Source organism: Oncorhynchus kisutch, linkage group LG12, assembly GCF_002021735.2.
Source record: "Oncorhynchus kisutch isolate 150728-3 linkage group LG12, Okis_V2, whole genome shotgun sequence".
NCBI classification, from domain to species: domain Eukaryota; kingdom Metazoa; phylum Chordata; class Actinopteri; order Salmoniformes; family Salmonidae; genus Oncorhynchus; species Oncorhynchus kisutch.
This window is the reverse complement of record NC_034185.2, coordinates 40,784,834-41,716,484: the sequence shown is the minus strand read 5'-3', so window position 1 is coordinate 41,716,484 and position 931,651 is coordinate 40,784,834. Positions and strand designations below refer to the sequence as shown.

The 931,651-nt window shown below is 43.1% G+C and overlaps 6 protein-coding genes and 2 long non-coding RNA genes across 14 annotated transcripts in view; 2 read left to right on the top strand and 6 right to left on the bottom strand.

The window, feature by feature from the left end:
• LOC109900323 (methyltransferase-like protein 24) overlaps nucleotides 1-11,346 on the bottom strand; it is a 77,972-nt gene extending 66,626 nt beyond the window's left edge. The window contains exon 1 of the mRNA XM_020496014.2: nucleotides 10,601-11,346. Coding sequence (XP_020351603.1) covers nucleotides 10,601-10,957 — 357 coding nt within the window. The 5' untranslated portion in view covers nucleotides 10,958-11,346. The remainder of the gene's footprint in view (nucleotides 1-10,600) is intronic.
• Nucleotides 11,347-31,749: 20,403 nt separating this feature from the next.
• LOC109900322 (uncharacterized) lies at nucleotides 31,750-32,113 on the top strand. Its single transcript, XR_002256579.2, has 2 exons — nucleotides 31,750-31,792; nucleotides 31,884-32,113. It is a non-coding gene; the product is annotated as an uncharacterized LOC109900322 (long non-coding RNA).
• Nucleotides 32,114-34,677: 2,564 nt separating this feature from the next.
• On the top strand, nucleotides 34,678-99,753 carry slc22a16 (solute carrier family 22 member 16). The gene is made up of 8 exons (XM_020496965.2): nucleotides 34,678-34,804; nucleotides 37,157-37,639; nucleotides 67,203-67,320; nucleotides 69,128-69,686; nucleotides 77,155-77,282; nucleotides 98,052-98,161; nucleotides 98,295-98,394; nucleotides 98,537-99,753. The coding sequence occupies exons 1-8, from the start codon at nucleotides 34,761-34,763 to the stop codon at nucleotides 98,702-98,704; spliced, it is 1,710 nt and encodes a 569-aa protein (XP_020352554.1). The 5' UTR covers nucleotides 34,678-34,760; the 3' UTR covers nucleotides 98,705-99,753.
• A 5,818-nt stretch (nucleotides 99,754-105,571) lies between these two features.
• Nucleotides 105,572-243,875, bottom strand: usta (uronyl 2-sulfotransferase a). Its single transcript, XM_020496964.2, has 8 exons — nucleotides 243,303-243,875; nucleotides 146,908-146,951; nucleotides 129,452-129,607; nucleotides 123,586-123,665; nucleotides 123,124-123,277; nucleotides 114,998-115,095; nucleotides 114,625-114,782; nucleotides 105,572-107,177 (listed from the first exon to the last, which is right to left on the bottom strand). The coding sequence occupies exons 1-8, from the start codon at nucleotides 243,526-243,528 to the stop codon at nucleotides 106,885-106,887; spliced, it is 1,209 nt and encodes a 402-aa protein (XP_020352553.1). The 5' UTR covers nucleotides 243,529-243,875; the 3' UTR covers nucleotides 105,572-106,884.
• An 8,402-nt stretch (nucleotides 243,876-252,277) lies between these two features.
• Nucleotides 252,278-551,879, bottom strand: LOC109901001 (SAM and SH3 domain-containing protein 1). Of its 5 annotated transcripts, none has more exons than XM_020496961.2 (20): nucleotides 550,433-551,877; nucleotides 325,233-325,361; nucleotides 306,696-306,746; nucleotides 306,398-306,447; nucleotides 297,361-297,395; nucleotides 295,469-295,558; nucleotides 295,188-295,300; nucleotides 292,629-292,730; nucleotides 281,051-281,186; nucleotides 280,471-280,889; nucleotides 278,029-278,103; nucleotides 277,729-277,872; nucleotides 276,663-276,795; nucleotides 271,635-271,804; nucleotides 271,306-271,515; nucleotides 268,293-268,443; nucleotides 267,955-268,083; nucleotides 260,541-261,643; nucleotides 255,534-255,665; nucleotides 252,278-255,337 (listed from the first exon to the last, which is right to left on the bottom strand). In XM_020496961.2, exons 1-20 carry the CDS (start codon nucleotides 550,937-550,939, stop codon nucleotides 255,077-255,079), a joined length of 4,140 nt encoding a protein of 1,379 aa, XP_020352550.1. In that variant the 5' UTR covers nucleotides 550,940-551,877; the 3' UTR covers nucleotides 252,278-255,076. The 5 variants fall into 5 exon arrangements, with proteins under 5 accessions (XP_020352550.1, XP_020352552.1, XP_020352551.1 ...); XM_020496963.2 differs by lacking the exon at nucleotides 550,433-551,877 and adding an exon at nucleotides 385,815-386,221; XM_020496962.2 differs by lacking the exon at nucleotides 550,433-551,877 and adding an exon at nucleotides 346,609-347,428.
• A 191,110-nt stretch (nucleotides 551,880-742,989) lies between these two features.
• On the bottom strand, nucleotides 742,990-743,734 carry LOC109900400 (sterile alpha motif domain-containing protein 5). The gene has a single exon (XM_031836683.1). The coding sequence runs from the start codon at nucleotides 743,515-743,517 to the stop codon at nucleotides 742,990-742,992; it is 528 nt and encodes a 175-aa protein (XP_031692543.1). The 5' UTR covers nucleotides 743,518-743,734.
• Nucleotides 743,735-760,830: 17,096 nt separating this feature from the next.
• Nucleotides 760,831-914,494, bottom strand: stxbp5a (syntaxin binding protein 5a (tomosyn)). 3 transcript variants are annotated; one of them, XM_020496957.2, is made up of 27 exons: nucleotides 914,034-914,494; nucleotides 909,616-909,713; nucleotides 867,898-867,979; nucleotides 867,438-867,538; nucleotides 840,829-840,963; nucleotides 819,538-819,601; nucleotides 817,768-817,851; nucleotides 793,073-793,196; nucleotides 791,750-791,828; nucleotides 791,328-791,482; nucleotides 788,602-788,674; nucleotides 788,130-788,277; nucleotides 784,916-784,983; nucleotides 783,840-783,880; nucleotides 783,443-783,666; nucleotides 782,072-782,262; nucleotides 781,763-781,888; nucleotides 781,132-781,283; nucleotides 779,941-780,000; nucleotides 777,812-777,862; nucleotides 776,659-776,709; nucleotides 771,002-771,283; nucleotides 765,380-765,752; nucleotides 765,007-765,172; nucleotides 764,720-764,831; nucleotides 764,219-764,439; nucleotides 760,831-764,047 (listed from the first exon to the last, which is right to left on the bottom strand). In XM_020496957.2, exons 1-27 carry the CDS (start codon nucleotides 914,172-914,174, stop codon nucleotides 764,006-764,008), a joined length of 3,444 nt encoding a protein of 1,147 aa, XP_020352546.1. In that variant the 5' UTR covers nucleotides 914,175-914,494; the 3' UTR covers nucleotides 760,831-764,005. The 3 variants fall into 3 exon arrangements, with proteins under 3 accessions (XP_020352546.1, XP_020352547.1, XP_020352549.1); XM_020496958.2 differs by lacking the exon at nucleotides 777,812-777,862 and having other exon boundaries at nucleotides 914,034-914,493; XM_020496960.2 differs by lacking the exons at nucleotides 776,659-776,709; nucleotides 777,812-777,862 and having other exon boundaries at nucleotides 771,002-771,241; nucleotides 914,034-914,493.
• On the bottom strand, nucleotides 851,122-851,972 carry LOC116376530 (uncharacterized). Its single transcript, XR_004211956.1, has 2 exons — nucleotides 851,824-851,972; nucleotides 851,122-851,723 (listed from the first exon to the last, which is right to left on the bottom strand). It is a non-coding gene; the product is annotated as an uncharacterized LOC116376530 (long non-coding RNA).
• Nucleotides 914,495-931,651: the final 17,157 nt, after the last annotated feature.

The following is a 931,651-nucleotide window of genomic DNA, read 5'->3' as shown; positions in this document are numbered from 1 at the left end:
CTCTCTCTCGCTCTGTCTATGTCTCTCTCGCTCGCTCTCTCTCTCTGTTAGCTGTTGTTTATCTTGACCATGTTTGTAAGTGGTTTAATGCATTCTGGTCCTCTATCATTTGCAATACTGCCTCATTCCCTCTACCACCTACCACTTCCCTCCATCCTTCCATCCCTTTACTTAGAGCTCAAAAAGGCAAGCAGAAGAAAGAAATGAAGCCTTTGAAAAAGTAAATTATTAAATAAAATATAGGATGTTTGTGCTAGCAGGGGATTTGACAGCTGAGAGATGGATCTCGTTTGGTTTGTTATCCAAACAAACCCTCAGGATGTCTTACACACACAGGATTTTGTTTAGCAACTTCAGAGGAGGATGATGAGTCGAGCAACAATTGTGCTAACGGCCTTTAACCTTTATTGCAGAGCTATGGAAAATATTTTCTCTTTAGAGTTGAGTTTTCTACAGCTGTTTTGCCCAATCAAAGGCTCTCATTGAACTCATTCTGAAGCTTAATAACATAAGTGAGTTACAGAGAGGAACCTGATTTTTAGAGAACAGTGTTTTAACTTCTTCCATAGGGGATGAGGAGTAACAATTATAACAATAAACTAACAGGCAACTACCAGAACTCCTCACTACTGTTTGAACAAATCGGAGGCCCCAATGTTCCAATCCACAGAAGTACGACATAGAACAGACAGAATAGACATGATTCATAGATTGTCGTTACATTGGACACATGCTATGGTCTGCTATGTGTTTTTCTACACAGCTTTAGGTTTCCCACATCACATTCCCTGCCTCTTTTAGCAGCATATACTGAAGTGTGCCACGACAGCACAGTGTGTTCCTGTGTACTTCTAACTGCTCATGAAGTTCATATGTTTCCCATTTGCCTCATCTTCTCAGTCAGAAACACTGCGCCTTCCCATGCCTTCCAGACCCATGTCTGGAAGGCATAAACACATGCATAAACACATCTCCATGAGGGAGAGCGAGAGAGAGTAGTGGGGAAATAAGAGAGAGTGAACGAATGTGAACTATAATGAAGGCTAGTGATGAAGATGCGTCTGCGGCTTGTCGGCGCCAAGGCCCAGTGTGATGTTTCGATCACTGTTTATGGCTTTGTCCAGGAGTGAAACCCACCAACGCAGTGTCATTCTCCGTGGCTGGGCATTCCCATGGAGCTCTGACTTTGTCGGAGGTGTGAAGGCTGTTGAAATTTAAAGTTACTAAATTAATGTTACCGTGTGATTTACACTGTCATGTTTATATTGTTTCAAGAGCTCATTAAGAGCTGAACATTTGTATATGTCTTATTGTACTGTACTGGTTATGGATATAATTTTACAGGGAGCTAAAACTGTTCGTCAGGTGGTGGTCATTTCTAAGTGAGGGGCAGCTCAGATGCGCTCCTATTATTGTGTTGATTAGATTCGAGAATGTGTGTGGAAGTGTTATTCGGCGTTACTCTGGACCCTGATCTCTCTTTTGAAGAACATATCAAGACCATTTCGAGGACAGCTTTTTTCCATGTACGTAACATTGCAAAAATCAGAAACTTTCTGTCCAAAAATGATGCAGAAAAATTTATCCATGCTTTTGTCACTTCTAGGTTAGACTACTGCAATGCTCTATTTTCCGGCTACCCGGATAAAGCACTAAATAAACTTCAGTTAGTGCTAAATACGGCTGCTAGAATCCTGACTAGAACCAAACAATTTGATCATATTACTCCAGTGCTAGCCTCTCTACACTGGCTTCCTGTCAAAGCAAGGGCTGATTTCAAGGTTTTACTGCTAACCTACAAAGCATTACATGGGCTTGCTCCTACCTATCTCTCTGATTTGGTCCTGCCGTACATACCTACACGTACGCTACGGTCACAAGACGCAGGCCTCCTAATTGTCCCTAGCAAACAGCTGGAGGCAGGGCTTTCTCCTATAGAGCTCCATTTTTATGGAACGGTCTGCCTACCCATGTCAGAGACGCAAACTCGGTCTCAACCTTTAAGTCTTTACTGAAGACTCATCTCTTCAGTGGGTCATATGATTGAGTGTAGTCTGGCCCAGGAGTGGGAAGGTGAACGGAAAGGCTCTGGAGCAACGAACCGCCCTTGCTGTCTCTGCCTGGCTGGTTCCCCTCTTTCCACTGGGATTCTCTGCCTCTAACCCTATTACAGGGGCTGAGTCACTGGCTTGCTGGGGCTCTCTCATGCCGTCCCTGGAGGGGGTGCGTCACCTGAGTGGGTTGATTCACTGTTGTGGTCATCCTGTCTGGGTTGGCGCCCCCCCCTTGGGTTGTGCCGTGGCGGAGATCTTTGTGGGCTATACTCAGCCTTGTCTCAGGATGGTAAGTTGGTGGTTGAAGATATCCCTCTAGTGGTGTGGGGGCTGTGCTTTGGCAAAGTGGGTGGGGTTATATACTTCCTGTTTGGCCCTGTCTGGGGGTGTCCTCGGATGGGGCCACAGTGTCTCCTGACCCCTCCTGTCTCAGCCTCCAGTATTTATGCTGCAGTAGTTTATGTGTCGGGGGGCTGGGGTCAGTTTGTTTTATCTGGAGTACTTCTCCTGTCCTATTCGGTGTCCTGTGTGAATCTAAGTGTGCGTTCTCTAATTCTCTCCTTCTCTCTTTCTTTCTCTCTCTCGGAGGACCTGAGCCCTAGGACCATGCCCCAGGACTACCTGACATGATGACTCCTTGCTGTCCCCAGTCCACCTGGCCATGCTGCTGTTCCAGTTTCAACTGACCTGAGCCCTAGGACCATGCCCCAGGACTACCTGACATGATGACTCCTTGCTGTCCCCAGTCCACCTGGCCATGCTGCTGCTCCAGTTTCAACTTCCACCTGACTGTGCTGCTGCTCCAGTTTCAACTGTTCTGCCTTATTATTATTCGACCATGCTGGTCATTTATGAACATTTGAACATCTTGGCCATGTTCTGTTATAATCTCCACCCGGCACAGCCAGAAGAGGACTGGCCACCCCACATAGCCTGGTTCCTCTCTAGGTTTCTTCCTAGGTATTGGCCTTTCTAGGGAGTTTTTCCTAGCCACCGTGCTTCTACACCTGCATTGCTTGCTGTTTGGGGTTTTAGGCTGGGTTTCTGTACAGCGCTTTGAGATATCAGCTGATGTACGAAGGGCTATATAAATAAATTTGATTTGATTTATTATTTTGTTTCGGTGTTTGGGCCAAGCAGAGTGATTCTGTTAAATGATGGGTGTTGTTCAAATTTGGATCCACCCTGGGAAGGATAAAAGTTAGAGGGAATTTTTAGTTCAGGTAGTCATTTTTAACCAATCTCCAGACATATGCTATAGTGGTGTTTATTTTATTTTAAGCTTATAGACAGATCATTTTGTAACTTTTTACATTGAAGACTTCTGTTATGTACTCTTTGATTATGGTATTGTTATTGTATAACTGTAATAAGCCTGATTACTTTTAAATGGATATGAATTGTAGTCATCATATTTCAGAGTAATATTCCTTGAATTATTCTTTGATGTAATGGTCTAATGGTAAATGTTATTACACTACACATAACATATGTTTGGGTCCTAACTTTGTATATTGTGGCAAAGAAGGGGGTCGAGTGATAAATGGCAGATATGTGAGAGCAGAACTAATAAACGGGCTCTGCCCGATCACTAAAATGGCCACCCCGATCAGACCTACAGAACACAAAATGGCCGACTGGCCGAAGTCCCAGAAGCAAGGGGAACCCTCATAAGGTGGAGCCGACCCGCAGATAGGGTCAAGAAAAAACAGGAAGAGAGAGAGAGGGCTGGAAGGATCTATGAACCGTAGAGAAAGAGACAATAGATATTGGCTGGATTTACCATGTATGAGCTGGACTGTTTTGGACTTACCTGTTGGCGTTTGGACCGACAACCTGATTCGTGTACCGAACCCTGCTATCCTTGACCTTGCCTATGGCCTGTGTAGGCCGAGTGGACCAGGACGGAGAAACAAACACACAGGTACTGTCCTGTTCGAAATAACTCTCATTCTGGGGTTATTTGGTGACAGTTTCCCACTTAATTTGTGACAAACGCTCATAACCTTGAAGAGGCATGCCACACGTGGTGGAGAATGCGGGCAATGGACTAACCATACCGCTGGTTAGGTAGAAAAATAAAGAAATGTTCAGTTAGCACTCCAAAGGGGAGTCGGGTTTCTTTTGTGGCTTTGTTTGGTTAGGACCGTTTCTCAGGAAAATGAGTATGGAGGGAGCCATACAGGCCCTGTTACAAGCGGCGGTCACCCAACAAGAGGCAACTAGAGCTCAACAAATAGCTCATCAGGATGCAATGCGAATGTACCAGGACACTTTACAGGTCCAGCACCGCACCAACCAGCTGCTCAGAGAAGAGCAAAAGAGAAACACCCGGGAGTTAAGAGAAGGCCTAAAGGAGCTAGTGGACCAAATTGGGGCTCAGTTACCAGCTGCAACTACCCAGAGGTGGGCCAATCATTTTCTTCAAAAAATGACAGCACAGGATGATGTTGAATCATATCTTACCACCTTCGAAAGGACGGCAGAGATGGAGAAGTGAAAGAAGAATGGGCAGGGCTTCTGGCACCATACCTGGCAGGGGACGCTCATAAAGCGTATTTTGACCTGGAGTTGAAAGATGCACAGGATTACGATAAACTAAAGGGAGAGATTCTGAATAAACTGGGAGTGACCGATACCGTGAGGGCACACCGCTTCCACCAGTGGTCCTACCGACCTGGACAACCTCCCCGAACACAGATGTTCGACTTGATTCACCTGGCACGGAAATGGTTGCGACCGGAGACCCGTTCCTCCGCCGAGATAATCGAGACCATCGTACTCAACCAGTTTCAGCGAGGTCTACCCCAAGAAGTGAGACGATGGGTTGGCCAGAACGAGGTACTTTCTGCCGACCATCTCGTGGGCCTGGTTGAACGGTATTATACGGCAGGAACAGCCGAGCAGGCACAGGAGGAAAGATTCCCATTCCCCAGGAATGGGCAAACCAGCGGACAGGGTAAAACTGTCCCAACATGTGGAGGGGGAAGAGGGCAGCGGTGGGCCATGAGGAAAGAATCCGTATCGGGCCAAGACACTAAGGAAAAAAACGGAAACCGGGACCGGGGATTGAGGGGGTCTCCCCCCGAACCCCTATTATTTGAGAACAATTGTAATCGACCAGGACATATTGCAGCCTACTGCCCTATTAAAGAAGAGCCAATGCAATGAAAAAAGAACATGGTATATGGTATGCATGTCCTGTTGTAACCAATGTACTTGAAAGATCAAGAAACAAACATATGTGCGGGGTGAAGGTTGAAGGGAAAGAGGTTCGAAGCACTGCTGGGTTCCGGCAGTATGCTAACCCTGGTCGTTGCAAACCTAGTGTAAACTGGATACAAGTCAGGATATCAGTGTTAAATGCATTCATGGGGATACCCATCTGTACCCCACAGCCTTAGTGAGCATACAAACAGAGGACGGTCTGCTGGATTATGAGGTCGGTGTGGTCCCAAAGATGCCATATGATGTAATATTGGGTAGATACTTTCCTATCTTTGCGAAGTTAGGCCAAAAGAATGGTATATTTGAGAAGCCAACAACCCTGACCAAGCAGGAAGAAGCATGGGGTCTTCAACCAAAGCCAAGAAAAGAGGTATCCCAGGGGCCAACCTCACAGGTAAATGCTGGTCATTTATGAACATTTGAACATCTTGGCCATGTTCTGTTATAATCTCCACCCGGCACAGCCAGAAGAGGACTGGCCACCCCACATAGCCTGGTTCCTCTCTAGGTTTCTTCCTAGGTTTTGGCCTTTCTAGGGAGTTTTTCCTAGCCACCGTGCTTCTACACCTGCATTGCTTGCTGTTTGGGGTTTTAGGCTGGGTTTCTGTACAGCACTTTGAGATATCAGCTGATGTACGAAGGGCTATATAAATAAATTTGATTTGATTTGATCTAAATAAGCTGCGGTGTATGCTTGGTGCGGTTTTAGGACCTTGTTCATGAGCCATTGAAAGTTGTCTAGGGCCCCGTGAAAGCCGAATGGCATGACGGTGTATTGAAACAAACCATCAGGGGTTGCAAAGGCTGTCTTTTCTTTGGCCCTGGGGGTCAGAGGAATTTGCCAGTACACTTTTATCAGGTCCAGGGTCGTAATGTACCGAGCTTTAGCAATTTTCTCCAGTAGTTCGTCTACTCGGGGCATGGGGTAGGCATCAAACTTGGAGATTTCATTTACCTTCTGAAAGTCGTTACAGAACCGCAAAGACCCATCGGGCTTGGACCAGGCTGCACCAGGCTGGGAAGACTGCATCTGCAATAGGTAAGCAGCTTGGTTTGAAGAAATCAACTGTGGGAGCAATTATTAGGAAATGGAAGACATACAAGACCACTGATAATCTCCCTCGATCTGGGGATCCACACTAGATCTCACCCCGTGGGGTCAAAATTATCACAAGAACGGTGAGCAAGAATTCCAGAACCACCCGGGGGGACCTAGTGAATGACCTGCAGAGAGCTGGGACCAAAGTAACAAAGCCTACCATCAGTAACACACTACGCCGCCAGGGACTCAAATCCTGCAGTGCCAGACGAGTCCCCCTGCTTAATAACTTCTTGTGACTCTCAAACCCAGATCCGGGAGCGTAATCATAGCCTCAAACGAATTAGCATAACGCAGCGGACATAAATACCCCTAGAAAATGTTCCTATTCATGAAAATCACAAATGAAATATATTGAGACACAGCTTAGCCTTTTGTTAATCAAACTGTCATCTCAGATATTCAAAATATGCTTTACAGCCAACGCTAGACAAGCATTTGTGTAAGTTTATCATGGCATAATGCTCTGCTAGGCTCTGCTGACAGCAGGCAACATTTTTACGAAAATAAGAAAAGCAATCAAATTTAAATCATTTACCTTTTTGAAGAACTTCGGATGTTTTCACTCAGGAGACTCTCAGTTAGATAGCAAATGTTCCTTTTTTCCCAAAATATTATTTTTGTAGGCGAAATAGTTCGTCACATTTGGCTGAGAAATCGACCGGAAAATGCGGACACTACAACACCAAACTTTTTTCCAAATTAGCTCCGTAATATTGACAGAAACATGGCAAATGTTGTTTAGAATCAATGCTCAAGGTGTTTTTAACATATCTATTCGATAATATATCCGTCGAGACAATTGGTTTCTCATAAGAAGCGATTGGAAAAATGGCTACCTCAGTACTTTACGCAAGATTTTCTTGCTAAATGTGGTCCCTTACGGCTATTCTTCAACATAAATGCGTAAAAAGATGTCACAATGCTGTAGACACCTTGGGGAATACGTAGAAAACGTAAGCTCATTCGTAGCTCATTCACAGCCATATAAGGAGTCATTGGCATGAGTCGGTTTAAAAAAATGTGGCACCTCCTGATTGGATTTTTATCTGGGTTTCGCCTGTAACATCAGTTCTGTTGCACTCACAGACAATATCTTTGCAGTTTTGGAAACGTCAGTGTTTTCTATCCAAAGGTTTCAATTATATGCATAGTCGAACATCTTTTCGTGACAAAATATCCCAAAATTAAAATACTGCCCCCTAGTTGTAAAAGGCTAAGCCAGTACATGTCCAGGCCCGTCTGAAGTTTGCTAGAGAGCATTTAGATGATCCAGAAGAAGATTGGGAGAATGTCATATAGTCAGATGAAACCAAAATATAGCTTTTTGGTAAAAACTCAACTCGTCGTGTTTGGAGGACAAAGAATGCTGAGTTGCATCCAAAGAACACCATACCTACTGTGAAGCATGGGGGTGGAAACATCATGCTTTGGGGCTGTTTTTCTGCAAAGGGACCAGGACGACTGATCCGTGTAAAGGAAAGAATGAATGGGGCCATGTATCAATGAGGTTTTGAGTAAAAACCTTTGAAGATGAAACGTGGCTGGGTCTTTCAGCATGACAATGATCCCAAACACACCGCCCGGGCAACGAAGGAGTGGCTTCGTAAGAAGCATTTCAAGGTCCTGGAGTGGCCTAGCCAGTCTCCAGATCTCAACCCCATAGAAAATCTTTGGAGAGAGTTGAAAGTCCATGTTGCCCAGAACATCACTGCTCTAGAGGAGATCTGCATGGAGGAATGGGCCAAAATACCAGCAACAGTGTGTGAAAGCCTGGTGAAGACTTACAGAAAACATTTGACCTCTGTCATTGCCAACAAAGGGTATATAACAAAGTATTGAGAAACTTTTGTTATTGACCAAATACTTATTTTCCACCATAATTTGCAAATAAATTCATTAAAAATCCTACAATGTGATTTTCTGGATTTCTTTTTCTCATTTTGTCTGTCATAGTTGAAGTGTACCTATGATGTTACAGACTTCTCATCTTTTTAAGTGGGAGAACTTGCACAATTGGTGGCTGACAAAATACTTTTTTGCCCCACTGTAAATGTTGAGTTATGTTACCTGAAATGGACAAGGTCCTCTACTCTGACAATTAATCCACACATAAAACTGTCAATCAAATCATTTCTAGTTCTCTCCTCCTTCCAGGCGTTTTCTTCTTTGGACATTATATGGTGATTGGCATCTAACTTTCATAGTTACCACGACGACCGACCAAACTCAGATAGTCTTTCAATCACCCACATCGGTATAATGAGGTAATGGCACGTGGGTATCTGCCTCTATAAACCAATGAGGAGATGGGAGAGGCAAGACTTGCACCGCATTCACAAATAGAACTGACTTCTATTTTAGCGCTTGGCAACGCAGACGCTCGTTGGCGGGTGCGAGCAGTGTGGGTGCAATAATTGAATAACATGTATGTTTAAATGTATTTTGCAACCCTCGTGCACGCGACGCGAGCAGTGTGGTCAGCATGTTATGCTCGGGCTGGCCCAACACGAATCAACCTTGAAAACTTTGATAGCCTTATACATTGCAAAAAGTGACAATTATTTTTCATGCCATGAGAGGTACCGGTCCCAGAACTGAACAGTCCAAATTAAGCACTGGTTCTGCTCCCGTAGTGCAGTTTGTGACAATTGTGTTTTAAAATCAGAGAGCTCCAGGCAGCATATGGTGCTATGTATTATTGATATCACAGCAGTGGCCAGCTAACTCTCAGTGCTCAGGGTGATGAGGCATAATGTGTGCACATTTTTTTGGGGGCCTGCAGTGATCTTCAAGCAGCCTCCTTTGAGAGGTGGCTGAGGAGATTGGCGTTTTGTGTCTCTTTAAAGATTCAGACCTAATGAGCAGCATGGCTTGCTGAGGAGTGAGACAGAAAGGAGAGGTGTAACGCTCCGTCGGGAGAAGTGGCCCAAGATGCAGCGTGTTGAGTGTTCATACTTTATTTCAACTGAACACGAAACAAAACAACAAAGGGACCAACGAACATCACATTCAGCCGGCTACACAGAGCTAACATAAAACAACATCTCACAACCTAAGGTGGCAAAACAGGCTGCCTAAGTATGATACCCAATCAGCGACAACGATATACGGCTGTCGCTGATTGAGAACCATACCCGCCCGGTCAAAACGTAGAAACACAAAACCTAGAAATAAAGAACATACCAAAATCGAGACAGAAAAAGCTCTCTACGGAAGGGAAAGAGATTGAGGGGTGAAGAGAGGGAAGGAGGGAGAAAGGAGTGAGATGAAGACAACAGGGAAAAGAGAGGGATAGAACGTTGGGGGAAGAAGAGAGAGCCAAAGTGATAAATGGTAGACAGATAAACAAAGAAAGAGAATGAATTTGGAGTCAACAGGTAGTGTGGTGCATGGTCAGAGGTTGTGTGTGTGTTTGTTAGTCTCTGAAAGTTTGTTTGTTAGGACTGGATCCTCTATTGACATTCAGCTTCAGAAACAGCCAGAGGAGACTCAATAGTGGTGTGTGTGTGTTTATAGGTGTGGCAGCAAGGAGTGTCTTTGTCTCTGTGTGGGACTCCCACCCCAAGTAACTTAGTAGAAAATCTCTAAACCCCTAGTTAAAACTCTTTTGCCCACCCACTTTCATACGTAAACATCTCTCACAGCATATATTTAGCATGTTTCACAAGCACTCTCACTCCAAGCACATTTCAGGATTCTAAAGTTGAAAATTTTTCTTCCAAGTTAGAAGTAGAGTCTGGTTCTTTCAGTTTGAGAGTGTCTATCAGAGTAATTCTCCTCAACTCTCTCCATTGTCTGTAGTTCAGTGCAACAGCTCAGCTTATCATCGACCACTTAAGAGTCCTTTCCTCTCTGTAATCTAACAACAGTCAGCCTCTCTCTCCTCTTCAGCCTACAGCCTACCCATTGATCTCTCATTGATCCCACTGCCCTTCTCCTCCCCTCCTCTTAGTTTGAACTCTTATCTGTCAGCCCCTAAGGATTAAGCAGCTTTGTGCCAACAGCACAGTGACTGAACAAGTGCTCCCGAACATCCCCTTATTGAGTCACACTCTCCAGGTGGGCATTGTCCACTAAGCTCTGCTCTAGGATCAGATAACACTTCTATAGTTCCACAGTTCTAATCCTCAATCATTAAACAGCAGAATTGACTTCAGATCAGATAAGTGTTTAGTGGTCACATCACCCTACTGCAGGTATAATCGCTCTCACTCACCTTTCTCTTTGGTCGCAAAGGTGGGCAGCACGTGGAGGGGTTGTCCCCTCCCCCTGTCTTCCCTGCTACAGAGTCATTCTTCAGCATGCGTACGTAGGACACCATTCTCTTCATGGCTCTGTCCTCAGTCCCGAAGTTGGGCTCCATGGGGTCCTTTGTCCCCCGTGTCCTCGCACCCTTGTCTGGTAGCACCTGGTTGGTCTGTGTGGGACATCCTAAAATGAAGTGCGAAGGTGCCCCCCTCCTGCTCCCCAGCTCCAGGTAAATGTGAACACAGACACAGAGAGCGGTGAGGAGAAGACACAGGCGCAGAACCAGTCCTCTAGTCAGTCTGTCTCTCCCCATGCCTGGCCACATCTCTCTCTGTATCTCTCCCTTTTTCCTGTTCCTCTCTTTCTAGCCTCGGTCCATGTTCTGAACAGTGAGATTGTTGTTCTCTGTCTCTATCCCATTCTTCCTCTCCTCCTCCTTGGAGTGGTTAGTCTTTCTCCTGTACTCCTTCTTTCCCTCCTTCCCTCCACTTGGAAGTCCACAGTTTGATCAAGATAGGCAGGAGCAGCGCTGAAGGTTTGTGAGACAGGAGGACACCTGCTCTTTGCAAAACAACTACCTCAGTCTGTGAGTGTGTGTGTGTGTGTGTATATGTCTCTCTTTCTCGACTCCTTCCTGTGTATGTGTGTGTCAGTGTATGTGAGCCTCTGCACACAACTCGCGGAAAAGAGCGTGTGGCTTTCATTGAAAAGTTTGGAACTTCCCCTTCTCTCTCCTAGCCCTCACACCTCTTTCTCGCACACACCCCTCTCACTCCATCTGTCCCCTCCCTCTCTATGTTCCCCTGTGTCTAGGGTTACTGTAACTCCACACTGGGCAGGGCCAACACATCCACAGCTTGCTGTTACCAAGGCCTCACATTCTCTCTCTACTTAAACTCTGTTTCATGCATAGAGGTCATATAGAGAGGGAGATGGAGTGGGAATTAGAGAAAGCGAAGGACAGGGAGACAATGAAGTGCAGCCTTGGAGGGTGGAGCATTGTAATAATGGTATGTGTGTGTGCTTTTAAATCAAAGGTGTGTTTTGCAGTCTGTCACAGAAAGAGAGGAACGAGGGAAAAGAAAACAAATGGGAAGAATGGAGAGGAAAGGGATACAGAGGTTGATTAGAAAAGGTTTCGGGGTGTATTAAATGAAAGAATGAGAGAGCTTCATCTACTTTAGAGCTCTCATTCTCCCTTTCTCTGTCACACTGTGGGTATAAACATGATTATTCTAAACGGTTGGGTCCTATGAAATCACTTTGAATCACTCTACACTCTTAGAAAAAAATAGTTTCAAAAGGGTTCTCCGGTTCTCCCTATAGAAGAACCCTTTTTGGTTCCAGATAAAAAACATTTTGGGTTCCATGCAGAACTATCTTTGGAAAGGGTCCAAGATGAAACCCAAAAGGGTTCAACCAAAAATGGTTCTTCAAAGGGTTCTCCTATGGGGACAGCCAAAATGTACACTTACTCCCACCTCCCAGAAGCAGCCCAATTACTCCTTTCTTCATGAAAAAAAGTATTCCAATCCCCCTACTGCAGCTCCCATCTATTAAGTCTGACATTGCAAATGGTAAAAAGAGTTTACAGTATGCCTGGCTGATTGAAATAAATGGATTTTTAGCACACCTGGAAAAGGTTTTGGGGACTTTATTAGTTGATGCCAGTGAAGTTGTGGGGGTAATGAATAAGGATCCACACAGGCTTTATGAAAGGAGGGGAATGGGAGGCACCCAGACAGTGTACTCTTTATTTATGAAAACAGACTTGTGGTATTGACCAGAGACACACAGTGCTCTGTTGCCACCTGTATGTAGAGAGAAGTATCACACACACACACACACACACACACACAATTAAACACCTTCTTTGCCCGCTTCGAGAATAATACAGTGCCACTGTCGTGGCCCGCTAAGGGATGTACCCCCCCCTTCCTTCTCCGTGGCCTGATGTGAGTAAAACATTTGAATGTGTTAACCCTCGCAAGGCTGCTGGCCAGATGGCATCCTTAGCAGTGTCCTCAGAGCATGCGCAGACCAGCTGGCTAGTGTGTTTACGGACATATTCAATCACTCCCTATTCCAGTATGTTGTCCCCACATGCTTCGAGATGGCTACCATTGTTCCTGTACCCAAGAAGGCAAAGATAACTGAACTAAATGACTACCGCCCCATAGCACTCACTTCTGTCATCATGAAGTGCTTTGAGAGACTTGTCAAGGACCATATCACCTCCACCTTACCGGCCACTTTGAATACCGCCCAAACAGGTCCACGGACGACGCACTCACACTGCACACTGCCCTATCCCATCTGGACAAGAGGAATACCTACGTAAGAATGCTGTTCATTGACTACAGCTCAGCATTCAACACCATAGTACCCTCCAAGCTCATCAAGCTGGAGGCCCTGTGTCTCAACCCCGCCCTGTGCAATTGGGTCCTGGACTTTCTGACAGGCCGCCCCCAGGTGGTGAAGGTAGGAAACAACATCTCCAATTCGCTGACCCTCAACACTGGGGCCGGGCCCCACAAGGGTGCGTGCTCAGCCCCCTCCTGTACTCCCTGTTCACCCATGACTGCGTGGCCATGAACACCTCCAACTCAATCCTCAAGTTTGCAAACTACACAACAGTAGTGGGCTTGATTACCAACAACGACGAGACGGCCTACAGGGATGAGGTGAGGGCACTCGAGTGTGGTGTCAGGAAAATAACCTCTCACTCAACGTCAACAAAACAAAGGATATGATCTTGGACTTCAGGAAACAGCAGAGGGAGCACCCATCATCCACATCGAAGGGACAGCAGTGGAAAAGCTGGAAAACTTTAAGTTCCTCAGCGTACACATCACAGATAAATTGAAATGGTCCACCCACCCAGACAGTGTGGTGAAGAAGGTGCAACAGTGCCTCTTCAACCTCAGGAGGCTGAAGAAATTTGGCTTGTCACCCAAATCCTGACAAACTTTTACAGATGCACAATCAAGAGCATCCTGTCGGGCTGTATCACCGCCCTTAACCGTAAAGCTCTCCAGAGGGTAGTGAGGTCTGTACAACGCATCACCGGGTGTAAACTACCTGCCCTCCATGACACCTACAGCACCCGATGTTACAGGAAGGCCAAAAAGATCATCAAGGACAATAACCAACTGAGCCACTGCCTGTTCACACCGCTACCATCCAGAAAGCGAGGTCAGTACAGGTGCATCAAAGCTTGGACCGAGAGACTGGAAAAACAACTTCTATCTCAAGACTGCTAAACAGCAATCACTAACTCAGAGAGGCTGCTGCTTACATTGAGACCCAATCACTGGCCACTTTAATAAATGGATCACTAGCCACTTTAAACAATGCCACTTTAAATAATGTTTACATATCTTACATTACTCATATCACATGTATATACTGTGTTTTATACCACCTATTGCACCTTGTCTATGCTGCTCGGCCATCGCTCATCAATATACTTTTATGTACGTATTCTCATTCACCCCTTTAGATGTGTGTATTAGGTAGTTGTTGGAGAATTGTTAGATTACTTGTTAGATATTACTGCACTGTCGGAACTAGAAGCATTTCGCTACACTGCATTAACATCATACATGTGTATGTGACCAATACTATATGTTTCCAATCGATACATGATATCGATACATTAAGTATGTGGTGAATTTGAAAAATTCTTAGTACAAAACTACAAACTGGTAACATGTAATGCAATAATGCAGCAAGCCTTATTTTCAAAACCTTTTATTGTGCATTGATTTTGTTTGGAGACATCTTTCACCCCACAACCATTGACTCAAAATATAAGTTTACTGTGAAATACCATGAGAACACTGACTGAATCACCAATTTAGTTGTTTTACCAACCAGTTAATCCAATAGCAAAAAATGCTAAATACATGTTTCAAAATTGCCCTTTGATTGTTATATGCTACAGTACTGTAAGTTACTTTTCACATAGACAATGCACTTGCACTCCCAATCATTTCTAACCCATGTGATCAAAGGTGTTCATTGAAGACGTCTTTTATAATCATTTATGCATCAAAAATAAATAAATTGTTCATATATAAAACATAGGTGTACTGTGTACTCAAATGACAAATACAATTATTGAAAGAAACATAAACGTTTAGCAGGCACTAGTTTGCATCAAGCCTGTCTTGAGCATGCCCACATAAGAATACTACAATTTACTATAGTACTTACTATAGAATACTGTAGTATACTATAAAATACTATACTACACACTGTAGTATCCCTCAATCATGTCTAGTACTTAGTATAGAATTGTGTAGTACACTGTGGAATACAATAGTACACTGAACAAAAAGCAACAAATTCAAACAAGGAAATCAGTAAATTTGAAGAAATTCATTAGGACCTAATCTATGGATTTCACATGGGAATACAGATATGCATCTGGTGGTCACAGATACCTTAAAAAACAGAAAGATCAGAAAACCAGTCAGTATCTAGCTTGACCACCATTTGCTTCACGCAGCGGGACACATCTCCTTTGCATAGAGTTGATCAGGCTGTTGATTGTGACATGTGGAATGTGGTCCCACTCCTCTTCAATGGCTGTGCGAAATTGCTGGATATTGGCGGGAACTGTTGTACACGTTGATCCAGCACATCCCAAACATCCTCAGTGGGTGACATGTCTGGTGAGTATGCAGGCCATGGAGGAACTGGGACATTTTCAGCTTCCATAAATTGTGTTCAGATCCTTGCGACATGGGGCTGTGTATTATCATGCTGAAACATGAGGTGATGGCTGTGGATGAATGGCATGACAATGGGCCTCAGGGTCTCATTACGGTATCTCTGTGCATTCAAATTTCCATCGATAAAATGCAAATGTATTCATTGTCCATAGCTCATGCCTGCCCATACCATAGCCTCAACCCCACCGTGGGGCACTCTGTTCACAATGTTGACATCAGCAAACCGCTCACCCACACAACATCTGTCTGCCATCTGCCCTTTACAGTTGAAACCGAGATTAGTCCGTGAAGTGCACACATCTCCAGCTTGCCAGTGGCCATCCAAAGGTAACCATTTTCCCACTGAAGTCGGTTACGACACCGAACTGCAGTCAGGTCAAGACCCTAGTGAGGACAACGAGCATGCAGATGAGCTTACCTGGGACTATTTCTGACAGTTTGAGCAGTTGTGCAAACCCACAGTTTCATCAGCTTTCCGTCTGGTGGGTCTCAGACGATCCCGCAGGTGAAGAAGCCGGATGTCGAAGGTCCTAGTCTGGCGTAGTTATACGTGGTCTGCGATAGTGAGGCCGGTTGGACGTACTGCCAAATTCTCTAAAACAACGTTGGCCTCCAACGGCTTATGGTAGAGAAATGTACATTAAATTCTCTGGCAACAGCTCCAGTGGACATTCCTGCAATCGATACATATTCAATAGTCAGTCCTCTGGATCCTGTAGAGAGAGATACATTTTGGCCCCTCAGAGGGGAAATGGCATACTGGTACTTGAAGCATTGTCCTTTGTGTTTTGTTGGGCGATTTTACTTTGTAGCTCCAGGTGACAGAGAGCACATTGTTTAGGGCCGAGCCTACATGGCCTGGATGTAAGGGAAATAACGGCTGTGAGTGGCCATCGGTCTGAGAGCTGACTTAAGTGTTATTGGCAGCCTAACATAGAGAACAGAAAACGCTGGAGTGCCAATTCAGCTGGCAACAATGGGAGTGGGACGTCCCATGCGCCGCCAAAGAAGAGGCAAGCACTGGCTATCACCAACCAGCGCCAGAAACATGGACAAGTCTTCAACTCGTGTGCCATCAACAGACACGTCACTATTAACATCACCAACTAGCTCGGTTATCTCGGACTCGCCAACCATAGGCCTAATAGTTCTTACCTATTTAGGCCTATTGTTGTCACGAGAATTTTCAATCCCAATGATGATAACTGACAATCAATAGCTCTGACCAATCCCCGAGATCTGTAAGACCATGGGTTTAATAATAATTAGTCAAAGACTCTACTAGCTTATGCAAAAAGATAGTACAGTTTATTCAGAGAACATTCTAAAGTCCATTGTACAAAGACATCAATTTTATAGCTGGCACATACTTCCACAAAAACAGCAGGTGAGTTTTTATCTCTATAGTTCTCACCACTGTGGATCACTGCCCAGCCGGCAGTTCCATTCCCCCGAGATGAGGTAAACCTTGAAGTACTATGCTCTCATGGGTTCCTCCGAGGCCTAGCCAGGTCGGTTCAAACACAGTTTTAATTGTTCTTCGGGATTTTCCTAGGCCCCCACATACAAGTTCAAATCCTAAGCTACGCCTTGCTCAGACAGTCTTTTTTCCACTATACAGATACATTGTTTAACCTAATTCTGACTAAAACTACACACACCATCCGATTTATGAATCGAATCAATTTCATACAGTTATACGGTTTCAGAGTGGAATTATTTTATCATTATCTTTCAACATATACATTATTTTATCAATTGTACATTTATTAAATCATTATTTATGGAAGTTCTTGTCCCTCATCATCATTAAATCCTGCTAGCATACAGTCACTGCTCTGCCTGTCCCGTCCTTTCCAGCCACCTCGCTCTGCTTAATCCACCCACGTGTTTCTTAGTTTTAGTTTAGTTTATTTTTATTTTTACAGGGACAGTGCACATTAATCAACATTTCAGTAAAAGTGCCGGTTTTAGCCAACCGGCTAATTTTCAACCGCAGTCCCTGGGCAGGTTATTAAAAACAATTACAATATAGACAATAGCAACATAGAACAAGCAAGACATAGCATACAGACAGAGCAACATAGGACAAGCAAGACGTAGCATACAGACAGAGCAGCATAAAACAAAAAGAAGCAAGACAAAATTCATAAAAGCAACAAAGTGTTTCCACACCTCACAAGCTACAGACAACAGACAACATGGAGTGGCAACACACAGCTAGGGACCATGTTCACAAATCTGATTGACCTTTAGCCATGTCTTCAAGCATTTTGTGAAAGTGTGATATGTGGTGCAGTTATGTGTGTCTGATGGCAGTGTATTCCAGACATGGGAAGCTCTCACAGAGAATGCAGATTTACTAAAGGTGCTTTTCCTTAGGGGAACTATACAGTCACCTCTCATGGCAGACCTTGTGGATCTGCTGCCATATGTCTGGGTTTTCTGTTTAACAAAAATATTGAGTGGAGGGGGAGCCAGGCCATTGAGGATCTTGAATACAAGACATGCGTCGGTGTATTGCACAAGATTTTCCCAACTCAAGAGCTCATGCTTTCTAAGGATGTGACAATGATGATGGCTATTGGGCTTCCTATCAAGCACTTTGAGAGCCTGTTTGTAGACAGACTGAATAGGTTTTAATGTTGTACAGCAAGCTTGGGCCCAACTAGTCAAGCAGTATGTTAAGTGGGGGAGTATCATTGATTTGAAGTACAGTTTTGCTACCTCTGTAGTCAAACAATTTCGTATAAATCGGAAATTAGCTAGGTTGAATTTGGTTATTTGAATTACCTTTTTCACATGCTTTTTAAAAGAGAGGTTGGAATCAAGTATGATGCCATGGTACTTAAAATCGGATACCACCTGGAGCTTCTCCCCTGACACATAGACATCTGGCTCAGTAGCATCTGTTGCCCTCTTTGTGAAGAACATGCAAACAGTTTTTTTCACATTGAGATGCAAACACGAGTCACTGAGCCACTTTGTAACCTGGACCATTACAGTAGTGAGTTCTTGTGCAGCTTGTTGTTTGCTCTTTGCATGCACATATATCACTGTATCATCTGCATACATTTGAACTTCAGACCCAGTACAGACAGAAGGCAGATCATTAATGTACAGGCTGAACAGGAGGGGCCCCAGTATTGACCCTTGGGGCACGCCCACATCATAGCTACGAGTGGGCGACAGCTCATTGCTCACTCCATTGACACACTGAGTTCTGCCTTCAAGGTATGATTTCATCCATCTCAAGGCATCAGGGGAAAAGTTGAACTTGGACAATTTTGTGATGAGAATCTCATGGTTAACAGTATCAAAAGCCTTCCTTAGGTCCAGAAACACAGCCCCAACAGCACCCCCTTTGTCCATCTTGGACTTCACATTTTCCAGAAGAAAGCAGTTGGCCGTTTCTGTGGAGTGTTTCGCTCTGAAGCCAAACTGCATGGAGTGTAATGTGAAGGGGCTGTTGTTGAGGTGGGCAATCAGTTGTTCTGCTACACACTTTTCAACAACCTTTGACACCACAGGTAATATACTAATGGGCCTGTAGTTACTCACGTTAGCAGGGTCTCCTGATTTAAAGATGGCCGTTATTATGGCCGACTTCCATACCCTTGGAAACACACAGAGACCAATAGATGTGTTGGTGACCTTAGTAATGGGGCCAATGAGTGACTCTTTGTAGTTTTTAAGAAAGGTAGAGTCCATCCCAAACACATCTTTGGCTTTAGAGTTCTTTAGTGAGCTAATCACCTTGTTCACCTTTGACTCAGAAACCTCCCTTATGATGAAGACAGGTTGAGTGTCATTCACTAGCACTGAGCCCAAGAAACAAGTGGAGGGGTTCTGTGTCAGTACCCTGACAGAGTCAATAAAGTAGGAATTGAAGGCTATTGCTATTTCGACTGCATCCTGTGTTAGATTGTTATTCACCATGATTTCTAGTCTTTTTGCAGTGTTACTATGGTCTTTCCCTGTTAACTTTTTTAGATTCTCCCATATCAATTTAGAATTTCCCTTTGCTTCACCAATTATGTTAATAAAAAAGTTTGCCTTGGCCTGTCTGATTTCTTTCATCACCTTATTTCTCAACATGGTAAACCTACGTCTGTCATGCTCTAATTTAGATTTTAGGGCTATTTTTAGAGCATAATCTCGTTCTTTCATCAATTTCCAGATTTCTCCATTTAGCCAAGGAAGAGTGCTCTTTTGGCCAGGTTTGGATTTGATTTTCTTTAGGAAGCCATTTATTGTAGTCTGGATTGTGGATAGAAAAACCTGACTATCAGCTTCCACGTCTGTATAGGACAAGAGATCATTCCAGTTTATTCCCTTAATTGCTTTTTCAAAATTATTTAATTCACTCTTAGGTATTCTGAGTTGATCCGGCTTTCTAACAGTAGAGAGGTTAAACCTGCTCTTAGACAGCTTTCTGGCTATAAGTGTCAGATTATGATCAGACAGCCCAGTAACCATATTGAATGATTTAGTCACTCTCTCTGGTTTATTACTGAACACCAAATCAATCTGTGTTTTAGAGCAACAAGTCACCCTGGTTGGCCCTTTAACTAGCTGTGTAAGGTCAAAGGTATTAGTGATCCGTTTGAGGGTTTTCCTACAACACTTGTCTTCATAATTAATGTTAAAATCTCCCATTAAGATGACCTCTTTCCCAAAATCACATTCCCTAAGCATGGTATTAAACTGATCAAAAAACACACTTTTGGTGGAAGGTGGCCTATACATTCCAATGAGGGTAAAAGACATTTGGGGAGACAGTGTAACGTTCAGGCCGATACATTCTAGTTCATTATCACATGACCACTCAATTTGTTTACATCGGATATGTTCTTTAATGTAAATCATCACACCCCCTCCTCTTCCCTCAATCCTGTCTCTCCTGAAAACATTGTAGCCAGGCACAACCAAAGCAGCACATGGAGAGTGTTTATGAAGCCATGTCTCTGAGAGGCAGAGAAAGTCAAGGTTGGAGTCTGTGAGTAGATGTTGAATTTGATCACTTTTTGGAATGACACTACGAATGTTCAAGTGCCCCCCTAGTAGTCCCTTGGGCTTAGCTCGTGGGTCCCAGATGACTCGAGAGTGATTGACACATTGAAAAAAGTTACATTTTCTGTGTTTTCTGACGGCTGGGTTTAGGCCGTTTTGTTTCGTTTTGATTAGGGGCAGTTCGGTAGCGCAATTAACAATCCCTCCCGCCTGCACTGGATGCGGGGAACTCATTAAAATAGCTTGCGTACCAGAAGCAGAGTCAGGGATCGCATATAGCGACTCTGGTATGTTTGAAGAGTCAAAATCTATCCTGGAACCGGGTGAGTCGAGAGAAACCATAGGACCATAGCACTCACCCACCTCCACTGCGGCGACGACCAGTGGACGAGGCCATCCACCGCTCTCCACTCCGGTGCGTATCACTGGCTCGGTGATATTGGGCCCAGGATTGAGTTGTACATCCCCGGAGAGCAGGAGGGTAGCGAACAGGTAGTTTAACAGTTTCCGATAAATGTTGGACTTGTGTTTGTTACGCCTAAGCGGTTCAGTAGAATAAGGAGCGAGGTAGACTTGGCCATTATTCAGAACATTATGGTATGCTGTGTACTGTCCGCTCCCGTGGAACGGTGAACCAATGTGTTTGGTGTTGATATTCTCTGGTAGTAGACTGATTGTGTCATCCCAGCAAGGACGCACTGAGATTATCAGTAGAGCAGCTACATAACTGACAATCATGGCAGAGTACTGGAGATAAAACACATAATTGCGCTTTAACTCTTTGCATGAGTTACTTAGCTGGGATCGGCGTACACCTGATGGTTTAGATAAAATTACAGCATTCGAATGAGAAGCGGCACCTGCCGCACCACCCTATCTTCCGTCCGCCATTTTGTTGGTCCCGCCGTGTTTTCCCGCAGTGTTTTCCAAAAGAAACACGAGACAAATCTTGTCTGTGAGGTGGTTTGCTGTTCTGGTGAATTATTATTATTTACATTCCCACCCCCCCCCCCCTTTTCCGTGATTACGATCTTGTCTCATCACTGCAACTCCTCAACGGGCTCGGGAAAGGCGAAGGTCGAGTCTTGAGTCCTTCAAAACATGACCCACCAAGCCTCACTTTTCGATATGCACTCGCTTAACCCGGAAGCTTGCATCGGAGGAAACACCATTTAAACTAATGACCGTAGTCAACCTACAGGCGCCCGGCCGCCACAAGGAGTCGCTAGAGCGTGATGAGCCAAGTGAAGGCCCCCCGGCAAACCCTCCCCTAATCCCGACGATGATGGGCCGCCCTATCAAGACTCCAGGTCATGGCCGGTTGTGACACAGCTGTAGTGACGCTGCAATACTGAGATGAAGTGCCTTAGACCACTGCGCCACTCGGGAGGCCCAGTTCTTTGCTTAATAGACAATTGTATTTATACAAATGAGAATACAATCATATCAAAAGTAATGTGAGCATTGCATTGTGAAAAGCAATTCATTTATATGAACATGTATTGCAATGTGAAACGTATTTCTAAATGGTGAAAAAGTCACTATGATTTTGTGTGTTGTACTTAGAGTTTTGCAACAACTGCCTTTTTGATTATGTTTTGAGTTTTGTACTAAGCATTGTGAAAATGTACCATATACTTGTGAAAATTGCACAAAGCGATTGAAAAAAATCTGTAAAAATAAAAGTACTTTCAATGAATCAGATTTGATTAGGTCTGTTTCTGCCGTGTTTTTATTAGACTGTTTCACTTCTCTTCAGTGTGGTTTTTAGGGAAAGGCTGATACAGTGCATTTGGAAAGTATTCAGACCCCTTCACTTTTTCCACATTTTGTCAAGTTACAGCCATATTCTAAAATGGATTAAATAAAATTCCTCATCTACACACAATATTCCATAAAGACAAAGCAAAAACAGGTTTTTAGACATTTTTGCTAAAAATGTATTGAAAATAAAGAAATGCCTGAAATGTCTTATTTACAGAAGTATTCAGCTATGAGACTGGTTGGACATGATTTGGAAAGGCACATACCTGTCTATATAAGGTCCAACAGTTGACAGTGCAAAAACCAAGCCATATGAGGTTAAAGGAATTAAAGGAGCTCCGAGACCTTTATTTAACCAGGTAAGTTGACTGAGAACACATGATCATTTACAGCAACAACCCGGGGAATAGTTACAGGGGATAGGAGGGGGATGAATGAGCCAATTGTACGCTGGGGATGATTAGGTGATCATGATGGTAGGAGGGCCAGATACAGAATGTAGCCAGGACTCTGGAGTTAACATCCCTACTCTTATGATAAGTGCCATGGGCTCTTTAGTGACCACAGTCAGGACACCCGTTTAACATCCAATACGAAAGACAGCCCCCTACATAGGGCAATGTCCCTAATAACTGCTGTCAGGTATTGGGATATTTTTTTAGACCAGAGGAAAGAGTGTCTCCTACTGGCCCTACAACACCACTTCCAGCAGCATCTGGTCTCCCGTCTAGGGACCAACTAGGACCAATCCTGCTTAGCTTCAGAAGCAAGCAAGCAAGCAGTGGGATGCAGGGTGGTATGCTGCTGTTTATGCAGCGTTGAAGGTCACCAAGAACACAGTGGCCTCCATCATTCTTAAATGGAAGTAGTTAAGAACCACCAAGACTCTTCTTAGAGCTGGCCACCCAGCCAAACTGAGCAATCGGGGAAGAAGGGCTTTGGTCAGGGAGGTGACCAAGAACCCGATGGTCACTTTGACAGAGCTCCAGAGTTCCTCTGTGGAAATTTGGAGAACCTTCCAGAAGAACAATCATCTCTGCAGCCACCAAACAGGTCTTTATGGAAGAGTGGTCAGACAGAAGCCACTCCTCAGTAAAAGGCACATGGAGTTTAACAAAAGGCACATAAAGGACTGTCAGATCATGAGAAACAAGATTTTCTGGTCTGATGAAACCAAGATTGAACTCTTTGGCCTGAATGCCAAGCGTCACGTCTAGAGTAAACTTGGCATCATCCCTATAGTGAAGCATGGTGGTGGCAGCATCATGCTGTAGGGATGTTTTTCAGCAGAAGGGACTGGTAGACTAGTCAGAATCGAGGGAAACATAAACGGAGCAAAGTACAGAGAGATCCTTGATGAAAACCTGCTCCAGAGTGCTCAGGACCTCAGACTGGTGTGACGTTTCACCTTCCAACAGGACATTGACCGTAAGCACCATCTCAACACAAAGCAGGAGTGGATTCGGGACGAGTCTTTGAATGTCCTTGAGTGGCCCAGCCAGAGCCTGGACTAGAACCCAATCGAACATATCTGGAGAGACCTGAAAATAGCTGTGTAGCAACGCTCCCCATCCAACCTGACAGGACTTGAGAGCATCTGCAGAGAATGGTAGAAACTCCCCAAATACAGGTGTGCCAAGCTTGTAGCATCAAACCCAAGAAGACTCAATGCTGTAATCGCTGCCAAAGGTGCTTCAACAAAGTACTGAGTAAAGGGTCTGAATACTTATGTAAATGTAATATTTCAGTTTTTAGTTTCTTTTAAAATTAGCAAAAAATTCTAAAAATCTTTTTTCTTTGTCTTTATGGGGTAGTGTGTGTAGATTAATGAGGAAAAACAATATTTAATACATTTTAGAATAAGGGTGTAACGTAACAAAATGTGATAAAAGTCAAGGGGTGTGAATTCTTTCCGAAGGCACTGTTTCTCCCTGGCATATTGCATAATTTATGCAGCAGCATACAATACATTTTTGGACTCACCTTGTTGTGCTCTGCTCCCTTGAACAGGAAGGTAGCACGGCGGTCCTTCGTGGGCAAATTTTGTCGTCAAACGTTGTCATCAGAGTCTGGCATTCTCTTGATTTATGGTGATTTGGAACTGACGTCAGGTCGGAGCTCTAGAAAGAGGCTGGATGACCTTTCCAAATGTATTTTCCCAGTCGGAGCTCGTTTTTGCTTTGTCATTATGAGGTATTGTATGTAGATTGAAGGAACAACATTTGTTTCCCCCTCCAGTTATGCAAGTGTGTAATGGGAGAAGACAGCACAGAGCCATAAAGGGACATGATGGACTAACACTCACAACAACCAGCTAAACTCTAACAGATGTAACACTCTCTGGTGCCACCATGTGGTCAGTCAGGGATACTGCACCCAGAATACAGCCTAATATGGTGAGGAGTGGGGATGCGACTAGAACAAGACATGGGGTGAAGAAATGTACCCATGAGGCGGACCCTGTGAAGCAAGTCATGTCGGACTGAACAATTTAGATTTACAGCCAGGAACCTTGGCAGTCGACTTGGATGGAGCAACTGTGTGTGTGTATGTGTGAGTGAGAGAGAGAGAGAGAGAGAGCAATCAGATGTAGTCAGATGTAGGGGTCATTGACCCTTTGATTGACCCTGGGTTCTGCGAAATCCACTCCAGTTGGCCATGCAAAGCAGAAGTCAACACCAACCAATAACGAGAGGCCACCGAGTGCTTCGGAGAGATTGACAGTGTCAAACGACTACGCTACAATAATCCCAATGACGATTTAGTCACAGACAGCTATTCATTTGACACTCTCATGTAGAGGCCTTAATCGTTTTTATTTTTGTTGAGAAAATAAGTAAGTAAGAACCCATCGGGCACAGAAATCAGTTCAACAATTTTTATTTACATTTGGTTGAGTTGTCAACTAGAGTGAATTCAATGTGAAATCATTAAAAAAATTGATGAGGTGCCGGATGGTCTCCTGAGGCATCTCCTCCCAGACCTGGACTAAAGCATCCGGATGGAGCGAGACATGATGTCCCAGATGTGCTCAATTGGATTCAGGTCTGGGGAACGGGCAGGCCAGTCCATAGCATCAATGCCTTCCTCTTGCAGGAACTGCTGACACACTCCAGCCACATGAGGTCTAGCATTGTCTTGCATTAGGAGGAACCCAGGGCCAACCGCACCAGCATATGGTCTCACAAGGGGTCTGAGGATCTCATCTCGGTACCTAATGGCAGTCAGGCTACCTCTGGCGAGCACATGGAAAAAAAATGCAACCCCACACTGACCCACCGTCATGCTGGAGGATGTTGCAGGCAGCAGAACATTCTCCACGGCGTCTCAGGACTCTGTCACAAGTGCTCAGTGTGAACCTGCTTTCATCTGTGAAGACCACAGGGCGCCAGTGGCGAATTTGCCAATCTTGGTGTTCTCTGGCAAATGAAAAATGTCCTGCACGGTGTTGGGCTGTAAGCACAACCCCCACCTGTGGACGTCGGGCCATCATACAACCCTCATGGAGTCTGTTTCTGACCGTTTGAGCAGACACATGCACATTTGTGGCCTGCTGGAGGTCATTTTGCAGGGCTCTGGCAGTGCTCCTCCTGCTCCTCCTTGCACAAAGGCGAAGGTAGCGGTCCTGCTGCTGGGTTGTTGCCCTCCTACGGCCTCCTCCACGTCTCCTGATGTACTGGCCTGTCTCCTGGTTTTGCCTCCATGCTCTGGACACTACGCTGACAGAAGCAGCAAACCTTCTTGCCACAGCTCGCATTGATGTGCCATCCTGGATGAGCTGCACTACCTGAGCCACTTGTGTGGGTTGTAGACTCCGTCTCATGCTACCACTAGAGTGAAAGCACCGTCAGCATTCAAAAGTGACCAAAACATCAGCCAGGAAGCATAGGAACTGAGAAGTGGTCTGTGGTTATCACCTGCAGAACCACTCCTTTATTGGGGGTGTCTTGCTAATTGCCTATAATTTCCACCTGTTGTCTATTCCATTTGCACAACAGCATGTGAAATGTATTGTCAATCAGTGTTGCTTCCTAAGTGGACAGTTTGATTTCACAGAAGTGTGATTGACTTGGAGTTACATTGTGTTGTTTAAGTGTTCCCTTTATTTTTTGAGCAGTGTACTTCTGCTGCCTTTCTTCAGCCTTTTGGGTGTTGATGGTGCTGCAGTGTTCTCTTTGTTTTCACCTGGATGTTGCTCCAGCATTTTCTGTTTGTCAGTGAGGGACTCCAGTAGCTATGGAGCGAACTTTCGCACCGATGCCCACTCACTGACATAATCTCCCTCTAAACCAGCATTGGCCAGTTTCTGGACTGTCGTGGTCCTGATGCTGTAATTTGTATATGTAGTTGTTCCTACGGCCCTGCAGGTCTTGGGTAGAAGTGCTGCCAGAGAGTTCACACCCATCGGCTCTGACGTGAACCAGATCGTTTGATGTTTCCCAGAAATACATGATTTGAGGTGGTAAATTCAGTGTCCTTCATAAGGCACCAGCTGCGACTGATGGGGGGTTAATTAAGAAACCAGTTGAGCCACTCCGGGGTGACAGGTTGCCCCCCCTTCCCATTTCCTACATTTCCATAAAACTGTCGAAGGATGTTAAACTCTTCATTAGTGTCAGTTTTGAAGTCTCTGCTAGCCAGCCCTCGAAGCACCGCACAGCCCAGTTTGTATTCTGAACTTTTCTTCATTGCTGCTTTTCTCTAGGTCATTCAATGCAGTATCCCCAAAATTCATTATCCCCCATCTCTTTTTCCCATTCATCCATAGTCATGCTGCCGAAAAGATCAAATGAAATGTTCCACTCATCCATTTTCAAAAAAGTATTGATTTAGCCAGTCAACTGAAAAAAGTTGGGTAATGTTGCACAATTGGCTGTATCTCATTCGGACACGTTCACTTCATATGGGACGGTGGAGATCGCAATTCATACAAATCTCTGCTGTTGAAAACCAAATGCTCATCTAAAAGAACTTGGAGATAAAGTCTAGATACTTTTTATAGTGGAGATCAAGGTCATACATTTCCTGGCAGGGTTTGATGAGACAGTGGATTGCACCGTGAGATGGAACAGAGTAAATAGGCATTTCAACGACATTGATTTAGCCGGTGGCAACCCTGAAATAGCTACCGGCTGGAATGCGGTTTTAACCAATCAGCATTCAGGATTAGACTCACCGTTGTATGTTAAATAATGAAACTCTACTCATCTTGTGTCCGTGAAGAAATAAAGACGAGAATAAGAAAGGGGGAGACGGATTGAAAAGGACTGGGCTGGGAAAGCTATGGTGAAAAATGCAAAAGAAAGAAAAATGGAGCAAGTGAGTGTGTGAGAGAACTGTACAGAGAGAAGGAAACGGTAAAGGGGAGATGGCAAATGGAAAAGAAAGGAAGAGAGGAAAGAGGAAAAGATGGGAGGGTTGCCCCAACAATGAGTGTCTGCGCTGGAAACAGGGGCAGTAATGGAGCAAAACAGCAATTGGCCCACCCTAAGGGTGTGTGTGTGTGTGTGTGTGGTTAGATCGGTGTTTTGAGGCTTTGGGAGTGTGTGAATGTAGATGTGTTAGCAGAGTGGGAATTGCTCTGTCTGTATGTGATTGGACATGTACTGTAAAAAAGGCATCTTAAATCAGCATTATTCTGTTGAGTGGACTTGAAAAGGACAATAATTTTAGCTAATACTTTAAAAGAGTATTACTCAACAATCTCTACTTGAAGTCAGCTGAATTTGAACAAGGTTGTTGAGTAAAAGTACAAATTCATGTTTGCTCAAACAACTCAAAACCATGCCCATCATTATCATATTTCCCAAAATGCTCTCTTGCAGGTTGATTTTCAATTATTATTATTTTTATTCCCATCCCGGAGTCGCCTCTTTATTGTTGATGTTGAGACTGGTGTTTTGTGGGTACTATTTAATGAAGCTGCCTTTTGAGGCATCTGTTTCACAAACTAGACACTCTAATGTACTGGTCCTCTTGCTCAGTTGTGCACCGGGGCCTCCCACTACACTTTATATTCTGGTTAGGGCCAGTTTGTGCTGTTCTGTGACGGGAATAGTACACAGCGTGCTACCAGATCTTCAGTTGCTTGGCAATTTCTCACATGGAATAGCCTTCATTTCTCAGAACAAGAATACACTGATGAGTTTCAGAAGAAAGTCTGTGTTTCTGGCCATTGAAAGCCTGTAATCGAACCCACAAATGCTGATGCTTCAGATACTCAACTAGTCTAAAGAAGGCCAGCTTTAATGCTTCTTTAATCAAGACAACAGTATTCAGTTGTGCCAATATAATTGCAAAAGGGTTTTCTAATGATCAATTAGCCTTTTAAAATTATAAACTTGGATTAGCTAACACAACGTGCCATTGGAACACAGGAGTGATGGTTGCTGGTAATAGGCCTCTGTATGCCTATGTAGATATTCCATAAAAAATCTGCCATTTCCAGCTACAATAGTCATTTACAACATTACAATGTCTACACTGTATTTTTTATCAATTTGATGTTATTTTAATGGACAAACAATGTGCTTTTCTTTGAAAAACAAGGACATTTCTAAGTGACCCCAAACGTTTGAAAGTTAGTGCATGTTAACCTAACTAGGAAAACTCTGGACCCTATAAGGTATGACAGTGATTAATCAGTTGTAAAAAAGGTTTCATTTGGGCTATGATGGGACCAGTTTTTCCTAAGCAGGTTACATGGTTTTAAAAAACTCCTGAAAAAATCTCCTGGGGATGAAAATACTGTCAAAATGCAGCTACCTTACATTTGTTCATATAAATTATATTTAGACTAGATTAGGGGGGGGTTTTCCTCTACCCATACACATAGACAACAACTGATAGACAATAGAACTCACAGGGCTGAGCTTGCTTTATGCATGTTTGCATCATGCAGGCCTATGCAACTGTAGGCTTTAAAACATGTACTCACATCTTTCATCACTATTATGCCGATTGATTACTTCCACTTAATAATGTTAGGCAGTTTAGTCAGCCCAATTTATAAAATAAACTACATTTGATCACATTCACATTTTCTCCTGACACACATATGAACTAAAAATAGATAACATTACCAATTAGTTTACCCTGACCAGATGGAAAGGGTGCATATTCTGTATGCAGCTGCTCTTATTAGTAGCCTAGTTGATCAGGCTGAAAAATAGTATTGTTTTCATCCCATAGAGCATGTCAGATATCTAGCATTTAGGTGTAGCCTAGGCTACAGCAACATTTATGTGATGAGTTTTTGCTTGTGTCTGTCGGGAATTATCATGTGTTATCATCTTTGCTAAATATATACCGGAGGAAATTTGAAAGCCTACTTGAGCACACGCCAAAAAAAAGCGCTTCGTTAACCTCTCTCTTTAATCTAACTTTTAATGGATGATGCTAAGGAAGATATCAAATCATTGGGAATTGTTTTCTACATCCCAGGAAAGACAGTCGAAAGTTTGATGTTCAGCAAGTAAAGCATCGATGCCCTTGTTGGCGAAACTTTCCCTCTCGTCGTGTCCTCTAAAAGTACAATTTTGCATGCCCAAAAACGCAGTGGTGTTGATAATCCGCTTGAGAACATTCATGTTTCTTCTTACCTTCTCATTGTTGCACAGTTTGAAAACGCAGACCGTAGTCATAATGGGTACAGCTTTTTCCAAGAAGTTTGAATCTGTTGTCTGCATTTATATGGGGCGGCAGGTAGCCTAGTGGTTAGTTAGAGCGTTGGGCCAGTAAACGAAAGGTTGCTGGATCGAATCCCTGAGATGACGAAGTAAAAATATGTTGTTCTGCCCCTGACAAGGCAGTTAAGGTTGTCATTGTAAATACGAATTTGTTCTTAACTGACTTGCCTAGTTAAATAAAAAATATGCTCCCTGCTTTTGTTTAGCTGAACCATCAATGTTCTTCAGGTCACCGTACCCACCTTTCAACCATGGCTCAGATGTTCCAAAATAAATTGCACTAATGGACACACAAAGTTCTAAAACCAAGGAAACAAGTAATAAAGTTGAAGTTGAAAGTTTAAATACACTAAGGTAGGAGTCATTAAAACTTGTTTTTCAAACACCACAAATTTCTTGTTTTAACAAACTATAGATTTGGCAAGTCGGTTAAGACATCTACTTTGTGCATGACACAAGTAAGTTTTCCATCTATTGTTTACAGACAGATTATTTCACTTATAATTCACTGTATCACAATTCCAGTGGGTCAGAAGTTTACATACACTAAGTTGACTGTGCCTTTAAATAGTTTGGAAAATTCATGAGGGAGGGAGGAAAATCATGTGAATATATTAAAGCAAGAACTCAAGACATCAGTTAGGAAGTTAAAGCTTGGTCGCAAATGGGTCTTCCAAATGGACAATGACCACAAGCATACTTCCAAAGTTGTGGCAAAATGGCTTAAGGACAACAAAGTCAAGGTATTGGAGTGGTCATCACAAAGCCCTGACCTCAATCCCATAGAACATTTTTGGGCAGAACTGAAAAGCGTGGGAGATCAAGGAGGCCTACAAACCTGACTCAGTTACACCAGCTCTGTCAGGAGGAATGGGACAAAATTCACCCAACTTATTGTGGGAAGCTTGCGGAAGGGTACCCGAAATGTTTGACCCAAGTTAAACAATTTAAAGGCAATGCTACCAAATACTAATTGAGTCAATGTAGACTTCTGACCCACTAGGAATGTGATGAAAGAAATAAAAGCTGAAATAAATCACTCTCTACCATTATTCTGACATTTCACATTCTTAAAATAAAGTGGTGATCCTAACTGACCTAAGACAGGGAATTTTTACTAAGATTAAATGTCAGGAATTGTGGAAAAACTCAGTTTAAATGTATTTGGCTATGGTGTATGTAAACTTTGACTTCAACTACATATACTCTGAAAAAACTATCTAGAGCTTATGTTGGAGACAGACAGAGTGGAGAATGAGGTGAGCCCTTCACCTTCTTATAAGGAGCCACTCCCCTGCCCTCTTGTCATTCTCGAGCATGATTCTCTTCCTCACTCTCTTAACAGCAGGGAAATGCGGTGATACATCTCACTCATATTATCAAAGAAATGGGGTTACGAAAGTCAACTTGAGTTCTCTTTCATATACTTGTTTCGATGTATCACATATGGGGATTTGGCCAAATCCTGTATCACAAACATGCTCTCCGAAGCCAGGGTAGTCCCAACATCAGTAACTAGGTCCGGTCGGATACCGTAGAAGGGCCCACTCTCTTAGTTCAATCCAAGTAAATTGCCTAAACTCTTGTTCAATCCAAGTAAACGCACAATCGTGCTGTCACGCCTTGATCTGTTTCACCTGTCTTTGTGATTGTCTCCTCCAACCTCCAGGTGTCACTCGTTTTCCAGGCCCTGGTCAACAATGTGCTCAGGGACATGTTGAATCGTTTTGTTTTTGTCTACCTCAACAACTCTGCTTGACCTGCAGCCATTCCCCCAGTACACACACTCTCTCTCTCTCTCCCCCTCCCTTTCTGTTTGTGTGTGATTGTGTGGTTGGAGACAGGTGTGCTGGAGTCAGAGCAGATCCCTACCAGCTGCAACTTGCTCCATTATCAAGACCTCTACAAATACTCAGTTCTGCCACTTCCACTCTGCCAGATCATAATCTCTGCTCAGTCAGTTTATGCCATTATTATTATTGTTCAAGATCCCTTTACCCTGTTGTACCTGTTTCCCATCTTGACGCTGTTTATCCTCTCACTGCAGTTTTGCCACCCTGACTCTGTCTACTGTTCCACATCTCACCACCCTGCTACCCTGTTCTGGACTCACCACACCACCACTCCCTTGGATTCCCCTCCGGACCTGTTTACCCTGTCCCAACCCTGCACACGCCAACTTCAGCCTCCACATCTGGTTTCCTACAACTCATCCAAGCTTCACCGGATCTGCGCTCCATATCTCCCTGTGTTACAATAAATACCTTGGTTCATTCATCTCTGTTTCCTCGTCTGAGTCTACTCTTGGGTTCCCCTGTGCTAGACGCTAATCTACATGTCCTCTTGCTCAGTTGTGCACCGGGGCCTCCCACTCCACTTTCTATTATCGTTAGTGTCAGTTTGCTCTTTTCTGTGAAAGGAGTAGTACACAGCATTGTACGAGATCTTCAGTTTCTTGGCAATTTCTCGCATGGAATAGCCTTCATTTCTAAGAACAAGATTAGGCTGACGAGTTTCAGAAGAAAGGTCTTTGTTTCTGGCCATTTTGAGCCTGTAATTGAACCCACAAATGCTGATGCTCCAGATACTGAACTAGTCTAAAGAAGGACAGTTTTATTGCTTCTTTAATCAGAACAACAGTTTTCAGCTGTGCTAACATAATTGCAAAAGGGTTTTCTAATGATCAATTAGCCTTCTAAAATGATAAACTTGGATTAGCTAACACAACGTGCCATTGGAACACAGGAATGATGGTTGCTGATAATGGGCCTCTGTACGCCTCTGTACACCATGTAGATATTCCATAAAAAATCTGCGGTTTCCAGGAAACAATAGTCATTTACAACATTAACAATATCTACACTGTATTTCTGATCAATTTGATGTTAATTTAATGGACAATAAATCTGCTTTTCTTTTGAAAAACAAGGACATTTCAATGTGACCCCAAACTTTTGAACGGTACTGTACATAGTCACTTAGAAACTCAGTGTAGGCTACAGTACTGAAAACCATTGAATACAACAATCATGTCTCTGTCGCTAACAAATACAGTAATGGTTGGCAACTATAATTCACTCGAAAGGCAAGGCACTATATGCAAATAAAGTAGAATAAATTGTCAATTTGAATTGTATGTTCAATCATCCTAAAATTCATAACCGAGTGAATATACAATTCAACTTGAGAATGTATGTTGGTTCAGCTATAGGCCCAAATGTTGAGCAAACTCACAATCCTATTGCCGATGGTTGGCTTACTATTTATTGTACATTAAATCAACATATTTTTTTACAGTGCTTTTATGCCTCTATTACAAGGCTCAAAATCTATCCTTCCTAAAAAAATAAGAGCACAGGTTGTGAGATCAAAGGTTGAGAGACTGAACACGGAAACCCGCAATTGTAAGAGGTCTCAATATAGGAAGTAGATGCTAGCAGATGAACAGGAAGTTGGATGTATGTCAGCATGAAGAACTTGTTAACTGTATGCTGCAAACCAATTTCCTGTCTTGGACAATAACAGTACTACTAGTACTACTACTGCTTATTCTAGTACTACTTCTAGTAATACTACTTCTACTATTACTGCTACTTTAACTGTTGATTGTTGAGTCTGAAACATACTTGGCCGCTCATGGACAGTAGATAGACATAACTTTGATCATCAAATAATATTTCAGCCATTTCCATCATAAAGCAGTAGCACAGTAGGCTATAGTACATATGTGTGCCAGCCAGGATATTAGGAGGGGGGCATGCAGAGATATTTCAATTTTAAATTCATATGGAGTCCAAATTATTGCCTCAGTGCTGTGTTAAGTGCATATTAGAAAGGCTAAGTCCAAGTTTAGTTTCACTCTTAATACAAACAGAGGGTACCTGTTGTAGCCAACCAGGGTAGGGTGGAGAGATACAGTAAGTCAATAGAACCACCCGTTCCTCTGCTCCTCACCTGCTGCCCTATGCCAGATAGAGTCAGCAGAGGCACGTTCTGCCTAACAATCATTCATTAATATGAGCTATGGATTATTTTATAACATATTATAGTCTGAAAGTGCCACAAAAATGCAGCAGACACGCACATGCAAGCACAGTACACACACACACGATGTTCTAGTCACTTTTACCCCTACCTACATGTACATATTACCTCAATCACCTCAACTACCTCGTACTCCCAGCACATTGACTTGGTACCATTTAATTTAGCCTCATTATTGTTATTTTATTGTGTTATTATTTATTTTATAATGTTTTACTTTTTAACTCTCCCAAAAATGCAAAGGGCTCATAAGCAAGCATTTCACGGTAAAGTCTACAATTCTTGTATTCGGCACGTCACAAATAAAACGTGATTAATTGACACACACGGGACCGCCAGTGTGTGTCAGGCACAAGAAGCATAAAACACAAGCCTGGAAAAAGCGCAGTTGTGTGTCTGTGAGAGACAGAGAGAGACAGTTGGCGTCTATGAATGATTTAATGTAGTAGGATAATTGATTGAGTGAATGTGATGTGATATCTTTCATCAAAGAAAACAGAAGGACACTGTATTATTTTGGAGTGCTAGAATGATGAATCACTGGATCTCCGAAAGCAGTGAATTGACGAGGTGTTAGGCCTAAGTGCTTATCCGACGGATCAAAGGAAACATCATGGCTAGGCCAAATGTGTAACATTTTATCCATATAGCAGTGATAAAAAATATATATCATGGAGGAAAAAATATGAAAAAAATCCCAGCCTACGGGACTGTCAAATTCACCCTTGGCCACACTCTTGACCATAGTTGCGAAAAAAATGTTTCCTGTTAGCCGCACTGAGTGGAAATGTCCCCTATTCGCGCGCCCCTCCTACTCCGTGTTCAAGTGAAAGCCAACATTTACAAATTGTCAGTGGCGAGCCAGACCTGTCAACGAGTTATGAGCGTGGAGCGTATATTCGATGAGTTTGGACACTTCAAAAGGTAGGTTACCCGGAACAATACATGTTTATTGCATTGAATCAGTATATCCTTGCTATCGTAAACTATAAGAATGTGTCCTGTTCAGTCGACCACCCTCCATAGGGATATGATGACCGTATACCCTCTTGTAGTCAAGAGTTTTGTTTTTTTTTTAAATAGCTCTATGGGGATTATGGTTATATTTATGGTTAGCTTACATAGTAGCCCTAAATATGGCAGACCTTAAAGTAGATGTTTCTTTCTCTCTGCACATAAAATGCAGCAGCTTTCTTCCTTTTTAGAGAGACGGATGTGTAGTGCCTTGCATCATTGACGCGTTAAAATTGTATAGACATTCTCTTTTAGAATATATTTATTTTTTTCATTCTCACTATGCAACCATAACACTTAATATACACCTATTGTATAGTTAATGTTTGGATTTTTTGCATATGAAGAATTTTTTTGTTTGTTGTTAGGCTACTTTATTATAAGAACGCAGGTATCAATTACGTTGGATAGTAACGGTTTCATTTCTTTGATGCACACTAAGACTTTCCTGTAATTTCAATGGGAAAACACTGTAGAATGCGTGGTAAAATACACTGCTCAAAAAAATAAAGGGAACACTTAAACAACACAATGTAACTCCAAGTCAATCACACTTCTGTGAAATCAAACTGTTCACTTAGGAAGCAACACTGATTGACAATAAATTTCACATGCTGTTGTGCAAATGGAATAGACAACAGGTGGAAATTATAGGTAATTAGCAAGACACCCCCAATAAAGGAGTGGCTCTGCAGGTGGTGACCACAGACCACTTCTCAGTTCCTATGCTTCCTGGCTGATGTTTTGGTCACTTTTGAATGGCGGCGGTGCTTTCACTCTAGTGGTAGCATGAGACGGAGTCTGCAACCCACACAAGTGTAACAAGTTCAAACAGATGCCAGACGGGCTGCAGACCGGGAACCTCCTACGACAGGCCGCAGACCGGAACCTACCACGACGGGTCGCAGTCCTGAACCTACCACGACGGGTCGCAGTCCTGAACCTACCACGACGGGTCGCAGTCCGGAACCTACCACGACGGGTCGCAGTCCGGGAACCTACCACGACGGGTCGCGGTCCAGAACCTACCACGACTGGTCGCAGGCCGGAACCAGAGCCGCTCCTCAGTCCAGAGGCGTCTTTCCGTCCAGTGGCGCCCTCTACGATGATCTTCAGTCCGGGGCCCGCTGCGAGGGTCCCCGCTCCAGAGGCGCCACCTAAGTGGGCCAAGACTGAGGTAGAGCGGGGTCCACATCCCGCACCTGAGCCGCCGCCGTGAAAAAGGCCCACCAGGACCCTCCCCTTTTGATTAGGTTTTTGCGGCCGGAGTCCGCACCTTTGTGGGGGGGTACTGTCACGCCCTGACCTGAGTATTCTTTGTTTTCTTTATATATTTTGGTAGGTCAGGGTGTGACATGGGTGATGTATGTGTTTTTTTTACTGTCTAGGGGTTTTGTAGGTTTATGGGGTTGTTTACCATTTAAGTGTTTATGTATGTCTATGGTTGCCTAGATTGGTTCTCAATTAGAGGCAGCTGTTTATCGTTGTCTCTGATTGGGAACCATATTTAGGCAGCCATCTTCTTTGGGTATTTCGTGGGTTATTGTCTATGTATGCCTGTGTCTGCACTTTTGTATGATAGCTTCACATTCGTTTTGTTATTTTGTATAGTTTGTTTAGTGTCCGTCTATTAAAAGTATAATGTATTCACATCACGCTGCGCTTTGGTCTCCTCACTTCGACAAACATGACACACCATAGCTCCATGTTACAGTGCTTGTTTACAGAAGACAGACAGAGGACATAGGCGGCCACCTGTGCTAATTAGCTATCTAGCATGCTCCGAACACCTGTGTGTAAGCATAACTGGGGAGGAAGTGTAGTTTGTCAGCTGGAGGCACACAGCATATGGATCTGTGCAAAACCCCTACATTAAGTGTATATTTGATTTGATTTTACATTTTTATTTGAACAATTCTTTCTCGCTGATATGAAAGATAAAGGTATATAAGCATATGTTTCGAAAACCATTTTGCAAGTGATGATTATTGGCATTTATGAATGTTAAAACAGCCTCGGAATTGTAGTTCACACTTGTAGTACACAAGCAATGCCCTGAAAACCCTTCTTATCCATAGGGTTAATTAAGCATCCCTTCTGTAAAGCTAAATTACAGTATTTAACTGGCAACTCTTCTGCCAGTATAATGCTGTACATTTACAGGGCAAAGTTTTACAATGCAACTTCCTCATGTTATCCTTTTATTGAACCCCCTATATTATACTCACCTCTCTCACTCTCATCCTCCTCTCCACCTCCTAGGTTCCAGGCATGTCTGTACTTTGCTGCTGTCTTCCAGGCCATAGCCTGTGGAATCCACTACCTGGCCTCCGTGTTCCTCGTGGAGAGGCCAAACTTTGTCTGTGCTCCGCCAGGTAACATCACTGACGTCCTGTATGGGAACCACACTGGTGCTTCCCTGGAGGAGGTGCTACCATTCTTCAAACCGGCGAACGGGCCCATGGTGGTCCGAACGACTGTGGGCCAACAGTGGGAGCTTAGCACCTGCCAGCGCACTCAGCGGATGAACCCCACAGACTTTACCTACGAGCAGGTCGTCAACAGGACGACGGAAAAGTGTGACTGGAACTACCATTATGTGTACGACCACAGTGAGGTGTATCAGAGCATTGTGACGGACTGGGACCTGGTGTGTGACAGGGAATGGCTGGCCAAGCTGTGTCAGCCCACGTTTATGATGGGGGTGCTGGTCGGAGCACTGGTGTTCGGGGACATCGCTGATAGGTAAGAGTAGCTCTCCCCACCTACTTAATCCCAAATATGGGGATCATGTCTGTCCCCTGCGGTGTCCCTGTGCCCTGGAGAACCTTGATAACTGGAAGGGTGTCGATGACAAAACATGGACGTCGTCATCAGTGGTGTAGGGCTATTTGTTTTATGTGGAGGGAGAGCAAAATAAATAAGTAAATGACATCATAATTTCCTCAATCAATTGGTATGCGTTATAAAATATGCATACCAATTGCAATGTCTGCCTATGCCCACACATATTGTCTCAAGAAAAATGCACATTTTTAATACCCTCAAACACCAAGTTTAGGCATAGGCTACCAAATAGGCCATCATCACTGTCAATTGTTTATTTTATTTTTTTATTTAACCTTTATTTAACCAGGTAGGCTAGTTGAGAACAAGTTCTCATTTGCAACTGCGACCTGGCCAAGATAAAGCATAGCAGTGTGAGCAGACAACAAAGAGTTACACATGGAGTAAACAATTAACAAGTCAATAACACAGTAGAAAACAAAGGGGGAGTCTATATACAATGTGTGCAAAAGGCATGAGGAGGTAGGCAAATAATTACAATTTTGCAGATTAACACTGGAGTGATGAATGATCAGATGGTCATGTACAGGTAGAGATATTGGTGTGCAAAAGAGCAGAAAAGTAAATAAATAAAAACAGTATGGGGATGAGGTAGGTGAAGAAGGGTGGGCTATTTACCAATAGACTATGTACAGCTGCAGCGATCGGTTAGCTGCTCAGATAGCTGATGTTTGAAGTTGGTGAGGGAGATAAAAGTCTCCAACTTCAGCGATTTTTGCAATTCGTTCCAGTCACAGGCAGCAGAGTACTGGAACGAAAGGCGGCCGAATGAGGTGTTGGCTTTAGGGATGATCAGTGAGATACACCTGCTGGAGCGCGTGCTACGGATGGGTGTTGCCATCGTGACCAGTGAGCTGAGATAAGGCAGAGCTTTACCTAGCATGGACTTGTAGATGACCTGGAGCCAGTGGGTCTGGCGACGAATATGTAGCGAAGGCCAGCCGACTAGAGCATACAAGTCGCAGTGGTGGGTGGTATAAGGTGCTTTAGTGACAAAACGGATGGCACTGTGATAAACTGCATCCAGTTTGCTGAGTAGAGTGTTGGAAGCCATTTTGTAGATGACATCGCCGAAGTCGAGGATCGGTAGGATAGTCAGTTTTACTAGGGTAAGCTTGGCGGCGTGAGTGAAGGAGGCTTTGTTGCGGAATAGAAAGCCGACTCTTGATTTGATTTTCGATTGGAGATGTTTGATATGAGTCTGGAAGGAGAGTTTGCAGTCTAGCCAGACACCTAGGTACTTATAGACGTCCACATATTCTAAGTCGGAACCATCCAGGGTGGTGATGCTAGTCGGGCATGCGGGTGCAGGCAGCGACCGGTTGAAAAGCATGCATTTGGTTTTACTAGCGTTTAAGAGCAGTTTGAGGCCACGGAAGGAGTGTTGTATGGCATTGAAGCTTGTTTGGAGGTTAGATAGCACAGTGTCCAAAGACGGGCCGAAAGTATATAGAATGGTGTCGTCTGCGTAGAGGTGGATCAGGGAATCGCCCGCAGCAAGAGCAACATCATTGATATACACAGAGAAAAGAGTCGGCCCGAGAATTGAACCCTGTGGCACCCCCATAGAGACTGCCAGAGGACCAGACAGCATGCCCTCCGATTTGACGCACTGAACTCTGTCTGCAAGTAATTGGTGAACCAGGCAAGGCAGTCATCCGAAAAACCGAGGCTCCTGAGTCTGCCGATAAGAATATGGTGATTGACAGAGTCGAAAGCCTTGACAAGGTCGATGAAGACGGCTGCACAGTACTCTCTTTTATCGATGGTGGTTATGATATCGTTGAGTACCTTGAGTGTGGCTGAGGTGCACCCATGACCGGCTCGGAAACCAGATTGCACAGCGGAGAAGGTACGGTGGGATTCGAGATGGTCAGTGACCTGTTTGTTGACTTGGCTTTCGAAGACCTTAGATAGGCAGGGCAGGATGGATATAGGTCTGTAACAGTTTGGGTCCAGGGTGTCTCCCCCTTTGAAGAGGGGGATGACTGCGGCAGCTTTCCAATCCTTGGGGATCTCAGACGATATGAAAGAGAGGTTGAACAGGCTGGTAATAGGGGTTGCGACAATGGTGGCAGATAGTTTCAGAAATAGAGGGTCCAGATTGTCAAGCCCAGCTGATTTGTACGGGTCCAGGTTTTGCAGCTCTTTCAGAACATCTGCTATCTGGATTTGGTTAAAGGAGAACCTGGAGAGGCTTGGGCGAGGAGCTGCGGGGGGGGCGGAGCTGTTGGCCGAGGTTGAAGTAGCCAGGCGGAAGGCATGGCCAGCCGTTGAGAAATGCTTATTGAAGTTTTCGATAATCATGGATTTATCAGTGGTGACCGTGTTACCTAGCCTCAGTGCAGTGGGCAGCTGGGAGGAGGTGCTCTTGTTCTCCATGGACTTCACAGTGTCCCAGAACTTTTTGGAGTTGGAGCTACAGGATGCAAACTTCTGCCTGAAGAAGCTGGCCTTAGCTTTCCTGACTGACTGCGTGTATTGGTTCCGGACTTCCCTGAACAGTTGCATATCACGGGGACTATTCGATGCTATTGCAGTCCGCCACAGGATGTTTTTGTGCTGGTCGAGGGCAGTCAGGTCTGGGGTGAACCAAGGGCTGTATCTGTTCTTAGTTCTGCATTTTTTGAACGGAGCATGCTTATCTAAAATGGTGAGGAAGTTACTTTTAAAGAATGACCAGGCATCCTCAACTGACGGGATGAGGTCAATGTCCTTCCAGGATACCCGGGCCAGGTCGATTAGAAAGGCCTGCTCACAGAAGTGTTTTAGGGAGCGTTTGACAGTGATGAGGGGTGGTCGTTTGACTGGTGGTCGGCTCCGTAGCGGATACAGGCAATGAGGCAGTGATCGCTGAGATCCTGGTTGAAGACAGCGGAGGTGTATTTGGAGGGCCAGTTGGTCTGGATGACGTCTATGAGGGTGCCCTTGTTTACTGACCTAGGGTTGTACCTGGTGGGTTCCTTGATGTTTTGTGTGAGATTGAGGGCATCTAGCTTAGATTGTAGGACTGGCGGGGTGTTAAGCATATCCCAGTTTAGGTCAACTAACAGAACAAACTCTGAAGCTAGGGGGGCGATCAATTCACAAATAGTGTCCAGGGCACAGCTGGGAGCTGAGGGGGGTCGGTAGCAGGCGGCAACCGTGAGAGACTTATTTCTGGAGAGAGTAATTTTCAAAATTAGTAGTTCGAACTGTTTGGGTATGGACCTGGAAAGTATGACATTACTTTGCAGGCTATCTCTGCAGTAAACTGCAACTCCTCCCCGCTCCATTGTGAACTAAAACAATGATAACTAACCTGAACAACAGTATACAAGGCATATTGACATTTGAGAGAAACATACAGCGAGGCATGCAGTAATCACAGGTGTTGAATTGGGAAAGCTAGCTAAAACAGTAGGTGAGACAACAGCTAATCAGCTAGCACAACAACAGCAGGTAAAATGGCGTAGACTAGGCAAAGGGGCCAACAGATAAAACAAACAAGCAGAATGGAGTACCGTGATTAATGGACAGTCCAGCGTGCATCAGCTATGTAGCCAAGAGATCAGTGTCCAGGGGGCAGCGGTGGATGGGGCAGGGAAGCTGGACTGGCGAGTGTTATCCAGGTAAAAAAAAACTAACAATGACTAAGTAGCTTGTAGCTAGTTAGCTGGTTAGCTTCTGGAGGTTCTTGAGTGTGTTCTAAAAATAAAAAAATAATAGCGATTCCTTATCACATTGGGTGAGGCAGGTTTCCGGAAGGTATAAAAAATTAAAAGTCAAAAGAGATAGAAAGTAAATATGGGTCCGGTAAGCGTTTGGGACGCGGCGATTCAGGCGGTTAGCAGGCCTGTGCTAACAAGCTAACAGTTTGTAGGCCCGGGCTAGACAAGGTAGCAGTTAGCGGACCGGAGCTGGACAAGCTAGCAGTTAGCAGGCCGAATTAGCAAGCAGGGAGATAGTGAGGGCTAGAGAGTTAGCCTTTGGGGGACGTCGCGATGGGGTGAGTCTGTTTATTCCTCTTCATGCGATGACATCGATAGACCGGTCGTGGGCCCGGGTATTGTAGCTCAGGAGTATGCTACGGTGGTAGCACAGGTGCTACGGCCGGGCTAGCTTCAAGCTAAGTGGGTGGAAACGCTAGCCAGGAGTAACCCGGGGTTGCGGTTTAGCTAGATAGCTAGTTGCTGAAAAATCCAGCTGAAAGATGTTCCGTTTGCGGTGGGAATCCGGGGATGAATCCGGGGATGAAAAATAAATAGGTCCGTTATGCTCTGGTTAGAGTCGCGTTGTACGAACAGGCGAGAGCTTTCCGAACTACAGGTTAGCTGATGACCGGTTAGCTGAAGACCGCTAGCATACCCGCTGGTTAGCTGGCTAGCTTCAGTTGAGGGGTCCCGAAGTAAATATAAATACTTTAGGAATTTAGTGAATTTAGTGAATTGAATTGTGAATGATAATTCTTCACGTTTTACCAGTGAAACATCCAAATTGCATTTCCATACCAATCATTTGATTGATCTCATTCATGGGAATATGCATTCTTTAAATTACTGTTTCGTTAGAGAATTAGAGCAGATGGTGTGAGCAGACTATTAGCGTTTCTTGTCTTATGTTTCAATCGAAGCATATATCCAGCCTAGTGGCACACTGTTGAGTTTTGGCGCATGAGAAAATATTCAACTATTCAGCTTCAGCTAGCCATCCTAAAATCTCATTAGAAATGATTAGGTGTTTATGGCGTAACTAACGTTATAGGCCTACTCTGCTATGGTATTATATTCGGTTCTGTTATGTAAATGCAAATGAATCATTATGTGATCTTGCGAGACATTGATTCTGCTTTGATTTAGCTTCACTAAACAAGCACCATTGTGAGAAGTGATCATCTTCTATGTATTATAATAATAACACGTGATGAATAGGACTATTGGGCGTAGGCAACAGATCTTGATGAGATGTTATTTTAAACAATTGACGCGCCCTTCGTGGTGCTGAAAGGACCGCGCAAGGGTCATGCAATGATGTTAAAGAAGTTGAACCAACTTTTGGAGTTGAAGGACAGATGGAGGAACAAGTTCAGGAACAAACAACAATAATTTGCAGTAGGCCTATAGCCCACTACGTGGCATAGCAATTTGTAGGCTATAGACTAATGTAAATACTGTCACCCTGATCTGTTTCACCTGTCTTTGTGCTTGTCTCCACCCCCCTCCAGGTGTCTCCCATCTACCCCATTATCCCCAGTGTATTTATACCTGTGCTCTCTGTTTGTCTGTTGCCAGTTTGTTTTGTTCGTCAAGCCTACCAGCAGTTTTCCCCTTGCGCCCGTCTGTTTCTAGTTCCTGTTTTTCAAGTTTTGACCATTCTGCCGGCCCTGGGCCTGCCTGCCCGTTCTGTACCTTGTCACACCACACTAGATTATTGACCTCTGCCTGTCCTGACCCTGAGACTGCCTGCTGTTCTGTACCTTTTTGACACTGATCTGGATTACTGACCTCCTCTTGCCCATGACCTGTCGTTTTGCCGGCCTCCTGTGCTAGTAATAAACTTTGACACTGTCGTAAACATCCCTAAATATAATAAATACAAATACATGCAGCTTAAAGTGAAACTTCACCGCAAGACACTATTTGGGGTGGTTTTCCAGTCTCCCTAATCATTATGAGCGATGAGAAAGTGTTTCAAACATATTTATGCCCAATAGCTGTGTTTTCTTTCATTGGTTGATTGAGCCTGCTGATCAAAACATTTATGGAGTCATGTTTTGTAGAATTTTTGTGGCCTTTGTGTTTCGCCGACTGCATGATCACGCGAGAAGATATAGTTGTCCTTGTTCAGTAGAGTCATTGGACTTGTCTCAACGTTGTTCCTATCTGCCAGAACGTTGCAGGATATCTACACTGAACAAATATATAAAATGCAACATGTAAAGTGTTGATCCCATGTTTCACGAGTTAAATAAAAGTTCCCAGAAATTGTCCACATGCACACAAAAGCTAAAGTTTGTTTACGTCCCGGTTAGTGAGCATTTCTCCTTTGACAAGATAATCAATCCACCTAACAGGTGTGGCACATCAAGAAGATGATTAAACAGAATCATAATTACACAGTTGCACCTTGTGCTGGGGCCAATAAAAGGCCACTCTAAAGTGTGCAGCTTTGTCACAAACACAGATTGAGACACTGATGTCTCGAGTTTGGAGAGAGCATGCAATTGGCATGCTGACTGCAGGAATGTCCACCAGAGCCTCACAACCACAAACCATGTGTAACCACACCGGCCCAGAACCTCCACATCTGTCTTCTTCACCTGTGAGATGCTCTTAGACAGCTGATGAAACTGTAGGTTACTACACAACCAAATAATTTATGCACAAACTGTCAGAAAACGTCTTAGGGAAGCTCATCTGCATGTTCGTCGTTCTCACCAGGGTCTTGACCTGACTGCAGTTCGGTGTACCTACAAATGTTCAACTTCGATGGACACTGGCACGCTGGAGAAGTGTGCTCTTCACGGATGAATCGCAGTTTAAACTGTACTGGGCAGATGGCAGACAGTGTGTGTGGCGTCGTGTGGGCGAGCAGTTTGCTGATTTCAACAGTTGTGAACAAAGTGCCCCATAGTGGCGGTTGGGTTATGGTATGGGCAGGCATAAGCTACGGACAACGATCCGCAATTTCAAACACAGAAATAAACACAGAAATACCATGACAAGATACTGAGGCCCATTGCCGTGGCATTCATCTGCCACAACCACCTCATGTTTCAGCATGGTAATGCACGGCTCCATGTCGCAAGGATCTGTGCACAATTCCTGGAAGCTGAAAATGTCCCAGTTCTTCCACGGCCTGCGTACTCACCAGACATGTCACCCATTGAGCATGTGTTGGATCCTCTGGATCGACGTGTACGACAGCATGTTCCAGTTCCCGCCAATATCCAGCAACTTCACACAGCTATTGAAGAGGAGTGGAACAACATTCCACAACTCTATGCAAAGATTCTGACTGGGTTTCTGACCAACGCCCCTACCTTTTTTTTTAAAGGTCTCTGTGACTAACAGATTCATGTCCCAGTTATGTGAAATCCATAGATTAGGTCATAAGGAATTTATTTAAGGTGACAGATTTTGTCATTGGAACTGTAAAACTGTGAAATTGTTGCATGTTGCATTTTATATTTTTGTTCAGTGTAGGTTGACTCATTTTCTCTAATATTAAAATTTTCATGACTCATTTTCGCTTTGTAAAAACAAGTTTACAGGAGCTATTGTACCGTCTATAGATGACAATGTACCGCACACTGTCTATTGAATGAATAGCCACAATGGCTGCTTCTAATGATTCCTCTTTGCAAGAAGAGCTCACACATCCACAGGGCGGTCCTCCACCTCATGAATTAGCTATTTATTGTAAAACAAACAATAAATAAGAAAAGAAACAGACAACTTGAGCGTGCCACTATTCACCCCCCCCCCCTAAAGGCAATACTTTGTATAGCCACCTTTTGCAGCAATTACAGCTGCAAGTCTCTTGAGGTATGTCTCTATAAGCTTGGCACATCTAGCCAATGGGATTTTTGGCCATCCTTCAATGCAAAACTGGTCCAGCTCCTTCAAGTTGGTTGGGTTCCGCTGGTGTAGAGCAATCTGTAAGTCATACCACAGATTCTCAGTTGGATTGAGGTCTGGGCTTTGACTAGGCCATTTCAAGACATTTAAATGTTTCCCCTTAAACCACTTGAGTGTTGCTTTAGCAGTATGCTTAGGTTCATTGTCCTGCTGGAAGGTGAACCTCCTCCCAGTCTCAAATCGCTGGAAGACTGAAACAGGTTTCCCTCAAGAATTTCCCAGTATTTAGCGTTATCCATCATTACTTCCATTCTGACCAGTTTCCCAGTCCCTGCCGATGGAAAAACATCCCCACAGCATGATGCTTCCACCACCATGCTTCACTGTGGGGATGGTATTCTCGGGGTGATGAGAGGTGTTTGGTTCGCGCCAGACATAGCGTTTTCCTTGATGGTCAAAAAGCTCAATTTTAGTCTCATCTGACCAGAGTACTTTTTTTCTCCATATGTTTGGGGAGTCTCCCACATGTGGAGTGTACTGCTTAAAGTGGTCCTATGGACAGATACTCCAATCTCCACTGTGGAGCTTTGCAGCTCCTTCAGGGTTATCTTTGGTCTCTTTGTTGCCTCTCTGATTAATGCCCTCCTTGCCTAGTCCATGTGTTTTGCTGGGCTCTCTTGGCAGGTTTGTTGTGGTGCCATATTCTTTGCATTTTTTAAATAATGGATTTAATGGTGCTCTGACCTGTCCCTGACCTGTTTGGAGAGCTCCTTGGTCTTCATGGTGCCGCTTGCTTGGTGGTGCCCCTTGCTTAGTGGTGTTGCAGACGCTGGGGCCTTTCAGAACAGGTGTATATACAGTGGGGAGAACAAGTATTTGATACACTGCCGATTTTGCAGGTTTTCCTACTTGCAAAGCATGTAGAGGTCTGTATTTTTTTTCATAGGTACACTTCAACTGTGAGAGACGAAATCTAAAACAAAAATCCAGAAAATCACATTGTATGGTTTTTAAGTAATTAATTTGCATTTTATTGCATGAAATAAATATTTGATCACCTACCAACCAGTAAGAATTCCGGCTCTCACAGACCTGTTAGTTTTGCTTTAAGAATCCCTCCTGTTCTCCACTCATCACCTGTATTAACTGCACCTGTTTGAACTCGTTACCTGTATAAAAGACACCTGTCCACACACTCAATCAAACTCCAACCTCTCCACAATGGCCAAGACTAGAGAGCTGTGTAAGGACATCAGGGATACAATTGTAGACCTGCACAAGGCTGGGATGGGCTACAGGACAATAATTATTAGAAAATGGAAGTTCAAGATGACGGTCAATCACCCTCGGTTTGGGGCTCCATGCAAGATCTCACCTCGTGGGGCATCAATGATCATGAGGAAGGTGAGGGATCAGCTCAGACCTACAAGGCAGGACCTGGTCAATGAGCTGGGACCACAGTCTCAAAGAAAACCATTAGTAACACACTACGCCGTCATGGATTCAAATCCTACAGTGCACGCAAGGTCCCCCTGCTCAAGCCAGCGCATGTCCAGGCCCGTCTGAAGTTTGCCAATGACCATCTGGATGATCCAGAGGAGGAATGGGAGAAGGTCATGTGGTCTGATGAGACAAAAATAGAGCTTTTTTTTCTTCCACTTGCCGTGTTTGGAGGAAGAAGAAGGATGAGTACAACCCCAAGAACATCCCAACCGTGAAGCATGGAGGTGGAAACATCATTCTTTGGGGATACCTTTCTGCGAAGGGGACAGGACGACTGCACCGTATTGAGGGGAGGATGGATGGGGCCATGTATCACGAGATCTTGGCCAACAACTTCCTTCCCTCAGTAAGAGCATTGAAGATGGGTCGTGGCTGGGTCTTCCAGCATGACAACGACCCGAAACACACAGCCAGGGCAACTGAGGAGTGGCTCCGTAAGAAGCATCTCAAGGTCCTGGAGTGGCCTAGCCAGTCTCCAGACCTGAACCCAATAGAAAATCTTTGGAGGGAGCTGAAAATCCGTATTGCCCAGCGACAGCCCCGAAACCTGAAGGATCTGGAGAAGGTCTGTATGGAGGAGTGGGCCAAAATCCCTGCTGCAGTGTGTGCAAACCTGGTCATGAACTACAGGAAACGTATGATCTCTGTAATTGCAAACAAAGGTTTCTGTACCAAATATTAAGGTCTGCTTTTCTGATGTATCAAATACTCATGTCATACAATAAAATGCAAATTAATTACTTAAAAATCATACAATGTGATTTTCTGGATTTCTGTTTTAGATTCCGTCCCTCACAGTTGAAATGTACCTATGATTAAAATTACAGACCTTTACATGCTTATTAAGTAGGAAAAACCTGCAAAATCAGCAGTGTATCAAATACATGTTCTCCCCACTGTATATACTGAGATCATGTGAAAGATCATGTGACACTTAGATTGCACACAGGTGGACTTCATTTAACTAATTCTGTGACTTTTGAAGGTTGCACCATAACTTATTTAGGGGCTTCATAGCAAAGGGGGTGAGTACATCTGCATGCACCACTTTTCCATTTGTTTTTTATTGTAATTTTTTGAAACAAGTATTTTTTTCTTCATTCCCCTTCACCAATTTGGACTATTTTGTGTATGTCCATTACATGTAATAAAAATACATTTAAATTACAGGTTGTAATGCAACAAAATAGGAAAAACGCAAAGGGAGATTAATTATTTTGCAAGGCGCTGTACAGTACCCATCAAAAGTTTGGACACACCTACTCAATCAAGGGTTTTCTTTATTTTGTACTATTTTCTACATTGTAGAATAATAGTGAAGACATCAAAACTATGAAATAACACATGGAATCATGTAGTAACAGTGTTAAACAAATCAAATTATATTTTAGATTTTAGATTCTTCAATGTAGCCACCCTTTTACTTGATGACAGCTTTTCACACTCTTGGCATTCTCTCAACCAGCTTCATGAGGTAGTCACCTGGAATGCATTTCAATTAACAGGTGTGCCTTGTTAAAAGTTCATTTGTGGATTTATTTCCTTCTTAATGCAGTTGAGCCAATCAGTTGTGTTCTGATAAAGTATGGGTGGTATACAGAAGATAGCCCTATTTTGTAAAAGACCAAGTCCCTATTATGGCAAGAAAAGCTCAAATAAGCAAAGCGAAACGGCAGTCCACCATTACCTTAACTCAATAAGGAGAATTTCAAGAACTTTCAAAGTTTCTGCAAATGCAGTAGCAAAAAACATCAAGCGCTACGATGAAACTGTCTCTCATGAGGACCGCCACAGGAAAGGAATACCCAGAGTTACCTCTGCTGTAGAGGACAAGTTCATTAAAGTTACCAGACTCTAGAGTTACCCAAATGAATGCTTCAAAGTTCAAGTAACAGACACATTTCAACATCAACTGTTCAGAGGAGACTGCGTGAATCAGGCCTTCATGGTCGAATTGCTGCAAAGAAACCACTACTAAAGGACACCTATAAGAAGAAGAGACTTGCTTGGGCCAAGAAACACGAGCAATGGACATTTTAAACCGGTGGAAATCTGTCCTTTGGGCTGATGAGTCCAAATTTGAGATTTTTGCTTCCAACCGCCATGTCTTTGTGAGATGCAGAGTAGGTGAACGGATGATCTCCGCATTTGTGGTTCCCGCCATGAAGCATGGAGGAAGAGGTGTGTGGGTGGTTTGCTGGTGACAGTGTCTGTGTCTGTGATTTATTTAAATTTGAGGCACACTTAACTAGCATGGCTACCACAGCATTCTGCAGCGATACGTCATCCCATCTGTTTTGCGCTTAGTGGGACTATCATTTGTTTTTTTTAACAGGACAATGACCCAACACACCTCCAGGCTGTGTAAGGGCTATTTGACCAAGAAGGAGAGTGATGGAGTGCTGCATCAGATGTTCTGGCCTCCACAATCACCCGACCTCAACCCAATTGAGATGGTTTGGGATGAGTTGGACCACAGAGTGATGGAAAAGCAGCCAACAAGTGCTCAGCATATGTGGGAACTCCTTCAAAACTTGGAAAAGCATTCCAGGGGAAGCTACGTTTCACAAGGCACACCTGTTAACTGAAATGCAGTTCAGGTGACTACCTCATGAAGCTGGTTGAAAGAATGCAAAGAGTATGCAAAGCTGTCATCAAGGCAAAGGGTGGCTACTTTGAAGAATCTAAAATATATTTAGATTTGTTTAACACATTTTTGGTTACTACATGATTCCATATGTGTTATTTCTTAGTTTTGATGTTTTTACTATTATTCTACAATGTAGAAAATAGTAAAAATAAAGAAAACCTTGAATGAGTAGGTGTGTCCAAACTTTTCACTAGAGCAGCTGTGAAATTTCCCTTTAATATCATTGCACTGTTTGCGAGGAGAGTTTTATTGTTAGGAGGTATTTCAATGTATTGTGTAGCTCACTCACTGTATCACAAATGGCATTTGATTAGCTTGAAGACAGTGTTACAATATACCATATTACAGAATACAAGACAACAGAAGTGAACTATCAATTCATCAAATTTATTTGCATGGATTTATTAACATGCTATCAAATCAATTGTCTAAGTAAGTGAACATAAATCATTACTACGTCTAAATGCATTGTTACCTCCAACTTGGCCCAAGTTGGCACACCAACTTGGTGACACACCAAGCTAGAACGGGCCCTTTGTCTCAACCAATTGCCAATGTAGGCTAAATATCCCAAGCAGGGCTATAGCAAATTCCAAAGAGGGTCAGGCTCCTTGGACTTTGCGATGGCCACTCTAGTTGTGTTGTCCTCAGCAAAACGGTGACGCCGTAAACAGGTGGTCACATGTCAATCTGGATTCCACTACACAAGAGAAGGGTCCGTGGAATTTTATGAACATCAAGGATTTATTTTTTATTGGCCAAAGTGGTCAAGCCTCCAACGGGCCTCTACAGTGCACACACGTAACCTATAATTTGTCATCATTCTTGCCACTGCCAGGTAAGAAACACCCATTTACCATACATCTAGGCTGCTATACATATTTATTTGGTTTGCCATTCTATAATTTTTCATGGAATTTTTGTGGTAATTAAAAATGATTTATTTAGAATTAATCAGAAATACTTTTACCAGCTCCGGCAGCACTGCACCCCTTGTCGTCACTTTACTTTTGGAGTTACTAACAATACTGTAACATGCTGACTAGACCGGGCACCCGCGTGCACCATCTCACACATGTTGATTTTGTCCATCCACACCAGACGCGATCAGGACAAGCAGTTTGAAATATCAAAACAAACTCTGAACTATATTTATTTGGGGACTGGTCGAAACGCGTGAAATATTCAATAGCAATTTAGCCAACTTGCTTGCTGTTGCTAGCTGATTTGTCCTGGGATATGAATATTGGGTTGTTATTTTACCTGAAATGCATCTGTGGATTAATTGTCCTTTACTCTGACAATTACTCCACAGATAAAAGGGTAAACCTCGTTAGTTTCTAGTAATCGCTCCTCCTTCCGTCTTCTTCTTCTTTAGACTTTATATTGCGCTTGGCAACCAACTTTAAGGTGCATTACCACCACCACCAACTGGACTGGAGTGTGGACCTCAGTTCGTCTTTCAATCACACACGAGGGTATATGCTACTAAAAACCACTGAGGAGATGGGAGAGGTGGGACTTGCAGCGCGTCAAACATCAAAAATAGAACCAAGTTCTATTTTAGAACAAAGTTCTATTTTAGCGCCTGGCTTCGCAGACACTTGTTGAAGCGCGTGAGCAGTTTGGATGAAATTAATGAATAACGTGTACATTTATAACATGTGTACATTTATTTTGCAATGCTCAAGCACGTAACGCAAACAGTGTGGTCAGCATGTAAGATACAACGGTCGGTCACTTGGTCGGACAGTCTGTGTAATGCAGAAGAAGGGTACACTATCAGTGGCGTAGTGTAGTTTCGCAGGCCCCCCATGAGGTCTGAGCAAAGCACCCCCTTTTGCCATGGGGCAGAGAGAAAAGTGTTTTGTGTTTTGTTTTGTTTTAAAGCACTATCAAATGCTCCAGGGCTAATTTCGTTAGCATTTTTACATGTTTTTCTAGATTTAGAACATAAAACAACATTTATAAAGCAAACATTATCCATTAGGTCTAGCACAGCAAATACTTCAATTATTTAAGCATACAGTACCTTCGGAAAGTATTCGAACCCCTTGACTTTTTCCACATTTTGTTACTTTACAGCCTTATTCTAAAATGGATTAAATAAATAATTTCCACATAAATCTACACACAATACCCCATAATGACAAAGTGAAAACCGTTTTTAGAAAGGTTTAGAAATGTATGAATAAATAAAAAAACATAAGTATTCAGACCCTTTGCTATGAGACTTGAAATTGAGCTCATATGCATCCTGTTTCCATTGATTATCCTTGAGATGGTTCTACAACTTGATTGGAGTCCACCTGTGGTAAATTCTATTGATTGGACATTATTTGGAAAGGCACACGCATGTCTATATAAGGTCACACAGAAGACAGTGCATCTCAGAGCAAAAACCAAGCCATGAGGTCAAAGGAATTGTCTGTTGAGCTCCGAGACAGGATTGTGTTACGGCACATATCTTGGGAAGGGTGCCAAAACATTTCTGCAGCATTGAAGGTCCCCAAGAACACAGTGGCCTCCATCATTCTTAAATGGCAGAAGTTTGGAACCACCAAGACTCTTCCTAGAGCTGGCTGGCCGCCCGGCCAAACTAAGCAATCTGGGGAGAAGGGCCTTGGTCAGGGAGGTGACAAAGAACCCGATGGTCACTCTGACAGAGCTCTAGAGTTCCTTTGTGGAGATGGGAGAACCTTCCAGAAGGACAACCATCTCTGTAGCATCCACCAATCAAGCCTTTATGGTAGAGTGGCCAGACGGAAGCCACTCCAAAGTAAAAGGCACATGACAGCCCGCTTGGAGTTTGCCAAAGGTTAACTAAAGACTCTCAGACCATGAGAAACAAGATTCTTTGGTCTGATGAAACCAATAGTTAACTCTTTGGCCTAAATGCCAAGCGTCACTTCTAGGGCTTTGGCGGTCACGAAATTTAGCCAGCCAGGGGAAATGACTGTCAGTCTCACGGTAATTGACCGTTAATTAACATTTAGCATCTCCTGGCTTCCACACAAGCTGCTGATGCAGACCTTTGGAACATATACATTTTAAAAAGTCTAAGAAATCCATGTAGTATAGCCTGCACCTTCACAATAAATCCATGTAGTATAGCCTGCACCTTCACAATAAATCCATGTAGTATAGCCTGCACCTTCACAATAAATCCATGTAGTATAGCCTGCACCTTCACAATAAATCCATGTAGTATAGCCTGCACCTTCACAATAAATCCATGTAGTATAGCCTGCACCTTCACAATAAATCCATGTAGTATAGCCTGCACCTTCACAATAAATCCATGTAGTATAGCCTGCACCTTCACAATAAATCCATGTAGTATAGCCTGCACCTTCACAATAAATCCATGATTTATGTTAGACAGGTCTAAAGAGGCATGATATAAAGAAAATGTGGTCTATGTAAGAAGAACAGAATAGCATACTCTGAGTTCTCCTTATGTTAGGCCCTGATACAGTATGGCTGTGGACCGCACTAGTTCATTTAGCAGACCAGATTTGCTTAGAATTACTAGCAGACAAGATTTGGAATATTAGTGCTTATAGCCTACTACCATGTTGTTACGGTTTTCTAGTGGTGATGAAGGAGAGTCGGACCAAACTGCAGCGTGTCGATTGCGATCCATATTTATTAAACAAAACGTAAACACGACTAAACACTAAACACTACAAAACAATAAACGTAATGAAAACCGAAAACAGCTATCTAGTGCAAACTAACAGAGTACAAGTAAGACACTAAGGACAATCACACACGACAAACTCAAAGAATATGGCTGCCTAAATATGGTTCCCAATCAGAGACAACGATAAGCACCTGCCTCTGATTAAGAACCACTCCAGACAGCCATAGACTTAGCTAGATAACCCACTAAGCAACAATCCCAATACCACCACCAAAACCCCAAGACAAACACACCACAATTACAAAAACCCCATGCCACACCCTGGCCTGACCAAATACATAAAGATAAACACAAAATACTTTGACCAGGGCGTGACACATGTGCACATTGCTGCGCTTATATTGTGAAGAAATAGCCTAATAGTTTATCAACATTTTAAGCTAAGCATTCTGATCTGTTTAGCTTAAAGTGGTTGTATTAATTTGGCATCCCACAACTGTCCCAGACCATGTTGGGAATATTTATTTCTCACACAGAATAGAATAGACTGACTTTTGTACTATGGAGGATAGTAGATTGAATTAGGCTAGTGCTTTGGCTGTTCGTTAGGCCTACTACTTGAGTAGGCCTAATGAGAAGCACTCAGGGAGAAGGGCATAACGGCCACTGGCCGCAAAAGGCATGGATTTGTTTAGAGTGCAGTGAAATTCTAGGCATTATCAAGTGCTTGTCAAATTGTGAATGAGTGACTGATGTAGTGTGTACAGCCTGCACAAAAAAAACAAAGCAGAGCTCATGCATTTCAAGTTACTTTTTTCAAATCATCATTAGTCACATCATACAGCTTCACAATGAATTAAAAACCAAAACACATAGCCCAACGTTTGTAGAACATCTAAAGCTACATTAATAACTCCAAATTAAGCATATAGGAGGACCTATTTCTTTGTTAACCGCTCAACACAGAATATCCATGCAATTATGCATGTAATGCTTTTATTAGAAAGGTGCATTTTTATGGTGAAAATGATCTTCCCCAAACTTGAAACTCACTCACCACCTACAGTGCCTTGCGAAAGTATTCGGCCCCCTTGAACTTTGCGACCTTTTGCCACATTTCAGGCTTCAAACATAAAGATATAAAACTGTATTTTTTTGTGAAGAATCAACAACAAGTGGAACAAAATCATGAAGTGGAATGACATTTATTGGATATTTCAAACTTTTTTAACAAATCAAAAACTGAAAAATTGGGCGTGCAAAATTATTCAGCCCCCTTAAGTTAATACTTTGTAGCGCCACCTTTTGCTGCGATTACAACTGTAAGTCGCTTGGGGTATGTCTCTATCAGTTTTGCACATCGAGAGACTGACATTTTTTCCCATTCCTCCTTGCAAAACAGCTCGAGCTCAGCAAGGTTGGATGGAGAGCATTTGTGAACAGCAGTTTTCAGTTCTTTCCACAGATTCTCGATTGGATTCAGGTCTGGACTTTGACTTGGCCATTCTAACACCTGGATATGTTTATTTTTGAACCATTCCATTGTAGATTTTGCTTTATGTTTTGGATCATTGTCTTGTTGGAAGACAAATCTCCGTCCCAGTCTCAGGTCTTTTGCAGACTCCATCAGGTTTTCTTCCAGAATGGTCCTGTATTTGGCTCCATCCATCTTCCCATCAATTTTAACCATCTTCCCTGTCCCTGCTGAAGAAAAGCAGGCCCAAACCATGATGCTGCCACCGCCATGTTTGACAGTGGGGATGTCGTGTTCAGGGTGATGAGCTGTGTTGCTTTTACGCCAAACATAACGTTTTGCATTGTTGCCAAAAAGTTCACCTTCTTCCACATGTTTGGTGTGTCTCCCAGGTGGCTTGTGGCAAACTTTAAACAACACTTTTTATGGATATCTTTAAGAAATGGCTTTCTTCTTGCCACTCTTCCATAAAGGCCAGATTTGTGCAATATACGACTGATTGTTGTCCTATGGACAGAGTCTCCCACCTCAGCTGTAGATCTCTGCAGTTCATCCAGAGTGATCATGGGCCTCTTGGCTGCATCTCTGATCAGTCTTCTCCTTGTATGAGCTGGAAGTTTAGAGGGGACGGCCAGGTCTTGTTAGATTTGCAGTGGTCTGATACTCCTTCCATTTCAATATTATCGCTTGCACAGTGCTCCTTGGGATGTTTAAAGCTTGGGAAATCTTTTTGTATCCAAATCCGGCTTTAAACTTCTTCATAACAGTATCTCGGACCTGCCTGGTGTGTTCCTTGTTCTTCATGATGCTCTCTGCGCTTTCAACGGACCTCTGAGACTATCACAGTGCAGGTGCATTTATACGGAGACTTGATTACACACAGGTGGATTGTATTTATCATCATTAGTCATTTAGGTCAACATTGGATCATTCAGAGATCCTCACTGAACTTCTGGAGAGAGTTTGCTGCACTGAAAGTAAAGAGGCTGAATAATTTTGCATGCCCAATTTTTCAGTTTTTGATTTGTTAAAAAAGTTTGAAATATCCAATAAATGTCGTTCCACTTCATTCTTCACAAAAAAATACAGTTTTATATCTTTATGTTTGAAGCCTGAAATGTGGCAAAAGGTCGCAAAGTTCAAGGGGGCCGAATACTTTCGCAAGGCACTTGTATGTATGCCAGTTAGGCTCTACACCCATTGTAAAGCGTATTAGTGTGCTTAATTCTATGAAGTTATTTGGCCAATTCAGTTGTGATACAAACTGTATTATAACATGTAGGGCCTATGGGCTATGCTACGTCAGGTGTGCGACTGTGATTCGAAAAAGTTGCAAAAAAAAAGGCATTGTTTCTTATGCTGGGCATCATTCACAAGTGACAATATATAATTCACAAGGGATAGGCTGATATTGTCACCCATCGGACGATTCTTGATTTAATCTTGTCTTTACATATACTCAATAATATATGTGTGACATCTGTTTTGATTGGACCATTATCATGGACCTGTATCGAAACACGGGCAGTGGGAAAAAAATACATGTCATGGGGCTCCCGAGTGGCGCAACTGTCTAAGACACTGCATCTTAGTGCTAGAGGCATCACTACGAACACCCTGGTTCGATCCATGGCTGTATCACAACCGGCTGGGATTGGGCGGCGCACAATTGGCCCAGGGCCATCGGGGTTTGGCTGGTGTAGGCCGTCATTGTAAATAAGAATTTGTTCTTAACTGACTTGCCTGGTTAAATGAAGGTTACATTTATAAATAAATAAATAAAATCTTGAATAATGAATGGAGGACGCTTTTCCCTGTGGTTTATTTTCATGACAGCCAGGTAGGCTATACTCCTGTTGTGAAGAGAAACAATGTGCTTAATGTTGAGAAATAAATATAGTAGGCCTAGCCTGTAGAAAGCTGATGGGATCCTCGTATTTTTATTAGTGGCCATCATTCCCGCAATTGCATAGCCTATAGAAATGTTGTGCAACATGAGCTCCTTGGCTCTCATGAAGTGTTTGATCAGAATTTCGAATATATTTGCATTGATATCAGTCATTAGTGCTGAGTACCAGGCAGTTAGCAAGTTTGGTAGGCTTCTAATGACCATCAGCAGCATCAGAGCTGGGAGAAGCCTAAATACCGTGATTTAAAAATAAATAATATTTTACCTTTATTTAACTAGGCAAGTCAGTTAAGAACAAATTCTTATTTTCAATGACAGCCTAGGAACAGTGGGTTAACTGCCTGTTCAGGGGCAGAACGACAGATTTGTACCTTGTCAGCTCGTGGGTTTGAACTTGCAACCTTCCGGTTACTAGTCCACCGCTCTAACCACTAGGCTACCCTGCCTAGTGGGATTTGACTACCTTAATGACTCGTGACCACCGGTTTGGAGGTAATATGGTCACCGCAATAGCCCTAGTCATGTCTGGAGGAAACCTGGCACCATCCCTACGGTGAAGCATGGTGGTGGCAGCAGCATAGCTGTGCAGCAAAATAGCTGTGCAGCAACGCTCCCCATACAATCTGACAGAGCTTGAGAGGATCTGCAGAGAAGAATGTGAGAAACACCCCAAATACAGGCATGCTAAGTTTGTAGCGTCATACCCAAGAAGACTTAAGGCTGTAATCGCTGCCAAAGTACTGAGTAAAGGATCTGAATACTTATGTAAATGTTATATTTCCGGTTATGTTTAATAAATTAGCAAAAATATATAAAAATATAAAAATGTTTTTGCTTGGTCATTATGGGGTATAGTGTGTACATTGACGAGAGGAAATATATTTATACATTTTAGAATAAGGCTGTAACCTAACAACATGTGGAAGAGGTCAAGGGTCTGAATACTTTCCGAAGGCACTGTATTTTGCAGAACAGTGATTACATATTTTTTGAGAATATTGAAAAGGGTCTTGAGGGTTAGCCATCAGATACTTAGTTGACAAGCCACTGACAGAGTTGACAATAGATACTCAAAACAGACATTTTTGCCTCTAAAGATAAAAGTTAAATAGAAACATTTATAAAATATAGACAATTATTCATTTGAAAATCCCTAATAAAAACAACCATTCTATCAGATCTTTCAGCGCTCTGTCAGTTGATGTTTTATGGAGTTTCTTCTTTGCTCAAATGATATACATAGTAGCAATTTAGTTTTTCTTCAGTTTCTTTAGGACTCCAAAACCTAATTAAATGTAACATACTTGAACCAAAATTAATATTCTATTTTAAATTATCAGGCAGTGTAACGATATTCGTCTGGAGAAGGAGAAGAGGACCAAAACGCAGCGTGGTAAGTGTTCGTCATGTAAAAAAAAAAGAACACTACACAAAATGAAAACGAAACAGTTCTGTCCGGAAAACACAAGACACAGAAAACAATCACCCACAACCAAAATGGGTTGTATGATTCTCAATCAGAGACAACGATCGACAGCTGCCTCTGATTGAGAACCATACCAAGCCAAACAGAAATACAACATAGAAAAAAGATCATAGACTACCCACCCCAACTCACACCCTGACCAAACTAACACAAAGACATAAAAAAGGAACTAAGGTCAGAACGTGACAGGCAGATAGTTGACAGTTTATGGTTGTGACCATGGTGATTCCAATATTGTTTGTTAAAATATTTTAAAAGTAGAGAATTTACAGACCATGAGGAATGTTGTTGCATTAATGAATTAATGAATAAGTCCTTATGGTATCCCTGACCCTGCTCATTCCTGATTCATTTTGGATTTTAGACAAATCTGATGGAATCAACCAAATTACCGGACATATTTTAGGAATCAACATTTTGAGAGAAATATAATTTTAAGTCTTAGAGGCCTATTGCAAGAAACTACATACAATAATTTTTCACAACCCTACCAGGCCGCACTGCTTCTTCTAACTGCTCGCTTAACCAGGAAGCCAGCCGCACCAATGTGTTGGAGGAAACACTGTACAACTGGTGATCGAAGTCAGCGTGCATGCGCCCGGCCCACCACAAGGAGTCGCTAGAGCGTGATGGGACAAGGACAGCCCAGCCGGCGAAACCCTCCCCTAACCCGGACGATGCTGCGCCGCCTGTCTCCAGGTCTGAAATTAATAATATTGAAAGTACTTTGAAAATTCCCAAAACAAAATGTTTTCCCTCATAAAATTCTCTTAAATGACATTTTAAGCTTGAATAATGCAACAAAATCCATTAATTTCAACTATAAACAAACTTTCCCTGCCGGACAAGAAGCATGAGATGGAGTGAGCGGTGATGAGTGAGGGGAAGAGGGATAAATGGATGAGACGGAGGTCAGCTGCAAGCCACAATTCTACAATCTAATCTAGATGCCCTTAATCTCACAAATGATCATGGAACCTACCAGGTACAACGCTAAATATGTAAACACGGGCACCCTCATAGATATCATCCTGACCAACCTGCCCTCTAAATATACCTCTGCTGTCTTCAATCAGGATCTCAGTGACCACTGCCTCATTGCCTGCATCCGTAATGGGTCCACGGTCAAACGACCACCCCTCATCACTGTCAAACGCTCCCTAAAACACTTCAATGAGCAGGCCTTTCTAATCGACCTTGCCCAGGTATCCTGGAAGGATATTGACCTCATTCCGCCAGTAGAGGATGCCTGATTATTCTTTAAAAGTGCTTTCCTCACCATCTTAAATAAACATGCCCCATTCAAAAAATGTAGAACTAAGAACAGATATAGCCCTTGGTTCACTCCAGACTTGACTGTCTTTGACCAGCACAAAAACATCCTGTGGCGTTCTGCATTAGGATCGAATATCCCCTGCGATATGCAACTTTTCAGGGAAGTTAGGAATCAGGCAGTTAGGAAATCAAAGGATAGCTTTTTCAAACAGAAATATGCATCCTGTAGCACAAACTCCCAAAAGTCCATGGAGAATAAGAGCACCTCCTCCCAGCTGCCCACTGCACTGAGGCTAGGAAACACTGTCACCACTGATAAATCCACTATAATTGAGAATTTAAATAAGCATTTTTCTAAGGCTGGCTCTCACCTGGCTACCCCTACCCCGTCAACAGCTCTTCATCCCCCACAGCAACTTGCCCAAGCCTCCCCATTTCTCCTTCACCCAAATCCAGATAGTTGATGTTCTGAAAGAGCTGCAAAATCTGGACCCCTACAAATCAGCTGGGCTAGACAATCTGGACACACTTTCTTAAATTATCCGTCGCAATTGTTGCAACCCTTATTACTAGTATCTTCAACCTCTCTTTCAGAACGTCTGAGATCCCTAAAGATTGGAAAGCTGCAGCGGCCATCTCCCTCTTCAAAGGGGAAGACACTCTAGACCCAAACAGTTACAGACCTATATCTATCCTACCCTGCCTTTCTAAAGTCTTTGAAAGCCAAGTTAACAAACAGATCACCTTGGTTTCTCAAATGACTGCCTTGCTTGGTTCAACAACTACTTCTCAGATAGAGTTCAGTGTGTCAAATCGGAGGGCCTGTTTTCCAGACCTCTGGCAGACTCTATGGGGGTGCCACAGGGTTCAATTCTTGGGCCGACTCTTTGCTCTCTATACATCAATGATGTTGCTCTTGCCTCTGGTGATGCTCTGATCCACCTCTATGCAGACAACACCATTCTGTAAACATCTGACCCTTCTTTGAACACTGTGTTACCAAACCTCCAGACAAGCTTCAATGCCATACAACACTCCTTCCGTGGTCTCTAACTGATCTTTAAATGCAAGTAAAACTAAATGCATGCTCTTCAACCAATCGCTGCCCACACCTGCCCACCCGTTTAGCATCACTACTCTGGACTGTTCTGACTTAGAATATGTGGACAACTACAAATACCTAGGTGTCTGGTTAGACTAGACTGTAAACTCTCCTTCCAGACTCACATTAAGCATCTCCAATCCAAAATTAAATCTAGAACTGGCATCCTATTTTGCAACAAAGCATCCTGCCAAACATACCCTCGTAAAACTGACTATCATACCGATCCTTGACTTCGGTGATGTCATTTACAAAATAGCCCCCAACACTCTACTCAGCAAGCTGGGTGTAGTCTATCACAGTGCCATCTGGCTCCAGGTCATCTATAAGTCTTTGCCAGGTAAAGCCCCGCCTTATCTCAGCTCACCTTAGCAGCACCCACCCGTAGCACACGCTCCAGCAGGTATATTTCACTGGTCATCCCCAAAGTCAACTCCTCCTTTGGTCACCTTTCCTTCCAGTTCACTGCTGCCAATGACTGGAACGAATTGCAAAAAACACTGAAGCTTTTATCTCCCTCAATAACTTTAAGCATCAGCTGTCAGAGCAGCTTACTGATCATTGCACCTGTACACAGCCCATCTGTAAATAGCCCACCCAACTACCTCATCCCCATATTGTTATTTAGTCTTTGCTCCTTTGCACCCCAGTATCTTGCACATTCATCTTCTGCACATCTATCACTCCAGTGTTTAATTAATAATTGTAATTATTTTGCCACGATGACCTATTTATTGCCTTACTACATTTGCACAACACTGTATATATATTTTTCTATTGTGTTATTGACTGTATGTTTGTTTATCCCATGTGTAACTCTGTGTTGTTTGTGTTGCACTGCCTTGCTTTATCTTGGCCAAGTCGCAGTTGTAAATGAGAACTTGTTCTCAGCTGGCCTATCTGGTTAAATAAAGGTGAAATAAAAAATATATATGTTTTTAAAAAGCTATGAGTCTGTAGCAAGCTATGATTGGTTTATGAGGAGTGCCAAGGTTATGACTGAGGTGAGAGGTGAGCATTGAGTAAGGAGGGGTGATGAGGGTATAGGTGAGGGTTAGGGGTGAGGGTTTATTCTCAGCAGGTCCTTAGAACATCCTTGTTTCTCAAACACGAAACAGGCAAACAGAGTGTGAAAGTGTGTGTTTGGATAGCATTGTGTGCCAGTTCAGAGAGGTATTTAAGTCATCTGACACTACACGGTGACAGCCAGTCCACAGCCACAGAGAAAGATTAAGACTCTTGGTACAGTGGGGACATATCAAGTCAACTGGTAGGCTATTATCCAGTTGTCCAGCAAGGACAGGGAAGAAGATGCCTGCCAAGGCCAGTAGTCCCTTGGTCTAGCTAGGGTCTAGGTGTCCACTGTGCAGAGAATAGGGTACTCAGTTGAACGCCTCATGTTCACAAACCCAAGACGTGAGCTGGGTTTTATAATTTTTTATGTAGTTCTGAGCACCTGCTAGATCTATGATACCTATTAATGGTCTAGTTATTTGAGGCAGAAACATAAGTAAGTTGGTTGGTCAGGGAGGATGGGTTGGCGTAATCCGCGACAGTCTAGCAATTCAAAGGTTGCATGTTCGAGTCTGGGACAACTGTAGCATTTTAGCTAACCATTCCCCTAACACTTATTCGAAACTTAACCCAATTCACCTAAACTGCTCCGTAAATTTAGCTAACCTTTGTATTTTTGGTTTTCCTACATTTTGAAGTAACTGCCAACATAAATTCTCCCCGTAATTCTCCTTTTGTTACGGAGCAAAAAGCAACCTGGTCTCAAATAACGACATACTATACAGCCTCCAAGATGTATGATAAGGTAAGTCATCCAATTAGTATACTATTGTATGACCGGGTAAGCCGTCTGATACTAGACATCCTCTAGCCAAATACATTTAAACTTAGTTTTTCACAATTCCTGACATTTAATCCTAATAAAAATTCCCTGTCTTAGATCAATTAGGATCTAGGACCACTTTATTTTAAGAATGTGCAATGTCAGAATAATAGTAGAGAGAATAATTTATTTCAGCTGTTATTCCTTTCATCCCATTCCCAGTGGGTCAGAAGTTTACATACACTCAATTAGTATTTGGTAGCATTGCCTTTAAATTGTCTAACTTGGGTCAAACGTCTCCTTGCTCGCACACACAGTTCTGCCCACAATTTGTTTATAGGATTAAGGTCAGGGCTTTGTGATGGCCACTCCAATACCTTGACTCTGTTGTCCTTAAGACATTTTGCCACAACTTTGGAAGTATGCTTGGGGTCATTGTCCATTTGGAAGACCCGTTTGCGACCAAGCTTGAACTGACTGACTGATGTCTTTAGATGTTGCTTCAATATGTCCACATAATTTTCCTTCTCATGATGCCATCTATTTTGTGAAGTGCACCAGTCGCTCCTGCAGCAAAGCACCCCCACAACATGATGCTACCACCACCGTGTTCACGGTTGGGATATTGTTCTTCGGCTTGCAAGCTTCCCCCTTTTTCCTCCAAACATAACGATGGTCATTATGGCCAAACAGTTATATTTTTGTTTCATCAGACAAGAGGAGATCTTTGTACCCATATGCAGTTGCAAACCTTAGTCTGGCATTTTTTATGGTGGTTTTGGAGCAGTGGCTTCTTCCTTGCTGAGCGGCCTTTCAAGTTATGTCGATATAGGACTAGTTTTACTGTGGATATAGATACTTTTGTACCTGTTTCTTCCAGCATCTCCACAAGATCCAATGCTGTTGTTCTGGGATTGATTTGCACTTTTTTAAAGTACGTTCATCTCTAGGAGACAGAGCTCATCTCTTTTCTGAGCGGTATGATGGCTGCGTTGTCCCATGGTGTTTATACTTGCGTACTATTGTTTGTACAGATGAACATGGTACCTTCAGGCGTTTGGAATTTTCTCCCAAGGATGAACCAGACTTGTGGAGGTCTACACATTTTTTCCTGAGGTCTTGGCTGATTTCTTTTGATTTTCCCATGATGTCAAGCAAAGAGGCACTGAGTTTGAAGGTAGGCCTTGAAATACATTCACAGGTACACCTCCAATTGACTCAAATTATGTCAATTAGCCTATCAGAAGTTTCTAAAGCCATGACAGAATTTTCTGGAATTTTCCAAGCTGTTTAAAGGCACAGTCAACTTAGTGTATGTACACTTCTGACCCATTGGAATTGTGATACAGTGAATTATAAGTGAAATAATCTGTCTGTAAACAATTGTTGGAAAAATGACTAGATGTCCTAACCGACTTGCCAAAACTATAGTTTGTTAACATGAAATTTGTGGAGTGTTTGAAAAACAAGTTTTAATGACTCCAACCTAAGTGTATGTAAACTTCCGACTTCAACTGTATATACAGTATAGTATAGCATTATAATATTGCATTATTTGTATTCAGTGGGGGGGAAGAGGATGATTGTTTCTTACATACTGCTAATTCCAGACTCATACACTAGGACCGTATGCATGTATCAGCCAAATTGTTCATTGATTTGTTCTGTCTGGTCTGGAGGCCTCGAGGCACATGCAAATCCCATACTCACTCACTCAAACACCTATAAACTCAGCAACTCCTGTTGTATAGTGATACTAGCGATGTGCAATTTCAACCCAAACTGCTCCTAGGGCTGTTGCCCCTCTGCTGCTCCCAGCTTGTGTCGACCAGTATTTATATTTAAAATCTTTTTGTTGTTGTTGTGGTATTTAAAAAAAAAAATGTGTGGTTGTTGTGGTATTTTTTTCTCCCCAATTTCGATCTTGTCTCATCGCTGCAACTCTCCAACAGGGTCAGGAGGCGACGGTCGAGTCCTCTGAAACATGACCTGCCAAAGCGTGCTTCTTAACACCCTTCAGCTTAACCCAGAAGCCAGCCGCACCAATGTGACGGAGGAAACACAGTTCAACTGATGACCGAGGTCAGCCTGCGGGCACCTGGCCCACCACACGGATTCGCTAGAGCGCAATGAGCCAAGTAAATCCGCCCCGGGCGAACCCTCCCCTAACTCGGACGACGCTGGGCCAATTGTGCGCCGCTCTATGGGACTCCCGGTCATGGCCGGGTGTGACACACTCTGGGAACCAACCCGGGTCTATAGTGACGCCTCTAGCACAGCGATGGAGAGACTTAGACTGCTGCGCCACTCAGTAGGCCATGTCTACCAGTATTTCAACCAATATTTGGTCTGGATCAATGCCATGAGTCACAAACCTTCTATGTGGCAATGTGCAATTCCCAGTCAACAATACAATGCTTCTTATTTACATTTGAGTCATTTAGCAGAGGAGCAATTATGGTTAAGTGCCTTGGTCAAGGGCACATCACCAGATTTTTCACATGGTTTGCTCAGGGATTCAATCCAGTGACCTTTCGTTTACTGGCCCAACGCTCTTAACTACCAGGCTAACTGCCACCCCATGTATTATTTCACACATAAGCTTGTGTGACATTCAACATTTTTTATCTCAACTCTTCCCATGTTGTCAGCTACAGTAAATAGCAGAGGTCCTTCTGAAAATACAGGAAGTATATAATTCATGGCTCCCCACATTAAAAAATACTATAGCATACTATGGTAGGAATACTATAATATTCACTGTGGTGTTTTGTGGCAAAAATACTACAGTGAATATTGTAGTACACTGTAACATTTCATTGTATTGTGTAGCTTACATGCTGTATCATAAATAAACTTTGATTTGCTTAAAACTTGTTGGGGATAGGGGGCAGTATTTTCACTTTGGATGAATTGCGTGCCCATAGTGAACTGCATCCTACTCTGCATATATATGCATATTATTATTAGATTGGATGGAAAACACTCTGAAGTTTCTAAAACTGTTTGAATTATGTCTGTGAGTATGCCTGCCCTATGAGTTCTGTTAATCTTCCAAACAGGAAGTGAAATTCTGAATGCGTCTCTAATTTTAAGCCATCGCCTCTTCCCTTCCAAATAAGATATGGATCTGTTAGCACTTCCTACGCCTTCCACTAGATGTCCTCATTCAGTAGAATGTGGAATGGAGCTTCTGGTGTGAACTTTGACCGAATGGGAGGGGAATGAGTCACTGTCCTGGCAGAATGCAAATTTCCCTGTGGCGCATTTGTCTGTGGATGTCACCATCGTTCCATTTGGCTGCAGATGAAAACGTATGCTCCGGTTGGAACGTTATTGGATATATATGAAAATAACATCCTGAAGATTGATTCTCTACTTAGTTTGACCAGTTTATTCGACCTGGAATATATCTTTTTGACGTTTTCGTCCGAGTTCTCCTAGACCAGCGTCAGCTTTTGGGCACGCGAGCTGAAAGTGCTTAGCAAATGCAGCTAATTGGACACTAGTATTGGACATTATGGAGCAAAACAACAATTTATTGTGGAACTAGGACTCCTTGCACTGCATTCTGATGAAAGATCATCAAAGGTAAGGGAATATTTATGATGTAATTTCGTATTTCTGTTGACTCCAACATGGCGGAGAAATATATTTACGTCTGAGTACCGTCTCAGATCATGGTAGGCTTTTTTCGTAACATAAAAAAAAAAAATCTGACACAGCGGTTGCATTAAGAACCAGTGTATCTTTAATTATATGTAGAACATGTATCTTTCGTCAACGTTTATGATGAGTATTTCTGTTATCTGGCGAATCTCTCTGTTATTCCTCCGGATATTTTGGAGGCATTTCTGAACATGGCGTCAATGTAAACCGAGATTTGTGGATATAAATATGCATATTTTCGAACAAAACATAAATGTATTGTGTAACATGTCATATGATTGTCATCTGATGAAGATTATCAAAAGGTTAGTGATTCATTTTATCTCTAATTCTGCTTTTGTGACTCTATCTTTGGCTGGGAAAATGGCTGTTTTTTGGGGGGGATTTGGTGGTGGTCTAACATAAATATATGTTGTGTTTTCGCTGTAAAACATTTTAAAAATCGGACATGATGGGTAGATTAACAAGATGTTTATCTTTCATTTGCTGTGTTGGACTTGTTACTGTGTGAAAGGGGGGGGGGGGAAGTTCCCCTAGGGGAGCGCCTTGCCATAACAGGTTTTAACACATGGTTACAATATACCCTATTCTAGAATAAAAGAAAACTGAGAGGTGAACTATCAAGTCATATAATTTATTTGCATAGATTCAACTTGCTATCAAATCAGTTGACATAAATCAGTACTACGTTGAATTTCAGGAAATTTGTTTAAAAATTACCATAATGACCATAAAAATCAAGCTTTTGGTGTGATGTATTCATGTGCTGTAGTATTTACCATAGTGCTTTTGTGGACATGATATTACATTATACTGTAGTGTTTACTGTAGTGTTTTTAGAGACATTGTTTTATCTTTGACATCGAAGTTGGGGGTTTTCTTGTTGAGGAAACATACTGGAAATACTCAAATATAGCTTTTCCTATAACCAGTAGGTAACAGCCAGTTCAGAACCCAATATATGCTCTATTCTTGGCATGTAGGTTTCTCATTTATTGGTGGCGGGGAATGGGCAGGGTATATGCAAATGAAATACTGTCGTATTTTACTATAGTATAAAAAGTAGTGTTTTTGTCGACTAATGTTTTTGCAGACATTTCTGTAGTATTTACTAGTGTTTTATGTGTGGAGAATACTGTAGTATTTACTATGGTATACTACAATATACTACACAATTACAATTACTACACAATTAAGGGATACTACTGTGTATAGTATTCTACAGTATACTATAGTTTACCACATAATTCTATACTAAGCACTTTAATATTCTATAGTAAACTGTAGTATCCTTTTAGTTCAACTATAGTCTCTCTCTCTCTCTCTCTCTCTCTCTCTCTCTCTCTCTCAGGGTTGGCAGACGGAGGATCCTAATGATCACCAGCCTCTGCCAGTTTGTGTTTGGTGTAAGCGTGGCATTCATGGGAAACTACTACCTATTTATGGTCATCCGCTTCCTGCTCGCCATGGTAAGTGTGCGCGTGTAGGAGTTGTAAGAAAAGCCTAATTATCAACACATGTGGAGTGTAAGGAATGCAGGATGACGTTTTATGGGCAAATCCTATCTTGAGACATGCACTTTACTTTAAATTTCAGAATAATCTCCCACAAAATACTATAATATTTTGCTGTATGCAAAAGTTGTGGGTTATTTATGCATATCTCAAGTTGGTAGCAGTTATATACATTAGTTTGTATTCATCCAGTATTTGTATTTGTTAGTATTAGATTATTTGCCTGAAAGGAATGCCAGGTCATACTAGAGGCTATAAACTGTAAACTGCTTCCATAGTAAGCTATGTGTGCCTCTCTCTCTCTCTCTTTACATCTTACATTTCTCTGTCCTGAGCAGAAGTCTTACAGTTGTTCCTTTTCACTAAGGTCAAATGTACGATGCCCTCTAAGTATTGGGACAGTGAGCATTTTTTCTTCTTTTAGCTCTAAACTTCAATATTTGGATGTTAAATCAACAATGACTATGAGGTTAATGATGGTTGGCAAACTCTCACCATTACAATAACAGGTGGGTGCCCAAAAAATTTACTCAGTATTGAAGGTCCCCAAGAACATAGCGGCCTCCATCATTCTTAAATGGAAGAAGTTTGGAAACACCAAGACTCTTCCTAGAGCTGGATGCCTGGCCAAACTGAGCAATCAGGGCAGAAGGGCATTGGTCAGGGAGGTGACAAAGAACCCAATGGTCACTCTGACATGGCTCCAGAGTTAGTCTGTGGAGATGGTAGAATCTTCCAGAAGGACAACCATCTCTGCAGCACTCCACCAATCAGGCCTTTATGGTAGAGTGGCTAGACGGAAGCCACTCCTCAGTAAAAGACACATGACAGCCCACTTGGAGTTCTGAATACTTTCCAAATGCACTTTACATAAGGTTGCAGCTTCTAAGGTGCAGGGTTGAGTAACCGGGTGGTATCCGGCTAGTGACAGTGACTAAGTTCAGGGCAGGGTACTGGGTGGAGGCCGGCTAGTGAAGGCTATTTAACCATCTGCATAGTTTCCCAGGAACGCGAAGCGAGGCGTCCATCTCTGTCGGCGCTGGAAGTCCTTGACCTTGAGATAAAGCTGTATTTCAGTCTTTCTGTCCCAGCTTTGATGCACCTGTACTGACCTTGCGTTCTGGATGATATCAGGGTGAACAGGCTGTGGAGCGGGTGGTTGATGTCCTTAATGATATTTTCGGCCTTCCTGTGAACTGCCTCTCTGTGGACCAGCCCTGTCAGTAGAGGGTGTGGCTTATGTTTAAAGAATAGCTGAGGAAGAGGTGACCATCGGCAGGATAGCTCATGGAAGTGCTACATGTAAGATGGTTTAAAGTACCTTCCTTGAAAACAAAAATCATAACCAAAATAAAATGTCCTGGCTATGTGAGGACACAAAATGTCCTGGCTATGTGAGGACTGGCTATATGACTGTCTGTGAACTGTATGAGTGTCTTCCTCTCTCCATCTGGATGCAAAGCGGTCAGCTTTAGAGAATGTTGATATGGCTAGCCTAGTATCTGGGTAATTCTCTGAAGATAAGGTTTGATCTACAGTATATTCTAACCACAGTCTGCTCTCACGGTCCATTTACTAAATCCAGGATAAGTAGATAAGATACATGAGACTTGTTTTCAGGCCTTAGATTAACTTTCTGCATCAACAGTAATGCGAGGTGTGTGTATGTGTGTGTGTGTGATCAGCATTTGAAGCTCTGTGGCCTTGCGTTGTGTCCCCTTTTTTGATCTAATTGTAATGTTCCCTCCCTCTCTCTCGGTAGGTTTCCAGCGGCTACCTTGTGGTGGTGTTTGTGTACGTGACCGAGTTCACCGGCAACAAGGTACGCACGTGGACCTCCATGCATGTGCACGCCGCCTTTGCCGCAGGCGTCATGATGGTGGCGATCACGGGCTACCTAGTGCGTACCTGGTGGATCTACCAGATCATCCTCTCCACCTGCACCTCGCCCTTTCTCTTCTTCTGCTGGAAGTTTCCAGAGACACCCTTCTACCTGATGGCTAAGGGGAGGCTCCAGGAGACCCAGGTCCTGTTGGATTCCATAGCCCGCTTCAACGGCCTGGAGCCTGGCCGCCTGAGGGCCGAGGACCTCCTGGAACCCAATGAGGCTCTGCTGGAGAAGGAGGTGGTACCGGGAAGAGCCCAGCTAGTGGAGCCCGAGAGAAAGCTGAGCATCCTGGACCTGTTTGGGACATGGAGGATGACCTGGAGGACAGTGACAGTGTGGGCAGTGTGGTTCATTGGCAGCCTGGGCTACTACGTCTTCTCCCTGGGCTCCGTCAACCTGGGTGGCAACCAGTACATCAACCTCTTCCTGGCTGGTGAGAGGGGGATGGGGGTTGGTTTGTGTGTGCATGTGTACTGTATTTACTATGGGTATGTGTGCTTATTATAGAAAATTGGTCTCAGAGCATTTAGCATTATTCTGACACTCCATTTAGTATGATACATTTGTGTATATAGTGTATGTGGACACACCTTCGAATTAGTGGATTTGGCTATTTCAGCAACACCCATTGCTGACAGGTGTATAAAATCGAGCACACCGCCATGCAATCTCCATAGACAAACACTGGCAGTAGTATGGCCTTACTGAAGAGCTCAGTGACTTTCAACGTCGCACCTTCATAGGATGCCTAGGCCCCTCAGTTTCAGTGAAAGGAAATCTTAACGCTACAGCAGACATCTGCTAAATATGTGTACGTCACCAATAAAAGATTTGAATTTAGATTTTAGATTTGAATTTATTTTACGATGACATTCTAGACGATTCTGTGCTTCCAACAGTGTGAGTACAGTTTGGGGAAAGCCCTTTCCTGGTTAAACATGAGAATGCCCCCATGCACAAAGCAAGGTCCATACAGAAATGGTTTGTTGAGATGGAAGAACTTGACTGCCCTGCACAGAGCCCTACCCTCAACCCCACCGAGGGGGTAGCTTTAATAGGGCAGATTGTAGCTTCCATCAATGCAATTGTTTGCATAATTTTCGATCCCCTGTAGGGTGTGTGTGTAATATTTTTTCCCCCTTACCCTACCTCCCCTAATTGAAGTCATGCATCCTCTGAAACATGACCTGCCAAAAAGTGCTTTTTAACACAGAAGCCAGCTGCACCAATGTATCGGAGGAAACACCATTCAACTGATGACCAAGGTCAGCCTGCAGACCCCCGGGCCGCCACAAGGAGTCGCTAGAGTGAGGTGAGCCAAGCATCACTGAGTCACCTCTTCACTGTTGACATTGAGACACCCGCCCGCTTAACCCGGAAACCAGCTGCACGAAACACCATTCAACTGGCGACCAAGGTCAGCCTGCAGGAACCCAGCCCACCACAAGAGAGCGATAAGCCAAGTAAAGCCCCCCCCCCCGGCCAAACCAAACAACACTGGGAAAATTGTGCACCACCCTATGGTACTCCCGGTCAGAGCGGGTGTGACACAGCCTGCAATGCAGTGCCTTAGACCGCTGCGCTACTCAAGGGGCCCCTTAAATGTGACTTTCATATGACTGATGACTTTAGTGAGAGGTCTAATGATTTAATAATTTCGGCCATCAGTCAAACACCTTTGGAATGAATTGGAACGCCGACTGCAAGCCAGGACTATCGCACAATAGTAGTGCCCGATCTCACTAATGCTCTTGTTGGAACCAAATCCCCCGGGTTACAGGTTACTGGTTACAATTTGAACAGGTAACTAGTAACTAATGGATTACATTTAGAAAGTAACCTACCCAAACCTAAGGCAAAAACAAAAGGACAGTGGTTGGTCGGGGAAGATGGATTGGCATATAATGGGAACATCTAGCACACCAAAAGTTTTGAGTTCTAATGTCATCACGGACAACTTTACCATATTAGCTACTTTTCAACAACTTTTTTGGATGATCTAATTTATCATATGTCTTGGAGGACGTATACAGGGTTCGAAAGGTTACTTTCTAAATGTAATCCGTTAGTTACTAGTTACCTTCCTTGGGCTAGGGGGCAGTTTTCGGAAGTTTGGATGAATGAGGTGTCCAAATAAACTGCCTGTTAGGCCCAGAAGCTAGGGTATGCATAACTTTAGATTGGATTTAAAACACTCTAAAGTTTCCAAAACTGTTAAAATAATGTCTGTGAGTATAACAGAACTGATATGGCAGGCGAAAACCCGAGGACAATCCATCCAGAACTTTTTATTTTCAGCTCACCTCTGATTACAATGGCTGGGAATGGGAATATAAAAGGAAGACTGCCCAGATTGCAGATACTCGGGTTTCCACTAGATGTCAACAGTCTTTAGAAAGAGTTTCAGGCATGTTTTTTGAAAAATGAGCTAGAATTTGTAGTTTTTCTAAGTGGCTCCCATTTTGGCTGTAGTGTTTATAGCGCATTCTGGAGAGGGCACGCACTTCGTTATTTCTCTCCGGTATTCTCCGTCTTAATTGTTATGGTTTATTTACATAATAGGGTACCTGAGTATTGATTAGGAACGTTGTTTGACTTGTTTAGAAGAAGTTTATTGGTAACTTATGGGATTCATTTTGTATGCATTTTAAACGAGGGAAACTGGTGGATTACTGAGTCAAGCGCGCCATTGAAACTTACATTTTGGAATATAAAGAAGGACTTTATCAAACAAAAGGAACATTTGTTATGTAGCTGGGACCCTTGTGATTGCAACCAGATGAAGATCTTCAAAGGTAAGTGATTTATTTCATCGCTATTTCTGACTTTCGTGATGCATCTGCTTGGTTGGAAAATGTATGTAATGCTTTTGTGTGCTGGGCGCTGTCCTCAGATAATCGCATGGTGTGCTTTCGCCGTAAAGCCTTTTTGAAATTTGACAATGTAGCTGGATTAACAAGAAGTTAAGCTTTTAAATGATGTATGACAATTGTATTTTCATGAATGTTTAATATTACGATTTCTGTCATTTGAAGGTATTACCTGTCAAATTGTAGTCGGTAATGTAATTTCGATTACCCAAACTCAGAAACGTAATCTGATTACTTTCTTTAACTTTTAGATTACTTTTCCCTTGAGGCATTAGAAGAAGACAAAAATTAATATTACCAATTGAACAACATCTATTGCAGACTAAATCAATGTTAGAGTTTACATAGCTGGCCATAAATGGATGATGCATTTTACTTTATAGGTTGGTTATGTAGGCATCTTCTAACCCATATGATAGCTTGGGTGTTTAAGTCTATCAAAAGTGTGTTGGGTTTGAGCATGTCCGTTAGGCCTATGGAAAAATTTGATTGAGCAATAAAAGCCCCACTCGTGGTCTTAAATTAAAACTTGTTTTTAACAGTAGGGAGCACAATACCACAGAGGAGTTTAGAAGGGAGGAACTCCATCAAAATGGTACATGGGCTACTAACAGCTTACTACACAACATACACTTAGTATTACTTTCTTAGCTACAGTATACATATCTCCCTGGCATATTACATCATTTACGGTGCAGCATGCAAGACATTTTTGGACTCACCTTGTTGTGCTGTGCTCACTTGAACAGGAAGGTTGGCGGGGGTCCTTCTTGTAGGCTCTAGAAAGAGGCCCGAAATCCTGACCTGGAATTCCGAGTTGGATCACCGTTCAAATTGATTTTCCATAATTTACCAGTCGGAGTTAGTTTTATCCGAGTTCCCAGTTGCCTTGAACCCACTGACGTCTGTGATTTCCCAGTTCAGAGTTTCCAGTTGTTTTGAACGTGGCAGAAGTCATGCTGGATTGACAGCAGGGCCAATGTATTCAAATGCGTTACTCCCATTTGCGTGATATCCAATTGGTAGTTACGATCTTGTTTCATCATTGGAACTACCCTACGGACTCGGCGAAGGTCGAGAACCAAGCCGCACTGCTTCTTGACACACTGCTCGCTTAACCCGGAAGCCAGCCACACCAATGTGTCAGAGGAAACACTGTTGAACTGACGACCGTAGTCGATCGACCAGCCCGTCACAAGGAGTCGCTAGAGCACATGGACATCCCGGCTGGCCAAACCCTCCCCTAACTCAGACGACGCTGGGCCAATTGTGCGCCATCCCATGGGTCTCCCGGTCACGGCCGGCTGTGACAGCCTGGGATCGAAGCCTGGGCTGCATTGGCGCTTTAGCACTCATTGTTGAATTTCCAACTTGTTGTGTAATGTTTATGTTCAATGGCCGATGAGCACTGATACGTTTTATCTATAATTTCTCTTCATATGATAAGGATTTGCCAGTAAATTACCGACTTAATGCGTGATGATGACTGCTTGTCTAGATTGCTAGCTAAGATTTTGAAAGTATGATGTTGACATGATCAGTCCAATCAAAGCTAGGGTAGATATAACATGATTTGATGTCATTTTATATTTTGGCCAATGACCTTGAGACTTCATGTACGGGCACTTCTAATGTAAGTCTATGGCAGCACCCAAGGGGTTTGAATTTTCAAGCTCTACCCATAGACTTTGCGGTGACGTAGTGTCCCCATGACCGACAGAAAACTGAGCCAATCACGGCACAACTAGGGAACATTACCAACCCCTACGCTTCGTATTTTCCACTGGCTGTCCCACCACCACAGAAAGCATTGAGCTAGGCTGTAACACCTACATTTTGGAGCTGCCTTACTCAAGAAAGCGAAAAAGAGACCATGTTTGTATGCTGCTTTATTAACTCAATTATTTATTTTTTTACATTGTTTGCAAACTGATATGTGACATGTATTAATGCCAAAATAACAAGCAAAACAGGAATACTTTTTTGAGAGTTGCCTGGATGTGACAACCATCCCTTTTTTTAGCGACGGTCCCTGCACACAGTAGAAGCAACATGGTAATTTTTTACCTCTTTTGTACTGACATTTTCAGGAAGGGGTTTACAAGAGGAACCTGGAAAAACTTTGAAGCCAGTCAGGGCAAAGGTGGCACATTGAAGAGGAGGGCCGACTTGTCAGCCAAGGAGTTGATATCCCCATGGCATTGTCCCTGTATCAAGCTCTGAGTGAGGGACAATCAAAGGTGAAATTGTTTTACATTCAGGAGCAAGCTATGGAGGATGCAGTGAAAGAAATGCTAGCTGACCTTCCAGCCGTACCGTCCACAATGAGGCTCCACCTGGGAAAATTCTCTACCGCGACGTTTGCTGCATGCGTTCTGCAACAGAGAATCTGGAGTGTGATTGCCAAAAAACAAAGGGCTTCAACTTTAATCCCACAGATGACCACACAGAAGACCCCATACACAGCACACCAGAACAAGTGTAGTGGGGATATGGTGTGCCCTGGTGTGCGACCACACCATCTACCCAGGGATCAAACCAAGAGGTGAAAAAGACCCACTGCCAGGTGAAATGTATACATAGAGTGGGTGAACCGTCCTTCAACGGCCGGAAAAAAACGATCTCCTTTGGTATCACTTTGACGATGTGCCGACCCTCATTCCTGACCCCACATGGCCATCGCAAGTGAGGAATGGGATACTCTGGCCAGCGACTAAAAATCTGAACATTATAATGTCAGCTTTCTATAATATTGATCAGTTCATGACTATTTTTGATATGCTCTTTCATTTTAATGCCAGGTTGTCGGACTACTGTAATATGACTATTTTTTATGTTTGTCCATTGAATATTTGATCAGATCCAGCTTGTGGTCTTGTTGACATGTTTATTTTTTTATCATTCCTACTCATCCTGTTGATCCTTCTTTGAAAAGATATATAAAATATTATTAAACAACATTCCTGTGGTCCTGTAAATTTGTCACATTTTATTTGATGGTTTATGATGGTTTATTACCTGTTTTTCTTAAATACATAACAGAAAACGATAAAGGGTTCATTTTTCAAAAGTGTTGATGCCTAAATTCTGGTATGACCCACTTACCAACAATGCAGTTTTGAGAAAAATATAATACAAATAAAACAAATAATTAAAGAGCAGCAATAAAATAACAATAGTGAGGCTATATACAGGGGGTACCTGTACAGAGTCAATGTAGGGTTAGTTGAGGTAATTGAGGTAGTACGTAGAGTTATTAAAGTGACTCATTGATAATTGATAACAAACAGAGTAGGAGCACCGTAAAAGACGGGGGGGGGGGGGGGGGGGGGTGCAATGCAAATTGTCCGGGTAGCCATTTGATTAGATGTTCAGGAGTCTTATGGCTTGGGGTTAGAAGCTGTTTAGAAGCCTCTTGGACCTAGACCTGGCGCTCCGGTACCGCTTGCCGTGCGGTAGCAGGGAGAGCGGTCTTTGACTAGGGTGGCTAGGGTCTTTGCCAATTTTTAGGGCTTTCCTCTGACACCACCTGGTATAGAGGTCCTGGATGGCAGGAAGCTTGGCCCCAGCGATGTACTGAGCAGTACACACTACCCTCTGTAGTGCCTTGTGTAACAGTATAACTTTAGACCGTCCCCTCGCCCATACCCGGGCGCGAACCAGGGACCCTCTGCACACATCAACAACAGTCACCCACGAAGCGTCGTTACCCATCGCTCCACAAAAGGTTCTACAGCTGCAACATCGAGAGCATGTAACGAATGTGAAATGGCTAGCTAGTTAGCGGTGTTCGCGCTAAATAGCGTTTCAATCGGTGACGTCACTTGCTCTGAGACCTTGAAGTAGTAGCAGAGCAGAGCAAGGGGAACTACTACTTCAAGGTCTCAGAGCAAGTGACGTCACCGATTGAAACGCTATTTAGCGCGAACACCGCTAACTAGCTAGCCATTTCACATTCGTTACATGCTCTCGATGTTGCAGCTGTAGAACCTTTTGAGGATCTCAGGACCCATGCCAAATCTTTTTAGTTTCCGGAGGGAGAATAGGCTTTGTTGTGCCCTCTTCACAACTGTCTTGGTGTGTTTGGACCATTCTAGTTTGTTGTTGATGTGGACACCAAGGAATTTGAAGCTCTCAACCTGCTCCACTACAGCCCCGTCGATGAGAATGGGGGCGTGCTCGGTCCTCCTTTTCCTGTAGTCCACAATCATCTCCTTATTCTTGGTTACGCCACCCGGCCAGGTCTCTGACCTCCTCCCTATAGACTGTCTCGTCATTGTCGGTGATCAGGCCTACCACTGTTGTGTCGTCTGCAAACTTAATGATGGTGTTGGAGTCGTGCCTGGCCATGCAGTCGTGGGTGAACAGGGAATACAGGAGGGGACTGAGCACGCACCCCTGTGGAGCTCCAGCATTGAAGATCAGCGTGTCAGATGTGTTGCTACCTACCCTCACCACCTGGGGTGGCTCGTCAGGAAGTCCAGGATCCAGTTGCAGAGGGAGGTGTTTAGTCCCAGGATCCTTAGCTTGGTGATGAGCTTTGAGGGTACTATGGTGTTGAACGCTGAGCTGTAGTCAATGAATAGCATTCTCACATAAGTGTTCCTTATTTACTTTTCTGCTCTTTTGCACACCAGTATCTCTACCTGCACATGACCATCTGATCATTTATCACTCCAGTGTTAATCTGCTAAATTTTAATTATTTGCCTACCTCCTCATGCCTTTTGCACACAATGTATATAGACTCTTTAAAAAAAATGGTGTTATTGACTTGTTTATTGTTTACTCGATTTGTAACTGTGTCGCTGTCTGTTCACACTGCTATGCTTTATCTTGGCCAGGTCACAGTTGTAAATGAGAACTTGTTCTCAACTAGCCTACCTGGTTAAATAAAGGTGAAATAAAGATTACAACAAAAAAAAATAACAGACACAGCTGGCCCAGTACCAGATGTCACCACACATAATGTCCCTATGCCAGCAATGCCTGCTGCCTTGCCCTGACATCTTCTGTGATTGGCTGTTTCTAGGTGCAGTGGAGTTCCCTTCCTACCTGATTGGCTGTTATGCGATGGACCGGGTGGGCAGGAAGAGGACATGTGCCCCAGCTCTGCTGCTGGCTGGAACGGCCTGCATGCTCATCATTGTGGTGCCAAATGTATGTACAAACAGTCACGTATGTTTGTGTGTGAGCTAGAACGAAATCAAAGGATATGATCCACCCAGAAAACATGATCCCATTGGCCCAATGTGGGCAAGATGTACAGGGGATAGCCAACACACAACCTACACTAAGCCCACAGCAGCCTAACACAGGGTAGCCTACACCAGTCCAACATAGGCTAGCTGACACCAGCCCAAAATGGGCCAGGCCACACCAAGCCCTGCACAGGCTAACCCACACTAAGCCCAGCTACTTCATAATGTAGAGGCAGAGGCTCATTACAATATTTTGGGCAGTGGTTTGCATATACACCAATTCATGTTGTTAAAAAGATTACAATATAAATTGCTGACATCATTCAAACCATTGAGAGTTCGGAACTTTAAAGCCAAATATCTGAATAATATTTTTTCAGATAGAACCTTGTAGTTCAAAGTTCACAAGAGTATATTTGTTCAACCATCACTGAGAGTGTTGTTCCAGTTAAAATGTTCTGTTGTGTGGAATCACAATCTTTTTGTTATGCATATTACCAATGATAATGTCTGTAAAATTACTTAGATAACTGCATGTGACATATGAGAAACATTTAAGTTTCTCTGGCTTCTAATATGTACTGGATATTTTATTTCTGATGCTCCGTACCCATGACTGCGTAGATTCTCTAAGTATCTCACAGGGAATTTGTGACATCGCATGTCAAAATCTTTTTAGATACATACCTGTAGTTAAATGCCAAAATATGATATATTCCAATGTCACTGAGCAAGAAAGAAACAACCAAAAAAATAGCCACTACAATATTGAAACATGATTTTGTCATGAGTTCATTACCATTTGCTTGATTTTTGCAGACCCACGAATATGGTGTATCAAATTTAGCTAGCTAATGTTAGCATGCTAGCAACTAGTCAGCATAGGCTGCTACATGATAATCAGCTCACGTTAGCTAGCTAGCATTAGCTAGCCCACCTAGCTAGCTGCAGTCCAATGGGAACCGATGCAACCTTGCTGGCTACGTCGCTAGCTAGATGACCATTGGTGAAAGTGAGGTCCCTATGAGATTCAAGCCTTTAATAAGTGCCGTGTAGGAATAGCAAAGAAAATACTGGTTGATGATCTAGCTAAGTTAGCTATGACAGTTACCAGTGTGCATGCACAAATGCATGACAACACATTGTATCAAAGACAAGAAGGCATGCAGAATGGACTGCGTCTTTGGGACTGGACTGCCCCGTCTAGCTAGCTAACAAAGGGTTACAAAACACTGGTACACAGATGCATAGCTCATATAATTATATTTTTTATAGTCCATGACCATATGTGTTGCAAAGAAAATACCTGCATCAAATATATCTCATTGCTTTGTATGTTAGTGCAAAATAATCTCTAGGTGTGTTTTTTTTTGCATAGAAAAGGTGAATGGAGACACATTTATGATAGCTTGTGTGACCGACAATGAAAACCCCAGTGACTGCAAGATGTCCTCGTATACCCATATGTAACCGACCAGCTCGATCCGGTCTTATGTAGCAACATTTGAAACTGTGTTTTTTAGATTGGATAAAAGTAGAGACTCAGAGATAGAAAATGTTATATCATACACTGCAGTTGCGGAACAATGGGAAAGTAATTCTGCTTTGAAAGTTGATTACCTTGGAACCTCACCTTTGAGAAAATGGCGTTTGAATTTTTGGTACACCTACTGGAGAGCTCTTCTTTGTCTACACCCTTTCAGCATCGTTCATAACCTCTTAAGCTTTAGGTCTACAGTAGCCTAAACAGCACTCTATAGGGTAGCACCATGGTGTAGCCGGAGGACAGCTGGCTTCCGTACTCTTCTGGGTACATTGACTTCAATACAAAACCTAGGAGGCTCATGGTTCTCACCCCCTTCTATAGACATACACAGCAATTATGACAACTTCCGGAGGACGTCCTCCAGCCTATCAGAGCTCCTGCAGCATGAACTGACATGTTGTCCACCCAATCAAAGGATCAGAGAATAAATCTAGAACTGAAAGCATAAGCTACAGCTAGCTATCATTGCAGTGTATAGCATGTGGTGAGTTGTTGACTCAAAGAGAGAGAAAGACAATATTTGAACAGTTTTGAACAAATTAATGTCTTCCAAAATGGAGACGCAGGAGAAATAGTGTCATTTTTTCAGTTTCACTTTCTTAGCTAGCAAATGCAGCTAGCTGGTTTAGCCTACTGAAACACCCTGCTCTAACAGACGGATGCTATGTTAAATAGCTGACTATGACTTTCCAACACAACACTGGAACTCTTCCAAGTCAAGGTAAGCTTTTGGTATTACTAAGTTATTGCCACCTGGGCCCGCCAGTGTAAATGTTTACTCACTACACACTAACGTTACTGTATGATTGTAACGGGTTTACTAACGTGTTAGTTTGAGTTAGCTACACTGACTATGGCGTTACTTTAGCTAATATGGTGACAACGATGTAGGCTGTTTGTAGAGGTTTGGCTTGGAAAGGTTTTTTTCGCCTGGTCACATGCAGCGGATTTTTTCCACAAGTGAAGGGAAGAGAAGGAATGCAAAGTGGCTGTTATGAGAGAGAACTCTGTTTACACCTGATCATAGGTGTATTCATGCCGCCGATTCTGTTGAAAAACGTTTCTTAAACAGAAGGAAACGGAACAAAACGTGGATTTACCTGAATTTGTCCAATATAAATTCTCATTTGCAACTGTTAGATGCAGGCAAGAGTGTAATATGAATGAGTCATCTAATATTCTGTAATAGAAAAAAGGCCATCCTCATGAAAAAAATTATCGTCCTCCCTCATCTTAAACACACTTCGTAAATTGAATCTGGAGTGCCAGAGTGTGCTCTGGGCATTTGTAAACTCAGAGCGTTGTCAGATTGTCTGTTGGTAAATTCAGAGTGTTTCGCTCTCAGAGCATTCAAAGCACAAACTGGACGCCCTGGCCGAGGAGTAGGGTTCATCCGAGCGTTCTGTCCTCACAGCAATCACAACCCAAGCTAACTACCTAACGTTGGCTAGCTTACTATCTCCTTCCAGACACAAATGAGAGAACAGAGCTGGTTAGGCTGCTTTTATGCTATCCAGAGCATTGGTGACTGGAACTGTGATGCTGACAACAATTTAATTACGCTTTTTTTGCCAACGTTTTCTGACACTGGCCATATTCAATGGGTGTTGAGCGTTTGTAAATTCGTCAGTAATTCAGTGCCTTGCAAAAGTATTCATCCCCCTTGGCGTTTTTCCTATTTTGTTGCATTACAACCTGTAATTTAAATTGATTTTTTTTCGGATTTCATGTAATGGACATGCACAAAATAGTCAGAATTGGTGAAGTGAAATGAATAAAATTACAAACAAAAAAACTGAAAAGTGGTGCATGCACATATATTCACCCCCTTTGCGATGAAGCCCCTAAATAAGATCTGGTGCCACCAATTACCTTCAGAAGTCACATAATTAGTTAAATGTACATAATTATTTTGCAAATGTATAAAATAAAAAAATGGAAATATCACATTTACAGATCCTCTCAAGCAATGTTGGATGGGGAGCATCACTGCACAGCTATTTTCAGGTCTCTCCAGAGATGTTCGATCGGGTTCAAATCCGGACTCTGGCTGGGCCACTCAAGGCATGTCCCGAAGCTATTCCTGCATTGTCTTAGCTGTGTGATTTGATGACACTCTGGAGTAGGTCTCTCTGAACAGTACTTTGCGCCTTTCATCTGGATGGTGCCAGGTTTCCTCCAGACGTGACTCTTGGCATTCAGGCCAAAGAGTTCAATCTTGGTTTCATCAGTCCAGAGAATCTTTTTTATCACAGTCTGAGAGTCCTTTAGGTGCCTACTTTAGGTGCCTTTGGTAAACTCCAAGCAGGCTGTCATGTGCCTTTTACTGAAGAGTGGCTGCCATCTGGCCAATCTACCACAAAGGCCTGATTGGTGGAGTGCTGCAGAGATGTTGTCCTTCTGGAAGTTTCTCTCCATAGAGGAACTCTGGAGCTCTGTCAGAGTGACCATCGAGTTCTTGGTCACCTCCCTGACCAAGGCCCTTCTCCCCCGATTGCTCAGTTTGGCCGGGCTGCCAGCTCTAGGAAGAGTCTTGGTGGTTCCAAACTTCTTCCATTTAAGAATGGAGGCCACTGTGGTCTTGGGGACCTTCAATGTTTCACACATGTTTTGATACGCTTCCCCAGATCTGTGCCTTGACACAATCCTTGGTTTTTGTTCTAACATACACTGTCAACTGAGGGAACTTATATAGAAAATGTGGTGCCTTTCCAAATCATGTCCAATCAATTGAATTTACCACAGGTGGACTCTAATCATGTTGTAGAATCATCTCAAGGATGATCAATGGAAATCGGATTCAACTGAGCTCAATTTCGAGTCTCATAACAAAGGGTCTGAAAACAATTTTTATACTTTTGCAAACAATTCTAAAAACCTGTTTTCGCTTTGTCTTTATAGGGTATTGTGTGTAGATTGATGAGGATTTTTTTTCTTTAATCCATTTTAGAGTAAACCTGTAACGTAACAAAATGTGGAAAAGGGGAAGGGGTCCGAATACTTTCCACATGCACTATATACAGTTGGCTGTGCTTTCCATGCATCGGCAAGACCAAACAATTACCTCCGGTATGACGAAGGGAGGTGGTGTGTGTCGATTTGTTAAATAACATCTGGTGCGCAAAGTAATATCAAGGAAGTCTCGAGGTATTGTTCGCCTGAGGTAGAGTACCTCATGATAAGCTGTAGTCCACACTATCTACCAAGAGTTTTCATCTATATTTTTCGTAGCTGTCTATTTACCACCACAAACCGATGCTGGCACTAAGACCGCTCTCAACAAGTTGTGTAAGACCATAAACAAACATGTAAATGCTCATCCAGAAGGTGCGCTCCTAGTGGCCGGGGACTTTTACTTAATTTCACATGTGCAACCAGTGGAAAAAAACCTCTAGACCACCTTTACTCAACACACAGAGACACGTACAAAGCTCTTCCTCACCCTCCATTTGCCAAATCTGACTCTAAATCTATCCTCCTGATTTCTGCTTACAAGCAAAGACTAAAGAAGGGAGTACCAGTGACTCGCTCAATACGAAGTGGTCAAATGACGCAGATGCTACGCTACAGGACTGGAATATGTTCCGGGATTCATCCAATGGCATTGAGGAGTATATCACCTAAGTCACCGGCTTCATCAATAAGTGCATCGATGACGTTGTCTCCATAGTGACCGTAGGTACATATCCCAAACAAAATCAATGGATTACAGGCAACATTTGCACCAAGCACCAAGCTAGAGCTTCCGCTTTCAAGGTGCGGGGCACATTTTTATTTTTTATTTAAAAAGTATTATTACTTTATTTCACCTTTTTATTTAACCAGGTAAGCTAGTTGAGAACAAGTTCTCATTTACAACTGCGACCTGACCAAGATAAAGCAAAGCAGTGTGACAGAAACAACAACACAGAGTTACACATGGAATAAACAAACGTACAGTCAATAACATAATAGAAAAAAAAGTCTATATACAGTGTGTGCAAATGACATGAGGTAAGGCAATAAATAGGCCATAGTAGCAAAGTAATTACAGTTTAGCAGATTAACACTGGAGTGATAGATGAGCAGATGATGATGAGCAGATGATGGTGTGTAAGTAGTGATACTGGTGTGCAAAAGAGCAGCAAAGTAAATAAATACAATATGGGGATGAGGTAGGTAGATTGACAGATGGACTATGTACAGATGGACTATGTACAGCTGCAGCGATTGGTTAGCTGCTCAGATAGCTGATGTTTAAAGTTAGTGAGGGAAATGTAAGTCTCCAGCTTCAGCGATTTTTGCAATTTGTTCCAGTCACTGGCAGCAGAGAACTGGAAGGATAGGCGGCCAAAAAAGGTGTTGGCTTTGGGGGTGACCAGTGAGATATACCTCCTGTAGAGCGTGCACCGGGTGGGTATTGTTATCGTGACCAGTGAACTGAGATAAGGTGGAGCTTTACCTAGCATAGCCTTATAGATGACCTGGAGCCAGTAGGTCTGGCGACGAATATGTAGCGAGGGCCAGCCGACTAGAACATACAGCTCGCAGTGGTGGGTGGCGCTTTGGTAACAAAACAAATGGCACTGTGATAGACTGCATCCAATTTGCCGAGTAGACTATTGGAAGCCAAAGTCGAGGATCGGTAGTATAGTCAGTTTTACTAGGGTAAGATTGGCGCCGTGAGTGAAGGAGGCTTTGTTGCGAAATAGAAAACCGATTCTAGATTTGATTTTGGATTGGTGATGTTTGATATTAGTGCGGAAGGAGAGTTTACAGTCTAGCCAGACACCTAGGTATTTGTAGTTGTCCATGTATTCTAGGTAAGAACCGTCCAGAGTAGTGATGCTTGTCGGGCGGACGGGTGCGGGCAGCGAATGGTTGAAAAGCATGCATTTGGTTTTGCTATCGTTTAAGAGTAGTTGGAGGCCACAGAAGGAGTGTTGTATGGCATTGAAGCTCGTTTGGAGGTTTGTTAACACAGTGTCCAGATGTATACAGAATGGTGTCGTCTGCGTAGAGGTGGATCAGGGAATCACCCGCAGCAAGAGCGACATCGTTGATATATACAGAGAAATTGAACGCTGTGGTACCTTCATAGAGACTGCCAGAGGTCTGGACAACAGGCCCTCTGATTTTACACACTGAACTCTAGCTGTGAAGTAGTTGGTGAACCAGGCGAGGCAGTCATTTGAGAAACCAAGGCTATTGAGTCTGCCGATAAGAATACAGTGATTGACAGAGTCGAAAGCCTTGGCCAGGTCGATGAAGACGGCTGCACAGTACTGTCTTTTATCGATGGCGGTTATGATATCGTTAAGGACCTTGAGCGTGTCTGAGGTGCACCCATGACCAGCTCGGAAACAGGATTGCACAGCGGAGAAGGTACGGTGGGAATCGAAATGGTCAGTGATCTGTTTATTAACTCAGCTTTCAAAGACTTTAGAAAGGCAGGGCAGGATGGATATAGGTCTATAACAGTTTGGGTCTAGAGTGTCACCCCCTTTGAAGAGGGGGATGACCGCGGCAGCTTTCCAATCTTCAGGGATCTCGGACGAAATGAAAGAGAGGTTGAACAGACTGTTAATAGGGGTTGCAACAATGGCGGCAGATAATTGTAGAAAGAGAGGTTCCAGATTGTCTAGCCCATCTGATTTGTACGGGCCCAGGTTTTGCAGCTCTTTCAGAACATCTGCGATCTGGATTTGGGTGAAGGAGAAGCTGGGGAGGCTCGGGCAAGTAGCTGCGAGGGGTCCGGAGCTGTTGGCCAGGGTTGGGGTAGCCAGGAGGAAAGCATGGCCGGTCGTAGAGACATGCTTATCGGTGGTGACCGTGTCGACTAGCCTCAGTGCAGTGGGCAGCTGGGAGGAGGGTCTCTTGTTCTCCATGGACTTGACAGTGTCCCAAAACATTTTGGAGTTACAGCTACACGATGCACATTTCTGTTTGAAAAATCTAGCCTTTAGTTTCCTGACTTCCCTGAACAGTTGCATATCGCAAGGACTATTCAATGCTATTGCAGTCTGCCACAGGATGTTTTTGTGCTGGTCAAGGGCAGTCAGGTCTGGAGTGAACCAAGGGCTATATCTGTTCTTAGTTCTACATTTTTTTAATGGAGCATGCTTATTTACGATGGTGAAGAAATTACTTTTAAAGAACGACCAGGCATCCTCGACTGACAGGATGAGGTCAATATCCTTCCAGGATACCTGGTCCAGGTCGATTAGAAAGGCCTGCTCGCAAAAGTGTTTTAGGGAGCGTTTGACAGTGATGAGGGGTGGTCGTTTGACCGCAGACCCATAGCGGATGCAGTCAATGAGGCAGTGATCGCTGAGATCCTGATTGAAAACAGCAGAGGTGTATTTGGAGGGCAAGTTGGTCAGTGCCCATGTTTACGGATTTAGGGTTGTACCTGGTGGTTTCCTTGATCATTTGTGTGAGATTGAGGGCATCTAGCTTAGATTGTAGGACTGCTGGGGTGTTAAGCATATCCCAGTTTAGATCACCTAACAGAACAAACTCTGAAGATAGATGGGGGGCAATCAATTCACATATGGTGTCCAGGGCACAGCTGGAAGCTGAGGGGAGTCTATAACAGGCAGCAGTGGTGAGAGACTTATTTCTGGAGAGATTAATTCTTAAAATTAGAAACTCGAACCGTTTGGGCATAGACCTGGAAAGTTTGACACAACTTTGGAAGCTATCTCTGCAGTAGATTGCAACTCCTTCCCCTGTGCCATTTCTATCTTGACGGAAAATGTTGTAGTTGCGTATGGAAATTTCAAGGATTCAGACACGGCAAGGACATCAAGGTTGGAGGAGTATGCTAGGGCAGTGAATAAAACAAACTTAGGCAGGAGGCTTATAATGTTAACATGCATGAAACCAAGGCTTTTACGGTTTCAGAAGTCAACAAATGAGAGCGCATGGGGAATGGGAGTAGAGATAGGCACTGCAAGGCCTGGATTAACCTCCACATCACCAGAGGAACAGAGGAGGAGTAGGATAAGGGTACAGCTAAAGGCTAAAAGAACTGGACGTCTAGTACGTTCAGAACAGAGAGTAAAAGGAGCAGATTTCTGGGCACAGTGGAATAGATTCAAGGCATAATATACAGACAAGGGTATGGTAGGATGTGAATACAGTGGGGGTAAACCTGTGCATAGAGTGACGATGAAAGAGATATATAATTTGAACCAGGTGATGTCACCGCATGTGTGGGAGGTGGAACTAAAGTGTTAACTAAGGCGCATTGAGCAGGGCTAGAGGCTCAACTGTGAAATAAGGCAATAATTACTATCCATAACAGCAATGGACAAGGCATATTGACGTTAGGTAGAGGCATGCATAGCCGAGTGATCATAGGAGTCCAGTGAGTGGCTTCAGGCAGCTAGCGGACCGGGGATAGCAAGCTAGCAAAAGGGCCTTTGAGGGACGTCGCAATGGAAGAAAGTCTGTTGTCGTGCAGTTAAGTTGGCAAACGGATCAGCAGGGCTCCGTGTGGTAAACCAGGCCAATTGGCAAAATATGTATAGTGGCCAAAGAATTTGTCCGATGGGTCTCTTAAGCTAACAGTCCGATGTGCTCTAGACAGCTAGCGGGCCGCGGCTAGCAGGCTAGCGGATGGGCATTCAGGGGACGTCGCAATGGAGGCGCCAGTTGAGATACCCCCTCGGGCAATTCACGTCGGTAGTCCATTCGTGATGGGTCGGCCCAAGGAGTGGCTGATGGGCCTCTTCAGCTAGCCGGGAGATGGGCCTAGTAGATGGGCCTAGCAATGGCTAACTGACTACTAGCTAGTAGCCAGTTAGCTGGCTAGCTTTTGATGGGGGTCCTGGTTTTTAAGTATAAAAAATAGCGGATCCGTACCACGTTGGGTGAGACGGGTTGCAGGAGAGTATGTTCAGTGCGTAGATGGAAAGTGATATTAAAATATATACAATGTATATACGAAAAAACAAGGGGAAAAAATATATTTACACGGGACAAGACAAAACACACGTCCGACTGCTACGCCATTTTGGAAACATAAAGGGGACTCTGAAACAATGATTCAACATACTGATACTTTTAGAGCCAAGATTTCTCACCAACTCAGCTGTTCACTGTAGCAATGACATCTCAACATTTCAAGCAAATACAATACCAAAGCATTTCAAGTTAACTTTTCAATAGCAATGTCCGGCTGTAACTCTTTTAGGGCAGCGACCCGCCTACACCCTTTGACATTTTACAGGTCTAGGACAGCTCTACAGCATGACCTCTCTTCCTGACCATGTGTGGTATGAAGCTGAGCACGCTTCTGTGTCAGTCAACATTTCTTGTGGTGTTGCAGGTAAGTATGGTGTATGTTGTGCTGTGTGTGTGTTTAGTCCATCACGTTCTCTTTCAGAGAAACAGTGCATCTGGTCAGTGTGTTGTTCTTTTGTGTTCAGTAGGTGAGGCCGATTGCAGCGGTACACCGCTCCTTCTGCAGTGCGGACATGATATGAACTTCAGTGTCAGCTGGCTGGATGATCACTGCTGGTAGCCATGCTCCTGGATCCTAACTGACTCTCTGTCGTTCAGTGTTGGCAGTGGTCTAGCTGACCTATCGTAGTATCTCTTTTGGTGTTGTCTCTGTGCACGCTTCGCATGGATTTCCTTGTAGCTGACGACCTCAGGTTGAAACTCAGGTCAGCAAGGCCATTACTTTGAAGGTAATGCGGACTTGTGATGACGTGTGAAATCCCATGCTTTTATGAAGGATTCAAACTCCTTTGACTGTCAGATATTATAGTCTCTACGATGCCATGCCTGGCAAAGGCTGCTTTCAGCTGCAGATGTGGTGATGTAACATTGGCTCTTTGGCGTTTGAGGGGTGTAGGTCAAGACAGGTCGGGCATTTACCAACAATGTCCTCTATTTGTTTGCACATTCCGTGCAGAAACAACATGTCCCATGCTCTCTGCTTGCACTTTTCCATCTCCATGTGTCCAGCATTGATCTTCTGAGACTGGTAGGAATGATGATTTTTCTCTCCTTTGAAAATGATTCTGTTGATCTGTGATATCTGCTGTGATAGCTGAATTTGGGAGTTAGGTTAATTAACACTGCGAGCTCGCGCTAGCTGTGACGTCATCAGTCACTCTTAAAGGAACATGCTTTCTTGCAGGTGAATAAAACAGAAATGAATATAGAACTGTTGTTTCAGATCAACAAAAATGTTATTAATGTTGTACTGTACTGGAACTAATGACAACAAACTATACTGAACAAAATATAAATGCAACATGCAACAACAATTTCAACAATTTTACTAAGTTACAGTAAATTGAAATAAATTCTATGGATTCTATAAATCTATGGATTTCACATGACTGGGCAGGGGCACAGCCATGGGTGAGCCTGGGAGGGCATAGGCCCACACACTTGGGAACCGGCCCACCCACTGGGGAGCCAGCCCAGCCAATCAGAATGAGTTTTTCCCCACAAAAGGGCTATCTCCTCAGGTTCATCAGCTGTTCAGGTGGCTGGTCTCTAACGATCCCGCAGGTAAAGAAATCAAATCAAATCAAATCGTATTTGTCACATACACATGGTTAGCAGATGTTAATGCGAGTGTTGCGAAATGCTTGTGCTTCTAGTTCCGACAATGCAGTAATAACCAACAAGTAATCTAACTAACAATTCCAAAACTACTGTCTTATACACAGTGTAAGGGGATAAAGAATATGTACATAAGGATATATGAATGAGTGATGGTACAGAGCAGCATAGGCAAGATACAGTAGATGGTATCGAGTACAGTATATACATATGAGATGAGTATGTAAAAAAAGTGGCATAGTTAAAGTGGCTAGTGATACATGTATTACATAAGGATACAGTCGATGATATAGAGTACAGTATATACGTATGCATATGAGATGAATAATGTAGGGTAAGTAACATTATATAAGGTAGCATTGTTTAAAGTGGCTAGTGATATATTTACATCATTTCCCATCAATTCCCATTATTAAAGTGGCTGGAGTTGAGTCAGTGTGTTGGCAGCAGCCACTCAATGTTAGTGGTGGCTGTTTAACAGTCTGATGGCCTTGAGATAGAAGCTGTTTTTCAGTCTCTCGGTCCCAGCTTGGATGCACCTGTACTGACCTCGCCTTCTGGATGATAGCGGGGTGAACAGGCAGTGGCTCGGGTGGTTGATGTCCTTGATGATCTTTGGCCTTCCTGTAACATCAGGTGGTGTAGGTGTCCTGGAGGGCGGGTAGTTTGCCCCCGGTGATGCGTTGTGCAGACCTCACTACCCTCTGGAGAGCCTTACGGTTGAGGGTGGAGCAGTTGCCGTACCAGGCGGTGATACAGCCCACCAGGATGCTCTCGATTGTGCATCTGTAGAAGTTTGTGAGTGCTTTTGGTGACAAGCCGAATTTCTTCAGCCTCCTGAGGTTGAAGAGGCGCTGCTGCGCCTTCTTCACAATGCTGTCTGTGTGAGTGGACCAATTCAGTTTGTCTGTGATGTGTATGCCGAGGAACTTAAAACTTGCTACCCTCTCCACTACTGTTCCATCGATGTGGATAGGGGGGTGTTCCCTCTGCTGTTTCCTGAAGTCCACAATCATCTCCTTAGTTTTGTTGACGTTGAGTGTGAGGTTATTTTCCTGACACCACACTCCGAGGGCCCTCACCTCCTCCCTGTAGGCCGTCTCGTCGTTGTTGGTAATCAAGCCTAGCACTGTTGTGTCGTCCGCAAACTTGATGATTGAGTTGGAGGCGTGCGTGGCCACGCAGTCGGGGGTGAACAGGGAGTACAGGAGAGGGCTCAGAACGCACCCTTGTGGGGCCCCAGTGTTGAGGATCAGCGGGGAGGAGATGTTGTTGCCTACCCTCACCACCTGGGGGCGGCCCGTCAGGAAGTCCAGTACCCAGTTGCACAGGGCGGGGTCGAGACCCAGGGTCTCGAGCTTGATGACGAGCTTGGAGGGTACTATGGTATTGAGTGCCGAGCTGTAGTCAATGAACAGCATTCTCACATAGGTATTCCTCTTGTCCAGATGGGTTAGGGCAGTGTGCAGTGTGGTTGAGATTGCATCGTCTGTGGACCTATTTGGGCGGTAAGCAAATTGGAGTGGGTCTAGGGTGTAAGGTAGGGTGGAGGTGATATGGTCCTTGACTAGTCTCTCAAAGCACTTCATGATGACGGAAGTGAATGCTACGGGGCGGTAGTCGTTTAGCTCAGTTACCTTAGCTTTCTTGGGAACAGGAACAATGGTGGCCCTCTTGAAGCATGTGGGAACAGCAGACTGGTATAGGGATTGATTGAATATGTCCGTAAACACACCGGCCAGCTGGTCTGCGCATGCTCTGAGGGTGCGGCTGGGGATGCCGTCTGGGCCTGCAGCCTTGCGAGGGTTAACACGTTTAAATGTCTTACTCACCTCGGCTGCAGTGAAGGAGAGACCGCATGTTTTTGTTGCAGGCCGTGTCAGTGGCACTGTATTGTCCTCAAAGCGGGCAAAAAAGTTATTTAGTCTGCCTGGGAGCAAGACATCCTGGTCCGTGACTGGGCTGGATTTCTTCCTGTAGTCCGTGATTGACTGTAGACCCTGCCACATGCCTCTTGTGTCTGAGCCGTTGAATTGAGATTCTACTTTGTCTCTGTACTGACGCTTAGCTTGTTTGATAGCCTTGCGGAGGGAATAGCTGCACTGTTTGTATTCGGCCATGTTACCAGACACCTTGCCCTGATTTAAAAGCAGTGGTTCGCGCTTTCAGTTTCACGCGAATGCTGCCATCAATCCACGCTTTCTGGTTAGGGAATTTTTTAATCGTTGCTATGGGAACGACATCTTCAACGCACGTTCTAATGAACTCGCACACCGAATCAGCGTATTCGTCAATATTGTTATCTGACGCAATACGAAACATATCCCAGTCCACGTGATGGAAGCAGTCTTGGAGTGTGGAGTCAGTTTGGTCGGACCAGTGTTGGACAGACCTCAGCGTGGGAGCCTCTTGTTTTAGTTTCTGTCTGTAGGCAGGGATCAACAAAATGGAGTCGTGGTCAGCTTTTCCGAAAGGGGGGCGGGGCAGGGCCTTATATGCGTCGCGGAAGTTAGAGTAACAATGATCCAAGGTCTTTCCACCCCTGGTTGCGCAATCGATATGCTGATAAAATTTAGGGAGTCTTGTTTTCAGATTAGCCTTGTTAAAATCCCCAGCTATAATGAATGCAGCCTCCGGATAAATGGTTTCCAGTTTGCAAAGAGTTAAATAAAGTTCGTTCAGAGCCATCGATGTGTCTGCTTGGGGGGGGATATATACGGCTGTGATTATAATCGAAGAGAATTCTCTTGGTAGATAATGCGGTCTACATTTGATTGTGAGGAATTCTAAATCAGGTGAACAGAAGGATTTGAGTTCCTGTATGTTTCTTTCATCACACCATGTCACGTTAGCCATAAGGCATACGCCCCCGCCCCTCTTCTTACCAGAAAGATGTTTGTTTCTGTCGGCGCGATGCGTGGAGAAACCCGTTGGCTGCACTGCCTCGGATAGCGTCTCTCCAGTGAGCCATGTTTCTGTTAAGCAAAGAACGTTACAGTCTCTGATGTCTCTCTGGAATGCTACCCTTGTTCCGATTTCATCAACCTTGTTGTCAAGAGACTGGACATTGGCAAGAAGAATGCTAGGGAGTGGTGCATGGTGTGCCCGTCTCCGGAGTCTGACCAGAAGACCGCCGTTTTTTTGGGTCGCTGCATGGGATCCACTCCGTTGTCCTGTTTGTAAGGCAGAACACAGGATCCGCGTCGCGAAAAACATATTCTTGGTCGTACTGATGGTGAGTTGACGCTGATCTTATATTCAGTAGTTCTTCTCGACTGTATGTAATGAAACCTAAGATGACCTGGGGTACTAATGTAAGAAATAACACGTAAAAAAACAGAAAACTGCATAGTTTCCTAGGAACGCGAAGCGAGGCGGCCATCTCTGTCGGCGCCGGATGCGCAGGTCCTGAGCTGGCGTGGTTACATCTGGTCTGCGGTGGTCTGCGATTGTGAGGCCGGTTGGACGTACTGCCAAATTCTCTAAAATGACATTGGAGGCAGCTTATGGTAGAGAAATTAACCTTAAATTCTCTGGCAACACCTCTGGTGGACATTTGTGCAGTCAGCATGCCAATTGCACTCTCCCTCTAAACTTGAGAGATCTGTGACATTGTGTTGTGTGACAAAACTGTACATTTTAGAGTGGCCTTTTATTGTCCCCAGTACAAGGTGCACCTGTGTAATGATCATGCTGTTTAATCAGATTCTTAATATGCCACACCTGTAACTTCTTTGGTTACTACATGATTCCATATATGTTATTTCATAGTTTTGATGTCTTCACTATTATTCTACAATGTAGAAAATAGTAAAATAAAGAACAACTCTGGAATGAGTAGGCGTGTCCAAACTTTTGACTGGTACTGTATGTGTCAAGTAAAATAAAAATGCATTTTGACAAAATATATTGGAGCGGCAGCCACTTGTTAGAAGACTTGGAGGCGTGGCTTGTTGGGGGCGTGGCTTTGTCTCTAACGCTTTGCCAGATTGTCATGCCATTTAATGTGTTATCTTCTATTCTGTAATTAAAGGTTAAGTGTGTACACTGCCAGTTCTGCAGTCTTAATGAGACTGATATAAGTACATGTGAGACCAAGTACATGTGATGCCTACTAAAATGTAATGATTAAGTACTGTAATTTCATTACAATTTTATTTGGACGATTTATTATATTTGCCATAGGTTTTTCTTACAAATACGTTTAATTGCATGTTGGAATATATTTTACAAAACATTTCCAAGTACATTTAAAAATATATTTACCAAATATTTTGATAGGTACATGTGAAAATATATTATAAAATACTCTTTAATGCATTTTTTTTTAACATGCATTAAATACACTTTACAATGCTTTTAACGTATATTGTGATATACATTGTAAATACATTCCGTAATACATGTGGAATGTATTTAAATGTATTAATACATAAAAAAAAACATATTTGGCCAATTTATCTGTTTTTTTGTTATTTTTATGGGCAGTGTATTTACACTTCGGTTGGAGTCATTAAAACTAGTTTTTCAAAAACTCCACAAATTTCTTGTTAACAAACGATAGATTGGCAAGTCGGTTAGGACATCTACTTTGTGCATGACACAAGTAATTTTTCCAACAATTGTTTACAGACAAATTATTTAAGTTATTATTCACTGTTTCACAATTCCAGTGGGTCAGAAGTTTACATATACTAAGTTGATTGTGCCTTTAAACGGCTTGGAAAATTCCAGAAAATGATGTCATGGCTTTAGAAGCTTCTGAATAGCTAATTGACAGTTGAGTCAATTGGAGGTGGACCTGTGGATGTATTTCAAGACCTACCTTCAAACTCAGTACCTCTTTGCTTGACATCATGGGAAAATCAAAACAAATCAGCCAAGACCTCAGGTTCATCCTTGGTAGCAATTTCCAAATGCCTGAAGGTACCACGTTCATCTGTACAAACAATAGTATTATTCTGCCCTTGAGTTGCATTCCCATGCAAAACCAGACAGATAGCTAACAACTAAGTCTTCAATAAAACTCCCAAGGCGTGATTTTTCTTGAATGAATATATTGAAACCGTTTATGTTGTGAAACTGCAAAATACAGAAAATAATATACTTATTCAATTAGTATTCAATTCACACCGACATACTGTAGCTGTACATTAAACATTTGAAGTTGCATAAATACAAAGCACGTGCTAAGGTACCATGCATCTGGCATGATGCCAAACCATATAGCTAATTGTTACTCATATGGTAATTGGCTCCTTTCACTACTCTAATGTACAACCATTTATGTAGAATAACAAAGCATATTACACTAGGAACAGTAACAAAACTACAGTATTGTATATTTTACAATTCGTTTGCATGACGCACGAGCAAAGTAATACAGCTAACGTCATACATTTAAAGGCATTGCAATTTGTGAGTAAATGCAACCAACATTGATATGTAAGCAACTCTGTCAATAACAAGATTATCATCATTAGCTAAATGCTTGAATCGAACTTACAAACAAATATTTTCCAAGGCTGAAGCGTGACAAGAAATAACTACATTGAAAGACCTGCACCGTAGCGTTGTTTGTAGCTGCTTCTATGCGTGCAAAACTAATTCTGTACTTCCTGTTTGCGTCGTCTTTCTAAGTACCAGAAAGCGCCACTAGGGGGCAAATAACACCATTGAACACAATGAAAATCCAATTTAACCATTGTAATAAAATAATCTGTTACCTTCTAACAGGATGGCAGCACAAGTATGCAAGTATAAACACCATGGGACCACACAGCTGTCATACCGCTTAGGAAGGAGACGCGCTCTGTCTCCTAGAGATGAAAGTACTTTGGTTGCGAAAAGTGCAAATCAATCCCAAAACAGCATAGGACCTTGTGAAGATGCTGGAGGAAACCGGTACAAAAGTATGTACTGTATTGACATAACCTGACAGGCCACTCAGCAAGGAAGATGCCACTGCTCCAAGACCGCCATAAAAAAGTCAGACTACGGTTTGCAACTCCACATGGGGACAAAGATCGCACTTTTTGTCAAAGGAAATGTCCTCTGGTCTGATGAAACAAAAATAGAACTGTTTGACCATAATGACAATCGTTATGCTTGGAGGAAAATGGGGGGAGGCTTGTAAGCCGAAGAACACCATCCAGTCCGTGAAGCAGGAGGTTGGCAGCATCATGTTGTGGGGCTGCTTTGCTGCAGGAGGGACTGGTGCACTTCACAAAATAGATGGCATCATGGAGGGAGGAAAATTATGTGGATATATTGAAGCAACATCTCAAGACATCGGGTCTTCCCTTTGGACAATGACCCCAAGCATACTTCCAAAGTTGTGGCAAAATGGCTAACGGACAACAAAGTCAAGGTATTAGAGTGGCCATTACAAAGCCCTGACCTCAATCCTATAGAGCATTTGTGGGCAGAACTGAAAATGCGTATGCGAGCAAGGAGGCATACAAACCTGACTCAGTTACACCAGCTCTGTCAGGAGGAATGGGGCAAAATTCACCCAACTTAATGTGGAAGGCTACTCGAAACGTTTGACCTAAGTTAAACAATTTAAAGGCAATGCTACCAAATACTAATCGAGTGTATGTTAACTTCTGACCCACTGGGAATGTGATGAAAGAAATAAAAGCTGAAATAAATCATTCTCTCTATTATTATTATAACATCTCACATGATTAAAATAAAGTGGTGAGAAGATTGAGGACATTGAGGATGTTGAGTCATGACCAACTGTTCCAGTTAGGGTCTGATTCATAGTAGTGTCAGCTGTAAAACCTGTAGAGGTCTGTGTGGTGGTGCTCCCATTGGATGCTTGTGATGTGAGTCAGTGGCTGAAAGTATTGGGAAGGCTCAGTTGTAGGTGATGAAGCGGATGATTCCATTGGGACTCTAAGACAGGGAATCTTTACTAGGATTAAATGTCAGGAATTGTGAAAAACTGAGTTTAAATGTATTTGGCTAAGGTGTATGTAAACTTCCGACTTCAACTGTATTTACAATGGCCACAACCCACAATTCTGTCACAGTAAACTGTGCCTTATGCCTACGGAACCTGGGAATGCCTGTATTCTCCCACACAGAATGATCGGTGCTTAACATACAGTAACTGAGCTGAGTATCATTGTAGTGAATTTCCAGTAATGTCAGCAGGTGTGGATTTGGGTATCACTGCTTCACCCGGCCTTACCCTAGCCTTAACAATATCCTTGGACTTAACCCTAGCCCTTTAACGCTTACCTGACCCATTCTACCTTCTTGTTTATCACAGACCCCATTGTCCCTCTCAAAAAAATCCCTTTCAGCGCCCCATGTCCCTGTACCTTACCGCTCAATTACATTCAAACTTTGAATTCTGAACTCTGAACTCTGCTCCCATAGCATATCCATTCAATTAGGTTTTATGGTCCTTCACCATGACAAAAGAAAAACGATATAATCCAATCCATCATTTGGTCACAACAATACTTTTAAAAGGAAGGGTTATCATTTTTGTAATGTTTCAACATCATTTTTTTTGTCTCCTTACATTGATTTGTGGTACAAATGTCAAATATTTTAATACCCCCATTTTTGAAAGGGTCCAAAAAGTGTCTGGTTTGAGTGGTAAAGTGAAAGCAGCTGACTGTAGATGAAAGTCGAGGAGAGAAGTCGGGGGAGATTTATCTGTGACAGTCGGACACTAATGTGGTTTTAAAACAGCAAGGCTCAGTGCAACATGGCAGTATTGCCATTGTTTAGAAAAGTTTTTTTTTAAATCTTGTAGAAAATAAACATGTCTCCAACTAGCCTAGCCTAGCTGACCCGCGATCCAAGGACTTAGAGTTTGTGTTAGCTAGACTGGTCTTCAACCTCCATATCACACACTCACAAACTTAAAATATATGTGTGCACATTGTACACTCAATTGTTGAGAGGGAATGCCTCAAATATCACATTAATTTGTACATATCCACTGTATACATGAATTTCTGCAAAGTTGTTTCAGTCACGTCATGTTTGCGTGGGTCAAACAAAAACATCCTAATCATTGATTCACAATAGAGCCTCCCATAATACAGGTGATGGCTGCAGCATGAAGTCGGTGACCATCGACTTGACAAAAGTGATCCACTCGAACGCACCCATTTAATTGACCTTAACCAGACCTGGCAAACAAGGAGTCGGCTCCAAGTGATTTTATTTTTCGGAAATCCCTTCTAAAGTATTCTCACGCATAATAGAGAGATATTATTGTATACCATCACAAATATCTGACTGAAACATAATTATTTCTAACCTTGCTTACTGTTTGGGCTCAGTCAACAAATGATTTGAAAACTATGTTCCCGTCCCCCTGACCAACCGCTCAGGAAAAAAATTGGCCTGCAGCTGAATCTAGTTGATGATCCCTGCCCTATTGGCTACATGTGATAAAGTCCAATATGTTTTTGTGTGCTTGTGTGGGATTCTGCTTTAACAGGTTTGCTCTAGCAGTAGCCACTTGTTTTCCATCACCAGCAGGGCGGGATCTCCATATCTGTTGGTAATGGTCCATAGCAGCTGCAGGCCAGAGCTCCTGGCCAACAGAGAGAGATAGGCCTGTTACAGTATAGTTTACTGTGGATCTGTTGCAGCATGGCAACAGCCTGAATTATAGTCCTGCAGGTGCACTGGGTCAGATTGGTTGAGCTGGAGTGGAGTACCACTGCAACTGTCACGTCCTGACCTTAGTTCCCTTTTTATGTCTCTGTTTTAGTTTGGTCAGGGCGTGAGTTGGAGTGGGCATTCTATGTTTTGTATTCTAGGTTTTGTATTTCTGTGTTTGGCCTGCTATGGTTCCCAATCAGAGGCAGCTGTCGATCGTTGTCTCTGATTGAGAACCATACTTAGGCAGCCTGTTTTCCCACTATGGGTTGTGGGTAGCTGTTTTCTATGTCTGTGTTATACCATACTCAACTGTTTCGGTTTTCCTTTATTTCTCTTGTTCTTTAGTATTATGTGTTCAGTTTAATAAATACATTATGGACACTTACGACGCTGCGCATTGGTCCGATATTTCATACTCCTCCTCAGAGGAAGAAGAAAATCATTACACACACACACACACACACACACTGTGTTGGGTGCTTGCTGTGGAGTGGGAGGCAACTTTGGCTGAGTAGGTCACATACCACACAGCTCCAATTACATGAGCAGATAGCTCAGCCAGGGAAGGATACCAGAGACAGAGAGAAGTGAGGAGGAGAAGGAGAGACAGAAAGAGTGGAAGGGGTGGTGCTGTATTTCTCTCCTTCACTGGGCTTAAAGCAAAGCAAACCTCAAAGTCAAACCGTTTTTTTCAATCACAGAGTTACTAATATATATCTCAGTTTAAAGATCAGACATTGTAGCTTATTTCCTCATGTTGAAATGGTGTGTTCCAGCTCGAATAACTGATTGTTGACTGATGCTGTGATGTGATTGGCTGGGACCTGCGTAATCAGGCAACAGATGTTTGTTAGTGTTTAGAGTTGCACTGTTGTTGATTGCTCTCTCTCTCTTCTATTTATTTATCTTCAAGGTATTTCTCTCTCTCCTATTTATTTCTCTACTCTGTCGCACCCCTCTCCCTCTGTGCTGCAGGACATTGAGGTGTTAGTCATCATCCTCAGTATGACAGGGAAGTTTGCCATTGCCATAGCCTTTGGTCTCATCTACCTCTACACCTGTGAGCTCTACCCAACTATCATCAGGTACAGTACAAACTGTCAGCTTTATGTATCCCACATGCTTCATGTATCCTAACAGATGCTATCAATTATAGAACTTGGTGTGTGTGTGTGTGTGTGTGTGTGTGTGTGTGTGTGTGTGTGTGTGTGTTCTCAGGTCCCTGGCGGTGGGCAGTGGCAGTATGATGTGTCGTGTGGGCAGCATCGTGGCTCCTTTCTGTGTCTACCTAGCTGACATCTGGCAATACCTACCACAGGTAAATGACAGACAGACAGACCTACAGATAGACAGACCGACACTGTAGATAGAGCATGTATTGTGATTATGATGACACATTTTAGTACTTCAACAAACACTTTCCTTTTCTCCTCTCTTTGCTTTCCTTTCCTCTCCCATAGCTGATTGTGGGGATCCTGGCGTTTATAATAGGTGCTCTGACCCTGTTGTTACCAGAGACCCTAGGTGAGCCCTTGACCAGCACCATGGAGGAGGCTGAGGCTCTAGGCAGGAAGAGTAGCCCTGATCAGGGAAAGAAAGACCCTGAGGAGGGGGTGGAGATGAACTAGATCCAGAGCAACTAGTTGGACGGCAAGCCCTGAGGGATACACCTCACCACCAACCAGAGAGAAGGAGGTGGCCAGGGATAGAGAGGGGGTAGGAGGTGGAGGAGAGAGAGAAGGAGAGAGACTACTGGAAGCGATGCCAAGAAACCAACAACACAAACAACCGCAAAAACAAACAACATCGAATTTGGAACCTCTAATATAACTTTTTGTAATAACGTTTTTTTTTTTTACATTTGTTCTGCAAAGTGGCCAATTTCAGAGCTGGTATGCTCTGGTTGAGCCAACCAACCGCAGCCAACCGCAGCCAACCTCTGAGTTCCTTGGCTGCATCTGTTCAGACGGAGACAGAGGGAAGCGAAGTGAAGGCCCTTTATTCACCACATCTCAGCCTCCTGATGAGAGCCACATGAAACTGATGCCTCATGTTTCGACATTCACGTCACGTGTGCCTTCCAATCACAGCCACTAATGAATGTGTGTGCGAGAGATTGAGAGTGAGAAAGAAAGAGTGTGCAGGTTCTATGAAGGAAGTGTGTGTGCATGCCCGTGTGTGTGCGTGTGAAATTTGACGTTTCACTGACTGAGACTGTGATTTAGTTACCTCTATTCAGCCCGATGATCATCTAGTGCAGCTGATTTTGGCTATGTGTTACTAACAATGCTATTGTTATGTCATTTAAAGTGTACTTTGTTTATCTGAAGTCCACATTAAACCCATGTCTCACACACACACACACACACACACACACACACACACACACACACACACACACACACACACACACACACACACACACACACACACACACACACACACACACACACACACACACACACACACACACACACACACACACACACAGAAAAGTGCATAGTGTTTGTGTTTTCTATAAGTACTTTATACTGAATCTATCTCAGGGCATCCACCATAAGATCTCACTGTGATAATATACAGTGTATTTGGAAACTAGACTCCTTCTCCTTTTCCACATTTTGTGACGTTACAGCCTTATTCTAAAATGGATTAAATAAAAAAAATCCTTATCAATCTACACACAATACTCCATAATGACAAAGCAAAACAGGTTTTCAGATTTGTTTTTGCAAAAAAAAAGGAACTTTATTTACATAAGTATTCAGACCCTTCGTTTTGAGACTCGAAATTGAGCTCAGGTGCATCCTGTTTCCATTGATCATCCTTGAGATGTTTCTACAGCTTGATTGGAGTCCACCTGTGGTAAATTCAATTGATTGGACATGATTTGGAAAGGCACACACCTGTATATATATGGTCCCACAGCCATGAGGTCAAAGGAATTGTCCGTAGAGCTCCAAGACAGGATTGTGTTGAGGCACAGATCTGGGGAAGGGTACCAAAAAATGTCTGCATCATTTAAGGTTCTCAAGAACACAGTGGCCTCTTTCATTCTTAAATGGAAGAAGTTTGGAACTACCAAGACTCTTCCTAGTGCTGGCCGCCCGGCCAAACTGAGCAATCGGGAGGTGGTCAGGGAGGGAGGTGACCAAGAACCCAATGGTCAATCTGACAGAGCTCCAGACTTACTCTGTGGAGATGTGAGAACCTTCCAGAAGGACAACCATCTCTGCAGTACTCCACAAATCAGGCCTTTATGGTAGAGTGGCCAGACGCAAGCCACTCCTCAGTAAAAGGCACATGACAGCCTGCTTGGAGTTTGCAAAAATACACATAAAGGACTCACAGACTATGAGAAACAGGATTCTCTGGTTTCATGAAACCAAGATTGAACTCTTTGGCCTGAATGCTATAACCGTCACGTTCTGGAGGAAACCTGGCACCATCCATATGGTGAAACATGGTGGTGGCAGCATCATGCTGTAGGGCTGTTTTCAGCTGCAGGGACTGGGAGTCTAGTCAGGATTGAGTCAAAGATTAACAGAGCAAATTACAGAGACATCCTTGATGAAACATCCTGCTCCAAAGTGCTCACTACCTCAGACTGGGGTGAAAGTTCACCTTCCAACAGGACAACCTGATTGAACATCTCTGGAGAGACCTGAAAGTAGCTGATCCAACCTGACAGAGCTTGAGAGTATCTGCAGAGAAGAATGGGAGAAACTCCCCAAATACAGGTGTGCCAAGCTTGTAGCTTCATTCCCAAAAAGACTTGATGCTGTAATTGCTGCCAACAGTGCTTCAACAAAGTACTGAGTAGAGGGTCTGAATACTTATGTAAATGTGAAATTGCAGTTTTTATTCGTAATACATTTGCAAATATTTCTAAAAAACTGCTTTTGCTTTGTCATTATGGGGTATTGTGTGTAGATAAGGGAAAATGACAATTTAATCAATTTTTAGAATAAGGCTGTAATGTAACAAAATGTGTAAATAGTCAAGGGGTCTGAGTACTTCCCAAATGTACTGTAGCTGTAGTTTTTTCTCTCTAGATCTCTGTGATGTTTTTTAAAAATCCATGTAATTTACGATGCCTTTGAGAATACCCTTCACTTACTCTGTGTATGCCAACTAGCTCTCACAGTCTCACATCAGAATTAGATTTTCATCCATGTTCCTCAAATGTCAAATTTTTAAGTTGTTCCAAACTTTACATTTCTAAGTGATAAAGGTTAGGTTTAGTCATTAACTCCACATTTTTAAGGTTAGGGTTAAGTTTAGGCATTAACTCAGAAATCTTAAGGTTAGGTATTAACTCCTAATGGTTAAGGTAAGCGTTAAGGTTTGGGATAGGCTTAAAACAAAAATCTCAAGAACGACTTTCTATTGCTAGATTCAAACACGCAACCTTATGCACCAGAGGCAGATGTGTACTCCCAGACACCATCTCCATCTGAAACCAACTTGAAGGTAACAGCGCTCACTGTTGCCCCTAGTGGACGGTTTCCATGTCATCGCCCGATGTCCCGACGTGTGCACATGCGCGCTTGCGCCTGTGTTTGTTTTTGCGTCTTCTGATGCGATGGACTACCTTAAAGAAGTGAGTGTGTGTGGGTGTGCATGAATATAAATGAAGTAAGCTACATTCTAGTCTCCCATCCAGAAATGGATCAGGTAGACTTCTTTCTCTGTGTTGGGAGCATAATTGCTGGCTGAAAAGATAGAAGAAAGACATTGCTGTATTTAAAAAAGAAAGAATGGGTTTCGTTCATGTTTAGAAAAGTTCTGATTACTCTTTAAACTATGATGTTTCTGATGTGACGATGAACCCTATGATATGCTTTGAAATCGTTCCAAAACATAATCAGGCAATATACTATGTAAACGAACACACACAGCTCTGATATTTGGTTTCCTGACATTGGAAATCTATAAAACATCCTCATCAAAAAAAGCAACTGATGCAATTGTCATCTGTTTTTTGTTTGTTTTAACAGTCTAACAATCATTGAATTGATTGTTAATGTGTATTTTTGTACTGATAGGTTTCATGTTATTTAATTTTTTCATTTGAAGGGAAATTAAAAGGAGATGTCTAACAAATATTGTGGCCTTTCTCCTGGTTCATTCAGGTAGCTAGGGTTCTAGAGTTCTTAATGTCCTTGGGGTAGCAGGTAGCCTATTTGTTAGAGCGTTGGGCCAGTAACAGAAAGGTTGTTGGGTCAATACCCTGAGTTGACAAGGTAAAAATCTGTCATTCTGCCCCTGAACAAGGCAGTTAACCCACTGTTCCCTGGTAGACTGTCATTGTAAATAAGAATTTGTTCTTAACTGACTTGCCTAGTTAAATCAAATGTGTTCATAAAGCCTTTATACTGTATTCTATGTAATCTCACAGCTCCAAAAGAGAAAGCTTCTCTTCCCCAGCACAAAAACATTTCTCAAACGTAGACACTCACATTTGAAACTGTTGGACTAATGATTACACCCTACATCAGCTAGATGCAGGCAAGCAGTGTTGAATGTGTCACTGTCTGTCACCTTGATTACGCTAATTTATCTCTGCCTGTGCACCTACATTCACACTTTCATTCGTAGGCTAGGTTGTAGCAACCTCATGAAAGGTATAGGGAAAATGTGAGTATCATGTAGTAGTCTAACCCCATCGATGTTACATTGAGCTGGGTGAATGAAATATGAAAGGTGATCATCCAATATGCTGTAATAGAAATGAGGCCATACTCATTTAAAAAATCGAAATCGAGCGCCACTGGTGTGAGCCAGCTCATGCCTTTAATTTTTTATTATGTGTGTGGAGGACAGAGTGTGTATACAGAGTTACTGTGTGGGTGGAGTGAGCCCAGGGCCAGTCCATCGACACACACAGCTTTCCATTCGCTGCTGGAGAGGGGAGGAGGAGGGGGTCTTCACTGCCAGCTCCATCTTCTACACCACAGCCACAAACACACTACCTCAAACACAGTAGTCATCTGTCATCTGTGTTCATCTGGATTGCTCAAGTATTAGCATCCGGAGTATCTGTGGTGTATGTGTCTCTACCAGACACACTGACTGGTACAGACTTCACTTGTACACACACATTTTATGCTATCAGTGGTAGGCTTTGTAGTGGTGACCTATACAGAGCCTGGTCACCATTAGACCCTATGCAGTGAGGCTTGTGACAGAGTGAAGGGTAATGAAAAGAGGGTGGGAGAGAAAGAGAAGGAAACCAGCGCTTGCAGGCCAAGGACTCTGAGAAAGAGAAATGAGCTGGTGCATGGGCCCTGGTGGAAGAAAGTGCGAGGGAGAGGAGTGTGTGTGTGAGGAGCAGCTCACACTCCTCTCGCTTTCTTCCACCAGCTCATTTCTCTATGTAACAGAAATAGCAGCAACATAAATACCTAAGTCAGGCTCATTTGATCTACGGCATACTGACCTTATGGGTATCCTACGAAGCAGGTTTGAGGAGTTAGCAAAGTCACTTTGGTCTACTCGGGATAACCGGTCATACAAAAGCTCACCTTTTAGCCTGGTAAATTTCTATGGCAAAGAATCAGAATGAACCTGCTCAGGGGCAGGCTAACTCCACTTACCCTGAATTAAATGACTGAGCAACGAGTTGAGGACCAATGAAATCAGATTCCCTCCCTCTTGCAAAGATTGCATCATCATCCCCTTAATTTGAGGAAGATGACTGATTAAATATTTGGTTAATCAAACACTTTTTTGTTGTTGAAAAAAACAGTTATGTTAAAATATATCACATTACACTTACAGAATGCATTTTAAACTTCAAGCAATGTAAAACTTTTCTATGATCAATAGGAATGGGAAAACAGGTATTTGTGCATTGATAAGTACACCAAAGTGGCATTAACATGTAAAGACAGCACTTCTAAAATCCTATTTCGCAACATAGCCCGTTGAATATGCAAGATAACTATTATTTCAATTTGATTTTGGCACAAAATCATAGATTGATGATTCAGGATTGTCTCAATGAAGAGTTCGGCGTTCGACTAGCCATGTGTGACATGCACGCGCAGTTATACGCCTGCTAGAGTTAGTGGCAGGTGGACGAGCAATATCCACCATCATAGTACAGATGAAGCCGTATAGGAATGTGAAGCTAACTGAAGCTGACTAGCTTTAGAAAACCCTAAGTAGATCAAGCTCGCTTCGTAGGATACCCCTCTTAGACTAGCATACTGACACAAGCATGCACAGACGCACCCACACACACCCATGAACAAACGCAGGCACGCACAAACCCATGGTGACATGTACACATATCCCAGTAACAGGAATAGTTTGCTACCATTATGCAGTGTCTGACAGGCAGTGTGGATGTGCAGAGAGCCTCATTAAGTCATTATTCCAAGAACAAACTAGGATACCTGTCAATTACATTGGTATTTTAGGTAGTGGCACTGGCACTGATCCCAAAACAATCTCATGTCCTTGACCTCCATAATCCCACTTAATGTGACCACTGTGGAAATAAAGGGCCCATAAACAATGGTGATATAGTGGACTAGCTACTTCATATTAATTTTCCATATAGACAATCTCTTCAGAGTTCACTAGAGGTGACCTAGAGTTGAAGTCTTGGTTGACCTGTCAGTCAAGCTGAACTGGAGATGCCGCCATCTGCTGGTCAATGTGGGAGCTACAATCAAATACATAGAAGCGAGCTGATTTCTCTGTGGGCCAACTCCCTAAATGGCTCAACAGCTGTAGACAGTCTGTAGACCCCAACAACCCCTCCACATTCCCTCCGATCTCCTGGTCTTCTTCTCAACACACCAATTCCTTCATCCCTTCAACCCCCCACAAACCCTCTATCCATGTCTCTAATTTTCCCCTGAAGTCGGGATCAGCATTGGCTAATCTTACTTCTGTGATTGTAATGCAAACGCCCCCTCATCACACCATGTCCAGCCAATCTCATCCACTGTCCATATTAGCGGTTCTCAGGGCACCCAAGAGATTCACAGGGACATCTGATGGAGGACTAAGCTTCCGACTCCAAAATAGCAACAATGGCGGTTATCAGTTAATGTCAATGGAAACTGGCAGTGTTCTGACATAAACTTTTCTTTCCAGATTTGATCACTGCTCAATGGTTGAGTCATCTTTTTCTGTGGTAAACAACCAGCTGTTGGGGTCTTGGTCGTCCTTCTTCAGGGTCTCTGGGGTGTTGAAGACTGGGCCTTTACTCTCAGGAAGGGGGGCTGGTGGGCAGGGGGTCGGGAAACCGACTTGAGGCCAATTTTCTTCTTAATCAAGGGGAACTGGAACAGCACTTACACCGGAATAACCTAGTACTTCTGGTTGATCATGTTGTTAGCACATAACAGAGGCTGCATTTCTTTCATGGATCCAGAGATAGGTGGGTAAATGTACATTAAATGTATCCTCTCGAATTGGAAAACAATAGGCTAGCACTCCTTTGTATAATTAAGAATGAGAGGGAAAGCACAGACAACTGCCATTGTTACGTTTTTATTTTGAAAACTCTCTGAGGATATTGAAATTCATGGATTCCATTCATTGTAAAACAGTTTCACCATTTCTTTAAGCTGATCATATTTTATTTTGGACCTTTGACTAATCTTTAGATAGTATGAATAACTAGATAGTTGTAAGAATCCTAAAAGTACAAATTATTTCAACTTTGTAAGAAACCTTTTTTTTTCCTGAGAATCTTATCTGGAATGCAAATGAATACATAATAATAATAATAATAATAATAATAATAATAAATTAAACTGTCAATAACAAAATCCACACGGAAGACAATGACAATGACTACATAGGCCTTACCACAATCTGTATATTAGATTGGCATGTTGTACAGCATACTGTAGGTACTAATGCTAGGTAATCGCTTGTTGTTGTGGCCATTTATTCTCTGGATGTTGAGTCACCTAAAATGACCAAAGTGTAACACCATGGCTGCACTATGAAATACTGTAGAACTGAGAGTTAGGAGAGAGTTTGAAAACAGAGAAAACAAAGTAGACATCTGAAGTTGAACAACATCAAAATAAGATTAAGTGCAGTGAGTTAAGACTTAACAAATGGTAATATCATTTGGTGAGTTCAGGTAAAGCTTTGGATTAAAATGTTTCATCCTTCAGCTCTATCTTTTTAATAAAATATTTTTCTTTGAGTGTTTATTGTTGTTGTAGGATGTCAAACATTAATGCTCTGTCTTAATAAAAACATCGACAATTGAGGACAAACATACATTTTCACCAATGAACATAATATTTCCTCAATATTTCCCTAGTTATGTCCCAAGATATTCAACTCATCTTCATATATTGTCAGTTGGATAAATGTCTAATCCAATCATAGGCACACGTTTGGAATTCTCTGAATTCATAGTTGGGTGCTCTTCTTGCCATTTGACCGTCTTATATCATTTCAACGTCTGTTAAGCAAAGTAAACTGATTCTGTTATCCATAGACACTGTCACATTTGAGCTAAACCAAGTCAAATCAAACCTTAAAACAACCAAAGTTACATTTTTAAAGATTCCATTCATCTTCAATCTTCAAATATGGCAGTTAGTCCATCCATCCATCCGCCCACTCCCAAGGTCCTCAGCCATGAGCAGAGAGTCCGAGCCAAACGGAAAATGGAGCCCGTAAAAACACGGGCATCAGGATCCACACACCCCCAACCAATCGTCCTCCTGGGAATGCTGACAGACAGGGCGTATTCCCCGCCCCCTTCTCATGCCACCTCCAGCCAACCAGCTGCTGGTAAAGTCTTCAGTTGCCACGGGACCTGTCAGGGCTGGACGAACCAGCTGTTGGCGTCCTCGAGGTCGGTCTCCAACTCCTCATCTTCGTCAAGGGGCTCTGGGGTTCGGACGGCCAGCTCTCTTAGGAAGGAGGCCTGGTGGGCAGTGGGTCGGGAGACTGACTTGAGGCCAATCTTCTTCTTCATCAGGTGGAACTGCTCTCGGATGAAGTTGTAGAAGTCGTACTCATAGCGCATACGGTGGTATAACACCTGAAGAGCTTCCAGAGTGGGTGTGTGTTTACGCACCGTGCCAGTCATGTTCCCCATCTTCATGTAGTCTGCAGGAAGGGGAGGAGACAAAGAAACACACCAGGAAGTCACTGATGTATGGTTAAAATGTGAAGAGGAGACATATTGTCAGCCATCAAAGTGAAGATTTTTTGTGTGGCTAGATCAGCTTTAATATTGTGTATAGATTGTAGCTTCTATCAATGTAATTGTCTGCATCACTTCCAATCCCCTATGTATTTTTTGGGTAAAAATATATTTATATGCTGGGTGGTTCGAGCCCAGAATGCTGATTGGCTGACAGCTGTGTTATATCCCGAGTGGTGCAGCGGTCTAAGGCACTGCATCTCAGTGCAAGAGGTGTCACTACAGTCCCTGGTTCGAATCCAGGCTGTATCACATCCAGCCATGATTGGGAGTCCCATAGGGTGGCACACAATTGGCCCAGCACCGTCCGGGTTTGGCCGGTATAGGCCATCATTGTAAATAAGAATTTGGTCTTAACTGACTTGCCTTGTTAAATACAGGTTCAATAAAACATTTAATAAATATCAGACTGTATGACAAAATATTTTTACTGCTCTAATTATGTTGGTAACCCGTTTATAATAGCAATAAGGCAATTTGGGGGGTTTGTGTTATATGGCCAATATACCACGTCTAAGGGCTGTGTCATACATAAGAACAGCCCTTAGCCGTGGTACATTGGCCATATACCACAACACACACACACACACACACACACACACACACACACACACACACACACACACACACACACACACACACACACACACACACACACACACACACACACACACACACACACACACATACACACACACACACACACACACAGAGTGGTTGCGATATAATTCACCCCCCTGGGCATTTTTCCTATTTTGTTGCCCTACAACCTGGAATTAAACATTTTGGGGGTTTGTATCATTTGATTTGCAGAACATGCCTACCACTTTGAAGATGCAAAATATTTTTTATTATGAAACAAACAAGAAATAAGACAAATAAAATTCTGAAAACTTGAGCGTGCATAACTATCCCCCCCCCAAAGTCAATACTTTGTAGAGCCACCTTTTGCAGCAATTACAGCTACAAGTCTCTTGAGGTATGTCTATATAAGCTTGGCACATCTAGCCACTGGGATTTTTGCCCATTTACAATGCAAAACTGCTCCAGCTTCTTCAAGTTGGATGGGTTCCGCTGGTGTACAGCAATCTTTAAGTCATACCACAGATTCTCAATTGGATTGAGGTCTGGGCTTTGAATAGGCCATTCCAAGACATGTAAATGTTTCCCCTTAAACCACTCAAGTGTTGCTTTAGCAGTATGCTTAGGGTCATTGTCCTGCTGGAAGGTGAACCTCCGTCCCAGTCTCAAATCTCTTGAAGACAAACACAATTGGAAAAACACCAAGGGGGATAAATAGTTCTGCAAGGCACTGTGTGTGTATATTATATGTTAGACACACACATCTTTTAAAAATATTTATTTAATTGTATTATTTCCTGCAAACCCTACCACCCCTCACCTAATTGGAGTAAACTAATAAACAACACTTACAGTACCAGTCAAAAGTTTGGACACACCTACTGACTGCAGGATTTGTCTTTATTTGTACTATTTTCTGCATTGTAGAATAAAAGTGAAGACATCAAAACTATAAAATAACATATGGAATCCCGTAGTAATCAAAAAAGGGTTAAACAAATTCTTCAAGATTCTTCAAAGTAGCCACACTTTGCCTTGATGACAGCTTTGCACATCCTTTGGCATTCTCTTAACCAGCTTCATGAGGTGCTCACCTGGAATGCATTTCGATTAACAGGTGTGCCTTGTTAAAAGTTAAGGTAGGGGTGGTATACAGAAGATAGCCCTATTTGGTAAAAAAACAAATTCATATTATGTCAAGAACAGCTCAAATAAGCAAAGAGAAACAACAGTCCATCATTACTTTAAGACAGGAAGGTCAGTCAATCCGGAAAATTTCAAGAAGTTTCTTCAAGTGCAGTCGTAAAAACCATCAAGCGCTATGATGAAACTGGCCCTCATGAGGACCGCCACAGGAAAGGAAGACCCAGAGTTACCTCTGCTGCAGAGAAGAAGTCCATTAGCGTTACCAGCCTCAGAAAATGCTGCCCAAATAAATGCTTCACAGAGTTCAAGCAACAGACACATCTCAACATCAACTGTTCAGAGGAGAATGTGTGAATCAGGCCTTCATGGTCGAATTGCTGCAAAGAAACCACTACTAAAGGACACCAATAAGAAGTGACTTGCTTAGGCCAAAAAACACAAGTAATGGACATTTAGACCGGTGGAAATCTGTCCTTTGGTCTGATGAGTCCAAATTTGAGATTTTTGTTTCCAACCACCGTGTCTTTGTGAGACGCAGAGTAGGTGAACGGATGATCTCCACTTGTGTGGTTCCCACCGTGAATTATGGAAGAGGAGGTGTGATGGTGTGGGGGTGCATTACATGTGACACTGTCTGTGATTTATTTAGAATTCAAGGCACACTTAACTAGCATGGCTAACACAGCATTCTGCAGCGATACGCCATCCTATCTGTTTTGCGCTTAGTGGGACTATCGTTTGTTTTTCAACAGGACAATGACCCAACCCACCTCCAGGCTGTGTAGGGGCTATTTCACCAAGAAGGAGAGTGATGGAGTGCTACATCAGATGACCTGGCCTCCACAATCCCGACCTCAACCCAATTGAGATGGTTTGGGATAAGTTGGACCGGAGAGTGAAGGAAGAGCAGCCAACAAGTATTCAGCATATGTGGGAACTCTTTCAAGACTGCTGGAAAAGCATTTTAGCTGAAGCAGGTTGAGAGAATGCCAAGAGTGTGTAAAGACATCAAAACTATGAAATACCACATATGGAATCATGTAGTAACCAAAAAAGTATTAAACTTTCTATTAAAATGTATTGCAGTGAGATAATTTCTTTATTTCGGGATATGAATATCGAGTCTATCCACATCACCGTCAGATCATTTTATTGGTAAACTACACGGTCATGTGAAAGTTGTACTTTTTAGTGATCCAATACGTAATATAGTAAACTTATCATCATTTGGTTTTAATCTAGAGAGGTTAGAAAAAGTATCTAGATCCTCTGAGGCTGTGGAGGGATTCAATTTTTGTGGATTTAAAAGAAAACATGAATCATCAGCGTACAATGACACCTTTGTTTTTAAGCCCTGGATTTCTAATCCCTTAATATTATTGTTGGAATTGATTTTAACAGCTAACAGTGGACAACCTTGTTTTACTCCTATTGACAGTTGAAAACTTTCTGAGGTGTTGCCATTATTTACTATTTTACACCTAGGGTTACTATACATAACTTTAACCCATAATAAGCGATTCTCCAAAATTGAAATATTCCAGGGATTTATATATAAACTCCAGTCGTACTTTATTAAATGCCTTTTCAAAGTCAGCTATGAATACCAGGCCTGGCTTCCCAGATATTTCATAGTGTTCTGTTGTTTCAGTCTTATATTGCCAACAATGTATCATCCATGTAAAAAACCAGTTTGATTAGGATGAATAATATCCAACAAAACCTTTAAAAGTCTATGTGCTAAGCATTTTGCTAGAATTTTTCCATCACAACACAAGTGTAAGAGGCCCACAATTTTTTTAATTGACTGGATCTTTATATTTACCACTTGGATCCTGTTTCAGTAATAATGATATCAGACCTTCTTGTTGAGTGTCCGATAATCTACCATTTATATAAGAGTGGCACAAACATACTATTAACGGTCCATTGAGTAATATCAAAAAAGGTTTGGTACACCTCCACTGGTATACCATCCAGCCCTGGAGTTCTCCTGGACTTAAAGGCTTTAATTATATCAAGAAGTTCCTCCTTTGTAATCTTTCTGTACAGCTGTTAATTTTACGTTATCAATAGGGAAAAATCCATACAAATAGCTTCGCTTAGTGGAGATGGAGGAGAGTGAAATGAAAATATATGCTTAAAGTACTATACTTCCTCTTTCAAAATATAATTTGGTGAAACCAAGACCTAAAATGCTTTTGTTTTAGAGATGAGTACTGAATTGCATGGCCTCTAAAGGCACATTTAAAAGTGTCCCATACAATAAGGAGATCTATGTTATGTCAGGAAATAGTCCGTTATAAATTCTTCTTTCCTAGTAAAACAAGTTATTATCCAATAGGCTTTGATAAAATTTCCAATATCCTCAGCCACGTGGAAATTCTGTAAGAGTAATATATGCACGAATTATGTGATGGTCTGACCGCATTCTGTCCCCTATCTAAACGTTTAAAACTTTTGGTGCCAGAGAGAATGACATAATCATGACGACTAGCTTGATTGAGCCTCCACCATGTATATCTCACAAGGTCAGGATATTTCAAGGCCTACCTTCAAACTCAGTGCCTCTTTTGCTTGACATCATGGGAAAATCAAAAGTAATCTACCAAGACCTCAATTTTTTTTTGTGTACCTCCACAAGTCTGGTCGATCCTTGGGAGCAATTTCTAAACGCCTGAAGGTACCACGTTCATCTGTACAAACAATAGTACGCAAGTATAAACACCACCTGAACACGCAGCCGTCATACCGCTCAGGAAGCAGACGCGTTCTATCTCCTAGAGATGAACGTACTTTGATGCGAAAAGTGCAAATCAATCCCAGAACAACAGCAAAGGACTTTGTGAAGATGCTGGGGGAAACGCGTACAAAAGTATCTATATCCACAGTAAAATGAGTCCTATATCGACATAACCTGAAAGGCCGCTCAGAGAGCAAGAAGCCACTGCTACAAAACCGCCATAAAAAAGCCACACTACGGTTTGCAACTGCACATGGGGACAAAGATTGTACTTTTTTGCAGAAATGTCCTCTGGTCTGATGAAACAAAAATAGAACTGTTTGGCCATAATGACCATCGTTATGTTTGGAGGGAAAAGGGGGAGGCTTGCAAGCCGAAGAACACCATCCCAACCGTGAAGCACGGGGGTGGCAGCATCATGTTGTGGGGGTGCTTTGCTGCAGGAGGGACTGGTGCACTTCATAAAATAGATGGCATCATGAGGTAGGAAAATTATGTGGATATATTGAAGCAACATCTCAAGACATCAGTCAGGAAGTTGAAGCTTGGTTGCAAATGGATCTTCCAAATGGACAATGACCCCAAGCATACTTCCAAAGTTGTGGCAAAATGGCTTAAGGACAATAAAGTTAAGGTATTGGAGTGGCCATCACAAAGCCCTGACCTCAATCCTATAGAAAATTTGTGGGCAGAACTGAAAAAGCGTGTGCAAGCAACGAGGCCTACAAACTTGACTCAGTTACACCAGCTCAGTCAGGAGGAAAGGCCCAAAATGTACCCAATTTATTGTGGGAAGCTTGTGGAAGGCTACCCGAAACGTTTGACCCAAGTTAAACAATTTAAAGGCAATGCTACCAAACACTAATTGAGTCAATGTAAACTAATGACCCACTGGGAATGTGATGAAATATATAAAAGCTGAAATAAATCATTCTCTCTACTATTATTCTGACATATCACATTCTTAAAATAAAGTGGTGATCCGAACTGTCCTAAGACAGGGAATTTTTACTAGGATTAAATGTCAGGAATTGTGAAAAACTTTAAATGAGTTTAAATGTATTTAGCTAAGGTGTATGTAAAGTTCCAACTTCAACTGTATCCATTAATCCATGAGGGTGATAATTTGTAGTGTGATTTCCTTTACGGTCCATAGAGAAATTTAAAACCGTATTATAATCTCCCACCACAATAATAGTCTTGTATTGCTTGTGGGGTTGATCTATATATTTTCAAAGATGAGTGGATCGTCATTATTTGGACCATATAGGTTAATGAGCCATATCTGTTTATGGTCCAATAACATATTTAAAATCATCCATCTACTGTACCTTGAGGATCTGTTTGGACAATTTGCACATTTGGATCGAAGTAACTGTTAATTAATATCATCACCCCTTTTTAATTTCTTTGCCCATGAGAGAAATACATTCATACACTGTCCTTCTCCACACAACGTCATCTAAAATAGTTGAATGAGTTTCCTGTAAACAATATATATTATATTCCTTCTCTTTTAGCCAGGCAAATACTGACCGTCTTTTCTTATAATCTGCTAAGCCATTACAATTATAACTGACTATACTTATTTCACCATTTACCATAATGAAATACCAGTTATAAATCTATTTATCATAATATATGTTTGTATATGTTTGATTCAGTGCCCATGTAGCTATACCTTGATATTTCCATCGCCTCTAAGTAAATTGCTCCTCCAATTGTTCCCTACTATTCCACCCGCTAAAATCCCTCCCCATCCCAAGTTGGGTTGTCATCCCAGTGACTGGCAGACCACCCCTGTCCCCCGAGAGACCGGGACCCATCTAGCCAAAAGCATTTCCATCTCCCTCATCTCAATTTGTATGAGATATAGCAATTCATATATATAAGTAATTCATTAGCATTTTATTGCATGACATAAGTATTTGATCACTAAGAATTCCGGCTCTCACAGACCTGTTAGTTTTTCTTCAAGAAGCCCTCCTGTTCTCCACTCATTACCTGTATTAACTGCACCTGTTTGAACTTGTTACCTGTATAAAAGACACCTGTCCACACACTCAATCAAACAGACTCCAACCTCTCCACAATGTCCAAGACCAGAGAGATGTGTAAGGACATCAGGGGTAAAATTGTAGACCTGCACAAGGCTGGGATGGGCTACGGGACAATAGGCAAGCAGTTTGGTGAGAATGCAACAACTGTTAGCGCAATTATTAGAAAATTAATCTTGAGAGGGCGGTGCTGCTTTAGTAGGTCTCTGACCACATTCATCTTCTGATTTTGCTGCATATAGGCTACTTGCAGTAGGCCCACAAAACAAATAAGGATTTCTCCTTAGTGTATGGGTCTCTCAGGTGGGTGTCTGGGGTATAGAGTTGGGGACTGTTCCATCATGATAGGACAGTAAATAAATATGAATAATTTACTTTAAAATGTATATCCCATATCTGCACAAAATTGAAAGCACTCTCTCTCTCACAACCCCTGCTCACAAACACACATGGGCTCTGGGATTTGCAACCCCTATCCTTTTTCACTCACACTTTTCCAAACACAAAAACACACACACACCCCAACTTTCATCACAACACAGTCACACATACTGCGCCTTCTATGTCCTCTGTGTTTGATCTTCTGTGTTTTATCAACCGTGTTGATTCAGTACTTTTGTGTTCCAGTTCCTTATGTTTGAAGATGTAGTATTTAGCTAATTATCCTTTCGTCTATTGCTGTCTTACTGTAGACCGTTTTTGAGGTATGAAAATAAACTTCTGACAAACGTTGATTTTGGAGTTAACTATTATTTTAAATGTGAATCATTTAAACGCAGTGTAACGTGGTGTTTACAGGCCAGGGTGTGCTTGCGTGTGTACCTGGGCTCTTGTAAATGTTGAGTACGTCAGTAAAGTAGTGAGGTAACAGTCTCTCGAGAAGGAGCAGGACATCTTCCAGCTCCTCTAGGATCCCCACGATAAGAAAGTTTTCTAGAACGTTCTGTTTGGCCCTCTCCAGAGCCCATACTCCCGGCTCTCTGAAACACACAGAACAACAGACACAGTCAGAAGAAAATATCTGTCAACCCAAAGGTTGACAGATACCAATGATAATTCTAATACCACTAATAATGTACTAAACATTACCAGTCGCAAAAATATGAATACCAGCCAGGACAATGTGTGACTATTATAACATTTCTTTACTCCAAATTTGGAGCCTGATTCTATGATGCAATACAGATCTTCTTACCTGCACTGTGGGTGCTGTCCACAGAAATAAGGGATGATGTAGAAGAGTCTGGGGTTGGAACATTCTGGGTAATTCTCCAGGATGCAGACATTGATATCCTGGACAGGAGGGAGACAGAAGAGACAGCCAATCAGAAACACAATCAGAAAGTCAGACAATCATCGTCAGCTTTACTGTAATACTACATTACTCTCACTAGGGGGAACCCTTCACCAAGTATTTTCTCTCTTAGGAACTCATACTGCTTTTCTCCTGGTTATCATTGGTAAAGACACTCTGGCCCCAAACCACTTTCTAACAGCCTAAAAATAAGACATGCAGCTTCATATCCACAAGGTTACAATTCAAATATTAGGTAATCTGGGAGTGTAGGTTATCTCAAGAGTAAAATGTAGTTAGAGGTTGATGCTATTATTATATGTCCAGAATGATGACAGTTGGCCAACATAGTAATGCAGACCAATCAAACAGAAACGATGGCAACCTTTGGTCTCCTCAGCTAGCCACATTATGTTGGCCAGGCTACTAACATCCCAATTCAATTCCACCATCCTCTCTCCCTCATGTCAAATAACCCATCGCCTCAGTGAAAAAAATAGGAGCCACTGGAGTGTAGCAGTGAAACACTAAACCACTTCTCTGTTTAACCAGTGGACTGAACGAGGGAGGCCCACTGAGACCAAATTTAAAAAAGAAAGAGAAAGATTAAAAACACATTTCTGCTACAAACACAAGAGTTAAACCCATGTCACACACACACACACACACACACACACACACACACACACACACACACACACACACACACACACACACACACACACACACACACACATATATATATATATATATATATATAAAAACACTCCAAAAATGTTTCTCAGTTGAAACAGGTACCAGTCTATACAGGTTAAAGGGTGTTGATAATTTTAAAAAGCAGGAGGTCTTGTGTGTGAGTGTTCTGTTGGTTTATTTCACTGTGGCCTACATGCTGATAGGTGAGAATGTCCTCCGCTTTTTTTTGAAAACTGCAATTTGTCAAGTTAACAGCGGGAGCCTAGGCGCCTCACCACAGAGGGTAAGCTAAGCCAGAAACACCCTTAGAGAGAGAATGAGAACCAGAGGCCCAGGCCTTGTGTTCTCGGGGCCCAGAACGGGCGGGGGGGTTGCAGGAAGTAATGGGTTAAACACTACAACCTCTCTCCCAGCTCTGGTCCTGTGTGGGGTTCTGTGGTGTTAATGATACTGGGACACCTGGTGTACAGTCAGGTCAAAACCCAAGACACAGACCTTGCAGGAAACATGACATATCAGCTTCATTAATGATTCATTAGCTTTTAGTGGACACCTGTATTCACACAGGGACAGACTGGGGCCAAGCCACGATGATGTAACATTAACGAAAGCGCTATAAAACCTAGATGTACTGGGGCTTTGAGACCAGACCAAGCTCGTTCTTGCGCCCCCCCCCCCCCCTTCAAGTTCTCAAACTCTCTATTCCTCCCACCAAAAAAACATAATATGTTTAGTCTTAAACCCGCAAACCCTGCAGTCAACGCAATATGAGAGAAAGGGTCACCCGTCTATTCCTGTCTTTGTCGATGATAGTTTTAGAGTATTTAATTTCTTCAGTAGCCCACCAGTGGGCCATAAGCCTCTCTGACTGACTGACCTGTTAACACAGGAAGCAATATTCTCAGGATTTCTATGGAACGCCATTTGGGTCTTTGCGTGTCAAAAAAAGATACATGTCAAATAACCCTATTTGACGTGTCGAATAAGCTTGTTGACCAATCAGGACCTGATTATGACTGCATGTCACATATTTTAATGCGTTCATGCATTTTTTACGTAGATATTACACATTGATTACACTATCCCTCGTATTTCATATTTCACAACGATTCATCGATACGTATGCTATGATGCTGGTAAAGTTGTCTCGCGCACCTACAGTGCTGGTCATTAAAAAAAGCCCATGGATGCAAACAATGTTCTTCCCCAAAAACATAGTAAAACAACATCAGCTAGGAGTCATCTAAAATAACCACATTCCATAGTATCTATGTCGTGAAGCTAATAGCAGTGAAACTATTACTGTGTAACTCCGGTAAGGACAACATCTGAAAAATACCGCACTTGGTAGTGTGTAATGGTGCTCGACCAGTCCGTGAAAGCCAACATCACCCACGACAGAGAACGGTTGATTGTCAAGGTCAATGAACTCCATTATCTTGGCATTAATGGATTTCACCTGAGTTGTCTCGCTGAAATGTTCTTACTCTTTCAAATGACTGCTTGACTTGTTGACTGCTCGATCCACACAGCAGACATTGTGGGCAAGGTTAGGAATGCTGTGATGCATGTGTAGCGCAACATTTTGCGTGGCGTCATTACGTCACGTTATATAGGTATGCATGTCAGCTTTGACATCGGTTTTTAACATCGGCTTAAACGAGACATCGGGCCGATACCGATGTTGCCATTTTTAGCTAATATCGGCCGATTCCGATATGTTCACCGATATATTGTGCATCCCTAGTACCTACATTGGGGAGAACAACAATTTTGCAGGTTTTCCTACTTACAAAGCATGTAGAGGTCTGTAATTTTTATCATAGGTACACTTCAACTGTGAGAGACGGAATCTAAAACAAAAATTCAGAAAATCACATTGTATGATTTTTAAGTAATTAATTAGCATTTTATTGCATGACATAAGTATTTGATCACCCACCAACCAGTAAGAAGATTTCCAAAGATTGGAAAGCAGCTGCGGTCATCCCCCTCTTCAAAGGGGGGGACACTCTTGACCCAAACTGCTACAGACCTATATCTATCCTACCGTGCCTTTCTAAGGTCTTCGAAAGCCAAGTCAACAAACAGATTACCGACCATTTCGAATCTCACCATACCTTCTCTGCTATGCAATCTGGTTTCAGAGCTGGTCATGGGTGCACCTCAGCCACGCTCAAGGTCCTAAACGATATCTTAACCGCCATCGATAAGAAACATTACTGTGCAGCCGTATTCATTGATCTGGCCAAGGCTTTCGACTCTGTCAATCACCATATCCTCATCGGCAGACTCGACAGCCTTGGTTTCTCAAATGACTGCCTCGCCTGGTTCACCAACTACTTCTCTGATAGAGTTCAGTGTGTCAAATCGGAGGGTCTGCTGTCCGGACCTCTGGCAGTCTCTATGGGGGTGCCACAGGGTTCAATTCTTGGACCGACTCTCTTCTCTGTATACATCAATGAGGTCGCTCTTGCTGCTGGTGAGTCCCTGATCCACCTCTACGCAGACGACACCATTCTGTATACTTCCGGCCCTTCTTTGGACACTGTGTTAACAACCCTCCAGGCAAGCTTCAATGCCATACAACTCTCCTTCCGTGGCCTCCAATTGCTCTTAAATACAAGTAAAACTAAATGCATGCTCTTCAACCGATCGCTACCTGCACCTACCCTCCTGTCCAACATCACTACTCTGGACGGCTCTGACTTAGAATACGTGGACAACTACAAATACTTAGGTGTCTGGTTAGACTGTAAACTCTCCTTCCAGACCCATATCAAACATCTCCAATCCAAAGTTAAATCTAGAATTGGCTTCCTATTTCGCAACAAAGCATCCTTCACTCATGCTGCCAAACATACCCTTGTAAAACTGACCATCCTACCAATCCTCGACTTTGGCGATGTCATTTACAAAATAGCCTCCAATACCCTACTCAACAAATTGGATGCAGTCTATCACAGTGCAATCCGTTTTATCACCAAAGCCCCATATACTACCCACCATTGCGACCTGTACGCTCTCGTTGGCTGGCCCTCGCTTCATACTCATCGCCAAACCCACTGGCTCCATGTCATCTACAAGACCCTGCTAGGTAAAGTCCCCCCTTATCTCAGCTCGCTGGTCACCATAGCATCTCCCACCTGTAGCACACGCTCCAGCAGGTATATCTCTCTAGTCACCCCCAAAACCAATTCTTTCTTTGGCCGCCTCTCCTTCCAGTTCTCTGCTGCCAATGACTGGAACGAACTACAAAAATCTCTGAAACTGGAAACACTTATCTCCCTCACTAGCTTTAAGCACCAACTGTCAGAGCAGCTCACAGATTACTGCACCTGTACATAGCCCACCTATAATTTAGCCCAAACAACTACCTCTTTCCCAACTGTATTTAATTTTAATTTATTTATTTCTTTTGCTCCTTTGCACCCCATTATTTTTATTTCTACTTTGCACATTCTTCAATTGCAAAACTACCATTCCAGTATTTTACTTGCTATATTGTATTTACTTTGCCATCATGGCCTTTTTTGCCTTTACCTCCCTTCTCACCTCATTTGCTCACATTGTATATAGACTTGTTTATACTGCATTATTGACTGTATGTTTGTTTTTACTCCATGTGTAACTCTGTGTCGTTTTATCTGTCGAACTGCTTTGCTTTATCTTGGCCAGGTCGCAATTGTAAATGGGGACTTGTTCTCAACTTGCCTACCTGGTTAAATAAAGGTAAAATAAATTAAAAAATTAAAAAAAGAATTCCGGCTCTCACAGATCTGTTAGTTTTTCTTTAAGAAGCCCTCCTGTTCTCCACTCATTACCTGTATTAACTGCACCTGTTTGAACTTGTTACCTGTATAAAAGACACCTGTCTACACACTCAATCAAACAGACTCCAACCTCTCCACAATGGCTAAGACCAGAGAGCTGTGTAAGGACATCAGGGTTAAAATTGTAGACCTGCGCAAGGCTGGGATGGGCTACAGGACAATAGGCAAGCAGCTTTTTGTTTTAGATTCCGTCTCTCACAGTTGAAGTGTACCTATGATAAAAATGACAGACCTCTACATGCTTTGTAAGTAGGAAAACCTGCAAAATCGGCAGTGTATCAAATACTTGTTCTCCCCACTGTACATGTTCACTGACAACAGCCAGCAGAACAACTGGAAGAGGCTTCAAATGAACGACAAGAACTGAAGAGAACCCAGAACACTGGCAGAACACACAAGCATTGTGTTACTGTCGAGAGACCCTTTGGCTAAGGCCGCTGTCTGTCTCTCTCAGGATAAAGGCATGGATGTGATCTATTCATTATCTGACTCTACTGTTTCTATGAAATGGCCTCTGAAAATGCCAGTGGCAGCAAACAGGAGGAATTTAAAAAAATGACTGTGTAAGGGAAATGTTTGTGCTATTCTTAACTAATTTCTGTGTTCTATTCATGTGCTTTTCTAAATAACCAATTTCTGTGTTTACGCATGTGGCTGACTGTACAAATCCTCACTATCAGTAGCTGCAATTTGGCAGTACGCCCAGATCTTGTTTTGAAAACGAACTAAAGATATCTCAGTTTCAAGGTCTCAGCATAGAGAGAAAGTAGCCTTGTGAGGTGTTGGTCTGTCACATGAATGAAAAAAAAAACAGTCATGATGAATGAATTATGCTAAATCATGCACATATAACATGTCTTTATATACGGCTATACACAGACAACTGCTGGGTCTGCCAAGTCAGAGCTCCTGATTGACATTTGTACTACTGTGCAATGAGTTGGTTGGAAACTCTCCAGCGCGCTGACAATAAACAATTATTAATTTAAGATTGACTTTGAGTGTCCCTGTGAATTTCCATGACAACTGTGTCCCAATTCTTAAAGCCCTTCTGGGCCTCATCTCCTTCCCTCCGTAATCACAGACTGTGGACAAGACAAAAAAGTTTCTGTGAAGGAGAGGGAGAGGTGAGGGCAGAGGAAGAGTACGTACAGGAAATTACACGTGCAACGTTGGCTGGTCCCCCCACACACAGGAAGCCATGCTAGGGTCTCAACTGGTTACAGTGGGAGCAAGTTTCTCTTTCACTATCTAATGCGTAGGCATGGCATGCCTTGACATGAACAATGCTGGGTGTCTACCAGGGCATCCTCTCTGAAGCTTGTGTGTGTGTGTGTGGGAGGGGGGGGGGGGGGGTACACATGATTCATAGCCAAACAACTCACTACAAAAGCTTGTGCGTGCGTGTTCACATGACTGTATTTATGAGAGAGAGAATGCGCGTGTGTTCACATGACGGTGTGTATAAGTACGTGTGTGTGTGTGTGTGCGTGCGTGCGTGTTCGTGTGTAAAGAGAGAGTGGGGCCGATGGAAAAGGTAAGAAGTCTACCACAGGAATGTTTCAATAAGACGTGCATTAGTAGAGCCAAGGCCTGGTTGAGGAAACTGACAGTGTTCTTTCATTGACACTTCCTGTAGTCACAGAGCAGTGCTCAGAGCAGGGCTCTGCTGGACTAATGTACGTCAGGCTGGCCTGCTGTTCTGCTGCTGCTCTAAAGGGGGAAGAGAGGGAAAGACCCTGCTGAATTCTATGGCTCAGACTGGATTGGCTAAGGGTGTTGACACAGTAGCAACTCAGCACACACACACACTGGGACGTATAGGCCAGGGTGCTAAACAGGACACACACACACACACACACACATTCAGGTGAGCCTGCCAGGGTAGCACAGCGGCAGTCCCCCTTTACTGTAGGAGGGGGCCTCTTGCGCTGCATACTTTAATAACTCAACTCACATGCTCCGGTACTCCTGGGACGCTGAGCAGAACTTAATTGCCAACAGTCAGACTCAGACTCACTCCAGCCACGATGACATTCACTTCACTATTTGTGTTTGGTAATGTTGCTGGCTATGGTTGTTGTGAGGGCCTTTGACAACACACTGGTGTGTGTGTCTACCCACAAACATGAGTGATTGGAGGAGCAGTAAGGGGAATTCCTACTGTATATCAGCTGACAGACTCCATCTCTACAAAGATTATACCAATCAAGCCCACCCTTAATGACACTGCACGTTTTACCTTTTGAACCTTACTTAAATGAAAAATGAACACAAATCACATAGAAACAACAGTTTGAGGATTAAATGAAAGCAGTAAATGTCATTAGAAAAGCATGAGATGTGAAATCCCACCACAGAGTAATGAGTTGCCTACTGCGGGGGAAAACGACACAGACAGACAGAGACAGAGAGAGACAGAGAGAGACAGAGAGAGACAGAGACAGAGAGAGAGAGAGAGAGAGAGAGAGAGAGACAGAGACAGAGACAGAGACAGAGACAGAGACAGAGAGAGAGAGAGAGAGAGAGAGAGGAGTTCAGGTCTCTAACTAACCGTCAGATGTGGTCTAACTCAGTCAAGTCTGTAATTGAGTTCTGGGCAGTTCTGGGTTGAGAGCAAGGAACGATAGAAGAATGGTAGAGAGGGAGGGATGGCAACAGCCCACAAGGGGAAAACAATTGGTTACCCTTCCTTCCCATGCCACATCACGTACCCTTTAACTTCAAGTACTATACATACGTTTTTTTATTTATTGTAGAACTGCTACAAGGAACTCTTTCAGGGATCCCGAAATCCAATACCACTAAGCTGTAACTAATGCCGCACCTGATTAGTTATCAATTATGCCATTATGGTGAGTAGAAAAACAGTGGTTCATTTTTGCTTGTTTTTTTCTGTACTCCAAATAGCATTTTAGAACTTTTAAATGGTGTAGAAATGCAGTAGACCAAAATAAGCTTTCTAGAAAGTCCTTGGAGGGAAATTAATCCTTGGAGGGGGAGTTACCACTGATGATGTTTCTAAAGTGAATGTTCATTTTCAAATTGATTTATTGAATAAATTAGGACATATACAAATGAAAAGTTAGAACAATTATTCAACACAATGCATTTGAGTTTTAGCACATTTTCAATGAGATTTGTGACACAATTTGCTGATTTCCCATGGGCACCCATGACTGGTTCTTGACCCCCCCCCCCCCCTCTTTGCCACCCCGCTAAAAAAAATCCTAGACTCGCCCCTGCCTGACTAACGATGAAACAGATGGAGACATGGAAGGACTGTGTACAAGCCAATAACTCAGTCATACAGTTACTGTTGAAGTCAGAATGACACTGGACTTAATTAATATTCTGGACCATTAGCCTTCATACTGATGCTGCATATGGAAAGAAGGCGAGGAGAGCAAAGGCCTAGGCTGTTGGCCCCGACATGACAGATGGAAACAGGCAGGGAGAGAAGTTGATAAAGTTCTATCAATAAAGGAAGAATCTCACCAGGTATCTCTCGTCATCCTTCATCCCTGGTGTTCGGATGAGGTGGTTCTGCTCACCCCTCCAGTCCCCGAAACGTCGGAAGAAGTAGTTGGAGAGGAAACGGTTAATGGGGTCCCGTATGATGTTGATGTAGACGGGCTGCTCTATCCTGAACCTGACAGACAGAGGGACAGATGGATGGACACACATTTATACAGTGTACACACAGTATAAGGTTTTCCACAGTGGGGCAGTATTGGGCCTTAGTTGATAAGGAGACACGCATAAAATGACATTTCCTCTCCAAATATCCATTAGTCAAGGCTTTTGTGAAAATGTAAACTATAGGAGCAGTTTAAAATAAACTCTGTCCAGGCATAGTAAGAATAGAACATTCCACTGTTTTAGGTGATTCTGTGTGCCATTGAGATCCTGGCATCAACTGCTTCAGTTGTCATACGTGGTGTGCTCTGCTGCAGTTACCTGGTGAAGTTGAGGAAGTGTACATGTCTGGTGTACAGGAAGGGCTGAGGGATGTTGCTGATGTTCCTCATAAGATCCACCTGAAAGACACACATCAAGAGAAATTACTGTACTAGTCTATACTTGAATCAAAAACAGTAATTCTCTCCAGGATGGAACCAGAACCAAACACAGAGTACATTTAGACCCATATTTTCTAAACCTTTGTGTGCTTTAATCGGCGATGATGGAAGAGTTGTAATCAAAAACAATTTATTTATATAGCCCTTCTTACATCAGCTGATATCTCAAAGTGCTGTACAGAAACCTAAAACCCTGAACAATGCAGGTGTAGAAGCACGATACAGGTCCATTCTACATCAAAACAAATGTCACACATATATTATTTAGTATATGTAATGTATTACACATTCATTTCACATGTTGGTTTCAGCAGAGAAATCAATTAGAAGGTTCCACCTCACTGTGCCTAACATCGACATAATGGTGTTTTCGAGACCCCCTTTAGACTGCGCCAGAAATGGACGTCATACAAGCTGGAACGAGACCCCTGATCCCCTCATCTCCCACTATTGAGAGCAGCTAAATAACATCACATGTTGTTAGCCCTCGATGGGGCTTCCTGTTGATAAAGCCCATATGTACAGTGGCAATAACAGGTATGTGAATTCTTTGGAATTACCTGGATTTCTGCATAAATTGGTCATCAACTTTGATCTGATCTTCATCAAAGTCACAACAATAGACACACATAATATACTTAAACTAATAACACACAAATTACAGTATTTTTCTTGTCTATATTGAATACAGAATTCAATCATTCACAGTGTCGGTTGGCCTACCTGGCTGGCATGAACATAAACCATGGGGAAAAGCGTCCTTCATTCGTTATTTAAGTGCATAGATGACATTTATTTGTTCCCGCTGCCCCTGTTTCGATACAGATGCATGATAATGGTCCATTCTACATCAAAACAAATGTCACACATATATTATTGAGTATATGTAAACGATTAAACGAGAATATTCCGATGGGTGACAATATTAGCCTATCACTTGTGAATTATATTGTATCACTTGTGAATGATGCCCAGCATAAGAAACAACGCCCCCCCCCCCCCCCCCCCCCCCCCCCCATAGGGGGCCTACATGTTTTAATAAGGTTTGTATCACAACTAAAGTGGCCAAATAACTTCTTAAAATTAAGCACATTAATACGTTTTACAAGGGATGTAAGAGCCTAAGTGGGATACATAAGCAGCGAGTGAGTTTCGAGTTTGGGGAAGATAATATTCACCATTAAAAAAATGCACCTTTATAATAAAAGCATTACATGCATAAATGCATTTGCGGGTCACTTTTGACAAGGGTGTTTTCCGCTAAACAGAACATTCGCGCTTATAGCCTACTACCATGTTGCGCATTGCTGCGCTGATAAATGTGAAGAAACATGTCTACAACTTCAGTAAGCTATCAAACTATCGTCCATAAAGCACAAGCTACACACTGTAGTAAACAAGTCCGAGGCAGGATAGAGCGCAATCAGCGCAGATGGGTGCATGGCAATTCTCCCCGGTGCTAGTGGTGGGCAAGTGGGAATGATCGAAATCAGAAACCCAAACCTTAAATATCCTACGGATCTAGGAACATAACCTCACAAATCTACATTTAGGAAGATACTGACTTCATGACCGAAATGATCCTATTTAAACGTTGTAGTATAAAAGTTTAAATAGAATCAATGTTTCCGACTAATATCGATGCAACATAGGCTGTTTTTTTGGTTTAGCTGCAAATGAACACTAAATGGCTCCATTTTCGGTGCACTAGCATTTTCCAGCCCTTACGACCGGTTCAGGAATTTGCCTGTCTAACATCCGCTCACTTGCGCTGAGATAGGAGGGTGTGCCCTTAAAAACGTGTGCAAATATGCCAATTTCAGTGAGCGCAACTAGAGATATATAAAACTGACCAAAATAAGGTCTTAGTGGTAACGCAATTGTTTATGGCATTGATTTTGCCAGCGAAGGCACACACAGTACTCTTATGCACATTACCAATGTTGATTAAAATATCAGCGCAGCAAAACAGTCAGACATTCCCCTTTTTTATTTATATAGGAAATTATTGAAAAAGTCTGCTACTCCAAGCCAGGGCCGGCAGGACCTTCTCAATGTTTGGGTAACCGTGGTAGCTAGTATACAGGTACATGCGATCCATGGCAGAGCTGCGCCTGTTGTGTAACATCTTTGGCGACAGAGAGAGAACACAGCATCACACAGCAACACAGAGAAAAGCTGTGTTGCTATTATTGACCACGCTGAAATAAACCCATCGCTCCCTCAGGTCCTGAGAGACACACACAGGTCACTATGCGATGTGGTGAGGTAAGTAGGGCTCCAGAGTCTAGGAGACCTCGGCTACCCAGGCTGAGAGCATTGGTTCTGGGTAAATGCATTAGCAGGCTTGCCAAAGGCTGGTGTAACACTAAGGAGACCAGTCTCAGATTATTGCATGCATGTTTAAAAAAAATCTGACACAGGGGTTGCATTAAGGAGAGGTATATCTATATTTCCATGTATTTTTTTATTTTATTTTTAATTTGACCTTTATTTAACTAGGCAAGTCAGTTAAGAACAAATTCTTATTTTCAATGACGGCCTAGGAACAGTGGGTTAACTGCCTGTTCAGGGGCAGAACGACAGACTTGTACCTTGTCAGCTCGGGGATTTGAACTTGCAACCTTCCGGTTACTAGCCCAACGCTCTAACCACTAGGCTACCCTGCCGATGTTTTTGGAACTAGTGAATGTAACGCGCCAATGTATACTGAGATTTATATAAATATTAACTTTATCAAACAAAACATACATGTATTGTGTAACATGAAGTCCTATGAGTGTCATCTGATGAAGATCATCAAAGGTTAGTGATTAAGTTTATCTCTATTTGTGCTTTTTGTGACTCCTCTCTTTGGCTGGAAAAATGGCTGAATTTTGGGTTGGTGGTCACCTAACATAATCGTTTGTGGTGCTTTCACTGTAAAGCCTATTTGAAGTCATACACTGTGGTGGGATTAACAACACGATTACCTTTAAAACGGTATAAGATACATGTATGTTTGAGGAATTTTAATTCTGAGATTTCTGTTGTTTTGAATTTGGTGCCCCGCACTTTCACTGGCTGTTGTCATATCATCCCGTTAACGGGATTGCAGCCCTAAGAAGTTTTAACAGAAGTGTTTTAGGGCTCTCTTTTCCAGAGGCTTCATGATTCTTGCGGTGTTCTGACACTGTGTACTGCCACGCTTTCAGGATTGATGAATGAGTAAACAACTAACAGTTTATTAAATATTAGCTTTAAATAAATATGGGCTTCAAATGTAAATGGGTCAGTGATGTTTATAAATATTTAGCATTTACTGACCATTCAAACATTCAAAACTGATTGAAATAATGAGAAACATATTTCTCCAGTACACTTTAACCTCTCTGATCTACCCATCCCGGATCCGGGAGCGTAATCATCGCCTCAAACTAATTAGCATAACACAGCGGAAATAAATCTTCCTACAAAATCTTCCTATTTATGAAAATCACAAATGAAATATATTGAGACACAGCTTTTTGTTAATCACACTGTCATCTCAGATTTTCAAAATATGCTTTACAGCCAAAGCTAGACAAGCATTTGTGTAAGTTTATCATGCTATGCTAAGTTTATCATATTATGCTAGGCTCTGCTGGCAGCAGGCCACATTTTCACAAAAATAAGAAAAGCAATCAAATTAAATAATTTACCTTTGAAGAACTTCAGATGTTTTCACTCAGGAGACTCCCAGTTAGATAGCAAATGTTCCTTTTTTCCAAAAATATTATTTTTGTAGGCGAAATAGCTCCCGTTTTTTCATCACGCTTGGCTGAGAAATCGACCGGAAAATGCTGTCACTACTTTTTTTCCAAATTAGCTCCATAATATCGACAGAAACATGGCAAACGTTGTTTAGAATCAATCCTCAAGGTGTTTTTAACATATCGATTCGATAATATATCTGTCGAGACAATTGGTTTCTCATAAGAAACGATTGGAAAAATGGCTACCTCAGTATTTTCCGCAAGATTTTCTGCGGGAGACATCATGTGACCACTTGCTAAATGTGGTCCCTTACGGCTATTCTTCAACAGAAAGGCGTGAAAAGACGTCACAATGCTGTAGACACCTTGGGGAATACGTAGAAAACGTAAGCTCATTCGTAGCTCATTCACAGCCATATAAGGAGTCATTGGCATGAGGCGGTTTCAAAAAATGAGGCACTTCCTGATTGGATTTTTATCTGGGTTTCGCCTGTAACATCAGTTCTGTTGCACTCACAGACAATATCTTTGCAGTTTTGGAAACGTCAGAGTGTTTTCTATCCAAAGCTGTCAATTATATGCATAGTCGAGCATCTTTTCGTGACAAAATATCTTGTTTAAAACGGGAACGTTTTTTATCCAAAAATTATACTGCCCCCTAGTCGTAAACACTGATGGAAAAATCCTATGAGGATATGAAACAAGACCACATAGAGAATAGCACAAATATTCATCATCATTCTCCTCCTCTCTCAGGAGTCTGAGAAAGTCTGTCAATGCAGCGTTTAAAAAAATATCAAATAATGTATCAGTAACAATTACAAGTACCTTACTGTAATAGTTATAGCAAAAAAATATTTCTCAACAAGAATTTTGCTAGTACTGTCTGGGAGTGGTCTGAGTGGGGAGGGGAAAACTGAAAGCTGTTATTACTAGCCGTTATTGGCAGAGAGGTTTGGAACTCTTTGTTATTGGTCTTTTAACCAAATTACAGCCTGGCAATGCCACCAGGCAAGCAGAAACACCCGCCAAAGCAAACCAGGAAATAACACTGATAAAAACAATTTTACAGTGTTGGTTTTATCGATTATTGTACAGTATGATACAAAACACATAAAAAAACATCATTTTGACTGCACTGGGCCTCTAACAAGCCATGCCTGCTTACATTGGTGTTAGATGGCAGGAAGTGTAATTTATAGAAAGGCATATTTTATCGGTCTGGCACTGATGGAGGACACCCAAGAGGGGTCCTACCACAAGACAGGTGTGCCTAATTAGCTTTCTAATTTCCCCAAAATACCACTAGAATAAAGGAAGATTAACAACAAGAGAGAGAGAGAGAGAGAGAGATGTAGGGAGAATCTCAATTGCATAATCCTCACATCCTCCCCTCCCATACTTCTCAAAACCCATTGGATGAGAAAGCCAGGGATCCCTCCCCTCTGAGAGAATGGCAGTTTTTTAATCCTTCAGAAATCCTGCCATTCAGTAATGTTTTCATTGATGTTGGCATTTGTGTTGGTATTTCCAGTGGCACAGCCTGGCATTTCAACATGTCTCTGAGGGATGCGGCTTTAAACACACGCAGCACTTCCTCTATAAATGCTGTGCTGATGTCCTTAAGATGCTCTCAGAAATCACGAAAAGACATCCCCATCCCTTTAGCCTGTTCATTTAAAAACGGATGGACAATACAGTAGCCTGCTAAACAACAGCTTAAAGTGGTAGCATTAGAACATCACTCAATAAAGGCACAAAGGTATTGTGGCTCCTTCCTGTCATCAAACAACAAGGCAACCCTCCCCACTTCTCTGTGTTGTTCAATAAATGTTGAAGAAAAAAAGGGAACTGTACAGCGCATATTCTAGATTTGTGGGTTAGGGTCGGGTGCGGGCCTCAGATTTTCACTTTATCACATATAGTTGGGCGGTTGCTACAAACACCTGACCCGCGCATCACTAACATACACCTCCTCCACCCATATCTCTCTCCCCACCCCCGTCTTACCTGTTCATGTTTGGTGAGGCGTGTCTTGTTGTGGATGTCTGAGGAGACAAGGTTGAACTGATGTCTCTCTGCCAGCAACCTCAGTAGGATGACCACTGTCCTGCTGCCACACTTCCCCACGCGGTTATAAACCACCTGACTGGGGAACGGCAGAACCTGCAAGGGGAAGACAAGAAAACACACACTGCTGAGTGAGGAGATTAAACAACTTTATAATCAAATAACAATTAGTTCATCTATGCCACTGATTGTAAAGATAAGGTTAAGAATAATGTTAGGTGCAGCTTAAACATGATACCAGGTAAGACAATGGAAATACACTGACAATGGGATTGGACCCCTCATTTCCCTCAACTGTCACTCTGTTCATCCTCTCTGACTTCCCATGGGCTGTTCTCACTCAACACCCGATGCCCTGCTATTCTGCAGATACACTATATATATACACAACAGTATGTGGACACCCCTTCAAATTAGTGGATTCGGCTATTTCAGCCACACCCATTGCTGGCAGGTGTACAAAATTGAGCACACATCCATGCAATCTCCATAGACAAACATTGGCTGTGGAATGGCCTTCCTGAAGAGCTCAGTGACTTTCAACCAAGGTACGTCATAGGATGCCACCTTTCCAACAAGTCAGTTCATCAAATGTATGCCCCGGTCATCAGTAAGTGCGGTTATTGTGAAGTGGAAATGTCTAGGTAGGCCACACAAACTCACAGAACATGACCGCCGAGTGCTGAAGCGCATAGCGTGTAAAAATTGTCTGTCCTCGGCTGCGACACTCGCTCAGCACAAGAACTGTTCGCCTGAGAGCTTCATTAATTCGAATTCCATGGCAACCGCACACAAGCCTAAGATCACCATGCGCAATGCCAAGCGTCGACTGGAGGGGTGTAAAGCTTGCGGCCAATGGACTCTGGAGCAGTGGAAACATGTTCTCTGGAGTGATGAATCACGCTTCACCATCTGGCAGTCCAACGGACGAATATGGGTTCGGCGGATGTATAGTGCCAACTGTAAAGCTTGGTGGAGTAGGAATAATGGTTCAGGTTAGGCCCCTTAGTTCCAGTGAAGGGAAATCTTAACTCTACAGCATACAATGGCATTATAGACGATTCTGCGCTTCCAACATTGTGGAAACAGTTTTGGGAAGGACCTTTCCTGTTTCATCATGACAATGCCCCCGTGCACAAAGCGAGGTCCATACAGAAATGGTTTGTCGAGATCGATGTGGAACAACTTGACCGGCCTGCACAGAGCCCTGAACTCAACCCCATCGAACACATTTGGGATGAATTGGAACGCCAATTGCGATCCGGACCTAAACGCCGAAAATCATTGCCCAACCTCACTAATGCTCTTGTGGCTGAATGGAATAAAGTCCACGCAGCAATGTTCCAACGTCTAGTGGAAAGCCTTTCCAGAAGAGTGGAGGCTGTTATAGTAGCAAAGGGTTGACCAACTCCATATCAATGTCCATGATTTTGGAATAAGATGTTCGACAACCACATACTTTTGGTCATGTAGTGTGGACTCCACATGCAATGCTTTAACACATACACTCAAACATATAGACACAGCTGACACAAGCAATTCTCACTTGATTCCGTCGGATAGCAGAAGGTTGACTAAATCTTCAGCATCTCTGAGAAAAAAACACAAAGAAAGAGGAAACAGAATTCTGTGCGTGTACACGCACGTGAGGACGACACGTTTTGCAGTGTACACTCAATTGACTCACCCCAGACTCCTGAGGGCCATCGTAACGTTTGCGCAGGGGCCCCTGAAGAATGAGGTCAAACCTACTGAGATTACCCACCCTAAAGAGGGAGAGAGGGAGCAATGTGCACCCTGTTTCCCGAAAGGAAAGACAAAGCTTGTAGTTGAATAACATCTCTTTAATCAATAACTAGAGGACTCCTGATGGGTATAATTTCTCTCTTAACCTGTTGTTGTCTAGTACTGTCTTTTTGCTAGCTAGGGCAATTTAATATAAGTGCTGTCTGTCTTCCCAGTGGCCTACCTGGTGTGTGAATTGCTGACGTAATTTGCAGCTGATTGTTGACACTGCAACAAGGATTTAACGGGCAGGGTAATGTGTGACTGGTAATCAGTGGCTTTATTGGACGGGGAATGGTTTCACCTCTCCTAGGCAATCAGCAATAGGAACCGTGAGATGTGCTCTTCACCTCTTCTAGGCAATTAGAAATTAGTGTTAGTACTTCAGTCTCTCCTGTTCTTTTTAGCAGTGGCCATTTCCGTGGCGGTCGTGTCATTTATTTTTATTTTTATTTCACCTTTATTTAACCAGGTAGGCTAGTTGAGAACAAGTTCTCATTTGCAACTGCGACCTGGCCAAGATAAAGCATAGCAGTGTGAGCAGACAACAAAGAGTTACACATGGAGTAAACAATTAACAAGTCAATAACACAGTAGAAACCAAAGGGGGAGTCTATATACAATGTGTGCAAAAGGCATGAGGTAGGTAGGCAAATAATTACAATTTTGCAGATTAACACTGGAGTGATGAATGATCAGATGGTCATGTACAGGTAGAGATATTGGTGTGCAAAAGAGCAGAGCAGAAAAGTAAATAAATAAAAACAGTATGGGGATGAGGTAGGTGAAAAGGGGTGGGCTATTTACCAATAGACTATGTACAGCTGCAGCGATCGGTTAGCTGCTCAGATAGCTGATGTTTGAAGTTGGTGAGGGAGATAAAAGTCTCCAACTTCAGCGATTTTTGCAATTCGTTCCAGTCACAGGCAGCAGAGTACTGGAACGAAAGGCGGCCAAATGAGGTGTTGGCTTTAGGGATGATCAGTGAGATACACCTGCTGGAGCGCGTGCTACGGATGGGTGTTGCCATCGTGACCAGTGAGCTGAGATAAGGCGGAGCTTTACCTAGCATGGACTTGTAGATGACCTGGAGCCAGTGGGTCTGGCGACGAATATGTAGCGAGGGCCAGCCGACTAGAGCATACAAGTCGCAGTGGTGGGTGGTATAAGGTGCTTTAGTGACGAAACGGATGGCACTGTGATAGACTGCATCCAGTTTGCTGAGTAGAGTGTTGGAAGCCATTTTGTAGATGACATCGCCGAAGTCGAGGATCGGTAGGATAGTCAGTTTTACTAGGGTAAGCTTGGCGGCGTGAGTGAAGGAGGCTTTGTTGCGGAATAGAAAGCCGACTCTTGATTTGATTTTCGATTGGAGATGTTTGATATGAGTCTGGAAGGAGAGTTTGCAGTCTAGCCAGACACCTAGGTACTTATAGACGTCCACATATTCTAGGTCGGAACCATCCAGGGCGGTGATGCTAGTCGGGCATGCGGGTGCAGGCAGCGACCGGTTGAAAAGCATGCATTTGGTTTTACTAGCGTTTAAGAGCAGTTTGAGGCCACGGAAGGAGTGTTGTATGGCATTGAAGCTTGTTTGGAGGTTAGATAGCACAGTGTCCAAAGACGGGCCGAAGGTATATAGAATGGTGTCGTCTGCGTAGAGGTGGATCAGGGAATCGCCCGCAGCGAGAGCAACATCATTGATATACACAGAGAAAAGAGTCGGCCCGGGAATTGAACCCTGTGGCACCCCCATAGAGACTGCCAGAGGACCAGACAGCATGCCCTCCGATTTGACGCACTGAACTCTGTCTGCAAAGTAATTGGTGAACCAGGCAAGGCAGTCATCCGAAAAACCGAGGCTCCTGAGTCTGCCGATAAGAATATGGTGATTGACAGAGTCGAAAGCCTTGGCAAGGTCGATGAATACGGCTGCACAGTACTGTCTTTTATCGATGGCGGTTATGATATCGTTGAGTACCTTGAGTGTGGCTGAGGTGCACCCATGACCGGCTCGGAAACCAGATTGCACAGCGGAGAAGGTGCGGTGGGATTCGAGATGGTCAGTGACCTGTTTGTTGACTTGGCTTTCGAAGACCTTAGATAGGCAGGGCAGGATGGATATAGGTCTGTAACAGTTTGGGTCCAGGGTGTCTCCCCCTTTGAAGAGGGGGATGACTGCGGCAGCTTTCCAATCCTTGGGGATCTCAGACGATATGAAAGAGAGGTTGAACAGGCTGGTAATAGGGGTTGCGACAATGGTGGCAGATAGTTTCAGAAATAGAGGGTCCAGATTGTCAAGCCCAGCTGATTTGTACGGGTCCAGGTTTTGCAGCTCTTTCAGAACATCTGCTATCTGGATTTGGTTAAAGGAGAACCTGGAGAGGCTTGGGCAAGGAGCTGCGGGGGGGGGGCGGAGCTGTTGGCCGAGGTTGAAGTAGTCAGGCAGAAGGCATGGCCAGCCGTTGAGAAATGCTTATTGAAGTTTTCGATAATCATGGATTTATCAGTGGTGACCGTGTTACCTAGCCTCAGTGCAGTGGGCAGCTGGGAGGAGGTGCTCTTGTTCTCCATGGACTTCACGGTGTCCCAGAACTTTTTGGAGTTGGAGCTACAGGATGTCAGCGCTAGTCACTTGGCAAAAAAATGAAATGGTTCTGCGGAGATAGGAGAGGAAGGCTCCACACCACTCTCTCACTTGAGTATATATATCCCTAGTTATTTCAGATCTCATTTAGCTCTTCTATAACTTCGTCAACTATGTCTGTTTTCTATACCTGTTTGCTTCTCTTCCTGTAGGCTTTACAGATGCTCCACACCCCTTAGTTGCAGTCCTTCTAATTTTGTGTACCCTGCGCGCACAACCCATCCTGGCAAGAACGCCAAGGTCATCTCAGCCTATGCTGCCTTTCAGTCCCCAGACTTTTTGGCCTTGATGGAGACATGGATCACCCCAGAGAACACCGCTACTACAGCTGCTTTTTCTTCATCTGACAACGTGTTCTCTCATAGTCCGAGAGCATCTGGTCGTCACGGTGGAGGCACAGGGCTACTCATTTCTCCTAAGTGTAGATAGAATTAAGCATTTTTTAAATCTCATTTGAATTCCATGCTGTCTCTGTCACCTGTCCATTCAAGTTTAACATTGTCATCTATCGCCCACCAGGTGCCTTTAAAGTTACTCAATGAGCTTGACACCTTAGTAATCAAATTTCTTGACGATGGCTCATTGTACTTCAACCTCCCAATGCTTTAATAAGCTCTTTCCACCTTTCTTATTTTCACCTCACCCTTTCCCAGTCACCTCGCATGCACAAGGCAGGCAATACCCTTGACCTCATCTTCACTAGAGGTTGTTCCCCTACTAATCTCAACGCATCATCACTCAGCCCTACCCATAAGTTGCAATTTTCACTCTCTCTCCTACTACTCTACTCTTCAAGCCTCTCTCTGATAAATCCTTTTCAAACCTGTCTCCTAACTCTGCTTCTTCGACCCTACTCTCCTCCATTTCCGCATCATTTGACTCTCTCTGTCCCCTTTCCTCCTTCCCCTCACACTCTGTGGCTGAGTGACTCGCTGTAGGCAGCTGAACGGAAATGTCCGAAGGACCTATCATCCTTCCACTCCCTCGCTCTACTTTTCTTCCTCTGTATACAACTCATCCCTGACCACTGGCTGCATCTGTCAAGTTGAACAGAGAAGCTCACTCCTCAAGAATGTCAAACTACAGACCGATATCCCTTTCTTTTCTTTCCAAAGAATTTGAGTGTGCTGTCTCTGGCCAACTCTCATTATGTCTCTTCGAAAGATCTTCTTGACCCTAACCAGTCAGGCTTCAAGGCTGGCTCACTTAACTGAGATCGCTCTCCTCTGTCACAGAGGCTCTCAACTCTGCCAAAGCCGACACTCTCCTCTGTTCTAATCCTCCTAAACCTATCCGCTGCCTTAAAACAACGTGAACCATCAGATCCTCCTCTCCACCCTCTCAGGGATGGGCATCTCAGGCTCTACACACTCCTGGATTGGAACCTATCTGGCAGATCACTCCAACCATGTGGTGTGTCTGTACCATATGCTCTCACTACTGGTGTCCCCCAGGGCTCGGTTCTAGGCCCGTTTCTCTTTACACAGTCACTCGGCGCCGTCACATCCTCACATGGTCTCTATCATTGCTATGCGGATGGCACTCAACTACTCTTCTCCTTCCCCCTTCTAACACCTAGGTTGCGACACGCATCTCTGCGTGCCTGGCAGACATCTCAGCTTGGATGCCGGCCTACCACCTCAAGCTCAACCTTGACAGAAGGGTGCTGCTTTTCTGCCAGGGAAGGCCTGCCTGCTCCAAGACCACTGCATCACGGTTGACAACTCCACGGTGTCCCCCTCACAGAGTGCAAACAACCTTGGAATGACCCTGAACAACACCCTGCAAACATCAAAGCAGTGACTCGCTACTGCAGGTTCATGCTCTACAACACCCTAGCATGTCTAATCCAGGCACTTGTCATCTCCCGTTTAGACTACTGAAAATCCCTGCAATTTATTCAGAACGCAGCAGCCCTCCTGGTGTTCAACCTTCATAAATTCTCCCATGTCACCCAGCTCCTTGGCACACTCCACTGGCTTTCAGTCTTAGCTCGCATCATCTTCAAGACCCTGGTGCTTGCCTACGGAGCAGCATGGGGAACTACACCTCCTTACCTTCAGGCTTATGCTCAAACCCTACATGCCAACCCAAGCATTCCGTTCCGCCACTTCTAGTCTCTTGCCCTCCCTCCTATGGGATCGCAGCTCCTGCTCATTCCAGTCAAAGCAATACTGTCCTGGCACCCCAATGGTGGCACAAGCTCACCTGGCACCCCAATGGTGGAACAAGCTCACCTGGCACCCCAATGGTGGCACAAGCTCACCTGGCACCCCAATGGTGGCACAAGCTCACCTGGCACCCCAATGGTGGCACAAGCTCACCTGGCACCCCAATGGTGGAACAAGCTCACCTGGCACCCCAATGGTGGAACAAGTCAGGACAGTTGAGTCCCTCCCATCTTCCGAATTTAAAACACACTTTTACCCCATTTTTCTCCCCAATTTCTTGGTATCCAATTGTGCAGCACCCCATGGGTCTCACGGCCTGGACTCAAACCAGGATCTCTAGTGGCACAGCTAGCAACAGCAATGCAGGGTCTTAGACCACTGCGCAACTCAGGAGGCCCCCTACCTCTTTTAAGAGTATCTTAACTGCTGATAAATACTTTGAGAGAAAATGTACTTGATAAAATTGTGAAATCTTGTCTCACCTAGCTATCTTAAGATGACTGCACTAATCGTAAGTTGCTACCCATAAGGTTGAACACCGCACTCCGCAGATATATAATTAGCATAATACAAAAAAATCTCCATTAAACCTGTCAGTTTAAGCTAGAGCCATCTGTTATTTTGCATTGAATACGTCGCATCCACCGCATCTGCGGTGAAAGGTGACAGCTAGAGCGATATTTGTCAGACCATGACACATCCCGAAAATCGGTCTTCTTACAAAATTGCCTGTAGCTTCTGAGCGATTTGGCCTAAAATATTATGACTCCTCTATGGAAAGATGAGACTATCACGAACACAATGGTGTTTTCTGTTTTGCTCAAGGACACTCCACAAGACTCGTCTGAAGTTACCCCGTATGGAAGTACAGTGCAATTTGGAAATGATTTAGTCTTCACTTTCACACATTTTGTTACGTTACAGCCTTATTCTAAAATTGTTTTCCCCCCTCATTAATCTACACACAATACCGAATATTGACAAAGCGAAAACAGGTTTTTAGAATTTTGGGAAAATGTATACAAAAATATTCAGACCCTTTACTCAGTACTTTGTTGAAGCACCTTCGGCAGCGATTACAGCCTCAAGTCTTCTTGGGTGTGACGCTACAACCTTGGCACACCGGTATTTGGGGAGTTTCTCCCATTCTTCCCTGCACACCCTTGTCAAGCTCTGTCAGGTCGGATGGGGAGCGTCGCTGCACAGCTATATTCAGGTCTCTCCAGTAATGTTCAAGTCCTGGCTCTGGCTGGGCCACTCAAGGACATTCAAGAAACTTGTCCCAAAGCCACTCCTGCTTTGTCTTGTCTGTGTGCTTAGGGTCGTTGTCCTGTTGGAAGGTTAACCTTCACCCCAGTCTGAGGTCCTGAGCACTCTGGAGCAAGTTTTCATCAAGGATCTCTCTGTACTTTGCTCCATTCATCATTCCCTTGATTCTGACTAGTCTCCAAATCCTTGCCACTGAAAAACATCCCCACAGCATAATGCTGCCACCACCATGCTTCACAGTAGGGATGGTGTTGGCCGGGTGACGAGAGGTGCCTGGTTTCCTCCAGACATTACTCTTGGCATTCAGGCCAAAGGTTTTATCAGACCAGATAATCTTGTTTCTCATGGTCTAATAGTCCTTTATGTGCCTTTTGTCAAACCCCAAGCGGGCTGTCATGTGGCTTCCGTCTGGCCACTCTACAATGAAGGCCTGATCTGCTTGGTGGAGTGCTGCGGAGATGTTGTCCTTCTGCAAGGTTCTCCCATCTCCACAGAGGAACTCTGGAGCTCTGTCAGAATGACTATTAGGTTCTTGGTGACGTGCCTGACCAAGGACCTTCTTACCTGATTGCTCAGTTTGGCAGGGCTGCCAGATCTAGGAATAGTCTTGGTGGTTCCAAACTTCTTCCATTTTAAGAATGATGGAAGACACTGTGTTGTTGGGGACCTTCAAGGATGCAGGCATTGTTTGGTACCCTTCCCCAGATCTGTGCCTCGACAAAATCCTGTCTCGGCGCTCTACGGACAACTTCATCGACCTCATGGTTTGGTTTTTGCTCTGACGTGCACTGTCAACTGTGGGACCTTACAGTATATAAACAGGTGTGTGCCTTTCCAAATCATGTCCAATCAATTGAATTGACCACAAGTGGACTACAATCAAGTTGTAGAAACATCTCAAGGATGATCAATGGAAACAGGATGCACCTGAGCTCAATTTTGAGTCTCATAGCAAAAGGTCTGAATACTTACAGTATGTAAATAAGGTAGTTATGTTATTTAGCTGACATTGCTTCCAGAGGCAGTTTGTAACTTGGTAGTGAGTATTGCAACTGAGGACAGACAAACATTTTTTACACTCTATGCACTTAAGCTCACAGAACGGGACCTCCGAGTGCTGGGGTGGTCTACCACTTCTTGGCTGAACCATGGTTGCTCCAAGATGTTTCCACTTCACAATAAAAGCACTTACAGTTGACCGGGTCAGCTCTAGCAGGGCAGAAATTTGGTGAAATGACTTGTTGGAAAGGTGTTTATTGGCAGAAATGTCTTCTGGAACGTGAACTTTCATGTGCCCTAACAAACTTGTAAATAAGAATAAAAAGGTTAAACTTACGAGCCTAATTGGTTTAGCCACAGAGAAAAAGACAGGGACGTTCATGCTATCCATGATTGACTGAGATCATGGCTTGGCTGGACATGCCGAGAGATGAGTTTGGATTGGTCTGCCATGTAGCACGCTTCTGTCTATAACATGAGCTGGTCAGTATGTGTAGGTAATACTTTCTAACGCGTAAAAAAATAAGATCATCTGAGTTTTGAAATCAGTGGAATTAGAATATGATAGCTAAGGAGATGGAGAAATGTCAGGTTTTGCAAATATTGCAAATATGCAGAGAGAGTCAAAGATTACACACAGAAGAAGGCTGTTATATAAAACACCTCTGTCCAGATTACATCTTCAAACTAAGGGCAACCATGGCATCTGTGACAGAGGGAGAAGCGTCCCTCCATGTATACGGGTAAAAAAGTGTTCCGGACATATTCAAGTCTGTGCTAGCAAAACAGTCCTGTAGCATCCGCATCATCTGACCACTTCCGTATTGAGCAAGTCACTGGTACTGCCTGCTTTAGTTTTTGCTTGTAAGCAGGAATCAGGAGTTTAGAATTATGGTCCGATATGCCAAATGGAGGGTGGGGGAGAGCTTTGTATGCATCTCTGTGTGTGGAGTAAAGGTGGTCTCGTGTTTTTTTCCCCCTCTGGTTGCACATGTGACATGCTGGTAAAACTGATTTAAGTTTGCCTGCATTAATGTCCCCTGCCACCAGGAGCGCCGCTTCTGGATGAGCATTTTCTTATTTGCTTATGGCCTTATAGAGTTGGGTGAGTGCGGTCTTAGTGCCAGCCTCGGTTTGTGGTGGGAAATAGACGGCTACGAATAATATAGATGAGATCTCTCTTGGTAGATAGTGTGGTCTACACTAAAGTACCTCGTCTGAGGTACTTTACCTCAGGCGAGCAATACCTCGATACTTCTTTAATATTAGACATCGTGCACCAGATGTTATTGACAAAAAGACACACACCCCCAACCCTCGTCTTACCAGACGTAGCTTCTCTGTTCTGCTGGTGCACGGAAATTCCCGCCAACTCTATCTGTTTCGTCGTTCAGCCACGACTCTGTGAAACGTAAGATATTACAGTTCTTAATGTCCCATTGGTAGGGTAATCGTAGGTCATCAATTTTATTTTCCAATGATTGCTTGTTAACAAGTTGAATGGATGGCAGTGGGAGTTTACTCGCTTGCCTTCGGATTCTCAGAAGGCAGCCCGATCTGCGTCCTCCTTTTCTTCACGCAAATGACGGGGATTGGGCCTGTTCCTGGGAGAGCAGTATATCCTTCTCGTCGGACTCGTTAAAGGAAAAAGCTGAGTAATCGCTGTTCTAATGTCCAGAAGCTCTTTTCAGTCATAAAAGACAGTAGCCGCAACATTATGTACAAAATAAGTTACAAACAATGCAAAAAAACTAACAAAATAGCACAGTTGTTTAGGAGCATGTAAAACATCAGCCATCCTCTTCGGTGCCATCTTAACCTCTTAAGAGAGTGTGAACGATGCTGAATGGGTGTAGACAAAGAAGGGCTCTCTAGTAAGTTTACCAAAAGTGAGGTTACAAGTTTATCAACGTTCAAAGCAGAATTACTTCCCCATTGTTCCTCAACTGTAGTGTATGATATATTATTTTCTCTGAGTCTCTACTTTTTACCCAGTGTAAAAAACACCATTTCAAATTTTGCTACACAAGACCGAATCGAGCTGGTAGGTCAGATGTTGATGTTATTATCTAGCTAGCCAATTTTGACGTGGTCCATCAATCAATGTTGCCACATATGTTCCAAGATGGTGTAGCAGTCGGACGTGTGTTTTGTCTTGTCCTGTCCCATATCGTTTCTTTCCTCGTTTTTTCGTATATATTTTAATCTCACTTACCATCTACGGACTAAATATACTCTCCTGCAACTCACCTCACCCAATGTGGTATGGATCTGCTATTTTTATACTTTAGAACCGGAAACCCCAACAGGAGCTAGCCAGCTAACTAGCTACTAGCTAGTAGTCAGTTAGCCACTGCTAGCGGTCTTCACCGTTAACTCGGACACCAGCAAGCCTCAGCTTGGTCAATACCTGCCAGTCTGCACAGAGCGATATCGGACTGCTTTTTCTCTACCACATCTTCGGATTCCCACTGCAAGCTCTGAACCTATACAACGGAAATGCGCAGCTAGCTAGCTGCAATCCTTGTGGCTACTCCCAGCTAACATCTCTGTCCCGATGCAAGCACCAGTTAGCCTTGAGCTAGCCTCGAGCTAAGCCCATCTCCCGGCTAGACAAAGAGGTACACCAGCCAATTCTTGGGCTACAATACCTCTTTTGCCACTTGGCTTGGACAATTTACTGCCGACACGGAGCCCCGACAATCCATCACGACTGGTCTGCCGACATAATCGTCCAAGGTGGTTTCAACAGGCTCATCCATTGCGACGTCGCCGGAGGCCCATCTGCTAGCCCCGGCACGCTAGCTGTCTGAATCGCTGTGTCTCCAGCTCGCCTACTGTAGTAGCGACTACTGAATCGGCTCCCTGACTCATCTATTGCTACTCATTGGACCCTATGATCACTCGGCTACACATGCCTCTCCCTAATGTCAATATGCCTTGCTATTGATGTTTTGGTTAGCGATTATTGTCTTATTTCACTGTAGAGCCAATATGCCTTAGCCCTTTTTGTTGCACTCCCCGACACATGCAGTGACCTCACCTGGCTTAACTGGTGCCTCTAGACACAAAACCTCTCATTGTCACTCAATGCCTAGGTTTACCTCCACTGTACTCACATCCTACCATACCCTTGTCTGTACATTATGCCTTGAATCTATTCTTCCACGGCCAGAAATCTGCTCCTTTACACTCTGTTCTGAACACACTAGATGACCAGTTCTGATAGCCTTTAGCAGTACCCTTATCCTACTCCTCCTCTGTTCCTCTTGTGATGTAGAGCACTCTCATTTATTGACTTCAGTAACTGTCAAACCCTTGGTTTCATGCATATTAATATTAGAAGCCTCCTCCCTAAGTTTGTATTATTCACTGCTTAAGCACACTCCACCAACCCGGATGTCCTACACTTCAATCCCCAAATACAACATTTTCCAACAAGATGGAACTGCCAAATGGGGCAGCTTTAGCCTGCAGAGTTCTGTCATACTATCCAGGTCTGTGCCCAAACAATTTAAGCTTCTACTTTTATAAATCCACCTTTCCAGAAACAAGTCTTTCACAGTTGCAGCTTGTAATAGACACCCCCTCCAGCTGTGCCCTGGGCACCATATGTGAATTGATCGCCCCCCCCCCCATCTATCTACAGAGTTCATACTGTTAGGTGACCTAAACTGGGAAATGTGTAACACCCCGGCAGTCCTACAATCTAAGATGGATGCCCTCAATCTCACACAAATCATCAAGGAACCTACCAGGTAAAACCCTAAATCTGTAACCATGGGCACCCTCTTTGATATCATCCTGACCAACTTGCCCTCTAAATATACCTCTGCTGTCTTCAACCAGAATCACTGCCTCATTGCCTGCGTCCGTAATGCGACCACCCCTCATCACTGTCAAACGCTCCCTAAAACACCTCATCTCGTCAGTAGAGGATGCCTGGTTGCTCTTTAAAAGTGCTTTCCTCACCATCTTAAATAAGTATGCCCCATTAATAAAATGTAGAACTAAGAACAGATATAGCCCTTGGTTCACCCCAGACTTGACTGCCCTTGACCAGCACAAAAACATCCCATGGCGTTCTGCATCAGCATCGAATAGCCCCCGCGATAGGCAACTTTTCAGGGAGGTCAGGAACCAATATACACAGTCAGTTAGGAAAGCTAAGTCTAGCTTAGCTAATTTGCATCCTGTAGCACTAATTCGAAAAAGTTTTGTGACACTGTAAAGTCCATGGAGAATAACAGCACCTCCTCCCAGCTGCCCACTGCACTGAGGATAGGAAATACTGTCACCGGCAATAAATCTACAATCATTTCAATAAGCATTTTTCTACGGCTGGCCATGCTTTACACCTGGCTGCCCCTACCAACAGCTCTGCACCCACTGCTGCAACTTGCCCAAGCCCCCTTCCGCTTCTCCTTCACCCAAATCCAGATAGCTGAGGTATACAACCTGGACCCTTCTTTCTAGAATTATCCGCCAAATTCTTTTGCAACCCCTATTACTAGTCTGTTCTCCCCTCTTTCGTATCGCCTGAGATCCCTCAAAGATTTGAAAGCTGCCGCAGTCATCCCACTCTTCAAAGGGGAGACACTCTAGACCCAAACTGTTATAGACCTATATCCATCCTACCCTGCCTTTCTAAAATCTTCGAAAGCCAAGATAACAAACAGATCACCGACCATTTCGAATCCCACCATACCTTCTCCACAATGCAATTTGGTTCCCAAGCTGGTCATGGGTACACTTCAACTACGCTCAAGGTCCTAAACGATATCATAACCGCCATCGATAAGAGACAATTCAGTGCAGCTGTATTCATCGACCTGGCCAAGGCTTTCAACTCTGTCAATCACCGCATTCTTACTGGCAGACTCATTAGCCTTGGTTTCTCAAATGACTGCCTCGCCTGGTTCACCAACTACTTCTCTGATAGAGTTCAGTGTGTCAAATCAGAGGGCCTGTTGTCTGGACCTCTGACAGTCTTTATGGGGGTGCCACAGGGTTCAATTCTCAGCCCGACTCTTTTCTCTGTATATATCAATGATGTCGCTCCTGCTATTGGTGATCTTTTTTGATCCACCTCTACACAGATGACACCATTCTGTATACTTCTGGCCCTTCTTTGGTCACTGTGTTAATAAACCTCCAAACGAGCTTCAATGCCATATAACACTCCTTCCGTGGCCTCCAACTGCTTTTAAATGCTAGTAAAACTAAATGCATGCTCTTCAACCGATTTGCTACCCACCTACCCGACAAGTATCACTACTCTGGACAGTTCTGACTTACAATATGTGGACAATTACAAATACCTAGGTGTCTGGTTAGACCATAAACTCTCCGTCCAGACTCACATTAAGCATCTACAATCCAAAATTAAATATAGAATCGGCTACCTATTTCGCAGCAAAGCCTCCTTCACTCATGCTGCCAAACATACCCTTGTAAAACTGACTATCCTACCAATCCTTGACTTCGGCGATTTCATTTACAAATAGCCTCCAACAAGCTACTCAGCAAACCAGATGCAATCTATCACAGTGACATCCATTTTGTCACTGATGCTCTCATTGGCTGGCCCTCGCTACATATTCGTCGCCAAACCCACTGGCTCCAGGTCATCTATAAGTACATTAGGGCTACTTACCACTGTTTACCAACTGTACAAAGTTTATACCGGTAACTTGCAAAGGAAACACTAACAGTACAACGGCAAATGCGTCCTTCTGCTGCTTGACAGGCAGAGCCCACAAAGGATGGGAAATTGAAATAAATCATTCATACTTGTCAGGTATAGTTCGCTTTTATATCACTCAAATATCCAATTAATGGTGGCCAATATTGATATATCGCTACCCTCACGCATCTGAAATGACATGATCAATTGATGTTTACTGATCATAAAAAGCATGCAGTTACTTGCTTGTATACCTCCTGATGATTTGTGCAATTGTTTTGCATGGAATAATTGGATATTTGTTGTTCTGACTATGCTCTTTAACAATCCCTTAAACGGCACGCAGTTGTCAATGGTTTTAGCGGCGCTGGGGTTCTCCTTGCCTCTCAGCAGGCAAATCTAACGCTCTGCACCTTATTGTGATGTTTTATTGACAACGACTTATGTAAGAATGCATTTTGTCATTGTTTTTGAACATTCTCATGTTGAGCAGAGCTGTCTGGACTCCCTGGGGTAGAACTGTTATTGTATTTATGGCTGAGAAACAATCTATGAATAAAGATTAATAGCAAGCAGACTGTGACTAAGCACATACTGTACACACACACACACACACTACTTCCTGACACACACTTACTGTAGTTCCTAGAAACAAACAGTGCCAGGCCTGTAACTCAGCCTACCATGGGAATAGTGTACAGTACTTCTGTTTTGAGTTAGCGTGGCTGTGCTGCGTTTACATCACTGCTGGCACAGAGATTCTCATCCCTGGCTGCTCTGCATGTCGATGTCTCAGGCAGGACATGCTGGAGTACTTCCTGTTGTTAACGCGCTGTCTGCCTGATTATCTCTCTTCTCTCCCTTCCTACCCAGAGTGGAGAGGATTCACTGAGCTACACGGTTAATGGGACATCAGAGAACATTTGAGACAATAAAAAAGAGCACAAGCAAACTATTGCAATACTGTCCAATGGGGAATAAAATATTTTAAGAAACAGGAAACAGTCGCTACTTGTTATTTTGGGTTTTTCATCTTGGTCAGGCCCAAAGATACAGGGCTAAGTTCATACGTGTGCATGCCATGAATCCAAACAGCCAATTTCAGGGAAATGTGTAACAAAACACGAGAGACTTGCATATGTTGCGTGTTTCCTTACATGTAACTAACTAAACCTTATAGTTTTAGGGCTTTTGCTTTTATTTAAGTTTAGCCCTTTTTACACTTTTCAAAAACCTTCAAAACAGAAATTCCCTGCATTAAGAACATGCTTTGCAATAACCAGTTAAGGTATACTTAACTAAGCCTCTGTCAGAAATAGCCAAACAACTGCAGTTTAAGGGGCAAATTAGAGGATGACACATCTCACGTAGCGTTAGCCGCTAACATAGCATTACCATCACTGTCTGAGAGGATGACATAATGACAGACGTGGCTAATAGCAATGTTACCGTCACAGAGGGTAGGGAAAACTAGGGGCTTAGCCACCCCAGTATAAACCATCTGATGTGGTTGCTAATGGTAGCTAGCTGATAAACTTTGAGCTGAAAGGAGGGAAGAAAAAGAGGGGGTTAACCACAAGTATAATTAGTAATACAGTACCAGCCAGTATAGCCCACACAAGAGCACAGGGCTTTACAGTAGTAGTCTATCAGTCCTTTCTCTCCATTATAATCCCACTGGTCAGTGATTTAACAGATTGCAGTGCTACTGTGTCCGTGTTCTTTGGTAAACAAATAGTTTGGATTCATCATTATGACTTAGGAAACAGACAAGCTGTTCCTGGCTGCCTTTGGCTTATCCCCCCGACTGACCAGTCAGCCTTTCCAGATGGCCAACAGCCTCTCCGTTAAATCCTAACTGTACAAAAGCAAGGTTGATATGAGCCAGCCACCAGTTCTCTCATCCACAGTTATTCCTGTCCATGTGACCATGTAACTCAGAGTTTCTTGGTCAAGTGGTCAGGAAAAACTACTGGCCCATCTCAGCGCTTCTGATCACCACAGTCCAGACAGTTATGCCACAGTTCACGCCAACCCCTGCTCAGATAGGTAAAGTACAAGCCATGGTATTTTCTCAAAGCCTAGGTTAGTGGCCAACACTACACCATACCTCTCCAAGTCAACATAATAACATATAAACTTGGGCCAGATGTTGCCAGGATTAATCAAAACAGTCAGACCTTTAGGTCAGCTCCAAACAGACACGTAGCCAGACCTCTCCTCACACACAAGCACACACACACACCAGATAAACTCTGAACACATTGCCAAATATAGCTAGCCTAGACATGTTCACAAATACAGAAATGTGTCTCCCACCAACAAACACGACACTGTACTTATCCAATTTGGGAGTTGGATTGATAAATCTGTCACCGCACAGAAAGAGAGAAGGGGGAATGTGAGACAGGAAAAAGAGAATGAAAGATAGGTGGATCAAAGAGAGAATGATATAGACAGGTGGTAGGTAGAAGGGTGAAACTAGTGGATGAAAGAAACTGTGGGTAAATGTTGAAAAAGAAAAGATAGAAATAGAAAGGGTGAGAAGAAATAGAAGATGAGATAGAGGCAGACCGATGCAGCTGGCCAGACACAAGGCCCCAGTGTGTATGTGTGTATGTCTGTGTGTCTGTCAGTATTTGGTATTTAGAGTGAGTTCACACATAGACCTCACCCTTATCCTGCCTGGACTGGACTGGCACATCAGAGAGAGATGGAGGAAAGAAACAAGGAGATGGGGAAGAGAAAGAGGGTGGAGAGCATGGATAAGATGAAGTGTGAGGTATAGAAAGATGGAGTGATGAAAAGTAAAGAGGGACTGCTGTATTAAGGGTCTTACCCTGGGAGCTGGGGGTCCGTGGTCATCGAGATACGTGGACTCTCCTGTGAAGAAACAGGTATAGATATGTAGAATGTGATAATATTCAGAGGGACTACAGTCCAACAGTCATATTATGGCAAACCCACTGGCAGCACAGAATCACAGGCTAGTGAACTCAAGTCAAGAGTGACCAAAGTACTTAATAAATGTCAGACAGACAGGCAGACCACAGGTGTAATAAAAATCTATATCCAGCCACAACAATCTTCAAGAACCAACTAGAAAAAAAACGGTCTGTCACGATCCCTCTAAGAAAAACAGAGCAGCCTTCACATCCACATAAAGTGTGGGAATGTTGTCATGAGCGAGTTACAGTGGTTCCTCCTTTAAAAGGTGCTTCTACACCTGCATTGCTTGCTGTTTGGGGTTTTAGGCTGGGTTTCTGTACAGCACTTTGAGATATCAGCTGATATACGAAGGGCTATATAAATAAATTTGATTTGATTTGATTTGAAAAGTTGCGTCATACTGCGGCACACCCTGCGTGCTGCTGCAGCATTCTGTGGCACGTCATTTAATTCTCAGCCATTTCTGTTACTGCAAGTTATTGCTAGTTTGACCAGCAGAGCTAATCTTTGAGAAGCATTTGCTAGTATTCCGTATTGGCATTACCAGATAATTTAAAACCTTTTTTGTAATAGTATATGGCTTATTTCATTTGATTAATATTATGGTGTTTCCATTCTGAGAAAAATGGTCAGTTTGTAAATTCAGACGTTTTGCTCTCTGAGCGCACACTGGACATTCGGACCAAGGAGTAGGGTTGATTTGAGCATTCTGGCCTTACGACGGCAGTCAAGCACCCAAGCTAACAGTGCTTCGACGGTGGCTGTTGTCTATGTGTGCAGAGCGTCCCTGGTTTGAGTCCAGGTAGGGGCGAGGAGAGGGACGGAAGCAAAACTGTTACACAGGCACCATTGTAATCGATCGCAAGACCAGAAATAGTCAGAGGTTTTTATTCTTTCCCTACTTTTTTAAATTACGTAGACATAAGCACAGTTGACACCATCGAGGTGCGGATGTTAACTTTCTACACAAGTAGTTTTTTTCCAGTTTCGTCCAGCGAACAGATTGTAGTGGTAAAATAAAAAGGGATACATTTTTATAGAATTCTAAGCATTCCAGTCAAAACAGGCTCTGCGAACGTTCGATTCCATTAATTTGCTATGGGCTCGTACTAGTATTCCAGTTTAGCCAACGTTTTTAAGCCGTTTTTCAGCCTTGGGTGAATTTTGACTTGTTATATTGTCCAGCATATAGATGTCCAGAGCGAATTAACGAAAGCACCCGAATGTCCATTGAGAAAGCACAACGGCTATACCATTTAGCTAAGCTAAGAATGACGGGAATAATCAAGTCATTAAACGTTGGATAGTTAGCCTATAGTTAATATACTGGCAAGTTTGATGTATAACTACTAACGTTAGGTAGCTAGCTAACATACCAGTACATACAGCTATAATGATATTCTATGTGGCTTGTAAGGACAGCGTAGCTAACAAATTGTCAGCCAACATAACGTGTAAGGTAGAAATAGAAGGTAACGTAATGATTTCCCTGGGGGTTAGCCTTAGGTGTCTGTGTCACATACAGTATCTTCTATTGACATTATCTTCTATTGTATGTCCTCGTGTCTGTTTTTCAGCATAAAGTATTCTGTAGCCACTTAGTGTGGACACCAGGTGAGACCACACACACACACACACACACACACACACACACACACACACACACACACACACACAAACAGTCTCTCTTCTTCATTTTATCCCTCTCCCCTTTCTCCCTAAATCCTCTAGGTTATTTCAGCTGTTTTGGTGAACCCCTCCCGCATCTGAACTGGCTGACACAGAGGGCACAGCATGATCATAGGTGAGATGTCACTTGGTCGGGTCAACAGGAAGTATTATTAAAGAGATGCTTTACATTGAAATACAGTCAGAGATGTAATAGTCCCAGAGTTAATGAGCCAAGGTCAGTTTTGCATTTAACCTCCTGATGATTATGATGACTGACCGTGTTAGAATAAAAAAAACAAGGCTTAATCATGCTCTCTCTCTATCCATCGGTCTCTCGTCTGCAGGTATGTTTTCATGTGAGAGAGGAAGCCAGTCCCGTCATCGCCACCTCACCCGCTCTTAAGATAACTTTCGATCCAACTGGGGGCCCAAGGCTGGTTAGGAGACACCGCAATTGTGATGAACTGAGAGAATATTAGGGTAGCACTGTAATTCATGAATCATATGCTGTCTGCCGCTGTTCTTACCTCTTTCTGTCTTCAACACCTCTCTCCCCACCTCGTCTTTCTTCCTCGTTTTATAATGCACACCATATGTGCATTTAAGTACAGTTTGAACGTGTATTTATAATATTACAATTATCATAATTATAATGCATTTATGTATTTATAACACCTGGATAATGAACTTCTTTCGATAAAGGGTTCACATTCTCCACTGGTTGAAATTATCTCATTGAAATACTCTCCTGTGTCCTCAGATTAATGCAGATGAAGGGAGTTAGATATGCATCGTTTTTTTTCTATATATGAATTACAAATCAATCATGTTTCTAGTCTATTGCATAGTCACAATGTGTAATCATTGATGATCCCATGAGCAGGAGTGGTAAACACTGTTGAAGTGTATAATTGCAATACATACATGCAGACACAGCATCATTCAAATAATGGAGTTTGATATGACAGAAAAATTATGTCTCAGCGATTCACACCTGAACCGCACCTTTAGTTGCTAAGAGTACATGTACAGGCTACAATGTGGGAATCTCATGCATAGTAATAACTACTGTATATAGGACTTGCATCCTTGGCACAATAAAGTTATTATATTCTACTCTATCCATAGGCTTCATTAATGCCATTCAGACTATACAACAACTATGATAGCTGAGGTTAGCTACACATCCATAGGCATACAGTTAAATTAGCTAGCTAAGTTAGCTAGCTATGTTACTTCAGCTGCATTTCAAGGCAAGCTTACACAAATGTACATTCAATTTGCAGTAAATGCTTTAGCTAGTTAGATTCTTTACATCTACTGTTTCACAAGACAACAGCCTGGTTTGCTGGTTTTCTCAGGAGTCCCTAAAACATTAAACAATACGAATTACAAATTCATTCTCCTAACACTAACATAAACTCATGTAAACTCGTACATCACCTTGGTCCGTGCAATTGCCCTTATTTTAGCCCCCCCAAAAAGTAATCCTTACAGATCAACTGTAATGTCAATACCATTGTAAAGCTAAATTTCTCCCCTTTCCAACATTATCAATTACATGACCTAAATGCTGCCCGTTCCTGCATAATTCAAGCAGGCAATGAGCCCCGTCGGGTCTTTAAAAAAATGGCGGGTGGGGAAGCGAAACTAATGCGTGATAGTGAGAAGGAGAGATGTCTGTGGAAAAATGGCTTTTTTTCACTCGATCTGTCCAACTTATCACCTTATCGCCTCTAAAATGTAAACAAAACACTATAAAGAGTTTATATAATGTGTCATTACATACCTATTAGAAGGTTTGTGTCGAATTTGAATCTGTTTTTTAGGGCGGTGCTAAAGTGATCTTAGAAGTTAACAGCTGCTTTGAGAATGATGATTGCATGCAATGATGACGCAAAAAATGACTAGGTATCCCCGTCACTGTCCATTTCTTGTTTTTAAACAATGAGAGAAGTGATACACCTGGTGGAGAGAGATTGTAAAACATAAATAGTTGCTTTATGCGTGCTGTACGTTACGACATGACACATCACGATGTAACGGAGGGTCAGTTTTTAAAAACTTTTCTCCAATACTATAGAGCCATTACCATGTCGATCAACGCTTGAATAGAAACCTAGTTCACACCCCCAATTTTGAAGTCAACATAGTCGCTACAGTCCCATTAGTTTTCTTTGTCGCCTCGTTTGAATGTTGCGGTTGCGCACATTTGTACGGAATGGGGTGAGTTTACATTAGCTAGCTGGCTATTGTTAGCTAGCCAGATATATTGCTATTTAGCATGTTTCGTAAATGAACATTATGACCCAAAAATATGCACAAATGTTTGTCTCTACATTAACTAATATATTCCTTTCAATTGTACATTTTTGGCTTGACTCGTTATGACGTTATAACAACTTACGTCTGGTTCCACCCTAATGTTTTGTTAGCCATCTTTGTTGAAGAACGTCACAAAGGCTCGCGTCAAAATTCATCATTGGAACCACTCGATATGATTGGTTACATAAAAACCTTGGCACCCAAATGCATAATGTGTGCTCTAACTCCCCTTGTGGTGGTCTGGAGCAATGAAGCTGTGACGCTGGCTACCTCTAAGTCCAGTGGTGCAAGCTCGCAACTTTTAAAGGAGGAACCACTATACAGCCCATTTATATAGTATCTGCCAGTGCGGAGCTATTTAATCTCAGACAAAGATCTCATATAACGCTGTGTACTACTCCCTTCACAGAACAGCTCAAACCGGCTCTAACCAGAATGGAAAGAAGAGTGGGAGAGGAAGAGGACAAGTCGACTGGAGTGTCTACTTTGAGAAACATACGCTTCACAAGTCCTCAACTGGCAGCTTCATTAAATAGCACCCTCAAAACACCAGTCTCAACAGTGAAGTTGCGACTCCGGGATGCTGGCCTTCTAGGCAGAGTTCCTCTGTCCAGTGTCTGTTATTTTCCCAAACTTAATCTTTTATTTTTATTGGCCATTCTAAGATATGGCATTTTTGTTGGAACTCTGCCTAGAAGGCCAGCATCCCGGAGTTGGCACTTCACTGTTGACGTTGAGTCCGGTGTGTATATACTGTATGTATGTGTAGTTGAAGTCGGAAGTTTACATACACCTTAGCAAAATACATTTAAACTCAGTGTTTCACAATTCCTGACATTTAATCCTAGTAAAAATTCCATGTCTTAGGTCAGTTAGGATCACCCCTTTTTTTAAGAATGTGAAATGTCAGAATAATAGTAGAGATAATGATTTATTTCTGCTTTAATTTCTATCATCACATTCCCAGTGGGTCAGAAGTTTACATAAACAATTATAAAGGCAATACTAATTGAGTGTAACTTAGGTCTAATGTTTCGGGTAGCTTTCCACAAGCTTCCCACAATAAGTTGGGTGAATTTTGGCCCATTCCTACTGACACAGCTGGTGTAACTGAGTCAGGTTTGTAGGCCTCCTTGCTTGCACACGCCTTTTCAGTTCTTCCCACACATTTTCTACAGGATTGAGGTCAGGGCTTTGTGATGGGAACTCCAATACCTTGACTTGATTGACCTTAAGCCATTTTGCCACAACTTTGGAAGTATGTTTGGGGTCATTGTCCATATGGAAGACTCACTTGCGACCAAGCTTCATCTTCCTGACTGATGTCTTGAGATGTTGCTTCAATATATCCACATAATTTCCCTCCCTCATGATGCCATCTATTTTATGAAGTGCACCAGTCCCTCCCTCAGCAAAGCACCCCCACAACATGATATTGCCACCCCCGTTCTTCACGGTTGGGATGGTGTTCTTCGGCATGCAAGCATCCCCCTTTTTCCTCCAAACATAACGATGGTCTAAATGGCCATTTTTGTTTCATCAGATCAGAGGACATTTCTCCAAAAAACATGATCTTTGTCCCCATGTGCAGTTGCAAACCGTAGTCTGGCTTCATTTATGGCGGTTTTGGAGCAATGGCTTCTTCCTTGCTGAGCGGTCGATATAGGACTTGTTTTACTGTGGATATAGATACTTTTGTACCTGTTTCCTCCAGCATCTTCACAAGGTACTTTGCTGTTGTTCTCGGATTGATTTGCACAAAATACGCTCATCTCTAGGAGACAGAACGCTTCTCCTTCCTGAGCATTATGATGTTTGCGTGGTCCCATGGTGTTTATACTTGTGTACTATTGTTTGTACAGATGAACGTGGTACCTTCAGGTGTTTGGAAATTGCTCCCAAGGATGAACCAGACTTGTGGAGGTCAACCATTTTTTTTCCTGAGGTTTGATGAGGTCTTGGATGATTTAATTTGATTTTCCCATGATGTCAAGAGGCACAGATTTTTTTTTTTGGGGGGGGGGTTGTTCTTAAACATAAAGAGAAGGAGGACCTCTACTTGAGTCTTGCTGGCAATAATGCTTTGATGACACCTAGGAGAGTGAGTGCATCCGTTGAAACCACTTCTAATGCATACAGGAACAGACTCATTATTCATTGGTCTGAGCTGTGTCGACCAAAGCTTGGGCTCATTAGTTCTAGGCTTGTATAGGAAGTACATTGCATGACTTGTAAGGACTGTTTACACTTTCTGTCTGGTGTTTGGACTCTGGGCAATTAGTTCTCTAAAGAGTGGCCTGGTGTCAGAATCACACACACACACACACACACACACACACACACACACACACACACACACACACACACACACACACACACACACACACACACACACACACACACATACACACACAAGCAAGATCCTTGCAGGCCTCTGAGTTATATAGTGTCAGCGTGACTTCCTACAGCACTTCTTTAGTACATTAGTTCATCAGCTGCTACAGTATATTAATATGGAGACAGCTGCACTGTGCACACACCCTCAGGTGTGTCTACTGCACACACACACACATGCATTCTTGCTGAGGAATGCTGTGGGAGGCTTGTCGTGCAGAGGTATCTGAGGTCATTCCAGGGCGGGGAAACGAGAGATAGATCCTCCCTGTCGTTCATCTTCAGGGCCGACCCCCTTTGTGTGTTTCTCATTTGCTCTGTGCATCGGGATTGGAACTAATTTCTTCCAGGGCACATGCTCGTAAAAACAGACAGCTGCCATCCACCCACACCACCCACAATGACAGGAGCGGTGGAATCTACTGAGCCTCCGTGGAGTTATGTGTTCTTCTTTAGTCCCATGTTCATTGTCACCTAAATCAGAGCCATTTTGGCTGCATTCACAACTGAACACAGCCCACACAGACTTAAACTATGGTTGGATTCTTTGGTTTCATGCTATGGATATAAGTTCTATGGCTGTTTGGAGTAGAAACATCTATGGTATACATCCTCTCACACTGGAGCCATGATGGTCTTTGATGAACATCCCTCTTTCTTATATGACACTCAATAATTGAGGCCAATTTACAGAGGTCATGGATAACAGTGATTAAAGAAGGGGAGAGATTAGATGGAGGAGGAAGGGAGGGAGATATGTGGGAGGAAGTGGGAGATGGGGGAGGAAGGTAGAGATGGGAGAGATGGGGGAGGAAAGGCGAGATGGGAGAGATGGAGAGAAACAGGAGGTGGGAGAGATAGGGGAGGAAGGGGGAGAAAGGTAAAGATTGGAGAGATGGGAGAGAACAGGAGATGGGGAAGAAGGGAGAGATGGGGTAGGAAGAGGGAGATGGGGAAGAAGGGAGAGATGAAGGAGGAAGGTAGAGAAGGCAGAGATGGGGGTGAACATGAGACATGGGGGAGGAAGGGAGAGATGGGGGAGAAGGGCTTGGGTTCACACAGGAAGAGAGGTTGATGTTCCTTGACCCTCAGATAACACCTTCAACTGACTCACAGCCAGGGGTTACAGGGAGGTGAGTGTAGGTGTCTCTCTCTTTCTGTATTTGTGTGTTTGTGTGGCCAATGGGTTAATAGGATTCATGTGTCATGGGACACATGGTAGTGCTACTGGCTGAGATACAGATGAAGGTTGCAGCACGGTAGGAGGTGCCATCAAACCTGTTATTTTTCTCATTAGCTACCCATATGTAGTTTATATGTTTACTCATCAGAAAATATCAAGCTAGATTAATTAATGTGGTTGTATAAATACAGTAAATAGATTGTAATAGAGCATTCCATTTTGTAAAAGAAGTCAAAGACCCTGATACGAAACATCTACACAAACTATGGAATACTCCATCACCAAATCTCAGTCTTAGCAACAAACGTTCCCAAATTCCCAATAGCTTTTCTATATATCCAAGATGGCGTAGCAGTGGGGAAGTCTGTTTTGATTGTCTTGTCCCGTCCCTTGTATATATCGTTTTTTCTTCTTATATATTTAGTATATGTTGGTATTATTGTTTTAATAAAATTTTCCATCTACGGACTGAACATACTCTCCTGCAACCCGCCTTACCCAATGTGGTATGGATCTGCTATATTTACACTTTTTAACTGGCACCCCCTTCTGAAGCTTGCCAGCTAGCTACTAGTTAGCCTGGAGCTAGCCTCGAGCTAGGCCCTTCTCCTGGCTAGCCAAAAAATTCCATCAGATAATTCCTGGCCTTCAATACCTCTTCTGCCAATTGGCTGGACCCTTTGCTGCAGACAAGGAGCCTAGCCGATCCATCACAACTGGTCTACTGACGTAACCGCACGAGGGGGTTTCAACAGACTCTTGTTGCGACATCCCCCTGAGGCTCATCTGCTAGCCCCGGCCTGCTAGCTGTCTGAATCGCCATGCCTCCAGCTCCACCTCTAGCTACTTACTGGATCACTAGGCTACACATGCCTCTCCCTAATGTCAATACGCCTTGTCTATTGCTGTTTTTGTTAATAATTTTAGCCTTATTTCACTTTAGAGCCTCCAGCCCTGCTCAATATGTCTTAGCTAGTTTTTATGTTCCACCCCCCACACATGCGGTGACCTCACCTGGCTTAAATTGTGCATCTAGAGATAAAACCTCTCATCACTCAATGCCTAGGCTTACCTCCATTGTACTCCCATCCTAACATACCCTTATCTGTACATTATGCCTTGGAATCTATTCTTCTGCGCCAAGAAACCCGCTCCTGTTACTCTCTGTTCCGAAAGCACTAGACGACCAGTTATTGTAGCCTTTAGCCGTACTCAAATCCAACTCCTCCTCTGTTCCTCTGGTGATGTAGAGAGAGACCTATGCCCAGCAGCCCCCAGCATCACTCCCATTCCCCAGGTGTTCTCATTTGTTGACTTCTGTAACCGTAAAAACATTGGCTTCATGCATGTTAACATTAGAAGCCTCCTCCCTAAGTTTGTTTTATTCACTGCTTTAGCCCACTCCGCCAACCTGGATGCCCTAGCCATGTCTGAATCCAGGCTTAAGAAGGCCACCAAAAATCATTAAATTTCAGTCCCTAACTATAACATTTTCCGACGAGATAGAATTTCCAAAGGGGGCGGCGTTGCAATCTACTGCAGAGATAGCCTGCAGAGTTCTGTCATACTATCCAGGTTTTTGCCCATACAATTTGAGCTTCTACTTAAAAAAATCCACCTTTCCAGAAACAAATCTCTCACCATTGCTGCTTGTTATAGACCTCCCTCAGCCCCCAGTTGGGCCCTGGACACCATATGTGAATTGATCGCCCCCCATCTATCTTCAGAGTTCGTACTGTTAGGTGACATAAACTGGGATATGCTCCCTGAAACACTTAAGCGAGCAGGCCATTCTAATCGACCTGGCCCGCGTATCCTGGAATGATATTGACCTCATTCCGTCAGGAGAGGATGCCTGGTTGCTCTTCAAAAATGCTTTCCTCTCCATCTTAAATAAGCATGCCCCATTCAAAAAATGTAGAACTAAGAACAGAAATAGCCCTTGGGACACCCCAGACTTGACTGCCCTTGACCAGCACAAAAACATCCTGAGGCATTCTGCATTAGCATCTAATAGCTCCCGCGATATGCAACTTTTCAGGAACCAATATACTCAGTCAATTAGGAAAGCTAAGGCTAGCTTTTTCAAACAGAAATTTGCCACTTGGCCACCATTTGCCACCATGTTTTCCACCTGGCCACCCCTACCCGTGCCAACATCTCAGCACCCTCTGCTGCAACTTAAAAATCTGTCAATCACCTCATTCTTATCGGCAAACTCAATAGCCTTGGCTTCTCAAATGACTGCCTCGCCTGGTTCAACAACTACTTCTCAGAAAGAGTTCAGTTTGTCATATCGGAGTGCCTGTTGGCCGGACCTCTGGCAGTCTATGGGGGTGCCACAGGGTTCAATTCTCAGGCCGACTCTTTTCTCTGTATATATCAACGATGTCGCTCTAGCTGCTGGTGTATCTCTGATCCACCTCTACGCAGACGACACCATTCTGTGCACATCTGGCCCTTCTTTGGACACTGTGCTAATAAACCTCCAAATGAGATTAAACGCTATACAACACTCCTTCCGTGGCCTCCGACTGCTTTTAAATGCTAGTAAAACGAAATGCATGCTCCTCAACCGATTGCTGCCCGCACCATTCTGCCCGACAAGCATCACTACCCTGGACGGTTCTGACTTAGAATATGTGGACAACTACAAATACCTAGATGTCTGGTTAGACTGTAAACTCTCCTTCCAGACTCGTATTAAGCATCTCCAGTCCAAAATTAAATCTTCCTATTTCACAACAAAGCTTCATTCACTCATGCCGCCAAACATACCCTCGTAAAACTGACTATCCTACCGATCCTTGACTTTGGCAATGTCATTTACAAAATAGCCCCCAACACTCTCCTCAGCAAGCTGGATGTAGTCTATCACAGTGCCATCCGTTTTGTCACCAATGCCCCATATACTACCCACCACTGCGACCTCTATGCTCTCGTTGGCTGGCCCGCACTAAATATCCATATACACTTAGGTTGGAGTCATTAAAACTCGTTTTTCAAACACTCCACACATTTCTTGTTTACAAACTATAATTTTGGCAAGTCGGTTAGGACATCTACTTCATGCATGACACAAATAATTTTTCCAACAATTGTTTACAGACAGATTATTTCACTTATAATTCACTGTATCACAATTCCAGTGGGTCAGAAATGTACATACACTAAGTTGACTGTGCCTTTAAAAAGGTTGGAAAATTCTAGAAAATGATGTCATGGCTTTAGAAGCTTCTGATCATTTGAGTCAATTGGAGGTGTACCTGTGGATGTATTTCAAGGCCTACCTTCAAACTCAGTACAAAATCAAAAGAAATCAGCTAAGACCTCAACATTTTTTTGTAGACCTCCACAAATCTGGTTCATCCTTGGGAGCAATTTCCAAATGCCTGAAGGTACCACGTTCATCTGTACAAACAATAGTACACAAGTATAAACACCATGGGACCACACAGCCGCCATACTGCTCAGAAAGGAGATGCGTTCAATCTACTAGATGATGAACGTACATAGGTGCGAAAAGTACAAATCAATCCCAGAACAACAGCAAAGGACCTTGTGAAGATGCTGGAGGAAACAGGTACAAAAGTATCTATATCCACAGTAAAACGAGTCCTATATCGACATAACCTGAAAGGCCGCTCAGCAAGGAAGAAGCCACAGCTCCAAAACCGCCATAAAAAAGACAAACTACGGTTTGCAACTGCACATGGAGAAATGTCCTCTGGTCTGATTAAATAAAAATAGAACTGTTTGGCCATAATGACCATCGTTATGTTTGGGGGAGGTTTGCAAGCCGAAGAACGCCATCCCAACCGTGAAGCACGGGGTGGCAGCATCATGTTGTGGGGGAGCTTTGCTGCAGGAGGGACCGGTGCACTTCACAAAATAGATGTCATCATGAGGAGGTGAGAAAATTATGTGGATATATTGAAGCAACATCTCAAGAAATCAGTCAGAAGTTAAAGATTGGTCACAAATGAGTCTTCCAAATGAGTCTTCCAAATGGACAATGACCCCAAGCATACTTCCAAAGTTGTGGCAAAATGGCTTAAGGACAACAGCAGAAAAACTGAAAAAGCGTGTGCGAGCAAGGAGGCTTACAAACCAGATTCAGTTACACCAGCTCTGTCAGGAGGAATGGGCCAAAATTCATCCAACTTATTGTGGGAAGCTTGTGGAAGGCTACCCGAAACGTTTGACCCGAGTTAAACAATTTAAAGACAATGCTACCAAATACTAATTGAGTGTATGTAAACTTCTGACCCACTGGGAATGTGATGAAATAAATAAAAGCTGAAATAAATCATTATCTCTACTACTATTCTGACATTTCACATTCTTAAAATAAAGTAGTGATCCTAACTGACCTACGACAGGAGTTTTGAAAAACTGAGATTAAATCTATTTGGCTAAGGTGAATGTAAATTTCGACTTCACTGTATCACTCCAGTATTATTGCTAAATTGTAATTATTTTTGCCTCTAGGGCCTATTTATTGCCTACCTCCCTACTCTTCTACATTTGCACACACTGTACATAGATTTTTCTATGAATCTTTTATTTTGTGTTATTGAAGGTACATTTGTTTATGTGTAACTCTGTGTTGTTGTTTTTGTCGCACTGCTTTGTTCTATCTTGGCCAGGTTGCAATTGTAAATGAGAACTTGTTCTCAAGTGGCCTACCTGGTTAAATAAAAGGTGAAATTTTTTTTTTTATGTAAATAAAATTAAAAGCTTTGCCAATGCAGGGTATTGAAAGCTATCCAAACAATGTGCATCACGGTCTACTAAAGTTAAACATCTATCCACACTGGTATGTTTGCTGAGAGAGAGAGACTCTGGGGTAATGGAATCCAGTCTGGGCTGTGGATGGTTAACATGGTCACTAATATACAAATAGAGGGAAAAGGAGAGGGAAAGGGAAGAGAAGAGAGAGGGGGAATGAGAGAGATACTACATGGTGAGATACTAAACTCGGGAAAAAAAGAAATGTCCCTTTTTCAGGACCCTGTCGTTCAAAGATAATTCGTAAAAATCAAAATAACTTCACAGATCTTCATTGTAAAGGGTTTAAACTGTGTTTACCATGCTTTTTCAATGAACCATAAACAATCAATGAACATGTACCTGTGGAGCGGTCGTTAAGACACTAACAGCTTACAGACGGTAGGCAATTAAGGTCACAGTTATGAAAACTTAGGTCACTAAAGAGGCCTTTCTAAGGAATCTGAAAAACACCAAAAGAAAGAAGTCCAGGGTCCCTGCTCATCTGCTTGAACGTGCCTTAGACATGCTGCAAGGAGGCATGAGGACTGCAGATGTGGCCAGGGCAATAAATTGCAATGTCCGTACTGTGAGACACGTAAGACAGGGCTACAGGGAGACAGGACAGACAGCTGATTGTCCTCGCAGTGGCAGACCACGTATAACACCACCTGTACAGGATCAGTACAGCCGAACATCACACCTGTGGGACAGGTACAGGATGAAAACAACAACTGCCCGAGTTACACCAGAAATTCACAATCCCTCCATCCATGCTCAGACTGTCCGCAATAGGCTGAGAGAGGCTGGACTGAGGGCTTGTTGGCCTGTTGTAAGGTAGGTCCTCACCAGACATCACTGGCAACAACGTCGCCTATGGGCACAAACCCACCGTCGCTGGACCAGACATGACTGGCTTAAAGTGCTCTTCACTGGCGAGTCGCGGTTTTGTCTCACATGGTGTGCGTATTTATCGATGAAGGAATGAGCGTTACACTGAGGCCTGTACTCTGGAGCGGGATCGAGTTGGAGGTGGAGGGTCCGTCATGGTGTGGGGCGATGTGTTACCGCATCATCGGACTGAGCTTGTTGTCATTGCAGGCAATCTCAACACTGTGCTTTACAGGGAAGATATCCTCGTCCCCCATGTGGTACCCTTCCTGCAGGCTCATCCTGACATGACCCTCCAGCATGACAATGCCACCAGCCATACTGCTCGTTCTGTGCGTGATTTCCTGCAATATAGGAATGTCAGTGTTCTGGCATGACCAGCGAAGAGCCCGGATCTCAATCCCATTGACCACGTCTGGGACCTGTTGGATCAGAGGGTGAGTGCTACGGCCATTTCCCCCAGAAATATCCAGGAACTTGCAGGTGCCTAGGTGGAAGAGTGGGGTAACATCTCAAAAGCAAGAACTGGCAAATCTGGTGTAGTCCATGAGGAGGAGATAAACTGCAGTACTTAATGCAGCTGGTGGCCACACCAGATACTGACCATTACTTTTGATTTTGACCCCCCCCCTTTGTTCAGGGACACATTATTCCATTTCTGTTAGTCACATGTCTGTGGAACTTGTTCAGTTTATGTCTCAGTTGTTGAATCTTAATATGTTCATTCAAATATCTAAATCAAATCACATTTTATTCGTCACATAGACATGGTTAGCAGATGTTATTGAGAGTGTAGCGAAATGCTTGTGCTTCTAGTTCGGACAATGCAGTAATAACCAACGAGTAATCTAACCTAACAATTTCACAACAGCTACCTTATACACACACAAGTGTAAAGGGATGAAGAATATGTACATAAAGATATATGAATGAGTGATGGTACAGAACGGCATAGGCAAGATGCAGTAAATGGTATCGAGTACAGTATATACATATGAGATGAGTAATGTAGGGTATGTAAACATTATATTTAGTGGCATTGTTTAAAGTGGCTAGTGATACATTTTTTACATGTATGGCAGCAGCCACTCAATGTTAGTGGTGGCTGTTTAACAGTCTGATGGCCTAAAGATAGAAGCTGTTTTTCAGTCTCTCGGTCCCTGGTTTGATGCACCTGTACGTACCTCGCCTTCTGGATGATAGCGGGGTGAACAGGCAGTGGCTCGGGTGGTTGTTGTCCTTGATGATCTTTATGGCCTTCCTGTGACATCGCGTGGTGTCGGTGTCCAGGAGGGCAGGTAGTTTGCCCCCGGTGATGCGTTGTGCAGACCTCACTACCCTCTGGAGAGCCTTATGGTTGTGGGTGGAGCAGTTGCCGTACCAGGTGATACAGCCCAACAGGATGCTCTCAATTGCGCATCTGTAAAGGTTTATGAGTGCTTTTGGTGACAAGCCGAATTTCCTCAGTCTCCTGAGATTGAAGAGGCGCTGCTGCGCCTTCTTCACCACTGTCTGTGTGGGTGGACCAATTCAGTTTATCCGTGATGTGTACGCCGAGGAACTTAACACTTTCTACCCTCTCCACTACTGTCCCGTCGATATGGATACGGGGTGCTCCCTCTGCTGTTTCCTCTGCTGGTAGCCAGCTGTCTACCACTGTAGTGTCGTCTGCAAGCTTGATGATTGAGTTGGAGGCGTGCATGGCCACGCAGTCGTGGGTGAACAGGGAGTACAGGAGAGGGCTCAGAACGCACCCTTGTGGGGCCCCAGTGTTGAGGATCAGCGGGGTGGAGATGTTGTTACCTACCCTCACCACCTGGGGGCGGCCCATCAGGAAGTCCAGTTCCCAGTTGCACAGGGGGGGATCGAGACCCAGGGTCTTGAGCTTGATGACGAGTTTGGAGGGTACTATGGTGTTAAATGCTGAGCTGTAGTCGATGAACAGCATTCTCACATCGGTATTCCTCTTGTCCAGATGGGTTAGTGCCGTGTGCAGTGTGGTTGAGATTGCGTCGTCTGTCGTCTAGGGTGTCAGGTAGGGTAGAGGTGATATGATCTTTGACTAGTCTCTCAAAGCACTTCATGATGACGGAAGTGAGTGCTACGGGGCGGTAGTCGTTTAGCTCAGTTACCTTAGCTTTCTTTGGAACAGGAACAATGGTGGCCCTCTTGAAGAATGTGGGAACAGCAGACTGGGATAAGGATTGATTGAATATGTCCGTAAACACAACAGCCAGCTGGTCTGCGCATGCTCTGAGGACAGGGCTGGGGATGCCGTCTGAGCCTGCAGCCTTGCGAGGGTTAACACGTTTAAATGTTTTACTCACGTCGGCTGCAGTGAAGGAGAATCCGCAGGTTTTGGTATCGGGCTGTGTCAGTGGCCCTGTATTGTCCTCAAAGCGAGCAAAGAAGTTGTTTAGTCTGTCTGGGAGAAAGACATCCTGGTCCGCAACGGAGCTGGTTTTCTTTTTGTAATCCGTGATAGACTGTAGAACCTGCCACATACCTCTTGTGTCTGTTAAATGTGTTGAAAATATACACAGTTGACAGTGAGAGGGCGTTTATTTTATTGCTGAGTTTACATGATACTACACAGTACTTGTACTTGGACACCTGCTTGTCGAACATCAACAAATCATGGGCATCATGGGCATTGGCCTAAAGATAGAAGTATAGTGTATTTGATTTCTCCAAAAGCCTTTGATCGCAAGTAATGAATACAGCATTAAACAACACACAGACACACATACTAGAGGTCGACCGATTAATCGGAATGGCCGATTAATTAGGGCTGATTTCAAGTTTTCATAACAATCGGAATTTTTTTTCACACCTTTATTTAATCTTTATTTAACTAGGCAAGTAATTTAAGAACACGTTCTTATTTTCAATGACATTCTAGGAACGGTGGGTTAACTGCCTCGTTCAGGGGCAGAAAGACAGATTTTCACCTTGTCAGCTCGGGGGATCCAATCTTTCAACCTTACAGTTAACTAGTCCAACGCAATAACAACCTGTCTTTCTCTCGTTGCACTCCACAAGGAGACTGCCTGTTACGCAAATGCAGTAAGTCAAGGTAAGTTGCTAGGTAGCATTAAACTTATCTTATAAAAAACAATCAATCAATCACTAGTTAACTACACATGGTTGATGATATTACTAGATATTATCTAGCGTGTCCTGCGTTGCATATAATCTGACTGAGCATACAAGCATACAAGTATCTGACTGAGCGGTGGTAGGCAGAAGCAGGCGCGTAAACATTCATTCAAACAGCACTTTCGTGCATTTTGCCAGCAGCTCTTCGTTGTGCGTCAAGCATTGCGCTGTTTATGACTTCAAACCTATCAACTCCCGAGATGAGGCTGGTGTGACCGATGTGAAATGGCTGGCTAGTTAGCGCGTGCTAATATCGTTTCAAACTTCCCTCGCTGTGAGCCTTGAAGTGGTTGTTCCCCTTGCTCTGCATGGGTAACGCTGCTTCGATGTGGTGGCTGTTGTTGTTGTGTTGCTGGTTCGAGCCCAGGGAGGAGCGAGGAGAGGGACGGAGGCTATGCTGTTACACTGGCAATACTAAAGTTCCTAGAAGAACATCCAATAGTCAAAGGTTAATGAAATACAAATGGTATAGAGGGAAATAGTCCTATAATAACTACAACCTAAAACTTCTTACCTGGGAATATTGAAGACTCATGTTAAAAGGAACCACCAACTTTCATATGTTCTCATGTTCTGAGCAAGGAACTGAAACGTTAGCTTTCTTACATAGCACATATTGCACTTTTACGTTCTTCTCCAACACTTTGTTTTTGCATTATTTAAACCAAATTGAACATGTTTCATTATTTACTTGAGGCTAAATTGATTTTATTGATGTATTATATTAAGTTAAAATAAGTGTTAATTCAGTATTGTTGTAATTGTCATTATTACTGTCACGCCCTGGTCTTAGTATTTTGTGTTTTCTATATTTATTTGGTCAGGCAAGGGTGTGACATGGGTTTATTTTGTGTTGTGTTTATGTATGGGGTTTCTTCGTAGGTTTTGGGATTGTGGCTTAGTGGGGTGTTCTAGCAAAGTCTATGGTTGCCTGAGGCGGTTCTCAATCAGAGGCAGGTGATTCTCGTTGTCTCTGATTGGGAACCATATTTAGGCAGCCATATTCTTTGAGTGTGTGGTGGGTGATTGTTCCTGTCTCTGTGTTAGTTTGCACTAGTTTAGGCTGTTTTGGTTTTCACGTACGTTTATTGTTTTTGTATTGATCGTGTTTTTTCGTTTATTAAAGATGTTTCGAATTAACCACGCTGCATTTTGGTCCGACACTCCTTCGACGGAAGAAAATCGTAACAGAATCACCCACCACACCAGGACCAAGCGGCGTGGTGACAGGCAGCGGCAGCAGGAGCTACGAAGTCTGGAATATACGACTTGGGAGGAAATAGACAGGTGGGCGGTCGACCCAGAGAGAGTGCCGGAGCCCGCCTGGGATTCGCTGGAGCAGTGCGAGGAGGGTTATAGAAGAATGGAGTCGAAGAGACAAGCACGGCGGTGCAGAAGGAAGCCCGAGAGTCAGCCCCAAAAATGTATTGGGGGGGGGCTCAGGGAGAGTGTGGCAGAGTCAGGGTTCAGACCTGAGCCAACTCCCCCTGTTTATCGTGAGGAGCAGCGATCACAGGACTTCTGGACTTGGGAGGAGATATTGGACGGAAAAGGACCCTGGGCACAGCCTGGAGAATATCGACGCCCCAAAGAAGAACTGGAGGCGGAGAAGCGGAGAGGCGCTGGTATGAAGAGGCAGCACGGCGATGCGGATGGAAGCCCGAGAGTCAGCCCCAAAAATGTATTGGGGGAGGGGGGGAGGGGGGGGGGGCTCAGGGAGAGTGTGGCAGAGTCAGGGTTCAGACCTGAGCCAACTCCCCCTGTTTATCGTGAGGAGCCAAGGAGGAGACCAGAACCAGAGCCGGTGTTGGAGGTGAGTGAAGCAGAGACTGTTAATGGTGAAAGTGGAGGAGAGTTATGAGGGAGTTGCTAGGTTGGTGCTTTAGGTACGATATTCGCCCGACGGAGCGTGTCAGGGATTTGATGGCACCTGGGTCAGCACTCCATACTCGTCCTGAGGTGCGTATTATTCGGCTGGTGAAGATTGTGCCAACCTCACGCACTAGGCCTCCTGTGTACCTACCTAGCCTTGCACGTCCGGTGCCAGCCCTGCTCTCAGGCTCTCCAGTACACCTTCACGGTCCGGTCCATCCTGTGCCACCTTCACACACTAGTCCTCCGGTGGCAGCTCCTCGCATCAGGCTTCCTGTGCGTGTCCTCGGCCCAGTACCACCAGTGCCAGCACCACGCACCAGGCCTTCAGTGCGCCTCACCTGTTTAGCACTGCCAGAGCCTTCCTCCTCTCCAGCGCTGCCGGAGTCTCCCGCCTGTCTAGCGCTATCAGAGCCTTCCTCCTCTCCAGCGCTGCAGGAGTCTCCCGCCTGTTTAGCGCTGCCAGAACCTTCCTCCTCTCCAGCGCTGCCGGAGTCTCCCGCCTGTCTAGCGCTATCAGAGCCTTCCTCCTCTCCAGCGCTGCCGGAGTCTCCCGCCTGTTTAGCGCTGCCAGAACCTTCCTCCTCTCTAGTTTATTGTTTTTGTATTGATCGTGTTTTTTCGTTTATTAAAGATGTATCGAATTAACCACGCTGCATTTTGGTCCGACACTCCTTCGACGGAAGAAAACCGTAACAATTACAAATACAATTATTATTATTTAAATCGGCCGATTAATCGGTATGGGCCCTTTTGATCCTCCAATAATCGGTATCGGGGTTGAAAAATCATAATCGGCCGACCTCTAACACATACACCAAAAGAGCTTGGATTGGGGCTTCTGTCACTTGCGCACTCTAAAATTCACAAGCTTGGATAACCTGAATAAAACAACACAGAAACTTAGTTATTTCCCAGGTGCCAGTTTGTTAATGCATTCAGCAATGCTCAACATCGACGTAAGCTGGCTTAATCAGAACCTGACAAATACCATGCATCATGTTAAGGAGAGTGTATTCAGGAGAGAGGACAATCCTTCCCTGAGGCAGACCCAAACAATCCCTCTAGGTGCTGGAATTTTCTCTTTGGGGTTCCTGGCCCCAGTCAGGAATGCTTGAGTGAGTTTGGGAATTTCATAAACATGTACTTAACGGCATACACCATTTTATTTGCTTTGTGAAATTGGGGACTTAGCTAAGTATGGCGCAGGAAGGAAGGCATCCTGAAATAGACCAAAGTGGGAAGACGAAACCATACAGGAATGGAATGGCTGCTGGGACACCAGCTAGCTAGAGAACAGACACAAAACTGAGGTTAACAATCTTTACTTTAGGATCCAATCTGCAGTCACTGTCAAGAGTGCCACATAGGAGAACATTCCAGAACTCTGCAGCCATGGCACATTCCAGAAGCATGCTGCACTGTCTCCAAGATTCCTGCAATGCTGCAACCAAGATCTATGGCTGTGTGTGTGTGTGTGTGTGTGTGTGTGTGTGTGTGTGTGTGTGTGTGTGTGTCAGCGATGGTCAACAGGAGGCTGTACTTGTCATTTAATGAACTCTCTGTCTCTCACACACACACACACACACACACACACGTTACCACATGGCACCAATGTAAAGCATCAGTGCGGATCCTATATAAACTGTATATAGGCTTCTAGTGCATGTTAGATCACTGAATCACTGCAGTCAGCTCTAGTAGTATAAAACACATCCAGTTAAACACACATACCTATGCTTACATTTTATAACCCTTAGTGAACATGTGTGGCTAGTATATGTTTTCTTGCCGTTGAATATTGCAAGGTTATTTGGTTGCGCGACATCCAAAATATTGGTTGGTGGGGGTTTGTAGTGTGTGTGTGTGTGTGTGTGTGTGTGTGTGGTGTGTGTGTGTGTGTGTGTGTGTGTGTGTAGGAGTGTGTTAATTAGCGTTCATTTGTGTGGGTGGTGTTAAGTCAGTGTATTTGAGTATGTATATGTGTATGAGTGTGTGCATGTGTTAGTCTCTCGAGCCAGCTGTCTTAAACTGAAGCGTTCAAAAATTGCGAAAGTAAGCCGTCTGGCTCGAGAGACTGACACATGGAAACACAGATACACTCAAATACACTGATTTAACTCACGTGCAAGTTACGGAGTAGGAGTCGAAAATGGGAAGCGTGTATAGAATTCTGGCATCACTGCCTTTCCGCTTATTGCCCTAGCTTAAACACCCCCCGGACACAGAGAGGAACTAGTAGCTAGCAAGATAGACATCACAAAGGTTGTTTTTAATGCCTGTATTTTGCAAGTGGCTAGGGTTTCAGTAATGACTGGCTATGCCATGTTATAACCTCTGTATGTACTGTATGTGTGTTTGCATGTTTCCCAGACTGGCTGTGGGTTTGTTGTAATTTGTATATTTATGCTCCTCAGACTTGCTGAGGGTTTGGGGACAGTATGATTATGTCATGTTATAACATCTGTATGTATGCTACCCAGACTGGCTGTGGATCAGAGTGTTATGCTGAATATGAGGATGGAGGTTGTGGGAGTGTTATATTATGCAAATGCAGGTTTTAATAATAAAGATCTTTCAAAATGTCAGATCCAGTCTGAAAACTGTCCCATAGACATCTACATGTCCTTTCACTGTTTACAGAATGCCAGCTATCCAGAATCATGCTACAATAATTGTTCCACTGCACCAGGGGACTGAGAAGGATAAAAAAAAGAGACATCTTCACTCAAATTCACATGCCATGTTTGCTCCATGCACCATTATATCATCCTGTACAAGAACGTAATTTTTGTACATGCTCTCTGTTGTATTTGATCATGGATGTCAAACTCAATTCCTGGAGGGCCATGTGTCCGCTGGTTTAGGCTATTTCTTTTCCATTTGAATCCGATCAAACTTCCCGCACCGTCTTCTTATTTCACAAATGCTCAGCATTGAAGAAATGTTACCTTTTCTCTCATCGATAACTATCAGGAAGCATGACAGAACAGGCTGAGTAGGCGGGAAGCTTATATTCATGAGCGTGTCTTGACTGACAGTTGTTTGAAACACCATTGTGGTCGTTGCCAGGTAACACGGTAAACAATGGGCCACATGTCATTCCGAGCCTAAACAGTATGACTCCAAACATTTTCTCTGCAAAATGTTCTCATGGTCAACAGAGCTGATCATGAACTGTTGGATATCAGACAAAGAGCATCAATACACAATTGCGTTTAAAATTTTTCATAACTAATTACAGAATACAGTTCACTGATACACTTCTTCACAATGATTAGTAAAGCCGGAGTCACTTTAGAAGCTTAGACACAAGGGAATGTACATGAAAACAGCATACAATAAGTGTATTGGACAATTTATTGGTGCCTCTGCATTAGCATAATACACTGAATAAAAATATAAACGCAACATGTAAAGTGTTGGTCCCATGTTTATGAGCTGAAATAAACTCTCCCATAAATTTTCCATAAGCACAAAAATCGTATTTCTCTCAAATTTTGTGTAGCAATTTTTGTTTAATCCCTGGTATAGTATTTATCTTTTTCCAAGATAATCCATCCACCTGACAGGTGTAGCATATCAAGAAGCTGATTAAACAGCATGATCATTACACAGGTGCAAGTTGTGCTGGGGTCAATAAAAGGCCACTAAAATGTGCAGTTTTGTCACACACCACAGTGCAATTGGCATGCTGACTTCAGAAATGTCCACCAGAGCTGTTGTCAGAGAATTTAATGTTTATTTCTCTACCATAAGCCGCCTCCAACGTCATTTTTGAGAATTTGGCAGTACATGTACGTCCAACTGGCCCCCTAACAAGTGCTTAATTTGTAAATCGGGAGGTGCCGGAACTAAAAGTGAGTGCAAGAGGGGGTTCACCTGGAGCCATGAGGTATGGGAACCAATTTAAAAAAAACATCTTTACTATAAATAATTGCATGCATGTCATCACATTTGCATAGTGGCATAGAGCAGTAGAGTACAAGCACTAACAGAAGTTGCACACATGGGGAACATTTTAGTAGCCTAGGGTCCAGGAAAAATGTGGCCATTCATGCAATTCTACATAATTTTACATGACTGGAGACCTTGGGTTATTTTATAATACGCACAAACGATCGAAATGACAGGCTACTTGGACACTGAAAAACTGAAAATATGAGATAAAAGCGACCTTGAATCCATCAATAGCATAGGCCAAGGTGTGGAGACATACAGTGGATTCGAAAAGTATTCAGGTCCCTTCACATTTTGATAAGTTAGTCTTATTGTAAAATGGATTTAAAAAATAACACATCCTCATCAATCTACACACAACACCCCATAATGACAAAGAGAAAACAGCTTTTTAGAATATTGGCAAATGTATTAATAATACAGTATTCAGACCCTTTGATATGAGACTCAAAATTGAGCTCAGGTGCATCCTGTTTACATGGATCATCATTCAGATTTTTCTACAACTTGGAGTCCACTTGTAGTAAATTCAACTGATTGGACATGATTTGGAAAGGCACACACCTGTCTATATAAGGTCCCACAGTTGACAGTGCATGTCAAAGCAAAAACCAAGCCATGAGGTCAAAGGAATTGTCGAAGAGCTCCAAGACAGGATTGTGTCGAAGCACAGATCTGGGGAAGGGTACCAACTTGGCTTCAGTCACCCCAAGATTGAAGCGGGAGACATATCTATGGCGTCCTCCTTGTCAGGCCTCTAACACTGGGCAGCCATTGCTACCATTGGCGTATTACATTTTCGGCTTTATGTAACGTTGCATAAAGCTGAAAGTAAATTATTGGTAATGTCTGCCTCCCGAATCCAAGTGTTTGACACCAGTAACTTTATGATCAAACTTTATTTATGTTTCAGCTACAGTCATTTTTCATACTTGGCCACCCTACTTTGAACTGGTTTCATCGAAAAATATCATCCAATTTGACGAAATACATGATTTTCACTGTTCGGGAGAGGTGAGAGGCGTTCCTAACTAATCAATGTCTACTTCAAGCCTGGTCAAAATTAGGGGGCAGGAAAGAAACTTGCAACTGAGCATATGTAGTACTGTACCTAGCTACAGTAGAATGCACACAGGTGGACCCTATTTTATTAATTATGTGACTTCTGAAGGTAATTGGTTGCACCAGATCTTATTTAGGGGCAAAGGGTGTGAGTACATATGCGCGCACCACTTTTCAGTTTTTTATTTTATTTTTTTAAACAAGTTTTTTATTTTTTATTTTAATTCACCAATTTTGAATATTTTGTGTTAAATTATAGGTTGTAATGCAACAAAATAGGGGAAAAAACAAAGGAGGATAAATTATTTAGCAAGGCACTGTATCTAGCTTGCTGTTGCTAGCTAATTTGTCCTGCAATGTAAACATTGGGTTGTTCTTTTACCTGAAATGCACAAGGTCCTCTACTCTGTCAATTCATCCACAGATAAAACGGTAAACCGAATTCCTTTCTCGTCACCTCTCCTTTTTCCTCAGGCCACTTTTTTACTTCTTTGGACTTTATATGGTGGTTGAAAACCAACTTTACGGTGCACTACTACAAAGATCTTTCAATCACACACGTGGGTATATTCTCCTAAAAACCAGGTTGGAGATGGGAGAGGCCTGACTTGCATCGCATTGAGCATCACAAATAGAACCAAGTTCTATTTTAGCGCCTGGCCACGCAGATGCTCGCTGAGGCACGCGAGCAGTGTGGGTGCAATGATTGAATAACATGTATGTGTACATTTATTTTGCAACGCGACATGCACGTGACACGAGCGGTGTGATCAGCATGTACTTTGCAATGGCCTAACAATGCTAGGTAGCTAGCTAGCATAAGTTGCTAGATACCCGATAGTAACGTTTTACAGGTTGCAGTTGTCTAATATGTCCTTCATTTTAGTATAGAAGGGTTGTTCTAACATTTACAAAATGTACACTACCGTTCAAAAGTTTGGGTCACTTAGAAATGTCCTTGTTTTTTTATTTTAAAAAAATCACCCATTCGAAATGTTAGGTAAAAGCTGACATCAAAGACAATACAGTAGGAAGATAGGCAGAAACTGCTTCTCCAATAGAAATCCCCGATCACACTTGGCTAGCTAAGCTCATGCATAGAAATATGTCATCGGGTCTAACGGTCGTCAAATCAAAGGCACGATATATAAAGTTGTTTTCAACGAACATTAAAACGTGTCAGTTTGGCACATTTACAAGGTTGGAGTAATAACATGTTCAACTACTTAAGACATTGGCTCGAATCTAGGTTGTGCCTTTAGATTTCAAGGAAATCTAACTAAAAAATCATTTTTCAATAATTGTTTGACTCCTCAAACCTTAAACCCCAGCCTTGTCTGCTTGGTCTGTTTTGCAAGTGTCCCCAGAAGCCTTTAGAAACTCTGTGCTGACATTCTCCCCAGACCTTGTGCCGTTGCCTATAGGTTTACGTAGCTCCAAGGTCGGAGATATCCAAGACTAGTGTCTGTGTGGGTGTGTGTCTGTGTGTGGTCACCCAGCCATTTGATTTGGTGTGTGGGAGTGGCCCTCCATTAAGACCTGTGGCTCAATCCATCTCTGTAATTACAAGGGGGGAGTTAGGGTAAGGGTTAGAGTCTCCACCCACTCTGTACTGGTCTGGTTCCCCCCACATGGTCCAGTGGTAGAGGGCAGGGTCTCTCTTTTTTAGGGAGTAACTGTTTGTTATTACAGATACATTTTCTGCTTCATTCATTCACCTTTTTATTTGGCCTCAGAGCTCAGTCTGAGTGACTCTGCTTTGGACATACACACAAGCCTATGCAGACACGCATGCACATACGTGTACACACAAACACGTATGTACACACTCACACACACCCATGTCAGGGTTAGGATAGTTCAGGAAGTGTCAGCATGTCATTTGTTACCACTGTATATCACACACACCAGAACTGGGCAAAAAATGATACCTGGAAATGATACCTGGTGAACTATACTTACATCATGGATAGTGCAGACCTGGGCAGAAAATTGTTCTTTATTTGAAAATACAAACTATTTAAATACTTACGGTAGTGAAATATAGTTTGAATATAGTTTAACTATTTTCTTTGATATTTAAAGTATTTTGAATACCTCTCAGAAAACCAAATCATATTTATGTAAATGATTGAAAACAAAAAATATATACATTTATTTGATGGCTGACAAATATTTGATAAAGAACAGCTAGTTGAATTAGTCTAATTATACTGTATGATCATAAGCACATGGTTTGGAGGGCTCTTAGATATGAATCTTAATATAGCCTATAGCCATGAATTAAATACATGAGGGATCACCTCAACATTAGAGTAGACCACTTTTGCAGCTACAAAATGACTAACACATATATTTTCATAATGAGTGAGACTTAAGGTAATATAGTAACACTTGACATAAAGTTCATATACATGTGTAGTAACTTTGAGTATTACAATAGCAACATTGTTGTTACATATGACTTTGAAATGACTTTATAATTGCATAGTAATGGAGTTATTACATTAATGTAATAAGGAACAGTCACTATTCTTCTTGTGCACAGTAGTTACAAAACCTTTCAGCTCATTGCTATGCAATTTAAATGTAATTACCAAAGTATTATGTAACAATATTCTAATAATGTTGCTCCAAGCGTAATTACATTTTTATTACACCGACACAAGAACAGTTTAATGTTAAGAGTTACTGAGAATTCTAACAGTAACAAAATATGGCTATTAATTAAGTGTCCAAACAACCCCAAACTGCCTTCTTGAATCAACTACAGGCAAGGTTAGTTTGTATAGTATTCTGAGTAAACTATCCGTTTAAAGATGGTGTAGTGTGTGTTTGAAACAAGAACACACCCTCAGATCGACAAAGAGGTTCCAAGTTGTTTTTGCTAAGCATCCAACCTGCTGTTTGCAATGTTGACAAATGGCTTTGAATTACTCTGCAATATTTTAAGGTATCTTATTCTTAATTGCAGTTTTCACCCTTTTCAGTGGCATGTTGAAAGAGTCAACAGTAGTTGAGCGTCACAACTTATTGATACTTACCTGTTCAAAATATAATTGGTTAATTGGTTTGATTTTATGATGTACACCTGGAGCAATGTACATTCAGGACAATGGACATTTACAAAATGTTCAGACAGAAAAGCATTTTGTAGATCCAAAATTTTGGCTGGCCATGCTTTCCACCTGGCTACCCCTACCCCGGTAAACTGCCTGGCACCCCCCACAGCAACTCATCCAAGCCTCCCCATTTCTCCTTCCAACAGGACAACGATCATAAGCACACAGTCAAGACAACGCAGGAGTGGCTTCGAGACAAGTCTCTGAATGTCCATGAGTGGCCCAGCTAGAACCCGGTCAAACATCTCTGGAGAGAACTGAAAATAGCTGTGCAGCAACACTCCCCATCCAACCTCACAAACCTTGAGAGGATCTGCAGAGAAGAATTGGAGAAACTCCCCAAGAATGTAGCGCCCTACCCAAGAAGACTCGAGGCTGTAATCAATGGCAAAGGTGCTTCAACAAAGTACTGAGTAAAGGGTCAGAATACTTATGTAAATGTGATATTTCAATGTTTTTTATTTTATAAAAGTCATGACTTCCGCCGAAGTCGGCTCCTCTCCTTGTTCGGGCGGCATTCGGCGGTCGATGTCACCGGCATTTTAGCCATCGCCGCTCCCTTTTTCATGTATCCATTTGTTTGATCTTGTTCCTTGCACACCCGGTTTTCATTCCCCAATTACACTACATTTATTTACTCCTCTGTTCCCCCTCATGCCTTTGTGGAAGATTGTTGGTGTGTTACGTGTTTTTGAATGCACTAGGCTTGTTTTCCCGTGATATTTCACAAAGCCTGTTTTGTATACATTTGATGTGTTGTGACTGTTTTGTGCATTATACACTTTGCCTTGTTGGCTCGAGGATTTTTGGACGCAGTAGCGTCCATCTGTATGTCTCTCCTGCCGAAATAAAGTGTGTGCTTGTACACGATTCTCTGCTCTGCTGCACTTTACTTCAGAACAAGTACGCACACACCTGGCAATACATTAGCAAACCTGTTTTTGCTTTGTCATTATGGGCTTTTGTGTGTAGATTGATCAGGGAATTTTTACAATAAGGTTGTAGCCTAACAAAATGTGGACAAAGTCAAGGGGTCTGAATGCTTTATTTATATACAGTGGAAGTCAGAAGTTGACATACACTTAGGGTGGAGTCATGAAAACCCGTTTTTCAAACACACCACAAAGTTCTTCTTAACAAACCATAGATTTGGCAAGTCGGTTAGGACATCTACTTTGTGCATGACACAAATAAGTTTTTCAACAATTGTTTACAGACAGAATATTTCACTGTATCACAATTCCAGTGGGTCAGAAGTTTACATACACTAAGTTGAAAATGATGTCATGGCTTTGGAAGCTTCTGATAGGCTAATTGACATTTTGAGTCAATTGGAGGTGTACCTGTGGATGTATTTCAAGGCCTACCTTCAAACTCAGTGCATCTTTGCTTGACATCATGTGAAAATCAAAAGAAATCAGCCAAGACCATAGAAAAAAATTTGTAGATCTCCACAACTCTGGTTCATCCTTGGGAACAATTTTCAAACACCTGAAGGTACCACGTTCATCTGTACAAACAATATTATGCAAGTATAAACACCATGGGACCACACAGCAGTCATACCGCTCAGGAAGGAGACACGTTCTGTCTCCTAGAGATGAACGTACTTCAGTACGTCCCAGAACAACAGCAAATAACCTTGTGAAGATGCTGGAGGAAACAGGTACAAAAGTATCTATATCTACTGTAAAATGAGTCCTATATCGACATAACCCGAAAGGCCGCTCAGCAAAGAAGAAGCCACTGCTCAGAAAAAAAACTATGGTTTGCAACTGCACATGGGGACAAAGATTGTAGTTTTCTGAGAAATGTCCTCTGGTCTGATGAAACAAAAATAGAACTGTTTGGCCATAATGGCCATTGTTATGTTTGGAGGAAAAAGGGGGATGCTTGCAAGCCGACAAACACCATCCCAACCATGAAGCACTGGGCTGGCAGCATCATGTTGTGGGGGTACTTTGCTGCAGGAGGGACTGGTGCACTTCACAAAATAGATGGCTTCATGAGAAGGAAAATTATGTGGATATATTGAAGCAACATGTCAAGACATCAGTCAGGAAGTTAAAGCTTGGTCGCAAATGGGTCTTCCAAATGGACAATGACCCCAAACATACTTCCAAAGTTGTGGCAAAATGGCTTGAGGACAACAAGGTGTTGGAGTGGCCATCACAAAGCCCTGATCTCAATCCTATAGAAGATTTGTGGACAGAACTGAAAAAGCGTGTGCGAGCAACGAGGCCTACAAACCTGACTCAGTTACACCAGCTCTGTCAGGAGGAATGGGCCAAAATTCACCCAACTTATTGTGGGAAGCTTATGGAAGGCAGCCCGAAACGTTTGACCCGAGTTAAACAATTTAAAGACAATGCTACCAAATACTAATTGAGTGTATGTAAACTTCTGACCCACTGGGAATGTGATGAAATAAATAAAAGCTGAAATAAATCAATCATTCTCTCTACTATTATTCTGACATTTCACATTCTTAAAATAAAGTGCTGATCCTAACTGACCTAAAACAGGGAAGTTTTACTTGGATTAAATGTCGGAAATTGTGAAAAACTGAGTTTAAATGTATTTTGCTAAGGTGTATGTAAACTTCCGACTTCAATTGTATATATTTAGTATTTTACTAACTTTTTCTCCCAATTTCAATTACGATCTTATCTCATCGCTGCAACTCCCTAAAGGGCTTGGGAGATTCAAAGGTCGAGTCATGAGACATCCAAAATATATAGCCAAACCACCCTCCTTAACACCCACCCACAACCCAGAAGCCAGCTGCACCAATGTGTCGGAGAAAACACTGTTCAACTGATGACTGCCACAAGGAGTTGCTAGAGCGCGATGAGCACGTAAAGCCCACCCGGCCAAACTCTCCTCTAACCAGGACGACACTGGGCCAATTGTGTGCCGCCCTATGGGACTCCCGGTCACGGCCAGTTATGATACATCCTGGTATCGAAAACAAGTAAGTCAAACCATTGTTTATAGGGAAAATAAGATCAGAAGAGTGAATGTAAACCAAGGAAAAAACACACTACCATCAATTGTGCCCAATAAAGAAAACACACAACTCTCCCCAAAGCAACAAAGTTTGACAACACTCAGATATTTTGGACCACCTCTCCCCCAAAGTAAATTTTGATCTGTCCCTTAGCAACTTCTGGGATAGCTAACTAGCTTGGTACCTATCTAGCTAGCACCAATGCATACAGACTGAAAACAATGACTTGAAACTGCAGTCAATCTCAATATTCTTAGCAATGATTTTTCAATCCGTGTGACTATTATAGGCAGCCACTTGTTGTTCTCTTATTGAAATCGAACTTCAGTTAATGAAAAAATAACTAGCTTTCTAGAAAACAAAGCAATTTAGTCAGCTAGCTACCTAGTTGCTTGCTTGACCAGACAAATCAACCAGCTATGAAAACTGTCTTATAAAATCAGAGTATCCAGATGATGATACCTAGTAGATCATTAATTAGCTAACTAACTAGCTATATACTGAAACAGATAAGGTTGTTTTGTTGTTACAGATTTTCGAGGAGAACATTGTTTGTATCCATCAATAGCTAGCTTTTTTTCTGACTAGCAGTTCCAGAGCTTTGGGAAGTGTGTGTCTGTTTTGTGCGCCAGTGGAATGTAAGCAAGACAAACCTTTACCAGCATCATAACATACGTACCAGTGAATCACTGTGACATATGAATTAAGAGTGATAGTGTAATTACTACGTAAAAAAGTATGTATGTGTTAAATTATTAAGTTACATGCAGGCTTCCCGGGTGGCGCAGTGGTCTAGGGCACTGCATTGCAGTGCTAGCTGTGCCACCAGACTCTGGGTTCTCGCCCAGGCTCTGTCGCAGCCGGCTGGTCGCGCACCAGCGACTCCCGTGGCGGGCCGGGCGCAGTGCACGCTAACCAGGTCAGCAGGTGCACGCTGTTTCCTCCGACACATTGGTGCGGCTGGCTTCCGGGTTGGATGTGCGCGGAGATAAGAAGCAGTGCGGCTTGGTTGGGTTGTGTTTCTTTTGTCTCTCCCGAGCCCGTACGGGAGTTGTAGCGATGAGACAAGATAGTAACTACTAACAATTGGATACCATGAAATTGGGGAGAATTAAATAAAAAAAAACTTTAAAAAACAATAAGAAATTAAGTTACGTGCAGCCATATTCAAGTCCTGATTGATCAATAAGCTTATTTGATCTGTCAATTAGTCTTATTTGATGCTTCAAATAGTGTTATTTGACGGGTCAGATAATGAAACGAGTACTGACCCAAACAGCGTTCGATACATATGCACCCACACACAACACACTCTCAGATGGACACATACACTCAACCCCTCCGCATCGTCTGCTGAATGAGAATGAGGCCACAGAGAGATGTCGATAAAGGTCTATGAGTGAATCCTCAATATCTATTTACCTACAGTATCTATCCTTTCAGTCTGATTTGCATGGGACTGTGGGACCAAAACACAGAGCGAAGAGGGGGAAGAGGAGGAGCCAAGCAAAGTTGCACACACACACAACATTTCTGTGGCGTGTTATGCGCATCACCAGCCCTCTTCTCAACCCACTCCCCTTACTCCTTACCCCATGGGATCCCCTAGCCCTATGGATAACCTCTTGAAGGAAAATAAGGGGGACACGGAGATGAAGGGAGGGACAGAGAGAGGGAAAAGAGTCCCAAATACAGGCTGAATCAGAGAGGACTACTGAATAACCACAGAGCTCCCATAAACCGTTTGGAGTCATGTGATCATGTGACACAAACACAGAGTCAGGAAAAACAGCTGCTCTACATTCAGTACTGGGGGGAAATTAAAATAGGAAATTAAAATGCCAATTACAGTACCTCTGCACATTCTTGCAAATATGCACCTGCCTTTTTTTTTATGTCTGCCACGCCAGACATCAACCACAATGAGAATACACAAGGACCTCTCTTCACTGGCCAGAGAACAAGGGAAGAGGGGGGGGGGGGACACTCACAGCAATCTCCAAAGCAGGAGTCATCCTTCACCTTTGCTCATCTCACACCTCTAGTCAAAGCTCCTCCTACTGTATCAGCTCCAGGGCAACCAGTTTAACCACATGGTGCTCAGACGGCCTGCCGGAGACATGGACACAGCATGGTTATGATGAAGAGTGACGATGACTAAAACAAAGCCAAGGATTTGAAATATCAAGAATAACTGCTTGTTTGATTTTAGGCCCTCTAATCCTGTTTGTGACTGATGACGTAGCTTATCATATTATTACATAGTTTTGCCATGACAATCGCCATTATTCATTCATCCTGTACTTTCATTACTTCACCCTGGTTATTTCTGTCACCCGTGATCTGTTTCACCTGTCCTTGTGCTTGTCTCCACCCCCTCCAGGTGTCACCCATCTTCCCCATTATCCCCTGGGGACTTATACCTGTGTTTTCTGTCTTTGCCAGTTTGTCTTGTTTTGTCAAGTCAACCAGCGTGTTACTCCGTGCTCCTGCTTTTTCCTTTTCTCAGTTTTTGCTAGTCCTACCGGTTTTGATCCTTGCCTGCCTTGACTCAGAACCCACCTGCCTGACCATACTACCTGCCTTGACCTCGAGCCTGCCTGCCACTCTGTACCTCCTGGACTCTGACCTTGTTATGATCTTTTTGCCTGTCCACGACCATTCTCTTGCCTGCCCCTTGGATACTAATAAATATCAGAGACTCAAATCATCTGTCTCCCATGTCTGCATCTGGGTCTCGCCCTGTGCCCTTATAATTATAAAATAAATATTCTTCGTTTTTGTAAAATATCTACTGTCTACAAGAACACATTACCTTGTCATTTTAAGAACTTAATTGAATTCAGAATTATAACTGTAGTTATAATTGTAAATATTTTATAGTTTCTTGCTTATAGCAAGTGGTGTCCCATTATATAGTTACGCTCCAGTGCACATAATCTATTGTAAATTGTTTATACATCCGTACCATGCATAGCCTCATTAATCCGTTTTTTGCTATTTATAGTGTATGTTGATTAGAAAATTATTTGTGGATATGTTCTGTCTGCATTACGTTTACTGCCTATACCCCAGTCTCAACATCAACAGTGAAGAGGCGACTCCGGGATGCTGGCCTGCTAGGCAGAGTTGCAAAGAAAAAGTCATATCTCAGACTGGCCAATAATATTTTCTTTGTAAGATGGGAAAAAGAACAGACACTGGACAGAGGAACTCTGCCTAGAAGGCCAGCATCCTGGAGTCGCCTCTTCACTGTTGACGTTGAGACTGGGCTATATGCAGTAATGCAGACAGAACATATCCACAAATAATTTTCTAATCCACATACACTATAAATAAAGAAAGACACGTTTCTTGCTTTCTTAATCAGAACAACAGTTTTCAGCCGTGCTAACATAATTGTAAAAGGGTTTTCAATTAGCCTTTAAAAATTATAAACTTGGATTAGCTAACACATGCCATTGGAACACAGGGGTGATGGTTGCTGATAATGGGCCTCAGTACACCTATGTAGATATTCCATTAAAAATCAGCTGTTTCCAGCTACAAAAGTAATTTACAACATTAACAATGTCTACAATGTATTTCTGATCAATTTGATGTTCTTTTAACGGACAAAAAATTTGATTTTCTTTAAAAAACAAGGACATTGTCACGACTTCTGCCGAAGTCGTTGCCTCTCCTTGTTCGGGCGGTGCTCGGCGTTCGACGTCACCGGTTTTCTAGCCATCATTGATCCATTTTTCATTTTCCATTGGTTTTGTCTTGTCTTCCACACACCTGTTTTCAATCCCATTCATTACCTGTTGTGTATTTAACCCTCTGTTTCCCCTCATGTCTTTGTCAGAGATTGTTTATTGTCAGTGTAGTGTTTTTTGTATAGGTGCGAGACGGGTCTTCGTACCCATATTTGTTTATATTCATTTTTCTTATTAGTGTTATGGAGCATGTTACTTGGACATTTATTAAAAGACTCAATTTTACACTCCGTTTGACTCTCCTGCGCCTGACTTCCCTGCCACCTATACACATCTCTGACAGACATTTCTAAGTGATCCGAACTTTTGAACGGTAGTGTAAATATACAGTACTTGGCGAAAAAAAAGTTAGTCTGATTCTGAAAGAGAGAGAGAGAGAGAGAAAGCGGCAATAGAGAATTGAAAAGGAGTGAGGATCAGATTGTTATTGGCATGTTACTTGCAATAGGATATCATGCAGTGCAAATGTGGACGTTGATAGCTTGCTAAGTGACCCAAAACTATTATAACTATTATAGTTTTTATACACACGCACATGCACACACTCACATGTGCGCACACAAACACACACACACACGCTAATTAAGAGGTGTCTGGATGTGTTTAGCTGAGTAAGTGCTCATCAGGAATGTTGGAGCTGGAGTGACATGTTTGCCTGACGCTGTTATGGTAGACACAAAAACAGGTCACACTTTATTTGGATAATCCGGATTTTCATACTATCTGTTGATAAGCAACGGTTTGCTAAGGTTAGGGTTCGGGTTAGGTTTAGAATAAGGTTTAGGGTGAGGGTTAATATTAGGGTAAGGGTTAAGTTTAGAGCTAGCGTTAGGATTAGTAGATAGTTAATCGAAATGTAATTTATAGTCTGTAGATGTGTTCCACCAAAAGTGTTCTCCCAAAAACTCAGGCACATAGACATACAAATGTGCGCAAATAAATAAATACAACTCCAACAGTACACCTCACCTTTCCGTGACCTGGACCAACCGAGGACAAAAGCCTTTTACAGTGTCCTTTATGAATAGTTAATAAGTGATAATACCATGATACTATGATACCATGATACTAATACCATGATACTATGATAATACCAACGTGAAATTGTACACTTACATCACAAACATTATGCATGTATGCTTTCTCACCTCAATGTTATTCAATGTAAAACTCCATAGAGTGCTTAGAGCTTGGAGTTGAGTAACGCAGTTAAAAGCACTATAAAATACTGCAATGTGATGATATACACAATGTAATAGAGTCAATGGCCACGCCCCCCATGGAAATCGAATTAGCATAATACAAATTCCCCATCAAAATACTCTGTTTAAGCTAGAGATATCTATCTGCATCTCAATCCACAGAATCCGCCAATGTCGCACTTCTCGAATTGGCGGTAAAAGTTGTCAGAGCTAGAGCAGTGTTTGTAAGACCATGAGACCATTTTTCAATTTCGGTGATTCTGATATAAAATGGGTAAAGGTCATGTATAGCAACTAGGAATGCACGATATACTGGTGAGCATATCGGAATCCGACGATATTAGCTAAAAATGCCAACATCGGCATCGGCCCGATGTCTAGTTTACCGCCGATGTGCAAAACTGATGTCAAAGCTGACGTGCATACCTATATAACGTAGGTAGATGATGTAATGACACCACGAAAAATACAGCGCTACACAGAACAAAAGCAGAAAAATACTAAGCGCACACTTCCAACAACTAAACAAGTTCAAGTCAAGCAGTCATTTGAAAGTAAAAACATTTCAGCGAGATAACTAAAAAGGCGAAATCTATTAACGCTAACATAATGGAATTCATTGCCCTTGACAATCAACCGTTCTCTGTCGTGGATGATGTTTGCTTTCGCCGACTGGTCGAGCACCTCGAGCCCCGGGAACACTACCAATTAGGCACTATTTTTCAGATGTTGCCCTACCGGAGTTACACAGTACTGTTGAAACGCACATATATGATCACTGCTATTAGCTTCATGACTGACATTTGTACCAGCAATGTCAGCCCCATGAGCATACTGAGACTGAGAGCACAGTGGGTCGATGAGGATGTTGTACTAAGGAAAGCCATATTGCATGCTCAAGAATGTGCTTAGCTGTAATTACTGCAAACAAATGCTTTCTATAGTTGTTGAACAGTCTCTCACATCGCTGTGGAGGAATTAAGGCCCACTATTGCATGCAGAACTGCTTTAACTCAACGACATTTGTGGATTTTCAAGCATCAGTTTCGTTTCAAGTCCTGCCACAACATCTCAATTGGGATTAGGTCTGGACTTTGACTAGGCCATTCAACAACTTCAAATGTGTTGTTTTTTAACCATTTTCATACAGACTTGATTGTGTGTTTTGGATAATTGTCTTGCTGCATGACCCAGCTGCGCTTCAGCTTCAGTTACCAGACAGATGGCCTGACATTCTCCAGGTCCTGAGGCAGCAAAGCATCCCCAAACCATCACACTATCACCCCCATGCTTGACCGTTGGGATGAGGGTCTAACTGTGGAATGCAGCGTTTGGTTTCGCCAGACATAATGTGACGACCCCCGGCTTAGACTCTTAAGTATTTTAAAAAGGTAGTTTTTATGGTGGTTTCTATAGCTTTTACAATTTCCTGACAGACAGAGAGCATTGGCTCACACTCAGCCGGCTGTATGGAAATTCACAGCTCCTGGATCAGTTTAGAACAGATAAAAGCAATCTGTTACCATTAGAGGAGGTTATGCTCAGGACAGTCAAATTCAATGGTCTGTGTGTGTGTGTGTGTGTGTGTGTGTGTGTGTGTGTGTGTGTGTGTGTGTGTGTGTGTGTGTGTGTGTGTGTGTGTGTGTGTGTGTGTTTGAATAAATGTGTTTTTATGTACAGTGTGTATATGAGTCCACCTGATAGGGGTGGGTCCTTATTATTCCCCTCCCCGTAAGGAAACAGGATGCTACACCTAGGATGAAGTGGAACACCTGTCTCTAGAACACACACAATGCATACACACAGAACTACATATAGCCAGAATCAGAATTCCCCTTTCCACACTATTAATAGGGAGATCATTCAGTGAGGGGATATAGCGTTTCCCACACACACAAGCACACACACACGGAAAACCCCTTGACCTAAACGCCAGGCTGACACAGCAGGGTCAGTGCACCTTCCCGAGCAGAACAAACATACACACATAAAGAGAGCCTGTGTCGAGGCTAGAGGTGAGTCTTACACTGGAGCGAGGGAGAGAGAGAGAGGGGAGAGAGGGGAGCTAGATAGAGAGATGGTTAAGGAGAGGAGATCGAGAGCATGTGCGAGTAGTGAAAAGAGAGAAAGAAAGAAAAACAAAGTTAGGGAGGGATCATGAAAGATCAAATACGCAAGACAAAGAGTGAGGGAGATACTCAACGTGTGACTAGGCATTTGGAGAGTGCTATAGCTATCTCCTGGGCCCATGCATGAATGAGACACTTATTATCATCTTTATTGAGTTTGTGGTATTCTCTGACATAGTGAGGTGTCATTCTGATCCCATCTCATCTATAGTATCTATTCATCAGTTATGATACTCCACTTTACTGTAAACTACCGTTTTTGTGCACCCCCCATACTTTTCCTAAGGTACTATTCCTTCTTATTACCATAGAACTGTCATGAGTAAGCTCACAATCAGACCCCTAAACTTCCAGTAATGTCCTCCATTGAAACCACATTGCTGTCCTAATCCTAGATAAAATGATGATGCCAACATGTTGTGTGTGCGTGCATGTGTGTGTACATGTGTGCATGCATGTGCGTAGCGTACGTGGGTGTGAGCATGTTGTTTGAGTCATAGAAACCCCAAACCTCTTCCTAATTACACAGTGGATCTAGGCAGAGCCGAGACTTGGCTACCCAGCATGCATCATGTCTTACATAAATAGTGGTCTTACGGAAGCAGCTGTCAGGGTTACCATCGCTCTGGTCTGGACAGACGGTCAGTGCCATGTTAAACCCGGATTGTACCATAAGGCACTCCCACATTTGGTGGTCACTGCTTTTTAGGGCAGAGAGAGTGGGGTGGAGTGTGTGTGTGTGTGTGTGTGTAGGGAGGTATGGTTCCTTACAATGCCCCATACCGGAAGCCACAGGATGTGCACATTGAAGTAGACCACCAGGTACCCACCCTATGACATCACAAAGCCTCCTGAGACTTCATATGATGACTGCTGCCCCCTCAAAAACGTATGCACACACACACACACACACACACGCAAACACATACACCATGGTTCCAAATAAAGTACATAGACTATATGTGCTGCACATGTTTTTGCGTCTTTTTTTTTGCCGCTCACAATAAAGAAGACAACTTTGGTGTATTCTACTATAAAAGATCAAGTGGAAACACATGTAATATATGTAATACACATGTAATATGCGTGTGCACAAACTCTTCACAAATGTGCGAAGTCATTGATCATCTCTATGGGATGCTAAATGATAGCTTTCTAGTCATGTGTAGGTCTAGAAAAATTGATTGTCTAATTAGTTGAATATGAGGCTCCTCAGCCTGGACATGGGTTTATTTGTGGGATAACCGATGAGAATCTATGTAGAATGACCCCTTCACAATTCATTTGTAGAATGAATACAATGTGTTGGTGTAGAATGTATATCATGTCAACAGGGGATGATCGCTCTTGAATGATTGTTTATCTATTGAACTGGTTCGCTATCTGTAGGTATAGATTATCTAGCTTGGCTTCACTCTCCTAGTCGTATTCACTGGTGTCAGGGGATCTGTGCTAGCTTAGCCTAGTATAGCCTTGCCTAGCCTGGGCGTACTAGCCACATCTGTTGAGCTCCTCAACACCTCATTGCCTCACAATGAGCTTACTGACGCAATGAAGAAAGCAGATTATGTGGTGGGGCACTGAAAGCAAGGGATGTATAGAACTAGTATAATAAAACATATATACTGTATATCTGTCAGAGACAATAGACATGTTACAGGCAGTTACCCCAACTACAGAGTTTTCTGTGACAACAGACAGAGCATTTTCACATCATCCTGTAGAAACCTTTTGGAGAGATGACGCTGCACACATACACACACACACACATACACACGGCGTGAAAATGTCCATCCAGTCAGAGGAGGGCATACCACAAGGAGAAGGAGTACATTCAGATCCATTCACTAGCATGGGCTGTAGTCTGTGTGTGTGTGTGTGTGTGTGTGTGTGTGTGTGTGTGTGTGTGTGTGTGTGTGTGTGTGTGTGTGTGATGAACCCAGTTCACAGAGCCTGCCATAGAACGAGAGGGGTAATTTGACCTTTATTTAACTAGACAAGTCAGTTAATAACAAATTCTTATTTACAATGATGGCCTACACTGGCCAAACCCTAACCCGGGCGGCGCTGGGCCAATTGTGCGCCTCCCTATGGGATTCCTGATCATGGCCAGTTGTGATACAGCCTGGAATCAAACCAGGGTCTGTAGTGACACCTCTAGCACTGAGATGCAGTGCCTTGGATGGCTGCGCCACTCGGGAGCCCCTTCTGGCCCACGATGCCCTCTTATCTCCACAGCAACCAGCAGACATCCCTAGCTTGCACAACTGTACCACAGCACACACACACACACAGGAAATGATGTCACTATGAGCCTCTTCACACTTACTACACTTTTTGTAAAAATACTGTTGGCTACACATATTAATCATATGTAAACTTGCATACTTGCCATGTCTCGACCGCTACCTCTGGAATTAGAGCACGACACTTGCCCGACAGTTGCCCCCCTTAAAGCAGGGCAGTGCAAACAGAATTATCTTGTTGAGCCGAGCAATGTTTTTGATACAGCTGAAATGCATAGACATTTCCCTAATATTTTAGACTTGTTTTAGTGAGTTTTTGCCTGAATTTCTTGTAACAGCCTGTTCAATTCTGTTAAATTCCACTTAAAATGATGGAATCCCATTCCCACCACCAAAAACATGTAGAATGTAGATTATAGAAATAGGAGATGTTTTTTTCCATTTGTAACATTGTGTGGTGATTTCAGAGGAGGCACCACAAGAAATGTTTTCCTGGGGCCCAGATTTTTTCCAGATCTGGTAGTAGGCTAACCTAACCAACTCCGGATACTAGTTGTAGCGTACGACATAGTAATAAATCAGCTGTTTAAAAAAAAAGGTTTTATATGGGCTATGATATGTGCTATGATGGAACCATATTATTTTTTTTATCAGATCATATGGAGAGAAAAAAAAAATCTGGAAAAACTCCTGGCCCTAGGGAGGATGAAAATATTAAAACCCTTTACAAAGACAACGAGACAACAACTGCGACTGGACAGTTACGAACAAAATAACTAACGGGGCTGAACGCAATGTATGCAGGGTTGCATAGCGTAGGCCTTTGCAAAGAAAAAAGAAAGATACTCATACAGTATGTCATCACTATTGTGTTGATTCATTCCAGTCAATCATTTTGAATTCAAAAGGCCTAGGTAGTCTAGCCACCCGTAGTGTGATTATAAACCGAATTTAATCAAATTCACATGTTCTCAGAACACAAATAAAATGGGCCTATTTTAGGCTATAAATACATACCGTAGGCTATAAAAACATGACGTTACGTTTCCCCTTGGCCACGTCCAGATGGTATGAGAGCGCATAGGCTTTTCTATAGGACACCTGCAGCTGTCGTTGTTATACGTTAGCTACAGTTGATTAGACTGAAGCACAGACTAATTGTTCACGTTGACAAATCATGGGGCATTTTATTTTAAAATGTGGTGGCGGGTATGGGCTTTCATACCAAACAGTTTGTCGCGGTTAATTCACCCATACCCACATTTTCAAGCGTATTCGTACATTTTTGATAGGCTAACGTTACTTCATGAAGACACGCTGTCTTGAATCTAAAATGTAATGAGTGTAGCCTACAGATGCCCTTTAATTGTCTGTACATACAGTACATTCTTGTGAATCATTTCATTATTCAAACGTGTAATATGCTTTGGTTAAATTATTCAATAGTGTAATATGTTTTAGAAGAAAAGTATGTCACAAACCACGTTTCCATCCATAGTTGTTATGAGTGTATAGTCATATCTTTATCATTTAAATTTAAACTGTGATGGAAACAGGAAGGACGTTTTACTACAATTTTATAAATGCTGACAGATCATTTGTTCGTTCGACGTGGTGGAATCTTTTTGTGTCAGTAAAATGTATAATGTGAGAAATGGCGGCGGAAACACCTTTATTCACAAATATTGATATAATAACCATCATATTAAAGTAAACGTGGAGTTAGGCGAGGATATGGTGTGTGGTCCTCCCACTATGACTCGGGAAATCATGCAGTTTATTAGACTACAGATAAAATAAGGAAATGCTCCTTCCAATAATACCCAGTGGTGGAAAAAGTACCCAATTTTCATACTTGAGTAAAAGTAAAGACACCTTAATTAAAAAACATGACTCAAGTAAAATGAAAAGTCACCCAGTAAAATAATACTTGAGTAAAAGTCTAAAAGTATTTGGTTTTAAATGTGCTTAAGTATCAAAAGTAAAAGTAGAAATAATTTAAAATGTCTTATATTAAGCAAACCAGACAACACAATTCTCTTGTTTTTTTAATTTACGGATAGCCAGGGTCACAGTTCAACACTCAGACATAATTTACAAAACGAAGCATTTGTGTTTAGTGAGTCCACCAGATCAGATGCAGTAGGGATGTTCTCTTGATAAGTGTGTGAATTAGACAATTTTCCTATCCTGCTAAGCATTCATAATGTAACGAGTACTTTTGGGTGTCAGGGAAAATGTATGGAGTAAAAAGTACATTATTTTCTTTAGGAATGTAGTGGAGTAAAAGTAAAAGTTGTCAAAAATATTTTAAAAAGTAAAGTAGAGTACAGATACCCCTAAAAAAAGTATTTTTCCTTATGTACTTTACACCACTGATAATATCGAGGGTCTAATTCTGGTGACATGATGACCGATGCTTGACTGCCATTTGACAACAACAAAAAATCTTGCTTGTTAATAATGTCATCATGTGGAATAGCCTACCCACACTGTATCTGCCAGCTGTTGGCTAGATCACACGTGCCAAGACCAGAGTGGGAACATTTGCTATTTGATCGCAACCGTTTTTGTGACAGAATTATCAGTAGAGTACATGAAAACGTAAGCGAAAAAGTACATTTTGTGTGCACCACATCATCACACAACAATTCCATTTAGTGGATACACACCACAGTTGGGAAATGCACATATTTAGAATATTCACAGTTTGTGTTTACTGGCTAGTGGCTACTGTGATATTTACTGTCAATTTGAGCTACCGGCCAAGAATGTCACATTACTAGTCCCAACAAAAGGTAAGGCAAGGATGTAATGTGAGTTGGAAAGTTGAATTCTCTTTAACCACCCTGCTCGTCAGAGACTCACCTTCATATCTCACAGTGGGAATAGGGCTTTTGAGGGACCACTTCTATGGCAATCACTTTGTAACAGGCTGAGAAAGAAATCTGCTTATGATTACTGTAATATGAAACCAGTTTGAGAATAAAAAAACTGCAAATTCGGGAGGTAATGACAGGTACAGGACCTAGAGACGGTGAGTAGAATCAAGTTGAGACACCACACTGTGCACAGACGTCAATTCAATGTCTATCCATGTTGATTCAATGTAATTTCATTGAAATGATGCGGAAACTACGTTGATTCGACCAGTGTGTGCCCAGTGGGGCTCCAGTTATTATAAGAGAACAGAATCCAAGCTTTCAACATCTGTCTATAGTCATGTGTAGGAGCTGAAGGAAAGTAGTTTTTTTTTTATCACTGATGATAAAAGGAGAATGTGATGAGAAGCTTTACTATGGAAACATACATTTCCTCTCATATGGTGTAAGGTTAAAGAGCAACTGCCTGTAAAAAAAAAAAAAAAAGTATCCTTTTGAAAACAGCCTATGTGGCATTGATATTCTTCAGAAACATATATTCTAGCGGCAGAATTGAATAGAAAGTGTAAATAGCATAGATTTGCAAGATGAAAGGAAAAAAGGATATATGTCATTAATTAAGAGTAGGTCAGAAATCTTCTGAGGGTTGGGTTACTTACGTGGCAATTTTTGCCAATGATACCCAATTGCCCAGCGGAAACATGGTGTGGTCCACCCCTTGCCATGTGGACATGTTGTCAAATAAAATACAATTGTATTTGTCACATACGCCGAATGCAACAGGTGTAGTAGACCTTACCGTGAAATGCTTTACAAGCCCTTAACAAACAATTCAATTTTAAGAAAATTGAGTTAAGAAAATATTTACTAAATAAACTAAAGTAAAAAATGAATACAAAAAGTAACACAATAAAAAAGACGATTACTAATAAGACAGGCGATTACTAATAAGACAGGTGATTACTAAGACAGGTAACTACTAATAAGACAGTACATCACAACGGTTTAGTAATTTTACCCTACCCTTACTTGTTTTTCAGAAGAGATGCTTTTGTCATAGAGTCCTCTGACTGAAAGACAGGTTTATACGGGTATCTGAATTGGGAGAGACCTTGGAACTCAGCATTCAAATTATACAAGACACATTATTACTTTTGATAATCTTTTGTTGTTATTGAATTGAATGGTACTATCAATAGGGGGTGGGGGACCCTGTGTATTCTTCAAACATATCAGGGAACTCCTGTCTTATACGGGACACCATACAGGAAGCTATGATGACTGACATGTTTGGCAAGGTAGCCCCAGCAGCGCTCTACAAAATGCTGATAGGTACTGTATCTCTACCGACTGTGAATGACAATAGAAGATGAAAGACAAGTGCTGTCCCACCCTGATCAAATCAAATCAAATGTATTTATATAGCCCTTCGTACATCAGCTGATATCTCAAAGTGCTGTACAGAAACCCAGCCTAAAACCCCAAACAGCAAGCAATGCAGGTGTAGAAGCATCTGTTTCACTTGTCCTTGTGATTGTCTCCACCCCCTCCAGGTGTCGCTTATTTCCCTGGTGTATTTATCCCTGTGTTTCCTGTATCTCTGTGTCAGTTCGTCTTGTATGTTCAAGTCAACCAGCGTGTTTTTTCCCGTGCACCTGCTTTTCTATTCTCTCCTACTAGTCCTCCATTCCTGCCTGCCTGACCATTCTGCCTGCCCTGACCTCAAGCCTGTGTGCCATTCTGTACCTCCCCGAGAACCCCGCTTACCTCCTCTGGAGCGAGGTGTGTCTTGCATCTGGGTCTCGCCTTGTGCCCTTATAAGTGTAATACATGCACATTACTTCTACAGTATTATGTGAAGTAAGGTGTATTCTGCATGGAACTGTTGTACTTGAAAGTTACAAACACTTTGTTTAGAATATCTACATAAGTTCAGCAATTTGCACTCTTCTCATGCTGCTCTTTCTTCTGGAGGAAGCTTTGAATTGGTCAGTAGCCTACAGAGTGGTATGATAAGAGTGCCATCCTCCTGCATCTCACATCTGCCTGTAGTTATTGAACTCTGTCTGCAGGACAACATGGGTTGAGGAAAACTATTTCATATCCAGTATGGAGTGTCATGCACTTCACCCCTCCGGACACCTGACTGAACCTGTTCATAACCTGTAATACTATATACAGTATATGGAAGCGACTTCATCACCCACTGAATTTTACCCAGAGAGCTGTGCATGTCAGTGTGTGGTTAGACAGCCAAATCCTTAGATTTGGCCAGATAGACAAATAGAATGCCATTCTTGTTCTGGTTAAACAGTTGAAGTTGTACTCTACACACAACTTATACTGAACAAAATTTAAAACGCAACATGTAATGTCCCACGTTTCATGAGCTGACATTACATTTTCCATACACAAAAAGCTTGTTTATCTCAATTTTGAGCATTTCTCCATTTCCAAGATAATCCGTCCACCTGACAGGTGTGGCATATCAGGAAGCTGATTAAACAGTATGATCATTACACAGGTGCATCTTGTTCTGGGGAGAATAAAAAGACACACGTGCAGTTTTGTCACACAACAGAATGCCACAGATGTCTCAAGTTTTAAGGAAGCATGCAATTGGCATGTTGACTGCAGGAATGTCCACCAGAGCTGTTGCAAGATCATTTGATTTAAAATGTCTCTACCATAAGCCGTTTTAGAGAATTTGACAATACATCCAACCGGCCTCATAACCGCAGACCACGTGTAACCATGCCAGCCCAGGACTTACATATCCGGCTTCTTCACCTGAGGGATCATCTGAGACCATCCACCCAGACTGAAACCGTCTCAGGGAAGCTCATCTGCGTGTTCATTGTCCTCACCAGGGTCTTGACCTGTCTCACTTTCGATGGCCACTGGCACGCTGGAGAAGTGTGCTCTTCATGGATTAATCCCGGTTTCAACTGTACCGGGCAGATGGCAGACATACGGCGTTGTGTGGGTGAGCGGTTTGTCAATGTTGGGATTAGTGGGGGTATGGTGGGGTTATGGTATGGGCAGGCATAAGCTACAGACAACGAAAACAATTGTTCCTGGAAGATAAAAAATGTCCCTATTTTTCCATGGCCTGCATACTCACCATACATGTCACCCACTAATCCTGTTGGAATGCTCTGGATCGACGTGCACGAGAGTGTGTTCCAGTTCCCGCTAATATCCAGCAACATCACAAAGTCTTTGAAGAGGAGAGGGACAACATTCCACAGGCCACAATCAACAGCTTGATCAACTCTATGCAAAGGAGATGCTGCATGAGGCAAATGGTAGTCACACCAGATACTGACTGGTTTTCTCATCCACACCCCTACTTTTTTAGGTATCTGTGACCAACAGATGCAAATCTGTATTCCCAGTCATGTGAAATCCATCTATTACGGCCTAATGAATTTATTTAAATTGACTGATTTCTTTATAAGAACTGTAACTCAGAAAAATCTTTGAAATTGTTGCATATTGTGTTTAGATTTTTGTTCAGTGTAGTTTTTGCTAGGTAAGTCTAGGCATACTGTCTTTATAAGCACATCAATATGATATTTACAGCAGAAAATGTTTCGTCTTTGCAACATGAACACACACATCAATATTTTGTTGCTAACTGTATCTACAAGCTGGGAGAAGTTTGTGCAATGTCTACATTTAGCCTACGCCTGTAGGGATATTAGTAGTTCTGGGATTTGTCCCCTAGAAAATATATAACAGTGGACATTAGGAGAGACAAAACAAAACAAAACTAGCCAGTTATAATATTGTGTTGTAGGACAGCTGAACTGACTGAAGAACACGGGGCAACTAAGTTCCAAGCTACTTTCTTAGCAAGGTGTTGTAGAATGAGTGTCTTATGAAACACATTCCAGACCCTGGTTCTTGCTATCTTGGCATAACTGTGATTTGACAGTGATTTGGCAACTGCTCAGCCTCCGACCGCAAGGCACTACAGAGGGTAGTGCGAGCGGCCCAGTACATCACCGGGGCCAAGCTTCCTGCCATCCAGGACCTCTATACCAGGCGGTGTCAGAGGAAGGCCCTAAAAATGGTCAGACTCCAGCCACCCTAGTCATAGACTGTTCTCTCTGCTACCGCACGGAAAACGGTACCGGAGGGCCAAGTCTAGGTCCAAGAGGCTTCTAAACAGCTTCTACCCCAAAGCCATAAGACTCCTGAACAGCTAATAAAATGGCTACCCAGACTATTTGCATCTTTAATTATTTGTTGTTCTTATCTCTTAACTTTTTTTGGTATTTTCTTAAAACTGCATTGTTTGGTTAGGGGCTTTTAAGTAAGCATTTCACTGTAAGGTAAACCTGTTGTATTCTGCGCATGTGACAAATACCATTTGACTTGATTGAACTCATTTGACTACCTTCTACCACCTGAAAGAAAGATACACTTAATGTGGTTCGTCCTTTAAAAGTTGGGTCACCTTGCGGGCTGCTGCAGCATTCTGTGGCACGTTATCTTGTCAGCCATTTTTCTGTTAATGCAAGTTATTGCTAGTTTGACCATCAGAGGGCATCTTTGAGAAGCATCCACTGCTCCTTAGTCCAATGGTGCCCACCATTACACCTCCCCAGCTGACGCTTGGCATTGCGCATGGTGATCTTAGGCTTGTGTGCGGCTGCTCTGCCATGGAAACCCATTTCATGAAGCTCCCGACAAACATTTATTTAGCTGATGTTGCTTCCAGAGGCGGTTTGGAACTTGGTTGTGAGTGTTGCAACCGGGGACAGACAATTTTTTATCCTCTACGTGCTTCAGCATTCGGCGGTCCCTTTCTGTGAGCTTGTGAGGCCTACCACTTCGCGGCTGAGCCATTGTTGCTGCTAGAGGTCTCCACTTCACAAAAACAGCACTTACAGTTGACCGGGGCAGCACTAGTAGGGGAGGAATTGACAAACTGACTGATCAAAATAAACCCCCCAGGGTGAAATTCCCTTTTAAGGTAAAGTGGTAAAGTGAAGGAGAGATAGAGTACTGCAATTGATATGAGACTGAACGTCTGCTGAGTTCATAAGCGGAGAGATGTGACCGGAGGATTATTCTCTCTCTCCCACTCAAACATGCGCACACACAGACATGCTTGCACATACACACACACCTGAGCATTACACTGTGTCCCAACACAACCACAAGGAAACCATTTCTCATCCCTCAGCTTCTGTGTGATATTCCGTTATTCTCCTTTCTTCTCCTCTTCTTTTCATCACTCACACAATCCTGACCATGTCACACAAACAACCCAAGCCTTAGGATGGCCAGCATGACTCCAGTAAGTGGTAAGGGAAAGACTGACAGAGATATTGGGAAGGAGAGACACAACCGCAACATGCATGTCCAGTCATTATCATTCATAATTCTGTTGTAATCCTTTGAACGAATCCTTGGAAATGAACACACACATACGCTTGCACACACACAGACTAGAGCTGGCACAATTACCGTATAACCGTGTCACAAAGGCCGTCAAGAAAAGAAAATAACCATCATAACCGTAAAAAAAAGAATAGCGGATTGAAGACAAGACGGGATGGCTGGGCATTCATGTGGTTAAATCAGTTTCTGCACTAACGTGGACTCTAAACGACGTGATAAACTTTTTTGCTGAAACAAGAAAGGTGTAGCAAATTAGTCTTTAGTTGCTTAGGCAAAACCCCCACAATGCAGCAGCAGCAGCACACATAGAAATATAATTCATTATCTTTCTATGGTGTCAGGAATGGAGAAGAAGAGAAAATGTGTGTAAAAAATATATATATATATATATATATATACACACACACACACACATACTACATACATGACCAAACGTATGTGGACACCTGCTTGTAAAACATCTTATTCCAAAATCTTGGGCATTAATATAGAGTTGGTCCCCCCCCTCACTTTTTATTTTTATAAGAAACAATGCGTTGAAAATCCCAAATTGTTTGCATAGTCAACTTACACACAGCCCCGGACACACACACTTATCCCACCAGACATGCCACCAGGGATCTCTTCACAGTCCCCAAATCCAGAACAAATATTCAAGAAAGCCCTTATTATATAGAGCCCTTATTGCATGGAACTTCCCTCTCATATTGCTCAAATAATCAGCAAACCTGGTTTAAAAAAACAGATAAAGCAACACCTCACGGCACAATGCCTCTCCCCTATTTGACCTAGATAGTTTGTGTGTATGCATTGATATGTAGGGTTCGTGTGCCTTTTAAAAATATTTATGTAGTTCTGTGCTTAAGCTGTTCTTGTCTATTGATGTTCTGTATTATGTCATTCTGTATTATGTTTCATGTTTTGTGTGGACCCCAGGAAGAGTAGCTGCTGCTTTTGCAACAGGTAATGGGGATCCTAATAAAATACCAAATACCTTTGATGCTATAACAGCATCCACGCTTCTGGGAAGGCTTTCCACTAGATGTTGAAACATTGCTGCGGGGACTTGCTTCCATTCAGCCACAAGAGCATTAGTGAGGTCAGGCACTGATATTGGGCAATTAGGTTTTGCAACTGAGGACAAACAATTTTTAGGCGCTACGTGCTTCAGCATTTGGTGGTCCCATTCTGTGAGCTTGTGTGGCCTACCACTTCGTGGCTGAGCCGCTGTTGCTCCTGGACTTTTCCACTTCACAATAAAAGCACTTATAGTTGACCGGTGCAGATCTAGAAGGGAAGAAATTTGACAAACTGACTTGTTGGAAAGGTGGCATCCTATGACGATGTCACTTTGAAAGTCACTGAGCTTTTCAGTAAGGTCATTCAATGTTTGTCTATGGAGATTGGATGGCTGTGTGCTCAATTTTATACACGTCAGCAACAGGTGTGGCTGAAATAGCCCATATCCACTCATTTGAAGGGGTGCCCACATACTTTAGTATATATATAGTGTATGTGTGTGTGTATATATACATATATATACCAGATACCTTTATATATATATACTATATATTTTTTTGCTATTCGGTCGGTTATTATGGAGACTTCGGCCATTTGGCTGAACAATTACCGTCATCCAAAATTCTATGACCACCACAGCCCTAACACAGACGCACACAGTCACACACACACACACACAAACAAGTTCTAAAATAAGGGTGAAAACCCAGCGATTATGAATCATTAGCCATAGCTCTCCACACAACATGGGATCCTTACAGTACCAGCTCAGTAGGGCTTGGAGCCTGTACTGTACTGCCAAGCTTATTTATTCCCCTTCTCTGTCAGCTGGGACAGAGCGAAGGAGGAAGGGAATGAAGGATGGAAAGAGGGAGGGTTAGAAGGGGTGAGGGATAATGGATAGATGGAGGGAGAGGGAAAGGGGAGCTGAATCTGTCTCTCTCCGTCCTTTCGGGCCAGGGTTATAAAGCACTCTTTAGAGAGGACTGGCATTAGGGAAACACACTGGCTCTCTTTACTAAAGCCCTATTAGGATGGGATTAGTTTTACTGGGGTAGGTCGTGTAATGTAATTATGTGCACGAGCACAAAACACCACATCTGTCATGTTAGTCCCGTCCAAATCTGCCATGTCAGTCATTTTTACATGGCAGGAAAGTAACAATTTCAGACAGAATAACCAACAGCTTTCTGGCAAAATCCAAAGTCCTCTGATAATACTAGTCCTGTGCTAATCATCCCTGTGTTTGGAGAAAACAAGAACTGATTTAAAAAATGTAATAAAGTGCTGTATATGAAGGGCCTTGCAGTTGCGTCACAAATCACCTAGCAACCGCACCTGGTGCCAGTGTTGTGTTCGAGACCACCTAAAGGGAGACTGATTCAATTCCAAGACCGGAACAAATCGAGTCCGAGTCAAGACCAAGACCTCGATTGAAATTTTGTCAAATCCCCACCATAATAAGATTTGAAAATGTACAGTATTTCTGTGTTCATATTTCAGAACAACATGTGGATTCTTTAGACATGCTAAGGGAAAATCAAGCCACTCTACGAATTAGTAGAGCCACTCTATTACTAACCCAAAAAGAGTTGGGAACAATGGGCCTTCTTTAATTTATTTACTTCCATGATATCAAATTGATACAGTAGTTACAGTCTTGTCCCATCGCTGCAACTCCCGTATGGACTTGGGAGAGGTGAAGGTCGAGAGCCATGCATCCTCCGAAACATGACCCTGCCAAGCCGCACTACTACTTGACACACTGCTCGCTTAACTCGTAAGCCAGCCGCACCACTGTGTCGGAGGAAACACCGTACACCTGGCGACCGTGTCAGCGTGCATGCGCCTGGCCCGCCACAAGGAGTTGCTAGAGCGTGATGGGACAAGGACATCCCGGCCGGCCAAATCGTCCCCTAACCCGGACGACGCTGGGCCAATTGTGCTATGCCTCATGGGTATCCGGGCGCGGCCGGCTGCGACACAGCCTGGGATCGAACCCGGGTCTGTAGTGATGCCTCAAGCACTGCGATGCAGAGAAGGGCTAAGGATTTATAAAATTATTATTATATTAATATAAAAAAAACAGTTCCAATATTCTGTGGATATCAAAACCTCATCCCAACTGTAAAGTATGGTGGATATCAAAACCTCATCCCAACTGTAAAGTATGGTGGATGGAGCATCAAAAATGAATTCCCAAGTATATCAAGACATTTTGCATGAGAAGCTCAACAGATGTTGCGTGATGCAACAGGACATCGATACAAAACACATAAGTAAATCAACAACAAATGGCTTCAGAACAAAATACGCCTTCTGGAGTCCTGACCTCAAGCCGTTTGAGATGCTGTGGCATGACCTCAAGAGAGCAGTTCACACCAGACATCCCAAGAATATTGCTGAACTGAAACAGATTTGTAAAGAGGAATGGTCCACAATTCCTTCTGACCGTTGTGCAGGTCTGATCCGCAACTACAGAAAATGTTTGGTTGAGGTTATTGCTGCCAAAGTAGGGTCAATCAGTTATTAAATCCAAGGATTCACATACTTTTCCCACCCTGCACTGTGAATGTTTACACGGTGTGTTCAATAAAGACATGAAAACTTCTAATTGTTTGTTTTAGCAGACTGTGTTTGTCTATTGTTGTGACCTAGATGAAGATCAGATAATAATAATGTCCTCCAGGCTATTTGGACGTCATATTATACAATTTCTCCCCTTTTTATGGTCATGGCTAGATCGGTTCCATTTCATAGCGGATTAGGAGAATTTACGCAGCAGGTTAGGATGATTAGGTTAAGAAAAAAAGTTTGGGTTAGCTAAAATGCGACAATATATTTTTTTTTAATGTTAATTTGACAAAATCTGGATCTCTTTTATGACCCCTTTTCGGATTAGATTACACGGATGCTTTCAAGAAGAGGTTGTTCTTACTGATCTGTTGTCAGTGTTAGTTGAGTAGGCCTAGCCTACCATCCTATTACAAAAGACTCTGCTAATGTCTTCAGTCACATAAAGTGTAGTAGAAAGGGCCACAAGGGATACAACGTATCCGATATAGCCTATGCCTCTACGTGCTCATTAATAGCAGAGATTATCACTATCCAATCTACTCATCACATTAGGAATAGTAGGCTTACATTAGCCTGCAAATGCGACGGCAGAGGCATGCAAAACTTTGTTATATAGGGGCATTTTTATGGAGAAAAAAATTGCTTCCCCAAAACTTGAAACTCACACGACACATGCTAATAGACCACAAGATATCGAGCTAGCTAATTTGATCTACTGTAACTTAGTGTTGTTGTTAACACCTGGTTAGCATAACAGCGAAACTAAACTCGAAAATGATTCCACTTGACTTACCAGTGATGAAATGAGCCTAGTAAACCCTGGACTGACAGCTGTCTCGTCTTGACGGGCAAAAAGGTTTCTTCGCTTTTCTGACAGTTCCTATCTCATTGGTGTCACCAACGGTGTTTCATGATTGCGGGGAATCTGTAAACATTCCCCCCCCCCCCGTTGTCTTTCCTGCCTTGTTAAGAGTAGCCAAATACTCCACAGAAAATGACCGTGGTAATGAATCAACTGGTTTTAGGTACTGTTATCATGCAGTTTGGGGTAGCCACTCGGCTGTTGTGTTCAGAAGAACGAATGCGGGGGTCTTCCAACATGGCCGCCAGGAGGCGTTCCAGGTCATCTGCAAGCCCTCTATTAACCTTCACAGTGAATGCTTTTGTTGATACGTGTTGTGCGAGTTGGGACGTCTTTTTACTACTGCGGCTCGCTAAAATATCCTAATGATTATGATCACACTTCCTCAATTCAACTATTATGGTGACGCTATTCCAAAAATGGTTTCGATACTTGGGAACCAAGCTCGAGTTGTCAGTGTAGCCTGTTATCGCCCAGACTTGTTAAAATGCCTAGAAAATCATAACTGTCAATTTGTTGAAAATAAAAAGAATTACAGGGGGCAGTCTGGAAAAAAACAATCCCGTCCAAATCGTCCTCTGGAATAACAGACATTCTGCGGCAAAAAATACATACCAACGTTCTCTAGTAATATAGTCCCATGCGAATGGGGTTTAAGAGTAGTCTGACAACCCCCCACTATGGGCTCTCACCACCACCGAGCCTTACACACACTGATACAGTACAAACAGATCACAGGAGGTTGGTGGCACCTTAATTGGGGAGGACGGACTCGTGGTAATGGCTGGAGTGGAATCAGTGGAATGGTATCAAACACATGGTTTATATGTGTTTGATGCCATTCCATTTGTTTAGTTGCAGCCATTATTATTAGCCGTCCTCCCCTCAGCAGCCTCCACTGACAGACACACACACACAGTGTACTAACAAACACCAAGAGCACACATGCCACCACTGTTTATTCATGCTAATAGGAGGTGCCGCAGTGTCAGAGTGAGGAAAACTCCCTATGCCTAACCCTTAACTCCCTTATGGAAATGTGGCAATGGCTTTCGCTTCAGTCTATATGATATCGCCATGATCACGGTCAAAAGCATTCATTTACTATCAATTATAGTGGTTGATGAGGTCAATTGTGGTCATTCACGGTCAACTACGGTCAACAACATTCTTTCAGGATCAACGGTTTTCATCAACGTTCAAAGGCCCTCATTCACGGTCAACTGTACTCATTGAAAGTCAACAGCAAAGGTTTGTGGCCAATGGGCTACGGTCATTTGCGGACAGCCTGTGCTACTCTGTAATCAGTGTGCCGTGTGTGTTAGTGAGGCATCCATGAGGCTGTCTGGCCTTCAGGCTGGGTGAAATGCTTTTAGTCGTGTCTTAAAATACAAAGGCGGGAATCTGTTTGTCCACTCTACTGTTAGAGGGAGGTCAAACTCTCTGATCTGCTTAATTACAGTGTTAGTGGGAGGAGAGAGGGAGGGTGATTGAGTGAATCAAAGACTGAAAAGAGAGAGATAATGAAAGTGATAGACAATACAGGGAGGAGAAGGAAAAGAGAGAAGAGAGAAGGTGGGGCGAGAGAGAGAGCAAGAGAGAATAGAGAGGGAGGAGAAGGAAAAGAGAGAAGGTGGGGCGAGAGAGAGAGCAAGAGAGAATAGAGAGGGAGGAGAAGGAAAAGAGAGAAGGTGGGGCGAGAGAGAGAGCAAGAGAGAATAGAGAGGGAGGAGAAGGAAAAGAGAGAAGGTGGGGCGAGAGAGAGAGCAAGAGAGAATAGAGAGGGAGGAGAAGGAAAAGAGAGAAGGTGGGGCGAGAGAGAGAGCAAGAGAGAATAGAGAGGGAGGAGAAGAAAAGAGAATAGATAGGGAAAGAGAAAGAAAGAAAGAAAGATAGAGAGGATAAGGAGAAGAGAGGAAATTTGAAGTGGAGAGGGTAAACAATCCTAAGATTGCCAACAAAATGCAGTTGGTGACATGCAGATTCATATTCATGAGTGGAATTTGGCAGGCCTCTGTTGGATTGCCGCCTGTTTTTGGGGACAGGGGATCATCTTCCCCTCTCTCTCTCACACAAACCCCCAACGAACACATACACACCCACGTCACCATTTCAGGGTGAATGCCTTATGGCTTTCTGAATGCACGGAGCATTGCAGCCGGGAATGCCAGGAATTGCTTGGGAAGAGGAACCCACACACACGTTTTTCCTGCTCTTCCAACCCCTTAATTTAGCTGGCAGACTGGGATCTTTTACACATATAAATAGACCGGCAGCAACACACGCCCTCTCACAATGGCTGTGGTGTGTGTGTCTGTGCAAGTGTGTGTATGTTTGCATGTTTGTCTATGTGTAAGTGTGTGTGTTTGTGCACACTGTGTGCATACTATGCTACACACTATGTTTGTGAGTGCTGGCTTCAGCTCAATGTGGACTTGAATACCAATCCTCTCTCGATTCAGCTCTGTTGGCTTAGCTGGAACTAGCTGAGCTAGCAGTGGTTAGCTTCAATCTTACTGAAACACCTCATTACAACTAGAGGTTGACCGATTAATCGGAATGGCCGATTAATTAGGGCTGATTTCAAGTTTTCATAACAATCGCAAATCTGTATTTTTAGACACCGATTTTGCCTATTTTTTAAATATATTTTTTTACAACTTTATTTTAATCTTTATTTAACTAGGCAAGTCAGTTAAGAACACATTCTTATTTTCAATGATGGCCTAGGAATGGTGGGTTAACTGCCTCGTTCAGGGGCAGAACGACAGATTTTCACCTTGTCAGCCCGGGGACCCAATCTTGCAACCTCACAGTTAACTAGTCCAACGCAATAACGACCTGCCTCTCTCTCGTTGCACTCCACAAGGAGACTGCCTGTTACGCGAATGCAGTAAGACAAGGTAAGTTGCTAGCTAGACTTATCTTATACAAAACAATCAATCATAATCACTAGTTAACTACACATGGTTGATGATATTACTAGATATTATTTAGCGTGTCCTGCGTTGCATATAATCTGACTGAGCATACAAGCATACAAGTATCTAAGTATATGACTGAGTGGTGGTAGGCAGAAGCAGGCTCGTAAACAGTCATTTAAACAGCACTTTAGTGCGTTTTGCCAGCAGCTCTTCATTGTGCATCAAGCATTGCGCTGTTTATGACTTCAAGCCTATCAACTCCCGAGATGAGGCTGGTGTAACCGAAGTGAAAATGCTAGCTAGTTAGCGCGTGCTAATAGCGTTTGAAACGCCACTCACTCTGAGCCTGTGGTTGTTTCCCTTGCTCTGCATGGGTAATGCGGCTTCGAGGGTGGCTGTTGTCGTTGTGTTCCTGGTTCGAGCCCAGGGAGGAGCGAGGAGAGGGACGGAAGCTATACTGTTACACTGGCAATACTAAAGTGCCTATAAGAACATCCAATAGTCAAAGGTTAATGAAATACAAATGGTATAGAGGGAAATAGTCCTATAATTCCTATAATAACTACAACCTAAAACTTCTTACCTGGGAATATTGAAGACTCATGTTAAAAGGAACCACCAGCTTTCATATGTTCTCATGTTCTGAGCAAGGAACTTAAACGTTAGCTTTCTTACATGGCACATATTGCACTTTACTTTCTTCTCCAACACTATGTTTTTGCATTATTTAAACCAAATTGAACATATTTTATTATTTATTTGAGGCTGATTTTATTGATGTATTATATTAAGTTAAAATAAGTACTGTATCTACACAGTGAGCTCTCTCTCTAATCACCTCCTACTGTACATTTGGTGTCTGGTATCATATGTAACAACAATGAACTGTGGTTGGTCTCTCCCAGGCAGAGCAGTAGCACCAACATGGAGTAGGGCCGTGATTCCATCCAATCGCGGGTTATAGTCATTGAGTCTTTTAAAGACAACTACCCCGCTTTCACGGAGATCCTATTCACAGTAAACACTGCATATGTCGGCTCAATTCGATATTGCCTTTAAAAGCCTATAACCTGTGGCTTAATGGAATCCCGGCCTAGGTCTCTGTTGTTTGGGAGAGGAGTCATCACTCAGCAATGTTGTGTTTGTTTCTACTCCCCAAAGTGTAGTCCCTTAGTGGATATACACATTCAAAGCTTCAACATGTTCTCCTTCCTTCCTCCAGTTGATAAGACCTCCACCATTCACACAGGCAGACCGTCATAAAACTAACAGCTCATAACCGCTTCATACTGTCATTTTGACAAATGATGAGAGCTCATAGTCAGCTCGTACTGTAATTAGCAAGCCTATGCAGCCACAGGTTAGTGCTGGATGTGGGGCGTGAGGTCTAGCCAAGATTCCTCACACATCGAATAGACACACAAATAAAATAAAAACTACACACTCGTTCAGTTATGAAACCCTACATATGCAAGCACGCACGCACGCGCACGCGCACAGAGAGAGAGAGAGAGAGAGCGAAAGGATGCTGAGGATTCAGTGCAGCAGTTCCAGGCAATGGTTCTGTAATCCTCTGGATGGGTGTGTAATGGAACTAACTGCATGTAGTGATTAGAGACAGGCGCTGCTCTCCAGCTGGCCGTAAACACAGCCAAGTCAACCAGTGTATGTGTGTGTGTGCCTGTGTCTCTGCGTGACTGACAATGACCTTCACTGTACAAATTATAGTGTACGTAAGTGAAATGGAATGCTGTGCTGTTGAATAGGTGCATGTGAGTGGGTGGATGGGTGAGTGAGTGAGTGAGTGAGTGAGTGAGTGAGTGAGTGAGTGAGTGAGTGTGTAACAAATGCCAGCGTGGTCAGTGTACTCTGGGTGACTGGTGTGGGACCAGAGTCCTGTACAGACGTCACACCTGCTCCAGAGGCTACTGCACTGTCTTGTCCAGGAAATTCTTCACAAGGAAGACATTAGCACACACTGCCGACAGAGGAAACAAGAGAAAGAGAGAAAAAGAGTGGAAGAGAGAGAGGTTCACTGAGGAGGAAAGATACATAGAAAAATTGAGACAGAAAACTAAATAGAGACACGGTAAGAAACAGTGAGAGACAATAGACATTACTTAGGCTTGACCAAATCAAGGGGTGAGAATTTGCGTGAAGAATTTGTACAATTTGCTGTCGAGTGATAAATGTATTTACACGGGAGACCTGTCCAGCTGGCACCAGACAGAGCCAGTGCTTGTCCCTGATCCAGCCCACGCATGAAGGACTGTTGTGTACTGACTGTAGTGGTTCTGGACCAGGCCAGTGGAAACGCTACAAAACCTGGATCAGGGCCAGTAAACCAGGCCAGAGAAATCTTGATGTCTTTTCAGGGGTCGTGGCAATAGTGGTGGATTGTGTGTGTGTGTGTGTGTGTGTGCACGCACGAGTGTGTGTGTGGGTACATGCTTGAGTGTTACAGATCAGTATTGACAGGAGGAAAATATGTCTACTTCTTCAGAGTGGTAGAGTCAACCAGTTCACTTCACCCAGAGTTTATACTGAGCTCTGAGATTACCTTTGACCTCTCATTATGCCTCTATGGTGGGAAGTTGGCCCAATTCAACTGAAAATCAGCTTACATTCCTACATTCAATGTAATCTTAGCTAATGCAATTGCAGCAGGATGTTTCTGACAGAGTAGGGTATAAGTTGTCCTCAAACACTGACACGGGGTCAGAATTGTCTTCATACCCGTAGTAGTTATGGATATGATAGGGAGTAGGCTAAGCTGATCTTAGATCTGTGAAGAGCCACTTCTACATTCAGCATTTCTGACTGAAGAGGGAGGGGCTTTAGGTCTACAGGTCAGAGACAGACAACGCCCACTCTCTCTCACCTGTCAGGTAGAGCCAGACACACCACTGGTCTCTCTGGACCAATTGGGTGAGATTAGGGACATGACCCTCTTGTCCTACAATCATACAGTATGGCTTCTTGGAAGTAGGGGAGTTTGTGTGTCTTTAGAGGAAGTGTTGTTAACTTTGGACTAAACTTTGGACTAAAGTTCTGTCTTGTTAAAACATCTGGATAAAAAAGTGGCTTTATTCAGCATAAAACGAGGGCTTGGATGTACCACACTATGGAAGGAGGTTTAAACTGGGATTCTGTGGTTCTTTTGTTCAGAGGTTAGTGAACAAAGTGGATAATACTTAGAAGGTAATTTAGTTCATTGTATTGTAACTTTAAATTGGCAGTTCTGTTTTGAGCTCTTATTGAGAGATGATTGGAGGAGGCAAGTCTCTCTGTCTGTCAAAGGGGGCCAGGCTTTAAGTAAATGACATCACCCACCTGAAATGAGAGACCAACTGAGTCTTAAGAGGATAGCAGCACATTTCCAGACCCAGGTGATAATATGTATGCGTGTGTGTGTGCACTGTATGCTTTATGTGTGTACATTTTCAGTGTGTGTGTGTTTGTGTGTGCTCATGTATGTGTGTGGGGCGCATTTCCATATAAAAAGCTCCATGAGCACTAACATGTGAGGTTCATAGGAGCAAATAAAATATGGTGTCAAATTAAAGCTATTTTTAAGAAATAAAGGCATATATAAATAAATATAAATGTAAAAATGTGAAATAAGCAAAGGCTTTGATCTCTGGTCGAACGGATAGAAAAGGGGTACTTAGAAAAAAACATAGCAGAAAAAGTCTTAAAAGGTATTAGAAATACAGTGTATCAAAACACAATCATGTTGAAGAAAAGACCGCTGCCAACTAATATCAACATTTATATTTATTGTCAAATATTGTCAAGTGTCTTGTCATTCTGTTACCAAAGAACCACATTTCTTTAAGATATTTTAAAATGTTATTTTTTTAATGAGGAGGAAGGATCATTAAAGTTCACAGAAGTAACAAGTAAAGGTAGACCTATCAATTACCTATAGTGTTTTTCTGATCGTTTGGTTTATGATTTATTACGTGATTAAAACACGTCATAACAAATCGGTAACAGAATTGCCCCATAATTTATGACAGAAGGACTGCAACTAAATTGTCTACAATCGGAATTCATAGTAGTCACGTTGAGGTCTTCTCGGGTCCAAAAAACGAGACCCGAACCCTATTGGACACACTATATTTTTACCCAACCCCGACAGCACCTAGTCATTAAAAACCTAATCTATACCTAATCCGAGGTGGACGATCCGACCCAAAACATGTCAGAGAATCGGATCTAGCCTGGTTGCAGCCTCTGTTCAGCTATTACATTCCACTTGCCACTCCTGTCATTTTCCAAAGAGAAATTCTATCATCAATGAGCTTGAGGAGAAGAGAGGATTTGAACGTGATTCGATAACCATAACAGCTGTTATCAAATCACAATGTTTATGCACATTAGACTGACAGGAAAGCTTAACACATATATTTGATTGGAAACATTCTTAACATTGGGCATTCTAACATTGGCCTAACAGATTTTATTAGTTTATTAGTTTCCCCTTTAATGCCTTTTTACCACCTGCCAATGTGATCACATCACACCAGTTCAATGTGTAAATGATGCAGCCTATTTTATATACAAGCAAGTACAAGGTGCTTCTTTCCTCAAATATGCAGTACTGGTCAAAAGTTTGGACACACCTACTCATTCCAGTGTTTATCTACATTGTAGAAAAATATTAAAATGGGCAAAAGACCACAGACATTGGACAGGGGAAACTCTGCCTAGAAGGCCAGCATCCCGGAGTCGCCACTTCACTGTTGACGTCGAGACCGGTGTTTTGCAGGTACTATTTAATAAAGCTGCCATTTGAGGACTTGTGAGGCATCCGATTCTCAAACTAGACACTCTAATGTACTTGCCCTCTTGCTCAGTTGTGCACCAGGGCCTCCCACTCCTCTAGTCAGTTTGCGCTGTTTTGTGACAGGAGTAGTAGTACACAGCATTTTATGAGATCTTCAGTTTCTTGGCAATTTCTCACATGGAATAGCCATCATTTCTCAGAACAAGAATAGATCGACGAGTTTCAGAAGAAAGTCATTTGTTTCTGACCATTTTGAGCCTGTAATCGAACCCACAAATGCTGATGCTCAAGATACTCAACTAGTCTAAAGAAGGACAGTTTTATTGCTTCTTTAATCAGAACAACAGTTTTCAGCTGTCCTAACATAATTGAAAAATGATTTTCTAATGATCAATTAGCCTTCTAAAATGATAAACTTGGATTAGCTAACGCAACTAGTCATTGGAACACAAGAGTGATGGTTGCTGATAATGGACACCTATTTAGATTTTCATATTTTTTTTTAAATCAGCCGTTTCAAGCTACAATAGTCTGTACACCTATGTAGATTTTCATTTTTTTTTTTTATCAGCCGTTTCAAGCTACAATAGTCATTTACAACATTAACAATGTCTACACTGTATTTCTGATAAATATGATGTTATTTTAAAATGGACAATTGTTTTTGCTTTTCTTTCAAAAACAAGGACATTTCTAAGTGACCCCAAACTTTTGAGCAGTAGTGTATACAACAGTCTCAGCTCTGTAGATTTTTCTGCAAAGAGACATAATCCATAGATAATTTATTTTGGTATTGCCACTATGTAGCTTATTTCTGGTCAGAGCTTCAGGAATGTTAAAAAAAAATATCACAACATGCACTTAAAATTAACCTTACAAATAGCAGTGTTGGGTGACTTGGAAAGTCATAGTCAGTCAATAAACAATATAATAATACTCATAGTAAAGGTTTTGTCACGACATCCACCGAAGGTGGCTCCTCTCCCCGTTCGGGTGGTGCTCGGCGGTCGTCATTTGCCAGCCTACTAGCTGCCACCGATCCGTTTTTCCTTTTCATTTGTGTCTGTCTGTATTGTTTACACCTGTGTCTGATTTAGTTGATTTTCAGTGGGTATATTTACCTCTGCTGCCTGCTAGTGTTTGTGCGGGATTGTTTGTCTGTGGTGACGTTATTTAGGGGTGCATGTCTGCACCACAGGGTTTCTTTTCTCACAGCAGTTGTGCCATTTAGGTATTGAGTTTAGGGGTAGAGGTTTCTCCTCTGTGTGTAGCACTTTATTTCCCGGTGTGTGTGGCAACCTCGTTTGGCCGTGTTTCAGTCCCATGTTGTATTGTGTTTTGGACTGCTCATTAAACTATTTTGCCACTGGGAATTCCTTGCTCTACCTGCTCCTGATTCATTATCTTTAGCTCACAATCTGTGGATACTATACGATTAGAAAAGTTCAAAATGTTGGTAAAACATTACAGCACAAATGAAGAATATATGGCACATGGAAACCAAACAATGGTGGTCTATGGTGATAGGTGGGAAGGGCTGAGAGTGACTGAGGGTTAGGATTAAAGAGTTTATGTTTGGTAATGTATTATTGTTATGTGATTTCTTTATATTTATTTCTTCATTTTTATTTCACCTTTATTTAACCAGGTAGGCAAGTTGAGAACAAGTTCTCATTTACAATTGCGACCTGGCCAAGATAAAGCAAAGCAGTTCGACACATACAACAACACAGTAAAACAAACATACAGTCAATAATACAGTAGAAAAAGAAGTCTTTATACAATGTGAGCAAATGAGGTGAGATAAGGGAGGTAAAGGCAAAAAAAGGCCATGGTGGCGAAGTAAATACAATATAGCAAGTATTGTTTCTTATCGATGGCGGTTAAGATATCGTTTAGGACCTTGAGCGTGGCTGAGATGTACCCATGACCAGCTCTAAAACCAGATTGCATAGTGGAGAAGGTGTGGTGGGATTCAAAATGGTCGGTAATCTGTTTGTTGACTTGGCTTTCGAAGACCTTAGAAAGGCAGGGTAGGCTAGATATAGGTCTGTAGCAGTTTGGGTCAAGAGTGTCCCCCCCCTTTGAAGAGGGGGATGACCGCAGCTGCTTTCCAGCCTTTGGAATCTCAGACGACACAAAAGAGAGGTTGAATAGGCTAGTAATAGGGGTTGCAACAATTTCGGCAGATCATTTTAGAAAGAAAGGGTCCAGATTGTCTAGCCCGGCTGATTTGTAGGGGTCCAGATTTTGCAGCTCTTTCAGAACATCAGCTGACTGGATTTGGGAGAAAGAGAAATGGGGAAGGCTTGGGCGAGTAGCTGCGGGGGGGGGGGAATCTGTTGGCCGAGGTTGGAGTAGCCAGGAGGAAGGCATGGCCAGCCGTTGAGAAATGCTTGTTGAAGTTTTCAATAACCATGGATTTATCTGGTGGTGACCGTGTTACCTAGCCTCAGTGCAGTGGGCAGCTGGGAGGAGGTGCTCTTGTCCTCCATGGACTTTACAGTGTCCCAGAACTTTTTGGAGTTAGAGCTACAGGATGCAAATTTCTGCCTGAAGAAGCTGGCCTTGGCTGTCCTGACTGACTGCGTGTATTGGTTCCTGACTTCCCTGAACAGTTGCATATTGCGGGGACTATTCGATGCTATTGCAGTCCGCCACAGGATGTTTTTGTGCTGGTCGAGGGCAGTCAGGTCTGGAGTGAACCAAGGGCCATATCGGTTCTTAGTTCTGCATTTTTTGAACGGAGCATGCTTATCTAAAATGGTGAGGAAGTTACTTTTAAAGAATGACCAGGCATCCTCAACTGACGGGATGAGGTCAATATCCTTCCAGGATACCCGGGCCAGGTCGATAAGAAAAGCCTGCTCGCAGAAGTGTTTTAGGGAGCGTTTGACAGTGATGAGGGGTGGTCGTTTGACTGCGGATTCAATGCTGGATACAGGCAATGAGGCAGTGATCGCTGAGATCCTGGTTGAAGACAGCGGAGGTGTATTTGGAGGGCCAGTTGGTCAGGATGACGTCTATGAGGGTGCCCTTGTTTACAGATTTAGGGTTGTACCTGGTGGGTTCCTTGATGATTTGTGTGAGATTGAGGGCATCTAGCTTAGATTGTAGGACAGCCGGGGTGTTAAGCATATCCCAGTTTAGGTCACCTAACAGAACAAACTCTGAAGCTAGATGGGGGGCGATCAATTCACAAATATGGTGTCCAGGGCACAGCTGGGAGCTGAGGGGGGTCGGTAGCAGGCGGCAACAGTGAGACTTATTTCTGGAGAGAGAATATTTTTAATTAGTAGTTCGAACTGTTTGGGTATGGACCTGGAAAGTATAACATTACTTTGCAGGCTATCTCTGCAGTAGACTGCAACTCCTCCCCCTTTGGCAGTTCTATCTTGACGAAAATGTTATAGTTGGGTATGGAAATCTCTGAATTTTTGGTGGCCTTCCTAAGCCATGATTCAGATACGGCAAGGACATCAGGGTTAGCAGAGTGTGCTAAAGCAGTGAGTAAAACAAACTTAGGGAGGAGGCTTCTGATGTTGACATGCATGAAACCAAGGCTTTTTCGATCACAGAAGTCAACGAATGAGGGTGCCTGGGGACATGCAGGGCCTGGGTTTACCTCCACATTACCCACATCATACGCTTCCTGTAGTTCTTGACCGGGTTTGCACACACTGCAGCAGGGATTTTGGCCCACTCCTCCATGCAGACCTTCTCCAGATCCTTCAGGTTTCGGGGCTGTCATTGGGCAATACAGACTTTCATCCCTCCAAAGATTTTCTATTGGGTTCAGGTCTGAAGACTGTCTAGGCCACTCCAGGACCTTGAGATGCTTTTTATGGAGCCACTCCTTAGTTGCCCTGGAACCACTCCTTAGTTGCCCTGGCAACAATAAAATAACAATAATGATGGGGTACCGAGTCAATGTACAGTCTTCCTCTGACACAGCCTAGTATAGAGGTCCTGGATGGCAGGAAGCTTAGCCCCAGTGACGTAATGGACTTACGCACTACCCTCTGTAGCGCCTTATGGTCGGTCGGGTGCCGAGCAGTTGCCATACCAGGATGTGATGTAACCGATCAGGATGCTCTCAATGGTGCAGCTGTAGAACGTTTTGATGATCTGGGGACCCATTGTTGTCGTGCCCTCTTTACGACTGTCTTGGTGTGTTTGGACCATGATAGTTTGTTCTTGAAACTCTCGAACCCCTCCACCCCGTCGATGTTAATGGGGGCCTGTTCGGCCTTCCTTTTCCTGTAGTCGACGATCAGCTCCTTTGTCTTGCTCACATTGAGGGAAAAGTGGTTTTCCTGGCCCCACACTGCCAGGTCTCTGACCTCCCCCGATAGGCTGTCTCATTGTTGTCGGTGATCAGTACTTGTGTCGGCAGCAAACTTAATGATGGTATTGGAGTCATGCTTGGCCATGCAGTTGTGGGTGAACAGGTACTACAGGAGGGGACTAAGCACGCACCCCTGGTGTGTGGCAGGTGTGTTGTTGCCGATCCTTACCACCTAGGGGTGGCCCAACAGGAAGTCCAGGATTCTGTTGCAGTGGGAGGTGTTTAGTCCCAGGGTCCTTAGCTTAGTGATGAGCTTTGTGGGCACTAACACTGAGCTGGGTGGGAAAGGGCAGTGTGTAGTGTGATTGAGATTGAGACATCTATAGATCTGTTGGGGTGGTATGCGAATTGGAGTGGGTCTAGGGTTTCCGGGATGATGTTGTTGATGTGAGTGCTACGGGTTGGTAGTCATTTAGGCAGGTTACCTTTGCTTTCTTGGGCAAAGGGACTATGGTGGTCTGATTGAAAAATGTAGGTATTACAGACTCAGTCAGGGAGAGGTTGATAATGTCAGTGAAGACACTTGTTTGTTGGTCCTCGCATGCTCGGAGTACACGTTCTGGTAACCCGTCTGGCCCTGCGGAATTGTGAATGTGAACCACATGTTTATAGGTCTTGCTCGCATCGGATACGGAGAGCGTGATTACACAGTCGTCTGGAACAGCTGGTGCTCTCATGTACACTTCAGTGTTGCTTGCCTTGAAGCGAGCAGTACAGTTGAGCATGTTAGAGTAGAGTGCAGTATAATTTACTGTACTGAACTATACTCTATTGTACTCTACGGTGCTGTACTGTGCTGTCCAAAGTTGTGAAATATAGATGTATATGATTGGTACAGATTTGGTCCAGTGGAGGCGTAGTTTATTAGAATAATAGACAGTGTGTAGAATAATACCCAAAAATGCAAAAGGAGGATGTACCATTTGTCTACCTTTGTGTACCTTCAGGATTCAGGATACACCACAACGAAAATAATGAGATTCAGAATGAAGTATAGTACAGATCAGGTACCCATGACGCTAAATGTATTTTGGTCAAATGTTATGGGGAAATTGTTAAAAGTAGTAGTGCATGGAGTGGTATAGTTTAACTTTTATAATCAATGATTTTTGTTTGGCATACATTTACATAGAACAATCTGAGTCTCTGTATCGTTCTATTATCGTGGAATTGCCCTGTATATTACCTCAATTACCTCAACTAACCGGTGCCCCCGCACACTGATTCTGTACTGGTACCCCCTGTATATAGCATCGCTATTGTTATTTTACTGCTGCTCTTTAATTATTTGTTACTTTTATTTACAATTTTTTACTTATCTATTTTTTTTTTACTTAAAACGTATATTTCTTAAAACTGCATTGTTGGTTAAGGGCTTGTAAGTACGCATTTCGAAGTAAGGTTTACACCCGTTGTATTCGGCGTATGTGACAAATAGAATTTGACTTGAATGATTTGTGCGCGAGTGTTAACAACCTCACCTGTACCGTGAGCACATTTTCGGAATGAGGGGAGAGTTTCGGATGAACCTACCACAGTTACTGTCAAGGCGGCCTGTCAGGGTAGCCTAGTGGTTAGAGCGTTGGACTAGTAACCGGAATTTGCAAGTTCAAACCCCGAGCTGACAAGGTACAAATCTGTCATTCTGCCCCTGAACAGGCAGTTAACCCACTGTTCCTAGGCCGTCATTTAAAATAAGAATTTGTTCTTAACTGACTTGCCTAGTTAAGTAAAGGTAAAATAAAAATCTGCTACTGTAATTTAAATTGTTTTTCTGTAGTAATTGGTTACAATTCTGCTACACTACCGCAAGGCAGTTTGATCATTAGTTCGCAACAGTATGTCAACGTAGCATTTGTGTTACTATGGTGCTAAGCCTCAATTTGATTTAGTCTCCTCATATGAAGATGAGAGTCGAGGTGACAGACGCAAAATAATCAAGTTTTTTATATGATTGACAGGCAGAACTAAAGGGCAGTTGTGTTTGGAGGTGGGCTGCCTGACAGTTTTATTGGATGTTTCTCTACGTTCCTCGTTATTTAGGTTGGCAGGCAGCAGTCTGACTTGAGCTACTCTACAACAACAACAAAAACTTGCAGTGTTTCATTTTTTAAATAAAAATCTCCTCTGCTGTCGGATAAATAAGGTGGGCTGGGTCATAGTGTGTGTGTGTTTGGACAGTAACGCAGATGTGTTTAGAGATGTAGTCATTAAAAATCATGTTATATCAAATGTCATTGCTTGATTTGACAATAGAGACTGGGTAAGGTCTGCAGGGAAACGGAAAGAACAGAGAGTGAGAACCTGGTGTATTTGTCTGCTAGCGGCCTAGAGAAGGTGTCATACCAACAGCCCAGTGGAGCAAGAGGGGCATGTTCATCACACAGTGGTAAGACAGTATAGAGAGAAAGAAAGAGAGTGTGCGAGTGAGAGACAGAAAGAGAGAGAGAAAAGCAAGTGGACAAGCGTCACTCCAGTGGTACACGTACACACACAGTGAACATCACTCAGACTAAACACAGGGCAAAGCCAGTGGCCACAAAACTGGTCTGCTGCTGTAACACAGAATACAACCAGAACCTTAGCAACCAGAAGCTCAGCAAGCACCCTTTGAGCTAGAACGCTACAACACACTGAAATGCTGAGCTTGAGCATCTACAGAGACAATGATACTAGTGTAGCCTGTAACCAAGTAATACCTGTACCCCATTTACACAGAATAACACAGAGCCTGAAAAGAATAGTCAAGTCCATCTGAACTGGTGAACAGGTGGCTGTTTCAGTAGAGCAGTGTATTACTTTAGAGAGAGAGAGGGATGGGGAAATGGAATGGTCAAGTCCATCTGAACTAGTGAACAGGTGGCTGTTTCAGTAGAGCAGTGTATTACTTTAGAGAGAGAGGGGGATGGGGAAATAGAATAGTCAAGTCCATCTGAACTGGTGAACAGGTGGCTGTTTCAGTAGAGCAGTGTATTACTTTAGAGAGAGAGAGGGATGGGGAAATGGAATGGTCAAGTCCATCTGAACTGGTGAACAGGTGGCTGTTTCAGTAGAGCAGTGTATTACTTTAGAGAGAGAGGGGGATGGGGAAATGGAATGGTCAAGTCCATCTGAACTAGTGAACAGGTGGCTGTTTCAGTAGAGCAGTGTATTACTTTAGAGAGAGAGGGGGATAGGGAAATGGAATGGTCAAGTCCACCTGAACTGGTGAACAGGTGGCTGTTTCAGTAGAGCAGTGTATTACTTTAGAGAGAGAGGGGGATGGGGAAATGGAATGGTCAAGTCCATCTGAACTAGTGAACAGGTGGCTGTTTCAGTAGAGCAGTGTATTACTTTAGAGAGAGAGGGGGATGGGGAAATGGTAAACTGTCCAGACTCTTTCCATTTTCTTAACATTCCTGAGTTCATGTAAAAACATTTCCTTAATCTCAGCAGAGAGTCACGCTTCATTAGGGAGTGATTATTCCTGAAGGGGCACAAGCGTATACACACACACACACACACCAAATGCGCAATAGTCCTGAGTTTCATCTTCAAACACTTGGAACACCAACAGAGGAGAAAAGCCTTAAAGACTTTCTTTAAAATACCCTCAATGCTTTCAAAGTCACGACGACTGGCAATGTAATGTTATAGCCTTGATGTCAAGCACAAATAAGATTTCACACATGTTAGGGTATTACCACATTCCTCAGAACTGGCCATACTATGTAGGCAACAGTATCATTTCAGTTTTCTTCATTCACAAAAAACCTCTGTGACAAATGAATGAAAATAAATATTTGGACAAGACAAGTCTCCCAGCTGATGTCCATAGAATACTGGAAAACAACTTGGTTGGCTCTCCTCTCACAAAGAGAACCAGAGAGGGGATTGGGGAAGCTAAATAAAACTTAAAAGTGCCCAGTGTTACATTTCCCCAAACTAGCAACTAGCGGTTTAACAACATGGGCTGGGCATCGCTATTCTATCTGCCCTACTGTATATTTAAGGTTGCTATTTTAGACCTCTATATTTTTTTCATGGGCATTAAATTAGTGTAGCAGACAGGCTTGTGGTTACCGTGCCATGGCAAAAAGATAGGCAGAGAACCTATAACAAGGTACAGCGGTGATGCTCTCACTTAACACAACATTTATTAACTACCAATCACTTATTAAAGACGCACGATAAATCGCCATTTCGCCATTTCCTGGTTGCTAAAATTCTAATAGTTCACCTAATTTCAGACAAAACAAGCAAATATAGTGTGGAGAATCATTGTACCATCTAAACCACTGTAAAATATATTTTCCATAACCCCAAATATTGTATTTTCAGCTGTTTTGAAGCTGGTGTACAAAAACCAAAAATAAAAGACACAAAAACGAAACTTAAGAATGATAAGCATAGAAATAGCGCCCATAGAACAGATCTACCACATCTTAGACTTGCTTTCGATGAGAATGACAGACCTATAACTCACATTTCTATATACATTTTGTCAGGTCTCCCAAAAAGTTACATATTGCAATTTTAAGTTACCAATGTTTCTGAGGACTAGAGAATAGAGGTCGACCGATTAATCGGCATGGCTGATCAATTAGGGACGATTTCAAGTTTTCATAACAATCCGTAATCAGCCTTTTTGGATGCCAATTATGGCCGACTACATTGTAATCCACGAGGAGACTGCGTGGCAGGCTGACCACCTGTTTACGTGAGTGCAGCATCAAAAGGACCGTGTTGCTGCAAGGAGCCAAGGTAACTTGCTTGCTAGCATTAAACTTAACTTATAAAAAATAATCAATCTTCACATAATCATTAGGTAACTACACGTTTGATGTTATTACTAGATTAACTAGCTTGTTCTGCGTTGCATATAATCAATGTGGTGCCTGTTAATTTATCGTCAAATCATATCCTACTTCAACTTGATTTAACAAAAGCACATTCGTTAAAAAAGCACAATCGTTGCAATAATGTACCTAACCATAAACACCCATACACAAGTATATTTTTTAAACCTGCATATGTAGTTAAAATAAATTAATGTTAGCAGGCAAGATTAACCTGGCGATATTGTGTCACTTGCATTCAGTGCAAGCAGAGTGTCACGCCCTGGTCGAAGTATTTTGTGTTTATCTTCATTTATTTGGTCAGGCCAGGGTGTGGCATGGGTTTTTGTATGTGGTGTGTATGTATTGGGATTGTAGCTTAGTGGGGTGTTCTAGTTAAGTCTATGGCTGTCTGAAGTGGTTCTCAATCAGAGGCAGGTGTTTATCGTTGTCTCTGATTGGGAACCATATTTAGGCAGTCATATTCTTTGAGTGTTTCGTGGGTGATTGTCCTTAGTGTCCTTGTTCCTGTCTCTGTGTTAGTTTACACAAGTATAAGCTGTTTCGGTTTTCGTTACGTTCATTGCGTTCTTTGTTTTGTAGTGTTTATAATTTATTCGTGTTTTACGTTTGTTTATTAAACATGGATCGCAATCTACACGCTGCATTTTGGTCCGACTCTCCTTCACACCTAGAAAACTGTTACACAGAGTCAGGGTATATGCAGCAGTTTGGGCCGCCTGGCTCGTTGCAAACTGTTGAAAGGCCATTTATTCCTAACAAATTAATTTGCCAGAATTTTACATAATTATGACATAATATTGAAGGTTGTGCAATGTAAAAGTAATATTCAGAGGTGTGGACTCGAGTCACATGACCTGGACTCGAATCAGACTCTAGTTACAAATATGATGACTTGCAACTCGACTTTGACTTTAACACCAATGACTCATGACTTGACTTGGACTTGAGCCTTACGACTCTGACTTGACTTGATACCCTCCCCAAGCCCAAATATAAAAATGATGCTATTAAAAAGTGTGCAGCACCTCAACTCTTCATTTAAACGGATTACAGTTTGAATCGGACAGCAGCCAATCAAATTGTGCCAGCTGAGAAAAAGTTGTGCATGGCAGTGGAGAGGAACATCGGCAGGTGAATTCAGATGGAGCCCTTGGAAAGATGATACCCAAAATTATTATTTTTGGATATAAAGACGACGCTGTATCAACAAAAAACGGATTACAACTTGCAAAACATGCGGGAAGAAAATTATAGACGGAGGCGTAACAATTTCCAACTTTGTTCGACATTTTAAGCTGCACAAAGAACGGTAAGTCATGGCTAATATAGCCGACAGCTATATATTTTATTACTTTACTGGTGTATCATGTTGGCTAAGGCAACGTTAAATAAATGAGGCTCCACACAGTGTCAGTGCGGGAACGTGATCATTGCACCCAAGATTGAGCTACAACTGGCTACATACGTTAGCCTACTGTAAGCACACAGAGAGTGTGTGTTAGTGTGTGTGCGTAAGGTTGGGCGATTGTGTACAAGCCTACATCGCCCGATTGATCCCCATAGCGATCCTTGGTAGTCGATCACTATTGGGGGGGGGGGGGGGGGTCTTTCTCATGGCTACCCAAATATAAAGTTTATTTGGAAAGTAATAAATATATAGATATTTTTTAGAGCATTCATGATTTGGTAAATGTAATATACTATTACTCTTGTTAAAAATATGAAATGGTATTACATTTGGTGATGAGCACATTATGACTTGTTTAGGACTCGAAACTCAAAGTTTAGGACTTGAGACTTGACTGTCTTGACTTGGGACTTAGGTGCTAAGACTTGAGACTTACTTGTGACTCGTAAAACAATGACTTAATATTTAGACTTCGGGTTGCCACCCGTTCGATAAAATACGGATCAGTTCCGTATTTCACTGACAGAAAAAAATGTTTTGTTTTCGAAATGATAGTTTCCAGATTTTACCATATTAAAACCTGTAGTGACACCCCATCCCGTGAACAGGGCCGTTGTCATCATCTGACACTAATTAGCATAACGCAACGGACATAAATCTTCCCAGAAAATATTCTTATTCATGAAAATCACGAGTGAAATATATTGGAACACAGCTTAGCCTTTTGTTAATCACCCTGTAATCTCAGATTTTCAAAATATGCTTTACAGCCAACGCTAGACAAGCATGTGTGTAAGTTTATCATAGCCTAGCATAACATTATGCCTTGCTAGCAGCAGGCAACCTTGTCATGGAAATCAGAAAAGCAATCAAATTAAATTGTTTACCTTTGATGAACTTCGGATGTTTTCACTCACAAGACTCCCAGGTAGACAGCCAAAGTTCATTTTTTTGCAAAATATTATTTTTCTAGGCGAAATAGCTCCGTTTGTTCTTCACGTTTGGCTGAGAAATCGCCCGAAATTGCGGTCACCACAACGCCGAAAAATATTCCAAATTAGCTCCATAATATCGACAGAAACATGGCAAACGTTGTTTAGAATCCATCCTCAAGGTGTTTTTCTAATATCTATTCGATAATATATCCGTTGGGACAATTCGTTTTTCACTAGGACCGATTGGAATAATGTCTACCTCTGTATTTTACGCGAGAATCTCTCTCGGAGCCACAATGTGACCACTTACGCAATGTGGCCGCCTATGGCTATTCTTCAACAGAAATTCGTAAAACTACGTCACAATGCTGTAGACACATTGGGGAATACATAGAAAGCATAAGGGGCACTTCTGGATTGGATTTTCTCAGGCTTTCGCCTGCAACATCAGTTCTGTTATACTCAGTTTTGGAAACGTTAGAGTGTTTTCTATCCAAAGCTGTCAATTATATGCATATTCTAGCATGTTTTCCTGATAAAATATCCCGTTTAAAACGGGAACGTTTTTTTTCAAAAAATGAAAATAACACCTAACACCAAGAGGTTATCCTGTTACGGCTGGGGGTTCCGCTAGCGGAACGTTTTGACAACATCCTGTGAAATTGCAGAACACGAAATTCAAAAATGTTTGTTTTTTTTTATTTAATTTTCATACAATCACAAGTGCAATACACCAAATTAAAGCTTGACTTCTTGTTAATCCAGCCACCGTGTCAGATTTCAAAAAGGCTTTACGGCAAAAGAAAACCATGCTATTATCTGAGGACAGCACCCCATCAAACAAACACATGACAATCATAATTCAACCCGCAAGGCGCGAAACAAAACTCAGAAATAACTATATATTGCCTTTGAAGATCTTCTTCTGTTGGCACTCCAAAATGTCCCATAAACATCACAAATGGTCCTTTTGTTCGATAAATTCCGTTGTTATATCTTCTGTAATCGCAGCAAAAGGTGGCGCTACAAAGTATTAACTTAAGGGGGCTGAATAATTTTGCATGCCCAATTTTTCAGTTTTTGATTTGTTAAAAAGGTTTGAAATATCCAATAAATGTCGTTCCACTTCATGATTGTGTCCCACTTGTTGTTGAATCTTCACAAAAAAATACAGTTTTATATCTTTATGTTTGAAGCCTGAAATGTGGCTTGAAGCCTGAAATGTGGCAAAAGGTCGCAAAGTTCAAGGGGGCCGAATACTTTCGCAAGGCACTGTATGTATGTATGTATGTATGTATGTATGTATATATATACACACACACACAAATATACACAAACACACACACCCTAACACCTCCTGGCCAGTATGGTCCAGACGTACTGTATAGGCGATGTTCGTGATTAAATAGACTGTTGTTTATAGAAACATACAGAGGGGTCTCTTTCTCCTTCTTCCTGACCCAGGCCTCTCCCAGCCACCAGAACAAGTGAGCAATGGCGGAGGAGAATGAGAACATTTTGGTTTGGAATCCACTCACTCTTTATCCAAATGTCCTACTTTTGCTCTCTCTCACTTAGTCAATTTCATGTCAAATCAGTAGTCTTTAGTTTGGCTGCCAACCATTTAGGATAAACACCCAGTAAAATAGCAGCAATGCCACTCAACTGTGACGGGAACACCAGTAAAAAGAGAAAGAAGGGAGAGAAAAAAAGAGTAAGAAGAAGAGAGTGTGTGAGGATTCCCACTGTGACCGAGGACACACACTAACACACGAACACGTCTAATTGAACACAGTTAATAAAAACATGACACACTAGAGTAGACCCCGCTGACACATGACCGTCACACAGGGCTGAGTATCAACACACACACACACACGACCGTCACACTTTGCTGATTAGACTGACGTAATCTGTTTTGAACGCACACACAAACTTACACATTTTGTATGTTGTAGGCTACCCCCAACTGATTCTGACGTTGACTATAAGCTTGACCAACACACATATACGAACTCACACACATTAGCACAATCATTACATGCCCACTCTCAGCAATGGGGGCACACACACATTCTCACTCTTGGGGACAGCTACACACACAAGCACACAGTAGACCAGGAGTTCTCAAACTCTTTTGGCCCGTGACCCGATTTTGATATGAAAAAAATGTGACCCCATAGTGTAAAAAACAGTGGCTTGCAAAAGTATTCACCCCCCTTGGTATTTTTCCTATTTTGTTGCCTTACAACCTGGAATTAAAATAGATTTTTTGTGGGGGTTTGTTTCATTTGATTTACACAACATGCCTACCACTTTGAAGATGCAAAATATTTTTTCCTGTGAAACAAACAAGAAATAACAACAACAAAAAATCCAAACTGGAGCGTGCATAACTATTCACCCCCCCAAAGTCAATACTTTGTAGAGCCACCTTTTGCAGCAATTACAGCTATAAGTCTCTTGAGGTATGTCTATATTTACAATTGCAAAACTGCTCCAGCTCCTTCAAATTGGATGGGTTCTGCTGGTGGTATGGTCTTCACTTGGATTGATTGGATTGAGGTCTTCGCTTTGACTATTCCAAGATATTTACATGTTTCCCCTTAAACCACTGGAGTGTTGCTTTATCAGTATGCTTAGGGTCATTGTCCTGCTGGAAGGTGAACCTCCGTCCCAGTCTCAAATCTCTGGTTTCAATCAAGAATTTCCCTTAGGGCCATCCATCATTTCTTCAATTCTGACCAGTTTCCCAGTCCCTGCCGATCAAAAACATCCCCCAGCATGATGCTGCCACCACCATGCTTCACTGTGGGGATGGTGTTCTCGGGGTGATGGAAAGTGTTAGGTTTGCGCAAGACATAGCGTTTTCCTTGATTACCAAAAAGCTACATTTTAGCCTCATCTGACCAGAGTACTTTCTTCCATTTGTTGGTGCAGTCTCCCACATGCCTTTTGGCAAACACCAAATGTGTTTGCTTGTTTCTTTCTTAAAGCCCAGCTCTGTGGAGTGTACAGCTTAAAGTGGTCCTATGGACAGATACTCCAATCTCCTCTGTGGAGCTTTGCAGCTCCTTCAGGGTTATCTTTGGTCTCTTTGTTGCCTCTCTCATTAATGCCCTCCTTGCCTGGTCGATGAGTTTTGGTGGGTAGCCCTCTCTTGGCAGGTTTGTTGTGGTGCCATATTCTTTTCATTTTTTAATAATGCATTTAATGGTGCTCTGTGGGATGTTCACAGTTTCTGATATTTTTTTATATCCCAACTCTGATCTGTACTTCTCCACAACTTTGTCCCTGACCTGTTTGGAGAGCTCCTTGGTCTTCATGTTTCCGCTTGCTTGATGGCGCACCTTGCTTAGTGGTGTTGCAGACTCTGGGGTCTTTCAAAACAGGTGTATGTAAAAACTGAGGTCATGTGACAGAGCATGTAACACTTAAATAAAGTACACCTGTGTGCAATCTAACTAATTATGTGACTTCTGAAGGTAATTGGTTACACCAGATCTTATTTAGTGACTTCATAGCAAAGGGGGTGAATACATATGCACGCACCACTTTTACATTTAAATTTAAATGTTATTTTTTAAACAAGTTATTTTTTGATTTCACTTCACCAATTTGGACAATTTTTTTGTATGTCCATTAATTTAACCGGTCTAGGACACACGTTCCGCTAGCGGACCCCCCCCCCCTGAAAAGGCAGCGCTGGAAATTAAAAATTATTATTTTGAAATATTTAACTTTCACACATTATTAACAAGTCCAATACAGCAAATTAAAGATAAACATCTTGTTAATCTACCCATCATGTCCGATTTTTTAAATATTTTACAGCGAAAACACAACATGTATTTACGTTAGATCACCACCAAATCCCCAAAAAACACAGCCATTTTTCCCAGCCAAAGATAGTCACAAAAGCAGAAAGAGATAAAATGAATCACTAACCTTTGATAATCTTCATCAGATGACACTCATAGGACATCATGTTACACAATGCACAATACACTTGTTCTTAATGCAACCACTGTGTCAGATTTTTAAAAACTTTTAGAAAAAGCATACCATGCAATAATATGAGATGGCGCTCAAAAGTACACAACATTTCTCCGCCATGTTGGAGTCAACAGAAATACGACATTACATCATAAATATTCCCTTACCTTTGATGATCTTTCATCAGAATGCAGTGCCAGGAATCCTAGTTCCGCAATAAATCGTTGTTTTGCTCGATAATGTCCATTACTAGTGACCAATTAGCTACTTTTGCTAGCACGTTTACTTCACATGTCCAAACGCTGGCGCCAGTCCAGGCGAACTCGGACGAAAACTTCAAAAAGTTATATTCCAGGTCGAATAAACTGGTCAAATTAAGTAGAGAATCAATCTTTAGGATGTTGTTATCATATATATATAACGTTCCAACCGGAGCATTCGTTTTTGGCTACAAAGTAATGGAACGCATGGCAATATCATGAGAAATGCGCCTGACCAGGAACTGGTATTCTGCCAGACCACTGACTCAAATAGCTGCCGGCCCCACATCACACTAGAGGCTTCATTCCACGTTCTACTGGCTGTTGACATCTAGTGGAAGGCATAGGAAGTGCGAACAGATCCATATCATTCTGGGATGTGAATAGGCGATGAGTTGAAAATCAACCAGCCCCAGAATTTCCACTTCTTGTTTGGAAGTCTGCCTGCCATATATATGAGTTCTGTTATACTCACAGACATAATTCAAACAGTTTTAGAAACTTCAGAATGTTTTCTATCCAATAGTAATAATAATATGCATATATTAGCATCTGGGACACTATGGGCACACAATTCATCCAAAGTGAAAATGTATCCCTACAAAGTTAATCCAAATAAAATCAATTTAAATTGCAGGTTGTAATGCAACAAAATATGAATAACACCAAGGGGATGAATATTTTTGCAAGGCACTGTAGTCAAATGTTAACTTTTTTTATTGGGGCTATGACAGTCTATTACAAATCAGTCTGACAGTACTTTTGACATTATTTCGATCTGAAGACAGTATTGTTTGAAGTGATTGAAATGCATCGAATGTTATTGGGAAGTTTGGAAGAACATCAGGCAATCATTCTTTATGATCATCATTGAACATCATTATTGAAAGCCAGTCTGATTTAGTGCCTGGTCTTGTCCACTCTTTTCTGATGAGTCCTATGCGGCTTGTGGCCATTGTAGAGGGAAACAAAAGTCTTATCTTTCAGTGATGGGGTGACAATATTTTGTAGCTTAAACCATTCAAAAGATAGAGACACATTTGTAGGAAGACAACAGAAACTGCTCTGTTTATACAATCGCATCTAGCGACTACCGGAGGTTCTATGAACCAAGCTCAATTAATTTATTTCCGAGTTTCTCTCGCGACCCCATTTTCAAATCAGGACCCCTAGTTTGGAAAACGCTGCAGTGGATAGACACAAGCAAAGCCTTGTTGAGCCAGCTGGTCACGTAAGTGTGATTTTTGGCACTGACTTGGCCTTCTCCGTTCCACTACTCCACACACCAGCAGGCCCATTCCACACTTCATGTCTAAGGATATTAAAAACAACATGCTGATTATACTCATTCATATTTGATTCCCCCATACTGACAGATTTAGTGTTGGAGCCTCTTTAACTACAGGGTGCCATCCCATTGCACCAGACCTAGGTGTCACACAGGTTTTAGGTTTCTGTAGAAATGGATTGGCCTGGTCATTGATCGGTTCAGTTGTCATTCAGGACCTCAGGATGCCCAGTAGGGTTGCCAGTTGTCGACCAGTTTGGATTCTGTGTGAGGGTTGCCAAGTAATGAGATTGATGGAAAATCCAATTTTCAAGAGGCCCGACGGAGCTCCAGGAGGCAGTGCCTTTTGGCATCGGCCATTTCTTCTTGTGTTTCAGCAGCAGCCTTAGCAACCTTATCCTGACCTGTAGAATAGGGATTTGGCTCCTGTTGTGTACAGTCCAGAGGAATGGCATTACATATTGACAATGGCATTACATAGACTGACTTAACTTAATATTGTGTGTCAATATTTTTCTTCTTTCTTTCTTTCTTTCTTATTTATTAAACCAAGCCACCCTGTGTGTCTAAACTGTTGAGACACACCCCAAGTGTATGTGCAATATTTTACCTTTATTTTAACAGGGAGTCCCACTGAGATCAAGGACTCTTTTGCAAGGGAGCCCTTGTCTCGAAAACCCAACCCTAGGCAAAACAGGGACTAGGATCTGGTTTCAATGATGGAGTCTTTTGGCATAGAAGAACTGCGTCACTACTTTATCTGCTTAATAACGGAGGAGGATGGATTTTTTGTTGTTGTCTGTTTTTAGTTTTTTTCTCACAAAATTGTAAAGGCAGGTTAGAGGGGTTTGAGGAGTGTAAAGCTGATCCTAGGTCTGTGCTTAAGGGCAATTTTTAAGAGGAAGAGAAGTGAAGACAATGATAACTTACATCTGGAGTGACTATGAGTGATTCAATGGTTCACAATGGTGATCTTTCACTTCTTTCACCAGGAGCCTGAGCTCACTGTGACTGCAGAAAGTTCAGTTTTTCTTCTGTGTACTGTTGTATATGCCTGCTTTCCTTGTTCATAATCATCAGAGTGCATTGTTTTATGCTGCATGTGGAGCTGAGACTCAACCTCATGATTCAATAATTGGCATAATTAGAACACCCAATGAATAATGAATGGCTCCATTCTCTGGAGGTTACTAATGCTCTTGCTGGGTATGGCATGGACCAATGCAATAACATTGTAATAATGCTGTAATAACACACTGGGTCATTATGATCCATTACTGCATTAACTTTTCAGTGTTAGGAAGGGAAAGCTTCAGGCTGTTAACTGTTAATGCTGTTTAAGTTTTGATGAACGATGACGGACAGAACTCATAAAACTGTGTGGAATTGTGTGACGGACTAAATAGCCTAGCCATAGCCTCTTCTAAATAACCTACTGTTTTCAAACTTGACAGTGAATGAATACATACATTACCGTAATTGTTGAAAGTTAGAAAATGTGAAGTTATTTCAGCAGTGTATTCCCCATAGTTGAAAAGGAGAGCTCGACTATTCAGTTTTAGAGTGTCTCTCTTCAGCCAAGGAATGCTGGCAAAGTGTTCTTTGGGGTGATGAGAGTATTAGGTGTGGTATTTCACGACTGCCAGATTGAAAACTCTCAGCACAACCCTTTCCAACTGTCCAAAACAGGCCACCAGAAAAAAAACTCTGCTTCCTTAACACATGAAGAAGCAGTCAAATATTTTGTCCAAGTCAACAATCAGCATTAACCCCAAGAAGATGCTGATTTATTGAGAGTGTTGCAATTTGAAAACTCCCCTACAGCACCCTCAAGTCTTTTTACCACATAATTTAGGCTTTGGACCTCCCTCATTCTGGAAAGAACTGAACAGCAGTATATAAAACAAATGTTTTATGAAGTAAAAAATTAGGTGGGTTTCACTTGTCTGCAAAATCATCACATATGTTTTATAGCATTTTTTGTTTCTTATTTTCTTAATACTAACTCTTTGTAGACAGTCTGTGTTGAGGCCCATATGGAGGTGTGGGTACTGGGTAGAGTTTTGCCCCCAGACTGTGTGCTGTTGTCTAGGGTTGCCAGGGCACTGACGACGGCTGGTTGTGGTGGCTTTAATGGCAGTGGTAGTGGATTAGAGGGTGGGTGGCAACAGGCCTGCGGTTAAAGGGTTGGACCTGGCTGGCTGTGCCATCATCAGTCATAGCCTTTGGGAAACAGCCAGGGGTCTGCTGCTTTACTGAAAGGCTTTGACTGGCTTTCTAGAAAAGCCTGCTTGTTGACATGATCTTTGAACATTCAATACATTGACTATTTTACATAAAGTTATTTTGTCTTTTAGATAAATCCCATTATCATATTAATGATCACTCTGCTTCCCAAAGCCTTTGTGAAGAACTAACTGAACCTATTTTGGAAGTTTGGTTTGTTGACTTTGGCTGGTGTTTAAATGCTCCGCATTCCTCTGTTTATGGCCATGAAATGCCCACAACATGTTGAGCTGCTGTATCCTCTCCATAGAATGCCACAAAGCCTAGGCCTGTCATCAAACACTTGGCTCAGGTCAAAGCATTCATCATAGCCAAGTCACTGATGCCCGTTATGATTACAATTTAAACCTTTTCATTCTGGATGTTTCTCCATGGGTGGAGTATTGAAGGGGGTGGGGGCTATAGCTAGGCTATTTCGTAAGGGTCTCGAAATAGAGGCTGGCCGATTATGATTTTTCAACGCCGATACCGATTATTGGAGGACCCCAAAAAAAGCTGATGCCGATTAATCAGACAATTTTTTTTATATATATATATATATATATATATATATATATATATATATATATATACACAATTTGTAATAAATGACAATTAAATCGGCCGATTATTTTTTTAAATATATTTGTAATAAATTACAATTACAACAATACTGAATGAACAATGAACACTTTTATTTTAACTTAATATAATACATAAATAAAATCAATTTAGTCTCAAATATATAATGAAACATGTTAAATTTGGTTTAAATAATGCAAAAAGACAGTGTTGGAGAAGAAAGTTAATGTCACGCCTTGGTCATTGTGTTTTGTGTTTTCGTTTTATATTTGGTCAGGCCTGGGTGTGACAGGGGTTTATGTTATTGTATTTCGTATTGGGGTTTGGAGTATTTGGGATTGCGGCTGATTAGGGGTGTTGTATAGGCTTGGCTGCCTGAGGCGGTTCTCAATCAGCAGTCAGGTGATTCTCGTTGCCTCTGATTGGGAACCGTATTTAGGTAGCCTGAGTTTCGCTTTGTCTTTCGTGGGTGATTGTTCCTGTCTTTGTGTAGTGTTCACCAGATTAGGTTTTAGGTTTCACGTTCCGTTTGTTGTTTTCGTATTTATAGTTATTTCATGTATCGTCATTTTCTCTTCATTAAAGAACATGAGTAACCACCACGCTGCATTTCGGTCCGACCCTCTCTCAACAAACGAAGAACACCGTTACAGAATCACACACCACATACGGACCGAGCGGCGTGGTTACAGGCAGCGACCGCAGGAAAAGCGAAAGGAGGACGTTATGGACAGCAATGGCATGGAGTATACGACGTGGGAAGAAATCGACAGGTGGGCGGCCGACCCAGAGAGAGTGCAGGAGCCCGCATGGGATTCGCTTGAGCAGTGCGAAGAAGGCTATAGGCGAATGGAGTCGAAAAGGAAGACACGGCGGCGCAGAGCGAAACCCGAAAGTCACCCCAAGAAATGTATTGGGGGGGGGCTCAGGGAGAGAGTGGCAGAGTCAGGAGTCAGACCTGAGCCAACTCTCCCTGTTAATCATGAGGAGCAGCGATATAAGGACTTCTGGTATTGGGAGATGATATTAGACGGAAGAGGACCCTGGGCTCAGCCTGGTGAATATCGCCGCCCCAAGGAGGAAGCAGAGGCAGCAGGAGATAGGAGCCGGCGATACGAGGGAACACGGTTGGCAAGGAAGCCCGAGAAGCAACCCCCAAAAATTATTGGGGGGGGGCTTACAGGGAGTATGGCTATGCCAGGTAGGAGACCTGCGCAAACTCCCTGTGCTTTCCGGTGGGCTAGAGAGACCGGGCAGACACCGTGTTATGCTATGGAGCGCACGGTGTCTCCAGTGCGGGTGCATAGCCCGGTACGGTTCATACCAGCCCTTCGTATTTGCCGGGCTAGAGTGGGCATCGAGCCAGGTAAGCTTGGGCAGGCTCGGTGCTCAAGAGCTCCAGTGTGCCTTCACGGTCCGGTCTATCCAGAGCCACCTCCACACACCAGTCCTCCGGTAGCAGCTCCCCGCACCAGGCTTCCTGTGCGTGTCCTCGCTCCAGTATCACCAGTGCCCGCACCACGCATCAGGCCTACAGTGTGCCTCGCCTCTCCTGCTCTGTCGGAGTCTCCCGCCTGTTCAGCACAGCCAGAGCCTTCCTTCCCTCCTGCGCTGTCGGAGTCTCCCGCCTCTCCAGCGCTGTCGGAGCCTTTCTCCTCTCCTGCGCTACCGGAGTCTCCTGTCTGTTCAGCACAGCCAGCGTTTTCCTCCTCTCCTGCGCTGTCGGAGTCTCCCGCCTGTTTAGCGCTATCAGAGCCTTTCTTCTCTACAGCGCTGCCGGAGCCTCCTGCCTGTTTGAAGCAGCCTGAGCTGCCAGTCTGCAGGGTGCTGTCAGTCTGCATTAAGCAGCCAGAGCTGTCAGTCTGCAAGGAGCTGTCAGTCTGCAAGGAGCTGCCAGTCTGCAAGGTGCTGTCAGCCTGCATGGAGCAGTTAGAGCTGTCAGTCTGCATGAAGCAGCCAGAGCTGCCAGTCTGCAAGGAGCTGCCAGTCTGCAAGGAGATGTCAGCCTGCATGAAGCAGCCAGAGCTGCCAGTCTGCAAGGAGCTGCCAGTCTGCAAGGAGCTGCCAGTCTGCAAGGAGCTGTCAGCCTGCAAGGAGCTGCCAGTCTGCAAGGAGCTGTCAGTCTGCAAGGAGCTGTCAGTCTGCAAGGAGCTGTCAGTCTGCAAGGAGCTGCCAGTCTGCAAGGAGCTGTCAGTCTGCATGAAGCAGCCAGAGAGGCCAGTCTGCAAGGAGCTGCCAGTCTGCAAGGAGCTGCCAGTCTGCAAGGAGCGGTCAGTCTGCAAGGAGCTGCCAGTCTGCAAGGAGCTGCCAGTCTGCAAGGAGGTGCCAGTCTGCAAGGAGCTGTCAGCCTGCATGGAGCAGTCAGAGCTGTCAGTCTGCAAAGAGCTGCCAGTCTGCAAGGAGCTGTCAGCCTGCATGGAGCAGTCAGAGCTGTCAGTCTGCATAGAGCAGCTAGATCCGCCAGTCAACCAGAATCTTCCAGAACTGCTAGTCAACCAGGATCTTCCAGATCTGCTAGTCAAGCTGAATCTTCCAGATCCGCCAGCCAGCCAGGATCTACCGGAGCCTACTACCTACCTGAGCTTCATCTCAGTACTGGGCTTCCTCTCAGTACCGGGCTTCCTCTCAGTACCGGGCTTCCTCTCAGTACCGGGCTGCCCCTCAGTTCCGGGCTGCCCCTCAGTTCCGGGCTGCCCCTCAGTTCCGGGCTGCCCCTCAATTCCGAGCTGCCCCTCAGTCCCGAGCTGCCCCTCAGTCCCGAGCTGCCCCTCAGTCCCGAGCTGCCCCTCAGTCCCGAGCTGCCCCTCAGTCCCGAGATGCCCCTCAGTCCCGAGATGCCCCTCAGTCACGAGCTGCTCCTTAGTTCTGTGGGGTTCTGGGTGAGGACTATTAGGCCATGGTCGGCGGCGAGGGTGGATTATCCCAGGACGTGAAGGGGAGGAACTAGGACATTAATGAAGTGAGGTCCACGTCCCGAGCCGGAGCCGCCACCAATGACAGACGCCCACCCGGACCCTCCCTATGGTTTTGAGGTGCGTCCGGGAGTCCGCACCTTGGGGGGGTGGTTCTGTCACGCCTTTGTCATTGTGTTTTGTGTTTTCGTTTTATATTTGGTCAGGCCAGGGTGTGACAGGGGTTTATGTTATTGTATTTCGTATTGGGGTTTGGAGTATTTGGGATCGCGGCTGATTAGGGGTGTTGTATAGGCTTGGCTGCCTGAGGCGGTTCTCAATCAGCAGTCAGGTGATTCTCGTTGCCTCTGATTGGGAACCGTATTTAGGTAGCCTGAGTTTCGCTTTGTCTTTTGTGGGTGATTGTTCCTGTCTTTGTGTAGTGTTCACCAGATAGGCTGTATTAGGTTTCACGTTCCGTTTGTTGTTTTCGTATTTATAGTTATTTCATGTATCGTCATTTTCTCTTCATTAAAGAACATGAGTAACCACCACGCTGCATTTCGGTCCAACCCTCTCTCAACAAACGAAGAACGCCGTTACAGTTAAAGTGCAATATGTGCCATGTAAAAAAGCTGATGTTTAAGTTCCTTGCTCAAAACATGAGAACATATGAAAGCTGGTGGTTCCTTTTAACATGAGTCTTATAGTCCCAGTTAAGAGGTTTTAGGTTGTAGTTATTATAGGAATTATAGGACTATTTCTCTCTAGACCATTTGTATTTCATATACCTTTGACTATTGGATGTTCTTATAGGCACTTTATTATTGCCAGCCTAATCTCGGGAGTTGATAATGCTTGAAGTAATTAACAGCGCTGTGCATCCCAGCATTGCTAAGAGCTGCAGTTAGAATTAATGCTTACGAGTCTGCTGCTACCTACCCCCGCTCAGTCCGAATGCTCTATCAAATCATATACTTAATTATAATAAACACACAGAAATACAAGCCTTTGGTCATTAATAAAAAAAAGGTTTTATTAAAAAAATTAAAAAACAAAGCCAATCCCCTATTTGACCTAGATAGATTGTGTGTATGTATTGATATGTAGGCCACGTGTGCCTTTTCTAAATTGATGTAGATCTGTCCTTGAGCTGTTCTTGTCTATTAATGTAACATGCAGACATATTATGTCATATTTCATGTTTTGTGTGGACCCCAGGAAGTGTAGTTACTGCTTTCGCAACAGCTAATGGGGATCCTAATAAAATACCAAATACAAGAGCGTGAAGCGTGAGCTCTGAACGCTCCGAGAGTGAAACTCTCTGAATTATGAATTGACAATCTGACAACCTTCTGAATTTACGAACGTCCAGAGCACACTCTGAGCATACTCTGACACTCTAGAGTGAATTTATGAATGCACCCCAAATCAGCCATAAATCCCCTTGTGACAGGGGGAATAGAAGCAATGTTGTTTGCAACATGGAGTGGCAATTGGATGCAAGCCTCACAATTTTGTTGAAACATTTCTAGCCTATCTATGGGTAACAGGGTTGAAGTGTTATGCTCGATCCTCTAAGTTTTCCACCACAAAAAAACGGAACATTGCCAAAGCTTGTAGAACCAGATCACCTGCTTTTACACTATGATTTGAATATTAGATGTTCAATGTCAAAAAAATATATACAGTTGAAGTCTGAAGTTTACATACACTTAAGTTGGAGTCAATAAAACTCATTTTTCAACCACTCCAAATGTATTGTTAACAAACTATAGTTTTGGCAAGTCGGTTAGGACATCTATTTTGTGCATGACACAAGTCATTTTTCCAACAATTGTTTACAGACAGATTATTTCACTTCTAATTCACTGTATCCAAATTCCAGTGGGTCAGAAGTTTACATACACTAAGTTGACTGTGACTTTAAACTTTTGGTGCGAAAAATGCAAATCCATCGCAGAACAACAGCAAAGGACGTTGTGAGAGTGCTGGAGGAAACGGGTACAAAAGTATCTACAGTGCCTTGCGAAAGTATTCGGCCCCCTTGAACTTTGCGACCTTTTGCCACATTTCAGGCTTCAAACATAAAGATATAAAACTGTATTTTTTTGTGAAGAATCAACAACAAGTGGGACACAATCATGAAGTGGAACGACATTTATTGGATATTTCAAACTTTTTTAACAAATCAAAAACTGAAAGATTGGGCGTGCAAAATTATTCAGCCCCCTTAAGTTAATACTTTGTAGCACCACCTTTTGCTGCATTTACAGCTGTAAGTCGCTTGGGGTATGTATCTATCAGTTTTGCACATCGAGAGACTGACATTTTTTCCCATTCCTCCTTGCAAAACAGCTCGAGCTCAGTGAGGTTGGATGGAGAGCATTTGTGAACAGCAGTTTTCAGTTCTTTCCACAGATTCTCGATTGGATTCAGGTCTGGACTTTGACTTGGCCATTCTAACACCTGGATATGTTTATTTTTGAACCATTCCATTGTAGATTTTGCTTTATGTTTTGGATCATTGTCTTGTTGGAAGACAAATCTCCGTCCCAGTCTCAGGTCTTTTGCAGACTCCATCAGGTTTTCTTCCAGAATGGTCCTGTATTTGGCTCCATCCATCTTCCCATCAATTTTAACCATCTTCCCTGTCCCTGCTGAAGAAAAGCAGGCCCAAACCATGATGCTGCCACCACCATGTTTGACAGTGGGGATGGTGTGTTCAGGGTGATGAGCTGTGTTGCTTTTACGCCAAACATAACATTTTGCATTGTTGCCAAAAAGTTCCATTTTGGTTTCATCTGACCAGAGCACCTTCTTCCACATGTTTGGTGTGTCTCCCAGGTGGCTTGTGGCAAACTTTAAACAACACTTTTTATGGATATCTTTAAGAAATGGCTTTCTTCTTGCCACTCTTCCATAAAGCCCAGATTTGTGCAATATACGACTGATTGTTGTCCTATGGACATTCTCCCACCTCAGCTGTAGATCTCTGCAGTTCATCCAGAGTGATCATGGGCCTCTTGGCTGCATCTCTGATCAGTCTTCTCCTTGTATGAGCTGAAAGTTTAGAGGGACGGCCAGGTCTTGGTAGATTTGCAGTGGTCTGATACTCCTTCCATTTCAATATTATCGTTGCACAGTGCTCCTTGGGATGTTTAAAGCTTGGGAAATATTTTTGTATCCAAATCCGGCTTTAAAACTTCTTCACAACAGTATCTCGGACCTGCCTGGTGTGTTCCTTGTTCTTCATGATGCTCTCTGCGCTTTTAATGGACCTCTGAGACTATCACAGTGCAGGTGCATTTATACGGAGACTTGATTACACACAGGTGGATTGTATTTATCATCATTAGTCATTTAGGTCAACATTGGATCATTCAGAGATCCTCACTGAACTTCTGGAGAGAGTTTGCTGCACTGAAAGTAAAGGGGCTGAATAATTTTGCACGCCCAATTTTTCAGTTTTTGATTTGTTAAAAAGGTTTGAAATATCCAATAAATGTCGTTCCACTTCATGATTGTGTCCCACTTGTTGTTGATTCTTCACAAAAAAATACAGTTTTATATCTTTATGTTTGAAGCCTGAAATGTGGCAAAAGGTCGCAAAGTTCAAGGGGGCCGAATACTTTCGCAAGGCACTGTATATCCACAGTAAAAAGAGTCCTATATCGACATAACCTGAAAGGCCGCTCAGCAGGGAAGAAGCCACTGCTCCAAAACCGCCATAAAAGGGACAGACTACGGTTTGCGACTGCACATGGGGACAAAGATCATTCTTTTGGAGAAATGTCTTCTGGTCTAATGAAATAAAAATTGAACTGTTTGGCCATAATGATCATCATTATGTTTGGAGGAAAAAGGGATGGCTTGCAAGCCGAAGAACACCATCCCACCCGTGAAGCACGGGGGTGGCAGCATCATGTTGTGGGGGTGCTTTGCTGCAAGAGGGACTGGTGCAATTCACAAAATAGATGGCATCATGAGGATGGAAAATCACAATACATCAGTCAGGAGGAATGGGCCAAAATGCACCCAACTTATTGTGGGAAGCTTGTGGAAGGCTACCCGAAATGTTTGACCCAAGTTAAACCATTTAAAGGCAATGCTACCAAATACTAATTGAGCGTATGTAAACTTCTGACCTGTGGACTGTGAAAAGGGAACTATGAAGAGACCTCTTGTGGCATGTCTTGTGGGGTATGCGTTGGTGTCCAAGCTGTGTGCCAGTAGTTTAGACAGACAGCTCGATGCATTCAACATGCCAATACCTCTCATAAATAAAAGTAGTGATGAAGTCAATCTCTCCTCCACTTTCAGCCAGGTGAGATTGACATGCATATTATTAATATTAGCTCCCTGTATACATCCAAGGACCAGCCGTGCTGCCCTGTTATGAGCCAATTGCAATTTAAGTCCTTTTTTGTGGCACCTGACCACACCACTGAACAGTAGTCAAGGTGTGACAAAACTAGGGCCTGTAGGACCTGCCTTTTTAATAATGTTGTTAAGAAGGCAGAGCATCGCTTTATTACAGACAGCCTTCTCCCCATCTTAGCTACTACTTCATCAATATGTTTTGACCATGACAGTTTACAATCTAGTGTTACTCCAAGCAGTTTAGTTCTCAACTTGCTCAATTTCCACGTTATTTTTTACAATATTTAGTTGAGGTTTAGGGTTTAGTGAGTGTTTTGTTTCAAATGCAATGCTTTAAGTTTCAGAAATATTTAGGGCTAACTTATTCCTTGCCACCCACTCTGAAACTAACTGCAGCTCTTTGTTGAGTGTTGCAGTCATTTCAGTCGCTGTAGTAGCCTGACATGTATAGTGTTGAGTCATCCGCATACATAGAAACTCTGGCTTTACTCAAAGTCAGTGGCATGTCATTAGTAAAAAAAATTTAAGTAAGGGGCCTAAACAGCTACCCTGGGGAATTCCTTATTCTAACTGGATTATATTTGATAGGCTTCTATTAAATAACACCCTCTGTGTTCTGATAGACAAGGAACTCTTTATCCACATTATAGCAGGGGATGTACAGCCATAACACATATGCTTTTCCAGCAGCAGACTATGATCAATGATGTCAAAAGCTGCACTGAAGTCTAACAAGACAGCCCCCACAATATTTTTATCATCAATCTCTCAACCAATCATCAGTCATTTGTGTAAGTGCTGTGCTTGTTGAGTGCCCTTCCCTATAAGCATGCTGAAATTCTGTTGTCAATTTGTTTACTGTAAAATAGCATTGTATCTGATTTTTTTTCCAGAAGTTTACTAAGGGTTGGTAACAGGCGGATTGGTCGACTATTTCAGCCAGTATAGGGGGCTTTACTATTCTTGGGTAGTGGAATGACTTTAGCTTCCCTCCAGGCCTGAGGGAACCCGCTCTCTAGTAGGCTTAAATTGAAGATGTGGCAAATAGGAGTGGCAATATCACCTGTTATTATCCTCAGTAATTTTCCATCTTGGATTGTCAGACCCTGGTGGCTTGTCATTGTTGATAGACACTAACTTTACAGAATTCAAAAGTACAATTCTTGTCTTTCATTATTTGGTCCGATATACTTGGATGTGTAGTGTCAGCGTTTGTTGATGGCATGTCATCCCTAATTTTGCTTATCTTGCCAATGAAAAAGTTATTAAAGTAGTTTGCAATATCAGTGGGCTTTGATGAATGAGCCATCTTATTCAATAAATGAAGGAACCGATGTGGCTTTTTCCCCCAGAATTTCATTTAAGATGTCCCACAGCTTTTTATAATAATTTATCTTTGTTTCATAGTGGAGTTTTTTAGTTTAGTCACAGGATTTCTTAATTTGCAGTATGTTTGCCAATCATTTGGGCTGCCAGACTTAATTGCCATACCTTTTGCCTCATCCCTCTCAAACATACTATTTTTCAATTCATCATCAATCCAAGGGGATTTAACAGTTTTTACAGTCATTTTCTTCATATTAGTAACTGGAATAAGTCGTTTCATAAATGTGTCCAGTGCAGCGTCTGCTTGCTCCTCACCACAGACCAGCAAATATTCTTTACATCATCAACATATTAATAAAAAGGCTGTCATGTGCCATTTACTGAGGAGAGGCTTCCGTTTGGCCACTCTACTCTGGAATGTTCTCCCATCTCCACAGAGGAACTCTAGAGCTCTGTCAGAGTGACCATCGGGTTCTTGGTCACCTTCCTGACCAAGGCCTTTCTCCCCCGATTGCTCAGTTTGGCCGGGCGGCCAGCTCTAGGAAGAGTCTTCGTGGTTCCAAACTTCTTCCATTTAAGAATGATGGAGGCCACTGCGTTCTTGGTGTCCTTCAAAGCTACAGATATTTTTCGGCACCCTTCCCCAGATCTGTGCCTCGACACAATCCTGTCTCGGAGCTCTATGGAAACTTTCTTCGAACTCAAGGCTTGGTTTTTTGCTCTGACATTGACTGTCAACTGCGGGACCTTATATAGACAGGCGTGTGCCTTTCCAAATCATGTCCGATCAATTTAATTTACCACAGGTGGACTCCAAACAAGTTGTAGAAACATCTCAAGGATGATCAATGGAAACAAGATACACCTGACCTCAATTTCAAGTCTAACAGCAAAGGGTCTGAATACTAATGTAAAATATTTCTGTATTTTTTATACTTGCAAACCTTCAGAAAACCTGTTTTCGCTTTGTCATTATGGGGTATAGATTGTAGATTGCTGAGATTTTATTTAATCAATTTTAGAATAAAGCTGTAACATAAAAATGTGGACAAAGTCAAGGGGTCTGCATACTTTCCGAAGGCACTGTATTTGTTAACAGAATAGTTTCACAATAATACACAGAAAAAATATATAAACGCAACATGCAACAATTTCAATTGTTTTACTGAGTTACAGTTAATGTGTTGTGTGACAAAACTGCACATTTTAGAGTGGCCTTTTATTGTCCCCAGCACAAGGTGCACCTGTGTAATAATCATGCTGTTTAATCAGCATTTTGGTATTCCATACCTGTCAGGTGGATGGACTGTTTTGGCAAATGAGAAATGTTCACTAACAGGGATGTAAACAAATTTGTGCTCAAAATGAGAGGAATAAGCTTATCAGACTCACCTGGAATCCATCACCTCCCTGATTACCTTCCCTATATACGTCTCTCCCTTTGGTTCCTTTCCCACGCGTTATTGTTTCTGTTTCATGTCTGTGTGCTGTTATTGTTTCTTGTTTTGTATTTATGTTTACAGTTTACAATTGGCTCAATTAATCCCCCTCCTCTCCCCTGTAACTATTCACAAGGTCGTTGCTGCAAATGAGAACGTGTTCTCAGTCAACTTACCTGGTAAAATAACAGATAAATAAAATGTTCCTTGGCCGTGCTGCTGCTCCAGTTTCAACTGTTCAGCCTGTGGCTATGGAACCCTGACCTGTTCACCGGATGTGCTAGCTGTCCCAGACCTGCTATTTTCAACTCTCTAGAGACAGCAGGAGGGGTAGAGATACTCTGAATGATCGGCTATGAAAAGCCACCTGACATTTACTCCTGTTGCACCCTCGACAACCACTTTGATTATTATTATTTGACCCTGCTGGTCATCTATGAACATTTGAACATCTTGGCCAAGTTCTGTTATAATCTCCACCCGGCACAGGCAGAAGAGGGCTGGCCACCCCTCCTAGCCTGGTTCCTCTCTAGGTTTCTTCCTAGGGAGTTTTTCCTAGCCACGGTGCTTCTACACCTGCATTGCTTGCTGTTTGGGGTTTTAGGCTGGGTTTCTGTACAGCACTTTGATGATCTGATGTAAGAAGGGCTTTATAAATACATTCGATTTGATAGAGGGTGCACAGAGGGACATGTCAAAATGCTGAACTTTGGCACTTTATCAAATCTTTATTCATTAATTTCATTTATTCAATTCTCCATGTGGTCTATATTAAAGGGTACTTCATTTCATATAACAGGCTTTTAAAATGCAGTATTGGTGCACAATTCCTACCTAACATATCAATGAGACGCCACTCTGAGAAATACATTCAGACACGTATGCACGCACAAGCCCTAGGCGCACACAAAACACACACGCGAACAGTCGCACTCACACAGAAATACACTTAGACACGCACATGCACGCTTGCACACACGCACACCAACACCGTCTGACCTATAGTGAGACTATTTAGCCTCCATATTGTTATTTTACTGCTGCTCTTTAATTATTTGTTACTTTTATTTATTTTTTCCTCCATAAAACTGCATTGTTGGTTAAGGGCTTGTAAGTAAGCATTTCCTCATATCTGGGCCAGTGTTTGAAAGTAAGAGCAAGTGTTTAAACATTAGGCTACTCTCCATTCATCCACCACACATATAACTTATAGTCAAATCAAATGTTATTTGTCACATGCGCCAAACACACACACAATCCTATAAGTTTACATGTTACTTCTTTTTTTACACTATGATTTGACAGTATGATACACTATGATTAAAAGTCAGTTAATATGCACTTGTGTGATATATGAGTGGTGGATGAATGGAGAGTAGCCTAATGTTTAAACACTTGCTCTTACTTTCAAACACTGGCCCAGATACGAGGCTTCTGATTCCTCTGATGCTTCACTTTCAGAACCCACATTGTTTGACATTTCTCTTCCACTGAGTGAACTGTACAGTACTTCAGCAAATTGCCCAAACTATCTTCCGTTAAAATGACATCTCAATCTAAATAGCACCTCATTTTCTGCTCCAAATGACCCCCGACATACACGCACACACCTTTGAATAGCAGATCTGTCGTGGCTGCTTGGCACGTTCCACAGAAATAATTGAATTAGAGGGAGATTTTGGGGCCCGGTCAGTTTGTGTGTGTGTGTGTGTGTGTGTGTGTGTGTGTGTGTGTGTGTGTGTTAATAAGAGAGAATGGAGAGGAGTGGAGGTAGGTTACCACAGCGATAAATAGAGTCACAACCTCAAACACCAACCTCCCCACTGGCCCAAACAAAACAGGGCCTGTTCCTCCTACAGTACCTCTAAGTGAGTGAGCGAGTCACACACCCCCACACACACATACATACACACACACACTCGCTCACTCTCAAACACACACACACACAATCCTACCTCGGTATGACTCAAAGAGAAACACACACAAACATACCAAACACACACACATTCAGGACCCCGCCAGGAATTCTCACACACTCCTCGGCACAGCGCAGCCAAAAGTAACACGGGCAGCTGAAGGTAAATAAATCAGCCGGATCGCCCGACTCCCATTAAAGCCTGCTGGTCTGCACAGGAAGACAAATCACTCCATGACACTGAGGGACAAACACACAATAATGCATTATTCCCACAGAATTCCCATTTCTACCAGCTTTATTATTTTCCCTCCCCTCACCTGGCTCAGTTAATCACATCTGTCACAAACCCACAGGGGGAGGGAGGGGAGGAGGGAGGGCTGAGAAAGAGGGAGCATGAGAGAGAGAGTGAGAGAGAGAAGTAATAGGAGAGAAGAGGAAAGAAAATGAGGGAGAAGGAGACAAAAAAAGAGACAGAGAGCAAGACAAAATGGCAAACTGAGACTTTGAGATGCTGCCATCCCTTGTGTTGAGTGACCTTAAAGAACACTAGAAGAAGCTCTTACAGCAACAGCCAAGTGCTCCATGAACAATATACTTGTGGAAGCACTTTCTCCACATGTCTCTGCTCTTGCTCCCCCCAAAGTGTAATATATGTAGATGGCAATTCCATGTCTTTTAGTTATTGATTTACAATAAGTGAATTGGATTCACACCCAATGACAGAATTGCGGTAACGGAATTTCATCATGGGTCCCTGATCTGTACTACGCAGAAATACATAATTACGGATATGAATGTAAATAGATACACAAAGGCAGATATATGCAATATCCTCCTTTGCAGATTTGGGTATTTTTCTACACACTGGCTATTATTTTAATGAGCTCAGCCACCAAACAAGACCAAATTTGGTTGGTCGGGAACGGACCAAATCTGAACCACTCATAGATGTATATGTTTCACAAGTTCGGACATCAAAGTACAGCACAGTACAGTACATTATAGTGTACTGGACTAAAGTGTGTTCTACTAAACTCTACTTTTACACTACTCGACCCAACTGTGGTTTGTGACTACTATGAATTCCATTGTAGCCAATTCAAGTTAAGAAATGTTGTTACCGATTGTTTTCGGAAATTCTGTGACTGATTTGGTAACAGAATTTTGTGATTTAATCACTTAATAATTTATGAACAAAATTGATATCAGTAAAAACACTAACTAAATTGATAGATCTACCTTTACTTTCATTATCCTCCCTCAATAGAGAAAAACTATTGACAATATCTTAAAGATATGTGGGTTTCAAGGCACAAGGAAATGTGTATTAAACTTACAGAAGGCAGAAAAAATGATCCTAAATGATATATATGTGTTGATATCAGTTGGCAGGGGTCTTTTACTTCAACATGATTGTGTTTTGATGTATTTCTAATAACTTAGAAAACATCTACAAGAAAAAGTCTTCCAAGACCTCTTTTTCATCGGTTTTGACAAGAAATCAAAGCATTTGCTTATTCCAAATTTGTTGGATGGAAAATGGTTGAAATAGTTATGTATGCCTTAATTTCTCAAAAATATAGCTTAGCTTTCATTTGACATTCTCTTATGAACTTCACATGTTGGTGCTCATGGGTCCTTTTACATGGAAATTACCTAGAACAAATGATAGATTCCCAGATTCCCCAGTAAGTGATTAATCATTACCCCAATGCATCAGCGGTGTAGTTATGTAACCATTACCCCCAACCCCTGGAAGCCCCTTATAGTAGCCCATTGTTTGACAGGCCCAGAGATAGGACTGACTACACAGATGCCTGGGCTTTCTTCAGTAGGAAAATGCTCTGGACCATGACTTCATTCATCTTTCTAGCTAGGTTACCTTTCATTTCCACACTTTTGTGTGTCTGGAGATTATCGGGATGCAAGGGAAGACTGTCCTTGTATAACTGTTTTCGTGTGGCCATCTGTTTTTGAGCGTGTTGAAGTCAGTGTGTTTGTGCATGTGAAGGAAAATCAATCTGACCCAGAGGGATTAGTGCCTGTGTGGTGAGTGACTCTGGTTCTGTTCCAGATGTGTATCAGTTCATCCAAACCAATAGAACAGAACACAAGTGTAGTACTATACAAATCCATACACATATGAATGCAGCACACACACACACACACACACACATACACACGACTGTGCTGTGTGTGACCTGCTGATATGAAGTCCCCTCAGGACTTGAGGCTGGTGTTGTACACACACAAAAAAATGAGGGTTCATTTGGAAGGGTGATGTATTTTATGTGGAACCATATTGACTCAAAGAACCCTATGAGTTCTTCAATGGTTATTTGCAGTTCACAAAACGGTTCTTTGTTCTTTTAGTGATCATTCAAATCTAGGACAGGTGGCTCATTAGAATATTTTATGGCGTGGTTTGCACACAGCTCTTTTTGTGCAACCTTGAGTGAGAGTTTCATTCCAGCTTATCTAATGTGTTGTGTTATGCCATTATATACTGTATGACTATGGCCGGTGACTGTGTCTTGTGAAAGTCTTGCGTATGGCCTCGTGACAATTGAGAACAGTTGACTAAATCAGTCAGTGGTTCTCAATTCTCTCATCTGGGACCCCAAGCTGTTCCAGAGTTAGCTCACTTGATTCCACTTGTCAATGAACACAATAACACCTATGGAATTTGAACAATATAATATGGCTGACCAGAATAGAAAACCCTGTATAGAACCATTCTCCATAAAGGTTCCATGAAGAATTATAAAAAATGGTTCTATATAGCCCCAAAAAGGGCTAAACCTTTTTTTGTGCTATATGGAAGAAAAACATTATGGTTCTTTATAGAACCTTATGGAAAGGTTATTTATAGCACCATACAGGTTCCATTTAGAACCTTATCAGCATGGTTCTTTGTTTAACCTTCAAAAAAGTGTTGTATAGCCTATGGCACCAAAAAGGGTTCTGCTATGGTTACAATCCAAAGAACCCTTATCTGGTACTATTTATTTCCGCGATCTATCCGCTGCCTTCGACACTGTGAACCATCAGATCTCCACCATCTCAGGGCTGGGTGTCTCAGGCTCTGCACACTCTTGGATTGTATCCTACCTGGCAGGGTGGTTGTACCAGGTGACGTGGAAAGGATCTGTGTCTGCACAACATACTCTCACTACTGGTGTCCCCCTGGGCTTGGTTCAAGGCCCTCTCCTCTTCTCATACATCAAGTGACTCGGTGCTGTCATAGCCACACATGGTCTCTCCTATCATTGCTATGCGGATGACACTCAACACATTTTCTCCTTCCCCCTTCTGAAACTCAGGTGGCAACACGCATCTCTGCGTCCCTGGCAGATCTCTCAGCTTGGATCTCGGCTCAATCTCGACAAACGGAGCTGCTATTCCTCCCGGGGAAGGCCTTCCCACTCCATCACAGTTGGCAATTCCAACGTGTCCCCCTCCCTGAGTGTAAAGAACCTTGGCTTAACCCTGGACAACACCCTGTTGTTCTCTGCAAACATCAAAGCAGTGACTCGATCCTGCAGGTTCATGCTCTACAACATCCGTAGAGGACGACCCTACCTAACACAGGAAGCGGAGCAGGTCCTAATCCAGGCTCTTGTCATCTCCCGTCTGGACTACTGCAACTCGTTGTCGGCTGGGCTCCCCGCTTGTGCTATTAAACCCCTGCAATTTATCCAGAACGCTGCAGCCCGCCTGTGTTCCGTCTTCCCAAGTTCACCCATGTCACCCTGCTCCTACGCACACTCCATTGGCTTCAAGTCAAAACTCGCATCCACTACAAAACCATGGCACTTGCCTACAAAACAGCAAGAGGAACTTCCCCTCCCTACCTTCAGGCTGTGCTAAAAAAAAACTACATACCAACCCAAGTACTCTGTTCTGTTACCTCTGGTCTCTTGCCCTCCCACCAATACGAGAAGGCAGCTCCCGCACATCCCGGTCAAAGGCCTTCTCTGACCTGGCACCTCAATGGTGGAACCAGCTTCCCCCTGAAGTTAGGGCCGCAGTGTCCCTGTCCATCTTCTGAAAACATCTGAAACCCTACCAAGTGTATCTTAAATATTCCCCCAGCAACCCCCCAGCACTTACTTTGCTGATAGATACATTTATCCTCAATAATGTACTCACTATGACTGAGATATGTGGTTGTCTCACCTAGCAATCTTAAGATGAATTCACTAAATTAGCTGGATAAGAGCATCTGCTAAATTACTCAAATGTAAATGTAGAAAAAAATGTGTGTGCAAAGAGAATAAATATGCCTCAAGTTTGACCATGAGAATCTGAACATTCATCTAACACTGAGCCCAACACACACTGACTATGGGTAGCCTACATACAGGATTTCAAAACGTTTCACCGTGGTCTTTTGACGCCGAATTTCATTGGAAAGAAATGAACGATGGTTGGATACTAATGATAAAACCGAAGCAGATCACGAGTGACTGATTGACGGGTTTCGAGAAGTTGCATGTGAATTACAGCGCTTCATCTGGTTCTTCCTGTCTCCGTTTTGTCACTCGCCAAAGCGTCACTTCAGAACTGCTACGTGACATGCCAGAGTGCGCATCAGACCGTTTACAGAAACACCAAGGTAACACAGTATTTATTCATCTTTACTGGGTTAGGTTACCATAACATGTCCCTAAACTGCTCAACCAAAGAATCATTGCCATTAGTTACAAATTACAATACTTTGTGTGCGCCCACAAATTAGGTGTTTCTTCTTCACCAATTGGAATCATTGTGACATTGTCGCTCAGGCATAATGCAATCGGCGTTATACTAAGAAACTCTATCTCACGGATTTAAAATTAGAAATGAACGACAACAAACACATTTACATTTCCTCTGTCTCTGGGTCATTAATCTAAGTGGACCCATTGGCCTCGAATCGGGCTAATATATATATTTTTTAATTAAAAGATTATGATTATGCATAGCCAGAGGTGAGGAGTGCTAACAGTATGTATGCAACAGTAAACTTGCTGTAACACGTCCTCAAAGAGTGGTGTAGCCTGCTAAAGAGCCGAAACGACTTGAATGGTATACTTTGGTACACGTTGGTAACGTTGCAAAACACTAGGCTACTCAATAACCTCAGCACCACCAGAAGAGTGATTCGAAACTAAATGGAAACTGCGTAAATTCTTACCGAGATACTGTCGGATGTCCAGCAGAATTTCGGGGGGTCCTCCATTCAACTGGTAAAACAGAGACCCAAAACAGAAGAGAAAAAGAGTAGCCATACAGAAACCATAACCTCTCAGGGGAACACGCAACGGAACCGCTGAGAGAAAGCCGATTTTTTTGTTTTTCCGATCTCTAACGTGGTTTGGAGTCTGGTTGTTGTGAAGGGGACTGTTGCTGAAATTCTTCATAATCTCCTCCTCACAAAGCGCCGCCGAGACCGGTAGTCACCCATCCACCTGTGCAACGTGAAACTTCTTGCTTTGATATAATTTCAAACGGACACCTAATTCAGAAACTTCAGGCACCCGGTACCACCACGGGTTATTTTTTTTCGCGCACTGTTTTCGCCTCCGGTTCGGTCCCTCTCGTCTGTTCTCGCCGGACTATTACTGCAAAGGAAAGTTGCGAGTCCATCCTTCGACTGAGACTTTTCGGGCCAGCAGCGGTGTCAGATTACTGAACGTGGAAAAAATGTTCAGCACATAAGGTTTATTTGCAGTGAGTTTTTAGGTGCAAAACAGCGTCACTGTGTGTACAGCAACAGATCACATTCGGTGTGTTCTCATTCTGTTATGACCCGCTTTCATTTTACAGCAAGGGTGAAGGAGCTGGGGGGACATGTCCCCCCCAACGTTAGAACCCCCCTCATGTGAATATACGTTGATGTGCTAGATCGAATGTGAGCAACTATACGCTTTCTCCTGGCTAGTAGCTAGTTAGGGTTACATTTACAGTTGTATCATTTTTAGCTGTGTCAGGTTTTATTTAACTAGCTAATTCTGGGTAGTTCTGGTTGTGTGAAAAACTTATGGTGAATGTTTTGAGGGCAAGAATACTGGCTAGCTATAGAATGAATTGCACATTACCTGTCCTTGTCTCCATCATAGGGTCAGCAAGTTAGCAATGGATGTGCCACCAGTCAAGAAGAGAAAAAATAGGACATAAGAGTTTTTTTCAAAGGAGTGCAACTGACTTTTTACTTAAGGTCCTTGGCAACTGCCGCACACCGCCCCCTGGCAAACTAGCTTGCAAATTTGAGTGCTTTCAGCTTAGATGTTTGAGTGCTTTTCAACTTCATCACAGTGATTATGGGTCATGAAGGTGAGTTATATGTGTTGAGACTTTGTTTGGTGCTATCATGATCATGGCAGCAGAGTGACAGCCATGAACAGACAGAGGGAGAGAGAGAGAGAGAGGGCACAAACCAAAAGCTAAGATCAACAAGCTCTCACATTCTCACGTCAAAATTAGACATTCATGTTTCTCAAACGTCAAATTTCAAAGTGAGAATTGCCTCTCCAAGCCCATAGACTGATGATCTGTCATAGTGTGAATCAATCTGAATGATCATACTGTATATGCTCTTTGCTGAAAGGATAACATCTTAAGTCCAAAGTGTGTATTGAATGTATTAAATAAGGTGCAATACGCAGAAATCGCTCCATCATTTCCTGATAGCTAAACTTTCAATAGTTCGCCTAATTTCAGTTTATGTAACAAAACAATAATCATTGTACAATCTAAACCGCTGTGAAATATATTTTCAATAACCAGAAATGTTGTATTTTCTGCTGTTTGAAGCTGGTGCACAAAACCGAAAGTAAAAGACGCAAAGACTAAACGTAAGAACGGGAAGTATAGAAATAGCGCACAGAACAGAATTACCACTTCTTAGACTTGCTTTCAATGAGAATGACAGATCTATCACTCACATTTCTATACGAATTTGGTTGGGTCATCAAAAAAGTTACATATTGCAGCCTTAACTTAATGCAGGAGAGAGGTAGCCATGATGATACTCACAGACAAACAAACAGACAGACAGACAGGCCGAGCAGGAGGAGAGAGAGAGGCCACAAACCAACAGGAAAGATAGTGCCTCTTCAAGCTCATGGAGTTCATAGACTGATGTTCTGTCATAGTGTGAATCAATCTGAGTTATCATTTCATTATCTCTGATGAAATGATTGCAGCTTAAGTCTAGAGGGTGTATTGCATGTGGATTCAAATGCAGGAGAGAGGCAGCCATGATGATATTTTGTTTTTGGTAATTGTGGAGATGTATTAATATCAGTTTGACCTTAAAAAAAAGAAGATTTTACTGTGTATGTTGGTTGTTATTATTACAGGATAGTATTATATGTTAAAAAAATTACGTTAAGTTTCAAACCATGCAATATGTAGATCATCAGCAGTAACAATCTGACAGAGGAAGTGAGAAAAATACTAGGGAGTTCATCATACAGTAGCAGAGAAAGAGTATAAATTGGTTGTTTAATTGAATATATCGACATTAACTGTCACACTGGTATTCAGGACAGTATGAATGGCCATGGACCAAAGACAGATTGGACTGTACCAGAGTAAGTGTCCCTCTGCAAGACCCCCCTTAGCCTAGTAAATGTGCCCATTTGTAGGTTAAGATTTGTCTGTATCATTTTCTCAAAAGTCACTAGCAATTAGTTTAGAGCTGTCCCCGACTAAAAAAAAGATTGGTCAACCGATTGGTCTAAATTTTAATAGTGTATTTTTTCATATATAGACACACCCTATGTGTTTTCATAAAACCAACTATATTCATTGAGCTTGTCTGGGTGATTATCTATGTCTATGTGTAGTTTTGTGTCAGCACAATTATTCATTAGCTTCACGGTCTCCAGACGACAGCCGTGACAATAAGACACAAATGACTCAAGAGGGAGCCAGCGATCAAGATAACCAGAAGAAGAAAATAGACTACAGGTGTAGTCGGCAACCTTTCTTATGTGGAATGACAATTTATCTTACCAGTCTTCATATCTCAAAATGATTGTCATGTGGTTAATCAAAATTCTATCCAAATCTAAATGAAAATGATACAAACTTAAAAAGTAACTTCTATTGACATATGTAAAAAATAGCCTACATAAAGCCAACAAATAAAAACATTACAGCCTGCAGGTAGAAAATATAACTTGGGACCAGCCGGAAGTTTGAGCTAGAAAAACTTGCAATATTGTATAACATTATGGGCCCTCAGAGTTTCGGCACCAGTGAGCTCAGCAAACACAGATGTAGGCTATTTGCACAATGGATAAGAAGTAATCAGGTAGGCCTATTTCATGGTGTTTCTGCTGGATCAGAGCAAGACATTTTTCACTTTCACACTGAGTGGTTATCGAAGGGGAGTTGGAAAGATTTTCCAGATGCATTGAGGAACCATTGTCATTCCCAAATGGATGTAAAAAACACACTTTGTTGGCTTGCTGTTTGAGGTGAAGAAAACATTACTTTGAGAAGCTCCACAGCTTATTAGTTGTGGTGTGTTAAGCCAATCAAAAATACTATCATATCCCCAAATGGGCACATTTATTTGCCTACATTTTGGTGCAGTCCAGGTATCCTGCAGATGGTGCCTGATAGGCCTACCTCAGACATGCTCAGTCGTGGATAGTCAGGTGGTAAGGTACAGTAAATAAAGGAGTGCAAGGTGCTTATTAGGCCTACATGCAAATTACCTGAGGGGATGCAAGTCCACTTAGTCAAAAGGACTAGAGAGTGAGTGGAACTCCAACCTTCATCCATCCCACTTAATTGTACAGTAGGTGTGTGTGTCCAGTATCTCTACTCCAGGGGTTCCCAAACTTAATTTGGCACGCAACACCATTTTGAAATAAGAAAATGTCTGCGACCACACCATGTAAAATAAGTTATGTAATCAACAGGCAATGTTTACTTTTTCATTGGAGCTATTTCAGTGTATTACAAATCATTCTGACAGTACTTTTGACAGTATTTAATTCTGAACGAAGTATGGTTAGAAGTGACTGAAATGCATCAGAAAAGTATTGGGAAATTCAGAAGATAATCAGGCATTCGTTTTTGATGATCTTCTGTGTAGAAAATAACATCATCATTGAAGCCAGTCTGATTTAGTGCCTGGTGATGTCCATTCTTTACTAATGAGTCCTGCGTGGCTTGTGGCCATTGTAGAGGGAAACAGAGTCTTATATTTCAGTGATGTGGTCATAATATTTCGTAGCTTAAACGGTTTAAAAGATAGAGAAACATTTGTAGGAAGACAACATAAACAGGTGTTCATTACAACCACATCTAGCAGCTACCAGAGGTTACTGGTGTAACCCCAGTTCTATGAACCAAACACAATTTAGTTTATTGTCATGCTGGTATGAAGAGATTCGGGAGACAGGCGCAGGATTGCGTAATATATTTTTTGATTCAGCCCAAATTACGGCATGCCGTGTAAAGGCACGGGGATAAAGACCAAACAAACACGTACACAAAACACAGGGTTGAAACCCAAACAAAAGAGCGAGGAGTACCTCAAATAAATACAGTTGCGCACAATGATTAACACATGGGACGAGACCCGTAATCATCTGCGCAATCCACAAGGGCACGAAAGCCCAAAACACACAGCACAGGTACTCACTCGCACCAACGGACATTGTAACAATAATCGACACCACCATGGTGAACAAAGGGCACATATATACAAATACAATCCGTGGGAATAGGGGCCAGGTGTGCGCAATGAAAGTTCCAGAGGGATCCGTGACATTTATTTTATTTCACAGTTTTTCTCGCGACCCCATTTTAAAATTAAGTGACCCCACATGGGGTCGTGACCCGTAGTTTGGGAAACGCTACTCCCTCTACCCCCTCAGGCCTGCAGTAAGGCGACAGGAGGAAGATATAGCCACAGCATCTCTCCCTCTAACTGACCACAGCTTTCTCTTGATCACATGACCAGATACAACAACTCTGGAAAAACTCCTGCTGGACCCAGATTGAGACAGTACGCTGAGACAGTAGCCTCAGTGCCGGCCCTGGGCACGTTGTTTTAACTCAGTCGGGGGCTCACAGTAGTGGAGAGGGTAGAAAGTTTTAAGTTCCTTGGCGTACACATCACGGACAAACTGAAATGGTCCAACCACACAGACAGCATCGTGAAGAAGGTTCAGCAGTGCCTCTTCAACCTCAGGAGGCTGAAGAAATTCGGCTTGTCACCAAAAACACTCAAACTTTTACAGATGTACATTTGAGAGAATCCTGTCAGGCTGCATCACCGCCTGGTACGGCAACTGCTCTGCCCATAACCGTAAGGCACTCCAGAGGGTAGTGAGGTCTGCACAACGCATCAACGGCGGCAAACTACCTGCCATCCAGGACACCTACACCACCCGATGTCACAGGAAGGCCAAAAAAATCATCAAGGACAACATCCACCCGAGCCACTGCCTGTTCACCCCGCTATCATCCAGAAGGCGAGCATCAAAAGCAGGGACCAAGAGACTGAAAAACAGCTTCTATCTCAAGGCCATCAGACTGTTAAACAGCCATCACTAGCATTGAGTGGCTGCTGCCAACATACCGACTACACTACAGCCACTGGAAAAATGGATGTAATAAATGTATCACTAGCCACTTCATATAATGTTTACATACCCTACATTACTCATCTCATATGTATATACTGTACTCTATACCATCCACTGCATCTTGCCTATGCCGTTCTATACCATCACTCATTCATATATTTTTTTTATGTACATATTCCTATTCATTCCTTTACACTGTGTGTATAAGGTAATTGTTGTGAAATTGTTAGGTTAAATTACTCGTTGGATATTACTGCATTGTCAGAACTAGAAGCACAAACATTTCGCTACACTCGTATTAACATCTGCTAACCATGTGTATGTGACAAATAAAATTTGATTTGACTTACTATTGTTGAATGTTATAGTAGTACAGTCGTGGCCAAAGGTTTTGAGAACGATACAAATATGAATTTCCACAAAGTTTGCTGCTTCAGTGTCTTTAGACATTTTTGTCAGATGTTACTATGGAATACTGGCATGCTGTCAATAAACTTCTGGGCAACATCCTGACTGATGGCAGCCAATTCTTGCATATTCAATGCTTGTATTTTGTCAGAATTTGTGGGTTTTTGTTTGTCCACCTGCCAAGTTCTCAATGGGATTAAGGTCTGGGGAGATTCCTGGCCATGGACCCAAAATATCGATGTTTTGTTCCCCGAGCCATTTAGTTATCACTTTTGCCTTATGGCAAGGTGCTCCATCATGCTGGAAAAGGCATTGTTCGTCACCGAACTGTTCCTGGATGGTTGGGAGAAGTTGCTCTCCGAGGATGTTTTGGTACCATTCTTTATTCATGGCTGTGTTCTTAGGCAAAATTGTGAGTGAGCCCACTCCCTTGGCTGAGAGGCAACCCCACACATGAATGGTCTCAGGATGCTTTACTGTTGGCTTGACACAGGACTGATGGTAGTGCTCACCTTGTCTTCTCCGGACAAGCTTTTTTCCAGATGCCCCAAACAATCGGAAAGGGGATTCATCAGAGAAAATTACTTTACCCCAGTCCTCAGCAGTCTAATCCCTGTTCCTTTTGCAGAATATCAGTCTGTCGCTGATGTTTTTCCTGGAGAGAAGTGGCTTCTTTCCTGCCCTTCTTGACACCAGGCCATCCTCCAAAAGTCTTCGCCTCACTGTGCGTGCAGATGCACTCACACCTGCCTGCTGCGATTCCTGAGCAAGCTCTGTACTGGTGGTGCCCCGATCCCGCAGCTGAATCAACTTTAGGAGACGGTCCTGGTGCTTGCTGGACTTTCTTGGGCGCCCTGATGCCTTCTTCACAACAATTGATCCGCTTTCCTTGAAGTTCTTGATGATCTGATAAATAGTTGATTTAGGTGCAATCTTACTGGCAGCAATATCCTTGCCTGTGAAGCCCTTTTTGTGCAAAGCAATGATGACGGCACGTGTCTCCTTGCAGGTAACCATGATTGACAGGAAGAGCAATGATTCCAAGCACCACTCTCCTTTTGAAGCTTCCAGTCTGTTATTCGAACTCAATCAGCATGACAGAGTGATCTCCAGCCTTGTTCTCGTGAACACTCACACCTGTGTTAACGAGAGAATCACTGACATGATGTCAGCTGGTCGTTTTGTGGCAGGGCTGAAATGCAGTGGAAATGTTTTTGGGGGATTCAGTACTTTACTGCAATTAATTGCAATTCATCTGATCACTCTTCATAACATTCTGGAGTGTATGCAAATTGCTATCATACAAACTGAGGCAGCATACTTTGTGAAAATTAATATTTGAGTCATTCTCAAAACCTTTGGCCACGACTGAAGAATATACAAAATGTTGAAATTTGGTTGTACATCAGCAATTATCTTTTCATGTCACACCAAAAAATGCTGTGTTGTTTGATTGTCACTTAGTTGGGTTGTTTGCTTTAAAAACTGCTGGTTTTTCGCTGCTGAGAGCTGGGTTATTGAGATAACATGAGCTAACAATACAACATAGCAGCTTAACCGGAATGACATTTACTTTCACACGTGGCTTAGGCCACCCGTGAAAGTAAATGTCAGTTTTATTTATCCATTATTTTACTAGGTAAGTTGACTGAGAACATGTTCTCATTTGCAGCAACAACCTGGGGAATAGTTACAGGGGGATTAATGAGCCAATTGTAAACTGGGGATTATTAGGTGACCATGATGGTTTGAGGGCCAGATTGGGAATTTAGCCAGGACACCAGGGTTAACACTCCTACTCTTACAATAAGTGCCATGGGATCTTTTAATGACCTCAGAGAGTCAGGACACCCATTTAACATCCCATCCGAAAGACAGCACCCTACACAGGGAAGTGTCCCCCATCACTGCCCTGGTGCATTGGGATATTTTTTTTAGACCAGAGGAAAGAATGCCTCCTACTGGCCCTCCAACACCACTTCCAGCAGCATCTGGTCTCCCATCCAGGAACTGACCAGGACCAACCCTGCTTAGCTTCAGAAGCAAGCCAGCAGTGGTATGCAGGGTGGCATTCCGGTTAATCTGCTATGTTGTATTGTTAGCTCATGGTAAGGCTGTACACTGACACTTTTGAAACTTTAATGAGGCTTACACAAATGTGAGTTATTGAAGAGCCGATGTATTGCAATGTTGGGATATGTGTATGATAATGTCATGAATTTTATATTATAATATGACATGTGCAAAAATATTGAAGGTAAACTGGAATTTGCAGTGATGGTATATTAGTCTACCCAGCTGTCCAAACTTGTAGTAATCATGGTCGAATTACCGATCGGGCACAAGGAGCACTTGCCCAGGGGCCCTGAGCTCCAGGGGGCCTGCATTGATTTAGTTTGTCATTCTCACTCAGATATCATATTAACATGGCATAAGTCATGTCAAAATGTGTAGAATTGCAGGAAATTAACTGTACAACTGCACATTTTTCTCTCCGCCCCATGGCAAAACAAGTAGAATTGCATGAAATTAGTTATAAAATTGCACACAAAAAATTATCAGCTGTATGGTAAATTGTGTAAACAGGTACAGTCTCGTGACAGACTTAGACACATACTGTATAATGGTCCTCTAACTCACTTTTAGTGATAGCAGCTGTATTGTAGTAATAGTCTCTATGTGAAACATTCTAACCCAAAGCCATGGGTATAAACACAGATCTAGAATCTCATTCTATTTCTATGGGTATAAACACAGATCTAGAATCTCATTCTATTTCTATAGGTATAAACACATCTAGATTCACATTATATTTCTATGGGTATAATCACAGATCTAGAATATCATTCTATTTCTATGGGTATAATCACAGATCTATAATCTCATTATATTTCTATGGGTATAAACAGATCTAGAATCTCATTCTATTTCTATAGATATACACACAAATCTAGAATCACATTCTATTTCTATGGGTATAATCACAGATCTAGAATCTCGTTCTATTTCTATGGGTATAAACACATATCTAGAATCTCATTATATTTCTACAGGTACAAACACAGATCTAGAATCTCATACTATTCCATGGGTTATCCAGAGAGATGGGCACTGTGTCATTCCTGTGTGAGTGTATACAAACACAGGGTGGCAAGAAATGGTTTTTATTATATTTCAGAATTACATAGTTATAGACATCATTTTTTGTTTCAATACACAAGCAAATCTTTATAGACAATCATTAGATAGTTGAAACCAAAGAAAATAATTTGTACACTTATACTTTACATTACACACTGTAGCTTTTCACTAGCTAAAGCAATATGCAGGAAGGTATTGCTATGTGTATAGTACAGCTAATAATTACAGTTGATATGAAAAGCCCCAAAATAAGTTATTTAAATACCAAATAACATATACAGAATGTGCAACTCTTGTTAATCATTTCATTTATGTAATTATGTTTTTTTTTGTACGATTGCAAAAACAAATTGGAAGTTAAGTCATTGGAACAGGTTAATTCATGAATGATTATTAATTACATTTGTACATTAACTTGGCATTGGGAACTCAATACTAAGATAACTAAATCCCAGTTTAACCCATTCAAACCCTTTACCTTACCTGAAAAGAAATGTCCGCTTATGGACTTAAAGAAAATTTTGCAAATTTTGCGTGAATTTTCTAATTTACTTTCTAAAGTGCATTTTACAGTGACAATATTTTTTCTTTACAAAAAAATCTTCAATGTTAGGTATTTTTGTTTCTTGAAAAACTCCCCCTACCACTACTAACCTGGAGCACCACTATGATTGAAGAGAAAAGGCATCAAACTTCTTTCGAGTGTCCACTGCAAAAGCCTCCCCGATGTTTACACCACTCTGTCCAACTTTTATTTTGAAACCCGAGAGCTAGGGATAATTGTTTGCAATATGAAGACCTCACACAAGTAGAATGACATTACGTGGGTGGATCCACTCACACCAAGCTTGGACTAGGAATCCACTGCTAGGGACTCACAGGTCTGGCCTGCTGTTTCAGTGAATGGGGATTCAGTACGTCCCTACAGAGGTGAGGTGACCATCTCACAATCTCATCTGTCCTCCCTGACTGTGTCTCTCTCTAAGACTGTAGTACTGAGTGGTGCTGTGGCCGGCTGTTGAATATGGGGACACTATGTTTAAATCAGACTTCCTGTGGATTAACATCTGTGCTTAACAAGGAAACCACCAGTTGAGCTATGTGGCTGCTAATGTGTGTACTTTGATCCCATACATCTGCAGGCAGCTAAACGTGTGTGTGTGTGGTGTGTGTGTGTGTGTGTGTGTGTGTGTGTGTGTGTGTGTGTGTGTGTGTGTGTGTGTGTGTGTGTGTGTGTGTGTGTGTGTGTGTGTGTGTGTGTGTGTGTGTGTGTGTGTGTGTGTGTGCAACTAACAATCACCGTCGTTACAAGCCTTTGCACATTCAAAACATATAGGCCTGGTGAGGCTGTGAAAAAAATCAGGCCTTAGTCAAAGGGAATGTGGATGGGGGTTGAAATGCCTATTTATAATGCTGAGTACATGAATAGATGTTTATCGAACTGTTTTCTTTACATAATGGTAAGGCAACTTAAAATGAGCTCGTTTAGACATATGGAGTCTGCAAAGGAAAAGATGATTAGAGCGGTACTGTGTAGACAGCCTTACTGTAAGGACCTACATATTGGAGGATTAAATGCAATTAAGATATGTTTTGAAATCTGCAATATAATCATATCGATATCTGTCTGACTGTCTAGTTACATTAACTGAGATGGTCTGAAGACATTTCAGACATTGACATTCCACAAAGCAGACAAACAAATACTATTGAACACACATACTGTAAAAACACCTTGAAATTAGAATATATGGTACAGTATATTACAAAAACACTATAGCATGATAGAAAATTAGGATTTGAAATCCCAATACAACAGCATTGTTTGCCTATGTCATGTTTTGTGTAATGTTTTAGTTGATTAACTGCAAGAAAACCCATTGTCCAGTCTTGCTATAGCATTTGGCAATGGGATTAACAACAAAAGTAAAAATTTACATTGAAATACCAGTGCCCCCTGTACATAGCCTCATTATTCTTATTGTGTTACTTTTTATTATTACTTTTATTTGAGTCTACTTGGTAAATATTTTCTTAATTCTTCTTGAACTGCACTGTTGGTTAAGGGCTTGTAAGTAAGCATTCCACGTTAAAATATACACTTGTTATTTTCGGTGCATGTGACAAATAGTGTTTGATTTGGTTTGATTTGAAAGAAATTGCTTTGGCCAAGCTACATATTCTTATTACTCTCCTGTGCTTTTGTCTCACACAAGAGCAGAAAATTAAGCACTTATATACCTTTATATGAAGTCAAACCTAAAAAATAAAAAAGGGAGACTGTGCTATTTTTCCTTCAAGGCAGTACTTCTCAGTCTTGAGTTATACGACTGGAGAGGGAGGGAGAGAGGGAGAGAGGGAGAGAGGGGGAGAGAGGGAGAGGGAGAGAGAGAGGGAGAGAGAGAGGGAGAGAGAGAGGGAGAGAGAGAGGGAGAGAGAGAGGGAGAGAGAGAGAGGGAGAGAGAGAGAGAGAGGGAGAGAGAGATAAAGGCATCTGATAACTGTTCTCGACAGTCGGGAACAATTTCACCGTAAACAAGACAGAAATAGATTGATAAAGACATGGGGGAACAGGTTTTCTGCTCTTAAGTTTCAGGTGTGGGCTGGGCTGCAACAGCGTGCCATCCGCAGTCCAGTCAAAAGCCTCAATAGCTGTTGAAAGCTGTGCTGTGGTCACTTGCACAGTTATTCAGTTCTGCATTTATTTGCAACTGTGTTTCAGTCTCAACTATGTCAACAGAGCAGACAGCCATGACATAGCTGTTCAACTTTCCGAGTTTCACCTGCATTGATTCCACTGTCACAGTTATGACTGTGCATCTCTGTGTGCGCTGACCAAACGGGCCTCGCTGACCAGTCTACGGGCGTGTCTCTCGTCCCTCACCCCCGCCTCCCACACAACGCTCTCTGTGAGAGATGACACGTGCCCCAACGTGTCATATCCTGCTGCTTCCAGGTACGTGGCGTACATGGGCAGGCCGATGGACACCAACCAATCAGAGACGGTGCTCAAGTGACCGGGGGAGAGAGGCTTCCTGCACATCTCTGTTAAACCTCCAAACGGGATCTGGGGAATACCGGTGAAAACATTCAGGAATTTTGTGTAAATAATAACACATAAAACATAGCAATGACACCTTAAATGTGTCATCTGAAAATAACAGGTTCCAACTTTGCCCTGGTGACCATGTAGCTAAACGCTTATTGAATCTGTCCCGTAAAGGCTAGCAGACAGACAGGTAGTGGTGCAGTACAGTACTCACAGCCATGCGGTGCTGCTTGCGGAGCAGCTTGAGGCGGACCTGGTCTATGGCGGGGGCAACATCTTTCACTGGCTGCTCCAGGTCTTCACTGTAGCGCTGCACCAGGGGCTGGGGGATACCACACCGACCATGCTGGATGGAGGGAGGAATGGAGACAAACAGATGTAGAGAAACTGGGGATGAGTGAGAAGAGTGACACACAGACACACGTATACACACATACAAACGTGCACACATGCAAGCACACTTGAAACATATTGGCGTGGGAACTCATGCACATTGGGAGATCTGGTTTCTTTGCTACCATACTGATGGAGAAAGAGAGACCCTCTACTTGGGAGCACAACAACTCACATTTTTCTACTAAAACCCCAAAACCATGAAAACCCTAAGTAACCATGACCTGGAGTAAATCTGGAGTAAATCTTAGTTGCTACACAAGGAAACGTCAAATTCATATTTGAAAGAAACTGGAATCCCTCCCTCAAACTATAGGCCTAGAAAAGACAAGCCAATCAGAAACCATGGTGACTTCGTTCTCTCTCTCTTTTTCAATAAAACATCTGTTAGCCTCTGTCAAGACCATGAGTTCATAGATCAAAACACAAGATGCAGTGAGACCAAAATCCTCTACACATTTATTGGCTGCAGTCACTGTGTTTGTCAATCGAAACCTCTACAAGAACCACATGTTTTTAGAACAGCTCAGAGACTAGGGCTGAAGTAGGAGCTAGCTCTCTCACTTTATTTGCTAATTTGAACATTATGAGTCTGGTGAGTCCCGGTTTCTGTCTGTTTAAGAGAGAAGGAAGCAGACGAGTAATGTGAAATAATGAGTCGAACTGACAAGCCTATCGGCTGGGAGATAAGCTCATATTTAAAGGATAGACTGCTGAGGGAGGGTACCGTTTTATTAAAACCGTCTCAAAAGAGAGAGAGAGACAGAGAAACACAAATGATGCGGGTGATCCCATAACATGTCATAAGTAGATTAGACTAGCCAAAGGTTGATTGCTATGCATGAAGAGAGAACCCAAGGGAATTATGTGGGGAAAATGTTTGAAAACATCTCTCTCTCCCTTTCTCAAAACGCTCCAGACCCCTGGAGTCATGGTCAGTCTCCAGCCAGTCCAGGACAACCCAGCCAAACTGGATCGGAGGCCACTCAGAGTGGAGGAATAGAGAGATGCATAGATGTGGACACAGCCAAGTGTCCAGTCTGACCCTAGCATAGCCCTACTCCCAATACTACACCCCTAGTGTCCGGAGAGTGTCTCTGCACTGCAGCATTAATCCTCATTAATATAAGAAGTGCTTGCAGTGCTGTGTTGTGCGTCCCTATGAGATACACCACACATACAAAAGTACTGTACCAGTCAAAAGTTTGGACTCACCTACTCATTCAAGGGTTTTTCTTTATTTTTTAAACAATTTTCTACATTGTAGAATAATAGTGAAGACATCAAAACTAAACACAAATAGAATGAATATACTGTAGGAACCATAACAATTATTCGAAGTAGCCACCCTTTGCATTGATGACAGCTTTGCACACTCTTGATATTCTCTCAACCAGCTTCACCTGGTATGCTTTTCCAACAGTCTTGAAGGAGTTCCCACATATGCTGAGACCTTATTGGCTGCTTTTCCTTTACTCTGCGGTCCAACTCATCCCAAACCATCTCAATTGGGTTGTGGTCAGATGATTGTGGAGGCCAGGTCACCTGATGCAGCACTCCATCACTCTCCTTCTTGGACAAATAGCCCTTACACAGCCTGGTGGTGTGTTGGCTCAATGTCCTGTTGAAAAACAAGTGAGAGTCCCACTAAGCGCATACCAGATGGTATGGCGTATAGCTACAGAATGCTGTGGTAGCAAGGCTGGTTAAGTGTGCCTTGAATTCTAAATGAATAACAGATGGTGTCACCAGCAAAGTACCCCCACACCATCACACCTCCTCCTCCATGCTTCACGGTGGGAACCACACATGCGGAGATCACCCGTTCACCTACTCTGCATCTCACAAAGACACGGAAACACAAATCTCAAATATGGACTCATCAGACCAACGGACATATTTCCACCGGTCTAATGTCCATTGCTCGTGTTTCTTGGACCAAGCAAGTCTCTTCTTATTATTGGTGTCCTTTAGTAGTGGCTTCTTTGCAGAAATTTGACCATGAAGGCCTGATTCATGCAGTCTCCTTTGAACAGTTGATGTTCAGATGAGTCTGTTACTTTAACTGTTAAGCATTTATTTGGGCTGCAATCTGAGGCTTCTAACTCTAATGAACTTATACTCTGCAGCAGAGGTAACTCTGGTTCTTCCTTTCCTGTGGTGGTCCTCATGAGAGCAAGTATCATCACATCGCTTGATGGTTTTTGCTACTGCACTTGAAAAAAAATTCAAAGTTCTTGACATTTTTCGGATTGAAAACATTTGCTGAATTCGAGCCACGCCTGTTCGACGAGCAGGTGTCCACATTCATTTGGTCATGTAGTGTATTTCTCACCTCTACCCCAGCCCAGCCTGTCTGTGGTTAACCTGGCAGAGATGAGGCTCCATGTTAAAGAGCTGGTCTCTGGCATCGTGTGTGTGTGTGTGTGTGTGTGTGTTCAACTTGGGCTCTGGCATGGTGTATGTGTGTTTGTGTGTGTGTGTGTGTGTGTGTTCAACTCGGGCTCTGGCATTGTGTTTATGTATGTGTGTGTGTGTGTGTGTGTGTGTGTATTGAACTTGGGCTCTGGCATGGTGTATGTGTGTTTGTGCGTGTGTGGGTGTGTTCTACTCGGGCTCTGGCATGGTGTATTTGTGTTCGTGTGTGTGTGTCTTCTACTCGGGCTCTGGCATGGTGTGTGTGTGTTTGTGTGTGTGTTCTACTCGGGCTCTGGCATGGTCTATGTGCGTTTGCGTGTGTGTGTGTTCTACTCGGGCTCTGGCATGGTCTATGTGTGTGTGTGTTCTACTCGGGCTCTTGCATGGTGTATGTGTGTGTGTGTGTTCAACTCGGGCTCTGGCATGGTGTATGTGTGTGTGTGTGTGTGTTCAACTCGGGCTCTGGCATGGTGTATGTGTATGTGTGTGTTCAACTCGGGCTCTGACATGATGTATGTGTGTTTGTGTGTGTGTTCAACTCGGGATGTTTGTTTTATAATCTCAACCCACCTGCCTTCACTGAGTTTCAGCCCCTTAAACTTAACAGACTGTATCACTATCACTATTTTCCCCTCTCATAGTCTAGCTGTTAGTCTAGCTCTCCTTCTCTCTCTCTCTCTCTCTCTCTCTCTCTCCAGGCTGGTTATGTATGAGTCCAGTAGCCTAGTCAAAGGCCTTGACAGCCAGGAGACCAAAACACAATATAACGCTTCCAATAATGCATTTATTGACCTCGTTTACTGGACTCCTATACAGACATAATGTACTTTCACACACAGAGTGCGTGGGCAAGTCCTCATCACTTGTGGCCCAATCTGGACCGTTTACTAAAGTGTTTTATTTCATTTGTACGGGTGTAAGATTATATACATTTTATTTATTTTGGGTGCTAGATCGAATCCCTGAGCTGACAAGGTAAGAATCTGTCATTCTGCCCATGAACAAGGCAGTTAAGCCACTGTGTGTGTGTGTGTTCAACTCGGGCTCTGGCATGGTTTGTAAAAGGGCTTTATACACTTATAAATATAGCAATGTATTAACGTACGTGACATCAAAGAGGGCCAACCAACTTCCTGGTAGAAGGATGCAGTGATGACTACTAAAACTGCTACCCATAATATAGTGCAGTGTGCTATGATAAACTGCATCTAACCAACTTCCTGGTAGAAGGATGCAGTGATGACTACTAAAACTGCTACCCATAATATAGTGCAGTGTGCTATGATAAACTGCATCTAACGGCCTTAATGAAGTGGCAGCTGTGTTCGCCATTTGTTCTTAACTGACTTGCTTAGTGAAAAAAAAAATGATCAGGGAGTCATACTGAGAACAATGTCTCTTCTACAGATGAGCCCTGAATTACATAAACGACATCAAAATATAGGTACAAGATGCAAGCAGGAAGAAAAACCCGGTCGTAAAACACAAACACATTCATCAACAATGACGTCTTCAATCAGCTTTATGAATTTCCCTAGAAGCACCAAAACATCAAATCTAAGAACCTTTTTGGTCCACAAAATAAGGTGCAAGAAAACTAAAAGCTGATTTGCCTAACTTAGTAGAGACAAAGGGAATTTTCCAGAGTTAGCCATCCTTGAGACTGGGTGTGGTAACTCACAAGTCTAAATTTGAGTAATCTTGTTATGCACAGCGGGACTATTTGTAAAAGGGCTTTATACACTTATAAATATAGCAATGTATTAACGTACGTGACATCAAAGAGGGCCAACCAACTTCCTGGTAGAAGGATGCAGTGATGACTACTAAAACTGCTACCCATAATATAGTGCAGTGTGCTATGATAAACTGCATCTAACGGCCTTAATGAAGTGGCAGCTGTGTTCGCCATAGTCTAGGACTGATAGGAACGTCAACGGAATAATCTGCTTTCTACTATTTAGCGAGAGGCATGATCTATCTCTATAGAAGAAGCACATTTTTTGAAGAAGCACACCGCTTCTTAACTAAGTCCTCAGTATGCTTTTTAAAAGACAGCTTTTCATCTATCAAGATGCCCCAACAGATAACTCAGATTTTTCTCTCTTCTGATTGACAAATATCTCATGCCCAGATATTTGTAAGCAGGGACACAATCAATACGGACACCGTCCAAAATACACATTTTGAAATTGTCACCGAGTTATTTGATGCACTCTAGAGAACAAAATATACTATAATGAACATAAAATGAAGCATGTTCACATCCATGTGTGAGCTGTATAACCCCCAGCTGTGACAAACTGGACTTGTGAGAGTGAGATTTAGGATGTGGTGGATGGGTGTGTGTGTATTCTACACAGTAACAGCAGGTACATAACAATAGTAGCAGGTTGTGGGGGTAACTGACCTTGTCTGAGTAGGGTTCCTCTGTGAGGTCAATGCCCTCGGCCTCCAGCCTCTGCTCCAGCACGGTGTTGAGATCGACGGCCATCTTAACATGGGACACCTTCCTGGCCACCGTCATCTTGCCACTACCCCCCTGGATCTGAGCCTGAGGGCAGGCCGACTCAGGCAGGTCAGACAGCCAAGGAGGGGGCACGGCCGGGGGTGTGCCTGGTTCCTCTGGTTCTAGAGAGGGGGTGGTGGTGGAGGCAGGGGAGGCTGGAGTAGGGCTGGCTGGAGAGGGGGAGATATGGGTACTAGAGGCCTTACTGGGGAGGGCTGGAGCCCTGGAACTGGGGCTGTTGATGACAGGGCTGGGGGGATGAGAGTTGGTGGAGGAATAGGAATGAGTTGGGGAGGAGAGCACAAGAGAGGGGTGGCACATCCCATTGGCTAGGCACTCTTTGGACTTCTTGATTGGGACAGGAGGGGGCACTGGGGGCTTTTTGGGGTGAGTCCAGATGCTTCTCTCCCCCAGCAGGGTTTCGGGAGGACTGGAGATCAGGTTGGGCAGGCTTTTCTGGGGCTGGGGAAGCAAGGCAATGGAACAGGGTGGTCTGAGGGGCAGCTGGGAGGGCACAGGGGGGAGGTCAGATTGTCCTTTAGGGCTCACAGCAATCCCCCCATTCTGAGCCGGTGGTGAACCCCTATCTCCATGAGCCTGGAGGCCCTTCACTGGGCTGGTGGTGCCCAACTTGGAGCCACCATTAGCGGGCTTGGGTTCCAGGCTGTGGTCCTTCTTCTGGTGGAAGGCCTGTTCCCAGTGGAGGTCCCCCAGGGAGTGGGATCTCTTCCAGGCCTGGAGGCTGGTGGCATCCAGTGGCCCGTCCAGGTCCTCACAGCTGAGACTGGCTGGCATGGGGGTCTGGCGGGGGCCCTTCCTCAGCCCCAGCATGCTCAAGCCCCTCAAGGTGGGCTTGAGGAAGAAGTGCTTGGTGAAGTTGACTGTGCGCTCCATCTTGCTCTGCTGCAGGGCCTCAGTGGACTGGGTCATGGGCAGGGTGGGGTAGTCTGGGGACTGGAGGCCCACAGAGGAGCGGTTGGAGTGAGATGTCTTTCTGCTCTTGCCTGAAACACAGTGAACAACATATCCCTCTTCAATCTGGAGCTGGGACAGGTTGCATAAACAGATCTCGAGACTTTGACTTAAAACAGATAGCGACAGAGCACTAACTGAAACCTGATACTGAGCTGTACTGTATGTATTGGATAATGGATTTCATATCACTATGGGTGCTGTGCTGTTTGCATTGCGTTTTGATCATCACTATCAGTTGTGAATGTGAAGAGGACATGTGAATCGGAAACAGCCTGTTCACACTGAAGTGGTTCAGTCTCTCTCCCACTATTTATGGCCTTAGATCAAAAGGTCGATCTGATTTAAGAGCATAGCTGGACACAGTGACATTGTGTTATCTGTCAGTACACAACTTGCCTGTGTAACGTTCAACTAGCCAGAGTAATGTGCATAACAACACAGATTTCTTTTATTTTTAGTGACGATAGCCTTGTAAATGCAACGCTGCACTCACAATACAAATTCAGATGCAGGACATCAGTATAGTGCATCTCAGAAAACACATTACAGTAACAGAAGGCTAGGGGCCAACCTGCCATTCATGGCTTATTAGAGCAACATGAAGACGTGTCTAAAATAGCACTAAATGCCATATTTCAAGTCTCATTTAATAATGAATTGCATGCATTGCATGACACACAATTTTATCAAACATATCACACACACATCAGTAATCTGTATCTCTATTCATTTGGAGAGCAGTGAAAGATTTGTGCAGATTGAAGTCAGTCTGATGTTTTTAAAGTTGATGTGCTGTTTCAATGTGCTTGTTATTGCCAATTTTCCATCCAAAAGATGTTTGATATCTGGCCCAGCTAACCACCATCCCAGGCTAGCTTCCAATCATTTGTTTAATAAAGATATTTTGGATTTCCTATCAGGGCATAAGACAAAAGTATTGACCCCAGAGTCAGATGTCTGCTTTTCAAAATAAATGAATGCTCAAACACTCCAATACACACAACTTTTCTTAAAAAACAGACACTCAGTAATCAATCTAAATGTTGCTGATTCTTTGTGATGGTGGTACATCAGTTGTGAAGAATGATTCATCTTTAAGAATGATCTGGCCTTAATGGCCATGCACTCTTAAAATCTCCACCCGGCATAGCCAGAACAGGACTGGCCACCCTACGGAGCCTGGTTCCTTCCTAGGTTTCTTCCTAGGTTCCTGCCTTTCTTGAGAGTTTTCCTAGCAACTGTGCTTCTACATTTGCATTGCTTGCTCTTTGGGGTATCTGTATAAGTACTTTGTGATGCAAAAAGGATTTATAAAATACGCTCTGAAGACCATGTCCAGCATACACTGAGTGTACAAAACATTAGGAACACCCCCTTTTGCCCTCAGAAAAGCCTTAATTCGTAGGGGCATGGACTCTACAACGTGCCAATATCATTCCACATGGGTGCTGGCCCATGTTGACTCCAATGCTTCCCACAGTTCTGTTAAGTTGGCTGGATGTCCTTTGGGTTGTCAACACACACGGGAAACGGTTGAGCATGAAAAACCCCAACAGCGTTGTAGTTCTTGACACACTCAAACTTGTGCACCTGGCACCTACTACCATACCCCGTTCAAAGGCACTTACATCTTTTGTCTTGCCCATTCACCATCTAACTGGCACATATACACAATCCATGTCTCAATGGTCTCAAGGCTTAAAAATCCTTATCAGCCAGTCTCCTCCCTTTCATCTACACTGATTGAAGTGGATTTAAAAGTGGCATCATTAAGGGATCATAGCTTTCACCTAGATTCACTTGGTCAGACTTTGTCATGGAAAGAGCAGGTGTTCCTAATGTTTTGTATACTCAGTGTTTATCTATGTTCATAATCGTGAATCTTGCCCAAGTGCTATAAGCAGAATGTACAGCAATTTACAATGCAATAGATATAATGATTGTTGCACTTGATCATATTACCGGTCACTAATTAAGATGGGACAAGACCAGAGCCTGAACAACTAGTAGTTGGTTTTTGTGTCAGACACACAGCACATCTTTTTATAACAGACATACCCCTCTCCAGCTTCACAACAACTTTGTCAATATGACTTGACCATGATACTTGACCATCCAATGTTATACCTATGAGTTTAATTTCCTCAACTTGCTCAATGGCCACACCCTTTATGCACAACTCCAGTTGAGGTTTAGGTCTTAGAGATACAATGCTTTTAGTTTTAGGTGTATTTAATACCAGTGTGCTATTAATCACCTATTCTGATACTGACTGTAACACCTTATTTAGAATTTCGGTGAGCTCACTGGCTTTGAGTGCTGACATGTAGAGTATGGAACCGTGGGTGTTGGTGGTACTTAAAATGGGGAATAAACTGAATGGTCTCAAACACATCAAACACCTAGTTTTCTATGTGTTTGATACCATTCCATTCACACCATTCCATTCATTATCATGAGCCGTCCTCCCCTCACCAGCTTCCTCTGGTGTGGAATCATCCGCATACATTATCATTCTAGCTTTGTGTAAAAAAATAGAGAAGGGTAACGGCCCAAGGCAACTGCCCTGAGGGACACCACACTGTACATATCTGATGTTAGAGAAGCTTCCATTGAAGAACAGGGTTGCAGGTAGCCTAGTGGTTAGAGCATTGGGCTAGTAACCGAAAGGTTGCTGGATTGAGTCCCCGAGCTGACAAGGTAAAAAATCTGTCGTTCTGCCCCTAAACAAGGCAGTTAATCCACTGTTCCCCGGTAGGCTGTCATTGTAAATTTGTTCTTAACTGACTTGCCTAGTTAAATTATGAGTTCTATTGGATAAATAACTCTCCAACCATGTGATGGCAGGTGATGAAAAGCCATATCAAGTGAATTTCTTCAATAACAATTTATAATCAATAACATCAAATGCTGCACTGAAATCTAACAATACAGCTCCACCTATCATCAGTCATCTGAGTAAGTGCAGTACAAGTTGAGTGCCCTTTTCTATACACATGTTGAAAGTCTTGTTCTCTGAAAAATAGCATTGTATTCGGTCAAACATAATTATCTCCATCAGTTTACTCAGAACTGGCAGAAAAATGATTGGGTGTCTGTTAGAGCCAGCAAAGGATACTTTACTATTTTTATGCAGTGGAATTGCTTCCTTCCATGCCTGTGGACACACAAACTCCTTTAGGCTTTGGTTAAAGATATACCAAATAGGGGTGGCAATACAGTCTGCTACCATTCTCAATAGTTACCCATCAAGGTTGTCTTTTCCTGGTGGCTTATCATTATTGATGGATATAGCTTTTTCACATCTCCCAAACTTGGGCTCCTGAGTGGCGCAGCCTTCTAAGGCACTGCATCGCAGTACCTAAGGCATCACTACAGACACCCTGGTTCAAATCCAGGCTGTATCACAACAGGCCGTGATTGGGAGTACCATAGGGCGGCGCACAATTGGCCCAGTATTGTCTGGGTTTGGCTGTCATTGTAAATAAGAATTTGTTCTTAACTGACTTGCCTAGTTAAATAAAGGTTGTCATTTCTCTTCTGAGTTTTTCCACTTGAAATGATTGGCAATATAGAAAGGTTATAAATGATATGGTTATAAATGATTATGTGAATATTGGAGGCAGGTGTGTTGGCTGGCGCAAAACTGTGACACCAATCAGGCCCTTCAAGGACTGGAATTGCCCACCCACCCCTGTTTCAGACCAACAGATTTTTTACATCTTCAACAAAACATTTTGTGTGAAATTCCTTTAGGTCCAACTTTTGGCACTTTGAATTTCCTTGTTATTGCCACAATGTTATGGTCATGTCTTAAAGTAATGATGGACTGTCGTTTCTCTTTGCTTATTTGAGCTGTTCTTGCCATAATATGGACTTAGTATTTTACCAAATAGGACCCCCCCTACCTTTTCACAACACAACTGATTTGCTCAAACGCATTAAGAAGGAAAGAAATTCCACAAATGAACTTTTAACAAGGCATACTTGTTAATTGAAATACATTCCAGGTGACTACCTCATGAAGCTGGTTGAGAGAATGCCAAGAGGGTGCAAAGCTGTCAACAAGGCAAAGGGTTGTTGCTTTGAAGAATCTCAAATATAAAATATATTTTGATTTGTTTAACACTTTTTTTTGGTTACTGCATGATTCCATATGTGTTATTTCATAGTTTGATGTCTTCACTCTTGTTCTACAATGCAGAAAACAATAAAAATAAAGAAAAACCCTGAAATGAGTAGGTGTGTCCAAACATTTGACTGGTACTGTACGTAGGAGGATGGTTGAGAGTTATGGCTGTAGTAGAGAATGTATGAAGCAGAATAGTGCAGATTGGTTTGGCAGGGTGACCGTATAGAGACAAAGTAAAATACATTTATTAAAATGCAGAATGTACACAGGATGTTATGCAGCAAATGGCGAGTGTTAACGACTGAGATGGAGAAATGTGAGACACAAAGAAAGAAGGAAGAGACATGAAATAAAGCAAGCAGGTCGGAGTAACTTCCATCACAGAAGTGGTTTATTCCACAACTCAAATCTCTACTGTGGCAGATTGCACATCTTTCAGATCCGTTACGACACACACATACATAGAACAGAACAGAGAGCAATCATAGAGAGAGAACCCACTGGGCAAAAACTGGTTGAATCAAAGTTGTTTCCAAGTTATTTAAACAAAGAAATTCAATGTAATGACTTGAATAAATGTGGAAAACTGATTGGATTTGCAAAAAGTAATCAACGTGAGGGAGTTTTTTTTTAAACCTAACTCTTCACCTACATCCAATGACATGGTGACATTTTTTGTTGATTTCGTGTTGAATTCACTTTACATGTAGAATATTTCAAACTACATGTAGAAATGAAGTCTGTGCCAAGTGGGACATCAATATTTAAGCTATGATTGAAGCTAAAACACAGAACTCAACAGTAGTGGGAAAGCAAAGCACAGTCATGTTTGAATTTTTTAACTTTTATTCTTCCCAATTTCGTGACATCCAATTGGTAGTTACAGTCTTGTCCTGACGCTGCAACTCCCGTACGGACTCGGGAGAGGCGAAGCCCGAGAGCTATGTGTCCTCTGAAACACGACCCTGCCAAGCCGCACTGCTTCTTGACACTGGTGCTTGACAAGCCAGCTTGCAGGTGCCCGGCCCGCCACAAGGAGTCGCTAGAGCGCGAGGGTTCAAGGAAATCCCGGCAGGCCAAACCCTCCCCTAACCCTGACAACGCTGGGCCAAATGTGGGCCGCCTCATGGGTTTCTCAGTCACGGTCGGCTGGATCAAACAAAAATCAAACCTGGGGCTGTAGTGATGCCTCAAGCACTGCGATTGAGTGCGCACACAGTCTTTTTAAAGGGGAGTTTGAGTAGTCTTAACTATACACAAAATGTTCTCACAAATATAAATCTGAAATACACTTCCATAATCAGATAATAATGTATCTGCTTTTTTATATATCCACTATCATAAAAAAATATTTCCATCTAATATTTTTTGGGGGGTTGTTTAGGCACGTACGATCTTTGTGCAACATTGTCACTATGAAACAAAGCACAAGATAAAGTTACAGAAATGTTTTCAAGTGACTTGAAATGGCATGGTGAAGAGAGAATGAGCCGGGATTGGGAGAATGGCTACAGAGCCAAAACACAGCAAATAATTGGGCAGTGACTTTACAAGGTTAGTTAGTTACAAGGTCTCAGTTTCTACAGTAATACCTCTCAAAAGAAATACTCCCTCGTGGCATCATGATTGGTTTGGTCTCCCAGCAACCACTCAACCTCCTGAGGCGAAAGAGGAGGAGTAAGAGGAGAAGGAGGGGTTCGCTGTCCATTGTGAGATTAGAGCAACATGGGCACTAGGCTCGAGTTGGACAAAACAGTTCTGTGCATTTGAGATGTGGGGTGTTGTTCCCTTTATGCATAGGGCCCCATTGTAGGGTAAACTAGCGATCTGGGTTTGGGGCTAGGTCCTTGTCCCTTAGGATAGGGCTTCTGCAGAGAAGGCAGAGAGAGCCTGAAGATGGAGAGGGCAGTGGAAAGAGTGGAGTGACAAAGAGAGAGAAAGAAAGAGAGGAGGGTGCATCTCTCCCCTTACTATGACACTACGCAGCTAGGCGGGGCGGAGGTAAGTGGGGTGGGGGTGTGGGTGGAGCTAGGAGACAGACATAACGGGACAGAGAGCGGAGAGGTTTGATTGGCTGGCCTTGGTCCAATGGAGTGCGATGACGGGCGGTTCAGGTTAGAATGCTGAAGCATGGCAGAGGAGGAGGAAGAGGAGTTTGCCCAGAGTGGAGGAGGAATCACAGTCACTGTAGCAGTCACTACTCATTACCATTCTCCAGGTTCTCATTGCTTTCGTAGCAGCCAGAGTCACGTGGCGAGTCGCCCACCAGGCCGTGGCCCTCTGACAGCAGCTTCTCCTGAGAGCCTGACAGGCCGCTACGCTCCGGTTCACTGCTGCCTATAGACACACACAACACAGAGACAATATAGTCAGACATCCAGAAACATCCAGAATGATGTAGTGTGTGTGTGTGTGTGTGTGTGTGTGTGTGTGTGTGTGTGTGTGTGTGTGTGTGTGTGTGTGTGTGTGTGTGTGTGTGTGTGTGTGTGTGTGTGTGTGTGTGTGTGTGTGCGTGCACACGTGAGGTTGTGTGTGTGTGAACTCACTGTCATACTCCTGCAGTAACTCCACGGCGGTGAGCAACACAGCTCTGTGTTGAGGGTCTCTGATGTTGAGCTCATCTAGATCCTCCTCCTCCAACAGCTTGAAGGTGTCCAGGTCCTCATAGCCGTTGAATAAGAAGGTAGGCATGTGCTCCTGGAGAAGAGAAGAGAGAACAGATTGCAGATCAGATCTTCCTGCAACATGTGTGAGCGTGACTGGCCGCCTTTCCTTCCAGTTCTCTGCTGCCAATGACTGGAACGAACTGCAAAAATCACTGAAGCTGGAGACTCATATCTCCCTTACTAGCTTTAAGGACCAGCTGTCAGAGCAGCTCACAGATCACTGCACCTGTACATAGCCCATCTGTAAATAGCCCACCCAACTACCTCAGCCCCATACTGTATTTATTTATGTATCTTGCTCCTTTGCACCCCAGTAGCTCTTCTACTGTCTGGGTTGGTGCCACCCCTTGGGTTGTGCCGTGGCGGAGATCTTTGTGGGCTATACTCGGCCTTGTCTCAGGATGGTAAGTTGGTGGTTGAAGATATCCCTCTAGTGGTGTGGGGGCTGTGCTTTGGCAAAGTGGGTGGGGTTATATCCTTCCTGTTTGGCCCTGTCCGGGCGTGTCCTCAGATGGGGCCACAGTGTCTCCTGACCCCTCCTGTCTCAGCCTCCAGTATTTATGCTGCAGTAGTATATGTGTCGGGGGGCTCGGGTCAGTTTGTTATATCTGGAGTACTTCTCCTGTCCTATCCATTGTCCTGTGTGAATTTAAGTATGCCCTCTCAATATTCTCTCTTTTTCTCTTTATTTCTCTCTCTCGGAGGACCTGAGCCCTATGACCATGCCTCAGGACTACCTGACATGATGACTCCTTGCTGTCCCCAGTCCACCTGGCCGTGCTGCTGCTCCAGTTTCAACTGTTCTCCCTGTGATTATTATTATTTGACCATGCTGGTCATTTATGAACATTTGAACATCTTGGCCATGTTCTGTTATAATCTCCACCCAGCACTGCCAGAAGAGGACTGGCCACCCCACATAGCCTGGTTCCTCTCTAGGTTTCTTCCTAGGTTTTGGCCTTTCTAGGGAGTGTTTCCTAGCCACTGTGCTTCTACATCTGCATTGCTTGCTGTTTGGGGTTTTAGGCTGGGTTTCTGTATAGCACTTTGACATATCAGCTGATATACGAAGGGCTATATAAATACATTTGATTTGATTTACTTGCACATTCATCTTCTGCACATCTACCATTCCAGTGTTTAATTGCTATATTGTAATTACTTCACCACCATAGCCTATTTATTGCCTTAACTCCCTTATCTTACCTCATTTACACACACTGTATACCGACTTTTTGTTTTCTTTTTTCTACTGTATTATTGACTGTATGTTTTGTTTATTCCATGTGAAACTGTGTTGTTGTATGTGTCAAACTGCTTTGCTTTATCTTGGCCAGGTCGCAGTTGTAAATGAGAACTTGCTCTCAACTAGCCTACCTGGTTAAACAAAAATTATAATAATAAGTTAATCAGCTAAACTGGCCTAGGACCAATAGTTAAAGACACAAAGGGCATTTTTCCTCTTGCAAAAACCAGCTATGAGATAAAAAAATGTATCAATGAGGGAAGAGTTGGGAAGGGTGGAAAACAGAGTGATGAGGTGAAGGAGATGATCTACCACACCTTTCCACCACAGGCGACAAGGAGAACACGCACACAATTTAACAAGAACACAACGCTAGCCATTACAACCTGTGGTGCTATCTCTTAGTGGGAGGACACCAGGAATCAGAGTCTCAAAATATCACAGTACACCCTCTGTTTGTTTCGGGAATAGGCACAGCTAACCATTAACATGTCAACCCGTCATAATTGGTTTCCACTTTCAACACGGAGTTCGTGGAAACTGGTTCAGTCTAAAGTTTTGTCCAGCCCACGCATCTAAAGGGCACAATACACACAGACTGCATGTCACCACTGCAACCATGGAGACTTCTATCCTTAGCATAACAGTGAAGTTTAGCTCTATTTCTGCTAAGAGAAGTAGAAATAAGGATGAGACCAAACCAAATACCACTACTCTACACAGCCACAAGAACCTTCTCATATGATCTTAGTCATGTATGTGACCTAACATATTTTGGGGGGCCAAAACACGTTTGCTCTGAGATACCCCTACAATCGAGATGTAAGATTCAAAAGATAGAGAGTAGAAAGAGATGGAGTAGGCGGCTGCTTCGACGCAAACTCCACTTTGTCATTGTGTTTTTAGGAACGCCCTGAGAACAATGAGGTCTATCTTATGTAGAACCTATGGAGGTAATATCCTAACTGAACTCCCTAATGCTAACCAGATCTGGACAAAGAAACACAGAATAAGCCCTAGTACTTCTTTCAAATAAATCCTTGACAAAAAAAACAATAATTTATCCTGAGAGTGACTTGGAACAGACCCAGAACAAGGTGGAACACAGTCTCAGTATAATGTCTTTACACGGTCCACATTTAATGGCGGGGTTAGGGGTATGTTTGTTAAGTCTGCTCTCCCTCTCCCTAAGTCACAACTACGTATGTATGCGTACCTTGATGCACATGTACTGTATAGTAGAATAGTAGCACGTATGGGAGGTCTCGAAGCCTGTAATATAGCTTCGCTCTGCCCAGGCAATGATAATGTACCATCATGTTACTTATGTCCTTGAGTAGAGAGCCCTTGGACATAGCCTGGTCTGTATATCTGTTATGTCAGCGCTCCATCAGGCTGGGCTTACCCAGAAACAGCTCACCTACAGTGCTCTCTCCACGAGGAGGCTGAGCTAGGCTGGCTGGTTTCTAGATGGCTGGGATATGAACGGGACTGTCGGAGGGAAGTTGTAGGACTACTGTTACCTTGTCCAGAAATTCCTAGCATTGGTGTGTGAGATTTGTGTGGAGTTGTGTGTGTGCGAGGGAGAGTTGAGAGTGTGTGTGCTCGCTTGGCATGTGCAAAGATGTGTGTGTCCAGTGTGCATACCTTGAGGTTGATGCGTTCGAGCAGCTCCTCTACAGAGGTGGGTTTGGGAGGTCTGCCCTTCCTCTTCCTTCTGACGGGTCTCTTGGGCTTCTCCTCCTCCTCACTCAGCACGTCCACATAGATGAACTTAAAGGTGCCCACCTTGTTGTTGAGCAGACCCATCCATGTCCCCATGGGGGGCTTACTGATGATGTCAATCACATCCCCTCTCTGGAACACAACATATACAGGATATATTTAGTACAAATCTAAAGCCACACACAATCTAGACAAATCATTTGCATGTAAGACTGTGTGTGTGTGTGTGTGTGTGTGTGTGTGTGACTTACCTTTAGTTTGAGGGAATCTGAATCGTAGGGGCTAGGGGTGAAGTCAGTGTGTACTCGTGCTCTGCCACAGAAGGGCCCTCTGTAGGGAGGCTCCTCGTCATCTCCATCCTCAGACTTGACACTCTCTCTGTTACTGGCTGACGAGTCTGTGGTGCTGACCGTCTGACCACCTGGAACACACAGATATACATATCATGTCCTCCAAATACTGTAGAGCGATTCAGTACTCATGTGATTTGAGAGTGTATTGCAACTAACTAAGCTTCTATTTATTGGATAAAATGTACTTCGATTCGTACAAAGCCTGAGTGAGTGTGTGACTACTGATTAATAACAGCTTTATAATTGAAAATTAACAGACAAAACTCATCACTCGAAACCAGTGTGTATATAGTGTGATGCTGTCTCCCCATAGACGTCTTTGTGTGTATCTGACTTGTGATGGTAAGTGTGGGAACCAGAGAGCAAGGCCTTCCTATCTAATCACTAGCATGTGTTGTAGACCCTCTGACCCTATGGGCCCAGGCCAATACCATTCAACAAGGGACAGACTCTCTCTCACTATCAAACTTACAAGAGGGTGGCAGGTAGCCTAGCGGTTAGAGAGTTGGGACAGTAACCAAAAGATCGCTGGTGCAAATACCCGAGCCGACTAGGTGAAAAATATATATTGATGTCCTTGAATAAGGCACTTAACCCTAATTTGCTCTAGGGGCGCCGTACAACAAATTTCACTGCAACATATGCTGAGCATTTGTTGGCTGCTTTTCCTTCACTCTACGGTCCAACTCATCCCAAACCATCTCCATTGGGTTGAGGTAGGGTGATTGTGGAGGCCAGGTCATCAGATGCAGCACTCCATCACTCTCCTTCTTGGTCAAATATCCCTTAAACAGCCTGGAGGTGTGTTTTGGGTCATTGTCCTGTTGAAAAACAAATGATAGCCCCACTAAGCTATCCAAGATTCCAAGATGGCGTAGCAGTGGGATGTCTGTTTTGATTGTCTTGTCCCATCCCTAGTATATATCATTTTTTTCTTTGTATATATTTCATATAGGTTTTACAGTCGTAAAGCTGCCTATCCTACCAATCCTTGACTTCGGCGATGTCATTTACAAAATAGCCGACACTCTACTCAGCAAACTGGATGTAGTCTATCACAGTGCCATCCGTTTTGTCACCAAAGCCCCATATACTACCCACCACTGCGGCCTGTATGCTCTCGTTGGCTGGCCCTCACTACATTTCTGTCACCATACCTACTGGCTCCGGGTCATCTATAAGTCTTTGCTAGGTAAAGCGCTGCCTCATCTAAGCTCACTGGTCACTATAGCAACACCCACCATAACACGCACTCCAGTAGGTATATTGGACTGGTCATCCCCAAAGCCAACACTTAATTTGGCCGCCTTTCCTTCCTTCCTTTCCTTCCAGTTCTCTGCTGCCAATGACTTGAAGGAATTGCAAAAATCGCTGAAGCTGGAGTCTTATATCTCCCTCTCTAACTTTAAGCATCAGCTGTTAGAGCAGCATACCGATCACTGTACACAGCCAATCTGTAAATAGCACACCCAACTTCCTCATCCCCATAGTATGACTTACCCTCTTGCTCTTTTGCACCCCAGTATTTCTACTTGTACATCATCATCTGCACATCTATCACTCCAGTATTAATGCTACATTGTAATTATTTCACCTCTATGGCCTATTTATTGCCTACCTCCCTACTCTTCTACATTTGCACACACTGTACATAGATGTTTCTATTTTTCTTTTCTATTGTGTTATTGACTGTACGTTTGTTTACGTGTAACTCCGTCTTGTTGTTTTCGTCGCATTGCTTTGCTTTATCTTGGCCAGGTCGCAGATGTAATTGAGAAATTGTTCTCAACTGGCTTACCTGGTCAAATAAAGGTTAAATAAAAAAATAATAAAAAAAGCGAAAACCAGATGGGATGGCGTATAGCCTCAGAATGCTGTGGTAGCCATGCTGGTTAAGTGTGCCTTGAATTCTAAACACAGTTGAAGTCAGAAGTTTACATACACCTTAGCCAAATACATTTAAACTCTGTTTTTCACAATTCCTGATATTTAATCCTGGTAAAAATTCCCTGTCTTACGTCAGTTAAGATCACCACTTTATTTTAAGAATGTAAAATGTCAGAATAATAGTAGAAAGAATGATTTATTTCAGCTTTTATTTCTTTCATCACATTCCCAGTGGGTCAGAAGTGGACATACACTCAATTAGTATTTGGTAGCATTGCCTTTAAATTGTTTAACTTGGGTCAAACGTTTTGGGTAGCCTTCCACAAGCTTCCCACAATAATTTGGGTGAATTTTGACAGCTGGTGTAACTGAGTCAGGATTGTAAGGCCTCCTTGCTCGAAAACGCTTTTTCAGTTCTGCCCACATATTTTCTATGGGATTTAGGTCAGGGCTTTGTGATGGCCACTCCAATACCTTGACTTTGTTGTCCTTAAACCATTTTGCCCCAACTTTGGAAGTATGCTTGGGGTCATTGTCCATTTGGAAGACCCATTTGCGACCAGGCTTTAACTTCCTGACTGATGTCTTGAGATGTTGCTTCAATATATCCACATCATTTTCCTCCCTCGTGATGCCATCTATTTTATGAAGTGCACCAGTCCCTCCTGCAGCAAAGCACCCTCACAACATGATACTGCCACCCCTGTGCTTCACAGTTGGGATGATGTTCTTTGGCATGCAAGCCTTTCACTTTTTCCTCCTAGCATAATGATGGTCATTATGGCCAAACAGTTATATTTTTGTTTCATCAGACCAGAGGATATTTCTGCAAAAAGTACGATATTTGTCCCATGTGCAGTTGCAAACCGTAGTCTGGCTTTCTATGGCGGTTTTGGAGCAGTGGCTTCTTCCTTGGTGAGGGTCTTTCGGGTTATGTTGATATAGGACTAATTTTACTGTGTATATAGATACTTTTGTACCCGTTTCCTCCAGCATCTTCACAAGGTCCTTTGCTGTTGTTCTGGGATTGATTTACATCTTTCGCACCAAAGTACGTTCATCTCTAGGAGCCAGACGGGTCTCCTTCCTGAGCGGTATGACGGCTGCGTGGTCCCATGGTGTTTATACTTGCGTACTACTGTTTATACAGATGAATGTGGTACCTTCAGCCGTTTGGAAATTGCTCCCAAGGATGGAGCAGAATTGTGGAGGTCCACAATTTTCTTTCTGAGGTCTTGGCTGATTTCTTTTGATTTTCCCATGACGTAAAGCAAGGAGGCACTTAGTTTGAAGGTAGGCCTTGAAATACAGCCACAGGTACACCTCCAATTGACTCAAATTATGTCAGAAGCTTCTAAAGCCATGCCATAATTTCGTGGAATATTCCAAGCTGTTTAAAGGCACAGTATGTAAACTTCTGACCCACTGGAATTGTGATACAAGAAATTTGTGGAATGGTTGAAAAACTAGTTTTAATGACTCCAACCTATGTGTATGTAAACTTCCGACTTCAACTGTAAATCACTGACAGTGTCACCAGCAAAGCACCGCCACACCAGCACACCTTCTCCTCCATGCTTCAGGGTGGGAACCACACATGCGGAGATCATCCGTTCACCTACACTGCGTCTCACAAAGACATGGCTGTTGGAACAAAAAATCTCAAATTTAGACTCATCAGACCAAAAGACAGATTTCCACTGGTCTAATAACCATTGTTCGTGTTTCTTGGCCCAAGCAAGTCTCTTCTTCTTATTGGTGTCCTTTAGTAGTGGTTTCTTTGCAGCAATTCGGCCAGGAAGGCCTGATTCACACAGTCTCCTCTGAACAGTTGATGTTGAGATGTGCCTGTTACTTGAACTCTGTGAAGCATTTATTTGGGCTGCAATTTCTGAGGCTGGTAACTCTAATGAAATTATCCTCTGCAGCAGAGTTAACTCCGGGTCTTCTTTTCCTGTGGCGGTCCTCATGAGAGCCAGTTTCATCATAGTGCTTGATGGTTATTGCAACTGCACTTGAAGAACGTTCAAAGTTCTTGAAATTTTGAGGATTGACTGACCTTCATGTCTTAAAGTAATGATGGACTGTCATTTGTCTTTGCTTATTTGAGCTGTTCTTGCCATAATATGGACTTGGTCTTTTACCAAGTAGGGCTATCTTCTGTATCCCACCACCACCTTTTCACAACTCAACTGATTGTCTCAAACGCATTAAGGAAAGAAATTCCACAAATTCACTTTTAAGAAGGCACATCTATTAATTGAAATGTATTCCAGGTGACTACCACATGAAGCTGGTTGAGAGAATGCCAAGAGTGTGTCAAGCTGTCAACAAGGCAAAGGGTGGCTATTTTGAAGAATCGAAAATATACATTATATTTGGATTTGTTTAACACTTTTTTGGTTACTACATGATTCCATATGTGTTATTTCATAGTGTTCATGTCTTCACTATTATTCTACAATGTAGAAAATAGTAAAAATAAAGAAAAAAAAACCTTGAATGAGTAGGTGTGTCCAAACCTTTGACTGCTATGGATATGTTTAACAAACATCAACCCAGCCTTCACAGGCCTCAGTCTAACTCTAACATCAACACATGAGAGACAGATAGAGCACCAACAACTCTTCTGTCTGAACACATGCCATGCTCAGATCATGATCAGTCACTACGAGAGAAGAAACTCTCACCAGATAGGACCAGATGATCTCACATGGCATCTCTAAACCCTCCAATGGAGATGGGTGAGACCGTGAGAGAGCTGGAATGATAGGAGACGAGCTCATAACAATGATGATGTCATGTATTCTAACTGACACGGCAGGCTTGATAAGGGGTATTTATGGATTAAATCACTTCAGGATTATCTGTGTAGATAGAAGATGGAGTGAATGTTGCCCGGGAGATGTGATGACAGTGCCCCATTGTGTCGAGGTTTGTGCACTTAGAGTCTTTCTCACGCATGCACACACACACACACACACACACACACACACACACACACACACACACACACACACACACACACACACAGCTTACTCATGGAGCTCTGTCCGCTGAGGGAGCTCCGGAGGCTCTCCACTGATCCTCCAGCCTTCAGTTTGGGTTTCTCCAGGGAATCTGTGTCTGGCTGGGGGGACTGGGGGGAGCTGGGTGCCCCATCTGGGCTCGACTGGAGGGAGGGAGGAAGGGGAAGAGAGGGGGAGGAATGGTACAGATGAAGGCGGGGGGAAGGAGAGGTATGGAATGGGGAGGTTGGGGCAGAAAGGTAGAAGCGAAGAGGAGAGGGGAGAGAGAGAGAGATTGAGAAAGAGATGGAGATATATAGAGACAGAGACACAGATGCCAGTATCAGTGATAAGTAACGATCACAGTATCATACACATGACAGCAGCTATACTGAAGGGTAATTCATCACAGCCACTAGGTGGCAGCGTGGCATGTAAAATAGTATTTTGAGTGAAGTTGGAGGTCATTTAGTCTCCTGCCTTCTCTTTCCAACCAACATATTCATAACTAATTTAACCTTTTTCTGGGTCACTGCATGGACATTCCGACTACCTCTGCTATTCATCTCTGAGGGAGCTGGTTTGCAGTGCGCGGTCTTAAGGTTGTGGCACTCCCTAGGCTTTGACAGTACTGTACCCTCTGACAGCCTAGATACCAGGCCAAAACCAATACTGTAGTTGTCCATTGTTTGAATGGGAATGCTCATATGATATGAATGAGCCACACACACATACACATGCACACACAGCCCCAGAGCCAAAGGCCCCTTGTCTCAGAGCACTGGCCTGGCATGCGGGAGGCTTGCCTCACTGGATGAGCTCAGCCACTTCCATACACACCCCACCCTACACCCCGAGACCTGTCCTGGGCCTGAGAGAGCTGAGACCAGAATGTGGACAGCTCCAAGATAGTCCCAGCTGTGTCTGTGTGTGTGTCTGTTTGTGTGTGAGAGAGCTGGCTATTTAGTTTGTAACCAACACAAACACGTCCACCCACACACATATGTAAAGCCCAGAATGCTTATGAATAACAGGATCTCGGATCAAGACTCTTTATTCAACTATGAAAGTTGGGATCTTAGTGTGTGTGGGTGTACCTGTTCAGACAGTGAGCTGCTGTACTTCTTGGACATCCGTTTCCTCATGGTTTCTTTTACAGACTTGACCTTCTTCCCCAGAGAGATACGAGACGTCGTGGGAGACTTGACTACCTCCCGGTATACAGCCTCTGGATACTTACTCTGAGAGATAGAGGGAGGAAGGGAGAGCGAAAACACAGAGACAGAATAAAAAAGAGGAGAGAGAAATAACAAAATAGTTAATTCAGTGTTTGAGTTCCCTTCTCTAAGCATTGCGCCCCCTCAGCCCTGAGTCATCAGTAATCTGTTAGCACTTACATTGGGCTCCGAGCCTGCACTGACCACATGGAGTGACCGGTTGGACAGGTCAAACCCTCCGAAACTACACGTCCTCTGTGTGTGAGAGAGAGAGAGGGGGGGGGGATACATATTTAGAGCGAGAGTGGAGCGAGGGGGGGTTAGAATCAATTAGAATCTATTGAAATGACATCAACTCCCATTCGTGCCCAGTAAGAGTCAAATCAAAATGATTCATGCTTGGCGGAGTCACAATGGCAGAGTGAGCATTTCCAGCCGTCTAGATACGTATGTCATGGTATGACCTCATATGGGACAGGCAACAGACGTGAAACTCCTATACATTTATCTTTATTATATATGTTAGTTAATTGGGTGGCCATCTGTGTTCGATCATCCACATGGGGATTTTGGAGTCACTGTTATTCTGCAAGGGTATGTTACATTAAACCTAAAGCCATGGGGAGCAAGCATAGAGTGAAATGAAATGCAATCATTTGGATAGATGTGGCCACGCTGAATTATCACACGGTGCTTTATGAATGTCATATAGAGCACATATACTATGGCCCGACTCAACCTTTCCCTTGTGTTTAATTACGAAGGTACGGCTACCGGATTAAGTCTCTGGAAACACACACATTGTATAGAGAGCTATGAATACTTTTACACTGGATTAGGTTGTAGAGAGGGGAGGTTGAGGGAAGTAAGCTCTCACAGAGAGTATGGTGTATCCGACTGAGGGATATGTAGGGGGGGTTTGCCTGACTATCATATCTCTCCATTCGATAGGGAGAGTTTCTCAATAGGACCAGTCATGAGGGTAGCAGGGAGTTACTGTTGAGGAGAGAGATTGGCCATCTTATCATTGAATTAGCTTTGAGACCATTGCTTTCTATCGTGTCCATGTCCGCAGTTCCACTCTCTGGACTTCACAGGAATCCATAGTTTTGTGAAGAGGAGCGACTGAGACGGCGTCCAAAAAAAGAAGACTGGAGATGGAGTGATGTTGTTGGATATATTGAATGGAATGGCCATGCATCTATGGATGAAGAACCACGTCCAATGACTGACAAGTAAACAGGCAAGGAATCGGGCTTCTTCAAGGCTGCAGAATATCTCTGTTTAGCTTCCCTGTGTTGGTCTGAGTACTCTTTCAGTAGGATTCCTTACTATCAACACTGAAACGTTCACGCTTGTTTTGTTATTGACACACTGACTACACCTTATCATACCATCTCTCTCAATGATGTGTGGAGGCGTGCTTGGCCTTGCCACCCCTGATTATTTAGCGGGGCTTATGGCCACTGTCACTGTCCTAGATTTCTCTTTCTCCTTTTATTTCTCACTGAGCTGGAAAATAGATACTTTGTTCCCCTTCCACTGAGTACAGAGATATAAAGGAAGAGAAACAAGGGAGGGGAGAAAGTAAAAAAAGAAGAGAGGAAAGAGAATGTGTGTGCGTGTCTGTCAGCTCCTGAGCAGTGACCTATCAAAGCTGTGTCTGCCTGTTCCACTCGGACTCAGGAGACTCCCTCTAGGGTTTGGGCTGGGTGACATTTCGAAATGGCAAGTTACCTCTACTGTTACACTGGTACCCACATCCTGAGTCAGAACAGGCACATCCTATTACTATTTCTTATCACATGAAAATGAACTTTTATTCCAAGGGCTTTCATATCTAAAGGTTGTGGAATGTTCTGGTTCTCTATGGAGGTCTGTTAAACTAGCCTTTCTAAATATTCAAGCTCCATGTGGATTAAAGTAGAGAAGACAGGAACATTATCAGCCCTGTGTCTGTATCTAAATCTGAGGGTTATTGTGCAGCCTTGAAGCTAGCCTTGGTCCCCCTGGCCAGGTGGGGGTGGCTTGTAGCCCATCCCTGCCCCACTGTACGGTAGAACTCACAGACTTCTGCTGGATGCGTAAGAGTACGCGCTTGGTGCAGCGGTCAACGCTGGCCGCCCACTTCCTGTCCGCCTCCCTGTCCTCCTCCAATAGGCAGCGGTGCTCTGCGCGGCTGAGGGTGACAGGTCGGACCAGCTGGGCCCAGTTGAGGTGGCCGTAGAGGCTGCGTTCTACCACGTATGTGATGTTCAGCTCGCTCACTGCCGCCCGGCCGCGGAGCCTGCGAGGGGGGAACGCCCAGCCCCCACACCCCCCTCCACCCAGCGTACCACTCTTAGCCTTGGCCAGGTCACAGCGGGCAGGAGGCGAGGGGGAGGAACAGGAGGGGGGAGCCCCAGGTGGTTTGGCATAGTTCCGGGAGCGCTGGTAGAGCAGGTGTTTGGTGGAGTAGGCGTAATTGGGGTCGGGCTTCCTGAGCCAGTTGGCATGGTGACGGGTGGGTTTGGGGCTACTCTGGGAGATGTTGTCAAGGGCAACAAGGAGGTGGGGCTGGGGGTGTGGTTTGGGGCGTGGCCGGGTGAGGCCATAGAAGCCATAGAGTGTGTCGTTACTTACCCCGTGGGAGAGAGAGGTCATGGCTTTCCTCATCTCGCCCTCCGTCATGGAGCACGACACCTTCTCTTCTTCCTCGGCTCCACAGCCGTCCAGCTCAGAGAAGGAGGAACCACTATCTTCCACCCCGACGGCTCCCAGACGCCCAGACCCAGCAGGGACTTTCCTGGGGGGTCGGATGAGGCCGTGGGTGCTGCTGGACTTAGAAAAGGTCTTGACCAGCTTGTGTCCGGACCAGGTGGTGTCCAGGCTGCTGGAGGAAGGGGAGGTGGTCAGGCTGTCTGTGTCCCCGTCCAGAGAGAGCTGGTCCTGGGTCAGGGAGGACAGGGAGGCATCCTGGGGCAGGCTGGACTTCTTCAGGACCCCTGTGTACAGGGCTGTGTTGTCCTCACAGGTCGAAGACACCTCCAGTCTCAAAGAATCTACAGGGAGGAGAAAAACATCAAACCAATTATCCATTAGAGAGAGCAATGTCCAATAGAGCAAAACCAGTACTAACCCATTCACAAAGTAACAGTGTAACGTCATTCTAAATACACAGTATACAGAACACTGTTTGGGTTAGTACGGACATGTGCTGTACCTTCGGAGATGGGTCTCTTCCCCTCTTCCACCTTGATGAGTTTCTTCCTGACACGGCGGGTAGAGTTGACCAGCTTGTGGAGCCGTTTGAACTTCACAGAGTCCTCTGACTGCTCATCATCAGACTGCTCCCGAGACTGAGAGGGAGAGAGGGGACGTCACATGGGGTTCCGAGACACAGGGGAGAGAGCGACTGTCTATCTGTAGTGTACAGGGACCCCCAGAACCATAGGCATAACACAGTGACCTATATCAAAACCTTTATGAAACAACATTGTACTGCAGGTCATTCACACCATGAAAACACACAGGTGTCGGGGGATGGTGACAGTTACAGTGTTTTAGGGTGGACATAGTTAGTGATATGAGAGCATGGAGGGAGGGTTGGGGGATTGGAGGGCATTTATATTGCATTGTAGAACATTATGTAAGACATTCATAAGAAAAACATATTCCGGGTCACATTAATGAGGCCAAAACAAGAAAAACACTGAACGGGAAAGGGCAATGCGGAGATGCCACAGATATTCACCACAGATATTCACCACAGATATTCACCACAGATATTCACCACAGATATTCACCACAGATATTCAGTGAACTTGGCATTTGTGGTGCGTCTCTGCATCAGACTCTAGTCTGTGTGCTGCCTGTTGGAATGAGCCTCGAGCTGTTTACTACCCAATAGCCACTAAATGGAGTGATCCACAGCATTGTGCTGAGGCACACAGAGCTCCATTGTGAGGGAATGTTTATGTGTATACCGTGTTTCCCCCAAAGGATTTATTTCAGCAGTGGCTTGGTAGTTGGCGAGGCCAATGGTGTGGTCATTTTAGAGGCCGTCCTCTTGGCCCCACAGCCCACATTTGGGCAGAGATACATTTGCACAGTTTTAAAGCTAGTTTCCTGCAATTCTACACATTTTGTCATGGGCCTGAGAGAGAGAGAGAGAGAGAGAGAGAAAAAAGTGGTATTGAAGTAAATTTCCTGAATTTCTACATGTTTTCCAATAGGGCTGAGAGAAGATATGCTGATTTAAAGCACATTTCCTGCAGTTGTACACATTTAGCCATGGCTTATGCAGTGTTCTTATTCCATCTGAGTGACTGAAATATAATAACAAAATCAATGGGGGCCCAATTTCATTTTATTATCGTGGTTGTTAGTTCCTAAAGATGACCTTATTAAAAAAGATATAGCTAGGTCCTCCCGAGTGGCAAAGTGGTCTGAAGGCACTGCCTCACAGTTAAAGCTGTGCCACTAGAGATCCTGGTTTTTGTCCACCACCCATGGGGCGGTGAACAATTGGCCCAGCGTCATCTGGGTTAGGGGAGGGTTTGGCCAGCAGGGATGTCCTTGTCCCATCGCATTCTAGCAACTCCTGTGGTGGGCATTGCAGACTTACACGGTCACCAGGTGTACGGTGTTTCGTCCAACAGGTTAAGCTGGGTTGAGCAGGCATTGTGTCAAGAAGCAGTTGTGTTTCAGAGGATGCATGGCTCTTGACCTTTGCCTCTCCAGAGTCTGTACGGGAGTTGCAGCGATGAAACAAGATTGCAACTACCAATTGGATACCATGAAATTGGGGTAAAAAATATATATATACACTACTGTTCAAAAGTTTGGGGTCACTTAGAAATGTCTTTGTTTTTGAAAGAAAAGCACATTTTTCAACATTGAAGAGGCAACTCCTGCTTTCTAGGCAGAGTAGCAAAAAAAATGCCATATCTCAGACTGGCAAATAAAAAGAAAAGATTAAGATGGGCAAAAGAACACAGACACTGGACAGAGGAACTCTGCCTAGAAGTCCAGCATCCTGGAGTTGCCTCTTCACTGTTGACATTGAGACTGGTGTTTTGCAGGTACTGTTTAATGAAGCTGCCAGTCGAGGACTTGTGAGGCGTCTGTTTCGCAAACTAGACACTAATGTACTTGTCCTCTTGCTCAGTTGTGCACCGGGGCCTCCCACTCCTCTTTCTACTCTGGTTAGAGACAGTTTGCGCTGTTCTGTGAAGGGAGTAGTACACAGCGTTGTATGAGATCTTCAGTTTCTTGGCAATTTCTACCATGGAATAGCCTTCATTTCTCAGAACAAGTCCTTTGTTTCTCGCCATTTTGAGCCTGTAATCGAACCCACAAATGCTGATGCTCCAGATACTCAACTAGTCTAAAGAAGGCCAGCAGAGAGAGCACCCCCCTATCGACATCGACGGGAGGGTAGTGGATAAGGTGGAAAGTTTTAAGTTCCTCGGCTTACACATAACGGACAAACTGAATTGGTCCACCCACACAGACAGCGTGGTGAAGAAGGCGCATCAGCGCCTCTTCAACCTCAGGAGGCTGAAGAAATTCGGCTTGTCACCAAAAACACTCACAAACTTCTACAGATGAACAATTGAGAGCATCCTGTCGGGCTGTATCACCGCCTGGTACGGCAACTGCTCCGCCCACAACCGTAAGGCTCTCCAGAGGGTAGTGAGGTCTGCACAACGCATCACCGGGGGCAAACTACCTGCTCGCCAGGACACCTACACCACCCGATGTCACAGGAAGGCCAAAAAAATCATCAAGGTCAACAACCACCGAAGCCACAGAGCTCCATTGTGAGGGAATGTTTATGTGTATACCGTGTTTCCCCCAAAGGATTTATTTCAGCAGTGGCTTGGTAGTTGGCGAGGCCAATGGTGTGGTCATTTTAGAGGCCGTCCTCTTGGCCCCACACCAAGAGTGTGGGGCCCGCTATCACCCCGCTATCATCCAGAAGGCGAGGTCAGTACAGGTGCATCAAAGCTAGGACCGAGAGACTGAAAAACAGCTTCTATCTCAAGGCCATCGGATTGTTAAGCAGCCATCACTAACGTTGAGTGGCTTCTGCCAACATACTGACTCAAATCTCTAGCCACTTAAATAATAAAACATGCAACGTAATAAATGTATCACTAGTCACTTTAAACAATGCCACTTTATATAATGTTTACATACCCGACATTACTCACCTGATCTCATATGTTTATACTGTACTCTATACCATCTACTGCATCTTGCCTGTGCCATTCGGCCATCGCTCATCCATATATATTTTTATGTACATTTTCTTATTCATTCCTTTACACTTGTGTGTATAAGGTAGTTGTTGTGAATTTGTTAGATTACTTGTTGGATATTACTGCATGGTCGGAACTAGAAGCACAAGCATTTCGCTACACTTGCATTAACATCTGCTAACAATGTGTATGTGACAAATAAAATGTGATTTGATTTGATATTCCATGAAACATCTGCCGTTTCCAGCTACATTAGTTTCCAGCTACAATACAATTTACAACATTAACAATGTCTACACTGTATTTCGGATCAATTTGATGTTATTTTAATGGACAAAAGATGCTTTTGAACGGTAGTGTATATAGCTCCATTATCTTTTCTACATAGTTTTATCTGGTTTTAGTCATTTAAGTTTACACTGAAAATGTTTTACCATACCGAAAATGATATAACAAAAAATATTTTTTTCACATTATATTTTTGGGAGCGGTGGACTCAATTTAGCAGCGGTGGCCCGCCACTGCTAAATTAATATAGGGGAAACACTGGTCTGTATGTGTGTGTGTGGACTTTGGAGCGAGGATGGTACTGTAGTTCAGTTGGACGTCACGACGGTATTACAAATCTCTACAGTAAAGCATAAACAGAGGGAACCAGGAAGTCACCAATTGGATACCATGAAATTGGGGAGAAAAAAAGGTAAAAAGTACAAAAAAATCTATGTAATTCTTTAAAAATGATTCTTTCTTTTTTTTATTAAAAATTGACGAAAATAAATAAACAAAAACAAAACAGCGCTGATTGTACCGCACACCCAGTGTGTTAGAGTGCTTGAGTTAGTACTAAGGCAAGTCTGACTGGGCTGTGTACTGGAGGAGAGGCTTTCAACTCCCCTTAGCTTCTCCATGTGGGGTGGCAGGTAGCCTAGTGGTTAGAGTGTTGGGCCAGTAACCAAAAAGTTGCAAGATCAAATCCCCGATCTGACAAGGTAAAAATCTAGTGTTCCTAGACTGACATTGTACATAAGAATTTGTTCTTAACTGAATTGCCTAGTTAAATAAAGGTTCAATAAAAAAATCCACGGGAAACACTAGAATTGTATTACATCTGTAACCTAACAAGATGAGAGCTACTGGGTTTGACCACTGCCCGAGTCTGGTGTTACTGATACACATGCATCATGCCTGAGGTTAACACCTGGCTTTGGACACTTTAATTTTTTAAACATTTTATTTCACCTTTATTTAACCAGGTAGGTTAACTGCGACCAGGCCAAGATAAAGCAAAGCAGTTTGACACATATAACAACACTGAGTTACACATGGAGTAAAACAAACATACAGTCAATAAAACAATAGAAAAAAATATATATACACTGTGTGCAAATGAGGTAGGATAAGGGGAGTGAGGCAATAAATAAGCCATAGTGGCGAAACTATTACAGTATGGCAAATTAAACACTGGCGTGATAGATGTGCAGAAGATGAGAGTGCAAGTAGCGGTACTGGGGTGCAAACGAGCAAAATAAATAAAACAAATAACAATATGGTGATGAGGTAGTTGGATGGGCTATTTACGGATGGGCTACGTACAGGTGCAGTGATCTGTGAGCTGCTCTGACAGCTGGTGCTTAAAACTAGTGAGGGAGATATGAGTCTCCAGCTTCAGTGATTTTTGCAGTAATTTTCCAGTCATTGGCAGCAGAGAACTGGAAGGAAAGGCGGCCGAAGGAGGAATTGGCTTTGGGGGTGACCAGTGAAATATACCTGATGGAGCGCGTGCTACGGGTGGGTGTTTCTATGGTGACCAGTGAGTTGAGATAAGGTGTGGCTTTACCTAGCAATGACTTATAGATGACCTGGAGCCAGTGGGTTTGGTGACGGATATGAAGCGAGGGCCAGCCAACGAGAGGTCGCAGTGGTGGGTAGTATATGGGGATTTGGCGACAAAACGGATGGCTATGTGCCATGAGGGCATACTGGCACCTACAAGGCCTTCAGGAAGTATTCACACCCCTTGGCTTTTTCCATTTTCCAGCCTGAATTTGAAAAGGATTCAATTGAGATTTTATGTCACTGGCCTACACACAAGTTTCGTGATTTTGACTTAAATCGGCATGAAAATCTATGGCAAGACTTGAGAATGGATGTCTAGCGATAATCAACAACCAACTTGACAGAGCTTGAAGATTGCTTTTAATAATAATGTGCAAATATTGTACAATCCAGGTGTGGAAAGCTCTTAGAAACTTAACCTGAAAAACTCTGTAATTGATACCAAAGGTGATTCTAACAAGTATTGACTCAAGGGGCTGAATACTTAACATGAATCCCAGTTTTATTTTTCATGTATTTATTGATTTGGTATTTTGGGTAGATCGTTGACCAAAAAAAAGACAATTATATCTATTTTAATCCCACGTGGTAACACATCCAAACGATGACAAAGTCAATGGGTGTGAATACTTTCTAAAGGCACTCTTGGTGACACAAGGACCTCTGGCCTCCACATTCCCTTGGACTCCTCCAGCCAGTTCGGAATTCTCAGTCAGAATGACATAGGAGCTCTGTGACCTGCACGTTACCCATAAATCCCTCTGGTGTCCCCCCAGCCCCCTCTTTCCACCGCTAGTCTCAGTGGTGCATGCTCCATACTCCATTCCTCTGTCAACAGCAGAATCAGACCATGAGGCCAGGGTTGAACCTCCCCACCCTCGTTTTTTGACAACCTCTCAGCCTCTAAACCGCAGAATGACTCCCCCCCCTCATCCCTGCTCCTCTTAACCCCACTGTCCTCCCTCTTCACTAACCACACACATCTGTCTGGAATTCTATTCGGCTAGTTTCCACCGCTACAGAAAACATTACAGAGTAAGGTTTTCAGAGACCGTGCTGTATAATAACAGGTCTGTGTGCGCGCGTGTGCATGAGAGAATCGATGAGGAGACAGGAGAGAGACAGAGACAGAGAAGAGTGAGCCAGCCCGCTACAGTCTGGAACCAGACCTGACTAATGCTTATTACTGAGGTACTGTACATAAGGGACATTACTGGAGGCAGGTTGATGTTTATCGTCAGGAATCTTGCCCTGGGGGCAGAACTGAGCGGTTTCCACTAGCTGGGCCAGCTGCAGTCAAAATTGGCTATATTGTACGTAAGAATTAATGAAAACAAACATGTCCATTTTGGTCATCATTTAAGGTCAGGGTTAAGCATTAGTGTTAGCAGTGTGGTTAAGGGTAGGGTTCATGTTAGGGTAAGGGTTAGGTCTAAAATCTCATTTTATGACTTTGTGGCTGTGCCCGCTATAGTGACCCCTCTGCAGAGCTGCATCCAGGGCAAGATTCATGACAATAAACCTGCTTAATGGAGTGGAGCGTGTATATTATTATGCAGAGTGGTTCATTAATCCTGTGGGTGTTGGTGTTGTTGTGCATCGTGTGTATGTGTGTTGCTTTTGCAGAGTGAGCCACTCATGTGCAAGACAGTCCCGGGGGACAGCCGAGGGTGAAGGCGAGGCAGCATGGCTTTTATATACAGGAGAGAAAGCTTTGCTTCAATGAGTGCTCAATTTACACATTTAAATGAAATGCATTCTGTTGTGCTGTTTTCATAAGCATAATCTCTTGTACTGTAAATATGGGTCATTAAGAGGAATGCAATAGGAGAGAAAAGAAGGCAAAGAAAGACACTTCTGTCCCCTTGCCAATACATAACAGCCTGGGGGAAGAGGAGGAGGTGACAATGACATAGTCCCGAGATGCAGCCGTGAGGGACACCAACATCTGGAAATCAATCAGTGGTGAAAAGCTGCTGCAGTTAGCAACCCCGCAGTGGAACAATGCCACACAGTCGTGACCCCTCACACACAGACACAGACACACACACACACACACAGTCATTAACGGCTTTGGGTCTTGCTGCAAATATCGTTGTGCGGTCCAGCATGCATGGTGCATATTACAAGCAAAACTAGATTTAGAATAGCCAGTAAAACCCTTGCAAATGGATGCAAACCTAGAGGGAATCTCACTGTGTCTGCAAACACACAAGCGGTTCCCTACCTCAGAAAAAACACTGACATTGAATGAAGCATGCTAAGCAGTTGAGTGTGACTTGTTACTCACAGCTTTAGGCATTTAGGACAGCAGACTCGTGCTCATCCCATTCCCAGGTCAGCATAAAGAAGCAGGCATCACGATGCATGAGGCTGAACCTGTCCTAGCTACTCCCAGATTAGTCACGCTGCACGCACAGTCACACAACACACAGGCACACAGCATATCCAGAGTGAGGCACTCACAGTCACACAACACACAGGCACACAACACACAGCGTTGACGCATACACTCTCACAAAGTATCTGCAGCCTTTTGGTCGAAGGCAGCTCTGCCGAATGAAAGTGACGGAAGTGAGTAGCAGCAGAGAAAAGGCGCGTTGTGCCTGGTGGAGAGAGAGGAGAACAATCACAGCGTTTGAGCCCCTCTGACCCTGCCTTGGCCCCCACATCTCTATTGGCCAGCCCGAGGAGATGAGAGAGACGTAGAGAGAGAGAGACCAGGCTAAGAGGAGGATGAATCTTTGGACAGAGCGACCACAGAGCTCCCCACCGACACACACACCCATTAACCATTTGGAAGCTGGGGGATGACATAATTACATTTTTAAGCGGGGGACATTGCCCCTGACACACACCCTCAGGCCCAAGAGGGGAAAGATATTTCCTCAACGGGTCCATTTTAAACTGGTACTTAATCAAGCAGAGTCTCCCTCCTCCTACTGCTGCTGTGTTTCGGGGGCCTGAGGGGAGTGAGAGCTCTTTGTCCTCCATCCATCACTTCCTCTCTTCCTCCCTCCCTCCGGCGATGCGTGCTAACGGCCCTGAAGACAGGCCAAGTGTTCCCCCGAACAATACACCTTCAGTCATCCTCCCATCCTCTCTCCCTCCGTCTATCGGACACCCCATCCATCAGTCCAATGGGACAGGAAGCAGGCCTGTGGCAGCCGAGAGCATGGAGAGGATTAACAGTTTGCTAGGGCCCTGCCTGCAGCGCCACATCAAATACCAGGCAGAGCCATACTGCACCACAGACCAGGCTTGGAGGCGGCTCTCTGCACAAGTCCTTACAACAGGACTTTCTCATTTACTTTACTTGCGTGTGAAAGCTGTTTGAAAGCATGACAGGGTCTTGTCCAGAATATCCATAGAGCCCAGAGCAGGACTGAAGGCAGCTTGGTGTGAAGGCTGTGGGTGCACCATGCTAGAACAGACGTCTTCAGAGCGGAAGGACGCAATTGGCTAATTAATATGGAAAGGGAAATGTAGCATACACGCGATAGCATGCGATAGGGCAAACAATTCTAGGCAGTCGAGGGCAGATGTTAAGACTGCTGATCATTCAGAAGGAAGGGAATGTTGAGCTCCAGCTGTTAGCAGCTGGGTTTCCACAGCAACACATATGTGCATATAAATATTTGGTTATCCAGATGGTGCTTTTGTGATGTGTATCCATGACCATCTTCACAGGAAGATGTGGCTCTGTGAGTGTGTTTCTGTCTCTGTGTGTGTGTGTGTGTGTGTGTGTGTGTGTGTGTGTGTGTGTGTGTGTGTGTGTGTGTGTGTGTGTGTGTGTGTGTGTGTGTGTGTGTGGGTGTGTGTGTGTGTGTGAGAGAGAGAGAGAGAAACTGGGTCGGTTCTTCTATCCTTGTGGGGACCTAAAATCCCCAAAAGTCCCTACAAGGATAGTAAAACAAGGAAAATTCTCCCTCGTGGAGACATTTCCCACATCCCCATGAGCACAAAGGCTGTTTTAAGCTTAGGGGTTAGGTTCAGGGTTAGGGTTACAATTAAGGTTAGGGTAAGGTTTAGGGTTAGGAGTTAGGTTTAAGGTTTGGTTTAAGGTTAGGGTTATGGTAAGAGTTAAGGAAAATGTGATTTTAAAATAATGTTGGATCCCCACGAGGATAGAAGTACAAAAACATCTGTGTGTCTTGGTTTGTGTGTGTGGGGGTGCTTGTGAGGCAAAAGGTCCCATCTGGACCCGGTTCTGCTTCAGAGCTATTGATCTCCAGTACATCTGAAAGCCCAATGTGTACACACACAGTCCTCCATTTAGCCTGCCAGCCAATGTGTCTATCCCCCCCCCAACACACACACACACACAGACACAGAGCCACCAATCTAGTGGGCCGCGAGGCTAAACCCAAGAGGAAAACAGAGCTCGACTTGGCCCAGCAAGAAAGAAGCATTGGATTTGAACGATCATCAGTGAGTACAACTAGTCTCCATCCAAACCAACCCCTCACATCCGCCTTGAGGATCCACTCCAATAACAAGCAGTATCCTCCGGGTGAGGCCGTGTTCTGTGACCTGTCACTAAGGACAAACTAAACCCCATGGCTTGGAGGGACACTTCAAAAGGACTGAGAGGTCCAGGGCCTGGCCTTTACTGACCACAGCTGGACACATTTACATTTACTTCCAGCACTGACTTACAATTAAAGAAGGGGGAAAAGTCACAGTGTGAACTTCTGGAAAGGTTCACTATGAAATGAGGGCCGGGGTTGGATGGAAATCAGTTCTCTGTTCAGAGTTCATCTTTAGGACTACAGTAAAGCTTACTATGACATTCATTATGCTGATGATGATGTAAACCTCATGGCCCAAGTCAGCTCACTATTTGCTCTTCAGTGCGGAAGCCAATATACAAAACATGTATTATTCTCCACAGTAGAAGGCAGCGCCGTTCCATCCTTGTGAGTGACAATACATCCGCCTAGCCCAAACAGGGACCCCACACATGGCCACCTCTCCTAACCCGGAAAGAGTGCCTCAGCCTGGGTATGAGCATGCCCTGTGGGCCACTGACAACCAGGACACTGATCCTATCCTGATCACACCTTACATGATTACTATGACCCAGAAGGCGCAGGGGTCTAAGGCACTGCATCTCAGTGCTAGAGGCATCACTACAGACACACTGGTTCAAATCCAGGCTGTATCACAACCGGCCGTGACCGGGAGTCCCATAGGGCGGTGCATAACTGGCCCAGTGTCGTCCGGATTTGGCCGGAGTGGGCCGTCATTGTAAATAATATTTTTTTTCTTAACTGACTTGCCTAGTTAAATCAACGTTTTTTTTTTTAATAAAAAAAATTTTCATGCATGGGCGGGCATACCATACATATAGTCTGCTGCCGGATAAAAGAGCAAGGGGAGGGTAGGGGTGGGAAGCTCAGGGGATTTTACACAGGAGAGATTTAACACGACTAAAACCAGTCATTGTGGAGTAACGTAATCAGTAATCACCCTGCAAACAGTATTCAGCCAAGCCCTGTCCAATGTGGGTGACCTCTGATGACGCCTGCCCCGGTCTAAGTAACATTGGCTGGCTTGAGTGTGATAGGTGCCTTGGCACTTTGAGTCCCACACTAATCCACACCGTAAAGGCCACACTGATTACCTAATCCCAGTCATACAGGCTTACTGTCTTCACTACACTGTAACGTAAAACTGTCATTCATACAGTCATTTGGGGTATCATCAGCAGTAAAATACTCTGAAATGTTTTACTGCAGCGTGCTGCAAATGATGGTGCATTGTGGGAAAACGTTGTGAGCTGGGAAATAATTGCTGCATTTCACCCCACAGAATACAGTACCGTGCCGTATCTTTGGAATGCCATAAACCTTTTGACCACTAGTGGGTGCATGGTATTGTCTCTGTCTCATTAACACATTCTGAAGTTTGCCTAAATGTGTTTCGTGAGTGAGAATGCTGTACCAACTTAAGGCTTATGCGGTTATAGTGCACCATCGATGTGCATAAGGGACAGACTGAAGAGGCAGAAAGTCTTAAAACCTTAAACGGTTCAGCATTTTGCCATGTCCTTTCGTTCTGCTTTGCCCTGTAGTCACTGATTGGAAGCCTTTGGAAGTGCAAGTGATATAAAACACAAATCATTCATTAATATACTGTAATGTGTGAACACTTCGCCACGCAGCCGACCTGCTTGACCAATCCGTTGTAATTACAGGGACAATACAGGGAAATACAAACCCCTCCCCACAACGGATTTCATTCATTTGATTACAGTAGCATTAACCTTTTTTTTTTTACAGTATAATACAGTCAATTTTACTGTATTGTACTGTATGGCATTATAAGGTACATGCATTGATACCGTATTTATATTACAGTAGGTGTACTGTAATATGAAATACAGACTTTTAGTTGCCATTTAGCTGCCTGTAAGTTACTGTCAAATTCACGGCAACCCCTTTACAGTGTACACACCGAATGGGGTGTCAACACAAGCGGGATGCGGTATGTCTGGGGTTATGTCATAATATCCAGGTTAGTTAGAGAAGGGACGTGACTGCCAATGATCTTATACACGCATTCTCACACACACAAATACTCCTAGGTGACAAGCACACAAAGATGGCTGCTCCTTTGTGGGGCTTTGATCCTGAGGGTCACGGGGGTGAGAGGTGAAAGGTCGGTCAAAAGGTCAGAGTTCAGAGAGGTACTTACGTTGCAGTTAGAGGACTGGTTTAGATTGGGACTGGAGCCGTCAGTCCACTCTGCAGTGTCAGTACTGCTGGACTGTCTGCTGTGGCTCTCATACTCCTTCAGCTATAGGAGAAGAAGAGTTTAGCGAGAAGGGAGGGCAGGGGATGATGGCCCACTCTCACTATAGAAACAGCTACCCCTCCACACACACACAAACGAACACCAATACACAAACGTAGGATGCCACACACACACACACACACACGCGCTCACACACACACGCACACAAAGGTCACAAGTCCGTCGACACAAACATACACGGTCACAAGACAAAACAACTGTCCACAGAGCAGGAATGGGCATTTGAAATGATTTCACTATCCAAATAATATCCTAAAACATTTTTGGAACTCTGGATAGGCGAAATACATGTGTTTTAAAGAAAACTCATATATATTTTTTTCAGCGTCAATGGGGACTTGCTCTAACGATTCAGGAGAGGCAGCGCACTGCTTGTTGTTTCAGAACAGATGGGCGGGGGAGGGGCGTGAGAGGAGCAGGGGGAGGGGCGTGAGAGGAGCAGAGGGAGGGGAGTCAGAGGAGCAGGGGGAGGGTAGTGAGAGGAGCAGGGGGAGGGGAGTGAGAGGAGCAGGGGGAGGGGAGTGAGAGGAGCAGGGGGAGGGGAGTGAGAGGAGCAGGTGGAGGGGCGTGAGAGGAGCAGGGGGAGGGGCGTGAGAGGAGCAGGGGGAGGGGCGTGAGAGGAGCAGGGGGAGAGGCGTGAGAGGAGCAGAGGGAGGAGTGTGAGAGGAGCAGGGGGAGGGGCGTGACAGGAGCAGGGGGAGGGGAGTGAGAGGAGCAGAGGGAGGGGAGTCAGAGGAGCAGGGGAGGGGAGTAAGAGGAGCAGGGGAGGGTAGTGAGAGGAGCAGGGGGAGGGGAGTGAGAGGAGCAGGGGGAGGGGAGTGAGAGGAGCAGGGGGAGGGGAGTGAGAGGGGGAGGGGAGTGAGAGGAGCAGGGGGAGGGGAGTGAGAGGAGCAGGGGGAGAGGAGTGAGAGGAGCAGGGGAGGGGCGTGAGAGGAGCAGGAGGAGGGTAGTGAGAGGAGCAGGGGGGAGGGGAGTGAGAGGAGCAGAGGGAGGGGAGTCAGAGGAGCAGGGGGAGGGGAGTCAGAGGAGCAGGGGGAGGGGAGCGAGAGGAGCAGGGGGAGGGGAGCGAGAGGAGCAGGGGGAGGGGAGTGAGAGGAGCAGGGGGAGGGGAGTGAGAGGAGCAGAGGGAGGGGAGTGAGAGGAGGAGGGGGAGAGGAGTGAGAGGAGCAGGGGAGGGGCGTGAGAGGAGCAGGGCCCGGTCAGGTCTGACACGGAGGGAGAGAGAAAGTAGCCAAACCAACGAGACAAACTTGTGGCTCTGACAGGTTATCTACAACAGTATCATCTCATCTGGTAGTGTCTATCTTGACTGCATTACATCAATGTAAAGAAGCTAGCTAGCCACAGCAGTCAGCTAAGTTAGTTAGCCAGCTAGCTTGTATAGCAAGGCTAATTAAGGCTGCGCTCCCCATCCTTCTCTACAACAACTCCATTCATATTAAACCGCCTACCTGTTGGTTGAACATTGTAGCCTACTCCTTCTCATTTAGCCAACTTAATTCCCTAATTGCAATTCCATTTGGAATTGATTCGAAATCTCACGCGTCACTTGCTACACATGGAGGAGCCTCTGACAGTAGTGCTGCTTTGATTGACCGACAATAACAAGCTACACTTGTGAAAAGTGTGTAGGTTACCCGTATTACTTTTCTACGGTGGGAACTAAAACGGTCTAATGTCATGGTCTGTCTGTCCTGATACGTAGCAATGTTACAGATAATTACATTTGATTTTAGACAAAGCCTTTTCATTAATAGGCCTGTATTTTTTTTTTTCTAAAACGAATACTCTTGCAATTAATCGAATACTAACGTCCATTCGGGAAAATTCAAAATAATCGTGCCCATCCCTAACCACGGAGGCTGTTCATCGATTCCAGGACCGGATTGGTTTGTTTAAGTGTCAACCGCAGTGGAGGAGGGTGGAGGTCAGACCAGCACCCAATGATACACCAGCGATATAGGAAGAGGTGGAGGAAAATCAACGTCTGCCTTGAAGAGAGACCTAGTTCTACAGGACTACAGGGCTACAGGGCTAACATGTCCAGCTACCCCCAACAGAGTGAACAGGACCACACATAAACACTGCGATTGACCCCCAGACGCCCTTCTTGGACAGGGGATTGGGGTGGCGTGGGCGTGTTTTGTCAAAGATAAAGAGCCGTGCAGGGTTATAATGAAAGCTCGGTGAATAGTTAATAAGAGTAAGTCATTTTAGTGAGAGCTGGATATGGAGCTTGCAGGATGAGGCGGGCGAGTTGGTAGGCTTGGAGCCGGTCGAGACCACGTTGCAGTGGGGGAGCTGGGGCTGGGGTCGGGCTGTGGGTGGGGTGGAGGTCCCCTCCAGGCCCTGCTTGTCTGCCCCAGGAGGAGCCTGGAGAGGAGAGTGGGGAATGAGTGTAGGGGGTACAGAGAAGAGGGTGGGTGAGGGGGTTCCTACCCGAGCTAAAGCCTCTTCAACAGTGATCATCTTCTCCTTCACCATCATCATCAGCTGGATGCGCTCTTCGTCACTCATGGTGATCTCACTGGCCACGTAGCCTATGTCCTCTCCTAGACGGTCAGAGAATGAGGGGTCACTAAAACAGCTGGGGCATGACATAAAGTAGTATGGAAACACATTCAAAACGGGACAAAATGAGTCATTATTAGATAATAAGTGTGCTATTAAAATGTCTAGGAAAATAACACGCTGTACCAAAAAGCGTAAACCTGCCGTACCTTTCGAAGTCTGCCGCATGACTCCCTTCTGTGATGTCTTGCGAAAGTTCTGCCAGAAGGACTTGTTCTTCTTCTTATTGTCCCATTTGCCTACGAGGAACAGGGAGAGAGAGAGAGCTTCAGTCAGACAACGCTAGAACACACACTCAAAAGGCACACACACTTCCTTAAGACGGACCCAGTGTTGCCGGGTAATGGAAAATAAGCTCAATGTTTTTGAATGATTCTCTGATAAAGACAAACACAATGGGACCTACCATTTTCCCATAATTATAAACCGTGTAAAGGAGTGTGTGTGTGTGTCTACACGTGTGTGCATGACTTCTCTATCCCCTGAGTCACCTGTCTGGGGATAGGCTCTGAAAGCGGGCAGCTGACGGCTCCGCCAGGTGACATTTGTATGTAAGGGCTGAGGAGAGCTGTTTCTCTCTAAAGTCTTAAGATCACACGCAGCCCTGTCTGTCTAGCTGGAATAAAAAAAACTACAGCCACAACAAGCTGAAGGTCAGCATGACAATATCTCATGAGTGTTTAACCCCACTGTTATTCTCTCCCTGGTTCTTTGAATCTCACCCCTTTTTCTTTCGCTCTCTCTCTCTCACTACTCTGTTCTCTCTCTCTCTCACTACTCTGTTCTCTCTCTCTCTCACTACTCTGTTCTCTCTCTCTCTCTATCACTACTCTGTTCTCTCTCTCTCTCTCACTACTCTGTTCTCTCTCTATCCCTCTCTCACTACTCTGTTCTCTCTCTATCCCTCTCTCACTACTCTGTTCTCTCTCTCTCTCTCAATACTCTGTTCTCTCTCTCTCTCTCTCTCTCTCTCTCTCTCTCTCTCTCTCTCTCTCTCTCTCTCTATCTCTCTCACTACCCTGTTCTCTCTCTCTCACTACTCTGTTCTCTCTCTCTCTCTCTCTCTCACTACTCTGTTCTCTCTCTCTCTCTCTCTCACCACTATGTTCTCTCTCTCTCACTACTATGTTCTCTCTCTCTCACTACTCTGTTCTCTCTCTCTCTCACTACTCTTATCTCTCTCTCACTACTCTGTTCTCTCTCTCACTACTCTGTTCTCTCTCTCACTACTCTGTTCTCTCTCTCTCTCACTACTCTGTTCTCTCACACTACTCTGTTCTCTCACACTACGCTGTTCTCTCGCTCTCTCTCTCACTACTCTGTTCCCTCTCACTCTCTCTCACTACTCTGTCTCTCTCACTACTATGTTCTCTCTCACACTCTTTCTCACTACTTTGTTCTCTCTCTCACACTACTCTGTTCTCTCTTTCTCACCCTCTCTCTCTCACTACTATGTTCTCTCTCGCACTACTCTGTTCTCGCTCACTACTCTGTTCTCTCTCACACTCTCTCTCACTTATCTGTTCTCTCTCTCTCTCACACTACTCTGTTCTCTCTCACACACTACTCTGTTCTCTCTCTCACAATACTCTGTTCTCCCTCTCTCTCTCACTCACTACTCTGTTCTCTCTCTCTCTCTCTCTCTCTCTCTCTCTCTCTCACTACTCTGGTCTCTCTCTCTCACTACTCTGTTCTCTTTCTCTCTCACACTAATTGGTTCCCTCCCCTCCCCTCTCTCTCACAAGGCTGAGAGTTAGCCCCTGAGAAAATGCCAACACACACATGAAAGCATTTTCAATTCGCACACATAATGGCAAATAACTGCTGTAGCTTGCAGGGTTAGTATATCACAACAGAACATAACGTAATATCACAACAGAACATAACAGGGTATGGTCAATGTATAAATACAATGTATAAATACAATTTTAGTTGATTTATTCACTCACTGAAATATAATAGACTCCAACCCTGCTAGGAAGCTGGAAACAGTAAGAGAAAACAGGAGTATTTTTTTGTAAAAGTTGAACTGCTTACTAACCTCCGTCTTCAGAGCTGGACTTCTGCAGAGACATCCTGGAAAGAACAGAGCAGACAGAGAGAAGAGAAGAGAGAGTTAACGTCTGGTAGATAGACCCACCTCTCCTCTTAGCATCACACACCATCACTTCTCTAGCACTGGGGACTTCCAGTCAATCCCGGCCTTCCCCCGTCCCTCTAAGAAAGAACATATGCCGCTGTGTTGACGTGATGCTGCTGAGGTTTTTACTCTGGCTGCTGCTCAGTGTCTTCACCACTAGAGGACAGTGGTGGGGCTCTATAGACACACACACACACAGGCTGGCACCTGAGGAGCACAGGGCCGAGATATCCACAGAGGAGAGGCGTTGAATAGGTGGGAATGAGTGGGGAGCGAGGCGATGAGAGGAAGAGAGGAGTGGGGTTAAAAGGAGAGGAGAGGAGTGGATGAGAGGAGGAGGAGAAAATGGATGACAGGAAGATGAGAAAAGAGTGAATGAAGAAGGGAAGAGAGAAGGAGAAGAGCAGACAGAGAGAGAAAACCACTGGGCAGACTAAGCATGTTTGTGTTTCCACTTCCCTCCTCTGGATAGTCGAGAGAGAGAGAGAGAGAGAGAGAGAGAGAGAGGTGGGAAGAGAGTGAAGAAGACAGCGTGGAAAGTTACTGGAATGAGGAGGAGTAAGAACGAGAGAGTCTCAATTTTTGACAACTCGATAGTCACTGCACACGAGACATAACAATAAGACATAAGAAGAACACGATAAAGTAACTAAGCGCACTGTATACAGGGTCAGTTCCAGTACCACATTTACAATGTGCAGGGATCGATAGAGGTAGATATGGATCGATAGAGGTAGATATGTATAAGGATAAAGTGCCTCAGAATGATACTTTTTGAATAAATCTTGATAATAAACAAAATCCGAAATAATTGTGAACCAAAAACCAACGTGACCAGATACACTTGTTTCACTGGTACCCGAGCGATCAAGAAAGAATTTGAGAAGAGCTTGTCCAGTAGTAGAGGTTACATCTGTCTTCATCGGGCCCACACATACCCCTCCTGACGCTTCTCACTGTAACCAGTGTCTGTAATCTGGTTCAGGTTATTAACTCAACTACCAGGGTGTTTACAAACACTACAGGAACAAGATCATCCACATGTATCGATTCACATTTTTACTAACGCTGTAGAACTTTGTTCTGAAGCTGTACCCATTGGATGCAGTGATCACAATATAGTAGCGATATCCACTAAAGCCAAAGTTCCAATAGCTGGGACTAAAATAGTGGAGGATGTTAAAAATATTTGTTGGTCTGATGTGACTAATGAGGAGCATCCAGACGCTGCACTTGATGAATTCATGTTATCTTCTTCCAATTATCGATAAACAGGCACCTGTTAAACACATCAAGCACATGCACACATGCACGCACGAACACATACACGCACACACACACACACACACACACACACACACACACACACACACACACACTCGCTGATGCGTGCAGAGAGGTAGAGACAGGTAGCTGTCAGTTCAGTGAGCGAGGCACGTGTGGGTTTGGGGCAGAAACAAACCAAGTCCGACAGGTCTACCCCCTCTTCTGTGTATGTGTGTAGTAGAAGTGACAGCCTTCTGGACTCTACGGGAAGGTTTAGGGATGTTTAAAGGTTGGCTGCCATGGCAACATAATGAGAACCTATTAATGGAGGCCTGTATGCTTGCCCCCTCCACGCCGCCCCCTTCCTCTATCTCTATCCCCCGTCTTTCTATTCTCTCTCTCGCTCAGCGCTAGGCCCCAGTGTGCTAGCGAGTGCCCTAGCTAATGCTAATGGGACTTACTCACTGGGTCTTTCTGCTGGTGTCTTGCCCTCCGCTCCCACGCTCTATCAATTATTACACACGCAAGCACATGCATACACCCTGTAACTGTTTGCACTTCACTTCTGCTTTGTCTTACAATTGTATAAGATAGTACAGAGAGGTAGGCCTGCTTTAAAACCCTTTAGTTTGGTTCCCAACGTTCCACACACTGAGTCTGTGGCAGTAGCTCCCATGTTGTGTGCTTAAAATGACCACACAGTATGCAGTTAGTGCCTTTCACTTTCCCTGTGGGGTGAAGAGTTTTAGTCGTGGACTAATCTCTCTCTGCGCATCAAGATCTCATGGTCTGACTTTCACTATTCTATATTTGTCCATCATTTTTGGGGCATTTAACTCAGACTGGTTAAAGTAAGGGTTAAGGTTTAGGATAGGGTTTCAAATAAAAACCGAGTGCCTAACCCTGGGATTGATCGCGCGATCCTCGGAAGCTCGTGGCTTACGCACATCCGCCATCCCCGTCTACTTGATCGGAGTGGCGCTCACCGTAGCCCCTAGTGGACGTTTTCTTTCCATTCAAATACAATTGTACCTATACACTGAAGAAGACTGCAAAAAACGAAAGGAATGTGTACGCTATCCCCGATGCAGTGAAATGAATAAGAACATGATGTGAGCTTTATGCGGACATCTTCCTGTGTGGACCCATCACTCCTTTTGTTTGTCTGAATTCAGGGGTTTTACGCACAAGCCCGGCTTCTGGGAGAGCGAGATGGGCCCCTTTTAATGAACAAATGTTGAATATCGCCTTGAATCTGGTGTAACCTTCCTGCACTGTGCTGGGTGTGTATCCCATGCAATGTTCTCTCCACCAAAAAATGTGGCACTGAGCACATTTCAGGTCCGCTGAGCGAAAAAGTCTGTGCAACTTCCAGCATGCGTTTACTGTGAACACTTAGGCTGTGCTCACTCTAAGTTCCACTTTTAACAGTGACCATGTAGGCTACTGTGGCTATTTGATCATAATGTAGGCATACCAGAGTGGACTACCATCAAAAACAATGGAGAAAATGCATCCCATAACATTTTTAACATGGAAATATATTTTCTATCATTCAGCCTACAGTAGCAGGACAATGTGTGGTGTTTCATTTAGGCCTACATTCCATGAGACTTTTGAAATAAACATGCGGGGCTTGACATTAACCTGTCCATCCACTTGTTAGTCAGACAGGGAAGTGACTGAAAGTATTGTGTTGTTTGATGCAAGATAAAAATAAAATGCATTGTTATTCCCATACCATTATTACAGAGAATCAGACAAATGAGGCTACCCTCTGCCTATTGGTTGATTAGCTTATTCAAGTCTCTCAAAATACAATACTGACCCATTAGGACAAAATAAAATCTCTTTAACTGACCTGCTTTTCAAAGATGTCGAGAAATGTATAACTTCTTGTAGGAATCAATCACTCCCCCATTGCTGAATACAACTTATTGATATGAACAAATGTGCACACGTGGCTACATGCAGCTCTCACTTTGCTCTCACAACAAGCGCATTGGCTCAAGTCTGCTCATGCTGTAAACACAGTCCAGTTCAAAGTGAATGGCAAAGATCCATATTTGGCAATGGTCTATTTGCATATAGGCCTACTGCAGTTCTGATTGGTTATGCCTCACCGGTCTGTGTAGAATCCTACTCCGATGCGTTCTGCATATTTCGTTTTGCATACTAAGTCTTGCATAATTCTTTTTGTTTCGGTGTGTTGCATTGAAAGTGCCGGATATTGCGTTGATTCGATCACAAATCCCACAGTAAAGGGAAACATTAATAGTGTTAACTGAAGGGGAAAACTCTTGAGTGAAGTTCAATCTCGTGCTTCTCTGCGCAGGCTGTGATTTCTTCTGCACAGCAGTCCCGGGGAGATGTGTGCCAGTGCCCATGCGCAGCTTAGAGGGAACATTGGTCCTATGCCTCACCACTGCAGTGAGGAAATAGCCTGGGGAAATTAGACTGAGATTACTAGGACTGAAAGCTGGTATTTTAGTTGATATTTTCAGAGTTCTATGTGGAGATTAAATGAGGACAAATTGTACAGTGCTATGCCAGTACTAAGCTTCTCTATGTCCACAAACACACAAACAACCCTCTGAGAGGAGTACGGCAGCCAGGGAGAAATATGCATGCACGCAAGCACAAACACAGCATGGTGTCCACTTTAACAACAGGAGTCCCTACAATGAGCCAACAGTGCGGTAAATCACTGGCCCGAGAATGTCAACGAGAGACTGGATGGTGCGACCCAGCAGCTCTCTAAGAGAAAAGATCACCTAATAATTATAGAACTCCCTGTGTCATGTGACATGATATTTGGCTTGTGTATTATATATTGAACTGTCAACAGCTGCCCTCATCCTGTGGAAAAAAGACATAGCTAGACCACAGAGCCCCTGGCATCCGGCTGTGTGTGTGTGTGTGTGTGTGTGTGTGTGTGTGTGTGTGTGTGTGTGTGTGTGTGTGCGCGCGCGTGTGTGTGTGCGTGTGTGTGAGGGGTTTCCAGTGATCAGGGAGGGACAATGAGAACAGCTAACCCTAAAGAAGTGGAGACATAACCCACAAGAAGACCGGTAGGGTGACCCCTCTAGAGGTAAAGGTCAGAGGTCACAGGGATATCCTCTATGAGAGCGCTGCAGGACAGTCATATGACAGGACACACAGCATGCACGCACACTAGTTGTCAAAGTGCCGTGTTCTCTGACAAACATTATGTTCAAGTTCCATGCGGGGCACAACATTGCGCCTCGTGTGATAGATTATGCTGATAACACATGCTCAAACATTGCACAGTTGCCCAAACAAGACATTCACATTGTATGGGATAGTCTTGCATGCAAATCGCTGATCTTAAAGAAATAATCTCTTGATCTTAAAGAGAAGGGAGGACACCTTTAAACCCTCCAACAAAGGTATATTGACAGCACTCACATAAAAGCAAACTACACTGAACCAAAATATACATTTCAAATGTCAAAGATTTTACGGTGTTACAGTTCATATAAGGAAATCAGTCAATTGAAATAAATGCATTATGTATGGCACATGACTGGAAATACAGATACAGTATGCATCTGTGGTCACAGATATCTTTAAAAAAAAGTAGGGGTGTGGATCAGAAAACCCGTCCGTATCTGGTGTGACCACCATTTGCCTCATGCAGCGCGATACATCTCCTTCGCATAGAGTTGATCAGGCTGTTGATTGTAGCCTATTGAATGTTGTTCCACTCGTCTTCAATGGCTGTGCAAAGTTGCTGGATATTGTGGCGGGAACTGGAACACGCTGTCATACATGTCGATCCAGAGCATCCCAAACATGCTCAATGGGTGACATGTCTGGTGAGTATGCAGGCCATGGGAAAACTGGAAAATGTTCAGCTTCCAGGAATTGTGAACAGATCCTTGCGTCATGAGGTGATGGCGGGGGATGAACGGCACGACAATGGGCCTCAGGATCTCGTCACGGTATCTCTGTGCATTCAAATTGCTATTGATAAAACGCAATTGTGTTCATCGTCTGTAGCTTATGCCTGCCCATACCCTAACCACACTGCCTCCATGGGGCACTGTTCAACATTGACATTAGCAAACCACTTGCCCACACGACGCCGTACACACTGTCTGCCATCTGCCCGGCACAGCTGAAACTGGGATTCATCCATGAAGAGCACACTTCTCCAGCATGCCAGTGGCCATCGAAGGTAAGCATTTTCCCACTGAAGTCGGTTACGACGCCGAACTTCAGTCAGGTCAAGACCCTAGTGAGGACAACGAGCACGTGGATGAGCTTCCCTGAGACGGTTTCTGACAGTTTGTGCAGAAATTATTTAGTTGACACCCACAGTTTCATCAGCTGTCCAGGTGGCTGGTCTCAGACGATCCCGCAGGTGAAGGAGACGGATGGGGAGATCCTGGGCTGGCGTTGGTACACGTTTTCTGCGGTTGTGAGGCCGGTTGGATGCCAAATTTAATAAAACACTAGTGGAGGCGGCTTATGGTCGAGAAATTAACATTAAATTCTCTGGCAACAGCTCTAGTGCACATTCCCACTGTCAGGAATGTCCACCATTAAAACTTGAGACATCTGTGGCATTATGTTGTGTGACGAAACTGCACATTTTAGAGTGGTCTTTTATTGTCCCCAACACAAGGTGCACCTGTGTAATGATCCTGCTGTTTAATCAGCTTCTAAAATATGCCACACCTGTCAGGTGGATGGATTATCTTGGCAAAGGAGAAATGCTCACTAACAGTGATTCTTTTTGTGCGTATGGAACATTCATGGGATCTTCTATTTCAGCTCATGAAACATGATACCAACACTTTCCATGTTTCCATAATATTTTTTTTCAGTGTACTTCCACTCTGGCCCTTTGAAACCATATCAAAGTAACTGACCGCTCTGCTGGCCAACCAAGCATTATCCCTGGATGTCCATCAAAAACTTGTAACCTTTGCTGCCCTTTCCTAACAATAAGCCTGTCTCTCTCCACAGCCAACATTGTGTGGCGATCAATCAATCCAAAGGGGAAGTTCTCTATTTGGTCCCTCAAAACGTTGGCGTTCGTTTCTATCCTGAGCACCCTATGTCATCACCTCACTCTGAGACTCATGCCGTGCATTGTGGGAGTTGTGCCGAGTTCCTGCCAATGTAGGGTTGAAACAGGCAGGATGGCAGGCAGGGTGATATGCCCAGAGGAAGTCTGGGTAATCTCCTGTGGGCCATTGTCCCAAGGGAGACGGTGATGATGGGACCAGAGCAGGACAGGAATGCTTTAAAGCGAGGGAGAAAGCAGCCTGGTCTCATAGACGAAACGTAACATAGTAAACTAAAGTCTGAGATACTCAATTTACTATATGTTACGTTTGATATGGTTTCATAAGACAGATAGTAACTTAAGGTAAAAACAAAATGAGGGTGGTTGGTCGGGGTGGATAACGTGAACGTCTAGCAGCCCAAGGTTTGCCTTCGAATCTCATCATGGGCTAATTTAGCATTTGAGCTAATTAGCAACTTTGCATCTACTTATTACAGTTTAGCTACTTTAACAACTACTTAGCATGTTAGCTTACCATTCCCCTAAACGTAACCCTTTAACCTGATTCTTAACATTAACCCTAACCTTAACCCCTAGCCTAGCTAATGTTAGCCGCAAGAAATAGTAATTCGTAAAATAGCATTTGTATTGCAAATCATAAGATATTGTAAGAATGCAAATTCATAACATACAGTATCATGCAAATTGTAATTCGCAACTTATCATACAAATTGTAATTCGTAACATATCACACGAAATAGATGATGGACATCCACAAATGAATACATACCATACCAAACGTAACATATCATACTAATTTGAGTCTCCCGTTTACTATGTCACGTCTAGTCCAGGTTGGGGAAAGCAATGGAGGGAGCGAGGAGAAAGTCCTGTCTATCTGTCTAGCTGTCAGCAATAGCACAAGTCAATGGGTAGGATAGAGTGGAGACAGGGTGATACTTTTTCTTCGGAGAGGAAATGGCAAGCAAGGGGTCACTGATACTTGAAATGGGTAGGGGTGGGGGGGAGGACATGCCAGGGAGGAAACCAAGATTCCCTTTCAATGATGAAGCTTTAGGGGGTATGGCGAGGGAAAGGGGAAGGGGTTAGTTAGACAGCTCTAGGGTAAAATGAGCTCCAAAGAGGGGCTTTAGGGTAGAGAGAATATGGTGGGGGTGAGAACCTAAGAGGAGAGAGGGAAAATATACACCAAGGGGCCTCCCTCCCTCCCTCTGGAGAGAATGTCATTCATCTGGTTCCTATCAGTCCCAGTCCCAGCTTAAATTCCTACAGTACAACACACAGGGAGATGGGAGCAGACATACTACGTCTGGTATGTGGTTCCCCGGTTGCACGTGGGCGTCACGTGAACAGACCAACTCCATCGAATTTTACCTTAGGACTGTATGGGGAGTGGGGACTCTCAACTGAACTTCCCTCACAGTCCCTATAGCCATTCCTCTGTCCCGCCTTCACGACTAAATCACTGTCCCCCCCAACGCAAACAATGCTGTTACGTCACTGGTCCCTGGGACAGAGAGACGTCTTTTAAGGACTGTCACAGGAAATATAACTGTCATAGTGATGAACAACACAGGACTTGGTTGAGTGTTTGATGACTGGCTCATGAAGACCTGGGAGGTGGCAGGTCCCAGTGAGTAACACACGCACACATACTCCAGGAATTCAGGGGTGGTGGGGGGGACAGGAACCTATGAACAGTACCCCACCCATACCCCCATCCCGTCCTACTCGCTAGCCTGTTGTAATCGGCCCATCTCCCCTTATCTCTCCCCCTGTCTCCCTACCCTCCAGCTGACACAATGGGAGGAAGGAAGCCTGGAGGGCCATAGAATGGGGCCTGAGGACTGAGGAAAAGCGAGGCAGAGCTGGGCTGGCCTTCCTTCAGCCAAAGGAGGCCGTTACAGAGAGGAGGGAGTTAGACTTGAGTCACTCTGCGTGACTCAAACCATGGAGAAAGTGTGTGTTTTTTTGGTTATGTGTCAGTCAAAAGAGACACAGGGCAGTGACTGGGCCATAGGCTGACTGTAAGGTCTCCTCCACTGTCCCTAACTCCTTTGCATAACTCCTGTCTAAGAGCCCAGTCAGTCCCCATGGGCAAGGTCTCTGGGCCTCAGCGGGTGTACAGTCAGATGTTGTCACGAGCTGCTATCTGGAGACACTTATCCCCTCACACCATAGCTCTGGACATGCTGCAAGGATAAACACGATTCATGACCCACATACAGTGGGGCAAAAAAGTATTTAGTCAGCCACCAATTGTGCAAGTTCTCCCACTTAAAAAGATGAGAGAGGCCTGTAATTTTCATCATAGGTACACTTCAACTATGACTGACAAAATGAGGGGAAAAATCCAGAAATTCACATTGTAGGATTTTTAATGAATTTATTTGCAAAATAAGTATTTGGTCAATAACAAAAGTGTATCTCAATACTTTGTTATATACACTTTCTCTCATCTTTTTAAGTGGGAGAACTTGCACAATTGGTGGCTGACTAAATACTTTTTTGCCTGTGTGTGCATGCGTGTGTTGACAGTCTAACGCAGATTCACTGCATTGCACATTACCCGTCACACATGTAAAGGGAAGTGGGGTTGACCTGTAGCCTTACTTTCTCTCTGTCTCTGGAGTGGACACCTCACTGCTGAAGCCAAGGGACTCCTGTGGACAGAGGAGGTACTGCACTTAGCATGGTATTCAGCCATGTAACATAGATGTACCACTCAAGACAACCATAATCCAAGGTCTTAATCAATATGGATCAAATAACATTGATGTAACAAAGCATGTAACTCCGACGTAAGCTAGCTAACTCACATACTAGGCTATAAATATATATCATGTGATGCCGATGTCACGATACGCATATAAATGTGGTGTGAACCAAGGCAAGAGGATTCTGGGCTTACTTGGATCTCTGAGCGAAGCTGCGGGGAGGTGGAGCTTGTGTCAACGTTCTCCTGTAAGAGAGAGCAAACAAAGAGATAAGTTAGTGCAAGGTTATCATTATTGGCCAGTGAAGGGACAGGGCGGCGTAACAAATAAAACCATATGAACGTTCTGTCGCTCAGGTAGAGAAAAGAAAATGCCGTATCACATCCAGGAGGGTGCAACCACAGTCGCAGGCGTCGACTGTGAGATTGAACTCACGCAGACTCCGCCCCGACAGGGGAGAGAGAGAGAGAAAGGAGGAGAGAACACGAGCAGTGTTTACATGTATATCGCCACACCTGCATACATGCATCCCATGCACGCGCTATTATTGGCACGTGAAAACAAAGCCGTATAAACCTGCCAGACTCGAGTCGAGGTCCAGAACATGACTAGAGTTGTTCGAGTGAGTTCCTATAGGAATCCTACCTATCCAAATACACAACAGGCGACTGGAATTACTGACCGGACTACAAACAGCAGAATGGCGACATACTGTATAACAACACCCTAACTCCAGATCTGTGTCACCTCTCTGGACCCATAAATGTTGTGAGCTGCTCTGCTGCGTTTGTGTGTATGTGAGCGTGTGGGTTTGTGGGTGTGTGTTGGCTACAGCATCTGTTGTTGTTAAGGCCTATCCAGAGCGAGGAAGCGAGGGAGAGAGAGAGAGAGAGAGAGAGAGAGAGAGAGAGAGAGAGAGAGAGAGAGAGATCACTGTACAGCACATTGTGACTTCTTACATCAGCTGATGTAAGAAGGGATTTATACATAAATGTGATATACACAAACAGTACAACCCAGACATCAGAAGCTGAGGGCTTCTTAGTTTTTATTTTTATTAAATAGAACACTATTACCACGACTCCTTATAATTTCTAATCAAACAAAGATGAAACACTTGGAAGTTGGGAATTTCCCAGCAGTGGTTTCTAAGAAGCTTGGAGTAGAGCTGAATGCTGTCTGCTTGGTAACCTGTAGCGGGTCATTTTTCTGCTTATTACAGACTCAGTGTTCTGTAGCTTTGGTGACTTTTTCTGATGAATACCTTTTATATTACAGTTCTTGGAATAACAACAGTGACCCTTCAGTCCCCTCTGCAGAGGAATGCCGCATTACAGTTGGGCTGCATGGGCAAACAATGCATGGCACGGCATCCCAAGCCGCTTCCTCCGAGCATGTGCAAACCAGCTGGCTGGAGTGTTTACGGACATATTCAATCTCTCCATATTCCAGTTTGTTGTCCCCACTTGCTTTAAGAGGTCCACCATTGTTCTAGTACCCAAGAAAGCAAAGGTAACTGAACTAGATGACTATCGCACCGTAGCACTCACTTCTGCCGTCATAAAGTGCTTTGAGAGGCCAGCTAAGGACCATATCACCTCCACCTTACCTGACAACCTCGACCCACTACAATTTGCATACTGCCCGAACAGATCTACAGTTGACGCAATCGCCATTGCACTGCACACAGCCCTAAATGATCTAAGAATACTGTTCATCGACTACAGCTCAGCCTTCAACACCATAGAACCCAAGCTCCAAGCTCATCATTAAACTCAGGTCCCTGGGTCTGAACTCTTCACTGTTCAACTGGGTCCTGGACTTTCTGACAGACTGACCTCAAGTAGTGACGGTAGGCAACAACACCTCCGCCAAGCTGATCCTCAACACTGGGGCCTCACAGGGGTGGGTGCTCAGCCCATCCTGTACTCCCTGTTCACCCACGACTGCGTGGCCAAGCACCACTCCAACTCCATCATCAAGTTTGCTGACGACGGCCTCCCGAGCGGTGCAGTGGTCTAAAGTACTGCATCGCACTACAGTTCCTCAGCATTCACATCATTGACGATCTGAAATTATCCCTTCCCACAGACATTGTGGTGAAGAAGGGGGAACAGTGCCTCTTCAAGCTCAGGAGGCTGAAGAAATTCAGCTTGGCCCCTAAAGACCCTCACAAGCTTCTACAGATTCACCTTCAAGAGCATCCTGTTGGGCTGAATCACCGCCAAGTACGGTATTGCGCCGTCCGCACCCGCAGGTACAGCGGTGGTACAGTGGAAGTATTTGGAGAGGACATGGGGCGGCATAACAAATTTCTTCCGCCGCCTTAGGAAGAAGAGACGTTGTTGCGCCCTCTTGACAAGACTGGTGGTGTTGTTGGTCCATGACAAGTCCTCTGTGATGTGGATGTCGAGGAACATAAAACTCATGACTATGTCTACTACAGTCCCATTGATGTGGATCGGGGCATGTTCCCTCCTTTTCTTTCTGAAGTCATTAATCAAAGAACAGAGTCCTATGATATTTCTGAAATTTGATGACTCAATCCCTTTCCTCCTCTCCATAGGACTAATAGGGCTTGACAGTGAAACCATGGAGATTTGCCTTCAGTGTCGTGCTGAGCCGTGATAACTCTTACTGGGGTTCGGATGCGGATTTGTTTTTGTTTTTTGTGTTCGTTTTTCTTGTAATGACTAAGGACAGAGTATCTACAATGAGTACTGAGTATTCTGTTGGGGCATGTGTGGGAAATCCACAACGCTACTCAGGAAGTGGTACGTGAAACGTACGGTGGCAGCCAATCAGAGAGGTTAAGCTTAGGGTGGATTCATCATTTCCACCAATGAGAGATAGCTAGATAGTAAGACTCACACTTCCTTCAGGGAGGAGGATACAGGAAATAAAGGGGGATTCTGCGTAAGCTTCCTGGTCAGTCGTAACACCACACCCAGATGAGCAGGCTTTGGACAGGGGATGAGTGAAACTGTTCCTAGATCGGTCCCTGGACTACATCATTTCCCAGAAGTCATCCGGGAGGAGGATATTACATCGGGAGGATTGGCTGTTTCTCAATGTCCTTTTCCTCTGCTGAAAACATATGGAGAGATTACAATTGGAGGAAGTGTGACAGAGAGAACTGTCTGTCTTTCTGTCCCTGTCAGTACTTTCCCTTATTTCCTAAATACATTTACATTGAGTGTACAAAACATTCGACTTGACCGGATGAATCCAGGTGGAAGCTATGATCCCTTATTGATGCCACCTGTTAAATCCACTTCACTCAGTGTAGATGAAAGGGGGGAAAGACCGTTTAAATAAGGCTTTTTAAAGCCTTGAGACAATTGAGACATGGATTGTGTATGTGTGCCATTCAGAGGGTGAATGAGCAAGACAAACGATTGGTGCCAGGCGCACCAGTTTGAGTGTGTGAAGAACTGCAACACTGCTGGGTTTTTCACGCTCAACAGTTTCCCATGTATATCAAGAATGGTCCACCGCCCAAAGGATATCCAGCCAACTTGACACAACTGTGGGAAGCATTGCAGTCAATATGGGCCAACATCCCTGTGGAACACTTTTGACATCTTGTAGAGTCCATGCCCAGATTAATTGAGGCTGTTCTGCAGGCAGAACGGTTTCAACTCAATATTAGGAAGGTATTCCTAATGTTTTGTACACTCTGTGTAAAGTGAGTGTGCTTTTTAGAGAAAGTTATTCAGAGGTGATATAAGCCAGCTATAAACCTTCCTTGCCCGAGGGCAGTTTAAGTACAGCTGAAGTGCTACGAGAGTAAACGGCTTAGCCTTCGGACCCTACACTTACTGTATATCACTATGGTTACACCAGGGGCCAGCCAGCCTGGCTTTCTTCTAGTAGAGTTTCTGTCTGTCCCCTAGCCTCTCTGGTATTGCGCTTCAGGGAAGTTGTGGTAGGTGTTTCTCCCTCTGTAAATCAAGGAGTTGGTAAGAGCTGGTCAACAGAGTGAACAGAATGTTCATCCAAGAGAATACGGGGATTCACATAAACCAGGGAGCACCAAGCCAAGGACATAAAACTCTATTTTGTTCCTGTGGTACTACACAGTCCTATTCATACAGTGCCTGTGCTGTTTGAGATGAGTCGCTTTGAATAGAGAGGAATATATCTGCGAGGCAAGCAGAACCTTGGCTGTCTGTCGTCACAGACTCAGACACACACTCGGTGGGGTTTGGTGTTTTCTTGCTATCTGATTGTCTTTGTTGCCCACTCCACTGTGACGGGTGTCAGGTGATATGCCCGTCTCAGCCGCATTGGTGTATGGGCACTGTGCCCGCTGACTACACAGACGTATAGCTCTGCATCATCTCAGCGCCAGCCTGGCACACACACACACACACACATGCATTAGCACAAACACACAAATAAACACACGCAAACATGTGCCCGCCGACCTCCGCTTCCAGCTCTCCTCCAAAAAAACCAGATAGAGCCCCACAGAGACAGGAGCACAAAGCAACCCTCAGTTCCTACTCCTCCTTCTCCAAGATGCAGGCACAGACAGGGAGAGAGAGAGAGAGAATGAGGGAGAGAGAGGAGGGAGGGGGATTCAATCAAAAACAAACAAACAAACAAACCCACATCCCCTCTCACTTTCAACAATGAGCCGTGGCGTTAATTCCGGCCGCTCCAGAAAAGCGAAACAAACTCCTAGAAAAGGCACATAAGCCAACAACTGTTTTCCTGCCTTGTGCATGTCAAATATGAGAAGTAGTGGAGCGGTGACATAGATTTTGAGTGAGCAAGAATATCGAGGGTTCAGCGGGGAATAAGAGCCAGAGAAGTTGACGTGCTATGTTTCAGAGAAAGGAACAAATAGAACTATGCCTGTGTGTTTGTGTTGGACTCCGAAGTTTGTGTTTCAAATGTGTTTTATTGTGAAGCAACAGGATGAAGTTTGAAAGATGAATTGTGGACTCTGACGTGTAGATCTCACTTACACACACTCCCGGAGGGGGAGAATTCTCCTTTATTTGAACCTCTGATAACTGTCAGCATCAGCCGTGTGTGTCCCTGATTGTTTATACGTGACTGTATTGAATAAAAGAGAAAGAGAGGGGAGAGAGAGGGAGCGAGAGAGAGATAAAGAAAGAGAGAGAGAGAGAGAGAGAGCACAGGGGACTGTAGCTAATGAGGATCACGACGTCTACCCTGAAAACAGAAGCCTGATTATCTGACAAGACTAAACCTGGAACACACACACTTCTAAACCGTGGCCAGCAGCCTTCAAAGACAGCACAAAAAAAAAGAAGAAAAGACACTTCTCAAAGGGCACAGAAACGAAAACTCAATCTGCTGTGCTACCTTAAAGCCAAACGTATAACGGGAAGGGAAGTGGTGAGAATGAGACACAAGAGCATACGTCCATACATACGTCCATACATACGAGAGCATGCAAACTAACTATGAAAAGCCCCAGTACACGGCAGACCATTTGTAGGAGCCACCACAGCCTGCTTTGGAAGCACATTGATGCCTGCTATGTGGGTAGTTATACCAAGAGGTCCAGACCAGGAGACCCAGGTCAGACCAGTTGAGAAACGTGGCATTTCCTGGAGGAAGACGTGGGAGCACCGTGGCCAGCTGGGGGAGCCTGGCACCAGCACCAACCGAGAGAGACCGTTGGTTAATAAGACTGGGGAGAGACAGGCCGGCTTAACCAGTTGATCCTGAAAACATCACTGATAAACACATGGTTGTGTGGTCATGGACACACACACGGACACACGGACACGCGGACACACGGACACGAAGGAAATACAGGTCTATGGCAAGCATGCTGAACCGCAGCATGCCACAGTCCATCTACAGGAAAACGGTCCACAACCTCACACACACAGACTACATTATGACCATTGTGAGCCTCTATCCGCTTCCCTTCTGAGATGTCTTAAGTGTGTATTTGTGTGTGTGTGTATTGTCACTATGTTGGTATTCTCAGAGAAAAAAAATGGTTACTAGAAATGACCGGCCAGTGTCGTAAACCAGCACTCACTAATAAAGTTCATACAAATACACACTATCAGTCTATAAATATCCCAGTTGCTGAGCAGCTAAGCCAAGAGTGAGTCAAACAATACAGCCACACCAAACATCTAAAGACAAACCTCTCCTGATATGATAGTGCAGCGACAATGCCAACCCATTTTTTTGGTTCAAACGATGTACATTGACATTGACGCGACATTGACGCGACATTGACGCGTTGACTTTCCCGTCGGGTGCTTATTGTGCCTGAAAGATAATAGGCTTACGTAATAAAGAACTTTTAGAAAGTAGGAAAGAAAGACCAAACCCAGTCAGGTCTTCTCCTAACATTGTCATAACATTGTTGACCCACTTTTAGAGGAATGAGCCGAGTTCTCTTCGCCCATTCTTTTCACCCAGGTTACTTTGGGTTAAAAACACTCCAGGCCACTCTTGAACGTCCAAAACCAGATAGAAAGTATATAGAAATTATAATGGTCCTATACGCTTTCAAATAACTGCCCTTTTTCTGGCCCGCTAATTTCTTTAGACCAAAAAATCGGTCCCAAAACATTTTCGAAATCCTGATGTGGCCCTGGAGTCAAAAAAGTTTGCCCACCCCTGCCCTACAAGGTTCCTATCTCCAGTATCGACCAACCCTTTCCACAGTGTCTTTCTGTGGATACGTCAGCATAAAATACCTCTGCCCTACAAGGTTCCTATCTCCAGTATCGACCAACCCTTTCCACAGTGTCTTTCTGTGGATACGTCAGCATAAAATACCTCTGCCCTACAAGGTTCCTATCTCCAGTATCGACCAACCCTTTCCACAGTGTCTTTCTGTGGATACGTCAGCATAAAATACCTCTGCCCTACAAGGTTCCTATCTCCAGTATCGACCAACCATTTCCACAGTGTCTTTCTGTGGATACGTCAGCATAAAGTACCTCTGCGGCCATCCAGCACTAAGTGGATCTAAGATGATACCATAGACACACACATCCAACACTGATTACAGGGCTAGAGTTGATGTACTGAGAATCAAATCAAATCAAACTTTATTTGTCACGTGCGCCGAATACAACATGTGTAGACCTTACCGTGAAAAGCTAACTTACAATGCCATTAAATAAAGAGTTAAGAAAATATTTAACAAATAAACTAAAGTAAAAAATAATTAAAAAGTAACACAACAATAAACAACAATAAAGAGGTTTATATACAGGGTTTATATACAGGTTTATATACAGGGGGTACCGAGTCAGAGTGTGGGGTACAGGTTAGTTAAGGTAATTTGTACATGTAGGTGGGGGTAGAGTGATGATGCATAGATAATAAACAGTGAGTAGCAGCAGTGTACAAATGGAGGGGGGGTCAATGTAAATAATCCGGTAGCCATTTGATTAATTGTTCAGCAGTCTTATGGCTTGGGGGTAGAAGCTGCTAAGGAGCCTTTTAGTCATAGACTTGGCGCTCCGGTACCGTTTGCCATGCGGTAGCAGAGAAAACAGCCTATGACTTGGGTGACTGGAGTTTCTGAAAATATTTGGGGCTTTCTTCTGACACTGCCTAGTATATAGATCCTGGGTGGCAGGAAGCATGGCCCCAGTGATGTTTTGGGCCGTACACACTACCCTCTATAGCGCCTTAAGGGCATATGTCGCGCAATTACCACACTAGGCGGTGATGCAACCAGTCAGGATACTCTTGATGGTGCAGCTATAGAACTTTTTGAGGATCTGGGGACCGTGCCAAATCTTTTCAGTCTCCTGAGGGGTAAAAGGTGTTGTCGTGCCCTCTTCACAACTGTCTTGGTGTGTTTGGACCATGATAGTTTGTTGGTGATGTGGACACCAAGAAACTTGAAACTCTCGACCCGTTTCCCTACAGCCCCGTCGTTGTTAATAGGGGTCTGTTTGGCCCGTCTTTTCCAGTAGTCCACGATCAGCTCTTTTGTCTTGCTCACATTGAGGGGAGGGGGGGGGGGGTTGTTGTCCTGGCACCACACTGTGGTGATGATCAGACCTACCACTGTTGTGTCGTCAGCAAACTTAATGATGGTGGTGGAGTCGTGCCTGGACATGCAGTCGTGGGTGAACAGGGAGTACAGGAGGGGACTAAGCTCACACCCCAGAGGGGAAACAAGTATTGAGGAACGGCGTAGCAGACATGTTGTTGCCTGCCCTTACCACCTGGAGGCGGCCCGTCAGGAAGTCCAGGATCCAGTTGCAGAGGGAGGTGTTTAGTCCCAGGGTCCTTAGCTTAGTAATGAGCTTTGTGGGCACTATGGTGTTGAACGCTGAGCTGAAGTCAATTAACAGAATTCTCACATAGGTGTTCCTTTTGTCCCGGTGGGAAAGGGCAGTGTGGAGTGTGATTGTGTCCTCTGTGGATCTGTTGGGGCAGTATGCAAATTGGAGTGGGTCTAGGGTTTCTGGGATAATGGTGTTGATGTGAGCCATGGCCAGCCTTTAAAAGCACTTCATGGCTATCGATGTGAGTGCTACGGGGTGGTAATCAATTAGGCAGGCTACCTTCGCTTCCTTGGGCACAGGGACTATAGTGGTCTGCTTGAAAAATGTAGGTATTACAGACTCGGTCAGGGAAAGGTTGAAAATGTCAGTGAAGACACTTGCCATTTGGTCCACGCATGCTTTGAGTACACATCCTGGTAATCCATCTGGCCCCATGGCTTTGTGAATGTTGACCTGTTTAAAGGTCTTTCTCACATCGGCCACCCAGAGCATTATCATACAGTCGCCCAGAACAGCTGGTGCTGTGTTGCTTGGATCGAAGCCATCATAAAAGGCATTTAGCTCGTCTGGTAGGCTCGCGTCACTGGGCAGCTCGTGGCTCGGTTTCCCTTTGTAGTTCGTACTAGTTTTCAAGCCCTGCCACATCCGGGCAACAGACAGGACAATAGAGAGACAAGAGTGAGACTGGGACAGAAATAGGTTTCAAAGCCTTCGACAAAAGTGGCTTTTCTATATAATGACAACAAGAAGATACCACTGTTTAATGCTCACTCTTGTTAGAATGGCACCTATTAGAATCACCAGTGGAGCTTAACTGTTCTTGGCCAAACCAATCAATTTGAATCAAGCAGGAAGAGAAAGCCGCACAGTCAGTGGGTCTCTAAGGCAGCTAGGCGACTGTGTGTGATGGAGTTAATCCATAGCCCTCATTCTCCAAGAGGGGTGTTTGCTTAACCTATTGTGTTCTGGCTGCTCAAAAAGCTAACATGAAGACGGGGGACTAGCCGAGCAACGGTCAGACAGGAAGAGGGTACACTGATAGTCATCACAGAGAGAGCCTGCATCAAGAGCTTATGGGGCTGTGTTCAAGAGCCCCACTTATGAAACACAGCCGAGATCCCACTGCTGTCATTAGGGCACAGGACAAGCCCCTGGGGTTGGGGTAAGTGTTTCACAAATCACATTAACTAGCCATTTTGTTTGGTTTATGCAACACTCCCCCCCCCCCGTCCCTGTCCCCCCCCCGAAAAGTTTGATGTGTTGCAAGATGTCTGGAGGAGAAGTGAGGGAGAGACAAAATAAAGCAAACTGGATCTTTATCAAGTATGTGATATTGAGACATGGTGAACTCATTATGAGGCTAACAGAAAGTGAGTTGAAGGGAACAAAAAGAGAAACACGAAGCGGCTATGATTTTGCTCTAACGACAAATACTTAACCACAGCCATAAGCGGATTCCAAAGGGTTTTTCCAGGTGCAACTTCAGCTCTGTGGTCTCAGCCAGTAGTCTACAGACCACTACAGCCTGCAGTGGTCCAAAAACTTATCAGACTCACCTAGGGAAGTGGTCCTTAATCCTTGTCATGAAGACCCACGGTACATTAAAGACATTGATTAGTCGAATCTGGTCAGGTGTGTTGGTACTGGGCTGGAACAAAAGCATGCATGCCTTGTGGGTCTCCAGGACCAGAATTAAAGAACATTGCCCTATGGCCTTTCTCCCTACAGAGGAACAGTCTTCCAATGTCCACTGTCATGTTTGCTTGACCTCAACTTACTTTTCTAGTCAGACTGTTCAGGGAACGTTACAGCTACAGTGACCAGAGGCTAGTCCAGACCGGACAGGGAGGATCTTTGTGTGTTGCAGCAGGAGGGTGAAGAAGGGAGAGGAGGCAACATAAGAGAAGAAGCAAAGAAAGAGGAGAGATCCCAATGAGTGCCAGTAGAGAGAAAAGGCCAGGAGAGAAGCAGCGGGGTGGAAGTCCTCTGAGAACCACCATGCTCGTACCCTTCAGCTGTGACAGACAACCCCTCCCTGAAAGGCCATGTCCCAGCGTGGACGTCTAAATGCCAGCCCATTTAATGTCCGTATCCGCCATTTTAACATAATGACCTTATCTAACTCACTCCTATTGCTCCTTGGGGAGATCCTAGATAGGGCTGGCTGGCAGCCACACTTTATATGGCACAATAGTCCTTTCTCTCTATCTTCCACTGCCCTGTCTCCCTCTTTAGCTCTACCCCTTCTACCCCTTCTCTCTCTCTCTCTCTCACGCTCTCTTTATTTCTTAATATTTTTGCTTCGTCTCTCTCTCTCTCTCTCTCACTCTCTCTCTCTCTCACACACACTACTCTGTTCTCTCTCACACACTACTCTGTTCTCTCTGTTCTCTCTCTCTCTCTGCCCCTTCTCCTTCCCTCGTTCCAGTTTTTCATAGCTATTGTGCCAAGGACATTGAGACCGTCTGTGAAGGTCCAGTCTAGACACATAACACCAGCTAGGGAGAGAGTGGAACAACGGCAGCTGGCAAGAAAACTGTCCTGAAAACACTCAATACTGACTGTAGAATGTTTGCTATGTGCTTCTGTTTCAAGACTGGGGGCAAATCAGCATGCATGCGCCTGGCCTGCCGCAAGGAGTCGCTAGAGCGCAGTGGGACAAGGACATCCCGGCCGGCCAAACCCCCCACTGGGCCAATTGTGCGCCACCTCATGGGTCTTCCGGTTATGGCCGGCTGCGACACAGCCTGGGATCAAACCCGGGTCTGTACTGACGCTTCACACACCACAATGCAGTACCTTAGACCACTGCCCCACTCGGGAGGCATTGTATCCAGATGTTCACATTGTCATACTATCGGTCCTTCTCTCATCCCAGGATTTACAATATTACCTGTATAGCACAGGTGGGTGCTAAAAACGCAAGAAAAGCCCATTTGGCCTCTATTACCAAGACTGCTAACAATTAACACAAACTAATAGCGGAATCATATAGACCATGTTAGCTAAATGCTAACAAGCGAAAACGAACAAACTCATTGCAAAGACAGGCAAATCCAGCTCATAAAGTTATACAAGCATAGCCAGTTGCTACCGAATGTCATTTTTGGTGAGTGGGTACATTTACACGTGAAAGTAAACTAGATAAATTGTTGTAAATGAGCAAAGTTGTGATGCGTGCTTTTCTGGAGAAAGAGCAGCAGGTGTACACAGATCGGACAGGAGACGAACAGAGGAGAAGAAAACGCTAGTAGGAAGCACAGGGGTGGAAAATGGCAACTGTACAGATAAGTCGCCCAGAGCTACTTGACTTCTGGCAGAAAGCCATTCTAAGATATCTGATGGCAAAAATGTAGTAGAGAATAGCATACAATTTGAAGTCATCACCTGATGTGCGCCGCACATCAGAGACTCACCCGTAGATATGGACTCACCAGCTCCAGCTTTAGCCCGTTGTGCTATTGACAAAGAACACGTGACTGGCTCAACTGTTCTGGGGAACTACGTAAGCTTCATCATGTAAAATGTGACCGGTGAAATGAAGGAAGCAACCTGCTTTATCTCCTAACGTATTGCACACGTTGACTGCAAGTGTTAACTTAAAAGGCCGCTGCAAAAATTCAAACCGATTGAATTTTTATTTTATTTTTTATATATATATATATATAGTTTTGACTTGTATTGAAAAATCATCCAGTGGCTTTTTCTAAATACCCCAGTAAACGGTATGTACGGTATACCTCCCAAGCCTAGTTCTGACACCATATCTTCTATGTTCTCTCTGTTCCTCCCCCTCTTTCCTTTCCTCTTTCTTGCCAAGTTGTGCAGGGGGGACAGACAGCTGCAGGCTCTCACATCCTCCTTCTTCTCCTTTCCCTCCTCTTCCAGCTTTCCTTTTAAGAGATGCTCACTACACTTCCCTGACCAACTCCAGGCCGCCCGGGCCCCCAGGGCCCAGTCCTGTCCCATCCCACAGGATGGAACCTTCCCAACCTTCCCAATACGTGCAGAGGTGACCCACTTCACTCATCTTCTCACACACTTGTAAATACACACATGCGTACACAAAACACACACACACACACCAGGTTTTCCATTAGGAAAATGTGGCACCGGACTTTTGACCTGCGGCATTTTAATTGAACAGACATTTGAGAAGTGTACCATATGCATTGGGTGCGTAGCCTTCTTAGAGCGTCCACCCACAGTGCTCAGAATGACAGAGACAACATTGAGATGGTGGTAAAAAAACAGAACATGCAAGTCGAGGATGCAACAATTTGCGCAGTTTGAAGATGCTAGAAGAACTGTCCACATTTGCTTTTCCCCAGCCAACAGGATGAGTAATGAACAGCAAAATCACGGTCCTATGTCAATCTACTATCCCCCATAGTAGAAAAGTTGACCTATTCTATTGGTCAGCTTGTCGAGAAAGAAATAGCTATTCCAAACAGACTCAGGGACCGTTGTGGGACAATAGATGCCAAATTCATACGACTAGTAGGCCTAGGTTACATATATATCTTTTTTTAAAGCAATGCGTCTGAAGCAACAGATCAGAACATTTATCTTAAAATGGTTTTCTGTGAAACCTTAAAACGGTTTCCTGTGACAGCGATGAAAATATCCGTTAGAAATTTAGAAAGAAGGGAGATGCAACAACAGGGATATATTAATAATATGACTAGGATTGTGCCTTTGGCTACTGGACAATAATATAAAGTTGATATGAAATAATTGTTTCCCGGGGGCCTCCCGAGTGGCGCAGTCATCTAAGGCACAGCATTGCAGTGCTAGCTTTGCCACTAGAGGTCCTGGTGTAAGTCCAGGCTCTGTCGCAGCCGACCGCGAAAGGGAGACGCATTGCACGGCGCACAATTGGACCAGCGCTATCCAGGTTAGGGTTTGGCCGGCTTGGATGTCCTTGTCCCATCGCGCTCTAGCGACTCCTATGGTGGGCCAGGCGCATGCACGCTGACACGGTTGCCAGGTGTACAGTGTTTCCTCCGACACTAATTATTGACTTTGGGGGGTGAATAGTTCTGCACGGTCAAGTTTTCCGTTTTTTTTGTCTTATTTCTTGTTTGTATCACAATAAAAAATATTTAGCATCTTCAAAATGGTAGGCATGTTGTGTAAATCAAATGATACAAACTCCCCAACAAATGTACAAGGAAACAAAATAGGAAAACTGCCAAGGGGGATGAATACTTTCGCAAGCCGCTGTATATTTTAAACCAAAAACTTTTAGACTTTTACTCAAGTAGTATTTTACTGGGTGACTTTCACTTTTACTTGAGTCATTTTCTATTTAGGTATCTTTACTTTTACTCAAATATGACAATTGGGTACTTTTCCCACCCCTGGTTACAGGAATAAAACCAAGAGAAATAACAGTATAATTCTGAGTACTGGATTTGTTTGTTTCCTAATGTCTATAGCTATAATGTAGCTAATTATATAGTCATTTCTATAGCCTGCTGAGCCCATGTCTCCTATGTTCTCTCTGTTCCTCCTCCTCTCTTTCCTTTCCTCTTTCTTGCCAAGCTGTGCAGGGGGGACAGACAGCTGCAGGCTCTCACATCCTCCTCCTTCTCCTTTTCCTCCTCTTCTAGCTCTCCCTTTCAGATATCCTCTCTACACTTCTTTCCAACTGCAGGAAGTAATGTCACTGAGATCTGCACACACACATATATATATATATATATATAAATACACTGTATATAGGACCTTCCACCCCCACCTGGGATATGGATGCCTGACTAAGACCTAAGGGTCAAAACGTTAAATAAATATCACCTAGGAGCATGAGCAGGGGTGTGCAGCGTTTTCCTTTCTGTTGTCCATGAGTTCGCCTTCAACTCCAGCACTTGAGGAAAGTACCTGGATGTGCGCGTGTTCTTCAGCGTTTGTACATAATGTTTCTGCCATCGTTTCCTATGACCCGAAAATAGCTTCTGGGTAGCGCTCACTAACCTCGGTTTCGGTGAAGATTTATATTTGAATGAGTTGGCAGTATGGACATCCTTGCTCACCTCGGACCGGAACCTAATCCCTGAGACTGGTAAAAGACGGCGTAAGAGAGGCTGACGTGCGGGCACCCTGACGAAACTATGTTGGCGAATAAATCATCTGCTTCTACCCTCTGTTCTATTGGTGAATGTACAATCACTGGGGAACACACTGGACCAGCTCCGTTCTAGACTATCCTCTCAATGGGACCTGAAGAACTGTAATATCCTGTTTCTCTGAGTCGTTGCTGAGCAACAAGGACATGGATAACATACATCTAGCTGATTTTTCTATGCATTGTCAAGACTGTATGGCAGTGTCGGGTAAGGTGTGTGGGGGGGGTCTCTTTGTCAACAACAGCTGGTGTAATATTAAGGAAGTTAGAATACCTTTTCATAAGCTGCAGACTATAACATACTAAATACAATTTACAAAGAGCGTTTTCATCGGTAGCTGACTATTTACCACCACAAATCGATGCTGGCACTAACACCGCATTCAACGAGTTGTGTAGGGACACAAGCAAAAATGAAAAATGCTCATCTCGATGTCGACGCTCCTAGTAGTTGGTGATTTTCATTCAAGGAAACTGAAATCCGTTTAACCTCATTTCGACCAGCATAGGAGGAAAAAACTAGAGGAGAAAAAAACTCTAGATCACCTTTACCCCACAAGCAGAAATGCATACAAATTAGAGGTCAACCAATTAATCGGAATGGCCGATTAATTTGGGCTGATTTCAAGTTTTCATAACAATCGGTAATCTGCTTTTTTGGACACCGATTATGGCCAGTTACATTGCACTCCACGAGGAGACTGCATGGCAGGCTGACTACCTGTTACGTGAGTGCAGCAAGAAGCCAATGTAAGTTGCTAGCTAGCATTAAACTTATCTTATAAAAAACAATCAATCTTAACATAATCACTAGCAAACTACACATGGTTGATGATATTACTAGTTTATCTAGCTTGTCCTGCGTTGCATATAATCGATGCGGTGCCTGTTAATTTATAATTGAATCACAGCCTACTTCGCCAAACGGGTGATGATTTAACAAGCACATTCACGAAAAAAGCACTGTCGTTGCACCAATGTGTAGCTAACCATAAACATTAATGCCTTTCTTTAAAATCAATACACAAGTATATATTTTTAAACCTGCATATTTAGTTAATATTGCCTGCTAATATTAATTTATTTTAACTAGGGAAATTGTGTCACTTCTCTTGCGTTCTGTGCAAGCAGAGTCAGGGTATGTGCAGCAGTTTCGGCCACCTGGCTCGTTGCGAACTGCGTGAAGACCATTTCTTCCTAACAAAGACCGTAATTAATTTGCCAGCACTTTCCTGCGTTTGCCAGCAGCTCTTTTGGTGTGCTGTTTATGACTTCAAGCCTATCAACTCCCGAGATTAGGCTGGCAATACTATAGTGCCTATAAGAACATCCAATAGTCAAAGGTATATGAAATACAAATGGTATAGAGAGAAATAGTCCTATAATTCCTATAATAACTACAACCTAAAACTTGTTACCTGGGAATATTGAAGACTCCTGTTAAAAGGAACCACCAGCTATCATATGTTCTCATGTTCTGAGGAAGGAACTTCAACGTTAGCTTTTTTACATGGCAAATATTGCACTTTTACTATCTTCTCCAACACTTTGTTTTTGCATTATTTAAACCAAATTGAACATGTTTTATTATGTATTTAAGACTAAATTGATTTTATTGATGTATTAGTTTTAAAAAAGTGCTCATTCAGTATTTTTGTAATTGTCATTATTACAAATATATATATAAAAATCGTCCGATTATTCAGCATCTGCTTTTTTGGGTAAAAATTGAAAAATCATAATCGATCGACCTCTAATACAAAGCTCTCCCTCGCCCTTCATTTAGAATATCTGATCATAACACTATCCTCCTTATTCCTAATTACAAGCAAAAGCTCAAACAGGAAGTACCAGTGACACGCTCAATACGGAAGTGTTCCGGTGAAGCGGATGGTAAGCCACAGGACTGTTTCGCTAGCACAAACTGGAATATGTTCCGGGTTCACCATATCGGCCACCTGATTCATTAGAACTACCCTACGCCTTGCCTTGACCTATTTCTCTCCTCTCTCTCCCCAGATTAAATTGTGCAACTAGTGAGGTCTGGCCGCCCGCCAACCTGCCCACTCTACCTCATTCCCTCCTCCCTTTTCCAGACCATCTCTGGAGACCTTCTCCCATTCCTCACTTCCCTCATCAACTCATCCCTGACCACTGGCTGCATCCCCTCTGACTTCAAAATGGTTGGAGTCACTCCCCCTTCCTCACGAAACCAACACTCGACTCATCTGACGTCAAAAACTAAAACTAGACCTGTATCTCTTCTTTCTTTCCAAAACACTTGGACATGCTGTCTCTGATCAACTCTCTCGTTATCTCTCTCAGAACGATCTTGACCCTAACCGGTCAGGCTTCAAGACGGGTCACTCAACCGAGACCGCTCTTCTCTGTGTCACGGACGCTCTCCCCACTGCCAAAGCTGACTCTCTCTTCTCTGTTCTCATCCTCCTTGATTTATCTGCTGCCTTCAACAACGTTAACCATCAGATCCTCCTCTCCACCCTCTCAGGGCTGGGTGTCTGCACCATGTAATGTCACTAATGGTGTCCCCCAGGACTCCGTTCTAGGCCCTCTCCTCTTCTCTTTATACACCAAGTCACTCAGCTCCATCATATCCTCGCATGGTCTCTCCTACCGTTGCTATGCGGATGACACTCAAATACTGTACTTTTCTCCTTTCACCCTTCTGACACTCACAAACACTAAAACAGTTGTGTAGAGGGCACGACAACCCCTCCCCCCTCAGGAGTCTGAAATGATTTGGCATGGGCCCTCAGGTCCTCAAAAAGTTAGACAGCTGCACCATTGAGAGCATCTTGACTGGCTACATCACTGCTTGGTTTGGGAACTGCTTGGCGTCCGACCGCAAGGCTCTACAGGGGGTAGTGCGTACAGTCCAGTACATCACTTGTGCCGAGCTCACTGCCATCTAGGACCTCTATACCTGTGTCTCCAGCTACCCAAGTCAGAATGTTCTCTCTGCTAGAGCACAGCAAGCGGTATCAATGAACCAAGTCTGGAACCAACATGACCCTGAAAAGCTTCTACTCCCAACCCATAAGACTGCTAAATTGTTAGTTCAATACTTAACCAAATAGCTACATGGTCAATCTGCATTGGCCCTTTTTGCACAAGTATTTTTGACTGGCTACTATTTATTATCTATCCTGGTGCCTAGTCACTTTATTCCTAGTTATATGTACATATCTACCTCAACTATCTGGTACCCCTGCACATCGACTCGGTACTGGTATCCCATGTATATAGCCAAGTTATCGTTACTCATTGTGTATTGATTATTACTTGTAAAAATGATTTCTCTATTTCCTATCCCTCTGCATTTTTGGCAAGGGCCCGTAAGAAAATATTTCACTGTTAGTCTACACCTCTTGTTTACGATGCACGTGAAAAATTATTGATATGTTTAAGTCGGCTCCCTCCTTTTAGGTTCAGGATGAGTAGACTGTACTGAGGTCAGTCTAGGCTAGATGTGCCCAGTTTCCTGCTATTGGTTCTGGAAATGAGACTTTATAACTGAAATGATGCCATCTGTTTTCAAGAGGTCTAAACAGATACAAATCAATTTGAATAGTGTCATCATAGCACATTTATAAAGCTAGTGTATGAACACAACCCCCTCCTCGCTCTCTCTCTCTGAGTGTTGCGTGTGTGTGTGTGTGTGGAGTATAGACCCCCAGGGGTGCTCCGAGCAGCACAGGGGCAGAGCGGTGTTCGCTGCCAGAACCAACTGCATTCTTCAATACCTCCATCAGTAACGAGGCAACGCAGGAGTGCCATGCCCCACTACCCTACATCCCTGTGAACGTGAACCCCTAGAACACAACTAAGCGCTTTCAGGCACTGGGGAGGCGGGAGGGCAAACTAACTGGTTTAGAAAAGAGTCACAAACACAAAACACTCGCTCACTTTCCGAACTAAACTCCCCCTACTTCCTGACTGACTTCCAGGCTGTTGGCAGCACACTGGACAATCACACAGTAAAGATACCAAGCCGATCCAAGAATGGGGTGTTTGAGGATATTCTGAATTATAAAAGGAGATCTGAGAAAATGAAACATTTCCTCAGAATCTTGGCTCTCACTTCACATTTCTAGACTGTGTAAGCCTAGCCTAGTTGCTGCAGGTCTATATGGTGGGTTTCCTGTTTTGATGGGACTCAGGTATACTCTACTGCAGTAGTAAATTATGGTTGGTGGGAACTCAGTTCTCTTGTATTCCAGTAGGGTTCGTGGACTTGAGTTTGTAGGGACATGCAACAGTATGATCGGTGTTTGTGGGTACTTAGTATGTGACGTGATGTGATGAGTGTGTTTGTGGGGACATACCATGTCGAGGTCCTGGGACACACGTCTCTTGCGTAGCTCCTCCATGCGGTCGCTTACGTCACTGAATGAGGTGTTGTAGTACTCTGAGTACTCCTGGGCCAGGTCATCAATGTTCCCCAGAGAACCATCCTACACAACACACACATACACACAAAGAGAGAGAGTGGTTAGTCATTCAGAAGGACAGACAAGAGTAAGAAAACATAGGATTCAGAAGGAGAGAATAAAAGAAGGCCATATGTTTGCACTGGAATGGAAGAAAGAAATTGTAAGTTGGGGAGACACTTGCAGATTCACACTGATTACTCAATTTGAGGGCCCAAAATGGCACCAAAGCCTTTGTCTGGATGAATAACATTGGTTTCACTACTGTATACAGTGTATAAGACTCAAGCTGAGCCAATCCCTTCAGTAAGCTCCACCCTCCCCCCACTGCTTCCACCACCACAGTACAGTAGTCCGGGCGAGGGAAAAGGGACTGACTAACAACCTCAGCTCCCCATCTGTCTCTCACTCTGGGTGAAGCACAGCTTAATTAAACCCCTGTCACATACGCTTGTAATTAGTTCAGCTAGCATGGCCGGGCACGGCGGTGCAGTGTGGCGGGCGGTGTGCAAGGGAACACAAATCAAATTACTCGCACGCCACTTCTTCCTCTGGCTGCCACTCTAGGGTGAGATTATTAGCTAACGCAGTGGTGCTACTGAGGGAGGGCAAGTCTGAGATGGATCAGGTTAGAGCTTCCAGCACATTTACCAATTAGCTCTGTGGGCTATACTAGCTATGACCTGTTGCGTAGTAGAATAGGAAGGAGAAAGGAAAGGAGAAGGAAAGTAATCAGTATGATTTGTGGAAGACAAAGACCTTTAAACAAATTCCTGTAGAGATGAAGAGTGTCTGGGTCTGTGTGTTTCCATTTGTTTGTTTCTCTGTTAGAGGCCGGTGTGCTGTGCATGTGGCGTATGTGTGCTGTGTGTACATGCCAGTGTGTTTCTCTACTAGCCCATAGCCTCCACGGTCCATTAAGCCTAAGGCCTCCAGCTCCACCTGACACACACACACACACACGAGAGGTGGCAGCCACCCGCTGTGTCTGGAGAGGGAGTGCAGCACAACCATGCCATTCATACACATCTGTTTACCCTAGAGGTCGACCGATTATGATTTTTCAATGCCGATACCGATTATTGGAGGACCAAAAATTAATTAATCGGACGATTTTTTAAATGTATTTGTAATAATGACAATTACAACAATACTGAATGAACACTTATTTTAACTTAATATAATACATCAATAAAATCAATTTAGCCTTAAATAAATAATGAAACATGTTCAATTTGGTTTAAATAATGCAAAAACAAAGTGTTGGAGAAGAAAGTAAAAGTGCAATATGTGCCATGTAAGACAGCTAACGTTTCAGTTCCTTGCTCAGAATATGAGAACAATATGAAAGCTGGTGGTTCCTTTTAGCATGAGTCTTCAATATTCCCAGGTAAGAAGTTTTAGGTTGTAGTTATTATAGGAATTATAGGACTATTTCTCTCTATACCATTTGTATTTCATTAACCTTTGACTATTGGGTGTTCTTATAGGCACTTTAGTATTGCCAGTGTAACAGTATAGCTTCCATCCCTCTCCTCGCTCCTACCTGGGCTCGAACCAGGAACACATCGACAACAGCCACCCTCGATGCAGCGTTACCCATGCAGAGCAAGGGGAACAACCACTCCAAGTCTCAGAGCGAGTGACGTTTGAAACGCTATTAGCACGCACCCCACTAATTAGCTAGCCATTTCACATCGGTTACACCAGCCTAATCTCGGGAGTTGATAGGCTTGAAGTCATAAACAGTGCAATGCTTGAAGCACAACAAAGAGCTGCTGGGAAAACACACGATAGTGGTGTTTGAATGAATGTTTACGAGCCTGCTACTGCCTACCACCTCGCAGTCAGACCTCTCTATAAAATCATAGATTTAGTTATAACATAATAACGCACAGAAATACGAGCCTTAGGTCATTAATATGGTCGAATCCGGAAACGATCATCTCGAAAACAAGACGTTTATTCTTTCAGTGAAATACGGAATCGTTACGTAACGGGTGGCATCCATAAGTCTAAATACTTCTGTTACATTGCACAACCTTCAATGTTATGTCATAATTACGTAAAGTTCTGGCAAATTAGGCGGCCCAAACTGTTGTATATACACTGCCTCTGCGTGCAATGAACGCAAGAGAAGTGACACAATTTCACCTGGTTAATATTGCCTGCTAACCTGGATTTCCTTTAGCTAAATATGCAGGTTTAAAAATATATACTTCTGTGTATTGATTTTAAGAAAGGCATTCATGTTTATGGTTAGGTACACATTGGAGCGACGATACCCACCGCATCAATTATATGCAACGCAGTGTAGTTAACTAGTGATTATGATTGATTGATTGATTGTTTTTTATAAGATAAGTTTAATGCTAGCTAGCAACTTACCTTGGCTTACTACATTCGCGTAACAGGCAGGCTCCTCGTGGAGTGCAATGTAATCAGGTGGTTAGAGCGTTGGACTAGTTAACTGTAAGGTTGCAAGATTGAATCCCTGAGCTGACAAGGTACAAATCTGTCGTTCTGCCCCTGAACGAGGCAGTTAACCCACCGTTCCTAGGCCGTCATTGAAAATAAGAATGTGTTCTTAACTGACTTGCCTAGTGAAATAAAGTTTAAATAAAGGTGTAAAAATAATAAGATATAAAAAAATCGGCCAAATTGGTGTCCAAAAATACCGATTTCCGATTGTTATGAAAACTTGAAATCGGTCCCAATTAATCGGCCACTCGGTCGACCTCTAGTTTACACATTAAATACAACTCCCAGTTTAAAAATACACCTCACTAAAGTCTTCGCTATGTGTATTTTAGGCATTCATTCAAATTGAAAGTCCAAATAATAGATACGGCCAACCATAAGTGTTTCCTGGGTTTGGCATGCTAACATACAGAACTAACATGCCCTTTAAACCCCATACCCAAACACCCTCTTCCGGACAGGGGGGCTTTCAGCTCTCTGCTGGGTTCCTGTCTTTGTGTGGAAGTGTGGTGTGGTTCCTCATACATAAACAAGAAATACCTTATTCAACAGAATACACAAGCCCCAAATGCCTTCAATGAACTGTGAAATAACAATAAAGATGCAGAACCTGCTGGTGCCTAGTGTATTTCTTTACCACGAAACCAGAGGGAGAGAATCAACTAACTCATTGGTCTTGGACAGCCTCTCTCTGAAGCGTTTGGACTCATAACTACTTAGTAGGGCTGGGTAATATATTGAATGAATTTGATGAATTCAAATGTATGTGTCGCGCGATATTCCAAATGCCTGTATCGCAATAATTGTTTATTATGAGGCTTTACCGGTAGTACCCAGTCACGCTGTGTTTGTTTACAAGCACACAACGACAAGAGACCGGAGTCTTGTGAGTCACCCACCGGGTGATCTATTTGCAGTGTGGAATTCACAAATTAATGTTTAGCAGCTAGATATTGTATCATTATTAAGGTAACTGTCTAAAAGTTGCTAAATGCTCTGCAGCTGTGCATTTGGTTTGCTAAGAAGCTCGTTAGCTCGTTTTTTTTGTTACTTGTATAACTTTATGAGCTGGGATGATTATCCTGAAAATGGTTTCGGTCAGAGACTGTATAAAATGTTCACAATATGCTCATTAGCATTTAGTTAGCATTCCATATGGAATTTTGCTAACCTTTCGGATTACAAAAGCTCAGTGGGGTTTTACTGAATATCCCGGTATGAGGGTATGACAATCTGGATACTGCCCAAGCCTAGCTTTGAACAGCAATCTTTCCACAGATTTTCAATGGGATTCAAGTCTAGGCTTTCGCTGGGCCACTCAAGGACATTCACATTCTTGTTCTAAAGCCATTCCAGCATTGCTTTGGCTTGGGGTCATTGTCCTGTTGGAACGTAAATCTTCCACCCCCCAGTCTAAGGTTGTTTGCACTCTGAAGCAGGTTCTCATCAAGGATTTGCCTGTATTTGGCTCCATTCATTGTTCCCTCTAACTTTCCCAGTCTCCCAGTCCCCGCCACTGAAAATCATCCCATATCATGATGCTGCCACCACCATGCTTCACAGTAGGGATGCTATTAGATGGGTAATGAGCTGTGCCTGGTTTTGTCCAGACATTGCGCTTTTCATTCAGGCCAAAGAGTTTCATTTTTGTCTCATCAGAAATATATTTTGCCTTGTGCTCTCAGTCTTTCACGTGCCTTTGTGAAAACTCCAGGCATGCTGTCATGTGTCTTTTTCTCTGGAGTGGCTTCTGTCTGGCCATTCTCCCATAAAGCCCAGATTGGTGAAGTGATGTAGAGACTGTTGTCCTTCTGGTACGTTTTCCCATCACAGCCAAGAAACTACTGTATGAAGTTCAGTCAGAGTGGTCATTGGGTTCTTGGTCACCAGCCTGACCAAGGTCCTTCTTGCCTGGTTGCTCAGTTTGGTCATTATATAGACATGTGTATTTCTTTCTAAATCATGTCCAAACAATTGAATTGGCTACAAGTGGACTCCAATCAAGTTGTAGTGACATCTCAAGGACGATCAAAGGAAATTTGATGCACCTGAACTCAATTTGTGGTGTCATAGCAAGGGATGTGAATGCTTATGTAAATTAGACATGTCTGTATTTAATTTTCGACAAATTTGCAAACATTTCTAAAAACATTGTCATTATTAGTTTTCACTTTGTCATTATGGGGTATGGTGTGTCGATGGGTGATAAAAAATATTTAATCCATTATAAACTCAGGCTGTACAATGTGGAATTTGTCAAGGGGTATGAATACTTTCTGAAGGCACTGTATATCACAAATCGCCCATTAGTTTGAAAATTTTTTTTTAGGCCATATCACCCAGCCCTCATAGTTAATTATGAGTCCATAGCTCTATCCTCTGTTGACATGATAGACATCTCAGCCATAGCAGTGATGGCCAATCGTTCAATATTCATCCATGTTGATCTAGTCCGTGCCTGGTTTGGTGAGTGGTCAGCATGTATGGAGTCACTCTGTGAGGAGTGAACAGTCTCTCTGTCTGTCTCTCTATGGTCGTCTGAACGGGACTCAGTATCTCCATGCCAGCCTGGTATGAATGGGGCACTGTGGAGGCAGTGTGCCACACACACAACGGGCAGGCACACACACACCCTGAGGGATGCAGAAAGGGGCTTCTTCTGAGAGGGCTATTGAAAACAATAGACGATTAAAAACAAACGAGTGTGAGCCACACTGTGGAAAAACACAAACCGGAAGTAAATTTTAACCATCGCCCATCGGTAATGCAACAGTGTATTTAAATGAGTCGCAGACAGGCCCTGAATCAAAAGGCCAGATTGTTCTGCTCTATTTTTCTCTCCTCACTCTGCCTCCCTGACTAGAATATATTCCTTAGAACCTCCAGCTACGTCCAGGCTGTGACATATGGTTAGAGATGGCTGATATTCCCTATGGAGCCATCCCTCCCTCGCCGGGCCCCGGGCAGGCACATGCTTTCCCTCACATTCCTAATACTCTTATTAGAGACTAGCTACAGTACTGCCTAATCACCACAAACATGCCACAATCGATCCAGAGTTAAGCCTACCATGTCCACGAGGGAGACCGAGACAGACAGACCCAGCCAATACAGTTGCATTCACTGTGTCTGTTCATGTAGAACACTTGATTACAACTCACCCAGATCATCTGAGCCCTAGGACCATGCCCCAGGACTACCTGACATGATGACTCCTTGCTGTCCCCAGTCCACCTGGCCATGCTGCTGCTCCAGTTTCAACTTCCACCTGACTGTGCTGCTGCTCCAGTTTCAACTGTTCTGCCTTATTATTATTCGACCATGCTGGTCATTTATGAACATTTGAACATCTTGGCCATGTTCTGTTATAATCTCCACCCGGCACAGCCAGAAGAGGACTGGCCACCCCACATAGCCTGGTTCCTCTCTAGGTTTCTTCCTAGGTATTGGCCTTTCTAGGGAGTTTTTCCTAGCCACCGTGCTTCTACACCTGCATTGCTTGCTGTTTGGGGTTTTAGGCTGGGTTTCTGTACAGCACTTTGAGATATCAGCTGATGTACGAAGGGCTATATAAATAAATTTGATTTGATTTGATTTGATCAGTAAAAGTTCATGACCTTTCTGGGCCTACTAAACACGCTGGCCATGTTAAAGTGTTGTTACAGTGTGCTAGGTCTTTCCTTACTGCAGTGTTCCTCTGAGGGAGGCCAGTGTGTGTTAGCACAGCTGGGATTCCTCTGGGCCATGAGCTCATACAGCCCACCATGCAGCTGAGAGCAGTATGGATCAATATCCATATCACGATCAATGGCATGATTTGACGAGATAACAATAAATACAACCATACGTTTATAACAATGTAAGTTTATGTGTGTGTGTGTGTGTGTGTGTGTGTGTGGGGGTGAGGAAATGTGATAAGAATAGTTGATATGGCAGTGTGAGGAGGGTCCTGGGGGGGGTGGGTATGGGGCCAGTGGACAGGGGGTGATTTGTGGGGTATTGAGTGTCGATGGTGGGGGATTGGAGGGGATGAAACATCTGGAAGCTGAGAAAATCAAGACAGCCTTTTTCTAACACAGAGCCTTTGGAGAAGGCATTTTTCTCTCAGTGTTATCTGACCAACAACAAAACTGGGGCCTGTAAAATTCTGTCAATGTGTGTGTATTGAATTCAAAGAAAATGGAAGGAATGACAACAATGATGGTTGATGGAGTTGAACAGAAGCCATGATGCAGTAGACCAAACCAAATGTTTTTGCTTTTATAATGGCTCCCACTCGTGCATACAAGAGTGCACCACCCTGTCTTGAGTCAAGTTCAATAGTCATGCTAACAGTAAGAACAGGCTATTAAAGACAACACCCAGACCATTAACCCAGAAAATTACAGAGAGAGCGAGAGAGAGAGAGAGAGAGAGAGAGAGAGAGAGAGTTCCCCAGGCCCCACGTTTCAGAGCCAGAATACTGTTCTCACTCTCCTTACCAACCATTCCCAAATATCCTGTTCAGCTGAACCTCTTCAGAAGAACACTGTGACAACCCATTTTGGGGCAGGTCCAATCTCCTCACTTCAGTAGTTTACGCAACAACCATCTGACCAACAGCTTGGGGGGAAATATTGTGTCGGCCTTCCAGTAAAAAACTTGAGGCTGGAGTTTGTTATTCTAAGTCAATGGGGTAAACCACTAGTGGGAGGACTAACCTGACTCACCAGTCTCATGGTTTACTGTATCTAAGACTGATGACAGGGATTGCTCAACTGCATACTGTTTATATTGTAGTAATACGTCTGCATGATATGTAGACATTTATCAGTAAAGTTACCCCGCTCTTCTTTTAAACACATGGCTCACTAACAGCCACAGGGAGAGAGGTTTCAGTCCAGGATTCCACATTAGAATATGCCACCTTTTCCCCTTAACAGAGAGATGTATAGGACAGAGTGTTCTGACGGGAATCTAGGCCTATTGGTGGGTAACATACACGCTTAGGCTATATCCCGTCCCAGGCCATGTGAGTGCATGGGTGAGGAGATGATGAGATGTTGGGGATGGGTGTGACATTGGGACCTTCTGACCCCTACTCATCAAATCAATTAGCCATAGCATTCCTGTCATTCTCAATGTGACCACCCTTGGAAGGTGGTGGGTGGTGCTGCAACAGTATTATTCATGGGATCTGGAGAGGCATCCAAGGGTCACTGCTGAGCAGTAGTAGTGGATGGCAGCTCTCTACAGATCACAGGCATAGCATACACACCAAACGCCTCATCTGTCACAAAAGCATGCCCCTTGATGACCAAGAAACACTTTCTGAATCAGGCAGCTGTAGGCAGCCATGTGGCCATGTAATCATCCACTCTGAGCCAAACACCAATTACACTCACGCACACATCGAAAGTACTCATCAACTTCACTCTGCAACTTAACAGCCAATTGACTATGTATGTACAGAGAAAAAAAAATCTGCTCAAATGCAACCAAAAGAACAGAATATAAACTCAAAAACGACAAAAAAAAGAAACGTCCTCTCACTGTCAACTGCGTTTATTTTCAGCAAACTTAACATGTGAAAATATTTGTATGAACATAACAAGATTCAACAACTGAGACAACAAGTTCCACAGATATGTGACTAGCAGAAATGGAATAATGTGTCCATGAACAAAGGGTGGGGGGGGGGTCAAAATCAAAAGTAACAGTCAGTATCTGGTGTGGCCACCAGCTGCACTAAGTACTGCAGTGCATCTCCTCCTCATGGACTGCACCAGATTTGCCAGTTCTTGCTGTGAGATGATACCCCACTCTTCCACCAAGACACCTGCAAGTTCCCGGACATTTCTGGGGGGAATGGCCCTAGCCCTCACCCTCCGATCCAACAGGTCCCAGACATGCTCAATGGGATTGAGATCCGGGCTCTTCGCTGGCCATGGCAGAACACTGACATTCCTGTCTTGCAGGAAATCAGGCACAGAACGAGCAGTATGGCTGGTGGCATTGTCATGCTGGAGGATCATGTCAGGATGAGCCTGCAGGAAGGGTACCACATGAGGGAGGCGGATGTCTTCCCTGTAACACACAGCGTTGAGATTGCCTGCAATGACAACAAGCTCAGTCCGATGATGCTGTGACACACCACCACAGACCATGATGTTCCAGCTCCAAATCAATCCCGCTCCAGAGTACAGGCCTCAGTGTATCGCTCATTCTTTCGACGATAAACGCAAATCCGACCATCACCGCTGGTGAGAAAAAACTGTGACTTGTCAGTGAAGAGCCATTTTGTGTTTATGCCCATAGGCGTAAACCCAAAATGGTGGGTTTATGCCCATAGGCGACGTTGTTGCTGGTGATGTCTGGTGAGGACCTGCCTTACAACAGGCCTACAAGCACTCAGTCCAGCCTCTCTCAGCCTATTGCGGACAGTCTGAGTACTGATGTAGGGATTGTGCGTTCCTCGTGTAACTCAGGCAGTTGTTAGTGCCATCCTGTACCTGTCCCGCAGGTGTGATGCTCGGATGTACCGATCCTGTGCAGGTGTTGTTACACATGGTCTGCCACTGCGAGGACGATCGGCTGTCCATCCTGTCGCCCTGTAGCGCTGTCTTAGGCATCTCACAGTACGGACATTGCAATTTATTGCCCTGGCCACATCTGCAGTCCTCATGCCTCTTTGCAGCATGCCTAAGGCACGTTCACGCAGATGAGCAGGGACCCTGGGCATCTTTCTTTTGATGTTTTCCAGAGTCAGTAGAAAGGCCTCTTTAGTGTCATAAGTTTTCATAACTGTGACATTAATTGCCTACCGTCTGTAAGCTGTTAGTGTCTTAACGACCGTTCCACAGGTGCATGTTCATTTATTGTTTATGGTTCATTGAACAAGCATTGGAAATGGTGTTTAAACCCTTTACAATGAAGATCTGTGAAATTCTTTAGCTTTTTACGAATAATCTTTGAACGACAGGGTCCTGAAAAAGGGACGTTTCTTCAATCCAACCTAAACCACCGTGATGAAACATTTACTCGAGGCTCTCATTGTGCCAGAGCTGCAACCCTTTACTGATAAGGCCTGTTCTTTGGAGGGAAATCTGGGTGTTGCTATTCAACACCTCTCCTGGATGCATTCAAGGTCCTGATTTCCCTGAGCAGTCAATGTTATTAGTCTATGAGGACAAATACCTCATGAGCCAGTAAGATGTTCTCTCTGTCATTTTTTGAGAAACTCCCCCAACAAAAGCAGCAATAATGTTTACTCCACAGCTGAAATAACCCCCGTTGTAAATAGCACACCAAGCCATTTCTGTCAGAGTTATTGAAGAATTCCATAACCAGCATGCAGGGCTAAACTCAGTTTGCTGACTGACCTCTTTGGTCCTCCTGCATGCTAAACTAACTGCCAAATTAGCTACAGTACTAATCTCTTACTTTAGAGTTATCTCTCTGTCCTTCTCTCAAAGCAGTGTTTGTTATTTGTCATGGCAGCAGAAGGTTCCAGATGTCTCTAAACCATTAACTTCAGATAAAGTGTTTGTTATTTGTCATGGCAGCAGAAGGTTCCAGATGTCTCTAAACCATTAACTTCAGCTAAAGTGTTTGTTATTTGTCATGGCAGCAGAAGGTTCCAGAGGTCTCTAAACCATTAACTTCTGATAAAGTGTTTGTTATTTGTCATGGCAGCAGAATGTTCCAGATGTCTCTAAACCATTAACTTCAGCTAAAGTGTTTGTTATTTGTCATGGCAGCAGAAGGTTCCAGAGGTCTCTAAACCATTAACTTCAGATAAAGTGTTTGTTATTTGTCATGGCAGCAGAAGGTTCCAGATGTCTCTAAACCATTAACTTCAGATAAAGTGTTTGTTATTTGTCATGGCAGCAGAAGGTTCCAGAGGTCTCTAAACCATTAACTTCAGATAATGTGCTTGTTATTTGTCATGGCAGCAGAAGGTTCCAGACGTCTCTAAACCATTAACTTCAGATAAAGTGTTTGTTCGGATCCTAGCTTTAGGAACACATTCCTGACAGCACTGTTTGTCATACTGGTTGTATGTTCTTCTGTTCGCGCTGTGGACAACACTTGTGTCAGTGTCAGGACTAGCCTTGAGACTAGCTAAACATCTTCTAGGACAGTGGTTCCCAACTCCAGTCATTGAGTACACCCGACGGTACACATTTGTATTGTAGCCCTGGACAAGCACACCTGATTCAACTTGTCAACTAATCATCAAGCCCTCAATGAGTTGAATCAGGTGTTTATATTTCTGGGGCTACAACAAAAATGTGTGCTGTTGTGGGTACTCAAGGACTGGAGTTGGGAACCACTGCTGTAGGGGAGCGCATAGTGACAAATGAAAATGGGCATTGCGTATCTGACGTAACGATAGAACGACAATGGTACCATCAGTTACATTTGTTACCTGTTCAGAACACTATAGGGCGGAGGTTAAAGAAATCCTCTCACTCACTTGAATCCTTTTCATGATTCATTTCAAATGGGAGTGAGTGAATTAGCAACTGGCTCCCGTTTCCTCCTCGTGGAACACACCGTCCCCAACCCCAGCCCCTAGAGACTGGCCAGGCTGGCGGTGCCCACACAACTTCTCCCTACAATGGAGGGTAAATGATCTCTCGCTCCACTCCTCCCTCCAGGCTTTAGTAGAGGGGGACAATGGCCTCCGCCCATGCTAATGCACCTGTCCCACCCATACACCCCTACTAGTAGTGCGCGGGTCAACTGTTTGTTCACTGGCACCCACCTGCAATTGCTAGTAAACCATCTACAACCGCCAGACTATATGTTCAAGAAAATATTTTTATGTGGCAGAAAGATTTTTTGACAGGTCATGCAGGTTTTTTTTTGCCTGACTTAGATACATTTCTGCTTATAATTCCCAACATTTTGGTAGGCTATTTGTTATTCAACTTGCCTATAATTAGATACATTCAGCTTTTTTTCTGTCATTATACGTATGTTACCCTAGAAGACTAAATAAACTCTTGCTCACCAGAATAATGCCATAAATTAATAGAATGCATGCTTCAATCTAGTTAACCTCGGTAAAGTTCCCCGTGATCTCTGATTATTTCGTGGAGAAAAGACTTTTAGGGACCAAGGGACAAAATGCAATAACTTAACAACAAAAAAATGGGAAAGATTGTTTGTGCAACATTTCCAAGTGACATCGGTTTGACTGGTTGTAGGAAATAGAAAGCTGTGAAATCGACCCAACATGCTGAAAAAAATCTATCATCTCTCCACTCCTGTTCCCAAGTCAAAATTTTGCCTACATTTGTTGCATAATTTTAGTGCAAGAAATTCTACATGAGTTTATAGTAAGGCTATGTGAGAGGTTATAGACCTACAGTCAGTGTCCAGATTTCTGTTTCCATTTAACCCATCTGAACAGTAGGCTACAGTTCCCTTGAAGTGCCATAGGTCTGTTTGAAGTCCCCGTCTTGTGACAAATTTGTATATCACCTCACAAACATCACGCATAACATAGCTGGCAGCACTGCTATCATTCTCTTTTACCCCTTCACCAAATCTTTCCCAACCATTACTTTTCTGGTACCCCGAGAACATCATGCTGTGGGGATGTTTTTCACCAGCAGGGACTGGGAAACTGGTCGGAATTGAAGGAATGACAGATGGAGCTAAATACAGGGAAATTCTTGATGGAAACCTGTTTCAGTTTTTTCCAGAGATTTGAGGCTGGGATGGAGGTTCACCTTCCAGCAGGACAATGACCCTAAGTATACTGCTAAAGCAACACTCGAGTGGTTTAAGGGGAAACATTTACATGTCTTGGTCAAGTCAAAGCCTAGTCAAAGCCCAGACCTCAATTCAATTGAGAATTTGTTGTATGACTTAAAAATTAATGTACACCAGCGGAACCCATCCAAGCTGGAGCAGTTTTGCCTTAAAGAATGGGTAAAATTCCCAGTGGCTAGATGTGCCAAGCTTATAGAGACATACCCCAAGAGACTTGCAGCTGTAACTGCTGCAAAAGTATTGACTTTGGGGGGGGGGGGGGGGGGGGGATGAATAGTTATGCACGCTCAAATTTTCTGATTGTTTGTCATATTTCTTGTTTGTTTCACAATTTAAAAAATATTTTGCATCTTCAAAGCGGTAGGCATGTTGTGTAAAACAAATCCATTTTAATTCCAGGTCACAAGGCAACAAAATAGGAAAAATGCCAAGGTTGGTGAATACTTTCGCAAGCCACTGTACAGTTAGGCCTTGAAGCTCAGGCTGATGCACTAATGCCAGATAGCTTAAGATAATGAAAGAAACACATCAATGTAGCCTATAGATTTAAATTGCACAAAATGTATACATTTATGGATTTTTAAGGTATTGTTTTCTCTTTATTCAATCTGCCCGCCACCCACCCGCCCTTCATCCACACAATATTTGATGACTCTAAACCAACCCACCCCGCAGATATAACTGCAGGGACTGTCAACCTGCACATCACTAACCCCTACACCTCAACCAGCAGCCCAGTCCAGGCTGGAGGAAAGACAGGGGCCAAGGGGAGGCGAGCCCCACCCTCTCCAGAGGCGTTTCCTGAGGATATCCTCCCACAGCTCTGAGAGAAAAATCTGCCAGCACTGCCTGGCCCCCGATGCCAACAATAAGAGCCTGGACTGGGAGGGGTAGATCTGAGCTGATCTGGCCATTCTAGGCCCAAATGTGGCTAACCTAGGTTGGATGTGGCTATACTAGGCTGGGCTACGACAGATGGGGGGCTGAGGCTGACGCAGCCTATACAATGCAACATGGGAGGAGGAAAAGCTCTTTGAACAAATGGTGGTTTCTGTTAAGTTGACCATATGTTGTCACAGATACAGTCGAGAGTTCTAAAATATATGTGGGCTGAAGGGGCTCACTCTAATAAAACACATCAAAGGCTGAGTAACAGGAAAAGGGCATTCAGCATATGTGAAGTGTGAACTAGCCCTTGAGATGGAGACAAAACACACTCATACTGTATTGAGATCTGAACAACTTTACACTCCTAACAGATACTCCTTTCTCAACTAATAAAATGTGTTCTTGATGCTTAACTTTGAGTCAAACATCCATGCAGATTGGGGTTGAAAGAGGTCTTTGAGACTGGCTGCCTGGGAGGACTGTCAGCTGTCCAGATATGTGATCAAATTAGAGGCTGACGCAGAATACAGCAAAATCACTGTTTGAACTAACTGCTATGCCAGCTAAAACAACATGGTATGAACTCAGACACCATTTGCAGTGGGAGGTATTAAAGGTGTACTAAATTGTGTACGATGTGCTGTTGAGAAGTGGTACTTCCATATATCCACCCATACACTGTTACGCCCTGACCTTAGAGAGACTTTTATTTCTCTGTTTTTGGTTAGGTCAGGGTGTGATTAGGGTGGGCATTCTAGGTTTTCTGTTTCTATGTTTTCTATTTCTTTGTTGTTTTTTGCCATGTGTGGTTCCCATCAGAGGCAGCTGTCTATCGTTGTCTCTGATTGGGGATCATATATAAGTTGGTATTTTCCGTTTGGGTTTTGTGGCGAGTTATTTTCTGTTTAGCTGTTTTGTTGCCTGACAGAACTGTGCACTTTTGTTTTTTCTACTTTGTTACTTTGTTGCGGTGTTCAGTTAATTAAAAATCATGAAAGCCCACGACGCTTCACCTTGGTCTCCTTCTTCAACCCACGAGAGCCGTTACATACACACCTGCGTCCATACAGAGTCACATTGTGGAAATGTTATACATGGCCTTTTACACTATTTTGGAAAGCTACACAAGACTAACAACACCCATCATACAAAACATTTTAAGATCAGATTTGAGGAGACCCAATTAGATCGGTTCCAGACCACTAACCCTGTTCAAAGCAGCAGTATTGCCAATGTACCCATAATGCAAAAGCTATATACCCCATAACAGCCCCAGACTGTTAATTGAATTAGGGCTGTGTATACCCGGTTGCAACCACAAACAAATGACTGGCTCACTGAGGTATTCTCATGAAAAACGTTCCTAAAAGTGTTTTAACCTCAGCCAGAGGGGCTCCAGGCAATAACACCAAAGGCAGCATGACACACAGGACCATATCCCTCTGAGCAACTTTGATGAATGAATCACCTTGTCATTTAAAAAAAAAATTATGTAACCTTTATTTAACTAGGCAAGTCCGTTAAGAACAAATTCGTATTTCATTACACAGTCATTGATAGGTTTAGGATCAATTATAATTTAATTTATTTATTCAATTCAATTCACTTCCTGGTCATTAGCCTACTGTATCCAAGCCTCTCTATTGCAGTTAAAACTGCACAGAGTGACAAATAAACTGCAGTGGTGGACATGTCATATGACCAAATTAGCTAGATTGGATTTATATCAGGGGGGGGGGGGTGTGTGTGCATACTTTACATACTTTACATTGTGTCAACTCCAACCAGCTGCTGTATATACTCATCTGTAACAGCAGATGTTTTAATAGGCCCAGGCACCAGCTAACTCAAAAGGGCATTCTTATGTAGGGCCCCAGAGACAAAGGCCATAGAAAAGCCTTACATACTAAAAACAAACTAAATATAGCATGGCCATTTTGCTGCCAAAATGATGGGGGAATCAATTGTGTTGAGGCCCATTGAACTGTACATGTTTCGTAAAGATTGGGGATTGAATATATTGTTGGCCCTGTAATAACTTTCAGAGAAATACTGAGTGAAACACCACAGATTTCAGATGGCGTGTTTCCAGTCAGTTACAGCCTGTTTTTCTAGATTTCAGATGGCGTGTTTCCAGTCAGTTACAGCCTGTTTTTCTAGAGCATTGGTCACCAACCTTTTCTGAATCAAGATCACTTTCGCAGTCTAAAGGAAAGCCGAGATATATATTTTTAAGCATGACTTATAAAACGTTACATTAACCTAATAAAAAAAGTTCTGTAGGAATGAGGTTTGTGCAGTAAGCCTAATACATTATCACAGCATATTGTCTGACCTGCCAATATTGTCATTCTCAGACCAAATTATATTTAAAAAGTCGAGCTTTGATAACAAAATAGATCAGTTGGTGTAGCACTTGCGAAGAACAGCTGAGCATAAACTGAAATCATTTGCAAATAGTTTGCTTTTATGTTTTCCTAGACTGACAGTACCTTCATCTGATGGGTCATGCTGCTTTCAAGACAACTGGGAACTCTGTGAAAAAAACTAGGTCAAGTCATGACGTCAGTGACCTTTAGGTCGGAAAGTCTGAGCTCTAGAAAGATGACAGAGTTTCCGTCTTAGAAGTCTGTCACGAACCGGCTCAAAGCCCGTAACAAACATGGAGATAACGTGGAGATAAGGAATAACAAAAATATATTTATTAACTGAGGTAACCTACATACAATTAACAATGGTGTGTGTATTCAGTCATCAGTAGTGTAAATGAGTGGTTGCATGTATATAGGTGATAATGAGGAGTGTTGAAAGATGCCAAAGCAATCAAAGAAAACCGGCCCCAAAAAATGCCACAACCAAAATCAATGCAGTGTGTCAGTGCAGTGTGTCTGCACTGCTTGGCAGGTAGCCTAGTGGTTAGGGTGTTGGGCCAGTAACCGTAAAGGTTGACTTGCCTAGTTAAATAAAAGTTACATTTATTTTGAAATCAACAAAAATATACACTGCTCAAAAAAATAAAGGGAACACTAAAATAACACATCCTAGATCTGAATGAATGAAATATTCTTATTAAATTCTTTTTTCTTTACATAGTTGAATGTGCCGACAACAAAATCACACAAAAATTATCAATGGAAATCAAATTTGTCAACCCATGGAGGTCTGGATTTGGAGTCACACTTCAAATTAAAGTGGCAAACCACACTACAGGCTGATCCAACTATGATGTAATGTCCTTAAAACAAGTCAAAATGAGGCTCAGTAGTGTGTGTGGCCTCCACGTGCCTGTATGACCTCCCTACAACGCCTGGGCATGCTCCTGATACTGAGGGATCTCCTCCCAGACCTGGACTAAAGCATCCGCCAACTCCTGGACAGTCTGTAGTGCAATGGTGGATGGAGCGAGACATGATGTCCCAGATGTGCTCAATTGGATTCAGGTCTGGGGAACGGGCGGGCCAGTCCATAGCATCAATGCCTTCCTCTTGCAGGAACTGCTGACACACTCCAGCCACATGAGGTCTAGCATTGTCTTGCATTAGGAGGAACCCAGGGCCAACCGCACCAGCATATAGTCTCACAAGTTGTCTGAGGATCTCATCTCGGTACCTAATGGCAGTCAGGCTACCTCTGGTGAGCACATGGAGGGCTGTGCGGCCCCAAAGAAATGCCACCCCACACCATGACTGACCCACCGCCAAACCGTCTGTCACATGTGCTCAGTGTGAACCTGCTTTCATCTGTGAAGAGCATAGGGCGCCAGTGGTGAATTTCCCAATCTTGGTGTTCTCTGGCAAATGCCAAACGTCCTGCATGGTGTTGGACTGTAAGCACAACCCCTACCTGTGGACGTCGGGCCCTCATACCACCCTCATGGAGTCTGTTTCTGACCGTTTGAGCAGACACATGCACATTTGTGGCCTGCTGGAGGTAATTTTGCAGGGCTCTGGCAGTGCTCCTCCTGCTCCTCCTTGCACAAAGGTGGAGGTAGCGGTCCTGCTGCTGGGTTGTTGCCCCACCTACGGCCTCCTCCACGTCTCCTGATGTACTGGCCTGTCTCCTGTACTGGCCTGTCACCTCCAGCATTCAAAAGTGACAAAAACATCAGCCAGGAAGCATAGGAACTGAGAAGTGGTATGTGGTCACCACCTGCAGAGCCACTCCTTTATTGGGGGTGTCTTGCTAATTGCCTATCATTTCCACATGTTGTCTATTCCATTTGCACAACAGCATGTGAAATTTATTGTCAATCAGTGTTGCTTCTTAAGTGTAAAGTTTGATTTCACAGAAGTGTGATGACTTGGAGTTACATTGTGTTGTTTAAGTGTTCCCTTTATTTTTTTGAGCAGTGTATATTCAAAGTAGCCACCTTTTGCCTTGATGACAGCTTTGCACACTCTTGGCATTCTCTCAACCAGCTTCATAAGGTAATCACCTGGAACGCATTTCAAGTAACAGGTGTGCCTTGTTAAAAGTACATTTGTGGAATTTCTTTCCTTCTTAATGCATTTGAGCCAATCAGTTGTGTTGTGACAAGGCAGGCGTGGTATACAGAAGATAGACCAATTTGGTAAAATACCAAGTCAATATATTGGCAAGAACAGCTTAAATAAGCAAAGAGAAACGACAGTCCATCATTACTTTCAAACATGAAAGTCAGTCTATCCGCAAAATTTCAAGAACTTTGAAAGTTTCTTCAAGTGCAGTTGCAAAAACCATCAAGCGCTATGATGAAACTAGCTCTCATGAGGACCGCCACAGAAAAGGAAGTCCCAGAGTTACCTCTACTGCAGAGGATGAGTTCATTAGAGTTAACTGCACCTCAGAATGCAGCCCAAATAAATGCTTCACAGAGTTGAAGTAACACTTGTTTAACACTTTTTTTTTTCCATATGTGTTTTTTCATAGTTTTGATGTCTTCACTATTATTCTACAATGTAGAAAATTCTTATTTGATTAATGGTGGTCGGACCCATCTATGTGAAGCTAGCCACAATAAGGATTAGCCACAATAGTGGACTTAGCGGTTAGCCTTCAAAATAAAAATGGCATAATTCTACTATTTGTATTCATTTGCATCACTGTCAATTACATACTTTTATTTTGAAGGCAAACCGCAAATTTCACTATTGTGCCTAATCCTTATTGCGGCTAGCTTCACAACACATAACCCGGTATGGTCGAGCCTCATTAGTCAGATGAAGCTAGCTAGCTGCTTACAACGTTAGCTTTGGGCAACAGGGTTAAGTTGCTGGCTAGATATTTATTTTCATGAACTGAAGTTCAATTTCAATAGGCGAACAACAAGTGGCAACCTAGCTAATACTTACTCACAAGGATTCCTAAATCATTGCTAAGAATAATGAAAATGACTGCAGTTTTTACTGGTCATTGTTTTCAGGCTGGTTGTATTGGTGCTAGCTAGGTACCAAGCTAAAGCTAGCTACACCAGAAGTTGCAGTCAAACAAATGATGCTTTATTACCAACGCGGTATTGTAAACACATCGTTCGTGGCCGGTGTTTGCTCGTTTGCTGACTTTTTTGTACAGCTTTGACAGTGCAACTGTATCTTTTTTTGACACGCAAAGACCCACACGGCGTTCCATAGTATGTATGTCGTGAAGCTAGTAGCAGTGACTCAACTACCGTGTAACTCCGGTAGGGCAACATCGGAAAAATAGCGCACTTGGTAGTGTTAACCGGTGCTCGACCAGTCGGCAAAAGCCAACATCAACCACGACCGAGAACCGTTGATTGTCAAGGGCAATGAATTCCATTATCTTGGCTTTAATGGATTTCGCCTTTGGTCTCACTGAAATTTTGTTACTCTTTCAAATGACTGCTCGACTTGTTGACTGCTCGATCCACTCAGCAGACATTGTGGGCTAGGTTAGAAATGCTGTGTTGCACGTGTAGCGCAACATTTTACGTGGCGTCATATAGGTGTATGCACGGTAGATTTGACATCAGTTTTGCCCATCAGGCATTAAATACGACATCGGCCAATACCGATGTTGGCATTTTTAGCTAATATTGGCCGATTCTGATATGTTCACCGATATATCATGCAGCCCTAATCATAATGACATTATTGGTGCTAAAACATCCATTAAAAGACCACATGCCCCAGTCTCAGGAATCCTTAAGGGAGGATGTGTGAAAGGCTGTGGCTTGCAGTCACCTATGGAGGAGGTGTCACACTAGTGTTTCTGTGTGTGTGTGTGTGTGTGTGTGTGTGTGTGTGTGTGTGTGTGTGTGTGTGTGTGTGTGTGTGTGTGTGTGTGTGTGTGTGTGTGTGTGTGTGTGTGTGTGTGTGTGTGTGTGTGTGTGTGCGTGCGTTCCATCTGCAGGCAGGAGAAAGACATCAAAGAGCACTGCTAGACATTTGCCTCCAAAGTACTACATCTGGTAAAATCGCCTGGCTGGAGTCCCAGGTCTCCCACCCCGAGTCAGAAGCCAGAAGACACTTTCATCAATTACACACACCCCACACAAAGAAACACACACACACCTCTGTCTCTATCTTCAGTGCCAGGCCCTTTCACACTCCATTCACATATACTGAGCCAGACGAGACCAAATTAACAATACCAAATTAACACGTTGATTTTCAAACGACACACCATTCACACAGGGAAAAGACCAAAACACATTTGCTCTACTGATCAATCAGATCCAATGACCCACACACGTCAAGATGGCTGTGTCACCCTGGCCCCTCACAAAAAACATGAGGCAAAGGTGACTATGTAGATGAGTGTGACCTTTTCCATATCTTAATTGCAGGATTTGCCATGCACTTTAGGTGTATGTGGATTGGTATAGGCCTATGTGGACTACGATTGCTAGACATCAAAGTGATATTGTAGTCAAAACAGTGCCAATTATTATTCCAACGCACTTGAAGGTCCGCACTGATAACGGACTAACAAGAAAAACGTACAATTAAATATTTTCAGTCCTGCAATGTGACAATCTGATTTGAGAAATGCAATTTGCAACAATGTTTCTCATCATAACCTTCCCAAAGTAACATTCCCATTACAGTAGCACAGCAACAAGTGTTTCGGGCATTATGATTATTTCACAGCCGTGCTCAACTCATCTAAAACTTAATGAACTCTTACGAAAAAAGACTGCAGTTAAAGTGCAGTACAACTGCAGTTATAGACTGGGTGGTTTGAGCCCATTCGGATTGGCTAAAAGCCGTGGTATATGAGTATACCCGTATACCACGGGTATGACAAAACATTTAGTTTTACTGCTCTAATTACATTGGTAACCAGCTTATAATAGCAATAAGGCTCCTCTGGGGGTTTGTGATACATGGCCAATATACCACTGCTAAGGGATGTGTCCAGGCACTCCGCGTTGCGCCTTCATATATTGGCCATATACCACACATCCACTCCTCCTCTGGCCGTATTGCCTAATTAGGGTGTAGTATAACTGCAGTATGCTGCAAATATTGCGTCCAAAATAATACTGTTTTTACTGAAGTTATTTTGCAGTGTAACTGCAGTTACAGTGCGGTATAACTGTAGTACACTGCAGCTATTCTGCAATTTCTGCGTTCAAAATACTACAGTCCACTGCAGTTACTGCACTTTTACTGCAGTTTCAAAACAGCAATATTTTTTTTGTAAGGGAACTGTTACAATGGTGTAACAATGCGACAGCGCAGTTAAATCAACGAATTGTAACGAATCTTGATCTGCAAAGATGTAACCACGGACATCTTCGCAGCTCAAGCGGACTTGAATGATAGCACACAAACAGTTACTTTTTCACCTCAAGAGCAACATACCATTTTCATAGGATTCCAAGTTTCATTCAAATCCGATCACCTCAAATACAGAAGAGCTCCCCGTGAACAGGTTGAAGAAGGGAAATGCCCGAATCCGAAACCCACACGTTGGGCATGGAGGATGGAAAGTAAACGTTGAGCTTGGCGCTTTGAGAAATAGAACCGCTTCCCTTGCGTTGTTGTTTTGGGACGTGATTTAACCCTACTAGCATCAACCACTGAATGGGCAATGACTGTCCCCCTTTGAGGACCACAGTTGAAAAGCTTTTATCAGTTGGTTGTTACCTTCCTGTCTCCCCTCCCCCAAACCAAACTGCCCCCAAACTTACCAGCATCCCCATCACGTCTGTCCAGAGTTTGGAAAAACTGTCAGACACCGCGCCGCCCGCCTCGGGTTCTACGAAAGCGGCTGCCTGGTCGCCTTGGCCCTCCATAATGTCTATGGTTATGAAGTATTGCCTTTAGCGCACATTTAATCCGTGACCATACACAATTGGTTGGCTACAAAAACGGTGGCGACCCGTGGTGGGTGACAGACACCTCTGCTTGAGAAAGTTGTCCCTGTCTCAGCCTTGTCCCTGTCTCATTCAGTATTCATTCCTTGGGAGAAAAAAATGACTGCAGGATTTGAACGCTCTCCAAATACCCCCAGACCTGCTTGTGAAGTGAAACAAGTGCCCTAAAACTCCGGGGCAAGTTGAATATGTGCTCTTTACGCGAATACATGCACTACATATTGCAATAACACTTATACAGCTCAGTCAACACAGCAGAAGCCTGGTTCCATTGCATGTATTCCATATGAAAAGTTCACTTAGTTGATGAGCTCCCCGCAGCACCGTGCCCTTGCACTGAAAATATCCACCTAGTTATCTTCTTCCACTATGTCCGGATAGAACGAAGTCAAAACGAATAAAAAAACTCAATCGCGAATTTAGAGACATATTTCCATTTAACAGCAAAGTATGAGAAAACGCCCGAAGACCTTTTTCCTTGTCCGTAATTATCCACGCTCCCTCCTCCAACAGTGATCTCCAGCAACAGTTCGCTCTAGTTCACCCGACTGCTGTAGCAGCTCACTCCTCCCAGGAAAAACACTTCGACAACAGAAAAGTCCTCTGGTGTCAGTCTCCTCTGCTCTAACCAAAGGAAATCTTCAATCGATGTAGTATATTTCGCAAACTTCTCAAAGCCAGTAAATGTGGTGGGACGTTGCCAGATGGACGTACACGACTGGAGTGTACAAAACATTAGGAACACCTGCTCTTTTCCACCACATAGACCAAGGACGGGCCAAATTAGGCCCGCAGAGTAATTTGAACAAAAATACACAACTAAAAACTACCGAGGTGCAATTTTCGAAATGTGTTTGTACATAAGCAGTCACTTAATTAGAACTGGCAGTAAAACATTTTTAGATTGGTAAATTTGTAGCGAATGTTCGAATTGGGGCCCATTAATCAACAGTTATCATTTTAAAAACAGCAAACATTTGCCTCCACCCTATGGAATAATGTGTAGAATTGCAAGAAAATAAAACTGCATTTCTTTTCTCTCTGCCTGTGGAGAAAATTAGTAATATTGCATTCAATTAGTTATAAAATGGCATAATATTATCTCAGCACAAAGACAAAATGTGTTCAATTTCAGGAAATCTGGATACCGGTACGCAGATCCACGAGCCACCTTGTAGAGTCCATGCCTGATGAATTTAGGCTGTTCTGAGTGCAAAAGGGGGTGCAACTCAATTTTAGGAAGGTGTTCCTAATTTTTTGTACACTCAGTTTATAAACCCTTTATTAGGCTACTAAGCACTTGTCCTGTTGCTTTTCAACCATTCTCCACACAATTTTATCAAAACTAAATATTTTTAGGACGGGTGATGTACACCATGCCCTATTAGCAAATGAGGAAAACTTCACAGAGCCCAGAAAAAAGTATATAAAATAGAATAGACTACACATTGAATTTCTGAATATGTGTATAATGTATGGGTCCCACTGTACCACAGCAGTAACAGTGGAAAAACTACAAACTTGTCCACTACATTATAATATTTATGTAACTACATGTCATTATAAAACACTTGTGCGAGCCGGAACGGCTTACAAGGTAGGAGCCTATCTCCCGTTTTTGTAGCATGAGGCAGCTTGATGTACACGTACACCAACTGGAAAAGACGCTAGTCTATCGCATGGCCTTACCTCCTTAACGCTGATTGCCAAGTGGAGACGCATCATGTCCCATTTTTACAGTCTTTGGTATGACTCGACCAACTCACAACCTTCCAATCTCAGGGCGAATGCTTTAACCACAAGGACACTGAATTGGTCCACTGCTTCATATAGGTTAGTGTAATTAGTGTAATGATGACAAGAAAATCTGTAGAATGTTTATCCACTTATTTACAGTAGTTATCCCTATGGGTAAAAACTACCAGACGTCATAGAGTTATAAATAAAACCAAATTATGCTGCATACAATTCTCAAGTCTACAAGAACATTATCTTGCACCTGCCATACATCTCTGGATTATACATTGTGTTGAATGGATGATTAGGTGTTTGTATTGCTCTACCGGGCAACTACTGTAGCCAGGCCCACTGAATAAGTCTTGACTGTGTCTCTGTGCTGCCAGAAGCACGCGTCTCTGAGAGAGCAGCGTGTCTGGTGAACAGCAACAGCTGCCTGGTCTTGTGACAGATTCCAGGAGAGAGAGAGAGAGAGAGAGAGAGAGAGAGAGAGAGAGACTAAAACCCTGGCCTACCATGTGTCAAACACTAACATAACCACCAGTCATAACTTCTCCATAATGTGGAATGGACAATGACACATTCGATCTGCCCCTGAGCTACTTAACTCCAAACTTTATCTCGTGAAACGTGATCAGAGGCTCTTTGAGGATTACAGCAGCTTCTCAACAGTGTCCTGCTAACAGTCTAAACACATAAAACACAGGCTGCACAACCTCAGCTTTGTTCGACCTCCACTCAGGGGCATTCACCACTGACCCAGCCCTTATTATTTATTACATTATTTTCCTACAACATCAGGTAATGTTGGAGGAACCATGATTATGTCTCTAGAAGCACCACCACCAGCCTTCAACTGCTGAGGCGTTGTGTCCCTACTGGCAACCCCTCTCACTTCCTTGTTGCATCCTACCCTTCCCCCACTACAGGATAGGTTAGGACAGGTCACAGGATACGCCCCTCACTGTGCCCCACCTGTAATGGCTCAAACAGAGAGGTCAGCTTGCTAATGAGGGGAAAAGAGACAGTCTGTTGACTCATAGCACACATTAAACACAGCCTCTGTTAATGCATAAAAGTGTGTGCGCGCGCGTGTGTGTGTATGTACCTGGCTGTGTAATCTCATTCCTTTTCCATCACCTCCAGATAGTAGGTGTCATGTTGCCAGATAAAACCCACTGTTGAGGCAGTCAATACTGCACTTACTGCTTCCTTCACCAAGGCCGATCTCCATTGAATGTATACAGCTGGGATAGGCAACTGTCAACTTTAGTTGAGGGTTAGAATAGTAGAACACAAGGTGCAATTTCGAAATTTGGTTGTGTGCATCAGCTGTTTCTCAGTCACTGACGGGCACTCAATTAGCCCATGTAGCAAACATTTTGTAGATTGGTAAATTAGTCTAGCGGACAGCTATATACACTTGTAGTAATCAAGGTTGAATTACCGACCGGTGGGCCCCCATTGATTTTGTTTCTTACTCTCACTTTGATATATTAAAAACAGCAAATGTGTAGAATTGTAGCAAACTTGCAACATGTTGGCAAAATTAGTAGAATTGCAGGAAATTCACTTTAAAACAGAGGGGGAGACCAACAACATTTTGGTTTGGGAGCCCAAAAGGCTAGGGCCAGCTCTGATCGCATGAGTGGGTATGGATTTGGGTACATAAAAGACAAGCTTAGCTCGTAGTCTGCCCCACTTCAGAGTGAGGATGAAGAGGAGCAGGGAAGAGAAGTGTGTCCCTGGATAACATTAGAGCCCTGTGGCCCTGACAGACTTACAGATATTACACATGACATGATGACCCACATCCACACACAACTCACAACCAACCCTCTCACTAACAAGTATGGGTCTTTTAGGCAACGTATAATAACATATTATCTATGTCACTCCTCTAGTCATCAACTCTGTGATAAAGACAACAGTCCTAAGGGGGAGCAGAGAGGAGATATGGTACATAAGAGGACAAAGAGGGAGTGGAGGAAGATAAAGTGAGGCAGAGGAGTGCTGGACCTCCCCAGTTAGTGAAAGTGACCCATGGAGGTCAGTGGCCCCTGGCATGAAAATAGTCCCCAGGGGTCATGACCCTGTCGGGCAGGACAGATAAACAATCTGGTGGAGGGACAGACCCAACCAGACACACAGGAAGACCTCTGTTTTATTACTGCATAGGACCACAGAGAGAAATGGTAGTACCATGGTAGTACCATATAGGGACTGCTACTAGTTATGTACTCCTATGCTATGGGAACTACTACCGTGTAACAACAAAATATCTATGGCATAGTATATTTAAAATGTGTTAAGTGAAAATATATATTTTAATTTCATTACTTTTTATGTTTCATTGCAAAGACAATCAATGTGGCACCAGGGTGATATGCAACAAAAAGTATGTTTGTTATAATCATATTTCTTCATATGTCTCTGGTTTCCTGGTTAGATAAATCAAAACATACATTTGATTTGTATTTTAAGGGCAGTCTTTCTCCCAGTCATCCCTGTGTAGTAGCTATTCTAATTAAGCCCTGTGTTTCTCATTTCCTAATTCTTTCACATGATAATTGGGGACCATGGTTCTCCAGCCTGGTCTCATACATATGTAACCTATGAAATGTAAATACGGGACACTCAAATTAAAAGGAAAAGGGAAGGGGGAAATTTAGTAGGTTGCAGAACTGAATGCATTCAACTGAAATGTGTCTTCAGCATATAACCCAACCCGTCTGAATCATATTAGAATAGTATGTTACGTTTGGTATGGTTACATTAGACAGAAGGTTTCTTAAGACAAAACAAAATTAGGGTGGTGGTTGGCGTAGAGGGGTTGGTGTATGAAAACAAATGTCTAGCAACCTTAAGGTTGTGTGTTTGAATCTCATCACAGACAACTTTAATATTTCAGCAACTTTTCAACTACTTAGTACTTTTTAGCTACTTTGCAATTACTTAGCATGTTAACTAACCATTCCCTTAAGCCTTTAACCAAACTCCTAACCTTAACCCTAACCTTAATCCGTTACCCTTAATCTCTGACCCCAATTCTAGCTAATGTTAGCGTTAGCCACTTAGCTAACGTTAGCTACAACAAATTGGAATTTGTAACATATCATACCTTTTTTGCAAATTTGTAACATATTGTACAAATTGCAATTCGTAGCATATCATATAAATTGTAATTTGTAACATATCATATGAAATGGATGATGGATATCCACAAATGAATACATACCATACTAAAAGTAACATATCATACGAATCGGAGTGTCCCGGATTTACGTTTACTATGTTACTATGAGTCCAGGTTGGGTTCTCCGTCATTATACCACGAATACTAGTTTCTGATCGTCTTGAAGGGCATTCTAGAGCGTACATTATTTTCCTGTAATACACAGTATATCAGCACGGTAGATTTCAATGGCTACAGTTCATTCTTAAATGTTCTACGTTTGAGCTGCTTTTGAAAGCAAAAGTTGAATTGAAAACATTTGTGGCATTGTTGAATTCGATTTTCATAATAGCAAGCTTCGACTGATGGTTTGTTTAGTTAAACTAGCAAGTTTGTTTGTTTGGTACATAAGGCAACTATTGTAGTTATCTAGTAAACTTGCTAGCTACTTCAGTGGATGTTGAACACAGTTCTACCTGCAAATGAACACATTTTTACAGTGCAAATACAGTGCCTTGCGAAAGTATTCGGCCCCCTTGAACTTTGCGACCTTTTGCCACATTTCAGGCTTCAAACATAAAGATATAAAACTGTATTTTTTTGTGAAGAATCAACAACAAGTGGGACACAATCATGAAGTGGAACGACATTTATTGGATATTTCAAACTTTTTTAACAAATCAAAAACTGAAAAATTGGGCGTGCAAAATTATTCAGCCCCTTTACTTTCAGTGCAGCAAACTCTCTCCAGAAGTTCAGTGAGGATCTCTGAATGATCCAATGTTGACCTAAATGACTAATGATGATAAATACAATCCACCTGTGTGTAATCAAGTCTCCGTATAAATGCACCTGCACTGTGATAGTCTCAGAGGTCCGTTAAAAGCGCAGAGAGCATCATGAAGAACAAGGAACACACCAGGCAGGTCCGAGATACTGTTGTGAAGAAGTTTAAAGCCGGATAAGGATACAAAAAGATTTCCCAAGCTTTAAACATCCCAAGGAGCACCGTGCAAGCGATAATATTGAAATGGAAGGAGTATCAGACCACTGCAAATCTACCAAGACCTGGCCGTCCCTCTAAACTTTCAGCTCATACAAGGAGAAGACTGATCAGAGATGCAGCCAAGAGGCCCATGATCACTCTGGATGAACTGCAGAGATCTACAGCTGAGGTGGGAGACTCTGTCCATAGGACAACAATCAGTCGTATATTGCACAAATCTGGCCTTTATGGAAGGGTGGCAAGAAGAAAGCCATTTCTTAAAGATATCCATAAAAAGTGTTGTTTAAAGTTTGCCACAAGCCACCTGGGAGACACACCAAACATGTGGAAGAAGGTGCTCTGGTCAGATGAAACCAAAATTGAACTTTTTGGCAACAATGCAAAACGTTATGTTTGGCGTAAAAGCAACACAGCTCATCACCCTGAACACACCATCCCCACTGTCAAACATGGTGGTGGTAGCATCATGGTTTGGGCCTGCTTTTCTTCAGCAGGGACAGGGAAGATGGTTAAAATTGATGGGAAGATGGAGAAAACCTGATGGAGTCTGCAAAAGACCTGAGACTGGGATGGAGATTTGTCTTCCAACAAGACAATGATCCAAAATATATAGCAAAATCTACAATGGAATGGTTCAAAAATAAACATATCCAGGTGTTAGAATGGCCAAGTCAAAGTCCAGACCTGAATCCAATCGAGAATCTGTGGAAAGAACTGAAAACTGCTGTTCACAAATGCTCTCCATCCAACCTCACTGAGCTCGAGCTGTTTTGCAAGGAGGAATGGGAAAAAATGTCAGTCTCTCGATGTGCAAAACTGATAGAGACATACCCCAAGCGACTTACAGCTGTAATCGCAGCAAAAGGTGGTGCTACAAAGTATTAACTTAAGGGGGCTGAATAATTTTGCACGCCCAATTTTTCAGTTTTTGATTTGTTAAAAAAGTTTGAAATATCCAATAAATGTCGTTCCACTTCATGATTGTGTCCCACTTGTTGTTGATTCTTCACAAAAAAATACAGTTTTATATCTTTATGTTTGAAGCCTGAAATGTGGCAAAAGGTCGCAAAGTTCAAGGGGGCCGAATACTTTCGCAAGGCACTGTATGTTCAATTATAACCATGGTATAAAAGGGATAATCAACTCGGGGTTCTCCGGAAATTAATATGGTCCAGTTGCCAGGACTACAAATACAAATTCCATCTAGACACTGTTGCCATAGAGTACACAAAAAACGATACATACCTCGGCCTAAACATCAGCGCCACAGGTAACTTCATCAAAGCTGTGAACGATCTGAGAGACAAGGCGAGAAGGGTCATCTATGCTATCAAAAGGAACGTAAAATTCAACATACAAATTAGGATCTGGCAAAAAATACTTGAATCAGTTATATAACCCACTGCCCTTTATGGTTGTGAGGTCTGGGGTCCACTCACCAACCAAGAATTCACTAAATGGGACAAACACCAAATTGAGACTCTGCAGGCAGAATTCTGCAAAAAAAAAAAAAAAACATAAAACACCAAATAATCCATGTAGAGCAGAATTAGGCCGCTACCTGCTAATTATCAAAATCCAGAAAAGAGCCATTAAATTCTACAATGACCTAAAATAAAGTGATTCTCAAACCTTCCATAACAAAGCCATCACCTACAGAGAAATAAACCTGACAAAGAGCCCCCTAAGCAAGCATGTCCTTCACAAACACAAACAGACGACACAGAGCCCCAGGACAGCAACACAATTAGACCCAACCAAATCATGAGAAAACAAAAAGAGAATTACTAAACACATTGGAAAGAATTTACAAAAAAGCAAAGCAAATTAGAATGCTATTTGTCCCTAAACAGAGAGTACACAGTGGCAGAATACCTGACCACTGTGACTGGCCCAAAATGAAGGAAATCTTTGACTAGGTACAGACTCAGTGAGCATAGCCTTGCTATTGAGAAAGGTCACTGAAGGCAGACCTGGTTCTCAAGAGAGGACAGACTATGTGCCCACTGCCCACAAAATTAGGTGGAAACTGAGCTGCACTTCCTAACCTCCTGCCAAATGTATGACAATATTATTTCCCTCAAATTACACAGACCCACAAAGAATTCGAAAACAAATCAAATTTTGATAAACTCCCATATTGTAACGGATGTCGTCGGGAGAAAGAGAGGAGGACCAAAGCGCAGCGTGGTAAGTATTGATGATGATGTTTAATTAAAACTCAGAACACTAAACAATAAATGACAATGTGAATTTACAAAACCGAAACAGTACCGTGTGGCCCAAACACTCACACGGAAACAAACACCCACAAACCAAAAGTGAAACCCAGGTTACCTAAGTATGATTCTCAATCAGAGACAACTAACGACACCTACCTCTGATTGAGAACCATACTAGGCCGAACACAAAAACCAACATAGAAAAACAAACATAGACTGCCCACCCCAACTCACACCCTGTCCAAAACAAAGACAAAAACAAAGGAACTAAGGTCAGAACGTGACATATCTACTGGGTGAAATACCACCGTCTGCAATCACAACAGCAAGATTTGTGACCTGTTGCCACAAGAAACGGCCAACCAGTGAAGAACAAACACCATTGTAAATACAACCTATATTTATGTTCATTTATTTCCCCTGTGTAAAGGAGAGTCGGGAAGCCAGTTAATAAACGGAACTTAAAACAAAACAACAACCTCGAACAACGCACAGACATGAAACAGAAACAATAACGCCTGGGGAAGGAACCAAAGGGAGAGACGTATATAGGGAAGGTAATCAGGGAAGTGATGGAGTCCAGGTGAGTCTGATGGTGACAGGAGTGGGCCATAATGAGCAGCCTGGTGACCTAGAGTCCGGAGAGGGAGCACACTTGACACCCTGTATATACTGTAGACATAATATGACATTTGAAATGTCTTTATTCTTTTGGAGTCTAATGTTTACGGTTCATTTGTATTGTTTATTTCACTTTTGTTTATTATCTATTTCACTTGCTTTGGCAACGTAAACATATGTTTCCCATGCCAATAAAGCCCCTTAAATTGTAATTGTAATTGAGAGAGAGAGAGAGAGAGAGAAAAAAAATGTGTGATAAGCGGCACAACACACAGCGATCAGTATGAAAACACTAAACACCGCACACAGCATATGGTATGTCAACATACATCATCTGAACAGGGAATGGTTATAGATGGTCAGTTAGAGCTGCTCAACTCTGGATAGGAATGCAATATGATAACTTACACACACTAAAATGGTTTCAGAATGCTACAGTTTGATAGAGACATTTTTGGATGATAACCCAATTGCATTCTTTGCTCAGACTGAGATGGGATGAGGATGAAATAGCTTGTTTGGGTTGAACACCGAGGGCATGTGGCAACAAAACAACATGTAGGAAAACTGGTACTATTGTTAACCGAGAAGAGAAGCTTTACGTTGTTGTGTATCCTTTGTCTGCACTATGATCGAATGTGTGTGTAGGAGAGAGTGTGCATGAGCATAAATCCATGCTCCAACATACACTTCTGACTTGCATATCACAATTAGTCATCCATGCAATCACGGACGTAAGGGGATTTCAAGCCATTCATGTTTTGTCTCTTCTAAACCAGTAATACAGAACCAAATCATATTTCTGCTAAGCCTCCCAGATTCTCCATGCAATTTGAGTCCCCAGTGTCATGTGTTATATGTGTGTGTATATATATATATATATATATATATATATATATACAGTGGGGAGAACAAGTATTTGATACACTGACAATTTTGCAGGTTTTCCTACTTACAAAGCATGTAGAGGTCTGTAATTTTTATCATAGGTACACTTCAACTGTGAGAGACGGAATCTAAAACAAAAATCCAGAAAATCACATTGTATGATTTTTAAGTAATTAATTAGCATTTTATTGCATGACATAAGTATTTGATCACCAACCAACCAGTAAGAATTCCAGCTCTCACAGACCCGTTAGTTCTTTAAGAAGCCCTCCTGTTCTCCACTCATTACCTGTATTAACTGCACCTGTTTGAACTTGTTACCTGTATAAAAGACACTTGTCCACATACTCAATCAAACAGACTCCAACCTCTCCACAGTGGCCAAGACCAGAGAGGGTGTAAGGACATCAGGGATAAAATTGTAGACCTGCACAAGGCTGGAATGGGCTACAGGACAATAGGCAAGCAGCTTGGTGAGAAGGCAACAACTGCTGGTGCAATTATTAGAAAATGGAAGAAGTTCAAGATGACGGTCAATCACCCTCGGTCTGGGGCTCCATGCAAGATCTCACCTCGTGGGGCATCAATGATCATGAGGAAGGTGAGGGATCAGCCCAGAACTACATGGCAGGACCTGGTCAATGACCTGAAGAGAGCTGGGACCACAGTCTCAAAGAAAACCATTAGTAACACACTACGCCGTCATGGATTAAAATCCTGCAGCGCACGCAAGGTCCCCCTGCTCAAGCCAGCGCATGTCTAGGCCCGTCTGAAGTTTGCCAATTACCATCTGGATAATACAGAGGAGGAATGGGAGAAGGTCATGTGGTCTGATGAGACAAAAATAGAGCTTTTTGGTCTAAACTCCACTCGCCGTGTTTGGAGGAACAAGAAGGATGATTACAACTCCAAGAACACCATCCCAACCGTGAAGCATGGCGGTGGAAACATCATTCTTTGGGAATGCTTTTCTGCAAAGGGGACAGGACGACTGCACCGTATTGAGGGGAGGATGGATGGGGCCATGTATCGTGAGATCTTGGCCAACAACCTCCTTCCCTCAGTAAGAGCATTGAAGATGGGTCGTGACTGGGTCTTCCAGCATGACAACGACCCAAAACACACAGCCAGGGCAACTAAGGAGTGGCTCCGTAAGAAGCATCTCAAGGTCCTGGAGTGGCCTAGCCAGTCTCCAGACCTGAACCCAATAGAAAATCTTTGGAGGGAGCTGAAAGTCCGTATTGCCCAGCGACAGACCCGAAACCTGAAGGATCTGGAGAAGGTCTGTATGGAGGAGTGGGCCAAAATCCCTGCTGCAGTGTATGCAAACCTGGTTTGAAGAACTACAGGAAACATATGATCTCTGTAATTGCAAACAAAGGTTTCTGTACCAAATATTAAGTTATACTTTTCTGATGTATCAAATACTTATTTCATGCAATAAAATGCAAATTAATTACTTAAAAACCATACAAATGTGATTTTCTGGATTTTTTTCACAGTTGAAGTGTACCTATGAGAAAAAATTACAGACCTCTACATGCTTTGTAAGTAGGAAAACCTGCAAAATCAGCAGTGTAGCAAATACCTGTTCTCCCACTGTATATGTTACTGGAAATGCTGGGATTCCAGTCTGTTTTATAAGGTGAGACCGACGGGGGAGATTATGTTTCCGACTAAAGCGAGCTCCCAAATGTACAGACTGCACTGTGTGAAAAGGCCTTACGAAGGCTGTGTTTGTGTTTGAGAGAGAGGGGGATAGTTAGAGAAAGAGAGAGAAAAAGAGCGAGAGCGCGAGAGAGAGGAGAACCCACATGCACATTGCTGAGAGTGGATCACACAGTGTCTGGGCAAGTGAGGAAGTTGGCAGCTGCGTTGGCATGACTTTGGCAGTGCCAGGCACAACCAGGGGGTATGGGACAGACAGTTAAGGCCCAGCGTGCAATTGTTAATTAGAATGACCAGTTAGTCTTTCCACCGTAGACCTGTGTAAACCAGAATACTCTGGTTCCTCAAGCCAGTACAGACTACACTGTGCACATCAATCACCTCTCTCTCATGCACACATTTGTAGACGTATGCACGTATGCATTATATTATGCACACATATGCATGCACGCACACGTGCACGTGCACAAGGTATTCCCCTTTCCCCCACAGAGTTGATCAGAGTTTAGCGCTATGAAACCAGAGCTGTCTGTGACAGAGGCTCTAGTCAGAGTCAGCCAGCAGCAGTGACACAAAGCACCATAGAGCAGGTGTCCACGGTGGTGGTGGCATTACCCCAGGGAAGACTGGCACTCTACTCACTGACCTGTTCTACAACACACCACACTGCACATGACCCATACTGACTTATACCACAGACTGCTCTAACTGAGGTTAGAGAAACATACTATGTGAAGCCTATGGTATTGACTAGGAGAGAAAGGAAGTGTGTTTTTGTCATCTCAAAATGACAAAAATATTGGTAGCATTTGAGCCAAAACATGTGTTATCTGTTTGTTTCCTATTGGGACATCAAGTAATGTCTCCCTCCCAAGTCCCCTCCTGTCTGTCTGACCTTCTTCCTCTCTTTATGCCTTTCCTCTCTCATTAGGGTAGCAGGGCTAAGTAGCACCCCCTGCTGTTGGCCCATATATGCCACCGGGCACAAACTACAGCTCTATCCCTATCTCCTCCCTGCACATACCTGTACTGTATCCTGCTGTATGTACCTCAACCAAGATCCTCTGTTTGGATAAAGGCAGGTTACCTCCTAGGGTTAATGGTAATGTGTGCCACATACCACCACATTAATGTGTATAATTATCGCCTGCAGTTTCATCCAAGGTGAGTTTTACTGTACCTGGGCCTGTTTTACGGGACTCACAATTCTCAAACATACACGTGTGTATGTGTGTGTCTGTATGTCTGTGTGTGTGTGTGTGTGTGTGTGTATGTGTACGTGTGTGTTTATCCTGTGTGCTTTAATGGGTTGCTGTACCGTACAGTTAGGGGGGTTGGCCAGACAGAAGCCAGTGGGGCATGGTAAATCTTTGTTTTATAGGTCTTTCTCTGGTCTGTGTCACCCTAGCAACTACTCTCACCTTGTCTCCTGATGACTAGCCTGCACAACACTTTCCAGGATAGCTCTCACTGAAAGGGAAACTTAAAAATGTTCTTTATTGTAAATCACACAGTATCATTTTCATTTTAAAGCAATTCATCCTGTAAGTCAACAGCTCAGTCAAATGTCTGTTTAAAAGTACTATTGTTCATTAGTTTATAATATTTCATTTCAGGTGTCTTGGGTGAAGAGAAACTCCAAGTTTTACCTATATCAGATCCTCTATCTCTCAGGGCCTGTGCACTCTCTAATCCTTCCCAGAGGAAACTTTGACAGGCTGACTTGTGTTCCCATGTGTAGTGGAGAGAGCAAGACTAAAGTGGAATGCAATCTGGAAACAATGACTGTGGTGAGGAGCGGATAGGCCTGGGCTTAGACAGACTGGGAAGGGATGTCCTGTACGCTCATCTCTAGAGCTTTACAGACACACACACTGTGTGTAGATGCACGTATGCAAGCAAGCAAATGCAAGAAAGTACACACACACACACACACACACACACACACACACACACACACACACACACACACACACACACACACACACACACACACACACACACACACACACACACACACACACACACACACACACACACACACACACAGCAATTATGTCAATAAATAAATAGCATTACATATCATTGTTAAGAATTTTACTCTATATGAAATGGGTTTCACACAATCACCAGCACTCATAAACATTTACTGTTCCAGTCTGCCTGTGTGTGACAGGTCCTATGTAGATGTATTCTCCTAGAAACAGCAGCAGCAACAGACTGCCAACATGGTTAATGTTTGGTTGTACAGTGCATTCGGAAAGTATTCAGCCCCCCTGACTTTTTCCACATTTTGTTATATTACAGCCTTATTCTAAAATTAATTCAATAGTTTTTTTCCCTCCTCATCAATCTAAACACAATACCCCACAATGACAAAGCAAAAATAGTTTTTTAGAATTTTTTCCACATTTATTAAAAATTTAAACTGAAATACCACATTTACAGACACGTCTTCTTGAGTATGACACTACAAGCTCGGCACAACTGTACTTGGGGAGTTTCTCCCATTCTTCTCTGCAGATCCTCTCAAGCTCTGTCAGGTTGAATGGGGAGCGTTGCTGCACAGCTATTTTCAGATCTCTCCAGAGATGTTCAGGCGGATTCAAGTCCGGCTCTGGCTGGGCCACTCAAGGACACTCCTGCGTTGTCTATGCTGTGTGCTTAGGCTTGTTGTCCTGATGGAAGGTGAACCTTCGCCCAAGTGTGAGGTCCTGAACAAGTTCTGGAGCAAGTTTTCATCAAGGATCTCTCTGTACTTTGCTCTGTTTTAAATTTTCCCTCGACCGTGACTAGTCTCCCAGTCCCTGCTGCTGAAAAATATCCACACAGCATGATGCTGCCACCACCACCATGCTTCACACCGTCGGGATGTGCCAGGTTTCCTCCAGACGTGACACTTGGCAATCAGGAGTGGCTTCCGTCTGGCCACTCTACTATAAAGGCCTGATTGGTGGAGTGCTGCAGAGATGGTTGTCCTTCTGGAAGGTTCTCCCATCTCCAGAGAGGAACTCTGGATCACTGTCAGAGTGACCATCGGATTCTTGGAGACCTCCCTTACCAAGGCCCTTTTCACAGATTGTTCAATTTGGTCAGGCGTCCAGCTCTAAGAAGAGTCTTGGTGCAGACATGTTTTGGTACTCTTTGCCAGATCTGTGCCTCGGCATAATCCTGTCTCCGAGCTCTACAGAAAATTCATTCGACCTCATGACTTGGTTTTTGCTCTGACATGCACTGTCAACTGTAGGACCTTATATAGACAGGCGTGTACGTTTCCAAATCATGTCCAATCAATTTAATTTACCACAGGTGGACTCCAACATAGTTGCAGAAACATCTTAAGGAATGATCAATGGTTAACAGGATGCACCTGAGCTCATAGCAAAGGGTCTGAATACTTATGTAAATAAGTTATTTCTGTTTTTCATTTTTAATACATTTTCAAAAGTTTCTAAAAACCTGTTTTCATTTTCTCATTATGGGGTATTGTGTGTAGATTGATAAAAAAAATGTCATCAATTTTAGAATAAGGCTGTAAAATAACAAAATGTAGAAAAAGTCAAGGGGTTCGAACACTTTCCAAATGCACTGTATCTCATTCTCACAGCGCTGACAAGAAGACCCCGCCCCTGCGATCACGCCTAGCCAACCAAATGCTTCGAGCTCTCCATCTCTCGTCCTTCCATACAGAGAAACACTCTGGTTGCTATAGTTAGTGTGTGTGTGTGTGTGTGTGTGTGTGTGTGTGTGTGTGTGTGTGTGTGTGTGTGTGTGTGTGTGTGTGTGTGTGTGTGTGTGTGTGTGTGTGTGTGTGTGTGCAGTACCCGTCCTAGTGACAGACTCACTCATGCCGTGCCAGAGGAGGAGGAAAGGAGGCGTCTCCATCTAAGTGTCTGTCTGCACGAAAACCCAAACTCGACCACACAACACACAAACATTGTGCACACTCAGCTGAACCACCACTGATTGCTTTCACCACTTTCACAGGATTTTCTCCCCATCACAAGACCAATGGACCCTGCTTACAGAGTCACAATCTGAGCCCAGCAGTGGCAGGCAGTATCTCAGCAGAAAAACTATCTAGAAACAAAAGAAATACTGTGGTAATAGTCCATAATGACGTTTACAGTTTTGCATGGAGACACATAAGACTTAGGCCAGGCTGGGAGTCTGCCAGTCTGTCTGTGTTTGAGCAAAGTCCTTTGTCAGTCATATCAAACAGTGTGGTTTATCTACCTATCTCCAAGGTTATAGAGAGTGCTTGGTTATTTGCACTCTTGCTCCAATGATCAACAGTTCCATGTCACAATGGTTAAGTCTGCTGTATCAATGTCATGATACATCTCTTCTCCTCTAATTGTCTCAATCAGAGCCTATGAGGAGTGGGAGTGGGTGAGGGCAAAGGTCACTGTGGCAATGCCCTGATGCTTAGAATCTCCCATGACAATGGTTGCCCCTGACTGAACAGGGCTCATTATGGGCCTTGTCTGATTTTGATTTTGTCCAACCACACCAGACGTGATCAGGACACACAGGTTGAAATATCAAAACGAACTCTGAACCAACTATATTCATTTGAGGTCGAAAAGCATTAAACATTTATGGAAATGTAGCTAGCTAGCTTGCTGTTGCTAGCTAATTTGCCCTGGGATATAAACATTGGGTTGTTATTTTACCTGAAATGCACATGGTCCTCTACTCCGACAATAATCCACAGATCATAATCCACAGAAACCGAGTTTGATTCTAGTAATCTCTCCTCCTTCAGGATTCTTCTTCTTCTCTGGATTTTATATGGTGCATTACTTTAAGGTGCATTACCAACTGGACTGGAGTGTGGACCTCAGTTCATCTTTCAATCACTCACGTGGGTATATGCTCCTAAAACCCAATGAGGAGATGGCAGAGGCGGGACTTGCAGCATGTCAAGCATCACAAATAGAACCAAGTAGAACCGTTAACGTGCCGAGCAGTGTGGGTGCAATGATTGAATAACATGTACGTGTACTTTTATTTTGCAACGCTCGTGCACGTGACGCGTTCGGTGTGATCAGCATGTAAGGATCACAGCAGCCCAATTAAAACACAGCTTTCAGCTTTCAGCTCAACCCTGCTACAGTCTACAAATATCTCTCTCCCTCTGCCTGTATTTCCTCTTGTCTCTTTTGCTCTCTCTACCTCAGCACCTGCCCCTTTCACCAGCCCAGTGTTTTTGGCTTAACAAACACTGAAGCAAACACATGCCTGCACTCACTGACTAGGTTCATTTTGTTAAGGAGGCAAGCAAAGCAGCGCGGTCAGTTGTGATTAGTGTTTTGGGATTAACGAGAGAGGAGACCACAGGACCAGGGGCTATGGCCGACCAAGACCCAGGTAAGGAGCCTCCTCTCCCCCTTACAGCTGGGCAGCTGCCCCCCTATAACCCTTTGGTTCTCTGGAGCTCTGCGATAATGACTAGGGCCAAATTCTCAGTCCATCAGATTCTCAGTCCAATATACTGTGTACTTGATTGAGTGAATATCAAATTAATTAAATGTTATTCATTGATGCTCTTTAGCAATTCTATTTGATTTGATGTTGATGTATTTTTGTTTTGTATTTTTGATATTTTCTGGGGGCTTGAAAACATATGAACCAGGCAACCAGGCAAGAAATCCTGTCTCCACCTGTCCCCTACTGTGTGTCACATCAAGGTGACTGCCTGCCAAATACAGGGAGAGAGGGAGGCTGAGATGAACAGCTAGAGGGATGTAAAGGAGGAATGGATGAGAGGTTGGGAGAAGTTCTGTAAGGTGAGGGATTGTGTATGAGGGAGGAATCCCTGGGGGGGGGGTTCTGTGTTGGCCTTTGGCAAAACACACACACACACACACACACACACACACACACAGAGGAGGCTAGGATCAGCTGGAATCTGTCCCAACTACATACAACATCCCTCTCTCTCTCTTCCCGTTTCCCTCCTACACTCCACTTTAACTCCCGTCCCCTTTTCCACTGTCCCTCTCTTTCTACTCTCTCCCTCTCTCCAGTCTTTCATTTTGAGATGGTACAGTATGTTTTGTACTTTACTACTGTATATGAGGTATTGAACTTAGGTGCATACCATTGACACAGTAGACTCTAGTGACTAGACTGAGAGGGATTTGACCTTGCTGGACCATGGTCTCAATCTGCCTCATCCTTTCCAATATCGCTGAGCCTGAGATGAGGAGCTGAGACATAAGCCTTAGAAAAGTATGCAGCCAAATAGTCAAGTCTGTAGGAGCTATAGAAGCAGCTGTTTCCAAGAAACACTTGTGTTATCTCTATGGATAGGAGATAAGGAGATGAGAGAGGGATGTTAGGAGCAGGGCCAGTGTCTGTATTTGTAGTGCTCACAGCTTTGAGTTGAAGGAGGAGAGAGATTCAGGGATAGAGGAAATGTGGAGTGTGTTTGTGTGTGTTTAGGTTGGATGGGAGGCCCCCTCTCTGGCACTGAGCCCAAAGGCTGATGGGGGATGTGGAGCTGTACGGTTGGACTGGCGTAACCACGGAAACAGAAACAATAACATCTCCTACGTTATGAACACTTGACATACTCTAAATGACCAAAAGTATGTGGACACCTACTCGTTGAACGTCTCATTCTAAAATCATGGGCATTAATGTGGAGTTGGTCACCCCTTTGCTGCTATAACAGCCTTCACTCTCGGCGTTCCAATTCATCCCAGGGGTGTTAAATGGGGTTGAGGTCAGGACTCTATGCAGGTCAGTTAAGTTCTTCCACACCGATCTTGACAAACCATTTCTGTATGGACCTCGCTTTGTGCACGGGGCTATTGTCATGCTGAAACAGGAAGAGTCCTTCCACAAACTGTTGCCACAAAGTTGGAAGCGCAGAATGTCACTGTAAACTGTAAACTGTAGAGTTAAGATTAATCTTCACTGGAACTAAGGGGCCTAGCCCAAACCATTATTCCTCCTCCACCAAACTTTACAGTTGGCATTATGCATTGGGGCAGGTAGCGTTCTCCTGGCATCCGCCAAACCCAGATTTATCCATTGGACTGCCAGATGGTGAAGCGTGATTCATCACTCCAGAGAACGTGTTTCCACTGCTCCAGAGTCCGATGGCAACGAGCTTTATATCACTCCAGCAGACACTTGGCATTGCGCTTGGTGCTGCCGTTGCTTCCAGAGGCAGTTTGGAACTCGGTAGTGAGTGTTGCAACTGAGGACATACGATTATTATGCGCTACATGCTTCAGCAATCGGCGATCCCGTTCTGTTTGCTTCTGTGGTCTACCACTTCGCTGCTGAGCCGTTGTTGCTCTTAGCCATTTCACAATAACAGCACTTACAGTTGACCGGGGCAGCTCTAGCAAGGCAGAAATCTGACGAACTGACTTGTTGGAACTTGTTGGAAGTTGTTCTTTGACGATGCCTGTTGAAAGTCACTAAGCTCTTCAGTAAGGCCATTCTACTGCCAATGTTTGTCTATGGAAATTGCACGGCTGTGTGCTCGATTTTATACACCTGTCAGGGTGTCCACATACCTTTGAATATATAGCGTATCTTTATCATGGGTCTGATCATCACAATCTGATGATTCGTATATAAAAACAAAGAATATAAATACGAGTTTGTATTTTCGTAAATGGGCCAGACTACGCTTGCACTTATCCCCGACTTTCTGCCTGCGCATGATGCCTGATCTGAATATCAATGCCCAGTGATGCGGCTTGCAGTACAACTGCACAAACCAGCCTCTCTTAACTGGCAATCAAATCGTCTCAGACCGATGAAGCCGAGCATAAATCCACCCAGGTTCCAGCGCAGCCCAGAGGCACCCAGATCTTTATGGCATATATGTATATATGAGAGAGAGAGAGAGAGAGAGAGAGAGAGAGAGAGAGAGAGAGAGAGAGAGAGAGAGAGAGAGAGAGAAAGAGAGAGAGAGAGAGAGAGAGAGAGAGAGAGAGAGAGAGAGAGAGAGAGAGAGAGAGAGAGAGAGACCCCCCAGCCCCCACGTCTAAAGCCAGAACACTGTTCTCGCTCTCCTTACCCACCATTCCTCATTTCCTGTTCAGCTGAAGCTCTTCTGAAGAACACAGGGACAACACATTTGGGGCAGGTCCAATCAGTAGTTTACGCAACAACCATCTGACCAACAGCTTGGTGGGGAAATATTGTGTCGATCTTCCAGTAAAACGCTTGAGGCTGGAGTTTGTTATTCTAAATCAATGGGGTAAACCACTAGTGGGAGGACTAACCTGACTCACCAGTCTCATGGTTTACTGTATCTAAGACTGATGACAGGGATTGCTCAACTGCGTACTGCTTATATTGTAGTAATACGTCTGCATGATATGTAGACATTTATCAGTAAAGTTTACCCCGCTCTTCTTTTAAACACATGGCTCACTAACAGCCATAGGGAGAGAGAACATTTGACGGCATCATGTGCTAGTGCTGCTCTCTGAGGCCTGGGCTAAACGGAAAGAGGGAGAAAGAGAGGGCGGAAGAGAGGGAGGGAGGGGTGGTGTGCGTGTGGAGTACAAGAGGAGCTTTCATGGATGGAGGATCATAAATCAGTAGAGGGTAGGATGGGGTGGGAAGGGGCCGTGCTGGAGCAACAGCACACTCTGGGGCTGGGGATAGGAAGTACAAGAACCAGTCACACAAGTATGGAGTGGAATGGAGAACAGAAGAGAAGCAGAGTACTGATGTTCAGATTATGGATGTATAGGTTTGAGGGTCAGTCATTCACACACACGCACGCACGCACACACACACACACACACAGACACACACACTTAATACTTCAGCGCTTTTATGTATTTACAGACTCATAGTTTTACAACGGCCATTAACCACCACAGCCCAAATGAGACGTTCACTAAAGAATCTATAAAATAATTATAATTTGGTGAATGATTAATTGTGGCCCCTTGAGCCCCACATATATACACACCCACACACATTCTGCAGTTCAACATGTTCAAGGATAACATTCCTGCTATAAAAAATGGATGTGTTCACTCCATTAATGTTTAAAAAGTTAGCAGCACAGCTGTCTGTGGCTGGGGCTTATGGCTGAGGGTAGGCTGGCTGTACCCTGCTCCCTGGCAGAGCAGAGCTCCATGGAGGCGGTATGGACCAAATGAGAGGAGCTGTGGTCACACGCCAGGGCAGAGCAGGGCCCCGGCACCGTAACTATAGCCTTCTCAACTCCCACCCTCTCTCTAACACCAGCCTTCTCAAACCCCCTTCTCTTAACCATCAGCTTCTCAACCCCCTCTCTCCTAACATCAGCCTTATCAACCACTCCCTCTCTCTAACATCAGCCTCCTTAGCCACCCCCTCTCTCTAACATCAGCCTTCTCAAACTCCCTTCTCTCTAGCATCAGCATTCTCAACCCCCTCTCTCTAAAATCATCCATCTCAACCCCCCCTCTAACATCAGCTTTCTAAACCCCCCCTCTCTAACACCAGCCTCCTCAATCCCACCCCCCCTAACAACAGCCTCCTCAACCCACCCGCTCTCAAACATCAGCCTTCTCAACACCCTCTCTCTCTGACATCAGCCTTCTCAACCCTCACTCTCTATAACATCACCCTTCTCAACCCCCACTTTCTCTAACATCAGCCTTCTCAACCCCGCCCCTCTATAACAACAGCCTTCTCAACCCCCACTCTCTCTAACATCAGCCTTCTCAACCCCCACCCTCTAACATCAGCCTTCTCAACCCCGCCCCTCTATAACAACAGCCTTATCAACCCCCCTCTCTCTAAGATCAACCTTCTCAAACCCCTCTCTCTAAGATCCGCCTTTTAAACCCCCCCCCCCTCTAACATCAGCCTTTTCACTCCCCCTCTCCAATATCAGCCTTCTCAACCCCCCCCCTCTAACATCATCCTTCTCACCCTCCGCTCTCTAAGATGGACGGACACAGCTAGTAGTGTCTAGTGTCAAACCTTGTGTCTGTGTATGTTTCTGTGCTGACCAGCACAGGACAGCACAGGACAGCCCAGGACAATAGCGACACCCATCTGCCAGTAGAGATAGTATCCCTTCATTTTCAAACCATAAATTCACTGTAAACTTTATAAAACCTGTATACCAAATCATACATCATTGAACACTTAAATTGTCAATGTCTACAGGGAGAATGCTGTCCGCTTGAGAATAGTTAGGCTGCCTCAGAAATAAATACTGCACCCCACTTAAAATCAAAGCGCTCCTGCTTTGTGCCTGACCTTCCGTCAAATCGAGAGGTTTTTTTTCATGCTGTTGGAGATTTGTGATCACCATGAAGGTGGTGAGATTCAGCTCCAGAGCTTTAGCCCAGATAGGGAGCCCCAGACCATATACTGATTGCCAGAATGTCCTGATACTGGGAGCTGGCTCTCGCTGATACCCGCCTCCCGATACCCCCCCTGGTGCTGAGGTCACCACACCCCCCCTCACTCACACCAGTCGTATATCCCTGCATGACATCATCGCTGATACAAACAGGAAAAGCGTGTGTACACACACCAGTACAATCTGTCGTCGGCATTATCATATAATCTGTGAGTATTATTGCTGCTGCCCAGGTAACATAGCTAATTGTCTCATCTCAATATGACGTGTGATCTCTGACCTGCTAGAATAACACAAATGAATTCCACCGCAGCTTTCTACTGTAGGGCTATCTGCCCTCTGAAATGAATAAAACTAGATGTAAATGAGCATTTAATATCAACCTCCACACAAGCCGCATACATCCAGCAAAAAACAAACAAAAAGGTTTCAGAGCTGTTTCCGACTCACTTTCATCCCTGATCGGAACGAAGGGTGAAATAAATGATGGAAAATGTTCTACAGGAAAACAGACTGATTGGTCTAGTCAGGATGGGTTTGGTTTGTATAAGCAGTGTAATGGGTGTTTAAATTGTGAAATGAGAATTAAATCTGACCATTAAATCTCTATGACTGGGTAGAGTGTGAAGGAAGATGTTGCGGCAACGTGATAGTCCTAACAAAGGCACACGCAGGCCGGACGCAGACAGGATGGGTTGTTACTGCAGACACATTTACACTAACAAAGAAATCATGGAAGCCAATTCAATTGTAGTATGCTTGCACAATCCAAAATAAACTAGAGGGAAATGATTTTCGGCCTGCTGCTCTGTTACATATTGGGCAATTCCCTATTCTACTTCATATCAACTCTACTGCATTTTTCACAAAAGAGCATGTACAGTGCCTTCGGAAAGTATTCAGACTCCTTGAGTCCTAACTTTTTGTTAGGTTATAGCCTTAATCTAAAATGTATGGAATAGTTTTTTTCTCTCATAAATCTACACACAATACCCCATAATGACAAAGCAAAAACATGTTTGTAGAAATGTTTGCTATTTTATATAGAAACTCAGCAAAAAAAGAAACGTCCCTTTTTCAGGACCTGTCTTTCAAAGATTATTTGTAACAATCGAAAGAACTTCACAGGTCTTCATTGTAAAGGGTTTAAACACGGTTTTCCATGAACCATAAACAATTAATGAACATTGTCACGCCCTGTGACTAGGGTGGGCATTCTAGTTTCGTTATTTCTATGTTTTCTATTTCTTTGTTTTTGGCAGAGTGTGGTTCCCAATCAGAGTCAGCTGTCTATCGTTGTCTTTGATTGGGAATCATACTTAGGCAGCCTTTTTTCCCGTCTGTGTTTGTGGGTAGTTAGTTTCTGTTTAGTGTCTGCACCTGACAGAACTGTTTTTTTTCTCTCTCTTTGTTATTTTGTTTGAGTGTTTTTGAGGAATAAATGATCATGAACAGCTACCACACTGCGCTTTCGTCCATGCCTTCCGACGAGAGACGCTACAGAAATACCCACCACCAAAGGACCAAGCAGCGTGGCGAGGAGGAGCAGGGATCCTGGGCCCGGGAGAAGAGTGATTGGAGGACCTCATGGACATAGGAAGATGTTATGGCAGGGGACAAGACCCTGCCATGGCACAGGCGGAAACAGCAAGGGATGAAGGCAGCGACACCAGGAGTCACGGCAATGAGGCAAGCACGAGAGGCAGCCCCCCAAAATATTTTTGGGCACACGGGGAGAGTGGCAGAGTCAGGGTTCAGACCTGAGCCAACTCCTCGTGCTTACCGTGGTGAGCCATGCTATCCGGTTCTGCGCACCATGCCTTCAGTGCGCATCCACAGCTCAGTGCGTTCTGTGCAAGCTCCCCGCAGTGGCCATGCTAGAGTGGGCCTTCAGCCAGGACGGATTGTGCCAGCTCAGCGTTCCTGGCCTCCGGTGCGTCTCTTCTGCCCAGGTTATCCTGCGCCAGCTATACGCACAGTGTCCCCGGTTCGACCAGCAAAGCCCAGTGCGGCCTGTTCCAGCTCCCTGCACTTGCCGGGCTAAGGGGGCATGTAGCATGTAACATGTGCAACTGGTTCACTGTGGTCTGTCTCTGTCTGCTGTTACATGCTGGTAAAAAGTTGGTACAACTGATTTAAATTTGCAATGCATTAAAGTCCCCGGCCACTAGGAGCGCCGCTTCAGGATGATCATTTTCTTCATCATTTCTCATCTTCATTCTTCATCTTACTTCCGGCGCCGACAGAGATGGCCGTCTCGCTTCGCGTTCCTAGGAAACTATGCAGTTTTTTATTTGTACGTGTTATTTCTTACATTGGTACCCCATGTCATCTTAGGTTTCATTACATACAGTCGAGAAGAACTACTGAACATAAGAGCAGCGTCAACTCACCACCAAGAATATGACTTTCGCGAAGCGGACCCTGTGTTCTGCCTTTCACCCAGGACAACGGAATGGATCCCAGCCGGCGACCCCAAAAAACGACTTCGAAAAAGGGGAAAACGAAGCGGTCTTCTGGTCAGACTCCGGAGACGGGCACATCGTGCACCACTCCCTAGCATTCTCCTCGCCAATGTCCAGTCTCTTGACAACAAGGTTGATGAAATCGGAGCAAGGGTAGCATTCCAGAGGGACATCAGAGACTGTAACGTTCTTTGCTTCACGGAAACATGGCTCACTGGAGAGACGCTATCGGAGACGGTGCAGCCAGCTGGTTTCTCCACGCATCGCGAAGACAGAAACAAACATCTTTCTGGTAAGAAGAGGGGCGGGGGCGTATGCTTTATGGTTAACGGGACGTGGTGTGGCCAAAACAACATACAGGAACTCCAGTCCTTCTGTTCACCTGATTTAGAATTCCTCACAATCAAATGTAGACCGCATTATCTACCAAGGGAATTCTCTTCGATTATAATCACAGCCGTATATATTCCCCCCCAAGCAGACACATCGATGGCTCTGAACGAACTTTATTTGACTCTTTGCAAACTGGAATCCATATATCCGGAGGCTGCATTCATTGTAGCTGGGGATTTTAACAAGGCTAATCTGAAAACAAGACCCCCTACATTTTATCAGCATATCGATTGAGCAACCAGGGCGGAAAAAACCTTGGATCATTGCTATTCCAACTTCCGCGACGCATATAAGGCCCTGCCCCGCCCTCCTTTCGGAAAAGCTGACCACGACTCCATTTTGTTGATCCCTGCCTACAGACAGAAACTAAAACAAGAAGCTCCCGCGCTGAGGTCTGTTCAACGCTGGTCCGACCAATCTGATTCCACACTCCAAGACTGCTTCCATCACGTGGACTGGGATATGTTCTGTATTGCGTCAGACGACAACATTGACGAATACGCTGATTCGGTGTGCGAGTTCATTAGAACGTGCGTTGAAGATGTCGTTCCCATAGCAACGATTAAAACATTCCCAAACCAGAAACCGTGGATTGATGGCAGCATTCGCGTGAAACTGAAAGCGCGAATCACTGCTTTTAATCAGGGCAAGGTGACTGGAAACATGACTGAATACAAACAGTGTAACTATTCCCTCCGCAAGGCAATCAAACAAGCGTCAGTATAGAGACAAAGTAGAATCTCAATTCAACGGCTCAGACACAAGAGGTATGTGGCAGGGTCTACAGTCAATCACGGATTACAAAGAGAAAACCAGCACTGTCACGGACCAGGATGTCTTGCTCCCAGGTAGACTAAATAACTTTTTTGCCCGCTTTGAGGACAATACAGTGCCACTGACACTGCCCGCATCTAAAACATGCGGACTCTCCTTCACTGCAGCCGACGTGAGGAAAACATTTAAACGTGTCAACCCTCGCAAGGCTGCAGGCCCAGACGGCATCCCCAACCGCTCCCTCAGAGCATGCGCAGACCAGCTGGCTGGTGTGTTTACGGACATATTCAATCAATCCCTATCCCAGTCTGTTGTTCCCACATGCTTCAAGAGGGCCACCATTGTTCCTGTTCCCAAGAAAGCTAAGGTAACTGAGCTAAACGACTACCGCCCCGTAGCACTTCCGTCATCATGAAGTGCTTTGAGAGACTAGTCAAGGACCATATCACCTCCACCCTACCTGACACCCTAGACCCACTCCAATTTGCTTACCGCCCAAATAGGTCCACAGACGATGCAATCTCAACCACACTGCACACTGCCCTAACCCATCTGGACAAGAGGAATACCTATGTGAGAATGCTGTTCATCGACTTCAGCTCGGCATTTAACACCATAGTGCCCTCCAAGCTCGTCATCAAGCTCGAGACCCTGGGTCTCGACCCCGCCCTGTGCAACTGGGTACTGGACTTCCTGACGGGCCGCACCCAGGTGGTGAGGGTAGGCAACAACATCTCCACCCCGCTGATCCTCAACACTGGGGCCCCACAAGGGTGCATTCTGAGCCCTCTCCTGTACTGCCTGATCACCCACGACTGCGCGTCCACGCACGCCTCCAACTCAATCATCAAGTTTGCGGACGACACAACAGTGGTAGGCTTGATTACCAACAACGACGAGACGGCCTACAGGGAGGAGGTGAGGGCCCTCGGAGTGTGGTGTCAGGAAAATAACCTCACACTCAACTTCAACAAAACTAAGGAGATGATTGTGTACTTCAGGAAACAGCAGAGGGAACACCACCCTATCCACATCAATGGAACAGTAGTGGAGAGGGTAGTAAGTTTTAAGTTCCTCGGCGTACACATCACAGACAAACTGAATTGGTCCACCCACACAGACAGCATCGTGAAGAAGGCGCAGCAGCGCCTCTTCAACCTCAGGAGGCTGAAGAAATTCGGCTTGTCACCAAAAGCACTCACAAACTTCTACAGATGCACAATCGAGAGCATCCTGTCGGGCTGTATCACCGCCTGGTACGGCAACTGCTCCGCCCACAATCGTAAGGCTCTCCAGAGGGTAGTGAGGTCTGCACAACGCATCACCGGGGGCAAACTACCTGCCCTCCAGGACACCTGCACCACCCGATGTCACAGGAAGGCCATAAAGATCATCAAGGACAGCAACCACCCGAGCCACTGCCTGTTCACCCCGCTATCATCCAGAAGGCGAGGTCAGTACATGTGCATCAAAGCTGGGACCGAGAGACTGAAAAACAGCTTCTATCTCAAGGCCATCAGACTGTTAAACAGCCACCACTAACATTGAGTGGCTGCTGCCAACACACTGACACTGACTCAACTCCAGCCACTTTAATAATGAGAATTGATGGAAATTGATGTAAAATATATCACTAGCCACTTTAAACAATGCTACCTAATATAATGTTTACATACCCTACATGATTCATCTCATATGTATACGTATATACTGTACTCTATATCATCTACTGCATCCTTATGTAATACATGTATCACTAGCCACTTTAACTATGCCACTTTGTTTACATACTCATCTCATATGTATATACTGCACTCAATACCATCTACTGTATCTTGCCTATGACGCTCTGTAGCATCACTCATTCATATATCTTTATGTACATATTCTTTATCCCCTTACACTTGTGTCTATAAGGTAGTAGTTTTGGAATTGTTAGCTAGATTACTTGTTGGTTATTACTGCATTGTCGGAACTAGAAGCACAAGCATTTCGCTACACTCGCACTAACATCTGCTAACCATGTGTATGTGACAAATAAAATTTGATTTGATTTGATTTCTTTGCTTATGGCCTTATAGTGTTGGTTGAGTGCGGTCTTAGTGCCAGCTTCGTCTGTGGTGGTAAATAGACGGCTACGAATAATAGAGATGAGAAATCTCTTGGTAGATATTGTGGTCTAGAGCTTATCATAAGGTATTCTACCTCAGGCGAGCAATACCTCAAGACTTATTTAATATTAGACATTGCGCACCAGCTGTTATTGGCAAATAGACACACACCCCCACCAGAGGTAGCGTCTCTGTTCTTCCGGTGCATGGAAAATCCCGCTAGCTCTATATTGTCCGTATCGTCGTTCAGCCACATCTCGTTGAAACATAAGATATTACAGTTTTTAATGTCCCGTTGGTAGGATAATCTTAATTGTAGGTAATCAATTTAATTTTCCAATGAGTATCCAGCCAGGACGAGTTATGCCAGCTCTGCGCTCCAGACCTCCGGTGCGCCTCCACGGTCCAGTGTGTCCTGCGCTGGCTGTACGCACTATGCCTCCAGTGCGCCGTCATAGCCCAGTGCGTCATGTTCCAGCTCTCCACACTCACGAGCTAAAGTGGGTATCCAGCCAGGACGCGTTGTGGCAGCTCCACGTACCAGGCTTCCAGTACATCTCCTCAGTCCGGTGAGACCTGTTCCGGCTCCACGTACAAAGCCTCCAGAGATGATCCCATGGCATGAAGTCTCCAGTGATGATCCATGGCACGAAGCCTCCAGTGACCATCCATGGCACGGAGACTCCAGCGATGGTCCCCAGTCCGGAGCCTGTAGCGACGGTCCCCAGTCCGGAGCCTGCAACGACGTTCCCCAGTCCGGAGCCTGCAGCGACGGTCCCCAGTCCAGAGCCTGCAGCGATGGTTCCCAGTCCGGAGCCTCCGGCGATGATCGGTGGTCTGGTTCCTCTGGCGATGATCTGCGGCCCGGTTCCTCCAGTGAAGGTCCATGCATCAGGGCCGCCACCAAAGCGGAGGGATCTGTGGGCGGAGGGGGGTCTACGGCCTGCACCGGAGCTGCCGCCGTAAGAGATGCCCACCCGGACCCTCCCCTTTAGAGTCAGGTTTTGCGGCCGGAGTCCTGACAGAACTATTTAGGTTTTTCTCTTTGTTATTTTGTTCGAGTGTTTTTGAGGAATAAATTATCATGAACACCTACCACGCTGCACTTTGGTCCATGCCTTCCGACATGCACCTGTGGAATGTTCGTTAAGACACAAACAGCTTACAGACGGTAGGCAATTAAGGTCACAGTTATGAAAACTTTGGACACTAAAGAGGCTTTTCTACTGACTCTGAAAAACACCAAAAGAAAGATGCCCAGGCTTCCTGCTCAACTGTGTGAACGTGCCTTAGGCATGCTGCAAGGAGGCATGAGGACTGCAGATGTGGCCAGGGCAATAAATTGCAATGTCCGTACTGTGAGATGTCTCTGACAGCGTTATAGGGAGACAGGACGGACAGCCGATCCTCCTTGCAGTGGCAGACCACGTGTAACAACACCTGCACAGGATCGGTACATCCAAACATCACACCTGCGGGACAGGTGCAGGATGGCACTAACAATTGCACAGTTATGCCAGGAACTTACAATCCCTTCATCAGTGCTCAGACTGTTCGCAATAGGCTGAGAGATGCTAGACTGAGGGCTTGTAGGCCTGTTGTAAGGCAGGTTCTCACCAGACATCACTGGCAACAATGTTGACTATGGGCACAAACCCACCATCGCTGGACCAGACAGGACTGGCAAAAATTGCTCTTCACTGACGAGTCGCGGTTTTGTCTCATCAGGGGTGATGGCTGGATTCACGTTTATCATCGAAGGAATGAGCGTTACACCGAGGCCTGTACTCTGGAGAGGGATTGATTTGGAAGTGGAGCATTATCGGACTGAGGTTGCTGTCATTGCAGGAAATCTCAACGCTGTGCTTTACAGGGAAGATATCCTCCTCCCTCATGTGGAACCCTTCCTGCAGGCTCATCCTGACATAACCCTCCAGCATGAGAATGCCACCAGCCATACTGCTCGTTCTGTGCCTGATTTCCTGCAAGACAGGAATGTCAGTGTTCTGCCATGGCCAGCGAAGAGCCCAGATCTCAATCCCATTGAGCACGTCTGGGACCTGTTGGATCGGAGGGTGAGGTCTAGGGTCATTCCCCCCAGAAATGTCTGGGAACTTGCATGTGCCTTGGTAGAATAGTGGGGAACATTCTCACAGCAAGAACTGGCAAATCTGGTGCAGTCCATGAGGAGGAGATGCATTGCAGTACTTAATGCAGCTGGTGGCCACACCAGATACTGACTCTTACATTTGACCCCCCCTTTGTTCAGGGACACATTATTCAATTTCTGTCTGTTGTTGAATCTTGTTATGTTTATACAAATATTTACACATTTGAAGTTTTCTGAAAATAAACACAGTTGACAGTGAGAGGAAGTTTTTCCTTTTGATGAGTTTATATAAAAAAACTGAAATATCACATTTACATATCACCTTTACTCAGTCCTTTGTTGAAGCACCTTTGGCAGCAATTACAGCCTCGAGTCTTCTTGGGTATGATGTTACAAGCTTGGCACACCTGTATTTGGGGAGTGTCTCCCATTCTTCTCTGCAAATCCTCTCAAGTTCTGTCAGGTTGGATGGGGAGCGTTGCTGCACAGCTGCACAGGGTTCAAATCCGGGCTCTGGCTGGGCCACACAAGGACATTCAGAGACTTGTCCTGAAGCCACGCCTGCATTGTCTTGGCTGTGTCCTCCAGACGTGACGCTTGACATTCAGGCCAAGCATGTTGAAAGATTTTAATACGAGACACGTGCAAGAGTAGGACTTATACTCTATTCTAATTTATTTCACATACATGTACACATACACAGTTAATATGATCAAGAAGCTGAATTACATTGCATACAAATAATAAAAGATTACAGAATAACACTTAAAACACTTAATTCAGCTCTGAGGGAAGTAAGGCTGTTTGTATACTGCACGTACAGGTGAATGATGACAGCTGAAATGTGCTGGATCCTACAGAACATAAAAACTGAATGAATAACAGTATTTTTGACCCCCACCATATGGCTTGAATGTCATTACCTAATTGGAACCAAGAGCAGCTCCGAGCAGAGCTGACATAACTTCCATTGCCAAGCTCACAAAGCCTTGCGGTAGCAAGCTTCATACGCCCACACTGGGAAACTGTTTACGACAGATGTGCTAGAAAGCTGGTGATGATGGAGACCTTAGCAGAGCGTACGAGAGTCAACAAACTATCAGAAGTGTGTGTGAGACTCTGTCAAACACACACGAGTGTGGGGCCCCTCTGGGCATGACTTGGGAGTTGAAACCCGTAGAGGGACATTGATAGAGTTGCTGATCGGCACAAGGGCTTTGGCTATTGCCTTAATGATGGATGGCATGGTTGACTAGCTTGAAGTGTTGATGAGAGAAGTGATGCAGGAACCTTGGGTTGAAGCGTCTATTGACCAACACAGAGGTAATGCCGATGACAGAAGGCATGCCCCGACTAAGTGCTTTAAAGTCACTATACTTTAAACCGCAGATCTCATGGTCCTGTGTATGTGAGAGAGAGAGAGAGAGGGGGGGGGGGGGTAAAAAGAAAGAGCGTGAATGTGTGTGTGTGTGTGTTTGCGCACATTTCCGCTGGTTCTCCAGTAATCTGTCTTGAAGCATGTGCACAATAACGGTATGACAGTGATGGATGTCTGACTGTGTGTATGTGTGAGGTGGTGTGTGCTCAGATAAGAGAGCCAAGGGAAAAAACACAGCTCAGAGATAAAAACATCAGCACAGGTTTTAGACACTGTGCTGAAGACGTGTCTGGCCTGTAATAAGAGGGGATGGATATAGAGGAGAATGGATGGAGTCCTGTCTGTTCCTTTGCTCTCCTAAGGAGAATAAAGGGTTTTCTATTGGAAAAACAGATGTTTGCCATATGTTTATGATCGCTCACTCATCCTTTTTGTATATTGTCAGTAACGTTTATAGATGCACTAAATATGGCTTTATATGGCTTTTCGAAAAATGCCCTTGAGAGATGTAGCATTTCATATTGGAAATTAAATGATGTGGACTGTATTTATGTTTACAATACTAGTATAAAGTTGGCCATATGCATGTAGGGGAGGGGAGGGTTTGGCCGGCCGGGATGTCCTTGTCCCATCGCACTCTAGCGACTCCTGTGAGGAGCCGGGCGCATGCACGCTGACACGGTCTTCAGGTGTACAGTGTTTCCTCTGACACATTGGTGTGATTGGCTTCTGGGTTTGTGTCAAGAAGCAGTGTGGCTTGGTTGGGCTGTGTTTTGGAGGACGCATGGCTCTCGACCTTCGCCTCTCCCGAGTTGCAGCGGTGAGACAAGACTGTAACTACCAATTCGACACCATGTAATTGGGGAGAAAATAAAGAAACTGAAAGCTACATGTGTGTTCTCTATCAGGTTGTGTTTTGTGTTCTAACCATTGCCGTGGCCATGGCACAGTGTTGCCAGTTCGTTCCATAGCTGTCATTATGGGATTTTGGGGGCTGAGCTCATTACTGAATAGCTTTTATTGCACTGGCAACAACAAAAGAGAGCCTTATTCCCCAGAGACACTGTACAACAGCCTTGTCATGCCAAACATGGCATGACAATTCCATAAGAAGTTGGCAAGAGACTAGAAACAGACTGGCAATCCAGCTAACTCTACACCAACACACTGCAATCTGCTCGCTGCCACTTCTTGCAGTGGCCAAGAGGAACAATGATCTGGGTAGAAGTTACCCTGAAGAACTGCTTACCAGCTCCCCAAGTCCTTAACCAATTAATAGAGAACTGACCTTAGATCAGTAACTTCATCCATGACATCATACTGTATAATGCCAGGGTGTCGCTATGGACAGAGTGACCGCTGACCTAAACAACCTCTATACATGACAATGACAGTCATACTGACCTCAGAGCAGTAGTTAGAGTACTGAAGAGTCATACTAACACACTGATACACATCTCAGTAACAAAGACACAGAAATGTTTCAATACTTGAGAGCCACACTGACCTAGTAACAGTTAGACCTGCATATAAGAGTTGACATGGTAAACCAAGAGAAAAACTGAGTTGAGATCAGCAATAACAGCATCAGAGAATTGCAGGAAAATGTTATTCCATATGACAGCACAATCTACATTCTGACTTCACATCAGCCTAAAACTGTGCCTGAGAAAAATATTGACCTCAAAGCACTACACACACACACGCACGCACGCACGCACGCACGCACGCACGCACGCACGCACGCACGCACGCACACACACACACACACACACACACACACACACACACACACACACACACACACACACACACACACACACACACACACACACACACACAACATTGAGCTGAGCGAGAGGTCCACCAGCTGCACTTCAAAGAGAGAAAGAGAGAGAGAGAGGGAGTGTGAGATATCAATTCAATTTCAATCTCTCTCTCAAAGCGGAAGCAGAACGATCGAGAGAAGAAGCGGGTAACATATGTCAAGTTAATTGCCAAAATAAAAGAAAGACTTGAGTAAATGAGGGATACAGTATATTGAAAACAGATAAGTTAATTAATTAACATCCCATCATGCTTAGGGTCATGTATAAAAATACCCAGTTGCCCATTATTTTAGCTTCCATGGCTAGAAGAAGAGATCTCAGTTACTTTGAAAGATATCTAAGGACCATAGGAGGTGTAAAAGGCGTGTGTGTGTATGTGTATGTGTGTGTCTCAGTCACCAGACCTCAACCCAATTGAACAGTTATGGGACATTCTGGAGCGGCACTTGAGACATTGTTTTCCACCACCATCAACAAAACACCAAATTATGACATCCCTCCAATAGAGTTCCAGACACTTGCAGAATCTAATGCCAAGGCACATTGAAGCTGTTCTGGCGGCTCTTGGTGGCTCAACGCCCTGTTAAGATACATTATTAAACAACCCCAGTGTGGGTGTCAAGGTAATGAGGGATGGTGTTCAGTATCTCAACCCCTCCCGCCCCTTCCTCCCTCTCATCCTCCTCCACAGACAGGACCGGGGGATCAGACGTGTAGTGACATGATTAGTGGTGTTGTGGAGCAGTAAGGCTGCAGCAGATGCCATGAAGGTTTTCTCACTTCCTCTGTAAATCTGGATGTCCAGGCAGGACATGCCAAACGTGACAGCTGGTGATGTCATCCATCCTCCCCCTGTTGGTAGTGTGGGGCGGTGGGGATGTGCCCTGGCCTGGCACAGATCAGCGGGTATATAGTTATACACAGTGGTGGAAAAAGTACCCAATTGTCATACTCGAGTAAAAGTAAAGATATCTTAATAGAAAATTACAAGTAAAACTGAAAGTCACACAGTAAAATACTACTTGAGTAAAAGTGTAAAAGATTTTGGTTTAAAATATTCTTAAGTATCAAAAGTAAAAGTATAAGCCATTATATAGCCATTTGATTTATTTATATATTTTTATTTATGGATAGCCAGGGATACTCCAACACTCAGATATAATTTACAAATGAAGCACATGTGTTAAGTGAGTCTGCCAGATCAGAGGCAGTAGGCATAACCAGGTATGTTCACTTGATAAGTGTGTGAATTTGACACTTTTTATGTCCTGCTAAGCATTCAAAATGTATCGAGTACTTTTGGGTGTCAGGGAAAATGTATGGAGTAAAAAGTACATTATTTTCTTTTAGAATGTAGTGAAGTAAAAGTAAAAGTTGTCAAAAATATAAATAGGAAAGTAAAGTACAGATACCCCCAAAAATTACTTAAGTATTAGTTAAGTACTTTATACCACTGGTTAAACAGAGCTGGGCTGCCTGGCACAGAGCACAGTATTAGAGAGATGAAGCTTTGAATACAGCACCCAGGCTCTACACCGGAATCCCTATCTATTCATTAATAGATTCCATTCTGTTTGAAATCCCGTCACTTCCCTTACATTTTTTTGGGGGGGGGGAAAGTTACATAAAAAAAACGTATGAACACACTTGTGAACAATGCGGAATTTGTATACATTTTTCACGAGTCAGATGTGGTTTTCAGACACGTGTGAAGTTTAGCGTGTTCATTTTTCACGTGGCAAAAACACATGACATTTTCACAAGTCAGACCGGGTTTTCAGACACGTTTGATGTCTTACATGGATTTTTCACGACTCAGATTTGGTTTCCCGACATTTCACATGTGATATTGAAACGTTCACGTGTGCTTTCTTTTGTAACCAGTGGGATTACAACCCAGGTCTCCCATGGGAGAAACTAATGTCCTGACCATTAGACCAAGCACGCCGACACTGGGTTTCTCTTCCAATGTGTAGTATATGTATTATACATTTCTCTCTGTAAAGATTATGCATGTTGGATGTATCTAGTGAACACTTTCAGACAATGCAATTCATCATAACAACAACACATTATTGTGCACTTAAAATTGCAAATAGTTAACTCGAGTTAACTGATTAACTCTAACAGAGCCCTAATTCAAAACTATCTCTTTGTAGAAAAGTACACTACATGGCCAAAAGTGGAGCTGTACGGTCAGACTGGCGTAACCACGGAAACAGAAACAAAAACATCTCCTCTGTTATGAACACTTGACATACTCTAAATGACCAAAAGTATGTGGACACCTGCTCTTTGAAAATCTCATTCCAAAATCATGGGCATTAATATGTAGTTGGTCCCCCCTTTGCTGCTATAACAGCCTCCACTCTTCTGCAAAGGCTTTCCACTAGATGTTGTAACATTGCCGCAGGGATTTGCTTCCATTCAGGCACAAGAGCATTACTGAGGTCGTGCACAGATGTTGTAGGATTAGGTCTGGCTCGCAGTCGGCGTTACAATTCTCCCATGGAGTTGAGGTCAGGGTTCTGTGCAGGCCAGTCAAGTTCTCAACAAAACATTTCTGTATGGACCTCGCTTTGTGCATGGGCGTATTGTCATGCTGAAACAGAGAAGGGCCTTCCCCAAACTGTTGCCACAAAGTTGAAAGCATATTACCATCTAGAATGTCATTGTATGCTGTAGCGTTAAGATTTCCCTTCACTGGAACTAAGGGGCCTAGCCAGAACCATGAAAAACAGTCCCAGACCCTTATTCCTCCTCCACCAAACTTTACAGTTCGCACTATGCATTGGGGAAGGTACTGTAGCATTCTCCTGGCATCCTCCAAACCCAGATTAATCTGTTGGACTGCCAGATGGTGTGACTCATCACTCCTCATCACTCCAGACAACATGTTTCCTGCTCCATAGTCCAATGGCGGCAAGCTTTACAACACTCCAGCCTACGGTTGGCATTGCGTATGGTGATCTTAGGCTTGTGTGCGGCTGCTCGACCATGAAAACCCATTTTCATGTAGCTCCCGATGAACAGATCTTGTGCTGACGTTGCTTCCAGAGGCAGTTTGGAACTCAGTAGTGAGTTTTGCAACCGAGGACAGACAATTTTTATGCGCTACGCGCTTCAGCATTTGGTGGTCCCTTTCTGTGAGCTTGTATGGCCTAGCACCTTACTGCTGAGCCGTTGTTGTTCCTAGACGTTTCCCCTTCACAATAACAGCACTTACTGTTGACCGGGGCAGCTCTAGCAGGGCAGAAATTTGACGAACAGACTTGTTGGAAAGGTGGCATCCTATGACGTGCCATGTTGAAAGTCACTGAGCTCTTCAGTAAGGACATTCTACTGCCAATGTTTGTCTATGGAGATTTCATTGCTCTGTGCTCAATTTTATACACCTGTCAGCAGCGGGTGTGACTGAAATAGCCGAATCCACTAATTGGAATGGGGGTCCACATAGTTTTGGCCATGTTAGCAATTAACATGCGACCATTAGATACAAATTTCAGCAAAAGTAAACTTTGAAAATACATATAATTAGCGTGGTTCATATGTACACATGGAAACACACATATAAACCCTCATTTGTAGAAAGAAAACAATTTCAGAGCCCCAACATTTATATTGTAAATAAAAAAATCTGAAACACCATCTTGTTCTCATTAACTTGCATACAAAAGTTGGCTACGCTAATGTACTAAATGGGAAAATATCACTTGCTTTTCACTCAGTCAAAACAATTATATTATACATCACAATTACCAGAACTTCAACACAGTTTAGTTAAACATGTTATTTCTAGATTTTGAAGATGTAACCACGCGTACAAAGCAGTAAACAGAGGAGACAAGGAGAGCTAGCTTCTCTGTTCTTTTCACTGGCCTTACTTCCAACGATCACGGACAAACGTACGAAGAAGTGAGGCGCTGGCCTGCAGCAGGAACACTCCGAATGCCTCTCCCTAGCGGTAGTGCTAAGTACACATGTATATCAATGCAACACCGTGGAGGACGGCAATGGATGGCTCAGAAATAAGACATTATAATTTTTAGCGCACTTGAATTATTATACTCAGGTAGGCTGAGTTACCTTTTTACAGAATGGAAATACAGAGTTTTCAATTCCACATTGCTGATGTAACATGTTAATAACATCACCTTTTCAAATGTGAGGATGACACTATTTCAGGCCCACGTGTAAAACTTGCAAATCCACATGGTAGTTAGAATTTCACATATAAAAGTTGCAAAACTGCACATTCGATTTTCACGTTTGAACGTTTTAATGCAGTCCCTCGTGAGAGTTAGATTTTCACACGCAAACTTTGAATTCCACACGTGAAAGTGAGATTTTCACATGTGGGGTGAAAACATGTTATTCTCCTCACGTGAAAAAATTGTGTTGAAATGAACTCAATGTAATATACTCAACAAAAATGTAAATGCAACATATAAAGTGTTTGTACCACGTTTCATGAGCTGAAAAAAAAAGCCCAAAAATTTTCAATACGCACAAATGTCTGTCTGAAATAAAGCCCATTTGTGGGGAAAAATTCATTCTGATTGGTTGGGCCTGGCTCCGCAGTGGGTGGGCCTGGTTGCCAAATGGGTGGGCCATGGCTGCACCCTTGCCCAGTCATGTGGTGAAATCCGTAGATTAGGACCTAATGAGTTTAGTTTTCCATTGACTGATTTCCTTATATGAACTGTAACTCAGCAAACTCTTTGAAATTGTTGCTTGTTGTATTTATATTTTTGTTTAGTACACATGGCCTAACTGCTTTTCAACTCAACAATCAGCTATTTGGTAGGCTACTAGGCTACAATCCAGAGTTCATTTTTCAAAGAAGCAAATTATCTTCTGTGGCCGAATCGTGCTCCCTGGTGTACTATTATGAATGGCCGTGTGGTGGGAATTTTAATGTTAGTGCTTTTCTTATAACTCATCTCTGTGTTCTATTCATGTGCTGTTCTATAAGCCAATTTCTGTGTTCATGCAAGTGACAGACTGAACCAATCCTTACTATCAGTATCTGTAATTTGGCAGTATGCCCAGTCCTTGTTTTGAGAACGAAAGATATCTCAGTTTCAAGGTGACATGAATGAAACAAAACGTTAATGATGAATGAACTCTGCTAAATCATGCAATTATATGATGTCTGTGTATAGCCATATATAAGAGAACTGCCGGGACTGCCCCAAGCAGAGCGCCTGAGCTATAGAACCCCCCCCCCCCAACCGTGGATAGCTTCATCCATGTACTAAGAAAGCAGGCCTTCTAAGGGAGGTACCCTGGGAGGCCCTTGGCTCCATACCTTCTTCCCCTCCTCTATCACTCATTCTCCTCACTCCCTCTGTTCCCTTGTTTCTTGTTAGCTGGCTGCTGCTCCAGATGTTGACCCTAGAGGCCCGAACAGGAAGAGAGGGAGAGAGTGAAATAAAAGATAGAGCTCTACACTCCCTCAGCAACATAGATCTTTGTCAAAGCCCCTCGCCTCTAAACACACACTGAACAAGGACTGGCCGTGTACGTGCGTTCTTGTTTCTGTGTTGTCTGTGTATGTGCTTGTCCGGGGGAAGAAGAGATCAATAAACAGCCGTGAGGCTGAATGCATTGATATTTAGCAGGGTTCTTTATTTGGCTTGGTGTGAGGCTTTTGTACTCGGTCAATGGCCCAGGAAAAGGAAATCAATATAGGCTTGAGAGGCCGACGATAAATAGTAATAAAGCCTGATCCATTCATCCCTCTCTCTCTTCATCCCTCTCTCTGCCTGTTTGGCTTCAGAGAAGAGATCTGAGGCACCGCTCACACTGTCATGTACTGGAGCACCAAGGAGCAAAGGGCTAATTGTGGCTAGTGGAGCCAAACACAAACACATATAAACACAAACACACATACACACATTCACACACAGACAGGCAAGCACCAGGAGGCAAACACGCACCCAGCATGAGGCCGTGCAGTGAGGATCAGCTAGCATCGTGACTCAGCAGCATCAGTCAGTCAGAATGCAGAGGCATGCTTCACAGAGTTTCAGTTAACACACCAGCTCTCCCAAGCCAACCCACTCTGAAATCAGTTACACTCTCCATGAAACCCCTGTCTAAAGCTACAATTTCTCTGTCTGTTTCAAGACAAGTCTTCACAGTAATTAAACTCTGGTGACTTCTCTTTCACTTGGTTCACAACTCTTCCAAAACATTGAAATCGTTGACAATACAAATAAATAAAAGAACAGAGAAAATCTTCACAGAAAATGAAATTAAGGAACCTCACAAACAGGGTACAAGTACTCACCGCGATAGTAGAGCCACGGACAGTCCAAGTGTTTCAGAGGAAATGGTCCGTAACTGCACTGCTTACTGTGTTCGCCTCTCTCAGAGCGGGAGCAACAAGTAGAGTGCAGTAGGCTAGGGGACAATGCATGGCTTGGCGGAGCAGCAGAACAGAACAGCAGAGTAACAGAGGTCCAGTCATGAAGCACAGATCTGATCTACTCAAGGGGTGGGAGGGGGCTCCCTTTCTCTGTGTCTTTACCCACACTGTATATCTCCCCACCTCGCTCTGTCGCTCTCGCGCTCTCTCTCTCTCTTCCTCCCTCTTTCTCTCACAGCTGCAAGCCCAGAGTGGGACCGGTTTGGTAAGTATGACTGGCGTATTCCTGTTGTAACATAGAAAGAGGAGCCCCACCTAAACTCAAAACTGATCCCGGGCCAGCCCCTCCGACCAGCCCAGCTGGCTGCTGTGTTCTAGGAGCTGACGGGCTGCCTGCGTGCCTGCCGCAAACTCATATTGAGTCATTTGTCTGTCATGGTCGTGAAGATCAAGACCAAATTACAGGGCTCTTCAAATTCTTTCTTCCAACTCTTCAACTCTCTCTCTCTCAAGTTCCCTCTCTTTCCCTCCTTCTCACTCTCCTCTTGCGTTCTCTCTCCCTTACTCCCTCTCTCCTCTGAGAAAGGCCCTCATTTAAAAATGGCCTTCATACAGTGAACGGAAGAAGAAGAGGGGGAGAAAGAGAGGGAAAAAGTAACTCGATACAGCTGAAAAGCAACTATTATTTAAATGAGTCACTCAGTGAGGTTGGGGTTTTTCAACGTTAAATCGGGAGGAGAAGAAGAAATAAAACATCATTCTGCTTTGCAACGATAGAGGGCCTGACAACACCCTAGAGCCGTGGGAGGGAGGAAATGAGCGAAAGAGAAGGGGAAAGAGACAGAGGGCAAAGGGGAACAGACAGGGAGTGGGAAGATGACCAACAAGCCCTCCCTGTTCTTCTCATGAACCCCAAGGGAGGGATGGGGCTTACAGAGTCAAACAGACTCGCTGACAGGCATAAGCACCCACAATCCACCACAGCAGTGAGGTCACATGGGACAGTGTGGGCATGGAAATATGATGAAATTCTTTCGATTTCTATGGTTGTGGAGACAAGAACTGCAGAAGTGATGTCATATACAGCAGTAATGTCATATACAGCAGTAATGTCATATACAGCAGTGATGTCATATACAGCAGTAATTTCATATACAGAAGTGATGTCATATACAGCAGTAATGTCATATACAGCAGTAATGTCATATACAGCAGTGATGTCATATACAGCAGTAATTTCATATACAGTAGTGATGTCATATACAGCAGTAATGTCATATACAGCAGTGATGTCATATTCAGCAGTAATGTCATATACATCAGTGATGTCAAAATCAGCAGTAATGTCATATACATCAGTGATGTCATATACAGCAGTGATGTCATATACAGCAGTAATTTCATATACAGTAGTGATGTCATATACAGCAGTAATGTCATATACAGCAGTGATGTCATATTCAGCAGTAATGTCATATACATCAGTGATGTCATATACATCAGTGATTTCATATACAGCAGTGATGTCATATCCAGCAGTAATGTCATATACAGCAGTGATGTCATATACAGCAGTAATGTCATACACAGCAGTAATGTCATATACAGCAGTGATGTCATATACAGCAGTAATGTCATGTACAGCAGTGATGTCATATACAGCAGTGATGTCATAACCAGCAGTGATGTCATATACAGCAGTAATGTCATATACAGCAGTAATGCCACATGGGACAATTGTGGACATTGAAATATAATGAAAGTATTTCAATTTCTATGGTTGTTGAGACAAGAACTACAGCAGTGATGTCATATACAGCAGTGATGTCATATACAGCAGTAATGTCATATACATCAGTGATGTCATATATAGCCATAATGTCATATACAGCAGTAATGTCATATACAGCAGTGATGTCATATACAGCAGTAATGTCATATTCAGCAGTAATGTCATATACATTAGTCATTTCATATACAGCAGTGATGTCATATACAGCAGTAATGTCATATACAGCAGTGATGTCATATAGAGCAGTGATGTCATATATAGCAGTAATGTCATATACAGCAGTGGTGTCATATAGAGCAGTAATGTCATATACAGCAGTGATGTCATATACAGCAGTGATGTCATATACAGCAGTAATGTCACTTGTGGACTTGTGGACATACTGTAGAGATCCTATCAAATGTCTAATTCAATTAGTATTCTAATTCCTAATTGTATGGTTGTGGAGACTAGAACTGCTGCAGTGATATGGGACAGTTAAAGCCTAAACTCACCAAAGGCGTGCGTACCTGGCGTGCATGTGATTCATTTTAGAATGCATTGTTTTGAATGGTAATGACCCAACTATGCTGCATCCTGTTTAGACCAGCTAGACCAGCTTTCACAACATTTACACACAGTCAATAAGCTGTCTAATGGCAAATATTTCAAAAAGCAACTCACAAATGCACGACTGTGGGTAACACATTTAAGTGGTTGGAAAACAGCATACCCTGTGTGTATGTAAAGGTCCAGTCAATATTTTGAGATATTTGATTAATAACCTTATGAGGCTATTTCTGATACACTCACCCAACCAGTGGTGTAAAGTACTTAAGCAAAAATACTTCAAATTACTACTTAAGTACTTTTTGGGGGTATCTGTACTTTACTATTTATATTTTTTTACAACTTTTACTTTTACTTCCCTACATTCCTAAAGAAAATTCTGTACTTTTTACTCCATACATTTTCCCTGACACCCAAAAGTACATTTTGAATGCTTAGTAGGTTAGAAAACGGTCCAATTTGCACACTTATCACGAGAACAGGTCATCCCTACTGCCTCTGATGTGGCGGACTCACTAAACGCAAATGCTTTGTTTTTAAACGATGTCTAAGTGTTGAAGTGTGACCCTGGCTATCCGTAAATAATTGAAACAAGAAAATTGTGCTGTCTGGTTTGCTTAATAGAATATTAAGCAAAGTATATTTTAGCAAATACATTTAATTTTGATACTTAAGTATATTTAAAACCAAATACTTTTAGACTTTTACTCAAGTAGTATTTTACTGGGTGACTTTCACTTTGACTTAAGGAATTTTCTATTAAGGTCTTTACTTTTACTCAAGTATGACAATTGAGTACTTTTTCCACCACTTCACCCAACCAACCCCTCACATGAATTAGGAATAATCATAGCATGGGTTGTCACACAAACCAATTCACACAAACCTTTACCATACATAATGAAAGCCTGTGTATCCAGACTCTATCATTCATATTCTAATCCAGGAAAAGGATATAAATTCAGATGGACGCAAGGTCAAACACACTGACTCCTGAACAAAATAATTATACACAGTCTGGACTTGGATGATCCCCACACAGCCAGACACATAAAAACGTTTCACTATAACCAGCTGCTATTTTAAAAGCTTCCTGTGATGATTCAAAAAATTTGCCTGAGACTTCAAAAGAACAGAGACGCACCAGATAAATACTCTTACTAGACTTGGTCTGCTGGCTTGAATGAATAGGTCAGAGGTTAGAGACATGGATGAATTAACATGTTGACAGGGCAAAGCACTGAAATGCCCATGTATAGCAGAGAGAAAACATTGACTGTAGCTACAACCAAAGTTCCCTCAATAACATTTTTGGCACTGAGCACATTTCAGGTAAATTGTGAAAATTCGGTTTCACATCCAGCATGCGTTTACTGTGAACACTCAGGCTGTGCTCACTTTAAGTTCCACTTTTAACAGTGACCATGTAGGCTACTGTGGCTATTTGATCATAATGTAGGCATACCAGAGTGGACTACCATCAAAAACAATGGAGAACATGCATCCCATAACATTTTAACATGGAAATAGCTGTTCTATCATTCAGCCTACAGTAGCAGGACAATGTGTGGTGTTTCATTTAGGCCTGCATTCCATGAGACTTTTGAAATAAACATGCAGGGCTTGACATTAACCTGTTCATCCACTTGTTAGTCAGACAGGGAAGTGACTGAGGATATTGTGTTGTTTGATGCAAGAAACCACTTTACAAAATAAAATGCATTATTATTCCAGGTAATCAGACAAATGAGGCTACCCTCTGCCTTTTAGCTACTTAGCTTATTCAAGTCTGTCAAAAAAAAAGCTATTTAACTGACTCGCTTTTCAAAGATGTCTAGAAATGTATATGTTTTGTGCACTTGTAGGAAGCAATCACTCCCCTACTGCTGACTACAAATGATCTATAATCTATAACTCACTAACTAGCAAAGGATATGAACAAAATGTCAAAAAAACATTTGTGGCTACATGCAGCTCTCACTTTGATCTCACAACAAGCGCAGCTACTCTCGACCCGTCATGCTGTAAACACAGTCCAGTTCAAAGTAAATGGCACAGATCCATCTATGGCAACTGTCTATTTGCATATTGGCCTACTGCAGCTCTGGTCTGTGTAGAGTACGGGCTGAGTCGTGCATGTCAATGCAATAGATTCCTACTCCGATGCGTTCTGCACAAAACAAAATCTCTTGCATTGTTCATGATGTTTCGGTACGTTGCATTGACAGTAGCTACTATTGCATTGATTCGATCAATTTTGTCACAGTAAAGGGAAACGTTGATAGTGTTAACAGGGAAAACTCTAGAACAGTGGTCACCAACCTTTTCTGAGTCAAGATCACTTTGAGTCAAAATGCAAGCTGAGATTTACAGCTCATATTGGTTTTTTTAACATGACTTTAAAAAAGTCCAATTAAAAACAGTACTGTAGCAATGATGTTTGCGCAGTAAGCTATAGGCCTAATACATTATCACCCCACATTGGCTTTGCTTGAAATTGCCCTGCCAATGCATTGTTGTTCAGGCCATTTAAAAATATATATATTTCAAATGTTGATGTAGATCACGCTGTTGTACTACTTGTGAAGCACAGCTGAGTGAGGATACATTTAACTATTTCGCTTTTTATTTTTATTTTACTGGGCTGATGGTGCCTCCATCTGATGGTCAGTCTCAGCGGAGGGAGAGAGCAGCAGCCGGAGGGTCCATCTCTCAACAGCCCTCAGCTTTCCCTTTTCCTCCACTGACACTGACCAAAAAGGGACACCGTCTTCCAGATGGTGGCGAAACTCGAGTCGCACCGCCTCATGCAGAAATGAATGTCGTCACTCCTATGAACAGAGAAAGTAAAATATTCCTTAATATTAAAAAAACGCAAAGCCTATAGGTACACCTTCCTACTCATTCATTACTGCTGCAGTGCTTGTTGTCGCGCTGAGTTGAAATAGGAAAAAGGCCATTCTAAGGCTTGTAAAAGTGCTGAATACAAAGTGATCCCGATCGACCGGTTTGTGACCACTAATCTAGAAAGTTGAGTGAAGTTCAATCTCTCTGTGGGCTGATATTTCTGCATGGCAGTCCTGAAGGAGCTGACAGCTGACAGCTCTGAGGCATTTAGAGCATGTAGTTCCAAGCTGTTCATGCCCTGCCTGTTTTAAATGAGCCCCAAATTACTGGAGCACTGGGAAATACAGTGTACATGTAAAATCGCCTTTCATTTTGGTGCCAGATTGCGAGACAACACTCTCTCTGCCAGGCAGCATACTTTTGCATAAAGAGAGACAACGTAATCCATGAAAGAAATATGATTCTCCAAGTCAAATTCCAGATCCACTATTATGTAAAAGGATCAATCCTCCAAAAGTCCTTCATCCTCTATCATCGCTCTCTCTTTAATTTTTTTTTATCAGGATCCCCATTAGCCGACGCCAATGGCGATAGCTAGTCTTACTGGGGTCCGACACATAACGAAAAAGAGATAATAGATAAGAGACTTTACAATTGACAGACATTTCTAAACATTAACATGTAGTGTGTGTGTGTGTGTGTGTGTGTGTGTGTGTGTGTGTGTGTGTGTGTGTGTGTGTGTGTGTGTGTGTGTGCGTGTGCGTGTGCGTGTGCGTGTGCGTGTGTGTGTGTGTGTGTGTGTGTGTGTGTGCATCTATCAGTTACACATACGTACATGTCAGTACATACACACAAAAAGTAGGTCACGTGTTGTTTTACTTCTTTTTTTTTTAAAACAGGTTTTGCTGCTCACTTCCGCTATATGAAATGGAAGGGAGTTCTATGCAATCATTGCTCTGTATAATACTGTACATTACCTTGAATTTGTTCTGGACCTGCGGACTGTGAAAAGACACCTAGCGGCATATCTCTCTCCTCAGTAATAGTGGAATTTTAGGATTTGCTTTGCCCAGAGGCTGCTATAGACACTACTGTGTCACAAACTCATCAGGTACTCACTCCATCCAGCCATTCAACAGATTGTAAAATTACACTTGATTATCTTTAGCACAGAGAACCAGACGTTCCTCCTGAGACGAACAATCAGCCAGTGCAGACAAATAAAAACAAACAACATTTCAACATCTTGGCCATGTTCTGTTATAATCTCCACCCGGCACAGCCAGAGGAGGACTGGCCACCCCTCATAGCCTGGATCCTCTCTAGGTTTATAATCTCCACCCGGCACAGCCAGAAGAGGACTGGCCACCCCTCAGAGCCTGGATCCTCTCTAGGTTTATAATCTCCACCCGGCACAGCCAGAGGAGGACTGGCCACCCCTCATAGCCTGGATCCTCTCTAGGTTTATAATCTCCACCCGGCACAGCCAGAAGAGGACTGGCCACCCCTCATAGCCTGGATCCTCTCTAGGTTTCTTCCTAAGTTCTGGCCTTTCTAGGGAGTTTTTCCTAGCCACCGTGCTTCTACACCTGCATTGCTTGCTGTTTGGTGTTTTAGGCTGGGTTTCTGTACAGCACTTTGTGACATAAGCCGATGTAAGACAGGCTTTATAAATACATTTGATTTGATTTGAACACAAGTACATGTTTCATAAACTAACCTCTCTCTATCCATCTATGGAGAGACCGCAATGGACAAAGGAGTGTGTGTGTGTTCGTGTGTGTGTGTGTGTCAGTGTGTGTTTCATTACCCTCATTGAGTGAATAGGCATTTCACATTAGGACACTGCAACCCAGCTAGCAGACAGGGAGTCAGGCATGCAGTGGTTGCTGGTTGGAAGATCCTTCCGGGGTCTATAGGGCCAAAATGCTGTCCAGACTGGACAATGACCAGAGACGGGTACTGAATACTGATCATTACCACTTGAGTCTGACTACCGCACACACACACAGACAAGGTGAGACAGAAACAGGGCTCCCTCCGCCACCTGTTAGTTAACTAGGACTGGGAAATGAGCAGAGAGAGAGTAAGATATATATATATATAGAGAGAGAGAGAGATAGAGTGAGATGGAGGGATATATATATAGAGAGAGAGTGTGATATATATATATATATATAGAGAGAGAGAGAGAGAGTGAGATGGAGGGATATATATATAGAGAGAGAGTGAGATGGAGGGATAAATATATATATAGAGAGAGAGAGTGAGAGTGAGAAAAAAATAAACACACTAAAATAACACATCCTAGATCTGAATGAATGAAATATTCTTATTAAATACTTTTTTCTTTACATAGTTGAATGTGCTGACAACAAAATCACACAAAAATTATCAATGGAAACCAAATGTATCAACCCATGGAGGTCTGGATTTGGAGTCACACTCAAAATTAAAGTGGAAAACCACACTACAGGCTGATCCAACTTTGATGTAATGTCCTTAAAACAAGTCAAAATGAGGCTGAGTGGTGTGTGTGGCCTCCAAGTGCCTGTATGACCTCCCTACAACGCCTGGGCATACTCCTGATGAGGTGGCGGATGGTCTCCTGAGGGATCTCCTCCCAGACATGGACTAAAGCATCCGCCAACTCCTGGACAGTGAGATGGTGGATGGAGCGAGACATGATGTCCCAGATGTGCTCAATTGGATTCAGGTCTGGGGAACGGGCGGGCCACTCCATAGCATCAATGCCTTCCTCTTGCAGGAACTGCTGACATACTCCAGCCACATGAGGTCTAGCATTGTCTTGCATTAGGAGGAACCCAGGGGCAACCGCACCAGCATATGGTCTCACAAGGGGTCTGAGGATCTCATCTCGGTACCTAATGGCAGCCAGGCTACCTCTGGCAAGCACATGGAGTGCCACCCAAAGAAATGCCACCCCACACCATGACTGACCCACCGCCAAACCGGTCATGCTAGAGGATGTTGCAGGCAGCAGAACGTTCACCACGGCATCTCCAGACTCTGTCACGTCTGTCACATGTGCTCAGTGTGAATCTGCTTTCATCTGTGAAGAGCACAGGGCGTCAGTGGCGAATTTGCCAATCTTGGTGTTCTCTGGCAAATGAAAAACGTCCTGCACGGTGTTGGGCTGTAAGCACAACCCCCACCTGTGGACGTCGGGCCCTCATACCACCCTCATGGAGTCTGTTTCTGACCGTTTGAGCAGACACATGCACATTTGTTGCCTGCTGGAGGTCATTTTGCAGGGCTCTGGCAGTGCTCCTCCTGCTCTTCCTTGCACAAAGTTGGAGGTAGCGGTCCTGCTGCTGGGTTGTTGCCCTCCTACGTCCTCCTCCACGTCTCCTGATGTACAGGCCTGTCTCCTGGTAGCGCCTCCATGCTCTGGACACTACGCTGACAGACACAGAAAACCTTCTTGCCATAGCTCACATTGTTGTTCCATCCTGGATGAGCTGCAGTACCTGAGCCACTTGTGTGGGTTGTAGACTCCGTCTCATGCTACCACTAGAGTGAATGCACCGCCAGCATTCAAAAGTGACCAAAACATCAGCCAGGAAGCATAGGAACTGAGAGTTAGATGGAGGGATATATATATATATATATATATATATATGATATATACATAGAGAGAGAGAGTGAGAAGGAGGGATATATATATATATATATTCAACTGTTGCGGCAAAACAGCCCCAAAGCATGATGTTTCCACCCCCATGCTTCACAGTAGGTATGGTGTTCTTTGGATGCAACTCAGCATTCTTTGTCCTCCAAACACGACAAGTTGCGTTTTTACCAAAAAGTTATATTTTGGTTTGATCTGACCATATGACATTCTCCCAATCTTCTTCTGGATCATCCAAATGCTCTCTAGCAAACTTTAGATGGACCTGGACATGTACTGGCTTAAGCAGGGGGACACGTCTGGCACTGCAGGATTTGAGTCCCTGGCGGCATAGTGTGTTACTGATGGTAGGCTTTGTTACTTTGGTCCCAGCTCATTCACTAGGTCCCCCCGTGTGGTTCTGGGATTTTCGCTCACCGTTCTTGTGATCATTTTGACCCCTCTTGCGTGGAGCCCCAGATCGAGGGAGATTAGCAGTGGTCTTGTATGTCTTCCATTTCCTAATAATTGATTTCTTCAAACCAAGCTGCTTACCTATTGCAGATTCAGTCTTCCCAGCCTGGTGCAGGTCTACAATTATGTTTCTGGTGTCCTTTGACAGATCTTTGGTCTTGGCCATAGTGGAGTTTGGAGTGTGACTGTTTGAGGTTGTGGACAGGTGTCTTTTATACTGATAACAAGTTCATAAAGGTGCCATTAATACAGGTAACAAGTGGAGGACAGAGGAGCCTCTTAAAGAAGAAGTTACAGGTCTGTGAGAGCCAGAAATCTTGCTTGTTTGTATGTGACCAAATACTTATTTTCCGCCATAATTTGCAAATAAATTCATAAAAAATCCTACAATGTGATTTTCTGGATTTTTTTTCTCATTTTGGCTGTCATAGTTGAAGTGTACCTATGATGGAAATTACAGGCCTCTCTCATCTTTTTAAGTGGGAGAACTTGCACAATTGGTGGCTGACTAAATACTTTTTTGCCCCACTGTATATATATATAGAGAGAGTCAGATGGAGGGATATATATATATATATATAGAGAGAGAGAGAGAGTGAAATGGAGGGATATACAGTATATATAGAGAGAGTGAGATGGAGGGATATATAAATATATATATATATATATGTATATATATATAGAGAGATATATATATATATATATATAGAGAGAGAGAGAGGGTGAGATATATATATAGAGAGAGTGAGATGGAGGGATATATATATAGAGAGAGAGAGTGAGATGGAGGGATATATATGTATATATATACATATATATATATATAGAGAGAGAGTGAGATGGAGGGATATATATAGAGAGAGAGTGAGATGGAGGGATATATATATATAGAGAGAGAGAGAGTGAGATGGAGGGATATATATATAGAGAGAGAGAGTGAGATGGAGGGATATATTGGTATATATATATATAGAGAGAGAGAGTGAGATGGAGGGATATATATATATATAGAGAGAGAGAGAGGGAGAGAGAGAGTTAGATGGAGTGATATATATATATAGAGAGAGAGTGAGAGAGATATATAGAGAGAGTGAGATGGAGGGAGAGAGAGAGAGGGACCGTGGTGTGCATTGAGGCTTTGAGGATGGGAGGGACTGAGGGCTGATGGAAGAGAAATACACATCCCATGCAAATAAAGTTATCCTTGATTTAACTAGGCAAGTTAGTTAAGAACAAATTATTGTTTACAATGACAGCCTTCCCCAGCCAAACCCAGACAACACTGGGCCAATTGTGCACCGTCTTATAGAAGTCCCAATCACGGCTGGATGTGATACCAGGTACTATAGTGACACCTCTTACACTGAGATGCAGTACCTTAGATCGCTGCGCCACTCGGGAGCCCATGCATGCTTGGACAAATGGAAGCGAGGACACACACACAGACACAAAGATACAGACATACACAGACACACACACACACACCTGCCAAATTATTCAGAGCATCAAAGGATATCTTGACAGCTCGACCATGACAAAAAAAAATCTAACGCGTTCATGAATTTACCAGAAACATCATATCTAAAGCTATTTATATTCAAACTTGTGACAGGTGGCAGAGCACAAGGGAATTGGAGAAGAATTAGAGCCCGCTCGTTGACCTCTTCACTAATATAGACTCTCAGTAATGAGCTACATCACACACACATGCACATACACACAACACATATGACACACACGCGCACACACACACGACACATATGACACACACGCACACACACACAAACACGACACCCATACACACTCAAGTGAGGTCATCCCACCAAGGGCCGATGCAGGCCAGCACTAGATGGCAGCAGAGCACTGATTTCCTACACACACAAAGTCCAATAGGACTAATGACTGTGCCTGGGAGGGATTGTAATCATTGTGACAGGGAGAACACATACCACAGAGAAAAACGGACTTCCAAAACCACAGAGCAACCTAAAGATGCACAGTATATATTTACATGTCTACAGGGTTTTTCATATACATATAGTTCACATTGTGAGATAGTTCAAAACCACACAGAGAAACTCCGTCAAAGAAAAGCTATTTGGGAAATGAAAGAGCATGCTTCGCCAATAAATGCAATACCACAGTAATTCAAAAAGGAGAAAGGATAAGCCTAAAGCGTTCGTTTTTTGGGGATAAGGTGAGGTAGATCCCTGTGGCTTCAATGAGCTCCAATAGAGCTTCTACAATACATGGTCGACATACGCTACCCAGTACTGCTGCAAGACTCTCCCTCTGTATGTCATGGCTGCCTCGACAAACATGGTGTGTGAGAACATCACTGTTGAGGCTCAGTCCGGGCAGGCTTACTTAGAGAGAGGGAAACGAATCTCTGCAACACGCTGTTGTGTGTCAGTCTGGACAGAGCTCTTGTCTACGCTGCCTGGCCCAGACATGCAGGATCCTCCCGATTTAAACACAGAGAAATGTCCTGAAAACGCCCACGTGTTTTACTGAACACATACTCCGCACCATAGAGATATCAGTGCTGACACATGATGGTGCTTGTTGGGGTTCGAGTGTCTGACCCCGTCACTGTATAGGCCTAAGTCTTTCCCTGTGGGCATCATTAGACAATCCTTCTATGTGGATTCAAATAAGAGGCCTTACATATAGTTACCCTCCTCTCCCTGACCTCAGACCTCTGTCACAGAGGCGGGACTTGACATTAGAACGGTTACAGAAACAGGGACACGTAGTGACAGACGGGACAAAGGATGACCTGGTGCATGCCACAGTGCTGGGTGGACTCAACGCACAGTGTAGAGTCAGAGTGCAGTGTGGTGGGTATCCATGTTTTCTGATACACGCAACCCCAGTCAGTAATGTTCAGTAGAAAACTGGTTTTGGCTGGTGCTGGTGCCTGGGAGCGATGTATCTGCATGTGGCGAGAGTGGTGGCTCCCAGAGTGGATGATTGCCTGTGGTTACTGCCTCTGTACTGTCAGACTCAGCTCCATTTCTCAGGGATCGTCTGGCCAGCCCTTCTGGAGCCCTCCGAGGCTCTATTCATTTAGTGGGGAGAAGGACAGTAGCACAAAGTATTGAGGAGGGAAAGCACACATTTAGACTAGTTCACCTTGACATTGCCATTTCACACTAAACCAAGAGATTGCACTGAAATACCCATCTGAGGTAAGTCTCTCTGCTAGAAATAGCTCCAACTTGCTTTGGCAATGTAAACATATGTTTCCCATGCCAATAAAGCCCTTTGAATTGAATTGAAGTGAGAGACAAAGAGAAAGACGGGGACAGAGAGACAGAGAGAGAGGAGGGGGGGAGAGAGAGGTGGAGAGGGAGAGGTGTTGAGGGAGAGAGAGCGAGAGAGAGATAAAGAGGGAGAGAGAGCGAGAGAGAGGATAGAGAGGGAAAGAGGAAGATAAAGAGGGAGATAGATAGATAGATAGATAGATAGATAGATAGATAGATAGATAGATAGATAGATAGATAGATAGATAGATAGATAGATAGATAGATAGATAGATAGATAGATAGATAGATAGATAGATAGATAGATAGATAGATAGATAGATAGATAGATAGATAGATAGATAGATAGATAGATAGATAGATAGATAGATAGATAGATAGATAGATAGATAGATAGATGATAGACAGACAGACAGACAAACAGCTAGAATTCCCTGGATTGTAACAGTAACTGTACCAGCTGAAACATTCCCTTCTCAAGAACAGAGCAAGCATGTGTGTCTGTGCTTGAGTGTGTGCATGACTGGGCAATATCCAAATCGTATTAGTGAGAGGCTGGCTGCATGGCGTCAGCAGTACTGACAGGCCGACTGGGTCCCAGCCACACGCAGACACATCGTCCCCAGGCGCCAGGACCAGACAAAACCACATACTTAACTATTGCACTGGTGAGAGACAGAACTTTGAAGCTGTGACACTTTGTTTTCTTTCTTTCTGATACTGTACATGGTACATTGTCCAGCAGTAGTAGGTAAGGCAATACCTCATCACTCAGTTGGCAAGCGAGACTAATCGTTCAGCATGTTCACACTGCTTATCATCAATGAACCTAAATCAGCTGACTGTGAGAGAGCTACACTCTTCTGCAACCAACTCAAGTCATGAGACATGGACTGTGTACTGTTATCCGACCTCACTCTTCTGGGGAAACCATAAAGGTAGTAATATTCAAATCCGATCAGTAGGGTCGGGAGTTTGTGGCCTGGCCAGGATCAACTATGAGCCCTAGCTGTATATCCTAGCCACACCCATGGGACGCACTATAGAGTTAGAGCCAGAAAGGGGGATCAGACCAGCCGCTGTGTGGCACTTCCTGATTTTCCTCAGCCTTCTCTCTGGATTGATTTAAAATACAGTGAGCAACGCTGTTGTGGAATGATTGACAGCAGCCTCTGGCCTCCTGTGCGTAGGCATGCACTCCCTGCATTAACCCTACGCAGCCCTGAGGGAGGTGAGACGTCTCTCTCTCTCGCTTCTATCTTTTTCTCTCACTCTCTTCTCTCCTCCCTTCAGCCTCCCCCTGTCTCTCTCAGGGCTGTTTAGGTAGGGTAATATTGAGCTGCCAGGCAGGCGAGACTAGTGCTGTGAACCTGACGTGTGTGAATTACCAGTTGGTCTCTGGGGATTAGAACCCACCCAGCTGTGTGTAATTAAAAGAGCACAAAGACAGATCAAGTCCTTTCCTCAACTCCCAGTTCCAGTTCATTGTGCTGGGAGGCTGATAGAGAATCCACTGGGTGCCCTGTCTGTCCATGAGGTAGGAGGAAGAGATGCCTCTATTCTACGGTTGTCCAGGAATACGTTTCTGTGCCTTATTTTGGTGCTACATTCAGTAAAAATCTGCAGATTCAAGCCCTTATACCCCTCTCCCTCTCTGTCTCTCTGTCTATCTCTCGGGCTGGTGGAGGGCAATGTAAGCTGATTTAATATTATTTATTGAGTATTTGCATCACCTGAATAAAGTGCGATCAGAAATCCAATTCTCACGTCCTCCGTCTTTCTCCACTTTCATCCCAAATCTGATTATCCTGGGCCCACCGACAGTACTTCAGGTATATCCACACTTACTTCAGTTCTAAGACTCCATAACTGGAGAGAGAGTCTGAGCGGACACATTGCTGAGGTGAAATTCAGTTCACATACCGCAGAACACTGACAGAGCAAAAACCGCATGCACACCTTCATCCCTGCGTCTGCTCTATACAGTAACCTATGTGAACTAGTCCCCCCGCCCCAAGGCATCCACACACAGTGAGTAGGATATTTACCATCCAAGGGAAAAGGGGCCGTATTGAATAAGAAGAGCTCATCACAGTTCACAGTGGGTTGTGCGTTTTGCATAAACCCACTATTCCCCTAGCCTTGAGGCCGGAGAGGAGAGAACCGTGGTTGGAACTGCAGTGGGCCATGGAGACGAACGGTGTGTGTGTGTGTGTGTTTCTGCTGCTGCTGTGACTACCATGTTGTTCTCTGTCAACAGACTGTGACATGATGACTGGGGAGAAACTACCAGGAACTCAAGAAAGCATCAAGTGTTTTTTCACTATCCTAGTTTTTCCTATCCTGCTATCATAACCGCATACCAATGTCTTACTACTGGATTTTACTGGCTCAATACTTACTATTAACATCAACTCAGCATCAACTATTATCTGCTATATGTTAGAAACATTTACTATGACTAGTCTTCTATTGAAGGCTACACAGGCAACTAATTGATGGATAGGTTGTATACAAACTTGGAGTGTCATACTGCGTCATAACTGTCTTTTCACTGTGATTTATGTATTAGGTATTTTCGTCATTAGTCCACTTTGCAAAACTTATCATCATGATGATGTAGCAAGCGACACGTTGCTTCTTGAACGTCCAATATCTTGAAAACTTGACTGCTGACATGCAAAACATGTTGGGACTTTATTAACACTGGACGAATGAAAAATATATATATATAGTTTTGGAGTGGATTTTCTCTTTAACATAACAAGGAAATATTGCTAGCTGTATAATTTAAAGATGTAATCTCCATAACTGTACCACGCAGAAATACCCAGCTAACCAGGGGGTTAGGGGAAAATACAGTGTATTACAGAACCTGCCAAAAGTTTGGTCAGACCTATTCATTCAATGTTTTTTCTTTCTTTCTTTATTTTTTCTACATTGTAGAATAGTAGTGAAGACATCAAAACTATGAAATAACACATATGGAATCATGTAGTAACCAAAAAAGTGTTAAACAAATCAAAATATATGTTATATTTGAGATTCTTCAAAGTAGCCACCCTTTGCCTTGATGACAGCTTTGCACACTCTTGGCATTCTCTCAACCAGCTTCATGACATTTCAATTAACAGGTGTGCCTTGTTAAAAGTTAATTTGTGGAATTTCTTTCCTTTTCAATGCGTTTGAGCCAATCAGTTGTGTTGTGAAAAGGTAGGGGTGGTATACAGAAGCTAGCCCTATTTGGTAAACTACCAAGCTCATATTACGGCAACAACAGCTCATATAAGCAAAGAGAAAAGACAGTCCATCATTACTTTAAGACATGAAGGTTAGTCAATACGGAACATGTATTATTATTTATTATTTAGGATTGAGGTCAGGGCTTTGTGATGGCCACTCCAATACCTTGATTTTGCTGTCCTTAAGCCATTTTGCCACAACTTTGGAAGTATGCATGGGGTCATTGTCCATTTGGAAGACCCATTTGAGACCAAGCATTAACTTCCTGACTGATGTCTTGAGATGTTGCCTCAATATATCCACATAATTTCCCTTCCTCATCATGCCATCTATTTTGTGAAGTGCACCAGACCCTCCTGCAGGAAAGCACCCCCACAACATAATGCTGCCACCCCTGTGCTTCACAGTTGGGATGGTGTTCTTCGGCTTGCGAGCGTTCTCCTTTTTCCTCCAAACATAACGATGGTCATTATGGCCAAACAGTTATATTTTTGTTTCATCAGACCAGAGGACATTTCTCAAAACAATATGATCTTTGTCCCCATGTGCAGTTGCAAACCGTAGTCTGGCTTTTTTATGGCGGTTTTGAAGCAGTGGCTTCTTCCTTGCTGAGTGGCCTTTCACGTTATGTCGATACAGGACTTGTTTTACTGTGGATATTGATACTTTTGCACCTGTTTCCTCCAGCATCTTCACAAGGTCCTCTGCTGTTGTTCTGGTATTGATTTGCACTTTTTGCACCAAAGTACGTTCTTCTCTAGGAGACAGAACGCGTCTCCTTCCTGAGCGGTATGATGGCTGTGTGGTCCCATGGTGTTTATACTTGAGTACTATTGTTTGTACAGATGAACGTGGTGCCTCCAGGTGTTTGGAAATTGCTCCCAAGGATCAACCAGACTTGTGGAGGTCTACAATTTTTTTTCTGAGGTCTTGGCTAATTTATTTGGAGCTTCCCATTATGTCAAGCAAAGAGGCAGTGAGTTTGAAGGTAGGCCTTGAAATACATCCACAGGTACACCTCCAGTTAACTCAAATGATGTCAATTAGCCTATCAGAAGCTTCTAAAGCCATGAGATTTTCTGGAATCGTCCAAGCTGTTTAAAGGCACAGTCAACTTAGTGTATGTAAACTTCTGACCCACTGGAATTGTGATACAGTGAATTATAAGTGAAATAATCTGTCTGTAAACAATTGTGTGTCCTAACCGACTTTCTGAAACTATAGTTTGTTAAGAAGAAATGTATGGAGTGGTTGGAAAACTAGTTTTAATGATTCCAACCTAAGTGTCTGTCAACTTCCGACTTTAACTGTAAGTATCCAAACCATTTATAAAATAAAATAAAATGTTATTGTTCACATACACATGGTTAGCAGATGTTATTGCGAGTGTTTAGAAATGATTGTTTCTAGCTCTGACAGTGCAGCAATATCTAACTTGTTGAAATACCTTTGGAAGCGATTACAGCCTCAAGTCTTCTTAGATATGACTTTACAAGCTTGGCACACCTGTATTTGGGGAGTTTCTCCCATTCTTCTCTGCAGATCCTCTCAAGCTCTGTCAGGTTGGATGCGGAGCGTTGCTGCACAGCTATTTCAGGTCTCTCCAGAGCTGTTTGATCGGGTTCAAGTCCAGGCTTTGGCTGGGCCACTCAAGGACACTCAGAGACTTGTCCTGAAGCCACTCCTGCGTTGTCTTGGCTGTGTACTTAGGATCATTGTCCTGTTGGAAGGTGAACCTTCGCCCCAGTCTGAGGTCCTGAGCACTCTGGAGCAGGATTTCATCAAGGATCTCTCTGTACTTTGCTCCGTTCATCTTTCCCTTAATCCTGACTTGTCTCCCAGTCCCTGCCACTGAAAAATATCCCCACAGCATGATGCTGCCACCACCATGCTTCACCGTAGGGATGGTGCCAGGTTTCCTCCAGACATGACACTTGGCATTCAGGCCAAAGAGTTCAATCTTGGTTACATCAGACCAGAGAATCTTGTTTCTCATGGTCTGAGAGTCTTTTAGGTGCCTTTGGCAAACTCCAAGCGGGCTGTCATGTGCATTTTACTGAGGACTCGCTTCCGTCTGGCCACTCTACCATAAAGGCCTGATTAGTGGAGTGCTGCAGAGATGGTTGTCCTTCTGGAAGGTTCTCCCATCTCGACAGAGGAACTCTGGAGCTCTGTCAGAGTGACCATCGGGTTCTTGGTCACCTCCCTGACCAAGGCCCTTCTACCCCGATTGCTCAGTTTGGCCAGGCGGTCAGCTCTAGGAAGAGTCTTGGTGGTTCCAAACGTATTCCATTTAAGAATGACAGAGGCCACTGTGTTCTTGGTCTGTGCCACGACACAATCATGTCTCGGAGGTCTACGGACAATTCCTTTGACCTTATGGCTTGGTGTTTGCTTTGACATGCACTGTCAACTGTGGAACCTTATATAGACAGGTGTGTGCCTTTCCAAATCATGTCCAATCAATTGAATTTACCACAGTAGGACTGCAATTAAGGTGTAGAAATATCTAAAGGATGATCAATGGAATCAGGATACACCTGAGTTCAATTTCGAGCCTCATTGCAAAGGGTATGCAAATAAGGTAATGCTGTTTTATTTTAAACATTTGCAATAATTTCAAAAAAGCTGTTTCGATTCGTCAGTATGGGGTAGTTAGTAGGTGTAGATTGATGAGGATTTCTTTTTATTTAATCAGTTTTAGAATAAGGCTGTAACGTAACAAAATGTGGAAAAATTGAAGGGGTCTGAATACTTTCCGAATGCACTGTATATGCTGATAACCAAACCCCTATACATTACTGGAGGCTGAGCGCTGCCCTTGAGGGAGTGTGGCAGAGTATGTTTGAAAAATCACAGCACAAAATACACACACACATATCTCTCTCTGCTGCTATGATAGCCACGTCAGGTCACAGACCCCATTATGGCGACAGGCTCCAATCCTGTCCAATTCCAGCCAGAGAGGACTCACAGACACAGCCCTGGCAGGGTTTAGGCTCACAAAACACAGGAATCTAAATGGTCATCTCTGAGATGCAGTGAGAGAGAGGATGGTGAAGAGATGTGAGATTTATAACATGCAGTAAAGCGTGCTGAGGGTGAGTGATAGCATGGCCTTAGCGTGAGGAAGCTCACAAATATATATATTTCATGATTTGAAGACACACCCACACACACCTTGGCTACCACACACAGAATCACATACTCATACAACAACACACACGCAAGCTAATAGTCACGCAAGCTGATAGTATACAGACACATACACATGCAACCCTTCCACACAGAAACATACACACCCTCATCTATAGCAAGTGTGAGACCAGTGACAGCAGGGTGACAGGCCCATCAGAAGTCAGTTCTGATGAAATATGGATGTGTGTCTGTGTGATGCTATCCCATCTCTTAACTCCAGTCTTGAGCAGCAGAGCAGTTCCCCTTGGCTGGATTTAATTACAGATGGAGGGATAATCCAGAGGGAGCAGCCGGGGTCCGGGTCGAGACTGGCAGGGAGTGGGAGTCGGAACGCCCAGAACGCCATGTGTCGCAGAGCTTGGGAAACACCCACCTGGAATGCTGTGAGAGAGGGGGGGGGGGCGTCTCGCTGCTCAGTTGGCTCGGGCGGCGTGTCCCCTTCCTTGGCTCTGAGAGGTGATTGATGGGCCTGTCGCAGAGCTAGATGGGACCCTGGGGGCCTCCTTTAACATCTGAGCCTATGAGCTGACATACAGACATGCTGAAGGCCTTTCACATATATAGCCCTCTGCCACCTCCATCGCTCCCATTCCCGGCGCAATGCAGCCGGCCCTATTCACTCTTAAAAAGCCTTTCCACAGACTGACATGTCAGGCAGAAACGTAACGATACTATTATGGTGACAACCCTCATATTTCACAGGTGCCGTTTCCCGAGGTTTTCAGGCTTTCAAAAGGTTTCAGGGCTAATTGAGGAGAAATGGATCATCTGGTGGCTCTGGGTGAATGTGCATGTATTATACGAGCCCCCCCATCAACCCAGTGGCCCAGAAATTAATAAAGATTAGCTCTCTTTCTGCAGACCTCATTCTCCTTCTTAATTAAAAGTAGAAGATACAAAATTGGCGGGCATGTATCAGAAAACATTGCCAGGAATTCTGATAGAAAAGCTCTCCTCCACTCCATAGATGAAAGGGTGGGCTAAAACAATTGAATGCCAATGGGAAACCATTTGGATTTTGGATTGGTTCTGCATACTGGGAGGGTTGGGAATCCAACTCGGAGAATACTCTCACTGAGACACTGCTCTTGGCTACATGAGTGGGCAAACTAAGCGCCGTGTACTGTCATTGTATGTGTGTGTATGTGTGTGTTTCCCCCCTGTGCTATGCCTTTCTCCATTGGGACTGAGTCCTGCTGTGCAATCATGCTCAAAGAAACTCTTCCCTCACGGGCGTCTCTCCTCCACACACACACATGTACAGACACACACACACAATTTTGTAGACAGAATGCAGAGCCAGTTAATAGTCTGCTCTACAGATTAGATTTATATTACACTGAATAGGAGAGAGAGAGAAAGAGAGGGGGGGGGGGGGGTGCGATGTGTGAGAGAACAAGACACACAGAGAGAGAGCGGGAGAGAGAAAGATGCCCAGGCTACTATGAGAGAGCAGCTTTAGTTTACACTGTCAGTATCCTCGGAGGGATTACAGTTTGATGTGTTAATCTGTTTAGGCACAATTTATTGAAACAGAACAGGAACATTCACATGCTGTCTTAAACACCTCACCTGATAGGCATGGAAGTATGGGGTCAATTTCATGCCATGGAAGTATGGGGTCAATTTCACGCCATAGAAGTATGGGGTCAATTTCACGCCATATGTATTGAATTCAAAATAAAATCAACCGTAAACATGAAAAATTAAGTTGAGAATGTAAACACTATATTTTCGAGGACGGGTGAAATAATGGATGTTGAAATCATAAACCAAACAATTGAAAGCAAAATGTATGGAATTGTAAACAAAAATAAGACATCAAAAGCAAAACCCCAAAACTTATAAGCAAATAATTTTAAAGCGAGAGCAAAACTGTATGACAAACTTTTAAAAAAATAATTGAAAACTAATGCAAAAATTGTTTTCGGGTTAAACTTTCCCAGCAACCAATCCAATTGAATACATTTTGCCGACGCTCTTTCCAGCAAGTACTACCTTTTGGTTACGCTACTAGTATCTTTGCTTTCGATGTCTGTTTCTTTGCTTTCACTGGATATTAGAAGCATGTCTACCTAATACATTTAATGACAAACCATATAACTACTTAGGTAAACATATTGTAACAACCCTGGGTTTATAAGTGAGGAAATCGTCTCTGCCGCTTGAGCATGATTTTGCTCCCTGCCTGTTTCATTAAATTTGGTGTCAGTCGTGGGATCGGATCGCAACCACGACAGTGCGTGTGCTTGGCCGGTGAGCGCGTTCCTATAAGACGTTGAGTCGCAAGCTTAGCGCAAGGACGCGCTCTTTGAAAGGAGGGAGTAGTTTCACGACCCTGGGTTTATAAGCGCGGGTTCATAACAATATGAATTACCTGTTGCATAATGTTCAGCGCAGGTGTATGACAAAACAGTTAGCAAAACCTGCGCCGAACATTATGCAACAGGTAATTCATATGTTTACCTAAGTAGTTAAATGGTTTGTCATTAAACGTATTAGATAGACATGCTTCCAATATCTGTACATTATTGACCCGTGACTGACAATCTTAAAGTACATTAGCTAAAACCCTAAAATGAGGTGATGTCAGACCGTCTACTTAAGTAGGCAATAGGGGGGGAAAAAGCCTGTCTATCATGTTCCTTGATTGGGTTAAGACGAACCGTCACTCCAAAACTAGCGGACCAATGGAGACTCATTGTCTATGCCTCCCTCTAAACCCCGCCCTCCACGGAAAAATTATGCCAAAACTCGCAGTCGAAAAGACAGTGAAAGCAAAGATACTAGTAGCGTAACCAAAAGGTAGTACATACAGGAAAGAGCGTCGGCAAAATATATTCAATAGGATTGGTTGCTGGGAAAGTTTAACCGAAAACGCTTTTTTGCATTCGTTTTAATAGTTTGTCATAGATTTTTGCTCTCGCTTTAAAATGATTTGCTGACAAGTTTTTTTTCTTCTTTTTCTTTTGATGTCTTATTTTTGTTTACAATTCTATACATTTTGCTTTCAATTTTGGGGTTTTTGATTTCAACATCCATTATTTCACCCGTCCTCGAAAATATAGTGTTTCCATTCTCAACTTTATTTTTCATGTTTACAATTTATTTTATTTTGAATTCAATACATATGGCGTGAAATTGACCCCATATGGAAGTCACCATAGAACACAACAGGCAATTACAATGCTACTCCCTCCCACACTGCATATTACCACCATATTCACAGTTCATTTACTGGCTGGCTAACAATATCAGTTGAAGTCTCATGACATGAACATGTAGTAGAGGAGGCAACCATGCTTTTTCTTTTAATTCTCTATTTGTGCCACAGTTTCAGTTGGAGGGCTAGTCTCCAGCAATAGATGCAACTGGAGCAGGTTACCCAAGGATACGAATGTCGTCTGGGCAAACTGGTGCTCTGAGACACAATTCAAGGAGACACAAACGCACACACGTGCACACACAGCTATTTACAAATAAGTGTTAGAGTATTTTAAGTGTTCTCTATGACATGAGTCACTGCAGGCCTGAAGGGCTCTGTACTGTAATTGTTCAGGTTAGTACTTTGTAGCTCCCCACTGATCTGTGATCTGTCAATATGTGTCACACCCAAAAGCATGTGCAAGGTTACCACTCTTTGCTCTCACACTGCTGATCCCCACTGATCCTAGATGTGTGTCCAGACCAGACACTAGGAGATACAGTCCAGCCTAAGCCTAGCACAGCACTGCCATCCACACTCCAGTGTGGAGGGATCAAACAGAGACACATCTCTCTTCAATTCACTCTGTCTTTACGCTCTATGCTGGTTGCCATGGCGATGTGTGTGTGTGTGCATGTGCGTGTGCGTGTGCGTGTGTGTGTGTGTGTGTGTGTGTGCGTGTGTGTGAGTGTCTGTGTCTCTACCTATCGTTTTCTTTGTTGGAGAAAAGTCCCCTATAGATCAAATACAAAAATAGTATAAAGAATAATTAAAACGTGTGTAAAACAACTTAGGAGGAGCCAATATCAAACCTTAGTTATCTATGGCATTCCAATATGAGCACACAGGTAAGCAGACACTTACACACTTGGTCGAAATTCACGCAATGTCCTTTGTATTCCTGAATGACATCTTTTATCATACTCAAACCAGACGAGCAAGCATAAAGCATCAAAACACCACCCAATATAATATATCAAAAACAGATGGATTCCCCCCTCTCCTGTCCTCTCCTCCATGGGGCTTCTCTGGCCGTCTCTCCCCCTCCCTTCCTACCCCTGGTACTGTTGGGAAAGAGGACGTGATCTGTGCAGTCATGGGAGAACATCTGTGGAATAATGGCTGGATGTGTTGGACTGTGAGAGGGGAGCAAACGGTGCTAACTAACCCTTGGAGAGATCGGCTAAATCCATTCCAAACACTCAGAGTGGCCTACAGGGGTCCTCTCGTAGTCTTTCAGATGTTGAAACTGAAAACGAAAGGCTCTGTTGCAATACATGAGATGATGAGTATCTGCTTGATTGGCAATGGAGAAACAAACCGTGTTCTCAGAGGACACATCATCGTTTCCTTTTCAATGGCCTTTGGCCGCCTGTCTGAACTCAGCTGCTCATGTAAATCACAGAGATGAGAGAATTCAAAAGCTTAATCAATTAGTCATCTAGAAAAGCTGCAAAAAGAGATGAAGATGATTCCCCTAACATCAATGGAGGAAAAACCTAGGGTTGACGGCATGAAAATACTAAAAGACATGCTGTTCACTTGAGGAATGGTGGATTGGACAGAGACCTAATTCCCATTTTGAATTTCCAAAAGGAGACCCAGCAACTGCTTTGAATTATTCAAGAATAGAAACTCATTATGACTGTAAATATTATGACCTCGTTTAGAGTTCATTAATGGGGATGAGAGAACGTGAGGAGCTGGATGTGGATGACAGAAACAGACATGTATGAAAAGAGGAATGATATGATTTCTGTCTGCAGCGTACGAGGGAAAACACCGTATCTAAGCAACAACAATAAAGGACAACATAACATGCAATATGTATTTCCCCTTTTAAAGCATGGTTCACCTTTGAGAACTTGAAAGGGAGCGTATTGAATGTATATTTTGTCATCTAAAATAGCCAGCCGAAATCTAAAACATCCCAAAGGCGGAATTACAATAACAAACAAACTACTTTGGCAGTGTGTGTGTGCGTACAATGTATGTGCGTGTTTGCACGTATTTGTGTGTGTGTATGCAATATGTGTGTATGCGTGCATGTGTGTATGTGTGTGTGTGTGCGTGTGTGTTTGTGTGCGTGTGTTTGTGTGCGTGTGCGTGTTTGTGTGCGTGTGTGTATGCGTGTGTGCCAAAACAGTAGCAAACTGGCTGATTGTATGTGTCTGGGCTGTAATGAATCCCAGTGGAGCGATAGTGACACATCAGCCATGCTGTCACGCAGTATTGATCCGGACTACAGCTGGGATGATGATCACTACGTGTGTAGTTTGTAGGTGTGCATGTGTTGCCATCATCTTCTCTTTCACCATATACTGTAGAACAGGAATCATCAACTAGATTCAGCCGCGGGTTGGTTTTGAAAATTCTAGAGCTGATGGCCAGGGGGCCAGAGCGTAATTACAAATACTATTTATACTATATATTTGACTAAAACATAATCATTTCAAACCTTTCTTACATTTGTAAACGATCACATATATCTCGCCAGTATGTGTGGGCACATACAGAAAGTCTACTCAAAGCTGCAAATGTATTTTAATAAAGCTAGTTAGTCTCTTGACACCTCCCAACCGCCACCGACACACACTCTGCCTGTGTGTCAGGGTTCCCAGGAGAGTAAGAAGATAATGAAGAGTAAAAACAGTAGGAGAGTAGAGAGAACCATTCCTAATCCATGTATAAACCAGCAATAGAGCCAGTGTTCTCCCTCCTAGGTGCTGCATGGTGGTCCAGTAGGCCTCCAGTCCTAATGAGCTGTCCTATACTGTAGCTAGGTCTGCCTTGGCTCTGAGGGACCACAGAGGGAGGCTACTGATGGAACCAGCAAGAGCAGCTGCTTACAGTACTGACAACAACATAACTCATAATTACTGATGCTGGCTCAGAACACACGCACGCACGCACACACACACACACACACACACACACACACACACACACACACACACACACACACACACACACACACACACACACACACACACACACACACACACACACGCCATCATACCGCTCAGGAAGGAGATGCATTCTGTCTCCTAGAGATGAACGTATTTTGGTGCAAAAAGTGCAAATCAATCCCAGAACAACAGCAGAGGACCTTGTGAAGATGAAGGAGGAAACAGGTGCAAAAGTATCTATATCATCAGTAAAAACGAGTCCTATAGCGACATAACCTGAAAGGCCACTCAGCAAGGAAGAAAAGCCAGACTAGGGTTGCAACAGCACATACTTTTGGAGAATTGTCCTCTGGTCTGATGAAACAAAAATAGAACTGTTTGGCCATAATGACCATCGTTATGTTTGGAGGAAAAAGGAGGAGGCTTGCAAGCCGAAGAACACCATCCCAACCATATAGCACAGGGGTGGCAGCATCATGTTGTGGCGGTGCTTTGCTACAGGAGGGATTTGTGCACTTCACAAAATAGATGGCATCATGAGGGGACAACTATGTGGATATATTGAAGCAACATCTCAAGACTGTAATGGATTACCAGAATTGGACCCAGAAGCAGACCAGGACAAGGTGAGTATAAAGATGGTGAGTATTTATTAATCAATGAGAACGTGGAGGTAGATAGTTCCGGAGCGGGCAGCGGAGGTGGGTTGATGGGAGTGGATATGCAGATCCAATGGATAACAACACACTGGCGACGAGCAGACAGGGATGGGGTATGGGTTCCGGGTGAATGGTGTTCATGGCTAACGATCCGGCAGGGAATGGATGTCAGGTCAGAGCTTTTGAAGGGGAGAGGTGATGATCAGGACAGGTGTGCAGATTACTGATGGGATACAGGTGCGGGTGAACATCGATCTCCCAACAAGCTAATTCGCCCGGCAACCAGACAGGACACCGGAAACACACTCCAGGACAGAAACACAGGCAAACACAGACTCAGGAAGCGGGATTCGTGACAAAGACATCAGTCAGGAAGCGAAAGCTTGGTCTCAAATGGGTCTTCCAAATGGACAATGACCCCAAGCATACTTCCAAAGTTGTGGCAAAATGGCTGAAGGACAACAAAGTCAAGGTGTTAGAGTGGCCATCACAAAGAGCTGACCTCAATCCCAAAGAACATTTGTGGGCAGAACTGAAAACGCGTGTGTGAGCAAGGAGGCCTACAAACCTGACTCAGTTACACCAGCTGTGTCAGTAGGAATGGGCCAAAATTCACCCAACTTATTGTGGGAAGCTTGTGAAAGGGCTACCTGAAACATTTGACCGAAGTTAAACAATTTATAGGCAATCCTAACAAATACTAATTGAGTGTATGTAAACTTCTGACCCACTGGGAATGTGATGAAATAAATAAAATATGAAATAAATCCTTCTCTCTACAATTATTCTGACATTTCACTTTCTTAAAATAAAGTGGTGATCCTAACTGACCTAAAACAGGGAATTGTTACTGGGATTACATTTCAGGAATTGTGAAAAACTGAGTTTAAATGTAGACACATACACACACACACATACGCATATATAGGTACACAGACATACACACGCAAACACACACACACACACATTTATAGGCACACAGACACACACACACACACACGCACAGTCACATATATAGGCACACAGACACACACACACACGCGCACACACACACACGCACGCACACACACACACACACACACACACACACACACACACACACACACACACACACACACACACACACACACACACACACACACACACACACACACACACACACACACACACACACACACACACAGGCAAGTACACACACTTCATGGCAAGTGCACACACCAGATACCACCAGTATAAGCAGTAATAAAGAGATCAGACTGATGCTCACGCTATGGTACCATGCTGTAATCATTTGTCATGTCAATTTGGAATCATCTCTGCCCTGACGATGACATGCTCATACATCCTAACACATCTCCCTATCACCAGTCACTGCATAGCCTCCTAATGTGTCGATCATGTTGGCTTCATGGCTGGCTGACCAATGATTTATACCCAACGCTAGCTGATGACTGGCTAAATAATGGCAATAATTGTCTTGGGTGGTAGCCAATTATTGGTTGGTTGATATGTTATTCACTTAGTCAGTCAGTCACAGTTGAGTGGTAAGTGTCAGTTAGGCCACACAGCCAGTTCCATTGATATTGAAGGCCCATGTCTGTATGAGGCCTGGGATGGAAATGTGAAATGTCAATGCAGTCGTCTGGTATAACTAAACTCTGCAGACAGACAGGGAACTGACTAGAGGAGACAGAGAGGAGGAGGGGGAGGGAGAAAGAGGGAGGAGGAGGGATGAGTGGGAGGGTGAGGGATGAGGAGAGCCTGTCTTCGCCCGTGGCTCATATTTAAAAATATATAATTTTATCCCACCTTCCCTAAATCTGACAGCCATGCCCTTCCAGACAAGTCATGTAATGTCATGGCACCTCCCAACACTTAAACAACACAATGTAACTCCAAGTCAATCACACTTCTGTGAAATCAAACTGTCCACTTAGTAAGCAACACTGATTGACAATAAATTTCACATGCTGTTGTGCAAATGGATTAGACAACAGGTGGAAATTATAGGCAATTAGCAAGACACCCCCAATAAAGGAGTGGTTCTGCAGGTGATAACCACAGACCACTTCTCAGTTCCTATGCTTCCTGGCTGATGTATTGGTCACTTTTGAATGCTGGCGGTGCTTTCACTCTAGTGGTAGCATGAGACGGAGTCTACAACCCACACAAGTGGCTCAGGTAGTGCAGCTCATCCAGGATGGAACATCAATGCGAGCTGTGGCTAGAAGGTTTGCTGTGTCTGTCAGCGTAGTGTCCAGAGCATGGAGGCGCTACCAGGAGACAGGCCAGTACATCAGGAGACGTGGAGGAGGCCGTAGGAGGGCAACAACCCAGCAGCAGGACCGCTACCTCCGCCTTTGTGCAAGGAGGAGCAGGAGGAGCACTGCCAGAGCCCTGGAAAATGACCTCCAGCAGGCCACAAATGTGCATATGTCTGCTCAAACGGTCAGAAACAGACTCCATGAGGGTGGTATGAGGGCCTGACGTCCACAGGTGGGGGTTGTGCTTACAGCCCAACACCGTGCAGGACGTTTGGCATTTGCCAGAGAACACCAATATTGGCAAATTCGCCACTGGCGCCCTGTGCTCTTCACAGATGAAAGCAGGTTCACACCGAGCACGTGACAGACGTGACAGTCTGGAGACGCTGTGGAGAATGTCCTGCTGCCTGCAACATCCTCCAGCATGACCGGTTTGGCGGTGGGTCAGTCATGGTGTGGGGTGGAATTTCTTTGGGGGGCCGCACAGCCCTCCATGTGCTCGCCAGAGGTAGCCTGGCTGCCATTAGGTACCGAGGTGAGATCCTCAGACCCCTTGTGAGACCATATGCTGATGCGGTTGGCCCTGTGTTCCTCCTAATGCAAGACAATGCTAGACCTCACGTGGCTGGAGTGTGTCAGCAGTTCCTGCAAGAGGAAGACATTGATGATATGGACTGGCCCGCCCGTTCCCCAGACCTGAATCCAATTGAGCACATCTGAGACATCATGTCTCGCTCCATCCACCAACGCCACGTTGCACAACAGACTGTCCAGGAGTTGGCGGATGCTTTAGTCCAGGTCTGGGAGGAGATCCCTCAGGAGACCATCCGCCACCTCATCAGGAGCATGCTCAGGCGTTGTAGTGAGGTCATTCAGGCACGTGGACACTACTGAGCATCATTTTGACTTGTTTTAAGGACATTACATCAACATTGGATCAGCCTGTAGTGTGGTTTTCCACTTTAATTTTGAGTGACTCCGAATCCAGACCTCCATGGGTTGATACATTTGATTTCCATTGATCATTTTTGTGTGATTTTGTTGTCAGCACATTCAACTATGTAAAGAAAAAAGTATTTAATAAGAAAATTTGAGCAGTGTATTTCACCCGAGCCAAAGTACACAAGGCTTATCCTTCTAGACCGAGACTGAGTAGTAGGTATAAAGACAAAGCTTTGTCTCACAACCCAGAGAGTAGACCCAGGGGTCACTAACATAAAGCGTATGCTATGGAGTAATCTAAGGTCGATCATAAATAGTGCTACCGGACATTCTTTGGCTTAGATAAATCAGACTATATAACCAGGCTACGAGTCTGTCTGCTCTGCTCTCTGGTCACCTTTCATACAGCCACGTGCATTTTACCCTGACGTAAGCAGGTGTTACTTTCTGGTCCTGATGAGGGGAAGAACACTGCTGAACCAATCCAGTAAATGTGGAGGAGGAGTTAAGATGGAGTGTCGCCTTGTTAACGTCCAAAAGCGGTAGGCCAATTTTATGTACAAACCCCGCAGAGGATGCGTACATTGTGACAAAGAGGGTTATGTTTAACTTCATATGTTTCCATACACAGTGCATGGACATCACAGTGCACGGACAAGCAACTGCTCCTGTATCTAATGTCGCTATAAATGCTATTGCCATCTTTCTCTCCTTTAGAATTTCTCTCATTTATTGGGTATATGAACAACGGGAGAGATGGGTATGTGTTCATCAGAACTACAGACGTGAGCTGAGGTCACTGATCCAGCACTTTTCCTATAGGACGGTATCAGCCGCATCCTCACCATTGCAATTTAAACCTGTTCCCTTCCTCATCCATGTTCCTCATCCAAAGCTAAAGAGAATTCACATGAGCAGAAAATGGAAGATTAAAAGTGAAATCATTATGCTCATGCAAAAATCATCTGCCTTGGCTCTGGGAGAGAGGCAGTGCGCGTGTTGTTGTGCGTGCCTGTTTTAGCTGGGAATTGGTCTGCGTTATTGCTGTCATTTCATGTGGGATTGAATGTTAATGATGCTCTGCGTTACCCTTAATACAATGCAAGACACAACTAAACAGACTGAAGCTCAGTCAGTTATATTAATGAACCTAAAAACACAACATTATTCTAATACATGAATAAGAACCAGCATTTAGCATTTATTACACTAATATTCAACCCATATTATTGTCATAGCATACATGTACATTTGAGTCACTACATTCATGTACACTGATTCAGTCCATATTCATAAATCTTGACTAACATAAAAAAAACAAGCATAACTGCGTTGCTGTATAACACAGATAGGAAGCAGCATTTACCATACAAAATATTTGGGCCTTAGAGATAAGGCATGGAGAGGGGCTGAATACATGGTCTATTGTTGAGGTATGAATAGCTGTTTCGGAGGGCTATCCAGCCTTTCTCCACATTCAATAGAGCCATACTGAATGGCACCGCAATTACCCAGAAATAACCTTCTTGATTGATATCTCAATTACCCAATGCCATTCTCATGTGTAATCTAGTCCTCGCACCTCTTCCCCCCCCCCGTCCCCGTCCCCGTCCCCGTCCCCCGTCTCTCAAGAGCTACCCAGGGCAGAGATGAGGTCTTGGTGACCTTGTTTTCGCACAGCTTCTTTTAGAACATCTGCAGGTCTCTCACTGTCTTGACTCCCTCTTTCATTCATCCTCTCTTTCTCAATCTGTCCTTTATTGATCCATATCAATGTCTTTATTAGCAGGAGTGTGTGTTTAAGCAGATACCAGATAACTCACAATGGTACCGAACCCAACCAGGTCAACAAAGATGGTGAGGGAAGAAAATAGAAGTCGATTGAAGGCTCTTACCTGAGGATGGCAGGATGGAGGAAAGAAAGAATACACACAGGCAGGATCCATGGACAATGCAGAGAGAGAGAGAGACAGAGAGAGAGAGAGAGAGAGAGAGAGAGAGAGAGAGAGAGAGAGAGAGAGAGAGAGAGAGAGAGAGAGAGAGAGAGAGAGAGAGAGAGAGAGAGAGAGAGAGAGAGAGAGAGAGAGAGAGAGAGAGAAAACGGTTAGGTAATGTATTCAATACGAATGGCACTGAATTGACCATCTTTGTAATCATTTACCAACTCACATTCCCATTAAGACAATTATCAAATCATGAAATCATTATCATTCAAGTGCACAATGAAGGCAGTGTTTGGACTGATCCCTGATGCTCACTTCAGAGTATAACCAGCTAATGCTTCCTGTGAGTGCTCATTTATTTAAGTTAATTACAGTAATTACTCCGATGTAAGGCGTGTCAATAAGCCAATTAAAGAAGAGCAGTGTGTGTGCGTGTGTCCAAGAGATCAGTTGTGCTGTAAATGTGTGACTATAAACAAACATGTGACCAAAAATGTCACCATGTTACTGTACATCTGAAAGCAACCAGGTCATTATACAACCAAGATATTGTTCGCATTTCATATTTTTAACACGAGAACCCACCATTGGCCAACGGTCACTGACATTTGATTTCGTAAATAAATAACAAAATCGGCCAAAAAAATGTCATGCTCCTTCCCTGACTTTTCCTAAATGCTTGTATTTTACACGGCTCATTGGACAGAATTTGGAAATCACAAACAGAAAAGTATTTAGAGCCCTTTTTACTACACCTAATCCCAATTTAACCCGTCAAGACAATGTGCCCTAGGACGTTGGTGCCCAGCCATGCGCTAAATGTGTCTCTCTCTACTCGCTGAATGAATGACAAATGGATGAATAGGCAATAATTGTGCGCCTTACTTCACAATTACATTTAAATTAGGCCTAACTGAATGATAAACAGGGTGAAGAGGTTGATTTAATTTAGAAAGGCAACAGCGTAATGATGAGTTTGTGTTATGCCTATTTATCAGCAGCAGATCATTTGACCGCGTGCCTCGGTGGTTTAATGCGTTACTTAGAAAAAAAAGAAGCTGTTATGGGACTGTTTGATTTACTATAACTCCATTACTAATATAATGTATTGTCAGGGAAACGAAATGAAAAGGCCTTTAGAATTATGTGAAACATATCCTTGACTCTATCCAGCAAACAATGCTAGTCCACTGAATGAGTGACATATGGATGGAATGGGCGATAATTGTGCAAGTTACTTCACAATCGAATTCAAATTAGGCCTAACTGAATGATGAGGGTGAAGAGGTTGATTTAATGTAGAACAACAATAGTATAATTATGTGTTTGTGTTATGCCTACTTTTCAGCATTGGCGCTCATGTTTCGGGTTGACTATTTGCATCGTGTGCCCCTCCCAACCCCTCTTTTTACGCTGCTGCTACTCTCTGTTTATTATATATGCATAGTCACTTTAACCATATCTACATGTGCATATTACCTCAATCAGCCTGACTAACCAGTGTCTGTATGTAGCCTCGCTACTTTTATAGCCTCGCTACTGTATATAGCCTGTCTTTTTACTGTTGTTTTACTTCTTTACCTACCTATTGTTCACCTAACACCTTTTTTTGCACTATTGGTTAGAGCCTGTAAGTAAGCATTTCACTGTAAGGTTCTACACCTGTTGTATTCGGCGCCCGTGACAAATCAACTTTGATTTGATTTGATTACCATTCTCTTTTACGTTTTACTTTGAAGAAACAAGCTGTTACAGGACTGTTTTACTTACTGTAACTGTATTACTAATCAAATGTATTGTAAGGCGAACAAAAACACGCTATGTGTTGCAGTAGGCTTTTCGAATAATGCCAAACATATCCTTGGTCTATCCAAGTTGATGAGCGGGAAACAAACGATGCCTGTCAGCCTGCACAGCCGGCCCATCCAAACTTCACACAAAATGAATGATCCTCCAGACAATTCAATGGACAATACTCTGATGAGCGACAATATTAGGCCTATCAATAGTCAAAGTGTACATGAAGAGATGGGCGCATCTTGTAATCTACCGATGCAGGAAAAGCAGCATCACTTTATCAAATCCTTCTTCAGAGTCGCATGCAGGTAAAACATGTTGATTTCTATTTGGTATCAGAAATACCATATTCTGCCGTTTCTATGACACTTACCTTTGTCAAATAACTATTTTTCCAAGAATATCAGTGCTGTCCATGCACTCAACACATGACCACTCCCACGGCAGCATTGCTCTCGCTACTAAGTAAAAACGAGTAACATAATAAACTTCAAATTAAAATATGCTATTCTGTCATCAGTGGATGAATGTTCGATAGAAACTAGATAGAAACTGATAACGGTGCATGTGACTTCAATGAACTGAATGATGAGGAAGGTGAAGAGGGTGATTGAATTTGATTGATCTGAATGATGAGGGTGATTGAATTGGATTGATCTGAATGATGGGGGTGAAGAGGGTGATTGAATTTGATTGATCTGAATGATGAGGGTGATTGAATTTGATTGATCTGAATGATGAGGGTGATTGAATTTGATTGATCTGAATGATGGGGGTGAAGAGGGTGATTGAATTTGATTGATCTGAATGATGAGGGTGAAGAGGGTGATTGAATTGGATTGATCTGAATGATGAGGGTGAAGAGGGTGATTGAATTGGATTGATCTGAATGATGAGGGTGAAGAGGGTGATTGAATTGGATTGATCTGAATGATGAGGGTGAAGAGGGTGATTGAATTGGATTGATCTGAATGATGAGGGTGAAGAGGGTGATTGAATTGGATTGATCTGAATGATGAGGGTGAAGAGGGTGATTGAATTGGATTGATCTGAATGATGAGGGTGAAGAGGGTGATTGAATTGGATTGATCTGAATGATGAGGGTGAAGAGGGTGATTGAATTGGATTGATCTGAATGATGAGGGTGAAGAGGGTGATTGAATTGGATTGATCTGAATGATGAGGGTGAAGAGGGTGATTGAATTTAGAACAATAGTTTAATGATGATAAAGAATTGTGGGCATTGTGGGCTGTCTAATTACTTTATTATGAAAAGCTGGAAATGGTATATATTTCCCATGGGAGAGTCAAATCAGACACTGAGTGCAACATACAATGTCTGTAGTTCACAATGGCAAGTCAAACCAAATGAACGGACGCAGAATTTAGATGAGTTGGAGTCGGATGGAAAGTCTTCATCTGATTCTGATGTTGACTTCAAGCCTCCACCTCTGATGCCTGAGCCTCTGAAAAACCAGAACAGAGCCAACTGCCACAGTGAGACAGGAGTCTGGGAAGGATGGCACGGTTTGGGTAGAGAAGAGGGACGAGTTTATGTGACATACAGATGCTGCAGCATGTCAGAGATTGTAATGCTGCTCATGCGCACAGAAAAGAAAACAGTACGTGGGAGATGTCTATGGATGTCCGAGGGGCATACAGCGGAAAGAGCATCATTTCGGTGTGACGACTGTGGACCCGAGGCATAAAGAGAAGACAGATTGATTCATGCGTGAATGCATGTGTAAAATGGCACAATACAGTGTCTGATACAATCAACAAAATGACCGCTTTTATATCTTGTTATGAATATATCACCACAACTATTTATTTATGAAATTCATCCATTACAATTGTTTATGCACTGGTGCTTTTGTTTAGGGAATACAGCAAATCATTTCACATTCACAACTGGCTTGTAATATTATTATTATCTTCTACTTTGTCAAAATAAGCTGTAACTGGACTTAATTAATTACCATAACTCTATTACTAATCGACGCTAAGAATAAAGTTGATCAAATGGATTACACTGTCATGTTTCTATTGTAAGGGAAATGAAAATAGGATATAGGTACGTTTTTTTTCATGGACATGGCAGAATCATACAAAACACAACCTTGACTCTAGCTAAACAAATTACACTTGAGCAGATGCTCTGACTTACAGTGCCTCGGGGAAAGTATTCAGACACCTTGACTTTTCTTAGGTTACAGACTTATTCTAAAATTGATTATTTATATTTTTTCTCATCAATCTACACACAATACTGCATGATGACAAAGCAAAAACATTTTTGCAAATGTATAAAAAAACTGGAGAAAAAGAAAAAAAACGGACATTTACATAAGTATTTTGTTGAAATACCTTTCGCAGCAATTACATCCTTGAGTCTTCTGACACAACAAGCTTGGCACTAGAGGTCGACCGATTAATCGGAATGGCCGATTAATTAGGGCCGATTTCAAGTTTTCATAACAATCGGTAATCGGCATTTATGGACAACGATTGTGGCCGATTACATTGCACTCCAAGAGGAGACTGCATGGCAGGCTGGCTACCTGTTACGTGAGTGCAGCAAGAAGCCAAGGTAAGTTGCTACTAGCATTAAACGTATCTTATAAAAAACAATCAATCTTAACATAATCACTAGCAAACTACACATGGTTGATGATATTACTAGTTTATCTAGCTTGTCCTGCGTTACATATAATCATTGCGGTGCCTGTTAATTTCTCATCAAATCACAGCCTACTTCGCCAAACGGGTGATGACTTAACAAGCGCATTCGCGAAAAAAGCACTGTCGTTGCACCAATGTGTACCTAACCATAAACATCAACGCCTTGCTTTAAAATCAATACACAGGTATATATTTTTAAACCTGCATATTTAGTTAATATTGCCTGCTAACATGAATATCTTTTAACTAGGGAAATTGTGTCACTTCTCCTGCATTCCGTGCAAGCAGAGTCAGGGTATATGCAGCAGTTTGGGCCGCCTGGCTCGTTGCGAACTGTGTGAAGACCATTTATTCCTAACAAAGACCGTAATTAATTTGCCAGAATTGTACATAATGTAACAGCAATATTTAGACTTAGGGATGCAACCCGTTAGATAAAATACAGAACGGTTCCGTATTTCACTGAAAGAATAAACATTTTGTTTTCTAAATTATAGTTTACGGATTTTACCATATTAATGACCTAAGGCTTGTATTTCTGTGTGTTATTATGTTATAATTAAGTCTATGATTTGATATTTGTTAGAGCAGGCTGACTGAGCGGTGGTAGGCAGCAGCAGTCTCGTAAGCATTCATTCAAACAGCACTTTTGTGCCTCAAGCATTGAGCTGTTTATGAATTCAAGCCTATCAACTCCCGAGATTAGGCTGGTGTAACCGATGTGAAATGGCTAGCTAGATAGCGGGGTGCGTGCTAGTAGCGTTTCAATCGGTGAAGTCACTTGCTCTGAGACCTTGAAGTAGCTGTTCCCCTTGCTCTGCAAGGGCCGCGGCTTTTGTGGAGTGATGGGTAACGATGCTTCGAGGGTGGCTGTTGTCGATGTGTTCCTGGTTCGAGCCCAGGTAGGGGCAAGGAGAGAGACGGAAGCTATACTGTTACACTGGAAATACTATAGTGCCTTTAAGAACATCCAATAGTCAAAGGTATATGAAATACAAATTGCATAGAGAGAAATAGTCCTATAATTCCTATAATAAATACAACCTAAAACTTCTTACCTGGGAATATTGAAGACTCATGTTAAAAGGAACCACCAGCTTTCATATGTTCTCATGTTCTGAGCAACAAACTTTTTACATGGCACATATTGCACTTTTACTTTCTTCTCTAAACATTGTGTTTTTGCATGATTTAAACCAAAATGAACATGTTTCATTATTTATTTAAGGCTAAATTGATTTTATTAATGTATTATATTAAGTTAAAATAAAAGCATTAATTCAGTATTGTTGTAATTGTCATTATAACAAATAAATAAATAAAAATGGTGTGATTAATCGGTATCAGCTTTTTTTTTGGTCCTCCAATAATCGGTATCGGTACCGGCATTGAAAAATCATAATCGGTCGACCTCTACTTGGCACTTTGGAATTTGGGGAGCTCTGTATGGTTGAATGGGGAGCGTTGCTGCCCAGCTATTTTCAAGTTCAAGTCCGGGTTCAAGTCCGGGCTCTGGGCTGGACCACTCAATGACATTCACAGACTTTTCCCGAAGCCACTCCTGCCTTGTCTTGGCTGTGTGTTTAGTGTCATTGTCCTGTTGGAAGGTGTACCTTCACCACACTCGGAGGTCCTGAGCGCTATGGAGCAGGTTTCATCATGGATCTCTCTGTAATTTGCTCCGTTCATCTTTTCCTCAATCCTGACTAAACATCCCCACAGCATGATGCTGCTACCACCATGCTTCACCGTAGGAATAATGCCAGGTTTCCTCCAGATGTGACACTTGGCATTCAGGCCAGATGAATCTTGGTTTCATCAGACCAGAGAATCTTGTTACTCATGGTCTGAGAGTCTTTAGGTGCCTTTTGGCAAACTCTAAGAGGGCTGTCATGTGTCTTTTACTGAGGTGTGGCTTCCGTCTGGCCACTCTACCATAAAGGCTTGATTGGTGGATTGCTGCATAGATGGTTGTCCTTCTGGAAGGTTCTCCCATCTCCACAGAGGAACTCTATAGCTCTGTCAGAGTGACCATCAGGTTCTTGGTCACTTCTCTGACCAAGGCCCTTCTCCCCGATTGCTCAGTTTGGCCAGGCGGCCAGCGCTAGGAAGAGTCTTGGTGGTTTCACACTTCTTCAATTTAAAAATGATGGAGGCCACTGTGTTCTTGGGGACATTCAATGCTGCAGACATTTTCTGGTACCCTGTGGGACCTTATATAGACAGGTGTGTGCCTTTCCAAATCATGTCAAATCAATTGAATTTACCACAGGTGGACTCCAATCAAGTTGTAGAAACAACTCAAGGATGATCAATGGGAACATTTGAGGTTAATTTCGAGTCTCATAGCAAAGGGTCTGAATACTAATTTCTTTCAAAGAATTCTTAAAACCTATGGGATCACAACATTTGGACCGCTCTCCTTGAAGTTCTTGATGAGCTGATAAATGGTTGATTTAGGTGCAATCTACTCCCATTCGGACTCGGGAGACGCGAAGGTCGAAAGCCATGCGTCCTCCGAAACCCAACCCAACCAAGCCGCACTGCTTCTTGACACAATGCCCATCCAACCCGGAAGCCAGCCACACCAATGTGTCACAGGAAACACTGTACACCTGGCGACCTGGTCAGCGTGCACTGCACCTGGCCCACCATAGGAGTCGCTAGTGCGCGATGAGACAAGGATATCCCTGCCGGCCAAACTCTCTCTAACCCGGATAATGCAGGCCCAATTGTGCGCCGCCCCATGGGACTCCCAGTCACGGTCGGCTGCGACAGAGCCTGGACTCAAACCCAGCTAGCACTGCGATGCAGTGCCTTAGACCACTGGGAGGCCCGAGGCAGCAGACTTTGTGAAATTTATATTTGTGTCATTCTCAAAACTTTTGGCCACAACTGTACAGTAGTTTAGTCAAGGTAGCTGAAGGCACTGTACAGTAGTGAGTGCATATATTTGAATACTTTTTTTGTAATGTTCCCCCGTGGGAATCGAACCCACAACCCTGGCATTGTTAGCACCATGCTCTACCAACTAAGCTACAAGGGACTGCTTAAAAATTTTTGGGGGTTGATTTTCCACAAATATTTCTTGCAATTAATCCTTTATAATAGTTTCTGCACTAATTTATCTTGCGTTGGTGCTTATGTTTTGCTGTACCTTGCGGGTTGATGCTAAAGGGACGCCTGGCAATCTTCTCTAGTGGGTACTTGCTGTATAGGCTGAAAGGCCAGGCGGTTCTATTGTTAATTTGTGTTCTGTTTATCACTGTAAGCTAATTAACACATTGGTTGGTTGGACAGCAGTCAGTTGATCTGAGAAATAGGTCAGAGAGAGAACAAGTCATGGACTGTTAAATACTTTACCTTGGACTGGCCTACTAAAATGCCTTGTGGGAATTTGAGAGGGACCTCTGTTGACAAAGTGGGCATTTTGGAGGAAATTAAACATGGATGACCAATCAGTCTGACACACACACACTACGTATGACACACACGCTCTGTCTACGTGTACAACTCCACAACAGATCTCTCTCACAGCTACAGAGGAGAAAATAAAAGATGAGGGAAACAGAAGGGGCCATTCTGGTGTCGTCATCGTATGGAGGCTCCTATAAATCCTCCTCTGTATGGGGGCCATGGAGGCCCTTGCAACCAGAGAACAGAGAACAAATTCAGCAGCATTAACATACAGGATCAAGTGCTGGGTCAACTATTTCAAATATTTATCCAACGAGGGTCCTCAGACCTTTCAGCCCAGCCACTGAGCTATATTTCGACTTTAACCCCACGCCCCCAAAAGGACTTTACCCCCATGCCCCCGATACAACAGGGAGCCAGAGAACACCCTGTGTCAAGCACACCATCCATCCGTCATTATAATAATATCACTATTTAAATGCATGAACTCACTGCTACTTTGCTGTTGCAGGCCTCTTGTGTGGAGTGGGGTTCCTATTTAGACCGTTTTTTTCCCTGCATAAATTCAGCACGGGTCCCAATGTCACTGCTGTGAGGGGTTTTGATTTAGTGCACATCTGTAAATAGATGTGCTGGGCTGCCTGTCTGTGCAGTCGGAAATCATTTCAAAGGCTGCTCTGCTAACAAAGCCTGCAGAGAAGTGGAAACATCCTCTTTGAAGACCAGCCAATTTCAATATGCTATGGACATTCTTCATAAGGATAACCCCTTTATGTGGAAAAATAGGCCTTCTTCCAAAAGCCAGCCTGCAAAGTCTCGATTGGCAGCAATCGTCGTGGATTTCAATTTCCCTATAGGTATGATATGATATGATATGAATATATATCAATTTCACAAAAACGTGTTCTGTTTCTGTATTGTTGGATGTATTGGTCTGGATCCAGAGCTGAAACGCTGCCCTGAGCACAACGCAGCCAACTGAGTTTCAAGTTCAAGCCTTCTACTGTATCTGAGGGGATTTCTTCAACGGCGTTTACAGCTGTGTCTGGCTTGACTGCTGATGAAGGGAGGAGAAACAAACTGTGATGCCGAACAACATCCATATTTAACAGGGAACTTTTTCGTGACGAATCCAAACTCTCTCCTTGACAACGGGTGTACTGATTAAAATCCCCAAACAGCTCATAAGTTGTGCTTGTCCATACCATTGTAGCAGTTGGTGTATTTAAGGGCCACATGTGTACCACTGTTGACAGCTCTGTTGGGCTGTTGAGACTATAGGATGAGCTAGGCTGGGCTAGGGAGGAGAATGAGTAAGAGGGGTGAGCCCAATACTATACGAGCCTCTCTCCTCTAGCTCTCGTCTATACATCCCCTTACTCCATATCCACTAACCATTTACACTTCCACATCTGACTTTCGCCACTTACCATAATACCATGGGCCTAATGTCACTAGCATAACCTCTAACCTGGCAGTAAAAATAAAATACTCATACACTGTGGGAGAACAAACTTATATTAAGGAGAGCAGGAAATCCATGAGATTAGCCAAACCCACCCAACGACAAGGGAGTAGTGTATCTCCATGCACTCACGCATTATTAATCTCCATGTCTGTTTGAAACATTGACATGATACGGCAGAGTGGTTGTGTGGGTTCAATTGTGTGGCGCAGACTGTGTGGTCCATACTGTAGCCTGGTGACCCACTGGACTGTACAGTAACAGGCCTGTGGTGCTCTGAGGTATTTTGGTCTCCTTCTCCACAGGTTATAGCAGTGATAGTGTATTACTGTAGTAGTACTGTGTTGTGAGGTCCCGTGCTGCTGGTCTCCTTCTCCACAGGTTCCAGTCAGGAACCAAGAAGGAAGGTCAGTTCAGTGGGAAGCTCCATCCCCAGATCTCCCTCCCTCCCTACAACCACAAAATTGATTGTCACCAAGTGAAAACGTGGTGGTATTCCTCATTCAGTGTCTCTCTGTTTTTTCCCATGCAGTACTATCTCATCATATTGCACAGCCAGTCAAGAGGCAGAGTGAAGATTATGAAGAAAAAGCAGCCATTTAATTCAAGCTGCCACTATCAGCTCTGTCATCTGTCCACAAAGGCCCTTCCCTGAAGAGGAACCGTTATTTACAGTTGATCTGTGTGGCTTCATGTCGAGAAGGGTAAAATATGCACAATCACACAGGAGCAAATCCCCTGGTTGATTAAAGAAAGGGAATGGGGAAAAACAGGTATATATATCTCTCTCTCTGTGCCCTGTGAGTCTGATAGAGAGGGCAGGAGTTATGGAATTATCTTGCTACTGTGAAACTGTGTTTCCACTGCCTCTGATATTCCCCACAGACCAAAAACCACAGAACACCAGGAGGAAATGTGTCCCAGCTCTGCCCAGCCCAAGCCCCTGAAGGGAAGGGGAAGGGGTGGAGGCACTCTGCCACAGAGACACTGCTGGGTATCTTTCAACTCTGACCCCTGGGTGTGACAGAGACATCGGTGAACATATGGCAACGCTGACAGGGAGATGGAGAGAGAGAGAGAGAGAGAGGGAGAGGGAGAGAAAGAGAGAGGATAGAGGGGGGAGGGCAGTGCCAGCCTGAGCCCTGTGGCAGTGATGGAGTGGGCAGGGCTGCCAGGAGGGGGGGGGGGGGGGTCGGCCTGGAGCAGAGGGAAGGAGATGGAACAGCCAGCGTGACCTTCACACCTCAGTACTACACACATCAGGGAGACATATTACTGTACTTTCAGAAAGGAATGAAATACGGAAAATAACTATATCTCTCTTAATCATTCTTTGAACTGTTGCCCGCCATTTTGGTTTTATTCACAATTGGAAAAAACACTTCTAACCAATGAGTCTCTATCCATTGCCACTGGTGCTGCCACACTACACTGAAACATGCATCAGCCTCATGCTGATATTCACACATTGTAGCTATCAATCTTTCTAGGCTGGACATACCACCTCCAAGCAGTGCATAAACTGACATTTATTACATTGAGCTATTATTCATTGTGTTTAAGATGATTTACACATCTAATTCAAATATATTCACAACCTTTAGCCTAAATGTCAGAGTACACCCTGTGCTGAAACAATACACACACAGGGATGTGTATGTGTGTGTGTGTGTGTGTGGGAGAGAGAGAGAGAGAGAGAGTATGTGTGTGTTAATCAGAGTGAATGAAAAGGAACGTTTGCCATGTGTGCCATCCTATTAAGTTTTGAATCGCATCCTCCCTGCTCTGTGCTTCATTCAAGTTCTCTACATTGTCCCCCGCTCCATTTGGTTTGGAAGGGAAAATGCCCTCAACGACCTACAGATATAACACTTGTCTTAAGGTTACATCTCTGTTTTCAAGCGTATTGACTGATCAGAAGGGACTCGTGAAGGTTTCATATTGACTAACTGTACGAAAGCACCTCACAAAAACAATCACACAAAATTAGCCCGACTCTACAGTTCCAAATCCTAAGTCCAGAGAACAAACCAATCAGTCAAACTATCTACCTCTTTGTCCGACTGCCTGGTCTAAAAAATAATGAAGAACATGCAGAGCTGTATTCCCTGCATTGGGCTGTGTGATAAAGAGTTGTGGGATGAGATGCTCTGAGGGAAGACAGGGACCATCATGTTCCGTCTGTAGACACATCAAAGAGCAGACGCAGTCCCAAATATCAGGCCCTAGCTGTCAGACACTATCTTCACAGAGAGCTGCTGCCCAGCCACCTTACATTAGGCTGACAAACAGCCTGGCTGTACATACACATACATACACATGAAAGAACGCACACACACGCGCGCACGCACACACACAAACATCGGAGCACAGATGCACGTTCACACACACTGGCTGTGTTTAGGGATCCTACCAAGGCATCAGCCTCTATCAACACGGCTTTGATCAGAAGAGTTCTCATCTGCCATCGTGTGGAAAAAACAAACTATTTTTAAACTATCCTCAGCAAAAAACGTTCATTACTTGCACTACAGACAGTTCTAAGTTTGAGTCTGAAGCGTGCACAGCGGCACACGAAATCAAGTTCAGTTGAACGTTCCCAGACATTGCTCGAGAGACATATATCGCTAAGATCATCCCTGTTGATATTGAATGTCAAGTGACTACTGCAGCAACAGACATCTCCAGTATGAGTTGATTTAATATAGTCTCAAGCCAATTATCTTAGAACTATAGATGAGTGTAGAAGGCTATACTCTTAGAAGAAAGGTTTGTCCCCATGGGACAAATTCTACCTGAAACCAAAAAGGGTTCATCAAATGGTTCTACTATGGGGACCGCCGAATAACCCTTTAAGGTTCTAGATAGCACCTTTTCTTCCAAGAGGATCGTGTTTTTCCAAAGACACCGGAGTATGTTGATGAATCAGAGACAAAGCATCTCAACTTGGCAGCTGAGGAGGTCTAATGATAACATATTAGACAGCTGACACAGACTGAGACAGACAGCCTCTTCGTGCTACACGCCTGCGGTCTCTGCCTGACTCACTCAATCACACACACACACACACACACACACACACACACACACACACACACACACACTGGAAACACTTCAGTCACACTTCCAAAGAGATTATCAATGATACCTACTTACCGCCGCAGGGAGTACCAGTTAGTCAGCCTACTCTGAACTCGCGTGAGAATGACAACATTCTGTCACAATCTGTTATAATATCACACTGTGAACAATCACATCAGATCAAAACCTTGAAGGCATAGTAATAACACCTTCAGATGACAATTTGACGCAAAAATAAATAAATATTTAATTAGATTTGGGAAGGGATTCATCAATCTTTCAGATAGTGGGTTTAGGTAGAGTATGAGGTGTAGCGGAGACTTCAGGGAGTCTGTTCAAGCATCCATGTTCCAAGAGGAACCACAAAATCAAGCTTGGAGACAACTCCTATTCTGAGAACGCACGCAGACACAACAGCCTCAGGTTCCCTTCAGTCTAACTTGATTTAACACACAAATGAGGAACAACAGCGACGGAATTGAAAGCTAGTGAGTGAGGAGTTGTTTTGGTGAAACAGTAGATATTCGACCAGACATTTCTCCTTGCAGTACCTTTCGAGTCTTGATCTCATCCATGGTTTTAGCACGATCCAAAACTATGACAAAGGTGGCACATATGTGGTAGGAATCTGTGGCAGTTCAATACTCCTTTGTTCTTCAGATTGCACTTTAGATGCACTGTACATAAAATATATTAGTGTACTAAGTGGGTGTTTGTGAGGGCGATCATTAAGATGCTGTCTGGCTGTGTTTAAAATGTGTCATCCACTCAGTTAATACAGAAATCAACAAAGTTCCTTTCCAATTGAAGGATAACTACACAAAGACATTTACAGTTGAATGGTGGTGCTGCCACGCACAATCCCCTCCCCCCAAAAAAGAAAACACACACACAGAGCCGGCCCCAAGAATAAAAGCGACATAAGCGACTGCTTAGAGCCCCGTGGCCTCCAGGGGGCACCGACCCCACATTTTCTTTTTTGGGGGGGGGGGGGGGCTCAACTTACTAGGTCTCAACTCGCTGTTGATAGTTAGAATAGTAGAATACACAAGAGGCAATTTCGAAATGTTGCTTAGGGCCCTCGAGGGCCAGCCCCGTACATGCATAGAATAGAAGAATCAATGTTGTGTTTGTGGCATTGGACCGACTCAATTGTGCCTAATGAATAGGTGTTACCTGTGCTATAGGACTATGCTGTTGTTCAACACTGATATTAAATTGCTTGGGATTACAACTATTTAAAAAATAATGGATTTTTATGTTACTGTATATGATCATGGATGTCTTTGATGCGATTAATCTGTTTATGGACATTATGATACTCAGCCTTTTATGTTCCTACATGTGGTTGAAGCAGTCGAGTGATATCAGGGAGGGGGGGAGGCACTCATTTTTTCAGTCAGAGAGAGAGAGAGAGAGAAAGAGAGTAACAGCTGTGCCAATAAAGCTCAAGTATATTTAATAAGAGCTGATATTACTGGCGGTGACATCAGTCTACCACCTTAGGGCCTATTAGGGCATATTGTGATTGGCTATTGCATGTTTACACACAGCTCCATGGTTATTACCAAGGCTCTGCGTCACACCCAGCAGGACACCAGTGCATTGTCGGACCCAGTGGTGCCGCTATCAAAACTGGATGAGGGGTGACGATGGAAGACAGACGAAGAGAGGAACTCCAAAAAGAAAGAGCCAAAACAGCCTCCTGCTGTGAAGCAGCGCCTCTCTCAATTCAATTTAAGGGGCTTTATTGGCATGGGAAACATATGTTAACATTGCCAAAGAAAATAAAAGTGAAATAGATAATAAACAAAAGTGAAATAAACAATAAAAATGTACAGTAAACATTACACTCACAAAAGTTCCAAAATAATAGATCTTTCAAGTGTCATATTATGTCCATATACAGTGTTGTAATGATGTGCAAATAGTTAAAGTACAACATGGAAAATAAATACACATAAATATGGGTTGTATTTACAATGGTGTTTGTTCTTCACTGGTTGCCTTTTTCTTGTGGCAACAGGTCACACATCTTGCTGCTGTGATGGCACACTGGTATTTCACCCAAAATATATGGGAGTTTATCAAAACTGGATTTGTTTGCGAATTCTTTGTGGGTGTGTATGATCTGAGGGAAATAATATGGTCATTCATTTGGCAGGAGGTTAGGAAGTGCAGCTCAGTTTCCATTGATTTTTTTGGGCAGTGTGCACATAGCCTGTCTTCTCTTGAGAGGCAGGTCTTCTCCAGGTTCATCAATTTTCCCAAGGTTGCTCTTGGTTGCTATCTTCCGGTAATTATTGGGGTCAAATTTGTCTCCATTTTTGTGATCAGTCCTTGGTTCCAAATATTGGGGAAGATGCCAGAGCTGAGGATGATGTTAAAGAGTTTAAGTATAGCCCATTGGAATTTGTGGTCTGTATATTTTCTAATTTAATTTAGTATACCATCTTCCAACAGGCCTTTTTGGTTGGATAGTTTGTATTTTGTCTTGTAGTTAATTCAATGTAATTGGATAATGCAGTGGGTTCTGGTAGTCTTTAATAGTTGATTTGCATATGATCATGCATATGTTTTTGCTGTTTGTTCTTTGTTATAGAGCCAAAAAGATTGGAGAAGTGGTTTATCCATACATCCCCTTTTGGATAGAAAACTCTTTGTTTGTTTAGTGTCATCCAATTTTCCCAGAAGTGGTTAGAGTCTATGGATTCTTCAATTACACTGAGACGATTTCTGGCGTGCTGTTCCTTCTTTTTCCGTAGTGTATTTCTATATTGTTTTAGGGAATGCGTAGGCTCAGGTTTTCTGGGCATCTATGTTTTTGGTTGGATATGTTTTTCAATTTCTTTCTTAGGATTTTGCATTCTTCATCAAACCATTTTTTATTGTTGTTAATTTTCTTAGGATGTCAGAATTTTTTTGATTTCATAGGGAAGCTGAGAGGTAAAATATACTTCCTTCACTATTACAGTGAAACCTTTTGTCCGGGAATTTGTCTAGAAGGGATGGAATTCGTACATTCTCTCTTTCTCTCTCTAGAATGTAATCAGAGCAATTTCTCTGCCAGTTTGACTCTCCCTTTCAGAGCTCAAAGTGTGCATTCTGAGTGAGGTTCGTAGAAATAACGAATGTGGTCCAGCACCAACACACAGACCCATATAACATTCACATTTAACAAAGCTCCTTCTCTACACCTACAGTCTTCGCTAAGCTAAAAACCCCTCTGCTCAAAGCATATCAACGCTTTCCCAAAGCCTAACCACAGCTACCGGACGCACGCACACAACAAAGAACCCGTCGTCATACAACAATACGAGGATCATCCAAACTCATGTTCAACGGAACATTTCTTCTACTTCGGTTCCCTTTTTTCATCTGCAGATAACATGGTGCTGCACATGAACTATTCTGTACCTCACCCTAAAAACACATCCAAATCATCCATGAGCTGTTTGAAGTATTCATTCTGATATGTAAATTCATACACAAATCGTGCCGTTCTTGATTCATATTTCGTCTACATCTTAATCATCAGGGGGGGGGGGGGGGGATTTTCTGGAGAACATTTTTTATTTTAGTTCAACGTTCTGACTAAAACACTTTTGGGGTAGATCCTAAAGAGGGCGGTAAAACATACCAAAAATGCTGTGCAAAGAGAATGCATGATTATAAAGCATTAAAAATTAAAAATTATTCAAATGTTCCAAACACAACGGTTAGAAATATTGTGCTTCAAGATTGAATACTTGGGGGACTGTTTTGTACATGTTAATGAGTGTTGTGAGATTCGTAGCCTGTTGTCCCTGGCATAGTATTGGGTTATCGGGTTATTTTATTAGCACATGTTACACCAGCGTGTTAACTGGTGCATGAGACTTGGTTGCTAATGTACAGAATCACCTCACTGGAATTGACTATTTTATAGGAAACCTCGTATACACTGAATATCCTAATCAAAGCAAATGCATGTATTTCCCAACACCACCCTGTCATCTTCTCCCAAATATATATGTATAGCATTAGAGCACAGTCTATAGGGTAATTACATTGTACATGTAGGATGTCTTTATTAGTTATTTAAGAACACAGGCCCATAAGACCATGAGGCTGATGCACCAGTGCTTCCCATATAGGTTACACACAGTGTCACACAGTATCAATTGTAGGAACATAAAAGGCTGGGTATCATCATGTCCATAAACAGATTAATCATATCAAACACTGCAGGGACAAACATGTTAGTTTTTTTACAGGCAATAAGGTTTTGGTCCTAAACTGGATCGGGACCAACGGGCCACATTCCAGAGGTATTCTGAGGATGAATCCTGCATTCCTCTCCGCTCTCCGCATCCAGCCTCTCTGCCACTCCCAGGAGCGTCATTCTCTTCATTTTTCTCCTGAAGGAGTTTTCTCTGGAACATTGACTTAGCCTGTGAAGTAATTACGGCAATAGTTGTTGTAATCACCAAGATACACATTCCAGGGAGATGAGTGGGCCTTTGAAAACAGGTTGTTTTGTGAGGCAAAACAGAATGAAGCCTCTCTAGACGTGATTCAAACTTAGCAGGACAAAGGAACAACCCGGTGAGAGCAAAGATACACAGCCAGTAATGGAAGGATCCATTACAGGCACAACAAGAAGAACATCCAATGTGATGCAACTCTCCTAACCTAGATTTCAACACAGTGCTGGGGTCCATTCACTTCACTCCACACGGACGCATACTGCAACACAAACACAAAGTAACCCAGCTGTCTGCTAGAGCAAACAAAAGCTACTGCAATAAGCTAGAGCTAGTGTCAGACTTACACCTGTGGTAATTGAGACACAGGTTAGCATGAGTCTTCCAAAGAAGAGATCTCGGTGGTCAAACAACTGGTTGGGGAGAGGGAGGTAATGGGGGAGATAAGGTGAAGGAGATAATATGCTCCATCTCCCTACAGAGAGGGAGGCCCTAGCTGCCCTGGGGGCTTGGAGGGGAATGAGAGGACAGTGATGAGGTCTACAACCCAGGCCTACTGTGTTCTCTTTGGGCCAGGGTGAAAGATGGAGATAACGGGTGGCAAATTGCAATTCTCTCTGCCAAGTTCTTAGAGGTGCAGGACACTCCAGAGGCAGAGGGAGCACTTCTACTGGGAAAGAAACCTGTGACGTAGGAGCCTACTCCTCAATAAATACTAGTCAAAAGTGTGGACACACATACTCATTCAAGGGTTTTTCTTTATTTTTTTGTATTTTCTACATTGTGGAATAATAGTGAAGACATCAAACTATGAAATAACACATATGGAATCATGTAGTAACCAAAAACGTTTTTTTTTTTTGCCTTGATGACAGCTTTGCACACTCTTCACATGGAATGCATTTCAATTAACAGGTGTTTGTTAAAAGTTAATTTGTGGAATTTCTTTCCTTCTTAATGAGTTTGAGCCAATCAGTTGTGTTGGGACAAGGTATGGAAGGTAGGTAGCCAAGTGGTTATAGCGTTGGACTAGCTGAAAGGTTGCAAGATCGAATCCCCGAGCTGACAAGGTAAAAATCTGTCGTTCTGCCCCTGTTCAAGGCAGTTAACCCACTGTTCCTAGGCCGTCATTGTAATTAAGAATTTGTTCTTAACTGACTTGCCTAGTTAAATAAAGGTATAGAAAATACAGCTGATAGCCCTGATAGCTCTACTTGGTTCACACTTGGTCCATATTACGACAAGAACAGCTCAAATAAGCAAAGAGAAACGACAGTCCATTATTACTTTAAGACATGAAGGTCACTCAATCCAGAAAATGTCAAGGACTTTGAAAGTTTCTTCAAGTGCAGTCGCAAAAACAATCAAGCTCTATGATGAAACTGGCTATCATGAGGACCGCCACAGGAAAGGAAGACCCAGAGTTCCCTCTGCTGCAGAGGATAAGTTCATTAGAGTTAACTGCACCTCAGATTGCAGCCATTTGTCCTTTGGTCTGAGATTTTGGTTCCAACCGCCGTGTCTTTGTGAGATGCAGAGTAGGTGAACGGATGATTTCAGCATGTGTGGTTCCCACCGTGAAGCATGGAAGAGGAGGTGTGATGGTGTGGGGGTGCTTTGCTGGTGACACTGTGATTTATTTAGAATTCAAGGCACACATTCTGCAGTGATACCCCATCCCACCTGGTTTGTGCTTAGTGGGATTATCATTTGTTATTCAACAGGACAACGACCCAACACACCTCCAGGCTGTGTAAGGGCTATTTGACCAAGAAGGAGTGTGATGCAGTGCTGCATCAGATGACCTAGCCTCCACAATCACCTGACCTCAGCCCAATTGAGATGGTTTGGGATTAGTTGGACCGCAGAGTGAAGGAAAAGCAGCCAACAAGTGCTCAGCATATGTGGGAACTTTTTCAAGACTGTTGGAAAAGCATTCCAGGTGAAACTGATTGAGAGAATGCCAAGAGTGTGCAAAGCTGTCATCAGGGCAAAGGGTGGCTACTTTGAAAAATCTCTTTTGATTAGCTTTTTTGGTTACTACATGATTCCATATGTGTTATTTCATAGTTTGATGTCTTCACTATTACTCTACAATGTAGAAAATAGGAAAAATAAGGAAAAACCCTTGAATGAGTAGGTTTGTCCAAACTTTTGACTGGTACTGTAGTCATCACAGAACACCGCATGAGAGATTAAGATTTTGTTCGGGTTCACACACACTCACGCATGTACCCACACACATACTCACACAGTTGCGGAATCAAATAATGATCTGGGTAACATGCTCGGCACTTATGTCTTTTAACATAATAGCATGCAGTACAATATTTCATTAATCTCTCTTCAACATAAAGATAGATATGTTATATAAAATATAACATAAAATAACATAAAATATGTTGTAATCAACAACCGATGTGGAGAAAACAACTATCTGTCAGAGTAAAGAACAGTACTGTACATGCAAAACATAAGCCATCTTGTCTTGAGAGGGAATTGTATATTCCAGTCGCTTCCAATCACGCCAGCAGTATATTCCTAGCAAACCAACACTTTTCCCTACAGTGGGAAATAACATCTAAAGCTAATTGTAGGGGACTAAAGCATTTTATTAGATTTCTTCAGCTGCCAACGGTCTATAAAATGTCTGGCATTTCAGCGAAGCAGAACAAACCAAGCACATGTCAGAGGAGAATCTCTCTGCATATCACATTAATGAGAGAAAATTATTATCTTATAATTTGCAGAGTCCCCCCCCCTCCTAATTTAGAAAGAGCTTCTACAAGCAGTTAAAGTGAAGTTTAGGTCTTATGCGTGCTCTGACATAACTAATGATGTCTGGGGTTGGCTGGATCTTTATAAGAAAAGTGTATTTTTCCAGGAGCGCTGCTACAGTACGAGGGAATATTTTCTCTCTCCCTAAGTGTGGTCGCGACTCCGGGCCGCAGATTACCGAAAATGTTGCCTGGTTTAATGTGTATGTGCCCACAAAGAATGGAAAAGGATAAGCACCACATCGTGTCCCATGGTTAGTACTTCATTTAATAGGAATACAGATCCCAAAGTTTCCTTCGAGATCTGGTGCGTCTGAAACATTTTTGTATGAAGATCATGGTGCTTTGGAACTCAGATTAGTAACCTATAAATGTCTCTTTCTGTCATCTCATGGACAGGCCTGATTCTGATGAGTGGACTATCTTGATCTTAAACCAATAACACAAATTGTATTTTGAGGTTGATTTTACTCCCAATATGATACCACTAACAACGAATACATTTTTAGAAAAAAGGGTTCCAAAACCCTTTTTGGTTTCAGGCAGAACCCTTTTGGGTTCCATGTAGATTCCTCTGTAGAAAGGGTTCTTAATAGAACCCAAAAGGGTTCTTTCTACCAGGAACCAAAATGGTGATTATACCTGGACCAAAAAGGGCTACTAAAAGGGTTCTCCTGCGGCAGGGTTTCCCAAACGTAGTCCTCGCGACACCTAGGAGGGCACGTTTTGGCTTCTGCCCTAGCACTACACAGCTGATTCAAATAACCAACTAATCGTCAAGCTAATCATCAAACTAATCATCAAGCTTTGGGCAAAAGCCAAAACGTGCACCCCTAGGGGTCCCGAGGACCGATTTCGTCAAACGTTGTCCCATGGGGATAGAATAAACATTTCAGGTTAAGGGTGTAGGATTACCATGGCCAAAGTTGTACTGGAGGTGGAGAACACGCCTAGTTAACCGAGAGCTGAACATTATCCAGTTTGTGTGCCTCTCTGATTTGATGTGTCGTAAATACAACACAACACAGCAGTTACAATAGCTTTGTGGGGCTAAATTGGCCCAGGTGGCCATCTATCAGTAAACGTGCATTACAGGTGACAGCACCATCTGCCTCCACTAGCTCCCCTACACCCAGCTGCACTTACCTACGGACATGGAATGAGGGAGTGCTCGACATTTCAAATGCCTGATTACCGCTAGTTTTATTCATTGCTCTGAATCCTAACAGCAGATTCATATGTTAGAGGCTATCCATGTATTCCAAATGATAGAGGATGCTTTCCTATGAATATTTATTTAACTTAAAGAGGGAATATAAATTCCAGTTGGTAAGCCTGACACTGTATAGGTCCCACACTTCACCCCACTTGCAAATGTATTTCTTTCTCAATGGGTTGTAACAATGCATGTTTCTTAATGCCTTGTCTCATTCAGATGCAACATGTATGAAGAGAGAGGTCAGACGGAATGTAACATCTCCTGCTACACTCTGTAGTATTCACTCAGGCATCCCTAGACATAAATCTATTCCCTTACCTGGAGCTAACATCGTAATGTTATTCTCCATCCAGGCAGCGGCAGCCACGGTGGCCGTGGCGGCGGGGAAAAGTATTTTCATTTTATTATGTTTCATCCATCGCCCCCCCCCCCACTCCAGAAGTGTCTGCTAACATCTGTGCTCCTATAACAATGTGTCGGTGGCAGTAAGTGGTTGAGATACAAGGACAAGGTTGTCCCTCGTGGCAAATGGCAGTTTATCAAAGCTGCAGTGCAAGGTGTATTGAGATCTATGAGAAGACAGTTTTACAGTTGGTTAAAATGGCCTATAAAGATAGAGACACAGCTATGGCTGCCGAGCCATAGAGACACACAAAACTATTTCCAATTGAGTGGGAGAAGCTTAGAGGATGGGGAAAATTAAAGTATTCCACTTTACATGTAGCCTATTGTGCGTAAAGATGTAGGATCTTAATTCGATCACCCTGTTGCAGGATGACTTTCCTGCAATGTAGGAAATGTAACACTTGTTTGTAGTGAGGTTTTTAGAAAGGCTTCTGAAGTTTGTAGTATCCACCTTGAAATGTCCATTGATTACAAATTCACATAACAATGAACGTTTTCTGTTGCTGCAGGATAATTTTCCGGCTATAGAAAGCTGCCTCAATTTAAGAGTGAGAACTCATTAATACTGGAGGTGCTTTCTCCCGATATACTGTAGAAGGCCTTGTATCAGGAGTGTACAGAATCAGAGAGTAATCACAATTACCAGGAAACTCATGAACATTGAGCAGGTCTGCTGGATTAAGACTGGTGCACGCGCCATGGATGGCTGCTAAACTCATTAAAAACCTAATGCGTGATTTGACATTTTCCTAAAGGTTTCAAACTCAACCTGAAAAGGACGTCCGACTGAATAGCAACTCAGGGCGAGGTTCAAATTAAAAAGACAAAACAACAAAGGAGAACAGACATCCCATTAATATCCCCTGATATAAATTGGCACTAAATAAAACTTGTGGTTCTGACGTGGGCAATAATTGTTCAAATAAAAGTTCACAAAGTTGAAGAAGCTGTACAGCAGAAAGTCTGAATCAGAATGTAAAGCCAACGTCAGAGAGCTTGGCCTGATCCCCCCCCCCCCCTCTAGCTACAGTATAAGGCCTGAGCTCCAACAAATAATTTCATCAACTTCAATTAAGATGATTGTGTTGTTGAATAAGCAGTCAGAACAAGCAAGGAAAAGAGCTGTTCCTTCCATAGAAATTTTAAAAAGCCCATCAGACCACTGCAATTTGCTCATTGCAGACTTGGCCTGGAACTTGGAAGCGAAGTGGTTGTTGTTGCCATTGAGGAGAAACTAGAGACACGAGCCTGCCCTCGTCCCAGATCTGTTTGTGCTAACATGCATGACAATGGCCACAGGAGTTAGTAAGACAGCGCAAACAGATCTGGGACCAGGCGAGTGAGACACTGCTGAGAGCTCATGTCTCAGGCATGGCTCTGACTGGCTGTCACTGTGTCTGGCTCCAGTGGTACAGACCCTGCCTGGTTTAGTCATGCAGCGATACAGAATTGCTGCTTGCAGGTGCCATGTGAAGCCAGCCTGTATGCGCTTGCATTCCTCTAAAGAATCGAAACTCACAGGAGAGATTTTAGCAAGCAATGCCAGCCCAATAACCTCTGCTGATGTGGAGGGAAAGAAGTTTGAAGTCAGATACTGTAGAGCCAGCAGAACCCTGGTTGGGAGAATGCAAAACTCAAATCATATTGTAGGTTACCCTCCCCTCTCTTTGGAGTCAAAACAATCTGTACAATCTGACAATACTGTAAAACCTCACTGATGTCTTGAGATGTTGCTTCAATATATCCACATAATTTAACCTACCTCATGATGCCATCTACTTTGTGACGAGCACCAGTCCCTCCTGCAGCAAAGCACCCGCACAATATGATGCTGCCACCCCCTTGCTTCACGGTTGGGATGGTGTTTTTCGGCTTGCAAGCCTCCCCCCTTTTCCTCCAAACATAACGATGGTCATTATGGCCAAACAGTTCTATTTTTGTTTCATCAGACCAGAGGACATTTCTCCAAAAAGTATGATATTTGTCCCCATGTGCAGTTGCAAACCATAGTCTGGCTTTTTATGGCGGTTTTGGAGCAGTGGCTTATTCCTTGCTGAGCGGTCTTTCAGGTTATGTCGATATAGGACTCGTTATACTGTGGATATAGACACTTTTGTAACTGTTTCCTCCAGCATCTTCACAAGGTCCTTTGCTGTTCTGGGATTGATTTGCACTTTTCTCAACAAAGTACGTTCATCTTTAGGAGACAGAACGCGTCTCCTTCCTGAGCGGTATAACGGATGTGTGGTTCCATGGTGTTTAAACTTGCGTACTATTGTTTGTACCAATGAACATGGTACCAACAGGCGTTTGGAAATTGCTCCCAAGGATGAACCAGACTTGTGGAGATCTAATGACTCCGACCTAAGTGTATGTCAACTTCCGACTTCAACTGTACGTGAAACCCCCTCCATGATCTAGGCTGTGTCCATGTCCGTCATGAAATGAGAGATGAGAACTGGCGAACCTGGAATTTAGAAGTTATTTTCCTGTAACAATTGTTTTTTTCTTCCTTTTCATGTTTTTTTAAACCCAAGCCCTCCATAGGCTACCCCTACCCTAGGCCTATTATAACGAAGTCTGGTTCAACAGCAATGCAAGTCTGTGCTTTTTATGCTGACGATTTTATGATATCATTACATTTTACATGTATACATTGTTGTTAAAAAAACTGATTGGTTTGAATAAAATTAAACAAAAAAACAAGCGAACTTATTAGAATGATTCACTGTTCTGGTTTCATGGTGAGTACGTCCACGTCCACAAATTATCCACCATAATTTGCAAATAAATTCATTATAAATCTTACAATGTGATTTTCTGCAATTTTTTTTCTCATTTTGTCTGTCATAGTTGAAGTGTACCTATGATGGAAATTACAGGCCTCTCTCATCTTTTTAAGTGGGAGAACTTGCACAATTGGTGGCTGACTAAATACTTTTTTGCCCCACTGTATATGCCCATGGAAGCAATTATGGCGCCTGTAACTGGATTTCGACATAGCCTATTTAACACAATGTTAAATGTTGTTTCATTTAGTTTAGAATTTGATTTGAATGATTCGCTTCTTAGGCCTTATCAATAATGTATTTAATCTTGCTTATTGACTAAGTGTGGCATGTTCATGCTCAGCCATAATGCATTTTACAGTAGTGAATGCTATGTAGATTTTTTTCCACATTGAAGCTATGCAATTGCTTAGAAACAATGTGGACTGCAAACAGGTTCAAGTTAACATATTTAGCAAAGATGGGATAGGTCTACATTTTGTTATTTTGTTTCTAGAAGCTGTTTAACAAATGATAATGGACTAACATTAGAATTGGAATTGATTCCAAGGCAATGCATAAAAGACTGTAAATACACAACTTGAAGCAACCACATATTTAGCCACGGAGCATGTGGCCAGTGAGGAGCCAAGCCTCGACACACCCATAACTTGATTATTCATCAAAACCCAGCCTTTTCATGCCAACGCCAGCAGCAGCGCCGATAAATGTGAAAATAGCTCAAATATTTTACACACTCCCAAACCAGCCAGCTCTTAGACTTACCAATGTGTGTTAGGTTTGTTAAAACAGAGCCCCCAGATTCCACAGACAGCACACAGCTCAGTCACACACACACACACACACACACACACACACACACACACACACACACACACACACACACACACACACACACACACACACACACACACACACACACACATACACACACACACACAGATCTCATTGTGCAAGCACTATGCAGCTTCTGGCAATGCTACTGTTTAGTAGAGGTGAGAGATTGGAGGTCTAAGAGTTACATTCACAACCGGTAAAATGTTTTAGAACACCTACTAATTTAAGGGTGTTTCTTTATTTGTAATATTTTCTACATTGTAGAATAATAGTGAAGACATCAAACTATGAAATAACACATATGGAATCATGTAGTAACCAAAAAATCTAATCAAAATATATTTGAGATTCCTCAAATAGCCACCCTTTGCCTTGATGACACCTTTGCACACTCTTGACAATCTCTCAATCAGCTTTACCTGGAATGCTTTTCCAACAGTCTTGAAGGACATCCCACATAAGCTGAGCAGTTGTTGGCTTCTTTTCCTTCACTCCGCCGTCCGACTCATCCCAAACCATCTCAATTGGGTTGAGGTCGGGGGATTGTGGAGGCCAGGTCATCTGATGCCGCACTCCACTCTCCCTCTTGGTCAAATAGCCCTTACACAGCCTGGAGGTGTGCTGGGTCATTATCCTGTTGAAAAACAAATGATAGTCCCACTAAGCCCAAACCAGATGGGATGGCGTATTCTAAATTCTAAATAAATCACAGACAGCGTCTCCACCAAAGCACCCCCACACCATAACACCTCTTCCATGCTTTACGGTGGGAAATACACATGCGGAGATCATCCATTCACCCACACCGCGTCTCACAAAGACACGGCGGTTGGAACCATAAAATATCAAATTTGGACTCCAGACCAAAGGATACATTTCCACCGGTCTAATGTCCATTGCTCATGTTTCTTGGCCCAAGAAAGTCTATTTTTCTTCATGGTGTCCTTTAGTAGTGGTTTCTTTGCAGCAATTCGACCATGAAGGCCTGATTCACGCAGTCTCCAATGAACAGTTGATGTTGAGATGTGTCTGTTACTTGAACTCTGTGAAGCATTTATTTGGGCTGCAATTGCTGAGGCTGGTAACTCTAAATGAACTTATCCCTCTGCAGCAGAGGTAACTCTGGGTCTTCCTTTCCTGTGGCGGTCCTCATGAGAGACAGTTTCATCATAGCGCTTGATGGTTTTTGTGACTGCACTTGAAGAAACTTTTAAAGTTCTTAAAATTTTCTGGATTGACTGACCTTCATGTCTTAAAGTAATGATGTACTGTTGTTTCTCTTTGCTTATTTGAGCTGTTCTTGCCATAATATGGCAACTGATTGGCTCAAACGCATTAAGAAGGAACGAAATTCCACAAATTCACTTTTAAGAAGGCACACCTGTTAATTTAAATGTATTCCAGGTGACTACCTCATGAAGCTGGTTGAGAGAATGCCAAGAGTGTGCAAAGCTGTCATCAAGGCAAAGGGTGGATATTTTAAGATTCTCAAATCAAAAATTATTTGTTTAACACTTTTTTGGTTGCTACATGATTTCATGTGTGTTATTTCATAGTTTTAATGTCTTCACTATTATTCTACAATGTAGAAAATAGTAAAAATAAAGAAAAACTCTTGAATGAGTAGGTGTTCTACAACTTTGGGCTGGTAGAGTATCTAGGTCCTGGACTTTTGTCCCTGCTAGATGTATAGGTTTGCAGGGCACAAGACATCAAACAATGGAGTCCTTAGTTCGCCTGTACCTGAAGAACTGAAAACGTCCTCCAATGTCGACCTAACTGAGCGATAGCATGCTGCGCAGGGTGAATGCTGAGGTCGGCACTGATGTTGGGCGACTAGGCCTGGCTCGTAGTCACTGTTCAAATTCATCTAAAAGGTGTTCGATGGGGTTGAGGTCAGGGCTCTGTGCAGGCCAGTCAAGTTCTTCCACATCTTGACAAACAATTTCTGGATGGACCTCGTTTGTGCACGGGGGGATTGCCATGCTGAAACAGGAAAGGGCCTTCCCCAAACCGGGGGAGCTCTACTGCAGCAGGGCAGAAATTTGACAAAATGCCTTGTTGGAAAGGTGGCATCCTATGACGACGCCACGATGAAAGTCACTGTGCTCTTCAGTAAGGCCATTCTACGGCCAATTTTTGTGTATGGAGATTGCGTGGCTGTGTGCTCGATTTTATACACCTGTCAGCAACGTGTGTGGCTGAAATAGCCAAATCCAGTCATTTGGAGGGGTGTCCACATACTTTTTAATTTATAGAGTATGTATTCTTCTTTCTTTCCCTTTCTCTCACTCTCCCCCTCTCTCTCACTCCCTTTCTCCCCATCTGTCTTTTCGCTCCAATGATCTTTGGGTGGATCAATATTTCTGTAAGCAGACAAGAGTAGAATAAATATGTATGTGATAGGTCAAACCAGGGGATCAGCTGTGTATATACAGAGCTATGGCCTATTATTGGGAGCCTCGGGGCTCTAAAAGTCTACTGTGCTCACTGGTCATGTATCTATCTGTTGCAGAATGGATTGAGTCATGTATATGAATGTAAAGTCTGTTTCCATGTTTGTATCATTCAGAGAGGTACATGTAGACTGATGGGCTATCTCAGTGTGATCACAATACTCAGGGTGATCACAATACTCAGTGTGACCACAATACTCCAGTCCAGCAGTTTAGGAGAAATACACACACTTGTTATTTTCTATAGCTACTAGATCCCCTTAACACACACTCACTAACACATATTCACCCACAATCACCCAGACACGCACACACCATCCCAGGGAATAAAAATATACTGTAAGTTTGTAGACCAATCCTTTTCAAAGGGGTTCAACATCTTCCCTTGGTAGCCAGGGCAGACTGACAGCCCTCCACAGATCTTTCTCTAATGAGAGATTCACGGTCAGCAGACAGGCAGAGAGAATGCAACGAACAGCAGAAGCTAACAGAGTATAGTTTGATGCACTTACTACTTTCTACCTGTACTGTCTCTGCATGCTGGCTCAGCATTTGTTCGTAGCTGATACCCTATAAGGACTTCCTCTTGGGAAACTGCACTGTGGAAAAGTCCAATGATAGGCCTACTATTTCATAACTTTGAGCCATTGGTTCAACCTGACCCACTGCTAACCTGCTAACTGATATTTTCAGAAGAAGCAAAACTATTGATCTGATGTACTGTGTAAAATATTGGTATGAGAAAGACTTACGTCTGTCTCCTTAGAGCAGGCCACCTTCTGCACATCAGTGTCCCCACAGGCTGGTATGTCTTTACTATGTTGGCGGGATGCTTATAATGTTCTACCCGTAAAGTAAAACACAATCAAAATCATTCATTTTCCATTAGCGTTATTTTGTTGTGCCGTGAATGGATTTCACACGGCTGCCTGTAGTCCTGTGTCCTCCGGTGGAAAGGGAAGCGACTCACATTATTGGTCGGCTCTGATTACTGCTCTGTCAGCACATAGTGATAGGGGGAAATAATGGTTTCTGAAAAAACCCTCCCTCGCTTCCAAGAAAATTGACCATGGATTACATAAAATGTCTCATTGTGGCTTGTTTCGCCTCTCCTGGCCAACAGTGATGGCTATCAGGATATTTGGTTGGAAAAGTCTACCGATTTCCACACCTCAGTAAATTGAATCTCTCTTCTGTTACAAATGTCTCAAAGTAGTTCTGAATAGAACCACATAATTATAGAGTGTCACAGTCAGCAGTCAGAGGCTCCCAGAGGCAGAAGGATGCCCGTGCATGTCTGGACCACGAGGATGATCTCACTGGTAAAACTCTCTCTCCCAAGACTCTTTGCAGCCCATCTGGGACACATTACTGGGTGCAACCACAAAGAATATCAAGGCCTTGTTGTGTGTATCAATATGTCGCACTCCACCCCTTGTCCCCTACCCAACCGATGCAGGTTACAAACCCCTATATCTTCTCACACACCTACTGTATTACTCCTCTCCTAGTGAGAAGAGACCACGTTGATACAAACAAAGGTAACACAGTGATAAAGTAACTGAATTTAAGATGGCGCCGTAGAACACGACTGACATTTTACATTCTCCCAACCAATCGTGCTATTTTGTTAGCTATTTTGTTCTTATTTTTTCCGTTTTGTGTAACTTATTTTTTAAACTTATTGTGTACATAATGTTGCTGCTACCGTCTCTCATGACAAGAAAATGACTTCTGGACATCAGAACAGCCATTTCTCACCGTGGACTGGAAGAATGAGAAGGATATACTGCTTTCACTGGAAAAGGCACAGATCCACGCCTTTTGCGTGAAGAACAGATGCAGGAAAAGGGGCCGCAGATTGGGCAGCATCTGAGAATCCGTAGGCGAGCTAGTAAACTCCCAATGACATCCGTTCTTCTTGCTAACGTGCAATCATTGGAAAATTAAATTGATTACCTACAATTAAGATTATCCTACCAACGGGACATTAAAAACTGTAATATCTTATGTTTCACAGAGATGTGGCTGAACGACGATACGGACAATATAGAGCTAGCAGGATTTTCCATGCACCGGAAGAACAGAGACGCTACCTCTGGTGGGGGTGTGTGTCTATTTGCCAATAACAGCTGGTGCGCAATGTCTAATATTAAATAAGTCTTGAGGTATTGCTCGCCTGAGGTAGAATACCTTATGATAAGCTGTAGACCACAATATCTACCAAGAGATTTCTCATCTCTATTATTCGTAGCCGTCTATTTACCACCACAGACGAAGCTGGCACTAAGACCGCACTCAACCAACACTATAAATCCATAAGCAAAGAAGAAAATGATCATGCTGAAGCTACATTGGTAGTGGCCGGGGACTTTAATGCATTAATGCATTGCAAATTTAAATCAGTTTTACCAACTTTTTACCAGCATGTAACATGTGCAACTAGGGGGAAAAAATTCTAGACCACCTTTACTCCACACACAGAGATGCATACAACGCTGTCCCCCACCCTCCATTTGGCAAATCGGATCATAATTCTATCCTCCTGGTTCCTGCAAAAACTAAGCAGGAAGTACCAGTGACTCCCTCAATACGGAAGTGGTCAGATGACGCGAATGCTACACTACAGGACTGTTTTGCTAGCGCAGACAAAAATATGTTCCGGGATTCATCCAATGGCATTGAGGAGTACACCACCACAGTCATCGGCTTCATCAATAAGTGCATCGACGACATCATCCCCACAGTGACTGTACATACATATCCCAACCAGAAGCCATCCGGACCGAGTTAAAGGCTAGAGCTGCCGCTATCAAGGAGCGGGTGACTAATCCGGACGCTTATAAGAATTCCCGATATGCCCTCAGACAAACCATCAAACAAGCAAAGTGTCAATACAGGATTAAGATTGAATCCTAATACACCAGCTCTGAAGCTCGTTGGATGTGGCAGGGCTTGAAAACTATTACAGACTACAAAGGGATACCCAGGCGCGAGCCTACCAGATGAGCTAAATGCCTTTTATGCTCACTTCAAGGCAAGCAACACTGAAGCATGCACGAGAGCACCAGCTGTTCTGGATGACTGTGTGATAATGCTCACGGTAGCCGCAAAATCTTTTAACAGGTCAATATTCACAAAGCCGCTAGGCCAGAATGATTACCAGGACGTGTACTCAAAGCATGCGCAGACCAACTGTCAAGTGTCATCATTGACATTTTCAACCTCTCCCTAGCCGAGTCTGTAATACCTACATGTTTCAAGCAGTCACCATAGTCCCTGTACCCAAGGGGGCGAAGCTAACCTGCCTAAATGATTACCGCCCCATGGCACTCACATTGGTAGCCATGAAGTGCTTTGAAATGCTGGTCATAACCCACTCCAATTTGCATTCCGCCCCAACAGATCCCCAGATGATGCAATCTCAATCGCACACTACACTGCCCTTTCTCACCTGGACAAAACAAAACACATATGTGAGAATGCTGTTCATTGACTACAGCTCAGCGTTCAACACCATAGTGCGCACGAAGCTCATCACTAAGCTAAGGACTCTGGGACTAAACACCTCCCTCTGCAACTGGATCCTGGACTTCCTGACTGTCCGCCTCCAGGTGGTAAGAGTAGGCAACAACACATCTGCTACGCTGATCCTCAACACTGGGGCACCTCAGGGGTGTGTACTTAGTCCCCTCCTGTTCTCCCTGTTCACCCATAACTGCGTGGCCAAACACGACTCCAACACCATCATTAAGTTTGCTGATGACACAACAGTAGTAGGCCTGAGCACCGACAACGACGAGACGGTCTATAAGGAGGAGGTCAGAGAACTGGCAGTGTGGTGCCAGGACAACAACCTCTCCCTCAGTGTGAGCAAGACAAAGGAGCTGATGGTGGACTACAGGAAAAGGCAGGCCAAACAGAACCCCAGTAACATCGATGGGGCTGTAGTGGAGAGGGTAGAGAGTTTCAAGTTCCTTGGTGTCCACATCACCAAAGAACTATCATGATCCAAACATACCAAGACAGTCAAGAAGAGGGCACGACAAAACCTTTTCCCTCTTGGGAGACTAAAAGATTTGGTATGGGTCCCCAGATCCTCAAAAGGTTCTGCAGCTGCACCATCGAGAGCATCCTGACCAGCTGCATCACCGCCTGTATGGCAACTGCTCGGCATCTGACCGTAAGGCGCTACACAGGGTAGTGCGAACGTCTCAGTACATCACTGGGGCCAAGCCATCCAGGACCTATATAGTAGGCAGTGTCAGAGGAAAGCCCATAAAATTGTCAGAGACTTCAGTCACCCAAGTTATAGACTGTTTGCTCTGCTATACCACACGGCAAGCGGTACCGGAGCGCCAAGTCTAGGTCTAAAAGGCTCCCCAACAGCTTCTACCCTAAAGCCATACGACTGCTGAACAATGAATAAAATCGCCACCAGACAATTTACATTGACCCCCACCTTTTGTACACTGCTGCTACTCGCTGTGTATTATCTATGCATAGTCACTTCACCCCTACCTACATGTACAAATACCTCAACTAACCTGCACCTCTGTACACTGACTCAGTACCTGTATGTAGCCTCGTTATTGTTGTTCTTATTGTGTTACTTTTTTTTTTTTTTTTTTTACTTTAGTCTCCTTGGAAAATATTTTCCTAACTCTTCTTGAACTGCATTGTTGGTTAAGGGCTTGTAAGTAAGCATTTCACTGTAAGGTCTACACTTGTTGTATTCGGTGTATGTGACAAATAAAGTTTGGTTTGATTTGAATCCCACATTCACTAGACATGGCCACTAACTATTCACTATATTTCTCAGAAACAGAGACAGGCAGACAGAGAGTGAGTGACAATCACAAAGATAGAGAGAGACAGGACTGGACGCTGGGACAGCCAGCAGGTATCTGAGGGACAGGGGATCGAGCTGGGAGAAACATGACATCAAAGCAGTCAGTATCAATGATGCCTATCGATTCCTCTGCTTTCTCCTGGGGATGCTTCCATCAACGGAGCTCAGCTTTTGAGGGATTTAACATTCGGCTTTAATCTTTATTTGATATAGTGTATACAGTATATTTAGTGTATGTACTTTTCAATTCAATCTGTATACTATTAGGTTATATTTAGAATTCTGTGTTTTGGTTTCTGAACAAAAATGAAAACTACTTCAACATAAAAGGGTAAGATTTTCCGTTGAGCAAAAGAGGAACTAACCGGAGGCTCTGTCAAGTGTTATCATTTCATTAGAATGTTTTATGCTAGAGCGAGCTAATCAAACAAAATTCCGGCTGCCAAGAAAAGGTAACCTCATTCGTATTCACTGCCCAGTCTTCACTCCTGGGAGATGACAGAAAATGGAATCAGATTTGAGTGAAATACCCTGGGATAGTTTGGCAGCGCTGTCACTAACTGTCTCTTTGTTTATTCACCGATGAATCCTTTTGGCTAAGTAGGGGGTCTTAAAAAGAAACGGACATGCAGTATAGTAGCTCAACATCAAGGGGCCGAAAAGGTACAGTCTGAAATATATTGAGGGAAAAATTATGGATTCTTTATGATCAAACTGCAACACCTATGAGTTGACCCTTTCGTACGCCTTGAGGTATAGAGCACAAAAGCCAATTGCTGGACCTTTCTGACAAAGAGCAACTTTCAACTGCTGTCCCACCTGGACGATTCTGCCTGGGATACTGGGATTAATGTAACAGAAGTTAAGAACGGCATGGTCGGCATGAAAGGCCTCGTTAGATATGGTTGAGTTATGTGCATTAAGAGTTTATAGTGATGTGGGTTTTTTTTTCTCATGAAAGCATTTCCAATGACTATCAATCCTTCTATTCTATAGTTTGGAGGGTCTGAACACTTCCCGAACACCAATATGCAGGGACAACTTTACACATGTCTATGCTAAGGACATAGCAGCCGCAGATAGGTCCACTAAGGCAATAATAATCTCCTGTATAGCATATGATGTTCGTGCATCACTCAATATTGGTCATCCAGACTTGAGAATACAGGTTTTAAAACTGTGAGCAAGTCTGATGCTTCAACAAATAATCGGCCCTTCTTACTGAAGTCCAACTGTGATTTTCATTGATTTTGAATGCTTGGTGAGGGGAAAGCTAGCCGAAACATTCATGAAAGCAACTACCGAATGTAAAGGATCCCGATCCTGGGTCTATCCTAAGGACCTATCAGTGGTGAACGGATGGATGGAGCAGACAGAGACAGACCACAGTGGACTAAGTGTGGTTCTACAGGGACTGGTCGACTACAGCATGTAGGAAGGGGTTCAACAGCAGCTATCAGACTGGGTTGGACAGCAGCCGGGTCCCTCTGCCACTTCTTTCCAATCATTCAGCCTATCCATCACAGCTCTGTGGTGATTGCCAGGGATACTGTTTTTCTAGAAGTGATTAGCACAGCTGTGGCTGGACTCCCACTGTGTCAGGACGGAGACACACGCTCGCACGCGCGCACACACACACGCGCACGCACACACAGACAGAAACACACAGCTACCTCTCCGGAGCAGAGTGGGACTCCCAAGGTGGGAAGAGGAAGATAATGAAAAGTGGAACGTTTAGGCCAGCTGAACGACGAAGTGAAGGGGCCTGCAGCTCAAAGCCACATTGGTGGGGGCTAACACAGAGCAAGGTACGTACATCCTTTTTAATCGTTGTGTAGCCAGTAGTCTACCCTAGATTGTAAGTCAACCCAGCGTCCTTGAATACAGCAGTGTAGCAGCTGCATAGAGGTGATATTGTCATTAGTTGTGAAGAATAAGTAGATAAACACACACAGGACAGGAGTTACTTTGTTACATTATAGACACCTCCATTTGACAAATGAAAGGAGGCAGTGATAAAACAGCCAATTCCCCTACAGATTAACCCTGACATTGCATGGAACCAGGCATCTACACATAAACCATTACACAACACTCCACACAAGGCACAATAAACAGTTAAAATACAAGATTAAACCCACAAAATCCAGGATAAGTCCATAAATAGCATTCACATAGTTGGATCCCCTGCCTACAGTTGCCCAAAAAGCACTAATAACACATCACATTTCTCCACAGGAAACTCTGCAGCATTAAAAACCAGACAAACACATTTCTCTTTCTATTCAGACTATGGAATCTGTTTGGGGGCCTGTGCCTACAGTACGCCTCCCTCCATTTCTTCAGAGCTCCATCTCCAGCTGCCAAGCGGAGATAACAAAAGCACTGGATCCTGAGGAGGATGGCAGATGGCAGGATGGCGCTGTGGCAGAGCCAACGGGCTGTCATCCACCGTACACCCTCATTACCATAACAAAGTGTGCTTATCACACAGGATTTCAATCGCATTACAAAAACCTCTCCATCCATCCGCCATCTGAAAAAAAGGGGCGTAAGATCTTCTGGGTGTTAATATTTACATTTCACTATGCTAGTTGAAAAACATTTGATTTTAGACAGCTTGACAGATATGAAAGGAAAAGGTCAACTAAGGTAATGCAGTTCTGTGAAGCCACTAAGGACAGCTTGGCTTGCTTACTTGAGATACTTGATTCCACATTCATTCATACGCCAACTACTAAAAACATTTCTATCACTAGGTGAAAAGGGTCAATATCAGGGAAATCTAGAAAATCACATTGTAGGATTTTTTATTTATTTATTTGCAAATTATGGTGGAAAATAAGTATTTGGTCACCTACAAACAAGCAAGATTTCTGGCTCTCACAGACCTTGTAACTTCTTCTTTAAGAGGCTCCTCTGTCCTCCACTCGTTACCTGTATTAATGGCACCTGTTTGAACTTGTTATCAGTATAAAAGACACCTGTCCACAACCTCAAACAGTCACACTCCAAACTCCACTATGGCCAAGACCAAAGAGCTGTCAAAGGACACCAGAAACAAAATTGTAGACCTGCACCAGGCTGGGAAGACTGAATCTGCAATAGGTAAGCAGCTTGGTTTGAAGAAATCAACTGTGGGAGCAATTATTAGGAAATGGAAGACATACAAGACCACTGATAATCTCCCTCGATCTGGGGCTCCACGCAAGATCTCACCCGTGGGTCAAAATGATCACCAGAACGGTGAGCAAAAATCCCAGAACCACACGGGGGGACCTAGTGAATGACCTGCAGAGAGCTGGGACCAAAGTAACAAAGCCTACCATCAGTAACACACTACGCCGCCAGGGACTCAAATCCTGCAGTGCCAGACGTGTCCCCCTGCTTAAGGCAGTACATGTCCAGGCCCGTCTGAAGTTTGCTAGAGAGCATTTGGATGATCCAGAAGAAGATTGGGAGAATGTCATATGGTCAGATGAAACCAAAATATAACTTTTTGGTAAAAACTCAACTCGTCGTGTTTAGAGGACAAAGAATGCTGAGTTGCATCCAAAGAACACCATACCTACTGTGACGCATGGGGGAGGAAACATCATGCTTTGGGGCTGTTCTTCTGCAAAGGGACCAGGACGACTGATCCGTGTAAAGGAAAGAATGAATGGGGCTATGTATCGTGAGATTTTGAGTGAAAACCTCCTTCCATCAGCAAGGGCATTGAAGATGAAACGTGGCTGGGTCTTTCAGCATGATCCCAAACACACCGCCCGGGCAATGAAGGAGTGGCTTCGTAAGAAGCATTTCAATGTCCTGGAGTGGCCTAGCCAGTCTCCAGATCTCAACCCCATAGAAAATCTTTGGAGGGAGTTGAAAGTCTGTGTTGCCCAGCAACAGCCCCAAAACATCACTACTCTAGAGGAGATCTGCATGGAGGAATGGGCCAAAATACAAGCAACAGTGTGTGAAAACCTTTGACCTCTGTCATTGCCAACAAAGGGTATATAACAAAGTTTTGAGATAAACTTTTGTTATTGACCAAATACTTATTTTCCACCATAATTTGCAAATAAATTCATAAAAAATCCTACAATGTGATTTTCTGGATTTTTTTCCCTCATTTTGTCTGTCATAGTTGAAGTGTACCTATCAGTGTACCTATCATCTTTGTAAGTGGGAGAACTTGCACAATTGGTGGCTGACTCAATACTTTTTTGCCCCACTGTGTATATATATATATATATATATATCCTGATATCTGACACTCCTTAGATATAAGGAGTAGACATGCTCCAGATATGCATGTCCTTAATTCCATATATGGAGGTAAGATATTCTCCATAATGGGACAGTTTCTTCATGTATCCAATCCAGACCTCAGAAATCTCCTAATATTCTATTTATAGAATATTTTAACTTCGGAAAGGGCATGTGTCAACATGCTGACATATCTAAGACTTTATACCTAGGCATGAACGAATTCACATACTTTCAGAAATGTATCATACCTGATCATTTACGGAGGCGTATTAAAAAAGATAGACCATCATTTCAATAGATATCCTTACATATGTAATATTCTCCATCATATGTCTGATTGAAAACAATCTGACTCATTTTACCTTTATTTAACTAGGCAAATCAGTTAAGAACAAATTTTCATTTTCAATGACGGCCTAGGAACAGTGGATTAACTGCCTGTTCAGGGGCAGAACCACAGATTAGTACCTTGTCAGCTCAGGGATTTGAACTAGTCCAAAGCTCTAACCACTAGGCTACCCTGCCGCTCATGATGTCCAGTGGCTATATTTGTGATCTGGTCATGCGCTGAAGATCATTGTGCTTCACATGAAAGTGACATAACTTAGCATACATTTGCATCATATTCAGTAGAAGGCTACAAGGCATGGAAAGGCAAACATTGTCATATTTAATCCAAAGCACATATCTGTTATATCTGTTGAAATGCAGAATAGCAAATCCAGAGCTCCAATCACAACACATGTTCTCTGTAAAGTTGCAAACGTAGGGCAATCTTTGCTAAAACATTATTTTTTATTTTTTACAGAAAATAAAAGTTGCACACCCTCAATACCCCCTTCCTGCCCTGTTTGTTATGGACGATGGATGCAGAAAGGGTCATCAGTGGTGCCGGTGGAGGTCCCTCACAGACCCAATGTGGTGGTAGTGTTGGTTTGTGATCCACTCCAAACTGTCAATGCATAGTTCATGAATCAAAATTGTGTCGATATTGCAAGAAAATATTGACATTTTGCATAACTATACCACAAGGTAACTAGCTACTCTACCTGCTTCATTCATTCATATTTTTTTTTTTTACCCCTTTTAGTGATATCTAATTGGTAGTTACAGTCTTGTCCCATCGCTGCAACTCCTGTACGGACTTGGGAGAGGCGAAGGTCGAGAGCCATACATCCTCAGAAACACGACGCCGCCAAGCCGCACTGCATCTTGAGACACTGCCCGCTTAAACCAAAAGCCAGTCACACCAATGTGTTGGAGGAAACACTGTACAACTGGCCACAAGGAGTCGCTAGCACACAATGGGACAAGGACATCCTAGTCAGCCAAGCCCTCCCCTAACCCAAACGGCGGGCAAATTGTGCGCCACCTCATGGCTCTCCCGATCACGGCCAGCTGCGACACAGACCGGGATCGAATCCGGATCTGTAGTGACGCCTCTAGTACTGCGATACAGTGTCTTAGACCACTGTGCCACTCGGGAGGCCCACTACCCGCTTCATTCATGATGAGAAAACTAACTGGAACAAGCTAGCTAGCCAAGTTGCTAGTTAGCTAGCAGCAAAAGCCTCTCGGTGGATGCTGCAGTATACCCAAGTGGCGTCAGGAGCCACTGCTTGCACACACGTTGCAACTCCACTATGTCTATGTCTCCCTGTCATCTTGACCAGTACTTAAAAAATATCCTCTCATGTTGTTCAGGTTTCTAGTGGTTTGAGGAAGAGGATGTCTTCCTTAATTGACCCCCCATAAACGTAACGGCCACTGCTTGCACGAGCGTTACCACTCCACTATGTCTCCCTGTCATGGCTTTTGCGCCATCAGTACAGATACCAACAAATCTTGACCAGTACTTTTAAAATATCCTCCCATGCTGCCCAGGTTTCTGGTGGTTTGCATGAGAGAATGTCTTCTTTAAATGACCCTATTAGAAGTAACGGACATATACCAGGAGCTGTGCCAGGGCCGCCACGTATGTTGAGAGCATCCTGACCGGTTGAGAGCATCCTGACCGGTTGCATCACTGCCTGGTACGGCAATTGCTCGGCCTCCGACCGCAAGGCACTTCAGAGGGTAGCGTGTACGGCCCAGTACATCACTGGGGCAAAGCTGCCTGCCATCCAGGACCTCTACACCAGGCGGTGTAATTGTTTCAGAACATCTCCTGCCATGTCACTGATGCGTCGTGAAACAGTTTGATGAAGTCATTGTCTGTATAGTTTTTTTGGCCTTGTCCCCCAGCATTGTCCCAGCCATATCTGCGGCAGCAGGAAGAATGAAGTCCTCCACAATAGTATGGGGCTTGCCTGTCCTAGCCACTCGGTAGCTCACCATATAAGACGCTTCTAGCCCCTTCTATTAATGGTATCTGTTGCTTGTATAGATGTCTTACTACTCGAAAGTCGTGGCTTATATTTCAACTTGTCATGTTTAGTGTCTAAATGTCTGTGAAAGAGTGAAGGTTTCCCACGAGAGAGTAACGGTTAATGTGATTGGATGTTCATTATTTGACTAGGCTACCGTTATTTGACCTTGTGTTGTTATTTTGCTGAACACTAGATGGTTTAATTTTATTTCTGGCAGTGAAACAAGGCTACTAAGGTGATATATGAATGTACTGTTTATATATATATATATATATTTTTTTTTTTAAATGTGACGGCATTGCGCGGGAATACCTGTTCTAGAGAATAGAGCCCATTTTGGGAATAGAGCCCATTTCCAATGTATACAGTGCATTCGGAAGGTATTCCGACCCCTTCCCTTTTACCACATTTTGTTACCTTACAGCCTCATTCTAAAGTCAATTAAATGAATTTCTTCCCTCATCAATCTACACACAATATCCCGTAATGACAAAGCGGAAACAGTTTTTTTGAAATGTAGGCATATGTATAAAAACATTTAAAACTGAAATACCTTATTTACAGAAGTATACAAACCCTTTGCTATGAGACTCAAAATTGAGCTCAGGTGCATCATGTTTCGAATTGGTCATCCATGAGATGTTTCTACAACTTGATTGGAGTCCAATGTGGTAAATTAAATTGATTGGACATGATTTGGAAAGGCACACACCTGTCTATATAAGGTCCCACAGTTGACAGTGAATGTCAGAGCAAAAACCAAGCCATGAGGTCGAAGGAATTGTTCTTAGAGCTCCGAGACAGGATTGTGGCGAGGCACAGCTCTGGGGAAGGGTACCAAAACATTTCTGCAGCATTGAAGGTCCCCAAGAACACAGTGGCCTCCATCATACTTAAATGGAATACGTTTGTAATCAACAAGACTCTTTCTAGAGCTGGACCTCTGGCCAAACTGAGCTATCGGAGGACATGGGTATTGATCAGGGAGGTGACCAAGAACCCGATGGTCACTCTGACAGAGTTCCAGAGTTCCACTGTGTAGATGGGAGGACCTTCCACAAGGACAACCATCTCTGCAGCACTCCACCAATCAGGCCTTTATGGTAGAGTGGCCAGACGGAAGCCACTCAGTTTGCCAAAAGGCACCTAAAGGACTCTCAGACCATGAGAAACAAGATTCTGTGATCTGATGAAATCAAGATTTAACAATTTGCCCTGAATGTCAAGCGTCACGTCTGGAGGAAACCTGGCACCATCCCTACAGTGAAGCATGGTGGCGGCAGCATCATGCTGTGGGGATGTTTTTCAGCGCAAGGACTGTGAGATTAGTCAGGATTGAGTGAAGGATGAACGGAGCAAAGTACAGAGAGATCCATGATGAAAACCTGCTCCTGAGCACTCAGGACCTCAGACTGGGGTGAAGGTACACCTTCCAACAGGACAACAAACATTAGCACACAGCCAAGACAACGCAGCAGTGGCTTGGGGACAAGTCTCTGAATGACCTTGAGTGGCCCAAACAGAGCCTGGACTTGTGCCTGATCGAACATCTCTGGAGAATCCTGAAAATAGCTGTGCAGCAACGCTCCCCATCCAACCTGACAGAACTTGAGAGGATCTGTAGAGAAGAATGGCAGAAACTCCCCAAAATACACGTGTGCCAAGCTTTTAGTGTCATTCCCCAAAAGACTGAGGCTGTAATCTCTGCCAAGGGTGCTTCCATAAAGTACTGAGTAAAGGGTCTGAATACTTACTGTATGTACTGTACCTATGTGAAAGTGGATCCTCGGCCCTCACTAGCGTGAAAACTAAGTACAGGCACAGACTGTATGTGGAAAAGGATTTAAGACTGAGACTCTCTCCAATAAAACCCAACATTGCAGAGTTATGTGTTTCCTTTCAAGCACGCCCTTCTCATTAACCTGTGGGGAATTATTCACAATGTTTGATGAACAAATAAGGTTTTATATGTAAAATGGCTAATTAAAGAGCAACATTTTTGATTATTATTATATTATTATTTGTGCCCTGGTCCTATAAGAGCTCTTTGTCACTTGCCACGAGCCAGGCTGTGTCCAAATCTCACACTCGTTCTTTTGTTTAATAAATGTATCGTATAGTGTGTGTGGCAGGCTTACAATGATGGCAACAACAAAACAATTCTGAGTGCGCTGACCCTGGTGCTAGAGGGGGTACGCAGCTGGAGGTTGAATGTTTGAAGGGGTACGGGACTATAAAAAGTTTGTGAACCACGGCTCTAGAATATCAAAACGTGCCATATAAAAATATCCCCGGATAAGGACCCTTTTCGCCCAGTGTATACCAGTATTCCTATCAACCGGCTCTGTCATAAATGGTGTTTGGCTTCAGTATTTTTTTAGGAGGTAGAGCAGTTAAGAGGCCGGGTGGCACGGAGTTTATGAACAGAGAAGAACAACTCACCTGCTGGACACATCTGTGTGTTACAACATGGCTAACACACTGTGGTACACTGAATTAATGAATGACTGTGGTTCTACACAGAGCTGCTGTGGTGCCAAGTCAACCACACAGTAGCACTACCTACTACTTTACCATTAAGACCAAACCATGGTGCCAAACCATGATGGGGAAAACAGGACTAATCACACAGCCGATGATTGCTATGTCTCTCTGCCTCTGTCTGTCTCTCATGTGAGCTTCTACTCGTGCCCCACTTTTACCCAACACTGCACACACAGTGTTCTGTGCTCCAGAGGCAAACCCAATGCAGCTGTGTCAACAACAAATAGCCAGAAAATAACATGTTGGCAACAGACACATACAGATCAAGACAGAGACCGGAACACAGCCACAGAGAAAAACACTTGTGCGCACACACACACACACACACACACACACACACACACACACAAACACGTGTCTACCTACCCATCATTTGGTCTCCAGTGGGAGTAGGATGGAGATTTGTAGTGCTATCAGTTCAGCTCCAGACCAGTGATCAGTCCCCCACATGTTCTCCAGATGAAGCATCCAGTGGAGATATCACACCTCATGGATAATGTCTGTGTAATGAGAGCTAATAAATATTCCCTGTGATTAGGAGGACAGAAGGTGGAGCTAGTTGAGGCACATCTGCTGTGATAGGGTGATAGGAAGACTTCACCCAACCACAATCTTTCACATCAAAGCCTGAGGAGCTCAGGGGTCTCTCCGGCAACCAGATTGCCACGGTACCATTACATTACCTACTACTCCAGGAACCAGGGCCTAGCTACTCAGCATCTCTCTCTCACCCCCACCCTTTCCAGCTCATCTCTCTCATCATGCCCCTTCTCTCTCTCCATCTCTCTCTCACACTACACCGTTTTCTCTTTCTAGCTCCCCATCTCTCTCATCACCTCTTTTTCATGGCACATCATGGGGTCCTTTGATGTCTTTCACACAGATCGACCCTGTCAGGCTCATACTGTACGCATGTCTCCCTTTCCCACCTACCCCTGTACTGTACACTGTATGCTATATGTTCAAGTGAATTTATTTCTCTCTCTCTCTCTCTCACTCTCTCTCTCTCTCAATCATATTTTCCATTCAAGTCCCCTCTGGTGTTTTGTCTTCTTACTCTACCTGTCATTTCCTGTGTGATTCGCTCTTAATACCAGCTCGCACACTCATTAGAATGTAAAGCACCTCTCCGATGCGTTGAAAGCACACCGCCGTCTTCAGAAATAATTGACCTCCTGTGCATTTCTTAAATCTGTCATTATTGCAATCAGATGGTAAGTATATTAAAACATAGACAGACATTTGGAGAAGAGGGGTTTAGAGTTGGTCTATGTGGCAGTGGTGGATGGGGTGGAGGATCTGCCTGCCAGAGAGACAGAGACATCGGTGACTGATCAGGGATTTTGGGAAGGCAGGGTAGACTAAAGAGGCTTACAGGGTCATCATGTCAGCACCTCAGGCCACGCTAAAAGATACACTCCTCATGGCTAGGGTCAGGATTTCAGGAATTTGTTGTTGTACATACATGCAGCTTTTCATAAAGTCTGATTACGTTTCGCTTTCCAATAACCTGCTTCAGTAATTCGACATTCAACATAGCATTTGGACCCATGAAAAACTTGATGTGACGACCCTCCCACTCTGTCTGCCGTATTCTGTCTTTGTTCTTGTTTCCTTATTAGGATGCCGGTGGGTGGAGTTGGGAGGGTCGTCAGCTACATGGGAAACACCTGGGCCAGGTGTGTCCCAGGATAAATGGACCTCTTCCACCTCTTCTCTCCATGCAGACACCTTTGTAGATTGTTGTGGTTCTTGGTGGCCTTTTGTTTATTTGCTTTGGCACCTTTCAACACCCTGCATTATCACATTCATGCATGCAAAACACTCACTTGCACTACTGATTACTGATTACACACACCATTGTATATTTTCCGTAGTTGCTTTAGTTAATAAATATATATTTTGTTACGCCTTATCCACGTTGTCTCCCTTTTGTTACGGGCTTTGAGCCGGTTCGTGACATTGATGAAAATAGAACTGAAAGAGTAGGATCTATTTGTTTGTGGACAATAGTCACAGGAACCCAAAGTTGGTGAGGGCTATGTAGGAATCTACTTACAGTAGGTAGGTAGCCTAGTGGTTAAGAGTGATGGGCCAGTAACCAAAAGGTCGCTATTTTGAATGGCCATTCTGCCCTTGAGCAAGGCAGTTAACCCCCAATAACAACTGTGCCCATAACGTCAATTAAGGTAGCACACCTCTCTGAATCAGAGGGGTTGGGGTAAATGCAGATGACACATTTTGGTTGAATGCATTCAGCAACTGACTGGGTTTTCCCTTCCCTATCAGCACTGCCCTCAAACGCTCCAAATATTTAGACCATTGAACGACTCTCTCTCTCTCTCGAGGCAAATAACCACCGCAGTGACGTATAGAGTGAAATAAAGTTATCATTGTACAATCTTAGAAAAGGGTTCTTTGGCTGTCCCCATAGCAGAACCCTTGTTGGTTCCAGGTAGAACCCAGGGTTCCACCTGTGTTCTTCAAAGGTTTCTCCTATGCGAACAGTCGAATAACCGTTTTATGTTCTAGATAGCACTTTTTTTCCTAAGAGTGTAGTAGCATGTGAGGATATTTGCTACAGTACACAACATGTTTGAGAGGTCTTGTTCTGCGTTTGTGATTGAATGTCAGTGACACTTTATAGGCCTAATTCAGGACACATGGCCTCTCAGTAAAACGTTTCTGTTCCTTTTACTGGCCTTATACCGACTCCCAATCCAATGGGAGAGGAGGAATAATCTGTGTGTGTGTGTGTGTGTGTTGCGTGCGTCTCTGTATGTGTGTATGTATGTGTGTGTGTGTGCTATGTTAAACTAGATTACTGAGAGTGAATCACTGACAAGTGATTAAGACCTTGGATTTCGTCTTTTTTTGTGAACCAAAACAGTGCAACACTGAGGTATTTTACAAGGATAAGATCATGTTTATGATGTGCTATTTCTGCTGGAGGTTTTGGAGAAGAGAAACAGAACATTACAGCTCCCTGCCATAGATTGATCTAAACTTTAGGTGGCCTGTAGCTTTTCTCTGAGAGAAAGATTCTGTTTAAGCATGAAAACCTCTAGACAAGAAAACACAATAAAGTAAATCAGATAATGTGACGTGAATAACACTTGTAGACTCAATTTTCATTGTCTTTATTTAGAAGTTGAGGTGTGAATGTATTATTCTCACTTTGAAAAAGGATGTTACTAAACCCTTATATAGTAGGCGGGTGACAAAAACATTGGTAAGAAGGCTAATTGAATTACATCTCATGATGAATGATCTACTTTTCAATCTATTGACCAGAGGAAAATACGTAAATCAGTTTACATGAAGGTTAATTGTTTTAAAATTTCAGGATATGATGGCAATGTGACTTTCCCAAAATAGCAATTAGACATTACATTGGAATAACACTGGAACAGAATAGTTATTTTCATCAAAGAAGTCCCTTCAAAAGAACAAAGCAACAGCTCTTTATCCTGGAGAGACAGAAAAGCTTTTGATTGTGATACAGAACAATATGAAACAACAATATACCAGGTGGTGTCAGAGGAAGGCCCTAAAAATCGCCAGACTCCAGCCACCCTAGCCATAGACTGTTCTCTCTGCTACCGCACGGCAAGTGGTACCAGAGCGTCAAGTCTAGGTCCAAAAGGCTTCTTAACAGCTTCTAACCCCAAGCCATACGACTTGTGAAAAGCTAATCAAATGGCTACTATTCACATTGTCCCCACATTGTCCCCCACCCCCATTTTTACGCTGCTGCTTCTCTCTGTTTATTATCTATGCATAGTCACTTTACCTCTACCTACATGTACATATTACCTTAATTACCTCGACTATCCTCTGCCCCCGTACATTGACTCTGTACCGGTACCTACTGTATATAGCCTCGCTACTGTTATTTTATTGTTGCTGCTTAATTATTTGTTATTTTTACATTTTCTTATTTTTGTATTATTTTCAGTTTATTTTAGTAAATACTTTCTTAACACTTCTTTTTCATAAAACTGCACGGTTGGTTAAGGGCTTGCAGTTTGATTATATTTTACATTTGTTTCAATTACTTAATTACATTCACTACATTTCTAAGCTACAGCAAGGCATTGGTGAGAAAATTGGAGGAAACATTTGCTAACTTATTTTTCATTGAAATAACATGGTCGGTTAGCTGCTAGCAGATTAGAGCCTTCTGGCTAGCCTGTAACTAATGATTGTTACATTGTGAAACAGAGCAATAGGTCTATGTACTTGTCAATTGGTTGAGACTAACATTAGTTTAGAAAATAATTTTTGCTCTGTGTATATGTGTTGTGTAGTTGGTTGGCTTTGCGAGTTAGCAAGCTGATATACCTTTGCTCAAGTTGGCTAGCTAATGATTTGAAGAGAACATGCTAACGTTAGCGCCCTGTAGAATCTAGACAAGAGGGGATGGGGAAGAAGATCAGATGTGCAGATGCTTCTGTCTTTCTGTTGCAGTGCCCAGAGAAGGTGAGTGCAAACTGCTACAGAGATAAAAAGGTAAGCTCTCTCAGATTCTATCTTGATTAGCGAGATTTCAATGTCGAACTAATGCGAGATAGACATTGTATTGGCTTGCTAAATTGGCTTGCTTACCACCAGTATCATGACCGTGTCATTGTCATCAGCTGCTACAGCTAAACCAATTTACTAATGTTTATTGCACCATATATCTTTTTTTTCCATACGATATCTCGGGCCAGGTAGTCACTGTGCTTCTGCCTCTGCATTGCTTGCTCTTTGTGGTTTTAGGCTGGGTATATGTAATGCACGTTGTGACAACTGCTGATGTAAAACAAAAAAAGGCTTCATAAAAACACATTTGATTGATTTGGGCTGCCATCCAGGACCTCTATACCAATAACCAACGCAAGACCACACACACAGAGATGTATTCAGAAGAACATGACCATTTCGTGTTATCATAACATATATTCATTGAATCTACCATTCCCGTTCCTTTTACGATTTCCACATCTGTGACTTTCATATAGGGTGTACGTCATTGAAGCAATATTCTCCATTTCAGTTAGTGCTTAACGTCAATATACAGTGTAAATTCAAGCTTGGCCGTTATATAAGTGAACACAGAATACTTTTGACGGTCTTTGACGCACAGTGGCACAGGGCCCTAGAGGGGCAACGGGTCAAATATCCCCATATCTATAGTGCTTACATAATTGTGAATACACTATGCACATTTCCATATGTGGCTCACACACACATAAAGACACGTGCATGTACACCCGCACGAGTGCGCTCATGCACAAACACACACATCTTTTTTTATTATTATTTATTATCATATAAACAGTGACATGCAAAACATAAACATAACAGTCAGAGGGATCCCACAAAGAAATGATTAAAAAAATACAAAATAAAACTAATCCACATTATATCAATTCAAATACAGACATGTAGCGAATACGTTTTTTTGACATTTTGTTTTGTGTACGTTTTAAAGACTAAATAGTCTTCCAAATCAGAGTTAAAAAAATTAAGAAAAGGGGCTTTTGCTTCATGAATTTTGATTTGTGTATGAACATTTTCCTAATAAAAATAAAGAGATGCATGACATACTCAAATTCAATTGTGGAATCAGTCGAGTAAAATAATATGGCAAACTTAGAAATTTCAATGGTTGTATGCAATTTGAGGCCAAGATATAGTTTTACATCAGTCCAGAACACTTCACTTTATAAACAATGACAGAATAAGTGTTAGGTTCAGTTTCTAGTTCACAAAAACTGCATTCACTGGTAACATCAGGTATATATTTAGAAATCAAGCTATTACACAGGTAGAATCTATGGATAATCTTAAAGAAGATACAGTGAGGGAAAAAAGTATTTGATCCCCTGCTAATTTTGTACGTTTTCCCACTGACAAAGAAATGATCAGTCTATAATTTTAATGGTAGGTTTATTTGAACAGTGAGAGACAGAATAATAACAAAAAAATCCAGAAAAACGCATGTAAAAAAATAGTTATGAATTGATTTGCATTTTAATGAGGGAAATAAGTATTTGACCCCTCTGCAAAACATGACTTAGTACTTGGTGGCAAAACCCATGTTGGCAATCACAGAGGTCAGACGTTTCTTGTAGTTGGCCACCAGGTTTGCACACATCTCAGGAGGTATTTTGTCCCACAACTCTTTGCAGATCTTCTCCAAGTCATTAAGGTTTCGAGGCTGACGTTTGGCAACTCGAACCTTCAGCTCCCTCCACAGATTTTCTATGGGATTAAGGTCTGGAGACTGACTAGGCCACTCCAGGACCTTAATATGCTTATAGACTGATCATTTCTTTGTCAGTGGGCAAATGTACAAAACCAGCAGGGGATCAAATACTTTTTTCCCTCACTGTTTCCTTTACTTTATTGGTCACCATACATGTGTGTGGAGTGAGCCAGGCACGGCGCCAGTTTAAATCAAACGATGAAGCCCAACATAATATCGCAGAGGGAATAGACTTCCTGTAGAAAATATCCATTAATAAACGATTGTTGAATTTCGTATCTAGTAGACCAATACCATTCACCTGGATATCGCTTACAATCGGAGATATTCCAAAATATGCATTCATTCTGAAGTAAAGTTTTTATCCCACTAGGTATAGCTTTAATAACAGTGTATATTTCCATAAATCCTCTCTGTGTAAATAGATCACCACTAATATTAACTAATTGGCTGACAAGGACAATGTTTTTGGAGAACCATTTATGGTTAAATAACAACTTGTTTCTATGTAATATCAACCCATTGTTCCATATAAAACATTTACGAGGTGAAAGGTTGTGTTTATACAAGCCCAGCACATTAAAGCCTGCTTGTGAAAAGCCGGCAGTTTCAAAGTAAGTTTACCCACAATATATGGACAAAATTAAAAACGACCACATTTCAAATGCTCAAGACAAACAAAGATAGAATTGTGACTTACTCTGTATCAAATGCTTTCTGAAAATCCCAAAATAGGATAACAGCGAAGTCATCCAATAGATCACAATACTCAACCAAGTCTAACACCAGTCTCAGATTATTAGATATGTGACGCCCTTTCATAAACCCTGATTGACATTCATCAATCAAGCAAGACTAACCTTTTTGCAAAGATTAAGGCTATAATTTTGTAGTCGTTATTTAGAAGTGTGATTGGATGCAAATTAACAATATTTTAAAGATCATTGTGTGGTTTAGGTATAAGAGTAATTACCCCTTGCTTCAGAGAGGCAGGTAGTTCTCCCTTCTTTATAGTCTCCTTAAAGGTTTCAAGTAAAAATAGTGCTAATTCTTCAGAGAAGGTTTTATAAAATTCAGAAGTTAATCCATCACAACCTGGAGATTTGTTATTTTTTTTAACTGAGCAACACTGTACTGGATGTCCATAATGGATAAATCCTGACAACAAGACTGATTGGATTCTTCACTAACCGAATTAATATTCTCTATAGAATATTTTTATTTATTTACTTTATTTCACCTTCATTTAACCAGGTAGGCTAGTTGAGAACAAGTTCTCATTTGCAACTGCGACCTGGCCAAGATAAAGCATAGCAGTGTGAACAGACAACACAGAGTTACACATGGAGTAAACAATTAACAAGTCAATAACACAGTAGAAAAAAACGTCTATATACATTGTGTGCAAAAGGCATGAGGAGGTAGGCGAATAATTACAATTTTGCAGATTAACACTGGAGTGATAAATGATCAGATGGTCATGTACAGGTAGAGATATTGGTGTGCAAAAGAGCAGAAAAGTAAATAAATAAAAACAGTATGGGGATGAGGTAGGTAAAAATGGGTGGGTTATTTACCGATAGACTATGTACAGCTAGAAATGTGTCCACTTGCCGGGAGAAATGTGTTCAACATCCACTGAAGTAGCGAGCAAGTATAGTAGATAGCGACAGCCGTTGCCGTGGTAACCAGACAAACAGACTTACTACTTTAGCTAACCGAACCATCAGTCCTAGTTTGCCATTATGAAAATCGAATTCAACAATGCCAAGAATGTTCTCAATTCGACTTTCGCTTTCAAAAGCAGCTCAAACATAGAACATGTAAGAATGAACTATAGCCATTGAATTCTACCGTGCAAATATACTGTGCGTTAATTCTACCATGCAAATATCCTGGGCGCTGGTGGTCCTATACTCATACTGAGCCTGGTTAAAGCTTTCAGTTTGGTTTAACCATACTGAGGAGCTACATGAACAAATAATGTTACCTCATAGTCATAGGATGCCCTCCAACATGCTGATTGGGTAATCTTCTCCTTCATTAGTAGGAGATCATTGGCAAACTGACAGGGATGTAAGCATTGACACATACTATCCAATAACTGCATATTGTATTGATTTCAAGTGTAAAGGACAGTAAATTATGCGTATTCAATTGTGTCACCTTTCCTCCTATAGATGGATAGTGCACTCCCACAGTCAGACACATACCAGGTGGGAAACCAGGGCTAAAAGGTGTGACAAGGCAAAATGAAAACAATCTTTCCTTCCCCTAGCTAGTCAGTATGTCTAGTGAGAGGTGTGGACCCAGTTGCTTGTGTTGAAAAATGAGCCAGTGCTTCCACACTTACCAAGCCACCGCTTCCTCCCAGGTCCCAAGCCCAACAGCAACATACATTCACTTACCTGGAAGAGAGAGGAGGAGAGGAGAGGAGAGACAAGAAAATCAATGACCAGGACACTCAATTATATCACCACTCACCGCTTCTTTGTTTTCCTTCCTGTTCTATCGCAGTAGTCAACAGCACACAACACTACATCTCGACACACAGAACTAGGCACTTCAGGGATATCTGTGTGGTCTCTGCCTGTGCTCTGAGAGACATATGTGCTAAATGTTTCAGTACAGAAATACCAATCAACCCACTGGGAACAGACGTCAGTTCAACGTCTAGTTTTGTTCTACATTTGGTTGAGCTGTCAATTAACGTGAATTCAATGTGAAATCAACAAAACATTTCACCGTATCATTGGATTTAGGTTAAAGATTTATGAAATTCCCTTATGTTGATGACTTTTTCCAAATCCAATCAGTTTTCCACATTGACTCAATGTTAGATACTACTGCACTGTTGGAGATAGGAACACAAGCATTTAGCTACACTCGCAATAACATCTGTATGTGACCAATACAATTTGATTTGATATGATTTGATCACATGACAGTTTTGGTCGAAATGACGTGGAAACAACGTTGATTCAACCAGTTCGTGCCCAGTGGGAAGTCTCATTCATCACACTAACCACACTATAGATCAAAGCTTTTACATGTTTGTCCAAGATGTAGTGTATCAATCATGTGTGAATATGCCTTTGTTCTATAGTACTATAAAACATGACAAGGATAAGCTGGAGATGGGGAAAGAATGCCCTTGAGCCTGTTCACGCGATCCTATTTGATATTAGTGGTGTTAAATGGCCACAATATGTCATAATGTAATAATAATCAGAGCATTTACACTCAGACATGGAGGAATCAAAGACAGAGAACAAAAACAGTCTGTATAGTGGGTTATCTGACCTCCCATAGCAGCCATCTATCTCCATCCTGTATTCTGGATATCACATGAGGAATGGGGAGGTAATGACCTTCCACGGTCAACCCATCTGCACACACACACACACACACACACACACACACACACACACACACACACACACACACACACACACACACCCACACACACACCATGGACCACCAAAGGTTGACAGGTACAGAAAGTAATATTCTGTCACTAATGTAAGGACACAGAAACTAGAATGCCAAACAAAAAAATATCGCCATATCAAACTCAATATCAAAGGAGCATATTGCAGCCTATTGCATCATGCTTTCACTCAAATACAAAAAGGATTCACAAAGATACATTCTCTCAATATCAATTGGGATGGTTTCTACTAGGATCTGCTGTGGATGGAACAATTCCCTATTGACATACAACAGGGTTTGCGTCTGACTTGGTCAAAGAAGTGTTTCCTCTGCTTTTACTGCCCGGCAGTTGCAGGAGCACGTGTCCATTACCTCACAATTCCAGGATGTCGGTAATTCCAGAGCTGATTCACTAAGTACAGGGGGGCAGCGCACAAATCACAGCCATTGGAAAATGGTGACTATTGTTAGCTGGGTGAAATATGGGCTATGGGACAAAGAATGAACAAAAAGTTCAAAGGGAGCGAAGATTCCCTTTTCCATTCAGTTGAGCTTTCCATTTCTACTTTAATCCACCCACTCCAACACAGGCTGTGGAGCAGTTACTGACACCGCTTAATAGTTGCTCTTGATTAAAAACCTGATGTTTAGCTACAGCAATTAGCCTACTGATAAATGATGTAATTTCAATGGAGTAGTACTGTACTATATGTTCACTAAGTGCAGTAGCACTTTCAGAGTAGTGCACTATGTAGTGCATAAAGTACTGATGTGTGTAGTTGAGGTTAAATGCACTACATGAGACACATGAGATGTGAAAAAACATTGTTTAACAGTTGCGTGTTGTAATCTGATGTCTTTGAGAGAGAGAGAGAGTGAACTAGAGGAGAGAAAGAGAGAGAGAGAGCAGGGCTGATCAATAATTAACACTAGGACATGATGCTCTAATGAGCTTTAACACCGATTTAGGAGATAACACCATAACACCTGGGGTATGACTGACTGAACATCCACACCTCATTCCAAACCCCTCAACACCTGATCACTTTTTACTGTTCATCTCTCTCTCTCTTTCTCAAGTGTTTCTATCTCTTGTTCTCTCGCTCAGGTTTATTGAAATGCTGTCCTTTTTTTTGCCTTGGTAATTCCCGTCTGATCCTTCTCTATTTTCAGTCTCACTCTCTACTCTAAACGAAGCATCTCTTCTCTTCTTTCCCTTTCTTGACACATTCACCCACTCATCCTCATTCCCTGAGTGTAGCCATCTAACCTCTTCCATCGTCCCCAGTCCTTTATCCCCCTGCCTCTGCTCTTCTCTAGTGGTAAATGCTGAATGGTGTGGAAGCCTTCACGATAACACATCAATACATCTCCCAATGCTGTACGACGTGCGGTAAGGACCATTCCTCAGGCCATCCATCACCCCTCCCCTCCCTCTCCACCCTCCCTTCCCCTCCCTCCTCCCCTCCCCAGTCGTCCTCCAGACAGAGTTTAATAGGGCCCATTAATCAGGGGGCCAGACTCTAATCAGCTGAGAGAGAGAGACAGAGAGACAGAGAGAGAGAGAGAGAGAGAGAGAGAGAGAGAGAGAGAGAGAGAGAGAGAGAGAGAGAGAGAGAGTGAGAGAGAGAAATAAATCCCTCTGAGAGAATGCACTATTGGTCCTCAAATGTAATGTGCACTACATAGGGAATAGGGTGCCATATAGGGAATAGGGTGCCAGACATTGCCATACTGTAGGCAAGCAGACCTGCAGGCATTATATGGGATGCCTAAAAGTTCAGTGCTGTATAAAACATATACAGTATGTTGCATTGTGATTAGGCACTATTACTTCAGAGATTGACTATGGCCCTCACAATGGTGTGTGATAAATGTCCGTCTGTAGAGACTAGATCATAGATGCTATGAGGCAGCTAAGCTGTAACTGATAGTGGCCCTCATCCCTCACTGCACCTACTGAGCCTGTCTGGGCCTCTCCTACAATAGGACCCTCTTAGAGGACTTATTAAAAAACAAGACAAATAAAGACAAAGGATGGTGAGAATGACAGGTCATTGAGAGAAAGAGGATGGTTGAAACACTGAGCTGATGCAGCTCTAACTGGGGAACCCACATGGGTGATGTGGCGATGGAGAGAGAATGAGCAGTAGTCTTTTTGTGTACCTAGGGTGTTCACACAATTGAGATGCCTCAGGCTTTTACAGCATCATCTGTTACACACAGATGTAGTGCATTCCTCTTTGTCAACAAGGACGGAGGATCGGTACACGTATGGAGCACCCTAACATCATAGAGGCATGTACCATTTAACTTAGCAATAGGACAGTTAGGGGACAGTATTAGTCCGTGTAACTAATTTGTAAGATAAAAGAGGATGTATACAGATGTAGGATCTTAATTTGATCACGATTTTGTTGCAGATTATTTTCCTGCCCAGCAGGAAATGCAAACGTGCAGTGTATTGAAAGTTTAAAAGGATTCTAAAGTTAGTCATTTCCACTTTAAAATGCCAGACTTGATTTGCCTTGATGAAAAATGTATCAACCCCTACAAAAAATGTTAATTACAGTCCACATAATAATTCACATTTCCTGCTGTAGCAAACTGGCTCAAATTAAGATCCTACATCTGTAGGTACTAACTAGTTAAGCATTAATTCCATTGCTCAGTGAGGTATTCATCACTGTACTGAATGAGAGAATGAGGGGGTCTGCCCTGCAGAGGTTTTAGGTTGTAGTTAATATAGTATTTATAGGACTATTTCCCTCTATACCATTTGTATTTCATGAACCTTTGACTTTTGGATGTTCTTATAGGCATTTAGTATTTATTTAGTATTGCCAATATAAAAGTATAGCTTCCGTCCCTCTCCTCGCCCTACCTGGGCTCGAACCAGGAACACATCGACAACAGCCACACCCGAAGCAGCGTTACCCATTGCTCCACAAAAGCCGCGGCCCTTGCAGGGCAAGGGGAATAACTACTCCAAGTCTCAGAGCGAGTGACATTTGTAATGCTATTAGCGCACACGCAGCTAACTAGCTAGGCTTGAAGTCATAAACAGCGCTGAGCTGCTGGCATAACGCACTAAAGTGCTGTTTGAATTAATGCTTACGAGCCTGCTGCTGCCTACCACCGCTCAGTCAGACTGCTCTATCAAACATCAAATCATAGACTTAATTATAACATAATAACACACAGAAATACGAGCCTTTGGTCATTAATATGGTCAAATCCAGAAACTATCATTTCGAAAACAAAACGTTTATTATTTCAGTGAAATATGGGGTGGCATCCCTAAGTCTAAATATTCTTGTTACATTGTGCATCATTCAATGTTATGTCATAAGTACGTAAAGTTCTGGCAAATTAGTTCGCAATGAGCCAGGCTGCCCAAACTGTTGCATATACCCTGACACTGCGTGCAATGAACGCAAGAGAAATGACACAATTTCACCTGGTTAATATTGCCTGCTAACCTGGATCACTTTTAGCTAAATATGCAGGTTTAAAAATATATACTTCTGTGTATTGATTTTAAGAAAGGCATTGGTGTTTATGGTTAGGTAGAGTCGTGCAACGATTGTGCTTTTTTCACAAATGCGCTTTTCTTAAATCATCCCCCAGCATTGCATCGATTATATGCAAAGCAGGACACACTAGATAAACTTGTAATATCATCAACCATGTGTAGTTAACTACTGATTATGATTGATTGATTGTTTTTTATAAGATAAGTGTAATGCTAGCTAGCAACTTACCTTGGCTTCTACTGCATTCACGTAACAGGCAGGCTCCTAGTGGAATGCAATGAGAGGCAGGTGGTTCGAGCGTTGGACTAGTTAACTGTAAGGTTGCATGATTGGATCCCAAAGCTGACAAGGTAAAAATCTGTCGTTCTGCCCCTGAACAAGGAAGTTAACCCACTGTTCATAGGCAGTCATTGAAAATAAGAATGTGTTCTTAACTGACTTGCCTAGTAAAATAAAGGTGTAAAAAAATAAATGTTATGAAAACTTGAAATCGGCCCTAATTAATCGGCCATTCCGATTAATCGGTCGACCTCTAATTTAAATAGTAGCATTTGGATGACTGGAGCTAACCTAACCCATCCAAACGACTGTACATGAAAAACAACAATAGAAAAAATGCTACACACAGTGAGTCCGCATGCGAGTGTGTAGTAAAGATAGACAGTTAGAAATTCAATCATTTAAACACATGTCATTCCCATTAGCCCAGGGAGTAGGTCCATAAATAGTAAATGGGATTCTAATGTTTCTCCCCCTCTCATCTCCTCTCCTATCCTCACTCATATCTCATCCCTCTCTCCTGTCCTCTATAGAAAGCAGCAGGGAGGGACCTTGGGGGCAGAGAGACTAAGAGAGAGAGAGGAGAGCTAACTGGTTATAATAGGCCCTGTGGCGGCTGGGGGGCTTCGAGGGCAGAGGGGAGGCAGGATTTAAAGCCCTGAGCTTGATTGGGGAGTGGAAGTTCCTGGTGTCTTACATACACTTGACTTCGACAGCAGTGAAAAGTTCCCTGTCTAACTCACAGCCACTTAAGAGTTAAACAAAACAAAAGCTAAGTTTAGATAAGAATATGTGGCATGTGTAATCATGAAACATAAAAAAAAGCCATGAGATGATCCTTTAACTGCAGTCGTGGCCAAAAGTTTTGAGAATGACACAAATATACATTTTCACAAAGTCTGCAGCCTCAGTTTGTATGATGACAATTTACATTTACTCCAGAATGTTATGAAGAGTGATCAGATGAATTGCAATTAATTGAAAAGTCCCTCTTTGCCATGCAAATTAACTGAATCCCCCCAAAAACATGTCCACTGCATTTCAGCCCTGCCACAAAAGGACCAGCTGACATCATATCAGTGATTCTCTCGTTAACACAGGTGTGAGTGTTGACGAGGACAAGGCTGGAGATCACTCTGCCATGCTGATTGAGTTCGAATAACAGACTGGAAGCTTCAAAAGGAGGGTGGTGCTTGGAATCACTGTTCTTCCTAAGGCAATCATGGTTACCTGCAAGGAAACACGTGCCGTCATCATTGCTTTGATCAAAAAGGGCTTCACAGGCAAGGATATTGTTGCCAGTAAGATTGCACCTAAATCAACCATTTATCGGATTATCAAGAACTTCAAGGAGAGTGGTTCAATTGTAGTGAAGAAAGTTTCAGGGCGCCCAAGAAAGTCCAGCAAGCACCAGGACCGTCTCCTAAAGTTGATTCAGCTGTGGGATCGGGGCACCAAAAGTACAGAGCTTGCTCAGGAATGGCAGCAGGCAGGTGTGAGTGCATCTGCACGCACAGTGAGGCGAAGACTTTTGGAGGATGGCCTGGTGTCAAGAAGGGCAGCAAAAGAAGCCACTTCTCTCCAGGAAAAACACCAGGGACAGACTGATATTCTGCAAATGGTACAGGGATTGGACTGCTGAGGACTGGCGTAAAGTCATTTTCTCTGATGAATCCCCTTTCCGATTGTTTGGGGCATCCGGAAAAAAGCTTGTCCGGAGAAGACAAGGTGAGCGCTACCATCAGTCCTGTGTCATGCCAACAGTAAAGCATCCTGAGACCATTCATGTGTGGGGTTGCTTCTCAGCCAAGGGAGTGGGCTCACTCACAATTTTGCCTAAGAACACAGCCATGAATAAGAATGGTACCAACACATCCTCCGAGAGCAACTTCTCCCAACCATCCAGGAACAGTTTGGTGACAAACAGTGCATTTTCCAGCATGATGGAGCACCTTGCCATAAGTCAAAAGTGATAACTAAGTGGCTCGGGGGAAACAAAACATCGATATTTTGGGTCCATGGCCAGGAAACTCCCCAGACCTTAATCCCATTGAGAATTTGTGGTCAATCCTCAAGAGGCGGGTGGACAAACAAAAACCCACAAATTCTGACAAACTCCAAAGCATTGATTATGCAAAAATAGGCTGCCATCAGTCAGGATGTGGCCTAGAAGTTAATTGACAGCATGCCAGGGCGGATTGCAGATGTCTTGAAAAAGAAGGGTCAACACTGCAAATATTGACTCTGCATCAACTTCATGTAATTGTCAATAAAAGCCTTTGACACTTATGAAATGCTTGTAATTATACTTCAGTATTTGTGTCAAAACTTTTGGCCACGACTATACATTGAATAGACAGCGGTGACAGAGGAGACAGGGGTAAGGAAAGGAAGAGCTCTAAGTTTCCCTCTTTCTCTTTCTCTCTGCATGATGATGACTAGTATGGAGAAGGGGCTGGCATACTGTAAGGTGCAACTTAGAAATTTGGTTGTGCATAAGCAGTTTTTCAATTGTTATGTCAGTCACTGAGAGTCACTCAATTAGCCCATGTCAGCAAACAAAAATTTGATTAGTAAATTAGTCTAGCCAGATATCTAAACTTGTTGTAATCATGGACAAATTACCGACTGGGCAAGCAGGGCAAGTGCCAAGGGGCCCTGACTTCCAGGGGGCCCCAATAGATTGTGTTAGTCACTCTTACTCAGATATCATGTTAACATAACATAAATCATGGCAAAATGTGTAGAATTGCAGGAAGGAATATTATTTTCAGGTGCCACATGCTCGTTTGCAATTTTGACCTGTTAAAGGCAGCAATTTTCTATTTTCAAACCCTCACACCAGTATCGATTACTTATCTGTCTTATCTGAGCTCGCTTGCGCTGAGGTGGGAGGGGTGGCGATATCTGAAGTGTGTCCTTAAAAACGTGTGCCAAAGTGACAATTTCCGGTAGGGCTGGTGGGGATATTTAAGAAAAACATCCCCACCATTAAAAAAATCTGTTTTTAGTGGTAACACGATTAGTGGATTTTGACAGTGGAAGTGCAGCCTATCCAGCCATAACGCACAGTGCTAACATGTTTACCATTTAGTTTCATTTAAAAACCAAGAATAACCTCACCTACTCTCAATGAAGACATCTATTTTTTTTTAATCTATGTAGGCTATTGTTATGATTTTTTAAAGCACCTTCTCCCCTCTCCACCCTTATTTTTATTATATTAGCCAGCTCCTATTATTTTGGATGTGCATAAAAACTAGGTCGACAGATTATGATTTTTCAAAGCCGATACCGATACCGATTACTGGAGGACCAAAAAAACCAATACCGATTAATCGGCCGAGTTTTATATATATATATATACAGTTGAAGTCGGAAGTTTACATACACCTTAGCCGAATACATATAAACTCAGTTTTTCACAATTCCTGAAATGTAATCCGAGAAATATTCCCTGTTTTCGGTCAGTTAGAATCACCACTTTATTTTAAGAATGTGAAATGTCAGAATAATAGTAGAGAGAATGATTTATTTCAGCTTTTATTTATTTCATCACATTCCCAGTGGGTCAGAAGTTTACATACACTCAACTAGTATTTGGTAGCATTGTTTAACTTGGGTCAAATGTTTCAGGTAGCCCTTCCACAAACTTCCCACAATAAGTTGGGTGAATTTTGGCAGATTCCTCCTGACAGAGCTGGTGTAACTGAGTCAGGTGTGTAGGCCTCCTTGCTCGCACACGCTTTTTCATTTCTGTCCACATATTTTCTATAGGATTGAGGTCAGGGCTTTGTGATGGCCACTCCAATACCTTGAATTTGTTGTCCTTAAGCCATTTTGCCACAAATTTGGAAGTATGCTTGGAGTCACTGTCCATTTGGAAGATCCATTTGAAACCAAGCTTTAACTTCCTGACTGATGTCTTGAGATGTTGCTTAATATATCCACATAATTTTCCTCCTCATGATATATGTATATGCTGTATTCTATACCATCTACTGCATCTTGCCTATGCCGTTCGACCATCACTCATTCATATATTTTTATGTACATATACTTATTCATTCCTTTACACTTGTGTGTATAAGGTAGTTGTTGTGAAATTGTTAGGTTAGATTACTTGTTAGATATTACTGCATGGTCAGAACTAGAAGCACAAGCATTTCGCTACACTCGCATTAACATCTGCTAACCATGTGTATGTGACAAATAAAATTGGATTTGACTCTGCCCTGCACTGAACGCAAGAGAAGTGACACAATTTCCCTAGTTAATATTGCCTGCTATCATGAATTTATTTTAACTAAATATGCAGGTTAAAAAAAATATACTTCTGTGTATTGATTTTAAGAAAGGCATTGATGTTTATGGTTAGGTACGATTGTGCTTTTCTCGCGAATATGCTTTTGTTAAATCATCACCCGTTTGCCGAAGTTAAAGTAGGCTGCGATTCGATGATAACTACAATGCGGTGCCAGTTAATATAACTAGTGTTTAACATTTCACTTATTTTCCTGTAACAATTGCTTGTTTTCCATTTTTGTTTGATTCAAAAGCAGGCCATATAGGCTACCTTTAACTGGCACAATGCGGTGCCAGTTAATATAACTAGTGTTTAACATTTCACTTATTTTCCTGTAACAATTGCTTGTTTTCCATTTTTGTTTGATTCAAAAGCAGGCCATATAGGCTACCTTTAGCCTACTATAACGAAAGCTGGCTCAACAGCAATGCGTCTGGTGTCTTTCTTATCGTGGCCATGCCTAACCATAAAAGATGTTTAATGGTCTGATCGTCAGGCTTTTGTTGTCATGTTTTTGCATTATTCACAATTCACATAGGCCTACCTGCAGTGCATAGGCTACTCCATTCATCTTGCAACCATCCCTATTCCAAAAAGTGCCTCTTGTCTGGTTACCAATGACTCTCTCCTCCAAACATATTCGAATTATTCAGTCCTATAACACCATATCAACGGTAGACCTAGGCTGTATCTTGCTTATTGAGAATGTGCCTCACACATACAATTTACGTTTTTTTATTTGAGGGGTTAGTGCGATGCGTAAAGGAAGCCAATTACAATAATGTTGACTGACAAAACTCCAAACATAGTCAGCAAACTCTGGATGTTTGATTTTTTTACTGTTGCTATTACTTGTTACTGTAGAATATGCTATTTAGTAAACTGGATCAATCCACAATGGACTAGGAAGATAATATTCCATGCATCCAGGCAAATTGTAGTTGATAACAACGCAAAGACTGTCAATAACCTACAGAGACAATGGCATGCAGTATTTAGCCATGAAACGCATCACACCTATAATTTATTTATGTATCAAAACCCAGACCTTTCGCGCCACCGCCAGTTATTGAGCTCACAATTCCTGCAGTGAAAATAGCAAAACTATGTATGACACAGCCCCAGACCTATAACGCTAACACAAGCATTATAAATCAGAATTTGTTCTTAACTGACTTGCCTAGTTAAATAAAGGTTAAATTAAAAATTTTTTAAAACCATTGCTTTAGGTTTGTTAAAATAAAAGCCCCTAAATGTCAAAATGTATTTTCTGTGTGTGTGTGGGAGGGGGGCTGAAATTGAAATGGCCCTCTCCCTGTGTTGTCCCATCAGTTAGGCGGAGACCCCTCATTAATCCACCGTCTCATCCCCCTCTCATCCCCCCGTCCGCGTCCACATGCCAGCGTCTCTCCCCTGTCAGGCCAGTCGCCTGTGTGACTGCTCCTGCTGCTAGCGTCAGTGCCCAGCCCTAGCCCTACAACCACTGTCCATCCATGACACTGGGCCTAATGTACTGGCTCTATGCTGCTGATCATACAGACCACAGACAGCCTCCAGATCTCAGAGAGAATAGAAAACTTGGTTGTCCATAAAATGTTGAAATTGGCCTTCAGATAAATCACACTGAAAGGTCATTAGAAACATTAAAAGACAGCAGGGGTACTTTGTCATCCAGAGAGTTCCTCATCTCAACTGCTCAAATAGCCAGGAATAGAGGAGCAGTGTCATTAAAATGCATGTTCATCTGTCCATGCACAGATTGCTGTGTGTGCATATACAGTATGTAGCAGAATTGTCAGAGATTAAACATGGTCTCTGCCATTGTCTGGGAAGACATTTTGACCGCTGGAGATCATCATCATTCATTCTGCTTGTTGACATGCCAGTGAGTGTGCGAGCGGAGCAGAGCGGAGCAGTGGTCTCCGGAAGCAGAAAAAGCTATTTATTTTGTCTGACCTACATGTCCTGCGGTGCAGCTAGAGCACGCCAGTGCTGTGTCCTTGGATTTAGCCAATCATCTAACGTGCGGCTTGGCCCAGCGGAGCGAGTGGAGCAGAGGTCCAGGGAATTATAATCCCCTGATGCTTTCCAGTTCCCATGTGGCCATGCGGCCATGCCATGCTGAGGTTAATACAGTACATTTAGAGTAATGTGAGAATAATCTGGGACTTGGGCTGACTGGGAGTGAGACCCCTGCAGGGTTCAGGAGTTATGTAAATGTGCTAAGAGAGCAGAGACACAGACAGCGATGGTCAGAGAGAGAAGGACGGAGGAGAGAAAAATACTAAAAGATGAGTTTGACATACAGATCAAGACAGGGCTAACAGGCCTCTCTGACAGAGCCAGGCTTGCTAATGCTAGACACTATCCACTAGCCATAGAGGAACATGGACTCCGGGGGCTGGAGAGGCCAAAGAACACCATCCACGCACACACACTGTTGTTGTCTGTTCAGTCTGTTTGTTCCAGTGGTCACACCCATCACTGTCAATCATGTGGGTGGGTGAGCCATATGGAAACTTGTTCAAACTATTTACTTTGATGTGGTAAGTTCACAGAGCCTACTCTATTTTGGTTTTGTTCAGAAGTGTAATCTCCTAAGGCATCTTCTAACACTCTTCCTCTGTCCACCACCGGTCCAGTTCTCCACACACAGGTCTCAGGAGCCTTCATGGCCTTGAAGAGATCTCACATAGCTGGAAGGGAGTTGGCAAGACTAAACATCACCAAAACACATCTATCATCTCACAAAAGAGCAAGCTCAAAATCAATCTGCTGTCAATAACACTCCAGAGCCATTCCCCTCACAGCCTCAGAACATTCAATAGGCCCTCAGGACTGTATCAAGATGTATCCCAGCATCCCCCTTAAAGTGCACATTATATTACAGTGCACCAATAGTTTTTATGTTTCATCCTGAGGAAAAACTATTGTTCACTATACCCTGATTTTCCACTTAGATTAGTGAAAGATGTACTTCAAAGCAAAATACAATGCAGCTGATGTTATAGTGGAACTGCTGATACCTCCATTTTCATGTGCCTTCCCTTCAGGGCAGTTAGAGTGAGGCCATGATTAGGAGGGCAATGAGCTGGTGGAGGAGAGGGGAGAGCAGAGGCGAGGTAGAGGAGGGAAGGGTCCGGGGACTGAATGGTGGCTTGGGTAGAGGGAGGATGGGAGGTTAACGAGAGACTGAGACACAGCAGGACCACTGATCTGGTCCTCTAGGCGTCTGCTGCCTCAGCATCTCCCCCTCCACCACCCCATCTAATCACTGATCAGGGCTCTCTGATGGGGTCTGTCACCACCATACAGCCTGACTGGGGCAGGGCTAAGGGTCTGGCACGATGGATGGACTGACTCGATATAGATGGGAGGGTTAGGAGAGTGAGGAGCTGTCTTAGAAAGTAATAGTTGATCTTAAGCAAATACAAATGAATTGAGTAACTGGACAATGATCAAAGTGACAACAGCTTTAACCAGCAGAGTGCACAGTGGTGATGACAGAGTGCTGGTCACAGTGATAACGTCATGGAGATGTGGAATTCTTACTCGCTACCATTTGTTTGAATGTTGTTTATGAAGACAACATCCCTGGCAACATGTAGGCCTATATATTTGGGTTTGAGTAATCCTCTCCTTTCAGACCACATGAGGTTGGCTGGACTGTTTTTCCTGTCTTTACGAATTAGGTGCACGGATTGCGACCCAATGCCCTAACCCCTAGGCCCTGCTCCGCTATATCATATGGAAGAGAGGTGCGTGTGCCTATCTGACCCTGTGCTTGTGAGAGAGACTGAGTGTGTGTGTGGCTGCCCGAATGCAAACGCTCATGTTCCAGCTCTGCTCTCTGACAAGCCTGAGAGCGTTGGGAATCTCCCTTCCCTGTTGTAGTGCTGCGCCAGCAATCAGATAAATGACAGCTTTGCGTTCAAACAGAGGAATTAGAGGACATCAGAGTATGAGGCCTCCGCCATCCCTATACCTCCTCGTCTCCCTCTCCCTGGCCTCTCTGATAGTGCGTCTGACAGCCTCTCCCCTCCGGTGACACATTATTTGTGTGAGGAGTTTACTCAGGCTCCCGCTCTCTCTCTTTATCCTCCTCTGTAAAGCCCTTGTCAGAGACAGGGGGATGTGGTGATGAGAGGTTTATGTTTTTTGAGGGTTGATAAGCCTGGGTTTATCATGGTGGCTACTCCTCACAGAGAAGGCACTGGAGTGGGACCGAAATGGGCATTAATGACTCCCCCACACCCTGCGAATGCACACTGACAACACACACTGCCTAACACGCATGCACACAAACACATTCCCTAACACACTGCAGCAATGCACAGTGAATCACACTTAGCCCACCACCATCACGGTATATCTACATCTATCCCATCAGAGACTGCTTTCTTTTCATTGATTAGCCTACTCAATTCATACTTGAATCTTAATAAGCCAATGAAAACACCATAGGAGATCAAGTCCGACTTGAATACTTCTACCTCTGTCTGGATAAGAGAGGAGCTAATCTGACCAGATACTGCTCCCACAATAAAAACACCGGACCGGTGGTGCCAATAACAAACCAGCCATTTGAATTGAGCCTGATCTAATCTCTCCTCACAGTGAACGTGCTGTGGCCACATCAACCCCGCTCTTCCTCTGTCTCAGTCTGTATTTTGTGGGTGCTGAGGTCGGCGTATCAGCACTCTATTGTCTCTGTGGGCCTGTATGTGATGTGCTTACTGCAGGGTTCGAGCCACGGATTGGACGGACAGGGCCCTTAATCAAACTCTGCATCCGGTGGGATGAGGGGATAGCTCAAAACATCCTCTTTTTTTTGTGCTGAAAGAATGCAGCTCGTTTGGAGTCAAACAACTCGGCAAAGCAACATTTAAAGTGTGTAACCAAAATAATGTTGACTTCAAACAAACAGGTGTTATTCAGGAAGAATGCGGTTTTGACTATTCCTGCAGTCCTGGTTGTAACGGTTTTCTTCCGTTGAAGGAGAGGAGGACCAAAATGCAGCGTGGTTAGTGTTCAACATGTTTAATATAGACGATAAAACGTACAAAATACAAAACAGCAAATATGAAACCAGTCCTATCACAAATCCATAAGACAACCACCCACAAAGTACCCACAGAATATGGCTGCCTAAATATGGTTCCCAATCAGAGACAACGATAGACAGCTGCCTCTAATTGAGTACCAATCTAGGCAACCATAGACCTACAAACTACCTAGAAAGGAAACAGCCCCATAAACATACAAAAAACCCTAGACCAGGCAAAAACACATAATTCCCCCATGTCACACCCTGACCTAACCAAAATAATAAAGAAAACAAAGATAACTAAGGCCAGGGCGTGACACTGGTACCTCGTTTTTTATTCAATTGGGCCTCTACTCTAACCCAATAGGCATCTTGTTCATACTACATCCCAGCCGCAGCTCTGTTTGAACAAGGACATTATCCCACATAAGTAACAATAAACAGACCTAACAAGCCATACAACCACCCTATTGCAGGGCATAAACACATTAATAATTGTCTAAAGACACACAGACCCTGGTGATTGTAACTGAACATACATAAACAGCACCTGACCTCATAGCCAAACCTATCAACCTATCAATATAGAATCTATACACTGAGTGGATGAGGGGTAGCAATCCTTTTAATGATGGCTTATTCTCATACTGAGACCTTTGGCTGCTGAGTCAACCCATACAGTATGTCACTGTCACTACGCAGGATCAACCCTGTAGTACACATGTTCCCTGGGAGGTTTTCTACAGTAGCCAATCAACAGCCATACTGTTAAACATGACCTCTGACCTTTTGACCCATAAAAAAACATCACCTGCGCATATAAATAGGCTACATACAATACCCCCTCAGGTGGACTGCGACACTTCATAAGGAAATGTCACAATCCTCCCTCCCTTTATCCCTACATCCCTCCATCCTTCTCCAGAAAAAGGTCATACGTTGCAGAGGGACTGGAAGCTGGTTGAGAGAATGCCAAGAGTGTGCAAAGCCTGTCATCAAGGCAAAGGGTGGCTACTTTGAAGAATCTAAAAGATGAAACATATTTTGATTTGTTTAACACTTTTTTGGTTACTACACGATTCCAAACTTTTGACTGGTACTGTATGTTTGCTTATATGGGTGATTGTTAATGGGACAATAGGTAGGCACAAGAATCAAACTAGTAGTAGTTTAAAGAGCAATTGCGCCAATCTAAGTAAAATAATCAATCATCAATATTCCCCATCAAAATCAATCAGTTAAAACTAGAGATATCTGGGGTTTTTGCATGGGCAATCCACCGCATCCACCTATGTCAGCCTTCCGCATTTGCTGTGGAAGACCATGAGTATCCCAAAAATCGGTCTTGTCATTAAAACATCTGTAGCGTCTGAACGGTTTGGCCTACAAACAAATAGGACCACAAACACAATGGTGAATGTAACCTATACAAATGAAAGGAAGAATGAAGGTCATTTTGTGCCAACAAAAATAAGGGATTAAATATGTGTCCAAACGTATTTATTTTTCTAAATCCCAAGGACTTCAAAACCTGATTCCTTAAGATGTCTTTTTGTGTGTCTTTTTTGTCATTTATGAATGTGTTATTCAATGTGTCTCTATGTATTCACACCTTTCTGTCCCTGTTCATGGTTAGAGGAGCACCATAGTGTGATTGTGAATGAGTAGGATAGTATAAAGGATAAAAACATTACCAGTTTTCCCAGGCCTAAGGCATGAGATGGAAGGCTAAGGCTGTAGCATGCAACAGAGCGCAATGATGCATAGCCTTCACAAGACGCTTATTTTATCTCGGGGGCAATTTTGGCTTTCTTCTTCATTTTGGGGGGTGACTTAAGCTTGCGTAAATGGAATGTAATTCCCTTTTTATGCACTTTTCTCTCTAAGTGTATTCTGACCTTGAACTTAAGCATGAGAATTGGCAGTGTCATCACACAGTTCCATAGTTTGTTCAGGCAACAGACGAGGGTATTGCCTTCTATTTTACACTCCCCTATTATAATTCTATGTACACTAATCTACCAACATTACCATGGGCTGAAAAACTGAATGTGGCAATTTTCTGAATGACTCAAACCACCGTTTTCTTTCTTTCGTGCGTAAAGGCTCTCCAATCCAGATTTTATGATCATAAATACTTTCCTAAAGTGAAATAATTTACAAGGTCAGAGTATTTTTAAACCACAATTGGTGCTGTAATGGAGACAAATATGCATATACACTGAACTAAACTAGTGTGGGTCCCCATGTTTCATGAGCTGAAATAAAAGATCCCTGAAATGTTCCATATGCACAAAAAGCTTATGTCTCTCAAATGTTGTGCAAAAAATATCCATGTTTGTGAGGATTTCTCTGATGCAAAGAAAATCCGTCCACCTGACAGGTATGGCCTATCAAGAAGCTAATTAAAAAGCATGATAATTACACAGGTCCACTTTGTGCTGGGGACAACAAAAGGCAACTCTAAAATGTGTAGTTTTGTCACACAGCACAATGCCACAGATGTCTCAAGCGTTGAGTGTGCAATTGGTATGCTGACTGCAGGAATGTCCAGCAGAGCTGTTGCCAGAGAATTTAATGTTCATTTCTCTACCATAAGCTGCCTCAAGTCATTTTAGAGAATTTGGCAATACATCCAACTAGCCTCACAACCGCAGACAACGTGTAACCGGCATCAGCATCTTCAGGATTGTCTGAGACCAGCCACCCGGACAGCTGATGAAACTGTCTTTCCACAAGAATTTCTGCACAAACTGTCAGAAACCGTCTCAGGGAAGCTCATCTGCGTGCTCGTTGTCCTCACCAGGGTCTTGACCACCTGACTGCAGTTCGGCGGCGTAACCGACTTAAGTGGGCAAATGCTCACCTTCGATGGCCACTGGCACACTAGAGAAGTGTGCTCTTCACGGATGAATCCCGGTTTTAACTGTATGGCGTTGTGTGGGAGAGGTGGTTTGTTGATGTCACCATTGTGAACAGAGTGCCCCATGGTGGCGGTGGGGTTAAGGTATGGGCAGGCATAAGCTACGGACAACAAGCACAATTGAATTTTATCGATGGCAATTTGAATGCACAGAGATACCATGACGAGATCCTGAGGCCTATTGTCGTGACATTCATCCGCCACCATCACCTAATGTTTCAGCATGATAATGCACGGCCCCATGTCATAAGGATCATGGCCTGCATACTCACCAGACATGTAACCCATTGAGCATGTTTGGGATGCTCTGGATCAATGTGTATGACAGCCTGTTCCAGTTCCCGCCAATATCCAGGAACGTCACACAGCCATTGAAGAGGAGTGGGACAACATTCCACAGGCCACAATCAACAGCCTGATCAACTCTATGCAAAGGAGATGTGTCACGCTGCATGAGGCAAATGGTGGTCACACCAGACACGGACTGGTTTTCTGATCCACACTCCTACCTTTTTTTAATGGTATGTGACCAACAGATGCATATCTGCATTCCCAGTCATGTGAAATCCATAGATCAGGGCCTCATTTGTTTTTTTATTTAAATTTCATTTAACCGTATTTTAATTGACTGATTTCCTCATATGAACTTTAAATCAGTAAAATATTTGAAATTGTTACATAATTGCATTTGTATTTTTGTTTAGTTTATATTTCATTGATCCCTAACATTCCGAATCCATTCTCTCTATATATTCTAGTGAGTCTGTCAACACAATTTTAACTAAAAGGTACACTGTATTTAAAGGGATGGCTTAAGATAAATGTACTGAAAACCATATTGAATGAAAACTCCACAATAAAATCTGCTGACCAGCATGTTGGAGGGTTTCAGTGGTTGAATGAAATGTATTCAGAGCGCGCAAGGCAGCCACACCTGCAGAGAGCGTTATGCGACTGAATAAGGTAAGTCTGAATACCAAATACTGAGAAATGTGAGGGGAAAGGCATGCGTAGGAGAGGCATCCATTTCCTACGTCTGAATCAGCCCCTTGGTGAAGCATTTGGTGCTGGCTTAATACAGATGACATGTGTAACCTCTCATGTAATAACATTTCTGGTCGTCATGTGACAGGCCGTAGGGAGGTGAGAGACAGTAAACTAGGAACAACAACATAGAGAGGGCTTCTGTTGGAAGGTGCATGAAAACACTTTAAAATACATAGGTTAATGCAATTACCTTTTTGTATGACGAACAATATGATGTAACATGAGAAGATCAACAATTTGTTGTTTTGGTGAACCCTCTAGGTCTTTATTGAAAAGGGCATATTAAAAGGAAATATTAAAGTTGAAGATTATTCACTGTGTGAAGATGATGATGCACGAAGAACAAGCCGGTACTACATCTCTCTTTCTCCCATAAAACTTAACAGTCAAATATTAATTATGCTGTGTGTCCAACTCTTCTCCATCGTAGTTCTATAGTCTTGTCCTGGCAGTATAAGCTGTGAGATAAGTCTATCTATGATATCCTGTCCATCCCTAGAGTAGAGCGCTGGTGTAGTTTTTCTTCATTTCCCCCTCTGTAAATAACAGATTAAGCCTAGTCCAGGGGCACAGGTGCTGGGTGATAAGAAGCACTACTTACTGAAAGCCTGCCTGTCTGTCTGCCGCTCCAAGGCTACTACAGATAAGCCTCACACATCCTTATGGGAGTATATCTAGGTTGTTCGCAAAAGACAGATTCCAGTTTAGATTGTAGCACAGTTTATCGTTTTAAAGAAGCAATAGGCTCTAAGCTTGAGTTTTATGATATGGCTGGGTATTGGCCAGTGGTGTAGTGCTATATTCTTAGGTGAGGGAACTCATTTTTAAATTATGTAATCATTTCCTCAATAAATGTTTGTACTGATGAATAGCCTATAGAATAGCCTATTATTAGAATATATATAAAATGCATCTTCCAATTGCAACGTGGGTGGACCATTTCAGATCGGCAGCGATGTGTACACCAAGGAACTAGAAGCTTTCTACCTTCTACACTGCGGTCCCGTCGATGTGGATAGGAGCATGCTCCCTCAACTGTTTCCTGGAGTCCACGATCAGCTCCTTCGTTTTGTTGACATTGAGTGAAAGGTTATTTTCTTGGCACCACTCTCCCAGGGCCCTCATACCTCTTCCACGTAGGCTGTCTCGTCATTGTTGGTAATCAGGCCTACTACTGTTGTGTCGTCTGCAAACTTGATGATTGAGTTGTTGGCGTGTGTGGCCACACAGTCATGGGTGAACAAGGAGTACAGGAGGGGGCTGAGCACATACCCTTGTGGTGCCCCTGTGTTGAGGTTCAACGAAGTGGAGGTGTTGTTCCCTACCTTCACCACCTGGGGGCGGCCTATCAGGAAGTCCAGGATCCAGTTGCACAGGTCAGGGTTCAGACCCAGGGCCCCGAGCTTAATGATGAGCTCGGAGGGTACTATGGTGTTGAAGGCTGAGCTATAGTCAATGAACAGCATTCTTACATAGGTATTCCTCTTGTCCAGATGGGATAGGGTAGTATGCAGTGCGATGGTGATTGCATCGTCTGTGGATCTATTGTGGCAGTAAGCAAATTGAAGTGGGTCTAGGGTGTCAGGTAAGGTAAAGGTGATTTGATCTTTAACTAGCCTCTCAAAGCACTTCATGATGACAGAAGTGAGTGCTATGGGTCGATAGTCATTTAGTTCAGTTACCTTTGCTTTCTTGGATACAGAAGCAATGGTGGCCATCTTGAAGCAAGTAGGGACAGCAGATTGGGATAGAGAGAGATTGAATATGTCTGTAAACACTCCAGCCAGCTGGTCTGCGAATGCCCTGAGGACACGGCTAGGGATGCCGTCTGGGCCGACAGCCTTGCGAGGGTTATCATGCTTAATTGTCTTACTCATGTCGGCCACGGAGAAGGAGAGCCCACAGTCCTTGGTTGCGGGCCGCGTCGGCGGCACTATGTTATCCTCAAAGCAGGCGAAGAAGGTTAAGCTAAACAGCTTGTCCTTAAACTAGATGTCGGTGTCCGTGACGTGGCTGGTTTTCCCTTTGTAGTCCGTGATTGTCTGTAAACCCTGCCACATACATCTCGTGTCTGAGCCGTTGAATTGCGACTCCACTTTGTCTCTGTACTGACATTTTGGCTGTTTGATTGCCTTACGGAGGGAATAACTACACTGTTTGTTTTCAAGCATATTCTGAGTACCTTGCCATGGTTAAATGCTGTGGTTTTCGCTTTCAGTTTTGCGCGAATGCTGCCATCTATCCACGGTCTATGGTTTGGGTAGATTTTAATAGTCACAACATCTCCTATACACATCCTGATGAGCTCAGTCACCGTATTCGTGTATTCGTCAATTTTATTCTCAGAGGCTACCCAGAACATATCCCAGTCCACATCATGAAACAATCTTGAAGCATGGATTCTGATTGGTCAGACAGGCGTTAAGTAGACCATGGGTACTTCCTGTTTGAGTTTCTGTTTATAGGAAGGGAGGAGCAAAATGGAGTCGTGATCGAATTTGCCAAAGGGAGGGCGGGGGAAGGACTTGAAGGCATTTCGAAACGTTGAGTTGCTGTGGTCCAATGTTTTACCAGCGCGAGTACTCCATTCAATGTGTTGGTAGAACTTGGGTAGTGTTTCCTCAAATTTGCTTTGTTAAAATAAATAAATAAATGCGGCCTCGGGATATGTGTTTTCCATTTTAAATGAAGTCCAGTGTAGTTCTTTGAGGGCCGTCATGGAATCGGCTTGAGGGGGAATAGACACGCCTGTGACTATAACCAAAAATAATTCGGTCAACATTTGATTATGAGTTATTCTAGGTCGTGTGAACAAAAGGACAGAGAGGTGGAAAATTACGTGGATATACCTTTTTGCTTGGAAAGTGTCCGGTTCTCCACACTTGGACATCTCAAGACATCAGTCAGGAAGTTAAAGCTTGGTCGTAAATGGGTCTTCTAATTGGACAATGACTCCAAGCATTCTTCCAAAGTTGTGGCAAAATGGCTTAAGGACAACAAAGTCAAGGTATTGGAGTGGTCACCATAAAGCACTGACCTCAATCCCATAGAAAATGTGTGGGCAGAACTGAAAAAGCTTGTGAAAGCAAGGAGGCCTACAAATCTGACTTAATTACACAAGCTATGTCAGGAAGAATGGGCCAACATTCATTCAACTTATTGTGGGAAGCTTGTGGAAGGCTACCCAAAACGTTTGACCCAAGTTAACTTCTTGGTGACAGGGGGGCAGTATTGTGTAGCTTGGATGAATAAGGTGCCCAGGGTAAACTGCCTGCTACTCTGTCCCAGATGCTAATATATGCATAGTAGTATTGGATAGAAAACAATGAAGTTTCTAAAACTGTTTGAATGATGTCTGTGAGTATAACAGAACTCATATCGCAGGCGAAAACCAGAACTCATTGCCTTTCTAATATACAGTGTCTATGGGGTGATATTGCACTTCCTAAGGCTTCCACTAGATGTCAACAGAACATTGTTTCAGGCTTCTACTGTGAGGTGGGGGCGAATGAGAGCTGATTGAGCCAGGTGTCTGGCAGAGTGCCATAGGCTCTGAGGCGCGGCCACAAGAGAGTTAGCTCTCGTTCCATTGCTTTTCTACAGAGATATTAATTCTCCGGGTGGAACATTATTGAACATTTATGATAAAAACATCCTAAAGATTGATTCTATACTTAGTTTGACAAGTTTCTACGGGCTGTAATATAACTTTTTGAACTTTTCATCTGACGTTCGGCTGGACCTGAACGCGCATTTGGATTTGTTTACCAAACGCACTAACAAAAGAAGCTATGTGGACATAAATGATGGACATTATTGAACAAATCAAACATTTATTGTGGAACTGGGATTCCTGGGAGTGCATTCTGATGAAGATCATCAAAGGTAAGTGAATATTTATAATGTTATTTCTGACTAATGTTGACTACAAAATATGGCGGATATCTTTTTGGCTGCTTTGTTGTCTGAACGCTGTACTCAGATTGTTGCATGGTTTGATTTTATCATAAGGTTTTTTGAAATCTGACACAGCGGTTGCATTAAGGAGAAGTATATCTCTAATTCCATGTATAACACTTGTCATTTCATCAACATTTATGATGAGTATTTCTGTGAATTGATGTGGCTCTCTGCACAATCACCGCATGTTTTAGAACTACTGAACGTAACGCACCAATGTAAAATTAGATTTTTTAATATAAATATGCACTTTATCGAACAAAACATACATGTACTGTGTAACATGAAGCGTAGATTGTAATGGACACCTATGTTGTTTGTAAAATACTTTTGGGGTATTTTGTTGTACTGGTTATAATGAGCTAATGTTAAGCTATTTTCCAGCTATGTGTGGTGCATGTTGGTTGACATTACACAATGCATTCTGGGTGTCACGTAAATGTCTGTCAGATCAAAGATGTTATAATGAGGTGAAGGAATGGTTCACTTATCTTTCAAGTAAATTTCAGGAAGTGAATGAAGGGAAGTGAATGATCATAGACAACTAACCCCCTTCAACATGCATACTGCACACAGACCAAACTCATCTAGTCTCTCTTATTATCTTTGGTTGACGCCAAAAAAACAACCATGGCAGCGCGAACAAACTACCCATCGTCGGATTTCTAGAAAGTGTTTAATTAAACTATTTCGATCAATGTTGAGCTAATTGATACTGTGGTTTCTGTCAGCCGAGAGTTCTCTACGTTTGACTGCTTGTGTTATGTCAATCTTTCCTCAGGTAGCACTAGGACTAATGTAGCCTACATTTTCTGGTTTGGATGATTGTTTAAGCTGTCGCTACTTCTGTGAATGTCTGAACAATGCATCCAAAAATAAACGGTTCACATTCAGGACATAACTTTTTGTAAGAACGGTTTTTTGAAAAATGTTTCTGTGAAAAGTGTGGCTAGTTCAAATACTGGCTGTTGCGTCAATCAAAACCGAACGTTCTCGATAATCATTCTAATCACACCGGTTGGAGCGTAAGCTGCAGGGACCACTGTGGAATGATCACACCCATTTGTTGGTACGTGTCAAAAGACTATGAAGTCTTGGTGGCTCCAAACTTCTTCGATTTAAAAATGATGGAAGCCACTGTGTTTTTCAATGCTGCAGAAATTGTTGGGTACCCTTACCCAGATATGTGACTATACACAGTCCTGTCTCTGAGCTCTACGGACAATTCCTTCGACCTCACGGCTTGTTTTTTTGCTCTAACATGCACTGCTAACTGTGGGACCTTATATAGATAGACAAGTGTGTGCCTTAGCAGGTCATGTCCAATCAATTTACCACAGTGGACTCCAATCAAGTTGCGGAAACATCTCAAGGATGATCAATGTAAACAGGATGCACCTGAGCTCAATTTCGAGTATCATAGCAAAGGGTCTGAATACTTATGCAATTAAGGTATTTTTATTTTTATTATTTTTCTACGTTTGCAAAATATTCAAAAAACTTGTTTTCGCTTTGTCATTATGGGGTATTGTGTGTAGATTGATGAGGAATTTTATTTAATCAATTTTAGAATAAGGTTGTAACGTAACAAAATGTGGAAAAAGTCAAGGGGTCTGAATACTCTCCGAATGCACTGTACATCACTTTCTTTCAAAAAGTAGGATAAAAACAAACTCTTCTGATGTCCTAATTTGGTTAAAAAAAAGTTTTAAAAAAAAGTTATAGCCTAATGTAGAGGTAGTACATGATTGACAGTGAAAGCCTATCCACAATTTGACAAACAACCTACACAGATAATAAAATCCTATTACACATCCTTGATGTCCAATCAGAACAGATCTACCAGGCAGATCGAGCCAGTCATTACAGAACCACAGTCTAATACCCATCAGACCCAGCAGCACTAGCAGCTAATTGGATGGATCTCATACGTGATGACAGGAATTGGCTTTTTGAGATTTAACAGTAGGGATGATGGCTTCAGTCTGATAGGTTAGAGAGCATGTGTGTATGTGTGTGCCAGACAGAAGTCTTAGAGACACAAAGCCAGGGGTGTAAAGTATAGACGTCTGTCTCGGAGTGTATGTGTGTGTGTGTGTGTGTGTGTGTGTGTGTGTGTGTGTGTGTGTGTGTGTGTGTGTGTGTGTGTGTGTGTGGGTGTGTGTGTGTGTGTGTGTGTGTGTGTGTGTGTATGTGGCCCACAGCCATTTGGCATAGCCAGATCAGGACCTAACGTAAGGACAGATCAGAGTATGCTATTCTGTTCTTCTGAAATAGACCACATTTTCTGCATATCAAGTTTATTTAGACCTGTCTAAAATAAATCATGGATTTATTGTGAAGGTGTAGGCGATATTACATGGATTAATTAGACTTTTAAAATGTAGATGTTCCAAAAGTCTGCATCAGTGAAAGCCAGGAGGTGCTAAATGTGTTTGTTAATTAACGGTCAATTACCATGAGACTGACAGTTATTTGCTTGACAATCACCGGCTGATGAAATTTCATGACCGCCACAGCCCTACTTGGACCTTTGGACATTATCCTCCTCCTCCTCCTCCTCGGTGCTTCTGCATCTGTCACAGCCTCAAAGCAGATGTTCCTATGGGGACAGGCAGCCGGCAGACACCCTCCATCCCTGACTTACCTGTTACTCTAATAACACCCAACCACCACCACTACCCCTTTAAATCTGGTTCATTGCATCTCATCTACAAGCTATTAGGTAAGATAACAGAGGGAGGGCTCTGATGACTGACTGCTTCTTCTGACCACTGTACTGGAGCTGAACACACACAGACTAGTGGACCATGTACTGGGAGGAGATTGACAGTTGCTGGGCAATAAATACCACAATAATTACACCAATTCAGGGGCTAGGGCACTGGCTTGGCCTAGAGCCACATCAGTCTGCTGTTACGTTGAGAACAATAATAATGAGCATTAGCCATGCCATTAATCTTCATCAGGCATGGTTAAGAGATGGCTGTTGGTGCTATGGAGTCCCCCCCCCCCTTCTGAGCCAGGTGGTGACCAGACAGGACAAGGTTACGACTCAGGAGAGGAAGGTCAGAGGTCATGGTGTGTTACCAGACAGTGATAGATCAGACACCATGAACAAGGATGGAAAAAGAGCCCAGTTCTATAGTGCCATAGAGAACAGAATATAAGTCTAGTAGTGGCAACTTTCACTGAGATGCTCAGTAAACTGAGAAAACACTGTAGGTTCATATCAGAACAGGAATTATACAGTGTATGTGTGTACTGGCAGACAGTTACCTGTAAGGTACGGGGCAAAAAGGTAACTTTTATGGAAACTTTGGCAGGAGATTACAGTAAAAACAACTGGATTTTTTTCCCCTGTGTCTGTGAGTTTGTGTGTGTGTGTCTGTCTCTCTGTGTCTGTCCCCCAGACACAGAGATAGATAGACTAGTGGATGGTTGGACCATCTGGTAGATGACCTACTGTAGTTTGGTGTAGTGTAGTCAAATTAGCATTACTGTAATCCTGGTGCGTTAAGACAGCTAAAATGCACAATAAGAAAAAGACCGCACTAACACACACACAAAAAAAGTGGCGGATAATGACTATTTCTGTCAGGATTTGGGGAGGAAAACCTTTGAGAAGCCTGTAGTTTGGCTATATTGCCCACAGAGCTATATCCCTCTTTCCCTATTTCTACACCAGGCTGGTAATGCTGCTGTAGTCTAAAGCTCAGAACCGATCTACCACTAATGACCTTACTGTGATCCTGGCTGGAGAGATAGTTAGAGGGATACAGGAGGGATATAGTCACTACACCAGCACATGGTGCCAAGACAGCGCACGCACACACACACACACACTTGCCTACCTTATCTAATAGCGGACGATATTGACACTCCTATTTGCCAAATCTTCAATTTAAGTCTACTAGAAAGTGTGTGCCCTCAGGCCTGGAGGGAAGTTAAAGTCATTCCGCGACCCAAGAATAGTAAAGCCCCATTTGCTGGCTCAAATAGCCGACCGATCAGCCTGTTACCAACCCTTAGTAAACTTCTGGAAAAAATTGTGTTTGACCAGATACAATGCTATTTCACAGTAAACAAATTGACAACAGACTTTCAGCACCCTTATAGGGAAGGACACACAACAAGCACAGCACTTCTACAAATGACTGATGATTGGTTGAGAGAAATTGACAATAACATTATTGTGAGGGCTGTCTTGTTAGACTTCAGTGCAGCTTTTGACATTATAGATCATAGTCTGCTGCTGGAAAAACATATGTGTTATGGCTTCACACTCCCTGCTATAATGTGGATAAAGAGTTATTTGTCTAACAGAACACATGGAAGCCTCTCAAACATAATCCAGGTAGAATCAGGAATTCCCCAGGGTAGATGTTTAGGCCCCTTACTTTCAACACTATACACGTCAGCTACTACAGCAACTGAAATGATTGCAACCCTTAAACTAAGAGCTGCAGTTAGTTTCAGAATGGATAGCAAGGAATAAGCTAGTCCTAAATATTTCCAAAACTAAAAGCATTGTGTTTGGGACAAATCATTCACTAAACCCTAAAACTCAACTACATCTCGTAATGAATCATGTGGACATTGAGCAAGTTAAGGTAACTAAACTGCTTGGAGTAACACTGAATTGTAAACTGTTATTGTCAAAACATATTGATACAACAGTAGCTAAAATGGGGAGAAGTCTGTCCATAATAAAGCGATGCACTGCCTTCTTAACAGCACTATCAACAAGGCAGGTCCTACAGGCTCTAGTTTTGTCACACCTATACTCCTGGTCAGTAGTGTGGTCAGGTGCCACAAATAGGGACTTAACATTAATTACATGCATGTCAATCTCTCATGGCTCAAAGTGGAACAGAGATTGACTTCATCAATACTTGTTTTGTTGTTGACAAGTTGAATGTACCAAGCTGTCTGTTTAAAATACTCGCACACAGCTCAGACACCAATGCATACCCCACAAGACATGCCACCAGAGGTCTCTTCACAATCCCCAAGTCTAGAACAGACTATGGGAGGTGCACAGTACTACATACAGCTATGACTACATGGAACTCTATTCCACATCAGGTAACTGATGCAAGCAGTAGAATCAGATTTGACAAAACGACATCTTATGGAACAAAGGGGACTGTGAAAAGACACACACAAAGGTACAGCCACATGCCTTGGCAGAAGCTAATGGGGATCCATAATAAATACAAATACAAATACCTACCCATCATGTGGTCTCCAGTGGGAGTAGGATGGAGATTTGTAGTGCTATCAGTTCAGCTCCAGACCAGTGATCAGTCCCCCACATGTTCTCCAGATGAAGCATCCAGTAGAGATATCACACCTCATGAACATACTAATGTCATTGTATAGTACAAATGTGTCACCTCTAGTTGACATTGTATTGATCACACTCACTGCGACACAATCTGGTGTTAGAAAAAAGAATAGGCCCACCAAATGTGCTGTATTTTCTTCCTGTTCTTATTGATGTCGAATTCACAGTTCAAATGGCAATCTATAGTTCTTTGCAAAGAATTCTCGCCATCTTTCTCAATGTCGGACACAAACGCATTCATACGCACGCATACACAGTAGGCGTGTGCCGACATGGCCATACTCATAGTCGTAATTGTATCCGTAAATTGAAAGTTGATAGTCGGATCGGATGATACTCGTGATAGGAAAAAACATAATTGTTTTAATATACCTAAGCAGATGTTGGCAAAATACCTCCCGGCATGTTTATATACCAAACAAGCTAAAGATTAAGAGCCACAGAGTGGTGTGTGTGTGTATGACCTGTGCCTGTATGTCCTCAACTTGCAGCGGGCAGACAAATGATCAGACCGAAACAGAGAAGTGAAAGTGATCGGTGAAATTATGAAGCGAGTGGACAGAGAAATACAGCTTCACTCTATCCAATCAGAGCAGCAGGATCAACGTACAGCCCCACTTTCACTTTACAGACAGGCTAACTAGTCAGTTTAGTTATTTAGACCATGTAGTACCTCACTTGACACGAGAAAGATGCAGGGTTTTTCCCAGTCACGGGTAACTACAAAAAAGAAATACTCTGATCATAATTGGAACCAGAAAATTGCCCATTTCCGTTACGATACTCTTTTTGTCCGACTACTTGGCACACCTCTAACACACACACACGAGCATGCACACACACAGGCGAACACATGCCCACACACTTTCTTTGTGTCTATCTGAGAGTGAAGGCAGCCCTGACTCAGTCCACCTCACATGCCCAGAGATACAGAGCAGCCTTCCTTGTCTCCTCAGCTGATTAGCAGGGTGGTAAATCAGTTGCAGTGATCATCAGTTTCTCCCTGGCTGGTTTCACAGGGATTCACGTTCATAACTCTCTCTTTGTTAGCAAGCAGCTCTGCCTCCGGCCCTGCGGCTAATCCTAAAATGAACTTTCTATCACCTCCCTAACACACTGCCAGGGGGAAGAAAGAGGATATAGAGGAACGTTGGCTGAACTGAGATGAGATCCTCAATCCGCCTTGCCTAACAACTCAAACTGAATTCTTCCTCTGCTTTAGGTTTGCGCCATACTGAATACCATCGAAGTCGTTTGTGGTGAAGGCAAAATGAGGGGTGTTGTACAAAACAAAGTCATCAGGGATTGGATCATCTCTAACGCATCAGAGTATCAAAGCCAATGCCGAATTTTCAAAATGCCGCTTTAGCCAACCCTGTTCTGGCTCTGGCCCAACCAACTGGTTTGTGGAACCAATCAGAACGGTAAGCATGTGTTTGCATTCTAGAAATCATCAGGGAGGTACTCAGATCCAGACTCATTGCCTCGAAGAAACTAATATCTGTGGCATAGCGTTTGGCCGGAGCAAGGAGTTTGGGTAGCCAGGCAACAATCCGCCAATCAGAGCTGGAAGGGAAAGCTTCTGGGACATCTCCAGACCCAAGAAAGAGCCATGGCAGTAGCATACTGATTCACAGTATCATGGCCGGTAGCAATCTGCTGTACTAAGGAGATGTCAACATTGCATATTCATTGTATAATAATGTTCATTTGCACAAGTCACAATTTAAGGAATAGTACTATGCATACTACTTACTACGTCTGCTGTAGGCAAAACAAATGTACAGTATTTGCTCTTATTGTGTCAGACGAAGTGACTCTTACATTAAGCTAGGTCTGTTCACAGAGGCACAGCAGTAGTCTCGGTCATACTGAACATCGCACCTCATCTGGAATCTCAAATAGGAAGCACTACATGCATGAGCTGCAGCGGTGTCACTGACATCTACATAACATCGACATGGCATGTACATAACCATAATGCATGAGTCGCAGTTACCCTCCATCCCAATCTCACAGGTGCCACAGAGGAGAAAGAGAGAAGGAACAGAGAGAGAGAGAGAGAGAGAAAGAGACAGAGGAAGTGAGAGAGAGAGAACAATTTACTAGAGACAAAGAAAGCAGAACATTTCAATCAGTCCAGGCATCTCGTTCTCTGTCATCACAGACAAACAGACGGACCGACAGAGACAGTCAGACAGACAGACATACGCTAGCAGCAGCTCTCTTCCCTTCAGAGAGGAATTACTACCTGAGCTCTGAGCTCTGTGCTCTGCATACCAAAGAAGCAGACATGGCACAACTGGAATACACAATCTATACAGACAGCAGACCACATGCTATTAGGTATTCATATACTGCACAGGAGAGAATGGGGAGGGAGATGGGGATGGAGACAGGGGGTTTTGACTGAAGCTGTAATCAATGGGAGACGGCTGATAGACTACAGATTGGAGAATGTTAGTTTGTCTGTGTGTGTCTTCTTCTCTCCCCTTCTCCCCCTTTTCTCCCTTTCCTACTGTCTCCCTGCAGCATTCAGACAGTCTAAACTCCCCCTCACACTCCCTCGTCTCTCAGCTAATCTGAAACTTCCTCTCCTGCTAGCTTCTACACTCCGTTTCTCCCCCTCTCCCCCTCTCATCTCTCCCTCTCTGACGTCTCTCAGCTATTTAGAAGCTGTGCCGTGACCCTTCAATGGATTAGCTTCATCTAATGCACAGACCCCCAGATTAGAATTAAGTCATAATTTTGCCCCATCCACTTAACTGTAATGGATCAACTTTGCAGCTGATTTGTTCAGAGGTCCACAGTTATCAGGGATGATACATCCCAATGTTTGAAACCTTTCCTCATGAAACATAAATACTGTAGGCTCTTCAGCTCTGAGCATCTTGCAACTCAGGCCTGCTTATTAAAAAGAGTGATTTAAAGAAGACACAGTCATGCATCGTTATTTCTCTCTCCCTGATCCAATGCAATTTGCGGAAAGGAAGGAGATCTTAACACGCGTACGTACGCATGCTGTTTAGACGTAAACCCCAGGCTCAATTTGTTTTGTTTTTTACGCTCGGCTTGGTAGCAGCTGTTCTCCGACGCTGCAGCAATCAACCAATCCTCTGAAGCAGGGAACCTAAATCCTGCCATAAAACAGACAGACACGGTATCCTTCTTCTGGAGGAACACTCACACAACGTCAAGACAACGTTTCTGACTGTGTTTCATTGCTCACATAACGTCAAGACAACGTTTCTGACTGTGTTTCATTGCTCACATAACGTCAAGACAACGTTTCTGACTGCGATTCACCCTTCCCACAACGTCAAGACAAGGTTTCAGACTGTTTCATTAGTCAAATAATGTCAAGACAACGTTTCTGACTGCGATTCACCCTTCCCACAACGTCAAGACAAGGTTTCAGACTGTTTCATTAGTCAAATAACGTCAAGACAACATTTCTGACTGCGATTCACCCTTTCCACAATGTCAAGACAAGGTTTCAGACTGTTTCACTAGTCAAATAACGTCAAGACAACGTTTCTGACTGCGATTCACCCTTTCCACAACGTCAAGACAAGGTTTCAGACTGTTTCATTAGTCAAATAACGTCAAGACAACGTTTCTGACTGCGATTCACCCTTCCCACAAGGTTAAGACAAGGTTTCAGACGGTGTTTCATCCCTCAAACAGCGCCAAGGCAAACCATCTGAAAGTAGTTCCTTTTGTATTCTCTTACATTGCCTACACGTTTCCATAGTCTCATCCTGAACATTCACATAGAGTCAAGTCAACCTAACAGACTATGTTACATTGTATTGACATCTTTGATAACATTCCTCGAAAATCCTGGTTTCTCTAATGTTGCGTGAAAAATGGCATGCCACCATTTTTGCTCTTGAACTCCCCTGTTCTTCAACAGCAGCATTTCAAACGGGCTCCGTTGTGACAGTTAGGTGGCAGTTTTTTGTTGCTGATCTGAGTCACTTTATGTCTGGTTTCGATGAAGTCTCCTTTAATACAGTGTCATGTCAGAGGGGCAGAGCAGCCACCAGTCCTGCTGTTTGTTTCGTTTATTATTATCCCCACCAGCTACTGCAAACACAGCAGCTACTCTTCCTGGGGTCCACATAAAAGTACAGAACAGTAATAGACAAGAACAACACAAGATATTACATTCAATAAAAAAATGTAATTAAATGCAATATAAGAGTTGTATATAGAAAAGACAAAGAGAACAATTGTGTACTCGACATTGCTTGATGATGTTTGTCAGGGGGTGTTGGGCTGAGGCCATGGTCTCTCCACTCTGGTTGAAGCCAGGGCAGGTGGCTCGCAGCGCCCGGAGGATGGAGAGAGGAAGGGAGAGTGAGAGAGAGAGAGGGAGAAAGAGGGGGACAGAGTAAGAGAAAGACAGAGAATGGGAGGTAAGGAGGAAGTGAGAAAACGAGCGAGAGAGACCAAGTGGGGGCTTTTCTGTAACATTATGCTAAGGGATACATTTCCTACTTGCGAGAGATTCATTTCGCCCGTGAAATTAACCTGTGTGTGATATTACAGAGCGAAGGCAGGTGGAACTTGTGAAGTGAGAAATCATTAAATCCTCCGCTCCATCTCTCTCTGAGTTATCAAATCAGACTTGTTCAGCAGGTCTTTTATAGCACATGTTGTATTCAAACATTAAAGCAGAGTATATTTTAAATTTGTGTACAGGCTGCTCCAACAATTACAGAAAGGAACCTTTGCCTACATGGTTATATCTGCAGGGACCCCATAAATCAATTTATTTACGTGTGACATATTTCATATAAAATATATTTTTCTCTCGTAGCGCGCTACCACTGATGGCTCCCCTGACCATCACAGCTGAACATGTCTGCATCCCCCACCCCCACCCCCACCCTTGACTTATACCCCAACCTTAGTGTGCGAAGGGAAGTGGCTCCATAGCGGATAACCACAGCGCTAGATGAGACAAGGCGAACTGACCACAGCACAACCCAGAGGTCATAAAAGTCACTGCTCAGGAGGGTGGTGTCAGAGCCAGAGGCTGAGAACACATCTCGGTCTGACACCATCTACCCCAGTATGCTGTGAGAGTTGCTTACTGGACAAGATTTAAATAAATAGGGGGAGGTTGGGACTAATTGATTGGCCAGATTAGTTAACAGTTGTGTGTGTGCCTGCGAATGTGCATATGAGTGTAGGCATCTCCATGTTAGCAAGGCAGAGAGGCCCTGTCTGTCTGTCTGTCTGTCTGTCTGTCTGTCTGTCTGTCTGTCTGTCTGTCTGTCTGTCTGTCTGTCTGTCTGTCTGTCTGTCTGTCTGTCTGTCTGTCTGTCTGTCTGTCTGTCTGTCTGTCTGTCTGTCTGTCTGTCTGTCTGTCTGTCTGTCTGTCTGTCTGTCTGTCTGTCTGTCTGTCTGTCTGTCTGTCTGTCTGTCTGTCTGTCATCAATCATGGTCGCCACACCAGAGCTCTAGTGTGGCGACCACATTCTGCCCCAATCCAACAGGCTGGGATTTGGAGAGAGCCTTCCTGTCACAATATTGATTTAGAAATAATTACAGACTGCTTAGTGATTCATCACACGTTCTCCTGGAGTCTGACTCCCTCACACCAACAACTAATTGGGAAATTAAGATTTCTCTCTCTTTCTGTCTCTCTCTCTATCTAAGCGCTAGTTAGCATAAAGTTGCAGGGCTGCTTGGTGAACGATAAACTAACTGTGACCTTTTCAGTTAAATACTAAGCATTTTTATTTAAATTACCAATATTTGCATGTTATCCATGGGCTGTTTGCAGTTCATTATTGTACAGTAAATAATTGACATTCAAAAGTACAACTGCCTCACAACTTGTAGTATTTTTTATTTAAATTAAATTGATTTATTTTAAGCAAACATTTCCCCTCAAGTGAGGCCTCCAGGATGGACAATGGTCCTCTGTGTGTAAGTCGAGGGTGGAGGCAGAAGAGGAGAAGGAGGTGCTGGACACCTTCACCAGTAGGTAGATCCATTAATCATTTCACAGAGTTAGTGTGTTACTGAGTTTCACCCTGTCGTGGCAAACATGTTTATGAAGCTACTATAAACAGGGACACAATGACTGCACAGTCCACTACAGATGCCTTATAGCTCAATAATGTTAAAACAGCTGTCAGGCCCTGACCTTAGAGAGCCGTTTTATTTCTCTATTTGGTTAGGTCAGGGTGTGATGTGGGGTGGGCATTCTATGTTTTGTTTTCTATGTTTCTTTATTTCTATGTTTTGGCCGGGTATGGTTCTCAATCAGGGACAGCTGTCTATTGTTGTCTCTGATTGGGAATCATACTTAGGTAGCCCTTTTTCCCTCCTTCAGTGTGGGTGGTTAACTGTGTTTGTGGCACTATAGCCCTGTAAGGTTCAAGGTTCTTTCTTTCTTTCTTTCGTTGGCGACATTTTAAATAAAAAAGGAAAATGTACGCTAACAACGCTGCACCTTGGTCCACTTCAGCAGAATAAAATTTACATTTGACATTTTTTAGTAAATAGGAAGAATAGTGATCGCTAAGGCGTAAACTAACGAGGACCCAAATAAAATATACAGAATAAAGAACCAGGAGTATATTTCATAATGTAGGGGTTAAAAATCAACATTAATGTAAAGTACAGTTACATTGAAGCAAATTTAACACACCCGCTCCATTCTGACGATCCCCACAGTCAGACAGACCTTCCAGTGTGAACGTTCAGTGGAGGCTTAAATGATGGGGAGGTGTGTGTGGTGTCAGTGCCCCAACAGCACATATCACATGACTGTATTTACCGCTAGGTTGGAATGTGGTGATTATGGAACCAATGCAGTGTCTGAGACAGTTGAGCACGTTCTCTCTCCTGGACCAAAGTCCTGTTCTCATGCTGTTCTCTGTGTTTGAGCTACCATTAGAAATGGAACGCTCAATAATCCCTTTTAAACCAGGGGTTACCCTGGCACATGGGTACAAGTACCAATTTCAGATGTGTGTGCCTAGCACTGAGGAACTGTGTAGTTCCCTGGATAGTGCACAACTATTGACCATGGCTGCATCGGGGCGCCCCTGGTCAGAAGTGCACTGTGTAGGGAATAGGATGCCATTTCCAGACTTGTGCCAGAGTGGAGCAGAGAGAGGTGCTGCTGCTGACCAAACACCTCAGGACAATGGGACTGAACGTAATGCGATGGCAGGATTAAAGGATATTGGTTTCCCTTTTCCCCGGTGTCTGAGAACTTGACAATGCAAATGTATGATTCATCTCTCTTACTGTGAGAGTCGACCTGTCACTAGTAGGGTCCTTTACTACCATAGCATTTCACACCATGAAGTCAGGCAAAATGAAACATGTTGCAATAGACTGACATTTTCTGGGCAGTTCTTCATCTGACTTTCTTAGCAGCTACACCACGTGACTAGCTGTATTCTCCTAGAAAGCCTGACTTTGATTCAGCAGGGGGTAAAGAAAATAGGTTGGTAAATGCGGATTAACATTTGCGCCAAGCAAAGTTAACGCTCCCTAAACGTTCAATGTATTTCTCCGCAAAGGGTGGGTAAATGCTCACGCAAAATAAACAAGGTGAGTAAACAGCGTTTACATGCGTTTACCCTCCACTACACCACTGCTCATCACATAATGGGAGCCGAAAGACAGTGGCTCTATCTAGACTGTAGATAATGCCTGGGAGGAGGGGTCACCCCCCCCACATGCTACACATGTTTTATTTACTACACACACACACGCACACACACACACACACACACACACACACACACACACACACACACACACACACACACACACACACACACACACACACACACACACACACACACACATGCACACGCACGCACCTCTAATAATAAGAGGCTGGGAAGCCTGAGGAATGTCCAGACAAGCAGAAATACTTCACAGCAAGACCAACAACTATTCTTGCATTTTTGTACAAACAGCAGGACTTTTCACATTGCATTGTTGCTCTTTGATAACAGCTTGCTATTATTATGTAGGAGACAGTCCTAGCAGAGCAGGCTGACCACAGACAAAGTAGTAGCCCGGAGCAGGAGTACAGGCAGGGATCACTTATTTCCATGGGTCATGCCAACTTTCACAAAGCATGTTTGCATTCAATTGCTCTAATTTGTCATCACTACAATTTCACTGCATGCAGTTAATGGTTGGCTATGAATTTGTTGCAGGAATTTTCTTGATTAATGAGTTGAAAAAGCCATTTCTCTCTCTCTCTGACTGCTAAAGTGTAATGGATTCCCACTGCCTTCCCTCTCTCTCTCTTCATTACCCTGTTTGTATCCATCTAGATTCTGGAGGTCGGTGAAACGTCAACTCTCATTATGTCTGCTTGCAATGTTGTCTGCTTGCAATGCCAAAAAAGTCTGAACTCTCTGACCAGTCTATGAAGAACTGAACTGAGTACATTTACAAAGCAGATATTCTATTATCTGTCTTAATAAGCCTCTCTTTCTAGCCGTGCCACAGCTCCCGCCCCAGTGGTTCACCCCAGCCATGTTAACCCCTGCAGCACAGCCAACACTGAACACACGGTGTTCACTGGTTCACTGATTCAACCGGCCAGGGTGACTCACTCGACAGGGCCCACCGCTATTCACTAAACCCTTCTCTTTGTGTGGTAATAGGGCATGGCCATGGTGTTTGTCTGCTCAACTGTGCCCAGTCCCATAGTAGTGATGCATGGGCCTGGCCTGAGTAGACCTAAATCACAGGAACATAGACTCCCCTGGCCTAATCAGCGAGGACTCACTTAAACCCCATTCCTTACACAGACAGGGAATCATGTCTGAGAGCTCCCTGGTGCTTGCCAATGGAGAGTTATGGGCCTCAGATAGGGCCACTCAGCAACCTCTCCTTCAGCTGATTAATGGCAATCAATACTCAATTACTGGCTATCGAATACCGGTTGGCTGTGTCATGGGCAATGCTTGGCACAGGGCTCCATGCACAGAGAGTGTGGGGTTATGGGTGTTTGGGTGAAGGTCAGTCTGTGACCTTGTAAATCACGGGGGACCTCAGGCAGGTGGTTACTGTGTGTCCTTGGTGGTATTGCGTCACACACAGTTAGAACAGTCTGCCATCTGTGGTTGCCCCCGAGATGGGAGGGACTCCTGCAGCTCCCAGCTGTGTTCCTGCACACGTGCCGCCGCCCACCTTTACCTGGTCACATGATCTAACCTCTGATAGTGGAAAATATGACTCATCAACAGCCCTCTCTTCTCTCCTCCCTTCCATATTTTTCTCACACTCCAAAGAGACAAAAGAGGGAGCAGATTGAAAATGTTCAGTTCCAAACAGCTATTCTAACACAAAGTGAAAGCATCAGCTCCTGAGGCTAGGAGCCAATTGTGGGGGAGATCAGGATTGATTGTCACACTTTTTACTAGTGTTTTTCTCAGCACCATTATATCTTACAAGACTATTTTCAATATTAAGAGAAAGACCAAGGTCTTGGATTGAAATGGAGACAATTTTTATCCTCATATCTTGTTCCAACATGGAGATATAAGACATTAAACACACTCTGTCCACTTGTGACAGGGAGCCCCATCCTGCGGTGGGTTGTCACACAGTACGGGGTTGGTTGTCACAGTGTTTGCCATTTAGAGAGCAACAATTGCACCATTTAACAAGTTTTAGAAAGAGTAATTTATTTATTGCAAACAGTATTTCTATGTACATACAAAAAACTTAGTTGAATATTTGCTTTGACATTGTAGTTCTTTCCCCACTCAAATCGTCACATCATTGCTTAATAAAACAAACTGTGACTATATTTGAATGGAAATTAAATATTTATATTTATTGTATACATTTGTGTTAACTAATTGTTTTGTTGAAAACAAGGCATGCTTTTTCAAATAGGAACACAGGTGTGTGTGTGTGTGTGTGTGTGTGTGTGTGTGTGTGTGTGTGTGTGTGTGTGTGTGTGTGTGTGTGTGTGTGTGCGTGTGTGTGTGCGTGTGTGCGCGTGTGTCTGCGTGTGTGTGTGTGTGTGTGTGTGTATGTGTGTGTGTGTGTGTGTGTGGCTGACTCTCAGTCGGAGTCGCTGACTCACAGGTTTGACAAGCAGGTCCGGACAGGACCAAATCTGAACCAAATATAGACGTCTATGTTTCACAAGTTTGGACAGCACAGTATACAGTAGAGCACAGCAGAGAACAGTACAGTAAAGAAAACTAGAGTGTTTTCAGTATAGTAGAAAAAGCAGATCATACCTCAGTACAGTACACTAGAGCACAGTAGGGTACAGTAAAGTAGTAAAATTGAGTATAGTTCAGAACAGTAGGGTACAGTACAGTAGGGTAAAGTACAGTATACTGTACTCTACAGAATTAAACTCAATTGTACTGTACAGCACTCTAATGTACTGTAATCTACTGAATTAAACTCAACTGTATTCTACTTTGCTGTACTTTACTGCACTATATTGAACTCAACTGTACTGGACTGTACTCTAATATACTGTACTCTACTGTACTGTTCTCTGCTAAATTAAACTCTACTGACTCTAATGTGATGTGCTGTACTGTGCTGTCCGAACTTGTGAAACATGTCTTTTCAACATCTGGAAAATAAATCTTCTAGGTGTCTTTTCTATGTAATTTACCTTACTGGATACATTGCTACAATGGGGATTGCTGTCAGATTGTGACAAGCAACCCCAACATCAATGTGACAAACATCCCCAACCACGCCCAATGCTAATTAAGATGCTTGTTACCACATGACATAGGAACTCACAAATAGGCTTGAAAAGAAAAAGTCATCCGTTTCCTCTTTTTCAATAAAAGTACATATTTATGGATACTCCCATCATAAAACTATTTATTAAAGAAATAACAACCATATTCATATTTACTTTCATCCATGAAAACGCTGACCTGAATTGACCACATGGATGACCTCTCCTAGGGCACACATTTTTATCTTGGAATTATTACACATTTCACTGAGGCTAAGTGCTCAGTGGCAGGAAATCTGTATGCTCCCTGTTTAGGGCCAGCCTGTTGGAGCTGTCACTCTAATACAGTGGTTCCTCAATTAAAAGTTTAGAGCTTATGTCTTGACCGTTTGTGGTAGATGGTGGCAAACTGTGGTAAATTGCGTAATTCTGTCATTTTACCACACTAGCACAAGGAAGAGTTGATCTATCGGTGTCTAAACTGATCTATCGGTAGTCTAAGGCAGAAATTGATTATCTTTTCATAAATGAATGGAGGTGTGAATGTTTCAGTCCAAGAATCTCTCTTCTCTGACACTAGAGGCCTGCATCAGGCTGGCGGGTCGTCCCGCAGTTGATAGAGAACTTGGGTAAATACAATGGCGCAATTACGCTTGATATGTGGACCGACGATTTTCGAAAATTGGCATTGTGGCCTTTTGGTTTCTCTCCCTCTAAAAACAGAAATAAATCATTCTAAATAACTGTCTTTATTTACCACAGTGTGAAAGAGTGATAGCCCCTCTATATGAAGTGAGTTTTTGAAACACAGTCCTTCTTTGTTGATGTGAAGGAGAAACTGAATGAAAGTGTCCAGCGAGGATAGGGAGGGGAAAAAGGTTGCCCATATTTTCAAGACCTGAGCTACTTCATTTATTTATGAAATGTACTACTTTATTTAGGCAATTTAATATATTCGTTTCAGCTTGTAGGCTATTTCGTAGCATAAAGCGTTGTTTGTCAGCATAAAGCTGAGTGACTCATTCGTGACTTTGGACTTTGGACAAACATTTTTTCTGATAGATATTTTTTGGGCCAAGTTAATCTGCTCATGTTGTGTGTGATCAATTATTTGTAACATTGTGGTTACAATGAAGAATGTAAACGAAATAAATCCAATAAATCCTTAATAATTAATAATTAATTAATAATCAGATGCGTGCTGCAAGCTTTTCATTTTTTCGTATACATTTTTTGTACGATTTGATTTGATATTTTTAGACAATACAAGACAAACACATACAAACGACAACTATGTCGCCCACACGCACTATCAACATTTGGACAATAAAACATTTAAAGGATTGCATTGGTTGATGTTCAGTTTTTAAGTATATGTTTTTTTCATGATGATTGATGAGAAAAGTATCGTTCAACGCAAAGGGTATCTCATTGCACCGTTATATATCATGTCTTGAAATATGCAGACAGGCGTATTAAAAGTACATTTCCATTGTAATACTTCTGACAGCCAAATTTCTAACTTCACCCATAACCTTGGGACTTTATAACATTCCCAGAAGGCATGGATTATTATAACCTGATGGAAAATGAACCTGGTAATCTAATTTAATTTACTGTAGACCTTTAACCTTCTGAATGAATGATTATATTGAAGATAGAACATGCCTCTTAATGAGTTCTGAGAGCCGATCCGTTACCCAACAAAATAATACACATTTATTTTGCCTAATTGTTTGTATTACTACAGACAGTAGGCTATTATTCCTATATTCCTGCATTAATTAATTTGTCTGCATGTCTATTCAACATTTGGCAAAAAAAAAGAAATTAAGAACAGAATTAATGCAATGCGGCACATTGCCAACTAAAATCTCTCTAAATAGCCTTCTAATATTAGACAACAAATACATATACTATTACAATAACTTCTAAAACACCAGCCAGCTGATTTCCTTTGCCTGATGCAGGACTCTAGTGTGACAGGAGAGAGACTGACTGAAACATTCACACCTCCATTAATTTATAAAAGGATAGTCTAATAGCTTGGCTAGTTGTGAAAAGTCCCCCATTTGTGCCACAGTTTAGACTACCAGTAGGTCAGTCAGAGTTGATTCCTATTGTAAAGTGTAGCCTAATGGTCAAAATAGGGCAAACCTGCAATATATTCGATGCTTAAGTACCCTAAAGTTATGCATTTCTAACTCAGTATCACAGACCAGATTTGCCCTAACGAAAAATGCAAATATATTAATTCATAATAGTTTGAACGCAATTAGCTGTAGCGAGAGGAGAGACTGCAAGCTAAAGTCATTCAGAAAGAATGTGTCTTTAAACCTGCATTATAATTGAACTTATTTTGAACGAAAGCCAGGAATGAGTGAGTCACTCAGCCTTATGCTGTTCCTGCTTCTGTTGCCTATTTGAGTGTTTGGTTAGCATCCAACTGATTCTGTGATCCCCAAGCCTCATGCAACTGCAAAATGTTGAGAGAAGCAATTTCACAAATCCGTCTGTTTTAAACTTTGCTATGCTTGTATTAAAGGGTTTACAATTAGAAAGTGTTTACACTGTTCCAAACTGGCAGATAAATTACAATGGAATTTAACAGCATCTGTTTGTCATGCAACAGTATATCTTGCGCTTTGACAATGATTTTACATGAGGCCTAATTCACATGATATGCCTAAAATACTTATATCCACTAGGCTAATCAATAATCACATTTTTCCTTTTGATTATTTAGTTAGACTATATCATGTTATTTGAAGTTATCCCTTTGGAGCACATGCAAGCACATGCAAGTTATCCCTTTGGAGCACACTCCCGTTGTTGAACGGGAGTGACAACATGTATTACAATTTCATTTGAAATAACTGAATAATTTTTAATTTATTTTTAATTTCACCTTTATTTAACCAGGTAGACAAGTTGAGAACAAGTTCTCATTTAAAATTGTGACCTGGCCAAGATAAAGCAAAGCAGTTCGACACATACAACGACACAGAGTGACACATGGAGTAAAACAAACATACAGTCAATAATACAGTAGAAGCAAGTCTATATACGATGTGAGCAAATGAGGTGAGATAAGGGAGGTAAAGGCAAAAAAAGGCCATGGTGGAAAAGTAAATACAATATAGCAAGTAAAACACTGGAATGGTAGATTTGCAGTGGAAGAATGTGCAAAGTAGAAATAAAAATAATGGGGTGCAAAGGAGCAAAATAAATAAATAAAATAAAATAAATACAGTAGGGAAAGAGGTAGTTGTTTGGGCTAAATTATAGGTGGGCTATGTACAGGTGCAGTAATCTGTGAGCTGCTCTGACAGCTGGTGCTTAAAGCTAGTGAGGGAGATAAGTGTTTCCAGTTTCAGAGATTTTTGTAGTTTGTTCCAGTCATTGGCAAGCAGGGAACTGGAAGGAGAGGCGGCCAAAGAAATAATTGTACATTTCAATGAAACATGATGAAGCCCCAAAATTGCTCCCGCTGAACATTTCAATGAAACATGGTGACGCCCCAAAATTGCCCTCGCTAGAAGCTTGTGTTTCATACATAAGGAATTGGATGGCTGCAAATGTTCTGCTTTTAAACTTGGACAAAACAGAGATGCTTGTTCTAGGTCCCTAGAAACAAAGAGATCTGCTGTTGAATCTGACAATTAATCTTGATGGTTGTACAGTCGTCTCAATTAAAACTGTGAAGGACCTCGGCGTTACTCTGGACCCTGATCTCTCTTTTGACGAACATATCAAGACTGTTTCAAGGACAGCTTTTTTCCATCTATCTGCAAAAATCAGAACATTTCTGTCCAAAAATGATGCAGAAAAATTAATCCATGCTTTTGTTACTTCTAGGTTAGACTACTGCAATGCTCTACTTTCCGGCTACCCGGATAAAGCACTAAATAAACATCAGTTAGTGCTAAATACGGCTGCTAGGATCCTGATTAGAACTAAAAAATTTGATCATATTACTCCAGTGCTAGCCTCCCTACACTGGCTTCCTGTTTAGGCTAGGGCTGATTTCAAGGTTTTACTGCTAACCTACAAAGCATTACATGGGCTTGCTCCTACCTATCTTTCCGATTTGGTCCTGCCGTACCTACACGTACACTGCGGTCACAAGACGCAGGCCTCCTAATTGTCCCTAGAATTTCTAAGCAAACAGCTGGAGGCAGGGCTTTCTCCTATAGAGCTCCATTTTTATGGAATGGTCTGCCTACCCATGTGAGAGACGCAGACTCGATCTCAACCTTTAAGTCTTTACTGAAGACTCATCTCTTCAGTGGGTCATATGAGTGAGTGTAGTCTGGCCCAGGAGTGTGAAGGTGAACGGAAAGGCTCTGGAGCAACTAATCGCTCTTGCTGTCTCTGCCTGGCCGGTTCCCCTCTCTCCATTGGGATTCTCTGCCTCTAACCCTTTTACAGGGGCTGAGTCACTGGCTTACTGGTGCTCTTTCATGCTGTCCCTAGGAGGGGTGTGTCACTTGTGGGTTGAGTCACTGAGGTGATCTTCCTGTCTGGGTTGGCTCCCCCCCCTTAGGTTGTGCCGTGGCGGAGATCTTTGTGGGCTATACTCGGCCTTGTCTCAGGATGGTAAGTTGGTGGTTGAAGATATCCCTCTAGTGGTGTGGGGGCTGTGCTTTGACAAAGTGGGTGGGGTTATATCCGTCCTGTTTGGCCCTGTCCGGGGGTATCATCGGATGGGGCCACAGTGTCTCCTGACCCCTTCTGTCTCAGCCTCCAGTATTTATGCTGCAGTAGTTTATGTGTTGGGGGGCTAGAGTCAGTTTGTTATATCTGGAGTACTTCTCCTGTCTTATCCGGTGTACTGTGTGAATTTAAGTATGCTCTCTCTAATTCTCTCTTTCTCTCTTTCTTTCTCTCTCTCGGAGGACCTGAGCCCTAGGACCATGCCTCAAGACTACCTGGCATGATGGCTGTGCTGCAGTGTGACACAACTTTTAACGGAGGAACCACTGTAGGCTCATCACTCCAGGAAAGAAATGACATGTATTAATGGGAAAAGCTGATTCACCAACACTGTGGATCTGATAAGACCTTCCTCTGTACTCTGCAGCATCTGCCCGACGTCCTGATGCTCATATATCACTATATTTGTGTCTGAAATGGCACCCTATTTCCTATATAGTGCTCTAATTTTGACCAGAGCCCATAAGTTTCCATATCAGACGCAGCGTTTAGCAATCTACTGAAATGATGGCCTCTCTCTATCCTGATCTCTGGTCAGACAGAAATAGACTGTCTGTGATATAAATCACATGCCTATTAGGTAGTACATGTATGTGTGTGTGTCTAATGCTGTCACTAAGGGGACATTTGCTAGCTGCTATTCCTGGAGAGGAGATGAGGGTTAATGGCTAATGAAGTGATCTGAGACAGTAGAAAGCACTGCCCATATGAACCTGATAATGATGATGGTATTCTAGTGCCGCTGTTGGATGTCATTACATTTAAATAGGAGCAGTGTCGTCAATATCAATCACATGGCTAACAAAAAAAAAGGAAAGCCCATGAGTTCAGTCTCCTACCCTTCATTAGGTCTGTGTGAAACTGGTCCTGTTGAAACCTTGCCACTTCCTCCTATGAATATAGATTTTTGCCTTGCCGAATATTGTAATGCATATTGGTTTGAGCAAACCAAACCAAGACATGCTGATTTTCAAAATCACTGACATTATGACATAACAATCATGACTGAAGAGAACAAATAGAATGGCTCACATTATTTCACATTATTTACTCCACAACCCCACTATGGTCTACTATACCTTACTTAGCTAAGAGCGTAGTTCTAAAAGCCTTCAGTCTAGATGCTCGGCAATCAACAACTTAGCGAAACTAGTAATTAACCCCAGCATTTCAGTAGTGTCTTGTGCAGACATGAAAGTGGCATTTAGAGACCCCCACTCTGAGTTTCCAATTAGGGATGTCTGTCTGCTTTTTAGGACCAGGAAGTGTTAGTGAGATCAGGAAGGAGGCAGACGTGAACCGTGTGTGTGTGTGTGTGTGTGTGTGTGTGTGTCACAGGGTGGCGGGCGGTGCTGGAGGGCATTTGTATAGCCAGAGAGAGCAAATGGCAATGCTGTCAGATTAAGTCTCATTTGTGCCCAGCAGGATCTTCAATTACCAATAATTAAAACCCCTTTTTTTGTGCTGTTTTAAGGGAGGGGGGGCCCTATCTGCTTATGTGGAGGAACTCTACAGCTGGGAGAGTGTGTGGTATTTAGATTGATACACTAGTCTGCCATGTATTTATCACATTTACTAACCCAAGGACTAGATAAACACAACATGAGGGACTTCATGATATGGGGAACTTCAAGGTATATATTGGTTTATATGGGACTGTGCATGGCATCTGTACTACTGTAGCAGTAACATACTTAGCTACATTGCCAATTTCCATCTGAGGTTCCTGGGCAGAAAACAACTTGATAATACCAACCGAATTTCTCAAGGAATTATAACGTCCCTTTGCAGAGGAGCTTCGATGTAAATAGATTCAGAATGAATATGTGTTTGTGCGTGTGGTATTTAGCAGGTCCAGTAGAAGGAGCATTTCCCACACAACAGGAAGCCTGTGACAGTACAAGACAATGGTCTCTGCAGCCTAATAGACCCAGGCAGTCAGAAATACATAAACCAGGCCACAGCAACTCAATTTGACCACAGGACACATCTCTATTGAATTTGGGGTCCAGAGAAAGCACAGACGCACAGCGCCCATCCCAATCCCCAGAGTCCTCTGTGTGTGTCTGTGCATTCTCTGACTCTGGTTCTCATTCCCTAGAGTCTGTGCGCGATTTGCCAAGGAAGGATACTCCGAGTGCAGCCCAATCCAGAAATCTGGCAGTGGCTTCTGATTAAATTCAATTTTCACAGAACCACTTGTTGTCAATTTCGATGAGGCTCTCTTGTTCAGATATCGGTAAGTGGACCGGAAGGCAGGGCATGAAAGGAATAATGAATCCAGTTGTTTGTGTTGTCCGTTTCGGGAAAGTACCTGCGTAATTGCGCACTCAGCTCACTCAGGTGCTTCGCTATATCACATTTGACATTGTCCGTAGGCTTGAGTTCATTTGCACACAAAAAATCATACAATGATGGAAAGACCTGTGTGTTGTCCTTGTTAATGCAGACAGAAAAGAGCTCCAACTTCTTAATTGTCCCGAAAATAGAATATATTTGTGGAGAGACCTTGTAATCCTAGATTCAGATCATTCAGGTGAGAAAAAACATCTCCCAGATAGGTCAGTCATGTGAGAAACCCGTCATCACGCAAGCGGTCAGACAAGTGAAAATGATGGTCATGAAAGAAAACTTTAACCTCGACCACCAAAGTCCATTTGACGTCACAAAGCTGTACAGTTCTTTAAAAATATCCTCTCATGTTGTCCTGGTTTCCAGTGGTTTGCAGAAGAAGATGTCTTCCTTAATTGACCCCCCCATAAATGTAACGGACATATACCAGGAGCTGTGCCAGGGCCGCCACGTCTGTTGACTCATCCAGCTGTAACGCATATAATTCACTAGCTTATATGCGAAGCAGTAATGGTTTCAAAATATCTCCGGCCATGTCACTGATGCATCGTGAAACAGTGTTGTTTGATGAAGGCATTGTCTGTATATTTTTTTTTGGTCCTTGTCCCCCAGCATTCTCCCAGCCATATCCGTGGCACCAGGAAGAATTAAGTCCTCCACAATAGTATGGGGCTTGCCTGTCCTAGCCACTCGGTAGCTCACCATATAAGACGCGACTAGCCCCTTCTTATTAATGGTATCTGTTGCTTTTATACATGTCTTACTACTCGAAAGTCATCTTTATTATCGCTCAAAAGTCTCCTGTGGCTTATATTTCAAATGTTGTCATGTTTCTTTTTAAATGTCTGTGAAAGAGTGAAGGTTTCCCACGAGAGATTAACAGTTAATGTGATTGGATGTTCATTATTTGACTTGGCTTCCTGTATTTAAAAACAAATATATATTTTTATGTAACCTTTATTTAACTAGGCAAGTCACTTAATTAAGAACAAATTCTTATTTACAATGATGGCCTAGGAACAGTGGGTTAACTGCCTTGTTCAGGGGCATAAACGACAGATTTTTACCTTGTCAGTTTAGGGATTCGATCTAGCAACCTTTCAGTTACTGGGCCAATACTCTAACCACTAGGCTACCTGCCACCCCAAATTCTGTATTTGACATTTGGTTGTTATTTCGCTGAACACTAGATGGTTTAATAGTTTTTTTGGCAGTGAAACAAGGCTACTCAGGTAAGAAAAAAAACTCACCGATGACATTGCTCTTACCCAGTTTGGGAATACCTGCCCTAGAGGGTACACAGAGGAAATAGCCACAGATAAAATTATATTTCAGGTCATCATGCACAGTACTACTGACATATTGTTTACAGAGAATACTGAATATCTGCGATAATGCTGTTTCAATCAGTAACTCCCTGTTGCATTCTAGATTTATTTATTCTGTGTCCCTCCCTCCCTCCCTCCCTTTCTTTTTCTGTGATGGACAGGTTGAGTCAGACAGCTGTACAGTCCTCTCTGCCCTCTCCTGATCTCACTGTGTGTTTGACTCTTCTGTTGTCACAGACTCCAGGATGAAGACTGCTGCTAACAGATGCTCTCTGCATGCATTTGCATTAATACCACACATACCATACCTCTGGTCACCACTGTCAACCAACACTGAAGTGTGCAATGCCTTACAACAAGACTGCAGCTGCACGGTATCTTTCCAATTCTACTCGGCACAACCAGAAAGATTAGAGCACGTATTGGAAACGTATTAGCCTGGAAATCCAGACTGAATTCAGCTCTGTTTCATGATTCGGCATACATGTCCAGGCTAGAAAGGGATTGCTCTCATCAGGATTCCTCTGTGACTGATACAACATAAATAGTCATGTCATGTCCCTGATAGGGCTGCTGTGTGCTGGGCTGTTTTGTGGTGATCGGTGTCTGAGTCTTGTTTACAGTGACCTGCAGCTGTGCAAGATGGATTCCCTCCAGGCCCAATGAGATTAGAAGTGTCATGTTGCATCAGGAGGTGAAAAATATGACAGAGAGAGGGGGGGGGGGGAGGTTGTGGGAGATTAGACTGAGCATACTGCTGAGAGCACCAGCGAAGCAAACACAACTCTGACAAACAAATACTAAACTACCATATCTCATTACAGGATATGCAGAGTATCAAGAGTGAGGCATTTAAATGTCATATTAGGGAAATAAATAAGAGTGAAGCTGGGCCTAATAGAAAACATGTGATTCTGTTTCTGCTCTCTCTCTTGTTCTCTCTCACTCTCTCTCACCCTCTGTCTCGCTCTCTCTCCCCCATCTCTCTCACCCTCTGTCTCTCTCTCTCTCTTTCCCCCCCACCTCTCTCTCAGCCTGTCTGTCCGTCTCTCTCTCTCTTTCCCCCCCACCTCTTTCTCAGCCTGTCTGTCTGTCTCTCTCTCTCTATTTCTCTCTCCATCTCTCTCTTCCCTCCTTTCTCTCTCGATCACGCTCTCTCACCTTTTCTTTCTCTCTCTCATTCTCTCTTCAGTTTATCTTCAGAGATGTCCTTGATAAGCCAGCAGAGAAGGAGAACATTTTTATTTTGGTGTAGATTGCTCCCGCTGGCCAGTTGAGTGTGGGGTTAGTACAGAACGGCCTTAACCCCAGCACAACCCCAGTAAGGCCTTGAGTTTGGCCAAACTGCTGATGTTGTTTCTGGTCGGAGCAGGAGTGAAGCTGTTCCTATTCTTTAACACTGACATAGAGCACCACCACTTATAGAAAATGTGTGACCTATCTACCGTACCAACACAATATGTACTGCTGCTGGTTGAAGACTGAATTTTGTCTACTTTAATTGATTAACAATATGTAGGCTAGGCCTCCAGAGCCCAATATCTAGACGGCAGACAAATAAAAGTGCTTAAACACAGTCAGAACACAAAAGAAACAACTGCAGCCTCTTAACCAGGGAGTGGTAAAACAGAGACAGTTCAGGCATCTCTCTCTATAATTCTCTTTCGTTCTCTCGGTCCCCTCTCTCTCTCTCTCTCTGTCTCTCTCTCACGCTTTCTTCACTCTCACTTTCACTCTCTCTCTCTTTCTTTCTCTCGCGCTCTTCCTCTGTGTATCTCCTCCCTCCCTCCTCTCTCTCCCCCTCCCTCTCTTTCTGCCATGATCAAATGTCAGCAAGCCCATAAAGTAGTGCCTAACCAGGATGATGGGCCGTAAGAAATATGGGACGCTAAAACACAGATGAATAGTGCTCTCTGTCTGAGAGCAGGACAACGGAAAGATTGTATTTAATGGTAGCCCAATATTTTCTAAGACACCCACTCCCATTTGAGTAGTTCAGTATTTTACTGTCTCTGATGTCATATTAGGTGCTAAAAACCTACTGTAGTTTAAACAACACGAGACTTATGGAATCATTTTCTGCTTCATGCATTAATGTGCATGCAAGTGCCAAAGAAAAAATATTCTGCTGCCCACACTGACAAGATACTTGTACCTACTGCATGATACTATAGCAATGGGAAGATAGCCTGCCATGTTAGCATAAGGCACTACTGTCTACATGCATTCCGCCAAATTCAGGGTAAAGGGATACATTCTTTGTAAAAAATCACACAGACCTCGTACTGTTTCCTCCTAAATTAAGAATTATTAGTCACATATTTGACATTATATAAAAAGTGAAGGAGAGCAATGACCTGAAGCCATGATAGACATACCTTAGGTCCAAACGACCACCCATAGAGCCAGAAACCTTAAACAAATCAAGTGTTATTTGTCACATGCGCCGAATACAACAGGTGTAGACCTTACAGTGAAATGCTTACTTACGAGCCCCTAACCAACAGTGCAGGTCAAAATAATAGGGATAAGAATAAGAGATACAAGTGACAAGTAATTAAAGAGCAGCAGTACAAAATAACAATATACAGTTGAAGTCGGAAGTTTACATTCACTTAGGATGGAGTCATTAAAACCTCTTTGGGCTGAGATCCAAAGAGGTGAAAGTGCAGCCAGTGAAAGTGCAGGGCGCCAAATTCAAAACAAAAGAAATCCCATAATTAAAATTCCTCAAACATGCAAGTATTTTCCACCATTTTAAAGATACACTTCTTGTTAATCCCACCACAGTGTCCAAATTCACAAAGGCTTTACAGCGAAAGCAAACCAAACGATTATGTTAGGTCAGAGCCAAGTCACAGAAAAACAGCCAAAGAGAGGAGTCACAAAAAGCGGAAATAGAGATAAAATTAATCACTAACCTTTGATGATCATCATCAGATGACACTCATAGGACTTCATGTTACACAATACATGTATGTTTTGTTCGATAAAGTTCATATTTATATAAAGAAATCTCAGTTTACATTGGCGCGTTACGTTCAGTAGTTCCAAAACATCCAGTGATTTTGCAGAGATCCACATCAATTTACAGAAATACTCATAATAAACATTGATAAAAGACACAACTATTATGCACGGAATTATAGATACACTTCTCCTTAATGCAACCGCTGTGTCAGATTTCAAAAAAACGTTACGGAAAAAGCACACCATGCTATAATCTGAGTACGGCGCTCAGAGACCAAAACAACCCAAACAGATATCCGCCATGTTGTGTAGTCAACAGAAGTCAGGAATAGCATTATAAATATTCACTTACCTTTGATGATCTTCATCGGAATGCATCCCAGGAATCCCAGGAATCCCAGTTCCACAATAAATGTTTGTTTTGTTAGATAATGTCCATCATTTATGTCCAAGTACCTCCTTTAGTTAACTCATTCAGTTCACAAATCCAAATAATGACGCGCGATAACTAGGAGGAGACCAAAAGTCAAAAAGTACCATTACACTCCATAGAAACATGTCAAACGATGTATAGAATCAATCTTTAGGCTGTTTTTAACATAAATCGTCAATAATGTTCCAACCAGAGAATTCCATTGTCTGTATAAATGCAATGGAACAGAGCTCGCTCTCACGTGAGCGAGGGTGGCCAGCTCCTGGCTCTCTGGCAGACCTCTGACTCATTCCCCTCTCATTCGCCCCCACCTCACAGTAGAAGCATCAAACAAGGTTCTAAAGACTGTTGACATCTAGTGGAAGCCTTAGGACGTGCAACATGACCAATATCCCACTGTATTTTATAGGCAATGAGTTGAAAACCTACAAACCTCAAATTTCCCAAAAACTCCACAAATGTCTTGTTAACAAACTATAGTTTTGGCAAGTTGGTTAGGACATCTACTTAGTGCATGACAAGTAAGTTTTCCTAAATGTGTTTACAGACACATTATTTAACTTATAATTCACTTCATCACAATTCCAGTGGGCCAGAAGTTTACATACACTAAGGTGACTGTGCCTTTAAACAGCTTGGAAAATTCCAGAAAATGATGTCATGGTGTTAGAAGCTTCTGATAGGCTAACTGACATAATTTGAGTCAATTGTAGGTGTACCTGTGGATGTATTTCAAGGCCTACCTTCAAACTCAGTGCCTCTTTGCTTGACGTCATGGGAAAATCAAAAGAAATCAGCCAAGACCGATCAGCCAGCCAAAAAATGTAGACCTCCACAGGTCTGGTTCATCCTTGGAAGCAATTTCCAAGCACCTGAAGGTACCTCGTTCATCTGAAAAAACTATAATACGCAAGTATAAACACCATGGGACCCCGCAGCCTTCATAGCGCTCGGGATGGAGACGCGTTCTGTTTCTTAGAGATGAACGTACTTTGGTGCAAAAAATGCAAATCAATCCCAGAACAACCGCAAAGGACCTTGTGAAAATGCTGGAGGAAACAGGCACAAAAGTATCTATATCCACAGTAAAACGAGTCCTAAATCAACATAACTTGAAAGGCCGCTCAGCAAGGAAGAAGCCACTGCTCCAAAACCGCCATAAAAAAAGCCAGACTACGGTTTGCAACTGCACATGGGGACAAAGATCGCACTTTTTGGAGAAATGTCCTCTGGTCTGATGAAACAAAAACAGAACTGTTTGGCCATAATGACCATCGTTATGTTTGGAGGAAAAAAGTGGAGGCTTGTAAGCCGAAGAACACCATCCCAACCGTGAAGCACGGGGGTAGCAGCATCATTTTGTAGGGGTGCTTTGCTGCAGGAGGGACTGGTGCACTTCACAAAATAGATGGATTCGTGAGGGGGGAAATTATGTGGATATATTGAAGCAACAGCTCAAGACATCAGTCAGGAAGTTAAAAGCTTGGTAGCAAATGGGTCTTCCAAATGGACAACAACCCCAAGCATACATCCAAAGTTGTGGCAAAATGGCTTAAGGACAACAAAGTCAAGATATTAGAGTGGCCATCACAAAGCCCTGACCTCAATCCCATAGAAATTTGTTGGTAGAACTGAAAAAGCGCGTGCGAGCAAGGAGGCCTACAAACCTGACTCAGTTACACCAGCTCTGTCAGGAGGAATGGCCCAAAATTCACCAAACTTATTGTGGGAAACTTGTCACCCGAAACGTTTGACCCAAGTTGAACAATTTAAAGGCAATGCTACTAAATACTAATTGAGTGTATGTAAAATTCTGACCCACTGAGAATGGGATGAAAAAAATTAAAGCTGAAATAAATAATTCTCTCTACTATTATTCTGACATTTCTTAAAATAAAGTGGTGATCCTAGCTGGCCTAAAACAGGGAATTATTACTGGTATTAAATGTCAGAAATAGTGAAAAACTGAGTTTAAATGTATTTGGCTAAGGTGAATGTAAACGTCTGACTTCAACTGTATATAGGGGAGTGCCAGTACCGAGTCAATGTGCGGGGGCACTGGTTAATTGAGGTAGTAAGTACATGTAGGTATAGTTAATTAAAGTGACTATGCATAGATGACAACAGAGAGTGGCAGTGGTGCGGAGAGGGGGGGGCAATGCAAATAGTTTGGGTAGCCATTTGACTAGATGTTAAGGAGTCTTATGGCTTGGGGGTAGAAGCTGTTTAGAAGCCTCTTGGACTTAGACTTGGCGCTCCGGTACCGCTTGCCGTGTGTTAGCAGAGAAAACAATCTATGACTAGGTTGGCTGGAGTCTTTGACAATTTTTAGGGCCTTCCTTCCTGGTATAGAGGTATAGAGGTATAGAGGTCCTGAATAGAGGTATAGAGGTCCTGAATGGCAGGAAGCTTGGCCCAAGTGATGTCCTGGGCCGTTCGCACTACCCTCTGTAGTGCCTTGCGGTCGGAGGCCGAGCAGTTGCCATAACAGGCAGTGATGCAACCAGTCAGGATGCTCTCGATGGTGCAACTGTAGAATCTTTTGAGGATCTGAGAACCCATGCCAAATGGGTTCAACGTTCATCAGTAAAGACACTGTGTTGGGGTCAGCTTTGAACAGTTGAAAACCTTTACGTAACACAGACACCTTAGTTTCACTAACTGACCTAAGGTCAGCTGAGAACACCCATTTAAGAAACCCATCACGACAAAGAGCATATTCTGGTTGGTCCTGCCAGCTGCATTCATATAATCCTCACCACGCTCTCAAAACAAATCAAAACACACCTTCACTGCGCCACTGCCTTTGTTTACTAAACAGCATCTGTCTTGGCTGGGTGTTAGGGTCATGAATTGGGTCGTGAGACAGAGCTGATGTTCAGGACCTGAGTACGATGAGACACTAGGATGGACTTGGGATTTCACAGTACTCAATTAATTTTTTTATTTAAAATGATTTAAAATGCAGTTTGTAAAATGCCCGTCCTATAGGATTTCAATGTAACTCTAATCTGTGTGTATGACCCAGTCTCATCTCTAACGAGCAAACAGGAAACAAAGAGGCTGTCAGCAGCGCTTTCCTCAACATCAGCACTCTGATAAATATATATATATATATAATAGAGACAGTAGATCTAGCTGAAATGTAATAATATGTAATAATATAAAAGAGACAGTAGATCTAGCAGGTAATTATAATAATATATTAGACCAAATATATTCAACCTTCAACTCTCTATATATATCTGTTTATTATACCTGTTGATACAGGGCTCATATGTGAAACTATTCTAACTGAACATTTTCTTTCACAGTGACACTGACTCCGAATGGGAGTCTTATCCGGTGTCCTGTGTGAATTTATGTATGCTCTCTCTAATTCTCTCTTTCTCTCAGAGGAGGACCTGAGCCTTAGGACCATAAGTCAGGATGACTCCCTGCTGTCCACAGTCCACCTGGCCTTGCCGCTGTTCCAGTTTCAACTGTTCTGCCTGCGGCTATGGAACCCTAAACTGTTCATTTTTACTCTTGAGGTGCTGTCCTGTTGCACCCTCTACAACCACTGTGATCTCCACCGGCACAGCCAGAAGAGGACTGGCCACCCCTCATAGCCTGGTTCCTCTCTAGGTTTCTTCCTAGGTTTTTGCCTTTCAGGGAGTTTTTCCTAGCCACCGTGCTTCTACACCTGATTTGCTTGCTGTTTGGGGTTTTAGGCTGGGGCTATATAAATTGATTTGATTTGATAGAGGACTGAGGGTCTTCCAAATATTGAAAGTGTGTAAATAGTTACCCATGATATTTTGTAAATGTATATACATTTTTTTTTAAATATATTTTTTAATCAATAATTATTTTTTTCCCCATTTTTTTTGGGGGGGGGGTGTTAGAATACCATTTTGGTATTTTGTATATAGTTATTTGTTTCAAAATGTATACTTCACCAATTTGGCCACTTGGGTACATTTGGGCTACTTGTGTGGGACACCTGGGTGACTTCATGATAAATGTCATGTAGCACATGTAGCACACAAGTACTGTTGCCCTCTTATATTTTTCACTGAAATTGTCCCCATCATCCTATCTGAATGTTTGTTTTATCTTGTTCATTTTAAAGATGATGATATAAAAATAAAAAACTTGTGTTTTCATTGTTTTATCTAAATCATATCTATTGTGTTATATTCTCCTACATTCAATTCACATGTACACAAGCTTCAGACTGTTTTCTTTCAAGGGGTACTAAGAATATGCATATCCTTGGTTCTGCTACAGGCTGTTAGATGTGGGTATGTCTTTAGGCGGAAATTGCACAAAGTAGGGGGGAGCTGTAAGAGGCTAGTGACTCCCCATCCCGCATGAAGGAGCGTAATCATCGACTGACACTAATTAGCATAACGCAACGGACATAGATATTCCTAGAAAATATCCTTATTCATTAAAATCACAAGTGAAATATATTGAGACACAGCTTAGCCTATTCTTAATCACCCTGTCATCTCAGATTTTCAAAATATGCTTTACAGCCAAAGCTAGACAAGCATTTGTGTAAGTTTATCGATAGCCTAGCATAGCATTTTGTCCAGCTAGCAGCAGGTAACTTGGTCACGGAAATCAGAAAAGCAATCAAGTTAAATTGTTTACCTTTGAAGAGCTTCGGATGTTTTCACTCACCATGTTTTTCCAAAAATATTATTTTTGTAGGCGAAATAGCTCCATTTGTTCTTCACGTTTGGCTGAGAAATCGACCGGAAATTGCAGTTACGAAAATACCGAAAATATTCAAAATTAGCTCCATAATATCGACAGAAACATGGCAAACGTTGTTTATAATCAATCCTCAAGGTGTTTTTCAAATATCTATTCGATAATATATCCACCGGGACAATTTGTTTTTCAGTAGGACCGATTGGAATAATGGCTACCTCTGTATTTTACACGAGAACACTCTAGGAGCCATCAGGTGAACAGTTGCGCAATGTAGCCGCTTACGGGTATTCTTCAACATAAATGCGTAAAACTACATCACAATGCTGTAGACACCTTGGGGAATACGGAGAAAAAGTAATCTGGTTGATAGCCCATTCACTGCTCAATAGGGACGCATTGGAACGCAGCGCTTTCAAAACATGAGGCACTTCCGGATTGGATTTTTCTCAGGCTTTCGCCTGCAATATCAGTTCTGTTATACTCACAGACAATATTTTTACAGTTTTGGAAACTTTAGAGTGTTGTCTATCCTAAGCTGTCAATTATATGCATATTCTAGCATCTTGTCCTGACAAAATATCCTTTTACTACGGCAATGTTATTTTTCCAAAAATGAAAATACTGCCCCCTAGTAACAAAAGGTTAATACAGGTAACAGAGGAGCCTCTTAATGGCACCTGTTTGAACTTGTTATCAGTATAAAAGACACCTGTCCACAACCTCAAACAGTCACACTCCAAACTCCACTATGGCCAAGACCAAAGAGCTGTCAAAGGACACCAGAAACAAAATTGTAGACCTGCACCAGGCTGGGAAGACTGAATCTGCAATAGGTAAGCAGCTTGGTTTGAAGAAATCAACTGTGGGAGCAATTATTAGGAAATGGAAGACATACAAGACCACTGATAATCTCCCTCGATCTGGGGCTCCACGCAAGATCTCACCCCGTGGGGTCAAAAGGATCACAAGAACGGTGAGCAAAAATCCCAGAACCACACGGGGGGAGCTAGTGAATGACCTGCAGAGAGCTGGGACCAAAGTAACAAAGCCTACCATCAGTAACACACTACGCCACCAGGGACTCAAATCCTGCAGTGCCAGACGTGTCCCCTGCTTAAGCCAGTACATGTCCAGGCCCGTCTGAAGTTTGCTAGAGAGCATTGTTTGGAGGACAAAGAATGCTGAGTTGCATCCAAAAGAACACCATACCTACTGTGAAACATGGAGGTGGAAACATCATGCTTTGGGGCTGTTTTTCTGCAAAGGGACCAGGACGACTGATCCGTGTAAAGGAAAGAATGAATGGGGCCATATATCGTGAGATTTTGAGTGAAAACCTCCTTCCATCAGCAAGGGCATTGAAGATGAAATGTGGCTGGGTCTTTCAGCATGACAATGATCCCAAAAACACCGCCCGGGAAATGAAGGAGTGGCTTCGTAAGAAGCATTTCAAGGTCCTGGAGTGACCTAGCCAGTCTCCAGATCTCAACCCCATAGAAAATCTTTGGAGGGAGTTGAAAGTCCATGTTGCCCAGCAACAGCCCCAAAACATCACTGCTCTAGAGGAGATCTGCATGGAGGAATGGGCCAAAATACCAGCAACAGTGCGTGAAAACCTTGTGAAGACTTACAGAAAACGTTTGACCTCTGTCATTGCCAACAAAGGGTATATAACAAAGTATTGAGATAAACTTTTGTTATTGACCAAATAATTATTTTCCACCATAACTGGCAAATAAGGGACGCGAATACATTTTGTCTGTCATAGTTGAAGTGTACCTATGATAAAAATGACAGGCCTCTCTCATCTTTTTACGTGGGAGAACTTGCACAATTGGTGGCTGACTAAATACTTTTTTGCCCCACTGTATATATATATATATATATATATATAGAGAGAGAGAGAGAGAGAGAGACCCCTACCTCTGCCAGTAGAAATAATATACTGTGCCCAGCTCTGTTCTACCATAATTACAATAAAAAGGGTATCCTTTGGCTGAATTAAACTCAGAGACAAAAGACAGAGCTGTGTATCATTGATGGTGAATGTGCATCGCTGGCAGAGAACACAAAGATCGCACTGTAAATGACATTGCTAGATTGCATCATTTAAGGGATCAATCCATCCCGGACATTAAGATGACAGACATTAGGTATGCACTAAGCAATCGGGTCAAGCAGGAAAGGTTACGTTAAGGTTTACGACAACGTTCCTGCCAAACGCACGTGTGGGTGCTAGCTTTAGTTAATCTCTCTCTGTGTCACTATGACCCATATTGTAGTCGGCAGCTCCAGCTCAACTCATCCACCCTAAGGCTATGGGTGTTGTTTATACTGTATGCGGAGTAGAGGAGAAGGAGGGAGGGTAGAAGCAGAGCTGGCATCCCCTGCCAAAAATCTAGGTCAGAGTGTGATGTGCTGGTTACACTGGTGCACCCCGTGGCCCACAGTGGTAGGTGATTGACATGGAGAGACTCCAGTAAGGACTGACACACTTCCAAATGTTAAATACCGTAACAGGACTAAAGGACAGATAACCAGAAAACATAACAGAATGTTTAAGGCTCTTACCTTTTATTTAGCAAAGCACGTGTCCATCATGGTGGGTCAGCCCCGAAAAGAGGAAAAGAGAGAGATGTGGAAGATTAGCGAACTGAATACATGACAAAATAAACATATTTATCATGTACTTTATATCAAATATTTACCTGTGCATAGCATTTGCACTTGGTTTTATCTATGTCAATAGTATTTTGTTACAGTGTCACTTTCTGATGAGTACTGTGGCTTTTAAAACATGTTCCTGTCTGTTCTACAAACAGCAGATTTCAAATTCTACTCAATGTGTTCCCTTATTGTCCAGTGCTTTGTCTACTGTGTGTAGGCGCCCTGCTCCCTTCCCAAACAAATACAGACCCCTTGACTTTTCCATATTTTGTTACGTTACGGCCTTATTCAAAAATGTATATAAAGAAAATCAACAATCTACACACAACACCCTATAATGACAAAGCGAATAACGTACTTACGTATTCAGACCCTTTGCTATGAGACTACACATGGAGCTTAGGTGCATCATGTTTACATTGATCATCCTTGAGATGTTTCTACAACTTGATTGGAGTCCACCTGTGGTAAATTCAATTGATTGGACATGATTTGAAAAGGCACACACCTGTCTATATAAGGTCCCACAGTTGACAGTGCATGTCAGAGCAAAAACCAAGACATGAGGTCAAAGGAATTGTCCGTACAGCGCCGAGACAGGATTGTGTCGAGGCATGGATCTGGGGAAGGGTACCAAAACATTTCTGCAGCATTGAAGGTCCCCAAAAACACAGTACCCTCCATCATTCTTAAATGGAAGAAGTTTGAAACCACCAAGACTCATCCTAGAGCTGGCCGCCCGCCCAAACTGAGCAATAGGGGGAGATGGGCCTTGGTCAGGGAGGTGACCAAGAATCTGATGGTCACTCAGACAGAGCTATAGAGATCCTCTGTGGAGATGGGAGAACCTTCCAGAAGGACAACAATCTCTGTAGCACTCCACAAATCAGGCCTTTATGAAAGAGTGGCCAAACGGAAGCCACTCCGGAAGCCATTTTTGTTTTACTTTGCTTGAAAACATGCTGGATGATTCAGAATCCATTGAAGAGCTTGAACGATTAATTGACGAGAGATACTTACGAGCTAAAAGAAAGATGTCGCTGGTTCCAGAGGATTCAAGCACTGTTTAGGACAACAAACCCAATCAACAAAAAAAATCTAAGCCAAGTTGGCGAAGCGGTATCAACGATGGCACCAAACCATCCCCAAGCGAGATGGAGAGTGGAGAGAGGTTTACTGATATGGATGTTGAAATCCATCAATGATAGGCTTGCCAAACTTGATATCTTGGATACATTACGAGATGACATCAATGCATTATGTGCCAGTCTAGAATTCAGCCAATGTCAGATTGATGATCTAAGGAAAGAATCAACAAGTCTCCATGGTGATGGATAAACTTTACATCAACGGGACTAGAGTAACTCCCTGGCTATTTCAATCCAATGTTCAAATCTGAGTTTTTGTGTTGAAGTGTATCATGACTTCTTCAACTATAATGAATACATGCTCTATTGATCTCTACTTGACAAGGTTGCATGTAGATCAGGTTAATGTATGTGGCCTTCCTAACAAAATATATTAGGTTTTTAAATTGGTCGACATAAATAATAATCATATTTTGGCTTTGCCCGAAACCAATTTAGATGCATCTGTAAGGCTAACCCAGCTTCGGCAGGGCTCCTGCAGTGTGGCTGACTATGCGGTTTACTTCTGCATGTTGGCAGCGGAGAGTGCTTTTAACCAGGAAGTACTGTTTGATACGTTCCTGCACGGTGTCTCGGAGGAGGTCAAGGATGAGCTTGCTGCTCGGGAGTTACCTACGGATCTCGATTCCCTCATCACTTTGACCATCCGTATTGCTGGGTGACTACGGGAACGACGGAGGGAGAGAAAATTTGATTTCGCTCGCACGCCCAGGGATCCTGCGCTGCCTCCGAGTCAACCCGGAAGCTGCCGACGGTGTCGATGCCGAAAGGACCCGAGGCTTCCCGACCTGCCCCGATGGCTGCCGCAGACAGCCGAGTCACCGCTTCCTGAGCCTATGCCACTAGGCAGAGTTGGGATGTCGCCAGCGGAACGGCAATATAGGATCAACACAAGAGTTGTCTGTATTGCGGGACTCTTGGTCATTTCGTGTCGTCTAAAGAAGTCAGGCTCACCGGTAGGAGTAAGGACTCTGGTGGGCCATATGGAGAACGTTCCTGCTTCCTCTGCTCGCACCCCTTTTCATGCTATAATGCAGTGTGGAGACCAGTCCAAATCTCTCAGGGTTCTCATTGACTCTGGGGCCGACAATATTTTTTTGGACACTACCCAGGCGTCCGAGCTGAACATTCCCACTCAGCCCCTCTCCATTCCTACGGTTCAACTTCTCCCTCTCGTACCGGCCGGGATCCAAGAATGTCAAGCCGAATGCACTGTCCTGCCACTATTGACTCACGACTACTACCCTGGAACCCGAGACCATCCTTCCCACCTCATGCCTGGTGACAGCACTCAGCTGGGGAATAGGGAAGCAGATCCGTGAGGCACAGTGTTCCCAGCCAAAACCCGGGGGGCCCTGATAACCAGATGTTTGTTCCCGACACTGGCCGTCCGCGGTCCTGGAGTGGGCCCACTCCTCCAGGCTGGCCTGCCACCCGGGCGCCCGTCGGACCCTGACCTTTGTGCGACAGCACTTTTGGTGGCCTACTATGGTCCTGGATGTGTCCACATTTGTCGCCCCATCTTCTCGTCCTCTCTTCTGGCAGCACAGGGCTCTAATGACAGAGCAACCTGACCTCTGACCAAGAGTGACATACACTTAGGAGCGCATTAGCAGCTGAGCCTCATCAGGCATGCAGGGATTGACCCAGTCAGTGTTATTTCCATTGGGAACATTATGCCTGAGACCCCCCACTCCAATCCCCCTATGGTGCATGCCTGAGATCGCCCCCAGGATGGATTGGATGACTGGGGTCCTCAACTATAGTAATGCATACCTCCGAGGTCTTTACATTCCCCATGTGAGTGGGTGAGGCTGGAGCGTATAGCTCCTGCTGTCTCTACCAACCATTGCCCTCTTCCCTATCTTAGAGGTCTGAGACAGAGCCTGCTGCCCATTAGTGGCAGGATGCTGGTGTAGTTCACACTTGCAGGGATGGCCCAGCCAGGACCAGGCCTGAGGCAACCATGTCACTGCACACAGTCACACACACAGAATTAGGAATCATAATACTAGATTTAATAGGATCTCTATGGTCACAGACGCCAGGTCTCAGTGAGTGACGAAACCCCATTCATCATGTAAGTGTGATTACTCCTCCCTATGTGTTAGTGCCAACTGTCATTCACTGCCTTCTTGTCCGGACGGCCATATGCAATACGCTGACAAAAAATGATCCACAACTGTTAGTGACGTTGCCGTGCATGGCAACCTATGATGGTCACAACACACTGTCGGTAGCAGGAAAAAAGGTTTGACTGACGACACCCCATAAGGAACTGCTTTGAAAGGGGTGGGGAGATGAAAAGGGGAAGAGTATTGATGGCTGGGAGACTATCAATAGAAAACCCAGGGTTAGATGTTCCTTTTCAACTGGGAGGCTAATGCAATAGAGCAAATGTCATTGTCATCAGGCACACTAGGCGCCTCTCAGGAAGCCAAATTGGAAAAAGGCTTTATGGTCGCCAAAAGCTGCCTCGTTTTATGACCTCTCTCTCTCTCTTTCTCTCGCTCTCATGCTCTCTCTCTCTGTCTTTCTCTCAATTCAATTCTTTTCAATTCAAGGAGCTTTATTGGCATGGGAAACATATGTTAACATTGCCAAAGCAAATGAAGTAGAAAATATCCCAAAGTTAATTAAACAATAAAAATGAACAGAAAACGTTACATTCACAGAAGTTCCAAAAGAATAAAGACATTACAAATGTCATATTACGTATACATACAATGTTGTAATGATGTACAAATGGTTAAAGTACAAAAGGGAAAATAAATAAGCATAAAAATGGGTTGTATTTACAATGGTGTTTGTTCTTCACTGGTTGACCTTTTCTTGTGGCAACAGGTCACAAATCTTGCTGCTGTGATAGCACACTGTGGTATTTCACTCAGTAGATATGGGAGTTTATCAAAATCGGTTATGTTTTCGAATTCTTTGTGGATCTGTATAATCTGAGGGAAATATGTGTCTCTATGTTCTATGGTCATACATTGGGCAGGAAGTTAGGAAGTGCAGCTCAGTTTACACCTCATTTTGTGGGCAGTGTGCACATAGCCTGTCTTCTCTTGAGAGCCAGGTCTGCCTACGGCGGCCTTTCTCAACAGCAAAGCTATGCTCACTGAGTCTGTACATAGTCAAAGCTTTCCTTAAGTTTGGATCAGTCACAGTGGTCAGGTATTCTGCCACTGTGTACTCTCTTTTTAGGGCCAAATAGCATTCTAGTTTGCTCTGTGTTTTTGTTAAAACCTCACTGGGATAGGCGGGACGGTAGCGTCCCACTTGGCCAAAAGCCAGGGAAAATGCAGAACGCCAAATTCTAAAAAATACTATTAAAATCAAACTTTCATTAAATCACACATGTAAGATACCAAATTAAAGCTACACTCGTTGTGAATCCAGCCAACATGGCAGATTTCAAAAAGGCTTTTCGGCGAAAGCATAAGATGCTATTATCTGATGATAGCACAACAGTAAACAAAGAGAGAGTAGCATATTTCAACCCTGCAGGCGCGACACAAAACGCAGAAATAAAATATAAATCATGCCTTACCTTTGACAAGCTTCTTTTGTTGGCACTCCAATATGTCCCAAAAACATCACAAATGGTCCTTTTGCTCGATTAATTACGTCGATATATATCCAAAATATCAATTTATTCGGCGCGTTTGATCCAGACAAACACAGCTTCCAACTTGCGCAACATCACTACAAAATATCTCAAAAGTTACCAAAAACTTTGCCAAAACATTTCAAACTACTTTTGTAACACAACTTTAGGTATTTTTAAACGTTAATAATTGATCTTGGTTGGCCCCCCCCTTGGTTTGTGCCGTGGCGTAGATCTTTGTGGGCTATACTCGGCCTTGTCTCAGGATGGTAAGTTGGTGGTTGAAGATATCCCTCTAGTGGTGTGGGGACTGTGCTTTGGCAAAGTGGGTGGGGTTATATCCTTCCTGTTTGGCCCTGTCCGGGGGTATCATCGGATGGGGCCACAGTGTCTCCTGACCCCTCCTGTCTCAGCCTCCAGTATTTATGCTGCAGTAGTTTATGTGTCGGGGGGCTAGGGTCAGTTTGTTATATCTGGAGTACTTCTCCTTCTCCTACTTCTCCTTATCCGGTGTCCTGTGTGAATTTAAGTATGCTCTCTCTAATTCTCTCTTTCGGAGGACCTGAGCCCTAGGACCATGCCTCAGGACTACCTGGCATGATGACTCCTTGCTGTCCCCAGTCCACCTGGCCGCGGTGCTGCTCCAGTTTCAACTGTTCTGCCTGCGGCTATGGAATCCTGACCTGTTCACCGGACGTGCTACCTGTCCCAGACCTGCTGTTTTCAACTCTCTAGAGACAGCAGGAGTGGTAGAGATACTTTTAATGATCGGCTATGAAAAGCCAACTGACATTTACTCCTGAGGTGCTGACTTGCTGCACCCTTGACAACTACTGTGATTATTATTATTTGACCATGCTGGTCATTTATGAACATTTGAACATCTTGGCCATGTTATTATTATAATCTCCACCCGGCACAGCCAGAAGAGGACTGGCCACCCCTCAATGGCCTGGTTCCTCTCTAGGTTTCTTCCTAGGTTTTGGCCTTTCTAGGGAGTTTTTCCTAGCCAACGTGCTTCAACACCTGCATTGCTTGCTGTTTGGGGTTTTAGGCTGGGTTTCTGTACAGCACTTTGAGATATCAGCTGATGTACGAAGGCCTATATAAAAACATTTGATTTGATTTGATCAAATTGAAGACGGGATGATCTGTGTTCAATACAGGAAGACAACAAACTGAAGCTACTTTTCGAGTCATGCACCTCTCTCAAAAAGTCCACTTCACGTGACACTCATTCAAGATGGCCGTACGTCTTCATTACACAAAGGAATAACCTCAACCAACCTCTCCTATGAGAACCATATGTGAGAAGTCTATGTGATACTGTGGGGATGTCCACCTGTATTATACGATGTGTAGATATAAGACTTGTGTCTAGGGAGAAGGTGCTAGGGGTCCGATTTGGAACTCAGCTGCTGTTTGTCCTTGCACCATGGGTGACATGTTACAGCTGTCCTATCAAAAGCCTATCCTGACACCATCCTCTAAAAACAATCCAGCCCATCCATGTATCCCCTCTACACACACACATCAATGCAAATTGATTACTTAAAAATCATACAATGTGATTTTCTGGATTTTTGTTTTAGATTCCGTCTCTCACAGTTGAAGTGTACCTATGATAAAAATTACAGAAAAATTACAAAATTACTCTACATGCAAAACCTGCAAAATCGGCAGTGTATCAAATACTTGTTCTCCCCACTGTAGGTGTCTGGCTAGACTGTAAACTCTCCTTCCAAACTCATATTAAACATCTCAAATTCAAAATCAAATCTAGAATCGGCTTTCTATTTCGCAACAAGCCTCCTTCACTCTCGCCGCCAGAATTACCCTAGTAAAACTGACTATCTTACCGATCCTCGACTTCGGCGATGTCATCTACAAAATAGCTTCTAACACTCTACTCAGCAAACTGGATGCAGTCTATCACAGTGCCATCCGTTTTGTTACCAAATCACCTTATACCACCCACCACTGCGACCTGTATGCTCTAGTCGGCTGGCCCTCGCTGCATATTCGTCGCCAGACCCACTGACTCAAGGTCATCTATAAGTCTATGCTAGGTAAAGCTCTGCCTTATCTCAGTTCACTGGTCACGATAACAACACTCACCCGTAGCACATGTTCCAGCAGGTATATCTCACTGATCATCCCAAAAGCCAACAACTAATTTGGCTGTCTTTCCTTCCAGTTCTCTGCTGCCAGTGACTGGAATGTATTGCAAAAATTGCTGAAGTTGGAGACTTTTATTTCCCTCACCAACTTTAAACATCAACTATCTGAGCAGCTAACCGATCGCTGAAGCTGTACATAGACATCTGTAAATTGCCCAACCAATCTACCTACCTCATCCCCATACTGTTTTTATTTTATTTACTTTTCTGCTCTTTTGCACACCAATATCTCTACTTGCCCATCATCATCTGCTCATTTATCACTCCAGTGTTAATCTGCTAAATTGTATTTATTCGCTCCTGTGGCCTATTTATTGCCTACCTCCTCATGCCTTTTGCACACACTGTATATAGACTTTCTTTTTTCTACTGTGTCATTGACTTGTTTATTGTGTTATTGGCTTGTTTATTGTTTACTCCATGTGTAAGTCTGTGTTGTTGTCTGTGTCACACTGCTTTGCTTTATCTTGGCCAGGTCGGAGTTGCAAATGAGAACTTGTTCTCAACTAGCTTACCTGGTTAAATAAAGGTTAAATAAAATCAAATAAAAAATCCAATGTCTGCCATGTTTTTGGATGATGTGATGACGTCGTCGTTGCTCATGCTGCTCCCTGCGCGCAGCTCCCTGCATGCAGTGAGTGCTTATGTGCATGTGATGTTGAGCAGTATAAACCAGTATAGACGGTCCATGAATTGGCGAAAGGGAGTAGATTACCTTGAAAACAACGGTCGGACATCTTGGACACAGTCTCCGGTTCTTATTATACCTCTGTGATGCTGCCTCACAGGCATATGTGTGCACCCGACACTCTTGCTATCAAATTAGCAGTTCTCAACTGTAAGAACGGACGATTGCCATCATTTTTTCGAGTCCCATCACTCAGTTATTCCATTTATATTCCATTTAACAAACCAAACACTGAAATACCGGTATGTAAGGTAAAGTAAAAATCCAAACTAGTCAGTGCATCAATACCGGGTTATAGAAAAATACGGTTTAACACCCAGCCCTAGCAGGAACCCACATGGTCTCTCTGTGGTCTCCCAATCAGCATCTGGACCTATAACCTAATCAACCATGACAGACTGACTAAAGCACAGTCATTTCTCTACTGACTTCCTTAAAGGGACACACAGAGACAAAGACCACTGTAGAACAGAGGTTGTCAAAAGTCAGTCCTTCTGAGTCCACCATTCTGTATGCAGGTTTTACATCCAGTATGATTTGTTGATCAGGTAATTGATATGACAGAAAAGTTTAAAAAGTTGGAACGAAAAGCTGTATTATGCAAAGGGATGGCCCAGGACCAACTTCCAGAAAGACACTCTTATAGCAGGATACAGAGGACTATAAGTAGATTGCATAAGGTGATGTGGGGGTATGCTCCACACCTGTGTTCTCATGCAGCATTAGCATTTGATGTGCATCATGTAGCCTAAAGCCCACTCCAGACTCCTCAGACCTGGCACAACATGGAACATGGTGAGACTGACACACTTAGGGGCCTTCACTGAAAACACCAGGCTTCACTGTATCCAGGAGGACACGGGGACATTTTGAGATAACAAAAGCTGTTATAAAAGCAGTGGTGTTCAAAGTTGGGGTCGCCAAAATGTTGATTATTTTTGTATTTATATTTCAGGAACAAAAATGTGGATTAATGTACGGGAAAATTATTTATTTTTAATTGAGAAAGATGATTTTTAAAAATACAATCGAATAAATGTATTTATTGGAAAAATGCTTTACGCAATGCATTTAAGGTTATTTGTTGATGTAAAAATACAAATTTACTGATTGAAGGTTGTGTCATTAGATTAGTGGTGCGGTCACGAGAAATTCTAAAAATGGGGTCCCGCTGAAAAGTGTGAATACCACTGTGTTAGAGACTGAAAGAGTGAGGCATGAAAAAACAGGAACTGTTGATTAGAATAAGAATACGAGGACAATCATATTCTAACATACTCACAATGGAATCACAAAGTTGAGTGTTACTGTGGGTAACTAAAGCCCTCTCTCTCTCAACAGAATGGATATGTCCAAATGGCACCGCCCTATTTCTCTATGCAGTGCACTACTTTTGACCAAGGCCCATAACGTTTTGGTCAAAAGTAGTGTACTACATACCGGATAGGGTGCCATTTGGGATGCAGGTATTTCCTGGTGAAGAGGGTTGATCATCAATACTCTGATTGGGACTGGAGGCAGCAGCAGCCTTGTGGTAATCAACAATGAGGGCCCTTCAGCTACACATGTGTGCTGTTCTGTATTGTGGTTTTGCCAAGATGTATGATCATACATGCATGACTGGAGAACAAGCCATGTGACACACACGGCTGCAGTTCCATTTTGAATAATGATTTGAATAAACAATCTTAGGAAAGGTGTCGGAACGTCCTTAACAATTGGAAGTGGTGTAATGTATTGTTTGGTTAGAGTATGTGTGTGTTTGTGCCCATGTTAGTGCCTGTCTCTCTGTGTGTGTGTGTGTGTGTGTGTGTGTGTGTGTGTGTGTGTGTGTGTGTGTGTGTGTGTGTGTGTGTGTGTGTGTGTGTGTGTGTGTGTGTGTGTGTGTGTGTGTGTGTGTGTGTGTGTGTGTGTGTGTGTGCCAAAACAGTCTAGTGATAAGCAGGACAAGGGAGGAAGTAGCGTCAATGTGTTTATAGTCATGTGCTCCTCTCTCCTGCTTTCAGAGCCCATTCACACAAAGCCAGAAGTGTAATCTTCATTCGGAGTAGAGAGTAAATAATAGGAATGCATGCTTTGCATAATAATAGACATAAGCTGAGCAGGGATTCCTGCATGACAATGAAACTTGTCTTCATGCATAATCACACAAGCCCTTTAACATGCTCCCAGCTACATCATACTGTATTTCCCAAACACAGCCCGTTACAGCTGTCTGCTTGGATTCTCTCTCCCACGCTCTCTGCCTGCCTCCCTTTCTCTCTTTTATAGCCCTCCTCAGACTCAGTACGGACGCCAGCTGGTGTTCCCTGTGCTGAGCTGGCCCCTAGACTTTGGCTTTGGCCACTGGGAGAGGGTGGAGTGGGGAGGCGTGAGGCAGGTTGGGTGTTTAGGGGTGTAAGGGGGGGGGGGGGTTGTGGCCCCTCTCTCGCATGCAAATGTTCTATAAATGGAGTGGACCGAGAGTGGAACTGTGGGGGATTTGGGAGGAGCAGCCTAACAGTCTATTGTTCTGGGAGTGACAGACCGTTTTCATCCGGCCTCCGAGTCGGAGTCTGACTTTACCGTACAGGACAGGAGGGAGGATACTTCCTTAAGCCTCCCCAGTGTGACAAAGGATCATATTTACAGCACTGTGCAGCAGGGAAAGGCCCAATGAGAGGCATTTCATTTCATATTGGCCCGATATATTAGTGCATAGAGTGACTTAAACTTATCAATGAAAGAGAAAGGGACCGGATAAGCTTTTAATATTGTTCTGTCCCGTTTTTGAGAAAGTGACATGATAAAAGGCTTTTATTCCTGTCTCTCTTTTCAAATAAAAAAGTGTTTGAATGTGAGGAAACATTCTTAACCACAACATTCTGTTTTGTCAGTAGAAAGTATATAATGGCGACACTCGTTCTTCAAGCCATCCATATTTTTTGGGAGTAGCCATAGCACATAGCAACATTATATTGTTTTTAAATGCTCTCTCAATCCTATCTATGCTTCATAATGTCTTCCATGAGAAGACATCAAATCATTATTCAGTGTCTAGAGCTATAAAGCATATATTGATTGCCAATGTAATTGAATACATTGTTAACATTTAAGGCACACAAACCCAACCTTGAAGAGGCAGACACATTAAAACAGACTGTCATAAATAAATAATATAATATAAATAACAGGGGTATGCATGGCAAAGATACGATAGGAGCATGTATTCTCCTCCAATGAAATAGCCAGCCAGTCTGACAAGTGTTGGGACTGTCTGTCTGCCTGCCTGTCTGTCTGTCTGTCTTTCTGTCTACGCAGAGTGATGAGGTATAACTGGATCCAGTTAATTGTTTGGTGAAGCAGAGTGAAGGGAGAATTCCTGACAAGTCCGTCCATGGAGCTGTCATTCTCCCAGCCAGCTCATTGTTCAGTGTGTGTGTGTGTGTGTGTGCGTGTGTCAGAGGTGGATGACATCAGGTCTAATCTGTTTGAAGGGATATTCACCAGTGATTTACAGGATTAGAGATCAGTTTCCTGGATGTCACCACAAAGCTGTGACCAGACTGACCACCACACGTTATCTAAAGATGATTAGTTTATCCATTTTGGCAGCAGACCCCGCTCTCAACACAAACAAACAACAACAACAGACTCAGCTGTCTCTCTCAACTGTCCCAGTCTTGTAAAGCAGTCAAGGGGAACAAACCTAAAAGATACATGGGAAATTGTATCTGCACACTAGCATAAATGCACTGCACACTAGCATATCCCATCTGGACAAGAGGAATACCTACTGTAGCAATCGAGCTATGGAGCTTTCAAGCAGTGTTTCCATGTGGTGATGTGCCTTTCAACTGAAGAGTTAAGCTTTTCATTACGAGGAGCGCACACGGCCACAGAGGTAGAAGGAGCCGTGTCTATCAATCATCAACATTAGCAACAGCTTGTCGTTCTCTCAATGCCAGGCTTGATACACCCAGTTGACGTCGCCTACATCGCAGTGGACATAGCCTACATCAACGGACGTAGCCTCGCAAGCCAATTGCAGAATGTGACGACAAAACTGAAGCAAATTGTAGAATCTGGCCAGGTTGTATCAAGATTTAAATTTGGTCACGTTGCACAGTGTGACATGTAATAATCATAAAAGACTGAATCCGACGTACAGTGTGGGAAGGCCTTAACCGAGAGAGTACAGAGACAGACAGGGCCAAACTCTGGAGGCCCAAACTAGCATGTCAGAAAAGAGCCTTGGAATCAGAGGAGAAGAAAAGTAGGAGCCTTCTACACAGGTCCACATGAATCCTCAGAGAATTCCTCTCAAGGGGTTGGTTTGGCACTGGGGTTGGTCTGGCACTGTCCTGCAACAAAGATCTGCTGACACAAAATTGTGGTTTTGTGGTTCAATGCTGGTAGATCAGACGGCACCAAACTCCACAGTCCACGTCTCAATCTCCACCATTAACGCCCAGTGACCTCAAATAGCCACATGAGAATCCTTCAACCCTCTAACACAGTGATGCCCAACTCCAGTCCTACGGTACCCCCAACAGTACACATTATTGTTGTAGCCCTGGTCAATCACACTTGATTCAAATGGTCAACTACTCATCAAGGGCTCAATGAGTTGAATCAGGTGCGTTTGTCCGGGGGCTAAAACAAAAATGTGTGCTGTTGAGGTTACTCAAGGACTTTGCTCTAAAATAATAGCCTGTCTACTGCCAAAGAGTAACAGTTGGTCAGCCGTTTGGACAGAATATTCCATGGATTTAAAAGACTAAAATATAATTTCCTGGCTCCAGGCCACTAAATAAACCGTGCAAACTTAGTTGAGCATTTGCTGCCTCCCCTTCCCATAAAGCACAGTAGTGAGCAATTTGTAGGTCTACTTCATGAATTGAACAATTAACCGTGACATTTAGAGAGGGCACACAGAAACAATTACTCCAGTGGACGCTCACGTTTCATACCGAGCATGCCCTCACTGGCACTGCTAACGATAGCACCTGATTGGTTAAACCCTAGACTCTCCAATCACAGCCACAACATAAGCCTGATGAGCTCACCATCATAACATATACATCTGCATTCTACGCTCTCCATCTCTTGCTCCATCCCCAATGGCACAATCTATTTGACAAATACTTTTTTTTTTAAAGGCTAATCAAAAGGGATGCATATTACATCAATTAACTAGGGTATAGGATCTATCAGCTCTGATACAAGCCTAATTGGCTATTACTATCAGGGAGCCTCTGAGGAAAATGTCTTCGCAGCATGCCTTAAACTGCCACCTGTTATGCACCTGCGATAATTAGCATCAGCTCTGTGGCATAGCACGCTGTGCAGTGTGCTACACACACACGTATGCACGCACGCACGCACACACACACGCACACACACACACACACACCAGCATTTACTCTTCTAGACGAACCCATACATGTTTGATAAATGCTTATAGTATAGTATAGTAGTCTAAGTATAAGAGGTGGCGAACCACAAAACACATCAAATGCCTGTGGTATATTTATCTAAAAACTTAATGTGCGCGATATACTCATGTCTGTGTGTGAGCGTGTCAGAGGAATGTACTAACTGGTTGTTTAGGCTAATGAAGGTTTGGATCCCAGCCAGGTATGTAGAGCCCGAGGGACATGCCCTAGGCCACAGACAGACACAGTGTGGTTTATTACTGGTTAATTCCTGCCAGGCACAGCCACTACAAAGCCACTCAGGTACAGAGGCACATCAACACCTGTGTGGTCCCCATGATCAAAGCCTCTCAGCACAGCACAGCCCTTCCCCGATGCATTGGAAATGGACTCGAGAGGCGAGTGGATTCAATGGCTTGTGTTCGTTCCTTACCTTCCTTACCCCTGCCCTTATATTATCTTCGGACAGGCTAATCATGGTCCCCTCTCTCTATTCCTCTCCCTCTCTCACTATCGCTCACACACACACACACACAATTACTCACTCTCACCCTGTGGCCCATGGAACCATTCTGACGTTGAGTAGGTCAAAATAAATTACACTTTTTTTTTTTTGCGGGGCAGCCTTCTCATCAGTCTATTAAATGACTCAGATGTCTCATGCTGTCTTAGATGTGTCTTAAAGAGGGAAGGGTATTAGTGTCACCGTGTCAGTCAGACTGCTGGTGGTGCTAACTACCTGAACACCCATGGCATCCTTCCAGGGACACGGGAAAGGTCCTCCAAACATCATATCCTGTCCATGTTGCTTTACTGCTGCTGATGTATGATGCTGAAGGCTGGGCCAGTGCTCTGGATGGAGCACCATCATCCCTCACCCCCTCTGCTTAACACTGTCTTCATAGGGAACGGATCACACCATCCATTTGACACAGAGACCGCTGGGACTGGGGAGACAGGTGCCAGGGCTGGGAAAACATGCTGGAGAATGTGCTCTGTCAAATTTGATAAGACTATGGGGCAATAGTTCATGAGTATGCAGTGAAAACATGCACACAGGCACATGCACCACTAACCTTCATAGAAAACCATTATTAATATAGGATTGACCTCTTAAGACATTTGACCCTAAAGATTGGACTCAATTTGAGAACTATATTGCAATTTTCAAAGAATAGGCCTTCTGAAAGAACACATTATCACACATTATACTAGGCTACAACTTGTAGGTCGGTACGGTGCGCAATATTATGCATCTTTGCCAGAATTATGCAATAATCTCAACCTGCACTCTGCCACTAATATGGCACAATCCCAGGCTACATGTAGCAAGACAAGCACGGTAAGTAATCTTTACCTCCATGGACAATTGTGCCGTGCCAAGGTCCCCTGACTATGTACGATAACCACAATGATTGTGTGTTTTGATTGTACACTAAGTGCTTTTCTGTGAGCTACAATCATTGGCAACAGAATAGATTTGTATAACGATCTCCTCTGTAATCAACCCGACTGTGATCTACAGGCAATCGGGATGTGTGCAATCTGGTTCCTGACACAGACAGATGCTGGAGCCTGCTCTCTTGTCAATCTCTATCCTACAGGGGCACTTGATTCATGATTGCTTCATTTGCTTTCCCATCCACGTTGCAGAACGGGATTGATTCCTTATGATGTCGAAGCTGTAGTACTGTATATATCAAGGCCACTTATGATTCATATTCAGCAATGTTAACTGAACTGCTATCCGACCTCTGGCCATGAACCTAGCTGGATATTTATTGGTTTAGACACTGGAGCAGAGTCACAATAAATACATGTTTACGGCTGCTTGTGAGCAAAGCCTCTCTCTCTCTCTCTCTCTCTCTCTCCAGGCTCTAATAGATACAGCTGGGGAAAGTAGAGCCTTCACCTCACAGTGAAGGGTATGCATGGATTATCCTGCCTGTCATTCCAATCTGTTAATCCCTTTTCAGGCATTTGCCACCCGCTTCCTGAAAAAGCACAATAACCACTGTTATGGAAATCATGGATTATAATACTGTATTTAAACAGCTCCATGACCTCCTGACCTTTCACCGTAGGCCTATTTTATTCACACGCTGTAGAAAGAGTAAATACACATAAAGAAATTCACAAATTCAGTACTGAGTGTATAAATACAGTACATTTTTAGCGTGAATGTACAGATGAATGTAATTTCAACTCATTTGTGATACCTTGAGATAGTTAGGAATTGATTTTGGTATAATATTTAAGCTTAAGAACACAGCATTAGCCATGAAACATTTTATTTAAACTCCATGGCAAAATTCATAGAATGGCAGAAAATGTTGCTTTAAAACGGCAACATATTATTTAAGCTCCATTGCAAAATGTGTAGAATTGCAGGAAATTAGCTTTCAAACTACAACCTTTTCTCTCCGCTGCCAAGATTATATTTTTGACCGCTCAACCCTTATGGTGGATCTCGACTCAAAAGACACCACGAAGCAAAACAGTTTGGGAATCCTTGCTCTGATATTGATCATGAACATAGCTTTCTCATCACAGACCATGATGCAGTATGTTCACGCAAACAGCCAGTCTGAAGGCTGCAGAAGCCATCCCAGTATTACCAGAATAGGTCTGATAACGTATCTGATATTATATCTGTCATTCATGACTCATCAGGAACTCTAATGCAGAACACAGTGGAAAAAGAAAAGACTGCAGTGGCCAGCGACAACATAGCCTGGCCGCTTTATTTAAAGGTGTTGCCATCTCTGTAAGTGATATGGATGTGCCATGTGATGGACCTACAGTGCCTTCGGAAAGTATTGAGCCCCCATGACCACATTTTGTTACATTACAGCCTTACTCTAGAATGAATGAATTTGTATTTTATTTTGTTGCAATCTACAAAAAATACCACATAATGACAAAGCGAAAACAGGTTTTTAGAAAAACCTTCTTTACATAAGTATTCAGACCCTTTGCTATGAGACTCGAAATTGAGCTCAGGTGCATCCTGTTTCCATTGATCATCCTTGAGATGTGTCGACACCTTTATTCCACCTGTGGTACATTCAATTGATTGGACATGATTTGGAAAGGCACACACCTGTCTATATAAGGTCCCACAGTTGACAGTTCAAAAACCAAGGCATGAGGTCAAAGGAGTTGTCCGTAGAGCTCCGAGACAGGATTGTGTCGGGGCACAGATCTGGGGAAGGGTACCAAAACATTAATGCAGCATTGAAGGTCCCATGAACACAGTGGCCTCCATCATTCGTAAATGGAAGAAGTTTGGAACCAACAAGACAGACTCTTACTAAGCTGGCCGCCCGGTCAAACTGAGCATTCGGGGGAGAAGGACCTTGGTCAGAGAGGTGACGAAGAACTTGATGATCACTCTGACAGAGCGTTAGAGTTCCTCTGTGGAGATGGGAGAACCTTCCAGAAGGACAGCCATCTCTGCAGCAATCCACCAATCAGGCCTTAATGGTAGAGTGGTCAGACGGAAGCCACTCCTCAGTAAAAGGCACATGACAGCCCACTTGGAGTTTGCCAAAAGGCACTTAAAGACTCTCAGACCATGAGAAACAAGATTCTCTGGTCTGATGAAACCAAGATTGAACTCTTTGGCATGAATGCCAAGCGTCACGTCTGGAGGAAACCTGGCACCATCCCTACAGGGATGCACGGTGGTGGCAGCATCATGCTATGTGGATGTATTTAAGCGGCAAAGATGAACGGAGCAACGTACAGAGAGATCCTTGAAGAAAACCTGCTACAGAGCGCCCAGGACCTCAGACTGTGGCTAAGGTTCACCTTCCAACAGGACAATGACCCTAAGCACACAGCCAAGACAACGCAGGAGTGGCTTCAGGACAATTCTCTGAATGTCCTTGAGTGGCCCAGCCAGAGCCTGGACTTGAACCCAATCGAACATCTCTGGAAAGACCTGAAAATGGCTTTGCAGTGACGCTCCCCATCCAACCTGACAGAGCTTGAGAGGATCTGCAGAGAATGGGAGAAACTCCCCAAATACAGGTGTGCCAAGCTTGTAGTGCCATTCCCAATAAGACTCAATGATGTAATCGCTGCCAAAGGTGCTTCAACAACGTACTGAGTAAAGGGTCTGAATACTTATGTAAATGTAATATTTCCGTTTCATATTTTTTATAAATTAGCAAAAATATCTAAACAGTTTTTGCATTGTCTTTATGGGGTATTGTGTGTAGATTGATGAGGAAAAAAGGGGTCTGAATACTTTCTGAAGGCACTGTATATCTTGCCAGTATGGAATGAGACAGCAGATTGTGTACTGTGGCTTCAACTTCACAGCAAATATGCCGTGATATATTTTGAAGCAATTGCATTTTTGTACCTCAATTATTAGATAGAGCATTTAATGCATTTGCACTGTGTTTCTGGGTAATTCAAACAGTCTATTTACGTCCACAACTTCACATAACCAAGTATTCAAGTATGACAAAAGCTGCTTAAAAGCCACTCGATCATGTGAGAAAAAAAGAGCACAGTGGGAGAACATCCCAGTGAAATGAGAAGGCCAGCTGCATACAGTGTTACACTGCTTTTCCCACATTTTCACTTGTTCTCCGGAGAAGGGTGGTCATCACTGTCTGTCTGTGGGCCGCCTGGACAGAAAGCCAGCCATTAAAATGTCCTGTGGTGCTCTGATAAAACAATCAGACACACCATTCTCAAAGGAGAAAATACGTAGCAGCCTTCAATTGCCAGAAAATGTCAATGAATTGACAAGACTGAAGGTGCATATATATCAGATTTTTGGAGTATTTCACCAGTTCTTATGGCAGCTGGGAAAGAGCTTCACATTCTGTACAGCACTGAGTTCACAGTCCCGAGGCCACTTTAGCCAAAATGGTAATGTTACATTCTGGTAGTGTACAGGAGCTAGAACCATATTGAGACCCAGAGGGGCTGTACTACTGTACGGTCTGTTTCCTCTTGTCAACTCTGATCAGGATCACCCCAGCTCAGCTACTGTTTGACAAGCAGGTCAAACCCACTAGCGGTCAAAGATCAGGGAGCTAGCTAGCGTCCGAGCCACAACACACCCAGATGTTATTCAGGTTCTCAAGTGCTGGTGTTAATTACACATGGTACCAAGCTTGGTAACAAGTCTGTTTGTGCTGTATCACAATCTCCTATAGAAGATGAAAATACAATGACTGTAGGAGTTGGCCTGATAGCACTAACAGATCTGGGATATATTAAACAGCCTTTAAGTGGTAGTTTAAAGGAGACTAGGAGTAAAACAATTTGAGGGTGTTTTGTCTGAAAGGAATGAGTGTGGTCCATCCCTCTATGACCCTACATCCTCTCCTTCCCCCTCTATCCTTTACATAAACAATGACTGCACTTCACTTCACCTCACTAATTTACTTTCTCTCCCTGACTCAAGACCGTAAGGGCCGTCCTTGACATTTTATGACTTCCTTTTTATGAGCCAGTTGTTTATTACACCTTTAAAGGGTAAAGTCGAAACCATGGCAAACACCAGAGCCATTTTGTTCTGATGGGCCTCCTCGTCCCATCTCGTGGCAGCAAGCCAGCCAGTACGGTGCAGTGCAACATGGAGAACACAAAGTGCTGGCAGAAATATAGGCTAAATTAAAATTCTTTACCAAATTACTCTGCTGCCTGCAGTATCAATAATGAAAAAGCTCTTTATTATGAAAAAACTGAGCCTAACCTCTCGTCTTTGTGAGAAAGCAGAGAGATGGTTAAGAGATGTTGTTTATCTGGGGCTATACTCAGTGGAGAAGAACGATATGGATGATGTATGTTATAAAATTGTAACATAGAAATGTCTATTATTTTAGGTAGTACTATACTATAACACATTAGTATCACATTGGTATGACTACCATACTAATATCTGAAACATTCTGGAAGTTAAGCCCCTATAAACAAGCCCGGTTTTTCACACTAAGGCTTGGCAGTACTTGGTTTCTATAGCCACAATGCAGGGGTACTGAGGTGGACCGTGGTCAGGTTCTCATTAGGCTAACAAGAGGCCATCTCTAACAGAAAGGTTTCCTGAAAGGTGAGGAAGCTGGGATATTCACTATAGTTAGAGAACTAAGAAAGGAAGTGAGGTGAGAGTGAAGGCATGTAAGGTGACGATCTCACATTGGCAAGGAGCATTTAAGCCACAAGCCTCACATGAACTCCCTGCATACTGAATCAACTGCTCTCAGGTTTGAACAAATGGTGTAAAGTTGCCCCTGATCTAGGAACAGCTTACCCTTCTTAAATTATAACCTTTAACCATTAAACTGACCTAAGATCAGTTCAGCAGCCCAATCCTCTTTCCACTCACTGATTCCAGCCCTGTTTCTGTTTGAGCAGCAAAAACAATGTGTTATCTATTTACAATCATCCTCACTGCATGACACCCAATGGTTTTATCACCATCCTACCAGGACAATGCTGGACACTTGCCTTCCAGTGGTATTCAATGGGCGGAAATTGGAAATCCAAAACACAGCACTAGTGAAGCGATGTGGCTCCATCAGCCTGCAGCCAAACAATGGGGGCATCTCCATGTGTTTTGCTTCCACTTCCTAACCACACAGACACAGGGCGTATAGAGGAGCGAGACTATTGTGGTGGAAGATAGGACAGGGGCTGCTATATCTAAAACCCTACAACACGGACATTCATTGACTGTCAAATTGTGGACGCTACTGTAGCTAAAAAGGGAGAGACTCAAATCAGCGTAGCAAAGCCATAACATTTAACCAGCTATCCTTCCCATCCATTCCACCTCATGTTTTTAAGAGGAAATATAGGCCAAAGCACTATCCTATAGACTGCTGCTGTTTATGCATCCCTTTTGGCGCATGAAGACAGGACAATCGTTCAAATTGTTCCATTGAACTTAATTCAACAGCTCTACTTTCATTTGCAGAAATGCCATGACTTGACCACAGATCTCTTTGTGTTTCAGGGGCAGAATTACACTGGGTATGTGGTTCAATATGGTTAGATATAGCATCTTGTAGATAGCATAGACTGGATACAGAGGCTGTGCTACCCCCCCCCCCCCCCCCCCCCCCCCCCCTTCTGTCTCCTCAGCCTCCGTGCTCTGGAATGGCAACAGTGTCACCACAACACAGCAAGGGGACGAGCCATGGCGCTCCAAATCACTGATTACTGCTGCAGCTCTCCCAGAGAAAAGCAACAAACCTCTAATTGTAGGCCTCCCTAACCTCATGCACCGGTAAGGGAAGAGAATATAATTTCAGTTTATTGGTTTTCCTATTTTTTAAAAGCTTTTGTCGTTCATGGTGTCAAAGTCTCTTCTCGGTTAGGAAAATGCAAAGATGAATTCGAAAGGACTAGTATAAGTGTATTATCTAAGTAGCTATTAGCAAGTCATATGGCTGCACTGCACACATCAATTACACGCCAAACACCATCTTTACTGCTAGTATTGTTCCCCAATGAGAGATCTAGAACAGTGCAATCATAGGAGATGTGTTTACATTCAGGAGCAATGATAACCCGTTTCTCTCTCCTAGACAAGGGCTCCCTGTGGTCTAGATAAGGATCATGGGTATTTATGTCTCCCAGTAGAGTACTTGTAGTGAAGCGTTGGCTTATGGTCCTATAGCCTCACAAGAACGTGGCAGTCAACAACACTTCAGAGGATCATCACTGAGCTATGCTGGCGGAAGTACTGTGTCTATACATTAGCACACAAACAAACAGGGAAACATCGCAAACAGCTGAACACCAGACACTGAACCTTCTACACAACTTACATTGGCTTATCTATGCTGATATACTGTGTAATCCTCGTTGAGACAGCTATCTTGTCAACTGTCAGTAGCTCTGTTCTATTTCCCCCCAATACCATCTCCATCTCCAGTGGAGTAGACGTCTCGTCTCAAGGGCAGAGATAGGAGAACCATTCACTGACCAATCAGAGGCCAGCTGGTCAGTTCCATCACTGAGGGCTCCTCACACTTAACTCGATCCTGAGGAGAAAAGCACTGGTCTGGATCACATTCTACTGCAGGGTTTCACACACAAATACTGTGTACACACACACACACACACACACACACACAAACACACACACACGCACACAAACTCCTTGAACCTTTCATTCTACTCCAAATCAATGTCAAAGCTTTAGCTCCAAATAAATATAGCCTTCAAAGGGAGGGATAGTTTAACCCTCTGGAGCCAACACTTTGTTTCAGCATGATGTAAACCCATAATCCCATAAAAAATCCCAAATCTCTGTGGGATTCCCATTTATGAGAAAAGGATAATGGTAGGAATACAACGAAGCAGAAGAAGTGCTGACAAAACACCTAAATTAACAGTCTCTAGACTTATTGAAATTTGATCCCGGATAAATCCCAAATAAATTCAAATGGAAAGCCTCCAAATAACATGTGCATAGGATAATCCTCTGAAATGCTCTGTAGAGTAAAACACTGATCTCTTCAGGAATGGTTGACATTTCATATCTAATTATCGACATGAAATGCACGCTATGTTGACAAAAGCTGTGTGTGTGTGTGTTTCGCTCACTACTAACAGAGTTGTCATTGAGTAAGCCCTCAACAGGCTGAGCATCTGATGTAGAGCCAGTGGTCTGATATAAAGACGCTCTCAATCTGCTTTCTCACATGAGTTCCAGCAGAAAACCAGCAGCTGGACACCCTCGATTTAAAAGTGCTGCTAATCATTGACGACACATATTAATCAACTCAAATGGCCTTGGCCATTATGGGCAAGTCGCAGGTTGATCCGCCAATTCCTCAAAGAGGTCTAAGGGCTGGAGAGTGTACACTGTGTCTAGGTGAGAAACCCTAGACAGGTAAGTGTGAATCAATCAACCATGTACAAGTCTGTCCCTCTCTCTGTATATACAGGAAATCAGAGAGTGAATGAAGGCTCTTCCTCTTCCTGATCATTGATCCACAGCAGCCAGCCATTACCAAGGCAGCACTCACTAACTCACACAACCCCAGGGGAAAATAGGGCCAGACAGGGCTCTCCTGAGTCCTGACATACAGTAATGGCTCAGCCTCTGATCAATAACTACTTAATCTGAGATGCATATGGGCATTTCCATGTAAAAGGACTCATGAGCACCAACGTGAAATTCATAGGAGCATGTCAAACCTGGTGTCATATGAAAGATAAGTCCATTTTTTTTATTAAGGCATATATACATGTTTCAACATGTTATTTCCTAAATACTAGAAATAAGCAAATTAGCTTTGATTTCTGCTCAAACAGATGGAAATGGTTCTTAAAAACAACTACCACAAAAAGTATTCAAATGTATTAGAAATACATCAAAACACAATAATGTTTAAGTTAAGACCCCTGCCAACTAATATCAACACTTATATTTGGTTTTGAAGTGTGTAACAAACATATTTTCCAATTTCTCTCCCTCATGAGGGGAGAGGATAATGAAAATTCACAGAAGTAACAACTAAAAGTAGACCTACCAATTAGTTACAGTGTTTTTACTAACATCTATTTGGTTTATGAATTATTAAGCGATTCAAACTCGAAATTCTGTTACCAAATGGGATATGATAGTAGTCATAAACCACAGTTGGGTCACCTGCTACAGTTCTCCCTTCCACCTGCCTACTGTTATGTTCACCTAATAACGGTCTTCTTTCTCTTTCGTCTGGTGGTCAAAGCAAATGTGGAAACAGTCTGGACAAACCCCTCCCTCTCTCTGGGGCACCCTCTTCTCTCTCTCTCTCCAGTGAATGTCACCTCTCTTTGTGACACTGTGAGCCCCCTCTCTTTCCATTTACTGTAACCAGCATCCTTACCCAGTCAGCACTGATGACACCGGATGTTCATGGACGTTGAAAAGTAGTTGAAATTTGGTCAGTCTGCCCGGGCCTTGAACTCAACGTCCACTGACATTGTTTTTTTGGTACGGTCTGGACCGGCCTTGATTAGGTCCAAACATAGATCAATGATTGCTTCAATAGACCAATGGAAGCCTGTGTTTTGCAAGTTTGGAGAGCGCAGTACAGTACAGTACAGTACAGTACAGTACAGTACAGTACAGTACAGTACAGTACAGTACAGTAAATGTTAACGTTCAGTCGAGTATAGTCTAGCACACTAGAGTTGAGTACGCTATGATGTACTGTGTTGTACTGTACTCTACTGTAGTGTCCTGAACTATGCTCTAATTTACTCTACTGTGCTGTACTGAGCTGTACTTTGATGTCCAAACCTGTAAAACATAGCGGTCTATGATTGGTTCTGGACCAACCAAATTTGGTCTTGTTTGGTGGCTGAGCTCATTAAAATAATAGCCAGTGTGTAGAATAATACCCAAATATACAAAGTAGGATATTGCATATTTCTAGCTTTGTGTAGCTTTATAGGATACATCACCATGAAGAGAATGACATTCCTTCCATAATTATGCATTTCTGTGTAGTACAGATCAGGGACTCGTAAAGAAATGATGCTGCCTCAATTCTTGTTACCTGGTGTAAATCCACTTCATTTACTGTAGTTCAATAACCAAAAGATAGGTCATTTTTTAAACTAAGTCAAAGTGTCATGTCATAGCCAATGTTCCCTCTAAGCTGCGTGCACGCACAGCAGCCGAGTCTACTGCACAGCTCCCAGGGACTTAGTTGATCTCCAAACATTTCTGGAAAAAACCCAACGATAAAGCCTTATGTTCCTATTTTATTTTTTTGGTCTCAGGCTGTTGTTACCTTCATGTGTCTGAAGGGTACAAACTGTGCCTTCCCGGCGGGCCCAGAGAACAAATCATGTGCACTATGGGCCTACTGCTGGCCAGTCGGATGGCTCAGATGACCGTGTCTGCAGTAACGTAGCAGGCATAAAAGAAAGCTACAGCAGAGTAGATACTATGATATTTCAACATGTTTAAAACCATGACTAGAGAGAGACTGTCAACGAAAACAACGAATACAGACATCCTGTTTTTATGAGTAAGTTCATGTTTAAGTTCTTACTCAGCACCATCAACACTTTGTATTCAACACTTTTAGAAGCCATAAAATGCACGTTCTTCCTATTTTCCCTCAGTGCTACATTGGGACACTGCTGTGACGTAAGTGTCCCAATGAGTGACAGAACACTGAGCCAATCACGGCGCAAGAACATTACCAACCCCTATGCTTTGTATTTTCCGCTGGCTGCCCCACCACCACAGAAAGCATTGAGTTAAGCTGAAACACCTGCATTTTGGAGTTTTTACATTGTTTGCAAACTGATATGTGACAAGTATTAATGCCAAAATAACATGCAAAAAATGTTTGGTGGCTCTGCCCCACCTGGTCTGGATCACACACCACTGGGTGTGATCATATAGTCTACCTCAAATTTAGATTTATTTTTTAAAATGTCCCGAACTACAATGCATTGGCAGGACAATTCAAGCGAAGCCAATATGCATTGACAATGTATTGGGACTATAGCTTGCTGCATGTTTTAATTGGTTCATTTGGCATAAGCATATGTTTTTTTTAATCATGTTAAAAAAATCTGAGCGGTAGATCTCATCTTGCATTTTGACTCAAAGTGATCTTGTCTCAGAAAAGGTTGGTGACCACTGTTCTAGAATGTTCCCTGTTAACACTATCAATGATTCCCTTTACTGTGGCAATTGTGATCGAATCAAAGCAATATTCGCCACTTTCAATGCAACGCACTGAAACAAAACGAACTATGCAATATATTTTGTTGTAGGCAGAATGCATCAGAGTAGGATTCTAATTGCATTGACACGCACTGGTGCCAAATAAACAATCAGAGCTGCAGTAGGCCTATATGAAAATAGACCATTGCCATATATGGATCTGTGCCATTTACTTTGAACTGGACTGTGTTTACAACATGAGCGCTAGTGAGTAGATGTGCTTATTTTGAGAACAAAGCGAGAGATGCATGTAGCCACGTGTGCACATTTTGTTAATATCCTTTGCTATTTAGTGAGTTATTAGCCCAGTTATAGATCATTTGTAGTCAGCAATAAGGGAGTGATTGCTTCCTACAAGAGCACAAAACATGTACATTTCTTTACGTCTTTGAAAAGCAAGTCAGATAAAGAGCTTTTTTTGTCTAGTGAGTAGATGTGCTTATTTTGAGAACAAAGCGAGAGATGCATGTAGCCACGTGTGCACATTTTGTTAATATCCTTTGCTATTTAGTGAGTTATTAGCCCAGTTATAGATCATTTGTAGTCAGCAATAAGGGAGTGATTGCTTCCTACAAGAGCACAAAACATGTACATTTCTTTACGTCTTTGAAAAGCAAGTCAGATAAAGAGCTTTTTTTGTCTTTAAGGGTCAGTATTGCATTTTGAGACAGGCTTGAATAAGCTAAGTAGCCACAAGGCAGAGGGTAGCCTCATTTGTCTGATTCTCTGTAATAATGGTATGGGAATAATAATACATTTTATTTTGCAAAGTGGTATGTTGCATCAAACAACACAACAACATTTTCAGTCACGTCCTTGTCTGAAGGACAAGTAAATAAACAGGTTAATGTCTCAAGGAATGTAGGCCTACATTGAACACCACACATTAGGTGCTACTGTAGGCTGAATGATAGAACAGCTATTTCCATGTTAAAATGTTATGGGATGCATGTTCTCCATTGTTTTTGATGGCAGGCCACTCTGGTAGGCCTACATTATGATCAAGTATCCACAGTAGCCTACATGGACACTGTTAAAACTGTAATTTCAAGCAGGTACAGCCTCACTGTTCACAGTAAACGTGCTTGAAGTTGCACATAATTTTCACAACGTTCAAGTTTGCGCTCAGCAGACCTGAAATTTGCTTAGTGCCGAAAAAAATATGAGGGAACATTGGAAGGAACAATTTGTTTTTGTTTGGCACACCAGTACACAATCTGAGTCTCTGCGCAATTCCGTTACAGTGAAACTGCCCATATATATGATACCCAACCCGACATGTATTTCATGAGTAGTATCTTGCTCTGATTCAAAATGCTTTGGTTGATGGATGATCCTTTGCATGGCATGCGATTGGGTATAAGGTTGTTATGCATTGGCTATAAAGCTTTCCAGAAAGAGGTAGCCTTGATGGTGATCTTACCTTGTTTGAGTATGGCGGCCTGGCGAGGTTGACTCCATCTTTGATTAGTTTATCTCTAATCATGATCTTCAGCTTCAATTTGGGGTAAATCACCAACTCCCTCCGCTTGCCAAGCGTCAGGTTCCTCTGTGCGCCCAGATACGCGCCCCCTTTTCCCCCCACCCGGTCACTGTTCGATTCGGTCCAAGACTTGGACGCCCGCAGTTTGGAATCGTACTGGTCCACCAGATGCCTGGTGTACATTTCAGACGCGGGGGGCATCGGCTCAAGCGTAAAATACAGCCCCGCCGCAGTTTCCTTATCCTCGTCTTTCAGCCTTTGCACCGCGTCAAGGATCCGTTGCCGGTGGTGCGGTATGTATACACCGATAGCATCCAGGTCGGGGTCCCCAATTTGTTTGCAAACTTCCAGATCATCGTAGCCGTTATCCACGAAGGACTCCACATACATAGAGAGCTGGAGGGTCTTCAGCCACTCAAACACGATAACGGGTCCGGTGCTTGTCATGTTTGGGTGTTGTAAGTAATGTAGAGAATGCAGAACAGAACACTTCACCTATAACTACTTTCCCAAACGGATTTGAAATCTCATTGTTAAATACAAATGAAAATCACCAAATCTGTTCGCAAATAATGCGGTCTAAGCATCGAGAACACGCGAAGAATGGACAATGCAAATGTTGTAATCCATGACTCAATCCCAATAAACAGTATGCAGTTCAAAATCTTATTGTTTCCTTTAGGGAATATGGAAGATGTGCGGTCCCTGTGCTATATACAATAACCCCGTCTGTTGAAAAGGGTCAGTGAAAAGAAGTAGGCTGACATCCAGGTGAATTTGTCACCTGCCAATATTTGCAGGATATGATTTCAGTGGCTGCGGTGACAGCTATTAAATCCCCGGTGTCATTTCGCCATCGATGTTACTCGTCCATATTGACATGCCTGGCTCACAAGTGGTCACCATAAACAATAGCTTTAGGCAGAGAACATGATTGGTTAAAAATAAAAAATAAAAATGTTCCATACAGTCGGATTAGAAAGTATTGCCGTAGGCTTTTCCACGGATGGGAAATTTACAGAAAATATCATTTGAAAACAAAGTAATACCGTACCAATGAGCACGACCGCACGAACCGTGTTGTGTCCAAATGGTTTTGGGTATGCTGGAGCACTACAAGCAGCTAGAGCGGGTACAACAATCCACATAGGCTAAACCACTTTCAATGTGGTGTTCCACGAGCCAAATGGTCTGTGTGCTCAGCCTTCCACGCCCCCAGATCCGCGTGTGACTTTAAAAATAGTGATGGAATTCCTTCTTTTACAACCTGTCACCGTCAACGAATCCCCCCCACACGGAGTCCTAAATTTACCACGAGAGGCAGAGAAAGATGCTCCCGGGAGCTCATTTCATCTGCCTTTCATACAGTTTAAACGAGCAGTCTCGTTGCTAGTTTGATTCACGTCTCTCCCCTTACTGTCTGATCTCTCTCTCTTTCTCTCTCTCTCTCTCTCTCTCTCTCATTCAGTATTTCCATGGTCTCGTTTCTTATCAAGCGCTAGCACTCCCTGTCTAACAGCTGAGGTACTGAAATACTGGTTGTAGGCCCACAGTATACTATATACTATATTACCTGCTACTGGTATTACATTGAAAATGGTGACTACATAATTATTTATGCTCTTTGTTTTCATGTTGCTATTGCAAGGGAGGGAGAAAAAGAGCGAGCAGGTTTCTGCCTCACAAAAGGCTTTCAGATGCGGACCACTACATTGCCTCTCTCTCTCTCCATACCAAATCAGGGATTTAAACACTTTAGGGCCATATCGACTGTTTGCTCCCATTTTACTTGCCTTTTTGTTGACCCTGGCCCATAGGATCAGTCCACTACCCCCTGCAGACAGACAGAGGAAGACACACCCTTCCCATACATGGACGACTGCCAGTATGACACTACTGACTGTGTTTCTCTCATTCCCCCACTCTCTCCATGACTCCCTATCTCCAATCCAATGTGCAAAGCTCTTCCCTCCCTATCTATTTGCAAGCCTTTGCTGCATCACAGGACAGCATCAACCTGAGACACAATATTGGTGCGGAAGGAAAAACTGCTAAAACCAAACAGAAAGGGATAGAGAGAGAGAGAGAGAGAGAGAGAGAGAGAGAGAGAGAGAGACAGAGAGAGAGAGAGAGAAAACAGCTGGTTGACAAGTTATGACTGAGACCTGTCTGTCCATGTGGAGGCCAGCCCAGCCCATCAGCAGTGATGCATGCTTTATCAAACCAGAGCTGACAGCTTGTTAGAGTTTAGTTTGATACAATCACCACGACTATGCTGTGGCCTGGGAGTGATTTGAGCTGTGCTTCGCTCTGTGACATGCAGTTTGCGTAGTATAAACGCAACACACAAGTCAGGGGAGAAGAGATGCATTTCCTCGTCTTGGAGCGTCTTGGACCTCATCTTGGAGAGGAATGTCAGAAACATGCCAGACATACATGGGAGGATATTAGGGAGAGTCGTAATGGAAGCAGGATTTTCAGGAGACACAGAACACGGCCAAGAGCTGGTACAAAGATACTCAATAATATTGACATCTGCTTAAGGAGTCTTAGTAAAGAAGAGGGAGGAACATCTGTGCTTAGAGTTTGTTTGGGTGTGTTCACTGTATGTCTGACTCCCTCCTTTACATCAACCTACAGTAAATATCAATCATGTCCAATTAAAAAAGCTTGTTATTTCTTGACAGCCAGGATTACAACTCATCCACAGGGCTTTGCTTTACTTACTCTTCCCCTTCCTGTCCTCAGTCCTCTGTCATAGGAGCTGAGTGACATTGGAGTATCATTAGATCAGTTACAGACACAGGATTATAGGACACGTAGTGACAGATGGGACACGGGACATGGAGCATGCCACGCTGGGTGGACTCAGAGCGCAGGACACAGGACGCAGGGCTGTCAATGCTGGTAGTGCCAGGAATACCATGTTTCCATATCGCTACCCAGCTACCCAGGTGGAGCACAGTGGAAGGATGTAGGAGCAGACTGCATGGGCTATTGCACAATACATACAGTGCCTCACTCTTCATCGCTCTGTATCTATACTGTAAATAATTAATTTGGATGTTCAGTTCTGTAATAAACTTATAGTTAATACCATTTAGCAGACCCTTTTATCCAAAGCAACTTACAGTCATGTATGCATACACTTTACATACGGGTGCTTCTGGGACTTGAACCCATTACCTTGGCGTTACAAGCACCATGCTCTACCAACTGAGCTCCATAGGACAGGTTATCTAACTGTTACAGTACATCTATCTTTACACGATGCCTCGACTAGTTTCCTTGATATCTGCACAATATATTCAAATCAGGGTACAGAGAATCATACATTGAATCACAGCTCTGATATGATTTGAGTAAATAACACCACTACAACAGTGTTGCTATTATTGTCTTCTAGTCCATATACAGTAGGCTACTGTAAAAGGAATGTTCTATGCATTAGCCACATTCCTCCAGAACTGCAGATGCGTATTGCCATTGCCCTGGAGGAGAGAAACCTTCTGTCACATCAGCAAACACTTATCTAACCTTCACCTAACCACCTCAGAATGAGGGGACCCATATTAGCATACGGCCTGGTAAATATGGATGTGGTGGAGAGGTGGTGGGGATGGTGATTTAAGGAGGGGGTCGTGGTAATGAAGAGAGACAGAAGAGAGAGTGGGTCAGACAGGTTAACAGCAGCCAGATCTATTAGACGCAGCCTGAGGGTAGAGGAGAGGAGCTGCCTGGGACTGGAGACAAGCAGAGTCCAGGCTTTTACCACGCTAATAGTACTGTCTGTGCCTTTTCATTTTGATGATAGGGGTGGAGAGGATTGGGGTCTCCTTGGCTACAGATACATTGGTGAAACCATCCATGAATTCCCTGAATGACCTCATTCTGAAACCCTTTGAAACCCCAGGAATCACCTCCACCCAGAAGACCATGAATCATGTTGTGCATGTTGCTGGGCAGTTCTCTTGGTTTTCACTAGTGGGTCTCTATCATCCATATAGGTGAAGGATAGACGTTACTCTGGCGGAGCTGGAAGAAGGCAATCTGACTCAGAGTGGATAGTGGAGTGTTAGAGAGAGATGTCAGAAGAGAGGTGTGTTATCATCTGAGAAGTCCTTAACCTCCTCCCACACAGGTGCATGTGGATTAGGTCTTCCTTATTCCCTGCCACACGGCATGCTGCTATGCTCTGTGGTTCCCTGCTGTATCCGAGCTGTCATTTGTGGGAGAAGATATCAAATCACTGATTATTGCCTATGATTGCTCCCACGGTAGCGTCTCCAGGGGCTGCCCAGGCCAGAGTAGAGGCTCCCAGAGCTGATTATTGCCTGTGATTGCTGCCTCAGTTCTGTTAGACTCTGCTCCATTTCTACATACAGGGCTGACGTTTGGTTAATAATGATCATCCACAGCTAATATGATACGAGTTCCCCAAAAGACTGTCCTCTTCTAAAAAATCATGCATATTCTACTAAGCTTATGCACAGTAGCATCTCAATGAGAAATGGAAATAGTTTCCCCCCAAAAAAGGCCATTGTGGGGGTGGGGCTAAAGGTCCCGAAGCTTCTGTGCATGTGCAGGATTCTCAATTTTTTTTGTAAGTAGCTGTTGCTCATCTTCCCCCTCCCTTCATGTTTCCTACTTGTCATTTACACAATGTGGCAACGTTTCTTTTGTCTTAAAAAAAAAATCATATTGTATTTATATATATATATATTTTTTTCTCACACCAGATACAAACATACACATACAAACAACTTAAAGACGCACACAAACAACGGCTACATCTCATCTGTCCCCACCCACATGCTCACAACCCCATCCCTAGTTCCTACATTATTGTTTGCCACATGACACTTCAATATTTCAATCATAAATTGTTTGATTTTTCCATTGTGTTACTGATGGCGCTTTAATTAATTTCCAGGTTTTTAAGTATACATTTCTTTCAAGATGAGCAATGAGAAGGGAATCTTCCAGCCCATTGGGTATCTCACTACACCCCCGTATGTGACTCACCACCTGGGTTCAGTCTTAAATAGCAACATTTGAAATTGGGGGTTTTACATTGGTAAAAGGTCGAGACTCAGAGTTACAAAATGTTATATCATACACTGCATTTTTGAGGAACAATGGGAAAGTAATTCTGCTTTGAAAGTTGATACACTAGTAAACTCACTTTTGAGAAAAGGGCCTTTGAGTGTTTTAGTAACTACTGGAGAGCTCTCCTTATGCCATGTCTTGAAATATGAAGACAGACAGATTAAAAGTAAGTTTACATTGCAATACTTCTGACAGCCAACTTTCTAGCACCACCAATAACTTTTGGAGAATTCCCAAAAAGCATACGTTATTCAGTCATTGTTAGTTTTACACTTAGGACATGACTCTACCGTTGTACTGTAGCATTTGTGAAATTTAGTTTAGTTTATACTGGACTAAGCATACATTCTCTATTTTTTTCAAAGAGATTGTCAGTTGGATATGTTCTCTGCAAGGTTTTGTATATCTTACCTATCATATGAACATCCCTTTCTGACTCAAATAAAATTCCCTCAAGGTTGCTCCGATGTCCAAAAGATTTCAAATTACAATTTTGTGATATGTAACTTTTAAGTTCCATGTATTTGAAAATATCTACATTGGTATGTCCAAAATTGCTTTTTAATTCTCTCATGGAAATAAATGTATTTCCTGTTACAAAGTAATTTCTGATTACTATGCTTTTAGTTTTCCACGTTGACCAATTAATCTATGAATTCTGAAAAGCTATCCAAGGATTGTTCCATAAGGGTGGTGTTTTGAGGTAGTGATCCTATTCTTTAACTTTGATTCTTGGTTGAGATACATTTTTTATTTGTAGACAAACTTGAATTTGTTGACAACCAAACACAATTCAATATGCTTTTGCAATACAGTAAATAACCTATTGAAAAGTGAACAAAAGATATGTTGGATTCACGTCTCCAACTAAATCAAAAAAAGTTCAAGAATAGGATTAAGCCAGTGACTCCGATGAAACTATCATGCGTTGTCAACCGAACACAATTCCACAATCTTTTTCTAACATAGTAAATAACCTAAAGTTAAGGCTTTCTTACAACCTAATGTAACAGTAGACCTTTTTATTCAACCTTAAAACTGCAATGTGTAACTTTTTTTGGGCGACTCGACCAAATCACATAGAAATGTTTGTTATATATCTGTCATTCTCATTGAAAGGAAGTCTAAGAAGTGGTAGAAATGTTCTATGTGCGCTATTTCTATGCTTCCTATTCTTAAATTCATATTTGCATATTTTACTTTAGGTTTTGTACATCAGCTTCAAACAGCTAAAAATACAACAATTTTGGTTATGGAAAAGATATTTCACAGCAGTTTAGATGGTACAATGATTCTCTACACTATACTTGCTTGTTTTGTCACATAAACTGAAATAAGATTAACTTTTAGAATTTGTACCAACCAGGAAATGGTGGAGCGATTTCTGCATAGTGCATCTTTAAAATGAGTAACACCTCAATGGCCACATTTTGAGGTTAGTTTACTGTAACTTTGAAAGCAATCATTGAAAGCGTGCATGTTCATGATAGCATGCGAAGGTCACAGGTCTGTGGGGATCTTCACAATTGCTGTAATAATCTGCGCAATATCTTGAACAGCATTGATCACTTGCAATATGTACGTTTAGTGTAATCTTAACTGCAATCCAGGTCATTTGGTTGTGCTATTAGATGAAGCACAATGATAACACATTAAGTTGTTGTATATTGTAAATACAACATATCTGAAGTTATATTCCCATTCCCAATTTAGATTACCATTTTTTTCCCATTGGAATCTGGTTGTGCTTATAGATGGTTGAAAACATGGTGATAACACATTGGGAATTCGACAAACTTCTGGCTGTCTTTTTGAGTGGGTTAATAAAGGTTGAAAAATGTCTTAGAATAGTCTGCAGCCACTCAATTCTAAAAATGTGAGCTAATTAATTTGCTGAGAGGTCTGGCTGGGGGTTAAGAGTCCTCCGAGTAAAATTGAATAATAGGTTTGCTAAATATATAACCCTTCACTGACTGCATAATTAAAATAGCCTACGGGTAAAGGAACACACAGGGTAAAACAGCAGGGCCTGAGACAGCTAGCTATCCTCCACTCAGATAAACTATCAAAACAAAATTAAATTTACCCATTCTGCGTCATGGACAGACAGGGCACCCAGTGGATTCTCTATCAGCCTCCAAGCACATTGAACTGGAACTGGGAGTTGAGGAAAGGACTTGATCTGTCTTTGTGCTCTTTTAATTACACACAGCTGGGTGGGTTCTAATCCCCAGAGACCAAGTGGCAGAAGGGCGCATCCATAAGGCTAGGAGTAAAAGCTAAGCTTCCTCTACAGTAAACTAAATTAAATGTCCATTATTATGTAGCCTAATTAGCCTACTCCTGTCTATACAGAAATAAATACAATCATTCAAAATAGGCTACTAAACCAGAAAGCATGACTTGGCCGCAGACGATCATTAGCTTCTATGATAAATTAAGCTGTCAATTGTTTTGAATCGCTTTGCCTACAGTCGGAAAGGCCCGCAAAACGAGTTGACTGTCAATGAAAAGTAGAGGCCCAGCCAGGCTTATTTCTAAATACAATCGTTGGAAAACATACGGTAGTTTGGAAAGCAAATGGCTATTGCTGTAAAGAGAATAATCTAATCTGTCTTTTAGTTATCAAAATTCTCAACATAATTAAGTGAACAGTATAACGTGTCTTATTGGCACCAGTGGACAGCATCGGCCAAATCGCCATTGAGTGTGCATATTTACTCTTTATCTTTGTTGGGTCAGTGCCACTTGAAAGTTTGTTTTTGGACAATAATTTCCTCCTCCCGCTTAGATGGAAATCATACTGTATTTGTCTCCACTTTTCGTAGGCCTATTATATGGATCAGACAGGTTTGTTTTTATTGATCGTTTTGTCAGTGTCAGTAGAGTAGGCTACCCATTCATTTTTGTTGCATTAAAAAATGTCTGTTGATGTGTCCAGTTATATAAAGTGTAGTAAAATTGCATGAAATGTGTTTATAAAAGGTCAAATGTATTCTGTGCATAGAAAGGAGTAAGAGAGCACTCACCACCCTCAGGGCAGAGTATGGTTAAAGCAGTGAGCCACATGCCTATGCACAAGGGGCCATAAGCTGCTGTCAATCATTCCGACAGAATCCATCAGAGTCACAACCTGCGGGAGCCAATTTCCTGTCTTTGTTTCCACATCCACTATCACAATGGAAGTGATTAGACCAAAAGAGAGAAAGATTTTACATTTTGGCATGGTATTTGGGAATGTTACTAATTTCCCTGCAGCTCAAGTTCAATCAGGAAGGCTGCTCGGGATGCTCGTTTAATTTATTTCAGTAAGCATAACGTAATTCACTTTGTTTCCTATTATACGGATATAGTGGGAATGAATACAAACGTATCATCATCAGCGTAGAGTATTGTTTCTTCTCCTCTTTCCTATTAGCCACGTGAAGAATGCCATTCACCTATTTAAATAATAGCCTCTAAGCAAGGCACAATAATTCACATTCCTGATGCTTACTGCTTAACCTTCCTCTCTCTCAACCAATGAGTGTAAATCTTGGAATGTATTCAGTGGTGATTTTAGCATGTAAATCTTGGTGGGGCAAACTCCCCAAAATATTTGTAGATGCATGCCAGCAAAGCCACTACACAACACAACACTAAACAATACATGAATTGCACTATAACGGTGACAAATGGTGTCCACAAACTGTTAGGGCCCACATATAGCTGTCCCAACATCAGCACTTTCTTTTCAGCACCAGGGAGTGAATCCTTACCACTGCTATACCTGGCTATCAGCGGAGCCTAGTCTGGCAGCGAAACAGTTCATTCAGCCTCATTTACTGCCTTTAAAAAAACATAACAGATATTTCTAACTTAAAAAAAATGGTTTTTACTGACAATTGAGATGCATGAACTATGGCATAAGGGGGGACGACAAGCGGATAAGAGACATTAATGAGCGAGCTAGGATGACCGTAGTCAATATAACTATTTGTTCAGAACTTTTGAAATGTACAGCGGCAGAAATCAGAACATGGAATGTTCTTACAGTATTCTCCCTGTACACCAAGTCCGGACTGCAGGATAAATAAAGGGGGCATATAAGCAGACAATGAAAGCTCTTACAATAGTCAATGATTACATTTCTCTAAAACAGGCTATAGGCTACATGTGCACAATCAAGTCAGAACAGTAAGGTTGGACCTCAAGAAAGAGGACAGAGTTCCCAAGTTGGATGAACTTTCAAAATGTATTTTCCCAGGAGGAGCTGGTTTTCTTCAGAGTTCCCAGTTGTCTTGATCTCACTGAAGTCTGAGATTTCCCAGTTCAAATTTTCCAGTTGTTTTGAAAGTGGCAGAAGTCATGCTGGATTGACAGCATGGCCAATGTATTCAACCTTTTATGGCTCATGGTGTTGAATGTTTATCCTTTTAAGCTTGGAAAAGAGAACCTTAAACCCAGACTTGGACCACACACCCAATCCACTGAATAGCAGGCTAGAGATTGCTTTGCAACATTCGCAGTTAGCCACTGATTCCTTCCAAACCACTCATTGTTGAATTTGCGATTTCCAACGAATCGTGTAATGTTTATGTCCAGTAGCACCGATACGCTTTATCTATCATTTCTCTTCAAATTATTTTCCAGTAGATTGTCGACATGATTTATGATGATGTCTGCTAGCTTGCTAGAAAATATTTTGAAAGTATGATGTTGATCATACTACGGTAAAGCTATATTACGTAATTTGATGTCATTTATCTGTGGCCAATGACCTTTAGCCTTCTTGGATGGGCACTTCTATTGTAACTCTATGGCAGCACCCAAGGGGCTTGAATTTTTTTGCTCTACCTATAGATTTTGCAGTGACGTAGTGTCCTCATGAGTGACAGAACACTGAGCCAATCACGGCCAACTATAGAACATTAACTCTACGCTCAGTATTTTCAGCTGGCTGCCCCACCACCACAGAAAGCACTGAGCTAGGCTGAAACACCTGCATTTGGAGCTGCCTTACTCAAGAAAGCAAAAAAGAGAGCATGTTTGTGTGCATCTTTATTAACTCAAAGACACTTTTTTTTACATTGTTTGCAAACTGATATATGACACATATTAATGACAAAATAACATGCAAAACAGTCTACAAATTTTTTTTATGACGGGTCACCACTGAATGTATTTATATTTCTACTTACCCTCATAACCTCGTTTTTCATTAAAAGTTTTCAAATGACGGTCATTGCGTTTCGTGTTGGCTAGTCTTGTCAGACGCCAACATTTCCCGAGGGAGAGGATTTGTCCCTTGTTCCAGCGATCGATCAACACACTCCCAAGCAATCCAGGTGAATTTTCCAAGACTGTGATTTCCATCACAGTGTCCAGGTATGAGCTCCTTCAACTGGTTACTATTAATGTGCATCTCTGCAACTCCCAGATGACGGAATACTTTTCTCGGGAGAAGTGGTCGGTTCTCCCAGAGGGAGTAAAAAGCACCAGATATTCGTTGGCTTTGTCAGCGAGGGGGAAACCCCCTAGATGTGAGCCAATCAGTGAAGGCTCCTCCTCAGAGGAAGGGGAGGACCATCCTCCTCAGATAATTTCTTGAAAATAAAAACAGTGAAACCTTTTTAGATAAAACTATAATAAATATATTAATGTCACCAAATAATTCATTAAAACACACTGTTTTGCAATGAAGGTCTACAGTAGCTTCAACAGCACTCTGTAGGGTAGCACCAAGGAGTAGAAGGAGGACAGTTAGCTTCCATCCTCCTCTGGGTACATTGACTTCAACACAAAACCTAGGAGGCTCATGGTTCTCACCCCCCTCCATGGACTTACATAGCAATTATGACAACTTCCGGAGGACATCCTCCAACCTAGAATCCCCCAACTCAGAATTAGACTCTTCCTGATCGACTCTCCTGCGTTGTTGTGTTGGGCCTTCCCTCGTTGGCCTCTCATGATCCTATTATTTTGTGGCAACAGAAGGCTCTCAAGGGATGGTCCTGTCAGTGTTCAGGGAGGTGTAGGTGTTTCCTTAGGTGCCACTACTGTGGAAAGTCCAAACCAGGTTTCCACCATGCACATTCCCCCCAAATATGCCGATTTGGCACTCGCCTTCTGTAAAAAGAGGGCGACTCAATTACCACCCCATCGACAGGGGGATTGTGCGCTAAATCTCCTGGTAGGTGTTGCACTTCCCAGGAGTCACGTGTATCCTCTGTCACAGGAGCAGACGGCGGCTATGGAAACATACGTCGCCGAATCTCTGGGAACAGGGATACATTCGTCCTTCCACTTCACCTGTCTTCTCAAGTTTCTTTTTTGTGACGAAGAAGGATGGAGGTTTACGCCCGTGTATTGACTATCGAGGTTTAAATCAGATTACGGTAAAATACAGTTACCCGCTACCCCTCATCGCCAGTATGACAGAGTCATTGCACGGGGCGCGCTTCTTCACAAAATTGGACCTCAGGAGCGCTTACAACCTGGTGCGTATCCGGGGGGAGGGATGAGTGGAAGACGGCATTTAGTACCACTTCTGAGCACTATGAGTACCTCGTCATGCCGTATGAGTTAATGAATGCTATCAGTCTTCCAATCCTTTGTGGATGAGATTTTCAGGGACCTACACGGACAGGGTGTAGTGGTGTATATAGATGACATTCTAACATACTCTACTACTCTACTACTCGCGCCGATCATGTGTCCCTTGTGCTTGGTCGACTGTTGGAAGATGACCTATACGTCAAGGCGGAGAAATCTCTGTTCTTACAACAGTCCGCCTCCTTCCTAGGGTACCGCTTTTCCGCGTCAGGGGCGGAGATGGAAAATGACCGCATTTTAGCCGTGTGTAATGGCAGACTCCAACCACGGTAAAGGAGGTGCAGCGGTTCTTAGGGGTTTACCAACTACTACCGGAGGTTTATCCGGGGTTTTGGTCAGGTAGCGGCTCCCATTACCTCCTTGCTGAAGGGGGTACCGGTGCGACTGCAGTGGTCAGCTGGGGCGGACAGGGCTTTTGGTCACCTGAAGGCTTTGTTTACCTCGGCTCCCGTACTGGCTCATCCTGATCCCTCCTTGGCATTCATAGTAGAGGTGGACGTGAGGTGGACGCGGTCGGGTACGCCACAGAAGCTCCACCCCTGTGCTTTCTTTTCGAAGCTCAGCCTGGAGGAGCGAAACTATGATGTGGGGGACCAGGAGCTGTTGACTGTTGTCAAGGCTCTGAAGGCGTGGAGGCATTGGCTTGAGGGGGCTAAACACCCTTTCCTCATTTGGACTGACCACCGCAATCTGGAGTACATCCGGGCGGCGAGGAGAATGAACCCTCGCCAGGCAAGGTGGGCCATGTTTTTCACCCACTTTGTTTTCACCCTATCCTACAAACCAGGTTCCCAGAACGTTAAGGCAGACGCACTGTCCCGGCTGTATGATACAGAGGAGTGGTCCACGGATCCACCGTAATTCCAGCTTCTCGCCTGGTGGCACCGGTGGTATGGGAGGTGGACGCGGACAACGAGCGGGCATCACGTGCAGAGCCCCCTTCCCCTGAGTGTCCAGCTGGGCGTCAGTACATTACGTTTGATGTCCGCGATCGTTTGATCTGTTGGGCTCAAACGTCACCTTCCTCTGGTCATCCTGGCATCGGTCGGACGGTGCGCTGCCTTGCTGGGAAGTACTGGTGGCCCACTTTAGCTAAGGACGTGAGGGTTTATGTTTCCTCCTGTTCGGTATGCGCACAGTGCAAGGCACCTAGACATCTGCCCAGAGGGAAATTACGACCCCTTCCCGTTCCACAACGACCGTGGTCACACCTATCGGTGGATTTCGTGACGGATCTTCCCCTGTCGCGGGGTAACACCACGATCCTGGTCGTTGTGGATCGGTTTTCTAAGTCCTGCTGTCTCCTTCCTTTGCCCGGTCTCCCTACGGCTCTACAAACTGCGGAGGCCCTGTTCACCCACGTATTCCGGCACTACGGGGTGCCTGAGGATATAGTTTCTGATCGGGGTCCCCGGGGCGGCAGGGTAGCCTAGTGGTTAGAGCGTTGGACTAGTAACCGGAAGGTTGCAAGTTCAAACCCCCGAACTGACAAGGTACCAATCTGTCATTCTGCCCCTGAACAGGCAGTTAACCCACTGTTCATAGGCCGTCATTGAAAATAAGAATTTGTTCTTAACTGATCTAGTTAAATAAAGGTAAAAAAATAAATAATTCACATCTAGAGTCTGGAGGGCGTTTATGGAACGCCTGGGGGTCTCGGTCAGCCTTACCTCAGGTTTCCACCCCGAGAGTAACGGGCTGGTGGAAAGAGTAAACCAGGAAATGGGGATAGGTTTCTGCGGTCCTATTGCAAGGACCGGCCGGGGGAGTGGGCAGTTTACATCCCCTGGGCGGAGAAGGCCATTTCAGTGTGTGCTGGCTTATCAGCCAGTCCTGGCACCATGGCATCAGAGCCAGATCGAGGCTCCTGCGGTGGATGAATGGTTTCGGCACTCGGAGGAGACATGGAATGCTGCCCATGTGCGGCTACAACGGGCCGTCAGGAGGCAAAAGGCGAGTGCCGTCCGCCACCGCAGTGAAGCCCCGGTGTATGCACCGACCCTTCACCTACCCTGCCGGAAGCTGGGTCCGTGGTTTGTGAGGCCATTTAAAGTCCTGAGGAGACTGAACAAGGTTTGTTATAGGTTTCTCCTCAGGCTGGTGGTGGCTAGTCCGCTCCAGCAGTCTGAGGTGCTGGAGGTTCCTCCGCCCCCTCTGGACATCGCGGGGGTCCCGGCGTATACCGTACGAGCCATCATGGACTCGAGGCGTCAGGCTTGACCTCGTGGAGTGGGAGGGGTAGAGGAGAGATGCTGGGTACCGGTGGAGGATATCCTAGATCCTTCATTGCTACAGGAGTTTCACCGTCTCCACCCGGATCGCCCTGCGTCCCGTCCTCCGGGTCGTCCCCGAGGCCGGTGTCGGCGCACTGCTGGAGCTGCTCCTCAAGGGGGGGGGGGGGGTACTGTCACGACTTCCGCCGAAGTCGGTCCCTCTCCTTGTTCGGGTGGTGTTGGGCGATCAACGTCACCAGCTTTCTAGTCGCCACCGATCCATGTTTCATTTTTGTTTTGTTTTGTCTGTATTACACACACCTGGTTTCAATTCCCATATCTTGTTCCTTATTTAACCCTCTGGCATACATTTCTGTTCTGTCCGTGATTGTTGGTGTCTTAGTGGTTGTTGTAGGTGTTAGTTTGCATGCATTTTACTATTTGGAATATTGCTTGAATTTTTGTGAGTAAACTCAGTGGTGTTGCTCAAACCTGTGTCCTGCACCCAATCGATGACACCTACATTTGAAAATGTATTTTATAAGCTAGGTTGTAGAAAGCTCATGATGAGTATGGGGAAAATTTGAGTATCATGTATTAGACTAAACCTATTTATGTTACATTGAACTGGGTGAATGGAATATGAATGGCAGTCATCCAATTTGCTGTATTAGAAATAAGGCCATGCTCATAAAGAAAATTGTCCTCCCTCATCTTAAATGGCACCGACCACCACTGAAGCCTATGGCTGTCTCCGATTAGGCTGGTCCTTCTTCCTCCAACCTGCGGCTACCGCCATCGTCTCCACCCGGGCCCGTTTTGCCTCAGCTACCAATGACCCGGTGATGGCAGCTATCCAGTCATCACAGAGCAAAACGGATAACACCATCGTGTTTGTGAGAGTCTCCTCTTTCTATAGAGGGGTCATAATTGCTAGAGACGATTTGTGAAAAGACCAATTTTCGGGATGTCTCATATCTGTTATCTTTCACTGCAGATGCGGAAAAGCGACATAGGCAAATGCGGTAGCATTTAGGCACATCCAATGCAAAAACAGATATCTCTAACTTAAACTGACAGATTTTTATGGGGATTTTTTTATTATGTTAATTAGATTTCCGCTGGGGTGCGGACATCGACCTTTGGGGTTATATAAGAATATACAGTGCCTTGCGAAAGTATTCGGCCCCCTTGAACTTTGCGACCTTTTGCCACATTTCAGGCTTCAAACATAAAGATATAAAACTGTATTTTTTTGTGAAGAATCCACAACAGGTGGGACACAATCATTTATTGGATATTTCAAACTTTTTTAACAAATCAAAAACTGAAAAATGATTCAGCCCCTTACTCTCAGTGCAGCAAACTCTCTCCAGAAGTTCAGTGAGGATCTCTGAATGATCCAATGTTGACCTAAATGACTAATGATGATAAAAACAATCCACCTGTGTGTAATCAAGTCTCCGTATAAATGCACCTGCACTGTGATAGTCTCAGAGGTCCGTTAAAAGCGCAGAGAGCATCATGAAGAACAAGGGACACACCAGGCAGGTCCGAGATACTGTTGTGAAGAAGTTTAAAGCCGGATTTGGATACAAAAAGATTTCCCGAGCTTTAAACATCCCAAGGAGCACTGTGCAAGCGATAATATTGAAATGGAAGGAGTATCAGACCACTGCAAATCTACCAAGACCTGGCCGTCCCTCTAAACTTTCAGCTCATACAAGGAGAAGACTGATCAGAGATGCAGCCAAGAGGCCCATGATCACTCTGGATGAACTGCAGAGATCTACAGCTCTACAACAATCAGTCGTATATTGCACAAATCTGGCCTTTATGGAAGAGTGGCAAGAAGAAAGCCATTTCTTAAAGATATCCATAAAAAGTGTTGTTTAAAGTTTGCCACAAGCCACCTGGGAGCCACACCAAACATGTGGAAGAAGGTGCTCTGGTCAGATGAAACCAAAATTGAACTTTATGGCAACAATGCAAAACATTATGTTTGGCGTACTGTCAAACATGGTGGTGGCAGCATCATGGTTTGGGCCTGCTTTTCTTCAGCAGGGACAGGGAAGATGGTTAAAATTGATGGGAAGATGGATGGAGCCAAATACAGGACCATTCTGGAAGAAAACCTGAAAAGACCTGAGACTGGAACGGAGATTTGTCTTCCAACAAGACAATGATCCAAAACATAAAGCAAAATCTACAATGGAATGGTTCAAAAATAAACATATCCAGGTGTTAGAATGGCCAAGTCAAAGTCAAGACCTAAATCCAATCGAGAATCTGTGGAAAGAACTGAAAACTGCTGTTCACAAATGCTCTCCATCCAGCCTCACTGAGCTCGAGCTGTTTTACAAGGAGGAATGGGAAAAAATGTCAGTCTCTCGATGTGCAAAACTGATAGAGACATACCCCAAGCGACTTACAGCTGTAATCGCAGCAAAAGGTGGCGCTACAAAGTATTAACTTTTAAGGGGGCTGAATAATTTTGCACGCCCAATTTTTCAGTTTTTGATTTGTTAAAAAAGTTTGAAATATCCAATAAATGTCGTTCCACTTCATGATTGTGTCCCACTTGTTGTTGATTCTTCACAAAAAAATACAGTTTTATATCTTTATGTTTGGAGCCTGAAATGTGGCAAAAGTTCGCAAAGTTCAAGGGGGCCGAATACTTTCGCAAGGCACTGTATTGAACGCCATATAACACAGGGGCGTCTTTCATGGTATAATAATCAAGACAACATGTTTCCCAACATCTGTGGGCATAGTCATTCCTATACTACATCAGAAAGTTGTCTTCCATGCATAATTGTAGCCCATCATAGGAACTCCTTTCCCCCAGCGGGGGAGTTTAGATGCCAGCGGCCCCACATAGGGCTACCTGCCATCACCTCATCTGGGCTCCCGAGTGGCGCAGTGGTCTAAGGCACTGCGTCTCAGTGCTAGAGGCATCACTATAGACACCCTGGTTTAAATCCAGGCTGTATCACAACTTGCGGTGATTGGGGAGTCACACAATTGGCCCAGCGTCGTCCAAGTTTGGCCTGTGTAGGCAGTCATTGTAAATGAGAATTTGTTCTTAACTGACTTGCCTAGTTAAATCAAGTTTCCATTTAAAATAAAAACATCTCTCTCTCTCTGAGGATCTTCCCTGACAGTGCGTGTGCTTGGCCGGTGAGCGCGTTCCTGTAAGACGTAGAGTCGCAAGCTGGCGCGAGGATGCGCTCTTAGAAAGGAGGGAGTAGTGTAACGACCCTGGGTTTATAAGCGCGGAAATCGACTCTGCCGCACGAGCATGCTTTTGCGGCACAGTCAATAGCGCGCCGGACCTCAGGCTCGAAGGTCGAGGGTTGAGGCCTGCTCCCTGCTGTTTCATTACATTGGGACACTCTTGACCCAAACTGCTACAGACCTATATCTATCCTACCCTTCCTTTCTAAGGTCTTCGAAAGCCAAGTCAACAAACAGAATAACGACCATTTCGAATCCCAACATTCCTTCTCCGCTATGCAATCTGGTTTCAGTGCTGGTCATGGGTGCACCTCAGCCACGCTCAAGGTCCTAAACGATATCTTAACCGCCATCGATAAGAAACAATACTGTGCAGCCGTATTCATTGACATGGCCAAGGCTTTCGACTCTGTTAATCACCACATCCTCATCGGCACACTCGACAGCCTTGGTTTCTCAAATGATTGCCTCGCCTGGTTCACCAACTACTTCTCTGATAGAGTTCAGTGTGTCAAATCGAAGGGTCTGTTGTCCGGGACTCTGGCAATCTCTATGGGGGTGCCACAGGGTTCAATTCTTGGACCGACTCTCTTCTCTGTATACATCAATGATGTCGCTCTTGCTGCTGGTGAGTCTCTGATCCACCTCTACGCAGACGACACCATTCTGTATACTTCTGGCCCTTCTTTGGACACTGTGTTAACAACCCTCCAGGCGAGCTTCAATGCCATACAACTCTCCTTCCGCTGCCTCCAATTGCTCTTAAATACAAGGAAAACTAAATGCATGTGTAGCCGGTGCTGTACTGCACCGCTGTAACTCTGCGTTGTGTGTGGTTGATTGAGACTATAAACGTGGACTTTGGAGATCAGGTAGTTTTAATCAAGCAAAAATGACTCTCTGCATCCTGCATCTACATCCAAAAGGAAATAAAACATTTGTAGAGCACATATGTTCTGAGAATCGTTGCCTCTTTCTACAACAGATGCACAATAGGAGGAACTGGGATCATTCAAGGAGCTAGCCATCGTTCACACATACAATAGCCTGCTAATACCTTAGCTAGCTATTAACCACGTGTTGAATTCAGAATATTGATATTATCCTAAAAAGTACAATTACAAGTGCATCTTAACAATACCATCCACTTATGAGTAACCTCTAAATATACATCATTATTCATGAACAAAACACTGTGTGTATGACTTTGTACTTAAAAGAATCAAACTTTTCTGAAGACAGAAAAGGCGTGCCTACCTCTGTCAGTGCATCAAAAATGATTTGTGCACGAGCACGCAGGGCAAAACGTAAGTACACACTCCCCTTCTCCCAGGATGCAGGCATGCATAACAAATCAACACAACATATTGATATATGAACCTGGTGAAATTCACATAGTACTTTAACAACTGTTACACATGCTCTTCAACCGATCGCTGCCTGCACCTGCCCGCCTGTCCAACATCACTACTCTGGACGGCTCTGACTTAGAATACATGGACAACTACAAATACCTAGGTGTCTGGTTAGACTGTAAACTCTCCTTCCAGACCCACATCAAACATCTCCAATCCAAAGTTAAATCTAGAATTGGCTTCCTATTTGGCAACAAAGCATCCTTCACTTATGCTGCCAAACATACCCTTGAAAAACTGACCGTCCTACCAATCCTCAACTTCAGCGATGTCATTTACAAAATAGCCTCCAATACCCTACTCAATAAATTGGATGCAGTCTATCACAGTGCCATCCGTTTTGTCACCAAAGCCCCATATACTACCCACCACTGTGACCTGTACACTCTCGTTGGCTGGCCCTCGCTTCATACTCGTCTCCAAACCCACTGGCTCCAGGTCATCTACAAGACCCTGCTAGGTAAAGTCCCCCCTTATCTCAGCTCGCTGGTCACCATAGCAGTACCCACCTGTAGCACCAGCTCCAGCAGGTATATCTCTCTGGTCACCCCCAAAACCAGTTATTCCTTTGTCCGCCTCTCATTCCAGTTCTCTGCTGCCAATGACTGGAATGAACTACAAAAATCTCTGAAACTGGAAACACTTATCTCCCTCACTAGCTTTAAGCACCAGCTGTCAGACCAGCTCACAGATTACTGCACCTGTACATAGCCCATCTATCATTTAGCCCAAACAACTACCTCTTCCCCTACTGTATTTATTTATTTTGCTCCTTTGCACCCCATTATTTCTATCTCTACTTTGCACATTCTTCTACTGCAAATCAACCATTCCAGTGTTTTAACTTGCTATATTGTATTTACTTCGCCACCATGGCCTTTTTTTGCCTTTATCTCCCTTATCTCACCTCACTTGCTCACATTGTATATAGACTTATTTTTCTACTGTATTATTGACTGTATGTTTATTTTACTCCATGTGTAACTCTGTGTTGCTGTATGTGCTTTTCTTTATCTTGACCAGGTCGCAATTGTAAATGAGAACTTGTTCTCAACTTGCCTACCTGGTTAAATAAAGGTGAAATAAATATTGCATTCCGTCTTTGTTGTTCCTTCCGTTAAGCCTGTATTCTATTGAACTGTGCACTTATCCAATCAGAGAGCTGGGTGGTGATCTTACCAGGACCTTCACTCAGACAGAAGTTCTAATTACCCAGTGATTGCTAAACGACACACTCCTAACGATCACACAGCAGCAGAGAACAACAGCCCTGTCTCTGTCGAGAAAATGTCCTACACTCAAGTTTTGCCATCAAATTGCACTCTTTTCTTCAATGCATCAGAGAGTTTAACTCTTTGAGTCAAACAATCATTTTGCATTGAGGTCTTAAACTTATCTTGCAACAGACATCCAGTGAGGAAGAAGAGACAAGACAGGGATTGTGTTGTGGCAGCTGGCAGTATGTAATAGCATCAGTCTTACCTGTGACCTGTGTCTCCAGCAGTGGAGAAGGGGTTTTGAGAGATTCAGAGAGTATATGTATTCCCACACTCAACTCACAGTCAACCCTGTCAACGTCCGATCACTGTCAACTCATATCTACAGTAATTATGGACAGCATGCACAAATAAACACACTCTACATCAGGTAGTACAGTAGTAGCATACAAGTAAAAGCATACAACCCAGAGACATGCACGGACACATATGCACGCGCAAGCACGCGCAAGCACCCACGTACACAAACACACAGGCACACAGTCAGGCACACACACGCACACACAACACACAAACGGGCAGCTGGTAGCTTAGCAGTTAAGAGTGTTGGGCCAGTAATCAAAAGGTTGCTGGTTTGAATCCCTAAGCCGGCAAGGTGGAAAAATCTGCTGTTCTACCCTGGAGCAACGCAGTTAACACCCAACAACAACTGCTCCCTGAGTACCGATGACGTTGATTAAGTCAGCCCCCTGCACCTCTCTGATTTAGATGTGTTGGGTCAAATGCGGAAGACATTGTGGTTTTATAGACATGTTTAATACGTCTCATTTACACACTTTATTCAAATATTTATGAAATCCATATTGTTATATTTGGTAGCACTTATTTGTTTTTCCTTCGCCTCCAACCCCTTTCAATGCGTGGAACGGATGTGGGTGGGGCTAGGTCTACATAAGGGTGCAAAAAAAAATGTAACTCACAAAAGCTCTGACGAAGGCCGTGAGGCCGATACGTAAAGCTTATTAAAGATCAGTGATACTATCAAGAGCAGTGTGCGGTTTCCTTTTTACCTTCACCCATGCACACCTTTGCCTGAGATCACTGACAGATGGATAATCCAGAGCACAAGCGTTGGGCCACAGGCTGGAGGGGCCGATGAGCTGTGAGTGAGTGTTTGTGAGTGTTTTATGTGTGCTACGAGAGGATCTTGAAATCGCTGACTCTGGGATATCGGAGTAAAGCAATTGAAAGACAGACAACTGGTACATCACCTGGTGATCTATTCGCAGTCGTAAACATAATAGCACCAGGAGGTATACTGTCCTGTTTGCCCTGCCCTGCCAGCCTAATGACACACTGAGAGATGAGAGAGAAACCCAACACTATAAGGATCAATAGTGTAATGTCTTGACTATCATTAATGTGATTGACTGTTATTTTATAAAACAATTACATACCACGTTAAATTATTACGCGATTAAATTACTCATGTAACAATTAATTAAGTAGTAATCTGGGGCACCATGGAAAAAGTTATTTAACGAGTTACTATGTCCCGCCTAAACTCTAAAGATATAAATATCTCTTACATCAGTAACAGTCAATTCATTAATTATTATTTACCTTCTATCAGTCTCATTCTGAATGTCGCAAAATCCTTGGATATCTGCATGAACCCTAGCATAAATGATGAATCAGCGATATTCAAAATGTCTTAATTATTTATTTACTAACTAACTAAATAATCACACAGAATTACATAAACACATAAACAGAATAGCTTACACACTGATTACTACATAATGCAATGAAAAGTCTCTAGTGGACTAAACCCGATATAACAGGCTTGGTAGACAATGGAGAAGGGTGGGGACAGATAAAGAGCGGGAAAGACAGAATGGACCCACTACATACAGCTGAGAACTATGCTTATGGAAATGCAATACTTTGCACATGAATGGCCGCTCATTCAAAAGAATTGCAATGTACATCTTTATGTGTGTATGTCTTTGCTTTGTCTCCGTTGAAAACACTTGATCCGTCTGGGGAGTAATTCGACAGAAAGTCTCTGGTTTATCCACCAGAGATCAAAGTCTTTCATAGTTGTAGCTCTGTTAATATAGATACATCAGACCTACCAATGGCCATTTGATATGGGAATGTTTTTTTGATTGGATCCTTCAAAGTACCACCTGGTGCTTCCTGGTTGCATTTACCAGACAAAAGTACTTTAACAGCTGCAGACTGAATGTTACTGTGTAGCCTTCATCTTCTTCACTCTAGAAAGTTTCAGAGTTTCTAGACATTACGTACCTTTCAGTTCACGCTGTAAGTCTCGCTGGCCTAATGTAGATTTTGTCATGAGTCCTATTTAATTAAGCGCTTGGGGAAAAAGGGGCGTTCCCTCCTTTTGTCGTAATGTCTGTGCTCATGTGGGTGTGGTCACTGACTGGTTAAGACTTCATATGGAAAACTGTTATCTCATTTAGAAGGCTAACATCACATTACATCTTCTCACAAATAGTTTTATATTTAATCATTTAAGTTCCCCAACATTTGGGTGTGACCCCTGACAACTGGGAAATATATACATTCAGAGATACAGTTATGTTGTTATACTGTCCTTCATGAGGTCCCAAAACACAACTGATCTGATGTAATTGTTCTTTAAGTACTCAAACCATTACAACTGTTTGGATTACAGAAATATTGTTTCATTCCCCACTTCTGAATGATGGAGTTTTAGCAGGAAGAATGTCTTTGTTCTCCATATGTTCTCTCCCTGAGTACTCCATGGCCATGAAGAGAAAGTTTCTGCCAGGAATTTATGACCGTCAAAAAACTGTGGAGAGAGAGGGGGGGGGGGGGGTCTGGCACCTATGATCCTAACCCAAAAGTGCAAGTCATGACAATAGGAATCGGCTCTAGTTCTAGCCATCTTTCAAGTTGAACTTCCTGTAGAAACTGCTCAGCAAACCGGGAACATTCCCGAAAACATTAACTAAGAATCCCATTAATTTCTTGTTAGGGGTCTATCTAAACATTAGGATGAGAACATTCCAAAGAATGTTTTGATAACGTTTTTTTTCCGAATTTTTCAAAAGATGTAATATCCTTGAAATGTCCCACAATTGTTCACAAAAATGTTCTGCAAAACATGTTACAACCACGACAGATCATTCCCCAAATGTTTCAATTAGGTTTCCAAGTAATGTAATAACACAATGTACCAGTAATGGTTTTAGCATATACTTCTGCAACAAAATGTGAGAGCAATAGAACTTGTTCTGGGAAACATCACGTGAACGTTCTGCTAATGTTGATGGAGATTATTAAAACATCCAAAACAACAAGCAGGGAATATTCCCACAATTCTCTCAAAAAGTTATAGTGTGACATTATCACATGATTGTTCCAATAACGTTCCTTAAATATTCTTCAGCAGTCATGTCTGGATTCAATTGAATTGGTTTTGAGAAAACGTTGCTGGAACATTCCTCTAACATTAATAGGGATGTCATCCGAGACACCTAACTTGACCAGTTTCTCACTTCAGAAAAATCATCCTGCAGCAACAAGAAATGTGAATTACTATATGGATTATAATGAATTAAAATGTTTGTATGGTTTGATAAACTTTCCGTTAGGGGCAAAAGGTAGCCTAGTGGTTAGAGCGCTGGGCCAGTAACTGAAAGATTGCTAGATTGAATCCCTGAGCTGACAAGGTGAAAATCTGTCGTTCTGCCCCTGAACTAGGCAGTTAATCCACTGTTCCTAGGACGTCATTGTGAATAGTAATTTGTTCTTAACTGACTTGCCTAGTTAAATAAAGGTTAAAATAAACATAAATACAAAATCAAGACAAGACAAATTAAAGTCTAAATTACAAACTTTAGAAGCATTTTTAAACCTTGAATACACAACAAGTTTTCATTTCCTGCGGCGCAGGGAAATGTATTCTGCCAACAGGGTGGTCAAATTAAGATCCTATAGGCATAACAACCAATGATGTGTATTGATAACAGCAAACATCCCAGCAAACCGGGAACATTCCCAGAACATTAGCTAACATTAAAAAAAAATCTCATTAGGTTGCCAGGAAATCTAATAACACAATGTTCTGGTAGTGTTCTTAGAACATACTGCCGCAACAAAATGTGGGAGCAATCGAAGTTGTTCAAAAACAACATTCCATTACTACTATTTTGGTAGATATTACTACTACCAGCTATAACAACAAACAAAAACCGTCCTGCGGGACTATTATAAAGTTTTTCAGTAATGACATGATTTTTTTCATTTTATTTCACCTTTATTTAACCACGTAGGCCTGTTGAGAACAAGTTCTCATTTACAACTGCGATGATCCCATATTGTACTAAAAAAACATACTTCAACGATAATGGAAGTAGAACACATTGCTGCAATGTTCTGCTAATGTTGATGTGCAATGTAACATTATTATATGAAGATAACAAACTTTTAAAGAAATTACATTTTGATATTCTTACATCATTCCTTTATCAGGGTCTTGTTCAAACATAGCTATAACTTAATCAAGTAGACTTGAACCTGCAATCTGCCATCTTCAAGTCCTGTAGGTAAATTAGTCTGCTGTACCGCCAGGAACCTAATGTTTCTAGTGGATTTCCTTTTGTACTGAAATCCTTAAATTAGGATCCAAAGTTTGTCTACATGTCTTGGTACATATGCACATCTATGTACACCTCACCACAATCTGCCAGGCAAATCATTTAACATGATTTCTGAAATAAAGTTTGTAGGGAAAACATCCCAACTTCACAGTTTTTATAGAAGATTGGACATAATAGAGGACACTTGTTTTTCTAGATGTAGATACCCTCTCTTTTGTAAAGACAAATACCACAACCTGGAATACAGATTAAAGGTGTAAACAGCATTATATTTGTGTTAGTTCCATTTGTGGATTAATTCCAGGGATAACAGTCCAAAGCTCCTAGGTTCGACCCCCACTTGTGACTATCAACAAAATATGGTAAACTATGTTTTTACAATGTCTAATAAATGGTCTTGTGATTCCAAATAACTGCCATATCTGTTGCTACATGGATCGTTGTACATCTAACTTTCTCACCAGTAAGATAACGCTAACACAAAACTTAATTTTATCATTCTGGGAACATAGCAATAGCATTCAAGGAACACTGAGTCAATGTTTTGTGCATCCTGATACAAACATTGTAATAATGTCAACACAACTGGACAGATATTTTTTGGAAAACAATTCAATTATTTACTTATTTTATTAGGGGTGGGGGGTGGGGGGGTAGATCAGCTTTAACCTGTTTGGGATAGGGCGCAGCATTTTCACATTTGGATGAAAAGCGTGCCCAGAGTAAACTTCCTGCTACTCAGGCCCAGACGCTAATATATGCATATTATTAGTGAATTTGGATAGAAAACACTCTGAAGTTTCTAAAACTGTTTGAATGATGTCTGTGAGTATAACAGAACTCATATGGCAGACGAAAACCTGAGAAAAAGTGGAAGGAAGTGGGAAATCTGAGGTTTGTAGTTTTTCAACTCATTGCCTTTCTAATATACAGTGTCTATGGGGTCATATTGCACTTCAACAGTCTTTAGAACCTTGTTTGAGGCTTCCACTGTGAAGGAGGGGGGAATGAGAGCTGTTTGTGTCAGACTTCTGGCAGAATCTCATGAGCTGGTCATGCTCATGGCCATGAGAGCGACCTGCATTCCTTTTAATTTCTAAAGACAAAGGAATTCTCCGGTTGAAACATTATTGAAGATTTATGTTAAAAACATCCTAAAGATTGATTCTATACATTGTTTGACATGATTCTACAAACTGTTATATTTAACTTTTTGGACTTTTCGTCTGAACTTTCGCCTGGACTTGCCCGCGCCTCGTGAGTTTGCATTGTGAACTGAACGCGCTAACAAAAAGGAGGTATTTGGACATAAATTATGGACTTTATCGAACAAAACAAACATTTATTGTGGAACTGGGCTTCCTGGGAGTGCATTCTGATGAAGATCATCAAAGGTAAGTGAATATTTATAATGCTATTATTATTCTGACACAGCAGTTGCATTAAGGAGAAGTATATCTTTAATTCTGTATATAACAATTGTATCTTTTATCAAAGTTTATGATGAGTATTTCTGTAAATTGATGTGGCTCTCTGAAAATTCGCCGGATGTTTTCGAGGCACAACATTACTGACCATAATGCGCCAATGTAAACTGAGATTTTTGGATATAAATATGAACTTTATCGAACAAAACATACATGTATTGTGTAACATGAAGTCCTATGAGTGCCATCTGATGAAGATCATTAACTTCTTGGATATAGGGGGCGCTCTTTTAATTTATGGATAAAAAAACGTGCCCGTTTTAAGCGCAATATTTTGTCACGAAAAGATGCTCGACTATGCATATAATTGGCAGCTTTGGAAATAAAACACTCTAAGGTTTCCAAAACTGCAAAGATATTATCTGTGAGTGCCACAGAACTCATGCTACAGGCGAAACCAAGATGAAACTTCAACCAGGTAATGGGAAGAATTTTTGAAGCTCTGTTTTCTATTGTCTCCTTATATGGCTGTGAATGCGCCGGGAATGAGCCTGCCCTTCCTATCGTTTCTCCAAGGTGTCTGCAGCATTGTGACGTATTTGTAGGCATATCATTGGAAGATTGGCCATAAGAGACTACATTTTCCAGGGGTCCGCCCGGTGTCCTTTGTCTAAATTGGTGCGTAATCTACAAGTTGCACGCAGTCATCCAGTGATTGAGAGGAGAGAGGAGGCTTTCAACGAACGATATATCATGAAGAGATATGTGAAAAACACCTAGAGGGTTGATTCTAAACAACGTTTACCATGTTTCAGTCGATATTATGGAGTTAATTTGGAAAAAAGTTCGGCGTTTTGAAGACTGAATGTCCTTTTTTTTTGGTAGCCAAACGTGACGCACCAAACAGAGCGATTTCTCCTAAACAAATAATCTTTCAGGAAAAACTGAGCATGTGCTATCTAACTGAGAGTCTCCTCATTGAAAACATCTGAAGTTCTTCAAAGGTAATGATTTTATTTGAATGATTTTCTGGTTTTTGTGAAAATGTTGTCTGCTGATGCTAACGCTAAATGCTACGCTAGCCGCGCTAGCTGTTACACAAATGCTTATTTTGCAATGGTTGAGAAATATATTTTGAAAATCTGAGATGACAGTGTTGTTAACAAAAGGCTAAGCTTGAGAGCTAGCATATTAATTTCATTTCATTTGCGATTTTCATGAATAGTTAACGTTGCATTATGGTAATGAGCTTGAGGCTGTATTCACGATCCCGGATCCGGGATGGCTCGACGCAAGAAGTGATAAATTTTATCTCTGTTTCTGATTTTTGTGACTCCTCTCTTTTTCTGGAAAATGGCTGAATGTGTTTTTGTGATTAGGCTGTGACCTAACATAATCATATGGTGTGCTTTCGCTGTAAAGCCTTTTTGAAATCAGACATGATGGGTAGATTAACAAGAAGTTAAACTTGAATTTGGGGTATTGCACTTGTGAATGTATGAAAGTTACATATTTCAAAAAAATATGCCTTCTCTGCCTTTTCACCAGAATGTTGTCGAGGGGTTCCGCTAGCCATAAGAAGTTCAATTCAATTATTTGGGGGGGGGGGGGGGGGGGGGTAGATCAGCTTTAATATGTAACTGTCTGCATCATTTCCAATCCCCCATCTATTTTTTTGTAAATATATATGTATTTTCCTTTATTATGTTCCCCTAACACTACCATCCCTCCCCGTATTGAAGTAAACTGATGGACAACAACCCCCAGGCTTCTACTTCCAGCTATTTACATTTGACAATAGTTATATTTTGTTTGTTTTTAGTCCCATCCTTCAGCTCCACTCAACCTCCCCCATCAATCTCTGAACACCATCCAGTTTTGATTTCTACTGTGCTGTAATGTTTCACAAAAGTTCTGAACCTTTCTATTCTCATAGATTCTACATATTGTAAATGAAGAAACATTTTTGCTATTACTTTTTGTTAATCACCCAGCAGAGTTAGCTCCAGGTAAATGTTGCAATTCTTCAGCCATTTCTGAACCTGCAACCAAAAACAAGCTACCAAACTATCCCGACAATGTTCCCACAACCGAAATAAATGTTTTAGGAACTTTTAAAGAGCACATTTGTTCTGGGAACGTTCTTGCAACATCAGGCAAATGTTTTTTTCCAACCCAATAGAAACATTGTAATCATTAGCACAACCGGACATTTTTTGTATTTTGGGAGCATATTTTTTTCTGATGTCCCAACTGTCACGCACTGACCTGAGATATCTCTGTTTTCTTTATATTTAGGTTATGTCAGGGTGTGACTGGGGTGGGTATGCTAGTTTTGTATTGTCTAGGGTTTTCGTATTGTCTTTGTATGTGCAGGGTTTTGTAGGTCTAGGGGTTTTTGTAATTCTATGTTGGCCTGATATGGTTCCCAATCAGAGACAGCTGTTTATCGTTGTCTCTGAATGGGGATCATATTTAGGTAGCCATTTCCCATTGTTGTTTGTGGGATCTTGTCTATGTGTAGTTGCCTGTCAGCACTTGTTTGTATGGCTTCATGTTTTGTTATTTTGTTCATTTGTTTAGTGTTCATTCTTTAAAAAAATAAGAATGTACGTATACCACTCTGCGCCTTGGTCCGATCCTTATAATAAATGTGACACCAACAATGTTCCCACCAGACTTTTCCCAAAACCTAATGAAACATTCTGGGAACCTTTAAAATAACAGACTAAATGTGTTCTGGGAATGTTCTTGCAATGGCAGGACGAATGTTTTATACAAACATTGTATAATCATCAGGACAACTGGACAGTTTTGGTCTTATGAGAGCATTTGCTGCAACCTAACAAATGTTAACCAATTTTGGTTTGCTGGGTGTACACAGTGTTGTCGTTTACATTTTTTCTTTGGGGCTAAAGGGGATATTGTATTTATTGTTTGTTTTAGTGGACAATGACAAGAGAAATTATAATTATTGTAACAAATGTATGATGCCCATTTTCCTGCCTGTCTACCCATTGTACAGTGTACAGTGTACAGTTTTGTACACTGTTACATTAGAAACTCATTATGTCAATTCAGGCATGTTGACATGGAAAATGTTAAGACCTGCTATCGCGAAGGAAACATCATGCCTGTAGTGTGAACAAATTGCTTAGTGGTGTGTGTGTGTGTGTGTGTGTGTGTGTGTGTGTGTGTGTGTGTGTGTGTGTGTGTGTGTGTGTGTGTGTGTGTGTGTGTGTGTGTGTGTGTGTGTGTGTGTGTATGCGTGTGTTCCAGGCTTCCAGGCTAATTGATGAAAAATGTGTTGTCATGTGGCTTCAGAGAATGTTTTACACCAATCCCCAGAGTGACCCAATGGCACAGAAATTCAAATGAATTTAGATTAGCTCTCTTTCTATGGACTTCATTCTCCTTAATAATTAAGACAAGATGATTGAAGAGAGAGAAAAAAAACATCACACTGCAGAAGCAATACCAGAATGACCAATATTTCGCCTGGAAAGTGAAGACAAAACACTCCTCTACAGCGAGAGAAAACAATTCCAACAAAAAAATCGAATTGCAAACATTAAATACTTGCTTAACACCAAATTAATGGGAATGAGGTAGGGACTGGATGGATTGTGTTAAATTGGCCAACATACCATTGGCTTCCATTGTTAGAGAACCATCCTTGTGAAGAGTGAAGAGGCAGGATTCCTTATTTAGCCATTGCTGAATGAAAAAAACTCCCTCACAAGCACAGCCCCACCTCCTCCAGAGGACTGGAAGACTACAGAGCATATAGAACCAACCACACCAGTGTCCCTTGACTTGCTTTATTTATTAAATCTTAGCTCTTAGTGGACAAAGGGCCTCATACAAGAGTACAATACAACTACTGACCTGGAGGGAAAGAAATCCCTAGGTTTTTCAAGATATACGTATCGTAATAATGAACGATCAGACATCCATAACTACAGTATCTATTGACAAAACACAAGATTCCAGATAATAAGAGATGATGGACTGTAAAATGGATTTTCAGGCGAACAGCTATAAATCTCTACTGTCTGACAGTTACAGCATAACAGATGGAATGGATATAAAAGTTATATTCTTTTTTTATTTAACTAGACTGGTCAGTTAAGAACACATTTTTATTTCCAATGAAGGCCTACCCCGGCCAAACCCTAACAATGCTGGGCCAATTGTGCCCCGCCCTGTGGGACTCCCAATCAAGGCCGGTTGTGATAAAGCCTGGAATCGAACCAGGGTCCATGTAGAACCATCTGTGGAAAGGGTTCTACATCAACCCCAAAAGGGTTCTACTTGGAACCAAAAATAGTTCTTCAAAAATAGTTATTCTCCTATGGGGACAGCCGAAGAATCCATTTGGGTTCCAGATAGTACCTTTTTTTCTAAGAGTGTAACAAAGCAAGGACCATTTCCCTACAACAAGAGAATGACAAATCTATCCGAGATTAGTTGATTATACAGTGCGTTCGGGAAAGTATTCAGACTCCTTGACTTTTTACAAATGTTGCTACGTTACAGCCTTATTCTGAAATGGATTTTAAAAAAACATTTCCCTCCTAAATCTACACACAATACCCCATAACGACAAAGCAAAACAGTTTTTTTTACATTTACATACATTTTAGCAAAGTTATTTAAAAAAAAACTGAAATATCACTTTTACATAAGTATTCAGACATTTTACTCAGTACTTTGTTGAAGCACCTTTGGCAGCGATTACAGCCTTGAGTATTCTTGGGTATGACATTACAAGGTTGGCACAATTGTATTTGGGGAGTTTTTCCCATTCGTCTCTGCAGATGCTCTCAAGCTCTGCCAGGTTTGATGGGGAACGTTGTCTTGGCTGTGTGCTTATAGTCTCCCAGTTCCTGCCACTGAAAAACATGCCCACAGCATGATGCTGCCACCACCATGCTTCACTCTGTAGGGACGGTTACAGGTTTCCTCCAGACGTGAAGCTTGGCATTCGGGTCAAAGAGTTCAAATCTTGGTTTCATCAGATCACAAAATCTTGTTTCTAATGGTCTGAGAGTCCTTTAAGTGCTTTTGGCAAACTCCAAGTGGGTTGTCATGTGCCTTTTACTGAGGAGTGGCATCCGTCTGGTAACTCTACCATAAAGGCTTGATTGTTGGTGCTGCAGAGATGGTTGTCCTTCTGGAATGTTCTCCCATCTCCACAGAGGAACTCTGGAGCTCTGGCCGAGTGACCATCGGGTTCTTGGTCTCCTCCCTGACCAAGGCCCTTCTCCCCCCGATTGCTCAGTTAGGAAGAGTCTTGGTGGTTCCAAACTTCTTCCATTTAAGAATGATGGAGGCCCCTGTGTTCTTCTGCAGAGATTTTTTGCTACCCTTCCCCAGATCTGTGTCTTTGACCTCATGGCTTGGTTTTTGCTCTGACATGCACTGTGGGACCTTATATAGACAGTTGTGTGCATTTCCAAATCATGTCCAATCAATTGAATTTACCACATGTGGACTCCAATGAAGTTGTAGAAACATCTCAAGCATGATCAATTTAAACAGGATGCACCTGAGCTCAATTTCGAGTCTCATAGCAAGGGTCTGAATACTTATGTAAATAATCTTTTTTTTGTTGCAAAAATACAACAAAAAATGTTTTTGCTTTGTCATTATGGGGTATTGTTTGTAGATTGATGAAGACATAAAAAAATTGATTTAAGAAAAGGCTGTAACGTAAACAAAATGTGGAAAAAGTCAAGGGGTCTGAATACTTTCCGAATGCACTGTATGTATGGTAGAGGGGAGGAATGGAAGGTAGGCAGGGAGAGAGAGAAAGAGAGTGAGACAGAGAGAAAGAGAGATATAGAGAGAGAGGACTTAAAAGCTGTACCAATGTGAGAAGAAAGCCCCCACTGTTAAATGAGAATACGGAGATGAATGCTTGATGGTCCCTCAGCTCAGGGTTCACCCACGTTGTATTGAAACAACTCTCACCATTCTCTTCCTTTCTCTCCTTTTTCCCCTCTATCTCTCCCAATGAGAAGGTATTGACCAAGTCTCCGTAGACTAGACTCTCCCACACAGCTCATGGATCCGTGCCCCTGTGTTGAAGAAGCCAACATATCCCTTTCCCAAGTAAAGGGAGCCAATTAGCGCCTCTGCTAGCACACACAGAGGTAGAGTGCAACACAGGAGCATTTGTTTCCTGCAAGACTTCTCAGTGAAAACACCTGGCAGTGAAAAAAGACTTGATCTACTGTGCCTTCAGAAAGTATTCATACCCTTCGACTTATTCCACATTCTGTTGTGTTATAGCCTGAATTCAAAATGCCTTATAAGACAACGTGAAAATATGTTTTTATAAGTGATTGCATATTTATAAAAAAAATTACGCAGAAATATCTCATGTTAGTCAATACATGTTAGAATCGCCTTTGTCACAGATTACAGCTGTGAGTCTTTCTGGGTAAGTCTCTAAGAGCTTTACACACCTGGATTGTACAATTTTGTACAAAATTCTTCAAACTCGGGCAAGTTGGTTGTTGATCACTGCTAGACTGCCTTTGTTAAGTCTTTCAATTTATTTTCAAAACGATTCAAGTCAGAACTGAAATTAGGCCACTCAGGAACATTCAATGTCATCTTGGTAAGCAACTCCAGTGTATATTTGGCAAATATTCCCTCAAGATATTTTCGGCACTGAGCAAATTTCAGGTCTGCTGAGCGCAAACTTGAACGTTGTGAAAATTCTGTGCAACTTCCAACTTGTGTTTACTGTGAAAACTGAGGCTGTTTTTACAGTTCTATCATTGGCCATGTGGGCTACTGTGCCTATTCGATCATAATGTAGGCCCACCAGAGTGGCCTACCATTAAAAACAATGAAATGCATCCCATAACATTTTAACATGGAAATAGCTGTTCTATCATTCAGCCTACAGTAACAGCCAATGTGTGGCGTTCAATATACACTACCGTTCAAATGTTTGGCGTCACTTAGAAATGTCCTTGTTTTTGAAAGAAAAGCGATTTTTTTGCAAAGAAAAAGCCATATCTCAGACTAGCCAATGAAAGGAAAATATTAAGGTGGGCAAAAGAACACAGACACTGGACAGAGGAACTCCCAGAGTCGCCTCTTCACTGTTGACTTTGAGACTGGGGTTTTGCGGGTGCTATTTAATGAAGCTGCCAGTTGAGGACTTGTGAGGCTGTTTCTCAAACTAGACACTCTAATGTACTTGTCCTCTTGCTCAGTTGTGCACCGGGGCCTCATACTCCTCTTTCTATTCTGGTTAGAGACGGTTTGCGCTGTAGTGAGATGTAGCGCTGTATGAGATTTTCAGTTTCTTGGCAATTTCTCGCATGGAATAGCCTTCATTTCTCAGAACAAGAATAGACTGATGAGTTTCAGAAGAAAGTTCTTTGTTTCTAACCATTTTGAGACTGTAATCGAACCCACAAATGTTGGTGATCCAGATGCTCAACTAGTCTAAAGAAGGCCAGTTGTATTGCTTCTTTAATCTGCATAACAGTTTTCAATGGTGCTAACATAATTGCAAAAGGGTTTTCTAAGGATCAATTAGCCTTTTAAAATGATAAACTTGGATTAACTAACACAACGTTCCATTGGAACACAGGAGTAATGGTTGCCGATAATGGGCCTCTGTACGCCTATGTAGATATTTAATGAAGAATCTGCAGTTTCCAGCTTCAATAGTCATTTACAAAATTAACTATGTCTACACTGTATTTCTGATCAATTTTCTGTTATTTTAATGGACAAAAAAGTCGCTTTTCTTTAAAAAACAAGGACATTTATAAGTGACCCCAAACTTTTGAACGGTAGTGTAGGTCTACAGACATGCAGGACATTAACCTGTTTATCCAGGAGGTGACTGAAAATGTTGTGTTGTTTGACGCAAGAAACCTCTTTACAAAATAAAATGCATCATTGTTCCCATACCATTATTAATGAAAATCAGACAAAATATTCATAACATGATGTAGCCACCACAATGCTTGAAAATATGAATAGTGGTACTCAGTGATGTGTTCTGTTAGATTTGCCCCAAACATAACACTTTTTATTCAGGACATAAAGTTCATTTCTTTGCTAAATGTTTTGCAGTTTTACTCTCTTATTGCATACAGGAATATTTTGTAATATTTTGTTCTGTACAGGCTTCTTTCGTTTCACTCTGTCATTTAGGTTTGTATTGTGGAGTAACTACTATCATGTATATCCATCCTCAGTTTTCCCTTATCACAGCCATTCAACTATAACTGTTTGAAAGTCACTATTAACCTCATGGTGAAATTCCTGAGCAGTTTCCTTCCTCTCCAGCAACTGAGGTAGGAAGGACGCTTGTATCTTTGTAGTGACTGGGTGTATTGATACACCATCCAAAGTGTAAGTAATAACTTCACCATATATATTTTTTGTCCATCGATCAATAAATTCCCTTCTTTGCGAGGCATTGGAAAACCTCACTGGTATTTGTGGTTGAGATACACTGCTCGACTGAGGTACCTTACAGATAATTGTATGTGTGGGGTACAGAGATAAGGTAGTCATTCAAAAATCAAGTTGAACAATTTGATCAAGTTATTGCACACAGAGTCCATGCAACTTATGTGACTTGTGAAGCACATTTTTACTCCTTCACTTATTTAGGCTTGTCCTAACAAAGGGGTTGAATACTTTTTGACTCAAGACATTTCAGATTTTCATTTTTATTCATTTGTAAAAATGTCTAAAAACATAATTCTACTTTGACAATATGGGGTATTGTGTGTAGGCCAATGACAAAAATCTTAATTTAATCCATTTTAAATACAGGCTGTAACACAACAAAATGTGGACAAAGTCAAGGGGTTGGAATACTTTCTGAAGCACTGTAGTTCACCTACAGAGACGGAAATTAGTTATTAGCATATTTTCTCAAGTGTACTAAGACTGTTGTTTTTGTTGTATATTGTCACTGTTTAATTCAATTTAATCTAACACTGGGGATGGAGTGAACACTGAACAGCATTCAAGCTCATCATCAAGCTCGGGACCCTGGGACTGAACACCGTCCCTCTGCAACTGGATCATGGACTTCCTGACTGGCCAACCCCAGGTGCTAATAGTAGGCAACAACACCTCGGCTACGCTGACCCGCAACATCCTCAGACCTTTAGAAACTTTTACAGCTGCTCCATCGAGAGCATTCCGGCTGGTTTTATCACTATTTGGTATGGCAACTGCACCGCCCTCGACCGGAAGGCCCTAAAGAGGGTGGTGCGGACTTCCCAGCGCACCACTGCGGGTGAGCTCCCAGTCATCCAGGACTTACTTGCTAGGCAGTGTCTGAGATAGCTCCAAAAAAATTGCCAAAGACTCCAGCCACCCGAGACATGCACCCATGCTCCCGTCTGGCAGGCTGTACCGGTGTATCAGGGGCCCAGACCAACAGACTCCTAATCAGCTTCTATCCCCTGGCCATAAGACTTAAATGGCTAACAACTGCTGTTCCACCTCACACCTATGCTGCTGCTAAAATTATTATTGATTAGATTAATTACTACCATTAGTACCTATCTATTATTTCCTGCTACTGGTCACTATTACTCCTGTTTACAAGTACTGAATATATTACCATTAGTATATTACTATAGTATTTATATATTCCTGCTACCAGTCACTTTTCAGTCCTGTTTTTATGTTTATCCATCTATTACTGTTAACTATTTTATTATAATTATTGGTTCCTGTTAACAGTCAATTTCTCCTAATCCCCACCTACACGTGTATAGAGTACCAGTCAAAAGTTTGGACACACGTACTCATTCAATGGTTTTTCTTTATTTGTACTATTTTCTACATTGCTGAATAATAGTGAATACATCAAAACTATGAAATAACACATATGGAATCATGTAGTAACCAACAAAAGTGTAAAACAAATCAAAATATTTGTTATATTTGAGATTCTTCAAATAGCCACCCTTTGCCTTGATGACAGCATTGCACAATCTTGACATTCTTCAACAAGCTTAACCTGGAATGCTTTTCCAACAGTCTTGAATGAGTTCCCACATATGCTGAGCACTTGTTGGCTGCTTTTCCTTCACTCTGCGGTCCGATTCATATCAAACCATCTCAATTTGGTTGAGCTCGGGTGATTGTGGATGCCAGGTCATGTGATGCAGCACTCCATCACTCTCCTTCTTGGTAAAATAGCCCTTACACAGCCTGGAGGTGTGTTGGGTCATTGTCCTGTTGAAAAACAAATGATAGTCCCACTAAGCCCAAACCAGATGGGATGGCATATCGCTGCAGAATGCTGTGGTAGCCATGCTGGTGAAGTGTGCCTTGAATTTTAAATAAATCACTGACAGAGTCACCAGCAATACACCCCCACACCATAACACCTCCACCTCCATACTCTATGTTGGGAAATAGACATGCAGAGATCATCTGTTCACCTACACTGCATCTCACAAAGATATGGAGGTTGGAACTAACAATCTCCAATTTGGTCTCCAGACCAAAGGACACATTTTCAAAAATCTAATGTCCATTGCCCGTGTTTCTTGGCCCAAACAAGTCTCTTCTTCTTAATGGTGCCCTTTAGTAGTGGTTTCTTTGCAGAAATTCGACCATGAAGGCCTAATTCACACAGCCTCCTCTGAACAATTGATTTTGAGATGTGTCTGTTAATTGAACTCTGAAGCATTTATTTGGACTGCAGTTTCTGAGGCTGGTAACTCTAATGAACTTATACTCTGCAACAGAGGTAACTCTGAGTCTTTCTTTCTTGTGGCGGTCCTCATGAGAGTCAGTTTCATCATAGCGCTTGATGGTTTTTGCGACTATACTTGAAGAAACTTTCAAAGTTCTTGACATTTTCCAAATTTACTGACCTTCATATCTTAAACTAATGACGGATTGTCATTTCTCTTTGCTTATTTGAGCTGTTCTTGCCATAATATGGACTTGGTCTTTTACCAAATATGGCTATCTTCTGTTTACCCCCATACCTTGTCACAACACAACTGATTGGCTCAAATGCAATATAAGAAGGAAAGAATTTCCACAAACAAACTTTTAAGGCACACCTGTTAATTGAAATGCATTCCAGGTACATGATTCCATATGTGTTATTTCATAGTTTTGATGTCTTCACTATTATTCTACATTGTAGAAAATAGTAAAAATTAAGAAAAACCTTTTCATGAGTAGGTGTTCTAAAACATTTGACCAATAGTGTAGATACAAGCATCATAAAACCTATAACCCAATACATAAATTTTACTTAACGCAGATGACACCATTCTGTATACTTCTGGCCTTTCTTTGGACACTGTGTTAACAAACCTCCAGACGAGCTTCCATGACATACAACACTCCTTCCACTTTTTCCATGTGGTTTCCTCCTTCACTGCCTCCCTGAAATGATGACCTCTTCCTAAATATTTGATCACATGATACATTTTGTGTATGGTTTCCCAGAAGAATTTGGTGGCTCAACTAACCCTTTGACTCAATTTACCCCACTCTCCCTTGCAAATTAATCCAATAATTCAAGATTTGATTTGACTTTGATTTCTATTTAACATAATTAACTGAAATAAATTAAATATCACAAACACAAGCCAGTGTGTCTTTGAATAGGTTATCAAGTGGTATTCTAATCATGGGCAGATACATAAATTATACTCTCATAGATAGCTTCTAGTTTTAGCACTTCATCATACATGCAGCTCCTCGTCAACTCTTAATAACATAGGCTCATATGTCTGTGTGTATTTGTAGTTGTATTTATTAGGGATCCACATTAGCTGCTGCTGCTCTTCCTGGGGTCCAAACATATTAAAACACTTACATTACATATAAAACCAAAGATAAAAGAGTACATCGTATAACATTATTACACCACTGCATACAGTAATTACAACACAAAATGTTTAATACCACCATACAACAATATCACAATGTATGCGTATGCATGCGTCTGTACCTTTGCGTGTGTCTCTTCACAGGCCCTGTTGTTCCATAAGGTGTATTTTTACCTGATGTGGAATAGAGTTGCATGTAGTCATGGCTCTATGTAGTACTGTGCGCCTCCCATAGTCTGTTCTGGACTTGGGGACTCTGAAGAGACCTATGGTGGCATGTCTTGTGGGGTATGCAGACAGCTCGGTACATTCAGCTTGCCAACACCTCTTACAAAAAACAATTAGTGATGAAGTCAATCTCTCTTCCACTTTGAGCCATGAGAGATTGACATGCATGTCATTAATGTTACCTCTCAGTGTACTTTTAAGGGCCATCCGTGCGGCCCGGTTCTGAGCCAACTGCAATTTTCCCAAGTCCCTCTTTGTGGCACCGGACCACACAACTGACCAGTAGTCTAGGTGTGACAAAACTAAGGCCTTAAGGACTTGCCTTGTTGATAGTGTTGTTAAGAAGGCAGAGCAGTGCTTTATTATGGACAGACTTCTCCCTATCTAAGCTACTTTTGCATCAATATGTTTTGACCATGACAGTTCACAATCCAGGGTTACTTCAAGCAGTTTAGTCACCTGAACATGCTAAATTTCCACATTATACATTCCCGAGCTGCCACTAATCTGGATGTTTATAAGAAATCCCTCTATGCCCTCAGACGAACCATCAAACAGGCAAAGCATCAATATAGGACTAAGATTGAATTCTACGACACTGGCTCTGACGTTCGTCGGATGTGGCAGGGTATGCAAACTATTACAGACTACAAAGGGAAACCCAGCTACGAGCTGCCCAGTGACATGAGCCTACCAGACGAGCTAAATGCCTTTTATGCTCGCTTCAAGGCAAGCAACACTGAAACATGCATGAGAGTACAAGCTGTTCTGGATTACCAGGATGTGTACTCAGAGCATGCACGGACCAACTGGCAAGTGTCTTCACATGTTTCAAGCAGACCATCATAGTCCCTGTGCCCAAGAATGCGGAGGTAACCTGCCTAAATGATTACCGCCCCATAGCACTCACATCGGTAGCCATGAAGTGCTTTGAAAGGATGGTCATGGCTCACATCAACACCGTCATCCCGGAAACCCTAGACCCACTCCAATTCGCATACCGCCCAAACAGATCCACAGATGACACAATCTTAATCTCAATCACACTCTGTCCTTTCCAACCTGGACAAAAGAACACTTTTGTGAGAATGCAGTTCATTGACTACAGCTCAGCATTCAATACCATAGTGCCCATTAAACACTAAGCTAAGGACCCTGGGACTAAACACCCTTTGCAACTGAATCCTGGACTTCCTGACGTGCCACCCCCAGTTGGTAATGGTAGGTATCAACACATCTGCCATGCTGATCCTCAACACCATTTCCCCTCAGGGGTGCGTGCTTAGTCCCCTCCTGTACTCCCTGTTCACCCACGATTGCGTGGCCAAGCATAACTCTTACACTAGAGGTCGGCCTATCATGATTTTTCAACGCCGATACCGATACCGATTATTGGAGGGACACAAAAAGCCGATGCCGATTTTTATATATATATTTTTAATACTGACAATTACAACAATACTGAATGAACACTTTTATTTTAACTTAATATAATACATAAATACAATCAATTTAGTCTCAAATAAATAATGAAACATGATCAATTTGGTTTAAATAATGCAAAAACACAGTGTTGGAGAAGAATGTAAAAGTGTAATATGTGCCATTTAAAAAACCTAACGTTTAAGTTCCTTGCTCAGAACATGACAACATATGAAAGCTGGTGGTTCCTTTTAACATGAGTCTTCAATATTCCCGGTTATGAAGTTTTAGGTTGTAGTTATTATAGGAATTATAGGACTATTTCTCTCTATACCATTTGTATTTCATATACCTTTGACTATTGGATGTTCTTATAGGCACTATAATCTTCAGCCTAATCTTGGGACTGCTCTATCAAATATCAAATCATATACATAATTATAATATAATAAACACACAGAAATACGAGTTAGGTCATTAATATGGTCAAATCCAGAAACTATCATTTCGAAAACAAAACGTTTATTCTTTTAGTGAAATATGGAACCGTTCTGTATTTTATCGAACGGGTGGCAACCCTGAGTCTAAATATTGCTGTTACATTGCACAACCTTCAATGTTATGTCATAATTATGTACAATTCTGGCAAATCAATTACGGTCTTTGTTAGGAAGAAATGGTCTTCACACAGTTCGCAACAAGCCAGGCGGCCCAAACTGCTGCATATACCCTGACTCTGCTTGCACGGAATGCAAGAGAAGTGACACAATTTCACTACTTAATATTGCCTACTAACATACATTTCTTTTAACTAAATATGCAGGTTTAAAAATATATACTTGTGTAATGATTTTAAGAAAGGCATTGATGTTTATGGTTATGCAAATGCACTTTTGTTAAATCATCACCAGTTTGGTGAAGTAGGCTGTGATTCGATGAAAAATTAACAGGCTCTGCATTGATTATATTCAACGCAGGACAAGCTAGTTAAACTAGTAATATCATCAACTATGTGTAGTTAATTAGTGATTATGTTAAGATTGATTGTTTTTTATAAGGTCAATGCTAATTATCAAATTACCGTGGCTCCTTGCTGCACTCGCGTAACAGGTGGTCAGCCTGCCACGCAGACTCCTCATGGATTGCAATGTAATCGGCCATAATCGGTGTCCCAAAATGCTGATTACCGATTGTTATGAAAACTTGAAATCGGCCCTAATTAATCGTCCATGCCGATTAATCGGTCGACCTCTATCGTACACCATCATTAAGTTTGCTGATGACACAACAGTGGTAGGCCTGATTACCGACAATGATGAGACAGCCTATAGGGAGGAGGTCTGTCAGTGTGAACTGTCAGTGTGGTGCCGGGCCAACAACCTCTCCCTCAATGTGAAAAAGACAAAGGAGATGATCGTGGACTTTAGGAAAAGGACAGGGCTGAAGTGGAGGGCTGAAGTGGAGGGGGTCGAGAGTTTCAAGTTCCTTAGTCGTCCACATCACCATCAAACTATAATGGTCCAAACACACCAAGACAGTCATAAAGAGGGCACGACAACACCTTTTCCAATCAGGAGACTGAAACAATTTGCCATGGGTCCCCAGATTCTCAAAAAGTTCTACAGCTGCACCATCAAGAGCATGACTGGTTGCATCACCGCCTGGTATGGCAACTGCTCGGTATCTGACCGAAAAGACCTACAGAGGGTAGTGCGTACGGCCCAATACATCACTGCGGCCAAGCTTCCTGCTATCCAGGATCTATATACCAGGCGGTGTGAGAGGAAAGACCAAAAAAATTGTGAAAGACTCCAGTCACCCAAGTCATAGACTGTTCTCTCTGCGACTGCACAACAAGCAGTACCGGACCGCCAAGTCTAGGTCCAAAAGGCTGCTTACCAGCTTCTACCCCCAAGCTATAAGACTGTTGAACAATTAATCAAATGGCCACCCAGACTATTTACATTGACCCCCCCCCCCCACATTTTTAAAGCTTCTGCTACTCGCTGTTTATCATCTATGCATTGTCACTATTCCCCTACCTACATGTACAAATTACCTCGACTAAACTGTACCCCCACACATTCACTCGGTACCGGTGCCCCCTGTATATAGCCTCGTTATTGTTATGGAACTCTGCTGTGTTACTTTTTATTTGTTACTTTATTTTATTTAGTAAATATTTTTCTTAACTCTTTCTTGAACTGCACTGTTGGTTAAGGGCTTGTAAGTAAGCATTTCACAGTAAGGTCTACACCTGTTGTATTCTGCGCATTTGACAACATTTCCTGATACTACCTGGATTATGTTTGTGAGGGTTCCAATAAAGAACACCCTGTGTGTTCTGTTAGACAAGTAACTCTTTGTCCACATTATAGCAGGGGGGTGTAAAGCAATAATACATACATTTTTCCCAGCAGCAGACTATGATCAATAATGTCAAAAGATGCAATGAAGTCTACCAAAACAGCCCCCACAATCATTTTTATCATCAATTTCTCTCAGCCCATCAGCAGTCATTTGTGTAAGTGCTGTGCTTGTTGTGTGATCTCCTCATCTCCTACAGTACCTAATGTATTTGAGCACCTCTTTCTTCCGTGCTCTCAGCCCCAGTCCTCTTGCTTATAGATAATGTATGAGTCTAATGACTTTGGTGTCTAATGTTCTGCTCAGCTAAGCTCCTTTAAACATCCTTCATGATTAAGCAAAAAAATGGTTTTGAACAGTCTGGTGGACCTCTCACACACCCTCAGCAACCGGGATCTTGTAGTCACTTGTCTTCTCTGTTATTCCCCAGCACCATATAATCAATCAGACACACATCCATAACCCTCTAACCAATTACAGACACATATCAGTACCCTCTAACCAATGACAGACAGACATCCAGAACCCTAACCGATCAGAGACAAAGATTCAGCACCGTCTGACCAATTACAGACACATCAGTGGGAAATGGAACAGTTAACAGACTGATGGATCATCAGGCTTTTTAAATGTGACATATCCAACATTATACAAATATTCTGATATAATGCTTAAATACTGTATTCGCTTTGCTGCTGGCTGTCCCATTCATAAAAATTTGAAGGCTTATGATTTGAACGACCAGTGAGTTTCTACTGTTTGGCATCTCATTCAGATGGCACTGTTTTCATTTTTTTGTCTAACTAACCCTTTGATTAAGTAGTGAAGAATATTTGTCTTTTTGAGGATGAGCCATATTTTGGACATTTGTAATGATCTTTCACTTAACCCCAATATGATGAATTTCTGTATACAAAAGAGGTCACTCGTAGAAGGCAATGTACGTACTTCACATTAAAAAAAGTAATTTCCCCTGTTTTCGAAGAAACAATTTCATACTTCTCTGCCTATCTTTGTTGTTGTTTGTTCGTCAAAAAAAAAAAAAAAATATTGGTCTCATTCCAAAATACTGCCTTGAGCGCCACATCGCCTTAGTCTGTTTCAAGAATGCGTCTTTTATCTAAAGAGATTACTTCAATGGCTTTTGCAGCTGTGGCTGGCTGTTCTTAAGGAAAACAGGATAGAAAAATCATCTGCACCGTTTCTTACAAGGCTATGTTGAGCTAAATGTTTATAAAGAATTGATTTGTCTTTTACGGCTAGATTTGCAGTGATTTAAACAGCTATCACTAACTGATTATTGCATGGATCCAGTAGAAAATGAGGCACTTGCAGCAGAATTGATAGGCATCATGACTGAGTACAGCAAGACGGGTGAGTCAGCCGTTGGCCGGAGAATGTGGGCAAGAGAGTGGGTCATCTCTGCTTCACAGAAAGTCTGGTCAAGATGCACTATATCCATAGGGCCTAGAAGTACAGCAGTCACTGGGCTGGGCTGGGCTGTACTGGAGAGGGGTAGGAAGACCTAGACTCAAATCAAATCAAATTTTATTTGTCACATACACATGGTTAGCAGATGTTAATGCGAGTGTAGCGAAATGCTTGTGCTTCTAGTTCCGACAATGCAGTAATAACCAACAAGTAATCTAACTAACAATTCCCCAAAAAACTACTGTCTTACACACAGTGTAAGGGGATAAAGAATATGTACATAAAGATATATGAATGAGTGATGGTACAGAGCAGCATAGGCAAGATACAGTAGATGGTATCGAGTACAGTATATACATATGAGATGAGTATGTAAACAAAGTGGCATAGTTAAAGTGGCTAGTGATACATGTATTACATAAGGATGCAGTCGATGATATAGAGTACAGTATCTACGTATGCATATGAGATGAATAATGTAGGGTAAGTAACATTATATAAGGTAGCATTGTTTAAAGTGGCTAGTGATATATTTTACATCATTTCCCATCAATTCCCATTATTGAAGTGGCTGGAGCTGAGTCAGTGTGTTGGCAGCAGCCACTCAATGTTAGTGGTGGCTGTTCAACAGTCTGATGGCCTTGAGATAGAAGCTGTTTTTCAGTCTCTCGGTCCCAGCTTTGATGCACCTGTACTGACCTCGCCTTCTGGATGATAGCGGGGTGAACAGGCAGTGGCTCGAGTGGTTGTTGTCCTTGATGATCTTTATGGCCTTCCTGTAACATCGGGTGGTGTAGGTGTCCTCGAGGGCAGGTAGTTTGCCCCCGGTGATGCGTTGTGCAGACCTCACTACCCTCTGGAGAGCCTTACGGCTGTGGGCGGAGCAGTTGCCGTACCAGGCGGTGATACAGCCCGCCAGGATGCTCTCGATTGTGCATCTGTAGAAGTTTGTGAGTGCTTTTGGTGACAAGCCGAATTTCTTCAGCCTCCTGAGGTTGAAGAGGCGCTGCTGCGCCTTCTTCACGATGCTGTCTGTGTGAGTGGACCAATTCAGTTTGTCTGTGATGTGTATGCCGAGGAACTTAAAACTTACTACCCTCTCCACTACTGTTCCATCGATGTGGATAGGGGGGGTGTTCCCTCTGCTGTTTCCTGAAGTCCACAATCATCTCCTTAGTTTTGTTGACGTTGAGTGTGAGGTTATTTTCCTGACACCACACTCCGAGGGCCCTCACCTCCTCCCTGTAGGCCGTCTCGTCGTTGTTGGTAATCAAGCCTACCACTGTTGTGTCGTCCGCAAACTTGATGATTGAGTTGGAGGCGTGCGTGGCCACGCAGTCGTGGGTGAACAGGGAGTACAGGAGAGGGCTCAGAACGCACCCTTGTGGGGCCCCAGTGTTGAGGATCAGCGGGGTGGAGATGTTGTTGCCTACCCTCACCACCTGGGGGCGGCCCGTCAGGAAGTCCAGTACCCAGTTGCACAGGGCGGGGTCGAGACCCAGGATCTCGAGCTTGATGACGAGCTTGGAGGGTACTATGGTGTTGAATGCCGAGCTGTAGTCGATGAACAGCATTCTCACATAGGTATTCCTCTTGTCCAGATGGGTTAGGGCAGTGTGCAGTGTGGTTGAGATTGCATCGTCTGTGGACCTATTTGGGCGGTAAGCAAATTGGAGTGGGTCTAGGGTGTCAGGTAGGGTGGAGGTGATATGGTCCTTGACTAGTCTCTCAAAGCACTTCATGATGACGGAAGTGAGTGCTACGGGGCGGTAATCATTTAGCTCAGTTACCTTAGCTTTCTTGGGAACAGGAACAATGGTGGCCCTCTTGAAGCATGTGGGAACAGCAGACTGCTATAGGGATTGATTGAATATGTCCGTGAACACACCGGCCAGCTGGTCTGCGCATGCTCTGAGGGCGCGGCTGGGGATGCCGTCTGGGCCTGCAGCCTTGCGAGGGTTAACACGTTTAAATGTTTTACTCACCTCGGCTGCAGTGAAGGAGAGTCCGCATGTTTTCGTTGCAGGCCGTGTCAGTGGCACTGTATTGTCCTCAAAGCGGGCAAAAAAGTTATTTAGTCTGCCTGGGAGCAAGACATCCTGGTCCGTGACTGGGCTGGTTTTCTTCTTGTAGTCCGTGATTGACTGTAGACCCTGCCACATACCTCTTGTGTCTGAGCCGTTGAATTGAGATTCTACTTTGTCTCTATACTGACGCTTAGCTTGTTTGATAGCCTTGCGGAGGGAATAGCTGCACTGTTTGTATTCGGTCATGTTACCAGTCACCTTGCCCTGATTAAAAGCAGTGGTTCGCGCTTTCAGTTTCACGCGAATGCTGCCATCAATCCACGGTTTCTGGTTAGGGAATGTTTTAATCGTTGCTATGGGAACGACATCTTCAACGCACGTTCTAATGAACTCGCACACCGAATCAGCGTATTCGTCAATGTTGTGATCTGACGCAATACGAAACATATACCAGTCCACGTGATGGAAGCAGTCTTGGAGTGTGGAATCAGCTTGGTCGGACCAGCGTTGGACAGACCTCAGCGTGGGAGCTTCTTGTTTTAGTTTCTGTCTGTAGGCAGGGATCAGCAAAATGGAGTCGTGGTCAGCTTTTCCGAAAGGAGGGCGGGGCAGGGCCTTATATGCGTCGCGGAAGTTAGAGTAACAATGATCCATGGTTTTTTCAGCCCTGGTTGCGCAATCGATATGCTGATACAATTTAGGGAGTCTTGTTTTCAGATTAGCCTTGTTAACATCCCCAGCTACAATGAATGCAGCCTCAGGATGTATGGATTCCAGTTTGCAAAGAGTCAAATAAAGTTAGTTCAGAGCCATCGATGTGTCTGCTTGGGGGGGAATATATACGGCTGTGATTATAATCGAAGAGAATTCTCTTGGTAGATAATGCGGTCGACATTTGATTGTGAGGAATTCTAAATCAGGTGAACAGAAGGATTTGACTTCCTGTACATTTCTGTGATCACACCACATCTCGTTAGCCATAAGGCATACGCCCCCGCCCCTCTTCTTACCAGAAAGATGTTTGTTTCTGTCGGCCCGATGCGTGGAGAAACCCGCTGGCTGCACCGCCTCCGATAGCGTCTCTCCAGTGAGCCATGTTTCCGTGAAGCAAAGAACGTTACAGTCTCTGATGTCCCTCTGGAATGCTACCCTTGCTCGGATTTCATCAACCTTGTTGTCAAGAGACTGGACATTGACGAGAAGAATGCTAGGGAGTGGTGCACGATGTGCCCGTCTCTGGAGTCTAACCAGAAGACCGCCTCGTTTCCCTCTTTTACGGAGTCGTTTTTTTGGGTCGCCGGCTGGGATCCATTCCGTTGTCCTGGTTGAAAGGCAGAACACAGGATCCGCTTCGTGAAAATCATATTCTTGGTCGTACTGATGGTGAGTTGACGCTGATCTTATATTCAGTAGTTCTTCTCGACTGTATGTAATGAAACCTAAGATGACCTGGGGTACTAATGTAAGAATTACACGTAAAAAAACAAAAAACTGCATAGTTTCCTAGGAACGCGAAGCGAGGCGGCCATCTCTGTCGAATCTATTCCTTTAATACCAATGATACTGCAGGACGGACATTTCACAGTCAACGACTTCAACAGCCTATGACATGTCACCTCCAGAACACTACTTTGAAGTCTCCAAAACGACATTTACTGTACAGAGATCTCAGGCTAAATGCAACCAAGTACATATGCAACCAAGTACATGCAGTGAAAGAACAGGTTAACTGTATAATGAATCACACATTGAAATGTTAACAATAGCTCCTCTCCTTTCTTTTTTCCAGTGCTATCTCAAGCTGTCACATGGACAGCTAGTCAAGAGAAGGAGAATCCACTTGTGAGAAAATCGAGGAGAACAAAGAGGGCCATTTAATTCAAGATGCCGCTATCAGCTCTGTCACCTGTCCACAAAGGCCCTTCCCTGAAGAGGAACCGTTATTTACAGCTGATCTGTGTGGCTTCATACGAGTGTCACAACTTAATTTGGAGGTGTGTAAAATATGCACAATCACACAGGAGCAAATCCCCTGCCTCCTGAGGGCCAGATTAGAGGAGAGAGTGGACATGTCCTACAGATCTAGAATAAACTCTGCCCCTACTGTTAACATGCCATATATTATCTGACAGTCCCTTTATAATTCAAACAGCACAAAAAATAACATTTACATCTAGTCTTTCCTGGCCAAGCAGTTTACGGTGGGCCTGTTTGTGCACCAATGTCAAATGTACTTTCAGTTTGATCTGGTTTGATTTTGCTGTCTAACCTCGTGTGACCTCCTTTAGCATACAACACACTTTCTTTGAAACACCAAATCATGTGTACATTACTGAGAATTAAGAGGCTATGATCACAGCCACGTAGTTTACTGGGATGCTTACAGGGATCAAGAACAGATGATATCTCAATTCCCCTGTAGGGCCAACATGTCTCAGTCTGGATGAACAGCACCCTAGAAGGTACATGTGTGTGTACACACCTCCTCTGCCCTATGGAAACAGTCCATCCTTCAACCTCCTCCCACTTTCACTCCATCCTGACAGCTCATGGGATGATGGATGAAGATGAAGGAACGTGTGTGTGTGTGTGTGCGCGTGTGTGTCCAGGTTCTTCTAGGTTTGTTATACGGCCTTCACCCACATCCACCCACCATAGAATCCAAAATATAGACACGCCCTGCATTTGTCCCTGGATCAATTTCCTTTAGCATTTGTATGCATGATATATCCCCCGCTGGTTTCGTTTCGTCCAAGTTCACATTTTGACAAATGCACTAACATTTGCCTGAATGTCATTGGTGTCCGGTTCTCTGAATGTCAGTGGAAACTCAATCGAATGATGGACCGTCTCTTGTCAAAACACACGTCCTCAGCTGTGCCGTCCAAGATGAAGACATATGAGGAGCTTTCCAACTGCTTCCCCTTAGAATGATATAGACATGGACTTCCACAAAAACACTTGTCCACAAAAAAAGAGACATAGTATAGGTTACACTAAGGTGAAGTACAAGGCCACATAGAAGTGGATTAGCTAAGAACAATGCCAATATAGAACAGTGACACAACAATGGCACACCAAAGCCACATTGAATGACAAACTCCCAAACCCCCATTGAAATGCAGCACAGGACAGAGCCAGGATATATTAGCAGCCTAGCACCACTGGCTTATATCGACAGACAAAATACATCAGAATTCACTGTTGAGGGTAATCTTGATACTGAACTTGGTGAAAACGAATTTACATGTAAATGATACGGTTCGCATCTGGTTTAATTGTGATCTTAGCTGCACATCTGAAAGGGCAGATATGGTTATTGCTTAAATGGCAACACCTTCAAACTGAAGGAAGAAGGGTAGGAAACAGAAAACACCTTGAGGGAATGAATTATGTGGTTTATGAAAAATGAATATAAATGTTGCTGTTGACAGTCTCTTTCTACAAATGATTTCAAACCTACTGTAAGAAATTACATATCTGTCCAATTTTAGGTCAAAATACCAATACTACCAATACTGTTTTGGCCTTCCAACAGTTTGTAAAAAACGCTATGATTTTGGATGAGAAAAAATAAACACCCCAACACCCCGGTTTTCAAAACCGTGGATCTGCCTCCGTCAACAGTAATAACAATTGAAAAGGCTGTTATTTCCTTGGTGACTGTGGCCATTCCGCAGCTTATCATGTTGTCCCTTATTAGTGGAAATTACAGGCTGCCTCACATGGTGCCCATTCCGCATGATCGGAAGATGCTTGTTAAAATCACAGATCTGGATCTTGACAAAACACTGTACCTCCAAAGCAGCAGCAGGCACTCACAGTGGTCAGAATGGCACACAACAGCAGGTTAACATGTGGAGAGTGGGGAGTGATGTTTGCACTTACCTAGAGAAAGAAAAAGAGTGGTTTGACATTAACAGGAATAGCAATCTGACACAAAGTAAAATTGTTTGTGTTCATGACAAAACCAGAGGGGGTCTGACTCTTTCCAGAAATGACATATGGGGGGCTTTGGGGGATAACATTGACTGAGAGGAGCTATTCCCCCTCTATCTCCATAATCTATTTATCCTGTTGCACAGGGCCTCCCATAAGAATTATCCAGCTAGGGGAAACCGAATACAGTATCACTGGCGTAGGTACAGTAGTTACCATACACCACCATTGAAATAATCATATATTATTCACAATTAAGCATATGCAGTAACATGGCTACCCCAGAGATGCAGTCAGCCACCGTGATCAACTGATGACCAAGATGGTGTGGTGGAGAGCCAAATTAAGCCTCATCGTTGATGCATTATTCATAGATGAACACAGTGGGGGATTCAACCATTCAAACATTCTATCTGTGTATGTGATAGGTTTGATTTGCAGGGTGTCCCATGACCAACAACATTCACAGGGAATCAGTAGCCTTGTTCAGGCTTTGAAGGGGCCATCTAATGAAGAGGATCCCATAACGTTCTCCATAGGAGGGCTGGATAATATGGAATATCAAGGTCAAAGTTGACAACAAGGAACGTCAAACAAAAAATACAGCAACCCATCTCATTAAAGCAAAATGTCAAGACTACATAAAAAATGTGTTTGGTCACACACAGTCACTACTTCCAATAATACACTGTACAGGGATAGACTATTTCAGTGCTGTGGTATGATGAGGTTACATGTGTTGTGAGAGCTACATCATAGGCCTACTGTGCACAAGGTGGCTGTGAGTTATTGATTTCAGAATCCATTTTCGACTGAGCCATTGTGCAACTTACTCATTATTTTCCTGAGCACACAGCTTCCTGACTTCTGTAAACACTGAACACCTCTTCCTCCCCAGTGGTGTGGTTAGTACAGGGTGGTTTTGCTTCAGGAGCCTGTGTCTCAGGGTTAGGGCCAAAACAACACCAGATAGAAGGTAGGCTCGTACTAATGAGCAGCACAGGGTATTTGGATCACACTCACTTGACATAAGAATGAGCCACTAGCCCAGAAAAGAACATTATTTGGTGAAAATCAACTCTAGAAACTCAAGTTGAAGGTAGGCAGACTTAAACACAGTTGAAGTCGGAAGTTTACATACACCTTAGCCAAATACATTTAAACTCAGTTTTTCACAATCCCTGACATTTAATCCTAGAAAAAATTCCCTGTCTTAGGTCAGTTAGAATCACCACTTTATTTTAAGTGTGAAATGTCAAAATAATAGCAGAGAGAATGATTTATTTCAGCTTGTATTTCTTTCATCACATTCCCAGTGGGTCAGAAGTTTACATACACTCAACTAGTATTTGGTAGCATTGCCATTAAGTTGTTTTGCTTGGGTCAAACGTTTTGGGTAGCTTTCCACAAGATTCCCACAATAAGTTGGGTGAATTTTGGCCCATTCCTCCTCACAGAGCTGGTGTAACTGAGTCAGGTTAGTAGGCCTCCTTGCTCACACACGCTTTGTCAGTTCTGCCAACAATTTCTATAGGATTGAGGTCAGGGCTTTGTGATGGCCACTCCAATACCTTGACTTTGTTGTCCCTTAAGGCATTTTGCCACAACTTTGAAAGTATGCTTGGGGTCATTGTCCAATTGGAAGACCCATTCCCGACCAAGCTTTAACTTCCTGACTGGTGTCTTGAGATGTTGCTTCAATATATCCACCTAATTTTCCCTCTCACGATGCCATCTATTTTGTGAAGTGCACCAGTCCCTCCTGCAGCAAAGCATCCCCACAACATGATGCTGCCACCCCCGTGCTTCACGGTTGGGATGGTGTTCTTCGGCTTGCAATCCTCACCCTTTTTCCTCCAAACATAATGATGGTCATTATGGCCAAACTGTCACGACTTCCGCCGAGGTTGGCTCTCCTGCCTGTTCGGGCGGTGCTCGGCGGTCGTCGTCACCGTCCTACTAGCCACTACCGATCCCTTTTTCGTTTGTCTGTTGGTTTTGTCTGATTAGTTTCACCTGTGTGTATTTTAGTTTAATTAACGCCCTTATATGTAGTAGGTTGTCCCGCCCTTGTTTTGTGCGGGATTGTTTTTGTATTCATGTCATTGGGTGTAGTTCTTGTGTTTTATTCTCCGGTCTATTTTGATCCGTTGTTGGATTATTCACCCTGTGTGTTGGGTTGACCGTGTGTTTTTGTGCGCCGGAGAATAAACTGTTGAATCAGTAAACCTGCTCTCTGCGCCTGAATCCACCCACCTTGATAAAACGTGACAGAATCCCGCACCACCATGGAATCAGCAGGAAGAGAGGGTCCTCCATCACACCAGCGTGCTTCACCGGATTGGTTCTGCCATGGACCAAATGATGCAGGATGGATCGATGGGAGAGGATTGGCCTTCCCACCTCATCTCTAGCACCCTCTTCTCCAGCACCTCCTGTTCCTGCGACCACATCTGGCTCCGGGGCTCTTCGGCTGACACTCCCACGGGAGTATGACGGAACGGCGGCTGGGTGCCAGGGTTTCCTCCTTCAACTGGAACTATACCTGGCTACCGTGCGTCCTGCTCCCTCCGGAGAGGTGAGCGTGAGCGCCCTCGTCTCCTGCTTGACTGGGCGAGCCCTCGAGTGGGCCAACGCAGTGTGGAATGGTCCGGACTCGGCGAGGGATAATAATTACCGCAGGGAGCTGGCATGTCGGGACACCACATTCACACTGGATGAACTCATTAACTTGGCTATCCGTCTCGACAACCTGCTGGCTGCCCGCGGGTGTTCGGATCAGTCCCTGTCGTTTCCACTTCCCAGCCCTCCTGCCCCTATCCCTATGGAATTAGGAGGGGCGGCTTCGAGGGGGACCGGAGGAGGAGTGTCCTCCTGCACCAGTTGTGGTCGACGAGCCGGTGCTGGAGGAACTCGTCTGGGAGTCGGGAGGGCAGGCGGAGCACTGCTCGATCACCCCAGGTGAGTAAGCACCAGACTCACCCAGAGCTTCCTGTCGGTCATGTGTATGTGTTGACTTCTTTCCCTGGGTTTTTTCCCTCTCTACAGCATAAGGCACTAGTTGATTCAGGCGCAGCTGGGAATTTCATGGATCGTGGGCTTGCGTTAAGGCTAGGGATTCCCCTGGTGTCGTTAGACCTACCTTTCCCCGTGCACTCCTTAGATAGCCGACCATTAGGGTCAGGAGTAATTAGGGAGGCTACGGTGCCGCTGGACATGGTAACGCAGGGGGATCATAAGGAGCAGATTACTCTGTTCCTTATAGATTCACCTGCGTTTCCAGTGGTGTTGGGGGTTCCCTGGTTAGCTCAACACAACCCTGTGATTTCCTGGCGACAGGGGGCTCTTAAGGGGTGGTCAGAGGAGTGTTCAGGTAGGTGTATAGGAGTTGCCGTTGGTGTGACTACAGTGGAGAGTCCAGACCAAGTTTCCACCGTGCGCATTCCCTCTGAAAATGCCGATTTGGCTATCGCCTTCAGTAAAAAGAGGGCGACCCAATTACCACCTCATCGTCGAGAGGACTGCGCAATAAAAAACCTTCTGGAGAACGCTGCACTTCCTAGGAGTCACGTGTATCCATTGTCCCAGGAGGAGACGGTAGCGATGGAAACATATGTTGCTGAATCGCTGGGACAGGGGTACATTCAGCCCTCCGCATCACCCGTCTCCTCGAGCTTCTTTTTTGTGAAGAAGAAGGATGGAGGTCTGCGTCCGTGCATTGATTATAGAGGTCTAAATTCCATCACAGTGGGGTTTAGTTACCCACTACCTCTGATCGCTACGGCGGTGGATTCATTTCACGGGGCGCGCTTCTTCACAAAACTGGACCTGAGGAGCGCGTATAATCTGGTGCGTATCCGGGGAGGAGATGAGTGGAAAACCGCATTTAGTACTACATCTGGTCATTATGAGTACCGCGTCATGCCATACAGGTTGAAGAATGCTCCAGCCGTCTTCCAATCCTTCGTAGATGAGATTCTCCGAGACCTGCTCGGGCAGGGAGTGGTAGTGAACATCGATGACATCTTGATCTATTCTGCCACACGCGCGGCGCATGTGTCTCTGGTGCGTAAGGTACTTGGGCGACTGCTGGAGCATGACCTGTATTGCAAGGCGGAGAAATGTGAGTTTTTCAAACAGTCCGTTTCCTTCCTGGGGTATCGTATTTCCACCTCCAGGGTGGTGATGGAGGATGAACGCGTTACAGCCGTGCGTAATTGGCCGACTCCGACCACGGTGAAAGAAGTGCAGCGGTTTTTAGGGTTTGCCAATTACTACCGGAGGTTTAACCGGGGTTTTGGTCAGGTGGCTGCTCCCATCACCTCACTGCTGAAGGGAGGACCGGTGCGCTTGCGCTGGTCAGCAGAGGCGGGCAGAACCTTCAGTCGTTTGAAGGAGCTGTTCACCAATGCGCCCGTGTTGGCTCATCTGGACCCCTCTTTAGCGTTCATAGTGGGGGTGGATGCGTCCGAGGCTGGGGTCGGAGCCGTGCTGTCCCAACGCTCGGGCGTGCCACCCAAGCTCCGCCCGTGTGCTTTCTTTTCGAGCAAGCTCAGCCCAGCGGAGCGAAACTATGATGTGGGGGACCGGGAGTTGTTAGCTGTAGTCAAGGCTCTGAAGGTGTGGAGACATTGGCTTGAGGGGGCTAAACACCCTTTTCTCATCTGGACTGACCATCGTAATCTCGAGTATATCCGGGCAGCGAAGAGACTAAATCCACGTCAGACTAGATGGGCCATGTTTTTACCAGGTTCCGGTTTACCCTCTCATACCGGCCAGGCTCTCAAAACACCAAAGCCGACGCGCTGTCCCGCATCTATGATACCGAGGAGCGGTAACTCCCATCATTTCACCGTCATGTCTCGTGGCACCGGTGGTATGGGAGGTGGACGCGGAGATAGAGGAGGCCTCACGGTCAGAGCCGGCCCCCCCTAACTGTCCAGTGGGGACTCAGTACGTGCCGGGACAAGCTGATCCGGTGGGCTCATACTCTCCCCTCCTCGGGTCATCCTGGCATCGAGAGGACAGTGCGGAGTCTGAGAGGGAGATACTGGTGGCCCACGCTGGCTAAAGACGTGAGATTTTATGTCTCCTCCTGCTCAGTGTGTGCTCAGAGCAAGGCTCCTCGGCACCTGCCTAGTGGGAAATTACAACCCCTCCCCGTTCCACAACGGCCGTGGACACACTTATCGGTGGACTTTCTTACCGACCTTCCCCCGTCCCAGGGAAGTACTACGATCCTGGTCGTTGTGGATCGGTTTTCTAAGTCCTGTCGTATCATCCCGTTGCCCGGTCTCCCTACGGCCCTGCAGACTGCGGAGGCCTTGTTTACCCATGTCTTCCGGCACTATGGGGTGCCTGAGGACATCGTTTCTGATCGTGGTCCCCAATTCACGTCCAGAGTGTGGAGGGCGTTTATGGAGAGACTGGGGGTCTCGGTCAGCTTAACCTCAGGTTTTCACACGTCAGAGGGGGGGGTACTGTCACGACTTCCGCCGAGGTTGGCTCTCCTGCCTGTTCGGGCGGTGCTCGGCGGTCATCGTCACCGTCCTACTAGCCACTACCGATCCCTTTTTCGTTTGTCTGTTGGTATTGTCTGATTAGTTTCACCTGTGTGTATTTTAGTTTAATTAACGCCCTTATATGTAGTAGGTTGTCCCGCCCTTGTTTTGTGCGGGATTGTTTTTGTATTCATGTCATTGGGTGTAGTTCTTGTGTTTTATTCTCCGGTCTATTTTGATCCGTTGTTGGATTATTCACCCTGTGTGTTGGGTTGACCGTGTGTTTTTGTGCGCCGGAGAATAAACTGTTGAATCAGTAAACCTGCTCTCTGCGCCTGATTCCACCCACCTTGATAAAACGTGACACAAACAGTTCCATTTTCATTTCATCAGACCAGAGGACAATTCTCCCAAAAAGTATGATCTTTGTCCCCATGTGCAGTTACAAATCGTAGTCTGGCTTTTTATGGTGGTTTTGGAGCAGTGGCTTCTTCCTTGCTGAGCAGCCTTTCAGGTTATGTCGATATAGGACTCGTTTTACTGTGGATATAGATACTTTTGTACCTGTTTTCTCCAGCATCTTCACAAGGTCTTTTGCTGTTTTCTGGGATTGATTTGCACCTTTCGCACCAAAGTGTTTTCAACTCTAGGAGACAGAACGTGTCTTCTTCCTGAGCGGTATGACGGCTGCATGGTCCCATGGTGTTTATACTTGCATACTATTGTTTGTACAGATGAACGTGGTACCTTCAGGCGTTTGGAAATTGCTCCTAAGGATCAACCAGACTTGTGGAGGTCTATAATTTTTTTCTGAGGTCTTGGCTGAATTCTTTTGATTTTTCCCATGATGTCAAGCAAAGAGGCAGTGAGTTTGAAGGTAGGCCTTGAAATAGGTCAATTAACTCAAATGATGTCAATTAGCCTATCAAAAGCTTCTAAAGCCATGACATTTTCTGGAATCGTCCAAGCTGTTTAAAGGCACAGACTACTTAGTGTATGTAAACTTCTGACCCACTGGAATTGTGATACAATAAACAATTGTTGGAAAAATTACTTGTGTCATGCACAAAGTAGATGTCCTAACCGACTTGACAAAACTATCGTTTGTTAACAAGAAATTTGTGGAGTGGTTGAAAAACTCCAACCTAAGCGTATGTAAACTTCCTACTTCAACTGTATATGCTCCCAAGTGACGCATAGGTCTAAGGCACTGCATCTCAGTGCAAGAGGCATCACTACATTCCCTGGTTTGACTCCAAGCTGTATCACATCCGGTTGTGATTGGGAGTCCCACAGAGCAGTGCACAATTGGCCTAGCGTTGTCTGGGTTTGCAGGGATAGGCTGTTATTGTAAGTACGAATTTGTTCTTATTAACTGACTTGCCTAGTTAAATAGTTAAATAAAATATTGAAATGGTCTTCAGCATATATAAAAATATATATTTCTGATGTGAGGAAATGTTGCTTGTATGCCAGAGATCATTCGCATTGACAACAGGTTTGACTTTGAGACATTGATATCACAAAGGCCTCAAATTATTGAGAAAAGGGGGTACTTCTGGGTTGCATACAGTTGAATCATTTTGAAAACTAAGAGTTAGGTAGAAAAAGGCTTTAAAAAAAATACAGATTTGCCTAAATACGGAGGGAGAATTTTAGCATTTAAATTAAAAACCGAAACTGGTTTCCATCCCATTGTCTTTTCCATTATAAGCTCTCTCTCATGCTCTGAATTAATTTAACTTCTCTGGCTGTGCCCAGTCATTGTGTCCTGCAGAAGTGTTAATTTCTTCTACAGAGATAAACGCCTTTGTCAGAACCCTGAACCAGAACACTCCAAAAGGTTTGAAATGAACCGAGGATTAACCTTTTACTGCAGTGGGCTACATCACTGTCACACAAAGTGTTCTTGGTAGTCTTAAACAAATTATATCCAGGAGGAGTGGTCAGCGGTGCTCATGCACTCAAGAACCACTTGGCCGAGGCAGAGAAAATGGTCATCTGCTCTATATGATATGAAAGTCTTACGAAATACTTCCTGGATCATGTTCTACACTGTTTTTGAATGGCTTTCAAGATCATATTATCAATTGCATGTAAACACGGTCATTTCAGATACACTACACGACAAAAAAGTATGTGGACACCTGCTCGTCGAACATCTCATTCCAAAATCATGGCCATTAACATGGATCCACTCTTCTGGGAAGGCTTTCCACTAGATGTTGGAACATTGCTGTGGGGTCTTGCTTCCATTCAGCCACAAGAGCATTAGTGGGGTCGGGCACTGATGTTGGGCGATTATCCCTGGCTTGCAGTCGGCGTTCCAATTCATCCCAAAGGTGTTCGATGGGGTTGAGGTCAGGGCTCTGTGCAGGCCAGTTCCACACCGATCTCGGCAAACCACTCTTGTATGGACCTCGCTTTGTGCACAGGGGCAGTGTCATGCTGAAACAGGAAAGGACTTTTCCCAAACGGTCGACACAAAGTTGGAAGCACAGAATCGTCTAGAATGTCATTTTGTGCTGTCGTGTTAAGATTTCTCTTCAAAGGAACTAAGGGTAGTCTGTTGGCGATCCCAAGTGGCGCAGTGGTCTAAGGCACTGCATCTCAGTGCTAGAGGCGTCACTACAGACAATGGTTCATTTCCAGGCTGTATCACAACCGGCCGTGATTGGAAGTCCCATAGGGCGGCGCACAATTGGCCCTGTGTCATCCGTGTTAGGGTTTGGCTGGGGTAGGCCGTCATTGTAAATAAGAATTTATTCTTAAGTAACTTGCATAGTTAAATAAAGGTTAAATAAATAATTAAATTGTTCTAACCCGAACCCGACAAACAGTTATTGTGCTGACGTTGCTTCTAGGGGCAGTTTGGAACTTGATAGTGAGTGTTGCAACCGAGGACAGACGATTTTTCCGTGCTTCAGCACTCAGCAGTTCTACGTGCCATGAGCCTGTGTGGCCTACCACTTCGCGGCTGAGCCATTGTTGCTCCTATACTTTCCACTTCACAGTAACAACACTTACAGTTGACTGAGGCAGCTCTTGCAGGGAAGAAACTAGACAAACTAAAAGTTTCATCCGATGACGGTGCCACGTTGAAAGTCACTGAGCTCTTCAGTAAGGCCATTCTACTGCCAATGTTTGTCTATGGAGATTGTATGGCTGTGTGGTTGATTTTATACACTTGTCAGCAATGGGTGTGGCTGAAGTATCCGAATGCACTCATTTGAAGGGGTGTCCACATACTTTTGTATATATAGTGTATGTGTAAAATCCTATTCGTAGTCGTGGATTAATTTACTTTGACCAAATACTTTCTATGAAGGTTTTCGATTAACGTAATGAAAAACCTTAATGAAAGGCATCAGGTAGGAGTAAATTACTTTTTTATCTTGGATGCTGTCTCTAGTTAATTATATTCCGATTTATGAAATCATGCTTTTCTTACGCACACCTTTCTTTACCCACTTCTCAGTAGTAGGTGTTCAGACTTACCTTATAAAGGTGCTTAATGTTCTTTGTAGGCATGGTTCCCTTGCGCGAGCTGAGTAAATATAATTAATCAGCTGAAAACCCTCCCTCTTGCTGGTCAACAGATTTCATTGTGGAGTTTTCATCCAGTAGGGTTTTCAGTACATTTATCTTAAGCCATCCCTTTAGAAACGTTGTACCTTTAATTTAATTTTGTCGACAGGCTAGAATACATTGAGAGAACAGATTCAGAAAATAGGGATCAATGAAAGAATGCCATCTATGCATCTTGGTCTCTGTTTCAGCACCAACTGGTAGATTTAAAAATATTCTGATTTTGTAGATTATTCAGGCAAATTTTTAGGTTAGGAAAGTATGTACAATTCTTTAAAAAAAACAGGCTTGGAGAAAGCACAAAATATATTGATGAATAAAAATATAATGGTTTGATTCATCCTGAACGTTGTCCATGAAAATCCATGAATTATTGGAAAAGGTGGAAAAAAAGTGTACACAATAGGGCTTGAAAAATAGTCCTATGAATCTACCCTCATTCTCACTTATCATGGAACAGTATGACAATGGTCCAGTCATTGGGAACCGTGTACCAGGCTCCAGGTTTAACCTTCTACATGGTCTGAGTTCCATAATGATTCAAATAGTCTAAATGTCCCAAATGATTGCACAACATTAGCCTAATATGATCCACCAATGTTAGCGACACTCAGGAACAATTTACACAGACATGATGGTAACACTTTACTTGACACCCAGTGTCATAACACATTATGCCATGGTCATAGCCATGTCATAACCATGTCATGCCACTGTTATGACCCATATATTTACACATGTTGTGACATGTTGCATTATTTCATGGCTCGTTATGACACCTAAGAGGACCAAAACCAACATTGATTTAAATATTGTTTTTCCCTGCCAAGAAGTTTCTTTTCGTTTGAAAGTTTGCTTCTTAAATCCTGTTATGTTTTTTTTTAAATAACTTGTAGAAAATACATTATGATCATCCTGTGCCACTTTACTTGTACTAAGAAAATGCACTTTGTGACACTGTCAAGAAGCATTGTGGCCATAATAATCATATAATAATCATATAATAATCATATAATAATCATATAATAATCATATAATAATCATATAATAATCATATAAGCCAGATAGGCCTATCACTTACATGCCCATATATCAGTTATCAGTCAAAAAGAGGGTGTATTGTCCTGCTCCTGAATTGTTCTCCTGCATTCATCCCGGTCATCAGCAGCAGAGCATTGGGTAGGAACATGCCTGACTTGATCCTCTATGGTCAATTTCAGAAAATGTTATATAACACAAACATTCTGTTGACACATAGGCTAAGGCGTAATGGAATGTTTTGCCTTGTGTGGTAGGTTTTGTGGGGTTTGACACACTTATGGAGTTGTCATAACCAGCCATAAAATAACACAAAATATGTCACAACAGGTCTAACTACATGTGTCATGAGTGTTATGACCATATTATAACATGCTATGACAAGTTGTTATGAGATATTATGACATGTGTTAGGACGCTGGGTGTTCATGCCAAGTGTTACCTATGTGACAGAGAAAAGAAATGTAAACAGAATGGAATACAAAATGTAATTTACAAAATTGTCACTAATGTGACAGTTATAAATGTATGTGGGTGTTATTGATGGTGGCTCCCGATAGGGGATAATAATTAACATGATCCAACATGTAATATAAAAATAAACGGAGAAAAGCCCAGACATGGGGCTATGATTAAAACATTCTAAAGCACATACATCTACTTGGCAGATTCCGCCCTACATTCTGCCTACAGCTTGGGTGTCCAAATTCCATGCAAATTATAAGGGCATACAATAACAATGTGGAAAATGGCACAGCTATTTATAGCCTATTTTACTGTGGAATGCTGATAGGATTTTCAGTCCATATACCTGGTTTCACATTTGTCTCCAGGGATCATAAGGAAAAATCTTCCAAAACAATTGCTATGTATATTTACCCCCCCCCCCCCCCCCCCATCTACAAAACAATGATGACTCATTTACCTAGCTCTTAGCAAGAGCTCTTAGTAATTTAGAAATGGCACTGCTGTTATTTCTATCGTAAAAATTGTAAGTAAAAAAAGCAAGTAATAAAACAAAATAACAATAACGAGGCAATTTACGTATACAGGGGTAACCAGTACCGAGTCAATGTGGGGGGTACAGGTTAGTTGAGGAAATTAAGCTAATATGTACATTATCAGTCAAAAGTGTGGACACACCTACTCATTCATGGGTTTTTCTTTATTTAAAAAAAACTATTTTCTACATTGTAGAGTAATAGTGAAAACATCAACACTATGACATAAAACATATGGAATCATGTTGTAACCAAAAAAGTGTTAAACAAATCAAAATATATTTTAGATTTGACATTTTTCAAAGTACCCACCCTTTGCCTTGATGACACTCTTGGCATTCTCTCAATCAGCTTCATGAGGTAGTCACCAGGAATGCATTTCAATTAACAGGTGTGCCTTCTTAAAAGTTCATCTGTGGAATTTATTTCCTTCTTAATGCGTTTAAGCCAATCAGTTGTGTTGTGACAAGGTAGGGGTGGTATACAGAAGATAGCCCTAGTAAAAGACCAAGTCCATATCATGGCAAGAACTTTGAAAGTTTCTTCAAATGCAGTCGTAAAAACCATCAAGTGTTAAGATGAAACTAGCTTTCATGAGGACCGTCACAGGAAAGGAAGACCCAGAGTTACCTCTGCTGCAGAGGATAAGTTCATTGGAGTTACCAGCCTCAGAAATTGCAGCCCTAATAAATGCTTTACAGCCAACCGCCGTGTCTTTGAAAGACGCAGAATAGGTGAACGGATGATCTCTGCATGTGTGTTTCCTACTGTGAAGCATGGAGGAAGAGGTTTGATGGTGTGGGGGTGCTTTGCTGGTGACACGGTCTGTGATTTATTTAGAACACAAGGCACACTTAATCAGCATGGCTACCACAGCATTCTGCAGCAATACGCCATCCCATCTGGTTTGCGCTTAGTGGGACCATCATTTGTTTTTAACAGTACACCTCCAAGGGTGTGTAAGAACTATTTGACCAAGAAAGAGAATGATGGTGCTGCACCAGATGACCTGGCCTCCACAATCACCCGACCTCAACCCAATTGAGATGGGTTGGGATGAGTTGGACCGCAGAGTGAAGGAAAAGCAGCCAACACGTGCTCAGCAAAACCCTTGAATGACCAGGTGTGTCCAAACTTTTGACTGGTACTGTAAATGTACAGTAGGTAGGGGTAATGTGCATAGATAATAAACGCTGATGGTTTCCTTGCGTGTAAAGGTGGTGGAATTATGAGAAAGTCAAGGTCAGAATATGGCTTATCTCTGTAGACACATCTTCATTTCTTTAGATCTCCACCCCCAGAACAAATAGCAAGTGAATAGCATGCTATTCTCATGCTTAAGTTTAAAGTCAGAATACGCAAAGAGAGAGAAGTGCATCATAAAAAGGGAATAACTTTCCATTTAAGCACGCAGAATTGGGGCCTTATAGCTCAATGCTAGGGACATACAAAAAACAGCAAGGAACCTTGTGAGTTGTTGTCAAATACGGACATTTTCCACACTAATCTGCCCACACTAATCTACTAAGTGTTTGCAACAAATATTGGTTGTTAACCTCGCTATACTATTGTGATAGTCCCATCAAAAATTGCAGCCCACAACTTTAGAACTTACAAATACTTTAGTTTATAGCTTCACATGTTTGTCTCGTTGTCTGCTAAATGCCAACCTGCTCTGTACTCACCACCACTGTATGAACGCGCCTCTTATTATTTGGTTTCCCCCATGTCGGGGCGTGTTTACAAAGTTAATTGTAAATGCTAACGGTTAGTCAAGTTGTGTCTTTATATCGTGTAAGGTGTTAAGTATTGTCAATTAGAATGTAACTGAGCAATACAAATGTAGGATCTTCATTTGGTCATCCTGTTGCAGGAGTATTTTCCTGCCATGCTGGAAATGTAAAACTTGTAGTGCATTTGAGATTTAAAAAGGCTTCTGAAGTTTGTACTTCCACTTTGAAATGTCAGACTTTATTTTCCCTTGTGAAAAATGTATCGACCCTACAAAATATCCATTCATTATAATCCACATAATAATTCACATTTACTGCAGAATTATTTTCCTGCTGTAGCAAACTGGCTCAAATTAGAATCCTGCATATGTAGTACAAGTAGACTATTGCCAGAGAAGTGTATTATTCATGTGTATTAGTAATTTACCTGTTTAAAGGTGTTAGCCTAATGGTTTATCCCAGGTTAGGGCAGGAGAGCTGTTAGGCTGGGTTTACCCAGTCAGCCCAATTCTGATCTTTTTTCCACTAGTTGGTCTTTTGAACAATCACATCAGAACTTTTCACATCAGATCTATTGCAGAACCGATCTGATTGGTCAAAAGACCAATTAGTGAAACAAAGATCAGACTTGGGCTGCCTGTGTAAACACAGCCTTAGGTTGTGTTCCCCTGCTCATACGTTGCATGCATCAACCAATGGTTGCGTGCCAAGTCAGAGACTATAACATAAGGTGGATAACTGATACATAAAATACCTATCCAGGCGTTGTATGATCTGGTATGCGTCAGCAACGCCTAGGCAGAGGAACACGCTCTTACTAACGTCTCTTACTAATGTCATGACTAACGTCATGTAGTTACTCTTACTGACTGATTTATTATCATAAACACAAATGTGTTTGGCCTTTTGTGCTCGAGTCGAGCATTGCTATTTTGGACAGTTTCTAAGAAAATTCTACACACCCCTTGCACAGTCTTCACATTTTGCTGCCTTAAAATTCAATCTAAAAAGGGACTAACGTAGATTTTTCTATTACAGATTGCATACTCCACATTTTCAAAGTGAAAACATGGGTCCAAACTAATAACATTTAAAAAAGAAAATACTAATACTCACACCCCAGAGTTAATAATTGGTGAAAGCACTTTTGGTAGCCATTATAGCTGTAAATCAATTTGAATAAGATTCTACCAACTTTGCACAACATTTAGGGAAACATACAAGCTCAGTACATGTGGTTGGTAGTCATTGATGGACAGCAATTTTCAAACCTTGCGTCGCCCTAATCTGTTTCACCTGACTTTGTGCTTGTCTCCACCCCCCTCCAGATGTCTCACCCATCTTCCCCATTATCCCCTGTGTATTTATGCCTGTGTTCTCTGTTTGTCTGTTGCCAGTTCATCTAGTTTTGGGAAGTCAACCAGCAGGTTTTTCCTTGCTCCTGCTTTTTTCATATCTCTGATTTTCTAGTCCTCCCGGTTCTGACCTTTGCCTGCCCTGACACTGAGCCCGCCTGCCTGACCATTCAACCTGCCCTGACCTCAAGCCTGCCTGCTACTCTGTACCTGCTGGACTCTGACCAGGTGTATGATCTTTTGCCTGTCCACGACCTGTCTCTTGCCTGCCCCTTGTTTCTAATAAATATTTGAGATTTGAACCATCTGCCTCCCGTGTCTGCATCTGGGTCTCGCCCTGTATCGTTATACATTGTCTCTGATTTTCAAGCAAATTTGTGTCAGGGCTGAGACTGGACCACTCAGGAACACTCAACACATCTTTGGAAAGCCCCCACACACATTCTGAAATTATTATTTATTATTTTAATATTGGAATATGATAAGTGGTCGGGTAGGCTGCTTGGAGTGTTTATCCAACTAGATGACATTTTTAAAAGTATGTCCTCCCACTTCTAAAACCAAAGTTGCGCCCTTGTTTGCACGTGATCCTCTGACTTCGACTCAATGGTTGCTGCTCCAGAGCCTCTTAAATGTGTTATCTATCTTAACAAACCTAACAAAATAAGAACTCAGTTTAAAAGAGCAGTACAAGATGAGGCCATACTGTTGTATCTAAGGAAGACGCCTCTGGAGAAGATAAAGGATGACATCCCTGCATTCCTCCATAACAAAGCAAAGAACATCCAGCAACATTACAAAACCACCCACATACAGAACAGAGGGAGACATTTCAAGTTATTTTACATGCTTGGATTCCCACTTACGTGCTCTACGCATAATTCATCTGTGATTTAGACAGCTTTGTTTGCTTAGCTCGACTTTTCTCCAGACTTTGTTGTGACAGAGTTAGTTTTCATTTGAAGGCTTCAGAGGTGACAACAGTGCCTACACTGTTCAACATCAATACATCACAGTCCTCTTTGGGGTGGAAAACAAACTAGTTTGAAATGGAGGTAAATATGAATTTCCTTGAAAAATAGTTGAACTTTTTGCTTCCTCAAAGTTTTAACACCCCCCCCAAAAAACTATTTCTCAAAATATTAATTGGCCTACTTATCGGCCTAATCCAATATCTTACAATAACGCCTCAAAAGATAGAAGTAGAATACATCAGAGAGGGAATAGAGAAAAATAGCTGTGGAAGCATGACAGATGTGTGATGTAGCCTGTATTATATTATGGATATGAGAGTTGACAGGTAGAATACAAGGAGAGTAAGAAGAAAGAAAGAGAAGGAAAGAGAGAACTTCCAAAGGGACATCCATCACTGTGTGGAAGAGACAAGCCTAGATCTGTTTCATCCACTGTTGTACTACAGGCTTTAGCCGAGGAGAAGTGTTGTAAAGACCTCAACCCACACTGTAAGTGCTAACCTTTGACTTTAGACTAGGAGAAGTGTTGTAAAGACCTCAACCAACACTGTAAGTGCTAACCTTTGACTTTAGCCGAGGAGAAGTGTTGTAAAGACCTCAACCCACACTGTAAGTGCTAACCTTTGACTTTAGCCTAGGAGAAGTGTTGTAAAGACCTCAACCCACACGGTAAGTGCTAAGCTTTGACTTTAGCCGAGGAGAAGTGTTGTAAAGACCTCAACCCACACTGTAAGTGCTAACCTTTGACTTTAGCCGAGGAGATGTGTTGTAAAGACCTCAACCCACACTGTAAGTGCTAACCTTTGACTTTAGCCTAGGAGAAGTGTTGTAAAGACCTCAACCCACACTCTAAGTGCTAACCTTTGAGATGCATATTCCTGTCCAAGTGTGCTGGAGAATGAAGAAGGCCACTGTGTTCTTGGAGATCTTCAATGCTGCAGAAATGTTTTGGTACCCTTCCCCAGATCGGTGCCTCGACACAATCCTATCTCTATAGTCAATTCCTTCGACTGATGGCTTGGTTTTTGGTCTGGCATGTACTGTCAATTTTGGAACCTTATATAGACAGGTGTATGTGTTTCCAAATCATGTCCAATCAATTTAATTTACCACAGGTGGACTCTAATCAAGTTGTAGAAACATCTCAAGGATGAACAATGGAAAGAAAATAGACCTGAGCTCAATTTCGAGTCTCATAGCAAAGGGTCTGAATAGCTATGTACATAAAAAATGTTTTTCACTTTGTCATGATCAGGTATTGTTTGCAGATTGATGAGGATTTTAATTAATTTAATATATTTTAGAATCAGGCTGTAACGTATCAAAATGTGGAAAAAGGGAAGAGGTCTGAATACTTTCCGAATGCATTATACAATTCAACTTGAGAATGTATTCTACCTTATTTGCATATTTCCCAGTGCAAAATGAAACTCTTTATGACTATAGATGACATACAGTATATAATAAGGCCTTTCTTTACGGGTCAGTGGTCTAAGACAGTGGTCTGAAACTCTTGGTTTACAGGTCACATCAAGCCTGCAAGTCACATTATGCTGGCTTGCAAAGTGATATGTAATTCCTGTTGGAATCCAGCCAGAGTGAGTATCTCCAACAATTGGAACTTTTAATCACTTTTAACCTGCATTGAGAATGAATGCCAACAGGGGGAACTAACCAATTTGATTATTTTTGTTTTTTATTTATGTTATTTCCCTCAACAAGCTTTTTCAAATTCAGCTAAGAGCAGATTTTTGTTGAGTGTACAAACATTAACACTTTAGCTCAAATTCTTAATGTGAAGTCCACTCAACTCACAGAATAACTCTGATTAAGCAATTGGTTAAATTGGCTTTTTAAATGATTTGTTTTACAGTGCACAGAGACTGGGGACTTATAGTCATACAATACAGATCGATCAAAGCATTTGCAACATTGGTAGATCAACATGGAGTTCTATCATTCACCCATTGACCTGTACAGTATAAGGTGTTAACATGACACAACAAGCTTGTCTCCACCAGTTTGACAACACTATTGCTTTATGCCTACTGGTGTTTTGACTCTACAGGATCCAGGAAACTAGAATGAGGAAAATATCGTAAGTTATTTGGACACATATGGACACATTCTACCGTAAACTATATGTACACATTTTCCGTAAATTATATGTACACATTCTACCGTAAATTATATGTACACATTCTACCGTGAATTATATGTACACATTTTCCGTAAATTATATGTACACATTCTACTGTAAATTATATGTACACATTCTACCGTGAATTATATGTACACATTTTCCGTAAATTATATGTACACATTCTACTGTAAATTATATGTACACATTCTACCGTAAATTATATGTATACATTCTACCGTAAATTATATGTACACATTTTCCGTAAATTATATGTACACATTCTACCGTAAATTATATGTACACATTCTACTGTAAATTATATGTACACATTCTACCGTAAGGAGCCTTGGAACCGTCAGCAGTTCTTAGTCAAAGTGTAGTATTGTGTTGTCCACTCAATGTCTTGTGTTGTCCACAATATTCATCGACACAGCACTATGGTAAACCCAAGGCTAATGGCCACTGTAGCAGCTGGTTGGTTGGGATCATGGCTGGTTGGTTGGCTGGCAGCAGGAGCAGAGCAAGCCAAGCCAACACTATCCCGTCCTGTCATTTTGCCTCTATAGCAAAGGCATCCAGGTTCAGGGCGCAGCCAATATAACATGTGGCATATCAACCATGATGGCCATCCTTGGTGAACGATCTAATGCCGACCCACAATGCACTGGGGGAACCAAATGAGCTGCCTCTACACAGCTTGTTCCAGGCTTTGAATTAGGTCAAAATTATTTTATGTCAACGGTCACGTCATTAGGATATTGTTTTTCTGACATCTGTTAAGACAAAATAAGGTGTGAACACCATGCACAGCACAGTATGTGCCCCCCCCCATCCTCCCTGAGTGACTAATCTCTGCATAGCTGATGAATAATTAACACTAGGACATGATGCTCTAATGAGCTTTAACACCCCTCAGATAGTCACACCATTTACCGACTGTATCTTAATGGTAGCTATATTATACCAATTGCCCCTAGAAATGATTTTGTTGTGCACAATGAGTATTTAACATGGACCTACATATGTATCCATTAATATGACACGTACAGTATGGCCTCAGTAAAGGAACACACCATACCAATCATACAATATCTGCCCTATAAGTGCAAGGGTGACAATAAAGGAACAATCAATTGTCATAGAAATTGTGGGGGAAAATATAAGCAATATTGTTCTCAGCAGTTTCCTGTACTGTATGTAGACTGTGTTCAAAAGAGTTGTGTCTGAACGGTGTTTTCCTCTGATGTGACGACGACTACTGGGCTGTCCACAAGCCAAAGGGGCAACAGTAAGGGTAACCAGCGACATGCAATCAACTGCAGCGGTGCGTGCACCGCACCCCTTTCTCTATCACCTCACCTGGCATTTTGTTTGAGCAATTTGGAATGGTGAAAGCACTTGGTGTGTGCTGTACACTGACTGCACATGACATGTGTAACCTTCTCTGTCCAAACAAACAGCGGGTTAGTCATTATTTGGTAGGCCCTCAAGACACCAAGGGAGGCAGTGTTTTTGAAGTGCGTGTGGGGTGCTGGTCAGGAGTACATTGCTGAGATTTGTTCTTCTTTTGAGTTGTTTTGAGAGAGGAGAGGTTTGATGCTATTCCAGACATTGATGGTATTTTAGGTCTGTGAAGCTACATGTACAGTATGTAATGATATATATCAACGATATGGTGAAAAAATGCTAACTTACAGTATGTATTTTGTGATGTAGTTGTTCCTGGTGCACCACTACCCAGAGCATTGGAGTGTATAGAGATTTACAGTACATGTGATCCTACTATATATTCCTCTGCTGCAAGCCATTGGAGCATGCTGAGCTTTCCCTCTAGGCATCTCTACAGGGATGTACTGTATACCATCCACTACATGTTGTTTGTCTCCTCTGACTCGCTCTGAGGCCTGTTCAGTCACCCAGCTTGACTGTGGTTCAGCCAGGCCTCTTGAGAGTCTTCAAAGGGGGTGTAAATGTCCAACACACGTCTCTGGCTCCTCTGACACCAAAGTCTCCCGTCTCCTGTTTGAACCTGGACTCCCTTCTGAAGCTCTCCTGTGGACTGACCCTGTCCCCCCACACACAGCCAGCCATGCAGAAAGACCGAGCGAGAGATAGAGAGAGCGAGAAAGAAAGAAATAAAGAGGAGAGGGAGAGAGAACAAGGGAGAGAGAGAGAGATAGAGAGAGAGGGGAGGGGGGAGTGAGAAAGTCTCACTGGGCTCAATGTAGCGAGGCTTGTCAGGAATAAAGCCTTTGTTTATTTTCGCTAGGTTCACCGTTCTGTGCTACTCTCTCTGTGTTTGACCTGTCAGCCATGACAATCAATACTACACAGAGAAGCGGCGGCTGTGGAAGAATGGAAATAAATGTTACGCTGGACTTCGTTGAGCAGCTATAAAATAATCCTTCATAACCTTCTACGAAATAATTCATTTTGAAATGTCAAATTCCTTTTAATTTAACTATCCTTGCTAGAATAAGCTTAGCTACTAAAGCCCTTGAAATCTCAGGATTACCTCAATATTTCAAATTTAGATATAGCCTCAAGCACAGTGCAGACTAATTTCCTGGTGTGCCCAAATGAATGAGAAACATAATTTGTTGAAATGAGTGAGAACACGCACTCGCTTGTGCCCAAACGCACACACGCACACACACACACACACACACACACACACACACACACACACACACACACACACACACACACACACACACACACACACACACACACACACACACACATACACACACACACACACACATTCTCTGAACCTAGGATGGGAATGGGGCTACGGACAGATGTGGTATAATGGAGGTTCTTGTAAATAATGTATTGAAAGTGCAACTGGGCAAAATATCGTACTTATGTGATGGGAATAGGATTGTCTAAGAAGAAAATGTGTGGATATCTTACCACTTTGCAGGAAATGTATTTTCAAAGCTCACCGCAATACAAAACCAAGACCAAACAAAGAACAATCCCCGCAACCACAATGCAAATCCATGACACCTTTGCAATAGACGAGCAGTGTTGAGGGCTCCTCCGCAAAGCCGGTCCATTGATTATACAACCTAATTCCACAGCCTTCGTTAAAGCCGTCCAATCGAAACAAATCTGCTAGGCAGAGCAGCCAATCATTCCCGAACCACAATCTATTACCCCCACGGAGTCTTCCTGGTGATAAACAAATGGACAACAGCTAATTGGACGCATCTCTCATTGGATGACAGGAATGGATCTGTTTAGATTTAAACTGTTCATTACCAGGAACAACAACCCCAAATGTAGGAGGGAGGGGTTAAAACATCACACTGAAAATAATGCATGTATTACATATGGTTTCCAATTACACAAAAATATAAACGCGACATGTAAAGTGTTGGTCCAATGTTTCATGAACTGAAAGACCTTATTTGTCATAGATTTTGTGCACACATTTGTTTACATCCCTGTTAGTGAGCATTTCTCCTTTGCCAAGATAATCCATCCACCTGACAGGTGTGGCCTATCAAGAAGTTTAATAAACAGCATGATCATTACACAGGTGTACCTTGTGCTGGGCACAATAAAAGGCCACTCTAAAATGTGCCGTTTTATCACACAACTCAATGCCAGAGATGTCTCAAGTTTTGAGGGAGCGTTCAATCAGCATGCTGACTGCAGGAATGTCTATCAGAGCTGTTGCTAGATCATTTCATTTTAATTTCTCTACCATAAGCTGCCTCCAACGTCATTTTAGAGAATTTGGCAGTACGTCCAACCGGCCTAACAACCGCAGACCATGTGTAACCACACCAGCCCAGGACCTCCACATCTGGTTTCTACACCTTTGGGTTCATCTGAGACCAGCCATCGAGCTGATGAAACTGTGAGTTTGCACAACCAAAGACTTTCTTCACAGATTGTCAGAAACCGTCTCAGGGAAGCTCATCTGCATGCTCGTTGTCTTCACCAGGGTCTTGACCTGAATGTAATTTGATGTCCTAACCGACTTCAGTTGGAAAATACTCACCTTCGATGGCCACTGGCATGCTGAAGAAATGTGATCTTCACAGATGAATCCTGGTTTCAACTGCACCGGGCAGATGGCAGATAGAGTGTAGGGCATCGTGTGGGCGAGCGGTTTACTGATAAAAAATATGTAAAAATTTACATTTATTTATCTAGGCAAGTCAGTTACGGCCTACCCCAGCCAAACCCAGACGACGCTGGACCAATTGTGTGCCACCCTATGGGACTCCCAATCGCGGCAGAGAGAGAGAGCGAGAGAGAGAGAGAGAGAGAGTTAACATTGTGAACCGAAAGACCCATGCTGGCTGTGGGGCTATGGCATGGGCAGGCATAAGCTACAGACAACGAACACAATTGCATTTTATCAATGGCAATTTGAACGCACAGAGATACCGTAACGAGATCTATATTCATCCGCCTTCATCACCTCCTGTTTCAGCATGACAATGCACAGCCCCATATCGCAAGAATCGGTACACAGTTCCTGGAAGCTGAAAATGTCCCCAGTTCTTCCATGGCCTGCATACTCACCAGACATGTCATCCATTGAGCACGTTTGGAATGCTCTGGATCAACGTGTACCACAGCGTGTTCCAGTTCCCACCAATATCCAGCAACTTCACACAGCCATTGAAGAGGAGTGGGACAACATTCCACAAGTCACTATCAACAGCTTGGTCAACTCTATGCAAAGGAGGTGTGTCGCACTGCATGAGGCAAATGGTGGTCCCACCAGAATACTGACTGGTTTTCTGATCCACGCCTCTACCTTTTTTTAAAGCTATCTGTGACCAACAGATGCATATCTGTATTCCCAGTCATGTGAAATCCATCCAGGGCCTAATTAGTTTATTTCAATTGACGGATTTCCTTATATGAACGGTAACTCAGTATAATCTTTGAAATGATATATTTTCTCAGTGTAGGACCAACACCAACTAGGTTGGATATATGAGTTGGATATATGCAAAACAGTTGTGACTGAATGCTGGACTGGGTTATTGATGGAGGAGTGTTTCAATTGAGCCTTTTCAATGGTTTATCAAACAATACATTTGCTAGATGAAAAAGTGGAAAGATTTATTCATCACCAGTGGTAAAAGGACTGACAAGGTAACTCCTCAGCCGATCTCCTCCCCATCACAGCTTCTGCATCTGTCACAGCCTCAAAGCAGATGTTCCTATGAGGAGGGGCACAATTCAGACACCCCCTAACCACCCTACCCCCACCCGTTAATCCTGATACCCCCAACCCCTGGAACCTCTTATATCCACTTCATTACCTCTCATCTACAGACTATATGAGTGGGGTGACACCGATGTGTGACTCCAACTGTTAGCTTTACTGCACAGTGCTTCATATGGGATGACAACCTGCCCTGTTATAAATGACTGGCTTACAATAACATGCTGACAGGGGAGACTGGGCTAACAGCAGGACTGGGTTATACTTGCTGGGCAGAGACCGTGTGGGACATTATGTACAGTAGTCTACATACAAATGTATAATCTGTTTCATAGTGATGGTACAGATAAGAGACATGGTGGTATAATGGTAAAAATGACATGTCGAGTAAATATGTTTCATCCACTGACTTTCCCTTTCCAATACATTTCAAACATTGACCATTTACATTGATCATTTCTTAATGAAGTTAACGTGCTTCATTGAGCAAAGACAAGGACATCCTGGAGGGGAAACGTGCAGTTAGACCCCCTGGTAGATTACATCACTGTTTTTTCCATTGGGAGAAAACAAGAAAGAAGAAAACGAGAAAGTTGTTCCAATGAATCAGAGTTTATAGACTGTGGCTTTCTTCTAATGATTAAAGGTCTGACATTTTTTTTAATTAAACCTTTATTTATATAGACAAGTCAGTTAAGAACAAATGATTATTTACAATGACGGCCGACCCCAGCCGAACCCTGACCCGGATGACGCAGGGCCAATTGTGCACCGCCCTATGGGACCCCCAATCACAGCTGGTTGTGATAGAGCCTAGAATTGAACCAGGGTCTGAAGTGATGCCTCTAGCACTGAGATGCAGTACCTTAGACCTCTGGGCCACTCGGGAGCCCAAAGCAATCAACACGTCATCTTCTTACAGTGTTTAACATCAGAGCAAAATCACCCCTTTGGAAAAACACACACACACACACACTCACACGATCCATGTGAGTCAGGTATGGATACACAGAGCAGCTTTACTTCTCTCCTCAGTTGATTAGCAGGGTGGTAAATCGGGCATAATCGGTCATGGCTCGTTTAAAAAGGGATTCACGTTTCATAGCTCTCTCTTCGTTAGCAAGCATCTCTGCCTCCGGCCCTGAGGCTATTCCAGGACCGAGATAAAATCCTCAAACGGAACTTTCTATCACCTCCCTCCTGCACTGCCAGGGGGAAGAGAGAACGGCAGCAGGGGGATAACTGCTCTCTGCTGGGACTGTCTCTGATACACACACACGCAAGCACAGACACACACGGCCCATGAGAGATTTACTGTACAGTCACCAGGCCCTTTGAAACAGTCCTGTCAAGGCCATAACATAGACAGACAAAGTAAGAGAAGAGAGAGATGTACTGCACTATAACTAAGAGCAGAGGTGACATTGACAGTACAGCACAGATAACAAGAATGCTATGTCAGTTGTGAATGTACTATCAGGGTCATGCATGCCTGGTGTTGCCATGTGAAACAGGCAGGTTTGAAAAAGCCATGAAAAGAAAAATAAAGTGGGGTTGTTTGACAGAAAACATTGTAACTGGGCAATGTGGAATAGGTGAACTGTATTCTGTATATGCTGGCTGCATTAGCATTTGTTTGCTGGAGTCTGAACATGTTCAGAATACAGTACATGCACCATGAATTGTATGCATTTCACATGGCACCTAGTTAGCGGTGAGCATCCGGTTCCATCAATGTGCGGTGCAGCCAGCACGCGAGTAATAAGAAGAGTATTTATGAGCTGCAGTGGTGTCACTGACATAGACATAACCTATTCATGAATCTCATGAAGGAATCACAGCTACCCTCCGTTCCAATCTCACAGGTGACAGAGGGAGGAGGTGGGGGGGGGGGGGGGGGGGGGGGCGAGAAAAAGAGAGAAGAGAGAAAGGAAGAGAAAGGTGCAGAGAGACACCAGGGGAGGGAGAGAAAAAGGGGAGAGCGATAGAGGAAGCGAGAGCAATTACGGGGACAAAAAGGAGAGTACTTCAATAAACCTGGGTGCCTGGGTTCTCTTCCACACATAGGGTAGCTTAAACCTGTGCTCTGCATATCAACGATGCAGACACTGCAGCGCTGGAATACACAATCTACACAGACAGCAAGCCCAACAGGCCCCATTCCATTATTCATCTACTGCACAGGAGCGGATAGGGAGGAAAGCGAGCTTGACACGGCCCTGGTTAAAAAGGACAAGACATGGAGTTTCACACATCAGTGAGGAGCTTTCTCTCTCTCTTTTTCACCCTCTCTCTGGTCTATCAGGCCTCAGAAAGACATTTCCCACAAAGCACTGTTCTAAGATGTTAAACAATGATAAAACACTGACAAAAAATTACTATAATTCTGCAATCAAAAATAACTCAAACTCGCAATTCACTAAATCAACCATTTTGCAACAGATAACAATTCATATTAAGACCCAGAAGAACAGGGTAGCATCCCTAAACTGTGATATGATCCAGTCCTGGTAGCTACAAGCCATCAAAACAAGGCCCTAAGGTGCATAGAGGCAACGTCCATCTGCAAACACTATCACTATACACAGTGGAGCTATTTTTCAGTCACCAGGTAAAGGTGGGCGGCGGCACGTGTGCAGAAACACAAAGGGGGGAGCTGCAGGAGTCCCTCCCATCTCCCGGGCAATGGCAGATGGCAGCCGGCTCTGACTGTGTCTGACGCAATGCCTCCAAGGACGCACAGCGACCACCTCCTTGAGGTTTATAAGGACATAGTGTGACCCCCTACCGGAGGTTTATCATGGTTTATAAGGACACGGAGTGAACCCCAACCCAAGTGCCTAATCCTCATCTGTGACTGTAACAAAGGGGACCCTCTGAGATTAAAATGTGATCGAGGCAAAGGTTACCTACACACTTCTGTGATCCATATACTGGACTTGACATCGGCAAAAAAAAAAGGTCCTAGACATTGACACTGAATGACAGTTGTCTATTTAATAACATTAACTGTAAAATAGGGGGGCAGGATGACACCACCCGACCCCAGTCTGTGTACACCACCCTTCTCTGTGACTCTCTTTCTGGGCCCAGGGCCCATTATCAGTGCGTTAAACCTATTAATGGAAAATTGATCATAACTAATCAGCTATTGCTAGGTTAAGCCAGGCCACTGTCTGCTGAGTAGTAAGGTTGAATGTAGGGGGCCAATAACTCCACAGCGGAGCCCAGCGTCGCAGCACAGGTTGGAGCAGGCAATTAGTACCTTTCTGAGTGATGAATGGTCCTTAAGTACAGGGTTCCTCGCAATCCGCCGTAGGCTCATCACTATGGGGACGGCGAAGTCCACCTCAGCGGCCGACTGGCCTGTTATTAACACGGGCAGTATGCACACTCCGCTCAGCCAGGGTTAGATTGTTAGCCTGGAGGGGAATTAGCCATGTGAGCTGCTAAGTAGTAATAAGTAGCACTTTCTACTGCTTATACATTCCAGGGAGGGGTCAGGGGTCACAGCTAGGGCTGTGGTTAACAGACATGGGGTCAACTGGCAAGGTCAAATGCAGAAAATGTGATTAAATGTCCTAAGGAGGGAGGGAAAATACATCATAAGGTTATTTCCATTCAGACAAAGACTGATACAAATCAATACAAATAAGATATCATAACCAGGGAGACAGAAACAGAGATGAGGTGATCACTGAGCAGGCAAGGGCAAATACCCCAAAATTAAACAACGTTATTGCTCTGCCTGGGCTTGTAGGAAAAGAAGACAACCAGAGGAGACTCAGAGTCAGAGGCTATTTTACAGTCAGGCCAAGAAGAAAACCGCATAATGTTATTAACCCTGTAATAACTCATTGACTTATTGCTGTTTATTATTGTTTGTCATTGGCATATGCTCTGACAGCATATTTAGTCACAATCAATCAATTCAAGCAGATGTCACAAAGTGCTATACAGAGACCCAGCCTAATACCCCAAAGCAAGCAATGCAGATGTAGAAGCATTGTAAAATTCCAAATCCACTCACACATCTGAGATATGATTGTTGCAGATGCATGGCAACCGTTGAATAAAGCTTTGTAAAGCTGAATAAAGAGCAGTGATACTAGCAAGAGCAGTGTGCGGGTTTCTGTCACAATGCATTGAAAAGCGCACACAACCTATTATATTGATATGTCTTAGCCAAGCCTGTATATGAATAGGATTGTTGAAACTATTTTATTTCAGAGTGAAAGCAGGGTTACAGTAAGTGTTTTCCACAGTCACAAACACAGGAAAATAATGGTCCAATTACTTCGACTGTGTGCAAAGGTTTTCTGTCACGCATCCCGTTCCACCATTTCCATGCGTACAGTATGTGAAGGTGTGGCCGTGCAACAGGGTGAGGGAGAGACAGAGAGGTACTGGACTAAGGATTGAGATAATGCCAATGATGATACACTTGGGTTCAACATTACAGTGACTCAGTCAGTAGCTATTCTGGAAGTAACCAAACTCTCCCACCATTTCTAAACTTTTTTTTCTGTCATTCGAAAACATGGATTCAATTTAGTTTGTGGCCAAACCGGCTGTGGAGAATTTTGCTTGCCTGGACACATTCCTCAGGCTTCTCCCACCCTCTGATTATTAGAGCCCTGTGTGTGTGTGTGTGTGTGTGTGTGTGTGTGTGTGTGTGTGTGTGTGTGTGTGTGTGCGTGCGTGCGCGCGCATGTGTGTGCGTGCGTGTGCGTTTGTGTGCGTTTGTGTGTGTGCGTGTTTGTGTGTTTGTGTGTGTGGACATGTGTGTACGTGTGCATACATGTGTGTGTTTGTGTGTGTGCATGCGGTAGATAAATCATGCGTTGAATGACCTCTCTTCCCCGTCATTACATAGAGAACAGAACTGCTGTCGCTAAAGGTATTATTAACAATGGTGTAATATGGTGTAGATTAGTAATAGTGCAATAAATCAGTCTAGTACTCCAGTAATCAGAACGTTAGGACCACAAACATTGTCTAAAACTTAACTGAACACGACTTCAAAGATGGCAGACAGTGGAACCATATCATTAGGTTACTACATAAGCATCAAAGAGGATTGAGTGGATCATATCTTGGGCTTTGGTTAGATTGTATAGAGCCTGGTTTCCAGGCCCTGGTCTCTGCGGGCAGTGTCTTCTCCATACTCTTGTCATGCTCCCAATCCTCTTAACCCTTGTGTGGTGTTCGGGTCTGTGGGACCCATTTTCAATGTTTACCAAAAGAAACCTGAGACTCATTGACCTTGGCTCATTTTCTGCGAAAAACATGTAAAATAACACATTTTCATTTAGTGCACACTGTGCAACCCCCTACACATTTATTTTACATACGTGGTGTTCGGGTCCACTGGACCCTAGGGTAATAAAAGTGTGAAAAGTGTGTGTGTAGGTGAAAACAAGTAAAAACGAAACAAAAAGGTTTGCTGTGAGCCTTCACTCTGTCTTCCTCCTCCCTGGGCCTGTTGTTTCAACATAGCACCAAGAACCTGTCTGTCTCTCTCCCTGTCTCCCGCTTTTTAGTGTGTGAAACTACACAATTTCTTGCGGGAACCTGCACAATGTAATTACAATACATTATTTCAATACATTATTTCAATACATTGCAAAACATTCAGTATTTTCCCACACTCTACCCCAGCCCGCTGCAAACTGAGGGAGGGACACAACAAATAAATAGCTTTGCAAGTGTGGGCCCTTATCACAATCAAACAGTATGGCAAAAATAATCTCTGGTCAGAGGGCCTTAGAAATTATTTTTGCAGAGAGAGATGCTAGTGTGGAAGGAGCATCCTTCCACTTTGGAAGATGAAGAATTTTATGAATATAAGCATCATGTCTCTGTCAATTTGGAGTCTGACAGTGAGTTGGAAGAAAAGGATGAGATTGACCCTCATCAGCCCCAGGACCAGCCTGTCAGCAGACAGCCCCAGGACCAGCCCCAGGACCAGCCCATCAGTAACCAGCTCATCTGCAGCCTGCAGGAGGAGAAATATGGATGTCAAAATTATTCTTGCCCAAGGAATGAGACACCCCGAAAGGCTGCCAATGTGATAAGGATGCAACCAGGGCCAATGTGGGTGGCAGGACATAAAGTTTTCTTTTGAACTGTTCATCCCAGATACAATCCAGGAACTCATTCTGGACTGCACTAATTTGTAGGGAAGGAGATGGACCAAACTCATTTATAACAATACTTTGGGGTTCTTATCCTTGCTGGTGTTTTCAGACCATCATTAAGTTTTCACACAACACAAAAGTGGTAGGCTTGATCACCGACAATGATGGGACAGCCTACAGGGAGGAGGTCAGAGACCTGGCAGTGTGGTGCCAGGATAACAACCTCTCCCTCAACGTGATCAAGACAAAGGAGATGATTGTGGACTACAAGGAAAGGAGGACCGAGCACGCACCCATTCGCATCAACGGGGCTGTAGTGGAGCAGGTTGAGAGCTTCAAGTTCTTTGGTGTCCGTATTACCTATAAACTATAATGGTCCAATCACACCCAGACAGTCTTGAAGAGTGTAAGACAACACCTATTCCCCCTCAGGAGGCTGAAAAGATTTGGCATGGGTCCTCAGATCCTTAAAACGTTCTACAGCTGCACCATCAAGAGCATCCTGGTTGCATCGCCGCCTGGTATGGCAACTGCTAGGCCTCCGACTGCAAGACACTACAGAGGGTAGTGCCTACGGCCCAGTATATAACTGGGGCCAAGCTCCCTGCCATAAAGACCTCTATACCAGGCGGTGTTAGAGTAAGGCCCAAAAAATTGCCTAAGACTCCAGCCACCCTAGTCATAGACTGTTCTCTCTACTACCGCACAGCCAGCGGTACCGGAGCGCCAAGTCTAGGTCCAAGAGGCTTCTAAAACAGCTTCTACCCCCAAGCCATAAGACTCCTGAACATCTAATCAAATGGCTACTATTTACATTGTCCCCTCTCCACATTTTTACTCTGTTGCTACTCTCTGTTTATTATCCATGCATAGTCACTTTACCTCTACCTACATGTACATATTACCTCAATTACCTCAACTAACTCGTACCCCCGCACATTGACTCTGTACTAGAACCCCCTGTAAATAGCCTCGCTACTGTTATTTTATTGTTGCTCCTTAATTCCTTAATTTTTATTTTAGTTATTTATTTTTTACTTCAATTTATTTTAGTAAATACTTTAACACTTTTTTTCTTAAAACTGTTGGTTAAAACTTCTTTTGGGATATGGGGCAGTAAATTGCAAGTGCATATGGGGAAACCAGATGGAGGAGCCCCTGAGAAGAACCAAGGGATGCAGGTTGTCCTGGACATGACACAGGGACTCCGTGGCTACATCACATTTTTACTTCACACAAGCTGGGACAGGGGCTCTTCAAGAGGAAGAAGACAATGGTTAGAACAGTAAAAAAACAAGCCAGAACTCCCACCTCATCTGTTGAATACACGGTTTGTGTTCACGGCCGACACGTCCGTAGTGTCCTACGTGCCAAAGAAATGCAAAAATGTGGTACTCATGGGAATCCAGGAACATCAAAAAACAGAAATCATAATGAATTACAATGCCACAAAAGGAGGGGTGGACAATTTAGAGAAGCTGGTGACTGGCTACAGCTGCAAAAGAAGAACCCTACGCTGGCCACTTGTGATATTCTTTCACATCTTGGACATCTCGTCGTACAACGCGTTTGTCATCTGGATGTCGTTGAACCCAGATTGGAACAGAGGGAAGCTCCAGAGGAGACAGCTCTTTCTCAAGGAGCTGGGCAAGGCATTGGTAAGACCACAAATCCAAAGGAGGAAACATATCACAAGGACCCCAGCTTCTGCAGCCATCGTGAGGAGGATTCAGGAGGAGGATGTTGGTGCCCCATCCGTCCGACCCACAGAACCAACAACTCCAATACCGGAAGTAAGTGTGAGTGATGTTGTTGCATGTGTGTGTGTGTGTCTGACTCTCCTACCTTGGCCTGCTGTAACTATATATATATATATATGTGAGAGTGTGAGTGAGATGTTAGTAAAATTCCTGAACTAAGTGTTTTCATCATTCTAGATTGCAGCCAATAGCAACAAGAAGAAGCGCTGAAATATCACATTTACATAAGTATTCAGACCCTTTACTCAGTACTTTATTGAAGCTCCTTTGGCAGCGATTACAACCTCGAGTATTCTTGGGTATGACGCTACCCAAGCTTGGCACAGCTATATTTGGGGAGTTTATCCCATTGTTCTCTGCAGATCCTCTCAACCTCTGTCAGGTTGGATGGGGAGCATCGCTGCACAGCTATTTTCAGGTCTCTCCAGAGATGTTTGATCGGGGTCAAGTCCAGGTTCTGGCTGTGCCACTCAAGGACATTCAGAGACTTGTCCCAAAGCTACTCCTGCATTGTCTTGGCTGTGTGCTTAGTGTCGTTATCCTGTTGGAAGGTGAACCTTCACCACCAGTCTGAGGTCCTGAGTGCTCTGGAGCAGGTTTACATCAAGGATCTGAATATACTTCGATCCTGACTAGTCTCCCAGTCCCTGCCGCTGAAAAACACCTTCTACACAGTAGAGATAGTGGCCAGGTTTCCTACAGATGTGATGCTTATTGTTTTTCAGGCCAAAGAGTTGAATCTTGTTTCTCGTGGTCTGAGAGTCCTTTAGGTGCCTTTTGGCAATCTCCAAGTGGGCTGTTATGTGCCTTTTACAGTGGAGTGGCTTCCGTATGTCCACTCTACCATAAAGGCCTGATTGATGGAGTCCTGCAGAGATGGCTGTCCTTCTGGAAGGTGTCAGAACAAAACTTACAAGATTATGTTATAATACTGTTATTGAATCAAATGTTTGTTTCATGCAACAGAATAAGGGGTTGTTAGAATGCTCATCTCTGGAAGATTTACCATGTCTTTTGGTGATAGGTACCAGGGAGAGATGACTCCAGAGCCAGACACAATGAGATACTGTCTGTTGTGAATTATAAGTATCTTTCATACTAATCTTAACCTTGTGACCCATTCCATACATCTGTTGTTTGTTATGTTGCCTGAAGGGGGTGTACCTTGTCTATAAAAGACCATTGTACTTTTGTCTCGGGGCTCTCAACGAATCATCTGAGGGTGATTCGTCGACCAGCCATCATTATCATAGAGCACTCAATTGATTGACTATGTATGTGTGTGTTGTATTGACCTGCTTCCTTATTAATAAGAGAATAAAGATTTAGTATAAGTATAACTCTGACTTGTGTGATAAGTTTGTCTCTCCTCATTTGATAGTAAAGAAATGAAACACCACAAAAGGTTTTCCCACCTCCACAGAGGATCTCTAGAGCTCTGTTAGAGTGACCATCGGGTTCTTGGTCACATCCCTGACCAAAGCCCTTCTCCCCCGACTGAAAAAGTCAAGGGGTCAGAATTCTTTCTGAATACACTGTACTGTAAAATCATTACACCTGTAAAAGGTTTCCCCTCCTCCCACACATTGTGTTCAGGTTCAGGTCTAAATGCTGTGGACTCCGCTCTGTGTCTCTGAGCTGGATCAGACAGCTTCCAGCTCTCCAGATCCTGTAGACAGAGTAGCCCGACTCTCTGCTTATTTACTGCCCAGAAACAAATGGCAGCTTGGCACTGGGTGCATTTAACAACCCTGAGGGGGTCTGAAAGAAACGCATTAAGCACAACACGTTTATTCCAACCACCTGTCCTCAAGGGCGACACAAAGAGAGCTACTCTGAATCGCTAGTGGAAAATTCCATAATATAATAGGGCAGGACCAACCGACCTTACAGCATTGCGTTCAAACAAACACAGCGGCTAAATGGAGTGTTTAAATCATGATGATTTGGTGCAGTTTGAGATGAATGGAAGGGTGGCACCGATGGTTGACTTAAAAGCAATGTCTGACAGCGAGACTAATACAGCAGAGAGAGACAGAATATTAAAATACACGTCCATGAAGGCCGAAGAACATTCATTATATAGGAAGGCTCTTTCAATTTCCTGTGGTCCCCGTTTCACTTCCACTGTGTACTAGTAGAGAGTTTGTCTGTCTCTGCTCCTTATCCTTCAAATGCATTCATTGCAAACCAAAATATATTTTGTGAAAAGACCTATACTGTCTTCTGCTCCAAGGTATTCTCAATTAGTCTCTTTTCAGAATAGTAGAATACTGTCAAAAGGCTCCTTGCATGGTCTTTAGGTATGCACATTGTACACTGTAGGTTAAATGGACATCAGGTTTTCAGGCATGGAAATGTTAAACTGCCTCCCTGATTGACAGACAGCTCTCAGGCAGAGTGTGTTTACTGAACCTGTAATTGGAGGAGAATGAGGGGTGCGAGGTAGAGAGAGAGAGAGAGAGGGGATTCTTCATTTCCCTGTTTACTGTGGAGGTGGTGATGATGGTAGATGTGTCGGGTGTGAGGAAGTCAGACTCCAGGAGAACGCGCGAGGAGTCACTAAGCAGTCTGTAATTATTTCTAAATCAATATTGTGACAGGGGCTCTGGAGTGCCAAAGCCCAGCCTGTTGGATTGGACCAGAATGATTCCTGTGGAATCTCCAGAGCTCTGGTGTGGCGGCCATGATTGGATTGGACCAGAATGATTCCTGTGGAATCTCCAGAGCTCTGGTGTGGCGGCCATGATTGATTCACACATGGTACTTTTCAGCAGACAAACAGACAGACAGACAGCCATGTAGTCTCTCTGCCATGCTAACATGGAGAACACTATGGATCAGGCTGCCCTAAGGGAGGATTACATTAGGCTAGAGCTGTGTATATTTGTCTTTATTAGACTCGGCTAGTATGGAGACCGTATCAGACCGGGTTAGAGGTATTCAAATAGGCGGTTAAACGCTGAGCACAGATCGAGATCATGGATGGAAAGGACCAGAAACGCTACTACAATAGTGCTAATTTAGCATAAATGTACTCGTTGAGTAAATGCTATTAACTAAATAAAAATGGGTTTTACAATCCCCTACACCACTGCTGAAACCAATGTTGAAGGGAAATAGCCATATGCTGTGTTCAGTGTTGAAAGATCAGGTCTGAGGCCCATGTTGTTACAGTGATATGTGAGAGTCATATACTATAAGCTGTATGTACATTGTGTGATGAGGTCTATATGCTAAAGGAGCTGTCCACCCAGACTTGACAGATGAGGCCACAGCTGACCATTAAGGAGCTACTTAACTTCTCCTTCTGATTAATCCACCTCATCATTCCTGATTCCGCTTTTTTACTTCCTATAGGCCGCCAGGGCCTGTGGTCATTGCCGGCTACACACACTCGCATGCACACACACATGCACACACTACAGCTCACATCTCATCAGAAATATCGATCAATTAGTCCTGCACTGCTCATTTATTTTAGTCTCAATTAACTATTTCCTCTCATAGCATATTTGGATGTGACATAACCACAGTGTGTGTGTGTGTGTGCGTGCATGTGCGTGCGTGTGTGTGTGTGGTGCGCGTGTGTGTGTGTGGTGCGTGAGTGTGTGTGTGCGTGACCCTGGGTTGACACTGTAGCCATTTCATCAGAACGATAAATTAGCTCTGCATTTATTCCAATCTCACTCTGAGCGGAAGATTCTCAACGCAAAAGATGAGTAAATGAAGTGTTAGGAAGCTGAGATTTCCTCAACGCTATCTGACAGCTACCGACCTGCAGCATAAGGTGTCTTTCTCTCCTTCAGCCTGTGGCTGTTAAGACTAAACCGTTAGCAGACTGCGAGAAAATAAACAATGAAATTACCTGTGAACTAATTCATGTCCTGAAGGCTCTGGTTAATCTTAATTTGGATGACCTGTCCTGCTATGATTCCCTGCAGTCTGATTGACTGCAGCGTGTCCAGCTTTTCACCATGCTTTTCTAATCAAGTTAGCATCGGGGATCAACTCACCGCAAGTTAGTCTTGGCCTGATTGATTTCTGTGATATCTAATGTAGCTGTCGATGACGATGGAACGCCATGCAGTCATCTGATTGTTTGCCACCTGTAAGCTTCTAATAACAGACCAAGTTCATTCTTTCTTTGTAAGATCAACCCACAAACAACACCTGAAAATACATTTCCCAGTTGAAAGCCTACAGATGTAGGATCTTAATATGAGACAGTTTTCTACTGCAGGAAAATAATCCTTCAGCAACAAGAAAGTGTATAATGTGTGTTATAATGAATGGACATTTGTGTAAGGGTTGAGGGAAAATCAAGTCTGAAATTACAAACTTCAGAAGCGTTTTAAAACCTGAAATAACTGCACGTTTTAAATGTCCTGCACAGCAGGAAAGCTCTTGCAACAGGGTGATCAAATGTAGATCCTAAATCTTTATAGGTCTCACAATATAGTAGAACCTGACAGATCCATGACAAATTTCAGAAACATTTCAAGGAGAACTGACACACATTCTTTGAGAAACCTTTAGTGCAACACTGAAGAATTGATTGATTTCTAAAATAAACTATTACTATCAACACTATGAAAGAGACTATGCACCATTTTTGTTCTGTCTTCCATTCTTTTTCAGGGGATGAGAAACATAATGTGTCTGATGGGGCTCAAATGAGCAAAGGTCCTGTCTTTAGCTGATATGTCCAAGAACATACTTCCACATTTACTGTAAACGATAGTAGCATACTGTACAGAGCTCTGTGGAGCTACTGCTTTAATGAGCATGTTTTAGAGGGAGGAGCAGTTGTTCTCTGTCTCTCATTCACACACACACACACACACACTTTTCTCACATCTCACAGCCAAATATATCAAACTGTTATTCTCATCCATAGCCATTCAACCTGACACCTCGAGACATAAAACATACACAAATCATTCACTATTTGCATTACAATGAGGCCCTTCTTGTATTCCTCTTGGCAGATACAACAATTACAAGACTTAACCTCACTGACCGTTCAACCTTGAACAGGCTATACAGCATGTTATCCATTCTAATGAACTCCAATAGGCTGGAGTTATTGGGCACAGTGTATTCAGAAACAGCTTGGGTATAACATTTGACCGGGAGCCGAATTTGGGGGTTAAACAATTAAGAGGATGGTTCAGACTCAATCCTAATCTGTGGCGGAGGGATCTTCCTGATACGTTGGTAATCCAGCCATCACTTGGTCAGCATGACTAAACTCTGATGTCACTGGGGTTAACATCATTAGAGTGAAGGCTGTGGGAGAGCGGACAACTAGTGTCACAGTAAATGTACATTGGGAGACATTCACACTTCCCAAAAGAAGCCTACGTACAAGAGGAAAATATTCGGTGTGAAATGTAGTGTTTATTTACAACACAAAATGTATACATGTTACGTGAGAAGATTGAGTCCCTTTTCTGCTGTGGGAAAAATTTGGCACTATTAAGACCGTAGGAAGCTGTTTTCACTGAGAGAAAATGAGGAAAGCAGCAGACAACACATAAAATGCAGAAACAAAGCTACCAGCATCTGTTTGTTTTCCTGTGTATTCCCTCTGCCAACAATGACAGAGACGCATGCGCTTCCACACATCAAACCCCATCATTTGGCGCCGAGGGCTCACACACAAATCACACTGCATAGTGATGAAAAGAGCACACGCGCACCACACACACTTGCTAATGTCCAGGTGCTAATGTCCACACTACAGTAACTATATTACTTTTTGTGGTAAAAAGTAATATAACGGAGTAGCGTTCCAATTTGAGTCATAATATTACAGTTACTGGTCAAAGATGTCTGAGTCTGACGTCCTCTCACCAAGTTTCTGTTTACACACGCACTACTACTAACTGCTTTAGTGTGGGAGATGAAAAATGACAGAAGTGTCTAAAATATTCAGTTTCTCATTGTGGAAGTACTCCCCTTACTTTGATTTGGTAGATGACAAAAATATAACTGTAAAATGTCAACTGTGCCCATGCTAGAACCACCTCTCCATTGCTAGAAAAACACAATTTCTAAACTCTTGAAGCACCTGCAAAAGCAACTGGCCAAGACAAAACTGGAAGTGAAAACTGGTTGACCACTGCAGCTGAAGATGACTGTCTACCTCATCCAAACAACCAAAGATGGATTTTAATTGTTCAGTAAGACAGGCTGTAACCCAGGGAGAGCTGAACAAGCTTGTAGCTGGGTATGAATAGGCCTATGTAACGTAGACATTGTTTACATTGAGTGAGGACACGGAATGAATGCTACTCATTGACTACAGCTCAGCGTTCAACACCATAGTGCACTCAAAGCTCATCACTAAGCTTAGGACCCTGAGACTAAACACCTCCCTCTGCAACTGGATCCTGGACGGGCCACCCCCAGGTGGTAATAGTACCCGCCAAACAAGAGTCTCGAACATCAATAGTGTAGAGGCGACTCTGGGATGCTGGCCTTCTAGGCAGAGATGCTCTGTCCAGTGCCTGTGTTCTTTTGCCCATCGTTAAATCTTTACTTTTTATTGGCCAGTCTGAGATATGGCTTTCTCTTTGCAACTCTGCCTAGTTGGTTTTGCGGGTACTATTTAAATGAAGCTGCTAGTTGAGGACTTGTGAGGCGTCTGTTTCTCAAACTAGACACGCTAATGTACTTGTCCTCTTGCTCAGTTGTGCACCGGGGCCTCCCACTCCTCTTTCTATTGTGGTTAGAGTCAGTTTACCCTGATCTTTGAAGGGAGTAGTACACAGCGTTGTACGAGATCTTCAGTTTCTTGGCAATTTCTCCATGGAATAGCCTTCATTTCTCAGAACAAGAGTTTCAGAAGAAAGGTCTTTTCTTTACAATCGATAGTTTTTAGCTGTGCAAACATAATTGCAAAAGGGTTTTCTAATGATCAATTAGCCTTTTCAAATTATAAACCTAACAGAACGTGCCATGGGAATACAGGAGTGATGGTTGCTGATAATGGGCCTCTGTACGAAAGTAGATATTCCATAAAAAAGCTGCCATTTCCAGCCACAATAGTCATTTACAACATTAACAACGTCTGTTCTGTATTTCTGATCAATTTGATGCTATTTTAATGGACAGAAAATGTGCTTTTCTTTCAAAAACAAAGACATTTCTAAGTGACCCCAAACTTTTGAACGGTAGTGTACATATTACCTCAATTACCTGACTCTGTACCGGTAATCCCCCTGTATATAACCTCGCTATTGTTTTTTTACTGATGCTGTTGGATTATTTGTAACTTTTAATTATTAATTATTAATTTTATAATTATCTATTTTTACTTGACACTTATATATATTTTTTAAAGCATTGTTGGTTAAGGGTAATTAAGCATTTCACTGTGAGGTCCACACCTGTTGTATTCTGAGCATTTGACAAATAACGTTTGATTTTATTTTATTTAATGCAAAAGCAATATAACGAGTAGGGTAACTAATTACTTTTTCCAGGGAGTAATAAGTAAAATAATTTGTTACTGTTCAAAGTAACAAGTAATATGCAATATATTACCTTTTTTTTTGTAAAGACCCGAACACTGCTAATGACACAAACCATTAACACAGACAAACAGTATCGGCATCATTAAAACACACAGGGCTAAGTCAGTGACAGCCTTGCCACACTGTTTCCTCAGAAGTCTTCTTCCATTTCCTATTCCTCATGATGAAAGATGCCAGAGCGGAACAGAAGAGCAGCAGCGCACCATAGAATCTTACACAGCAACATGGCCTTGCCTGGGTCATTATTCACTGGGGCTCATTATCGCTACGCTAACAGTAGCCAAGCCCTCTGCTCTGTTTGGCTGGGGATGATCCACTCTTTCTGAGGGTTCAGATCTCTATTGCTCCCTGGTCCCTCTGGTTCTCCTGAGTCTCTCCACTGACGGCCTTGATTATACATTAGAGATATAAATAAAACATGTCCATTCAGTATGTTAGTGTTCTCATTCTGATTTACCCTCGGGGGAAAAGGCCTGGGTGTGTTTCACAAACAAGGTGGATCAGATATGACTTTCCTCTGTGCTTTGCGGCAACCTTAGTGGTTGAATAGACGATACATTTGTAACATCTTCATTGCTTAAGGACACCCATGGCTAATTTTATGGCTCAGGGGCCCAGATACCACTGAGACCTGCTTTACGATGACCTCTGGCCTCTGACTCAAGATAGAGCCGACAAACACGGTCGCCATGTTTCTAGCTCCTAGCCAACTTTGCAGTATATAGATACATATACATATATATATATATAGAGAGAGATTTTTGTTGTTGTTATTTCTTACATTATTTGCTCAGACCGTTTCCTGTATTTTTACCTAGAGCCAAATTCTACATTTGGATATTCGAGCAGAAATTCGACTTCCCTGACCTGGATCCTTTGTTTGAACTTCCCAAAGAAGTTCTATTCATACTGGGGGCTGCTTCAAAACGCTGACACTGGAGAAGAGGAATAAGAAGTGGGGCCCTAGTCAGACTCAGGTAGTGTGCATACCAAACCCAACCTCTTCTGAGTAAATTGCTCGCTAACGTTCAGTCCCTGGACAATAAAGTAGACGGAAGTAGAGAAGCTCAGGATGAGGATAAGGACTGTATAACATGATTTGCAGAATCTGAATGAAAGAATCATACCTCTTTTCGGTTATATTGTCCCCATCCATTCGGCCAGCGGGGTTCTCCGTCCATTGTGAGAACAGGAAGAAAGAACTCTCCGCGAAAAAGGAAGGTGGAGGGGTTTGTTTTATGATTAAAAACTCATGGTGTGATTGTGGTAACGTACAGAAACTCAAGTAATTTTGTTCTCCCGATCTGGAATACATTCCTATTAAATGACGACCGCATTACCACACAAGATCATTTTCTTCGGTCATCATCATTGAGGTGTGTATTCCCCCCAAGCCGACACCATGATGGCTCTCAAGGAACTACACTGGACTATGTGCTAACTGGAAAACGCATATCCTGTGACGGCATTTATTGTAGCTGGGAACATTAATAAAGCAAATCTGAGGGAAGCACTACCTCAATTCTATCAACACATCTCCTGTGCTACATGTGCATCATGGACTCTGGATCATTGCTACTCTCACTTCCGGGATGGCTACAAGGCCCTCCTCCACTATCCCTTTAGCAAATCAGATCACACCTCTATTCTGCTCCTCCTCACCTATAGGCAGAAACTTAAGCAGGACGTGCTCATGGTAATGACTGTTCCATGTTGGTCTGACTAATCGGAATCTGTGCTTCAAGATTGTTTTGATCACCCGGACTGGGAAATGTTCCGGGTTGCTCTTGAGAATAGTATTGACGTATACACTGTTGTTACCACTGTGACGATTAGAACATATTCAAACCAAAAACTGGATAAACTGCAGTATTCGCGGAAAACTGAAAGTGCAAACCATCGTAGTTAACCATTGCAATGTGACTGGGAACATGGACGTGTACAAACAGACCAGTCAAAGAGGCAAAACAACAGAACGGGGACAAAGTGTCGCAATTCAACGGCTCAAGCACGAGACGTATGTGGCAGGGACTCCAGACAATCACGGATTATAAAGGGGAAGCCAGCCATGTCATGTTCACCCATGTTCCCGAACAAGCTAACCACCTTCTTCGCCTGCTTCTAGGAAAACAACATCGAACTGCTGACGCGGGCCCCAGCCACTCACAAGGACTGTGTGTTCTCGTTCTCCATGGCCAATGTGAGTAAGTCATTTATGCATATTAACCCTCGCAAAGCTGCCGGCCCAGACGGAATCCCAAGCTGTGCCCTCAGAGCATGTGCTGCACCAGCTGGCTGGATTGTTTACGGACATATTCAATCTCTCCATATCCCAATCTGTAGACTTGCTTCAAAATATCCACCACTGTTTCTGTACCCAAGCGAAGGTAACTGAACTAAATTACTATCACCCGATAGCACTCACTTCTGTCATCATGAAGTACTTTGAGAGGCTAGTTAAGGACCATATCCCCTCCCACCTTGTCCAACACACTAGACCCACTACAATTCGCATACCGCCCCAACAGATCCACGAATGACGCAATCGCCTTTAAACTGCGCACTTCACTATCCCACCTGGCCAAGGTAAATAACTACTATGTAAGAATGCTGTTCATCGACTACAGATCAGTTTTCAACACCATAGTGCCCTCCAAGCTCATAACTAATCTCAGGGCCTTGGGTTTGAACTGCTCCCTATGCAACTGGGTCCTGGTCTTCTGGGCTGACCCCAAGTGGTGAAGGTAGGCAACAACACCTCTGCCACGCTGATCCTCAACACGGGGGCCCAACAGGGGTGCGTGCTCAGCCCCCTCCTGTACTCTCTGTTCACCCACGACTGTGTGGCCAACTCACTTATCAAGTTTGCTGATAGACCTGAATATCAACAACGACGAGACAGCCTACAGGGAGGAGGTGAGAGACCTGGCGGAGTGGTGCCAGGTAAAGAACCTATCCCTCAATGTCAACAAAATGAAGAAGCTGGTCGTGGACTACAGGAGCTGGGGCCGTAGTGGAGAGGGTTAAAAGATTCAAGTTTCTCGGAGTGCACATCACTGATGACCTGAAATGGTCCCTGCACACAGACAGTGTGGTGAAGAAGGCGCAATGGCACCTCTTCAACCTCAGGAGGCCCCCTAAGACCCTAACAAACTTCTACCATTGAGAACATCTGTCACGCCTTGGTCTTAGTATTTTGTGTTTTCTTTAATTATTTGTTCAGGCCAGGGTGTGACATGGGTTTTTGTGTTGTCGTATTGTTATTTTTTTGTAGGCATTGGGATTGTGGTTGATTAGGGGTGTGTCGAGTGTAGGCTTGGCTGCCTGAGGCGGTTCTCGATCAGAGTCAGGTGCTTCTAGTTGCCTCTGATTGGGAACCGTATTTAGGTAGCCTGAGTTCGCTTTGTATTTCGTGGGTGATTGTTCCTGTCTCTGTGTAGTGTTCACCAGATAGGCTGTAATAAGTTTCACGTTCCGTTTGTTGTTTTTGTATTTATAAGTTATTTCATGTATCGTCGTTTATTTCATTAAAGATCATGATTAACCACCACGCTGCATTTAGGTCCGACTCTCTTTCGACAAACGAAGAACGCCGTTACAGAATCACCCACCACACACGGACCGAGCGGCGTGGTTACAGGCAGCGACCGCAGGAAAAGCGAAAGGAGGAATGGACATGGGAAGACGTATTGGATGGCAAAGGTTGTTACACATGGGAGGAGATACTGGCTGGAAGAGATCGCCTCCCATGGGAACAGGTGGAGGCACTGAGGAGAGCAGAGGCAGCCGGAGATAAAAGCCGACGATACGAGGGAACACGGTTGGCAAGGAAACCCGAAAAGCAGCCCCGAAAATGTATTGGGGGGGGGCTCAGGGAGAGAGTGGCAGAGTCAGGAGTCAGACCTGAGCTAACTCTCCCTGTTAATCGTGAGGAGCATCGATATAAGGACTTCTGGTCTTGGGAGATGATATTAGACGGAAGAGGACCCTGGGCTCAGCCTGGTGAATATCGCCGCCCCAAGGAAGAAGCAGCAAGGAAGAAGCAGAGGCAGCAGGAGATTCTGTGCGCCTCGCCTGTTCAGCACAGCCAGAGCCTTCCTTCCCTCCTGCGCTGTCGGAGTCTCCCGCCTGTTCAGCGCTATCAGAGCCTTCCTTCTCTACAGCGCTGCCGGAGCCTCCTGCCTGTTTGAAGCAGCCTGAGCTGCCAGTCTGCAGGGTGCTGTCAGCCTACATGGAGCAGTTAGAGCTGTCAGTCTGCATGAAGCAGCCAGAGCTGTCAGTCTGCAAGGAGCTGCCAGTCTGCAAGGAGCTGCCAGTCTGCAGGGAGCTGTCAGTCTGCAAGGAGCTGCCAGTCTGCAAGGAGCTGCCAGTCTGCAAGGAGCTGCCAGTCTGCAAGGAGCTGCCAGTCTGCAAGGAGCTGTCAGTCTGCAAGGAGCTGTCAGCCTGCATGGAGCAGTCAGAGCTGTCAGTCTGCAAGGAGCTGCCAGTCTGCAAGGAGCTGTCAGTCTGCAAGGAGCTGTCAGCCTGCATGGAGCAGTCAGAGCTGTCAGTCTGCAAGGAGCTGCCAGTCTGCAGGGAGCTGTCAGTCTGCAAGGAGCTGTCAGTCTGCAAGGAGCTGCCAGTCTGGAAGGAGCTGCCAGTCTGCAAGGAGCTGTCAGTCTGCAAGGAGCTGTCAGAGCTGTCAGTCTGCAAGGAGCTTCCAGTCTGCAGGGAGCTGTCAGTCTGCAAGGAGCTGTCAGTCTGCAAGGAGCTGCCAGTCTGCAGGGTGCTGTCAGCCTGCATGGAGCAGTCAGAGCTGTCAGTCTGCATGAAGCAGCCAGAGCTGCCAGTCTGCAAGGAGCTGCCAGTCTGCAAGGAGCTGTCAGTCTGCAAGGAGCTGTCAGAGCTGTCAGTCTGCAAGGAGCTGCCAGTCTGCAGGGAGCTGTCAGTCTGCAAGGAGCTGTCAGTCTGCAAGGAGCTGTCAGTCTGCAAGGAGCTGCCAGTCTGCAAGGAGCTATCAGTCTGCAAGGAGCTGTCAGCCCGCATGGAGCAGTCAGAGCTGTCAGTCTGCAAGGAGCTGCCAGTCTGCAGGGAGCTGTCAGTCTGCAAGGATCGGTCAGTCTGCAAGGAGCTGCCAGTCTGCAGGGAGCTGTCAGTCTGCAAGGAGCTGTCAGTCTGCAAGGAGCTGCCAGTCTGCAAGGAGCTGTCAGCCTGCATGGAGCAGCCAGAGCTGTCAGTCTGCATGAAGCAGCCAGAGATGCCAGTCTGCAAGGAGCTGCCAGTCTGCAGGGAGCTGTCAGTCTGCAAGGAGCTTCCAGTCTGCAGGGAGCTGTCAGTCTGCAAGGAGCTGCCAGTCTGCAAGGAGCTGTCAGCCTGCATGGAGCAGTCAGAGCTGTCAGTCTGCAAGGAGCTGCCAGTCTGCAGGGAGCTGTCAGTCTGCAGGGAGCTGTCAGTCTGCAAGGAGCTGTCAGTCTGCAAGGAGCTGTCAGCCTGCATGGAGCAGTCAGAGCTGTCAGTCTGCATAGAGCAGCTAGATCCGCCAGTCAACCAGAATCTTCCAGATCTGCTAGTCAACCAGAATCTTCCAGATCTGCTAGTCAACCTGAATCTTCCAGATCCGCCAGCCAGCCAGGATCTACCGGAGCCTACTACCTACCTGAGCTTCCTCTCAGTACTGGGCTTCCTCTCAGTACTGGGCTTCCTCTCAGTACTGGGCTTCCTCTCAGTACTGGGCTTCCCCTCAGTTCCGGGCTTCCCCTCAGTTCCGGGCTTCCCCTCAGTTCCGGGCTGCCCCTCAGTTCCGGGCTGCCCCTCAGTCCCGAGCTGCCCCTCAGTCCCGAGCTGCCCCTCAGTCCCGAGCTGCCCCTCAGTCCCGAGCTACCTCAGTCCCGAGCTGCCCCTCAGTCCCGAGCTGCCCCTCAGTCCCGAGCTGCCCCTCAGTCCCGAGCTGCCCCTCAGTCACGAGATGCCCCTCAGTCACGAGCTGCTCCTCAGTTCTGTGGGGTTCTGGGTGAGGACTATTAGGCCATGGTCGGCGGCGAGGGTGGATTATCCCAGGACGCGAAGGGGAGGAACTATGACATTTATGGAGTGGGGTCCACGTCCCGAGCCGGAGCCGCCACCATGGACAGACGCCCACCCGGACCCTCCCTATGGTTTTGAGGTGCGTCCGGGAGTCCGCACCTTGGGTGGGGGGGGGTTCTGTCACGCCTTGGTCTTAGTATTTTGTGTTTTCTTTAATTATTTGTTCAGGCCAGGGTGTGACATGGGTTTTTGTGTTGTCGTATTGTTTTTTTTTTGTAGGCATTGGGATTGTGGTTGATTAGGGGTGTGTCGAGTGTAGGCTTGGCTGCCTGAGGCGGTTCTCGATCAGAGTCAGGTGCTTCTCGTTGCCTCTGATTGGGAACCGTATTTAGGTAGCCTGAGTTCGCTTTGTATTTCGTGGGTGATTGTTCCTGTCTCTGTGTAGTGTTCACCAGATAGGCTGTAATAAGTTGCACGTATCGTCGTTTATTTCATTAAAGATCATGATTAACCACCACGCTGTATTTCGGTCCGACTCTCTTTCGACAAACAAAGAACGCCGTTACAACATCCTGTTGAGCTGTATCACCGCCTGGTACGGCAAATGCACCTTCCTCAACTGCAGGGCTCTCCATAGGGACGAGCCTGCACTCCAGGACATCTGGAGCACCCAGTGTAGCACCCAGTGTCACAGGAAGGCAAAGAAGATCATGGAGAACCTCAGCCACCTGAGCCACGGCCTGTTTACCCCGCTACCATGTAGAAGGCGGAGACAGTAAAGATGCATCAAAACTGGGGCCAAGAAACCGATCCAGGCCATCAGACTGTTAAACAGCCACCCCTAGCTGGCCTCCGCCCAGTACCCTGCCCCGAATCTTAGTCACTGTTTTTATTTTTAAACTTTATTTATACAAGTTTTTCTCATTGAGATAACATCTCTTTTCCGAGAGACCTGGTATTACACTACCAGTCAAAAGTTTTAGAACACCTACTCATTCAAGGGGTTTTCTTTAACTTTACTACTTTATACATTGTAGAATATTAGTGAAGACATCAAAACTATAAAATAACACATATGGAATCATGTAGTAACCAAAAAAGTGTTAAACAAATCAAAATATTTTTTATATTTGAGATTCTTCAAATAACCACCTTTTTCCTTGATAACAGCTTTGCACACTCTTGGCATTCTCTCAACCAGCGTTTTCCAACAGTCTTAAAGGAGTTCCCGCATATGCTGAGAACTTGTTGGCTGATTTTTCCTTCACTATGTGGTTCGACTCGTCCCAAACCATCTCAATTGGGTTAAGGTCGGGGGATTGTGGAGGCCAGGTCATCTGACGCAGCACTCCTTGAATTCTAAATAAATCACAGACAGTGTAACCAGCAGACAGTGTAACCAGCACCAATATACATGCGGAGATCATCCGATTCACAACGACATGGCGGTTGGAACCAAACATCTCCAATTTGGACTCCAAAGGACATATTTCCACCAGTCTAATGTCCATTAATTGTGTTTCTTGGGCCAAGCAAGTCTCTTCTTATTATTGGTGTCCTTAAGTAGTGGTTTCTTTGCAGCAATTCAACCATGAAGGCTTGATTCACACAGTTGATGAACAGTTGATGTTGAGATGTGTCTATTACTTGAACTCTCTGAAGTATTTATTTGGGCTGCAGTATTTATCAGTATTTATCAGCAGCAGAGGCAACTCTGGGACTTGATGGTTTTTTGAAACTGCACTTTGAACTTTAAAAGTTCTTGAAATGTTCCATATCGACTGACCTTCATGTCTTAAAGTATGATGATGGACTGTCCTTTCTCGTTGCTTATTTGAGCTGTCCTTACCATAATATGGACTTGGTCTTTTACCAAATATGGCTATCTTCTGTATTCCACCCCTACCTTGTCAAAACACAACTGATTGGCTCAAACGCATTAACAAGGAAAGAAATTCCACAAATTAACTTTTAACAAGGCACACCTGTTAATTGAAATGCATTCCATGTGACTACTTCATGAAGCTGGTTGAGAGAATGTCAAGAGTGTGCAAAGCTGTCATCAAGGCAAAGGGTGTCTATTTGAAGAATCTGAAATATAAAATACATTTTGATTTGTTAAACACTTTTTTGGTTACTACATGATTCCATGTGTGTTATTTCATAGTTTTGATATCTTCACTATTATTCTACAATGTAGAAAATAGTATTTTTTTTAAATTAAAAACAACCCTTGAATGAGTAGGTTGTTCTAAAACCGGTAGTGTATGTATGACATGTGTTATGTCATTATTATGACAGTCCTAATGAAGCCTTTATGACTAAGGGTTCAAATAAAGTGTAAACCAATCTCCTCCCTCAGGGTCTCTATGTTCTCCACCCCTCCCTTCTCATACACTCCCCTTTGCCCTTTCTTTTTAAGGAACATGTTGCTTCTTCAAGCAGCAGCTTTTTCCAGCAGCTTCCTTTTGATAACCTTCTTGTTCCATGTCAACATGGGCCTTTCAACTACTCTGACAGACAACAGAGGAGATGACAGTTTTTGAAAGTGACCACTTCAGCCTGTTTCATGCATCCATATGGAAGGTGTGGAGACACCTGGACAGCTCTGTCTGCTCTGTACAGAGAAACACAGACAGACAGACAGACAGACAGACAGACAGACAGACAGACAGACAGACAGACAGACAGACAGACAGACACACACACACACACACACACACACACACACACACACACACACACACACACACACACACACACACACACACACACACACACACACACACACACACACACACACACCTACAGGTCCAGGGATATCAGACAAGAAGGTCATTAGACTCCCCACTAGCTAATTTTAAGTGCCAGTCAATTGTTTAATCCATTATCTCAAAGGAGAAAAGAAGAAATCTCTTCCAATGAATTAGAGCTTATAAACTGTGGCTTTCTTCTCATAACGAAAGGTCTGAACGTGCAATAAACCTATAATCTTTTTACAGTCTATAACATTAGAGCAAAATCACCCCTCTGGAATTTAGCTTTGCCATTCTAGAAGCTAACTCCTGTTGCCAATTGCGATATATAACATATAATCCACTGGATTTGAGGAAGATTAATTATAAAGATGAATTATCTTTGTACTACATACAATAAAAATTGCTTTTGAGTTTGTTAGAGCAAACCAAGTTTTATGTCAAGCTTATCTACAGTGAGCTGACCTTTTTGAATTTACTGCAAAACAATAAATATCTGCTTGAGAAAAACAACCTTCTCCTGCCAGTCTCTTATCTTTTAATTCTCCCTCCCCAATCTCACTATTCTGTCTGAAGGACTCAGGCAGTGATGTGTGTGTGAGTGCCCTTCAGCGTATGATCATGTTAATTCATATTATATCAGTGAAATGGGACGGAAGTCGGAAGGTTTTTACTATAGATTGTGCATGCAAAGACAGATAAAACTGGATCAATTCATTTTCAGAAGCAGACTAACAATATTACCTTAGGCAACAAGAAGAGAGGACAATAACTTGAAAAGAATTACAATATACAAGCTAGCTTTTCAGTGAAGATCTGGGATTAGTACAGCACCAGGAAAGGGTACATGACACAAGTAAAGAAAAAGCGGTGGCAAAAAGCAATGGTACATGACATTTCTATCTGCCACCCTCCTAAATGCCCCATCCCACTGAATAAACCCCTAGTGGACAATGGGACTCTGCTCTGCTGTCTCTGCTGTTAGATTAAGGCTCATTTGTTCCCAGCAGGGTCTTCAATTACCAATGATTAAAACTCCTTTGGTGTTCCTGGGATTCATGGTATTACCAGTTTAGTACCAAAGGGCGTGCTAGTACAAGTAACAGCGAATTTCCATAGAGCCGGCTAGGTAAATATGCTAACAAGCACAAACGAAAATAAACAAATTGCCTAAGACATGCAATCCAGCTCATAAAGTTATGCATATATAGGTAGTAGCTAGCAAATGTCATTTTTGTTGAGTTAGGAAATGTACAAGCAATTGGGAACGAGAGAAATGCAAATTAACAAAGTTTTGATGAATACTTGTCTGAAGGAAGAACAGAGTGGGCAACGGGCCTGCCTTCTCTGAGAAAAGGGGGGAGAAGCAGACTGGCTCAACTGTTGGCTCAACTGTTCTGGTGAACTAATGTAAAATAATGTGACAGGTGAAATTAAGAATGTGATCTGCTTTATCTCCTAATGTAAGTTGACTGCAGGTATTAACGGATTAAAAAACCTTAAAGAAATAGTTTCAACGGTATTGACGGTATTGGAAAGCCATCCCATGGCTATTTCCAAATAACCCAGTATACAGTAAAAACGGTATACCGCCCAAGCCTAGTTCAAATGGAATTGATTGAATTCAAATACTTTCGCCGTGCTTATAAAGCTATCCAGGCAAAATGTAACCAATAGAATAGTTCCAAAAGTGCAAAACCCCTCTCAAGCAAGTTTAAAACCATTGGACCTATAGTGTAACTATCACAGATATATCTAACCTTTAGCCTAAGTGTCACACCCTGATCTGGTTCACCTGTCCTTGTGATTGTCTCCACCCCCTCCAGGTGTCGCTTATTATCCTCGTTGTATATATCCCTGTGTTTCCTGTCTCTCTGTGCCAGTTCGTCTTGTTTTCCAAGTCATCCAGCGGTTTTCCTTGCTCCTATCCTTCCCAGTCCCTGTTTGTTTCTAGTCCTCCTGGTTTTTCGACCCTCGCCTGTCCTGACTCCAAACCTGTCATTCTGCCTGTTCTGACTACCAGCCTGCCTATCTCCTTGTACTGTTTTGGACTCGGATCTGGTGTCTGACCCCTGCCTGGCCTCGAGACTGCTTATCGTCTGGTACTGTTTGGACTCTGACCTGGTTTATGAACTCTCGCCTGTCCCCGACCTGTCTTTGCCTCCTCCCTTTGTCACAATAAATATCAGAGCTCTACCATCTGCCTCCTGTGTCTGCATTTTGGTCCCGCCTTGTGCCCTCACACTAAGCCAATTTTAAGAAAAGCCTATAGTCAAAATGTATTTGTTTATATGACAAGACCAACAAGTTGTATGATCTGAACAAGCCACATGTTGTACAACAGGAAGCCTATGGCAGTGAAAGCCAATGGTACTGCAGGCTAATAGACCCAGGCAGTCATAAATACATAAACCAGGCCACAGCAACTCAATTTGACTACAGGACACATCTCTATTGAATTTGGGATCCAGAGAAAGCACAGACGCACAGCGCCCATCCCAATCCCCAGAGTCCTCTGTGTGTGTGTCTGTGCATTCTCTCACTCTGGTTGTCATTTCACATGAGAAACCATAGTGCCACACACACACTGATGAAATAAGCTTAAAAGGTCATCATATTCAATATGACTGAGAACATGTTTTATAAAGCATGGTGGAATACAGGATACGTACAGCAGGGCATGGAAATCATGTCATATGCACTTATCTAACAAACAGCATCTGTTAAATCTCCTACCCTTTCTGTTTCTATCTCTGTCCTTTATCTGAGTCACATCTAACATTCCACCTCTCTTTTTTGTATTCCATTCCCATTTTCCCACTTTTAACCTCCCTCCCTCTCTGTGCTAGACAGGATGAGACAGACAACCATTGTAGGCCTCTCTGACCTCTCCTGATCTCCCTGTGTGTTTGACACCTCTGTTGTCACAGACTCCAGGATGGAGACTGCTGCTAACAGGTGCTCTCTGCATGCATTTGCATTAATACCACACACACCATACCTTTCCTGACACCCTCATGGGGAGCTTGTGTATGTTTCCAGTACCTTTGTGTAACCGTACATACATATTTTTCACATACTTCAAACTCCCTTTGCCTACTTCTAATTCCAGCCAGGTCAAGATTGACTTTGAAATTGGATGCCCGTCCATGCCCCGAGGACATTGGGAGATGCCTTTAAAATCCGGCACTAGGGGCAATGTTGAGCACCATTACCTTCAAGTGAGCCTGGGTTTTGCTAGGGTTTTGTGGATGTGGACAGCGGATGTGCATAAGCATCCAGCTCTGAGGGTCACGTGTTCAATCCCAGTGGTTGCCACTCGTTTGACATTTGTTTTTAAACCTTAATGGTTAACTTAACCATTCCGAATGAAGGCAGTAGGAGCTGCAAAAAGTGAGGATCCTCAGTCGCAGCAGCGACCCAGGGTGTCCAAAACGACACGATGAACATCCGGATCTGAAGTCAATTTGGTCAAACCGTGAGATCTTGTTGCTAATTAAGTGGGCAGTGCTTGTCGTGCTGTGTTTACTTTAGCAGTGTGCAGGACACCAGGTGTCATATATGGTCCACAAGTCACACATTTCATTTTCACAATCAAAAAAACACTCACAAACACACAAATGCACACATAGAAGCACACACCCACAAGAACAGGCGTACACACGCGCACACACACACACCAAATCACCTTCTTGCCACTCCATATTCTTGTGTTTACCCATGTGTGACCCTGTAGGGTTGGATTTAAGCGAGCATGAATTATAATGTCCAAATAGGCACTGGAGAGGGAAATGAAATTGCAGCAGCATACACACGTACGAACACACACGCACAACCCATACCACTACACAAAACAAAAGCCATCATCTATGAAATAGACCTGACAAGCGTTGCTGCCTGGGGTAAGCCACCTCTATACTGCCGCTCTGATTCACACACACACACACACCAGAGAGTTGGGGAGTGCCCCCTACTGGTGTGGATGTGACCACAACAAGCTGTAATGAGATGTGGAAGTGTCCTCCATCTGAGTAAAGCTAAATACATTATCTATAGTTTGACTTGTAAATAAGACGTCTATCCCCATTAAATGAAAATGAACGCAAAGGAACCATTAGTGCTAAATCTGCACTATAAATCAGTGTTAAAAAACGATTTACTGAAAAGTCAATGCCTATGTGTGTGTGTGAACATGCATATGTAAATTGTGTAAGTGTGTATGTGTGTGTGTGTGTGTCATGTCGACGTGGCATGTGATGTTTTTCTAATTACTCCAAAAAATGAATGAGAGCGTCTCCGTTGGACTGTGACACAAACTCCATCGCCACGACGCCCCACATAAATCACTCTAACTGGCTCAAATGGCTCTAATATGCCACTATGTTGCCTTCATGGATCACTGGTGTCGTCCTCAGAAAATCAATACAGAAACAACACGGGGAGAGAAGGAAGCGTTACGTTGAGGGCCAGCATGCATAATATGATATTCAATGACATTATGGCTAAATATTTCAATGCATAACGCTAAAGGTTTTGTGTGTGCTCACTTAATTACTTAATATATTTGTACTGTACTGGTAAGATAGGGAACTTCAGGCATTAAAACATATCTCTAATATACTGTATCTCTTCTCCAAAAGCATATTTTCTTCGTTCACAGCCTTGGACTTGAGTGGAGGTGCTGTACTTCAGTTGCTTTACTGCCTAAAACGTCCATTGGTATCTTAGTCTTTGACACATTCCTTCACACCAATCAATACAACATGAATCTGATACTACCCCAGAAAGCAGAGGTATGACTCTATTTTCAATCAATAGCAACATAATATCCTGTATCCTCTAACCCCATAAATGCACTGTAAAGAGACTTCACGTTGTTTCAGCCACCTATAGCTGTATATGGGATCCAACACCCTAAAGATCAATGTAAAATAATTAACCTAATCAATACAAGCTATATGTTGGTATAATCCTCTGTCCTTTCGGAGAGTAGTGTAGGTTCACTAACATGTTCTCTGTGACCTTTGAGTGTATAGTGGATAGCCAACAGAGGTCAATAGAGTTTCCCTTTAATCCTCTGGGTCAAGGCAGGAAGGGCACTGAACTACGTGCTTACTTTCTCTCTCTACATACTGAACTCTATTCATGTGAACATGAAGACAGACAGTAGGCCAGATGAGGGTTGTCTGTCTGCTATTTGTACAATGTAAAATAAAAACCAAATGTTTTTTTTCTTTCTAGGCTCTGCAAATACTGTAATGCAGGTGTGAATGCATTCAGCCTTAAATATCTGGGGCTGTATTCTGTCTGCGTTAGATACTATAAATCCTCTACAGCGCTCGCTTTCTCTCGTAGAAGGGGAGAGCGGGAAGTCGTCTGTTTTATGGCGGTCATAAAATACGCTGCCTCTGTGCTCTGCAGTGTTCGAGCTGGGATGTAAACCCTGGAACACAGAGAGACACTTGGACAATCAAAAGTTTGAATAAAATAATTAAACAATATTTCTATTTTTGAGAATGTGGGAGTGGCCCGTGGTAACAAATCTGTCAAAGTTGTTTCATTTGGTGACCTCATGAAAGACAGGAGACCCACATTACCGTATCTGTTTGTGTACACTCTTCAATTATCAGCTTTACATCTAGATGTTGGATAAAATGAATGAGTTAATATGAAACTATTTGTGAAAAGATGTAATGTGTTGTTAGCCTTCTAAATGTACGTATGGATTTTCATATAAAGTTGAACTAGTCAGTGGCCACACCCCCGTGAGCCAGACAGTACATCAGGCGTCATGGAACCACCCTTTTTTAATCCAGAGTATAAAACCACCCGTGACGAAAGTTACATTAGACTAGAAAAAATGGTGCTGACATTACATGTTGAAATGGTTAAGAACTACAACTCTAGAAGCATTGATTCTATACAATGACCATCTGTACGCCTGATGTAACCATTACAACAGACACTATCCAGAGCCGCTGAGAAAGCGACAACTACGAAAGACAACAACGACATATGGGCGCAAATATATCCATTGCAATTATTTTCGAATGAGCGGCCGTTCATGTGCAAAGGATTAGCATTTCAATTAAGATGATTATCAACTTTGTGGGGTGAGTTCGTGCAGATATCCAAAGGTTTGTGACGTTCAGTAATGAGAACTGATGAGGTAATAATGATACATTAATAGAGGACTAATTGATAAGATATGAAAATATCTGATGAGTCATTCGGGAAATAGAGACTTGATAAAAAATGTCCGTGATGCCCCGACTTCCTAGTTAATTAAAGTTTACAGGATTAGTTTAATCACGTAATAATAATTACACATAGAGAATTGATTAAAATAAAATAACAGCCTTCACATTTAATGATAGTCACATTACGACAACAGTAAACATTACACTCACAAAAGTTCTAAAAGAATAAAGACATTTCAATTGTCATGTTATGTCTATATACAGTGTTGCAATGATGTGCAAATAGTTAAAGTACAAAAGGGAAAATAAATCAATAAACATTTAGGTTAGATTTGTTTTCAAATTCTTTGTGGGTCTGTATGATCTGAGGGAAATATGTGTCTCTGCTATGGTCATACATTTGGCAGGAGGTTAGGATGTGCAGCTCAGTTTTCACCTCATTTTATGGGCAGTGAGCATATAGCCTGTCTTCAATTGAGAGCCAGGTCTGCCTGCGGTGGCCTTTCTCAATAGCAAGGCTATGCTCACTGAGTCTGTACATAGTCAAAGATTTCCTTAATTTTGGGTCAGTCAGATATTCTGTCACTGTGTACTCCCTGTTTACGGCCAAATAGCATTCTAGTTTACTCTGTTTTGTTGTTCATACTTTCCAATGTGTCAAGTAATTCTCTTTTTGTTTTCTCAGGATTTGGTTGAGTCTAATTGTGTTGCTGTCCTGGGGCTCTGTGGGGTCTGTTTGGGTTTGTGAACAGAGCCCCAGGACAAGTTTTCTTAGGAGGCTCTTGTCCAGGTTAATTTCTCTGTAGTTGATGGCTTTGTATGGAAGGTTTGGGAATTGCTTCGTTTTAGCTTGGTTGTAGAATGTAATAGCTCTCATCAGGATTTGGATAATAGGTGGGTGTCGGCCTAATTCTGCTTTGCAAGCATTATTTTGTGTTTTTTTAACGTTGTACACAGAGGATATTTTTACAGAATTCTGCATGCAGTCTCAATTTGGTGTTTTCCCCATTTTGGTTGGTGAGTGGACCCCAGACCTCACAATGATAAAGGGCAATGTGTTCTGTAACTGATTCAAGTATTTTTGCGAGATCCTAATTGGTATTTCGAATTGTTTGTTCCTTTTGATAGCATAGAAGGCCATTCTTACCTTGTCTCTCAGATCATTCACAGCTTTGTGGAAGTTACCTGTGGCGCTGATGTTTAGTCTGAGGTATTTATAATTTTTTGTATGCTCTGGGGCAACGGTGTCTAGACGGAATTTGTATTCGTGGTCCTGGCAACTGGACTTTTTTTTGGAACACCATTATTTTTGTCTTACTGAGATTTACTGTCAGGGCCCAGGTCTGACAGAAGATCTAGGTGCTGCTGTAGGCCCTCCTTGGTTGGGGACAGAAGCACTGCAGACTGTTCTAGTGCTCTCGCCAATTCGTCGATATATATATGTTGAAGAGGGTGGGGCTCAAGCTCTATCCCTGTCTCACCCCCCAGCCCTGTGGAAAGAAATGTGTTGTTTTTTTGGGGCCAATTTTAAACTGCTCTCTCTCTCTCTCTCTCTCTTTCTCTCTCTCTCTCTCTCTCTCTCTCTCTCCAGATGTCTTTTGATAAAGCAGCTGTGGTAGAGATTTCTAACTCGTGTCATTGGTCTCTATTTGCCCATAAAACGGTGCAGGAATGATAAACACGGCTTCTCAGTCAACATCTCTCCTTACTTTAAACCCCCATCGCGTCCAGCTCTGACCATGTCTGAAAAATAAATCCTGACTTTGGGATTCTGCTGCTTTATCATGCTATTGCAGCTGCTTGTGTTCAAAGGCACGGCTGCCCTGCTGTGTGTGTGGTGTGTGTGTGTGCTTGCAAACATGTTGTGATGCATGTGTCATACTGTGCAGGGAGACCCAGCTGGTTTAAGGGAACATGCACTCTGTTTCAACTCCACAGCCTAGCATAGAGGCCTGTCTGGCATCCGCTTCCCCAGCCATCGCCCCCTCTATTCCCGGAGCTTAGCATAAACACGGCTGTGTGTGTGTGGGATGGACTGGGATGCCGGCTGTAAACAGTGGGGACAGCAGTCTGCTGAGTGATCCGTGATCCATGGTCCCGCTCCAGCTAAGGCTTTGGGAGGATGCCCAAATATGAGCCTGTGTGCCTGGCGAGAGAGGGCCTGCACTGGGTTTCTCCAATGGGTGTTGATCCTACAGTCAAGGATAAGCAAGAATGCTATTCATCTTCATTAGTGTAGCTGTACAAGAAAACCCACATAAAGTACATAGAAACGGGCCTATATGTGCGTGTTGGTCTACTGTTCTTAAATCATTATTATTCAGTTGCCCTTTTCCCTAATGTTTTTTTTTCCACAAAATTGGAAGAAGATATCTTCAACAGCAAGACTGAAGTAGAAAAATTATTATTTGTAATTGCCTAACATAAAAACAAGCCATAAACTAATATCACAGAGGCATTGCTAGGCTAGCTATTGCAGCAGTGCTTATGTGTGTGGTAAAGTTAATAGCCTTAGCCAGAGCTAGTGTGGAGCTGAAGATTGCTCATTTGTGTATGGGTCCATATAGAGCTATAGTTAATGAAGTCAGTGCCCTGGCAGTCCTTTTACGATAAATAAAATAAACCAGCCATATGGGAGGTTAAAATGTCTAGAGACATCTCTGCACACACATATTAGCACATGTTTGTACACAAATGAGTTTGTATGTGCTTGAACCAGGCTTGAAAATCTGTTTGTCAGGCGTTAATTACACTCAAAATCCAAACAATACAATTTTACAGTAGGCTACATCACATTTTCCCGGCAGCGCAGCACAGAATTAAAATGCACTTGGTTGAAGTTTACTGTTTACTGAAAGAAACCCTTCTAAAATATCCTGCTGTCTGATGGTCAACTAAAATAGCCAAGCTAGCAGAGTAGAGGCCCTAAGTGAACAGTGGCATGCAACCAAGTCTGGCACAGCCATCAAGAAGACCTGGCCTCTACAGCAGAGGGTTAGAGGAGAGGAAGCAGGATCCTGCCAACAGGTACATTAATGCATCAATGTAATTTATTCAAACCTTCTCCTTGAGAACCCTCTCCATCTCCATCCACTTGTAACCAATTACCAGCCTGCATTCTGTACGTGTGGAAAATGCATGAAGAAAATAATTTGATATTCCAAACATGTTTTCCATTTTACAATTTGAATTGCTGCCCCCTATGTAACCATTAACAGGTCTGTCCTCTCCTAGAGAGACCAATCAGGGCTAAGTGTGCATGGTCAATTTCCTGGAGAGACTTGACACGCACTGTATCTGTATGACATCATCTACTCATAATCCTGTTGTGACTCTGGGTGAGGCTGTGTTTAAATGTACTGTATGACATCCTATCACATACATTTCTGCAGCATTGAAGGTCCCCAAGAACACAGTGGCCTCCATCATTCTTAAATGGATCAAGTTTGGAACCACCAAAACTCTTCCTAGAGCTGGCCACCCGGCCAAACTGAGCAATCAGGCGAGAAGGGCTTTGGTCAGAGAGGTGACCAAGAACAAGATTATCTGGTCTGATGAAATCAAGATTGAAATCTTTGGCATGAATGCCAAGCGTCACGCCTGGAGGAAACCTGGCACCATACCTACGGTGAGGCATGGTGGTGACAGTATCATGCTGTGGGAATGTTTTTCAGTGGCAGGGACTGGGAGACTAGTCAGAATTGATGGAAAGCTGAACAGAGCAAAGTACAGAGAGTTCCTAGTTGAAAACCTGATCTAGAGCACTCAGGACCTCAGACTGGGGTGGAGGTTCACCTTCCAACAGGACAACGACCCTAAGCACACTGCCAAGACAGTGGCTTTGGGACAAGTCTCTGAATGTCCTTGAGTGGCCCAGCCAGAGCCAGGATTTGAACCCGATTTGACATATCTGGAGAGACCTTAAAATATGTGTGCATCGACGCTCCCCATCCAACCTGACAGAGCTTGAGAGAATCTGCAGGTGTGCCAAGCTTGTAGCATCATACCCAAAAAGACTCGAAGCTGCCAAAGGTGCTTCAACAAAGTAAAGTAAAGGGTCTGAATACTTATTTATGTAAATGTAATATATTTCATTTATTACTGTTTTTTGCAAAACAATGTACATCCTGTTTTTGCTGTCATTATGCAGCATTGTGTGTACATTTACGAGGGGGAAAAAAACAATTTAATCAATTTTAGAATAAGGCTGTAACGTAACAAAATTTTGAAAAAGTCAAAGGGTCTGAATACTTTCCGAATGCACACTCTTGGCATTCTCTCAACCTGCTTCATGAGGAATGCTTTTTTAACAGTATTGAAGGATTTCCCACACATGCTGAGCACTTGTTGGCTGCTTTTCCTTCACTCTGCGGTCCAACTCATCCCAAACCATCTCAATTGGGTTGAGGTCGGTTGATTGTGGAGGCCAGGTCATCTGATGCAGCACTCCATCACTCTCCTTGGTCAAATCGAGTGATAGAGAGTGATGCATCACAAAGGAGAGTGATGGAGTGCTGCATCAGATGACCTGGCCCCCTTACACAGCCTGGAAGTGTGTTGGGTCATTGTCCTGTTGAAAAACAAATGATAGTCCCACTAAGCGCAAACCAAATAAAGAAAAAGCCCTTGAATAAGTAGGTGTGTCCAAACTTTTGACTGGTACTGTAAATATACAGCTTTGAAAACAAATAAGAGTTCATATTCATTTTCAAACAACACAATACTAATGTTTTAATTTAGGAAAAGTTCAGAAATTAATATTTGGTGGAATAACCCTCATTTGTTGTCAATTACAGCTTTCATCCGTCTTGTCATGCTATCCACCAGTCTTTCACATTGATGTTGGGTGACTTTACGCCACTCCTGGCGCATATATTCAAGCAGCTCGGCTTTGTTTGATGGCTTGTGAACATCCATCTTCCTCTTGATCACATTCCAGAGGTTGTCAATGGGGTTCAGGTCTGGAGACTGGGCTGGCCATGACAGGGTCTTGATCTGGTGGTCCTCCAGACCTGAACCCCATTGAAAACCTCTGGAATGTGATCAAGAGGAAGATGGATGGTCACAATAAGTCCAAATAGTTGGTCTCTGCTTTATATTAACTGAATGTAAATATCTCAGTTTCAAATAGAGCTTCACATGGGAATCAGTAGTTGTCTTGAAGGATGTGTCAGTTTAGGAAACGTTTTCAACTTCAGCATCTCTGACTCAAAGCACTTTAGCATTTAAACCTTTAGTGGCCTTGTGTACTCTCCCAAAAAGAGAGAGGTTGATTTCTTGAAAACTGAAAGCTCTTGGACAAGATACAGAGCTATTGTCAGGTCACTGGAGGTCAGCTCAGTAATGTCTTTGGGATGTCGAGGAAGAGACTGATACACAGACCACCTGATCCTAGCATCTTAACCGCATATATACAGACCCAGAAACAACAAACAAACCACCTGAAAGTGTCCAACAGAGTCTGAGCAGAGTGCCTCAAAGTTCACTAGTTCAGTCAAGTTTGTCCGACTTTGTGAAGGACTTATTTCAAACATTTTAAATTAACAGAGACTCTCCCTTAGATAGAGAGAGAGAGATACAGAGACCCAGTGCCTTAGGCCCCAGACAGACTGTCACCCCAGTCCCATGCCTAAGGGCCAGAGACAGCTGCAGAGCACCAGAGCTATCAGGACAGTTCATCAGTACTGTCCTCAGGTCAGGTTGGGACACACTTATAGTTTGAACACTGATCTGAGAGCATTACATTAGCACAACAGCTGCACACTTAGCATACAGTAGTATCTGACCATACTGACTTCAGATCAGTTTTGAGTTCAGTTGGGGACAACCACTTAAACCACCAGCCCCACAACACTAAAACAGAGGAAGGCTCACACTGTCAACTGCCATCATACTAATCCCTATTACACTGTCACAACAAATCAGAACACATCCTTATAGCTTGCCTCTACATTTGTTTACTAAACTAAACCATGTCTGGCATGTAGTGGGGTGATAGTGTCTCTAAACCAACTGAACAACCCTAACACATCTAACTCAGACTAAAACATGGCAGTGACGGCACGTTATAAATGCCAGTACGTCCTCTATTGTAGGAATTTCCTGCCCAACTGAACACCTATCTGAGGAAATAACCTCTTTCCTCCAGACACAATCAAAGGGCGCCAGCGACAAGGAGTGTCTGCCTGTCTCTTATATTAGCGTCTGGCTGTTATTGTACCGTTTCCCTGTTAGCACTCTGGTAGAGAGAGAGTTAGAGAGAGACAGAAAGACATACGTAGATAGTGAGAGAGAGAGACAGTGAGACAGAGAGAGATAGTGAGAAAGACATAGATAGTGAGAGAGAGGGAGAGAGAGAGAAAGAGAGAAAAAGAGAGAGAGAGACAATGGAAAAAAGGAGGCTCCTATAGCTCACTTCAGCCCAGCCCTGCTCTGCTCTACTGTAGTCAAATTATTACAACTTTCATTAATTTAGTCCCACAAAGACTATACTCAGAGAAATACAAGGAGTCCTTTATTTCAATCAATGACTGAATGAAGCGCTGAGACAAAAGACAGAACCGTGTATAATTGTTATTGTTAAATGTTATTGCTTGGTGTCGCAACATAAACATCCTGGAAAGACGAAGGAAATTGTTCCTAAATTGGACACTAAGGACTTCCAGATAGACATGACCCAAAGTAATGTGACTACAGGGTACAATGTGGCATATTAAGGCTAAATAATTATTCATTATTTGCCATGGAAAATGAATATAAATTGTGGTAATTGGGCTATTACACCAATGTTATTCTAACAGATGAGAGCAGTTTGAGGCAGAGGGTTGCTCTGTTTACTTTACTCTGACGGTACTTGCAGTTGGCAGCTGCAGCATCCTAAGGCTATGGCTGATGTTAGTGTGTGGAGAGAGGAGAGGGAGGTGGGAGGGAGGGAGGGAGGAGGAGAATGGTTAGAATCTGAGCTGGCATCCACTGCCCAAAATACTATCTAGGCCATCAGTATCTAGTCAACTGGTGTTCATTGGTGCCTTCTATGACCCAGAGTGGTGGCGAGTGAGTCATATTCTATACACGCAACATGGAGACATTCGGGTTGGTAGTGTGCCGATGTCTGTAGAGTCAGTGAATCTAGCCAGTGGATGCTGCAGGGCAGGCTACTACTGCACATGGAGGGACGTTTTTTTGTAAAGGACAGAGGCATAGGGTTCTACAATGCTATGATCTACTATAATGAGAAGTGCTCGTATGACAATGTGTCCATTTGTGAGTTAGTTCAGCACCGGGGGGAGGATCATGGATTAGAAGTCAATAAATGTATTACTTCATACAGACAATAATGATTTAAAAACTTTACATAGCATATATGCAAAGATCATTCTTTCTTATTGAGTCGGTGACTTTTGGTTTTCAGCAGAAGGAACTGCAGCTCTACTCTCGAATTGGATAATGACATGAATGATCGCCTTGACTTTACATATAACATGCAGGAATGCAAGCACGCATTAGCAACACATTGCTATCATGAAAGTATTAGCTTAACCTAAGCGTTACTCTGTCAACACTGAACATGAGTCTATCGACACAGATGAATCAGGCAGGAGGAATAAAAAAAAAAATACCATCACCTGATCAAGTGATCGTCAGTGACCCAAACCCATCACTGGAGAGTTATTTTCATACATGGGCTTGGCTGTCGGTGGAAGACCAAATCTCATATTATAGCAGGAACAGCTCAAACAAGTGAAGAGAAACAACAGTCCATCAATACTTTAGGACATGAAGGTCAGTCAATCCGGAAAATTTCAAGAACTTTGAAAGTTTCTTCTAGTGCAGCTGCAACAGCCATTAATCGCTATAATGAAACTGGCTCTCATGAGGACCGCCACAGGAAAGGAAGACCCAGAGTTACCTCTACTGCAGAGGATAAGTTTATTAGAGTTACCAGCCTCAAAAATGGGCAATTAACTGCACCTCGGATTGCAGCCCAATAAATGCTTCAGAGTTCAAGTAACAGACATCTCAACATCAACTGTTCAGAGGAGACTGCATGAATCAGGCCTTCATGGTCGAATTACTGCCAAGAAACCACTACTAAAAGACACCAATAAGAATAAGAGATTTGCTTGGCCCAGGAAACACGAGCAATGGACATTAAACCAGTGGAAATCTGTCTTTCGGTCTGATGATTCCAAATTTGAGATTTTTGGTTCCAATCTCTGTCACATATATTTGGTCAGGCCAGGGTGTGACAGGGGTTTACGTGTTGTATTTCGTATTGGGGTTTGTTGTATTTGGGATCGCGGCTGATTAGGGGTGTTGTATAGGCTTGGCTGCCTGAGGCGGTTCTCAATCAGCTGTCAGGTGATTCTCGTTGCCTCTGATTGGGAACCGTATTTAGGTAGCCTGAGTTTCGCTTTGTCTTTCGTGGGTGATTGTTCCTGTCTCTGTGTAGTTTCACCAGATAGGCTGTAATTAGGTTTCACGTTCCGTTTGTTGTTTTCGTATTTATTTATTTATTTCATGTATCACTTTTTTCTTCATTAAAGAACATGAGTAACCACCACGCTGCATTTCGGTCCGACTCTCTTTCAACAAACGAAGAACGCCGTTACAGAATCACCCACCACATACGGACCGAGCAGCGTGGTAACAGGCAGCGACAGCAGGAGCAGCGAAAGGAGGACGTTATGGAGTATACGACGTGGGAAGAAATCGACAGGTGGGCGGCCGACCCAGAGAGAGTGCAGGAGCCCGCATGGGATTCGCTTGAGCAGTGCGAGGAAGGCTATAGGCGAATGGAGTCGAAAAGGAAAACACGGCGGCGCAGAGCGAAACCCGAAAGTCACCCCAAAAAATGTATTGGGGGGGGGCTCAGGGAGAGAGTGACAGAGTCAGGAGTCAGACCTGAGCTAACTCTCCCTGTTAATCGTGAGGAGCAGCGATATAAGGACTTCTGGTCTTGGGAGATGATATTAGACGGAAGAGGACCCTGGGCTCAGCCTGGTGAATATCGCCGCCCCAAGGAGGAAGCAGAGGCAGCAGGAGATAGGAGCCGGCGATACGAGGGAACACGGTTGGCAAGGAAGCCCGAGAAACAACCCCAAAAAATTATTGGGGGGGGGGGGCTTACAGGGAGTATGGCTATGCCAGGTAGGAGACCTGCGCAAACTCCCTGTGCTTTCCGGTGGGCTAAAGAGACCGGGCAGGCACCGTGTTATGCTAGTGAGCGCACGGTGTCTCCAGTGCGGGTGCATAGCCCGGTACGGTTCATACCAGCCCTTCGTATTTGCCGGGCTAGAGTGGGCATCGAGCCAGGTAAGCTTGGGCAGGCTCAGTGCTCAAGAGCTCCAGTGCGCCTGCACGGTCCGGTCTATCCTGTGCCACCTCCACACACCAGTCCTCCGGTAGCAGCTCCCCGCACCAGGCTTCCTGTGCGTGTCCTCGCTCCAGTATCACCAGTGACCAGTCTGCAAGGAGCTGTCAGCCTGCATGGAGCAGTCAGAGCTGTCAGTCTGCATGAAGCAGCCAGAGATGTCAGTCTGCAAGGAGCTGCCAGTCTGCAAGGAGCTGCCAGTCTGTAAGGAGCTGTCAGTCTGCAAGGAGCTGCCAGTCTGCAAGGAGCTGCCAGTCTGCAAGGAGCTGCCAGTCTGCAAGGAGCTGTCAGCCTGCATGGAGCAGTCAGAGCTGTCAGTCTGCATGAAGCAGCCAGAGCTGTCAGTCTGCAAGGAGCTGCCAGTCTGCGCGGAGCTGCCAGTCTGCAAGGAGCTGTCAGTCTGCAAGGAGCTGCCAGTCTGCAGGGAGCTGTCAGTCTGCAGCGAGCTGTCAGTCTGCAAGGAGCTGTCAGTCTGCAAGGAGCTGCCAGTCTGCAAGGAGCTGCCAGTCTGTAAGGAGCTGTCAGTCTGCATGAAGCAGCCAGAGATGTCAGTCTGCAAGGAGCTGCCAGTCTGCAAGGAGCTGCCAGTCTGCAAGGAGCTGCCAGTCTGCAGGGAGCTGTCAGTCTGCAAGGAGCTGTCAGTCTGCAAGGAGCTGTCAGTCTGCAAGGAGCTGCCAGTCTGTAAGGAGCTGTCAGCCTGCATGGAGCAGTCAGAGCTGTCAGTCTGCAAGGAGCTGCCGGTCTGCAAGGAGCTGCCAGTCTGCAGGGAACTGTCAGTCTGCAAGGAGCTGTCAGTCTGCAAGGAGCTGTCAGTCTGCAAGGAGCTGCCAGTCTGTAAGGAGCTGTCAGTCTGCAAGGAGCTGCCAGTCGGCAAGGAGCTGCCAGTCTGCAAGGAGCTGCCAGTCTGCAAGGAGCTGCCAGTCTGCAAGGAGCTGTCAGCCTGCATGGAGCAGTCAGAGCTGTCAGTCTGCATAGAGCAGCTAGATCCGCTAGTCAACCTGAATCTTCCAGATCCGCCAATCAGCCAGGATTTACCGGAGCCTACTACCTACCTGAGCTTCATCTCAGTACTGGGCTTCCTCTCAGTACTGGGCTTCCTCTCAGTACTGGGCTTCCCCTCAGTTCCGGGCTGCCCCTCAGTTCCGGGCTGCCCCTCAGTTCCGGGCTGCCCCTCAGTTCCGGGCTGCCCCTCAGTCCCGAGCTGCCCCTCAGTCCCGAGCTGCCTCAGTCCCGAGCTGCCCCTCAGTCCCGAGCTGCCCCTCAGTCCCGAGCTGCCCCTCAGTCCCGAGCTGTCCCTCAGTCCCGAGATGCCCCTCAGTCACGAGCTGCTCCTTAGTTCTGTGGGGTTGTGGGTGAGGACTATTAGGCCATGGTCGGCGGCGAGGGTGGATTATCCCAGGATGCGAAGGGGAGGAACGAGGACATTAATGAAGTGGGGTCCACGTCCCGAGCCGGAGCCGCCACCAATGACAGACGCCCACCCGGACCCTCCCTTTCGTTTTGAGGTGCGTCCGGGAGTCCGCACCTTGGGGGGGGGGGGGGTTCTGTCACGCCTTGGTCTTAGTGTTTTGTGTTTTCGTTATATATTTGGTCAGGCCAGGGTGTGACAGGGGTTTACGTGTTGTATTTCGTATTGGGGTTTGTTGTATTTGGGATCGCGGCTGATTAGGGGTGTTGTATAGGCTTGGCTGCCTGAGGCGGTTCTCAATCAGCTGTCAGGTGATTCTCGTTGCCTCTGATTGGGAACCGTATTTAGGTAGCCTGAGTTTCGCTTTGTCTTTCGTGGGTGATTGTTCCTGTCTCTGTGTAGTTTCACCAGATAGGCTGTAATTAGGTTTCACGTTCCGTTTGTTGTTTTCGTATTTATTTATTTATTTCATGTATCACTTTTTTCTTCATTAAAGAACATGAGTAACCACCACGCTGCATTTCGGTCTGACTCTTTCAACAAACGAAGAACGCTGTTACAATCTCTGCATGTGTGGTTCCCACCGTGAAGCATGAAGGAGGAGGTGTGATGGTGTGGGGGTGCTTTGCCAGTGATTTATTTATAATTCAAAGCATTCTGAAGAGGTGTGCCATCCCATCTGGTTTGCGCTTAGTGGGACTATCATTTGTTTTTCAACAGGACAATGACCCAAAACACACCTCCAGGCTGAGGACTATTTGACCAAGAAGGAGGGTGATGGAGTGCTGTATCAGATGACCTGGCCTCCACAATCACCCGACCTCAACCCAATTGAGATGGTTTGGGATGAGTTGGACAGCAGAGTGAAGGAAAAGCAGCCAACAAGTGCTCAGCATATGTGGGAACTCCTACAAGACTGTCGGAAAAGCATTCCAGGTGACTACCTCACAAAGCTGGTTGACAGAATGCCAATAGTGAGAAAAGCTGTCATCAACGCAAAGGGTGGTTACTTTGTAGAAAAATGTACCTAACACTTTTTTCGTTATAGATGATTCCATGTGTTGTTTCATAGTTTTGATGTCTTCACTATTATTCTACAATGCACAAAATAGTTTAACAAATAAAGTAAAGCTCTTGAATTGTTAGGTGAGTACAAACTTTTGACTGGTACTGTATATATATGACCATTTTATAAATAGTATAATTGCACGATGATTGCATTTTGCAACCCTGCTCCCCCCCGTTGCATCAAGATTAATGGTTTAACCACCGATGTCTTGCTTTACTACAAGTGCCACTGATTTGATTGGTGCAGCTAGAAAACACAAGTGTATGTCCTGTAATGAACAGGTATATGAAAAATACAATTCAAGGATCATATACATTTTGCTGTCCTGTTGTTAAATTTTTATTGGTGTTTCGTGTCCGATGTGCTCAGGTTCTTGTTACATGTAATTTTCATCGTGCATCATGAGAAAAGTCATTTTAGCCTATAATTTCACTTCCCTTGTAAGAACCATGAACACGGGCTGACTTGGCTTTGCTGTACCGCAGCCTAAGCCTGCCAGACGCCTACCTACCAAAGGTTGCACCGTGTCCATTACAATGTAGAAAAACGCTTGTCTCTTATGGAAGATGCCACAACTTTGGAGATAACAATAGATAGTGAAGTCAAAGATACTGGTTTCGTTGCCCTCTGGGGTGGCAGTGTAGCCTAGTGGTTAGAGCATTGGACTAGTAACTGAAAGGTTGCAAGTTCAAATCCCCAAGCTGACAAGGTACAAAATCTGTCGTTCTGCCCTTGAACAGGCAGTTAACCCACTGTTCCTAGGCCGTCATTGAAAATAAGAATTTGTTCTTAACTGACTTGCCTAGTAAAATAAAGATTTAAAAAAAAATGTGTTTCCCCAAGTTTTTGGGATTCCCCAAAGCACTCCTGATGACCTAACGCCGACCTTTCAGTGACAAATGTTAGGTGTGCGCGTATGAGAGTTCATGATTTTAGGCTTCCCGCCACTGGACCATATAATGTTTTGAAATCATATGGTCCCAAGGTGTGGACAAGTGTATTTAAATGCCTAGCTGGGGTTGTTTTGTAATCTGGTCAGATTCAGTTGGGGAGGTTGCCGTCGAGCCTGGTATACCAGGCTTTAGACTTTTTCTTTGAAAATTTAAGTAAGAAGTTTGTAAATGTATCAGTCCACTTATCACTTATGAACTGTATCACTGTCATTTTGGAACCACAGATCCACTTTAGTAAATAAAACCAGCTACCCAGTGCATACAAACTGTGAATCAAAGTTTCAATGTAATGTATATTTTGATGTATTTTGATCAAATGTATTTTGATGTTAAATCTATGTGGAAAATACATTAGATTTGGAAAAGTTATAAACTGTTGTTTTGAGGATGAAATTTCAACAACAGGATTGTCATCATGGTAATTCATTGTCAACATGGACAAATCTTTTATTAACTTGCACCTTTGAAACAATGTCCGATCTTCAACGTTATAGCCACTTTCAGCAGAAAAAAAGTTGTCTAGGCATCACCTCCTACATGAGAGTTGATCTACAGCTTTGGTCCAGACCGGCTTAGCTTGATATTTGATATATAACTAGAATACAAAAATATAAATGCAACATGCAACAATTTCAAAGATTTTACTGAGTTACAGTTCATAGAAGGAAATCAGTCAGATTAGAAAGGGTGTGGATTAGAAAACCAGTCAGTATCTGGTGTCACCACAATTTGTTTCATGCAGCGTAACACAGCTCCTTCCCATAGAGTTGATCAGGCTGTTGATTGTGACCTGTGGAATGTTGTCCCACACCTCTTCAATGGCTGTGCGAAGTTGCTGGATATGGGCGGGAACTGGAACACGCTGTCGTACACGTTGATACAGAGCATCCCAAACGTGCTCAATGGGTGACATGTCTGGTGAGTATGCAGGCCATGGAAGAACTGGGACATTTTCAGCTTCCAGGAATTGTGTACAGATCCTTGCAACATGGGGCCATGCATTATCATGCTGAAACATGAGGTGATAGCGGTGGAGAAATGGCACGACAATGGGCCTCAGGATCTCGTCACAGTATTCAAATTGCCATTGCTGAAATACAATTGTGTTTGTTGTCCATAGCTTATGCTTGCCCATACCATCGGTAGGCATAAGCTATCGCACTGTTTCTCCCGAATTCATTCCAAAGGGTAAGTTTAAACTTCTTCAGGATCGGTGGGCCCCCCACGGGATGGTTGAGCTAACATAGGCTAATGTGATTAGCATGAGGTTGTAAGAAACAAGAACATTTCCCAGGACATAGACATATCTGATATTGGCAGAAAGCTTAAATTCTTGTAAATCTAGCTGCACAGTCCAATTTACAGTAGCTATTATAGTGAAAGAATACCATGCTAATGTTTAAGGAGAGTGCACAGTTTTGAACTTGAAAAGTTATTAATAAACCAATTAGGCACATTTGGGCAGTCTTGAAACAAAATGTTGAACAGAAATGCAATGGTTCATTGTATAAGTCTAAAACATTGCACATACACTGCTGCCATCTAGTGGCCAAAATCTAAATTGCACCTGGGCATTTCTCTCGCATTTCAAAGATGATAGTACAAAAAAATTACATTCTGTTATGGCATTTCTCTCGCATTTCAAAGATGATAGTACAAAAAAATTACATTTTGTTTTACCCTATCTAATGTGTTATATTCTCCTACATTAATTTCCCATTTCCACAAACTTTTCCTTTCAAATGGTATCAGGAATATGAATATCCTTGCTTCAGGGCCTGAGTTACAGACAGTTAGATTTGGGTATGTCATTTTAGGCAAAAATAGTTTATATTTGGTTGCATTGACAACCAAACACAATTCAATATTACTTTTGCAATACAGTAAATTGCCTAAAGTTAACACTATCTTACAAATTAATTTAACAGTATTTCATTAGTTTAAGGACCAGACATTGAAATGGGTTTAGAAGATGTATTGAGGAAATGGAATGCCTGTGAGAATGAGGATTCAGGGGGGTAATGAGAATGGACCGGCTGAGGCAAAGGGCTGCAGATGAAAGATCTTGGTGGTGACTTCTAGAGTTTGGCTTGGAGTCTCAGGTAGACATCATCGCAGGGCCATAGTAGTTACGCTGCTGTGGTGATGGCAATCCCCAAAACCCCCAAATCCAGCAACCTGATCTCAGCATCTGAATGTAGGCAAAAAGGATGTCGATGGCGACGAGGGTGGGGGGCGGACTTCGGCAAGGCTGGGCTGTGGCAGTTGAAGACTTGAAGAGAGGGTCTCAGCTGGTTAGACCAGGGGCAGAACCTCTGCAGGAGCAGTTACTGGCACGTAACTGGCTGGGATGTGGGAGTTTATGGCTGCTAACGATTGAAGGTAGGGTGCTTCAGGGGTGGCAGTCAGGGGACCAGCGGGACAAGAGGTGAAGAGAGGTTGTCACTAGCAGAGATAGGGGTTGAGCTGGAGTGTTGAATGGTGTAAAAGACAAATGTAATAACCAGGTCGTTGGAGCACGGGGACGACGTCTTTCCCTCACCACAGAGAAGGAAGCAAAGGCAGAGTGTTTTCCAGAGGAAGGAAGGAGGTCGAAGCGGAGCATCAAGCCAAGGCAGTGCAGGGGATGCAACAGGGGCCGCTGGCATCGGGGCAGACAGGATGCAAGCAGGATGGCATGGACAACGTAGAGGTCGCAGATGATGGACATCCTGCGGACGAAGAGGCGACCGAATAGCTGTCGAGATCGCCGCAGTATGTGTTGAGATTCCACTGCAGGAGCCTGGAGGCAGTGACAGCTGAAAACAGGGCAATGGCAGTAGTAGATTATTGTGCCATCAAAACGAACGGAGAGATCCATATTGATGGATTGGTTACCTCATTTGTAGTACGTCTAGACAGACCAGACGTGGGGATGGTAGTCATCACTGGCAGAGAGAGAGGATGAGCCATTGCTGTAGCAGTGGTCACAGGGCCAGCAGTACTGGATGCGAATTGGAGTGCGTTGGGTGGAGGAAGAGCTAGGGCAGCAGTCGAGAGGGATGGTAAACCTGAGGCGAGGTCTGGGCTATGGCCAGCAGTGAAAACTGGAACATTGAGGCAATCCGCTCACTGAATTGAGAGAAGGTCACAGCTGTGAAGACCAGGGGTCGAGCCACGGATGGAGCGGCAGGCAAATACTGTGGCTAGGAAGAGCATTCATCCACCTTGGCGCTCTTTCCTATTTTGTTGCATTACAACCTGTAATTTAAATGGATTTTTATTTGGATTTCATGTAATGTACATACACAAAATATTCCACAAGTGAAATGAAAAAAATAAACGGAAAAGTGGTGCATGCCTTTGTACTCACTTCCTTTCATGTGAAGGCCCTAAATAAGATCTGGTGCAACCAATTACCTTCAGAAGTCACATAATTAGTTAAATAAAGTCCACCTATGTGCAATCTAAGTGTCACATGATCTGTCACATGATCTCAGTATATATACACCTGTTCTGAAAGGCCCCAGAGTCTGCAACACCACTAAGCAAGGGGCACCACCAAGCAAGCGGCACCATGAAGACCAAGGAGCTCTCCAAACAGGTCAGGGACAAAGTGGAGAAGTGCAGATCAGGGTCGTGTTATAAAAAAATATCAGAAACTTTGAACATCCCACAGAGCACCATTAAATCCATTATTAAAAAATGGAAAGAATATGGCACCACAACAACCTTCCAAGAGAGGGCCGCCCACCAAAACTCACGGACCAGGCAAGGAGGGCATTAACATTGGAGAGGCAACAAAGAGGCAACAAAGAGCCAACAAAGAGACTGCAAAGCTCCAATGTGGAGATTGGAGTATCTCCGCAGAGCTGGGCTTTACAGAAGAGCGGCCAGAAAAAAATGCATTAAAAAATAACCAAACACGTTTGGTGGTCAGATGAGACTAAAGTGGAGCATTTTGACGATCAAGGAAAAAGCTATGTCTGGCGCAAACTCAACACCTCTCATCGCCTCGAGAATATCATCCCCACAGTGATGCATGGTGGTGGCAGCATCATGCTGTGCGGATGTTTTTCATCGGCAGGGACTGGGAAACTGGTCAGAATTGAAGGTAATGATGGATGGCGCTAAATACAGGGAAATTCTTGAGGGAAACCTGTTTCAGTCATCCAGAGATTTGAGCCTGGGACGGAGGTTCACCTTCCAGTAGTACAATGATCCTAAGCATACTGCTAATGCAACACTTGACTGGTTTAAGGGGAAACATTTAAATGTCTTGGAATGGCCTAGTCAAATCACAGACCTCAATCCAATTGAGAATCTGTGGTATGATTTAAAGATTGATGCACATCCACGGAACCCATCCAGTTTTGGAGCAGTTGTAAGGGAGTGCATAACTGGCGGCAGGCAAGTCAGGCGCAGGAGAGCAAAACTGGGTAATCAACGGAGCAGTTTTATTCATAAAACCACTGGAAACCAGAACAACAAACAAATGGGTACAAAACACGGTGCACACCAATGGAAACGTGCACATGCACAATAAACAATTCTGGACAAAGACATGGGGGGAACAGAGGGTTAAATACACAACATGTATTGAGGGAAATGAGACCAGGTGTGTGGGAAGACAAGACAAAACAAAAGGAAAATGAAAAGTGGATCGATGATGGCTATAAGACCGGCGACGCCGCCCGCCGCCCGGAACAAGGTGAGGAACCGACTTCAGCAGAATTCGTGACAGTAGTTTTGCCTTGAAGAATGGGTAAAAATCCCATTGCTCTAGATGTGTCAAGCTTATAGAGACATACCTCAGGAGACTTTTAGCTGTAATAACTTACCATGTTCAAAATTGTGCACTCTCCTCAAACAATAGCATGGTATTCTCTCACTGTAATAGCTACTGTAAATTGGACAGTGCAGTTTGATTAACAAGAATTTAGGCTTTCTGCCAGAATCAGATATGTCTCCGTCCTGGGAAATGTTCTTGTTACTTACAACCTTATGCTAATCACATTAGCCTACATTAGCTCTAGCAGCCGTGATTAGCACTATCTGGAGTTTATTTAGTGCTTTATCCGGGTAGCCGAAAAGTAGAGCATTGCTGTAGTCTAACCTAGAAGTTACAATAGCATGACATTGAAAATAACGTGTTGTGAGTAGTTGATTCAAAAAGAGAGAAAGAAAACAGTTGAACAGTTTTGAACAAATTATTTTCTTCCTAAATTAAGGAGAAGCAAGAGAGAAATATATTGTCTACTTATTTCGTAATTTTTTTATCCCCTTTTCCCAAAATTTTGTGGTATCCAATTGGTAGTTACAGTCTTGTCTCATCGCTGCAACTCCCGTACGGACTCGGGGGTGTGGCAAAGGTCGAGAGCCGTGCGTCCTCTGAAACACAACCCAACCAAGCTGCACTGCTTCTTGACACAATGCCCAATTAACTCGGACATCAGCCAGATCAATGTGTCGGAGGAAACACAGTACACCTGGCGACCGTGTCAGTGTGCACTATGCCCGGCCCGCCACAGGAGTCTCTGGTGCGCGACGGAACACGGACATCCCTGCCGGCTAAACCCTCCACTAACCCGGACGATGCTATGCTAATTGTGCGCCACCCCATGGGTCTCCCGGTCGCGGCCGGCTGCGACAAAGCCTGGACTCGAACCCAGAATCTCTATTGGAACAGCTAGCACTGCAATACAGTACCTTAGACCACTCGGGAGGTCGAGATTGTCTATTTTTTTCAGTTTCACTTACTTTGATAGTAAATGCAGCTAGCTAGTTTAGCTTACTGAAACACCCTGCTTAAACAGAGGGATGCTATGTTAACTAGTTGGCTATGACTATTCAACACAACACTGGAACTCTTCCAAGTCAATGTAAGCTTTTGGTTTTACTCATTTATTAACACTGAGGCCCACCGGTGTAACTGCTTACTGACTGTACACTGTAACATTACTGCATGATTGTAGCGGGTTTACTAACGCGTTAGTTCTATTAGCTATGCTGACTATTACGTTACTTTAGCTAAAATGGTGACAATGATGAAGGATGTGTGTAGCGGTTTGGCTTGGAAAGGTTTTTTCACCTGGTCACACATAGCTGATGTTTTGTGCATTGAAATCCACAAGCGAAGGGAAAAGGTGACAGGAGGAGAGTGCATAGATGCCATAAGGAATACAACGTGGCTGCTATGAAATGGAACTGTGTTTACGCATGATCAGGGGTGTCTTCATTCTGCCGATTCTGTTGAAAAAGGTTTCTTAAACAGAAGCAAATGAAACAAAACAAGGCTAAACATACCTGAATTTGTCCAATAGAAACTCTAGTTTTCAACTGTTGGACTAATGATTACAACCTCTATCAGCGTGATGCAGGCAAGAGTGTGCAAGGTGGTTTTGAATATCACTGTCTGTCCATGTGTCCCTTTCTGTCACATCAAATTTGTCTCTCGACCTACGTGCACCTACATTGTAAACTTTCATTTATAGGCTAGGTTGTAGCAACCTCATGAAGGGTATAGGGAAAATGTGACTATCATGTAGTAGCCTAAACCTATCGCTGTTACGTTTTAACTGGGTGAATGGAATATGAATGACATTCACCCAATATGCTGTAATAGAAATAAGGCCATGCTCATTAAAAATAATCATCCTCTCTCATCTGAAACGGCACTGACCGCCACTGGTGTGGACTAACAGTGAAATGTGTACTTACGGGCTCTTCCCAACAATGTAGAGAGAAAGAAAATAGAAAAATAATTAACAAGTAAAACACGTAATAATAGATACACAATGAGTAAAGGAAACTTAGCTACATACAAGGGGCACCAGTACCATGTCGATATGCAAGTGTACGAGGTAATTGAGGTAGGTATGTACATACAGTACACTGTAACTAGGAATACAATTAGATATATTATTTAGCAGCAGCAGCATATGTGATGAGTCAAAACAGTTAGAGAAAAAGGGTCAATGCAGATAGTCATGGTAGCTATTTGGTTAACTATTTACCTAACTAGAGTATTTAGCAGTCTTATGGCTTGGGGGTAGGAGCTGTTCAGTGTCCTGTTGGTTCCAATACCGCTTGGCGTGGGGTAGCGGAGAGAACAGTCTATGACTTGGGTGGCTGGAGTCTTTGACTATTTTTTAGGGCCTTCCTCTGACACCGCCTGGTATAGAGGTCCTGGATGGCAGGGAGGTCGGCCCCAGTGATGTACTAGGCCATACACACTACCCTCTGTAGCGCCTTGCGGTCGGATGCCAAGCAGTTGCCATACCAAGCGGTGATGCGGCCAGTCAAGATGCTCTCAATGATGCAGCTGTAGAACTTTTTGAGGATATGAGAGCCCATGCCAAATCTTTTCAGCCTCCTGAGGGGGAAGAGGCATTTTTGTGCCCTCTTCACGACCGTGTTGGTGTGTTTGGGAGTGTGGAATAAGAAATGGGAAACATGAGTGTTCAACTTCCTGCATGAGTGCCAGTAGCAGGTCATCACCACACAACCAGCGGTGAAATCAGAAACCCACCACACTATCTAGGATTTTAATAGAGCAACATACAACTGTTTCTTTTTGATCAGATTACCAAAATAGGCTTTATTTCTTGCTTGCTTTTAGGTTTTCACTAACATTTCCAATGAATATTTTATACACTCACTAGCTACTAAACCATGTTTGATTGTATTGCCTTAGAAATTCACAAGCAAAGGGTGGCAGACCTAGCCTACTAAAGGGTCTATGTAAAGTGTCCTGCTATCATATCGATCACTCAGATATGAGCTGCTAAGAGGCTGTGACCATCAAAGTGACTTGAAATGTAGCATGCCTGTTAAGCAGTCTCTCTCTTGCTCTCACACACAACCACAGCAAAGTTAGTTTTCAAAGTCAAGAGACAGACTAGCATCTCTCTGGTTTGCAACATTACTGCTAGGTTGCTGAAGTGGGTTTCATACACCCTTTAAACCCAAAGACCTGTGATGCAAAATCAATTATAACACCCTCTCCCAAACCTGGCACATACTGTACAGTGAAATATATTGAGAGAGAGAAAAAATACCTTCACAGTTACTGCATAACTGTGTAAAGTACATGAGTGTATCCTTATTATAGCATCGGATGTGCTAAAACCATCGCATTAGGAGGTGTCCATCCTCACACTACGCTGTCAGCTCTGGGACTGACAGGACGGGTAGCTAACTGTTGTTTTTCATCATCAGGGTTATTTCTGTCAGGTTGTACCATCACGTTGGCATTGGGTATGTCCCAAATGGCAACTTTCCCTATAAAATTTGGAACAAAATTGCAGTCTATTATGAGCAGTACTAAATACAGAAGGGCCATACTTGCCAACGTAACCAAGCATTTAAAGTTAAATGGGTTTTCATGGACAAAATGTGTATCAGCCAATGAAAAGTGTTGATCTACTTGCATGTGACAGAATGCTAAATTGTAGCTAGTCCAAATCAAATCAAATTCAAATCACATTTTATTGGTCACATACACATGGTTAGCAGATTAGCACATACACATGGTTAGTAATTGCGAGAATAGCAAAATTCTTGTGCTTCTGGTACAGGCAGTGCAGTAATATCTAACAAGCAATCTAACAATTCCCCAAAAACTACCTAATACACACAAATCTAAAAGCGGTGAATGAGAATATGTACATAAATATACGGATGAGCAATGATCGAGCGGCATAGGCAAGGTGCAACTAGATGGCATAAAATACAGTATATACATATGATATGAGTAATATAAACATTATTAAAGTGACTAGTGATCCATTTGTTAAAGTGGCCAGTGACTGAGTCTCCATATAGGTAGCAGCCTCTCTGAGTTCGTGATTGCTGTTTAGCAGTCTGATGGCCTTAAGATAGAAGCTGTCTCTCGGTCCCAGCTTTGATGCACCTGTACTGACCTCGCCTTCTGGATGGTAGCGGTGTGAACAAACAGTGGCTCGGGTGGTTGTCGTCTTTGATATTTTATGCCTTCCTGTGACATCAGGTGCTATAGGTGTCATGTAGTTCAGGTATTTTGCCCCCCGGTGATGTGTTGTGCAGACCGCACCACCCTCTGGAGAGCCTTGCGGTTGAGGGCGGAGCAGTTGCCATACCAGGCTGAACTGGAAGTACAGGAGGGGGCTGAGCACGCACCCTTGTGGGGCGCCAATGTTGAGGGTCAGCAAGGTGGAGATATTGTTTACTACCTTCACCACCTGGGGGCGGCCCATCAGAGAGTCCAAGACCCAATTGCCCAGAGCGGAGTTGAGGCCCAGGGCCTGCAGCTTGATGATGAGCTTGGAGGGTACTTTGGTGTTAAATGCTGAAGGCCCTAAATAAGATCTGGTGCAACCAATTACCTTCAGAAGTCACATAATTAGTTAAATAAAGTCCACCTATGTGCAATCTAAGTGTCACATGATCTGTCACATGATCTCAGTATATTTACACCTGTGCTGAAAGGCCCCAGAGTCTGCAACACCACTAAGCAAAAAGGCACCACCAAGCAAGCGGCACCATGAAGACCAAGGAGCTCTCCAAACAGGTCAGGGACAAAGTGGAGAAATGCAGATCAGGGTCGTGTTATAAAAAAAATATCTGAAACTTTGAACATCCCACAGAGCACCATTAAACCAATTATTAAAAAATTGAAAGAATATGGCACCACAACAACCTGCCAAGAGAGGGCCGCCCACCAAAACTCACGGACCAGGCAAGGAGGGCATTAACATCAGAGAGGCAACAAAGAGACCAAAGATAACCCTGAAGGAGCTGCAAAGCTCCACCGTGGAGATTGGAGTATCTGTCCATAGGACCACTTTAAGCCGTACACTCCACAGAGCTGGGCTTTACAGAAGAGTGTCCAGAAAAAAAAACATTGCTTAAAAAAAAATGAGCAAACACGTTTGGTGGTCAGATGAGACTAAAATGGAGCATTTTGACCATCAAGGATAACGCTATGTCTGGCGCAAACTCAACACCTCTCATCGCCCCGAGGATACCATCCCTCCATGTTTTTAATCGGCAGGGACTGGGAAACTGGTAAGAATTGAAGGAATGATGGATGGCGCTAAATACAGGGAAATTCTTGAGGGAAACCTGTTTCAGTCATCCAGAGATTTGAGCCTGGGACGGAGGTTCACCTTCCAGTAGTACAATGAACATACTGCTAATGCAACACTTGACTGGTTTAAGGGGAACATTTAAATGTCTTGGAATGGCCTAGTCAAATCCCAGACCTCAATACATTTGAGAATCTGTGGTATGATTTAAAGATTGCTGCACATCCACGGAACCCATCCAGTTTTGGAGCAGTTGTAAGGGAGTGCATAACTGGCGGCAGGCAAGTCAGGTGCAGGAGAGCAAAACTGGGTAATCAACAGAGCAGTTTTATTCATAAAACCACTGGAAACCAGAACAACAAACAAATGGGTACAAAACCCATCGCACACTAGTGAAAACGTGCACATGCACTTACAATAAACAATTCTGGACAATGACATGGGGGGAACCTAAGGTTACATACACAACATGTAATGAGGGAAATGAGACCAGGTGTGTGGGAAGACAAGACAAAACAAAAGGAAAATGTAAAGTGGATCGATGATGGCTAGAAGACCGGCGAATCCGACCGATAAATTCACTCACAGAGTCAGAGTATACGTCTATGTAATTCTCTGAGGCTGACTGAAACATATCCCAGTCCACGTGATCAAAACAATCTTGAAGCGTGGATTCCGATTTGTCAGTCTAGCGTTCAATGGTTCTAGTCACTGGTACAGTGGCTCCTCCTTTAAAAGTTGCGAGCTTGCACCGCAGGACTTAGAGGTACCCAGCGTCACGGCTTCTTTGCTTCAGACCACCACAAGAGGGAGTTAAAGCACTCATTATGCATTTGGGTCCCAAGGTTTTTATATGACCAATCATATCGAGTGGTTCCAATGATGAATTTTGACACGAGCCAACCTTGCCTTTGTAGCATTATTCCACAAAGATGGCTGACAAAACATTACGGTGGAACCAGACGTAAGTTGTTACAACGTCATAACGTTGCAAAAAATTTACACTTGAAAGGAATATGTTAGTTATTGTGGAGACAAACGTTTTGTGCATATTAATTTTTACGAAAATCGCTATTTATCAAGATATCTGCCTAGCCAACATTAGCCAGCTAGCTAGTTTTAGGAGAATGAATTTGTAATTTGTGTTGTTTAATGACTCCTGAGAAAACCAGCAAACCAGGCTGTCGTCTTGTGAAACAGTGGATGTAAAGTAGTTACTGCAAATTGAATGTACAATTGTGTAAGCTTGCCTTACAATGCAGCTGAAGTAACATAGCTAGCTAACTATTTACTTGCTTATAGTGAAGTGGAGGATAAAAATAACTGTATGCCTATGGATGTGTAGCTAACTACTGTATGTAGACAATCTGTGTATGGACCCTAAAACGTTTGGTATGAATATTAGTTCAGAACCTATCTATGAACCTCAGCTATCATAGTTGCTGTATCAACTTCAAGTCGGAATGGCATTAATGAAGCCTATGGATAGAGTAGAATATAATAACTTTATTGTGCCAAGAATGCAAGTCCTATATACACATATACTGTAGTTATTACCACGCATTAGATTCCCACATTGTAGCCTGTACATTGAATATATTCACTGATCATGTACTCATGTATTCCTTGGCAAATAAAGGTGCGGTTCAGGTATGAATCTCTGAGACATTCTTTTGAATTATTTGAATGATGCTGTTTCTGCATGTATGTATTACAATTATACACTTCAACAGTGTTTACCACTCCTGGGACATTAATGATTACACATTGTAACTATGCAAAAGACTAGAAACATGATTGATTTGTAATTCATATATGCAGAAAAAAAACGATGCATATCTAACTCCCTTCATCTGCATTAATCTGAGGACACAGGATTGTATTTCAATGAGATACTTAATTTCAACCAGTGGAGAATGTGAAACGCTTTATTGAAAGAAGTTAATTTTCCAGGTACATAAATGCATTATAGTTATGATAATTGTAATATTATAAATATGAGTTCAATCTGTACTTCAATGCACATACGGTGTGCATTATAAAACAAGGAAGAAAGACAAGGTGGGGAGAGAGGTGTTGAAGACAGAAAGAGAAAGAGGTAAGAACAGCGGCAGACAGCATATGATTCATGAATTACAGTGCTACCCTAATATTCTCTCAGTTCATCACAATTGCGGTGTCTCCTAACCAGCCTTGGGCCCCCAGTTGGATCGAAAGTTATCCTAAGAGCGGGTGAGGTGGATATGACAGGACTGGCTTCCTCTCTCACATCAAAACATACCTGCAGACAAGAGAGCATGATTAAGCCATGTTTTTTTTACATGGGCAGTCATCTTAAATCAGTAGGTGAAATGCAAAACTGACCTTGGATCATTAACTCTGGGACTACTACATCTCTGTCTGTATTTCAATGTAAAGCAACTCTTTAATAATACTTCCTGTTGACCCGACCAAGTGACATCTCACCTATGATCGTGCTGTGCAGCCAGTTCAGATGCGGGAGGGGTTCACCAAAACAGCTGATATAGCCTAGAGGATTTAGGGAGAAGGGGGACAGGGGTGAAAGGAAGAAGAGACTGTTATTGTGTGTGTGTGGTCTCACATGGTGTCCACACTAAGTGGCTATAGAGTACTTTATGCTGAAAAACAGACATGAGGACAAACAATAGAAGATAATGTCAATAGAAGATACTGTATGTGACGCAGACACCTATCGGAGTGTACCTGAAACATTTAAATATAGAGGGCTATGTGTCTCACCACTTGGTTATTGCAAGGCTAACCCCCAGGGAAATCATGACTTGGCAGCAACAGATAGTCCAGAGAAAATGACTGTGTTTATGTGGTGTAAATCTGAAAATTAGCAGCTGACATCTTAAGAGTTTTAAATTAATGCATGTGAGACATGTTCCATGTACAACAAGACAGGCAGAGATGGAGAAAAATAACACAGAACAGTTTAAAACTTGTTGGGGATAGGGGGCAGTATTTTTACTTTGGATGAATTGCGTGTCCATAGTGAACTGCATCCTACTCTGTCCTAGATTGCTAATATATGCATATTAGTATTACTATTGGATAGAAAACACTCTGAAGTTTCTAAAACTGTTTGAATGATGTCTGTGAGTATAACAGAACTCATAGGGCAGGCAATCTTCCAAACAAGAAGTGAAATTCTGAATGTGGGTCAAATTTGACGTCATCGCCCCTTCCCTTCCAAATAAGATATGGATCTGGTAGCACTTCCTACGCCTTCCACTAGATGTCCTCATTCAGTAGAACGTGGAATGGAGCCTCTGGTGTGAACTCTGACCGAATGGGAGGGGAAATAGTCACTGTCTTAGAAGAATGCAATTTCCCTGTGGCGCATTTGTCTGTGGGTGTCACCATCGTTCCATTTGGCTGCAGATGAAAACGTATGATCCGGTTGGAATGTTATTGGATATATATGAAAATAACTTCCTGAAGATTGATTCTCTACTTAGTTTGACCAGTTTATTCGACCTGGAATATATATTCTTGACGTTTTCGTCCGAGTTGTCCTGGACCAGCGTTAGCTTTTGGGCACGTGTCCTGAAAGTGCTAGCAAATGCCGCTAATTGGACACTAGTATTGGACATTATGGAACAAAACAACGATTTATTGTGGAACTAGGACTCCTTGCACTGCATTCTGATGAAAGATCATCAAAGGTAAGGGAATATTTATGATGTAATTTCGGATTTCTGTTGACTCCAACATTGCGGAGAAATATATTTACGTCTGAGCGCTGTCTAAGATTATTGCATGTTGGGATTTTTCGTAACGTTAAAAAAAAATCTGACACAGCGGTTGCATTAAGAACCAGTGTATCTTTAATTATATGTAGAACAACAGTTCATTCGGCCTAAACCTACAGGAAGGAGCTCTTGAAGATGGATGGCTTATCGGTAAATGACTTATGTTTTATTTGCAAAGTTTAATTTGCCATGTTAGACATCTACTGGGAAACAATATCTAAATGTTGTATTCATAACTGCAGGAGACCGGGGCTACCCATTAAAAACAAGGCTGATGACTCCCCTCACAAACCCCTCAAACCAACAAGAGGCAAAGTACAACCAAGCCCACGCACACACAAGAACAACAGTGGAGTGCACCATAGACCTGCTGAAAGGGCGTTGGCTGTGCTTGTCTGTGACAGGAGGCACACTGCAATACCAGCCTATGAAGGATTGCCTCTGAAATGACATTCCTTAAAATGCCATTACGTGAATGTAATACAATGTGCAAATTCCTTTTTAGGTTTGCTACATTGTCAAGGCTTGCAGTGTGCTCCACAACATTGCAATCAAAAATGGCATTCCACTGAATGATCCACCCAAACCCGATGAGCCCATGCCTGACAGGGAGTGTCAAGAGTCAATATCATACAACGGTTTTAGGTATCTGTTCTTCAAAATATTGTAATCAAATCGACAAGGAAAAACATTTACATTGCACCATAATTTATTGTCTCACATGTTTGAGACATTCAACAAGTTCTTTCAATGATTGATTTCTCTCTCAGGCCGTTGCATACATCCTCTAGCTGCTGTTTGAGTCCAAGAATGGATGTCTTGATCTCTTCTTGCTGTTTCAGGACTGCGTCAGTCAAAACATGCAGCACAGATGAAGCGCTCACCAAAGAGGACACCCTTCTGGTAGGCCTGGGGCTGAGGGGTCAGACGACACCCTTCTGGTAGGCCTGGGGCTGAGGGGTCAGAGGACACCCTTCTGGTAGGCCTGGGGCTGAGGGGTCAGAGGACACCCTTCTGGTAGGCCTGGGGCTGAGGGGTCAGAGGACACCCTTCTGGTAGGCCTGGGGCTGAGGGGTCAGAGGACACCCTTCTGGTAGGCCTGGGGCTGAGGGGTCAGAGGACACCCTTCTGGTAGGCCTGGGGCTGAGGGGTCAATGGACACCCTTCTGGTAGGCCTGGGGCTGAGGGGTCAGAGGACACCCTTCTGGTAGGCCTGGGGCTGAGGGGTCAGAGGACACCCTTCTGGGAGGCCTGGGTCTGTCAAGATTTTATGTTTTGTTATTTTATATTCATTTTGTTACATTTGTTCTGTTATGTATATATATAAATATGTTTTCTTGACAATATATATATATATATATATATATATATATATATATATATTGTCAAGAAAACATATTTAGATGTGTTCCATGTCTAAATATGGTTGCGAAAATAAATCTTGACTTACCATCAGTTGGTGTGTCTGGTATTCCTTCAGGGTCTGGGAGAGGGTCCTTATTAGTACCAACATCACAAATTATGCCAGAGACTGAGGTCTCTCCAATTATGCTGCCAATGTGCTGGTCCAGAGCAGACAGTGAAGAGTCACTCTGCCCTCCTCCTGTTGCACTTATATATCTTTTGTGGATCATAATTTATGTTTTTTCATATATTTTCCAATGAAACAATTTATTTTTAATTTCATTAACTGTTCTGCATTCAGATGAGGCAGAATTTACCACAGCTCTAACATGCTCCCAAGCAATATTGTTTATCTTATTTGTCAAGCCATTGCTGAGGGCTCCAAAAAGTATGTCTTGTTTTGCTTCCAATTTGGTGATCAAAAGTTATATTTCTGCATCCTAAAAGTTTTTTTACTTTGTCTTCTTTGATTTCCCCATGTTGGCGGACAGAAATGAATGACATTTCGTGCAGCTTTAAAGGGAAGGTTTGTGACCATAAATTCTTTATGTAAATGAGACTTCACGTGCATTAACACAGTGTTTGAGAACGTGTCTGATTTATCAAGGCAGAATACTTAGAGGTGTGTGTAAATTAAGCGTACGAGCATTTGATAAAAACAACTTTTTTTGTACTTGCGAACATTATACATTTTCTTTGTACGAGTTAATTTAGAAGCTTTTCTACGCAACATTGATCAATGAGGGCCCTGGGTGGTGGTCTAAACGAAGGATCCGCTTTGGGAAAGTCGTATTCCTGGTCGTAATGTTGGTAAGTTGATGTCACTCTTGTATCCAAATAGTTCTTCCCGGCTGTATGTAATAAGAATGAAGATTCCCAGTCCCATCCAATAATATGGCACACTTAAGCCCTATGCTATCTTCAACAGGTTGTACTGATTTATATCCTAGCACAACTTATTTTTCGTAAAAAGTGTTTTAACCTTTTATTTAACTAGACAAGTCAGTTAATAACAAATTCTTATTTACGATGACAGCCTATTAAAAGGCAAAAGACCTACTGCGGGGACTGGGGCTGGAATAAAAAAACATAAAAAAAAAAAAAACATAAATACAGGACCAAACCACGATGAGAGACAAAACAACATGACATAAAGAGAGACCTAAGACAACAACATGACAAGGCAGCAACACGAAACATGGTACAAACATTATTCATCAGCCTAATTATTTAACCTTCATTTAAGTAGGCAAGTCAGTTAAGAACACATTCTTATTTTCAATGACGGCCTAGGAACTGTGGGTAAACTGACTTGTTCAGGAGAAGAATGACAGTTTTTTACCTTGTCAACTTGGGGATATGAACTTGCAACCTTTTGGTTACTAGTCAAACAGTCTAACCACTAGACTACCTGCAGCCCCAAATAAAAGATCTTAGATTTATATCCACCAACGAATGGCATTTCTTAAAATAGGTCAACCCTATTTATTTATTTATTTTTATCTGTCGACCCTAGCCCCGAACTCAGGCACTATGTGTAGTTAACTGACCCTCTCTGGCCATTCATCGCCATTTTATCTGTTGTTGTTGTCTTAGCTGATTAGCTGTTGGTGTCTTACCCGTTGTTGTCTTAGCTAGCTCTCCCAATCAACACCTGTGATTGCTTTATGCCTCGCTTTATGTCTCTCTCTAATGTCAATATGCCTTGTATGCTGTTGTTTAGGGTAGTTATCATTGTTTTATTTTACTGTGGAGCCCCTAGTCCCACTCTACATGCCTCAGAGAGCTCTTTTGTCCCACCTCCCACACATGCGGTGACCTCACCCAGTATAACCAGCACATCCAGGGATGCAACCTCTCTTATCATCACTCAGTGCCTGGGCTTACCTCCACTGTACCCACACCCCACCATACCCCACATTATGCCCTGAATCTACTCTACCTCGCCCAGAAATCTGCTCCTTTTATTCTCTTTCCCCAATGCACTAGATGACGAGTTTTGATAGCCTTTAGCCATTCCTCAGGTGATGTGGAGGTTAACCCAGGCCCTGCGTGTCCCCAGGCACTCTCATTTGTTGACTTCTGTAATCGAAAAAGCCTTGGTTTCATGCATGTCAACATCAGAAGCCTCCTCCCTAAGTTTGTTTTACACACTGCTTTAGCACACTCCGCAAACCCTGATGTCCTTGCCGTGCAGGAATCCTGGTTTAGGAAGGTCACCAAAAATTCTGAGATTTCGATACCCAACTACAACAGCCAAAGGGGGAGGAGTTGTAATCTACTGCAGAGATAGCTTGCAAAGTTCTGTCATACTTTCCAGGTCTATGCCCAAACAGTTCGAGGTTCTAATTTGAAAAATTAATTATTAGTCTCTCACTGTTGCCGCCTGTATAGACCCCCCTCAGCTACCAGCTGTGCCCTGGACACCAAATGTGAATTGATTGCCCCTCATCTATCTTCAGAGTTCGTTCTGTTAGGTGACCTAAACTGGGATATGCTTAACACCCTGGCAGTCTTACAATCTAAGCTAGATGCCCTCAATCTCACACAAATCATCAAAGAACCCACCAGGTACGACATTAAAATCAGTAAACATGGGCACCCTCATAGATATTATCCTGACCAACTTGCCCTCCAAATACACCTCTGCTGTTTTCAATCAGGATCTCAGCGATCACTGCCTCATTGCCTGCATCCGCTAGGGGTCCGAGGTCAAACGACCACCCCTCATCACTGTCAAACGCTCATCACCGTCGAACACTTCTGCGAGCAGACCTCATCCCGTCAGTTGAGGATGCCTGGTCGTTCTTTAAAAGTAATTTCCTCACCATCTTAAATAAGCATGCCCCTTTCAAAAAATGTAGAATTAAGAACAGATATAGCCCTTGGTTCACTCCAAACCTGACTGCCCTTGACCAGCACAAAAACATCCTGTGGTGGACTGCAATAGCATCGAATAGTCCCCGCGATATGCAACTGTTCAGGGAAGTCAGGAACCAATACACACAGTCAGTCAAGAAAGCAAAGGCTAGCTTTTTCAAACAGAAATGTGCATCCTGTAGCTCTAACTCCAAAACATTTTGGGACACTGTAAAGTCCATGGAGAAGAAGAGCACCTCCTCCCAGCTGCCCACTGCACTGAGGCTAGGTAACACAGTCACCACCGATAAATCCATGATAATCGAAAATTTCAATAAGCATTTCTCTGGCCATGCATTCTTCCTGGCTACACCTTCCCCGGGCAACAGCCCCCAACCCCGCAGCTACTTACCCGAGCCTCCCCAGCTTCTCCTTCACCCAAATCCAGATATCAGATGTTCTGAAAAAGCTGCAAAACCTGGACCTATACAAATCAGCTGGGCTAGACAATCAGAACCCTCTCTTTCTAAAACTATCCGCTGCCATTGTTGCAACCACTATTACCAGTCTGTTCAGCCTCTCTTTCGTATCGTCCGAGATCCCTAAAGACTGGAAAGCTGCCGCGGTCATCCTCCTCTTCAAAGGGGGTGACATTCCAGACCCAAACTGTTATAGACCTATATCCATCCTACCCTGCCTCTCTAAAGTATTCGAAAGCCAAGTTAATAAACAGATCACTGACCATTTTGAATCCCACCGTACCTTCTCCTCTGTGCAATCCGGTTTCCGAGCTGGTCACGGGTGCACCTCAGCCACGCTCAAGGTACGAAACGATATTATAACCGCCATCGATAAAAAACAGTACTATGCAGCCGTCTTCATCGACCTGGCCAAGGCTTTCGACTCTGTCAATCACCGTAATCTTATCGGCAGACTCAATAGCCTTGGTTTATCAAATGACTGCCTCGCCTGGTTCAGCAACTACTTCGCAGACAGAGTTCAGTGTGTCAAATCGGAGGGCCTGTTGTCCGGACCTCTGGCAGTCTCTATGCGGGTACCACAGGGTTCAATTCTTGGACAGACTCTTTTCTCTGTATAGATCAATGATGTCGCTCTTGCTGCGGGTGATTCCCTGATCACCCTCTACACAGATGACACCATTCTGTATACATCTGTGTTAACTAACCTCCAAACAAGAATATGTGGACAACTACAAATACCTAGGTGTCTGGCTAGACTGTAAACTGTAGACTGTAAACTCTTCTTCCAGACTGATATTAACTTCTTGGATATAGGGGGTGCTATTTTAATTTTTGGATGAAAAATGTTCCCATTTCAAACAAGATATTTTGCCACGAAAAGATTACTTGACTATGCATATAATTGACAGCTTTGGAAAGAAAACACTCTGACGTTTCCAAAACTGCAAAGATATTGTCGGTGAGTGCCACAGAACTGATGTTACAGAACAAACCCAGATAAGAATCCAATCAGGAAGTGCCACATTTTTTTAAACCGCCTCATGCAAATGACTCCTTATATGGCTGTGAATGGGCCACGAATGAGCTTAGGCTTTCTGTCGCTTCCCCAAGGTGTCGACAGCATTGTGACGTATTTGTAGGCATATCATTGGAAGATTGACCATAAGAGTCTACATCTACCAGGTGGTCGCTTGGTGTCCTCCATTGCAATTATTGCGTAATCTCCAGCTGCAGTTTTTCAGTTTGCTTCTGATGAGAAGCCAACTGCCACCACTGATATATTATCGAATAGATTTGTGAAAAACACCTTGAGGATTGATTCTAAACAACGTTTGCCATGTTGCTGTCGATATTATGGAGCTAATTTGGAAAAAAGTTTGGCGTTGTAAGTGACTGCATTTTACGGTCTTTTTCTTAGCCAAACGTGATGAACAAAACGGAGCTATTTCGTCTACACAAATAATCTTTTTGGAAAAAATTAACATTTGCTATCTAACTAAGAGTCTTGTCATTGAAAACATCCGAAGTTCTTCAAAGGTAAATTATTTTATTTGAATGCTTTTCTTGTTTTTGTGAAAATGTTGCCTGCTGAATGCTAGGCTTAATGCTATGCTAGGCTATCAATACTCTTACACAAATGCTTGTGTAGCTTTGGTTGAAAAGCATATTTTGAAAATCTGAGATGACAGTGTTGTTAAACAAAAGGCTAAGCTTGTGTTTGAATATTTTTATTTCATTTCATTTGCGATTTTCATGAATAGGAAACGTTGCGTTATGGTAATGAGCTTGAGGCTATGATTACGCTCCCTAATACGGGATTGCTCGTCGCTAGAGGTTAAACATCTCCAATCCAAAATCAGATCTAGATTCTGCTTTTTATTTCGCAACAAAGCCTCCTTCACTCACGCTGCCAAACTTACCCTAGTAAAACTGACTATCCTACCGATCCTCGACTTCAGTATTCACAGGCCGGTGTGCTCGGTGCCAGCGTCCCGCAGTTGCCGGGTGGAAGCTGGCATCCAGCCAGAACAGGAGGGTCCAGCTCTGCACTCAAGACCGCCAGTGTGCCTCAACGGCCCAGGGTGTCCGGTGCCTCGGCCAAGGAGGAGGCCGCCTGTATGTCTCCCCAATCTGGTGAGTCCTGTGCGTGTTCCCATAACCAGGTCTCCTGTGTGTCTCCCCAGCCTGGTGAGTCATATGCCTGTCTCCTGTCCGGAGCTGCCAGAGTCTCCCTCCTGTCCGGAGCTGCAAGAGCCGCCCTCCTGTCCGGAGCTGCCAGAGCCGCCCTCCTGTCTGGAGCTGCCAGAGCCGCCCTCCTTTCCGGAGCTGCCAGAGTCGCCCTCCTGTCCGGGGTCCGCTGCGAGGGTCCCCAGTCCGGGGTCGGCGGCGAGGGTCCCCGCTCCAGAGGCGCCACCTAAGGGGTCCATGTCCCACACCGGAGCCGCCACCACGGATAGATGCCCACCCAGACCCTCCCCTATAGGTTTAGCTTTTGCGGCCGGAGTCCGCACCTCTGGGGGGGGGGGGGGTACTGTCACGCCCTGACCTTAGAGAACCTGTTTATGTCTCTATTTTGGTTTGGTCAGGGCATGAGTTGGGGTGGGCATTCTATGTTTTGTGTTCTATGTATTCTATTTCTGCGAGTTTGGCCGGTTGTGGTTCTCAGAGTCTATTGTTGTCTCTGATTGAGAACCATACTTGGTTAGCCTTTTCCCACCTGTGTTTTGTGGGTAGTTGTTTTCTGTTTTTGTGTCTGCACCAGACAGAACTGTTTCGGTTTCGTTCGTTCTCTTTGTTATTTGTGTTATTTCTGTGTTCAGTTCAAATAAAAGTATGAACAAGTACCACGCTGCACCTTGGTCCTCTCCTTCCAACAGCCGTTCCACTATGCTAGGAAATGCTCCGCCTTATCTCAACTCACTGGTCACGATAACAACACCCCAGCCTGGTGAGTCATGTGCCTGTCTTCTGTCCGGAGCTGCCAGAGTCTCCCTCCTGTCCGCGCTCCAGCAGGTATATCTCACTGGTCATCCCCAAAGCCAACACTTCCTTTGGCCGCCTTTCCTTCCAGTTCTCTCCTGCCAGTGACTGGAACGAATTGCAAAAATCGCTGAAGCTGGAGACATATTTCCCTCACTAACTTTAAACGTCAGCTATCTGAGCAGCTAATCGATCGCTGCAGCTGTACATAGTCCATCTGTAAACAGCCCACCCAATCTACCTACCTCATCCCCATATTGTTTTTATTTACTTTTCTACTCTTTTGCACACCAGTATCTCTACTTGCACATCATCATCTGCTCATTTATCACTCCAGTGTTAATCTGCTAAATTGTAATTACTTTGCTACTATGGCCTATTTATTGCCTTACCTCCTCACGCCATTTGCTCACACTGTATATAGCCATTATTTTTCCTATTGTGTTATTAACTGTACGCTTGTTTATTCCATGTTTAACTATGTGTTGTTTTTGTCGCACTGCTTTGCTTTATCTTGGCCAGGTCGCAGTTGTAAATGAGAACTTGTTCTCAACTAGCTTACCTGGTTAAATAAAGGTGTATATATATATTTTAAACCTACAAATTCAGGTGTTCCTTTTCCCTTGGTCTGTAACAAAATGTTGTGTGCCATTATTACACTGATGGATCCTTGACTAGGCTACTAGCTACTACTAACGTTAGACAACATTTTTGCAAATATGACAAAATCCCACATTTTTGTTTATTAGTTTCACAGCTTTTATGGGAAAACGATAAATTTGATCCTTAAAACATATACGTTTATTGTACATAAAAAAAATAATGAAAATGAAGAGCATTATGGATTTGTCAAAAAGCAGTCTGTGGACTATCGTGGTCCTTATCGCTTCTTGGTGGCACATTACTCGCAATCGATAGTGCACTTGACGTGGTTTTTTGTTGAGGAAAAAAACCTCTCCACTGCCGGTCCTTATGCTTGATTCAAACCGCATGTGACGAAGTGGATGATTATCATAATGTATAGCGGTTAGCCTGCATGTAAGTGTAGCCTACATAAGACTATAATACTGACAGCCAACTGTCCTGCAGACTCGCAAAAAAAATATTTAAAATAACTGCAATAACTCGCTATTAACTTCTTTAAAATAACTTCAATACTGCCATCTGTTAACGAGAGTGCAAACTACCTGCTGTACACGTTGTAATGCTGATCCTTTTCAAGTCAAAAAGGCATACAGTAAAAAATCTTGTAGACCTACATTTAGATGTTCATGTAATATAGCCTATGTAATATGATTATTACGCAATAGCAGTGTATTTGTGGGCAAGGCTGAAGAAAGAGGTAGCTCCTTATTAAATTAATTTGTCATCTTAATTTGCAAAGGTGTCCCTTTTCAACACAACAGTGCTTGACTTGGGCATCACCTACCTGCACCTCTTATAAAATATTAGCTCAAATGTATTGTACAGTTCATGCACCTAAATATAAACAGTTCCGGCACCTATTTTAGTTCAATTTACCCACTGCACACTAACACAATACAAGTAATTCAACATGCCACAATCTGCAACGATTAAGTGGACTAGGCATTTTACACAGAGAAATTTGAGCTGTCAGTAAAATACTCAGTTGCTTTGATGATGAGAACATTCTGTTGGACTTAGGTATGTTAAGGACACTTCTAGCCATGAACAAGTATTAGAAGACGTCCAACTACTTCAATGATTTTAATTGGCTGATGCACTTGTGACAGGATATAATCAGTGTCACCTGTTGAAGTTAGCTCTATGATAGCTGATGGAAAGGGAAAGGTGGATACCTAGTCAGTTGTACAACTGAATGCATTCAACTGAAATGTGTCTTCCACATTTAACCACTCTGAATCAGAGGGGTTGGGTTGAATGCTATGATTTAGTGTTTGGCACATATGCAAGTAAATCGATGCTTTTCATTGGCTGATACGCATTTTGTGTGTGAGAACCCATTTAACTTTAAACACTTGCTTACATTCGCAAGTATTCAACCGTGTGAATACTTTTTTCATCTTCCAATTGATTGTTTATTGTCTGTGTGTTAATCCCTAAACAAACAATGTAATCATAATCTGGATATTGGTATCTTGTTTTCAGGGAGTTTTGGGATTAGACTCTTGGCATAATCTCACAGACATCTGTCTGCCTTCCTTATCCCTAATGTCCAGAGAGGATTATGGGAATCTGTCTCTCTAGACAATGGAGGGAGTCCAAAAATACAAACAAACACAAAACATAATTATGGCTTAGTCCGATCAGAACACATTGTTGGCCCTGGCCCTTGATGGCAGACATTTCACTTTGAGTGTTTTAATTGGCTGGTACAGTAGGAAGCAGAGTATTTTTAACCACTCTATGTACTTAGAGCTCTACTGTTATCTCACTCAATATGGAAAGAAATGATGCAGAGAACACAATGCAATATGATTGGAAGTTATTACAACAACTCATGCAGATAAATAACCTGAGCATTTTTCTATGGTGATAATCAAATATTATAAACAAACAAACAAATAGAACATGATTATTCTGAAAATCATGCCATGCAAACCAGTTGGCCAGTTGGTGTATTTGTGTAAAGTAGCCTGCACATAAATCTGACTGGAGCCAAAACAGACCTTGGACACCCCTTTCATTCTCTGCAAACATCAAAGCAGTGACTCGCTCCTGCAGGTTCATGCTCTACAACATCTGTGGAGTACACAGTAAACCAAGAATAGTTTAAATCACAATGTTAACATTTTTGGGGTTAAATGTTAACCCTCGAGTGTTTACGCTCCCTGGAATTAGTGTTGATAACTGGAGTTCATTGGGACGGAATACTTTCAACTTTTAACCTGAGAGAGTTAGTTAAATCTATGGAGTTAGCCACAGAGGTGGGAGGGGCGTCATTGGCATATTTCCCAGCATGCTCTGTTGCAGGCAGATTTTTTAAAAATAGTTTGTTTCAATACCTGTGTTTACGCATGCAAATTGATTCGTTTTGATCTTATGCTACACAAAGATAAGAAATGCACATTTTTCGAAACGAATCCAGTCTCTAAGTGGTTGGATTTATAGCAACTGTTAGTGAGATAGTTGTTCCTGTTCACATGGTTTTCATGTAATGTACTCTTTTGCCACCTACTCTGATGGGTTTTCTAAATGTAAGCTGTGAGTGATGTAAAAGTGCTGGACATCTTCCTGCAAGTTGGCTTCCAACATACAGTAGATTGGATATCACATTGCAAATCACTCTAAAATGACACATATTTAATAAGGCTTTGCACCCTTACCCTAAGGAAGTTAATTGAAAGAGAAATGTACTCTGCAGGAGTTGATTGTTAATTCAAAACAACACAGAAAAGTGTTGGCAAGAGAGTTGATTAAAAACAACACTGTAAAGAGTAAAATGTCAATTGGAGTTAAATTTAAGCAACTCTCTGAGAGTTGGATATTTACTCAATTTAGTGTTGTTTTAACACCCAAAATATCAACACCATGACAACAGTGGTTTTAACACAAAATGATGGTGGAACAATCTAAATCCCAGAATAGTGTTATTTGACTCCTTAGGAGTTGAATTAACTCTTGTAATTTTACTGTGTACTGTATGATTTATCCTCACACTAATCCAGGGACTTGTCATCTCCTGTCTAGACCACTGCAACTCTGTGTTGGATGGGCTTCCCGCTTGTGCCATCAACCCCTGTACAGTGAGGGAAAAAGTATTTGATCCCCTGCTGATTTTTTTACGTTTGCACACTGACAAAGAAATGATCAGTCTATAATTTTAATGGTACGTTTATTTGAATAGAGAGACAGAATAACAACAACAAAATCCTGAAAAACACATGTAAAAAAAAATATAAATTGATTTGCATTTTAATGAGGGAAATACGTATTTGATCCCCTCTCAATCAGAAAGACTCTCTTAAAGGGAGTGTTCCTAATCTCAGTTTGTTACCTGTATAAAAGATACCTGTCCACAGAAGCAATCAATCAATCAGATTCCAAACTCTCCACCATGGCAGAGACCAAAGAGCTCTCCAAGGATGTCAGGGACAAGATTTTAGACCTACACAAGGCTGGAATGGGCTACAACACCAAGCAGTTTGGTGAGAAGGTGACAACAGCTAGTGCGATTATTTGCAAATGGAAGAAACACAAAAGAGCTGTCAATCTCCCTCTGCCTGGGCCTCCATGCAAGATCTCATCTCGTGGAGTTGCAATGATCATGAGAACGGTGAGGAATCAGCCCAGAACTACACGGGAGGATCTTGTCAATGATCTCAAGGCAGCTGGGACCATAGTCACTAAGAAAACAATTGGTAACACACTACGCTGTGAAGGACTGAAATCATGCAGCGCCTACAAGGTCCCCCTGCTCAAGAAAGCACATATACAGTGCCTTGCGAAAGTATTCGGCCCCCTTGAACTTTGCGACCTTTTGCCACATTTCAGGCTTCAAACATAAAGATATAAAACTGTATTTTTTCGTGAAGAATCAACAACAAGTGGGACACAATCATGAAGTGGAACAACATTTATTGGATATTTCAAACTTTTTTAACAGTTCAAAAATTGGTATCCCCTAACTGGCCAATACAAATGAACCACAACATCTAGGCACCATACACAGGGTGTCCTATATGAAATAGACTAACACATCACTACATAGCCCGTTGTGCAATTGTATGCTCTGAATTACATGTTCTATATTCATTCAATTATGTAAACTCCTCATTGGTTCTCCTATGAATACATCTACACAAAGTACAAATTATAAACAAGCTTCAAATACAAACTCTCTTTATCCACCCAAATCAACGGATCACATTTACAATACTCATGCAGCTTTCCTAAATTACAATGCAAATAAGAATATGAATAAGCAAGAGAGATTATGATGCACTATCTGTCTATCTCTATAGCACATCAACGTATCTAATACCACATCTCTAATTGGCTATCAGTGTCATTGTACCTCGTTTCAGAATGCCTGGGCAGCATAAATTAACAAGCAAGCGCTGTTACCTAATTGCCTTGATTAGCATAGAGCCCTGCTACAAAGCAAAGACAGCAATCAGAGCAGGAAATCAACAGTGATTACCTCTACCCACATGACTGTGAACAGTGACAAACTGCTCTAAATATTCAGTGCAGAATGGGGCAAATCTGGGACTGACACAGCATGTTTTAAAAGGAACAAAATAGGGTTGTGTGTGTGTGTGTGTGTATGTTTGTCTAATGGTGTGTCTCTTAGAATATGACACAGACCTCGCTGGAATAGTACTTCATTCCTGTGTCATATCTACAGTCTGTGACTCAAGGTGTCCACTAATCTCCAGCAGGAATGCATTAATTGCTGTTAATGAAAGTTGTGATGAATGCCATGGCGATTGGAGTAATGCATTATCCCAGAGAGACTGTACAGGCTTTAATCAAGGAGCTGACAAATCAACACAGTGTCATTAAGCGGGATCATGGCCTTTTAACACAGCCCTGCCCTGATGCCTTGGAAATGGACCAAGAGGTGGAGCTGTGTTTTATCCCCCCAGGCTTCCAATGAATGATCCCGTATTGATGACCCTTGTTAAATCCTCGTTAATCAGTGTAGATGAAGGGGAGGAGGCATGTTAAATAAGGATTTTTAAGCCTTGAGACAATTCAGACATGGATTGTTTGTGTGCCATTCATAGGTTTAATGGGCAAGACAAAGGATTTAAGTGCCTTTGAAGGGGGTGTGGTTGTAGATGCCAGGCACACCAATTTGTGTCAAGAACTGCAATGCTGCGGGGTTTTTCACGCTCAACAGTTTGCTGTGTGTATCCAGAATGGTCCACCAGCCAAAGGACATCCAGCCAACTTGACACAAACTGTAAGAAGCATTGGACTGGAGTCAACATGGGCCAGCATCACTTTCGACACAATGTAGAGTCCATGCCCCGACGAAATTAGTCTGTTCTGAGGGGGGGGGGGGGGGTGAAACTCAATAGGAAGGTGTTCCCAATGTTTGGTGTACTCAGTGTATATGGTAATGTGATTGTTTGGCAATCGTCACAAAATCCTGAACTCGATTAATTAAAGGAAAACTTCAAGATATGTAACTTCCAAAATACTGAAATCATCGCCGCATGATGTATTTATATATAGATGTATTTATATATCTATAACTGCCATCATCATTGCTTCAGTGGCAAATGAGAGAAAGTACAAACATGCTACTGTAAATATACACATTTCTGATATTCTGAGAATATAGCGACCATGTTCTAGGTATGTTTCTGTTTCTATTCCTTTACTTTGGCAGTTACCTGACATTGTGAGACTCGGGTTCTAATCCAGCTGGTTACAATATCACATGTGAAATGGGAAGGGAAAGGGAGATACCTAGTCAGTTGTACAACTGAATGCCTTCAACTGAAATGTGTCTTCCGCATTTAAACCAACCCCTCTGAATAAGAAAGGTGCGGGGGCCTGCCATAATCGACATCTTTGGCGCCCATGGAAAAGTGGGTTAACTGCCTTGCTGAGGGGAAGAATGATAGATTTTTACCTTGTCAGCTCGTGGATTCAATCCAGCAAACTTTTGGCTACTGGCCCAATGCTCACACACCAGGACATTTAAATCCTCGACAGGGATCTGTTGACAGGACTATCCCCTAGTGCCACCAACAACTCCTCCCATCCCCTCTCACACTCACCCTTAGTTCCCCTTCTACTGGCTAATACATGTCATTTACTGAAGGCTGTTGTGCTGAGACATGAGGCTTTTGGTCTAGCTGAGGCATAGTAAAGCCTTAACGGATACAGAAGGCTGCATATACTGTACTAAGCTAAATAATCCACCGGTTACGGTCTCTGATTTGGAACAAGAGCAGAATCACCATCATCAATGTTCTGTTGGTAATCATCATCAGAGACATTCCATTGATCCTGCTGAGGCTGTAAGGCTGCATGCAGCAGGAAGGAAAAGGGAGGTAGAGGAGAAGGATGCAGAAAGTAATGGAGACTGGATGGGTTCACTGTAGCAGGACAAAGCCTTTCGTTCTCAAATGCAGATACAGGGATACTGTATAATGAATACAAGTCTGTGTTTGTCTGAATATACATTTGAGCATGCATGAATGTCCCATTGCAGTTCATAAAGTGTGAATCCATGTGTTTCTTCAGTAATTGATTCATTGTCTCTCACGTAGTTCTGGTGTATAAAGACTACAGGATGGAAATGCTGATGAGACAGTATAAAGCAGCCTATCCGTGTGGAAATGGAATGGGAGGGGGGATTACACCGTGATGTTTCCCCTGAATGACGGACTGCCTGTTTAACTGCTTGGGCAACCAAGCAGCACTAGCTAGTGTGGCTCAGGCCACACTAACTAGCGTAGTGGCGGGCTAATTAAGTGTAGAAAGAAGATGAAAGTGCTGATGGTAGAGAGATTTGAGGGTCGACTAACTGACAGCTCCAATCACCTCCACAGATCACAGTATTCAGTGGATAACCACTTTAAAGTGTGTAGACAGGCATCATGGATCACTGGGCAACAAGCAGAACACGTCAAGAATCAATAGATGTCAACAACCAACAAATGACGACAAAACATCAAAGCATACAGAAAATCAGTTTCAGTTGCCCCCGGTAACAGATCAACCTGCCTGCTTCAGAAGGCATGAAAAGGAAACGCTGACTAAACCTGAACCTCATGCTGTTTATTGGATTACCCATAATATGCTGCTGTGAGAGAGTTGGTTGTCCAGGAAACATTAATACTGAAATGGTGGGATGGCCATTATCTGCATGGCTGTGATTAGAATCCATTGTTGGGTGGCAGCCCTGACAGACAGGTATGTAGCTATATATTATGTCAAGATAGATATTGCCTATTATTTCCTGAAAAAACTATATTTACAATCAAATAATGAAGTAAAGAGCTTCAAGGCAACACTAAAACAAGTGACCATCAATCTGAATAAAATTCCATGTGAAAGACTTGATTAGCTTTATCAATGGTGAACAATACATGCTCACTTCCTCTACTACCCAGCAAACATTCCCAGAACATTAGCTAAGATTCCCATTCATTTCTAGTTAGGGTCATATCTAACATTAGGATAACAGCCTAATGTTTTTTATGGCAACATATTTTTTCCCTTCTTTTAAATGAAATATCCTTTGAATGTTCTAATGTTCACTAAAATGATGTGTACAACATAGGTAACAACGACTACAGAACATGCCCCAAAAGTTTGGCTTTCGAGGTAATGTAATAACACAACAACTGTCTAGTTGTGCTGATGATTATTATAGCCCGACCAATATGGGATTTTTGGCTCTGAAACCGATACCAATTTTAGCTAGGAAAGAGTCAAAAATTACAGATACAGTAGGGAGAACAATTATTTCATACACTGACAATTTTGTAGGTTTTCCTACTTACAAAGCATAAACAGGTCTGTAATTTTTATCATAGGGACACTTCAACTGTGAGAGACGGAATCTAAAACAAAAATCCAGAAAATCACATTGTATGATTTTTAAGTAATTAATTTGCATTTTATTGCATGACATAAGTACTTGATCACTTACCAACCAGTAACAATTCCGTCTCTCTCTTAGTTTTTCTTTAAGAATCCCTCTTGTTCTCCACTCATTACCTGTATACCTCATTACCTGTATTAACTGCACCTGTTTGAACTCGTTACCTACATCTCTCCACAATGGCCAAGACCAGAGAGCTGAGTAAGGAAATCAGGGATAAATTGTAGACCTGCACAAGGCTGGGATGCGTTACAGGACAATAAGCAAGCAGCTTGGTGAGAAGGCAACAACTGTTGGCGCAATTATTAGAAAATGGAAGAAGTTCAAGATGACGGTCAATCACCCTCGATCTGGGGCTCCATGCAAGATCTCACCTCGTGGGGCATCAATGATCATGAGGAAGGTGAGGGATCAGCCCAGAACAACATGGCAGGACCTGGTCAATGACCTGAAGAGAGCTGGGACCACCGTCTCAAAGAAAACCATTAGTAACACACTACGCCGTCATGGATTCAAATCCTGCAGCGCACGCAAGGTCCCCCTGCTCAAGCCAGCGCATGTCCAGGCCCATCTGAAGTTTGCCAATGACCATCTGGATGATCCAGAGGAGGAATGGGAGAAGGTCATGTGGTCTCATGAGACAAAAATAGAGCTTTTTGGTCTAAACTCCACTCGCCGTGTTTGGAGGAAGAAGAAGGAACAACCCCAAGAACACCATCCGAACTGTGAAGCATGGAGGTGGAAACATCATTCTTTGGGGATGCTTTTCTGCAAAGGGGACAGGACGACTGCACCGTATTGAGGGGAGGATGGATGGGGCCATGTATCACAAAATCTTGGCCAACAACCTCCTTCCCTCAGTAAGAGCATTGAAGATGGGTTGTGGCTGGGTCTTCCAGCATGACAAAGACCCAAAACACACAGCCAGGGCAACTAAGGAGTGGCTCCATAAGAAGCATCTCAAGGTCCTGGAGTGGCCAAGCCAGTAGCCAGGCCAAATATTATGTTCTGCTTTTCTAATGTATCAAATACTTATGTCATGCAATAAAATGCAAATGAATTACTTAAAAATCATACAATGTGATTTTCTGGATTTTTGTTTTACATTCCGTCTCTCACAGTTGAAGTGTACCTATGATAAAAATTACAGACCTCTACATGCAAAATTGGCAGTGTATCAAATACTTGTTCTCCCCACTGCCGATATATCGTTTTTAGAGTTGGAATGAATTATACTCCAAAGGATTCACATATACTCTAAATTATTATTTCTTAACTAAATATTAAAATAACATTATTTATGAACATTTATTTGTGGTTTACATGATAGCCTCCAAAAAGCAACTACATCCTCTTAATATGAAAGTAAATCAAAAACACTTGTTTAGATTCCCTTCTTTGGTACAACTTACCCACTGTTTAACCCACTTAATATGTACAGTATATACTGTATTCTAGTCAAGGCTCATCCTATATTACTACTGCTGTACACACCTTTTCTATTCATATACTGTCCATACGGTCTATACACACCATCATACGCATACACAGTGTATATATTTACATCCTGGGGTTCGATATTGCTTGCACTAATATTTATATATTTGTTCTAGCTTTTATGTGTGCTCTTCCTGTTTGTTACAAGAGTGCCCCCAAGATAATTCAAAATAAATGGCAGACATCTCAGAACAAATTAGTCAGGATTATTCTTAAACTTCCAGCACATACTCATTTTGACCATTTCCACTTTGAAAGCCTTAGATGGCTCAAAGTGGAGGAGAGAGGCTCTTAGATTAAGTTGTAACTCGTACATAAGATTGTCCACAGTATGGTCCCCAGGTATCTATATAACTACTTTAACTTGGTCCGGGATAACCATAATTATTCCACTAGAAGGAGTGAAACTGACGCTGTTCCTTTTAGATTTAAAAGTGGTGTGGAAAAATGTTATTTTTTTGTACTCAGCTGCCATTCTTTGGAAAAGTCTTCTAAAGAATTTGAAACTTCTACCTTCAATGGGTAGTTTCAAGTTCTCACTGCAATCAAGCAAGCAAACAATATCTCATCATGAATGTAAGCAGGCACATGGCCTAAATGATAGATCTGTGTCAACGGTCTTGCATATTTCAGATTTCGTAAAACAAACGAAATAAGCAGACTAACATAATAGGCCCAACAGTAACAGTGTTATTTTTGTATCAAGGATGAGCTCACTTTAGAGCCATTCCAGTGTTTGCACTTAAGTAGCACAGATTGCTATCTAGCTAGGCTCTATCTAGCCATGTAGTTAGCCTAACTACATTACTGGCTAGCAAGCCAGCTAACAATAACTAAGTGCGCATGTGATTAGGGCCGGGCTGATTGCCAACTAGTGTTGAGCAATTAGTGCTTTTTGAGGTCAATTCAGTTTCGGTTAGATTATAAAAAACATCACAGTTTTTGTTTTTTCAACATAAAATGCATTATAAAATAATGACATTACAATGATTTTAGAGTTTTTTAATGTAAATTCCAAAGTCAAAATTAGCAGCCAGTTAGACCATCTAATGTTATAAATGTCTTCCCCATACTGTAATGTCTTTAGTCATCCTATTTAGCTAGCCTGCCTAAGTAAGCTGCAGAGCTGTCTGATGAAATAATTGTACAAGTTCTTCTGTCCCTTTATTTGTTGTGTACATTCTTCTCTCATGTGGTCTGTGCAGTCTGAATGTATCTAACCTAAATTGTCAGGAGTAAAAGTGCATCTGTCGAGAGCTGTATATAACGATGAGATGCTCAAGTGTCCGCCGTAACAATGGGAGTCATTGTCCCGAAGGCAGGAAGGCAGGCAAAAAGATGAAGTCCAAAATAAACTCATAGAAACGCATTGGCCATTGTAAAATATGTCACACAACAAAATGCTGCAGATTAAGAGGGAGCCTGCAATTGGCATGCTGACTGCAGGAATGGCCAACCGAGCTGTTTCCAGAGAACTGAATGTTCATTTCTCGACCATAAGCTGCCTCCAACGTCGTTTTAGAGAATTTGGCAGTATGTCCAACCAGCCTCACAACTGCAGACCACGTGTAACCACGCCAGCCCAGGACCTCCACTACTGGCCTTTTAACCTGTGGGATCGTCTGAGACCAGACACCCGGACAGTTGATCTAATTGTGTGTTTTCACAATGGAAGAATTTCTGCACAAACTATCAGAAATTGTCTCAGGGAAGCTCATCTGCATGCTCATTGTCCTCACGAGTGTCTTGACCTGACTGCAGTTCGGTGTCATAACCGACTTCAGTGGGCAAATGCTTACCTTCGATGGCCACTAGCACGCTGGAGAAGTGTGAGTTTCACGGATGAATCCCGGTTTAAACTGTACCTGGCGTTGTGTGGGCGAGCGGTTTGCTTATGTCAACGTTTTGAACAGAAAGCCCCATGGTGGAGGTGAGGTTATGGTATGGGCAGGCATAAGCTAAGGACAACGAACACAATTTCATCTTATTGATGGCAGAGATGCCTTGATGAGATCCTGAGGCCCATTGTCATACATTAATCTGCTGCCATCACCTCATGTTTCAGCATGATAATGCACAGCCACATGACGCAAGGATCTGTACACAGTTCCTGGAAGCTGAAAATGTCCCAGTTCTTCCATGGCCTGCATACTCACCAGACATGTCACCCATTGAGCATGTTTGCCTTTATATTTTTGTTCAGTGTAGATGACATCGTGATACAGTCTACTCAATGGGGAGAGCATGAATGGCAACAACACCGGGAAACAGTGTTTACATATCGAAGACAAAAATATAAACGCAACATGATTTTACTGAGTTGTTGTTCATATAATGAAATTAGTCAATTGAAATAAATGCATTGGGGCCTAATCTATGGATTCCACATAACTGGGCAAGGGTGCAGCCTTGGAAGTCATAGGCCCACCCACTCGGGAGCCAGGCCCAGCCAATCAGAATGAGTTTTTACCCACATAAGGTTTTTATTAGACAAAAATATAACCTCAGCATCTTTGTGCGAATGGAACGTTTCTGGCATTTTTTTATTTCAGCTCATGAAACATTGGACCAACACTTTACATGTTGCGTAATATTTTGTTCAGTGTATTTTTCATTAAACTGTAACAACCTCGGCTCTCAGCTGTGCGACATAAGTCCCTGAAGATGGGACAAAGCGCATGACAAGTTGGCCCTGAGGAAGCCAGCTGTTCTCAACCACTTCATTGCTCCATTCTTCCAAGAATGAAGAGGCAAATACACATACACGACACCAGCTTGATACGTCCCTTGTCCCCAATCTTTTTACCCACAGAGTAACAGGCCTGGTGCTCTCTATCTTTTTCTGTTTGTCCTAGGTGTTGGAAGAGCTGACAAATCAGAACTGAAGAGGATTGTTAAAGAGACCCATGAGGAACACCTAATGCTGCACTTCTTTCTGCTGCATGCTCTCCTTCCCATACTGTCCTGTTGTGTTTCAACGCCTCTTAACCCCCTTCCCTGAATAGAGTTGCCTTGCCCCTGATCAGATTTAGGTTTGTACCTAATCCCAATTTCAACTCCATCACTCTCTCTCCCCTACACCTTAATACACACACAGGCGCACAATACTGTCATTTTAAATTAGTGCTGTAATGACACTCTTATTTGGTTACATGTGTTGACTGTTGTTACTTTTGTTGTCAATTAGTGTTAATTTGTTGTTCATGTTGTTACCAATTTGAATAAATGCATTTTATGTACAAATGTTTTGCTGTATTTACATTTAGAATATTTCAGGAATCATTTCCCCCGTAAATGTACAGTGTTAGCAGCTTAATACTGTAATTTTGCTTTACACCAGAGATACTGTAATATATTTTTCAGTACAATTTTCTTACTGTAAAACATTACATCATCCCTGCTTTACATTTACACTCGTGTATGTTTAAGAGGTGGGTTTTAGGGTGTGTGTGTGTGTGTTCGGGTGTGTGAGATATGAAAGTAGAAGCAACGTAGCAGTGAGTTCACTAGTTGGCCCTTGTGTCCTTTAAGTATACATTTACCCAGAGCAACAATTTCAAGCAACTTATATTAATTTCAGCCCAACATAACTAATTTCAGTCAGCAGCTTGATTTGATCCTCTTGTTTCCGTAGCGGGAAAATTGAAAAATTGTGACACATTGCCGAGTGTTATTTTAGATAAATGGTAGGCTTACAGGCTTATTGTTCTGAGTAAATCAGTGAGGTTCTCTTTAAAATACGTTTTTGAACAGCCTGGTTCACTGCTACATGTTTCTCTGGAGAGTCAGCTGTTCAATTAATTTAAAATGACAGCTCAATATATTCCTCTCTACCATTGAGACGGTGTGTGTGTATACCTCTAACGCACGTGTGTGTGTGTGTCAGTAAGAACAAAGATGTGTGTGTCAGTAGAAAGATATTTAGTTATCCCAGTGAATCATTCAGACTACAGAGGCAGACTGAGCACTGGCAGCAAAATCGTCTACAATATTTATTTTCCTCTCAAACACTGTCAGCCGCATCAAAGGTCTGTTAGGTGGTTCAACTAGTTCTAAGCCAACGGCAGACATGTCTATGGAAAAATAAATTTCGAACAGTAACATTTGCATAGAAGATAATAATTTGTAGTGCTGTTAAATTGAAAGCCATTAGCTGAAAAGATGACTCCCACTCCGCCAAACTCTTCTCTTGTTTAAATCACTCTACATATTTTTTTATTCGAAAGAAGGAGATGTTAACACCCATAAATAGATTCATGGCTGGAATTAAATAACTATTAGCGCATAACTTGCAAAAGTAAATTCACACCAGTTCCTTTCATTTTCACTAAACCTCAAAAATGATTAATTCATAAAAAATGCAAAAATGTGTTCCTCAAATGTAAAATAAGATTTTTCTTTGATTACAGCTAAAATGTGAATTATATAGCAGAATACTTATAATTCATTCTAACGCAGCAAAAACTTTTTAAAAAAGACGAATTCCCAGTACAATATTCCATTTAGAAACCTATCCGATCCCAGGTGGTAGAGAATGCGGCTTTCAAAGGCAATTTCCGATAGAGCCTATATGTGCAGCATTTACCATGAATACAATCTCCACACATGCATTGCTTTTAAAATCTACATTGTCTTCAACCCTTGATCAGATCGTATCCTGTCTGGGCAACACAGCTGATTCAAAAAAAATGTAAGACAGTGAAAAAAATTATATAACAATTAAGTCAACTACAACCAGCATCAACATCACTGACTACTTTCTACTCCTGTCGACGTTCATTCAGGAATGAATGTAAAAATATAATGTATAGCATCCATGTAAACAATCCTTAAGCACAGCTAGCAGACATTTTAGTCATTTAGCAGATGCTCTTATCCAGAGTGACTTAACACACACACACACACACACACACACACACACACACACACACACACACACACACACACACACACACACACACACACACACACACAGTGTGAGTGATGGAGCCTGGTATAGAACATAGCCAGAGAGACAAGATCAATAGGGAGGCTTGTGTTCCAAATAGAACCTGGAAGCATTCCAAGTGGGAACACTCAGAAGAACATTAGGCAGTTCTACGCATGGCATGGCTGGTGATTGTCGGGACAGAGACAGAGTCAACTCTGTGGAGACACACTGGGAACAGAAATAGGTTTAGTGTGACAAGCAGACAGGCATTAACAAAATGACAGAGAGGACTGGGTAGATAGACACCAGACACAGATGGGGGCAGGGAAAGATGTTAGACTGAACACAAAAAGAGGAGAATAAGCCTTTAAATATAATTGCATTATCTGTTTTCTGTGTGTCATTGTGTGTGTGTGTGTGTGTGTGTGTGTATGTGTGTGAGAGAGATGTGAATGTACAGTTGAAGTCGAAAATTTACAAACACTTGTATTCCAAGGCCTACCTTCAAACTCAGTGCCTCTTTGCTTGACATCAAGGGAAAATAAAAAATAAATCAGCCAAGACCTCAGAAAAAAAGATGTAGACCTCCACAAGTCTGGTTTGTCCTTGGGAGCAATTTCCAAACACCTGCAGATACCACGTTCATCTGTACAAACAATAGTAGACAAGTATAAACACCATGGGACCACACAGCACTTAGGTTGGAGTCATACCGTCAAACCACTCAGAAAGGAGACATGTTCTGTCTCCTAGAGATGAACGTACTTTGGTGCGAAAAGTGCAAATCAATCCCACAACAACAGCAAAGGACCTTGTGAAGATGCTGGAGGAAACACATACAAAAGTATCTATATCCACAGTCAAACAAGTACAATATTGACATAACCTGAAAGGCAGCTCAGCAAGGAAGAAGATCCCAACCGTGAAGCACAGGGTGGCAGCATCATGTTGTGGGGGTGCTTTGCTGCAGAAGGGACTGGTGCACTTCACAGAATAGATGGTATCATGAGGGAGGGAAATTGTGTGGATATATTGAAGCAACATCTCAAGACATCAGTCAAGGAGTTAAAGCCTGGTAGCAAATGGGTCTTCCAAATTGACAATGACCCCAGGCACACATCCAAAGTTGTGGCAAAATGGCTTAAGAACAACAAAGTAAAAGTTATTGGAGTGGCCATCACAAAGCCCTGACCTCAATACCATAGAAAATTTGTGGGCAGAACTGAAAAAGTGTTGTGCGAGCAAGGAGGCCTACAAACCTGACTCAGTTACACCAGCTCTGTCAAGAGGAATGGGCCAAAATTCACCCAACTTATTGTGGGAAGCTTGTTGAAGGCTACCTGAGACGTTTGACCCAAGTTAAACAATTTAAAGGAAATGCTACCTAATACTAATTGAGTGTATGTAAACTTCTGACCAACTTGGGATGTGATGAAAGAAATAAAACCTGAAATAAATCACCCTTCTATTTTTCTGACATTTCACATTATTAAAATAAAGTGGTGATCCTAACTGACCTAAAACAGGGAATATTTTCTACGATTAAATGTCAGGAATTATGAAAAACTGAGTTTAAATGTATTTGGCTAAGGTGTATGTAAACTTTCGACTTCAACTGTGTGTATTTATGTGTGTGTATGCTATTCTGTATTCCGCCCAAAACACACACACACACACACACACACACACACACACACACACACACACACACATACACACACACACACACACAGAGAAACACACTCATGTCTGAGCAAGCCTTCTATCAGTCCAGTTTTGACACACACAGCAGCAGCGTAGCACCGTTCTGTCACTCCCAGTCAGCTAATGAACGAGAGGACGCTCTCACTCAAGGCTACCTGACCCTCTGCCACACTGACAGGCTAACAATGCTAATCGATTTACACACACACCACCTCATATGTGCAACTCAATTAGTCCCCTTAGCAGAAACAGAGGCCCCATTCAGAACAGTAGGACTTTGTTAGCGGCTACAAGACACACTGACACAGCCAATTATTTTCATTTCAGACTGGTACAACTGGGCACAGACGTCATTTCAACGTCGGTTCAATGTAATAACATTGCAATTATGTGAAAACAACATTGATTCAACCAGTGTGTTACCAGTGGGGTCCTTGTTAATTTTCAGTAGCACTCAGGCCTCAAAATTGTAAAAATAATTCTAGACTGGAACTACACTAGCTACAGTACTTTAAGGCTACCGATTGTAATGCAACATATTTTAGAATGTCTTTTCCCCTAAGGCTCAAGTATTACATTTGACTTATTAATGTAATAGATTGCTTGTCAGGTTGTTTTTATGGTCATACTAACCACATTTAAAATATAGGAAATTAGACGTTAGTGCCAAGTGATTGTTCTTATATTAAACATCTCACCGCATTCAGGTTTTATTGCTTTCCAGAGACAGCCATTCCAGGATTGTTCAAAGACATTCCTTCATCTAATGTTCAAATAGGACATGGAGCAGAATGTGAAAGGGATTCATTAATGCCATGTTGAAGCTGCATCACCAAACCCTTTTCTGGTAATGAAACTCATTCAAGTGAAACTGACAGTGTTTTAGCAACATCAAATGTTATAAAAATCTGTTCATACACCCCCAGGAAGACTATGATGTATTTTTTTACGTTTTTACGAGCACTTAGATCAAATCAAACTTTGTTGTATTCGGCGCATGTGACAAGTGTAAACTTTACCGTGAAATTCTTTACTTACAAGCCCTTGACCAACAGTGCAGTTCAAGAAGAAGAAAATAAAAAGTTATAATAAAAAGTAACAATAACAGGGCTATATACAAGGGGCACGAGTCAGTGTTCAGGGGTACAGGCTAGTTGAGGTAAACTGTACATGTAGGTGGGGGCGAAATGACTATGCATAGGTAATAAACAAACAGCGAGTAGAAGCAGTGTACAAAGGGGGGTCAATGTAAATTGTCTGGTGGCGATTTTTATAAATTGTTCAGCAGTGTAATGGCTTGGGGGTAGAAGCTGTTGAGGAGCCTTTTGGTCCTCGACTTGGTGCTCCGGTACCGCTTGCTGTGCGGTCGCAGAGAGAACAGTCTATGACTTGGGTGACTGGAGTCTCTGACAATTCTCTGGGCTTTCCTCTGACACCGCCTATTATATAGGTCCTGGATGGCAGGAAGCTTGGCCCCAGTGTTGTACTCAGCCATTTGCACTACCCTTGACTTACCGAGCAGATGCCGAGCAGTTGCCATATCAGGCGGTGATGCAACTGGTCAGGATGCTCTCGATGGTGTAGCTGTAGAACCTTTTGAGGATCTGGGGACCCATGCCAAACCTTTTCAGTCTCCTGAGGGGGAAAAGGTTTTGTCATGCCCTCTTCACGATTGTCTTGGTATGTTTGAACCATGATAGTTTGTTGATGCGGACACAAAGGAACTTGAAACTCTCGACCCCCTCCACTACAGCCCAGTCAATGTTAATGGGGGCCTGTTTGGCCTGCCTTTTCCTGTAGTTCACGATCAGCTCCTTTGTCTTGCTCACATTGAGGGAGGGGTTGTTGTCTTGGCACCACACTGCCAGTTCTCTGACATCCTCCCTATAGACCGTCTCATCGTTGTCGGTGATCAGGCCTACCATTGTTGTGTCGTCAGCAAATTTAATGATGGTGTTGGAGTCGTGTTTGGCAACGCAGTCGTGGGTGAACAGGAAATACAGGAGGTGACTAAGTACACACCCCTGAGGGGCCCCAGTGTTAAGGATCAGCGTGGCAGATGTGTTGTTGCCTACTCTTACCACCTGGGGGCAGCCCGTCAGGAAGTCGAGGATCCAGTTGCAGAGGGAGGTGTTTAGTCCCAGAGTCCTTAGCTTAGTGATGAGATTCATAGGCACTATGGTGTTCAACGCTGAGCTGTAGTCAATGAACAGCGTTCTCACATAGGGGTGTTCCTTTTGTCCAAGTGAGAAAGGGCAGTGTGGAGTGCGATTGAGATTGCATCATCTGTGGATCTGTAGGGGCTGAATGCGAATTGGAGTGGGTTATGACCAGCCTTTCAAAGCACTTCATGGCTACCAACGTGAGTGCAACGGGGCGGTAATCATTTAAGCAGGTTACCTTTGCTTACTTGGGCACAGGGACAATGGTGGTCTGCTTGAAACATGTAGGTATTACAGACTCAGTCAGGGAGAGGTTGAAAATGTCAGTGAAGAAACTTGACAGTTGGTCCACGCATGCTTTGAGTATACGTCCTGGTAATCTGTCTGGCCCCGTGGCTTTGTGAATGTTGAACTGTTTAAAGGTTTTGTTCACATCGGCTACAGAGCGCGTTATGACGCAGTCATCCAGAACAGCTGGTGCTCTCGTGCATGCTTCAGTGTTGCTTGCCTCGAAGCGAGCATAAAAGGCATTTAGCTCATCTGGTAGGCTTGCGTCACCGGGCAGCTCACGTCTGTGTTTCTCTTTGTAGTTTGTAATAGTTTTCATGTCCTGCCACAACCGACGAGCGTCAGAGCCGGTGTAGTAGGATTCAATCTTAATCTTGTATTGACGCTTTGCTTGTTTGATGGTTCGTCTGAGGGCGTAGCGGATTCTCAGAAGTATCTCCAATCTGCGTCCCCTTTTCCGGCATCTTTTCTTCACGCAAAAGGCCTGTTCCAGTGAAAGCAGGATATCGTTCTCGTCTGACTCTTTAAAGGAAAAAGTTTCTTCCAGTCCACGGCGAGAATTCGCTTCTCTGATGTCCAGAAGTTATTTTCGGTCATGAGGCAATAGCAGCAAAATTATATACACAATAAGTTAAAAAAAATATTATAAAATTGCGCAATTGGTTGGGAGAATGTAAAACGTCAGCCATGGTCTTCGGCACCGTATATGGTCATTTTCTTACTTTCAAAAAATGTTTGGGAATGACGTAGAGTAAGGCATTTGTGAAAATTCTATAGCAATGTATAGTGGGAAAGCGGCCGTGTTTTTGGACAATTAATAGAGCCGGTATGACAAAAAAAAATGTTTTACTGTTCTAATTACGTTGGTAACCAGTTTCTAATAGCAATAAGGCACCCCAGGGGTTTGTGGTATGAACTGTAGCCAATAAACAGCTGCTAATGGCTGTATCCAGGAACTCCGTGTTGCGTCATACTTAAGAACAGCTCTTAGTTGTTGTATATTGGCCATACCATACCCCCTTCTGCCTTAATGCTTAATCATAGCAGTCAAACAAGTTAAATCGACATCCATTGATGGAAAATGATTTGGCGAGTTTCATAAGGTCAAATTATCTTTTCTCTTGCGATATATTGCATCATGTCATAGCTCGCAATAATTATTATTTTGAGGAAAACCACATTTTGCTTCTGTCGTTACAAGTTACTACGATAATCCTTAATTGGTTCGATTATGGTTTATGTAAAATATGGAACTCCTCTTGCTGTGAAAAAAAAATATGTTCGTTTTTAGGCAGGTTTAGAGTGGTCAAGAGGACTGGATATTTTTGCGACATCTGGCAACCCTGTTGGCAGTCAAAATTGCATTGATAAACTATGGGGAATAGTAGCAGGCTCGCCCTTCTGCAGCTTGCATGCCAATGCATTCTTGTCTCGACCCACGTTTTGACAACTGAATGGGAACTGCCTGGCCGCCCATTTTATCAATGCCAAATTTGATTGACAACTAAGCTTTATGCATGCTAACTGTGGATAACAGTTGTTCAAGATCAGCATAGCTAGCAAAGTGATTCCCATTTCTTGCTTGCTAGCCAAATGACACCTGCATCTCTAGCTGTAGCCACTGAAAAATGATATTAGGGGAGGAAGTTGGTCACTCACCCATTGATTTTACATACTCCCAGCAGCTACTGTAGCTAGCTAGCTAAGGTTAGGCACTGGGTTGTTTGCTTGTTAAATAAATAGCTTCATAAATAGATACGCTAGTCTATTAGCCACATTATAACTGACTTGTGATCTTTGCCATTTCTGGTTTGATTGTATTGACAATCCCAGCCTTAGTAACATTTGTCAGTTTTTGTCCAAAATATGGAGTCACTAAAACTGAAATAGTGCATCCTGAATGGGTGGAGGCAGCAATCAATGTACCAACCCGATAGCAATATTTTTTGGACAACCAAGAAATGTATTAGTGAATCATATTAATCATGCATTGAACTGCATCCATCTATTCTGACAACAATGCCTTGTTGAGTCAAACATAATCTATTTTTAAAACCTCTTATAAAGTTGGTTTTGTAGCATAAACTGGGAATTTTATATTTTTTATTGATATTATGATTGTTTGTTTCATGTCTGCAACGTAGTTGAAACGCTGTTAGTTCCACTTTAACTCCTATTGTCTTTCAACACTATGGCCTGCTACTGTATCTATGTATCTTGCTCTATCATCCTCTCCTATGCTCTTCACGACCACCTGCTTCTGAGAAAGCCTTTAAATAACATCTCATTAAACGAGGAATAGCGTGGTGAGGAAGAAAACTATTTGATTTCTGGCCCAAATGGAATATCCAAATGGAATAAATGGGAGAGCAAGGCATGCTCTCCCATGTCCAAACCTGTCTCACAGAAGAGACATGGTCATCTTAGTGTGTGTAGGACATGGCTTTGATATTCCCACTCTCATCCCAAAGGCATAGGTGTGTGTGATGGGGAGAGGGATAGGGTGTGTGTGTGTGCACGTGCCTGTCCGCTTGTGCATGGCGAAATCTATTTCAGAATCAGTGTATCACCTCACGCAAACTCTCACACATGCCTCATTGCACAAAAATCTAATTTACCAGAGTGGCCCCCAAAGGTGACAGTGGTTTTAAAACCATTCCAGGCAATTACACAGATGAAATCCTGCTCTACTTGTGACCCCGGTCACAAACCTGCTGCCTCTAAATCTTCCAGAGTATCCCCCATACTACACTTATAACTGCAGACATCCGAACCTAACAGCTAAAGAGCATTTAGAGAACCAGTTAACCTAAATAACCTTACAGCTCAAGAATGTTTACTTACCAGTCAGTGACCACAAGCATGTCTGCAGTAACAGTGCACTGTTAGGTATCTAGCTGATTTACCATAGACCATACACTTTTACCTTTAGCCTTTACTCATGACCTGACTGTTCATTTCCTTAGCTATACCCTTACCGGAAAAAAAACAGTCTGGCAAACAGTTGTGGCAAACCTTTGGCAAATTTGTGCAAGCTCATAATAAAATTCAAAATCAAATAGCTAAATGATTAATAGTCTGACCATCTTAAATTCCATGTGTCAGCTTAGAACCCCCCCCCCCCCCGTGTATAAAAACGTGGCGTTTACAGAATACTCACTGCATGTAAGGCTTTTATGTTCTTCTTTAACTTCAGGTTATAGTCGAGTCGTCCAAAAGCAAGAGCGTTTCCTGGTCCATCTTTTCAGCTGCAAAAGACAGTAAAAGTGGTACCTAATCAGTTGCACAACTGAATGCATTAAATCGAAATGTGTCTTCAGCATTTAACCCAACCCCTCTGAATCAGTGAGGTGCGGGGGGCTGCCTTAGTCAACATCCACGGCACCGGGGGAACAGTTGTTGTTGGGGGTTAACTGCCTTGCTCAAGGGAAGAAAGGCAGATTTTTCCATCTTGCTGGCTCGGGAATTTGAACCAGCAACCGAGCTGGAAGACGTAGATGCTACTTTACACAGGGTCATTCAAATTTCGCAGTTTTACTTAACCTCAAACTTTGGAATCAAAGAGGCCAGGTTCCATTCATTCAGCGTACCTTTACAAAGCTGCCCATTCACTGGCCTTGGCCTCTGCATTTAAGTACAGAAATAAAGATATGTTAGAAACATAGTTAGCTAAACTAACTTGGCTACATCAAATTGAAGGTAAACTCTAACGCTAGTTGGCTAACAGAATTTCTATCCATCCTCCTCAACTTCAGAAGTCTGACTAAAGCGGTCATTGTCAGAAACCATTGAAAACCAGTACAGTAACGATAGCTAGCTCAATTAATCACCATGCAAGCATGAGATAAACCTGCCAAATAGTTTGGTTAAATGAACCCAGATGGAGAATAAGTCAAATCTAGCTATGGCAACTTAGCTAGCTTTAATTAATGAGTGAAACAGTTTCCGAGACAGTCCAGAAGATGTGTCAGATTTAGCTAGCTATGGTAGCGGGTGAATTAACCCACTGGCCGGGTCAAATATCCATAGCACAACCATAATAAACCAGCACCAACAACTCTTGTTGTAAATACAGAAAACAATCCAACTATTGACCCAATGCCTGCAACCCAGCAATTGGGTCATCCAAACAACCTAACATGTTGTGTAACTGACATCTCAAAGCCATGCATGCAAAAAGCCTTGACCCGTCTGATGCTCGCATATTTTTCTGTCCTCAGTTTGATTGTATTTTTTGCCTTGTAACGGATTGCTTCTAGAAATACATTAGGAAAAATACATCCAGATGAGCTAGGTACAAGTTTAAAGCAATTACATATCTAATTGTTACAAATTCTAAATGTATTGGCTACATTTTTTTAGAATAATACATGCATTTACTTACCTTATCAAATCTTGAAGACGATACACTCATTTATCACGCAAATAAAGCGTGATGAGTGAGAGCGCCAAACATATTTTCAGGGTGTTGATGCATCCCCCTCGCAATACCACAGGAAGGGGATTGGTATCCATCTGCAAAAGTTAAGTTTTGCTCTGATGTCAAATCAACTCAAATTGTCACTAGCTTGCTACTTAAGATGTTGTGCTAGCTGACATGCTACTGAACCGTGATACTAGAATATTGTTATTAAAGGACAGCAACATATTCACCTAGAAATATAAGTGTTTAGGCAAATCATTAGTTAGCTACCAATCAAATAAATTGTGCAAAAATATGATAGCTAACATTAGCTAACTAAGCTCTAGTCAGTCAGTCAGTGGCACTGACAGAATGAAACTATCATATAAAACATGACATTGCTAACTAGGCATCATTTAGCTAATAAAATGTTAAAGTTTATTAGGAAGTTTAATTAATAAGTTACTCACCGGACAACTTTGGTAGGTACTGTAGATAGTTTAGTTTCCATTTTTCAACAGATGTTTTTAGTCCCCTTGATTGGTCATCAATGGTTACTGGTCTTGAAACTCGTGTGTTCACCAGAAACGACTTCTGGGAAACTGTTGCCACTAGTTGCAATAAATATTATTGTTGTCAAAGGTTTGCCGCAGATTCACCACTAGTGGCAAACATTTGCATACTTCTGGTAACATTTTACGACACACTATTTACTTTGCAAGAAGTTTGCAGCAACAAATACATTTATGTACTAGTTGAACTGCTTTGAATTTCTAAAGTGAATGTGGTCATAAAATAACAGATAAACCATGAGATGTATCTTGTGAATTACATTTACACTATATTTGAATTCAGGTCATTAATTTTCAGTGCTGTGAAGCAAGGCTGCAACTATGGTTGTGTAATTGCTCCTGGTTTATCGTGCTGCAGTTGATGATAATTAATTTCAGCATGCTCGATAAGAGTCATATCTGTGGAAAAACAAAGGAGATAGTAGTCACCAGCAGCCTCTAGGCAGATTCAGACGTAAACATTAGTTTATAGTGCCCTTTTCTCCGTATCTGGAGAGAGTTGATAGGGGAAAGAGAGAGGGAGGGGTGAGGGAAATGGAGAGAGAGGGAGAGAGATCAAGATTTATTTTGAAAACACTGTGCCTTATTCGTATTGGTTAACTGACAACAACAACAACAAAAAACATGCATTGTCTGCTAAACAAACATAAATCTGTGGCCAAAGACAATGGCCACAGATCCAATGGCAGAAGATTGTTGCGGCCTTATGTTCCACCCAGGATGAAGTAAGTACAGAAGTAAGTAAGTACAGTGCCTTGCACAAGTATTTTTACTATTATGTTGCATTGAAACCTCTGATTTAGACATATTTTTATTTGGATTTCATGTAATTGACATACACAAAATAGTCCAAATTGGTGGAGTAGAATGAAAAAAAAAAATGTTTCAAAAAAATTACAAATATTTTTAAAACACACAAAAGTGGTGCGTGCATATGTATACACCCCATTTGCTATGAAGCCCCTAAATAAGATCTGGTGCAACCAATTACCTCCAGAAGTCACATAATTAGTTAAATAAAGTCCACATGTGTGCTATCTAAGTGTCACATGATCTGTCACATGATCTCAGTATATATACACCTGTTCTGAAAGCCTCCAGAGTCTGCAACACCACTAAGCAAGGAGCACCACCAAGCAAGTAGCACCATGAAGACCAAGGAGCTTTCCAAACAGGTCAGGGACAGAGTTGTGGAGAAGTACAGATCAGAGTTGGGTTGTAAAGAAATATCCAAAACTTTGAACATCCCACGGAGCACCATTAAATCCATTATTAAAAAATGGTAAGAATATGGCACCACAACAAACTAATGGACCAGGCAAGGAGGGCATTAATCAGAGAGGCAACAAAGAGACCAACGATAATCCTGAAGGAGCTGCAAAGCTCCACAGCGGAGATTGGAGTATCTGTCCATAGGACCACTTCAAGCCATACACTCCACAGAGCTGGGCTTTATGAAAGAGTGGCCAGAAAAAAATTGCTTAAAGAAAAAAATAAGAAAACACATTTGGTGTTCATCTGGGAGACTCCCCAAACATATGGAAGAAGGTACTCTGGTCAGATGAGACTAAAATGTTTGACCTTCAAGGAAAACCCAACACCTCTCATCACCCTGAGAACACCATCCCCCATCATGCTGTGGGGATGTTTTTCATCGGCAGGGACTGGGAAACTGGTTTTAATTGAAGGAATGATGGATGGCGCTAAATACAGGGAAATTCTTGAGGGAAACCTGTTTCAGTCTTCCAGAGATTTGAGACTGGGATGTAGGTTCACTTTCCAGCAGGACAATGACTGGTTTAAGGGTAAACATTTAAATGTCTTGGAATGGCCTAGTCAAAGCCCAGACCTCAATCCAATTGAGAATCTGTGGTATGACTTCAGCATCGCTGTGCACCAGCGGAACCTATCCAACTTGAAGGAGCTGGAGCAGTTTTGCATTGAAGAATGGGCAAAAATCCCAGTGACTAGATGTGCCAAGCTTATAGAGACATACCCCCAAGAGACTTGCAGCTGTAATTGCTGCAGAAGGTGCCTCTACAAAGTATCTGTTTTTTGTCTTATTTCTTGTTTGTTTCACAATCAAAAATATTTTGCATCTTGAAAGTGGTGGCATGTTGTGTAAATCAAGTGATACAAACCCTCCAAAAATCACTTTTAATTCCAGGTTGTAAAGCAACAAAATAGGAAAAATGCCAAGGGAGGTGAATACTTTCGCAAGCCACTGTAAGTAAACATAAATGTTGCTACAGTATTGCATAAAAACAGGATGAATCATTCTCTACTATTGTATTCCCTTATTGTACATCCACCATACAGACATACTGATGAAGGAAATTTGATCTACATTGGACAATGAGAAGGATCGTCATGTGTCTACCACTGATTCATAGGCCTATAACTCAACATTCAGAATTGTCTCACTATCTACTGTTTATAATAGAGTCCCTGTTTGAGTGATTAATAGTATTCACCCATTGTGATTGAAGGTTGCATTATCCCCTTATCTCCAGTAGAGACAGACATTACCATACATTGCATCAGCTGATAACCTCATTGGTGAAGATTTCTCCTGGTCTTATTCTCCCTCTCCCAACCAATCACAGCATACTAATTGCAACTCTCCTAATTACAATTACAGATTCTGTTTTGCCATCGCTGCATCCATGCATATTGAAACAGGAATCCTCTCTGAGATGTAAAAACAAGGTCATATTTCATACCCACACGCACTTCAAGCTGGCACATTGAAAGTGCGCTCTAACGGCAGTGTACATACTGAAAAATGCCCTTGTTGCTTGATTAAATTAGACATTCAGTATAATCATCCCCTACATTTATAATTGGGTGTTGAATCACAGGTGGAGAAAAAGGCCTTCATCCCATCAAGGACCTGATGGGCCTTTAAATTCCAAGCAGGCCTTTTTAGAGAGAGAGGGGGGGGGGAGCAAAAGGAAGGGAATAATTCTGAGGGTGGAAAACATTTTCTAAGGCAGGCATTTGAGCCTCAAAAAGGCCATTAAAGAGAATCTTTCTGTAAACTTTCCAAATGTTGACAAAATAAAATTGTCTAGACAAGGTGAGATCTTTTGTGTCTGTAAAATTAATTATTCAAAAAATGTCAGTTGAAACACTTATGCGCAAATATTGATATAATAACCGTCATAACAAACTACAGATTAAACAAGTTATGATGAACTTCACAGGGTGGTGAAAGTGCAAGGTGGTGAGCTTGATGCTCCTTTCCAATAAATATCTACTTCTGGTGACATAATTATCGATGCTTGGCGGCAGTTTGAAAAATAATGTAGGCTATGCGTGCTCCATAGTCAACTGCGCCCATGTAGCCAATACCAGAGTGGGCACAATGCTAAATGCAAATCTCCAGATCGTATGAGCTGGTAGCATAGCTAGCGGTAGTGGTGGTAGTCAAAGTCATGTTTTGACTGTAATGCAGTTGATTGGTGACGATGAAATGAACACATCTTGGTGTTGACAACCACACAAGCATTATACTCAGATTTTTACCCCAACATAGTGAGAAAAACACATATAAACAATTCCTAAATGTCGGCAAATTTTGCTGGTGGGCAATGAGGAGATTTGTGATATTTCCCCCACTGCATCTTCCCCACACGCATTTCCATTGTTTTGGTCAGTGCCATTGACCTTTTTACCACGTCTATTAGATAGCTACGTTTGCTCTAACTCTTAGTACATTTAGCAAGCTAGCTAATCAAATCAAATTGTATTGGTTGCGTACAAATATTTTGCAGATGATATTGTAGGTGCAGCAAAATTGTTGTCCAACAGTGTAGTAATACCTAACAATACAAGACAATAAGCAGAAATAAAAAATAAAATCAGGACGAGCAATGTCAGAGTCCAGAATACAAATATACTGTATACACATTCAAATATAGGTATACCACCCCGTTCACAAATGACCTATGCAAATTCGAGCATGTGGAATGATCATCAGTGCCAGGTTCGCTGGATCCATTATCTCAGAAACGGCCACCCTCCTGGGATTTTCACACACGACAGTGTCTAGGTTTTATTGAGAATGGTGCAACAAGCAAAAACAACATCCAGTCAGTCTGTGCGAAAACATCTCGTTGATGAGAGAGGTCGAAGGAGAATGGAAAGAATCGTCCAAGCAAACAGGCGGGCTACAAACAGACAAATAACGTCGATGTAACGGGTGTCGTCGGTAGGATGAGACCAAGGCGCAGCGTTCTTTGAGTTCCACATAATTTATTAATGAAGTGAAACTTTAGAAAAGACAAAAGATTACAACGACAGATCAGCTTCGTTGTGCAAACTACCTGCACACAAACAAAAGAACATGATCCCACACAGAAGGAGGGAAAAGGGCTGCCTAAGTATGATTCCCAATCAGAGACAACGATAGACAGCTGCCTCTGATTGGGAACCACACTCGGCCAGAAAAAATAAATAAATACTGGGTGCTGTGGATGTCCTTGAGGGCAGACTATGGGCCCCCAGTGATGTGTTGGGCTGACCACACCACGCTCTGGAGAGCCCTGCAGTTGCAGATGGTGCTAAAGCCCGACAGGATGCTCTCAATGGTGCATCTGTAGAAGTTTGTGAAGGTGCTATGGGCCAAGACAAATTTCTTCAGCCTCCTGAGGAGGGAGTTTTCATGTTTTTATTTATTTATTTTATTTCACCTTTATTTAACCAGGTAGGCAAGTTGAGAACAAGTTCTCATTTACAATTGCGACCTGGCCAAGATAAAGCAAAGCAGTTAGACAGATACAACGACACAGAGTTACACATGGAGTAAAACAAACATGTCATCACGCAACAGATGTCATCAGAGCGTGCAACAGAGCAGTGTCTTATCTACACTCGGTTTGTGTTTTTAATTAAATAGTTTTCATTAAATAGTTTTTAATCATAGCTAAAGTATGTATTACTACTGATTCCACGACAAGGTCAGCCTTTATGGCTGGGACCGCAAGTTTGTGTCTCGGATTCCTGTTAAGTAGCAGTTAGCTGCTAGCCATCATGAAAACGGAGCAAGTTAACGCTAGCAGTGTTAGCCCACCAGTGTTTTAATCCACGGCTGGGCACAAATCCTTCAGGTGTGAGCTGATTTCCAAACAATCACAAGATGAAGATAATGTGTAAATGGGAAATGGACAGGGATTTGTCAGCCTTAAATGCTCCCCTATCAAACATCTTAAGGAAGAGATCCTCTGGTGTTTAGCTCGGCTGTGAGAAAAGGATAAACTGCTTTCTAAGTACACCAACCTTGCTGTAACCCAGGCAAAACAAACCTCAGTTTTAAATGCCTCCTATAGCAAAGCTGGCGATGAGTCGGACGGCCATGGGAGACTGGGAGACTGGGCACTCGCAAGGCATAGGAGATCGGGGAGACAGTCTGAACACCCTTCATCTATCCAAGAAGATCCAGACATTAAACAGCTTTGCTCCCGCTTGAGACGGAGCTAGCAGCCTCGGGAGTCAGCGCGGATCCTGGGTTTATACCAACAGAAGGCGTCCACCAGTGGCACCCTCCCCCACGGCCACCACAGTCCAGGTGTGGTGGCCGTAGAGAATGATTCCATCATGACCACCATCATTATGGGCAGCTTGATGGTGACAGATTTTGGCCTGCCTACGGTCTGTTGACCGACCAAGGTCCACTGTCACCCAGGAGCCAGCGTCCATGACATGAACTCCCTCCTGCCCAAGGTTCTGACCAACCACCATCGCAACTCACATAAGTTTTAACGACCTTCGTTTTAAGCGATCTGAGGAACTGCAGGAGGACTACAAAAATGTTTTAAACACCCTCGCTAGCACAGGGAAGAGAATAAGTCTCTCTGGCCACCTCTCGTGCTACCATTTAATATAAACTGAGCAATACCATAACCAAAATTGAACCTTGTGGAATGCCCACGTGAAATGTATTTTTTCTGATTTATGTTCACCAAGGCTGACAAAAAAACTCTTGACCGGTTAAATAGGTCCTAAACCACCTCTCCAGTCTGTCCAGAAAGACATCATGGTCAACAGTGTCGAATGCATCACTTAAATCCAACAGTAGAAGGACAGAGAGCTGTTTGGCATCTGTAAGATCATTTATTGCTTTAACTAAGGCTATCTATAAGGTTGGAGAAATTAAAACCGAAACAGTTCCGTGTGGAACCCACAGACACAGAAAACAATCACCCACGAAACACTGGTGGGAAAAAGCTACCTAAGTATGATTCTCAATTAGAGACAACTAACGACACCTGCCTCTGATTGAGAACGATACCAGGCCAAACGCAAAATACCACATAAAAACAAACAGACTGCCCACCCCAATTCACACCCTGACCATACTAAAACAAAGACAGAACAAAGGAACTAAGGTCAGAATGTGACACATGTGTGGGAAATGATTTAGTACAACCCAACATTGCAGAATTATGTGCATCCTTTCAAGCACAACCTTCTCATTAACCTGTGGGGAGTTATTCACAATTTGATGAACAAATACGTTTTTACATGTAAGAGGGTTAAATAAAAGAGCAAAATTATTGATTATTATTACATTTTTATTTGTGCCCTGGTCCTATAAGCCGGGTTGTGACATAAACTCACACTCATTCTTATGTTTAACAAATGTATCATATGAGGTGTGTGTGGCCGGCTTACAATGATGGCAAAAAAACAACATTTGAGAGTACGCTGACCCTGGTGCTAGAGGGGGTACAAAGCTGGAGGTTGAATGTTTGAAGGGGTACGAGACTATAAAAAGTTTGGGAGCCACTGTAGTAGTGCAAACTAAAGGGGCGACCTCATTGATGTTCAAAATCTTGTGTCTTTGCACAGCCTGGCATTTCATCTGCGCAGCAATCCTGGAGGAGGTGCACGGTCGTGCACGTGCGCAGTTTAGAGGGAACATTGTTTGTCTGGTGTGCGTCGGGTTTTATACCCCTATAGGTTATTTCTTTATGCCGTTGGTTTTGCAATTAAACTGCTCCGGCTATTAGCTAAAAAACGAAACATAAGTTAGCGACCTAACAGCGAGACTTACAATGTACCACATCTCTGGTAAGCACTGTAATTTTGTTTAGAAAAGCTAAGCTAACAGCAGCTAACATCTTTATGATGGCAGCCATGTTTGTTTATGTTTGACAAGCGAAAACGTCCTAATCCCAGACTGCCATTCACTATAAAACTCATATAAACAAAGTCAAAGTGAAAGATGGCTGTGCCCATTGCCTGAAAAATATGAACATAGTTTGGCTGCTTTTCAGCATATTGCAAATCTTCAATGTACTTGTTACAGTGTATACAAGAACCGGAGCAAATTACTTGACAAGTCGTTTACAGTTTTTGACAAATCACAAAGCAAATGAAATGTTATCACCTCACAGATCACCAGCCAAATAGAAGCCTACTGCCTAGCTTATCCAAAGTGTGAAAGCTAAACAGGGTTGCTATCACTTCACCTCATTTTGTTTTAACATCTTTGTTCAGACAGACATTTATATGACAACCAGAATGCATTGTATTTTTTAAATTGTAAAATCATAGTGAAGACATGAAAACTATGAGATAACACATATTGAATCATGTAGTAACCAAAAATGTGTTAAACAAATCAAAATATATTTATATTTGAGATTCTTAAACGTAGCCACGGCAGCAGTTACTCTTCCTGGGGTCCAAACATTTTAAAGCACTTACATTACATATAAAACAGTACAACATATAACATTAGTACACTACTACATATCTACAATACAAAACGCTTGATACCACCATACAACAATATCACAATGCATGCGTATGCATGCGTCTATACCTGTCTATATCAGTTACCTGATGTGGAATAGAGATCCATGTAGTCATGGCTCTATGTAGTACTGTGTGCCTCCCAGAGTCCGTTCTGGACATTGAAGAGACCTCTGTTGGCATGTCTTGTGGGGTATGCATGGGTGTGCAAGTATTTTAAGCAGACAGCTCGGTACATTCAGCTTGCCAACACCTCATACAAAAAGAAGTAGTGATGAAGTCAATCTCTCTTCCACTTTGAGCCATGAGAGATTGACATGCATGTCATTAATGTTAGCTCTCCGTGTACTTTTAAGGGCCAGCCGTGCGGCCCGGTTTTGTGCCAACTGCAATTTTCCCAAGTCCCCACTGAACAATAGTATAGGTGTGACATAACTAGGGCCTGTAGGACTTGCCTCGTTGATAGTGTTGTTAAGAAGGCAGAGCAGTGCTTTATCATGGACAGACTTCTCCCCATTTTAGCTACTGTTGTATCAATATGTTTTGATCATGACAGTTTATACAATCCAGGGATAGTCCAAGCAGTTTAGTCACCTCAACTTGCTCAATTTCCACATGATTCATTATGAGATGTAGATGAGGTTAAGTGAATAATTTGTCACAAAAACAATGCTTTTAGTTTTGGAAATATTTAGGACTAACATTCCTTGCTATCCATTCTGAAACTAACTGCAGCTCTTTGTTAAGAGTGAACAGCAAAATGAAGGGGGAGATAAAACAAAAAAAACAATACAAAGAAATGGCATAAGACCCGAGAGACAGATTCTAACATCTGTCATATGTACCACCAAATAAACAAATCCTCCTTCAAATATGGTCATTTCAGTTGCTGACGTGTATAATGTTGAGTCATCCACATACACTACCGGTCAAAGGTTTTAGAACACCTACTCATTCCAGGGTTTTTCTTTATTTGTACTATTTTCTAAATTGTAGAATAATAGTGCAGACATCAACACTATGAAATAACACATGGAATCATGTAGTATCCAAAAAAGTGTGAAGATTTTGAGATTCTTTAAATATCCACCCTTTGCCTTGATGACATCATTGCACACTGTTGGCAATCTCTCAACCTTGAATGCTTTTCCAACAGTCTTGAAGGAGTTCCCACATACACTACCGTTCAAGAGTTTAGGGTCATTTAGAAATGTCCTTGTTTTTGAAAGAAAAGCTCTTTTTTTTGTCCATTAAAATAACATCAAATTGATCATAAATGTAGTGTAGACATTGTTAATGTTGTAAATGTTGTAAATGACTATTGTAGCTGGAAATGGCAGATTTGTAATGGAATATCTACATACTGTAGGCACACAGATGCACATTATCAGCAACCATCACTCCTGTGTCCAATGCCACGTCGAGTTAGCTAATCCAAGTTTACAATTTTAAAAGGCTAATTGATCATTAGAAAACCCTTTTTGCAATTATGTTAGCACAGCTGAAAACAGTTGTGCTGATTAAAGAAGCAATACAACTGGCCTTCTTTAGACTAGTTGAGTATCTGGAGCATCAGCATTTGTGGGTTCGATTACAGGCTCAAAATGGTCAGAAACAAATAACTTTCTTCTGAAACTCGTCAGTCTATTCACTTATTTGGAGAAATCTCGTACAACGCTGTGTACTACTCCCTTCACAGAACAGCGCAAACTGGCTCAAACAAGAATAGAATAGAATATGTACTTCTCCACAACTTTGTCCCTGATGTGTTTGGAGAGCTCCTCGGTCTTCATGGTTCCCGCTTGCTTGGTGATGCCCCTGTAACGGATGTGAAACGCTAGCTTAGTTAGCGGTGGTTCGCGCAAAATAGCGTTTCAATCGGTGACGTCACTTGTTCTGAGACCTTGAAGTAGTAGTTCCCCTTGCAGAGGGGAAGCGATGTGGAGCGATGGGTAACGATGCTTCGTGGGTGATTGTTGTTGATGTGTGCAGAGGGTCCCTGTTTCGCGCCCGGGTATGGGCGAGGGGACGGTCGAAAAGTATACTGTTACACCCCTTGTTTAGTGGTGTTGCAGACTCTGGGGCCTTTTAGAACAGGTCTACTGAGATTATGAATACAGGTAAAATCATCATATACAGATCATGTAACACTTAGATTGCACACAGGTGGATTTTATTTAGCTAATAATTATGACTTTTGAAGGTATTTGGTTGCACCAGATCTTATTTAGGGGCTTCAACCACTTTTCCGTTTTTTATTTATTCAAATTTCTTGAAACAAGTGATTTTTTTCATTTCACTTGACAAATTTGGACTATTTTGTGCATGTGTGTTACATGAAATCCAAATAAAAATCCATTTAAATTACATGTTGTGATGCACCAAAATAAGAAAAACGCTACACTGTAGTTCTGATGTTATTTTAATGGACGTAACATTTGATTTTCTTTCAAAAACAAGGACATTTCTGAGTGACCCCAAACTTTTCAACGGTAGTGTATCTGACCATGCAGACTGCAGAAGAAGAAACTGCGTGGTCGAACAACACTGCAGTTTCCTTGAGTGACAGGAGGCTGGGCTTCGTGTGGGAAGCGGCCTAGCCGCAGGAGGAGTGGGAGAAAGACGACTGAAGTTCTTCATACGTACATGTACCCCCCTAAGAGGCAGTCTGGAGAAGAGCTGTGTGTGTGTGTTTGTGCCAATCTCATTTACTTTGATTGGTGTGTTTGTCCAAGATCAATTCATCTATGTATGAGGGTGTCAATGAGTTTGTGTGTGTGTGCGTATGTGTGTGTTTGCATGTGTTTGTTTGCATGTGTCTGTTTGTTTGTTGTTATGGATACAGCTGTCTTGCACAGAGGGGGGATATGAGGGGTATAAGTGGTAGTATACAAGTGTTGAATACAGAGAAGGAGACAGTTTAATCATTTTCATTTGAAATCTGTGACTTGCCTGTAACATGCATTCCCGTCTGGAGAACTATCAATTCTTTCTCTGGCTGTATGTGTGTCTTTCAATCTCTCTCTATCTCTCCCTCAGAATATTATTACAATTCCCTCCCAAATTATCACTCAGACCACAGTACAGCAGGCCATAATTGCATTCCCAGAACCTTCCCATTTGTCACAGCTGCTCCCGCTCTTCCTCCCTCGCGCTCCAGGACGCCAGGCTCCCCAGCCTTGCTCACTCCTGCCATCATTACGCACACCTGCCTTCCTCCCTCACCTGGACTCAATCACCTCTGTCATTACCTTCCCTATTTCTGTCTGGTTCCCCGCTCTGTTCCCGGCTTCTGCATTAATGTTCATATGTCCTTGTATACCCGTGTGCTGACGCTGTTTCTGTCCTGTTACAGGTCTGTTCCTATTAAATGTTTGACTCCCCGTACCTGCTTCTCATCCACAGCATCGGTCCTTCCCACATTGTTCTAGGAGGCTCCTCTACCAGTGTCTGACACATAGAGCTGGAAGACCAGACGATGACTGTACAGAAGGCTATGGTCATGAGACATGAGAAACCAACCACTCTAAGCATCAGGGCTAATCCACAAAGGTTTACGATTACAAAAGATGATGCAGCAATGAGTATCTACCATGTACTTAAAACCTAGGAAAAATCTACAGTACAATACCCATATGTTCGAAACCAAGCACCGGTTTAGGCACTTACGGCATACAGTAGCTTGTTCATTGGGTCAGGACTTTAAGTACTGAGAGTGAATGGGAGCTAAGTGTCTTTATATATAACGGGAATAGAGAGAGAGAATATATGGTGCTGTTTGAAATGTAATGCCCCACTCCTTGAATAGCAGCACGTTGGATCTAAAGCCCAGTGTGTCCATCCTCTCTCTGCCTGTGTGTTTTAGTGCTGAGGTGAGCATAATGGCTCTTTACAGTCCATCCCACTGGGAGGAAGGCATTAGCCCATGTGGGAATAAAGATTTCACACTGGGACTCACACACAGTCACACACATAACAGACTCATTTCTCCAGGGGTGCAGTTTAGCCTCGCAGATAGCTATTCATTACCATAGGTGTTGGTTCATTTGGGATTTTAGTGTGCGTGTGTATGTGCATGAGTAAGAGAGAAAAAGAGAGAGCGTGAGAAAGAGAGAGAGAGACAAAGGAATATAGACAGATATTCCATCATAAAACAGCCATGTGGTGTTGTGCCAATTATTATTATTTGCCAGCAGCATACCACCCTGCATACCACTGCTGGCTTGCTTCTGAAGCTAAGCAGAGTTGGTCCTGGTCAGTTCCTGGATGGGAGACCAGATGCTGCTGGAAGTGGTGTTGGAGGGCCAGTAGGAGGCATTCTTTCCTCTGGTCTAAAAAAAATATCCCAATGCCCCAGGGCAGTGATGGGGGACACTGCCCTGTGTAGGGTGCTGTCTTTCGGATGGGACGTTAAATGGGTGTCCTGACTCTCTGAGGTCATTAAAGATCCCATGGCACTTATAGTAAGAGTAGGGGTGTTAACCCCGGTGTCCTGGCTAAATTCCCAATCTGGCCCTCAAACCATCATGGTCACCTAATAATCTCCAGTTTACAATTGGCTCATTAATCCCCCTCCTCTCCCCTGTAACTATTCCCCAGGTCGTTGCTGCAAATGAGAACAATTTCTCAGTCAACTTACCTGGTAAGATAATGGAAAAATAAAATGTAAAAAAAATATTGTTTTGACATTAACTAATGGAATTTCCTGATATCCCCTGGGCCTATTGAACAACTTTAACCCTTTGACGCATGCGATCACATATTTGTGATCATTGTTGAGGGTGTCCCTGCAGCGTACCATCGTAAATATGTGATTGGAGAGTAGCAACAGAACGTATGATGCAACAAACACGGCGAAACAGCATTCTTGTCTAAAAAGTATCTAAACAAAGTTTTGTACTGATGGGAAATAAAGGTCTTCACAACTTTATTTCTCAATTTGGCCAGGTCGCAGTTGTAAATGAGAACTTGTTTTCAACTAGCCAACCTGGTTAAATAAAGGTGAAATAAAATAAAATAAAAATGTAATATTTAATTGTAAAAGATAAATGCGAAGTTCATCATCCAAGCATCACTGTCACGACTTCCGCCGAAGTCGGTTCCTCTCCTTGTTCGGGCGGTGTTCGGCGGTTGGCGTCACCACTCTTCTAGCCATCATCGATCCACTTTTAATTTTCCATTTGTTTAGTCTTGTTTTCCTACACACCTGGTTTTCATTTCCCTCATTAAGTGTTGTGTTTTTAACCCTCTGTTCCCCCCATGTCTTTCTGTGGAATTGTTTGTTGTAATTGCTTGTGCACATGTTTACTGGTGCGCGTCGGGTTTTGTACCCATGTAGGTTATTTCTTTATGCCGTTGGTTTTGCAATTAAACTGCTCCGGCTATTAGCTAAAAAACGAAACATAAGTTAGCGACCTAACAGCGAGACTTACAATGTACCACATCTCTGGTAAGCACTGTAATGTTGTTTAGAAAAGCTAAGCTAACAGCAGCTAACATCTTTATGATGGCAGCCATGTTTGTTTATGTTTGACAAGCGAAAACGTCCTAATCCCAGACTGCCATTCACTATAAAACTCATATAAACAAAGTCAAAGTGAAAGATGGCTGTGCCCATTGCCTGAAAAATATGAACATAGTTTGGCTGCTTTTCAGCATATTGCAAATCTTCAATGTACTTGTTACAGTGTATACAAGAACCGGAGCAAATTACTTGACAAGTCGTTTACAGTTTTTGACAAATCACAAAGCAAATGAAATGTTATCACCTCACAGATCACCAGCCAAATAGAAGCCTACTGCCTAGCTTATCCAGAGTGTGAAAGCTAAACAGGGTTGCTATCACTTCACCTCATTTTGTTTTAACATCTTTGGTCAGACAGACATTTATATGACAACCAGAATGCATTGTATGATGTCAGCAAACAGGATGCCAGACCTACCTGGTATTTAGCTCAGCATTAGTTCATCATAATCAGTACAACCTTCCAAAAAGTATTTTACACACATTATATTTGCCCATTACAGTCTTTACAAGAACTGGAATGCATGATTTGTCACCAGAACTTAAAAACGTGACTAAAACAGTAAATGCATTATACTCCAACACATACTTTGATAGGAATGTACACATGTCCAAAGTTATTATTAGCAAGGAAAACAACAATGAAGGCAATTGGGGCACCAGCCGCAAAATGTGCCAGGGGGAAAATATTTGTTCTGTTCTGACTGTAGATTTGCAAATGTCTGCATACTTGATACGGGGAAACACTGGGGAAGTGTTTGGGCTCTTGTCGAAGAGAGAAGTTTGTGTGGCTCAGTGAAGCCTCAAACATGAATTGTCCGCAACAGTGAAATGGGCTACTTCTATGTGAATGAATGCAGAGGTGGAACACACCTAAATTTAAACAGATGTTAGAAAATAAAACTTGTTACAAAAATATTTGAAATTGACAAGTTGATAGATAATTAGCAGGCACTCTGCCTTGGTTTGAAGGCAGCGCAGGTTAACTGTCCTGTTGCGTAATAATCATATTTTGGAACAGTGAGTGCATTCTGATATTACGGCCATAAAATAAAACTTATTCTGGGGTGACCGTTAGAGATATTTGGAACTCACACGTGAAAATGTTAAAGGCGTCAACTACCACAGCAGTTTGCCTACGTGGCAACATCATCTGCCTTGGCATGATATGACTCACAAGTCGAGGGTGGCCACACTACCTGAAGAGTCAACATGAACTGCCCTCATCTATTTTCCACTTCACAGAAACCGGCTCCAAAATGACCCTTGCACTCAACGTGTCAACTACAAAGCAGGAACACTTTGAGCAAAACTCTCAGTAGTTCTGCTTGGCAAGCACGCAAGAACAGGCAGTGAATCTTCAAATAGGACTCAGAGACATACAGTGTATGACTGCCCACCATATTTCCTTTATTGGGTTACTGGTTACACCCTCATACTATTAAATTAAAAACACATTTACCCTACATGAAACCTGCTGCACCTAATTATAGTTATTTTTCTCCACATCGGAAATCAGAACCTACTTGATCTTCTACCAGGTGTACACCTGATTGTTCTTGACACACCTCTCCCTGGTCTTTGTTTGTCCCTCTCCTCTCACCGTAGCTGTGATTGTGAATTGACGGAAACGGAGAGCACCAAAACACAGCACTAGTGAAAGGACATGTGGCTCCATCAGCCTGCAGTCAAACAATGGGGGCATCTCACTGTGTTTAACTTCCACTTCCTAACCACACAGACATGGGGCTTACAGATGAGAGAGAGAGAGAGACTGTATTATGGTGGAGGACAGGGTAGCTATTTGATTTAATACAATTCAGGCAATTACAAATGATAAGGAAATTTGACCAAATTGTATAATCAAATCAAATCAAATTGTATTTGTCACATAAAATATCACGGACCGGTAACTAGGGGGCATAAGGCAGGAAATTGTTAAATGGACACACGTTGTGATCATTTCGTTGGCTGAGCACTTTTTAAAGGTGGTCCTCTGTAGTTCAATCGGAGCATGGCGCTTGCAATGCCAGGATAGTATGTAATATTCCCGGGACCACCTCTACGTAAAATGTGTATGCATGTAGTTTTGGATAAAAGCGTCTGCTAAATGGCATATATTTTTATTATATTATTATATACTGTATTATAATATTTATTAACCAACAGTATTCTCCATAGATATCTACTGTATCTTCCACACAGTTGCCAAGGAAACGCCAGCAGTTGCCAACAGTCGTTTAAAATTCCAAAATGAGACAGTTGAATCTCTATGGAAATTCCAGAGGTGGAATATTTTTCAACAAAGTGCTATTTATTCTCCAGAAACACAATACAGTTAACACACAGTTAGCCTATTTATTTTCCATAACACCTCAATTCCCAAAACCTGCCATTAACCAATTATCATACAGCCAGGCAACCTGACATGACATGCATTTTGTGAGGAGAGGAAAATGAAATGAGGAAGCAGAACTAAGCCTTAACACTTAGTGGTTTATGTTTTTATATAGCAGTCTTCTGGTCTTGTTCATCATCTCTGATGTTTGTTCTCCTGTCTCTACAAGGACTTGGCAAGTGGCTGAGTTTGTTTATTCTGTCATTTTATTATCAGACCAAATTGGTGCTGTGGGAGACCAGAGCAATTTTCAGCCCAGACATGCTAATTAGACACTATATGCTGCTCAGCCAGAGAGAGGAAATATACATACTTTTTGTACAATACAACCCATTTTATGACTCCTGCATATCATGGGTTATGGGGCAACAGATGGCTATTTGGTGATGATGGCGGGGATGGTTTGGGGCTGCTAGCAGCCTGAGCTAACCTTGGCTACCCATCCACCATGCTCCGGCCAACTGACATTTATTCTGAAGGCCCTACCAAGAACTAAAGGCCTCGTCCGGAGCGTCTTAGTTAAGACAAAGACTAGCATTTTAGCCAGGCCCATCACCAAGCTCTGTCTGCTCATTGAGGCAGACTAAGCCTATGAAAAAAGTCTGATGTTGAGCTCCAACCCCCATCTTTAAGTGACATGCAACCCAAGATGTCGAGCTCATGAACTATGGATTTTTCACCGACACGCACCCACATACAACCATACATCTAGGTCGATATAGGACCGTAGACAATTATGAATTACGATTAGGCTCTGATGCAGTATAGTTTTTGTTGTTATGGGCTCTTTAAATATTTTAGGTAATTGATTATGCATTTTGTGCATTTTACAATTAGGGGCCGGAATGTTAGAGCCAAAAGACCCATTTGTGTACAATAACCAGAGCATTATTAGTTTAATTATTAGTGTGAAGCCATTATTGGAGGAGTCTTGGTTTGACCACACTTGCTCGCACTTACTCACATGATATCTTGAATTTACTGCACACAATAGCCTTCCTTTATTGCACTTGTAAGTTATTAGAATTAGAGGAATTATAAGGAACATTTTCCATCTTCTATATTAGAAAGTCTAAGTTTTATACGCTTGAACGAAGAAGCATCCTTTTGTTTGTAACTTGAAATCCAAAGTGCCACACTGCCATTGTCTCTACAGACATGCAGTAAAACGTCTCCCCTCACCCCCTGGCTCTAGCCTACTGTAGTTCTAACAGGGATAAAATGCCATCTAACCCTCCCGAAAGCATAGTAAATGGCCCCAGATAAATCACCTCCATTTCATTTAATAAAACAGGTTGTGTATAAATCACCATATATCAAATTAAATCACATAAATCAAATCTCCTCTTCTGTCTACACACAAAAACACACACTCGAATAGCTCTTTGTTGACTGTGGCTGGGTGTCCACCATCAGCATCGGCCTGTACCCTCCTGCTCTAAACACTGTCCCGGCCCCTTACACTAAGCCTGAATTTGTCCTGCTAGGTGACTGAAACTTGGACATGTCTAAATCACTTGACCAAGTTCTAAAGCAATGGGACTCCCTAAATCTTTCTCAGATTATTACCAATCCTACAAGGTATGACTCCAGACACCCAGAAAAGGCTACTCTCCTTGATATTTTCCTCACAAATGATCCTGATAGGTATCAGTCTGGTGTTCTCTGTAATGACCTTAGTGAGCAAGCATTCCTTCATAACTTTGCCTCTGTAAATTGGTATAGAATCAGCTTGATCCACTCTTTCAAAGATGCTTGGACCTTCTTTTTTGATATTTTCAGTGGTATTGTAACAAACACGCCCCATACAGAAAATGAGAAGTAAAAACAGGTTCAGCCCTGAAAAAAAATGTCTATATCGGTCTGCTAATAAAGGCCCAGTGCACTGTTTTTGTGTCCCTATAGAAGAAACATTTTTGTTTCCAGGTAGAACCCTTTAAGATTCTATATGCCAACAGTAAACAACATTGGCAATGCTCTTTGTGGACTCAAATATCAGGGAGATAGGGTGTTATATGACTATTTCCTGTGTTTTGGAAAATAATAATTATGGCAACGAAGGTAATAAAACTCAGCCTACACAGTAGCATTAGGCTATATAGCAAAGAAACAGCATGTCTTGTTAATGTTCTGTAAATATGTACTGCACCTTTAATTATTAAATGGGAACAAATGTTAGAAATTATCTGTTTGCGTGATCAAATATGCTGTACATCAAAGCCGACAGACTTGAAGCACAGGGTAGTAGTACAGTATATACTCTTTCTGTTGGTGCCTGGGTGTTCTACCTGCATGCGTACCAAATCAAATCACATTTTATTTGTCACATGAGCCGAATAACAACAAGACCTTACAGTGAAATGCTTACTTACAAGCCCTTAGCCAACAATACAGAAAATATTTACTGAATAGACTAAAGTTTTAAAAAACTATAAAATAACAAGGCTATATAAAGGGGGTACCGAGTCAATGTGCAGGGGTACAGGTTAGTCAAGGTAATTGATGTAATATGTACATGTAAGTATGCATAGATAATAAACAGCGAGTAGCAGCAGCGTAAAAAAAGGGGGGGGTTTAATGCAAATAGTCCCTGTTTATCTTCTCATATGGGAGCTCCACTACAGCCCTGTCGATTTGAATGGGGGCATGCTCAGCCCTCCTTTTCCTTTAGTAACATGGTGGTTCATGTACAGAAGTGTGTGTGTGTGTGTGTGTTTTTTTCAGTTATAAAATCCCTGATTATCTTTCCAAATAGGAGCAGAGACACAAAAAGAGACCAGGCAGGCACAACAGGATGCTAGAGCTCTGGTGGATCAACGTGCTCTTATATCCAGGATTTAAGATTCATTCACATCAACACAATAAATAAATGCAGTGCTACATTCATGATGCACTGCACAGCAGCCAGAATGAGGGGAGCAAAACGTTAAAAGTTCCCTGAGTGGCATTATAGGCTAATATAATAATATAGTGCAGTGCAGTAGAACTGTTCCGTGCAGTGGAAGTGGCTCATGTGCGCCAGTAGAACAGCAAGATGTTCAGGAGATTCACGGAAAGGAGAAATCAAATCATTCCACAAATGGGGAAAGTGGCTTTTCTCTTTGAGCCACAGTAGCAGACAGACAAGAGAGCTTCCCAGGTCTACTAGGATATGCAAGAAACCTTCTCATTTGCCATTCATTCAGTGATGTAAAGTACTTACAGTTGCTTGCAAAGGTATTCACCCCCTTGTCATTTTTCCTATTTTGTTGCCTTACAACCTGGAATTAAAATATATATTTTTTTGTGGGATTGTATCATTTGATTTACACAACATGCCTACCACTTTGAAGATGCAAAATATATTTTATTGTGAAACAAACAAGAAATAAGACAAAAAAACGGAAAACTTGAACGTGCATAACTATTAGCAGTATGCTTAGGGTCACTGTGCTGCTGGAAAGTGTACCTCAGTCCCAGTCTCAAATCTTTGGAAGACTGAAACCGGTTTCCCTCAAGAATTTCCCTGTATTTAGCGCCATCCATCATTGCTTCAATTCTGACCAGTTTCCAGTCACCGCCGATGAAAAACATCTCCACAGCATGATTTTTATCTGTAAGCAATGGCATTTTTCTGGCCACCTTTCCGTAAAGAGTTTTGGTGGTGCCTCTCTTGGCAGGTTTGTTGTGGTGCCATATTCTTTCCATTGTTTTAATAATGTATTTAATGGTGCTCCATGGGATGTTCAAAGTTTTGGATATTTTTTTATAACCCAACCCTGATCTGTACGTCTCCACAACCTTGTCCCTGACCTGTTTGGAGAGCTCCTTGGTCTTCATGGTGCCGCTTGCTTGGAAGGTGCTCCTTGCATAGTGGTGTTTTAGACCCTGGGCCTTTCAGAACAGGTGTATATATACTGAGATCATGTGACACAGATTGCACACAGGTGGACTTTATTTAACTATTTATGTGACTTCTGAGGGTAATTGGTTGCACCAGATCTTATTTAGGGCCTTCATAGCAAAGGGGGTGAATATATATGCACGCACCACTTTTCTGTTTGTTAATTTTTAATTTTTTTAAATGTTCATCTTTTTCTCATTTCACTTCACCAATTTGGACTATTTTGTGTATGTCCATTAGAACAGGGGACAAACGTTTAGGGTTCTACATTGTGACATCATTAAAATACTCCTACTACAAGGTTTAAACATTCTACATTGTAACATTCTACAATCCAAATACAAATCAATTTATATTAGATGTTGCAATGCAACAAAATAGGAAAAATGCCAAGAGGATGAATACTTTTGCAAGGTACCGTAAGTAAAACAAATGTTTTTGTTTACTTTACAATTCATGTTTTTGACAACTTTAACTTTGCAACATTCCTATAGAAAATAATGTACTTTTTACATTTTCCCTGACACCCAAAAGTACTACGTACATTTCGAATGCTTAGCAACACAGAAAAATTGTCATTCTCACACTAATCAGGAGAACATCCCTGGTCATCCCTAAAGCGGACTCAATAAACACATACTTTGTTTTTTAAATTATGTCTGAGGGTTGGAGCGTGGATAGCCAATCCATAAATAAATAAAAACAAATAAAATGGTGCATCTGGTTTCCTTAATATAAGGATTTTTTTCAAATGACTTATACTTTTACTTTTGATACTTAAGTATATTTTAGCAATTACATTTACTTTTGATACTTAAGCATATTTAAAAGCAAATACTTTAAAACTTTTACTCAAGTATGATTTTACTGGGTGACATTAACTTTTTCTTAAGTCATTTTCTATTAACGTTTCTTTACTTTTACTCAACTATGACAATTGACTACTTTTTCCACCACTGCATTAATGATGCAGTATGCCCACATCTGACTCAACTCCACACCAAGGTTAGGAAGGATGGTGATAAAAAACAAGCAGATGTTATTTGAAAACACGTACAGCTCTCGCCCATCCAGGGTTTCAACCAAACCAAGCTTTGCTTAGCTTTGAAATTGTCAATGAATACTACCTATGTGCGATAGAGAGAATGCTAACAGATATTTTAATGACTAAATATGTTCGCTGTTGCTATCGAAGTCATTCCAAAGGGTAAGTTTTACAGAGCAAATGAAATGTGATCAACGATACTTTGCAAAGTCATCAACAGCTATCGTTTCAATTCAACCAATGGTTCAACTAAAACTAGGATATTTAAAAATAGGCCAAGGGTTTCAAGGCCTAGGGGTTTCAAGGCCTAGGGGTTTCAAGCTTTGGTTGATTTGAAATTTAAGTTCATCATTAATATGTTGGATTCACGTCTCCATCTCAACCAGAAATGTAAGTTAAAGAATAGGTCTAAATCAATTCTTTAAATGCATTAAAGTTGGATTAGATTAGATGTAGTCCTATTCTTAGTCCTATTCTTTTAGATGTAGTCCTATTCTTTATTCTTTTAGATTTTTGGTTGAGATGCAGATGTGAATCCAATATATAAAATATGAATTGGTAGCCAAACTGGATATTGAATTGTGTTTGTCAACACAACCAAATATCAACATTGTAAGGAGATGGATCTTCTGCTTGGATAGTTCCATCTGCAGCTGACTTAAACAATTGGACTAAATCAAATCAAACTTTAAGTTCACTTTAAATAACATTTGATTTGATTTATTCTTTAACTTTTATTCTTGGTTGAGATGGAGACGTGAATCCAAAATGTATTTTTATTTATTTGTAGACAAGTTGGAATTAAATCCAGACATATCAGTGGCACAAAAAACCCATCTCCTTCAGTTGTTGATATTTGGCTGCGTTGACAACCAAACACAATTCAACATCACTTTTGCGATACAGTAAATAGCCTATTAACTTGTCGACATGTTAATAAATTATATCCCAACTGCAATCCAGGTCATTTAAGTGTGCTAATAGAAGAATAACAGTAAAATACATTGTTGTTGTATAAATACAAAATATCTGACATTCCCATTCCCTTCCCTGCCATTAGAACAGCCTCAATTAGGTGCGGCATGGACACCACAAGGTGTCATGCGTTCCACAGGGATGCTGGCCTATTCTTGATACACACAGGAAACTGTTCAACGTGAAATCCCCAGCAGCGTTGCAGTTCTTGACACAAACCAGTGCGACTGGCACCTATTACCATACCCTTAAATCTTTTTTCATGCCCATTCACTCTCTGAATGGCCAACATACACGACCCATATCTCAATTGTCTCAAAGCTTAAAAATCCTTCTTTAACCTGTCTCCTCCACTTCAACAACACTGATTGATGTGAATTTATCAAGTGACATTTTATCAACCATCAATTTCATCCCCCTGAAAAGATAGAACGGCTGAACTCAAATGTGCTGGTTGATAAAATACCTGTATTTATGGGATAGATGTTTTAAAATGATATTCTAAATTGGAATGGTAGAGTTATGTCCTTCATGGAGTTATCAGAATTGTACGGGAAGGTCTGCTCAATCCAAGAGTACAACCAATTGATTACAGCATTGCCCCAAAAATGGAGGAGGCGGGTGGCAGCGGGAGGAGGTAGGGAACTGGTCTGTCTGCCCAATATAAAGGGTCAAAACTGGCGGAGGAATAAAAATAGCATAAATAGGAAAGTATACCAGTTTCATTTGAGGACCAGGATGTTTACAACTGTGCCATACAGATGGCAAAATAGTTGAAGAGATGTTTGATGTACCGATTCCATGGTACAGGGTGTATAAGTTGATATATAAAACGACTCAAGATTCAAAACTTTGTGCTTTTCAGCTAAAATTATTATATAGACTTCTTGCTACCAACAAAATGTTGAATGTTTGGGGCATAAAATCATCGAAGCTCTGCAGATGTTGTTGTGAGGATACAGAAAGAATAAACCTTTTATTTTGGTATTGCCCTCAGATAGCCTGTTTCTGGTCTCAGGTTCAGGAATGGCTGAAAATGCATAGCATTGATCTAAAATTGACCCTAGAAATAGAACTGTTAGGAGATCTGGAGAGTCAGTCAATTACTGATACTCTTAGTAAAAGTATTTATCTTCAACTCGCAATCTGTGGATTCTATTTGATTAGATAGATTGAAATTGTACGTTAAACAGCACAGCATAGTTGAAAGATATGTGTTGCGTAGAAACCCGGAGTGGGTGGCCAGCAGAGATAGAGGGATGGGCTGAGGGAAGCTGAGGGTTGGGATGTGGAATTGGAGACAAGTGGGAGTGAAGTTGTTGTGTGGGAGATAAAAAGATGGTCAAAGATAAAAGGTTTTTTTAAAGTCTAAATAAAACAATTAAAAGTACATTTGAATGACACTAAGTAGCAGTGTTTTTACAGCTAATGCCGGTTTGCCTGAGGCTTATGCCGTGCAGGTGTTTGTACACATACATATACACACACTATCATTCAAATAAACACATACAAGAACACACACATACATGTAATAGTACCAGACATGCACACAAACATATACAGTTGGCATTACTGTTATAATTTTTGTTGTCCTTGATGTCCTTTTTTGCATTGTTATTTGCTGTTTTCTTCTGTCTTTTTATTTTTTCTCTTAGTAGTTGGTGCATTGGGGGGTTCTTCGGGGTGGGGAATGGAATTCATTGTATTTTTTATTTTTTCTTCCTGGGGGGGGGGACTGTGGGAGGGGTCTTGAATGGTTGAGGGTCTGCTATTGGGGAACTGTGGGGGGATATTGGAGGGTTTGGGTTCCCATTTTATGGCTTGGTGGTAGATCGGTCAACATGCCCTTGAGCAGGACATTGATCCTGGATGCTTCTGTGTGTCGCTCTGAACAGGAATCTGTTGGATGACTGGTATGATGTAGTTGCTCAGCGGCTTCACTGCAAGTATATTGTATGTTTCGAATGTTCAATAAATAAATCAAATATATTTTTTTATTATAAAAAAAAAAGTGACATCAATAAAGGATCATAGCTTTCACCTGGATTCACCTGGTCAGTGGATATCACGGAAAGAGCAGTTGTTCTTAATGTTTTGTACACTCAGTGGATGTATTTCAATTAACCTTGACCAAAACTTGCACTTCTGTCTTTTCACTAGCTCAGAACAGCATGGTTTCTAATTGGACTCCAGCTCTAGAATCTAGACTGTACAAGATGTACTGTGGATTACAGGTTATACTGTCAACCGGTGAAATTCCCAGTATTAGTGTTCTTGCTACGGAGGGAGAATCCTTTGTCTTACAAGATGATTTTATCAGAGCAAACATTCTAAACGATGACGTCACCATTGTGGCAGAGCCAGCAATCAAGCATCATCCATGTGCATCCTTATTCCTGACTCATCTCCTTCCAGGCCAGAGCAGGAGAACGTCAGACTTTCCTCTACTTATAGAATCTGCCAAGAGACAACAACCAACATGAGGTCACCCTATGACTCCACTACAACGGTCACACTTCTTAGCTGCTCATCGTCTCTGTCAGCTCTAGTTTACTACTAGAGCTGTGAACTGTCAGCATTTCACCTAGATTTCATATTTCACATTTGTTGTAGTCGTCTGAGACCTGATTCAAGTCATATGGGTAAAAGGGTATGTTGTAGAGCATTCTAAGGAGGGAAACTGGACTGGCCATTCACCTTTATCTGGGGAACAGTAGGCTACAGTGAGGCGGCATCTGGAAGGGCACCCTGCTATTCCCTACATAGTGCACTGCTTTTAACCTATGACCTAGTCCTATGAGCCAAGGTCAAAAGTAGTGCATATAGGTGGGAATTCTGACCAGATTTAAAGCTGCAATATGTAACTTTTTGGGCAACCTGACCACATTCACATAGAAATATTTGTTATAGATCTGTCATTCTCATTGAAAGTAAGTCTATGAAGCGGTAGATATGTTCTATGTGTGCTTTCTCTGTGCTTCACATTCTTAAGTTTCATTCTTGCATCTTTTACTTTCAGTTTTGTACACCAGCTTATTCAATTAGGCAAACTATTAGAATTAGCAACCTGGCGATGACAGATCGATTTCTGCAAAGAGCAGCTTTAATCACACATAAATAGAACAAATGAAAAGAGAGTTGAGGAGACAATGTCATCCAACTGCGTTGTTCAGGGGTAGAACAACACATTTTTACCTTGTCAGCTCAGGGATTTGATCCAGCAACCTTTCTGTTACTGGCCCAATGCTCTAACTACTCGACTAACAGCCGCCCCAGTGAGTTGCAATTCAGTAACTATAGTAGAGAGATGAAAGAATAATCCTTTAAACATGACGGGGGAACCTTTTAACCTCGCACAGTACAGCAAGGACCTATTAACCTCACACAGTACAGGAAGACAAAACACACCGTGTCTGGTCGAAAAACAGTTATTTGTCTCTTGCCATTGAGTGATGCTTTAAATGCCACTAAATAATAACCTGTCATAAGTCTGGATAAGACTGATCTCTCTCTTTTCCTTTTCTCCTCCTCCCTTTTTCTTTTATATTTTTTTTATATTTTTCCCTCGCTCCTCATGACACACGGATTCCCTGCTGTGCGGACATGGTGGGGTCATTCATGCTCCGGGTCATCTTGGCAACCACTCACACTGACGTCATCTACTGAGCGGGGCACAACAATTTAAATTGTAAAACATTTAAAAAGTTATCCTGTTTAGATAAAACTATACTAAATATATCACCAAATAACAGATTAAAAGAACACTATTCAGTAGCCTCAACAGCACTCTGTAGGGTAGCACCATGGTGTAGCTGGAGGACAGATAGCTTCCGTCCTCCTCTAGGTACAATACAATACAAATACAAAACCTAGGAGGCACATGGTTCTCACCCTCTTCCATAGACTTACACAGTAATTATGACAACTTCCGGAGGATGTCCTCCAGCCTTTCAGAGCTCTTGCAGCATGAACTAACATGTTGTCCACCCAGTCAAAGGATCAGAGAATGAATCTAGTACTCAAGCATACGTTACAGCTAGCTAGCACTGCAGTGTATACAATGTGGTGAGTAGTTGACTCAGAAAGACAATAGTTGAACAGTTTTGAACAAACACATTTCTTCCAAAATGAAGAAGCAAGAGAGAAATAGAAAGAGATTGTCATATATTTTTTCACTTTCATTTACTTAGCTGGTAAATGCAGCTAGCTAGTTTAGCTTACTGAAACACCCTACTCAAGCAGAGGGCTACTATGTTAGCTATCTGGCTATGACTTTCCAACACAACACCGGAACTCTTCCAAGTCAAGAATGTCACCAGGCCCGCCGGTGTAACTGCTTACTTACTGTACACTAACATTACTGCATGCTTTACTAACGTGTTAGTTCTACTATGGGGACAACAATGTTTGTAGAGGTTGTTTGTAGAGGTTTGGCTTGGAAGGGTTTTTTCGCCAGGTCACATACAGCTGATGTGTTGTACATTGAAGTCCACAAGGGAAGAGAAGGAATAAAACGTGGCTGTTATGAGAGTGAACTGAGTTTAGGCGTGATCAGGGGTGTATTCATTCCGTCGATTCTGTTGAAAAACATTTTTTTTTACGTCAGCAAATGGAACAAAACAGATGCAGGCAAGAGTGTCTGTCACCTCAAATTTGTTTCTCGAACCTGCGTGCATCTATGTTCTAAACTTTCATTCATAGGCTAAGTTGTAGCAACCTCATGAAGGGTATAGGGAAAATTTGAGTACCATGTAGTAGCCTAAACCTATCACTGTTACATTGAACCGGGTGAATGAAATATGAATGAGATTCATCCAATATGCTATAATAGAAATAAGGCCATGCTCAGGCCAGTAGGTCAGGAGAGAATGCAACATCAACAGTCAGCTCTTCTCAATGAACATGGCTTCATGGCAACAGTCAGGCAAATTGAACAAAGCAACACCCCTATGCTCCTCCTCACACTCACCCCTCTTCCTCACCCAACAACATCATAGCACACACCCACACATATTCTTATGCTTGATTTAAAAAATGCTTGTATGCAACACTTAATCTAATCAGTCCTACATTTGGCAGATAATTTTGTTTTGGTAAATAAAGCATTAGCAGCACTAGATACCCTGTAGCCTACCACACCTCACTGGCACATGCAATGTGTAGGCTACAGTCCATAGACTCACATTGTGGTGCAAATACAGACATGCACAAATGCATAAGTATACACACCCGTACACAGACAGAGACAGAACGAGAAGATGTTCCTCTCTCCACTCTAAACTGTAGCTTTATTTGTGTTCCTCCCAAATGTACATACCCCAAACCGTCCATTAAAAATATGTTGTTTTTCTTCACCAAGAGAATTTGTGATTTATGAGTCTGTAAGGAAAGCAGTCATGGCTTTTAGTTAAATTGATCATAGAACAACTGCTTTGCCCATTCCACAGAGAAAAATATGAATTCAATCTCTAATAGATACAGTAGGGGGATAACCCCAAATGCTTTTCCTTTAATTACTTAGACACATTCAAATGGAATTTTGTGTCCGCAACATTCAATGTTGGTTCAGGAACTCTGCGCCCACCTAAAAAATAATATAGGGGAAACACTGGAACACCATGAACAGAGAGGCCTCACTGATAGATGATGCTACATTCTAATGCTAGTTCTCAGCCACCATCTAAGACCTAACCCTGGGGCTTGAGAGTTGAGGACACTAGATAGGTGAGGTCAGTGTGAATGAATAATTATCAGGTTGTAAATCGCCACCCTCTACAGGAAATAAGAGACTGATTGTCAAATCACAGCAGCCGACAACACAGCAATTCGAACACAGACCTTCCTAGGGTAGAACCTGTTCTTAGGGCAATATGTAGGATGTGGTATGTATATTTATTCCCTCCATTTAGTATGATATATTACTTTACATTAGGTTACATTATGAATGGAGTAGCGGTTGTACAATATCATACGAGTTAGAGGACTTATCATAAGTTGTACCCGGTCGTACAATAGCATACAAATTGGGTGACGTAACTTACAGTGCCTTGCAAAAGTTTTCACCCCCTTTGGCGTTTTTCCTATTTTGTTGCATTACAACCTGCACTTGAATTTGATTTCATGTAATGGACATACACACAAATTGTCCAAATTGGTGAGGTAAAATGAAAACGAATGTATTGTTTAAAAAAATAAAAATTAAAAATTAAAAAAAACGGAAAAGTGGTGCGTGCATATGTATTCACCCCCTTTGCTATGAAGCCCTTAAATAAGATCTGGTGCAACCAATTACCCTCAGAGGTCACATAATCAGTTAAATAAAGTCCACCTGTGTGCAATCTAAGTGTTACATGATCTGTCACATGATCTCAGTATATGTTCTGTTCTGAAAGGCCCAGAAGACCAATGAGCTCTCCAATCAGGTCAGGGAAAAAGTTGTGGAGAAGTACAGATCAGGGTTGGGTTATAAAAAAATATCTGAAACTTTGAACATCCCATGGAGCACCATTAAATCCATTATTAAAAAAGGAAAGAATATGGCATCACAACAAACCTGCCAAGAGAGGGCCGCCCACCAAAACTCATCGACCAGGAATGGAGGGCATTAATCAGAGAGGCAACAAAGAGACCAAAGACAACCATGAAGGAGCTGCAAAGCTCCACAGCGGAGATTGGAGTATCTGTCCATAGAACCACTTTAAGCCGTACACTCCACAGAGCTGGGATTTACGGAAGAGGGACCATTAAAAAGCCATTGCTTAAAGAAAAAAGTAAGCAAACATGTTTGGTGTTCACCAAAAGGCATGTGGGAGACTCCCCAAACATATGGAAGTAGGTACTCTGATCAGATGAGACTAAAATGGAGCATGTTGACCATCAAGGAAAACGCTATGTCTGGCGCAAACTCAACACCTCTCATCACCCCGAGAATACCATCTCCACAGTGAAGCATGGTGGTGGCAGCATCATGCTGTATGGATGTTTTTCATCGGCAGAGACTGGGAAACTGGTCAGAATTGAAGGTAATGATGGATGGGGCTAAATAAAGGGAAATTCTTGAGGGAAACCTGTTTCAGTCTTTCAGAGATTTGAGACTGGGACTGTGGTTCACCTTCCAGCAGGACAACGACCCTAAGCATACTGCTAAAGAAACACTTGAGTGGTTTAAGGGGAAACATTTAAATATCTTGGAATGGCTTAGTCAAAGCCCAGACCTCAATCCAATTGAGAATCTGTGTTACGACTTAACGATTGCTGTACACCATCAGAATCCATCTAACTTGAAGGAGCTGGAGCAGTGTTGCCTTGAATGGGCAAAAATCCCAGTGACTAGATGTGCCAAGCTTATGGAGACATACCCCCAAGAGACTTGCAGCTGTAATTGCTGCAAAAGGTGTCTCTACAAAGAATTGCCTTTGGGGGGGTGAATAGTTATGCACGCTCAAGTTCAGTTTTTTTGGCTTATTTCTTGTTTGTTTCACAATAAAAAATATTTAGCATCTTCAAAGTGGTAGGCATGTTGTCTAAATGATTCAAACCCACAAAAAAAATCAATTTTCATTTCAGGTTGTAAGGCAACAAAATAGGAAAAATGCAAAGGGGAGTGAAAACTTTCTCAAGCCTTGTTTTTTGTTGTAACAGCAAATTATTTTAACGGCATATTTTACTAAAATACTTCTAGTTGAACTCAAAGTCAATAAAAAAAAGTATTCTTAATTTTAAAATTTTTGTGGCACTGACTCAAATCTAAATCAGAAGTATTTTTTAAAGTTTTGCTAAGTTTAGCTTTTTAAGTTTTGCTCTACTGCAGGTAGCTTTAAAAAAATTGTTTTTAATATCTGTGTTTTTGCATGTACATTGGTTATGCCACAAAGATAAATCACATACATTTTTCCAATCATTTTAGTTAGATTTTTTAGTACCCATTACTGAAATGGTTGTTCTAATTTAAATGGCATAGGTAGTCTCCTCACACTGATCCTAACTCTGCCAGTTATTATGAATGCAGGTTGCGGGTGACTAAAACCTGTTGGATATCCTAACTCTGTCTGGATTCCAATGGGAATTACACATCACTTTGCAAGCATAATGTGACTTGCAGGTAGGGTTGCAAAATTCTGATACATTTCCCAGGTTTTCCAGAAATCCCAGTAGGAAGATCCTTCATTGACGTAAATCCTTCAGCCAGGATATATATACATTTTGGGGGGCCTGTAAACCATGAGTTTCATTCCACAGTGTTAGGGAAAGGTCTCAAAATAAGGCCTTATGAGATAAATAGTCAAAGAGTTTAGTTAAAACGACATTTGCCTAGGACTGTGAAAGGTCACAGGACTGAAAATGAATGAATTCAACAACCATGTCTCTGTCACTAACAAATACAGTCATGGATGGTAACTCTACAATTCACTCTAAAAGGAGCACACTTGGAAAGTATATCATAGCCGTGGCTTAGTGGGGGCTTTACTCAAATTGTTCATGCTGATCCAACTCAAATCTGGACCCCCTAAAGGGTCACAATGATGGTATGAGCTATGACTACAAAATCACTTTAAGTAACTGTACTCAGATATATTAAGTGCAATGGGTTTCCTCAAAGGTTTTGAGTAATGACAGCACATTGGGCTTTACAGTGTATGTTGGTGGTAGGCAGAACTAACGAGAAAGGTTAGAATCAATTAAGTAAAAGGTTAGGAGAAATAAAAGGACAAAGGTTAGGAGAATAAACGTAAAACGTTAGGAGATTCAGGTTAAGGTTTGGGGAGGGGTTAGCTAAAATGCTACAGTTGTCCCCGACACGGCTCGAACATGCAACCTTTGGCTTGTTAGACAGTTTTGGTATACTCCTTCCTACCCATCCTTGCCAACCAACGTCGCTAAGTTTGTTTCTGTCTTACACACGCACACAAAAGTATGTGGACACCCCTCAAATTAGTGGATTTGACTACTTCAGCCTCACCCGACGTGTATAAGATTGAGCACACAGACATGCAAAGTCTATAGACAAACATCTGCACACAAGCCTAAGATGCGCAAGTGATTTTAGGTTTGTGTGCGGCTGCTCAGCCATGGAAACTAATTTCTATTTTCCTAGGCAAGTCAGTTAAGAACAAATATTTATTTTCAATGACGTCCTAGGAACAGTGGGTTAACTGCATTGTTCAGGGTCAGAACGACAGCTTTATACCTTGTCAGCTCGCAAGCAATGCCAAGCATCAGCTGGAGTGGTGTAAAACTCACCGCCATTAGACACTGGAGCAGTGTAAATGCGTTCTCTGAAGTGACGCTTCACCATCTGGCAGTCTGATGGATGAATCTTCATTTGGCGAATGCCAGGAGAAAGCTACCTTCACGAATGCATAGTGCCAACTGTAAAGTTTGGTGGAGGAGGAATAATGGTTGGTCGCTGTTTTCCATGGTTCGTGCTAGGCCCCTAAGTTCAAGTATAGGGAAATCTTAACGCTATAGCATACAATGACATTCTATTCAATTCTGTGCTTCCAACTTTGTGGCAACAGTTTGGGGACGGTCCTTTCCTGTTTCAGCATGACAATGCCCCTGTGCACAAAGCAAAGTCCATACAGAAATGGTTTGTCGAGATAGATGTGGAAGAACTTGACTGGTCTGCACAAAGCCCTGATCTCAACCCCATCCAACACCTTTGGATGAATTGGAACGCCGACTGCGATCCAGGCCTACACTCTACTGCTCTTGTGGCTGAATGGAAGCAAGTACCCCCAGCAATGTTCCAACATCTAGTAGAAAGCATTCCCAGAACAGTGGAGGCTCTTATAGCAGAAAAAGGGGGACCAACTACATATTAATGCCCTTGATTTTGGAAGATGTTCGACCTGCAGGTGTCCACATACTTTTGGTCATGTAGTGAATAATAGGTCTTGGAGGCGTATCGACATATGTATGCTTTGTATGGCTCTGAGGCCAGGCTGCAGGGTGAACTGAACTCACTGACCCTGGGACAGTTCTATTCTCTCATGGTTATCATTAAATAAATCTGATATGTGACCAGTCAGTCACTCATTACATTAGCGCTGGGCCTGACAAGTGTGAGGTGAGGTGCTGATCCAAAGTTTGTGTTTTGGGGGTATTCAAAAGTTTAGATTATTATTGCCACTTGTACCTGAGGCCCCTGCCCTCATGGCAGATAGATGATACAAACTCATTTTTAGATTATAAGGATGTGAAGAGTATTGGAAGCTAGGCACTAATATCTTTCTCATGATGGTAACCCCACCAAAGTGACCTTCAAAAGACAGACTGGCCACTGACCACTCTATCACCTGAGAACACACTGGGAGGCAGCAGGCACTTATGTGAGATCAATACAGGGTTTCTGTAAGACAATATGAGGTCAACACTGGACAAAGCACACCAAAAACATTTGTGTGACATATACCTTGTTTGAGTATGGTGGCCTGGCGATGTTGATGCCATCTCTGATGACTTTATCCCTAATCATGATCTTCAGCTTCATTTTGGGGTAAATCACCAACTCCCTTCGGTTGCCAAGCATCAGGTTCCTTTGCGCGCACAGATATGTACCCCCATTCCTCCCGACCCAGTCACTGTCCGGTTCGGTCCAAGACTTTGACCCCCAATGTTCCAACAGGTGGCTGTTGGGGGGGTTGGTGGGCATTGGCTCAAGTGTGAAGTAAAGCCCGGCGGCTTCCTCATCCTCATCTTTCAGCCTTTGCACCGCGTTGTTGATCCTTCGCCGGTGGTGCGGTATGTAGACACCGATAGCATCCAGGTCGGGGTCCCCAATTTGTTTGCAAACTTCCAGATCATCATAGCCGTTATCCACGAAGGACTCCACATACTGAGAGAGCTGGAGGGTCTTCAGCCACTCAAACACGATGCTAGGTCCACGGGTGGTCATTTTGGGGAGCAAGCAAGAAGAACAAATACGAAGGTAAACGGTTCAGTAAATCAGAAAAACACTAGCCATTCTGCTTTATTCTAATGAAAATCCTGACTGCGTGTAGCACGCTCATCCTCTCCTTTTCTCAATCTGTCCCATCTACCAACATGCGCGCTACGCATAGAGCAAGTGTTTGCCAGCTACTCGAAAGTCCCCACTCCGCAGTGTCCCCACTCCGCAGTATCCCCACTACAATGGATAGTCCCCAGCTACATCGCAATGCACTTAGTGTCCTGTTGGGTTCAAATGAATTGAACTGATTCGTGAGTGTTTGCTGCCATCTACTGGGAAATTATTGATTTGTCGATAACTGTGCCTCTGAGTGGACCAATGAAGGACATGTATGTGCTCTGGGACTTGACCTTGATGAGACTGTCCTGTTTTTAGGCTCAAACTTCATGAAACTGTCTGAGGCTCCCACTTTTAGACATAGCTGCTGGAAGTAGTAGTGGGGGGTGGGACAAATAATCCTCCCACAAAACTATCTTCATATTTTTACTGATGAAATAGCGCAGTCCAGCTGCCTTAGCTTCACAAGTAATCAGGCTTGAAGTGCGGGAGAAGCGTGAGGGGGCAGCGCTTCCTAAATTGTTTGAGAATACACTGAAAATGTATTCTGATCAATTCTAAATAAATTATATTTAATTACCACTAAAATTCCATTAAAAACAATAGGTTGACAAACCAAATAAATCCATAGGCTACAGCAGCCTAAAAGTAGGTAAATGTGGTTTCTTCTCTGTCTTCTCTCTGGCGAATGATGACGAACTGTAGGCTACATGTGTGCACTGCAGAGGCCCATTAGAGGCTTGACAACTTCATAATGGTGGAAAGAAATATCACCTGTCTGTCTTGATGTTCATAAAACTTCACTGACCTGCTCTGGTGCAGTGGAATCCAGAACGATATGTGACCACTTGGTTACAGCGACACCGTTCTGCCAAGGACACTCAAACCAGAGTGGCCCCCATAAAGCCCAAGAGCCTGACTCTCTCTGGAAGTTGATGTAGCCCTGCTTGGGATCTTTAGCCTATATTGACTATTGGTTGAGGCCCGTTAGGGTAGGCTATGACAGGGTGGGAAATTGGAAATGTGAATTGGTCCAAATTGGAGGTAATAATGTGAAATTATAGATAAAACGTATCGGTGCTCATTGGCCATTTGAAATAAACATTTCCAAGTTGGAAATCGAAAATTCAACAATGAGTGATTTGGAAGGAATCAGTGGCTAATTGCAAGCATAACAAAGCAATCACTATCCTGCTATTCAGTGGAGTGGGTGTGTGGTCCAAGTCTAGGTTTAAGGATTTATTTTCCAAGCTTAAATAAGGATTGGTGTCCCGCGTAGGTAATTAAAATAATTCTAATAGTTATTATGGATTTTAAACATTTAGGGACATATAAGTGTCTTATATTGGCTGAAAGCTTAAATTCTTGTTAATTGAACTGCACTGTCCGATTTACAGTAGCTATTACAGCGGAAACATGCCATGCGAATGTTTGAGGAGTGCGCCCCACAATATTTTTCCACTGGCACAGGTTTCATACATTCACATATAAAGATTAAATATTCACTTACTTTTTGAAAATCTTCCTCTGATTTGTCATCCAAAGGGTCTCCGTTATAACATGTAGTGTCCTTTTGTTAGATACAATCCTTTTATATCCCAAAAATCTGTTTAGTTTGCACCATCGATTTGATTAATCCACTCGTTCGTTTTGCAGAGAAAGGAATCCAAAAATCTACCTATAAACTTTGTTTCAACAAGTCAAAATACATTTCTATTTACTCCTCAGACACCCTAAAATGTAACCAAACCATAATATTTATTTCGGAAAGAGATATGTTCAATAGGAAACCGATTTTAGCATGTGCTCAACTTCATCATTACGCGCAGTGACACAGATTTTGCAGACTGTGTCCTCATACAAAAACGGTTATTTCTTATTCATTTTTGAAGTTACAAGCTTGAAACCTTGAACATAGTCTGCTGACACCCTGTGGAACATGGACTGCTGACACCATCTAGGGAGCTATTTTACAATATGACCTTTCTCTTGCATTTCTAAGAGGAAGGTCTCTTTCTCAAAAAAAGATCTGGTTGGTTTTTCTTTGGATTTTCTCCTACCATATCTATTCTGTTATATTCTCCTACATTATTTTAACATTTATACAAACTTCAAAGTGTTGTCTTTCCAATGGTACGCATATCCTGGCTTCCGGGCCAGAGCTACATGCAGTTAACTTTGGGAACGTCATTCAGGTGGAAATTGCGAAAAAATGGGCCTACCCCTAAGAAGTTAATTAATTAAAAGGATTAACATTCAACACCATGGCCAGAAAAGGTTGAATACATTGGCTATGCTGTCAATCCAGCATGACTTCTGCCATGTTCAAATCAACTGGAAACCTGGAACTGGGAAATCTCAGACTTCAGTGAGTTCAAGACAACAACCAAAAAAAAACGTTTTAAAAAGAGCTCAGACTGGGATAATACGTTTTGAACGGTCATCCAACTTGGAAATCCAAGTCGGGAACTCAGGCCTCGTTCTAGAAGATCACTGACATCATGATTCAATTTTTTGGGGTCCAAGTTCCCAGTTGTCTTGAAAGCACCATCAATCCAGAGAATGCCAGACTTTGATGACAAAGGTTGGCCACCTTCCTGTTCAAGTGAGCACAATGTCCAGAAATGTGTTGTATGCTGCTGTATAAATTATGTAATATGCCAGGAAGATATGTATACTGTAGCTAAGAAAGTAATACTAAGTGTATGTTGTGTAGTAAGCTGTTAGTAGCCCGTGTGCCTCACCATAATCATTTGTTCCCTTTCCCTCTCATCACTCAGCCTACGTTTATGACTTGGTGGTGCACATGTAGCCTATAGCCTGTTTTAGAGAACTGTAGTCATGGAATATTGTAAGAGCTTTCATTGTCTGCTTATATGCCTCCTTTATTTATAATACGGTTCTGATTTGGTGTACAGGGAGAATACTGTAATAGCAGCCCATGTTCTGAATTCTGTTGCTTTACATTTCAAAAGTGCTGAAAAAATAGTTATATTGATTAAGTCCGTCCTAGCTTGCTCATTAATGTCTTAATTGAAATTACGGATTGCCTCTTATTCGCTCGTCATCCCCTTATGCCATAGTTTGTACATCTCAATTGTCAGTAGAAAACACATTTGTTTTAGCAAGTCAGCTATATCAGCTGTCTTTTTAAAAGGCAGTAAATGAGGCTGAATGAACTGTTTCGCTGCCAGACAAGGCTCTGCTGATAACTAGGTGTAGCAGTGGTGAGGATTCAATCCATGGTGCTGAAAAGAAATTTGAATGCCAATCAAATTATTGGCATTCAAATGTAAAACGTGAATAATTATCATTCACGATTGACAGTGATGATGGCCTATTTCAAAATTAAATCAAAACAATGTAGATAGTCCAGTGGCCATTTGATTAATTGTTCAGCAGTCTTATGGCTTGGGGTAGATGCTGTTAAGGAGCCTTTTGGTCCTAGATTTGGCGCTCCGGTGCCGCTTGCCGTGTGGTACGAGAGAAAACACTATATGACTTGGGTGACTGGAGTCAGTCTCCTAAGGAGGAAAAGGTTTTGTTGTGCATGAACGGCATTCTAACATAGGTGTTTCTTTTGTCCAGGTGGGAAAGGGCAGTGTATAGTGCGACTGAGATTGCATCATCTGTGGATCTGTTGGGGTTGTATGCGAATTGGAGTGGCACCCCATGGATACCAACGTGAGTGCTACAGGGCGGTAATCATTTAGGCAGGTGTTTCTTGTCAATCATTGGCTTATTGGTGAAATCAGCAATCAGACAATATCTTCTTTAAGCTAATCAATCAAACCTTTATTAATGCAATTGCAGACAGAAGGTGACAGAAGGTGACAACAAAAACACAGCACACATGTTTCAGAGTAAGTTCTGCAAAATAAAATATGTCAGTTGCTTTAATATGCTTGCAGTCAACCCCTAGTGATGTAACTGCCTAAGTCAACACCTAGGCAGTGAGAAAACACTGGACTATTGTTTGTATAAGGACTCAGTAATTTTCCATTCCCATGTGGCTTACAGTGGTATGTCTGACTTTTCTCCTATCTCTTTACTCCCCCGCAGGGGTCTGTGACTATGTGTCTCTTTTAGCTTTGAGGGACTTTCTCACAGACACCCTGTTTTGACTGCAATAGCTCACACATCTGCTCAGACCGTTTCAAATCAAATCAAATCAAATTGTATTTATCACATACACATGGTTAGCAGATGTTAATGCGAGTATAGCGAAATGCTTGTGCTTCTAGTTCCGACAATGCAGTAATAACCAACGAGTAATCTAACTAACAATTCCAAAACTACTACCTTATACACACAAGTGTAAAGGGATAAAGAATATGTACATAAAGATATATGAATGAGTGATGGTGCAGAGCGTCATAGGCAAGATGCAGTAGATGGTATCGAGTACAGTATATAAATATGAGATGAGTATGTAAACAAAGTGGCATAGTTTAAAGTGGCTAGTGATACATGTATTACGTAAAGATGCAGTAGATGATATATGGTTGGTTGGGTGGTTGTTGTCCTTGATGATCTTTATGGCCTTCCTGTGACATTGGGTGGTGTAGGTGTCCTGGAGGGCAGGTAGTTTGCCCCCGGTGATGCGTTGTGCAGACCTCACTACCCTCTGGAGAGCCTTACGGTTGTGGGCGGAGCAGTTGCCGTACCAGGCGGTGATACAGCCCGACAGGATGCTCTCGATTGTGCATCTGTAGAAGTTTGTGAGTGCTTTTGGTGACAAGCCGAATTTCTTCAGCCTCCTGAGGTTGAAGAGGCGCTGCTGCGCCTTCTTCACGATGCTGTCTGTGTGGGTGGACCAATTCAGTTTGTCTGTGATGTGTATGCCGAGGAACTTAAAACTTACTACCCTCTCCACTACTGTTCCATCGATGTGGATAGGGGGGTGTTCCCTCTGCTGTTTCCTGAAGTCCACAATCATCTCCTTAGTTTTGTTGACGTTGAGTGTGAGGTTATTTTCCTGACACCACACTCCAAGGGCCCTCACCTCCTCCATGTAGGCCGTCTCGTCATTGTTGGTAATCAAGCCTACCACTGTTGTGTCGTCCGCAAACTTGATGATTGAGTTGGAGTCGTGGGTGAACAGGGAGTACAGGAGAGGGCTCAGAACGCACCCTTGTGGGGCCCCAGTGTTGAGGATCGGCGGGGTGGAGATGTTGTTACCTACCCTCACCACCTGGGGGCAGAGACGAGAAAAGAACTGTGAAATAGTATGAAACCTTATAATGCATATATTGCTATTCTGTGGTCCAGGACCCTATAAATGTAGTGGGGGAGGGTCTTATTGCCCTTCCCCTTCTATTAACCTCTCTTGGGTTGGGGGCATTATTTTCACGTCCGGATGAAAAGCGTGCCCAAAGTAAACTGTCTGTTACTCAGGATTTGCATATAATTGGTAGATTTGGATAGAAACACTCTAAAGTTTCTGAAACTGTTAAAATTATGTCTGTGAATATCACAGAACTGATATGGCAGGCGAAACCCTCAGGACAAACCATCCCCCCCAAAAAACTTCAGCCTCCCACTGTTCCCAATGGCTTTCATGTTTATTATGAGGCAAAGTCCTCCCAGATTGCAGTTCCTAGGGCTTCCACTAGATGTCAACAGTCTTTGGAAAGAGTTTCAGGCTGGGTTTTGGAAAAATTAGCTAGAAGTTGTAGTTTTTCTAAGTGGCTCCCATTTTGGCTGTAGTGTTTCCATGCGTGTGGGTGAAAGTGCGTTGTTTGTTATTTTTCTCCGGTAATGAACATACTATTCTCCGTCTTAAATTGTATAATTTATTTACGTATTAGGGTACCTGAGGTTTGATTATAAACGTTGTTTGATAATTTTATTGGTAACGTTTGGGATTAATTTTGTATGCATTTTGAAGGAGGGAAAGCGGTGGATTATTGAATGAAGCTAAACTGAGTTTTTATGGATATAAAGAAGGACTTTATCGAACAAAGGGACTATTTGTGATGTAACTGGGACGTTTTGGAGTGCCAACAGAAGAAGATCTTCAATGCTAAGGCATTTATTATATCGATATTTCTTACTTTCGTGTCGCACCTGCCTGGTTTCATGTTTTTGTATGTGGGGCGTTGTCCTCAGATAATCGCATGGTGTGCTTTCGCCGTAAATCCTTTTTGAAATCTAACACAGCAGCTGGATTAACAAGAAGTTAAGCTTTATTTTGATGCAAAATACTTGTATATTCATGAATGTTAAATATTTATATTTCTGTCATTTGAAATTCACGCTCTGCAATTTCACCGGATGTTGGCCAAGTGGGACGTTACCGTTCCACCTGCCAATAAGAAGTTAATACAACATAAGCATAATCAATTATTATAATACATAAATCATTTGGTGCAGCCCCTATCATGACTCCAAGGTGACCCTCATCACAGGTTACCTTCGATTCATTGGGCACAGGAGCTATGATGGTCTGCTTAAAACATGTAAGTATTACAGACTCGGTCAGGGGGAGGGTTGAAAATGTCAGTGAATACACTTGACTGTTAGTCCGCGCATGCTTTGAGTACAGTCGTGGCCAACATTTTTGAGAATGACACAAAGTTTAATTTCACAAAGTTTGCTGCTTCAGTGTCTTTAGATATTTTTGTCAGATGTTACTATGGAATACTGAAGTATAATTACATGAAGCTGATGCAAGGGTCAATATTTGCAGTGTTGACCCTTCTTTTTCAAGACCTCTGCAATCCACCCTGGCATGCTGTCAATTAACTTCTGGGCCACATCCTGACTGATAGGAGCCCATTCTTGCATAATACATGCTTGGAGTTTGTCAGAATTTGTGGGGTTTTGTTTTTCCACCCGCATCTTGAGGATTGACCACGAGTTCTCAATGGGATTAAGGTCTAGAGAGTTTCCTGGCCATGGCCCCAAAATATTGATGCTTTGTTCCCCGAGCCACTTAGTTATCACTTTTGCCTTATGGCAAGGTGCTCCATCATGCTGGAAAAGGCATTGTTCATCACCAAACTGTTCCTGGATGGTTGGGAGAAGTTGCTCTCGGAGGATGTGTTGGTACCATTCTTTATTCATGGCTGTGTTCTCAGGCAAAATTGTGAGTGAGCCCACTCCCTTGGCTGAGAAGCAACCCCACACATAAATGGTCTCAGGATGCTTTACTGTTGGCATTACACAGGACTGATGGTAGCGCTCACCGTGTCTTCTCTGATCAAGCTTTATTCCGGATGCCCCAAACAATCGGAAAGGTGATTCATCAGAGAAAATGACTTTACCCCAGTCCTCAGCAGTCCAATCCCTGTACCTTTTGCAGAATATCAGTCTGTCCCTGATGTTTTTCCTGGAGAGAAGTGGCTTCTTTGCTGCCCTTCTTGACACCAGGCCATACTCCAAAAGTCTTCGCCTCACTGTGCGTGCAGATGCACTCACACCTGCCTGCTGCCATTCCTGAGCAAGCTCTGTACTGGTGGTGCCCCGATCCCACAGCTGAATCAACTTTAGGAGACGGTCCTGGCGCTTGCTGGACTTTCTTGGGGTTCTGAAGCCTTCTTCACAACAATTGAACCGCTCTGCTTGAAGTTCTTGATGATCCGATAAATGGTTGATTTAGCTGCAATCTTACTGGCAGCAATATCCTTGCCTGTGAAGCCCTTTTTGTGCAAAGCAATGATGATGGCACGTGATTCCTTACAGGTAACCACGATTGACAGAGGAAGAACAATGATTCCAAGCACCACCTTCCATTTGAAGCTTCCAGTCTGTTATTCAAACTCAATCAGCATGACAGAGTGATCTCCAGCCTTGTCCTCGTCAACACATACACCTGTGTAATGAGAGAATCACTGACATGATGTCAGCTGGTCCTTTTGTGGCAGGGCTGAAATGCAGTGGAAATGTTTTTGGGGGATTCAGTTCATTTGCATGGCAAAGGGTGACTTTGCAATTAATTGCAATTCACCTGATTACTCTTCATAACATTCTGGAGTATATGCAAACTGCCATCATACAAACTGAGGCAGCAGACTTTGTGAAAATTAATATTTGTGTCATTCTCAAAACTTTTGGCCACGACTTTACACATCTTGGTAATCTGTCTGGCCCCGAGGCTTTGTGAATGTTGACCTGTTTAAATGTGTTGCTCACATCGGCTACCAAGAGCGTTATCACACAGTCATCCAGAGCAGCTAGTGCTCTCGTGCATGCTTCAGTGTTGCTTGACTCAAAGTGAGCATAAAAGGCATTTCCCTCGTCTGGTAGGCTTGCATCACTGGGCAGCTCACGTCTGGGTTTCCCTTTGTAGTCCGTAATAGTTTTCAAGCCCTGCCACATCCGACGAGCTTCAGAGCCGGTTTAGTAGGATTCAATCTTAATCTTGTATTGACCCTTTGCCTGTTTGCTTGTTTGATGGTTCATCTGAGGGAAAAGCAGGATTTCCTATAAACGTCCGGATTAGTGTTCCGCTCCTTGAATGCGGTAGCTCTATCCTTTAGCTCGATGTGGATGTTTCCTTTAATCCATGGCTTCTGGTTGGGATATGTATGTACGGTCACTGTGGGGACGATGTCATCGATGCACTTATTGATGAAGCCGATGACTGAGGTGGTATACTTCTCAATGCCATTGGATGAATCTCGGAACATATTCCAGTCTGTATTAGCAAAATAGTCCTGTACCGAAGCATCCGCATCATCAGACTACTTCCGTATTGAGTGAGTCTCTGGTACTTCCTGCTTTAGATTTAGCTTGTAAGCAGGAATCAGGAGGACAGAATTATGGTCAGATTTGCCAAATGGATGGTGGGTGAGAGCTTTGTATGCATCTCTGTGTGTGGAGTAAAGGTGGTCTAGCGTTTTTCCCTCTGGTTTCACATGTGAAATGCTGGTAAAAATTTGGTAAAACTGATTTACGTTTTCCTGCATTTAAAGTCCCCGGCCACCAGGAGCGCCGCTTCTGGATGAGCATTTTCTTATTTGCTTATGGCCTTATAGATTTGGTTGAGTGCGGTCTTAGTGCCAGCATCGGTCTGTGGGGGTAAATAGATGGCTATGAATAATATAGATGAGAACTCTCTTGGTAGATAGTGTGGTCGAGGTACTCTCATGAGGTACTCTACCTCAGGTGAGCAATACCTCAAGACTTCTTTAATATTAACCTCTCTGGGGTCGGCGGGACGCTTGCGTCCCACATGGCCAATAGCCAGGGAAAATGCAGAGCGCCAAATCAAACTTTCATTAAATTACACATGCAAGATAGCAAATTAAAGCTACACTCGTTTTGAATCCAGCCAACATTTCAGATTTCAAAAATGCTTTTCGGCAAAAGCACAAGATGCTATTATCTGATGATAGCACAACAGTATACAATGAGAGAGTAGCATATTTCGACTCTGCAGGCTCGACACAAAACGCAGAAATAAAATATAAATAATGTCTTAGCTTTGACGAGCTTCTTTTGTTGGCACTCCTATATGTCCCATAAACATCACAAATGGTCCTTTTTTTCGATTAATTCTGTCTATATGCATCCAAAATGTCCATTTATTTGGCGCTTGGATCCAGAAAAACACAGCTTCCAACTTCCGCAACGTCGCTACAGAATATCTCAAAAGTTACCTGTAAACTTTGCCAATACATTTCAAACTGCTTTTGCAATACAACTTTAGGTATTTCTAAACCTATATAATCTATCAAATTGAAGACGGGATGATCTGTGTTCAATACAGGAGCAAAACAAACTGACAGTACTTTTCCTGTTACGCGCCTCTGTCAAACGGTACACATGAAGTGACGTTCGTTCTGAGCTATGGTACTTCTTCATTACACAAATGAAAAACTTCAACCAATTTCTACAAACTGGTGACATCCAGTGGAAGCGGTAGGAATTGTAGGAAAGTCTATTAGAATTCTGAAATCCCCATGAAATCATTTTGAAAAGACAAAAAAAATCTGAATGGTTTGTCCTCGGGGTTCTGCCTGCTAAATAATAAATAAAATATGTTATACTCACAGACATGATTCAAACAGTTTTAGAAACTTCGGAGTGTTTTCTATCCAATACTAATCATAATATGCATATATTAGGATCTGAAACAGAGTAGGAGGCAGTTCAGTTTGGGCACGCTATTTATCCAAAAGTGGAAATGTTGCCCCCTACCCCAAACAGGTGAAACATCGCGCACCAGCTGTTATTGACAAATACACCTCCACTCCTCATCTTACTAGACATACAGTGGCTGCGAAAGTGTTTGCCCCCTTTCAATTTTTCTTATTTCGTTGATTGGAATTAAAATGGACTTTTGGGGGGTTTGTATAATTTCATATACACAACATGCCTACCGCTTTGAAGATGCAAAATATGTTTTATTGTGAAGCGAACAAGAAATAAGACAAAAAAAACAGAAAACTTGAGGATGCATAACTATTCACCCACCTGCGGCAAGTCTCTTGGGGTATGTCTCTATAAGCTTGGCACATCTAGCCACTTGGATTTTTGAAGGCACAACTTCTCCAGCTCTTTCAAGTTCGATGGGTTCCACTGGTGTATAGCAATATTTAAGTCATACCACAGATTCTCAATTAGATTGAGGTCTGGGCTTTGATAAGGCCATTCCAAGACATTTAAATGTTTCGCCTTAAACCACTTGAGTGTTGCTTTAGCAGTATGCTTAGGGTCATTGTCCTGCTGGAAGGTGAACCTCCGTTCCAGTCTCAAATCTCTGGAAGGCTGAAACAGGTTCTCTCAAGAATTTCCCTGTATTTAGTGCCACCCATCGTTCCTTCAATTCTGACCAGTTTCCCAGTTTGTGCCGATGAAAAACATCCCCACATCATGATGCTGCCACCACCATGCTTCACTGTGAGGATGGTATTCTCTGGGTGATGGGAGGTGTTGGATTTGTGCCAGACATAGCGTTATCCTTGATGGTCAAAAAGCTTAATTTTAGTGTCAACTGACCAGTCTCCCATAAGCCTTTTGGCGAACACCAAACGTGTTTGCTTATTTTCTTCTTTAATCAATGGCTTTTTTCTGGCCACTCTTCTGTAAAGCCCAGCTCTGTGGAGTGTACGGCTTAAAGTTGTCTGATAGACAGATACTCCAATCTCCGCTGTGGAGCTTTGCACCTCCTTCAGGATTGTCTTTGGTCTCTTTGATAAATGCCTTTTCTTGTCAGGTTTGTTGTGGTGCCATATTCTTTCCATTGTTTTAACATGGATTTAATGGTGCTCCTTTGGATGTTCAAAGTTTTGGATATTTTTTATAACCCAACCCTGATCTTTACTTCTCCACAACTTTGCCCTTGACCTGTTTAGAGAGCTCCTTGGTCTTCATGGTGCCGCTTGCTTGGTGGTGCACCTTGCTTAGGGGTTTTGCAGACTATGGGGCCTTTCAGAACAGGTGTATATATACTGAGATCATGTGACACTTAAATAAAGTCCACCTGTGTGCAATCTAACTAACTGTGACTTCTGAAGGTAATTGGTTGCACCAGATCTTATTTAGGGGCTTGATAGCAAAGGGGGTGAATACATATGCACGCACCAATTTTCATAAAAAAATATATATAATTTAAAAACGTTTATTTATTTCATTTCACAAATCTATTTAAATTACATGTTTTAATGAAACAAAATATGAAAAACGCTAAGGGGGATGATATATTTTGCAAGGCACTGTAGCTTCTTCTCTGTGCTGCCGGTGCATGGAAAATCCCGCCAGCTCTATATTATCTGTTTCGTCGTTCAGCTTCGACTCGGTGAAACATAAGATATTACAATTTTTTACCTTTTGTAGAGTGCAGTATTTTCGTTTTTGGCAAAAAAAACGTACCCATTTGACGTACCCACAATTGTCAGATTAGGATAGGAAACACTCTAAAGTTTCCAAAACTGTCAAAATATTGTCTGTGAGTATACCAGAACTGATATTGCAGGCGAAAACCTGAGGAAAATACAATCAGGAAGTGCCTCTTATTTTATTAATATTTTTTACCCTGTTTTCTCCCCAATGTCGTAGTGTCCAATTGATAGTTACAGTCTTGTCTCATCGCTGCAACTCCCGTACGGACTCAGGAGAGGTGAAGGTCGAGAGCCATGCATCCTCCGAAACCTAACCCAACCAAGCCACACTGCTTTTTGACACAATGCCCACTTAACCCGGAAGCCAGCTGCACCAAGGTGTCGGAGGAAACACCGTGCACCTGACGACCGTGTCAGCGTGCACTGCGCCCGGCACAGGAGTCGCAAGGACATCCCTGCAGGCCAAACCCTCCCCTAGCCCGGAAGACGCTGGGGCAATTGTGCGCCATCCCATGGGTCTCGCGATCGCGGCCGGGTTCGACAGAGCCTGGACTCGAATCCAGAATCTCTATTGGCACAGCTAGTACTCCTTAGACCACTGCGCCTGTATACATTTTTGTTTAACCCTTTCACACGTACCAATAAACGGGTGTGATCATTCTACAGCGGTCCCTGCAGCGTACTCTCAAACCGGTGTGATTAGAATGCTTTTTTAGAACGTCCAGTTTCGATTGACGCAACAGTCAGTGTTTGAGCTGGCAACAATGTTTTTTCTCAGAAACATTTTGCACAAACACAGTCCTTACAAAATTATGTCCTAAATGTGACAAGTTTTTTGGGGATGCACTGTTCAGACATGCACAGAAGTTGCAACAGCATAAAACATCATACAAACTGGAAATGTAGGCTACATTAGTCCTAGCGCTAACTGAGGAAAGATTGGCATAACACAAGCGGTCATATTTAGCTAAATCTCGGCTGACAGAAACTACAATATGAATAAGCATATAGCAATCATTATTTACAATTTATCACATCATGGGTGAGCTCACCATTGATCAAAATAATTGGCAATGGATAGTTTTTTTTGCATCAAGCAATAGTTAGCATTTTGAAGGGGGTGTGTTGTCAACTATCATTCACTTCCCTTCATTAATTTCCGGAAGTTTACTCGAAAGATGAGTGAACCATTCCTTCACATAATTTTGTTATAACATCTTTGGTCTGACAGACATTGACAGAATGCACTGTATAATGTCAACGAACATGGCGCCACACATAGCTGCAAATAGCTTAGCATTTGCTCATTATAATCAGGTCAACCTTCAAAAAAGTATTTTACACACATTATAGGTGTCCATTCCAATCTATGCAATAATTGGAATTCATGATTTGTTACCAGTACTTGAAAACATGTCAATACAACTGCAAATACATTATGCTCAATACATACTGTACATATAACTCCTTCGGAAAGTATTCAGACCCCTTGACTTTTTCCACATTTTGTTGCGTTGTAGCCTTATTCTAAAATAGATTTTTTTTTAAATTCCCCTCATCAATCTACACACAACACCCCATAATGACAAAGCAATTACAAGTTTTTAGAAATTTGTGCAAATGTATAAAGAAAAACTAACAGAAATAACACATTTACATAAATATTCAGAACCATTATTCAGTACTTTGTTGTTCTTTGTTGAAGCACATTTGTCTTTTGGGAATGACTCTACAAGATGGGCACGCCTGTATTTGCGGAGTTTCTCCCATTCTTCTCTTCAGATCCTCTCAAACTCTGTCAGGTTGGATGGGGAGTGTCGCTGCACAGCTATTTTCAGGTCTCTCCAGAGATGTCCGATCGGGTTCAAGTCCGGGCTCTGGCTGGAACACTCAAGGACTTTCAGAGATTTGCCCCAAAGACACTCCTGCATTGTCTTGGCTGTTGGCTTAGGGTCATTGTCCAGTTGGAATGTAAACCTTTGCCCTGGTCTGTGGTCCTAAGCGGTCTGGAGTAGGTTTTTATCAAGGATCTCTCTGTACTTTGCTCCATTCATCTTTCCCTTCCCTCAGTCTCCCAGTTCCTGCTGCTGCAAAACATCCCCACACCATGATGCTGCCACCCCCATGCATCACTGTAGGGGTGGTGACAGTTTTCCTCCAGTTGTGATGCTTGGCATTCAGGCCAAAGAGTTCAATCATGGTTTGAGCAGATCAGATAATTATGTTTGTCATGATCTGAGAGTCTGTTACGAATCCCCTTTGGCCCGACAGTCTAGGGGGATGGTAATGCGACCCGTAACATAACTCATGCAATTTATAATAGTGACAAAGTAAAAGTGTGAACGAAATAACCACGACTGAAATCTACCGTCAAACTCAGGGTTTATTAATAAACACACGGTAATGGGGGGAGCAGGAAAAGGGGCTGAGCTGGACCCAAGGAAAGAAACAATAAGTATTCAAAACACCCCTGAGCTAGACTAGCCTACTTGAACAACAGCTAACTAACTAACCAAAACTACAGTGGGTGGTCCGCCCAGTTCTAACTAGTGTCTTTAACAAAGTTTACCTACGGGTAGTGTATGCCCATGGGTGACTTGTCTTGGTTCCCCCTTTTCCCACCAGCAAACAAACAAACACCATAACTAAAAACAATACTCACAGGTGATGACAAAGTGCTATGGAGGTGCTCAAACAAAAGAGAGGTCAATACACAAAGAGAGAGTGAAACAGAGAGACCTACAGACAGGGCATTTACAGAGAGATTGATCTCTAGAGCAAACAACTGACAGGGTTTTTAAACCAAGGGAAAGGAACTGTGATTGGGTAGGAAACAGGAGGAGGTGTGTCTTCTGATTGATGATTGATTGGTGAGTGATTGGGGAGTGATGATCTTCACCTGTGAGGGGAGAAGGAAAGAAAAGAACACAGGATACACACACACACACACACACACACACAGGATACACACACAGAATACTGGTATCCGTAACAGAGTCCTTTAGGTGTCTCTTGCCAATTTCTACCATAAAGGACTGATTGGTGGTTGTCCTTCTGGAAGGTTCTCCCATCTCCATAGAGGAACTCTGGAGCTCTGTCAGAATGACTTGGGGGTTTTTGGTCACCTTCCGAACCAAAGCCCTTCTCCCCCACTTGCTCAGTTTGGCTGGGCAGCCAGCTCTAGCAGGAGTCTTGGTGGTTCCAAGCATCTTCCATTTAAGAATGATGGAGGCCACTGTGTTCTTGGGGAGCTTCAATGCTGCAGAAATGTTTTTACCCTTCCCTTCGACCTCATGGCTTGATTTTTGCTCTGACATGAACTGTCAAATCATGTCCAATCAATTGAATTACCAGAGTTGTTGTGGAAACAGTTGTGGAAACAGGATGCACCTGAGCTCAATTTTGAGTATCATAGCAAAGAGTCGGAATACTTATGTAAATAAGATATTTCAGTTTTTATTTTTAATACATTTTCAAAAAAATTTAAAAAACTATTTTCACTTTGTCTTTTTGGTGTATTGTGTGGAGATTGAAATAAGGCTGTAACGTAAAGAAATGTGGAAAAAAGGAAGGGGTCTGAATACTTTCCGCATGCATTGTATATACTGTATGCTACAGTAGAAACGACAACACGATATACAGAAAATAAGACACTTACTTGGATAGGAACGCACACGTCCATCCAATGCGAACCATCCAGAAAATGTGCCAGGGGGAAAAGTTTGTGCTAGACTGCGCAAATGTCTGCTTACCTGATCTGTGGATACACTGGGGAAGTGCTTGGGCTCTCCTCGAAGAGAGAAGTTTGTGCAGCTCAGTAAAGCCCCCAAACATAAACTATCCATAGCAGTTAAATGGGCTACATCTATGCAAATTAATGATACCTCAATTCAAATTGTTATTAGAAAATAAAACTTGATAGAAAATCATTTGAAATTGACTGATTGAAACATAGCCTATAGATAATTAGCAGGCAGCGTGTCTTGGTTTAAGGGCAACGTAGGTTAAGGATCAAATCCCTTTAGCGAGATCGATTTGACAACATCCAGTGAAATGGCAGAGCGCCAAATTCAAATAAAATTATTATAAAAATTAAACTTTCATGAAATCACACATGCGATACACCAAATTAAAGCTACACTTGTTGTGAATCCAGCTGCAGTGTCAGATTTGCAAACCGTGCTATTATCTGAGGACAGCACCCCATCAAACAAAGACAGACAAATCATAATTAAACCCGCCAGCTGCGGCACAAAACTCAGAAATAAATATATAATTCATGCCTTACCTTTGACGAGCTTCTTCTGTTGGCACTCCAATATGTCCCATAAACATCACAAATGGTCCCTTTGTTCGATTAATTCCAACGTTATATATCCAAAATGTCAATTTATTTGGCGCTTTTGATCCAGAAAAATACAGGGTCCAACTCACGCTACATGACTACAAAATCTCAAAAGTTACCTGTAATCTTTGTCCAAACATTTCAAACAACTTTCGTAATACAACTTTAGTTATTTTTTTTACGTAAATAATCTATCAAATTTAAGCAGAGATAAACAGCGTTCAATACCGGACGAAAACAAAGAAAGCATGTTCTAACCAAATCATGAGAGAGCACCTGGAGTGACACAGGAAAATAACAGGGATACTTCTTCATTTCTCTAAAGAAAAACATCAAACAATTTCTAAAGACTTTTGACATCTAGTGGAAGCTATAGGAACCTCAAGGATATTTCTATTAAAACAGCCTTGCCGTAGAAAAGCAATAGAAAACAGATTGACCTCAAAAAAACAATTCCCTGGATGGATTGTGCTCGGGTTTTAGCCTGCCAAATCAGTTCTGTTATACTCACAGACTTTATTCAAACAGTTTTAGAAACTTCAGAGTGCTTTCTATCCAAATATACCAATTATATGCATATAATATCTTATATCTTATATGAATAAGTTTCTGGGCCTGAGTAGCAGGCAGTTTACTTTGGGCACACTTTTCATCCGGATGTGAAAATAGCGCCCCCAAGCCATAAGAAGTTTTAACTGTCCTGTTGCTTAGCAATCACATTGGAATAGGGAGAGCATTCTGACATCACATGCATAAAAAAACTCACACTGGCTGTCGCCGTTATAGATATTTGGAAGGTTAATATTTGTTTAGTTATTCAGATTTGTCAGGGGGTGCTGCAGCACCCTCAGCACCCTTGTTCTTTTAGATACCCCAGATGGTGTATCAATGCTGTAAGACAATGGCTTTGGCCTTCTCAAATGAGTACTCTAACAAATTCCTCTGTGTTAATAGACTTATTTGAGCAACACAACTGTATGAAACAAGCAGCACTACCCTGCAAAAGATGGCAGTGCATTTACCTTAGGGTTCATGATGGACATGGAGAATAAACCACCACCAAAGGTATACATTTTTTCCACTTTTATTTTCCGTTGCACAGTAATTTCTATCTACATAATTTCTAAATTGTTTGTGGCAGCAGAGAAAGTCATAAACATCCATGTGAAATTTGCATAAAACTGTACAAGAAAATTGGCTACAATGAGAAAATACTGCAACCCACTGATAACTGTTAAATCCAGGACAGAAATGGCATTATGGCGGACAGACTCCCTCTTGTAAATTAGTATGGATCATACCAGGTAAGAAGAATACTGCATACTGAGTATAGGCAAGAAACAACTCACTCAAAGACAAGAAAAAACACATAAAAAAAAATTGAATAGAAAAATAAAAGAGAGCTAGAAGGGAAGGGAAAGACCTCAATCATAGACTAGTTGTTTTTTTCCTGAAGTATTCTTTCCACCTTGGAAGATTGAAGCGGGGCTACCTACCGACATCCACACAACAATGCATACTAGAACACAGAGAAGGAGACCAAACCTGTTAGTTAGCATCACCAACATGAGCCACTTGGAACTGCTACTGGAGTAGAAGGAGAATGCAATTAGAAGACAAGCGAGGGAGAGTTGAAGCATGATGTGTGCAGACTCGGACACTGAACATGCGAGGCCGGTCTATGATGGAGCCACATTACACAGAGGTTGCATCATCCTGCTGATGTAGACATCCTCTACTTACCGTGGTTACTGACTTTTTTTTTTTTTCTTGGCGATTTCCCACAATTGATTGGATACAGAAAGCTTGGTCATGGAAATCAAGTATTTCAGACAAGAAAGACATTGTTGATCATACAACAAACCAACAAATGTTAAAGAACAATGTACAACTGCAAATAGGAAAGGAAAAGACAGCAAAGTTGAACATTAAAGGTAGACTCAGCAATATGACGTAGTTGCAAAAAGTAAATGGCATGGTGGGTCAATTTCCGCAACAACTAAGAGCGTTGAAGGACGATGCTCAACTTCTTCGCTATTTTGGCACCCTGGCTACCCAACACACATGCACCTATACTGTGTGATTGTGTGAGAGCAAAATCTTGCATCTCGCTCATCTCAATATCTGCGGTGCTGCTTGTGGCAACGTCTACCTTGAAAGATTCTGTGCTGGTCAAATGTTGTTTAGAAGTTAGTAAAACTTTTATGAAGGGCACAATGTTGTGAATACAATAGTTGTGTTCGATTCTGAAAACTTGCTACCCTCACTAGTGGCCTCACGGTTGAGTTGCTGTAATCTAACCAACCATCTCCTATCAGGATGAGTCGAAAAGGTCTTCGAGAAGAAAGAACTGGAAACTAACTCAGTGACCGAGTCAGAATGCACAGTTCCCAGAGGCCCTGTATAGACAGACCTAGACCTATTGTATTTAAATTAGTGAAACACTTGGTATGTTGAGTAAGTTGAGTAATTGAGTAATAGAGTTGAGTAATAGAACAATGAAACGAAAGCTAAAATAATTCTTTGGCGTTAGAAAAAATATGGCAGCTGTCCTTGTGTCGCTTGCTTGAGCAATGTCAACCACTTTTCAATTGGTCTTAGATTGTCAAACTACTTACCTATTTACAAAAGAATGGTAGAGAAGCCTGGCAGAACATTAAAGTAGATACATATGAGTGTTTTCACCACTGAAATGGGGACAGAAACAGAGGACAGTTCCGACACACTACACATATAGCAGCGTCTCTTACACTTCAATATATAAAATGTGAATTAATAGACCACTCACACTGACAAAGTTATTTTACGGAAAAAAAAAGAAAAAAAATTCTGTCTTCAAAAATGCATGACTTTGCCTGAATGTACATATATATATTCCTGCATATATCAACACACACAAATAGGTTTTCCCATGTGTATATACTGTAGTAATCTCCAAGTGTATGTGCACTCGAGGAGTTTATGTCCATACAATATTACTCCTGAAAACCAATCCAATAGGTGTGAATACACTAGCAGTGTATAGGCCTACTGTAACACTGACATAATTCACACAGAGTCATTATTAAAGCCAAACTGTAGTAGATGTTAATGGCATGATGAGGTCAGGGGGAGAAGGTAGCATTTACATGTCAAATTAAACACTTCAGGGAGAGGAGACACTGACAGTCTTGCTTCTAGAGTTCTGATCTTGCTTTTAGATTTCTGATGTGTGTGATACCTGGTATGACACATTATTTATGGTGACGTGTACTGATCTGCATGATAAATCTATGTATTTTATATCCATGCCCTCTTTTTGAATCCAGCCCTTTTTATAAGGATCAATTAATGGGAGTTTGACAAAGCCACAAAACATACTGGCAACATTACCAAATCAAAATATATCATAATTCACAACGTTCACGACAACTAAGAACAAATAAAAACAGATTTCAAGTAAAACAGACTGAGCTTAAAATTAACGATACACAAGAGGAAGGAAATGAATACATGTATAATACAGTTGGGAACAATATGAAAACAGTGAATCCATATGATGAGGAGAGTCTAGTTGGATCAAGGAGAGAGGATCCAGTATACATTGGAATTACTTGCTTTTTTAATCCTGCAACTCTCTGCATAGAGCCGGCTGTCACTATGACAACACATCCTGTGACTTTGAGTAGAGCTTCTTATGCCCACCACCAGTTTCGCTCCACCTGTGAAGTTCTCCTCTTGTTGTTTTGCACTTGACAGTCAGAAGTGAATACAGCGTCGATCATTTATATAGATATAATTATGTATATATATATATATATATATATATACTTTTTTTCATCTTTTTCCTTTTTGAGATTTTTTTTGTAGTTGTTAATTTTTTTCTCAGTTGTGTCTGTGTCTTTAGTATACTGGCCCCGGATTGGTTGGAGCAGAGACGACCGCACAGAACATTTTGGCGAATGAGGATGAGGGAACCCCAGAGCTCCAACCAACTGGCAGGCCACAGAGGGGAAAACAAACAAAAGATAACAAAAAAAAGGACACCTTTTTTTCCAGTTTGTCCTTCTCTCTAGTCCGTTCCTCATATGAAACCTTATGACTGAGGTAAATACAGTATACAACATTGTGCTAGGGAAGAGTATCCCACGTGTCCAGCGAAGGAAGGAGAGATGGAAGGATGTATGGATGGAGAGATGGAGGAGGGGGGCATGTAGAGTCCAGATGAAGCAGTGTCCCTTTGGCTCTGCTCCCCTCTTTCAGATCAGAACTGGTACCACTTCTTGTCTTTGCACTTCAGCATCATCTGTGGAGAGAGGGGAAAATGAAAAACTAGTGTTACAGAAAACTGCCATTTGTCTCCCTCTAGGGGCTATACATGACACTATACAAGCAGCATCTTCTAGGAGTATAGGAGGAAGCTGATCTAAGATCAGTTTTATGTTTTGTCTCACAATGTAATGTCTCTCTTTCTTACATCGTGGGCATGTTTGCCAAAGGAGTCTGCGCTGGCCAGCATGGCGGCCGTCCTCTCATCCAGCTCGCCCAGTTTCTGCCCTCTCTCGTCCAGCGCTATCCGGGCACGTGCCAGGTCCGCCACCACGCCCGAGGCTGCCCCCTTCATGCCTTCCAGGCCCTGAGGACCCGGGATGTGCTGGGCAAGGCCACGGGATGCTTTACCCGCCTGCATCTCACCAACTGGAGGAAAAGGGTAGAAAGAGAGGTGGAGAGGAAAGAGAGAGAGAGGGGAAGGTAGGACGTGTGAGAGGGAGATTCAGAAAGACAAAGAGAGAGGAAGAGGCAGGTGATTGGGAGATACAATAGGCACAGAAAGGGAGAGACTTGTAACAGATATCAAACTTACACTGAGTATGTCATCTTAGTGCCTGCTGTGTTAGGGACTTTGGATGTATTACGATGAAGAATAGAGTTTCTGTGTGTACAGTATGTATGTACATTCTGTGTATCTGTCACTCACATAGCTCCTCTCTGTCCAGGGAAGTTGCTCCTCCCCCAAAAAGCCCCTTGAAGAATCCTCGGTTGGGAGCCTCCGGGGTCTCCACTGGTGTGAATAGTTCTCCTAGCATCTCCTGAAACACGCACATACACACATAAATGCATGTATATTGATTGTGTGTGTGTGTGTGTGTGTGTGTGTGTGTGTGTGTGTGTGTGTGTGTGTGTGTGTGTGTGTGTGTGTGTGTGTGTGTGTGTGTTAGTGTGCATGCCTGAGTTCTTTTGTGGGTGTATTTGTGACGTCCTAACCTGCAGGTTCTCGCAGGTCTCCTGGCTGTATGTGATCCTCTGTATCTCAGTGGGGGAGGTGAGGTACATGGCCTGGCCCAGGTTGGTGAAGCAGAAGGTCCGGGCTATCCGCATGTCTGTCAGCGGCAGGTAGTTTACATCAAGCAACGGTCTCAGCCCCGGCAGACTTCAGACAAAGATGGAGACCACATACAGCACATTTTTACTCAAACACAACATCATTCTACTGGCCGTGTCCAGAAAAATAACTTTTAATCTAGAAACCTTCAGTCTAACCTTAGCATTCAATAAGCTATTGTAAAATAGGTATTATCAATTAGCTTTAATGTATGTAATTCTAACCTGTGTGTGGTTTCATGGCCCACTGACTCACCTGAGGGTCATGATGTGTCCGTTAGCACAGAAACAGGCCACACAGTTCCCTATGTTCATCTGGACCACGTCAGCCCTCAGGATGAATGATGTCTCTGTGATGCTGTGTTTGAATATGCAGTTCTGGGAGGGCAGTGCTATGACCTTAGCCTGTTTCTCAGAGCACACCACCGCATACTGGCTCTCCTGCAGCTCCTGGGAGGTGGAGGGCGAGACAGAGACCGGGCGGCGTTTACGGGCTTTGTCTCGCTCCTCACTGTCGGCGCCCACGGCGTTGGGCTCGTACCACAGTTCGAAGGCAGGGGGAAGGAAGGTGCCCGTGTTGTCCAGGAAGGCCATCCTCAGGATACTGCCCTTCAGACGCCCCAGGGTACCTGGACAGATAGGGGAATGGAGATGTTAGCGTGTTTAAATTATATCTACGTGTTATCGAAAGCTTGGACACACCTACTCATTAAATGTTTTTTTCTATATTTTTTACTATTTTCTACATTGTAGAATAATAGTGAAGACATCAAAACTATGAAATAACACATATGGAACCATGTAGGAGAAGTGTTAAACAAATCAAAGTATATTTTATATTTCAGATTCTTTGCCTTGATGACAGCTTTGCACACTCTTGACATTCTCTCACGAGCTTCATGAGGTAGTCACCTGGAATGCATGTCAATTAACCGGTGTGCCTTCTTAAAAGTTAATTTGTGGAATTTATTTCCTACTTAATGCGTTTGAGTCAATGGTATACAGAAGATAGCTCTATTTGGGTAAAGACCAGGTCCATATCATGGCAAGAACAGCTCAAATAAAGCAAAGAGAAATGGCAGTGCATCAATATTTAAGACAAGAAGGTCAGTCAATGCGGAACATTTCAAGAACTTTGAACGTTTCTTAAAGTACAGTCGCAAAAACCATCAAGCGCAATGATGAAACTGGCTCTCATGAGGACCGCCACAGGAAAGGAAGACACAGAGTTACCTCTGCTGCAGAGGATAAATTCATTAGACTTACCAGCCTCAAGAATTTGCAGACCAAATAAATAAACAGAGTTCAAGTTACAGACACATCAGAACTGTTCAGATGAGATTGCTGCAAAGAAACCACTACTAATGGACACCAATAAGAAGAATAGACTGTCTTGGATCAAGAAACAGACAGAAAATATAAAAATTACAAATTTACCTTATTTGCTGGTTATTTAAAAATTATTTACTTAACAGTAAGATATTTCTGTCCTGCTAATGCAGTGTTTTATGGTCTCCACTCTAGCACCCTGCAGCTATTCTGGGCATATGGTTTTACTAGAGATATCTTGAGCTGACAATTGATTAACTTGGTGATAAAACCTACAGCTGGCATTCCAGTGACAGGCTGGTGGATGTAACTGGAATAGAGAGGAGTAGAACAAAGACCTCAATGGTTCTTAGACATCCTGGCATCTGGGAAATTAGGCCAGGGTCGGGGGTTAAGATAATGCCTGGTGCAGATAAAGACAGGATGAGCCCAAAGTGGCTTATGGTGCCCCCAATCTATATGGGGGGTGGGCGTTGAACCAGCTATGACTGAGAAAAAAATGGGAGATTTTTGGTTCCAACAGCTGTATCTTTGTGAGATGCGGAGTAGGTGAACGGATGATCTCCGCATGTGTGATTCCCACCTTGAAGCATGGAGGAGTAGGTGTGATGGTGTGGGGCTGCTTTTCTGATGACACTGTCAGTGATTTATTTAGAATTCAAGGCACACTTAACCAGCATGGCTACCAGAGCATTTTGCAGCAATACACCATCCCAACTGGTTTGTGCTTAGTGGGACTATAATTTGTTTTTCAACAGGACAATGATCCAACACACCTCCAGGCTGTGAAAGGGCTATTTGACCAAGAAGGAGACTGATGGAGGGCTGCATCAGATGACCTGGCCTCCACAATCAACCCAATTGAGATTGTTTGGGATGAGTGAAGGAAAAGCAGAGTGAAGGAAACACAGCCAGCAAGTGCTCAGCATATGTGGGAACTCCTTCAAGACTGTTGGAAAAGCATTACAGATGAAGCTGGTTGAGAAAATACCAAGATAATGTAAAGCTGTCATCAGGGCAAAGGGTGGCTACATCTCAAATAAATGTTGATTTGTTTAACACATTTCTGGTTACTACATGATTCCACATGTATTATTTAATCGTTTTAATGTCTTTGGCGCCGAAGAGGATGGCTGACGTTTTACATGCCCGTAATCAATTTTTGTTATTTAGATAATTTTTTTGCTCCTAACCAACTGTGCTATTTTGTTAGTTTTTAACTTATTTTTAAACGTATTTTGTACATAATGTTGCTGCTACCGTCTCTTATGACCGAAAATAACTTCTGAACATCAGAACTGGGATTATTCACCACGGACTGGAAGAAGCTTTTTCCTTTAATGAGTCTGACGAGAAAGAGATACTGCTCTCCCGGAACAGGCCCAGATCCATGTCATTTGCGTAAAGAAAAGACGGAGGAAAAGAGGACGGAGATCAGGTTGCCTTTTGAGAATCCTTAGGAGAGCGAGTAAATGCCCATTGCCATCAATTCTACTTGCTAACATGCAATCATTGGAAAATAAAATGGATGATCTATGATTACGATTATCCTACCAATGGGACATTAAGAATTGTAATATCCTATGTTTCACCGAGTCGTGGTTGAACGACGACATAGACAATAAAGAGCTGGAGAGATTTTCAATGCACCGGCAGAACAGAAAAGCTACATCTGGTAAGATGAGGAGTAGGGGTGTGTGTCTATTTGTCAATAACAGCTGGTGCACGATGTCTAATATTAAAGACATCTCGAGGTATTGCTCACCTGAAGTAGAGTATCTTATGATAAGCTGTAGACCACACTATCTACCAAGAGAGTTCTCATCTATATTATTCATAGCTTTCCATTTACCACCACAGACCGATGCTGGCACTAAGACCGCTCTCAACCAACTTGATAAGGCCATAAACAAGAAAATACTCACCCAGAAGCGGCTCTCCTAGTGGCCGGGAACGTTAATACAGGCAAACCTAAAACAGTTTTACCAACTTTTTACCAGCATGTCACATGTGCAACCAGAGGAAACAAAACTCTATACTACCTTTAATCCACACATAGAGATGCATAGCTCTCCCACGCCCACCATTTGGTAAATCCGACCATAATTCCATCCTCCTGATTCCTGATTACAAGCAAAAACTAAAACAGGAAGTACCAGTGACTCACTCAATACGGAAGTGGTCAGATGGTGCGGATGCTACGCAACAGGACTGTTTTGCTAGTAGAGACTGGAATATGTTCCGGGATTCATCCAATGACATTGAGGAGTACACCACCTCTATCATCGGCTTCATCAATAAGTTCATCGATGACGTCGTCCCCACAGTGACTGCATATCCCAACCAGAAGCCATGCATTACAGGCAACATCCGCATTGAGCTAAAGGCAAGCCGCACCCATAAGAAATCCCGCTATGCCCTCAGACGAACCATCAAACAAGCAAGGCGTCAATACAGGATTAAAATTGAATCCTACTACACCGGCTCTGACGCTCGTCGGATGTGGCAGGGCTTGAAAACTATTACGGACTACAAAGGGAAACCCAGACGCGAGCTGCCCAGTGACACGAGCCTACCAGATGAGTTAAATGCCTTTTATGCTCGCTTCGAGGCAAGCAACATTGACTGAAGCATGTACGAGAGCACCAGCTGTTCTGGAGGACTGTGTGATAATGCTCTCGGTAGCCGATGTGAGCAAGACCTTTAAAAAGGTCAACATTCACAAAGCCGCGGGGCCAGATGGATTACTAGGACGTATACTCAAAGCATGCACGGACCAACTGGCAAGTGTCTTCACTGACATTTTCAACCTCTTCCTGACTGAGTCTGTAATATTTTTCAAGCAGACCACCACAGTCCCTGTGGCCAAGGAAGCGATGGTAACCTGCCTAAATGAAGTGCTTTGAAAGGCTGGTCATGGCTCACATCAACAGCATCCTCCCAGATACCCTAGACCCACTCCACTGCTCAAACCGCCCCAACAGATTGCACTCCCACCTGGACAAAAGGAACACCTATGTGAGAATGCTGTTCATTGACTACAGCTCAGCGTTCAAAACCATAGTGCCCACGAAGCTCATCACTAAGCTAAGGACCCTGGGACTAAACACCTCCCTCTGCAACTGGACCTTGGACTTCCTGACGGGCCGTCCCCAGGTGGTAAGAGTAGGCAACAACTTGTCTGCAATGCTGATCCTTAACACTGGGGCCACTCAGTAGTGTGTACTTAGTCCTCTCCTGTATTCCCTGTTCACCCACGACTGCATGGCCAAACATGACTCCAACACCATCACTAAATTTGCTGACGACACAAAAGTAGTAGGCCTGATCACCAACAACGATGAGACGGCCGATAGGGAGGAGGTCAGAGAACGGTCAGTGTGGTGCCAGGACAACAACCTCTCCCTCAATGTGAGCAAGACAAAGGAGCTGATAGTGAACTGCAAGAAAAGGTGGGCCGAACAGGCCCCCATTAACATCAATGGGACTGTAGTGGAGCGGGGCGAGAGTTAGAAAGTTTCTTGGTGTCCATATCACCAACGATCTATCATTGTCCAAACACACCAAGACAGTCGTGAAGATGGTACAACAAAACCTTTTCCCCCTCAGGAGACTGAAAAGATTCTGCATAGGTCCCCAGATCCTCATAAAGTTCTACAGCTGTAACAGAGAGCACCGGTTGCATCACCGCCTCGTATGGCAACTGCTCGGCATCTGACCGTAAGGCGCTACAGAGGGTAGTTCGTATGGCCCACTACATCACGGAGGCCAAGCTTCTTGCAATCCAATACCTATATAATAGGTGGTGTCAGAGGAAAGCCCATAAAATTGTCAGAATCGAGTCACCCAAGTCATAGACTGTTTTCTCTGCTACCTCACGGCAAGTGGTACTGGAGCGCCTAGGACAAAAAAGGCTCTTTAACAGCTTCTAACCCCAAGCCATAAGACTGCTGAACAATTAATAAAATGGCCACCGGACTATTACATTGACCCCACCCCCTCCATTTGTACACTGCTGCTACTCACTGTTTATTGTCTATGCATAGTCACTTCACCCCTACCTACATGGGCAAATTACCTCTAACCTGTACCCCTGCACACTGACTCAGTACCGGTACCCCCAGTATATAGCCTCGTTATTGTTATGTTATTGTGTTACTTTTTATTATATTTTACTGTTGTTTTTTTTATAAATATTTTCTTAACTTTTCTTGAACTGTACTGTTGATTAACGAGTTGTAAGTAAGCATTTCACGGTAAGGTCTACACTTGTTGTATTCGGCGCATGTGACAAATAAACTTTGATTTGATATCTTCTATTATTCCACAATGTAGAAAAAAAATTTAAAAATAAAGAAAAACCCTAGAATGAGTAGGTGTGTCCAAACTTTTGACTGGTACTGTAGATTATGTGTAGAGCCAGATGTAATGTGTGTACAGAAACATGATAACATATAGCAAAGAGTTGTTAGCATGCCTTATGTACTCATTTGCATACTCGCACAATCACACACACACTCATCCATTTACACATAACCCAGACACCCACCGCTAGGCAAGACGATGACAGGCTGCAGTAGCCTCTGTTCCCCAGCAGGAGGCAAGTTGAGGGCCACAGCCAGCACTGTGCCCAGGGAAGTGCCCACGTACAGGCAGGGTGTGATGGTGCTGTCCCCCTTCCGAGCGAATGTCTCACAGAAGTGGAAGGAGGTGATGGCCTCGCGTGCCTCCTTGTCAATGGAGGTGACGGAGGAGGAGCGTGAGCGGCTGAAGGAGTTGTCCCGGTGGTCTAGTGGGTTGGCGCCCCGCGGAGGACATACAGACAGGAGGACAGTAGAGGAGAGGGCACAGAAAGGTAAAGCACCCGCACACACAGAGAGAGAATACACACAACACACAAACATACAGTACCTGAATACTGTAAACAACTGTATGGTTGTTAGACTGCAGTTGGCATATGACAAACATTGCGGTTAAAACATTATTGTATCACTCAGCTAAAAGAGCATTTAGAGTCGGGAGAAGCAAACAGTGAGCAGACATATTAAAAAGGTCTATAACACCTTATAAAATGTAGTAAAATAGCTGTGGATCAGCAGATGTACTGTATCTTTTTAACAGTACACAAAAAAACTGCGGGGAAAACCTTTTTCCTTACGTGGTAAACTAAAAGTTTGAGGTCCAGATGGGTCACAATGAATATAAAACAACTTTTATCTCTGGGGCAGATGGAACTCATAAAATGAAGAGTCAGCACATAAAGAACATTTGGCATGTAGGAGAGAGACCCATGGGGAGATGTCACTAAAACTTTACAGCCTTGTACTTGACTGATTTTATTAATCAATAAAAACAACACACCCATCATCACAACCTTAAACAAGGTTTCAATTTAATACGCCAATAGAGTCTTTTTAGTCTTAATAGCAATTGGTGAGTTGATAATGATTAAGTTAATAAGAATTAAATGGGATGATGAATTAACTAAACTTCATAAACAATGTCTAAACACTTAGTTAGTGTGTTACAGTGGCTTGCGAAAGTATTCACCCCCCTTGGCATTTTTCCTAATTTGTTGCCTTAGAACCTAGATTTATTTCGTTACATTTTATTTACACAACATGCCTACCACTTTGAATATGCAAAATATGTTTTATTTTATAAGACAAAAAAACAGAAAACATGAGCGTGCATAACTATTCACCCCCCCCCCCCCCCCCCCCCCCCTCCAAAGTCAAAACTTTGTAGAGCCACCTTCTGCGGCAATTATAGCTGCAAGTCTCTTGGGGTATGTCTCTATAAGCTTGGCACATCTATCCACTGGGATTTTTGCCCACTCTTCAAGTCAAAAGTGCTGTAGCTCCTTCAAGTTGGATGGGTTCCACTGGTGGAAAGCAATCTTTAAGTCATACCACAGATTCTCAATTGGATTGAGGTCTGGGCTTTGACTAAGCCATTCCAAGATATTTAAATGTTTCTCCTTAAACCATTCGAGTGTTGCTTTAGCAGTATGCTTAGGGTCACTGTGCTGCTGGAAGGTGAAGCTCCGTCCCAGTCCCAAATCTCTGAAAGACTGAAACAGGTTCCCCTCAATAATTTCTGTTTATTTAGCATCATCCATCATTCCTTTAATTCTGACCAGTTTCCCAGTCAAAACTTAAAAACATCCACACGGCATAATGCTGCCACCACCATGCTTCACTGTGGGGATGGTATCTCGGGGCGATGAGAGGTGTTGTGTTTGTGCCAGACATAGTGTTGTCCTTGATGTCCAAAAAGCTCAATTTTTGTCTCATCTGACCAGTGTACCTTCATCCATATGTTTGGGGAGTCTCCCACATGCCTTTTGGCTAGCACCAAACATGTTTGCTTTTTCTTTAAGCAATGGCATTTTTCTGGCCACTCTTCCGTAAAGCCCAGCTCTGTGGAGTGTATGGCTTTTAAAGTGGACCTATGGACTAGAGGTCGACCGAATTATTACCGATTAATCGGACAATTTTTTAAAATGTATTTGTAATAATGACAATTACAACAATACTGAATGAACACTTTAATTTTAACTTAATATAATACATCAATAAAATCAATTTAGCCTCAAATAAATAATGAAACATGATCAATTTGGTTTAAATAATGCAAAAACAAAAAGTGTTGGAGAAGAAAGTAAAAGTGCAATATGTGCCATGTAAAAACTAACGTTTAAGTTCCTTGCTCAGAACATATGAAAGCTGGTGGTTCCTTTTAACATGAGTCTTCAATATTCCCAGGTAAGAATTTTTAGGTTGTAGTTATTATAGGAATTATATGACTATTTCTCTCTATGCAATTTGTATTTCATATACCTTTCACTATTGGATGTTCTTAAATGCACTATAGTATTTCCAGTGTAACAGTATAGCTTCCGTCCCTCTCCTCGCCCCTACCTGGGCTCGAACCAGGAACACATCGACAACAGCCACCCTCGAAGCATCGTTACCCATCGCTCCCCAAAAGCGGCAGCCCTTGCAGAGCATGGGGAAAAAGTGACGTCACTGACTGAAACGCTATTAGCGCCCCCTGCGCTAACTAGCTAGCCATTTCACATCGGTTACCCCAGCCTAATCTCGGGAGTTGATAGGCTTGAAGTCATAAACAGCTCAATGCTTGAAGCACAGCGAAGAGCTGCTGGCAAACGCACAAAAGCGCTGTTTGAATGAATACTTACGAGCCTGCTGCTGCCTATCATCGCTCAGTCAGACTGCTCTATCAAATATCAAATCATAGACTTAATTATAACATAATAACACACAGAAATACGAGCCTTTGGTCATTAATATGGTCCAATTGGGAAACTATCATTTCGAAAACAAAACATTTATTCTGTCTAACAGATGGCATTCCTAAGTCTAAATATTGCTGTTACATTGTACAACCTTCAATGTTATGTCATAATTATGTACAATTCTGGCAAATTAATTACAGTCTTTGTTAGGAATAAATGGACTTCACACAGTTTGCAACGAGCCAGGCGGCCCAAACTGCTGCATATACCCTGACTGCTTGCACGGAACACAAGAGAAGTGACACAATTTCCCTAGTTATAAGAAATTCATGTTAGCAGGCAATATTAACTAAATATGCAGGTTTAAAAATATATACTTGTGTATTGATTTTAAACTAAGGCATTGATGTTTATGGGTAGGTACACATTGGTGCAACGACAGTGCTTTTTTCACAAATGCGCTTGTTAAATCATCACCCCTTTGGCGAAGTAGGCTGTGATTCGATGAGAAATTAACAGGCACCGCATCGATTATATGCAACGCAGGGCACGCTAGATAAACGAGTAATATCATCAACCATGTGTAGTTAACTAGTGATTATGTTAAGATTGATGTTTTTTTATAAGTTAATGCTTGCTAGCAACTTACCTTGGCTTCTTGCTGCCCTCGCGTAACAGGTAGTCAGCCTGCCACGCAGGCTCCTCGTGGAGTGCAATGTAAGGCAGGTGGTTAGAGCGTTGGACTAGTAACCGGAAGGTTGCAAAAACGACAAGGTAAAAATCTGACGTTCTGCCCCTGAACAAGGCAGTTAACCCACCGTTCCTAGGCCATCATTGAAAATAAGAATCTGTTCTTAACTGACTTGCCTAGTTAAGTAAAGGTGTAATATATATATATATATATATATATATATATATATATATATATATATATATATATATTTAAAACATGTTTTATTTTTATCATCCGCAATTGGTGTCCAAAAATACAGATTACCGATTGTTATGAAAACTTGAAATAGGCCCTAATTAAATCGGCCATTCCGATTAATCGGTTGACCTCTACTATGGACAGATAGTCCAATCTCCGCTGTGGAGCTTTGCAGCTCCTTTAGGGGTAATCTTTAGTCTCTTTGTTGCCTCTGATTAATGGCCTCCTTGCCTGGTCCATGAGTTTTGGTGGGCGGCCCGCTCTTGGTAGGTTTGTTGTGGTGCCATATTTGTTCCGTTTTTTAATAATGGATTAATGGTGCTCCTTGGGATGTTCAAAGTTTCATATCTTTTTTTATAACCCAACCCTGATCTGTACTTCTCCACAACTTTGTTTCTGACCTGTTTGGAAAGCTCCTTGGTTTTCATGGTGCCAACACCGCTTAGTGGTGTTGCAGACTCTGGGACCTTTCAGAACAGGTGTATATATACTGAATCATGTGGCAGATCATGTGACACTTAGATTGCACACAGGTGGGCTTTTCTGAAGGTAATTCGTTGCACCAGATCTATTTTAGGGGCTTCATAGCAAAGGGGGTGAATACATATGCAATCACCACTTTTCCGTTTTACTTTTTTTTTTAAACAAGTCATTTCTTTAATTTCACTTCACCAATTTGGACTATTTTGTGTATGTCCATTAAAATCTATTTAAATTACAGGTTGTAATGCAACAAAATAGGAAAAACGCCAAGGGGAATGAATACTTTTGTAAGGCACTGTATATGTCAACACTTCTCAAAATATTTACCAGACTATATTATCCCTGCATCAGACAGATTTGGCACATTCAAGGTGCTGACCAAATAACCCTCTCTTTCCCATTCAATGATTTCTGCCATTTGGGCATCCTAGGAAGGAAATTGTGCTTTTTGTTTTGGATAAACTGTGCAGATAAAACAAAGTTAAAGGACATTTTGTTCTGTAGTTGCATCTGTCGGTCACCTATAAGAAAACATTTGAACTTTTTGAAAAGACTAATCACAAAATAAACAAATAGAGAAACAGAAAAGAGGAAGAGAAAGCTTCTGAACACACACATACACAGAAAGCTCTATTGTGCAACAGTGTGCTGGTTAGTTTACCGTAGCAGTTGGTAAAATATCCAACCAAAATGTGTTGTAGTAGAACTTTTGTTAAGTTCTCTACAATTTCTTTTGCTGGGCTTCCCGAGTAGCCCAGCGGTCTAAGACACTGCATCGCAGCGCCACTACAGACCCGGGTTTGATCCCGGGTGGTATCACACCCGGCCGTGATCAGGGGTCCCATAGGGCGGCGTACAATTGGCCTAGCTACGTCCGGGTTAGGGGAGGGTTCGGCCGGGGGGACTCATCACGCTCTAGCAGCTCCTTGTGGCGGGCCGGGTGCCTGCACGCTGAACTCGGTCGTCAGGTGAACGGTGTTTCCTCCGACACAATGGTGCGGCTGGTTTCTGGCGAGCGGGTGTTAAGAAGCTCGGTTTGACAGGTCATGATTCGGAGGACGCATGACTCGACCTTCGCCTCCCGAGCCAGTTGGGGAGTTGCAGCAATGGGTCAAGATTGAAGTTGGGGAGAAAAAGGGGGTAAAAAAAAAGATAGAATAATAATAATTTGCTTTCTGTCCTCTCCACCTCTTATCTCCAGGTTTATCTCAAGAAGTAGCAGAGAGACTGCCAAATGATGATCGTTAGTTAGTTAGCCTGACTGTATTTCTGAGGAAATCCATAGGATGCTATCAATTTGGTAGTCGACGGGGCTCTTTGCCAACCCTAGTGCAATATATGTACGATAACATCTTATAGAAAACTACATAAGGTTCTATTCATGGATAGTAGCCTAACTATGGAACTCATAGTATTCCTTTGAGATGCTCATATCGTGAGACCATTTGGACTTGAGGATACAGTGCGAGTCCAGTTTTTGGAATTTTTTTTTTTAGAAAAGCAAAATTGTAAACACGAAGTTAAGGCTTACCCAAGTCTGGCTTTAGCTCAGTAGGCAAGCTTAATTTCCGTGACATCTTTGCTGGAAAAAAGAGAACATCCCTCTTTACAAACACACCTAAGCTAACACGACAGGCCATGCAAAGCTAGCTAGAAGCTAGGAGTTGGGAACTAGCAGATAGGACTGAGCTGTGGTTGTGCTTATAGCATTACAATACATACACATTGCTGGGCATTGCTTTATTGTGCTTCATTGGAGGCAAAATGCTTTAGAATGAAACAGGAAGGAAGCATTAGAGCATCAGAGGAAGACAACCCTGTTGAATCAAAGAGGAATGCTGGAACGGTCAAAATAACAACAAGGAAGTAAGCTGTCGTACGTCGCACACACAGTGCCCTGGAAGAGAGGAATTGTAAGAAGATACACATTCATTAAGAACCCCTCATCACAGGAGCATGCATCGAGGACAGGAAGGTAACAGGAAACAGGAAGTGAGCAGGATGGAAGAAGACAGTGGAAGGACAATACAGTGCAAGCAGAGAAGGTGTATCTCTGGGGAGGCCTACAAGGCACTGTTAGCTAAGTAGTCAGAACTACATTAACTTTTGGAGCCTCCAAAATTACAGTCCATTTCTATTCCTTATTAACTAATGTTACAGACACCTTGCAAACAGAATTGCACACAGAATTTGTATTGTCAGCAAAGACAGCACTTCTTAAAACTGATAATTTCCCTAAATCTACGAGGTAGAGAATGGTAGTGAATATAAACCTTGCTGCAAAGTCAACGGTGTCGGACAGACAGAACAGATTGAATACAAATAGACTGCTGTGATGTCATAACTACAGACAGACAGACAGCCAATCAGGAGCGGGGGTGAAGGTGGAACAATCGTTGAGGCTGATAAGGACATTTGCCACAGGCACATTTCACGATGTGACAATCGTGCTACAAACATGTAGCATGCAATGGTGGTCTAGGGTATACCGTTATAAGAGTGTGGGTGTGTGCATATTATTTTAGTGTTTTCTAAGTCAAACAGTGATTCAGTGCCACTGAAGTGACTATGAAACAGAGACAGAGACAGGTTGTTAGAAGAAAACAGGGGCGGACACCTTATTTTATACAGTGTACTATCCCTGACCAAACTACTCCAGGGTTGAAGTCTTTGGCCACTCTTACCTCCTCTACCCCCACTTCCATTGTAGAATTGCTGATGGTTTAACGCCAACACTTTTGGGAGGAAGTAGATAAACGTGCAGTTAGAAACATCCTGGTACTTTACCATAACGCCTACCAATCACTTTTCCCGAAATGTGTCCATTTGTGGAAGGACTGTTTTTCTGCTTGTTATCATTGTAACATGTAAACCAATTGGTAGCAGTTTACCTCAATCTTCAGTTCCAACACTACCTGGGTGCATGCAGAATATTTGTTGACATTGTGTACATTTTTGCTCAGACTAATTATTTTCTTAGCGGCACAAAGCTTTAAAGCCTTGTTGACTCTCCCGACGACTCTAGAATATCAATTAGGAAGAGACATATGCGCAAGTCAAGACTGCATGTCCAATATGCCATCCTCATAAATAGCAGGTGAACTGAGGCAGTGTCTAGCTAGCAACACCAGACGTTGGGGGTTGGCGTAGTTGGCTGAACACCTGGAACATAGCTTGCAGTGGGATTTCAGTCTTGGGACCTTTTAAAAAGCAGCTCAGCTCTGTGTTTGAGCCTCAATGTCTGTGTTTTAATATCAAGCTCCCAGTAATGAGATGGAACTGGGTTGTTCTCTCATTAGCATGCCTCGTCACCTCAAATGCTAATTTAGAAAACCGAGAATAGATGTCGAGGGCAGGGCATCGAGGAGGCACCTTGTCTTGACAGTAACCATTTGTTTGTGCAAATCGAACAACGGGCAGATGTTTGGATTACGTTGTGTGAAAGGTGTTGTTTGTTGTTGACCTGTTCCATATACTTTAGGTAATAAATAAATATTTAGTTTGTCAACAATCTATAATTTAATCGGCATCTCCTAGCTACATGATCCGATCTCACTTGGAACTCGGGAAGTTGGAAGTTTTCAGTTTCATATCAAATCTAGATCTGCAAATGCCACAGCATTATATGAGTAAAACCCACTGGAAAGAAAACCACAACATCAGGTCCTATAAAAGTCCAAACAAAATATGAGGTCTGGAAGACAGACAATATCCTAGATAGAAAAAAAATAGATTTTGGCAAATCGTAGGATCCTAGAAAAACCTTTTTTTCTGATTTTAATGGGATTATTGAGGTTTTCCAAGACTGTAAAGTCCATATAAACTAAACAAACCTTATATTATATTGATTCTTACCAAATAGGATATGAGTTTATATCTTGGACTGACTTCAGAGTACTCACAAATTAAGTGAGTTTTATGGTCTTTAACTGTCTAGGCAATTCAGAATCATAGTGGTCTCTCCGCAGTTTACTGCTAATGTCTCAGGTTTTGATAAAACATACTAAAACAACTGCCAAAATCAATCTGATACATACTTTCTATTTTATTGAAAGTATGACGTGTCAGTACACAACTGAGACCTGTAACAAAAGTCAATAAAGTCTGCCTGAAATCAAACTTTCACAGTCAGAGAACTGTAACATCCAAAGGTTTGACATCCAAAGGTGTGACCTCTAAGAGAAAACCATATTTACCAATAGCAACCAAATCTCGCTGATGCATTCTAATAGAATTGCATGCAAATACACTATATACACAAAGGTATGTGGACACCCCTTAAAATGAGTGGATTCGGCTATGTCAGCCACACACGTTGCTGACAGCTGTATAAAATCAATGTAATCTCCACAGACAAACATTGGCAGTAGAATGTCCTTGACTGGCCTGCACAGAGCCCTGACCTCAACCCCATCGAACACCTTTTAGATGAATTGGAACAGCGACTGCGAGCCAAACCTAATCGCCCAACATCAGTGCCCGACCTCACTAATACTCTTGTGGCTGAATGGAAGCAAGTCCCAGCAGCAATGTTCCAACATCTAGTGGAAAGCCTTCGCAGAAGAGTGGAGGCTGTTATAGCAGCAAAGGGGTGACTAACTCCTTATTAATGCCCATGATTTTGAATTGAATGTTGTTTACACTGAATTCATAATTTTCAGGTTAGGTCAATATACAGTCTTCAAGTGAATCATGCTTATTATCCACAACCCACCTGTTACTAAACAATGGGTTGTGGGTAAAGTCAGTAGGTGTTGTAACTGATGTGGGTACCAGTGTAATGCTAACTCTAACATGCTGAAAGACAGTTCACCTGAAGTGGGGGACTTGCAGCGGTCTTCCGAGGCAGAGCCCTCGTTGATATCACACAGGCCTACAAGCGGAAAAGACAGACATTGCACGACATTAGATATCATTATTATCAAACTGCAGATTACATGCACTCTGTCCTTTTCTCCTTTCTGTTTGATAAGAGTTCATGATATGTAGGTTTAATTTGAGTATAGCGCCATTTTCCCTGCCAAAGAGACCAGAGGTGAAACAGACTAAACAGACTGCTATCCAAGCCATTGCCCTTTTGCTGTGCCATTGCCCCAACCTTCCTGTACATAGAGCCAGAAGTTCTAGGCACGCAGACAGGCAGACAGGCAGACAGACAGGCAGGCAGGCAGGCAGGCAGGCAGGCAGACAGACAGACAGACAGACAGACAGACAGACTCTAGTCCTGTGGGTAGGACAGACGGCACAGCTGGAGACGTCATTACTGCTCAGACCCCACACTCTGACAGGTGCCAGCCCACCGCTAACCAAAGTCAATTACACCAGATGCTGCACACACACACACACAAACACACACTTCTAATTTTCTCATCAAGCTGTTGCTAAGCAACGCAGGTTACAGAGTCATTACACCACAGCAGTTATTGGCATTGATTTGGTGATGCTGAAGTCTGTAGTACAATCACTGAACAGAAGGTGGCAGTATGTCATAATGCAGTCAGTGACGCTGCTGACTGTCAATAACACAGTGCTGCACTGACAGGGTGTGTGTAGGAAAGGAAGACGTGTGTCTGAGTGTGTGTGCCAGCCAGGCACCACAGAGAGATGTACTGAGTCGTCAAAATAACTATTTAGATACCATTCAAAATCCTCTCAAGGATTTGCAAAGATACAGAGACAGAGGAGACAGAGGAGACAGAGAACCTCACACAACCTCGTCACCACCACCATTGCTATTTCTTGACTGCCTGCATGTGCATGTGATACAGTCTGAACAGTCTGTAAGCACATCTACCAAATATACCTCTCATCCCTATAACATTGTATAATACTGCATCAGCCCATATCTACATACCTATAAGTAGTAGTTTAATTAAGATGACATAAACCAAATCTAGTACTAGACTACAAAAGACTGTACTGAATGTCCATATATAGTACAAGCCTACATAGAGCTATCTGCTTGGTGGTAAATCAGTGACCTGGTAACAGTCTTTACCATTACCTCCGGAAGGCTGGCGTGTTTTGCGTGGAGAGCGAGGCTGCCTCTGGTAGGGATCGTTAGACCCATACAGCTCTACTGTCCCCAGGTTCAACAGCACTGTCTTCTGGAGGTAGTCCACCACCGCCAGACCATTACTGTTCCCAAACACAATCCTGTTGGAGAGAGGAAGTGGAGGGGGGGGGGAGTAGGGGTAGGGAGAGATAGAGAGAGAAGGGGGAGAGGAGAGGAGGAGAAGTTGAGAGAGGGAGATATGATGAAAATATACATGAAATTGGGGTTCAGGTGAGATGTAGCTAGTTCTACCAGAAAGCAAAGCAGCAGAAGTCTCCGTCTGAATTTCCCAGCAGACATAAATTGTGTTGACACGGCTTGATTCCATTCCAGCTTGGCTGTACTAGGAAAATCATATCAAACGGGCCCAAAACCAGGGCTCAAAACCACATTTTGACGCTTTGAATTGAGGACTTGTTACTCAGGTTGAGATATCGACCACTCCTTAAAACGTATCTTACTTTTACAGTATCCTTGGTTGGTTTGCACACAGCTCCAGATTTAACTGCCATATTGGGTTGTTTCATTAGGGTGCACAGTAAATCTCATATAGATACACTGTCTATCACCTTATACTTACAGGCCGTAGGAGGAGTTGAGGGCCAGGCTTGTGATCTGTTGGGGGGGCTCTCCACTCACCCACACCAGCTGCACCACCAAATCTACCTGGTACCCTGGAGACTGCTTTAGAGGGGTACTACGCACCCTACAGATGGAGAGGGAGAGAAAGAAAGAGAGAGGAAGAGGGGGGGGTAGCTCCCCTCCCAGTTGGATAGCCTATGGGTGGGTAGCTAAGTGGTGTATCCCAAATGCCCACTTTGTTGCAGAGATGGAATGTTTGTGTATGGTAAGTACTGTATGTGATCTGGTGATGGTGCAGGGTGCATACTTAAGGCAGGGTACGTTGTCTCGGACCCCGTCAGAGGAGTTGCTGCTGGTGGAGGGGTGTGTCGGGGGTCCAGTGGTCTGGGGGCTGGGTGAGGCTGCTCCGGGGGTGGGCAGGTCACGGTCACCCCCTCCTCCCCCCTCTGGAGGGGACTCCATGTCATTCACCTCGTACTGCAAACGCACCTCCAACAGCTGGGGTACACACACATTCCAGAAACTCAATTCTGAAAGTTAAGCAGCCTTTATTTCAATATGACTAAAGTGCCTTCTGAGCAGTTTCTTTCCCACCACTTGAATCAGTGAAAGCTAACAGTGTCTCTTCAAAGAGAGAAGGACTCTTCATCTATAAGGACACCTACAAATGGTCTCAGCATGTCAACCTGGTGAGTGGCTTTGCCTTCTGGTGTGTGTGTGTGTGTGTGTGTGTGTGTGTGTGTGTGTGTGTGTGAGTGAGTGAGTGTGTTTTTGTGGGGGGTGATTGCAAGGTCAAGGAGGTGCTCTGAAGTGAAGATATCCCAGGGTTTCTTCTAAGTCCTCCTTCAGGCTACTGGACTGCACCGCCACTCCCCCCCAACCCCACACACACACAACCAATCACCAGGGTGTGGGGGCGTGGGTGCGCTGGTGCATGATGGGAGTCTAATTAGCAGTATTGGAATGTGTATGTGATTCTGATCTGTGCCCTCTTTTCTCTCTACCTCTCTTTCTCCCTTCCTCTCTCTGTATCTGGGGTTGGGGGTAAAGATTGCCCTGTGAGAAGAGAAGCTCCTCTCCTAATTGTAAGATTCACTGCTGTTTAAACTCTGCTCTCAATCTCTCCACAGGTCACATACTTGATCTCAGACAGACAGACAGACAGACCGAACGCATACCCCCTGATCGACCGACAGACCCAAGGCATCATGGTTAACCAAACGCATACCCCCTGACGTAACACTGACAAGGCATTCCAACAACTCACGTCAATTCACCTCTCACAGCTGCCGCAAAATAATGATCCACTGGTTAGGTTGTTAACCGTGTGTGTGTGTTGTCATGGCAGCCACATTGTGTTCTTACTGGCTGGAGACTCATCTAATGGGGCATTGGGAGGCCGTAGGAGTGAAGGGGTAAACACTGTCTCTAGGAACAGTCTTCAGGACACAAGAAACATCACTTAGCCACTAATGAGAGAAGGGAGAATCTAGCTGTCTACGGGTGGCTATATTTACCACTACACTGTGTGTCTGTTGTCATGGCATACATACTGGCATACAGGCTACATACAGGCTTTAAGCATAAATAATAAATGGGTATGTTTCTCAGTTTACACTATCCAACAATTAAACATGGTAAGCACAGAGAAATGGTGAACACACAAACACTGACCCACCTGTACGACCTCGGTGGTGATCTCCTGCTTGCTGAAGCGGTATATGATGAGGTTGGCAGACACCCCGGCCACACACAGCATCCTGCTCTCAGGACACCAGGCCATGATCTGGATGGCAAACGGGTCCTCGTCCACAATCTCTGTGTTCTGCTTTTCCTCCTTATTATTCCTGCTCTTCTCAAACACCTTGGCCGTCTTCAGCTTGTATAGTACCTGGAGCATTACTGGGGGAAAAAAACAGGAGAGAGCTCAGTTACGCGCCAGGGACATTAGTAGACAGTACAGAGTTGGGAAACTGTGCAACATGTTGACTCCTTGTTGACTTCTGGTTAATCACACTTTAAGGCCATCTAGGCCAAGATATTATATGTAAGGAAGTCCATGTAAAGGCACTTACTTGCAGAAGCATCCCAAAACTTCACAGTCCCATCAGCATGCCTGTGAAAAAGAGAGGAAAAGCGCGAAGAAAGGAGAGTGGGCAGAGAAAGAGAGAGGGAATCATTACGACTTCAGCTTCCTGCACACACACCCACAGTTCTAATGATTCAGCTTGGCTTCACCTCTGATTATATTCTAGATTCAGCTCTACAGAAGAATACATCGAGAGGAGAGACCATAACACTGTCACTGGCACTTGGTGTCACCCGTTCTCCAATCTCTCTTTATATGGTTTTTTTCTTTATGCCATTTCAGCTGAACAGAGAGCTGGAGACAGAGAGAGATATTCTTGGAATACATTTTTGGTTCCTGGTAGAACTCTTTTGGGTTCCATGTAGAATCCTCTGTGGAAAGGGTTCTACATGGAACCCAAAATGGTTTTATCTGGAACCAAAGAGTTATACATGGAACTCAAAAGGGTTCTACCTGGAACCAGAGGGTTCTTCTTTGGGAGCAGCCCGAGAACCCTTTTTTTGGTTCTGGATAGCACCTTTTTTTTCTAAGAGTGTACTTTGCTATGCTGGAGCTTTGCCTCAGAGAGGCAAACGTGGGGAGAATACTAACACAGGGGTGTCTGGGGATGAGAAGAGAGAGAGAGCGAGGCGGAGGAGTGTAAATGGACCCCTTTTTCCAAGCCCATGCCTCACTGTCACTTTGCAAAGTTCAAGTATTCTACACTCCCATGGGGGGCGGGGGGGTGCTATCTAGAACCTTAAAGGGTTATTTGGCTGTCCCCGTAGGAGAACCCTTTGAATAACCCCTTTTGGTTCCAGGTAGAACCCTTTTGATTCCATACAGAAGCCTTTCCACAGAGGGTTCTACATGGAACCCCAAAAGTGTTCTTCCTGGAGCCAAAAAGGGTTCTACCTGGAACCAAAAAGGGTTCTGGTATGGGGACAACCGAAGAACTGTTTTGGAATCCTTTTTTCTAAGAGTATAAAAGGCTTCTTCTCCCTGTCTCTGAGTTTTTCCCCCATCATGACTGCTAGGCAGGATTGGAAAAGGTAATATGGTTAAATAGAGTTGGTCTCCTACCCAGTGATGATGATCTCAGGGTAGCTCTGTGTTCCAAGGCCCCAGTTACCACCACTTATGGGCCATTCCTGCAAAACACAATACAACAAACAAGACAACACAATAAATGGTCATTATTGAGATTGAAACATACTGTATGTACAGAACCAGTCAAAAGTTTGGACACACCTACTCATTCAAGGGTTTTTCTTTGTTTGTATTATTTTCAACGTTGTAGAATAATAGTGAAGACATCAAAACTATGAAATAACACATATGGAATCATGTAGTAAAGTAAAAAGTGTTTAACAAATAAAAATATATTTTATATTCCTCAAAGTAGACACCCTTTGCCTTGATGACAGCTTTGCACTCTCTTCGCAATTCTATCAACCAGCTTCACCTGCAATTATTTTCCAACAGTCTTGAAGGAGTTCCCACATATGCTGAATGTTTTTCCTTCACTCTGCGGTCAAACTCATCCCAAACAATCTCAATGGGGTTGAGGTCGGGTGATTGTAGAGGCCAGGTCATCTGATGCAGCACTCCATCACTTTCCTTCTCTGTCAAATAGCCCTTACACAGCCTTGATGTGTGTTTGGTCATTGTCCTGTTGAAAAACAAATAATAGTCCCACTAAGCGCAAACCAGATGGGATGCCGTATCGTTGCAGAATGTTGTGGTAGCCATGCTGGTTAAGTGTGCCTTGAATTCTAAATAAATCACTGACAGTGTCACCAGCAAAGCACCCCACACCATCACACCTCCTCCATGCCTCATAGTGGGAACCACACATGCAGAGATCATTCGTTCACCTACTCTGGGTCTCACAAAGACACGGCAGTTGGAACCAAAAATCCAAAATTTGGACTCATCAGACTAAAGGACAGATTTCCACCAGTCTAATGTCCATTGCTCGTGTTTCTTGGCCCAAGAAAGTGTCTTCTTATTATTGGTGTCCTTTAGTAGTGGTTTCTTTGCAGCAATTTGACCATGAAGGCCAGATTCACCATGAAGGCCTGAACAGTTGATGTTGAGATGTGTCTGTTACTTGAACTCAGTAAAGCATTTATTTGGGCTACAATCTGAGGGGCAGTTATCTTTAATGAACTTATCCTCTGCAGCAGTGGTAACTCTGGGTTTTCCTTTCCTGTGGCGGTCCTCATGAGAGCCAGTTTCATCATAGCGCTTGCGACTGCACTTGACGAAAACGTTTTGAAATGTTCTGGATTGACTGACCTTCATGTCTTAAAATAATGATGGACTGTCGTTTCTCTTTGCTCATTTGAGCTGTTCTTGCCATAATATGGACTTGGTCTTTTACCAAATAGGGCTATCTTCTGTATACCACCCCTACCTTGTCAGAACACAACTGATTGGCTCAAACGCATGAAGGAAATACATTCTTCAAATGATCTTTTAACAAGGCACACCTGTTAATTGAAATGCATTCCAGGTGACAACCTCATGAAGCTGGTTGAGAGAATGCCAAGAGTGTGCAAAGCTGTCATCAAGGCAACGGGTGGCTACTTTGAAGAAACTCAAATATAAAATATATTTTGATTTGTGTAACACTTTTTGGTTACTACATGATTCCATATGTGTTTTTTCATAGTTTTGATGTCTTCACTACTATTCTACAATGTAGAAAATAATACAAATAAAGAAAAACCCTGAAATGAGTAGATCTGTCCAAACTTTTGACTGGTCCTGTATAAGGAATCAGTGAGAAGTTAATTTCAGATATAATCTAGCTTTCCTACACACATTATATAAAACATTATGAGAGCATTGGAATGAGACAGGAGGGAAGCAAAAGGAGGGAGACAAATGCCTTCTCTTAGCTACAGCCTGGGCTGATGGGATGTCATTTTGTCTGAGAGATAGAGGGAGAGGGAACCTTTACCACGGTGACAGATGCAGTCGAGGAAAGGGATGAGTAATGCTTAGGTCCTTGTGTGTGAGTGTGTGTGTGTGCGTGTGTGTATGTGTCTGAGAGAGTTTGAATGTGTTTTATACGTTGTTTTAAATGCAGTAGCACATACAAAGGTCCGTGGTATGACTCAACATTGATCTTTCAGTAAGAACACTTCCCACCGCTACCCCTTAACAAACAGCAGAAAGAAACAGGGAAGGAGAGAAGGGGATGGAGGGAGGAGAGGGTCAGGACATGGTGACATTTCCAACAGCGGGGGAGAATATAACACGAATACAATGACATAAAAAGTGGCAGAACAGAGATACTGTAGGATAGAGGGTAGAATAAAGATAGGATTAGGAAAAATGTAGGATAAATGAACGGATAAATCCATACATTTGAAAAGATAAAACATTCAGGAGATAGGATTGGAATGTAGAATATAATGGGATAGATTATATTCTGTATAACTTTCAACGTAAACAATGATGGGATATGATGGTATAGCACATAACACAGTACTGAACATTAGGTAGGGCCCAGTCAAGGCCGGCCCTGGGCATAAGCGACATAAGCTGGCACTTAAGGCCCCCGGCTGCTTAGGGGGTCCACAACCCAATTATTATTTTAAAAATGAGGAACTCAGCAGGGGTCTCAATTTACTGATGAGAGTTAGATAGTGTAAATGTTAGTAGTGCTTCAGCATTATTCCTCTTGTAATGTCAGTCACTGATTGGTAAGTTAGTCTAGCCAGCTATCTACACCCTGTAATACTCATGGCGGAATTACTGACCAGGCCCTTTGTGCCAAGGGGCCCTGACCTCCAGGGGGCTCCCATTGATTGTGTTAGTCACTCGCACTCAGCTATCATAATGAGCATAAGTCATCGCAAAACGTGTAGAATTGCAGAAAATTTGCTTTAAAACTGCACATTTTCTCTCCACCCGATGACAACATTTGTAGAACTGTAGGAAATTAGCTTTAAAACTGAAAAATGTTCTGTCCGCCCCATGGCACAATGAGTAGAATTGCATTAAATTCGTTTTAAAACTGCAAAAAATAAATCTCCGCCCCATGGCAAAATGTGTAGAATGGACAAAAATGTGATTTAAAACTACAGTATTTTTTCTACGCCTCAATGGCAAAAATGTGTAGAATTGCAAGAAATTAAATGTATTTTTACTTTTAAATCTCCTTTGTCAAGAGGGGGACAACTCAAATGTTTTACCCATTAGGTGGGGGACCCCACCTATTGCTTAGGGCCGGCCCTGTGCCCTGTAGCCGAGAGGGTGTAGTATAGAGATGTGTGTCCCGTACCTTTTTGCTGTAGCCCTGTCGCTTCTGTCTGGAGCCAACAGAGTAAAGTGCGGGTATGAGGTCCACAGGGCAGTCAGCATAGTACTCACAGCAGGTCACAGGAGACTCGTGGATGGTCAGTGGATAGGGGTTCTCGAATATGGGGTAACTGGGAGAGGGGAAATGTTGACCCAATAGTTTTTTTCAGGACAGAGTTACATTTAGCTCACAGTTTTAGTCCCTATGATGCTAGGCCATGTACAAATCATAGAAACTGTAAGAGACGCACGCAACAGAATGGAAATGAATGAAAGTACAGCATCGAACAAGTATACTTCCTGTTTGTGACATAGTTATAACAGTATGTAGGCAGTAATAACTGTTGTATTTTAAATGAAGAGGAGCATTCAGGACGTCTGAATAATACAGTATCTACAAGTACATCCTTTATGTTGGCAGCATGTTCCGTCTGTTAACATGTGTTCAGACGTACCCATTTTGTGCAAGGTCGATCACCACTAAATCCTTTTCTAGAAGGACCACAACAGCATAAGGTTCCTGAAAATCTGCACAGAAAACAAAACAACAAAATGAAAGATGGAGGTCTTTCATCATCACAATGCACTATAGGTAGTGTATATTCACTGGAAATCTGCTCCTCTTCAAGAAGTTGACAAAATTAGCTTGGGGCTTGGTACCATAGGGATATATAGTAGCATTTAGATTGCATATCAATATCATACTTACGATGAGTTTAGATGTTTACATGATTATGGAACACCATTTGGCTAAATAAAGCTTTGGATGAAGATGAACTGAATTGAGGAACATGAGAGAATATGTCAGACCTGAAATGCCTATCATGTACATAACGCAGAACAATAGCAGTATGTTATTGGAGGTGGTTGGATGAAAATGTGGTTTTCTTTTGTTAGCGTCTGAGTGAGCAAGAGGTCGATGTGTGTGTTTGTGTGTGTGTGTTAGTGTGTGTTTATGTGTGGGCGTGTGTGCATATGTGTGTGTGGGTGCAAGCGTGCGCGTGTGTGTGCAGAGAGAACAGTGTGTGAGCTGGAAGCCTTGAACATGTATTCAGTGTCTTCACTTCCGGGTTAGTTCAGCGACAGGCTGTAAGTCCCCATAGAAACACATTGTAAACCAGGGCAGCCACAACCTTGACAATCAATGTCCCTCTGCTCTGTCTCTCTCCAACTCCCTCTTGCCTTCTCTCACTATCTCCGTTTGTCTGTTTGAATGTTTCAGACATTCTCTAAGTGTTTCTCATTCTTTGGTGTCTGTCGCTATGTCTGTCAGTCCATCTATGTCCAGCTGTCTGTGTTGTCTGCCTGCCCATCAATATCTGTTAGTTTGTATATCTCTCTGTCATTGATCTGTCGCTGATCTTTCCATATGACCACACAAAAAGCCTAATTTCCATAATTGAATTTGTTCCCTTCTATATTCATCTCCTCCTCCCTGTCTCTTACCAGTAACAGCAGATTGAGCTACTAGTGGAGTAATCAGCCCAGTATTGTTGCTATAACGAGATTAAATCAAAGTCCCAAAATCAGGTCGTTCACCATGGTCATCATCACGTAACCATCGTCAGATCGTCTGCTAATCCATTTCCTCGAGCCCCCACACCATCGCCAAATTCGACAGACACACTTCAAGCTACACACACACACACTTCAAGCTAATGTACACACACTTTTTGAATGAGCTACATCCACACGACTTAGCCCCCATTTGCTGCGGTTAAGATACAATCACATCCTCTTTACACCCATTCACACGTGCATAACGACAGTAAACTGCCTAGGGAGGATTATGTCATGACAGAGATTGAATAGTTTTGTGACTTGCTTTCATATAGTATGATTTAATCCAAGGATGAAGTTATTCCTTTAAACGTCATTGACACACGTTTCATCATCTATCGTCTGAATACAGTATGTACAACCTTGGTCAAGCAGCATCCTAAAATCCAAGATTAGCCGACTGTACCATTTGAACCAGCAACTGACTGGAACATCAATCTTTTCCATCAACCCAAAGCATCAAACCATAATATAAATTATAACATCAAACCAATTCATAAATTATAGTTTGTTGTGAGAGACAACATAGTAGCTATTTCCACTGTAGTAATTATTTAACGCTATTATCCAACGCGACCTACAAGTTCCTTGCTCAAGGGCACATCGGCAGATTACCTAGTTATCCCAGGGATTCAAACCAGCGACTTTAAGGTTACTGGCCCAAAGCTCTTAACCGCTAGGCTACCTGCACCCATCACACTGCTTTCCCCCCTTGAAGGACACTTTGGCTGACGGCTGAAACTTCTCTACCACCCCTTAATCTGGGGCTAACTGATTTACAAAAAGTGTATTTAAAAAAGGAAGCTGAAACCTCCATCCAACCTTAACCTAATTCATTTCTCAAGCCTTAATCAGAGGCTACCTGGAGCTATAGAGCAGGTAAAAATAACAGCTCCTCTCTGACCCAGACAACCAGACACTTCGGGCACAAGGTGTAAAACTCCATTCGCTTGAATAAGGTCTATACCCACCTCCACTCAAAGGGTGGGTATGTAATAACACAAAAAGGTCACACAGCTATTGTGAACCAGGGAGAAAATACAAACATAACATTCATTGTACTGTATATTGAATGCAGAGCATAACCCTCCCCTGGGATATTTCATATTCATCACAGGAGCAACAGACACACACACACATACACACACTCACTCTTTGTTTGGAGCACAAATGGAAAATTCAACAGAAAGGTCAAATGTCAACGTTGAGAAAGGCGAGGACACAACGTATTATTAGTCCAACTGGAAACACAACAACAACGTTGTCAGTGTAGTTGCTAATTAAATTGATTCCACTCATAAACACACTGAGGCATACTGGGATATTTGTAGATAATGTTATAGCAAGCATACACACACACACACACACACACACTGAGGCATACTGGGATATTTGTAGATAATGATATAGCAAGCATATAAATACACACACACACACACACACTCATAAACACACTTAGGCATACTGGGATATTGGTAGATAATGATATATCAAGCATACAAACACACACACACACACACACACTCATAAACACACTGAGGCATACTGGGATATTTGTAGATAATGATATAGCAAGCATACACACACACACACACAAGTGCACTTGCACAGGATGACTGACCGTTAGGGTATGGCGTCTCACAGAGCGTGAGGAAGTCTACGATGGGGTAATCCATTTCCAGCACGGCTGTACTCTTCCCATGCATCACCGTCAGACATGGCCGCCGACCCACCGTGTCATAAGACAGACCTCCGGACAGGATCATAAATGGGTCTCTGTATTACACAAATAAACCACACACACACGCACACATAGACACACACACACAGGATACACATGAACACAAGGAAACAAATCAACATGGATGGCTATGCCATATTCATTCACCTATTCATTCACCTCTTCTAGCATGGTAGGCCTGTGTGTGTGTGTGTGTGTGTGTGTGTGTGTGTGTGTGTGTGTGTGTGTGTGTGCGTGCGTCCGTGTGTGTGTGTGCCTGCATGTCTGTGTGTGTGCGTGTGTGTGTCTGTGTGTATTATTACCCCAGTCTAGTGGTCTTGTACTCCACTTTGAGGATGGGTTTGCAAGGCTCTGGCTTCTTTCCATCCTTGGGCTGTTTTCCTGAAATAGAACACGGACAGACCACTTTAGCTTGTCACTTCCCTTCTTTATTCCCCTCCTGCTCTGTGCTCCTTTCCCTCTCTCCTCTTTTCCCTTGCTCTCGCTCCTCTACTTTCCGATCCACTCTCTCTCTCTTCCCTCTTTTTCCACCCTTTTCCCTGGATGCTGCAGTAATACCCAGTGCAAGGCTCCGTGTGCGCCAGACTCACGTCTATCCATCAGAGAGAGGGAAAGAGAGATAGCTAGAATTTATACACAAATCTATGTGTGCAAAGACCAGATGAAGTAAGCCGAAGAGTTAGTCAAATAAGTCTCCGCTATCGAGGAAGAATTTCATCATCATTTATTTTAATGATTTACAGTTGTTACCTAGCCAGAATTAAATTACTTAAAGGAATACTTTTTTAATTTCACATAAACCTGACACACACGTTTCCATAATTGTTCATTAAAAACTCAAGTGATTATGCATGCAGCAGTGGAAGAATGAACTAATTAAAAGCAGTTCCAATGGAATCCTTTCCCCATTACACCATACACAACAACAAAGAAACTGCACTTTCAAAAAGGGCTTCAAAGAGGTTTCTATTGCTTTCTCTCGCTCCCTTTCTCTTGTTTTTCTCTCTTTTACCCTCTCTCTATGATTTCTCTCTGTCTCGCTTTATTTCTTATGTTGTGAAACTGCTTTGAGAGGTGAGGAGAGGTACAAGGGTGAGGATAGAGAGGGGAAGAGAGTGAAGGGAGGTATATAGACTAGAGGCATATCTCTAATAGAGCAGACTGGTTAATCCAGGGTAAAAACAGAAGACAGCCAAACAGTGTGTGTGTGTGTGTGTGTGTGTGTGTGTGTGTGTGTGTGTGTGTGTGTGTGTGTGTGTGTGTGTGTGTGTGTGTGTGTGTGTGTGTGTGTGTGTGTGTGTGTGTGAAGGCTATGTGCGTGTGTGCGTGAAGGCTATGTGCATGTGCGTGAAGGCTATGTGCGTGTGTGTATTTGGATATGTTTGTGTATGTGTATGTATGTGTGTCAGTGTGTGTGTGTATGTATATGTGTGTGTGTGTGTGTGTGTGTAGGGACAGACATCTAAGCAGAGGAAACATTTAACCAGGGAGTAAATTAAACCCTTGATCACTGGTTGAAAACCGGAGAAAAGTTATGAAGACAGGTTGCAAATTGAAATTAAATTGGGGGTAAAAAGTGACAGCATGGTGTGAATGTGTATGTGTGTGTGTGTGTCCAACCTTACCGTGTGGGGTGATCGTCTGAAATGGCTTGCCCTGGCCCTTAATGTTCCATATGGTGAGCGTTCCGTCTGAGTGACTACAGATGAACTGCTTGCCCTCATGGTGCCAGGCAACTGAGTGGATCGCCTAGGAGACCACAAGAAGCAGGAAGTGAGGGACAGGAAGCAGGGTGTCAATTAATCAAAGTGGAACAACATTTGTACCAGGTACAGTTGAAGTCGGAAGTTTACATACACTTAGGTTGGAGTCATTATTAAAACTCGTTTTTCAACCACTCCACAAATTTCTTGTTAATAAACTATAGTTTTGGAAAGTCGGTTAGGAAATCTACTTTGTGCATGACACAAGTAATTTTTCCAACAATTGTTTACAGATTATTTCACGTTTAATTTTTTTATTTTACCTTTATTTAACCAGGTAGGCCAGTTGAGAACAAGTTCTCATTTACAACTGCAACCTGGCCAAGATAAAGCAAAGCAGTGTGACAAAAAAAACACAGAGTTACACATAAACAAACGTACAGTCAATAACACAAAAGAAAAGAAAATAGAAAAATCTATGTACAGTGTGTGCAAATGTAGAAGAGTCGGGAGGTAGGCAATAAATAGGCCATAGAGGTGAAAATAATTACAATGTAGCATTAATACTGGAGTGATATATGTGCAGATGAAGATGTGCAAGTAGAGATACTGGGGTGCAAAAGAGCAAGAGGGTAAGTAATAATATGGGGATGAGGTAGTCGGGTGTGCTATTTACAGATTGGCTGTGTACAGGTACAGTGATCGGTAAACTGCTCTGACAGCTGATGCTTAAAGTTAGAGAGGGAGATATGACTCCAGCTTCAGAGATTTTTGCAATTTGTTCCAGTCACTGGCAGCAGAGAACTGGAATGAAAGGCGGCCAAAGTAAGTTGGTTTTGGGGATGACCAGTGCAATATACCTGATGGAGCATGTGCTACGGGTGGGTGTTGCTATGGTGACCAGTGAGCTGAGTCAAAGGGGTGCTTTACCTAGCAATGACTTAAAGATGACCTGGAGCCAGTGGGTTTGGCGACGGATATGTAGTGAGGACCAGCCAACGAGAGCATAGAGGTTGCAGTGGTGGGTAGTATATGGGGCTTCGATCGGTAAGATTCAGATTTACAAGGGTATGTTTGGCGGCATGAGAGAAGGAGGCTTTGTTGTAAAATAGGAAGCCAATTCTAGATGTAATTTTGGATTGGAGATGCTTAATGAGTCTGGAAGGAGAGTTTACAGTCTAACCAGACACCTAGGTATTTGTAGTTGTCCACATATTCTAGGTCAGAACCATCCAGAGTAGTGATGCTAGTCGGTCGGGAGGGTGTGGGCAGCAATTGATGGAAGAGCATGCACTTAGTTTTACTAGCATTTAAAAGCAGTTGCAGACCACGGAAGATGTGTGGTATGGCGTTGAAGCCCGTTTGGAAGTTTGTTAGCACAGTGTTCAAAGAAGGGCCAGATGTATACAGAATGGTGTTGTCTGCGTAGAGGTGGATCAAAGAATCACCTGCAGCAAGAGCCACATCATTGGTATATGTAGAGAAAAGAGTCGGCCTGCGAATTGAACCCTGCGGCACCCCCATAGAGACTGCCAAAGGTCCGGCCACAGGCCCTCCGATTTGACACACTGAACTCTGTCTGAGAAGTAGTTGGTGAATCTGATCTGTTTATTAACTTGGCTTTCAAAGATTTTAGAAAGGCAGGGCAGGATGAATATTGGTCTATAACAGATTCGGTCTAAGGTGTCTCCCCCTTCAAAGAAGGGGATAACCGCGGCGGCTTTCCAAACTTTGGGGATCGCAGACGATACGAAAGAGAGGTTGAATAGGCTAGTAATAGGGGTTGCAACAATTTCGGTGGATCATTTTAGAAAGAGAGGGTCCAGATTGTCTAGCCCAGCTGATTTGTAGGGATCCCGATTTTGAAGCTCTTTCAGAACATCAGTTGTTTGGATTTGGGTGAACGAGAAGCGGGGGGGGGGGGGGGGAGTTTCTGTGGGGGGTGCTGAGGTGTTGGCCGGGGTAGGGGTAGCCAGGTGGAAAGCATGGCCAGCTGTGAAAAAATGCTTATTATTGAAGTGCTTTTTTGAATGGGGAATGCTTAATTAATATGGAGAGGAAATCACTTTTGAAGAGCAACCAGGCATCCTCTACTGATGGGATGAGGTCAGTATCCTTCCAGGATACCCGGGCCAGGTCGGTAAGAAAGGCCAGCTCGCTGAAGTGTTTTAGGGAGCATTTGACAGTGATGAGGGGTGGTTGTTCGACCGCGGACCCATTACGCACGCAGACAAAGAGGCAGTGATCACTGAGATCCAGGTTGAAGACAGCAGAGGTGTATTTAGATGGCAAGTTGGTCAAGATGTTAGCTAAGAGGGTGCCCATGGTTATGGATTTTGGGTTGTACCTGGTAGGTTCCTTGATCATTTGTGTGAGATTGAGGGCATCTTGCTTAGATTGTAGGAAGGCCGGGGTGTTAAGCATATCCCAGTTTAGTTCACCTAACAGTACAAACTCTGAAGATAGATGGGGGCAATCAATTCACATATGATGTCCAGGGCACAGCTGGGGGTTGAAGGGGGTCTATAACAAGCGGCAATGGTGGAATTTTAAAAGAAGAAGCTTGGATTGTTTGGGCACAGACCTGGATAGTATGACAGAACTTTGCAGGCTATCTCTGCAGTAGATTGCAACTCTGCCCACTTTGGCAGTTCTATCTTTTTGGAAAATGTTATAGTTATGGATGGAAATTTCAGGATTTTTGGTGGCCTTCTTAAGCCAGGATTCCGACAGGGCTAGGACATCCGGGTTGGTGGAGTGTGCTAAAGCAGTGAATAAATTCAAACTTAGGGAGGAGGCTTCTAATGTTAACATGCTTGAAACCAATGCTTTTACGCTTACAGAAGTCAACAAATGTGAGAGCCTGGGGAATGGGAGTTATGCTGGAGGATACAGGGCCTGGGTTACCTCTACATCACCAGAGGAACAGAGGAGGAGTAGGATAAGAGTACGGCTAAAGGCTAAAAGAACTGGTTGTCAAGTGCGTTCGGAACAGAGATGAAAGGGGGCAGGTTTCTGGGCACGGAAGGATAGATTCAAGGCATAATGTACAGACAAGGGTATGGTAGGATGTGAGTACAGTGGAGGTAAGCCTAGGCATTGAGTGACGAAGAGAGAGGTTTTGTCTCTAGAAGCAGCACTTAAGCCATGTGCGGTCACCTCATGTGTGTGTGTGTGTGGGGGGGGGGGGGGGGGGACAACCGGAACAACTGGGCTAGGCATATTGAGAAACAGTGAAATAAGACAGTGAAATAAGACCAAAATTACTAACAAAAATAGCAATAGACAAGGCATATTGACATTAGGGAGAGGCATGTGTAGCCATGTAATCATAGGGTCCAGTGAGTAGCTAGGCAAGCTGGAGGCACGGAGATTCAGACAGCCAGCAGGCCGGGGCTAGCAGATGGGCCTCAGGGGGATGTCGCAAAGGGGGAACCTGTTGAACCCCCCTCCGACGGTTACGTCGGCAGACCAGTCATGATGGATTGGCGGGGCTCCGTGTCAGCAACAAAGGGTCCAGGCCAATTGGCAAAAGGGGTATTGAAGCCCAGGGATTATCTGATCGACTTCTTCGGCTAGCCGGGAGATGGGCCTAGCTTGAGGCTAACTCCAAGCTAACTGGTGCTTGCTTCGGGACAGAAACCCCCTCGGACGGTTACATCGGTAGACCAGTCTTGATGGATAGGCGGGGCTCCGTGTCGGCAGCAAAGGGTCCAGGCCAATTGGCAAAAGAGGTCATTGAATCCCAGTAATTGCTTGATAAATCTCTTCAGCTAGCGGAAGATGGGCCTAGATTCGAGGCTAGCTCCAGGCTAACTGGTGCTTGCTTCGGGACAGAGACAGTTAGCCAGGAGTAGCCACTTGGATATCAACTAGCTAACTTGATGATCCGGAGTAAAGGTTCAGAGCTTGTGGTAGGAATCTGGAGATATGGTGGAGAAAAGCAGTCAAATATGCTCTGGGTTGATATCGCACTGTGCAGGCTGGCAGGAGTTGACCAGGCTGAAGCTGGCAGCTGTCCCTGTTAACAGTGATGGCTAACTAGCAGTGGCTAACTGACTACAAGCAAGTAGCTAGTTAGCTGGCTAGCGTCTGAAGAGGGTTACGATTCTAAAGTAGAAAAAATAGCAGATCCATAAAGCATTGGGTGAGACGGGTTGCAGGAGAGTATGTTCAGTCCGTTGATGGATAAAATTAGATTAAAAATACATACGAAATAGATACGAAGAAATAAACAAAATATACAAGGGACGGGACAAGACAATCAAAAACATCCCACCGCTATGCCATCACTGCTACGCCATCACAGTTCCAGTTGGTCAGAAGTTTACATAAACTAAGTTTACTGTGCCTTTAAACAGCTTGGAAAATTCCAGAAACTGATGTCATGGCTTTAGAAGCTTCTGATGTCAATTGGAGGTGTACCTGTGGATGTATTGCAAGGCAAACCTTCAAACTCGGTGCCTTTCGCTTGTTCTGTCTCCTAGAGATGAACATATTTTGGTGCGAAAAGTGCAAATCAATCCCAGAACAACAGCAAAGGATCTTGTGAAGATGCTGGAGGAAACAGATACAAAAGTATCTAAATCCACAGTCAAACGAGTCCTATATCGACATAACCTGAAAGGCCGCTCAGCAAGGAAGAAACCACTGCTCCAAAACCGCCATAAAAATCCAGACTACGGTTTGCAACTGCACTTGGGGACAAAGATTGTACGAGTTGGAGAAATGTCCTCTGGTCTGATGAAACAAAAATAGAACTGTTTGGCCATAATGACCATCATTATGTTTGGAGGAAAAAGGGGGAGGCTTGCAAGTCGAAATACATCATCTCAACCGTGAAGCACAGGGGTGGCAGCATCATGTTGATGGGGTGCTTTGCTGCAGGAGGGACTGGCAGACTTCACAGAATAGATGGCATCATGAGGAAAGAAAATTAGGTGGATATATTGAAGCAACATCTCAAGACATCAGTCAAGAAGTTAAAGCCTGGTCGCAAATGCGTCTTCCAAATGGACAACAACCCCAAGTATACTTCCAAAGTTGTGGCAAAATGGCTAAAGGACAACAAAGTCAAGGTATTGGAGTGGCCATCACAAAGCCCTGACCTCTACCCTGTAGAAAATGTGTGGGCAGAACTAAAAAAGTGTGTGCGAGCAAGGAGGCCTACAAACCTGACTCAGTTACACCAGCTCTGTCAGGAGGAATGGGCCAAAATTCACCCAACTTATTGTGGGAAGCTTGTGGAATTTATAGGCAATGCTACCAAATACTAATTGAGTGTATGTAAACTTCTGACCCACTGGGAATGTGATGAAAGAAATAAAAGCTGAAATAAATAATTCTCTCTACTATTATTCTGACATTTCACATTCTTAAAATAAAATGGTGATCCCAACTGACCTAAGACAGGGAATTTTTACGAAGATTAAATGTCAGGAATTGTGAAAAACTGCATTTGGCTGAGGTGTATAAATGTAAATGTATTTGGCTGAGGTGTATTTGGCTAAGGTAAACTTCCGACTTCAACTGTGTAGTTGTACCTCTCACACACATATATGTATAGGGTTACTCCTATGGACATACGGTGAGATCACATATGACTATTACACCCACCCCTTAGTTTGGATTACACTCTGTTCAGCAGATGGCTATTGTTGAATAAGAGTAGGGAAGAGCTGCAAGGCAGATTTTATACGTGGTTACATCATGAACATCCCAGGTACATGATAATATTTTCTTTCAACCACCTGTGTAGCATGCATTATAAATGAATTGTCCTTCATAATGCATTATGGACCTACAGTATAAGCATTCATAACAGATAATTTCTAAGTGCCTATATAAAATTACAACACACACAGGTGGTTCAAAGGTGGTTCAAATGTACTACCATTGACAGTGACAGTGTTAACCCCATTGAATCGAGAGAGAAAAGGGCAAGGTCAAGAGAGATGAAAGGAACAAGACATAGGTTGACACTAGAAGAGACGTGGGAGAGAGAGAGAGAGAAATATACAGAGATAGAGAGAGATACAGAGAGAAGAGAGGCAGATAGAGAAATGCACAGAGAGAGAAAGCAAGAAACAGAAAGAGATACAGAGAGGCACAGATAAGAGTGTAAAACAGACGGAAAGGCATTTGGATGGGAGTAGAGTGGAATTATGATGTGGTGGCTTGAAATTGAAGTCTCATTATTTAGCAATTAAGAATGCTCTTCCTCTGCTTTGCATAATCCATGCAACTTTGTTTCTATTTTGGGAAGGCAGGAAGTGATTTAGCAAACGACAACAAATCAATGAAATGGCTGCTACATCATTATGTAGGCACTCCGGAAAGGTCAGACCGGCTTACTTCTGTCTTACTGCTTGCTCATTATTAAATGATGTACACACACACACCAATATTTTGATATTTATAAAACATTTCTCAACTCAAGAATTTTAAGGTGAATGTCTCAAAAGCACATCTAACCAGACGCAGTGAGTCAATTCAACAGGTTATGGAAATATATCAGTGCATTGTTCAGTTTGACAGCCCTACAAAAGCAGAAACAAAGAGGTTAATTTGACAATGAGCAGGTAATTGAACCACATTGCAGTCATCACATCATACAATAATAATAAAATAAAATAAACTAATTTCATGATTGATTACATTATGCTCCTTTCAGAGAATGGTCTTTTGGAATGAGACAGTGAGACATACTCCAGCACCCACACAAACACACTAAAGTCCTCAAAAACACTACAGTGAATACTGTAGCATTTACTGTAGTATGATGTAGTATTTACAGGTAATTAAACTATAAATACTGTTGTAAAAGAAAACTGTAGTATATACTATACTAATTAATATAGTGATTTTGCGGGTGTAGAATACTTAAGCAATAAGGTGGTTGCGCCGTGCTTTAGAACAGCCCTTAGCCGTGGTATTTTGTCCGTATACCACAAACCCCCGAGGTGCCTTATCGCTATTATAAACTGGTTACCAACGTAATTAGAGCAGTAAAAATAAATGTTCCGTCATACCCGTGGTATACCATGGCTGTCAGCCAATCAGCATTCAAGGCTCGCACCACCCAGTTTATAATGTTGTATTTATTGTAGTGTTCTTGCAGACTTTAGTATACTGTAGCATTTACTGTAGTGTTTTTGCAGACATTACTGTAGTATTTGCTATAGTTTTTCATTTAGTTAATTTTCCATAACCTGTAGGTAGGTACTATAGGTAGGTACTGTAGGTAGGTAGGTAGGACTGGGGTCTGTACAGATAGTTCAGCACATCTGATCTTTTCTATAGCCTGTATAAAACACAATATGGTTATACTTGGCGTGTAGGTTTCTCACTATGGGTGGCACAAATTGGGATATGGGGGAGGGGAATGGCCAGGGTACACACTGTGGTATTTACTATTGTTCAAATAGTGTAGTGTTCTTGCAGACTTTAGTGTTTACTACAGTATTCTACAACATTCTATAGTAAGTACTACACATGATCAAGGGATACTACAGTGTGTAGTATAGTATTCTACAGTAAGGGTGCCAATAATTATGGACCTGACTGCAGAGTGAGAATTACGTGACATCAAAGAGGGCCAACCAACTTTCTGGTAGAGGATGTACAAAAAAGTACAAAAATTGTCGCCTGTTATAAGGTGCAGTGAGTTATGATGAACTGCAACTAACGGCTTTAATGACGTGGCAGTTGCACTCATATACAGTGCATTAGGAAAGCATTCCCTTGACTTTTTCCACATTTTGTTACATTACAGCCTTATTCTAAAGCGTATTAAATAAATGTTTTCCATCATCAATCTAAACAGAAAACCGCATCATGACGAAGCAAAACCAGTTAAAAAAAATGTATTAAAAATAAAAAACTGAAATGCCTTATTTATATAAGTATTCAGACCCTTTGCTATGACACTCGAAATTGAGCGCAGGTGCATCCTTTTTCCATTGATCATCCTTGAGCTGTTTCTACAACTTGATTGGAGTCCACCTATGTTAAATTCAATTGATTGGACATGATTAGTAAAGACACACACCTGTCAATATAAGGTCCCACAGTTGACAGTGCATTTCAGAGCATAAACCAAGCCATGAGGTCAAAGGAATTGTCCGCACAGCGAGACAGGATCGTGTCGAAGCACAAATTTGAGGAAGGGTACCAATGGCGATAGCATTGAAGGTCCTCAAGAAAGCAGTGGCCTCCACCATTCTTTTAATTACATTTTTTGTAGCTTTATTTAACCAGGCAAGTCAGTTAAGAACAAATTCTTATTTTCAATGACGGCCTGGGAACAGTGGGTTAACTGCCTTGTCCAGGGGCAGGGGCAGAACGACAGATTTTTACCTTGTCAGCTCTGGGATTCAATCGTGCAACCTTTCGGTTACTTGTCCAAAGCTCTAACCACTAGGCTACCTGCGCCCCCAAACTTTGGGGAAGAAGTTTGGAACCACCAAGACTCTTCCTAAAAATGGCTGCCTGGCCAAGCGGAGCAATCGGGGGAGAAGGGCCTTGGTCAGGGAGGTGACCAAGAACCCGATGGTCACTCTGAAAGAGCTGCAGAGTTCCTCTGTGCAGATGGGAGAACCTTCCAGAAGGACAGCCATCTCTGCAGCACTCCACCAATCAGGCCTTTATGGTAGAGTGGCCAGGTGGAAGTCACTCCTCAGTAAAAGGTATATCACAAACCGCTTGGAGATTGCCAAGCATGACGCTTGGCAATCTCCAAGCGGTTTGTGATATACCTTGGAGAAAACCAGGCACCATCCCTACGTTGAAGCATGATGGTGGCAGCATCATGCCGTCGGAACGTTTTTCACAGCACGTACTGAGAGACTAGTCTGGATCGAGGGAAATATGATCGGAGCAAAGTACTGAGAGATCCTTGAAGAAATCCTGCTCCAGAGCACTGGGGCGAAGGTTCACTTTCCAACAGGACAACGACCCTAAGCACACAGCCATGACAACGCAGGAGGGGCTTCGGGACAAGTCTCTGAATGTCCTTGAGTGGCCCAGCCAGAGCCCGGACTTGAACCCAATCGAGCATGTCTAGAGAGACCTGAAAATAGCTGTGCAGCAACGCTCCCCATCCAACCTGACAGAGCATGAGAGGATCTGCAGAGAAGAATCGGAGAAACTCCCCAAATGCAGGTGTGCCAAGCTTGTAGCCTCATATCAAGTAGACTCGAGGCTGTAATTGCTGTCAAAGGTGCTTCAACAAAGTACTGCGTAAAGGGTCTGAATACTTATGTAAATGTGATTTTAAAATGTTTAGTACATTTGCAAAAATGTCTAAATGGGGTATTATTATGGGGGTATTGGGGTATTGTGTGTAGATTGATGAGTGATTTAAAAGCATGTTTTTTAGAATAATTGATTAACCAAATGTGGAAAAGGTAGAGGTGTCTGAATACTTACGCTGTAGATGCGCTGTAGGTGAATACGAATGCACTGTAGATGATGTCACCATAGTCTAGTACCGATAGGAACATTGACCGAATATTCTACTTTCTACTATTTAGCAAGAGGCAGGACCTATTTCTGTAGAAGAAGCCCATTTTTATTCTCAGCTTCTTAACTGATCAGTATGCTTTTTAAAAGACAGTTTTTCATCTATCCAGATGCCCAGATATTTGTACGCAGGGACACAATCAATATGGACACCGTCCATATGCTTAAATCAGAGTTATTTTTATGTGCTCTAGAGAACAACATATCCTTAGTTTTACCTGCATTCAATACTCATTTCAGGTCAATTAAGATTTTCTGGAAAACTACGATGGCAGACTGTAGTTCAGATATAGCCTGGTCAACTGTGAGAGCAATAGCATACAAAACAATTAAAGTGCAGGTTACAGTTTTTTACAGACAAGTTGATATTGTTAATGTAAATGTGACCCGATTCAGGAAACTAGGTGTATGTCGTAAGTCACGCTTCACATGAGAGCCGTTTGAACGTACATTTTTTTAAAATTCAAAATGCGTTTTTTGGCAGAAATGCCTTCTTGAACATGTGAATTTCCATGTGCCTAAATAACAAACTTGTATACCATCTGTAAATGTTGGTTAAGCCACAGAAAAAGTTGGCAACCTTTCCACTAGCCATGATTGGCTGAGATAATGAGTGGGCTGGACATGCCGAGAGAGGAGAAAGGATTGGTCTGCCATATTGAACGTGTCTGTCTATTTGAGCTCATTAGTCACTGTTGGGAATCCTGTCCAACGTGCCTTTTTTAAAAGTATTGTGTAGTTGAGCTGCAAGTGTTCCTCTCTATTTTCTGAGGGATCAAGTTTTGAGATCAATGGAAATAGAGTATGATAGCTAAAGAGATGGAGAAAACACTTGTCTCCGGATTACATCTTCAAACTAAGGGCAACCGCAGTATGGCATTCCTGACAGGGAGACGCGTCCATGATGCATGTTGATGTATATAGGTAAGATAGTCTAGCGTTAGCTAGCTACATTTTCAGATATTACACATTTCTAATTTTGACAGAAAGTGATTTCATTTCAAGCTAAAGTGTACTGTTAGCTAGCTAGCTAAGAGAGCTGGCTGGCTCCCTAGCTGATGTTATTATTTGTTTCCCAGAGATTTTTGCTTTTCTAGTTGGAGCCTACTGTTAGGCACTGTTGACACTTTGTTCATTGTTGTTTAACTAGCTAACATTAGCTGGCTAGTTCGTTAGCTAACGTTATGTGATGTGTGTACAACACCGTTGAATATGGCCGGTGTCAGTAAACTTCTGCAAAAAAAGTGTCAGGAAATTGTTGCCAGCAGGGCTGGTTAGGCTGTTTTGATGTTAACCAGAGGTAAACATGTCATCGGCCAGAGTGAGGCTAAAGCTTAAGAGGGTGTGAACTATGCTGAATGGGTGTAGACAAAGGAGAGCTCTTCACTTCACATTCAAAGGCGATTTTCTCAAAAGTGAGTTTAGAATTTGATCAACTTTCAAAGAATAATTACTTTCCCATTGTTCCTCAAATGCAGTGTATGATATATCATTTTGTAGCTCTGAGTCTCTACTTTATTCCAATTTAAAAAACACAATTTCACATTTTGCTACACAAGACCGAATCCAGGTGGTGAATCACAAATAGTACAGGACCTAGAATTGGCCCGTGGGAAATATTTAGTAATATCAAGGAAACCTGTTTTACACCATCAGTAGATACACACTGAGTTCTATCTGTCAAGTCATTTTTAAACCAGTTACATGCAGCCTGGTCTAGGCCAAATGAGGAAAGCCTCTGAATTAGCAGTGAGTGATCAACAGTATCAAAAGCCTATGACAGGTAAATGAAGAGGGCAGCATAATGTTGCCTTTTATACATACAACCTGTAATGTAAACTCTAGGAGTCGAAAAGCAGGTGGTAAGTTTAATATAACAAGAAACATGGAACGATACAACGTAGCAGTAGCGTCTAGACATGAACAACAGAAACAATACTACCTTGGAAAAAACCTAAGGGAGTGCCAGATAAAGGGGAGGTAATGGAGTACAGGTGTGCCTAATGATGAAGCACAGGTGCACGTAATGAAGGTTCCTAGGACCGGTGGATAGTAAACCGGAGACGTGACATTACCCCCAGACGACGATGAGGAGCGGGCATGTCCGGGCGGCGAAGATCGAAACCACGGATGATGTTGGGATCCAGAATGTCCAGAATACCTTCTTGACATCCATCTTCACTCCTTGCGGGCTGATTTGTTAGCGTAGGAAGGAGACAGCCTCCATGTGAAACTGGCACTTCTCAGCCATGACAAACAGGTGGTTAGCCAGGAGGCGTTCGAGAACCACTAGGACATGAGCAATATGATCCTCCAAGGAAACCGAGTAGACCAGGATGACGTCTGAGCATGTGCCGAAAGAACTCATTGATGAATGCCTGGAACACTTACGGAGCATTGGCAAAGCCAAATGGCATCACAAAGTACTCCACCAGATATTGGGATAAAAGCGGTCTTCCATTCATCCCTCTCCCGGATGCGGATGAGATCGTATGCACTCTGCAGGTCCAACTTGGTAAAGAACCAGGCCCCGCGGAGCTGTTCGATGGCTGCCAGCACCAACGGGAGAGGGTAACGGCACTTGGTGATGATTAATTGAGTCCACCATCCTCTCATCCTTTTTGGCCACGAAGAAGAAACCTGCCGATGCAGGAGAAGTGGACGTGCGGATGAAACCTTGTTGGAGCGCCTCATGGATGTACTCCTCCATGGCCTTGGTTTCAGCCACCGACAGAGGGTAGATGGGTCTGTGCGGGGGCACAGAGCCTGCTCGCAGGTTGATGGCACAGTCCCAGGGGTGATGAGGAGGGAGACAGGTGGTGCGGGAATTGGAAAATACCTCTCGCAGGTCCTGGTATACCTTCGGGATATTGGGCTGAAGGGCAACCACAGGACTCTCAACCAACGTGGAACCACAGGGAAGGGGGAAGCAGGTCCTCCGGCATTCGGTTGACCAGTCTGTGATTTTCATCATCGACCATGAGATGGTGGGGTTGTGGCGTTGAAGCCAAGGGAGACTGAGGATTATCTTGTGAGCTGGTGCTCTGGAGATTAATTTATGGGATGCTCTCCTGGTGGATGGACTCCACAGTGAGGGTGAGTGGTTTGGTGATGTGTGTGATGTCTCGGCACCTAATGGCCGATTATCGAGGGCTTGAACTGGAAAAGGAGAGGAGAGCGGGTATGAGGTGATGTTGAGAGAGGAGGTAAGGATCTGGTCTATAAAGTTCCTCGTGCCACCAGAATCCACTAAAGCTGTAGAAACAGTACATGAGGGACAGTCAATTAGTGTGATCATCACCAAAAAGGGTTTGTCAGAAAGTGATGAAGATGGGATACTTACACCTGCCCCAGGAGGTGGAAGATCACGTGACAATCCCTCTGCTCTTGTAGATCCAGAGTTGGGAAGTATTGGACACTGCTGGAGCTGGTGCCTTGCTTGACCACAATAGAGACAGAGCCCCAGCTGTCTCCGTCATGGGGAGGCTTGTGACCCCTATCTCCATGTGTTTAGGCTCTAATCCAAAGTGTTCACTGAGGGAGGGAGAGAAGCGATGAGAGTGCCGACACTCCCGAAGAAGGTTATCCAGACGGATGGCCATCGCGATGAGTGCGTCCAAGGAGAGGTTGTTGTCTCAACAGGCCAGTTCCATCTGAACCTCCTCCCGCAGTCCTCTTGATGCTGCTATTGTCCGGAAGGTGTGCGCATACTCGGTAGCAGTCTGATCCTCCTGCTGTATTTGGAGTAGGCGCTCATCCCCATCTCTGCCTTCCGGTGGATGATCGAAGATACCTCTGAACCGAGCCATGAACCCCTCATTCGAATCCAGCTCCTCCTCTCTCCCAGCTGCCCGTGGCCCATTCCAATGCCTGCCCAGTCAGTAGAGAAATAACCATGGCAACTTTGAACCTCTCGGTGGTCGGAGCTCCCAACTGGTGCAAAAAGTAGAAGGAGCACTGTAGTAGGAAGCCACACAGGGAGGGACAAATGAGGGACAAACGGGCAACGCTGATCTGGGCAGGTTGCTGAATGTGCCAAACAGTTCTATTTTTGTTTCACCAGACCAGAGGACATTTCTCCAAATCGTATGATCTTTGTTCCCATGTGCAGTTGCAAACCGTAGTCTGGATTTTTAATGGCGGTTTTGGAGCATTGGTTTCTTCCTTGCTCATTTTACTGTGGATATAGATACTTTTGTACCTGTTTCCTCCAGCATCTTCACAAGGTCCTTTGCTATTGTTTTGGGATTGATTTGCACTTTTTGCACAAAAATATGTAATAATCTCTAGGAGACAGAATGCGTCTCCTTCCTGAGCTGTATGATGGCTGCGTGGTCCCATGGTGTTTATACTTTCGTACTATTGTTTGTACAGATGAACATGGTACCTTCAGGCATTTGAAAATTGCTCCCAGGGATAAACCAGACTTGTGGAGGTCTAAAATTCTTTTTCTAAGGTCTTGGCTGATTTCTTTTGATTTTCCAACAATGTCAAGCAAAGAGGCACTGCGTATAGAAGGTAGGTCTTGAAATACATCCACGGGTACACCTCCAATTGACTCAAATTATGTAAATCAGACTATCAGAAGCTTCTAAAGCCATGACATAATTTTCTGGAATTTTCCAAGCTGTTTAAAAGCACAGTCAACTTAGTGTATGTAATTGTGATACAGTGAATTAAAAGTGAAATAATCTGTCTGTAAACAATCGTTGTAAAAATGACTTGTGTCATGCATGAAGTAGATGTCCTAACCAACTTTCCAAAACTATAGTTTGTTATCAAGAAATTTGTGGAGTGGTTAAAAAAATTTTTTTAATGACTCCAACCTAAGTGTATGTAAACATATGACTTCAACTGTACATTTGAAATGAGTAATGCAAGATGTGTAAACATTATGGAAGTGACATTATTAAAGTGACTACTGTTCCATTTATTAAAGTGGCCAATGATTTCAAGTCTGTGTATTGTAGGCAGCAGCATCTCTGTGCTAGTGATGGCTATTTAACACTGATGGCCTTGAGATAAAAGCAGTTTTTCAGTCTCTCAGTCCCAGCTTTGATGCACCTGTACTGACCTTGCCTTCTGGATGATAGCGGGTGAACAGGCAGTGGCTCGTCTGGTTGTTGTCCTTCTTTTTGGCATTCCTGTGACATCGGGTGCTGTAGGTGTCCTGGAGGGCAAGTCGTTTGCAAACCACACCACCCTCTGGAGAGCCCTGTGGTTGTGGGTGGTGCAGTTGATGTACTAGGCGGTGATGCAGCTCGACAGGATGTTCTCAATTGTGCACCTGTAAAGGTTTGTGAGGGTTTTAGGTGACAAGCCACATTTCTTCAGCCTCCCGAGGTTGAAGAGGCGATGTTGCGCCTTCTTCACAACACTGTCTGCGTGGGTGGACCATTTCAGTTTGTCAGTGATATGTATGCCCCAGAACTTTCCACCTTCTCCACTGCTGTCCAGTTGATGTGTATAGGGGGTGCTCCCTCTGCTGTTTCCTGAAGTCCATTATCATCTCCTTTGTTTTCTTGATGTTGAGTGAGAGTCAACGCACCATTAGCATCTGCCATGGCTACAGGAGGGCAGCAACAAATAAATGTGTATTCTGGTTTATGGACACATCTACAGCCAGGAGCTCAAATTTCTTGGGAACAGAAATATTTAGTTTTGACATATATGGCCACTCCTCCCCCTTTCTGCAATCTGCCACATCTAAACACATTATAATAATTCACTTCAATGTCTTTATCAGATACAGAATCACTTCTTCAGTATCAGTGTCCCTTCCACGGGACGGTTGAGCTAAAGTTTTCCAAGACATAGACATATCTGATACTGGCAGAAAGTTTAAATTATTGTTCATCTAACTGCACTGTCCAATTTACAGTATAACTATTAGAGTGAAAGAATACCACTCTCAAACCATGGTTTGAGAGTGCACAATTTTGAACATGAAACGTTATTAATAAACAAATTAGGCACATTTGGGCAGTCTTGATACAACATTTTGAACAGAAATGCAAGGGTGCATTGGATCAGTCTTAAACTTAGCACATACACTGCTGCCATCTAGTGGCCAAAATCTTAATTTGATCTGGGCAGGAATAATACATTATGGCATTTCTCTTGCATGTCAAATATAATGGTACAAAAAAATAAAAAATAACGTTTTTTTTTTTCTTTGTATCATCTTTTACCAGATATATTGTGTTATATTCTCCTACGTTCCTTTCACATTTCCACAAACTTCAAAGTGTTTCCTTTCAAATGGTACCAATAATATGCATATCCATGCTTCAGGGCCTGAGCTACAGGCAGTTAGATTTGGGAATGTAATTTTAGGCCAAAACATTTTTTTTTAAAGGGGCAGATCCTTAAGAGGCCATGTTTTCAAGAGAACCAGAATGTCAAGACACGAGTCCTTTACCCAAATATCAATTGTGTCCATTTTTTTTAACCAAGCCCACTACCAGATTTAAAGTCAGAGAAGCTATTCTGCTCATTCCCATAAGAGCGAACAGGCATACAGTAGGGTCATCTGCAGCTATTTGTTAAGTGAGCTGAGATAAGGTCCCTGGCCAACCACATAACTGAGCATTTGACAGACCTCCCTCGAGTCGCTGGATGCAGGGGCTGGGGCGGGAACTGGGAGAGCAGTTAATACCACATCTGCCAAGTGTCCCATTAGCACAAATGTATGGTGTCTGGCTACTAGAAATAGCTGATGTTGTTTTTAGATCCCCCCCCCCCCGTGTACGACCTTCAACAGGAGCAATTTGAATTGTGTATAGTTTACATTTCGAGAGAGTGACAAAATGAGAGAAGGAGTGAAAAAAGATAGGGAGAATGAGAGAGAAAGAGAGGGATATAGAAATCTGAGGCAGGCTCCTGTGTTGGCAGGCTATTCATCAAGGCTGAGGCACTTAGTCAGACAGAGCAGGGCTGAGGTGACTGATGCTCTCTCCATCTCCATCTTCTCTCTGGTGCTCACAGTCACTGTACCCGCAGAGATAGCACTGAGCCATGACAGGGAGAAAGACTGGGAGACAGACGCAAGGGGAGGAAGAATGATCAGCTGTTTGAGGGTGTTGGAATTCCTATACATACACACTGTGGTTAGGTGTGACAAAGATGGAGAGAGTTTACTGTAATTAGTGAGGTTATAGAAGATGTCATCACGCGACTAGAGAAATGTAAGGACTAGGCCACATCCAATGTCCTCTACCCTATGCTGCAAGCTTTATTCCCTACGTCCGTTACTCTATGATCTGTGTCCTATACTTAGGGCCGTGCATTTTTGGTGTGGAAATGGAGGCACTGGGCTTTTACCGTTATTACCAGCATTATCCACCAGTGTTGCTGCAGGTAGAAAAACCTAGGAAATGTTCTGTAATTGACACAAGCTGTTGACAAGATGGTTGCGCATGTATGTTTGGCGGGGGAGGTGTAGCTCTGCAAATAGCACAAAACCTATTATTTGGCAGGAAATACTATTTGTCGATCCAGGAATCAAGAATTATCATCCGACTCACAATATAACTACATCTCATCCATAGTCTATTCTACAGTACAGAAAAATTATCCAAGGGCAGCTTTAATCAGCTCTTAATACCTAGGGTTCAGACTGATGAACATAGACCTGACCCTGAATTAGTCATTAGCAGCAGGCGATGACACGACCACATCAGCTGTAATGCCACAGCATGGCAGAGATGTAGATACTGTGATGTTTTCCCCAGTGTTAATGAGCCACAAAGTACAGAGTCAGCAGCTGTAGAGCAGCCAGCCTCTGGGGAGGGGTTACTACAGGGTTGGAGAGGAGAGACACAACCACTCCCAGGAGAAAACAACATGGCTGCCAAGGAGAATCACTATGTAAGCCTTAGGACCAGGGAAAGGAGACCGAGATATCATCTCACCCAGGGGAGAGGGAAGGAGAGGGTAGGGAAAGAGAGAGAGAAAGAGAGAGATTGACAGAGAGTGAGTTAAAAGACCAATTTGAATCGTGCTAGCTAGCCATATTAATCTAGCTCCAACTGTTTACTAGTGGAAACCATAGCAACATGGCCACTGAGGCAGCACCAGCAGCAACAGAGAGGGAGAGATCCACCCCCCCCCTTTAAAAAAAAAAACATTTCCAGCAGAAATCAGATCAGAGAATGAGAAGAATCAGTTTAAACACAGAATTCTGAGGGAGAACCCGGACACTTTGTTTGCCGACTGCTCACACAACAGGACTGTTACAAACCTGTTATTTTACACAGACAACACTACTGCCTGGCATATAGCTGTAACCAGGCCTTTAAGGTATATCACAAAGAAAGGAATCTGCAAGGGAAGGCAAATCCACATTTTTGAGAACAGCGAGAAGGACCAGGACAACAGGTTTTTGACGGTAAATGGCACTCTCATGTTCCAGGGCAGTGAGGCTGCACTCAGGACTTTTGTGCGGGACTTCCCCACCCTAAGGAAGACAGCAGAAACCAAAAAAGACAAGGACAACACCCTGGCCTCTCCCCTCACCTCAGGCACTCCAACAGCAGGAGCCCAGGCCCAGACCCACACATCAGGTATATCCTACCCCATGCCTGCCTACGACCACCAGAGCCATGACCACACTACCATCAGCCTACCATCAGCCTGCTGTGAGACAGTGCAGGACCCAACCAGTGCAGGACCCCGATGAAGAACTCTGTCCAGGAGCTGAGAGAGAGCCTTACCACAGCGCTTGAGGAGGTAAAGGCCACCATCAGGAGAGAGCTAGGACAGGTAAAGGAGGAGATGGCAAAGGAGTTGTCTGTCATCAAAAGGGTGCTGTAGCATAGCCCCTCACCACCCCCACTGACCCCCCCCATACCGACTACCCTTTACCCACACCCCCAATCAACAAGGAGGCTCACATGGGGCCACCTAATACAGAAAGAAGCTCTCTGCCCCCCCGACACACCCCCACACATCCCTCCTTGTACACAGGCCCTGTGTACCCCTGCCCCAGACCGTAAACCCACTACTCTGGTAAAACCCACTGAGGTGGCCATCCTCATTGACTCAAATGGGAAATTCATCCAAGAGGATAAACTCTTCCCCCACCACAAGGTGTGCAAAATATGTTGCCCAAAAACACAGGATGCACTCCACATCTTGTCCCAGCCTGACTTTGGCACACCAGGCTAAAGTATTATTCACACCGGCACCAACAACCTGCGAGAGGAGCAGGAGAGAGTAGGCAGCCTGGTCAACAGAGTAGCAGAGAGGGCCTCTGAGCGGTTCCCCAACTTCCATATCACCATCTCCACTCTGCTGCCCCGCATAGACTTTCATCCCCGTACCATTCAGAAAGTCAACACTGACATCACCAGAGGGTGTGGCCTACTCCCGAACATGCACATTCCTCACCACTCAACAATCACCCCAGAGCATCTGCATGACCACTCCCACCTGAGGAAGCAGACAGTATGGATGTTTGCCAAGTCTTTAAAGGACATGGCACTTGGTAGACAAACACCCCATGCCGCACTGGACAGAGGACCACCCAGAGACCCCTACCAAACTGCACCATCAAGGAGCCCCAGGCCCCCTCTACGCCAAACCAGACCTAGCACACCCCACAGGCCCCATCCACCACCAGAGCACCACAACTTCCATTGGCATAGCATAGGCAGACTGGACTGGGCCCAGCCTACTACCCCTACTACCAGACCACCATCTCTACCAGACCAGAGAGGAAGCCCAACGGCCCATAACTGGCCCTCCTCCACTCCACAGGGCCCAACAGCAGCACACACACACCCACACACACACACCCACACACACACACACACACACACACACACACACACACACACACACACACACACCTATTGTACTACAAGTTTACTTGTTCAATGAATAGGAGTATATATAACAGAATTTTTTTTAGCTGTTATCCTGTTTATCTCACTCTTAACAACTTAATAGTTACTGTATTTCTATTCTTATTTCTGACTGCTATTCATGTGGAACATTCAGGGCCTAAACTCATCAACCTTTGGACTGAAGAGTTTACCACTGGAGTTCAATAAAAATCTTAAAGATGTTGACGTCATCATTCTGCAGGAGACATGGTGTAAAGGCAGACACTGTCACTCACTGTCCCACAGGCTACAGAAAGGCAATTGTGTCATCACAGAAACACAGCTCTGTCAATAGAGGCAGAGACTCTGGAGGACTGATCATTTGGTACAAATCCGAACTACAAAATCTAATTGATCCCCTCAAAATTGGTAAATATCACATTTGGTTCAAACTGAAAAAATAACTTGTCCTGACAGAAAAAGATGTGTTCCTTTGCGCAATATATATCCCCCCCTCAGAATCCCCATATTACTCAGAGGAGAGCTTCCCCACCCTTGAGGACAAATGTGTCATTTCCAGGCCCAGGGAGATGTGCTCATCTGTGGGGACACAAATGCGCACACACAGGAACACTACCTGATATAACGACCACACGAGGGGACAGCTTTATACAGCTCTGTCAATAGAGGCAGAGACTCTGGAGGACTGATCATTTGGTACAAATCCGAACTACAAAATCTAATTGATCCCCTCAAAATTGGTAAATATCACATTTGGTTCAAACTGAAAAAATAACTTGTACTGACAGAAAAAGATGTGTTCCTTTGCGCAATATATATCCCCCCCCTCAGAATCCCCATATTACTCAGAGGAGAGCTTCCCCACCCTTGAGGACAAATGTGCCATTTCCAGGCCCAGGGAGATGTGCTCATCTGTGGGGACACAAATGCGCACACACAGGAACACTACCTGATATAACGACCACACGAGGGGACAGCTTTATACAGGCCATATAGTTTCTAACTGCCTTAATCTTCCCCATAGAAACAACAGTGACAGCACCATCAACAAAAACAGAAGGGAACTGTTGCAGCTCCGTAGAAGCCTGGGTCTGTATTTTGTCAATGGTAGGTTACGGAGGGACTCTTTGGGGAGATTCACCTACTGCTCACCTCTTGGCCACAGCACAGTAGACTATATGATTACAGACATTGACCCTTTCTCTCTCAGCTCATTCACTGTCAAGCCACTAACACCTCTGTCTGATCACAGCCAAATTACGTTGTTCCTCAAAAGAACAGACATGAAACAACCACACATTCACAGCCCAGTAAGCTGTACAACATCAGAAATTCATACAGATGGGCCCAAAACAGCACAGAAGAATACCAGAAAGCAACCTGAAACCAAAATATCCAAACAGTCTTAGATAACTTTCTGGATACCACATTCACTCACATTAAAGAATGCATCAATCTAGCAGTAAAAAACATCAACTATATATTCAGGCAAATGGCAAAAGAAGCACAACTGAAATTGATACAAACAAAACAAAAAAGAACACATATGACACCTGGTTTGATGCAGATTGTCAAATTATAAGGAACAAACTTAGAACACTATCCAACACTATCCCAAATAATGGTGAATTAGGCCTTCATTACTGTGAGACTTAAAAACTCTATAAACGTACCCTCAGAAACAAAAAAAGCAGAGTACAACAGCAAGCAGCTGATGCTAATTGAGGAATCCATAAACAAACAACCTCTGGCAAAATTGGAAAATCCCCCCCAAAATCTAAACAACAGGAATTAGCTAAATTATACAAAATGGTGACATATGGACAACCCATTTTAAAACACTCTACAACACCGTTCAAATTGACACAAACGCAGAGCAATGGCAAATTCATGAAAAGTTGAATGGATTAGAAAAAGCTATAAAGGACAATCAAAATCCACTGGACTCCCCAATTACTGACCAGGAGCTCTATAAGAAACTTCAGGCCCTCAAATGTAAAAAAGCATGTGGACCTGATGGCATCCTAAATGAGATGCACAAACTCACTAAGGCAAAATTTCAATTGCCTATATTAAAACTGTTTAATATAAAAGTGTAGGTTATCTGGAATCAAGGACTCATAACCCCAGTCTTTAAGAACGGAGGCAAATTTGACCCTAACAATTACAGAGGCATTTGTGTGAACAGTAACCTGGGGAAGGTTTTCTGTAGTATTATAAATGTAAGAGTTCTAAACTTCCTTAATAAGCACAATGTCTTGAGTAAAAGCCAAATTGGATTTATACCAAAACATTGCATGACTGATCATATTTACACCCTACACGCCCTGATAGATAAACATGTCCAACAAAATAATACCAAAATATACGCTTGCTTTATCGACTTCAAAAAAGCATTTGATTCTATTTGGCATACATGACTGTTCTACAAAGTTATTAAGAGTGGTGTAGGGGGTAAAACATATGACATAATTAAATCAATGTATACTGGCAATACGTGCATCATTAAAATTGGCAAAAAAATTACATAATTCTTTAACCAGGGCGGGGCCTTCGCCAGGGTTGCAATCTGAGCCCTGCACTCTTCAATATTTACATCAACGAATTGGCCACTATTCTAGAAAAATCCTCAGCCCCTAATGTTAGTCTCCACAATTCAGAGATTAAATGCCTACTCTTCGGAGATTACCTATGCCTGCTGTCACCCACAGCACATGGCCTACAGCAGAGCCTGGACCTGCTAGAGCAGTACTGCCAGACCTGGGCTCTAAAATTAAAATAAAGACTAAAATAATGATTTTCCAGAGAATATCCAGATCTCAGGGAATTAGACCAAAGTTCTCTATTGGTACAAAATATATAGAGTAGTGCACACACTACAATTACTTAGGTTTAAAAATAAGCTCAACTGGACACCATAATGATGCAGTGAATGAACTGAGAGAGAAAGCACACAGGGCATTCTTCGCCATTAAAAAACTCATTCAATTTTAAATACCTATTAAAATTTGGCTAAAACTAATTTAATGTGTCATTGAACCAATTGCATTTTATGCCAGCGAGTTGTGGGGTCCACCTGCAAAACAAGATTTCATCAAATGGGACAAACACCCCATTGAAACCCTGCATGCAGAGTTCTGTAAGATTGTCCTACATGTCCAGAGGAAAACTACAAACAATGCATGCAGGGCAGAATTAGGCCAATATCCACTAATAATAAAAACTCAAAAAAGAGCTATTAAGTTTTGGAAACATCTAAAATACAGTGACCCCCTCTCATATCATTACCAAGCCCTGTATGCGTCCAGCTGGTTCTGGGGCTGAGTTCACAAACCTGTTCTACTAACACACTGAAGCCACAGGGCCAGAACATCCAATCAATCAGAATAAAACTAATTACACAATTAAAACAAAACTACATTGCTTATTGGGAAACACAAGTACAAGCACAAAGCAAAATGCAGTGCTATCTAGCCCTAAATCGACAGTACACCATGGCTAACTATTTGGCCATGGTTACTGATCAAAACCTTAGAAAAACCTTGACAAAGTACGGGCTCAGTGAGCACAGCCTTGCCATTGAGAAGGGTAGACACAGGAAAACCTGGCTCCAAGTAGAGGTAAGGCTGTGCAACCACGGCACCACAGCAGAACCTGAGACAGAGCTGCATTTCCTGACAAAATATAAAAAATATAAAACCAGGTTTCAAAGACCTCTCTGATGAGAATAGGCTAACCATCCTGTTGGGCGAGGACGCAGAGAACTGTGGGTTGGCAGCGCACTACATTGCTGCCTGCGATAAGATGAGGGACAGTGTCTGACAGACCAATCAACCTGCACATGTCCTCTATTGTATGCTTATTGTTATTGTTCAATGTATGGTTATTTTGACTCTTGTTTATTGTTGTTACTGTTGTCCCGTTGACAATTTTGATTCTTATGATCTTAATATTGTAAATATCCAAAGTAAGCTTGCCAATAAAGCAAATTGAATTGAATTGAGAGACTGACAGAACAACAGAAAGAGAGAGAGAGAGAGAGAGAGAGAGAGAGAGAGAGAGAGAGAGAGAGAGAGAGAGAAGCAGAGAGGAGAGGAGAGAAAAGCAGACAGAAAGCACAAGAAAGGGGAAGCATTCGCTTCAGCAGGGAGTCAACACAGGGGCATGTTTTGCTTGTGGAGTCTTTTTATCGTAGAGGGTTTACGGTGCCACAACACTGTCAATGAGGTGAACAGAAGAACGGGTCTTCACATAAACTCATTACTGTAAGCCTGACTCTGTCTCTGTGTGTGTCTTTGTAAAAACCACTCAATCCACTTAATAAACCTCTACTGCAAGTTTGGGCATCAGGGTTTCTGACGTGTTCTTAAACTTGAGTATTATGAGGCTGGAGATGAGATACAACCAAGAAATGAATGATATTGTGTGTGAGAAAAGGATGTTGCCTCGGAGAAACAAGTAAAATAATACTTTTCACAAATGGCCGACCCTCTATAGTACAAAATGAGGGCCACAGGAGAGACAGCAGGGCGTCTGTGGTTCTAAAAGAGACTACACACTGTGTGTAGCCTACTGTAGTATTGGTTTCCCCATCTCTTGTAACTCAGTATGGGTACAGGTACAGACAAACACCAATATCAGCTGACAAAACCCAATATAACACTTCAAACCATCACACAGACTCAGAATTTTCTATGCCAAGAATCACTATTTTATATCCCACAGTGATGTGAGACAGAGACGTCCTTTTCCATTTCCTAAAATGAGCCTGCGGTGAGCCAAGACAAGCCTTCTCTTCTCTCCAGCGCTGAGCGGCTTAGATCACTGATGAACATGTCACATCAGACCCACACAACAACACAGACGGCTGAGACGAGTGTTGGTGTATGTCGAGTAGGTATTAACGTGTGTGTGTGTGTGTGTGTGTGTGTGTTTGTGTGTGTACCTGTGTGGGTGTAGAGTAGGTATCAGAGTAGGTACATGCCTCCACTACATCTCTAGTCCTCCACAGACTCTAAAGCCATTTGATGTAATCTCTCAAAGGCAAACAATGTATATGGCATACAAGCACACAGTACACACACAGTACACGCACACACAAACAAACACACACATACTGTATATACAGCACACATCTATTTATACAAAGCAGTTAATTAATATTTGATTCCTCTTCTAGTATTTTCATGCATTCCCCAGATCAATGGAAGAGAGGCACTGAAAGGCATTGTGGGAGATGGTGCCTACCTCGTCATAAGTGTACCGGTAGTCTGCCTTCTTTGATTTCAGATCCCACAAGACCACGATCCCAGACTCATATCCAATTATAAGCTGGAATGAAAAAGTGACAGGCAGCTAGTGAGATTTGGCCCCGGTGAGAAGATGACCCACGTCAGAGAAGGAATAATATGCTCAACATTCACACGGCAGGCTGTGGTGGGATGGGGGGGGATGAAAGACAATGCATACAGGATTCACAGCTTATAGGAGTCGCCTTTTGACCTTGGTTTTAAACCAACTACAAGAAAAATAAGTGCATTTTGTTAAATGTTTTATTGATATCGGTTAACCAAACCATGCCTCCCCCACTCTAAAGTTGATATTATCAACGTATTGCAAACAATGGACTCTTTTCAATTAAATCAAATGATAAATCATTATTTATGTTATTCTTTAGAACTTAGCTCCTCTTGTACCATGAGTACAAAAACACAGGTAATTGATAGACAAACATGTGAACAACTGTGGCTCACAAGTCATTCATCTATCAAAAGCAATTATTTGTGTTTTCAAATAAAATATAAATAATGATCCAGCTAGCTATAATGTTTCATAAAGGCTAAACCTCTAATGTTTCATAAAGGCTAAACCTCTAATGTTTCATAAAGGCTAAACCTCTAATGTTTCATAAAGGCTAAACCTCTAATGTTTCATAAAGGCTAAACCTCTAATGTTTCATAAAGGCTAAACCTCTAATGTTTCATAAAGGCTAAACCTCTAATGTTTCATAAAGGCTAAACCTCTAATGTTTCATAAAGGCTAAACCTCTAATGTTTCATAAAGGCTAAACCTCTAATGTTTCATAAAGGCTAAACCTCTAATGTTTCATAAAGGCTAAACCTCTAATGTTTCATAAAGGCTAAACCTCTAATGTTTCATAAAGGCTAAACCTATAATGTTTTATAAAGACTAAACCTCTAATGTTTCATAAAGGCTAAACCTCTAATGTTTCATAAAGGCTAAACCTCTAATGTTCATAAAGGCTAAACCTCTAATGTTTCATAAAGGCTAAACCTCTAATGTTTCATAAAGGCTAAACCTCTAATGTTTCATAAAGGCTAAACCTCTAATGTTTCATAAAGGCTAAACCTCTAATGTTTCATAAAGGCTAAACCTCTAATGTTTCATAAAGGCTAAACCTCTAATGTTTCATAAAGGCTAAACCTCTAATGTTTCATAAAGGCTAAACCTCTAATGTTTCATAAAGGCTAAACCTCTAATGTTTCATAAAGGCTAAACCTCTAATGTTTCATAAAGGCTAAACCTCTAATGTTTCATAAAGGCTAAACCTCTAATGTTTCATAAAGGCTAAACCTATAATGTTTTATAAAGGCTAAACCTATAATGTTTTATAAAGACTAAACCTATAATGTTTTATAAAGACTAAACCTATAATGTTTTATAAAGACTAAACCTATAATGTTTTATAAAGACTAAACCTATAATGTTTTATAAAGACTAAACCTATAATGTTTTATAAAGGCTAAACCTATAATGTTTTATAAAGACTAAACCTATAATGTTTTATAAAGACTAAACCTATAATGTTTTATAAAGACTAAACCTATAATGTTTTATAACATCACCCACATGACTGACTTTCTCTCTGACTTTCTGCCTGTCTGCAGTCTCATTGATGGCGGGGGGCATGGCACACTCTTCAACATTAACAACAAGGAACGATACACACACGTAGATGTAATGTACACAATATGTGGGCAGAGAGACACTCTATACCTTTCCCTCATCCATGGGGTTGTCACTTATGTGGACCACAGGACCTGGGTGGGCCTTGGAGGATCTGATAGAGAGGAAGAGAAAAGGAAGAGAGAGCGCAAATAAGAAGAAAAGAGAGGTGAGAAATGACATTCACTTCAGTAGCATCAAAGGGAAGTCATATACATCAGACAGGTGAGGTAGTATTACGTGTGCAGAGTTCACACACATCATGTAGATCACCTTGGACAGAGGACATTCATTTAGCTTAGAGCATCTAAAGGAACTTAGTCCCTTTAAAACAGAGCATTGGGAAGGACAGGGCTAACTGCTGAAGCCCTGAGAGTCCTCTTTCAAAGACAAGAGCTTACTGACAGGATAGATGGATGGCTGTCAGTCCCCTCTGAGTGTTGTGGCAGCCTAGGGGAGTCAGAGGTGAAACTCACAATAAAATAAGACAGCGGGAGACCGTTTTGCGGTGCTCTAACCAAAGTTGTTCTTTAATTAAGGTTGTGGGGAATGGGGAGGGGAGAAATACAATGGAAAGGCCTCTCAGGTAACGGGTGGGTCACTCTGCGTCCGGCGTGGGGGCTCCTCGGACCGCCTGTGTTAATGAACAAAAGAGAGCGAGAGAGATGAGTCCGGGGCTTCAACCCCTTGCTCTCAACTTGAGCGGGATGACGTGCTGCATGGGACGCAGCATGGATCCTCTTCCTTTGGGGGACAATAAAATGAAGAGAGAGATGCAGTTGAAGTCGGAAGTTTACATACACCTTAGCCAAATACATTTAAACTCAGTTTTTCACAATTCCTGAAATTTAACCCTAGTATTATTCGACCATGCTGGTCATTTATGAACATTTGAACATCTTGGCCATGTTCTGTTATAATCTCCACCCGGCACAGCCAGAAGAGGACTGGCCAGCCCACATAGCCTGGTTCCTCTCTAGGTTTCTTCCTAGGTTTTGGCCTTTCTAGGGAGTTTTTCCTAGCCACTGTGCTTCTACACCTGCATTGCTTGCTGTTTGGGGTTTTAGGCTGGGTTTCTGTACAGCATTTTGAGATATCAGCTGATGTACGAAGGGCTATATTAAAAAAACATGGTGTTTATCCTTTTAGGGATAGGGGGCAGCATTTTCACTTTTGGATGAAAAGCATGCCCAGAGTGAACTGCCTCCTACTCTGTCCCAGGTGCTAATATATGCATATTATTATTAGTATTGGATAGGAAAGAGTGTCTCAGGCTCGTGACGCGCGCTCCCGACAGAGTTACCTCTCGTTCCAGTGCTTTTCTTCAGACATAGGAATTCTCCCGTTGGAAGCTTATTGATGTTTTATGTTAAAAACATTCTAAATATTGATTCCATACATCGTTTGACTTGTTTCTATGACCTGTAACAGAACTTTTCAAGTTTTTGTCTGGATGAAGTGCTTGCTCCTCATGAAGATGGATTACTGGGCTTAACACGCTTAACAACGTGGCTATTTGGACATAAATGATGGACTTTATGGAACTTTATGGAACGAATCAGTAATTTATTGTCGAACTGGGATTCCTGGGAGTTTCTTCTGATGAAGATGAACCAGACTTGTAGAGGTCTACAATTTTTTTCTGAGGTCTTGGCTGATTTCTTTAGATTTTTCCATGATGTCAAACAAAGAGGTAGGCCTTGAAATACATCCAGAGGTACACCTCTAATTGACTCAAATGATGTCAATTAGCCTATCAGAAGCTTCTAACGCCATGACATCATTTTCTGGAATTTTCCAAGCTGTTTAAAGGCACAGTCAACTTAGTGTATTTAAACTTCTGACCCATTGGAATTGTGATACAGTGAGTTATAAGTGAAATAATCTGTCTGTAAACAATTCTTGAAAAAATTACTTGTGTCATGAACAAAGTAGATGTCCTAACTAACTAGCCAAAACTATAGTTTGTTAACAATACATTTTTGGAGTGGTTGAAAAGTGTATGTAAACTTCCGACTTTTGGTGAGTCAAACATTGCCTAGAATCTTCTTTGTTGTTGGATCGAGGTGCTTATCATATTCACTCTGGTTCTTCTGAAGTCTAGATGTACCCTCTGCCTGTCTGCCCAAGCGCCCGAGTGACTGCACCTCTACTTATACCCATTTGGGGTAATGAGGGACAGGTGGGACCTATTCCAGGTGCCAATTGGTTGCAGAATCTGGACTGGGTAATATTGGTGTTGAATCCCCAGCCCCAGTTGGTGACTGTAGAGCTGCCCATTGGGCTGACTGACCTTGGCCTCTCTAGCCCTCTGGAGCTGACCATGGTCCTGCTACTTCCTTTGTAGCTCCCCGCTTGCCCACAGTGTGTGTGTGTCTCTCTCTCTCTGTATCTCCATCTCAGTCTCCATCTCCCTGCCTCCCCCTCTCTCTATGAGAATACACATTTAGCTCTCTCTCTCTGTCCTCTCTCCTCTCCTTATGTCAATGGCAGTAACAATAGCATCTATCAATCTAACCCCTCTTCACCCAGGCCTAAGACGGACATCACGGCTAACATAGAGGATGAAGAGAGGAAAGGAAGCTATGACTAGGAGAATAAGGACAAAACCCATAGCTGCCCGGGTCTATATTCAGCAGTGTTAACCTAATACTGTTATTACCTTAGTGTTACTGCAGCTGGAGTTGTTTATTTATCTAATACCCCTCGCCACTGTCTCACTGTTATTTAAAAACCAACCCATTCCCTGCTGCACACACATGCACACGCACACGTGCACACAAACATACACACAGGAAAGGGCAAGGTTTTGGAGAAGGGATCACCATGGCAACAGAGGCAGGATGGGCAGAGTGCAGACAGCCTCCTGAAAACATACAGCACCCACACAGAGGCAAGCACACACACACACACACAAAGTGATGTGCGGGTTGACTCAGACCCCGCAGACCCCGCGGTTATATCCACGGGATGGATGGGTTTAGGGTCATTAAATGGGTTGAATGAAAAAAGTGTGATTTATATCTATAGGCTTCTTGAGGTTTTTCTTTCATTATTTTAGGCTATCTGGCATTAGTGCGTAAACCTAAGCCTCAAGGTCTAAATGTACAAGCGCCAAGTAGCCTACACGCCAATCGCCAAATGCTTTTGGGAACAGGAAGAAAAGTTAACGTCAATACACGGAGGCAAAAATGCCAATGTCAAAGTTTTATTCAGGAAGAGAAAAGCTGCAAAATGGAGAGTTGAACATAAAGAGAAGGGAGGGCCAGAAATGTAGATTGGGAAAGATTTGGTGGAGTGGTAAATGAGGATGATGGCAGTGCCGGGCTGTGTTATGTGTGATGATTGTGAGGCGCTATACACATTCGACAGTCACAAGATGGGGATTTTAAATAGGCCTATGGCACGTCAAGGGAACTGTAGCCTACTGTTCAGGTGGGTTAGATCGAAACTAAAACCTGGAAACTTACTGTAGGTCTATAAACTCTCACACATTGCCTTAATATTAACTCCTCCAGAACTAAGCATTTCTTGCTGTAAAATGATACACCAAATGTAGGCAAAATGTTTACTTGGGAACTGGAGTGGAGGTGCTATCTTCATTAGCGTCATAAAAGCTGATCGTGTTTCAACCACATAAAATATGCATCCAAACCAAATTGAAATCTTATCAGAAACATGTTGGGTTGCTTTCACACATTTTTTTTTGTATTTCCTTACAAATTAAAGTAATTTGGAAATTTTCAACAGAAGAAGATGACAAAGGAAACTTTACCGATGTCAACTAGATTGAAGTATTCCTTCTATCAATTTCTGGCAATATTCTGGTGAGCAAGGGTTTAATTAGTCTTATAGGGCAAAATATAATGAGGAGAAAAGTGCATTGGGTATTCAGAGGATATTTATAAACTAAAACTGATGCTTACATGAAGGGGTTGGAAGCAGTTCACGGAATAGAACTGAAAACCGGAAAATAGTTACATTTCTCAAGGAACAGAAACGAAACCGGGAACGAAAGTGATCCATATACTTTATAAACATTATTTTAAAAGCATGGGAACCGCTTTTTTGTTGTTGTTCCAGACATTTTTTTCAAGTCCCACAAAAAAAATGCAACTAACGCCTATGCAAAGCCATCACTGTGTCACTCAGAAACGTATGCCAGTGTCTGCCAGTAAGCTGAAAATCTTTGCCAGTGTGTGTGCATGTTAAGGCTACCTCCCCCCTCCGAAGCATTAACTACTATACTGATGTTACCAGAGTGATTCAGAAGATAGAGAGATAGATTTTTGATTCAATTTTTTCAATGCTAGTTAAGGATACCACAGTGTAGGCCTAGTTGGATTTATTAACTACAAAAAGGTCAAATGTGTTTTTTATTCTGGTGCTACTCTGTACAGACAAGCTTGTTAGCTTGCTAGCTTAAGCTTGTTAGCTTGCTAGCTCAAAGGACATTCAAAGTTCCTTCATTGAAGCCGCTCCTGCCAGGTATAATTCTGTGCACTTAATTCAAATAAAGCATGTCATAAAAAGATGCCCAGCTCTCAAAGCCTCCTCCTCAGCCTTCTCTCGCTTTCTCCTCATCCTCTACATCTGTATCTGTGCAAGAGTGTGAAAATGAATGACAAGATGTAGAGGCCTGAATTCCACACCCCATACTTCTCTCATAATGGATAGAGCCTGCAGTGGAATCTGACTTCTATATGGATGGCATTCACTTTAGCATGCATCACATTCACACACACATATGCAATACCCACAGACCATATTTAGGCCATCAAACCCAATGTCCCATAGCGGATATCATACACACAAACACTGTCAAAGACCATCAACCACCTGTGGTGTGTATCACAAGTGGATAGTATCAGCATGCATGCATAACCATACACATACACAAAACACACACCAGAGTATGTGAGTTGATTTGAGTGGTTGGAAATCCTGCTCGTTGGAGTGGTGCTTGCCCACTGCTCCTGCTTCATGTCCTTTCCAACCGCTCCTAAAACTGCTGTGTGCTCACAGGAAAACATACTGACGCTCCAAATTTGCCCCATTCATTAAAATCACAATTGAACCAACACCCATTTACTTTTGTGACCACAAAGACCATTTGTTTTTGAAGTATTGAAACCAAACCATATGATTATAATGAATATTATTGAATAAACATGAAAACGGTGAATGTAAGAAGTGCACATCGTTTCAAATAGGCTACATGTCATAATAAACAGCATATAAACACTCTACATAGGTCAGGAGCCAGACAAGGAGACTAAGACTGAATGAAAATGTATTATTTAGGCTATATTATTTCAAGGCTATAGCCTACAAAGAAATACATTGTGAAGCATTTGTGAGTGCGTTAACAATAGGCTGGTAGGGACACAAAGCGCTCAGTATTTAAACAACATTTCATTGTATAGTCTATTCATCATTATAGTCAAAACAATTGCACATATAGGCTGTGACTTACTTAGAATGAAATACAAATTAAACGGAAAATTACTTATTACTGCCTTTGAATTCATTTTTAGCAACAGTAGTTTGGTGAGTCTATGGCTTCAGGCTCATGCGATGGTCCCTGGAGAGCAGGCCAGCAGTGGAGAATATCCTCTCCTCACTTGCAGAGTAACCCAATCAAAAGGGAACGCTCCTTGAACATGGGAATATGCCAGGCCTATTGGGCCGAAATCAATTATGGCCTACTGTATAGATTAGGGTTCTCCAACTGACAAATCTGGCCCACCAGCAATATTATCTGGTCCCCAAAAGCCCCCCAAATTATTTTAAATATTTTTTTATTAAAAAAAATCTACATTAATAAAAATATATAGGACAGATGCAAAAAGCCCGAAATGCAATGTCCCAAGAAGGAAGTTACCCTACCTAAATAATGCAAAAGTTAAATTTTAACTTATCTAATAAAGCAGGCAGCGGACCATTTTGTGGTGCTGAAACGTAAAGCTGCAACCGCAGCACTATCAATAGGAGTTGAACAGCGCCTGGTTCTGAAAATATAGCGAACTTTTTATGCAAGTGGCACACAGCAACAGATGGGGAAAAACTACATCAGTCGATTAATTCACTTCAACAATAATCTTCATTTTAATTTGATTTTACAAACAACAAGAGGGCTTAATTTGAGTCTATTTCTTCCGAGCCTATGCCATATAAAATAACTTAACTGACTGAGGTAGGCTGTGGCATAACAGCATCTTTCACAAAAAAAAAAAAAAAAAATCATATTCTGTTATAATCTCCACTCGGCACAGCCAGAAGAGGACTGGCCACCCCTCATAACCTGGTTCCTCTCTAGGTTTCTTCCTAGGTTTTGGCCTTTCTAGGGAGTTTTTCCTAGCCAATGTGCTTCTCCACCTGCATTGCTTGCTGTTTGGGGTTTTAGGCTGGGTTTCTGTACAGCACTTTGAGATATCAGCTGATGTACGAAGGGCTATATAAATATTTATATATTGATTTATATATTTTAAATTATGCCTACTTCCAATTGCAACTGGACAAAAATGTAGCATCCTACATAAAACAATACTTTAAAGAAAAAACGACCAAGTCTGTTTCTGAACGTCTGTATCGGGAGTCTCGGGATAGCCTGCTCCTGTAAGAACAAACAGAAAATACTGTCAGCTTGAGACCTAAATAGCCCTGTATAAGCACTCACAATAATGTTAGTATTTACTAAATACAGTCATGTAGGCCACTGAGGTACTTACTTGGACACAATCTTGTGGATGTCTTGTGAGATAGATGTGAGTATAATGCGCAGGCAGTCTGGACAAACCTACTTATTCAAGGGTTTTTCTTTATTTTTACTATTTTCTACATTGTAGACATAAAACACACACACGCACACACACACACACAAACATCCAACACTGAAACAGCGAAAACACAGTCACCCTGACCTATGGTAACATGGTATTAACACCCCTAGCAACATGCCACCATCAATGATGGCAACATGCCAACACAATATGTTTTGACTACCTATTAGCAGTAGGTGTATTTGGGGAAGTGGTATATTGTAGGTGTAGTTATCACAATGAGCTAACAAAAAAGAGGAGTCAGAAAGAGATTTTGTCAGAGAGGGGGAATGGATAGAAAGAATGAGTGGAATGGAGTGTGAGGACTAGTGGGTCAGCTTTGCTATCGTCTAGGTCCCTTAGAGGATTGGCTGATTAGCCTCTCTAGGGTGTGTGGGATGCTAGCGTCCCAACTGGCCAACATCCAGTGAGATTGCAGAGCGCCAAATTCAAATACAGAAATACTCATTATAAAAATTCAGGAAACAAAACATATTTTACATAGGTTAAAAGATGAACTTCTTGTGAATCCAACCACGGTATCAGATTTTAAAAATGCTTTACGGCGAAAGCATACCTTACGATTATTTGAGAACATAGCCCAGTTGACAAATTATTACAAACAGTAACCAGCCAAGCAGAAGCGTTACAAAACTCAGAAATAGAGATAAAATGAATCCCTTACCTTTGATGATCTTCATATGGTTGCACTCAGAAGACATTCATTCACTCTATAAATGTTCCTTTTGTTCGATAAAGTCTCTTTAAATCCAAAAACGCACGTTTTCTTCAATAATCCACAGGCTCAAACGCAGTCAAAACAGGCAGACAAAAAAATCCTAATTGTATCCGTAAAGTTCATAGAAACATGTCAAACGATGTTTATATTCAATCCTCAGGTTGTTTTTAGCCTAAATGATATATAATATTTCAACCGGACAATAATGTTGTCAATATAAAAGGTAAACAAGAAATGCACTCTCTCGGGATCGCGCATGAAAAAGCTCTGTGACACGTCAGGGTCCACTCATTCAGACTGGTCTTACTCCCTCATTTATAAGAATACAAGCCTGAAACAATTTCTAAAGACTGTTGACATCTAGTGGAAGGCATAGGAACTGCAAATTGAGTCCTAAGTCAATGGATACTGTAATGGCATTGAAAAGAAAACTACTTCTCAGGTTTTCGCCTGCCAAAAATGTTATACTCAGAAACACTATTTTAACAGTTTTGGAAACTTTAGAGTGTTTTCCATCCAAATCTACCAGTTATATGCACATCATATCTTCTGGGCCCGAGTAGCAGGCCGTTTCATTTGGGCATGCTTTTCATCCAAAATTCCGGATGTTACCCTCTAGCGGAAAACCCTGACTGCATGGGGCTCTCTCACACTTACACTGAGGATGCAGGGAAATTGGTAAGTCTTGACTGAATTATGCATTTTCATATACACACACACCAGTGGAGGCTGGTGAGGGGAGGATGGCTCATTATAATCGCTGGAACGGAGTCAATGGAATGGCTTCAAACACATGGGAAACATGTATTTGATACCGTTCCACTCATTCCACTCCAGCCATTCCCACGAGCCCATCCTACCCAATTAAGGTGCCACCAACTTCCTGTGAGGCACACACACACAGAGAGTTAGCAAAAGACAGGAATAAAGTGGGGGAAGGGAAAAGCGGGAGAGAGAACACCCTCTGGTGTTAACATGAACTGTGTGTCATAGTGGGCCTTAGGCTGTCCTTTACTCCTGTTATAGTTTTCCCTATAGACCACATCCCTGACTATGACTCATAACACACACCTTTTCCATTGCATGTTCTCATTCACACATGACCTGGCCTCCTCCCCGTTGTGGGTGACAGTACAAGACAGTACAAGTCACACATACCGTGTAGTTCCAGGCTAGGCCCAGAGCCAGAGGTGTGGTTACTAAATGCAGTCTTTAAATAGCAGGGGCCTGGCCTGGGGATGTTTACCATACACTGAAGCACAGAACAGAACCTAGCTAGCCATTTTTGCTATACTCTCCACACAGAGATAGTGAGAGAGGGAGGATAGCTAATAGGCAAATTGTACTATCCTCACCCACACCTGATTCTGATCTGGGAAACTGAGCTGGGCTACGATGACTGGTTTAATGTGATGACTACAGGAATGGTGATGACTGGCTTTGTAATGTCCCCACTATCCCCACTACTGTATGTCACATACTCTTTGGTCTGGTAAATTGGTTGTACTGTTCTTCACTATGCCTAGTCTAATCTTGAACACAACTTACTGTTACCTAGAAGTTCTTGGTGTACTAAACTAGAACAGAACTGAACTGCAGTGTTCTGCTGTAGTATTGAGTGCTGCAGTATTTCCTAGTAATCTGCTTGACAGTGTTCAGTTCCACTCTGTAATGTTCAGTGCTCTGATTTTGTGTATTTCTCTCTATGCAGTGCAATACTGAGGTGGTGTAATATGAAGAGCGCCATCTTCATTGTTCCCTTCAACCGCCCACTCCACTGTCCCTCTCTGATGACAGCATCAAAAGAGGATAATAGGAGAAGACAAAGGAAGTCAAGGTATCTAACCTTCATTCCAGCAGCCCAGAATAAGACGAGAGAGAAAGAGAGGGGGAGAGAGAGGGAGAGAGAAAGTGCCACCTGAAACACTCTCAGATATCCCCTTATCATAAAAGCCTTTAAGTGCAGATGTTCTGTTGTCATCAGAACTGAATATGGGCCACACGCACACACGTATACAGTGCCTTCAGAAAGTATTCGCACCCCTTGACTTTTTCCACATTTAGTTGTGTTGAAATTGATTCAATTACACCCACGGTTATATCCACGGGGTGGACGGGTTTAGGGTCATTAAATATCGGATGGGTGGCAGGCAGGTTGAATAAAGAGATGACCTACACGTCAATCGCCAAATGCTTTTGGGACCAGGCAGAAAAAGTTTACATCAAATCCACAGGATGCAAAAAGGGCAATGTCGGAGTTTAATTCAATCAGAGAAAAGATGCGAAATGGAGAGTTGATAATAAAGAGAAGGGAGGGCCAGAAATGTAATTTTTGGAAAACATTTGGTGAAGTGGTAAATGAGGATGATAGCAGTGTTATGTGTGATGATTGTGAGGACCTATACAAATTCGACAGTCACAAAACACGGACTTAAAACAGGCCTGTGTCACATGTCCCAAGATAGCGCAGACAGATAGGGCAGCTCTGCTTCTAACTCCTAAACAACTTTGCAGTATTTTGTTATTTTGTATGTTATTTATTAAATTATTGGCCCAGGACATGTTTTGTGTTATTACATACAGCCGGAAATAACATTTGTATATCAGAGAGGCGGTAACTCACCAGCATTACGAGCGGGAATGCGAATTTCCCGATTTGTTTGTACCCCCCATGGCAACTGAACTGATTCCAGAGGCTGATCTAAAACACTGCCAGTGGAGAATAGGTATTGGGAGTGGACTTCTAGTCTGACTCAGGAGGCGCGCACACCATCCACCGCTTCCGAGTATATTACTCGCTAATGTTCAGTCTCTGGATAATAAAGTAGATGAGTTCAGGGCGAGAATCTCCTTCCAGAGAGACATCAGGGATTGTAACATACTCTGTTTCACGGAAACATGGCTCTCTCAGGATATACTGTCTTTGTCCATACAGCCAGTCCATACAGTTCTCAGTATATCACACAGACAGGAACAAAGAACTCTCCGGGAAGAAGAAACGTGGGGGTGTAAAATCAGCCTCGTCGCGGACACAGACGTCTTGCTTCCGGACAAGCTAAACACCTTCTTTGCCCACTTTGAGGATAACACAGTGCCACCGACGCGGCTTGCTACCAAAGAGATGACTCTCGCCCCGTAGCACTCACTTCTGTCATCATGAAGTTCTTTGAAGAGGCTATTGAAGGATCATATCCCCTCTACCTTACACTCTAGACCCAATTTAAAATAATCTCTCACTCAATGTCGACAAAACAAAGGAGCTGATCGTGGACTTCAGGAAACAGCAGAGGGAGCACGCCCCTATCCACAACGATGGGACCGCAGTGGAGCAGATGGAAATCTTCAAGTTCCTCGGCATACACATCACTGACGATCTGAAATGGTCCACCCACACAGCTAGTGTGTGAAGGAGGTGCAACAGTGCTTCTTCAAGGAGGATGAAGAAATTTGGCTTGGCACCTAAAACCCTCACAAACTTTTACAGATGCACAATTGAGTGCCTCCTGTCGGGCTGTATCACTGCCTGGTACGCTATCATTCAGAAGGTGAGGTCAGTACAGGGGCACCGAGAAACTGAAAAACAGCTTCTATCTCAAGGCCATCAGACTGTTAAATAGCCATCACAAGGCTCACAAGGCCCGGTTACGTAACCCTGCACCTTAGATGCTGCTGCCCTATAGACATGAAATCACTGGTCACTTTAATAATGGAACACTAGCCACTATACTAATGTCTACATATTTTTGCTTTACTAATCTCATACGTGTATACTGTATTATATTCTACTGTATTTTAGTCTATGCCAGTCTGACATTGCTCATTCTAATATTTATATATTCCATTCTTTTACTTTTAAGTTGTGAGTATTGCGGTATTGTTGTTAATTGTTAGATGTTACTGTACTGTTGGAGCTAGAAACACAATCATTTCGCTACAACCCTCAATAACATCTGCTAAACATGTGTATGTGTAACCGGTGTTATGGCTAGATAGTTGGCTGGGTGCACACTAATAGCGTTTCAATCTGTGACGTCACTCACTCTGAGACCTTGAAGTAGTTGTTTCCCTTGCTCTGCAAGGGCCGCGGCTTTTGTGGAGTGATAGGTAACAATGCTTCGAGGGAGGCAGTTGTTGATGTGTGCAGAGGGTCCCTGGTTCAGTGCGAGGAGAGGGACGGAAGGAACACTGTGACATTGATGCTGTTGATCCGGATCACTGGTTGCTGCGGAAAAAGAGGAGGTCAAAAAGGAGGGTGAGTGTAACCGTTGTAAAATGGCTAGCTAGTTAGCGCGTTGCACTCTAATAGTGTTTCAATCGGTGACGTCACTGGCTCTGAGACCTTGAAATGGTTGTTTCCCCTTGCTCTGCAAGGGCCGCGGCTTTTGTGGAGCGATGGGTAATGGTGCTTCAAGGGTGACTGTTGTCGAGGGTGACTGTTGTTTGAGCCCAAGTAGGGGCAAGGAGAGGGACAGAAGCAGAACTGTTACATATAGAGTGGGAGAGCAAGTATTTGATACACTGCCGATTTGGCCGGTTTTTCTACTTACAAAGCATGTAGAGGGCTGTCATTTTTATCATAGGTACACTTCAACTGTGAGAGACGGAATCTAAAACAAAAATCCAGAAAATCACATTGTATGATTTTTAAGTAATTCATTTGCATTTTATTGCATGACATAAGTATTTGATACATCAGAAAAGCAGAACTTAATATTTGGTACAGAAACCTTTTTTTGCAATTACAGAGATCATATGTTTCTTGTAGTTCTTGACCAGGTTTGCACACACTGCAGGATTTTGGCCCACTCCTCCATACAGACCTTCCCCAGATCCTTCAGGTTTCGGGGCTGTCGCTGGGCAATACGGACTTTCAGCTCCCTCCAACGATTTTCTATTCGGTTTAGGTCTGGAGACTGGCTAGGCCACTCCAGGACCTTGAGATGCTTCTTACGGAGCCACTCCTTAGTTGCCCTGGCTGTGTGTTTCAGGTTGTTGTCATGCTGGAGGACCCAGCCACGACCCATCTTCAATGCTCTTACTGAGGGAAGGAGGTTGTTGACCAAGATCTCGCGATACATGGCCCCATCCATCCTCCCCTCATTACGGTGCAGTCGTGCTGTCCCCTTTGCAGAAAGACATCCCCAAAGAATGATGTTTCCACCTCCATGCTTCACAGTTGGGATGGTGTTCTTGGAGTTGTACTCATCCTTCTTCTTCATCCAAACACGCCGAGTGGAGTTTAGACCAAAAAGCTCAATTTTTGTCTCATCAGACCACATGACCTTCTCCCATTCCTCCTCTGGATCATCCAGATGGTCATTGGCAAACTTCAGACGGGCCTGGACATGCGCTGGCTTGAGCAGGGGGACCTTGCGTGAGCTGCAGGATTTTAATCCATGACGGCGTAGTGTGTTACTAATGGTTTTCTTTGAGACTGTGGTCCCAGCTCTCTTCAGGTCATTGACCAGGTCTTGCCGTGTTGTTCTGGGCTGATCCCTCACCTTCCTCATGATCATTGATGCCCCACGAGGTGAGATCTTGCATGGAGCCCCAGACCGAGGCTGATTGACCATCGTCTTGAACTTTTGCCATTTTCTAATAATTGCGCCAACAGTTGTTGCCTTCTCACCAAGCTGCTTGCCTATTGTCCTGTAGCACATCCCAGACTTGTGCAGGTCTACAATTGTATCCCTGATGTCCTTACACAGCTCTCTGGTCTTGGCCATTGTGGAGAGGTTGGAGTCTGTTTGATTGAGTGTGTGGACAGGTGTCTTTTATACAGGTAACAAGTTCAAACAGGTGCAGTTAATACAGGTAATGAGTGGGGAACAGGAGGGCTTCTTAAAGAAAAACTCTGTGAAAAAGGTCTGTGAGAGACAGAATTCTTACTGGTTGGTAGGTGATCAAATACTTATGTCATGCAATTAAATGCAAATTAATTACTTAAAAATCATACGTGATTTTCTGCATTATGTTTTAGAATCCGTCTCTCACAGTTGAAGTGTATCTATGATAAAAAGTACAGACCTCTACATGCTTTGTAAGTAAGAAAACCTGCAAAATCGGCAGTCTATCAAATACTTGTTCTCCCCACTGTATGTGACAAATACATTTGATTTGATTTAGATTTGGAACATCAAGGGAACTGTAGCCTACTGTTCAGATGGGTTAAATGGAAACTGACATGTGGACACTGACGATGGGTCTATAACATCTCACACATAGCCTTAATATTAACTCCTGCCAAATTAAGCATTTTTTGCATTAAATGTATACTAAATGTTATCAAAATTTGGACTCTGGAACAGGATTGGAGAAATATGATTTATTTCTTTCAGCATCTTGAGAGAATGTGAATGCTCAGTAAGATACTGTCTTTAGCAGTGGAGGCTCCTCCTCAGAAGAAGAGGAGGACCATCATCCTCAGTGAATTTCATACAAATACAAATAGTGAAACATTAAAAAAGTTATCCTTTTTAGATAAAACTATACTAAATACATTATCATGTCACCAAATAATTGATAAAAATACATTGTTTTGCATTGAAGGTCTACAGTAGCCTCAGATGCACTCTGTAGGGTAGCACCATGGTGTAGCCAGAGGCCAGCTAGCTACTGTCCTCCTCTGGGTATATTGACTTCAAAACAAAACCTAGGAGGCTCATGGTTCTCACCCTCTTCCATAGACTTACACAGTAATTATGACAACTTCAGGAGGACGTGCTCCAACTTATTAGAGCTCTTACAGCATGAACTGACATGTTGTCCACCCAATCAAATGATCAGAGAATGACTCTAGTACTGAAAGTATAAGATACAGCTAGCTAGCACTGCAGTGCATAAAATGTAGTGAGTAGTTGACTCAAAGAGAGAGAAAGATAATAGTTGAACAGTTTTAAACAAATTAATTTATTCCAAAATATTGAGAAGCGAGAGAGAGCTAACTATATTTGGTTTACATTTTTTTGTTTTACTTTCACTTGCACTTAGCTGGCAAATGCAGCTAGCTAGTTTAGCCTACTCAAACAACCGGCTCAAACAGAGAGGGATGCTATGTTAGATAGATGGCTATCCAACACTGGAACTCTTCTAAGTCAAGGTAAGCTTTTGGTTTTATAAATGTATTGCCCCCGGGCCCGCCGGGGTAACTGCTAAACTGCTTTCTGACTGTACACTGTATTGCATGATTGTAGCGAGTTTACTAACGCGTTAGGTGTAGTAGCTATGTTGACCATGACGTTAACTAACGGTCATGATATGAAGGTTTGGCATGTAAAGTTTTTTTTGGGTCACGACAGCTGCTATGTTGTGCACTGAAGTCTTCAAGCGAAGAGAAAAGGTGAGAGGAGGAGAGCGCGTAGATAGTTGCGAGAAGGAATTATATATACAACGAGCAAAGTGACCATGCTATTTTTTGTGGCTGCTATGTAAGTCAACTGTGTTTACATGTGATCAGGGGTGCATTCATTCCACTGATTCTGTTGAAAAACGTTTCTTAAATGGAAGCGAACAGAACGAAACGGAGATAAATATACCTGAATTTGTCCAATAAAAACTCACATTTGGAACTGGTGGACTAATGATTACACCCTAGATCAGCTAGATGCAGGCAAGAGTGTGCAAGGCGGTATTGAATGCGTCACTGTCTGCCACCTTCATTAATCAAATATCTCTCAACCTGTGTTGTAAACTTTCATTCATACTGTAGGCTAGGTTATAGCAAACACATGATGGTACAGGTAAAATTTGAGTATCATGTAGTAGCCTAAACCTATTGATTTTACATTGAGCTGGGTGAATCGAATATCAATGACAGTAATACAATATGCTGTAATAGAAATAATAGCAATAAAAAATGATCATCCTCCCTCATCGTAAATGGCATGGACCACCACTGGTCTGTAAAAGGTGCTGTCTTTATCAGCATAATAAAAGCTGATAGTATTTCAACCACATAAAATATGCATCCAAGACTAACTGATTGCATTTTCTCCCCGGTCCCTTAACGTCTTTGCTCCGCATTCTATTGATTTATGACATTATTCTGGTGAGCAAGAGTTTATTTAGTCTTGTAGGGTAACATACAATGACAGAAGAGAAGCTGCATGTATCTAATTATAGACAAGTTGATTAACAAATAGCCTACCAAAATGTCAGAAATGATATGCAGAAACATATCTAAATCAGGCCCATATCTAAATCACTTTATCACGTTGCTGATGGTTATTAGCAATTGTGGGCGGGTGAACAAATAGCTGACTCGCGCAGGGCTGCGGCGGTGATTACATTTTGTCAGCTAGTGATTGTCAAGCAAATAACTGCTGGTCTCAAGGTAATTGACCGTTCATGAACACAAACACATTTAGCATCTCCTGGCTTCCACACCTACAAGCCACTGATCCAGACCTTTTGGAACATCTACTGTACATTTGAAAAAAGTCTAATAAATCCATTTAAGATAGTCTACACCATCACAATAAATCCATTATTTATGTTAGACAGGTCTAAAGAAACATGATATGAAGAAAATGTCATCTATTTCAGAAGAACAGAATAGCATACTCTTTTCCTTATGTTAGGCCCTGATCTGGACTTGCCATGATATGCCAAATGGCTGTGGGCTACGCTAGTTCATTTAGCAGTCAAGATTTGCTTAGAATTCCGTGGCATTATTTGATATTATTTTATAGTATGAAGAATATAATTGAACATAGTTGAATAAAATAGAAAGAATGATTTCAAACGATTTCTGAGGGTGTGCGCGCATGCAGCTATTCTGTGTTGAGCTGTTAACAAAGTAACAGGTCGTCCTGTATGCTTAATTTAGAGTTATTTATGTGATACAAACGTTGGGGCTATATGTTTTGATTTGTATTACATTCTAAGACTGCATGACGCAACTCCAATGAAGATTGGAATAAAGTCACATGAAAGGCATGAGCTCTGCTTTGATTCGTGCACAGGCTGCACACACTTCATCAGTTTCTCATTCACAATTTGACAAGCACTTAATAAGTTTCCATGGCGGAATCCGCCTAGTGAGGCCGTCATGCCTGGCAGTAATGCTTGGCTGTAATGCCATATAAAAAATGTCATTGCCTTTAGCGGACTGTGGCCGCTGTGCCCTTGGGCTGAATACATTGATGTCAGAGTGATTAGAGGGACAATAGTGTGCTGACCATCAGCAGCATCAGAGCTTGGAGAAGCCCAGTTACCGTGACAAAACGGTCAAGTGGAATTTGACTGCGGTCATGACTCTTTACTGCCGGTGTTACGGTAATATGGTCACCCTAACATCCCCTAGACCCACGTGCCACTACTACAAACAATACCCCATAATGCCAAAGTGTAATTATGTTTTTAGAAGTCAATAAGTATTCAAACCCTTTGTTATACCACACCTAAATAAGTAGTCCAATTCTGATTAACAAATCACATAATAAGTTGCATGGACTCACTCTGTGTACAATAATAGTGTTTAACATCATTTTTGAATGACTACCTTATCCCTGTACCCCACACATAGTTATCTGTAAAGTCCCTCAGTCGAGCAGTGAGTTTCAAATACAGATTCAATCACAAAGACTAGGGAGGTTTTCCAATAGCTCTCAAAGAAGGGAACCTATTGGTAGATGGGTAAAAATAATAAAAAGCAGACATTGAATAACTCTTTGAGCATTAATCACACTTTTGATTGGGTATCAATACACCTAGTCACTACAAAGACAGGCGTCCTTCCCAACTTGTTGCCGAAAAGGAAGGAAACCGCTTAGGGATTTCACCATGAAGCAAATGGTGACTTCAAAACAGTTACAGAGTTTAACAGCTGTGAAAGGAGAAAACTGAGGATGGGTCAACAACAATGTAGTTACGCCACAACACTAACCAAAATGACAGAGTGAAAACAAGGAAGTCTGTAACAGAATAAAAAATATTCCAAACACGCATCCGGATTGCAATAAGGCATTCAATTGAAATGAATGGAAATTAAATTAACTTTACATTATATCCTGAATACAAAGTCTTATGTTTGGAGCAAATCCAACACAACGCACCAATGAGTATGACTTTTCAAATTGTGTCGTGACTTGACTTTGACATGAATCTGAAGACATTTATTTATGTAATTAACTATGTTTAATTGTTACCCCGTTTAATGAATCACGCAACAATTAACACATTAGGATCCGGGGCACCATAAGAGCGGTTCTTGAAAGAGTTACCATCTCCTGAATTAAACTTTAAAAGGTGCTATCACCTCTATAAACAGTCAACGTATTAATCATAACCTCGTATCATATCATCATTCTGAACAGTCGTAACCTCCTTCATCTACAAAAAGCCAAACCATACTTATGATTCAGTACTACACAAATTGGTTTCATTTATTTATGATCTAATTAAATGGGAACACAGGATAAACATACACACTTTGCACCGGTTATTGACTGAAGCCTTAAAACGCTGAAAACAGGTCCCTAGCGGAATGACAACAACATGGCTGCTTGTTAAAGAAGAGATGGAGAGGGAGAGAGAGAGGGACAGAGACACAAAAAATTGGTACATTCAAAAACTACTCTCACCTACAGTAACCATATACTTTGCACACAAACCGCTGCCCGCTTTGAGTAAGAATATCAAGAATATATTGACGTGAAATGCCTGGGTTCGACGGGGATCTCTCTCGGTGAATAGAGTAGCCTTGGAAAGGAAGTTGGGCCTTTTCGCGGCACGCTTGTAAGACTCTGTCCAAAATGGTTCCGACAAGTCTTTACTGTTGTTCTTCTCTGCAGTTGTCCGATATCCGGTGACTTGTCGTGTAGTCCGGAACAGAACTACAGAGTTGACTTTCCTTCCATTCACTCTTGAAGAGGCTTCTTTGAAGATAGGCTAGGGGAGTGTATCGTCTCCACCTCGTGTCGAGATTCAAAGTTCAAACCACTTGAAACGTGCAGCTGCAGCTTCACATCTTTCTGGTCTGATGTGTTTTTTTCATTTATACAATTTGCTCAAAAAGGGCGGTTCCAACAGGTTAACATGCTCTCTGACCTCACTCAGGGCGGTGACTACTCCCTGTGCAAAGTTATATATGTATTTAATCTCTTATAGCTTGTTAATGACTTCACAAAATAACCAACTAAATTAAATTTGACCATTCCCCACGTTCTATGTTAGAAATATTGTTGCAGTATTGATTTACAACAGGGCGTGAGTTGTTAAACCCCCCTCCCATAGTTATTTCCTTCCCCCCCTCTAAGGTGAGAGGGTGTCTGATTGAAGTTAATCATTGCAAACCTGATCTGACCTATTTCGATTTTTGTGGACAGTCAATACAATATTTTCAATCATGGTGGTGGCTGCATCATGTTATGGGTATGCTTGTCATTGGCAAGGAAATAAAAGGAATAGAGCTAAGCACAGAAAAAATCTTTGAGGAAAACAAATTGTATTTGTCACATGCGCCAAAAACAACAGGTGTAGAGACCTCACTGTCAAATGCTTACTTACAACCCCTTAACCAACAATGCAGTTCAAGAAATAGATAAAAGAAAATATTAACTAAATAACCTGAAGTAAAATAAAAAATTCAAACTTTAAATAAAATCAAAAATGAACACAAAAAAATTACATAACAATAACAAGGCTATATACAGGGGGTACCGGTACCGATGTCAATGTGCGGGGTTACAGGTTAGTCGAGGTCATTTGTAAAGTGACTATGTATAGATAATAAACAGTGTGTAGCAGCAGTGTAGGGGGGGGGGGGGGGGGTCAATGTAAATAGTCCGGGTGGCCATTTGATTAATTGTTACAGTCTTATGGCTTTTAAGGAGCCTTTTGGTCCTAGACTTGGCGCTTCGGTTCCGCTTGCCATGCGGTAGCAGAGAGAACAGTCTATGACTTGGGTGACTGGAGTCTTTGACAATGTTTTGGGCCTTCCTCTGACACCGCCTAGTATATAGGTCCTGGATGTCAGAAAGCTTGGCTCCAATGATGTACTGAGCCGTACGCACTACCCTCCTCTGTAGCGCCTTGCGGTCAGATGCCGTGCAGTTTCCATACCAGGCGGTGTCATATCAGTCTACTTTCCAACAGACACTAGGAGACAAATTCACCTTTCAGCAGGACAATAACCTAAAACACAAGGCTAAATATACACTGGAGTTGCTTACCAAGACAACATTGAATGTTCCTAAGTGGCCTAGTTATAGTTTAAAACGTAAATTGGCTTAGAAATCTACGGCAAGACTTGAAAATGCCTGTCTAGCAATGATCAACAACCAACTTGAAAGAGCTTGAAGATTTTTAAAAAGAATAATGCTCACATATTGTACAATCCAGTTGTGTAAAGCTCTTACAGACTTACCCAGAAAGACTCACAGCTGGAATCGTGATTCTCAAATGTAATGAAATTCATGTTTAATTTTTTATATATTTTTTTCCTTCCACTTTGACATTACAAAGTATTTTGTGTAGATTGTTGACAAAAAAGTACAAAGAAATACATTTTTATCCCACCTTGTAACACAACAAAATGTGGAAAAAGTCAAGGGGTGTGAACACTTTCTGAAGGCCCTGCACACAGAGTCACACAGAGACACACACACGGCCACACAAACACATGTTTGTGCGTGTATGGGTTAAGTGTTTACGGGTTAAGGTGTTTGAGATGTTGAGTTTAGATTTGGAAACAGAGTGAAAGTGAGAGAAGCAGGGGATAGGATAAAGAGGGGAGAGGAGGACACACTGTGTTCAGTAGAGCATATATAAGAGTGTGTTGACGTGTCCCTTTAGTCAGGAAATACCATGGCAGCTCCAGGACTGTCAGGTACTACTCCTCAGAGACCCATACTGTCACCCGTTCCTCTCCTCCACCTCTCTTTTTCCTCTACTTGTCTACCCCAAAAAACCTTCCCTTTCTCTACCCACTCTTTCCTTCCTCTCGTCTATCCCCTCACCTCTCCTTCTCTCCTAACCCCCCACCCCTCCTCTATCAATTCCCCTCCTCTCCTCTCTTCCCTGTCCTCTCTTCCCCTTCTGTCTTTTTCTCTCCCTCTCATCTCCTTTCCCCCTCTACTCCTCCCTTTCCTCTCAGCACTGTCGAGACAGGACATCTGTACATGCCCAACACTGATCTTAACAGACATCTGTTCAACCCCTCACTATGAGACAGGAAGAGATAGGATTGGGAAAATGCTACAAAACTCAAGATTGAATTATGCAAGAGCTCTAGAGCAGAATCAAAATGGAGGATGTCAACTGCAACACAAATATTTGACCCTGCTGGTCATCTATGAACATTTGAACATCTTTGCCATGTTCTGTTATAACCTCCACCCGGCACAGCAAGAAGAGGACTGGCCACCCCTCATAGCCTGGTTCCTCTCTAGGTTTCTTCCTGGGTTCTGGCCTTTCTCTGGAGTTTTTCCTAGCCACCGTGCTTCTACACCTGCATTGCTTGCTGTTTGGGGATTTAGGCTGGGTTTCTGTACAGCACTTTGTGACATCAGCTGATGTAAGAAGGGCTTTATAAATACATTTGACAAATACCCAGTGAAATAGCACAGTATCTTACAAATACTTTAACCCCATTCTGAAGAGGCCTACTAAATAAGAGTCAGATAGTGATTCACATCCTTCCTCCTTCACACCTGCGGTTACTGAAGCCACCAGGTGTGAATGAAGCCTAGAGGTGACTAAGAGGCTATTATAGCTATGTCCATTCCACCACAAGCCGTTGTGACAGTGTGACGAGGAGAAGAGGCTGGTGTTGACACTCACAGTTCGATGGCTTTGTTCCACATGATGACGTAGCCTGAGAGTGTGAAGGACTCCACGTTGACGATGTGGATGTTTCCTTTCTCTGTGCCGATGTACAGCCATTTACTTTGGAAGGGCAGGTGGACGAACGTGATCCTGGAGGATGGAGAGAAATGAGAAAGTTTATGTAGGAGTTAAGAGACACAGAGAAATAGAGACACAGAGAGGTAGTAAAAGTGGTAGCATTAGACAAAGAGAGAGAAAAAGAGAAAGACAGAAGTGTTTTGCTGATGATATCCTATTGCATTTAAAACACAGAAACTGTGCAGTTTAAGAATCTTCCTTGTTTTCTACAGTGAGCTAATAATGCTGAGCTGAGACCAAGGTGACGATGGAGGTGTTTAAAACTCTATTCGGCACCTAATTACCGGACTGATACGAGTGAAGAGGACTGAACCAGAACACGTTACCCTTCCTTCCATGCTCTCCATTTATCCATCTGTGTCATCTTCATTCTTTCATCAATTTGTCCAATAATTCCACTCGTCCTTCAACCATCAATTAATCCATTCACCCATCTCTCTATGTGAAGTTTAATGAACGGTCAAGAGCTTTTGAAACCTACACCAGTCTCTACCTGAGTCAGCCTCTACCCCCAAGCCATAGGACTCCTAATAGGACTCCTAAATACTCATGACTGCTAAATAGTTCATTAATGTTTACCTAAACTATCTGAACTGAACCTATCTTGCACAGACTCTATGCACAATCATAAGACTACACACTACCATATACATATTTACACACACAGCACTGACACTCTCACACAAAATACATGCACATTCACTGCATACGCACATGCATACATAACACACACATGCATACCGACAACACAAACACACATACACACATACCTCCACCTTACCTGTCACCCTAGACCCACTTCGATTTGCTTACCACCCCAATAGGTCCACAGACAATGCAATCGCCATCACACTGCACACTGCCTTATCCCATCTGGACCAGAGGAAAACCTATGTAAGAATGCTGTTTATTGACTATAGCTCAGCATTCAACACCATATTACCCTCCAAGATCATCATTAAGCTCGAGGCCCTGGATCTGAACCCCACACAGACACCCACACAGACAGTGTGGTGAAGAAGGCGCAACATCGCCTCTTCAACCTCAGGAGGCTGAAGAAATTTGGCTTGTCGCCTCACAAACTTTTACAGATGCACAATTAAGAGCATCCTGTCGGGCTGTATCACCACCTGGTATGACAACGGCACCTCCCACAATCACAGGGCTCTCCAGAGGGTGGTGCGGTCTGCACAAAGCATCACAGAGGGCAAACTGCCCGCCCTCCAGGACACCTACAGCACCCGATGTCATAGGAAGGCCAAAAAGAGCATAATGGACAACAACCACCCGAGCCACCACCTGTTCATCCCTCTATCATCCCGAAGGCAAGGTCAGTACAGGTGCATCAAAGCTGGGACTGAGAAACTGAAAAACAGCTTCTTTCTCAAGGCCATCAGACTGTTAAATAACCATCACTAGCACAGTGAGGCTGCTGCCTACAATACACAGACTTGAAATCATTAGCCACTTTAATAAATGGAACACTCGTCACTTTAATAATGTTTGCATATCTTGCATTACTCATCTCAAATGTATATACTGTACTCTATACTATATCTTAGTCTATGCAGCTCTGACATTGCTCATCCATATATTTATATATTTTTAATTCCATTCCTTTACTTAGATTTGTGTGTATTAGGTATTTGTTGTGAAATTGTTAGATATTACTGCACTGTCGGAACTAGAAGAACAAGCATTTCGCTACACCCGCAATAACAAATGCTAAACCTGTGTATGTGACCAATACAATTTGATTTGATACCAACACAACACAAACACCCATACACACCTTTGCACTCATCATATGCTGCTGCTACTCTGTTCTTTATTTTACTCTAATTATTATCTATCCAGATGCCTAGTCACTTTATCCTGCCTTCATGTACATATCTACCTCAAATACCTCCTACCCCTGCACACTGATCTGGTACTGGTACTCCGTGTATAAAGCTCTGTATAGTTTAGAAGGGGTCATAAGCAAGCAAGCATTTCATGGTTAACAATTTGATTTGATTTGACCTATGACCCAATGGTCATCTAACCCCACTAGTTATTTTGACCTGGAATCAGCACTGTCTTTGTAACGGCGTTCTTCGTTTGTTGAAAGAGAGTCGGACTGAAATGCAGCGTGGTGGTTACTCATGATCTTTAAATGAAGGAAAAGTGACAATACATGAAATAAATAAATAAATACAAAAAAAACAACAAACGGAACGTGAAACTTATTACAGCCTATCTGGTGAACACTACACAGAGACAGGAACAATCACCCACAAAATACAAAGTGAAACTCAGGCTACCTAAATACGGTTCCCAATCAGAGACAACAAGAAACACCTGACTGATCGAGAACCGCCTCAGGCAGCCCAAACCTAACTAGACACACCCCTAATCATAGCAATCCCAATCCTATAAAACCCCAATGCGAAACACAACACGTAAACCCATGTCACACCCTGGCCTGACCAAAATATATAACGAAAACACAAAAACCTAAGACCAAGGCGTGACAGAACCCCCCCCCCAAGGTGCGGACTCCCGGACGCACCTCAAAACCATAGGGAGGTTCCGGGTGGGCGTCTGTCATTGGTGGCGGCTCCGGTTCGGGACGTGGACCCCAATTCATTAATGTCCTAGTTCCTCCCCTTCGCGTCCTGGGAAGACGTATTGGATGGCAAAGGTTGTTACACTTGGGAGGAGATACTGGCTGGAAGAGATCGCCTCCCATGGGAACAGGTGGAAGCACTGAGGAGAGCAGAGGCAGCCGGAGATAAGAGTCGACGATACGAGGGAACACGGTTGGCAAGGAAACCCGAAAAGCACCCCCAAAAATGTATTGGGGGGGGGCTCAGAGGGAGAGTGGCTGAGTCGGGTGTTAGACCTGAGCCAACTCTCCCTGCTAATCGTGAAGAGCAGTTGCAGTGGGAGAGGCTGCATCACTTGGAGTATTGGACATGGGAGGAGGAACTGGACGGAAAAGGACCCTGGGCTCAGCCTGGAGAATATCACCGTCCCAAGGAAGAACTAGAGGCGGCTAAAGCAGAGAGGCGCTGGTATGAGGAGGCAGCACGGCGACGCGGATGGAAGCCTGAGAGTCGGCCCCAAAAATTTATTGGGGGGGGGGGGGGGGCTTACAGGGAGTATGGCTATGCCAGGTAGGAGACCTGCGCAAACTCCCTGTGCTTACCGGGGGGCTAAAGAGACCGGGCAGGCACCGTGTTATGCTAGTGAGCGCACGGTGTCTCCAGTGCGGGTGCATAGCCCGGTACGGGTCATACCAGCCCTTCGTATTGGCTGGGCTAGAGTGGGCATCGAGCCAGGTAAGCTTGGGCAGGCTCGGTGCTCAAGAGCTCCAGTGCGCCTGCACGGTCCGGTCTATCCAGAGCCACCTCCACACACCAGTCCTCCGGTAGCAGCTCCCCGCACCAGGCTTCCGGTGCGTGTCCTCGCTCCAGTATTACCAGTGCCCGCACCACGCATCAGGCCTACAGTGCGCCTCGCCTCTCCTGCTCTGTCGGAGTCTCCCGCCTGTTCAGCACAGCCAGAGCCTTCCTTCCCTCCTGCGCTGTCGGAGTCTCCCGCCTGTTCAGCGCAGCCAGCGTTTTCCTCCTCTCCTGCGCTGCCGGAGCCTCCTGCCTGTATGAAGAAGTCAGAGCTGTCAGTCTGCATGAAGCAGCCAGAGCTGTCAGTCTGCAAGGAGCTGTCAGTCTGCAGGGAGCTGTCAGTCTGCAGGGAGCTGTCAGTCTGCAGGGAGCTGTCAGTCTGCAGGGAGCTGTCAGTCTGCAAGGAGCTGCCAGTCTGCAAGGAGCTGCCAGTCTGCAAGGAGCTGCCAGTCTGCAAGGAGCTGTCAGCCTGCAAGGAGCTGTCAGCCTGCAAGGAGCTGTCAGCCTGCAAGGAGCTGCTAGTCTGCAGGGAACTATCGGTCTGCAAGGAGCTGTCAGTCTGCAAGGAGCCGCCAGTCTGTAAGGAGCTGTCAGTCTGCATGAAGCAGCGAGAGCTGCCAGTCTGCAAGGAGCTGCCAGTCTGCAAGGAGCTGCCAGTCTGCAAGGAGCTGCCAGTCTGCAAGGAGCTGTCAGTCTGCAAGGAGCTGTCAGAGCTGTCAGTCTGCAAAGAGTGGCCAGTCTGCAAGGAGCTGTCAGCCTGCATGGAGCAGTCAGAGCTGTCAGTCTGCATGGAGCAGCTAGATCCGCCAGTCAACCAGAATCTTCCAGATCTGCTAGTCAACCTGAATCTTCCAGATCCGCCAGCCAGCCAGGATCTACCGGAGCCTACTACCTACCTGAGCTTCATCTCAGTACTGGGCTTCCTCTCAGTACTGGGCTTCCTCTCAGTACTGGAACTGAGGGGCAGACCGACAGTTCCCTGCAGACTAGCAGCTCCTTGCAGGCTGGCAGCTCCTTGCAGACTGGCAGCTCCTTGCAGACTGGCAGCTCCTTGCAGACAGGCAGCTCCTTGCAGACTGGCAGCTCCTTGCAGACTGGCAGCTCCTTGCAGACTGGCAGCTCCTTGCAGACTGACAGTTCCTTGCAGACTGACAGCTCCCTGCAGACTGACAGCTCCTTGCAGACTGACAGCTCTGGCTGCTTCATGCAGACTGACAGCTCTGACTTCTTCATACAGGCAGGAGGCTCCGGCAGCGCAGGAGAGGAGGAAAACGCTGGCTGCGCTGAACAGGCGGGAGACTCCGACAGCGCAGGAGGGAAGGAAGGCTCTGGCTGTGCTGAACAGGCGGGAGACTCCGACAGAGCAGGAGAGGCGAGGCGCACTGTAGGCCTGATGCGTGGTGCGGGCACTGGTAATACTGGAGCGAGGACACGCACAGGAAGCCTGGTGCGGGGAGCTGCTACCGGAGGACTGGTGTGTGGAGGTGGCTCTGGATAGACCGGACCGTGCAGGCGCACTGGAGCTCTTGAGCACCGAGCCTGCCCAAGCTTACCTGGCTCGATGCCCACTCTAGCCCGGCCAATATGAAGGGCTGGTATGAACCGTACCGGGCTATGCACCCGCACTGGAGACACCGTGCGCTCACTAGCATAACACGGTGCCTGCCCGGTCTCTTTAGCCCCCCGGTAAGCACAGGTAGTTTGCGCAGGTCTCCTACCTGGCATAGCCATACTCCCTGTAAGCCCCCCCCAATACATTTTTGGGGCCGACTCTCAGGCTTCCATCCGCGTCGCCGTGCTGCCTCCTCATACCAGCGCCTCTCTGCTTTAGCCGCCTCTAGTTCTTCCTTGGGACGGTGATATTCTCCAGGCTGAGCCCAGGGTCCTTTTCCGTCCAGTTCCTCCTCCCATGTCCAATACTCCAAGTGATGCAGCCTCTCCCACTGCAACTGCTCTTCACGATTAGCAGGGAGAGTTGGCTCAGGTCTAACACCCGACTCAGCCACTCTCCCTCTGAGCCCCCCCCCCAATAAATTTTTGGGGGTGCTTTTCGGGTTTCCTTGCCAACCGTGTTCCCTCGTATCGTCGACTCTTATCTCCGGCTGCCTCTGCTCTCCTCAGTGCTTCCACCTGTTCCCATGGGAGGCGATCTCTTCCAGCCAGTATCTCCTCCCAAGTGTAACAACCTTTGCCATCCAATACGTCTTCCCATGTCCATTCCTCCTTTCGCTTTTCCTGCGGTCGCTGCCTGTTTCCACGCCGCTCGGTCCGTGTGTGGTGGGTGATTCTGTAACGGCGTTCTTCGTTTGTTGAAAGAGAGTCGGACCGAAATGCAGCGTGGTGGTTACTCATGATCTTTAATGAAGGAAAAGTGACGATACATGAAATAACCAAATAAATACAAAAAAATAACAAACGGAACGTGAAACTATTACAGCCTATCTGGTGAACACTACACAGAGACAGGAACAATCACCCACGAAATACAAAGTGAAACTCAGGCTACCTAAATACGGTTCCCAATCAGAGACAACAAGAAACACCTGACTGATCGAGAACCGCCTCAGGCAGCCCAAACCTAACTAGACACACCCCTAATCATAGCAATCCCAATCCTATAAAACCCCAATGCGAAACACAACACGTAAACCCATGTCACACCCTGGCCTGACCAAAATATATAACGAAAACACAAAAACCTAAGACCAAGGCGTGACAGTCTTTATAAAAAGCCAGTCTTAAGTCCGCCTAATGGTACATGAATAAAACAGGACCAAAGTAGGTCAAACCGGTCATCCAATCAGGACTAATATACCTGAACCAAGCACTTCTGATCAGAACCACACAATTCATTTTTTACTTAACCTTTATTTAACTAGGCAAGTCAGTTTAGAACAAATTCTTATTTTACAATGACGGCATATACCGGCCAAACCCTCCCCTAACCTGGACGATGCTCGGCCAATTGTGCGCCGTCTATGGGACTTCCGATCACGGCTGGTTGTGATACAGCCCAGGATCGAACCAGGGTCTGTAGTGATGCCTCTAGCACTGAGATGCAGTGCCTTAGACCACTACGCCACTCAGGAGACAAGGGAAGGAGGGTAAGGAAAGAGGAGAGAAAGGATGATGGGAGGAAGAAGAATAGCATCATTGTGGGGTAAGCTGACGGGTGCGTATCTCATGGTGAATGTAGAGGATTCAAGCCCAAATCTGATCCAAAAATGCCCTTCAAAAATGCACACTGCAGCCATTTCAGAGCTTTAACATGAGAATCATGGGCATGACGCATCACACCATCCCTAGATCATTCATCATCATCCATGTCCTCTCTCCCTCTTTCTCACCCCTGATGTTGACCTTAAATTTCACATGTGGAGCCATATTTTCAAATGTATTATATTTAGAGTTCACATGTTAACATGTGAGGAGAGTAACATGAGAATAACATGAAAAACAATCACATGAAAAAACATTTGCAGTTTCACATGTGGGAAAACTCCACATGTGAAAATCTCACTTTCACATGTGGAATTGCATATTCACATGTTGGGGTGAAATGGTGTTATATTCCTCACGTGAAAAGGTGGGGTTAAGATGTTGTAGTAGCAATGTTTCCACATGTGGAATTGCAAATTCTTTAATGCCATTCTGTTAAAAAGGTTACTTAGCTTACCTGACTACTATAATTGAAGTGAGTAAAACATTTTAAAATCGTATTTCTGAGCCATTCACTCCATTATCATTGTAGTCCTCCATGGTGTTGCATTGATATACATGTGTACTTAGCACTACCACTAGGGAGAGGCATTCGGGAGTGTTCCTGCTGCAGGCATGCTCCTCTCTTCGTCATACATTTTAAAAGGTTACTTTGTATGACATTTGTATCTAATGGTTGCAAGCTAATTGCTAACCGCTAGCTATCTCAGTGATAGGCGATAGCTAGCCTTGCATTTTGCCTTAGCTAGCTAATGGCTTCTGTTATGGAGCTGTCTATTTGTTTTTGATACACAGGCCTAAAAGTTTTCATGTATTTTAAAATGTGTGAATGTGTTTGCTATTGGAATGAATGTAAACACATACTTTTACATAATCTATACAGCTACAAAAAAAACTGACATTGAGGTTGAAGAAAGTGTGCTTAATCAATTTACCAGATTTTACTAACCGTTACCTTGGACGAAATCAGACGTCAATATTATTGTAATGGTTTTTATATACAATTCTTAAAAAACAGCTACATTTGAGCAAATTTGGAATTTGTGATTAATCGTGATTAATTGTGATTAATCGTGATTAATCACAGCAAGTCCTGCGATTCATTGGATAAAATGTTTAAACGTTTGACATCCCTAATTTTGAATTGAACCGTCAATATACTGAGATTGAGAGAAATGTATAATAAATGTAGTTGGGGCTCCCGAGTGGCACAGCGGTCTAAGGCACTGCATCTCTCACTACAGACCCTGGCTCAATTCCAGGCCTTATCACAACTGGCCATGATTCGGAGTCCCATTTGGAGTTCCATAGCGCACAATTTGCCCAGAGTCGTTGTGGTTTGGCCGGGGTAGGCCGTCATTGTAAATAAGAATTTGTTCTTAAACTGACTTGCCTAATTAAATGAAGGTAAAAAAAGAGAAACTCAGTGTCATTCCTCTTGTCTAATGTTTAAGACATTGGCTGCTCCCATGGGAGACCCAGGTTCTAATCCCACCGGTTATGAAAACAGATGTGAAATTTAGAATATCATGTGAAATGTTGGGAAACTATGTGTCTCTGAGTGGTGAGAAATGTCAGAAAACAAAAATAATTCTTCTTGAAGTTACATGTTTTTTTTCAAAAAAAATTCCCTTCAAATAAACGTGAAAAATGTACATCTGAAAACTCAGATGTACATTTCAGTTCTCTCTCTCTCTTTCTGTCCGAGTTCTTTTCAGTTGGCATAAGAGCCCCTAAAGCAATCATGTCCCATAGGCTCTGCTCATCCCTGCCTTTCCCTGACTAGTCCCCAATGACGTATGACACACAACTCAAGAACACATCATCATCTGGTTCTGTAGTACTGGATACACACATCACACCCACACAAACACCTCTCACACATGCACACAGCTGTACACACAGCTCTCCCTCTCCTTTTCCTCCTCTCCAATCTTCCCCTCTCCCTTTCTCTTTCTCTTCCTGTGTCCATCTTATGGATTCCCTTTTTCACTTGCACCACAAACCCAATCCCCCTCCTCCATGTGTTTTTCTCCCTCTCCCTCTCAGTCTGTCTCTCAGTATCTTTCTGGCTGAAAGGCAGTAGTGAGAAGCAATGCATACTGTCAGACTGTACACACACACACACACACACACACCTGAGTAGAGCTGGTGCTTGTCTCCGCTCCACTGCTCTGCAGTACCATGAATATATTCATGGGGTTGAGGAGAGGCGTCGGGCTGCTCGACATGCATCACATACACATACACATACACACACCCACATACACACAATCACAAAGCATGAGAACACTTTCGCACACCAATATACTTACATACCAAAACCCAATCGCTCATTCATGCATACACACTTGTTCACACACACACACACACACAACAGACGCACACATGCATATCTAGTCATGACAGCTAGTGGCGTTATCACATAGCCATTAGGTGGGAAGCAATTGATTTCAGGTGTTGTGCCATAGACCTATCTGCACTATCAGATGTGACTGTGTGTGTGTGTGTGTGTGTGTGTGTGTGTGTGTGTGTGTGTGTTTTTGCATACATAGCATATTGTATGTGTGTGTGTGTGTGTGTGTTAGGATACATAGCATATTGTATGTGTGTGTGTGTGTGTACAGTGGCTTGCGAAAGTATTCACCTCCCTTGGCATTTTTCCTATTTTGTTGCCTTACAACCTGGAATTAAAATACATTTTGGTGGGTTTGTATCATTTGATTTACAAAACATGCCTACCACTTTGAAGATGCTGTGAAACAAACAAGAAATAAGACCAAAACACAGACAACTTGAGCGTGCATAACTATTCACCCCCCCAAAGTCAATACTTTGTAGAGCCACCTTTTGCAGAAATTACAACTGCACGTCTCTTGGGATATGTCTCTGTAAGCTTGGTACATCTAGCCACTGGGATTGTTGCCCATTCTTCAAGGCACAACTGCTCCAGCTCCTTCAAGTTGGATGTTTTTTTTCTTTTCTATTCCTTTATTTACAGTTCTTTCCGATTGCTAAACGACAGTGGGCACAACTGGAGTCACATGTGCAAAACTCTAACTACAGTCTGCACTACCAACAGTCACCTGAGCTAAACAGTTCACATCACCTGCAAAACTCATTCCAAGCAACACAACTCTTAACACATGGCTCAAAACACGCTCAGTGCAGCCAAACACTATGCACAACCCTCACTGAGATAACACACACTGTCACTCAGAACACACTGAGAGTAAAAACACTAGCATCAAACACCAATACAGAAAATACTAACTTTTCATCTTTACAGTTTGAACAATTTCAGTGACTTCATTCAAGTAATATTTTCTTCAAAGATAAGAGTGACATTCTTTCACATGATTTATTAACATTTTTAGACCATAACAATTCTTTAAGGTAAATGAAAATTAGCAGTTTGCTTCAATAGTCTGTAGTAATTTACGGAATTACAGGAATTAAAGGTAGAAACTAAAAGTACATACTGTAATTCGAACAAATAATTGAGGGGCTAATCCTGCCTCTCTCTAGCATCAGGCCACAGGTTTTCTTCAACATCACATCTAATGTTTTCTCTTGCCATGCACCTGGGGAAGAACCTTCTGGAGTGCCTTATCCATCCCTGGCAGTCCTCTGGACTCGTGTCCTCACATCCGGCACGCATGGCTTCCAAAAGAGACATTTGGTCATGTGGGTGGTGACCAAACACTTTCCACCTCCGGGCAGAGAACAACTCCTCTATTGGGTTGAGGAAGGGTGAATATGCAGGCAGGTACAAAACCATAAATCTGTGATGTGCTGCAAACCAATCTGTGACAGCTGCACAGAGTGGTGAAAAGCAACATTATCGCAAACTATGACAAAAACTTGGGGGTTTCTTACTGGCTCCCCCTGTTCTGCTGGCACTAGCTGAGCATAGAGCTGTTCTAGGAAAGCTATACGCCTTTCTGTGTTGTATGGGCCAATGAGTGGTGTGTTGAGAAGCAAACCATCATTGGCCATTGCAGCACACATGGTGATATTTCTCCCCCTTTGGCCTGGAACCTCCACAGTGGCCCTTTGACCTATAACATTCCTTCCTCTGCGCAGTGTTTTGGCAAGGTTAAATCCAGCTTCATCGATAAATACAAATGAATGTGGTCTTTCCAGTGCTTCCACCTCCATTACTCTCTGAAAAACAGTAAGTGCACAGTTTTACTGTAGAAATGCTAGAGTTTTTTTTTACTGTAAATATTTTGTATAGCTGTGTATGTAACCTCAGACGTCTTACCTGGACATATTGGTATCTTTGCTCTTTTACCCGTTCACTGTTTCTCTCGAACGAACTGTTTCATTGTAACTTGGTGTTTCTTTAGGACTCGAGCAATAGCTGTTGTGCTGACAGAATTAACATTTTCAAATATATCATTATCAGCCAGCACTCTATCTTGAATCTCCCTCAGTTTTATTGCATTGTTGACAACAACCATGTCAACAATAGCATTTTCCTGCGCATCTGAAAATATTTTTCCTCTTCCCCCTGTTGGGGGCAGCCTTTGGGTCCTGTTGTAAAAATATATTTTACAGTCAAACTTACTGTAATATATATCTGTGTAAATAGTCTATAATTGCAATACAAAATAGATTCCTGTAATGTTTTCATTTACTGTAAGGATGTAACTCTCACCTGTTTGCATGATGGAAAATTCGCATTACAGATACCACTGTGGATCTTTGCAGATTGGGTTGCACCCTCAACCCTGCCTCTCTCAATGAGAGACCATGGTTCACGACATGGTCTATAAGTATAGCCCTTATTTCATCTGAAATAACAGCTCTTTGTCTTCTTTGTCTTCCTCCACGCCCTCTCCCTGCCACCCTTCTCCCTCCACGAACCCATCTTCCTTGTTCCATTTCCAAAATGAGTCTTTCTGAGCTCTACCTATATATACTGTAATATGTGTGTGTGTTCACTAACAAGACACCTGCTTAGCCTTTCAGCTGAAATTGCAATCAGCAGTGTTTGAAAGGCACAAGGCGTAAATCTATTCCGTTTTGAATGTGTGTTTCACAGTTTTGACAGCAGTGTGTTAGCATTTGAACAAAGTGCTGTAAATCCACAGTGTTGTGCAGGTTGTGGTTAAAGTCATGGGATAAGTGTGTAGAGTTTTGAAAACTGTGTTCAAGCAATGAAAAACGAACTAGAGTTTGGTCCACATGAACTGCTGCTGTGCAGACTGTAGTTAGAGTTTTGCACATGTGACTCCAGTTGTGTCCACTGTCGTTTAGCAATCGGAAAAAAACTGTAACTGCCCTGTTGGTGCCCCTTGCTTAGTGGTGTTGCAGACTCTGGGGACTTTCAGAACAGGTGGATATATATACTGAGATCATGTGATAGATCATGTGACACTTAGATTGCACACAGGTGGACTTTATTTAACTAATTATGTGACTTCTGAAAGTAATTGGTTGCACCAGATCTTATTTAGGGGCTTCATAGCAAAGGAGGTGAATATATATGCACGCACCAATTTTACATAAAAGTACTTTTTTCCATTACCATTACATGAAATCCAAATAAAAATCTATTTAAATTACAGGTTGTAATGCAACAAAATAGGAAAAATGCCATGGGGGATGAATACTTTTGCAAGGCAAAAGATAACTAATCGAGGGTTCCCCTGGCACACACTTAGCGACATCCTCAGGGTTGATTGGAAAGGAAAAGTAAGGAACATAATTGCACATGAGTTTGTCTAAGTGCTTTTACATCTCGCAAGTGCCTATCATATCTAGAAGATGCTTCTCAAGGATGTTTCCAGCTTTAAAGGTGCTACATCTAGAATTTCTCAGAATTTCTCCCGTATGTGAAAGCTAGGTGAATTGCAACAGCACTCGGCTGCATTCAAAACAAATCTCCCCCTCCCCATAACATGGCAGAGACGTTCGGCTTTGGTCCACCACCTTCAAACAGCTGTTAAAAACAATATATTTTGTTTTTGACAATATATTTCACACTGATTTAGATGGTACAATGATTCTCACATAAATGAAATTGAGCGAACGGTGTAGAAGTTTTGCAACCAGGAAATTACAGAGTGATTTCTAATAGATAACACAGCCAAAGTCAAAACAGCTTTCCCATTTTGACAACAGATGGTTTCACTCCAGAGGAAATAGATGTCATTCCAGGGGACAGAGACCATTAATAACCTTCTATAATGACCTTTTTAGACTTATCTTATCTTATCCTGTTGCAATATGTATCTTTTTAAGTGGTTCGGAGTGCAATTTATACATATTCATTCTCCCACGTCTGGTTGCTCATTCTCGGCAGGTGACCATTGATTGCTCTGGCGACCTCTGGGTCTGTCTCTGCCACCTGGGGAGGTTCTGGTTCTTTTACCTGGCGCTAGTCAATCAATCAAATGTATTTATAGAGCCCTTTTTACATCAGCACTGTCACAAAGAAACCAAGCCTAAAACTCCAGAGAGCAAGCAATGCAAATGTAGAGGCTTGTTGGCTAGGAAAAACTCCATAAAAAGGCAAGAACCTACTGATGGTGCAAGTAGATAATGGGGACTGGCTGTGGTGCTCCCATTCCTGGTTCTCACTCCTTGCATTAGACCATTCATCCCCTTGGTCCCTCTCTGTCTGTCCTATCAGTTTCACTCATCCTGACCGATTGGCGTATGTGATCCAACTTGGGTCAGTGGTGCCTCGTTTCACCCTGCCTCCAATTCAAATTGGCCTGTCTCACATCGAACAAGACCCAATCGACCCATCTGTCTCAGTGGTCAGTTTCTCAAACCCCATCGTTGGCTATGTTGTGCGGTATACTCAGAAAACTCTCCAATGGAACACCTCTTGAGTGGCGCCTCGTCTCCCGTGGCTTTGGCTGTGGATAGGTTGTGGCACAACTAGCATCACTACTCTGGATGGTTCTGACTGAGAATATGTGGACTACAAATACCTAGGTGTCTGGCAAGACTGTAAACTCTCCTTCCAGACTCACATTAAGCATCTCCAATCCAAAGTTAAATCTAGAATCAGCTTCTAATTTTTCAACAAAGCCTCCTTCACTCATGCTGCCAAACATACCCTCGTAAAACTGACTATCCTATCGATCCTTGACTTCGGCGATGTCGTTTACAAAATAGCCTCCAACACTCTGCTCAGCAAATTGGGTGCAGTCTATCACAGTGCCATCCATTTTGTCACCAAAGCCCCATATACTACCCACCACTGCGACTTGTATGCTCTCGTTGGCTAGATATTCGTCGCCAAACACACTAGCTCCAGGTCATCTATAAGTCTTTGCTAGGTAAAGCTCCGCCTTATCTCAGCTGACTGGTCACCATAGCAACACCCACCCGTAGCACGTGCTCCAGCAGGTACATTTCACTGGTCATCCCCAAAGCCAATTCCTCCTTTGGCCGCCTTTCCTTTCAGTTCTCTGCTGCCATTGACTGGAAAGAATTGCAAAAATCACTAAAGTTGGAGACATATCTCCCACACCAACTTTAAGCGTCAGCTGTCAGAGAAGCTTACCGATCGCTGCAGCTGTACACAGCCCATCTGTAAATAGCCCATCCAACCAACTACTTACCTCATCCCCGTATTTGTTTTGGTTTTTCTACTCTTTTGCACACCAGTATTTCTACTTGCACATCCTCATCTGCACATTTATCAATCCAGTGTATTTTGCTAAATTGTAATTACCTCGCCACGATTGGCCTATTTATTGCCTTATCTCCTTACTTCATTTGCACACACTGTATACAGATTTTTCTATTGTGTTATTGACTGTACGTTTGTTTATCCCATGTCTTACTTGTTGTTTTTGTCTTTAAATTGGCCAGGTCGCAGTTGTAAATGAGAACTTGTTCTCAACTGGCCTACCTGGTTAAATAAAGGTGAAATAAAAAATTTTAACACAATGCTCCATAATGACAAAGCAAAAACTGTGTTTTTTTTGTGTGCAAATGTATATATATATAAAAAATGTAATGTCACATTTACAGAAGTATTCAGACCCTTTACTCAGTACTTTGTTGAAGCACCTTTGGCAGCGATTACAGCCTCAAGTCTTCTTAGGTATGACGCTACAAGCTTGGCACACCTGTATCTGGGGAGTTTCTCCCATTCTTCTCTGCAGATCATTTCAAGCTCTTTCACATTTGATGGGGAGCATCGCTGCATAGCTATTTTCAGGTCTCTCCAGAGATTTTCGATTTGGTTCAAGTCTGGGCTCTGGCTGGGCCACTCAAGGACATTCAGAGAATTGTCCCAAAGCCACTCCTACATTGTCTTGACTGTGTGCTTAGGGTCATTGTCCTGTTGGAAGGTGAACCTTCACACCAGTCTCAGGTCCTGAGTGGTCTGGAGCTGGTTTTATCAAGGGTTCCTCTGTACTTTTCTCCGTTCATCTTTCCTTCAAACCTGACTAGTCTCCCAGTCCCTGTCTCTGAAAACACCAATGCTGCCACCACCATGCTTCACCGTAGGGATGGTGCCAGGTTTCCTCCAAATGTGACGCTTGGCATTCAGGCCAAAGAGTTCAATATTGTTTTCATCAGACCAGATAACCTTGTTTCTGTTCTTTAGGTGCCTCTTGTTGTCAAACTCCTAGCGGGCTTTGATGTGCCTTTTACTGAGTAGTGGCTTCCGTCTGCCAACTCTACCATAAAGGCCTGATTGGTAGAGAAGTGCAGAGATGGTTGTCCTTCTGGAAGGTTCTCCCATCTCCACAGAGGAACTCAGCTCTGTCATAGTGCCAATCAGGTTTTGGTCAACTCCCTGACCAAGGCCCATCTCCCCTGATTGCTCAATTTGGCCTGGCGGCCAGCTCTAGGAAGAGTCTTGGTGGTTCCAAACTTCTTCCATTTAAGAATGATGGAGGCCACTGAGTTCTTGGAGACCTTCAATGCAGCAGACATTTTTTGTTACCCTTCTCTAGATCTGTGCCTCGACACAAATCCTATCTCGGAGCTCTACGGACAATTCCTTCGACCTCCTGGTTTGATTTTTGTTCTGACATGCACTGTCAACTGTGGGACCTTACATAGACAGGTGTGTGCCTTTCCAAATCATGTACAATCAATTGAATTTACCACAGGTGGACTCCAATCAAGTTGTAGAAACATCTCAAGGATGATCAATGGAAACAGGATGCACCTGAGCTCAATTTTGAGTCTCATAGCAAATGGTCTGAATACTAACATTTGAAGCCGGAAGTTTTACATACACTTAGGTTGGAGTCATTCAAACTTGTTTTTCAACCACTCCACAAATTTCTTGTTAACAAACTATAGTTTTGGCAAGTTGGTTAGGACATCTACTTTGTGCATAACACAAGTAATTTTTCAAACAATTGTTTACAGACAGATCATTTCACTTATAATTCACTTTATCACAATTCAAGTGGGTCAGAAGTTTACATACACTAAGTTGACTGTGCCTATAAACAGCTTGGAAAATTCCAGAAAATTATGTAATGGCTTTAGAAGCTTCTGATAGGCTAATTGACATCATTTGAGTCAACTGGAGGTGTACCTATGGATGTATTTCAAGGCCTACTTTCAAACTCGGTGCCTCTTTGCTTGACATCATGGGAAAATCAAAAGAAATCAGCCAAGACTTCAGCCCCAAAAATTGTAGACCTCCACAAGTCTGGTTCATCCTTGGGAGCAATTTCCAAACGCCTGAAGGTTCCAATGGCTTAAGTACAACAAAGTCAAGGTATTGGAGTGGTCATCACAAAGCCCTGACCTCAATCCTATAGAAAACTTGTGGGCAGAACTGAAAAAGTGTGTGAAAGCGAGGAGGCCTACAGAACTGATTCAGTAACACCAGCTCTGTCAGGAGGAATGGGCCAAAATTCACCCAACTTATTGTGGGAAGCTTGTGGAAGGCTACCCGAAACATCTGACCCAAGTTACAGAATGTAAAGGCAATGCTACTAAATACTAATCGAGTGTATGTAAACTCCTGACCCACTGGGAATGTGATGAAAGAAATAAAAGCTGAAATAAATAATTCTCTCTACTATTATTCTGACATTTCACATTCTTAAAATAAAGTGGTGATCCTAACTGACCTAAGACAGGGAATGTTTAACTTGTATTAAATGTTAGGATTTGTGAAAAACTGAGGCTAAATGTATTTGTCTAAGGTGTATGTGAACTTCTGACTTCAACTGTATGTACAGTGCCTTGCAAAAGTATTCGGCCCCCTTGAACTTTGCGACCTTTTGTCACATTTCAGGCTTCAAACATAAAGATCTAAAACTGTATTTTTTTGTGAAGAATCAACAACAAGTGGGACACAATCATGAAGTGGAACAACATTTATTGGATATTTCAAACTTTTTTAACAAATCAAAAACTGTAAAATTGGGCTGGCAAAATTATTCAGCCCCCTTAAGTTAATACTTTGTAGCGCCACCTTTTGCTGCGATTACAGCTGTAAGTCGCTTGGGGTATGTCTCTATCAGTTTTGCACATCGAGAGACTGACATTTTTTCCCATTCCTCCTTGCAAAACAGCTCGAGCTCAGTGAGGTTGGATGGAGAGCATTTGTGAACAGCAGTTTTCAGTTCTTTCCACAGATTCTCGATTGGATTCAGGTCTGGACTTTGACTTGGCCATTCTAACACCTGGATATGTTTATTTGAACCATTCCATTGTAGATTTTGCTTTATGTTTTGGATCATTGTCTTGTTGGAAGACAAATCCCAGTCTCAGGTCTTTTGCAGACTCCATCAGGTTTTCTTCCAGAATGGTCCTGTAATTTGGCTCCATCCATCTTCCCATCAATTTGAACCATCTTCCCTGTCCCTGCTGAAGAAAAGCAGGCCCAAACCATGATGCTGCCACCACCATGTTTGACAGTGGGGATGGTGTGTTCAGGGTGATGAGCTGTGTTGCTTTTACGCCAAACACGTTTTGCATTGTTGCCAAAAAGTTCCATTTTGGTTTCATCTGACAAGAGCACCTTCTTCCACATGATTGGTGTGTCTCCCAGGTGGCTTGTGGCAAACTTTAAACAACACTTTTTATGGATATCTTTAAGAAATGGCTTTCTTCTTGCCACTCTTCCATAAAGGCCAGATTTGTGCAATATACGACTGATTGTTGTCCTATGGACAGAGTCTCCCACCTCAGCTGTAGATCTCTGCAGTTCATCCAGAGTGATCATGGGCCTCTTGGCTGCATCTCTGATCAGTCTTCTCCTTGTATGAGCTGAAAGTTTAGAGGGACGGCCAGGTCTTGGTAGATTTGCAGTGGTCTGATACTCCTTCCATTTCAATATTATCGCTTGCACAGTGCTCCTTGGGATGTTTAAAGCTTGGGAAATCTTTTTGTATCCAAATCCGGCTTTAAACTTCTTCACAACAGTATCTCGGACCTGCCTGGTGTGTCCCTTGTTCTTCATGATGCTCTCTGCGCTTTTAACGGACCTCTGAGACTATCACAGTGCAGGTGCATTTATACGGAGACTTGATTACACACAAGTGGATTGTATTTATCATCATTAGTCATTTAGGTCAACATTGGATCATTCAGAGATCCTCACTGAACTTCTGGAGAGAGTTTGCTGCAATGAAAGTAAGGGGCTGAATAATGTTGCACGCCCAATTTTTCAGTTTTTGATTTGTTAAAAAAGTTTGAAATATCCAATAAATGTCGTTCCACTTCATGATTGTGTCCCACTTGTTATTGATTATTCACAAAAAAATACAGTTTTATATCTTTATGTTTGAAGCCTGAAATGTGGCAAAAAGTCGCAAAGTTCAAGGGGGCCGAATACTTTCGCAAGGCACTGTAAATAAGGCATTTCTAAAAACCTGTTTTCACTGTTCACTGTTATTATGGGGTATTGTGTGTGGAATGTATTAGTAAATCCATTTTAGAATAAGGCTGTAACGTAGCAAAATGAGGAAAAAGTCAAGTGGTCTGAAACCTTTCCGAATGCACTGCATATGTTTTTTTTTACTTTAAAGCTGGAATCCTTAATAGTGAAACAGCCACGTCTGTTTGTGATTGTACAATAAAGTTCCGGCATATAATGAACACTTTTTCCCCTTGGAGCATGATATGTGCTGTAACAAAAACAATAACGGTAGTGGGGTGGCCAGTGGCGCTGTTTCCCCGTCCTGCGGATACCATCTTTAATTTTAGAATAATATTTTTTGAAATTTTGATTTGGCCAAATGGCAACTCCCTAAATACACGTACACAAAATATTTGTGTCCCCTGTCCTCCTTCTTTTACCTAACTCACTCAGCCCTGCGTCCGGAACTTCATCTCCTCCTCCTGTAAAAGAAGGGATGGAAATAGAAATGAAATGAGAAGCAATGCAGTGTGTGTGCATATGTGCATTCATGCGTGTGTGTGCGCACGCGTTTGTACGTGTGGGCTGTGTTATTAAAAAGTAGCTGGCCAATTAAGTCCTCTGTCTCCACTCTCTTAGATGTGGGCTATTTAAAAGCATGCCCTTTAATTGGCTGTGCTGTCAGATCAGCTTTGTCTTGGGGCCTAAATGAGAGTTCTGGTTAGAGAACTAACCGGCCCAGCCCAGCCTACACAGAACCAGTCCCAGACCAAACACATGTGGTTCTACACTCCCTTATAGTAAGTAACGCAGGGCAACAGATTTTTTATGAACTATGTAGTGAATTTGTTCCTCCAGTATACAGTATACCTTGAGCTTGGGGTTCTGTTTGTGGAGACTGCGTGTGCTGTGCTGTGCGTGTGTGTATCACATCAGCTTCATCTAACTCGGCCAGTAAAAAATAAATGCTGAAATGCCTGCATCTGCAGCCAGGAGGCGACAGAGTCCCCACAGCCACAATGACATGGCATAACTCCTCTCCTCTCTTTTCCTTTCATCCCCTCTTATCTCCTCTCCAATCCTCTTCTCTTCTCCCCTCCTCCTGTTCTCTCCTTTCCTTTCCTCTCCAAGGCTCCCCTCCCCTTTCCCCCTCTCTTATTTCCTCCCCTCCTCTTCTTTCCTCCATCCCCTCTCACTGATCTACTGACTCTGCCACTACTTTGTGAATGGACCACAGTGCTCCAACAAGACTTTCTCTGTCCTCATCTCCGCATATCTAATAGACTGGATCAGTTATAGTTGTGGCTGGGAGGGATTTCTGCAACACATCAACTATTTTCTGATCAGCGCTGGTGAAGGAGAGGAGACAAGGAGGTGGCAAAGGAGATGACGAAGGAGACAACAAGGAAGGGGGAGCACCCGGTTGAGAGATTGGGGACATGGTCTTTCTCTAATCCTGAACAGTAGTTTGTCGTTGATGTTGCTTCAAAGTTGTTACCTCAACACCATTTATCAGTGTCACTTAGAAGTGTGATAAGTGGACTCGATCGGCTGTGCCTGTTTCAAAAACATCCCAAGCCTTGTGTGAGCATTTCAGTCACACAGAATATCAAAGAAGGGAGAGGATAACCACATGTGTTGTCTCTACCTTGACCTACACTGGCACACCTATACTGTCTATCCTAACAATATGAGAAAGAATAGTTTCCTCTTCCCCTCATCCTCCCCTCAGCTCTGTGGGAATGTGTCTCGTCTCCTGGGGTTCAGTGTACAGGACTGTTGAGTTCACTCCTGTTGCTCAGGGAGCCAGGCAGACTGTGTTTGAGAGCCACGCTCACTAAATGTCACACACAGTCACAGACTCGGCAGGAACACATTCAGCCTGTAAAGACGCTGCCGGGCACCTGTCCGTCACATCAGCAGCGATTAGCTCTGACGGTTAACCCCTTCCCCTATCAGACTGAGGGATCATGGAAGGAACACCGTTATTGGCTCTGATGCTTAAGCCCTGTGTCTGTCACTGGAGCAGACAGTTGACCCCTCCCACTTGAAGTGGGGTGATTCTGCCCCCCAGTAACTTGCTGTTTGACTGCAAAGTTATTGAGTCAAAATAAAAATAAAACTACTGATGCTTTCTAATAATTTTATGAATTACCCAATTAAACTAAGATTACATCATTCAGAATAGTATCAGCTGACAGCTTGGAAATACTCAAAGAACAGTGTGTGTGTGTGTGTGTGTGTGTGTGTGTGTGTGTGTGTGTGTGTGTGTGTGTGTGTGTGTGTGTGTGTGTGTGTGTGTGTGTGTGTGTGTGTGTGTGTGAGGTCACATCTACACCTCATGTTGGGGCTGGGTAGGAGCGATTGATCGGAATAATCTAGTTGCTGGGTGGAAAGAAGGAGAGGGGGAGGATGAAAGAGGGAGGATGAAAGAGGCAAATCAGGTGCACATATGTCACCTCCTTTACCCTGTGGCGGGACAAGACTGACAGATACCCTTTATACATAAGCCTTGGTTTATATAGAGCAGAACGATTGCCAGTGAACAGACAGGAGCATGCAACACGCTACTAAACACAAGACCTCCTCCATTCCTGTCATTATTGAAGAGATTGTAATATCTCACATCTCAAAATAGGACTACTTAATGTTAGATCCCTCACTTCCAAGGCAGTCATAGTCAATGAACTAATCACTGAGCATAACCTTGATGTGATTGGCCTGACTGAAACATGGCTCAAGCCTGATACAGTTATTGTGTTAAATAAGGCCTCTCCTCCTGGTTACACTAGTGACATATCCCCTGCACATCCCACAAAGGCAGATGCACAGATATTTCAATGAACCCCCGAAAAAGTGTTGTTCTAATATTTTAGCTTCTAGTCATGAAATCTATGCAGCCTACACAATAACTTTGTATAGCTACTGTACTGTTTACAGGGCTCATGGGCCGTATACAGCATTCCTCATTGAGGTCCCTGAATTCCTAACGGATCTTGTAGTCATGGCAGATAATATTCACATTTTTGGTGACTTCGATATTCACATGGCAAAGTCCACAGACACACTCCAAAAGTTTTTCGGAGCCATCATTGACTACGTGGGTTTTGTCCAACATGTCTCTGGACATGCATTGCCACAGTCATACCCTGGATTTAGTTTTGTCCCATGGCATAAATATTGTTAATCTAAATGTTTTTCTTTATAATACTGGACTATCGGACCACAGTCTTATTACGTTTGCGATCGCAACAAATAATCTGCTTAGACCCCAACCAAGGATTATCAAAAGCCACGCTATAAATTCTTGGACAACCCAAAGATTCCTAGATGCCCTTCCAGACTCCCGCCACCTACCCAAGGACGTCAGAGTACAAAAATCTGTTAAGCTCCTAACTGAAGAGCTATATGAAACCTTGTGTAATACCATATATGCAGTTGCACCTCTAAAACCAAAAAACATTTGTCACAAGAATTAGCTCCCTGGGATAGAGAAAATAAACAAGTCCTGAAGCAAGTTTCCAGAAATGTGGAACGGAAATGGCGCTCCACCATACTGGAAGTCTTCTGACTAGCATGGAAAGACAGTGCCATGCAATATCGAAGAGCCCTCACTGCTGCTCAATCAGCCTACTTTTCCAACCTAAATAGGCAGAATAGAAACAATCCCCCAAAATGTTTTTGATACTGTCGCAAAGCTAACTGGCCTTCACGTCAGCAGTGATAAATTCGTGAACTTCTTTGACGAAAATATCATGATCATTAGAAAGCAAATTACGGACACCTCTTTGAATCTGCTTATTTCTCCAAAACTCAGTTGTCCTGCACAGAACTGCCAGGACCTAAGATCAATGGCGACACTCAAGTTTTTTAATTCTGTATCTTTCGACTCATTCACAAAAATAGTAATTGCATCTAAACCTTCAAGCTGCCTACTGGACCCTATTCCAACTAAACTACTGATGAGCTACTTACTGTGCTTGGCCCTCCTATGTTGAACATAATAAACGGTTCCCTATCCTCCGGATGAGTACCAAACTCACTAAAAATGGCAGTAATAAAGCCCCTGAAAAAGCCAGACCTTGACTCGGAAAATAAAAAAGAATATCAGCCAGGCCTCCCGAGTGTCGCAGCGATCTAAGGCACTGCATTGCAGTGTTGCGGCATCACTACAGCCTGGGGTTCGATCCCAGGGCAGAGCTCAATTGGCCCAGCATCGTCCAGGTTAGGGGAGAGTTTGGCCGGGGGGGCTTTACTTGGCTCACTGTGCTCTAGCAACTCCTTGTGGTGGGCCGGGTGCCTGCAGGCTAACCTTGGTTGTCAAGGTGAATGGTGTTTCCTCTGACACATTGGTGCGACTGGCTTCCGTGTTAAGCAGGCATTGTGTTAAAAAGCACGGCTTGGGGGGGCATGCTTCGGAGGATGCATGACTCGACCTTCGTCCTCTTCCAAGCCCGTTGGGAAGTTGCAGTGATAAGACAAGATCGTAATGTTAAGGGATTTTCAATCAATAATGACTAATTATGTATACATTTCAATCAGGACTGACTAATCAGAATACTATTATGTTACTGTATAGATGTATGAATTTTATTTTAACCCTAGTACTTAATATAATGTGTGTAAATATAATCAAGAAGTAGAACAATGACTGTCTGTTCCTTGGTAGAAATGAATGAACTTATAGCCAGACTGGCTAGAATGCTTATCTACACAGGCAGACCTTGGCTTGCGTCGTAAATTATCTTAGTAGGGAAAGACGATGTGGGAAGGCTTGAGAACTATACAGCCATTGTACTGCTGGTTGATGAGACGGGGTGTTACGAAAACTAATGACGTCATTTGTCAGTTTATAATCTGTGGTAAACTGTATCATGTTCAGTACTCTCGAGAATAAACACAGCTGGTTGATATTTGAGACTGGTCTCTGTCCATTTCATACAAATAAGAGTCTTACAAATTCTTAGGAATTGACAGGGTGTTTCATTTTAATTGGGTATTAAAACATAGAGGAATATAATTCCTGTAACACATAATCACAAAATTGTGGAGAAATAGAGGGTATAAATTTAAAAAATATATATATTTTTTTTAATTATATCGTCCTATATCGAATCTCCCATTCCTCTCACAGTTTGGGAAAAAAATGTGTTGTGCAGCAACTCCCTGCATTCCCGAAGACAAATAATGGATACAAAACGTTCCAGTCGGGTTTTAGACCCCATCAAAGCACTGAAACTGCACTTGTGAAGGTGGTACATTACCTTTTAAAGGCATCAGACCAAGGTTCTGCATCTGTCCTCCTCCTAGACCTTAGTGAAGCTTTGGAGACATTGGAAACCCTAATAGGTCTACATGGACAAGTTATTGCCTGGTTTACAGTGCCCTGCAAAAGTATTAACCCCCCTTTGGCATTTTTCCCATTTTGTTGCATTACAACCTGTAATATAAATAGGTTTGAAGTTGGACGTCATGTAATGGACATACACAAAATAGTCCAAATGAGTGAAGTGAAATGAAAAAAATTACTTGTTTCCCATTAAAAAAACTAACAGAAAAGTGGTGCGTGCATATGTATTCACCCCCTTTGCAATGAAGCCTCTAAATAAGATCTGGTGCAACCAATTACCTTCAGAAGTCACATAATTAGTTAAGTAAAGTCCATCTGTGTGCAATCTAAGTGTCACATGATCTGTCACATGATCTCAATATATATACACCTGTTCTGAAAGGCCACAGGGTCTGCAACACCACTAAGCAAGGGGCTCCACCAAGCAAGCGGCACCATGAAAACCAAGGAGCTCTCCAAACAGGTCAGGGACAAAGTTGTGGAGAAGTACAGATCAGGGTTGGGTTATAAAAAAATTATCTGAAACTTTGAACATCCCACGGAACACCATTAAATCCATGATTAAATTTTTTTAATAATATGGCACCACAACCAACAAACCTGCAAAAGAGGGCAGCCCACCAAACCTCATGGACCAGGCAAAGAGGGCATTAATCAGAGAAGCAACAAAGAGACAAAAGATAACCCTGAAGGAGCTGCAAAGCTCCACAGTGGAGATTGGAGTATCTGTCCATACGACCACTTTAAGGTTCCGTTTTAGGACCACTATTGTTTTCACTATATATTCTACCTCTTGGTGATGTCATTCAAAAACACAATGTCAACTATCACTGCTATACAGACGACATACAGATGTATATTTTGATGAAACATGGTGAAGCCCCTAAATTGTCAACTCCGGAAGCCTGTGTTTCAGACATAAAGAAGTGGATGGCGACAAATGTTGTACTTTTAACCTCACACAAAACAGATGCTAGTTCTAGGTCCCAAGAAACAAAGATATCTGCTATTTGATCTGACAATGAATCTTAGACGAATGTACAACCATCAAAACTATGAAGGACATCGGCGTAACTCTGGTCCCCGGATCTCTCTTTTGACGAACACATCAAGAACATTTCAAGGGCAGTGTCTTTCCACCTTCGGAACATTGCAAAAAATCTGAAACCTTTTGTCCAAAAAGGATGCAGAAAAGCTCATCCACGCTCTAGATAAGACTACTGCAGTGCTCTACTGCCCGGCTACCCGGATAAAGTTCTTGACTAGAACAAAAATATTTGATCATATTACTCCAGTGCTATTGCACTGGCTTCCTGTTAAGTCTAAGGCTGATTTCAAGGTTTTACTGCTAACCTACAAAGCATTACTGTCAATGTTGCACGAAATCAGGTGCAGGAGAGCAGTGAGTTGTGATTAGGCGCACCTATATTTGGCAAAAGCACAAAAGACAGAAGCAACTGCGTCAAAAATCCTCCAGCCACAGATAAAGGCCAATAGGTGCGAAAACACTCACAAATATACAAATGTATGACAAATACATAATAACGGGTCAAAGAAAGAAACAGTCTGGCTAAACACGTAAAAAAACAATTCCACACAAAGACATGGGGTTGAACAGAGGAATAAATACATGCAGTGTGATTAGAGAATGTAAACCAGGTGTGCAGGGAACAAGACAAAACAAGTGGAACAATGAGAACATGAGCGGCGATGGCTAGAAAGCCAGCGACGTCGACCGCCGAACGCCACCGAACAAGGAGAGGAGCCGACTTCGGACGGAAGTCGTGACAATTACATTGACTTGCTCCTACCTACAGTATCTCTCTGATTTGGTCCTGCCGTACATACCTACACATAAGCTATGGTCACAAGACACAGGCCTCCTTATTGTCCCTAGAATTTCTAAGCAAACAGCTGGAGGGAGGGCTTTCTCCTTTAGAACAACATTTTTATGGAATGGTCTGCCTACCCATGTGGGAGAAGCAGACACGGTCTCGACATGTACGTTTTTACTGAAGACTCATCTCTTCAGTAGGTCCTATGATTGAGTGTAGTCTGGCCCAGGGATGCAACGGTGAATGGCAAGGCACTGGAGTGACAAACCGCCCTTTCTGTCTCTGCCTGACTGGCTCCCCTGTCACCACTGGGATTCTCTGCCTCTAACCCTATTATGGGGGCTGAGTCACTGGCTTACTAGCGCCCTTCCATGCCGCCTCTAGGTGGGGTGCATCACATTGTGCCAGGATTTTTTCGCTATACTTGACTTGAGTGGGTTGAGTCACTGACGTGATCTTCCTGTCCGGTCTTGCTCAGGCTCGTGCAGTGGTGGAAATCTTTGTGGGATATATTCATCTTTGTCTCAGGGTAGTAAGTTGGTGGTCTGTTGATATCCCTTCTAGTGGTGTGGGGGCTGTGCTTTGGCAGAGTGGATGGGGTAATATCCGGTCTGGTTGGCCCTGTCCGGGGGTATTGTCTCAGCCTCCAGTATCTATGCTGCAATCGTCTATGTGCTGGAGGGCTAGAGTCAGTCTGTCCTATAGTCTGCTCCCTCTAATTCTCCTATATCTCTCCACAAGAAAGAGTACAGTACAGTTGAGTTGAGTAGAGTAGAGTAAGAGAGAGAGAGAGATGCATGCATACACACACACAGAAACACAGAGAGACACAAAGAGAGAGAGAGAGGGAGAGCAAGAAACCTAGGAGATTCCGGGTTTCTTACCTCTCTCTGTTGAACTTGAGTGAGTGGAGGATGGCGGGCCTCTTCTGCCTCAGGTTCCAAAGGTGCACGCTGTCATCTGCCAGAGCACTCACCAGCGCCCCCTGTGGCAGAAATGGAGAAGACAGCATTTACACACAGGTAAGCATCAGTCCACAATGCACACACAAGCTTGCAATGACGTTTCTCCATCTCCTGGTGAAAGAGGCGGAATTTCAAGCAGACGTGGAAAGGGCTCCCACAGGGTCTGCTGCAGCTGCTGAGTCACAAAGAGACGCAAACACACACACAGGCTCGCACGCACAATCATCTATAGAGATACAGGAGTGTTTGAGATGTCTTGGAGTAGAGAAGAAAGGAGATAGAAAGGGGTTTAGTTGGGTAGAGAGCGAGAGAGAGCGACAGTGTCAGTAGAGGAGGCCTGGTGTTGGATGAGGTGTGTGTTCCTGTCTTCATTACTCACCTCATTGATGAGAAACTGTAGCGAGATGACAGCGGCTCCACTCTCATGTTGACAGTAGCACTCGACACCTGGACGACCAAACCTGATAGGATCTCCGTCAAGGAATCAACCAATGGAGAAGAAGGTGGGATGGATAAGAAAGGAGATCGAACCACACAATGATCAACTATGAGATTCGATGTTTGCTATAGGTTTCAGTCCTTACATGGGCTTTTGGTACAGAACAGCCAATGTCTTGCTCTGTTTTTCTGTCGTGACCAAGCATTGGACAGGTTAGAGCCATTCGACAGTCCACCCACAGTAAACGCCAAAGTACATTTCAGTAGTTTATCTACACTATACATACAAAAGTATGTTGACATCCTTTTCAAATTAGTGGATTTCTGCCCTGCTAGAGCTGCCCCGGTCAACTGTAAGTGTTGTTATTGCAAAGTGGAAACGTCGAGCAGCAACAACGTCTCAGCCGTGAAGTGGTAGGCCACACAAGCTCACAGAACGGGGCCGCCGAGTGCTGAAGCACGTAAAAATTGTCTGTTCTCGGTTGCAAAACTCAGTACCGAGTTCCAAACTGCCTCAGGAAGCAACATCAGCATAAGAAATGTTTGTCAGGAGCTTCATGAAATGGGTTTCCATGGCCGAGCAGCCGCACACAAGCCTAAGATCACCAGACACAATGCCAAGCGTCGGCTGGAGTGGTGTAAAGCTACCCGACATTGGACTCTGGAGCAGTGGAAACGCGTTCTCTGGAGTGATGAATCACGCTTCACCATCTGGTAGTCCGACGGATTAATCTGGGTTTGGCGGATTCCAAGAGAACACTACTGTTCTATGTGCCAACTGTAAAGTTTGGTGGATGAGGAATAATGGTCTAGGGCTGTTTTCATGGTTCGGGCTAGGCCCCTTAATTCCAGTGAAGGGAAATCTTAACACTACAGCATACAATGACATTATAGATGATTCTGCGCTTCCAACTTTGTGGCAACAGTTTGGGGACGGTCCTGTCCTGTTTCAGCGTGACAATGCCCTGGTGCACAAAGCCAGGTCCATACAGAAAATGGTTTGTCGAGATCCGTGTGGAAGAACTAAGACTGACCTACATAGAGCACTGACCTAAACCCCATCGAACACCTTTGGGATGAATTGGAATGCCGACTGCGAGCCATGCCTTGTGGCCCAACATCAGTGACCAATTGAAGCAAGTCAATAAAAAGTTGCAGCAATGTTCCAACATCTCGTGGAAAGCCTTCCCAGAAGAGTGGAGGCTGTTATAACAGCAAAGGGGGGACCAACTGCATATTAATGCCCATAATTTTGGAATGAGATGTTCAAAGAGCAGGTGTCCACATACTTTTGGTCATGTAGTGTATTTTGAAGATATGGGCATTTCTTAGCTAATATACTGCAGTCTGTCTATCCTGGTAGAGTTGTTTTCTGGAGAGATACAGTATGTGTACATACAGAACACAGAGATAAGACACAATTATATATTTACTTCAAAATAAACAAATATACACTCAGTGGCCTGATTATTAGGTACCCCACCCCGTTCATGAAAATGGTTCGCTCCTACAGACAGTGAGTCACGTGGCCGTGACTTGCTATATAAAGCAGGCAGAGGCATTCAGCTACTGTTCGATTGAATGTTCGAATGGGCAAACCAAGTGACCTAAGTGACTTTGAGAGTGGTATGATCGTCGGTGCAAGACGTGCCGGTTCCAGTATCTCAGGAAGGTCCGACCTCCTGGGCTTTTCACGCACGACAGTGTTTAGGGTCGACCAACAATGGCGCAACAAAAAAAAACATCAAGTCCGCGGCAGTCCTGTGGGCGAAAACAGCTCGTTGATGAGAGGTTGAAGGAGAATGGCAAGAATCGTGCAAGCTAACAGACAGGCCACAAACAGGCAAATAACGGCGTAGTACATCAGTGGTATGCAGAATGACATCTCAGATTCAACAACGCTGGACAATTGAGGAGTGGAAAAATATCTCCGGGTACAACAAATCTTGGTTCCTGTTGCGTAATGCTAATGGCAGAGTCAGGATTTGGCGTAAGCACCATGAGTCCATGGCCCCATCCTGCCTGGTGTCAATGGTACAGGCTAGTGGCGGTGGTGTGTGGAAGGTTTTCCTGGCACACGTTAGGTCCTTGATACCAATTGAGCAATGTTTCCATGCCCCGAAGAAATCAGTCTGTTCTGGAGACAAAGGGGGGTCCGACCCAGTACTAGATGGGTGTACCTAATAAACTGGCCACTGAGTGTATAAATAAATGGCAGAGGAAGTTCATCTGGAGCTGCAGAGAAACAAACAACACAACATAATTACATATTCCTCCAACCTTAATCTGAGGTCACGACAGCGGAGAGAGAGAGAGACAGATATAGAGGGACAGAGAGAGGAAATAATGAAGAGTGGGGGAGATGGAAAAGAGGGGGAGGGAGAGTGGGAGAGAGTGCACGCATGCGTGGGTGCAAGAGAGAGAGGGATGGATGGGATGTATGGAGGAGGAGAGAGCTATGCAGATGTATAATAAATAAGCAGGGGGAGCAGGGAGAGAGAAAATATAGAGAGAGAGAAAGAGAAGGGGAAAGATTGAAAATTAAGAGCTTCCTCCACTGAAGGCCTATATATGAGTGATGATGCGTATTCATCCTACAAAAATTCCTGTGCAGACAGAGTGGAAGAGAGGAGGGGAGGAAGAGAGGAGGGCCGGGTAGCAGTTTTTCATGGGGGATGCAGTTAAGCGTAACACATGACAGCCAGAGAGATGACACTTTCCTCATAAGAGAGGAGAAAGAAGCAAGCAAACAAAGCATCCTGCTATTATCTCCAGCTAAAATAGCCTACTAAAATAGAATATAATTGTATAGACTGATCAGGGCAACACTAAACTACAGCATTACTGCACCAGAAAAGAAAAAATGACCACACACTTAAATATATTAACACACACACACACATCACACATCCGGTTCACAAACAAAAATACTGTACATCAAACATGCACATAGCACATACGGGAAGGCAAGCTTCTCCACTCTCCACACTCTCGCACACAAGAGAGAGCCCCCCTGCAGAGTAGTCGGAAGAATGATCTGGATGCTTAAGTCCAAGATGGGGAACTGGAAGAGATTTAATTGAAAATTCCTTCCAGAGATTGCCTGGCAGCCAAATCTTTTGGGCCCGAAAAAAAAAAGGCAGGACTTATGATTGTGCTTTTTAAAACGTTTCTCTTCGACTTTCTCTAAAATGCAGGCAGGCTTCCAAAAAGCATATTATCGAAAAGCACACAGACAGACTAACTCTGGAAAACAGTTGGCTGTACAATGACATCAAACCATGGTCAAAGATAGAAAATAGTAATATCTAATATAATAATATAGAGTATAGCATTTAGCAGGCACTTTTATCCAATGTGCATACATTTTTGTATGGGTGGTCCCGTGAATATAGTGAACATTTATCAGACTGAACTCCCCGTCTTAAATAAACCATTATGACAATATGCTAAATGTTTCAGGTCTGAGAAAAGTGAATTGTGTCCTCTAAAAGCCAACCTTCAGATCTAAAGATTATGCCCTCGGAATGTACCATTTACCTTTTGGCGGGTTGTTCTCTGTCTCAAAAACAAGGACAAAACCATATATAGATGGTATTGGAGTAACAAATCATTGTCTCTAAAATATAAACCTTAACGGCATGCCTCATGGCATAACAAGGACTATTCTATGTTTGGTTAAAGATAAAGCCCATGATGTTTAGCCTGGGCTGACCCCTATGACACTTGAGGTTGAACAAGTACCTAAACTCCAGGCACATGATCCTTTGTGTTATCTTTCCACAGTATGACACTGTTCCTGTCACCACCAATACCACTCACATATTTGACAGATTGACTATAGTGAAGAAAAGAGGGAGACAGTAGAGAGAGAAAGAAAGAGAGAGAGAAGGAAGGAAGGAAGGAAAACTGGGTCAATTCCTCATCTTGTCAAGTCAGACGAAACTTTAAAAAGCTATTTCGGCCCCTCAAATTCAACATATCTGCTATTTCATGGGTTCTCATAGTCCCCATGCTTAGTGTTGGAAGCCGGAAGGGAGTCTTCTCTTTACATCAAACAAAGTGAACTTGTCAGGAGAGCTACAACTAGGGATGCTTATGGAGACAATATAACCCAGGGATAGCACTCAGTTGGTTCCTGTGGATGTAATCAAATTGCTGTGAGTGGACTCTTCACCTGACAGAACCAATTGAATGTATGATGGATCTTCTAGAACATTTGTTGTTTTGTACACCCTGCACCATAGGGAGTGATTGTCTTTGTGTGTGTGTGTGTGTGTGTGTGTGTGTGTGTGTGTGTGTGTGTGTGTGTGTGTGTGTGTGTGTGTGTGTGTGTGTGTGTGTGTGTGTGTGTGTGTGTGTGTGTGTGAGAGAGGCTATGCCAATGGTTAGTGACAGACATAGAATGTTGAAGAAAGACAGAGCACAGGGAGGGAGATAGTGAGGAAAAGAGGTAGAGTACCGGATAGAAAGATCTAGAGAGGAAAATGGGAAAACAGCAAGAGAGAGAGCGAGAACAGAGTAGGAGAATGAAAGCCAGTGAGAGATAAAACGAGAGAGGGATAGAGAGAGACAGATAGAAAAATGATAGAAAGAGCCAGCAGAAGAAAGAACGAGAAAGAGGGAGGCCGCGAGTGAAAGAAGGAAAAAAGGCTGTGAGTGTGGAGGTCTGTGACGTTGGGCCGCGACTGACGTCAAACATGCCCAAACATACATCACCCTGCCAGGGAGGGGTTGGGACAGAGTCTGCTGTTCTGCTGCCTGCTCCCACAGCTCAGAGAGACAAAGGTTGAGAGAGCGAGAGAGAGCGAGAGAGAGAGAGAGAGAGAGAGAGAGAGAGGGGGAGGGAGGGAGGGAGGGAGAAAGAGAGATCAATAAAGATAGAGGCAAGGAGGAAAATAGAGAGAGAGAGTGAGAGAGAGAGAAAGAGAGGATCTACCAGGGCATATAACCATCTACTGCAACAGTGCACAGCCAGTCTTCCACAGTGAGAAAGAGAAAACAGCTTCTTATCACAGCCCAATGACCGAGAGTGATATAGGGCACATAATGCCCTCCTAAATAAACAAACACATACACACACACATACAAAAACTCAAGCATACACTACATTTGAGAGCCACATTTAACGTGTACAAACTCAGGCATAAACATATGCATGCGCGCGCGTACACACACCCTCGCACAAACACACACGCACAGTCACACACACACATTGAGCGGTAATTAAATTGTTTAATATAGTTCCAGTATAAATCATTTCCCCTGACACATTTGAGTTATTACGCATGCAAACAATTAAATCCCACATACAGTAGAGTAAAGTACAGGGCTGCTGGCTGTTTGTCACTGCCACAGTTACACGTAAACCACCACCTTCACTTGAACAAAGTAACAGTAAACCAGTGTACCACAGCTACACCATCTTGGGTGAGGATGGTGTAGTTCGGGCTACCTTCTGAGAATTCGTAGGCGTGTGAGTAAACCCCCACTGCCATCTGTTTTAATGGCCAATGTGTAATGATTGGGAAACAAAATGGATAACCCTACCAACGGGACATTAAAAACTGTAATATCTTATGTTTCACCGAGTCGTGGCTGAACGACGACACGGATGATATAAAGCTGGCGGGATTTTCCATGCATCGGCAGGACAGAGAAGCTATGTCTGGTAACACGAGGGGCGGGTGTGTGTGTCTATTTGTCAGTAACAGCTGGTGTGCAATGTCTAATATTAAATAAGTCTTGAGGTATTGCTTTATGATAAGCTGTAGACCACAATATATACCAAGAGAGTTCTTATCTATGTTATTCATAGCTGTCTATTCACCACCACAAACCAAAGCTGGCACTAAGACCGCACTCAACCAACTCTATAAGGCCATAAGCAAAGAAGAAAATGCTAATCCAGAACGGGCTCTCCTGGTGGCCGGGGACTTTAATGCAGGCAAACTTAAATCAGTTTTACATCATTTCTACCAGCATGTCACATGTGCAACCAGAGGGAAAAACTCTAAGCCACCTTTACTCCATACACAGAGACACATACAAAGCTCTACCTCACCCTCCATTTGGCAAATTTGATCATAATTCCAACCTTCTGATTCTTGCTTACAAGCCAAAACTAAAACAGGAAGTACCAGTGACTCGCTCAATACCGAAATGGTCAGATGACACAGATGCTAAACTACAGGACTTTCTTGCTAGCACAGACTGGAATATGTTCTGGGATTCATCCAATGGCATTGAGGAGTATACCACCTCAGTCATCGGCTTCATCAATAAGAGCATCGACGTCGTTGTCCCAACAGTGACCCTGTGTACATATCCCAAGAAGAAGCCATGGATTACAGGCAACATCCACATTGAGCTAAAGGCTATAGCTGCCTCCTTCAAGGATCAGGACACTAACCTGGACGCTAACAAGAAATCCTGAACTACGCCCTCAGACGAACCATCAAGCAGGCAAAGCATCAATACAGGATTAAGATGGAATCCAACTACACTGGCTCTGACGCTCGTCGGATGTGGCAGGGCTTGAAAACTGTTATAAGACCACAAAGGGAAACCCAGCTGCGAGCTGCCCAGTGATGTGAGCCTATTAGACAAGCTAAATGCCTTTTATGCTCGCTTCGAGGCAAGCAATACTGAAGCATGCATGAGAGCACCAGCTGTTCTGATGACTGTGTGATAATGCTCTTGGTAGCTGATGTGAGCAAGACCTTTAAAGAGGTCAACATTCACAAAGCCACAGGGCCAAATGGATTACCAGGACATGTACTCAAAGCATGCACGGACCAACTGGCAAGTGTATTCACTGACATTTTCATCCTATCCCTGACCTAGTCTGTAATACCTACATGTTTCAAGCAAACGACCATAGTCCCTGTGCTGAAGGAAGTGAAGGTAACCTGCCTAAATTATTACCACCCCATAGCACTCACGTCGGTAGCCATGAAATGCTTTGAAAGGCTGGTCATGGCTCACATCAACAATTTGCATACCACCCCAACAGATCCACAGATGACGCAATCTCAATCGCACTCCACACTGCCCTTTCCCACTTGGACAAAAGGAACACCTATTTGAGAATGCTGTTTATTGACTACAGCTCAGCGTTCAACAACATAGTTCCCACAAAGCTCATCACTAAGGACCCTGGGACTAAACACCTCCCTCTGCAACTGGATCCTGGACTTCCTGACAGGCCGCCCCGTAAGGGTAGGCAACAACACGTCTGCCACGCTCATCCTCAACACTGGGGCCCCTCAGGGGTGTGTGCTTAGTCCACTCTTGTACTCCCTGTTCACCCACGACTACGTGTGCCAAACATGACTCCAACACCATCATTAAGTTTGCTGACGACACAACAGTGGTAGGTCTGATCAGTGCTAAACGTAATTTCAGGTCACAACTTGTAGACTTGTTTACGTGCTGCTGTGTGTTTTGTTGCTAACCTAACTTTGCTACCTGCCAACTTTACGGTTTTTACTTTTTAATTACAGTTTATATTTTTTGTTTTTCCCTCGCTCAACTTTTTTCATTCAACTTCAAGCTAAGTAGTAACATTAACATGATGCCTTCTAATTGCAAGTCGCTGTACTTACGGCGAGGATAGCTGTGCTGCAAGTCCAGCTTCAGATTAAATTGTTAGGCCAGGGTAATTTAAGTGTTTGGAAAGGATGAAACAGCGTCTGTGCCACCAGTAAGTACAGATAGTAGTATAAATCCCCCCGCATAGTCCCCGCAGCCGGACAACTTTCTCATGGTTTCTGGAAGGAAATGCTGTAGGAATGCTCAATCGGTGTCGCTCATTCAGCCAACAGAAACTTGTGTGTTTTGTTGCTAACCTAACTTTGCTACCTGCCAACTTTACGGTTTTTACTTTTTAATTACAGTTTATATTTTTTGTTTTTCCCTCGCTCAACTTTTTTCATTCAACTTCAAGCTAAGTAGTAACATTAACATGATGCCTTCTAATTGCAAGTCGCTGTACTTACGGCGAGGATAGCTGTGCTGCAAGTCCAGCTTCAGATTAAATTGTTAGGCCAGGGTAATTTAAGTGTTTGGAAAGGATGAAACAGCGTCTGTGCCACCAGTAAGTACAGATAGTAGTATAAATCCCCCCGCATAGTCCCCGCAGCCGGACAACTTTCTCATGGTTTCTGGAAGGAAATGCTGTAGGAATGCTCAATCGGTGTCGCTCATTCAGCCAACAGAAACTTTCAACCGGTTCTCCCCATTAAGCAGCGAGTCGGAGTCAGAGGCCAAGCCTTCTCTGGTCTCTACTCCTCCCGTTACGGGGTCTGAGACCCCGAAGCCTCCCACCATTAGCTCTGACAAATTGAAAACCCTAGTCATTGGCGACTTCATCACCTGCAGTATTAGACTTAAAACAAATCATCCAGCAATCAGACAGGGGGCAGGGCTACCCACGTTAAGGCTAATCTGAAGATGGTGTTGGCTAAAGCTAAAACTGGCACATGTGAGAGTATAGGGATATTGTTATCCACGTCAGTACCAACGATGTTAGGATGAAACAGTCAGAGGTCACCAAGTGCAACATAGCTTCAGCGTATAAATCAGCTAGAAAGATGTGTCGGCATCGAGTAATTGTCTCTGGCCTCATCCCAGTTAGGGGGAGTGATGAGCTCTACAGCAGAGTCACACAACTCAATCGCTGGTTGTAAACTGTTTGCTGCCCCTCCCAAAAGATAGAATTTGTAGATAATTGGCACTCTTTCTGGGACTCACCCACAAACAGGACCAAGCCTGGCCTGTAGAGGAGTGACAGAATCCATCCTTGCTGGAGGGGTGCTCTCATCTTATCTACAAACATAGACAGGGCTCTAACTCCCCTAGCTCCACAATGAGACAGGGTGCAGGCTAGGCAGCAGGCTGTTAGACAGCCTGCCAGATTAGTGGAGTCTGCCACAAGCACAGTCAGTGTAGTCAGCTCAGCTACCCCCACTGAGACCATGTCTGTGCCTCAACCTAGGTTGGGCAAAACTAAACATGTCGGTGTTCGACTTAGCAATCTCACTGGAATAAAGACCTCCTCCATTCCTGCCATTATTGAAAGAGATTGTGATACCTCACATCTCAAAATAGGGCTGCTTAATGTTAGATCCCTCACTTCGAAGGCAGTTATAGTCAATTAACTAATCACTGATCATAATCTTGATGTGATTGGCCTGACTGAAACATGGTTTAAGCCTGATTAATTTACTGTGTTAAATGAGGCCTCTCCTCCTGGTTACACTAGTTACCATATTCCCTGCGCATCCCGCAAATGCGGAGGTGTTGCTAACATTTATGATAGCAAATTTCAATTTACAAAAAAAAAAAAACGTTTTCGTCTTTTGAGCTTCCAGTCATGAAATCTATGCAGCCTACTCAATCACTTTTTATAGCTACTGTTTACAGGCCTCCTGGGCCATATACAGCATTCCTCACTGAGTTCCCTGAATTCCTATCGGACCTTGTAGTCATGGCAGATAATAATTCACATTTTTGGTGACTTTAATATTCACATGGAAAAGTCCACAGACCCACTCCAAAAGGCTTTCGGAGCCATCATTTACTCAATGGGTTTAGTCCAACATGTCTCTGGACCTACTCACTGCCACAGTCATACTCTGGACCTAGTTTTGTCCCGTGGATCTGAATGTTTTTCCTCATAATCCTGGACTATCGGACCACCATTTTATTACGTTTGCAATCGCAACAAATAATCTGCTCAGACCCCAACCAAGGATCATCAAAAGCCGTGCTATAAATTCTTGGACAACCCAAAGATTCCTAGATGCCCTTCCAGACTCCCTCCGCCTACCCAAGGATGTGTCATGACGTTGGCCTGGGGGGTAGGTTTATGACAGTCATAAATACCTCTTCCCTCCTTTTTCCTCTCTCTACCCTACTGAGGTTACATTTGCAAAACCCTTGGTTAACATAGAGATTCTGGGAACATCAGTAGGTGGGGGGAAATTAACTATATTCTGGTAATCCGAACAATTGAACATATGCGGTGGTACTTAATGAATATGATGTCAGTTCGGTTGTCATCTGAGACATTCTCATCAATGATAAAATGACATAAACTCTACAGTGGAAAGTCTACACATCCGAGTTATCGGATTCACATGGAATTGTTGTTCAATTTAAATGTTTGAATATGAAATTATTTGTGATGGGATGAAATGTGATTTTAGCTTCTAAAAAAAATTTGGCTTCTAAAAAAAATTTGGATTTTCATAAGACAGGGCTGCTCAATCAGTGGCCCGCCCTGTGAAGGGACATGGGCTATAAAACTTTTCAAACACGCCCTCCTCTCCCTTCCTATATAAGCCCTTGACGACAATAGAACTATCTGTTCCGGGGATGTAGGACGACGGTCCTATGTCAGAATGGTTCAGATAATAACTACAGAACGAAGCCAACATCAGCGTGAGCTTTGGTTGCGAATGGTATGAACTTTGAACTCTTATTCACTACAGAAGTGATACATCCCAGCCGTTGAGTTAACAACCGCAGCTGCAAACGCAGGTTAGGCAGGAACAGACAGAGTATCCCGTCTACCATACAACGGCGTTACTACAACATATCCAATTGACAACCTGAGACATTCTTCAAAGGACTCGGTTGGGCAACACGGCCTTCCATCTACCACCAACCTACTGAAGCGCAGCTCAGAGTAAATATTTATTGCATTTTCCTTTTCCAAATGGGTGGTAATTTAGAATGCATAAGATACTGTATTTATGATAGCCCAGCTTCTTCCCTTTGTTCCTCAGTCTTCCCGCTCCTTCACTCAACCCAGCCCCTTTTCTTTTGTGTAACAAGCTGTCATATCTGTAACACCCGCTAGGGACGTTTTCCTTTATGACGTAATTTGTAATAAAGTTATGATTAATTGTGTGTATGTGTAATTCTGTGTGATTAGTTAGGTATTTAGTAAATAAATAATTAAACCCAATTTTTTATTGCTGATTCAACTTGTTAGCCTGGGTTCGTGCAGATAAAATCATTTACAACTTTCAGATGAGATTGAATGTCAGGGATTTCCGAGGCGAGAAGGATCGGAGGACCAAAATGCAGCGTGGTTGAAATTCATGTTTGTTTTTAATAAGAAAACTATACATGAATAAACTACAAAAACAACAACCGTGTAAACCCGACACAGTCCCGTGTGGCACAAACACTGACACAGGAGACAATCACCCACAAAACCCAACACCAAACAGGCTACCTAAATATGGTTCCCAATCAGAGACAATGACTAACACCTGCCTCAGAACATACAAAGAAAACTATGGTCAGGGTGTGACATTGAATTAAGATGACGATGGATATTGACTGCTATTGATGTAAAATATTACTAGGTCTTTAAGAGTTTATGCGGAAGATAACAGCTCTATAAATATTATTTCGTGGTGCCCGACTCTCTAGTTAATTACATTTACATGATTAGCTCAATCAGGGGATATTAATTACGGAGAAATTATTTTATAGAATAGCATGTCGTATCAATTAATCCGGCATAGCCAAGGACACGACAGATGTCAGAGTACAAAAATCAGTTAACCACCTAACTGAGGAACACAATTTAACCTTGTGCAATACCCTATATGAAGTCGTACCCCTAAAAACAAAAACCATTTGTCATTAGAAACTAGCTCACTGGTATACAGAAAATACCTGAGCTCTGAAGCAAGCTTCCAGAAAATTGCGCCGCACCAAACTGGAAGTCTTCCGATTAGCTTAGAAAGAGAGTACCATGCAGTATTGAAGAGCCCTCACTGCTGCTCGATCAACCTATTTTTCCAACTTAATTGAGGAAAATAAGAACAATCCAAAATGTATTTTTGATTCTGTCACAAAGCTAACTAAAAAGCAGCATTCCCCAAGAGAGGATGGCTTTCACTTGAGCAGTGATAAATTCATGAACTTCTTTAAGGAAAAGATCATGATCATAAGAAAGCAAATTACAGAATCCTCTTTAAATCTGCATATTCCTCCAAAGATCAGTTGTCCTGAGTCTGCATAACTCTGCCAGGACCTAGGATCAAGGGAGACACTCAAGTGTTTTAGTACTATATCTCTTGACACATTGATGAAAATAATCATGGCCTCTAAACCTTCAAGCTGCATACTGGACCCTATTCCAACTAAACTACTGAAAGAGCTGCTTCCTGTGCTTGGCCCTCCTATGTTGAACATAATAAACGGCTCTCTATCCCCCGGATGTGTACAAAACTCACAAAAAGTGGCAGTAATAATTGGTGCTCTTCCATGCCGTCCCTAGGAGGACCCACTTGAGTGGGTTGAGTCACTGATGTGATCTTCCACTCTGGGTTGGCTTTGGTGGTGTGGGGGCTGTGCTTTAGCAAAGTGGGTGGGGTTATATCCTGACTGTTTAGCCCTGTCCTGGGGTATCGTCGGATGAGGCCACAGTGTCTCCCGACCCCTCCTGTCTTAGCCCCCAGTATTTATGCTGCAGTAGTTTATGTATCCGGGGGCTAGGGTTAATCTGTTATATCTGGAGTATTTCTCCTGTCTTATTCGGTGTCCTGTGTGAATTTAAGTATGCTCTCTCTAATTCTCTCTCTCACTCTTTATCTCTCTTTCTTTCCGCCTTTCTCTCTTTCTGTTTTCTTTCATTCTTTTTTTGTTTTGTTTTTTAATTAAATTTTTTAATTTGACCCCTTTTTCTCCCCAATTTCGTGGTATCCAATTGTTTAGTAGCTACTATCTTGTCTCATCGCTACAACTCCCGTACGGGCTCGGGAGAGACGAAGGTTGAAAGTCATGCATCCTCCGATACACAACCCAACCAAGCCGCACTGCTTCTTAACACAGCGCCATCCAACCCGGAAGCCAGCCGCACCACTGTGTCAGAGGAAACACCGTGCACTTGGCAACCTTGGTTAGCGCGCACTGCGCCCGGCCCGCCACAGGAGTCGCTGGTGCGCGATGAGACAAGGATTTCCCTACCGGCCAAACTCTCCCTAACCCGGACGACGCTAGGCCAATTGTGCGTCGCCCCACGGACCTCCCGGTCGTGCTCTGGTTAAACCCAGAGTCTCTGGTGGCACAGCTGGCGCTGCAGTACAGCGCCCTTAACCACTGCGCCACCCGGGAGGCCCCTTTCTTTCTATTCTTTCTTTCATTCCCTTCTCTCGGAGGACCTGAGCCCTAGGACCAAGCCTCAGGACTACCTAGCCTGATGACTCCTTGCTGTACCAAGTCCACCTGGCCATACTGCTGCTCCAGTTTCAAATGTTCTGCCTGCGGCTATGAAACCCTGAGCTGTTCACTGGACATGCTACCTGTCCCAGACCTGCTGTTTTCAACTCTCTAGAGACAGCAGGAGCAGTAGAGATACTCTGAATGATTGGCTATGAAAAGTCAACTTCTGAGGTGCTGAGCTGTTGCACCCTCGACAACCACTGTGATTATTATAATTTGACCCTGCTGGTCATCTATGAACATTTTAACATCTTGGCCATGTTCATGTGAGGACTGGCCACCCCTCATAGCCTTGTTCCTCTCTAGGTTTTTTCCTAGGTTCTGGCCTTTCTAGGAAGTTTTTCCTAGCCACCATGCTTCTACACCTGCATTGCTTGCTGTTTGGGGTTTTAGGCTGGGTTTCTGTACAGCACTTTGTGACATCAGCTGATGTAAGAAGGGCTTTATAAATACATTTGATTGATTGATCACCGACAACGATGAGTCTGATGGACAACAGGAAAAGGTGGGCCGAACAGGTTCCCATTAACATCGATGGGGCTGTAGGGGAGCAGGTCGAGAGTTTCAAGGTCCTTGGTGTCCACATCACCAACTATCATGGTCCAAACACACTAAGGCAGTTGTGAAGAGGGCACGACAACACTTTTTCCCCCTCAGGAGACTGACAATATTTGGCATGGGTCCCCGGATCCTCAAAAGGTTCTGCACCATTGAGAGCATCCTGACCGGTTGCATCACCGCCTGGTATGGCAACTGCTCTGCATCTGCATATAGTGCATATGGCAAAGTACATCACTGGGGCCAAGCTTCCTGCCATCCGGGACCTATATACTAGGCATTGTTAGAGGAAAGCCCCAAAAATTGTCAATGACTCCAGTCACCCAAGTTATAGACGGTTCTCTCTGCTACAGCACAGAAAGCGCTACCGGAGCGCCAAGTCTAGGACAAAAAGGCTCATTAACAGCTTCTAACCCCCAAGACATGATACAGCTGAACAATTAATCACCAAGACTATTTACATTGACACCCCCCCCCGATTTGTTTTATACACTACTGCTACCCGCTGTTTATTATCTATGCATAGTCATTTCACCCCTACCTACAAATTACTGTACCCCCGCACATATGCCTCGTAATTGTATTTTATTGTGTTACTTTTTGGCAGCGATTACAGCCTTGAGTCTTCTTGGGTGTGATGCTACAAGCTTGGCACACCTGTATATGGGGTGTTTCTCCCCTTCTTCTCTGCAGATCCTCTCAAGTTCAGTCAGGTTGAATGGGGAGCGTCCCTGCACAGCTATTTTCACGTCTCTCCAGATCGTGTTCAAGTCCGGGCTCTGGCTGGGCCACTCAAGGACATGCTTAGGGTCCTTGTCCTGTTGGAAGGTGAACCTTCACTCCAATTTTGGGTCCCGTGCGCTCTGGAGGAGGTTTTCATCAAGGATCCCTCAGTACTTTGCTCCGTTCATCTTTCCCTCGATCCTGACTAGTCTCCCAGTCCCTGCCAGTCCCCACAGCATGATGCTGCCACCACCATGCTTCACCATAGGGATGGTGCCAGGTTTCCTCCAGATGTGACACTTGGCATTCAGGCCAAAGAGTGTAATCTTGGTTTCATCAGACCAGAGAATCTTGTTTCTCATGGTCTGAGAGTCCTTTAGGTGCCGTTTGGCAAACTCCAAGCTGGGTTGTCATGTTCCTTTTACTGACTTTTACTGAGGAGAGGTTTCCGTCTGGCCACTCTACCATAAAGGCCTGATTGGTGGAGTGCTGCAGAGATGGTTGTTCTTCTGGAAGGTTCTCCCATCTCCACAGGAATTCTGGAGCTCTGTCAGAGTGACCACCGGGCTCTGGGAAGAGTCTTGGTGTTTCCAAACTTCATCAATTTGTTCTTAGGGACGTTCAATGCTGCAGAAACATTTATTTACCCTTCCCCAGATTTATGCCTCGACACAATCCTTTTCTTGGGGGGCACTACGGACAATTCCCTCTACCTCATGGCTTGTTTTTTTTCTCTGACATGCATTGTCAACTGTGGACCCTTATATAGACAGGTGTGTGCCTTTCCAAATCATGTCCAATCAATTGAATTTACCACAGGTGGACTCCAATCAAGTTGTAGAAACATCTAAGAATGATCAATGGAAATAGGTATACCTGAGCTCAATATCAAGTCTCATAGCAAAGGGTCTGAATACGTATGTAAATAAGCTATTTCTGTTTTTTTTTATTTTATAGATTTGCACAAATTTCAAAAAAACAGTTTTGAACTCATCATTATGGGGTATTATGTGTATATCGATGAGAAACATTTTTTATTTAATATATTTTAGAATAAGGCTGTAACATAACAAAAAGTTGGAACAAGGGAAGGGGTCTGAATACTGTAATGTAATGTCTCACTCCCAAATCCACCCCTATCCCTTACAGTCCTTGCTATCTGATATTCTTGTGGCGTCCCTACCCCATTGAAGTTTACATTTTAAAATGGTTAAGGTAATGTTTAGGGTTAGGTAAGGGTTATGGTTAAGGTTGGAGTTAAGTTTAGGGTTAGGGTTTAGGGTAGGGATGTCCCAAGGATACCGCTAACCGTCCCCTACCTTATAGGCCCTTACTGGCTCCCTTTACAGTCCTGGAAGCTGTGGACAGACATAGGCAATATGGTTACACGCAGTAGATCAACAATGATCTAGCGGTATGGGCTAGGGATTGGTTTGGGATGTGGCCAGGTGTAGCCAGCACGCATGCATGGTGTGCAGTAATAAGTCTCCCCACTGCAGCAGCATTGCAGTGTATTTGGTTCCTGGCAAGTAGTAGAGTGTTAATAACCTCAACATTTGTCTAATGTTAGTGGGACAATCCAGCTTGCAGTTACAGTTAAAGTGAGATGGATAGAGAGAAAGGGAGAGAGAGAGAGAGAGATGGAGAGCGGGGGAGAGCAAGAGAAAGAAAAGAAAAGGGTGAAAAGGCGAATCAGCAGAATCTCTTGTGGCTGAATCCGTCAAAAATAAAGTGTGATGCATAGAAATAAGGCGGGGGGAAAAAGAGAGAAAGAGAGAAAATGAAAGGGGGGAGAAATAGAGACAAAGACAGAGTAAAAAACAGAGGACATCCAGTTGGTCCACTCTAGATTCATAGGTGGGTTTAGGCAACATCCATTTAAAGGCCCAGTACAGTCAGAATTATGTTCTTCCTGTGTTGTGTATTATATTTTACAACAGCTAATGAAACTAACACTTTAAAAGTGCGAACACATGTGGTTAGTGTTATTTCCTGATAGCTGCTGGTTGGAAATACAATATACACAGCCCCTTCTAATCTGGAGGTTCGGCTTGCATAGTGTTAAATTAGTTAATAGACCAATAACAAAGTGAGTTCCAAACCTCTTTTTTTTATTACTATTACAATAAGGTATTTCATTTTAACCCAGAAATGTGTTGATAATAATCTAAAAACGGCTGCATTGACCTTTAACCTTAGGATGAGGCTTGGCGCTTTACACGTTGTACCAGGGCGGTACCATCCACAGTGGTACGTACACTCAGACCCTTCTGACCAATAAGAGCATGATTTCAAAACATGTTCAAATATCACACCGTCACTATAAAACCTCTCCCTTTGTGATTTAAAGCTCTGCTTTTATCCTAAGCTTGGTACAGTTAGTCTGCACTTACAATTTTACCAGTTGAATCCCTAGACAATATATCATATATCAATATAACATATCATATAACATTTGAGCTAGTTCCTCTTTCTATACTGTACACTATAGCAGTAATGCCTCTGCACACATACCTATAGTAGAGCAACCTGATCCTCTGCAGTCTCCCCCTACACGCTCACTCGCTGCCTCCCTCAGCTGCTCTCATTGGATTTCCCATATTGAATGGACTCACTTTGAACAAATAAACATGGCCAATCAGAAATCCGATCGGGCCAGCTTTCAGGTGGAATAAAATGATATGATCCCGACCTATCCAGCTCTAAAGGCCGAAGGGACCAGCAGAGGGGTGCACTCAAAACTTTTCTGAACACTGGATCGATTCCAAGATTCAAACACACTGGAGAAGGGACAAGTGTGAACTGACGGTCCCGACCAAATGCACACCGCATTGAGATGCAGCCCTTGCATATCCAATCCATTGCTATTCGGGTCTGACAGAAAGAGAAAGAGGAGGGCTGGTTGGGGAAGGCTTGGCAGAACAAGAGAGAGCTAGAGAGGAAGGGAGTTCAAGAGAAAAACAGACACAGAGAGGTAAAGCAACACGGAAAAGACAAAAAGCGTGTGGAGAATGAGAAAAGGAGAGGGGCAAGAAGAGAGGGATACAAAGGAAGACCCAGGCCTCTGTTTGACTAAATGAATGTGACTGGCTCCCTGCCTGGCCGCTAAATAATGGATGGGGCAAACGGGGAAACAGCGCATGCATTCAGCTGGGTTAATATTTAACACTGTTAAACAGGAGGAGGCGGAGAAGGAGGAGGGAGAGGAAAGCCTTTTAATAGGGCTGGATGACGTTTAAAATCAGGGGGGTGCAGGAGACAACCTCCTCCTACTCCAACCATTTCCTCCGCCATCCCATTCAGTATCTCCACTAAAACAAGATGCTTAAGTAGTGAGTAGTTTAGGACACTGTCCCTATAGCTTGCCATCTCACACCACTGTCCCCCAAAAGACAGTGAAAGAAAGAGAGAAAGGTTGCTGGCATATAAAGTAGTAAGTCAACCGCAAAGAGCTGACAGCAGGTCCGTGCCTTCTCTCTCCTCCTCTCATCCCTCTCTCTCTTCCCTCTCTCTGGCCTCCGTATCAAACGCTTCCTTCCACAGGCAGCGCCACAGGAGGGGACGGCTGCTGACCCATAATCCCTTTCAGTGCTCTGTCCAACATAAGGACAGACAGACAGACAGAGAGAGAGAGAGCACCTGGCTGTGGGGAGCTAGGGGCAGCATGACTAAGCTAACGACTAGCGTCAGACCTGCTACAGCAACACCTCACCGAGATGAGGTGAGGAACGCTTCAGAAATGTTCTGTTAACACCACGAAGGCTATAACAATTACTCATAAATGCTTTCCGAACACCCTAGAGACGCTCTGCAAACGCTCACGGGTGGGACAAGTTTACACTTTTGGTACTATTCCATTCGCTCCATTGTACCGGGCAATTCAACGCTCATCCCTCTTATAAAAGCATCCAACAAAGAGACAGATAGATAGGACACAAAGACCACAGCTGTCTACCACTGCACAGTGATACTTATCCGCCACTTAATCGAGTGAGAAATCAACATGTGTGTGTTTGTGTGTGAGAAAGTATGTTTGTTTTATCAGACAAGTACACCTTGAAACCCCTTATTAACACAGAAAGGGGTTGTTCTCCCCTCTGCTCTCTCTAATCCCCCCCCCACGCCCTCACACACATGCCCATGCACAACTTCCGACCCAGCAGACCAAATGTTGCACAAAAGGCAGACAATTCTCAGAAGCCCTGCCTTTCACACAAACATACACACACACATTTTCCCTAAAACAACCCCATCCCTTCTTCCCTTGGTTCCCTTGTATGTGTATGTCCAGGCTGGTCACTAGAAATAGCGGAGGAATTGGGACGTTTGAAAAGGTCCTGAGTACGTCAATCTATGCCTTCCTCGGGGCTCACAACAACAAAAACTCATGAGGATCTGAGCTGGAGCACGCTGCTTAAACCACTACGCTACGGCACTTCACAATGCTCTAGTAAGCCGTCAGAATAGCATGAATACTGATGATACCTAGCATGTCCTCTTTCATTATTTTGTTTTAAGCCTTCCCCAAACCATCGCCCTAACCTTAACCACTTGGAATGAATGCCTAAACGGTTAACCTTTGAGTTCTTCCTGTTTAAACACTGTAACCAGGTGGAATTAACACATAAAAAATAATCCATAATACATTGCATTTCGAAAGGGAAACAATGAGATCTTTTTGGTATGTCAGAGGATGTGATGTGAGTGGAGCAGACAACTAAGAACCGGAAAAAGAGAGAGAGAGTGTGTGTGTTTATGTGTTTGTGTGGCTGTGTGTGTGTGGGTGAGTGTTGATTAACTCAGGTGATGCAATAGATTGACTTAAGTGATTCACTACTTTAGAGAGGAAGTCATTCTCCCTGAATGGGGGAATAATAGAGAGCACACACACCTAGAGACAAATGCACACGCATATAAGCTTACATAGACACACATCCTCGGCAGTTTCCATTAAACGACAGTATAACACGCATGTCCATCTGTCATCCACAAGTGTGTGTGGTGTGTGTGGGTGTGTGTGGGTTGGTGTGCATGTGTGTAGCTTAGATCATTTACATACAGTGTGTAGACTATGATCTGTCTGCTATGAGACATGAGATCACATGGAATTAGAGACAGTGTCGATGTTAATACTTGTACCGTATCAGTATGACACACACGACATACGCAAGAGGGGAGGAGGGAGGGAGAGAGAGCAGGATAGATAGAGCACAGAAAAACAAACAGAGTAAAAGAGACAGAGGAAGAGATAGAGGAAGGTAAGAAAGATAAGAGATGCAGTAAAGTAGGGCCAGGTGGAGAGAAAATAAATAAAAACGGGTGTCTAGTGTGGTGAGTGTCGTGATGTCACACGTGGAAAAGCATAGGAGCAAAACCCCACCCAAATCCCCATGCATCGCCACAGTCACTACCATGCCGAACTAACACGGATGCTTCACTAACATGGGGCACAAAGACCCTAGACATTGCACATGCACTGTACACAAACAGAGATATGGCCACACCCCTCCGAGACAACCGCACGAAGACACCCCTGACCCTGCCACACACATCATCATCGAGGGGAGGAGTAAGTACATCCTTCATTGTGGTTATATAAGACAAGAGGATTGCTCTTGTTCCTCTGCGTGCGTGCGTGCGTGCGTGTGTGCGTGTATATCTTCAAAGCTCAGTATTCCTGAGTCTGCACAACTCTGCCAGGACCTAGGATCAAGAGAGACACTCAAGTGTTTTAGTACTATATCGCTTGACACAATGATGAAAATAATCATGGCCCCTATAAACCTTCAAGCTGCATACTGGACCCTATTCCAACTAAACTACTGAAAGAGCTGCTTCCTGTGCTTGGCCCTCCTATGTTGAGCATAATAAACGTCTCTCTATCCACCGGATGTGTACCAAACTCACTAAAAGTGGCAGTAATAAAGCCTCTCTTGAAAAAGCCAAACCTTGACCCAGAAAATATTTTAAAACTAATCGAAACTTCCATTCCTCTCAAAATGTTTTGAAAAGGCTGTTGCGCAGCAACTCACTGCCTTCCTGAAGACAAACAATGTATATGAAATGCATCAGTCTGGTTTTAGACCCCATCATAGCACTGACCTTTTAATGGCATCAGACCGAGGCACTGCATCTGTCCTCGTGCTCCTAGACCTTAGTGCTGCTTTTGATCCCATCGATCACCACATTCTTTTGGAGAGATTGGAAACCCAAATTGGTCTACACGGACAAGTTCTGGCCTGATTTAGATCTTATCTGTCGGAAAGATATCAGTTTGTCTCTGTGAATGGTTTGTCCTCTGACAAATCAACTGTACATTTCGGTGTTCCTCATGGTTACGTTTTAGGACCACTATTGTTTTCACTATATATTTTACCTCTTGGGGATGTCATTCGAAAACATAATGTTAACTTTCACTGCTATGCGGATGACACACAGCTATACAATTCAATGAAACATGGTGAAGCCCCAAAATTGCCCTCGCTAGAAGCCATAAGGAAGTGGATGGCTGCAAACTTTCTACTTTTAAACTCGGACAAAACAGAGATGCTTGTTCTAGGTCCCAAGAAACAAAGAGATTGTCTGTTGAATCTGACAATTAATCTTAATGGTTGTACAGTCGTCTCAAATAAAACTGTGAAGGACCTCGGCGTTACTCTGGACCCTGATCACTCCTTTGACGAACATATCAAGACTGTTTCAAGGACAGCTTTTTTTCATCTATGTAACATTGCAAACATCAGAAACTTCTGTCCAAAAATGATGCAGAAAAATTAATCCATGCTCCAGTGCTAGCCTCCCTACACTGGCTTCCTGTCAAGGCAAGGGCTGATATCAAGGTTGTATTGCTAACCTACAAAGCATTACACGGGCTTGCTCCTACCTATCTCTCTGATTTGGTCCTGCCGTACATACCTACAAGTACGCTACGGTCACAAGACGCAGGCCTCCTAATTGTCCCTAGAATTTCTAAGCAGGCAGGGCTTTCTCCTATAGAACTACATTTTTATGGAACGGTCTGCCTACCCATGTGAGAGACGCAAACTCGGCCTCAACCTTTAAGTCTTTACTGAAGACTCATCTCTTCACTGGGTCATATGATTGAGTTTAGTCTGGCCCAGGAGTGTGAAGGTGAACGGAAAGGCTCTGGAGCCATGAACCGCCCTTGCTGTCTCTGCCTGGCCGGTTCCCATCTTTCCACTGGGATTCTCTGCATCTGACCCTATTACAGGGGCTGAGTCACTGGCTTACTGGTGCTCTTTCATGCCGTCTCTCATGTGCGTCACTTGAGTGGGTTGAGTCACTGATGTGATCTTCCAGTCTGGGTTGGCGCCCCACCTTGGGTTGTGCTGTGGCGGAGATCTTTTGTGGGCTATACTCAACCTTGTCTCAGGATGGTAAGTTGGTGGTTGAAGATATCCCTCTAGTGGTGTGGGGGCTGTGCTTTGGCAAAGTGGGTGGGATTATATCCTTCCTGTTTGGACGTGTCCAGGGGATATCATCGGATGGGGCCACAGTGTCTCCTGACCCCTTCTGTCTCAGCATCCAGTTTTTATGCTGCAGTAGTTTATGTGTCGGGGGGCTAGGGTCAGTTTGTTATATCTGGAGTACTTCTCCTGTTTTATCCGGTGTCCTGTGTGAATTTAAGTATGCTCTCTCTAATTCTCTCTTTCTTGAGCCCTAGGACCTGAGCCCTAGGACCATGCCTCAGGACTACCTGGCATGATGACACCTTGCTGTCCCCAGTCCACCTGGCCATGCTGCTGCTCCAGTTTCAACTGTTCTGCCTGCGTCTATGGAATCCTGACCTGTTCACCGGACGTGCTACCTGTCCCAGACCTATTATTTGACCGTGCTGGTCATTTATGAACATTTGAACATCTTGGCCATGTTCTGTTATAATCTCCACCCGGCACAGACAGAAGAGGACTGGCCACCCCTCATAGCCTGGTTCCTCTCTAGGTTTCTTCCTCGGTTTTGGCCTTTTCTAGGGACTTTTTCCTAGCCAAAGGGCTTCAACACCTGCATTGCTTGCTGTTTGGGGTTTTAGGCTGGGTTTCTGTACAGCACGTTGAGATATCAGCTGATGTACGAAGGGCTATATAAATACATTTGATTTGATTTGATTTATATGCGTGTTTGTGTGTGTCTGTGTGTCGTGTGAGGAGTGCCTATAAGCCATGGGTAAATCAGCCCCTCTCTGACAGGCCAGCGCCCAATGCCCAGCACACAGACCTACAGTAACCACCGCTAACTCCTTCTGTTACTAAGCCCCCCTCCCTCTCTCCATCACTCTCTCTCCCTGTTTTGTCAGCCATCTGACCCTGTCATAGAGCTACCACTTCTTATCAAGTCAAGTCTACCACGAGGGATCACTACACACATTCGTGTGTGTGTGTGTGTGTGTGTGCTTGTGTGCATTCGTGAGTGAGTGCGTGCGTGTGTGCGTAAATGCATGCATACAGTATTTAGTCTGAGTGTCTGAACGTGGGCCCTCTGCCCGCCCTCCCTGCCCAATCCCACAATCCTCCTTCCTTCTTCTAGCCTGGCTTGCACGTAGAAAACTCCATCCTGACAGTTTGATTGGCCAGCTGTCGTAGAGGGAGGCGGAGTGACAGGGGGACAAAACTCTCCATTTTGCTGTTCCCGTAGGAACAGAGATGCCTGTGGGAGGGAGCGGTCCAGAGGTAGCAGCTTATTCTACATGATTCACAGAGTGTGCCCACTGCCCAGACCTTCACATCACATCAGCCACCACATCACTGTTACCAGAGTGGTACGCAGGGGCACGGATATGTACGCGACACCGGAGAAGAGGACAAAACAAACAACTTGTTCACTTCCACATCACTTACTCAAAGATGGACTAGTTAATAACAAAGGACTAGACACACCCACTTGGAGGATAGTGGACTATCCTATAGACAACTGTTTAGTACACATTGGGTCAGTGAGTTAGGCATACATTCACACAAATATATTCAATATACGCACACATGCTGTATACATCAACACAGCAGGTTGTAGGATCATATGTCTGTACACACAGGGTGGTCAGGTCACACATGGTGAATCGCCAGGCACACACACGTGCACACTCCCAGGGCCAGATTCCTGCCAGGTGGCGTTGTAGGTGCAGCAGACAGGAGCGGGTGAACAGAAGTCACAGAGGGGGGTGTAGAAGGAGAGAGAATATTCAGGGAGAGAGAGAGAGAGAGAGAGAGAGAGAGAGAGAGAGAGAGAGAGAGAGAGAGAGAGAAAAGAGAAAGGTAAAGAGGGATACCTAGTCAGTTGTACAACTGAATGCCTTCAACTGAAATGTGTCTTCCGCATTTAGCCCAGCCCCTCTGAATCAGGGGTTCGGGGGGCAGCCTTTATTAATGGACATCCATGTCTGACAGAGAGAAAGAAATTAAGAAATAGAGAGTTCTTACCAGTTGACCCCTCCCCTCTGTACACAGGCGCTGCTGCACTGCCACCGACCACACAGGGTTATCAAACAAACATTCTACTCGAAAAAGAGCGAGCTCCTTGGGCAAGAGATCAGAAAGCACAGAAAGAGAATAACATCACTAGTGTAGCAACATTCTTAAATATAATTGAGCTATTTCTTTTTTCTCCTGTCTCTGACACACACATGCACACGCACACGCACACACAGCACAGACCCCTACAATGGCCTTCCCCATTAAAAATGCATGGCACTGCAGCAACAGTTTCCAAATATGAGCACCAGAGCCCAGCCACAGAGAACTGCCTGCTGAGAGACAGAATGACACACCATCAGAGAGAGCGAGCGAGAAGATAGAACAGAGAGATAGCCGCAATCTGTATCAAAGGGAAGAATGAACTTATTTGATCTCACATACACACATCCTCAGCAGCAGCAGCACAATCCTCATCATCATCGAAAGATATCTGTAGTAGTTCTCCATCGACAGAAATATCAAGATGATTTTTCAGCGTCAATGCTTAAGAAAAGGGGACTATATTATCCTTTGAATATATATATCCTATATAGATCCTTTGAATCTCCTGTATCTCATTTACAGTACAGCAAAACCATTCTGCTAGATTAACAAATCTACCAAGCAACGGCTGACGTTGAAATGGAGTTTCGCCCGTTCTAATGCAGCCGGTCAATACCGAAAGGGTTAAATTTGTCCGACCAGGCAGAAAGGGTTGAGGTAACATTGTAAGGTCCCTGGCAGAGGCTGTATAGGACTGTGCAGGTTAATGCCAATCCGTGTTATCAGCAATCATTTCCACCGTTCTTAATGAGAAAATGTTGCCAAGCGCTAGACAGGAAGAGGAATCAGGGCAATATACCCCAAATGAGCGCTTATGGCAGCCTCGCGGCTAGCTGAGCCTTTTCACAGCGCGTGTTCATCATTCACCCGGTGGGAAGCCTGACCAGACTGAATATACATGGTTCCTATCTCACAATGGAAAATTAGAAAGAACTTAGATTAATGTCATCAGAGTTTGAGTAGCCTAGCCAGCAATGTGTTGAAAAGATGCTATCTTATGTCTAAAAAGAAGTAGAAATAACGTCATTTTTCATATACAGTGCAGTGCCAATCCTATTGAAAATAACTTCAAAATCAGATCATCTTCAAATTGGTACAGAAAGGCTTCCATCGTGAGTGATTTGAACGTATTGCACTGTTAATGTTTGTTCCTTTACATATCTATCTTTAGTCGGTCTATTCTAAAGGCATATGGTGGTGGGGAGGTGAGAGGGAGTGTGTGAGAACCCTGCTGCCCCAGTGCGGTGCACTCTGAGGCAGATAAACGCTGGTGGGACAGAAGGCCCTCCACCCCCGCTGAGAGCGGACCCTGTGGGGCACTGAACCACCGTGTGGGGGCTGTGATTTCACCGACCCCCGTAGAAACGTGGGTGGACAGCCAATAGTATGCCTGCCAAAATATGAAATCCCACCCACGCAACACCAGCTCTCCATCTCAAATAGTGTGACTCAATCAGCCTGCTGGCTTCTCTCCATGTTTGGAGACTTCTCCTTTACTTCGCCTGACCCTCCATCTATCCCCCCCGCTCCATTGCTCCAACCCTGGACAACAGGCCCCCAGAGGATGGCAAGAGTGAGGGAGGAAAGAGGGAAGGGGGGATACACAGCCAGTCCATAGGGGAATAAATGCACAGAGCCATGGACCATGCAATGGGATCCTGTACAATAGGGCAGGACCCAAACAAAGGTCAGCACACTGTTGATTCTAGTCTACTGTAGACGTGGCTTTGACTATGTCCTGTCTCACGGTTCCTGAATGATGTGACTCCTCCTGGAGTACTACTGTTCTATTGTACTGATGTTGTCACACCCTGATCTGTTTCACCTGTCTTTGTGCTTGTCTCTACCCCCCTCCAGGTGTCGCCCATCTTCTCCATTAACCCCAGTGTATTTAAGCCTGTGTTCTCTGTTTTTCTGTTGCCAGTTAATTTTGTCCCTTGCTCTTGTCTTTTTCTATAGTTCCCTTTTTTATAGTTTTCCTGGTTTTGACCATTCTGCCTGCCCTGACCCTGAGCCTGCCTGCCGTTCTGCACCTTGTCACACCGTCCTGGATTATTGACCTCTGCCTGCCCTGAGACTCTCTGCCGTTCTCTACCTTGTCACACCGCCCTGGATGTTTGACTGACTGCCATTCTGTACCTTTTGACTCTGATCTTGATTATTGCCCGCTGCCTGCCCTTGACCTGTCGTTTTGCCTTTTGCCTGCCCTTGTTCCAGTAATAAACTTTTGTTACTTCGACACGGTCTCCATCGGGGTCTTCCCTAAAACGTGACAACTACAGAGTATTTATGGCAACTACAGTATGCTCATTGAGAAAGATAGAATGTTCATGTTCTGAAATGCTGGGACTATTCTGTCTGTCTGTCTGTCTGTCTGTCTGACTGACTGCAGTAGTTGTGTTTTAGAACAGTGTGTTTCTCTCCTGCTGTTTGCCCTGACTCCCACTAAGAGAATGATACTAAGGCAAACAGACACAATGGTCCACCACCCTCTGCTTCTAGACACACACTAGTACATTTTTCCCCTGATGCCCTCCCCCCATCTTTCTCTTTGCGCCTCCCCTATTCGTACATTGACATCACAACAAAAATCTGCATTCTAGCACAATCAGACAAGAAAACACAAACATCCCTGTGGCCATTCACGTTGCTAACGTGCATGCACACAAACACATTAATACAGGTCCTCAGCAATGGGAGGGGGGGGGGTTATCATGACAGCCACGTGGCCAGGCATTAAAAGCCCGAGTCACACCACGTGCGCTAGAACGTGTGTGTGTGTCTTCCCCATACTCTCACTGTGATGACACTGTCATCAGCTGCCTACGGAGGAGGAGCAACAGGACAGGAGAGCAGTGGCTGGGAGTAAATACCATCACATCTACATGACAATAATATGATATATTATTTATACGATAGTGATGGGCAGATCCTGGGGCTGGGGACGTGATCTAATTAAGTTAGGCTTACAGTCAGAGTAATGCTGATCATTCATCATACACTGAGGGAATAGAGAGAAGGGAGTAACTCAGAGAGATCAAAAGAGAAAGAAAGAAAGAAAGTGAGAATGACAGAAAAAATACTAGGAGAGTGTGAAAGAGATAAGACGAAAGAAGCGGAGGACTGATAGAGAGGGGGGAGAGAGGAGTGAGAAGGAAGGAAAGAAAAAGAGAAAGGGAGCATAAAAGGATGGAGTGCAGCGGAGGCTCAGTATTCGACATACACCGCAACGCTTTCACAGCGTCAAACACCAGGGGAAAGACTTGCAGGTTCCGCCATACCTCAAAGATATCGCCCAAAAACTCGCAGTCAAACCCAGACCAAACCCCTTTACCACACCTAAGCCCTACGTTCCAACACACTATACACCTTTACCATGGCTAAACCTTACATTCAAACACACTATTTCCAACCAAGTATTAAACCGCTAATTTGTGAGGCTCACGACTGTCTTAATTAAGAACAAATTCTTATTTAAATCAAATCAAAGTTGATTTGTCATGTGCGCTGAATACAACAGACCTTACAGTGAAATGCTAACTTACAGGCTCTAACCAATAGTGCAAAAAAGGTATTAGGTGAACAATAGGTAGGTAAAGTAGTATGTACATGTAGATATGGTTTTAGTGACTATGCATTTTTGATGAACAGAGAGTAGCAGTAGCGTAAAAGAGGGGGGTGGTGGGTGGCAGGACACAATGCAGACAGCCAGGTAGCCAATGTGCGGGAGCACTGATTGGTCGGCCCAATTGATGTAGTATGTACATGAATGTATAGTTAAAGTGACAATGCATTTATGATAAACAGAGAGTAGCAGCAGGGTATAAAGAGGGGTTGGGAAGGGGGGGGCACACAATGCATATAGTCCGGGTAGCCATTTGATTACCTGTTCAGGCGTCTTATGGTTTGGGGGTAAAAACTGTTGAGAAGCCTTTTTGTCCTAGACTTGGCACTCCGGTACCGCTTGCCATGCGGTAGTAGAGAAAAGTCTATGACTGGGGTGGCTGGGGTCTTTGATCATTTTTAGGGCCTTCCTCTGACACCGCCTGGTATAGAGGTCCTGGATGACAGGCAGCTTAGCCCCAGTGATGTACTGGGCCGCACGCGCTACCCTCTCTAGTGCCTTGCAGTCAGAGGCCGAGCAATTGCCGTACCAGGAAGTGATGCAACCAATCAGGATGCTCTCGATGTTGCAGCTGTAGAACCTTTTGTGGCTCTCAGGACCCATGCCAAATCTTTTTAGTTACCTGAAGGGGAATAGGCTTTGTCGTGCCCTCTACATGACTGTCTTGGTGTGTTTGGACCATGATAGTTTGTTGTTGATGTGGACACCAAGGAACTTGAAGCTCTCAACCTGCTTCACTACAGCCCCGTCGATGAGAATGGGGGCGTGCTCGGTTTTATAATATTTAAAATGACGGCCGTACTCGAACAATGTTGGGCCAATAATGCGCCACCCTATGGGACTCCCAATCACCGCCGGTTGTGATAAAGCCTGGAATTGAACCAGGGTCTGTAGTGATGACTCTAGGATAGAATCCATATTTCTCTGACAAATACTGTACTTCTACTTGGGGCCTGCAAGGATAAGAAAGATAACATGTTTTATGATAAAAGTGTTGTATTTTTAGCAGATTTGTTACATAAGGGGAACTCAGGTCTTGGCCTCCGGTTGGCATAGAGCTGCACAGAAACAATATAGCTAGAGTAGGAGTAGACTATAAAGGCTTTGTCTAGCTAGCAAGGTTGGCTAGTGCCATTATTGGGCTAACTAGTCTTCTTACAGTAATTTAGCTAATGTAGCTCTTCACTGACGAGTCACGGTTTTGTCTCACCAGGGGTGATGGTCGGATTCGCGTTTATCGTCGAAGGAATGAACGTTACACCGAGGCCTGTACTCTGATCAATTGGTCTGGGGCTGTGTGTCCCAGCATCCTCGGACTGAGCTTGTTGTCATTGCAGGCAATCTCAACGCTGTGCGTTACAGGGAAGACATCCTCCTCCCTCATGTGGTACCCTTCCTGCAGGCTCATCCTGACATGACCCTCCAGCATGACAATACCACCAGCCATACTGCTCGTTTTGTGCGTGATTTCTTGCAAGACAGGAATGTCAGTGTTCTGCCATAACCAGCGAAGAGCCCGGATCTCAATCCCATTGAGCACGTCTGGGACCTGTTGGATCGGAGGGTGAGGGCTAGGGCCATTCCCCCCAGAAATATCCGGGAACTTGCAGGTGCCTTGGTGGAAGAGTGGGGTAACATCTCACAGCAAGAACTGGCAAATCTGGTGCAGTCCATGAGGAGGAGATGCACTGCAGTACTTAATGCAGCTGGTGGCCACACCAGATACTGACTGTTACTGTTGATTTTCACCCCCCCCTTTGTTCAGGGACACATTATTCCATTTCTGCTAGTCACATATCTGTGGAACTTGTTCAGTTCATGTCTCAGTTGTTCAATCTTGTTATGTTCATACAAATATGTACACATGTTAAGTTTGCTGCAAATAAACGCAGTTGACAGTGGGAGGACGTTTCTTTTTTTGCTGAGTTTATGTCATAAGGCCTTAATTTGACCGCCAAGTTTTACCCTATCACAGTGGCGTTAGGAAGCTCATGGTTTACAGGCCACATCAAGCTTGCAAGTCAAATTATGCAGGCTTGCAAAGGGACATATAATTCCTATTGGAATCCAGCCAGAGTTAGGACATCCAACAGTTGGAATTTTTATTCACTCTTAACCTACATTCAGAATGACTATTAGGGTTAGGAACATTGTGAGGAGATTATCTAAACAATTTAAACTGGAAAACCATTTCAGAAACAGGTGCAATAAATCGAACTAACTAATTGGATTTGTTTCTAAAAGTATATGTTATTTATCTTTGTGTAGCATAAGATTAATCAATCAATCAATCAATGCACATACAAACACACCGATATTAAAAACAATCCTAAAAAGCGTGACCTGCAGTAGATGTGCTGGGAAATCTGATCATGATGAGAGCGGTGAGAATGAGAATGTTTTACTGACACAATCACACTTTCACACTCAACAGTGGTTGTTAAAACCAACACTGGGGTCATTTTACACGACCGAGTGTTAATTTCACTCTTACAGAGTTCATTTAACCCTGAATCTACACTAGAAATGTTACACTGAACAATCAACACTAGGTAACATTGGCCAATTGTCTGTATAGTCTGGACAGTCCACTTCCATGGATATTCTTCCAACCGGCTGTACAGTGCAGAAAACCCAGTTATACCCGTAGCCAGTGTCCAATTTCCATAGCCTCTATCTGTCTGTAGTTTTCCATAGCAGCTGAGTCTCCTGTGGGAGGGGACTCCTAGATTACACTATGGCAGGACTGGGAAGGTGAGAGTGGGGATGTGCTATTTAAAAAATATATTTAAAAAATATAACCTTTATTTAACAAGGCAAGTCAGTTAAGTAAATTCGAAAGGTTTACATTTCTTGGAATGACCTAGTCAAAGCCCAGACCTCAATCCAATTGAGAATCTGTGGTATGACTTAAAGATTGCTGTACACCAGCGGAACCCATCCAACTTGAAAGAGCTGGAGCAGTTTTGTATTGAAGAATGGGCAAAGATCCAGGGAGTCAGGTCCCATGTCTTCACATCACTCTCAGAGATGTTGGTTACCAATGCAACCTGCATGCTACTATCTCAACCTGCACATGATTGTTGTACTAGCATTTCAGACAGATCCAACTGTCACTCTAAAGCCTGTTGTTAGTGCCTTGTCATGTCATCACATTACTCTCTGGGATGGGGACAGCCAGGGATGTAGAGGTAGAAAAATGTATGTTAACATTTCCAAAATGACAGGAGGTGAATAGTAGTTTGTGTGTGTGTTGGAGTTTTCACGCACGCTGACACTCCAACACACACACAAACACTCACTTCATCATTTGCTCACACGTGCTTAATATGCACATACCTTTATACTGACTGTACACACACACGCTCACTCACATACAATCATCATATACTGTATGCTTCTGCTACTCTGTTTATCATACATTCGGATTCCTAGTCACCTGAACCCTCACATACTGTATCTACCTCTATCACTCCAGTATCCCTGCACATTGTAAATATGGTACCAGAACTAATTGACCCTGTGTTTTTGTTCTACCTTATATATGATTTTTCTAGTATTACATGGTTGTTGATTATTGCATTGTTGGGTTTAGAGCTTGCAAGAATGGCCTTTCGCTGTACTTGTGCACAGGACATTAAAACTTTAAACTTTTCTATTGATTGAACATAATAGGTGGGTATTAATGCTATTCATGAAATATTAGGTGGGTAAGCTGTGTTTGCATGTGTTTACTCTATCACTGGAGCCAACCACAGCCTGGTTAATGCAGATGACTGGTACTAGCATTAAAAACAGATCCCAGCCTCTACTGTACCTGTCACTCTAATCTGAACTTTTAATTTACAATGACTATGACATTATGATATGACATTTGATACGATGTGACATTTATATAATACAATTATGGCATTATGATTAAGAATGTTTAGCATGTATTCCTAATCTGCCATGTTTTTTTTTCAATCTACGAGTCACACAAACACCCTTTTGTCGGAAAAAATGTTGGTAAATTGAACACTGCCCCTATTCAAGAACTCTTTCTCCCCTCTAGTTTAATACTTTTTTCAAAGAGGGGGGTCAGTACACACACTGGCTCTGCCTTTCACTCATCAAGCTCATATTAGCCCTTCATAATGACACTCTCTTCCCTCCCTTTCTCTGGCATTAGCTATTCTATCCACCATGGCGGCAGGAGGTAATTGGAGGGAGAGAGGGAGCAATCCTCAGATATGTGCCCACCAAGGTTGCCTCGCCGGGGGCATCCATCGACTGCAGCAGGCAGCCCTGGAAGGATTTCTTTGAAGTGTGGGGGCAATAAGATGGATCTATGGGCCCTGGGCAACCTTTGATGGAAAGACCCACTGGCTAAATGACAGACACTCTGTCAGCCTCTCTGCAGCCTCCAGCCTCCCGCCGGCCTGTCACTCCCTAAATGTAATGAAGTGTATGTGCGTGTGTGTGTATGTCTCTACATTGCTCGTTTCTGTGTGTGTGTGCCTGCCTCCATGTGTTCAACCTGTGTGGGTGTGTGTGCGTGTGTTTGCAGTGTGTACCTGTATGTCTCCCCTCTCAGCATCCAAATGAGGCCTGTATTTACAGTGAGGAGCCAGTCAAGTGTGTGCTGCCGTCTGTTGACTGTAATTAGTGAACAGGTAGGTGACCTCGCAGGGACCAGGTAGCCTGGCCTGCACTGGGACACAGCACAGCACACAGCCCAGTCTGGTTTCTACCTCACCTGGCCAACACACACACACACAACCAACACCCAAACACTACCATCTGCAGTGCCAGGGGGAAGGAGAGGAGTGTTGATCAAAAGCAGTAGAGGAGGAGTAGAGGAGGGAGGGTGGGAAAGAGAGAGCAAAAAGAGAAGAGAAGACAGAGAGAGAGAGAGAGAGATAGAGAGAGAGAGAGAGAGAGAGAGAGAGAGAGAGAGAGAGAGAGAGAGAGAGAGAGACTGACACAAAAGAAGGGTAAGCAAACAGACCAAAGCACAGTGGGTAAACTCCATTTCAATTTCTCTACGATAACTCAGACGTAGAATTCCTCATTGGGAGTGCAATGCACCACAGATTGGGGGCCACATACTCTGGTTACCATGGCCACATCATGCCACTTCAGTCCTGACTGTGGATTAAAACTACTCCATGGTTTACAAGTAGCCAGTCTGATCCACAGCACCCACCATTTATATTATATTCCTCTATTCCTTGTCTGCCTGTTAGGCCTCTGTCGGGTCATCAAGATTTTTCATTACCCAATAACGTTGGTTGTGGAGTTAAAAGAGAGACAAAGTGGCTGGCGGACGAGGGAGGGGGCATCGTTTTCTGAGTAAAGACAAAGTTTAATCTCTCACTAAAACTTTTCCATTAGCGAAACCGTTGAATCACGTGCCCTTCTTCCTAAACAGAATAATACAAACACACACATGCATACACAGACACACACACACACAGCCATCATTCTAGGCAGGACAGGGGCTCAGCAGCAGAGAGATAAAGGACGGTTGGTCGGAGAGGCAGCAGGAGCCAGTAGAGTTATAGGAAGAGGTAATTGTACAAACAGCACATTATTTTATAGGATCTGGAATGACATCACAAACAGATGAGTTCTATGACAACCTATTTTATTGTTCAAAAGTCATCCTGTAGAGCTTGTCATGGCTAAGAGACTTTGGGTTGAAAAACACTGTGAAATAAATATACACTGTCCATGTGTAATATACACTGCCCCCCCCCCCAACTCCAATGACAGGATGCCCTTTGGGTGGTGGACCATTCTTGATACACACGGAAAACTGTTGAGCGAGAAAAACCCAGCAGCATTGCAGTTCTGACAGTTTTTTTTTACCCGTTCATTGACGCTTAAATCTTTTGTCTTGCCCATCAACCCTCTGAATGGCACACATACACAATCCATGTCTCATTTGACTCAAGGCTTAAAAATCCTTCTGTCTCCTTCCCTTCATCTAAGAATTTGGACAGATACTCCAATCTCCGCGGTGGAGCTTTGCAGCTCCTTCAGGGTTATCTTCGGTCTCTTTGTTGCCTCTGATTAATGCCCTGCTTGCCTGGTCCGTGAGTTTTGGTTGGCGGCCCTCTCTTGGCAGGTTTGTTGTGGTGCCATATTTTTTACATTTTTTAACAATGGATTTAATGGTGCTCCGTGGGATGTTCAAAGTTTTAGATATTTTTTTATTAACCCAACCCTGATCTGTACTTCTCCACAACTTTGTCCCTGACCGGTTTGGAGAGCTCCTTGGTCTTCATGGTGCCGCTTGCTTGGTGGTGCCCCTTGCTTAGTGGTGTTGCAGACTTTGGGGCCTTTCAGTGCAGGTGTATATATACTGAGATCATGTGAAAGATCACGTGGCACCTAGATTGCACACAGGTGGACTTTATTTAAATAATTATCTGAAGGTAATTGGTTGCACCAGATCTTATTTAGGGGCTTCATAGCGAAAGGGGGGATATGCACACCACTTTTCCATAATTTTTTCATTTCACTTCATCAATTTGGACTATTTTGTGTATGACCATTACATGAAATCCAAATAGAAATCGATTTAAATAACAGTTTTTAATGCAACAAATAGGAAAACGCCAAGGGGGATGAATACTTTTGCAAGGCACTGTATATACAGTCCCAGTCAAAAGTTTGGACACACCTACTCATTGAAGGGTTTTTCTTTATTTGTTTCTATTGTCTACATTGTAGAATGATAGTGAAGACATCAAAATAATACATATGAAATCATGTAGTAAGCAAAACTGTGTGAAACAAATCAAAATCTTCACCCTTTGCCTTGAAGACAGCTTTGCACACTGTTGGCATTCTCTCAACCAGCTTCACCTGGAATGCTTTTCTAACAGTCTTGAAGGAGTTTGTTGGCTGCTTTTCCTGCACTCTGCGGTCCAACACACCCCAAACCATCTCAATTGGGTTGAGGTTGGATGATTGTGGAGGAAAGGTCATCTAATGCAGCACTCCATCACTCTCCTTCTAGGTCAAATAGCCCTTACACAGCCTGGAGGTGTGTCATTGTCATGTTGAACAACAAATTATAGTCCCATTAAGCGCAAACCAGATGGGATGGCATATCACTGCAGAATGCTGTGGTAGCCATGCTGGTTAAGTGTGCCTTGAATTCTAAATAAATCACAGACAGTGCCACCAGCAAAGCACCCCCACATCATCACACCTCCTCTGCCATGTTTCACAGTGGGAACCACACATGCGGAGATCATCTGTTCACCTACTCTGCCTCTCACAAAAATCTAAAATCTGGACTCATCTGACCAAATGACAGATTTCCACCAGTCTAATACACATTGCTTGTGTTTCTTGGCCAAAGCAAGTATTTTCTTCTTGTTGGCCTTCAGTAGTGGCAATTCGACCATGAAGGACTGATTCACGCAGTCTCCACTGAACAGTTGATGTTGAGATGTGTCTGTTACTTGAACTCACTGAAGCATTTATTTGGGCTGCAATTTATGAGGCTGGAAACTCTAATGAACTTATCCTCTGCAGCAGAGGTAACTCTGGGTCTTCCTTTCCTGTGGCTGTCCTCATGAGAGCCAGTTTTATCATAGAGCTTGATGGTTTTTGTGACTGCACTTGAAGAAACATTAAAAGTTCTTGAACTTTTCCGGATTAAAATAACTTCATGTCATAAAGTAATAATGGACTGTTGTTTCTCTTATTTCAGCTGTTCTTGCCATAAAACGGACTTTGTCTTTCACCAAATGGGGCTATCTTCTGTATACCTCCCCTACCTTGTCACAACACAACCGATGGGCTCAAACACATTAAGAAGGAAAGAAATTCCACAAATGACCTTTTAACAAGGCACACCTGTTGATTGAAATGCATTCCAGGTGACTAACTACTTTGAACGGCCTCTCTGTTGCTGTCTTATTCAGCCTTCCCTCCCCTCAGCTTCAGCACATTATGTAAATACTGACACCCACATACACACGCAAACTTACACACACACACACACACACACACAACCCCAGGCCTGGACTGTACTGTGGAGTGCCATCTGAAATGGTTAGTTCACGACGAGAGACGCCAGACCAGGGAAGGGAAGGCTAAAAAATCCCAAATGATTAAAAAAATCTGATAAAACTACAAATAGATCAATAGATAAATGCACAGTGGCTTCTGACCTGGAAAATGGAACATATCTTCTCTGTGAGGCTGGCTGGCCTGTGCTGTTTAATTAGTCTCTCTCTCTCTCTCAATCCAGCATCACAGCTAGCTGCTCTACTCTCACAATATAGAATAATAATATACATGTAAGCAGACGCTTTTATTCAAAACGACTTACAGACAAGCGTGCATACATGTTATGTATGTGTGGTCCCAGTTGGAATCGAACACACTCCCTTTGGCATTGCAAGTGCCATGCTCTACCGACTGAGCCACACAGGACCACTCTGTAAGAAGCTAAGCCTCTACAGCAGATCTCTACAACCAGATCTCTATAGCCAGATCTCTACAGCCAGATCTCTATAGCCAGATCTCTACAACCAGACCTCTACAGCAGATCTCTACCACCTGATCTCTACAATCAGACCTCTTCAGCAGATCTCTGAGGCAGATCTCTACAGGCAGATCTCTACAATCAGATCTCTATAGCCAGATCTCTACAACCAGACCTCTACAGCAGATCTCTACAGCCAGATCTCTACGGTAGATCTTTAAGGCAGATCTCTACAACCAGATCTCTACAGCAGTTCTCTACAAGTAGATCTCTATAGCCAGATCTCTACAGCAGATCTCTACAGCCAGATCTCTATAGCAGATCTTTACAACCAGATCTCTACAGCAGATCTCTACAGCCTGACATCTACAGCAGATCTCTACAACCAGACCTCTACAGCCAGATCTCTACAACCAGATCTCTACAGCCAGATCTCTACAGCCAGATCTTTACAACCAGATCTCTACAGCCTGACATCTACAGCAGATTTCTACAGAGATCTCTACAGCAGATCCCTACAACCAGATCTCTACAGCAGATCTCTACAACCAGCTCTCTACAACCAGATCCCTACAGCAGGGAAGGGGTAAGCCAGATAGAGATTCTAGTCACACTGTAATACCAATACTATGGACCAATAATGCATTAAACAACAAAGAGTCAACATGGATGGAAATGGAGTGTATAACTCTGCAATGTGTGTGCCTGTGCGTGTAGGTGTACGTGTGTACCTATGTGTATGTGTGCCAGAGCATTCATCTCTGTGTGTGTGTGTGTGTGTGTGTGATTTCTCCAACACCCTCTGCCCCGGTGATGAGACAATCTGTCGGTGTGCGGCGCGACAATTTGACCCATTGATCTGTGTCTGTCCGGCTGGGTTATAGGACTGCTATTTCCCCTGCTCGCCCACCCTGGTGTGAAGGAGTCATCATGCCAGGCACTGCTGCATAGAAACACCCACAGGCCACCCAAAACACACACACACAGATTACGGACCTGGTTCAATACTGTAGAAACACCTCCCTCCATCTTTCCTCCCATTCTGGAAGCCATGGATATATGAAAGCTTGGAAACCACTGCAAACATTTCACTGATATGGGCATGTTAGATGAGTGGCTACTTGAAGAAGGGAAGTACCCCTTGGGCTTTACCACATATACCATCTGTAATATGGTCATTCTGCAGTCTCTATTAGTAACACAGTCCTTTCTCTCTATCCTCTCACACTTCAATGAGCAGATCATTTAATATAGCTAAACTGCTGGTGCAGCCAGACATCTTTCAATTGCTCCCTACATATTTTGAGACAAAGAAAATATTGCTGCAGAGCCTAATGATGCAGATTGATCCCAAACAATTGAGACAGGGCGTGTGTGTGTGTGTGTGTGCATGTGTGCGTGTGCATGTGTGTGTGTGCAGTAAGGCTCATTACAACACACAGATCAATATGACTTTCATGCTTGTTGAAAAGCACAGGAGCTGCATGGGTCTAACCTTAGCTGAGAAGTTAAGTGGCGGATGACATCAAGAGAATAATTTTCTCTCCTTCTCTCCTCTTCTCTTTTCCTCTATCGCTCTCTGTTTTTTCTGTGCCTCTCTCACTCTCTCTCTTTGTGTCTCTCTCTGTGTTTCTGTGTGTGTGTGATGTGTTTCTGTGTGTGTGATGAGTTTCTGTGTGTTTGTGATGTGTTTCTGTGTGTATGTACATGCGTCTCTCTCTCTCTCTCTCTCTGACATTACCAAAGGGACAGTAAACACATCGTCCTAACCCTGGCCAACATCACAAATGGGACAGTTTTTAGGATCACAGGCCATTCACTAGGCTGGCAGATCTGGGGACCCTCTCCTGTCTTCTCCTCTTCCCCTGCCGTAGTTCTCCAGCCCGCTCAGCTCCGCCCGCTGCCAGGCTCAGGCCCTTGATCTGCCACATCCTGTTATACTCCATGGGAGGAAAGGAGAGGAGAGCACCGCCAACAGCCTCGCCACAGTCACACTGATAGACATACATAGAGCTGCAGGACAGACATAGAGCCACAGGATAGAGATAGAGCTACAGAACATGCATATAGCCACAGGACAGCGGTAGAGCTGCATGACAGACATAGAGCTACAGGACAGACATAGAGCTGCAGGACAGACATAGAGCTGCAGGACAAACATAGAGCTACAGAATAGGGACAAAACTACTGGACAGACATAGAGCTACAGGGCAGAGATAGAGCTACAGGACATACATAGTGCTGCAATACAGACATAGAGCTACGAGCCAGATATAAAGCTACAGGACAGAGATAGTGTTACAGAACAGACATAGAGCTACGGGACAGGCATAGAGCTACAGAACAGATATAGAGCTACATGACATGCATAAAGCTACAGGACAGAGATAGAGATACAGGACAGACATAGAGCTACATGGCAGGCATAAAGCTACAGGACAGAGATAGAGCTACAGAACAGGCATAGAGCTGCAGGACAGAGATAGAGCTACAGGACAGACATAGCTACAGGACAGACATAGCAACAGGACAGATAAAGCTACAGGATAGAGATAGAGCTACTGGACAGACATAGAACTACAGGACAGAGATAGAGCTACAGGACAGACATAGAGCTACAAGACAGACAGAGCTACAGGACAGACATAGAGCTATAGGACAGAGATAGAGCTACAGGACCAACATAGAGCTAGAGGACAGACATAAAGCTAAGGAGAGATAGAGCTACAGGACAGACATATGGCTACAGGACAGAAATACAGCTACTGGACACAGAGATAGAGGACAGACATAGAGCTACAGTACAGACATAAAGCTAGAGGATAGAGGTACTGGACAGAGATATAGCTACATGACAGACATAGAGCTACAGGACAGACATATAGCTACATGACAGAGATAGAGCTACTGGACATACATATAGCTACAGGACAGAAACAGAGCTGCAGGACAGGCATAGAGCTACAGGACAGATGTAGAGCTACAGGACAGAGATAGAGCTATAGGACACACATAGTGCTGCAATACAGACATAGAGCTATGAGCCAGACATAGAGCTACATGACAGTGATAGTGCTACAGAACAGACATGGAGCTACAGGACATACATAGCTCTGCAATACATACATAGAGCTACGAGCAAGACAGAGGACAGAGATAGAGATAGAGGACAGAGATAGTGCTACAGAACAGACATAGAGCTACAGGACACAGAGCTACAGAACAGATATAGAGCTACATGACAGGCATAACACTACAGGACAGAGATATAGATACAGGACAGACATAGAGCTACATGACAGGCATAAAGCAACAGGACAGAGATAGAGCTACAGAACAGGCATAGAGTTACATGACAGACATAAAGATGCAGGACAGAGATAGAGCTACAGGACAGACATAAAGATGCAGGACAGAGATAGAGCTACAGGACAGACATAGGGCTACTGGACAGACATAGCTACAGGATAGAGATAGAGCTACAGGACAGCCATAGAACTACAGGACAGAGATAAAGCTACAGGACAGACATAGAGCTACAGGACAGACATAGTGCTACGGGACAGAGATAGAGCTACAGGACAGAGATAGAACTACAGGACAGACATAAAGCTAAGGAGAGATAGAGCTACAGGACAGACACATGGCTACAGGACAGAGATACAGCTACTGGACACATACAGATAGAGGACAGACATAGAGGTACATAACAGACATAAAGAGGATAGAGATAGAGGATAGAGGATAGAGATAGAGGTACTGGACATACATATAGCTACAGGACAGAGATAGAGCTACAGGACAGACATAGAGCTACAGGACAGACATATAGCTACAGGACAAACATAGAGCTATGTGACTGATATAGAGCTACAGAACAGGCATAGAGCTACAGGACAGGCATAGAGCTACAGGACAGATATAGAGATACGGGGCAGAGACAGAGCTACAGGACAGACACAGAGCTACAGGACAGACACAGAGATACAGGACAGACAGAACATCAAAGACCTAAGGCTATAGTATACAGCCACACAACAGAAAAAGAGCTAGAGCTGCAAGGATTGCAACAGAACATATTTACAAGTATAGCGAGCAAGTAGTCCTATAAGGCTAATACAATCAGACTCAGAGACAAAGCCACAGAGACAAATCTAGTGCTACAGCACAAAGCTATAGACATACTTTAAGTAAATGGCTACACAACTACAGCTATAACACATGTCTACTACTAGACCCTCAGCCAAATCATCTTCATCAAAGGACAATTAAAAAAAGTAACAATAAGAGCATGTCTTTCCTACCAGGCATCATCGTTATCAGATTAGGCAATAGCGGGCCGAGTCATCGTCGAGAGCACTGATCGAAAAAGGGAAAAGTGCAGGCAGTTGCATGACTATCCATTCACCTTCCTCTCCCAGAGATAAGAACCTCTCTGTCTGTTCCACATCACTCAAAGAGCTGACTGAAGTCATGACGTGTTTCTATACTCTCAAATTCAAAGCTACCAACATCAGTGAGGAGGAAGAATTGTCAAACCCTGAACCATTCACTGACAGTTCAACATCAACTGAAGTAGTCAAAGAAAGCACATATTGCATCAATGTAAACTGAACAGCATATCAACAACTCTATGGTTACATCTTGATTGACACCAAATCTAATATCAATGCAAATAGATCAACACCGTTATCCTGCACCTATTAGAACTTGAGATTTTTTTTTGCCTCATCTCATTCAGATATAAGTAGAAATGAAGGCCACTTGTACAAGACCGCAAGCAGGAACAAAGGCAGACATCAGACAGAAAGACAGACAGCATGGGGGGACAAAAAGACAGACACAGACAGACAGAGAGACAGAGGCATGTCGCCGCCCACCTGTCCGCCCTTTAATCACACCTGAATGAGTTGTTTTTCAGCGAGAACACACGCTGGAACAGTAAAGGGGCCTGGCGCAGGCAGGCAGGCAGGTAGAGAGGCAGGCAAGGCAGGAGGCAGGCAGAGAGGCAGGTAGGCAGGAGGCAGGTAGGCAGGAGGTAGGCAGGAGGCGAGCTAGTGGGAGGGTGCTCTCTGTAGCTATGGCTCCCTGTGGTGCCATTCCACTGCTTTGTGTTGTGAAGCACAGCAAGCTGTTGGCCCTGTAAACAGGCTGCTAGCTCTATATCAGGATTTTTTATTTTTACAATGTAACACGCAATTATACTGTAAGATGTGTTATTACATATGGGTAGACTGATTATACATAGGAAAACATGAGCTCAGCCTGTTATTCCAAGGACATTCTGATTGTCTTTCTATTCAATCCATCCATTCATCCATCTATCCAAACATTCGTCTATCCACCCATCTATCCATACATCCCACCTACCTGCTGCTGGTCTGGGCTGAGAGTAGCCTCATGCAGGTCCTTCCCCAGGAACCCAGGGTACAAAAACACAAACAAATCAATGGAGTTAAACACAGCTCCACACAGAAAGGATACAGTCTGAGGGCGCCACTCTGGGTCCCAATGGCCAGGATCTTCTGGACTGGGTCATGGGCCATGGACGACGGCTGATAGGGGAAGCCATGACGGACAGTCTGGGCATCCAATGAGAGGGCAGCAAATCAGGGCGATGCGGAAACAACAGGTAAATCATGGTTAGAGGGAATTTTCATGAGCGTTCTCACAACAGAGTAACGTTAGTTTTGTGTCCAAATAATACAATCGATATACGTACTCAAACCGCAATTTGAAGTCTGTGTATGAACACTTGAAATGAACAGGCAAATGAACAAAAATATACAGCAACACAATGAGCACAACAGCAATGACCCTAGAAAAAACGTGCATTTTATGTGGGATTTTTTTTATCGTAACAGTTAGGTTCCATCATATTGTGTGTGCATAGGCCCATTTTCAGATAATACTAACAACACCATCTCTTTTGATGGTGTCTCCCACATAGCAACTAGTCGTGATTACATTACTACTGTAGAAATAAAACACAGCAATAAAACCCATCACTTTGGAGCGTGACAGGTCTACCACAATATGCTGGTGCTGCTGGAGCCTATTGCATCAGTCGTCAAGTCAGTCGGCGAGTTGTTGTAGCCTACTTGTTTGCTTAAAGCCAGAGCAGAGCAGAGTGCTAAAGCATATTACGTAAGAGCCCCTCCACTGTAGCAGACGCCTGCCCTAGCGCAGGCAGCAGCGGAAACACGGGCTGGGCTTTGGATAATTTCCCTCGACCATATGCGCCTGGAGCGCCAACCCAATTATGACACTCCAGGACCCGGCTGGATCAAAACCGCAAGACCTATTTTAGTTTTATTTGTATTTTCACGAAAAGAATTGGCGACATGTAGCTTAGGCTGTTCTAACCAACCATTCCAGATATTAAGCCTACACGGGTGGAGATGGAGAGAAACACGTCACAAATAGCCCTGCATTTTCAAGTCGATGATATAGGCTACCACAAATCATTTACATTATGTAGGCCTACTGATATTAATCTTTCCCAAGAGCATTAACTAATATTCATGTTAAAGCGCACAAAACTGTGCCATGTAGAAATGAGCAGCATCCCTCAAAGCTGGGCTGCCATCGCCTCAAGGGATTAAAAAAAACGGTATGTATGCCTAATGTCATGTCAAGGTGTAGCCAAGCACCTCAACTGCTCCACGGAGTTGAGTGCAGACTAGAATTTTTAAATGAACCTCCGACTTCTTAGAGTTGCTATTTGGTCGAAATTCTTCAACCCTTACCGTGTACCTATGCATGTCCTCTGTTGTTGTGTACCCTTGTTTACTGAAATCCATACTTTTTAATGAAACGTAAATTTATCCAATAGAACACAGAGTGTTCTTCAATTAAAGTTTTTTTTACATCAGGTATGTACAGTGCGGTGTCCATCAGGGCAGTTGCCTTGGGCTGTTACTCTTCTCTATTTCTACAAATTATTTGCCACTGGTCTTACACAAAGCTAGAATGACTATGTATGGATGATTCTACACACTACATGTCAGCACCCAAAGCCAGTGATCTCACTGAATTCTAAATAAAAAGTTACAGTCAGTATCAGAATGGATGATTAATAATAAAGTGGTCTTAAAAGGTGCAATATGCAGAAATCGCTCCACCATTTCTTGGTTACTAAAATTCTAATAGTTCACCTAATTTGTGTTGACAAAACAAGCAATGTACAGTGTAGAGAATCATTGTACCATCTAAAATGCTGTGAAATATAAGCAAAAATATAGTATTTTCAGCTGTTTGAAGCTGGTGTACAAAATCAAAAGTAAAAGATGCAAAAGGCATAGAAATAGAGCACATAGAACAAATGTACCTATTCTTAGACTTGCATTCAATGACAAATCTATAATTCACATTTCACTCCTCCAGGTCCGTCTCCTGTCAGCAGCCCCGCAGCAGATTAAAAGCTATGGATGACAGGGATTTCAGTTGCATGATTCCGCAGCTGTGGAATGCACTTTCAGACACTATTAGGGCTGAGGAGTCTATGTCCTCCTTTGAAGGCACAGCCCAAGACCTTGCTGTTCAGAAAAGCCTTCAAGGACCTCTGCTAACCCTGTTCTCACGACAACTGTATATAACTTTGATTGTTATCTGTGTTCTGTGTTTTGGATTGTTCTTATTATTCTTGTGTATATTATTTTAGCACCTTGGGTATGAGAAAAACACTTTACAAATTAAATGAATTGTTGCTATTATTATTATTACATCTAAAAGTAAAGGCATTGTATTTGTTTCAAAACATTCTCTAAGACTTAAACCTCAATTGGAGTTGTGTATAAAGGGTGTGGCCATTGAGCAAGTTGTGGAAGCTAAACTCCTAAGTATAACATTGGATGGTCAATTATCATGGTCAAGTCATATTGACAAAGTTGTTGTGAAGATGGGGAGGGGTATGTCTGTTATAACAAGATGTTTTTTACACAAAAATCAACTGTACTAGTTGTTTAGGCTCTGGTCTAGTCCCATCTTGATCACTGTCTGGCAATATGGTCAAGTGCAGCAAAGAAAGACCTAGCAAAGCTGCAGCTGACTCAGAACAAAGCAGCAAGCCCTGCACAAGACATACCACCATGGGTCTCATCACTGTCCTCAAGTCCAAATGAAGTCGCGGCAACGCACAGTATTATACAGAGCCATGATCACATGGAACATCCTTCCATCTCCAATAACTCAAGCAAACATCAAAATGACCTTTAAAGAAAGTATTGGTATTTGACATTTTATTAGGATCCCCATTAGCTGTTGGGAAAGCAGCAGCTACTCTTCCTGAGGTCCACACAAAACATGAAACAGGACATCATACAGAACATTAACAGACAAGAACAATGAATTGAACAACCTCTCATGGAAAGGGGGGACTGTGATGGGACACACACAAACATGTTTTTTTCTTGTTGTATTGTTTGTATCCTTTTTTTGTGTGTGTTTTAACTGTGTGTGACTGTCCTTGTCTATCAGTGTATCAGTGTTTTGTTACTTGTCATGTTTTGTGTTTTGTGTGGACCCCGGGAAGAGTAGCTGCTGCTTTCCCAACAGCTAATGGGAATCCAAATAAACAAATAAATACAATCACCAGTGGGCGACATCCACAGTCGGTGGTTGCAAATCCATTCAGTTTTCCATGTTGATTAAACTTCATCACATATTTTTGGAGGGTTGAAAGGACGTGGAAACAACGTTGATTCACCCAGTTTTTGCCCAGTGGAATTTGATAAACGATTTATTAAAAAGTATGGATTTCATTGAAAAAAAAAGTCTGTGCTCCACTCTGCAGAGGGGTTGAGGTATTGGATAGTCAAGGGACTAGAGCACATCGCCGTGAACTTGATGCTGTGGCTGCATGATCATGTGTAATAAAATAGCCCTTATACAGGTGTTCAATTCAATCTCGTTCGGGTCATCTTGGCCTGGCCCAAACATGACAATTGAATTAAGGTGAGAAATAGTCAAAAATTCAAGGGGTTGTCCATTTGAATAGAAAGCAACGTATCCTATGTATCAACGATAATATAGATTTGCAGTGGCGTCCTAAGGATGGGCTACGTTCGTTCCAGCTGATTTGCCGGCAGTGCGTGCATGTCAATCGAATGTGAGCTCTTATTAACCCCATCCATTCTTCTGTCAAGACCTATTCAATGAATAATGGGAGCCAGTGCATGATAACACGGGTCTAAATGTCAGACGCAGCCTTATTCTATGGATCAATGAGGGAATCGGGTGTGTGAACTGGAAGGTGAGTGTTGGTGGGAGACTGATAGCCACTGTATCAACCGGCCAGGGACCCAGCGATTGACATGTTAATCCATTACTCAATATGCAAGAAACGGGTTGTTTAATCCCAATCCCTCTGTGTGACAGTTCATGCGAAGTGCAGATGGCATGAGCGATGAAACCTGTCTATTTGAACGGAAGGGGGATATATGTAGGCCTATGCATTTACTAGATCGTTATAAAGGTAGGACTATATAGGCTAATGCTGGGATGTATAGAAACAAACGCTAAATCATGATGGAAAGTATATTCTATCTTGGTAGATCTCTAAACGCATTCGCCATATGCGCATTTTACAAGCTGGGTTAACAAACACTGGGAATTGACAGATGGCGTTGCCTATGAAGCAAACTATATTATCATTATTATAACACCTTTACATAACAGATGTTGATGAAAAAGACCAGGCAAACGCAGGTGGTCAGCTATAGTAGTTTAACCGTTCATCAGATGATAACAGATGTAGGCTATCAATAATAATAGGTGGCGGCGCGTTAAGTAGTCTATCTATATCGAGAGACGCGGCAGCCAATATGCAGTAAGAAAATAGAGACGTTTGAAACAGAAATGTTTGATACAGCTGCATAATAAAATGCATCTGACTCGCCCACCTTGCAGAGTTGAAAATTCTCGGACTGAAGGGTCTCCTGCATCAAATTGTTCTCCTGGGTGCCCGACTGGCCAGACGAAGCCGAGGAAGACGCTTGCTCCTTTAGGCCGTCCAGTACCTTCCTGATGTTAAACTTCTTCATTTTACCCCAGAAACACTGCAACGACGACGGAGCACAGAATTGAAATCACCAGCGCAAGATAAGGGGGTAAAGCCACTCTCTCGCTCTCTTCTGATTGCCTTCGTAAATCTCACATTTTAGATTGTGTTTTTACCGCAGTCTCCATGGTGAAAAGGGTTTCGGCCGCACACCGTTCGGGTCGGGCTCGTTGACGCGCAATTTCGAGTCGATTCTCTATTTATTTGTTGTGTGGCTATGTGCGTCGGTGTAGTCTTCTCTGACTCTGTGTCCCACTGCGTCTACGCTGCTCGCTCGCTCTCTCCGTTTTTTCTCCCCTCCCCTCTCTGCTCAGTCAACGCGGAACGCAGCTGCAGCGGTGCTTCTGCGCATTTCAGCAACCGGATATTTGATAGAAGCGCCTCTGCTCCCGTATACATCTCCTTCTCTGCCCTTGCTACAGAGGCAGGATTTCTCTCTCTTTCGCTATCTCGCTCTCTTCCTTTTCTACCTTATTCTCTCTCCCACTTCTTTCTCTGTCTCTCTCTCATTCTATTTCGCACACACACGCATACACACTCACACTGAGGGCAGTGTGAACAGCACCTGGTGATATTTGGATGCATCAGGGCAGACAGACAGGGCAGGGTGAGACAGACAGACAGACAGACAGACAGACTGCCAGCCAGCCAGCCAGGCAACCTTAATCACCTTGACAAGGCTTGGCTGTACATACGCCCCACATCAATATTAAAACACCAGACTTATAGCTCATTCATTATCCATGGTGATCACTGTGAGGATTTTATTTGAACCACTGTTTCTCATGAGAAGAGAACAATCCCTAAAGGATGCTAAGATCCCCAAAAGCTTTGTGGGTCGCTCTCATGCCTGACTGATATTGCGTGGGCACCTGTGGACTGTCTGTTGGCACACACGCACCAGGCGCCTATGGCACACACACTGAAGTAGACACTGAAGCACAGTGGTGGAAGTGATGGTTGTGTTTACACTCCCGAGTTCCACAGCTGATACCTCCTGCTCTGCTCTGTTCTGCTCGCCCTGCTCTGCTCTATGGTGGGAAGCTATGTCTCTCTCTCTCTCTCTCTCTCTCTCTCTCTTTCTCTCTCTCTCTACCTCTGTCTTTGCTACCACCCTTCTTGTCTTCTCCCCCTTTCCTCTCCATTCTCCCTCTCCCATCCTTATTGTTTGGCTTAACCACCACAGCCTTCCCAAGCACCAGATAGATCATTGTTACATACAGTGGTAGTGCACCTGACTGGCCTTACTCTACACACCAAAATCAATGGAGTACATTTAACTCTGAAAGTGTAAACTGTACACTATTTTCAGGGAACATACGAGTCCGACTGTACTGGTATTAAATGAACACTTTTGAAAGTGTTAAAGACTTAACTATGTTGCATTGTTCACCATTTTACTATTAAAGTGTTCAAAGGAACTCAGTTGTGGTGTTTGCATAGCTCTACTATAGAGTAATATGCAACACCTACATTTTAAAACATAGCACTTGATTTATACTGAACACAAATATAAACACAACATAAAAAGTGGTGGTCCCATGTTTCATGAGCAAAAATTAAAGATCCCAGAATTTTTCCATATGCACAAAAGTCGTACTTCTCTCAAATGTTGTGATCAAATTTGTTTAAATCCCTGTTAGTGGACATTTTTCCTTTGCCAAGTTAATCCACACATCTGACAGGTGTGGCAAATCAAGAAGCTGATTCAATAGCTTGGTCATTACACAGGCACACAATGTGCACCTGTTCCGGTGGAAACATATTTTGATGTTGTCACGCCCTGGTCTAAGTATTTTTCTTGGGGTTTTGGTGTGCATGTATTGGGATTGTAGCTAGTGGGGTTATCTGGCAAAGTCTATGGCTGTCTGGAGTGGTTCTCAATCAGAGGCAGGTGTTTATCGTTGTCTCTGATTGGGAACCAAATTTAGGCAGCCATATTCTTTGAGTTTGTCGTGGGTGATTGTCCTTAGTGTCGTTGTTCCTATCTCTTTGTTTATTTACACAAGTATAGGCTGTTTCGGTTTTCGTTACGTTCTTTGTTTTGTAGTGTTTTGTGTTTATTCGTGTTTCACGTTGTTCATTAAACATGGATCGCAATCTACACGCTGCATTTTGGTCCGACTATCCTTCACACCTAGAAAACCGTAACAGATGTGGGGCGCCGTCCTCAAACAATCGCATGGCACGTTTTTGCTGTAATAGCTACCGTAAATCGGACAGTGCAGTTAAATGAACAAGAATTTAAGATTCCAGACGATATAATACACTTATTGGTACATACATGTTTAAAATCCATTTTATTTCTGATTATTTATTTGAATTGCGTGCCCTCCAGTTTCCCCTGAAGTTGTTCTGCTAGCGGGACCCCGAGCCTTGAGAAGTAGTCCTGGGGCTTTCACCAAGTGAGTTCCTTGGCGAATGTTATAATTAAAATTAAACTCCCATGACATTACATATATCATAAGGCCTTTCTTATTGGCCTAGTTGATGTCCTAGTGGTGTTCGGAAACTCTTGGATTACGGGATAGGATATCCAACAGTTTGAATATTTATGCACTCGCAACCTGCATTCAGAATAACTTTCAGGGTTAGGATACTTAATACAAAACACAACCTAAACCATTTAAACTGGAACAACCATTTCAGTAAAGGGTGAAATAAATCTAACTAATTGATTGGATTCGTTTAGAAAAATTTGTTATTCATTCTTCTGTAGCATAAGACTAATAAATTAATCAATGTACAGTACATGCAAAAACACAGATATAAAAAAAATCTACCTGCAGTAGAGCATTCTGGGAAGTATAATAATGATCAGTGTGGTTTTGATTAGACTGGTTTACTCTCCAGTGTAAAACAATAACTATAGTTATTAACACCAGCACTGGGGGTTCTTTTACACCACTGAGTGTTAATTTCACACTTACACCGTACCTAAACTAGCCGTGCGCATGTGCCATCATGCGCAAATAGATTTTGTCCCCCCACACCAAACGTGATAATGACACGCAGGTTGAAATATCAAAACAAACTCTGAACCAAAGATATTAATCAAAAAGCATTAAACATTTATGGCAATTTAGATAGCTAGCTTGCAGTTGACAGCTAATTTGTCCTATTTAGCTATCTTGCTGTTGCTAGATAATTTGTCCTGGGATATAAACACTGAGTTATTTTATCTGAAATGCACAAGGTCCTCTGCTCTTACAATTAGTCCAAACATAAAACGGTCAATCAAATCATTTCTAGTCATCTCTCCTCCTTCCAGGCCTTTTCTTCTTTGGACTTTACATGCCGATTGGCATCTAACCTTCATAGTTACCACGACGACCGACCAAACTCAGTTCATCTTTCAATCATCCACGTGGGTATAACCAATGAGGAGATGACACATGGATATCTGCTTCGATAAACCAATGAGGATATAGGAGAGGCAGGACTTGCACCGCGTTCAGCATCACAAATAGAACTGACTTCTATTTTAATGCTTGGCAATACAGACGCTCGTTGGCGCGCGCGCGCGAGCAGTGTGGGTGCAATAATTGAATAACATGTACAGTTGAAGTCTAAAGTTTACATACACCTTAGCCAAATACATTTAAACTCAGTTTTTCACAATTCCTGACGTTTAATCCTAGTAAAAATCCCCTGTCTTAGGTCAGTTAGGATCACCACTTTATTTTAAGAATGTGTAATGTCAGAATAATAGTAGAGAGAATGATTTATTCCAGCTTTAATTTCTTTCATCACATTCCCAGTGGGTCAGAAATGTACATACACACTATTAGTATTTGGTAGCATTGCCTTTAAATTGATTAACTTGGGTCAAAGGCTTTGGGTATCCTTCCACAAGCTTCCCGCAATAAGTTGGGTGAATTTTGGCCCATTCCTCCTGACAGAGCTGGTGTAACTGAGTCAGGTTTGTAGGCCTCCTTGTTCGCACACGCTTTTTCAGTTCTTCCCACAAATTTTCTATAGGATTGAGGTCAGTGCTTTGTGATGGCCTCTCTTATACCTTGACGTTGTTGTCCTTAAGCCATTTTGCCACAACTTTGGAAGTATGCTTGGGGTCATTGTCCATTTGGAAGACCCATTTGCGACCAAGCTTTAACTTTCTGACTGATGTCTTGAGATGTTGCTTCAATATATCCACATAACTTTCCCGCCTCATGATGCCATCTATTTTGTGAAGTGCACCAGTTCCTCCTGCAGCAAGCACCCCCATAACATGATGGTGCCACCCCTGTGCTTCACGGTTGGGATGGTTTTCTTCGGGTTGCAAGCCTCCCCCTTTTTACTCCAAACATAACGATGGTCATTATGGCCAAACAGTTCTATTTTTGTTTCATCAGACCAGAAGACATTTCTCCAAAAAGTACGATCTTTGTCCCCATGTGCAGTTGCAAACCGTAGTCTGTCTTTTTTGGCGGTTTTGGAGCAATGGCTTCTTCCTTACTGAGCGGCAATTGAGGTTATGGCGATATAGGACTCATTTTACTGTGGATATAGATACTTTTGTACCTATTTCATTCAGCATCTTCACAAGGTCTTTTGCTGTTGTTCTGGGATTGATTTGCACTTTTCTCACCAAGGTATGTTCATCTCTAGGAGACAGAACGGGTCTCCTTCCTGAGCGTTATGACGTCTGCGTGGTCCCATGGTGTTTATACTTGCATACTATTGGTTGTACAGATGAATGTGGCACCATCCGGCGTTTGGAAATTGCTCCCAAGGATGAACCAGATTTGTGGAGGTCTACAATTTTCCCCCAAAATTTTTTTTTTGATTTTCCCATGATTTCAAGCAAAGAGGCACTGAGTTTGAAGGTTGGCCTTGAAATACATCCATAGGTACACCTCCAATTGACTCAAATGATGTCAATTATCAGAAGCTTCTAAAGCCACTTTCTGGATTTTCCAAGCTGTTTAATAGCACAGTCAATTTAGTGTATGTAAACTTCTGACCTGCTGGAATTGTGATACAGTGAGTTATAAGTGAAATAATGTCTGTAAACAATTGTTGGAAAAATTACCGTGTCATGCACAAAGTAGATGTCCTAACTGACTTGCCAAAACTATAGTATGTTAACAAGACATTTGTGTGGTGGTTGAAAAAGAGAGTTTTAATGCCTCCAACCTAAGTGTATGGTAAACTTCCCACTTCAACTGTACGTTTACATTTATTTTGCGACGCGAGCGGTGTGGTCAGCATGTTACAGAGTGAATTTAACTTCAGAATCAACACTAGAAATGTTACACTGAAAAAATCCCAACACTGGCCAAATTGCTGTGTTGTGCTATTCATAGATCCAGCTGTCTGATGTGGCTGTCTGTGTGTTTTGGGATGAAATATAGTGGTTAGTACCCTACAGTACACACCAGGTGAATGCTACACATGGTGGTGGGTGAGGTGAGTTGACAATAAATGTGCGGAAGTAACATTGTCGGTTCAGGAGTTATATAAACTGTTACACTGTTATATTGTAAAAATGCCACCCAGTTATTACATTAGTATTGCATTGGTAGAAGACAGTATTGAATAAGAAACAAAGACAAATGGTGTGCAAATTATATATTTATTAAGTATATCAATATAGTCCTGTTGGGATTTATATTTGCATAATGAACTCATATTGACCCCCTCCCAACCCAGCCTAATAATATCCTTCCGTTATAGAATAGATTTAAAGAGCAAAGAAAACAGGCGCTTATTAGCTATTCTGTTCCCTGTGTGTGTGTGTGTGTGTGTGTGTGTGTGTGTGTGTGTGTGTGTGTGTGTGTGTGTGTGTGTGTGTGTGTGTGTGTGTGTGTGTCTGAGAAACGAGATACCTCCCGCCCACACACATGCAAGGCCACAGCGTGGGATGGAGGGCCCTTGGTGACTGTTTCATCAGTGATTTAATTTACCACCATTGTGTCATGGCCATTCATCTTGCTGCTGTGTGTGTGTGTGTGTGTGTGTGTGTGTGTGTGTGTGTGTGTGTGTGCGTGCGTGCGTTTGCCCGTTGCATTCAGAATCAGACTGCTGTGTGCTTTGATAAAGCCTTCCATTGACCCAGCGCTGCATTGTTCTCTTTGAGACTGACAAAGTGCAAGGAAGGGGGAAGAGAAAGAAAGGGTGAGAAATAAATTAAGAGGGGTGGGGCATGGACAGAGGTGTAACATTCTGTTTTCAGTCTAGGTGTGTTATTTTTAGAACCTCAATCAATATTTGATTATAGTTCAAGGTCATCTGATGTCACTAATTTGCCTTTCTGCATATTGACACATGACAGTCCCTCTCATAAACAGAGCAACTCATCACATCTTGGATCTGATTGGCCGACTGTGATTAAACCCGAGGACCGGCTTTTAATCGCAGGACATGTACGGACCAATCCCATCACAATAAATCATCCTGGCCCTGGAGCACCCCATCTGTCATCAGTTAGCAGAGTAACTGTGGGAAATATACACATACACAGGGATCTGTGTTTCTGTACAACATATTGTATGTCTAATCTAGTGGTAATCCAACGCCAGGGGTTAGGATGAACCATAGACATGTATACATCATTGGGGTGAAAAGGGCAGGCTCTTTGGCACTGCAGCACTATACATTAAGACCAACAACACCATCATAACACCATCATGTTGGTCATTTGTGTAACAGATGACTTGGTACTTATCTGTGGTGGCATCATGTACAGGCTTTTTACTCTGATAAATCTCTCTAACATCGACATCTTAATGGAAACTCAATAACAGGCAGTATAACACCCAATAGGACGTATGTACAAGGACGAGTAAACGCTATCCTGGGCAAAAACACATTGGCTTTCGTATATCATTTCAACATAAAAAAAACTAGCCTAGTGCGTAGCTATAACGACAGACTACATTTACGGTAATTTACTGGCAGTCAGTTACCTGTAAGATACTGTAAAAAAAGAAAGGAAAAAAAGTACAGTATTGTAATGACCTGACTAGATCATAAAGGAACAATTGTCCAGACAGAGGGTTGAGTTTACGGTTTATTAAACCAACTTTACACAGGCTACTGTTTGGCCGTAGCCCACACCAAATAAATGAAAGATAACCCACAAGCCAATCGTGACCTTCTCTTGTGAAGCCCAGACGTAAGAGAGAGAACAAAGGCTAAACCTTAACTTCCAATGCTCCATCCCCCTGCCCAACCCCCCTCCACACCACTCCGCCAACCGCCAGGATGCCCGGCAGTACAACACAACCACCTACTAGCCTAACACATAACACACAGCTGTCTGTGCGGGTCGCTACAGTATGTTACAATACATTTCCAAAACATTTGGTTTAACAGCACATTACTGTAAAGGGACAATGACAGGTCACAGGTTAAATGGTGTATGTGTGTGAAAATCTGGGACAATGCCAGGTCAAAGGGACGATGGGAAGCCTCTATTTGTCATGCACTGAGACAACATATTACGCTAGAGAGGAGGTTTGAACGACCTTTCTACCTTAAATGACAGGTGCAGTTAATCTAGCTGATCACAACACACCTGAGTACAGAGCCTTATGACCTCACCATCCCACCGGCACACTGCCATCAACCCACAATGCACAGCAACGGACCCTAACGAGGGATAGGACACCTCGCTCAGATACGCAATATGTACTCATATACGCACACACATTCTGAGCCTCAGAGGATTTAAAGGGTATCCCTTTAAAGTTGTACCCGTATGCAGGTTTAAATAGCAGATTTGGGCACTGATAAACTACATTAGAACGCAGTGGCTGTACAGTAACATGACATCAGAGCTCAGGCTCTGTGCTTCACAGCACAGTATGGATTTTGACTGTCAGCCTCTCTGAACTTGAGCAACGCAGTCGTGAGTGAGAGAAGTGCTGTAATTTAAGAGGACGTGATGTATTTATAAAGATGAGATGTTGAGGATTATAATAAATACCTATGTCATGGAAGCAAGGCAAACACCCGAGTCCAAATGTGCACATTTCCATATCATACAATTCATTTCACTGTGTCAACGTTTATGACACGGCATCATACCCTGGGTTGTTCTGAACAGAATAAGCCTATTTATGTTTGTCAATTGTGAAGAAAATTCACTGCGGAACACTCACCCGACACTTTTCTATGCGCACAAAATTACGATCGGTTTCTCTGAATTGCCGAACACTGTAAAATCCTATTTCATAACAGGCAACAGAACAAGCTTTCAAATGATGCTCACCTGACCCAGATTTATAAATGGGACGTTTTTTGGATTGTTTAAAACAGAAATCGTGTGATGGCGAGGACGCAGGGTTGTGTTCCAAACAAAACGACAAGTGTGCGCTTGCGAGGAGAGCTCAAAAAAAGCATATTTGAGTCATAAAAGTGCATTGGAATGACTTCGGAACTGTGTACACTTCGGAGAGGTGTGCGGCCACTTGGAGACACCAGTTAGTCCTCTCACTCAAACCCTTGGCAATTTTTTTAGTTTTATGTTGCGCCAACCCTACATTTTTTTTTGTGGGAATATTCTTATCATCCCACACGGCACAGATGTCAATTCAACATTTATTCCACGTGGATTCACCCAGTGTGTGCCCAGTGGGATGTTACTGAATGCATCCAGAGTATTTTCAGATGTCGTTATCAACAAATGCGGCGAAAAGTACCTAGTGTACAAAACATTAGGAACACCTGCTCTTTGCATGACATAGACTAACCAGGTGAAAACTATAATCCCTTATTGATGTCAATCAGTGTAGATGAAGAGGAGGAGACTGGTTAAATAAATATTTTTGAGCCTTGAGACAACTGAGACATGGATTGTGTGTGGTGTGTCATTCAGTGGGTGAATGGACAATATAGTGCCTTTGAACAGGGTATGGGAGTTGGTGCCAGGCATAAGAAAATCAAGAACTGCAATGCTGCTGCATTTTTCACGCTCAGAAGTTTACTGGATGTATCAAGAATAGTCCACCACCCAAAGGACATCCAGCCAACTTGACAACTTTGGGAAGCTTTGGAGTCAACGTGGGCCAGCATCCCTGTGGAACGCTTCTGACTCCCCGGTGAATTGAGGCTGTTGTGGGGGCAGAAGGGGATGTGACTCAATATTAAGAAGGTGTTCCTAATGTTTGGACATTCAGTGTAAAATTCACATAAAATCAGCAGTGTAATGTTTGGATTCTTTCTTGTGTCAGTCAGGTGAACTGTTCTCTCAAATTTGGCCTAATACCTTTCCCATAATCTCCAAACTGTTCCCTTTCAATTCTTATGCTTTTCATATTATACATTGTCTTCTGTACGAAACATTTCAATTTAGCCCTATCCATATATCCAAATTCCCACAAGTGTAAAGGATTAATGAGTCGCTGTCCTTGAGGGAGTGCTTAATTGTCTGTGTGTGGTTAAATAAGGGGATGTTTCAATGTCATTCGGGCTCTGATTACGTGTGTGTGTGTGTGTAAATGTGTGTGTCACACAGTATGGGAGATATCTTGGTAAATGACACCCCCTATGGTCACACAGAACCAGTGGTGCAGTGATGCCTGGAGAAGACGCCCACCCAGCGAAGGCGACCTGTGTGAAAAATTATATTAGAAACAGTGACATACACTTAAATGACCTCAAATTATAAATCCCATATTGGTCTTTCATAGTCAGGTCAAGCTGTGCAAGTAGGCCTACTATTGAAACAGAAATGAGTCTCAACTGAGTCAGAAATTCACATGTTTCAGATGTATATTCTTTTTATTCAGGTTTCTGTTCTGAAAGTCAAACAATTTTAATAGAAACACAACCAAATTGGATGTTATAAGTCCATGAGAATGCTTAAACCACATCAGGAGACCACTTTTGAGGTCTGGGAAAAAAATAGAACACATGTTTGAGTGTAGCTACCATTTAATTCAGTGTAGTTACCGTTTAATTCAAGTCCACAGGCACCTAGCACTATTTGGTTAGCGGTGTTTCTGTAGCACATGAGATGGGAGTTTGCAAAACAAATGGCCACTGGATTGACGCAAATAATCATGACATAATTTTGCCAGATAGACATAGCTAGCTACAAAGTAGCCTAACGTTTAATTGAGACGGTTATTAGGAAAGCCTTTCCATCTACCAGAGTACAGTTATGCCTGTCATTAGCTTCACTATATTTGTCCTGTTCCTTAATTGCTCAAAACCTGGACGTTTTACTTCATATTATGAGGCATGTCTTACCTTGCCTCAATGAGGCCTTTATCCACGATCCCACCATAGAAACGTGGAGGCAATTCTTTTCTAAAGACTTTAAAGTTCTATTGCTTTTCCATATTTCATTGTCTAGCAGCCAATGGCATTATCCTAGTCATATTAGCAGCCCATGATAGTTTCTGCATGCTTAGATCTCCCCTCTTCAACATTCCTAACGTTTTTTACCATGCATGTCCATTTCCATGTAATGTCCATGAAACCGTTCGGGTGTGTGGTGTTCATTTTAGAAAGGCATTATCCCACAAATTGCATTTTGGAACATTCATGCATAGGCCTACCACGGTGGGCACATTGCTGCACCTAAATGATCAACATTTTAAGCGAAACATTCTGATCTGTTCCATCAGCCTTATTCGTTGATACGGCGTATACCTCCGCTACACTACTTTGATACGCATCATCGGGATTAAGAAGTCAGTATGCGCAATGCTCACTGAAAAATAAGTGTGTATAAGGCGTATACATGCGTGTACCCTCTACTGCACAGAACCTCATAACTCTTCCTAAGTGATAAATGAGATTAACGGATGGAGGCATAGATATTTAAAAACATAATAAATCCTTCATTAAAACCATGGCACTTTTCATGACACCCATCTTAAATAACCAGCCCAATAATGACTTGTGCCTGTTTGAAGTTTCACTGACAGAGGACAATATTTACCTCCAACAGAGAGGAGAGATATATGGAGTCACAGGATTCTTTGATGCTGACCTTGTAAAAAGGTGAGTGCTTGTTTAACAAGGATAGGTCCAATCAGATTCAAATGGACGATAGCAAAAGGTCAGTGAAATATGCAGCTATGAACAGTAACAACCCAGAGATGATGGCGAGACGGAGACGGGTGAAGAGAGTGTGCATACGTGGGAGTGTGTGTATATGAGAGAGCGAGAGAGAGAGAGAGAGAGAGAGAGAGAGAGAGGTGTTTGGTTTTGTGTGTGTAGGTAGGGGCTTGGATTGGATTGTGTGTGCATCTCTGCGTGTGTGTGTGAGAGCGTCTCTTTGTGTGTGTGTGTGTGTGTGTGAGAGCATCTCTTTGTGTGTGTGTGTGAGCGTCTCTTTGTGTGTGTGTGTGTGTGTGTGGGTGCGTGCGTGCGCCGAAGTGTGCATTGGAGCGGCAAGGCTCGGGGAATGGACCTGACGTGACACTGGCTGGCTAGTCTGCTCTACACTCAGGGCGGCACAGCTGGTATCAGTGCCTACAATCAGCAAAGGCGATAGGACTCTTATCAACAGACAACTCCCTGGGAGGAGACAGACGCTATGATTAAACTAAAGGGCACCGGTAATGTCATTAACGCGGTGACACAGGGCTTTCAGGGGAGCACATTCACACTGAGAAACTGCAGTCAAAGGAGCCAAAATGGAGGAGGGTTCTGAGGTAAAAAAGAAAAAAAAACATCAGAAAGCGCAATGATCCCGACTGCACTGTTGAGGGATGACCGTCGCATAGGAGTGATGCCACCTGTCGGAAGACAATACATGAAGAGCTGTTTTAAAGAACCAAGTTGGAGATAGGTAAACTGATGTCCTCTTTTTGTAATTCATTGACTTTGAATCGTTTCTTTGCTACAGGCAAAGGGGTATACAAAAATGGGTTCCTTTCCATTGTCATCGAAGACAATAGAAGGCATTAACTGGAAATTGATTGAACACTGCCCATGATTTTTATTGAATTGACAGGAATTAGTATGACATTGACCACCAACTGTGTTGATAACTCAGCAGGATTTATTTTCTGTCCCAGCGACACACACAACAGGCAGATAAAGGAGTTGGAGGAGGAGGAGAGGAGTGGGTGGAGAAATATGATGCTCACTGCATGTCTCTCTGGTTCTTCGCACCCTGTTTATCGCTGTCCCCGGCCGTCGATAATGATTATCAATATATGACAGTTTGGCATTCGACCGCCACTCCTCTGGGAAACGGGCCCGTCCTCCACAGGGTTCAAACGCACTGATCAACAAGTAAGTTCAGCAGTCTCTGACCATGACCGAACTGTGTGTGTGTGTGTGTGTGTGTGTTTGCCCCGAGACATAAACAATATTCCTGGCTGTGGCAATTGGAACAGGTGCCTACAGAGTGAATTGACCTCCATGGATAGCTTGGATGGTTTTACCCAATGTCCTTCATAGACACTTAGAGTGATTGGGATTTCTAGTATGTAAAGTGGCTGAGGAAGAAAGATTGGAGATTGCAAAGAAAGAGAGGGACCAAAGGATTACATTCAAGTAAGTCATTTAGAAGACACTCTTATAAGGAGTCTAATAAAGAAGACTGAAACAACCTCATGATTCCAGCATGTAATGTAAACATACATGTACTGTAATTACATCTTCAGAAAACAGGTTAGGGGGGAGAGAGTATTCCATGCTTCGTTCGATTTACATCCATAATCCAAATTTCATACCTCACACTGAAGCCTACGTGTCAATAATACAACTCTAATCTTCCAGATGTGGAGAGATATGAAGTAATCTTCCAAAGACCGAGAGAGATGAGAGATGTATGAATTAGGAAACAATACCTGAAGATCTAATGCAGAGAGTGTTCTTACCAAGGCCCTGTCTCTATCTATAGTGACTCCCAGGGCCTCTAGTGGTAAATCAGGGGCTTAATTGTAATCGGTTTTCATTATGGTTCCTACGTCCCACGGCGGGGAAACTCAGCTTTATTGGCAACTTGACACCTCTCAGCTCAAGTGTAAAATAAGGCATGTCTGTTGCCGGTCAAATGCAATCACCCCTAATGAGAAGCAATTATGTTACGACATAATGGCCTGCCTGTCTGAAATTATTTAATGAAAAATGTGTCATCTGTCTGTCTGTTCATCCATTCATCTGTCAAGGCCTGAAGTGAACGCACACACGCAATAACACATATGGAATCATGTAGTAACCAAAAAAGTGTTTAATCAATCCAAATATATTTTATATTTGAGATTCTTCAAAGTTTCCACCCTTTGGCAGAGCTTTGCACACTCTTGGCATCCTCTCAACCAGTATGTAAACATTATTAAAGTGACCAGTGTTCTATGTCTAAGTACATAGGGAGCAGCCTCTAAGAACAGTCTGATGGCCTTGAGATTGAAGCTGTTTTTCAGTCTCTCGGTTCCAGCTTTGATGCACCTGTACTGTGCCATCTTACATCCAAAATCCTATTTTCCCCAACCCCTATCCTTAAGCCTAAATCCTAACCCTAAAATAGCTTTTTTCCTCTTGGGGACCAGAAAAAAATAATTAGCTAGTTTTACTATCCATGTGAGGACTTCTGGTCCCCACAAGGATAGTAAACAAAAAACACACTCCCTCAGTCCTTAAAGTCATGTTTGATCTCCTGGGTGACAGACAGCTGCCAATCCCACCCCTGGTGTGACTGACAGTCTTCCGCTCTCTCCCTGTTCTACCCCAGGAAGCAGCTGGACGATCGATGGACAGAGCACAGGGATTTACCACAATGTGTCTCCACTCCACTGTCTATCCATTGACCCCCTGGGTTGTTTGACCTTCTGTCCAGTTCTCTACAAGAACTAGTCACTTAAAGTAGATACTACGTCCCACGGCGGGGAAACTCAGCTTTATTGGCAACTTGACACCTCTCAGCTCAAGTGTAAAATAAGGCATGTCTGTTGCCGGTCAAATGCAATCACCCCTAATGAGAAGCAATTATGTTACGACGGAGGTCCAACCTGGCATCCGGTGTAGACGTAACATAGCAAACATAAGTCCAGGACAATGCAATTAGAAAATGTTATGCTTCGTATGGTATGTATTAATTTGTGGGATACTGAATACATTCAACCGAAATGTGTCTTCCGCATTTAACCCAACCCCTCAATCAGAGGTGCGGGGGGTTGCCTTAATCGACGTCCATGGGGCCCTGGGAGCAGTTGTTGTTGTTGGGGGTTAACTGCCTTGCTCAAGGGCAGAACGGCAGATTTTCCCAACTTACTGGCTCAGGGATTCGAACCAGCAAACTTTTGGTTACTGGCCCAACGCTCTTAACCGCTAGGCTAGCGGTTGTGGTCCAGCATTCATTTTGTATATTATGTTATGAATTACAATTTTTATGATCTATTGCGAATTGCAATTTGTACAATATGTTCCGAATTTGCAAAACGTATGATAAATTCCTAATGTTAGGAAGGTGGCTAACATTAGCTAGGCTAGGGGTTAGGGGAAGCTAACATGCTAAGTAGTTGCAAATAAATAGTAAGTAGTTGCAAAGTTGCCAATTAGCTAAAATGCTACAGTTGTCCATGATGATTTGAACACACAACATTGGGGTTGCTAGACGTTCACATTACACGCTCACCCATCGTGGCTGACCAACAACCTTACTTTCATTTTTGCTTTAAATAACCTTCTGTCTAACCATCCCAAACGTTCCGTATCATACTAATTTGAGTGTCTCGGGTGTACATTTACTATGTCTAGTCTATGAGACCAGGCTGGGAGGTCCAATGGGAATCATATCTGCAAAAAGACCCCAGAGTATTGTCACAGCATTAACAGTTAGATTGTTAAAACTTTCTGACGAGGATGTGTTTGCTTGTCTGTTTGCTGCACCATTTAGTGTTTTCCTCAGCTGTGACCTTATTGTGTTCACTCCTCCTGTATTTCTGACAGTCAGCTATTTGTTCTTTTCTCTGTTTTCCACCCTCATTTATTTGACATCTTGCTGTGTTGTCGCTCCTGTGCGTCTTGCACTTTGCTCCTTGACTGGGCGTCAGGGAGACAGATGAGGGAGTAAGGCTCAGGGGGAGTAACAGGGAAGGTAGAGCAGAGAAGGATTACTGAGGTGAAACTGCATCCAGGTCAGCATTTCTTTGCTACTAGTCTGGGGTGCTGTCAAGCTTTCATCATTTTGACGACAGATAAAAAAAAAAAAAAAGATGTGTGTGTGCGGGACAGCGTGTGCTTGTGTGTGTTAGGATGTGGCGGATTACTGCAGTAAAACCTTGAGCTCAATCCTGGAAGCCTACCTTCTCCTGTCTACGGTGCAATCGTTCCATAAAACAGCAAGGCTCTGGCACCCTGCCTAACCCTCCTCATCAAACAGGGCTGAGAAGCAGTTCTCTCTCGCTCTCTTGTGGCAAAAGACTGTACCCCCTGGAGGATTTCAATTCCCAGAGGGCAGTGCTGCAGCACAATGTGGAACCAGCGATCCAAATGACCCTCTCCCACCTCACTGAGCTCACAGAGGAGTCTATGTGCGCGCATGAGTCAACCAACCAAATACATAAAATACAATGTAAAGTGCTTTGAGATCTTGTTGAAAGAGCTATACAAAATTGCAGGAAAATTCAGTACTTCACGTGTAAGTGTGTGACTCAGTAAATGTGTGAATGGGTCAGGAAGTAGGGAGTCCGAATGTATGGATATATTGACAGGTTGAATGAGTCATCCTCTTGTTATTCTCTCCCTGTCTGTGTCAAAGACTCGCAAGTATGAGCGAATACCTTCTGACCGGCCGATCCATGTCCTTCTGTATGTAGATGGATGACTCAACGATTCCTATTTGTCATGGTGCTCAGCAGGGAGGGAAAGGGGTTCCAAAGCCCACACACGTCACTCAAGGACTGCTCTGTCTGTGTGTGTTGCTCCAGTTTCACCTGATTTCATCATCCCTTTCTCTACGCCTCCAATTAAGCCCCACACAGATTCTCTCGTTACACACTGACACATTTAGTCAGACACACACACAACTAGGCTCGACCTCCCTTCTGCTCAAGGTTGTTCCATAGTTACCCTTCCCTCACAACATATTTATATCATATCATAAACACAACAGCTGCCGACTTACAGAACAGACGGCTTTACAATTAATACACACGTCGATGGCAATTACACTGTTACGGAATTTCATAATAAAGGACAGGTTTGCCATCATGCTTTTCAATGAAAGAAGGTGAACAAGCTGCCAGGCATAGAAGGTTTTCCTGCACCTCAGTGGAAAGGGAAACAAACAAGAGAAAAACTGAAAATAACAATGATGAAATGAAAAGTGAGGGAGAGCAGAGGAGAAGGAAGCAGGGAACGCTCTGTGCCTGGAACAGGGTTTAGTGGATTAGCTCCGTCATGCGGCTACGGGGGGGAAATAAGGGTTGTGTTGGCTGGATGAGGCCTGACTGCCAGGCTGAACATACACACACACAGTCTGGACAGCACAGGCCTATGTGAGTACACTCTCTTATTACGGTCTGCAGCTAGGTAGAACACACACTGACTGACATGATACATACGTACATATTATCACATAATGTAGAGGTCTATGGTGACCTTGCCTACAATAACGACACTGTCATGTAGTGTTGTTGTAGGCCATAGGAACATGCCAGAATTCTCCATAAGGATGTGTGAGGTGAGCCATCTACAACCAAATGGAATAGCTCTGTACACCCTTGCGCCGCTGACTCAACCTGCAACACACACACATACATTTGCACGCATGAACATGTGCACTCACACAATAGTTTCTTCTGGCACAAAATGTAACTATTCATTATTGTCAACCTTGAGAATCCCATAGCATTTCGAAGGCTTTTAGATTAGAGCACCGATGAGGGTGTATTAAGCATTAACACCACTAGATGGCACCATTGCCCCTTTATTTTTAATTTGATTTCCCGTTCCTCAGCACCTGACTAGGACTACACTGACTGGGCTCTCCTCTCCTCAGGACTGTTTGAATACTTTATAAATGCAGCCTTCCTCCCTACCTACACTTCCCTGAAGTCATCATGAATCTGAGTTGATTGGTGGAAGTAATAAGGCAGCAGTTTGCTTTCACCTATTCAGTCACTTCTAGATCTGTGCTTACCTCAAGAGAACAAGGAAGGATGCATCTCTGAAGTATTGGACCAGGGCCATTGTCCTACCTGTGAGAAGCTGTACCAAAGATGTCAAGATTGTTGATTCAGGCTTTGACTGTACCACTCTCTCTAACTCAGGGCATCAGAGCTGTAATACTTGTAGTTCAAACATATTCTCTGTTTCCTTCTACTTTGACCAAAGCTGGTTTGCCTGCCATCAACACTACCACACTACCATTGATCAGCAAGGTGAGCTTATTGGGAATTAACCAAACCAGGCCGCAATACGAATGGTGCGAGGCAGTCTTAACTAACCAATCAGTCAGTCAGCCAGCCCATAGATGTTTGGTTGAGCCCAACACTTGTGTCTTCCATTGATCTGGTGATCCAGTCAATACTGTGACCTTCAAAA

What these genes read in the sequence shown, in the direction of transcription:
- slc22a16 (XM_020496965.2), top strand. Translation starts at nt 34,761, where the DNA reads ATGAGCGTGGAGCGTATATTCGATGAGTTTGGACACTTCAAAAG. An exon ending in GAGTTTGGACACTTCAAAAG is followed by an intron (nt 34,805 to 37,156) that starts GTAGGTTACCCG and finishes TCCACCTCCTAG; the next exon opens with GTTCCAGGCATGTCTGTACT. An exon ending in TCTGGCAATACCTACCACAG is followed by an intron (nt 98,395 to 98,536) that starts GTAAATGACAGA and finishes CCTCTCCCATAG; the next exon opens with CTGATTGTGGGGATCCTGGC.
- usta (XM_020496964.2), bottom strand. Translation starts at nt 243,528, where the DNA reads ATGAAGAATTTCAGCAACAGTCCCCTTCACAACAACCAGACTCCAAAC. An exon ending in ACGGACCCCCAGCTCCCAGG is followed by an intron (nt 129,608 to 146,907) that starts GTAAGACCCTTA and finishes TTCCCCTTGCAG; the next exon opens with GTTCTGCCGTTCCCCAGTCA. An exon ending in GCCTCACCAAACATGAACAG is followed by an intron (nt 123,666 to 129,451) that starts GTAAGACGGGGG and finishes TGTGTCTTTCAG; the next exon opens with GTGGATCTTATGAGGAACAT.
- LOC109901001 (XM_020496961.2), bottom strand. Translation starts at nt 550,939, where the DNA reads ATGACAAGCACCGGACCCGTTATCGTGTTTGAGTGGCTGAAGACCCTC. An exon ending in GTCCAGCTCTGAAGACGGAG is followed by an intron (nt 295,559 to 297,360) that starts GTTAGTAAGCAG and finishes TGTTCCTCGTAG; the next exon opens with GCAAATGGGACAATAAGAAG. An exon ending in AGGAACCCTACTCAGACAAG is followed by an intron (nt 255,666 to 260,540) that starts GTCAGTTACCCC and finishes CCCTCCATCCAG; the next exon opens with CATGGTCGGTGTGGTATCCC.
- LOC109900400 (XM_031836683.1), bottom strand. Translation starts at nt 743,517, where the DNA reads ATGACCACCCGTGGACCTAGCATCGTGTTTGAGTGGCTGAAGACCCTC.
- stxbp5a (XM_020496957.2), bottom strand. Translation starts at nt 914,174, where the DNA reads ATGAAGAAGTTTAACATCAGGAAGGTACTGGACGGCCTAAAGGAGCAA. An exon ending in GACAGGGCTACAGCAAAAAG is followed by an intron (nt 784,984 to 788,129) that starts GTACGGGACACA and finishes TGTGTTTTGCAG; the next exon opens with GAATGGCCCATAAGTGGTGG. An exon ending in CCTGGACAGAGAGGAGCTAT is followed by an intron (nt 764,440 to 764,719) that starts GTGAGTGACAGA and finishes CTTTTCCTCCAG; the next exon opens with TTGGTGAGATGCAGGCGGGT.